Consider the following 1123675-nt stretch of genomic DNA (forward strand, 5'->3'; position numbering starts at 1 on the left):
AGCATTATGCGCTGCGTCCCGAAAACATTTCCTGTGACTCGTGGGTAAAACCCTCCTTTCAGGAATCGTATTGGCCCGAATAACTCATCACACTCGCTAAAATCAGTCTGTTTTGTAAAAGTGCTGATTGTGGTGGAATTAAATAATAAGAGGAAACCAAATAATGGGAATAATAGGACTTATCCTTGTTTTTCATTTGTTATAGTGCTGTCTAACGTGTTTTTGAAAATAACGTATTTGTCAATTTTATCTGTAAATCAAAATCGTGAGTTTAAAGTCGTTAAAGAGATTGTTGCGCCTTCATCTCAGCGGCTAGCACGTAAACGCAACCTGCCACACAGATAGCGTTTGTTTGTTGAGAGGGTAGTATCTGGGTCCTACGAGCACAGCTAAATTCCTCCAACTGTAACAGCTGTTAACCTACTTGTAGCAGTAGCCGATGTCCTTCACTCGCTAAAATGAATTTCTCCTGCGCCTTTATGGTAGGTTAGGCAAAATGCAATACTTCTAGGCTTGAATATTTCGTCCAAAAGTTAAAGGCTAGCTCTTTAATTAGATGTTTTAATGAGGTCATCAGGTTCATTTGGGACACATACTAATTCAAGCAGAAAGCATGTTACAAGTATTAGTAAAAGGATACTAATAACTTTAACATAATAGTTCAATTAAGATAAGCCAATTATTTATAGTATATAAAAACTTACTTTACAAAACTCTGCTTGTTGTTTCGGGTCAATTGTTCTGTTATAAAATACGTATTGATTTTTGTATTATTTAATGACAATAGTGTACAAGTACTAACATATATTTTTCAAGCCAAAAATTTTTATGAAATTTTAATCTAAAAATGAGTAATTCAGTGTTGGAATTTAGGACATATTATGTATTATGGGAATAGACAAAATTTTTAATAAGAAATATGCTTAGTTTCTAATATATTACGTTTTAAATACAGGTTGTCCATTTTAACTGTGTCAGTATTGGTATCTACTACATATTACAAACTTATTAGGAAAGTTTAAAAGGAGGACAATTAGTAATTATAAAAAATTTGGATTGGATTTTTAAATATTTTGCTGCCATTTACCAATATGATGAACAAACTTTAAATTTATAGAGAACACTCCATACTTTCTTACAGCTTTCGATACTGCAAAAAACATTTTTACAATTCTTTTACTAGTAGGTTTTTTTTAACTTACTCGTTTCGCCTTCTAAGGTTTTGAAAGTTACACGTTTTGACATGTTTAAGAACCGTGGTGTGAGTAACGTTAATAAACAATGACTTTATTTTTGATTGGACTGTCTGCATCATGTCCATGCTCAGTAATAAATTCTTAGTATAGTTATTACATTGCCAACCTGATTTAAAAATGTAATTCTAGGAAAATAATGACCACCCCAGCCGACAACCAAGTCAAGGTATAAACTTTACACATCAATATTATACAATTACATAAATATATACATTTTTTTGATGCAAGTGTACTAGTTTTCATCACATCAAGGGATGATCCACAAGGATTTAAAAACGTATAAAACTAGAGCACACGTCGTGTACGTAAGAAATAAAGGTCTTCATAAGTCTTGAAACATCACTGAAACTCCTATTTCAAAGAGTTCGATCAGTATAAAATAGCAGTTTACATTTATCCATATTCCAGTGTTTACTGCCGTAACTAATTGACATAATCACAACAAAACTATTTTCAACGTCGTCGTATTTAACCGCTACTATTTTGTTATCATGTATATTTGTATTAACACAAGAGAGCAAGAACATTCACGTTGTGACTATAGATATCAATACTATCTTAAAATAGTAATGTTTTTATAAAAATAAACATGTTTATCAGAGATCGTCTACTGTACTTTTTTTAGTACTACGCGAACGTTTAGTGAAATTCCTTGGGCAGGCATAGAATATAATGACACTAAATCTTCCCTATGTAGGAATGAAATTTCACGCAAACTTCCGAGTGTACATTCAATTCTCGAAATATCGTGCGGACACGAAACAGTGACAGAAGCTAAATTTTGCTAGTCCCTTGAGCTATAGGCCAATAACGATTAGCCAATAATGTATCTTATTTCCTTAACTACAAGTATGCACTAACTGACTTATATTACCCTACAGTTTTCCTAATGATTATAATTTGCTGAAAATCGTATCTCTCAAATTTAGGATATATTTAGGGAATCAATGTAAACAATTCTCAAAGATAATTTACTATGGTGGATGTGATGTTGCAATCCGTAGTAAATATTATTTGAAAAGGACAATGATCTTTGTGTGCGATGTTTAGAACAGGCAAGGATAAGAAATGATAAAAAAGAGCAGCTTATTTTAAGTGTACGAACCTATAGCTACGATTAAAATACTAAGTACTTCTCTTTAAAATTCTGCAATAGCTGTAAATGTTTGATTTCTAGGGCAAGTACAGGTTAAGAAGACTATTAGTACGAGAGAAACTTCACTGTCTGTCCCTCTGGTAGCAATATCGCCTGAACGGCAAACAAAGACAAACCCGGTTCCGCACGATTTGGCTCCAGGATTGCTCGTGTGATGTAGTTCTCTCATGCGTTCAGTCTATCTTTCTGTCAAGCAGTGTAGGTTAAGTACGAGAGAAACTTCACCGTCTGTCCCTCTGGTAGCAATATCGCCTGAACGGCAAACAAAGACAGACTCGGTTCCGCAAGATTTGGCTCCAGGATTGCTCGTGTGATGTAGTTCTCTCATGCGTTCAGTCTATCTGTCTGTCAAGCAGTGTAGGTTAAGTACGAGAGAAACTTCACCGTCTGTCCCTCTGGTAGCAATATCGCCTGAACGGCAAACAAAGACAAACCCGGTTCCGCAAGATTTGGCTCCAGGATTGCTCGTGTGATGTAGTTCTCTCATGCGTTCAGTCTATCTGTCTGTCAAGCAGTGTAGGTTAAGTACGAGAGAAACTTCACCTTCTGTCCCTCTGGTAGCAATATCGCCTGAACGGCAAACAAAGACAAACCCGGTTCCGCACGATTTGGCTCCAGGATTGCTCGTGTGATGTAGTTCTCTCATGCGTTCAGTCTATCTGTCTGTCAAGCAGTGTAGGTTAAGTACGAGAGAAACTTCACCGTCTGTCCCTCTGGTAGCAATATCGCCTGAACGGCAAACAAAGACAAACCCGGTTCCGCAAGATTTGGCTCCAGGATTGCTCGTGTGATGTAGTTCTCTCATGCGTTCAGTCTATCTGTCTGTCAAGCAGTGTAGGTTAAGTACGAGAGAAACTTCACCGTCTGTCCCTCTGGTAGCAATATCGCCTGAACGGCAAACAAAGACAGACTCGGTTCCGCAAGATTTGGCTCCAGGATTGCTCGTGTGATGTAGTTCTCTCATGCGTTCAGTCTATATTTCTGTCAAGCAGGAGTCGGGTTCTCCTTCATCCTTTCTGAAGACGTGCTGGAAGCTGTTGTTGATCCGTGAATAAGTCATTCGTTATAAGAGATACTTGGTATGACAATTCTTGAAAAGCTTGACATATCTGATAAAGATTTAGTTCGTCACTGTTGGTTTGAGAAAATGCAATCTTACATAATAGATAAGCAGTAGAGTTACTGGAGTCCTATTGTTTAAATGCGTATTTTTAATCATTCTTGTTTCAACTCATAAAAGTTAAAGTTTTTAGGCCCGTTAAACGTATGTGACGAGACGCACGCATAAGTTTGCGACATAGTCGCATTCAGCGACAGCAGATGTTTTTGCTGTAGGATTAAAATATGATTTTTTTCCATTGAAAAGGAAACGATGCTAAAAACAGGAAAAATTAAAACATATGAAAAATTGGTAACATACGAAATATTTTATAGATTAGAGTATTCAATATAATTTAAAAATGACAACATTGTTGAAAAACGAAGCTCCAGTTTTAAATATAACTGTCCGAAAATGTCTTTAAATATCTATAGTTATGATGGAAAAATTAATATCATGCCATTATAAATTTTAGGGCTTATTGATGCTGAATAATATAGATTTTGTGTATATTAAACAAGATTAAAAATATTATTAGGTTTTGATAACAGATTTAAGTAAACTCCTCTCAATCATCTGTAGGGTTGAGTGTTGTAATATTGTGTACTTTAGCTACAGTAGTCAAGTATTGCTATTATAACAAAGAAAACAGGTTTTTATATTATGTTAGACGTTAGTAATATAAGAAATAATAATAATCACCTAAATTTAATATTTTAAAAGAGCTTTACAAAATTCTAATATTGTGAAACTTTTATAAGTAATGCTTCCCAAATTAAAGAAATATTTTTACTGAATATTTTTGCATGTGGACTCGGGGATTATACCTGTAAGATTATTTTCGAGTTTTTTCCGACGCCGATTGTCCAAATTTATTTACAAAAGGAACTTTAATTTTAATCCGACGCCACCAATAATAGATCACTTGTCCAAAAACAAACTGACAATTAAACTTTTAGCGAGGACTGTTACCATGAATCAGATATTGTGAGGTGAGGCAGTCGAAGAAAGATTTACGGACTTGTATAGAGGAGGATGTTTGCTACAATAACAATAGGCAAGTATGGAAGTATATTTCATTAATACTCTTCTAATTGCGTAGCTCTGCTTTATCACATTGAAAATTAAATTCAAAATATCTCTCAAAACATTTAGCCAACACAGACTCTTAAGAATTTTTGTATTATCTGATTAAAAAAATTTTGAGGAAATGAAGGGAATTGGTGTTTGTCAGTTTATTAACAAAATATTCCAGATAGTTAATTCCAGAAAGAATGGTCTGTGGATAAAGTTCAACAAAATTGGTTCTCAAATGATCCCCTTCTTACGCATACACAAACAAAATTTCACGCAAGCAGTACAGAATATACCTATCTGCAGTTTAAAGGATACAATTGGATAGTCCGGTGTAGCCTGTCTTCCATTTGATAATTAACTAAACATTTCCATTATGAATTTTACTTAAGTACTTGTGAGTTTCATTAATATAAACACGTTCTTTGAGAAAACGTAATATATTTTGTCATTGTACAAGTGGTTATGTCCATTTTCTGCTCTAGTATGAAAACGCAATGCCCATGTAATTTTTTGCACTGAAACCATGGTAACGTAAATCATCTCGATGGATTGACTGTAACAGCAACAAAAGAATTGCGAATGAAGTGGAATTTGCCGATAATTGGAAGGGAATGCAATTATGAAACAACGCGAATCGTTACCTAATGGCAGCGTGAAAATAAAGACAATCACATTCATTTGTGTATTTCACCCAGCACATGGAAGATTTATTAGGAAACGGGTGAATTATCATACTATTGTGGGCATTATTTATTAGCTCCAAAAGTTAAAATATGTAAAAATATTATTTATATTTTAAACTTAAAATGTATAGTTTATATTAATTTCTTAAAAGATATTTCTTCGCACAGTAATAAATCAATGTGATGTTCACAATGGATCTATGTTAAAAACACTTGTTCTGTACATAAAGTTGTAATAAAATTATTTAATAGTTAATTAATGCTATGGAATGACATGTAAAACAGAAAAATAGTTTATTTTCAACTCGCATTTCATATGCTTCTTAGTAAACACCTATTACTTTTTATCTCTTATTTCTTAATTAGTTCATAGCACAACTAGTTATTTAAATGATGGCACAAAGGATTACCGACATTTGTCATGGTGATCTGTTACAATAAAATAAACACGCTGGTTCGAGAACTAGAATCTATCCTCTTGTTGGGCTGTCAAATACAAAACGTAAGCAGCATGAAAAAGGTTTTTATAGACAGATGAACCTTAGTCAAAGGTAACAACGAAAGCTTTTTACTAAAACAAACCTTATACATAGCTTATATGAATCCACGCCATGAGAACACGAACGTGAAAGAATGAAATGACGCATGTGTACAGTAAAACACGTAGTACGAGAACTACAGGAGCCAAGATGTGAATCCCAGGAGGCTCGCTTCTACAACACAAACTTTTTGTAAAATCCGAATAAAAAAGGTTGCATAAGAGTCTAAGCACTTTGTTTACTATAACATGGTGCGATGCATAGTACACAATTGATCAACAACGCTGGAGAACGCAACAACACGTGTCACGTAACAGGCTCCGTTGAGCTTGCACGATAAAGTCTATTTCATCATTTCATCAGGCTACATGTCTTAATATGTCACAATTTAACATATGTTTAAAAATATCTCAGTTTGTTTTCAAATTTTTTAATTTTTCTATTTCCCCATTGCAAAAAGTTCCCTAAAGAGCAGTGTAAACCCCTTCACTAACACTCGGTCAAATCATATAGAGCGACATGCGAGATAATCGAACTTATTGTCACCTTTACAGAAATGAAGCTTCAAACAAAACTTTAAGTGTATAAGTCAGTTCGTTCTCAAGATAACATGTGAACAGTGAGGGATGACACTTTTTAGATCCTAGAGTAACAGGCTTCTCTAAAACTCAACTAATTACAACGTATTCAGTTTAGTAAGGTCTATAATAAAACATATACTGTAATATTTACTAAATGAATACATGTTTATCCTCAGGAAAAAAAAAAAAATAAACAGAGATTCAAGCCTCTATTCCCTTTAATTTAATCTGAATGGCAACATTCCATAACAGCAGTATTTTTCAATCATATTTATCACTTGTGATACTATTATGATTTCACAGAAAATTATGATTAATATTTTACGTTATTTTGAAATTTAAATGCAAATTTACGTTATTTTAAAATGTCAGGAAAGGAATATCTGCTATGCTCACTTCATCCAGTGAATCTGATTTTATATTGTTAGCCCTCGCTACTGAAACAGCTTAGTCTAGTGCACAATCTGCACTGAGCTAGTTATATGCATTTATCCGGGAGATATGGTTTCTTATATTCATATTGCCCTAATTTCCACATATTGGATGTTTATCCACGTACCTTTTTACTGATAAACCTCAATACTAGATTTGTTTGATTGCAGTATTTCACTAAAAAACTGCTAATGTAAAATTGTACATTACAATAAAAATCCTGTATGATACAATTTCCGCTAGAAAATTATTATGTACAAACATATTGAAATAATCCCATAACTTCTCTATGTGTTGACAAAATATATTTTAAAAATATTTGTAAACGGCGTAGTTAAGTTTTATATGCTACAAAGTGTTAGAGCCTTGAGGTCTGACATAAAAATTCTAATCTAAAATGGTAAAACGTTTGAAAAATAACAACAATATTTTTACTGTTTTTAATTTTCTTAAAAGTTCCTCCTTAATATTTTCTCTATGTTCACATAAAGCAATACAACTTATAGTGCTCCTTGTAAAACGATATTAACATTGGTCTTAACAGGACTTATGTACATTATTTTTGAGCTTATACCTGTTCACGATGTTCAGACGAGACCACCATTAACAGGTTAACGAACCATTGATAATAAAAAGTTCATTATTCACTTCAATTAATTAATGCCCAATACCCTGATGTAATATTGAGTTTAATAGAGTTCATTACCTGATGCGATGTTTTTATAATATTCCAGATAAGGCTTATTCCATTAACGTTCAGCCTGATACTGTGCACCGGGTTGGGTGCATACAGTAGAGTCGAACAAGATCTACCTAATACCGTCATGTACTTATCATTTCATACAGGAAATATATGGAAGTCTCCTAAAATAAAATGCATATGAGCTCTATATTATTAGACTGTACAAGATAAAAACTCCTTAGGAGGGATTGTCTTCAAATACTTCAAATGATAATTTAATAAATCCAATTTTTTCACATTTCATTACCGTATTCGTTTTATTAATATCTCTAAATAACTTACTATAAATATATATATATATATATATATATATATATATATGTATACACAGGGTATTTCGCGAGAGGTTGGCACAACTTCAGGATATGATAAGACACAAAATTAAGCAAGAAAGGTTATATATCCTTTGTTGCTTCGTTTAGCGTCTGTTGCCCAAATGTGCTTTTTATTTTAAAAACCTGTATCTCAGAACCCGTTGGTATAAATAACATTAAACTTCGCAGTTATGTTAATTCCACTAAAAGAAAATTTTCTAAAGTGTAAATACTTTCTATTTCAGAATGGCGGTATTAAAAACTTTTGAAACTTTGGTATTCCAAAAACTGTTAATCTCACTAACTGTTTGCAATAATATCTATTTATAGAAAATTTAATGACAAAACTAACAATGTCATTAACATTTTTAAAATTGGTTAATAGATAAAATAATATCAAATTTTGTTGGTGAGTGTTAATGTTTTCTTACATGTGGAACGTATATTCTTAAGTAAAAGTCATAATTGTTTGTTATTTATCGGAAAGGCTGTATGTATCATTCGATAATTTTTTTGATTCTAGAAGTGCGACAACAAATGTTATGATTTTGAGAATACATTACGTTTTCTTCATTATATTTTTTTGTAAGAGCCGGTGGTCGCACGAGTTAAAGCATCGACTTTGGATCTGAGAGCAAGTTTCCCAGTGTCTGACCAAATCACTTTTTATCAATACTGTCGATATTTTACTGTACCAAATATATTATTTTGTTTTATTATATCTTCCCACAGACCAGTAGCCACGAGAACGGAAATAAAAGTTTAAAATTGGCTCTTACAGTCCTTTATTTGAAAATGGATATTTTTAACAGCACACGGGGATTATATTTTGAAGAATATCGTTGGTACGCTTCAAACCATGGCAATGTCACTAACTAAATCAACAAACTGTTTCCTCCATTAAAAAAAACTCTCGTTAACTATTATTGTTACGTCGAAATCCAAGTAAATGAAATTTGTTTATGATTCAGAAGAGCAGCACATTGTTGAATATGTGGAGTAACAAACTCTAGTACGTAATTGAGTTCCGTTGGTTTTGTTCTGTAAAAGTGCTTTATTTCTCTTTGTTTGTTTTCTTTGGCGAGAGATGCATTTACAACATGTTTTCGACAAGACCTGTAGAATCATAAAATTCAAAATTCAATTCAGTTAGACCAATTCATTTCGGTTACAAGCACACTTCCAAAATTTTCTTATAATCTAATTCCTATATTTCTGTTATTGAGACACACGAACTAGCATATTACAAAATAGACGTTTTATCCCTTTATAGAGCCCCAAAAAGTATTCATTGGGAATATAGGCTCCCTGACCCCAAATTACACAGTGTTACAGCTAATTAAATCTTAATACTTTAGGTTTCTCAACCTGTTACATAATATTTATGCATTATAGATCTAAAAAAGTATCTGAACTGTTAACTGTTGGTTATAAAAAACGGAATTAAGATTATTACAACTTTTAATTCTTGATGCAACCACGTTATTGCTGATTTTCTCTAATGGGTATTGGATTAACATTGGGAATTATTATGTTTAATTTAACTTAAAGGAAAGTGCTAAAGCTCCATAAATAATACTGTATCCTTATCTCAACAGAATTATTTATTCAATAAAATTAACAATGTCATTAGCAAAATCATGGTTGTAATATAGTAAAATTATTCATCAAAATGTATGCAAACAATGTACATTATACTTTTCGAGCGAGAGCAAACACTAAACTAAGGAGTCAGTAATGAAAGTTCACAAAAGTTTTATACTGAGGTGAGAGGGCAGTAACGTTATAATAACAGATATCACGTTGACCACAGCCGTTCTTTGTGGTTAGTGTTCACTGGGGAATATACTCGACGAATATACATTTTATCTCTTTTCAGTTTGCTCTTGAAAACAGAAATAATTATAGAGCCATGAATGAGTTGAATAGAGTTATTAATATTACGTAGTATATTGTTATACCTTCCAATATTATTGTAAATTCCTCCTTTTTCTGTAAACCTGACCTGTAAAATATATTCGAAAACATTTTGTTTGCTGTAATCAGGCTACATAGCGTTTGGTTGGTTCAAAGTATTTCCAAAACCTATCATCATGAAAAACGTTGGTATGCTGTAAGGAAACTACAAGTGTTTGCAGTGTTCCTCAAAATGCTGTATTGTATTTCATTCTTTAAAAGGTATACATATTACAGTAAGTGGAGTACTTACTAGTTTATTTTGGTATGCTGTAAGGAAACTACAAGTGTTTGCAGTGTTCCTCAACATGCTGTATTGTATTTCATTCTTTAAAAGGTATACATATTACAGTAAGTGGAGTACTTACTAGTTTATTTTGGTATGCTGTAAGGAAACTACAAGTGTTTGCAGTGTTCCTCAACATGCTGTATTGTATTTCATTCTTTAAAAGGTATACATATTACAGTAAGTGGAGTACTTACTAGTTTATTTTGGTATGCTGTAAGGAAACTACAAGTGTTTGCAGTGTTCCTCAAAATGCTGTATTGTATTTCATTCTTTAAAAGGTATACATATTACAGTAAGTGGAGTACTTACTAGTTTATTTTGGTATGCTGTAAGGAAACTACAAGTGTTTGCAGTGTTCCTCAAAATGCTGTATTGTATTTCATTCTTTAAAAGGTATACGTATTACAGTAAGTGGAGTACTTACTAGTTTATTTTGGTATGCTGTAAGGAAACTACAAGTGTTTGCAGTGTTCCTCAAAATGCTGTATTGTATTTCATTCTTTAAAAGGTATACGTATTACAGTAAGTGGAGTACTTACTAGTTTATTTTGGTATGCTGTAAGGAAACTACAAGTGTTTGCAGTGTTCCTCAAAATGCTGTATTGTATTTCATTCTTTAAAAGGTATACGTATTACAGTAAGTGGAGTACTTACTAGTTTATTTTGGTATGCTGTAAGGAAACTACAAGTGTTTGCAGTGTTCCTCAAAATGCTGTATTGTATTTCATTCTTTAAAAGGTATACGTATTACAGTAAGTGGAGTACTTACTAGTTTATTTTGGTATGCTGTACAAGTGTTTGCAGTGTAATAAAAGGTAACGTATTACAGTAAGTGGAGTACTTACTAGTTTATTTTGGTATGCTGTAAGTGTGTGCAGTTTTCCTCAACATGCTGTTAACCTAAATATTAAAATAAAAATAAATATTTTAAAATAATTAATATGTTGTTAAACATCGTTATTGTGGTATATAATAGATAATTTAACTCTTCATCCTCTAATATACATGTAAATTATCACTATTAAGTAACCGATACAAAAAATTAATATATTTATCTTTTTAAGCAAACAATTCCGTATTTTTATCTTCATATTTCACACAGCTACCATCTGTTCACGCGTTTTGTAAACTCATTTCAAATACTAAAGTGTTTACATTATAAAATACGAAATATCTTAAAAAATTGTGAGACCATACATTGTTTCTAATTAAATGTATAAGAAATAGGTTAAATGTTTAAAAGGTATAAGAAATTGTACATATATAGTTGTGGTGCCTCATGCTGCATGTGGGAAGAATATTACCATGCACAAATAGCATCAGTTAAATAAAACCACACGTACCTATTACTTAACAACGCGTATGGACAATTTCTTACATTTTTTAACTTTGTTTGTCTATTAATGGCAGGGGGAAGTGTAGGTTTTGTTCAGGTGTTAAAAAAAAAGACTTAGGAAATGATAACTCACTAAGTATCACTGCATAATACTTCAAGAAGTCTTGCCGTAAAGATCGGTGAAAACTTTAAATCAGTTATGAAAACAGTTGTAAGCGTTATACATTTTATCAGGTAAAAGGAATTTAACGACAGAATATTCAAAGGGAAGAGTATAAGCTTACTTATATCACAATATGGAGGTGTACTTTACCAAACAGAGGTGATATTGTTAAAGATAGGTAGAGTTTTAGAACGATTTTTCAGTCTTCTCATGAGATAATTCTCTTTTTATCTGAGAGAAAAAAGATTATCCTGAAGAAGTTCATGATTTTGGTTATGGGCTAAAATTAGTATTTATTAAAAATACCATGAGATTTGTTAACAAAACATTGACGAAAATTCATGGAAACAACGAAAATATCACATATTTTTAACTGAACATAAAGTGTTCTATTTAAATTGAAGAACTCTTACATATTTCCAGTTTTCTTAGTGATAAATCCATTTTTGACGAAAATCCAGATGAAATAAGATACGTATTCAGATGCAATCCACATTATCTTATAGGATGGCAAAGCTTCTATAAGGCGACAAAGAAGAAATGTCTATAAGATTTGTTTATTTCAGAAAATAACATAATTCATTTCGTGTGGTTGAAAATCCGTGATCAATAACAACCATTAATTTGCGTGTTTGGTTACCAAACCAGAGGCTTTAAAAACGCTTTTTAATATATTTTCAGCAAGACACAGAGCTCAAAAGTGTTTTTTGAAGAAAAGCAAAAGACGAAATAGCTGAGTTCTGGAAAACAGTAGAAAAGTGTAAGTTTTCTAGCTTAACAGCATGTGCGGAAATGATTCTTTACTCATCCACATCCAATTATGTCTGAGAATCAAAAGCTTATAAAAAATAAGCACAGATCCAGACTCACAAATGATAATGTTGAAATTCTGTTAATATAAGCCGTCACTTCCACAGTCTCCTAATATCGACACACTACTCCAGGTACGCTACATAATCGGACCTTCAACGTTAACAATATAAGAATATGACAAATCTGCAGTGAAATATTTTAATAACCTTAAAACACACACACACACACACACACACACACACACACACACACACACACACACACACACACACACACACACACACACACACACACACACACACATATATATATATATATAAAATGTTACTACATGTATTACATTTACATTTCTGCCCAGTCCTTATCTATTAGGAATTAAATTTAATGTAATATATGTTTTCTTTTATTTACAATTATCTTAAATAAGTATAGCATTTCTAAACATATTTAGTTTACTTGCTGTATACTAGGATGTTACTGATATAAGTGTATCTCAGAACAAACCCAAAATATATGTATTTGCAGTAGGCTACTCAGATTATTTAGATATAAGTAATAAGGCTGGTTCTTCATGAAGTCCAAGTGAAGAAGACCCCTGATTTAGACAAACGGAAAGTAGATCTTAGTTTTTCTAAAGGTTGCGTTCCCACGTAAATTCGTATAGATGGTCCTTGAAAAGTGTTCTTATATATTTGGGTCGTGAGAGGAGCTTTTGTGTTGAATTTCTTTTTTTTTGACATAGAGAAGTCGAAAAGCAAAAATATAGCTGTTCTAAGGGTTGCTACTATATTTTAGCCCCTATGGATGGTTTAACTGCATAAAAATACTCAAAGATAAAGTCATGAGGCATGTGTGTGTCAAATTTAATCTTATTTGGAATACTAGCAAGTTGAAGAATTAATGGTGTTAATTAGTGTGAATGTTTTGTATTTTTTATATATGGGTATAGGCAAATGCTTATAAATGTTCAATGTACTGTTAACGTTTTGACAAAATTTTGTGATAATTTCCCAACTACAATGCCTTTCACTTTAATCTGCACATTAATATTGTAAGAGAAAATTAAAAAAAAAAAACTGCTTTTTGTTTGTTATTTTGAAACGGTTGAAATATTGCAAAACATTAACTGTAAAAGTTTTCAGTTTGAATATAATTATAACTTGATAGATAATACGACAAACGCTTACATTTTAAATTTTTAAATTAAACCAATTTAGATTGATTAAATTTGAGTTAGAGGGTTTGATCCAAAATTTTTTCCAAAATCCTGTATTACGGAGTATAGTTTGAAAGGTATATTTATTTAGAATAATTCATTAAACCTAACCGAGTGGTAACAACAATGATAGTAATTTATAATAGGTAATAGAAGAAAAATCCTAATTTTTAATATGCATGGCAACCATTTTGAAACGGATAAGGATAAAAATGTAAAACATACTTTAAAATGTTCGTCTTAAAATAAGCATTATCACTCTACTTATATTTAAGTTTAACTTTTCAAGGTCGGAACCCATGACCTTCTATTTCAGGAAAACCCTGTAAATTGAAAGTTAAAACAGGTTTTACCAGGTATCCGATAGCTCATTCAGTGGGTTTAGAATTTATTTGGTGGTTCTAACTCATACCGTTCTATTGAATGAGTGGTCTGGTGGGACACCATGTATATATAGAAACACAATATATTAATCATTAACTTTATAAGCAAACTTAAAATTAAATGGGTTAAACATTATAATTTCATGTAATCATAAATAATTTATTTTACTTCTGGAATGGTTTAAGAAGTCCAAAAGATTTACAAGTCCTTTCCCTTATAAAGGGACGGATCTGAGACAGAGATAACTAAATATTTCAAAAGATCTAATTAGACCACTCAGTCATTCATTGGAGACCGATTGTTGAGGTAAACGTTTTTATTCTTGAAGGGAAACGTTACATTAATATCTCCAGAGCTTTGCAATCATTGCTTTCTTTACCTTCCCCTGTCTTTTTATTTCTTTTTTTTTACAAATCCGGAAATCTGCTCTACGTTTCTATAGTTTTAAAGGTTCTCTGAAATGTACTTAATAAATGTAAGATTAACGTGTACCTAACAAATGTTCAACAAACATGTGTTACTAAGCGCTATTCTTCGAACGATTCAGCTAATTCTATATTTTTTTATCCGATGAATCCCGAAAAGGTTTTATTAGGAGAAAATCAGAAACGAACTATGACTATTTTAGATTTTTGTTAATAGTGCGCATATTAAAGAAGCATGACGCCAAAATTATCTAACAATAATTGTTGACACTTCCTGATATACTTTGCAAAAGAGGCAGACACATTTGTTAATTTTTGAAATTTCGGAAATATTAGGTATAAAGGGCTTAATCAGTAGCTTAATGCAGCATATCTCGGAAAAGTTCGTTGGCCAGCTTGGTACATCATTTCGTTTGAATATGGCGGCCATAAAACATTTAAAAAGTTCACAACTCCGTTATTTATAAACCTAGAGAAAAAAATAAAAAGTATTCTGGAATGCTTATAACATATCCTAAACGGGTAGTTATAAGCAGAGTTGTTTTGTATCTGGAACCGTACTTGAGAATTAAGAGCATTTAAATGCCATGAGAATAGATTTATACTATTTCAGCTGGAACGAAATCTACCTACTTTTCCGACTGAGCCAGAAGACTATTTTTAATCGTTATTGAAATAAGTTCGCTTAAAAACTTATTGTTTATGTTATATTTATTCAAATAAGTACTAACCAAGCAACTAATCGAGGAAATATGCTTATAAATCACTCCTAAATCCATCAATTAAATTATAGCCTTGAATTTTAATTGTCTCGGATGATAACGACAATAATTGTCTAACATCGTTCATGTAATAACAACATTACTCCTAAACTGCAGAAGCAAGCCCGAAAGAGTACCATAGCAATACTTGTAGGTGTCATATTTTCGGTACTCTTGAACACACCAGTTTCACTGCTCTTGCTGGATCACGTTACACGTTATACAAAATAAATTAAAATTGTAGAGGATAATTTATATGTACAAATATCCATATGTTAAATTTAGACCATCTGGATGTTTAGTTTGTAGGACCCCCTAAGTTATGGGGATTCTGAGTTTTTTTAATACTTTTTAAAGTAAAACATTCATCGAATGTTTTGTTATGCTTCATTGCATGGGCCGAAATAGGATTGGATTTAATTTTAAGGTTTGTATCGCTGCGATTGTTGTTCATTCTAATGTGCAGTGGAGTTATAGATTGACCAATGTAGTATTTCGGACAGTCTTTACATGACGATCGGTAAATAACATTGCTTGATTCACAAGTCATTTTACCAGTTGACGAATAGTGTACCGATGGTAATAAATCTTTCTTGGTTGTTATAGTTCCTAGGAGTACAGTTGTTTTCTTTTCTGCATGTTATAATTTACAACTTCTTGTGGATATCCTCTGTTTCTAAACGCATTTTTGTAATTTTTGGCTGTGACAATCTTATTCTTATTTATTAGGGCAAAGTCTATTTGCTGTAATAGTTAGACTTTTAGGAATAGATTTTTTAACGTAACCAGGATGGCAGCTTGAATAATGTAAATATTGCATTGAATTTGTATCTTTGACATGGGTTTTCGTTTTTAGGTATACCTGGTATAAAAACACGTCGATATATAAAAACGTAACAAGATTTTTAGAAATATTGAAAGTATACTTTAAAACTGAAAAAGGAATTTAATTGTTGGATAATATGTTTAGGTGCGAATGATTGACTACCTAAGACTGATGAAGTTAATATGTATTATTAAGTAAACGATTTAATTTTTTTCAGTAAACAAAAAGTATTTGCTCCGCCGGGAGATTGCAGTTAATGATTTAGCAGTATTAATTGATTAACATGAGATGTTGAGTGACTAAGGACTAAAAAGTTGTGATTAATACAACCTACCTGATATTGGACCGATAATAATAAATCTAACAAGTTGTTAATCTAAGTAGAACCAAGACCACTACCTACACAAATTTCCTACTGCAATGTGAAATATGTTTAGCTATGAGGTTTACAGCTATATTCAGTGTAGTTGTATGTTACAATTCATAGAAGTGTTGATAATAGTCAACAAACTGTACTAATTAATACAGCTGTACAATGCCTAGATATGTCTGTAATCTATTGGTTGACGTATAATTTCCATATACAAATGAGTTGCTACATCCTGTACGGTTTGATTTATACAGCTGAAAGCAGTGGGTGGGGGGCATTAATGTAATTAACTGTAAAACGTTGAGTCAAGTGAACCGCGTGAGTCAGTGCACACCAATTAATGAAGTGCTAATTGGTAGGACAGTTTGTATGGTAGAGTGGACATCCATTTCATTAATATTGTCAGTTTGTAGTTCATTTTTTTGGATGTACTAATGTATTAGATCATTTAACTGGCGACTATGATATTCCAAACAAGACGACGATTTAATAATAAACCGAAAACATTCTGTCTATTTAGAAAGTTTATTATAAACTCGGACATTACTAACTTCATAATAAATTAATAAAACCCTGCTACTAAAAGTCTTTATATTAATGAGTTTGTATTTAATTTTAGGAAATTTTTAAGTTCTCTACAAATTAATATAATAAACACATTTTTACTACTGAGTTTATATTTGGACCAGCAATATAACTAGCTATGTAGTTTCTTCATTTACTAAATTAGAACCCTAAGCTATGATAATTTTTATTGTTTACCCAATTTCAAGTCAATGGCCGCAAATAACCCTACCTTAAAATGCTCAATACAAGTACCTCTATTAATGTTCTTTTTCCTAATTTCTTTGTTTTTTCGTAATATCTATTCGTATCAGGCCTACATTAGTTTTGTTTCCCTTTGTTTTTATTTTAATTATAGTCTTGATAAATTTCCAAGCTGCACCTGTAATCAGAACACCATGTCATAATGCGGATATACAAATTCGATTATAGTGCAAACACTGGGCATTTTATGTGAAGAGCTTTGGAAAACAACTTTATCTATATGTATTTGGTGGGAAGGTATGCCCTCGGAGTCCCTGTGCTATTGATATGTAGTGACCCAATACTGCTAGTATTAAGTTTAATTACACAAGAAAGAAAACATATTTTAATATTTCAAAACTGTAAAGGTGAAAGTCCAACAAAGTTAAAGTAAAATATATATATATATATATATTACTTATATATATATTGGGTCACTACATATCAAACGCACAGGGACTCCGAGGACATACCTTCCCACCAAATACATATAGATACAGTTTTTTTCCAAAGATATTCATATGAAATGCCCAGTGTTTGCACTATAATCGAAGTTGTATATCCGCATTATGACATGGTGTTCTGATATATATATATATATATATATATATATATATATATATATATATATATATTAATAATACAGAGTGAGAGAATAAGGGTGAAAAAGAAGTGATGTAGAAATTTTAAAAACGTGGATGTGGAGTGCATAGATATTATATTGAAAATTTACCGTTGAAAAATAACAAATAAATATCAAACGTCCTTATGGAAAACACATAACGGAAAGACCTTTTGAAATGAGGGTTGTATGGGTAAAGTTACAGGAATCCCATAAAGGGTTCACTTCTTGCTGGTAAAGTCTGTCAGTTAACTGGTAGGCACTGTAAGAACCGTTGTGTCAGTTAAATCTGAGCAACCCTATGGATGTCTAGGAGCGGCTGTCACTAAACGCAAATGTCGATATAATTGGGTAGAAAGGGCTGGTCGCTAAGACTTAATGTTAAGGGGTTTTTAAGCCTAAACATACAGGAGTACGGCTTCCCCTGCCCACGACCTCTTGGCATTGACATGGGGCGGCCACTACCCTCCACTGTATAAAATTTGGATCATCCTAAGCGTATAAAAAGCTTAGGAAACTTTGATTTCACTTTTTGACATGAAGTCTCATCTTATAACGAATTTGATTGACATTATCTATGCTACTGATGCTATATTAAAATAATTATTTTTATCACTCTATGTATCACGACGCGGCACGTTACTAAGAATAAAAATTACGTTTGGAAAAAAAAAGTTTAAACAAATTTCATAGACAACAAAAATAGTCAACCAAACTTAAAATATTCTTAAATAATTTATGTGTAAGAAGTAATAGAAACACTGAATTTAGATTCAGAGGACCAAAATACATTGAAATTATAAGTATGAGGATAAATAGGGGATTAATCTTATTCAAACTTTTATATATAGCATGTTATAATGCATACTTTGCAATAAGTTATACAAAAGGTACAACATATTTTAACATCCGTATCTAAGTACATACCATTTCAAACTTTGGTCTTTCATATTATCGTGAGAAAATCTCGGACAGGAAACACTTGAGAAAGTGCAAGTTGTGTTTGAGAGTTATTTAAAGTATTGGAATCAATTGAATTATTGAATTTAAATTGTAACGTGTTTAATTAGTACGTATACTTAAATAATTATTGTTCTTATTTATTGTAATCTGTAGATATTGAAACTTTGGATATTTTTTTCACTGGTTAAAAAAGTAATTAACTTATAGAATAAGTCGAGTAAAGTTATGATACAACAATTAATGAAAATTAAACATTATAGATTTTCCTGTTTTATTTGCGTGTTTGAAATATCTCTTATATATATGCATACTGTTGGTAATGAATGGTTTGATTTAAACAATGGCTTATTCGCACCCGTTATAGAGATTTGTCTTTAACTAAAATTAATATATTTTAGACTCGGTATAAACTCATGCAATTTAATATATTTCTTGCCTCCTATTTTTTAGAAAAGCCCTACGCCTCGCTCTTACATAAATTAAATGAGTAATTCTCAACGTAATTCAATTAATGGGTGACTCACTAGCCCGACGTTATTTTTTCTATTTAAGTAAGTTCAAAAGTTCACAATTAAAGTTGAGACAAATTTTAGTTTTTCCGGACTTAAAGTATGTGATTTAAAAGATAAAATCAAATCACAGCGACCTTTTTTAAATTCTGATTACCCTCTATTCCTGCTGATCGGCACAAATGATATTCTGAACGCCACGCCTGTAGACATTTTAAAGCAACAATTTGTAGCTCTATTGAAATGCATTCGACGGCTATGTCCAAATTTACACATTCTAATCTCTCAGCTTCCGGTTTTATCCTCGTATTCAACGGTGCAATCACACAGTTAATAATTTAAATGCCTTCAACCAGTTTTTAATCTTCATTGAAGTCGGTAAACAACATTATTGTTCCTACTCCTACTGTCAATTTATAATCGAAAGTTATTCCATAAATTTTACCACACATTCGGACAGACTAGACAGCGTACATTTTAACAATGGAAGGGTTTCTACTTTTAACAATGTTATTGAAAGATATATTAAAAAAAAAAAAAAAAAAACTCTTGAAACCAGTTATTAAAACCAGCTAAAATAGAATATAGACTTGTTATTTTTAAAACTGAATTAAATGCTTCATAGGTTTTAATATACAGACTGTTGTTATGTTTTCTGTAAAAAAATACTTTAATGCCAGTAAGTAATAAAAGGGTATCCATAAGATAAAATATGATGCATATATAAGCCTTAAGTAATAATATTACTAAATATAATAATTTTTTATCTATCCAATTGAATATTAACGCTTAAAAATAATTGGCCACTATAATAAAATTGAACTATCAAATGAAGCACTCAATTATTGCAGTAATTAATTAATAACAAATATATAGTAAAAGTGAAACATACAACAATATTAATTGGTAAACCCCCTTATGGTTACAATGGTACTGAATACCCCTCCATCTTTACATAATAAATAGTATTGTGATATTAGTATTGATATAATTTAGTAATTGATATAATTTATTTATATTGAGTCAAGCATAAATAAGATGTTAGAGTCCGAAGATATCCTCAAAGAAGACGTTAGTGTCACTGATCCACCGTATGAATGGGAAAAAACGCCCTAAAGGACTGGCTTGGGTAAATCTACTAAATGCATCTCAGGTCAAAGAACAGTGCTTATGTTGGGGAATAACTCCAGCACCTAAATTAGAGAACAATCGTGTTCTACTAAAAGAGCGTATCAGTGGAGCCAACTGTCAAGCAACTGTTCTTAATCCAACAGAGTCGTCTACTAGCCATACAACCACAGACATTCAGAGTCCCGTAACCGATTGGATGCAAATAGTCCACACAACGGCAACCGCTGTGGGAAACCAAATTGCGTCAGCCTTGTCGCAGATGCAGGGGACTTTACCGTCACCCTCGACATCACGCGCAATGTTTCCCTCTGTGTTAACTGATTTAATTACAGCTTTTACCATCGCTTGATGGAATAGTTATTAGAAAACTACTCGATTTTGTTATAAAATTTAGGGAAATTTTGATGCTAAATTTAGCTAATCCAGACAGCGTCATATTAGCAATTTTACCTAAAACTACAGGTCAATTAAGAAATATCTGGCTACAAGCTATTTCATCAAAACAGAATCCGGAAAGTCTAATTACCACCGTACTCGATACTTTTCTGCCTACTAGAGCTCGTCAACAGGCCACGGTCGAACTTATATATAGAACCCCAGAAACCAAATGAAAACACTGGTTAGTTTTATCAATGATATCAGACCGTTAGCAGAATTGCTTATACCGGCTATTTCACCCCAGGAGATGCTTGAAATTGTCATTACAGGAATTAACCCTCCAAACCAGAGCTCGATTAGCGGGTTTTCCGGCTCCCGCCACCATTTCTGAATTGTTGAGCTTGGCCCCCCGATTACAAGTAATTCAAAATACGGAAAAACCGGTTCACACAGGATTTAAATTCACCGGAGTATTATCAACAAACTGGACCACAGGTCCATGGGTGGACGTCAACTAAACCATCTTATAGACAAATAGGGAGAGGCAATGTAACTTATAATCGATATCCTATACAAGGATCAGCAAAATAGTTTTCATAACCGCCGCAGTCAATCGGGACAATTTACTCAACATAGACCTCCTTTTCAGAATATGAATACAAACAATAGGAATCAACTACATCATCAATTCTCCAGAAATCAATCTCAACGTGGGTTTTTAAACTACAAAAGAGGGTTCTAATGGGCGGAGACTCCCCTCTTCTAACTTTAACCGCCCGTTTTGATAAAATCAAGCCAGCAGTGAAGACACCTTTCACCAAGTCGGCTCAAGCTCCTTCTTTCCCGGGAGTTCAGTTTTGTACAGTTCCTTTGACTTTTCGCAAGTTAATCATTAATTCTTTGGTAGATTTCGGGTTCTTCATTCTCCATTATATCGAATGCCTGTTTAGAGAATGTAAAGAATATACCAAGGGTGATAAAATCTGTTTCAACCCATACATGAGTCAGCCATTTCAGCCTCGGGACAAAATATAATATTTAATTTAAAGGTTATATTACACTTCAAAATTTCAAACTTGTCTTGGGATTTTCCTTTTCTTGTCGCCTCAGAATTACCAATGCCAATTATTCTGGGCTGTGACTTTCTAACTAAAACTAGGGTGATCATTAATATGGCAATAATAAAACATTAACACGTGGGTCACAAAAGAGACACGTTTGTCTCTTCTTCCTTGACTATTCCAGTTTTGATGCTTACAGAAATATATTCAGTTTACCTTACCTCTCCCTCACCAGATTTGAATTACAAATAGGTTTCCTTCAAGGAATACTTAAATATATTCCATTACAATCATTTTTAGAAATGCCAGAATCCTGTTTTCTTGTTCGCAACTCTTAGTAAAAATATTAATTAAAATTAATTTGTTTTATATATTACCAAATTGTAATAGAGAATTTAATATGCACATAGTGTCTCAAATACGCTGGTTTTCTGAATAATACTGAAATTTAGTCTAATTATACATAAATATTATTATAAATTATTCCAGTTAATATTCGGAACATTCCTCGATCTACTATGTTGACGTTTATAATACAAACATTGCACTCTATTCTTCGATTACGGCCAGAACCCGCATGTTTATGAAAACATGCATGGTAATTCAGGAAATACCTTTTTGAGCCAGATTCGTTTTTGGACATCCTATAAATATCCATACAAATGTTCTAGATGCCTTGTGGTAAGTTTGATTAGTTAGATTAGATTAGTTTGATGTAGAACCCAAGGGAGACAGACTTGATGTCCTAATTATCCACGAATCTCCACAAAAGAAGTAAAAATAAGACTATCATGGACATTCAATGGAATAAATTCATTGCCTTTGAGCCAAGGGAGTGGACCTCTAGGCCAGATATTCTTTACACACAACCATCCTATCCACCTTGGATATGTGGTACCGGTGATCTGTGAAACCAATCTTTAATGAGGAATTATATGTGTATCACTCAAAATCCAAGAGAGACAACTCTGTTTACTTCACAATACTAAGAACTACTGTATATACATTTTTAATAAAGACCATTCCAGAATAACGATCCAAAGTTTGGTGAACCAATGGAGTGAAACTCAAGCGTCTTAAAATAGTATTCACACAATTACAGTGAGCATCTATCATTTATGTGCATGGATAATTCTTCCAAACCGTTCATGGCCATTCTATAGAATAAATAAAAGGTTCTTAACATATTTGTGCGTTGAGCCAACATGTAGAAATGGAGCTATACAGAGTTTTCACATAACTTCCATTTCTGCCTTATATACACATAGTTATAACAAAATTTAACATAAACTTGCACGAAATAGAAGTAACCAATTATATTTATAGATTACTTATAGAAGCCTGTGAACTAAAATGATTTTTTCATATAACATCTTCTAGATAGTAGGATCTACATGAAATAATACAGTATTCAGAACAAATTGTAGGTGGCCAGAAGTAGAACTAGATAATTACGGTGTACCGATTGTATTAAATAGTAATTTTGGGGTAACTGGATTACCGGTGGATGGAGTAGGCCCAGAAGAATGATAAGGACTGGACAGTACAAAAAGCCTTCTATCAGCGAGGCGCGCATCGCAGATGGGAGAGTTTGATAACGAAATTGAGTGGTGGTGGGGTGAGGTAGACGTGCCGTACCTCCCGTCTCAGTTGATCTGTAGTAGTGGTAACGATATAAAGCCTTTGAAAGTGTTTAGACATGTTTCTTGCTAATCGTCATCGAACCTGCGGGTAAGTGAACTTTTAACTGGAGTCCAGTCAATATTCACTCTTAGTTATTTTGAATAATCTTGGGGAAAGAAATATTGTGAAAATTAAATTTAATGGGAATTTAGGAACTTGTCCTTTTGATCTGTGCAATATAAAACTTGTTGGTGCAGTGAGCACATGTATATAAAATTTTATGTAAAAAAATACTAAAAGAGTTTTGTGGTTGTTACAGATGCTTTCAGCAATTTAATTCTCTAACACTGAAGAATATCTTTAATATTCTCTAACACTGAAGAATATCTAATATACTTTAACACAGAAGAATTTTTTATAATACAAATATTGTTGATATTTAAAGTAAAGTAAAGAAATTAGTAACAGAATAAAATTGAATTTTGAAGATAAATTAAAGTGAAGAATTGCCAGATTAGATTAGAGTGTGAAAGTTTTGAATTTTGAAAATTGAATAAAAGACAAGCTGTGAGAACTTTGTATCTTTTTTTGAGTGACGAGTATATTGCAAATTTGAACTTAAAAGTCATCAAGAAGTTTTTATTTAAATTTTAAATCCAGTGACTATTTTCAAGAAGAAGTTTTATTTTAGTTTGAACTTTATAAATTTCAGAAGATTTTCCTTTTCTTTTTGAACCTTCACAAAACTTAAATTTCAAAGCTAACCCCTCATGTGCCAGTAAAACGGTACAACGGGACAGAATGCAAAGTTTACAAAGTTAGGACAGTTGTAAATAAGTAGCTTTTATGTGGGACTCCTGTAAATATAATTTGCAAAACACATTTTAGGGACCATCTTTATGTACAAAAATGGTAATTTATAATTTAATATTTAAAGCTTAGAAAAACAATACAGTTATTAAATGGACGAAATCCACGACCGATCTCAAATTAAAATATTTTACAAACACGTATCCACAATCATGTTAATACCTGGCAACTGCTCTAGATATCTGCCTTTCTTTTTGTAATACGTTTTCTATACAATATGTAGTGTAACAGATTATAACATTTCTATGTAATGTCAGACACAGGTCTGTCCTCCATGACAGGATACTGAGATTACTCGAGTGATGTCAGGCCGTCAAGCGTGGTCCGTTTGTCTGTCAGGGATGTCATCCTCTCTCAAACGACCTGGAAAATATTGCAATCCGGTGAATATTTTCTTGCAGTGAGTGTGATATGTTGTGCAAAACAGCATCAAATACATTTCTCTATTCAAATTATCGAGTAATATTTATTTTAGGCTGTTAATTTATAGAATTAACTAATACTGGGGTTTGTTAAATGAACAAAACACAAATTATATTATGATTATAAATCAAAGTAACTCCTTATTAACATACAAAGTCTTAGTCTAAAACAGTGAGAAACTTGTAAATTTGAAATTCATGGAAAACTTTTTAACTCTATGTACGAAATACTTACTATAAATGTTACGAATATATACTAGCTACAATATAGGTAATTTGGTTATTATATACCAAATTTACTTACCAAATTTAATGTAGGTTACCATATTGAAGTAATACACGCATAAGCTACCTTTATATTACTTAATACAGTGTATAAGTGTACAGTGTTAAATATAAAATTACTTTTTAAGATAAAGCGTTGCGTATTTATATACCATACCATAAAAAAACCATTAACAAAAATAAATCAGTTTTTAATAATAATAAATAAAAAATAATTAGGAAAACCTGCTAAATGTATTCCTGTAACAATATGAATATACCTATTACAGAATAAATTAATGATGTTGAAATTGTAGGCATCGACAACAGTTTTATAATCGACAGCACAGTCCAGATTTCTCAATCCTCTGCATAAAATATTCAGAAGTCTTCCTTCTGTTGTAAAGCTTCAAGACTTAAAGACACAAAGAAGTCTAAATGTTTCAAAGAACTAATTAGGCCACTCAGCCATTCATTGGGGACCGAATGTTGGAGTAAACGTTCTTTTTGTTGATGCAAAACATCGTTTCTTTATTGAGAAGTATCAATTATCAATCCACTTACCAGTCCAGTGTATTACATCCCTTTCTTTATTAAGTAGTCTCAATCATCGATCCACTTAACAGTTTAGATCTATTATATCGGTTTGTTTTTTTTTTTAATTCTCAATTCAGTTTTTTGTATAAGTTGCGGCTGTCGTTTGATTTTTGAATAGCATTAACACTGCAATTCTTAGTAAGATTAGACGAAGACGGCGAAACCGGTTAAATATTGTTTACAAATATACACTTTTCCTCCGGTTAAAATCACACATCATTTATAAATTATATACGGTTTACGTAATATTCATAATAGAATAAACTCGACACAAAGATAATATTAAAACTCAGAGACGAATATAAATTCAAGTCAGTTTTTTTACATACAGTAAATTATTGTTAATGTTCAAGACAGTACTGTACTACAAACAAATCCATATTTTAAAACGAGGAAGATAAACAAAAGAGGACGTCTTTCGGTTATGTTAGAATAAAACAGTGATTCTACCCTACTAGCCATATGTGTGATAGTGACCAGATCACGTGTAGATGTCACGTAGCGGGTAACTACAAACATGAAGCTACGTGCTTTGTGGTGATGGCACTGCAAACAATGCAGACCCTTCTCCTCACGTAATGCAATTGATTCTACGAAGCAAACAGTCAAGTATTTAGCTTACGATTTCAGAATTCTTAGGCATAGTTAAAATGATTTAATAATAAAGCGTACACACACCCACACTCTTATTCCCTCCCTCCCTCCAACGAGAAATTATAAAATAGTAATTTTATAAGTATGGTTGTACATTGATATCTTAATCCATCTGGAATATATCCAGGCGTATCAGGGCTTAATTTACACCCTGTATGTACGAATAATATATGCAACTATATACAAATATGTATAGTAAAAGTTTCAAGTATATACTTACTTGAATGCAATAATAAAGGAATCGCTACTGAGGAGCAATAAATACCTTAGACCGAAAAGGATTATAATAGCCGAAAGTAAATGTTTTACTGAGGTGGACCTTCAAGCCCAATGTAAGTACATTCTTACTTTATGGCCAAAGAAGACATTTTATGCCCTGGCATGTATGTATTTTCTTAATCTGGGTATCAATTCAAATGCTTTTACGGCACCGAAAATACCTCTGAACACAAATAGGTTACAATGCTAGGAAAGAAATGCTTTTTGGCCAAAGAAAACTTTTCTGATCTATGTATGTATATATTTTCTGTATAGGCAGAAGAATGAAAATGCTTCTAAAGTACTAAAAATAGATTAGATTGCATGTAGCTTACAATAGCCCGAAAGGGAGTTTTATTGCCGAGGAACAATTTTATGTTATTACATAAACAAAGAAAGAATAAAAATGTTTTTAGGGCACCTAGAATATTTTATATCGAAATAAGGTGTCAATAAGCGAAAATAGACACTATTTCTCTACAGTAGGCTTCTCAAACCGAGTATGTGTATATATTTTTTATCATTTCAACAACACCATCTCTGCTGTGCCATATGAGATTCAATTCATTCGAACCATTAATGCTTCTGTACGAACTAAACATGAAATAAGAATCAGTGGCAGTTTTTTTAACTTTTGAACTTCTTAACAATGAATGCTTAATTAAAATGTGACAAAAATATTTCCGATGTGACATATTTCCGATTCAAAACTATCATAGAGGTTCTTAAGTGTTTTCTCTCAGGTTAGTATGGACTTAGTAGTCCTCCACTGATGCCTAAATTATTTACGGAAACTGTTGGGAATATTCATTCAAATATTATGGAATGTTGCAGATAAATTTGTATATTCAATTAATAATTATAAAAATTAACTCTCCGATTTCAGGGACCCAAAACATTGTTGTTTAAATTTGGAGTCCAATTATAGTGAAATGGATAAAGAGAGGCATATTTCCAGGTACCTTCCCTTATTTTCAGGAGTGTTTTATGCCATTTAAAATAGATATAGCCTGTAACTAAAGTGTTATTTAAGGTAAAATCACATGCAATTTATCATCATAATTTATATATATAAAATTATATATATATATATATATATATATATACATTTTAAAAAGGAATTTAATTGAGAAATTACAAGAACTCGTATATTTGTATCCATATTTTAACGGCGATTTTATAAAAAAATAGATTGTTATTGTAGATGTATAATCGTAGTTATGTTATGTATAAAATGTATTCAAACCTGTGAAATACACTTTTAAGAGTAATAGTAACTATACAGTATTAAATGTTCACAAAAGTTTTACATTGAGGTGTGAGAGACTGCCGTAACGAGAGCTGAATGTTATAATAACAGATCTCACTTTGAACACAGCCGTTCTTTGTGGTTAGTGTTCGCTGGAGAATATATTCCTGGAATAATTTTTACTTATTTTACTGCTTAATACATTTTTAAACTCTTTTAAAAATTTGCTATGCAGAGTTTTGACGTATGTTTTACACATGTATCGCACCGCTGCGTGTGCTGCTACTAGCCGCTGTTTAATGCTAGCTCTCTTAAATCTTCGTTCTGTTCTTTAAGAACGAATGTTTAAAAGATCTAATCAAATCTTCTTACCACATAACTATGGTTAAGAACGCTTAATCGAGGAGTACAGAAAATATACAGTAAGATGTCTATAGCTTATTTAAGTTAGAGTTATTACATGTCTTGATTTAATTTGCCGTTGCTTGTAAGATATCAAATTGCAGATTCCATTTTCCAACAATGGTCACGGGCTCACGTCGTTCATTTCCTCAAGTTGTTGTCACAGAGCGAATGGTTCGATGGATCATATTATTGTCAGACCCCTTCATTCTTGCTCTTTAGCTACTGTAAATATGCCGTCAAATGAAAATAATTTTCGAGTGTGCAAACTAAATGTTTTGAATTCGTCACTAGTGCCATCTATAGAAAACTGTAGATAATGATATAGTCATAACTATTTGCAGCATACTACGTCAAGGTTTATTGTGTTAATACAAATACAAATAGTATAATAATTATTTTTTAACGAGTACCGTAGTATTTCCGGATAAAAATATGTGTTACTCTTATATCTAAGAAATGTGCGTGCCAAATTTTCAAAAAATCTGTTCTCTAGATTTTTTGTGCTTTAGTATCCAAAGATCCAAACATAAATATTCAAAAATAAAAATATAATTTTTCACAAAATTTCGCATTTGAAATATTCATAATAATCCTATAATTTAAATACACTTTAAACATTGCGTTCACTGAGAACTGCTACTGAAGCAAGAGTAAAGGCACACAAAGCCTCTTTAAAATTTCACTAGTTCACTATTTGAGTGCCACCCACCGTATTTACACTCATATGCTTTGTCTTACATATTTCCCTTGTTAGCGAAGTCTTCAAACTCAACCTGAATAAAACAACAGATTTTTAAGTTGATTTTGGTTTTATTACATTAGTTTTAAATCGTATGTGTGCGTTTGAGTGTGTGTGTGTGTGTGTGTGTGTGTGTGTGTGTTTTTTGTGCTATGTATTGTATATTTTATGAGTGTTTTGTTAGGATAAACAGAGCAAAAATTAATGTAAACATTTTTTTAGTTATAAAGAATCTTCTTCAGTTTTGTTATTCGTTGTTTTCGCAGTGCAGAGTAGCGACTTATAAAGTGACATATAGATCATCTTCATAATACAAATTGTTTGATTATTGATACTGACATTTCATCTCAATTTCGAAAACATATTTTACATCAAATATGAACTTGATGAGGATTTTGACGTTAAATAATCTGTTTTACGATGGAAGAAAGAAGTTAAAAGTAAACAAGCTGATTAATGATCCGAAACTCAATTGGAGATAGCAATATAATTTAGCTTCGTTTACACCTTGAATCACTTTCCAATTGCCTTTTATATTTGCAGGAAATTACAGAGTCCATATTAGTTTGTAAGTTACGATCATAGACACAAATCATTGATAAACACAGGATAATTTTCAATTCATTTCACAGAGATGTAGTGACGCCAAAATGGAATAAAATTTAAAGATATATTAAGCAATATTTCTCCCCAAGGTTTGACTACGTTTATTGCCGACTAGCCGTTTGTAAGAACATTGAAACTTTCGCGTGTTGGAACATATCTGGTTCGAATGGCAAGGTTTTTTCTTGCTAAGACCATAAATAAATAGGTCTCAAAAACCTATATCGGTTAAAAAGCGTCTACTCCCAGCCATTGCAGTATACTTCTTTCTAATACACTTACAGTTTCATAGCTGAATTTGCTTCCTTGTGCCGATGAAGAAAATATCCATGCTTATGTAGGCCTGAGATACCTACTATGGCCAAACAAATGTCCTTTATAACGAGGAAAATCTTCTAAGTTCATGCAACACTTCAAATTCGAGGATTATAATAATCTTAGATTAGCGTTTATAATTATACGTAATTTATCTATCTAGTGTTCATTACTCTATTTTTGCTTAAGGAACTGTAAAAATACCATATTACAATGTCAAGTGAAATCTAATACAGACAATTTGTTCAGGGAATTTAGAAAATCTGTGAGATCTTCATGTTGCCATATAAAGAAAATATGATCACTGTAATGACGCCAGATCAGGGGAAGTTAACATTGGGAATTTTAGAACTTTTTCCAATAAACCCATAAAAAGTTTACATTAAGAGATTTTGTTCGAATAAGCCCATAAAAAGATTTACATTAAGAAATTTTGTTCGAATAAGCCCGTAAAAATATTTACATTTACATAGTCATCAAAGAATATTAAGTGCTCGAATATTTTCAAATCGTTCCCTTTTACACATATTTTTGTACTGCAGCATCTGTAAACAGATTCTATAAACTAAACATTTCACTTACTGCAAATAATAATTTGAGTAGGCCGACAGAAAATACTCACACATTGCTGATCTCATGGTAACTTTAATTTTAAAGAAATACTTTTTGACTTTGTAAATATCTGAATAATTAAAAATAAAAATAGTAATCTGATCGTTTGGTTGCGAAGTCATTAGAGATTGCGATTAAAAACTGTTCTAAATCATCAAAGTAATTTTCAGGGTTTGCAAAAACCACTCAAGTAACTCTTATGTACATTGCCGTGGCCCAAGGTCATAACACTTACCCTCGTGTGGGGAAGGCTCCATAAATATTCTGAATGGAGGTGTTTGGAGTCTTTCGTTGTGTGGCACGGTACTCTTAAATAGTAGTTACAGTAATTTATGTAATACAAAATTTTAATCTACTTTTCAATTCGAAAATATAATAAAACGAAGTGGAATGTTCAGTTTTTAAATGTTTAGTCTTCGTTACGTAATTATTTTGTAGAATGTTTGCAAGTGTGAGGCTGCAATCGTTTTACAGGTTGAAAATAAACCTACAATAGTCCCTGTACCTAATTAAATGTACCTGACATTTGAAACTTTCTCGTTGAGTTTTATAAATTAAATAATCTATATTATAAAATTATTGTTTGATTAAGAGTATTATAAGTGCTGTTTCATTATTTTTACAACAAAATCCTATACGGAAAGCATAGGAATTTGGATCCATCTATAGTTACGGAACAGTAGTTCGTGACTATAATTACAGGATTTACAAAATATATTTATATTATTTTAATGAGCTTTGTTTGGATATACTATCAACTTGTAATATTTTGATACTGTGCAATAAAGTTGGCATCCCCATCTCCCAACTATCATTGCAAATCCAAAATAAAATATCGTGAATATTTTTGTATCTAGAGTCAATTAAAACTAAACAAAATTGTTAATTAATATTCTTCTGCTTTAATTGAGATAAATATAATATTAACAAATATTAGTTCGTACAAAATTAAAACATTAATTGTTATGCCTAAACATTGCAATTGTATTTTCCAGTGACATTTAATTTTTGTCCTTTTCTTTTACTCATAAAATAGTTGAGATAAATTATTATTTCGTTGTGAATGACCTCGAAAAGTTAAATGTACGAATTATGGAAAACAAAGAATTAAAATCGTTTTTGGGCAATATACGATACACGAGTAACATAATACAGTGCTTGGGAGAAACAAGTATAGAAGGATGTTACATTGATATTTGTATGTTTTAAATTAATGACATAAGTAAAACTAAGTTACTACAAACACACACAGTTATTACAAAATAATAGTTTTATTCATGAACAGAGATACATGAGTGCAGTTTGAAAATTCCATATACATAAAACATTTTCACTGGTACAAGACGAAAAGCCGTGTTCAATTTCACAACCTACATTGTCTGACTTGAGTCACGATATACCGGAGACTCTATTGTTGGAGAAACAGTAAACTGAGCATTCTTTGTACAATACGAGCACCTCGGCTTCCTCTTGTCGATTACAACTCTGCTTTCCTATCGTCAATTCAAGCTTCAAGTGCGTTGCTCGTCTTTGTTCTTCATTATGACTTCAATTCACAATATATTTTCTATTGCAAGATCGTTACAAGTTAAAACGGGATTTAATTGGCTGAGCGTTAGTCTATACACTTGAAATTGTACATGAAGCTTCATCTCTATAGGAGGAACAACTGAGTTTGGTGATGGCTCGCTAAGGTTACATACAATATTTTAAGATTATTGCTCTTGTCAATAGGCTACATGTGTTCTATGTCATATATTACACTATCATATTATTAGTATCAATATTATTACAAATTGATTTATTCTGTAAATTTTCGTTGCTTTAGTGGTTACTCGATGAAAAAGCGATCGCTAACACTTAGCGAAATTCCATTAAGTGAAATTCACCTTAATCGAACTCGAAGTTGCTTATACATAAATGCAAATTTCCAAAGTTTAGTTAGTTCTCGAATTTTCGATCGTGCTGACAGGCACACATATAGACGAAGAGACATAAATTAAGATTTTAACCAACCTTCACTGACGCTCAGCCAATAAGAAAATAAAAACTAAATAGTGTTGTACAATAACGTGGATAAAACTGTAGATCCATGTGGTATCCTAAATTCTGTATGTTCCGGCATCTAATAAAAGGATTGATCCAGTTACATAATTCCTTCCGGAAGAACAAGTTCGAGGGACCTCGCAGTCTATCGAAAGATACTTTTTCACGCATTTGGATTCACACTAAACGAATGTAGAGAAACGGCACAATTTATTTATTTGCGTGAAATACAGTATTGCATTAATTAATGTATATATCTCAAAATGTCGAAACATTATACAGAATCTCAACTTCTGAAATAACTTTTCGAGCTCTACTATAGTTAATTTCTACACTAATCATTCAAAGTTGTAAAGAAATAAATTTTATTCAACATTTCCAAATAAAACTACATATATATCTTTTACATTTCTGATGTAAATTATTTGTGCTCAGAAATGTATAACTGAGAGCAAGTGTATAACTGAGAGCAAATGTTAAACTGACAGCAACTTTACAACTGACAGCAAGTGTATAACTGAGAGCAAGTATATAACAGGAACCAAATATATAACTGAGAGCAATTGTAAAACTAAGAGCAAGTTTATAATTGAGAGCAAGTGTATAACTGAGAGCAAGTGTATAACTGAGAGCAAATGTAAAACTGAGAGCAAGTTTATAATTGAGAGCAAGAGTATAACTGATAGCGTGTATAACTGAGAGCGTGTATAACTGAGAGCAAGTGTATAACGCCTATTATTCCTAAATCTGATCCTCATCACTCACTCACTACCAGAGAGAGAGTATTTACTGAACCTTTTCCATACAAGTGTTTGTTTGTGTAATGGCCCTGGGCTATGGCAATGTCGGTCGAAATACATTTCCATGAATGGCTTTGAGCCCCATCACTTCCGTTTAGTGTGTAAACCTTTTCACATTATAAGTGCTTTGAATCAAATAGAAATTAGGTCAAAATGTGTTTTCTTCTAAATAAAATCTTTGCTTTGTTAAAGCATAACTTTTACCTACATTTTACAATTTTCACTATTTTTATTCTATAAAGGAATGTCTATAACTCAGTCTGGATAGTAATTAAAAAAGGATGATGTAAATGTTCCATATTATGCTAAATGTTCCTGAAAAAGATTTGGATCCGGATAACTTAAGCGGATAGTTAATCGGATACGAAAAAAATACTTTATGACACAATGTGAGTCAAAACTAAACGTTCAGTTCAATCCGAGAGACTGGAACAGTAAATGACTAAAGTAGTTCATTGTGTTGTTATACAAAACTTAAGTTTATTCAGAGCCCTGCAACATATAGAAATAGTGTTCATTGTTTTTGTTCTGTAAGAAATATTATAATTATAATAAAAATAAATATTAAAAATGTGTATCTCTATAATAACAACATACTCATAACTTCTTACCTTTTATAAGAGTGACTAAATCTTTCTGTTTAATAAAAGTGTTCTTACAATGTTGTATTTCATTACTTATACTTCTGTTAATTCATAATTTGAAAGAAGAAATCTAGCACGCTTACTTTTAAAAAGTCAAAGAATTTCTTATATTACCAAGTGATGTTTGGCTAATTAGCCCTCTCTAACACTAAGGTTAGGACCAACGGCTTAAATGTGACTTCCGAACCACCACCAATGGCCGGGAAGGCGGGCTGCTTGCAAGGATATGATCGCTCAGCGGTCATCCATCCAATGGATACGGATGCTAACCAATTATGCGGAAACGTAAGTCGTTAGCCCGTAAACTATTGCTTTGTAAATTTCCAATAATTCTGTGTACCGAATTTTACATCTTCATTTAAATTTATAGTTCATCATAATTTTATATAACAGCAGGATTTCCACTAACATAAATATATAAACAATAGAGTTGGTGATAAGAGTCATTGATTTAAAATCGTTACATGTAATATCTTGAGATGTAATGAAAATAATATATGTTTTGGAGATTTAAAAAAATATTCTTAAGTGAATAACAATAACATTGGAAATAAATTAGCTTATTCTTTTAGTAGAAATCGATTTAATTTAGTCTCAGTTTTAATGAACAACAGAATAATGGAAGATGCACTTCTGTCACCAGACAGAATAATTTACCGAATGCAATCACGTTTAACAGTGACTGAGTAAATTGAAGTACAGTTGTTCAGATCGTGTTTTGAAGTTCTTGACATTTGCTTCCTAACTGTTCGAACACTACAATCAATTATAGTGCTACTTTAATATAATCTGAATGATTCACTAATAACTACTACTCTATCGCTTCCGGAAATAGTATACTATGCACGTTCATAGTTAAAAAAATGAACTAGTTTATATGGGCGTTTATAGCCATATACAAGCAAAAACAAAATGGCAGAAAGACTATAGATTTAAGATTATGAAGTAGGTAGTAATATAATTTTTCATTCATGTTTTTACACATTGTACGCATATTAAAAGAAAAACTCAATGAAATACATTTATTTCCGAATTCTAATTGCTTTTTAAAATGGCTGGATACTTTTTTCTTGCTGCATCGTTCTGCAGCGCAATTAGTAGGTCTCGTAATCGTAAGAATTATTTATTACCAATGATTTACAATATGTTCTAGAATCAGAAACAGGTTAGTGATCATCATAAGGCCAGAACACGATTTTTAATTATTTGTAACGTAACGGAGTCCGTTGCAATAGAGATCACTTTCTCTATCTAAGTGTTTTCGCTTCTATGAGTAGTTTGCTTTAATGGTTGTTGACTTTACAGCATTTATAACTAACATTCTAATAAATTTGGGAATTGAAGCCAACATTTTTCAAATGTAAAACCTAAAATTCGACAATGATTTGAAACGTATGATTAGTTTATTTAAGTACCTGATTTTACCAACTTTTAACATGTGCGTAAAGGTGAAGAAAGTCCACGTCTGCCGAACTATCACTACAATTGACAGAAAATGTAACCATAAGTATAAAAACTCAGTTTTCAATATATTGTATCACCTTTTTGACCACAGTTTAAGCCATTACAGTTATTCATTCACAGCAAAAATTATGCAATATTGAATATTTGTTTATGATTGTGAATTTTTCATTCAAAAATCATAAATGTCTGATTTGTCTGATTCTTCCTTTTTCTTTCAATTTTGTACAAGGCTTCTTAAAATCTAGTCGACATTTCATATATCACTATTTAGTATATTTAAATCACTATCACATCATTTTCAGGTTTAGTTTCTAATTGAAAAGTCTTAGGTAATTAAAATATGATTACAATAAGCAAAGTGAATAGGACGAGGTAGCGGTTATTAAATAACTTCTACTAGTATAGTAGTTTCAGTATTAAAAAAAGAAACATTAAACTGATTACTCAAAAATTAACATGGGTTATTATAATACGAGGTGTATTTGTATCTCTTTTTCTATTAGTTAACTGTATACATTCCGGGATATTTCTTTCCTTAATAACGACTTTTTGTTTCTAAAGTGTAATTGTTTAAGTTAATTAAAATATTTTAAATTCGTTTGTAAATGTTGTATAGCAAGGAGACGTAATAAATACTCGATATAAAGCTGCGGTCAGAGAGCCAGCAGCGTGACGAAGCTTGCATGTTTATAAAAAACAGCCCTCCTTTGACTACCGACTGTTCTTCACGGTTAGTGAATACCGACGAGGACACACAGGATATTTTTTGTATCTTGTTCAGTGGTGACTTAAAATAAGAAACGTACTCGGCATATTTAGAAAATTTAGCTGTGAAAATCCTTGTTTTCGGCCTATATTACAGTGATTAATTTTAATATATTACGCTAAATATTATCAGTATGACGCAATCATGACGCCCCATACTTGTACGAATGTTACTGTAACTGTTCAACTGTGGTTTACAAAATAATATTTTGAATGTTTTGAACAATAACTTTGATTAACATCTACAGTATCAATGACTTAATTTTAGTTTACTTTTAAACGTTTTTAAATTGTTGAATATTGTATTTCAAGTCTATTTACATCGTTCCCAATATTAATGTAATCCGAAAGAGATGCCACAATTTGTCACGTTAATTTTGAACATCGTGGCTGATCAAGCGCTGGTTGAAGTACATCTTGACATAACTTACTAACGTTATCAATCATTTCTTCGGCCAAGGCGTTTCCCTTCAGCTTAGAAGACAGCAAATAGGTTGCAATCAGTTATCATCCTGTTTGAATTATTCCAGTCCTGAGCAAAACTTTCGAAAAGGTATACATTAGAAGGCTCGAATAATTTCTTGAACGGTTCGTAATTCGTAATCTTGAAAATTTCGGATTCAGGAAAAACAAATCGCTATTGATGCTGTCAAAAAACCCATTGACTGTGTTTTTTTTTTTTTTTTATGGTTTGGAAAGGCGAGAACAAATGCTCAGCACATTTCTCCACTTTTCAAAGCCCTTTGACTGTGTGCCTCGTGGGACTGTTGCATCAGGTATGGACAATGGACATATAGTGTCCGAGGTCAGCCACATAAATGGCTTTCATCACACCTCAGTGGCAGAGAGCAGTGTGCGCAGATCGCGAACGCCTCAGGCACACTATAAATACCCTAGTGTTCCCCAGGGTTTAGTTGTAGAGCCCATACCTTTTTTTCATTTATGTTAACAGGTTGAATTCATAAATTCAAAATAGAGAGGTGATTAAATATACAGAAGATACGACATCTGCATTAGATAAAAAACGAAACAAGACCTTGAGTAATGCGTAATAAAATTTTGCATCCGTCTACAAGTAGAAGACTACCGACCAATTATGATGGCGGAAGAAGCTATCTTAGATGAAGCCGACTCCACCAAGTTTCTGGGGATGCACCTTGGACCGGGGGATAACCTGGAACGATCACATTGACAGCGTTTTCTCAAAGGTTGCCTCAATGGTTGGCATTTATGTCTTACGCAATCCAAAGAGCTAAATTCTACTTGTTGGATGTAATAAAACCAGCTTACTTTGACCTAGTACATCCACATTTTGCCTACGGTTTGAGACTATGGGGGAGTTGTTCTAAATACAAATTCGAACTCTAATGAAAAGCTGAGAATAATTTCGAACTTAAAACTCAGAGAGTCTTGTAAAATTGTCCTCGGGGAGCTTAGAGTTGATGACATTACCCAGCCTCTATATTCTCTATGTCATCCCATACTGCCGATTAGAATGTTGATTGGTTCAGAACAAGGACGTCCATCAGTACAGGGCCAGAGGCAGAAAAAAACTCCAGAACCGAACAGCATAGAGCGACTATATTCGAACACTTGCCGTCTCAAGTTGGAGTCAAGATAATCAATAAGCTCCCTGGATATCTCAAACGAATCAATGAAACAAACCATTTAAATCTCGATTAACATACCTTTTGTACTTAAAACCATTTTATTCTGTTGATAAGTTTACGATGGTGCGCTGTAAAGAATATTATTATTAATCGTTATTTCATTTTCCTTTTCTGATATCCGAAAAATGCAAAATACAAATATATTGCTAGGTTCACACATTGATATGTGGAATTGACTGTGCCTATGATAAATTAAAATGGGATTAATCAGTATTATGAAATAACGTTTGTAATACAATTTTGTCAAGCGGTTTATTTCATTAAAGAAGTATTATTATTGAAAGACTAAGGTTTTGGACCATTGCTGTTAGGGTGTTTTGGTAGTCACGAAAATGTTCTTTAAATGTATTTTATTTTTTATTAGATTCTGTAAGTGCAGGAAAGATTGGAAATAATGTTTTAAAAATTGTTTTAAACTACCAATCACTTACAGACGCGAAAACACAATTTAATACCATTTTTCTTATTTTTATATTTTATTATTACCTTAAAAAAGGGATGTGGTAATATCTTTTAAATTTTATTTACCTTCGTAACAATTATAAACAAATTAAAACCAAATATAGATTCAACAATCTTTACGACAATTCGTTGTTCCTTGAACATGATTAAATATAATTAAAATGCAGTTTAATAAACGACAGAATGAATAAGAGTACTTCTGGCGTCTGGCAAAATTGTTCCCTAGAGCAATTAAATTTAACAGTGACTAAGTTAACTAAAGTTCAGATATTCTGATTCTTGTTGGCAGTTGGCTCCTCTTGGCAATAATACCATAATCAGTTACAATGGAGACTTAAACTTAATCTAATTTAAATCCTGATTTAACTCATATTTCATGTGTTATTGGTTTTCCTGTTCCATAAGCTAAATAAACCATTCAATCTATAAAGTAATTGGCTTAGCCAATATCTAATAAAACAATTACATGAATATTTAGACGTATAGTGTGCAAATTCATGTGCTTCACACGAAAAGCCTTTAAATAATTCTAACTTAGCAAGAATGATTCAAATTAATACATATTTGTAGATGAATTACGTTTAAAGTTAATACTTAAATACTATTTTTAATTTATTAACTGTGTTGTAATTTATTTATGTCTTTATCAATATATAGCCTAAGTTTACGCGTTGCATAAGCAGCAGTATTCCCCATGATGCGAGCACAAATCTAAAACTTACAGACTATGGTGGATAAAGAAAGAACTGTGCAGACTGAGGCAACGGCCTTTAAAACATGTAACGAAATTACGAACAAATATTTTGTGAATATTTTATAGTTTGCACTGTATGAAGTAAAATACAGTGACGTACGAAATTGTATTTTGTAAAAACACATTAAGGTTTGAATTATAGTATTTCTTATATTTGTCTGATTTATTTCCCTGCTATTTATATTACACAGTGTTTTTCAATCCTCTCCTTCCTCCATTTCTATAAGAATTTCAACCCCACTAGAACGTTTAATGTTCCAGAAAAGTGTATGTCTGTCCTATATATGGAAAGTCTTCCACTAGTTTATAAAAGAATAATTACACAATACAATAAAAATTTAAAATACCACACATACACTTTTTATATTGTTTATTACACCTTACTGTGATAAGAAACGTAATGCCCATTTAGTTCATTTCCAGTAATCCACTTTGACAAACGAAAGAAATTCCAAATTAGCTTTCGAATCTTTCAAATTACTATAATTTTTTATACCATTTGCTTGCAATAAAATCAATTGGCCTTATGTGTAAGGCCAATTGATTCTTGTGAGAAAACTCAAATCTCCAAAGCGACATTCTAAATATTTTACTCAAATCTAAATAGATCAGAAAATTCTACAATTTTTAAATAACTCGTTGATGAATAAGTAAGCAAGTTTTCACGTTTTAAAATCAAACTATGCTGGGTAGTTACATCTTTGAGACTTTTATTTTATTAGAAATTGACAGGATTATTTTTTTGTGACATTTGTGTTTTATGCAACACTCTGAAATGCAGAAACAAATTGCAGACTGTTGTTTTAAACATATTTCTAGCTATCCACACGTTGCATAATGTATTCAGTTTCTTACAGTACATTTTCAGTTATATTTTATTCTATCTTATAAATTATATCTTCAATGTTCCGCGACTAAAACATTTACTTATTTACATTTTCTCGAAAAGTTATAAAAAGCAGTTTTCAATTCTTATTTAAAAAGGAAACTCGAGTAAATTTTACTTGTTATAAAAATATTTCCCGTAGTACTTAAGAAAGTCATATATAGGGATTCAAAAAACCTTTATAAACTTACTTAAGGGGATAACATCAGGACAAACACAGTTTACTTCGGAATGTAGGTCAAAGCAATTAACATCCAATTCGATTTAAGGGATTGTAACAGTTTGTGATGATTAAAGTACTTTCATTGGCTTATTTGAGACCCCGACCTACAAGTATGTTCGCTCTACACTGTAAAGTAACATAGGGAGTTTAGATATATTGCAATTTGTTTAAAATTATAATTATAGTAAAATGATGACGTTGCCTTAATGATGAAATTACGTAAATATTTAACTGCGTGTGAGAGTTGTTACTTCACACTTTCCAATTTCAGTATTACGGTAAATAAATTTTGATTTTGTGAGGAAATAGAAATTGCGATAAGGTATGTCAACGGTTTAATCCAAAACATTATTATAGCTATAGAGTTTAGTTGCATGTATCGTTAAAATACGATCTATGAGAAAATGAATACTTTTCACATATTCCGTAAACTAGTACAAGCACGTAATGTTAGTCAAGTGATTTTAAGTTTTTGTTCAGGCCACAAGCAATGGATGTTTTAATGAACTATTAAAATATGACCGTTTTGTGCTTCAACAACTTGGTTGTATTCAATGAAGCAAACCAATGTGGAGGGTTAGGCTTATGACACAAAGGTCCGTCCCGTTGGTTTTTATCAAACCATTGAAGTATATGGAGTATGTAAAACCACAACGGTACGGATACAGACACGGAACGGGTTTATTTAGGGGTAGTGGGCCGCTGAACGGGTTCACTACAAGTTTCGGGCCTCTACCGTCGATTTTGAGCAAACCATTAAAGTATATGGAGTATGCAAAACCACAACGGCACGGATACAGACACGGAACGTGTCTATGGAGGGATAGTGGACCGCTCAAAGGGTTCACTACCCGTTTCGGGCCCGTCCCGTCGATTTTTAGCAAACCATTGAAGTATATGGAGTATGCAAAACCACAACGGCACGGATACAGACACGGAACGTGTCCATGGAGGGATAGTGGACCGCTCAAAGGGTTCACTACCCGTTTCGGGCCCGTCCCGTCGATTTTTAGCAAACCATTGAAGTATATGGAGTATGCAAAACCACAACGGCACGGATACAGACACGGAACGTGTCCATGGAGGGATAGTGGACCGCTCAAAGGGTTCACTACCCGTTTCGGGCCCGTCCCGTCGATTTTTAGCAAACCATTGAAGTATATAGAGTATGTAACGAGAAACGCACTGATGGAGTATTACACTGGTAAAACAATGAACCTACTACAACCCCAAAAGTGCGGGCCGGTTAAACCCGTCAAACCGCTATTTGTCCCTAACGCACTGAACGGTCCCGTAAAACATGTTATTAGAACATTTCAAAACCAATCAGTCTATGATTAAAGTCGATCGTCCTTGTGTAATTTCTTCATTGAATACAATTCTAACGTAGGTAGGTAAATTCTGGAAACAATTTCTGTATATATATATATATATATATATATATATATATATATATTAAGGGGCAAGTACGAACAGTTAAAAACCATGAACATTTGAAATGGTTTCCAAATGTGCTCTAAGGGCTCAACTCATAAATAATCTGTTATTTTGTCAATTCCGTGTACTTTTCTCAGGAATATTACATCTAGAATTAGTGACCCTATGAAATAGTAATGACAAAAATATTGAACTGTAAACCATTCAAATTACGGTTTACTTATGTTATACAATGTTGCAGCTTGTTGAAGGGAATCTTCTTCAATGTATCACTCTTACTGTATATCATAGTATAGTATATAGAATGTTTATTTTGAACTGGCAGACAAAGTCAATAAAAATAACTGTTCAAAAATAAAACAATTACGGCCTCAAGAAAATGTTAAAAGTATTGGTAATTTCGGTAGAAGGATAATGAATTTTGAGAACAAAAATATTATCTTAACTGACAGTTCCACTCTTTGTGTTGCAATATGGCTACTTAGATATTTTTTATGCATCAGTAGTAACAATTAGAAATTAGAAACAACTCAACCGTATTATTTCATCACCATACATTGTATAACTAACACCGTAGTTTTCCTGTCACCACGCTGTTAGAAGATTCTTCGTCATCAACTTGCTGAAACCCATAAAAACCATAAAATAATAACGACAGTGGAACAAAAGGGGGAAGGGGTTACCTTGGTAATATAAAGAGGTTTTTAATTCTTTTATTTGTGATGCTAATGAACTTTCGTTCTAGTATTTAGAACTTATATGCAACATACCTACCTATTTCTGAAGAAAAACTTATTTCTGGGACATATTGTTATTTATTATTTAAAGTACTTTCTACTAATAATGTATTAGTAGGAAGTAAAATATTATACGTTTAGGGGAAAATTTTGAAAATACTCTCTCCTTCTTTTTTGAAACATCTTCTCGGTGATTTAAGAACAATATCCTATGGAGTATTGAGTATTACTGTTGATACACTTTACATGTTCTCCATATCAATTTGTTAAAAATGAAGAAATAAATAAATATTTATTTAAATATAAATAAAGTAATATATTTTATTACACTTATGGATACATCCAATATTTTTATTAAATGTAATTAATGCAAATCTCAAAAGATTACAAAGATGTTTTGTTGTGTTTAAATTTTTAAGTGTATAAAATGACCACATTTTTGTGAGCTCCTTATTTGCATAAATTATTGTACATTTTTACGAGAGGAAATTTCAATGATAGGTACAGTTCGAAAAATGCGTAAATGATTTATAAACAAAACAGTCTGCTTATTTCATTTTCTTGGAGGATTACAATTAATCACGATGATGATTTATCATCATATTACATTATTGTAACTACACTTATGTTATGGTACTGTATTACTTACAATTAGGCATATTCAAAACTGTTCCATCTCTTCTATGTAAGAAGAGATGGAAGACAATATTAAACTCCTACAAAGCTTAAGCCAGGGAGGCCGACTTGACGAGGGTGCTCTCGCTTTGACCGCTTGGGTTCTTTGTGGTTAGTGTTCATTTGCGCTCTTTCCCCCTCTTGTCAAATTTTTATTAAAATGAAAAGTGTGTTTACAGTGGTGTGAGACTACTGTTACCCACGCATTAAAATGCCCTTTTAAAAGTGAGGTTTTGTGAAACCATACCATAAACTTGTTTATTACAGTCGGCTACGTAAATTTTGATTGTATTGACAATTAAACTCCTAAGAAGATGAGTAAGTCTTCAAATGTTGCAAGAGGTTAAATATTTCAAAAAAGTAGTTTGGAATATTTTTGGTACAACCCACCTTTTCAACATAAACACTGTGTATTGTACTCATTTGGAACTACTGCTCTACAAGGCGTAAGCAACAGCGTGTGCTCACTGTATCTCTTAAACATTCATTAACACCGCCGTACATCTTGCCGTATTCGCCGTTAACTGCTTTGTCTTGGAAGTTTCTACTGTTTCTCTAAGTTATTTACTATCTATATATTTTTCTTAATTTAATACTTTAATCTCCTTCTGTTTTTAAGCTACGGGTTTAATTAAGAGCCAGCACATATTTCAAAATGACCAAATTCCAATTTCTTTTATCTGGACATAGTAACTATGCAATAGTATCAAACATTCCCAGGCTACGGAACGAAAATTATTTGGGATAGAATTTTTCACTCGTAAAAAGTAAGAATATAAGTTTTAACATTTCTTGTTTTTAAATAAAAATTGCTATAAACACAATAGAAACCCATTAGGACTCTCGTTTCAGCTCACATCTTTATATGAGTTTAAATGCATCTTAAGTAAGTTAAAGGATGACTGGAGCCGATTTTCAGTTTTATTCTCCAATTAACTATACTAGAATGCGTCTTACTTAGTTTTTTTTAATTTTATTCAGAAATCTCCTCCCAAACTTGATTTAATTTAATTCAGTATGATTAAAGATGATGGTATAACAATTATTTTCTACGTGGCCTACGTTTGGAAATTTGTATTTCACTAATTCAGGACGCCTTATGATCGCTGGTCGCAATAAAAGTAAACCGGTTCGAGAGGTAAACCGCAGTCATAAAGTGAATTTGAGGCTACTATACCACTTAACTACCTAGGGTGACTATGTTTAAGGATATATATAGGCTGCAGTTTTTTTATCAGTAATTATTTATTATTAAAATGTATTTTGCTGTTGTATATGATGCCATCAGAGTTACCAAAAATGTATACTTTAATCTCTTGACTTTATTCAACAATGTTTCAGTTTTACTCATACTAGTAGGCGTTATTATTATTTGATTTATATGCATTGCGTTACCCAAGGAATCTTACTTATTTTCTACCAACATCTCCAAATATTTCTGTTTCAGTAGACAGAGAAGGATCTGATATCAATTTGTTACACCAACACGCTCTGGCTCTGTGCAAGACTGCGTGGAACAAATAGGTTTTTGTAACACGTGACCAGTAACCAATAATTTTACGGAATGGATATAACAGAGTGGTCTCTCACAATGTTGGCACAACTCCCTCGTGTGAAAAATTACGATTACGTCTGAGTATAAAACAAATCCGTATAACATATAACAATATATAACAATATTGTAAAACATACACTATCTTCTAATGTTGTTGCAATTACAAGAAACTCAAGAAATTAACATATTTTTCTATATTGACAATTATTGTTATTGTGTTGAGAAATGATTAAAGTTTGAATGTTGTTACTCATTGGATTTACTATCTCTCATTAAACTTTTCATAAAAGTATAATTAAATTGGGAATATAATTATTGGGAATATATAATTATATGTGAATCTGTATAAAGACAATGAGAAATAAAAATAATGAGAATTCTTGTAGCTTGAAATGGCCATAAAAGCAGAGCCGTAATCGAAAAGTGCAAACTGAGAAGCTTTCATTGTTCAAGAAATGTTCAGTTTACTGTTCCTTTAACAATAGACACGATGGTATATTGTTTTGTAAGCCCGGCAATCCAGGCTGTGTAAAGAAACACTGACTTTTTGTTCGTTATCGTTGAACTTTGATCAGTTATTAAGAACACTGCAATCTAAAAATTGTAAACAAATTGTCCGGATTATTTTAGTAATATTTTGTCCGTCCAGGCATAAAAATGTTCTTAAATTAAGTACCCCAAATTTTCGTGTGGCTTTTTTTGTTTAATATACGTAAAATAAAAGAGGGAGAAGAGAAAAAAGTATTTAAATAAAGCGATAATATTTTTTAAATTCAGCTGTTAAGAATAAGTGCAAGTAACTTCGGAGTCAGGTGAAAGGTAATCACTAACAAATTTAATTAAGTGAAAGTATTTGCCACTATTAACAATCTATGACACATTAAATACCACTCTAACTAAAAGATGTTAAAAAGTAATGGCGAAATGTTTCTTGGCGTATTATGTAATTTTGTTATATTTGACAAGTATGAATTGATGCATAAATAGTTATAAGACTTATAAGTAATAAGGTTAAAGTTAAACAGTAATTAAACTATTGTACTTTCTAAGCTGTTGCGCAAAATGTGAAGTTTTACTATTGTATTAATTTTTTTTAATGTTATACATTTTTTTGTCTTTTATTATACATAATGATATGCACAACGTTTCTCCTCGTGCTACTAGTCAATGATTTAATGTTATGGTATCCAAAATAACACCACACAGTCACTTATTATGCCCGTAATGAAACCCGTTTAATGGTCATGTACTTGCATTAAATAACCGATTCGAAGAGCATAAGGCATTTCACTTACCATCACTTTTCTTACCATCACTTACCTTTTCTTACAGTACTATTAAGAACATTTATGGAGCCTTTCCACTAAGTGTTAGTGTTACGGACCGAGACCACGGCATTGTACGTAAGGCTGGCTCTAGACTTGCACTAAAGGTATGTAATAACGTAACACTCTGCAAGTTATAAGTAATTTAACGCAATGGAATGTTAAACCCGAGACAGTTTCAAAAAATATATATTTTTCTTTGGATATAAGCAATGTAATAAAATCAATTGGCGTTACATAAGAGGATTTAATCTCCAAACCAATTTCGGCAAAATGTGTATTCCATGAAATAGATGTTTCTAAATTCTAAATTGGCTCGTAATTTATAAAGCAAAGAAAGTTTTTATGCTGTTAAATTAAAATCCCAGAAAGTTTGAGATTATTTATAAGTTAATTATTTTGTAACAAGGTTCTTGTTTTAAAGGGTGTAGCAAATGGTTTCATACGTAATTTATTTCTAGTGACATTTACAGGATTACATAATTTATTAAGATTTCGTTTTTACATAATTCTATTTTATTATCTGTGCATTTATTACTGACACAAATCAGCCATTATTTACTAGTTATACCATTTTATAGCGTATATTTAGTCATGGTGGTTACTGATCGTAATCTCTTGAACATCGAAATGCAAACGATAATGATTGACATAATAACAAATCTGAATTTAAAAAATATGATATATGGTCACCAATCCATTTAGAACAACAACAAACACTCTTATAATGAACTGCAATGCATTCTTTCAACAGAACAATAATCTTTAACAGTGACTAAGTAAATTAAATTACTGTGAGTTTGTTTGGTTGGTGCTCTGGAAGTTCTTGATAGTTGTTTCTGCAGGACTGTCTGTCAATTAGAAAGGTGCTTTAATATAATTGGAATCCTGAATCACTGTTTAGTTTGTTCCGGGAAAGATACGTGTTTTGTTTCTTTTTTGGATAAAACGATATAACGTTCTGGCAAAAACTGATTTAGAAAACATCTTCCTTATCTGTGCATTTTATAAATCTACTTTATTTAAATACAATAAAATTCAATTAATTTATACTCGATTCCCCAATATATGCTCCTATATTTTAACTATATGCTTCATTCTGGAGATATAATTAGTAAATTTTCAACGAAAAACTTATCTTAACTTGTCAAAAATATTTGTTGTATATAAAGTTTATAATTTGTGTTTACTAAAAAACAATTATGAAATATTTTTAAATAGAATAATGCACTAAACTTATAACGAAATAGTTGTCGCTAGCCTTCTCTAGTGCTGACTACAGCTTTTACAAATACCATTTAAATACATTTACCGGTATTATCGACGTATTCCAAATGTAAGAGCTAACAAAAATCGACAAGCAAGATTTTATTATTATAATTATAATTTATAAATAAATTTAAATTTATAAGACCTTATAAATGTGATATAATTAAAAATCTGAAACACCAATTTTAACTGACTACTGATATTTTAACTTTTGTATACAGACTGAAAGACCACATGTCTAGAACAGACGCTGAATTACTGTTACAATGGACAGAAAATGTTGCAAAAGGTATAAAAACTCGATGCCGCTTGTGTCTATTATATCGTCTTCTTCAGCCTTTATGGCCTTTGTCTTCTTTATTTTATCTTCAGCCAAAGTTCGATAGTACTGAGTGCTACGTATAAATGATTCTCCTGATTCTGGCACACTAAATATTTATTATTTTTGTTTATGAAATTACCGTTTTCAAATTTTCTCAGCAACGTGTTCATCGACCGTTGTTTTAGCTTATATAGAGTTGTGACATGACTTTCACTTATCGTATATTCTGACTATAATATCCATGAGCTTTACAAAATAATTATGAGTAGAAACTTAAAGACGACATAAAGGATGGTAACCAACCAAAATTAAATTGAAACGTGGATAATTCGAACATCTTTAAGTCAATATTGTAGATAGTCCGAGCTATTCTTCCGCTCCATTGAAATTTGTATTATGTTTAAGGTGATAAACTAGAACTACAAAATGATTACTTCTATTGTGTAATTTCTGAGATAGAATCCCTAAGAACGCATAAAACACTGCGTTTTTTACTGTAATAGACTCATTCCCGCTGTCTGTATGGCTGCACAAGCTGTAAAGATGACGTACTGTAAAGGGTGAGTCACATATTAGCATGAAAGAGCCCCTCCCTGCCGGAGTTTGATTTCCATGAATTTTTAGTAATGTGAGTGATCTGAATGTATCCCTCTACTCTGCCTCCGCGCTATCAAGGACAGTGTCCCCTTCCCCACCCCTCTGACGTAAATCCCTCCTTATCGTGTCTTTGTTTGACCAACACAGTTTTGACGTGTACCATCTGTCAGTGGGAACATGTACAAACTTGCGTGATACGATTTTCTCGTTGCATAGGACTTTACATTGTGTTTCTTTATTACAATGTAGAACACTAGCACCTGCCCGCGGCTTCGCACGAAATGTTCTACTAAAACAGAAACATCGTGGGTATATTACTTTTGTATGGCACTCTTAACTCTCCTGAGTTAAGGGATAGGCACTGCAATATATTTTAACCACCTGATCCATTTATTATTAGTATAATTTAAAGAGCAAGTTTTGGGTCTCTGAGTAAAACGGGGTACCTGTGAAATAACTTAGATTTCTCTCCAATATTCTATGATTTTTTTTATTGAATAGCTCCAATAATGAACATTTATAGCCCAGTATGGAGGAATCCTAGTCCTTAGGTTTTCTGTTAATGTACTTATTTTCTAATAAATGGGGTGGCTCTATTTAATTTCATAACATTAGTAGTTATATTTTATGTACATATCATTACAGTGTTGATGGTTAAGAGCTTCAAATGTTAAGGGAAATTGCGTATGGTTTTTGAGCGTGATTATTACTTATAGTTAGAATTAATTATATTTCCAACACCATGGTCGAGTTTGCATTTTTGCCCAATGAGGAAAATGTATACAGTGTTCCAGACCACGAGTAGTACATAATATCAAAGCTTATATTGGGTCAAATATTTTAAAATTTCATTTTATACGTTTTTATACAAAACCTGATTCAAAATAATGGCCAAATATATTCAAAAATAGGATATTTTCCCCATTTCAAAATTACCGTTCCTGTTATTATTCGGTTATCATTCTAATTATACTGTTCTAATGAATTTCGAACAGAAAACAAGTAAATAAATACAATATTGATGGTAAAATGAAAATGTATCGTTCCATTACAATTAAAGTAATGGGCGATTTGTTTTTTCATTGCACCATAATTAGTAAGATCCGTGTAAAATACATTTTTTCGTAAATTTTATATTCATAATATTTATATTCTTCATTATAGAAACTGAGGATAACAGTTAGTTATAATGAATAGGGCTAATATTAATTAAAAAATCGTACACATTCAATTCATGTTTTTATATAATTGAATGAGCAATATTTGTGAAAACAAGAAATGCAATATAAATCCTATAATAGTAAAAAATATATCATCTTCAGCTTATAGTAACGAGGGCTTATATAAAAAGAATGTACTTATTTATTATTGTAATTTAATAACGAGCATTTTAATAATGTATTTCCAAAATGAAATTTTTAGCGTTCAATATTTTTACTTTGAAAGAACCTTAATATACCCAGCTGTTTTTCGATAACTAATCCATATAATGTTCTTTGTATTAAATTATGCGTAATTGAAGAGATGGTTTCTGAACAGTTATTATGTACAGGTGCTGTATTTTAGACGGTTATTTTACTCTATTATTCTAGTGATCCTAAATTTTTGTGCTGTCATTTTGAAAAGTATTGTCAGTTTTCATATGCGTACAAACTGTTTAAATTTAAACAATAAAACTAATTGTAAATCAGAGTCACGGAGAATTATAGAAACATTGTAGTTGTTGAGGGTTGATTAAAGCGGCACTCTAATTGAGTAAGGTAGTCTCACAGACTAGAATCAACTGCCAATGACTTCCACAACAACATCAGAACAACGGAACTGTGTTCATTGTTAAACTTGATTGTTCTTGGTAAACAATTCAGTCTGAAGTCAGAAGTGTACTTTCTCATAATTCTGTTGTTTATTAAAACTGCGACTTAATTAAATGTAGCCATCATAAAAAATATATTCTAAATCTTGACTTTGTGTTATTTTGATTACAAGATTCTAAAACCAAAGCTATAATTGTTTTAAATAACATACAGTTTATAAGAGTTGAAAAAATGTTTCAATTTTAGTTTCTTGTGAAAATTATTATACTTTGTAACGTGGAGTATTACAAATTCTTTGTAATTAAACATGATCACTCTGATTATTATTACAAGATAATAAGTGGCTTAATCTTTCCAAAAAGAATAAGAAATAGAAGATTTATCTGGTGCAATATAATTTTAATATGAACTTATGTATATAACTATCAGTTACGCTCGGCTTTCCACGCAATTTAATAGGCTTTTCACGTGTATGAGCACTTCTAGTTTGAGTGAATTATATTTCCGACGCCTATGTTGAGATTGCCTTGTTGCCACGATCAATCAAATCTGTCAAAAAGTGTATAGGCTATTTATAACCATTGTACTTTACTCCGGTCTTAGAAATTTGTTTCATAGTTCATTGCGGCATTTTTCCCGATTAAGAAAAGATATATACATATTACTCTAGTCAAAAGACAACTTAGATGGCTTTTGTAACAGTCTTTAAATTTATTTTAATGTTGGATAGTAGCTTAGTCTTTTGTATACAAAAATATTAATTTTCTCACCTGGATATTTTCTTACTCTATGCTCAGCAGTGGTTGAAATAAGAAGTATATTTACTACAATGCTTACTCTATGCTTTTATGCCATAAATGTTAACAAATTGAAAATAGTAGTTAAGTTTATTAAACATATTGTTGTGCTGTCATTAATAAAGTTACACAGAACAGTTGATACCGTTTAACAGGATCTTTCAAATAATATTTTGCAACTTAATAGAGCAAGCTGGAATATTTCGCTATTTAGAGGCCAGTGTGACGTAGCCCGTGGGGATTTTTGAAATAAAAATAGGCATATGTTCATACCAGGCCTAAGAATGTTTAGGGTCTCATACCAGAGACCCTAAGAATGTAAGCGTTAAAGTTAAAGAAATAAGCCACTTCCTCATTTATATTGTAATGAGAATAGTTTATTATTTAACCGTTAATCATGTGTCCATTTTTGTATTTTGTGTATATAAAAAAAACTCTGTCACTTAAAACGTTGATAAAATTAAATCGTCACTCTTAAGGGCATTTCAAGTGAATATCAGAGAACTCGATAGTAGTTTTTACTCAAAACGTCAATTATTGTACTTACGCATTCCATTACCAAGATAGTTTTTACTTCTCAGTCATCAATATTCAATGAAGATCTCAAGCAAGCAATTTCAGATAATAATTGATTCCTACAAGCAATTGATTATAGTATTATTCCCGTCCTTTGAAGATCATACACCGCTCGCTGCAAGGTATTCAAACTCAACCATAGCCTCACTTATATCCTGATGTGCAAGCATACAATAGCAGTCTTCCTTGTGATAGTTAGCAGATAATAGCCTATATCTTTTACGTTCGAGTACACTAAATACATAAGTGAATAAAATTCATAGCAATAATTTAAATCAGTTTCAATTAATATTTAACCACATTATAAATACAGAATTACTTTAACATAGAGCTAACAATTCAGTGTGGGAATAAGAAAGGGTACTTGCCATAAAATGTGTAGTAGACTCCAAATAGTCATCATAATAGACAGAGAATGTACCCATAACTGTAAAAACTGAAGGGCCGGCCTCTTATACTGTCTTCTCCGGTCGTTGAAGCCACAGTTTCGGCCATTGTCGAACCCTATATTTTAAACAAGGTTTCTGTTCTGTATTTTTTAACAAAATGTTCATACATTATAGTTTTTTTTTATAAAATTAGGTTTCACACATGATTTTGTAAATATTGTCTTATTATAGTAAAATTTCCAACAAAAATTTCAATACACATGATTTGTATATAAATATTTATTTTGAGAAATAACCTAACATTTTCTGATTCAGGTCAGAAATAGTTGATTATTTATAAATGATTTCATTGCATTCCGGTAGTGTATTATGTTCAATCAAGCATGTAACTAAAAACCTTGGAAAATATGAGATTTTCAAGAATTTTAACATATGATACTATTTAATTATTACTAAAAGTTTCCAATTGCTCCAAGAGTCTACAATAAGGTACTAGGTTTACATGATTGCTAAAAGCCAACAGGTTTCCAATGAGCCATTCAACTTGTGAAATGTGAAATAATACTACAGAATCTGAATGAATATTATTATAAAGTCATAAAAAATTTAAACTCCATTTCACTTATTGGAATTTACTCAAGATTACTCCTTTTCAATGAAAATCTTACGGCTTATGGACAATTTTAGTCTTTTTGAAGTTTAAACCAACGAACGTTTGACTATTCCTGTTAAATAAATTAAATATTATCCAACAGAATGTCCACGTGAATGTTGAGTTCAACTCCTTTACACGTTCCACTTGGTGCCGTGTCCGAGATCGAAGCTGTCGCAAACTTAACTGATGGAATATGGAGTCACCATCCGTCTGAAGAGATCCAAAACTAGTCAGCGACGAAGAAGCTCAAAACAAACTATTTGAATCGTTTCGACGTCAGAGACACCTAGACTACAAGATGAAATGTAATCTATTTGATGTAATCTCATTGTCTCATCAGGTGCACAGTGGAGTGCCCTGATATGTTTTATACACAATCCCAAAGGAGGGATGAGCAACCGAGTTTACTAGGTGCTTCTTCGTTATCGACTTGTTTAGGATATCTTCAGTTGGACGCTGACTCATATTCAGGATTCAGGTATATGGCCGCGTCGGATGTCAGACCTTGCAATCGAGTTTACTAGGTGGTTCTATGTTATCGACTTGTTTAGGATATCTTCAGTTGGACGCTGACTCATATCCCAGGATTCAGGTATATGACAGCGTCGGATGTCAGACCTTGCAATCGAGTTTACTAGGTGCTTCTTCGTTATCGACTTGTTTAGGATATCTTCAGTTGGACGCTGACTCATATTCCAGGATTCAGGTATATGACAGCGTCGGATGTCAGACCTTGCAATCGAGTTTACTAGGTGCTTCTTCGTTATCGACTTGTTTAGGATATCTTCAGTTGGACGCTGACTCATATTCCAGGATTCAGGTATATGACAGCGTTGGATGTCAGACCTTGCACTTAGCGGAAGGTGAAAAGTAAAAAGTATTTGAACTCAACATTCCTATAAATCAACCCTTCCCACCGTACCAACGTTATGAGTAGAATGTATAAATATAAAACTCAATATATATTACTTCATATCAGCTATGCATGTATAAATAAAAATGTGTTCATTAGAAAGCTAACTTAATCTTTGTTTCGGAAAGTGCTAACTTTCCTGGATTGACATTTTTGAATACATTATCTATGCCAATTTTTATTAAATTTAATAAATAACACTATAAAAGAAGTCGTTGAATGAAAAAGCTTTTTTGTCGGGGCTCAATTCTGTTGGTATTACTAAGATTTACACAACCAATGCCCACGGCTGTTTCGGTTCAAATCTATCTACCAGAAGTGCAAATACCAGATAGTGGAGCTGGAACCGTTTATAATTAATGTGTTCTGGCTCTTAGCCCAAATGGCACTCAATAATTAATTATCCATGTTTATCATTTTTTGTATATCCCAATTTTTGTAAAAGGATGTCCAGGATCTTTGGACGAAAAATAGTACTACTTAAGGTCTTAAGGATCAATCAACCTGACTCATAACGCTGTCACAGAATGTGCTGGGGTTGACTTGTATAGAACGCTTGTTAAAATTTGGTGAAAAATCCTTATAATTACAAGAATAGTTGTATGGGAACATGGAGCTTTAATATCCAGTCCGACTAACTGGTCTTTCGATTATTTACTTAAGAGCGTCCATATAAGCGTAAATAATTGCAATGGGTAAACATCTACCTACATTTAACATTCAGACCACAGTTATTTAACCAGACTATTCTGAAAGTAGTTTCTTCTTAATGGATATTAAGTTAAAAACAAGGGATGTAGAAGAATTAATGACTGAATGTGTTTTGTCAGTCAAAACAAATTAAATGGTTCTAAATTAAAATGCAACATTGTTCTCAAAATTCACGTGCTTCTTTCCAAACTAAGAGTATTTTCGCAGTTTTAGATTTTTGTTGAAATTCCAAATCATGATTTGCTTAAGAAATGTCTCAGCAATCTTGGGATAAAAATATGTCTACTAATACACGCAACTAAATAAAAGTACAACACTTTTAAGCATTTAAAACACAAAGCCCAAATTTATATTATATCCAGGGATGAATGCAAACATACATAAAGAAATGTATAAGGATCTGATAAATAAAATCACACAAAAATAAACATGGCTTGGTATGTCACGATCTCTTACTACAGTTAAATTAAATTAAAACGCTGTTCAGATGAACAACAGTAGAATGAAGAAAATGGGATCTGTCTTCAAGTTTAGAAATGGTAAATAAATTAAAGTGCTGTTGTTCTGCCGCTGTTGTTGAAGTTCCTGACAGTTGTTCCTTCACTGCGATACAATCTGAGTCAATTAGAGTGGTGATTTAATCTAATCGTAATCAGACAAAGTTGCTCTAAAAGGATGTGACGTATTTATCCTAAAAGTTTTACTGTACAAATTAAAACAGATTTTTATTCAAACTGACGTTGAACAATGACGTAATGACGAAATAAAATTATACGAAATGCATGCACAACACAACATTTTGATACAACGTGACTGTCTCTTTAAAAAAACATATCATTACACTATTATTAAATTCCAGTATTAAAAGCTATTAAATAAAAAAAAAATATTGTCTAAATTCCTGATTGGAAAAACCTGTCAATAGGCATCGTCAAAATTCCAGCCTTAAAACTATTAGACCAAAATTTAGTGTTCTGAATTCTTAATAACATAATCTAACTTTGATTGAAATGTTATTTGACATTGTTTGTTGTTGTTGTTGATTGTTTGTTGTTTTTTTTTTTTCATTTTCATATTCTGACGTAAGTAAACAACATGGTCCTCCAGGTATATTACCTGTCTATCGAACAGCTATGCTCAAGAAATCTTATACAGTTTCTGCCTACAGGCTGTGGAACTCCCGTCCTGATATCATGAAAGGCAATGAAAACCGCGCTGACTTTGGAACGATGCTTAACTTTGGTTTGTGCTTGGTGGACGGGCGTGAACGGTGATGCTTTGGCAGTGGCAAGTTGTTCAATTTGAATGTGGAAGATATGTCAAATTATAAATAGAATTAGCAAGATTTGTATTTTATTTTATTACTTTGTTCAGCATGGTTTCAGTTTAAAATTTGTGTCGAATAGGTTTGTTAAATGTATTATACATTATGTATATTTAATAGTATAATATTTTCTTGTGAATTTTGATGTTGTTTTGAGGTTGGGTAGTATAGACGGAATATTAGTCCTTACTCCGCTTCCGAAGACTATTTCACTCATTTATTTATTGAAATAATATTGGGGAATTTTCAAAAATACAATTTTCTCAGCACCAACTTTCACTTCTATCTCTATGCTTTACCTTTTCCTCAATTTACAGTTGTAAAATATTACAAAACACTGATAAATCTACATTTATTTATTTAAATTTGTTTGGATGTGAAGACAAATGTTTAAATGCGTTTCATATAAATATCTGTATAAACAGAAAATCATATCGTGTCCACTGAAAATGCGTATACTGGTCAGACACTTTATCCTTCCTGCAACAGCTGAATACCTAGTTTTTAGAAATAGCTAACAAAATTCCGTGTAACCTAAGAAAGGCTGAGTCCATAACAAAAGAAGCTCCAAACTGCTGTTGGTGTAATAGATAGAGAATGTAACCATAACTGTAACACTCGGGTGTTGGTCTCTTAGATAGGTTTCCCTGCCATTTATAGCAACAATTTAGGCCATTATCGTCCTCTATGTTTTAACTGAGGTACATCTCTTTCCTCTTGACTTTGCTATTTACTTTTAAACAAAATTCACTTGGTTTTATATTACGTTTTTCATTCTTTTTTATACTTATTCATTTTGAGTGTAGGTAATTCGAAAATGGAGTTTTTGCAATTCCACCAGAAAACAGGCTGACAAAAATCAAAAGACTTTCATTATTATTTAAAAACCCTTGGATGTTATGTTTTATAAAACCTGTTTTAGTGTTATGCTATCTTAAAAATGTATAAAATAATATAAGTACTAAAAATTAAATATTAACATATGAAACACGTCAAATGTTGTTTAAGTTTTAGTTACACAGTTGTAACTTAAATATTAAGGTTTATTTTAATAATACAGTTTCATCTATTCAATGTTTTAAAATTAGAACTTCTTCATTTTTAAGATTTGTATTCAGAATGTTTTGCAGATCTAGATTATGATTTTAATCAATGTGTAGGTTTTTATTGTATATAATTATTATATTTAAATTATATTTTATTGTAATATTTTTTTATGTATATAATTTATAGGGTATCTCCATCATTTTTATAACTATAGTTATTCTCTAATACACTCTCAGAAAGATATGATTTGGCTGACATTTTAACTAATTCCAGTGGTTCTTTAAATCATACCTAAGCAAACTGCGCTTTCACGATATTAAAAATTTCACGAGGACGATATTAAAAACGTTGGACTGGAAATTTATATTTTAATTATTATATTGTTTTATTACTTATTGGTCTATATATGTCATGTGGTATATATCTTTCTCACATGTTACCAAAGAAATTTTTATTCCCACAGATTTTTGAAACTTTTAAACGTTGGTTTATTTCATTTCTTAGATATCCGTCATTTATGTTTTATGGAAGACATAGATTTTTCTTTCCATAACGTGGCTTATGAGTGTTGGAAAAACTGTCAGCTTGAAAATATAATTTCTGTTTTTCTGTTTTCTTTGCACAAGACACATCAAGAACGAATTGAATTGAAATTGATTTGGCTGAGCGTTTGTAAAAATCAATTTCCATATAAGCAACATCGATTTCATAATGGCGCATGTCACTCCATTAGAGTTTTCTGAGCGTTGACGAAAAACGTGTATATTGGTCTTATGGACAACCGTGATGATAACGAGAAAATCGCAGAATAAATAATCTTTTGTGACTGTGGAATTTGAACATTGGACATAATAACAGGTATCCAATGAAATTATCAATATAATTTACATTTTCATGCAACCTCAGCGGCACATGGTATGGCCTACTCTTTCTTACCTTTTATTATTAAGGTGAAAAATGAAATACAATACTATGGAGATATATAAACAGGAGTCAGAATGCATATTTTCTTTAAAAATCAAACTGCTTTAAAGTCAATTTGGAGGGCACCTAATATTTTAAATTTAAATAAAAAATTTAAAATTGAAATGTAGAAATGATAAAATGTACAGTAACGTAAATAGGCTACTGAGAGATTGAAATTGTAGGAGTAGAGTAGTTTTTCTCTTTTTTGCTGATTTGAGGACCTCTGTATGACCCTAACAATGAACTGTAAGTTATGCTTAATGTATTTTACTTTAATTTTCTATATTAACTGTTTTAAAGAAATTTATATTTATTTTTATAATCAGTTAAACGTAAAGTATCAGTGGGAGAGTTTATTTAATAATGGGAACCATAAAACAATAAAATATCCGTGGGTATATTGTGATAGATTGATTAGTTATAATACTCTTGGTGGAATAATTTGGTGTTTATTTTATAAATTTTATTTTCCTTGTCAACTTTTTCGAAGAATGAATGTTTTATTTTATATTCAGGCAAAAGTTAAATGCCAGTGGAACTGTTTATTACTTTTGAGTATCGTAATAGCCTAACATATCTTTGGTATTATTACAAGAGTAAAATATTAGTAAATATAGTAAATATTATTATATAAAACATTATAATAGTTAATCTCAGCCTTTTAATTAATACTAGTCTGGTACGTGTGGCAGAATATGACACATTCATACGCATGTGTAGATATGCGTCTGTCTGTATGTGTTTAATAAATGTACAGCCATTGTAAATATATATTGATAAATGGATTAAAATTTTGTTATTGTTATTTTTGAGTGTGAAGGATCTGTTACTACATTTTTTTAGTATTCTGGCAGTAGTAAATGTTAGTTTTCATCAGTAATGTTTAGAAATCTATACTCATAATTGTTATTTGTTAGTTTTATATCACCCACTGAAGTACGTCAACATATTTAGATTACTGTAATATACATGTTTTGTTACAGTGTTGGATCTGTTCATTTTTGTAAGAGAAATGCTGAGAAATATAAAATCTGTATAACGACTAAATTATGTGAGTTGGCAGATATTAAAACACAACTTCTTTAATATTAATACTTTTATTAATATTAATAATAAATTAGCTGGAATATTCAGATTTAATTTTTTTAGAATGCTAAAAGAAGGTAAAACATATTGGATACAAAAACAAACTAATTATCCATTATATATGACCATCTTGGTTGTCTCATGTGTATGAATTCTTGTTTTTTTTGCTGGTATGTTTTGTGTCTGATTGTCTGGGTGCTCTGTGTAAATGTTTCAGTTTAATTTATTCACATTAGTTATTTTCTCGATTATCTCTTATTGGCCGTGTTTTATTAACTGTTTGTCATGATTATTTTGATATCTTAGAAATTAGGCGCTAAGTTCTAAATTTATAAGCAAACATGAGATTAGAAAATTTATTAACTAGCAGGTAATTAATTGAGTGTTGATAGGGGATAGTGTATTGACATTGACAAGCAATTAACCTTTTAAATAAGAATAACGTTGAATCTTACCTCAATGCCATGTCTCAAAAAACAAAAGTTTACTCTAGTGTTGAATCATTTAATGCCGACTTTAATCAACAACAAAATTTATTCGTGCTTCATCAGAACATTAGAAGTGTAAGAAAGAACTTTGATTTGTTTGCGGCGGTCGCCAATGGGTTTACTGTCCAGCCTGATATCATTATATTGACTGAAGCATGGCTATCCACTGAGAATGACGCCTCAGTGTTTTCACTTGACGGATACAATATGATAGCTGTTGGCAGTACAAACAGATGTGGCGAAATAATAGTTTATTATAAATCTAACATAAGATGTCAGCGCCGAGAAGTTAGTTTGCGAGGAGCTGATTCGTTGTTGGCAAGTTTTACCCTTAGTAATAATTATACATTTTTTATCTTAGCAATCTATAGGTGGCATGAAATGTCAATATCTGATTTTGTAGAACATTTTAAGATATGTTTAGATGCAATAGGCGGAAGTAATGTTTTTTGTCTGGGAGATATGAACATTAATACTAAACTTGATAACAATCATATTGATAACTATGTAGAGATTGTGAGTAGTTTCGGGTTTGAGCAGTTAATTGACGTCGATACTAGGGTTACTGACACTACCACTAGCTGTATAGATCACGTCCTGTTTAGAACTCAGCGGCCTACCGTGGCTATTCCAGCTGTCATAGACTCGTTAATTACGGATCATCGCACTATCTGCCTGTCTGTATGTGTAGACAATACTGAAAAAAATAATTTGCTTAGTAAGCGTAGATATTCCACTGACTTAAAACTGCTAAACAATCTGTTAGAGCTTGAATCTTGGGATAGTGTATTTATGAGCAGTGATGTAAACAGCTCGTTTAATAAGTTTATTGATATTATAAACGAGGCGATCGCCCTCTCTAAAATTGAGATAAAAAATAAATTCAACGTAAATAAATCTAAAAAATTGAAACCATGGATACAAATGGTCTTCTTAGACCTCTTCTTAGAGCTATGGCTAATCGGGATAGACTGCTTAAATTATTAAAACGCGAGCCAACCAATGAGCGATTAAAAATTAAATTTGACATTTTTAGAAGGAAAATTGAAAAGTGGATCAAAGACGCTAAAAAGCGATATTACGAGGGGTTGTTTGATAAATGTTCAAATAACCCACGTCAGCAGTGGAATATAATTAACAAATTGAGTGGTCTAGTCCCAGCGATGAAATGTGTTGACAAAACATTAACACTAGAGATAGGCAATGAATTGACGAGTAATCAGCAACAAATTGTGGATGAATTTAACAAATTTTTTATTAGTGGACCTATTGATCTAGCTGCCTCACTTGAGCAACCAAATGAGCACCAAAGACTTGATCATGAGAGGTTGTTCAGGACTTACTCACCTCCTTGTTCCATTTTTTGGCTTCCTGTAGCAGAAAATGAATTAGTAAAATTGATAAACTCGATATCTGGAAATAAGGCGCCTGGTGCTGATTCTATCTCTAGTTTCATATTAAAAAATATCTCATCACATATAGTTCCAGTTCTAACATATATTTTTAATAAGAGTTTGAGTGAGGGGGTGTTTCCTGAAAAACTAAAAATTGCCAAAATTGTGCCTGTGTTTAAGAAAGGACAAAGTACGTCCATCGAAAACTATAGGCCAATATCATTACTTTCAGTTTTCTCAAAATTATTAGAAAAAATCGTTAAATCAAGACTTATGCCATTTTTAGACCATTATAACTTTATAGCTTCAACACAATTTGGTTTTAGAGAGGGAATGAACACGGAAATGGCTCTACAAAATTTTATATCGCAAATTCAATTAAATTTGAATAATCCAAAAAGTTCCAAAGCATCGGGTTTGTTTTTGGATATCAGCAAGGCCTTTGACACAGTCAACCATGAGCTGTTACTAAAAAAGCTGGATAGGGCGAGAGTGCGTGGTGTAGCTCATGAGTGGTTCAGATCATACCTCCGTGAGCGGAAACAGTTTGTTTGTATTGGTGGCTATGAAAGCTCGACTAGCACAATTATGTGCGGTGTGCCACAAGGATCTGTTTTGGGTCCCATATTATTTTTAATTTTTATTAATGATCTTTATAGAGGCCCCTTTTATGGTAAACTAACTGGGTTCGCTGATGATACAGCTTTATCTTATAGTGCCCCAACTGAACTACTTCTATGGAATTATATACAACAAGATCTATACTATCTTCGATTATGGTTTAGTAACAATGGACTTGCATTAAATGCTCAGAAATCACTATATATAAATTTTTCATTAACTCAAACTTTCAATTATGATGAACCTTTGAAGTACCATAATTTGAGTTGTCAACAGAATCAATGTGATTGTGTCACCCTTACTCAGGGCAACACTGTGAAGTACTTGGGACTCCACATTGATGAAAACCTTCTTTGGAAAGTACATATTATAAAAACAATTAGAACATATTTACTTGTATTTCTTAGAAAATTTTATTTTATTAGACAACTTTGTCATGACAATGTATTAATAAAAATGTATTTTGCATTTGTTCATTCTAAATTAAACTATGGTCTGTCATGCTGGGGCAGTACATTTAAATCACATTTAAAGAAAATTACAAGTATTCAAAAATCATTCATTAGAATTATTTTTTCGGAAAATAGACGTGAACATGCTTTTCCATTGTTTTTTAGGCTAAGAATACTTCCACTGCGGCATCTATATGTTTTTAAAGTGCTATGGTTATTTTTCCAAATTTAGTGGTAATCCAGGAGTCACTGTTGATCTGCAAACAACTCTTGGAGGTTATATTACCAGGCAGATCGGCATGATCAGGCCACCGAGAGTTAATAGCTCTTTGCTACAGAAGTCTTTTATATATCTCGGACCCAAGTTTTACAACAGTTTACCTGTTTATATTAAAAACTCACCCACAATGAATACCTTAAAAATCCGTGTCATGGATTGGCTCTTGAATCATGATACTAATCAATTGGAACAATTGTTTGCTGTATTAAACTAGTTAATAACTACACTTTTCTTAAACAATAATATAATAACCAAACAGGTAAGATAATATGTCCCTCTAAAGAATAAGTAAAAAATCTATTTAAAGAAATAAAGTTATAAACAAATTTACTTTTGCGTAAATTATTTTTGCCTCAAATGTACAGTAGTTGCCTCAAGACAGATAATAGATACAGTAATGATATTACATGTGATAGCTTATGTTTTCATATTGGATGTGTGGATATGTATGTTGTGTGTGTGTGTGTGTGTGTGTGTGTGTGTGTGTGTGTGTGTGTGTTTGGTTAACAGGAGACAGCAGTAAAATTCCAAATTGAAAATATAAAATACTGGTAACTCCCACGCAAAATCAGAAGGGTTTATCTTCTCTTGCGTGTGTATTTATTCTCTCAGCAGTTCTGCATCAGCTTATATTTCTGTTTTGTTTAATAATTTCTATTATAACATTTTTTTCAATAATAGAAAAACACATCCTAATTAGTTAACACGTTATTTGATCAAACACTAGGTATAGAAGTATAATATTGTTGTTGTTTTGTTACAATTAATTGATTGTGAAGAGAGAAGAGAATAAACGTTTCATTTCATTTCAGAAGACCGGATAGAATGTAAGTGCAATAACATAGTCTACTGAGAGATTGAAATTGTAGCAGTAGGAGACCGGATAGAACGTAAGTGCAGTAACATAAATAGTCTACTGAGAGAATGAGGTAGAATAAATGACATTACCTAAGCAGGTTCTAAATTTAATCTAGAGTCCTTTTCGAGAATTACTGGTTTCTAGACAAACATTCAACTGATAAACTGCGGCAGTATTTTTAAGGAGCTCCTTTCTAGTTACTTAGCTTTTATTGGTTTTGGTATATTTTTGGAAACGTGACATTTACAGGTTAATATCGTATATTGATTAAAAAAGCTTAGTAAGTGATGACCGTATCGATTTGGTACAACTGTTTGATCATATAAGTTTCTTTTTAAATATTAATAAGCAACTGACGAGGCGTCACTTTTCTCGTCATATTTTTGTACAGAAGAAACTTAACTTCAATACGCTTATACTTTATTTTCATAAAGTTGACAGTTTCACCCTTAGGTGCATTTAAGATTTAATAATTACAATACTGTTTGCCAAAGTACTTGTTAAGTAAATTGAAATAGTCAAACGTAAATGCCTCTTAAATGGTCCGTAAAAATGCATTTAAATAAGTTACATATCTATTTGTAATTTTATAACTAGTAATTTTAAAATGTGGATACGAACGTAATTTTAATTTGTTTTTAAACGCGATGTGTGTTTATTTCCGATAAAAATTATTCTAAGTGTTTCATCATACTGCATCATATGTGTTTCCACTAAGATTACTACAGACTTAGTATTCTGTCTGAATGAAATTACTAGAGCTAATAATTAAAATATAATGGAATGTTTTCTGATACAAAATCATTCTAAGTGTTCCATCATACTACATCATATGTGTTTCCACTAAGATTACTACAGACTTAGTATGCTGTCTGAATGAAATTACTAGAGCTATTACTTAAAATATAATGGAATGTTTTCCGATACAAAAGCATTCTAAGTGTTCCATCATACTACATCATATGTGTTTCCACTAAGATTACTACAGACTTAGTATGCTGTCTGAATGAAATTACTAGAGCTATTAATTAAAATATAATGGAATGTTGGAGAGAAATGTGTGTATCTCATTCGTACTCATAAAATCTTTTTCACTCTCCGACTTCAACGACTTAAAACTTTGCTCTTTAAAGTTAAATTTTAGTTATTGATCTGGAGATTGGAATATATTGCAGTGAGCAGTGACAGTCAATCATTTTCAGGAGTGAGCTTTCTTCTACTGTATTACTCCAAACTTCTGTCAGGGGTTTGTATAAATGTTCATTGAAATTGAACAAAAACAGTCCATTAGCGAATGATAACTAAATAGTTTGGGCATTAATTTATATTGGTGTGTCATGTAAATAGCAAAACTAGTATTCAATTGGAAGGATCTGGTTCCACCTTATTTGGCTAATATATTATGCTCTCATAAAAAAGGAATGAACACCAACTTAACAAATTATCTATCTACCATCAGTAGTCATACTAAGTACTTTGAATGCCATTACCTTGGGCCTCAACATCACTGTGGACTTCACTTTTGTCATTGAGACTTTAGATTCACCATATCACAGTTTTGATTCAAGCATCACTCTTCAAGATTATTATTTTACTGTGTAATTTAAATTTTACGAACCCATTATAATCACTCTAATTATCCACCAATTCTCCAAACACATGTCTTACTCAGTTTCTTGTAATTATTTCATTCAGTTTGTTCGTAAATCCTAGGGCGGTACAGCATGTTAGCTTATGGACGGTAATTGTATTTGAGATGAGGTCATTATAATGGAAAGTTGGAACGTCTCAGATGCTGGAAGTTTATTAAAACAATAAACTCATAAAATTAACGGCTCTAAAGAATGGAGGGTTTTCAAAATACTTTACAGAAGATAATTTATCACGGACTGAAAGCTTGTAGGGAATTAATCCTGATATACAACCTCGAGTCCAGAATATGAGACTTTTCTAAGATTTTAAGTTCCTAGAGGTTATAAACTGTTATAGAGAGAGAAAATCTTTAGATACTAAGAACTTTAAAAGGACGGACACATTCCATAGGATTCAGGCTTCTAACGATTAGAAGCTTTTAGAGTCCAGGAGCTTTTAGATCGAGAAGATTGTTAGTTGTCAAAGATCCAATATGTTGAGACTTTCTATTTTCTGAAAGCTTTAATTAGCTGGGAATTTGTATAGGCTGAAATATTTTAGATGACTGATTTTGGGGCTTCCATACCTCGAGACCTTTTAAGGAATGGAAGGTATCTGGAGGCCAACGCTTCTATAATTCCTTAGATTTCTTGGGAGATACCTGAGAATACGCTCTTAGAGATTTTCTGGAACTTGCAGCAAGACATATCCGAGTATGTTCTCTTAGAAATAGATATAATAAGCTCTCATTGAGAGAGAAAATACAGGGTGCGTCAGACAACCCGTGCGGTACGTGCAGTGATTATCTATACTGTTATATAAAAATATAATGGTGTCTCGTGTATTTTTTAGTGTTTTTCTCAATCACGTAAAGACTACTCGATCAATGATCGTGAAACTTTACATGGATATTCTTAGAGCGCCTTGTTAACATACAAATTATTCCTATTTATAATTCCTTCAGGCTACGCCTCACCGATCTTGAAAACTCCCAATGCTCCATTATCCATTATATTTTTGGTAAAGAATAAGAACTATAATACTTTATACATATTTAAACAGGTGATAGTACACGTTTGTTCTTATTCACCTGTCAAAGTCTTTTATACTTTACAAATTTCATGTGAAGCGGAAGGTTTTGTTTACCTGGGTTTGTGTTTAGTGAGATTGTAATCAACAGCAGCAAAATGCCATAATTTATTCCATCATAAATGTGTTAACTGAAAGCTTAGGATTTCTCCAAACTGGCCCAAAATAGTTCAATTGTTACTGAAATCGTTGAAGCTATTCAATAAAATGTCATAAAATATTGGAGAATGATTATATACATTTACATTTCAAAGGTACTCATAAAAAACAGTCTCACTCTCCGAGTTTAGGGCCCTATCTTTAAACTTAAATAAACAATAAATCAAGAAAGAGATGGTAATATGTTTTAGTGCCTATCCTTATTTCAGGATTACTTGGAATGCCATTTAAAAATAATATGCTGTTTAATAAATAAAATTGGTGCGAAGCCGCAGGTTATTTAAGAAATAGGTTGAAATTTGAAAACCTCCAATGCATTTCCTATCATAGTCTAGTGGAATATGGTGGGAGACATGATATTCTCTCAATAACGGCAGGAGTTTTTAATGATTATTCAACATATTGGTAAAGATCTCCAATGATTCTTTTGTTAAAGACCTTAAATTAGTGCAGGCTACAGAGTTGGGTGAGATAATGGAGATTTCACATTGATACCACCAATGATCACAGTGTGTATTGAGTTATCATGCTGTTGTAGTTGACGATTTGAACTCGAGGATATGAGATGCGAAGGTAGAGGTACTCTGTTAATGACTCGAGGATATGAGATGCGAAGGTAGAGGTACTCTGTTAATGACTCGAGGATATGAGATGCGAAGGTAGAGGTACTCTGTCAATGACTCGAGGATATGAGATGCGAAGGTAGAGGTACTCTGTTAATGACTCGAGGATATGAGATGCGAAGGTAGAGGTACTCTGTTAATGACTCGAGGATATGAGATGCGAAGGTAGAGGTACTCTGTTAATGACTCGAGGATATGAGATGCGAAGGTAGAGGTACTCTGTTAATGATCATCATGGCCTCACGATACACAGGATATCACACTGCTCGAGTATGGCTTCTGACGATTGTAAGTTGCCAACTATCGTGCTTGCCTAGTACAATCATTGTTTATTAAATCATCCAACGATGGTTTCAGTGATGTCTAGATACACGTTAGCGTATATGAAATACAATTTATGTACGTGATCATGGAGGACTAGTCTTGATGGAATTTATTTCCCAATTACAATCACTGATCCAAGAATGCGTTAGAAAACGACTCGTCAATCAAATAAGTTGTCCTAATTACAAAAAAGTTGAGTTATACAAATTGCATTTGCATTTGTTGCAGACACATTTTTCGGAATGTCTGCGTTCTCTCAATGAACATCCTAAAAACTACTTCGGATTATTTTGAAGGCTGATAAGTAATATTGATAGTTGGGTATGTATTACGTGATTTAATAGGTATAACACCAAAATAGCACTATAGACTTATTTGCTGCTCTAGTCGTTTGTCCTGTTACAGGCTGTAAATTATTACCTTGATTTACCCAAAGAGAACAAGAGATGAAGATAAATAATTTTTCAATAACTATCACTAATTACAGAAATACTTAGAAATTAATGATGTAGACATAATCAGTGCAGCAAAACGGCATGTGATTTGGAGAGTTCTTGTTATTGAACTAAAGAGTAAACATTTAGCTGTTTACACAAGCTTTATCGACTTGGCTTCACAGCTTGGAAGTCACAGGCATCAGAGCCTATCTGAAGGAGACGGGTGATTATTGGGATGCGTAGAATCATCTAACTGTTCTCTTGGAGATTAAACTAATGCCCATTTGGGGGTTTGAGGCACACGAGCCTGTTAAAGACAAGGGCATAATGGAAAGATTTAGCATCACTAACTCAGAGAAGCTTGAGAATACGTAGCTGTCCTTGTAGGGTTGGTCAATAACACTCCTCTTGGGAGCCTAGACCTTCCAGGTTAATGCGGGTGAAACATGGGAAACTACAAATGGTTGCGTGTAAACTCATAAAATATGGTTCACATCGTTAGTAACACATTCACTCCCACAATTTACAGTCGCAGACTATCAAGCCGTTAGCAAATGTACCGGCGAGAGCTAAGAAATGCTAAACCAAGTTCATCAAATAACACTACGTTTTAAAATAACTAGTACTCAACGTAACACCTAAAACATAGCACGTTACATTTATTTTGTACATCAATTTAAAATGGTATGTAAACAAGCATCATTTTCAATAAGAGAAAGTTAAACAGATTAAGTATGTTAAATATTATTTCCGAATCTAACCGAGACAATCAGTTAGAAGGAATATATTGTCAATGATTGTTGCCGACGTCCATCCAAGCTAGTTATGATTGTCTGACCGATAGTGCAGGAGGTGGCCGCGACGCGCGCTTGGTTCCCCTGGTGAGATGGTCTCTCAGTCGGGCTTGGCGACTGGTCGCGGCTTCTGCCGAGGTCGTTGGCTCCAGTGCGCGGGAGATAACGTGTCTGTGTTGTTCTGTTGGTGCGCCCTCCCCCGTTTATCTTTGGATTAACTCCGCTCAACCCATGGTATGTCCCTACGAATCCACTTCGGCGCTTTTCATACTTGTCATGTGAAGGTCTCGTATTTAATTTATAATGAATTGTCAATGTTTGTAAAATAATCCAAAAAGCGTCCATGTAAGATAACTCGAAGTGGTAGGCTACTGAAGTTATCGGAACGTATGTGACAAACATCACATACTGCATTAGGTTGTATTACAAACCGTTGAAAATGGGAAAACACTGCGCATTGACTTATTGAAATAAGTTTTATATAAGATGGTTTATGAAATCTAATATAAAAACTTTTTCTTCTTTCAATAAACGTACAATTACGTCCTTTTTAGATACTTTCCACTGTGTTTTTATTCCTTAAAATTATATCAACGCCCAATTACGGATACTTTCCGCCAAATTCTTCGAAACGAAGAACTAAACTTACATTACACATAAATGTCAACCCCGTCAAAGTATATAAAATATTATATAGATTTGTAGCTGTAATAAAACTGACTCAAAAGTGATGTATCCGTTAGGGTTGGGGGCCATCCTCCCAAATATTTTCCTGAAACTCTATCATTGCTGGCTTATTTAAATCTAGACCAGAGATGTATTTTTGTTTATATACATGTTAATTAGGTCTGAATTAAATCAATTTATCTCTTCAACTGAAAATTTCAAAGGATAAAATAACGTGCAAACCAAATTTGTAATAAAGCAAAAATGTGTTTCTAATGAATTGACAACATTCTATCATCAAGTAATTTATCGTTATCACTGTGTAGTTTGGATCTGCGAAGCAATTTACGTTTGATTTATCATCCAAATATCGGACTAGCTGATATAAGCCAATTAAGGGGTGATATAAAGTCAATCAGATCTCTTAATACTGACGATATCAAATACACGCACCAATTATAGAGAGAAGTTTTAAATCTGAGTGGGCTCTGGGCCAAAAGTCGCTCAGTCCAATGTGATGGACAAAATCGCTTACACTGTTTAATAAAACCGAACGTAGCGGGCGTCAAAGTGTTGTCAACATCAAACGGCGGAGGGATCTGTTTTAATTATACGAGAATGTAAAGTTAGCTCAGGTCCTGATGGAAGAAGTGGGGTGTGATATTAACTGGTTGTCAAACAATCAAAGGGTTTCCTGTCGACACGTGTGGGGTTTCCTCTGAGAGGTTTCCGTGTGTGAGGCTTATCCGTGCAGTATCTGAATGTGGTCATCCTTTTTTTAATTGGATAGTCATTTGTCCAGTAACTGAAATCTGTTTTTGATGAACATTTTGACGACCTGTCATATTACTACGTTTTAAAATTCCTTTTTACGTGATGAATATGTCACTCTAGTTAAAACATTCTTATTGTTTTAGAGTGATTAGTTCAAGTATTTGATGGGGTCGATGTATGGGACGGATATATCTCCTGATGCTCTTTCTAGAACAGATGAGAGCAGTTAGAATCGTATCGACTTTGATTCTTCTTGAGTCGTTTTCATTCCCTCTGACTTCTGATTCTGTATCCCAAATGTGTTTGTAAAGCTTTTATGTATGTAAAAAATAACATGAATAGTGTTCGAGTAGTTAGAGATTTTCACTGAACTCCTACTAGGCAAGTTTCCTCCGGATCCTCATGAACGTTAGGGCACTTTTAGAGAAGTAAGATCCATTTTCTGGAGTAATTGATTCACTGTAGGCATAAAACCCGGTAAAATTCAGAGGTCTTTGACAATAATTTATTATAATGATTGTTAAAAAAAGGAATACTACTGTGAACATAAATTATTGGCTAGCTAGAGGCAAGCATTATATATTTAATATACAGATATTTTAAGTTTGTCAATCTAAGCTTATCTTTCTTAACATATTTATTATTCTATTCTATATATACATGCATTGTATGTTTTGTATCGGTATATATATTCTATTTGTCCCTTATGTATACTTTTTTATTTTTTTACGAGTGACATATACAATTAGTGTATGATAGAATAGCAACTCATGTAATATACTAGTATACATACTGATATTGTATGACAGCCAATGAATGTAACTGGGGAGACGCGTCCCAATCTTCTCAATGTTAAATTAGCAGAATTTTTTTACATTTTAGGAAAACAATATATATATATATATATATATATATATATATGCTATTTTGCCTTTAAACTTTGTATTTCCTTCAAATTCACTGTTGTGAGTACAATATAACCTATAACAATCATTCCATACAGAAAAATCACTCCACGTCTTCTTTTTTGTGTTTCTTCTCCCCTGTCTTGTCTTTTTTCAACCTCTTTCATTGCAAGGCCAGCATCACCCCAACATGAAATCACCCCAACATAATATGAAATCGCCCATAACATATATTATAACAACATCTAGCGCCCCTAATTTTAGTGTATCGCTTTGAACAAAGCGATATACGAGTTCAAATGGTAAATGGTTCCGCTTGATTTTTGGTCTCTTCGTGGAGATATTTATATCCATGTGTAATATTTTATCAGTGAAAATAGAAACAACAAGGAATAATAGAGGAATAATAAAGAGTATTGTAAAATGTATTGTAATGCTTTACTAAACGACTGTCTTACATTGGATTATGTAATATTGGTGGTTTAAAGAGAGCATACATTTTTAGGGGCGCGGGTGATGAAAAACCATTCTTGGCTTCCCTGTCCCCTTGGACTAGTGTGAAGTGCAGCTTAGTGATTGGCTGAGCTTTAGCGAATCCTATCACACGTGGGGCTGAAATGTTTTCATTTCTGTCTTACTTTCTATTTGTCTGTCTTTCCGCACCATATCTCAAAAGCGAACTGACCTACTGACTTGAAATTGTGTATGGAGCTTCATTTTTATGTGAGAAACACTGAGTTCGATGATGCTGCATGTAATTCCATGGGATTTGGCTGAGCGTTAGCAAATATTTTTACATTTTCCTTATGAGTAACCATTATTGCAAATAAACTCAACACACCTAAAAGATACAAACATGTAACATTATAACACATGTTGGTTAACTGTCCCAACATAAATAACATCAAGTCATAATAACTTGGAGTGTAGAGTTTTAAACACTTAAATGATTATGAAGAACACCGATATCATACCCAATTGAATGAAAAGAAATCTGAATGTATCATGCGACAAGATATGTCGAGAAATACTCTACATGCAGACTTTAAATTTTGGAAGTAACTTTGCATGCAACCTCAGTGAAGCTTGTTACAACACATAATGTGTCGTCCTTTTACCTTGTAGCTAAGCTCAACTAACTGTTTCATAGCAAATGACATTAATTATTAGGCCAATGACCAATCAAATCAAAGACTCCATGTTTTTCTGTATCGTCATTCTTATATTTAACATAACCACGAGAACGTTCAGTCCTCCAATACGTTAATTAAGTTTAGATTTTATTGCAAAATCCGTTCAGTATCTAAATATAACTGGACATTTGAACAAGTGACTTTGCCTTCCAAAGGATTATCACACTTGGTAGTGACATTTTAGATTTAAATTTCTTGAAAAGTCCAATTTCAAATATCTGGCGTACAATATTCTCAAACCAATCCCAAAATGAGTTTTGGTGAGTTTAATGGTAAATTACCAACAAATTATTAATGCTTAATAACTATATGAAAGTGGCCAGGAATGCTAGGTTGTTTCAAAACTGAAGATTGTATATTTTGTGTTTGGCATACAGACTGACTATGGAGACTGTCCCTCTATAGGATTTAGTTGGGAGTCATTGAAGCCTATCTCTCCTAAGACTACAAAAATGTTATCTAATCGTAGTTTTAAGCTTATTTACAGCTCTAAAACTTTCAACCACCAGTCTCCCCAGGAGGATTTGCCTCGGCAGTCTGGCGGTTTGCGCTTTTAAAGAGCAGGCGTTAATTTGACCACTATAAAAATTAATTAGGCGTACTGAGGTTAATTAATTAATTTAAATAGTGGTTTGAAAATGATACGCCCAACATAACATCTTTAAGAATTCCATGACGTACCTAATGCCAAATTTTTAAACAGACCGGTCAAGAATTATAGTTGATGGTAATTGAATAGGATGGGTAATGTTGAGAGTAGGGGCTGCTTCATATCGAGATCCAATGAGGAGAGATGGTGGGCACTATATGTCGTCACAATGGAAGAAGGATGGACAGCTTTGTTCTGGCCTGTCCAGGTAGGGGACAGCACTACATACGTATTAGCCTGTAACAGTAAGGGAGCTCCATCCACACAATAAGTAATCTTCTGCAGTAGATCAAACCTATCAATTCACCCGTGCACTTCTATATCTCTACATTGGTGGTTAGAGATTTGCCGCTCCTAAACACACATACAGTTGCCAGATTGGTTTTCCAGATTGGTTCAACTGGAAGGCATAAACTAGCCAGAAGAGAATATTTATCCTAGGACCCACACTAGCTATAGTAGAGTATTTGTATTAAATGTCTTATTACTATACAATATGATAATAAATAAATATACTCTGCCAGTTAAACGAATAAGAAACTCCATTAGCCATTTAACATGATATTAAAAAGACTACCTAGTAACACCTGGTAAAGGGACCAGTAGAGTGTATTATACTATATTAACCACCGGATGTGGAAGTGAAGGGGTTGTGATTTGTATTTTCCGCATGTCACTTTACATTTGAGTTAGTTCTATGCGATTATATTAGATAAGTTCCTGAGCGCTGAGGCGGGGAAGGCACGCCTACGTCCATGCTCCCACTGTGACCTTTTTACCCTCTTGTTTAAAACATAGTAAGTAGGACATGTGGAGTATTGATTGTTGATTGTTATAGGAACCTACCACTCGAAGGGCTTGAAAATTTTGATTTCTACTGCCTGCTTGCCTGTCTGTCTGTCTGTCTGTCCGTACGTCATCTCGAAAAAACTTACCTATAGACTTGAAGCTTCATTTTTATGTAGACAAGAATGAGTTGGCTAAGATTCATTAAATGCAATAGGTTGGTAAAAATTCTGTTTTGTCTACCGGGAGGAGATTAGACTTATTTTTCTGCATGATTGATAGTCTATCTCGTCTATTTTGTGTATGAAATGTCGAAAGTAAATTATCTTTAATTCGTATTTGAAATTTTGAATGCACCTTCAGTGAAGACTGTTACGCGGCGCGTGGTGTTGCGTAATCTTGCATTGTATTAACAAGAAATTTAGATATTTGTTTTTATTATTCTCTACATTGTTGACAGTGGGTGATACATATCATTAGAAGAATGCTTAATGCTAGGTGTGCACCTGTTCATCATAACGTTGATACGTTATAGAAAAATATAAACTACTGTTTTCAACAATGTATACAACAATAATGCTCCTATTTTCAAAGTACAGATAAGTTAATTTATAGATGAAGATAGTAAAGAAAGTGGTTACCATCAAATCTTCACTGTCAATAACTTGTGATAGAGACGACAGCAATTGCACTGAAGGACACGTACAACTTCCTTTCATTGTCTCAGAATCCTTTGTCCGCTACACATTGTTGTCTGCAGGATGTCACCGGACAGTACTTGGCACTTGCAACAAACACCGATTATCATTCATACTACTACTCCTCCTCTCATTCTTGTATCTCATCTTCCATAATCGACATTGCCTTTCATTTTGCATACTCTTCATGGTTCGTGTCATGCATTCAATTCTAAATGGATATTACTTTTTCCTGCGTAGCATTACATTTTTGCGTATCTGTATTATAAAACACTATCAAATAAATTGGTTTCTCATTTAGTAAATAACCGCTTGAAGACACTGTTTGAAAATATCTTTAAGTTCTACGTTTGACAATATAGATAAATGATACTTAAAGTTTTTATGTTTTAGTTTACTTGGTAGTACAACAGCGTGCACTATCGTCCTCACCAGAAGAGGGGTAAAATTTATACTTCAACTTTTTTACATATGCATAATGTTGTAGTTAGTTTATATTTCCTCTTAAGCCCAACGGTTTTTACTGTTCACGCACTAACAAACACGTGCACAAAATACCATGGCATCATAAAGGCTGGTAACATGTAAAATTGTTGTAAATATTCTTGGTATTATTCAAAAAACTTTAAACTCTTTTATAGGAAAATAAATTTAAATGGCGCTTGCTATATTAACGGCAACACTATCAGTTCAGTAAGCAACATTAGAATAACTGTTAAAGCTAAACTGGGTCAGCTATGAAGAACACTTTTACAGAAAATTGCACAAGAAAGGACGATTGACAAGAAAGGCCACTTGAGGAAATGGCCGCTTTTAGAGTAAACGCCCGTATAAAAGCCGCGCCGTGACGTTAGCGCGACCACAAAAGCCACGAAGCGACGTGACTGGCTCGGCCTCTGTGACGTCACGACGTGACGTTTTCGGCGGCTGATACTGGTCAAATTAACTCATTCTTTAGTAAGTTGTCAAACTGAATATGATATCTATTTACAGTATGTCCCAACATTCTATAACGTCTTCCTTATGTGACGTTATTTTTATTACTGTTATTTTAAAAGGTTTGTAATATAGAGTTAATATATCACGAGCCAAACAAGTAATGCCAAATTCGTCCAACCTACAAAACAACTTTTACCATTAAAAATACTTATGACAAGAAGAAACAAATATATATATATATATATATATATATATATATATATATATATATATATATTGTACCTAAACATTATTACTTTGCATTTACAATTTAAAAATGAAAATAGTTTTATAAAAGAATCTAAAAAGGTTTGTTACTACAATATAGAGTTATAAACATCTGAAAAATTAACGTTTAAACAGACTCTCAAGGCTCAAAAAGTAACGTCACATGTCTCCAAATTAAGAATATTTTACTCTTTAGGAGTTTATCCGTAATATATGCTCTTAATGGTTAATGCGAGTGTTGCAGACATATTCTCTGACTGTTTTAAGAATAAAGTAAATATTTATATAATACTTTACTAATAGTAATATTATTTTTCATCAAAGTAAAAAGTAATATTATGTAAAGGTTTTGGGAAAGTTAAGATAAAAATCCTTGGAAAGAATACAGTTAGTGCTCTCAACTGTTTGATTAAGCCAGACTATGTGGAAGCTGCAGAAGCAAGGAATAAAGAATAAGAAAATCTCTTGATAAAGATGACATCCAGGTGGATTATGAAACTAAAGTAAGTTAAAAAAATCTCCTATATATGTTTCCAATAAGCCTTTCCGACTTTTTGACTTTTCCAATGCAAACATCAATACCTGCACTGCCTTAAAAGGTCACATAATCCGATTTTTTATTCATGTGTTGGGAATACAAACTGCTATACGATTAGTGAATTAAGTTTAATGTTCATTTACGATAAGTTTATTTATAATTAATCAGGATTATCCTCATTATTGAATCATAATATTAAATTCACTCCCATTTTATTAGGCCTTCCAATTCAGAACGTCCAGTTGAAGTCTCATAAACCTCCCCTTCAATTATTGTCCCAGCTTTTCTATAAATTTCAGTAGGCCAAAATATGTGTTCGTATGACGAGGGAACCAACATATTAATAGCTGACCCAACCAAACAACTATGTGTGGAATGGGCTTTGCTAAGAGAGAATGATTTATGAACAACCACTTCCGTACTAGTAATGATCAATGCAACTATTCGGAATTGAAATAGGGACAGGTCGTAGATCAGTATCACGATTCTGCAGATATCGCGAAACAATAATAAACATTATGTGTGTATATATGTAGGGGGAGGGGTTATCAAAATCATCTTATTTTTTAGATACAAGAAACTGTAAATGACGGACTTTCCCCAATTCTTTCTTTAATGGATTTTTTCGTTTTAAATATGTTGGCCAACTTATTTTTTCATATGAAACACCCTGTATTTTATGATAAATTCAGATAAAAAAGTAATATCAACACTTGTTAATTCCTTTTTTCCTTAATGGATACTATCCGAATAAAAAAAGAGAAAACGCTTGGCTAAGCGTGTTTTTTCTCTTTTTTCCATCCCCAACTTCAGGTATCAAAAAGCCTTGAAGAAAAGCATGTGCCTATACGATTGTGGTGCTTTATTCTCTAAACTAAAATTGTTGCAACTTGAAAATGCCAATAATTGAGCTTTTCTTACGAATTTCCACCGTAAGTAATAAATATAAACAGTTAATAAATTATTTATTTATCAAATTGAAGGATATAATATTTTTTGAGATAAACGTTATAACAACTACAACATTATATTATATCACTATATCTTTGTACAATATTAGTCGTCATAGTTCATAAAACGTCTTACTTTGTCAGGCGATATGAGGGCTAAGTAGCCTCATCAACTTGGGCATAAACGGATTAAAAAGATTACTTTCGAACCACCGCTATTGACCGGATAGGCGGACTGTGCTTGCAAGGACAGGATCGCTCAGCGGTCACCCATCCAAGGAGCAGCCACGCTCGACCTTGCTTTGTACCCACTAGACTGCGTCATTGGTAAATGGAGCATGGAGGTCATACTGGAGTTTAGACCTAACTTCTCCACCGCTTGTGGGAATCACTAGAGCTTTCCAAGAAAGCCACGTGAAGTTCAGGTCATAAAATAAATTACCACCAGAAATGCAGTGACTGTATGGAGTCCAATCTACCTCTTCCTTTCGTGTAGGAGTCGAGTGAGTAAAAAACGTTCAATATTTTAAGTACTGACACTCATCCTATACTTCTTTGCCTTTCATTTTTTTGTAGTATTTTCATTCGTTTTTTTTTTTTTTTTTTTTTTTTTGTAGTATTTTCGTTCATTCGTTGCTGGTAATATAAAAAAATGGTCATTTTGGTCATAGTAGGTTCTACCGAAGTTTCTAACCTACGAAGACAAGATATATAGGACAGAAATATTGCATTAGCGCGAATTGTGATCGCCATACGGTTTTATACGGTTCTTGCGATATTGGAGCTAATTTGACTCCAACGCCGAGCGGTCCTGTGGTTATACTGAGTGATAATCCCGTAACGACCGAAGTAACTATAATAGACAGTTCTGTGCCAACTCCATTACTTTTAATGAGTGATTTTCATTCCAGAGTGTAGGAGGAAATTGTCCTAGTATGTAAATTAAGGTGCACTTGCCGAAACTGAAGTTTAATTCCATCTGACAGCTCAATACCAGATATTATGAAACATGTTCAGGGTTTTCACTGACGTTTTGGTTTAAAATCTTTTACAATATATAATAAATTACTCACATTATTATGTAAATGTGAAATGTTCAAATTGGTAAAAATGGATTGATTATTTTTATTTTTGTTATTTTTCTGGAATAAAACCTTTATAATTTATTGGGCCATTTATCACACAATAAATTAATATGTGAAAATTTGTTCCCGTGAAAACCGGTCAACATTTTTGAGATTCCAAAACCTTCAGAATAATTTACTAAAACTCCACAATATTAAAGAAATCTCACAGTAAAGTTTCACTTTCGTGTGAACCATATACTTTTCTAGAAAACTTGTGTAAAAAGGATAGAAAATCTGCAATATCAATCATTCAAGCAATCATTATTTTGATGAAGCATTAGATAGTATTATATATTACTCCAAGACATAATAGTTAGTTTTGGACATGTTCGTTATAAGAATATTGACGAGAAGAGAAAAAACAGTTAGAAGTATCACAATTCTTATGTTTATGTTTATTGTAATACTGAGAAGAAATATATACATATATATATATATATATATATATATATATATATATATATATATATATAGTATATTATATCGACGGAAAATCCACTTTACGTACATAGTGGTTACTACTGTGTACCTGCAGTATATATATATATATATATATATATATATATATACATAAATAAATATGATATTATATACATTTGGTATATTAATATGTGTTAAATATAAAGTTATCTATGTTTAAAGCCAGCCGGATAGTACACCTAAGGATCGAGAGCATCCACATTGCAAAACACAGCGTACTAGGCATTACCATTTTCGAGTCAACAAATTTGCCATAGAGTGTCAGCAAGTGGTGCTTGGCTCGTATTTATATCAATTTAGGGAATAAATAAACACACAAAATTTGTATATTTCTTAAACGAGTATTTTGACTTGTATATTTCCGGTACGTGTAGGAGTGTACTTTAAAAATATGACCATTAAGTATGTATTCTTTTTACATACTGTAAAAACATGCCTTGTCAAATATTGAACTAGTTGAATGTAGATACACTACTTATGTACTCACATTTGTTCTAATATAATGAATTTGGGACGATTTTAGAGATTTATTTCAGCTCCTCATATCGTGACTCATTAGTCAGAGTCAAGATACCGAGGGCCCAGACTGCCCACTGCCAAGGCGCACAAGAGGCTCAACGGCACGGTCTCTGAATCCTCTGTTAATTACTCAGCCAGCCCACGTAAACCAATTATCGGACCACAGGTCCGTGTTTGGATCCTGACCGGAGTGTGCGGCATACAGGTACACACCCTGACAGTGGCCGTGGAGTCTATTAATTGCTGTTGTTCCTGGTAAATCTTAGAAGCTTGTTGTGGCGGTAGATTTTAGCAGCGAAGTGATGGAAAAGGATTTCAAGATGTAGAAGAGAGACTCGCCTATCCAATTATTTTCACATCGGAATAATCCTTTTGTTTCCGAGCATTGAATTCAACCTGCTCCTTATGAAAGACTTTAGTACCGCAATCCTGTGTCCTTTAAAGAATGCTTTTATTGTTTATTAATTTTACTTAGTTTTATAGGATATTCGTATTAATAACACCGAAACATTGAAAGTTTTCAACTAATTCGCTATTTCCGCCGCGACTTGAATCCGGATCAATCACTTTGCCGGGCGAATTAATAATTCCAAGTTCTCATTCTTTGTCCATTCATGTTTTGTTTTATAACTGTTACGTTCATTAAGTTTGTATGAACAACAATGAGCTCATTTAAATTTTAGATTAATGGAACATAAGACATTTACCAAGAATTACAAATATAATTCGAATTATTTATCGTTCAATCTTTCCCCATAAAAATACTTGTTATCACTTCTGTAATAAGTGATTATTGTTTCTAAAATTACACTGTTCTGCAATATAGTAGATCTTACCTGTATCCAGGATATATCCAGATCATACCACACCAAAGACTAATCTGGATCTACACTAAACCAGTCTAACATATTATGGAAATCACGAATATGGTGCAATTAGAAATACTGACAAAGTATTTTTAGGGTGGAATGATTTATACACATACACCTTATTCATGATATATGATTAACTTTATTTTTAATCCTTTTTATATTATGTTGTCTCCTTATATCTTATTTTTAATGGGTTGATATGTTACAGACAATACTCACATGGATTTATTGCTAAACACTAAATTTGATTTTGATGGCTATATCACCATTTCAATAATGTCGGTCGGACAACGCCCCGCACTTTACAAGAACATTTATGGGTTCAAGAGCTTGGGCCTTGAGACGGTGTCATAAAATACGGAGCCCCAATGGCCGCACATCGGCGTCGTGGGTTGTCTTTATGTCAGACAATTGTACATCGCGTTTGCTTGTTTTATTGCTCCATTTGATGGCCATGTAATAATAATACAAGGTGTCGCGACATTTAGATATGGACTTAGTCACGTACAAGCATCGCTTGTGGGTTCACAATATATGTTTTAGTCACAAAGCTTAGATGGAAATTCATAGTAAGGTAACGTTTTAATATTTGTAATGTATGCGATTCGTAATGTTTAAATATGTTATTACTGTGTGTTGCCTAATGCTTGTGAAATATTTACGTACGATTCCCAATGTTAACATATTACACGAATGAGGAGAATAATAATTTTAATAAGTTCTAAAAGTTTCCAGTATCTCACATTTCACTAATTAAAATTGTACATGTTAAACTAATCGGTTTTCTGTTCAATCCTATAAAAAATCCTAAGTAATATTTATATTCACAAATAAACAATCCAATTGATCTTCACTTCCTTTATTTACAAACATATTTTTAACACAATATGAAGATCTTCATATAATAATAAAAATATAGAAACAACAACCCTTAATTATAGAACATGTTATGGAAAAATATTGAAATTTTTCCACGTTGCACAACAATACATCTAATAAAATTAATCTTAAAATAATAATAAATTTAGTATTTATGAAGATACGTAGGGTCCCAGGTAGATTCTGATTCCATCATCAACGATGATTAAAAAATACTATGTTTAAGAGCAGACATGGTAAGGAGATCGTGATCAGATGCTATGCTGTTATATTACCGTAGTAATGAATATAATTAAATACTTTATTTAATTATATTCATTTAATAATTTATGTTTTACGTTTATTAAATGCCTTTTTAAATTATAATTGGCTGAGGATTACCACAAAGCTATTTGGCTTGAGGAGCTGGAAAATTGCATTTTTGACTGTCTGTCTATCTTTTGTATGATATCTGGAAACGAACTTACCTAGACACTCTTTATTTAGTATAAAGCTGCATTTCTGTATAAAGAATATCGAGTTAGATGGTGCTGCGTGTCTTTCTATGGGATTTAGCTGAGCGTCATTAAAACCCACAACTTGAAATTGTAGGCTATATATTTCATTTAGCTAAGACGAAGGTTCGGGTAAAATTCCTTTAATCTTTAAAATATGTCTCTCAAGAGAAAATCGGGCGATGGACATGATATTTTGCACGTGAGGTAATTTTACTTAGGCAAGGCAACATCTTGCTTAATGATGTACATATCCTTCTGTGGAATTTGGCTGAGCCCGGTCTATCAACAGGATATCTTTAAAAGGATTTACCTGCAAACTTTAAATTTTGCCTAAACTTCAATTCTACATAGACAAGAATTAGTTCAGTGGAGGAGCATTGTGTATCCATGGAATGTGACTGAGAGTCATTAAAGTCCTATCTCTCAATAGGCTGACAGAATTTTTCTTTTGTCTGCCGGAAAGGTTTAAATATATTATTATGTCCGCATGATATCTTAAGATAAAATGAGCTATAGAATTTAAATGCTCTATGCAGCCTCAGCGGAACCTGACACGTCAATCGGTGGTGTGACACAATCCTACCTTGTATTAACAATAAATAAATTACATTTATTTTTAATCATTTTTGGCGGGGTTGACATTGAACAATACATTTTAACTAGACGAATGATTCCATTCTAGAGTTTAATTGTTTTGATCAAACATGGAGATGTTATGGCAACAATATAAATGACTACTTTTAGTGATGTATATAAGTGATTAGTACTCCTATTTTAAAATAAACAATTTATGTTAATTTATAGGATAGAGGGATAGAGGTTATGCAGGGGTTTTTAATATAAATAAATAAGTAGTTAATTTTCTTTCTAACAAGGTTTTAGTATATTTTCCAATCTTGAAATATCATATATTAAGTTGTATCGTCAAATACCAACTGTCAATAACTTGTGATGGAGACGACAGCAATTGCACTGAAGTACACGTACAATTTCCTTTCATTGTCTCAGGACCCTTTGTCCACACTACACATTGTTGTCTGCAGGATGTCACCGGACAATACTTGGCAACAAACAACGATTAACATTCATACTACTACTCCTCTCATTCTTCTATCTAATCTTCCATAATCGACATTGCTTCTCATTTTACTAACTATTAGTCATGTCTTCATTTCTGATTAATCTCTGGAGTCCCTCAGGGCTCCATCCTAGGCCCGTTACTGTTCATTTTGTACATAAATGACTTAAAAACAAGTGTTCATAAGGGTAATCTGTGTCTTTTCGCAGATGAAACCTCACTAGCCATATCACATCGGGCACGACAAGATTTGGAAATTGACTCTTATGTTGAATCAAATAACATTGTGCAATGGTTCCAAGAAAATCTTTTGTGTGTCAATTCTAATAAGACTAAACTGCTTGATTTTTATATTGGCTATAAAGACACAATTCCTTTAAAACTTTACATAGGTGAAAGTATTGTTACTGCGGAGGATAACGTAACATTTTTGGGACTTCACCTTGATGCAAATTTAAAATTTCACTCTCACATAGAACATGTCGCTAAACGTTTGTCGTCAGGAGTTTTTGTGTTAAGACGTCTGTCCACCTTCTCCAGTATTGAAATCCTTCTTTCAGCATATTATGCCCTCATCTATCCTTTCCTTTCATGTGCAGTTGTGATTTGGGGATCTGAAAGCTCATATACGAGGACTCTTTTCATTCTGCAAAAAAGAGCTGTGAGGATTATTGCAGGAATTGGCAGAACAGAATCATGTGCTGCTTACTTTGGATCTTTTAATTTGCTCACCTTTCCATCTATTTACATTTTGGAATCACTTATTTTCATGAAAAAGAACCAGCACATTTTCTCTGAATTTTTACCATCTTCGAATAGTAAAACCAGGAACAAGCACAGTTATAATATACCACCACACAAATCAAAGTTTTTCAAAAACCACACTATTTATAATTGTATTAAAATCTTCAATAGCCTTCCGATCGCTCTGAAACAAGAATGTAATGAAATTACTTTCAAAAGAAATGTAAAACATTTTCTCTTAAAAATACTTTTTTATAATATTAAGGATTATTTAGATAAGAAATATGTTTAGCTTTTAGAAAATGTTTGTAATGACGTTTGTTGATGAAATTTATTTTGTTTGATAACAATAAAGATATTTGTATTTGTATAATATATTATATTTTCCTTAATTATTATTTGAAAAAAATCGGCAATTTAAAAATCGAATGTTTTTTTGTATCGTTCTTATGTAACATTAACATTAACAGAAATGTAGGCATTGTGCCGAGTCTCTTCTCAAAATGCTTTGCCAACTTTGTTACAATGTTTCAACCACACACCAAAGAACAGGATAGATTCAGACTGTTACAAGTCTCCACCTGGTTGAAATAATTCTCTTCACAGTGAAAGAACAGGTCAACAGAGATAGATGGGAGTGTCGGGAGTACTCCAGACATTGACCAGGTTCAAGGTCACGTGGCTCCGTTACTTTATCCGTTACCGATGGTCACATTCATATGGAATCCGATCCAGTGATCTCTATGCTCGAGGTGTGCTACTTGTGTTCGTTTCTTGTGGTATATGCTACCGAATCAGTCCGTTCCAGCACCAGAATATCAATTTCACACTCCGGACAAGCGGACCCGGTGTGCCGGATATGATCTTCCTCAGTAGTTGTATTCCTATCTAGGCCGATGTTCTACCATGAAAGCTGGTAATGTATTGAGAATTATTGTAGAGTCAACAAAATACTATAGGTTTAATTTCCATGTATGCTTGATTCTAATGTTATTTGTTTTCCGATCACTCGTACATAACTGACGGCAACACCGTTAAATGTCTATATTTTTTGTTTAAAATGTTATCACACAATATTCGCATGATATCTCAAAAAACTAACTGACCTAAAGACTAGAAATTTTTATTGAAGTTTTATTTCTTTATAAACAACATCGTGTTTGATGTTGATACATGCCACTCCACTGGATTTAGCTCCATTTTATTAGTAAACATTTCACATTGGTCTTAAAGATAACCATGATGGCTTTGAGAAAATCGCTAAATATATCTACATTTGTAAATGAACTGCACATTTATAATAGTAACATATGTAAACTAGCTGTCTCAATGAAATGAGCTATAAACTTGAAATTTTGAATGCAACTTCGAAGTCCGTACGCGAATTTATCTGGCGCACTTTATTGGCTGACCGTTTGCGAAGCCTATCACTCAAGAGGGTCAATGTTTTAATTTCCGTTTGTCTCTATCTTTCTTTCTGTTCATCTGTCTGTCCAACCGCACTGTATCTTGAAAATGAACTGTCTGAGAGACTTGATATTTTGTATGAGTCTTCATTCCTATATAAGCAACATCAAATTGTATGATGTTGCATGCCACTCCATGGAATGCGGCAGAGTGATAGTGAAAAGTTTTATAGTGATCTTATGAATAACTTATGGCAACCAAACAAAATTTATTTGTTAAAAAACCCGAGACGTCTTTAAAAATATGACGTTTTTTGACATAGTAACAGATGTAGCCTAACTGTCGGAATGAAATGACCCACATACCTGAGATTTTGAATACAACCTCAGTAAAGCCTGTATGAGTGACACGTGGCCTCGTAGTAGTTTGATGCAAATTAGGTACTCGTTAACTCTTGGTACGATATAATTGAAATATCTGAAGCATATCAATTCACTCAGTCTCTCTATAGAAGGTTGTTGAGCGCAATAAAGATTAATTATAATTCTTCATAGCACATTGTCTTTCCCACAAATCATACAATGATCAGTTATACACACATCCGGATTACGTTTTATCACGTTATAGATTTTTATTTGTTCTTTAAAGAGAGGTGGATTACTTCATAGCCTTAATTTGCCAATTATCCAAACACTGTAGACCTGCGGGACAAATTTAAGTACAGGGAGTGGTGGTATAAGGACAGGAAAAAATACTGATAAATAGGTCACCGGTCCGGGCAGCATTTGAACCCGCGCTATTAATAACCATCGATGTTTAATATATGGGAGTATATGGTCATCGATGTCAGTAACTGAGCTTCATGCACGACACTTTAGCGCCTTCTTCCGGCCGGTAACAATTGGCCCTAGAATCAATCAACTTCCAAACGCTGTTTACATAACACATGGATAGACAGTAACCAAAACCCATTTCTTGTATTATTCAGTAAGCCTGTTCAATCATAAGCCAATGGGAATAAAAAATAAGTAAAACTTGATCAGTAAAAACGTTATTATTTAACTTTCATAAACGCCTCTCTGAAGTAGTTTAAAACGTAAAACATAAAAAATCAAATATCTAGTAGCAAGACCTCACAGTAGCATAATATTTCATCCAAAAACAGTAAATATAATAAGTCCGATTCACAAGACCTGGGTTATAACGCAACATCAGGTTCTAAAACAGGATTTATATTTCGATTTCCTAAGTAACTTTACGGATTCAGTACTAATTCTAGTTCAAGAACAAAGATACTACCGATGTTGAGAGACAATCTCGAATACTAAACTTTGGATTTGGATTTCTAAGCACGATATTTGTGATGTATGAGAGACTGTAGCTACCACAATGGTAAATCTTCAAGAACAGTGTAAAAACGGAGTCTTTTCAGTTCATTTCGCTGTCCATGCTTATTAGTTCTGGAAAGTGCGCATATGAACACCAAAAAAGGTGTTTGTACTTCATGTTTCTATATTGTATTATCCTACTAATCGCACATTACTGCGCTCTGCTGTTGGTTACAACAAGTATTAATTATAGTATTCGTTACATCACATTCTGCCCGCAGTAAGTGTTCTGCCCATTTATTTACGTGCCGATTCAAAAACGCCATTAATGTGCACACGTTTCATACATGGCATCATTTCTGATAAACTGATGAGAGAAACTTAAGTTCCCCTGGACGAAATAGACCGGCCTGGCTCCACGCTTGACGGAGTCCATCACACAGACAATCAAGCAAGGGCAGTCGATCGTGCGTGACTGAGAGTGTAGAGAGAGGTCGGAGATGTGCGACCGCGACGTGCGCGCGCAGTCTGCCTTTGTGTGCCTTCAGTGCTCACACATTTGTTGTATGTGATTTTATACTGATGTGAAAACTTGCCACATCGGATCCTATTTTAAGTCATCAAGTACACCAAGTAAAGTAACAGTAGGCATCTTATAGGCTAAATATTCTAATTATAATAATTCTGATTCTCTATATAGTCTATTCTCATAATATTCACTTTTCTTAATCATGTATTCTCTATTATTAAAGTTCGATGCACTAGTGCTCATTTGTTGTTTTTCTTAGTATATTTACACATATCTTGTTTTTATATCTTCTTTTAAGTTCATACCTGCAAATACTCAATGCCATATAAGTAGAAACTTCTTTAAATTAGAGTATGATACACAAAAAGTCTTGATATTTTTTCTCTTTGGGGGAAAAAGACGACTTGCAGTCTTTTTATTTCATTGACTGACAATAATACTGTTATCGTATGATTATTGTAACTTTCTGACTTCTTTGTAACTTTCTGACCTACGAATAGTATCATTTGGTATTTTTCACCCTTTTGATTCTACACTAGCATTAGGTGTAATTCTGAAGGGAAATTCCTATGTCAATTTCACGAAAAGCTAGTCTGCGTATTTATACGGGGAAAATCCCTCCTCCTCTCCCCACCCCAACACCACCGCTCACAGACTGAAAGCGACTGTAATCAATAAAGCATATTTCATCGCCAAGAACTCATCTAAAACTTAGGGATAACATTTCTAACAATTTAAAAAAAAATAGTTTCTTTAGATAAAAAGTATGATTAACTTGTATAGCCTGTGTGATATCGACATCAACTCCATTAGTTGTTATAAAAAGTACGTGATGGCTCCGGGAGCGGCGTGTGCCGACACGTACTGACTCCCAGTCACGTCCTCACGTTCCTCGTACCTGTTGATGTAACGTCCTGCGTCACATCCGTCTCGCTGTACGAGCTGATCCAATAATATTTTATTGACAGGTTCCACTGTAAGTGTTTTGTTCAGATATAAGTTTACTTTTTATTGTTATTTTCTGTTTTCTCCAGTGACATGCCATTCATTCGGCCAGTGGCAATTTAACGTAGAAAAAAATCAGAGTATTTACCTTATTATACTACGCGTTCAAAAATTTATTAATTTCCACTTAATATTGTTTCTTTCAGTGAAAAATGATTCGTATATCCTAAAAAAACTTCTGTAATAAATACTATAAAACTAAATTTAAAACTTTAGTGTTTCCTTAGGCAATGATTTCAATAATATTATAAAACTTTTATAATATATATCAAATAACTCGAATTCACGTTAAGGCTTGCCGAGGGAGAATATTAGGGGATAAAATGCTTATGAGAATGTACGTTCAAATACAATGAAAACCATTAAAAATGCCAAGAAAATGTCGATGCGTAAATTACAAAAAGTTGTAATAATAGTTAAACCCACGTGTACATGTCTTATGTGTCTCATAAGCATCTTATAACTAACGCTGCATATCTTGGTTGAACACATGCAGGCAGATAGAAGGGAGTGTGGGGTTTACAACTTATGTTTACTAGATACCTTTTAACTTATTTTTATGAGAAAAATTACACCCTAAAGTATTACTTTTTTCCAAAACACTTTCTGAACACCCTTGTATTCTGTCATTGGTTATTTTAAGAATTATGTGAGACTCAATTACAGAGAAATCTGAACCTACCGAGCAGCATTATTGATATTTCGTTGCAAAATCATATTAAAGCACATATTCCTACAACGGAAAACATATTTCTACAAAAAAGAATTTTAACTTCATTATGTCGTATTACTAAGAACAAAAAATAATGTTTTATTTATAACCGTTAATCCGAGTTAAAAAAATCAGCATACTATTCTTTTCTGTCATAAATCTTACCTAATTAAAATAAAGTAAATCATAGGTAGTGGGTTTTTTAATTAGAATATTTGCCCAATTTAACACAGGTAACAAAAAGGCAGTTTCGTTAATTATTTTTAGTTGAACTTTCCACTCTTACATATTGTATATAAACTAAAAAAATATGAATTATGCCATTCACTGATGCATTAGTTTTGGATCTTAAAGTTCGAACCAGTGTCCTCATCGCCACCTTCAAGTGTGTGCTGTGGTGCAAGTGTGTGCGGTGTTGAAGTGTGTATTGTGGTGCAAGTGTATGTTGTGGTGTAATGACCACACAGACCATCACGGTTAACTTACTGGCAACTTTAGAGACCGCAATGGTGATAGCTAAATATGTCATTCAGGAGGGAACATCCAGTGATTAGAATCACCGCCGAACCAGCGTTCTCAATGATGCACTCTCGATGGAAACTAAGATATAGTAATGCTTACAAACGTGTATCAGTAACGTGTAAATTAATACAGTTCAGTTTAACGTCACAACTAAACTAAAAATGCATTATGCATTTAATAAATAAATATATATTTATCGACATTACACAAAGGTATTATAAAACGAGAAATACCACAATTGCAATGAAATTTGGAGTGTGAAATATCTTGGCCCCTGTAGAGCACCTAGATCTGTTGTTATGTGTTGGCTTTACAGCAATAAGGGATTTGGTATAGCTTAAAGTTAATAAAATTTATAACCTTTAATATTCTTAGATTTTGTTATTCATCAGCTGACAGGTACATTCTTTACAACTGTTTGTTTTTTTCTTATTCCTATCCCCTCTCCTTTTTAGAATACTATGTACGCTCATCTCACCTAATGTCTTCACTACATGTAAAACGGGATTGTTTGAAGTGTACAGAGAATAGTAGCGGATTTGTATCATGGTACATATAAATCTTATTAACTAATTAATATAATTTTACATACATTTTTATTTATTTCACATAATGCTGCATATTTATAAATAAAAACACAACTTTCCTTAATGCAGTATAACTTATATTATTAGATAAGTACAAAAATTAAACATTTTATAGACATGGTAAGTAACGGTAATCTCTAATTCAGTCGATTCTTTATGATCTTTTTATACGATTGAAATTTTGTTATACTACCTTGTTATTTTTCTTTATAAGGTTACGTTATATTTCATGTTTATGAATAATCTCCGTTTTTTTTATGAAATATTTAAATCCCAAGTCGCACTTCAGTATCTATGTTAGTATCAGTATCGTACTTTACATAACCAGCATGTAATTATTGTTGTGATAATTACATTCAAGTTTGGGGGATAATTGTTGTTAAACATCTGAGTTAACAAGTTGGCGGAAAACAAATACAGAAGTTTAGGCAGGGTAAGATATTCCTTTATCATTATGGAAAGTAAATTAATTTAAATTGCATATCAATCCTAAGGGTAGACCCCGCGGGCAACTGCAAGGTAAACAATCGTAGATGCCAAACAAGGGCTAAAATATCTGACTGCCTCTGCTGAGATGATTTTGGGAGATAAGGGAATTCTAAATACTTCGTTCCTTGGAGCACTTGTGTAATTATGTCAACAGTGAATAGGCCCATTTCAGTACAATATTTTTAGTATTTAATGTTTACGTTATATTCGGTTTAATTTATTCTGTTGCGTAAATTTAAATGGGTGTGTAACATTTGCATTATATACTTATTATGAACATTCATTTTACCTAAATATAATTGATATCTCTCTGTGTATTTTTGAGAGAGAGAGAGAGAGAGAGTGTGTGTGTGTGTGTGTGTGTGTGTGTGTGTGTGTGTGTGTGTGTGTGTGTGTGTGTGTGTGTGTGTGTGTGTGTGTGTGTTCATTGAAAATTTAAATGGAAATCTTAGAGCCTATCTTAGTAAACATATAGGCATATCCCTACTACGAAAATTACTCCGGGCTACGCCCCCCATTGGTCTTGAAAACTCGCTTTTGGTCTAATGAGCAGATAGTAAATGTGTCTTTATCACATGTTAAAGTCAATAATAATAAGTATAATAATGTATACACTTTTAAACAGGTGAGTGTATATATTTATTGTTATTCGTCTATCATAACATCATATTAGTCAGTTACACTTTACAAATGTCATATTACGTGCAGAAGCTTTTGTTACGTGCTTTATTTAAAGCTTTTATTGGGATTTTAATTGTCTACAGTAAAATTTCACCATTTATTACATAATAATTGTGTTAGCAGAAAAGCTAAGGACTTTAGTCTCTCGTTTGACTTAAGATTTTTCCACATTGGTCTAAAATAGTTACTGAAATCGTTGTAGGTACTCAAAAAAATATCATGAAATAATAAAGAGAATTTTGAGAAATTTTGAGAAATTTTAGAGGTAATTATTATAAACAGATTCACTTTCCGACTTCAGGGTTTCATCTTTAAACTTTAATCTAAAATGGATCAATCTATTGAAATATCCTTCAGTGACTATCACTTATAATAGGATAGTTCGAAGTGCTATTAAAAAACTATACTCATGGTACAATATCCCTATTGTTCAAAATTAAATTGCATGCAAACCTAGGTTAATTAATGCAGGTTACTCAGTGATTGCCTATAACAACACAAAAGAGGTGAAACTAGAATGATATTAGACGAATCTTTTATTGTATACTTATTATGGATATAATGCTGTTCATTATGGATTACCATTGACTTTAATTTTAGTTGTTTATATAGATTTTATTTTAGCTTCACACGCCTTCTTAAATCGGCAAATTATATATTTTTATTTAGATATCATTAATAAATAATTGTGCTAAGAACTGGTTTAAACAATAGATATTTTGGCCTTATTCTTATTATGAAAAGGAATATCAACTCGTCACTGTTTTATTTAGTACTGAAATATCCTTAAATATATGTCAATTATAATGCATTGACTTAACAGTTCACTGCATGATTTTATATCTGACTATTGACTGTTTTATTATAGTTAATCATTCGAAAAAGAGTCAGCTGCTTTAGTCATCACAAACCATAATAAACTACTTATAACTATAAAAACATTGTTAAACCAAGACAAACAAGTTTCATTTTAACCTCGACACAGACCGTCTCGCGTTAGAACTTCAAGTTTGGTGCTGAGAAGAGTTGAAAGTTTCATCTAGTAAGCCGTAAAACCCAAGTGCACTCAACTCAGCTGTTGGTGGAGTTGAGCCTCATCTTCGTGCAAGAGTAGTCCCAGGATTGAAGTCCATTGTAATGGAATTATACAGAAAGTGTTCTATAAATGTTTATGTAAGTCAAAAAACTGTTAATAAATAATTCAACATATTTCAAGGTATAGAAGATATAGTGTAGCAAATATAATAACAATTTTGCGGGAGTTTCGTCAAAACTTATTTTAACATTAAAGCTTTTAATTGATACAATTCCCCAGCAAAAAGTGCTGATATTTCAACATTAAATTTACAATAGCACAATTTATTAAATGCAATTTGACTAAGTTCTTATTTGGAAATATAACGGGCTTTAACATTTCACGTTTGCTTCTGTGGACGTTGTGAGAAATATTCGCATATTATCTCAAGAAAGGTTTGACGGGCAGTGAATATATTTACATATAGTCTTTTACAATTCGATCTGGGGCTATATATAATCTTTATTTTTAGAGTCCAAAATAAAGACGTTTGGTTATATAAACTAGAAATGAAAACTTTTGGATTTATTGGAAAATAAATATATTTTAATCAAAGCTTTGTAATTCGATTAAATGTTAAATAAATGGGAGTTAATACACATTTCTTAGTCGAAAATAATCCGCTGTGCCGGCAAAATATTGTTGAAACATCATGTTATCTCCTGTATGGGCAGTTACTCCGGATATTCCCTTAAGGGAAATTTTCCAAGTTTCCCAGTTCCCACTGTTATCACAGACAACAACGAAGTATTTTTATTGGTATAGAAATAGTTATTCGAGAAAGGTTATTCGAAATTAATTCATCCGGTATCCTAAAATTGGCATCATAAATACCAATTTAAGAAATAGTTCCTGTCTAAAATTTGTTTACAATGCTGGAAGCGTTAATTTATTAACGAACTGGCATTATTTACCATTTATGTTATTCATTTATTTAATTGTTTTACTTCTCGCTTACAGAGCAAATTGTCTCAGTTTACCCTCTAGAATATCGCAGACGTCAGATAAACTCTCTGTGCTACAACGTTAGACCCATTTGTCCTACACTAAACGTGTGTCCAGTCGCTAATTACAAGGTGAAACAGGTCCCACACTCTGAATGGCTTTCCCGCGGTTTCCTCCTCATTCATCATTCTCGGTTCATTCACCCCAGAGCGTGTGATCCGATAGTCACTGTTTCTTTCATGTGTACGTGATGAATTGATAGCGATGGGAAAATAACGAGTGGTCGAAGGTAACAGGGACTTAATGGAACAAATTACACGGCTGCAGGGCCTTAATAAGGCTACGGCGGTGGCACGTAACCGGTAATAAGGGTCACTGCTAGACCACGTGACTATTAGAATAGAGGAGCTGCACTGTGGATTGGCAGACAGATGGAACAGGCGAATTGGAATGTGTTTGGATATTCCACAAGAGAACTTTATATCCTTCAAGTACATATGCATAGTTTAACTGTCCCAAGTATGATCTAACGGAAATCTTCAGTATGAAGGCAAATTATAATTATTGTTAATAATTTTAATCCAAGGTTTTGTTTACCATCAAAGAAATGTACGTTTTTTATTATTAAAGGAAAGAAGATCCTCTTTTAAGCTTTATTCTGTCCGTCCTTATGAAACTGAGGATCTTATCAAACAGAATAAGGGGGAGAGACGATACAGTACAAGTTCGACGGTACTGATAAAAGGTGCAACGGTTCATTTGAACCTGTGCTATCTCGAAGTAAGAACCAAAATCCATCGTCTTAGACCACTCGGAAATCGGCACTCCCAATAGTTGACCGAATCGGTATGTGATTGAATGTTTATGAAATGTATATTAACATTAGAGTTTGTACAGCAACAAGCACTGTACCAGCTACATTTTAATGGTTGAAAATGTTTTCAGTACAACGGTTTTATAGACCAGGACCTGATAATGCGGCAGCTGATGCTCTCTACAGCATATTTTCTGCAGTACTTAATGCCCTTCTGATTTTGAAATAGCTTCACGTGTCACTTTGTTATTGTTATATTACTCAACTTAATCATTAGATACACTGCAAAAACTCAACTTTCTCGTTGAAAGAGATATTGCTTGTATTAGCTCCGTGTAATGCTCGTTAATACACTGATGAAAAGACTCACGAAAAAGCCTTACTACGAGTATCTTCTCATTTTCCAAGACCGAACTTACATCCCAAAAAAATACTGTTTTCCGTAAGTAAAAATCGTTACGTTCTGGTTATTGTTTATGAGTATTCCCGATTTCCCTTTGCATTCCCTTGTACATATATTTCCTCGGCAACTGCTATAGTTAATTTAAAACAGCTCTTCACTGTTTTTGGACACCAACCTACATACATCTATTATGTCCCATGAAGTTAAAGAGTTCTTGAATTCACTGGGGTTAGCCTAAATTAGAACTACTGCATACAACAAGTAGTATAGTGGTATAAGTATAATGGTATTTTGTGGAAGGGAATTGAATTGGCCTAGAAAATTCCTAAGCTTGGAATTAGTCTTTTCAAATAAAAACATATTTGAAATGAGACATAATTAGCAAAAATTACATCCAGTTAAATTTTTGTTTTCTTTTTAGTTTAGTAAAGACAATTACAAATTTAGAGTTATGTTGACAATTTTTTGACAATCAGTGAACACTAATTCACATGTAAACTAAGATTATGTTGTTTAGCTAAAATACTAAATTTTATGTTAATTATGAGTTAATAACTAAAGCTTTTAATGGTCATAAAATAAAGAATAGATATAGAATATAGATAAGTTAAATAAAAATGTTAATGATCTACCTGCGATCGTCTATTTAACTCACTTAATATCATGACGTTATTTTACAGTGATAATATTTATCTAAATCCCAAAAAATAAGCTTATTTACCACAGAACAAGAAATCTAAAAAATCATATAAATTATAAGATCATTAAAAGTTTAATTGTATTAATTGTAATTAGTTGTTTCTTTACATCTTTTTCAGCTTTTCAAATAGCTAAAATACCTATTTAAAAACGTTTTTTGGGAGAGTGCCCCTGGATTCCCTTTTTTATAAGGATTTTTGTAACCTACATGCTCCCGACGGACTCGCTCAAAACGTAATTTTTTATCCACGCCACTGTAATCCTCAGCCATATTCCATGGTTAGATATGCACAATCATAGAACTTATTCTTGTGTACGTAGAAATTAACTATCATGCAAAATTTAAAGTTAAGACATGAAATTTGTTCGAGATTTTTTGCTCTATGATATATTCACATTTTTGTTTCATTAAGTTAGGTTTCGATAACATTTTGTGATAAAAGTTGAGCTTGGGAACGTAGTACAATGCAATAGTGCGGTGAAATCAAATCTTGTCACCGAATTTTAACTTTTCACTATATTTTCGTTATTTTAACTTTTTGATAAATATGTCTCATATTAAAATCTCATACGATTGTATTGGTTGTGTAAACACATTTTTTTTATTCTGATAGTTTCTCGTTGCCATACATAGGGCAAGAATATTCGTGAACGCTCAGATAAAAAGTCATTCACCATCATCGTTGCCAACTCATTGTTGCTCTTATAAAATGAAGATTTATGAAAACTTTCAAATCTATAGGTCAGTTCATTTTTGAATATATCGTGTATCAGACACACAGGCATTTAGGTAGACAGACAGACAGAAGTGAAATCTTTTACTACGCCAACGCTGGACTAATTGTATTTTTAAATGCTTAAAGTGATAGTCTTAAAAGTGTTTATAGCAATATATTCGAGAAAGTAAAAACATAATTTTATAAATAATAAACGTTGAATAGGATTAACTTGATATCAGCATGAACTTGAAGTAGGCTATATTTAAGTATGAGTGACGTCGTAAAGTTCCTCTTAGAAAGCCAGGGCGCCCACTAAATAAACTAATAAAAGGCGGCTCTCTGCTAGAAGAAGACGCTTATTCGCCCACTGGTCTCCAATGAATGGCGGAGTGTTCTAATTAGGTCTCTTAAAACATTGATCCTTCTTATACGACTTTAAGACGACAAGATAAATCTTACCCTAAATGTTACCTCTGGTACTCATTAAACGACTTAGGTTTCTGTCGTATCCAGCTTAGCAAATCTCCTTTATTTAGCACAAATTAATAAACGAGTAAACGGGAAGGTATTTAAATTTAAAAAGCCATTTGTTAGTAAGTTGCATTCATATTGCACAATAATTTATCTTTAAACTTTAAATACATTTTATTCTAGAACAATCCAGTTAATTTGAGTAGTATTAGCTTTTCAAACGGTTCAGTTTTTATTTAAATAAGTATGTTTTTTTTTTAATTATCTAAAAACAAAGCATAGGTAGCCGAGTTTGAAAGTTAACTTCATAATAACGAGTAGAGTTACAATAACGTCATTTAAAGTAAAATTTAGCTTGTTTAATTTTGCGTTTACAAATACTCCAGTTTGTAGATCTGGCATAACCAAAAGTGATACTGTTTTTTCGGTGTGGTTTAAGTACAACTTTGAAAACTTGTAACTCGGAAACTTGTGATTAAGACCAAATGTTAATACAAAATAAGTAAATGTGTATCGTTGTGGTTCTAAATGTTTTATAATTATATAAAAATCTTAACTTTTATTGTTGATTGAGTGGTCCAAAATACTTGGCATTGGTCACGTTATGGCGTTATTTTAGTGTGTCATTTTGTAAACCAATGTTGATAAAATTTCTTAATGGAATGATAAGTTTCCAATTTGTGGATTTTTAAAGTTGCAGTTTTGTTGAAAACGACCAAGCCTTGCCCTTTTCGTTGTGGTCTATGTGCTTATACAATACAAATTTGCTTTCGGCTCCTGCTCAAAATAGAAATGGTAAATACTTTACTTATTAAAGCACGTGAGCTTTTTCAATTATATTTATAGGTGTTTAATTTGTGCAGATTCAACATTATACGAGTATCATTATTCGAATTAATTTAATTATCTGTGTACGAAAAAATGGGATCCTGCTTTAAATTATTCATTGTGTTTCTGTTGCCAGGCAACGTCTTACGTGGTCATAACCAAACATATTACTTTATATAAATCAATTATCTTCGCGACGTTTTCTTCGTTAATACCACATGGTGTGAATCATTAAGTACTTTGAATAAGTTATAAAAATTGGTTTAGTTTGTGAAACGTAATCTAAGAAGTTCTTCTATATGTTTATAATAGGTGGTTTCTCCATTTATTACAGAAAAAGACTGAAATTTTAAATACCCCTTCCGTTTGATTCGAAATAAAGGTGCGTAAATTTTGTATGTGGTTGTCATCACAAAATATCAAACTGAATATGGGATATTAATTTTAAACTTATCTTTACGAAGTAAATTAAAATTTTATACTGGAGATAGTTCTAAAATTTATTTGAGCCATTTCATTATTTTAATTGATTGAATCTCTTAAAATCTCCCAATTTTGATTGGAATAGTAAGTTAAACTTACTAAAATTATATATATATATATATATATATATATATGTGTGTGTGTGTGTGTGTGTGTGTGTGTGTGTGTATTAGCCATATTTTTGTTATTGTTCTACAATGAGATTATTATGATTATCACTGACATATTTACCGATCTGTGAATAGTCACTGTAATCGTTTTTGTCATCGGGACTTAAGAGGGATGTAATGATATGCATTTAAATGCTGCAATTGAGGCTCTAGGAGCTGACCCAGTTTCTAAGCGGATCTCGTCAATCCCAACTGTAAAATACGAGTACAGTACAGACACCGGGTAACTACAGTACAGGCACCGGGTAGCTACAGTACAGACACCGGGTAGCTACAGTACAGACACCGGGTAGCTACAGTACAGACACCGGGTAGCTACAGTACAGAGACCGGGTAGCTACAGTACAGACACCGGGTAACTACAGTACAGACACCAGTTAGCTACAGTACAGACACCGGGTAGCTACAGTACAGACACCGGGTAGCTACAGTACAGAGACTGGGTAGCTACAGTACAGACACCGGGTAGCTACAGTACAGAGACTGGGTAGCTACAGTACAGGCACCGGGTAGCTACAGTACAGACACCGGGTAGCTACAGTACAGAGACCGGTTATTTATATTACAGACACCAGGTAACTACAGTACAGACAGCGTGTAGCTAGCACAGACACAGGGTATCTACAGTACGCTTTTGTGTTGCTAATTGCGTCTAGAGCGGTTTTTCATTATTTACTTTAGTGCTTTAAAAATAAATAGAATTGCAGTTCTCAATACGATATGTAAAATAAGAGGATAATATTGCTTCAGTTGAATGGGCAGAATGTTTTTAATATAATTAAATATTCCAACCCACAGCAATAATTTGATATAAATTATTTGGCTAAATTTTTAGTTTTTCTAATATATTGTGCAGATATGGTTTGTATGTTATGTTATAACCTTACCTACCAAAATATACAAATGAAATATGAAGCATTAGGTCGCCTTAGATTAAAGTTAAATTAAGCAAATGATACTTTTATCATCTTAAAAAATATTGTTGTTGCTTAGCATAAACTGGGTTAAAAATATAATCTCATATTGCCTTTTAAGTTGTAACATTAAAAAAGGAAAGCGTAGGACATATTTTTAGGAGATTGGAATTTATTTATCTAATAAAATATTTAAGTTACTGCCCCATACATTAAATATAAAGATCTAAAATTAAAATATTTCTTCCTGCTTAGTAAAAGGAAAGTAGGTTTCGTATGTGGTTCAAATCATGAAATTTGCATTATTAGTTTAGATGTTTAATTTTTACAACACTGGGGGTACGATGACTCTTAAAGTTAGCATGTTAACATACTCTTAACATATTTTCTTTACTTAATTACTTCAAGAATTCTAGGGCTTTTCCCTCTCTAATAATACGTATTTTAGACTTCATCTCCAACCATTAAATAAAGTTTTCTAAAGGTCTCTCCACTAACAACCGAGATCTGTGTTGTGTAGAATTGTTTTCACCCTTAGGATATGTCTGCACAATTCAAAATCTTTTAAGGATCAATAATTCTAGGTTAAGGCATGTGTAACATATTTCCTTGCCAAAATGTAATAGCATAAGATCCGCCCAATAAAAAAAATAAAGGCAGACCAGGCACTGGATAGATCGCTTTGGCCTCGGGCTTTGTGCCTTCTAGTCATAGTGAATATAATCGCCGTTTCTTTGGGATCAACCCCTAAAAATCCTTAGGTTAAGTTTGGAAACGGTCTCCAATATAATGGCTGAAAATGTTTTTATCGCATGTATTGAACAAACTTGGATATTTAACTTACTGGGGGAAGGATTCTGGTTAGAGATTACCTTACGTAGGTACGACCGGTGGGGCCACACCTACTAGGTGGATTATAAAATATTAATAAAGAGTATATTAATAAACAGAACATCAAGCAGTCTAATGAGATAGTATTGAGACGCTGGATGGATCATCACATCTCAGCCACATCGGCCAGCATCCTCTCATCCCTCATGACCAACCCTGTGTTACACTACTAATCTACCGAGAGCCAGAAATACGTCTCTAGAAAAAATTATAGTTATGAATTATTTTTATTACAATACATATTATTTTTACACTGTTATCTCAACATTTATATATGTGCATAAAAGAATACTAAGTTCTCGTTTTCAATATTTAAACCTTAATCTAGTTTATACCTGTAATTGTATTTAGTATTATTAATAATAAAACACGTCTCCTATTGTTGTATAATTTTCATACTTTGTTTGCATGATATATATTCCTAATTATTGGTTGGGAGGGGAGAGTGGAAGACGGTTGTCAAATTGAATGGCCCCGCAGTAAACGTTTGCACCAGACCTGGCAATAGCTAACACAGGACCTGGTCTGCTAAATTAAGTGTAAATATGGCAGAGTATACATGTGTTGCGTAATTCACAGATGAACAAACCTTTTTTCTGTTTGTTTTTTTTTACGTTTTACTTTCTTTAATGACGTATCAGATATTGTTATAATAATTAATAAGTAGAGGAGCTCGCAAATAAAATATAACATTAAAGCGATAATATTTATTGAGTATATTATCCTTCATACAATTCCAAGTTATTACAGATCTACGCGCGCTTACTCTATTGGAGCGAGATTTAGGGTCAACGATTAAGCACCACATAATTATTAATACAAATTTCTAGGATTTTACAAGGATTTGTCTTTTGAAAATTGTTTTCTTTCAATTAATTTACTCGTATCTTATTATCAATTTAACTCAAGACATTGTTGATATTGCGATTATTTAAAATATTAGGATAAACGGCCGTTGCGTGCAAACGAATAGCGTGTTTTACAAGTGACCACACGCGCTACCTGTGGGCAGCAGTCAGTGGGCTACGTAGCCTCGCCTATACTGCGGTGTGCTCTATATCCCACCAGAGGTTATCCTGCCACTCCTGGATGTGGGGGCAAGTTGTAGCGCCGACATCAAGTTAAATATGGGGATTAGGACGGGCATGCAGTCAAGGCGGGAGGTTTAGGGACTAGAGCACGTCACCTCAGAAATATTAAAAATGGATGAGTTCAGGGTCAAGAAATATACAAATATTACACTACTATTTTCTGAGGGGTAGCAGATTCAGCACTCAAGATGCAGGCAAAATTTAAGATCGTCACACAGACTAGTGACAGAATAAGGCTAAAAAGTAGATTGGCTTCTCTTTTAAAAAATTATCCTCTAACTCTCTGTATAGAGGATATATTGAAAAGGGTTGATATATAAACTTTACATTTCGCGCGAAAATGTATTTCTTTAAATGCAAGGTTGAGTTTGATGATAATGGGATTTCATCTTTCCACGTGATTTAGCTGAGCGCCAGCGAAGCCTTTCACTCATGAGGTTGGCAATATATCTCCTGTCTGTATTTTTCATCTGGGTAACTGCCAACAGATACCCAAGAATGAATTGAGCATATCTCTAGATAGGCAAGACTGAGTTCGATTTTGGTGTTTGTCCTACAGTGAAATGTCCCTCGATCTATCCTTACGAAGTCTCTTACGCTAAACGTGGCCTGGCGTACTCTTCTCTTGTAAATATAAGTAATCTTATGACAAAAATGTATTTTTTATTTAATAACTTTGTTAGTAGTAACGAGTTGTTTTTATAAACTGAACTTAACACTCCGCTTTTTTACAGACATTATATATCGTTTATATTGTTGATATTTTGCCAAAAAGATTTTGGTTGTTATAAAAATTTAAAGTCATAGATAAAATAAAGAGTAATAAGTTTTGTTCAAATTTATCTCTCTAATATATGAATCATCTCTCTACTAAGACATTTTAACTTTAGTTGTAAAAACTTTTTAAATCATAAAAGCCCAACATTAAAAAAAAAACTTTTTTTACAAAAATTTGATTTTTTTATTTTTCTTGTAATTTGGACTTTTGTGAACATTTTGATACCAAAAATATTATAGTTTTAAGCTTCTAAACAGTTTTTATAATTGTTATAAAATATGTCTGCATTGCCTTTTACGCTGGCAAATGCTGTCGCAATTGTGTTTCTTTCAATATTTGTTATAGTGATACTCTGGAAATTTACAATCTGTGATTTATTTTTGTTGGGTTGGCAACAGTATTACTGCAGATGATAAGCATTGACTCAGATGACATTTCTAACACTGTATTTTGTTTAGTCATAAAGAAATAATATGTTCAAGTTCAGATCAACTTTACTGGATTGTGATTTATTTTAGTTCTTCTATAATCTAGTTACATTTTTGTGGTAACAAATATACTAAAAGATTAAGTAGTTTGCTCAGTGATGTAGAGCCTAGGCTTAGTACTAGCTCAGGACTACCTATTGAAAAAGTGGACAAGCGTAGCCCAAAAACCTAGTGCTTCTAAGAGGAAATTGTTGGCTACATTAGAACAGTGTGAACAATGCAGTTCTTCCGCTAGTAATATTTTGCTATCTTTTGATATTTTATCCTCAGTTGTGTCTCAGTTTACAGCCTGTAAAGAGTGTTATTTCGAATTGCAACTTGATGAGGACATCGGTTGTCGGAACGGGTTAGCTTGTAAACTAGTACTAAAATGCAGTAGCAGTTCACGTAATTTTGCTACTGACTTTTGGAGTTCACCTAAATGTAAAGATAACAGCTTTTTTGAAGTAAATATTAGGTTGTTTTACGGGTTGCGTTGCATCGGTAAAGGTCCTGTGGCTGGGAAAATGTTGTGCGGGATGTTGAACCTTCCGAAGCCTAATACAAATGTTAGGAAGTACACAAATGCTCTTATGGCTTCCCTTTGTACTGTAGCAGAGGATGTGATGAAGAAGGCTACATTAGAAGAAATTGAAGAGAATAGTGAAGCTACAACGCCTACTGATATTGCTATAGCTTTTGATGGAACCTGGCAGAAGCGGGGCTTCGTCTCAAATAATGCTGCCTTTACTGTCACTAGCGTAGATACCGGTAAGGTTATAGACGTAGAAATCCTTAGTAAATACTGCAGTGGTTGTGAGTGAACAAAAGGTTCTGCAGAGAAAAAACTGCCCATCTCCCTAACTGCCAGAAGAATTCTAAAGGAACCAGTGGTGGCATGGAGACAGTTGCTGCTGTGGCTGTTTGTCTGCGATCTGAAGATAAGCGCAATGTCCGCTACGTTAAATTTCTGGATGACGGAGATAGTAAATCTTTCAGTGCAGTAGTAGAAAGCAGGCCTTATGGTGATTTGCAAGTGGAAAAACTTGAGTGTATAGGGCATGTTAGTAAACGTATTGGTACCCGTCTTCGCAAGCTGAAGCAAAAGTTAGGCGGAACATTGCTTTCCGATGGTAAATCAATAAAAGGCGCTGGAAGGCTGACAGACACTCACATTGATAAGTTACAGCTGTACTATGGCAATGCTATCAGAAGTAATGTCAATGACTTGAATAAAATGAGGGAAGCTGTGTGGGCAATTTACTGCCATAGCTTGTCCACCGATGCTGCCCCGAACCATATACTTTGCCCACCCGTTCCCATCACATGGTGCAGATATAACAAAGCCTTAGCTGAAAAAACATCTTACACACATAAACCAGTACCAAAAGCGGTAATGGAAGCCATTAGACCTGTGTTCAAGGACTTAGTTAACCCTACTCTCCTAAGGCGTTGCCTTCATGGCAAAACCCAAAATGTTAACGAAAGCTTGAACAATGTGGTGTGGAGTAGGGTGCCAAAGAATGTTTTTGTTGGGCTGAAAACTCTTAAATTAGGTGTTTTTGATGCCATAGTTACTTTCAATGAAGGGAACATATGTAGATTAAAGGTTTTAAAACAGTTAGGCCTAACACGCATGGGGAAATACGGAGATTGCGGCGCAGTTAGCAACAAAAGAGTCCAGGATCAAGAGAAGAAGGCTAAGGCTTGGGGAAGAAGAGGTTGATGATCCAGACTACTGCCCCGGTTGATTTTAAAATGTATGTGGGGTCTAATTAAAGTTTTGTCTTATGTTTATGTTCATTTTATTCAATTGCTTTCGTATTTCTTCGATTACCGAAAAGTTCATTTTTTTGCACTTAGGTACACTTAAAACAGGAACCGTTTGAAATATCTCATTGTAATTCTTTTTGCTTGTAGGGTATATCAGAATGCAGCTCTGGATAGTAATATTTTGAAAAATGCCTTCAGAAAAAAATATTTTCACAAAAAAATATATGTGAGAAAAAAATCATAAGTATCAAAGTACTGAAGATATTTTAACTCTTTTAGTTCCAGATATTTATATAATATAGATAAATAAACATGCAAAATTTCATAGCTTTATGTCTAATAGTTATGGAGTGTACCTAAAAAGCGTAAATTTAACATGGAAGGGATAGGGACGTTGGACTCCCCTTAAGTAAACAGCTGTCTACTAACAGGAACAAAATGTCTTATAGAAATGAGATCCGTCTGGAAATAATCTTACTAACATAAAAAGAATCATTAAAAAACAGTATATAAGTTGAATTTGTAAGTAATTTCTCGGGAAGAAAAGGTATTTTAGTACAACATTACGAATGTTAAATTCCGCCCCACTTCATCTTCCACTTAGTGCGACGTCTGAAATCGTCCACTTTCACAGACTTGACTCCTGGAGTATGGAGTACAAATCCATCTGAAGCGATCTAAAAAAACCGGCGACGAAGAAGCTAAAAATTTTTAGCATCATTTTGGACACAGAGATAACTAGACTTTAAAATAAGTATAATCTAGATGAAGAGGTGTTCTCGTTGTCTCATCAGGTTCACATTTACCTGCAGGTATTACATTTCACTATTTACAGTACATAAGTTATCGTGGCAAATATATTTATTTACTTAAAAAAAATATTTACTTTTACATCAAAGTTATGGGTGAGGTGCATTATTACACGTTGTGAATCAATGTGTAAAAATAATTAACCTTTGACTCTAAATTCTTCATAATAATAATGAATTGACAGAGAGCGGCATTTTAATGTGTATTTGTAAAAAATACAGAATATGAATACAGAGTGTACACGTGTTATCGGTAAAATTAACAAAAGAATGTCATTACTAAGCGAGCGAATGTTAAAAATATATAAATAATATAACAGAATGACAAAAGTTCTCATTTTGTTGACGTGAATATTGTTTTGTTTCCACTGCAACCAACGGCAATATGAAAAATGAAAGCTCAATACAAACACAATGACTCTAGAATTGGACGTTGTTTCGGAGCTACTGGCACGGATGTGTTAATGGGTATATGTTGTTATTTAAAATATACATTACCTGTAAATTATAAAGTATCATTCGTAAATGTAATAGATTGTGATTCATGCAAGAAATTTTGGTTTATTAGTCTTTTTCATACCTAATTTTATATAGGCCTAACATGATTTTGGTAAGAAACTGTTCGTGGAGAGATTTAAGTTCAATAAATTAAAAATATAGGACATTATTGCCTCGCTAGAACTTTTTAGTGATTAAGTTGCTCATGACACTAGGGCACTTTTATTCGTCATACTGAGCCATATATAGCTCACACTGGCCAAGAAATTACTAAAAAGGTCCCACAAACGTATTAAAAACAAAATTATAAAACTAAAATATCTCTAGTTAAATCCTTATAAATCTATACTTATTTAATTTATAAAATTAAAACAGCTCACCTCTAAAATTTTCCGAAATATGCCAGTTCTTTTATTACTCGTTATATTTTTAAATGATTGTAATAACACAATGTTTTAAATAAAATGTCACATTATGCAAATTATAAGTTCTATTGTGTTGTCAAACAATGAACAACTCAGTCCAAAAACATCACTCTAATATATTGTTAGAGAAGGATTTCGGTATTTGAAATCTCTTACAGTATATTTTTACATATAACAAACTAGAATTGGCAATTTGTAAAATCTCTCCAGACTTGCATAACCTATTATCATAAAGTTCTCACCGAATAATGAACTAGAAATCCACGCGAGTGTGTTTAATTACTACTAACCGGTATATCGGGAATAGTGATTGTATACAATATAAATTACAAGTATATACACGGTGTATCATGTAATATTTCTCAAATCGATTATGAGGGAACGGATTATCGTAGTGTAGTGAAACTTTCCTCACTAAATCGATCCTTGGGAATAGCTTAAAGTGGTGTAATGTGTTTTTAAGTCCTGTTTATTTCAAATACCGTAGGTCTGGGGTTTTTAATTTGAGTTTTTCAACGTAAACAAACTAACATTTATACACTATTTTAAAAGTCATTTTTAAGCTTTATTTAGTGGGAGAACCGATATTCCGTTCACTTAATCAATTTAAGACACCTTACTCACTGTACATAGGATTAATATCATTAAATAATACTTATTTTAATACACCAATATAATACATGCGTATTTATTTAACATGTTATCAAATTGATTTTATTTTTAATTTCCTATACAAAAAATCATTAATATAGATGTACTAACAGTATTACTAAATATTATGAAGAAAACGGCAAGATATATTGAAAAAGACTACATCTGAAGACTAAATTTAGCATGAATTAAACCTTATTTCTAAATAAACAAAAATTAACGTTATGATGGTGTATGTTCAACCAGACAATTTTACTGAGCATCATTGAAGTCTATGACTCAGTAGACTGACTCAATTTTACTTTGTTAATCGGGGGATGTAAAGTTTTTTCTGCATTATTGTATGCCTAACTGTAGGTCCGCAGCATATCTAGGCACTAAAACCACCGGAATCTGTTCGTTTTCAAGAACCGACGTTGGTTTGTCGCTTATAATAAGAATGATATCCATAATACAACAAGGTTTATGTTAGATTATCATGTATAATATGCCAAAAACGATTACATTGTTAAAATTTGCATTCAGAATTATAACGTTTTCTGAACAACTCTCAGATAGAGGCTAATATACACATATTCGCCTAATTTGACTTTAGTAATTTAAGCTAACTATGAGCTGCCTACGTACTTGTTTAAAATTTGAACCTTTAAAGAACGTGAGTCCCCTTTTAAAATGTTTCATTCGATTGGAAATATTAGTGGTTATATAAACAACATTTTGGTAAAATACATACAAGAATAATTAGTGACGACAAAGAGATTTACGCCATAAATGGCGCTCTTTGAATCAAAACTGAAGCAATTGGTTTCAGCATTGTCCAGCTAGGCCAGTAATGTATTCATGGAAAGTACGTCTCCACAAAACACAGGAATGTGCAAAGCCTAGATTTTCCAATTATGATCAAAAGCTCTCAGCCACATTGTTTAGCATTTGTCAACAATACTGAGTATTTTATTGACACTTGAATATCCAATGAATTCATTGAACAAGCTGGTTGAATTGGTCGCCACTAATTCATAGTTACTGTACACTTCATTCGAGTTCTCTCTTCTTGTAACATGCAAATCTAAGCGGCCCACATTATGGCAAATTATATTAAGTACATTTTATTTTTAAGCTGTAATCGCTAACTATCAAAGTTATACATTATTTGACTTGTTGATAAAAATTGTATTTTAATAAAAATGCGAAATAAACCAAGTATAAGCTACAGAATACTCAATTATTTAATACATAATTTAACTACTTGGACTATAGAAAAGGCAATATTTATTACAATGAGTTTATAATGCCAAAACCACAGATGGTTTATTGCTGAACGTAGTTCGCTTTTGATAAAGATATCTCTTATTAGATAATATATCCTCAAAATTCTCGTACAAAGATTAAGCCTTATTCAGTTCCTAATATAGTATGAAAATAATTAAGGTTCAATATTCACAGATAAATATAACTTTTTCTAAAGTTACTTAGCGCAACCCTAGCGTCGGGGCTCAGAACTAACTTATATAATTCTCAGCACACCTCGTCCTTATATGATAGTTAACTTGTGTAACTATCCTCGTCCTATCCTGTGTAAGTAAACAGTCAAAGGTATCAGTCGATGGTACTGAAAAAATAGTGCACGGTCACTGACAAGATTTGAACCTTGGCTTTTTCTGACTTTGATCGGTTCCCTCCAGTTGAGTTTTTTTAGTTAAAACTTCATTAGTAATATGTATGCTGTTAAGCACATTGTTTACTATAAGAAGTGCACGTAGCAATGTATCTTAGGATTTTTACTGTACAGAAGCAGAAATGGTAACAAATAGTAACGGTAGTAAACCTTTATTCTCTACCAACATATCGTCTAGTTTATCCAACAGCACCAAACTGCCAGCTGATGCTTCACGAGAAACAACACAGAGAAAGCCAAGCAAGCTCTGCATATTGAAATATGCTCGTATAATTTTACACAGCTACGTCTATAATCAAATTTACTATAATTTACCTCACATTAATCCAATTGTTTTCAAAAACATAAGTTTCTTTAAAAAATATAAAATACACATAATTAACCCTGAATGATGGAAATCCTTACAATAGCAACACACTTAACGACTCAAACTACATCCCAGACTTACGCAGCGTTCCGGCCTTACCGAGAATGACCGTGAATTCTCGCTGTAAGCCCTTTGTTCGGTGTTGTACAGTTTTATTGCCTCAGTAGCTCACAGAACGGCCGCATATTTGCGTAATTGTGGGGACCTTGAGGTGTCGGCAGTATTGTGGCTGCACCGCTGTACCGTTGCTGGATCTCACTTGCTGTTTGGTCCGCACAGCTGGGGGTGATTGTACAGGCACACACAGTGTTTCCCGTACGACCGTTCAGTTAAAGGCAACATTAAAACTCGGTATCGTGCCATAAATACCGCTATGTTGAGATACCAGAAATGTAGGTGTGGTTCCTTCCTTATTGTTCACTTGAATTAAAGACTGCAGTTGTCATAAAGATACGTTTTTGGTAACAGCACATTGAGTACGGTACACAAGGCCCATTCTGGCAAGAGTGGATTCAGTGCACACTCTGAGGTGCCACAAATGTAATTCGGAAAAGTTAGAAATACATAGGTATCGCACTATAAAAGACTTATGTCCGATTAAAAGATGACAGCAAATTGACATTTTGAAGACATTCTGACTTCTGAAGGGAAAGGATTTAGGAATGAAAGAAAATGGCAGAATCCTGGCTGGGGGCGTAGAGCCGAGAAAGGTGTGACATCCTCCTATCTGTACTTCATAGGAATATCAACGACTCGATAGAGCGTCTGTCACCTCTGTTGGAGAAGTTTCACTGTTTCGACAACAAAGTGGTAGCTTCTTGTGTCCCAAAGGTAACGAAGACGATACAATCGATACCTGTGTTATAACGGTGACCCAGTGTTTTTATTTTTTAATTATATGTATCCAGTCTCACTTTTCCAGATTCTGGTTTCCTTTTTTGTATTGTAATCACCACCTTTTTGAGCTGCAAATTGAAAAACCTTAGAGGATTTATGGCGAGCTAAAGGTCGCTGCTCAGGCCTGTCACGCACTTCGTGTTTTGTACGGTTGCGACAAGCGAGGTGTGGGCGGAAACACTACGACAGAACGTGCAGTATAACACTCACAGTGTCACTCATCAGTGTCAGAGAAATCACCTTTTAAAAGGCACATTACATAAATATAGAATGCATATAAGATATATTAACATAGAATACATGCACAGTGTCACTAAGAACATAGTGATGTATGTTATAAATATTTTATATACTGTAACAAATTGTATAACACTAATGGCAGAACTCGTTAAGAAGTATACCAGGTGGTAATAAACCTTGCAGATTATATAAAAATATTGCTTTTTTAAAACAAGCCTATCACAATTAATTGTGATCCAGAATTTCCATGTAAATAACGTTTATTTATACTGTTATGACTATGTAGTTAAACAATAAAATCTCAATAACTGTTTTGCATTGTGGTCAATAACTGTCACGATTTGTGGTAATCCAAGACTAAAATACGAGTATATAATTTACGTCTTATTCGTTATAGGATAATTCTGTAAAAAACCTTGGATTACTACATTATTATTAACACTATCTTCATCAGCGCATACTTTGGGAATGAATTATCTATGCTTCACAGCATTTTGGATTGATTGCGTAAGTTTAAAAATGAATCCAGGTTTGTAAAATATATCTTAATTAATTAATGTATTAAGTGATGATGTGAGCTACCGTCAATAAATCGAGCAAAAAATGTATAACTTATTAAAAGGTTCAGTTTTTCTTGTGTTTACATTGATACGGGATAGAATATTGAAAAATACTTGGGTGAGATTAAATGTCTGATTAAACATGTGTAATTCTGAAAATAGCAATTAAAATCATTAATTAGTTTCAATATTTTCAAAATTATACAAGTTTACCGGATAAGCAAACAAAAATAAATGGTAATTCTTGGGTTCTTGCATATTATAAGTTAAAATGTTTTTACATTTAAATGAAGAGTAAACTTTTAATTATAGTCACAATTCTAGAAAACACTGAAAAGTGCTAATTCCTCAGAATGGCGTCTGATGGATGAACACAACCCTTCTCCACATCGCTGCCCCTACACTTGCAATATCGGTTAATTACTGGGACAGTAGCGAGAAAATAGCGAAGGGTTGTTCAGTTGCAATTAACGCCACAGTAGCGCTGTCGTATCTGCTCACGATACAGCCAGCTTCAATTACAAACTAGGTCACACGTATAAATAAAGACAGCAGCTTCCTTAGGGTCTTATACGTTTAATAATGTTCCAGTGCTTTGTTGATGAATATCAAAACAAGTTGTTACTGCTGGCTGTTTGGAGAGGGAGTGAACAACCAAACACACCTGGGTTAGGTGTTTGGGCACATTTTCAGAACATGTTCTGGTCAGTTTACGCAGATCCAGTGTTTTCAACTAATTTAAAAATTGTAACGTTATAATAATTATATCTCACAGTAGCTTACTAGCAACATTAATATTTTGCGATTTGAAAGGATAACAGTATTTCGGACATTTGGCATCGTTATAGGTTAAAAAAGGCGTTATAGCTTAAATACTCACACAAAGTTTCGAGGATTTGAATCTATCCTCTTCGTCAGGTGGGGGAGATATTAATACAAATAAAAATAAAGAACATAAAGAAGTAAAGAAGGGAAATAAAAGGGTTCAAACATATCCAACATATATAGCTATTTGGAACTACACTAGCACAAGCTACAATGGGATACTAACAAGGATGTCGATATCGGCTCTTTCATTGGCACCGCATAGTGTCATCTGAAACAATGGGACAGGAAAGCGATGGTCAGGAGAGGGAAGGGGTAAAGGCAAGCCGCTTCCGGCTCTAAGTTTTGGTTCTAGGCCTTAGTGACATGTGTGCTTGCGAATTTTGTATCCCAGTATCCCACCGTAGCCTGTGCTAGTGTGATCCTCGTACTTGTGATTTGTGCTCGGGACTTGTATTGTGTGCAGTTGATAACTCCTGGACTTCAATAAGCTTTTGGTTATGTTTGAACCCTTTTTTACTTCTTTTTATTCTTTATATGTGTATGTATTAATAACTACCCCACCTTTATCTCACCTGTCCTTTCAAACCTTCCTTCGTCAATAACAAACTTTAAACAAAAAATATTTCTTGTGTGTTTCCAAGGACTAGGGATAAAATAATACTACAGAATATACAATGTAGGAGTACGGCACACCACGTGCCACGTAAACAATTCGCGGAGATTGCATGCAAAATTTCAAATCTAAATTTGAAGCTCCAGTTTTATTAAGTCTAAATGCATATGATCGTACTTAGATTGTTTAAAAATTAATATAATCTGCCATGTTCTTGCTGCTATCATGTTTACCTATAATACCAATTTAAAAATGTCTGCCAAAGCTCAGCCAAACCCCATGTAAATGCACCGCCATGAAACTCGATGTTACTTGTATAGAAATGAAGCGTCATGCAACATTTCCAATTGGCCTTATCGATCAGTTCGTTCTGTCTCTCACAGAAAGACAGAGAAATAAAATTTCTTTCAGTTCCTCGTGTTATAGGCTTCACTGACGCTCAGCAAATAATTCCAAATGAGAATTATTCGCTGAAAAAAAAATACTGTACTAAATTGTACTTTATATTTAAAGAATATTAAAAATGTTTTTAAAATTTTAACACTTTTCATTCTCTGTATTTAGCACGGACTGAAGACTGAGACAATCAGTTATACGAAGTATATATATATATATATATATATATATATATATATATATTAATACGAATTATTTGCTGAGCGTCAGTAAAGCCTATAACACTAGGAACTGATAAAAATTTAATTTCTCTCTGTCTTTCTGTAAGAGACAGAACGAACTGATCGATAAGGCTAATATTGGAAATGTTGCATGACGCTTTAATACGTCGTATAACTGATTGTCTCAGTCTTCAGTCCGTGCTAAATACAGAGAATGAAAAGTGTTCAAAATTTAAAAACATTTTAAATATTCTTTAAATATAAAGTACAATTTAGTACAGTATGTTTTTTCAGCGAATAATTCTCATTTGGAATTATATATATGGTATTAATACTCAGTTACTTTTCATTAACAGCTTTTAATATTGTTAGCTGGAAATGTTTAGTACAATACCTCACTGGCCTTAATTTTTCTTAAGGTCTTATATGGATAACTAACTAAAATAATTCTAAAATAAAATCTAAAATAATTTCTTAGAAACTGTTCCAATCTTTACAAAATTTAGTAGGTCCACCGGATGGCGGCTCTCTTTCATACAGATTGGTAGATAAAAATTAATGATAAAAATAGTCAGAAATTTATAACCTCCTTGTTTTTTTAAAGTTGGCTAAAATCTCTGACTCGATTCAATTGATTGGAGCTTATACATCAGCTAACAAGAAGTACATGGAAAAATCATCAATGCGATCGTACCTACGCTAGTATGAAGGATCTGTAACGTGGTCGTTCAAACACTATCACATGGCACTAACAATAATCGTTGACTGGATATTAGAAATTTTTAACATTCGAGGACTGCAAGTAAAACGTAGTCTAACGATTGCCTCGTATATATTTTACCTTTATTGGCGTAAGATTTATATATTTTAGTTAAACTTCTCGGACGTGTTTATACGTATGAGACAATAAAATCAAAATCAAAAGTTTTAAATGAACTGTAAGCAAGGTTTTTTACGGCTTTAGTACTCATATCTCGACCTGCGAACATTTTTCAACTATACTCTTATTTAAAATAATGTAAGCTTGATTTTATTTATTTGTGAGCAGTTTTAATTATTGGTGAGTTAGTGCTTTATCAATGAAACTTTACTATTCCAGTCCACCGGCGCGAAAAGGTCAATGGAACCGGCAAGAGAGAGTTCTTCAACCCACGTGCTCGGTACCAGCTGCCCAGCCCACTCTGTACAGTATCACTCTCCTTCTGTCACTGCAGCAATACATCACCATATCTTGTATCGATATATGTACACTACAGTCAATAAACTACTCTGGCACTTAGTTTCACATTACTCCAGATAAAGAACTTAACATCTTGATGATTGATACATTACATTCACCTTCTGTCACTGCAGCAATATATCATCATGTATGATAATGATATGTATACAAACGGCAGCAAAAAATCAACTGTGACATTTAGTTTCACATTACTCCAGATAAGGAACTTAACTTCTTGATGATTGATACATTACACTCATCTTCTGTCACTGCAGCAATAATATATCATCCTGTATGATAATGATATGTACTCGTATACACAGTTACACACGGCAGCAAAAAATCAACTGTGACATTTAGTGTCACATTACTCCAGATAAAAAACTTAACATCTTGATGATTGATACATTACACTCACCTTCTGTCACTGCAGCAATATATACTCATGTATGATAATGATATGTATACACACGGCAGCAAAGAATAAACTGTGACATTTAGTTTCACATTTCTCCAGATAAGGAGCTTAACATCTTGATGACTGATATATTACACTCACCTTCCGTCACTGCAGCATTATATCACCACACATTTTGCCTATGCATGTATACTGCAGTGAACAAACTACTCTTAGTTTCACATTATTGCAGATAGACAGTAACATATTGAGTATTAATACATCACACTCACCTATTGTCACAGCAACAATACATCGTCATGTCTTGTACCAATATATTATGTACACTGCAGTAAATAAATTACTCTGGCACTTAGTTTCACATTACTACACACAGAGAACTTAACATCTTGGCGGTTGATAATTATATTCATATTCTACCATGTCAGCAATATATCATCATATTATCTTTTACTGATATATACTAGAGCTAATTTCGGGTTTTATTCTACATTGCTACAACTGCTACAGATAGAGAAGTGTAACTTCTTAATGGCTGATACATCACACTCACCAGAGTGAGACAGGCGGATTATCTCGCCGTTAATGTATCACCATATGATACTCTAATATATTTGTGCACTGGAGCCAACAAACTACTCCGAGGCTTACTTTCATACGAGTATCATTATTTTTGAGGACTAAACTCAATCAAATTTATTTACTCCTATAGCACCTACACTCCATTAGTTTGTGTATCTTGTCCTATCCAGATACCCACATATGATAAATACAAGGAGAAATATCAACAATGTCTATTTTCTTTGTTTGAAGGTTACTGATTTCTTGTTTCACTGAACAATGGCAAATGTCCGGATAAATCTTGTTTCCTTCATGTCTATTTTAGTATACGCCTACAAATAATTAATTACATTCTTTACAAAATCAATTCAGACAAATGGTTGTACACCAATTAATATCTACTCAATTTCTTGTAAATGAAACGTAAATTATAATCTCTTTTAAAACTTTGTTAAAAGTTGTTTCTTGACACGTCAATAAGGATAATTAAATATGTGATTCTACTATATAAGAGAGTTTCTCTTAATAGTCATTGTTCAAATCCATTACATAAAATAAAGGTTAGACAATCGTATTTATAAATAATGGTACATTGTAGTAAAAAGCGCAATTTAAAAAAATTGGATAGTACATCTTAGATTAGGCATAGATTGTAATGTTATGTCTCCTGCGAGAAAACAGTCAATCGCTGTCGCTCGCCTACACAGTCTAGTTCTGCAGTCTGATCGACTAGAATGGAGACAAATGTATTTACAGTAAAAGTCAATAATTACGACAAGGGCAACGAGCTTCTCTAGAAAACTACGGCATATAAAATCCCTGTCTAGTTAGTTCCACTGTTCATGTACTATTCAAGAAGTCCTAAATACCAAGAGACTAAACCAAGTGTTTGATTAAGTCTGGAACAAAATCTGTCGAGACCGGTCATTCGGAAGTTTTTGTAAGAAACTTTGAATTTAAGCTGTTTGTGTTTTAGTAGAAAAGTATAACATTTTATGGTAACAAAAACTAACAACCGATGAAAAACTATGAATAAGGAGAGGAAACAAAGCGTGAATATGACGATCTAACAGCTAAGAGCTGTTACAATCTATTCAAATTGTAAGTAATGAGTGTACGTAGAGCTGGTAGATCGTATTATTCACTATTAATTTCCTTTATCCATGAAATTTCATAGGTATTAGACTAACAGATCAAAACTAAAATTTATACTTTTGATTCTATATCATATCATTATTTCATAATCATCTCAATTATAGTGTAAACGATTAATATCCAATTTACTTTTTGCACTGAAACTTACGATTTGCTACATTTTATTAAATTCTGAAGACTTTAATTAAATTACAACCATAGCTTCTTCTTGGAAAAGAGAAGCTATTTAATCATGTTCTCAGCCGTTCCTGGAAGGTGAGTAGTTAGTCCCTCAGCTACATTACATTAGTGACCCGGATTCGAATTCCAGTTCATGGCGGATTTTCCTCATGATAACAAATAATCATCTGAATCCAGTCTGGAGTATTGAATGAAATGTTTCCTTGTTAGAGATTCAGCTCATCCACATAAAGGAAAAACTGAATCTACTTTATTACATATACTATCCATAAACTAGGAAAATATTGAAACAAATAAAGCAAAAATTCATTATTTCTCATAATCTTTAGATTGATTTACAATAACGTTTTCACTGGCAATGAATGCACTACGTGCATGGTTTGTAATGTTAAAAGACCTATAACTATCAGATTATTTTAAGGTTAATTTACTTTAGGTTGTAAGTAAGGTGTGATGGGCTATCAGTATTATTTAAAAGTGTTCTTTAAATATTCACCAAATGTGGATCAAAAATTTTGGAATTGATTAAAGAATTTCTTTCAGTAAATAGTGAAATTAATATATATTTCAATTTTCTGACATCATTGAACACTAAACTAAATATTTAATATTAGTTTACTCCAATGCATTTTTATGATACAGTAATCTTTAATTAATTTAATTTTTTATAAGTTATAAATTTAAATCAATTGTTTGCGAATTCGTAACACGCATAGAATTCGAGATTCTCTTGTAAATTCTCAAGTAATACTTTAATAATTTGAAAAAATAAGTAGTTGAAAATATTTAAATATTTGAGTATTATTCAATTTACCTTCTCAATGGTACAGGTAGTTTAGCCATAAGCCATAATCATGTTAAATTAAACTGTAAACCAAATGTAAGCGACCATAAAGAACAAACTATTTATAGCAGCCAATTGGCCTGGAGTGTAGTTTATTATGCATCCAATATTGAACTGATAATAATACTCTGAATAAACGTGTATTTATTATTGTATTGTTATTGCATTGTGTTTTTTTTTTAATCCGCTTGGCAATCCAAGTATATAGTTGTATTTATTGGCATTAAAGAATTGCATAAAGAAATGTGCACAGCCTATGTGATATACCAATTACAATACACATATCTCAATGTTGGGCAATCGTCTGGGCGGCACGACCCCTGGATATGAATTGATATAAACCAATGCACACGTTGTTTACACCTTCGTCCACTTTTATTAAAGACAGTACAGTCCCAAACTTCTTATTGGGGTTAACACTTGGAGCAGTCAATATAAATCGCTAGAATGCGCTACACGGAACACGGATCTTCGGTGTAGCGAAGTATGGTGCTTCTTTTATTATTTAACAATATTACACAGCTGGACTGTCAACGTTTCAGTTATGTGCTTTGTCACGCTACTTAAAACTGTTGCAATGTAATTCTAACACTGTAACTCATTGTAAATGTGTTTTCCTTGTGGAATAATAATCATGATTACTTTCAGCCAATTGCAGGTCCTATGTTAGACCGCCGTTATCGGTGTTGAAATGAAACTCCAGTCTTTTCTTTTTGTGGAATCTAATCGGTGGCAGTTAAAGAGGACAGTCGGATCTTAAGGCGTCTGCCACAAAAAACTTGTTAACTATTAAAAATGTGTGAATGTATCATAACTAAACTCTATACGTTTATCAAGTATACGAGACATGACGTTGTTTATTATTGCGATATTTTAAACTCTCAATTACTCTAATTTTATTTCGTATGTTGTTTTATGTCCATATTATTTTTGAAAGTATTTTATTATGCTTGTAATCAGCGGAAAGTACGATAAAGTCAGAGAATAGTCGTGGCTACAATTTGAATGTGCTTTGAATGTTGCTGGGTAGCGATATTTCAGTCATTTATGTGAGTTATGCGAGTTCTGAGCTGGTTGACAAATTTGTTCCGATACAAGACCGTTGTTTCTTAGGCCGCTAACCTGCAGCTGTTAATATATTTTGATGGTTTATTTAATATATTTTACCGGCACATTGCAGTAGCATTCGAACGTAAGTTAGCATTTTACTAGCAGTTCATAAAAACATAAAATCTATCAATTTACCAAAAGATGTCCGACCTTTGACTAATGAACGCTATGTGTAAAGCACTGTTATATTCCATAAACCCGTGAAAGTCATTTTACCTGTATAAAGAAAAACATTCGTGTCGGAACCAGTTTAAGAAAAATGCTGGTTTCATTCAGCCATTCCTACTTCCGCTATACGATTATTGAGAAAATCTCAAGAAGTATGGTAGTCATGGATAATTGTTATTCGTGCTGTTGGCATCGAATAATCAGTATTGGAAGAAGGAGAATACAGCCTAGAATCCTTTCGATGTGTGTACCAATAACAGCTCCGTCTGCCATCTTCATAGTACCTGAGTAGCATCTTCGAGCCAAGTTCTACGTTCTCTACCACTGACAAAGGCTTTTGCTCCCATGCTACCGATTCCTTTGTTCCTCGACCGCCACCCAAGATTGCGCAATCTGTTCGAATAAAGTGGTTTTCTCATCGCCGAGTGGATTCTATTCGGTAGCAGCAGTCTCGAGGTCACTGTATCAGGACATCTCACAGCCCAAGGTGGACATCTTTATTGAATTCTATACAATCAGCAATCTTTGCTACATAAATTACAGGCAAGGTTGACCGTATTTCGCTGATCATCTTTGAACGAGTACATTTCGAATTTCAACCTTTTAATTTATTTATGATAAGTGTTCCCTCATACGCTTTTTTGCAGAAGATAATTAATTGTACCTTATATTCTTTTATAATTTTCCTCTCTCATTATATTTTTGGCAGTAACCACGTTTTACGTATTGCACTCTTACAATTGACTGTAATAGAAACATAAAAAATAATTAACTCAAAAGTAATCTATTTCCAAATTTAACAAAAACACTCTTAATATTCCATATTTACATTTTTATAGATACGTATTCTATTTGTGATTTTTATGACGTAAAGGACAGAGTCAAATATTGTTAAATTACGTGTTCGATATTTTCTCAGTACTTGAATCAAATACGTAATATTGATATCTCTTATTCCAATATAACAAGTCTTTTGAAAATTGTTAAATATTAAATATAATATAATAATAACTTTGCTTAATAAAGTTATCAGATGACGTTTTTAATATTTTAGATATGCATACATATATTTATCAAAATTATTATGAACTAATGTGGAGTAATCGTAATATTTATCAGTATCATCATTAACATGTCCGTTTATAGGAACGCATACCGTTCACTCGGTGGACGCAGGCTACATGTATAAGAGTAGTGTAAGTACAAACATTCCAAACTTTTTCTCGCAGATTTCAAAATAGAATAATATTACGTGAAACCACTCCAGTCATTCCCAATGTTTTTTATGCTTCACTTCCAGAAGAAATACACGCTCTTTCCACGTCACCAACACCGCTTCATACATAGCTGATAGTCACCGGTCCGTAACGGTGTAGGACCTACCTCAACCTTTGATGACGACAGGTCCAGACCTCGCTTTATCAGTGTCACGCGACCCAGAGACGTGTATCCGGGCGACCGCAAGGTTCTATGCTGGACCCACTGCTGTTTGTCTTGGCAGCTATGTTGATTAGCCTGTAAATAAGCGTGCAATGGCAATCAAGGAGATTTACTGAAGCCATTTTTTGCTGCTTTCAATTGCTTGTTTATATATGTTGTGATATAAATTATCGGCAAGCTTGCATTATAATAAATTGTAAGTTTTACAGGTGACCACACAGTAACACTGTGGGCAGCCAAGTCAGTGGGATAGCCTCGCCCTGGCCGCGGTCTGCTCTTTGTTCCACATTAGTTATTTTCTGACACTTCAAAGATCACATTGGTTTAATTCAAGCATATAGTATTTAAAAACACTATAACACGTGTATTTCCCTCGGTGATAGTGTCCCAAACCATTTTTATGTTCTTTGTTCCCCTTTCGTCTTTAACTCTAGTTTTTGTTCGAAATACTTATTCCTAATAAACATCTATCCTATGATAAATGCACTGTATCGTTCAAATTTTTAAACGATCCAACTTTGGTAAGATATAGTGATAAGGCGTTTAAATGGTAAATGTATTGTGTATTACTATTTAAATATTTCTTATAAACCCATTTTAGCAAAACTATGTAATTTTTTTAAACTAGACAAATAATGGTTTTTTTACTACTTACTTATTTGCTTAATAAAATTATATAAATAAATCTCTGTAAATATTCTCGTTCAAATATGATAGCAGGTTAAATGTTTAATTTGAACGAATTATACTTTCTCAGATAAATGCTGGGTGCCATGTGGGTTGAGTGATCATTATTACATCGATGTCTAAGTCTGATTTACAAATTACTCCAGGAAACAGTTTTATTTTTTGCTCTTATTAATTTCCAGGATTTTGTTATTCCTCCTACTGATTAATTAAACTTTAAATCAATTGTTCCCCTTAAGTCATTTAAATGGTAACCATATGTGCACAAATGCATCGTTAAAATAATAGTTCATATAGATGTAAAAATACCATTCAAACTACAGAGATCCAAATGAATCCCCAACACAACAATGCTTTCTCGTGGTAAGCAGCAAAATCGTATAATCTAAGGACGTTTGGAAAGAATGTGTGTGTCATATTTGGCACGGTTTATTTCTTTAACCGTTCTGTAACGGTAAAAAGGACTAGACATTAAAATGGATGATGATACATTATAAAGGTTTACGCCGGTGTGTTCGACCTAGCCAAGTGACCAGTACAGCGCGGGGCTGCAGGAGTCTAGCTAGACCAGGACAGCTATGTCACGGTGATTATGTGCGGTTATTAAGTGATTAAGGCCCGTTACTGCCGAGAGCCTCCTGCTGGCGTCCGTGGCCGTAGTTCATCGTACAACAACGAAGAGTCACTAGTCACTCATCAAGTTGGAGGAGCAAAGCAATGCCAAGAGCATCTGTAATCTGCAGAGCAATGTCTTCTAAGTTTGTGTTTATCTCTTCATAATAAAACAGTTATAAGCTCATATTACGCAATGCTTAAATATGTTCTGTGTGTAACAACCGTACATTTTATTACTTTCGTAATTTTTGTGAATTTTGTTATGTATTATACAAATACACTAATCGGGTTTTTGAGATCCTGGGGTGCTAAATTATCCCTGTAAGAACAGAATAGTCCTTCTGTCTCGTTTTTAGTTATCCCCTACAAATAGGTTGTTGCGCCATCTTAGGCACGCATAAGCATCAATTTTATTTTACCAGCGCCCATGTTAAATAAATTTCAAATTATCTGTTAAAACATAATTTAAGCTAGCCTGACAAATCTTCTCCAATGCTTCATCATATTTATAGACGGAATGTTTCTTTCCCTGGTTCATTATCAATCAACTTGTAACAGATCAAATGTAATCTTTTTATATTTCCTGTTCTTTACGCCTATTTTCACTGCATTTAAATATCGTTCGTTAATGGACAGAATAATTAAGCATCATCGCCAGTACAACATACTTTGAGCTAAAAGGAAAATCTTGGCGAAACCGTTTAGCTAATTTCCCTCAGAAAAAATATTATTCAAAAGTCTGCAGCCAGCCACGGATAGGTAGAACTTATCGGAATAAATAACCAATAGCAAAGCAAGGACACATTAGCGTGTAGAACGTCTGGGAGACTTTGGCATCGAAAGATGACTCCCAATGTTTTCGGAAGATGAGGGTAGGGATAATTTCACCACTTTTCAAACATTAACCTTTATGTGGTTTAGTCGTTTCTGATTGCATTCATAGATCGACCAGTATGTAATTAATTTTTATTTTCAACCAAAACACCTATATAAGAATTGCCTCTTTTCCGCCATAATAATTAAACCATCCAGAGCTTTCCTTGCTCAGCCACGAATCTCTTCATTTACACCATACGAATGGACTCTTCAATAATGAACACTCGATTGTTTATGTTTTAAAAGACAAACAAGATCAGGTAAAGCTAGGGAGAGAGATTCATGGAGGCACCTATATTCTCTATTATAGCATCATTATACCGTACGCTTTATCATCTATAATAATACAGACAGATGAAGAAGAGCACTGGGAGATGGCCTGTTACAATTTCTTTGTATTTTCGATCAGTAAACAAGATAATAACCCCTGACCAGGCTAGATTGACCTATAGAAACTGGCCCATGCTCCTCATCACGGAAACTCTGAATGCCTCAACCAAGCTCATAGAGTAATGGTCGGTTGAACCACAATTTAGACTAAAAAAACTTATGACTGTGATTAGAATATTCATTGTCAATCAACGAAGATGGAAATTGACCAAATTCCCTTCCCGAAGGCGATGAATAATCTTATAGAGACACGTCTACCAATGAAGGTACGCTGATATTGCGGACGTGGCTTTCCTAAGCAGAATTTACTTTATGGCAATAACGTTAGTACTAGTAACTAACGCATAACATTAAATAAAATAAAGCTATAGTAAAATGTATCATATATTTGATTAGAAGGGTTGTAACCGATGGTGGAATTGTATCTAGTACGTAAGTGTGACGTCATCAAGCGAGTTGGATGAGGAAATCTTAGTGGCAATAAATTAAAAGTTAGCAAAGAAAAGACAAAACACTACTCTGTGACGCTGGAAGAAATTGAGATGGTCGGCCAACAAATGGATCCCTCTTATACGTATTTATTTGAACAACAATAATTTCCATTACCTTAGTCACACAATTAAGCTTCTCCTTATCGCATCTCAGCACATATTTTTGAACATAATTTTTTGTAGCTATGACTATTATATCTATATAGCTTTTGATTTTATTTCTGGTATCAGCTGGAAGGTGATATTAGGCATCCACGTCATATTTTCACACCAGTTAAATAGACTAGTTTCTCCAGCTTGAACCTCTCTCTCACTGTATTGACTAAGTACACGGCAGAAAGGTAGAAAGCCGAGTGCTGTACATGGGCGGGGCAGGCCCACAAACTGCCCACGGAATAGCATGGGGTCTGTCTACCGTCAAACATCTCGTACAGTAGTGATTTACGATGTGTGATTTCATCGTTTCACTTTTTACTGAGAATCCTCGCATGTAGTAAAGGCCATCTTTACCTTATAGACATAAATTCTAAAATTAATTTTTCTTAAGGTGATTAAATAGCAATTTGGAGATTTTCTGCTGATTAAAAAATGAAAACACAACCAAAAATACCATGCCATGTATATCATCCACATCTAGCTCGTGGAATGTCGGAACGAAATCATGCTGTGTACAGCAATAAGCTGAGTTCCTGGGATTAGATTAGATGAGGAAGGGGTCACGTTTAATAATGACAACCTAGTTGATAATAATACCATGAATAATATAAGTTAGAGCTTTATAACCGAATTTAATTACATATCGCTGTTTATATACTATAAGGGTTTCCTTTAAAACAATTAATTTAGATGTCACATTTAGGTAAAAGCTATAAAAAACCCACTTGTTAAAATTTTTATTCATACAATTAATTTTTGTATTCTTATAGCAAATGTATTGTACCATCATAATATAACAGCTATTTTCTATTTAAAATAGTGTACAGTAGATATTGTTGTAAATTTAAAAAACTTAAAAGACAGTAAAATTGTGAGAATTTGTTTATCCCTTTCTAAAATTCTACATATATTTTTTTAGAAATAATTTCTTAAATCATATAATTTTATTATATTGGTGAACAATTTAGAATGATATAGACTTTTTTTAATGCACTGGCAGATATCACGTTGTACTACTTAAAAAGCGCCAATATGGCCTAGATACATCAGATCCATCAAAGATCCAATCCAGATACATCAAAGAAGGGATGTTTGTGCAATTTGACAGATGGATAGTTTTATTATTAAAAATAAAATAAAAAATAACACTTAGTCCAAAAACTCCAACTATTACCTAAGGCAATAAAAACATTTGTCTTACTATATAGGAATCAGCTTGTCAATTGTCAGTGTAGAACACTTCTTCGAGTCACAATCCTATCAGTTTCGTATAAAGCTAATTAAATATAGTGAATCTGTCACAATCGTAAACCCATCACAGTTAAGTCATGCACCATGAGAGAGGATAAAATGATGGCTCTATACTATTTATATCTATTGAGTATTGCAGTACAATTAATTGATTCGACGTGAAAAAGGGCACAGTTTAATAAATTTGTCGCTTAACATGAGTGAATCTTAATAAAGTAGCTAAATTATCAATCTGGGAAAAGGTTTAAAGAGGGTACACGTTATTCTGCACGCAATTTGCGTTGAACATAAAAACTAATCATCTGAAATTCCTAAATGAACCGTTTAATTGCAACAGTCTCTTTCATTCCTGTGCCTAATCATTGTTGCCAAAAGCGTGGAAAACATCCGAGCACAAAGGTTTATAAATTTTCGCTTATAAATGAGTCCCTTTGCCGTAACACCTGAATACCCCTGAAGTGATTTTTAATTATGCACACCGGTGAACAAAGGCAGCTCTATAGAGTGATGGCCCTTACTGAAGTAACAGGCTTGCCGAGCAAATACTCACTGAACCTTTTAACTAAGGACATTCTTAAAAGATAAACATTGCCCCAAAATGTAGCGTTATATATTTAACTAACTACGAGAGAGCTTGAATTCACTTTGTTATTCATTTTAAAGAGATTCACTCATTAGCAGAAATGTATTTATTCCTAAAATTGTTTCTTTCTGTGGATTTGTTGCAACCGATTTCATTTAAAAAAAACAGGGTTCAAAACTTTATATGTATTATTTTATATTTTACTTTATAATTCCGAAGCGTTCTACATGAACATCTATGCACACAATGTTATATCGAACACAAGTTATGTCAACTGAACTGAGGCATATTACACAATAAAGACACGCAGAAAATTATTATATAAGTGATGGTTTGTTTACTGTGTTTAAGCGGGATTAAATAACAAACAACAGCATTTCTTAAATCTAAAGATACGCCTGATTTCAAGTAATATTGTGAATAATTTATAAACTATAGAAATAATAAGAAATTTAGTATAATGTAGTGTTGTTAAAACTAACATTCAGCGTAATTAACTTAATTTAATACCAATTTTGAAATTGAAGCTCTTATGAATAAACTAGTTGCACAAAATTATAATGAGCGAATAAATAATATAATAAACACAAATACCTTGTTAAGAACTTTGTTAAGAAGAAGTTTTATTGGCACTTTAAACAAGCTCTTGAGTGCTCCTTAATACAATTATAATCAAATAGTAAATCCAAGAAACTAATCTTGAAGTTTCTAATAACCTATTATAACATTGCTTTTGTTGTAATGTAAAGTTAACCAGAAAATAACGTAATAGATACTTTTACACGTTTTTTATTAACTAGGAATATTCATAATTTACGCTTTTAGGTTAATACTTTTATTAATAATACTAATAACTGAGTAATTTATGATTATTGGAATTTTGAGGCAATTATAAATCCACTGCTAAAAAAATATACAGTTCAACTATCCTTATGCGACGACATTCAAAAAACGATTAAACGAATAAGTTAATTACACGAAGTGGTTAGATGGTTGCTCTAATGCATTGTGTAAACTTTTTAACGCAAAATATCTTATAATAATAAACTTAATAAACCTATGTTTTCTAACCGGAACTTAATTCTTTTCAATTAATTATTAATTGGACGATCCGTGCCTAAACTCCTAACGGTACAGATCATACACTACTTAATTAATATATTTTTTATAAACTCATTGCCGTTTTGTGTTTAATTCGACCAGGTATATAATTCTGCTGATTCTAAAGTTATAATATGTCAAAAAGTGCAATCCAGTTTGTAACTAAGCTGACAATAACGTGAGCAGCTACGACAGCGCCACTGCGGCGTTAATTGCGCTTAAACAACCCTTCGCTGTTTTCCCGCTACTGTTCCAGTAATTAACCGATATTGCAAGTGTGAGAGCGACTCGACGGGGTGGTCGGGAGAGGGGTTGTGTACACCCGCCAATGTACTCCTTGATGAAGCCTGAAATTTCCAATATTTAGAGGTCCCAATAATGACCTTATATGAAAGCCTGATGATGCCTTAGTGAGATATCCTGGCCGGTTTTGCCTGTTCATTTTATATCATCCTTAAGTTAACAAAAACACCAATGACGTTGTTATCCAGAGATAATAATATTCATCTACATTCTTGGTTTCTCTTCGAGACTTTTTGGATTATATTCTGGATAATTTGCTTTATTGTTTTGGCTGAGTAAAGATACACATTGGGCGTAATAGTTGTAACAATTGGCTCACCTCTACAGACAGGACATTTTTTAACAACCTGAACTATGTTTTGGGAAGAATCATGCAATTGGAATCCCTAAATAGACATGGCAGACTTTCCTTCAACCAAAATTCTGAACCAAACAACAATATTTCCATCAGTAGTTGGGATTTTATAGTTTTATTCTTTATTGCTGTATTAAATAAGCCAGGTCGAAAAAGGCTCTACCTCGTAAATACACAATATAACATATTATGTATTTGGATATACATTTTTTATTAACCCATTAAGATATCTTTAATATTTTTAAGGTACTTTTAAGGAAGAGTAAAACACGTTTTTGGATTATTCCACGAGGAGTTGTAGGTACTTGAAACAGAATCTTTGGGTCATCATATCTTAAAGCCCCCCTCCCTCCCCCTCAAAAAAACTGTTGAATATAAAAATATGAAATTTTACAGTACACATATAAAAATTTATGGTAATTACTTGTTTTATTTTTATTTATAAAAGAAATTCTTCTATAAAATTACTACATTAAAAAAACGTATTTTGCAACGAAAATATTATTTCCTTAATTCATAATTCATTAGGAAACATAACACTTTATTAAATATACCCACTGTAATTTTGCTTTCTTGTTGTCTTTAGGAAAGGTACCTTAAAGAGCTATGACTAAAAAACCGGTTGTACCACCTACCCAACCCGACAGTACGATAAGGATGTCTTTGCATTTCTGGTGAGGAGGTATTTGTGTAAGAACGGCTGGTAGCGACGTGGCCATTGTTCGTTGGTAATTTCTGATGTACACTAATCCCATCTTTTCTATTGTCTTCAGATGGTGACAACCAGTTGTTAATTGAATTTCCTATCCAATGACACAAATTATTACTTTGATGAAGGACTTTTCAGGATTTGATGGACATCCTACAATGTACTTGTATACAAATAGAATTCGGTGAGTCTACTCACCGCTTACTTTCTTTCACCATCTATTATCAGTCAAATTCTCCCACATTCAAAAACAAATACAGCATTATATCTAATTGACAGTATTTCAATTGTTAAATTAGTTTTTAAATTGTCTGAAAGTTCACAATCTACATATGACCACGAGGTGATAGCAGGTGAATTGTCTCTCAGCTGCCTTGTATCCCTCAAGGTCCCCATCATTACGCAAATATGCGGCGGCAGTGATCTCCTGTGAGCTACTGAAGCAATAAAAGTATACAACACCGATCTCGAGAACAATGGAAATAGTCCAAGTGTGCGCAGCCAAGTGGTCATGCTCCACAAGCTTCAACTATCCTTGCCCGCTTGCTTACGAGATACCTCACGTGCCTTCTTTACTTAGAAATAGCTATCGCTCAGCATTGATTTAAAATTTGTTGTAAAATAATATTTTTACAATAACATCATATGTTGCTAAATATATGGTATTTATTCAACGAATAGTATTATGTACACATGTGACTCACATTTAACTTGTCATAATCCTGATTAATATACTTCCATAATGGAGGTAGCCAACAGATCTTACTGAAGAACATTTATTTATAAAAGTAAATACTATAGTTGACTGTGTCTTGAAGTCTTACATGAAGCTTCCTTTGTATATAAGCAATCCTGTGTTCGATGAAAGTGCATCTAACTCCTTGTGATTTGGCTGAACGTTAGCGAATATATATTAACATTGGTTTTATGGTAACCATGATGACAAAGAAAAAATACCAGAGTAGACAAATGAGTACAATCCTATGGATTTTAACATGCGACATTTTTATTAATAGAATAAAGAAATAGAGTAGAAAATCAATGTTAAAACTTTGATTTCGTTTCGGTGCACTCTTTTGATGTAGTATACTACCTAGCTCACCATAAATTGTATTATTTAAACACTGCTATAAATCCTAATTTAACTAACAATAAAGGGAATGCATTGTTTGGCAAGATATATTGAAAAAGATTACATCTGAAGACTAAATGTAGCATGAATTAAACCTTATTTCTTAACAAAAATTAGCGTTATGATGGTGCATGTTCAACCAGACAATTTGGCTGAGCATCATTGAAGTCTATGAGTCAGTAGACTGACTCAATTTTACTTTGTTAATCGGGGCAATTTTACTTTCTGCATTATTGTATGCCTAACTGTAGGTCCGCAGCATATCTAGGCACTAAAACCACCGGAATCTGTTCGTTTTCAAGAACCGACGTTGGTTTGTTGCTTATAATAAGAATGATATCCATAATACAACAAGGTTTATGTTAGATTATCATGTATAATATGCCAAAAACGATTACATTGTTAAAATTTGCATTCAGAATTATAACGTTTTCTGAACGACTCTCAGATAGAGGCTAATATACGCATATTCGCCTAATTTGACTTTAGTAATTTAAGCTAACTATGAGCTGCCTACGTACTTGTTTAAAATTTGAACCTTTAAAGAACGTGAGTCCCCTTTTAAAATGTTTCATTCAATTGGAAATATTAGTGGTTATAAAAAAATTTTGGTAAAATACATACAAGAATAATTAGTGACGACAAAGAGATTTACGCCATAAATGGCGCTCTTTGAATCAAAACTGAAACAATTGGTTTCAGCATTGTCCAGCTAGGCCAGTAATGTATTCATGGAAAGTACGTCTCCACAAAACACAGGAATGTGCAAAGCCTAGATTTTCCAATTATGATCAAAAGCTCTCAGCCACATTGTTTAGCATTTGTCAACAAATACTGAGTATTTTATTGACACTTGAATATCCAATGAATTCATTGAACAAGCTGGTTGAATTGGTCGCCACTAATTCATAGTTACTGTACACTTCATTCCAGTTCTCTCTTCTTGTAACATGCAAATCTAAGCGGCCCACATTATGGCAAATTATATTAAGTACATTTTATTTTAAAGCTGTAATCGCTAACTATCAAAGTTATACATTATTTGACTTGTTGATAAAAATTGTATTTTAATAAAAATGCGAAATAAACCAAGTATAAGCTACAGAATACTCAATTATTTAATACATAATTTAACTACTTGGACTATAGAAAAGGCAATATTTATTACAATGAGTTTATAATGCCAAAATCACAGATGGTTTATTGCTGAACGTAGTTCACTTTTGATAAAGATATCTCTAATTAGATAATATTTCCTCAACGTTCTCGTACAACGATTAAGCCTTATTCAGTTCCTAATATAGTATGAAAATAACTAAGGTTCAATATTCACAGATAAATATAATTTCTTCTAAGGTGGGGTCTTGATTAGCCACATATTTTCTGAAAATAGAGATATCTAAATAAAGAAATCAAGTAAATATGATTAGGTTATGATGTAAGTTACATCAGAATTAAGACCTTGTGACAATCTTTAAAGCGTTATCAACGACCATCTGTAATACTAATCTACACTAGAACACTTGGTATTTATAAGCTTAGGTAAGAACAAAAGTATATGAAATAAATTATTTAAACTGCTTAGTTTTTAAGTCTCCTAAAAACTGATATACAGAAAACACCCAAATTAAAATTCCTTAATTCACAACAAAGCCTTGAAAATCAGTTGTGTTTCTTTTCCATTCAAGAGAGGATGTAAAGCTACCAACTATATAAAGTACCAACAGTGCAATCATAAGAGCATTTCCCTTCTTTAACTAACAGTATTGAGCTTATACGTCTCTTCATTGGCATATTACACCTGTTCCTAGAATTTTGAACTAAAATCTTTCAAATAATTTACAAAAAATATTATCTTATTTAAAAGCCTTGTGTAAACTCCTGGCCTAGCCAAGATCCAACGTTTACTGTATAAGCAAATATCAAGTTTTTCTTAAAATCGACTGAGGAATACTTTCTAATAGAGAAATCGATTGTCAGCAGCACTGTCTTTGGTGGAGGTCGATATGGGAGGGTATAAAAAGAGTTAAAACATATGAAACGCTCATTCTTTCTTATATAATACATTTCCTAGCTTGATACGGTTAAAATTGAGTGTTAGACCATAAATATTATTGATATAACTATCAGACAGCTCGATAAAAAATATCACCACTTTAAGTATGTGTATAATGTTAGTTGATGCCGATTTACATTTATTTACGTGTATAAAAATAACCCCTTGGTTATAAGTGTGTCAAGCTTAGAAAAAATATGAGCTGAGAAAAAATTACGATTTTATATTTTAACCCTTTTGATACTCTCAAAGTTTCATCTCCACCAAAACTATCACGTGTTACAATCGATTTATTTCTTTAGAAAAGTTCCCCTATCGACAAAGCCCAAGCTGTCTGTTTATAGTATGCGAATGGGCTCTCAGTTGTCAGACTATGCATATCCAATATATATATAACAATACTTGGGACAGCAGAGCCAGGGGTCAGGAGTCTATGGCGCGGCCGAGTTTGAGGTAGCGCAGGTTAAAATGCTGCTTGTGACTGTTGCACTTTTCATCAGTACTGTCGACCTCGTCTTCACCGACTCTCCCCTTTGTTCTGTTTGCTCGCACAGGGCAGTGGTCTTTGAGGACCTACATAAAGCTAAAAAGGGGATAGCCCCCTTAATGTTATTCCTAACAATCTATGGTGCACAATATTTTGTTATTCGGATTTTATACACAGGCGGGCGTGTTACATGTTACGTGTTGATAATGTATTGAATACCAACAATTTAGGCTACATTATACAGATTTTGGATTGCCAGATAACTAAAAATGTATTAGTTCACATAGTTATCGTGGTTTATATGGCGTTGATGAATACAGTTGCACTTACAGTTACAGTCTAACTGTAAACCGATAATAATAAAAACAATGGCTCGATATTAGTATAAATGAAACCGTTTTTGCAACGACGGAACAATGAGGAAAGTGGCGGTTATCTCTTTGGAATATTACACATGTGTGGAACTGGTGCGAGAATAATAGAGGAAAGATAAACCACAAACTCAACTTATTCAGGATGTTTGTACAACTAATGGTTCAACTTTGGTGAAGCAAACTCTCAGCGCCTATATCCCTGTTATCTCTCTCCACTGGAAACGTGTTGTAACACTGACAGAACTTACCTGGTTACAGTGTGCAGTGTTCGGTACTTACATTTATTACAAATCATTTTAGATCTTCAAAGAAATAATGCCAGAGGAAATACTTTAATGTATACATATAATTTGTGCATATAATTCTGCAAATCTCACAAGATTTGTACAGAATTCTCCTGTGACTGATAACGTATAACTTCTACTTTTTTTACTTGATGCATAATATTACGTTTTGCTTATATAACAATAAGATTACTAGTACATATAGATTTATTTACGGTATAATATATAATATAACAATTAGGTATTTTAAAGCGAATATTGTTTAGGTAACCGTAATTTGATTCGATTAAAATGATACTACAATTCCCAATGATTAATCCACAGACACTTTCCATAACAAATACTTGGCCCAATACCTTCCTATTTAGCTACCGCCAATATAAAGTGTCTAGTGATATTTCATCTGGTAAGGAGTGTAAACAGACGCACATTTAATCTTTTAGCACTAACACCAGATAAAATGTCCGATTCATCTAGTAGAACTAGGAATTAGTTCAGTTATATTGGCATTAGACTCAAGGAGATTTAAGCCTCTGAATTCTAAGATTTCAGGCTTCTAAACACCTTTGATATCTGCAATCTTCTAGTGTTGGAAAATGAAAGCATTTAAAATTTTACTGCATTTTGGAAGATACGGTTTTTGGAAGTTTCTTGGCTGTATTAGCCTCCCCTCTTTTGAACGTTCCTAAAAATAGAAGTTGACTCTAAAAGCTACCCACTTGTTTGAGTTCCCGATCTCCGACAGATCTTGGTCAAAGGGATTTCTTGGCCTCTAGAAGATTCCACCTTCTAGAACCCAATAGCACCTAGTACTCTTTGGGATATTTTGGTCACTGGAAGCTAGAAAAGGAATGAACAACTTTATATATATATATAACTTTATATATATATATATATATATATATATATATATATATATATAGAAAGGGTGATTCACGAAGATATGCAGAAACTGTGGGAGCTCATTCTGCACGTAAAGAAATGAAAGAGTTTATTTAAACGTGGGTCCTTACTCGGAAGTGCTTTTAAGTAGTACAAAGTTACGTGGTAGGAGCAATTTACTATTTTGCCCTTTCATGATTTTTAGCTTTGATTTCTCCCATTTTGGCTTTATAATAGGCTTGTAAATGGTAATCCCTAAATATTAAATCAAGAAATATGTTATTGACAGTAAAACACAGATTGGACAAAACGTCTTGAATAAATAATCCGAATACGGAATATTAATAAATAGACGACATTCGTTCATGGAATATTGCATTTAATTAACTGCTGTGGGCACACATTAAAACTCCTTTAGATGGCAAAGCGAGCAGCTGTTATGAATAGAAGCTGTCAAGGCCAGGGCCATTGATCACTCTGTTGACTAATAATTAAGTAATCAGTCAGCCGTGGAGTCAGTTGGGCAAACTTCTTGTGGTATAAACTCTCAATTTATTAACAATAACAAGTATACATTAATCCGCATCCGTGCATCTATTTTTTCAAGGTTGTATAAATTGAATTTCAGTTATGAAAAAAAAAACATTCGTTTTTAGATTTATTCATTAGAGCCTAAATGGTCATTATACTAAACTCAATGATGTGGTCAATAAAAACATTAGGTAATAATAATAATAATAATGTTTTATTGCGTGAACATATTACATGTTATGCAATCGTCAGATAACTGAATTAAGCTAAAATTTTTCATTCATACTTGCATCAAAATCCCTTTCTAACATACAGTTTTGACATTCACTCTCTCCCAGTCATTCGAATTGTTCCACCCTTTCCCCAGTCAGTAAGCCAATTGTTATGTCTCCCAGTTGTGTGCCATGAACTCGTCCGTACTGTAAAATGCGTAAGTGGTCAAGTGTTGTTTTTAGACGAGTCTTAAATGCCTTCAGCATTGGGGCACTTTTAATCGAGCTTGGCAATTTGTTGACCAATCGAACTCCTGCCTGAGAAGGCAGTCGTTCATGAGCTACCGTTCTTTGGGATTATTCCGACCACACCCAGACATGAATCGTTATTTGACATTTTGCTTCTACTGATTACTAGATTAGCGTAGAACAATAATTCGCCAATATAAAACAGGAATTGTCTAATCGCAAACCCCTCCCCATCTTCAGACAGAGGTCAAAGTCGAGCGGTCTAGTAGATAACGTGATTGCAGAGTCTCGCCGCCCGTTCAGCTGGTGCGTCGCTTTGTTTTACCGGTACTTCGGTATTTTACCCCTACATTTCTCCAAACACAAAAATTCAACAAAAACAAACATTACCAAACAAAAATTAAACTCTTTATTGAAAAAAAAACAAAACTTGTTTTTATTCTTGATCACACTCCGCCACCCAAAATGCGAGTGCCTCCGGCCTGATGCCCCGCGCTGATGTCAACGAAACATCCCTCGAGATAGTACCTATCAGTAAAATATCAAACTCTAGAGGGGCTGATCAGAAATATAAATTGAATTGTAATGGAAAGGCAATTATGTACCGTGCAAAAAACTTAAATGATCATGTGATGCCGCGCGGCCTGCCGTAATCGGGATTTTCGTGAAAGATAAGATAACAGCGACATTAACAATTAATAATCGTTGTAAGTTTGTAATTTTGTAATTAAAGAGTTGTTTTTTCGTTCTATCATGTTTATTTCTATACATTTATATTTTTGTGTTCTTCATACTGGTGTGGTCGGTATAATCCCAAAGTACCAAACATTATTTTGTGCATTTCCATAATGATAACTATTAGAATTTACGGTATTAATCGTAGTTTACAATTAGTATTTGACAAGTTTAAGTAATTTTAATTTATAATTTATTTTGCAAAGAACTAATTTGAACACTAATCTACACATACTTTATCAGAAAGTCTTGGATATGTACCATACACGGTTGGCTTTATTGATAACTTTAATACGAATTAAAAGACTGATATATTTTATATATAATAAATAAATGTAATTTTCTTGATAAAATCTCTTTATTTTGTAACCCAAAAACTTAACCATTGTAAAACAATTTTTCAATGTATAAATGTTGGAATATTATATGTATTGCTTATTTTATGTAGGAATAAATATAACGTGAGCTAATAATATATCTTCCGTCCTTGCTACAAATGCCTCTTTGCTCTCTTAAGAGTGTTTGGTCACACGAAAACTTAAAATATATTTATTATGAACAAATATACTTAACATCGTTCTAAAAACAAATATAGGTAGTGGACGAAGAAATACATTTTTGTACACACTTACGTACAAAAATTATAAAGCGTTTCGAATTTATTTACATACATTTTCTCAAAACCATACACAAGAAAATTACATATTTCATTAAATGTTTAACAATTCTTAACAAAAAGGTCATACTGAACGAAACGGTCTCTTTTAAAACGCAAGCCAGAATTATGTGAATAACAAATGTCAAGATTGTTAGTTATGAATGCCAGATCAGTACAACTGTCCACGCAAGCTCAATATGATGTCGAATACTCATTACCTAGTGTACACTAATGCACCACAACGTCCAGCTAACAACACTATATACACAATTCTGTGAATAACAAATGTCAAGATTGTTAGTTATGAATGCCAGATCAGTACAACTGTCCACGCAAGCTCAATATGATGTCGAATACTCACTCCCTAGTGTACACTAATGCACCACAACGTCCAGCTAACAACACTATATACACAATTCTGTGAATAACAAATGTCAAGATTGTTAGTTATGAATGCCAGATCAGTACAACTGTCCACGCAAGCTCAATATGATGTCGAATACTCACTCCCTAGTGTACACTAATGCACCACAACGTCCAGCTAACAACACTATATACACAATTCTGTGAATAACAAATGTCAAGATTGTTAGTTATGAATGCCAGATCAGTACAACTGTCCACGCAAGCTCAATATGATGTCGAATACTCACTCCCTAGTGTACACTAATGCACCACAACGTCCAGCTAACAACACTATATACACAATTCTGTGAATAACAAATGTCAAGATTGTTAGTTATGAATGCCAGATCAGTACAACTGTCCACGCAAGCTCAATATGATGTCGAATACTCACTCCCTAGTGTACACTAATGCACCACAACGTCCAGCTAACAACACTATATACACAATTCTGTGAATAACAAATGTCAAGATTGTTAGTTATGAATGCCAGATCAGTACAACTGTCCACGCAAGCTCAATATGATGTCGAATACTCACTCCCTAGTGTACACTAATGCACCACAACGTCCAGCTAACAACACTATATACACAATTCTGTGAATAACAAATGTCAAGATTGTTAGTTATGAATGCCAGATCAGTACAACTGTCCACGCAAGCTCAATATGATGTCGAATACTCATTACCTAGTGTACACTAATGCACCACAACGTCCAGCTAACAACACTATATACACAATTGATTGTTTTGTATAAAAAAATATATAAATAAAACAGTACGATATACATGTGTTTTTTATTGTTTATTATCTCAAAAGGTGCACTGGAGTATTCTTGCAGATTGTGGATGCGAATACTATAAGCTTGATCATCTTGTGAGGAAAGAGGCGCTGGACCGTAAAGCTGCTAAGTCTCTGTCAAAAGTCCCAGGTTATCTTAAGACAACAGATATATGGTTTATATTTGGTGAATGATGATGGTTTTACTCACTAATGTCAAAATATATCAAGATTTTAATTGTATCCAACAAAATTTCGACACGTTGTGGAAAGGAAGATTTAGAATTTAGTCATAACGTCATGTAAATACTTAATAATATGACAAAAAATCTAGACGAACATCTACTATAATTAATTTAATTATTTTTTCATTTTTACTATATACGTTATATTGTGTATACGCTTGTCGTATTAGCTTCCACATCGTTATATTTTGGCCTTCGAAACTCACGTTATATCCAACGTTATATTATCCTATGATTGTAACGATATCGAGAATCGTTATCAGACGGTGGGCGCGGCGCGGCGCGACGACTTTATGAAAGCTAACTTATACCTAGTTGTATGTACAAAAACCTATTTGTATAGAAAAATCAGTTCAAAATACTGTTGGTTTTCTTAAGCTCGCGTCTTTAGATAAGATGTGACTTACGCCTTTGGATTTGAAACGTATCCGCTATCCTGGCAAGTCGCTTTGGTTTTGAGTAACTGACATGTGTTTGTCATAAGTACCTTTAAATCTTTCATGTAGATATATTTCTTATGAAATACATTGTTACCATGGTATAAATTGATAAATCGCCTTCTTTTAGTTACCACATAATTTTTTATATAGCTAATTCAAGGGCGCTTTGATTATTTACGTACAATTCTTTACCTTACACGCTGCATCAATAAATATTATTTGTATACATGAATAGGATTAATAGATAACATTTGTTTGTATACAGTTTATATACCTAATTCAAATTTAGGCGCTTTGATCATTTATGTACAATTTTGGATAAACTTTCACAAAATCTTATAGTTAACTAGGATATTATTCACTATAAAAATATGTATAGTCCAATTATAGATTACGATCACGATAATGATTCAGAAGTATGGCGAAAACTTTGTGAATCGAACCTCTCTCTCCCTCCCCCTCTAACCAATCTCATTATTATCAACGTTTGTCACAATAGACATCAGGGTGTGAGAGATTTAGCAGTTGATAAATATACTGTGGGCCATCCTTCTTTAATTAAGTTCAGTGAAACATATCCCAGCCGAAAGTGGAGGCAGATCAATTATCAGGTGGGGAAGGAGCTGGCGTCACTAACAAACAGCGAACTCTCTCCGCTATCACGCCCCTTCTCACGCGAAAGTAATCATACATTGGATGTGCATGGGAACCCATGGGACGACATGATGGGTAGCTGTTGATAGTCCAGAGTGTAACAAGACGCGCAGTGCACACAATAGTTGAATCTCTGGAAGGCAAAATACATACACCAAAATTGTTACTATAGGAGTTTCGTAAGTAAGTAACTTAAAGTTTGCAGTTAAAACTTTATAAATTGCAATGTAAGGTTACTAAAGAAATGTCTTTTGTGGAAATTTGTCAAATACTTAAAGTTAACTGCTGTTATTGTATGAATTATTGACGTAATCTGTAATATATAAAAAGGCACACAAATCCATAAAACATGTTCCTTTAAAACATTTAATTACATACTTTTTTAATTATCTTTTAACAAACAAAACAGACTACTATTAAAGAAGTAAGTGTCTCTACACCACGTGTCGCGTACCAGACTTCGCTGTGCCTGCATGTACAATTTCAAATATATAGTTATTATGTTTTACTATGTCAAATGTTAAAATTTCGTATATTTGTATTCAATTTTGTTTATAAATATACTTTACGAGTTTTTCGTTGCCATTATGGTAATCCATAACGCTAATAGGTACACTACTGCTCAGCCAAATTCCATGGAGTAATGCACAATCATCAGTTCTCACTTTGCCTATATAGAAATGTAATTTAAAGTCTTTGTGCCTTTTTATGATGTGTTTCTGAACGTATATAAAATTTTATATTTTTTGTCATGCCACTTTGTGTGGCAGAATGCAGGTAATCCTCTTGTTTCCTTCACCACAATGACGTATTTTAGTAAGTAGGGAACATAACGATGAGGAAATTGGACTGAGAGTGAATCTACAAATCGGGAATGTTTTGGTAATGGACCTTTATTGACGTACATCATATTTATTCGTAAACAATAAACTAAATTGTTGTTTGGAATTTGGAAAGTTTGGCCTCGTAACCCTTTGTTGATTGCGACGTAAAAGTCATGCCTTAATAACTGCTTTAAATTTGAATGATTTACAGACACTTCACGAAATTAGAGAACTGACGGCGGCCATAAAATTTCTTGCAAGACTTTATTTCACCGTCTACCGCCTGGGGCGCACCAACTTTGGTTTAAACGCCAGCAAAGAGTGAACAACTGTGTATTTTTTCAATGTTAGTGTTACTTAAGTAATGTACGTCTTTATATTTGAAAGAATAATGTTTTATTTTAATTTTTACGTCCATTGCATTACAAGTTGGCGGCAAAACTTCAACATTTTTAATGCTTCAATTAGAAAAATCTAACCCCGCCAATCAATGTAATGACTAAAACCTATGCTGTGCCAACAGTGACTCTTCACCTTCTCGTAGGGGCTCACCTCCCTGGTGGGGTGGAGGGCTAGATGCCTCGTAAGGGGTCAGCAAGCACTTTAATAAGCGTATATCAGATCAAGTTCTTATTTTTTAAATGTTGTTGAGCCGAAAATGATAACATTAAACGAAGGTTCGGTTAACCCACAACAATATTACTACTATTTGATGTTTGTTAACACTTCAAACGAAACAGTGTATACCACAGAAAATCTAAAACACAGATCACAGCACTCACAGGTTAAGGCGAGACCTAACAAACTGTCATTGGACATAGAGGATCAATAGTAAATTCTTTTAACTGGTCCTAGTTATGAACCCTAGTAAGATGTTTCGATTTGGATTAATCTATGAATCGTACACTTTTATACCAGAGGTATATTAAGAAGGGGCACAAAAGGAGAATTTACGTTTGTGGGTCTTAAAAGTACTTGAGTCGGCTCTTTAAAGTAATGAGTTAACATGCTTTTCAGAATCAATTTGTGTCATATTAGCTTTTTTTGTCGTTAACTAAAGTTTTATTTTCGTGTTTTGATGAATTACTTGTATGAAATTATGCACAGTACATTCAGTTTAAAAATAATAAAACCTTAAACTGTTACCAATGTGTACTGGGTTGTCCTAATGAAATGATTGAACTATTATTGAACTTACATTAAAGATTATCCACGGCGTATCCTCTCACACCTCTGACAAGATAAACAGTTGGTGATAATTAAACAATGTCCTGCAGTCGGCGATGAAGACTGCTTGATGCTAGAAATCTTCCACTCAAACTTCATAAGCTATACAATAAGCGGTAGGTGAAATGTATGTTAAATCAACAATCATATCCTTAATAATACTGACAGTATGATTTTGATATAGTACATAATATTGAGAACGTGTGGTTTCCAATCAGCTAACGGCAGTGTGAGTGTAAGTGCCGGAGAGTAGGCACGAGTCGTGGAAGTGTAAACATGCAGCCAGTAGAAACTGAAAGTGTAGTTAGTGACCAGTCAAGAACGTGTGGTCCCCAATCAGCTAACGGCAGTGTGAGTGTAAGTGCCGGAGAGTAGGCACGAGTCGTGTAAGTGTAAACATGCAGCCAGTAGAAACTGAAAGTGTAGTTAGTGACCAGTCAAGAACGTGTGGTCCCCAATCAGCTAACGGCAGTGTGAGTGTAAGTGCCGGAGAGTAGGCACGAATCGCAAGTCGTGGAAGTGTAAACATGTAGCCAGTAGAAGCAGAAAGTGTAGTTAGTGCCCAGTCAGGAACGTGTGGTCTCCAATCAGCTAACGGCAGTGTGAGTGTAAGTGCCGGAGAGTAGGCACGAGTCGTGGAAGTGTAAACATGTAGCCAGTAGAAGCTGAAAGTGTAGTTAGTGACCAGTCAAGAACGTGTGGTCCTCAATCAGCTAACGGCAGTGTGAGTGTAAGTGCCGGAGAGTAGGCACGAGTCGCAAGTCGTGGAAGTGTAAACATGTAGCCAGTAGAAGCTGAAAGTGTAGTTAGTGCCCAGTCAGGAACGTGTGGTCTCCAATCAGCTAACGGCAGTGTGAGTGTAAGTGCCGGAGAGTAGACACGAGTCATAAGTCGTGGAAGTGTAAACATGCAGCCAGTAGAAGCTGAAAGTGTAGTGAGTGACCGGTCAACCCGAACGATCACATGGTCTAAAAGCTGCATTCCTCCGATGCGTTGCTCTGAAGTGATTCTCCACACGTCTCCAGAAACGTCCGGTCATCACGCGACATCCGGCTATGTCAGGTGGAAGAGTTTCTACAACACCTGTTCCCGGCAACTGAACAGCAGATGTCTCTCTACGGTATGCCGGCTGATCGTGGACTAACACAACTCCGGTCAATTATAAAACTCCTCGGGTAACTTTGAAACCACTGGTGCATCTAACAAATCGAAAAACGAAAACGATTCGGTAATTAACTGACCCGCGGCGAACATAACCTCACTTACAATCCACTAATAGTGCGATTGTTGCCAGACTGGTCATCCTGTCTGGTCGGTAGTTACAGAGTCTGCCGCGGCGAGCGCTCCGTTCTACAGGTGAGTTCAAGTCTCTCCTCTTCTCAGTCGGGCTTGGCGCGGCTTTAGTGAGCGTCGTTTGCTCTGTGTGTCGTTGTCCGGTGTGTGTTCAGTTGGTGTGCGTTCTTCACTGTTGCTCTTTGGATTATCGCTTTCTTTTGTGGTATGTACTTGCTTCTTTTGAATTAAGGCATGTCAGTAATTCCAAATACCTGGATTAAAATTAGTGTCATGTTGTAAAAGTAGTATTAATAATAATTCATAAAACATTAAATGAAGAAGAATATATTTAGCGCTTAGTAATAGTATCTATAACAAATTTACTAGTTTTTACTGTATGAGTTTTCATTACATCCAAATAGCAGGTACACACTTTCCAAAATCTACCCTAGCATATGTGAGAAACTGTTGTTTTACGGTGGAATTATTCACAAAAGACCTGCTAATACAAAAAAATTAATAACAATGTCTTTGTTATCTTTCTGTAAATATTAAATCTGAATTTCTAATTATACAGTCTTAGATTTAATGCAACAACACCGGATAAATTACGCGTACAAATCTAATTATACTGAAACGCAACCTGAGTAGTGTTTAAACCACTCCCTTTTCAACACAACATTCATTTGCAATTCATAGATCCATCCATAATAATACTGCTAATGTGGTACAGTTCGGTGTAGTGTAACAGTACTGGTATCGGTTCTTGATGTATGGAGATCATTATAGTCTGTTGTATGTCTTACATCCTTATAACCAGCCGATTGGTGTAGTCAGATTAGGTTTAGTTAAACAATAAAGAGCGATAAGTCAAATGTATTAAGGTGTGTGCAATCTATTTGAGTTTTTTTGAAAAGAATTACCCATCTTGTGTACAATAAATGCTAACAATATGTAATAAAAATCTGTTAAAACATATACTGAATGTTTTATCTGTAAAATAAAATTTTCAAGTTAGATATATTGTTTATATATAATATATTGTTTAGTTAATTTTAAATTTGCAGATAAATATTGTTAAAGAAAATATAAGCCTCTGCACTCGTATTCAGTGTGACGTATTGTTTTCATTTTAAATCTCAAATTAATCTCTAATGAGTTATGTATCTGTCCTCTGTACAACCTGACCAGACTCTAGAACAATGATAAAATTGTTTGCATGGAGATCGTCACTGCACAAAATAATAAATTACCACAAACTGTATAGGATTGGGATGATTGCGCCATCGAGTTTGGAGGCTGTTAACCCTTATACGTTAGAAACATTTGTTTATCTACCTCATTAGTTGTAAATTGTAAATTTTAATTATATTAGAAGTAGTTACCATTACATTTTTATTATTGTTCTTTATTGTAAGACTACTCCCATTTGAAAGTGTTGAATTCATAAAATGTTTTGAGTTTCTATTGTATACATACACACAACCTCATACATACAGTATTAATGGTGAGCAAAAAGTATTCGCTCTGTCCGAACTCAAACCCGGATCTCTTACTTTCTGCGCGAGGATGATAACTACTCCTTATAATGTTTACGTTTTATTCATTGGTATAAAATAGGCTATTGCCAATTGTAACAAAAGTCAGCGATTACATGGTTATTTGTTTATTTAAGCGTATTTATGATAGTAAAAGCAAGTAGAAAATTAAAGAAACAAAAACTCATTCTGTGTAGAAATTAACCAAATAGTAGCCTATCCTTATAATATTATTTTAAATTTTATGAAGATCTTAATTTTGAAATTGAAAATACAGCTAAGTAAGTTGTCTTAACTTTTCAAAAATAATATGTGAAGTAAATAATTTGTTTATAAAATAAACAGTTATTTATATTATTTATTATATTAGCCGGGTATGTTCGTGACACTATATATTCTGTTCAATTTGAAACAATCAACTTTCTGTATAGAATAGATTAAACTTTTTTATTTTCACAAATTAAATCATTTTCGCTCACTTAATTCCTTTTCAATAATAGAAAAGATTAACTTTAAAAACTTAAAAGGTACATAAATGCAGCTCTGCACACTTTGATGACTGAGACTGGAAACAATGGTCGGGGAGGGCCTCGGCGATCATCCATACTCGCGGCTAATGACCCGAGGCAAGGGCGCGGGCGACCGAGTGAATCAGAGTTAAACAAGAGATTTGGAATGCTGCCGCAGTACGAACTGACAGAAACTCGGTACCGGTACCGAATGTAGAACTCATGAATTAAAGATGGCCCCACAATTATCAAACAGTTTCAAGGAGCTCGTCTCCAAATTGGAGTTTTGCTGAAACTCGAGCTCTATCATTATCCTGGACCCCTCGCCGCCGCCCACCACCCCCAGCATTCACTACTATAATTATAACGTTCACTTAGCTAATGCAGTGAGTCCATTATTTTTAGCTTTTTAATTAATATAGCAGCCCAAACCTGAAACAGTCACGGGATAATGAATGTTATATTGATTTTTCAATTCGTGAAGTTGCTTGACATTTTAATGATAATTGGTTTAGTCAGTATTATTTTGAATGTTTTTCATTATATGGTTAAAAGGTTAAGTAAGCGATTTATATTTTTTTTCATGTGGTCCCTTTTCCTTCCTGTATGCTTTACTTTTTAACTTCTATCTACCTATATTAAAAGTGAGAGATCTACCTATATATCTGTAATAATAACGAAACCAATCATGTACTATATATCCTTCAAAACGATGAATAACAATGAAATAACCGAAATCATTGAATTCAGTGTTTTTAAATAGGATTTTTAATTAATAGTATTACTAATATATACATAATTTTTTAAAAGTTCCAATAGAAAACAGGTTTTTGCGTTGAATAAGATTGGGTTGAGCCAATCTCTTACTAAACTTTTGGTCCTAGACCACAGAGCAATAACAAATGGTTGAAATAATTTAAATGTTTATATTGCGTATCGGTAACTATTCAAATAACACAATTTTTCTTAAAACGATGATTAGCATCATGACAAGTTCTTTTTTTGAAGTTTTTTTTACAATAGAGGGATTGTGAAAGGAATAGGATTTTTTTCGGAAATGTTCCATCGTTCAGTGGTACAAAAAATCAATAACACTACGTTTCGAGATCACATTGCAGATCTCCAGAAAATCGTGATTCCTTCACGATCCTGACCAGGTCTTAAAAACATATTCTCTGAACGCATAGTACCTCTTAAAATAAGTTTGAAAACAGAAAACATTGAGCTTTACTTTAGCATTACAACTTTTCTCATGTACATGAGAACAAATACAAAAATTGCCGGAAAAGAAAATGCGGTCTTGAATGAAGAATGCAATAAAAGCAACAGGGATAGTTTATAATATAATTTTAGAACAGATTAATGCCAGTTGTAATTTATAAAATTGCAGTAGACTAATAAAGCGAGTTTTACATCAAACGAGATCGGGCAGTGTAATCAGAACACAGACTGCAATGTTAGCTTTTGATGCCAAGTGGGGTTACATTACCTGCTTTTCAGAGTCAGGCGAACATAATGGTTCCCTTTCATGGAATTTAACGTACTGCTTGACAACACTGAGCCATTTAATTTCTCATTGACTTCCTATTCTTCCACTTTCTTGTTTGATTTGTTTTAAACAGATTTGCCATTTTTTGTGGATACAAGTTTACGAGTGGACAACGCTAAGAGAACATTGTTTAGTAACATGTTAATTATTTCCGCATATCGTTGGGGGAAAAGGAGTCCCCGTGAGACAAAAGTATAAGTTGCAATGTTTTCGTCACAATATGTCATTTCGCAATGATTCATAGTTCACAAGTTTGTAGTCCATTAGATACGCATAGATTGCCATTTGCATTCTAAAAAGATCCTCATGACATAAAAATGGCCACGATCACAACCCAAATACATACAGTCTTAAACATGACCATTAACAGTATTAAATATGTATTCAGTTAAACAAAAGAAAACTTCAATTGCTATTCCTCATCCACTCTAGACTGGGTTCTATATTCATCTATATTTTTGTAGGGGGGGGGGAATTAGCCAGAAATATGCCAAACTTTGTAGGACGGTGGTGTCAATGTGCCACACAAAACTTCAAATTCTATGACATAGTATTTTTTGAAGTTGTCTCTAAGCTTCAAAATAGAGTTTTAACCATGCCTACTTCTATATTATTTTCGTAGGCATCGTGATTTGTTTTCTGCAGGTATAATTGACGGGCGGATTGCTATCATTATGCCTGTTCAAGGATTTAATCCCGGAATGTCAAGTGAACAGCGGAGACCATTTTTTTTACCATCTGTGCCAGTGGACTTGGCACTATTGTAGTAGTGAAAGAGAAACTGAAATAAATGAAAGTCTTAGTTCAAGAGGAAATTCAAGCTGCCAAGTCTTCTGTTACACCAGTCGGGCGTGTGGCGGACCAGGATGAAAGGAGAATCAGCACCAGTTCCCGAGTGCTGCAGACTGCCTCACATCAGCTGGGCTGGTCTGGTTTCGTTCAGGTTTCCTAACGGTTCCCTTGCTCTATCGTTCAATTACTGCTCTCCATCTCATCCTGTGCTCTTCTCTCCTCTCTTCCATCGACCGTCTTGTCCCCTCTTATTCGTCCCTTTTGACTTTTAGTTATTCACTGTAGAAATATTGACGTATTCCTTCTGCCTCCCCGATGTTTTATATCTCCACATACCTAAATAATTTCTGTAATACCATATTGTTGTTAGATCAATAAAAAATAAAGAAAATCTTCTGAGCCAAACTTTCTTTTGTTACTATAAGTTTACTGGTTTTAAATTTTATGAAGGCAAAAATCTGAATAGGAAAAAATTGATTACTAAACCTATACCTGCCACGTAAACTTTGATGAAATCATTAGAACATTTATGTCAGGAGTAGGAAAGTTAGTTTCCTTGTGTTTAAATGTTTAAACGCTGATGAAGCCGCCATTTTTCTTCAAGAAGACTACTTGGTTTCAACTTGATATTCATGTACGCTTGAAATCTTTTAAATTCCACATTTGTACATGTGTGTAAGCTATATTATGTACACCGTATAAATGCATAAATACACGCACTACGATTAGTATTAACTAACGACAAAGGATTAGTGCTCCTAGTAGGCCCGGCCTGATAATACTACTGTGCATTGTACCGATCTAAGACAAAAAACTGAAACACGATTACTCCATTGACAGCTATGTAGTCAGTCCATTGACAGTTCAAGGACTCTATGTTCTTCCTGTCATTGTGTCTTCACACCGACTCCCGCAGGATGTCCCCTGGAACTACACACTTGGCACCGCTCACCGAGTCAATAACCTCTTCAGGTAACTCATTGAAATTCCCCAAACTTCCACTATATCGTTCGCGAAATAATGTTTACTGAAATTAAATTTATCATAGAAAAATAAGGTTTAAACTGACCAGATGTGTAAATTGTATCACAAAAATAATTAGGAATATTGTTCAATTAACTGACCTCAAGTCTAAACATTTCGATTTTACTGAAATGTGCACACAAATCTTATGGAAACTTTCTTCACCACCCTTTTGGACATTTTGTTATATACAAAAGAATCCTATGTTTGATATTACAGTGACGTCCACAGCAACCAGGTGTAATGGAGACGCCACTAACCATTCTTTTGTTTGTTATAGAAACGTCTACATCAACACTTTGAATGTAATTTAAGTCCCTATTGCTTCGGATATTTGAAGATCTTCACACCTATCTTTTGGATATTATTCAAACATCTATGAACGTTATTTCATAACGTGAAATACAATTAATATAAAATAATAGTGTTGGTATAGATCAGCAATCAGAAGTATCCTGATAAATTCGACATTATGTTATGTTTAAAGACAATTGTAAGAAAATACGATATTATATGGTTAGCTTTTCTGTTTATCCAAGTATTAAATATTTACTCTTTCCACTTGCACGTTTTATGTAGAACACTATTACCATAGCGTAAGTAGTTTTGTCGTTAACGTATATACTATATAGCTAGATTAATGTTCACATAACGTGTCATACACTATACCGCAGTTAAAGTAGTGTTGACGTTTAATATCGCATACCGTATCTAGAGTAGTGTTAACATCGTATATCATAGCTATATTAGTGTTAAAGATAACATCATATATCACAGTTAAAGTAGTATTAACATACCATGTTGTTTACCACGTCTAAAGCAGTGTTTAGGTGTATCATTGTGTATCATAGCTAGAGTAGTGTTGACATAGTAATAATGTATACCGCTTCTAGAGCAGTGTTGTACGATAGCATTGTACATCATAGCTAGAGTATTGTTGAAGTATAATATCGCATACCATAACTAAAGTAGTGTTAACATACCATGTTGTTTACCACGTCTAAAGCAGTGTTTAGGTGTATCATTGTGTATCATAGCTAGAGTAGTGTTGACATAGTAATAATGTATACCGCTTCTAGAGCAGTGTTGTACGATAGCATTGTACATCATAGCTAGAGTAGTGTCGAAGTATAATATCGCATACCATAACTAAAGTAGTGTTAACATACGATGTTGTTTACCACGTCTAAAGCAGTGTTTAGGTGTATCATTGTGTATCATAGCTAGAGTAGTGTTGACATAGTAATAATGTATACCGCTTCTAGAACAGTGTTGTACGATAGCATTGTACATCATAGCTAGAGTAGTGTCGAAGTATAATATCGCATACCATAACTAAAGTAGTGTTAACATACGATGTTGTTTACCACGTCTAAAGCAGTGTTTAGGTGTATCATTGTGTATCATAGCTAGAGTAGTGTTGAAATAGTAATAATGTATACCGCTTCTAGAGCAGTGTTGTACGATAGCATTGTACATCATAGCTAGAGTATTGTTGAAGTATAATATCGCATACCATAACTAAAGTAGTGTTAACATACGATGTTGTTTACCACGTCTAAAGCAGTGTTTAGGTGTATCATTGTGTATCATAGCTAGAGTAGTGTTGACATAGTAATAATGTATACCGCTTCTAGAGCAGTGTTGTACGATAGCATTGTACATCATAGCTAGAGTAGTGTTGAAGTATAATATCGTATACCATAACTAAAGTAGTGTTAACATACCATGTTGTTTACCACGTCTAAAGCAGTGTTTAGGTGTATCATTGTGTATCATAGCTAGAGTAGTGTTGACATAGTAATAATGTATACCGCTTCTAGAGCAGTGTTGTACGATAGCATTGTACATCATAGCTAGAGTATTGTTGAAGTATAATATCGCATACTTTAACTAAAGTAGTGTTAACATACCATGTTGTTTACCACGTCTAAAGCAGTGTTTAGGTGTATCATTGTGTATCATAGCTAGAGTAGTGTTGACATAGTAATAATGTATACCGCTTCTAGAGCAGTGTTGTACGGTAGCATTGTACATCATAGCTAGAGTATTGTTGAAGTATAATATCGCATACCATAACTAAAGTAGTGTTAACATACGATGTTGTTTACCACGTCTAAAGCAGTGTTTATATCATTGTGTATCATAGCTAGAGTAGTGTTGACATAGTAATAATGTATACCGCTTCTAGAGCAGTGTTGTACGATAGCATTGTACATCATAGCTAGAGTAGTGTTGAAGTATAATATCGCATACCATAACTAAAGTAGTGTTAACATACCATGTTGTTTACCACGTCTAAAGCAGTGTTTAGGTGTATCATTGTGTATCATAGCTAGAGTAGTGTTGACATAGTAATAATGTATACCGCTTCTAGAGCAGTGTTGTACGATAGCATTGTACATCATAGCTAGAGTAGTGTTGAAGTATAATATCGCATACCATAACTAAAGTAGTGTTAACATACCATGTTGTTTACCACGTCTAAAGCAGTGTTTAGGTGTATCATTGTGTATCATAGCTAGAGTAGTGTTGACATAGTAATAATGTATACCGCTTCTAGAGCAGTGTTGTACGGTAGCATTGTACATCATAGCTAGAGTATTGTTGAAGTATAATATCGCATACCATAACTAAAGTAGTGTTAACATACGATGTTGTTTACCACGTCTAAAGCAGTGTTTATCATTGTGTATCATAGCTAGAGTAGTGTTGACATAGTAATAATGTATACCGCTTCTAGAGCAGTGTTGTACGATAGCATTGTACATCATAGCTAGAGTATTGTTGAAGTATAATATCGCATACCATAACTAAAGTAGTGTTAACATACCATGTTGTTTACCACGTCTAAAGCAGTGTTTATATCATTGTGTATCATAGCTAGAGTAGTGTTGACATAGTAATAATGTATACCGCTTCTAGAGCAGTGTTGTACGATAGCATTGTACATCATACCTAGAGTATTGTTGAAGTATAATATCGCATACCATAACTAAAGTAGTGTTAACATACCATGTTGTTTACCACGTCTAAAGCAGTGTTTAGGTGTATCATTGTGTATCATAGCTAGAGTAGTGTTGACATAGTAATAATGTATACCGCTTCTAGAGCAGTGTTGTACGATAGCATTGTACATCATAGCTAGAGTAGTGTCGAAGTATAATGTCGCATACCATAACTAAAGTAATGTTAACATATAAACATCGTATATGATGAGCTATAGTAGTGATTAAAATAACATCATATATCGTAGCTAATGCAGTGTTCATATACCATGTTGTTTACCACGTCTAGAGCAGCGTTGACCAATATATCATAGCTACAGTAGTTTTCATATATAATATGGTATGAACACGGCTAGATTAGTGTTGATATACCCTATATTATACCGCGTCTAGAGTAATGTTTAAATACAAGCATCTTATATCATAGCTAGAATAATGTTGACTTACATAAAACAAAACGTGTTCCTGTTAATTTTCAAAACGTGAAATTGCTAATGTTGGACGAACGTACAACTAATTTCGTAAGGTTCCAATGTTACTAACTTTTCCTGTAAAACATTGAGGGTTAATACATATAAAATTTTCTTGGAAACATTTAGGAAGGTCTATTACCACACACAGATTATCTATTGGTGCACGCCGGCGATAGTTCTAGGTAATGTTGGCTATTAGTTTTGGCTAGAATTACCGATTGGCTGGAACACGTTTTCGTAATTACTTCCCTTCTCAAAATTGCCCTGTTGTCCTGCCCGGGTTATTAACCGTAATAGCGAGTAAATACATCATCAGCGCTAAACTACCACGGGACGAGTGCGTTGTGAATTTTGGAAAAACTGATGACGGTGAGGTGCTATTATCCGAATTTCCAATCGTAGTTGCCGAGCATAACGGTTTTTAAAATGATTTCTTAACTATTTAGCATATTTTAGTTTTAGGCATTATCAACGTATATTAAAATCGTTACGATTATTACGGTTAAAACTTTAGTTAGGTTTTTGTTATAAAAATTTAAAACACTTTATTATGAATACGATTTAACACTAAATATTAATGCTATGGCTGAAACCATTACCACCACGTTGTTACTCTCTAAGCGAGCATAGTTATCTTGTAGTAGGGCTAAAAGTATTTATCATTACCGTTTACATACATTACGATAATAATCCTAGTATATCCTTGCAGTTGGTTTATCGATCCTTAATCCTTTTAGGCCTGGGCACTTGTTTTGGTATTTGCCAATAAATGTTATGTTACTGTATTTTTGTTTTGTAGGCTGCATATTCCATGTAAGGTAATTTACCTTTAGTTTATTTATGACCCAATATTCTTCGACTTATTGTTTTAAGTGGAAAGTTTATACAGATTTTAGTCCTGCTTTTGTTGTATATTAAGCATGTATTTTAATGTATGTTGTTTTTCTTTATGTAAATAGGTTTGGCTAGTTGCTAGTTCGTATTCCAAAGCTTTGACCTGCTTAAATTAATTAATACCGTTCATTACTGAATACAGTGTCGAACTAACATAATTTTTTGTATTTGCATGAGACACGTGATACTTTTTATTAAGTTCAAGTAGTTTCAAGAATACAATTGAGTCTATGATGTACTTATGAAGTATTAATGCTATATTTTTATGTATAGGACTGTATCCACTACTTGAAATGTCGAGTTTAGACGCATTTTCTTTAATTTCATAGAGATAACATATCTTTCAAAATTATTTCAATACATTTAAAAACATTTTTAGGTAATTTCCAAACATATGTAGCCTACACACTGGTGCCAGTCGAGATTTTGCTGCGGTCAGCTATATCAGCATGTGTAGTCTATAATCCTTCAGAGGCAACAGTGTTTTGGATAAATTAAATTTCTATAGCTCTAATAGAACTTTTGATTACCGTTTAAGTTGATATGATAATATGAATTAGAAATGTATTATTTGTTTCACAAAGACTTGAAACGTCCAACAACAAAGAATGTTGAATATTTCAACAGCATTTTATGTACTTTTCTATTGCATAGTTATAAAAATCATCTTACGTTAAGTCCACCAAACCTTCCTATATTAGATCAACGGATGAGCTGTTTCTGCTTTCTTTCAATGTAAGGAATTTATCTTGAGTGTCCATATTCGATTGGTTGCAGAAATAACAAAAAATATTTTTAAACAGTTATCCAATTTGCATTTACTATATTCATAGGAAGGGCAAAATTAACACTGGTGGGGTTATGGTGATGAATTGTGTCAATATTTTTTTCAATCTATTCTTAGAGAAAGAGCAAATTAACAATTCGTTAACAAATCTTGCAAAATGGTTCGGTATAAAGTAAGAATTGTATTTAAATCCAGTGAAAAATTGATTGTGTGGCGCATGCTATGAAAGTTATTATGGGATCTGTTCCAATATAAAACGAAACAGTGATTTTAGAAATAAAATATTTAATAGCACAATTTATAATAGCTGATCCTCTTGCAAACCAAGGGAGCCAATGCTAAGTTAATAGTCTAATTTGTTGGGGATTATTTCAGTTACGTCAACGTTTCGGAGCTATGAGACGAGTTATCCAACTGTTGTGATTGAGATTGCACAATCCCATGGAACTCGACATAAATCGTATTTAACAGAAGACTTGTGGCCGAGCGTCACGCGTGATCGCAGGCTTGGATCCAGTCAATAGCAAATCGCGTTTTAACGTCGGAACTGTGTTCAAGGAGCGATTAGGTCCTAGTGGACTGCCTATTGAACAAAGCCCTTTCAGTGGCAATTTCAACTATTGTTGCTCCCACAATCTGTCCTATGACGTACTTAGGTTTCGAAAATCGACAAGCACGTTTCAGAAAACGGAGTAGGGAGTAGTTTGGGGCAATCGTCCTTAACTCAGTTTATTCGTAGGTATTTAGAAATCTCGCATTAAATTGAATTTATAAATTTGGTTCCATATGTTTCAAACGTTTCACGCAATAGAACAAAGTGGATTGCGCTATATGTCCTAGAACAGGTGTAAATATTTGTGTTGCAGACCTGCAGGTGATTACAGATTAATGTTTTAATTGTAAATATATCCAGGAGAGGGTATTTATGTACATATAATTAAACATTGTCGCGCATGAAAACATTCAATGTTAGGATTCTCTCTAGATAGTTGGCATATTATTATACATGCTATCATTCACTTTATGAGATTGTGTGCATTATATTTTTGCTCGGTTTACATCAACTGAAATTGTAACACGCAATAGCTGAAAATTACTCGTACGGGAAAATCTAAAATCCGTCCCACTACTAGTAATAGTAATGTTATACTTTATAAATATTTGTAAATAGAACATATTTGTAAATACCATTTCTTTTGTGTTAGTAAACGAAAATGAATAAATAAAAAAATTATTAAAGTAATGTGATGGTTGCATTTCAACCATTGTATCCGTCGTTGCCTTTCGAGAAGAATATGGAGACATCACGGTTGAGACAGTTTATTTCAGAGGCAAAACATTTATTTTCCTCTGGTTGAAATAGCAACTTGTACTGAGTAAGCACATAACAGTCATAATATTCCACAATATTTCCTTTTTGTTAAATAAATCTTAAAATAATTGCATTTTCTATTCTAACTTTATTGTTTTTGACATCCATCACGTATAATAAATAAAATTCAGCAGATTGTTTCCCTGTTTACCCAATTTATTCAGTGTTAATAATATTTTACATGAACAGAAATTATGATTGTAAAAAATTTTCTCTAACGGTTCATAACTGTGTTAGAGAACCGTTCAGTACCGTAAAAACTGAACCGTTCCAAACATTAGCAGAACGAGAAATCCGAACAACGGTGTTGTGGAAACGCTGGAAAAACTGGAGCAATACAATATTTCCTGCCCGAGGGAAGAACGTTCCGCACCACTTGGTCTCCCTTCGACCGGGCAAGACAAATTGACTTGTTAGGGGCAAAGCAGCCGACATTTTCAAATCACTGCAGGGGTTATGTTTGCAACATTGTAACTCAACGAACTTGTCCATCTAGGCATTTATTAATGAAACCATTACAGTTTGTAATAGTGATGTTGCATGACGTGATTCACTGTAACTGTGACATTGAAGATACAGTTCACGGCCAACAAATGTGGTTATAAGCGCACACTACCTCTGGAGCGTGAGACGTTTTGCTAAGTGAACCTATCCATCCGCATCTCGTCTTTCCGAGACGTCAGTCATATGATGGACCATATTTCTAATGTATTAAGGTCTGGAAATAAGTTCACTTACTGTTATTTATTGTTAGTTTATAACAGACTTTATTTTATAGTTAATTAAAATAACGTAGTGCATTTTTATTGGGTATTAAGTGCGTATTCTTAACGTCCTATTTGTTTTAAAATTTATAAATTTAAAATCAGAGATCACAACAGAATTATGACTTTCAATATTAAGGACACGAATTTGTCTTTTCGTGAAGCAGCTTTATTGTGATATCTCCCAACCCCGTGTTCGACTTCAGTGGTGGTGTTTGGGTTACTTTGGAAGTGGAATTGTTATATTTTTTATTTTATCTACATACTGGTCTACGTAGAAATTGTTAATTTAAGTGGCATTTCTTGTCATTGTTCAACAAAATATACGATCATATATTATGCAAATTAAAGTAGTTTATTACTTTTCATATTATGTCTAATACCAGAACTACTCACGTACTGTATGTATTCTCAAGATGATGAAAATATTTGTCATTTAGAAAAACGTTTTTTCTTAAATTCACAAGCCTCTAAGTTAACTTCCCTGAAGACATAAAGGTGGTGAAAATGTTTCTATACCTCCACGAGTAATCGCAGACATGTAAAGAAGGATATTTAGATAATTTTCTAATCATAGCCAAATAAAAACTGTTTGAAGATAAAACATTTCATACAGTTTGTACACATATGGGGTTATAACTTCAGGCGTGTTTTGTTATTTGATGACTTCAAGGAAATTATATATTCCTTTGTACATTTTTACATTAATGTTTTAAAATCATTTCGTTCGTCGAGGTATTCAATAATTTTTTAAGTAAAAAAACATAGTTTACTCTAGTCATCTTTCATTTTCATATTATAATTTAACCATTAATTTTCGACAATTAGATGGTACTTTAAGCACATTTTACTAATCGTCAGTAAATCTATGAACGCCATAGGGATTTTGTCAATAAATTAAACTAGCGTCTATAATCAATTTCCAAAGTGAGTATTGCTCTGTTTTATGCAATTATTTATTTATAGAAAGTTTTTATACACATATGAAATTATATTTGTTAACTATCCTATTCAAATCAATATTGATTAAAAACTATCTGTACGACTGAAATTCTCACAAATGTACCACGCATGACTTCTTTCTGTACATACAAAAATGTAAATAGTAACAAACAAGTAATGGTGCATAAGGGATAATTGTTTTAAAAGTTCATACAATTCTGGTCATATACTTGAATATGCATTAGAATATGCCTACCCCATAAGTTATGTAGTGCTTAAGTTGCAACCCCCGTCGCAGTAATAAGTATGTTAGTGACAATTACCTAATGAACAGTTTTTTCAATTAGGTGATCAATGCCAGAGCTTAATCAATGCAACCTTGGAACGAGTATTTCATACAACGCACCTGACCTAACGTCTGATATGTTAAGACTTAGGTAAAAATTCAACAAACCCTAAACTGTATACTAACCTTTGTTTTGGAATAAAAGTTAAGTTTTTAATTTGTTTATTACCTGCTAAAAGAGAGGCAAAGTTTTGCGCTTCTCCATGTTGCGCGTCCTTCCTTAATGGTGCTGTAATATTTGAGAATTAAGTAACTAGCCAAATAAATATATAGCAAGTATATTATAGCACATCAAACTTTCATAGTTATTTTAAGCGTATTTAATGTTAAATTGTAGCTTGTTATCAATAATGTCATATGTTTTATTCGATTATTAAATGAAAACAGATATTCCCCACGAATCCAGTATTTTGATAATGATCAATTTCTATCTCTAAATTCTTTCAGAAAGTTTAATGCATGTGATTTCACGTATATTTTTCATCGAATTTTCAAAAGCACGGTTTCCTGTCATTTACTCCTAATATTTCCATTTGGTTTCTTTTTTTCTCTCCTTAGCCACTCTGATCATTTATGAATAAATAAATTTGTAAGTTCTGTTTATTTTATCCCGATTACAGGTTTTGTTCCAAACACCCTTAATTATTCTGCAGCATACAGTTGTCACAGTCTTCAACAAGCCAAACACTGCCCTTTCGACTCTTGGAGATCTAAATTACCTTGCTCGGGATTTCCAAATCTTGAATCGGATTCCTGGATGTAAGACATCTGCTGTGTTTTCTGAAACACGTTGGGGAATGCAAAAGAAGAGTTCCTGCTGACACTACTTCAAGCCGAACAAGGAAAAGTGAGAAGGGGATGATCGGTAGTTGGCCGACTGCCCGGATACTCAGGGCCAGGACAAGGGTCGGACAATGGACTGTATCTCCTGGTCTATCACGTGACCTTGGCCACTCCTCGCCTGGGAAACCTCCTGAAGCGTGGCCTGGCACATCCTCGTCATTACCTCGTCCTTCTCTTCCATTCAGAACCATTCTTATGCATCGGAGACCAAGTCTACTATTCTAACATCAAGAGATGACATGTATGTTGAAAATCTCTTCCATTCCGTCCCTTCTCGGCTCTATTGAATCACCTTTTTAGATACCAACTTTCTCATTTTCTTGCTGGTTTTTATGTTGGATGTTCTTTTTTTATTTTGGTGCCATTGTTGAGACAAATATGTAGTTTTTGTAATTTACGTTAAAGCTAACTTTTATGAAAATTTGTGCCGTTATAACCTTTTAAACCCTTTTCAACGTAGCATATCATATATCTGTTGTAATTTGAATCCTATAATACACATACAATAATTGCTTGAAGTTTTAATGCAATTTGCGGAACATTCGATTACTTTTCTATGGTTCTTCTTCTGTATCCTAACGACAAACTGTATCCACACGGATGATCAGTCAAATTTAAATGTTGGATGAAAGTCTTTCTTTACACGTGCTAATCACAAAAGAGTAACTTGAATTAATGTGTCGTTATAATACTGTATTGATGATTTTAATATAATCCCAATATTTCAATGTTAGCTTTACTACTACGAGTATTTCATAAGTACTGTGTATTTTTACTCATTTATTTTTTTAATGAAAATTATATGAAATAAAATTAATTGATCTAAATCATAATTAATAACAATGGTCAGTGCACCCTGTGTTTACAGTAAATAATAAAAGGGTAGACAGATTACTGGGGCTGCGGGTAAGAGTGGTTAGCGAGGTATGTTATATCTGAGGCAAACGGCTTTCGGTCACAGTACAGTGAAAATGTAATGTGCTGTTCCCTCAGAAGATCATCAATTACGGAGATGTGGAGTAAGGTCAGTGAACGGCTAGCTAGATGTCGGAAGCTCCCAGATCACGTAAGGTCGGCTGACCTCGCTCCCGACTTGGGCTTGAGGACACTTCACGGAGTTGCCATAACTTACAATACGTCTTCCTCTTTTAGGCCGTACTTGCAATTACTTGTTCCTATGCTCTATATTTAACTCATTTTGACCCCTTGATCTCCTCAGGAATAACACACTCCGTAGCGTGTGCGTACACGGGTGTTTTACGTTTGTAAAATAATCTATCACTCTAATGATATCAATTTAAAAAATGGATACCAAATAATCGATTCAATTCTGTGAGGACCACTTTAATCATACGTTCATCTTTCGTGCTTAAAACCAAACAACCGTAAGCCCATTACTGAGCCTGACTAGTGAAATTATATTACCAATGTACGTACAGTTTTGTTTTAAACACCTATTATATTTACGTTCCGCATTATTAGTAGGGGGATGTTATAATATTTTCCTGATAAAATGATAAAGAAAGAACAAGGAAATTGTAGTATGCTAAGAGAATTTAATACAGTTTTAGAGCCGTATTATATATACTATTAGTTTTATATCGTATGGACTTGTACAGTGACGATGATGCTAAGTGAATTGAATATATTTTCATGGATTTATTCATCATTAAATTAAACTTTTGCTGTTGAAGAACTGCAGAGACGATTATAAGTAACTTAAGAACGTTTTAAGTTCATGTTAGACAAAGTAAAACTATAGTAAACGAACCGTTGTTTCGTCTGGAGTTTCCTCAAACAATACATTTATATTTATTTGTGTTTGCCTGCCAGGAAGCGAGTGAAGTAGACTTATTGTGCCTAATGGCAGCGTACGGTCATCAGCGCTCCCATAGCGGGCAGCCTCTATCTATCTGTCTGAGTCTGTCGTCCATTTCAGGCCTAATGAAGAAAGAGACCTAATTGCTTGTGCTTCCTATAATAGGTTTGTACGTAATGACTGGCGTATTCTGTATTAAGTTTTTAGGGTCAGACGTTAAACACAGACGTAGATTGTGTATTCAGCAGAGCAGATGGTATAACCGGAGTTCGGTTGGGATTTACTTTTATTTTTAAAAATTTGTGTGGCCTGTTACCTTTCAGAAGGCAGGGAACTTAAGAATTATCATTCCACCAGGAGTCAAGACCATCTTAAAATCAGAATAAGTTACAGAATGAAATGAAAATAAGAGTGTAACGTAATGAAAGTAAGTGGCAATTAAAAAACATGTTCTAGTTTGAGAAAAATAACTGGAGGGAATGGCGTGTTCTTAAATCTGAAAAATTTCCTTGCATAATGTTTTATTTTTTACTATGAAGCGTGTTGTTTTCTTAAAATACATTTCCTAAACAATATTATTTCCTTATTGTAAGTTACAATCTTTCTGAAATTTGTCACTCCCGATGCTAAAAGTGACACTCCCCGATACATACTGTAACAGATTCATATTTTTTTTATTCGCAGCAGTTTTATTTGAGCCCGGTCAGAAAATTATCTAAATTTACATGTCTACTACACCTTATGGACGGATACAAAATTTTTCCCTATATGTCTGCCCTTAGCGAAGTTATCTTAAAGGCTTTGAAATTCAAAAGTAAATTACAACCAACAATCAATTGCACCACCATAAATTTGAAATGACTTCAGCAGATTTAATACACTTTTTGAAGGATCAATGTACCATGACGTTCGATTATTTACCTCTTCCTTTTTTTAAACACAGAATAAATAAACAAAATCATTTTACGAGGAGTCAGGAGCATATGAAAATCAGGCCAAAATTAAATATTTGAAGATAACAATGTTCTGTATTTTATAAGTTCTCTTATATGACAGATAGAAGGAGGAAATAACATGTTTTTATATCGTCAGATTTAACACATGCATTTTGACGGAGTGAGTTACGGGGACGTTCCATTATTTAAATAATAGAGAAAAATTGTACTATCCTTCGAAAAGCTTAGTTAATGTTTTCTTTGTTATACCAAGTGTAAAATATGGTTCCGTGTATTTTCACAAAGTAAAAATAATAAGATCCACTCTGACGATTTTGATTTCTGCTTTTAAGGCTAATAGTTTGTGGAATAGTTCACGCTGGTTGGGTAGTTGTGGAATATTGAACCTCGTGTATAGGGCAACATTATATACTTATGGTTATATACTTGGTTTAACGCTGTTTCCAATTTAATGATATATTCTGTACTATGTTTATTCTTAAATGTGTTATAATTGTGGCTGGTGTGAAGTTATAATACAGAAACATTCTTTGCGTTTTTCCAGATTAGGAGATTATTTGACAGCATGTAAAATGTTGTGCCCAATTCGAGAATCGAACTCAAACACTTTTTGTTATAAAATCAAAAATTAACCACTGAGGTAACAGGCACAGACGTTCTTGAAGAATAGAAAACCTGTTTATTTAAAATTAAATACTGTATGCCTAAAACAATAGGCAGCTAGTATCTTGTGGGATCTTAACTATACATACACAGAAAACGGAGTTATTAGAACAATACGGTATAATACTGTTATAATAAATTCTATAGCTTTTACGGACGTATGTTTAAAAAGGTTTTATGTTAGGGATCAGAAAGGTTTCACTTTTGTCAAAGTTCAGTAAAATACGGGCTTGTTTACTCCGCCACCAAGTCAAGCCACGCAGAGCAGAGCCGCTGAACTGATTCGGTGACCGAGTCTCGTTAGTGATCGGATCAATCTGGCTGCAGAATTGGGCCGACTAGGGCTTTGTTTGCTTCTTTGTTGTCTGCTAGTGACGTACAGACTGCTGGGGCTACAACTCTTTTCTCTATGTTTTCCGAACCACCATCGGAATCTAATTTTTTCAGAGCAGCAGCTAACGTCTTACAAACTGTACACTTTAAATTGTAATTCTTACTTTATCAAAAATGTTCCTTGTACAGTGATAAAGTTTACTTCTCGTTTTTAAAATGTTGTAGTACAATATTCACATACAAGACGTTTACGTAACTCATATTCTTTACTGAATTTAATCTAAGGTTTCAGTCTACTTCTCTATTTTAATATAGCCTAGTTAGCGTAGTTACTACTTTCTAGTATTTACTATTTTTGACAAAGTTTTTTTATCTAAAAAAAAATGTTCATTCTGGTATCATCAACTTAACAAACAAAAGCGAATTATAGTCGTATCAGTGGATATGGGTTGTTATGTTTAAAAACGTAATTTTCACTTAAGTACCCAAAATTATTGGGAATAACTAAATAAATCCATGAACTTCACCGTATCATAGAAGTGATACTGTGGCTCTCAAGCCGTGAGGTCACGGGTTCGTTTCCCGGGGAAGCCAATAAAACTTTGCTAATAGATTAGGGCCATTGTCTTTAAAACTTTCAGTGTATTATATTAAGATATGTAAAAAATCTCACTTTCAAATAACAAATAACATTTTCTATACCTCAGATTATTTGTCATTACTTGATATACGACATGTATATAATGTAAGATGAAGGATTTCTTAATGAAAAGAAAAACCATAGTTCTTAGACGAATATTCAGTTTTTTATAACATTGTGTATATTTAATTAGACCGTACTCGTAATCAATTGTCTTCCACTGACAATCATCTTGAAACACTATCGTTTAGCGATCTCGGTGTTGGCCAAGCAAGGACAGTCCCCCGGTATGTAACGTGCTCTCAGGCTCTACGTCAATCAATATCCACTTGCTCGAGTGATTGATATATGGAGTCAGGAGACAATGCCCACGACGGACGACGGACGGAGGTCAGGCTCCGGACCTTGGAGGCCTGTCGTAAACTATCGGTCGAAGCCAAGCCCAGAGGCCTAGTGGGCAGCCTTTATTGATCGTAAACAGAGTTTGCTGGGCATAAGAACACTCTCAACCGAGTTTATTTACCCTTTTGATTTGTTCAAATCTTAAAACTGTTCAAAGTATAGTTAGCGCACGTTAATTGTTACGTTATTTTAGTTCGAATGTTGTAATACTTTAAATATATGAATTTTATAAAACCATTGATGATCGATACAGGTAGTGGAACAGTTATTACTATTTAATTCTGAACTTTTAAAATTGAAATACAAAACAAATTTTTTGAGATTTATTGTTTTTAATAAATTTTTGAACAATGACTTTGTTTATTAGTCTTATCAGGATGTATACATTGTTGCTATTCGGAAATACATGATATAATAATACACGCAATTTAAAAATAATAAAGCCAAGCTCTTTTCTATATACGTTTTTATATTTTTCAAGCTGTTAAACTTGCGGCTTTCACCCGTATCCATGCAGGAACGCGTGCTAAAGGCGGTATACCGCGGGGGGGGGGCGTTAAAACAGGAGTCCAAGATAAGTGAATGTCCTTTGAAAACGTGCTTGAATCGTAAAATGTATAATTTTAAATGCTGGTTATAAGCATGATGTTAGAGAAAGAAACAAAAACTGACAATGGGTGTAATTTTGAAAAATAGGGAGTCTATTTCTGGTGCCTAGAACCACCTGTACAAAAATTACCTTGTTGCGCTCGGTGGCCTTTTATCATGGTTTACCAAGGATATTCGAACTGCGAACTTTTCATCCGTCATTTAGTAAGAGAGCAAGAGCTGAGATTAACTTAAGTAAAAAGAATTAAACTAAATCCGTAATTTAAACTAAATGACAGTAGGGCAGTGGACTACTCATGAGGACAGTTTCCCCTTGATTGTACGTCATTCATTCAATAATACATTAATAATGCACGGTAAAACTGCAAAGCCAATAATATTATGCAATTTAGACACCGAATGTACTGTACGTGTTCAATGAACTATATCAGTCCAATTTGTTAGATAAGCATCAAAGACTGGCTTTTTAGAAGAGTTTCACCATCTAACACGTTTAAAGGTGATAATTTCACGTGTACAATTTTGTTTTGTGCTGAGTCGGTAAGTTTTTTTTTTTTTTGAACCAAACGGCATCAAATAATAAACTTATTCATGACTCCAAGTAGTAAAAAATGTATATAACATTTGCGTGCATTCTCTGATTTGATAAAACATATACAAATATGCTCTGATACTCCACGCTTTAACAAAGAATAAGCATTGTGATTAAATTAACACAACATTGACTTGCAGAAGTTAGAAACATAGAAGAGCGGGTAACAATTTTTGTGTTGACAAGAAGAAATGAAATACAGTTCCTGAGGGAGGCAGAGGGAGCGGGAGCGAGAGACGGGTCACGCAATGAATTGCACCACTCCCCCAGGCCTTCGGAGACATTACCAGGGTTGACTCTGGGGAGTTTTGTCACCACGGATCTCGCCAACTCTGACACGACCCTTCTGTAGGTCACGGGTGTGCCTTTACAACTTTTACTTAAAATATCAAGAAAACAAAATATATGAATTAAAAAAACATTCATTACGCTTGTTGAAAATTTGTTATTAATTACGAAGTAGCTTCAATCTTGTAAGATTTTTTCCTTCACTCATGTCATTTTAAGGCCTTAAAAACGGTAATAAAATTAAATTATAAGGTTAACTCATTCAAACTTGCGTTAGTTACTTATAATAAGACAAGAATATGGTATCGTTACCAATATCTAGACTACATTGTCAATTAAGTAACATTAAATGTCAACAGTGACATTGTAATATGTAAGAAAAAATGGGAATTATCAAGGATTTGATTTGTTGTAATCAATTTAGAATTATATTCGAAAGTGTATTCACTTGATTAATTCGTCGTTGAAATTATTTGAGTTAACTATTCCTTTTCCTTACTTTAAAAGACTGCAATTCTAAATCAATAATAAATTTAAAAAGATACTTTTTAAAGGTCTTTAAAATAGTTTCTAAATAACGTTTAATTTTACGTATTTGTTAAATAAAAAATTACAAATAATGATAGCTACCATCTTGAAACGGGTGTCCAGCTATTGAATCGCTAGATGTGTGATTTTCCAACACATTTCCATTTTCAATTTTAATTGTATTTGCAACTTGCGCGGCTTCGTCCACTTTATCTACCGGTACTATTACTATGTATGACAATAAACAGTATTGTATTCGAAACATATAAAATTTGAGTACCATGTACGTAGATCAAATTCAACAGAACAATTAATTTTTTATCTAAGAATATAAGATTGTGATAACCAAATTTGAGTTTGAAGTCAACATTTCACACGGATTAGTATAATTCAGCATTGAATTCTTTATACAAAAAGATTGTATTTTATAAATCTGTACTATACAAGTTTTAGTGCTGTTTAGTCTATTTTATACTAAAAATAATCTGAATTTTCTTAAGAATATTTTTTTTTATTTATCCTGTGTAATTGACTGTGAATTGATTATTTACCACAAGTTATGGTTCCTACTGAATTCGTTACAACATAATTTCTAAGCTCGTAATATATACTAGAAATTTCATAATTTCTCATTAAGAAAATGTAAGTTATTTATATAGAATATAAATAGGCTACTAACTATTATTACCAATTTTTACAGATATGTCCAATTTGATATTAAAAAAAAAACAAAACTCATGTTACTAAAAACACTGTAATATTATTAGGAACCCGACAGGGCCTTGCAATCTTGTTGTTGTCTGTCCGTCTAGCCTTCTTTGCGATAACTCTTCATATAATGGTCCTAACATCTTGAAACTTAGGACATAGTTTCCTTTTGATCCAAGGTAGAACCCTACTAATTTTGTGGACTTAAGGTAAACCGTTAGTCCGTTCGTCTAGCCTTCTTTGCGATAACTCTTCATATAATGGTCCTAACATCTTGAAACTTAGGACATAGTTTCCTTTTGATCCAAGGTAGAACCCTACTAATTTTGTGGACTTAAGGTAAACCGTTAGTCCGTTCGTCTACCTATTCATCTTTCGTTAGTTACAGTATGTTGTACCCTTCGGTTCTCCGCTGTATCGTTTATTGGATACAGTAACTTTGATAATATAACTATTTGTTATAATTGAGCTAATATGAAATCATTTTGTACATGGTGGATACATTTGAGGAGGTATAGAAATTTTGAAAAATAAATATGGATCAATTACTTATATGATGTCATTAGTTACATGTATTCTTGGACATACTATAGAGAGACTTTTTAAACATGCTAGGAAGATTTTTGCGTCACGCAGTGTCCTTGGCACACGTGGAGAAGACGCTACGGTATGAGGGTGGTAGAGATTATTGCGGCTGTGTCAAAGCTATCACCATGCTCGATAGGATCGTTACTCTGTTAATGTCTACACGACACAATATCACTGTCTGAACACTGTCCTCAGTGTTTGCTCTATGCAGTGTCTATTATATACTGCAACAAACCAGTCACGTGTGTGGAAGGGGTGTAAAGTACAGTATGCTGCAGAGGAGTGTATTTCGGCCGCACTACGGTTACCATCAAACTTGATTTCTTGTCTTCGTTTACTTGTACAGCGTTAAATATTCCTTCCGAAACTGTGTTAAGAGGTCATTGTGTTTAAATGTACGGTGTACCTTGAGCAAAAACTTTAATGAAAATAACTTCACAATTTCAATATTCGTGCCTCTTACTGAAGTAAGTCTTCAAACCATGTGTGGAAGTGGTTTGGTTGTGATTTGAAGACACTGATGATATCTGAAATACTCTATAGTCATTTTCTTTTCTTTTAACATCCAGTAGGGAAAGTCAATTATCTATTCACTGATTTTCTACTATATACTGACCTATAACGCCCTTTTTTATGAGAATTAGTAAGCATTGTATTCAATGTTCTAGTTCCACTGCTGTACCGCAAAAGCAGCCCATGGTGAAGAAAGATTTTTTTTTCTCCACCCCTGTCTGATAAGCGAAGTTTGTCTGTCTGCTCTTTACCTACAACAATCTTACTTCCTGTATTATTCTTATTTGCTTCCTGTAGACACAACATCAATTTTAGGAATGAATTTTCAATCCAATAGCTGCACACAATTCTATTTTGGAACTTCCAAGGAAGTGGTTTACCTCATTAACTTTGCTTCTGTCTAGAACTTTAAAACAAATCAATCTAGAAAATCCAGTCTAGAAAGAGTTGCTCAAGATTGGGCTATGTAACAAAAAACTTACTTTGGTTCTGGCAAACGCTTACACAAACTGTATCATTACTATATTTACTAAAATTGGATATTCGCATGCAAATGCATTTATGATAATGAAATTATCCTTATTTTAATAAAATTATTTTATTAAAAGTTCAATTCTCGTCAGTGATAACTAGATGTTCTTTATCGGTGGTATGTATTCATACAAAATGTTTTACTGCACGTATTAAATGATTAAACAATTAAACTATCACTAACAAGAAAATCCTCTATAAGATTGTACATGATAAATTCATTAAATTATGGTTTTACATTAGAAATATATTTCAAAAGTTTGTCATAGACGTGAGCTGTGAAGGGCGCCTGTTTATATAACAGTACTTGGGAGGTCATAGACCTCGGAAATGAGACGCACGTAATCCCATATAAGTGGCAAGCAATAAAACAGTAAGTACGGTCTGTCTAGCAGGTTGCGCTCAAACCTGATATCCTTCAATACAGATCTTGTGGTTGAAGTAGATGTGCAATAAATAAGGTGTTTATTCAACATAAAAACAATTCATTTCTCGGCTATAAATGTCTATAGCCAAATGAATATCAATATAGTAACTCTTAACACAATTTCATAATATAAATTACAAATTTAAAAACACTACTGCTACTAAGCTGTAGGACTAACCGAGCTTAATAGTTTAAATTTAAAATCTTTGAAAATAATGAATTTATGTGAAATATAAACGAATAACCCTTTTTTAATCGCAAGAGCCGTAATGCCTATTACGCCATAAAGGGAAATTTCTAAGTGCTAGAAGTGGATTACCGGTTTTTAAAATTTATTTTGAATTTTCGTGTAAAATTTATTAACCTACAATTGTACAAAACTTGTAGGTCTATTTCACCTTCCGCTCCTTGCAGTATTTAAAATCTAATAATATTGCATATTTAAATCTTTTAAATCTAGTCCTCGCCAGTTTAGCTTCTCCTTACTTACATATAAACATCACTCCAACTGAATCGGTCCTTTCCATCTTAACTTCGTTATGTGTATAAGAATATTCTGAATAATCGCCTGTATTTTTTTGTAACTTATAGTATGATAAGTTCTGCCTGTAAGTAATTCTTATATCTCAATTTCTTTATTTACCTTTAATATTTGCTGTGAATAAAAAAATACCGTATAAAATTTCCACTGTGTTTTAAATGCCAACCATAGATTTCCTATGGGGTCTATTTTGTATTTTTACTTACGTAGCCTGATTGAAACATGTCCTCTGCTAACTGCCGTGTTTGCTGTTGCAGGTGTCGCCTGTGATGTAACGGGCAGCGAGGTGTCGCCATGTTTTGTCTCTGCTCCAAGGCCCGCACTCATCACTGCAAGGTAGTTCTGTTGGATGAACAAGAACTGATTCAGGAAATACAGGTAACATTTGTATTTTTTTATTACATATAGTATTTAGCCTATGGCACTGTCAGTGGTTTGGGTACATCCAAATCAGATAAGCTGTTGGGAAGTAACAACGGAATAGAGACCGAGGCGTTGAACAAGTTACATTCCTTGTCGCTAATCGTGTAAAATATATTAGATTTCAAGGTTGCTTTCTAAGTTGGTATTAATATACATTTGTTGGGCTCTCAGTAATCCCAAGTAAAGAATCGTCGAAAAGAAGGCTAAATAAAGAAACGCCTCTCACCCGCTTACAAGAAAGGATATGTACGGGAAGCGTATATATGACAATCTAATCGTACCAAGAAAAAACTGAGTTAAATGGTAATGTGATTGGATTGGGTTGAGTGCAAAATCGTCCACCGCAAGTTATCTAATGAACTCTCCCTAATCCAAAATATTACAAAAGACCTTTGTTTACCTAATTGTAAATACAGATCTTTTCTCGAATACTCTGAAAGACAAATACTTTCATAGCCTTCATAACTCAGGTGGTAATAGTAATATAACGATGTCAAATGGAAAAATATGGAAACAAAAACTTTAACTGTGGACAAACTGAAAAATATCGTTTGCGCACATGAACAACTGATTAAATTCAAGCATTTTTTCTTATGATATGTTATGTATCAAAACGTTTTTACTTGTAAATTTCACTTTATAGCATTAATTTTCATTCAACTCAATTAATTTAAAATCATGATTTTGTTAGTATTCAATCCCTCCAGTAAAAACGTTATGAACATGGTCGTGCACGCCAATGTCACTTCGGCTACAAACACATGTTCTCTATCACGCCCTTGTTGAATGCAATCTATTTAGCCTACTTCCATTCCTTATTGTAATATATGCATTAGTTTAGTATATAATTCCTGTAGTATGATTCGCCAAAACATTTTGTCCACGGACGTTCACTACACTGACACTTCTGTATGAAAGACTATGGTACACTTTATTTACTGCATTTTCTCATTCGGAACCAGGCTTCAGTGTAATATTAAATACCTACAGTAAGAATCGCTAGAACGTGTGGATCATAGACGTGCGCGACATTGTCACGTCAGCGTGAAGCACGACTTCTGTATCACGTCTACATATCCATTCCACTCGGTGATTAAATTTATTCACTTACATTTTTCATTCTGAACCAGGCTTCAGTTTAATACGGTACTGAACCTTTCCAGTAAGAATCGCTAAAACGTGATGGACATAGACGTGCTCGGTATGTCACGTCAGCGTCAAGCACGTGTTTTCTATCACGTCTGCGTTTCTGTGGTACCAGTTGATACAGTTTGTTCACTTCCATTTCACGGTAAGAATACACTCTGAGCAACACAGAGTGCTCAACAAACAATGCGTTACTTCAGAACAGAAGGTTATGATTGTCGAAACATTCTAAATATTACGTATGAATCTTCTTTTAAGATAAGATATTTTGAGAAATATTTCATCTGTAGACATTAAATATTATGTACACCTTTATTTCTATACAGATAAGAATGAGTTTTATGATTATGCGTATCCAATCATTGAATTTATCAGAAAGTTACTGAAGCCTATCTCAGTAGGCTGACACAATTTTCTTTTAACAACTTACCTTCTTCAACAGTTCAAACTTTTGTCTTACACTTGAATAGTTTCGGCTTTTAATAAGTCATCTTCTGGTGTCGGTGTCAATAAATATTAAAAGCGAGGATTATTCATCTGGAGACGTCGTATTTTAACATTTACGAACAGAGCACAAAACATACCGAGAACATTTTGAGATGTAAATCGCAGAACGTGGACAAAAACGATCAAATTTGTCCACGATCAAAATGTTTATTAACTAATTTGTTCCGATTGTTATAGTTTTTACATCGGACAGACATACATATCGTTTAGCCAAGTATTTAAAGATCATTGCCTGAAACCTAAATTAAAAAGCAGACTTCATAGTTCGCTCAACATTTGATGGATGAGAACCACAAAATAAGTGGAATTAATGAAAATCTGGGAGTTTTACATTAATGTCACACAGGCAGAAAATTAAACACGATTGAAGAATGTGAAATTTATAAACAGTCTGAAAGGAATGCAGTTAGTGAACTCATGTTAAATGAGGAGCAGAATTCAGCTCCCATTATTTGTTCAGCATCGTAACAACGTCTCGACTGATCAGCTGATAACTTTGATGCACCAGAAACTGGAATCACCAAGTGTCCGTTGTGCTGTCTTGATTAATATTCGTGTATGATAGAACTATCAAAATGTGTGCTTATCGTCATTACTGATTCATTGGTGGTGTTTTGTACTGTGTTCATAAATTTTAAGTTTAAGCTATGACAACTTCAGATGTATAATTCTCGCTTTTAGTATTAATCGACACCGTCACCAGATGACTTATTAAAATTCGAAACTATAGTAGCGATGTTACTACAGTTTCAACTGTTTGACGAAGGTACGTTGTTATTATTATTAATCAATCCGTAATTTAGGGCTATATAATATGGAAAATAATACTAATAATTTCATTTTTCCTGCAAGGGGACACAATTTCTTCCCCAATTCTGTACATTTGTATGCTTGTCTATCTGTCCGCAGATCTCTAGAACGAAACTTCAGCGAACCCTGGTACCAACACATGGTGTGGCGCACACCTTCTTGTAGTGCTATAAATAACGTTGCAGCCGAAAATCGTTCTACTGATAGAGTTTATCACTTAATACGAAGACTCGTAGCGCGATGTGCGACTTTTTCAATAGGGAATGATCAGCGCTGCTTCAATCAGCTGTAATTAGTGCACTTGACCCACTTAGCGTCACGTCGCTTCGGTTTCATGGTCTATTGAACACCGCGCGCCGTGGCGCTCATTGCCGCGTCGAGTCTACTTGTTCACAGGGTAATGAATTGGTGTGAATATATGATAAGGAATAATATTGGCTGGTATAAATACTTTCCCATCTCTCATTCAGTAATTATTTCCAAAATAATATTTGGTGCTGAACATTTTGTGAGCATTTTTAACTGAGCTTTAGGAAAATCATTTATTCAAATTTTCATAGCTGTTTTGTTTGTATAAACGTGTCACGAGAGCTACCTGAAATGGAATGTTCCGAGTTTGGTAAGAATGTATTACACATGGAATTTACATGTAGTGACTCGTCTCTTCTCTGAACACTCAAGAGGTGGCTTTCGATTATTCCACAACAAAACATAAATAAATATAAGGAAAGGTTAAGTGAAGGAGGGCTTAAAAAACACAATTCCTTTGATCTAAGAAAAACTTAATGTTTCTACCTTAAAAATTTACAGTTATTTTTATGTTTCCTAGAAATTCTAACGAGATACAGAATGCATTGTGTGTCATGTTTTGTTTTGAAGAGACAACAAGAGAATAAAATAAACAATTTTCTGATGAGTGTTTAACAAAGAAAACGTTACTTATAAATAACGCCCGCTGTTCTGTTTCTAGGAATTCTGTTATACATGACCTGAATCCCCGTTTCTATGGTTACTTGATCAAGACCAGCATTCAGTACAGCTTTTAAATGCGAGTTTTAGTACTCAATTAGTACTCTTTGAGTTTGTGATTAGTTTTGACGTAATATTACATTCCCAGTTTAATTGTACTCTGTATTTTTTTTTTCTTTCTCTATGGTTAACTCTCCTTTTACTTTGTTTTATATTCCTGAGACTTTTATTAGACCTGTCATTCAAGTTTAAGCATATGTGACTATATCCGAGCTTAATTTTCAATAAATGTGTGTCATATAATAAGGAATAAATAATAATGATGTAGAGTAATAAATAAACATTTATATACACCCCAATCTTATTAACAATGCCAGCCAGCATCTTCTCTTGCTTGGTCCCTGTCTTGAAGAAAAAAATAAGCATGTTCAATATTGAAATTTCACTTGACATTTTGGTTTAATGTATTGCTTTTAATCTAAATTCCTATTTATTAGTAGTTTACTATTCTGTTATGTAACATTGAGAATGTCTACTTCTAAATCTATAATTGTTGTCAAAAAGAGAATATTTTAGATTGAAAGCCCCATTGAACCACAAATAATTAAATTGTTAAATCTTCGTCTGTCACTTTGTGATTGATGTAGGTTTCTCAGACCCACACATTATACGAGTATGTATTTTCTTAATAAGCAATAATGCAACCGCTTGTAGATTGTTATCTTACAAGTAGATTGCAAGAGCCGAAAGTAGGCGCTTTTTGACTGAAGTAAGCTTATCAGGCTTATGTATATTCTCGGAACAACTATACAAACGCTTCACAGCACCATCGGAATCAGCTTAAATCAGGAATACGCTTTCTGGCTGAGTAAGCTTCCTCACATTTTTTTATCGCTGCACAAAGGAAAACTGTATTTTATGTCTGTAATGTTATTCATTCGAAGCAGATTCTCATAGACTAGTAATAACTCAAATAATATCTAGTAAAACTTGTGTTTAACTTTTGAATCCTGATATACAATGTAACTTCAATATGGCTTCTTCCGATTCATAATAATTATAATAGACCTCGATCATATTGCATCATAAGTGCTTTCACAAAAGTATATTCACTTACTTTAGTTTTATAATTTCTCCACACAGCCGGAAGTAGTTCAAATGTAACTGAAATAGTTGAAATATTTAATCAAATAAAATGGATCTTTTTAGACAAATTCGAGCTAATTCATTAGTGGTATTAACAAAATCTGCTTCACTGTCCAACTTCAGGCCTCAAAATACAGCTTTTTTAAATTTAAAAATTCAATCCATGCATACCTTCCAACGTCCATAGAAGTATCGCATTAATTATTTTAACTTCCGTAACTAACACGCCATTCATTATTTTAAATTTCGTAAAAAACACATCAGATTATATTGACCTCCCTAAAAAATACTTCATCCATTATTTTGAATTCCATAAATATGTGTCCAATTATTATTCTAAATTTTGTAAAGGGCTGTTTATTTAGCTACCCTAAATTCGTGATAAGGTCGGCGATAATATTCTCTTAACATCCTTCAGATAAAATATTTTTAAACTCAGCTTTGCTAATGTTTGCGTTTACAATTTAGACTAAAATTAATTTCGTATTTGCAGTGATAATGGTTAAAAGGTCTCATTTCTTAGCCTGACAAGAATAAAAGCGTTTAACTTGTTGGATAATCCTACACAGGCACTGACAGCGACCCAACTCTGAATAATTTAGACCAGTTACTCCACGAACCTTGCAGTTATGGCGGGTATATTTATTATTGCCTACAGGCAAAGTGGAGTACACAAAGGTGAACTCAAAACTTGCCAAACGCTCAAACTTGGGAACTCTCGGAGTTTTGACGCTCACTTGGAGAGAAGAGAACTTACAACAACAACGCTCTCAGACGGCACTTCGACTTGACGAACTCGCAATGCCGCCTCGAGAAAGCCTTGCACTGTTTGCTTTTATCCCCTATTAGCGAAAGTATGTAAGTTTCTGGAGTTATAAATACATAAATTCCTGCTTCAGTTGAAATAATTTTATGCTGTGTTAACATAATACGTAGATGAACGTTTCATTCCATTTAATCAAATAAACTGTTTAACACACCTCCCCATTTTAGATTTAGAGATTAGTAAGACACGAATTATAGTTGCTTTGAACAGGCAAAGTATATTACGTATTTAAGTTTGTATGAGTAGAATTAGTGTGCTTAAAGTGGTTTAGAAACTCATAAATTGATTGGTGGCAATCATTCCAATGCAAAATATTCCAATTGTTTACTAATCAACCTCATTTAATGCACTAGAGTCTAAGCTAAGAAAACTATATCAGAATATTTAATTTTAGTTTCAATAAAACATTGTACAGTCGCCTATTACGGAGTTACAGCAAATGAAACACGACGCGACGTTTAGGACACTGGGGACTTCCGTCCTTAACATAGGGAAGAAGCAAGTAAGAAATTGAAACACAGATTAACTCGTTACATTTAAAGTGGAGAACAGAAAAGTAACTATACGTGAAATCCAACACTAAATCAAGAGAAACCTAAAGAAGGATTTGATTCATTTATTTCTATCTTGTGTTTTAAAAATTGACACTTTAAGAGCAAACTCAAGTTTATGAAACATTTTTGTTGGTATAACACCTGACGATCTCACATATTCCAAACTCTTATCATTTAGTCCATTATCAGTCCATTGTCAGAAATGAACTTAAAATTAATCTCATCTTAGCGCAACAGAATATATACATGACTATTTGTGAACTTTCAATAGTACTACTTTATGTGTCTCTAATTAATAACAAATTTTGGTGCCTGGACTTGAAAGGGCTAATTCATTAATACTAATAAGTGAATGTAACATAAGGGGACAGTTTCGGAAGAGGAACCCAATAAGTATAGGGACGTCTCTTAGAGACAGCCAAAGCATTAAAGAGAGAAAGAGGTTTCTGGAATAATGTTTACAATTTAATTATTTTCAGTTTTAAAATGATCTCTTTATTACAGTTTCTAACAATCAAAACTATGTTAAACCTTACATGGGTTTATTATCTGGCAGCAAATTTCTGAACTTATCAGAACAGTAAAACCTGGCCCTCAAGGTGATATACGTAAACATACTATTTCTTCTGAGATATTGATAACATTAAACTGTAAACATTTATGTCGAAAATATGTATTGAAAGAGACTTATTGGTAACCACATTTACATCGCTATGGTATATATAAAAAAACAAAAAATATTTTCAATGATTTAAAATTATATAGAATTTCACGATTGTCTTCATAAAACTGCATACAATTGAGATACGTATTCAACATTTTATGCCTTTGAAGAAGTGTTGCTCATCTTGTTTAAACATATTTATCACAGATAACTTCCTGATTTCGTAATAGGTAAAAATGTATAACGTTTAATGATCAAACCACTACTGTATTTTTCAAGACTATAGTGCTATAGGCTAATGCACCTAAATCCACTCATAGTAGAATTTGTAAGCACTATATTAATAAAATTAAGAAACCACACTAATCTTCTGACATATTTAAGATTTTAATGTGTACATTTTCTTAGTTATTTTCCCCTGAATGACGTTTTCCGTTGCTAATGCATGTGTTATGCTTAAATGTCTGTATAGAACTGATATATCTTTTCTATTATGAAGACATTTTTAACAAAATTATTGTTTGTTATATGATTAAGCATTCCTAAAAGACACTTTTAAATATGAGTATATCAAGTTAATAGTTTAATTCCTTCAGCTAATTATCACGTGTATCAGAGAGGTGTGTTCATGTCCTAGCAAGTTTTGGTGACGTCAGTCACTCTGTATAGAGTCGCGACGTATATCACAATTTCTGTTTGTCCTTATATATAATTGAATATGGGGCCCTGTTCTTGTGCCTCTATCATTTTCATAACTTTAAAACCTTTTTGTTAACTTTCACAATCAAAAATATTAGTAGGTGGACAGTTTGGATAATTCTACTCAAATCAATATAGTAACATGTAAAAGACTATTTACGTAGTTCTGAGGGGAAATAGCGTTAGCTTTGATGGTGTTACGCAATGTGTTACTGTAGAAGTAATCTAGACAGATATAAAACACATCCAGAGGCAATTTCGTGACCCAAATGCTCCCAGACAAAGCTACATTACAGCATTGTGTGGTGGGTGTCGGCGACACAGCATTGTAAGGACGACAATGGTCTGTCCGCAGGCATGGCTTGTCTCACGTGCACTCCTGTGATTAACACTTTCTCCGGCGCAGTGTGGGGTTGTTTACCGACTTGGAACTGTTTGAGTTTGGAAATAATCGAATGAGGAATGTCCCCTAAACCATGTTTAAAAAACTGTATTGTACTTAACTTTAATTAAAACTATGAATGGAAAGGTTACAATTTCTTATTCACATTTTTTGCTTCTGATGTTATCATGACTGATATAAATGGTTATATATACTTTAAGAACGCTATCGATAAGTTTGATATATTAAAAAAATCTAAGTTTAAAACATAATATTTAAGTTGGCCAAAAGAGCATCGACATTCTTTCTAGGGCAGTTGTATCTCTTTCCTATGAAAATGATTAGCTGGAGATTTGTGACATTTGGACCTGAGAAGAATGCCCAAACAGTTCCAAACTATTTAACTGACCTTTCTTAATTGACGCCCAGTGACAATAATACAGTCTTGGGAAAATAAGACTCACAATCGTAAGAAAAATTTAGGCTATATCATATCATACCTAGTATTATCAACTTCTATTACAGGTAATCAGGATGAATACATTTTTTCCCTATAGTCTATCAAATTCTGGACGTTCCACGTCATAAAATGCTCCACAAATATTCTATGAGTATGAGTGTAACCAATTGTTACAAAGCCAAATGATAGGGGTGTAGCCCAAAAATTTAATTTGGATTACACTAACAATACATTTTCAGTACAGGTCCAACCCAATTCTTATGAGTAATTCATTATATAGGACTTATTGGTAGTTAAGGCTTTCTTGAGGAAACAAGTGTGTAGTTTATATTATTCATTAGTTACCAATAGAATACGTTAAGTTTTCTGAGGTGTGCTTAGGAGTTTTGTGTAAAAGTACATTTTTCATTTTTCTATGAGTGGAGTGGTGCGTATTCTTTATTTTTATTATTGATCCCAGTAATATTGCAAACAAAATTTATTTTGGTAAAATAAGGGTTAGGAATGTTTTGGATAATACTGGAAGTCAAAATGAACCGTAACTAGGTTTATAACATAAAATGAAAGTTTATTGTATTACATTTATTTAAAGGGAATGGCGTTGTAAGGAAATGCCTTGAATTTCCGTACATCAACCTTCAAGAGTTGTATATCAACCTACCACGGTCGGTTCCGAAACGGCCAGAAAGTTCTTGAACAATAACTTGTGCCGATGGTATCAAGACGAAGGTGGGCAGACCTCTCGGCACGGTTCTACAGACCCTGTTGCCCGAATATATTACAAACGCCGGTAACAGTTAGACTCCCTGCTGAGGCACGCACGTGTATTCTGACAGAGAAAGAGAGAGAGAGAGACTTGGTCGACAACGAATATGACGTCATCCTCGGTGAGCCACACGCGCTCAGTACTTTCACTTGTCTTCTTGCTTCTTCTGGTTCACCGCCGCTTTTCGGTTTTTTGTCTCAACTGTTTCCCAACGCGACGCAGCTGTCAATCAATTACTTGGCCGTAAATTCTTTCTTAGTTTACGACACGACGCGGATGCTGTAGTTAAGCATTTATAGTTACGACGCTCTGACATTTATATTGTTCTAGTTATACAGCGGTGTTGGAAATTAAGAGTGTTAATAAAGCAGTTCGTGTTGTTTTAAAGCCTCATAACATAATGTAAAGTCATATAACTGAAATGATAATTAACTTCATTGTGTTAATTTTATTTAATAATGTTAAATAACCATTCTGGATAGATTTTACTGTTCTTTTATGACCATGTCCATTTTTTTATTCAAAATTTACTGTTGGGATCTATGCATTAAAGAAACTAAAGAGATGATGAAATGTCTTATTTATCATTTATCGTGGAAAACTTAACAGATGTGTTCAGGATTTCTATGAACATTTCCAAGCAGTAATGAAAAATAAATAATAGCCTACCAAAGAGCGGACACACCAGATTAAAAACACAACATACAAGCGGTGTGTTAATTCTACAAACCCATCACTTCTAGTAAGGAACGTATTTGATTTTCATTTTTATTCTTTAACTAGTTCGTGAATAGAAAAAAGGTAAATATTCAATGACTGTAATCGTTCTAGTAACGCTAAAGGAAATTAACCAATTTTACTTTAGCTGTTGAAGCATTTGTATTGTTTTCCAAGGCTGTATGGGGAATTAAAAAATACAAATGATAATTCAGTTTAAAATTATATGTAATATGACTTACAGACTCGGTTCTGATGCCATTTTGAATGGAAGTTCACTGAGTTCTGATAACCATGTAAAGGATCAATATAACTTCCAGTAGTTATACAGGTACACAACTCATGTATAGTACACAACCTTTCAAAAGTCGATGTCATGCCTGGATCTTTGTGGCATTTCAGATATAACTTGCACACTTGCGGAGTATATTATTGTTCTGATACAAATAGTAACGATAGTACAACCAAAAGAACGTAGGTATAATGAACGTAGTGACTTAAGCAGTTAATACAACACGACTAACTAATTTATACATAACGTAACTATTTTAGGAAGGGTTAATTCAATGTGAATTTTGAATTTAGCTACAATTCATATTCCTCTTGGTGTAGTCTCTGAGATCTATTTATAGCTTATAAATCCTTTTTATTTGTAATTAATAAAACGTTTGTTCTGTGTCAGTCTCCTTTTTTTGTCCTTAAAAGCGTAGACGTATAGAGCGGATTACAAATAAACTGAAACTTGTAAAATGTATTAAATAACACCTGCGCCCGCGTCATTAGAGTTTCTTTGACCATAAACGTACTTTTTACGTACGGATCCGGCCCTAATTAAAGTTTTGATTGAAGTGGGTAACTTCGGATTCGGCGGTTCTTTTGAGGGCGACACGCACACGCTTCAAATTAAAATCTTCAGTTGATTATCTGAAAATAGCGATAAACTTCACGATGTAAAATTACATAAACTTAGCGGTTCCAACTGTACCCACTCAATCAAGAAATGATTTAGTGAGAGAAAACATTGAACTTCCATCAAAATCTTTTTTGTTAAATACAAAATTTGAAATATGAATGCGGTTTCTTTATTTTCATTCTGCAAACTCGCCAATAAATCATTTGCTTTCAAACTGTAAACCGAATAAATGAAACATGCGGCCGCTCCGAAGCGCGGTGAATACAAATTACAAGACAAATATTCAAATATGAATCCAATCCTGCCGCCGGAAGACCAAAACAATAGGCTCTAAATGTCAGTTGAATGCAATCGTTTGTATTGTGACCGCTACAAAGAAAGTCGATTAACAAATGTCTGTCTGTAGGGAAAGGTTGCGGTGTATCTCCTCCGTGCAAGAGTTGAGTTTGATCGCTGGAAATTTGGGCAAGTTGCAAAACGCCGACTTCTCTGATGCAATCTGCGGCGGCGAAATCTTGACAGATGCTTCCAAAATTGGCGATGCGATGCCTATTGTGCCTGCCCTTTAGCCTCGGCTGAGCGGTATTTTTGGAAGATGGAAATTCGTGATGTTGCAATATTTCGAAAGAGCATGACTTACTTGAAATCTTCGTACTTCATTCGTATCGTACAACAGGATACACACAGGTGGTACAGATTTAATATTTTCATTTAAAATTGAACATATCTTTTTTCCCACCAGGATAGTTTGAGGCTATAAGCATTTATTTGGACGTGAACCCTTTTTTCCTTTTTCTACTTAAAACTTACCTTTCTGTTTTTGTTTGTTATTTTATTTCTTTCAGCTCTTGAAAATCGTTTGCATTTTTTAAATAAATATTTAAATATAAAATCAATACAATACTCATATAATTGTTTTTTTAAAGTTTGTTATTGAACATAGAAGGTTTGAAAGGATAAAAGGATTTCGGACATCGTTATAGGTTGTAAAAGAAACTTTATTTTTTAATGTATTAATACCTCCCCCACCTGATGATGGCAAATGACCGAGACCCTTATAATATTTTATAGATTCGATCGATGCCCATGGAGATCAATAAATTAACATTTTATGGAAAAGAAATATTGATGGAACTTTCCTTTTTGGAATCCATGACATTATGCTGTTGGAAAAATTAGTAATGGGCTATCATATAGCATAGTAATTCTTAAAAGATATTATTTTATGGGTCTATTTTTGGGTATTAGATACAAAATAAAGGGTAATTTCTCGCGTACAGACCAGAAAATGGCGGCCATTTTACTGACGTAACAGTCCGTGTTTTGGCCCGCTGTCAAAATTAATTGACAAGGTCGAGAGGAGGATAATTTTATTAATTTTCCGAGAGTGCCCGATTGTGCAAGAGCTCACTGAAGGCCGACCCGACCCTACCCTGTCTGCCGCTGAGGACCACAATTTACCCGCTTATCTCGACCTGCCCAATCTCAGAGGACGCGAGATGAATTTTAATCCTACTCTAATTTCTGACAAATTTATGCGTACCCATTTCACTTGCTGAAAGCAGATCTTTGTCCGGCTATGATGTGAATTCTGCATGTCAACACAACGGGGTACAGTTTCAAAGTGGATGCGGAAGCTATAGGCTGATTGTAGTGAGATATTGCAATAGAATTACAGTTTTAACTTCGTTAAATAATTTTGTTGTATTATTGTTAAGCAAAATCATTTTATTATAAATAACATTTTGGGAATTTCTATTCAAAGGGTAAACGTACATTAAGTGAAATATTTATATTATATAGCTCTTCAATCGTATAAGACATTCTTTTCATAATTATCTAAAACACTATGCGAGTACTTAGAAATATACGATTTATTCAAGCGGAACCCAATTGTATTGAAAGTCATTTTAAAAATCCCTGGCCAAAATCTTTGCGCCATAAACTTGAAGAACGACGGCTAGATACATCTACCCTAGTTATATACTTAGATCATACAGTAGAAAAACGAATGCAACTTAAATGTAAGAACACTAAACGGTTTATAATTAAAGTAAGGCATATCCTGTCAAGTACATTTGACCGATTCAGAAAAGACTCTGAATGCAGTTGGGAGTGCAAGGACTTAAAGGAGAGTTTACCACCACTGGAAATTAAATACACCTGTTTTGCTAAATCACTAAACCAACAGGACAAGGACAGAGAAAAAGTTTGAAACAGATAAGAGTTAAATTTTACTTGCAGAAGTTGTAAGGCTTTTAGGAAACTTTGCACATGTGTGAAGTTTATAATAATCTTTTACGTATCGTGATCATTCCGGCTTTAGGCAAAATAATTTATGCATCATCAAAATATGTACCTCATTCAGAATATGCTGATAGACACACAAGGAGAAAAATGTTGGAAGCAATCCCCGGAACTTAGCAGCAGGTTGTAGAGCAAAGAGTAGGTTGTAGTAGGTGAAAGAAATCTTGAGCCTTCCTTTTCGTTTATTGCGGCCATATTTCAGGCCGCTCCGCAACGTCATGTTTACTGTAGTAGTAACAAGTAATCCGTCACAGACTGCCTCAGGGTTTCGGTCTCGGCCCCTTCTTTTTTCTCCAGTCACTCACTCAGTTTCCAAGTAGTTTCGATGATTCGTTCCGCTTTTCAGCTGTTTCACATTTACAACACGTGTTTCACATCCTTTCTTCTCTTCATGTACAATTTAACAACGCAGTGGGTAGATGTTCTCAAAAAGTCCAAAATAAAGTCTTTAAAATAAAGTTTATTTAATTTTTCATCTGTAATTTGATAAAAAATTTGAATCGTTGTATTAGTAATTCAATTATAGAAGTATAGAAAATAAATGTTGATTGAATTATTGTTGCTTTCGCTTTATAAAAAAATATAAAATTATTGATGGTCGAACTTCCTAAATGTTAGATATTAGATAAGGTTTTCTGAGATAATCTTCTTAACGAGTATGCTTTTAGACAGGAGCGGAAGGTATGATATTTAAAACAACACTGAAGCAACTCTCTAGGGTTAACAAATATATTTCTTTTAAGCTCTCTCTTCACATTCAAGATTTTCACAAATCCCTTAAAGAAAATGAAAAGTTTGAGTAAAAATATACTTTTAACTGTATTAAGTATGAAGTGCTTGGTTAATGCTGTAATACAGAAATCAAATACAAAGTTAATATCTACCGTTTGCTATAAATTAAAAGACCAATTTTAGTTGTCTTTTGACACAAATAGACCTGTGTATGTATATATGTAAATTTTCCTGCTCGGGGAAACAAGCCAAAATCAAATATGGCATAAACAAATACTAAGACTGGAGTAAATTGCATTGGCTATAAATATGCTTACACTTTTTGACATATTTTCTTGGTCGTGGCAAAAAGGCAAACTCAACATTGGCGTTCTCAACAACTCCAGCAAACTCCAGAAGTGCTTATACACGTGCAAAGTGTAGGGGTGTGCGTGTGAAGCCGCGGGTAACTATGTTCTAACATAGTGTTAGTTTATAGTTTAATGTTAGTTTTTATTTACTACTAATATAATCTGTTAGGCACAAAACTTCATAAAACCGCAAGTCACACAATTAGGTTTCTTTGTCCGTTCATTGAAATACTTCGCAACTTTTCAACGAAAGGTCAAACTGTGGTAAAAACTTCAATTTATCTTAAGGGACATCGTAGACCTGTTTATTTCTGATAAAGCTTGTGTTAGAACTGGTATCAAAACCAATTGATGACCACTGTTACGTTTTGCCCTTTACAATAACGGACGTAGCGGAGATTATGCGGCGAACCCGGTTGATGTTATGTAGACTACATTTCAATTGCAAATGCTAAACACAGCGTTGTGAACAGTCATTCGGTCGTTTAGTCAGTAAGGCCGGGGCTGTTTTTGAACAGGGCATTGTCGTTGTAAGAGACGCATCATTATCATTTTAGAAATTCACAATGTTAATATATCTTTAAAACCAATTTTAAATTCTAAAAGCCCCTTCAGAATGGATTTTTATTTCAAGAATGTTCTAAAGTTTCCATAAATTACACGACCCTCTCGAATCTTCACCAGATTATTTGGCAGGTAAATATATGCGAGACATGTTCTATAAAGTATGCACTGTTTTACGTTTGGCTGCTATGAGTGTTTTTTATTTAATATCATGACTAAGATATACTGTTGTTATTGCTATTTAGTCATTATGAATATTTCTCTTACGAATAGAAACCTTACCAGTCAAAGTAAAAATGAATGTTTTAAATCCTTACCAGTCAAGAGTTTTAAAATGCTTCTATAAATAAAAATACTTGCAAAATTGCAGGACAATAATGTAAACCAATGGCGCAGTGTAGCGGGTATAGCGGTTATCGCGAGATAACCGAATCAAGCAACGTCGAGCCTGGCTGCTGCTTGGATGGGTGACCGCTGAGCGATCCTGTCCTTGCAAGCAGCCCGCCTGCCCGGCGATTGGTGGTGGTTCGGAAGTCACCTTTAAGCCGTTGGGTCCCAGGTTAAGTGTTAAAGAGGGCTTCTTAGCCCTAACTTCGCCTGGTAAAATAAGACACTACTTTACTTTACTTTAAACCTTCATTGAGTTATGAAGCTTACAAGGGAAAATACTAAGACAGACTTCACCTAGCAAGGTAAAGACTATAAACTTCAGATGTCTGGTGAAGTTTGATCGAACAATTTCACTGGACGTTTGAATATTTTATATACATATAATTTTATTTTATGTTATACAAGACAATTAAGTTAACTCATCCACTACAAATCATCCAACTGAAGTATCCGGATTAATAAAATCATCACGTTAGGCATTATAACAACGCGTTGGCCCGAAATATCGCATACTCGGCTTATCGGTGGTATTTTGCATGATAAAGTAGTGAGTTGCTTTTGGTTCTAGTTCGATGATTTTATATTTATATTATGCGAAAAAATTTAGTTTGTATCAAAATACTAAAATAACAACACAGTTTTACTGTAGGTTGCTGGTATTTTATATAATTTAAATTGCCTTGACCAAATAAAAATAGGTATTCTTTTGCAAAACACTTATTCTTCTGTAATCCGGGACGGGTGGGGTTCAATATACAGGGTACCGAGAAGGTAAATTCCAAATGATAAATTTGTTGCAGATAATTTGTATTTTTGCTTGACGCCTTAAAACCAATCATGAGACACGGAAGTAATATATTAATAGTAATATAAGTAATATTTCAACGTCACCCAACGAGATGAACCCTCCTATTTTGTGCTCTACCCAAATGCTCTTGATCGAATTCTTAGGGCAAAGATATCTGTCCATTTTACGAAAGCTGGGTTGTTTCTCATAAAGAGCAAACTTGCTTTAACTTCTATAACTATTAGTGTAACTAAGATTGTATTATAAAAGTACCCAGCAGTTAATTGTTTATATTTATTTTTCATGTTTTTGTTGTTTTGCTATTTAGGTTTTGTCTAAAAAAATATAATGTCAGTAGATACTGAATGAATTTCCAGTTAATAATATTCATCCGAGCAGCAAGGATAACCGAAACTTTACCCATATTCCGGATAATCGCGTGACTTCCGTTACCAATATTCCGTATGCAGAACGCCTGCGCAGACCTTCCACGGCACAGCAGAGTACTGCTGGAGTCAGTGATGTAATTGATTACCGTTACAGCGTGAAGTAGATCTGTGAACCTGACACTGGGCAGTTTAACAGTCCATTGTCACGGGCTGTTCGTGACGTCACGTACCGTCACGTGTAGTGATCTGCGCACTCGTGCATGACGTCACGTGACTTCACACTAACCTTCCCAATCTGCAGTTAATTTCCGTTTCCTTATTCTACGAACAAAATTATACCGAGCCTATGGATCAACTGTTTTATATAGTTCCGCGTTGTGCATTAAAATAATATGATTCATAGCACTATTGTATATTTATGGTATCTAAATTACTGTACAAAAATCAGAGCTGTGCAAATGGTGCAGTATGCAAGTACGGAATTTAAAATATTGCTATTTCTAACAATCATGAAAAGTATTCTATAAATAATGGAGTGTATAGCTTGAAAATGGAGAAGCTACAAACCTCTTCTAAAGTAGAAAAATTTCGAATTTTTCTCTTTAGGGAGGCGATGTAGTTTTGTTGACTTATAAGTAAAATATGACAGTTTTCACTATTTTAAATATCAATCAGATAATGTTGGAACTTTGTCAACAAACATCTTTTTGAAACATTGAAGTTTTAGTAGAAATTAGTATTAATGGAATCATGGTACTAACACGATCAATCCTCTGGTTCTGGTGTGGCAGTGGCAGGATTGTCTGGTGAGAATGAAGATGAGAGTGAATTAGAGAAACATGTGACTGTGTGCGTGAGTGAATGAAGCGTAGGCCTACCTTTTTATTATTTAATATTTTTGACGTTTGTATGCAATTTTATAATTGTTACCACAATAAAGCGATATTATTACTATTATTATGGTAATATTTAAGAAATAGATCTAAAAGTATAGTATATTATTGTTGAAACTGTAAGTGAGGAAACATTGTGAATAAAACACGGAAGGAAAATTATATTTCACATATTTCAGGGTTACAAAAGACCGTGTTTCAATTGTGTCAAGGGGTAAACACCAAAATCAGTATAAATTATGAATTTGTTAATATTGAATAGTTATCTTATTATGTTCAAGTTATTAATAAACGCTATATTAGATACGCTATCACGTAGATATGACATTTCAAATTACCTATATTTTCTTAGAGTCTACGTTCCGACTTCTTGTGAAGAAAGTCAATGTCATTATACACACATTGTTTCCATATTTACCTTGGGTTCTTCCAAGTACAAAACTCAATCCATATGTAGAGCTTTACATGTGTGATTGGAGAAAGCCTCTTCGGTAGACAAAGCAAGTTGAGTCTCAAGAAACCTAATGACGGCACTTAGCTGACGGCATTGTGTACCGTATGTGTTGTGTGTGTACTGGGTGTCAGTGTATAGATTCCGCGAGCTTTACATGTGTGAATGGAGAAAGCCTTTTCGGCAGACAAAGCGAGGTGAGTCTCAAGAAACCTAATGACGGCACTTAGCTGACGGCATTGTGTACCGTATGTGTTGTGTGTGTACTGGGTGTCAGTGTACAGATTCCGCGATCTTTCCTGCATGCATGTCTTAATTTTGTTTAATTGCAACTTACAGGTCGTGTTTTTTTAACTTTGTTGTAACAAGGTTATGTTTGGTTACTAGAAAAAACCCGATATACAAGCAGTACAAACCATGCATAGAGAAACGATTAGGTTCACTTCATGCTTTACGTGATATTGTTACAATTTCAGGTTGGTTGGCCCATAATAAGATTACCCATAAAAGGTAGTCTTTAACAAAAATACCTGAGGAAACACAGAATTAATGTCATTTTTTTTACTGTATAAGGTAACTTGGCTTGCGAGATATAATAATCTCAAAGTACAATGGGAGAACCGGTTGCCTCACGGTTTAAGGAGTCGAACTTCGTTTGAGATATGAGATACAGATAGCGTCGGTTCAAATCCTGTCTATAATCGTGAATGTTTATCAGTACTGTTAACCTTGTGCTCTCTACTTATTCTCATTGATAAGATTCTTACACACTTCACTAGCCAAGGAGGACGATCAGAAAGGCTATAAAAAGATCGGGTTTTTATTTTATTTAAAAAATTGGTTAGTTTAGAATAAATAAGGTTTGACTCATGGCTGCTTGAAGAATCCATGATTTATATGACAAGAAAGACATGGGAATTAAATTAGCCGTAGAAATGACTATCAATACTACATAAAATGCTACAGATGTTCCAACACATACAGCTCCTGTGGACGAATTGGGGAATGATGAATGAGAGGGACCTCAGGAATGTCATTCAAGAGAGTGGAACCAGTTTTTATCTTGATTGTGCTATTGTCAACACACTCGTGCCAACTATTACCGTTCCGGAGGCATTCTGGTTCTTTATTCGTCTTATTATTCAACTTCCTTTCCTTTTTATTACTCTTATTAATACACTGTTTGCTTTATATCCTTGTAAAAATGGCTAAAGCATCTTTTAGAATTATGTAAAATTTGATATGGGTATTGCGTTTTAGATGTATCATTAATTTTTTAAGAGTTATAAAAGAAAGCGTAAGGAATACCTCGTAATATTTTGGAATAACTCATAAAACTCATTCAGAAACTGTTTACAGAATTTATATTTTTAAGCTAGTTTTTCTTCAGGTTCAAAATAAGAATATTACTTTACCACTACTAGACTCTCGAAGTCATATCGTTACGATACATATTTTCTCTATGGTACGTTGCATTCTAGAACGTAACAAATAACATTGATCACTTGCTGTACTCGATATATAAATATACACTGTTATGAAACGAGTTACACTAAGAACGTTATTGTAGAATTTGACAACAAACTTCTCCCAATATTTTACAGAAGTATGAATTACACATCACTTCTTTGTATATACCACCCCCACTCTGATGTAGTGCGAACAAAATTAATACTGGGGATAGGTTTTACCACTAAAGAAGAAGTCTGGAAGAACAATGTACCGCGTTCTCAATCAACACCTCACAAGATCGCTGCCTCGGCTTACCACCCCTGTTTACTCATCTGATTAATACTTCCTAACGTGCCTTAATTGTGAGGGTTGATTTCTCCCTTCCTATCACCCTTCTCAATAGTTTTCCATCTCGTCAGCAACAATCTCCCCCTGCATGCAATTTTGTTGGTGTTTATCCTGTCTCAAGTTCGCGTTGTTAAATCGGGTGATCATTTCACATTTATTCTTGCGTACAAATTTGAGTCTTTCCTCAAACTTTCTTAGAGTGAAATGTTTATCTAATGTTTATTTTTCAATTAAACATAATTGTTAGGTTTGTACGTCAGTTTCATTGAACTAGCACAAAGCTCATTTTATTTAACATTTGAGATTTAGCTTGCTTCTTGGTGTATTTGCTACTTTCTTCTAAACACCTCGTTTTGTTAACCTAAAATTATATTAGTTTAAGAAGCGAGTGCTAAATTTCTAACATTAGTGTGACCTGTATTCTGTGTGTGTGTGTGTTTGTGTGCGTATTAAGAAAATAGTAAATGTTATTGCATAAAGTTCCTTATTGTTCAGTTTCATATTATTTTTCTTTCCTTCTGAGTACTTTTTATATTCATTAATTGAAAATTAGTATGTCAGGATTGAAAAATATTATATTATTATATTACAGAGCTTCAACAATTGGTGTAAACATATTTTATTCCCAGTTTTAAAACCTCATAAACATTGGAAATGACTGACAATTATTTAAACCCAATAAATTTGTGAACTTATTTATTTTGTTTTAAAGTCTAGTGGTATTTGAATGCTCTGAGATATGTCATTAATTGCTATGTGCCTTAAGACGGGAGTTCGTGGTAATCACAAATAGTAAAAACAAGGTTGGTGGGCCTCAGTAATGACTACATATTACCATATATAAAATATGTGGATATTTTTACCTATGATAGTACAAACATGTTTGGACTGTTGAATGTATTCAGAATGTCAATCTCTTAGACACTATGAAATGTTCACATTTATTAAACCGAGGCTCCAACAATCCTGGGCGAACAGATAGGAAAAAGTCTGTTAGTGGCTACTCAACATGGCGCCCGTTGTTCGAACAGACTTTATTGGTCGTAACTGAGGCAATTCCGTAAAATGCTTTCCGGCGACAAGTCGTAATATACTAAGCCAACAAATTCCGTAAATATCCAAGATAATAATCGCCTAAACTAATAAGATTTTATTTGTAACTGTGATAAAACACAATCGTACTATTCTAACAACAGAGATTACATTCTTGACATAATCCCTGCTTATAATTCCTTTCCAGATAAAGGATATACTATGTGATAAACACTTGTGTCTAAAACAAAATTTATGGTGCATCTTTATTTTGGCCGCAATTCTGAAAATGGAATATCCGTCTGGATACCGAAGTAATATTCCGGTAGAAGATCCCACGCATCCACTCCCTCATTCCCAAATTGGAACTAAGGGCGGATTGTTCGGGATTAAAATCAGCGCTTAAAGACCGTTAATGTCAAAAGATAATTAATTAATGGCCTTTGATATTAAAAACAACCCTCTTTACACCCTAACGGTGCTTTAATTCTGTTGTGTTAAGCTTTAACTCTGTGTCTTATCAACGGAGCCTTTTAATTTAAGAATGTTTAACTTACTTGATTGTGAACTAAATTATTTGGTTCTTATACAATATCAATCGTTAACTTCCAATTTGCACACCTGAAAAAATATACACTGCCAATAAACAAATAAATAGGTGGCTATGATCATAAAACCAGCAAAATCGCTGGTCGAAACATGTATAGAAGTGGGGCTTAGCATTGGACTATCCCAGGTAGGATAGCGTTTGATCCAGAGATTGAAGCATGTCAGCATCATCAGAACAAATAAAGGGCTACGTTACTGCCATCAATAGAATTCGAGGCAGTGTAAAACTTCACAAAGATAGAGGTATGTTGACATTACAATAACAAGGACGGACTGGGTCATTTAGTCATTTATTATGTAATTTCAGCTCTGTTACAACTATGGAATCATGTCGGTAGCAGATCAAAACGAGAGCTAGGGAGAAACTGAGCTTATTTAAGGGATGTAAAACGAATAAAAGCATCTTTCTAAGACTAGTATAAAGTGAGACCCCAAGGAATTAGTTCAGCGCTACCCAAGATAAGGAAGCATGTCGGCAGCAGTAGAACAAAGCGAGGGCTAGGCCATTGAAGCAGATATTAGTTCAGTGCTACCCAAGACATGGAAGAAGTCGGTAGCAGCAGAACTCAGTGAGGGCTATGCCATTGAAGCCGATACTAGTTACGCGCTACCCAAGAGATGAAAGAAGTCGGTAGCAGCAGAACCCAGTGAGGGCTATGCCATCGAAGCCGATACTAGTTACGCGCTACCCAAGAGATGGAAGAAGTCGGTAGCAGCAGAACTCAGTGAGGGCTATGCCATTGAAACCGATATTAGTTACGCGCTACCCAAGAGGTGGAATGAAGTCGGCAGCAGTAGAACAAAGCGAGGTCTATGCCATTGAAGCTTATATCAATTCAGCGCTACCCAAGACATGGAAGAATGTCAGTAGCAGTAGAACAAAGCGAGGGCTAGGCCACAGACATCGATATACTTCAGCGCTACCCCAGAGATGGAAATAAGTCGGCAGCAGCAGATAAAGCGAGAGCTAGGCCATAGAAGCTGGGTCCGCTTAGTGCTACCCGAGAAATAATGGCTGGCCTTGCCGGTAATTTATGGGGCACAGAGCCTCTGATTGTATACAATTCAATAAAGATGTTCTCCTTGGGAGCGGCGATGTTAGGACACCGCGGCCTTCGGTCCACCAAAATAGAATAATTTCAACTGCATTTCCAAACGTTTTCGTAAAAGCATCAACAGATTTAATAAAGAATGATTCAGTTCTGTCAATCAGAAGAATCCAATTGTTTCTCACTAACGATGTTTGAAAGCAACATCACAATAGTTTCAGACTTTCAGTGTCCCAGAAGTAATTAATCAATAAAATATTCCATTGGACTGGCTGTAGAGAAACGACCTTGGGTTTTCGCCATGAGAACAATGTTAAACCTCACACACATTTACTCTTTTATTCTTTCACTATAGCGTTATAAAGTATTGTAAAGAATTTTAAATGCACAATGAGTACGCATCCAAACGTATTTAGTTTCTTTTTGTAAAGTGTATACTTTTTAACATTTAGACTAATATATAATAAAATTTTCACATAACTGTAGAGAGTTTGTATGCGTATTGACCATGTCTTTAAAATGAGACATCGCCCGTAATTCCACGATTAAAAATAAGGTGGTAAAAGTTACATTCTTCTTGTAGGGCTGTATTCAAGATGGATCCAGTACTTAACCAGTACTTAATGGAGTTCGTTAATTTACTCTTTTGTTCTAATAAGTTAATATTTAATTTACTTCTATAAGACCGGAACCAATATATTTGTAATAGTTTTGGCACATTTCCCTTATTTTTCTTCTTGTATTTGCAACAAAAACCTTGCAATAATTTTTGTTCCGTTTATCTGGTCAACGATATAAATATTACATATGATTTTATCAGTGATATAATCGAAGAGGAATAAGTAGATCTTAAATTTTCCAACAAACAAATAACGCCATACCATTTCCTGTTTTTTGAAAGGAATTCATGGAATTCTCAGTTGGAATTTTGGGTTCAAGGAGTGGAGTATGTGGATTAATAGTTTAGGTATTACTGAATTCAGTTGAAAAATATGTGAATCCATTTAGGTGAATCATATCCATGATTATGACTTTAAGAAATCCAAATCAATTCTAATTCAATTTTTTATTCTTTTCTAGTCTTATATTAGTCAAAGAGGTAGATGTCCTTATCTTCTCTTGACCATTGGCGAGCTACATAACACCTATATTGGTTTCTCGACTGTGTACGATGCCACTTGCAGGAATCGCCAATAAGGTGTTGGACTCAGGGAGGAGCCAGTTCCCACACAATCCGTCAAGGTGTATTTGCATGGATAACTCTGTATGTTAATGCGGCATTATTATTCATTGTCTGTGTCTAGGAGGCAAGTGTTTTGCATGCTTCAGTCGTATCCATACCAGCTTCTGGGAGCCTTCAGCACTTACTTGATTTGCATCTGGTCTGACTGCCAAACATCTTCATCCGTTTCATGAGTAAAGCTTTATTTCCCACTTGAAGTAAAAAAAAAAACATCGCTTTACATTCTGGGACCTTTTTGATATCATATTACTGTGTAATTTAAATGGTACGATTTTATTTATCTAAATACACAAATTGTACGTTTTATCGGATTAATGATAACGGTTTGGTAGGTTTTGATGAGCTAGTTTCTTATTTGTGTTGATGTTTCTTGCAGTGTAGCAGACGAAAGTTCACTACCCTCAGTTGATCGTGATGTTTCAGGGAGATTACACCCTAACTACTTACTCACAGTCCTTGCAAGACAATGTAATTGTGTAGATCTGAACGCCTGAGAGAGATGTAAAAGATAACACTTATGATTGAACGGAATAACGGTGAGCTTCCGGAAGGACGGGTATGTAAATACGAGATTGCAGAAATTACAAGAGATCCGGCTAATTGTAAGTAAACCGGTCGACTTCCCGCCACCGACCGCTGCCATGGGAAGTGAGTTGAGTTAGTGCCTTTTGGGGAAACGGCATGGTGGAGTAGTTGATGATTACGGTGGGGAACGGAAGTGGCCGGGAATCCGGTCCTCCGGGTCAGTGAGCCTGCGGTAGGCGAGGCGCGCCGCCCGGTGGGTTAAGGTCATATATAACATTGCGCTAATGATTCTATATGACCTACTATTGGCGAACTATTGGTGACAGAACTAGGCACAAAGTCACAATTTTCTTTGTTACCTTATTGGGTGGGACCGAGAGCTTTAGATACGAAAAGCACAAGAAATGCGATGATTGTGAACACCTCAAGAGATCATTGACTTAGCACCTAACGAGCTGTAGCCGCAGGACGTCCTGCGGTTAATGCTTGAAGTCAAAATGACAGGAAGACTACTGACAGAGGTCTTGAACTTTAATCACTACCTGGTAGTGAGGTATTCGTATAAATGTCAATACACAGATTAACATGATTTTCAGTACAATTCTTAAACGCCTTATAATTGACCTTATAAGTATTAGCGTCATGTTTGTTTTACCGCTACACCTCACAAACTGTTTGCTAGTTCTACATCAATACATCAATGAATACAAGGAATTAGTAAATACACAATATGATTTAATTAATACGGTTGTAACACAATAAAACAAAATATCCATAAAAGTGTTTTGCTTTTCAAACCTTTATTATTAAAATACAAATATGAAGTATATTAAGCAATGCGTAGGTTGTGTAATATTAAATTTCACCCCGCACGTATTAGGAAATTGTCCTTTTGGGATTATCTTCCGAGAAGAGTAACATTACCAACAGCGTTAAGGAGAAAGGTCCTTAACATACATGCCAAATGTACATGCCAAATTCGTACACTTCCGCAAACGATTTATGTAAAGTTATCAAATTCATGTTCATCAAAACACTGATTAATTATTTGGTATCTTCATTGTAATAATTGTTGTGTTAAATTATCTCCAGAATAACAGAAATGTAGAGTATGCTCATTGACTACATCTTTCATTTAGATGATTGTTGGGCTGGCTGAGGTAAAATACTATGCTTTAGTTATTACATAACCCAATGGGAGTTTATATCTCGTATTTGACGTCTGACTCCTTGATCCTCCCACGGTCCAGTGCATTTAGCTTGAGGGCAGATTCCGTTTAAGAGCCTTTTCGGTCCCACATCGGACTGATGGAGGCGGAGGCGTAGCCCCCGGGCGAGGACGCATACCTCGAGACTCCCGCCCTCCAGACAATAAAGGTGACTGCCGATATATCTGGGTCAACACGAAGGCTCATGTTAATGTTGATAACCGTCATAAACTCTGTGATTGCTGCAATTTACGGGGAGGCGAGGCGGAATGGACTGGCTCACACCTACTTTGGTGATTCAATCAAGTTTCCCTTTCAAATTACACGGTGGCCTAGCCTTATTGGGAGACGAATCGGGAGGCAGATTCAAGTTGGGGTGCCGGTAGTTAGTTGTTCGCGGTAATTGTAAAAGCGTAATGGACCAGTCGTTCCGTTTTCTTTTCAGGAATTAGGGGATTCAGCAGTTTTTATGGAGATACTGGTATATAAAAGTGCTTTCAGTGGGTTTTATGCTCTATGTCACTCGATAGAATTGATTACTTCTTTTATTTTTCTTGTACTCAAGGTCTTATTCATTGAACATGTTCTGAACTCCAACGCTTAAGCGAATGTGTGATTAACAATTTGGAACTAGACTGCATTTGTACCGATATTCAATAAATTGTAGAAACGTCATCATTGCTATCGCTGTAGGGACTTAGTGCTTCTATAGACAGTTTGAAAGAGCTATTGGATGATGAATTTATTTTTTTATGAAAATACCTTTATTACACAAGTGTAAAGGAATTTGAAAGTTTCGTATAATAAAAAGGAACTACTTCCTTTCTTAGCCCGGTTATTTACAAGCCCTCCTTTGTATTTTAAGTTTATAACTTGATAACCAGTCTTCATATAAATTCTAAAGAAGGAGATTTAAATACCCATAGCTAGCTGGTAAAATAATTCTTTCTACATTATGTCAATTTCTTTGTTTGAAGTTTATTTTGACGATGGAAGATTGTGAACGAAAGATTATGTCAAATGTCACGTCATGCCTAATACAGAAAGGTTTCAGCTCTAGTTGTTTCGCGTTTCGTGTATTATCATGAAAAGGTTTGGAAGTTCGTGTATTTAATTTCACCAAATTGGAACAAACTTTTTCCGAACAAAAATTGAACAGCCCCAAAAATATCCATACAAATTTAGTTTAGTACTTCACGATTGTTGATAAACCGGTAACTGTGATGTCATTCATAATATATCTTCGTTATTTAAATTTATTTTCGTAAAGGATATTATTATAAATTTTGATTACAAATCGTTTTATCAGAATTTTAACTTACTACCTGCTTCCATCTAATATAAAGCATAGTTTATCATCTAGCTAGTCTCGACTCTCCCAAAGATTGGTTCAGACTTACCAGCGTTACGCTCAGTTTCTTACATCGCCTGACGCAACAGCGTAATGAAACTCCCATAATGACCGTCGTGACATACATCACGTCTCAAGTTGACAAGAGTAATGCTCGGTACAGCGCAACAAGAGCGGTACAGACAAAGGGTAATGGATGAGAAAGCAGGAAGCTATTAGCCTATCTTAGACGATGCCTAGATTATATCTCCACATTCATTCACTCCCATTGAATTTTAATTACGACTATTAGATATACAGATCATCATTTATCAGCAACCATCCATATGTTTCTTTGGTATGGGAAGGTAAAAATGGCATGTTACAGTCAAGCACATATTTATTAAAACCCCAATATACTGGAAATGCCCGGATTACACTGTTTCAAACGTTTACAGGTTTTAAATTAGATCCAAAAATAGTCGAAAACTACAGGTGTTGTCGTCTAAGAGTGCATGTTTGCAATGAAAAACGCGTAAATTTTTTTCTCGTGTGAAACATTTTTCGCAGTTAAAATATTATTGCATTAAGTACTAAGAATATTGCATAAAAACAAAAACTCCAACCGAGAGTTGAAAACCATGTTTGATCTCTGATGGTTTGCATTATCCATCTTCAAAAATCTAAATGATGTTTTATAATATTCTTGGTTTCTCATGACCGAAGAACCAACAATCCAAAGAACTGTCTCAAAATAAAATAGTAGTATTTTTACTAAGCATTCTACATTCCAGAATATTCTAAAATCCAAATGTTGTCTCAAGAATAGGCCTACCGTAATGGCATTTCACTAATCAGTCAGTAAACATGACCGAACAAAGAAAGTTAAAATGATGCCTATGAGTAACATGAGGTGTTTTATTGAGCTATCGTCTCCGAATAAAAAAATTTCGTAGGCTGTCACAGAGCAATTTTTGATATTATTCATTAAGCAGCCCAAATGCCCAAACAACCAAAGATTCAAAGGCTGCCTCAGAAAAGTTTACTAATGTTTAAAGTGCTTGTTCATATCGCTGCCATATTGCATTAGTATTTGTTGGCTAATAATTTTACACCACACTGTTGTGTAAGGTGAACAAGATCTGCAGTTCAGTGAACCACTAGTTAATACCTGAAACAGCTCTAGTCGAGGTATCCCCCGGGCTCTCATATGACTAACCTCACATAAGAGTAATGCGATACTAAGGAGGTTTATGGACTGCGGTAGTGCATATATCTCACCATGAGTACTAACACCAACGGCGAGATGTAGTGAAGGTGATTTACAGTTAGTAATGACAAATAGAGATAGAGAGACTGGAGAGCGTAGGTCGTAAAGTAATGGGCTGGCGACGCCATTCAGTAAAATACGGTGTTTAGTTACCGATATTTACGGTATTTTCAAATGTGGAAGACTCTGCTCTCCCCAGTTTATAGCCGATTGTCTAGAATTTCACAGTAAAAACTAATCTCGACAAGTATAATCCTCTCAAGTTACTTGAGTTATGGAATTTCCAACGCTTAATGATACTCTTACATTAATCTCCTATTCGCCTATTAATTCGTCCTGTGTATAAAGTTACAGTAAATAAATAATACCACAGGAGTAGGCCCATATTTATTTCGCCACCGTATTTATTATTCTTCCATGAAAGAGATCATAGAACAAATTCCCAAACAGTTGGACTTAAAATTAAACCGCATTGACTAAATTTGGTTTAAAATTCAGGAAAATTAAAACTTCATAAAGAAAAACACATGTAAGTACTAAAATAATAACCAGAAAAGTCATAATAAGCTGTTAGAGAAAACACAGTACACTATTACATCACTGCCTACAAAATTCAGATGGGCATGGACCTGAGTTCATCCAATATGTTCAAATTAAAGATATTCATTATATAGTGTTACATACACGATATTTAAATTTAAAATGTATTATTGATAAAGTACTAGATACAAACAGTAACAAAAACGGCAATGATAACCTAAACATGTACCTAAAATAAAACAACCATATTGGGAACAAAATAACAAAGATTAAAAACTGAAACTCAATTAATCTGAATCAGATAAGGATTTTGACAGCCGGGAAGTTACCGAAAGGTCAAATCCGCTCACAATTAGCTATGACAGCTTCAATGGAAACTGGGAGGTTACAACCAATATCCACCTGAGGAAATCAAAACTTTAACATTGGATTTATAAGGGGTTCAGTCGGGTATTATCAGATCCTCGAGGAATTGTAGGCGTTTAATACAGGGGATGTTATAAAGTTTTGTAACCAGACCTAAATAAAAATGACCAAAATGAAGTAAATTTTTCCGTATGTAATTGAGTTACAGCTTCAGGAAGTATATGGGACTTTTAATTAAATACAATTTAAGGAAAATTAATTGATTTTCGACAGAATTTTAATGAAGATAAATAAGTTTTTATAAATACAGAACATTTTTAAAGCCATTCCCATGTATATTCTATAAAGATTCGTATTCTTACTTTCTTTGGACCTGATAATAAAATGGTTTACTTGGTCACACTACTTGAAATTCTCGTTGGAGAATTATTAAAGAAATGTCTAGAATAATATTTTCCAGTATTTAGAAAAGGTATTTAAAAGGACTGAGATCAATTTATTTTAAATACCTAACGTAAACGATTGCACCAGCTTAGTGAAAGGTGACTCGAGATGGAATAAATTTAAACAATTTTGAGCTTTCGACAGACTCTTCGCCGATTATGAGATTAATGAAGATAATTTTTGGCATTGTGTATTATTTTTATTGAAAATACACATTGCTGTGTTTATGTGATAGCGATTATAGATGAGCGTATCTTTTTTAAATTGTAAACATAATGATGTGCTGTAATAGCTTTAGCATAAATTTGCCTGATTTCATAACCCTATTTTAATCTAATATTTCTTCATCACAACGTGCCCTAAAAAAGGACAATCATTTAGTTGGACAACTTACTGTTTTTTATGAGTATAATTAATTATAGCAAAAGACAATTATATTGTTACATATCCTATTTTTCAAATTGATTGACGAACTAAGGTGGTGCAGTTTATTTGAAGTAATGCATGCATTACTTCTAAGTAATGTTTTCTACAGAAAACTGAAACATCTTTGTTATACAGTTTAATTAGAACGAGCGTGACAAGATCCATACAATTGTAATTTAACTACTAATAACACATAAATATGCTTTATGTACATTTTAGCATCTAGGCGTCTGTCTGTAGATTATACGAGAATCGAGGTGCGGGATTATGAGTTAGCCTCCTGAAGGTCCATGTTGGTGTAAAGCTAAGTGTATAGGATCGGGTATTACGTCTGCACTTACCCCTGCGAAGACACGCAGTCTTGTAAAGTTGCTCAGGTCAGCCTTGGATGGTGGTATGAGCTAGCCTCCTGAAGGTCCATGTTGGTGTGAAGGTGTATTGGATCGGGTATTACGTCTGCACTTACCCCTGCGAAGACACGCAGTCTTGTAAAGTTGCTCAGGTTCAGCCTTGGATGGTGGTATGAGCTAGCCTCCTGAAGGTCCATGTTGGTGTGAAGCTAAGTGTATAGGATCGGGTATTACGTCTGCACTTACCCCTGCGAAGACACGCAGTCTTGTAAAGTTGCTCAGGTCAGCCTTGGATGGTGGTATGAGCTAGCCTCCTGAAGGTCCCTGTTGGTGTGAAGCTAAGTGTATTGGATCGGGTATTACGTCTGCACTTACCCCTGCGAAGACACGCAGTCTTGTAAAGTTGCTCAGATCAGCCTTGGATGGTGGTATGAGCTAGCCTCCTGAAGGTCCATTTTGGTGTGAAGGTGTATTGGATCGGGTATTACGTCTGCACTTACCCCTGCGAAGACACGCAGTCTTGTAAAGTTGCTCAGGTTAGCCTTGGATGGTGGTATGAGCTAGCCTCCTGAAGGTCCATGTTGGTGTGAAGCTAAGTGTATAGGATCGGGTATTACGTCTGCACTTACCCCTGCGAAGACACGCAGTCTTGTAAAGTTGCTCAGGTCAGCCTTGGATGGTGGTATGAGCTAGCCTCCTGAAGGTCCCTGTTGGTGTGAAGCTAAGTGTATTGGATCGGGTATTACGTCTGCACTTACCCCTGCGAAGACACGCAGTCTTGTAAAGTTGCTCAGATCAGCCTTGGATGGTGGTATGAGCTAGCCTCCTGAAGGTCCATTTTGGTGTGAAGGTGTATTGGATCGGGTATTACGTCTGCACTTACCCCTGCGAAGACACGCAGTCTTGTAAAGTTGCTCAGGTCAGCCTTGGATGGTGAAGGGATCAGGATGGAATTCGGCATTGGAAACTGGTTTACTACAGCTCAACAGTATATCCAATAAAACTGCAGGCCTGACTATTTTGATTGCCATTCGTTATTAGGCTGTTAATGGATTACTCTTGCAGAATAAAAATCGACACTAGATTGGAACGAGGTTACAATTCTTTTACAAATCGTGCTCGTCTCATACTCACTCATGTTCGTCCTAAAATATTTACTTGTGTTACAACTTAGTCTTTAAGGTGTATTGTAGTTTGTATTTATTTTAAAATACTTATTTAGGTTAGTACGTCGTCTTAAAGTGTGTACTGCGATCAGCACTTCAAGTTAAAACGTGTAGCCTTCTTGAATTAATATTAATTAATCTTAAAACGTGTACTGCGTATTTTGAGTAGGGTTTCATCTCAAAATATGTACAGTACTTGCGTTAGTACTTTGTCTCAAGAGTAAGCTGCAGTGAGACGATCTTGAGTTGTACCACGTAAGACCAATGTTAAACCTAAAATATTTTTACGGCGTTATTTTCTGATGATAAATCGTAGGTGACATCTCATTTTAAAGATAAGGTTAATCCAGATCCAAAAGCTCTTCATTTTTCTCGTGAAGTGTATACTTTTTGAGTAATTAAACGATAAAGCACAAGAAATTTTACAAGTTTTTGCGAAATAGCTGTAACAATATCTAATATGTTGTATCGTATCGTAATTATTCCGCATATTCAGTTAAAGTAATATAAAAATATAACGTTAAAGTTAGTTTTCCAATAGATTTAGCGTTCCGTAAATAAAACACCTGATATGATGCTTTAAACAAATTATATATATGTATATATATATATATATATATATATATATATATATATATATATGTTAAATTTTCTTTTGGATCTAAATTATACATACGTCTACGTGCTGATTTTGTTCTTGAAATAAAATTCTCTCAATAAACAAAAATAAAAATCACCTGATTAAAAGTTCTAAAACTGTTAATAGTTTGAAAAATAATACGGAAAACCTTAATTTATGTTTAAGAAACTTAATACCTACTCGTATAGCCAAAATCTTTAAATAAAAATCCAAAGAAATATTGATCTTGAAATTAAATACATTTTCAAAATGTATGGACATAATAAATAGAAAATATAATAAGGTCTAATTGTTTAGTTTCCTACTTTTTTGTTTAGGCTAAAATTAAGTAGATATCTGATTTTAATACATTCGGGTGTGGAGAAATAAATCATAGCTGTGGTTTTAAGCAAATTTATAGATTCATATCCTAGTGTTGAATCTTCCGTCCAGTAGCTGAATATTATATTGCAATGCATTTGTATTGTTATCATCACATGCTAGAACAGTACAATCTCTATTACGCCAGTGTTCAGAGGTAACGCTGCCCGCTACACGGAAGGTGGACTCAGGTGTAGCATCGACTTTTACATTTAGCAGCTTAGATCTAATATTCTTTAATGGGCTATTCTATTTCACCCGTTCTCCTTCTCTTGCTTTTATTGCTTTTCTCACAGTGATTTTTACAAAAGCCGATAACTACTTGGATTTCTTTGTGACTTAAAATGCCTTTATTAAAATAGTAGTACCTTTAAAGCTATTGTGCTACTAAATTGTATATTTATATAGGTTTATCATAAAATAACGAGATGGAGACGAATTTTTGCAATACAAATAACAACTTTATGTGGTCCACATTTTGGTGGATTCAAAAAGTGTAATTACTCATGAAGGTGATTTACTGGAAAAGGTCCTGCAGTACTGGTGGTTAATACTGCCTCACCCAGCCGAACCGCTGCCTCGATGAGTGCTTATTCCCAATCTGCAGGTGACATGTAAGGTCAAAAGTTACGGAGAATCCTGCATATGATAACGAGATATACATAACCTAACCGAATTACTGGTTATACCAAGACACGTAGAAGTTATGTTTGACTTGCTATTAAAAATGGATATGTTCTTGCCTTCTTTAAAATTTATATCAGTGTAGGTAATTTGTCGTTGAGATACGAATATTTAAGAGGAAGGCATTTGTAAACCGTAAAAATAACGTCATCAATGTATAAATTGAGCACAGCTCTATTTCTTTCAAACAGGGTAACCATAACGTACAGTAAGCATGTGATGTCACAGAACGTCAAGACCTTTTCTTCACATATTCCAAATCATTATTCACTATTTTAATTTCTATACTACTATTCATAGTGACAAATCAGTTAAATGATAGTATTGAGTACTCAGGAGTGAACTGGTGAAAGTTATTCAGTAAACGTTATAAGCTTACTAAGTCTATAACTCGTTTACAACCAATCAGAGACACATGAACAAAATATGTTATCCTGAGACTTTGCCATCATGATGATAATGAGATTGCTCCAATTACTTATCCTGGTACTCGGTGGAGAATCAGTGTTTAATATTGGTGAATATTAACATGTACAGGAAAATTCCCATCATCTAATTTAACTGCAAATGCTCTACTTAGGCGCAAGCTAACTGCTTGCGCTCCTCGAAGACACGCAACTATTCTTGCTCCCGTTACATATCTGCATCATTATCTTCCCGCGTTCACGATATGTTCGAACTTGTTTTATAGCTCGAAAGTGGTTGTTTCGTAGTTACTCGCTCCTAAAGACAATTAAATCATGTCTTGGAGCAAAAGAGCAATTTTCAGGTAGGCCAATCGTCTGAATAATTAAGTCGTGCTGAGTTCATTTAAAGCGATCTCTTGATGAATTATTAACGCAGTTTGCCTGCAGATCCCTTCGGCAAGAGTTAGCTTTCTACGTATTGGTGCTAACTAATGTTTGTTTTATATAGGTTACAAAACGTCCTCAATTAAAACAATATTAAACAAATGAGTTGGTTATAATTTTGCAAATATATAAGTAATTGTAAAAATATATATCTTGATAAAATATTTTATATGTACTAATCAGATAGTGTGTTATTACAAAACTAAATACTCGTATAATAAATTCATTTCACATTAAGAACCACTTTAGTATTTATATAAAATAAGTTTTTTTTAAATTTTAACAAATTTTTAAATAAAGCTTTGTACGCTTATTTATATTTGCTAAAGTTACTACTATTAAAGTTACATTTGGTTTTATATTAATATTATAGTTATTATTAATATATTGTGTGTGTTTCAGGTATATTTATTTGTCCAAGAACTTACTGTAAGTTATTTAATCATACTTTATCCAACTGTAATTATTATTTAATTACGAATATGTTATATTTATGTAATGAAGTTAAAACTAAGATTTTACGCCTTTAGACGTGGGAAAATAAATTAAATGTTATACTAACTGTATAATGACTTGATAAATAATATATTAAACGTAATAATAATGTTTAAATAAAATAGTGTATAGTTACAGATAGCAGAATTCAGACGAGATCATTGCTTGATACTATTCTTAACATCGTTATAAAAAATTAAATGTTATACTAACTGTATAATGACTTGATAAACAATATATTAAACATAATAATAATGTTTTAATAAAATATGTAGTGCATAGTTATAGATAGCAGAATTTAGACGAGATCATTGCTTGATACTATTCTTAACATCGTTATAAAAAATTAAATGTTATACTAACTGTATAATGACTTGATAAACAATATATTAAACATAATAATAATGTTTTAATAAAATAGTGCATAGTTATAGATAGCAGAATTCAGACGAGATCATTGCTTGATACTATTCTTAACATCGTTATAAATAATTAAATGTTATACTAACTGTATAATGACATGATAAATAATATATTAAACATAATAATAATGTTTTAAATAAAATAGTGCATAGTTATAGATAGCAGAATTCAGACGAGATCATTGCTTGATACTATTCTTAACATCGTTATAAATAATTAAATGTTATACTAACTGTATAATGACATGATAAATAATATATTAAACATAATAATAATGTTTTAATAAAATAGTGCATAGTTATAGATAGCAGAATTCAGACGAGATCATTGCTTGATACTATTCTTAACATCGTTATAAAAAATTAAATGTTATACTAACTGTATAATGACATGATAAATAATATATTAAACATAATAATAATGTTTTAATAAAATAGTGCATAGTTATAGATAGCAGAATTTAGACGAGATCATTGCTTGATACTATTCTTAACATCGTTATAAAAAATTAAATGTTATACTAACTGTATAATGACATGATAAATAATATATTAAACATAATAATAATGTTTTAATAAAATAGTGCATAGTTATAGATAGCAGAATTCAGACGAGATCATTGCTTGATACTATTCTTAACATCGTTATAAAAAATTAAATGTTATACTAACTGTATAATGACATGATAAATAATATATTAAACATAATAATAATGTTTTAATAAAATAGTGCATAGTTATAGATAGCAGAATTCAGACGAGATCATTGCTTGATACTATTCTTAACATCGTTATAAATAATTAAATGTTATACTAACTGTATAATGACATGATAAATAATATATTAAACATAATAATAATGTTTTAATAAAATAGTGCATAGTTATAGATAGCAGAATTCAGACGAGATCATTGCTTGATACTATTCTTAACATCGTTATAAAAAATTAAATGTTATACTAACTGTATAATGACATGATAAATAATATATTAAACATAATAATAATGTTTTAATAAAATAGTGCATAGTTATAGATAGCAGAATTTAGACGAGATCATTGCTTGATACTATTCTTAACATCGTTATAAAAAATTAAATGTTATACTAACTGTATAATGACTTGATAAATAATATATTAAACGTAATAATAATGTTTTAATAAAATAGTGCATAGTTATAGATAGCAGAATTTAGACGAGATCATTGCTTGATACTATTCTTAACATCGTTATAAAAAAATCATGTTATCCGTCTTACAAGCCTTACTCACTGAAAAGTTTGTTAGTCTTAAGATAATACTCAGATATTGGGCCAGTGAGTGTATTGGTTTTCAGTCTAAGATAATGAATGAACCCTAAACCAACCCGGAAGCTAATTTTAAATATATGTTTCTATAAACCAATTGCCCATTTATCAGAAACTGTATAGCTCTATAGGGTGGAAACCCCCAATAGACATTCCTCCCTCTCCAACAGCCCCTGTCGTGGTTGGTTGACTAAATGCACGAGGAGAGTTGAGAATAAGTTTTCACTTGAGAGTATAGACCTTGTGTAGTGTGAGTTAAGAGTTTCCTAGTTCTCTGTTTGAACCAAATGTAGCTTTACTAGGCAATTCCTCCCTGCCAAAGGCAAGGAAATATTAGAGATTAGTATGTCCCAGAGAAGTCTGGAAACCCCTGGAACACAGATGGTGCCTGTGACCGAAAGCCTCGAGAGGCTTTATATCCGGTAGGAACCGTACCAAGGATAATCTTGTAAAAAGGTTGTTGTGTGCAACAGTTGGGTTGACCCAAGAATGGTAAACGCAATGTAACTAGGCACTTTAATCTTCATGTCCTTCCAAAAGTTCACGTCTTTCAAGAACCACGACAGAAATATTTTGTTGGTAGAAAGGAGAAATGTGTGCTCTTATTTGTAGAGAATTGCTGAATAAAGCAAAGAATTAACTCTTCCAATTTACATATGGCATTGTAGACTCATTAAAAATTGATAAATTTTAAAATAAAATAACTGTAAATGAGAAGGGCAAGACAAAAGTATGTGGTAATAAATACTGGAAAGTACAAATAGTCATAAACAGAACATTCGTATTCGTCCCAATGCGGTGGGAATTCCAAAGCATCCGTGTTGTTAATGCCACACGTTCCCAGTGTCTGATATATCTATCAGGTATGGGCAACAAGGAGCACATCACCAAACAAAGCGTCTAGGTGGTTCAGCTATCCGGCGTTACAATAATTACAGCCCACTTAGCCGTAAGACAATGCCCTCGTGGCCATTCGATGTACCGCTTCAGACCGGCAATTATTGTCTATTAGCGCCAGGGAAGGAATGTACGACCTAGAAGCACGCGACCTAGCCACTTGGACATTACCGGTACGGTAAATAGTCCCTTGGAGATATTTGGTGCATCTTCTACGGCAATCCGATGTTAACCATCTGTTCCAGCAACCGTCCGGTTTGTTGAACAAGAAATTACTCAACAATTTAAAATATTAAAAATAGAAAATTAATGAATAGGTAATCCCTCCACTATCTTGCTGTTTGGTGAATGAGTCATGTTCATGCTACTATGACTTTTTCTCTTGTGGTATACTAATTTAATATTACTAACAAGAAATTACTCAACAATTTAAAATATTAAAAATAGAAAATTAATGAATAGGTAATCTCTCCACTATCTTGCTGTTTCAGGAAAAATACTCGTATTTTACAGAATCCACAACAGAAGAGTCATGTTCATGCTACTATGACTTTTTCTCTTGTGGTATACTAATTTAATATTACTAACAAGAAATTACTCAACAATTTAAAATATTAAAAATAGAAAATTAATGAATAGGTAATCCCTCCACTATCTTGCTGTTTCAGGAAAAATACTCGTATTTTACAGAATCCACAACAGAAGAGTCATGTTCATGCTACTATGACTTTTTCTCTTGTGGTATACTAATTTAATATTACTAACAAGAAATTACTCAACAATTTAAAATATTAAAAATAGAAAATTAATGAATAGGTAATCTCTCCACTATCTTGCTGTTTCAGGAAAAATACTCGTATTTTACAGAATCCACAACAGAAGAGTCATGTTCATGCTACTATGACTTTTTCTCTTGTGGTATACTAATTTAATATTACTAACAAGAAATTACTCAACAATTTAAAATATTAAAAATAGAAAATTAATGAATAGGTAATCCCTCCACTATCTTGCTGTTTCAGGAAAAATACTCGTATTTTACAGAATCCACAACAGAAGAGTCATGTTCATGCTACTATGACTTTTTCTCTTGTGGTATACTAATTTAATATTTAATTGAGATATTTTCTTATAATTAAAAAAATGTTTAGCAATGGTTTCAAGAAATCCTGTGGTTCTTTAACGTGGTAATTCCTAAGACAGATCATATTAAAATGTTTACCTAATGAACGCAATGTTGATCAACTGTGTAAATGAACTTCCGACGCAAGTAAACCTAAAATTACTATTTGTTATTATAAGGATTTCAATGACAGGTCTTTTGACAAAATGCGTGGTGCTATTTCTACTCTTGGTATACGTATATTTAAAACTATTTTTTCGAGTATTTTTCATAGCTATGGAGAATAGAAACCAATAATGCTGTTACGAAGGTATGAAAACACAGACTTTACACATCAACATCTTTCCCAATTCCGAAATTTACAATGATATTGATATCTATTTCAGCGCGGTTAATATGAATTCTAATTCCAGTTCGTAACTAGTTAAGTCCTGACGAAATTTAAAAAAAAGCCTAAAAATAAATTGATTAGAAAACAAAGCCGTAGTGTAATTTAATTCTCGGAGAAAATGATAATTTCTGTTGATTTTAATTATAACCTTTACTCAATTACATTCATCTAAAAAATAAATTGCGGAAAAAATTATTTAAATACAAATTTTCTGAATAAACGTCAAAACCATTAATTTGACTTTTTAAAAGATAAATTAAATTTAATAATATTACACGATTAAAACATAGGTACAACAAGATTTTGGAAAAACAATAGATGCTGTGTTTACAAGATATGTAACAAGGTTTTATTCCAGAATTTGTGTTTCTTATTTCAGTTATTATAAAACCACAATTTCATTTCTAGAATTTAATGACAATGAAAGTGGAGTAATTATTTCGGAAATTTGATATTGATTCTGACCAAATCTTAGAAACTAGTACAAACAATAATTAACTAAATGTAAAAATATGTATTTCTTTTATTTTTAGAAGCCAGTGATCAATGTAATGTACGAAGTGTAAAAAAATATTACAAGAATTTGTATAAAGTTAATAGAAAGTAGAAAACTTTTGTATGTTAAGGAATTGAATGTCTCATATTATTTTAAAATATAAAAAATAAATTGGCAAACGTACTTTTTAAGGTATTCACAGCCTGTTAAAAGAAGTAGTCACTTCTGTCGGTCAGTTCCGTTTGTCTTTCCGGTTTTTAATATTTTGTATTATTTCAAGATATCCCCAGTTTTAAATTTAAGAAAGCAGACAATACCATATGAACCATACTGGTGAGAATACGTCAATTAACGTAAACATATTCATTACCGGTTGTACTTGACTCTGTTATGTCTTGGGTGATTTCATAAGCCAGCAAATGACAGACTGTATTACGTTTCAAAACTGTCTAACAGTTTTCATTTGGTGGTAAGAATTGTATCCGAATTGGTCCAACTTTGAATAAAAAATTGTATTTTAAAAACATTAAGTGACTTAATATTCACTTTCAGATTAAATATGAATTGATGAATATGGAAATTATCAGGATGATATCCTTCAAGTAATCCCTTTCTATATTTCATATCTCTCAGAAAAATTGTTCTGTAATTTCCTCTGAAAAACATTTCCTTTGATCCCCATCTGAATACCTAAAGTGAACTTTAATTTTGCACGACGGAGTTCAAAGCCAGATAAGCTTCTGAGACCTCCATCAGATAACTTTATCATTTCCTCCTCAGCTCTTTCATGTTTTATCAATTAATGTTTACCTGTGGAGATAAGGGGATTGGATTTCGGATGGACTTTTGATTGATTTTTTTGTTTTTGTATGAAGTAAATAATTTCAGCTGCTTCAATAAGTGGTTTTGAAGTTTTATGAATAAATTGATCATATAACATTCAGTCAGACTAATCAAACTTTTTATCATCGGTTGAGATATTTTCATTAATTATTCAGCACTGAATATTATAAAATATCTGACATCTGCAATATATATATATTTCTTATACACAACAATAACATACGAGTATATCTCCATGAGTGGTGTCAACCACAATCTCTTAAAATTAGTACACAACTAAATGTGTGACAATAATATAATATAACTAAAAATTTTGAAACAAGATAAGATCGTGCAGCTGTCTTCATATCAGAAACACCGTACGCATAGTATTAAGCTAAAAATACTTATTGCTTTAAGTGTATCAGGCAAGATCGCAATATATTCAAAATCAGTTTATTCACTACGTTTTTCGTAACTATTTAACCATTTATTTATTAATTGGAAATAACAGATATGTTTATTTAGTTAAAGAAAACCAATGAAGTAATTGGATAATGCAACGAAATCACACTGATGTATCAATCGTTTTACCACTAAGACTGTATATAGATTCATCGCTGTTAATTGTGTTAGAGTTTTGTTAAATTTGTTTTCTGTGATTAAAACATCAAAATGCAATTTACTTGCTTGTTTAAAACTTACCTTGGCATCAAAACACTAAAAGTTATAACGTATGTAGTGATATTATACTCCAGTTTTTTCTTAATTTAAAGTAAATCTATCTATTCTTTTTACGAGATAGTGCATTATAGATTTTTGGTTTATAACTAATGTAATATAATTATAAAATAATATATCTATTTTTTATGGGAAATAATTTTTTAAGCAGAGATTTTTTTTTTCATAAAAAAACACCTTCTTACATATTTAGGAATTTATATCCTAAAAATATATACACATTCATTAAGAGAATTCTTTGAATTTATTAATAATTTCCAAATTGTGTAAATTTAATCAATTTGTCAAAGATTTGTATTGCATAAGATTAACTCTTTGCATGAGATCTGATGCATACAAGTGTTTGTTACGGTACCTGAACGTAGTGCAAAATTGTAGTCAAGAGAATCACAAGTTTTTTTTAATTCTTTTAATTTCAGTTCACTAGTTATTTTAGATATATCAACCTAATACTTCGTTACCATAGCCCAGTTACGAGAATAAAACTCGCTATTTACCATAATGGTATATAATAGTCTTCCACTGAACTATCCCTACATGCTCGTGCTCTGACCCCTCCCTTAATTTAATCTATTATCGTTCTAGCCACTAACTGATAAATAATATTAATGCTTTGATGCTTCTAAAACAACAGTTTTTTAAAGTTAGCCGCTAAACCTTGTTATGCCAAAAGAAACCCGTTTGAAAAAGAGTTGCGTTTAAGTTACAATGATACCATTTGAGTACGTTTATTGATTTATGATCTCCAATGTCCCGTGTATTGAATAATCCAGTTTTATCAACCATTCGACAAGATCTACTTCAAAATTTTATTGTTTTCAACGAATCGCGTCGCACATGAAATCAACCGAACGGTTGGATCCGTCATGGCGAGGCAGCACTGCCAGAAAGCACTACCTTGAAAAGGCTAAAGGACACAACAAAGGGACGGCACCGCGTTTGTAATCTCGACTGTCCTGGCTCAGAAAGGGCTCTAATCCTTATATAATAGCGGGAATACGCCCGCTTCCACCGGGTACCTCTCATTTTATTTCTACATATATTCAGTGTAGATCTGTACGATCGTTTTATATTCAAACAATTAATAAGCTGTGCTTGTTTTTGAACAAGATTTAGTCTACGATGATATGTTATAAAAATGTTCGTAACATATCGTAAAATATCAGACGATAGTAATGCATTTATTTCTTTGACACAGCCTTTCATTAATGTGTTTTATTTTAGATTAAATGACGCCACTCTTCAGATTTTTATTTGATTAGTTACGTCCTTTAGTATTTTATTCTGATGAAAAAAAAACTGTTTTCTGTTCTTGAATTTAATAAGTAACAACGCAGCACTGTATAAGATTTATATATATATATATATATATATATATATATATATATATATATACTATTAAATAAAATTAACAAACTTCAAAAAAATTGTATTTTGTATAAATAAATTACGTTATATCATAAACAACTTACATAATAGCATTATAAATTCATAAAATTGGTGTTATAACATTTTTATATATGCGTTATGATGTTTCTATGCTATTTATCGAATAACTGAAACGCGATTACCTTAATTCTCTTGTTAACTGTATCAATGGTTATAAATGACATGTATTAACGTTTCTATGGCTTGAATAAAACACGATATTGTGATTAAACAATCTGCATAAAACAGGACTCAATCCGTTTCTAAACTAATATAATGGATCTGTAGACTCATCCCATGCTTAATAGTAGTTTTGTAGGTCTGTTTTGTATTATTCCCCAGTTGCGTCTCTTTTTATCGATTTCGAAGTCATTCACAATGCAAAAGTCAACTTGTTCATTTTTAATTCAATGCATGAAGATGTTTATTATGAAATCTGTATACAGTTAATATTACCTAGTTTACATCAACATTAAGTTGTAAAACTAGACTTTAGTATTATTAAAACTTTAATATCTCAGCTGTTTGTGAAACTAGCGTGCAGCAATAAAATAACTTGTATCAACTAGAGTTTCACCGCTGTGGGGTATTACAGCAGCCGCGCTATTAATTAGTTGTAAGTGTTCGTGTAAAACTCGTCCTGTTATTGTTTCGTACAACTTTATACATTCATCAACATAATGAGAGAACTTGCCGCCATTAATCTTCCCTGTACCGTAATAGAGATATTGTGTGTTCTGTTCGCCCACGCAATTCTATAGGCTGTGCAACCCCTGTTTTGTGTAGAAAGTTAGTCAAATTATATTATCACAATATATTTGTTAGCTGAGCGTTAGTGAATCTTTTAAAATTGGTCTTGTTCATAACCACGATGGAAACAAACTGAGTACAACCCTATCAGATTTAGCATGTCAGATTTTGACTTATGTACTCCAACACATAACATTATCTTTTGGTGAAGTATGTGACATTACATAGTTTCATCCCACTCTTGCATTACAGTACTCTCCCTAGCTCACCGCAACTTTTATTGTTTACACTCTGATATGGAACCTAACTTAATGAACAAAAATTGTGATTGTATCGTGTATTATATATCTCGAGAAAGATTTAAACTGTAGCATTTAATTTTTATATGTTCCTTTATGCTGCCTGTGCAGAAATATGACGAAAACTTATCGATGACTCATGCAAGTTTTTTTAAATCCCAAGATAGAAAGAGAGAAATACTTCTTTATTGAGGCGAAATTAGCACCATATGGTCCTTTTTACTTTTAACCTCTTTAAAAAATTGATCTTAATAATGCAAAATAAGGCATATTAACTAAAACTTACACTTACGGTATTCCATTCACTCTTCAAGAACACTTGAAGCAAACTGTGTGTTGTACAATACACCCTCTCGTGGTTTATTTTTATGGTATCATTTACTTTTTTTGATACTTCGTGCCGGTACTCCAAAAAGCAGTTATTTTTTAAACTTCAGATGCCGATTGTGTGTACTTTGGTTGCTAGATAAGCTTATCTACTAGGGTATAAGAGAATCTTATTCTCTGTTGTTGTATTTGATATGAATGTCTAAGGATTCAATAGTTCCGACTCTCGACGGTCGGTCTGACTCACGTAGTCAATAACCTGGAGTCACGTGACCACCGAGGCGGACAAGGACAATCAAGGGCGATAATCGCATCCGTCTCCGGCGATGTGAGCGGTCGCGGGCCGGTAATCTGACGCGGGCGTGCGCCGAAATGGGGCCTCGGGACGAGGGGCCTCGGGACAGTCGTCACTGGGTACGATTTAATGCAGACGTTACACTTTTGGAAAGAGATGAACCTCATTCAATAGACATCAAGTCTATCTCTATAGTATGACTCTACCAGATGCAGAGCTGCTAGCTACTTCACTTGTTACACTAGTGTGTTAATGCATGGAGCTAATTCTTAGGTAAAGCTTAACTGTTAGGGGGAAAACACAAGGAAAGATATACAATTAACAATAAACCAACATTTATCCTATAGTTGTATACATTATAGAAGGTACAATATTAAGTTTAACTCAGAAATATTCACCATCAGTAGGTGACTCGTAATATTCTGATAATGTTTTCTATACATGACCTATCTATGTTATCTGTTTAGTATAATGGTGCAGTTGGCTCTCGGTTGGAATATTTTTAAACAACTTTTTTGATAAGCTTTTTAAGATACCTTTTCTAAAGAGAGAAAAAATAAGAAAAGATATTTGACCATTTCACTAGGATAAATCAAGGCCAAAGGAAAAGAATTGTTGGTACGGATATTGATAATTTACTGAATGCTCTTGAAAGGTAACTGTAGGAAATAACGTATTTTTAATTATAAAAAAATAATTTCTGTAATAAAAATTATACTATAAACATATCAATTTCATTCATTATATTTCATTAAAAATTATAATTGTATTAAGTTATAAATTATTTAAAAACATATGACTGTACAAACTGTAAAAAATTGCGTTTTTATTTCCAACCGTTTTTATTTGGCATGAATACAAAACTGCTATGTTTTTTAGTAAAATGTTACCTTCTTCCTCTTTTTTCAGGAAATTAATTTTAATTATTATAACATAAACATAAACAAATTTTCTAACCAAAACTTATGCACCACCTAAGTATGAAAATATTCAGAATCTAAAAGTAATTTTGAACGTAATTTCAGTTAAATCTCAAACATGAGAAATGACAATGAAAACTTAAAAAAATGTATAGATAACAGATTATCTATAAAGATATAAGATTATAAAATAGTTTTATCTGTATTTTCACTAGCACTTCTACATTATTGTAGTAGATGACCTTATTGTAAAATATTATATAAGTCTATGTTACTTTTTTAAATAATGTATTTTAAAACGATTGAATACATTTAATTTTCTATCTTTTATTACACCTTAATTCCTCATGCTTAATTTCTTAGAAACAAAATTACATAATTTTAAAATACTAATACAACTGAGAGCGAATGTATACATCCGAAAGTGAAGTACTCGCCTATTGATTAGATAAACTAGTTAGTGTTGGTAATCTAATAAACAAACTTCTCCTCAGTTATTTTTGAATTTTCTGCATTAATTCAACCTCTTTTCTTTAAAATAATAATATTATTTTTGTACATCATTACAGGGAGAGAGAACAGGTTAAGGATATACTTTATTTGAAACTCCCCCATGACTCAATTTTCGGATAGGTATTTTCATAATTCGTGTACAACATTTCCTCTGCTTTATAAACCTATAAATAATGTTATCATAAATCAAACTGAACGAAACTGGTGAAGAAATCTAATATACAGTAAAAAGTGTAACTTTCTTGATTATACGCTGTATTTCATAAGTCCTTTTCCAACTGCCTAATTAATGAGGTGGATTTACTATGGATAAATCCTTCAAAATGAAAATTGTTTACAATTTTAAACACATTTATAACTTCTGAACAATTAACTTCATCCGATCCTTCGTAAAGCTCTTTATACGAGAGAAAATTTAAAAAATTGCGTGTGTTTATATATTTTGTCGCAATGTACTCTCGATAACAGCTTAACGTCCACCCTAAAGAACAGACTGAAATATCAAGGGCGTATTTGAAATTATGCCGTTTGAACTGAAGAGAAGATTCCTTCTCCGTTTGTTAAGAAAAGAAAGCGTTTGTGTGTGTTTGTTAGTGTTATTATTGCTACATTAGAATTCAATCAGCTTGTATAAGGTCCTATTAAAATTGAAGAGGGAACGAGAACAACAGCATTAAAAGCAAATTTCTTATTACTCCTTTGTAATGTTCCGAGTATCGTCAGACCAGTAGCGAATCTTGTTCAGGACTAATAAAAGCCGATGGCGCCACGAAAAGGAATAAAAGATAGGGCTTGAAAGCTATTTGTCGATAATTGGTGATTCTGGCACTCCCGTCTCTTTCCGGCCTTTTGTCGGGGTAATTGCTTCTGTAGGTACAGTGCCGCGTTGGCGGCCGTATCAGGCCGACATAAGGGAGTAACTTCTCCCATTTATAAACACAACAATACATTAACTTAACGCAATAACATTGATTTCACAAACAGTTGAGGCAAATTCTATATTTAAGAAATATGTACTCGTATTATAAATCAATATATCCATATATAGTTTTACTCAAATTACACATATCTGTATATATTATTACATTTGTTATTTGAGACTTTTTAATATAAAATATTACATAATAATACATTTAAAATAATAATAATAAAATATTTATTATATTAAAAAATAGGTACTGTAAATAATTTGAACATTTTTTAGGAAGCAAATGTGTTGATGTGGTGTGCATGAATTTTAAGTAATATTTTAAAGTGTTTTATACCAAACATTTTCCTATTTTTATTTCTTTTCTAAAAAATATTGTTTATACATTACAGCAAACTTTATATATTTGTCGTTAGTAATTAGAATTTTATGAAATTAGGGTTTTCACTTTTAGCAGACACCCTACCTCTTTTAAAGCAGTAAACTATTTGTATTATTTCAAGCGAAGAAGTTGGAATAAGATAAATTAAGAAAAAGTACTATTTCACTTATGTACAAAAGTACATAATAAGTGGATATATACTAAAAATAATATGACATATTATATTATTATCCCTAAGGAACCTCTTTTCTATGTCCTAAATATTTTATATTTCTATTTATGAGATTATGTGTCGGTAATTGGTTTAAATCTATACAGTATACAAATCAAACCAAATATTTCAAAACCCTCCTATCTTGTACCTGAATCGAAAAAGGAATTGAGTACTAGGCGGACAATAATAACATCCAGTCCAGTACAAACTGATACGTTCGTGCCTGTATATCGTGCTCTAGACTCTAGATGACGCTGCCAAGGTTCGGTCTCCGTATGATTACCGCCCGGAACTGTGTAATTATCAACAATAATAAACTATTAGTTTCCACTGTTTGTAGCGGGTCGGTGATTTGCTATCTGGGACCCGCCTCTCGGCCATTATACCGCTTCTTCGCCTCAGTATTAGTTTTGTTTTCGCTACCAGCCGACCCACAATAAATATCTATCTCCGTTTAGAGCAGGGAACTTCCATGGAGCCACTTCCCAGAATCACTGGGGGAACTACCAATCAGCGTCTGTAGCGTGTAATTTGGTATTGTTACAATAGCTATTGTTTGATGAAACCGCTGATCATTCCTCGGCATTAATGTACCTCAAGTCATGCTCACTATGAGCCTACAAGGTAATCCAGACCTCTCCGGAACGTTTTCCCTGCACTAGCAACAAAGTCGAGGGTGTGGAAGTTTTGGAGTCCCCCAAAAACTCATCCTAAGAACTACTAAAACAATTCGTTTTATTACATTGTTACGATTGATTGCGTGTTACGTAACCGAAGAAATGCCAGCTTCTTAACTATTTAATCAACTTTAACGCTATATTTGCATAATATTTATTTTAAAATAATTTTCCTCAGAAATACGCACATTAGTAAAATGTTTACAGTCGAATTGTAGAATAAGCTTTCACGTTTATAGTATTAGCAACTAGTTAAAGGTTAAAGGGCCAGGCAGTCGCCACGCACGCACCCCTACACTCATGAGCGCAGAGGTTTAGGGCCAATCCAAATCAAATCAAATCAAATCAAATCTTTTTTATTGCGCGAAGACAATATTTACATTGTATGGCAAAACGTCATGGGGTTTTTTTAAAATTTCTAACATTCATACAACAATACACACTCACACATACAATTTTGCAGTTACGCCTCTTTCATCCATCGCCAATGCTACCCACTTAGTACAGCGGAGTCAGTCTTCTAATTGGGCGGTCTCCCAGTCGAATGCCAAAAACTCACCTGCATTATAGAATGCTTGTGACACCAATAGGCGTTTAAGGCGAGTCTTTAACGCCTTAGGCGTTGGGGCATCTTTAATTGAATTGGGCAGTCTGTTGAGGAAATGAACACCCGCCTGCGAGGGCAGGCGCTCATAAACCACCGTTCTGTGTCTCCCAGTTCGGTAGTTAGCACTCCCACGTGTCTCATACATGTGTATGTCTCGGCCTCTGGTTAAGGCACATTTACTCACACAAAAAAAAGTTGTTTCCAAAATGTAGAGCACGGCAGAGTCAACAGCTGCAATTTCTTGAAAGCTTCCCTGCACGACTCTCTAAATTTGATTTTGGCGATTATTCGAATTGCTTTTTTTTTGAAGTCTGAATACTCTTTGAAACTGTGTGTTTGCGCAAGCTCCCCAAAGGACCACACCGTAAGACAGATGGGGGTAAATCAGTCCATAATACGCCGTAATCAGTACCTGACTCGGGCAGTATTTGGCTAAAGATCTCAGAACAAAAATTCCAGAGCAGACTTTGGCGCAAACAAACATAGTCAATATGCTCATTCCAAGTCAGCCCTCGATCAAGGTGCATTCCTAGGAATTTTGAAGAGCTGACTTCTTCCAGTGTGGAGTCATCTAACAAAATGGCAGGCCCACACTGGTTGCCTGCGGTGCGCAAGGCAAAATTCAAAACGTTGGTTTTTGAAGAGTTTGTTGTAAGATTGAGGCTGTGAAAGTATTGGACACAGTTGTTGATATCAACATAAGCCTGTTGTTCCAACACTTCACTTGATGTTGCATTGAAAAAGAGAGTCGTATCATCGGCAAACTGCACTAATTTTCCATGCAGAAGCGATGATTTAAGATCATTGACGTAAAGCAGGAAAAAGCACAGGACTGAGGATGGATCCCTGTGGGACTCCATAACTCAGTTCTATTTGTTTGGACGACTTGCTAGATATCTGAACAACTTGGGATCTGTGAGTTAAAAACGAACAAAGCCATTTTAAGAGGCACGCCTCGAATACCGTGGACTCAAGTTTGTCAAGCAGCGTACCGTGGTCAACGCCAGTCGAATGCTTTGGACAGGTCTAAGAACACACTCATTGAGTGGTTACGACATTCAATCCCCTCTACAATCATATCGACAAGACTCACGACTGCGTCTGTTGTCGATTTGCCCTTCCTGAATCCAAAATTGTTCACTTGAGAGCTGATTGCATTTGTCCAAAAACCGAAGCATTCTTATAAGAAAAAGCTTTTCAAAAATTTTGCTCAGCACTGGCAAAAATTGAGACAGGCCGGTAGTTAGTGATTGAAGTTGGGTCGTCCTTCTTGAAAATTGGAACAACTTTAGCAATTTTCAGGAGAGAGGGGAACACTCCTGTTTGGAATGAATAGTTTACCAATTGAGTTAAAGGTCTCACTAAATGCTTGCAGCATTTTTTTTATGAGCCACGGGGACATTAGATTGAGGTCATTTGATTTTTTGGCTGGGAGCTGCTGAATAATTCGGTGAAGCTCATCCTCAACGACAGGAGCCAACGCCATTGACGATGTGGGGCTCTGTCTTCGCGAGGGCCGTACTTGGGGTTCAGATGGCCGAGGACCCTGCCCACCAGCAACGGATGCGAAAAATCCATTGAAACTGATTGGCAATCTCTGCTTCGTCCTCCACAAGCCTATCCCCAATTTTAATTTTAATTTCTTTGTGAGCTTTTGTTTTTATTGTTTAATGATGCCCCAAATTGTTTTTGAAACGTTTTTTTGGAAGAGAGAATGGATTTTTGAGACATCATATGCTTTTGCGGCTTGAATCACTTTCCTGTATATTTTTTTTATAATTTTTGAAAAAAATTTTGAATTGTTCGCTTGAAGTATTTTTATAAACTTCGGAGAAGAATTTTAGTTTCTCTCTAGAAACTAAAATACCCGTTGTGATCCAGTTGTTTTTTTTTTATTTGTGTGCAAACATTGATCGTTTTTGTAGGGCAGCAGATGTTAATGTGGAAATTTAGAGTGTCGTTAAACAATTTAAATTGCTGCTCTACAGGTTGAAATGAATTTAGAAAATCCCATCTTTCGTTAGAAAGGGAAATGTTGAGGTGAGCAATGTTTTCTGGCCTTATGTCTCTTACTGTTTGTTTAATTTTGGGCTCCCTTTTGAATTGTACCCCACTAATGATGGCTTCTTGGCCATAGTGGTCTGAAATAGCTGTATTCACCACAGACACTGCGACACCTGGGTGGTTGGTTATGATGTTGTCGATAGCCGATTTTGTTGTAGCCGTCACTCTCGTCGGAGTTTTGACTAGCAAACTCCAGGTCAAATGACCTAAGTAAATCGACTAATCGAATTGTGGAATGGTGAGTATTATCCAAGGCGTCTATGTTGAGATCCCCCATCACGACAAATTCTTGACGTTGTTTAGTCAGGCATGTCAATAATTTTTCGAATTTAGAAAAAAAAGATGTCTTCATTACCACTGGGAGACCTATAAATTCCGACCACGAGTAATTTTGATTGTGTCGTTTGAAGTTTGATCCCGACTGCTTCAAAATCTTTTTCGGTTGATTGTTGGATCGGAGAAAGGTGTAGATAACAGATTTTGTTTAAGAAAAATAGCAACTCCTCCTCCTTTGGAGTGGTTTCGACAAAACGCGGAAGCCAATTTGTAATTTGGGATTTTGCACAGTGCGATGTTCTCCATGTTGAAACCACTTTCGGTTACTACAAGCAGATCAGTTTTCAGATCCTCGCACATAAGTTGAATTTGGTCCAGTTTGTTGGTTGCAAATTGAGAATTTTGATGAAGCAGTCTGAATTCAGTTTGTTTTTGAGTGTTTGTTTGTTTTTAATTGAGTTTTGTTAGTCAATTTTGTCCGCTGTTTCCAAGTGGGGTCCCTAAAAAAACAGCATTTGGAGATGAAGATCTTACTGCATCTGCGTAGCTGTCGTGGGGTAGTGTCCAAGGTGTAGTCGGACTGGGTGGCACACAGGGAACCGCAGTGTCAGCAGTCAACCCCGGCGACAGTGTCGGCGGAGACTGCGGCTCCGCGGTGGCCGATGCTCGGAGACCCAGCTGAGGCAGCAGATGACGGCAGAGGCAAAGACGGTGGCGGCTGTGTCCGGCCACAGAGACGGAGCTTGCCCTCCTCAACCCATCCACCACAAGTCGAGCCAGTAGCCGCTTCCCTCCCATTGTCAGATGCTGCCCATGGCGAGTGAAGTGCCGCCTCCCGATGGTGTTGAAGTCCAGCAATACGGATCCTTCACATCTGGCACACAACTCCCTGATGTAGTGGTTGACCAGGTTTAGTCTGCTTGTTTATGGGGTGGTCGGTGGAGAGGTCGTGGCGATATGGCACCGTCGACACCACGACCTTCGCTGTGGAGGTGCGCACGATGATCTGCTGCTCCAGGTGCTGAAAGATTGGAGATGATTCGCCGGCTCCGACGTCATTCGCTCCGGCAATGAGGACACAGCAGCTTCCCGGAAGAGGGGACTGCCCGCCCTCAACCACACCCAACAGGCCGGCCCCAGGCTTGCACACCCCGAAACACACTCGTCTTCGCGGTGACGAGGGACTGGACAAGTCCAGCCAAAGAGCGAACATGGCTATCCCCCTCGACAGTCACTGTTATGAGAAGACACTGGCGTAACAGATGTCTCGGTGTTGCGTGTTTTCTGCTTGGGTTGCTTTTTTTGTCGTTTTTGTTTATTTTTATTTTGTTCATGCTTTTTCATGTTAGATTTTTTTTAAAGTAGTTATTTTAGGAGTGATGGTTTCAATTACTTCCGCGGTTTTTACTCAATATGTCATATTTGTTTTGTATTTTTATTGTTTGATTCTTTTTATTCCTGCAAACAGTCCATTGAGTGGAATTTTCCTCTTTCGCCTCTTTACAAGTGCAACTGCTTTTTCCCGATTTCAGTACTTCGATCTCCGCTTCCAACACTTCGATGGTGGTTTTGAGGCTATTTACAAGGTCGCGAGCCTCAGTGCACTGTTTTGTTTTTGCATTCGGATGACCGCTGCTCGCCGGGTTCAATCGGTACAGTTTCAGCTTCGGAAGATGAAGTTGAGGGTGTCTCATTCCGCGAGGGATTCACAACGAACAGTTTCATTCAGTAAACTGTAGCAGGCGCCTATCCGACTCAATCGTATGGTCCAATACGTCATGCAACTGCTTGCGGAGTTTCGGCTACCTGAGTCCTCAGAGAGGAGTTCTCCGCTTGTATCTCAGTCAAACAAGTTGATTTAGGCGTATTAGGGTGAGGGCCGTCTGGTAATGAGGATTCCACATTACTTGTAGTCGGAGTCGCGGGCTGAGTCGGCGTGACAACAGCGTTACTAGGAGCAGCAGCAGACGAAGGTGTGGACGCCGCGGAAGTGTGAGGCGAGAAGTTCGCAGTCACAGACGACAGTGAAACACTGTGAAGAGGAACACTGCTAGGTGTGGAGCAGGTCGCTGGAGATAAAGTGGACGAGGAAGTTGACTGCGCGTGGCCCGGAGATTTCATCTGTCGCATCGTGACGGCATGCGCTCCTGTGTGTTTCTCATTAACAATTGACATTCGAGTCAAATTTGCATCCGTTTTTATAGACGCACCACAGTTCTTGCCAGTCAGACAGCGCCAGCTTATATCTCCTGATTTTAAAGTTCTTTGCTGTCTATATTTGAAATCTTTAAATAAAATGCATGGCTTGCCCGCGGTTGTTTTTACAACTGCAAAGTCCATTTTCACAATTAAAAGTTTAAAATACTAAAACAATTTCTTAATAAATTAATATTAATGTCAATGCTTATTCAATAATAAAGCTTGTAATTTAACTAAAATATAAAATAAAATTATTTACAATATTTACAAAAGATCTATTAGTAGCAAAAATATAACTGATGAAGCGAGATTTGAACCTAGGATCTTCGACTCCAGAATATTGTACGCTACCGATACCCCCAGCAGGAGCTGATAAGTAAGCTTATCACTCGTGTCTGTTTTTCGTCCCGGATTATTCAGTAACGTCTTAGACTTATGACAGCAATACTGTGTGAAAACTTCAGTGTAATATACGTTGTTTGGTAAAATGTTTCTTGTTATGGAGGAACTGCGACCAGCCGTAATCCTCGACACTTGTGTGTGTGTGTGTGTGTGTGTGTGTGTGTGTGTGTGTGTGTGTGTGTGGGCGCGCGCGCGCGCGTGCGTGCGTGCGTGTTTGTGTAAAACTACCTGTGCTACAACTATTTGCTAATACTGTAAACTCTATCCGTCACCATCTTTATCATTGTACACATGATCGCTCCTGTATAGGTACTTTAAGAGGGAAGTTTTGGAAGAAATGTCATCCAATATATTTTTTTTATTCTTATTGAAATGAAGTAAGGTAAAATATCTTTCCAGGCATAAAAGTGAACAACTAAAAAATATACGGTGTTGTGAAATTATAAACGAAGTATACAGGGGCTACAATTTGCACAAATTATTTATGGCTAAAGTACGTTAAAACCATAACAACCTCTGTTATCCTTATCTCCCCTCCCCACTGTTCCTAAACTTGTACATTGTTGCGAATTTAGTTGCAGAATTTCTCCTTTAGGTTGCATTCTTTCCAACTGATAAACTTTGTTAGCTTTGTGTTTGTACAATTTAATAGTCTGTAAACTTTGTTATAATGTTTGAAGAGAGTGTTCCATGTTTATAATTGTCTTATGAATGTCTTAATTTACAGTTATACATTTTTATGTCACCTTTTTAAGAACATGTGTTGTGTTATATCCATGTGATTTTTTACAACGTTCAATTAGTCTTATTTGTATTTTTTTACTCTGATAAAACTTATGTGTCAATCAATCATTTAGTTCTTTCCACCGTACGTTCCTGCAATACTCCTGAGGATCTTTTAACTACTACACACTTAAAGTTTAAATCATCGCTTCAAAGCAAAGAGCTCTCGATATTTTGTGGTGAAGCACAAGCGTGCATTGGTACTACTGTATACACACATATTACATCTACCAATAAAACAGAGCTTAGGTACAGTTACCTATCCCATATGTGATACTTAGATACAAGAATAATATTATAATAAATGTATCTGCTCTTCGTATTATCTTTCCTACATTCAACTAGGGTTACAAAAGGCTTAAGACTACCAATTTTTTATATTTAAAGGTCAAATTTTTTCACATTTTTACGTTTAAATTTAATATCACGATCAGTTAAAAATTCTTAAAATGATTACTTTTAGGTCATTTTCAATCTCCATCTCGTTGGTTTGACGTTGAAGGTTGGTTTTACGTCTCAAGTTACAAATATGACTCCTTCACTCTCGATTTCAATCCTCACCAAAACTAGTGCCACTAATGATCGCACATTTTCTTGGGAAAAACTCCTCCGTCGATTCTACTAAAGATTAAGCTGCGTTCTTGTACAACGTGTATTAACCTCTCGGACTAAATTTCACTTGCAATGTAAAAGATACTTCGCAATTTAATGTTCTCATTTGTCGATATTCGCACCACTATTCTGAGAATGGATTAAGACGAGAAACTGAACCAACAAAAGTCATGTCTCGATCCTACAGTGGCAACTCACTGTGTAAGCCTACCGACCTGGTTGTATTTAAGACATGCGCCAATTCGCTGTAGGCAGCGTCGATGCTTCTCGCCCTTTGTAACCCAATCTTTGACATTAGCATACAGATGAACTCCTCCCATCTCATCCAATATACACTTAGCGAACCACTGCCGCCAACTTAACCGCCGAAACTCAGCAGTCACTGAATAAGACTCCGTATTCCCTTTGAATCAGTAATGCCATAATTGATTTCTTCGGCTTGCGATTGAAATTGGTATTATCATCTTTATTCTACCGTGTGTCTTTGCTTTTTTTTATTCCCCCCCCCCAAAAAAAAAACATTTACGTAACTGTTACGCGAAATATTTAAATGGTATAATGTACGTTATTGAGTTATAAATAAACATATAAGCGACTACACTTTAAAGATAGGTACTTAAAATTCTCTATATTTTACATAATGTTATAAATCTTAGACTATTTTTCTAATTATGTAGTTCTAAAAAGCGTGCGGTTTTAGCTTGTATATGTGTTGGCTTAGATATAAAAAGATGTGTTATGTCTTGGAATGAAATTAAATTTGTTTTCAGTAAGTAACGGTCAATAATCTACAAGTCAGGAGCAGTTAACTTCGATACAGAAATGAAAGCTTTTTAAATATTCTACTATAAGTATTCAACTTAATGGCTAATAATGGGGAAATAAAAACCATATCATAACATGGTAATTTAAATTGTGTACATTTTGTATGTAGTTGCATTACATACAGTCAGTCATTTCTCATACATACAGTCAGTTGAGTCATTCTCCTTGTAGCTTTGGGGTTAATATTTCTGGTCAAAAATTGTATTTCTGTTAAGCTGCATGGTCAATTGAGAATGTTGCAAGGTGCAATATTAAAATCATTATGTATGTGTGTTTACGTATTACGTCACATGAAGGACGTAAAATATTTAAGCACAAAATATATCTAATGGTGACTAAATTCATTTGATGGTGTGATAATATAGATCTGCATAAAGATGAACGGAACAAAAATTGGTAACTGCAAAAAATTACTTTTACCCTAACATTTATAGTTCAGGAACTGTTATAACACTATATTCCATCTCATTTAATCCTCAAAGTTTATCTCTATCATATTATTAAACATATTGGTTTTGCATTTCATCGGTTATTATTTTCTCAGCTTATTATTTTAAGCCCTGAATCTATCGCCACGAAAACTCAGAGGATGCCAAATAAATGACTCCTAAATGAAAGTTTCTAAATGGTGTTCTAAGTTTCTAGAAAGTATTCTGATGTGGTATAACATCGGGTAAGGAATAGCATGTGGCATACGGTATGATTCAGGCATGTGACTCACACATCGCAGATCTTACTCAAAACCGCTTGAAATAAAGCGCTTGCCTTTTTACGGAGACTCTAACACGACGAGCTGCCATTTAATATTTGTTTGTTTGAGAAAACCCTCAGAAAAATTCTAATATCTAAAGGTTAAGTTGTGGAATTTTAGTGGTTTGTGGGCCGAAGCATTAAAGAACTATTTAATTAGGGTAATCCTAAAGCATATGGCAGCTACTGTAACGGACTGAGCGTAGGACAAAGTAAAGTTTATCAGGATAAAATTACTGATGAAACATGACTAGTGATAATAAATTTGAAAATAATTAACAAAATTGGTGGCCATTATAATTTTGTCAAAGCAATGTGAATATTACACTCCCTTTTACAGAGTGCAGGCCCTACATCAAAAACGCCGCTCGGCCTTTTAGGGGACAAATAAGCGTACTCCTAAGTGTTCCGTATTTGGTCACCTCTGCAATGTCCAAATCACCAACGCGATGTCAACACTAATAATGGCTTGGGCCCCTTTCACTGCAATCGTTTTTGTACATTGCCTCGTATTGCAGTGAAGCCTCGTACAGGACGGACAGTTAACTCCTTCTCCGTTAGAAAGAACTGGATCGGGGAAAATAGTAAAAACTAATGAGCTGGCATTTCTGGGAAAACCCATAAATTCTTGTCATCGTAAATGCTCGCATTTGACTAATTGGAAGTGCCTCAATCTTGAGGCGGCATGCTAATCGAGTGAGCTAATGGATTGATACTCCATTAATCAACTAATCATGGCCGCTACGCGTGGTAAGTGACGTGTTACACAGGCCTGTTATCAGAGCGACGTATCAGGCGGGGCTGATTCATTAATCAGTCAGCTGATTGCTGATTAGGTGATCAGTCAGCTGCGAAACACACTTCTTCCCAGTTGACTTGCTTCGTCATTAATCGAGCCTTAATATCATTACTCCCTTAAAAAGAACACTTCGTTTGCGCTTTATTACTTAATCGTATTGTTGAGTTAGCCACAGATATTTATAACATAGCAGCAACAACTTTCAATCCGATATTGATCACAATAAGAATTTTGGTTGTAAAATGTAGTTCTTATACAAAGAAAAAAATCAAATTCAATTTATATACTAATATATTACTGCTTCAAGTTCTGATACACGGTCGATTATGATGATCACTAAATATGTGTAGGCTTATCACTTGCTAGGATAGCTTAATCTGTTATACTGACTTACATTAATCATTGCCTGATTATCGAATCATATACAAAATATATAAACTTAGAGAATTTTACAGTGTTACGGAACGACCCACGGATTCTTTACTACATTTTTTAATACAAGAGTTCTTTACTGTTTTTTATTGCTACAACATAGGCGTGTGTAATGGTATAACAATTTGTTTTCAGCCCCGCTAAGCTGAAAACTTCTAGTCATTTTAGAAACTATAATCACAGACTGGGCTGCCACCAACTACAATTCGGGCACAAGAAGAAAGAGACCGCTCTACCTGATCCTACATAATCCTAAAACTGAACTTGGAATCACGGAAAGTTCATTCCATTGATATTGATGTTGAAATTTAGGAACAGGTATTTTACTTATTTAATAATAGAGTAGTAAGAAATTGTAAGGATAAATTGGAAAATAAAACTTTCGTATAATTAAATACATTTTATTTTTACATAGTACGCATACTGTCTCAAAATTATCTAACTTTTAAAGACTTTTCACAAGTCTTTATTTATATTTTTTCAGAACTTATTGTGCTACAACTTGATTTAACAAGTTTCTTATACTCGTAAAGTTATTAATTACCTTCAAAACAGAACTAGCTGTGAATAATTTCCTTCTTAATTATTCTCCTTTCTTAATCCTTGATAACTTGGTCAGGAAGCAATTTGTAATGGACAGACGGATTTTCTTTGTCTCTTTCTAAAAATCCCATCAGTTACTCTTTATAAAGTAATAAAATATTTAAGTAAAAATTAAAAATTTCATACTTATAAAAGTATTTAAAATTAAGTCTCCAAGTTGAAATTAAGTTTAATGTTAAAATAGAACAACGTTCTTATTCTAATCTACTGCCGCAAGTAAGTGTAACCATTTTAAAGAAAATTCATCTTTTAATACTTACGGGCTCAGAGAGTGGTAACGGTACTGTTTATTTAGAACTCAAAAACGGCTCTGTTGAAAGGTCTATCGAAGAGGCAATTACGGGCAAACAGTACTGAAAAGAAGTGCATGAAAAATAAATCAAGTCATCAGTTTTATGATGGATTACGAGAATTAAGAGAGAAGAAGGGAGATCGAGCCTCGGCATCCATCTTACTCCGTTATAAGGAGGGGAGACATGAAGGAGCTGCCACTTGTGTAATATATCTTCCATATAAATGTCAGATGGACCCAAATTGAAAGATCTGGTACGGTATATAATACAAGTCAGGATTTGTGTTATCTTTTCAGCAACATACTTTGTCTACGTGCGTTAGCTCTTTCATGTATAAGATATTATGTTGTGAATTTACTCGGTAACAAACTTTGAATTGGTGATATTAAAGGACCACCGTGGTAGAAAATGTATTCATAAATCATTGTTAGTGAAAAATTTGTAGTAAAATAATATAAATAAATGACGTTTAATGTTATTTATATATATATATATATATATATTTGTTTTCTTTTACTTTTGGCGATTTCCAATCAATATTCAATAGAAACCGTAATGCAATATCCTTATATTTTTCTTATTGTTATTAGTTACAGTTTTTATTACTTGTGTATTTATATTTTACCCGAAATATATGTTAACAAATCATGTTTATTTACAATTTCATTCAAATAAAGCCTGCTTTTTACAATTTAGGGGTTATAAGTAAATTCTTATCAACCATATGTTTCAGTATAAGAATAATATTTATATTTAGTTGAGTGTATCCAATGCCTCTATGAGTGGTTAAAAATAATATTAATTAATTATATTCTTATAAAACAAATTGTAAGGAATGGTGTGCACACACAAAAAGGTAGATAGAGGGTTGGAAAAATTTCCCTGCAATTAATATAATACAAATTCTAGCATGAAAGACACACAGTTATAGACTGTGGAAAGAGGGCAACGAAAGTTACTGGTACTGGAGTTTTACAGCTCTCCTGTTGACTGGTATTCATTATTTACAGTCATTCAGCAATAACTGGTCAATAATTCACGCGGCACGGCGGGGGTGTTGGCAATTAGAAAGCCATCTTCGGTCCATTACCAGCGATCGTGACGCCGTGGCCGAGGAATGCGGCCTCAGACAAGTCACGGTCAAGGCGATATTTATTCGGCCATCTGCATCAGTACACCTTCCTTATACGTCGGCCTATTCATTCTTCACCACAACTTCTGGTTCAACAGCGAACACTGCACTATCCGCATTATTACAGCAGCACTACTGCCTTCCCCATTATTACATGCAGCTGGGGTTCAATCACATTTTTCCTAATATCAGACCTTTTTTCTCTTCGGTTAGATTTGAATCAGTGTCATTGTCCTGCGAGGCACCAATCTGGACTACGCATAGTTATTAATGTTTATCGTCTACAGTCCATTCTTAACCGCATAGATAACATAGCTTTTTAAATGTTCCCAAGTGAATTGTCGGCTGAGAAAAAATGACAATAGAAGCTTTCAGGCATCTATAATGATATAAGCTAGAGAAAGAAATAAACTGCTTTTTACGCAACTAGGAGTTATTGGCCTATATTATTCAATTAGCCATCAGCCTCAAAATTAAAAAACTGGATCTTTTGGTGTTTCAAGTTAATAGGTCTTTTTTAGTTCAGAATCTGTTTGTTTCATGTTTTACCTAGTATTTTTTTCTCAATCCGGGTCCATTAAACGTTTTTATAGATATTGAAATCAATATTTGAAGTTTTTTATTAGTTCTACATTTGATTTATTACAAACAATTCTTACAGCTGTTTTACCTCTCTCCCCCTTCTAACCGATTTTATAGCTTCATCAAACTGATCGACATTTAGCAGTAGGTTAGGTGTTGACTTGCAGCAGTTCAAAGTTGGTTGTATTCTACCTATATGTTTTTTGCTTCACCTTTTGGTTATATCCGAAGCCATACATCCTTAATCTTTACTCTACTTTCCTCAACTCCTGATCGATCCCTGAGCTTATCAATCTGCACAAGTTTTAGTAGTAAGTTAATATCAGTTAATCTGCTCACCGCAGTGTAATTACTATCCACCGTACCTCTCTTTTTCTTAACTTTTTTATGTGTAAATTATTCTCGATCTCTTTAACTACACCCCCTCTGTCACCACTAGACTGTGATTTTGCCTACGTTAATAAACCATTGTCCCATATTTTCAGGACTCGAGTCCGGGCCAGGAGGTGTTAGACACCGTGTTCCGCCACCTGAACTTGCTGGAAACCGCATACTTCGGCCTTCGGTACCTTGACGCTGCCAATCAAACGGTGAGTTTATTTTACACATTATTACTCCTAAGATATTTAATTATAGATCATGTTAACCAATCACTCCAAGGATTCTTGGAGTAATACATTGTTCAGTGGTTAATTGAACATAGCTTATTGTTGACTTCGCTTCAGTCTGCACAATACTATCTTTGGCACTCATGGAAAATATAAGAACCGACTGAGTTACACATTTCAAATTAGTAAAGATTGTATAAATCTATATATTTTACCAAAGGAAGACCACTGTTGCTTTAGTCTCTCCCTCGAATGACGCTTTACAAAACAATACAAAGTCCATGTATTGGAAGGAGATTATCATCGATTCCGGAAGGTTATGCTCAAAGGACGACCCGCGTTACCTCCTACACCAAACAGAAACTCAGACTGACAACGGTAAGAATAAACGTTACGCAGGTAATTTTGTGTAACACAAGAACTTAATTAGTTCTTATCACTAAGTGCCAGTAATTATTACGACCATAGTAATTCGGTTCACACCGCGAAGAAACGGTAACACAATTGAAATCGTGAGGTATTTCGGTACCGGTATCTATCGGAGAGCTATCTTTGATCAACAGATGATATTAAACCAACAATACCACCAACTGAAAAAAGATTCGAAAAAGTTCTAACCTACCGCATTATTTACCTACCGCTAATGCTCTGCAAAAACAAAACACTATGGGTAAGTTTATTTTTAATACTCATCTTTTAATACGAATGTTCGGCTACAATAAGAGGAGTATTAATTATTTAAACAGTTTTGAAAAATCTTCTCAGGTAATGTTTAGAATATCACAAACCTACAGATCACTTAATATTGCCAAGGGTTACGTTTACAAGCAGTTTAATCGGTGGTTGAGCGGTACGGTGCGAAACTTACCGCGTGCTCAGGTTGATCTTTGTGTCGCTCACATTAACGCGTTAATGCTGGCGTGAGTTTAGTATTAATATCACAAACACCTGCGTCTACAGAGTACGATGTACTCATGCGCAATATCGCCTACAACATAATCAGTTTCTCTTCACCAGAAAAACGTGTCCATGAAAAATATATAGCTTGCTATATTTTTAAAAGTTATTGGATTTTTTCAATAATCAATATTTTATGCTGTATGTCTCAACATTTCTCAACTGTTGACTCGCTTTACTGTATTTGTAAAATAGATAATCGTTATTAAAGATATTTGTGGAATAGTCAGTCAGTCTATTGTCTAATTTTTATGTCGTCATTGGCTGCTAGTGTAATGTTTTTTCTAAACATACTATAAATAGCTTCAAACGCTGCACTGTTTGATTCGAGCTTTTGTAAGCATACCTGATTGCTAGGGTAAAATGAACTGAAGATTTCGAGATTTTAATGTTAATGTTAATGTTTTAATGTTTCATCATAAGAACTACACATTCACTACGAATCAATTTACACAAACATTATTTTTTACTTTTACATAAACATTGAAAGAACATTTTAAATCAATAATGTAATACTACTGCATTTTATTATTTAAATTTGATTTATATACTATATATAAGTATCTTTTGGCGGTTAAAAACATAACCTCAGACATTTGTAACTCAATATCAATAGAGTATCACAGTGTTTGTGGTATATTTACAGTTATTTATCGAAAATTTTATTTTTATAGATTTTAGTACCACGTTTCTAAAACAGTCAATATTAAAAACTTTTTCTTCTGCAATTTGGCGTTAGACAACTTCTTAAGTTGAACTATTTCAAATACACGTTATAAATAAGCTATTTTTTCTGAGAATATTTCCATTTTGATACTTTTAAATATCAACAATAAGTGAGAAAACTCGATACCTGATATGTTTGTCACGCCACGCAAGGGCTAATTTATTGAACCTATCTATATTCAACAATCAATAACACTGCCAGTCTGCAAACCACAACACTGTATTGTGCGGTTACCAGTAATTCGTCTGTCCCGAAAAGTCCATAGCGCTTGCAACCAGAAAAACCCAAACCATCAGTCATTCCTCCGTGTTTTTGGCACCATCCCGAGACTCGTGCTTCGAATCAACTCCATATCAATTGACATTCTGACCGCTCGTGGCCGAACATTCCACTAGAGTCAATGCCCACCACAACTTTGTTGGTCGAAATCTTCCCACCTCTACACCACTGACTGAATATATTCAGGAGAACCAAAAGTTGACTTTTTGCGTGTTCTGGGAAAGTATTTTTACATACAGTATATATATCAGAATATCGGAACACGTGGATTCTGACTTATGAAAAATTTTTATTGTATATAGTTTTTATATTGAATTGTGCATTGCATTGATGTGCATTCCGTTCCGAACTAGAAATAATTTCTAATCTTATTCAAAAATATGTAAAACTTATCTTGGTTTGCATTTTAATTTCTTTGTTTCTATTAGCATAGAAAAAGTTATATGTTTTTGGGAATATCGGAATATAACAACAACCAAAAATTCTTTGGGTTCAATTATCGACGCAACGTTAAAATTTTACATTATTAATTATTTTTTCCACTATATGAGCTAAGAAATGATCTTACATGTTGTTGGAGATGGTGCTCCAATGTAGAGTGAAGAGCTCGGAGCTAACAGAGAAGTAAGTAAACACTTTACTGTTACTTACAGAGAGAGTGTTTGTAGCACTGCAACCAAACGAGTCAAAGAAAACAGAATTACTGGACCGTCAGATGTTTACTGTAATAAGACGATTGCGGGCAGGAAATTGCAGACAGAGCTTTGGATAGTGGTTTCGTTGCGGAAGCAAAGTAAATCCTCTGACACACGAGAGGGGAATCCCGCTCTTTAGATTAAATCCACGTGGCCGTTAGACAACATCAACTAAAATACGGGTATTGTGTTTAAAAACTTATAAAATTGTATTTCAAGAGTAATAAAACGTTTTGGTATTCCAATTTTATTAATTTATGTTTGAAATAATAAAGCTGATTGTGTAAAAATTGTGCACAACCGAAATATTGTGAAAATTTTGTATCCAATAGCCGACTGTAGTGTATTTATCATACTGATTTGAAAACTCCTGGTACGATAAGACCAATTGTTTTCTATAACAATTTAATAACTTATATTCACTTTTCTACATTATGTTACCTCGATCAAACAGCTAAACTAAAGTAATTTTATAACTTTTTAAAAATACAATATTTTTCACACCTTCAAGTAATTATTTTCATGAATTCTGTTTTAAGTTTATTGTTCAGGAATAATAGGCCAAATAAAAGGTTGTAATTATCACAATACCAGATCGCAACGATCTTCACAGATAGACACAATGAATATCTCAATCTTTATTCTCAATATGGTTGTTAAATAAACTTCCGGAACGTGTACGGACTAAAACTGTAAACATTTTAACACAAATTAAGAAAGTTTTTATGTATAAATGCATTTTATTCAGTAGGAAGATTATTGGTAAAATATGTCACTTGGTGGTCATATAATTTTATCGTGGATACTGAAATAGAGTAGTGATAATTACCTTGTTTAACTAATATCTAAGTGATTGTATCTTCATGAACCAGTTTATGTTTTTTACCTTGAATTACTACATCTACAAAATTTTAGTTGTGTCAATATTTTGATCTAAAATTATAATTCTAAAATATCTTCTGTGATTATTCAATGTACGTAGTCTTTAAATAAAATTTGTAATATAAATTCAAAAGTTTCAATTAAATATTGACAATACAGTATCGTATATATTTTTGTCTTCAAGTTGTTTAGAGGTCAATTTCCATAAATAAAAAACGTGGATTCCACAAATTACTATTTCTTTAATTTACAATGTAGTTTTCTCGATTACTAACCTAACTAGAACAACTCTGAGGTTTTCCCTATTGAAATGTACTTTTCTTCTAATAATAAATCCGGGACATCATTTCCTATACCGCATTTTCCTGTTAACGAACTCAAACAAGACAGATCAGAAAAATGTTACTCCATAACAATGTTGTAAGAACGTCACTTGAAAATACGACCATATACGTGTCCTTTTTTCTATTAAAATAAACCAAATGTATTCCATAAGATGTGACAAATTTTAGCCAGGATCAAAAGTGTGACTGACAGGAGTAATGAAATAGTGGTAACTTAAACCTTTATAGTAGGTATACAGATATTCTTATGTTAAAATCTTTAGCTAGACAAATGCTATTGCAATAGATACTATTTCGTTTTATATAATATATTTACGCGTCAATTCTTATGTCCCTATTGTAGTTAAATCGATCGAATTTGAAAATAGTATTTGCGATCTTTGAAGTCTGGAACGAAGCTGCATTGACAACCTTTGATGTAATTATCGGTAGAATTACGATTGTCACTTGGACACTACGTTCCCATCAATTCAAATTACTATTGTACTGTACTGATGCGCTTCTTCTGTGGGTTACGTTCTCAACACACACAGTATTATTCATTATAGTTGGATGAATTAACTCGAACCATTTCCTGTGGATAACTAGATAAATGGTGTTAAAATTATAACAATTCAGTTATCCCTAATCTATATCCGTAACCATTCGTATGTCGGTTACGTAATTGAATTTCTGGATTATGAAAATCGTATTTGCGCGCGCCATGGCGGGAGAGGAGCAGCGTCGACAATCCATGATTTGATTACCGTCTGAATTACGGTAGTCGCGTCGCCGAGCTGAGCTCTGACCAGGGCACAGGAAAACTGTACCGTACAGAGGTCAGTTAGAACAAGAAACTAATTTGAGAAATAAAATTATTAAAGCCGCTTAGGGTCGAAATTAGAACTATGAAATAAAAATATGGATTTTTAAGATATTGTTTATACATTTAATAACTTAATACAGTTAATACATTTTATAAGAACCTAATATTCAAGAGATGATTTTATCATACACTTCTAATGGCTAATGATGATTGTTGCATTACTATTTAAGATGCCTGGTAGTGGGTTTTGTACGAATTACACGAATTACCAACCTGGTAAGCTGTGAAAACGTCCAGTCAAATTATTTTATTACTTTTATACTAGATACAAGTAAATTTTTAAAATGTTTACAAATATTTTAAAGTCCTTTTTATGTGAGTTTATTGTGTTTGATTTGGAACATGGCAATATTAATCACAGTACACTTAATTTATAGCTCACTTAACTTAACCATAAAGGTTTTTAGCTATATGCCTCTGCTTTGTAGCTCATAATTATTGTTATTTGTTTAGATACAATTAGAAATATTTAATTAGGAACTATTGCAGCCTTGTTGAATTCACCAAGCTCATTGATTCTCACTCCAAACGTTCACTCAATGGACAGTTGCATTGACAAACTTTCAGCCAAATTAACGCTAAGAGCATCATCTGGTACAGTTTTAGCAAATCTTTTTGCCAATTCATTCCGTGCGTTATCCGACCACAAGGAGAATTGAATGGATGTCAGAATATAGAAAGCGTTATCCAGTTTTTTGAAATTTGATAGGTTTGAAAGTAGAGTTATAAACCTGTATGTACAGTGCAGTTTTTGAAAATACATTTTATTGAACATTCAATTTCTACTTTTATTAACAGGAGATGTGGTTTCAAGTACGGTTCAGTGCCAACCCCTATGCATGACGCGACGCGACGGGATGAACTGGGGTGTGAATTGCGAGGTCTCTTAATTGGATTGCCTGCGTTTGTTATGGACGCGTCGGCATTGAGGTGTCCATAGCTGGTGTCCTTAATTGGCCACTCTTTCAACACTAAAGTGGATATTTACACCTGGAGATTTGCGGATAATGAGTAATATTTCTTGTGTTTCTCTGGAAAGCGTAGTGGCAATGCAATCTTCATCTCTGCGGGAACTATGCATTAGATTTATTTTATTATAAAACTTCCCAGTCCCACTTTTCTTTTAACCTTACTGGATTAAAGCATAGAATGAGTGAGGGCTTTCATCAATAATGGGATGAACCGCTCTGATGTAAAATAATTTACATTTTTGCTATGCCTAGCGTCAGACACACAGTTCACCAGTTTAACAGTAATGGTACCACAACTCCGCCGTAGTATTCTTTAATAAAGTGTAACATACTTTTGGAAATTACTCTTAAATATATAAATACAGCTTTAAGTTTCCATCCAGAAATTAAATCTCATACAAATGACATTTTAATCATAATCGTCTATTGAAACGTAATACGAATATTCGGTAATTTCTGACCGGATGAAAGTTTGGATTTGTCGTACGATAAATTCTTAACGTATTTTTAAAGGTATATTTTCCCCGAGAGAAGCCCAAGAAAAGGTTGTAACACAAGCAACAACTCTCTCTGTTCCCGATACGGCATGATGGATTACTGACAAAGGGCGACGGCTATTGTTAAACTGCGGTTTATCTTGGGAATCCAAAACACAATACTTCCGCTGATGTCCCCATTGTGAACACTTGATGGAATATAAAACGATATTCACTGTCGTGTAAAGACCGTAATCAATGTTTTTATGTTATATGAACTGTACTTTATACAATTCAACGTTGATAAGTGTATAAGAAAGCGTAACTTAATCATTAGTGTTCATAAACGTGATATGTAAATAATACGGCGGTGAAAATAATCCATGCAAAAGTACTATAGCTTACACATATTGAGCTCGGCTTGACTAATGGAATGCAAATAGTGTCTCTCATCATTGTACGCTAAGCTCCTTTACTCATAAGGCCTTGTAGGCGATATTGCACAGACCTTATGAGTACACCGTGTACTCTGTAGACGCAGGTGTTTGTGATATTAACACTAAACTCACGCCCGCATTAACGCGTTAATGTGAGCGACACAAAGAACAGCCTGAGCACGCGCTACGAGTTTCGCACCGTACCGCTCAAACCGCCCATTAAACTGTCTGCAAACTTAACACATTACATACACGGTAATTTGTTGTAAGGTGTAAGTTTGTAATAATTACACCGTGAAGAGCCTTATCAATGCAGTTTAGTGGTTGTGGTTTTGTTTCTACAAATTCAGTTCTATAGTTTGCAAATAGGTAAAATAGTAAAAAGTGTAAATAATTAACAAATCACGATAGATGAAATACGCGTCTCGAACTCTGTTGATGAATTCATGAGAAGCCGCTGGGATATTTCAGAATACTGGACCTGAGGTCAATGCGATTGTGTCTTGAATGATTTTATGAATTGTGGGTATGAAGGTGTGTGAATGTGTAGATGAAACCGTTTTAATTGATGTAAACTATTTACGATTGCGATACGATGTAAAAATGTTTAAAATAATATAATAAAGATATTATTATTATTATTATTGCGTGTTTTCAGTTAATGCAAGAAAATAAAAAGACAGTTGTATTTAACTTGGTTAGTTTAATGCCATCTGTATCCTCATATCATTTGAGTTTATTGGTTGCATGTTGCAATCTTAGATACTGATCTTTTAGTTACAGGTACTGATGAACTATGCTTAGAAGGCATTGGCTAAAGATGGCATAAATCTGGCATGGCGAATATACGCGCTCTGATAGTCCATTGCCGTGTTTTACACGGACTATGCGTTAAACCAGGATATCGAGGATAACAACACTACTAACATAGTGATTTAGATTCAATGTGCCTATTATGTGGGGAAATAAACCCTTCTGGAGTTTCGAGCGCGTGACTATGTCACCTAATCCCATCATCTAGGGTCACACCGAGGGTGCGCAAGAAGAATGTTACCGCCCCTTGCCAGTTGGGGCTCAGCTTACGGCTGGTCCAACCGGCTAGGCGCCAACCTTAAATTTGACAATCGACACAACGATACCGTTTTCGTTCCATGTCATCAAAAACTTCTTTCCCTTTGTTGTTCTTTTTTAAAGGATCCTGATCTGGTCAAGTTTGGTCACTTTTGTTTTTGGTTGAATTATTCTTTTTAAATTTATAGTAACAGCTTTTTGGGAAATAAAAGACAGGAAAACAGAAAACTCGGTTTTATCAATCCACGATAAATTGTATTTCACTAGCCCAAGGAAATGCACCAGAGTATATATTATATATTAGTATTGTAAAAAAATTATATTGTTAAAAGGAAACATCACGACCAAATGAAATTACATTTTTAAGTACATATTTCATACACATATTAAGAAAATGTGTATCCGCTATATGATCAATTTCAATGTTCTGCAAGATGCAAATTATAGCCTTGCATACCTGACTGAGATTGTACGATCGAATTTTTTTCATTCTCGAAGGATGGTATTTTAGAAGTCAATGATTATGACATTTTTAAAGTCAAACAGAAAAACAGATTGCTTGTATTACACTTGTTTAACTTTCGAGCCTTAAAATGAGCAACAGGATCGAGCGTGATCTCTGAACGTATGGTGTTTACCATATTCAATGAAAAATCTATTGAATGTATCATCTTTGCTCTATAGCTAATTCTTATTCATGCCTTCGAAACCAAACTATCCAATTCATTCAAGAAAATTAAGCTACTTGCTCTGCAATTATAAACCCGATTCTCTTTTGGCGATACATGTCAATAATTCTCCTTGTAACCAAATACATGATGTTTTGGCGTTTAGTTAATAGTAAGAATAACGCTAATGGTCTGTAACCATTAGGTCATAATGCAATCAATTCCTGAGAATATCAATAAATATTTACAAATTGGTTTCCCCTTACATTCAGTCTATTTTGAGCCGTTTCCCTAAAAACCAGCCTTTGCATTCAGTTGAAATGTGATTAGCGTAGAAAGAACCTACTTAAAAATGATCTCTAAAAACAGTCGCAGCAGTTGACTTAACATTAAATGGAGGCCGAAGACCCTTTAAAACTCCCATCTTAATCGATTTGAAGGTTTCTCCCAGTGTTGCAATAGTATGGTACTTATCCAGCATTTGATAAAAGACATCTTAAAGCATATTGGTTTCATGGATGTATGTAATTTTATAAACATAGTGGTTAACAAATTTTTGTTTGATATTATGAAAATATACATCATTGTAAAATAATAATAATTCTGTTAAAGCTTCCTTTTGTTAATTTTACTTTTAATTTGTGCTTGGCGTGCGCAAATTCATATCTGAAAGGTTAATTTAATCATTTTCTCTTTGGCGTTACTTAATTTAGATTTTACATAATTTTGGTATACAACAAAATATTTAAAAATATTATCTTATTTCATGGCATCAAATCTATATACAATACAGTTGTTTTAGATTGCAATCTGTACTCGCGTTTTCAACGCTAACATTACTCTTGAAACTGTAAAAGATTCTGTTTCACAGCTCTATAGCCTTACTTGCCGCTAATGATTCAAATTAAGAGCTCTTTCAGTCGACGTCCATCACCAAGCTCAAAACGAGTTCAACCCACCGAGAACAGAAACTTATTCAATTACAAGAATGTCCTTTAGGGAAAATAGAATTGAGTGAGGGGATTGAAATTAGGATTGGGAGTTTTCCTCGGGCGATGGGGGAACAAACAGTACTGCGTATAGGAAAGGGCAAGATCGCTTAGCCAAGGGGCGTTGTAAGGGAGCAAGAGCGCTGAGGGAATAGACTGCGTTAACAATGTCACCTATCAACCCTTATATAAGGGAGGGTGTATTAACAGCTTGAACTTAATGAAGGTTTGTTTTGGAAGTGGGAAACTAATGACCACCGTAGTTAAAAAAAACGAATAAAACATTCATGTACTCGTAAATAATTTGGATGTAGTTTTACTGGTCAATCGCAATATTATATAACGACAAAGTTATTTTACTATGGGTTGGTTAAAAATAGTTTTCTTTTTACAATCGTTAACCTTGTCAGGTGGAAAGATAAAAATATTATATATAATTACTCCTACATTAAAAATAACCTACTATACCTTAAACTAATAAAAAGGTAATTTTGTTTTAAATGTTTGCGATACCCGTACAATATTATATTTATAAGAGTCATGCAATTATAAGAGTACAAATAGAATGAATACATTTATTTCAATTCGTATTAACGTTTTAGTATTTAAAATTTCAAGATAATTAAGATCATTCTTTGCTTCTGTGGCCAATAATTCGATGCCCTACTTTTATTACACAAAGTTTACTTTTGTCTCGTGTTCAAGTAAATGTACGTTTTGTGCGTTATGTAAACTGCCTTACGGCCCTAAAAGACCCTACTAACGATACATCCAATAATGAACCCTTCACTTTCACTTGTCTGCGGCGAGGGGTGGAGGGGTAGAAGCCACGACACCGGCAGTTTACACCCCCATCGGTGCCGCGTCCAAAACAGACGCAGGTAATCCAATTAGGCCTTACTGTTCCTGAACGTGCAGTCTGTCTCTTTTTGTCTTTGCCAAGGCGGAGACGGATTTGTTCGAAATTCCTCTCTCACTTGCACCGACCAGAACTGAACCTAAAGTGTTGCATTCCATCATGATTAGTAATTTCATCGATAATACTAAATTTAAATTGTATTGACCAAAATGTAATATTTAGTGTTTTATTACCGGTTTTTCTCCGTTTTAAAATTACTTAAGTCCGTATGTTATTTGGGGTCTTAATACAGTATACACTGAATTTACAGCTCAAGACACCTGCAGTACGCAGTTTTCAGGAGCACATTGAGGTTTGAATATTACATTCCTACTGTTCTTGTGGTGTAAATTCCACTTTATTCGATGTTACAGAATAAAGAATGGGCTTTGATGGTTGGTCTGCTACAGATTATTCTTTAAAAGAAATAGTTGCGTATACAAAGTATATTTATTTTTAATTTTTGCAGTTTCTAAACTGTAACATTACAGTCATGATCTTTCAATTTCAACGGTTAAGTCAATGATTTTACCATACAATTTTGTATTTTTTTTGCCCTGAAGATTATTTATTGATGAAGTGTTTTTCTTGTACTAAAGAATGCTATAGTACTTTTAGCGGGTAGTAAATTTCTCCTAGATTAAAAACCTTTTGTTATTTTCGTAATCTACGTATGTCTTAAAAGAATCTTTAGAATGACTTAAGGGAAATCGTCACCAATACTAAAGTGGTCCAAATAATCTCCTCGTGCTCAAGAATATGGATGCGCTATTTTTCAACACAAAATCTAATAAGTTATAGGGAAAATTGAAGATGAAATGTTTCTTGGGTAAAATTCGCTTTATCGTCACCAATACTAAAGTGGTCCAAATAATCTCCTCGTGCTCAAGAATATGGATGCGCTATTTTTCAACACAAAATCTAATAAGTTATAGGGAAAATTGAAGATGAAATGTTTCTTGGGTAAAATTCGCTTTATCGTCACCAATACTAAAGTGGTCCAAATAATCTCCTCGTGCTCAAGAATATGGATGCGCTATTTTTCAACACAAAATCTAATAAGTTATAGGGAAAATTGAAGATGAAATGTTTCTTGGGTAAAATTCGCTTTATCGTCACCAATACTAAAGTGGTCCAAATAATCTCCTCGTGCTCAAGAATATGGATGCGCTATTTTTCAACACAAAATCTAATAAGTTATAGGGAAAATTGAAGATGAGATGTTTCTTGGGTAAAATTCGCTTTATCGTCTTTCGACTCGTATTCTCGACTTCATAGTGTTGATTGAAATAATCTGCCAATAATTACTGTGTATTAGACCAAGTGCAGAAAGTCGCTGTTGCAGTAGGAATTTTAATCTATTCAACAGTATAATCACCATGCCAATTGCTTTATTTTTATCTTCGATCTGATTGGTATTTGTGTTTGAATATTTTTACCATAAATGAATCAAATTGCATAAAACATTATATGTTTATAAACACATGTGTTTATAAACATTATTTTCAAACAGATAGATGGTTTTCATAACAAAATCCAATATTTAATTCAAAATAAGTTGTTAAAAGTGTGATTTACACAAGCTGCATTTATTTTTGATAGTTTAATCTTATTAAAATGATGTTGTGCCTTAAAACAAATACAAATTCATGCAAACAAATAAAAAGATTTAATAACATAAATTTGAAACGCCAGATTTTAGGACTACAATTTTTATTTTAGCTAAGCAGTGTCACTCCAGTAACATATGGTTCAGTACTCTTGTCCAGCCATGTGTATATAACTCCATTTTTCTCTCTGACCAAATGTGTTCGGAGAGCCGTAACTCGAACCCGCCAGAGCCTGGCGGCAGCGACAGCGGTAGCGGTAGCGCCAGCGCGGTTCAGCTCGGCGGCCGTAATTCTACCAATAATTAGTAACAGGTTGTCGACGCTGGCCTCAGGGAATGGCAAATACGCTTCACAACCGGGCATTTCAATTATACAACCCTAAATTTTAGTGACTGCAGCCGGGCGTGCGGAAATGAATATCATTTATCTCTTTGTATCTCTGTGATGATTGACCATGGTGAAGAATTATGTTGTTAGATGTATTTGAATTACTAACGTTCTCAAAAACATACATGTACGAATGGCCACAAAATTGGGAAGATTAATCCTTGTGCCTCTAAGTCAGTAGGACCCAAATCTAGAATTTTTAGACAAATAATTTTATCCAGTCCGGGTTGCGGCTGTACGATAAATACACACACGTAATTTTAAATATAAAACTTTGTTTCAATAATTTAATAAATTTAAAATATAGTAATTTATAAATAAGTTACAAATTACTCTATAAAAACAGTTCACTGATGTTGTGCTAACTGAAAAATATGAACTATAACTGTAGTTCTAATACATCATACATTTGTGCAATTAATAAATATAATTTCCTTTACATGTAAGTGAATTAAAAAGTAATCAAATACAGAAATACACAATCATTTTAAGATTGTATTTTTTGGTATGAATATTAGAAAAACATATGATACCAACAATATTATATGTGTTTTAAAATTCTTTGTTAACAAGAAACTAAGAAGAATCAATACAAAATATAATAATAATATACCTTTTAGCAGTCTTATTGCTGTACTTTAATCATATACGTAATATGTGTATGACATTCTTGTTATTTGTATTCGTTTTACAAATTACTTACACCGGTTTCTGAGAAATTCGCCGACTCAGCGTTTCATCATGGACGCCTCTTTGACGTTTCTGTAATTATTGGTTTAGGGATTCAACAGTACGTGTGGGAAACGCGTTTCACCAAAAATGATATGATAAAGACCTCGTTATTATAAATAGCGTGTCCGTCTCTGTTATCCTCCCAGGAACCGCTGCGGTGGTGGAATGTACGGTTGCGTGCGAGCGGAATGTCAAGTGATGGTAGTTGATTTGAAGAACGTGCCGTGGATGTGCTGCCAGGAACATGAAGGAATGATGAATAGCCTGTGACTCTAGCTAGGAATAATAGAGAAGAAGTCTGGTAATATAATTGGGTGGTGAATGGCGCGCAATTCTCAGTACTTGGGATTCTGGAATTGTCCAAAAGTCAGCCGTCATTGGGAGTCTCTTAGCAGGTACTTGGTTGTCTATTTGAGGTATTATTGTTAAGTGTAGAAATTAGAGTGTGGAAAACACCATCCATACAACGCAGCAAGGGACACGTCTTTTCAACTTACAAAAAAAATACAGAAATAAGGAAAGTAAGAAAATAAGAAAAGTAAGAAGGCCGCCTGATCATGACGCAAGGAACTCTGAGAAGCCGAGATACGCACAATTGCTTCATAAGAGGGCTGGAGCCTACACCAGTCTCACGCCTCTTCTGTTTTAATTGACTTTTCTTAGCCTCATTTTTGAAAAATATTTCTAAATTACTTTGCTCCTGAACCTAACGTTAGATAAAAGTACTCGTATGCTTCAGACTCCTGAAGATTGGTAAGGAAATGTCAACACCTCGATCGTCTGTTCTGAAACTACCCAAGGTTCCAGATTCTCTCAAATCTCAATGAAAAGTGATAAATTAATTCTGATTTACCCGATACTACTCACCAAATCAGTATGGATACTGACTGCTAGTATTTTATTGAAATCAATATTTTGCTTATGTTAGAACAGGCAAGATGATTTTAAACGTGACATTTTTATCATTTTCCTAATCGTGTTTCCATAATTTCATTTTGTTTTGTATTCCGAAAAGTAATCAAATACTTGAAGCTTTCCATGAGAGGTACTTGAAACATATATGCATAGTATTAAACAGAAATAGAGCGATTCCTGAATCATTCGAGTTCAATTCAAACGTGGGTTAATAGTTGCTGACCCAGTAAAATAACTTATTGAGATTAATTCCACCGCATGAATGTTCTTAGATTAATCATCTCCTCTCAGCTGTTTGTGGGAGTAACCACTGAAATGAACTAGGGCGGAAATAATGTTGATTGGTCAGTTAATTAGTAAAGTACATCGTGCATCCGTATTGATTATATACGTATTTTCCTGGAAAAGGGCTCTTTAAGGAACTCTGGAAGCATTGTATAGCTTTAAATCATTTAATATGGTCCATGATATGACATGCCATTTATGTTCAGACATTACTACGTCAAATTTTACCAAATTATTTTTCATGCGAGAGTATAGTCAGAAACCAGCAGTTACCCGCAATTTCATATAGAATAACTGGTGCATCAAAGGCGAACTTTTTTTGAATGAATTGTTTTGAAGTTTATAAAGAGCAATATTTTGGACGCTTGAAGTCAGAAAGCGACAATGGAATACTCACCGAATCCAATATTCTGTGATATTTAAATGCACATCTGCAACAACTACTTTAGGCGAGAGGGGAGGAATATTAAGTCCGTACAAATGTTAGTGAACGCACGTACGATGTAATATTATTTTGAATTTTAAGTATACATACGTGGAACAAATTTCAACTTCTTGTGATATTGAGTAATTGAGGAATGGATGAGTGAGGGCTTTGCCTTTTATATATAGAGATAAATGCCACAAGATATGCCTCCCATCCTCGCTTGATTTGTCGTCAGTTTGTTTTTTTTTCCTTTTTTATAAAGTTACAGTGATACAATTCGGTATGAATACTTATCTTATTGTAACCCAACATACTGACAAAACACATTTTTACTAGTTTTTAAAAATGGTGGTCGTTCCAAATATTTATACCGAAATTAACAAAAAACCGATGAATAAAAAAATGTTAAGTATAGCTCATAGGAATACAAAACGTTCAGTATGTTTTAAGCTAGAACACCTTAAAGAGGTTTTATAGGTCAGACGTTTCACGGGAAAGATTCCCGAACCTCTATTTTGGAACGTTTTAAACTTTAAAAACCACTCAGTGTGCTAGTCACTCTCCCCGGAATAGCTTTATATATACGCCACTAATCGGACGGTAAATTGAAAATAAAACTTTTTTTATTTACTTAAAATGGATGCACCAAAAACGTTAAAAGGTTTATGTTCTTACAACGATTATCAATAAATAAGGCATGCCAATTATAAGATGGCTGCCATTCAGAAATTAGTTAAATTTATTATTTTAGTCACTAATCGAGGTTATAATAAGATAACTATTTAAGCAACACTGGTGTCTAAATCCTTTTAGAAAAAGGTCATAGGTATGTTTTTTTAGAAAACACACGCAACTCAGAGAGCCAGAAACCCATATAAAATAAGACGGTACATTATATCACACTCATAGTACAATTTTACTTTACAAAATCGATTGAGTAATTTCTGGACACTCTGTATAACATTTTCCTATCTTAAGTGATAATTGGTTTAGAGATGTAGATCGTACCAAGAAGGCCTATGCGCATTTTAAGAGCGCATATCTAAGGAATTATTATCATACCTAGTGTTCTAATGAGAATTCAATATCAGAATCAATAGAGTTGAAAGTGAGTTTTAAAATAATTTTATCTACTGATTAATCTAAAATAGGTTCCTTTATGTGAGAACACTTTGCGCCAAAGATCTTTTATTACTGTCAGTCATTGTACAGGGGTTATAGCACAGTTACGGGCTGACCCCTAAAGAAGAGGTTAGTGTGGTAGTTGTTGTAATGGTTCTACCCTTAAGCTCAATGATACACTTATCCTCCTCGTTAAACGTTTGTATCGCGCAACCCATTTCGTAGTTTGTGCTTTTCAACAAAACTCATTCTCTCTCCCTTGTCTCCAAACTCCTTTTAATTAAAGTATAACATAGGACTGTAAGCATAGCCTCACGATTAGGTCAGTGAATTTAGCTGGTAGTGTTAAACAAGTCTAATAGTTTATAATGGCTCTGAACAAAAAGTTACAGTGAGAATGTTTTGAAAAGTGCCGCTCAAATTTTCAAAATTTGGTACAAAAAAACTATTTTTTGTTTGATTACAAAATAATCTAAAGTAGTATTTAATTTTTCTCTAATCGGTATAATTATATTGTAACTGTGTTTAGACAAGTTGAGAATTAATGAAAGAAATCAGTTTAGCTACTTGTATGTGATTGCAGTAAAGAAACAACACGTTTCTTCAAAATAGCTATGGCCATTTGTTACATCGGGGCTTATTTTAAAATCGCCGCTTACGTCTTCCGAGACATGTTACAATAACCTGTTTTTGTTAGTTTTAATTATTTAAATTAATACATCATTTTAATGTAAATATTTTACAACTGACACCATAATAAATTAAAATAAGAATAAATAAAAAATGTTGGTGAGTTGTGGTAGAAAATCAAGAAATAAAGTGCACCCCTCCTCCTATTCCTCATTAAAACAAAGGTCGTTATTAAAACAACTCCTGTTGCTGTTACTGTGATCTTTTGTTAGGTATTGTATAATACAGTTGTTATGGTTCATACATACATCATTAAAATGATAATTTATTTTGAAAACATCTTGTTCTTATTTGTCTGTGATGCGTTGTCTCTTGATATTTCCTTAGAGCATTTTAAACCTTGATTAATGAACGATATAAATTTCACCTAAAGTCTAATGTGGTTATAAAATATTTAATAAAATGTAAAATAGTACTTCTCAGATGAATTCATTATTTCCTCCCATTGTCTCTCTCTTTCATCTCAGGATTAAAACACAGCAGCAAGTTTGATAATTCATCTATCCTTTGTTATCATATTTTTATGCAGGAATTTGAGTTTGTTATGTAGAATAATTATACTAACCAATTAGTGATATAACAGTTTCATTAAATTTTACGCATTTTACTTAATTAACTAAACTAATATCTTAAATTAATTAAAAGTGGAAAAAATTAAAACCCGTTTTAAGTAAATGAATCGCAATGAACCATACACGAAGCGCGAAACATTCTGCATTGCAGAATCAGATTTGAGTGACTATGTTCAGATACCATCATTTTGAACCAACCAATATTAAGAATAAACAGAACAACTCCGCCGACACGTGACGATACGATTACCTGTCACATCGGCTAATCACAGGTTCTATTATTTGCTGCCATTTTTAAGGACCCGGCAGAGGCTCCTGAAATTCATGTTTGAGATAATGGTTTTAGATACTTGAAACTTGATACATAATTTCCTCTTTTCCACGGAAAAAAATCTGTATTAGGTTTAGAATCAAAAGTCAAAGTATATAGTCCGCCCATATATCCGTCCGTCAGCGTCAGTGTGAACTCGATCCGTTCTGTCGGGTCCTTCGATTCTTGGTTGTATTGGTTAAAACGTGTGCTTTTTATGACTCCCGCGTGAAGTTAAAATACGAGTAATGTGAAGCTAATGTAAAACATTTCATAATATAATACTAATATAATGTAGGACGTGCTGTAATTACGTTTGGAAAATAAAATCTATAAATATAATTTATTTTTGTTTTGAGAAACACGGTACTATGAAATCAAGTTTATAACTAATGACGTTAAATGACGAGACGAATGACCGCTTGCAACCCAACTAGAATTATATCTGAAGTGTTATCATGTGCACATCCTTGATACCATGGAGACCACGCCACGTGCGCTCGGTAGTTCGCACGAGTCCGGGCTGCGTGGAGTGTAATAGCCGTGTGGCGTGCGGCCACCGGGCGGCCAGGCGGTGATGTCCTCGCGTGAGAACACGGGGACGGGCGGCTGTTGACTCCTGGGTGACTGCCAGGGCCTGGGCCTGCCCTGGGTACTGAGCCGTACATCCGAGGACCACGGGACATATCAATAAGATTTTGTTGATTCGAGGAACGTGCCGTCGCAGCCGCTCTGTGCTCGAGTGTAGGTACAGATGGAAGAGATAAGAGCCACTCCTAGATGTAGGAAAAACAAAGCGAAAAACCAAGGTCCCCTGACTGGAATGTTAAAGAAGTATCCCTAACATATAATTAGGTAGTATTATAGTAGACGATGAAACGGGATCAGTTTATACGAAATATCATAATGTTATAGTATACTACTATTAAATTAAATTAACAAAAATACTTTGAAATTGTTTATTTCTTAATGATTAAAAAATGTTTCTATCATTATGACGCGTTTATTTTTGACTAAGAGAATGAATTATAAAACTACTTAAAATTTTGTGTATGTGCAACAAACACTGTTTTTAAAACAGCTGATTCTAAAGTCTGTGTTCATGAAAGTTCTGTCTGACAGAACTGGCAACTTTGAAATAAAGCAGGCTCTAGATGGTGAACTTTGATTTCACTTCCATTAAACTCTTTTAACAGCTCTCAAACTCCAAACTATCATCAGTTATGACGTCTGAAACCTAGGCTTTATGAGGAGAAAATGAATGTTCTAACATGGAACGATGTGGTGCAGCAATTGAGTTTAGATTTTAAAACATGTTTTATAAACAAACCGTATCTTTTTAAGGAATATAACGTACTAGAATACACAACAAGTATTTTTTAATCAGGCTAAATAAAAATGGCAGAGGATCAAATGTGAAATGTTTACATTATGTATACATGAGTAATAGGTTAATTATTTTTATTAATCTATGATTTAAAGAATGTATATGTTTAAAAAATTAAATCATTCTAAATATTTATGTTTACAATTAGATGTTTACAATTTCACTCCATGAAGCTATTGTCACTCATGTACATGCTGTAAATATATCACATTTTTATCTTCAACCGTTTTATCTTCATTTTTATTTGGGCCATATTTCTAAATGCCTAAATGCCCTACTTTAAATACCCCGTAATTTCATGTAGGGCTATCAAATTTCTTAATTTTTACGTATTTATCTAAGTTATTAAAAAATCTATAAATTTAACATGAAAAACTATTTTTGAAAACCAAAATCAATTAAAGTACCTTCAGTTTGCGAAACAATTATTTTTTTACATTTTTGCATTGAGGATCGGAAGCAGAGGGTTTTCAAACACCCATGACCGCAATTTAGACAACACAAAACAACTGGCTGGTACCACATAAAAAATGTATGATAACTGCCTATTTTTAACAAAGGTAATAATAATAAATTGAAATTCACTATCAGTAAAGTTTAACAGTGTTCCACCAATAACTGAGGAGGTAGCGCGAAAGGTGTTAAGGGCGAAGGGTGTAAGGTGTTCGGTTCAAAACCACGCCAAAGCAAAGCCCGCAGCAATATTGGGCTTGTCTTTGAGAGTTGCTTTACCTCTTGACAAGTGTTTGTTGGGGCGTCTTCGATAGTCAAACTTCGATAAGGAATTTTGGTGCGAGATTATGCCAAGATTCGATTGTATAGTTCACAAAGAGTATAAGTTATTGTAGTCCTATTATCTCTAATCTCTAATATCTAGATAAGAAACGTGTTTTATTGTGTCTTTAGTGTTATACCTTTCTTAAATATTTTTTACTTTGCCTCTGGCTATCATTTAAAACCTTTATCATGGTTCTTGAAATCAATCATCTTTATAATTTGCAAATTTGAATAACTTGCTGTAACTTCTTAAGTTTTTGAATTGGTTTTTACTACATCAAAATGTATTTTATTGTATTCATTATAGATTCTATCCATAATGTACATTACTTTTATACTACGATCCATTAACATAACATAGATGTACATTTATAAGGTTAATTATAACATGCTTAAGAGCAATAGTAATCTTGACTTTCTCTTACCAAAAATGTGTTGTATTTTACCATAACCAATTATGAGAACTCGCAAAAACCGCGATATAACTGACATTTCTGTTTTAGCAAATAATATTTACAGATACACTATTAATTATGATGACCTTTGATTGTAAAGAGGTATGTAGGATTACTGTATCATTCAACTTGTACTGTTGTAATGCAATAAGTAAGTATTATTAGTATAGGTTGTTTATGTCTAATTTCAATATCAATGCTATATAAAGGAAAATGTATGGACCTATATGTAGGATCAAGGTCGAAGAATTAATTTAGATATATTATGCTACTTACTTCATCATTTCAAATAAATATTTTTATTTACAGTCCTGAAGCGTTAAATTATATTAATTAAAATATGTTTTTCTAATTTTCGCATTTGTACTTTCATTATTACTTTGATTCCTAATATTGGCTGAGCATTAGCTAAGCTCCTATTTGAGCTGTACAAAAGCATCAAGTTTTCTCTCTTTGTCTTTCCACAGTGTATTTCGAGAATAGTTTCAGGTAGATTGTTTAAATTCAGTACCTTAAATATTTTAAACACAATACAATAACCAGTGATTTTCAATTGTTATGAAGATTACCCACAAATATATGAGAAAACATCAAAGATTATCTTTGGTCGTACTGTATAATTCTTGTATTAATTAGACATTGGCTACGAAATGGTACATTCTCATGAGAAAAATAATTGTACTTTTTCTATGGACAGATAAGTACAATGCTAATTTTCCATTATAAGTATTCTGTTGCTTCAAGTTCACGGTGATGGACAAATGATTAACATTTTCAAATCAATTAAGTGGATGATTTCAAATACTCTTAAGATTTGCTTCACAATCATTGTAGCATAAATAGGGAACAGAACTTTGTGTGACGTTGTTAGCTAAAGTGCAGTGTAGAGAGCCACCTAGCCGCCAAACTTTGCCCATTACGAGGTTGCAATTTGTTAACAGTTCGTTACAGGTAATCAGAGTAAATTGCTTCGTTAATTGAAAATGTACTTCTTTCCTCGGAATAAGATGTTAAATGTTGTGTGCTTGATATATCTTATTATTAGTTTTCTTTATTTCGTTACTTTAAAAACATTTTCAGTATTAGAAGTAAAAAGCGGCTTGTGATACTGGTTGCCGGTGATATATTATAAAATACACGAAGCTTATTCTGTTGAAACACATCAAGCTACAACAACTTCAATTCTGTGTAGCTACAAAGTTGGTCATTTGACTAATTATTACTTCGTGACTTATTCCCAGTCCATTTTAAGCATAGATGGATCAATAAAATTGTACTAGAATAGGATTTATTCCTGGACGATATACAATGTATCAGGCAAGAGATACGTGCCACTCAGGAATTGTTTGCCGAAGGCAGGTCAGGATATATTGCCCCAACCTGTCAGTCAGGGGCACAAGAAGCAGTGACACGGCGCTGCGGGGGTGGTGGGGGCGGTGGCGGGGGCGGGAGTGGCAATAATGACATTGTGTGTCAGTAATGGATTGGGGTCTGACATAAGAACACTTGCTCTGTAAGTGGCAAACAGTTCCTGCTCTCCTAGGAACGCTAACAATATAGCTCCCTGCCTCCACCCCCGCCAAGGGCAACTCGGCAACCGCATCATTTACGTTGCCAGCAGACAACTGTTGCCCCTGCAAATATGCTGGCCGCAATCCGGGTACAGTCCGCGTGTCTGTATGTACGTACGGCGGATCGTTTACTTGAGATAGATTGGCAATAATTGAACGTTTTTGAGAGGATGATTATTTTTTTCCTAGAATCTTAAACATTACAAACTGTAAACCATTGTTTGGTTCAATACTCAGTAAACATTGCACTATATTGTAAGTAACATAAAAAACAAAGAAGAAATAAATGTTTGTCAATGTATTTTTTCATGTACCTATTCGAGAGTGTTCTGGATTTTTAATGTACTGGAAATTATTCAATATATAGGATATGTATAATTCTCAAGAGCTTTTTGACGCCAATAGTATTTTTAGTTGAGAGTACCAAAATTGTTTTAAGGAAGAATGTTCTAAATTTATAAGCACATTTGTATTGATGAAACCGTGATTTCTCAGTTAGAAAGCCACAACCTTACCCCTAGGCTTCGTGAAGATGATTACTCATATCTCGATTTATATTTAGGCCTTTATTTATTTCTGGTTATTTGGTTGAACCTAAAATAACAGTTGTCACCTAAATTACAATAGACGAAATAGTAATTTTATAAAATCCATACTGCATGTAATAAAAGGAAAATGTAATACTATTGCAATTTACCACAAATCATGTCACTAAATGATGTTAATTCGTTTTATGCAGTATCTATACTAAAAATGATGATGTTAGACAACGTATCGAGTTTAGTATTGGAGTCCTTCTTATGATAAAAATGTGAAACCGTTATTCCTTATAACGAAATTATACATACTTTGCTTACGTGGATTTTCTTATTATTTACATAATTTTTATCTGATGGCTTTGAATAATAGTAGTAATTTCAATAGTTAATGATTTTTGAAATTTGTGCGTATTTTTCAGAATTTAAGTATCTTTTGGATTTCTGAGGATACTTTACAATAAATCTCACAACGGGTTCAACCATTCTCGGCTCGGTTTGGTTCCCCTCTAATTCGGTCACGTGTCCGAACCGTAAAAGGCGCCCCGTAAAACTAAGCTCCTTTTCTGTCTCCCTCTAAGAGATTGTTTTGGTCTCCTTTTTATCGTGATTTCGAATCCTGTTACACATTGAATTTTTATACGATGTACGCAAAATGGTTGTTTTTGGGGGGTTTATAGCAATTTCTTGGTACAAGGCAAATATAATAAATTATTCAACCATTCCTAATGACACCATTTAATAATATTATGGTGAGTCGGAGTATACCTTTTTCACCAATTTACATTTAAATAATAATATCATTTTACAAAAATATTTGAGAGACTAAATATATTATCAACAAAGTAGGCTACACAATTATTGAAAAATAACATTTAATTTATTAACAGTTAATAATCTGTGAACCAAATTACCTCCGCCTGTATACTGTACGTTTTTATTCTAAGATCTTTAATATACTTGTATAAAACCTAGGATTAATCCAAAAACTCTGTTTTGCTATATCCATAACATCTAGATTGAATACAATAGTATTTTCTTTCTTACGAACAAAAGATCTAACATGATCTAATTTTACATTTACTTTCAGAAATGGAAGGATTTTAAATAGATTACAGTATAAAAATTATCCATGATTATATTCAGCAGTATTAAGTAAGTATTGAAGAATTCCTATATTACTGGAAAATCCAAGAGCATTTTGTGGTATATAAATATTTTTCTACGTCCCATACATACTATTATTTTTTTTAACAAACCAATGGAACAAAAATGTACAGTTTGTTAGTAAAATTGTAAATATTATGCCGCCAAAAATGGAAATAAATGTACTTTTACAAAAGGTTAGAAACTTTATGATTTTACACGTCGCACTCGGTCTCTACTCCGAAGCCTGAAGTAAAGCGGGACTCCCGCCCATAAACCTCGCTTCATAAAACTTAAGCCCACCCTTCCCTCACCCGCCATTTAAGAAATTGTCTCCACAGGGCTTATTTTAAAAATTTCCTTCGCCCTTTGTTGTAAAATGCTCCGTTCTTTCAACGTCACGGTTCTGTCATAAATTTGAATAATTTTAGTGTTCGCAAATACAATATTGGTTTGTTTTTCAGGTACATAATCATTACGTATTAGTCGACTAGAATGTTATAATAAGGAACGTCGTATCATTCATTAATTTAATTATTTTTTACCATAAATATATTACAGGCTGCAAATCTGTTTTATAAAAGCTATTTGTAAATGTTTGCACGATGAGGGCTTTGTTACATTATAAGTATGGATATCAATTTGTTTCATTTAATATTATTTTCCTTTTAATCACTTAATGTTCTTAATCATTAATTGCAAATATAATATGTATAACATAATGAAAATAATGTAGTGCAAATGTAATGTGTATATAATGTGTATCGTACTAATACAATGAATGTTTGGTATATTTTAGGATGACATCGCGATTTTATTTGGAGTAAGAAATGTTTATATCAAAACGTAATTGCGAAATTTGAAGGTTGAGTACAAATCAATTGGACTAACTGTGTGACCTTTAAAGTTCTTATTAGTTAAACAGTGTAACAATCTACATATATTCCCAACATGTATATACTGGAGGATGGTGTACTACCCATGGAGAGTCGCATTTGCTGGTAGCGCTGGTTGAGAGATTGTACTATTAATGAGGAAGTTCTTATTAGTTAAACAGTGTAACAATCCAGATATATTCCTAACATGTATATACTGGAGGATGGTGTATTACCCATGGAGAAGTCGCATTTGCTGGTAGCGCCGGATGAGAGATTATCTCCTACCGTGACGTGCCACACCGCTCAGTCTGTTGTTGCACCGTGGCCGCCGAGCGTGAGACGCGATTTGTACTCTTTGATAACAGAGCGGCTTAGTGTAACACTCCTTCGTGTTTGTGGGCTTAATTCCTTATCCCCTCTTCTCGTACCCTCGTGGGTGACGTCACAAGGATCCGAACTCGATATTCAGAGAGTCTTGGAAGCAACATATACAGAAAAATGTGTGTACAAAATACCAAAGGGTGATTGCTATAAAATGTCATCTCAAACCTTTCAATTTTACCGTGAAATACGTGAAAAATCACTACTTCTAATTTCAGATTTTCAAGTTAATGACTATCTAGATGATCGATGCTAGATAGAGTACTAGCAGATCCCTGTTATTTTTACTGGGACTAAATTTCCTGAGCCTAAAGCTTTCCTATCCGTGTTCATAGCCCAAACGTGGGGTTTTTATTGAACTGATATGGGCATTTGGCTGATGAAGGAATCGCACTCCTGACCAGCAAGGCTTCTACCTTGAAAGTAACAGTTAGTAAAAATTAAAGTATAACAAGAGAAGTACAAAGCCTTTGAATATAATTATTTCAGAACCATTTAAACGTAGGCTTCTTAATTTTCCTAATGCTAGTGCCCCAGGTGGGCCACAGGTTTAATGCCTGTTGTAAACCTCTTCAAGTTGTGGACGGTGCAAACAGGCTGGTCCTTTTACTATCTCAGCCTTTCCCATTTCTTTGCATCCCTGATACTCGTAGTAGCACGCTCCTTAAAAGAGTGTTCAAATTCTATTATCTAATTCACATGGTGGTGTCTTTCTCCTCTTGCCAGTACTATGTATTAAAACTACACTAGTTGTAAAATGTGGGCGAAAACTTAATAAGTAGTTTCATAGTTTCATACATTTGATTACACAAATCTCCTATATCCTCCTCCCAGTCATTTACGTGAAACCTGTATGCAAGTGGGTGAGTGGGAGTCTTCTCTGGATTCCCTGAATCGTTTGCCTTTATTATATTATATTATTTATATTACCTATTATTACATTATATTATAAATTTAATGTGACCTGCAGCTTTAAAGTTTTATTTTGTTTTAACCGATTTTCTGTCATATTTATAATAAAAACAAGAAAAATCTTGCGGTTTCAGTATGCCATCTCCTGAATGCATTCACACTATGATGTGCTGACGTTTGATTGTTGAGCTGCCGTCATGGCCTAAGGTGAAAAGGTAAAGCTACCGTAATCGTAAAAACGTTGGAAGTATCAGTACGATGTAGTTAGACTGATGGAAATAGTAAATAATAAACCATGACTTTTCGTCAAGATTCTTAAAAAACTAAATAATTAAATATTTTTTGAAAGATTATCGCGGAAAGAGTTGTTTATTATCTAGAAGACGTTTTTAAATTATACGTATTTCAATCAAAAATATAAAATATTCCTAAAAAAACCAACATTAATTTCATTTTTTAATCCAACCTAGCAATCTTCAAAATACTGATTTTATGAAATCTACATAGACATTTAAATGGTGTATTTGTAGTTGTAAATAGTGGTTTAAACCCGTTTTTCTCTGGCGGCATAATTCTGGCCCTGTAATCTCGCCAATGTCGTAACGACTGGGATGCATTATATAGAGTACTTACCTAGTACAATATCAGTCCAAAAAGTAACTAATTCTCATTTCTACTCCTCATCGACTCTCGGTATCTTAATACGCATATGAGCCTACTACATTAGTAGCGATCTTGTAGTCCATAAACCTCTTCAATTTCCTTTGCGCTTAATACAAAAAAGATCCTCTTATGCATATTTATATTCGTGATTGAAAGAATATTACAGTTGCAGAGTGATATGGTAAGTTAACGTTGAACACAGCAATATACATAGCAAACCTCATTAATGTAAAACTAACTAGTGTCATTGTCACGTATAAAATACCATGTTACTTATGTATGTATTTTTGTTACAGCATTGGTTGGACACTACAAAAAAAGTTTCAAAACAGCTTAAAGGTAAGGCAGATACATTTTACTAATTTAAAAAAATTGTGTACGCTATTTTTACAGTACGAACGATCTGCTATGTGTATACAATTCAATGCCTGGATTTCAACCTTACCTCGAAGTATATCACTCCAGAAATAATATATTGTTTGTTTCAAATCAGTCCCAATACGTCCTCACACTGCCACACAATATCACGTTGTAGAGATGAGATGCAAGTAAAGGGTGTTTTTCAGGGGTTTTCCCTTGACGGTACTTCCATTACAGATTCCCATTGGCTGTTCCGCACGCGGGTCGATACACCATTGTATGTTTTTATGTTTATCTCTTATGTATTCCGATATCCTCATAAAGGCGTTATGCGACACAGTGCTTCCTGCTCCTCCCCACTAAGCCTTGGATTTTGTGAGAAATTCGTAAACAGAAGCAGCGCCTGGTAAAGCCCATGAACATATTTTAATGGTATCGCCACTGTGCTTATTATTTAATTTTGATAGGTAATATGACTTTAAACCTGCCTTGTACCTCAAAAATATGTTTAAAGTACGAAAAATACAGACATGTTATAAGTACAAGGATATGTTTTAAACCAATCAAAATTTATTTTGAAGGCTACATTTTACTCACATTTTACTTTCCTAAGTTTGTATTGTACTATGAAGCAAAATCAATACTTCATTGACCTAATTAATATTATGAACACAGCAACAAGTTTGTAATCTTTATCCAAATTCCATTGTCGTCCAGTGTAGTGAAGATTTTGTAATTATTATAGTCGTTTCTGGCACCTTGTTGGGTAAAAAAAATCATTGAGCACTCGATGCTTGTTTTTTCATATGGCCAATTTTTGTCTCGTTTATTTTTTAATTATTTAGCCCATAAATCATTTACCCTACTCGTTTCCTAATCAGCTGAAAATGACCAGCCACTTTGGAAACATGTTCTAATCAACGCCTGACTTGCATCACTGCTGGGTCTCTAACATCCGCCAGTTTATATGTTAATCGCTGTTAATTATAAAGTTATAAACTCACTTCCTGTAACAGATTGAGCAGTTTACCTTTGCTTGCCAATTACGATCCACAGGAAGCGCCTACGAGAATTTTATTCAATATTAGGTTCCAGTTATTGCAACACTTTTAGAAGTGTTTTCAAATCCACTTTATCGGATAAAGGTAATATTTTTAATCAATAGTTTCTGATACACATTATGTTAGTTGATATTTTCAATGAATAAAACTTAAACAGAAGAAAATAAAATTTATTTTCTATAGTATATTTTAAATAATGTTATTTTCAGTAACATTTAATGTTACTTGTCTGTTTTATTTTTGCTCAATAAACCTTACAATGTGTAAAAATTTAATATCGCTATAAATTTAATATTAGCTAATCTCCTGGAAATAATAAAAAATACTGGAAATACTATCTCTTACACATGCATGTTTTAAAAAATCACAGTAGTTTTCTTTACGAGTATCGTTTACTTTTCAATGATTTCTGTGCAGTGAAGGAAGAAATGAAACGACAAGTAACATTTTACTTGGTCACGATATTTATTGAATTGATTACAACCAAGTTTCATACTTTGCTCCCCTGAGGTTTAGCAATATAAGTTTTGAGTCACAATGACAGTTCAAAGTTTTCTTAATTAATTGTGTTATAATTCTTCACTAGTGGATGCCGTTATCTTGGCCAAGTTATTTATCTATTACACTAGACATGTTCCAAACAGTTCTGTATTTTTCAATATACAGTGTTGTAAACAACTACTCAGACTCAACATTACAAGTGCATTTCTAAATCCAAAACAGAGATTTTAAAAGTCAAAGCACCCGCTACGGAGCGGGCTGAGTCCAATCAACAAATCACGTGTGTTTATAACCCCTCCCCTCACCATCCGTTCTACCCTGTCCAGCAAATATTTACAGCCTAATCTGTGCTCCGACAGCTTCGAGAGCCTCTTGCCCTAAACCTTTCACTCGGCCTCTTCAATCGCCCTTCACATAACATGTGGCCCGCTACGTTTGCTGGGCCTGCTTATTGGTGTTGTTCCTAACCGATTCCATGTTGTTTCATTTTCACCCTTCGTTGTTAATAGTGATGTAAGTGGACACATTGTAGCAGAATAGTCTGTTCACATAAAAAAATTAGTGTTGTGTTTATGTTGAACTATATTATAAACATCACGAAGAAAATGTGCCATTTAATTAAATATATGTTTCCACTATATCAGATTCATGAATTTCCAATAATCAAAATGAACGTCCTTGGTTTTCATCATTCTAACAAATTATCGACTTCTTGTACTTCTCAGGTCATTTATTAAAACTCTGGACTAATGCATGTCGTTGCCCTAGTCAAGTCACCTACACTCTAGTTCCTTGAACAATGTGTTGCGCAAATAACGGTTTTAGTGATATTTAATGTCGAAGTCATATAACAATCAATACTTAAACATATATGCTTAGTTTGTTATTTTCACTATTCTATTGCTATCCAAAATTATTGTGTGTGTGTGTGTTGGGGTGGTTAGTATGCATGTGTCAATAAAAATACACCATGTCGCCTAAAAAATATATTAAGTTTTTTCACAAATTTTTTTATTTTGCTATTTTCTTGTTGCCATTATCCTAGAAGACACGTGTAAACGTATTCTCTAACGCTTAGCCAAATCCCATGTAACATTTACCACTATCGAACACGAGGTTGTATATATAGAAATTAAGCTCCATGCATAACTTCAAGCATATAGGTCAGTTAGTTTTCGAGATATCGTGTGGACAGACAGTGAGAAATGAAATTTTCCATCCCCTCGAGCAATAGGCTTCGCTAACGCCTTGCTGATAAATTAATTAATGGGGCGGTATATGGGATGAAGTGACAAGCTGTAGGTTAACAAACTTGGAAGTCAAACATCTGGAGAGCTGGTCTGGAATAGACCTGTTCCGTAAATGTCTATACCTGTTACTTGGTTATTTTCCAGTTTATTGGCAGAGCCGCACTACTCATTTATATGTAGATGATTCTCGACTGCATATCTCGTATGGGTGTTGCCAAATGGAAATTGACTTTTATTAGCTGGATTCAGACCTAGAAGTACTTGTTAAGTTCATTTATCTATGGCTTGAACCTCAGTCTAGGTAATAAATTTGGATTTGATGAATGTTAAGAGCACGATGGGGGGGAATTAAGATAATCGCAGCCTTTATATATATATATATATATATATATATATATATATATATATATATATATATATATAATTTTATTTCAATAAACATGCAATCACAAAAAGTAGCTCCGCCGAGACTCAAACCCGGATCTATTCACTTTCCGAGTCAAGTGCGCTACCACTGCATCACAGAGCATTTACTTTGTACGGTTCAATTATTTTGTATTAGACCATTTCTTTTACATATGTGTGTAAATAATCTAATAAACATATGATCTGCCGATATGTTGTAGTGGTAGTGCACTCAGGTAACAATGGAAAATAGCAATTCATTCAATTAAGCTAATTATCCTAGAAGAATATTGATAATCATCTTTGTCTCTTTATTTATGCTTAAATTTGATATGAATCCAGTCAGAAATGGTTGCAAGAACTAATGTTTATTAGTGGTAGTATTAGGGTTTGTGAAACTGGAAGTAGTAGACATATTTGAGGAAGAAACCTTTGAAACGTCTGGAGCAGGCATGTCTTTAGTTCTTTGTGACAAATACGAGATCTGAGAAATCCTCCGCCCAGCTGGAAAAATGAAACAAAAGTTTGCCAATTAAAGAGGAAGCTGAAGTAAGAAAAACATCGCCGTCCAACCCAAGAAATCTGGTAGCTGGCTCCACTAGAGCGGGAAATGTTGATAAAGGACCCTCTTCTACTCCGGCTGACCCTCCCCAACCCCATCCCCAGCTACGACAACCCTTAATTACAATATCTCGGACCATTTTTCCGCCCGGTTTTGTTCTCTACCAATCAAACCAATACTCTTGTACAAGTATTTATTTCTTTTTGCCTCTTTTATTATTTAAACTTCTCAGACATTTCTTAGTATATGATTTTTCAGTTTGTTTCCACAATATGATTTAAGTTATTATAGTAATTTTTGTATGATAAGTGATACAGTAGGTGGTGTTCCACTCTAAGTGACTAATCATCTTTCAATTTGTACGGAGTAAGATGTTTAAATGTATTTTAAAAGCTTTTATAAACCCATGTCTTAGGAGGCCAATCGTAAGCGAAGTCTCTGCTGCATGCTGGCAGATAAAAACTGTCACTTAGTTTATTTCATTATTTACCCACTCTATTTTCTTATCTGTTGATTCAAAGTAAGGAACGTTTTATGGTAAAAGGTTTTTTATAAGGGAATGGGCATTCAAAAAAGTTATTGCCTTAATTACTGCTGTGCACAGAATCAAAAGTTAAATATTTTCATTCGTGATTTTATTTACAAAAAGTTACTTCGGATTTTTAGAAAAAGTAGTAATTTATTGAAAATAACGAAGAAAGTTTGTGTGATTTCAGAAAATAATACACTTGTGTTAGTAAATAATTTGTTGCTGAAAAAAAATAGCAAGTGAAAGGGTTCAAGCGCCAATGTCAAATTGATATCTATTTGGTCAAAAATAATCAATGCAGCGAATTTACTTGAGTTTTACTCTGTTGATATGTCCTATCTCAGAAGTAACCTTTTTTTATAACGTAGTGTTTGAATATCAAAATTAATTACAAAATATATTTCACAACCTTGGAAAGTGAGAAATATGCCCAGAGCATATTATATTATTCTGAAATCGTGTAACTAGTATTTAATTTATATATAGTAAAAAGACTTCTATTATGCAAAAATCGTTTGTCACCTTTTTTTAAAATTCGTTATGAAGAAAATATTTCTCTTAAAATACAGTAAATAGGTACCATATGTATTTGGTGATATGTTATAAACCTGTTCTATATTTCTAATGATGTTCCTTTCGATACCATTGGAGAAAATTATTCAGGAATATTGTATAAACATAAATCAGCCTCTCATTTAGACGCTCTCTTCTGTGTAAATATACAGAGGAAGTGTGCCTGCATACCTGCCGAAAGTTAACGTGAATGAACTGATGCCAATAAATATCACAGGATATATACCCGTTTCATTGAAAATAGAGATAGGCTTATTTTAGAACAGGACATGTTGCAGCAGATAAGTCAAACATGAAGGAGTCGAGTACAGATGTATGTGATGTGTAAGTAAAGCGAACCTTATACGCATTTCCGTAATGCTTTTCACATCTATATACTAAAAAGATAACGGGAGCGTAACTAATATTTCCCAACGTAAAGATTAAGGGACTAATTAAAACACGACTTTTCGAGGACTAGTATCTGATCTCCTCTTTAGGTGACAAACCACTAAAATATAAGGATAAAATGCAGAAAGGTTAAAGAGCTGCATTATATTCCTAACCGCTGATTCCTGATAGGCGGCAATGGTGGCCTGCGTGTTTGCCGAGAGTGTACGGCACTCAACACACTCCACCTCACGCGCGCCGCGACGGACGAGTCAGTGGACCGTACTCGAGTACACAGTTGCAAGTGTATTAAACTCTTCAATATTTTTACTTTTGTTTTAGGGTACTTCAAAGAGGACGACATTTTCATTTTTTTTTTAATGGTAGTAGCTTTACCGAAAAACTGCAAGAATAGTTGCTAAATTTTAAATACAACACTTCATGGTCGTAATGTAGGGCTAATATTTATTTAAAATCTATTAAATCCGTCTTTAAGCTAGCTATCCAAAAGTACGTCGAAATTATAAAACGTTTAGAATTTTAATACGATTTTCAGGATCAGGAGGTTCTGATAAGTATGTTTTAACAAACTAGTAAAAAATTATGTGGGGATAAAATATTATTGATTTCTTAGATGAAGGATATATCTATGCTTTAAAACCGTACTTCAGTTATTGTGTTAGTCTTAATTATGGAAAATATCCATAGTCTCTCTATTAACTGTATCTAAACATCCATAGTCTGAAATTGATCAGTTAAATAATCATCATATTAATGTGTCATTAATTAATGAATCCATGACGAATTTTCCTGATTGCCATTCAGATTTCCAAACCTATATTTCGAAACCCACTGCAAAATGCGAGCAGAATATGTTTGAGTAGGTGATACACACAGCTGAATGTATGTCCTTGAAGGAAAGGTCCTCCTCCTCCTTAACTACTTTTCAACATTAAGAGAGGTCTGCCTCTTTTTAAACAATAGCTCAAGAACCATAATAGCCGTCTAAGAAGTCTGACTTTTCGCGTAGTTTTTCTTATTCTTCATACGCAAATATTCAGTTTCACATTATTAATATTTCAGATTATAACCAATGCCTTTCAAATTGGTAAATTTAATTACATATTGTAATTTATTGCAAATATTAAACGTAATTTTTAAAATAATTTTAATACAACTTGTTATTAATATGTATTTTTTATTGCACAGTAGTTTCTACTTGTAATTGAAGATTTTGTTTTTGGATTTATTTTGGCTCCCAAACTTTACGATTTTAATTTAAAACAACCGTCTGTATTTATTAATGTTTAACAAGTATTAAATTTAAACTCATATATATCATTATTGTCTGAGCGTCATCAAAACCTATCACTATGGAGCTGGACATATTTCATTTCTGTCTGTCTGTCTGTTCCCAGAATATCTTGATAACGAACGAACCATAGACTTTAACAGGTGCATGCAATTGCATTTATATATGTGAGACACAGAATTCGGTTACGGTGCATGTCACTCCGTGGGACTTGCCTCAGCAACGAGATAAAATAGAAGAATAAATAAGTTTTTAAATAAACTCAATACATTTATAAAAGATTTTAACATGTGAGATATTCCAACACTTACATCATTTACGGGAGTTGGTGTGTATACGTTTTTTTTAACACTGATATAAACCCTAATTTAATGGAAAAAAATATGAATGCATCATGTGGTTTAAGATATTTTGAGAAAGATTTCATCTGTAGTCCTTAAATTTTGTATAGAATGATACATAGAAATGATTGAGTTTTATGATGTTGATCATGGTATTTGGCTGAGCGCTTTTGAAGCCTATCAGTCAGTAGGTTGACACAGTTTCTCTTTTGTTTGCTGGAGAAATAATAACTTTTTTTATATGTTTGTCTGTCGTTTATATCTTTCAATAATATACACTTGAAAGTTTTGCGTTGAAGCCTGTTATTCGACACGTCGTGTGGAGTACCTTGTATTAAGTTATATTTTCAAACTATATATTTGTTGGTTCAATACTCGATTACGGCAGCTATAACTTTATTTTTTTTTAATTTGATACTAATATGCCACCTAAATAAATAAGCAATACATAGATATTTTCATTTTAATAATTTTATCCTTTTATTTTTTCTAAGTACAAGTATTCATTAAAAGTGCATATACCAAGACATTTTGTTTGTTTTTGATAAAATGTAAAAAGTAAGCGTTATTGGTTTTGGCCAACATCCTTTCTACCTTAAAATTGTCCTGATAAAATGTTTGGTCCTTTTCCTAATTTAGTTTTATAATCACATGATTCTTTGAACTGTATTAACTTATATATAGTAGTGATTAACTCGCTTATTTTTTATATGATTAGCAGAATATTCTTTTCGACATACAAACAAGAATTTATTTCTTATAACACTTGTATAAATTGCACAATAAACAGTAATTATAAATATAACTCGAAGTTAGTTGCAATTTTACATCTTATCAGTTTTTCATATCCTTTGTGTCACAGAGTTTGACCAAAGAGATGTTTATCTACTATTCAAGAAACCGTAAAACTGTTAAAGCCATCAGCAAACAATTTAACAAAATTTTCATCCTAAAAACATTATACTTTATAACTAAAACACTGATACGTTAATATTTCAATGTTTATAAAGTTATTCTCATCGTTTACTTATATTAAAGGGGTGAGATGTATAATGGAGAAACAGGAATACAGTTTATAACTTTATTACAAGTTCAAAACTATTCAAATGCCTATAAACAACTCAAGCTTAGCTTTGTTTTTGAAGCAGATAGCAAATGAAATAGCATTTAAGGTTTTGTTCTATAATCCCCGACAAAAGAACAACCCCGGCCCATTATAGCTAAGACAGTGTAAGCTAATTCCCCACTACTCGACCTCAAAGCGGGTCGGTTTCACCCTTCCCGATGCTATTTTCAGAGCAATTAATTCCCCTTTCTGTTTCAACTCGCTAATTAATGGACCGTATCGGTTTCATTTATTGGTATTTTAATTGAATTTATGGTTTGGAAAGAAGCTTTCAAAATTTGAAGTTCTTCTGTTCAAAATATGGTAAAGTAATTAGATCTTCCAGGTTCCAGTAAGTAAAGTCATTTTTATATATTTACATTATTAAATGCTATTTATTTAGATCGATCATTTATCGAGGCGATTGAACTTTTAAGATAGTCTGAGTTTAGTTCCGTCGGAATAAACGTACAAATCTTAAGTAAATAATGCTGTTGATTGGGTTGGTATTTGCGTCAAACACAGTGCCATCTGTATGCTTCTCCAGAAACTATCGACTTTAGATTACAACATGCGTTGCCAAGGTTTGTGTGGTGAATAACCTATTCAAGGTCAAACACATCTCCTTATCAACTTCATGGCACTCATTGTTTGTTGATTAATTTTACTTAGTGATTAGTGTTGTGTCATAAACACCAATTATTGTTAACGAATTTTGTGAAGGTTTAACAAAATTCAGTAGACCAACAACCAAAACTGGGTCACGTATCACTCAGAAATTTGTATGAAAATACACAATATTGTACTCCTCTTCGGTACTTAAGTGCTTATTTAATACTACATATACTAGTAATGCCACTGTAAAGCTTTTCACTCGATTGATTATGAGACGACATTAACTATTGTGTATTTAGTGATGATGTCAATATGTGACATCTGTTGAAGTTTTGCTTGAGTGTCACGTGACAGACTGGAATCGAAAGGAACAGACTGGAAGTGAGATAACTGGTCCATTGATGAGGAATAGACATGTTCCGGAAGGTAGTGTACTACCTTGCTTTGTTCCCAGGTTATTCTGATTTTCAGTGCTGAGTTGAGAATCATCTGTATATTTTTTTAAGTGTTTCCAAATAGGGATGGCCACTGATCAGCTGGTTTCAGGTTTAGAGATAGTTGAGTTATCAGTGGACTGGATCTCAATCTTGGTATGCACGATTGCTTACACTCCACCACGACTTTTGCATGTGGTTCTCATACAAGAGACCACGACTTTGATTACGTCATAGTATGTTATAGTACCATTAAATCACTATAGTGTACAACCAATAAAAAATTGGCATTACTGATGGAACCATAGTAAATAGTGATTTGCGTTGAATAAAAATAAAAATTTAATCATAAATAATTGTATAATTTGCATAAAAAGAATACATGAAAACTATACATTATAAACCTTAACTAATACAGTGTATATTATTCTTTTCAAAGTATTGGGGTTATTAACATTTTTATAAGAAATTAACAAGTCCTTATAAAAAGAATAGTTATAAACATATGAACAAATAGTCACTCTCTTGAATTATCCAAAATATATTACTGATTTTAAATTATTCAATTTTCGATAAGTATTTTTATTTTTTCAGTTGAAATTTTCATTATGTACGTACTTAATTTAGCAGTGGATGTATAATGTGTTCCTTAAATATTATCGCATCTGAGGTGTTAAAATATAATTTAAATATTCTTAAATATTTAGAGTGGACCAACAATTATGAATTGGGAAAGTATCTAATGAAAGTTTATCATAGTAATATTGAGACTGTGGCATATAAACTGTGGGCTTCTATTTACGTGTAGTTGACGTCGTCAGCCCCTAATCCCCTGGTAATTCCCTCCAACGTTCTAATTGTTCCCGCCGAGAACTGATCTCTCTTCTCAGTATCATCTTCCTGCTTAATCGCTGAAAATAGATCCTGACAAATTGCTTTGTCTGTTTATCTTAATATAACGGATGAGTTTAATTCCTTAAAATTAATTTGTAATAGGAGATAGTAAAATTTGATTTACACTATGTTTAAGTATATTGTTAATATTACTAAAGCTAAAAAGACTTTTCTGCATAGTATTAATATTTCATTACCTATCAATACATACATTCTTTCTGTACATAAAACATTTACGATTTAAGATGGAATCAATATCATAATAACATTTTGTTAAATACATTTGTTATTAACAGTATGTTCTTTTGTGGTGTTTATTCCACGAATTGTACATTAGTCATTTTCAAAATAATGCAGATAAAAATTATCTTTAGATTATTTTATAATAACATGTTAAGTAGTTCAATAACGTGTTATTAAAAACTTACTTTTAAATGTTATTAAAGGGTACGTTGTAGAAAGTCGCTACTGAAGGAAAGCTTCTATATATAGAAACATAATAACAACAGAAAGCAAAGCTTCCTTGGTTAAAACAGAGTATTAAATTAATTTAAGTGCTCTCAAGGTTTATGTATTAAATGAATATAACAAAATAAGCGTTTCTATTTTTTTTTTTTTTTTTTTTTTTTTTTTTTCAGAAGAAAAAATCTGGTCATTTGCAAAGATCATAAAAATGAGACAATTTTCGTAATTAGAAAAAGTACCAACGCTAAAGCAAACACAGAAATCTGGGAGTAGGTTCCACTTAAGTAAGAAATGTATAAGAGGACTCCTCAATACCCCAGCCCCCTCCCCTACTCTTATGAATGCCTCCTACGTCCAACCAGTCAGAATAACCCTTAATTACAAGGACCCAGACTATTTTCCCTCCTGTTTTGTTCTCCATTAACACAAATCAACACTCCTATATTAACCACCCTTTCTTTACATTTGTCACTTAATTTGGTCGTGACGAGTTAAACCCTTTTTCATTCAATGTGGTTTAGTGTTCACTTTTAATTTAATCCAAGTAATGAATGTAACTCACTTTCAATTACGGATTCCTCCCCTATCCATTGAAAATAACTTTCTTAATATTACGTCTTGTTTTTGTTTTAAAAATGCCCCTCTTCCAGAGGAATTCCTCTCTTCTGTACAGCTTAATGAGAAAGACTAATAGTCCTAACAAATTTTTTTTTAATATAGTGAGTATGTGTTGAATTTGTGTGTTATTTATTTTAGCCATATTTATTATGATGAGGTTAAGACTAGTTATTTAACGGGTGATATTACCTACAAATCTACTAATTGTCTTTCCATTAGAAGACGCGTTTAAATCACTTTAAACTACCTACTACGTACGTCCGAAACACACCTCACCACTAATAAATCAATTAATTATCCGCTTGTGAAAAGGGTGTTACAGATAATAATTAAAACAATGATTTACCAGAGAATTGGACGAAGTTAAAAAATTATTACATATATTTAAATCAACAATGTTTTACAAACTCTTTAATTTAAATGTAATTTATTATTGGTTGTTCAGTATTTGTATATTATTGATGGATAAAACACACCTAATAGAATATATAAAACCATAGGTAATTTTATAAATAATCTAATCTGTGCGGCTGAGTTGTAATTATTAAATATTGTTTCGCCAAAGTTAACGGAAAGTTTCTATAAAAAGTTCAAATATATTCAATACAGAAAACGGAATCTAGGTGAAGATGATCCCCTCCCTCCATTCCCACTCCACGAGAAATCCTTAAAGAGAGCCTGCATCCGTTTGAACAATAGCTTAATATTCATAATGGCCGTCTAAGAAACTCTTGCCCTGCCCGAGGAGTTTTCGTACCAGCTTTCTAAGAATATCTTTTAAGCTCTAAAATTGATTTTGTACGTTGAAATATTACCAGGATATTCCTTATGTGTTACTTTTGTGGACTATGGAAACGTATTTTATTTTAATAAAAGTATACATTTGTTTATCTAAAAGAGTTAATGCACTTGATTTTATACAATTAATAAGCATTTATATATTTGTAATTATATTGTCAAGCGTGGTTAACACAATGTGGCGAGAAGGGAGAAACTCATTTAAGTTACATTCTCACAAATAGCAGAAAGGACTGTAAACTGTTATTTTTGGAAAGTCGACGCCAGTAACCTCCCCCGCCCTTCACCCTCCCGCCATCACCATCAACCACCCCCGGGGGACTATCTGCCATTTAATGGGCAACAAGATAACACTGTCTCCCTTTTGTGGCTGCCGACATACAAATTGTTCGGAGATAAAGCGAAGAGTATAAATTGTATTTAGTAATACACTTACGTCTTAACTGTAATCGACGTTAAGATAACAAAAGTATAGAACATAGATTTAATTTTCGCAGACTCTCTTATTGGTTATTTTTTCAAGAAGCTATGGACTAAACTAAAATTTGAAGGTTTGATCTGTAACCGCTTAAACAATTAATTAATGTACGATTATATTCCGTTCCATTTTTAATCAAACTATCTGTTTACATGTACTTCCTATTGAAGACGAATCATTTGGATTAAAAAAAAAGTGCCAATGGTCCTCATAAGACTTGGATCTGTGATCCGAGTTGGCACTCCTCAACTCCAGATTCTCCGCTTCCATGTTAAACAATTCCATTACTCGCAGCTCGTGCCGATCATTGATTGACAATTTTTAGTTCACAACTGATAAAATATTTAATATAAAATTTCTTCTTGGTAATTAAAATTTCCTGAATGTGATTATTAGTTTTACTGTGGCAAGTTTTTCACTAAGAAGTTGAGCCATCTTTAAGGTTAGTTCATTTTTAACATAACTTTTAAATGTGAGTACTTTTGTAAATATTTCCTACAAATTTAAACCAAAATTAATCCATATACTCTGTGCTGCGCAAAAAGTCGATACTTAGTTATTGTTTGCGTTTAACAGATTGTTTAAACAAAATTTAGAATGCTCGGAGTACAAATTTAAGAGATTATCACAAACAATCTGTTTTGTAACAAAATGCCTGACGCGCCCAACATCTGTCTAGAAGTAAAATAGTACGTTCCGAAACCAATGGCCTGCACAATCAAAAAATGCAGAAAGGTTATTTAGGATTAAAGTGTGCGTTCATTGCATTGCAAAAGACCTACCAGAGGAAGCAATTGAATCGAAGTTTGAATACAATTAGTGTATAGGATAGATGACGACTACGTACATTCACAATTATTGACTTATGGAACCTTCCAAGAAAGGTCGCAGGATGCGACCTGAGAAGAATCATGGCCAGTAGGTCAAATTGAGGACACCAGGATCTGAAAGAGTCGGATGAAAAGGGAGTTCCTCATCGATGAGGCACATATAATCTTCAAAGAATTAAATGTTACGTAAAGCATTGAGATTAAATTATTTAAGGAAATGTATGACAAAATATTTTTTTTTTCAGGGATGGCATATTTTAATTTAATATTTCGGAATTGTATAGATTCATTCAATAGTTCTTGATGAGGAATAGATAACGTTGCAATATTACAAGCCATTTTTAAACCATGCCAGTACTTTTGATCTACCCAGTCTTGTGTACCTCTAATTTATTATATTCTTAAAAGTGTATTTAAAATTCACTTTCATTACACTACAGGGCCATCAGCTACCAGCTACTATCAAACAGTGCTAATTTAAATGACTGAATACAGCTGCTCTATAGTGCCCGGTTATCCTGTGCTGTGTCGCTGTTTTGTAAAGAATTGCAAAGAATACAAAAACCAAATTGTCTTTAATTGTATATTTATATTTATAAACATTTCAAATTTCAAACTATAAATTTCAAATAAAGTTTTTATATTTGAATAATGAGCCTTTGTCTATATGTAATTTAGTTAAGTTTATAATTAAACTTTTACATTTAAATTATATTTTTAAACATTTAAATTAACATACATTTCTGCATTCTTATGAAACAAGGTTATATTATAATGTGTGAAATAATTTCTTTTTCTACTTAGATTTGTATAGGGTTGTAATAATTCCATTAAATTTAAACGACTTATTTCAATTCAAATGCAGTATTACATTAAACCATTAGTATTAAAATAACTAGTAATTTTTCCTAGTGTAATTTTTCTATATCCTTTTATTCAACTTAATATTGTAATTCTGTAAACATTCCAACAATTCAAATTGTGGTTTACAATTCCTTAAATTATGAAACTTGTTTTTGTACTAAAATTATTCTAGACCCTTTTGTTGATTTAAACTCTAAATTCAAGTTATTAACAAATATTTAGCAGAATGTTGTTGACTCTTATCTCTCACAGAGTTAAGATTTAGTCAAAGAGGGGAAACTGGCGACAATTAAATATGAAAATCTGCCGTCTTATCTTTAAATTAAGATTTCATAACGCGTCAACTCATACTTTAAGGAGGTAACGGAAGTGATGCACTGTACGTGAAATGCCGACATTACGCAGCACGGGCCCGGAAGGGGCGCGCTGGTCTACACCTTGGTGCTACACATTCAGGTTGTTCACGCGTCCTACCTCAAGCAGTTCACCATTAAAATTAATGACCTCTTCACAGTAAACTTAACTCCTGTCAGATACAGCTCAAGAGGTCAAGTGGTCACCTATGCCTTTTAGTCACACTAATTCTCTTCTTCAAGGTCTGACCCGTTTTCCCAACACCACAATGTTTTGTCTCGTAATAGTTTAGCATTGCTTAAGAGTTGTAACAATTATGTTTAAGATCATACTAAACAAATATTTACCTAATTTTACATAACGCTACAACTCTGATGTATTTGAATATAGAATGGCTTCAGCTAAGAGAGTTTACAGAAAGAAACTACATAACAATATGTTTAGTTATCTGTCTTTGATAAGATTAGTAACACTTAAATGGTTTACTGTTGATTATTTTTATGGTTGAAGACAAGGGAATAATGTTAAAAACTGTAGAGTTTTCCGATCCAGTTCTTTACTAGTAGTTTGAACTTAATGAAACCTTAGAAATCTTTAATGATTAAATAGAAAGCATTTTAAAGTACATGAAAGTAATAAAATAAACTATGCCTAAAATGTTCAATTAATAACGTGTGTAAGAGTAACATACTGGCATATAGAACCTATTCAAACATCTTAGTAATATTGAGTTAGTAGTATGGTAGACCGATATCAACTGTGGACTTCCAGTTACGTGGTGGAATTGACGTCGTCAGGCCCTAATCCCCTGGTCGAGATCCGTCACTAATTCCCGCCAACGTTCTAATTGTTCCCGCCGAGAAGTGATCCCTTCTCCCGTATCATCTTCCCGCTTAATTGCTCATAATAGATCGGATCCAATTTCTTTGTTCCTTTTAAAATAACGTTGCACTATTTGTATACCATTGGAAAGCTAAAAAAGTGTTTCCAACTCTTTTAGGAAAGTTTCAATAAATCAATCATGAATAGAGAGGCTCTGAAAGAACATAGAAACAAGAACATAATACCATAGCAAAAGAAACCTTTCAGTAGTACGGCCTAAAGAGCGTTATTCGTTACAAATAATACAATATTATCTTTGTTTCATTAATTTACAAGTAAACTAAACTAATTATATGTGTAAATTTGAGCGAAACATTTAAATAAAATGCATTTTGGAAGGGGAAATTTCACTTGATTGTTACAATATTTGATAAAGGCACATCTTAATTTTATCCTGATTTAGAGGTAAAGAATAGGATTTCACTCTCGTATATTTCAGCGTTGCAGATTTTCTTTTTCAAGATAAATGTCCAAAAGATGATAAATAAAATATTTGATTGTTGACATATCAAAACTCTTTATGCGCTTGAAAGCCCCTTCTCTCTCCCTCTCTCCCACCTTCCAAATAATAAAAATTATTCTCTTTCCCTTTTTTTTATTTAAATAACGAATTTTATAAAGTCGTTTTTACACAATTACCATCTTTTGCTTTGCACAAAGGGATCCCCATAGCGGTATAATAACAGTGCTTAATACCACTTAAACTTATGTAATACATAAAATGTACAAACATTATCCCTTCTCAAATTCAACTTCAAAATTGAAAATACATATAGTATATTTATGTATAGTATATTGCAATATGATGTGGCTTAAACATTTTTATTTTTATTTCTAACGACAATTTCTTTTTAACGTAATACACACACACACACACACACACACACACACACACACACACACACACACACACACACACACACACACACACACACACACACACACACACACACATATATATATATATATATATAAAGCCACATCATATTACAAAATATACAATATTATTTACGGGTAATAACCCCATTAGGCTGAGTGTTAATAATTATTTTTACATTGCTCGTATGTGTAACCATGACAGCAATGGAATGATATTTTTTTATTTTAAATAAACTGTGTACAATCATATTAGATTTTAATATGTGACATTTGTAATCATAGACTAAAACAAAAACAAATAGACTGGAAAATCAATATTAAATGTCGGAGACAAAATTTGATTTCAGCGCCCTCCTGCGCTGTAATACTCGTCCTAGCTCGGCGAAGGTTTTATTGTTTGAATATTGCTATGAAACCTAACTTAATGAACAAAAAATTGCATGTATTACGTGACAAGATATCTCGAGAAAGGTTTAATCCGTATTAAGGATTGCAACGTGCGTGAAACGTCATTTCTACATAGACAAGAATGTTTTCTATAATGGTAATGTCCAACCATGGAATTTAGCTGAACGTTATTGTTGTGTACTTTTCTTCTCTGTATGATTGTCAATCTGCCCGTAGGATATCTCGAGAATTACATAAGTTAGGAATAAGAAATTTTGCTTTATATATATATATATATATATATATATATATATATATATATATTCATTTTGAACTTTCTTTTCCGCTAGTAAAATCCAAAACTTTTATTCGTGGTTGGATTAACCAATATTGTTGTCGGTTAGAAATAAGTAATTTAATTAACATTGCTTAGCCAACCTTGAAAAACTGTTATAGCTTGTGTTATGTATTGAAATAAAATTACGACTATTTCACTTTTTTATTAAATTCCTTCACTCGTGATACATTTAAATACTCCTTGTAACCAGTTAAATCAATATACACTGTAATAACAGCAACAGAAAATACCGCCCACACCTTAGCACGTGTCAATACGCTTATTTCACGGCGGAAGTATTTCTTATGGCCTGTAAAATGCTTACATATAGTCCAGCATTGAAATGCTGTCGGGTCTACAGACAGAATGAGCTGGGAACTAAACTCTAGAGGGCCGCAGAGATCCGCCCACAGCGAATGATTACACCCTTGGCCGTGTTATTTTTGGCAATAAATCCATCCCCTTGGCCAACCGATGGTTTGGTTTTTCAGAAGTGTGTGGGGTCGGTAGTAATACGTTGTGGCCCGAACACTAAAGCAGTTGTGTTATTAAACCGTAGCACACTGTGGAAGTTGATTGTTTAGAAGTACCACGATACAAAGATGCGCGACCTTGATTTGTTAAATAATTTAACATCAAATAATTTAACATCATGTTCTTTCTACAAGACAAATTACGAAGGTTTGTAGACTGCGTGACTAAACTTTAGAAAAATACTAAATTCCTTAGATTCTAGTCATTGACCTGTGTCAAATGAGGAAAAGCAATTTAGATATAAAAGAATTCACGAAAAAACATTAACGTAGCAAGAGTTATGGAATTGTTTTTGCTAACCCAAAGAATTCCACTTTGGCAGAAGTCCCACACTCATATTGAAAGTTTAAGCGATAAAATGTATATACTGTCTGAAACTTTTCCATTACCAATTCATGTTCTGCTGTATATTTTAAAAATTTTATTTTGAATGAGATTATAATGCAACGTAACACAGTAAACAAGCGTGGTTGCGGACTTAATTATTACAGTATGGTTATCCCCACATAAAGTGTCAAATTATAGTTTTAAAGAAACATTGTTAATTTTTGTCTCAATACGAATTTTTTTATGTTACCTGTTATGTCATGACATCTAATGAAACTATTTATGACACGATCCTCGCTGTATTCTTTACCAACGCTTGCTACGATATATAATATGCAGTTTTAAATTAATTGTACTTAAGACTGTACTATGTAAGACATTCAAAATGTTATATAGCCCCTTATTATTCGTGGGGAAAACATTTCATGTCTGTCTGTCTGACTTCACGATGTCTCGGAAACGAACAGACCTGTAGACTTATGCACAAAGCTTCATTTATGTATATGCAACTAGTGCAATGATAGTGCATACTGTATAGAATTTGTCTGAGAGGTGTTAGCGAACATTATCAAACTGATCTTATGGATAACCATTATGACAACGAGAAAATCGTAGATAAACAAAATGAGTTCACGCATTTGATATGTTAACATATGAGATAGTAACACGTATATTCAGATCATTTTATTGGACCGATAATACTTGTTTCTTTATTCCATTGTATCTGTTTATTTGTATATAGACAAGATAGAGTTTGGTGCATCTCTCTTCATGGAATTCGGCTGACTAATCGAAAGCCTATAAACTCATAAATAGACTCTCTCAAGAATAATTGAGTTATAAACTTGAAATTCCTATTATTTTGCTCAGCTATCACTAAGGGTTCTGGCAAAATGCTTCTCTTGTCTGTCTGTCTATCTACCTCTGTGTCTATTTTCTACTGGATATCTTAAGAACGAATTGAGCTATTGACTTCAATTTTCTCATGTACCTCAATTTCTTCATAGACAACGTTGTGTTTAGTGATGGTCGTAACTATCTGTAAGATATTATCTATCAAAATATTTCGTCTGCAAGTATCAAATTTTGCATGAAACATAATTTTTACATATACAAAAATACATTAGTAGGTGTCCATTCATGGGATTTTTCTAAGCTTCATTGAAGTCTATAACACAATAGGTTGATACAATTTCTCTTTTCTGTCTACCTTAAGGCTGGAGAATGTCCTTTTCTGTCCGCAAGTCATCACAAGAATGAAATGATCTTATGAGATTAAAATCTTCAGTGGAAACTGTTACACTCGACAGGTCCTTCTTAACATCACGTCATTGTCTGTCCGTGTATCTCTCTGTACAATAACTCTCGACAGAAATGTGCTTGAGACTTGAAACATGGTAAATAAATTCCTTTTGACTCAAAGAAAGAACGCAATATAAATTTAAGATTAATTAGGTAAAGCAGCAAGTTTTTTTTTATTCAGAAATATGTAAAATTCGATTTAGCAGTTTGCGGAATAGATCTAAGTTCTGCTGGTTCACTCACGGTGTGCACAAAACCTATGCCACATCCAGTAATAAAGTTTACGAAACAGAAGTAAAGTTTGGTAACGCTAGTAAACATGCTGAAGAACATTTGCCAAAACATTAGTGTTTTATCTTTAAAACATTAATTTCTAGAAATATAACAATAATTATTTATTATTCAGTATTACCGTTTCTCAATAACTCAACAATCAACTGATACGCAGAAAAATATCTTTGACGCTATAAACTGTACTCGGTTGGAAGGAAGTCAGATTTCACTCGTAGATGGCGGATATTTCCGTTCTGAACAGTTTACAGTTGGCAGTACTGTGCAGCTGACTCAATGATCTTCAGCTCGCATAACGTATATTTCCGCACCCGTAGCCAGCTAATAGTCTGCAAAGGAATGCGACTGTGTAAGTCCCCTTTTATGCCTCTTCAGGAACGTTTAGCCCTTGTGTCGAGCTATTTAAGAGGCAACAGCCCTCTTTCTTCTCACTAATTAGAGCTCGTAATTAATAGCGTTCCGCCGTTCCGCTAGCTCTCTCAAACGTCGTGTTTGGTTCGTGTAAACTTTGTACTTGTACTCAGGAGCAGATTTCACTGTTTAAATATAGGGGTTGTGTGTGGGTCCGGAGTCGGAACTCCTGTGACGGTGAGGTTCTTCCCTGTGAAATAAACTGTTAAGAGTTGCACATAAGAAACCTTTTAACATCAATTTTATTATATAAGTATTAGTCTGACCTTATGCAACACAACGTATATAACAAGGTGTATCGCCTAAGATATCACTCATGGCCGTTGTTAAAAGAATTACCTGTGATTTTCACTAACGCTCCTAAAGAAGACGGTTCTTAATCTTGAGAAAAAAATGCTATTGCCAGGTGTATGTGTACAACTTTAAAACTCATTACGTTGCAATTCATTGATTTAAGATTTAACTAAAATATGGGAAGGATTGATTCAATGTAAACTCTGAGTTTAGCTCCAGTTTACCTTCCTTTTAGATTCCAGAAGTGTTACCCGCTGGTGAGTTTGTATCCCTCGCATAAGGAAGGAAAGCTGGGCGAGCGACGCGACGATGGAACTGAACTGATTGTAGAGCAGAGAAGGACAGTGCTATGTCGTGTGTTGGGAGCTGCTGCCATTGCCATGGGTGGTGTCAGGTAGTTCCCTTGTTACCGGCTGGAGAGTGCGTGTCGTTCACATAAGGAAGGTAAGCTGGGTGAGCGACGCGACGATAGAACTGAACTGATTGTAGAGCAGAGAAGGACTGTCCTATGTCGTGCGTTGGGAGCTGCTGCCATTGCCATGGGAGGTGACAGGTAGCTCCCTTGTTACCGGCTGGAGAGTGCGTGTCGTTCACATAAGGAAGGAAAGCTGGGTGAGCGACGCGACGATAGAACTGAACTGATTGTAGAGCAGAGAAGGACTGTCCTATGTCGTGCGTTGGGAGCTGCTGCCATTGACCTGGGAGGTGACAGGTAGTTCCCTTGTTACCGGCTGGAGAGTGCGTGTCGTTCACATAAGGAAGGAAAGCTGGGTGAGCGACGCGACGATAGAACTGAACTGATTGTAGAGCAGAGAAGGACTGTGCTATGTCGTGCGTTGGGAGCTGCTGCCATTGCCGTGGGAGGTGACAGGTAGTTCCCTTATTACCGGCTGGAGAGTGCGTGTCGTTCACATAAGGAAGGTAAGCTGGGTGAGCGACGCGACGATGGAACTGAACTGATTGTAGAGCAGAGAAGGACTGTGCTATGTCGTGTGTTGGAAGCTGCTGCCATTGCCATGGGTGGTGTCAGGAGGTCCCTTGTTACCGGCTGGAGAGTGCGTGTCGTTCACATAAGGAAAGAAAGCTGGGCGAGCGACGCGACGATAGAACTGAACTGATTGTAGAGCAGAGAAGGACTGTGCTTGATCGAGTGTTGGGAGCTGCTGCCATTGCCATGGGTGGTGTCAGGAGGTCCCTTGTTACCGGCTGGAGAGTGCGTGTCGTTCACATAAGGAAAGAAAGCTGGGCGAGCGACGCGACGATAGAACTGAACTGATTGTAGAGCAGAGAAGGACTGTGCTCGATCGAGTGTTGGGAGCTGCTGCCATTGCCGTGGGAGGTGACAGGTAGTTCCCTTGTTACCGGCTGGAGAGTGCGTGTCGCTCGCATAAGGAAGGAAAGCTGGGCGAGCGACGCGACGATGGAACTGAACTGATTGTAGAGCAGAGAACGACTGTGCTATGTCGTGGGTTGGGAGAAAGCGTCGCCTTCTTATCATCTCTGATTACATCCTTGCTCTCCACAATGCTTCTTTGATAACAGTGGGATTAGCGGGCTGGCAACACAGTTTAGCAATTGGAGACCACGCCGCGCCGCGTAACCTGAGGATGTAGGGCGTTTTCTAAATCTATTACTTGGATTTTCCATACATAAGGAGATTTCGCATACCTCAGGCATTTTCCTCAACCCTGAGGTAGTAATTTTTGTACAGTTTTTCTACATGTTCACTGTGTTTATAAATACTGAGTGACTTCAACGCCACTCTTGATATGTATAGTATATAATATAATTAATATGAGCTCCATGATTCAACATTACAACATTATACAACATTGGCTCTGTTTACGAACCAAAGATATAATTGGTTATATGATTCGGAATCTAATATTACAAACATTACGATACTGTATTCTGTCGGGTTATCTGTTACTGAATTGTTAATACAAGAATTGAAATACGATTAACAATTAATTACGGTTCTTTATACAACTGCCAAATTTTTTACGGTTTTAATTCGTCTTTTTTACCTTTTGTTATATTTGTTGTTAGTTGGGTATGTTTCAGCCAATCACGAGGAAGCTCCGTCCATTCAACTTACCTGTACAAGTTGATGTGTTTTATTGGCAATTTTGGTTCAAGAACTCTTTCAAGAAAATTGCTCTTTACAATAAGGCCAAGATGTCTCGAGAATTTAAAGCACCTTTACGTATCGTTTTGAATCTGTGTGTTTTTATTTTTATGTATTGTAATTTGTGTTTATTATATTATTAATGGTAATCAATGATCACTGTTTTGTACATTTTTTACATACATTTGTATGTAATAATAATAATTACTAGCCGTTGAATTCCTTATAATGGATCTACAAACTATTATTAGGTTACATTTCCACCCTCAAATAATAATGTAATATTAAAATTATTTACTGACAGTAGGATTTTGTCTATTAGTAATTACACGGGCTGTAATAATTCTCCATTAGCAGACTTAGTAGGCCCATTCACTCCCTTTAGTGATGTATTATCATTATTATTAAAATAGACAAATATAAAAAAGTGTATAGTATACATATTAAATCATTTCTAAATAAACTGAATTGGTCAATTCATTTTTGAATGTTTATTTTTATATATATGATAAATTATTTAGTACGTTGGATCAATTTTAAATTATTGAATTACCTAATATTTTTTTTATCTCTTTATTAAGATTTAAAAGTATAGACCCTAAAAAGCTTACGATTTTCAGTAAAGTGATGAAAAGGCCACAATGCATTTTAATGTTTAATTTTGTTCTTTGTATTGTATTTAAGTTTTCATATATCTATGCTAAACTAGTGCGTTTTTTGTTTCAGGAAAAGAGACATTTACGCTTTATTTTGGCGTCAAGTTCTACGCGGCAGATCCTTGCAAGCTGTTAGAGGAAATTACAAGGTAACATACCAAAAGTAATATGAATATTGAACGAACAAAACTCAGTTTACGTTTATTTGTATAAACTGAACTGTATCTAACGATAATTTACTAACGTGGTAGGTAAGCGCATGTTTAAGAAGTACATATTATACGAAGTATCCTGTAATAATGTTAAAATATAAAAGCATCATTATTTACATTATTAATACTTAGTGATTACAGTGATAAATTGATCTTTATATTTGTTATACTCACGAAATTCGAAATATGAAACTTTCAATATAATCTAGCCTTTACAATTATTCTACTAGTGGGTTCTTTTGTACCCTGTATATACAAAATAAGCCACACGAAACTAAAATACACGTGTGAACACTGATGTTTTAAAGTGACTCAGTACATGAGGACTTGTAGTTAAAGCTGCATGCTACAGGCAGATGAAGACACATACGTTAAGGTAGATTGTGTTGCAGTAAATGATTCATGGAACTCGAGACAATATTGTGACCTCCCCGCCGTCCTCTACCTTGCAGCTCGGAGATTCTGCGGCGTGCCGGCGTTGTTCGCATTGCTTCTTTCATCGCATTCTTGCTCGCAATCCCGACAGAAAATTATGCGGAAAATTTTAATAGTCTGAATATCCGCTTTGTAGGTTTAGTTGCCGGGAAGTGTATGATTATGCTGTAAAACCAGCGACCTAGATGCTATTGTTATTGAAGTTATCTGAAACAACAATAGCATTTTAAGCAACAACTATTCATTCGACGTCTTTGAATTCCAATACGAAACACAATATCCATCCAATCACTGATACAATATGTAATACAATATCAGAATATTCATTTGACATATTCATTTTTCTACGTTAAATATCGTGATAAAAAATGCTTGTCGATACTGTTTAAATGTGATTACTAGGATTGGCTGAAATTCCCATCAGGTCAGTTGTTAAACGGATAATCCGGAAAGTATCAAATAAATCCTACTATCCAATACACACAGTTTTTTACCTTGTGAAATATTAAAACTACACATTACTTAATGGGACCGTCTGACAAGAACATGGCGCAGTTATTTATAGGTTGGATTATTGTGGCACAAATGAAAACGCATCAAAAAAAGGGTTCTTCTGGTCCTTTGGTTTGTCTTTTTAACCTGTTACTTGAGAATAGAATACCAAACATTTTAATTTTGTCTTTATAAGGAGTTACTTTTACTTTCAGAGTATAAATTATGTCAATACTTCCGATTTTATATGGACTAAATCCCACTTTTAGAGTACAAAGCGTGTACGAGTAAACACTTCCTATTATATGTAGAATTTCCTACTTTTTGAATATAAGGAATTCAAATATTTCCGGCTAATTAAATAAAATTACTGTATTTTGATAATAAGTTACATAAACACTACCTGTTCTATATCGAGTGATTCCTAGCTGTGGAAAATAAAGTTATGAAACCATTTCCCACTCTATATAGACTATTTCCTATTTTTTTGGAACATAAACTGTAGCTTAAACAATATTATACACAGAGTAATTCATACTTTCGTAGTATAAATTACGTAATCGATTCCGATTCTATATGGAGTTATTCCTATATTTGTGGTAGAAATATAATACCGCATCTAAGTGGCTACTCCTACTCTTGGAGTAAATTTACGTGAACATCTCTGAAAGTCTATTCTAGTCGAAAGTAACACTTTTCATCCTTAAATACCAGTAAATTACTGGTACATCACGGGAGGAAAGTGTTATATTTGTTCTCTGTTTGAATTTGTTTTTGACGATGGAATGGTTTTGAATAAAACAGGATTTTGTGAATGTTTGTCATCGTTGCGTGAATGTTCAAAAAACAGTAACGTATTGTTACGAGATCTGCAATCTGATACCTTCCTCAGGTGAATAACATATAACTAACATATAACTTCATACGCACTAACTCTATAAAGCGCACTTAATTAAAACAAAACTCTAATTATTAAAACTGACCTAAATAATACAGGTCGCAATAGGTCTGCACTCACTGACCAATCACAGAGAACTGGTTGGTCAGTTATTTTTGTCACCCGAGAGGAACAGCACCAAGTGGAGCCTAAAGGAATTAGCTCGTTGTGCCTAGTACAATGCTGGTATTGTCTTTAGATGACAACGCTGTCCCTGTTTTATTCCACTGTAAACATGAAAATACAGAAGCCAATATTACAAGTATTTACACATTCATTTTTGTTGATTACTTTCTCTTTACACCAGTATCAAATTCAGCAAACATCAAACAAATCATTCATCAGTAATGCCATGTGTAGTGAAATATACATGATCCTTTTCTATTAGTATTTTTAAGGAATCTTTTTCTATGCTAATTGCTGTTTTTAATTGATTTTACTAAAGGCTTTGAAACAAATTGTGGAACCTATTTGCAAACTCATAAACTTAAGCAGACAAGCACGCCCTAACCCTTGTGGTGAAGGTCAACTTACGTATATGCTTATCTACTTCATATTTTCTTAAATCTGTTAAAGTATATTTAAACTAAAACCTAAGATTTTCTTGTCTTAAAAACGTATAACTATAATTATAGAATGGGTATTTAATATAAGAACTTTTATTTCTTTTGAGACATTTAAAGGTAAGCTATAGTTGAACAACTTCATGCTTTCAACTGAACATTCAATAATGTCAATGGGGCGGAACTCGATTTTAATTTTAAAATCTCATGTTAAAATTGGTCTAATACTCGTATTTCGGTGAAATAGAAGAACAAATATGCAATCGTCATTCAATCAAACAACATTCAAGTTTATAATATTGGACAGATTGTACATAGACCGTTTTAAAGCAATATATATATATATATATATATATATATATATATATATATATATATATATATTTAAAGCAATATAAACACTTATTTTTTACAAAATAAGTGTACAAGGACAATTACAACATTGATAGTCCTTGTTAATTTTATTTTGAATGCATCGAATATATTAAAATCAACATGCACAAATCTACGAAGCATGAAGTCGTTAATGCGAAGTTAACTTGCCACCACTCCATTTTGCCTGGTTGACAACTCGTGGCTTCCCGTGGGCCCAAAAGTGCATATTTTCTGCTCTTTTTCAGCCCACAAAGCTAAGATTAGAGCATTCCCCCTGAGACTGTCATTTAGCTAAAAGGTTGGCCCGTATTACTTCTGGGAGGAATCCTCCCTTACACAATATAAATAGTCTCAGTAAGACAACGCTTGCAAAGGGTTTTCCAGTGTAAAATCCATCACTTATTTCTCGTTAAGACATAAACAATAGGACATAATATAATGGACACAGCAATAGTTAAGATTTATAAATAAATCCTGCCAACCTGACAAGAGCCCAGTTAAAATCCTATTTTAAGTACTTTTAACGTAATTAAAATACGGGACTACAGCCTTGTTTAAAATATGGAGCTTCCGGAAAAAAATTCACATACCAAAATTTCATATAAATAAGGAAAACCCAATAACTAAACCGTCACGAATTGCCTGCAATGTGCTATCTATGTACTATTAGGACATTGTAATTTAGACAATTTATTGAGCTAAAAGCCCTGTCGCAGGTATTAGATCTTTCAATCACACGTTAGTTTCCTTATTTAAAGCGTACTATAACACTGTGTATAGGCAATGAATCAAATAGCCACTTACAAAATTTTTGTATCATTAAATAGTGAGAGCTCTGTAGTGCAGTGGTAGCATATTCGCCAAATTCAACTTTATTAAAATTAATTATTGTTATCATTTACGATTTTCATCCGGAATCATTATTAGATATGGTCCTAAACCATTGAATAGATTTCAGGTACTAGTTCAACTAATCTCAACTAATATTACAGTAGATACGTACACGAAACGTCATTGATAATTGACATATCAATATCTACTGTTCATTATATTTTATTTACTAAGAAAATATATGTATTTTATTATTTGGAATAATTATAAATTTGTAAACTTTGTTAATTCTTTTAGATCAACACAGATATTTTATCGATTTGTAAACTAACATTGAATTCGAGAATACTTTAAATTAAAAAAGAATGTATATTTTTAATTTGGTACTTCAACGCATTGAAAACAGTTCCGTCTTCAATGGCAGTACAATCTTAGCCTGTTTAAACCGTGTAATAGGTTGCAGAATTTTGACTATTTTTACGGACGCAAAAAAAGTTATTTGAAGTCTTTGTTTGTGTTACGAACCTATTTCCTGAAGAAACGTGATTATGTTGGATAGTTTTCGATTAGAATTTCTCGGTCAGGTTAATATTTATTGTTAATGTTTGTGTTACGAACCCATTTCCTGAAGAAACGTGATTATGTTGGATAGTTTTCGATTAGAATTTCTCGGTCAGGTTAATATTTATTGTTAATGTTTGTGTTACGAACCCATTTCCTGAAGAAACGTGATTATGTTGGATAGTTTTCGATTAGAATTTCTCGGTCAGGTTAATATTTATTGTTAAGGCGTTGCAATAAACAAATTGTGATTTATATTATTATTTCATCTAGCAATTTAAATTGTATTCAAGTAGCATTGTTCCTAAAGCACTTTTCTACTTGGTAATAAACCGTGTAATTTCATTGTAGCGCAGATAGCTCAAAGAAATAATAAACAAGACTAAACACTAATAGTAATAAAACATCCATATTATATTTTCCATTTTTCTCGTAATTTTTAAAGAATTTCCATTTAGCAACCTGTCGTAATATTTTGATACAATTAATTATAACAGCACTTCGAAAGAAGCGTAATGCTTTTAACAAAAGTTGTTTGAAGACTTATTTCCACTCCCCAACAGTCTATCATGCCGAAAGAAGATAAAAGGCGTTAAAAATTCATTTACTTTAATCGACATTTATAAATGGTTTCTCACTCGACGCTTTTTCTTCATCGAATGGCGCCACTCAAATCATCACAAAGAGGCTTGTTTTAAACACTGAAATTACATTACTCGCTGCGTTCTCTCGTCGTAGCCGTACAGAAGTTCTCAGTCCTTGCGGGCGCTTGATTTTAATATTCCTGCCCTCTACGGCCCTGCCGGTATTATAAAACTTCAGCCCAAACTTGCATAATGAAAATATTATTATGTGCATAACAGCAAACAAAATTACTCCCCTACAGCAGGTCGAGTGGGTGTTTTACTCTATGGGACTTAGAGCCTATTTATATAAAGAATCCATTTAATAACTGTGTTCATTTTGAGCAGTAATACTCTAGGGTCATGTTTTAATGTTTAATTTTATTCTGTACCTTTATTACTTCAAGCTGTATAAAATAAAAGGATAATGTTTTTTGTCATATTTTCCGGATGAGTTTATTAGTTTGTCAGTTTATATTTTTTACTGCTAACAATATATCTTATTATTCAATGTGTTGAAACTAGAACATTTGCTATTTTGTTCAATAGGAACTTAAATACCTAAATATCTATGCTTTACTCTGAAATATGATTAATGATACGTACTATGGCAGTGACATCGCTTAAAGCAATACAATAATGAACCTGGGGCAAAATACTAATTTAAAATGTTATATAAACTAAAATATGTAGTTATTACAGTCTTCTTATCAAATGTCAGAGAATTGCTTTACTTATTTAAACAAATAATAATACAAATATTTTCTATACTTAAAAATGAAGTTTTTATAGTATGAAAATAAGTAGCTGGTGAAATTTCTAAATCTTTTTATAAGGCCATACGTCTAAGTGAAATTGTATCCCATTGTGCAGTTATACGCTGATACTTTATGGCGTTAATACGTCCAAGCGATTCCCGTTTATGGCATTATAAATTGGAAGCCTGCCGTGATGCTCGTGTGACCTTGCCTGCCGTGACGACCACTCTTCGACCTTGTTCTGTCACCGCTCCCATTATTCAAGGGCTTTTCCCTCAGCGGGCCGCCTCTGATTCACCGCTTAGCATCTCATAAATTACTGAGATTGGTCAGACCTTCCGACAGTTGTCAGAAACTGTGAGGAGTGAACTGGTTCCCGTTCGTGTCAGGGAGCGGTGCCTCGGGCGTCTCCCAGAATCCTCCCGTAATTGAGGGTTAGAGGTTAACTCTACTGGGGAATGTCGGCCTCTCTTGTAAGCTGTGATTTGGAGATCACCAGTTTTTAAGTAGTTCAGTGAATGGAATAGTTCTCACTTAGATTCAGGTTATTCCTTGTTGGAAGACTGGAAATCAAAATCAAAAACCTATGCCCAGAGCAAAGTGCGCAGGGCCAAACCAGTGAAGGATGAATATGTAGGGGTGGAAGTAATAGTCTGAGTGCCATCCCAGCAATAATCTCAACTTTTGCAATATGAAGATGTAAATTTAGATTGATTTACTGTGTTTTATTCATAATAGTGATTACTTATAGGTAAGGCATATTAGCATAGCATTTTCAAGTAATAGTTGAATTCTAATTAATAGAGTCAAATTAATCTTTATTAGCACAACTGAACATATAATACATGTTTTATGTAATGCAATACAGTACAAAGATTTATCTTTCATTATATTAATAAATTAGATTAATACACCTTATAGTATACGATATTTCAGTGAAAATAGTTAATTAAAACTATCTGCATTAATAATTATATAAAACTTGTATAACAATGTAATCTAACTACCATCCAAAACTAAAGAGCTTTTTAAGGGTACAGTAAGTCTTCCCAACCAGAAGGTGTCTCAATCGTACTTTTATGGTTAATTTATCACATTTTTATGTATTGTTTTAAAAACATTTCACTTGTCAGTTAATTAAAAGATTGTCTTTATATCTTTTATTACAACGTATACGTACGTAACACCACGTACCATAACAGCTTTCGCTGAGGATGCGTGCAAAATACACGAATCTATAGCCCATTTAATTCTCGATATGGCCTGCGGGCAAATAACCGAAAGGCAATCATACAAAAAAAGTTGAAACGAAAATGACTCATCAGAGAACTTACTCTTGTGGAAATGAAGTTTCATACTAAGTGTAAATATGAAAACTTTTTGACACATCTTGCCATAAGATACATTCAGATTTTTTCTTCAATATATTGAATTTCATACCATTGATTAAATAATAATGTTCTAAACACCATGTGTTGGAATAGTGAAGTTACATGTGTTACATTTTTGAATCTCGTATGGTTGTATTTAGTTCATTTATTCTACTATTTTCTAGTAGCCATCATGAATGCGCATAAGAACAATGTGACATACACCATCATCAAACTCATTGTTCCTGATGTATAAATGAAGCTTCATGCACAATTTCAAGTCTGTTCGTGTTCGAAGTACGTGTTCTTATCGTACGGACAGACAGAGAGAGATGGAAAGTTTCCAGCCTCACGAGTGATAAAACTCAGGCAATAAACATAAACTTGTTTTCAGTTCAATAAAAACTATTTACAAAAAATATCTTGTAAGGGTTTTTTCACGGACAACCGCGCGACGCGCCGCGGGGCGGTCTACAATCGCCTGTAACAATAAGGCTGCTGGGCGTTACGGTCCTTCGCACATGTGTTTGCTATAAAACTCTCCTTTCCAGCTTTCTCTCACAGTGCCACACCACAATCCTATTCTTTCACCACAAACTAAACTCTTCGAAACTAATACATATTCCATCTTGTACAATGTTATGTAAATGTTACATGAACTACACAATTACTGTCTATATCATTGGTAGACTTCATTTGAAACACTTTTCAAAACTATAAAATACGATTTGTTCTAAGTTAAGATAATAAATATATTAGATTTTTTTCTATTCAATTAAGTGGACTTAATATTACTTTAATATTATAATTTAAAATGAGATTCAACAATATTGACGGCGATGATTCAACCGCCTGCAGTTGGTAACATTGCAGAACAGCTCTGAAATAGGCAAAAACGCTGTAACCGGATGATGATGAAAGTTAAATGTACCTTAAAGAGATTGAGAGCTCAACGGGGCATTTTAACATCTGCTAACGCGCCATTAACTGATGGACTCAATGTTGTTTACATTTTGTTTACACCGTGGTAGATAAGACACACGAGTTTGAGTTCATCATAAACAATTATTCAATTACTAGCAGTTGCCCGCGGCTTCACGTGCGGCTTTGCACATGTATAAGCACTTCTGGTTCGAGTATATTTCCGACGCCAATGTTGAATTTGCCTTCATTCCACCAAAACATGTTAAAAAGTGTGAAATTATGCTCCGATCTTAGAATTTTTTTGTCATACACTGCTCTGAGACGCCTACTTTTTCCTAAAGACATCTTATACATGTTTCATAACAGTCTTTAAATGTATAGTAAAATTTAGACTACATTTTCTCTTATATCTGTACTGCTAGCAGTTACCCGCTGCTTGGCACGCAATTTAGTAGGTGTTGCACGTTTATGGTCACTACTGGTTCGAGTGAATTACATTTCCGACGCCAATATTGAATTTGCCTACTATCAAGAAAATACATAAAATATGTATAATTATGGCATTAAAATTTCTTTCTTTCTTATTATGTTTTGTTGCTCCATAGTTGAGATTTTGTTTTGTTTTCCGATAAAGAATATATAGTAGAGTATAATATATAACTTTTATTAGAGGTAACATAAAAAGGGGTAGAGGATTTTTTCATGTATTGAAACATTAGTTTTTGGAAATGGTTTTTTTGTGTCCAACAACCTTAGAGGCGGTCTACAATTGTATAAAAAATAAGGATCCCTCGCATATGTGTTGTGTGTGCCATAAACTACCTTTTTATATAAACCGACTTTTTTCCAGGAGTTTAAGAAGTTTAAGACTTTTTTCAGTCCTTCCCTCCAAACTGAAAAATTTTAAATGGAAAAAACTGTAGTCAGTAACATGGTAATGAAATCTACTTGCTTTAACTATACTGTTCATTACGATTCATCATATTGTATGTACGGTATAAGTAAAAACTGGAATACTATAAAGGCCCTAACATTACCAATAAAATCGCATAAATATTAGTTTTAAGTATTAAGTATTAGCTCGAAATAAATAAGTACGAATGTCATAATGATCTAATTGTTCGGAAAAGAACATAAGAACTGAATACATACGTAATACGTAAGATAAACTCTTTACGCATATTTTAGTAAATTGATCCTAAAATAATGTTTCGAAACAAAACCATGACCACGACGATCAGTGGAAGTGTAATTCATCATATACACGTTTATTTACAATTCGCAAATGTTAATTCTCCAGTCAACAGTGATGGATGGATGAGGCAATTTGCAATGTTTTGTTGCATTAACTATATATTTACGTAATATTTGAATGAGCTGCATATACTCATTTGGGAAGTTAGTAGTACATTGTTGTAAAATTAAATTACACTATTATACACACTATAATTACACTATAAAACTACTAAAATTGGTCTGGGCATCACTGAAATTAGTTACTAAAGATCAGATTCAATATAATGAAATAAATTATTACAATAATTATATTTCTAGAATAAGGTGATCTAGAATTAACTGCTTATAAAGCCTTTGTTTGAGGGCAAGGGACACTGACCTCTACACCGTGTCCGCTATAAAACATCCGCTTCCAGGTTTCCTATGAGTTATTGTGTGTAGATTTTAAATGTATAGATCTTTGAAAACGTGTATTTATATGATCACATATCGTTCACCGATCTTCATCAATTCTCAATGATAGTCAGGTAACAAAATATTATGGATAAATATATCAGAAAAACATAAAACACAATACCGTTATATCGCGTATTAATTGATGAAATTGAATTATAATTTTGAAGTATCAGGAGCATCATTAATAGCCAAAGTGTACTGTAAGTCGTTACTGGTTTTTTTTTTCTACTGTTGCCTCTTTCACTTTGAAAATTTCTAGGAAATGTCCATCATGAACGCCAATCATGAGGAATGGATACATACTATGATACCACCACCCTACCATTTTGGCCCTAACAAAATTAAAATTACCGATTTATCTATAAGAAAAATTCCTTTATTAATTTTACCAAAAACTATATTGTGTTCTTAAACAGCATTAGCTCTATCGTTTCAGAATATTTAGTGCTACTCAGAACAGTTTAAGGCACGAGAAATGGAAAGTCTTATTTTGATTAGTTTTAACCTGATTTAGGTAGTCTATATGTGATGTCCAATACTCAAATCTTTAAAATTTACCAATCTATGAAAAAATATGATTCGCACCGATCAGAACTTGCAAATAACTCTGTACGCGCTCACTTAAGCCTTTGTCAGAAAACACTAATGCATATACACTATATGGACTCAGATCTTGCTTGTTAGTCCTGATTGGCTAAACGTTAGCGAAGTTAAGTTGAAGTTTTACATGCAACATCAGCGAAGGCTTGTTACTCGACACGTTGTATAACGTGTACTCTTACCTTATAATATGTAAAATGTGAATAGATTATATGAAGAGATCCACTAGTTATTTACAGATGTAGGTTTTCATCCCACTTGGTATTTCTATATTATTTACTTAATTTGGTTACAAAAACTGCCCAAAACATTCAAAGTAAATATAGTTACTAATTTTGCTAATGTTATTGCATCCTTCTAACGCTATAACCAAAATCGAAGTGTAGAAAGCAAACAGCTAAAATATGAAAGGAATTACGGAATTATTGAGAGAAGCCTTTTCCGGATGAGTTATTCACAGACTTCGTTTGAAATCGTTTGCATTGTCCTTTTCAGAGTTTACGTGAATCGCGTTTCTGTGAGGAAAACGTAATATTTCCAACCAACTCCTTCCTAAGTAATCAAGGATGTTTATTATTGATTTCTTGAATTTTTTTGTAATTTTACGAACATTTGGATAAAGCAAGTGTTGTGTCACATACTGTATTACAGACAGGGTAGTTTCCAGAATGTTCGATAGCCAAACGCAGGAAATAAACGGATGATGATAAAAGTTAAACGTACCTTGAACAAAATGAGGGCCCAACGGGACATTTTAACATCTGCTAACGCGCCATTAACTAATGGACTCAATGTTGTTTACACCGTGATACACGGCTCTCAGTTCATCATGAAAACTTTACACCTAAAATAATTATAATAGTTTACATGATACAGTGACGTACTAAATAGTTTAATTTATAATTTATGTGATACAAAGCTTTAACTGGTTTTGTTTAAAATATTTTGTGGCCATTTCTAGTTACAGTTTTTAAATAAACCATAGTGGAAGATAAAGCCTCGACAGTTTCTTAAAAAAATATTGTAATCTTCATTGTCCAGAAGTTACACTTTTCACTTGTTATTGTCACATTACTAATAATTACAATACAATCACTTTCTCTGGAGTTTGGCTGCCTGCACCAATGTTCAGATAAAGTACCTGCTAGAAGCAAAAGGCAAAATTCCTACAGTTCCTGACGCTGGACCTATTCTATTATTTAGATCTGATTAAGTAATACAAAAGAGAAATGCGATATTTATATCAACGTGTTCGACCTTCTACTTCCTACTTGCATGCATTTTCTATAATTTTTCAAACAAAAGAACGGCACTAACCTATAATTCATATACACTCATCTGGTCAATGAAAACTGAAATCCACATTAAATCCAAACTATATCAGATTGAATTGAGTTCAATCATACAGCATTCATAATCAGTATAAATTAAATACTTGAATAAAATAAATTTTGCTTTCCTTAATAATTTATAAACTATTCACCACATTAATTGTTGACATTACAAAATGTTACCGGTTAAAACAAACGCATCGAGTTTGTATTCCGTAAACAACGTGAATCCCCAGAGAAATCAAAACTAAATCTGTACACATAAATCATAACAAACAAATCTACTTTGTGATATTTGTTTCATCTATAAATACAACAGTTGATTGCATTGAATCAACCCTTCCTACTATAACTCTGTTATGCGTACAAAACTGTATTGCTTCGCCGTGCTTTGGGATCGTGTCTAAACAATTGAAATGCATTCAATTGTGCACTTTATACTACAATGAAAACGTCTGCTCATCTTTTGGCTGCTAATTAAACCAGACATATTTCTTTTGTTGTCTTGGTGTCTCCGACGTTGAGGCGATGGAAAGAGTTTGTTTATAACGTCTTCGTCAATGACTTTTTTTATCTTTGAAGGCGGACGTAGACTCCATACTCCAGTAATCAAGTCAGTGATAGTATCAGATTTAAGACGGTGCACTAAACAAATAGTGAAATGGAACTAAACTCAACATTCGCATGATTTGTCTGCCTTAAGAAAAGTTATATGACGTTTCATGTTATATGTTCCTACTCGTCTTCGGCTCGCTGGGCCCCTAAAGTAAAAGTAAAAAAAAGTAAAGAATGTCTTATTTTACCAGGCGAAGTTAGGGCTAAGAAGCCCTCTCTAACACTTAACCTGGGGACCAACGGCTTAAAGGTGACTTCCGAACCACCACCAATGGCCTTAAAGTAAGTGCCTTAAATTCGGGGATAAGAGGGATTTGGTTATTGGTTAAATTCGGACTCGGTTTTCAAGTTTCGTCTGTCCTACTGTAGCCTTTCTCGTGGGTTGTAATGCTTCGCTAACGCTCAGCCAAATTATGTATGATATATAAATGTAATCAATGGATTTCGTCGAAAAATTAAGTGACGTGTTAACCAATTTATGAGACAAAAGAATTGGGTGATGACTAAAATCCGAGATTAAGTTTGCCAGGAAGTGGAAAGTAGAGTGTTTACTTTTAACCAAACTTTTGAGTTAGAGGGCGTTTTGTGGCTTAACCGTTGGAGTTACGGCAAAAAGTGACTGGACCTTTTTTGTCGGAAATTTAATTTTATCTTGCGACTATGACCTCTGATTTGAGCTACGACCTCTGGTTCAGCCGGTACAGAACATGGAAGAAAAGTCTGCACCGGTCAGCTATCGTGACTTTTTTAGTGTAAATATAATAAAAACTGATCGTAAGTATTTTTAAGTTGTTTAGGGGGTTTAATTTGCTCAGGAGTTTATCTAGTCATGCCAGGAAATTCCCAGGGGGGGTTAATGTTACTGTGGGTTAAGAAAACAGGGGTTTAATTTACTCAGGAGGTTAACTGGTCATAACAAAAATAGTCAAGAGGGGGGTTAATGTTACCGGGGGTTAAGACATCAGGGAGTTTAATTTACTCAGGAGGTTATCTGGCTGGTCATACAAGGAAATTCCGGGGGGTTTAATGTTACCGGGAGTTAAGACACACGTGGGTCTCTTTCGGAGGGTGTTGTGTTTGTGAGCATAAATAAAATTCACTCTGTCCCTAATTATTATTGATCTTCGCTAACGCTCAGCCGATTCCCGAGGGGGGTAGTCACTCGGTAACGTAGTAATATATGTTAAATCCGGAACCAGAATGAATTGAACAAATCATAGTAGCAAAAAATTTAAAACACCAAAACTGAACAGTTCTTTTTAGGTGTTGAATAAACACGATATATATTTTACCCTTGAAAGAGATTTTCAGGCTTAATAAAGGATACAAGACAATAAGTTACTAAATCTTGTTTATAGATCTCACATATTTCTAGTTACTAAGAGATGAAGGTTTAAGTTCCGATCCACGGTTCGGCTGATATCGACTCAAGAAACAAGTTTTCCACGTAAAAATCAAAAAATATTTTCATTTTAACGCGTTTTTACGGCCAAACCATTGACGATAGGGCAAAACGTTCCTACACCTTTCTTGTAGACCATAAGATTTTATAAATCCTGTATTCAGTATTTTGTGAGCTACGACAAATTATTTCGCCGCTATTGGGCTCAGAATCTAAATTTTTACAAGAAAATTATAACACATTTGCACATAATCGCGTTTTGCGGCTAAGTAATGGATATGGGGCCAAAAGTTACTGGACCTTATTTGTATATCACGTTATTTCCTAAATCACACTTTTGTTGTGTTTTGACCTCCGAACAATGGTTTGGCCGCTATTGATCCCGAAATCTAAATTCTCACATGAAAATGACAAAATATTTGCACTTAAATGCGTTTTTTGGCCATACCGATAGAGATACGGCAAAAAGTCACTGGACCTTTTCTGTAGATCACGTAATTTGCTAATTTATTGGGTCAATCATATTTGAGCTACGCCATCGAGCGTAAACATTATTTTAAGCGAAAAAATCTCTGGAATTTCAAACATTCCCGCGTTTTGTCGCTTAACCACACGAGATATGACAAAAATTCACTGGACCTTTTTTGTAGTTCACTTCATTCCCCACTGACGTTTTTTCGTCAGATCCGAGCTAGCTCCAACGGTTCGCCCGCTATCGGGCTTACAAAAAATGCCTGCAAGGGTGAAAAATGCGCGAATTTTCTCGAATTTTTTTGAGGGGTTAAAAAGTAAAAATGTCCGGTTTTCAGACTTTTCCTGGTGGTTACACGGCAAAAGCTACCCGCGTCTTAAATTTCAAGTTTCCAGCACTTGTAGAAGTACGTTAGAATTTGTATCTATACATCAGTCAGTCAATTACACATGCGGCTGTATATTATATGGGATTTTTAGCTATATGATTTGTAAAGAGTTATGAAATCATAGTAAACCCTTTTAACGTTGCCTAAATTATCATTTATGTTTGCCTGAAAGTGACATTCAAAAAAACTTTCACTGAACAGTTTCACAAATTACTCCCATTATTTAATTGAGTATTTTTAATCGACTGCTTAAAGCATTTGCACGCCAACAATATTTATGTACGCGCGTACACTTCTCTCGTACTCAATTCCACCTCAGTTGATGTACACATTCCACTCTGATGTAATATCTCCAGTTGCATACAGACAGACAGACGCACTTAATTAACTAGTAGCAACTCAAAAATTTCCGATCCATTGAGTTTACTCTCTATACAGCTGTTGTAATACTGCATTACAGAACATTCTAAACTGTAACTTAATATTATATTTATGAAATATTCAGTTACACTTTATGCATATGCAAAGTATCATTTGACCTCACCGAAGTGTCACAATAATAGTTTTAAATAAAGACGTCTATATTTTATAATAATTTTTAAAATAATTTAGATCCAAAAATGCGTTATTGCTTTATTTTGTTTATAGAACGAAATCATCAACAAAGGTTCTATGTGAAATCCTTAAATCTTTTATAATATCAGAGCTTTGGATCATTTAAAACCGTATACGGGCTTGCAAGTACGAGAAATGTCTACAAGAAAGAAGATATTCAATTCCTGACAGAAAGCAACATTCACCTAAGCTTCCCTGACTAATTCAAGTTCAATGGAAGGTTGTTAAGTACCTACACAAGGAAAGTAGTGATAAGTTAATGGGTGCCAGAACGTAATCTTTAATTTCATCTGGAACTGTCCCTACCTACTAATATATTATCTGTTCTATTATTTATTCGGTTTGATAAAGGTATGTTTTTGAACTAACTGTATAATAATAAGGGACCACTTTTAAACTCTTGTTTCCAATATAATTTATAATGCAAATTGAGTTTGTATTTTGTCTAACTTATTTTGCTTATTAATTTGGTATACAGTATTTTTATATTCTATTTATTACATTGCAGTGTCTATCCACATTCTGCAATACATACTAATAGAACGTGGACCTCATTATAGAAAACAAAATTCAATTAAAAGTAAATCTGAACTATAGTTTTAAAATACCTAAACATTGATAGACCTCGGTTAATATTTTTCCTCGTTCTTTTTAAATCCGAAATCCTTGTTTTATTAGCCACATACTCGAAGTAAATCCTTATCAAAGCAATGATTTTTTTATCAATTTCTGCTTCCTTTTAATTTCCAACATGAATTGTCAACATTACCAGTAATATAGTAGATTCAATAGATTACAGTGTCCAACAGCTTTACAAGAGTCAAAGCACGCTATAACCGGATGATGATAAAAGTTAAACGTACCTTGAACAGATTGAGAGCTCAACGGGGCATTTTAACATCTGCTAACGCGCCATTAACTGATGGACTCAATGTTGTTTACATTTTGTTTACACTGTGTTAGATGCATGGCTCTGCGTTCATCATTGGAACATTAATACATTATACTAACGCACATTGTCCAGTGCCGTACACTAATGGACTCAATGTTGTTTACATTTTGTTTACACTGTGTTAGATACATGGCTCTGCGTTCATCATGGGAACATTAATACATTATACTAACGCACATTGTCCAGTGCCGTACACTGATGGACTCAATGTTGTTTACATTTTGTTTACACCGTGTTAGATGCATGGCTCTGCGTTCATCATGGGAACATTAATACATTATACTAACGCACATTGTCCAGTGCCGTACACTGATGGACTCAATGTTGTTTACATTTTGTTTACACTGTGTTAGATACATGGTTCTGCGTTCATCATGGGAACATTAATACATTATACTAACGCACATTGTCCAGTGCCGTACACTGATGGACTCAATGTTGTTTACATTTTGTTTACACCTGTGTTAGATGCATGGCTCTGCGTTCATCATGGGAACATTAATACATTATACTAACGCACATTGTCCAGTGCCGTACACTGATGGACTCAATGTTGTTTACATTTTGTTTACACTGTGTTAGATACATGGTTCTGCGTTCATCATGGGAACATTAATACATTATACTAACGCACATTGTCCAGTGCCGTACACTGATGGACTCAATGTTGTTTACATTTTGTTTACACTGTGTTAGATGCATGGCTCTGCGTTCATCATGGGAACATTAATACATTATACTAACGCACATTGTCCAGTGCCGTACACTGATGGACTCAATGTTGTTTACATTTTGTTTACACTGTGTTAGATGCATGGCTCTGCGTTCATCATGGGAACATTAATACATTATACTAACGCACATTGTCCAGTGCCGTACACTGATGGACTCAATGTTGTTTACATTTTGTTTACACTGTGTTAGATGCATGGCTCTGCGTTCATCATGGGAACATTAATACATTATACTAATGCACGTTGTCCAGTGTCGTACATTAAATACATGTTTTCATTAATTTATTATGTCATGCAGCATTAGTTGTTGGTGGCGTTTATGAAATTGATATCTGAGTCTAATTAATGAAGTTATGTTACAGATTTTCTTGTATGATGAAGGAAAACGCACTCTAATTCCACTAATATTTATATCTCGTTACTAAGTCTCTAAAAGTATTACATTATTTAAGATTTATAAAACTTTAAATAGTATAGTTTTTCTACCATACGATAATTTATGTACTCATTTTATACATTATACATCTCCTGAAGAAGAGGTTAGATTTCTGTTGTCGAAACGTAGTGTTCTCTTTTTGTTGATGGCAAATGTTGGAAATGGTGTGATCTATTCAAATCATCTACCATCAATCATTAATTATCCGTTAACAAAGTCATATAAATCTTATAATAAGGCTATGCCTGGTATTACCTCCAAAATAGTTTCACTCCTAATCTACCCCACTGCTTGTATTTATGGACGCAGGATAAATATAAGAAATGGCTATAAGCAATTAGAAAATAACGGAGCTTTAACTTCTTAACCTGTTAATTATTCATGTTGAAATAATCGATTCAAGTTTAATCATGATAAATGGAAAATTTAGCAGTGAATTCACATTAATCGACTTATATTACTCCCGATGTAGAAGTTTGTGTGTAAACGCTGAGTTCAGACTTTGGGCCCACAAACGCTGGCCTGGTATAATATCCCCACTTACATACAGACAGATGGACGCACTTTGATCAATGTACAAGTAGCCACTCAAACAGGACTGAGCCTTTGACTATCCACTACATCGTTGCTGGGTATTATGTTACGGAACATTATATACAGCAACTTCCCCTCAAATTATTCACTGACCGTTTATTTAAACGTTTGCATACGTGCGAATCATCACCAGGCTCCATTAAACATATTTATCGGGTTTTGTGAGTGAATTAAACTGTTGTATTGTACCATCCGTTTTCCTAGCACGTTTCCCTCTCTACGTCATTCACTTCCCGATTTGTCCCGTTTATTTTTCTGACAATGTAGGAGATATATAGAATATTTTTTCTGGCGCAGTTTGAAGGATTTGTGGTTGGCATGTATGGTAAATGTGGTTTTATAGGTTTATTTATGCTTTTTGAATGGTTGTTATTTCATTATAACACTTTAAGAAATTTTAAATATTATTACAAATATTAAAGTTTGAAAAAGTTATAAACACACAATTGGTTTTTACAATTGTGGCGTTGGTTTTGTTGCAATCAATCAGTAATTATGTTTTTAAACTTATTAGCTTTAACTGCTCGTTATTATGGTATTCCCGAAATCTTGAAACATCTTAAGACGTTAAAGGTTAAGAGGTTTCAATACGTGTCTAACAAACGTACCTCAGTCACATAATAAATTAATTACCAAATTTAGTTTGTCTATGAGAACTTATGACAGTTGAAGTTTGCATAATCCCGTCATATTGCAAGAATTCTTGTGAAGAACTTTTCCATGTGTTTTAACAAACACTTTTCATTGTCACTAGCACATAGTTTTCCCATCCCATTACCTTTCCCCTAAAATTAAAAAAATATGTATAAAAAAAGCAAGAAAACATATTATAAACTATCACTTACGTTTAAAGTCAGCCCCCCTTGTTCATGTGAAATTTTCTTGATACATCTGTAAGTATGATAGTGACAAAAGATCTTCTTCAAACCCTCAACACGAAATAAATTGTTAAACCTTATCTAGGTAGTTATAAAAGTAATGTAGTTCCATGTACTGTAAGGTTGTGAAACCTTCCTTTAGCTCCACAAAAAGTTAGCGCGAACGTAGTTTTATTTTACCATTTTATAAGACGCTATCATTTGTTACAGGAAACATAACGTAATTGATGTGATTCTCTTATAATAACCGTATCTATATATAATAATACTATATTTGATATAATTCTCACCAAGGAAATTTGTAAATCAGTAGCTTCCAAATGTAGACTTCAAAATGTTTTATCATGTTTTGATGAGTATCCTTCATTAATGTGTATGAAATAAATTTATATTAATTGTACTAGTTAAACTTACTATGTAATTATCGAGTTATTTTGTCAGGCGAAACTCTAAAATGCGTACATTTGCAAATTTATTAATCTTCCCGTGATAGCCCTGGCAAAATCAGTCCTCGAAAGACAAAATTTACGTTACACGTTACTTCTTGGAACATTGAACTAATTATAGTCGCAATAGAAATACGGTACATACCAAGCATACAGTTCGCATTTAAATTATATTCATATAGTTCAATGTTTTGCTTGTTACACCCATTCTTCGGCATTGTTTTGTTTTTTTCTTTTTGTTTTTTTTATATTGTCGTCCTGCCACTTTTATAAATAGGTTGTCTTTTTGTCAAGTTATTGATTTATTTTTAGTTTCTTTTATTTTAATTGAATGACATATCTGGCATGCATAATTTTTCAAATTCTGTAATTGGTGTAACTGGTTGCAATAAATACCATCCCTACCTTGGTCGATTATTAAGCTTGTTGGCTGAGCATTATGGGTTCTATGGCGTCACTAATAGGTCACTGAGGTGCAATAGGTCGGTATCGGTTCGTACAAGCCCCCGAGGTCACTATCCCCTCCACACCCCTTTAGTATCATTATTCTGTCCATAATCATTACCATCATCATCACCAGCTTATTGCTCCGCCAGCTACCCTTGGCCTTTGCTTGACCTATTCAATCGGGTTTCAATATCTGTTATGGCTTTTATCGTCACTTAATATATACTTAACCCATAGTTACAATGTCTAATCATGACTGGCTCTAATAAGGATACTTGGAATGCAACCGGATGTACGCTTAGTCTGCAAGAAACATTTGTAAATAAATATATGTACTTTCATATAATACCTATATTCAACCGCCTCAACGAAAAGAAATAACTCAATTGCACTCATAATTGGGCCACAAAGTATTATCTCGTAACTACGTCAAGAAACTGCACTTGGTAACTGGCTCTACGTCTATTATATACAGATAACACAGATCACTATAATCCTAATCGGGATACCGTATCATAATACTTCACATATCGATGAAAATCTTTCAAACGAATAGCAATCAAATTCCCCTTCAGACGGTTTGTCTGTTGAATATCTCCCTATGGTGACAATCCTTCTTTGTTCATTCATTCGATAAAATCATTGTATGCCTTATTCCAGCTTCATCGTCATTATTGGAGACAACGGAATAGACACTTGTAGTAGGATGGGACTCCAATTATTCACAATAATATAATAACGTATATCCACGTTAACACAAAATGAAGAGATACATAAACAGCACTATTGGAACCTACTAATGTCCCAAATTACACACCTTGTTCGACAAATCATTGCCGGTTGTGTACGGCGCTCTGGGACTGCATGGAACGCACGTACAACCGTAAACAGTGTATCCCTGGAGAAATCAACCCTGCTTTATCTAAACACATCAATCATACACGAATACAAATGCGCATGTAAGCTTCGGCTTTCAGTACATATCGCTGAAAGAGCACAATACCTTTGCTCAATAAAATGATACTCATTCTGCACTAAAGATAACGACATTCAAAGCGAGGATCTGTTTTATTAGTATCACAGTGGCATTTTAGAAGCCATAGTTTATGAGTAAAGTACGTCCGCTCTTTGCGTAAAGGATTTACCTGAGATAGTTTTCAACTTTACGTCCGTTGTACTGCAGCTGAATGCAGCCTTTAATTTACAAGTTGTAATATAACAAATGTTCTTGTAAAAAGTTCTGAAAATTGGAAGGAAAGCACAAGTTATCAAATTTTTTCTCTAATTCATTTGTTTTATAGGTTGAACAAAAACTAAACGTTCAATTATGTATATGAGCAAAATCGCGTACCTATTGTCATCCCTAGAATTTTAAATAACTACAATTCCGTTTGACTCTTTATGCTTTAATGGTGGAGTACACAGTAAATTCCATTTCAATCCGTGTGTGTGCTGTACAAGTAATTAAGTTTTGGACATCAAAGCTATTCATTGTATTCAGTGAACGCATTGAACAGGTAACCGTAAGAAGGAGCCAGCCGGGTGTTAAATGCTTTATTTTATACCAATTATTTCAATTTAATGAAATTGATTGAATTTGTATTCCAAATAATCTTATGGAAACCTCTAATTTGGTTGTTGCCAAAGAGATGGAAGATCAAATATTCTACAAAAGATGTGTTTATATCTAACTTAAATCCTAGACCAAGACTACCGTCTTGTAATATGGGACCAATCTAATAGGAAGTTCTCAGTTTAACTTTCAGGTAGTGTAAGTGGAACTTCAACATTTTGCAAACCCCATGTAAAATGCGATAATACTATGTATGGAGAATACTTAGTATGCATTTTCCACTGTGACCGCTTTTTATTGTTATTTAGAGTACTAGTCCGGTAAATTTCCTTTCACCGTACTACAAATGCATACTTTTTCGTATAAGGTGACAAAACCCACCGTCACTCACCGTTGTTGGTGCCTATGAACGTGTTTCTACGGTACTTGTTTTGTGCAGTGTCATGCTTGGTACTTGCTACAGGCATCTGGGATCGTCAGGCATATGTTTGACATTTTTTCATGAACAAATGTTGCATTTTTTGTCCATAACTTCGTTGAGTTCATCACCACATATTTAGTAGATTTTAAGATTTCAGTATGCTTATAATGTAATACCTTGAGATTTTAGTACATTTAATGAAGAGATATTGATTCCAATCATTAAAAAAATGATTTGTTTTATAATACACGGTAGGAGCACACCACACTACCTGTTGCGTAACAAGCTTCACTGAGGTTGATTGAAACTCTGAAGTGTTTTAAGTCAGTTCGGTTTCGAAATATCGTGCGAACAGATAGACAGACATAAAGAAATGAACTTTTTTCCAGCCCCACGAGTAGTATTCTTTACTAAAGTTCATCGGACTAGAGGTAGAATTATTCTTACCCGAACCGGATACACCATTCTCCTTAATGTGTATTCATGTTGAATAAGAACAAGCATGTTTATTCTTGTTGAGTATGGGGAAACCTCATCGCCTTAGTCTTTCGTGAATATTATGTCTTGAAACTGGTGACACCTCTATACCTCGGGTGGCGTACGCTTTATGTAGAGGCATTGCGATATTATTAAATAGTTATTAGAGTAATCTGACACTCATAGTCAAGTACTTACGACAGTGGAAACTCTTGTATTCCAGATCTGTTCCAAATTAGTCACCGAAATTTCACATAGGGAGTCTTGTTATTAGGAAAATGCAGCGATCCCTGAAATTACTGTTTGTTCGGCAACATCCAGGCTCGTTCGTCATTTCACGCGCTGGCGACGGAATGATTTCTCGAGCGGCGGTAAACGGCGATCGTAGGCAATTAAAGGTAGATAAATCGGTGGGCAGCAAGCCGGTAATTTAGATCCCGCCGTAACTCAGCCATAGGAAACTGTTCGCGGTAATAGTATTCCAGTTACTCAACTCCGCCACGACTGCGATATACATTGTTATTGCTGTGAAAGGGAAATATTGACTCCATTACGGTATAATGTGGTGGCGGTGGCAGCGGTGGTGCGGTGGTGCGGGGGAGGCTGACAACCTGGTGGAATCACGACCGCCTCGGAACTATTGGGAAACGAACAAATTGGAGAGCAGTCGAGACTGAGGTCTTTGACATTCTTTCTTTCAGAGGTCTACATCACAGCCTTATGGGTTAGAGTAAACTGGCGTGTCTCAGGAGTAGGCTGTAGGTACAGGTCGGCTTGTTAGTTTTCACCTAAGAGGGTGAAATCTTGACACTAAGATTGACTCACTGATCGATTCAAAATGCTGACAAAAGTAAATGTTGACTTAATTTACAAATCGTTAAAAGAGTACAATACATTTTCAGTAAAGTAAGGACTCCTTCTTTAGTTTCAGTTATAAATTAGTAAAATCTCAAAAGGTCTTTTTCAATATATCAATGACATTTTAGAGGCTTCAATTTTTATATTAAGGATATAATTGAGATTTTTTCAATTTAATTGTCCTTTTGCATTAAACTAATAAAATATTTGCATCTCTATTTTCTATTTAAAATTCATATTTGATGCAATAGTATGAACATCCAACAATTACATTAACTACACCTTTTCAGTTTTATGCGCTAAAGCAGACAAGAATTCATCACTCTTCCTACAGATTTGCAAATATATATTCAAGGAATCCAACTTGACTTTACATAGTCTTTTTTACATAGGTAGACTACTGAACTAGGTGGGATAGAGCTTTTACATATACGAACCAGTAAATGTATTCATTTATTTTCACAGTACGTCATTTTACAGTACCATACCATATTAAACATAATATAATTAATAGATAGTATTGGTGTATTAAGAACATAATATATATAATAAAACATACTACGAGTGAAAAATAGTGACTACTACAAAACATTTTAATTAGGCAAAGAAAAGATGAAAGGCTCAGTTATTAGTAACTCTGGATAGGCCCAATAAAAATTTAGAAATATGTAAGGCTGGTACAGTACCAGAGCTAAGCTAAGTAGTAAAGGGTGCAACATTGGACATATACAGTATAACTGATTGGCATTGAAAAATTAACATTTTACAATAATAAAGCTATTTAATAAAGCTGTACGTAGAAGGAATCTTATATACCTATACAATACCCTAAAATTCATAGTGATGAATTTTGGGAATATTCATAAGATTTATAAGGATTTGCTTTTGCAACACTGTTTCCAATTCTTATAAAAACTTCTGTGTCTGTCTTATAAAAATGTCATCAATGTTTTATCAGGTTTCACAACAACATTAAAATGTATCCAATTATTTCTATGCAGGTTACGGTTAATTTAAAATCCAAATATTTCCAAAACACTACAAACAAACAACAAAGAATGATTAAAATATACGGAATAAAATGTTGTTAATTTGAATTTTTCCTGTCATTTTCATAGCGAATAGCAAACACTAGTATTATACAAAGAACTATTCTTTTCAATTAAAGGAGCTAATGAAATACTGAAAACAGAATCTTAAGAATTCTTAAGAATTTGAAAACATTTATAATTGTACTTACCTATTGTGCATTACTAATTATAAAATGCAAACACCGATAAATATTTATACTTTAAACACCATCAATGTGTATAAGGTTTTTGTCTATCTTATCACTTTTGTTGTAAATGTTAAAGCCTTTCTTTTTATTTTTGTTTTAATAAATGAACACATTAATGTTATTTTAACGCTACGTCGTACTTGTAAACCTACATGGCCAGTGTTATAATATAATACATATTAATTTGAAAGTGTTGGACTGCACACTGGCTCGCAACAGTTACTCCAATAACAAGTCATTAACTAATGGACTCTGTGATAAAAACACATTACTGCAAGAGTGAGTTGCAATAATTATGATAACACTAACGCGTACTAGATACTGTAAAGTGCAGATATGTCATACGATATGTATACGATCGTATAATCATAAAGTAGTATTTTATTGGCCTGTCGTTCGCTTCCAATTTGCAAGAGGGCTAACGAGAAAATCTTATCTTAAAATACATTTTCAGTATAATAAGATCGTTCCCTTATACGTTTCGTACAACATATTAGTTCATTAAGGCTCACCATACACTTGTGACTTGGTTGTGGCCCTCTAGCTTAAAGGTCACAAGTTTATTTCCCGGAAAGTCGACAATTTTTGTAGGTTCGGATCTTATCGCCAAGAATATTAATTAATATAAATTTGGCGTATTCTGAGTTCTGTGTCAAAAGGCCTGCTGTATTGAAACAATGTCATAGGAAAAATGTTATGTATTCAACAATTAATGAAATGTAAAATTGTAGAATTACGGTAAGTTGTTTGATTTTAAAATACGATTAATATACATCCAAAATCTTTCATATTTATATCCCAAAACAAATGTAGAAATTTAAGAAATTAATACCACAACAAGTAAGAAAAACTAAAATCTGTACAATATTTTTTTTAAACTAGAAATTGTTTAATTGCGCTATATCTTTAAAATGAAACTTTCCATTAATTCTTTGCAAAAATAATGAGTAACAATGTTTGAGTTTGAAACTTTTCATATTGAAAGCCACATTACAAACTTTCTAAAGCCAAAGTAATTGTATTCCTTTCTTTTTATTAACATCTTAAGTTGATCATTATTTGGTTTCGTCTGTTATGATTAATTTAGAAATGCTTGAATTTAGCCTAGTAATAAATACTTTTTCCAAAATATAAGCGAAATTCTAATTAGGAAATGTTGGTTATCATAGTTCAATCCAATTTTATAATTCTTTTACGTATAAATTTAGATTACTTACCTATTACTATATTAAATTATTTCAATTAAAACGCTAATACTTTATATGGGCTTTTTTATCAATCAAATTTTAAAGAGCTCTATGTTTTCCACAGAACTTGTACAGAAAGATCTGTACGTATTGTAATGTATCAACATTACTTTAAAATTAGTTGTGCAAAAAAAAAAGAAAATTGTGCTTAATAAGATTTTTAATTGAAAAACTACTGTGCCAGTTACTTAACCCTAATCCTTAAATGATAGTCAGTTTAGTAATTTGTACGTATCATCGTAATTATAAAATGTATTTTACTATCTAGTTTCTTTGATATCTATCTAGCTTATTACATCATTAAATAATTGATTTGGAAGTCATCATAACAAAAGGTCCATCTGTACAACTAACGTCATTTTATTCCAAACAAATAAAACTCCTCTAAACTCATTGCAACTAGCTCAGTATACCAGTGATCATCCAACCCCTACTAGTAGTAGCAGGCGAGAGGTTGACGGCCGAGCGGATTCTCAAGAACTCGCCTCCCTCTCCAGCGTCATTTATGTTTACACAACATAGCGCAAATTTGACATCATTAGATACTCCGAGGTCGGCGGTGCTACCATGATGTGTACGTCATTAAGATAATGAAATGCCGAAAAGTCTCCAGCTAGTATCTAGGGACGTAGTACACCAGCATTGCCTATATTAGCACATTGAAGGTGTCATAGAGTGGGAAAATCTTAGTTCAATATTCTAATTGGCATGCCAGGATCAAAATGAGTTGAATTATATGTATTTTTATTTTTATTATGACGGCTTGTGTTGTAATTTGGTACGTTGATTTTTAATGAAATATAGCCAAACAGGTTATTTATTATTATCTGTGGTAGGGTATTGTCGATTAATGAAATTTGTTTTTATGGTGCGTTTTACGTCTCAAGAGCGTATTACAACTGTTAAGGGATGTTTATACAATTCAAGCATTACAAACTGAAACAGTGAACGTCCAACACGCATGGCCCTTAAAAAGTAATCGTCACCAGTGCGTTATCTTATTGGCCAATTCAGCCCACAGTACCGCAGCACACTTGTGACTATATTAGCATACGATATTGCCTATACATTGAATTTATCCAATAATTGGAACCATTAGATAAGTACAGTGTCGTGAAAGAGATTAAAAACCAGGATTGTTGCAATTTGTGAGATATTTGTATTTTCTGATAAACCTCAAATTCATCTTCAAAAACATTTTTTTATTGTCCCGTTTGGGAAAATCGGTCCTTATAAAATGTCCCATTTTTGGTGTAGGTTAAGGTTTCACAGTGATATTTATTGGGCTACAATTTTGTTAAACATCTCAAATGACGTTGCTGCAGCACGCTGTCAAATCATATACAAATATGTTCGGAGCCATTTGGAATGCTTTGTAATAGATGATACGATATTTACGAATAGCATTGATTTCAATAATATTACCACAAAACTAATGTTACCTCACAGCATTACATTTCATTTGTACGTTGCCAGCAATATAAGTGAGGGGATATTGACTGGACGCGTACAAGTGCTCCTCTGGCGTGTGGGAGTGCTTGTGACTCCTGTACATAGCCGAGATGTTAATCCCACATTTGCCAAGAGCTACAAGGTACGAACACAGTCCTGATCACGCAGGTATACATGACGAGAAGACAATTCCATATATGGTTTGTCTCAACCTTAACCAACTTGGCTCCGCTCAGTCAATACTTGTCCACCTTCGCAGCATGCAAAACTCTGATCATAGGAACATCACGAGCGTCAGAATCACACAGGTCGTTGTGGTACACGCGCAGTTCACCTTTACGACCTCTCTGCGACCTGTACGTGTGCCGCGAGAGTTTGTGAGGACAATGGTTGCATTTCGCGAAGAGGCCTCCCATTGGTCCGTCACAGTGCACAAATGTATGATATTTTTATTTTAATTCGTGTTTGTTGTCTGTTGAAAGATCTCCTAAGTGAATTGTACATTTAGTTTCTCAATAATAAAATTGTTTATAAAGTAAATTTTAATTTTAAAATAATTTTTTACAATTACAAAATATTGAGTACGCCCTTCCGTTGCCCTCACGTTTATAGAACAATATTAAATAATTGTTGAACATGGAAATGTCTGAAATCTGAAGTATCAAATCCGAGGACATAACGGGTACCATACATCGTTCACTGATATCGTTTTTCTTGTTTATGTCAACGAGTTGTTGGCACATAATTTACTAACAAACAACAAAGTTTTCAAAATTGCGTATAATTTGGATTAAAATTGGTTAAGAACTATAGCACACGCCAATAAATTATTTGTTTTATTGTTTTGTATATTAAGAAAAATGCGTTTGGAAACGTGTGACAAAAGTGTAGTAGAAGTTAGCGTACCATTAGAAATTTTTTTAATTAAAATCTCTTTAATTTAATTTAATGGATCATGGCTACATCACAGAGGAATGTAAAAAAATAACAGTTAGTCGTTTTTAAGGTTTTGACGAGAAGAAAAATTAAACATTAATAAAATACTTGTAGATGTCATTTAGATACAATTCAACGTGTTTCAAATCCCCAAAGTAATAAAAATTTGAGTTATATTGTTTATTTTTCAATTCTTCTTAGATAATTATTCTTAATATATTAAACACTATCAAGTAAACCTCCATACCACCCGGTTTAAGCAACTCTTATAATAAAGTACATTTTTATGTTAAAGTTAACATTTATCTCTCTATTGCTTTCAGGAAAGGTTTAAACAAAATTTTAGTAAGTGGAGAACGTCTTGACTCCATACACTCCAGTTCGTTTGTTTACTTTACATAGTTGATGAAACCGAGTTCTTTTTGTGGCGTTGTATTTCCTAAACTAGATTCACATTCGTCAGAAGTTTATTCACATTTTCAAGGTAAAACCACTTATTTTTTTAAAGAATTCTATTCATGTAACGCCGAGAGTAAATTATTAAATATTTATTGCAATTATTTCAATACTTATTTTTACAATGGAGGTAAAATGGAGAGTATTTATGGACCACGGTATACGACATCAGTCTAAAAAGTTAGGTTTTACTTGTAGCGTATGTATATATCATTTAAATTTGTTGCTTCTTAAATCGAAACACAATGCCGTTCTCTTTATATTGATAACTTACACGAATAATAATGAAAAGTAAATATATTGTGGCTCACATTTCCTAGACGTTTCTTACAATGATTAAAGTTAATCAATATTCTATTTAAAAAAAAAGAACAGATTATCTTTTAAGTTAAAACCGGGCAAATCAAATGGGATTACTATTATAGCTTTCTCATAAACATAAATGATCTTAGAACGTTTTACACTCAAGGTATAGGTTCCTGATGATCCGTCTTCTTGTTGAAGGCTTTAGGTATTTATGCTTGATGAAACGAGGTAGGGTTACAAAGATTATTATAGGTTGGTTTTCCCAGCGATCATTACTGTCTTCTCTGAGGGAATGCTCTGAACATCTTGCCGTCTAGTTACGTGTCGCTGATAATACCTCTGTTGGAAGCAGAGATCTTCAGATTTCTTGGAACATACGAGCTTGGGTTGTGGAGATTTAGATTTTCCTCCAACGATTATTAACTGATTTTTGTGGGGGAATTCCAGAAACAAGTTACAGCCCAGTTTTAGTTTACTGATTATACCGTTGTTGGTGGCCCCGAATCTCTTCAGATTTGTTGGAACATACGAGGCTGGGTCGTCAAGAATTGGTTCTCCTCCAGCAACCATTACTGTCTTCTATGAGGGAATATCGTGAATATCTCACCGTCTAGGTTGCTGATAGTACCTCTGTAGGAGGCACAAATATTCAGATTTTTTGGAACATACGTGGTTGGGTTGTGGAGAATTGGTTTTCTTCCAGCGACCATTACTGTCTTCTATGAGGGAATATCGTGAATATCTCACCGTCTAGGTTGCTGATAGTACCTCTGTAGGAGGCACAAATATTCAGATTTTTTGGAACATACGTGGTTGGGTTGTGGAGAATTGGTTTTTCTTCCAGCGACCATTACTATCTTCTATGAGGGAATATCGTGAATATCTCACCGTCTAGGTTGCTGATAGTACCTCTGTAGGAGGCACAAATATTCAGATTTTTTGGAACATACGTGGTTGGGTTGTGGAGAATTGGTTTTCCTCCAGCGACCATTTCTGACTTCTCTGATGAAATGCCCGTGGACATCATTCTATCTAGGTTAGGATTTGTTATGCCTCTAAAGAGATCATTGGGTCAATTGTGTTCTGGTCAGTGTATTTTGGATAACTGTTGATCATGTTTATTTGTTTAGATTTCTTCTTTACTATAATCTTTTATTTCAATTACAAGAAAAATTATAGTTATCAACATTAATTTCACTTTATTTCAAAGTCTACTACATTCATAAGACTTCCATATTTTATTTTTGCTGACTTTTACAAACTTTATGACTGCTTGATAACATTACTGTCCATATTAAGTTTTATGTTTTAAAGTTTATTTTTTATTCAGTCTTAAGTTTAGTAAAATATTTTTAAACGTATCAATGACTGATTCATTCCCAACACCTAGATTTAAAGCCAATTGAATTGATATATGTGATTGATATATTGTGCGTAAAATCTAGTGTTTGACAGTAGCTATGGCTAGTGTGATCCCTGATTTTGACAATTTGTTAAATAAAACGAAAATACTGTAAGGGTTTTTAAAGTATCTAAACAATTCAAATAATTTTAAATTACAATATACGTAACAGGTTTGACAAAGTACGTAATCGGGATTTTACACATATGGAACTCACATTATAAAATTATGATTAAGGATAGAATGTATAAATTGGAGATATTTTTAAGTATGGCACCAAAAGATTTACGTATTTATTAGAATTATTGAATAAAACTCGAAAAAGGAATAGAATTGACAATAAATATAAGAAACTGACAATGAAAACTGAAATTGGTTCTGAATCTTTGGAAAATCCCTTATTTATTCTTTCCGCTTGAAATCAGTCTCGGTTATTGAAGCTTGAGTTTTATAACTCAGTGGGAAATTTACATATCATGTATTATTTTCCATTCCTTTTAAACCCGTCGTATATATCAGAATCCTTTGTAATTGTATGCGTTGATTCTGCACTTTGCAATTAGTGCTAATTGCATTTAACGCATTAACAGAACTGTTGATTGTATAATCCCTAATTGTCAATCCAGTGGTTAAAAACGAGACTCACTTTTTGTGGAAACAAAGGAATATACGGCTAAATATTTGTTGATGAAATATTTGAAACGTTCACTAAAATTTGCATGTCTTTGATATAACGTATGTCTAGTGTACTTAATAAGTAATATTTTTAGTTGAAAGTTGAACAGAAATATTGTACCCAGAGTACACAAACCTTAACAAGAACATTGTTTGTAACCCAGTTGTAACTTCTCTGTCAAGTATCATTAAGAGATGTATTGTTATTCCGCTCTGTGCAAGGTACGGCGCGCGGCGCGGTGTTCTCATTTTTGCATCGTAAAAAGTAATTAAATGAAACCGTTTCAGCAATATTATATAAATACTAATCTAGTTAGAAACAATTACTTATCAGCGTCAGGGAGACTTCCGTTGTAATCGTGTGGGTTTCTCACAAACAGATTAGGAATTCTATAATTAAATTCACTCTGAACTCCAATACTATAGATTGATAGCCTTAATGACAATATGAATATTCCTAAACATGTATTGATCAATTTCTTTTATTTTGAACAAAATCCAAATATAATATTGTTGGAAATTATATGAGTTAATCGTTTGTACAATAAATACAACTCAGTCATGATTGTGGGACCGATTTGGACAGTTTTTTAATGTCGTGTTTTTGACAAATTATTTTTAAAATATTATAAAGCATACGGCAACAGTTACAAAATAAATTTTAAATAGGCTAAATATCATTTTAACATTACATAATTTAGTTTAAATCGCATTTTTAGGACCATATATGTGTTGAGCGAGATCAGTCCACGAAGGTAACATTGTATGTGTAAATAAATTCAAACACATACACAGATATGATATTTTTAATTAATTTGTTCAACTGAATCTCATTCGTACAGTTATAATAAATAATAGAAGCAGTTTTAAATTTTTTTTTTAATCCCTGTAAGTTCATTGTACATTGAAAAATGTGTCTAGAAATCAAGAAAGTAAAATGTTAATTACCGTTTGATGTGGTTTGACATTAAATACTGTATACTGTTTTGTCGTTTAGTTTAGAATTGACATCGCACAAGGGCTTTGTTGTCCCCTATGAATTATCGGGGGTATTTTGGTGTCTATTTAAATACTCGTGTCAACACAACATGTGGCAATGATTACAGTTTGCACATGACAACCTATTAAACACATAATAATAACAAAGGTGATTAATTTCGTATGCTAAAGTTAGATTTAGACTTTGTTCTACTAAATCACTATACTTGCATAATAACAAAGGTTATATTGTTTACATAAAAACCAATTATTGTAATTGGATAAAACCCCGATGTTATTTAATTAATTAACACTTACTCAGTTGTAACGAAATATTGCAACGCATATAAAAACTGTTACTTTTATTAGATTTTAAGTATGCTGCTACGAAGGCTTCATAATTATTTATGATATTTAGCAAGCTACCTTTATGTTCAGACCGAAAACTAGTTAATTTCCAACTCAAAATGAATTCACAACACGTATAATAATCAAGAAAATTGTTTACCATGTAGATGAATTAATGTGTGTGTGTCCAACTTATACTCAAAGTTGCAGTGCCACGCCGAGTAAAGTTATATAAAATAGTTGCTCAGTATGTACGGGCACATTACGTTGTAGTTTCGCGCCAAGTAAGTATTGACACAATATATCGACAAACACATACTACACAAAGTTTCTCTGTGGTTTTAGTTTCTATGGTGAGCTATTGACGTTCAATATTTGTAACTAAATAATATGTACCCGGACATAATACAGCATATATATATATATATATATATATATATATATATATATATATATATATAGCTAAGGTATATCTTATACAAAGATACTTTTATAATTAGAAACCTCCCACTGTCGTTACACATATGATCAAACTGTCAGATACGTAGGTTAAATGGACATAACATAAAGTTATAGACATAAACCTTTTTCGTACTTATATTTGTGGTAGGCTTTTTTAATTTATAATTAACCTATTTTACAGTTTTTTTTTTTATTAATCACTTTTTAAATTGTGTGTTCTATTCTATTCTATTCTGGACTGAAGAACATCTTCAAAAATGTCAAATTAAACAATCCAATTATTTCTATTTAAATAAATTACATATTTTATTTTTAAAGATATGAACTGACTAATATTACTTTCAACTATAACAAAATAATTGTTATATTAGTAAGATAAACAAACGTGTTTATTAGTAAGAAAAATATCTCCATTAAGCCAAGAAAAGGTGTGATTTTAATATTAAAACTAGTAAAGTAAGTCCTATGTAGTCAAAAGCATACAACTTGTTTAATACATTACTCTATTAGATAAAAATATAGTAATTATGAATTTTGACATCATTACAAAATTGTTTTGGATTTCTTCATAAGCTCGTTTTATAACGATCAAACAACTTCATATTGAGAACTTGAAATTAAATATTATAGAAGTTTGTCTAGTTTGTAGTCGCGTTTATTAGTCGATGTGGTGATTGTGTGTGAGAACTCATCAGTCGGTGATTATTATACTGTTACGAGTGTAATGAACTGCGAAATCGCCATTGGGTTTTCAGTTTGCGTAAGCGGCATGGCTGGACGCGCAGCACGGTGGTGGAAGGAGCACAATGCTGAAGGAAACGGGCCTTAAAAGTTAAGGAGGGTCGGCAGTCGGAGATTGGGCTGCATGTTTCATGAGGGAGGCGCCGGGCTCTCAATTGAGCTACCCTCTTGAAATATTCACTATCAGTCACTGTGGGGTGTCAAAATGGGAGTTTACCGGTACGAGAAACGAGCGTCAGATGTCTCACGAAACACGAGAACACGGTCTGAAACGGCTTTGTTAGGTTTGATTCATCCAGAAATAATTATACGATAAAATCTATTCCTTTAAAGTATTCACCCACTCGTTTCAGACCGCATTAGAAAGTTCTTCGTTCTGTTAAATTTAGAAAAAGAATATAAAGCTATAGGTGATGTACCAGTCTGGAATAATTAATACAGTTAAAGAAAAATACTTTTAAAAAAATTTACTATAAAATGTGTATTTTAAATAAATATTCCTATATTTTCTATATTATTTATATTAATAATAATAAACAATTTGAATTTGTATCAATGGAAAAGTACAAAATACGAAAATGAAATAGTTTTACAATAAATGTATGCCAAAATTGGATAATCAAGCACCATTAAATAGTAATATATCTTGTTAGAAAATATATAAGTAGTTATTAACAATATTTTTAAACTGTACACAATAACGTTATCAATAAGTAAACATTTAAATTAAATAAAACAAACTCTACGTACTGAATGCCTTTCAGATGCATATGAACCTAGATTACAGGTTAAAATTAATCTAGGTCGCCATTAGTCAAGCGATATTGTAATTTTTACTTTCTAGAACTCTTCATACAGGCAACAAGCTGTAAATATACAGACTGCACATGTCTTGAATCTCCAATGTTCCTTATTTATGAAATCGGCCATGATAGAACGACAATACAAGGAAAAGCCTCTGATCATATATTCCCATTCACATAAAACTCCCTGAAACAAGACTGCGCGGTAGCAGTAGGCAACTTATAAATTCAGTAAATACAATTTATACGCCACTGCCTTAGGCAGGTTGAGTTATTGGTTTAAGTAATTGCTTTCCTTGGAAAACTCTCGGGAACTTCCTCAAATTGAATGAAATGACGATAAATGCATGTTTACTAAACTTTTTTGTTTTTATTGTTGTCGAGATAGTCACTTTCATATGGAAAATGGCTGACTGAACGTAAAATGTACATTCAAATGAGATTGTTTAAAAATTTGAACTGCATTACTATTCTTTCCTCCAGTAGTCTGTTGGTATTCTTACATTTGATTGCTCCCCACGGATTTCCTTTCGCATGAAATGTTAGGATTACCGTGCCAACGATCAACTAGCATTTTCTCTTTATAGCTATACTATTTTGTAATCAGTACTGATTTATTGGTGGCGTTTTTTTATCTACAGAAATATTTAATTTTTTATACTCATTTATTTACTTAGTTCTTGGAATTGTTTCTTTCTATTGTTCCAAATGTTCGTAACAGTTTATTGCAATGCTACACAAGTAAAATTAAATAATACATTGCAATATTATTACACATTGCTTTATGAACAAATGCAATATTAATTTGAAATACGGGCGGTAGACTCGATTTTCTGATTTGATGTTCTAGTATATAAACTTAGATGTAGTCTTAACAACAAATTAGATGTAGAAAGTGAAATAAGTGTCAAAACCATGCTGTGTGCTTTTAATTGAGAAACTTTCCGAGCCGGAACCAATTAGAAACTAGATAACGTAATTAACTAATTGACAATAAAATTTGGTTAATGTTACAAGAAATATCTTTTGTTCAAAATCCTTGTCTGTTACCAACAGTATATGATTACAAGGTTTATTTGCAATGTTCAATAAATTATTTCTTATTAATAAACACTTTTTCTCTTCGAGATCGTTCATTTAAATATATTTTACAAAATTTTGCCAAAAACATATTTTGTTGCATCATGATTAAAGGAATACTTAAGGACAATATTTGTTTTTACATTTTAAGAAACACATTTTAAGTGATTTACTTGATAGATTATTTATTTCTTATTATTTACTTTGTTTTTCATTTTTGAGGTTCAATTAAGGAAACACGAAATGAGACGAACTGCATTCAAGTATTAGCGTGTAGAGAAGCAATCCACTTTCTATTCTCTCAATTCCTAGCCAATATCCGTTGGACATCCGGTGATGTGTACGTGTTGCTTATCACATAAAAGCTTGTATTGTGGCCTACAGTTACGCTCTGTTATTGGGGTGTGGCGTAGTAATAATAAAAGAAATCTCATTAATCTTATTTCTAACACAAACCATTGTTGTCATGAATTTATTTTTAAATATTGCTCTAGTTTAATTTAAACTCCTCATTCTTTCTAAAAAGTTCTTTATTATATCATTTTGTGTGTGTGTGTGTGTGTGTGTGTGTGTGTGTGTGTGTGTGCGTGCGCGCGCGCGCGTGCGTGCGTGTCTGTGTGTGTGAATTACTTTGAGTTCCATTATCAATACATAATTTACAATAAAACTTTCAAAGCTTCGTTAACATAAGTACGCTACAGTATTAAAATTAATGTTTTAAAGAATATAATTTTACATTTGAATTCCAAGGATTCGATTTTAATCTTGAAATGCTGATTTGCAATGACATTAATGCATTGTATGATCAGATTTCTTCCAATAAAAAACTAATTATTGTATTTTTAAGAAGGAGTGATGTTCTAACATATTCGAATTAGAACTAAGCTTAGAAAATGGATCCTGTTGAAATCTCTTTGAAATTTATATCAACATGAAGTGTGTGTTACTCATGGATATTTTCAGTTGTAAATATCCCATATAAGTCCGTAAGTACCACTGACACTACTGTAACAGCACGGCGCGAGCAGAGAACGAGCATTACTGCAGATATTGTACGTTCCCCTGCAATTAACAGGCGTCTTGTACAATAACCGAGCTGGATACGGCACGTAATGCGTTCGCGATTACCGTCCTGTACGTGCCGAGACCGCTCAGTTTGCGCAAGCGGCCACAGAGAAAGCTTATAACTACCTGGAAACTATTTAAAATAAAATCACCCAATCGCCTACCGACCACGGGTAACTGGAGTATGAAATGATTGAAGCTGCCGATCCATTCGGTCACGCATACGACCACGTGTTACGTAACCGGGAGGTTTAGTACCGGAAGGAACCACGATAAAACTCAGCTAAGGTTAATCTGCGACTTATGAACAAAATTATAAATTTGTTAAGTGGGATTTATCCCGCGAAAGTATAATAGCCAATTAGTTCCAAGCAATGAAGGTAGTTGAACATGTATAAACAATTACTGGCCAATGTCTATGCTACAGAAGTTGAGAAAAATTATATGAAATATTAATTTATTCTAATAGAATAACGCACGAGCAAATTTATTTTTTTTCCCATTTCTTGTATATGTAAATTTGGCTACAGTTATTATTGCAGAAACTTAGTTTTGTTACAATATTTATTCTTATAGATTAATTAATTTGTTGCGTCGTATTCCATCTTGAATTATACGCCCTAGAAGCTCTAAATAAACCTTGATCTGAAGACTAATATCTTACAGGTATGTCAGTATTTTAATGATCCTAATGGTATTGAGTTTAAAAAGGTATGTAAACGTTTTACAAGAAAATCCATGTATCTAATTATTAGATTGTAATCTTTTAAACTTTCTATCTTTCGGAAGAGGAAAAATCTTTGGTTAGTTCAGTTGGATAGATTAACACATTTCTAATTAGAGTAATGTCTTCATAATTGACATAATTTAGGCCAAACCCCTCTTTAGCCCGCATTTCATTAATAGTTCTGTTCTAAACGCCCTGGTGGTGTTAATATCGGCAAAAATAAACACATACTTCTGTTAGGAGCCTTCTTAAACGCACTTCTAATATACTCCAGAGTGTAATACAACATCTCAGCTCTTACTCGTCGCATTGCTCACCAAAAGCACACCAAAGAAATTGCGCGAGTGTGGTGTAAAATATTGCAACGAATTCAAATGAGACTTTCTTACAAATTGGATCCAGGTGTTCTCGCCTGGTGAGTATACGCCAGCCAACCTACCCCAGACAACTCGACCTAGAAAATAAAAGCACATTTTCAGTCTAAATTAAAAAGAGTAGTAATGATAATTGAAATAAACACCTCGCAAACTAGACTGGAGTACTTAAACTTACCGCAGCTCACAACTGATATCTGTCTTAAGATAACTTCCTCTGTAGGTAGCAATAAAACTAGATTGTGTAATTTACAATGCAAATTGGTTTTCAGCTCCCAGACTAATAGGATAGTTCATGTTCATTGAATACATTCCTACTAGTATATGAATAGCAAGTGAAGTGTTCTACTCCTATGTGTTTCTATACAAGTTCACGCTAGCTATGGTACAGATGAACAGATCATACAGCAAATGACTACACACTAATTATTGTTGAGTACATATTTAACACTGTAAAGCAAGTTTATATCATAAGAGAATGTGCATACCTAGTGGTATTCGTTAATTGAAGGATTTTAATTAATATTTTAGTTTCCTGATCACCCCGATTGTCTCTGACTACGGTAGTGTTTTTTTGTTATTTTTATTATTCTTTTTATACATTTTTTTAATGTGTGTAAAAAGCTCTGTGGCAAAATTTCCACTTAATTGTTTTGAATTAATTTTACATGCTGTGTGAATAGAATATCATTTGTTGTAATCGGTCAAAAAATAGTTAAACACATCACATGTTATAAAAATAAACTATTCGCAACAAACTATTCAGTATTCACAAAAATAAAATAATTGATAGTTTAAAAACAAATGTTTCAAAAATATTCACTGTCAAAGCTGACCAAAATAAATAACAAATAAAAATAATAATATTTATATATATATATCGTGTGTAAAGACATTTCTGCAAGCCTTTAGTAGCATAAAATAGTACATATGGGACTCAATAATTTTTATTTTATAATACTTATTTACTTTATTATTCGAATAATTATGGCTATAGAACTGCTAGAGATACGCATGGCCTTTATACTAATAAATTAATCTTGCGTGTTTAAATATTCTCACTTTTGTGTGTTCCACAGGTACCAGTTCTTCCTGCAAGTGAAGCAGGACATTCTACAAGGACGGCTCCCTGTGTCCTTCGAGCTAGCTGCCGAGTTAGGTGCCTTCGTTGTCCAATGTGAGTACACTTTTCATTCCGTATTACATGTCAGAGGCTGTAAAACAGTGTTTCGAATAGTTCTATTCCATTTAACTACTATATTACATATTTACTATTTCTTATTTGACAAGAGGAGTTAAGCCCTGAAATCAGTAAATAATACTGTTAGGATTTTTTAATATTTATTTTATTAGATTTGAATGATTTCTATAAAAACTATAATACACAGTAAAGAGAGGTTGAAAAGCCGTGAATATAACAGTTTTTAAGTAATAATTATGGAGAGCCGGTGCCTATGTACAGGCCATTTACTATGTATCTGAGTTAAAAATAGCGCAGGCTCGAATCCTGACCGTAACTGGAGCACTTTATATCAATACCATCGATCTTTCACTACACCAACTTTCCTCCTTATTCTGTTTGGTCATATCTTCGCACAAGGGACTCATGAAGATGGATAGAGTAACGCCGAAAAGGAGATTGCCATCTCTGTAACAAAGAAATGCTACGATACAACATGAGTTTCATTTAGTTAGTGAATCTACGTTATATTAGTTTTGTTGTGAGCGATACATGCACAATAAATAGAAGGCGTTTTTATTTCGCCGCTCTCGGAAACTGATGGAACCATCGCAAAGAAATGTGTAATACTAATTTCTCAAGGCACGACTTTTCAAATATAAAATAGTTTATTTTTATATTTAATATGATAATTAATTATATATAAATATCAGTTGTACAGCATTATTTAAAAATTTAATAACCTTGTAAAATATCTTGGTGGTGAACACGAGTATAAGAATACATGCCTCAAAGATATAAATATAACTCATGCTTAGTTAGAATAGTTCGTCAAACTCTTCGTTCATGTCGGCACAAAACCGAAATAATTGGACAATAAAATTGTATACAAAAAATGAACGTGCCCAATGAATTTCTTTACCACCTATCGAGGAGTAGACAGATATAAGGAGAGGATTGCGACAGATCCTGGAAGTGAGGTGTGGGTTTAACTACGCTTAAACACCCTTAAATGTTTCCTCAATTCAATGTGAACTCATGAAGAGGAGATTAGAGCTCGCTTTACATATATCGAGGATTAAAACTGCTCATAAGGCCATGAGAGAGGCGCGTGGGCCGGACACTGTCTTGTAGCTCGGGAGATACCGGCAGTGAATCTTAATTTGGGACTAGCTCTCGCGACTTGCGGAGAGCGGCGCCTTTTCTGGGGAATTTGTGGTTGGTCAAGTCGGTTGTAAATCTGACCCCTGACCCTCGCGTGCCCACGCTCACTGTGACGTCACGGGGTAGCGCCTCCGTACTTCTCGAGACAACAGCTAACCGATTGTTTCTGGTACGACGTCAGTCTACAGTTTTCCATCGTTTGTTCTCACTTCGGTCAAAAATTTAATAGGTAGTAAGGGGTCATCCTAGTTCGATTCACAAGATAAACCCCGCTTCAGAAAAATATTCCTATTTTATCCCTAGTATCTTATAAAGTAGTTATACGTTATTTTATTTAAGTTGGTATTCATATAAAACAAGAAACTTTAAATTAAATTTAATAAACTCTTAAATACTCGTATACTTGCGTCTGAGACAGAATCAAAATTTGAAAATGTATTACTATAAGTAAATATCCTTAAGTTATTTATAACAGTTTTGACAAAATAAATTTACAACTGTTAATTGTGTGACATTTGTTACAAGTTTTCCCCGTTGTATTACACGTCTTTCAAAATTGGTCTAATAATATACGTAGATTTGCTGTCAATCAACTTTTTTTAGACTGGAAGTGCGTAATATAAATTGTGTCTGACCTTTACCTACTTTTAGTTAAGATATGGCTTCTAAAACTATTGTAAGCACAATGTAATTTCTTATATAAAAATTTTGCCTTTTATTGGTATAATCGTAAAGTTTATAGTAATGTAAACATCAATTTAAACTTATTTATTTATCCAATTCATAATGAATGCGTTTAAATGATCTGGGTTATTTTGTTTACTTAACATTGTTTGCAGATTGCTTTAAACTATCAATTGTTTAATATTGCTATAAAACCTATTAATAAAACTCACAATTTTAACTGCCTCGAAAGTATTTACATCTCCTTGCGAAGTAACTGTTACTCTATACAGTGAAATTCTGCTGGTTACTTTGTTCCACTTACCAAAGACCATATGACTGTTCGGAGATTCGTGATTCCTCTGAGTACACAAGCGCCACATGACCGGCTTGGGACTGGATATGTTATTTCTGCATTCCAATTGCCGTTTCTAGAGATTATTGGTGGATTGATGAAAGATTTAACATAACTTTAATTCGGAGCATTCATTAGGCGTACCTTTTCTATTATACGATCGCATTTCTAAAAACAGATTTTGTACAAACACGATGATACTAAATTACTTTCTGATATTGTACTGATAAATACTATCTTGGGGAATGTCTTTGGTTCGTCAACTTTTTTAGTTATACCGCTGCATTACTTGTATGAGAGATAATGAGATTTTATTCCGAAAAAATATAGACTTTACAAACACGATTATTAAGGAATGTACTCTTACCACATTAACAAGTTGCGTGGTTAGATAAAACTAAACAATAAACAAGGAAAGGTCTGATAATAGTCCGGTTTTCTCTGAAAAGGACTTGATGTGCAGATCACTGCGGTATATTGAAAGTTTCTAACTATATTTAACTAAAATTAACCTTAAAATAAAAATACATTAACGTTGATAAGAACACTTAATCAATTTAAACTCTAGTCAATCTTATTCTTACATACAATGTTTAAATATACATAAAATACTAATATATTGTAGACTTTAAATCATCTATTTAAAAAATACAATTTATATAATGACAATATTATCTTGACATTTTAGACTAATGGAAATAATATTAAGATTCTACAAAATGTTTTGTTATCTTGGTTACTAATTAAAAGAGAAATACAAAAAAATAAAATAATTGTCTATAAAGGGGACGACTTTTAGTTTGCAGATGAGAAAAAGAAATATTAGAATATTTATTTATTTATTATTATTTATTTAGTTAAGAATATTTTAGACTAATCTGTTGTGTATAATATCTATCTGTTCAGTTTGACTAAGTAACCAATTAGTTATAGCATTACAAAAAGAATTTAAGGTTTTAATTTTTTTAATTTTATTTGGAATTTGATTAAACAAATGTGGACCTATGTATGAAAACGAACGCCTGAAAGCTAGTTTATCAACTTTGGGTTTTTGGATAAGACCTCTTTGCAAACTTCTTGTGACGTATTGTTTTTGTTGTTCAATATTATTTCTATTTCCACTTCTTATAAAAAATAATCTTAATACTTTATAAATAAAAATATATTGTATGGGAAAAGTTTGTGATTATTGGTAAAGAGGATAAGAAGAGACTCGCCTTTTTTCCTTAAGATTAAACGTATAAAAGTGTTTTGCGTTACTCTAATATTGTCTGTTTTTCTTTTTGGAGCTGCTCCCCAACATACAATACCGTACTGTAATCTAGAGTAAATTAGTGCATAATACAGAGTACGTAACAGCTTTTCGTCACAAAAATGTCTCAAAAAATAAAACTTCTTAACATTACTTCTAATTTGATTTTGGATGAAAGATATGTGTTTTTTCTTATTTATTTTCTGGTCAAAATATACACCTAAATACTTCAAAAAATTCTCCTCTTCTAATTAAATACATTTACATGTAATAAAGGTTGTACAAGTTTCTTCGTGATACTTCACAGGCACATCAAAACCAAAGCCCTTAAAATCAAAATTGATAAACTTAGTCTTATTTACATTTATTCACATTTTATTCTTATTAGACCAGGCTCTTAACAGTCTCAGATCATTATTTATTTTTTTCCATAAGTTATTCCTACATTTATCTAAATATAAATAAGCAACGTCGTCAGCAAAGGCACTGATTGTACCATTAAAATTTTGTTTGAACAAATCATTAATAAAAATAATAAATAAGTTAGCCGAGATGACTGAGCCCTGTGGGACTCCGGCCTTTACAGTAAGAGGCGTATTCAAGTGATTGTCCACTCTCACTTGCTGCACCCGGCCGATTAAAAAGCTTTTAAACCACTGGAGAGCTACGCCTCTGATTCCAGCTGCCTCCATTTTTTCAAATAGAATATTATGGTCGACTAGGTCGAATGCCTTTGTAAAATCTACAAAAACTCCGGAAGTTTTTTCGTTCCTATTCATTTTACTATAAATTGAGTCAGCGAATTGCACCAAAGCATCTTCCGTCCCTATTCCTGCAGTAAAACCAAATTGGTTTTTGGGCATTTGTAATTTTTTTTAAATCCATCAATCTTGAATTCATACATTTTTATATTATTTTTGAAAAAAAAACTGAGAGTAGGCTAATTTGACGAATTTGTTCTATACTAAAATCGTATAATAGAAAAGACCCCGTCAGGAAGTTACTTCATTACGATTTAAAATTGACCAATTTCAATGGCATTTACTTTATTGTAGTTAACTACCATAACTTGAGTTGGTAACTAATAGATTGTGTCTTAGCCCGGCACAAACACTTGTTTTTCAATTATTGACTTTCATCTGATCGCATATTAATCACAGTGAGTGGCCGCCCGTCACTCTCGCCACACGCTGTCGTGGTGGGCGGTCATTATCACCGTGTTTGACACTATCTCTGGTTATCTACCAGATCATTATCATTATAACTGCTCCGTAGGTGTCTGTCTGTCTGTCTGTCTGTCCAGGCTCGTTTGGGAGAGATACGTGTTTATAAATCGTTCTGTGGCAAACATTGCCTCACCTCATTTCAGTTGCTTCTCCTGTGCAATGTAAATTTGGAATTATTGAAACATTCGTTAGTTAATACAGTATTTTTTTAATATATATTCTACCTAAATTTTTCTACACAAATATTAAAAGTATCAGTGACTGTCTTAGTAATACGATTGATTCAAATACACAAAGAATTATCGAGTCAGTTAATCGTATACAATCTTCAAACCGCGAATTATAGTGTTGTAGTATTTAAATATTTTAAAACTAAGGAGCTACTATAATATATGTTATTCAACATTTTCTATGCTTTTTATAAATGTTTGAAAATTACTCTATTTGTAATTTTTGTTCGATGTTGCTGTAGAACTACTTTATTTGTGTCCTTGACAACATTGTAGTCTTGTGTTTCAACCGTTAATAAATGATCATTTGCATTTTTTTAATAACTTTTCAAAATAAATACATTTTAAATTTTAAAAAACCCATTCCGCCATGCAAATCAATCCTGGATTGCTGCTCGATTATCTCTACTTTTTCACCATTGCGAATAAGTTTAGATTTAATTTTAGATAGTACTTGTATTGCTTTGTTTAACAACTAATCACCTTTATTAATTATTTAAATGAATGTAACTTAAAGTGTCAAAATCCTTAAGTAATTATTTAAACAAGGAAACAGGTAATCATCGAGGGGCTTTTTAGTCCTTTGTATTAGAATAGCACAACTGTATTCTTGGAGGATATTTCATTTAGATACCAGTTTAATTCTATGGATAGTAAAAAATTAACTATTCAAGTATTAGTTACTGTGAGTGTGACAATATATGAATAATTTGTATGTACGTTGGATGAGCTGATTGGCAGTACCAGACAACTCCACACTTCATTTTCCGGAATATCACACTGTATAAGCTTATGGTAGAATTCTGTTAAATAGTGGAAACCATGTCTCTCTTCTGTTCCTTAACCAGCTTGATTTATAGTAGATGTGTAGAAAACCTGACAATAGGCCGTTTTCCGCCTACAAACCAAGAAATAGCTGCGTAGGCAGATAGTTGAATCACTTCACAGACTACGATTAATGGAACAAAATAGAGTTCTCGATTAGTTACATCAGAGACGGCCTTGGCGGCTGTGAAACATTGACACGGAGAACATGAGAGATGTGTGAGCGGATCTTAGTCAGCCTCTAGAAGGGTACAAGGTCATTGTTACTCAGTTTGAACACGTCGAATTGAGTACAGAAGCCCGATGGCTGTGAAACATTGATACGGAGAACATAAGAGATGTGTGAGCGGATCTTAGTCAGCCTCTAGATGGGTACAAGGTCATTGTTACTCAGTTTGAACACGGTAAATTGAGTACAGAAGCCTGATGGCTGTGAAACATTGATACGGAGAACATGAGCGATGTGTGACCGGATCTTAGTCAGCCTCTAGATCGGTACAAGGTCATTGGTACTCAGTTTGAACACGGTGAATTGAGTACAGAAGCCTGATGGCTGTGAAACATTGATACGGAGAACATGAGCGATGTGTGAGCGGATCTTAGTCAGCCTCTAGATCGGTACAAGGTCATTGGTACTGATTTTGAACGCGGTGAATTGGGTACAGAAGCCTGATAGCTGTGAAACATTGATACGGAGAACATGAGAGATGTGTGAGCGGATCTTAGTCAGCCTCTAGAAGGGTACAAGGTCATTGTTACTCAGTTTGAACACGTCGAATTGAGTACAGAAGCCTGATGGCTGTGAAACATTGATACGGAGAACATAAGAGATGTGTGAGCGGATCTTAGTCAGCCTCTAGATGGGTACAAGGTCATTGTTACTCAGTTTGAACACGGTAAATTTAGTACAGAAGCCTGATGGCTGTGAAACATTGATACGGAGAACATAAGAGATGTGTGAGCGGATCTTAGTCAGCCTCTAGATCGGTACAAGGTCATTGGTACTCAGTTTGAACGCGGTTAATTGAGTACAGAAGCCTTGGTGGTTGTGAAACATTAAAACGGAGAACATGAGCGACGTATGAGGAGCTCTGAGTCAGCCTCTAGAAGGGTACAAGGTTATTGTTACTGATTTTGAACGCGGTGAATTGGGTACAGAAGCCTGATAGCTGTGAAACATTGATACGGAGAACATGAGCGACATATGAGGAGCTCTGAGTCAGCCTCTAGAAGGGTACAAGGTTATTTTTACTGATTTTGAACGCGGTGAATTGGGTACAGAAGCCTGATAGCTGTGAAACATTGATACGGAGAACATGAGCGACATATGAGGAGCTCTGAGTCAGGCTTTAGAAGGGTACAAGGTTATTGTTAGTGATTTTGAACGCGGTGAATTAGGTACAGAAGCCTAATTAAAAACTTAATTTACTGAAAAACGAGCAATAAAACAAAATGCTTTTCGTACTTGAAACCAAACGATTGAATGGAATGTTTTTTGCAGTTTGAACTTTGATCCTTTTGTGTCAGTCGAAATCAAATCCAACGAAGGCTATTGAGCTTTGAGGGTTGACGGAGCACGTGTGTAATTACTTGGGGAACGCAATTCACCACACACCTCACTCTCTCTCCCTCTCTGACTATAGAGGAAAACAGGACAGTTCGGGCAGTGATTGCCCTTGACACCACAGTACCACATCGCATCGAGTTGTAACACATACGTTGTCACCTTTTAAATCTTTTCATACTTAGATATGTTATTCTTAAAGGAAGTAATATTCATTAAAAATGTATGTATGAGCAACCCCGTCCAGCGGTGCAGGATGCGGAAAGAACTTATGCTAGCTGCTACACAAAGTAAGAGATATCTCTTTCTTTGTAGCTGTTATCTTTCCACTGTTGGCGACAAAAAAATATCCCTAGAGATTTACCTAACATACTCGTAATACAAAACTCGGACTTATTTAAGTTATTTGTGAGCGCGAACCTTGCAGACTGTACTTTTGAAGACAATTCTTTAGATAAAATATTTAATAAAAACGCCCTCTCCCGTAATTAAAATATACGTTTGTATTATTTAAAATATAGCCTAAATAGTATATCGTAACAGACATACAGGTGACAATAAAATTCTTTTGTACACCATCAGTGGTCATATTATTTAAAAGAAAATGTTAGAGAAACAGAACATGTGATTACACTAACATAAACTTACCTGATGTGTTTACCTCAGGCAAAAAAGTAATAAAAAATTAGAAGTACGGTTGTTCTGAGATTCTTCGTATTCTACAGTAACAATATAAAAGAAGTAAAGCTACAAAAATCACATGAAAATATTAAGAATATTTTAAAATTTAAACTGAGGTAGTAATGTTTTGAATACTTTCTCGTGGTTTCACTTCACATCAGTAAATAATTTTATTTTCATATTTTTAATTTAGTAAAATATTTGTATATCCAAAAACTTATTGAGATCCCGTTTAAATTCAACAAGATCAGCTATAATACAGTTCTAGCCAGCAATAGTTTCATAAGCTTAGCACTTTATTTAAATATTTTTTAATTATGGTGGTACGAAAATCAAATTGCACACCGACTATTACAAAAACTCGCATGAATTTTTAAACTGTAAAGTTTGGTTAAAAGTTTAGGTTTCTGTCTCTTTTACAATCGCATATCAAAGCCATTATACATCCCGAGAATGTACATTCCACAACATAAACTTACCGTGAGAGAAAATCAGAAAGATATTTGCTCAGGTTTATCATTGAATTTTGTGTTTACGATCATCAATTATGTAATGAAACATCTGTAAAATTCCTTAAGTCAAAGCTAAGTACCCAGGATTGAACTTAATGTGAAGGAAATGTTTTCGGCTCGAGCGATATAATCCTTGAAACTGCAATTTTAATTAAAACAATTTCTCCTAAAACCCGTTTTCTCAGATTGAATTTTTTCGGTTATTAGACCGGCCGAAACCGATAACATTAAAGAAGAAAAGGTCCAAATGTTATAGACATTGTTGAAAATGCATTCTTTAATGTGTCCACATTCAAACATATTTACAAGTTTTGGTAAACAAATAGGTACTCAAAAATTATTATAGAGACAAGTAGACCTAGCTGTATAAAACTTCTCCCTCAAATCAATAAATCCGTACTGAGTATCTCATTTACTGTAATAAACTGCCCTAATACATGTATTCGTTTGTACATATTCGTTAGATAGATAATGACAGGCGATTAGGTTTTCTTATCTTCGTCAAATCTAAAACTGACGATGTGGCCGTCAGTTACATATAACGGAGATACCAAAAAAGACGAGAAGTAAAGATGGTAAGATAATCTAAATAAAAATTATCTTTAACTGCAGAAGCTACAATTAGATAACCGAGACTGTTGATGTATGATTTCATCAAATTAACCCCTGACATAAACACACGAGGGCTAGCAGCATGAAGGGGGACGCGCGATAACGCTGTTAATATGGCCACGTGCGCTGGCCGGGGTGGAAAGTTAATGGATTGGCTAAAGTGTGGCCACCTCCGTGTATTGTACTGTAATATATTCCCTCACCTCTTAGGATCTGTAATACGTTAAGAGCTTTTATAGCCTCTCTTCCCTGGAGAGAGGGCTCTGAGTAATTTAAAGATTATTTTATCAGTATTCACTCTGATTCTAGGAGGAATAATAGCAATTTCCTTAAGCGCTTTTGAAATACTGAACTCTGAATATCGAAATTAATTTTTAACTTGTTCATCCGGAATTTTGCCCTTCTTTCCGTCTTAAAAATCTGGATAGTTCAATTGGTGGATTGGTAGGATTATTCATATCACGTTTAATATAAAATTTGTTAATGATGAATGTCATTGATTCCAACATTGTGTGAATCGGCTAAAAAAAGTTTTCACAAACTGAAACTGAGTCTATGTTTTATTAAAGATTATGTCAGTCAGTATTTTTATCTCACACGAATATCCACAAGACTGTCATAATTTGCTACCGATGTCATTGGTAACAGAGAAATATAATTGGGAAATATGCAATTGTAATGGTTAGACCTTTTCCTTCAATACCGTGTGACTTGTTCCTGTTTGCAAGTAAAGTCATGGTATGTCCAGTATTTAGAAATCTAAGATCCTGGTTTTCTATGTAGATGATTACTCATTTTAGAAATAACTCGCAAAAAAAGTATTCGTGAACTCTTAAAATAGTGGTCACAAAGACGGCACTCTTAATCTCTCTCTGCTATCTCAATGAACTCAGTTTCAGTTTGCTGCCTTCTATTCTCCCCACTACTCTCGCTTTATATGTTTTTATATGCCACTCCCTCCCCTTCACTTAAACCACCCTCCCTCAGACAAAGTGGGCACATTTTTCTCAAGTCGACGTACATGACATGTGCGCTAATGTGGCCCTTTTCAACACGCCATTCTGTCTTCAAGCGTCAAAACAGGGCATTTGGCGTTATCCCTGTTCCGCGGCGGAGTCCATTAAAACTAAATATCGTCGGCTTGCAAAACTTGACGAAGTTTTAATTGTTTACAGCACATATTTCAGGGAAACTGTATTTTTATATTTTATTGAAATGCTATGTTTAAAGAATATTCATCTATTACAGTTGGGTCCAAATGTAGGTTTATTATTTTTTTATGTTGATCGTATAGAAAGTTCCAGTTATTTCAGTAGTTTTAACGTTTGTAAACAACAGAATAGTAATTTAACGGAAAATATTATTTAGGCTCATAATCAACTTTAGAACACCAGATGTATTCTATGGCTCATAAGTTTTTACATCACACACAACGACATTATATATATATATATATATATATATATATATATATATATATATATATATATATATATATATATATCAATCCGTAATCTAGAACCATAACTCAGACTTACTGGTGAAAATCTGTAGCTCTTCTTCGTAATTCCTATACAGTAACGCTGTTTGAAAATGTGGAAAAGAAGAAGAAATAGATGTAGTCTTTTCAATTTCAAAATGATTATCCACTGATCAAGACAAAAATCTGTCTAACATTCTTAGCCACAGCTTATATATGTATTTTGCAACATAGAATTTGTGTAACAATATATGTATACTCTATATTAGCGTTGTTTATTTAACATGCTGCCTTATGATTATTCATCCAGCTAATAGAACCACATTTTTTGTACAGAGCATTTTATATGACTTTTATTCGATTTTGGAAAAAAATTCTATATGTTTAAAAAAGTAGTTAGAGTATAATTTTGTTTGGGATATAATAAAAAAACCCCAACTTGGAGATAAGTATTTTTCAAAGAACTTTTAAATAGATACCTCGCATTTTAAAGCCAACCATATCACAAGATTTTTTATGCTTAAGTTTTATTTATTTTAGTACCAATCCAGCCAGGTTGGCCAAGGTGTCACTTCAAGCTATTCCAAACCTGACTTTTTATGCGCCTAGGGCCCTTCTAGGTCGACTAAGGGAATGATAACTGAATGTTGTTTCAATTTAGGGTTGTACCAATTCCATTTATTGTTATTGTTATGATAACAAACAAATTGTCAGCTATTTGTACGTGATATTGCATCTTAAGGTAAGTGTTTGTAAAATAAAAATAGACTGGAAATTGGGTTACTACTAATTTGAGAGATAAAATATAATACCTTGGCTGCCCTGGAGGTAACTCAGAATCTCATGTTTGAGGTACACTTCTTCGTCGTACATAAATATAAGAGATTATTTTTGTTCTTGAGAATGACCTGTATAATATCAAAATAATCGTTAAAATAAATCATTCATTTAATGATGATTTAATCATTCTACATAATTCAATTTGCATGTTATACAGCGTAACAGTTTTTATTAATTACAATTTCAAAAAAAGAAAACTGGATCACGTACAAAGGGGGTTCAGTAAATAAAAAACTGCCTTTGGCTCTTTACAGTACCTAAGAATACCAAAATTAAAAACAAGTTAACATTGGATATAGCAATGACCTTGATTTTACTATTGACTTGACTAATACACTACTGACTCACTTTATACAGAATTACTTTAAATATCATATTTTATTGTCAATTAAGAAATTTAAAGTCATAACTCTTATGTTTTTACATTTTTAATTACGTTATTGGACATTAGGCGTAAACAAATTCAAATGCCGATCAATTTTAGTTTTCACAGTAACATAATAATTACAATTTTTCATTTATTTATGTGAAAATACAGTCTCATGAGCCCAGGCCTGTGTTTTGGGCGTGAAATACATTCATAACTGTAGACAGTCACTTCTATCGGCCAAAATAAAACATTTATTGCTGCATTAGAATTTTGGGTGGTACAAGATTTTCCTAATCACAAAAACTAAAAAGTACGACTCTAAAAAGTCTTTTTAATGGCAAATTTCCTCACTTAGTAATTACTACGAGAGCCATGTGACATACGCTCGCGCACTCACATTTTCACACAACCCACATGGAATGACTTGTGACTAACGTTTGTAATTGTTTCGCCACGGCCGTCAGTGTGTCAGCCAATCAGTGTAGTTCTGTCCGGTTGGCAACACTTCACCGACCTCACTTAGCAGTTGGCACCCCTGTCTTGCTGTACTTTAATCAGCTGAGTCAGTCCTTCTCCTTCGCATATCATTCATTGCTCACTATGTCAATGTTTTAATGCGGCTGTCAGTTTGTCATTTTATCAAGTTAAAATAATATCGTCTGACAAAAGTCATAACATTATAGTTTTACGATCAGTTTATTTTTTATTAATTGGCTACACTTCACCACCTGCCTAGATGTTGTAGTCATGCATTGTTGCAAATTGTTTGCATAATCTGTCCTGTTCACATTACTTCTCTATGTATATCTCCTCGCTGTACCATTGCTGTATTTATCTCTCTGATTGCCGAGACTTCGCAACAAATCTTAGTACCTCTTGGTAACTCTTAACTTAACTGCAATTAAATCAACTAATTAATGCCTCATCATCTAATTGTTAGTATATCAGTATGTTCTACGGTTTCTGAATATGATTAGTCATGATTTAGTTTTAACTTCTCTTCAAACATACGCTGTAGCAATCCTCTTCATTAAACAGCGGTGTCCAAAAACGGAGTTATAAAAAGTATATTTGTAACAGCTTTCACGTTGCAACTATGCATAATTTTAATTTTAAAACAAGAATTATTCAACTATCCATAAACATGACTATTCATTCACTCATACTGTCAGCCTACTCTCATGTTCTCTGTAATTATTACACAAAGGTTCATTGACATGTGTACAAAAACAGAGATTCATACTCTATGTTTATGTTAAATATTATTTTAATGAAAGAACACAAGTGTCCATGGAAGTATAAAGCATTAAACTATAATGAGTCTCATTAAAAATATGGCCATCCACATAACAAGACCCAAGTTTTTCCTGGCTGTAGACAGAAACTACGGAGTTACTGCTTTTACAGTCAAAGGATCAACATCCTGCAGTCCTCATCATTTTTATCTTCATCCTCCTTCGCAACATGCAGACTATAAATAGAGAAAATATCATATTGTAAATTAAAGAAAACCATTCACTAAACGAAAATAAACTGCTATCGTTATTGTAAGGGGGTGATTCTAATGGATGACTGTATATATATATACAGGGTGTACATAAAGTCCTGCACGGGTGTAACATTTTCTGAACGATAACAGATAAAGAAACAAGATTTGGTATATCAATACTACACCTAAAAATCTACTTTTTGAAGGAACTATCAGTTTTCTGTAATATCATGGGGACGTCCCGCAAGGAGTCAGAAGGAAATCTTAAATAGGAGCATAGGTCAATATGGACATCATTTTAAAGGGCTTATCTAGCAGAGTTTAATGCCGCAAACCGCACTCAAAAAGATTGATCCAGTACAAAATGGCGGCTGTTCAAAGATTTTACTTGGTTACATTTTATTAGTAGCCATAACCCCAGTAAAGCAAAACTGCAACCAAACAAATACTGCAGCTAACTACTACATTATGCTTGTCAGTTGTACAGAAGTGAATTATGACATTAGTTATCCTCAAGGGTTACAAATTTGGTCCTAATATATTGATAACGGGGAAAACCTGATAACAGTACCAATTAGAAATCTCAGCGACCTATGACGATCGGAAACACTTCATGTTTTCATAAAGTGTTGAACAGTTCTCCCTACAGTTGTTCTAGAAATTGGCTGCCTCTCGTGAAAGTAGTCATTAAATAAATGGCATGCTTCCTCGTGTCATCGTCTGTTATTTCCCCAACCATCATAAGAAGTGTTATACGTTCACGTTCGTCAAGGGACATAGTGTAGTTGAAGAACTACAAGCAATACGACAAACTCTTTTGTACTCTTTTGTACGCACTGATAAAATGGATGGACAGCACTACTAAAAAAAGAAAACTAGAATAGCCTACTATGAATAGACTGGCTAATATTAAAGTCCTAACTGCGGCCCTAAGATAAGAGATTTCTAATTGTTACTGTTATCAGGTTTTCCCCGTTATCAATATATTAGGACCAAATTTGTAACCCTTGAGGATAACTAATGTCATAATTCACTTCTGTACAACTGACAAGCATAATGTAGTAGTTAGCTGCAGTATTTGTTTGGTTGCAGTTTTGCTTTACTGGGGTTATGGCTACTAATAAAATGTAACCAAGTAAAATCTTTGAACAGCCGCCATTTTGTACTGGATCAATCTTTTTGAGTGCGGTTTGCGGCATTAAACTCTGCTAGATAAGCCCTTTAAAATGATGTCCATATTGACCTATGCTCCTATTTAAGATTTCCTTCTGACTCCTTGCGGGACGTCCCCATGATATTACAGAAAACTGATAGTTCCTTCAAAAAGTAGATTTTTAGGTGTAGTATTGATGTACCAAATCTTGTTTCTTTATCTGTTATCGTTCAGAAAATATTATACCCGTGCAGGACTTTATGTACACCCTGTATATATATATATATATACTGTATATCGATAGTACAAGTTCGTGGATCATAAAAATGTTAATAATTTTTTTAATATATGCGAAGAACATTTGTATATATATATATATATGTGTGTGTTTGTGTGTGTGTGTGTGTGTGTGTGTGTTTGTGTATGTATGTATATATATGTATGTATGTATATATGTATGCATTATAAATGTGTGCTTCAAAAGAAGGAAATAAAAAGCAGATTATAGAAAACAAAAGTAATTAGGCAATTTAAAATCGGCGGAAGACGACATTTAAGGAATAGCGGTTAAGATATAATTATATGTTTGAATATTCCTAGCTCGTTAAACGTGTAGTATACGAGCAGGCAGTACGAGCAGGCTGCCAACCATAACTCCTCGCCAATAATAACAGCCTGCCAGTGTGTTACAATAACACCTACTAGGCTGTATACTTCGCTGCTGCGTAAATATTGTAATTTTGTTTTCATCTATGCCCTGCGCGCTCATTCGACTCTATACGATATTTGCTGGAACCTATTAACAAGGGCATTGTTTATTAATAAATAATAGAGGATTTTCCTCAACGGTGAAATATCTAAGGCAATTTAAATTTTGGCTATTTGTTCGATTCTATTTTAATTTTCACATTTTAGTCCACGCATTTGTTTCAACCTCACGCGGGTTATCAACATAAAATATAATTTAATACAAAATACTATAAGGAAACACTATTTCTGACGTTTCATTTTTTTCAATAAACTCAGTTTCACTTCAGTGAATACTTACCTCCGTCAAATAAATTTAAACTGAATGATGAGTAAGAATAATCATTTCATTTTACGCCTACATTTTTATATTCAAAGCAGATATAGTCTAAATGTTCTAAGCAGGGCAGGGCTTCAGAGTTATTCATGAAGCTTTAATGAACAGCGCACCAAGGCTGGTTTCTGGAAGAATATAAGAAAGCTTAGTACTTATTCTTCAAACTTCTACCTCGTTATTGTGTGCTTTGGGTTGGGACAAAACTAAACTGTCAACAAATAAACTACATACAGAGGGATATTTCTCCCGAAACCGGTTGACACATTGACAGAACATAAGTTATTCGGATTGGATCTCGGTGTTAGGCTAAGTTGGTGTGACTTTCATTTTAGATTAGAGTGTTAGTCCACAATATCGTTGAGCTGTATGAATCTAGATATTGTTGAAATGTTATCTTGTTTGCAATATTGTTAATTTTATTTGTACAACTTGTACATGTTAACAACATTATTCAGTTTATGGTGTCTTACGTACAACATAACTGTACCCTGTAAACTCTGTCTGATATACCCGCTGTGCAGTTTCAAAATAAGAAATAATTATATGAGATTCCTCACCATAAAATACCAGCTAATGATGGAAGTGATCTTGTATGGTTCACCCGTCAAACTTGGCTAAAACAATTTATTACTATCGTGAGAAGTTTTACTCTCGGTTGGAGGCATGTATGCTAATGAATGATAAAGTAAAACATCACACACAGCTCGCTTCAGGTTATATACTTGAATGGTTGCTTTATAACATGTTAAAGAACAATATCCTTTACAACCATAACAGAACGCTTATATTTTCTAATCGTATACGAGTATATGTGTTACTACTTTCATTAAGTAAAACATTAATAGATTACACTATTAAACTATATTTAACACTAGTATTAGCAATTCGGGATTGCGGCTCAAGGCACGCACGCGCCTCCACACTCACGAGCGCAGAAGGTTGGGGCCAGCCCGGCACCTTCCGCTTTCCGTCCCGGGTTATTATTACTTATGACTAAACAACATCTTGTGACAGTTTCAACGTTGTTTGGCATACTTTTTTTTAGTGTAATGTTTGCAATCCATAAACACTAAACACTTTAGGATGAAATTACAAAGTGTACTTGGTACTAATAGGATGGAAATGCAATCCGGTCTTAATGTGCTCTTCTGTGTGGGCTCTGCGTGTGTGTTGGTATAAAACTACCTGGGATCCAGGCGCAGTCACTACTTGCTACTACCACTACACGATCATTAAATTTCGAACTCAGAATGGCGGAAAATGCACATAGGTGCAAGATTTCTCGATCTTATCTAGATTCTCCTTTACTGGCACCTAACTCTCATCATCTGACAGCAACACCCTTTTAAGTGAAGCCTATTTACATTACCTACGTACCCGGACACGTCCCAGCCGGCTCGCGTTTCAATAGCCGGTCTCGCACAATATGATGCCGTTACCTCCGCATACATCAGCGTACCTTACCTACAAGACTACATTAAGCAACAATAATAAATAATCTGTTATCCATCGCTGACCTACGGCCCGGTACCCTTTGACCCCACCTTCTCCCCGTTTGTTGGTTCAGTTTTATGTTATCTGATCGCGAGGAAGGGATTTATTCCTTGTCTCATTCCGGCCATTGTTGCCGGAGGTGAAGGTGAATTGATTTAATAACTGAAATCATGACTCCGCTTCCTTATTTGCTCCAGTGCGATGGTACAAATATAAACGTAGCCTTGAGAACCGGCAGCTATTGGCGTGGTTATTATATAACTGTTTTGTGTTATAAATTTGTTTTTTCTTCTTCTGTATTCAAAAAATGCCAGTAAGCATATTTATTTTGCTATACAGTCAATCATAAACAGCACACTTTTGAAGATTTAGTGTTTTTCTCGCTGTAACACACATTTTTATTCCATTTATTGTTTATTTATAACCCTTAGTTACAACTTTAAAGAAAGTTATGCTTATTATGATACACAAACCGAGTATATTAAAGTTTCTGAAATATATCATAGTTAACATAATCATAGTTAAACATAACACATAGCATACCTATATTACAATATTTTTGTGAATGTATAGTTGTGCATTGTTTGCTTTTGTTCTTAATTCATCAAATAATGGGTTATATAGATATGTTACTATTACATTTTTTCATGTTATTAATATTAAATTAGTTGTTTCGTTTTTAATGCAAACGAGTTCAATGCAAAAATCACAGTACTTAGTGTTTGTACAAACGCTATAAAATTGCTTATTTTTATTTATTTATAAGATTTAAATTATGTATAAATTTAGTTGTAAATCTTTGTACATACATATGGTTTCGTGTCATTGTATTAACTTTGTATACTGTTAAACTCAAACTTTGAGGTAGTTTTACCTTTAACGCCGGAAATTTCTACCACGTATTTTAACGAAAAATATATTGAAATTTGTACTTTTGATAAATTGCTGATTTTGTTTAATTGAGACGTTTAAAACTGCATACAACCTTTGATTATATTAGTCATACGGGAGATAAATCATGCATACGGACGAGTTTTGCTGAGATCAGTTCAGTTAGTTCTGAGATCTGACGCTGGGCTGCGCCACATAACTTTGTTACTGTTCAAATACCTGAGAGCCTCTCACTCCACAGAAAGTACTCCGAGCGCTTCACCTTTTTCGTGTCTTAATTTATAGCATTGGATAAATATAAAAAGATACAACAAAACCTTCCTTGTGAGATGATAGTGCAGACACTTGTAATCTTTGTAAAACAAACAGAGATAGAATTTGAAATTTGAGATTAAACTGCTCTCACAATACCATTTTTTTTTTTTTTTTTTACGCACACAGGTGGCCAGCCTGTAGTGTGGGACTCCCCTAAAAACGGGTTTACCCACTAAAAAAACCTCCCTCTACTCTTTTGGATTCTAACCTGGGATTGTTTATCACATTACTTCAGGCTAGGCCTAAATTTGGCTTAAGCCCGTGGGGCTCGCTCCTTATCCAGCCGCTCGGTCAAGGGATCTGGGCCACTTCGCGGTCCAGATCGGGTCTCTTTTCCAGGAGGATGCCCCGGACGAACTGTGACAAACAATCCCAGTTCCCCTCATCCTCCATTATCTTTTATATATTTGTATATATATAAAAGATCACAATACCATTAGTATATATATATTTATTTATTTATTTAAATGTTATAATACAGATTTCAAAATCCAATGACATTGTAACATATTAATATATTATACATTTATATCGTATTGCTAGCAAATTACACAGCAAAATCACTTTAAAAATATACTTTTAAATCCCTGTCCATGCTCTTCATGCCTTCCTATATTTAACAAAAAAATAACAAATAAATAGACCCTATTATAGTATACTCATAAATAAATTATCGATTGTACTAAATTGCACAATGCCATTGATTAAAACAATATACACACTGACAGTAACAATACCGTACATATTTTATTTTATTTTATATTTTGAATTCCTTACAATTGAACCCAATCGTTTGATAATATTTAAACAGCTAGAATTCAAAGCAGTGTCTGATTGTTGCGGTGAATGAGGTCAAGGTCGACGACAATATATCGACATGATCGGGCAGAGCGTTGTCAGTCGCATCATTGTATTGATAGTGGAATTTGTGCCTAGATTTGAGTAAGCAAAATGAGGACTGAACAACGCTCTAACCCTAGACGAGGGGCGGGGAACATTAAAGTCCAAACGGGCAAGCAGTACACTGCAGTCTACCTTACCAGTTATTAGCTTCTTTAAGAAAACTAGCAAACCCACACAGCGCCGCCTACGAAGGCTCTCGAACTCAAACAAAGTCAATAGTTCGGAATACTTTGTCAAATAAGTATAAACTCCAAATGTTTTAAAGTACAAACATCTTAAAAACTTGATTTGTAATTGTTCGATCATTTCAATTCAATAATATTGGAATGGGTTCCAAATTATAAATCCAAACTCAAGTTTTGGATTATATATGTATATACATGTATGATCGGATGGCGTAATAGTTATTATTAGTATTTGTATATTTACTAACGTCTGCCGTTATGGCTATGGACCTCTACTGCATATTTTGTGTTTGTCTCCATAGTTCTGCTCATTACTATAACATTATTTTTTTACTAGTTCTCCTTGCTAATGTTTACTAGATAAGTTTCTAATCATGCAAGTTGCTACAGTAAACTCTGCACATAAAATAGTCCAGAAGCCGAGAGCTAATTTGCATTGAATTAGCACACAACCTAGCTCTCGTGAAATCTGTCGAGAAATTTCCCTATGACTAAGAAAGGCAATGACTATCGGCATCGATATATTTGTGGGGATCAAAATAGTTACGGTATCAAATTTTTAAATATCAAATAATAATTTTGTTATACCAGACTAACAACCTACCTTTAAAACACATAAATTACAATCATATTTACGTGAGCCAATTATATAAAGTGACTGCAATTGGTTATTTTCAGCCAAATAGTTCGATTTCATATCGCTTGCTAACGCTGATTTAACTGATTCCGATTATTTTGCGTGACTCAAGTTAAAAGTAGTCATGACCAATAAAAATGAACTGTACATATTTTTAACCCTTTTGTACATTTCAGTTTTTACTCCCTACCAAAACTAACGTAGCTAGCAATCGATTCCATTCTTAGGGGAAATTTCTCTATGGATTTCACGCAAAACCAGGCAGTGCGCTTTTACAAATTGGCTCTCGGATTTTAGGTCGATATGCAGGATATGTTTATTTCATCATTTTAACCAGAGGATATCCGTACATATAGCACGGTTAATTAACTACAAATCAGTCTTTCTCCCTCTCTCCAACTTTTCGGTGTTCCGCTGGACCAAGATGTAAATTTCAATGTATAATTAAGCTCGGTTTAAATTATTGGAATTACATTTTGTAATATCAACGACCTCGCTTTGTTTACCTTATATTAAGTGTAAATATTTCACAATGAACATTACCGTTTTTTATGTCTAAATGTGACGAAATTGAGCAATTTGATCTCAGTGCCCATTTGGTACTACTATCTAAATATTTCTAAAATTGTAAGTTAAATGTCTTGTCTCAAGACATCTGATGATTTTTTACTCCATATAGTCTACATAAGTAAAGTAATAATGAATTCCATAAGTGCATCGTATCATTTTATGTTTTGTATCACTCAGAAATAGAAAAGATATTATTTAAGATTAAGGTTGTGGAGTCGGTTTATGGTTGAATTTGTTCTTTTGTGTGTATCCCTTCAATTTACTTCCTAAAGATCTGATCTCTCAACGAAAGATTATACTATGCTTACAATATGAATAAGGGTATTTTTGTAACCAGAAACTCATAAAACTTCTAGACGCACAAATAATCCCCAAATATTTTCATTAAATGCTGAAAATTTCTTTTGGAATTATACAAAATAGTGTCTTTTTTATGTCGTCACGAAAGGTGTGTAAAAGGATTATGACTAAATAGTTTTAGAAAATATCAAAAGTTTTACCGAGAAATACACTAACTAATAAAGTGAGTTAAGGTACAGAAATTAGTTTGACATCGTGAATATTCTGCTGTTATATAATTAATAAATAGTAAATACTTCTTTCCAATTATACATTAAACACTTAATATTAAATCTTTATTTTATGAATTGTATAAAAAGGTTAACATTTAAAACTAACAAAATTTTTTGGTTTAGGTAATTTTTTGACAGTCACGTTCAATTATTATTACACATTGTCCACAACTCGTTACATGTTGTAATTAATCATAAAAGTAGATCTGTTTCATAAGTAATATATACGTTTATTTATTTTCATTCAAGATTTTCCCCAACTGTAATTGATTCATCCAGGGCCCGACAAGTCATTGTCCGCCACCCGGCTCAGTTGCCAAGTCTGCAACTCAACAGCGTGTAATTATTGTCAACTCTCATCACGTGAGCGGTGAGGCCTCACTCGTCTGTTTCCGCCTGAAGGTTGGCAGCCCTCGCTCTATTGTTGGTGAACTTTGACCTCACTCCTGCCCTCTCTCTCCACCTCCACCTCTCGGTACTCACTATGCTGACCGCGTACGTCTTGTTCTTACTGCGAATACCGTGATGTAACGAGACCGTCAATTAGGCCTGTTCTTTATACTTGGCCATTTACAAACAGAACGTATAGTTATGAATAATTTTAAAGCAATTGGTTTTAATTGATAAAACTTACATTAAGACGGTAACTTACATTCACCACCGAATGTATTACTTTCAGTCTATTACATTCCACATAGTCCTTTAATTTAGAGCTAAAATAATAATTTGTATGTAAAGTAAATTATTACTCTTTGGTTTATAGTATCTTATCATATGGAACATGACACATATTTCGGCATTATGCCATCTTCACAGTGTACGATCCAATACCTATTTAATAAAATAAATAGAGTGATATTTGTCGATACCAGATGGTATGAAATAATTATATGTTTTGTTAATAAGGTTATTTTCATACTTTGGCAATGCCAAATCACGTGTCGTGTTTAATTTAATAAAATTATACACCCAAAGATAACACTTTGTCATGTTGGATTATACAATAACGTTTACCTGATGGTGGTAGGCCCTAGCCAGGTAGTTGATTTCTCTGAACTTTAGACACCATGTATAAATGATCACTATCGATGACTCATCCATAAACCGTGAAAGCCGTGAAATATGGCTCATAAAATCAAATCATTTGTCACAGTAAGTACTGTACTGTATATATGGCTACAATGCCATGCCACCATACTGATTCTCTCATTGCCATCAATAAGTGGCCTGGGCGTTTGCACATGTGCACACTCCACACACGAAGTCTGGTACTAGTTCGAAAGACAAAGTTGTAAATTCCTAGCATTTTTATTTTTATATTTAAATTCAAACTATTCCATGCCGATTAAAGCATAATGATTTTAAGTAATATGATAAAATTTAGATATTTTTGTTTTAAACATACTATGACAATGCATTTCAAAAGTTTCTACATTTAAAATATACCTCTAACGAAGCGTACCTTGCTCGACATTCCGTAATTATTTCATTTACATAATTAAAACTTCTTTTAACCTACATAAAAGTTTCCACAGTGTCGACTTTTCTGAGAGGTCTGGAATCAAGTAAATATTTTTTTGTAAATTTTAAGTCTATTCTTGGTGTCTGAAAGACAACACAATTAAGTTAGATCCTGCAAAATAATAACAGATACTCGTTTGACCGTTTGGTCAAACGAGTATACTTCTTGGAATACTTCCCCCCTGGAATACTTCTTGGCCAGGTACAATATTTTTACGTTATGAAACGACAGGACAACAGGACATTCAGTATGTAGTCCTTGTCCAGGGAAGCTGTGCGATCGTTTTCGGTTCGAAGTTTTTAACCTGCTCCCAACTCTGTAAGGCAGAAAAGTAGGAAACGTGTTCATCATTCCGTGAGAATTTTTAATTGAAAGAAGCATAATTCATGAATTATCAGGTAAAATTAAATGCTAAATATAAGTACCATTTACAATATGTATATAATGAAACACACATTTTTTTCTTCATATAAGTACACAATTTACTTTAGAAACCTTTTATTCAAAATCATATTATTTTCTCTTCATTATTTTTTATTAAAATATTTGGTATTTATTTACAATAGCGTGACCATGGAAAATGGACTTTTTTCCTGGGGTTGGGCATTTATAGCCAAGTATTATTATCACAGGTGCATATAAACTGGGGGGAAAGTATATTATTGTATTATATTGATGCCTTTCGGGCATTATTGCGTTCAGGATGAAAAATAACCGACAAAATTTTGTCGAACAACACTTGGAGGGTTAAGGAGCAGGGGCATCACGTGATCTGGGATTTGACTTTTGCAAGCTCGAGTTAATTTTTTTCTAAAAGAGCAAGCAGTGCGCAGCACTGCGCAGCGGGCAGGCATCGTTGACAGGATTAACGTACTAGTCACTATCATTTCAGCCAGAGGTACTGTCAAAAACAGAGTTTTCAGAGGATTTCAAAAAATCGTAACTCCTTTGATTTTTGTTGCCGGCGAATTTTTTCTTCACTATTGTTTTCAGGAAAAATTGTAGTTTTCAGGAAAAAAAATGAACATACCTTTCCATGGTCACGTTATTGTAAATTGATACCAAATATTTAATTACCAAAAGTTATAAGTCATAAAAAATATTTCACTCCCTTCTGAAGCCATACCTTATGTACATACTGGAAACCTCACATTTAATTTTCAGCTCTTTTTATTTAGACTTGGGTACAGAACTGCCCAAACGTCGTACTTTAAACACCTGTAACTATATGTATTGTGAACAAGTTCCTTCTTGCTTTTAGGGAAGTTATCCTAAAAGTTCTACATTTAAAAATATAAATGCCCTCAACCTAATATTGACTGCACTATATAGAAGACGACTGCATCCTGGTTGCGAGAATAGAAACTGTTCTGTCCGTAGCTTAGATAAAACCGTCAAAATACACTCCTAACACATTTCGTTCGAAATCCAATATTTTGTATAGTTTTAAACTAACGCTAAATTTATATGGGTACAGATGGTTTGATAAACTTTACATTCCCAAATATCAGCCCGATAGTATGTCTTGATTAATTGTCCAACATTCGTAATTTTGCAACAATTAAAATGGCATGCTCTTAACAACCAATAAGAAACATACATACCTAATTAAAGAACGAGGAACTCGTTATTTACTAACCAAGTGATGGGATGATTTCTCCAAACTGACACTTTCTCTCCTCTCCCCCACCCTCTCCTCAACCCACAATCTTTCTCTTCATCTTTCAACTTCCCGTATGTGAAATATACAGCCTCATTATGATCTTATTGTACTAATTCACTGCACAGTATTTTGAATAGTAATTAGGTATAAAACATTGTTCGGTGATTGCTGTTTAACTAATTAACTATTCTTTCCAAGTATGGAAAGTTTACATCATTAGAGAAAGTATTGTGATATCTACTTTACACTCCATCAATATATGAAGTAAGAGTACTACAGACCACGTCTCGTATTAGGCTTCGCTGAGTTTCGAGGCCTAAAGCGTTTTGTCTACGGCATCCCAGTGGGATAAGGAGTCCCTAATTGTTCAAATTGTTGTAACTAATTGTAATTGTAATTGTTTGTAACTATTAATAATTACTACAAATTTCATTTTAGTAATGGTAGGGCAGCTGCTGCTCCAAACACACACACACACACACACACACACACACAAGACATTATGCTGAGTGATTTCGCTTCGCAAATCTCACGGGGAAGATTTGCACCATCATTTAACTTGATATTGGCTATTTAGAAATGAAATTTTATAATATATTCCAAATTTAAATCGCAATTGATTCTCAAGATATCCTTTTGGATTGTAAGTTTTACAAATATGGCACTTCACAGCGAGGCTAAAATATTAAAAAATTGAATTGTGTAAGGAACATTTCGACGGGGTGACAACCAGAAGGCCTAGATGATAGTCATGACACCAACCGTTTATAGAGCATATGTGTGTAGGGCATGTATGCTCTATAAACCCTGGACATCGTAACCCTAAGAACTAGATTCTGAGGAAGTTATAAGCACTATTTTAAGAAGTCAATTGCCCAAAATGACCTGATCTTTCCATACTTATTTATTTATTTACTAGCAGACTTTGCACGCAATGTCTTCGTAATACGTCACAGGTTTGTTATAGTTATATCGTTTATAATGGCATAATAAAGACACCTGAAATTAATTAATTGTCATTGGAAGATTTTCTAATCTCCTAATCAACTTCACAATTACTAGATTTTAAGTTTAAAGGTCAATGTTTTGAAGCCCTGAAATCGGAGATTGAAACAATTTATGAGTAGGTAGGTATCAATGAAATACAAAGATGTCTGTGATACATTTCATAATATTTAAATGAATAGCTCTAACAATATCAGTACCACTTAAAAAAGTCAAGGCAAGAGTGGAGGAACACGTGGTAATTGTAGGTAGAAAATAAATAAACCTTAGTAAATAAATAAAGTTTTGTTTTTTTTCCTACACTTTCATCCCAATATAATCATAGTAAGTCTAATAACAGCCTCAAATTAAGCTTATTAGTTACATTAATACTAATATTAATACATAATAAAGTTCCTGAATGATTTATTCGTTTTATAAATAAACTTTCAAGTTGTATGCTTTATATACTTCTTGCAGTAAATGCATTATCATAGTGAATAGTTATGATTTGAAATTAGCAATTTAATAACTACTTAAATATCAATATCAATTTTATGACAATCCCTGAGCAAATAACATAGTATATACATAGTATCTACAAGGCTGTACCAGTGACAGTATAAGTTGACCAATGTCACAACTTGCAAGTATCTGACTATAGATATTAATTTTTTACAGCGCTGACTGAACACTAACAGTATTTTATAAACGTTCTCTGGCGGATCTTGTAGATATTATCACAACAGAAACATTATAGCGGTAGCGTTAACATATCGAAAACACTCTCAGTATTGTGTTCTGTTTATAGAGCAGTGTAACCGTTTCTCTGCCAGGTCCGCAACTGATAGATAAATACTCGTACACTGCTACATTCCAGCACAGCTTGACCAGTATGGAAATATACTAATGAGGTAGTTCAATCAATTTTATGACTTTCGTTTACCCATTCTTAATTTTTATCACGATTTATTCTCCAGTATGTGAATATTGCGGACTACGATTAATCAGCTGCTTTGCTTTACAGATTTGTTAACTTCAAAAATGAAACAGCCAGCACAATCAAATAATGCGTGTTTAGTTTACGCACTCAAACTTTGCCTGAGTTTGCATGTAGATGTTGACAAAATTAATAACTAAGCCCGTTGTTTTTTTTAGTACATTACTTTTACAATGTTGTGATACATTTTTTCTTGGCTGCCTGAGATACGAAGCGGTCCGTTCATTGTTGCTATGTTGTAATCAATTGTTGATCTTCCTCACTCAATTATACGGTTGATAGCGATTTGACGACAATTAAAAACTCGGTCAATTGTTTCACGCACATCACCCATCACTGTTGATAAGATTACGTTTCAAATCAGCGTGGTAGATCTAAACGAACAATGTGATTTTTGTCAGTTTTGCGTAGACTAAAATAATTTCCTTCGTACTTGTCGCATCATTCCGAGAAGTCTTTTTCTTGACTATTTTGACTTAAGTGTGGTTGCAGCCATGTTTATTTTCATGCACGCTAGTTCTGTAGTTAAAATCTGGTACATTAAGAAGATGACTAATACGATTGATCAAAACGTATGTTTCTGTTTTTACATAAGAAGAAGAAAAATGTCTTATAAGGTTAAAGTTTTATACGCTCACCATGTTAACTTCCATTCCGATATGTATTTCTGTATTTGTGATTATCCCCTTGTTTTATTTACTATATCATTTTATTTTCGTTTATTTAACCAACCCGTTGCTATTTTTTCAATTACTCTCTTTTGTTGTAGAGGGAGCATCACTAATTCAACTATTTTGAAACTAACCTACCGAAACTGATATGTTATTTAGGAAAAAACAGAGGATTTTATGATAAGGTAGACTTGGAAAAGAACTCTAGTGCTAAAAAGAAAGAGTGGGAATTGTGCTGTCTTGGCAGTAAACGACTTGTCTCGTTATATACCACTTGAATAATATTTCTACATTTTCTACCACCGTGAAGCTTAATACAAACATTTCACCTCAACTAGGTTAAAACGGTCTCTGTTAATAGTTACAAACTCTCTTAAAATATAAAAGATAATATTGGTTTGCTTTTATAAATTTCAATGATAAATTATGTGTACATATAAGATATATTAAATTTGAATATGAGTAAGAAGTATATAGACACAGCTAAGCGTTAAAGTCGAAGTTTTATTACTCTGCCCTGAATAACCAGATCCTTGTTAAGTTAAATCCACTTCGATTTCTTACAACAGACAACGTTAAAGTTTTTTTGTCGAATGATTTGGGAAGATAATAATATGATTTTGCATATTTACCATAATTATAATTAACGAATAGGAATAACACTACGTTTCGTGGATTGAAATCTATCCCCTTCTTCTGGAGTGTAAAAACCACTTGTACATAAGCATGCACACAAAACTAAAAAGTGTACCAATATAGTGCAAAAAAATACCTGCCAGTTCAGTTATTGCGTAATTTTAAAGTGGCAGTAATGTGGCCACTGGCTGTCAATTTAACTGTTTAATGCGTGGTTTGTATCTCCATTTGTGGTTGGGTGTCATGTGAATGTGTTTCAATGTGATACACTACCTACCGTGTATTTTACTTACAATACAGTTTTCTTTTTCTTGATGCAATTTTGTGTGTGCTAAGCTGTTCAGTTAACAGGATCTAGATATACCAGTTTACTACCTAACAACAGAATCTAGACGACTTTATACCTTCTTGGCCATTTATAACTCGAAGTCAGATTCGAAGTTGAGATTTTCACCCTCAGTAACTCCAACCTAGTTTACTCAGAGTATATGAAAACGTGGTGTTCCCGTTTTATAACATCCAATGGTTGTAAATGTCTGTGTTCCTATTTTTTATTCCAAACTTAAATTTAACTAAATCATTCTTTTGGTTTTCTATCTTCTATATTGTATCTGGATTTGTTTTTATATTCACGGTCAAGTAATCGTTACGCGCTACCAAACTCAGTCAATTACCGATGTTTATGTAGTTTTTATAATTTTTCTTTCTTCAAAAATGTGCTTCATATAACTAATTAACATATGTGTATATTGGGATGTCATTGTTACGTGTATTATTCTCTTATTTTTGTCATCACACTATTTAGTGTTGTTTCAACTAAATAAGACTCCCAACTGGTTTATGTTGTAAAGTTTAAGTGTAAAACATAATTTTTGTCCTAAAACTGTAAGTACACCAATTTAATCGTTTTGTAGTTATGTACATTATGAAAACTTTATTTTATTATCTTTATATCTGTACTTCTCAAATACACAATGTTGAAATAGTTTTATATAATTGATTGCTGGTTCTTTTTTAGCGTTATAATGAAATTCAAAAACGTTTTTAAATTGAATAAGTTGTCAGTGAGTCCTCTTGTGGTGCAGGTTGAGGCAGCGTTCCACACGACTTCTGTGCCAGATGTTATCTTGTATCTTGTACCTCTTGTATCTTGTATCAGTCCGTGTGTCTGTCCGGCTCCGTGCAGCACAACGCTCAGCACTGCCGTAATCTGATACTGTTTGTTGTCTCAGTATGAATTATTTACTCAGCGAAAGTGGATCAATACAATCGTGCCCACACAGATTTATTACTGTACTTTGATTAAAATTGGCTCACACAGTATTAATGTCAAGCATTAAATTTTAGGTTGAGTTTAATAGTATTTATTGTTCTGAACGGTTTTAATAATTTAGAAATCCAGAATGACCCATAATACATGTACTACTGTCGAACATTGGATAGGAAGTATATGAAGAACTTACACTTAATTTTATCTATTGTGATATTAAAATTATTAAAGTTACGTTAAAAAGTCACGACATTCAGTTTTCTTATTTAGGCCTGTATACACTATTTAGGTGATATAAAGCTATATTTATTGAAAGAAAAATATCATCACATTACTTAAAATGTTTATAAACATGAGGTGTTAATAAATTAAATTTTGTTTACGTTTACAAATATTTTTATACATGGTGAACCAATCCATTTGGGACATTGTTTGTAACGGTATGACAAGTGAAGATAGAAACTCCGTTTCAACTTCACCCCCTCCCTACTATTTTATAGCAAAATAATTAGATGATTTTTTTGGGTGGGGAGTTGGTTTTGAGGATTTTAAAAATAAAGATGGATTGTGTGGTACCTCAATTCAAAAGCCTCTTAACACAGATCATAAAAAAGTGTTTTCAAATTATCTAGCTGTAAATGTACAAGGTGTTAAAATATATAAAAACAGCTATAACACGTTTTGTTATTGGTACTTTATCGAACAACTTATGAAACTCCAAATTGTACCCACTATATTTGAGGACCTACTCTTCCAAAAATATTCAGTTCCCAAAAGATTTCGACATTTAATAATTAAATTTTGAAACTTTTTAAATGTATATAACTAAAAAATATTAAATACAACCATATGGTTTTAAAAGTAGTACAAACAAAAACAAGTTGTATTTAAACTTTGGCTTTATATCAAGTTTTATATAGTACTTGTGTGTTTTCATATATTCATATTCTAACCAAACATTATACATCTGTCCAATATGTTAAACCATTTAATCAGCGTCTTCAATTCTAAAAGTATCAGTAGAAAGAAGCAGTTATTTACAAATATAGCGAAGAGATCTCAACAAAAATAATCTATTTGACTGTAAAAATGTAAATTTTTACCAAATACAAAAGTGCTCGGTTTACCTCCACCTGACTAACTAAAAAAATTCTTTCATTCGTAAAACTATATTAAAAATTTAAGTGAAATTGATTCTTTCCAAGTGTCTTTCAGTGGTTCCTAACCGTTCCTGGTATCCTTGGTTTATTCCTGAAGTTCTCTTCAGAGTTTTCCTTCATATGGTTTTTAAAGTTAAGTATATGAAAAGAACAATAGCTCCTCATGTCTGTAGTAAAGCTGTTGACATCTTTATAATTTAATGTAAGTGTATTTATAAAACCATATTAATAATTTACGTGTTAAATTGATTTTTAAAGCCTCTTACAGTGTTTCGTAACCGGTTCTGGCATCCTTGGTTTATTCCCGAAGTTGTCTTCGGAGTTTCCTTTCGTTTGCTTTTTAAGTTAAGGCGATAAACAGAACAGTAGCACTCCATGTCTGTAGGGCAGCTGTTGTCGTCTTTAGAATTTAATTTGAAGTGTGGATAGTCTGTACTGTTTGTCGATCATGAAAATTCGATTTTCACTTAATTATTTTAGAAAAATATTATATAAAATGACAGAAACATAAGGCGCGTATTTAAGTGTGTTTCTTTTTTTGTGTACATTATTCATTACTAACAAACATGATAAATAATTCTTCCTCCTTGTTGAAAATAAAATGTCAGATATATATATATATATATATATATATATATATATATATATATATATATATATATATATAAGGGTAAATAATTGTGAATAAATCTATACAATGTTGTTATAATTTATGTTATTTTATTTATACATAATTATTATATTTCGGTTCTAACATAATTGAATTACTTATTGAGTATGGACACTAAAATATAACGATAACAAACAAGATCATCTTTTTTTAATTCAACTGATTTAAGAAAACAAACTAATTGTATAATACTTTCATAAGTGTTTACTGCTCTTTATTTATTACTCGCATGCTTACTGATACAGTGAGATTTGTTTGAATTATATTAAATTACATTATAAATCAAAAAAAATGTCAAACTTAAGAATCTAATATTTATGAAAAATATTATGAAAAATACCTCTCTCGATTTCACAACGTTACAGCGGAGTTTGAGGAAGAAATCTGATCCCAGCTGTATCCGAGTTCTGGTGGTCGTTGGCCATCGATGACGGCATTATCGATCTGCACATACTATTCTCTCCACCAAAATTTAAAAAAAATTCACGATATCCTGTTGTCTATTGTTGCAGCGGAATTAGGAGATTACGACCCCCGCCGACACTCCCCCGGCTATGTGTCCGAGTTCCGGTTCCTATCCAACCAGACGGTGGAACTGGAGGGCAAGATAGCGGAACATCACAAGGACCTGCAGTAAGTAATGTGTCTTTACATTAAACTTTTGTTTTGGATTGTTATATAGGCATTGTGATTGATTGATTCAATACAATGAGTATTTTCGATTGTACATAATCGAATGAATTGTAGTACTGAATGAAATCAAATTTAATTAAAATACAGGTTCTTAAAGAGGGAAAAGTTACTTCTATAAAATTGTTCACAAACTCGCAACATTTATGAAAAACAAGTATCGTATTTGATCATCTTTAGGTCGGGGTAAGAGCTTACTATGTCGACTCAAGTATTTCGTAATAAATCTCAAGACCATTTTGGTTCATCCATTTAGATTGATGATAGTAATAAAATTATATTACATATTTTTCTGAATTATATTAATATTATTTTATATCATTATTTATTATATTTTATGTATGTGAATGTATGTATATGTTATATGTATATGTATGTATATATTTTGATATCGTGTGACTCACAAGTAACAAGGTTCTCACAGTTTCCTGTTAGTATTGGAACATATTTGTAAAATCTTATTATTTGTTAATTTTACACACTGTAGACAGACTGACTAGGGGCATTGTTTCCTTCGCTGTGGTGTTTGCAACGCATTCTAGCAATGGTGACCTTATCAAATTATTTTTTTTTTATCTTGTTCGGTGTTTACTCAACATATTTGACACCAAGTTTCATATTTTGACCGATTTGTTTTAATTATAATAATTGTGGTCAGTTGTTTAGTCGCACATAGATAAGTATATCGCTCATAAGTAAAACACCGCTGTTCGGTGTAAACATTTCCAAACAAGCGTAGTTAATCAGTTGTAATGGACGAATTCGATTAACCTCGTCTCTCTTGCGGTTAACCACGGTCAACCACATCGCAGCAGATTTAGTTTGTCCGGTGAACCCTCCGATGTTCTGTAACCTGAAAGCGTTTTCTGGGAGTACGCCCCGCCGATACCGCTAACGGCAGAGCGGGATTGACAACGCAATCTCGGAACCAGCAGGAGTCTAACCCACCACCGGGGGGAACGCCTTGAGAAATGCCTTTGTGGTCGTCAGAGAAACGTTCCGGCCCAACAACAGTTAATTGGACACAAAACTTCTAATTGCCTTGACACCTGTTGAGAAACTGGTGCACTGATTTGGGTCAATGCGACCACGACGGCCACTCTCAAGCGAAGGGTTATTCTAAAACAGATGGCGAGGATTCGGGATGGATGTTTCCATCCTACGTACAATCCAGTAGTGTTGTTTGTTTCATTTTTTTGCAACGTATGTACTGTGTAGCACTCCAAAAGAATGAATAAAGTTATAAGCAGTAATTAAAATAACCTTAATTGTTCTAAAATCTTCCGACACCAAGACTGCAAATCGTGCAACTTCAATTTATAGTATGAACTTCCTGTTCAAAGAATAGTATAATCCTATTTCGGCGTGATTCTCAGCAGGGATCGATTAATACACTTTTAGCCAAATTAAACTGAAAAGGAAGTTTGTGTTTTCCTTCAAAACGTGTAATAATATGCTTAATTGCGAGTTTTGTTTGTTATTAGTTAATAGTATACAACACATCTTTAGACTTCATCATAGTATCAATAAGTCACGGATCATTAAAATCATTAATCGTAACAACCGATAAATCAGTAATCGTGTGTTGGTAGTGTACTGGTTAACATCGTCTTCTGTAGTCTACAGATATATGTTGTTATATAACACTGACACTCCTAGGTTAGCGAGTAGCTTGATAGTAAACAAACACATTGTTGGTCCAGTTCTATAATGGGCAACATTGGTTCACGGAGGACCGCTTAGGGGAGGTCCTCTTCAGCGTAGTTTTGAAATATTCCTGTATTGCCATGTATGTGCTATAAAGGAAAGGTTTTCTTAGATAAATTAATCTTTTTCAATAAAGTATTTAATAACACCCACCATTTGGAATTTAAGAAAGTGGAATTGGTGAGTATGCAATCGAAATGTTCAGTCACGACTTGTAGGGTGCTGAGTAGTGATGAGCGACGTTTTCATAGCGTAAATTGTTTACGACTGACAGTCCTTGATTCTTGACATGGGGTTAAAATAAATTTATAATTTAATGTGTATTATAATGTAACCCATAAACAAAATAAATAGCAAGTCAACAACATATCAAGCTCTGCCTCAGACTGTAGTCCAAGCCAATTTATTTTCTGGTATATTTGTTTACAGAATACATACAATTACTTAAAAACTTAAAAATTACGTGAACTAAGTAATCATTGACATGGAATTATTTGCCAATGTCATCTAAACTATGTATTTACGAAACTTAACTAAGCTTTATTAATAAGATTTCAGTGTTTTAGTTATATATTTCTTACTTTATCGCTCATTGTTAACACATTTAATATAAATTTCTAGGTTACATATTGAATGTTGTAGTTCAATAATTAGTATTGAAATTTCATTTGTTCAGTGAATTAAGTCAGTTATTAACTGTATTTTAACCCACAAAAATGTAGGTTTCTTTGTGGATTAAATGTGTAATGTCATTGCTGTTATAGACATTCTTGTATCTACAAAGAACAACACTGTGACATGGAATTCTGAACCAAACTTACTAGTAAACTATATATTTAACTAGTTTAATGTTGTGTAATTATTAATCAGAAATTATAATTTTCTAAAACTTGTTGATCTTGACAAATTTTTATTGTTTTGTTATGATCGTTCTTTCTTAATGATTATTTAGTGGATACAGGTATAACACATCAAAATATAAATTATATATATAAAAGCATAATAAGTTGTAAACACATAACACCACAAGAACGTGAGCACTTACAAATGTAAATAGTGTTTATCTCTTATATTTGCAGAAACGTCACTTTGTAACGTAAACCTTCTCCCTACAAGGTTTACGCAAATGGAGTGTCAGCAGAAATTATAAACACAGCTGTGAAATATAACTCCGACTTTCTCTGGTCTGTTTCCTGGTAAATCCCAGCTTCCAGAGGTCACGGAGTTGTTACAATACTGACGGACTGACCACCAGGCCACTCTCGACCTTGTGCCTAGCCGCCCCCACGCGTACTAAGTGCACAGCTGTCGCTAATACAAGCTGTGGTACTTCCAGGATGGCAGAGATTCCTTGTGACTATAAATGAGATAACTGTGCTCAAGGAAACATTTGTCCTTTCACTAGTGCATGATAATTGATTGACGTCCCAGGCTGGAGTCAAGACGAATGTTCAGGGATTTCAACCAAGGATTGTAAGAATTAGTATCTTGTAGTGACTTGTTGTGTAAAGCTGATGGGCAGGGTTTCAATCTGAAGACTTGTTGAGATGAAAATTTAAAATCAGTGTTTATTTACTTTCTTCATAATTTCCGCTCATCGCAAGATGATATTGTAGATATTGTAGCTAAAACGTTGAAGAAAATGCTTCTCTAAAAACCACGAATTTCGTAAGCTTTTGATACTCATCCTTTTTTGATCAGGATGATAGAGGACGAAATATTGTTTTTGTTGACGAACCCCCGCATCATGTCTTGAAAATTTTAAACTGTCCTGTAGTTGATATTCCTCCTGATTAATCTGAAGTAGGCTAAGGAAACGTAACATGAGGGTAATGTTTCAGGGGCCAACTTCCTTCAGTCGCCGAGCTCAACTATCTGGACAAGGTGAAATGGCTCGAGATGTACGGGGTAGACCTTCATCCCGTTTTGGTAAGTGTACTTTTTAACACTTTAATATAGTAATTAGGTGAATTAAAAATCAAATTATTGGAAAGCCCAAAAGTCAAAAAGTTCTATCATTAATCAATTAATATTATCCCAAAGTATTATGCCAACAGTATATTATCCCAAAACGAGTTGCAGAAAAATCTGCCACTTAAAGCTAAAAACCATAGGGACTAAATTCCACTATTACAATAAATAAGTAAAATATTACCATACTCTTGTCTTCTAATTAATTTGCCCATTTTTAACCTGAATTCTTTGTTTGTCTTGAAATACACAAAATATAATGATTTCAGTCATCTGGCCTAAACTAAATAAACCAAATAAGTTATCCTAATATACAATTATTTGAGAAAATGGTGTAAATTTAAATTCTTTTACTAAACATAATTGTTCTAACTATCCACAACTAATTCTCTAAAATTCAGACTATTTGCTTCTTTCCTTTGTTTGACCTTTCTTCTCTTTTATCACAACTAACTGTAGATTTGTGGATCTCAATGCTTAGGGTTTTAGGTAAAACATTTCCTTATATTTTATTTCAAAGTAACATGATACTACTTACTATTAAACTTTTTGGGTGAACACACTAAAAGTTAAATTAAAGTGTTCAGTTGATTTCTTTGTCATTTCTTTTACCACCCCTCGAGACTGCAACGTTATTGAAACGATTCACCAAATCACGGATGTAACCATCGACTGTTACATTGTAGCAGAGAAATATTCAAACCGACAGTTGACATCTCGTTATGATATGACAATTCCATCACACAAGATCAAAGAAATCACATCTCTGTTGTCAATGGGCTCTCAGAACTTATCATCCGTGAAAATAATGGTTCGTCGGAACTTACCTATTCCATGAAATCAATCACACTATGGAAATCGGTTTTCTTTGTCACAGTTATTATTGGTGAATTCTGTTTCCAGAAATACTACTTTTATTTCATCATTGATTGATGAGCGCCGCATCATTCTAGGATATTTTTGTTAACCTTATGTAGTATGATGTGTTATAGCACATGAGGATATTATATGTACTGTACTCTTGACCCGTACATTTTGCCTTAATATACTTAAATAAGATAGAAGCTACAATAGCAAATCTACATATTAGGTGCAAATAAATAAATCAATTTTAAAATACTTTTAAGTACCGCATATTAAGAAAAATGCATCTACTTTTATTAAATTTAGGCATAAAGAATGTATTGACTACATAATCACATTTTTTCAGTTTTGAATCCTTGATGGAAGCAGAACTTTTTGGAAGCAGAAAACAGTTTTGCTTAAAAAATGTTGTTGAAGCAATCAAATTTCTTGCAGATTAGATCTTCGCATTAAACAATTTTTAATTTAGTATACATGCGTAATAAACAAATTGTATAAATATTATTAGTCTAAATAAAGTTTAACAATCGATTCTCAGTTGGAGTATATTATAGTTGGTATTTTTCTTCTACTTTTATATCTTAAATAATGTCTTAATTATTGAGCTTAAGCAAAGCCTATCTCTCTGTCTGTCCGCCCAATATCTCAAAAATGACTAAACTCGAATGTGACTTAAAATTTGTGCTGGCATTGATTGCACTGCTATTTTTTCGGACAGCAGAATGAAAGCTGTTTTCTAAGCAGTTCTAATGCTTTCTAGTAGTATGGTCTTGTCACTGTCTAAGAATAATTCTTCCATGACTATGAAAATTGATTAGATTTACTACAAACTCTAGGATCTCGTAATACTAGTGGGCTCCAAATACTTTATACTGATAAATTTTAAATATCTCCAAATAAATAGTTCTTACAGTGGACGAATATTGATTACAGTTTGAGACAGTATAATAGCGTACAATAATAGTTGTATCACTGTTAGACAACTAGATGAAGATACTGAAAGTAGTTTTATTTCCATCCAAATAAATAGTTCTTACAGTGGACGAATATTGATTACAGTTTGAGACAGTATAATAGCGTACAATAATAGTTGTATCACTGTTAGACAACTAGATGAAGAGACTGAAAGTAGTTTTATTTCCAACCAAATAGTCGATCTGTATATGGATAGCTGACGACGATTTAACGATAAAAACTATTGGTCTACTCGTATAGTGTGTCTAGCTAAGAAAAATATTACCTAAAGTTCTAAATACTAATCTAAATTAAATATAATATTATCAAATCATTGTTCGATCATTTTAATCGTTATTATACTCTTCAAGTTCGACTTCCACAAAATCTTGCGCGGCTGACAATCGATTTCTTTCTGAACAAAATTTCCTCTATAGATTTCAAGAAAAAAACCAATATTTTGTGCCTATGCAATGCAATTGTCTCTCGGTACATACACTAATATTTTCTTTACACTGTTGACACTATACTAACTTCTAATACATACACGTCAATATACAAAGTTGTTACATCAGCTTTTCTGTTGTTATGTTGGCTGCCTTCTACGTTTAAATATTTTAATCAGATTTTATAAATAATGTTGATTATGTTGGCGACAGAACCGCCTGGAAATTGTCGGATCAGCTAAGTACCGGCTTGGTGGTGGAAGGAGCAGTAGGACAGTGGGTGGTGGGTTGGTGGAAGATGACGCTCCCTGATAAACCCCGTGCGTGCGGACGTGTTTGTACCTGTTGATGTCCTTTCTTATCACACGCACACCTTCAATAGCATTTTGCCAACGCGCCCGCCGCCCCCTCGCCCGCCTTCGTCCTCCTCACTTTAATATCCTCTTGTCTCTTTCATAATGTTATATTAAATACACGTTTTATGTTAAGCACACTGCAATATTTTTCTCCGAAAATATATTTTGGAGATTTTGTTTGTTATCTTCCATATATTTCATCTGGTATTGAAGGTATCAGGGCAATCTTGAATAATATTTTTTAGGACGAAAGTTGTTAATCACCTTAGGTCGCGTAATGCATCGTTTTCCTTCCATTTATAATACACAAATCTGTGTTCTAATCCTTACGACAATCATCTTAACAGATTCTAGACGTCAAAATAAAACGTTTTTCAAAGAAAAATTACAAAAATTTAATTTTTAGAACGAGAATCCTATTAAGTTTGAGAAAACACTTAAGTTTTTTGTACCACTAAAAGTTAGAAATTCAACTTTGAAGTTGGTATCTTTCACAAGTAAATTTCCATGATGTAATCTTTCAGCATAACTGTTCTTGTAGAATTCTTCTAGACACAGGAATAAAATCCGCAATTAGCTGCAGACAAAATACTTGTTACTTGGTGCAACAAGTTGTTAACACAACACTGGTCATGATACACTGGTAAGTGTCGGTTACATCCAGGATGTGTGTCACGTGTCTATGCTTTTGATTCGTTTCTTCCTGCTCACGGGATTCATGGTTGTAAAGGTTTGTGCCGTTCTATCACCAACTTGACAAAACGGCAAAGAGAACAATCCTGCTCATGAGTTCCACAATCTATGCGGCCGCCCACCCCCTTTTTAATTTAGAATATGGGCAATATAGTCCTTGGGAATTCACGTAGATCCAACCGACAATCACTCGAAGGTTCCTTCTTCTGGAAATGTAGGTATTATGGAACTGAAACAGTGCAGTGCACACATGTGGGAGCAAGTAGAGAAAAAGGAATTAGGTGCAACATGCTGTGATTTTACGTCATATCAGTGGGGCACGTGCCAGATGGTAAGATGATAGTCCACAGGACCAGTGGACCTTTTCGACCAGAAAAGGAAGAGTGTCAACGACAGTCAGATGGTAGGTTGAGTTTTGTATTAAATGGTTTCCACATTGCGGAAGTATTCAGTAACGACATAGCATAAAGACATACCACAACCTGTTAAAATGCAGTGCTTTTATTTGATTGATTTACGTAATATCTTAATGTACAATTGTAAATTTCTACAAAATTATACAAAAATGAATTTCTCTTTATTGTTTGTATTTTTTGTGTTTTCTTAAATCTGATCTAAATTTTTTCCTTGTCTAACTAAATGACATAAGATATTTAGCTAATCAAAATCAAAACAGGTCTGAAAAATATGAATAGTTAATTTAGATGATAACAGTTCTCTAAGAAATATCAAACCTCCTTTCTTTTATTATTCTGCGATTGCAAATAAAGTAACAAAGAGTAAGAGCGATTGTAAACAGCTTCTCTTTGTCACTGTCACTGCCAACAACAGTGACTTACTAATCACCGTGATTCACTTTGTGGAACGTTCGACGTCAAACTGCCAGTTGGCTGTCACTCTTAAGCGTCTTTAATCCAGCCTTCCTCCTCCTTGCTCAATAAACATTTAACAATTTTTAGAGAAAAGATTATTTTTGTATTACTTTAATTCTTATACATTCAAACGTGACATTTTTTATGTACGCCGTAAGCTTTCAATCACTTACTTAATTAATAAAAGTTGTTTACATATTAGATAGTTTTGCTTGTAATTAACTTTTAATGCCCATGTTGGGTAACTGTGACTTGTAAAGCAAGTAAGCCACCTTTAGTTATGTGTGACATCCGAGATAGCATCAGTGTCGTAGATATAAAGAACCCACTACATGTTCTGGTGAAACGTTCTTCTATATACGAACTTCAATTCATATTAACTAGATGAAAAGCCAATATATCAATAATATATGGTATTACGTTATTATATTTTGTTTGTCTTGCGTTATCAAATGTATTAAAGGATAAGAACTCCAATTTACTATAAAGCGTCGACATGCTACTTTATGTACACATTATAATGTATTTTTATTTTATAGTTAAATGGAATGTAGATTAAACCTTAATAATACCTGCTATTTAAAATTAATTATAATTTGATAGTTAATCAAAAGCACAATTTCATTGACGATCAGTAAATCTAACGTATAACATGAAGTCATAGATTAGGTCTGATTTTGGTGTCTCTATGTCTATTAGAGGCTTAATGTCAAGTCGACATATTCATCCTAATAGGTTCAAGCAAAGATATCACTTTATATTTGACCTTCAATAACAAGAATGCTTTATTTCGTTTAAATTACTTATTAAATAGTTATAAATTCTGATCTTATTCAATAATTTTAATTGTACTAAGCAGTGTCAAGTACAGTCATAATTTGGGCATCATTTATCGTTGCAAATGAAGATTGCAATCATTGCATTTAAAAAGGGGTTCAAGGGTAAAATTAATATTGGACTGTGTTAACCCTGCATACTCCCACGTCTCGGGATAATGGAAGGTTACCCTAAAATATTTTAATGATAGGGTCTGATCTGAATTTCCCAGTTACCTCTCCCGAATACCCTCCGATAAAACAAATTGTGTATAATTTGCAGCAGCGGACTGATAAGGCGCGTGCGTGTGATAAGGGTCGGGCGGTACAGATTCACGCACGGGCTTATCACACGCGTTGATCTCGGGTTCGTTCAGAACCTGGACATTAGTTTATTGTACTTTTCCGAGATTGGTATTGGAGTAACATGCAAGGATTTAATCACATATAATGCATAACCCCCTCCCTGTTCAGCATTACACTGATAACCATTGTTTGACTAGCTGGTGGTTGATGATCTTCCTTCATTCTTGTTTGATCGGTCGAGAATTATGGTTTCTCGGAGTTTTGATTCTTCAATATAGGTTTTTCATATTGTAGCCCACTTATATTACAATTGAACTATACATGTTCTTAGTGTTAGCAAAGAAACTAGAGAGTTAATGGTTAAAATAATTGTTTGTTTTATTTTTTAATAATTTCTTTTGTCTTGGCAGTTTACGTAGAAGATGTACCTCGAACAGTTTAAGATAGAATTTTAGAATTTCCTGTCACATATACCTTAGCGTATACTGCTATCCGTTTGTATGAAAGAGGAGGTAAGGACTGCATCAATGTGAAGATATTGGTCAGTCAGAATTGATATGAGAAAAATCAATTTATAATCATTTGTAATTCTGTACAGACCACGCCTTTTCTCAAACATACAAACCATTTAACAGAATCAGAATTTGTGTTCAGGCATACACAGCGAGCCTTCATCCAAAGAAAGGAGTTACATCCACAGATTAGCAGAAATGTGTTGCATACCTGAAACATTGGATTGAATTTTCCATTAAATTCCAAAAAAGGAATACTTCAAACTGTCGTCAAGACGTTACTCATGATGTTATTATTATTGTCAGTGTTCAAAACCAATTTTCAACCTCCTCTAAAAACCCTTACTCCTAGTCCTAGATTATGGACATTGTTAAGGGGGTCTAACTGTTGCTCTCTGAACGAAAATGAAATTTAAAAGTTATGTATTGACATTACTTTTAGGTTAGGGTGTACAAGTTAACTAATGCGTAAATTACTTTATTTGCGACTATACTATGCAGAATATTAAACAACTCAAATTTATGGAGTAGAGAAACAAACAATACGAGTATTAATTATATCGTACTGACATTACAGATTAAATATGCAGTCCTAAATGTGTTAAAAATGCATAAAAAATAATTTGTATTTTTGTGCATTTGGTTCAAAAATCAAATATTTCAGGACTTACCAATATAACTATAATTAATTTTAGTAATATTCGATGTCACATCTGACTTTGTATAAAGGTAATTAAACACCTCGTAAGTAGGTAAGGAAGAATATTACATAAGATGAATTCAGTACGCTATATACCCATTACCTTGTCCATATTCGTCTTATCGTATCGTTATTCTTTCGGGGAAAGCCGAAAATGTTGTGTTGGCTCCTCAAAACCCCTCCCCTGATCATTTTGCATTCAACTTCCTGCCACGTGGACATAAAAAAACATACCTTTTCTTTGCACTCAAAGGAATTGGGGTTTTCTGATCTTAGTTTGACTATATTGTTATTTTCCAAACATAATGTATGGCATTTTTTATTTAAATGGTGACTGAAGTGAATATATGTGTAATTGTAAATATAATGTCAATGTAATAAATATGCATTATTATTCCTTATGTATAATATTAAAAACTTATTAATGAGAATTAATTATAATTTTAAGTGAATAATTGTTTATACTTTCTCCAAAATTGCTCTCATTTGCAAATTTTTATCTCAAATTTGTGTTAAACCTCGTGGTAATAAACGTTGCAAACAAAAGAAAGCCCGTATAGAATTATAGTAAAACTGGTCTTAATAGAATTAAACTAGAGCGTTGACTTTTCTAGAAAATATTATCACGCTGTAATAGGTTGTTTAAGCGTAGTTAGTTCGTTACTCTTTAGTGAATTAAAACTATGTAATTACTTATTTATAAAAACAAAGTTACCCAAAATGGAAAAAACCTCTTTATTAATGCGTATAAATAGTATTTTTTTTTTAACATATTGACTGCGGTAGCTGCACGTCTTTTCCACTCCCTCTGTCCTAAACTTGGTAAATGATTCGTGTCGCAGTGGAAGTGTTGGATAGTTTGTCTTTTTCATAATAAGTCTTAACGGAATGAAAAGAACCGTTAGATATTTAGCATAACATCAACATCAACATAAATCACATACAATGCTCAAAATATTTCATGAAACTCTTAAAATGATATTACCTTACTTTTTTATTGTTTGCATTTGTGGCTGTAGTAATGCATGATTGCATATACTGCTTAAGTTGTATAGTTCTTATTTTGTATTATAAATTATTTAATGTTCTTGCATTAGATGGAAACTTAACTCTTAACATCAATTTCTGTTCTTTTATTTTCTGTACAATAGGTTGTTAATGTTTAAAGTTTGCCTTGGACTAAGTTTCCTTGAATGTAAAGGGAAATTCTGAACAAAGTGTGAGTTAGGTAAGGTCAAGAAGTCGGACGTATTGTAGACTGTACAGTAGTCCAAGGTTCAGCTATTTACTACTTGTACACGTAATTGAGAAGGCAGTGACTGTGGGCGGCGCACCTACAGGAAGAGCGGTAACATCAGACATGTTACATTGATTACAAATAATCGAACCCGAGTCGCCTTCAGTATCATAGGGAATGTTCCCTTCCTGTTTGTCCCTTAACGCGTTTGTTTTCCATCGGATGTTTTCCCGCCGGAATTGGATCGTGTTTTCCACTTATCTTATTGGATTGCTCCCCTGAGACCCGTTCTCCAATGTTTGAAGGCGACCTTTTTAGCCAATTATATGTCTCTTAGTTGGGAAACGTGGTGATGGTTTAAGCATAAGTAACATCTTATAAACACAAGAAATTAAAGCATCCATATCTTTTGAATGTTTTATACGTATTTCTACATTTTTCTTATTTCAAGAATTTCTTTTTATCACTATCGCTGTAATTAAAGTTTCCTTTCAATAATATTATATTTAAGAAGTCTTATATGCCACCCATAGTACTGGATTTAAACCTCAAAGCCCTCGGACCATTACGTTATACTATATCCAAAGTAATAATTTATACTCACATGTTAAAAGGTTATAGAAACAATATATTCAGAATAGTTTTAGTTACAAATAGTTTAGTGTTTCTCTTTATTAAAAATATTCTTCTTAAGAGTTCTTCTTCTTTCTTAAAAACTGCCTCCTTGATATTTATTTTCCCCATAAAAGAAACTTCGTTATAGAACAATATATGTTATTTAAACCGTACACATCCGTACGTGTTACTAAAATTAGTATTAGAAGTTACTAAAATGATGAATCTTTGTTACTTTTCATACAGTTTATAGAGGCTATGTGATGGCTTGCTTTGTATTTAAGGCTAATTAAGGCCTTATTGACTCTATAAAACAACAACTAATAAAATTACTTTATTCACTATTATATTAAGACCCTAATGCCGATTCTGAACCACAACAGTATTGAACTCGTAGTACTGGTTAATTAATAAAACAATCTCTTAATTTTTGGCAATTTTCCTTAGCTTCGTGCTATCATTCCCGGCGAATATATATATATATATATATTACATGTCTGTTCTGTCCATCAAACAAACAAAAAAACGTAATATGCAGAGTAGTTTAAAAATACTTTCTCCTATTTTAGCATGGCTTTTCAAAGCAGACAACACTTAGGTACCTACGTTACTATTTCCAATTATTATTCTTGAGGTATAGTAAATTTATTTGTACTTGAACTATTTACCCATCCATCTAAAATATTGTTTTATAATTGTGAGATAATAGGATCAATCTGCAATTACGTTTTGAGAAGTATTTAATACAAGATATTAAAAGACTAGAATAACTATAAATCTTTTACACCAGTATAATACCCACAATTTTAGATTTTACACGCTCTGCTTGTATAACGTAACAAAATAGTACACCTTTCACCGGAGACGGCTAGCCTTTGCCAGCGCCTGTCCTCGATTTGAGAGTAATTTCCAGAACTTAATTTACACACAGATATCAATTTAGGATCGCATTTAATATCTGTTTGACCTTTGCCCCGCAATCTACTGGGATCTGCCGACAGACCGACGTGGGCTTGACGATCCATTGATTCTCCTCTCGATCCCGGCCCCGTCAATTTTGGCTGTTAATGTTGGGCTGAGGCGATAACGGCCGACCTCGCTGTGAGGCGCGACCTCGGCCCGCCCCCTCGGCGCGACCTCACCTCGGGTGAAATTACTCAGGCAAAATTTTCATTACCACTTCAATTCGGTTGATTTCAGCTCTTAACCAGCCGTATTCCTACGAAAACTTTTAATTTCACGATTGTTCTGATCGCAATGAAATGTCTAATGGATAAAATAATTCTGAAAATTACAAATTGTATTAGTTGCTCAATACACGTTCAAGTTCCTAGTGACGTGCTTCACATAACGGGATATCTCTCTCGTAAGATTATTAACACTTTCCATATACAGCACGCTCACTCTGCCTTGTCTGTAAAAATATCCTCCTCAATAATGTCCGAATACACCACTGACTTAATCATAAGAAATTCTATGGTATGTTACGATTCCTTATGAAATGTAAGATGGCTACCATATCGCAAACAACTATGAAAATAGAATATAAATGTATCTATATAACTTTCATCATATTAAATATAGTATTTTATAAGTTTGAAGAATAAAGACAGTAAGCCATGTAAGGCATGTACAAAGCTCCTCCACCTAACATATAATACCTATACTTTGGGACAAATTTAAAACAAACAAATATTCAACCCACCTTGGAAATACTTATATAACAACTGAGATTTTGGCAATGTGAAAAAGATTAGTTATCATAGTAGTAAATCTTCAAACGCGTTTTATTTATACTTCCTAGTTTGACAACCGTATGAGAACTTTGAACATGTTTGATATGACATTTATTTAAGTGACTACTTTGATGGTCAAGATAATTTTCTGGAGGAAGGGGACAATAGAATTAATTTAATTTTTGTTCTTTATTTTAGTCTTTCACGCGCAAAAGTATTTATATTGATAGGAAACAGGATTTCACTGTTTTACAATGAGACATCACATAATAGAGTAATATCTTGTAGTGATATTCCACGTATAGCAGCAATCAACCTGTTATACAAGAGTCATTGTATACAAATTTGCACATAGCATTCGAATTGTCCTTTTCATAAATTGTTTCACTATTTGGATTATATAAAGAAACAAAATAAAATTTCTAATTGGACTTTTGCATAAACCTTTTTTAGACATACAGTACTATTAAATATCACGGAAATGTCACTCAATCCAACAGAAGGTGTATCAGTTTTAAAATTATCTGAATTTATTCAATTCAATCCATGATTATGAATGTCTTCGACTAACAATTTAAAGCGCCTACATAACACTAACTAAATGACCGTGCACCGAGTATCTACGGGCATGACAAAATTGCGCTTGCGATGCGAAACCAATACGTCCCCACATCGGCCAAATATGAACCAACATAACCTCAATCGCGAACCATTCCTCAACCAACCTGTCACCACCAGATTTTTCCACTCGCATTTGTTTCGCCAGTTTGAAATCAATAAACGATCCTGCCGCTGATAAACCTGATGTACGGCTGTTGCGCGGGAGACTGGGCTTGCAATCGTCGATAAATAAACACGGGTTAATTAATCGCAAGCCGACCAGCCCCGGCTGCTGCTCCACGCCGCGGTGTTTGTTACCGGCTATTACGGCTGATAAAGGTTAATGAAGGAATTTTGAAAGGAGGTTCGTGCCCGCGTGGCCGCAGGTAAATCATCAGAACGATCGTGTCTGGGACTGTTTCTCGTTTTGGAAGCCCCTCGCCGCCCACTTGGTTTTTCGGTTGGGCGTCCTTCTTGTGGTGTGATGATTGATGTTGCTGATTCTGCCGGTGGGAGCGGGGATCCTTGAGAAATATCGTATGGTGAACATTATCTCAACATTGTCTTTGTAGAATTTATATTTCTGCGAGCGCAGTTTGTTAGTTCCATACAAAATCGTTGAGATGGCAGCACCAGTGCTTACAGAGCATCTTTCGTTATCATCATCACCTAGAAGATTTGATAGCAATTTGTACTATTGCTCTTAATTTAGTATTTGTGTGAATCAAGTGATTTATTTATAAGAAACTGTTACAAAGAATCTTTTTATATGATTCAGTGAAGTGCACAGGACTTATATTATTCACATCAAATGAAGTAAGAATTTAAAAACCCTAAAGCAGTAGCATCTACTACTTTTTTATATTTGAATTAAAGAAGTTCGAACTCAGGTTGGTTGATTAGACTGTTTTTTTTTTGTTTTTTTTTATATTGAGTTTACATTTTTAAACATATAACAATTTTATGAAATAAACTGAGGAAAAAAACTGTTTGATCGAACACATTAAAATTAAATTAACGCCTATCTAAACACTTTGCGTTTACATTTACACATTTTTGTACGCGCCGTTACAGAAAGCACGTAAATCCTCCCGTGAGGATAGTCTTTGCGTAAACGAATTTTCTCCTGGAAAGTTAGGTTAATACAAAAGTTAAATAACAAACCAATTAAGGTTTATTTTTAGACAAAATTTTGAGCATAATAATTCCTCTCGGCACGTGATGTGACTTACCGTCAGTCAGCTCACCATCTCACTAACACGCTGGTCAAGTCAAATTCATTCAAAGAGTAATTCTAAGAAAAATGTAAAGAAGCTATAGTTTCATATTCTTAGGTCTTAATTTACACATCTATTAACTTAAATATTCCAAGTTTTTCTGTTTGCCTGGCGTTAAAATATCACCAGTATTGAAATTAAAATCTTTATTTCAGCGCTGCTGTAGAAAATAACGTGAAGGTCAAAAGTGATATACAGTTTAACCTGTACATGCACATGCAGCAATGCCACAATACCTCAAATTGATAGCCATGTATGTGTGATTTAATTGACACTATGTGAATTGGAATAATTAGAAAATAGTAAATTTATATATTTAAAATCCGGTTTTTTTATTATTTCACATTTACTAATGACATCCAAACATTCTACGAGAAGCCAAACATTTTCATAGTTGTCAATACCTTGTGTTTGCATATAATTTTTAATTTAGTAGTAGTTCAATAATTAATTTGATTGCGGTATCTATTAATTGACAAGAAACCATTTCTGGATCCATGTTTCTACGTAAAGTTACATTGTGGGCCATGAAATACCCTATTTTAGAGTTTCTCTAAGTCCGTAAACACCTTAGTCTTACTGCAGTCCGATATGCACAGAGAAATGCACTGTCTACTTTCTGTTGATCAATAATATAGTGCCGATTCACCGTCAGAAACATGAATTACGAGTTATGAATTATGTAGATACAAGGGATAGGGCCTTCGCTCGGAATACGGCTCTTGGATTGTAATGGAAAGCAGGGCCTTTCATAAACATACGGTCTGGACTCTGGACATAACACAATCTAGGAGGCGGTTATAAATCGATCGCAGTTACAATCTTTCTGCCGTAAATCCAGATGTTCTTGTCGGTGTTTCTTCTGATTTTCTGGGGATACATAACTCATCCGAATCTTCGAGCTTAGATTATGCATCAGCCTATGAGAAGATATTTCATCCAATGTTAAATTCTGCTGTCACCTGACATAAAGGTTGCGTGCTATCTTGCGGAAAACGAAAGAAACATCATCATAACTATATTACATAAAAGTATTATTCATGTTACATTGGGTAAACTTTGGCAAGTATAAAAAATACCCAACTTTTTAAATTTAAGTCATCAAAATCAAGTTATTGTAGAAATTTCTAATGATTACAACTCTAAATATAGGCGTTTGCATTGTATTACTATCTGCAAATTGCTACACGGAACTTGCTTACCACACAAAGATTCTGCCACACAATCCTCATATGAATGCATCTATAGTTCGACTATAAAAGCGTTTAAAAGTTATTTTAACTACCACCCAAAAAATTGTTCCACATATTAAACCACATTTTATGAGTGTGTAATTTTGACTAAATCTAGACCATACGTACTACGAATGTAAACCTTATGGAAATATTCCATTATTCTTGGTAAAGTGTTATCAAATCCTCATACTTTATCAACTCCATTCAAACTTAAAACTAGTTCATTGAACTTTATCAAGGGATTAATGAATATAAATTTGTTCAATATATAACAAAAGGTACCGTACGAAACTTCTCCATATGTGATTAGGGTTGATTAAGTTTGGTAATGTAATTAAATCATGAATAAGATCTTTTTTGAGACTCATGACCAATAATGTTCTCAAATAGAGGATCAAACAATATTTTTATCAGAAGTTGATTCAATTGTTTCATTAGGATTTCATTATGGTATGGTGTCTACACTTCGTTTGAAAGAGTATAAAACTGTTGCGGAAATGGAAAATTTGTATTTAGTTTTTTGACGTAATGAAGATCAAAAATAAATTGTGGTAGTTAAAAATATTAGATTTGTTTAAATACCGAAACCAGATGATTACTTGTAGCACAATATTAAGCACTGCAAGTACTTTTTGATGGAAATTCTGGAATACTTTTTAATTTTCGAAATGAATTTAACATATTAATGGAAAAATTGATTTAACAACGTTTTAGAATGTGCAGTTTCGAAATATAAACAGTTTAGAAGTTAAGCTTGGTTACTTATAGAAAGAAGCCTGAAAAATCTTCTGTATCAAAACAATGTGTTAAATTCTTTTCTTTTTTCATTTGAGTTTGTATAAATTTAACAATAATGCCCATCAAACCACAATCTATTGTAAACAAATATTATAATATAATCCCAATTAATTATTATTATAAGTAACACAAGTGATTGTTATATTAAAACATAGAAGTATTATTTCTGTCAATTCAATGTTCAGCTATTTCAAAAATCCCGTTGCGTTGTCTTTTTATATTGGTTTGAACCATCAACCGAAGATTTTTGTTTTGTTCGCAAATGTTAATTGTTTCTGTTTCGCTTCTATGTTATCGTTTTATACATGTACAGATTCTGTATGAAAATTAAAAATCCAACTTTGTTTTGTAATCAATCTAGATTTTGTTTACCAATACATTTGATAAACATTGTCTTCAAACCAAGCTAACCCTAAGTGCTCGCGAGAGACGAGCTGCAGATAACTCGCAGTCTCTCCACGTACTCGCTTTATCTGAGATGAGAAATTGCCAATGTTTGTTCTATCAGGAAATGCACCTCTATCAATGTGGAGCAGACGCCCTTTGTTACTCCAGCAGACGACTGCGGTTACTTATCAACGGAGTGTTTGTGTAAGCCGAGAGATCGGATCGCACCAGTTAGGTAGATTAAATTTAATGCAACGTCATGATTGAATTTGAATTTTATCAACTGTACACAGTAATCAAATATTCACCTTTTATTATTAGTTATCAGTAATTTTAATCACGTTTCGTGGTTATATAAGTTATTTGTACACATAAATGCCAGAATGAGAGTAAAAAGCCTTAAGGGAATATGAGAGCCTTTTGAAAATTCCGCGACATTATTTTATATAAGAGAACGATATTTTGCAGAATGCTATAGCTGTAATTACTTTACATTTTAATGGACTAATATTACATTTTAAATTATTATTTTTTATTATTGTCATTGCTTACATAAATGGTAAGTGCATTGTTACAATGTTATTCTCGAAGACAGTATGTAATTTAAGTTAAATGTTTTTTTATAAATTAAACTCTATATGATTTACAACTACAGCCGTAAAAATAAAAAAAATTAATCAATAGTATAACATAATAATATATAGGTAGAAAAAACACAAAAATAAACATTACATTTTACGTCTTATTGCTAATAAGACGTGTAGAATCATAAATGTCCTTCCTTATGTAACATAATAAATAGTAAACTCATCACGCAATCGCAAAATAACAAACATTAAGCCCTAATGGGCACATTGACACGTATTGTCATCTTGTAATGCTAGACCGCTAAGTAGCACTAATGTTTTAAGACAACTAACAATTCAATACCATTTAAGAACGTTGTTGATATGCTTAAGCGGCCGGTCTCTTATACAACATTTAAGTTTAATTAGTTAGGACGCCTCAACAAATTAACCTCAGAAATGTAATGTAAGACTAACTAGTAATTAGGAACCATTTTAGTGCATAAGTCGTATATTTAAAAACCACTTACCGAGGAAAGGCGGTGTAACTAAAACTTTCAATGAGAGGCGTATAGAGCAGCGGGGGACTAGCAACGAGTTTTACTGCTAGCATAAATATTCACAGTATCTTAGTGGGCTGCGAGCTCAGCACGATCTTTTATTGTCAAGACCAGAGAGATTCTTGGAAAACTTTCTTCGTCTTTTGTGATTAGAACACGTATAAATTTTATGAAATCGTGGAGAAATCGCATGTTATGAATCTACTCGCAACAATAATAAATGGAATCTGCATCTGCTTGGCAGTTATCCCGTTTTTCTTAGAGAGTACTTTATCGCTGTATGAGATAGATTTCTAAAGGGTTTTTAATAAAAAACGTCATCAATGCCTTTCCACTTACAGCCTGTGTAAAGTAATCTTAAGGGATAGTGTGCAACAATATTCACTGTTTTACTAGTACACAGTCGAAAATTACGAATAAATTAATTGATTCTTGCTTGCAGATTTAGTTTAAACCTTTGGGTCTGTACATTTTATTCTTTCTTCTTATTGCATGGCATGTAGTCTTGTAATGGTGCCTGGTAAAGGTATAGAATTCGGTATTGAAAAATGAATTTTAACAACCAAGCAATTTACCCAATCCATGAGGATTCCAGGCATGATCGTAAAATTAAAGAGTTTATAAATTAAGTAAAACTTAGACTCTCCTTGGTTAATTAGTTGTCACTGGTATTTTTATTAGTCACACATAAAAACATGTTTTTTAAAAACATGCATTTTTAGTGGATTCCAGAAATCGTTATCAATCGTTTTGTCGCAAATAATTGCACTGCAATATTTTTTACAAAACAATCAATTACAGGATTACTAGGATTACAATCAATCCGCTTTTTTAAACTTTTCTAATTTCACATTTCTATAATGTAAACCCCTTTATTTTAATTAATAGTATATGAACATATACTGCCTTACTGCGTGTGAAAGCTCACAAACATGAAATAATAGTTAATTTCCCGAGGGTTGGGGGCAGTTATGTTCTGTATCTTTGTGTACGGTCCAGGTCCGTGCAGAACATTACAGGTAATTCGGCAATGTGTTTGTGTTTATGGGTAAAACAGGCGCTATTATAGTATGTAAAACAATTACATAAAGCATAGCGTCATAAAAATAGCTATAGTTTATATATTTAAACCTATGAATTTTAAAGTCAAGTAATCGATACTCAAAATCCGACTTAGTTGGTTGATACTGCAAAGTTTCGGACCAAATTGTATGCTTTCCTATAAATTAAGCGAAGCACTAAAACGCTTGATATTGAAACCTCTTGCTTGTATAGTTTGCTAAAAACCATGTACACTGCCTTAACAGCAATCTTGAGATATAACACTCTGAAAATAATCCGATACAAAGAAGACACGTTCCACAATTCTTTATTGTTACAGTTAGGAAAAAGGTATTATAAATTAAAATAACAAAATGCAATAGGTTAGGATCTTCTTAATGGAAAAAGGTCTGTCGTTAATAATCGCTGATAGTAAAACAGGGTTTGTCCTTTTTGAAAATATATTTTCCTTTAGCCATTACTCAAAGCTACCTTTTCTGCTTCATTATTAAGAGATGCTACTTCCCTGTCCTCATGTCGGAAGTAACATATAAATAACATTTAAGTATAAAGGGAGATAAGCTTTTGACCGAAGGTTAGGTTAGTTTCCTGAGTTATCACCAATGTTGGCAATTTAAAAAATATGTAGGAGGTGATAAAGTCACGGTTTTATATCGTCTCATATACTCTTAAAAATTTTTCTCTCCCCTAAAATTTTAAGAAACTGTAGCTTTAGTTCCGTTCTGAATCTTATAAATAACACTTATTCCTACCCTAGTCTTAATAGATCAACAATAATTTACTTTTGTTAGAAGTTGTTAACAGTGATCCAATAGCTGTAATATTAAAACAGCGTTTTGATTTACTTTCTAGAGGGGCGAAGTAACGTTGTTTTCCTTGGGGATAAAGTTAACCCTTACTTCTTGTTTAGAGTGCGTAAATCGCTACTTCGCAAACTAAATGGGAAAAAAGAATTACTGCAACTTTCATACCGGCCACGGCTAGTAACTATACTTCAATTACGTCAATGTATATATGTTAACATGCATAATACAATAATGTAACATTTAATTTTTGTATCAGTAATGATTAGAATGTTATGTGGAAAAATCGAGTATGCAACAATATCAATATTTGTAGTAGTTTGGAACATTATATGGATGTAAACATTCTGTAATTCACAATGTGTGAGTTTACCTGTAATTACTTGAACAGCCGCACCCAAATAGTTTGATGACGTTAGAGGCGGTAATGCCATATCGCTAGTACCAGGTGTTCCTTGGTGTTGAAACGGATAAGTGATTTGTTTATCGTACAACGAAAACTAGCAACAACGTTGGGCTCGGAGTGTAGAGAGGGAATTAAAACGCAACATCCACAATCGAGCTGCGTAATATATAAAGTAACTGTTGTAAAATGTTAAAAGTCTAAAACTTTGAGTGTATATCAACATTTTTTCCTAAGTTAGAAAGTGGTTTGATCGCTCCCAATGTAGTGGTCGTCCTGTTGTTTTCGGACAACTTTCTTTATGTCATGACAGTTTCCGCCTTTGAGACAATAACTATTTTATTCGTTCCAACCAAAACTACCTCTGTTATTTCAACTGACGAAACTGCATGTTACATAAATTCAAATGAAGTTTGATTGCTCACTATTGAACAGCGATGAATGATGACCAAATTACAGAAGACCCTGGCACCCAATGCTTAGTGGTCGGCCACGCTGCTTGCAACTCCAGTTAGATATCAATGTAACCCTGAGCCCACTGCATAATTCATGACAGCACTGCCCTCTGGCTTGGCGCTCCCGGCTCCACCACGGTCTGATATAAGCAGATCCGCCGCGCCGTACCGTGTTGGGAGACTGTCTGAGTAAACAGGTCAATAACAGTCTGCATCCGCTCGGCATGCTAAACATCTTGGTCTTTTCCAGGACAAATCTTAATTCCAGCAGAAATTTATCAAAATACATAAATATTCTTATTTAAACTCCCGATTCACCAAATACCCTTGTTCACAATAAATAGGAAAATTAACTATAAGATGAGGATGTTTCTTATATCCTTATCAATAAAAAATATATATGAAACTGGAAAACGTAATGGAACCAGGAGTAGAATTGAAGAGCATATGAATATCAATATGAATAGCACTAGTAAGGTGTTGTGTTGTGGGTAACACGGAGTCAGTTGTTTAGTCAGTTTGTTTATTCAAGTGTTCGTAAATAAATTATTGATACATTATTATTTTCCTTATCTTGTATATTGTGTATTGTGTTTTGCTATGAGAATCACACTTCTTCCAACTGAACGATTCAATTTTTATAATCGTAATATTATGTTAATAACATTAAAGGATTGCTTTCTTCTTTGAGTTTTTACGCGTATGTCTAACACAGCGAGAATGTTATTGTACCTACTCATTATGTCCCAACCTCTTACAATATGTTATAAATCGGATGTCCACCTGTCACTCGTACTCCTTGTTTGTAATACTGTCTTGATGTTTGTAGATATTATTTCATTGTTCCCTCTATAATGCCTCCCCAGGGCGATTTTGGAAGGCTCTTGATGTAGTCTATGTGGACGATATGGGTAACACTTTGTTTATTCAGCTTACAAGTTGATGAACAGGAGTCGTGTAAGTATCTCCAAGGTAGATTGATGTTTCGTGCGACGTCATCCTGGACCATAGGACACTTCTCATGTTTGCCTTACATGTCATAGTAATACGTTCATGTATCATCAGTAAACCAATGTCATTCCTTATTAACTCTTGATGTAGTCTATGTGGACGATATGGGTAACACTTTGTTTATTCAGCTTACAAGTTGATGAACAGGAGTCGTGTAAGTATCTCCAAGGTAGATTGATGTTTCGTGCGACGTCATCCTGGACCATAGGACACTTCTCATGTTTGCCTTACATGTCATAGTAATACGTTCATGTATCATCAGTAAACCAATGTCATTCCTTATTAACTCTTGATGTAGTCTATGTGGACGATATGGGTAACACTTTGTTTATTCAGCTTACAAGTTGATGAACAGGAGTCGTGTAAGTATCTCCAAGGTAGATTGATGTTTCGTGCGACGTCGTCCTGGACCATAGGACACTTCTCATGTTTGCCTTACATGTCATAGTAATATGTTCATGTATCATCAGTAAACCAATGTCATTCCTTATTAACTCTTGATGTAGTCTATGTGGACGATATGGGTAACACTTTGTTTATTCAGCTTACAAGTTGATGAACAGGAGTCGTGTAAGTATCTCCAAGGTAGATTGATGTTTCGTGCGACGTCGTCCTGGACCATAGGACACTTCTCATGTTTGCCTTACATGTCATAGTAATACGTCCATGTATCATCAGTAAACCAATGTCATTCCTTATTAACTCTTGATGTAGTCTATGTGGACGATATTGGTAATACTTTGTTTATTCAGCTTACAAGTTGATGAACAGGAGTCGTGTAAGTATCTCCAAGGTAGATTGATGATGTTTCGTGCGACGTCGTCCTGGACCATAGCACACTTCTCATGTTTGCCTTACATGTCATAGTAATACGTCCATGTATCATCAGTAAACCAATGTCATTCCTTATTAACTCTTGATGTAGTCTATGTGGACGATATTGGTAATACTTTGTTTATTCAGCTTACAAGTTGATGAACAGGAGTCGTGTAAGTATCTCCAAGGTAGATTGATGATGTTTCGTGCGACGTCGTCCTGGACCACAGGACACTTCTCATGTTTGCCTTACATGTCATAGTAATACGTTCATGTATCATCAGTAAACCAATGTCATTCCTTATTAACTCTTGATGTAGTCTATGTGGACGATATTGGTAATACTTTGTTTATTCAGCTTACAAGTTGATGAACAGGAGTCGTGTAAGTATCTCCAAGGTAGATTGATGATGTTTCGTGCGACGTCGTCCTGGACCACAGGACACTTCTCATGTTTGCCTTACATGTCATAGTAATACGTTCATGTATCATCAGTAAACCAATGTCATTCCTTATTAACTCTTGATGTAGTCTATGTGGACGATATTGGTAATACTTTGTTTATTCAGCTTACAAGTTGATGAACAGGAGTCGTGTAAGTATCTCCAAGGTAGATTGATGTTTCGTGCGACGTCGTCCTGGACCATAGGACACTTCTCATGTTTGCCGTACATGTCATAGTAATACGTTCATGTATCATCAGTAAACCAATGTCATTCCTTATTAACTCTTGAAAATGAGAAAAATTAGAAAATTTGTTTACAGTATAGGCAGAAGAATAGAAATGAGATATTTTAAAATATTCTCACAAATAATTTGTTTCCTCTAAGGAGAAGCTGTATCCAAGATACAGCAAGCGCCTGTAATTCTTGAGATACCACAGACGAGGCGAGGCATTCATGTCTCTCTTTACTCCCGGCTCGACGACAGTGTTGTTCTGCACATACAGTACAACTGCTCAAACCCGATTCTCGATTGAGATTTTCAAATAATGGGGACCTTTACAGACATAGAAAATGGCTGATCTGTCTCTATAACTCCTTTAAAAACCCAAACCAAAACGCTTTTTTATTTTTAATATCATTTTTATGATTGTTGGTGCTATGTGGTGTGAGAAAAAAAGAGATGATTTCAGCTTACGAGCCTCTACCGAGTAGGGAGGGAGGGTTAAATATTTTAAATATTAATGCATTTTATTTCAAACATCAATTATACAATAAAATAATAGCTAAATAATTGGTGTTCATACAGTTCTAAAATGTTAGCTAGAAACAGTTTATATTATTTCCTTTTATAATTAAATACTTAATCACTTAGAAATCATACGAAATTAATTAAAACTAAAATTGATAAACACCGTACTTTTTATAATGTTAACCTGCAGAAACGATTCAGCTAAATAAATGAGCCATTTTACTAATGTTTTATTGAAGTACGAGCTTTAAAACAACCATATTGTTAACAGTGACTATTTACCAGTTAACATTTCCTTATACATATGACAAGTCTAAGAATATTGAATTTAAAAAGTTAATCAGCCACTTATTTGCCTGATACCTAACAACATAATATATTTAACATTTTAGTAGTAGTAAAATTAGCCGAGAATATAAATCTACAGTAACACATTGTACTCATTACCATTTAGCTAAATGTTCAACTTACCTAAATATACTTAACTTAATACATTTACTTTCATGTGAATGTAAACACTTATTTGTGGGGACAGAGTCAGTGGCAAAGCCAGGAGTATATAGTAGTATAGTATATAGTATGATGTATATAGTACGGAGTGTACTTGTTTGTGGGGATAGAGTCAGTGACAATGCCAGGAGTATATAGTAGTATAGTATATAGTATGATGTATATAGTACGGAGTGTACTTATTTGTGGGGATAGAGTCAGTGACAATGCCAGGAGTATATAGTACTCGTAGTATAGTATATAGTATGATGTATATAGTACGGAGTGTACTTATTTATGGGCCCCGTCTCTTTCAGTCAATATTTATTTGATAGACGATATTGTAGAACTCGTGATAAGAATATAATTTGAATCTATAATTGACACATAAAGTTCCTTTAATTGGCATTATTGTAGATTGATTCGTTTGTTCATGGATCAGACAAGAGAAAATACCTTCTCTGCAAATTATGAAATCGTTCCTCTAGAACTAGTTTTAAGTACTGCTGTACTGTTTCCATTTGTTACTTTTGCATTTTCTTTCTCCTCCATCACAGTCACAATACATTCATATTAAAAATTAAAAGTTAAAAACATTAATAAAGCCCCACAACGGAATTTAAACGACGTAAATAACTTGACGTCGTTACCGTGTCCTTTTACTATACAAATGCCAAAACCACTTATCTCGATCAGGTTCTTTATGCGGTTTAGTTTATTAACAAAATTTTCCGCCTAAATAGGAAAAGCGATGTAAATAATAGATTTTAGACAGTAATGGTAGAGCTTGGAAATCATTACTTAAGCTGCAAACTTTCGTTTTTAAATACGATTTTATCTCAACATTTATATTGTATATCACAGTTTTAAACACAGAGATTTAATATTTTTATTCCCGGAGCTATATTATTAACTTCAACATCTCTGGGGAAATCTGGTGAAATCACTACTCTATTCTAAAGATACTTGTTATAACATTTACTGTTTGTGAAAAAGTTGCGATACATTCCACATATTTTTATGAAAGTTAATCGTATTTAGTAGTAATTAATATATAAATTATTGTGCTACAAGTTACTGTGTACTTTAAAAAATACTTACCGGTCCTATTGTTTTAGGTTTTTTATTGCATCATATTTGAAAATAGCATTCCAACACCTGGCAGTTTTTAATAGTCGATTAAAATTGTAATTAGCCGGAAAATCACGTTCAGACGTAACTGAAGGAAGATGAGATTGTAACATAACAAGAGCCTCACGTCGCAGCCCTGCCGTAACCGGGGACAGATGGAGACGACACGGCACTAAACTTGTTTGTCTGTCTGTCTGTAACCTCACTTACTGTAATTGGTTCACACCAGTCGGTCGCGGTTCCGTTCTGGAAAATTGGAAACAAAATTGTTGTTTTGGTCGTTCAGTCGGCTGGAACGCAGAAGCGTACAGATGCGATAAAGAAGCGTAAAATAAACCTTACTTTGAGAAGAAAACGGATTGACGGAAATAACAGTTGTTTGTTTCTTAGTACAGTTCTGGAAAAAGCTATTGATGTCGCATGATTAATAGTTCGATTATTGCTGATAGGTACGAGTTATCGTGTCATTAGAGTACCATTTAATTAAATTAAATTATGAATTAGAACAATATCATGGCATACGAGTATTGGGCACAATTATAAGTATATCATGAAAATTTTGCTTTTTAAAACTAATATAATGTAATAAGTGTAATTTCAATTTTACATGACTGCATATGCTCCAAAAATAAGGTTAAAACTTGTTATGGTGAAATTTATGAAATCCAATTGTAATTTATGAAGTATTATTGAAATAGGTTTACTCTAATATATTTTTTAGATACAAAATCCTGGAAATCCATTTTGATATGGAATCTGCTGAATATTTAAAACTAGTTGATCTTAAACGTTGGAATGTTACAACATTTCTGAACCATTTTGTATACTGACACTTATATTGTATCAGCGATACTTTTGTCACTGTTAAGTTGGTAACAATCACCCTCTGAAACTGCACGTATAATGGAGCGAACTCACTTAATGTTATAGTAGTATTTACAACGATAAAAGCGCAGTGCATTTGATTTATATTCAATTTGGCCTCTGGCTTGTTCTTTATATCCCACATTTGAATAATTAGACACGATATCGCCATGTTCTAGTCACTTTCAGGGATCTAGCTTTGTATGGACTCGAGTCGCCTTGTGGGTAATTATGCACTAGCAGTATCGTATCGAATTAAGCGTCACTCTATGTTGTATATGGACTTTGATATAATATATATATATATATATATATATAGTAATCATTATAAACTTAAACCTAAGTCAATAAGAGGATATATGTTTGGCATGAGTTACAAAATTTAAATCTACAAAAAAATTAAAATTATTAAACAGTTTTGGATTTAGTTAATTGGCTCTGGCTGCAACTTATATTTAGTTAGTGTTATTAGTATTGAGGCTTCCCACGCCTCCTCAAAGATTTGCCAATCCAATTAACAGAAAATTGCGGTTTTACTTAATTCTGCATACTGTACATTTAAACTAAACCGAATTTCGCAAAAAATGGGCCGTCATTGTAACCAGATGTAGGAAGTGGACACTATAATTATAGACCAATTTCTATGTTAATCCAACAGGACGAGGCGCTCTGAGACATAAATAAACTGACCGTTCGCGCTTGTTTTTGTCCGGACCGTCGCGCCGCGTGCTAAGCTACAGGTGTTTCCGAGTCAATGGAGTTGTAGACGATAAACTCCGGCTGATGTTTGCATTTGTTTTTGTTTTTCCTCTCTTTCGTTTTTGCCCCTCTATCGACCGACACATTTCCATCGCAGGAAAAGAATAACGAGGGACGTCAGTTTCTTTACAACGTTCTGGAAAATATTTCTAAACTCAACAATAAAATTAATTTTTTGCGTTCCCTTTTCTTTTTGTGTTTATAATGTTTTAATGGCAACACTGTAAAGCAATTAACAGAGTAGCCCAGTGATGCAGAGGCGTATCCACCATTTGCCTTTAGGGGGACAGGAGCAATCTATTCATTTCGTAAGTAATATGAAGGGGATGTCAGTATCAGTATCCTAGCATGAACAATATGATATTGACTTTCCTTGCCCTTATAGGAAGAATTCCGTGATCGGCGGTCCCTTCAAGGAATAATTTTAAATACAGTTCCTGAAGGTTAAAAGTTTTAATTTAAATCAAGATATATAACTTTTAATTACCGACCATAATCAACTCAACATTAAAACACGCAACAATATACATGTGTTGCTAAAACGTGTTTCTTTCTTCAAAGTAGTCAGGGTGAGAAAATGTCATAATGTTGTTGATCCGTACGATTTTTCGCAAAGAATAATTCAAAACAAACATATGAAGAAGGTCTTGCTCTTCAATGAAAGAGTTAAATGAAAGTAAGCAAATTTTGTCATTTATACATCAACACCAGCTAAATCAAAACTTGTGTAATTTTAATGACGTTTTACGTTACTTGTAAGAGAAATTATGGTCTTATAAGAAGATTTTACCATTTTTATCCGATTGATTTTGGGTCTGTCCCCTCCCCCAGAATACGCAGCTGAAGAAATCTTGACATCCTTTGGACTGACTACAGTCCGAACTAAAACTCAAACTTTTTTATTCTCTGAATTCATTGCTCTCTGGCTCCTAAACAGATGGCCCACTTAAAAATAAACACACCTTTCACCTCGGATTTTGAAGTCTTGAAGTTGACGCGTTGGGCCTGCCAGCAGCTAGGCAACCTCGTGTGTTCGTACATTACTCAGCTGATCTTATCGAATAATAAACTCGGTATCCAGCCCACGAGGACTTAATTTTGGTGTATCCACCTACTTTTCTGCATTGTTCAAGTATATTCATTTAGTCGTTTAACATTTTTGTCGTTTGTTTGTTTTCTAATAAATACAACAAAGCCTTGAAAGTTTTTTCTTCGTCTTGGTAATAACGAATCGGCCCAAAACATTGGTATGATGTATTTTTGGATGACTTGTATAATTTCAGTATGACTGATATACTGATAATTTGAATGGGGTGTTAAATGATAACTTATTAGTGATCAGGTAAACCTTTCACTGAGTGTGTGGTACACTAATGTTTGGCCCCACCCTTCTAGATAGCCGAGTATGAGATAACGAGTTACTAATTAGGCAACTCCTGTCTCAAAAATACAATATTGGAGCTAAAACATGATTATATTCTCAACGTGCACGATCAACTGACTTAAGCCTAGAAAATAACCCTAAGTATCAATTTGCGCCACTTTGGCAACTGTACCGTTTACAGTTTAACTTGCACACGGTTTCCTTTGGTAAAATGAGTCAATTTTTGACCGTAGTTAAAAATAACACTTTTATGGGTTTGAGCCATTTTATCATGTTCTACACGTATATAAATTTTGTTAATTTGACATAGGTGACATTCAACGTTGATGCTTACAAACAGCAGTTTATTAATCTTCAAGTAGACTCCCTTACAGTGGAGAGCTATAATGGACACATAAGTGGCAGATAACCTATCCAGCACGCTCCAGCTGTTCTCCAGTTCCAGGTCGGTCTCCATGGGGACGGGTTACCTGGATACGAGTTGCACCATTGTGTCCAGCCTGTTGATCGCTCACCTCTACACATCACATTCCATATTATATAAATTGAATAAACGAGCTTTAGGCGCGGTATCCATTTATTGTCTCCTCTAACAATAATTCATCCAGTATGCTTAAGCCAAGACGAGTGCGCTTTTAACATAGCTGAGATACATAGTTTGTAACTTAAATAAATATTATATATATATATATATATATATATATATATATATATATATATATATACAGGGTTAATAAAAAGTCTGGAGACCCCCGACTAATATTGTAACGGCTCACACGAGAAAAACTAAAACTCGCAACACATTTATTTTATATTATGAGGTACTGTTTGGACGTAATTAGTGCTTCATTCACAAAACCCAAAATGGGGGGATTTTGGGGGGCAGCTCAAAAATTTTAAATGTAAAGCCCTATCAAGTGACCTGTCATTTTCAAGCCCCTGATAAAAGAAAACAAACAACGCAAACTAGAGGTCTCTATCTTAACCCAGTAAAAAATTACTGCCAATTGAAAATTGTATAAGCCAGAATAAACTACTTACAACAATAGGAATAACTAACTTTTGGGGCAGCTAAAAAACTGTCACTTTTTAAGCACCACTCAGTTGATCTCTCATTTGTTAGGTATTAAAAGGCAAAACAATCTCAAAACGAAGTATGGGTTTAAATAATCAAACCTAGCAAATAACAAAAGTTTAAAGAAATATTGGGAATTCCTAACTGCAGGAGGACTACATTCCACTAGTTATGAACTTTGTCCCGAATTATCTGTTGTACAATAGTCTTATCATTGTTTCATGTTTTCAATACCATCAGTGTCTTGCCGTACTCACTTCAGTCACATTATTCCTTAATTTTTATCATGGAGCTAAGCGAACAGGAAACGTATTACATTGTTAATGATGCGTGGATATGGTGATAGAATTCGATCATATGAACAAGTGAGACATTTATGTAATGAAACATTTCCTCATAGAAACCCTATATCAAAAATCTGCTGTTGAAAAAACAATTAAACGTTTTGAAGAAACAGGCTCAGTGAAGAATCGGCCTAAGTCTGGAAGACCGAGATCAGCAAGAACTGAAGACCATTGTCTGGAGGTGTGTTGATGTCTGTTGTTGAAAACCCGCATGTGTCAACAACTGCTTTGTCAAGAGAAGTGGGGATTTCTCAGGGGTCTGTTTGTAAGATTTTACATGAAAATAAATACAAAGCCATACAAAATTCATCTTGTACACGAGCTGAACGAAGATGACTTCGATCGAAGGGTACAATATTGTGATGAAATGATGAGCAAAATAGATAACCAGACATTAAACTTAAATAATATTGTATTCAGTGACGAAGCAACCTTCATGCTAAACGGGGGAAGCAAATAGACACAATTCTCGTCTTTGGAGTGATTTTAATCCTTACTGGTTGCAAGAACAACACACTCAACATCCCGAAAAAATTAACGTTTGGGGTAGGTATGATGGGAGGACAAATTATTGGGACCATTCTTCATTGAAGGGAACCTTACTGGTGATGTGTACTTAGGTATGCTCCAACAACAAATCATTCCAGCAATCCAGGCATCCAGAGATGATTTTTGAACAAGTTTGGTTTCCAACAAGACGGAACACACCTCCACATTATAGCCGGCAAGTCCGCCACTACTTGGATAATGTTTTCCCAAATCGATGGATAGGTAGACGTGGGTTTATTGAGTGGCCCACCAGATCACCAGACCTGTCACCACTTGACTACTTCATGTGGGGTTATGTCAAAGACAGAGTGTACAAAACAAAGCCACGAGATATTGATGATCTGAGAAATCGAGTTGTACAGGAAATACATGGGATTCCTCAACAAACATTGCAGCGAGTTGTATCACATGTTTACACCACACTAGCGCATTGTCAAGCCGCTGAGGGAAGCAATTTGAACACTTCTTGTGAAACGTTAAGCTGGTAAGTAATGACAGAGTATGGTGCTTAAAAAATACAAAACGATGTGTAGAACATTCTTATTAAATATCTCTTCTTTTCCTTTATAGGGAACAATAAAAAATAAGGGTTTCATTACAATTCTCCACTTTTCCTAGTCGTTTGTACCTTTTATGAATACCTAACAAATGAGAGATCAACTGAGTGGTGCTTAAAAGTGACAGTTTTTAGCTGCCCCAAAAGTTAGTTATTCCTATGTTGTAAGTAGTTTATTCTGGCTTATACAATTTTTCAATTGGCAGTAAATTTTTACTGGGTTAAGATAGAGACCTCTAGTTTGCGTTGTTTGTTTTCTTTTTATCAGGGGCTTGAAAATGACAGGTCACTTTGATGGGGCTTTACATTAAAAATTTTTTGAGTCTGCCCCCAAAATCCCCCATTTGGGTTTGTGAATGAAGCACTAATTATGCCCAAAAATTACCTCATAATATAACATAAATGTGTGGCGAGTTTAGTTCTTTCTCGTGTGAGCCGTTACAATATTAGTGGGGGGTCTCCAGACTTTTTATTACCCCCTGTATATATATATATATATATATATATATATATAATATATATATATATATATATATATATACAGATGTATGTATGTATGTATACGTGCTGAATAGTTATTTTAACTGTTATTAAACATGTTTTCAGTGGATATTATGAGTTTTAGTATAAGCGATAATAAAAGAGGGGGTGCAAAATACTGCAGCAGTATTACAAGTGATTTTTTTACAAAAACATGAGTTTCATTTATGACCAAGTAATCTATTAACTGTGATTATTGTACCACTCAAAACTTACATCAAAGTGAACTATGTCCATACAGTGTTAGGAGTTGTAGGCTACACAGTATGATATAATTAAGAATGAGATATATTATCTCTTTTTCGGCCAAACTGCTGCCAATTAATAAGTACTAGTATTTTTCATAATTTAAAAATATTATTGTAGATTTTCAAAAATATAGTATATTCTACGAAGCTTCATTAACGAAAGATATACACTATTTCAACCACAATACGCAACCTTTTTTAAAATAAGTTCAAAAACCCTTTCAAATGAAAAGCTATTACTAGGTGAGATTTTCTATTGCCTCTATTAACGTTGTGTATAGTAATCAAATAATGAACATTTAGATGTTTAATTTAACCATCTCACAATTCGCAAAGTCTTTGGAGAAAAATATTTTATTATATTCTGCAGCATATATTAACCCCAAGAGTTTTAAAGGTTTGATTAAAAGTGGAAATTAGCCGGAAAATCACGTTCAGACGTAACTGAAGGAAGACGTGATTGTAACATAACAAGAGCCTCACGTCGCAGCCCTGCCGTAACCGGGGACAGATGGAGACGACACGGCACTAAACTTGTTTGTCTGTCTGTCTGTATTTGATTTGTTCATATCGGTTTCTTTAAAATAATTTCTGAATAGATTGGAAACCCTGGAGGCAATATATGCCCATATTGAATTAAAAAGCGCTATAAATAAAATATAAAAAAGTACAATCACCTAACATAAATAATTGAATTAGTCTTTGTATAATGTAGGTATAAAGAGCTGTGAGTTACTATAAACATTATCTATGTAGATAAATACTTAAAGTTCTCCCTCCAAATATAATTTTAATATATAAACTTTACAAGTATATTCTGAATATCAATAATCTTGTAAAGTTTTTTTTACTTTTATTTTGTTGCTGTATGGTCGGGACGGTTGCCGTCACCTTCCTCTTTGTAGCTACAGCTGGTCACGTTAGAGACCAGCTAACCTCTTGTGCTGGTAACTTTTATACGTTCTTAGTTTGAGTTTCGATATATTTTTTTAGTTTTTACTAGTATGGGGTCTTATATATGGTTCTTTTGGATTCCAGCGCTTGTCCAGAGAACTTCATAGCGTACTATTGTGGCAGAGGAAATTTCTTAGACATCTACCGAACTTGACTATCTCGCTCCCCGACGTCTCGACACGGCGTTGTCAGTTTAACCGTCACTAGGCTTCGATGAAGCCCACGTACATGTGATATTCGAGGAATTTGCCCATTATCTTGATATATTTAAAACTCTTTGGAAATAAATCATGCAAATTTGTGTTGGAGATATAAGAAGCATTACACATTCTCAACGAAAACATAATATTAATTTTAAATTTTATCTTTAGATATCTTTTAACAGTATAACAAATTAATACGCACAAAATTGCACATGATCAATATTGACAGAGGATTAATTACGGGGTAAACCCACTGAACAGTATATTTACTTGAGCATTACAGCAGTATTTATAAAAACATGCAGAGATTTATGTCCAGTCGCGCCAAGAGCGAGTTCATTATTGTACTCATTTGAATAATTAGATATTACTGTACTCTACTGCTGCACTCACAGCTTTATATGGACTTGTGTTAACTCGTGTTTATGTACTGCAGGTGACTGGAATATTTCAATTTCACTTCTATAACAGTGTTTAACTTGTCAGATACCAATTAAACGGCTGTGTGTTTGTCGTATTTTTTGTGTGTTGGAACTGTACTATAATAGAGGTACATATTTAAAATTATACATTTCAACGTAGGTTACTCGGTATATATCCATAACTTGAAGATGTCTTTCATTGCATCTTTGTATTCTTTGTAACTCCAAATATTTTAATTTAATGGTACTTCAATTTTGTCATGTCCATACTGTAACATCAAAACATTATGTGAAATGAATGTATTTTCTACGTCTTTAGGACTTAATACATCCTTGTCTACAGTTTATTATTTCACTTTTGATTAATTTAGTAGCCAACTTATCCGTGTTACATTGTGTTGTACACTTGTAAGAAATGAAATTGCCGTATATCATCTACAAGTAGTAAATTAAGTACTGATTAGAAAATAACTGCCACACCGCATCGAATTGTCGCTAACAAAACTAACGTTTTCAAAGATTTCAGCTTTTTTTGTGAAGATTCATTTTTAATCAGCAGATGTCATATACCACCAGCCCATAGTGTAGTCACTATTACAGCTGTGTGTGAACTCGATGTCAGTGCAAACACTATAGAAACATTTTCTAGCAAACAAACAGGTTGTGTGTATGGCTATGTTTTTACTGCAGTAGCGAGACTTCATGTATTTCACCAAATAAATTTCGTCTTCAAACAAATGTTTGCTATTGGCAGTGTTTTATGTTTATTTTACATTACAAAAGAAAACTATATTCCTTCACCTAAAATCAGATGTTTTTCTCGTGTGGTTAATTGACACTACAAACCAGGTGAACCTGATACATATAACCACGGTACCGTGCTATGAAACACTTCACTTCACTTTGATACAAACCATAGCACTGTATTTTTAATTAAAACACTGTGATACAAAACTTATAACAGTCATACAAACCATAGCACTGTATTTTTAATTATAACACTGTGATACAAAACTTATAACAGTCATACAAACTGTAGCACCGTAATACAATGCAAAGTGTTATGTTAGAAAACAAAGTGTACGTATGGTATTTTTCGACTCTAGAGCAAGTAATATTCCACCTGTTAAACCTTCAGTTCATATTGAATCTTACGTCACCACTAAACTGTAATACGAACCACTGGAATGCCATCACTGTAATAGAAAGCCAACAGAACTGAGGAGAAACGCTTTCCAGATATCACAGCATTTAATTTATGATCCTGAAACATTATCAACTCGAATATCCTATTTTTTTCAAATTCTCTCCCTGGTGTCATTTTATCCAAGTGTACCAGAGCAGGTTCTATCTAGTTCAAAATCGAGTCGATGATATTATAACCAGGTTAAAGAAACGGTCTCCATAATTAAGGGCCGATTTCGATGCAAATTTTACCGGATGTGGCGCCTAACCTGTTAAAATACCTCGCCCGATTTTACGCCTGTGCGCGTTTTTTTTCTCTCGTAAACAACCTCGCCACAGACCGTGCCATCAGGTGATTCTCAGCTCCCGACTACACAGACGCCCACGGTAAACGTTGTTAGTTGAAGTTTAGGTTTACAGTTTGACAGTTTTAGTCCTTCACTTATGTTTTCCCGCTTGTCTTTAAACATATTTACAAGACTCTGACTCAGTGACACAATTTAACTTATTTTATTTATATTAATATAATATTACAACGAAACGAATTAATATAATTTCAGTCAAGTTTCATCCTATTTCTTAGCATTGCTAAGACTAACTTTTGTTGTTGAATTGTTATGATTATGAACTGTATGAATTCATAAAAGTTACATATTAGTCCAAATTGCATTTTAACTTCACTGAGGTTTCTAGTTTACTGCTGATATATTTATACTTTAAATTTTTTTTTGAACCAACTCTTCTATCAAACAAATTTTTTACATAGCTCAAGTGTATGGGAGTGTTTACGCTATACGATTATTTTTGTTTAGTAATAAGCTGCCAAGCAGTACATGGCTAATAGATTATTTTGGGCTGTGTTTCGATTAGGCAACATTTGAATGTTACAATGCATTTCCTTTTCGTCATAATTTTATGAAATGATTAACGCAAGATTATTTTTTATGTGACTCACTAGTGTGTATTATTCTAACGTTATATTTTATTTATAATATATCCACATTCCTCTCCAGTTATTGTGTACTAGAAATATAGAATCAAAACTTGTGAATGCTACAAACATTGGCTACAACTGTGAAATTCTCTTTATATTTTTACAATGTGCGTTCTTAATGTGTTTACAGTTAATAGCAGTTTTATTCCTCTAATATACTGTTTGTGGATTATATAGTATATTGTCCTTTCAAAACAATTTAGGCGGGATTTTCGATTTACCGCTCGCTCTATAATCATCGAAAGTAATATTTACCATATTTTAGTACATACAATTACCGTGTTTATTAGCTACACTAGATTGAAGCTCTCGTGGAAATGGAATTGCTAATGACAGATCCCTCCAATTTATTGCAATACACGATAATTATATCTGAATTAATTTCAGTTCAGAGACTCGGCCGGCAGTCGCCCCTAATCACGATTTAGATTTGCATATAATTGTCGATTTAATTTAAATCTGCTGCGAGAGGCCGTGCGGGAAAGGGGGGAGGAAAGCGGAAGTCGTGCTGTGACAGGATATTTACCATTTCCTGCCACCTTCGGGCTGACCAGCCAGGACCGCGCTGGGAAATCAACCGAGTGGCCGACTTACGACGCGACGGACGGACGGTCTGAGATATCGATTCGTACCCAACATGCCTGGCCCTGATGGCTCAGTGAAAGGAAGTTGTTTAAAACACTGTAATTACGATCTGAGCCAACGATGCTATTTGTAATAATGGTTGAAGATTTCTCCTCACCTGCTTGTTGCGTTACACCGTTCGAACTGCCGACTTCAAAGTTGATCTTCATCCGTTGCCGTACTACATTAGTATATTTTAGGTATAATGTATAAACATTATTGAAATTCGAAACTGCTTTTAATAGAAATTTTATAACATAAACTACTTCGACGTCACTTTACAAATCTTACAAATTATTTTTTATTAATGTATTATGTTTCTTACAAATTAGTTTTTTTACAGTAATTTTGAATTGGGTTATATAATTTAGATTATCTTATATTTATTGAATTAAATTCAATTATTTTTCATCTTAACGAACTACTTCAAACTTTAATTTAAATGTTATCTTCCAAACTAGTAGAAATGATTTGTGTAAGATAATTTCAATATTAAAAATAACATATATTATTCAGTATTGTGATTAAGTTAACATTTATTTACTCATTTTCTGAAAACAACTTTAGTAGATTTTTCGTATTTTACTGCAAACATGTATCTCTGTCTAAATTTACCTAAATTAATCATTTAGCTTGCTCATGTTGTATTAGAAAAATATTTGAAGAACTTACGACCTGAAAATAGTGTTCAGACTATTGTAAATAAAATTGGTTTTATGAAATAAATTGTGACGAGAGTAATTCTTTAAATGAATACTAGAAACTACTTGCTAGAAAATTTCGAAAAACAGTACTCCACTAATCGGATAGGGAATTCATAGGAGTATGTCAGATATACCGTTCAGACTACCCCAGCCAGTTCCCTGACTGCAGTGACCCTGGATCTCCATAAAGCCCGCGAGGGCGCCGCACCTGGCCTCGAAGTGCAAGGCTAGGGCCGTCCCACAACCACGTGTTCATACATCACTATCAGCTGATCCTATCGCTATCCAGCGTCGAGTAATGAACTCGATGTTATCCGGCCCGCGAGGACCTAATTGAGCTCCCACCGTCTACCCGCTGACCTCTATTTGTTCTGCTATATTTAGTGTTGACATGTTTTAATCACTCGTGTGGGTTTTCTTGGGCTTCGCAGTGGTTATTATACGTTACAAATTACTTGTTGACGGACGGTTTGTTTAGCTTATAGTTGGCTTGTACTGTAGTCTTACATGATCTGTTGTTCTGGTTTATGTTCCTCTCTGAGTATTTCTTTTCCTTATTGACTCGTTAATTCGAGCCGACGCTGATATAGCTGTACATTCGTTACCTGTGCATATATTAATACATTATTGATCGTAAATACGGCAGAGTCTAAATATGATTATGTAATCAGTGGTATCATTATTGTAGAACTATAAGGGAAAATACCACCTTGGAACCCATTCTTATTTTTATAATGAAACACCCGATTTAGGTGCTTCAATGCCACTGGATAATCAAATAAATAGCTATTAATACTAATTATATTAGTAGAGTAGAGGGTCCAATTTTCAATCACATTCTAAATTCCGTATTTGAAGGTTACAATACTTTGTTGTTGTTCTTTGTTTTTTAGAAACGTCAGTTCTATTTCTTCTCGAGTGGCAGAGCAATACTCAATAGTTAATTGGAACTTCCAAGATGTTTGAAGTTTGTGTTTTCATATTTTATTCATAGTATTTTAGTACCAGTAGTAAGGACGTTAACCTTTCATGTTAGCTATAGGTTCTTAAATAATATTTTGCTTTCATAAATTGTATCCCGTTATTGGCTTACTTAACCTTGAAAGTTGAACCACGTAGTTATATGAACTCCGCTATCACTAGCCTGTAAAGTTCGACTTCTCGAAATTTGAACCAAAAGACAAAGAATAATCCATTCAGTTAAGATACGCACCCTAAAAGCATATACAACTCACAAACTTACTCGTACATTGTGAAATCTTAGCAAAAAGATTGATGTACCCTCTACAATTTTAGTGATTACTAAAACATTAAGAAGAAAACACAAAGCTAGGATATAAACTCGTAGATGCTAATTGGATATTTACTTTCTATGGAAGAACAATTTTATGAATTAACCTAAGAAGATATACGGCATAGCATACGTATGATATTCCAACTTGTAATGAAAAACCCCAGTAAGCAAAGAGGAGTGGATCGCTCTCTTCGGTTGATCTGGTCATAGCGCTACAAAAATATGCTGTTTTGATGTAAGCCTGTTACCCTTTTTCGCGTCCGCTACAGGGGCTTGCATCACGTGTTAATGAGAGACTCAGACATCAATCCGGAAAGTATGTCGTAAAAAAAAATTAAAAAATTGAGGAGAAAATAATTTAAAAAATAGTAAATAGTATATTTGATTTCATACATGAGAAAAATACACAATTTAAAAGTGCACCAAGGAAATAACATGGTAGAGATATTTATTGTGAACACAAATCTAAATTACAAAACAATAACAAATATTGTTAATGTTAGCTTTATGTATTTGGATTTTTCAGTGGGAGAAAACATCAAATAATGATGATGTGGCTTGCATTTTCTGTCAGATAACTTTCCAACTACCACAAAGGAGAACTGTGAATAACACGTGCTGTGTTCCGTCTTTGCTTACACAAAGATGCGCTGAAGCGACGAAGATTTTATGTTTGTTGCTTTGGAAAATAATATATCAATTATTCTTATTATATTAATAATGACACAAATTTGCAAAATCCCAATGTACAAGACGTGCAACATAATTTACATAATACGTTCATGCCTTCTTAATACCATCTCTCTGATCATTACTAGTATTGATACCTTGTTTGTAGCTAATAAGTTGTTATGTACGTATCAGGTAGTTTTGCATATATTGTAGTAATTTATATGCATGTTTTTTAAGTAATTGTAGCAGTTATTGGCTGACATATCTTTCCTATATCATTACCGAATTATCTATCTCATTCATTTTAATCATTATATTTTCATTAATCATGGTTTATTTAACAATAATAATTTCTTATTGTTTGGAGGGAACAAATTTTAGTTATTTATATTTAATTAATTTCGAACATAGTATTTTTCTATTCTAAATTTATTGTATTGTTTCTCTAGAAGATCAATTATGGAATAAAATTAATAATAAAGTACTAATGATAATAAGTAGTGAGAATTGCAAAGATTATAATTATTAACAAATATCCATCTCTCAAGTGTATTATGTGTAACATAGTTTACGGGTTTGCGTCTTCTATGTCTCAAATTATCACCACGTTACTGCATTGCTCTGTACAGTTGCACATCAAAGGATATATTAATTATAACAAGAGCCCATATCAGTAGTACTGCGTCATACAACATGTGGATCGTACTGCTATTGCAGAGCTATAATGGGCACCTAAGCGCCAGATAACCTCTCCAGCACACTCCAGCGGTTCTCCAGCTCCAGCAGATCCGGTCTCCATGGGGACGCCCGCCGCACCACTGCCGGGTTACCTGGATACGCGTTATCCTATTGTCCAGCTTGTTGATCGCTCATCCACACACATTGCACTCTCATGCCAAAAACTAGGGATTGATTTTAGACAATCTTCCCTGTTCCAAGTCTGTTGAGTTCGGTATTTTTTTTTATGTACAAGAATGTTGATAATACATTAAAACGATACAACCGTATGAGTACACTATGTCATAACAAGTGGGTACTAACAGAAGTAAATATAATTAACATCTATTTTTCATATGCTGTTTTACAATATTTCAATAATTTCAGATGAGGATGATAGTTAAAAACACCAAGTGCTTTATGGTTTCTTGAAAACTATTTTTTTCTATACATAGTGTTTAAAACGGAGAAATATATAGTAAATTATAAAAATCTTCGTTATTGCCAAAGCTTTAAAAGTATGCAGTTGAACGGGTGATAAATATTACAGTAATTAGTTCTTGTTTTGGCATCGAAACAAATATGTAATAATGGAGTATATACAAACATGTTTTGCTTTCTGCCTATTTGTCCGTATATATTTAAGAATTATTTTTTATTGGTCAGCGTTATGAGAGATAGTCATTAGGTGTTATATCTGTCATAAGACGAGTTACTCATAATTATATAAAACATGAAAATTGTCCATTTTATCTGTAAATGATATGAAAATTAATACTTTAGATAAGTAATAGCACAATAGCAAGGCAAATATATCATGAGACTTAGTTGTTCGTTGAGTTGTTTCATAACATATTTTTTCACTCTCCAGTTTACTTTTTTACCTTTGGTCCGAGAACTAATTGTGAGTTACCGTTTCGTGACTCTCTCGCGTCCAGTGTCTGAACACTCCTCGTGCTGCCGCTTGTCGTTTGTCCACGCAGTAAGCAACTCGCGTCTGCGAAGCCCGTCATTACCTGCGATCATGAGGCCATCATCTGTTTTCCGGGGGGTTGGTGGCCGGGGGGTAAGGGGGAATGCCCCGAGCTCTAACCTTGAACATCCCGTCATTACTCCTCCAATTTGTGAACCAATTGGCGACGGCGATTTAATTTGTGCAAATGCCACGTTATGCTGTACAATTATCGGGCATTGAACAACACCGCCCCTTCCATTGTCTGTTTTTTCCTGATACCGCCAATTTCACTTTCGTGCCCACTTCGAAGTCGTGTCGGAAATAACGTAAGGTGTTTTCGCTTTCGTTTCTTCTTCGCTAAAATGTGCGGTTGAGATCTTCGTGGACGTTTCACACCGTGTAAAGGATCCCCGAACTGGTGTCGCTTGTGACGACTGAAGAGTCTACTGCACTAACATAACCTATAAGCATTCTGTGATCCGTCCGGATAATTCATTCTAAACTTAGCATTCTATTATTGCACCATTGTTTGGTATACCTAGTAATAACAACTTTAAATTAATAAGTCTTGTGAAAATACAAATGTTAGAATTTAAGACAAAGGATATAATTCTGTGAGCACCGTGAAGCGGTTAGATCTAATTATTGGGACAACAAGACTTGGCAATGTCACAAATTCTATCTGCAACATTACACATTACAAACATATAGTTTCGAACTAGCTAGATTCTCGTAGCGTAGGCCACCTTGTAGTAGTTACGCTACAGACACTTTGCGGACTAAGAGGATGAAAAGGTAGTATAAATAAATACCTTGAATCGCAGTCTTTGCCCGGGATGTTCCTTTCCAAGTTATGTGAGAAGCTTATAATTTTGAATATAAATCTTCCCTTTATCCTGAAGATTTTTATTAATCCCTTCACTTTTGAAGATATTCATTATTATAGGTATAAATAACTTTATCGTAAGCATTAATGCTTTAAGAGTATTACAAAGTGAAGTTAATTTTTTTTATATTTCAAGTTCCTTACATAAATATTTTTTATTATTATTATTTTAATTATTTTAATATTTTAATTTAATTTTGATTTTGTTCAGCCGTGGATTTAAAAGATAAGAATCAAATTGGTATAATGTGCTCTATCTAATGTGCTTATCTCAATACAACAATATAATTCTACTTTTATAAATTTGTACTTTTGTGATTTTTAGCTTAATTTAATATTTTTGCTGTAAAACATATTGTAAACCCATACTTATTTTGTAACAACACTTTAAAGCAAAAATGTTTCAACAAATTGTGTACTCACAGCTTGATGATGCTGTGGGTTGCACCTTGGAATCATTATTTATATCTAAATGTTCAATCTAGACACATTCCTTGAAGATAGGAGAAGTAGAAAAACTCTTTTAGTAATTTTACGAGAGTTTTAAGTGGTAATAATTCATAACTTTAGCGAAGACTATCACTCGAGGGGCAGGACACATTTATATCTGTCTTTGTTTCCGCACGATATCTCGAAAGCGAACTGATCTATAGACTTGAGGGAAGCTTCATTTTTATATACGCAACACTGAGTTCAGTGATAGTGCATATTGAGATTCGGCTGAGCGTTTGACGAATATTTTAAAATTTGTTTTATGGGTAACTATGATGGTAGCGAGAAATTAACAGAAAAATAAATTTTTGATCAAACTGAGTACAATCACTTGAGATTTTAACATTTGAGCTTTTATTCATAAAATGAAAATGAAAAATAATAGAGTGAAAAGTCAATTTTAAAAGTCAGTGACAAGATTTCATTTCTGCGCACTGTAGCGATGTAGTATCCTCCATTAAAATTTTGCATGAAACTTTTTTCCATATAGATAGGAGTGAATTCTATGATAAAGTATGTCCAGCCACATAATTTGGGTGAGCGTCATTGAAGACTATTAATCAGAAAGCTGACACAATCTCTGTTTTATCTGCCGGGGATAGTAAAAATGTATTTTCTGTATGTTTGTCCACAGAACATCACGAGAAGTGTGACGTCAGCGAAGCCGGTTACGCGAAACGTGTGGTTGCTTACTCTTACCTTGTTTATATAATCATATCCTTCTCTTTAGCGATCTTTGAACCTGATTATACTAGTGATGTTAAAAACTACTTGAAGTGCATATACTCATAATTCCTTGTAGACAAATCAGGAAACTTATCCTAAGTTTAATCTGAAATAAAAAATCATTTCAACCAAAAACATATTGCATTACGTTAACTAAATATTAATTTACAAATGTGTATGTTCAAAATAGAATTCTGAATAATATACAAACTTCCTAAATAAAGTTAGGGTCTTGCGACAACTGCAGGAACCGATCTATCTGACGTGGGTATGTACTGTTTCAGGGGGAGGACAATGTAGAATACTTCCTAGGACTCACTCCCACTGGTGTCATAGTACTTAGGAACAAGAACAAAGTGGCCAACTATTACTGGTGAGTGTCCCTCTCAAAGTATACTAATAAAAAACACATAATGTATAAATATACTTTGATTTATATGAGTGTTAAAATATTACAACTTTAATCGTTGTTATTTTACAGGCCAAGAATCAGCAAAATTTACCACAAGGGGAGGTATTTCATGCTTCGAGTTTGTGATAAAAACGTGAGTATTCTGGGGATTTTGTTTTAATTGCTACTAAAATTTACCGTTATCTATGCATATAATTTCCAGCAATAATAAGATTTGTAATTACATTTCGTTTTAACTTGCTTCTGAGTTGGCATCAAAATCGAAACAGAGTACTACAAGAAGGTCCTATTCGGAAGCATGGTATACATAGACAATAGTTGTAATAAATTGGTATTTAAAAATACTCAATTCATGGATACGAGTGTAACAAAATTGTACCTTTAAAATGAGATTAGAGTACGAGTGTATAATGTACCCAATATTTATATTAAGTATTCATATTTTTTAGTAATGAACTAGGACCTAAGTATAGTAAGTAAATTAATGAATTATTACGATATAGTTACTGGAACAACAAATACTAAATGTAATAACGTTATTTTACCTAGTATTTGTCACTAATTGGGTTCGTTTTAAATCTTCATTGTTTATTTTAATGGACGCGGATTTAAGAGAGGACATCCCTATTTTTATTTTTGTTAGATTTTAATTAATTTTTTTAATAAAAATTAGGTTTTAAATAATTTTTAATTTAACTTATAGAACTGATTTTTATATGAAATCCGAAAATTTATTTTACAATAGCAAATATTTTACAGTATCAATTAAAGGGTTGATGAAGAGTTATATCATAAGCGTTTAACTGATTTTGAAATTTGATTGGCATTTTAATGCATTGTATTTGTTTGTAAATACCAGTGGAATAATTTAAAAAAATACACTTGTTCTTCTTTTATTTTGATATTCTACACCGTGTTCTTTCTACGCCAATTGTATTTTGAATTTATCATTATAATACAAGTTTTTAAATCAAACACGTCCTAATATGTTTACAAATTTTTCTTTACGGGAATCTAATTCGTGACTCTTGATTAGAAAGTCGTAGCCTTACCCCAATATATAGTTTCATATACTGTGAACATTGTATAAAAATCCAATGTTTTAAAACTGTTATAGGAGAAATAAAGAGAAAACTAAAATTAAATTATAATGTTAGTCAATAAATACAATTTTATAATGAAATCTATCCACGAAACATCGTCCCTGTTTGTTACATATCATCCCACCTGTGTCCCATTTCTTAAATTTGTTCTTTTTGTCACTAGATATATTTTCTTAACTTATTCCAATATATTACGAGAACTACACGCCATTTGTATCCCGGTAAACAAAAAGTTGAAGGTAATTTAACATTTCAGCATCGATTTAAAGTTTATACACGGTTAGGACTGAGAGCCGATTCAATCTTTTAACTTCCTTCCTGCCTCGTTGAGTGGACTGCCAACTTGGGAACTTTCTTCATTTGCGTATCGAACCCTCGTTCCAATAAAACTCGCTCCCAGCAAAATAATCTGCCAAGATTATGAGCGAACGCGTTACTGTATGCCGATATCTAAATTACCTTCAACAGTAATGCAGCGTGTTGTGTGTACGTTATGTAAAAATCTCCATTAGGTACCCCATTACGTCTGACGCTATAAAATGTCTAAGTTGGATGCTTTTAGATAGAAAGAGACGATCCCGATAACGGCTCTTTTGCCTCATAAAATCTACCATTTTATTGAAGAAGTCCTTTATAACTTTCGTATTAATAATTCTATCTACTTCATGTCGCAGATAAAAGCCGTACAGAAGATAGCTCGCAATCGCTGGAATATTCCAACTCAATATTTCAGCACTATTTACATTAATGTGATTACCTTAACAAGACTATAGTGCTTTTTAGCGATATGTACGGGTAATACATGGAAAAGCTCTTTTAATTACATTTGATGTCGTTGTAATTTCTAATTAGTTGAGGGCTTAGACCGTTTTCCAAATGTATTTGAATATTTGTCGTGTATGTTTTGGGTTATTTGTGAACTCCCCTATGAATACAAAAACAGAAATAAATGTCATGAATTTAATTTATCAACTTATTGCCGTCATAATTTGTATAATTATGATCACATATCGTTTCATTGTTGCTTACTAATTAAATTGGAGAGCTTTGAATATAACTTATACAGATCACATACAATACCGGGGGGTTTAGGCAAGGCAGGGATGTTTTATATTCTTTCATCTGTTGCAGGGTACATCGGTTCAAGAGACATTCGCCGTTTCCAAGCTATTTAAACTAACCGTAAAACAATCAACCAACATACCTGAATTAGGGCTTTGGCCCAATATGATATGAATATGTTGTTATTATAGTTAAAACAATACTAGGACGCCTAATCTCGTCGCCCGTGATAATCGTGTTCGTATTTTTTCTGCGTTCTGAAAGTCACTTGTTATCGTTAAGTACTAATAATAAATCTCCTTAACACAAAACCCCATTCATTGAATTCAAATGTACAATAATTAACTCATATTATTCATTACATCAGTATTAGTTTCGGTTAACCACAAATAGCGGTCCTAGAATACTAAATTAGTTTGTCATAATCTTTAATTACCATACCAGATCAATTATATTTGACCATTATGCAACCCAGGCAATGACTATTTTATTAGTGTACACGACGCTCAGAGAATTAAAAAACTCCAAAACACAACGCTGAGGCATGTCTTCTCTCTGAGATGGAATGATCATGTGTCACAGTATCGTGATGCTATTAACATGCTTCACATGGGTGACTTCTTCAAGCTGTTGACAAATTGCATGACTATCAAAGTCTTTCTACTCAGGGAGCCCCAGTACTTGATTTATTTGAAAGAACTCAACACACCCATAACACACGTTATTCTAGATCAACAGGAATTCTACCACTGCAATTAACTAAATCTTATTCAAACACCAACTTATACTATCTAGCTCACGTGCTTTTTATTAATATAAGTAAACAGTTTCCTAATTTTAGTTTTTTCAATGAAATTTCTACAATTATCTTTAAAAGGAAAGTTAACCAGTGGATATTATCATTGTCTATTGAGGAGGCCGAGGCAGTGTTGTCTACGAACTACGGGCGGACAGTTTGACATGTGAACAGCCACCACTCCTATCCCATCATTATTCATTATCACTACCCCATTATAATCTGCGGTGACCCTGCTTATTTACCCTTGTTGCTAATATGTAAATGTTTTTAAAATTAATAATATTCAATTCTTTAAAACAGGTACATATTAAAATTACACGGTTTTTTCCTTTTAATATATTCATTCCAGATTCACGTGTGTATGTGGTATATAATAGTGTATTATTTTGTATTATATTTTATATTCATTTTTTTAATGTATATCCAGTCCGTTATTTCTTCAGGCGTGAGCAACTCGAGTCTGCTGCGCACAGGCATCATAGCCCATGCAGGCTCATTTCCCGAGGACAATGTTTTATACATGATGTTATTTTTATGATATTTATTTTATGATGATTATTTCTTATGATATTTATTCTTTGTTCTCATTTCAAACTCCGTTCGGTAATGTAATAAAAACTTTTTAGAAGTTAATTGTAAAGTTTGGATTGTAATATTGTACATATATTTGGGAATAAAATAAATTCATTCATTCATTCATTCATTCATTGAGAGGCTGCGGTATCAGAATGAGGTCTCGCAACGTATCAGCCTCAAACGGAAGCTTCACTTCCATACAGTGAGTTTTGAGTTTGGCCGAAAAAGTTTTCCTTTTTTATGCCGATATTGTATAATGACTTCCCTGGTTTCCTGAAGTCCCTTTCCATTAGTTTGAAAAATAGTATAATATACGCAGTTAGGAATTCAAGTTAATACTTGATTTGTCCCGAAAACCTGTTTGTAACTGAGGGACGCTTGTAAATAAAGGTATTTTTATTGATTTATAACGTGCTACTTAATGCTTTGTTGGCTGGAATGTTTTGCTCTTTATATTTTCGTTATTACACTGTAATTTTTAACTTGGCCACATGGGTTCCGTCATTAAACTCCATCAATTAAGATTCGATCAATTGTTTTTATTTGTTTAGATTCTTACATTACGTTCATAGTGCACTTAAATCCAGTAAAACAGTAATTACCAAATCTTATCCGCTCTATTCTAACGTAAAGGAATGTACGTTATGTGTGAGTGTGGGTGTGTGTTATGTGTTTTCGGTTCTCACACACAGGCTTTTACCCGTGTGGGTACCTTCTCGTGTAATCTGTTGCCACTATATTTGTATATATGTAAATGAGATAAATAAATAATAGAAAAATGAAATGAAATCATTTATCTGTTACTTTAACAAAACATGTTAGGTACATACACCTAACATGTAAAATATACGAGATAAACAAAATATCTATGTTTATGTTAGAAAACGTTGAGAATCGAACATTTGAGGTAATCTGATTCAAATTTGACGAATTTGTTTAGCTGTGAAATAAGACTTGCGGGCGGTTTGTTTTATTATAATTGGTATATTTTCTGTTCAAAATAGCAAAGTTGCGATAGAACGCTACCAAACGTTTCTGTTTGTGTTATAGAACGATGAGAACACTTACGGATTCGAGACACCGTCCAAGCCAGCCTGCAAGCACCTGTACAAGTGCTGTGTGGAACATCACGCCTTCTTCCGTCTGGTGCAGGTGTCGCCCAATCCGCCTGACGTAATCGGCACTCGCTTCAGGTAATGTACTGCAGGGCCGTGTTTAGACATTGGGAACCCTGGGGCAGATATAGATATTGCCCCCTCTCGTAATTCCAGAACATTTGGACTCCTTTACTTGGGGGAGGGGGGGAGTCTAAGGTTGTTACTTCTAATGTTGCAAAGTATTTAGTTTGTTCTATAGTTTAGTTGTTTATTTAATTATTAAGCCCAATAAGTTATACAAAACCCTCTCAAGTACCTGATTAACGGGTGATGTTAGTGAGTTTTATATGAGCATATGTTGTTAATAGACATATTTGCAGGATGAGATGATCCAGATTACAGCAAGTCTCAATTTACTTTTTTTATTTCTTTAATGCATATTTTAATGCTTTTTAAAATAAAATATCAATCAGACTAATATTAACAAGTATAAAATTATATAATACATAACACTGTTTTTTAATGACGTAGGATACATTTTTGAAATACTTTAAATATTTTTGGTAATGAAATTTGGAATGTCTTTGTAAATTGTATTTCAAATCAGATAAAAAGTACGTAATAGTGGCTTAGCGTATTTATATGTTAAATACTTTGTGAATTTTGAGTTGACCTCCAACTCACCGTCCCTTTAGTGCACCTGCCTCTTAAATACCTTTCTATGCCTTCAACAAATATATTAATAACAGTTATTGGCATTTTATATATCATGTATTTACTTGACTGCCTTACAGTTTACAATAAAGTGTAGGTAGGTACGTTTGCCGTGGTAATTGAGTTATTACTGATTACCTTTTCTAAGGTGCACTCGACCATAAATTCAGATTTCATTGAATACACTCACTAATTCTCTGGATCGTTTGTCCCGTATTCTCTCATTACTTAGTCAATCGAGTATATTCCTTTATTTAATATTTGTCATTATCGAGGTAAAACATGTTTAAATTAAAGAGTAAACACAATAAAAGACTAATTATATGAAGAATAAAATATTAATTGCACCAAATGTAGTCTAATCTCATTTTTATTTTTATTTGTTCAAATAACAAAATAAATTTATACACATCAATCTTAACCTTATTTTCATGCTAAAAGTTTATTACATATACACAAACACTTGGCGTGCAAGTTTTCTTCAATAGCAGATATATCATCCATTTAAACACAGTTTCCTATAATTGAGAGTTTTATAATTTTTTTACAATGGTTGATATTACTCAATGTTTAATATAGGTGTATTGGAATGTATGTTGATTACATATTATGAAGATTTTGGGATATACTATCAGTGCACTTTAAGGTATAGTTAAGTAAACCAATGATGTGGAAAATTACATCAAACTTGATTAATGGTTTTTAATGGAACAAAAAGCTATTAAACATTTAAACATGATAAAGCCAAAAATATTTGTTCATTTGATTGGCTGAGTGTCAGCGATCTGTGGTATTTCTCCTTCACCTATCCTTTTCCCGCCAAATATCTCTAGGAAAATGTAATTATCGACTTGAAATTGTGCATAAATATTTACTTTTATATAAGCAAAGCGGCGAAGCGTCTATGACGTCAGAGTGTCTCGAGAACGAATGGAACTTTACGCTTTAAAATTTGACATGACGCTCGTACTTCAGCTTAGACTCTTACGCATTGTCTAAAATAGCTTAATCCAACTCGGTTTTAAATCAAATTTCTTATTTAAATTTTAACTTTTTCAAACATTCAAAACCCACGGCAATGTTCTGCAAGAATACATGACATTTTATTCTAAAGTAAAGTACGTGTGGGATAGTTAATTAAGTAATTAATGTGTAATGTTCAACTATAATTATTAATTAAAACTATATTGGTGAAAATCGTATCTTCAGTAAGGGTTTCCTCCATGAAGCTAACAGTGTCGCAGACAGATATTCTGTAGGGTTCCTGCACTACTCCAGGTGTGTGGCACTCTCAGAGCTAACTCGGTTAAATTCCTCCACATACTCCCACGCTGTGTTACTTTCCGTTTCATTTAATTAATGGCTTAATCAGGGACAACTGTTGGCCAATCCGGGAGCAAAGGCCATCTGATAACGGCGCATTGGGTTGAGAAATCCAATGAAAGTTTTAATGACAGGTTACTTAAAAGGTGTGGCTTTTTAATGATGATTAGGGAATTTCGGAGAGTCCGAATCGAGGAATGATTTATTTCAAATAAAAATGAATGGGTCCATCGAGCCACTGTAGCCGACTCCTTGACAGGAGAAGTGCACCATTCATGTTCTTTATGAGGTAACCTAAGTGCTGCCTAAAGTGAGCTAAGTGACTACCATTTCAGTTGACCTTTCCGCAACAGATTGTTTGAGACCACAGTGCTCCATCACACGAAGGGGAAAGGCATGCCGGCTATCATTACCTAGACAAGAGCGTAAACAGATTTGTGGCCAGGTGAAAGAAGCAATTGCTCAAACAAGTTTGGTCAGAGGAGACAATAGCTCTTGCCGCGAACTCTGACCTCTTAGTCACAGCCCGGGTCAACGGTACGGCGGCTCTAATGCGAGGCTGAAATGGAACGGGCCGACTCATATTATATTTACATAATGTTCTTGTAGGTGGTATGGAATAGCCTTCCTTTCTGTCCCGGGGTTTTGTTGTCGGCCTTTCTTCTGCCTACTGGCGTATTCAGACTTTAGAAATGCATGATATAATTTATTATTTTTGTAGTTTTCTGACATTGTAAACTTTAAATAAATGGTACCGCACGACCGCCACAAACCTTGTCATTTTCCTGACACGAATCATTTCTAGAATGTTCTTGCCCTTTATTATGACAGTCTACTAAATCACGGGTAACCCTTCATTCTTCTTTCGAGCCTCATTGTAATAAGCCCGACTTTTCCAAGAATGTTATTCCGCCTGTTTCGTAGAAACAGTGGTCGTTACCCTCAGTATGGATTGAGGCATCTGTTGTCCATACACATTTTTAAGGTCGGTATTACACTATCATAGTCCTATGGTGTAAATTTACTATTAAATGTCTGATAAAAATATTACAGTGTAATGTACTAAATATTATAATAGTTTCTATTTAGTATGGTATGAGCTATGGTTATATGTTCTCCAGGAGAGAACTTATTATCAAATATTTTTATAATTATTTTACAGAATTTTGATGGTTTAATACCGGCCTAACATTTTCAGTACAGTAGGCTACTTCAACGCTGAGCCATTTCATTAGTCTATGTAGTGAATCCATTTAAACTACATACACAACTTTTTATATCTGTGAATTATAATTTTCTTTAAAATTCCATTAAGTGGCGCGCATCGAGGGGAGGTCTTGGGGGTGGACCCTCCCCACCCCTGCGAGAGGTTAGAAATAAATATATGTTTTATCGGATAAAAATTATTTTAATGAAGAAAATTGTTGTAACTACGGTTTTCCACCCGGCTGTGATGCCCGTAATTAAGCCCTATGTTTTCTTTACCATAAAATACTCTTTAATAAGCCGAGAATTTGGTTTACAAACCGTGAAAATGAGTACACAAATAAACATGCGTCGTAACCGATATTACGTCGTCAGACGGTCATGGTGGGAAGTAGATCATCGCTATTCCATTGTCTAAAGTATTACGCAAATAAGGGGATGATCTGAGAACGTTTACTGATGTTGCACTCTTTGCACTTTTACGGATAACGTAGTTTCAAAAATAAGGGAAAGGAAGGGCTGGTGGGAGATAATGTTTCTGAGCCAAATCACGAAAAGTCACCCTGTCCACGACCCGTCGTCAAGTCCTGGCCCGTAGCTACGAGAAACATGGCTGTAAACATCGTGATGGCTCTATTATAGCCGGATTACTTTACAGACTGCTGATTAATGCAAAATATATTCATATTGAAATGTTATTCTTAATGTCAGATGCAGTCTATTTTAATTCTCAATTAGACGTTCAAGGTATCATATTTAATTTGTTCTACAAACTATTGTGAACTTTGGATTACTTTACAGACTGCTGATTAATGCAAAATATATTCATATTGAAATGTTATTCTTAATGTCAGATGCAGTCTATTTTAATTCTCAATTAGACGTTCAAGGTATCATATTTAATTTGTTCTACAAACTATTGTGAACTTTGGATTACTTTACAGACTGCTGATTAATGCAAAATATATTCATATTGAAATGTTATTCTTAATGTCAGATGCAGTCTATTTTAATTCTCAATTAGACGTTCAAGGTATCATATTTAATTTGTTCTACAAACTATTGTGAACTTTGGATTACTTTACAGACTGCTGATTAATGCAAAATATATTCATATTGAAATGTTATTCTTAATGTCAGATGCAGTCTATTTTAATTCTCAATTAGACGTTCAAGGTATCATATTTAATTTGTTCTACAAACTATTGTGAACTTTGGATTACTTTACAGACTGCTGATTAATGCAAAATATATTCATATTGAAATGTTATTCTTAATGTCAGATGCAGTCTATTTTAATTCTCAATTAGACGTTCAAGGTATCATATTTAATTTGTTCTACAAACTATTGTGAACTTTGGATTACTTTACAGACTGCTGATTAATGCAAAATATATTCATATTGAAATGTTATTCTTAATGTCAGATGCAGTCTATTTTAATTCTCAATTAGACGTTCAAGGTATCATATTTAATTTGTTCTACAAACTATTGTGAACTTTGGATTACTTTACAGACTGCTGATTAATGCAAAATATATTCATATTGAAATGTTATTCTTAATGTCAGATGCAGTCCTATTTTAATTCTCAATTAGACGTTCAAGGTATCATATTTAATTTGTTCTACAAACTATTGTGAACTTTGGATTACTTTACAACTGCTGATTAATGCAAAATATATCATATTCTTAATGTCAGATGCAGTCTCAATTAGACGTTCAAGGTATCATATTTAATTTGTGAACTTTGGATTACTTTACAGACTGCTGATTAATGCATATTATGTTATTCTTAATCAGATGAATTAGATGTTAATGTAGAATGTTGTCAGTCAGTCTCACGAATTCTCAATTAGACGTTCAAGGTATCATATTTAATTTGTTCTACAAACTATTGTGAACTTTGGATTACTTTACAGACTGCTGATTAATGCAAAATATATTCATATTGAAATGTTATTCTTAATGTCAGATGCAGTCTATTTTAATTCTCAATTAGACGTTCAAGGTATCATATTTAATTTGTTCTACAAACTATTGTGAACTATTTGTAGCCTACCTCAAACGTAAACACTTCTGTCAATCAGCATGTACCTAGTTACGGAGCTATCATTCCCCTCCTCTTATTGGCTATAAATAACTCCTCACATAGGTCGTGTCTCTTATCACAACCTTATTGTGTGGGATAACACTTTATTATTTTTTACTCAACTAATTAATAGATAGAAAGCTAAAATATCTCGTACTCTTGCTAACTTGAACATTGCAGGTAAGGGATTTTGTTTCAACAAACTCGCAAGTAAAAAAATATTTATGAACTAGGTTCTTTCTAATTATATTAAATTTGATTGTTAGATTGAATAATCTCTTTTTTGTAGTTTTGATGATTTTTAGTAAGATGTCTTTCCCGAGACTTCCCGCCAACAGTTAAATGGCCAACACCTTCCCCCCTGGAGAAATTTAAGCCCCCGATGCTATTTGTGGTATTTTCATAAAAATCTAATTAGCCAAAGCTTAATAAGTATTATTAAAACACTCTAGTAGAAAGATTTTGTTTTTGACAAAGGCATTATCCATACTTTGTTTACTACCCATTGAACTATATAATTAGTTTCTAAATCAATATGCTGAAGCAGTATTTTAAACAATACGTATTTATTGTGTTTCGAATAGAATGTATAAATAAATCTCATTTAACAATTCAAAAGACAATTTGATAAAACATCCGTCTTTTGTTTCTTTATGAGAAGCTTGCAGCTAAACATTTAGAATAAATACGGATGACCACTGTTTATACAAAATAAACATATTAGTTTATACATTTGTTTTAAGAGGTAACGTTAACATTTATCAGCATTTATTTTCTTCCTTTGAGTGCATTTACAATGTTACGCTTTTCCATGAACCCTTTATATTTCGTAGAAGTGGTGCAAATTGATGTTTGATTAATATATTTTTCTTTTAATTTCAATACAATTTTAGTAACAGCACTTTAAATATTTTTTTAAAGATAAATGAAATAAAAACATTATGGCTTAAACGTTATGGTTGGACGTGGTTGAGTTGTTAGTATTTACATTTAAAGTAGTATTTAATGCCATTTCATAATCAGGTTCAAAGGAAATTGTTTGGATGTATCTTTACTGTGTGTATATGAATGATGCCATGAGGAAATACATATCATCATAATTTACACACTCGCACATTAATAATTCTCTTAAATAATATTTTATTAAAAACATTTTATTTATTTATCAAAAGCATTTCGCTCCTTCAAATGTTAAGACAACGTGATAAGTAAAGTAAAAATTCACATTATTATTTGCAGTCTTTTTAAGTTACTCCTGTTATCAAATTACCCGGATTTTCTACTTAAAATATGTATGTCCCGTGACTTTTTCTTTTTCATCATTGAAGAAATTTTAATCTTAAAGAGCTATGATTTTTAATTAAACAATAACCTAACCAAAAACAGATTTAATCGCCTCCAGGCCAATAAACACATAGGTTTGTCTATTTTAGAATGTAGTCTCTACGTGTTTTGAGAAGGAAGTTTAGGAGTGAACGCAATAAAAGTGTGTAAAACAGAGGCAATATAAGTTGCACAACATAACTCAGCTCGGAGGCTGTAAAGTCAGCGACATATTTGATGATGAGTTCTCTCACATCACATCGTAATATCTTACGGGCTCCCGTTTGTTGTCAGGAACCAAAGTAAATAAATGTCTTTATAACGCTTTTATCGCATGAGCTTCTGATATTGAAGCTGTAAACTTTGTTTTATTAACATAACAGAACAATTTTGTCTTGGTACTTCCCCCCGATATTAAAATCTTCAATCAAACAGAATATTCTCTCCACCGTCGCTCACTGGTGCGGTGTACACTCTTCTGGAATCGGCTCACTTTGAAATGAACTAAGTATTCACTATCTATACGGACTTAATCGTGTTTATCGCAGTACTTTATTGTTTCCTTTAATTTTTAAATACTGCTAGATAATAAATACGATAATTGTGTGGTACTGGTACATGAACCAAAACAAGGATTGAGGAAGTCAAAGAAAATAATAAAGTGGAGAAGTTCGATTTAGATTCTGAGAAGCAAAACTGTTGCAAGAAAGCGAGACAGAATAAGAGTCAGAAAATACAAGTTAGGTTAATTACAGGTTATATATGAAGATATAGAAATGGTTAAGGAGATAGGATACCAGAGGACGAATAGTATTAGTATAAGTATTAAGTTTAACCAACAGGTTAGACGACCAAGCAATAGGTAGGCTAAGCGATAGAGAAAGAGTTTGAGAGTATATTTTGGAAAGGATACAATTGTGGGGAGAGAGCTATAGAAAATAACGACAGGAGGGCGTTAGATTGGAGAACATTAGGGGTCGATGGATAGCTGGTGGAAATTTGAAAATGTAGATCCTGATCAAGAATTAGTAACTTGAATGATACTTAAACATTGAACTCCCTTTAACAATATTATAATGTTAATGTTAAATGTTAAATCTTTTAAAATAGTAATGCAAAAATCACTTTTTAAAACATTGTATAGTTTTATTATACAACTCCGAATGCGGAAGCGCTATTATAAACTATAATCTGTACGAAACTAACTCGAGACATCTCAATATGTATACGTCACATCGACACTCCTCAACTGCAAAGCTATCTTCTGTTGCATTGCTTAGTCATGAATGCATTGATTTAATGTTGTGAATTAATATACTGTTTGAATTTGCAACTAAATGTGTTTTCTTCACATTATATCTGAATTTCTGAGTCTATACGAGAAGTAATGGATAATGGGTTTCCATAATGTATACTGTGATCAGAGATCAAATGTGAGTAATGATGAAATATGGTTCTAGCTAACCTTTATGACATCAAAATATTGGCATTTACACTGAATAAGGATCCCTGTGCTTAGTTAGGCTACTTATTCAACCTTATATCACGTACTTTGATATGATCAAATTCTACAATTTAATCCTTTATTGTTAGATTAAGAGTAGCTAAATTGTTTGAATAATTTTTTTGGCCCTCAGAAATAGATCGACATGATATTTTATTCCTGGTAGATTTAATTCATAGTATCCACAAAACTATCTAGATTATTAAGCTTGAATAGAAAACTTATTAGAAAAAAGAATGTTAAGTAAACACATCAGGAAATAAACTTAGAAATAAAATTTGTAAAATTAATGCAAAGAGATGTAGAGGAAGCACATGGAATAAAAAGACTGATAAGAGTTGGCAAATGAAAATGGCTACGCAACTGCGTGTTTTTTTTTTTTACTATTTCCGTAAGATTCCAATACATGTGACGAAGTTATTTTGTGTGGTTAGTTCATTTCACAAAACTGAAATGTCCACAGCTTATAATACTACAGTACTTCGAGAAAGTGCGTTAAAGTATTTCGCTCGTAATTTATTCGTTACACGTAAAAAAGTATCCCGACTTCACTATAGAACTAACCCATTTCCAAAGCGTTGGTCGATTAGTCTGATATAATGCTTCATCATTACGTCATAGTTTTGAATCTTCAGCTATAGCGCTCCAAATAAGTAAGAAACATGCATGTTTTACTCCTAAAATAAATATATGAAGTAAGTGGTTTGAAAATTAATTGCTTTTTCTAAACCCGTAAAACGAGAATTCCGTTACAGACCCTACTGAAGACCAGTTTATGGAAAGGCAAAGCCCAATGGACTCTAAAATGTGGTAGCACCCCTCTTACAAGGTGAAAAACAACCACATTACCATAATGGCAGGTCTGTAACTCTCACCAGCTCAGACAGCTATTGTGTTTCCATTCCACTTCAATATATTCTCCATGGCGCGCTGCAATATTTCAAACAAACATATTATTCAACAAAAGTTAGTGTATATCCTACATTTAGGTACACATTATTGTGTACTTAAGTAATGCTAACTATTTAATCAATTTAAATATTCCTTTTTTAAACATTTTAGCTGTAACAGTTGATCGTATTGGTGACAATATGCGGTGTAGGCTACCCTTAAGAACAATATTAAACCACACACGAATGTTCGCCCTTAGTTTTTCAGAGAGTTTTGCAAGTTAATAGATCCTAATGCAATTTATTATTCACAGTATTATCGCTAATTATTCAACGGCAAAAACATAAAAAATTGTTTTAATTAAAACGGTTGAGAGAAACCTTTTTTACGTTTGAAACCTTTCTTAAAGCATTTGGATTTGTGTGTATAATCCGAAGATATGAGCACTTTTGACAAACTAAATACTATATCAGTACGCCCAGCCTTTAATGACAAATTCTCAGAGGAAAGCTCCAAAAACTACAACCTCATTAGGTCAGAACTGCTCTTTTTTGCCAGTCTTGTTACACTTTATTGTTATTTTAACAGACGTTTGGAGTATGCTGTTATGCATATTCGGTTCAATATTTTGTCCCTTACGATTTATTCGTTACACGTATCCCGACTTCACTGTGGAACTGGCCCATTTCCAAAGCGATTAGCCGTACAAGAGATCAAAAGATTAACTATTGCACAATTCTACAATTGCTTTCTAAATTTTATTTTTGAATCACAACGTCTTAAAATTGCAGAAGCTGTAAAATGAAATTACATTATTCTATGTATATTACTTTCTGTTGCATATTACCAATTTTAAATTAATGTTTAGATCATATTTAAGCAGACTATGCTATGAAAGTGAACTGCATCAGTCATAATAATGTTTTGTTCATTTTGTATTTTTTTACCAACGTACTTCTTGGTTCGACTATTTTTACTTTCTTTGTCTTTGGTCACGAGATTGGAAACATCAAACCTAAAGAGATGAGAACCTCTTCCTTAATTAACCATACTTACGATGAGGGTAGATTGGACAAGAGAATATCCCTAAGGATTTATTTTGACAATACATACTTACTAATTGTTCATTTTTATTTAATTACATTTTAAATTACAGAGTATCTTCTAAATATCGGTAACCTGTAAAAACCAGAACTATCAACTGTGCAGTAAAACACGTTGTTGGTGCGAGTTCGTTCCTTAGCCAGCACGAATGGATCATAAATCACCCCGAAATGCTCATCATAATTTTAATAGAACCAAGTGGATTTTGTTTTCTTTGTATATCCAACATCTAAGCACTGGCAATATTGGCAGTCATCTTTACTGTGGATAAACTGAATCTTTTATAATTTATTTCTGTTAATGACGGTGATGCAAATTAATGATCATCTAAAATGAGACAATTTGATAGCTACTGTTGGAAGTTAATGATGAAGATCAAGACAATTGTTTAGGTATTGAACTGTTAACATTGTTTCGTAGATTAAGTTCTGTATCGTTATGGTAAGATATACCACAATGATGTAACTGAAGGAACCACCAGAAGTTGAGTGAAGAATTATAGGGCTTCTCATGTCTCATTCACAAGTCTCGTTCTTCACCTCTCCCTCCCCCCCTCCCCCCACCAACACCACAACTCCTACATCATGACATCTCGGGGTTTATTCACTTCATCACGTTTATTTGCATCATTCAGACTTTATTGCATTTTGACAGTCAATCTTGTTTTGGTCCTTTCCCAGTTTGCTTTACAGCCACTAAAGTTAAGGAAGAGTCTCTCGCGATGATGATTCGTTTGAGTTGTGTCTTTAAAACGCCAAAATATCATCGCTTTGTTTGTTGTCAATTTGAAGTCAAAACACGTTTTTGCTGTTCAGCGCATTTTATACTTGTATCTATTCATTAATTAAGTTTTGATAAAATTATCAATCCATTGAGGACCTATGTGTTTCTCTTAGTTCATGGCAATATCAATTTTAATGTGAACTAAGTTAATTATTTTAAATTTCTAAATACCATCCTTTACTTTTAAACAATAATTTTCAAGAAACTATTTAATCTTATGTAGGCCAAAAAATATTTTTTAAACGGTAGTTTCTAAATCTATATTAATCTAGAAATTATTCACAAAATCAAATTTGATCATCCTTTACCAATTGATCAAGATTAATGGGTTAACATCAGAATTAATTAGACCTAATTGAAAATAATCTGTATTGTTTTGATTGTAAATTATGAACAATGATCCTATTCTTGTTATTTCATATTTACCAACCATTTATAGACATTAGACATTATTTTAGTGCAATAAAATACTAAATTATCTATTTTAATCATACTTCAGTTTTTTTGTTTTAAGATTTGGGTATTTGAAGTGATCAGACACAAAATTGTATATTTGAGTTACAATCTATTGGAATCTATTTTGGTATTTACCATATACTCTGATTTTCTTTCGACATATACTGCAGCTTAGACAACGACTAAAATTGGATAATCTTTTCTGCAATCTAACTAGACTTTATTGTCTTCCATGTTAGATACTAAGCAGGTTGCATTTTAAACACTTTAGACATATCTCCACCAATAATGTAATCAATGTATTGTACTCTTTGTCTCGTAACTGCGGAGACACCATTAAGAAAACAATCATAGTCATTAAAATAATTTATTTTCAATTTTGATATCAAGCAAAACAAATTAATTTAATTCACAATGCATTTTAAAAAGTAGTAGCAACCACTCTTACTGTATGAAGCAAACCTAACATCTTTCTTTTACAAACTGAACATTTTCGTAACTAAAACTTTGTATTAAGAAGTGTTGCATTTTACGCAAAGAGACTGTGACCTCTTAAGACATCTTCAACGTATGATTTTACTGTATTTCTAATAATAACGGCCTTTGTAAACTCCAAATACGGCGTATATAGAGCATCTCTGCACAGAGCACCCAATCACATTTTACACATGTTCACGTTCCACCATATCCATCTATAATTTGAAAGTTCAGGGTCAAGGACAAAGTGTAAGAAGACGTGAAGGCCTGATTTTTTAACCCGCAGAAGATTTCGCAGAAGAAAATGTTTGCAAAAACGTCCAGTTAATCTCCCTATATTTTTCTATATATATTTCTCTTGATTATCTTCCACGCAATTTTAGACGCTGATCAACATCCCTGTTAAACTCTGCTCACTAATCCTAGTATCACCCTGGTCTCGATATTCTCACGCTGTCTATGTCGATAGTTGTGGTGAAAGTATACACCGGCAACCCCACACTCGTATCAGATGTGTCCACAAACACATGACAGCCGCAGTCATGCCAACCCAACCCCATACAATGCTTCCAGACTAATTGACCGCATATTGTCATCGCACAACCTGATACTGTATTGTCCCCTGCGTGTTTTGTCAAAACAATGGCCGACCTGCTACCTGACATCAATTACATTACTTAATCTTCAACATAATCATTTTTGGTATCGCGCTACAGGATTAAAATATGACCTCTTTGTAATTCCTGTGTGTGTGTATTTGTATATATTTGTCTATTCATATACAGTGTGAGGCAAAATAATTGTGTTCCCTTGGATTGTAATTATTGTAGAGGTTAGAAAAACCCATGTTTGATATGTATTTGCCTTATTTTCACACAAGGTGAAACGATACTCCGGTACAGTGTACATTATGTTTTAAACATATAAAACACACGTTTATGGGAACAGGAAGCTCTATGATATTTTTCAACAATAAATGTATAGAAATTGTATATGAAAATAAAATTTAGTCAAATTAAAGGTGACAATGAAAGTATTGTTTGCATAACTTCTTATTGGTGCAATTACAGGCTTGGTAACTTAATAAGACTAATAGCTCAGTATTAATAATTTTATAAATTTAACTATTAAATCTTTTGCAGTGTTATATTAATTGAAAAATTGAATATTCACAAAATAGGTGAATTGTTAACTAAAAATCAATATTAGGAAGTTATTTTTATAGATTCCAATAAGCTGTTTAAATTAAATACAACATGAAAAACCTACATCATTTCAACGAATGTTACTTTAGGGCATCCATCCATATAATCTGTATATTTTATAGACACGGTGTAAAGATTTAGTTATAATCAACCTTTTTAGTAGATCTGATAACAAGATTCCGCAATAATTACTTAAATAAGTACAATATCTCATGCAATTGTGAAATTTATATTTTAGTTCCTATTATTAGGGCGCGTGTCTTAATTGGCTGAAATTGAAATTTTACTACATCAAGGATTAATGAAACTACTATCATACAAAGTCGTGTATTGTATTGTACAGAAAGTATCTTGTATTGTTTCAAGTTATTTTTGTTTCCAACTCATTCGTCTTAGGACCAATATGGAAGTTTCCCATCGCATTAACATTTCCCTCGCGATACCAGCAACTCACAGTAGACTATCGGTTGAGCTATCAGCTAAGCTGTTAACCTAGAGATTTATTGTCCCAGTAGCCCACATCGGCACAACTCTAATCTTTCTTGTTCTAGCAACTCTCTGTGTTTTATTGTTATTGGTTTCTACATTTACTACCTTGTTTGTTAAACAAGACATATCACATTGCGTGCTTTCCCTGCCATAAAACAAGTTCTTGCTATCATTGGACCTTTCCTCGGATTTATTGTTTCCTTGACAACTTATCTCTTAGTGACAGATGCTAATCATATTTTCTTGTTTGGTATGGTTGACATGTTAGAAATAATTGTATGTGAACTCACATGTTCGTTATAAAATTACAGCTAATTGCTAATTCAGAACGGCTTTTTTTCATTTCAAGCCACTTAATGATTTAAATTTAGTAATTTATTCATTTAATGCAATTTTATCTATACTAAATACAAAACGGTATGTACTCATATGAAAACAGGGGTTGCAAAAAAACTTTTTCCATTTACAAAACCTCCCATATTGAAGCTGCTAGTATGCTTTTTATACTCCTCTTCGAAATTTTTAGGTAAATCACGTCTGCTTAATTTGATTTTGAGTATTGTTGGCAACAATTATAAAAAGGGTTTTTATAAAAGAGATATGAGTATATAGCAATTAATTGTAGTATGTCTGTCTTTTTCCAAATTATTCTGTCTCACAAACGCAATATCTGAAATTTAAGATCAGTACGTGTAAAAACTTTTTACAAAATTTTAAAATGTGTAGTAGTACCATTTAAAATTGCTTTTTAAATTGTAGTAACATTTATTATTAAACCTTTTATACATTTGACTAATAAAGTTATAAAAATGTATGGAACAATTCACAAAGTATTTATTTGACTCATGCCAGATTTCAAATGTGTAACTGAAATTGTACCTAAAGTAATTTGTAAAAATACAAACTGACCACACGGAAAAATCATTGCCAGAAACACATGTTCCCTATTATACAAGGGCGGCTTGATAAGTTAGTAACTTTTTGAATAAAACAAACTTTTTTCAACAAATTAACATTTTATGTTTCAATATAATTTTCTTTTAGCTACATACATTATTAGTCCAGCGTTTTTCTAATATTTGTATTCTCTCCAAATAATCGGTTTTCTTTAGGCTCTCAAAATAGGCGTTTATTTCATTAATGACTTCTTCATTCGACTCAAATTTCCTACCGCCCAGTCATTTCTTTCGGTTTTGAAACAGAAAATATTCGCAGGGGGCTAGATCTAGAGAATATGCTGGATGGGGAGCAGTTCGTTTCCCAATTCATGGATTTTGCCATCGTGACGACAAGTGTGGACACGTACATTGTCTTTATGGAACAGCACTTTCTTCATCGCCAAATTCGGCCGTTTTTTCCTTCTAATTAATGTTGAATCTGTCCAAAAGTCCAAATAATATTCAACGATTATCGTTTTAACCCTTCTCAGGGTAATCGACGTGAATTACACCCCGAGCATCCAAAATAACTGTGGCCATGACTTTGTAGGCTGAAAACCTCACCTTGGCCTTCTTCGGTCCAAGTTCACCGCGAGCAACCCACTGTTTCGATTGTTCCCTGGTCTCTGGCTTGTGATGGATCCATGTTTCGTCCACAGTTACCAAATGGCGCCAAAACTCGTCCGGTTACTGCGAAACATCATTAAACACTCTTTTGAAGTGGTCACTCGGTTGCGCTTATGGACGAGTTTGAGCAATCGCGGTACCCATCTCGCGGAGAGTTTTTCATGTCCAATCGTGTAGAATGTTAAGTACCGTTCAGTTGATATACCTGCAGAATGAGCCAATTCACGCACTTTTATTCTCCGATCGTCAAATATCATTTTATGGATTTTTATCGACGATTTCCGAAGTGATCACTTCTTTTAGGCGACCTGAACGTTCGGGACCACTCGTGCTGGTACAACCACAACGGAACTCTGTAAACCACTTATTAATCATTGAAATTGAAGGTGCCGAGTCCCCATAGTATTTATCAAGTCGTTCATTAGTCTTTTGATGCCGAAGTGATGGATTTTTTTAAATGTAAAAAGTAATGATTAATCAGTACACGAAACTCATGTTTTTCAATTTTCGTGAAAATCCACGAGGTTGTCTGCTTTGAACGGCTACCAAACACCAACTGCACGACGCATCTTGCTCAAAATTAGAAAATTGTCTACTGATAGATTATAGCTGACTGTAGCATTGCTGAATTTAAAATTACTGCGAGGGAAATTCAAAAAGTCACTTACTTATCAAACCGCCCTTATAAAATATGTTTGTCTCAACCCAGGAAACAATACTACTAAGCGTGTCCAGAGGTAATAAAATTAATTAACTTTGTTTCAACAAATGATGCCAATTTTGAAAAACGTACATATTACATGATCAAACAAGTAATTAGTAATTTCTTATGAGTCTTCTTAGTATGTCTTATTTTGACCAAATACAACTTGTGTCTGATTTATGACTATCTCCAGAGAACTGTTTCTCAAAAAAACTAAGAAAGTTCTAGGGATATTTTGGAATCAATTAATTACAACAAATACCAACAAATACAAACGAATTCAAAATTTCTCAATCAGATTCAAATCCGACTGCTTTCACCAAAAATGCCCAATCTGCCACTAACAAGCTTGACGAAATTCAACTCATGTGTGCAGAAATGAAAACAGATGTACTTGTTTTAACTGAGAAACGGTTTTTTAATGGACAAGAACATGACCTATGCAAAATTCTCCAAATTTCACATTGGCTAATTCATATTGCCGACAACTTTCCAAAGGAGGAGGAGTCGCCATTTTTGTAAGAAAAAAACTATACTTTTTCTCCATTTTCACCCGTAAAAACTATCGAAAAAGATTTTGAAGCAGTTGGGATAAAAATTCAATTCAAACAGATCAAAATTAACCATCATCGGAATCTATAGGTCTCCCAATAGCAATGAGGAAATTTTTTTTACACATTTTGAAGCCCTACTGATGGGTTTGGACGAGTCATCAACAGGATTATGTCCTAATGGGTGATTTCAACATTAATGCAATGGACCACTAATCATCCTTCCACCAAAACGATTTGTCGACTTGTTAAGGTCATTTGACCTAGAATTGTTAGTCAAAACGCCAACGCGTGTGACACATTCAACACAGTCGACAATTGACAACATTCATCTCCAATCTACCAAGGTGTCGCAGTGTCCGTGGTCAATACAGCTATCTCGGACCACTATGGCCAAGAGGCTATAATTAGTGGAGTAAAAATCGAGAGGGAGCTCAAAATCACAAAAACAATAAGAGACTTAAGGCAAGGAAACATCGCTCTCCTCAACACTTCCCTTTCTAAAGAAAAATTGGAAATACCAAGAATAAATTCATTCAGTAGAAGAGCGTTTTGAAAGGTTTAGTGATACACTCAAACTTTCATCTCGACATGTACTGTCCTCTCAAAAAACTATACAAGTTTGTCCCCAAAAGGGGTAAACAAACAAATGGATAACTAAAGGAATTTTAGTTTCTAGAGAAAAACTAAAGTTTTTCTCAGAAATCCAGAAAACGTCGCACAATGAAGAATTCAAGCGGTTTTTTTTTTCGAAATTACAAACTAATTTACAGAAAAGTTATCCAAGCTGCAAAGGCATATGATGTTTCCAAAGCAATTATATCTTCCAAAAATATTTCTAAAACTGCATGGGACATCATCAACAATAAAAACAAATCATGCAACAAACAAATCAAATTAAAAAGTGGTGATAGACTTGTAGAGGACGCGGTGCAGGTTGCAAATAGGCTTAAACAGATTATTCGGATCTGTTGCTTGTGAGCAAAGGCCCTTGCCCATCGCCCCCACAAGGAATCCCAAGAAGAAGGCAGAGTCCAGTAGCCTCCCTGGCACTAGCACCTGTCGTTGAGGAAGAGCTTGAAAAAATAATTCAGCAGCTCCCAGCCAAAAAAACAAATGATTTAAATTCAATGTCAACGTGGCTCATAAAAAAATGTTCCAAGCATATTGTGAGACCATTAACCCAATTAGTAAATTTCTCTTTTGAACAAGGAGTTTTTCCCTCATTTCCTCAAAACCGCTAAAGTAACCCCTATTTTCAAGAAAGACGATCCCCAATCCCACAAAATTTACCGGCCTGTCTCAATTTTGCCAGTTATGAGCAAAATATTCGAAAAGCTTTTCTTGAACACGAATGCTTCAATTTTTGAATAAGCACAACCAGCTATCTGAAGACCAGTTTGGCTTCAGGAAGGGCAAGTCGACAATAGACGCTGTTGTAAATCTTGTCGACATGGTTGTAGAGGGACTTAGAACGTCGGGATCACACATTGTGTGTTCCTGGACTTATCGAAAGCATTCGACTATGTTGACCATGTTACAATGCTTGACAAACTTGAATCCCATGGCATACGAGGCGTGCCTCTCCAGTGGCTCAGATCATTTCTAAGCCATAGAACTCAAATTGTCCAGATCTCAAACAAATTATCTGAACCAATTCACCTGAGTTATGGTGTCCCACAGGGCTCAATTCTCAGTCCAATATCTCTTCCTGATCTATGTCAATGATGTAGGTTCATCACTTCTGCACGGAAGACTAGTGCAGTATGCTGATGACACGACTCTCTGTTTCACTAGCAAATCAAAATTTATTCTGGAACAGCAGAGTTTTGTTGAAATTAACAACTGCGTCCAAACTTTTAACAGCCTCAATCTTAAAAACAAATTCTGCAAAATCCAATTTTATAAATTTTTGCTTTACGATCAGTAGATAGTCATGATGAGCCAGCCGTTATGTTGGCTGACACTATGCTGGACGAAGTATATTGTTCGAAAATTCCTGGGAATATACCTAGATCGAGGGTTGACTTGGAACGATCACATCGACCACGTTTGCTCCAAATTGGGCCTCAGGCATTTATGGTTTGAGGTCTCTAGCCAAATACTGCCCAAGTCAGGTTCTGATGATGGCGTTTATATGGCTTGATTTACCCCCACCTCACTTACGGGTTGGTGTTGTGGGGAGCTTGTGCAAACAATCAATTCCTGAGAGTGTTCAAGCTGCAAAAACAAGCAATCCGCATTATTGCTAAGCTGAAATTTAGAGAGTCGAGCAAGGAAGCCTTCAAAAATTTGCAACTGTTGACGCTGCCGAGTCTCTACATCTTGGAAACAATGCTGTTTTGTGTGTCTAAATGTGCTATGACGAATGGTCGAGACATACATGTGTATGAGACCAGAGGCAGAGATAACTACCGAACTGGTAGACACAGAAACGGTGGTTTTTTGAACGCTTGCCTTCACAGGCAGGTGTTCATTTCGTCTATAAGTTACCAGATTCAATTAAAAACACTCCAACGCTCAAAGTGTTACAAAAACTCGTTTGAAACGCTTTTTAGTGTCACAAACATTTTATAATGTTGACGAGTTTTTTGCTTATGATTGGGAGACCACCAATTAAAAAGACTGTCAAAATTCGTCGCTGGAAGTGGGAATAATTGGTGAATGAATGGATGTAGGTACGTTTGCAGAATTGTATGTTTGAATGGAATTTATTGTGTGTGTGTGTTTGACAAAAATTCTAGCAAGTAAAAAAGCAAAAATGTGACATTTGCCATGCGTTGTATAATGTTCCGGCAATAAAAATCTGATTTGATTTGATTTGATTAATTAATATCTGACAATTGCCTCTTAATTATTTAGGTATATTTATTTTAACTCAAAAAATATGATGCAAGATTTTATATAAATATTAAACATCAAATTGGAACTAGTTTTGAACTTATCAATAGAAGGTCAGTAGTGGTTAGATAATCAGCTCAAAGAGTAAAAAATACCTAGAATAATGTAAATAAAAATTATAGTAAAATATTACAAATTGACAAAAATTGATTGTCAGGATTCCAGCTAGTTAAAAATCTTGCATCTCATCTAATTGAATTAATTCCTTATTTTGCTCATATACTCGTAACATACAATAAGAATTGTTTCCTCAATTTATTCAAGTCAATTGTTATAAAGTTTTCACACCAACGTGATGTCGCAGTTTAACTTTTTAGGCTTGTATCAAATTAGCCGGCTTATTTTATATTCAGGAAATTCCTTCAAGTTGCGTCACAAAGGGCTCCAATTAGTCTTGATTAACTTTCCTAATTGATTAGCAGCCGGCAAGTTGCTTTCTTCTAAACTGCCAGGCTGGTGCACGAAACAGGTTAATAAAGCTGTGTTTAAGTTTCTGATGCCAATAAACTCTACAGAAAATTAGTTTGTAAACTTATTCTAAATTCTTAATTAAAATTCCAATCAATCAATGGTAATTTTCATATGTTTACTTCATTTTCTGATGTTTCCAAGATAAAATAGTATGATAGAAAAGTGTTATAATTTTCAAGCATTCATTAATGATAAATTGAAAATCCATTAAAAATAATAAGAAGTAAAAGTAACATTTAAATTAAATTTTAAATTGCTTTATTCTTGGTTTAACGAAAAGAATGAGGAGAAAATTAACCTTGCTGTTATCACAATGCACTTTCTAGATCCTGGAAGAGTTTATAATCCTCATAACACATCATGTATAGTACATCAGTCTCATAATATTATCATAAACCCATGTTATTTTGAGTCAATACTTTATATAACTTACTCGTTTTAAATTTCTAAATAAAACTGGGGATAGAAATGAAACAACCTACCAAACAAGCCTAGGTAAACAATTCATCATCTGCAGTTAGTCCTACTATCAACTGCTAAAGCAATTTATATCAGCTAGTAACAAGGTTGCACTCAATTCATATACAGTAAAACCGCTAATCCGTCATCTACGGGACCAATAGTATGGTCGGATCAGTAAAAAAGTCGGATTATCAATGGAGAACATTTATTAATGTAAAAACGTGATAAAACTATAGTTAAAACTACAAAAATGCATCAAGAGATTATCGCAAGATTATCATCACTGAATTTAATTACCTTGCATCGGTCTTAAGAAGTCCGTAATGTTCTTTTGCTTAGCAGACGACAATCTGGACTTCACAGCAATATTCCTCTATTTCCAGATCCACAAAATGTCCATTGGGGTAGGCACTGGACTTTTTCAATGTACTGAAGGGCCAAATAAAATGAATTTTTCGCTTCTGTATGTGATACTCGTGTTGTGGGTTCGACATCTTCATCATCAACATCATCTTTCTCTTGGTCACCTGCTTGCATTACAGTTTCAATGATCTTTTTATCCGTTAATTCTTCTTCTGTTGTGCAATCTACATCCGCTGTTTGCGACCCACTCGCTGACATCTCGGGCTTCAATTTGCGGTTGTAAAGTTTGTAAATCACAAACACACACTCACACAAATTGTTTCGACTGACTGTCGCCGGTCAACTGACATTCACTCACACTGCCCGTGAATGATGTGTCATCGACAGGATTCAACTTAAACGATTTAAATAAAGCGATGTACTGGAAACGTAAACAAAAATTGATTATCGATGGCATGGTTGGATTAAGCGAGGAGGCGGATTACCGGAGGGCGGATTAGCGCCTAAAAACTTAAAAACATCACATTTAATAAATTTTTAATGTGATAAGTTCTACTGTATCACATTAAAAATTCTTCCTTCATTCAAACATTTCCTTGAAATACATAGAGTATTTTTTTCTTAAATCTAAATGTTTATGTTAACTGTTACAGCAGTGGAAGGGCGGAAAAGATCTCACAGAGGGAGGCTCAGATGAGGCTGCGCAGCCCACCACAGTTCACACGTACACCCAGCAGACGATACCAACGGAGAATAGTGGAGGGTGCACAAGACGGTAAGTACTACTAGTGACCATGTTACACATGATTTGAATAAACATGTCGCACTACAAGTGTGGAATAACTCTGCCATCCAGGGTGATCATGAAGTCTGTAACTAGCAAAGATTTCTTGAACAGTATTTAATAGAAAGAATGAAAATTTGAGGATCTTACCAAGTCATTAGTGATTACTGTTTTGTATATAACAATTTTTTCAAGTGTTGCTCTTTGAAGAAAAATGTCCCCCAACTCAAATTTTCAAATTGCAATCTTCTTTTTTAATATATTTTGTACTGGGAAATGGAGATGAAAACAAGGATTTTGAGCAATGTCTATTTTTGGGGGAGCTGGAGATATTTTTTGACCTAATTATAAATTAAACCTATTTACAAAAATGTATAACTCTTAATTGAACCCAACAAAATAAAATATTTCTGCATTGTGTGGTTATGAGAGTGAATATCAGACGAAAGTGTCACTAACAAAATAAATTTAATTATTTAACATCTGTGTTTTTTCCAGTTCGTACTATGTCAAAACATTGCTTACTGAGTTTCAGTTTACCATACTGACTGAAGATGTCTCTCCATAGTATGGCCAAAATATTTAAAAAACTCAATTGCAATGTTTAATAATGCTTAGCTTTTGTTAAGATTAAAGGTATCATTTACTCAACATTGGAATTTAGAGTTAATAAGGATGAGGAAACATCAGGAAAAGAAAGTGTAGGTACCGCCATTCATTTATTAAATATCTTGCATTATTACCAATTACTTTTCTAACAAAAGACATTTTGAAATAAATTGTATTTGCTGTGAAAACAAGCTGATACTGCATTCATTAATGTTTATTGTTGCCTGGTTATCGCTATCAGAATCAGTTTTTTTATTCCTGCATAATGTATCCTAACAATGATATTTTGATGTCAACAGCCCCTAAAGTGGAAGAGCAAGTGAACAATGAAAATATCCCACCCCAAGAGATGAAAACCATCTCCATTCCTCAGCCTGTTAATTCGTAAGTACTTTTGGTGTTTATACTTTTTTATAATTTTGCTCAAACTTGATCTACTTACGAAACTTGAAAATAGTGGTTAAGAACTATTTAGATTATAAATACTCTTTGGATGTCATAGGGACTTTAGAGGTAACAATTTACCTTTTATTTTCAAAATAATGGAATTTATTAACTGAATGTGGCTATGAAAAGCTCCAGGAGAAGCTATGCTATTTCCATCTCTTGTGCCATCCTAGCTTACTATCTTTAAATGATGTTTTGATTCAGTGTATTCTCATCATCTTACAGAAAATATAACCTTAACTTTTCTCCTCATAAGCTTGCAATATAAATTTCAAAACAACTAAAATAAGAACAAATCATAAGAGTAACCTGCTTGAAGAATATTTCGTAATACAATGAGAGTAGAGAGAGACAGATTTACAATTTACAGATAGTATATTGTAAAGATACTTTTTCCAACAACTAGAGCTGTTCTGTTACAGGGTGAGCAGTCTCTACCGAGGTACAGTACCGGCTACAGGCCGTTGTGATTCCCCGCGCAGCACTCGAAGTGCACCATGGAGTGTGCCTCATGCTCGTGGCCTCTACACGGGTTCCAGCCCACGCTCCCTGCGTTCCGCAGGTCACACTAGATCTCTCGCCGCCCGTCGCTCATCCTCTGTAGAAAGCCATAGTTCTAATGATTCCAGGTCATGTAAAAAGTGAGTACAGATGAATGATACTTTGCATTTTCTGCACATTTCTTAGTCTCCCAACATTAAGTGCTTCTAAAATCCTCTGAGTTCTTGCAACAAAACAAATTCTTTGTTATGGAGCTAATAGTATTTATTTATTTATTTATTTTTTGTAATTTGCAGGAATACAAACTAATTACTAACTTTCTAATTGTGATATATTTTTCATTATTCAGAAAACATTGTAATTTGTTTTAAAATTTAATAAAAAGAATTTTGTTTGTAGTATTTGTGTATTGTGGTTGTTTTTCAGATTTTTGGGTTTAATTTAGGTTGCAAGAGTAAAATAGTAAAACATTTACACCAATAACTTATGCATCCAATTGTCCTTTTTTTCTTACTTAATATTGACATAAAATTAATCACCTGTTTGTTGCCATGAACTAGTACTATACTTACATCATGCCAACTTCTTTCAACGGTCTCTTCTGTACCAGAAGAAAAAGGTTCACTACATATGTTTAAGTGAATCTTCGTTAATATAACATTGGATATAACGGTAATACAGGGTGCGCCATTCAATTAGTTGATGTCATAGCGGAGCGCTAGTGGTCTCATTCAAGAGGGGGTACTGTAAAGTTTTGACCCGACACGGTTCAGTCGCCATCATGCGTTGGAATAGTGAGGAGCGTGCCTTTGCCGTTGAGGCCTACTTTTCAAGCGGATGTTCGGTTATTGCAACACAGCGTGCATTTCGGAATCGCTTTAATTTAGCCCCATTGGCTCCCGTCCCAGACCCTAAATCAATTGTTACATGGGTCACTACATTCCGACAAACTGCAAGTGCGACAAAACGAAGAACTGGAGTCCCTCGGCCCGTTAGATCACCTGAGAACATTGAAGCAGTGAGAGCGTCAATGTTGCGATCACCACGGCGTTCTGCGCGCAAACACGCATCTGCCCTTGGACTATCCGATCGTTCTGTGAGAAGAATTCTTCGTGATGATCTTCATTTTCATCCCTATAAGATGGCGATAGTGCAGGAACTTTCAGAACGTGACTTCAATTCTCGGATGAACGCGTGTGAGCTTCTTCTTGATGTCGTTCCCGAGGGTGCTATTGTTTTTTTTAGCGATGAAGCCCATTTTAATTTGTGTGGGTCTGTTAACAAACAAAACATGCGCTACCGGGCTGACATCAACCCTCGAGAATTGCATAAAAAGGCCTTTGCATTCACCGAAAGTCACAGTGTGGTGTGCAATTTCCTCAGCTGGAATTATTGGTCCCTGGTTTTTTTGAGGAAAATGAGGTTACAGTGACAGTGACTTCGGACCGGTATGTAAACATGCTACAGAATTTTTTTTTCCCACGGCTAGAAGAACCCTACAAGATTTGAAGACCAACATCCGAGAAGAAATTGCCAACATAACACCTGCTACGCTAACAACAGTCATGACAAACTCCAGAAATCGGCTTACGCAATGTATGGAGAATGGGGGACGTCACCTAACAGATTTGATCTTCAAAACAATGTAAATAAAAACTTTAGACATGTACCTACATTATAAAAAATAAATAAATATTTTCTGATGCATACAATAGTTTTTATTGAGTTTTGAAAAAAGGAAGTTATGCTGCCGCACCCTGTATAATGGATTGATAACAGTGTTTTATTCATCCAATAATTTTGTCTCAGGCATAGACACCATCGTAGCAGACGTAGTTCTGATAATGAGAGTGAACTTTCACGGTGTAGTGGTGGTAAGTCCCGCAGACATCGGCACCGCAGCCGACGAGCTTCAGGTAGCGAACATGACAGCGGCCGCCACAGCTCCAAGAGTTCAAGACACAGGTTTGACTTTGAAGTTCTAAATTTAAAATATCTTCACTGTTTACTTTTCACTATAATTCAGCCAAGTTAAATTTAGCATTAGATTTATTTATAAGAAATGATCCATATATATATATATATATATATATATATATATATATATATATATATATACATAGATAGGCATTTATATTCTTTCTACAGTATACACAATCAACCCCTTATACAGGGTACAGACTGTTCCTTTTAGAAATTACTACAAATGTCTATGGCTTTAAAATATAAATGAAAGCTTGAATGTTGTTAGGTATGAGTTGGTGGAGTCAGAGAGTCAGTGGAAGGAGGTGCAACGAAAGCAAGCAGAAGGCAGCTCTGGCATCCAGCAAGCAACTGTTGTCAGCAGCAAAGAATCACAACCGAGGCCAAGGTCAGGCTACATGAATAGTGGCATGGAAACAGAGAGTGAACATTCATACCATCATAGGCGCAAACACCGAAAACACAGGTAATTGGTAAAATTTTTACTAAGCTAAGAAAAACAAATACATACTGACAAAGTGTAGCTAAGAGTGTTTCTTTTTTCTTATTTTCTATCTTACTATATCTGAATTAATTTGCTTTCATACAGACAAGAGTATGGACAGATTATTTGTCATAACAGTGAAAGTCGTCAGCTACTTGGAAAATTCTTGTAGGAAAGTTTTAGGCTGTTGTATGATTTCACATATGACTTCAATGTCAATGGCACCTCAAATGCAACTGCTCAGACAGTATGTGAGGACTTTCTTTAGAATTCCAGGTTAGAATTTTATTGAATTCCTTCACATTTCTTTTAAATATCCCGCATTGTAAAGACATGACTAAATGCCTTTGACTGATCTTGTCAAAGGACTTTTTCACTGGTGAGTAAGGCCAGCAGCCATTCAGTATCTTCATATTTATTCCACTACCAAATACAGTTACAGAAACAACTGTTCAAACCAGAACGAGTTAGAAGAGAATTAAAGTTGAGAATATATATCATTGAGTCTGTTAGCTATAAAGCACAACTCTGACACATATATTACATACTCAATGTTTTACAACCAGTACAAAATAAAAACAAGTCAAAATTTCCTAAGACATTATCGGTTGTTTAAACTTCAACATCAAGACTGAAGGATCCATTCTACAAATGGGATATTGGTGAGTCAATGCTTTTGCATTGCTAAATACACATTATATCTTTCTCTTTGTCTAATATTCATCACTGCCTTGGGTAGATCTACAGGGGTGCAAGGAATTGCACCTATCCCTCAACATTTTGATAAACAATTTTGTAATAACAAATAAGAGTGAGAAATGTGTGTAAACATCAAGTACTCAGGTAAAGTAGTGTATGACTGTACTAATATTCCATGTGTGTATCGCGTATACCTGTGGAATATAAAGAGTTACTGCTGGATAAAATGAATAAAAATTTGTTGGTCTGAAGTTAACATGTGCTTTTAATGTTTGCATTCAGAACTAGACCATCTATAACCTTCCATTGTGATGGCATCTCCAAAGATAATCTAAATCCACCCATGGTCCCAGCTCCATTTCTTTTTCACTGTATTTATTTTACAACTGCTACATTTATAAAATCAAATGTCCTAAGAAGTCACCATTTACTAATATTATAAAACTGATATTAATAACCAATAAAAATAAATAGTGCAAAAATATAGAACAATATTTCCCTCATTTCATATAGAGCATTATAATTCACAGTTTTTCTACTGCCAGACAGTTATAGAAAGTCTAGGCTGGAATAGTGTTTGGTTTCCCATTAATCAATTACACTTGTCTATGAATCATAGCTAAATATTTAAAAATGATTCACCAATAACACTTGTATGCCAAATATGGTCAAATATTGAGAGTCACATTATATGCTGTTTGCACATAAACACACAAATTTACCACATATATGTATAGACAGTAATTTTTATGAACAGACTTTTTGATTCTTGGGTACCAGAACAGGTATTTTTATTCCAAACCAATATATAATTCCTTAGACTACCACAACAGACTATGTTTACACACTACTATATTTATGGAGGATGAAGTAAAAATTAAATAGTTAAGTGGTTTGCTGATAGGTCACGGTCACGCTCGCCCTCAGACAGCAAGTCCCGGCTGCCCGAGGAGTTGAAGCAGCATCTACAGTTTCAGCTGGTGGAAACCGAGGGGATGTCAGAACAGCAGCTGAGGGAGATACCATACAAAGTGGTAGAGACTGCCACTGCATCCAAGGCTGTCCGAGTGAGACTTTCACCCACCAGCAAGCGACGGAATCACTCCGCCCGGCGGCCCAAAAGGTAATAATTTACTGATATTTAAATAGTGTAAAATTGTTCATGAATTAGCTACCCAACATAATCTATAATTAAAAATTAATGACATATCTCCCTGATTCAGTTGTGAGCAATCTTAAACATGATGTCTTATTTTTTTTAAGATTAAACCGATCCAATTTTATTAATAATTTGTTTAATTTGCATTTTTTCTTTCATTTGGCAGTGAAATTGGTGGATAGTTGTTGGAATTAGTTCAGACATTGAATTGATTGTCAATTAGTTTATCAATTAACAAACATTCAAGCAGGGTCGGCTCAAGGGGTTCAGGTACTCGAGGCAAAACAAATGTTGCACCCACAGTAAAGTTGCTTTTTATATTTATCTACACCTTTGCTAGGGTCTGCCTAGTATGGGGCTTTGGAAAAAAAAAATTTGATAATAAATGTTGTAACAAAAATTTGATTTTATGCCTAGATAAGATATAATGCTCTCTCTACAGAAGCAAATCCGTAAATCTTTCTTCAAGAACTAATTAAAAAGGCAGTTGTATTCTTTTTCACATTTGTTACTTTGGTCTATTTCTTAATTTGTTTCCTAGCAAAATCTTAATTAATTAAGGAACAGCGTAAGCTAAATTACCATCATAAACAACTTGACGTAGCAGGCATTTCTTTTTCAAAGCAAATTATAGAATAGACAAAAACAACTCAGCTTAGTTCAGTTCTTGGAGGACTTTGATTCTCCATTCGATTTCGGTCACTTCACTTGTGTCACTTCAGCTGGTGCGATACAATAAACTTTTATATTTTCAGCGATCAACAACACATTATATAATATAGCTGAAAGTTAACGAAGTTTCTTTCCAAAACAAAACCACCTAGTTACATAATAATGGAGTAAGAGGTAAAGAGAATATGGGTTTAGCTTTGGCAATCATTGTGTGATGTAATAATGTTACAAACATGTAATTCAATACGTTCTCAAATACAATTTAAATTCAAAATTATCATTATGCAATGCATTCTTGAATATAACTTGAAAAAGATAATTGTAGTTATTTTTCAGATATTCCCCAAAGCTATAATTTCACACACAAAATCCGGTGTTATGGCAATCCTACAGGGCAAAATGCAGGGTTTCCACTACACACAGCCGTTTTTCCAACAGCAATTTTTCACTGCAACACAGCAAGTTTTCCAAACTGAGTAGTACTAGTGTTACGGCATACTTTCCTATTTTCAAAAACTATTTAAATATAATAATATATCATAATGTCACGCAACTTTTATTACCTAGTAATTCATCTGCCTGAGCTATTAGTGTGCAGAAGTACTAAACTTTTACTTAATTCATGTTTTAAATTTAAAAAATTTAATGATCCTCAATTTTGTGCTCCTCAAAATTTTGCTTCCTAGGTTCCTATATTGACAAACTGACCCTGCATTTAAGTTTACAAGTAGGCCTATTGTTATGGATAATTGTGTGAAAATTAGTAGGAAAGATTTGCCTAGGAATATTTTTGTCTTTCAATGAGATTACTCCTCCAGATATATTAAACTTACAGGTTGTTCATTACAAAGCAATTTCTGAATTTCAATGTACCCTGAAAATGCTCACTGAACTAGCACTCTGAAATTAGTCAAGCTTTTCCTGAAAGATTTGTGGAAAGGGGTTAAGGGTTTTTAAACTCTGTAGTCAAATATAACTAACAGTACTGACTTACCCAGACTGAAGTTTGTTATATTCAGATAAAAGTCTCTCACAATGAGTAAGTGGAAAAGTTCAACACTTAGTTTCATTAAATGACTGAAGATTTATTTGATGAAGGAGTTTAAAGACTTACCTCCATGTACACAAATTGTAGGTCATTGAGCTTAAGAAAGCTTTTAGATGTGTCATACTATTAGTGCAACGTTTCAATATCTCTTGTATTTTTTGTTATGTATAGTTCCAATTTAATCAATAATTTTACCTTTACTTTCATAGTACATGTCATAGAAACTGAAAATTTTCTGTTGTAGATATATGGTAGATTACATCAACATACTGTGTTACTTATATTTGTTTCCTTATAAAAATTCTATTAAAAAACATATTAGAAATGTAAATTAAAACTTTTTGTAGAAGTTAAATACCAATACATTTCTGGCTAAACTCCCATTGTGAATTACTAAAAAAAGTCCAAAAGGAACCTTCAATGAAGACTAATTCTTATGTAAAGCACAAAATTTGGAATTTTTAAGCTCCGTTTCCAGTCAACAATGTCTAACCAACAAATTGTACTTTAGCTGCTCCCTGAAGGAGGAACCTCCCAGTACAGGAGACAGCCCACCCCCGCCATACTCAGAGAGTCCCGCCGCCCCCTCCACCCCCTCTGCTCTCCAAGACATCCTTAACAAGAACACCCAGCCTCCGCAGACCACACAACTTCCCAGGTATGAGGACGCCTCCCAGCCATCTGGGTTCTTTATTTGACCCGACGCCCATGCATGAGCAACTAGACTCATGCATTCTACATCCTTTTTTAAAATGTCCTCGTCTGTTTTCATGCATCTCCACAATGTGATTTCTACTCTTTATGAAACTAAAGAGTACCGGATCTTTTTATGTGTAACATTATGTAGGAATATGAACAGTTTAATGCACCGAATAGTTTTTATACAATTCATTTTATTACTTATAATTATATTACTATACACAATAATTTGTTCAAGACATTTTTCCAACAGATAACTATAATTCTAAACAATCAAATACTGTTGTTCAGTACACTAACCCTGATTTAAACCTTCATAAAGTGAAATAGAAAAGATTTAATTAGACCAGTATATTTATCAGCATTTAAAAGTTCAAATAAATTGTATGGTTGTTGGAAATTATTAAAATAACTCGCTTGACATTTGTTTTATTACATCTGCAATATGTATTACACAATAACTTGAGAACCACAGTAAGGTCAGTATTTGAATTTTTTATAAATAATTAATACATACCTTTCTAATACGACTATACTGATCCTTTTTTAAATTTTGCTCACATTGTTTCAATGTTTTTAGTTAAGGCAAATATGCAATAATTTAATAAAACAACAGAGAGCTTTAAATTTTCTTACATTTTTATTGCTGTGCATGATTTTGTTGTTCAGCTCTTAGCTGATTTGTGTCATTTTACTGTGCATGTCATCTGTTTGTCTATATTTTGTGTGTTTTAATATCTCTTTTATTAAGTTGATGTTTTTACAATTTGTATACTGCATGTAAAATGCTTTATTTATTTTACAATTAAATGTTTGTACTCGCATGTATATTATTTATTTATTTGTGTTCTGCAACTACCTTCTTTGTTCTTTATTCTGTTTTATCTATCATGTATTATTGTAACGAAAACCATGAGCTTGAACTCAATTTTTGCCACAGCCCTGAATATGTGTTGCCTGAACTTGGGATAGTCCGAAGTAAGTTGGGCCAGAATTGATTTCAATAGTGAATATATATTTTTATGACATTCAAGTTTTTTTATATACTGATAGGGTTATTTTGCTACCTGCAGTGATGTTCCTTTGTTCTTTCTTGAGAGAAAAGCTACCTTTTTGGCCTCTCTCAGTGTAAGAGGCAGGGATTAGTGGTGTGTACATTGTTACCTGTCCTTTTTATGCTAGAGCTCAAGGCTAATTTTGTTACATTATATTCAATATTTTATATCACATATCTACTTTGCTACAAATTTCAGTTTAAATTCATTTTTTTATTTCTCTTCCTTTTACATAACAATTATACTTTATCGTCAAACATTCCTAAAAAAATCAGCAAAAAGCTTTTTTATTTTTTTATATCAGATTTATAAAACTAGAAACTAAGGTAGATAAATAAAAACTAGCTCAATAATATGTACACTCAGCATCGGGAAAATAAAATAGAAATTAGTTTGCAAAATAATTTTATGTTTTATAATGATTCATAAACATACAGTTTGCACTTAAGTTTTACTGTAAGTGTTAATTATATGGTTTACATAAACTTTCAAAATCAATGTTGTAAGTGATTCACTTGGAAGACATTCAGTTTGCTGGAATCGTCAAAACTTCTCAATGGGACTGCAGGTAAGAACAGTTTGTAATTATAAATTAGTTAACAATATATCACCTTAAAAATTAATCATAACTGACACCTTTCAATTCAGTATCACAAATTTAATTTACAATAAAAAAATCACAATACTCTAAGTTATTTAACAACGTTTTGGACAGTTTTAATTTAAATTGCTAAATATTTATCAATGTGTTATTGAAACTTAGGACAAAATAGTGAGCACAGTGTTTAAAAATTGCAAGAATACAAACACGGTCTTTGAGAACCAGCCACTGATATTGGCTTTAATAAAATTTGTCATATTGCATTAACACTGTACACATCCATCCATACACAAACAGTACTATAGCTATTGTGTACTGTTTCTTGTGGCTTAAATAGGCTTTCATGTAAACTTACTTATGTAGCTACCATATTCATGGAGAGTGTTTGATACTGTTTATATCTAATTAATTTAGGATATATACATTATATACACACACATATATGTGTGTGGTGTGTATGTGTATGTATATAGGTTGATTAAAAAACACCAGATAATATCAAAGCAAGAAGTTTATTTTAACAAAATACACAAGAAATATACATAAAAATGTTAATGTAACCTTACCATTTCATGCCTGAACAATAATGTCAGGCTTATGACCTCTTCTAATGTGCTGGCATGCAAGATGTACATTACATAGATATCATATTTGTTGGGATTAAATATAGTTAAATACGTCTTGGAAGCATAGATGATACAGCAACTAGATATCAGTTAAGTTTTAACTTATTTTCTTATACTTATTCGTAATTTTAATTGGTAAGGGTTTAATTCTATTTTTACTTTATAGTTAAGATTATAATTGATTTAGCAATGTTTCAACATAATATGAATCAGAAAACTTAGAAGATATTCACTACTAAGTAGATCTCTTGGAGTTACTGATACAAATTTTTAGCCATATTTGATTATTACTCTATGTTACTACAAGTTATTAGTTTGAATCATGCATGTTAGGAAATGCATTAATAAATTGAATCATTCCAAAAAAAATCCAGTCATGGTTAACAAAATATTTTCGTGAAATTCCGAGAAATTTTATCATTTATGAAGCAATGTAAATTTACTAAACAGATCTGAAATGAAAAGAAAACTCTAAGCATTATTTGCCAGAGAAGTATGTGTAGCATATAGGTAAAAACCATTTCTAGATGTTCTTAATGAAGGTATAAATTTAATAGTATTTTCCAACAAATTGAATGGGAGAAAAACTATCACAGGCGTTACTATCATTACAAAAATTGAATAGAACCTGGCTGGCCTATAAATAAATCTACTTACATCACAAGACACACCAGCTCATTCTAAAGTTGTGGCTGTAAAATATCAGTTAACACATGTTCAGCGTTCAGAATTAAGCGTAACAACATGCATACATCACACAGAACAATTCCGAGTCCTGTCATCAAACTCCCAGGTGGTTCATCCTAAATTAAACCTCATATCGGTACAGATACATTCACGACTTACCAAGTTTTCACTTATGGAACACAATCACCAGCTCGTGCGATGGACCATCATGAGGATTGACACCACCTAGTAACGTCACGTTGCTGGAGTCTTTACTCAAGTGGATGTTGAACTCCCGAACTAAGCACAATTCAGTCTTAGAGGCTTTCAGGCATAATGCCACAGATGGTAGTTTCACACTATCGGTCACTCGACTGAGTGATGAACCAATTCGAGTGTAAATGTCCAAACCTGTAATTCCTCCCTTACTAATCAGTAATCAGTAATCAGTAATAGTAATAATTCATCGGTTAAGGTAAAATTTATGTATCAGAAGACAAAACTGTCCCAAGCATTACACAACTAAGCGCAATTATGTATTTTGTATTATCTGTAGACTATTGCATGTTTACTGTATTTCCAGTTTATCCAGAGTTTTATTCATCTGAATCACTTCCGGTCCCTATTCATTCAGATAGAACTGGATTTACATAGTGAAATGTCATATCTATTATTGTTTCAGCCATTTTCAAACACTTATCACTATAAATTCCTTCAGATTCAACCAATGAACTGGGTAAAAATCACAAAATCTCACTAACATGCAACCAAGTTACTCATCGGACATATCTGAATACTTCAAGGGTGTAACATAAGGAATTGGTTTTGCTGTCTTAGTGTCTGTTTAGACTCCATTCCCAGCTGATCTATTTTGGTTACCTACCATTTTCCCCCATTCTGGAAATGAAGGTTTCATCTACAGTTTTGTGTTATGGGGTTTTCACTCAATGATTCCCAACACTCATCTGCATATTGTTCTTAGCAAATATATATTCAATAACCATACAGCTACAAATCCAGAAATCATTTTTTTCTGTGCCTTTTGAGTATAGGTCAGTGTTCTGAGTCACTCACATTATTAGCAATGGTGGCTCTTACATCAAATCTGTCATATGGAGCATTTCAGTAAACAACATCTAGAAATCTGATCCAATTGTTATTTCTGAATTAAAACACCACAAGTAGCTTTCAATGCTTTTTTATTTTTATATATAGTTGTTTTCATTTTTTCATTGTAATTCATCAAAAGGTTCTTATAATTTTTAGTATACCTGCAGAGAGAGAACATTATAATGATCATTAATTATGAAGATCAATCCAGTGTGTCTCTATAATTAGTTAACTAAGGAAAATTAAAACTTAACTTAAATATCATTAAGAGAATAAATAGTTCTTAGATATTCTAACGATGAAGAAAATAATTTAAGATAAATTGTATTTCACATACAAGAGGCTAAAGAAGCATCATCTTGGTTCTTCATTCATTTATAAATTTTAAAAGTTGCTAATTAAAAAAATTTATTATTAACAGTGTAACAGTCTGCCACACAAAAAGTTGTCAAATTTACAGTGCATGTGATGAAAGATACCAATAACATTTGTGTTGAATTTAACTTTTAAATCTTTTGACATTCACTTCATGTTCAAACTTTAGTATCCCTCACAAAATTTAGCCCTGAATTGGTCCTACACTAAAACATATAGAAAATTTCCATAAAATTCCAGATAGAAGTGAGTTGTGACAATGAAGTCATTATCGTATCTGACAATAAAAATTATAATATCTTTTGAAAGTTCCAAAAATTAACAAGTCTTCACTTTTTACGTGTTGAAAATTATAGATTGATTTTGTCTTGCCAGTGAAATGATGAGGTACAACTTTGAGAGAACAAACAAATCATCTGCTCTAGATACTAGTGTATATTACTTTTTTGTTTATTTTACCATGATATGAATAAATTGTAAACATTCAAAGAATTAAGTGTTTGAACACGGATTCTCTACGAGTGCTATCAAAATGGATATTGTTCAACAATAAATGGGGATATTTCACCAACAGTTGTCTTTGATACAGCTGGTCGAGGATCCCACATTGCATGCACAAACATTAAAACATCAATTTTTAAACATGATAAAGAGAATAGGAGAACATGTTAACCACATAAACAGAACACAACAGAAACCATACACAACAGGACAGTATTAAGCAGGATGGAAATTGATTGTGCAGAAGCCGGTTCAGACACGACAAATACAAATATCACGCTAACGTATTGCAATCTTCTCAATAGTCATTCATTCGCATGACAATATTTATTAACAAAAAATGTTACTTTTCACAACCTCTATCATCCTTTAAAAATAGACGTTTTAAACAGAGTCACCCTGTACATGCTATGTGGTTGTTGCAATGTTGGCATCTGTGACAATGTTAGAGACTTGTCAAGATACAATATTGTCCATTGTTATAATGCTTATTCCTTTGTCAAACAAATAACTTTAATTAAATGCAAGAAATTTAACAATTTTTAGAGGAAATGTATTTTCTTCAAACCTACAGTTCATAGGCTATATTACATTATTAAGATTACATAAACCACAAAACTGTGACATAGTGTGAATGTGTGCTAAATGCATTTGCTTAAGACATGCCAATATTGGAATCTATATTTAATGACTTCAACAAATCACCCCTCTGGAGCAGACACCAGCATTATTGGCCATTCATTCACACTATGTCCAACAAGTCAATATTGAATGGCCTCGCCTTCACCACACTTCAGTATAAAGTTACTACATTAGGACTATTCTCAGTCCTCAACCTTATGAAGAAATGGAGTTTTCAACTAAGTGATCATCAGTGTTGTGAAAATCAATGAATACTACATTTCTTACACTAAAAATATACCTCATTTCATAAAATACAATATATTTGTTATTATAAAAATCAGAAACAAATCTAACAAATGTATTTTTAACAAAACAATGAGATCAAAAACCAAAATCTAAATAAAGGATGTCAATTAGTTACATTTAAAGTAAGTAATCTGTTGTTCTTTCACAATAGTAATTAACAAGGTTTTACACATTGTCAATTATTTCATTTGAGCTAGAAGTAGTAACTATCAAATCTATTTTCAATTAACAGTAAAGATTGTGTTGGTTCACAATTTATTGTAACAGACTATATACACATATGGATCAAATAGTGCAAAGGAAGATGCAAGACAAGAAAGTAAATGTATTTAAAGTAAGTACTTCTTATTCTGTCTGCACAGCATGTTTTGTAGAATACGGTTGTTACTTCTATTCTCTGTCTTCACGCATCTTGCTCCCTCCAGTCATGCATGATAGATATAATTACAACTAGGAGTGTAGATATCTTTGAGAGGCTCCAGGTAAAATTACTTGATCAGCCTCTTTTATACATTTGCTAAAATGTAACCTTGGTCCGCCACGTATGTCTAGGCTTCTAGAACTGTGCCCCTGACAATGACTGAGGAAATTAGCCCAACTTCAGCCTTGATTGCAATAAAGTCAAGACAGCAAATTAGAAAGGTTTCCATTAAAAGATTAGAATCATCATTATAAATATCATTAACTCAATTTCAATGTTTATAGTATAAAGCAACTTAATTCATTCATTCATTTACCTCATATTGATTTTAATCGTTTAAAGCTTATTTACGAGTAATCGACATAGCAGTCTTAACATATTCTTAATAGAAATAACAAAATCTTAATAGTGAAAACACTGATTCTATTACAAGAAGAAATTTGAGTAATTTAGTACAGATGTGTAAAGGTGTAACATAATTAACTGCTTGGTTTAAACATTTTTTCAACCAAAACATAATGAACATGTTAATACCAGCAATTGAATGTTACCTTGTGTAGTGAATTGCTTGTAGCTCCCTTAATAATGACTGCAAACAACATTGATGCTTTAAGGCAGATGTGATAGATTTACACTCTTGACATAAAATTCACATCTAATTGTATTTTGTATTGTTAATTGAGTAATTTGTATATGAAATTTTTTTTTAATCATCTAATAATGGTCTAAAATTTACTAGCAGTAACACAACAATAACCACACCACTTCAACGTTAAAATTAATTATTTGAAATGTTTCGTAGACCTCTACTTTGTGGTAATTTCTTGTACTTGTTAATATTGGAGTAATTTCACATCTAATGAGGAATTTATAATATTGATATTCATTAGTAATAAATCCAATTCTTCATTTATTAATAGATGAATAGAGAAGCAATAGAATTTAAACACATTTGTCAGTTCAAAAATGGTTTTGTTAGTACGGAAAACAAAAAACTGCAGGATTCACTGATGACAATAATTTAAAGCAATTTTTGGAGATTCCTTCTCATTAAATCACCTTTTACAAATTACATCTCATGTAGAATATCACTGATATTGGACCAGTCATGTGATCTCTGTCTGAAGGCACATACTTTCATGTAATATGCAGCTGAGTTTTCAAGACGTAATTTTTTCACTAAAAATTGAAGTATTAGAATGATTTCATCAGATTGAAAATTCATTTTCATTTTCTTTACTATCAAATACTTCACCCTATGCAATATCTTTAAGAGGAAGTAAAAATAGGGAATTGCAAATATTTTTTAGTTATGGTCCAAATTAAGCTTTTCAGTAACATTTAGGACCAAAAGTTGCTTTCATTTAAAGGTTTTATTAGAAAAGTATTAAACGTTACAGGACCAGTACAAATGTACAAATGTTTCTGATATTACACACATTATACTTTTATAAATTTCTAAACCTACAAGTGGGTAAAATATATCAGTGTAAAATTTATCAGACGTTTACTGGATTATACTCATGTGTAACAACTACTGAATCTTTCCTACTCCACAGAGTTGGACACCAACAGAGTCGCATGTCCAGCAGTGCTACCAACCGTTCACTGTGTTCTGCTCTCTATGGGAACCCCACCACCCTTCTTGGGAACCCAAATCTCCCGCCCTCAGGTGCCGGGCACAATGGCACTTCTAGTCCTCATCGAAGAGATTCAGTTGACAATTCTGCTTGGTAATTTGGTATTATTTGCCTAAAACTTATTATTTACAATTAATTTTATTATTACTCTGCAAATTCTTATTTATATTGAAATCAATTGTTTACATTCTAAATCCAATACTTTTATTTTTTATGTAACAATGATAATAATGTTTGGTTAGACTATGAATAATAACTACAAAATCTTAATGATAAGTGTTTAAAACTAGCAAATCTGTCATCAGAAATAAATATATTTGACTTTTTTGTTAAACGTTAATTTAATAGCCTGTCTTACGCATCACACAGGTACTTATAAAAAGGCTTGAACTCGTTTTGCCCTTTGTGGACAGGTTTCGCCACTCAGTAAAAGGATCCCTTTTTTTGATAGGTTAAGCATTCAAAAAAAATGTTATAGAGAACACGTGTTGTGACATAGCAAACTCCTCTGATAATGAGGAAATCTTAAAACATCTGTTCAGTTTCACTATTTACTTTACAGTGTGCACCAAATCTTCAGTGATTACTTAAGGTCGCAAACTCTGTTTCTCGTCATGACGAATATTTTAGCAATCTTTTTAAAGCTCTTACCAATTTAATTATGGTTCCATCGCTCTTGATGTTTGTCCTTACACCTCACAATTCTAATGGTAAATTTTAAAGCTAAGAGAACAAATAAAAGTGCGTATTGCACAGTTCATGGGTACCTTGATTGATGGAGGCATTTTATATACGCTAATGTGTAGATACAAGATAATGTGTTAATACACATGTAAACACGATCGATTTTTACCATAATGACATCTGTGACTCGCTTGTTGATATATAAACAGTGAAACCATGCAAAACACCGACCACAGTGCTACAGCGGTGGAATTTCAAATCAGTAGTTACTTAAATACTTTGTATTTGACCCTGACAAAGAGCATGAAAATTTAAGAGTTGAAATCATAAATGTGCTTTTTTTAAGACTTCATCATAAAAATTGTTTGCTTTGCATAATAATATTTTATATTTATACTATTGGAGGAAATAAAAGAGCACACCAAAAACACAAGTATATTTTCTCATTGCAACATAATAATTTAGAATGTCTGCCCACAGGTTAGGTAGAGAATACAATCAGAGTCCTGGAAAGAGCTCAAGTAGTTCACTGATTGGCATCTCAGAACGAAGAAAGAGTGATCTGCCACCTCGGCCATTCCCATTTAACTCTATGCGTTCCCAGAACTCCTACAGGTATCTGCAACATAGTGTTTACTGGTTGATTAAATGTTACTTTCTGACAAGAGTTATTTATTCAAAAATGTAAATTCAATGCCCACAAACATTTTATTTCTTTTTATTTCAAGCAAGTATTCATTCACAACCAACTTTATCTTCTTTTGGTCTTATCCATTAGTGTTTCTTTGAATGTTGTTGATATTACATTTGGAGTAAATGAACATTTTCAATCATTCTGTGACATATTACTGATATTAACCTTTATGAAGTCATTCTTATCAATTGGAAAGATACTAAGATCGAAACATCCGTTTAAAAATGACAATAATATTTGCATACTGAAAAATAGTAAACAAACAATGATGATTTTTGTCTGAATATTAACGTTTGACATTGTTCTCATGGGGCTAAAATAAAGATGGCCAACACTACAACCTGCTCTTAAATGGCAATCTTCATAAATAATGTTTACATCTTTGCAATGTTGGTGTTTTCTCTTTGAGGTTGGCCTGCCAGAGCATGGGTTATGATCTGTATCTTCATGGCAACTTTTGAACAATTCATAAATCTCAGTAAACAATAAACAATTGTTACCATAATAATTCTTACATTTGTACATAGGATTCTGTATTGGATTTTCTAAGAGGAATATCACAATGTATTCTTATGTCTAAAGGCATTGCATTTTTCAACACAGTGTTAAATCATTTAGCGTTTCCAATTAGTGCTAATAGTGAATTAAGTGAACTTAAGTAGAGGGTGGATAAGGATAATCTGACCAACCCACCCTATTCTTAACCATGGTTAATACAGCAATATATTGTGTTCATTGCAGCAATTACTGCTTGATTATTTTATACAGTACTATAGTTGGCATGTTTCAAATCAGGGCTTTCATAACTGTACCTATTAAGAAAAGCAAGGTCTCAATATTGAAGCAAGTTTAAACCTACATTAACAATATATCTTATTTGTTTTAAGATTCGCTGTAAACTTAGACAATCAACATCATAATATTTATCCATGCCATGCTGCTTTTTGTATTAATACATACATATCTTCAGACCAATTTAGGCTTTACCATAAAATTTTAACTGATACCACTTAAAGCATTATTATTCACATATATATCAATGATTTTTCCAGCTCTAACCATGGGAAGCAGTGGACAAGTCCAGAGGTGCGAGGCACTGTAGGCTTGCCATGGCCTGCGATAGTAGATGGCCTGTACAACCCTCCTGCTACCACCCACCAACCTTACAACCCTACTACTCCTCATTCTTCCTACACCAACCTCCCCGAGCACCTGAGTCGCTACCCTAGCCCTCAGGAGCAGCTCCACGCTAACCTCAACTCTAGCCATGAGTTTCTACAGCATGTTCATGCGGCGACAAGTTACATCACATATGGCACTCCACTGCATCGTCCTTACCGTGATCCTACCCAGGTTTGCACTGACTTAGCTTTATGTATTGCTTAACTGTAATAGTTTATGTTTGTCATTCATTATATTGGATTTTAAACACAGATAGTATAATAATACTATACAGTGGATGTCAAATGAGTGGTTTTTTTTAAATAAGGAAAAAATTAGTACTGTTTATGTCATATTGATAGAGTTTTAAGTTATATGTTGGAAATTTTAGAAAACATACGATTTTAAAATTAATGTATTCAAGACAATAAAAAATTTTGATTCTTAATATTAAACAACTCTTCAAACAGAAACTAAATCAATAGTTGGCTAAATACAAACAACAGCTTAAAGTCCAAAATACAACAGTGTTATTTTCACAAAATGAGATCATTTGAGTCTCGTACTAAAACTGAAATAAAAAAACAATTTAGAGTGTGAAATTGAGTTGCTGAATTGAATTTATCATTAACTATTGTTGCTTAAAGAATCAAAGTAACAACTATTAAGCGTCGCATGATTCCAGCTAATCATAATCTTTTAAAATTAGCAACAATAATGATAAGCATATGTTGTTTATAATTTCAGACGCAGTAGAAAAGTGCAATACATAACTAATAAACTCACAGAGTAGTTCTATCACTCAAGTTTTAAATATCTTATTCTAAATGGATACCAATTTTAAATTTTTATATTGAAGTGAGGATACAAAATAATAGAACTATCCAAACCTTCTGTTAAGTATCAAGGTCAATTAAACAAGTTCATCATTCCAAAACTTTTATGCAACAAAATTATGTATGCTGCATAAGTTTACTTTTACTAGGGCACTGGGTCAGATGTTAAAATAAGGTACAAAGCATAATACTGTTTATACATTTTTCTTGAAAAAGTAGGTAGGTGATAAACCAATTATCTTTAATAGCTCCTTCTGCTCTCATAGGTGAATGGCAATCTCAACCATGAGGGTAGCAACTCACGCCGCTATGACCACAGCAGCATTCACTCGAGTGCTAGCTCCGAGCTTAACCGTGAACACTCGAGCAGCAGTTCAAGTTCGTTGCGCAACCGGAGCAACCTCTCTATCGACCAGAGTAGCAGCAAGACCAGCCTTTACGACCATACCAAGTTGCCCAACCGGGTGGAGAAGAAGCCAGAGGAGGGTGTCTCCTCACCCAACCATAACCAAAGTGAGGAAAAACGGTCGGCGAACGAGAACTGGCCAGAAGGCGAGCGAGGGCCACTGTATTTCCACCAGTCAGACAACCAGAACACGGTACTTAGTCTGCAGTAAGTGAGAGTTTGACCTTGGGTTTTTTCTGATTCTGTATTCTTTAGTTTTAACATTCAAGATCAAACTCTCACAAAAGTAGTATTTTCTTTTAAATACATCTTATGAGGAGGATCAATGATTATGAATTTATAGCTTAGTTTCTTAAGTTTATGTAAATAAAAAAGTTCATGTATTAATTTACATATATTTTTGTGGATGTTATCCAATCCTTCTAAAACTTATTAGTAGTGTGACCATGGAAAACTATTCAGATAAGGTCTTTAATAAAGGGTATTAAGTAGCAAAGAACTGTAAACATACTAATTTTTAAGAAGAGTATGTTTAAAAAAAATTATCAATCCTAAATTACAAGTTATATCGTCAAATATACCAGCCATCATCTCACTGAAGTAGGACCCATTACCTATGGAGGATCTGGCTTTTTCACTCAATCAAGATAAGAGCACACTCTAAAAGTATAACAAATTGCAAATAATCCAAAAAGAATTGGTAGGAAAAATGCTTTGTTCAAAGTTTACTTTTGATGGTGGATAATTTGAAAGGATAACTGATTTTTTGACATTTGCCATCATTAGTGTTACAGAATATAGAACTCTACATTTTGAGGATTGGAATCTATTCTAAGTAGTGTTTAATCTTTTGCTACATTAACGATGGCAGATGTCTCAAAACCTGATATCCTTTCAGGAACCAAGGATGAGAATGGATGTTATTATTTACAAAAGCTTCCCAGGACTATTTAACATCTTGTTGTATACCCCAATGTTTGTCTAATAATCTAGGTCAGTTAATATCTAAGTAAGGTGTTGCATATATCTGACGTCTAATTGATGCTGGTACGTCTCTATAGTGATGTGTTAGAATCCAGAATGGACAAAGGTTAATGTCCAAATGCTTTAAGACTAAGAGCGTTTTCAAATACACCAGCAATACCGGAGCCAGATCCAGTTCCAGTGCCAGGGCAATGTTATTAAATTTAGTCATTCACGCTAAATCCATCCCGACATCCAGCAATCGGGAATGCAGTCTAGCTGTATCTTAACCTACCAGGAACTAGACAGGCATCTTGTAGCTGGAGCCAATGCTTCCTTATGTGCATGTTCACACAAGCTTTGATTCACCAGAAATGGCAGGGGAGGTTTTCTTTGTTCATTATTGAAAGTGTCTCTGCAGTGGAAGGCATGGTGAAATTTAAATATGACATTTTGTCCTTAAACGAATTTGTGGAATCAAGATTTGGTTTGTGGGACAAACACAGTAACAAAACATACAGAAAATAATTACAAAATATATTGTTGTTGTCTCTTAATTTATCAAAAAGTGTGTATAAACTATCCTCTAAGTAACACACATTTCAAAGGGATTAAATCCAGTAAATCCTATTTTGTCTTAGGCACCTTCTCCTCAGATAAAGGAGCAAGGCGAGATGTCACAGGTTAAATCTAGGCCATATCCTCACTTCAGACAAGTAGACTGTTTACTGGAATATTCAGAAAGTAGGATCGTCCAGCTTTAGTTATGCTAGTGTGTGTGAAAACGCCCTAAAGCTTATTGACCTACATCCGATTGGTGCCCATTTTATCTGATCATTAACCCTTTGAGTCCCATGGGTGCATAGTAATAAGAAATAGTATGTTTTAGAATTATACAATTTTTGAACTCTTATAACAAAATAACAGTTACTCTTTGTCACTGTCACTTTCACCAATTTCTGGTCAAGCTGAAAATGTATCTTTAAAATATATGCAAATATAAATTTTCAATGAGAACTCATTTTTGACATGATGCCATAAGTATTTCTTTACAAACAACTAACACTTGGGAAGCTCCAAAGCATCAAATCATTACAGAGTGACCGTGAACACTAAAATATTCCAGAGTATTACATCTACACTGGTTTGTTGATCGCTCAGGTCAATATGCACCAGAATGTCAACAAGTCACTAAGTAGTCAAGGTGATTTGAACCTAGAGATTATTTTGGAATCAGTCTTCCTGTTACGTGCCTTCTTTGTAACCTCCTTGAACAACTTGCAGTGTTTTGTTTTAAGCTATCACAAACATCGTCAAGTTTTGCTAACACAGATTTTAACATTCAAGAGGATTTCAGCAGTTTATTCATTTAGGCAAAACAGGAATCTATTTGGTTTGAACACACTTAAGATTCCTTTGACTACCATTGAATAAAACTAATAACCCATTAAGGAGTATTAATGTCCTGGAACATCACTATTTATATGTTCATGCAAGTATGTATGACAAAAAATACTCTAAATACAATAAAATAATCCTTTTCATTTATGGTATGTTTGGCTGTTACAGAATACGCTCAATGGCGTCCGGAAAGAGGTGAATAATAATCCAAGAGTTCTACACGAGATGAGCACAGAACTGTAATGCCTTTTCCCCTCCACCATCCAAGTGCCAAAGCTACTACTATACTAATTATTAATATACATATATGAGTGATCATGATCAAAGCTATAATATATTGAATACCTACCTTCTCACCGCAAATATTTGTATTATTGTATTTCAGTATTAATTTATTATTAATGTAATGTTTTTAGTTGTATATGGTAACTGAAATGACACATCATATCCATTGCATTGTATATAAATAGCAGGTTGTTTTACTGTTGCCGCTCTTGTAAAAATATTTTTATTTCATTTTTTATTGTTGAAATAAACTTTTGGAATTGATTCATTTGTTAAATTGTGTTATCAATGTTTTCTCAATTTCATTAGGTTTTTGACACTTACATACGAGTATGAAGCTGTTAATAGTTTATGTTTTCGTAAAAGTTTTAAAGTTGAATATACTTTTTTGGTACTGTATTTGTATTGTGAATGTTCCACTACACCTGAAGTAAATTTGAAAACCTATTTCAGGTAGTGCTCTTCACTCAGTAAAATCTGTTTAATAGGTTGTTATTATATTTGTATTTTTGTACTGACAAGTTTTATAAAATGTACATGAAATACATTTGAATTAGTCATGTCAGGTTAACTTTATTATAGTTTAGTTTATTCCTCACTTATCCTGTCTCGATCACTGAACACTGTATATGGATATGCAATGTGATTGCTCTAATGATATTGTTCACGTATAGACTGATTTTTTACTGTTTACAAACCGCTCTGTATATGTACAGTTTGCGATAGGTGTCATTCCATTTTGTATGTAATGTATTGAAATAAAACATTTTGTATGACTCACCACTGCAGTTTCTCTGGCCTGTTGGTCACCAGAGCCCAGATGTTGTTGGCCGTTTCATGTCGGTACACGTTGAGGTCTGTGTGCACGCTCACCTCACATTCCTGTTGCAGGTGACACATTTTTTAATTTTATAGTGACACAAAAATTAACAATCAGATTTTAAAACTGCATGGACTATTCCAAAAAATAAAGAGCATTGGAGAAATCTTTCTCATAAAATTCTGAAAATCTTCCAACAATCCAAATTTTACTTTATTATACTACAATTTTCATCACAATAAAATTTGCTCTCTGCTATACGCTGCGCTGTCATCATACTGCTACTTTTGGAACTGCTAATTTATTGTAAATATTGTCTTTTTGTTCATTAAATTTGTTATGCCTAGGGATGCAGTCTATGAGTATGAAATATTTTATTAATCTCTTCATTAACAGGAGATCAGCTTCTCCTTTTTATTAAAAAAAAGTATTTAGTCAGTATTAACTTGTGCTGCTATCTTACAGAATTATTGGAAATATTTGCAACTTTCTGCAACAACTGTTTTACCAACATGATATTATTATCTTGTATTCATAGTCATATGTTTATTATATTACATAAAACTTATCTTTATATGAAAATACAAACTACATGTCTTGTATAAAATAGTTTTTCTTTAGATTTAGTTTACTTCATAAGCTTAATAAGTATTAAATATCACCATATTTTAGAAAATTTAATATTTACAACGTATTATTGCATTAGTTTTGGTTAAATCATATTTTTAAAATAATAGAAATGCGTGTTTTCCTTGGCAGAGCAGCAGATAGCACCAAAAGTGTGTTGTAGTAATTCGTAGGAAAGTATTAACCAGTAATTGTGTGGTGGGGGGGGGAGGTAAGTAATTAACACTAATAATTTCTGGCACACCTGAGATTATTCACAACTAGGAGGGATGTATCTAAACGGATACATGGTATGAGAAGGGTCAAACAGCCTATCATTTAATATGGTCTCTGTGCACAAATTATGGTGCAAATCAAAAATTTGAAAACTTTGAAATTATAGAATACTATTATTTTACAACAAACTGAATGTGTTAATACCAGAAGAGATTTAGTTATACTTCGGAGATCCCGAAGGTTTTTGGTTTCCCTTTTAAATCCCAAAGGTTTTCAAATTACCTTATTGTCATAATTTATTGTTATTTGATTTTTATCCATTAGGTAGGTTACATATAAATCATAACTGCGTGCTTGCCTGGCACAGCTTGCAAAGAAACATCAATATGAATTTGGCCTGTAGGGTTTTGGTTAGAGATTCACTATTCAATAGTCGAAGTACTTTTACCTAGCTTTGTATTACATTATAGTTTCTTAAAGGATAGTCAACCAATAAGTATAATAAATAATGCAAAACTTTAAAATTTACTAAAGATCATGAACAATTTCGACATTTGTTTTAAAATTTTGAATTTAATTTAATGTGTGTTATTCCAAAAGTAAGGTCCAAATCGCCGTAACTATTTGAATTTGGCGCCAAGGACACAACATGCATGCATGCTGACTACCGGCATGCCTTGCCCGTCAAGCGCCGCCACTAACGTTATTACTGTTGCTGTGTGCTGTTTATAGTGTCAGTTCACAATGTTTAAGACAATTGATCAGCCCGCTGATTGTGAAGCAAGTGCAGTGATACGGTTTTTGTCTGCAAGAAACATTTCAGTGACAGAAATTCATCTGCATATTACTGAAGTTTATAATCCTAACATAATGAGTAACAGTAAGGTGCCCAAGTGGGTGCAAGCTTTTAATGAAGGATATGAAAATGTGCATGATGAACCGCACTCTCGCCAACCATCAGTAATTTCAGACGATTTGGTCAATGCTGTTGACAGAAAAATTTATGAAGATCGACAATTCACTATTTTGGATTTAGAAATGGATTTCCTAAATATGAGTAGAACAACTCTGTACAGAATTGTGTCTGAACATTTTAATTTTCGAAAATTGAGCACCCATTGGGTCTCCACGCTGCTTACTGAGTCCCAATGAATGAAAATAATGGCTTCTGCTCTTGTTTTATGGAGCGATATCATAAGGAAGGTGACAGTCTTTTAGACCATATTGTCACAGGGGATGAGACATGGGTTTATTACATAACCCCCGAGTCTAAACGTCAGTCAATGGACCTGACAGAGGTCTTGATACATGTTCAGAGACATGTCAGTTTTCCAAGAGACCCTAATAAGTTATTTAACAAACTTAAACCTATGAAACAACAATAGTATCATCATTATCAAAGGAGATTTTAATATTAACATAGGTACAGGAACAAAAAAAACGAACAATTGAATTGAACAACATCTTTAAAAGTTTTTCCTTCGTCACAAAACTATCTGATATTACAGAAACAGAAACTACTTGCGTTGACAATTTTATCACAAATTTGGAAGAATGTGTCAGTTCAGTCACATTTCCTATTATATCAGATCATCATGCAATTTATTTAAAGTTAGATGTAATCCACAAAAGTAAATTTAAGTTAAAAACCATCATTTTAGTTCCATTAAAATAGTTTAATGGAACTAAAAACCAGACTTAAGGGGGAAAGTTGAACAGCTAAACTTAATAAAGAAACAGATTCAAATAAAAAATATGACTACTCATTAAACTTTTTTCTAATTATTACAATATATTTTGCCCATTAAAAGAAATCATAGGCAGGGGAAATCAAAAATTAAAATGGTTAGGTAATGATGTGATAACATTAAAGAGGGAAATGTTTGATTACTATGGAAGGAAAACAGGTCATCAGCTGACAAAACAAGATGCATAACAGTACTCTCAAACTATAAAACTACCAAATGGTAACAACTGCCAAATGGAAATCTGAAAACAGACTTGGAATGTTGTAAATAATTTTAGTGGTAAAATTAGAAACAATTTTGTGAACATAACTTTAAATAATGACAGTGATAAAATAAATAACTCAAACTAAACCAGTGAACATTTTAATAAATATTTTAAATATGTAGCCAACCTGATAAAAAATTAATTAAATGTTAACAATAATAGTTATGTTTTAGATCAAAATGAAAACAGTTTTTTTGTGGTTGACTACTTGTAGGCAATAAGCTTGTGATGGACAGGCAGTATGGTTTCAGAAAATCAAAATCGATCAAGTCTGGTTCTGATAGATTTTGTGAATTTCTGTGAGAATATATATTTGAGAAATTAACAAAGGATTTTTAAATTAGCAAATTATTGTCCTCTGATATCTTTCTCGGCTTAACAACAATGACTTAGAAAGGTAGTTAGTATAGGTGTATACCTTTGTCTACTTGAGTTACACATATCTTATTCAGTCATTCTCTGGGGTGCGCAAAACATCAATACAATTTTTAATATGCAAAAGAAGGCATTCCGCAAAATGATGGGTCAGTGATTCCCACACATTGTACAGATATGTTATTAGACTGAAATATTTTAACTGTGCCATCTCCTTTCTTTTATATATATATATATATATATATATATATATATATATATATATATATATATATATATATATATATATATATAAAATTTGTTTAAGTGGCAATAGCCTAATTTAATTTCAATAAACATTGAATCACAAAAAGTACTTGCTCCACTAAGAGATCCGGGTTCGATTCCCAGCGGAGCAAGTACTTTTTGTGATTCAATGTTTATTGAAATTAAATTTTATATATATATATATATATATATATATATATATATATATGATATTCTAGTTCTTTTACCATTTGTGCTTAATTTTATACCTTAAATATTATAAAGTCTTTCCTAACATGTGTACATTATAAAAGAAAAACTGCTTTTAATAATAAACAATGAATATTCACTCAACATCGTACAGCCAGAATGATGTTGTTTTACCGGAGAAAACAAAATGTTCCACCAGTATAACAGTGACTCTCAAAGGTTTAATAAATTTATACAAAACAGTCAAAATTTTCTTTTGACATTTTTGCAATGGTTATTTTTTAAATGCAGTTATAGTTAGTTAAAATCCGTACAACTGACTTACACTCTTTAAAATTCAAAAAAATTATTCCTTTAGCTAAGTTAGGGACAATATTAAAATAGTGCATTTATTTATCAGTTAAGTACCAGCCAAGCATAATTTTTAGTTTTTAAACATATACATTATTAACATTCTTACAGCATAATAAAATATTTTCAATATTGAGATTAATTTACTTACCACACCAAAATATGAGCTAAACCAGAAGTCTGGAGCCAAAGCCAAATTCTTGTTGGATGCAACATGGCTGATAACCACTGGAACATTTGCCTATAAAAAGAAATATTTAAATCAACAATTTTATTGTTATTAATTAACATGATTGCATGAAATCGTTTTGTAAAAGTCATGAAAATTAATCTTATTGACACCATTTCTCCATCCAAATAAAGGAAAACTTTAAATACAAAAAAATCTTAGTTTTTAAGAGACCTATTGACAGGTGTAATGAAATTCGTACTTTGCTATTTGATCTTTTAGGTTTTACAAGTTTGAAATATCCTAAATTTGAACTATTTTTAAATATTGGAAATATACTGAATAGTGACAACTGTTATAGTATTTTTAGGTCACTTCTTTGGATAAAAATTTGGATTTGCTAAATTTTCAACAAGACAACAGTAAAAAGGAGACTGTGAAACTATACCACTTTGACATTTTGTACCACCCTACAGGGGCGTACTCAGCTTTGGTGGGTTCTGGAAGATATTCGGCAGAGCCCCTTCATGTTCCGCCTTACTAAGTCGTCCGTCAACGCATATTACGTGTGGCGAGGCCCGGTAAAATTGTCTGACAAAACCAGACTGAGTATGGTTTGAGTAAATTATGTTTCCATCACCATGTATAAAATAAATAATAAAATAAATAATAAAATAAATAATAATAAATAATAATAAAAATAAAATAAAATAAATAAAAGTTTGCCTTGTTGCAACGATAAAAAAAATATGTCAAAAAGTGTTTATTTATGGCCATTGTAATGTAGCAAACACAGGTCTTAGTATCTTCTGTTCCATCGATGACTTTGCCTTGTTTCCCCCATCAACAATATATATATATATATATATATATATATATATATATATATATATATATATATATATATATATATATATATATATACCTGTATATATATATATATATATATATATATATATATATATATATATATAAAATTCTTCAATAAGAAATCTTCAATTGTTCAAATTAAACAACTTCTATATTTCAGCTTAAGCCGTCTTCATGAAATTAAAATTATAAATAGGGCTATAAGAATTAAATAAACATAAAACAGCACGGAAAAAGCACGGAAAATGAAAATTAAGAATAAATTATGTATAATGGTAAACACATGATTTGATTTTATAAATTTACTTTGTTAACTAAATCACCTTAAATTTAATCCATTTGGAAATTTTGATTTAGTGACGAGCTGATGGGCTTGTTCCATTGTTCTAAGACTGTTAGTATTTAAACTGTCTGATATTTTTCTAATTGGTTTCACTGAATATGTTTCTTCAAAATTTAAATTATGTTTTAAGCTATGTGCCACTACAGGTTGCTCTGTCTTTTTATGTTTATATGCATATCTGTGCCGTCATCCTTGTTCTAAGTGAATTTATTGTTGAGCCAATATAATCTTTAGGGTATAACTTGCACTGAATTTGATAAACAATATTTTTTGATTCACATGATAAGTCTTCAAAATATAATGTATGATTTTTATGTATAACTACTTGTAAATGTGTTTAAAGTAGAGCACATGTTGCAAACTAAACACCTGGGTTTATTGCAAGGATGTAATCCAACTGTCACGTTTTCTTGGTCTTTGTGCTTAGGTAATTTTGGATGTACTAAAATATCTTTAAAACTGGTGGTTTTCATTTTTTGGATCTATTTGAAAATGTTTTTAGTTGAAGCTGAGCTGTCCAATAAACTGTATACTACTCGAAAAATATTTTAAATTTATAAAGTCCTGGGTGGTATTTTGTTAAAAACTTTGGATCATTATTGTCAAATTTAGATTTATTTGTTCGAATTGTTTGTGATTTAGTGTTCAGTTTGTTGTTTAAAAGTTTTCGTGGATAACCCCTTTTGGAAAATGCTGATAATAAATTATCAATATACTGTTCTAAGTGATATTCTTCACTGCATCAATTTTGGGCTCTTTTAGCTAAACTCTTTGGAATAGCTTTTTTGATATGAGACGGATGACAACTGTCATAATGTAGGTAGTATTGAAATGTGTTGGTGTTTTTTATATTGATTCTAGTTTTCAACTTCTGATTTTAAATAAAAATAATCAAATAATTTAATTATATACCAGTATATAAATGTATACATTTATACGTGCATAGACAGATTTGAGAAGCCTACTTCTGTCAAAAGGCAAGTAAAATAGGTTTTGTAACAGTCTTTAAATTTATAATAAAAGTTAGATACTATTTTGTCTTTGATATGTCATGTGCACTACAATGCACTGCATACTTAATATCTGCTAAGAAAAGGATTTTTGATCAAATTTAATTTTCTTACTCTATGCTCAACACCTGTTGTAGAAAAAGTTGAAATAAAAATTGTTGTAGTAATCAAGCTTTCAAGACTATAAATATAAACAAATTGAAAATAACGGTTACATTAATTAAGTATATGGCTGTGCTATCATAAAACAATGTTTCCACAGACCAGTTGATTACATTTAACAGGCTCTTTCAAATCAAATAATTTAATTTATTGCAGTTAACAATATACATTGCATAGCAAACGTAAATTTTCATACCTTTTTTTAATATCTTTCAATTATAACATTTTTTGCTGTGGTGCAAACTTTGGACAGCAAGATGGGATTTATCGCAAATTTACACATCCGTGGGGCGTAGTCTGGATGGGTTTTCTAAATAAATAATAGGCCTATATGTTAACCAGGGATGTTAAAATCGGTCCAGTAGTTTATGCATGGAGAACTCACTTTCGAATTTGTAATATTAGTTAGGATATTTAAAATGGCTGTATTTAGTTTTAGTCAAATGGCTACTGATTTGTTAACTTTAATCCATAGAAAAATATTAATATGTTTCACATCTAACACATTCACAACATCTGCCACCGGTCTGAAAATCGCGAAACAACCGTTCAATATAGAGGTGAGTCTGCCACTGACCAACTTCAGTTTTTCTTAAATATGCTTTTTAGTTGAAGTAAGAGGGAAAGTTTATAAATATCCATTTACTTTTTCAATAACTAAAAGATATGCTTCTACCCTACAAGTATAAGGTTCTGCTTCAAATTATTATAAATGCCAACAGAAGGATATCCTTGAGATTATGCAAGTATTAGTACATGCTTTTCTTTATGAAGACGACTCAATAATAACTATGGCAAGTACGTACGGGCCGGTTTGACTCGCTCTCGTTCTCCAAATAGCCGCGACTACTGTTACTGCATGCGACACCGCTAGGTCGCAGCACATCCGTAGCCGATCAGTAAGTACTCGCGAGGTATTAATATTCAAACATAATAAATCTATACTTTAATCAATCATAATTAATTATATAAATACTATACAGGTAAATTAACACTTTCTCTTTGCACTATTGATGAATAACGTTGCATATTTATCTAAAATATTGATTAATTTGTTGGACGTATGACGCTCCAACACGAAACAAGTTTGTAGTTTTGTGACAGCAACATATATACCCAACTGAGAAAACTTATAGATGTACTTGCTTCGGCAGTACATATACTAAAATTGGAACGATACAGAGAAGATTAGCATGGCCCCTGCGCAAGGATGACACGCAAAATCGTGAAGCGTTCCACATTTTTTTTTCACTATTTTTATTGGTTACGACTAATTTCGATTTATTTCTGTTAGCTTTTTCAGAGTTTATATTTTTATTCTGCTTTGAGGATAAAATCATGATGCAATCATTTCTACATACATTTATACTATTACATAAACCTACTATTGCGTTTATTTTGTCGTAATCTACATTTTTTTCCATAATGGTCGAGTAGAAGTGATAAAGACAAAAACTAATTAGTTAAAATAAGATTTATTGTTGAGACTGAAAAGGGGATGTTCGGATCTTGAAGTTGAAATGAACATCTTTTTTAATTCAGAGTGCTATAACCTATATTTCAAGGAATCTGATTATATTCGTGTGAAGTATAGGCTACATTTCAATTACGTTACTAATGATTGACATCTGAACCCAGGATGTCAAATATACCTTTTGTCAGTCAGAAGAAAGTTTGATTTACCTTCCTGGACGTGAAGCGTCCCAAATGTTTTGTTACATTCCATGGTTACATTATTTTTTAAGTTTGTTACATTTTATAACCTTATATTTACTTTAGAGTTTCACTATCAAATTAAATTAAATTTTATTTAGATTTTATTACATTGTCTTTAAGAATAAAATCAGGAAAATAACGTTCTTAAAACATAACATAGCCAAGCAGTCTAACAGTGACATGTAATAACTAAACTAGAAGTGTGAAGTTTATTAGTACGGTTAATTCACTCTGAAGGTCAAAAAATTTATCCTTAGTAATATACTGGTAGTAACTTAGTTATAACCTACAAGAAACAGAACAAGATAATTATTGTGATATTAATTAAATTAAAACACTGTTTATAGTATAATATAGGATAGTGTGCTGAAAACTCCTTTTTTACGTGGCTGAGTTAAACAACGACTTTCGGGTATAAACGTGGTGATATCCGCTAGACAATCTGGGCTGTCTTAGCCACGAAACCATATTCCCGAGAACTGTGTCCGTAAGTATTAATGTTTGCGTTATAATAAATAGTTATAATACGCCGAGAACTTCTTGTTAATATAAATGCTAACGTATTGAATAGTATATGATTCGAGTGATTCGGTTATTACCTTTTCGTTTTTTGTTGATTGGAACCAGTAACGCAGTTGCATGTGCTTAACTCTTGTGGTGAAGCAGTTTTTATTTTATTAATTAACTAGCAGTTACCCGCGGCTTCGCACGCAATTTGGTAGCATTTAGACAAGTGAATTATATTTCCGATGCCAACGTTGAGTTTGCCTAGTTGCCACACTCGCGAAAATCTGTCAAAAAGTGTTTATTTATGGCCATTGTAATTTACTCCAGTTTTATATTTTTCCCACCGTTGATTTTGCCTCGTTTCCCGTCAAGAAAATGTATGTATACACAGATCTAAATGGGTTAAATAACAGTCTAAATTTAGAGTAAACGTTAGGCTATATAGTAACTTTTTTATATCTAGGCCTAATACTTAATTTTTGCTAAAATCGTACAGTTACAAATATATTTGTATTAAAACTTTTAACTTTCTTGTATATTTTTTTCTTAATCTGCGTTCAACAATGATCCCAGAAAAGACTGAAATAAGAATTATTCTTACTACAAAGATTACACTATGCTTTAACATTATAAATCGACAAAAATTCAAAATAGTAGTTTATAGCAGATAATTAAAGAAAACAATATGGTTTTGATGTCATTACAAAGTTTGTACACAGAACAGTTGATTACATTCAATAGGCTATATCAATTACTATATCGCAACTTTAGAGACCAACATGGGATTTTTCGTTACTTTATGGACCAGTGGGGCGTAGCCCTGAGGGGTTTTCGAAATAAGAATAAGGCTATATTCATACCAGAGGCCCTAAGAATGTCTCTGTACAATCGACTGTACTAGTTTACTCATGAAATCAAACAACGGGACTTTAGAACTTATAATAGGCCTACTATTATTAGGATGTTTCGCTTAAAGCTAATTAACTTGGTTTTTTAGGCGGGTCGTGGTCGACACTAGTGACCATCATGCGAGACGGCATTCATTTCGTGTTCATCATTCGTAGTTGACATTCGAGGTAACCAGCTTGCGTGCAGTACAGTCAAGTTAAACGACGTTTATTTTGTATGGGAACTATTTGGGATACTTTGCGTTGATATAAAGAAAGTGTAACGCTGTTGTAAAAAGACTGCGAAATGATTCATGTTCCGAATAATTGGGAACTGTGACATTTATTTTATGATCCATTTTGCAGAAAGACAGGACAACTAAGTCATTTCGAAATGTAAAGGATAATATTTATTCAAATGTTCTTTGTTTATCCCATATAGTCAGACACTAAATGAAGCAGATAGGACATATGTTCTTATGAACTTTTTTGCTTGTTTCTGTGTCTTCTTATCTACTATCAAATCCTGTAGTTGTGGCAACCTTTTGGGGAAGCACTGTATTATATGATCAATGTTTTCAGTTTGCAGATAAATAAGAGAAAATAATGTTAACTTGAATACAAAACTATAAAAACATTATTATTTTATTGGTTGTTTTGATATTCTTTAAATGATAAAAACCAGTTGCAGTCCCAAGAACTAACTATAATTTAAAGTATCAATGCCATTCCTTGTCAGTATTTTGTGTTGAATATACGAGTAAATAAAACTCTCCAGGCAAGAATATATCCTACAAATATCTCAAAGGATTGCTCTAAAAAAGTCTGTTGAAAGGTGGCCTTGAACACTGGCCGAGGCTTCTGGATAAAAAAAAGCTCAAACGACGACGCGACTGGCAAAGACAGGTTCGGCAACCTTAAACTCGCATTTATTGATGAGCTTTCACATAAGGCAAACCCGAAATTGAAATGATAAACAAATTTAAGATTATTCTTTCTCAGGATTTAATGTCGCATTTTTAATTTGCATGACGTATAATAACGAGCTGGTTACATTTTATTACAACAACTATTTGGGTATATCGACATTGATAAAGGCTCATCACAGTAGTGTAGTCAATTTTAATCTTACTAAAAGTACTAAGTTAACTACATTCTAAACCCACAATATTTATGTTCCAAAATTAACTAATTTTCCACATTAAATAGCTTTATAATGCTTCTTAAAATTTTACTTCCGGGGGAATCAGGGTTGCTAAGGTTGAGGATAGGGCATTCTGAGCCTGCTTATGCCAACTTTTAAATCGAAACGTCCGATCATGAGAAGCATCGCTGTGCGGTAAAAACTGTCGACCGTGATTCTACCTACTGTAAAATTGCGGTTAATCGGTATAATCGAGTAAGCATGGTCAATAATCGATTATAACATAGCAACAATGGCCCGCCTGCCAATATTCCCGTCTGCAAAGAAAGAAGTGCATCACATACAATAGAGATAAAGGGTGAACTATATTTTAAAAATCGGTTCAGAGCATGAAAATAAGAGAAAATTCAAATAAAACGTAATATGACAAAATATCTTACACTTGTTTTGTATAAAACCTATACGTTTCATACTCAAACATTTTTATTTTAAAAACTTATTAGGCTACAGCAGTGAAATTTGGAACGCATATTACGAGTATCCTTAAATATTATTGTAAAATTCAAAATGCTTTACACATTTTCAAAATAAATATGGGTTTTAACTTGTAATACCTACCATATTTCATAGAAATTCCTAATTAGTGATCTTTTGACAGGATAATACTATTGTATACCAACGTTCCCAAAATTTGAAGGATATTCAAACATAATAGTATTTAATACATTAATATGATTACTCACCAAAACAAGTAATAGGTCTACCTTTAAAGGATTAAAAAAAAATGTGTTGTTCGAAAATGTTATTTTGAAAAATTTAATGTAATTATTAGTTTTGTAATTACATTGCACATTTTATGTACATAAGTAAAAACCGTCAATTTCCATGGAACCTGCAATGGGTCACTCATTATAAAACATTCTATATATGTACCTATATCAAGCAATCCAAAATAGAAAAAAACTTTACTTTCTAGTACATTAATTTTAGCCAGGAATGTCTCTGTTTCAACATTTAACATTTTTCTTTAGGAGCCAGTAATAAGAACTGTAGTTGTAGCCATTTTGATTTTTGCTCCATTAGATTGTAGGCATTTCTGAGAATGTTAATTTTGTATTGTGGCCCCTATTATTTATTTGGGTGAATGAAGGACTCATGGCCAGTCAAATAATATTTATAATATATATTATATTATTTTAAATTCCTCGGGTGAGGGGGTGGAAGTCCACAGACATTGTTTTACGGAGTTAATTCTTCTTTTATAATATTTTACAAGGTTATTGACAGCAACATTTAAATAATGTATATTTTGAAAACCACTACTTCAACATTTATTTTTCTGTTTAGCTTGTTTAAGTTTTGGAAAGGAATGGCTACCCACTAGCTTTATGTGTACAGTGTACACATCTGCTCATGACTTAAATCTTAAAGAGTTGTATATTTTGAAAAACTAAGCCACATTGTTATAGAAGTTATTTTAAAATTTCAAAATAGGATACTGTCGAAAACCATCATATTCGTGATAAGAGACTGCATCTGCTCGTGATTATCCTAAGCAACACAGTCTGAGTTAATTGAGAAGAGCGCGCTTTGATAAACGCTCCCCGGTGAACTCTGAGTGATGCCGAGACGGTATTTCCGCGATTCGCAACCTCCGGCTGCTCTACCCCGTAATTTACCTAACTGTCCACGGTCCCGCCCCACGCCGTCGTCGTCGTCCTGGTCGTGGTTGTCCCACTTAGGACCGGTCCTCTCCTCCTGCGACCTAGTCTACAGCCGAGCTGGTCAATCGCTCATAATCGGTGAATGTTATCATTACTATGCCTCAACCTCGTCTGTCTGCTTATCTTTCTTGGCGGGTGTGGTTTACCCACTAGCCACAAGTTTAATGCAGAAACACGAATATAATACGCTGTTGTAAGAAATTAATAAACACAAGGCAGGAATACACTACACCACGAGTCGCCTGACATACTTCGCTGAGGTTGCATTCCAAATTTCAGGTCACTAGCTCATTTCGTTCTCGAGATGTCTTGCAAACATATAGACAGACGGACGTCATACAGAACAGAATTTTACATCCCTCCGATAGACAAAAAAAAAAATGTGTCAGCCTTCTGAGTGGCTTCAATGACGCTCAGCCAAACTCCATGGTTCCATGGTTGGACATGCATCATCATAGAACTCATGTTCCATGTAAAATAAACAGTTTTTATCGAGATACTTTTCCACGTGATACATTTAAATTTTTGTTCATTGGCTTAGGCTTCATATCAGTGTTTAAATAATAAAAGTTCCGATTAGGTAGAGAGTACTTCAATGACAACGCAAGATTTTGTTGAAATAAAACCTTGTCACCTATTTTTAACATTGCTTGTCCACTGTATTATTTTTAATTTTATTGTATGAATAAGCTACATATATTAATATGTCACAGGTTAAAATATATAATTGTTCTCAGCTTGTTTACAAATTTATTCAACCTGTTATTTCCTTGTTGCCATCATAATTACTAATAAGACCAATGTTTCATGCAAAATTTAAAGATAGACCTATCTATAGATATCTTGCCGCATTGTCCATTCACATATTTATTCATTGAATTGAGTTTAATACCAGTGTTTAAATAATAAAAAATGTATACACATCAAATAACCATAAAATGGTGTTACATTTGTTAGAATATTTAGGCTACATAAGTTAATATGTTACCTGTTAAAACTCTTTAGTGTGCTTTGAATACAAATTTACTTGTTCTGCTATTTTCTCGTTGCCATAATAAAACCAATGGAAACATATTCCCTACAGCCATCATCGAACTAAGTGGTACTTAGCCTACATAGAAATGAAGCGTCATCCAAACTTTCAAGTCTATTCATTAGTCCGCGTTCGTGATAGCGTATGGACAAGCATAGGCCTACATAGATTAAATATTTTCAGCGCCAAGAACGACTAAACTTAATGTAATCCTACTATAGTTTGTGATCATGTGACATTTGTAATCCAAACAATAAGATAACAATCAAGCAATAACATTAATTAAGCATAGGCCTACATAGATTAAATATTTTCAGCGCCAAGAACGACTAAACTTAATGTAATCCTACTATAGTTTGTGATCATGTGACATTTGTAATCCAAACAATAAGATAACAATCAAGCAATAACATTAATTAAGCATAGGCCTACATAGATTAAATATTTTCAGCGCCAAGAACGACTAAACTTAATGTAATCCTACTATAGTTTGTGATCATGTGACATTTGTAATCCAAACAATAAGATAACAATCAAGCAATAACATTAATTAAGCATAGGCCTACATAGATTAAATATTTTCAGCGCCAAGAACGACTGAACTTAATGTAATCCTACTATAGTTTGTGATCATGTAACATTTGTAATCCAAGCAATAAGATAACAATCAAGCAATAACATTAATTAAGCATAGGCCTACATAGATTAAATATTTTCAGCGCCAAGAACGACTAAACTTAATGTAATCCTACTATAGTTTGTGATCATGTGACATTTGTAATCCAAACAATAAGATAACAATCATGCAATAACATTAATTAAGCATAGGCCTACATAGATTAAATATTTTCAGCGCCAAGAACGACTAAACTTAATGTAATCCTACTATAGTTTGTGATCATGTGACATTTGTAATCCAAACAATAAGATAACAATCAAGCAATAACATTAATTAAGCATAGGCCTACATAGATTAAATATTTTCAGCGCCAAGAACGACTAAACTTAATGTAATCCTACTATAGTTTGTGATCAAGTAACATTTGTAATCCAAGCAATAAGATAACAATCAAGCAATAACATTAATTAAGCATAGGCCTACATAGATTAAATATTTTCAGCGCCAAGAACGACTAAACTTAATGTAATCCTACTATAGTTTGTGATCATGTGACATTTGTAATCCAAACAATAAGATAACAATCAAGCAATAACATTAATTAAGCATAGGCCTACATAGATTAAATATTTTCAGCGCCAAAAACGACTAAACTTAATGTAATCATACTATAGTCTGTGATCATGTGACATTTGTAATCCAAACAATAAGATAACAATCAAGCAATAACATTAATTAAGCATAGGCCTACATAGATTAAATATTTTCAGTGCCAAGAACGACTAAACTTAATGTAATCCTACTATAGTCTGTGATCATGTGACATTTGTAATCCAAACAATAAGATAACAATCATGCAATAACATTAATTAAGCATAGGCCTATATAGATTAAATATTTTCAGCGCCAAGAACGACTAAACTTAATGTAATCCTACTATAGTTTGTGATCATGTGACATTTGTAATCCAAACAATAAGATAACAATCAAGCAATAACATTAATTAAGCATAGGCCTACATAGATTAAATATTTTCAGTGCCAAGAACGACTAAACTTAATGTAATCCTACTATAGTTTGTGATCATGTGACATTTGTAATCCAAGCAATAAGATAACAATCAAGCAATAACATTAACCATTTCCAATATTAAGAAACTCTGACTTGTAAATTAATTTATATTTTAGAGAATATAAAGAAGAAGAAAATGTAATAATTTTAAAGATATGTTTAGATTTGTATTAAGATTTATGATAGTTAAGTATTATCTCCTTATTTAGACTATTTTGTATTATACCTACACATCGTCCGGAGAACCTTGGCCTTTGGCCTACACACTAACACAGCTAACCGCCCAGCTCTACCCGCCTGCAAAGGAGTCGTACTTACTAGTACATACATTTACATGTAATACTGTAATACTTGTTACTACATTAATACCGTGGAGAAAATATGTCTAGATACAGCATCATTGTGACATGTTATAGTAATGGAATGGTGATTTTATTAAAACTCTATAGCCTACGTTTAATACGAGTAGTTAGTTAGCTTTACTGTCTCATTTGGTCTCATTATCTTTATTTGGTTTAAGGGTTGCGCATTTAATAAAATTAACTGAATTTGATAAGAAGTCATAACACTTATAAATTTGGAACACAGTAAATGACGAATGATAGGGTAGCCCTACTAAAATGATTGAGTGGGTGTGCGACTCTTGGGCCAGCGTCAGCGAGGGTCGTATGTATCACCGGCCTTCGGACAGGGTAGCATAAAGTAATAAATATCTCTTCAAACACTTTCTTCCTGTTTTAAATATAAAAGTGAAGCAACTATGTTTTACTATATAAACCATTCCAAACAAACACTAATAAATATATTCACATGGATGTTAATTAAGCACAATTTGTTTACAATTTGAAATATATGATTTTAGTATTGTACGGTGTGTTGTAAAATTATTTTAAAATATCGCGGTATTTGTTATATAACTGCCTTTATAGCTTGTATACCTAAGTGTTGTAAATTGAAAAAGGTACTTGAAACATATTTCGTACTGTAATGCAAAATTTGTAATGACTTAATTAAATCTAATCCGTTATTCGTCATAATATTCGAGTACAATATACATATTCGAATAATAGATATGCAATCTGCGACATTATGTTTCATCGTTAAATAGCAGGATATTTTTCCAAAGGAAGTCTGTTGTGCACATAAAATTAATAGCTTATTCATGAGTTTGTTTGTGATTTGTTATTAGTATCCTAGTAAAATGTATTATTACCATTGTTAATGCCTTGTACGATGTATGAGTTCCGCTAAATGATCAATTGTAACAGTATTTAACAAAACCTGACAAAAATTAACGCCACACAATTGAAAACTGATAGATCGGTTAATGGAAATCTGGTCATTACTCAGGATAAAAAAAGAGTGCAGTACCTGATAGATGTGGACTGGAGGACGGACGGCTCTCTACTGAGTAGAGTACCGAGTACCGAGTACTGACAGGTCCAGCGACTCCGGCCTGACCGGTCCCTGGAGGAGTCGCCGGTGACAGGAGCATCACCGGGACATGAGCAGGTGGTTGAGCGGCTTTCACGCCAACACTGGACTGGATACCGCCAAGCGTCAATGTGGGAGCGTTGACACCGCACTGCCGTGTGCACTGATGCGGCCGAACCGGCTCAGGCCTCCAGCCCTTACACACCGCAGGGGCGTCCGCGGTTTTGGTTTTGATAATCCTCAGAAATCGAGAGAAGAATATCGCTCGCTAGCCAAAGTAATCAGTATCACATGTCTGTCTTATCTGCATTCTCAAGTTTCCCTAATGGCCTATTCCCATTTCTTGTGAGCAGGAAAGGTCACATCATATGGTTATGGAATATTAGATGAATCACACAGTTTTTGGCAAAAATATTTGAGCCCTGATAATGTTTTCTGATTTATTTTTAATATAATATGAAGAGTATTTGCTATACGTAAGCATGCGCTTCAAACATTTTGATAATTCTCAGAAATCGAGCAAAGAATTTCGCTAGCCAACATAATCAGTATCACATTTCTGTGTTATCAGCATTCAAGTTTCCTTAATGGCCTATTCCCATTTCTTGTGAGCAGGAAAAGTCACATCATATGGTTATGGAATATTAGATGAATCACATAGTTTTTGGCAATAATATTCCAACCACGGATAATATTTTCTGATTTATTTGTAATACATGAAAAGTATTTGCTGTACGTAAGCATGCGCTTCAAACATTTAGGTATCCAAGGAAAGGTTTCCTTGTGATAGGCCATAAATTATCTAGAACATTTAAAACACTTGTATCAGAGGAAAAATTCTTCGAAAGTAAACGGAAATTTTATACTTTGTTTATAATATACTATTAATATATTATTATATGCATTAATAACACTCCCTATAACATAAATAATTTCAAAACTTTGTCGTAGTAACCCGCAGGGATCGGTTCTTAGCCCGCACTTCTCAATCTATGCAATCTATATTTGGAGCAATGTGGTTAATGTAAAGGAGTGTTTATTTACAACACTTCTACAAGTATCAGTTTTATTTTGTTTGGTGGTCTGGAAATTAAATGCACAAATTTATTATTTTGATGTTGATTTATAATATTATTTACTTTATCAACGGTTTGTATTCTTCGACAATTATGTTTTATATATTATCGATTGATATACATATTAACTGCATTACAAATATTTTTCAATACCATTCTTTTAAGTTCTCTCTGATTTGATTGTGTATTACTTTATTAGGTTTAACTTCAAGTATTCATTTATTTATTAATTCATTTTTGTAATTTAAAAAATGTTGAGTTCGATATTGTAGTAAACTCTTGTCTACACACATAGGCTGATGGCAATGCTAGGATATCCCAAAACATTTTTTTTCTGTATGGTTGTACAGGGTGTTATGAGGCTTTCCTCCGCTATCCAGGCCCTATGATTCTTGTGTACGACCTGATCCAACGAGATGAGGAGGTTAGTTTCAGGAATTTCATCTCTAGCCATTTCAAACCTCCGAGATGTGTACGATTGAGGTAAGGTAAGTGTCATAAGTAAAATCCAATAGAAACTGTTCTTGACATCACAATGATCCCATTGAATAAGTGGAAGGTTGATGTCTGGACATAACGACTTTAGCAAATTTGTTCAGTATTCTCTCCAAAAATGAAATGACAAACAACCGAATGTAGTTCCTTTACGTTAGTAATATTTGAAAGTTTGCCATAAGATAATAGATATTATAAGCATTGATAAAATAATATATTGGTGTTTTATAGTAGTACACCTTTATTCCAAATAGTGACGTAATTTAAGCCAATGTTTTTTTAACTTTCTACAACATTAAGATTTTCATAAATGTGCAGTATTATAAACTAGAAAACCTGCAATAAATCGTGTTATGAAAATAAATTTACTCTTAGCGATATTAATCTTAGCATAATCTTGAAGTACATTGAATTTTCGCAAGAAGAACCAACTATCGCAGGTTCAGAGAACAACGGCTTGTCCAGTAGCCTGGTCGCATTCTGTACAAGACAATTAGCAGCAACTCGGTGTCTGGTTTCTGTGAAGTAAAATGCGACATTTAAGACCAGTTTCAGCAGAAACCTTGCTTTCGCCTTGGCGCGACGCAGCCATGGCGTAGCAGTCCCTACAAGGAAGGCTGTAAACACTGATTCGCGATGAGCAAGTGTCCATCCAGGTCCGTGACTACTATCGGGACAATGGGGGGAAGGGCCCAGGATACTTAACGTGAGAACTTTTTATTACTTAAAATTATAAAACTTAAACTCTGTACAAAAACAAACTCCTAAAACTTAGTTTTATCAGTGGCCCTTCACATCTTCTAGAGACTGACTGTGATGAATAGATGGAAAATTTAAAGAAAAGCTTATGCCAAGCTGCATACTATTTTAAAGGTCTTGATAATATAAAACAATACTAAAAATAAAACAAAGTTTGGCCAACTTTGAACTTAACTGTGGTCATTTAAAGTGTTTTGATTAGATATTAAATAAATCATATTTTTTCCATATGAGGACCTTTTTTCACAAAATGATATCAAAAATTAATAATGTGTCCTAAGTGCGATTCTCAAATTAAAAAAGTTTTGCTCCTTTTTAGCTAATTTTTAGGAGGTAGTACTCTGAGGAAAAAACAATAAAACTGTTTAGCTCTTTCCACGTGTTGTTTTATAAGATATATAACACAAATATGACGTGTTTAGTCCTCAATACTATCACAATGTTTACATTGTTATCAGAATAAAAGGAAAAAACTGAAAATGATTAAAATAGAAAAGGAATGTTAGTAAGAGAATGGTAGTAATATTGCTAATACAGTTATACCCGCCTCTCACTGTTTCCAAATGTCATTTTCCACATAATTTCTATTGTATAACCAACCAGTTTAGAGTAATATCACAGACAAAGGACTATGGGTTTATTTCTGTGCACTATTATATAAATATAACAGTCTAATTTTGCATGAAGGATATTATATCGACTTCTCACAGGCCAACCCACAAAGGCGGTGAAGAGCCCCATGGCACATAAAGCAGTCAGTTCTTAGTCCATGAATTGTTGTGCAGAGTTTCACAATCTGCATAATTAAAATGTAGATAAAGCGTTCTGATCCTTTCCAGCGCCCCTATACTGTAAAATGTTTGTCGGAAATATTTATTTTTCTATCCTTAACCAATAAGCTCCCAAACAAGAGATGTTAGTGGGGCAGTATCAAAGCCACTACCATACTGTCTTCATGATTTCAAGTTAATTCAGTACCAAAGTTACATTGTCTTCTTTATTTTGAAATAAATTGGTTCATTAAACAATACAAATGTTTCAAGATATATTTAGGCTATCCTTCTGTAACCAAAATAATTTCAAAACCAACTTGAAGTATTATTAGAAATCCAGTAGTTTTGTCAGAAATCACTTGCCAGGCCTTAAGGTAGCATTGGAAGTGTGTTCAATTTGCCAACAATCCTTTCTAATCTGTTTATTTGTAAAATTTGGCTTCACCATTGTTCTACAACACCAACGTCATGACGGTATTGGGGCATTGGCTTTCCTGACAATCACAGTAGCCTTATGATAGAAATGAGAATTCACTAGTTTAGTGACGACATTATTGACAATCTAATGGTGATTTTTAAATAGTAATGAATTTAAAATAAGAATATAATACCATAGATGCTTGTAATACATTTTACTGTTTAGGGAAACCCCTATCAAGAAGAGTTGCAAACTAGAAATAGTTGTTGGCTGCCAAAACCTCCTCGCAACTCCCATAGGATCCCACAGGAAGGGCACCGAGGTAAACCTTGTGAGACATGGTGTGATTGCTGCCCAACCAATACATCCCAAACACCTCAAATTCACTCAGCATCTTACTCGAGGATAACCCTTGATCTGATAAATATCAGAGATCACTGACGAAAAACGCGTTACATCTTCCCGAGGAGCAACTTCCGTCACTTGTTATCACACACAATTCCTAGAGAGTTACGTAAATGTGTAGGAACTTCTCGAACGAAATTCTCAAAATTAACCTAATTTTATTATACTTTGTACTAATCCAGGACGATTAACAGTAGCGAGGTTCAACTAAAATCCTCCAAAGTCCAAATTTAGTAGTTCGAATATTTTCATTGGAAGCAAACCATTTAACAAGGGAATCCCACTGACTATCTGAGTTTAAATACTGCACAAATCTTGCTTCTTTTACAGTACGGGATTCCTCATCGGTGGTGAAACCCGTTCCAGAGATGCACAATACTCTCCCACTGTAGTTGTGCCCCCACTGGTAGCGTACCCTCCTATTCTACCATAACCATATCTTGGATGAGCAACAGCACACAAGTACCGTCTCGGCGTGTGGTCTAACTGACGACGCAAGCATACCCTCCTATTCTACCATAACCATGTCTTGGATGAGCAACTGCACACAAGTACCGTCTCGGCGTGTGATCTAACTGACGACGCAAGCATACCCTCCTATTCTACCATAACCATATCTTGGATGAGCAACTGCACACAAGTACCGTCTCGGCGTGTGGTCTAACTGACGACGCAAGCATACCCTCCTATTCTACCATAACCATGTCTTGGATGAGCAACTGCACACAAGTACCGTCTCGGCGTGTGATCTAACTGACGACGCAAGCATACCCTCCTATTCTACCATAACCATATCTTGGATGAGCAACTGCACACAAGTACCGTCTCGGCGTGTGATCTAACTGACGACGCAAGCATACCCTCCTATTCTACCATAACCATACCTTGGATGAGCAACTGCACACAAGTACCGTCTCGGCGTGTGATCTAACTGACGACGCAAGCATACCCTCCTATTCTACCATAACCATGTCTTGGATGAGCAACTGCACACAAGTACCGTCTCGGCGTGTGGTCTAACTGACGACGCAAGCATACCCTCCTATTCTACCATAACCATATCTTGGATGAGCAACTGTACACAAGTACCGTCTCGGCGTGTGGTCTAACTGACGACGCAAGCATACCCTCCTATTCTACCATAACCATGTCTTGGATGAGCAACTGCACACAAGTACCGTCTCGGCGTGTGATCTAACTGACGACGCAAGCATACCCTCCTATTCTACCATAACCATATCTTGGATGAGCAACTGCACACAAGTACCGTCTCGGCGTGTGATCTAACTGACGACGCAAGCATACCCTCCTATTCTACCATAACCATATCTTGGATGAGCAACTGCACACAAGTACCGTCTCGGCGTGTGATCTAACTGACGACGCAAGCATACCCTCCTATTCTACCATAACCATATCTTGGATGAGCAACTGCACACAAGTACCGTCTCGGCGTGTGATCTAACTGACGACGCAAGCATACCCTCCTATTCTACCATAACCATGTCTTGGATGAGCAACTGCACACAAGTACCGTCTCGGCGTGTGGTCTAACTGACGACGCAAGCATACCCTCCTATTCTACCATAACCATATCTTGGATGAGCAACTGTACACAAGTACCGTCTCGGCGTGTGGTCTAACTGACGACGCAAGCATACCCTCCTATTCTACCATAACCTTATCTTGGATGAGCAACTGCACACAAGTACCGTCTCGGCGTGTGGTCTAACTGACGACGCAAGCATACCCTCCTATTCTACCATAACCATATCTTGGATGAGCAACTGCACACAAGTACCGTCTCGGCGTGTGGTCTAACTGACGACGCAAGCATACCCTCCTATTCTACCATAACCTTATCTTGGATGAGCAACTGCACACAAGTACTGTCTCGGCGTGTGGTCTAACTGACGACGCAAAAACAAAAGTGCAACCTCACTACAATTACGGGGCCCGAATGTGGGAGGCCCGCATGCCATTTGTCGAGTCTCGGAACGCGGGTATGATATGAATGTAGTCGTCCCGTCGTCTGGTCGGACTCAGAGCAAGGCCTCATAATTTGTAGCGGACTCTGTCCTGTTCTGACTTCAAAACAATTGAGGGCGACGAGCTCGAAGACAACGATGTCAGGCTCCCACGGACTTCCGCTGCTTCTGCGAGAACGGAAGTAGTGTTATCCCACCATAAAACAATAGAAGCGTTAGAAATATTCCACCTTTGTTGGTGGCCATGGATTGCTCACTTGTATTGTGTTAGTTAAAAAATACACATTAATTATTCAAACCTTTCAACCTAGCCTTTTTTTCTCCTCTTTTAAGCCTCAGCTTAGCTATGTCGGCTTCTATGTACACTGGTTTATTTTTCAAAGTACACACACACTTTCGAGTATATACACGATTGGCCCTCCCCGGGATTTGAACCAGTGATCTCTCAGTTAGAGAGCCGAAACTATAACCATTAGTCTACGGAGGAGGACCTACCTAGCCTGTGTGCGTAATGTTTATATAAATTAATCACGTAAACAATATACGTGTTGTGTATACATGTGGTAAACAAATATGACCAACTGTTAAAGAAAGGGTTAGTGATTAATATTTACAGTTAAACTAACTTTTTAAATACGTTTTTTCCAGTCGAGGGTTATTTCATAAGGGAATAGTGAAAAGATTAACTGCAATATAATGTTTTTAACTTTTTGATAAGATGAGCAGAACACTATAAAAATGTAATTTGGATCGTTTCAAAAAATATATTATGTAGTCGTATATGATAAATACGCAGTTAGTTACATTTTGTAGCTTAGGCTCGCCGAAAATGAACTAAACAAAGTATTAAGTCATAATGAAAGTTTATAAATGACAGTGATAAATACAGTGTTGTTAGATCCACTTGTTTATAGAGTTGGATCCAGAAAAGGTAAAGGTTTGAAGGTAAAAGCCATGCCGATGGCGTGAAGAGAAGGGGGACGGCTGTGAAATTAGTTCTAGACAGTAGCGTATCCAGGATTTGAGTTTGGGGTTCCAAACCCGTCAACTATAATTGCGGATAGAGGGAAAGGAGTAGATCGACCTCGTCTTTTAAAAATATGATAAGTCCAGGATATTCGGAAAATATAAAATAGAATGTTAAGTAATGAGAAAAAGAAAATATTTTCTTGTATAACCGGTAGACGTCTCTGGTCATACCTTGGAATATGGTCCTAGATTTAACAAAATTTCTAGTCTTAACACATTGGAATAAGTAGTAAAAATGTCTATGGTAAAACGAATGTGATATATATTATATAATACAATGAATATTTGATTTAAATTAACGTCTTATTATATATCTACAGATCTCTCGAGTAATCATAAACACGTTTTGTACTAACAATAAAGAAGGTCTAAACCAAATAATAAGGCAAAGAAGTCGAAATTAGGATGAGCACGCCGTGGGACTTTCTCCTATCTAAGATAAAATCACATTTATTATGGAGTATTCGGGATAATAGGTACATTAATTAAATATTAGGAAATATCAATAAATAAATCATAAATATTGATTTCATGTTCTGAATGTGTCGTATGATAACGTTACTATAGGTTTATATGTTATTTTAAATTAGGTCAATCTATTTAGGAAGCGCAAATAGTACGCAGGTTGGAAATCTATTGTGTTAAAAACAATTTAAAAGGTTATGCTAGCTTTTATTAACATTTAATATGTCAACATTGTTGAATCCACTAGTTCAAAAAGTAGATGCTTATTTTAAGCATTTTGTTTCACGTATATCTTATTTTAATGATATAGAAAGTATTTTAGTCTTCTTTTTAAATTTCTCCTGCAGTATTATATTTTTTAAGAGATAAGAAGAACAGGGAAACGGTATTTCCTCTTTAGAAGATATTATATAAACATAAGTATATGTAGTACTTAACAGTGATCTAAGGAGCTACTGCACTAACAGGCACAGGCATGTCCCAGAGGTCCTCGCGGGTTGCGTGGTCCAGAGGAACCACCCTCCAGAGGCTGTAGATGTTCTTGTAGCTGCTGAGACGCAGTAGAGGATGCTTGGAGCGGCCGAGTATCGAGTGAAGATGCGGCACTTCGGACTCGACAAACAGGGGCTGAAACGCAATTTCGTGGAATTCAGATCATAGATTTTGGTCTTGCGGTTTACCCAATAATTACACCATCATTAGGCCAAAATCTCACTTCAACACTTAACTACTAACTCATTGTGAGTGCTTTGCCAATTAGTTTAAATTTGCACTACTGCCTAAATGCTAATGAGATAAACATCAGAGATTCCAGTACCGATGAAGTAACAAATGTACCCACTACTTAAATGTTATTACAATTATATACGTGTACTTACTAACCAAACCATAAGGCGATTCAAAAGTACCCAGAGCGAAAGGCTCGCCGTATTTCAGAATATCTCCCTCTCTGCATCTGGTATCTGGACTGAAACACAAAATACATATTCTATGAATTTAACAACATATAACCCAAAAATCAGTGCCTAAAGACTTATTTTTAGTCATAAATAATATTATTGACTTATTCATTTTCTTCAAGTAATTTATTACTCAAACTTCAGTAATAAACTATTTTCACTGTACTGTTATAAAATAGAGCTAAGTATATACATTCATAAGTCTCGCTCGAGCACAGTTCACTAAGTCATCCTAGAGACTACTATTGACTGCACATACAAAAACACGAGTGACTTCTTTTTACGTGGGTTGGGAGACGTCCAACGACGGATGATGCTTGTAAAATCATCCGTCTCTACCAAAAAAACTCAAAAGTAACCCAAAAAAGTAATCCCTCATTCTGTGGCGAACGCCATTCAACAACAGTTTTTAAGAAAATCCTGATTTCTCTGAGTAAAATATTTAAATAGTGATTTTTCTATAGGAAATTATTAGTATTGCTCGCTAAAGAACTACGACGCTATTTCGAAAACTTTAATTCATAAAAACAGCTAAACCTAGTACCAATTTCTTCTTACTATCGTTTAAAAACTGTTGGAGAGGAACTTATGCTCTGAACTTGACTTACTATTGAGCCACTAAAATTAAGCGTAAAACGTCAATCGCGTCCGTTGGGATTCCTGAAGGAAGCAGTTAAACTCAGCTCTGAATACGTCTATGGCATACTACAGACTTGCCTGCTGACTCTGAAACAATTTCGGACACACGGGGTGGAGTGTGGAGAGGCGCTGACTAAGGAACCGTCCTGGAAGTGCTGGCAGGTGTCGACCTCCTGGACACCCACGACTCCGGCGAGTACGAGACCCTGGGGGGCACGAGAGTGGCAGAGTCCGGGAGCCAACACCTGGCAGGGGTCCCCGAACTTGACGTAATCACCGGGCAATAACAAGGAGACCTGCAGTGAATGAATAACACAACAGTTAAACAGTTGTTGGCTGAGCATTAACGAGGCCCTAAACTGGTGCCGCTGAAAAATTTCATTTCTCCCACACAAAAAACCAAAGGATTTTTTCTCACACGATATCTTGAAAACGAACTGGATACTTTTGTATTATCCGGAGGCCACTATTTATGGAAGAGTTTTTCTTATCGGAGACCTAAAAAAATACACTGTTAAAAGTAACAGGCTTTAATTTACCTGCTGTGAAAATGACATGTCATTATGACGATCAGTTCTTATTTTCTACCTCCCAAAAGGAAGGCAGAATTTGGGTACTATCTCGAGGATTATTTTACTTTTTCGCCAGAATTCCGGTGTGCCATACTAATGACCAGGGGCATTTCCAATCGAAACTTTCTCAACCTCAGATCATTCAAGTCCCAGATCGTCGACCTTCCTGCCGTCAGATCACGGTCTTTGGCGCAATCCCGCACTTCTGGCGAAATGAGAAAAACATCCCTTGAGATAGTACCTAAATTCAAGATCAGATTGGTGATTGCTCATTAACTTTTACATTTACAATACGTACGTGTGTAATTTTACACTTATATGGCCTAATAACAATAGTAGGTAGGGACGGACTGGCTTCATTCTCGCCGATATCGCTTCCTTTTGGGAGGCAGAAAACGAACCGATCGTCATAAGTTAAACATATTCTGTTATTCTAACACTGTATTTTTTAGGTTGTAGGTAAGAAAATCTCTTCCATAAATGTTGGCCTCCGGACAACACTAAACTACTAATACTATAATAATAATTTTATTAGAACAGATTGAATGAATAAAATGATTACAGCTACTTGCCATTTTTATGAGTTACAACAACAGAAACTTGCAGTTTTGTGAACTGATATATGCTCTATTCTACAAGTGCCAAGTCCTAATACATAACATTAACTATGTTAAACACAGATTGATATACTTACCTCTTTCAATAAATTCGAGATTGTCGCTCTCGTCTTTTGAACACGAAGCTCTCCTCTTTCCTTTTGTCTTAGAAAGTACTTCATTTTCTCCTGTAAATAAAGAAAATATATCTCTTAATAATGTAAATGCGAACTGAAAAATTCTAAAAGCCAACATGATTATGCCATACGAATAGTGTTTCTACAAAGGAAACAACATATCATCACGCAATGCAAGTTAGAAGAACTTTACAAGGTTTGTAAAACTAATTTTACTATTCACTATTTATATATATATATATATATATATATTTGGGATCACAAATGTTTTTCAGTTTTTGACCACGAATGTAAAGTCTATTTTCAATGATTGTTACACATATATTACAGCAGACTGGAAATTTAACAAAGGCCAGCTTACTATGTTAATTTTAAAAATAAATTAAAAACGCATTTCATACGTAACAACCCGATTTAGGTCCTTTTCAAATCATTGCTAATTACGTAAAGAACGTATTTCAAAACATAAATTAGGAAAACATAAAAAACTTCATTGGAAATTACCAATTCTTATAACTAACACAATATTGATAGCTAAAGAAGTAAGAAGGTATTATAATACTAACTTATTGTTTAGTATTTATTGATTGCATTTATGTTCACTTGGAAAGGAGGGAACTTTGCGTGTACCTGGAGCAGTAACTTTAAAGTTTATTCGAAACAACGAATGTCTCCATCACCTGTATCTCAAGACCTGACCTCGTCTATCGTGTAGAACACGTTTCTTTCTATTCCCGTGTTCAACTAATAACTGATTTGATCAAACATTTACAATGAGGTGTCAAAACTGGACTGAACATTCCCTTCCCAGTTTATATGTTAAAAACCAAAGAACGAGCTTTGAGGGATAACCTCAAAGGTCATTCACGTGGCCCTCCTTCAGAATGCCGCTATTAACTTCTGTGTCCAGATGTCTAGAAGGTGTATGAAGTTTAAGTAACGTGTCACTTTTGGTTAATACTGTAATCTCTTCTCTATTTTCTGCCTTCATTAGATGTTGATCTACCTCTTTTTCAAATTGAACGATCTTAGACAACCTGTGTTGTATCAATCACATTGTCAATCTATATGGCTCTAAATTGAACAGATTATATATAAAGTATGTATATTATAAAATATAAATAAATAAACACTTACGTACAAACAGCTGTTATTATATGCGTATTTTGCAACATTTTAAAATGATTGTATTATTTTTTATAATATACTAGCAATTTCCCGCGGCTTCGCACGCAATTTCCTGTTGAAAAACAGTACACTATATTCACTTATTATTTTTCTGTCACATTCTAAACATTCCTGAGATAATGATAGTCGTTCTTTCGTGAGCCTATTGGACGCATTATGAAGGTATGTACCATATTTCCTGCCTTTATCTTTCGTGGTTTTTGCTAGGTGTTGATAAGTTATTCAGTACAATTAATTTATATGGATGAATCTCGATAAACTAATTAGGTTATAAAGAACAACATTCGGTATGTTAAAATTAATTTTCTCTTTACGATGTTTCCAGTATTATTAATGGAGTTTGCCTTGTGCTCCGATCAAGAAAATGTATCAACGAAAACCAATTTCGATCATAAAGCGTCTTCTTTCGGCTCTTTTCATTTACCTTCGATCTAACCAAATTCGATTACCTTACGTTCAAACATTCATGGCTTTGTACAATGAGGTGGTTTTATAACAGCGTTTAATAGTATTTTCATTGCATTAGATAGTTTATTGATCATTGGTGCAATCTAAATGTAAAATTAGGCAATAACTTCTTCTATGCAATCTGCATTACACTACTGATCAAGAACTTTACAATTAATTATAATTTCATAATGTTAAATGTAAACAAATGTTACAGCCTCTTTAATGAACTTTAGCTGAAAGTGTTAACAGCTGTTAAACATCAGTTCACTTTGTATTACGTGTCGTACTGTAGTGCAGTCTGTCGGATCCAATTAAAAACACTCCAAAATAAACAACTACTTACAAATGAAAAATTAATTAAAAAAACATTTTCCACTGGACCAAATTGTGAATCTAAACCATTCTCGAATTCCATTGAAAACACACAAATATATATATATATATATATATATATATTTCTTGTGCTCGACTGAACTCCTCCTAAACGACTGGACCGATTTTGATGAAATTGTTTGTGTGTTTTCAATGGAATTCGAGAATGGTTTAGATTCACAATTTGGTCCAGTGGAAAATGTTTTTTTAATTAATTTTTCATTTGTAAGTAGTTGTTTATTTTGGAGTGTTTTTTATTGGATCCGGCAGACTGCACTACAGTACGACACGTAATACAAAGTGAACTGATGTTTAACAGCTGTTAACACTTTCAGCTAAAGTTCATTAAAGAGGCTGTAACATTTGTTTACATTTAACATTATGAAATTATAATTGTAAAGTTCTTGATATATATAAAAATATAGTGTTTACGATCTCTCCAGTAATATTTTCTGGATTTGTTCTGCCGGGTCAAGGAACAAGGGAAGCAAAAATATAATATAAACATGAATCAGAAATTCTTAGTTTGACGTTTACATATTTTTAGACTATTTTTTTTATTTTAGAAACCTGTAACGATGACAAATGTAAATTTTGCATAAATATTTTTCTTGCAGTCTTAAACCAAGAGAAAAATGAATATTATATAACCACATCAAGTTTAAAGATGGCTGGTGTTTGGAGTTTTTAAAGCTTAATAACGTAAAACCTAATATTATGAGAATATGGAATTAATAATAAAGTTAATATTTTCAAGATAAAATATTCCTTCCGACTTACTAAGAAGAAAGGTAGATTTGACATGTGGATCCATAACTGGATGAGAGGATTATTATTACTACTATAGATGGCACTTAAGAATTTAATGTTACGAGAGTGTGTATATTAAACTATAACCTTACAATTGTTGTGCAGATCATTCCGAAATATTTGCACGTGAGTTCTGAATTTAAATGAAAACCATGGGTTCAAATTATTAAATTTAGAACATCTGCTGAGAAAGAAGTAGCGATCCCTTCATAAATTGTAGGGCTACCCCTACCAAAATGATTATTTTTCTACTCTCGTTTTTTCTCAATTGTTATTAAAATTTGATTCTAAATTACTCGCGATTGCACACACAATTTTCTAAAATCGAAGTCTTTATAATACTTATTAAAAACACTTTTGATCAATAATATGGAGGATAAACATAAGAAGGCGTATATCAGGTACTTTCTTATAACATATTAGCACTGTTGGAGCATTTATAATTTGAATTAATTATATTTCTAACGCCACAGCTGAAGCTGCATTGTTGCCCCCTAGAAGCTATGTACAAATACTGTTTAGGCTATGTTCCAAGTTCGGTCTGAATCTATTAAGAACTACGGTAGTTATCGTGTCCATTTATTCCCCCCATGCTGTATACTATACGAGGGTGCAGCATAGGAAGCTCCTACCGCACCCCACTTACAAACAGCCTTCCCCAACAAGAGATATGCTGCGTTTCCAAACTATTTTTCCGCCGGACAGACACAGAGCTTGACTCAGTGACGTTATCAATACTTAACATTGGCGCTCCTAAACAATATGAGAGCTGTTAATCGTATTCTATATTAAAAGCCATAAAATAATCAGAAGCATGAGACATTAAGACAAAAATAAGTTTACTAGGTCAAAATTTAAAGTAGTTATATCAATATTTTTACTTGGTAAATCTATACCACCCTCTATATTTTTATGTAAATCATATAATAACTTTCTTCCTGTAATATTTTTCACCATTTTTTTGTTTTGGATTATGGGGATTATGATCGGAGATAATCCAAAAATCTCCTGGATATTCCGTCAAAAGGACGATAGCGACGGGCTGATTTCAATAAAATTTAAATAATCAGTTTTAAAAAGGAAAAAATAAGATAAGCATTATAATTTACAATAACAATCTTTATTTCTAACCTAAAAATAATACTTTTTACCTAAAATTTCACACTGTTACATTAATGAGTATTTTAACACTGTAATAAATATGTATTGAAATCTTTAATACGATTACAGTGGTGGAATTTTCTAAACAATTTGACAATTATAATAATACTTTCATACGATTTTAGTATAAATTTTGTATGCTTTAAGAATTTGTACCTCATTTTGGGAACCTACCATTACTCATCTCCACCTTATATAATAATATATGGACAAGCTATATTAAAATACTGTAAACTAACTAATCAAAGGTTCCATTGGGTGACTTTATAAACTATCTTGTCTTTTGATAAATAATTTATGATAAATTTATTATTCCTCCCCTCCTTCTCTACCTTATTACTTACCTCTTGCAAGAAAAGTTCCTCGCTCCAGTTTCCCATACGGACTCTGGAGCAGTACCTGGCTCCGATCTCTTCTGACTCTCGCTTCTTCCACCTGTCACCCTCGTCTCCAACCATGTTCTTCACCGACATTCTGCTCCTGCCCGACGGGTCGATCCACGCTAAAGGTTACTGACAGAGCAATAAATAAAGTAAGAAAACAGCCGGGTTACCCGTCTCGTTGCCGGGTTACCATTTAACACGGCCGTTTGTGTGTTTGTTTATTGTTTTCACTGACTGGCGTGTTAATTCAACAGGTGTTATTATTACCATCTGTGGGGAGATCAGGCGGTCCCCTCAAGTGGTATCGATTTAACACTCGAAAGTCAGATACAAATAGTCTTTTATATGTTTCTGGCGTGATTTCCTGTAGAGACGGGGCACGTCACGGTTCGTTTGTTAACTAAATGATGTTTATAATGTTGTAATCTGATGTATCCAGTGGCGTAGCTAGGATTGGGAATAGGGAGGGGTTTTCAAGGGGTTGTACATATAAACAATCTGGGAATAAACCCAGCTACATTCCGTGTTTGTGAGTAATAAATTCGCTGGTTGACAAGTGTCTCGTGTTATAGTGCTAATACTTTTTACTTCTTTGTTTTATTTGGGATCCCGTATAAAACTTGCCCCCATAAACCTCTCTTCGCTGCAGACACTGGACGAACCAACACATTTTCGTGGCTTTGTGAAATTACTTAATGAAAAGTTCGACTTTAAAGCCTGTAGTTTTACTCAACATTTTTTAATAAGCAGCAATATTTTGTGTGTGTGTGTGTGTGTGTGTGTGTGTGTGTGTGTGTGTGTGTGTGTGTGTGTGTGTGTGTGTGTGTGTGTGTGTGTGTGTGTATGTGTGTGTGTGTGTGTGTGTGTAAAAGCTGGATATGTTCATCTCGAACTTAAAATGGGTAATTTTATTTCCCCTTGACATCCAAGGTGAAAGAATAACAATTAAAAAATAACTTTGTTATAAGTCTGTGACGATCAGAGAATCAGTAAACAGAAAGACTTTGACATAAATTGAGAAAGAAAAAACTTTCTTTGAAATTGTTATCATTGGAACTTACAGGACCAGTGGCTATCGGAAATGGCGTTTCAAGCAGAATAATAAACACTAATTTAAGTTATAGTTTAATTTGAACCAGCATTTTACTACATTGAATAATGATTGTTCAATAACAAATCATAAAAATTTAAATTGTGTCAGTGTTACAGTTCTTTATTGGGTTTTGAATATGTAAAAAATGTAACTAGTTAAAAACAAAATAAGGGTTTTCTTTCTGTTATGCCAAATTATTGATAGAGTCGTTGAATATTTAAAACAGATTTTTATCATTTTAAACGGCTATGCTGCATATTTATGAAATGTGTATAAGTCTACATAATTATAATTATTTCTAGTATTTGAATAATCAACAATAGGCATATAATTTAAAATAAAAAAATGTAATTGTTGTACCAATGAACATGTACAGTACAAACTTAACTATACATCTTTTAGTAACTACATACTGTATGAATTTTATTATTTACCATTACCCTGTTTCGTGTAGTACAGTTTACGAAATTATTTGATTAATATAGCCTACTTCCTATCAGCCAAATTATTAATATGACGCCTGATAGTTCAGTTGTGGAAGTCCATTCGTGAAAGTATATAGTCGATACTTTAATTTGTGTATTATAAATTAAATCTTAATCAACATTTATGAAAGCATAGAAACTATACTCTGCATTCGATAGGTGTAGAAATATTGAGTTAGATTTTATTTCCAGTATGTAACTGAGTAAACTATATTTTATCATATATGAAATACATGCAGTACAAACGCAGTATTACAAGCAATAACAAAAACAAAGGCGAATGATAAAACAAGTTTTTAAGTTTACGCTTAAAAGAAAATTATATGACTGTAGAATATTATGTGGGCGAGGCAGACCACCCGTGCGGTATGTAACTCTATAGCTGTTGCACGAATCTAATTTATCCTACTAATTTGAAGTTACAAAATCCAACGAAATTACGAGATTCTCAACTTTTAAATACCTCCAGAAAGCATAATATAAACTGTACAGTATGGGGGTTAGGGGTGTTTTTTCAGAAATGTTCAAATATACAGATTGGATATATAAATTTAAAGGTGTATTTACAATGAACATTATCTTTAACCATATCTACTAACTGTATCAATTTTTTGATATACCCTTAAAATTAAGTACCTACTGTGCTAAACTAACTAAACATGAAACAGCACTAAATGTTTTTCTAAGCTAATTATGAGTTATAGTTTAATTTAAATGATAGTGTGGTAGGAACAATTTTGATGGTAGTGGAGAGTAAAGAAGCTAATTATAAAAAATTATTACATAGCAATGTACATTTTATGTCAAATTGAAGATCCTCTTAAAAAACAATTTTGTATTTGAACCTTTTTTCTATGTCATACTGTTCAGAATAGCACCTGCAAGACATAATTACGTATATAAGATCACGAATTTTAACATATTATTTTTAATTAAACAAACATATTTTTATAATTAAACAAATGGGCTTTGTAGGGAGAACAGACAAAAATTATATCTATTTTGATTTTACATTAAGGTTTAATATTTTTCTAATAGTTTTCCATTGTACATACACATGCACAATCCCAGTGCACACTTGAACTAGAAAGGTGCGTTATACCACTCTCAACAGGCTTATCACTTCGAATGTAGGTGTATCTTTATCCGGCAAACAGATTTGGCTACCCTTAGTCAGTTAACTGGTGTTTGTTGTGAGAGACGTTTTTATTGTACTTTTTTCAAATGCCGTACACAGAATGACGCATTCTATATGCTAAAGGTGTTAATGTCTAATTCTTTCAAAATTACATGGCTTCTGCAAGGGTGTATGCCAAACAGTATCCAAATAGAGAACATCAATCGTGAATGGCCTTTTATAGACTTTCTAGTCGAGTTCGTGAAACAGGACAGATACAGCAATATATAAAAACGCTTGAAAAGCCCGTAAGAAGTAATACGGCCCCAGTATTACTGGCAGCAGTTCAACTAAATCCAAGGGTTTCTTCCAGAAACATAGCTCTTGATTCAGGTGTGAGCCAAAGGCCAGTGTTGAGGATCTTCAAAGGCAATACAATGCATCTGTAAGATTTCACTGCACCAAGAATTGCATAATGATGATTACCTCCAAATATTGAATTTTTGTTCGTGTGCGAGAGAGAACGATTACAACAAAATTTTCATAATGTCGGTTGCCGTTTTCATCTCCGGATGTTTATTATAGGATAAGCTCAAGCCCGTATTTAGACTCGTGCTATCCTGTACTCACGCAAAGGGCGCCAAGATATGGGGGCAGTAAATTTAAAATTTAGTTTTTCATATTTATAATAAAATATTTACAAGGCATTAAAATAATGATAGTACGTTTTGTTATATTGCACATGATTCTTGCCATTATAAGTTGTCTGAATATAGGCGGCGCACCGAACTAACATTTATATGCCTATCAACACATATCGTTTCAGAGGGAATTCTACGTCACCGCCACGCCGCCGCCTGCCCCTTCACTACTCTTGGATAAAAAAAAGTATAGATACCTCAGTTTGAACATTAATCACAACTATCTAATAAAACTACAATAACGGGAGTTATATTTCAGTTTTGATTGTTTATTTTTGTGTTTTAACATATAAATAAATAAAAAAGTAACGGTTTTGGCATTTTGGCAAGTAAATTTGAACATTCCTAACTCGGAAACTTGTGATCCAATTCAACCAAATAAAATATACCCATTTGATTGCCACAGGTATTTTCCGAAGGCATATTCATAAAGTGCCAGGCTGTTTTTCGCATATTTGTAAGCTTTTGGGAAAAAGTCTGTTGTAACATAACTACCAAACAGATTTCCATCATTTTGTTATTGTTTTTTTTCTTATTAAATGCAGAATATGATACATATCATTAAAAATAAAATTTGATTAATACCGTACAAATATAAAAATTTCAGTATTTATAAAGTGTTTTACTGTGTAAATTTTTTTTGTGTAGGTAATGATGTAGTTTTCACAACAAATTTAATAAAGCATCAATATAACACAAATAAATATGATTCGTAAATGTAGAAACAAATACTTGCTAAAATGTCTACATAAAAGTTTACATTTACTAAATAATAACCCTAATAATATTTCCACTGAAAATTCACGTTTTTCGCTTGGACACAACTCAAATAACGACATTAATTTTGTAAATAAATACAGTAAAATACTGTATAAGTTACTATTTTATTTTGTATTTACTCAAATGCTTGGGTTATCGGCACATAAACAACAAGAAAGGCCGTTACGCAACACGGTACTCGCTACGTCGCGTGACTGGAAGACAGAATCATCGCACAGGTACTTCGGTAGTATCATAGCCCACTATTTTTGGACAAGTTTTCCTCATCAGAGATCAAAATAAACTTCATTATATGTTCCTTCTTCCATAATGAATCGAAAAATACTCGATGAGTCATACTTCCTATTTCCAAATCGTCTCCAAATAGACACACGAATGACCTGACATTTTCGAATAATGAAACGCTGTTCTTATAGTTTTTTATTTCATTGATTGTCTTAATAACTTGTAAATTTCAAAATAGGTTAAATAAAGTCAGTTCTTTTTAATACTGTAATTTATTTTGTCCCCGATAAGGAAAACTCGTCCAAAAATAGTGGCTTCTTGATAAGTACCCAAACACAAGTTTCACAGATAAAATAGTAGAGAAACAACATAAAACTCGTATTTATTGATAGTTTGGAACCTATTGAATACAGCTGTCTGGTTATTTGACCAAAATAATCTTGTGCTATATAAAATATTATCAAAATACGAAACGTCAAAATTGGCGACGCTGGCACTTTATGCACTTTTCGTACCGTCAAAATTAGCGACGCTGTGGCACTCAAAGGGGTGGGTACTAGTGTAATATTTTTGATTACCTATGTAGTTTTAGAATTATACGAACAAAAGTTGTTATCAAATCACCATCTTAACTTTTATTCTTGACCGAGTGCTAAAAAAGTCAGCATTAGCCTACTTATGGAGCTCTAAAAGTCAGATCTTGGGCGTGTAATTGTGTAAACCACTATTAAAACTTTCATTTTTAACACCGGTTTCATTGAAGGTAGTTTTTGTTAATTCACTGCGACCGACGCAGCAGCTGCTTGTTGGTACACGCAAACTGCTAGACTGCCGAGGGCGGTATTGTAACGATTATCAATTCAGTTTTGATTAAGTAATTTACGATTTTACCCACGTGCTAGCTGGAAAACCATTACTTAAGTAAACTAAATGTCATTTTTTATTTCAAAGAGGGACTTTTTATATCCAACAATTATTTTTATTTTTCACGGTAATTATTGTAATTGTCGTACTTATATAATCTTAAGAAAATGTAGAACTAAAAATATCTTAATACGTATCTTATATCTTAAAAATATAGCATTTTATTTCCATGTTCCAAACTTTAAAACTAATACTGGTTATTAAAGAAATGTCATCGTTGTTTATATAAAACTACAAAGTAAAATATATGTTAAATCATAGCTCGGTCATGTGTGTATAAGGTGTTAATTAATGCACATGTTACAGCAAGAATTGACTAATCGAACCTGTTACGCTTCAAAGAGATTTTAATATCGGAGGCGCTGGTATCAAAACTTGTGATGCGATTATCGACTACTTTGTACAATCAACTAGTGACTAGTCAATACCTTCAAACATCGAAGAGACTAGTCGTAACAACTAGTCGACTAGTTTGGCAAAAATATGCTATTTTCTAAGTGTGCTGTCATGAAATAGAACCAAAAAAAATCTGTAGTCAGTTGGTTTGGCATAACGGGCATTTCTGTTTTTTGTCCTTTACTCGAACTGTAAAAGCAATGTAGAAGCAATTCCTATATGAATTATTTGTGAATATAATCACGTACGCACAAAGACACTTTTTGTTGTTATACATTGAATACAATATTTTTTAAAACAGGTAGGGTTAAAATAGTATTGTTGTATGTATGTATGTAGAATTTAACTGATTAAAATGCCTTCAATAGTTTGTAACTATTATGAGAGAAAAGAAAAGGGCAGCGTTATTTTTTAATTATTTCAAATTATTTTTGTGTGTCAATAGAACAAGTAACATGATGTTACATTTTGAGTAGGCACACTACGGTGTTATTTGGTGAAAGTTAACTACATATTAACTGTGTGCTATATTGCAAACATGAAACTAGTCGATTGGCATGTAGTAATTTGGTATAATATGATGTTTTTGATATTATGTGAATGCAATCATTATCAACAAATAATCATGTTTTAAACTAATAACTAATAAACTAGTTTTATATCTTGAATGTATAAATGACTTGTTGTGATACAAATAAATTCAATAATCGTCTTTGTATTAAATAGAGAAAACTAGTAAAATATAATTGTTTCAATCCAATATCACCTAGTTGGCTAGTTGATACATTACAACTAGCCAAGTCAAGCGACTAGTCGATTACTTTGGGTAGTAGATTAACCCCATTACTAACCAAAACCCTCCAATTTCTATTTTCATTACAACTGAGTTATCTATTCACTACAGTTTGAAATATATTTTACGTACCAAATCGTATAAAATATTGTCACAATGAGGCTTAGTGTCAAATTCTACCAAATTCGACCAGAGCACAAACCAAAATAACGATGTAATGTGCATAACATAACTCATTATGTTATGGCGTAAACCATGTTTGGTTTCAAACCGCGGCACATCCAAGTCAACTAATGAGAGTGCTCAGGTAAGTCATATTCTTTCTCATGATTTCCTTTTTTATTTCACTTTCAGCAAATTGATAAAAATTACACGGCGTGAAATTTTGAATTTAAGAGCCACAATTAAAAACTTTAATAATGGGAGTAGGAAATAATATTATTCTATGTTACAAGAAACAAAGTGTAAAAAAACATATTCATCGTAAAATTCAGTTTTCTTTCCATTTTCTTACGTTTAAAAATCAAATGTAAATTTATATAGACGAGTTATAAATTAAATATAAACATTTGAAAAGATGTTCGTACAAATTTAAAATGTTATTTATTACTTTTACCTTTAACGTAATTAGATAGGGTTTAAAATATCTTTCAAACATAAAGTAAAATCTAAATTTCAAACTACGGTAATATTATTTACGCAATTCACTGTATTTCCCAAGTTTATTTTCTTGTGTACCAGTTTATACAAGTGGTTTTTAAAACACATTTCAAAACGCACTCCATCCCAAGAACTTTTGGTTGCACCTCGATTCTATTCTAGAAATGTCCAAGGTTGTATTCCATAAATACTGAATGTAAAAACCAACTAAAGTAACTAAACAACAATTAAATATCGGCAGAAAATAACCGAAGTACTGTGCGTCAGGTATAGCATGACCAGTGGCCTTGAGATGCGCATAAGGCAAGGAGTTGAATAAAATGGTGAGGGAATAGAGCGGCTCAGTCAGTTGCGGTGCTGTTTCTAACGTACTTCGCTCTGCAAATTTGTATACTCGGCGCCATAAAAACATTATCTTGTGCAAATCCACGTGTAATAATGAGCTTTGGATTCATTACTTTCGTTGTTTTGTTTATTAAAAAGTTGTTATGGAAATTAATGTAAAGAGAAAAATAGGAAGTTGAAAGGTTATACACATTTAAACACGTAAAGTAATTTCAAATGTTTACCACTTTATAAAAAGTGAAGAGGAAACTAACACACTTATAAATTTGAAGAAAAGGTTCAACCGCGTGTTGTTCGAGCAACTGGAATTTCAGAAAACACGCTAAGACGTATTCTAAAGGAGGAAAAACAAACAATTATTCCAGTGGTTACTTTTTTAATACGCCAACAAAATTAGCACGTAAACAAACGAACCGGTAAACACATTAAAAGTAATCAGGACAATTTTGATTTAAGTGTAATTCGGGGAATAATTAATGATTAATTCCATCGACAACATGGAGAACGGTCTACATTGAAATCCTTTTTGAATATGTTAAGAGAGATGATATAAAGGGAAGTAAGTGGTTATTGATAACAATTTTACTGAAGTTAGGATTACGCTGGAAGAAATTTAACATGAACAAAAACATTTTAACTGATCGTTCGATATCAGCGAATTGCGTATAAAATGATTAAAAGGTTTAGCTAATTCCAGAAATGATACAAGGCAGATATTATACATGGATAAAACATATGTCCATTCTACACACACTAAACAAATGCTTGGACTTATGGTAGTACTTTGGGGCTAAAGACACTTTTAAGTAAAGGACAACGCCTTATAACTGTCCATGCAGGTAGAGAATTTTGTCTTTATTAAATTCTTGTGTTGCAAGCTTAGTAACAATGTCTTTGGCCTTAATAGCTGTTGGTGACGTAAAGGCATGTTGTTTGAAGCGAGCGTGTAAGAAATAAGTTACGAATTCCAGCTTCTTTACTGTGTTCTTATGTTTGTCAGCTTAGTAGCAATTCCATTTTGGAGACTTGTTACCATATCCAGCACATTTGAGAATACTAAACATATAGCTTATGCTTGATGTTAAGACAATTATTTGGATACTCTCGAAAGGTTTCAAAACTATGACTAATTCGGAGCATATTTACCAACGTTTTAGGGTTAAGTTCAAGTCAACTTCATCACTTAAAGCTAAATCAGTTTTTACTTCATCTTACAATACAACTAAGCGTTGCAACATTGCTAATATTGAGTTCCAGCTAATCGTAACGTATTGCACGAATTTCTTTGTTTACCTCCTCAGTTTTTCCATTACAAGATTGCTGCCTTAAAAAGCTACAATTTGGCTAGCCTTGTCCTGTGCAAAACTAATGGTCTTGAGATCATATTGTACAAAAAGTATCTTTTGTACCAAAAATGTTTCTAGTTGAGATTACCGGTACTTTCTGCCCCAATAATATTTTAAGTATTGTCGTTTACTACAACCAATACGTTTTCCGACATGTTGTAAGTATCAGTGACGCTGGGGATGGTTTTTGGCCAAAATATGACTTGTGTGGGACCCCTCAGGAGGTAAATAATCCAAAAGAACTGACTCGTTTATAATTAGTATTAAAAATGAGCTTTAAATGACAAATATCTCTCCATATTTGACAAGCTCCAACAGTCTGTTGAACAAACTCGTTCTGCTGTTGCCATCTTTCCCAGTACTTTAGTTTTGCATGCTTCATAAGCTGCAGGTATGTAGCTGTTTGCAATAACGTTTATACTAGGCAGTTCATAAGATGGTTTGAGCGTTTTACTATAAGCTTTAAAAACAACACCATCCACAATCTAAAAAGGTTGAAACTCTTGAGTAAAAAGCTTCAATAAACTGTGATCAATTTTATTTTCAATAACACCCATTTATTTAGCACGAATGGTTTGACTGATGGTTGACATTTAGTCTTAGAGTCAATTAAGCCAGATTTAGATATTGACTGCAAAGCATCACTACGATCAACATTCTATTGTTTGCAGACTGAATAGGCAGAATGTGTGGTACTAAGTGGTACCACTGTTTTGTTGGAAAAATATTTAATCAATTGTAGGACTTTTTCAAAATTTCAGCCTATTTTTCAAATTGTACCGCGATATAACATGCCCAGCCCACTATGGTCACACTTAGCTGTTTTATTAGTAAGGTCGATGATGCGAAATTAATTCCAAATAGGACTGTCTTTCTTTTGATCCATTACAGTAAATATAATAACTTACCACTTCGGAAACTAAAAAGTGAACAAAAAACGTGGAATAATAATAATACAATCATAAATTGTGCTCCTCTACTCACGTGTTACAACTCAAGTTAATATTGCACTCACAACATGAAACTCTAGTATTCATTTTATTCAAGTAGCAACAAGTCTATGTTGATTGATATCTGGCTTTGGTTCTCTTTTAAGCCTCAGCTTCAGCTATGTAGTCTTCGATGTACACTGGTTTACTTTAAAAGTACACATACTGTTTCGTGTCTATACATTATTCGCCCTCCCCGGGATTTGAACTCGTGATCTCTCAGTTAGAGAGCCGAAACTATAACAATTAGTTTACGGAGGAGGACTTCCTCTACTACCCTACATCAATCAGACGCAAGACATCAGCTTGGCGGTTCGGTTTCCGGTTGAATTTAAGACATTAGTGGCTTCTCCGCATCATATGTGCAGCGCGAGAGTGACAACTAATGCGAAACGTCAGGTGTCGTTGTTTTCGGCCATCCATATTTAGCCAGTCTCTTATTGAACAAAATTCTTCCCACAAAACCCAATCTTAGTAATTAGGAAATCAGAGCTGTATCGAGCTGACTGACAAAACAGTTTTACCTATGTTTTCTAGTCCGCTATTTTCTTCGAATTGTTTGTTCAAAAGTTTTATTTAAGTGTTTTTAATTATTGTTTTTAACTTTTTACCGTGTTTAGATTGTATTTGTTTGATTAATTCACAAGAATTCGTTCACACAAGAAATTTGATGTTCAATTCAAATATTGTAAACAAAGGCTTAACCTAAAATGTTTAAACCTACTCCTACCGCTATGACAGCCAGCCAGGCTAATGAATTGTTCCCGCTCGGACAAAGTTCGACGTTAGACATGAATGAAATGCTAACTGTTCCTCTTCCCGATAACAACAACGACTTCGTGAATCCAAAAAAGCGACATATTACTAAAACTGCAAATGCTTCTCCACCTCCTAAGAAGTACTACCTCGATGTGAGTGAGATTCATTCAAAAAACCGATTCAAGATACTTGAACCAACCCCTACCAATGTTGCAGATCATAGCTACTGTCTTCCTTCCTCACAACAAGGACATGAAATGGAACAAGGATCTCCTGATGATATAAAGAAAAATAAATCACGATCTAAGATCCCACCAATATTTTTTGCGTGACGTAAATAACCACCAAGAAATAATAAAAGATATTAAAGTGTAAATGTAAATATCAAGTTTCACAACTGAAATCAAAGCTAAATCGATCAAGATAAAAACCTAACAGAAATAAATGACTACAGGAAACTAACTAACTAACTTTTATGAAACAAATCAAGTAAAGTTTTTCACGTTTAAACCTTCCCAGGACAAAAACCTTGAAGTGATCATTCGTAATGTTCCCCTACTCTCTAACTGACGAAGAAAATCAATCAAGAGTTATGTGACATGGGTTACCCGACCATTAAAGTATCAAGATTGTTCAACAAAAAACAAAAGTCCAATGCCACTCTGTTTTGTAGAGCTGGAGAATTCGGAAAGTGGTCGTGATATTATGAACCTTGAACAATTGTTTCACGCCATAGTTAAAGTGGAAAATTAAAAGGAAGTCAAAAAACATCCCACAGTGTCTGAGATGCCAAGACTTTGGTCACACAAAAAACTTCTGCAAACTGGACCCCTCGCTGTGTGCGGTGCTCGGGAATCCCATCTCTATTCAGACTGCCCGGTCAGTAAAGAAACCAAACCAGTGTGTGTTAACTGCGGCGAGGAACATACTTCAAATTAACAGGAGGTGTAAATACTACCAGGCAATCAAGCAGAAATTGACCGGTCGCAAGAAATCCTCCATAGGAACGACCAAGAATCTCGTCCACAAGTTACAACGACACGACCCGAAAACTCAACGAACCTAGGGAAAACTCAACCAAAATCATCTCCACCTCGATCTCCGTTGAATATGAACTCCCCCAGCTATGCTGAGGTGGCTCATCCGTCGTACATTCCTTCACTGCAAACTCCGTAGAGGATCCACAATCTCTGGAAGCAGGTAACATCTCAGGTCTTGACGAAATAAAAAGCAATGTAGTAAAAATACTCATACCCCAGTTGAAAAAGGTTATTCAGCAGGTTATTGCTTCTTTCTTTAAAAATGCCCGTGACTACTAACAATCAGGCCCCAACTCTCTTTAAAAAACTTAATTGTTCTCAATTGGAATGCCAATGGCTTGAAAGACAAAAAAACATCTCTTTACAGATTTCCTAGTAAGACATAATATAGATGTTGCATGTGTCACTGAAACTCACTTCCTGCCCAATGATAAATTTAAAATAAGTGGCTATTCTATTTACAGACAGGACCGAGTGGCTCCTCATGCCTCTGGGGTGTCGCAATTTTGATCAAAAGAAACATAAAACACCACGAATTTCTTGCTCCCCAGTTACAAAGTTTAGAAGCTGTTTCCATAAAAATATTTTTACAAAATGGACTCAACTTTTCATTAGTATCAGCATACTTACCTCCTAACAAACGTTTTGTTGATGAAGATTTTAATAGGATTCTCTATAATAAATAGTCCTACTATTTTAATGGGAGATCTAAACAGTAAAAACACTTTATGGGGATGTCGCACTAATAACCCAAAGGGTAATAAATTGAATGACTACTTGATGCGTACAACTATTAATATATCTGCTCCTGTAGAACCAACATTTTTATCCGTGGCAGAGAAACCAGCAACCTGACATATTAGATATTGTTTGTTTAATAATTTCAATGAAACCGATAGTACAGCAAACCTTATGCGAGTTAACGTCTGACCACTTACCAGTAATTGTAACTTTTTCAATTAAACCCGATTTTACCAATCCTCCATTGAAACTAATAAATGGTAAAGTTGACTGGGCTGTATTTCATAACGAATAGAAACTAATATTATCTTGCCGAATTGTTTACAGTCTTTCGAAGATATTGACAACTGTGTACTACAATTCACTGAGCTGATTAAAAATTCGGTTAAAAAAGCAGTCGCAAAACAATCACAAACCATGTTTTGTCCTAATCGCCCTCCGCAAAGAATTCTTAATTTAATTAAAGAAAAACATGTTTTTTAGGAGACGGTGGCAGAGACACAGGCATCCAGAAGATCGCATGCAGCTTAACAGCCTCATCAGGAAAATAAAATCAGAATTAGATATTTTCAAAATTAATGACTATCAGAAATATTTGAGTGAAATAAACCCAGGCGATAGTTCAATGTGGCTGGCAACCAAAAGAATTCTCAGAACGCCTTCTACGATCCCTCCCCTTCAAACAAGGCCAGGAGACGTACCAGAGTGACTCTGAAAAATGTGAGGTTTTTGCGAATTATTTTGAAAATGCTTTTTCCCCTAACCCTACTGTTTAATTTGCAAACTGAAGATGAAGTCAACAGGTTTTTAAATAGCACAATCTTATCTGCTGAGCTTCCCACTCAGTATATCTCAACATCTGAAATTAGAAATGTTATCCAATACCTACCGTTGAGGAAAGCTCCTGGGTATGACTTGATAACAAACTTAATATTAAAGGAACTCCCGCCAACAGCCCATCAGCTATTAAAAACTTTATTTAATGCATGCCTACACGTTGGTTTACTTTCCTAAATCCTGGAAACATGCTGAAGTTATTGTTATCCACAAGCCCGGTAAGCCTGTTAGAAATCCCTCTAGTTACAGACCCATCAGCCTACTACCCACTCTGGCAAAAGTATTTGAAAAGCTAATACAGAAGAGACTAATGCAGATTCATTGAAGATGCTCAATGTATTCCTCCCCACCAATTCGGTTTTAGGGCAAAACATTCTACTACGCAGCAACTTGCGAGTTAACACAACAATAGTGCAAGGGTTTGAAAATAAAAGACACTCGAGCTGCTTTGTTTCTGGATGTTGCTCAGGCCTTTGACAAAGTATGGCACAAAGGCCTTCTGTATAAGCTATTTCAAACTGGACTTCCAAATTACTTGCAAAACATCATCGAATCATTTTTAGAAAACCGGACTTTTTCAGTAAAAATAAATTCTACTCATTCCACTGTTCGACAGATCCGGGCTGGTGTGCCACAAGGCTCAATTTTAGGACCTATCCTGTTTAATATGTTCATGCATGACCTACCCATTCCAGCTCATTCTACGCTTGCTCTTTTCGCTGATGACACTGCCTTGATTTCCCAACATCAAGACATTGACACAGCATTGACATGCTTCAGACTGATACAGACCTACTGTTTGGATTGTTCGTTAATTGAAAATCGCACTTAACCCTCTAAAATGTGAAGCGAAAATATTTTCGCTAAGAAAATTCAATCCCTTAAGGAATATAGAAATTCAAGATAACATCATACCATGGAATGAAAATGACAGAACTGTTAAATATTTGGGTGTCTTATTAGACTCTAAACTTACTTATAAACAGCACATAAATTCAAAATTAAAATCAAGCAAACACAAGATTGGCACAAATGTACCCAATTATCAATAGAAATCATCTCTTAAACTTAAATGCGCTCTTTTAATCTACCAAGGGAATATTCAGACCCCTCTTAACTTATGCTTGTCCAGTTTGGGGTCCTTTGCCTCCATAAATCAAAAATGAACAAACTTCAAGTATTCCAAAACAAGTTTTTGAGAATAGCAACAAATTCTCCATGTTTGTTAGAAACCGACAGATTCATAATGAATTAGAAATTCCGACCATCTGTGACTACATCCGAAAACTAAGTGCTACATTTCTAGAAACTCTGGACCAATCAAACAGGTGCTGTCCATTTTAACATTGGCCAAAGAACTGTCAACAGAAGACTGAAAGCACGTCTTGTTCAAGACATTTTATTATAATTTGAAACTTACATTGTTTTGTCAAGTACTAATTTTTATTGTTTATTTTCTGTTAACTGTATTATGTTATAGGGTGTCTCCATTGGAAGCAAACCCACTAATGTTAATATTTCTATGTTTCTTCTGTTCTCTATGATTCAAACTTCTGTGTATAATTATTTACTTGTAGTAATTGAACCAGAAATAAAGCTTTTGAAAAAAAAAAAAAAAAAAAAAAGAGCTGTATCGATCCTTGGGAAAAGAGATACAGTAAAATCTTACCATACGACAGAGGAAACGCTACTACTGTTTTAGACACAGTTCTATACAAAGAGGAAAGTACGATAACTTTGAATGCTGAAAAATATACTATGTTAAATAAATAGTCAAGTGATGCATTTGAGCGAAAAATAGCTAAACCCCTTCATAAACATAAGTAACATTTTTCCGACAAACTAGATCAAAATTAACTCCACACCATTCCGAAATCCCACGCATGTATGGCTCTGGCCATAAATCCACAAACCTGGCATTCCTCTCCGATCAATAATTGCTTTCAGTAATTTACGATGGAAAAAGTCCTCTTAACCACCTTGACACCACTTGAAGGAAAAACGGACTAATTTATTAAAAATTCCAAAGTCGTCGAGTTAAGAAGTCAAAATTGAAACTTGCCGAAACCGGTAGGATACTTAGTAGCGTTGAAGGTCTGTTTACTAATGTACCAATTCCAGTAGCACTCAAAATCATTGAATTCCTAGTAAAATGAAGTAAAACATAAATCTAAAAATTGTTGGGTGTTTCATTTTTTTAGTTGTAACCGCTAGCCACACGTTGTAGTTTTAAGTACGTGTGATTTAATTAGTATTATTCATTTTGTAACATATATAACGATGGCAGATGTCCGAACCCTATTATCCTTTCATATTTTCCCTTCTTTAATAACAATATTAAGCAAAGAACTGTTTATTACTTGTTATTTTCTCAGAAATTGTCTTTGAATCAACAATTATAGTTCGGGACATATCATTGCCTGGAATGTAGCAAGTACCGTAAACTGTTGTTTAACGTACTTAGGCCCGAGATATAATCTTTACATTTTGAGCACGGAAGATTAGTTTCTTGCGACAAGAATTAGTATTAAAATTATTAATTGAGATTTCTTTACATTATTAATAAACAATAAAGCCAAATAAATGGCAAGGCTTGAGATATGTCTCGTACTTTAGTAGTGTAAAAGAATTTCACATACAATACATACAATCTTTCCAGTTAAGTTAGTTTATAGCTTCGTTACTCTCAGGCATTAAGTAATTTTACGAGTAATAGTACAATAAGTAAAGCTATTTGGTATTATATACACCTACCCAACTATTGTACACTCAACTATTTGGTATTGTTACCAGATCCATAGAGGGCACACATTCTCTTTGGCATTTATATTTTTTATTCAAGTATTTTTTATAAACAAAGTCGACAAAGGTAGGTAAGGTGCCTCGTGCAACGTGTATTAGTATTTCGTATGTAATACATCGTGGTGAAAAATGCTTATGGTAGAAGAAAACTTGAGTGATTCTGTGATTGAAGATCTTAAATGTCTTGAGATTAATCCAAAGGCATGGAAAATATCTTTATAGTCATAAGTATAAACTTGTAAGATGATCTATAAGCTGTTTCGTCTCATTAGATCTCCTGTAATCAGATTGACTCGGAATCGCCACAAGAAAGTCTCGGTTCGTAGGTTAGGATACACATCTAGTATATTATCATATGGCACGAGCATACACGTGCATGAAATGATAATTACACTATGCTTTTAAAGTAAATAAATATGAATATCAAAGAATAGGTTATATAATGAAACGTGGGTAATTTAAGGAGAGAAATAACGTATATCACGCTTTAGTAGTGTTAAATTAGTTTGGTGTGATGCAATTATTCAGATGCCTGCATAAGCGAAATTTGCTTAGCCTACATAGTAATTATTTCAGATCAAGAAGTAAAACGTTATATTAATGTTTCTTTGATATAGTATAACACTTTGTAGTATGTAAATTCTACATACAAATCAGTTCAAATACAGCTTGTAATGTGATTGGGTTTAGGCAAGGTCTAGTTGGCTTTAGTATAAGTGGCCAGGACTGTAATCGAATAATCAATATTTATGATTGAACTGCAGAAATCATTATGTCGAAATTAATTACGGTATAGCTGTTTTATAAGCTATATAAAAAGGTAAGGGTAGAGTGATAAGCAAACTCTGTTTTTATATCGCTTATTACAATCATCGATACTTTATATTATATAGAATTACAGAACTATCAATTGATATCGACTTATTAAAAATATTGAACTAAAATCGTGTTTCGAATTAATAGAAATGTTTAAACAATACATAATGGCATAAATAATAAAAAAAACCCATAACCGATAATGAAACAAAAAATTAAGGTAAGTTATCAGGAAATTGTAATTAAAATTATAAAGATAACTTTGCTACAAAACAAACATCTTGAAACAAACAAAAGGCATAGTAAATCATCCTTTATTTTGTATGGTTTTCTAAATTTTAATATCTTGTTTAATTCAAAAGAAGTTATGTGCAGAACAAATTTTGTTTAGAATATGAAAATGTGTGTACAGTTGGTGCAGATGATTAAGTTATTGCTCTAATTAACTTACTATTGGTTGATTATATCGATGGGTTTAATTTAAATATCTTTCGATATAAAAAACCAGGTTGCTTATCATACTCTACCCAAAAGTAATAATTTAATGATGACAAAAAATCTATCTAGGCTAACCTATGTGTATTTATTTAGTGTAAAAAACAAAGCAATATATTAGTTTTACTTTTTGAAGGATAAATGTGTCTGGCAGCTCATAACACAAATAATGCATGTTCATTGCCATTGTCATTGTGTCCATAGACACCATACATATGATTTTGGGCTACATCGTCTGAATTTATTTTGAATTATATAGTTATACAACATAGCCTACATTAAAAAGAGCTGGTAGTAATCAATTGTAAATGACTACAATTAGAATTTGTTTGTATTCAATAATAGTTTAGGTATTTCTTATCAATAATTTGGTTCCCAGATTGAATTGTGATGGCTGCTTACTATACTGCAGCTGCCTAGTTCACATGACCGGTAGGGTACGATGAGCGGTTTCTTATATCGATAATGAAAAAGTTTATTGATTAATTACACCCACCGATATAATCAACCGATACTGATGAATTTATTAGAACTATTAACATCCTCAGTACCAGTGAACACATGTTCAATTTTAAATAAAACGTTATATTCACTTAGAAGTAACTCTATTTAAATAACAAAATGATAGTTTAATGATAGGTATAAAACAGAATTCTCTCAATTGGTTTAGATCTTATCTTTGTAACGTACAAAAATTTATTGAAATTTATCACATTTATAGAAATAACATATATATTTAACCCTTTTAGCCCCGGCGTCCGATATATCGGACAGAGGTGGTCTAGCTAAAATGCCCAACGTCCGATATACCGGACGTCTCGAGAATTTAATGTTGCTGGCTAATAATATGTCCAAATGCCATCAGTTTCGGTATAGTAGTCGGTGAAGAAACGGGCTACATGCAAATACAATAAACCTTCCAATTGGCATCGTATTTCGTCGTCGTTGAGCATAGTTAATTTGTCGATATCAGCTGTCAGACGACTTCAGTTGCATTGTTGTTGTATGCTGACTTATAACCTCAATTAGTTTGCGTGATTGAAAGCGGTTGTTTTTCGTGTGATTTATTGTATTATTAGTAAAAAAACATGAGTAAACGTCGTAGAGAAAAGTTACCAGTGAGTGAAAACACTTTGATAAACACTATTATTGGTACTTTGGGATTATACCGACCACACCCAGACATGAATCGTTATTTGACATTTTGTTTCTACTGATTACTAGATTAGTGTAGAACAATATTTCGTCAATATAAAACAGGAATTGTCTTATCGCAAACCCCTCCCCATCCTCAGACAGAGGTCAAAGTCGAGCGGTCTAGTAGATTGCAGAGTCTCGCTGCCCGTTCAGCTGGTGCGTCGCTTTGTTGTACTTCCGTGTTTTACCTCTACATTTCTCCAAACACAAAAATTCAATAAAAACAAACATGATCAAACTAAAACTAAACTCTTTATTGAAAAAACACTCAAAACTTGTTTTTATTCTTGATCACACTCCGCCACCCAAAATGCGAGTGTCATGCCTTCGCGCTGATGTCAACGAAAGAAAAACATCCCTCGAGATAGTACCTATCAGTAAAATATCAAATTCTAGAGGATCTGATCAGAAATATAAATTGAATTGTATTGGAAAGGCAATTATATACCGTGCAAATCATGTGATGCCGCGTGGCCTGTCGTAATCGGGATTCTCGAGAAAGATAAGATAACAGCGACAACAATACCGATCACAATGCCTGGAAATGCTTGTAAGTTTGTAATTTTGTAATTAAAGAGTTGTTTTTTCGTTCTATCATGTTTGTTTCTATAAATTTATATTTTTGTGTTCTTCATACTGGTGTGGTCGGTATAATCCCACTATCTACTAGACCGCTCGACTTTGACCTCTGTCTGAGGATGGGGAGGGGTTTGCAATAAGACAATTCCTGTTTTATATTGACAAAATATTGTTCTACGCTAATCTAGTAATCAGTAGAAGCAAAATGTGAAATAACGATTCATGTCTGGGTGTGGTCGGTATAATCCCAAAGTACCAAAAAATGTACTTCAAAGACAAAACAGTTAAATATGGAGTTCCACAAGGATATATTTTGTGTCACTTGTTCACCTATAATATTCAAAGTTTGCCTGAGGTTGTACATTGAGTTAAGGCTAAACATCCATTCCATGGCTGATAACTAAAATCTCGGAAAATAGTGTAGTAGGCTGTGGTAAATTGAAGACAAATTTATCTTCTTTAAGTGTCCCGTTTGTAACAAAGAGGTAAGGATTTCTCATATATTCAATAAAAAATTGACATATAAGGGACTGCACACTAATAAATTAAACTGATCAAAACGTAACCGTAAAACATGGAATATTTTGAACCCACAATTTAATATCATAATAATTATTTAAATTTGTCCCGTCCATAACAGTTTTTGAAGTCTAATACAAAACATTATATTGCTTAAGAATTTGATTGTAAAAACTCATGAGTTTCCAATTATTTATACCATATATCTCATTACCCAAACACTTCTATGAACATATCTAATTTATTATAAAATATATTACTGTATCTTATAAATGTAATAAATATTGGAGTAGTACAATTCTAATCCTGTTGTTGTTTTAGAAACTTAGGATCTTTTCCGTTATGTGTCAGCAATTTCTAAAAATTATTTCTATGTCTTTGTAATAAAACAAATACCACATACCTTTATTCTGGAGGCCAGTAGGCGACAATATCACTAATAAATTGTTCAAATAAGTCTTTATCACGATTTCGGCGACGCCACAAAAATATGAGTCAATCATAGAGCGCCGCGTACCGCACTGAACTTTATTCCGATGTTTTGCAAGCCAATGGGTTAGATCACGCGATGCTTGCCCGCTGCGCAGCGCTTCGCGCTGCTTGCTCTTTTAGAAAAAAAATTTACTCGAGCTTGCAAACTCCAAGCCCAGATCAAGCGGCGCGCGTTGGATCTTTCAGGAACTGACTGCACCGCTACCGTGGCTCCGTTATCGCGCCGCCACGTTATCTTGTCCAGACGGGCAAAGTCCAACCGGTTATAACTACTGTCGGCAGTTTGTATTATCTAAAAATACCTATTCTTCCATTACAAAGTGAATTCCACTCAGTTTTGCCTCATAGACAATAAATAGAAATTGCTGACACATAACGGAAAAGATCCGAAACTTATTTTTGATTACCAGTGAAAAATAAACAAGGCATCAACAGAAAAAGAAAATACAAGATTGAATTGCAAAAACACAGAGAGAAATATTTTAGGATGTTAGTGGTTTTTGATTCTGGAGGCCATGGTCAGAAAATATATACAGAAAATATCTGTTGTTTATGATTTCAATAGGCAGAGTTATATTAAATCTACATAAAATTATAAATATTAACACTTTGTACCCTGGGCCCTTAACCCTGGAACACTACCGTGTTTTGATATACCTTTGTTACTACCGATACATAAATTTTACGTAGCATGTTTATTTTTGTTTTTTAGGTTATGTAAAGGTTTATTTTCATGCCTGTGTATTGTGTTTGTGTATTTTCTTGCCTTTGTGCTTACTTAAGGTGATGATGCGTGTGTTTAAGCGTGTGTGCGGGTGTGTAATGCGAGCATATGTGATACATGGTGTTTTCCTAACCATATCTTCATATCTACAATGCCATAGAAATTCATCCTTTCCAAAAAGCCTACAAATTGTCTACTAACTCCAAGACATTTATTTACCAAAAAACAACCTAAAATAGGTTTAGTTACTTATTTTACTATACACACTTATACGTAAAATATACTTATTTTTTTATCAAGCAATACTACCGCTACGTAAAATTGACGCACGGCCTAAATAAAAATCAATATTGAGATAAGAAAAAGAACTACACACACCCTCACACTTCGGAAGACGAACGACCATTGATCAGTAGAAGCACTGTCCAAAGCTTAAACCGGAAGGTTGGGGGGAAGAGTAGGTGTGACTATAAACATGACGCATATACTTAAAATTTACGTATGGTAGTGTTCTAGGGTTAATACATGTTTCGGCGTGGCTCCCTGGGGGTTTTATGATGCTTTTAATAAAATTCTGTGTTATTACAGTAATTATGTTATAAACTCACACTATATATCTTTTTAAAGATAGAGATACATCCTTTTTTTAAATGTATACAAATATAAAGTTTATTTTCAAAATAAAATTGTTATATAATATTGTAAAAAATACAAAAAAGGTTTTTGCTACATAGCTTGTTAGTTCAGGTAGTCCGCCTTAGTGTGGTAATTTTTAAAGCACAATGGTCTGAATCAAATACAGGATCTCGCACATTTTTGTTTAGATCGTTCATAAAATCAATATTTGGTCCCAGGTGTGTATCAAAATCATCGTCACTTTCCGACTTGGAGTCAAACAAACAAAAGATCACGAATTGCATCACTTTTGATTTCATCACCCATATTATTTAAACTCGAAAATAATAAGTAAAGAATATAAAAGAAAATCAACGGAAAGTCGAGAAGAAAGAACAAAGCGAGTGTAAATACGAAACAAAACACACAGATAACCTCAGTAGAACCTAGTAAGAAACTAAAGTTCTGATTATTTACAAACAGTTAAATTCACATTTAGAATACACTATAATAATATTTGCTTCAGTATTTGTCGGCAAGATTTGTAGAAAACTTAGTAAGACATCACTAAGACTCACGACAAATACAACGTGAAACACTACAAAGCAAACTGACAGTAACGACGATCAGCCGTGGTGCCTACGATCACCTGTCTAGACTCGTTTGTAGTACGACGAAAAATATACGTATTTCATTACTAAAACATGACCCAGGAATCTCAAAATAACAATAACGGTGCCTTAAAATAACAATAACGGTACCTTTGCATAAGAAGGGTGACAAAATGAATTTAAACAAATTATCGGCCTATTGCCCTAGTACCCGTTATATCAAAGTTAATAGAGACTATTGTGAAAAACCAATTGGAATATTATTTTGAGTACAATAATTTGATTTCTTCATCTCAGTATGGGTTTAGGAAAAATCTGTCAACTGTTAAAGCTGTAGATAATATTGTCTCTTATGTATTGAATAACTTTGAAAATAAGGAAGAAACAGCTGCTGTGTTATTGGACTTAAGTAAGGCATTTGACGTTGTACCTCATGATGAACTCATTCAAAAATTGAAATATTATGGTCTGGAGAACAATGCTTTGTCTTTGATTATGTCTTATTTGAGCAATAGACTTCAGCTTGTCAAAGTAGGTGACCAGAGATCAGGACTTAAGAGGGTAGCAAGCGGGGTTCCCCAGGGCTCAGTCTTGGGCCCCTTCTTGTTTTACTGTCTTCATTAATGATCTCCCTAAATTTGTCCCTGGTAAGGTTGTTTTGTATGCTGATGATACTACTCTGTTATCATCAGACAGAGACTCAAAATTAAATGATGTCATTATGGGCTATATGAGGGAAAGGTCCTATCTCTGGTTCTCTGCTAATAAATTAACTGTTAATAATAACAAGACCGAGGAAATTGTCTTTAGTTTACGTAATGCTGAAAATAAGTCTGTAAAACTACTTGGTATCAATTTAGACTCAAAGCTTAACTGGGGAATCCATACAAACCATTTATGTATTAGATTAGCAAGAGTGATATTTCTACTAAAAAAAACTAAAATTGTATACAAGTCTTAATCTAGTCATTAGTGCATATTACGCTTTTTTTAATGTACACCTTCTGTATGGGGTTTTACTGTGGGGCAACTCTAGTGGAGCCAAGACTGTGTTTAAGTGGCAAAAGAAAGCCATACGCTGTATAGTAGGAATTAGCGACAATGAGTCCTGTAGGCCATTTTTTGAAGAACTGGGTATACTTACGCTTCCATGTATATATATATATTACACAGTTTAGTTTTTGTTAAGGAAAATCTTGACTCTTTCAATCTTAGAAGCTTTAACCATGAATACAACACTAGAATTAAAAATACAATTGATGTACAATATGCTAGGTTAAGTAAAACTCAACAGAACTATGCAATAACCGGAGCTAGGCTATTCAATAAGTTACCATTAAGTGCTAGATCAATTTCTGTTGGTAGGTTTAAGAATGTTGTTGCAGAGTGGCTCAAGAGAAAAAACGTTTTATTCTGTAGATGAGATTTTTAATGATAATTTTAGTGACTTACAATTTTAAACTTTTAACGTAGATATAGATTGTATTTATTTTAGGCTCTGTAGGCCTACTTAGTGATATTTTTAATATCACACTTGACTTTGTCAATACAATTTTGTAATTGTTGGACGACAATAAAATGATTCTGATTCTGATTCTGAAAACCAACAAATACGAACTTGGACAACCAATGAACATAATCAAAATGTTTGAATCCAAAAATAAGATGACTGAGCTAAATAATACAATTAAATAACACGACCTGAACTATACTCGGGCGCCGGTAGCAAGCGCTGCAGACACGGCCCGACCTATACTCGGGCTCAGGGTACAAAGTGTAATACAAAATGTAGTGTGAAAGTATGCTATTTTGTTATAGGCCTGATAAAAATATAATTTTTATTCAGCTAGACATACTTACCTACATTGTAAATAGTTTTAAGATTTGGCAATTTTGAATTGGAGTATGCTTCATTACTCAATACTGTGTCAATTTATGGTGCTTACAAGGTTTCTCAAACTTCCGCTATCAGTTTTCTAATTTTGTCAGTAAATGCCACCTATACCCATCCCGAACACTGTAGATCTATGGATCTGAACCAATGCTATGTACTATTAATGCTTGATTAAAAATATAAAACTTCTTTAATTAGAGCTTTGTTGTTACATTCCGAGTCACTTCTCTTTATCACCATCCTATTTAATATTTACACAAATAATGTGGGAAAACTATTTATTGTGACAAATACCTGTATATGTTTAATGGGTTGTTTCCTATATGAAGCTGATGATGACTGTAAAGTGAGTGTGACCTAATAGAGATTAACTCGGTAGCAATTGTGAATTTTTGAAGGGCAAAGAATAATATTATCTACTTATGATAGTTGTTTAATTACGTGTAATCTAATTTGCAGCTGGATTGGAAGACTTTACAGATAATTAAATCTAAATTTTACAGGCTAAACATTTTTCAGGAACAATATTGCCGAAAAGAAATTGATACTTTGCAGTAGAGACTAAGGGCAGAAATAGTAAAAAAACTGTTACTTATAGCATTATTCGTTTTTGTCAGACATCGTTGCCCATAAATGTGTTGTGATTCCCAGACTAACAGCCCAGATCTACCTGCTTGGTTTTCAAGCCGTATGCAGTATTCAACTTTCTCTAAGATTTGCTTGTTCAATGGAAAACTAATAACATTAGGAATAACACTCCTTTGTTTAGCTTCTCTTTTAAGTAAGTACGTGGTATGATTAATAGTTTTAACAATCAGTTGTTTTATTTGAAAAATCCATTAACCCATTATTTGAGCACATACATCATTACTAAAAAGCAAAAATACAAAATGTTCATTGTTTTCCATTAGATAATATTTTACTGATAACAATATGTTACTATACGCATTTACTAGTGAGGGGACCGAAGGCAAAGGATGATGACACATGTAATATCAGACACAGGTAGTCAAAATAATTTGTATACTACAGCTGTTGTAGTAATGACATATAAGTTTATCTAACAGTTTTCAGCAAGTGAAAAATCGTTTACTAATCAAATAGAATAGTTTTGTTTCGAAATTATAATGTTATGGCACAATGCATGGCGGCCAATTGCCATAGCTAAAAATAAATAATTATGACATAATAATGTAAATGCAATAATGATACAGTTTTCCTTAGACAGGTGTGCAGTTGAAGTTATTAACACTTGATTGCATTTGAGCGGGTTTTTGAGTGAGAGTTGAGGACTGCTGATGTCAGGAATCACGGCATAACTGTGGCGGACCAGCAATTACACATACTCAAGAGAAAAACACTGGAAATAACAGAAAAAAGTATTCTGATTAAACTATTGAACCAATTTTAAAAATACAAATTTCAAAATTCATAAAGAACTAGCAGTTGCCCGTAGCTTTGCACGCAATTTCTTGTTGAAAAACAATACACTACATTCACATATTCTTTTCTACACATTCTAAACATTCCTGAGATAATCAATAGTCGTTCCTTCGTGAGCCTCTTGGGCACATTATGAAGGTAGGTACCATATTTCCTGCCTCTATCTTTTGTGGTTTTTGCTAGGTGTTGATAAGTTATTCAGTACAATTAATTTATATGGATGAATTTTGATAAACTAATTAGGTTATAAAGAATCAAATTCGGTATATTGAAATTAATTTTCTGTCTAAGATATTTCCAGTATTATTACAGTGTTTGCCTTGTGCTCTAATCAAGAAAATGTATCAACGAAAACCAATTTTGATCTATATATATATTTCTTGTGTTTGTGTGTATGTGACTGAACTCCTCCTAAAGACTGGACCGATTTTGATGAAATTTTGTGTGTGTTTTCAATGGAATTCGAGAATGGTTTAGATTCACAATTTGGTCCAATTTAAATTGTTTATTTAATCAATATTTAATTGATAAACTGTTATTGATTTTGGAGTGTTTTACCTTCGATCCAGCAGACTGCGCTACCACACGTAATACAAAGTAAACTGACACTTAACAGCTGTAAATACTTTCAGCTGAAGTTCATCAAAGAAGCAGAAACATTTGTTTACATTGAAAATTTAGAAAATTATTAATAATTAATTATATATATAAGGATTTTTGCTCACCAAATGACTACCTTTAAATTATAATTTTCAAATTTAAATAGAAGTTTTGTACAGCGATTTTGTAATAATAAATAAAATAATCGGTCTGCTTCTATATATAAAATTCTATGATTACCTAGTTTTCAAAATTAAAATCGGTCGATAATTAGGAAAATAAACAGAAAAATAAATTTGCTTCATTTTGGTGCTGCTCTGTGGTGGTTTAGTTTGTAACGAATCCCGGCACGTTTAGTCTTAATTAAAAGTCAGCTCTGTTTTCATGCCAATGACTCGAACCCCATAATATCATCAAAGACTCAACATGAAATTATGCAGCTACGTAACAAATTATAGTATGGAGTTGAAAAATATTGGGAATTGGAGTTGAATACGCAATTTTTAAGTGTCTAGCAATAATTGTTGGACAGTGATTTAATATTGAACATTGGGAAAACAAACAATGTTGTTTATGTGATTTTCAACAAAACAAAATAGAAATATATTTGGACGTCATAGTTTTGGAGAAATACATTTGGACGTCATAGTTTTGTAGGTAACAATATTCATCAACTAGAGAATACCAAATTTTCAAGGTTTAAACCTTGATGTTAACCTTAATTGGAATAAACATATTGATCAAATAATATGTAACATTAATTCCGGGCAATATACACTTTTTGTGATATACCTGTTTTGAAAACTATTTTTATACTCATTTTCAGTCTCACATCTCCTATGGTGTATGCGTATACGGAGTTACTTCTCCAAATTTTTAAAGATTCTCACTTTGCAAAAAAGGCGATTAGAATAGTATTAAAATTTTAACAGAATGACTCTGTAAACCACCAAATTAAAAAATGTATGGTATATTTTATTAAGTATTATGTATGTTAAACAATAACACGGTAATTTTAAATTATAAGATAAGCCACATGATTACAATACAAGAAATAAAAATGTACGTTACTGCTTCAACATAAACTAGATTTTTTTACTAGAAAAAGAAAACGTTCTCAGGAATAAATGTTTTGTACAAATTTATTAAAGCATTACTGACAACAGATTTAGAAAGGTTTTGAAAGACTATGTTTATATTGTTTGTAAGGCTTTGTATTCCTTAGACGAACTGTGCCTGTCATTAATTTTTAGTGTTTTATTTTTTGTTATTTTTATACAGTACATATTACAATTTTAATAGTTCATTATCTATTTGAATCAGTTGACACTATTCAATGTACAAAATGTGGAAAAAAATTAAGATGTATATTGTCTGCGAAACAGTATTGAAAATTAATTACTGTTTTCTTGGTTTAGATATTTTCATTTTAATGTTATGGTTTCTTTAATATTTTCCAATAACCTATCCTAACTGTTTGAGGTTATAGTTTCTTTATTATTTGTGAGATTGTCATTGTATATATTAAGTTAATTATTTAATTTCAAACATAGACATGAACTTAGAATTTATATTTGTTTAAAGTCCTGTCATTCAATATATATGAAGTATCAATGATTATTCTAAGTGATATAAAAACTGGTTCTGCTTATCGTACTCTGTTCCACAAGACCACGCATCCCATGTCTTATTTTTATTTCTTGATTTTTCAGAAGTTCCCTTTTGTGAAGTGTGGCAAGCCCTCAGGTAGGGCGGTTGTCTCATGTTTCTGAGTAGAGATAGCACTGATTCAAATCCTGTCTTTGAAGGCCATTTTCCTAAAAATTAAATATTGTGTGATTGAAGTAGTAGAACTAGTTGAACTTTGATCCAAGGTTTAAATGCCAAATCATTTTCTTAACATGAAATCGTGTTAGTTTTAGTTTAAATGGCCTAATCCAAAAGTGTGCTGCACTGAATGTTTGGATAAGCACGATCACATCTAATGCAACTGATTGTGTTTTTAAAACACTGTTGTTTGGTTATATGTTATGCTGAACTAATGTTTTTAATGGAAAGTACAAGGCTGATCTGGAAGTAATAAGTAAAAGGATCAAAACTTTAAGATAGTGAAATAGACATTTTTGTATATTGTGTATTGAAATTTATAATTGTCCTCAAATAATATTAAATATATTCAAGATAAGAATGGCCACCTGATCTGGAATTAGCAGTGAATTTTACACAACGGGAGTAACCCAAGAATCTAACTACACAACCAGCAAATTCCCCAAAACAGTTTTTCTATTTCCAAGATCTTTGTGATGTGAGTCATGAAACTGTGAATGAAGATCGATGACTAGCTGAATGCAATCTTGTTTGATGTCGCCGGATTGTTTACAGAATCCGTAGACAGACAATTATTATATGTTATCTTGAGTTAAAATCATGTAATGAACCATGAATCCATTTTATTAATTGATTATACAATTTATTTGTATTTACAACAACAATGAAAAACAATTTTCAAAATTTACCAGAAAAGTAAATAAATATGAGTGCCCTCCGATACAATCACTGCTGCGTTTCAATGTAACTTAAATTAAAATTAGCTTCAATATTAAACACATACAAAAGTTCCTCTATCATTCTTTGTAACAGAAACAATTCACGTAACCTCAAAGTGTAAATAAACACCATTTAACTATTTTAGACTACAGTGAAGATGAATAACAGTCAGTTTACTGCAAATGGGTTTAAACCATAACCGGATTTGTTAAACTTCTCGTCAATACTGTTGACTATATCCTGTATCTCCTCTTATTCTGTTTGATAAAATCTTTGCATAGGCCAGTGGCCCATCAGAACATTGCAGTCGCTGTTAATTCAGGCAATAATTTTATGAATCATACAGCATACAAAAGGTTGTTTTTAGGTATGATAAGTGTCTTAATATTGATGGAAATTATGTCGAAAAATAGATAAAAGTGTAGGCTTTCACATAAAAATAAAATTCTTCAAAATCTTAACAGGATTGTTTTTATTACTAGCTTACTTCAAAAACGTGCCTTGTATAACGTTGCCTTTTAACAATTCTATACCGGAGTTTTGAGTCTTTTTCCAATAAAATTAATTAAGAAGTTGGACCTTAGTAGTACTTTTTCAGAAACTATTAATCGTAAGCATGCAACTAATTAAGTGAGAATAAGATTGCTACTTAATTCCTGACATTAAAACATCATCAGAAAACAGCTCAATCCTTAAACATTAGATAAGTCATATAAATTTTATACTAACTCATACTAGGTATTTCTATACATTGGTATTGTACTGTAATTTTATTAGCTTATTTCTTGTGATAAATTCTCAGTAATTTGTTTCAGATCGTCCATTAAGCGCCGAATGGTCAAAAAAGTCAATTCCACTGCCAAAAAATGAGTGATACAATAAAATTAGCAGATCTTAATTCCTATCTAGCAGAAAATAGTTATATTGCTGGTTTTCAGCCTAGTCAGAATGACAAAATTGTATTTGAACATTTAAAAGGCCAAAGTATTCAGCAGTTTAGCCACATCGCTCGGTGGTACAATCATATTTTGAGCTTCGGTTCCAACCGAGATAAGTTTCCTGAAGCTGTTGAAGGTCTTATCACTTCATTCAACATTACTTCTTTGAAAGGATCAAAAATCGAGGTGAAGCCCTTTACTATCTTGTTCTGCTTATATAGCATGCTGAGGCATACTTTTAATTTGCACAATTTCATTCTTAGCATAGCATAGTACATCATAAATATGTTTCATTAAGTTAAAGCTAAGAAATGTATCTAAAGTATGTCTTGTAAGAACCGCCACTTTCATCAAAGTTGAATTAATTTGCTGAATTATTGCTTGTAAGATAAATTATGAATAACCAAGTATTTTATTTCAAATATATTGCCTTTTTTTGTAGCCTACTAGGGTTATCTGGGAAATAAACAATACTTATTTAGACCTAACATAATATAATCTAGTAGGGTCTACTACTCCCACACTGTCCTATTTTAATGCTTTCTTGCTTCAGTCAGACACTAACATAATTCATAGGCCTAGTAAAGTTGTGGAATGAGGGATTTAAAATGTGCAACAAAGTTACTCTTATTGTAATTAATTTTTTGAATGTGAAACCATTCACTACAATGAAAACTACAAGTGAACTGTTTATATACACTTGCTGAACAAAATATCACTTCGAAACTTGGGATAAGTTACTACCATATGACAACAGGGAAAATCACAGAAACTGGCATTCATTAGTTCACTTAGTTTTCCAAAATTAAAGGAACATTGTACACTGAAAGTCAACCAGACTTGACAACTAATGATTTTTTGACTCTTGTATAGAGAGTGTTTAGGAGCAAGTTACTCAGGCTCTAATTCATAATTGCATTAAGTAAGGGTTGAAAGTAACAGAACCTAAAAGATTTATTGTGCTCCCCTACTCCTGCCTTAGTGGGAAAATGCTAGTTCTAGTAGTTCTGCCAACCCTGTCTCCCAAAGGAACCAAATCACTTTAATATATCAAGACTAAGTTTAGTTCGAGAACAACAATTACAATATGAGGGCTATCCAGAATGTAGATTACATTTTGATACAAACAAAAAAACAAAGTACAAGACAAAAGTATTATACATTTTAAATTGACACTAAATTACTATTTTTGAACATGGTCACCATAGAAATTTAGGCACTTATCATAGCAGAAAACTAGTTTCAAAATTCCAGCATTATAAAATTCTGTTGCCAGGTAGTTACACCCTCCCGCAGTTCCACGTCATCAAAGCGCATAGTTACTGGGTGCAAGGTTCAGACTGTAAGGCGGATGTGGAAACACCTCCCATTTAAAAGCATCCAGGACTTCTTGAGTATGATTTGCTGTGTGTGGTCGGTACCCATCTTGCACAAAATTTACGGTAACCTAACTTCTGCGTAACAGTTTTGTGTAACAAACTCTTTGAAATTTGAGGAAAACTAAGTAAGAGTTCTCTTATTGCGAATCGGTGGTCTTCTTTAATCTTCTAATTGACTTGAGATAAAATTTCATTGGTCACAATGATTGGCCGTCCACTTCATCATCATCATCATCATGGACATTAGTTCGGCTATTTTTAAACCTAATGCGCTACTGACGTACTCCACCTTCAATAATCACATCTTTCTCATAAACTTCACAGAGTTGGCGATAAATCTCAATTGGTTTATTGTGCTTAGCCAACAAAAACCGTGATACCAAATACACTTCAATTACATGGATACTTACGGAATGTTCAATTTCATCATACATTTTAAACTGCTGTTGTAAATCAACAAGAAGCGAGAGTAACCTCTGACTAGCATGGCTGAATGGATAACACTGAATGGAGAAACACTGACATCAAAATGACCACGATAGTCCTGCCCTTAGCAACTACAGATGTACTTGCTGTATAGCCCTCATATAACTGTAGTAGAAATGGTGAAAGAGAAAACTTTGATGTATTGTTTGAAATTGCAAAAGAGATTAAATGTTACTACTTTAACAGCTGAGATAATGTTTCCCAGGTTGGTATTATGTTAATTTCAAGTCAGTTGCATCATAACAAGAATGTACATGTTGTTTGTCATGTATTGGAGAGTACTGCTCACATGATCCAAAGTTATTACAGAAATCATTGTAGTTGTATTAAGTATCATGATGTGTTGTATGTGACATGGTAGATAAAAAGTTAATGTGTCCAATAATGGTATTCACACAACTATGGCATAAAAGGAGTTGTTAAATGCTGGTCAAAGGAACTGTAAGGCCATTGTCACTCATGATCAGCAGAGTTACTGTGTTAAGGGGGTTAAACATCCAAATTGTGATAATTACTTGGCATGGGGATCATGCTTAAAAGTCATATCTACGGTAGGTTGTACTCAAATCAAATCAAATCTTTATTCACATATACATTGAGTACAGCGATTGTGTCATTTGAATTACAATTGTTAAGTTCGAATTAGGTAAAAAGTATGTACAGTAAGAGTTACAGAATTTGTCATTATTCATCTTCATTGCTGAGTTCTCCAATCCAAAAACTCCTGGACTGTGTATATTGTTCGTTCCAGCAGCCAGTCCATGAGTCTTCTCTTCAGATTCTTCTCAGGGATTCTCTTCATTTCTTCTGGCAGACAGTTGTAGAAGGCAGCTCCTCGATAAGATGGTTTCTTCTCGAATAGACAGAGATGATGAGTGTCGAGTGCGAAGTTGTGCCTATGCCTTGTGTTGTATGTGTGGTGGTCTCCTAATCTGGCTCGGCCTATTTTTACTGCATGCATTACTGTTTCAAGAATATAGAGTGCAGTAACTAACTGTCAAGATCCTGAGCTCCTTGAAGGCTTCTCTACATGTCTCTTGCGGTCTTAGTCCTTTCAGTGTTCTTATGGCTCTTTTCTGAATTACCAGTACTCTTTGGAGGTTTGAAGCGCTTGTTCCACCCCAGGCCACTAAACCATATCTTAGGTGGGTTTCAAATAAAGAGTAGTAGGCTATGATGGCTGTTCTGTTATCACTGACCTGCTTTAGCCTTCGTATAGCATAGAGACCCATGTTCAGTTTTTTACAAAGTTGGGTCACATGAGGTGTCCATGAGAGATTGTTGTCAAGGACTATGCCTAGATATTTATTCGAGTTTAGTGTTGTTAGTTCTGGAAGGCCTTGGTAGTCATTGGGAAGTGATGTGTATATCAGTTGATAGGTTTTACTTTCATTCAGGACCAGATCATTTTGAAGGCAGTATTGTTTTGCCATGTTGTATGCCACATAGGAGTTTATTTCAAGCTCTTGTCGATTTTTGGTGGCAACAAGTAGTGCTGTGTCATCAGCAAACATCACTGTCTCACAAAACTCTGTAAGGTAACTTGGAAAATCATTGGTGAGAAGTATGTAAAGTACAGGGCCAAGGACAGATCCTTGTGGCACTCCTCTTTTCATTGGGAGGGTTTCAGATTTTACTGTGAGAAGGGTGTTGTTATCCTTGTAGCTGAGCTCAACCAATTGTTTCCTATCGCTGAGATAACTTGCGAACCAGCTGGCTTCTTTTCCAATTATCCCAAGTGCCTTGAGCTTTCCAATTAACAGGTTGTGGTCCAGGCAGTCGAATGCCTTGCTGAAATCGAGCATGACACTTGTTGCAACACATCCCTGGTCTAGTTTATCAATAATGTATTCAATTAGTTGTACTACTGCAGTTGTTGTTGATCTGTTCTTGATAAATCCATGTTGTCTAGAGGTCAGGAGGTTGTGTTGCTGCAGATGTGCTATAAGTTTGTTCAATATTACTCGCTCTAGGATCTTAGAAAAATTTGATATCAGAGATATTGGTCGATAGTTAACAGCGTCATTTATTTGGCCACTTTTGTACTTGGGATAGACTTTAGCCACTTTTAGACTGTTAGTGAAAATTCCTTCGTCCAGAGATTTGTTTATAAGAGTTGTCAGTGGGGTTAAAAGTTCACTTTTACAATGTTTAATTAGCTTTGAAGAAATGTCGTCCTCTCCAGCAGATGTTTTAGCTTTCATTGAGTCAATAATTGTTCCTATTTCTTCTTCAGTAGTGTTGTGGTGCTGCAAGTTAGTAACAAAGTGAGCCTGAATAACATTTGCTGGTGTAGGATTTTGATTCGGTGTTCTATTTTTGTCAAGTGTCTTCTCTGCTATTCTGGAAAAAAATTGATTTAAAGCATTGGCAATGCTATTGGGAGAATTGTGTAATTCACCTTCAACAATGAAGCTTGCTGGAATTATGGTTGTGGTGTTTTGTTTTCTTTCAGAGTTGATTACCCTCCAGACAGCTTTTGATTTATTGTCAGCCTGCTCTATGAATTCCGCATTTTGCTTCTTCTTAAGTTCTTTTAGCTTAAGATCATACATCTTCTTCCTAGTTGCTGTTTCCCTTTTATCATTTACATCTCCAGTAAGTATTTCTATGTTCAAGGCTTCCAAATATGATTTTCGTAGTGTCTCACTTTCAGTATCCCATACTCTTTTTGCGTGATTGGTTTTTAATTTAAAAGTTTTATGTGGGCAAGATATGTCCATCGCGTATTTCATAACGCTGTTAAAGGCTGAAAAAGCTGTTTCTGTGTCTGTTTTTTGAGTAACTTGTGACCAGTCTTGGGAGGCTAGGATTTTCCTCACTTCCTCTATTGTATTGTGATTGGTTAGTCTTTTTTTGGATTTTGCTGTATTGTCATTTTGTAAGTCTGTCTTGATGTAGCAGATTTGCGCTGTGTGGTCAGATAGTCCTGAGCTGATTACTTCATGTGATAGATGGTCCTCGTTCAGATTTGTACAGATACAATCAATAGATGTCTGGCTATGATGTGTAATTCATGTGGGAGGCAGTTCTAGTCTTTTTATGTTGTATCCTTCTAGGGCATCTGTCAAAGTTTGGTTGTCATTATTGTTCGTCAAGTTGTCCACATTAATATCACCCATAATGACTATTGGATTGTTTATACAGTGTATTTTGTCCAGTTCAGCTGATAATGCATCCAGTGAGTTTTCTAGCCTGCTGTGTGGTGATCTGTAGATTCCCATTAAGTAAAAGTTGGATTTTCTAAATGTTATCTTTAGTAAAATGGCTTCACACGATAGCTCAGATGATATGTCAGAGATGGATACTATGCTGATTGTATTTTTTAATTTAGAGCTAACAAATACAGCAACTCCTCCCTTCCTGTGGTGAGTTCTGGAGAAGCCTCCGATGAATTCGTATTCAGGTATCCTGGTGTTTTTCAAGTGATCACTATTTAGCCCATGTTCTGTTAGAATTATTATGTGTGGATTGAACTTGTGGAGGAAGTGTGTCAGTCTTTCTATTTTGTTTTTTAGGCCATCTATATTTTGGTGAGCTATTGAGATTTGATCCTGGGTTTTTTGTTTCATTCCATTATATTCTCTTGTTGTGTTCCTTCCTCTAAAAAAGTGTTCTCTGTGCAAGTTGTTGGACTGTTGTCTGTGGAAGCAGTGTGATTTGCAGGAAGCACGATACTGTCGGGCAAGCTGTCGTCAAAAATAGTTGTGTGCAGAGATATTTGGTTTATCTGTGATGGAGCATCTGTAGTCCCAGCATAACCGTAGTGTGTCCTCATATGCTTCTTGAAGAAAGCAATATTTTTTAGAAAGAAGTCCTCATAACTTTCCTCACTTCTCTTTAACTTTGCATTTAGAGGTGGAGAGTTTCTTAACCTCATTTTTGAACTTAACTTGGCTGGTTTTTCGAGCCCCTGGGCATTTGATTTTTCAGCAGCTTTTGCCACTTTAAGGGAGACACTAAAAACATTTGCCTTCTTGCTTCTAACTACCTGGGGTGTATGTTCTTTTTTTGTGGTAGTTAGGTTAATTCTTTGTACAGGGGGGTTGGCATTCCATGACTTTTTATGCCTTTGCAGTTTGCTGCTGCATCCTGTCAAAGTATTAGTCAGTTTTTCCTTGCAGGTTTGGCTGTCTCCTGAGGTCGGGGATGAGCTGTATTCTGTCAGTTTTTCTTTGCAGGTTTGGCTGTCTCCTGAAGTCAGGGATGAGCTGTATTCTATCAGTTTTTGTTGGCAGGTTTGACTGTCTCCTGAGGTTAGGGTATTAATAGCTGTCTCCAACCGGTCAAGTTTTGTTTTGATGTCAGACATTCCTAATAGCAGGAAAGTGGGACTGTCAATTACTTCAGTAGTGGGGGTGGTTTGAGTTGCAGAATTTTGAAAAGTCTTGGTTTTAGTGTCTTATTTTTTATTTTATTTTTCAGTGCAGAAATAGTTTTTTCAAGCTCTGTTATTTTCTTAACATAGCCATCAATTAAATGACTTAGTTTGAGGTCATGTTCCTCGTAGATGCTTTGTGCTTCTAGGTGAAGGTTTTTCTCTTTAGTCAGTTGAGATTGAATGTCTGCGTTCAGCTGTAACAGGGTTTCTACTTTATCTAAGTGTTTCTTATCTTCATTCTCAAGTTCCTCAAATTTGTCCTCCATAATACTTAGTTTTGTCCTTAGATTGAGTATTTCGTTTTTTAAGAGCTCATTTTCCTCTACTAACGCAGACCCTATTTTTGCAGCCATTTCCAGTTTGTCTTCTTGACTGCTTGGGTTATCTAGTAAATTATTTTCAATAAGACTATTTTTCAGATCTTCAATGGTGTCTGAGCTATTTAGGGAAAGTGAGTCAGTCAATTCTTGGGTCAATAGGTGTGAATGTTTGTCTGCCAAACAGTTTGTGCATCGCCATATTCCAATTTCTTGAGTTGACCACTTTTTGAGTTCCTTTTCTATGATATTCTGACATCCTGCATGATACCATTTTTTACAGAGACCAGTACATTTTATGCCGGAAAATCTGACTCCAATACCACAATTACCACATGGATACTTTGTGGGCATTGTATTCTGTGAAATGAAAGACTATTTAATGAGTTAATGAAATTAAGTAATGGTAAGAATAATTAATGTAAGTATGAGGAACTGTAGCAGAACATAAAAATATTCACGGTTTAAATTAGTGGCAGTGCAATGAATAGCAAGCAGATGTCTAAGGTCAGTTACCAGCAGACGCAGTGTCAGCAGCTGAGGTTAGTGCTCCCGGCTGCCTGACACACTTGCTCTGCTGTCTGTTTGTCCGCCACCTGGCTGGTGTAGTGTTGGAAGTTGATGTGTTAACAGCAATGAGTTGGCTGTGACGTCACACTTGGTGGTTATTAGTTGTCAATGTTAAAAAGTAATCAATTCTTCATGTAATAGAAATATATTAATGTTAGTCCCTTTATTCTGAAAAATTAAGATCCTTTTCTTGTATTAAGAACCATAATGTTTCAAGTGTCAAGATTAGTAGTTATGAAGTTGATATGGTGTCCAATGATCAAAATTAAACCAACTGGGTGGCAGTATGTTTAATTCAAAATCTTATCTTGCAGTTGTTGTTTCTTTTGTGTTTGTTAATAATAGTGAGACTTACAGTTGTGTGGTTGCAAGGTGAGTTGTTTAGTAGAGTTTCTGTTGTTTTACCCACTAAAAAACTTCACATAATAGGGGAGCACTTCACTGTCGTTGTTAAGCGTCCGCCATCTTGTTTTGGAGGACTCCTGGGAAGGCCTTGGTGTAAGGCCAAAGGTTGGCCGGACACCTCTCCCTTGTGGGAGTATAAACAAACAAAACTGTGATTCTTACTCATTGATATTATAATAACAGCACCTGTCCTCAATCATTCTTGCCTAATATCCGTTTAACAACTTCGCTGCTGGTCTTAATAAAACTGACTACGCTCAATATGTTTCTGTGCCATAAGACATCTCCCACTGTCAACATGTTAAACTGCTGTGCAACAACTGTCTAACTATATTACATGTAGGTAACACTTTCACTGCTGGTCTATACTGAGTGAGCTTGACTACTTACAATGTGCTCCTGCACCTAAAGGAGCCTGCCGCAGTCAATGTGTCAAATATTGGTGGCAAAGTGAAATGAGAATGTGTTTTTTCTTATTAACCGTTCAACGCAATAGATTCTTTAATCACTATTACTGTCTACTCCGAGATTTTATTCAGTTTGTAAAATTTATATATACGAGGATTTGTGTTTACTCAAATATGTCCTTTTTTATAAAAATGGTATTTTTAGCATCAAATAAAGAATTTGAATATGTTATGACAGAAAAGAAAATTGTTTTGCACAGAATAATCCATTGGGGAAGACACCCGCACTTGTTACATGATTAATTTCTTGCCGCTCTGTATTATAATGGATCGTTCTAGTTCTGGAAATATCCCACAGATATTGTTGCCATGGTCTTTACGGGTTCCTTTACTAATAAGATAATACATTCCGTTACTTGAATTGACCACCGCCTTTTTGGAACGTTTTGTCATTGTTTTCGTTTGTCAGCTGCTGAATGTAAGTTTTTATGCGTTGTTTTTTTTATTTAGTTATGAAATTGATCATAATGGGTGTAAAATACTGCGAGATTCTGTTGCTTTATTATTATAGTGTGATTTTAAGTGCAATTCTGTTATCAGTAATATTGATGGAAGTGTGGAAGACAATTATTTCCCATGCTTAAAACCGTTTGTCCGAAGATAAAAAACTTAACGTCAAGATAAAGGTTATTTGGATTATTTTCTAATTGTACAGTATGTTTAATGAGTTGTAAAGTAATTTTGTGTACAGTGAATATAATAAATTTCCTAGAAAGCAAGAAGTTTGAGTAAATGTCCAACAAATTTCAATATATGAATGAATATTTGTATTTCAATTAAATACATTATATTCAATGAAGATTTTACTGTAAAGGTAGTAGTAAAAAGTGATGCTCTACCTTTTTATGGATTTTGTGTTAAAAAGGTTTAACCAAAGTTGTGCATTTTTGCCCAATTAATTTGCTACTACCAAAACTGCAGAGGCCTCAATAAATACTTCTTCAAAGGGTTAAAAAGTTAAGTAAGTATTTGTTTAAAAGTTACAACTTTTGAATTTTGTGGTTCCTGTCAAGAAAATCATAAATCAATATAGCAAAACAGTGCCATATATTTATATAAATAATAAATTAGCCTGTAACATGAAAATAAAAAATGCTATACTAAAATTTATAAATAATTGTGCACTATGTTACTCCAACAAAAACAAAGGATAGCTTGCTCTCTGTGCTAAAATCATTTTTCACCCAACAAACATCTTTATCTGTAATAAAGCTCATCTGGTCAGCAGAATTGCTCTAAACACGATAATGAAACGGACCTTAAATATGCCTATTGTCTAAGGTTCATACCTTAACATGAAATATAGTATGAAATGTAATGAAAAATAAAATTGTGTTGCATGACCACTAAATGATATATAGTCAACATTCAAAAAAATTTTAAGATCACCAAAAACTTAAGTCTTGTAGAAGTATATTACTATTTTAGTAGTAAATAGTAATGAGAGAGAATTTTTTATGGTAACCCATTTATTTGTATTTCTTTTTTATAAAAAAATAATTGTTGGTATTTCCTAAATAAATTTATAATAAGGTATTTACCAAAATATGTGCCATAAAATTTCTATATATAAAATGAGCTCGAGAAAAAATGTGGCAAAAATTATAACTATCAAAGTGTATACATTAAAGGGCTTTATCCTTTTCGTATAAACAGTTTTAATAGAATTTTAAATTTTTGGTATTGAAAAGATTCACAAGAATTAACATTCTAGAGATATGTGCCGCTCATATTTATATAAAACTGTTTAATCAATTAAAACAATGACATAACTTGAAGTAATTTTATTTGGTAACAATGTATCATTGCTTTTGTCTAAATAGTTTAAAAAGTGTGATATTTACTTATAAATAAAATATGTTTTAATGATAATATAAAAGTTTTTCAGTTAACATACTACATTTATTGCACAGTTTTTAAAACATACTCTTTAGTATGAGAAACACTTTTAGTGTAGTTTAATAAGAATACTTGAAAGTTGTACTTGAACAAACAAGATATTAGATAAAAAAACATATTTATGAGTGAAACTTGGTAATTTTATTATTTAAGTTTTTTAACATGCTGTTAATTATTAAATGGCTTTGTGTATATGTTCCTCAGTACTGATACTTAAGTAAGCAGTTCAGTTATTGTGAAGTCAAGTACATGAAACACAATTATACTTTATTCAATACTTACATTGATGTATGTGCTTGCAATGTGTAATGAAGTGTAAATATTATATAACTACCATTGCTTTATCTGTATAAAAACAAGTCAGACCTCTCACTAAAAATGCTCCACTGTTATGAAGTTTGGAGATAAACTAATAAACTGTTATCAGTGAATTTTTATCATCAACCAGCTGCTGCTGGGGTTTGATAACTTGATCAGTAGTTTCCTTTCTGAACAGTGATATTGTCATTTAATTCTCTCATGAATAGGACATTCTTTCTAAAATATAGTGTGAATAAAATGATTGTATATTAATTTTTAGAGTATTAACATATGTTTTGTCAAGTACCAAGTCTGTTGCAAATGATTTGACCCTTGAAAGCTTATTGATCCGTTATCTTAACGATTTGTGTCTGTGAAGAGGCAAAATGAGCTTTTAGATAACACTGTAAAGAGAAAATTAGTCTTTACTACTTACTGACTGTTGTTGCTTTGCATGGTGACTGTGTTCCACACATGTTATGGAGATCGCTGGTGATAAGTTTGTCTCCATTTTGACTTCTTTGGAACAGATATTAGACAATCAGAGAAGTGCGAGTGATAGTGTTGCTTATAACAAGAGTAAAATAGATGATGTGTTTTCAATGATGCATAATAAAACGTTGCAAGTCAACGTTTGTGTGAGGGAAGTGCGAGAAATGAAGACACTCTGTGCCAAACTGAGGAAAGAAATTGGTGAACTGAAACACCAAGTTTTTGATTGTCGGAAGCTACTGTCCTTGCCGAAAGCTGAATTGTCTCCAAAACTTCCACCAAAGACTGTCCGTTGGGCAGATCAGGTCCAGCCAGCACAGGGAATAACAAAATCATCTTTGATCCAAAGACAGTTTTCTCTTCCAACTTATTTTTCTCAAGCTACTATCAGTGATAGCCTAATGGTATTGATGAACTCAAATTAATTAAATCTTATTTAATTAAGTCTGCTTAGTTAATAATCTATGGAGTAATAATTCAATTTCTTGTTTATAAAAAACTTTAATTTTATCCATAACATGTTTAATTTTCAAAACATTTAATATCAGTTATTTTTTACATGCCAGAGTATAAATGATATTCTATATCAGCATTCTATTCTGCATTGCATATGTGCAGTGTGATTGTTTTCGTTTTTTTGTCAGAATAATTAAGTTGTTTATCACTACAAATGTTTGAATAATTCCACATTCGTGTTTGTGTAATTTCAGTAAGAAATTAATCTTACAAATGATGTTACACTTTTATTTCGAGTAACTCTGTATTAGTAGTGCACGGCTTTTGATCCATTGTGTTGGGAAATATTTACACCACATTTTTTAGGGTTTATGTCTGTACTATCCTTCTGTTTTCCTTATTTTGTTTTGTGCTCCCTAACTTTTAATTGTTTTTGATACTGAACAAATTAAAACAATGTTACATTAATAATTATACAATGAAAAACGATTATTTTTTAATATATTTGACTACAGCTCAGTTTTAAAATTTCTGTGTTTTAAAAATTGTAGAAAAAAGTCATGCTTTCCTCATTGTTACTTACATCATTACTTTAAGACACTGTGTGATTAAAGTTTTTCATCTCCAATATATACAAATTATTTTTTGCTAGTATTTCCAAGATTTAAGCCTAGTCCTAAAACCGTACACGATAAACAATGTTTTAAATCTAGCATGATTTATGCAGGGGTATATTTGGGTTACACTGATGTTATTACAAATTGACCTTATCACAGATTTTAAATAAACAAAATATATAGTAAAATTACCATAATATTGATCTCAATTTTTTTTATCTTTAATAATTGACTGCCATTGTATTGTCCTGTAATTCAGTGGCGTATAGGTTTGACTTTGATATTGTTTGAGGTAGGATGTATTGGGATTTGATTTTCTCTGTCACATGACAACCACAATAATATTTTCCCTTGATAATATGAGCTTTTATAAATGTGTTCTGGCCATATTTCAATGATTAAAAGGAATGGAATTTAATTTTGGAACCCACAATTACAACCAAGGCTGGAATCTTCTGAATAGTATCAAATTGTTTCAGTAAACAAGGTTTTTTATTTTTCATAGTAGTTTAGTTATAATTTGCGATTTTTATAAGAAATAGTTTAGACTTTGAAATAAATTAGGAGAAAATAGGAAAGTACACGGAATGTAGTAGGATTTTTCTGCTAGTGTTAAGTGCTTGAACCCTGTGGAAGGAAGCAGTAGCCAGCTGTTCCTATAATGTATGTTTAAATTTTCCTGTGTAAAAACTATCAGCCGATTCTAACTTTCAATTACCAAGGAGGATGTATTCTGAATAAACAATTTAAACAGAAACTGGTATTGAGTAATTTTCACATTTTTAGTTGCATTAAGTTACTGTGCTGGTAATAATTAATTATTCCTTGTTTTCTTTATTTTTAATTTTAACCTTAAATTAAAGCAAATGCCATTTTTACTATTTTGAGCATTGTTTGAGTCCTGTAACCTTACTCTTACGAACACATTATAAAGTATTAATGTTTCTGAACACCAGTATTCCCAAATGATTGAATGTTTAATGATTTTTAATGTTTCTAGAATCTAGTGATCTTAACCAGTAACAAAGCTATATCTCATACACTCATTACATTCATCTTTTACTTATATTAGCTTTATTACTTAGTTCCATTAACATATTATGTAGTTGATATTTCTAGTTAGTAATTTGATGTTGAAAGACTTAAATAATTGGATTCATTCCAAATTATAATTCTTAGTTGTAAAAGTTAGAAACATTTAAAATAAAAGGTAATAAATTGATTTAGTTGTAAATTTTATAATTGTTAAAAATAATGCTTAATTATCTATTATCTCAAACTATTTTAGACATTATAGTAGTCTTGATCAGAGTAGGTGTTGTATCTTATCAAAGAAACAATCTTATAGAAATTAAAAACTAGCACTAGTACAGAACAATCAAGATAGTGATTGTATCTTTTGCAAGAATCTTTAGTCCATTCTACATTTAATGTTATGTAGACTGCACAGTAGTGGTTTGAGGCTTAGCTGTTTTTGTGTTGCTTTTGGTTGTTGAACATGCTTTTGATGTTTTGTCCAACACTAGTTGCTTTGGTAGTTTGTGTTATGTTTGTTTGTCTTAACGCTAAACCAATAATGCGCTCGGAAGAGGAACATAGACAGGTGCCTCTTAGTGGTATGCTTGATCTTCTTTTGACTCTGAACACAAATGTCTTAAATTTTATTTGGCTTTTTTGTGTTGTTATTATATTTGTATCTAACAAATGAGTCAGTGATATTGACTAAAAACCTACAGCTTAAATTACATTTCTGTGATCTATAAAAAAAAATTATACTAAATTTTAATGTTAAAGAAAATATTGTATATTGCTATTTTTCAATATTTTTCATGGGCTGAGATATCTTTACAAATTAACATATTTGTACAGTAGACTAGTTGATGATATTCAGTTTGTGGAATGGTTAATTTGTGATTGATAATTAATCATTAACTTTTTCATGCAGTATTTGTTTGCTCTATTTTTGTAAGAATAAAAACGCACATTAATTTTATTTTGTATGTACGATTTAAAATATTTCATGTTTTTATAAGAATTATTATAATTAATGTAGTTAAAAAGTACTGTATAAAATTGGCACATATATGGTCTATTAACCATATTATCAGTATTCAATAGGTTCTGATATAGGAGTTTTGCCTCTGTGAATTATGATCATATTTTCTTCTACCAGGTGATATAGTGATTGAATATAGTATGGCTTACACAGTAATACTTTAAATTGGATAACAACACTGTAAACAAATAATTTTGTAGTGAAAACGTGTTAGTCATCATTTGTGGTTCTCAAGTAATATTGATTTTGTATGAACATTATTTAACCCTAAAACTGGCTAAAGACTCAGGGTGAATTCTTTGTTTGTGTTTCCCTGTTGACAAGGTTTTTTTAACCCTTTGCGATCAACATCTAATTCATATGTATATCCTCTCATTCAGCCAGGGCACATCGGATGGCCATGGGATGTTCTTTCCCTCAGATTAGTCAGGCCATTGATTTATAATCAAGTCCTGCCCTTCAGTTTGGCGTGCCACGCGTAGTGACCCTCACTGCCATTCAGCTCGCTAGGCACCATGTGTACTGCCCACTATATTGCAGTGACCGGCACTATATTGCCGGTCACTGTGTGTGCCTCGGCAATCTAAGAGATCAACCACCTGAGACTAAATCCGAACTAAACGAGAAATAAGTTGAGGCCACATATACGACCTCCCGATCACAAAGGATTAATATTGTATTTATTTGTATGCGGATACAGTTTATGATGTAATATATATACCAAATCACACACAATTGTCCTGGCAGCACCATAGTAAAATGGTGTTTTGAAGTAATTTTTTACTTTAGGTTACAATTAGCAGTACAGGAACATTTTATTTTGGTATAGAAAGTGCATGTTAGGTAACATTTTGTTGGTTTTTAATGGCCTTTTAAATGGTATTATTGGAATAAATAAATAAAAAATACACCAAAAGTCGGTTCGTACTAGATTTTTTTATAAAGCAGTGAAAAATAATATAACACTAGGTTTAGTGATTTTTGTTTTTGTTTCAATAATAGTAGATTTAATCATTGATTTCCACTTCATAAATGGCTCACTCGTGTAAACGTCTTAACTTACATAGCAAGAAAGAACAAACAAAATTGCAACTTACACAAGTTTCTTGTTGCAGAACCAAAGCTTCAGGTTGCCTCTAGTACCTGGCATGTCGAGACCTTCCCCAGTCACAGAGCTGTCACCATGGCCTTCTTATATAGAGGTAAAATAATAATTTAAAAAATATACATTCAAGTTCACTCTGCTCTGTCAGAGATTAGGTCATAAAAGCCCTTTAAATTTAACAAGATAATACAGAGGTAAGTATAATCAATAGTTAAAAACTATGTCCTCTTTCACTACCCAGAGCGTGATTTGAAACATTATGAAAAGATGGTCGAAAGAGTGTTCATGATAAGAAATGGACAACCCTCAATGATCAATGATGGTATAGAAAGTTAATGATAAAGTGGAAATGAACAGACATTTCAAAATTTCTTCGTTGTGAGAGGAGTTCCTCAAGTTTCAAATGTTCTCTATGACAATTTTATTGAATGTTTAAACTATCAAGAAACATGTTTTGCTGTATGACAATGTCCGCCCACATGCAGCAAAACAAACTCAAGATCTCATCACAGCATTTTGTAAGGAACAATTTGATTTTCCCCAAAACCCCCAATTTATTGTCCAGTGACTACTATTATGTTTTTCATCATAATAAGCATCTTGAAGGTAAGCACTGCAATAATGACAATAGCGTAAAAATGATCATGTTGCAGTTGCTGTTGAATAAGATGGCAATTTTCTATGACTACAGTATACAAAAGATTATTGTTAGATATTTTAAGTGCCTTAATATTGATGACAATTATGTAAAACGAATGGATCCAAATATGGGCATTTGAAAAATATAATTTAAAGTTTACTTGAATATTTATACACTACCTGTTACCCGCAGCTTCACACGTAATTTTCAAAATCCAAGTCCTTATACTACTTGGTAATAGCACTTTTGAATATGATGGATTCCTATGAAATTTTTCAAACACAAGTGGGCATACATGAGGTAGATATTATTTTATGTGTTCATGGCTAAGAGTGTCAAGAGTTAATTCTGTTTTGTTGTATAGGAGCATTTCTAGTTCAAATTAATTATCTATAGAACTAAATTATTTGAAATGTCCCCTTATTACAAAGAGCTAAAATTTTACGATAAAATTCCAATATCTCTATCCTCTTTGTCTCCAGAAAAGTTCTCTATGAAATTTAAAAAATATCTTAATAGAGAAAGAATGTTATTCAGAAAATTATTTTCTAAATGGCCTAAATTTCCTTCCAAACTATTTCAAAACTTTTTAATTAATAATATTATTTCCACTGTATATCACTCATTATTTTAGAATGTGTTATGTTTTGTAAATTATTGTATTTTAGGATAAGAGTAGCTACATCCAGCTTTATTTAACACACACACACACACACACACACACACACACACACACACACACACACACACACATTGGTTTGTGTGATTAATATCAATTACTTATCAATGAATTATTAATTATGTTTATACATATTTTTAGTATAAGTATATTTTAAATAGATTATATTGAAAAGTCACCTGTTAATTGTAGATCTTATCTACTAGAATTATGTAATTCTGTTAAACTTGTTCATTCATATTTATCTGATAGGTTTCAATCAGTGTTTTATAATGGTTGCTTCTCTCAATACTTGGAAGTAATTACAGGTGTGCCACAAGGGTCAATATTAGGACCAACTATGTTTATTGTTTATATTAATGACTTGCCCTCTGCCCTTAATAATGTTTGTGTATCATCTTTTATGTATGCAGATGACTTAGCAATACAAATTAGTTGTTCAAATATAAATCTAGTAAATCAAATAATGTCTCATTTTAACTCTGTAGCTGAGGATTGGACTGCGGCCAATGGTTTATGTCTAAATAAAGATAAAACTCAATGTATTAAATTTAGTTTGAGTAACTCTATTGATGTCAATGATGTTAAGTTTTTGGGGTGTGTTGTTGCAGTCAAATATTAAATGGGAGGCTCATATTGTAAATGTCTGTAATAAGATTTCTAAAGGTACCTTTATGATTAGAAGACTGAAACAATATGTAACTCTAGATGTATTATTGTCAGTATATTATGCATACATACAAAGTCATTTATCTTATGGAATCATTGTTTGGGGCTGTGATAGTAATATAAAAAAACTTTTAATCTTGCAAAAGAGAGTTTTAAGAATTATGTGCAATGCTAGCTGTAGGACTCACTGTAAGCCTTTATTTAAAGATTTAGGTATTCTGACTGTTACATCATTGTATATACTACAGTTATTATTGTATGTTAGGATAAATTTAAATGTTTTACCTACAAATAGTTCAATTCATGATCATGATACTAGACAAAGAAACTTGCTTAGAATCAGGCAATGCAATTACCAAGCAACCATTAAATCAACATATGAAATGGGGATTAAAATTTATAATATGTTACCTAGGGAAATTAAATGCTTAGATGACAATAAATTTAAAATTAAGCTTAAGTCATTGTTGATTGAATTAAGTATCTATGATGTAAAAGAGTTCATTTTATATTGTACTAATTATTAAATACATTTATTAGTATCACTGTTTAAATATTGACGATGTCATACATGTACACAATGTGTTTATGGCAATAAAGAATTTGACTTTGACTTAATGTTACGTGACAATACATTTCTGATTTCTGATTCAAGAAAATACTAAATATACTGGTCTTAGAAACCTACTTCTTTGAAAAAGGAGTTATTTCTATACTATATTGTCATATAGTTCCTGACTTAAGATATTTCCGGTACCATAGTAGAATTTGGCTGACCCGACAAAGAAAAAAAACACAGGATTAAGAATCCTATTTCGATTCAAATGTGTCCTCTTCCAGCTGTTTAAATTCACTTAAGTTTCACTGTTTAGTTTGCCTTATCGCCCTGATAAAACATCTATAAATGAGTGTAACTCTCGGAAATCTGCTTTAGTCAAAATCAAATAAAAATATTCTTTATTCATACTGTATTACATGAATGCAATTGAATGGTGTCAAAAACTTACAAATTAAGACCATGTATTTATGATCTTTTACTAAATTAAAATAGAGTACAGTACATTATGCTCATAGTCAATTGAATGAATAAAGGGTTTTATTTATTAAATACATTTTTAGTTTATTTTTAAATTTTGAAAAAGAAGTTTCTGATTTTATATTTTCAGGTATTTTCTGTAAAAGTTAATTCCAGCATATTGTGGTTTTTGTTCAAAAAGTGCCAATCGATGAGAAGGAGTAGCCAATTCGTCTCTCTGTCTTGTCTTATACTGGTGATTAGTACCATTAAGCATTTGCTCTCCAATTCTTCACCTGACTGACAATATAACTTCATACACATATAGTCCATAAACAGTAAGAATCTGTAGTTCCATAAATTTTTCCTTTACTGAGATTTGTGGCTTTAGGTTCAATATTATTCTTATTGTCTTTATTTGTACTTTTAGAATTGAATCAAGATTTTTGGAAGTTGTCGCTCCATATAAAGATATGCCAGAACTAATTACAGAGCGTATGTAAGAAAAATAAATAAAAAAGGTTTTATCAAGTATAAAGTTTTATAAATCACACAGATATTTTAATTTTCTCATTGTATATAAACTGGAGAATAATTTTGAAAGAACTTTATCAACATGATTGAAAAAGCTTCTACTTCCGGCTCTTTTAATCTATTTTCAGTCAAAAATATTTTCAGTGCCATAGTTGAGTTGGCATTGTTGTCCTGATGAAGAAAATATACATATAAACATAGGACTGAGGAGCGTCTTGTGGCCTAGGAGGAACTCCTACCTACTTCTTATCTACTTCTGGTATAAAGGGGAAATCCTTATTAGTTTCATGCAACAGTCCAAAATAGTCGTTTATAAGGTTTTGCTTTATAGAAGTCCTGTTGTTTTTGGGACTTTAGTCTGGGAAAGAATTGATCGTTGAAGCATGTTGTGTTTATTTCTTTGTTTTCCGTAAGCTACAAAATAATAATATCCCATAACACAGTGTCAGGGAAGCCCACCAGTTTGAAGTACCTTATGTGAAAACATTCACAGCTTTGTTCATTAAGGTTGGTTTTATAACAGTGTTTATAAAGTGTTTATAACAGTGTAGACCTTTCAGACTAACATATGTATCTTAACAACAAGGCAAACATATATGTCGCCAGAAATACATTAGACCAGAAGTAGATTATTATGAATGGAAGTAGGAAACAGGATTTTTCCGGACATTTGCCATCATTGAGTGATACAAAAAATCACATTAACACTCTATAAAAATCAGTATGTTACTAATTTTTTTATATGACTAAACGATGGCAAATGTCTGGGAAAATTCTGTTTCCTTTACAATCCAACCATCGTCAAAAACAAACTTGAAACAAAGAATGGAAGTAGATGTTTTTTTACTGAAGTAGACTTTTTAGACCGACATATGTATATATTTCCTTGATCGGGCAATAATGAAAATGCTACTAGGGTGCCGGCAATAACTTAGACCGAAAGAAGATGCCGCAATATACACTTCAACTTACGTAAGGCTTCTCAGACTGAATATGCATATATTATCTTTGAAGCAAGGCAGACTCTACTATGGTGTGTGCAATACAATTTATTTGAACTAGAAATGCTTCCCCACGAACTAAATCTGAAGTAAGATCTAGTGGCATTTTCATAAACTTTAAATCTTTTAACAGATGAACACTGAAATAATATGTACTTTAAACTTCTACTTCTGATAGAAAATTATCATAAGGCTCCACCATATTATATCATCATAAGTGCCTTCACTAAAATTACTAAAGACTTAGTATTCCTCCACTCTGGCCTAAAATAGTTCAAATGTTAATGAAATTGTTAGAGGTGTTCTGAATGTTATGAAGTGTTACAGAGAAATTTGTGCATTTCATTGGTATTTGTCTGTTTCACTCTTCAACCTCGGGACTCCAAATTCTTTAAACTTAAAATGTAATTATTCTGTAATGAATCAGAAGATTGGAATATCATCCAGTGACCATGACTTATTTTGAGGAATGTTTATTATAGAATATGCCTATGACATAGCTGTTATTCAATAGGAAATCACATGCAAAGCGGCATGTTACTGTTTAGTACTATACTATGTTGAAATGTATTACATGATTGATTACTTTTGTTTAGTTTTATAATTATCTATAGTATATTAAATAAAAAAGTATTAAATATACCAGGCTTTATTTTTTAAGGTTCATTAGATTATCATATTTACTATTATTCTATATGATTGGTATGCAGCATTGCAGTTTTTAGTTTTTCCTCATTTAACATCTTTCGAAATTTTTGCATCCTTTACTAACTTTAATTCAGTATGTACTACTTTAATATTTGCAATGTTATTAGAATTGCATTGTGGTACTAATTAATTTTGACCAAGTTTATGATATTGTTTAGCTGATCAAGTTACTTTCTTTTCAGTTTTGTAAAAATGTAGGTAATTAAGATTTCAAACAGGCATTGGAACATTTGTTCCGCTTTGTTTCTTAATCTGGACACAGAGAATTTTTAATCGTGCAAAAGCAAATTAGCACACAAATCTGGCAATTTTGACTGACAAATATACAAGTCACAGCTTTTATTGTAAAAACCTCAAAGTTATGAATAGGGTTCTAAACCTTTTTCTGGCAACATCTTGCATCCTCTCTCTATCGTGTAATAATATATTTGAAATAGAATATTTTTGAAAACCTAGAGATGTATTGGGTTATCCAAGACTGGTCAACTGTAAAGACCTTATTGTAATCAGAAATTTTAACAATTATCAGGTTGGAGTGGAATTTTTCTGGTGCAATTAAATGATTCCTGGCAAGGAGTGACTCTTCAGAAAGTCGATTTATAAAAGTATTATTAGTAGTTAAAATCAATTTACACTGTATTTTCTGTGGTTCCCTATCAATGCCTGTTAGACCTTTGTGTAAATTTTCATAGGACAGAATCATCATGTGGGACAGACTGAAGGTTCAGTATGCTGAGGAGTTGGCCAGGAAAGTGCCAGAGGATATCACTGTCACTTTGCCAGATGGCAAGGAGTTGCCAGCTCAGTCTTGGCGGACCACTCCTTATGAAATAGCTATGGGCATTAGGTGAGTTTTGAATCTTATGTTTGAATAAGTTAAAGAGCACAGCCTTCAAGTATTTTTCACCCCCAAAGAGATTTAATAGTAAGGGATAACTTGATAATCTTGTCATCACTGCCAGTCTCACTGCAGTCAGGTTAATGATCTAACATACCCGTTCTTCGGCCTGAAGGAAACACCTCTGAAATGTGTTAATTACTCTCAGATCAAAAAAGTTAGGTACCGGAGTTTGGAAGATAACCACAACTAACCATTAGAGACATAATAGTGGAACTAATAACATAGTTATAATAAATTTTCGAAGTAAATGCCTCTTGGGTTCTGGACTTAGATTATGGACTAATATCTTGCTTGTGTGACAGTTTTGGCCTCGCTGATAACGTCGTGAGCTGCAAGGTCAACAATGTGTTGTGGGATCTTGAACGACCTCTGGAGGAGAGCTGCAAGCTAGAACTTCTTAAATTTGACAATCCTGAAGGTGCCACATCATCCATTATAATTTTCTATGTAACATATTCAAAAGGTTTCCAACCTTAAAATTCCCTAACACATTTCATTTTGAAAAATCATTAATTTAAAATTAGATTTAAATAACTAAATATTTGTTTTATGTTTAACTAATAGAAAATGACTATTGATTTGACTATGGTCTTTTAGGTGACAACACATGTAAAATGTAACGTAACTACTTGTGGTAATTGACAAGAAACCTACTTGTGGTTTTTTTTTTGCAAGAAACCTCAGTATGCAGGAATTAAATTTTTTAACAAAATTCCAGAACATATTAAGGCTGAACCATCATTCAATAAGTTTAAAAAAATACTTAAGGATTACCTAACAATCAAAGTATTATACTCTTTTAAGGAATTATAAATGCAATAAAGTAAAATTAGCCTAATTTTAAGAAATTTTGAATACTTTTAAGTTAATGACACTATTCAATGTATTGACTGTAATACCTATGAATAAAGAATTATCTGAATCTGAATGGTAGGAATCCTTATATTTTACATTAATTTTTTTACCAAGTAAGTACTATGTTTTATATAGATTAAAAATACTTTTCCAATTGAACATTGAATCACTTTTAATACAGTATATCTGAGATGTAACACACCGTGATTGGTTTATCCCTTTGAGTGTTTGTCAGTATGTTCAGTTGTTTAAACAAAGATGTAAAACTGCTGTAACAGATGTTCTTGTTGTAATTGTTATATCTTGGTCTCAGTAACTATTTTCAGTAACTTGCTAATAACTATTTTGCAGTTAAAATATCTGATATTTACGAATGGTTTTGTTTGACTTTGTTTTATTATTCTGAAATTTTAATTGTCATTCAATGTCTGTGAATAATAGCATATTTAGTGGTTAGAGCTTAGCTGATCCTGTTTGTGTGAAGAACATGAAGCGGGGTTGATGCTTTTCAATTTTAAGTATTTTGGTTCAGTTTTGGAGAAAAGAAATAACAGTTATAAATAAAGTGTGTCATACGAGGAATTCACATTTTTGCTTTATACGCAGAAGAAAAAAAAGTCCAACCCTTACCAATTTGAAGGAGGGGTAGTAGCATTCGCTGCCTCAGGAATGTCAAAATGTCAGATTAGTAATGCACAAAATGTTTCTTACATTACCTATAAGTAGCAACTCAATGCAAAAAACCATACAGTAAACAAGGGATGGAACAGGTCTTTTGGTTTATCAGATCCGGTTTCTTGCTGATCAATTAAATTTTAAAATTAAAGCTAGAATTATAAGTTTTGCCAACCTAAATTTGTGCCAAAATTACTCAAAACAGAAAATATTGATTGTTGGTTTCAAAGTTATTGTGATGACCCTTTTAATAAATTGTAATCATGTTATATTCCTGTTACAGAATTTTGTTGTTTTACTGTTTCAGCGGAGCAAGTTTTCTGGCACTCAAGTGCTCACATACTGGGAGAGGCCATGGAGCGAATGTACGGTGGTTATCTATGCTATGGACCCCCCATTGAATCTGGCTTCTACTATGACATGCACATGCCTAACACACAGGTCCGTCAATCTATGAGAGTAATGTTTAATCCCCTCCTTCTCTTGCAGGCTTAAAAACTGTTAACATGAACTGTAAACTCTGTACATTATAGTGTAATGTGTGAAATATTTAGTGAATGTGAGCTGGAAATAGTCTCAGTGGGTGGTAACTTAAGAAAATAGAATATTGCCAGGAATATTTCTTTGGCCCAGGATGATTCCCAAAAGTTTTTAGATGTAGACTGTTGATACATGTTAATCCAAAAATTATCATTCCGTGCATTAATTTCCTGTATTAAACAACATCCTAGGAATTTATAGAACTAAATGGATTTTGATTCCTATACCATTATTTTATACCAAGCATTTTTTTAACAAGTAATTTCTCTGTGAACCTCTTGTTCAAGCAGCCTAGGTCTAAAATATTCAAGAACTACCTAGGTATTTTCATAAATTCATTGTTCCTTTATGTTATTTCAGCTTTACAATTTGTAAATGCTAGACCAATGACTGTCAATATTGCCATACTATTTAGTTACATTAATGTTTTAATAAATTAACAATAGGGAATTAATGTAATATTTACTTAATTCTTTGATCCTTAACACACTGAAAACCAAAGAAATGTGTTTATTTCTTTAAAGGAAATCCAGATCCAAAAATCTAAATCAATATACGAATATTTTATTTATAATTTAAAATAGAAAGTAGGAATGCACAAATAAAAAACAAAAAAGTATTAGAAGAAAAAAAAGCTAATAAAGTTGATCATAAACCATGGTTTAGCTTTAAGGTTAATTTAATTACAATTAGGTTTCATGCGGATATTTTGTCTTAGACCACAAAGGTGGAACTTTTCTGATGTTTTATTCAATGTTTGGTGTTTTTTTTGTTGTAATATTTATTTTTTAATGTAAGAGTGTTTGTTTCATTTGATCACACAATTACCACATTTCCCTATTAATTTAAGTGATTTAGCTTTTAAAATTATAAATTCCCAAGAATTGTATGTAATTATAATTTTATTTAAAAATACATTTTAGGTTTTGCGTTTAATTGAACCATATAATTACTGCTTTTACCTATCAGTTTATAGTTTCTTGAGCTATCTTGCTATTTAATCATAAATTGCCAAGAATTTATGAATTTTGGTAATATTGCCGGCAATATTCCCTAGGAATATGTCCTTGATTTTTAAATTCCCAGTGATTTTACATCACTATAAATAGTCAAATAGAGTGCAATTACTTTTTTTCTGCAATTTGTCAACCCCTTCATAAACTATCACTAAAACATGAACTTGACTGCATCTATATTCCACAACTCGCTCCAGTAATTTCTTTCCATAATAGAAAATAAGATTGTACACTTTTTAACACACATTTTATAGTCACTAATTTTTCAGTGTGATGAATAATGTGCATTTCACACAAGAGTTAAGTAGGGTTCATATTTCGGTAAACGTACTGTTAGGTGGCATACAAAGTGCAATTTAATTACAAAGTCTAGTCACTTTTACTTGAAATTTTCAATTTTCTATTTCCTCTATTTTACAGGTGTCAAATATAGATTTTCCAGTTGTGGAAAACATAATGAAGACTATTGTGAAAGAAAGACAACCATTTGAGCGACTCGAGATGAAAAAGGAAGATCTCTTAGAGATGTTTAAGGTAAAACAACTTTTCTTCTGTTTTTTTGTATCTTCTAGTTTTTTGTATGGTAATAAAATGAATTTTTTTTAACTTGGGTGTAATGTTTTTGGTAGTCGTATTGCAAATGAGCAATTTTGTATGTTAGGATGTAACAAAAATTTTAGTAACATATTTCTTTTAAGACCAATATTGAAGTCCATTGCACATTCAGTACCATGTTAAACATGATTATTACATTATTAATATATAAAAGACAAACTTTATTGGTTATTTTATTTTTGTAAAAGAAATACACAATTCTTCAATAATTTTCAATTTATTTCACTAGGCTTTCAACATCAAAGATACCATCATCAGGTGAGAAGACTTGTAACACAAATCTTATAAATTTCTTCTGATTAAATATTAAATGGATGTTTTAATAATGAAAATTATTTTTTGGATCGTTTTGAGATAACTGTTGACACATTGAGTTTGCTTAGTAGATGTATTTGGCACTTCTTTGTCAGACTATAAACAAATATCGGATACTATTTGGCCGATTTTTTTTATCTACAATTCATGAATGTGATTAAATATAAAAAAATGTAATAGACAAAATATATTGTAATTTTGCTACTCCTGTCATTGTCCTTGGCTCAGTAAAGGCAAAAACTTATATATGTAAAAAATGCTAAATGACCTTGAAATATGATTTCCACTCACTGATAAGACTAGTGATAAGCAAACAATAATAGAATAGAATAATAGAATACAGTAATTCCAAACAGAAAAATAAAAATGTTTCCAATAATGGTAATCATATCCTTAATGTAAAAATAAAAATAAAATCCTTGTTGTAGCTATAAAAGGCAATGTGTACAGGTAGAAATCCAGGAAGTTGTAATTATTGAAGCTACTGTAATGATTGCGGTCATGTTGAATAATCACTTTCAACTACTTTTGGTTTTACAGTACAATGAGTTCAAGCAGCGTATCCTGAAAGAGAAGGTGACCACCCCTACCACAACTGTGTACCGCTGTGGCTCACTTATAGATCTGTGCCGTGGTCCTCACATCCGTCACACCGGCAAGGTCAAGGCCTTCAAGATTACTAAGGTATATAAGATATTGTTGGATGAACCAAGTTTGTAAATTTTTCTTTTAAAATTTAAAGATTTACCAAAAACCGAATTCTATTATCAAAACAAATAATGAATATTGTGATATTTTACTAAAACCTTTTATAGTTTTAATGCTCAGTATATTTCATTTTACCAACAACCAGCAAGTGAGTTTTTTCTAACCAGCCTACGGTTTTGGACAATTGGCCAGACTTAACAATGTATAAAAATCTCTGTATTCTTTAAAGCTAGGAACATTTGATATAATTTTTTCAAAATTAAGCAGTAAACACTATGATGTACATAAATAACCCTAGAACTGATAAAGGAATTCTCCGACGCACTAGTTCAGTATTTTAGGCCTTCTCTTTGTGAGGTTTTTCAAAAAATTGTTTTTTTCTTAACCAATGCTTCATAAGAATAACTTATATAATTTATGTATATAACAGACACACATTTTCTACAACTAATAAACAATTTAAAATACTTTTTATGATTAGAACAAAATTATCATAAAATATTTTTATTCTATAGCGTAGTAATTACAGTACCTACTAAAGTTTACATATATTTTCAAATGTAACTCTCAATTGGTTCTGCTGTTAGTTTAAATAAATAAGAGGGAAAAAAAATAATGGTGTAATTTACTTTAATATTAACAAAATGGCACCTGAAAAAATTATAAAAGTCAAATAAAAAAACCTGTTTTTAGTTATAAAAATTTTCAAAATGCATACTATTTTGCTATTGCAATTTTTAATGAAATCTGTTGATAAGCGAGCATAAAAACTTTTAAACATATACTGCAGAAGCGTTTTAATTTTTATTATGATTGTGTTAACTGTAATATTTACTTTTTTAAAATCACTTTTACAATACCACATTTTCATTAATTCTGTCCTATAACTGCTAACTAGAGGCATATATTTGTATACATCCCTTATATAAACTCTTCTTCACTAATGAATTGTATTGCCTGTGCCAGCAAAACATTATTCTCAAATCATAAGAAGAATTCAAGTGTTATTTTACCAATTTTTTAAGTTTTTTGATATTATGTCTGAAAGGTGTGTGTGTGTGTGTGTGTGTAATTTTACTAAATATTGAATCACAAAAAAGTACTTGTTCCGCCGGGACTCTAACCCAGATCTCTCACTTGCTGATTATATATATAATACAATTTATTAACATTTGTTTTGAAAATAACCTCTTCATAGCTGTTTTTCACTTTTTTAAGAACTCGGCTACCTACTGGGAAGGCAAGTCGGATGCTGAGTCTCTCCAAAGAATTTATGGGATTGCATTCCCAGACAACAAAAAGATGAAGGAGTGGGAAAAATTCCAGGAGGAAGCAGCTAAAAGGGACCACCGCAAGCTTGGAAGGGTAATACATTATATTCTCTCATATCCACCTTTTGTGATGGACAACGCTACTTGTATTAGCATACTCTTTATTATTTTTCTGTCTGTAAAAATGAAAAAAGGCACCTGTTCAACCAAAACTGTAATTTTGAACATTCATAACCTGAAAACTTGTAATCCTAATAAGACCAAAGTTTTATACAAGATATGTACAAAGCTACCTAACAACATGGAACTATATTTAATGTCTATAAACAATTTGATTAATTTCTAGACACAGGAATAAACCAGCTACATTTTAATTTTTACTCTCGTGTTTTGTTCTCAATTAGTATGTGGTCAATGTTCAAACTAGGTTACCTGTACTTTTTGATGCGATAGTAATATTCAACAAACACCCATGCTTGTTGTTATAACAGAGGTTATGATACTGATACTACAGTGCCGTGGCTGACATTTATGAATTAAAACGCACATTGTACACTTCTAAAAGTCTTATCTTGGCACCTATAACTAATACTGGAGATTTCATGTTATAGTCAGATTTTGTTTTGAAATGTCGAACATTCGTAAAAGGTTGAGTATAAGCAATCTAAGCAATTTGTTAATGATGTCTATTGAAGGTACTAATAGAAAGGTCCATTTCAATGAGGTTTAAACATTGGTGTTTAAAAAACAAAGAAGGCTACAGATTGAATGATGTTGGTAGGGACTAATTAGTGTTTTAAAGTTAAACTAATGTTAAAAGTAATTTTTTTTATAAAATTAACCATACTATTTTATTTTATTTTGTATTTTAAACTGAGTGAAGACTTTGTTTTTTGTATACTTAACAATAAATTAAAAATTTTATTTTCTAACTATACTGCTTTTAATAAAACCTATTTACAAAAATCGTCTAATTATTGAGGTTTTAAATATTTAAAAAAATATATATAATATTTACATCAGTATATGTATTGATTTAAGTATTGGTTCTGGAGGCTAAAGTAATATATAACTGCAGACTGTTTATAGATAAGTATTAATGTAATCTTTCGGAACGCCAGTGCTATTAATAAGTGCTACAAGACAAACATTTTTGCTAAAAACAGTGCCGCATTTCCCTATAGGCCCACTAGGCCCAGGTCCCATAGGGCGCAATATTTTTAGGGGGCGCATAAATTTTAAAGTACACAAAAGAAAAAAGTTTTTTTGCGCGGCGCGGTGTGTGTTTGGCGCTCGTTCGGGGCGGGTGGCCAAGGTCAACACTAGGACCCGGGCGTGCGACGTTGACTCATTCATTGGTTTTATTGCTTTTATTTATTCATTAACACTTCTATATATATATATATATATACTAGCTGTTTCCCGCGCTTCGCACGCTTATTCGTAAGTTTTGCCCTGCGTAATGAGCATTTCTGGTTGAAGTAAATTATATTTCCAACCCCGATGTAGATTTTTACCTTGATGTCACGATCAAGAAATAATTGTCAAAAATGTATTGTAAACATGCATAATGTATTTTATTACAAAGTGGTTTACCACTCAACCTTTAAGTTCAACCAAAAATTTAGTTTAGAGACAATTTATACATCATAAACTTAGCGCCTCCAAATAGTGTTTCACTGTTTAATATTACGTATCTATCTCGTAATTGCAGGTTATAATGTGCAGGGCAGCTCTTTGAAAACTTTTCTTCATTTTATTCGTTTATATTCACGACATAAGCGAATAATTCAGATAATAACTAACCTAACTTCTAAGTTTAGGCTAAATTACGGATACATGGTTGAAATTTGATTGAAATTGGTTCAGTCGTTTTGGAGTTTATTGGCAACATACATCGTGACTCAAGATTGTTATATATATATGATATCATATATATATATATCTAATTATATTATACAACCGCATGTGTACTGACTGACTGACTGACTCACGTATACTAATTCTAACCTACTTCCAGATGAGTTAGAGACTTGAAATTTGGTACACAGATAGCTTTCCACGTGTAACCACCAGGAAAATCCCGAAAAGTGAGAATTTATTTTTTCATTTTCAACCCCTCAAAAAATTCCCAAAAAATCGCAGCATTCTTCACTCCTGCAGCAGAGCCATTTTTTTGTAAGCCCGTAACTGACTGACTCACTCACGTATACTAATTCTAACCTACTTCCAGATGAGTTAGAGACTTGAAATTTGGTACATCACAGATAGCTTTCCACGTGTAACCACTACCAGGAAAATCCCGAAAAGTGAGAATTTTTCATTTTCAACCCCCTCAAAAAATTCCCAAAAAATCGCCGCATTCTTCACCCCTGCAGGCATTTTTGTAAGCCACGATAGCGGTTGGCGAAACCGTTGGAGCTAGCTCGGATTCTGACGGGAAAAATATCATTGGTCAGGAATGAAGTGAACTACAAAAAAGTTTCTAATGACTTTTTTGCTCTATCTTCCATGTGGTTAAAGCGACAAAACGCGACTCGAACATTTGAAATTCCAGAGATTTTTTTCGATTAAAAAATTATGTTTCAAGCCCGATAGCGGCCGGAACCGTTGGTCGTAAGCTCAATCTGATTGGACCCATCAAATTAGCAAATTGCGCGATCTACAGATAAAGGTCCAGTAATCTTTTGCCCTCGATCTCGATTGGTGTTGGCCGGAACCGACAAAACGTGATTTTTATGTACAATTTTGTTGTAACTTTTACGCGAAACTTTTGTTTTTGGGGTTCCGATAGCGTGACGAATCCATTGGTTCGGAAGGTCAAAATAAGACTAACGTTTTATTTAGGAAATAAGATGACCTACAAAAAAAGGGTCCAGTGACTTTTTACTATATATTTCCCTTAGTTTGACCGCAAAACGCGATTAAGTGAAAATGATTGGACATTTTCGCCTAAAAAATTTACATTCCGGGCTTGATAGCGGCTAAACGGTTGGTCGTAACTCAAAAACAAATTTTAAACGGGATTTAGGAAATCACGTGATCTACAGAAAAGGTTCAGTGACTTCGGGAGTTGGCTGTGCGTTAGCTAAGCGTCAATAGTAGATAGGGAACAGAGGAATATTTTATTATGTTCACAGACACAATACCCTCTAAAAAAGGCCACAGTGTGTCATTAACCCCCGTGTAATTATTAACCCCCCCCCCCGGGGAATTTCCTGTATGACCTGATAACCTCCTGTATACATTCAACCCCCTGATGTGTTAACCCCCCTGGTAACATTAAACCCCCTCCCAGGGAATTTCCTGCCACATGACCCTCATGTCCGAATTTTACCAGTCACCAAATCTCTTAACCCCCCCCCTGGGAAGATCCTGTATGACCAGATAACCCCCTGGAGGACTTATCCCCCGGTAACGTTAACCCCCCTGGGAATTTGTTCATATGACCAGACAATATCCTGACGAAATTAAACCCCCTCTTGTCTTAACCTCCTTAACATTAATCACCCACCCCAGGGAATTTCTCGCCTTGACTAGATTAGTCCTCCTGGTGATATTAAACCCCCTGTTTCGACTTAAAATACTGGCTTGAGGTCGTTTTTATTATGTTGTATACTAAACCAATTCAAGATAGCATGACCCGTGCAGACTTTTCTCCCGAGCTCATTTCTGGGCTAAACCATAGGTCGTAGATCAGATCTGAGGGCACAATCGAAAGACAAAATTAAATTTCCAACAAGAAAGGTCACAGACACTTTTTGTCTGTATCTCTAACGTTATTAACCGCAAAATGCCCTCAAAGTCAAAAGCTTTTTTACGAATCCGGAAAAAAATCTATGAAAAAGGTCAATTTTTAAATCCCTTGTCATTTACTTAATGTCGGACTTAACCAGTCACCGAATTCCGCCTTATCCCCGAATTTGCAAGCGTTTACTTGGGGGGCCTGGGGGCGATATCCCCAGCGAGCCGAATGGCGAGTCTAATATATATGGACAACCGCATGTGTAAACTGACTGACTGAGACTGACTCACTCACTCACGTATTTACTAATACTAACCTACTTCCAGATGAGTTAGAGACTTGAAAGTTGGTACACAGATAGCTTTCCAGGGCGCTGTAACCACCAGGAAAAATCCCGAAAAAGTGAGAATTTTTCATTTTCAACCCCTCAATAAGAAATTCCCAAAAAATCGCGCATTCTTCACCCCTTGCAGGCAATTTTTTGTAAGCCCCGATATGAGGGCCCTGGCGAACCGATGGAGCTAGCATCGGATTGGCGACGGAAAATATCGGGATGGTCAGGGAAATGAAGTGAACTACAATAAAAAAGGTCTAATGACTTTTTGCTCTATCTTCCATTGGGTTAAGCGACAAAACGCTAGATAATACATTTGAAATTCAGAGTGTTTTTTTTCGATAAAAAATAATGTTTCTTTAAGGCAATCCGATAGCGGCCGATTTACCGTTGGTCGTAGCCTCAAAATCTGATTGACCCATCAAATTATTTTTGCTGCAAATTGCGCTATGGGGGGTATGGGATGTAGAAGTGCAGATAAAGTGTAGAGGAGAGAGCTCCAGTAATCTTTTGCGCAATCTGGGGGAACACGAAGTGGGGGCGGATAGGGTCGGGGGTCTATGTGGCTTCCGATCCAGCTTGCTCTATCCGTGTCCTCCAGTAATTTCCCGTGTCTCTCCAGATCTTGGTACAATTCCACTTGTCTGCTCCATCCGGATTACTCTGTTCCGGCGTCTAGTGACTTCTCCAGTAATCTTTTGCCCTATCTCGATTGGTTTGGGCGAAAAAAAACGTGATTAGCAATTTGTTGTAACTTTTACGCGAAACCTTTTGGTTTTTCTGGGTGGTCGATAGCGGCGAAACCATTGGTCGGAGGTCCAAAATAAGACTAACGGTTTTTATTTAGGAAATAAGATGACCTACAAAAAAAGGTCCAGTGACTTTTTACTATATTTCCCTTAGTTTGACCGCAAAACGCGATTAAGTGAAAAATATTGGGACATTTTCGCCTAAAAATTTAACATTCGCGGGGGCTTTGATAGCGGGCTAACACGGTTGGTCGTAACTCAAACAAATTTTAAACGGGATTTAGGAAAATCACGTGATCTACAGAAAAGGTTCAGTGACTTCGGAGTTGGCTGAGCGTTAGCTAAGCGTCAATAGTAGATAGGGACAGAGGAATATTTATTATGTTCACAGACACAATACCTCTAAAAAAGGGCCCAAATGTGTGTCCATTAACTCGCTCCCCGGTAATATTAACCCCCCCCCCTCCCCCCCGGGATTTCCTGGTATGACACCTGTATAACCTCCTGTACATTCCCAAACCCCCCTGATGTGTTAACGCCCCTGGTAACATTAAACCCCCCCAGGGAATTTCCTGCCTTGACCTCATGTCCGAATTTTACCAGTCACCAAATCTCTTAACCCCCCCCCCCGGGAAGATCCTGGTCTTATGACCAGATAACCCCGCTGGTAGACTTATCCCCAGGGGTTAACGTTAACCCCCCTGGGAATTTGTTCATCTAATGACCAGACAATATCCTGACGAAATTAAACCCCCTCTTGTCTTAACCTCCTTAACATTAATCACCCACCCAGGGAATTTCTCGCCTTTGGACTAGATAGTCTCCTGGTGATATTAAACCCCCTGTTCGACTTAAAATACTGCCTTGAGGGTCGGTTTTTATTATGTTTATACTAAACAAATTCAAGATAGCTGACCCCCGTGCAGACTTTTCTCCCGAGCTCATTTCTGGCTAAACCATAGGACGTAGAATCAGATTCTAGAGTAGGCACAATCGAAAAGACAAAAATTAAAATTGTCCAACAAGAAAAGGTCCAGTCACTTTTTGTCGTATCTCTAACGGTTTAACCGCAAAATGCCCTCAAAGTCAAAAGTTTTTTTACGAATCCGGAAAAAAAATCTATGAAAAAGGTCAATTTTTAAATCCCATTGTCATTTACTTAATGTCCGGACTTAACCAGTCACCGAATTCCGCTTATCCCCGAATTTGCAAGCGTTTACTTTGGGGGCCTGGGGGCGTAGCCCCCAGCGAGGCCGGAAGGCGAGTCTAATATATGTATACAACCGCAATGTGTAACTGACTGTCCTGACTGACCTCACTCACTCACGTATACTAATTCTAACCTACTTCCAGATGAGTTAGAGACTTGAAATTTGGTACACAGATAGCTTTCCACGTGTAACCACCAGGAAAATCCCGAAAAGTGAGAAATTTTTCATTTTCAACCCCTTAAAAAAATCAAAATGGCGGACGCAGTTTTCTCCCCAGTGTAGACCTTTCGTAGGCGCTCGATTGTGACTTAACGAAGCATCCTATCGAAAAAACGGAGGCCCACTTACAGTATTCTCCTTGAAACTCTCTACAAGTTTGCAATTTTAAACTTTTGCTCTATCTCTTAAAAGTGTATATACAGGAGGCGCGAGAAGTTGGAAAAACGTGATTTTTTTTTTGAAAATTTTTCAAAATTTCTAAAAAAAAAAAACAAATTTTTAGAAAATAAATAATAACACCATAAGATGCATCGTGAAATTCTACACCAATCAAACAGTTTTAAGTGTCTCAATATGTTTACCCAATCCAGAATAAATAATTTTTGTGATATAGTAGATAGGGACATTGCGAGGATGGGTGGGGGAGGGGGGGGGGTTAACGTAAAGATAGTCCTAGGGTATTAACTTTTTTGGTGTCGATAGATAGGGAAAAATAATTCAGAGGGGTGGGGGACGTGTCCAGGGGTGGAAAAAAATTTCGTCATTTTTTCGATAATCTCTTACCGTTTTACGAGGATATTTGCAAAAAACTGTCATTTTTTTGCTATTTTTTTCCCACCCATCTTCATTCGCGTTTTCCATAAAAGTCAACAGCAAAATTCAGTTTGATGCTTTCCGAAGTGATAGTTTTGTGTCGGGACATAACATTAATCCCCCCCGGGAATTTCCTCGTATGACCAACCAAATATCCTGACTAAATTAAACCCCCCTGATATGTTAACCCCCCCTCCGGGTAACATTAACCTCCCCCCCGGGAATTTCCTGGCTTGACTAGATAATCTCCTGATGATATTAAACCCCCTGTTCGACTTAAAATACTGCCTTAAGGTCGGTTTTTATTATGATTGTACTAAAACAATTCACGATAAATGACCAGTGCAGATCCCTTTTATCCCAAGCGTTGTTACCGACTAAACCAGAGATCGTAGCTCAAATCCGAGGGTAGAATATCGAAAGACAAAATTAAATTTTCCGACAAAGAAAGGTCCAGTCACTATTTTCTTGTATCTCTTAATGGTTAACCCGTAAAATGCCATTAAAGTCAAAAACTTTGATTACCAACTGGAAAATTCAATAAAATAGGTCCAATTTTAATTCCGAATTCAGGCTTATCCCCGAATATGTGTGGCCCAACCCCCGAAAGGGGGCCTGGGGTGTGTGTCATTAACCCCCCGGTAACATTAACCCCCTCCCCGGGGATTTCCTGGTATGACCTGATAAACCTCATGAGTACATTAATTAAACCCCCTGATCAGTGTTAACACCCCCCCGGTACACATTAAACCCCCTCAGAATTTCCTGGCAATGGACATTCATGTCCGAAAATTTTACTAATCACCAAATCTCTTAACCCCCCGATGGGAAGTTCCTGTATGACACAGATACCCCCTGATGTCTTAACCCTTGGTAACATATACATAACCTGAACCCCCCAGGATAATTTCCTGGCGGAACTGTGACCTCATGTCCCGAATTTTACTAATCACCAAAAATCCATCTTATCCCAGAATTTATGGCACTTACTTTGGGGGCCTGGGGGCGTAGCCCCCAGCGAGCCGAAGGCGAGTATATATATACTATTGTAATTATCTTTCATCAAAATTACGTAATTAAGAAATTACTGGATTTCTACGTCAGTGGTAATCAGAGTCCTGCTGGGGGGGGGAGGGGGGGCGCTCTTTGGTCTGTAGGCCTAGGGGCGGCGAATTTGTAAATGCGGCCCTGGCTAAAAAGTCTGAAGAGCTTGTAGCATTTTTGCTGAGAAAATTTTCATCTCAGCTTAAACCCTGTCCTGTAAGTACTAGACATAGCTTGCTTTACCAATACTGCACTGGAACGTTAGTATGAATGATATATTAAACTTTGCTTCCTTGTTTGCAGGAGCAAGAGCTGTACTTCTTCCATGAGCTGAGTCCAGGGTCCTGCTTCTTCCAACCCAGAGGGGCGCACATCTATAACAAGCTTATAGAGTTCATCCGGTCCGAGTATCGCAAGAGAGGCTTCCAAGAGGTGGTCACCCCAAACATTTTCAATGCCAAGCTCTGGCAAACTTCTGGTCATTGGGAGCACTATGCGGTATGTCTACGCTTTATAGTAATTTAAACTGAGTTGTGTTTTCAATGTTAATCAGGCCATTCATTATTTATCACCATTGCAAAAAAGTGTAGAAAAATCCCCAGGTTTTTAAAGTCAGTATAACAGCCAACCTCTGTCTTAAAACATGAGTGCAAAAACTACTGATTAATTTTGACTCTTTCCATTGTACCTTATGCCTCATTAGAGACCTTCAGATTTGGATTGGGCACAGCCAGCAAGATTTGTATGTTGTCACCTTCTTGCTGTTCACTAATTTCAACTAATGTGGTCTGAACACTTTTGAAATTATTACATTTGCAGATAACCCAAATAGATTGTCACAATTGTGTTTTAGAAAATGATAATTCAATGGAGTCCAGCATATTATGTATAGAAGTCAGTGACATACAGATCATTTCATTCACAGCTAAGAACTGCATCAAATTTGATTACTGAGTTAAAGTTTTTGATAAACAAAATCAAATTCTAACGTATATGGCTGTATGTATCTAGCAAATAACTAAATAAACTGTAAGGGGCAGGACTAACGGCTGGAAACACCGTTATTGTTGTCCTATTTCAACAGTTATCCCAGTTTTAAAACTCCAATGATCATCTCAGTAATACAAGTGCTATGTTCTCACTATTTAAAATAATAAAATAGACTCATAGATATAGTTTTGATTGACTAAGTGGATCAAACTATAACATACTAAAGTAACATGTAGCCGTTTGTGTGTGCCAGATCTGCTATATACCAGTCAAGAGCTAACATGAGATGAGATCCATGCAACAGATTGTTCACAAGAGTTAAAATGGATATTTTAACAAATATTTCTTTTTTATTGATGGATATGTGGGTTTCACTCTTTTAGTTCAGGTTCTGTTACGATTTTGTAGATTTGAAGTTAAACATCTTTGAACTAAAAAGACTATTTTAGTAGATTGAAATTTTTATGTTGTTTTCAAAGCAAATAGTTTCATAATAAGAAAAATGATTCGTTTTGTCCATTACTTTTGTATATGTAATGTTGGAAATTAAAAAATGGAACGAAAGAAATAATTTATTACAAAGTTGTAATAATTGTAATTTAGGATGTAAAATTTAGAGTAAATCTTTTATCCTATGTTCTACCCTGTAAAAGTTAACTTATTTATTGTTTTAGGACAATATGTTTTCGTTTGATGTGGAAAAAGAGATGTTCGCCTTGAAACCAATGAACTGCCCAGGACATTGGTAAGTTCAATCATTATCTAGCCTAAGTGGGATGTTAGGCATATTGTGTGAATTAAACAACAGAAAAATATTTATGTCTGGTACAGTCTGGTGTTCGATCATCGGCCGAGGTCTTGGAGAGAGCTGCCGCTGCGGATGGCTGACTTTGGGGTGTTGCATCGTAACGAGTTGTCTGGCGCACTCACTGGTCTCACTCGTGTGCGCAGGTTCCAACAGGATGATGCACACATTTTCTGTGCTGTCCCTCAGGTAACTTAGTACAATTTTACATTCTATGAGACAGTAATATCCATTTATAATAAAAGAGATTGATAGTGCATTTTCTATATAATCATAAATTAGGATTTACATCCTAATTTATTTCATTAGGATGAAAGTGTTAACAATTTGCAACTTGAAAAGGTTTCCTAAAACTAATTTTGTGAGCCTAACAACTATAATTTTGTGTTACTGATGCAAAATTATACTTCAATGAAGGATCAGTAGCTACAGAGAATTTCTTAAAAAACATAGGCGATGATCCTAGTAAGGGCTAAAAAGCATTGACACACAGTGAATTTTAAAAGCTGACAAAGAGCTAAACAAAATGAGGATAAGTAGAAGTCCAAAAAAACCAGAGAGGAGGTTAAAATTTACTATTTTCATAGATAATTTTAAAATTTGCTGAAAAAAGTGAATTTTACAACAGTGCTTTTGAGTATTTTCTTAAATTTAGTTTTTATAGAACTTGGATTTTTCATTCTGAGGTACACATTTTTGTGCTCTGTATATTTTTAGTTTTCAAAAAATAGTAACACAGTTATTGAATCTCAGATCAAGGCAGAGATTACGGGGGCCCTGGACTTCCTGAGACACGTCTATGGAGTGTTTGGCTTCACATTCCAGCTATGCCTCTCCACCCGGCCGGACAAGTTCCTGGGGGATATAGCTGTATGGGAGGAGGCAGAGAAGGTAGCCTTGTTACTATGAATTTGTTCTGTTGTAGTTAGTTATATTAGTTAGGGCAAACAGTATACTAACTTAAAGTTAGTTTTTTACAACACCCATTTTGATACAAGTATCATTGATTTTTTAATTATCATTATTTATATGAAAACATGGTATATAAAAACATTCTCTTTGCATATACAGTACAATTATTATAACAATAGACTCAGGCGTGAAGTCACTAGCTTGCACGAAAGTCAGTCATCATTGAAAACACTACTCTGCACTCCTGATTTAAGGGGAAACTTGCTAACTAAATCAGTTACCTATTTCACAGTTTATCTCGATTTGAATGTGAAGATGATAACATCACATGTCTTTACACATGCACCAACCAAAATATTACACACTTTTCTTTTATATATCTTGCCTTTATATTTGTAATATTATTATTGAAGAAATTTCAAAAGTAGCAAGCAAGGAAACTTTTTAACGTTTAGTCATGCATAAGTTTTAGAAAAGATTTATAAAAAAGGAGGAAAAATGTGATTGTAATTTAACTTTTGAATGAGACGTATATATTAGGCTGTTGAAGTGTGTGTTATTAATATAACTGGTGAGGCACAGACACCTTTACTTACATATATTGTAATTAATTAACAGTACTTTTTATATATTTATTAAAGTTGTAGATGTATATTTATTACCGTTGTTATATTTCAAGATGTTTAATATAGCTTACTGCATATACAACTGAACTAAATAGTAAACATAATTTCAAAACTACCTTTCAAAATATTCTATAGCTTTATGGCTTTGTAACAAGACTTTCTTCCTCATATCAACTTATATCTCCTTCTATTTTAGCTATTTACAATCTTATTACACTTGTATTATCCATATTGTTGGTTAATAGTAATATTCTTGTTATGGTTTTTTATTATTTCCCCAATTAATTTCTTTGGTTTTGAGGTCTGGATGATACGACATATGAGTTTAAGCACAGGAAATCCCCATATTTCCTGCTGCATTAATTATTAATTAGTAATGGTTGAAAGTTTAGTTAGTCTAAAGGTATTAAGGTTAATAGTATATTATTGAGGTTAAACCATCATTAAACCGGTTTTTGCTATTCTTGACCCAATGCGGGTGGCATAAAACCTCAGCCCTGTTAAAACTGACTGAATGACTCTAAATGACTGAAAACTGACTGGGTTCATCTTCTCTGTTACAAAGAGTATTCAAATTGCAAAAGAGAGCTATTCGTTTAGTGTTTGGGTTGAGGGGCCTGGAGAGCTGTAGGCAAGTGTTTCACCAAGAACGTATACTAACCCTCCCCTCCATTTTTATTTATTCCGTTTCAATTTACACTTTTAAACACATTACCGATTTTCCTACCCACAATCATATATATCCCACCAGAAATAAAAATAGTTTAACAGTACCCCACCATAGTAATAATATGTTCCGCAAATCAATAGAATATTTAGGACCTACAATTTATAATAGATTGCCAGATTATTTAAAAGCCAGCACTTCACTTGCATCTTTCAAAAACAAACTAAAAGACTTTTCTTGTAAAAAACTGTTTTTACTCACTCTCTGAATTTCTGTGCCCCACCTAACCTTACAAGTAAAAATATCATTAGTACTGTTTTTCAATATATTTTTAATTTGTAGTTTTACCAGATATAACAATAACTTTAATAAGAATATTTTTAGTATTTAGTTATTTTATACATATTGACAATTCTCGATACATGTTAATGTCAATGAGAAATAAAATGATTTTGAATAAATGGACTGATTGGCTAATTTTGGTTTTGAAATATTCTCAGAAGTCGAAGGAAGATTTAACATGTGAGAAACATTGGAATAGTTTCTCAGAATATGTAATAATTCTGGAAACATTTAATAATTATAATACCCAATGTTAACTGACACTAAACAGCTGTAGACACTTCTAGCTGAAGTTTACCGAAGTGGTGAAAAAATTTGTTTACATTTAAATTTGATAAAATATTAAATAATTATAGTGCTTGATCAGTAGTGTTATGCAGATTGCAAAGACAAAGTTACTATCTAATCTTTATTTTAGATCACACCACTGACAAATAAATCATCTAATGCAATGAAAATAATATTTGAACAGTATTCTAAAACCCACCTTGATAAACGAAGCTGTGAATGTTTTGCACATAAGTTTATCAAAACTGATTGTTTCCTTTAACACTCTTCTCCTCATATCAGAAGCAGAATAAAAGCGACGAAAGTAGATGCATTTTGACTAAAGTAGTCTTTTTAATATTACGTATGCACATACTTTCTTGATCTGGGTAACTCATAGCACCAGAAATATCGCAGACTGCAAATAAACGTTTTTAAATCTAAGTTGGATTTCAAAACCATGTGCTTATTTTCTAAGTTCAACAATATAAACTGAACTGTGGAACCGTAAATAAATTAGAGGAGAATTGAATTTAATCAGTCGTATCTGACTCATTTGAACCGCAGTCACTTTTCAGTCGTACGTAAGTTATTTATTTTGTAGTCCCTTAACGGGACGAAAAAGGAAGCTATCACTGTGGCACTTAAAAAATGTTAGACAGAAAGTAAATTAACCCTTTAAGTGCCGGAGCATCGCTATTTGCGATCCTGCATTATATGCAAAAAATGCCAGAATCGCTATTTGCGACTTCTGCAGTAACGCTTATATTTTATATAGTATTTATCTAAATTGGCTAAATTTAACGTAACTTTTGATGAAGGTTTGTTGAATTTTGGGTAGATTCTGATTTTTACGGCGGTTGTAAGGAGATCGCTTCCTAGTTGAGTTTCGAATCGACAGCGACACGGACGAGCCGTCACATGTTTTGTTTGCGCTGGTGTTTATTTCACAAATTATTGTAAATATTGAAAATTTTTAAATGTAAATGGGTTTGTAGTGTTAGTATCTTCATATTATTTTGTTTGTTGTAGTGTATATTATATTATATTGTATATTATATTATTATGTTCTAGTCTGTGTGTAATTAGAACAATGACTTGACCGTGAGTTACGGTGATCGTAAGCAGCTAGTATTTTACTAAATACTTTCGTATAGTTTTTATGTTTGTTCAGTGATATTTATAAACAATGAGTCATAAAAACATTGCTGACAATGAAGACCTAGTAATGCAGGCATTAGATTCAAGCATTAGCAGTGTAGACAAGACACAGAGTGTCAGGTTAGGTTAGAAACTTTTTAGTTTTGTAGCGGTTCATATTTTCATATTTATTTTTTCAAACTTTAATTATAAGTATAAAAAAAGTTTTTATATGTCTTTTTGTAAAGAATTAAATGGAGTATAAGATAGCATAACTGAAAATTAAAAAACAAAATATTTCAATAACACTACGTTGTGTCAAAATAAGAAACAAAATGTTTTTGCTCATAAAGTTTTTGTTAGTGTTTTTTTTATTGGTATAAAAACGTTAAATTACTATTGAATGTATTATATTTATAAAGAAAATATATTTATCTACAAAACAAACAAAAAACCAGGACATTATACCAATAAATAATTTTTTGATGAATTTTTAACCAGACCCTTGCAAAATCAGGCATTTTGGCTCGGCATTTCATGCATACCATATAGCAAAACGCCGCGGCACTCAAAGGGTTAAAAGAGCCGAATTAATCGAAGTTGGTGTTTGTTGGTATATATTTTCTTGATCAGGACAAAAGTCAAACTCAACTATGACACTTGAAATAGTATCTTAGATAGAAAATTAATCTAAATAAATGGAAGGTGACCCTTTTTGACTAAATTAAGTTATTAAGACTTATATGTATATAATTATTCATACAACAAAACCTAAAATAGAACCAGTCAAAATTGTATTTATGTTTTGAATCTCTCAACTTTGGATACTGAAATAATATGTATCTGATACATCTACTTATGTTTAAAAAATTATGGTTGCCTGTAAAGTCGGTTTTACGGGCGAAGATTTTACGTGACAACGTCTTTTTTCTCGGTAGAATATTTATTGATATGAATATTATTAAATTGCACAATAGGAACAAGGAATTGAATGAAAATAAGAATTGCACAAATTTTAACTATAGAAATATATTTTGTTTACTAAAACATTGTACATAATTTGAAATTAATTAAAATTTGTTATTGTAAATGGTAAAGTTGAATAAAACATTTACTAAAATTGGAATTTGAAATTCTTGCTAAACACAGTTAAATTCTAACTCCGCGCGTGGTGATTGGTCGGTTTAGTTCGTTTGTTTGGTCGCACTGTTATGACAGGTTAGAGGTTATAATTTGTTATTTTAAATGTTTGACTAGCAATACGCGCTGTTTCTTCTCAATCGACTGAATTACGATTGATTGTAGAGTGATTTAAACTAATAATTTACTTAACACTATCAACTTTTGTCAATAGTATGACATAACCTATAAACTCAGTTTCTCAACTTTTGTGTCAATCTAACAATTAATCAATCAATCATAGTTTACGATAATGAAATATCAGTGTACAATTATTTACCTTTATTGTTGTAGTTGTTGTAAATGACGAATCTAAGCACTCCACATTTTCACGAATAAACATAGTTATCTGCTTTATCCCGTGCGGCGGACCCACAGTTATCTGCTTTATCCCGTGCGGATCCCGTGCGGCGGACCCACTGGACGGGCATCGTAACGTTACCGGCCGTTACACTTTTTCATGAGTGACTCCGAGCCGCAACCTAATTTAAGACGTTGTCACGTCAAAATATTGTAGGATTCCATCATTTTACATCATAAATGCTTTCATTAAGAAAGCTACAATCTTGAATTTTGAAAATTGTGTACGAAGGCGCAGGTAACTCTGCTAGTATGCTATAATCTTAAAATCACCACAAGATAAAGTATATAATTAAATATGATTAAATTTCCACATAGTCTAACTCAGCCATGTTAAAATTAAAAATGTCATTGATACTGCACAAACATTTAGATATCGAGAACTTCCTAATTCAAGAATTTCTTTTCTTTTCAGACTTCCCATATACTTCTGCTGATATTTCCAGACAATTTTAAGTAATACTGCTTTGTTGGGTTCATTCATCAAATTTTGTCACAAGCCTGAATCTACAATTTCTCAGGAGTCATTTTTCTTTGGCACAAATATTTCGATTTTAAGGCAGAACACTCATCACTTGCCAAATTAATTATTAAAATAAACTAAAAAAAGCAAGTTTTTGTTTAAAATATGACATAGTAATTTAGTGATACAAGTTGTAAGGTTGGGATTAAATAATATTGAGTCAGTTCACTATAAAAAAATATATATACCTTGTTTTTTCTCGGATGCCTTTAACTTTTTGTAGCCAGATTATTATTTAAATATTCTAAATTGTAAACAAAAATTGTATTATTCTGCATATTGGTGGCTGATTTTACAGTGATTATTTAGGTTTTTATTAATAATAATTTTATTTAAATAGTTGGTTGGAAACAAATATCTTAGTCAAAACATTTCTGATATACATAACAACTACTTAAAAAGCCTTGTACTATACAGAATTTGTATTCAAGCTAAGTACTGCCTATGTTTAGCAACTTGCAGACAGTTTCTGATATACATAACAACTACTTTAAAAGCCTTGTACTATACAGAATTTGTATTCAAGCTAAGTACTGCCTATGTTTAGCAACTTGCAGACAGTTTCTGATATACATAACAACTACTTTAAAAGCCTTGTACTATACAGAATTTGTATTCAAGCTAAGTACTGCCTATGTTTAGCAACTTGCAGACAGTTTCTGATATACATAACAACTACTTTAAAAGCCTTGTACTATACAGAATTTGTATTCAAGCTAAGTACTGCCTATGTTTAGCAACTTGCAGACAGTTTCTGATATACATAACAACTACTTTAAAAGCCTTGTACTATACAGAATTTGTATTCAAGCTAAGTACTGCCTATGTTTAGCAACTTGCGGACAGTTTGAATGACTTTGGTGAGCCTTGGAGGGAAAACCCCGGAGACGGTGCTTTCTACGGACCAAAGATAGACATTACAATCATGGACGCCCTCAGGCGGAATCACCAATGTGCCACCATCCAGCTTGACTTTCAACTGCCTATCCGGTTCAACCTTGCATACATCAAGTAAGTATATGTATGGTTTATCACAAACAAAGGTGTTAAATAGTTAGAAGAAGGTGATAATTTGGTCTACACTGTGCAGAAAAAGAGCTGCTTGAGGCTTCTGAATAGAATGGCAACAGGCTATGGATCTCTTTGAAAACTTTATATGAGGTTAGAACTGAACTAGAACGATATTACAATTCATATTCATATATATATATATATATATATATATATACATATAATATTATCTTGTATAGTCATATATATATATATATATATATATATATATATATATATATATATATATTCATACTCATATTTGCTATATTTTAAATACTTTGCTACTACTCACTCCTTAGTAGTTCAATTTAAATTAATTTAGAAAGATGTTTATCACACAACTTTTAGTGTGCATTAAAATATTATATTACCAAAACAGTTATTCATCTCAAATTGTACTAAAATTTACTGTGATAATATTTAATGATATCAATATCTGTGTACAGTACATTTTATTTCATTGAGATAATCTTACATGTAAATGAACATTGTAATGGTCTAAAGAGAGTTTTTTCTACTATAGTGAACCAATATTGGTACTTCTTATACTTTTAATAAACTACATTGCAGAACATTTGCAAAAATTTTATTGTTCACAGTGAGGCGGGGGAGAAGACTCGTCCAGTCATCATCCACCGGGCGATCCTGGGTTCTGTGGAACGCATGATAGCCATTCTCACAGAGTCGTATGCGGGCAAGTGGCCATTCTGGCTGTCGCCTCGTCAGATCATGATCATCCCTGTAGGGCCCCCCTTCAATGATTACGCTGAGAAGGTAAACTTATTTACACACGTGTTCTATTGTCATTCAATTGTGTTTTACGAAGCTAGATATTTGTGCCTTATTCATTGATATAATACTAAAATATATTGAAAATAAATTATTCTAGCACAAGTAGAAAAAAGTTCGAATTAAATTCCACTTACCATGATTATTTGGTGATTTTTAGATTTCTAAATATGCAGAATATAAGAATGGCTCAAGTGCAGTTTATTATTAGATACTGAATTTTAATCCATGAACACTAAAAAGTGCTTAAAATATTTGTTCAATATTATTTCTATAAATTAATAATTTATTAGTAATACAAATTACTTCTGTTTCAGTTCCAATAGTGTATATAATATTGTATTTGCATTATTGTTTTTTTTCAAATTTATTGTGCATTTTGGTAATATTATTCTTTTTATTGAATGTCCTAAATAGTATAGTTGTGTAACACAGAGTTTTATGTTACACAATATTATATATTGTGATTGGAGCTAAGAGCCTATTTGTGCATAGATATTTTAATGAGTAATATTAAAAACATTTTAATATGTTGTGCAGGTGAAGGATCAACTGTACAATGCAGGGTTTGTTTGTGAAGTGGACTCAGATGCTGGGGACACCATGAACAAGAAAATCAGGAATGCTCAGTTGGCCCAGTACAACTTTATTTTAGGTTAGTTAAAAGAATTGTTTTAAAATCATTGAGTGTACAGTATTGTAAAAAAATTTTATACGGAACAAATGTTTTTGTAATTTTTCTGTTACTTAACTGTGGAAGTGAGGAACAATTAATTAATATTTCCAATTCATCATAACATACCTTATATAATTGTATTGTGAATGTTGAGTTCAGCTTCATTCACTCCACCTTCCCCTTAGTGCAGCATCTGAAATATAATGCTATTTCAGACTTGACTTCTGGATGAAGAGATCCAAAAATAGTTTGCTGTGAATAAGCTCAAAATGAACTCTACATTGTTTCATATCAGAGAAGTCTAGACTATAAATTATTTAATACACCTGATGGTGTAATGAGATGAAGAGGTGTTCTCATTGTCTCATCAGGTGCACAATGAGTGTACTACGATGTTTGCACAATCTAAAAGCATGGCGGAGCAACCAAGTTTTCTTCACATAACATAGATAAGGTAGGAAAGGTTGATTCAATGCAGAATGTTGAGTTCAGCTCCCTTTCACCATCTGCTGGGTGTTACTTTTAAGCTAAGCAGTCACTTAATATTTTCCAATGGTTGTTAAACAGTTTTCACAGTAAAACTAACCATGTTTTCTTTCTTTAAACGTTACATTTATTCAACCTTATGTTTATTCATAGAATTATCCTCATTAAAAGATATGATTAAGATGCGTTTAAATGCTTTTTAGTTTTTTTTTAATATTAATTAGGTCTCAAATTTTCATAAATTACACTATTACAACTGCTTCCAGAATGACTGGATATTCAGGATGAGTAAGGTTGGGGTCATGGGCTACCTCCATGAAAAGGTATAGCAGGCACCACATCTCAGTCATGATCCTTGGAAGAAAGGGATGCCAGTTCTGTATCAGTCTTTCCAGTCAAAGCGGGCAGGGATAGCCCTCCCTTATAAGTCCAGGCTAGCAACTACCTTTAACACTTACAGAGCCCCACCCACTCCGACAGTCATCCTCTGCAGTAGACTAGATGTATTGATCCTTCCTTGCACCCCATTATCTCCATGTTTGCAGTTAGTGATGTCCTGGACATCCATAAGATGATTTAAGTGACACATCGGTTTGGTAACCCCTAATGTAGGTTGGAACTAGAGGTTATAAACCAGATTGAATCCTCCTGGGATTTCAGTGATGTACTATAGAAGAATGCTTTTTAAGGATCATGAACATGGAAAATACTTTCTTTGTGAACAATGAGACACCTAAACATTGTTAATGATCATAGAAGATATTCATTCGCTATGGGAAGAATAGTTTTTTTTTATGAAAGAAATGTATTAAATTTAAAAGATCATACATATTTTGTCTCTATACAGTTGGAGGAATTTAGCTGTGCTCGTAGGGTGCAAAAACTACCCTTTCAACAAATAAACACTATCTGTGTGGTGGGTTATGTTTACATCCTAGCTGCTGAGATGAAGGCGCAACAATCTTTTTAACGACTTTAAACTCACGATTTCGATTTGCAGATTAGTATTGACAAATACGTTATTTTCAAAAACTTGTTAAACAACACTATAACAACAGAAAAACAAGGATAAGTCCTATTATTCCTATTATTTGGTTTTCTCTTGTTATTTAATTCCACCACAATCAGCACTATCACAAAACAGACTGTTTTTAGTGAGTGTGAGTTATTTGGACCAATACGATTCCTGAAAGGAGGGTTTTACTCATGAGTCACAGGAAATGTTTTTGGGACGCAGCGCATAATGCTATCCCGCCACCCCTCCCACCTATCACCACACACTCAAAGTCACGCACGCAGCTAAAGTCCTCGAACTGTACCTTAGAGGGGGCTAACAATAATAGTCACTACAGTGAGTAAATACTTTTATGTTGTATTGCAGTTGTGGGTGAGAGAGAGCAAACTGCAGAGACAGTGAATGTTCGCACCCGAGATAACGTCATCCATGGCGAGCTCAACATCCCAGACCTTATCAGCAAGTTCCGTCTTCTCACTGAAAAAAGAAGCAGTGAGGATGTCTTTTAAACTCATCTAGATGTTATGTTTCAAAACTTGAAAAGTTGCCTAAGAGTTTTTTTTATTTATTTCCTTTGTCATAACACTTGTCAAGGGCTGAAGAAAACACCATTCAGTCTATTCTCAGTGCTTTTTTTTTACTTTTACCCAGGAATTAAAAACAATATTTAGCTGTAACAGATTTGACATAGCCTGTGCATAATATTAAAAGAACTATATATAGTGTTTGAGATTTGTAATAATACATGCTACATAGATATACAATTTGCCTGTGAATTTGTGTTGTTACAAAACATTTGAAATAATTTATCGTATTTTTGGTTTATACAGTAAACATCAAAGGCAGTTTATTCAAAAAGTTTGTATTGATTATAAAAAAATCAGCTTTGGAGAAACAAGCAGGAAAAATTTGGTTATTAAAAAAACTACCACTGTATTTGGTCATTGAGTGAATTTACACTTATTAATTTTTACATTCCTTAAAGTAACTAAATTTGTACTATCTAATCAAATGTACTAATTTATACAGTATTGTAGCCTGGGTCTTCTATCAAATTTTATTGTAGTAATATACAATACGGTATTGGAATTACTGTACAGGTCTTAATTTTTCTATACTGAAGACCCTAAATAGTGTTGTTTGTATTTTATGTTTGATTAAAATATTGTGCATCGTTAGATTTGTAATAATCCCTTTAAAGTATTTGTAATTACAAATTATTTTGTACTCTTGTTCATGATAATTATGAAGAGATAAATACTTAACATTAAGTGAAAAATTTAGTGACAGTCAACAATATTTTATTTAACCCATTTCAGATAGTTTTTTGGGGTATGAAATAGTCATTTTGCACTGCAGCTGAATAGAAATGGTGTATCCGGCCAGACTTTCTATTCTCACCACTACTTAAAACCTATTTGTATAATGAACTGGATTTAATTTTCTGTTTGATATTTATTGTGTGTATTTTATTTAATGATGCAATGATTTTATCGCAATAAAAACAGATGTAATGCATTTTTTAAGCTTCAAGAAGAGATTTCAATATACTCCAGCACTAGTGATGGTTACTGCAGAGTGCAACAAAAAATCACTAAAATGCTAATTGTAAACACTCAGCAGATAATCTGAACTCAAATGAGCGCTTGCTCAGCTGAAAATTACTGTGATTTATTGAAGATTAATTGAAGGTTTACAGTGTAAATTAAATGTTGTTCATTTTTTTATATTAACTTGCCTGATAAAAACAATGCAATCTATCAGGTGTTAGAACAATTGCAGGGCAATAATACACTATAAGAAGGTGATCTTCTGTGGCCCATTCACCACACATTATATCTCATCTTTCATCTGCTATGGGTTAAGTAATATGATTTTATTGAGAATTAATTTAACATAAGTTTAGATTATTTGTGTAAAAAAACAAATTCCAAACTTTCATAAACAAGTTATTTTGCAATCTCTAATTGTTCAGCTTGTCCTTCTTCTCATTCTCTTCTTTGTGGGCTTTGGGTTTAGAACGGAATAAAGTAGTTTTTTTATCATCAAATTATACATCGCCAATTCTGTTTAGATGTTTCTTTGTAGGATTAAATTTTTTACAAATGAGGCGAAAACTATCTCAAGTTATCATTTTAAATTCTTTACACATATTAGAACGGGGGGGGGATTTAGAGACTATCATTTAAATTTAAATTGTATCGTTCTATTTTGTAATAAAAGACGACATTTATTGACTGTTTTCTAATTTATCTTTTAATATTTGTATTAAATTTTAAGCTTGTTCTCTGTTATTCTTCAAGTCCTAAAATGAGTTTGTAAAGAGAATTTTTCAGAAAACATTGTGTGTGTCATTTGAAATCCTTTGAATTCTCTTATGAACAGAAATGTAATGTTTGGCTCACAGTAGCGTTTACTGTACTCACTCATACACAGGAAGGTTACTCAGGTTTACATAGGAAGGAGATTTAGTGATATCAGATGAGACTTGATAAATGGGAATCCAGCCCCATTGAGCCAGAATTACTTGTGCACTGTTGTAGACACTCTGATTCCTCTCCCTGATTTTTTATACATTTCTTATGTGGGTGTTGAACTTAATATATTGGTAAGGTTGTGTGCAATTTTCTTTATAGGAGAGTTGCTACCTTGTCTCTCTACAAAACATGCACTACATTTGCATTTTGGTCTAATAAAAATTGTTTGTACTGAGCAGTTTAGTTTCAATCTTGGTCAAAATACAATTCCAGGCAGGAGAAGAAGTTGTCAGTACAGTTTTAATAAATTTTGAAAATAAACTGGTAACTTCTGCAACATTAATAGATCTCACCAAAGCATTTGATTGTATTTCTGATGAACTATCATCAAGTATATTTCTGATGAATTATCATTAAGTAAACTGTTTTATGACAGAGTTAAGAACAATGAACTTGCAATGATCAATTCATTTCTTGACAATAGTAAGCTAATGGTTGTTTAGGGGCAGGATGTATCTAGTTTTAGAAGTGTTTGTGTAGTGGTCTGAAGTGTTTATGCTTGGCTCCCTTTTATTTGCAGTAGCAATTAATGATTTTTGCTTTTAATATTCCTTATCCATCAGTTTTATGTGCAAATGAACTACACTTTTAAACAATGATAAGACATATGGATGACCTAATTAGCTAAGAAAATCTTTGAATATAGTCCTTAACTAGTTTAAAGTAATTATTAGGTAATAATAATAATATACTCTTTAAACAATAAAATTTGTATTCAAATCAGTAAAAGTATTAGGTATACACCTTAATGGTAAACTAAACTGGCATTGCCTTATCCTCCAACTATTTAACCCTTGGGCGAAGTGGTGGAGGTCATGCAGCCAGTGCCAGTCATTTGTGACAAGGCCATTCCACTCAGTGCCAAGCACTATTTTTTTGTTACTGCAGTATTTTACTAAAAAATTAACACCTTCCTTAAATATTAACATAATGGGACACTTTTTAGTTTATTTTTTAGGGCAAGATACGGGCTACAAATTGTTATATATACATTTTGACCATAAATAAAAAAAAATATTTTTATATATGTGTAAGCAAAAATACAAAAACAAAAACACATTTTTTTGTTTAAGATACAAAAAGTATTTATTTATTTTTGTTTTATGTGCCAATTTTATGTTCCCCATGTTAGTTGGAATACATGTACCAAGTTTCATAAAAATACATTTATATATAACTGAGTTTTGAATTTTTTTTATATATTGCTGCAAAATGCTGAAAACCTGCCCCAACATGCATGCTTACTCTTGTTCATGTAAAATATATTTTACTAGTTTTAAGAAATTAAATCAAGGTAGATTATACAACTGTTATTTATTTATTATGAACAGACATAAATTAATTACATTGGGCTTATTTCATTAGGCCTATTATACGAAATCCTTCAGATGAAATAACTGAGTGAATGTTTTTATCATAAGAATAAATTAATGTGTTATGTATTTTCGCGGTCAGATTCCGTTATATGCCCCCAACGCTTAATCTTTTTTCAATGAACTTAGAACGTTATAAAACGATGTAGTTGAGTAACAGAACTAACATTCCATCAATTAACAAGCATTTCCAGGTATTGCGATCGGTATTGTTGTCGCTGTTATCTTATCTTTCTCTAGAATTCTGATTACGGCAGGCCGCGCGGCATCACATGATTATTTAAGTTTAGGTTAGTTTAGTTAAATTAGCGTTGGGGGCATAATGTTAGTTTTGTTACTGAACTACATTGTGTTATAACGTTCTAAGTTCATTGAAAAAAGTTTAAGCGTTGAGGGCATATAACGGAATCTGACCTATTTTCGCTTAAAGGCGATCCGTTCCTCTTACTCATTTCGGCAAACTATACCTTATTCAATAATGAAATTGAACTGAAGTAATAAAAGTAGGAAACTTTTAAAACATTAATCAAAATGTCAACACAGCCACAATAGACAGCTAGCAAAAAACAACTGAACTAAACAAAACGACTGCAGCGTGACAACAGGCGGTTCGCGCCACAGGCTTCTAGATATCAGCTACATAAAAATATTATATACTATATATACAAACTATCACTACGTGAATTATGTCGTACATTTCTTGGGCTTTAATTTGATACGTTTTACGATATTATACGTCAATATTTAGCAACAGGATGACCAATATTGGAAAGGCCGATCTAGTCGGCCCTTGGCAATTTTCGTCAATACCATCGGGCCGATTACATCGGCCCTTGGCACTCAAAAGGTTAAAAAAAATATCTAGAGTGATATTTATTTTGTGTAAATTAGGAAACTGTGACTTAAACATGTTAGTAATGATTTACTTTGCATTTTTTTATTAACATTTAAGGCAAGGAATCACTATGGGACACTAGTAAATCAAAATCAATTTTTATAATCTTAGATTACAAATTGTGTCAGTGAATATACATTTAAAAGTAATGTTTATATTTTTTGAGATGTAGAAGTGTATAAAAAAGAAAGTTGTTCTTTGTAGTTATTCTTCCAGTAGGTAAAAAGGGTGGCCCATAGCCAAAAAAGAAAGTTGTTCTTTGTAGGTATTCTTCCAGTAGGTAAAAAGGGTGGTCCATAGCCATTCTTGCAGTGTAATTTTAGTGGTTTTCCTGTCTAACTCTGATGGTTGGTGGTTGTACATTTTCCATCCGTTGCATGATGGATTTCTATCATACAGTTGAAGATGGTGATTTGGAAGGTTATACAGGCCAACATGTCTTTTATGATGTTAAGTCTCTATTGGGAAATTCTACGCCATTCACATGCAGTGCTACCTCCTGGACGTAAATAACTACAACTGTTAGAATCTCCTGGATCCTGAACACCTCTTTTCAGCTTTCCATCTGTCTGAGTCCAGCCAGAATCCTTATGGTCTTTTTGTTGTTACCCCAACAAAAAGGAGTACTTACATACTTACATTAGGAATACTTTCTGTGCAGATGTCTGACCCCAAACTGCTACTCCATAACTCAGATGAGCTTTAAACAAGAATAAATATGCTGTTCTTGTGTTTCAGTGCTTTAATTTGTTTTACAACATATATACTTAAGCTTTTTTTGGCTTGTGATTCCATTTCTCTATGCCGGGGTCATTGGAAAATCAGCTGCTCTACTCCCAAATGCCATTGGACCAGTATTCATATGCTGCGTTGAAAGCATGTAACATCTGTATTATGCAATTCAAATTTTAAAGAGTTTTTAGTAGGTGGATATACAGTCAAATCAACTCTAGCAATATAATCTTAACTTGACTAACGCCGCCGAATCACATGTGAAGGTTAAAATAATTAATAAAGAAAAGATAAGTCAACTTTATTTTATAATGAATTCAATTTATTTAAATAAAACAATTACTAAAGAAATTCACATTATATAAGCAGTATTAACACAAATATTACATTCAAGCCTAGTAGTTGGGTCTGAAACTAAAAGTCACGACATCCGTTCCTATCGACCCTGTTCCCTTTGCGTTCTCGCTCTTTTTCATTTCTTGGTGGAGGAATTGATGCTACTGTGAAGTGATTTAATACAATTCGTCAGTGATTTACTATGTGAATAAGTAAAAAGTTTAAAATTAATTTTTTATAAAACTGAAGTGAAATTTTGTATACTCCTGAAGTGCATGGTGCTGAGTATAGTAGATTATTGATACTGGGGTACATCTCAACGAGAGGCTTGACTTTCAACTGATACACCACCTACACTGTGCTAGACGTATATTTACTGACCCACATTCCTGAATTTCCACATTTGCTGCAAACAACGTGAGGGGAAATACTATACTCACTTGAATAGACATACGACCTTCAGCAATTTGCACCACATGGGCAGTTTCACTCTAGGTAGCTTTTGAACCATTCTCTTGCCAAATCAATTACGCCCAAGGACTTGAGCTTCTTTATTATTCCTACATAGCTGAGGTAGTCAAGTGCTTTGGTTAGGTCTAGTAGAATGGTTGTAGCCAAATTGCCTTCTGAGTTGTCAATAATAGCCTCATCAAATTATGCTGGCATCTCCTTCCGTAAGTTGGGGATAAACCTTAGCTAATTTAGTTCAAAAAGTTTTTATGTTGCAAATATAAGCTCTGAGAATCATAGAGAATGTACAAGAAGAGAATTACTTAGACCTATTTTGTGAGAACTGCATGTAACTTTACCAATTTCATATATTTATAGTGCTGTCAAATTGATGTGAAGGAAATAAAATTAGTGACAACAGTTAGAAAATACCTACATCAATATTATACTAGAAACAATGGATTATATATTAGATTTAGGTTACAAAAAACTAGCAGCATTCATATTTATATGAAGATTAAAGTTTTCAACAAACTACAAAAAAAAACCCATGGTCTATACCCTTAAATATATTTAAAGCAGTTGTAGGAAATTGGTTAAAAGAAAATGTTTTTATTTAGTAGATTTTATGGTCTGCGAAATGAGTAATCTTAACTTTTGATAGTCATATTTTTAATGTTAATATTATATATGTACATTTTGATGTGTTTTATCCTGTTAGCTAGCTGCCGATTGTTTTAAAATTTGTTAATGTAATGTGAGTAATAATGTAGATGTTGTTAGTTCTGTATATTATTTTTAGATTTAACTTTTTTAATTGCATTCTGTGTAAATGCTTAAAAACCAAATATTCTTTTAAATTTTTGGCAAGTTATTTCTGTGTTATGCCACTTATTATCATTAGAATATGATGAAAAGGATTTAGATAAGTAACACTATTTTAATCAAATATTTTATTTGCTCTTGTGGCTACTAAGGCACTTTTGATACCACATAATACAAGAGAAAATATACAATAGCACACATGTCCCCTGATTGTTTCCATAAGTTTGGGGAAAAAACTATCAGAGACATACCTTAATATGGTAAATTTAGTTATAATTGTTCTTAACGTAAACTAGGTACAAACTGAAGTTTATAACTGGTGTTACCAATTCCCACAATATGAGGTGCATTCAACATTATTTTGCCTTAGTATGAACAAATCTCAATATACAACTCTTTGAGTAATATTCAGGGCCAGATTAAGAGTGAGCAGCCCCATTGTCTTTTACTTTATTTGTGGTGTCTGAGATATGAAAGAAAACCCGTTCTTTAAGATATCTTATCAATGAACTAGATAATCTAACCAATGATACATACAGTATCGAATGCTACTGTGGAAACAAATTTCATGTTCTAATTTCATTGAGATAGTATAAATATTGATTTTAAGCTCAGACTTGATGACTCTTCCTTTGACAGCAGTCTATATTTGCTGCTTAAAAAATAAATGCTGTCAAAAATAAATAAAAAGTTATGCAAAAAAAATGAAAATTGTAACTAAACAACAGCTTTATAAATATTTTCCTTAGAACTTTCTACTGATTTTACTGTACTGATGTGACAATGACTAAATATTTTCTTAATATGGCCCAGAATATATTACATACAAGAAGTTTATTTAATAAAACTGTAAAAATACAAGTTACTCAGTCAAAAATATACACCCTTAATGTACAGAATTAGTTTTACTCAAATTTAAGTAAAAAAACAACTAAACACACTTACTATTCAGTCTTCATAAAAACCAAACGATTTCCATCTGCTTGACACAATGAAACACTTTTGAGCTGCTCTGACAGAGTTGTGTTGACGTACTGTCACACATAGAGAAACCACAGTCTTAGGAACAAGGTTATGGGTTTCTAGTCACACTTTTGAGCTGCTCTGACAGAGTTGTGTTGACGTACTGTCACACATAGAGAAACCACAGTCTTAGGAACAAGGTTATGGGTTTCTAGTCACACTTTTGAGCTGCTCTGACAGAGTTGTGTTGACGTACTGTCACACATAGAGAAACCACAGTCTTAGGAACAAGGTTATGGGTTTCTAGTCACACTTTTGAGCTGCTCTGACAGAGTTGTGTTGACGTACTGTCACCCATAGAGAAACCACAGTCTTAGGAACAAGGTTATGGGTTTCTAGTCACACTTTTGAGCTGCTCTGACAGAGTTGTGTTGACGTACTGTCACCCATAGAGAAACCACAGTCTTAGGAACAAGGTTATGGGTTTCTAGTCACACTTTTGAGCTGCTCTGACAGAGTTGTGTTGACGTACTGTCACACATAGAGAAACCACAGTCTTAGGAACAAGGTTATGGTTTCTAGTCACACTTTTGAGCTGCTCTGACAGAGTTGTGTTGACGTACTGTCACACATAGAGAAACCACAGTCTTAGGAACAAGGTTATGGTTTCTAGTCACACTTTTGAGCTGCTCTGACAGAGTTGTGTTGACGTACTGTCACACATAGAGAAACCACAGTCTTAGGAACAAGGTTATGGGTTTCTAGTCACACTTTTTGAGCTGCTCTGACAGAGTTGTGTTGACGTACTGTCACCCATAGAGAAACCACAAGTCTTAGGAACAAGGTTATGGGTTTCTAGTCACACTTTTGAGCTGCTCTGACAGAGTTGTGTTGACGTACTGTCACACATAGAGAAACCACAGTCTTAGGAACAAGGTTATGGGTTTCTAGTCACACTTTTGAGCTGCTCTGACAGAGTTGTGTTGACGTACTGTCACCCATAGAGAAACCACAGTCTTAGGAACAAGGTTATGGGTTTCTAGTCACACTTTTGAGCTGCTCTGACAGAGTTGTGTTGACGTACTGTCACACATAGAGAAACCACAGTCTTAGGAACAAGGTTATGGGTTTCTAGTCACACTTTTGAGCTGCTCTGACAGAGTTGTGTTGACGTACTGTCACACATAGAGAAACCACAGTCTTAGGAACAAGGTTATGGGTTTCTAGTCACACTTTTGAGCTGCTCTGACAGAGTTGTGTTGACGTACTGTCACACATAGAGAAACCACAGTCTTAGGAACAAGGTTATGGGTTTCTAGTCACACTTTTGAGCTGCTCTGACAGAGTTGTGTTGACGTACTGTCACACATAGAGAAACCACAGTCTTAGGAACAAGGTTATGGGTTTCTAGTCACACTTTTGAGCTGCTCTGACAGAGTTGTGTTGACGTACTGTCACCCATAGAGAAACCACAATCTTAGGAACAAGGTTATGGTTTCTAGTCACACTTTTGAGCTGCTCTGACAGAGTTGTGTTGACGTACTGTCACACATAGAGAAACCACAATCTTAGGAACAAGGTTATGGTTTCTAGTCACACTTTTGAGCTGCTCTGACAGAGTTGTGTTGACGTACTGTCACACATAGAGAAACCACAGTCTTAGGAACAAGGTTATGGTTTCTAGTCACACTTTTGTGAGCTGCTCTGACAGAGTTGTGTTGACGTACTGTCACACATAGAGAAACCACAATCTTAGGAACAAGGTTATGGTTTCTAGTCACACTTTTGAGCTGCTCTGACAGAGTTGTGTTGACGTACTGTCACCCATAGAGAAACCACAATCTTAGGAACAAGGTTATGGTTTCTAGTCACACTTTTGAGCTGCTCTGACAGAGTTGTGTTTGACGTACTGTCACCCATAGAGAAACCACAATCTTAGGAACAAGGTTATGGTTTCTAGTCACACTTTTGAGCTGCTCTGACAGAGTTGTGTTGACGTACTGTCACCCATAGAGAAAACCACATCTTAGGGAACAAGGTTATGGTTTCTAGTCACACTTTTGAGCTGCTCTGACAGAGTTGTGGTTGACGTACTGTCACCCATAGAGAAACCACAGTCTTAGGAACAAGGTTATGGTTTCTAGTCACACTTTTGAGTTTTGAGCTGCTCTGACAGAGTTGTGTTGACGTACTGTCACCCATAGAGAAAACCACAGTTCTTAGGAACAAGGTTATGGTTTCTAGTCACACTTTTGAGCTGCTCTGACAGAGTTGTGTTGACGTACTGTCACCCATAGAGAAACCACAGTCTTAGGAACAAGGTTATGGGTTTCTAGTCACACTTTTGAGCTGCTCTGACAGAGTTGTGTGACGTACTGTCACCCATAGAGAAACCACAGTCTTAGGAACAAGGTTATGGGTTTCTAGTCAAAAACTTTGTCACGTACTGTCACCGCATAGAGAAACACAGTCTTAGGAACAAGGTTATGGGTTTCTAGTCACACTTTTGAGCTGCTCTATGGTTGTGTACTGAAGTGTCACCCATAGAGTTCTTAGGAACAAGGTTGAGTCACACTTTTGAGCTGCTCTGACAGAGTGTGTTGACGTACTGTCACTGTCAAAGAGAAACCACAGTCTTAGGAACAAGGTTATGGGTTTCTAGTCACACTTTTGTGCATTTAGATAGAGTGCAAAGCAAATGGTTGAGTTGAGGTTGGTAATGAAGTTGGCAAACCAAGAAGGAGTATATAGGCAACTAACATTTAATGATTAACATTTAAACGGAAAAGTAAAGTAATATTTTCCGCTTAGTAAATTGAATATAACACTTTTATTATTTTAGTATCCTCATATCAACCGATTTCTATTTGTATTTTGCTATTTACGTAGAGAATCAATCGGACAGTTTAATTTGACAAAAGAACAAATACTTCTAAACATATTTAAATGGTGTTGGACAACAAAAATAATAGAATTTTTTTGTGTTTCTTGCAAAAGCTTTTCTCTGCAGGCTACTCATTAAATTACACAAATCCACATGAGTAAAATCACAGTAAGATTGATGAGCTTGCATAAAAATGTAATTTAAAAAATCTGGATTGGAAGAAATAATCCGGAAGAACCAGCACCATTTTAGCTATAACTTAGTGATTGACTTATTTACACAGAAATAGCTCAACAACATAACAAGGCCTGTTTGTTTACCCTGCGTAAAGTACTTCAAATCATAGAGAAAACAGAATAAAACACGGATCAAGCAAGAGCAGTTTTAGAGCAGAAATCAACAACTGTTAGCTTCTTTGGAGTAAATAAAGATCATGACTTCTGCTCTAACTCTGAAATGAGATCTTTAAAATAGGTGTTCGAGATAACTTGCATCAATATTTACAATAAGAATTTACAATTGACTGTAATATAACTATGATTATTTATCTATTAAAATGATTCATTACTGCTCTATAATCTAATAAGTAATTGTATTTTACTTTGAATCATTGTTTTGAAATAAGTTTGAGTTAATCAGGTTCATTTTATTCACCTAAATTCATATGATGGAGGAAAACCAGTGGACGTTTGAATTGAGACACATCTAAGTGGAGAAACTCAGGTGCATTTCCAGGGCAATTTTTGAGGAAGTTAGAGCAGGATAAATGAACAAACTGAATATGTCAGTGTTACATTGGGAAACAACAAATGAAAGTACAGAGAATAACTTTTACATTAAATAAAAAAACCAGTAAAAACTAAAATAGTATTGATCAGTACAGTAACCTCCTCATTACACCATTTCATGATTTAAAATTGTTAAATTTTTTGTGAAAGATAATCCAGATTAATTTTTCAATTTAATGAAACAAGACAAACTTGTATTAAGATCCTAACTATGTATGGTTCTAACTTGAACGTTGTGTAGTAAAAATTGAAGGAACAAAAATACCTTCACAAATATTCAACACTACAGTCTTAACATTGCATAGTATAAATACAATAGTTAAAGTAATACTCAATCAGACATATACTCTCATATAAAGTATTTCTCACAATAATAATTTATTTACCTAGAATAATATTATTTCCTAGTACAATATATTCAACTTTTAAATTGAATTAGGAGAAAGTTTGATTTAAAGTAAATACATGATTTCAACACCATCATTAGGACTAATATTATGTAGCATTATTATTAATTTCAAATTAATACTTTGTGGCTTGATGTATTTGTTATTGAGTAGTGTTCCAAAATTGCTCATCCAGAAATATCTGTCATGTACTATAAATATCAGTCTTAAGTAATTACATAATAGTGTCTAGTAATCATAGACCTACTATTTATTACAAGGGTATTCCTGAATAACAGTTGCAAATAATCGTAATTTCAAGCAGAAGATACCTGTTATATTTATAATTACACAGTGCACTACTTTTAAGTTTGTAGGAAATGATGTTTCAGTTGTCTTTAGGTACATCTGCTCTTTTTAATTTGTCACAAATATTGATATCATTTGATAAAACTCTAGATACTAGGGCAAAAGTTTATTTTGTTTTTAATAATAAACATTTTTTTTATTTAAATTAGTAATAATTATAAAGTTTCTATGTCTTTTAAGAAGAATAATACTAAGTCAATACTTGTAAATTTATGTTATAAAAATTAATATTATATTTTCAAGGTAGAAAGGGAGTTTTCATCCTACATACTTAAAAATTTCAATTTTAATTATGCCTGGAAACCAATTTTGGAAAAGATGTAATAAACAGAATTGAACAACAAATATTAAATCAAACTTTACTCCATTGTGATCAATTCACTAGAATTTATGTATACAATTATCATCTATTCTGATCACTCTTCTAACACATTGTTAATTGATCTCTTAATTAATTTAAGCTCTATAACAATAAGAAGTTTAATTGTTGCTAGTGTAAAACATTGCTAACTTAATAATATGCACTCTATAATACATAGGATAATAAATTATACTAATAGAGTAATACCGAATGCCCAGAGAAACTAATCTACAAATAAATAAATACGATGCTTCAGGCCTCATATTAACCGAAAAACTTATTTATTCAATAATGGCAATGCCCAAATGTAAAAAAATAGGAAAATTACTATCACAAAATTTATAGGTGGACCATTAAAATAATTGCATTTAATTATTAATCATTGCACATACTTTTAAAAAATTGCTTTAAAATAGAATATAAATTCAGATATTTGCAATATTGAATAATCATTAATTGAACCCGAGCAATCATTTGATCGTAACATTCATATTAACTAATATCTTTGGATAGTCAATACAAAGCTTTACATACACGTTAAGTGTTTAGAACAGTTTATGATATAAAATTACAAACATATATTATATATATAATAGTTTAGAAGCTCCAGTGACCCTGCTCTGACAGGAGGTACAGACAGATCCGAGAGTGGGTAAGCGGTAACTGGTCCTACCTTTGGTTTGACTGAGGCATCTTCTAGCTTAGCTTAGCTTCCTGGAACAGAACATCAATTGTAATGTTAGCAATTCTGAGTAGTAACAACGTAAAAGTCATGTTACTGGACTCCAAGCCACCCACTCACTGTCGATTTTGTATATTTGTCTTAAAGCAGTGTGAACACATATGTAAAATATACTGAGTTTTTGTTGGTGAACTACCTGTCATCTCTCAGCAAGTTTGAGAAGCAAATTATTGTAGTTCTAATCATATTTGCTTAGGTGTCCATAACGGTTTTTGTTAGTAATGAATGGAGCTAAGTTACTTGGGAGGGCTAAGGTTATCAATCTGCATCCATCAATGTCTGTTCGGCTGTTTCATGGCTACCAGCAACATGTTCTTGATTAGTGTTAGGACTTCGTAAATAAATAGCTTTATATTTTAAAAGAAGAAAATGGATTAAAGAAAGCATTCAGAAAGCTTCTTGTTGGTTACACTACCAAACTTGGTTCTCCTATCATGTTTTACTAATATTACTTGGTGGTCTCAAACAAGTTTTGGAGTACTAGCCTACTCATGTCGTATCTATATCATACTTTTTAATTTTTGAAATGAGTTATAATAAAAGTCATAATCTAAACGATCATAAGTAATCTTTAGTAAAATCATTAGATATTAGGATTTTGAATATGAATTGGCATATACGAGGGTAATTCGGAAAGTAAGGTCCGATTCACGTTAACCAGACAAACAGTAAGCGAGCAGCGAAATGCGCATGCGCCCTGACTCCCGGCATGCATTGCGCGCAGAACGACGCCATTTGCAGTGAAATCGTTGTAGTCTGCTGTTTTCTGTGCCTTTTTAAAATGTTTAAAACTATTGAACGTCCCGACTGTGAAATACGGTCTGTGATACGGTTTTTGACAGCAAGGAACGTTTCAGCAACGGATATTCATCGACAGATAAATGAAGTGTACGGTCCAAATGCAATGAGTGACAGCAAGGTGCGGAAGTGGGTGAGAGCTTTTAAAGATGAACGGGAAAATGTCCATGACGAACCACGATCTAGTCGGCCGTCAGTGATCACCGAAGATTTGGTGAAAGCCGTTGATGAAAAAATTCGTGAAGATCGGCGATTCACTGTTTCTTCATTAGCAATAGAATTTCTAAACGTGAGTAGAACCATATTGTTTAAAATTGTTTCTGAAATTTTGGATTTTCGCAAATTGTGCTCACGTTGGGTTCCCAGGCTGCTTACTGAGGAACACAAAAAAAGAAGAATGGGTATTGCTCTTGAATTTTTGATCCAATATCATCAGGAAAGTGATAACCTTTTAGACCACATTGTGACGGGTGACGAGACATGGGTTTCCCACATAACCCCAGAAACGAAATGCCAGTCGATGGAGTGGCGTCACTCGACGTCACCGGCATTTGCGTCGTCACTCAACGATGGCGGCCGACTTCTATGACACCGGCATTCAAAAACTTGTAGATCATTATGACAGTGTTTAAACAAAAGTGGAAATTATGTAGAAAAATAGTGATTGATGTCAGGAATCAAATAAAACAAGTTTTTTGAAAAATCTGTTGTGGTTTTTTTTAAATAAAAAAACGGACCTTACTTTCCGAATTACCCTCGTAGTAGTAGTGTTAGTAACAGACCAGACCAAGTGTTAACAATGATTCTCGATAGATTTTTATACTTTGTATTGCGGCCCAGACATGTGCATGAGTGTGGTGTGTGTCTTCCTATTTTCAGCCCCAATCCCAAAAATCAACGTGAGACCTCAAATAATACTCCTTGTCCACAACTAGTAAGAGATGTCATCATTAACCACAGATAATGTTTTTTAATTTAATCAGTCTACTGGATTACATGTTCCTATGCCAATACACAATACTCCTATAGATTATTTCCATCTAATTGGTGATACAGTTATTTCTCAGGTCTATTATACATGCCACTAATGCTAATACTGAAGATGTTCATGTCTCATGGTGCCGTGGCATAATTCCTGTATAGATCAATCAGAAAGATGTAGCATTACCTGAATTCAAAACCTTTTAGGACTTCTATTTCACATGGGAATGGTCAAAATACCAAGTATCTAACAGTATTAAATTATTCAAAACATGTTTTGCTCAATTTTATGTTACAACACAAGTTTTCAGTACACTTTCTTTACGTCATACGTTTACATTATACCTTTTATTTTAAATATAAAGCTCATTAAACGCTAATTGGCATCACATAACTAAACACTAAAGTGTCATCTGTTAACGTCACATGACTTACCAATATCACAGATAAGCTAAGCGTTTGTTATGTTGGTCTGAGCTTTGAGGGGGAGGAAGACATCTTCCGTCTGGAACACCAAATTGTTAATTACAGTCTAAGAAAAAAGAAAAAAACTAACATTCAATATTTTGTTTGGTATGATCAAAATGTTTTATAATTAAACAATAAGTAAAATAAGCATAAATGTGAGTAGGAATACTGTAATCAATACATTTTGATATTATAACACTTTCAGTTAACTTTTAGGGATTGTAAACCACATAAGAAATATATTTTTGAAAACATGAAAACTTTCAATTACCATTCAGAGATCTTTAATAACCTCAATTGAGTTATCTGTTTTAAATATTTCAAAATTACGTATTCCTTTCCAAAATGTGAGTAACTAAAAAAAAAAATAGAACCAGATGATACACTGAGTCACAATTCCGAATAATGGTCTAGAACAGACAAAATATTTGTAAAAAAATTAATTAGTAAGCAAAAAATGTTTTAAGATTTCAGGGAGTGTATACACATATTCAGAGTCATAAAACTATGAAACATTAGGTTTGAAGTACAATTTGGACCGCCATGGTTTCTACTGCATGATTCATACATGAAATAAAAAATTTTAATTTTGTAATTCTTCAACACAGGAGTTTTGAAGAGCCCATCTGTGAGTATTGGTCACTGTACTGTAACTGATATCGTGAGTCAGCTAGCCAATCATTATATATCAGAAGCTGATTGGATAGCTACTGATATGTAATGAATTATCTACAGTTTTAGTAAATTATCATTATAAACTGCAACAATCATATAACAGATCATATTAATAACATTACAAGCCATAAAATACTATGCCACAAAGTTATAGAAAAATGCAATGGAAATTAAGTTATTTTAATGAACTGATTGTAGTTTCACAGAATTAGAATAAAAAGTAAACAATTTGATTGCCAAATATTCCTCTAAACTTCACCTTCTTAGGTAGACCAATATGTACACAACAATGTGTAAAATAGAAAATCATTTACTTAACTATAAAAAAATAGACTAAAACTGCCATCAATCATTTAGGTATTAGACTATCACTGTAAATAAGAAGATACTCTTGTAAAATACTGTGGGATATTTTAACAAGGTAGCTGATTTTTCGTATTTTGCACGAAAGCCTTACCGCTTTTTCTTCGCAGAAAGAGATTCTTGACCGCTGTCCGAGTCACTGTCCGACATGCTTGAGTCACTGGAATCACTGGAGCTGGAACTTGAACAACTGGAACTGTCACTGGCCACACCAGTGTCTTGGTTCAGATCTACACTGTCTGCTAACAATGCCAGTTCTGGTTCCCTCACCTGTATGGCATATCTCATGATAAGAACTTTACATTGGCAACTATACCTCTAAATTTTGATGTTTCAAAACAACTAAGAATAGAACAATCTGCGGAATCAAAAATAAAAATCTCATTCGTTGATTGAAATATTTCTCTCTGTCTACCAGGAAATGTAATTTTCTCTATTATAGTGCATTGGTGTACAATATCAACTGGAATGTATCTCTCTCATACAATGTGAGATTATGATACACGGTGGTAATGTTACAATGACTCTTTCCACAAGATATCAATTCAAATATTTTTACAACAAATACATCAAATCAAGAGAAATGCTTATAATAGGCTAAAATGTTTCTATTTCTTATTTATATGTGTTAAGTTTATAACAATATTGTTTAAAACAAAAACTATCATATGGAAAGAAGTACAATTATTAATCCTAGAAGTATGATATGACATAGAAGTTATGCTCTTAGAAAAGCCAACAGGCATGCATCATAGGAGTATATGCTATTTCAAGTGTTTAAAAACAAGTAAATTTTACAGATATGATGATGGCATTGATACCAATATATTCTCCTAAAAGTTCTAAAACTACATGTTTTGAGCATTCATATTGCTTTCAAAACTGGTTATTGGAAATAAAAGGTTCCTGTTAACCTCACTTTCTCGGTATTACAATTTGAGTTTCAGAGTCAATACTGTATCATACAACAAACTTGTCAAGTCGATAACTAAATTTAAATTTCTTGTTTTTCAAAATTAACATCAATCATTTACATCACACATGCTATTAAATTTCAAGAACCTTCATGGATATGCACAGAAGTGGACACAAAGGATTGGACGACTTTGTAGGAATTGATCAAAAGTAAAATAAGGATCAGTACACTACACGTAGAAACAAAACTACACTGGAAAAAACCTGACTTGGCACTAGGTTTTACATGTTTCTATACAACATTCCAAATAACCAAATTTAAAAAATAATATAATTAATAAAAATATACGAGCTGAAAATCTTCAAAATTCTGAATTCAAAACAACACAATTTCTCAAAATGTAATGTACAACATAAATTATTGTTAATTTAATTATATAAACAATACACTGTTAAGTTCAGTTATACTTCAATAGATGATAGTTTTATACCTTGAGACGGCGGTACCACTTGCGTGACAACTTGGGTCTGCCTCTCAGGGTCTTGTGCCACACGACCAGGAAGTTAGTGCGACTGCAGAAGTTCTGTGTAACAGCTATCGTAGTATCCAGATTGAGCACAACGTGCCACCAGCCGCCAGGTACAAACACAGTTTCTCCTGGACCCTGTAGTATCTCCACCTATAAACAGTGTAATGTAGCCTACTAGCTGTGCCTATGTAATAGTTGTGATTATCCTTATTCTCTAATAATTTATAGTATTTACAATACCAAGCACTCAAACATATTGTTGTTGGTTTTAATGGTTGCCTTAGTAGCAACTCAATTTTAATCAACATGAGGACTCTGCTTATTGGGATTGATAGTTATGGGAAACCTAAAAAAGGTTTATAATGATAATGTTTCCTGCATATAAACTTATCCCACTCACGTATATAATACAATTCACTGAAAAAACATGTGTATTACAAAAAATGTCCTGCATTTAATATTTCTCAATTGTAAAGTAAGAGGTTTTGTACAATGTGATTGCTTATGTTTACAATTCACGTGCCTCTGCAAATCAGCTATTTTGATTTAACAGATTGTTCATGAGGGTTGTGGATAATTTATAAATTAGGTTATCTATCAATCTCAACAAAACATGACATTTAGCGATTGGTTATTTCCATAATGCTGATCAGCAATAATTAGTAAACAGTGGATCTCTGCAGATTAAATTACCAAATCAGATACAATAAATTCTCGATTTTGAGTATTCTCTGGCTTCTAGATTTGGCTACATTTCGACTCATCAATACACTCTAGTGTCTCTTACGCACTACCATCTTTATAATGTTTAAAAAAAATATTTGAAAGTATTGGTAGCGCACTCACCCGGCAAGTAAGAGATCCAGGTTCGAGTCCTGGCGGAACAAGTATTTTTTTGTGATTCAATGTTTATTAAAATTAAATTAGGATATTGCTATTAATACAAATATATATATTCATTAAATTTGTATGTGACTAATCACTTTGATTTCAACAATTTATTTAATGTTATTTCTCGCACAAATCTGAAAACAGGTATACCGCTATGAATGACTCGTCCCTCTCTTAATGCTGTGAGAAATGTAAATAATATTCTTAAAAGTCAAGTTGACACTGCAGAATTGCTCATTCATAGATACTTCTGTGATTGAATTATGACATTATACAAACCATGGATTACACATAAATAAATTAAGAAAATATTTTTTGACAAAATTGACTGTGGACTCTAAAAACTGAAGCATCACGAAACAGGAATTCATCAAATAATGTGAATATGACTACACAAACTTCAAACACAGATATCAGTATTGCTACTGGCGGAGATCAGATCTGTCTCAATGTCAGTTAATTAAACTGTTTATTTGTACACTAGCATAACATTGTTCACTGTCGACTTGAGTCACTTATGTGAATATGACTACACAAACTTCAAACACAGATATCAGTATTGCTACTAGGGCGAGATCAGATCTGTCTCAATGTCAGTTAATTAAACTGTTTATTTGTACACTAGCATAACATTGTTCACTGTCGACTTGAGTCACTTATGGATGAATGATGGAGGTAGAGGAAGTTTACATGAGGATGTGTGTTCATTATAATAAAAAAACTGTAACATGTGATTAAAGTCGTCCCTTTATAAGGTTTTTTTCAGATTTTCTGTTAACAAAAAATATTTGGCACAAAAATTTATTATTTACAATTATTAATCAATCCCTGAAACTCACTTAGTAAGATATGAGATATAAGAAGGTTACCGGTTTACAATCCTGGGGCCAGGAAGGCAATTGCGTGCGGGGATAGATGACCTTGAACCAGGTGATAGCTTCATCTCTCTGCTTACCTCCATCAGCTGATGTCACCTTGATCAGTTCTTTTGGCGTGTGAGTGGGGAACAAGCACCATCTGTACATATTACAAGTTAAGTCAATTTCAACAGTCAAATTAATAAAACGTAATTAGAAATAATGAAAACTAATAAATGTAATACATAATATTGTTACTTTTTATAAATTCTCAAAGTATTTATCAAAACGATAGGAATTGATGTAAAGATTTTTTAATTGTTGTCCAGCATCTTATTACAACTTTTTATTATTATTTATTTGCACTGAAAGCCTGTAATTCACATGTGTTAATTGTATAGTCTATCTCAATGGTGTATGATTTAATCAAAAACACTATTACAAAGTTAATGGTTATAAAATGAACTTATAATACTGAATAAAGCTCATAAATTGAGGAAAAAACAAAAACATATTACTTTTAACTAAGAAACAATATAGGTATAAATGGTATATACCGTTTGTGGCCTGATATTAGTGCGTTCCAAGCACTAGTTCCTAGAGGGTCTATATGTATACCGGTACCCGACCGTGCTGGTCCCATCACAAACCAGCGGTATGGTGGCCGCCTCTCCTCCCCTGCATGTTTGAACAGATCATCTCTGAAGTACAGCGGCACAGTGTAGTCTTCCAATAACTTTTTTCGTCTTGGATGCTGTAATTTAAAACAAATATTAATTCACTTAATTCATAGATAGTACAAACATTTTTATAAGCTTTGACATCTTGTGTTTTAACACAATTCTTGCTTATATTAAATAAATTCTCAAATCTCCTCCATATATGATCCTAACCTAATAAGGTAAATACAGATTTGATTGATTTGTTTAGACAGCTTCACCTTTAATGTCTAATTGTATGTAATAAAATCGATACTGTCCAAGAAAAATGATCTTTTTTGAAGCAATTTATTCTTATTGTTCCATGTCAGTATCATTTGTTAAATAAATCATACATTGGTATGATTTATTGTTGTATGCATCTTTCTATTATAAAACTATGCATCTTTCTATTATAAATCATGCAAACAAACCACGAAATAACATTTTGTTCAGTTTTTTTTTAACCTGTAACAATCGTACATAAGTTCATTAAATACTATACATTATATACTTGTCTGTTAGTATTCAAATACTATCTAACTAAAGTGATTGACTGATAATCCTATATAAGTCTAATGCCCACTATATTTTGACAATACAGAGCACTAGCTAGTTGTTCCTATAAAACCTTATAGGACAAACAATAGTTAAATGATTATCGAGGATAACCCGTTCTCCTGGAGTTAGGGAAGTACTTTATACAAACACATATATTTTGTAACCACAGCAGACACAAATTTACTGCAGTTACATATACTGCATTGACACGGATTGTAAAAACCCAATAAATGCTGTGAGTAGAAATTAAGGAAAATAAAAAAAACAAAAAAAACAACGGGAATAAAATAAATATGAGTATTTTTAAACAGTTAAAAGTGTATATGTTTGTGCTTACCTCTCCAAAACTACTGTCAAATATATACAAAGGACTATCGTCCTGCGTCACAGCCATATAATCAATAAAATATTTCATCTTCATCTTGACACTGTAGCCTTGATTGTCTTCCCCACATTTGAATTTTTGGTTGCGATATTTCTTTCCTAACCTCTGTAAAACACCAATAAAAGATTTGAATACAGCCTTATGTATTAAGTCATCATGGAGTATAACACAATATAAAAGCATACTCTCATAGAGAACATATTTTTATGGGCTTATTTTTGTTATTAGATAACTACAAAATATATCTCATTTTAAAGATATGATTAATCTAGACGCTAGTGAACAAGGCTGCTACTGACCAGTGACCGCCAGTGCCTGAGACACCGGTACTACCTAAAACCACCAAGGCTCATTTGTAGACTTTTACAACACTTTACATTTTGCTAGCCCTTAGTTTTTATGTAAACTGACTGATTTCTTTAAGGGTTTTTAGCTTTTTAGATTGGCTATCAACTAGTGTAAATTAAAAGTGCATTATGTATATAATTTATTTATTTATTTTAGAAAAAAAGAAATTTACATAAAACAATCACTTTAGACCAAAGAATCTGTACAAACAAATATTTTTATCAATCGGAAATATTTTAAATTGATAAAGTGGAAATTATAGAATATTTGACAAAACATTCTTATAATAAGTGTTAATTATATAAGGAGAATACAATAACTAAAAACAAACAGCTGTGTCAATGTAATTAATTAGTGATTCCTACTTTAAATTGATAAAGATAGCCTTATTTACCTCAAAACAAAACCAAATCAGTCAAAACAAACTTTAAAAGATTGTAATGAAGTTAAAATTAATGTTTTCCTAAAAGGCTGATCAAACGGACATTGGCATCCAAAGGGTTAATAAATATAAAAAGACATTTTTGTGTTTTTAAGTAATGATCATTAAACCCTTTTAAGGCCGGCGGCGGCGGTAATAGGCACCCATGGTCAAAGGCCAACTGTTTAATAGTGACATGTCTGTTCAAGGCCAGGGTGTTTCACAGCTGATGAGCATAGTTTTAGAAAAATATTCATAGGAACGTTATTTTGTTATCATAAACCAATATTTATTTTATATATTTATTTAAAATTAAATTATCTTTTAAGAAAAAAATACGTTTACCCCCACATTCCAAAAAAATTAAAACTTAGAAAAAAAATTATTTTGGATTTTTAATTTTGTTATGTTTCAGGAGATTTTAAAAATATTCAACTATTATAGAAATCCTTTTAAACATATATATTTTCAAACTACAGCTAATTATGAGTAAAATTACAAATTTTGAAGTGCCTACCTTGATGTGACATTAAGTTGTAGAACATAAAATAAAATTCACCTATGTTAATTTTGGTCTAAAGTAAAGAAACACCACTACTGGCTATGCTGTTTATCAGAGCATTTTCACTTATCGGTGATCTCTCCCGGCGCCTTTTACTCATCTTAACTTTAAAACTCACAATATAATTTAATACTGATTAAAATATATTTAGGTTTTAGCTATAAACTAGACGTCCAAATAGTTACGACAACACAGAGTGCCGGTGTCAAACCAGCTGTCTGTTACGTCATCTAAATGCATAGATATAAAATATAAACATTGACAAAAGCGGCAGTGTTTGCCGTTATTTATGAAGCCCTATATCCCTCTACACAAGTATATCATGTTTTGTGGCATTTGGAAAAGGAAACCAGCCAGTAAATGGGAAAAATGGACGGGTGCCTATTACGGCCGTCAGCCGCGAGCGCAATTCTGGCCGCGGGGGGCTATTATGGCCGCCGGCCTTAAAAGGGTTAAAAACACGAAAAATGATTATCGAGGATAACCCGTTCTCCTGGAGTTAGGGAAGTACTTTATACAAACACATATATTGTTGAGCTATGCCAGTGTCGAGTCAATAGTTCCTATTTTGAGGATTGTTATTTGCCATAATATCTATTGACTGATACAAGTCCAATCCTAGCTCAAAGAGGACAACCCATTCCCCTGGAGTTGGGGAAGTACCCTACACACACACACACACACACACACACACACACACACACACACACACGCACACACACACGCGCACACACATATTATACATATATATATATATATATATATATAAATATATAGCAAATTTAACTAAATTACATAGTGCATGTCTTATGAACTGCTCTACAATACCTCTAGAGTCCATTTGTACGTGGCTTTCCATGACTCTTGGCAGCCCCTTATCACAATCGGCAAGTATGGTTTTTCATATTTTTCTATGAACTCTTCTGGTGTCACACTAGACTCATCTATCCTCTCAACATTGTCATTCACAATTTTAAAAGGTTCAAAGTTGTGCGTGTATCCTATTTGCGACCAAGCTCCTTTACTGTTCAATTCTGAAAGAGAAACAAACCACTTCCTTACATGAAACGGTATTATATCACATCAAGAGTTAGCAATAACGTATAATGTATCAGTAATAACAAGTACAAGTACAAAATTATATAGCATTCTCATCATATTTATGAATCCAGAAAGCATAACATTTCTTACATGTCAAACTTTATATCTTCAAAGTTAGAAGCAATGTTCAAACTTTCTTCTCATTTGAAAAAAAAAAAACAAATTTTGTTTATGGACTACACACATTCTGCATTGTGAATATATATCTCTAATTGTTATAAAAATGTATTTACAAAAATGTAAAATTTTAAACCTACTTTCAGTTGGGGCACTGAGATCTCACACTAAGCCTAATCAGATTCATCACTGCTATCATGGTCTACTGGTTCACTTTCTAACAACTCTCTTATAGCACTAGATTGATCTAAATAGTTTCTATCCATTTCAAATGAATATGATGATGGTAAAATTCAACATATAAAACTTGCTAAAATACAAATAGACACTCCTAACCTAGCTCTACATAGATTACGAATCTTGGGTTATTTTGAAATAAAACACTAACTATTTGTTTCACTCCCGTGAAAAAGAAATACTTTTCAAAACATGTTTATACCACCATGTTTAATAATAACTTCTAATAATATTACAAACTTGCAACAAGAAACATAAACAAACAAACTAACCACTACGTAAACAACAGCAAAGAAATGACAAGAATGAAAATTTCATATGACATTCTTCTTTTTGCAGACTTGTATTAAAGATCGAAAAGTACCGAACTTCATATTAATAGATACCTTTATTTATCCACTATCAAATACTACCGTTACTTTCATCAAAAAGCATTACAGTTACTTTATAAAGTGGTTTTTTCACGGCGATGTTTGACCGTTGAGTGATAAACCGTCCCTGTAGCAATCATCACCAGTAACTGGGTTAAATGTACTAGCCAAGATTGCCAAGGGGGAAATGGCTATATTTAGCCTGTAATACATTTATAAAAAACTGTTAATTTTTATATTTCAATGAATTTGTATAATTTAAATTTTATTTACTCATACTTAAATAAAGCTTTACATACAATAATAAAAAGTAAACAACCCTTAAAGTGTCATATTTAGTTAATACTGCTTTTAGATTAACGCTTATTAATTATAAAAAAATAAAAACTATATTTTCTCAACACTTATTTTCCTTTTATTTTCTATGTGATAAAAGGAAAACAAACTGCATATCAATTTTGTTGATTATTTGCTTGCCCACAGTACACATTATTTATAGTTAGCTTTATAGTCTATGTATACATGCCAATTCCTAAACTATTATTTCAAAAGTTTTATATGTCCAAGAAAGTGGGTAATAACACACCCAAAACAACACAGCAGTTTACCGTTCAACTATTCACAACGTTCCTACAAGTTAAATGGAGCAAAACAAAACAGATGCTCGCAAAACAGTAGCTTTTTAGCATCAAGACACAAACTGCCACCTGTGTGATAAAATCCACTCTAGCATCGATCGATAAGCACAGAGATGGTCACGTGGTATGCACTACTACTGAAACATACTTTTCACACACTCTAGTGGATTAACTCAGAACTACCATCACAAAACAAGGCTTACAAACTTATTGTGCATATACACGCTTACAGCGTTTAAAGCATGGTCAGGCCTCATGCTTATATGCGCTTACCAAATTAATAACTTTAAAAATTTAAGGTTAATGAAAAACGAAAGGTTAAAAAATGTGTTTACTACATAATTCATTTCCAATATTATACTAAAATTATAAGTATGGTATCATTATAAACTAGAACAGTTGTTTATATCATACACACAATTTGAAGGTCCACCCTTCAAAAATTCCTGCACTATGATCACTCCAACTAACTAATCAAAAATTGTGAGGCGACATCTTTACAATCAATAATTATTCTGCAAATTCCTCTTGCTAGTTATATTGTAAGTCAATATAAGGTTTTGCCTGCAGTTCTTTAAAAGGCCAGCAAACCAATTTATTGTAAATATCGATAATAGTCTGCGACATTAAGTGAAAATATCGTTATCATCAAATTAAACCTGATATCGTTATTTCCATATGATTTAATATAATTTGTTTACAAAATACATAATAGTGGAAATGGCAAAAAATTTGAATGTTATGAATTACTATTATAGCTTGGAAATTAATCCACATAATAAAAGCAACGCGAAACAATTATGCCACTAGCCATGAAACACGTCAAACCCAAAACAGCCATAATTACTGATTTATGGAAATCACAATTTAAATCTCACCAATAAAGTATTTCACAGTTACCATGGAAAAAATTCATAGGCTCGTTAACTAATTTACAAAACAGGAAAAAATAATGTAATAACAAGATGCCTAAATAAGAGAAGTATTGGCAAATAAAGCCAAGAGCACAAGGCAATCAAACTTCATCATAGAAGTAGAAACTGTTGCTAAAATGGCAAAAAAGTGCAAAAATACAGGAAAACTCCAAAATTATCCTAATATGCAGTTGGTAGCCTTACTCTGACCACTAACATTCTATGAACTTTTCTCACATGAATTTTGATATCCTCTTTATCCCTTTTACCAATGCCTACCCCCTCCTTAGCTTGTTAACCCCCTTCCCCCACCATGAAACCCCAATTCCATGATTCAGTCCCCTAGATTTATGGACTATTTGGGATATAACTTAAATTTTAAACTGTTATTAATCATTGTGCAATATATGGATCACGACTACCTAAAAAAATCTTTCTAGAAATTAAAACATACTATTTTAAGAAATTTTAGGATAGCGTACAATAAGCGAATCAAGTTTTTTATATTGAAATTTGCAAACGGTGTAACTTAATTGTAACCATCAATACAAGCAACCGATATTGATTAATTTATTTGAACAATCAACTTAAATAATATGTAACAACTATTTTTAGATAATAAACATAATATTTGACTTTTAATTAAATGACTTCATCAAATTTAAAATGACTGTTAACGTTAAAAAAACAAAATGAAATTGCTTTAAAAGATGATAAAATGTGTTTCTCTTGGCTTCAAGATATTGGACTGGTACTGAAAAACTCATTAACTTAAATATTAAATTTGCGGGAAAGATACAGTCACTTAAGAGAGGAGCAAATAAGGTCATGTTTATATAGATGTATAAAAAAGGTAATGGTTTTCATAATTCAGTAAAAATTCACTGAAGAACAGTTTTTTTTCAAAGGATCTAAGTTTGAATTGCACAACATTAAAACTTTGATGTACTGTTTTCTATAAACCACACAAACTAAAAACTTTTAATTGTTGAGTGCTTCTTGGATTTACACAGCCCATCGAGAAGTATAATATCTGACTAGCTGTCATTTTGTATCTTAAGGAATTTGTTTGCATGGATTGGTATAGTGGTGAAAATATATGAATGTAAAATGACTAAACGAAAATATAATAAAGGGAAGTTAGTAGAAGGAAAATGGATATTAGGTTTAATTGAAACCAGACCAGAAGGTCAAAAACATGGTGGTAAATACAAATTGAGGTTTGTCCTAAAAACAAACAAGATGCAAAAACCCTCATTCTTCTTGCATTAAAACATCTAAACCCTGGAACAACCATAGTCACAAACTTGTTGAAGGCATATTTTGGACTGAGTGATTATGGTTTTGTCCAATTTTACCATCAACCATAGCGAACACTTTTTAGACCCGGTCACTGGTGATAACACTCAAGACAGTCAAAAGCTTGTGGAGGGCCGTGAAATGAAGTTTAAAATGTGGCATACTAGCTGACCTGCTTGCAGATAATTTCTATGAATATTTATACAGAAGAGAGGTATGATTTTCTGGAGAGGATGCATCAACCATTCCTTGAAAGCGATTTATCATTGTTACCAAGGAGAAAATTTATAGATTGCACAAATTTCCTATTTCTTAATCTAAATATTATGTTGTCATAATTCATTTTTGTATTCCAAATATTTGTTACGTTATCATTTCTTAATTATTCATGAGTTTTCCAATGTTTTTTAATTACTTGTAAAATTGTCACTGTATACAGTACATTTTTTAATTTCAAACATATGATTGTTATTGGGGACTTTAGATACTTTGATATCAATTGATGCTAGTATTCAATAAACGAATATCATGTATTAATGATCATACTAATCGATTTAAAATACCGGGTCCACTTATCATACTCTGCCCAAATTGACAAAAGTGGTTTAGATTTTTACAGCTAATGTGGCTAATGTACATACTGTCCTGCCAGACTGTTATAGTGATGGGATTATTGACTACTTTATACAATTGACAAGTAAACTACCTTCAAACATAGACTAGACAAGTCGTAACAACTAGTCGACTAGTTTCACATCAAATATTTTCTAAGTGTGCTGTCATGAATAAAACAAAACAATCTGTCGTCAGTTGGTTGGGTTTTTTGTTTTTGTCCTTTACTACTGTAAAAGCAATATATATGAATTAATTGTGTATATAATAATGTTTAATTGTATAATGTATGCACAAAGACACACTTTTTATTGTAACACATTGTAAACTTATACAATATTTTTAGAAAGTAGAGTTAAAATTTTAGTGTTGTATTTTAATTAATAGAATATAAATTATTAAAATGCCTCCAAGAAGGTCAATAGTTTGGATCTATTTTGAGAGAAAAGGAAATAATAGTATTATTTGTGGATTGTGTAAAACGATTTTTAAGTTTGTCACTAATACAAGTAACATGATGCTACATTTTAAGAGTTGGCACCATATGGTGTCATGTAGTGAAAGTTAAATACGTAATAGTTGGGTAACATATTGGAAACATGACAAATTGTTAATGAAACAAGAAACTAGTCGATTGGCATAGCAAGCACATAGTAATTTACGTAATAATATGATGGTTTTTTTATATGTGAATTTATTATTAACAAATAATCAAGTTACTAGTTTTATATCTTGAATGTATAAATGACTAATTGCCAAACAACTAAATTCAATAATCGTCTTTGTATTAAATAGAGTAAACTAGTACAATACTAATTTTAGAATCCAAAATAACCACACTGGTCGATCTATTACTTTACTACGATTAATCAAGTTAACCAACTAGTCAACTACTTTAGACACCAGTAAATAAACAACTATTCAACTAGTTGATTACCCCACTACTGGCCTCTTGGGGAACTACAAACCCCGGTTTTCCTCTTGGCATCAAGCCTTGGGGTCAGTTACAATTTAATGAGGTGATGAGAGAAAACAGCCTGCTATGTTCAACCCTAATAAAGCGATCTAAATTTCTGTGTTCTTATAGCATCTATTTTAACAGCCTTATAAACATCACACTTAGATTTTTCGTAGTAGTTTATTTTATTCAAAGCATTTAGACAATTTGGTAGTTCATTGTTTGTACCAACAGGCTTAAAGTACCAAGATAGCCTATTACCTCAACTAGTCATTAGAGTAATTTTTACCAATCTAAAGCACATAATTGGTAATATTTATAACTATAGACAGACTTAAATCTCTGATAATTTATAATGTTAAGGATTCCCTACAGTTTTCAATGTTTTATAACTTTATCAATAAGAAACGCCGATTTTAAGGTTAGTTTACTATTAATTGAGCTACAATTTTACCTGGTCTGGCTTTTCTTTTGACTTCACGAATTCTTTTCCTCGCTCTATGTTCTAGTTTTGTTCGATCCGTTTCTGCAGCCATTAGTAAACTAATATTATGTGATATTGAATTTTTATAAACAGGTTAGAATTCACTTCTCCACTATATGAACAACAAGGCCATCAAACGCCATGAAAGGAGCAACCTGCTGCACGCACAATCGCAATGTACATCCCCATCTATCCTTTTTTCATAATGCACCATAGAGTAGACAATTTAAAATGTATAGCAAATCGAACACGAGCATGATAACAAATACAAATAATAAAACCGAATAAACTAGTAATTTTAAAACACCAAAATTAATTTAAAATATAAACAAATACTATTGTGCATATAGCGATGTAGATTAACTTAGCACAAGTATATCAGATCGAGGTAGAATTTAAGCTGCAGATGTTTTATTTGAACAAGACAAAATAACTTGAATCCTTCAACACACTTTTTAACTTTACTCATTAATTAAATTTGTATAATGAACAATTTACAAATCATGGGTCAAAATTATCTCCAAATTAAAGGAACGGCAAATGATACTCTAATTTTCATTTACCCGAATTAGTCATAGGCAATCTTTTCATATGCTTGTTAGAACAAAATTTTCTTAAAATTCTAAATTTCCTTCCTCTGTTGTGGCTTAGATTTATAGACGACATACTGTATTTTGTAGTCTGGCATCATAGTTTGTTTAGAGAAACCTTACCATTTTCATGACAAACTAAAATATTTTCTAATGTCTAAACTTTAATTGGAATAATGATCATAAAATCATAACTTTTTTTGCATGTTGAAGTTTTTCTAGAAAACCACATTTTAAAGACGAAAATACATGTTAAGGAACTAACAACATGAATACATTACAGTAGCACCACAAAAATCATGTCTAAAAATCAATAGCAAAAATTTTCTTAATCAGAGCCAAATTTTTATGTAGGTACCATCGATTTAAAATTGTATAAGATCAGTTAACAACGCGCTTACTAACAGGTGCTACATAAATAAAATTTGAACAACCTCTTCAAAATTCTTGTTCAGACAACCTAAAAGTATTAAAAAATATTGAAAACCACTTCCAAAATATCCTAAATTTATAACAACGTTTTATCCTGGTTAGCAACAAATGCAATAAAGCTATAAAAATTGGTTATGATATTTTAATAAACCTACCCTTAACAGAAAAATTATTGGCCTTATCAAATATATCAATAAGATCTAATTTCATGTTAAAATCGCTTAATTTAACATTTGGCTGTGAACTATGAAATAAACCACTTTGTAGAATTTACAAATGTATGAGTAAGAGCGGTCAATTAAAAATTGGGGTAAACATAAAATTCGCTGCGCGTAAGAATAATTGGTCGCCGTTCTCGACAAATTATAAAGAAGAAAAAGCCAGTACCTATGTAGCCTTACACACTACTCACCATAGCAAAAGCTTTGAGAATTGCTATGAACTCAAAGCTATTAGCCAAATTAAACCTTGTGATAATAGCTAACGAAACGATTTAATTCTAGGAAATAATGAATTGATTTGATCAAAATTGGTTCGTACACTTAAAGGGTACGTGGACATTCATAACTTACAGTTTCAGATCTTGGTCTGAAAAGTTGACACATCTACGAAAATAGGCGCGGACTATGAATGAGGGTTGTAATATAATATACTATACCGTGTATGCAAATTTTTATTAAACTTGGCAGGTACATTTTTGAGATACAGGATCAGCCGTAGGTTTTTTTCCCAAAAGCTGGCCAGTAAATTCAGTATAGTACTGAAAGTAGTCACTACGAATGGCGATTATGAAAACACAAGTAAACTTTGTTAAGTAATGTAAAACGTGTATTGGAATTCTATTTAAGTACTATCTACAGAATTTGTTTTGTATTTGTAATATTTATCTTCACATTATAGAATAAATGCAGATTTTTAGTTTATAAACTAGGTTGGGATTCAGTTAGAAACAAGGTCGACATATACAAGGTTGTTCTTTCCCTGGATGGAATCTATGGGCAGTTTCGTCGGTGTTGAGATTGAAATATGATTTCCATAAATCACTAATGATGCTGGCCGTTCTAGGTTAGACGTGTTTCATGACTAGTGGCATAATTGTTTTGGCATCCCTTTCATTATGTGGATAAATCCATTTTAATTTTCCGCCATCATCACTATTGTTTATTTTGTAAACAAATTATAATTAAACATTAAATGACGGTATTAGGTTTAATTTAATAATATCGACATTTTCACTTCATATTGTAGACTATTATCGATATTTATAATCAATTGTTTTGCCAGCCTTTATGGATCTGCAATCAAAATCTTTTATGGACTTACAATATAACTAGCAAGAGGAATCTGCAGAATAATTATTTACAGTATTGTCAAGATTTAAAAGAGATCGTCTCCCAATTTTCTATAAGCTAGTTAGAGTGATGCAACCAAAAAGGTGTATCCTTGAAGATAAACATAGATATGTATCTGCATTGTTATACAGTAAGGCTTACATCAACTGAGCTTTAATTTAGGACCAATTCCGAAGGATGTTTCACTTATGGCCAGGGGCATTTTTGATCGGCACTTTCCCATGTTCAGATCACGTTAGATAATTTGGTATAAATTAGTGTACAGGTGAGTGCAGGCAGGGAGTTAAACTTAACAGTGAGTGCGGTTCCACAGCACCTCAGTCATAACCCGTCGCTTCACTGTCATTGCAAGTGGTAGGTTTCTTCTAACTCTTAGGCTCGATGCACACTTGCGTATTTGCAAGTAGCGTGCACGCCGCGGGCAAGCTGCGTGCGCTTGGCTTGTTTTTTCCGTCAATACACACTACAGCGGTTTTTCGGCGTCTTCAGTCTCTTTGCACCTCCCAAGCAGCATGGATGGTCACAGACAACGTGTTGCATTTGCGTTTGCTGTGTATGATTATTTATACAATGACAAAAAGCGAAGTATGTGGGTGCTTAGTTAGTGCTCGTTTGTTAAAAGGGGCGTTTGTTACGCTTTTCCAAGATCTTCGTCGAGATGAGAAGTAATTTTTCAATTACCGTATTTTAGGATGAGTGTAGTGTTTTTTTTTTTAAACTTTTGTTTAACTTTTAAATCGCATGTTTTTTATTGACACTTGCATGTGACGTAGATTTTAGTATTTTAATTGTTTTAACCGTAGTTTATAGCATTGTTAACAGAGGCCTTTTAGAGTTTATATTGTTATCGTTTAAATTGTCTATTGTTGTTTATTAAGTCATTGTTATTGTTATTATTTATAAGATTGCATCGTTAACTAGTTATAGCAACTTGCATGTTGCACCTGATCTGTACTGACATGTGAAAATTAATTAAATTGACTTAGATGATGGAAAAAAAAAAACAATAGCCGAAAAAAAAAATGAAAGGCCCAAAATATCATTTGATGAACTTGAAGCAAAAGTAAAGATACTAGATGCAGACTATCATTAAATCACTTCTCATTAAATCCCTCGAAGAACTCCTCACAAACGATGAACCAGGCTCCTTCCTCTCTTTTTAATCCTGTCATGGTAATGTTCTGATGTCGTATCCCATATGACAGGCTGGTTTTTGACAGCAGCAATAAACAGTTCAGTATCGACGTTGATATCCATCGCGCGGTCAATGTGTACTCGCTGATTGCCTAGCAAAGACTGCCAAGCCGCCAGACTTGTTGTGCAAGCCGCGTGCACGCCGCGGTGTAGCAGTAGTGGCGTCCTTCCGAGCTCACGCTGCTTGCAAGTCGCTTGTTAGTCGCGTGCACGCTGCGGCTCCGCTCGAGTGTGCACTACCTAACTAACAACTCACTACTGCTAAACCGCCGGCGGTCATACGCAGCTTGCCCGCGGCGTGCACGCTACTTGCAAATACGCAAGTGTGCATCGAGCCTTACTGTAGCCACAATGTGCGCTAGCACACTAGTGGTGGTAGCGAAAACTGGGCACATAGCTCTCAAAATCCAGACTGAATAGTTCCCACATTACGTAATCTTCTTATAGTTTTAGTACCTACCCATTAATATTGAGGTACTGTTCACAAATAACCTGAGTTCCCAAAACAAATTCTAAAGGAAACAGTGGTAACGGTTGCTGTAAGTGTTCAGTACTTTAAAACCTATTATACTAAGTTCGATATAGAAAAGTATGCTAGATTCGAAAATTTTAGATTCCAGAAATAAAACATTCACTACATCTGATACTTTCCCACAAATGAGTTATCTCTGACTGAATGGTATGCAATTTAGATTGAAAACCATTTTATCATGTCAAATTCACCCTCTTTGCTGCCAAAATCCGACATATCGGATGCCTGCTTTTTTTGCTTTTATATAACACAAAGTGTCAACAATCTGGCCTGCCCAGAACTATCATTACTTCTTAAATTATAGGTAGGTTTCTTCACAGTGGTTCAGTTCCAATTCAGAAGGCAACAGAATGTCCTTTCTCTTTTCTGTTAATTTACTATCTACTACAAAGAGAAATTTAGGAGTTATCTCTATGAGAAAAAGCATGTGGGTATTTAGTTGAGTTATCCCTAAAACAATTTGCGAGTTAATTACAGAGTTGCCAGCTTAGATTATTGTATTACCTTAAATAACCCTAAAATATTGTTACCCCAAGATTACCCCAAGTCGCCCTGATTTTACCCCAAATGTTGTAATTACCCCACGATTGGCAACACTTATGGCTCCAGTTACTTAGTGTATCACTAGTTGCCCTTGGCTTATAGGCTCCATTTCACATAAATCCATCGGCAACTAGTGTAATCCTTGATCATTCTCCTTTGTAAAGACAATAACTAAGTCCTCCTCATAGACCAATGGATATAGTCTTGGCTCTCTAACAGATAGTTCAAGAATTCACATCCTGGGGAGGTCCCGGGATTTGAATAGACACGATAGTAATGTATATTAAAGCCACGATAAAGTTATTTCTTTTTGTGAGAATAGTACAGTTCCAAAGATATAAAATGTATATTAATCTCTGTCTTGATATTGTCGATGTGTTCAATTTGTAGGAGCAATACAATCAAATGAACAATTGATTGACTTTTGCCTAGATAAGGAACAACAATCAATTTTTCAGTTTAGATTGACTCACCTAGTTACAATATTCATATTTTAATTGTCTTATCAAGTGGACATTGGTGATGGCCATAAAGATTAAAGTTCTGATATTTACTCTTAGTAGTTTACAACTTCACAGTGTCTTTTGAGTCTCTAATATTGTGGCGGTAATATCTTTTTAGTGAAGGGAGGAAAATGTATTATCTACGTGAAGAAGACAAAAGATACTCTTTGTGTTGTCTAAGAACAAACTTTACATTTTTAAGGACCATGTGCTTTAACAAGTCCTTAGTTTCTTTTTATTCAATGCTGTTTTACTGTGCCAGTGTTGTAAGTAGAATAGATTTGTCTACAAATATTTATTATGCTGAGAATATTTATTTATGTTAAAATCATTTTTGCATAAATTTAACAATAATTGATTATTGTGCATAATGAAAGCTGCAACAGAAAGTAAACTCGCTTTTAATTGGGAGAGCAAACATTTTAAAGATATTAAACTACCTATTATTTGTTGTATAACAAATTATTGTCCATTGGGTAGGTATTTTCTTATGAAATATTCAATTCAAGATTTTAATGGTGACATATTTGTAGTAATATAAAATTTATTCATGAGTATAATCGTTCATGAGAGTAGAAAAAATCACAAACAGCTATTATATTATAATGTTCAGCTGTAATTATTTAGAATATGCTGACGTTAAACACGTAAGGAAAAGAAGCGTCCAGATAGCAAGTAATCCTCACCCATATAGTACTGTACCAGATCATAGCTATCCTCTGCAGTGGCGTAGCAAAGGGGGGGTGTCACCTTTTTTGGGGTGACACCCACCTGGTTTCTCAACTTGAAGAACAATGTACAAAAGAAATCGCTAGCACAAAAATTTCTTTTTCGGGGATTCCTCCACTAGCACTAGCCTCTATGTATAATTCGAGGTTTCCTGCAAAAGAGCCTGATGCTGTCGTGAGGGATTCCCCGTCCCATTTTTGTGATCTTTGACATGTCAGTTGCAACATTTCTCATTTTTTGTGTGAAGTGTGTTGTGTTTGGTTGGTTGGTTAAATGTTTATTATTCTATAGTGATAGATAATAAAAAGGAAAAATATATTATATCCTGACCTTTATCGTATAAAATTTATTGCTTTTTACTTTTGATACGGTGATACCACCAACTTCCGCACAGGGTGCCACCCAAGGTAGCTACGCCACTGATCCTCTGTGATTAAATTAATGACTTTCTAATACCAAAACTAAATATAATAAAATATGTGATAATGTTTTCTTTACATAAAAAACATCATAAATAACTTCAATCATTATAAATTGTACATCTTGTTGAATCTGGCACAGTTGTAATTTAGAATTGAAATTTTTAATCGGTTTTTATATCTCTACTTTCAGCTTGGATCAGAGGAAACGCCAAAGGGGCCAGAGCTGTTCACACCTAATGATCCTGATGCTCTTTTTGATCCTGATGCCGTCTCTCTGGTGCATCTTGATGATGATAACAATGTTTATTTTGATGTCTACCCAATACGGGGAGAAAAAAACAGCATCATGTGTAAGAATACTAAACAAGTTCTATCTCAAAGTCCAAACTTCTTCAACCTTCTTAAAAATTATTGAATTATATTGCTTTTAATAACAGAATCAATTCTAATGAATTAATTTTGTTTATTTCATATTAACATAAATATTTACAAATATGTTGTAAAATAAACAAATATTTGAGCAGTACCGCTGCTATTTTAACCCAAATTAACCCTTATCAGCCCACGTAATGACCATACTTGGGAGTAAAAACTGTATGCACTAAGTTGCCATTGGATGACTAGGTTGTTATGGGTTTAAAAATGTTATTGATATACTGGCTAGTTTAAGTTTCTTGTTTATTTAATTATTGAAAATTTATTACTTGGAAGGGTAGCAGTAAAATGGATGTTTGTCACTAGTATATGTCTACAAATATATAATTTATTAGTAATAATGACAAATGTCTGCAGTACCGTAGTGTTATTCTTTAAAATTAAGATTTTCTCACTTAATATTCTTTAACAGTTGAGTTTCTCTATGTAATCACAGATGCCAAAAACGGGGTACTGGTTGTTTCTATTACAACCCCAGAAGAAATAAAAGATACTTTGGAAAAGGGACTATGGAACTTCATAACTTCCATTTTGGGTCTAACACAGGCTGACGTTGAAATTTTGATGGTAAGACACAATTTATTATTTATTCGGTTGAGAAAACATGTTTTGTGTTGGATGTTCATGATTGAATATGGACAATTTGAATAAATAAAAGGGCTGCAGATATTTGGAAAAAATACTTTTCAATGTTTGACTACATTATATCCAATAAAATATCGCACTTGTATAGGTGACTTTATGAAAATATTCCATTGCAAATGATTTTATTGCATAGGTTATAAAACCGAGAGCTAATTTGTATTGTATAAGCACACAACATAGCTTTTTTGTTAAATTGATATACGTGAGATATCCATAGTAAGCTGTTCTAGTTGAGGTATTGAAAGGATTACCAAATGGTCACATTTTAAGTGGTAAATGTTGTTGTCTTTGCACAATTAAAGCCAACAGTTAGACATAATGTCTATATCAGTTTCAGCCAAAAGATGAAGTGAGTAAAAGTTGTAATTTGGGCCAAATGGTGGATCTGTAACTTCTTGGATTTAACTTTTATTTGTGTGTCTGATGGATTAAGTATATGAAGCTTAAAATTATGAACTATGAAACATGTATCATTTGATATTCTTGATCTTTAGTTATCCTCTAATGTTAAATCATAACAAAACTAGTCTAGCTGAGGATTGATTTCTTCCTTAGGAGAAATTTTCTTGTGAATTTCATAAGAGTGCGTAAGTTCTCAATGCAGAATGGCTCTTTGCTCCTGGAATATAGATTGCAGGATGGATTCAAGAAGGCCAATTGATTACAAACACAGTTTGATTAAATTTATATTGGTATATTTTAGATGTATGAACCTATAAAAAGCTATCAATAAATAACAACTTTAGTTCCTTTAAAAATGAATTATTTTTGCATCTGTAATATTTGAATAGTGTTTTAATCAATTACTGAACTAGTATGTGAAATCTTCAATTTTTGAACATCAGCTATAGAATTTTAGTAATATTTATCAATAGTGTGTTTAGATTTAAATACGCTAATTATATTTACCAGTACCACCTGCATTTGTAACTTGTAAATATTTAATCATGCTTTCATAGAAAGCCATTTAATTACAAAAAATTAGATTATTAATATTTTGGTGTTATCAAGTTACACATACCTTATCAGTGACAACCAGTTGCAAAATAAAAAATATAAACCATACATATTTTTAAATAGATTTATATCATTGTTCAAAGATAGCAAAAATTACTTTGGTTACTAGATTTGGAGCTTTCAGGCAGACATATACATAGTAATATAACAAATTAATTGCAGACATTATTAGTTTACAATAAACAAATTGCATGTAATTATATTTTTTCTTAATTTTAAACTATAAACTAGATATAGATTATACAAATAAAAAAATCCAACAAGAATAATAGTACATAATAATGTCATAAAGAATATATTAACCTGTTTAGTGAATTAAACTTTTAACTAAACTGTGTTTTCAATATATATATATATATATATATATATATATATATATATATATATATATATATATATATATATATCGAAAACACAGTGTTTAATTCACTAAACAGGTTAATATATTATTAACCTATATAATAAAATATTATATATTTTATATATATATATATATATATATATATATATATATATATATATATATATGTTTCTTTATTATGATTATTTACCTGAAAAACCATATCATACTTTATTAAAATAACTGTTTATGTATTGGCAATGTCTTTAGTTCCCTGAAGATGCCGGCCGAAGAGTCTTTCTGAAGAAAGGTAAGATGACACAGGACGAGTGCCTCTCTAAGATCAAAGATGTCCTGAAGCCTTACCTCCCTTCAGCCAGCCAAGTCCCTGGAGAGACCGAGCCTCCACCACTGCTCACGCCTTATGAACCCATGGAGATTTATGCCCAGAACGATACCAACCAAAACACAGGACCTGTTAAGTACTATGAAGCTGAGCTGCCAAAGGATGAGAAGACAGGGAAAAGAGCAGACCCAATACCAAGGAAGAAGCTGGTAGAGATGAAGCCCTATTATGGGAAAGACCCTAGCTGGATGGCAAAGATTTTGAGAGATTTACGGCCCAACAAAGAAATCATATTCAGAGGAAGGCTAGTACCTGCTCTACCTCTGCGTCCTATCCTGGATGATTATCGAGGCCCTAAGAAAGTGAGATTGACCAGGAAGATCCTGCAAGGTATAGCTGACGGAAGTGCAGTTCAGAAACCTAGCTCCAGACTGAGGTTTGAGATGTCCCAACCTGTGCCAGCAGCAATGATGCTGGACTATTTGAGTCCTGACAAACAGCAGGTTGTAAGTAGGAGAATTGTCAGCCCCCTGTTTAGGAATGAAACAGTGGATTTTGTTGAGGAATTCGAGTATACTGAAGTTGTTTAAAAAGTTAGACTGAATCCATTCATTTATACAAACACTTCAATCCACTTCAATTTTATACTACATGATGATTACATTTAGATTTTACATTTTTGTATCTACTTGTGTTTTATTTTCCCCAACTTAATCCTCTTTTTTATGTTAGATTTGTCTAACCCGACCAACAAAATCCTCAACGTGTCTCAACTATTGCTTAATCTTTGAATTTGAAGTTTTGTTAAATTTTTTAGAAGTATGGGACGTTACAAGTACTTATAAAAATGGTACTTAAAATATTCAGAACAGTATAGTAACATATACTACTTTTGTATACTAATTGATAATTATTATTAATCTTCTAATCTAAACACAGAATTTTACACCTACAAATAATTTATGTTGTTCGTGTCAGTTATTTCACAAGCAACACTTATTAATTTTTTAGTTAATCTCAGTAGAAATTGAATTTGTCATTTCTTTGTAAGAGTGCTTAATGAAGATATAGGTGCTATAATGAAGATCTTGAGGATGGTTTGAAGGTGAAAATTGCAGAATCAGTGTTCATGTAAATTGCCAGTTAAGCCTTTTGGATAGTGAAAGGATAGCATGTCACATTCAATTGAAATGGTACTTTAGTGTTCTAGTACTGAGCTGTGGATACATATTGTAGGTTTCTCATGTTAAAGCTGCCCAGGAGTTTGTCATCCAGTAAACAAGCTCTCAGCTCTAAGTAAATTTTAATTCAAAATTGAAATTCAATGGCATAACATTTTTAAGAAGATACATTTAAACCCATTTATGTAGCATTTCTGGAATGTATATAAAAAAATTAATTATAATTCCAAAGTAATTTTCAAGAAAAGTTTTGGATTAAAAAAATAAAAAAAACAGTGTCTTCGTCTGGTTATATTTATAAGTTTTATGTCAAATGTCATAAAAATCTGTTCACTTCTGCCTTCTGGCAATAGTCAAACAATCTATTAAAATTTATGGACAGACATTTTTATGAAAACTATTTTTTGCAACACAGGGAATCCCAAAATGGATATGAAAAAAGTTTAAAATCATTTACTGCATCACAATCATACAAAGTAGGAACTACAAAATATAGCTTATTGATAAGAGTAATCACAGCTAAATAACTAGATTAATTCTTTGATAAGCAATTCAACTTCTGAACTGAAATGATAGAGTTCATCTGATACAAACTAAATGGTTTTATCAAGAGACAAACAAACAATAGTTTTTGATGGTGTAAAATGACTATACTTGTACTTTAAAACTTGAGAGAAAATTGGTTGACGTTTTCAGAAATCATGGTTAGTGGTTGGATATTATGTGAAGTAAAGCCAGCCTTAGCATGAATATATATTTTCACTGGTTCACTTTTTGTTTATTTTTCAAAACATATGTTATGTGCATATCAATACACAACTTTAGACCAATAAACATGTCTGAACTGACTCAACTTGTGGGTCCTCAGGCAGAAAAAATACTTAGAAAGGTCATTCCAAGGGTAAGTTTTTACGTTTTGTACAATAAAGTAAGTTCATAGTAGTAAGATAAAGAATGTACTCGTGAAATCAAATATTAATATAAAATGCTAGAATCCACTATATACAGTCCAGAGAACTAAAAGCCCCTGAAGTATTGTTTGCTGTTTATGTGTTTTAAAAAAGAGATCCTCTTTTTAGCCTTAGTATACCCCTCCTCATGAGTTAGTGGCTTGTGCAAGGGTCTTAACAAACAGGATAAGAGAAAGAGTTGTTTTAGTAAAAGATTGACAATACTAATAAAATAAAAAGAGCAACGCTTCAGTCAGGATTTGATTAGTGCTATTGCTAACACAGAACCATAGTCCAACGCTCTAGACCACTCGGCTATCGTCTCTCCCGGATGGATCTATAATGGATTCTTATTGGCCCAAGCGCTCTTACACGTACAGTCACAACACTAGTGGGTAAGGTGCCCCAATCATCAAATGTATCCCTGACATGCATTGCAAGTTTTGTTAATTATTTAATTCTGTTAATTTTATTTCATATGTAGCCTTTATACAAACCTAAAATTAGTCAATATACATGTCACGATCCTCTATTTTAGTACTGTCTTTTACTTTTTTAATAGAAATGAAATGTAATAGAATTATTTAAATGCCTTAAACAATTAAAAGAATTAGTTTCTTTATCCAATGCTTCCTGTTGAGTTACAGCAAGTAACTGGCAGTAATGTGGCAGCCAGCTATGGTTGTGTATGTAGTAGTTATAGTCTATAGGTTTTATAAGGAGACACAACTTTCAGGTACCAACCAGATGCAACATTATTTTAAACATACATCCACATTATTTCATAGGTTCCTCGGCATCATCTCTTCACCTCAGCTACCCTTAAAATGCTACTAACAGAAGATGGGATTGTTAGTGTGGCCTGTAGCTTACCATCAAACTACCACATACTTGTAGGTTACATTTTGAGTAATGTTTTTTATTCTATTATACACAAAGTAGCTATGGCGAGAGGGTTGATTTAATGCAAATTTTTACTTTAGCTCCATTTCACCTACTACCTAGAGCAGCGTCTGAAGTCATACATTGTGACAGACAACACCTGGAATCTACGTCCATCTGAAGAGATCCAAAAAAGTTGGGAAATAAGACATTCGAAACTCTGCTTTGTATCCACATCAGAGACATCTAGACCACAAAAGAGTTCTATCCGGTTTATCCAGCAGTCATCCAGTCCAGTAATTAATTTAGATAAAGAGTTGTTCTCATGGACGTACCACACCAGACGGACGTTGACTCCAGATTCCAGAGGTCGTCTGTCACAGTGTCAGATTTAAGATACTGCACTAAACGGATGGAGAAATGGAGGTAAACTCAACATTCGTAATGTTGGGAGATTCAGATCTTTATTGTCATTAGGCAACAATGGTGCAATAGAAATGGTCAAAACTTTACAATCATGGTCAATTATTACATCTTAAAAATATTTATACTCATACATCTAACAACATTAAACAAAAACGGTCAACAAACAACAAACAGGTACAGTACAATATCATAACAAGTTTAAATCCAAAACTTAATAAATACACTCGAACAACTAACAATGAATAGAATAGCCTAATAAATACACTATTAAAATTTAAAATTATGATCTGTTGAAGTCTAGTTTTCTTCATCATCTTGTCCGTACCCATCTTGTAAAAGTATTCTATTCACCAGAAGTGTATTGAAGGGATAGAATTTGACTCTATAGAAACTGCATTGCAGAGGTTTTCCAATAAGGTCATGATCAAAATTACTGAGCTATTAATTGAAGACACTTCATCAGTCCACCTTAGCTAGTAATAAGGCTACTCTCCAGTTATCCTCAATTTAGTTTGCCTTAAATACATAGATATTATTATGTATTTGTCTCCTTTGATAACCAATAAAAAGTGCTTTAAAATTAATTGTAATTTAGTTTTTAAATAGATGAAAACCAATGTAGTACTTTATTTTGATAATGCATTATTACAAACAGGCAAAGGTAAGAAGCACAGATTTTTCCATTTAGATGAAAATGGAAAGAAAGTTGGATAACAATATAAACAAAGTTGCATACATGTTTTTTATTTATATTAGGAAATATTATTTATGATGCTACAGTTCTTTGCCAGAATTTTGTCATCACCCTCAAAATTTTTAAAAATGTTTGTTGAAACAAAATTTTGTTGGCTCAAACAGAAGAAAGGTACATACCATATATGGTTTTCATATTGGAAGATACACACACTTATCAGTTGTGAAGGTTAATTTGTACATCATTGATGGATAATTTTATGACCCCTAAAGCATTGCTATGTTAATACAATTATAACACTGTGTTATTATTTTCTAAAAAAGTAGAAATTGAATTATATAGAAACTTTATAACATATAAATATATAATTAAAAGTTTTAAAACCTTGTAACCAGTTAGAAATTGTTGGAACTGACGTACTCAATAATTACTTTGCTGCCCTAATGATTGCAACATGGCCAATCATGAACAGATTTTAACATACAATCATAGATTACATACTTCTTAGAGGTATACAGTAAGACATAATAAGGTAATGAAGCTATGCTTTTATAACAGTTTTCACTGTCACACTGATTCCTGGATCTCTCACAACAATAATTAAGGTTTGACAATGACATAAAACTTCATCAGGTCAGGTAAGGGCTCCAATGAGGAAGTTGTGGAAACTATGTGATCTAAGTCTTGATACAAAGTTATGGAATGTAGTGCGAATATTGGAATTTCTCCCAATCACAATTATTGATCTCAGGGTTGTCTTGGAATCTGGATAAGGATTCCTGATGACAGCCATGTTTGAAATTACAAACTCCAAAGCTTATTTTAGTGACAAAAGGTGTGTTGTGGGAATAAGACTCTCACACTGTCAATTTGCTAACATCAGGTGACATCATAGTAAACTCTCAATGACACAATTTTGAAAGACGTAATAAATTATACATATTATGTAAGTAATTAAAATTCAATGTATAATTAATGATTTTCCATTGTGTATCATTGGTAATGGGAACAAAGTCACAAATAACTCTTAGCTATTTTATTAAGTTCTTAAGTGAGTTCTAACTATACAAGTAGAATTTTAATAAGTTGTACCAGACGTTTATAAAGGGAAAAAAATTCAAACCTATTTACAAAATTTAATTTTCCTCCACGGAAATTGAACGCTTGACCTGTCAGTCAGAGATCTTTATAGCCTTACCCCTATGCTATGGTGAAATGCTATGGTTATGGTCAGATTTGAATAGACCAATTGAAAGTTCAACAGCACTCAAGCTCATAAGCGTAATTCAAATTTGGAAAGGTATAAAATTATCAATAATAAATAAAAATCACAAATTATTACTGTATTGTTTACACCAGTTTAGTGGAAATTGTTAATACTTGACTGTGCAACTTTAAAAACAATATTTTTAATCAACAGGTAGGCAAACCAATAAAATCAGAAGAAGCATCCGAAGAACAACCCCTGCCCCTTCCATCTGTCTTTCGTGATGAGAAGAAGAATGTATTCTTTGACCTTTGGGTTATTCGAGGGCGAGAGAACCGCTTGATGGGTAATGAAGTGAAATTTAAAATATTGCAAATTTGTTATAGGTAAAAAATAGCAAGTTATGCTAATCACCAGCAATGTTCTCAATATGTGACAATTAAAATTGTAGAGACAATAACTTTTAACCATTTATAAGCTACATTTCTAAAGGATATAATAATCATTGTAAATATTATAAAACCAGTCTGAGACCTGATAAAACTATTAAGATCAGAATTACACATTTATCAATTGAATAATATTAATACCTGGGTACTTTAAGAGTTTATATTCAACATCAAAACTTTAATCTTAGTTTTTCACAACATTGAGTTAACTAGTTATTCATTTATAACAAAGTCTACCTTGTATAGCAATAGCACTGCAAAGAGCGTATTTGATTGTAAACCAAATGTTTCTTCCAAAGGATTTTGACCATTTTCATGAAAATGATTAACATTAATAGTTTTATGTAGAAAAAATAATGCTGATTTTACAATTTTTCCCAATAAATGATAAACACATATATACCTACGTTTGATAAATCTTGATTTGAGCACCTTAAACTACTTTTTGGGTAATTAATTTGTGGTTAATTACAAACAAGTTTTAAGTTCATTGTTCAACAATGCTACTTTGTTAATTGATTTTTTTTAATGTATAGAAAGTTTAAAACTGGAAATCTAATGTAATTAAAAAGCATAAAATAACAAAGAAAGTAAATAAAACTGTTTACTCAGTTTTGAAACAAAATCAACAGCTTTGATCTTTTTGGTTTTTTTAACAGTTTTTAGTAATTTAAGATTTAATAGTAATTCATCAAAGAAAGAATCATTTTTGGAAACTAAAAATAAGTCATCTTGCATATCTAGAGTGGTTGCTGTTTTCAGTCTAGAAGAGGCTGATCACGCTATTGGGTTTAAAAATATGGAAATGCATATTAAAAAGTGTTTCATGCTTTTATTGAACAAAACTCGGTTTAGGTGACAACAAAGGACAACTATGTGTTTCCATTCAGTCTTCCCCTGAGGTGAAGGATTCTCTCAATTTGGAGCTCTGGAGGTTCATATCCAACGTCCTCCAAGTACGGAGAGATGACATAGAAATTATACTGGTAAGATATTGTTTCATAAACTGTTTACATTATAGATCTGCTAAAGAGTAAAATAGGTGAAAAATGTACAATTTTGTACAATTTGTTTCAGTCAAATACAAACGATATGGCCAGGAGGGTAGTGGTGATGGGAAGAGCTATCACAGAAAGCGAGTGTCAGCAACGGCTACACGCTAACATGCGCAGTTTCTCTCTTGAGGTCCAAGAGGAAGCAGGGGCTGAAGAAAGTGCCAAACTCGACACGTTGTTCTTTCATGCTGAAATAAAATCAAAACAACCTACAGGACCAGCTCCAGATGAGAGTGAGGAGAGGGATCTAGAATGGAAGCCTAATTACATAAAGAATCCCACTATGTTGGACAGAGTCCTTAGAGACTTAATGCCTAATAAGGAAATCGTCATTAGGGGAAGACTTCTGAAGAAGGATAGTCCTAACTTCATTGCCAGACCATTATTAGAAAATTATCAAGGCCACAGGTCCTTAAAAGTGAAGAGAAAGGTGCTGGAAGGTGTCCACAATCACGATGAGGAGAAGAAGCAGAATTTTCCTGCAGGACCCAGGATGACATGCCCTGGCAGGATATTGGGACTGTCGGTTATTGATACGTTGTCACAAGATGGTGATCGAGTCATCAGCAGGAGAGTGTTTGCTCCTTTGTTTCGAAATGAGACTCATGATTTTGTTGATGAACTCGACTATACTGAAGTTAAGTTTAAATCTTCTATGTAGTAGTAGTGTGATTATTTAATTATAATTTTTATAAAACTTATACAATTTTTATCACAAGAGTGATCTATTGTTCCCCAAAACATATAGTTAAAATCCAAGCAAAAGTTTTTCATCTCTACTATTAACCTATTTCTAGAGATTGAATATCAATTGAATTCATGCATTTACAAGATATTTAAAATTTATTCATAAAATGTTAAAAATACAAAAAACTGTTTAAATTAGTTCAATCTAAATTGAATGTAATACTATGATACAATTATAAAATTTTCCCAGTATTTCATATTTATAACATAAACTAAACAGTGTAAACAGCAATCAACAAGGTTTATGTATAATGTTCTAAGAAGGCTGTGAACAAAAGTACTTCTGATACCTATCTCTTCAATAACTCTTTAAAGAAAACGTTTTCCCCTATAGGTTGTCCTCTCTTAAAGTGTAAATGAGGATTAAAGCATTTCTATCCAGTATTGTCTAACAACGTCCTATGCACAGTCCAACTGTAAAATTGTGTAAGATAGTAACCGATCGTCCTGTTTTCCACTGTATGATTACACTTAATGTAGCTCATGACTGCATAATAAGAAGAATAAACATTACAAGCTAAAAAAAAATAATGTAGTATAATATTTAAAAGCGTGCCAAAAAGTATAGGAATAGCATAGTAACTATTTAGTGGTTCGACTTACATTAAAAAATATTGCACATCTATTTTGGATCTATAATCCAACTTTTTAAAGCCATCGAAGACACTCCCTCTCCTTTTTAAGGACCTCCATCTCCCCATGGTGATGGCTGTGAGGAGCTGATGGATTGCTATAAAATCTTAAATAGAAAATGTTATACACTACATCATCTATTTTGTATTATTGTACAGTTCAGCTATATTTATAGAAAATATGCCATTTACATTTTCAAACGAGGAGTAGGCAGATATTGGTTTTTCCAATGGAAGCAGTCGTACTACTAAACGAAACTACACACACACATATATATATATATATATATGGAAACAGTCGTATATATATATATATATATATATATATATATATATATATATATATATATATATCACGTTTAGCAGTACGACTGTTTCCATTGGAAAAACCAATATCTGCCTACTCCTCGTTTGAAAATGTAAATGGCATATTTTCGATAAATATAGCTGAACTGTACAATAACTACTTGTAGTCAGGTATCTTGCTAATACAAAATTAATGATAAAAAATTAAAGTTGAAACAACCTGAAGGCAATCTTGGCTGTTTAAAATTTGTAGCATTGTACACTAAATAGCTCATATAAGTTTCTAGTATGTTTGTTGCTACTGTGATGATTATGTACAGCAGTATAATCCTGAAAACTACCTATATTACTTTTCAAAATCAACAAAACAGATCAAATATTTACAAAAACAACATATAGTCAAAGATTTGAGAAAATGGCTAGCTAGTATAAAATATTTAAATGTAATATTTTTGTACTTATTATTTAGAAAAATGCAAATATTTATTCATTTGTAAAGTTGCTTGATGATGGAATTCTTGATTCTGAGAAAACAAAATTAAATTAATATTGGAAATGTTTTGTAATTTATTAGTGGTATTAGATGAAAATACTTCCAATGCTCCAAGAATCTTCATTTAAAAACCAGTTCAAATTACCATTTGATATTAAATTGTGGAGAATTTGGAGGCACAGTATAACCTGATAACAGTGATAACTAAGGAGGGGGGGGATAGAACCTCTTCTAAACTTTTTTCACTTATCACATGGACAGGTAAAAAACAAAAAACAAAACAAGATTCCACTTCAAATTACCACTTAGGAAATTGATTCATTAAATAGTTTGAAGAAGTAATCAATATAGTAAGGTATGGGAGATAATTAATTGCTAATTCATGCTTCTGCAACAAACTATAAAGCTATTAAGATTTAAACTCACGCTAAATTGACATTAACAAGATTAATATTACTTTATGGATTTTAGTGACAGGGTGCCCCAGGAATGATTCATCTCACGTTATAGCTGTAACTATTTCATCGTTACATTACATCAGATCAATCAACTAAAGGTGATTTACTGAAACACCTGGACCAATATCTGGATAGGCAGTTAGTTTTGAAGCAATCATAATAGGTTACCACCGAGTACGATTGACAAATTGGAGATAACATCCAAAAATGTAAGTACCTCCAAAAGACACTCAAATAATAATAATACACACAAAGAAAAGAATCAATTATACAAACAAAGCTATTACGTTTTATCTGACTTTTAATGCTACAACTAACCAAAAATAACCTTGATATCAGTAATAAATTGTTATTGATTGCTATCTCATTGTTAGTTGCTAGTTCAATAACAATTTCAAACCAGCAGAACAGTGAGGTTTTGTGATGCATCTCACACTTAATGATAACAGTTCTGTGTCTACTGTTCCCTCTGTTGACATCCGGATATGGTCCGGAAGACCCAAGGTCTAGTCCCGACCATGTGGACCCATGGGACCTCAAGACAAATCATGATCTCCACATCCTGGACAAAGCTCTTCGGCTGGCACAGAATGACATAAGATACTTCCAGAATGAAAAAGAACCCTGGGAGAAACCTGACCCAGGGGAAGATCATGTCCTAGGGTTCAACTACTCAGAGTGGAAGAAGACATACATTCCTCCTCCAGAAGGCCTTGGGGACAAACAGACAATTGAACTCATGAAGAAATCCATTGTAAGATGAACAGTTTCCTTTCATAATCCCATGATAGTACATACATCATGTAAGTTAGAACATTTTCTAATACAAATAATACAAGGTGTGCATTTGTTATACTTCCAAATTTTGTGTACGTAAAAGTATTGAAATAACTTATTTTGTTTGTTGGACAGTTCTCCAGGCTCAGTGAGAACCTAAGAAAAGTTTTTCAGGATTCAAGATCCTCTCCCGAACATAAATTCCACCTTACAGTTCTTAAATAAAAATCTGTAGCTTGTTGCAATTAATTATAAATGTCATAAAAAACTATTAATTATGAGGAAGCACAAAACCAAAGTCAGATTTTTAGTTACTTTGCTGGTTCCCAGATTAGTATATTTGAGTTTTTCAAAATTACTTTTATGTCATATTTATATTATTTGTATTTTAAAACTAATTTTAATTGGATTGGGAGTGCCTCACTATGATGCTGATACTTCTTTGTTTGTTTTAAACCGCTGATACCAACTGCAAGAGCTTAATGTTTCAAGTAGATACAATAAATCATTGTAAATTTAGCATGACTGCAATGCTAAAAATATAGGGAGATCATACATGCCTATTTACATTTTAAAATCATCATAGAGCTCCATTATATTGCATTATAAGTGTTTTCACTAAGAAGACTACAGATTTCGACTTTATTATTTCTCCTGAATATCATGAAGTGTTGTAGAGGAATTCAAATTTGATCATTGGTGCTAATAGAAACCATTTCACTTTCTTACTTCAAGGCCAGGAAAAACCAAAAATAGTTCAATCATTTGAAAATGAATCAGAGTATTGGGATATTTTCCAGTGGCCATCACTTATCACAAGAGTGTTTGAAATGCCATTTAAAATGGTTATGAATATGATGTCCCAGTTATTTATAAGGAAATTGTGTGTGAAGCTGCGAGGTTTTGCCAGTTTATTTTATTATGTTTAGTTTTGTAACTCAGTCCTCTTACCTCATAGCCCCAACTTATTTTGAGTGGAAATCAACTAAATTGAAATTGAAAAGTTTGAAAAGTAGGATAAAATTGTGCGTTTTTCAAAATTAGGCAAGTAATTAAGTAGGTTTAGGTAAAATAATCATGGTATTGATTAATTTTAAATTGACCCCACATGATTGGTGCTGGAAACAGGGATTTTGTGCTTCTGTGATCTGAGGACAGTACTAACACAAACAGTGCAATAGTAAGATTTTCATATAAATTTTTATCATGGAAGTCATCTTTATATTGTATTTTTTATTCTATTTCAAATTATCTGGAAATAAATATAAACAAAGTAGTTATAGAAATATGAAAGAATATTTATTTTACAATTTAAATGTTAACAAACAAAATCATAGAGTTAAATTATAAAAGATTCATAATGTAAAGGTGTTTAGTAAATATTAATATTTAATAATAGTTCATTTAAACACAATTTCTATAATATTTAGAACAAATTTATAAAACATATGTTCTTTATTTAGAAAGAATTGGTTAAATCCTTTTATAGACTTGAAGCAGACAAAATGTTACTAAGCAAACTGTTATGGTTAAATAATCAGCTGGAAAAACAATTTGTATGTAAAATTTAATTCTTTTTGAACAGAATTTGTGTAAGATAAAATGTTTTTTCAATAGAAGGATTGGGTTTGGTGGTATTCCTAATTTTTCAAGTGGTTAAAATGGGCCATAAAACATTATTTTGATTTCAATTAGTGTGTCAGCAAACTGGATTATTTTACTGATGTACAAAGTACTTTTATGATGGTATATAAATTTTTAAAAACTGTTATTATAATTATAACAGAGAGAAAGTTCTAATAGGCCAATTTCTAGCACTTTTTACAATTAAATTGGGACTTTTCTTGAAAAACAAATGCCAGAAAGGTATATGAGTTAGTACTGGCATGTTTTGGCACCATGACATTATACAATCATTAAAATTCAATAAAACAATTTTTGTTCAAATATACCTACTTGAAAAATACTGTGTATAATAATAACAGTAATAATTTTCAAGTTAAGAAGGATATTTCTTACTAAAAAAAGTATTTGCACAATAGTTACATCAGAAAAATGAACAGAAAGTATATATGTTAAATATGTTATTGGAGAAATGTCTATAATAATTTGAATAATGTTGTGAAACTTTTAAAATATTAATTTTGAAGGAGAGAACAGGTAGTTGTCATCACTAATGTGTGGTAACAGGATTCTGAATATTCACTATAGAGAAAAGCAAGTACGTAAAGCTTGCCTCCATGTTGATTACCATAGTGTTGATGGAAAGGCAGTCATCAGTGAACATGTCTGTGGGTGTTAGAAATATTATTGGTTAAAATAGTGTTGCTGTAAGTAGGATTAACCTATTATCTTCTTTGTGGCTCAACCTTCAGTAGTAGCAATGAATGAGGCTAGCAAGAATCTGAGGGATATAAACTGTTGGGTGAATATAAAATCGTATGCTGAACTGTATTTACCATTTTGTATTTCACATTTTGTACTACACAAATTATACAAAATGTTTTCAGGTTCCAGATTTTGACATTTCCAAGATCAAACTGAAGACTGACAAGAAAAACAATGCTAGCGTTATATTTGGAGTGGCTATGAAACCTGGTCCTGAAAACAAGGTTTTTGGTAAGTTCAGTATCTTTTTAATCTCCTTTCCTTAATCATGAACATTTTGATATGATCAGATTGATTTAATTCAAGTCACTACAGATTTCTGTAACATATAGTGTGAGTGTTATCTAAATTTATTTTGCAAACTTAATTTTGCATTATCCGATCTGGTCTAGCCAAGACCGTACTCAGCTTTGGCGGCCCCGGAAATAATATTTGGTCCTGTCATGTCCTGCCACTGCTCAAATAGACATATGGCATGGCCAGGCCTGGGCTCCGGTGAAATTGTCTGAAAAATCCGGACAGAGTACGGGCCTGGGTCTAACTTAATATTATAACAGAACTCAGGACATGAAGAAAGTTATTAGAGTCATGTCTACGTCAGGTCCAAGGGACCATTGTAGACCACTTTTTGTACAGTTACAAATTAAAATTGTAATTAATTTATACTTATTTGATCTTAAGTATCAAGATCTTTAATCATCAAGAGAGACTAAAATTTAATTACGATTGCCATAAACATGGCACCAAGAAAAAATTATGCTGTTATGGGATATTACTGCCTAAATAAGACCTTAAATAGCCACATCGTTTTGTCTCTCAAAATATTTAATGTGCTAAGGACCTATGATTGCTTTGTACACTGAAATTACTAAATTTAAAAATAAGCTTTATTCTTGGCTCTTAAAATGTCAATTTTTTTAGCATGGACGAATTTTTTAATATAAATAACATTACCTTTTAAACATAAATGTTTATTCAATATTAATTTTTGTTGTATCAAATTATATACAATTTTCTTTCCTTCAGCTGTTGCTCTTAGTAATAAGTAATAATTAAGACGTTGTGTGACCTGGGCTGAGTGCTATAATTTCTGACATTGTCAGTTATTTGTAAAAAATCAAATAGAAATAAAAATAGTTATCAAAACTAACCATGGGGAAAAAGGCAACAGTACATTCTTGGCGTGTATAGAACTCCAGCAGGACGGCTGGAAGAAGCACTGAGTCTACTTTCGGCAGCAATTGAGGAGACAAAAGCAGAAAATCACCCACTTCTAGTAATGGGGGACATTAATGTTGATGGTTTGACAAACAAACAGGGACAAACCAAATGCTAAATAACACTTTAAGCAGCCACAACATCTCAAGACTGCCACTCCCCCCAACCCGGGTCACCCCCACGTCTAGCACATCAATAGACTTTATCTGCACGAACCTACACAAGGAACAAACAACCTCAACTGTAATTCATGCCGGAGTCTCAGACCACACTGCTCAACTCTGCGAAATAAACCACGCAACATCAGTACCAACCCAAAAGAAGACAATCTGCAGAATACTAAATCAAGAAAACCTAAATCTTCTGAAGGTTCAGCTGGAGCAAGAAGACTGGGAAAATGTACTTAACTCGGACTCAGCGGAAATAGCCTACAACAACTTTCTATCAACCATTATCGGAACCATGAACATGATATGCCCTAGGAAGACCGTGAGACAAAAGAAAAGGAAGGCACCAATATTTATGGATGAGGAAACCAATCGTCTTAAAGCAACATATCTGACATGGCTCCGAACGTACGAGCTCACAGGTGCACAAACAGATAAAAATGAAATGAGCAAGGCCAAAAAAGAATATGATATCAGGCTAAAATTAAATAAACGGCAAGCAGCAGCAAATCACATAGCTAACTCCGAAAACAAATCAAAAGCCTTATGGCAGGTTATAAATAGTGAGAGAGGAATCAAATGTTCTAAACTATCCCAACCACGACTTAACATTGGAGGAGACGTCATCACCAACCCTCTTTCAAATAGCTAACCACCTTAATGAATACTCTTTGCAAATATAGCAGATCACACCCTAAGTCACCAGCCAAGAATAGGAAAACAGACTGCAAGCCAACCCCAAACCACAAACCACGATTTAACCCAGCTGCCCCTCACTAATGAACATGAAGTCGAGGGCCATAATAAAGAGTCTTAAACCTAAAACCTCAGCAGGGATTGATGAAATTTCAGCAAGAATGCTAAAAACACTGCAGTAAACCACTGATACAACCTCTAGTTAAAATAATAAACCTATCCCTTGCTCATGGCCATTTTCCATCAGCCCTTAAACAAAGTAAAGTATACCCAAAGCTCAAAGGTGGAAGCCAACACAGAAGCCACTAACTACAGGCCCATTTCTCTGATCCCAACATGCTCTAAGGTGATCGAGAAAGTAGTTCTGAAAAAGACTAATGGACCACTGTGAGCTTACACCACCTCTTAACAGACAATCAACACGGCTTTATTAAAGGGAGGTCCACAACATCGGCCATTATTAAACTTGCGGAATTTATCATCGACAACCTAGAAGAGAAAAACATAGTCACAAGTATCATGCTGGACTTCAGCAAGGATTTTGACTGCCTGGGGCACGAGCTGATCCTCTACAAACTCGAACAACTTGGAATTAAAGGACATGCTAAAGAGTGGTTCAAGAGCTACCTGGAGGGGAGAAGCCAGACAGTTGAGATTCAATGCAGACACAAAAATCTCTCACAAACACTGAGATCAAACCCCCCTGCCTGTCAAGAGAGGCGTGCCTCAGGGCTCAGTGCTCGGACCAGTCCTATTCATCCTCATGACTAATGACATTCCGCAGTACTTAGGCACATACTGTGCGCCACTGATGTACGCCGACGACACAACACTTTTAATGTCTGAGTCAACACCTAACAATATGGCAGTCAACTCCTATACTGCGCTAAACTTAGCATACCAATACTGCCACGAAAACGATCTGGTTGTCAACACTGAAAAGACCAAACAACTGGCTTTTGGAAGGAGACGAGAGGACGTTCCCGCACTGCCTGATGTATCAATGGAAAGCCAAACCAAATTCCTCGGGATGACCATTGATAACAACCTATCATGGAACAATCACCTTGACACACTCTCAAAAAAACTGAAACACATGTTTATACATCTTAAAAAGAGTAAAAAGTGCCAGTGATGACGCAACTACAAGGATCGCCTACTATGCTCTGATCGAGTCACACCTGAGATACGGTCTCGTGGTCTGGGGAGGCACAACAGCAGGAAACGTAAAAAGAATCCTACTGTTACAGAAAAAGAGCAGTCAGAATTATGTCAGGTCTCGGTCCAAAGGGAAAGCTGCAGAGACGCCTTCATTCATGAAGGTGTCTTAACGATCATTAGCCTTTACATTAGAGAGGTCATAATGCATGCTGTCAAAGAGGAGTTACAACCGAGGCCACAAACCTTCACAACTATAACACGCGCCAAGCTTTAAACTTCCACCTGCCACAACACCGCACTGCTCTGTTTACGAGGAAACCATCCTACATTGGCAGGAGACTATTCAACCACCTTCCGGAGGACATAAAAATGCTACAAGGAAATACATTGAAGACCAAAACTAACCAGATGGCTGGCCGGCCGACCATTCTACTCCATGGATGAGTTCATGAACTGGAAAGGAGAAGAACAGGATGGCAGATAAAGAACCAACTTTGTAAAACTTGACGCCATTGCAATTCTTGATGTTTTGTTAATAAAGAGTTTGTCTATTGTCTATTGTCTATTGTCTATATATGTATGTGTGTGTAAATATTGTTTTATAATTAATTATTTTAAGGCTTAATTCATCTGGTACTAATTCATTGTAAATAAATCTTTAATTATGTACACATTATTGGGTAAATAATGTTTTAATCTAGAAATGAACATATTGGGGCATAAGTACCATTACATCTAATTTTAGTATGTGACAAAAAGTTTTATGTTAAGTATAATAATTAAAAGATAATTATGTAGTTTAAATGTAAATTAATGTTATATGTTAACTTTGCCTATAGCTGTATTCATTAATATTTTTATATTCATTGTTTGGATATATTAAAAAAGTTGTAGGTATAAGAATTAGAATACAATATTTTGCTTTCGGATGTTCAAACCATCTCCCTGGTGAAGTTTATTGTTCTATGCATTTTTCCTACAGGCTATAGCTCTAAGCGTCTGCATGTACAAATCCATGCTCCCAGTTACCAAGGTGCGGCAGACAATGAACTAGCAAGGTATTTGTCCAAGATCCTTGCGATTCCTCGGAAACTCATCAAAATCAAACAGGTACTAGAACAGTTAAACAAAAATTTAACCTGTATACTTTTACCTTTTTTTAGAAACTTAAAATCATTCCTGAACATTCCTGAGATATTCTGTAGTTAGATATACAGGCATACAATCAGGCAGAAAAAACATTTTTACAAACCCTAAGGAGACAATTAGAAACGTGTTGCCTGTCTACTGAATGATAGTCTTCAATGATGCTCAGTCAAATCCAGTGGAGGTATATGCAACATCATCAAACTCATTCTTGTCTCTTTAGGAATGCAGTTACATGCAAAATTTAAATTCTACAGATAAATCATTCTTGAGATACCCTGTGGATAGTTAAGCTACAGAAACACAGCAACATTCCATACAGTGGTATGCCCCATCATCAAACACATCATTGTTTATCTTAAAATGAAGTTACGTGCAAATGTTAAGCCCATAGGTCAAATTGTCTTGAGATTTTAAGTGGGAAACAGGGACACAGGGAAATAACAGACAGACAGAAGAATTTTGCCAGGACCATAGTTTATAGTTTGATTCATTCTGGAGATATCACCCTGAGTTTGATTTATATTTATACTCAGCCTTAACACTCAGACACTTGCCCCATGGTGGGGCAAGCACAATCATCAAACTATCTTGTTTATATAAAAATAAATTGCCACAACAGAATATCAAAGGATAAATAGAATATAATGAAAGCCTGACAAACAAATCCATCAAAGTAACTTCATAACATGTTTGTTTATTCTGTTATTTTCTTGTTAATATTAATTACCCATAACATCAATGTAAAAATGTTGGCATTTTATTTTCATCTTTAATTTTGTCTTTTTTACTCCAAAATGAATGGAGTTTCCTATGACCAAGATGATTGATCAAAGAACCTGTGTAACAAGTTTAAGTTCTCTGTCTATCAAGAGTAATCACAAGAATGAACAGACAGACAGACAGAAGGACAGATACTGTATATTGTTGAAATACAATTATATTCTGATATGCAAATTATTTATTCTTCAGTCTAAATAGATTTCTCAATTTATGGGTTTCATCTCCCATATCCATTTGATATCTCTATTTGTATTTGCATGTGAAATACATGTAACGTTTGCTCACAAAAGATTGATTTTGATCTCTTGATTTTAGATTTTTTAACATTTATACATTTTTTCAGGGAGCTGGCCAGAACATTCGTAAAGTTCGTATACCTAAAGCAGCAGTCCAAGAAAAGGTCTACATACGAAAACTTATCAAAGAATTTGATCTTGAAATGGTTACTGAAAAGACTTTTGATGCTTAATTCATATGCCAATAAACACTTTTTCTAATATTGTGGCCATTTATTTATCTGACAAAACCATATTTTTTTATTATTTTCTTACAGAAGTAACTCTCACCACTCTATTAACAGTACATATGTACACAATCACAATATAAGGAGATGAATTCACAGTAAATACCAAATATCATAACTAGCTAGTTGTGTTATGATTTATTTGATGATGGCTCTACGTCCAATAACACTTGAAATCTTTAACTATTGTTCTTTTTTAATTGGTTACTTTCAGAATGGGTTCTCTAGCAACATGAACATCCTCCTGTTCTCACAGTTACACTAACTTACACATTCTTCTAGATTAGTTTTTAACATAACTTATTTTATTATGACTGTTTTAACAATATTATATGACAGAAATGAGAAATATTATTATAAGGGTCAATTTGTACAATGCGGATGATTGAACTGTTACAACAAAGTGAGAATTTCAATCTATATTATAACATAGTCTCATCATATTAACACCCTGGCTATTTCAAAATTAGTGCACCCACATAATTGGCCAATCAACACTTGAGCACATAGCTTAGTCCTTAACCATAGTATATTGTTTTACAGTAGATTTAGTTGGTTTATTGGCTTTATTTGAAGATGCACTGGAGTGGCTATGACACAATTAGCTACCACTTCATCCTTAATCTAATGGTATTTTAGCAGCTAAGGAGTAGTAGTAGGTCATACAGTATTGTGAGATGTATAAGTGTATCATGTAGAAAAAGTGTACTTTTAGTAATAATTACATTGTTAGATCAAGTTATATATTGTCTCCATTTCCAGTTAAAGTGTAAATATTGATTTAGGAGTGGTGGGTTTGCAGTGGTTTCTTCTACCTAATTCTAAAACTGAAATGAAAACAATATGAGTCCTTGTGTGGAATCATGACGCTTGTAACTGATTATAATTTTAATTATAAGAGTAATTGAAATTTACATTCACACGTTTAATTACTAGGATAGAAATCCCTCTCAATAGTTTAGTACATAGTTGTTTTTATGAATATCATATGAATTTGCAGAAATTTTATTAGAGTCTGTTTATTGCTTACAATTTTTTTGTTAATATATTTGTCTGCTTTTATTGTGAGTTTAGAGATTTGTATTACAACTGTAACCTTATTTGGATGTATTGTCAAAGAAGAATGCAATATATATATATATATATATATATATATATATATGTAATGCCAGGAAATATTTCCTAATTAGTCATAGTTCCTGTTTCTCATATCAACATGTAGGACATACTTTCAAACATGTTACTAGATAAGTGATGAAGACATTTTTTTATAAATAAATAAAATTAATTTAGCCATCTTTGGTGTTTTTATTATAGCAGCTTAATAAATACTCAAACATAGTTGCTAGTTCTACATCAAATTGATATAGATGTTGCTCTGTTTACATATTCTAGCTGCAACACAATATTGAGAATGCATATGATTTAAACTTCTTCAGATATATTTTTTTATTTGAAGCTGATAATAGCTGTCAATATCATATCAGATAGGAATAGGTCTGTGGTAGCTAACATCAAAGAGACGACAAAACATTCCGTACTACAATATCAACAAGGTGAAGATGTGAAATGTGTCGACCACATAGCAACTAAAATAGAAAGTTGGATTGGAATTCTTAAATTCCAACATCTTCCTTTTGTTGAGTCTCTATGTTGAGTTCTTTATGAGCCATCAAAATTCTCGCTGAACTACATATAAAGTAGCAGTGATAAGTGACTAGATTGGAGACACTGAATTGTCAACTACTGTTCATTCCAATCTTTTAAATCACAACAAGGCCACTGTTATCAGAGATGTTATCAGAAGTGAGTGCCCCCAAGAGTCAGCTGTTGTCATGTACCCTTCAGCGAGTTGTAGCGTATTTCTATGTGGAGTTCTGACCCAAGTGTGGGGCTCCAAGTTCCCTCACATCCACCCCAATGTGTCTTCGGGAGACCTTCTGGAATACTCGGACTACTCTGACCCAATAGTAAGTTATAAAACTTTGGCTTTGCTTTTACTTTAACACTAACACAGTACAATAGTTACTATGGAGGGGGTAGGATGCAAGTAAGGAGGGGAGAACTGTGATAGATTATTATCCTACAAAAAGTACTGAGTTATTTTAATTATAATGTTCTTGCTCATGAGATACATGAATTGTGGATAATGAAGAAACTCAGTATTTGTCAACTCAATGGATAATGTTCATATAAAGTGTTGAGAGTCAGACAGTGTTTTGCATAGAACACTTATAGCACTAGAGTATAAACTATTACTACAATTATCTAAATAAGAAGATAACTGAATTAAAAGTTTTACTATAAACCACCATCATCCAAATTACTCTTTTGGAGTTCTTGTACTGATACATGCCTCATGAAACTGGAAGTACGATATTAATGCATTTTTATAGTCCATTTTAATTGATAAAATGAACAAAACTATGCTTTTGTTTGTTGTACTTAATAATGCAAACCATTTATAAAGGTTGTAAAGGATATTAAATTCTTCTCTATAGAATATGCTTTTTAGATATGAAATTGGAGTTTTTTTATTACTATTTATTATTGATACTTTTTATCTGAATTTAATTTTATGCCAACATTTTTTAGTGTTAGATTTGATCAGGGACCTGAAACTTGAAACGCAGTACCAATAACGTAAAGTAACAATACATTTTTAGATTTGTGCACATAGTAGTAATTTTCATTCAAATCATGTGTAATAGAAGAGGAATTATGTTATTAGGAAAAGACACAAGTGGCTGGAAAGACTTTTCATGTATTAGAATTAAGAGGAAATAAATAATTTAAAAAGGAATAAAATAAAATTTATTATTACAGTATATTTACTTTGTACATGTTCCAGCATTACATTAAAACTTTTTTGTGGGGTGAGGTACACACTAGTTATTCCACGTGATATACATAGATTTATCATCTTGTCCTGTAGTGCCTGTTCGTTCTTTACAATATTACCTTATTCTGTCTGATTTCCAATACCTTGTGCTCTTCTCCCTTATGCTTACCACTTCAAGGCTTCTTGCCATTCTGTTCTTCTCTACTTGTTACATAAACGCAACCATTCATTCTACTCCTCTTATTTACGTGATGCTTGCCACCTCTTATTGTATATGATCGTTTTAGATACTAACAATCCAACATACCTAGAGTGACCTTATTTACAATGAGTCATTAACAATAATGTGTAGGGCTTGTATTGTGTGTGACAGACGCCCTCTTCTGTGAAGCTGCCTGCTTATATGAGACACGACAAACAACAGAATGTGGTCGTTATGTTCACAATGGTCTATGGAGATGAAGATAAAATCGTGCGTGAGTAGTTTACAGTTGTTTTATTTAAGGGTTTTAAAATCCATTAAAAAGAATAATAAAATAAGACTTATACTGTAATGATTAATTGTATGGTGTTTTATTTTCTACCATACACATAGTATAATGTACTGATACAATATCAAATTTGAAATGTTTGTGGAAATATTAATTTGAGTACAAAGAGCTGGATAACGAGGATCTCATGAACATCAATGTGTGTCCATTTCTTCGAGACCACATATTATATAGTTTTATGAAACTTGGCATGAATTGTACCAAGAGGATATAATTTTTTATTTAAAAAAATTTGGTTCAAAATTCTTTTTAAGTTCAAAATTAACATTTCCTTAAAAATTACTGTGAAAGTTGTGATTAAATTTTAACCATATATAGCCAACCATGTAGAGCCATCCCTTGTCTTTCTCATGTATGTGTGAGATTTTTGCACTTAATTAGTCCATCTTGTCTTGAACTTTAAAACCTCTTCTATCACGAAAATAGATTTTAGTTGTTCATCAGAAGGGTCACTATATAAATGAATCTAACAAAGGTTATTTTGAGAAATTTTTTCACTTTTATATATCATGATTCAAAAATTACAAAAGCTGAAAACATTACACTTCTCATGGTCACTTGCAAAAACAACCAAGGACGAGATGATAATGATCCACAGGGTACACCCAGCTGCTGACTTGTCTGAGATCTGGCACATACAAGAGGATGACATGCAGTTACAATTTGTTTTTATCTAACTTCCTGTGCTGATTGACATTTACTTACAGAGACAACCAAGGATGAGATGATAATGACCAAGAGGGTACATCCAGCTGCTGACTTGTCTGAGATCTGGCACATACAAGAGGATGACATGCAGCTCAAATTTTTCTTTTCTAAGGTGCTGGACCTAGACCCCAGTGACGTCACTGTTGTTAATATTGCGGTAAGGTTTTAGATGAATAGGAGAAAGATATATTAAGCACATTTCTTTCCTTTAAATAAGAATTACCCTTCCATTAGATAAGAATTACAGTGGTGGGAGTTAATTAAGAAACCAGTTATTGGATAATAGGTTTTCAATGTGAAGCAGAGTTAAAATTAATATTGCATGCATACTGCATGAAACAAATGAAAACTTCACCATTGCTGATTTGTTAACTACTATAAATAGAAAAAGGAAAGATATAGATAAAAGAGGAATGTTGTATTCAACTTCTATGCTAAACTTGGTATTAGGTAATATAGCATTTAAGTATTGTAGGAATTTATTTTGTATTTAAGCTGCCTTTGATGTGTGGCTGTTAAGCCACACAGTAATGTTTCGATGGGTTGATTTTACGAATTTAGATGTTAGTCATGTGCCAGCCACATAAGTCTAAGAACCAAGGCCATAAGCAGAAGAAATTTGAAACCCCAGCTTTACATTGCCTTTATTATTTTAGATTTTTGGGTGGGAGAAGGTTTGAACCCTTAACCCCCTTCCTCAAGGATGGCTACGACCTTGCTAAGAACCAAACTTAATATGACTAAAGCAAAAATACGTAGTGGTAGAAATTCAAATAGTGTGGGAGCTTCAAAAATATTCTCTCTATATTTTTATTGCAGTAACTGTATTTAATGCAATTTTGTTCATTGTAGCATAGTTAATACATACAAATATGTGTATATTATTATATTTTAAAATAAAATGCTTGTACTTTGTTTGCAGTTTGGGAAGAAAGAATCTGTAAAGAAGATTTTGATACAAGAAAGAGTAATGAATGCCTCTGACATTTTGGCAAAGTTAATTGCAGCAGAAGGAAAGACATTTTGAAAGTAAATCGGTTTTAAATGTAAGGTCTATTGTTATTTTCACTATCGTAAGGGGAAGAATACTACTAAATCTGTATTCCACTCAACACATTTTAGACAAATTCAAGGAAGGTGATTTCATATGTGGCTGCCACCTGACAGTGTATAAAATATCTAATAGGTATATTGAATATTAGTAATGATTGAGATTGGATAGCAAATTATTCAAGATATATGTAGGTAATATTCTAAATACGCTATAAGTTATGAATGTTAACGTGTTACGTTGCTTAAGCATATATATAAATTATTAATGGCGTGACAGAGACTTATTGAAATTGTGTTGTTTGTCTGTATGTACGATAACTCTTAATAGTAAGGTCTTAGAGACTTGAAGCTTGGTACACAGGTTGTTCATAATCCAAGGAGAAACTTTATGGATTTTTATTTTTTTTAAAGGTCAAAGGGATATTAAGTGAGCGATAGCTGTCAGTAAAAACATTAATACTCTGAAATTATTTGTGGTTGCAAAATAAAGTTCATGTTAAAACTTGTATATAACATTAACCCATATTTACTATTCTTATAAACATCGTTCATAAGATATACTGTTTGGGTGTTATTGCAGTTTGTACGGCATTTTGGAATCTGCTATGATATTATTATTATTATGAAAGAGTTCTTAATTACATTAAAAATTTGCAAAGATTTAATTTGTTATTTAACTCAATTGTATGATTTCTAAAACACAAACAGAAACACACAATGTAAAATAAGTATGATAAAATCGTTCTTTATATGAATTTCTTACTACTTGTTTTGACCTGAGAAATTATATGCTGAAGTTGATAGAGTAACTTATCAACATTAATATGTTTTTCAAAGTACTCAGAATTCGTATATAAAAAGACATCTACTTTCTAATGATGTTATAAGTCAGGACAGGAGTCGGTTATTGAAGTTTACAAACCGATTACTACAGAAAAACCAGATTATAAAGCAGCCTCATTTGTTGAAAGTATATTACCCGCTGCATCACATCCCTAATCTTTAAAAAAGTATTATTAAAGTAATACAATTGGCAGCTCCTTTTATTGAATCAATCATTAAAGTATTAAAGGATTTAAAATATCAACTTTCTATTTAAAATTAATATTGTATTTTTCAAACTAAAAGATATAAAATAATATTCTTCAGAGATTAATTTTGCTATTTATAACTTGGAACAATACGTTCATTCTTTTATTCCATTTGTCAAATAAGGCTGTATATACGGTGGTTATAGTTAAATGTCAATGTCAGATTTATAAAAACTGTCCTAAAATGCTATTGAAATCAAAAACAAATTAGACAAACACACTTTATTGCACATGATAAACAATAACAGATTAAACGCTTCACATTGTTGAATTTACAATTACTTACAAACTAAACAAAATATAAAAAATGTCTTCCCTGTTACAGGACACTGTATGTATACATTTAACATGTTGTCTTTACATTTATTTCTACAATCCGCTTAAAAACATAGATAAATACATTTCATGGGATGACTTAAATCTGTTCTAGAACTATTTATGTTTATTAAAAATATCCCCAAAGAGTCTATTTACAATTTCTACCAACTTGACAGCAATGAAGTGGGCTGGAGCTTGCTTGAATCAACGAATCTTGTCAATGGTGTTGATGATGTCCTTAAGGTACTAAGAACATTATTGATTTGTACATGATATTGATGAGCTTCATCATGCTAGGAGTTAGTCTGAAAATGTTTTACTTACATTTTACGTAAAAGTAGCCTATAGTTTAGGTTTACAGTAGTAAAATATTGAAATAGCACTAAGATTGAACTGTTTCAAATCATACCTTACAAATATGCCAACAATTATGATACAAAATTAGTTCAAATAAAAGGAATCAGGACAAATATCTGTTAGTTTTGTTGACAGACCATTTAACATATAAAACAGATAAGTGAAGTATATTAAGGTTTAATATCAATTCAAGCACACTCCTAAAGGTGTTTAAGAGCTGTACAACATATAGATATAGAAACAGTTTGTCTAGATTTGGTAGACTGTTTGGCTTTCTGACATATTTTATTGCAGCAGAAACATTCAAAATGTTATTTTCAAATGTATTTAGAGTCTAGTAATATTTCAGGCTATGATCAACTAATAATTTCTTAGCATGTAAAAATATGAGAAAAAATATATAGAAATGACATTGAATTTTGAATAATGAAAGCTGAATAAATATCGAGCTTGGTAAGAGAAACTATTTAATTTGATCATCCACTAAGAAACTGAATCAATATCAAAATTACCTGTTTTTCTTTTTTACCTTCATGGCCCCAAGACGCATTACATCTATGAGATAAGAAATCGGCAATTTTTATTTGAGACGTTGGATATACTTTTTAATCAATCGAGAAGCCACTTCAAGATTAAGGTTTTTTGTTAAGTTCTTAATCAATTAATTATTCTTTTATGTTATAATTGCATTGTTTATCGTCAAAACAGACCTGTTGTTGCAATAACAATAAATATAAACCTAAGGATATGTGAAAATAGGTGCAATCTGTTAGAAAGTAATCAGAGAAAACATAGGCAAAATGTAACATTTTATTTTGAAGGATTGGTTTGATTAAGATCTGAAGACAGCAATTTTTTTAAAGCATGTTCCATTTTAGAGTTTGAGACTGACATAAAAAAGCACCTGAACCGTGATACTCTATTCCAATTTGAACCAAAAGTTATAACCAATGGAATTATATCACGACAGCTATGAATATTTTACATACACACGCATCTTTACCACAGTGCAACGTTAATAGTTGTAACGTCCCAAATGTACAAATAAAATCCTAAATTTAGATTGATTAGAATTTTTGAAAATAAAAACTTCACTTTAGACTAAGGACAAACAGCTAGTTTAACCCAATCGAGAAAAAAAGAACAGCTTAGACTTCTGTAATGAACCTGTTTTCGCTGAACAAACAGTTTTGCTAAGACAATTCTGCTCCAGTAATCCAATGTACTAGGGCCAAGCTGCACGAAAAAACTTAGGTTACCCCTTTAATGTTTAACAAAACGATAGGACACTCAATTATTTGAGGTTATGTTTTCTCTGTTCCTGCTGCAACGCTGCCACTCTCCGGAGATTCTTCCAGAGTAACATGCTGACACTTGTTCACGGCCACTTCAAGTATCAGTTGAGAGAGTCTCCACCCGCGTCGTGCCCGTAGAACACCGGGTCTGCAACAGGGGAGGAAAATCACTGTACTGAGATTTACTCTACACAAGTCTGTAGTTTTAATAGCGAAGGTAGGATCATTTGCCTTAAAAAAGTGTACAACGTAGTCGTCTAATTGAGGTTAGTAACTGGTATTAGTGAACAAAATTCACTATTGCTGCAGTAGGCTTCGTCAATAGAACTACTAAAACTGGACGACGGGTTGCGCAATGAACAGTATTCCAGCGAGACTTCTACGTTTTATTGTTTCTTCGTGTACGTCCAGGGGCATAAAAAGTTGAATACAGTAACAAACTATTGACACTTAGAAGAACATGTATTAAAGTTAATAGCGAAATTCAACAGCCAGACCTAGTGCTACCTCTGACCAAGACCTGGCACTGCACTTGAGAGTTCTTGTGATTGGTCCAGTTACTAACACCAGTGAGATGTCTTTGTTGGATTGTCTTGAGTCTTAGATATTAACTAACTGTCTATTCATTTTATGTTCGTGATACTCATTTTAAGATCATGAAAAACAAATGTTAAACACTTTGAACAAAATGTGTTTAAATTCATAAATAGCTATAAATGTAGTATACCAAAATGCACACCTAAACTTATGTAAACATTATGACTTTATGTACATAAACTCATATTTAAACTTTATATACTCATTATTTTTGATGAGTAGGATTAAAACTCCTCTTTATCTACATCTTATGCATACTGTTATTTGTATGAAAAAATTAAACTTCATTAAATAAAGCTGTATAATCGGTATGGTGTGTGTGCAATGACGATATAAGAATCTTGGTCCATAACATTTCATTGTTCAAGGGCACATTCCACTACTACATCGTTTGGCTGCTAGTCGATCTGAAGCTAAAAGGGAGAGATAAAGTAATTTAGGAATTGACCAGGCACGTGTGGTCATCTTTTTAATGATTTTTAGATTTCTTGGGCAATAATGTTTAAGATAGGCGTGTTGTAACTACAATGGTTTAAAATTACTTTGTACAACTATTGTATTTTAGCGGTAAATTAATTCTTCAATACTATTATTTCTATTCGTACTCGACTGTGTGAATTTTTAATGTATTGACAATATTATGTAGAATTTTTTATTTTCCATAAGTGCGTGATCCCCCTCTACTGTCACATTATAGCACTAAAAAGGATAAACAATTTGAAGACTGAAAAAGCTAAATGTACTAAGTGCCATTATTAGAATTTTCTTATTTCTCTGTTAATTATTCTAGGCTCAAGAGCCAATGCAGTGCTAAAAGACCATGTTACGAGTTAAAATAATGTTTCATGTTCAATGACATTATTTAAAGATTTGCAGCCCAATGTTTTTTGTTTAAAATAATACTAAGCCGTCCCGGACGTAATTATTGACACTCTGTAGAGGATGTCTATAAATTACTCTGGCAAACTGCCATGCATTTGTCATATCAAAATAAGTAAGAACAGTCGTATAATCCTATTTTGATTGTATATTATATCATTAAATTGAATAAAGTTACACTATTTTAACTTTGCAAAACGTTTAGTCTAATTAAGGCACGTATGAAGAGTTTTGGAAAAATATAGAGATGATATTGGTTTCAAAATAGCGAAACCAAATATTAAACTATAATAATTAAAACAACAGGAGATTTTATAAATCATGTATAAGAACAATAAAGTATTGTTTACTTTTAGTTACACTTTGCTATAAATTTATTTCGCTACGACAAATAAAAATTAATTAACAAAGGGTTTACTGAGCGCTATACAGGTATACCCTGTAGGCTACATGATGTAAAATAAACTAATAACGAAATGCAAATGTAATGTATACAGGTCATTTAAATTATCTTATTTTTAAATTAAATAATGAGTTTATACCTTTATTTAATTTAAAGATGTACTTTTTTGTAAAAAAACACAAACAGGTGGGTACACTACGTGAGATAGGACTATACTGTATATATGTCTTGCTTAATTTGACCTAATAGAATGCAGTTTCAAACTTTAAAGATACCCTGTGTATTAACAATCGTAACAGAATTACCTAAATTCAAAAGATTTGACAAAGGATTAAATGAAAAAATCACGTTTGGTATATTTTCCGGGATTGTTAACGAAGTGTAAGATATTTTTATACCATTACGCAATCCACGTGTAGTGTACTCGGGACCGAAATGACGTCACCTGACTGGTACCTCATTGTAAGATTTCGCGGACTAACACCCACCAGATGGGACTGAAACGCCAAATTTCACACTTGGGTGCGGTGTTGTCATTTTCTCCACGTTGTTTACACTGGATGTTTCTTGTTGCTCATCGACAAGTACAACGAACCGTTCTCTTGCTCTTCATAATTACTTCATTCTTTATTTCCTCTGCAGCTTTGAGTTAATCTCTTCCATTGTTTAAAATTAAGGCCCGAAAAGATTTATACCCAACGGCCTTTGAAGGAATAACCAAGAATCCGACGAATCCTATGAGTCAGAGGATTATTTTAAAAACGTACATAGCATCACTTACTGAATCATAAAATGAATAAAAATGCATGTTGTAATACAGTATCTTACACATAGTGTACAGTAATAATAAGTAATACCGTAGGGTGGAATAATATCTCTATGTAAGGCTACATAACATAAAATGGACATAGGCTAACGTTGTGGCATAGCAATGCCGTTTTAATTATGAAACGTATTTGAATACAAGATGAAATTAGATGTCTCAACTTTACAATTTGCATCCATATTTGTTGTTATGAAATAAATCAACAGTTTTAGTTTGTTTTATACTATTGTAGTAGTGTTATGGTTTGAACATTTCACTACTTCTAATGAGGCAATCTTTGTTATTTTAGGTAGATTTTCAAAAAACAGCCTATTGAAATTGTCCTCATAATCACAGAAATCTTTTGCATAACTTCACCGAACATGACCTCCAGACCAAAAAGGCACATTCATATGATATATAAACGAAATGATAGGAGGCTGTGTAAAAAAAAACCCAAACAAGTTGAAAGTTTCTATTATTTATCTTATAAATACTAGTATATCAGTTGCGTTCGTTGGCCAGCTTGGTATACTATTTCGTTTCAATATGGCGGCCGTTCGAACCTAAAAAATTAACAGTTCGTTATTTAAATAGCTATATAAAAAGGCAAAAAGTGTTCTAGAACACTTACTAATCATTTTGTAATAAATAATAAAAAAATCTAAAACTGTTTTCGAAATATTGAGTACATGTAAATCCCAAAAAAGGTTAATTATAAGTTGCCACCAAATCTAATTACTTCTTAAGGCTGAGCCGGATGGGCTTTTTGTTTCTAATTGCTATTACTTAGAGCAGCAGTTCCAAGTTTAAGCCTATTTGATCCTGTTTATTCAAATTAACAGAAATGTTGCAAATGGATTAGTAGTGAATTTAACCTTTTGGTGCTAATGGTATGTGGAATAAGTTGTATCTTTATACTGTATTGTGGAATAGATTTATGCATATTTGAATATTATGTATAATGGTAAACCAAAGGTTAAATGTTTTGCTTATTTAGTAAGTGTTTAGAGGTGTATCCGTATCGATGAATTCAACATTTTAAAATTCATTTACATATTAAATACATACCGTAATTAATTAAATATAAACTGTATAAATAGTTTGGATATTATGTAAGGACAAATAATAACATAATTCCTATAAACGACATTCTGAGTACGTACTTGAAGGTATATTTAGAAACATATTCAGCTTAAATTAGTTTAATTTGTTCAAAAGGAGAGATTTTAGAATAAATTGCAGCAGGGAGATTTTTTAAACCCGCTGGGGGTTATGCAGCTGTTGCAAAGAAAAGCTAAGCGGATCCATTGAGATAGAATTGAGGATGATTTGTTCTTGTCATAAACTAACGCGATTTAAAAATAAAGTCCTGGAAATTAGGAATGTAGGGAAAACTATGGAATAGGCATGCTCATATTCTTTAAACTCTTGTCCTAGTCAGGTACAAATAATTGGCAACATTCAATGAACAATGTTCGTGGAAAACGCCCCATTCCTACGAGATTACATAACTACACGACTTGTTGATACCTAAAGAAATGTTGATTTTTTTGTCACTGAATAATCATTCTGAACTTTGTCAGTGCCAATTGACCTTGGGTGCTACGTTGCCATACGACAAATGTCAGTCTTATTGAAGCCATTACACAAGATATTGATACAGTACGTGCTTTCTTAAGCCGCGTTTACACTGGAAACAAAACATGTTTATAAACATTGTTTCTGGAACTTTTGTTCCAGAAAAAATGTTCCTGGAACTTTGTTTATATTTTGCTACTATCATGAAATATTTTGCACACAATGTTCCTAAACATTTTAGGTCAACCACTCTTGAAGATGTCGTCTGACGAGGAGGATGTTCTTCTTCTAGCTGCCGCTACCTGTTTTTTGTTATGTGACAGAGAACCCAGGAGGTTCTGGGTAAGGCCTTCACTTGTGTCACGAGGTGTTTATAGTGGAAGTGACCTATTCAAATACCTTAACCCTAGAGGGCTAACGTGTTCAAAAAGTTACGTTAAAGCTAACGAATCGTAAAAATTACGACAGGATTAAAAAAATGTATAAATACATTTTATTTTACAAAAATTCCATTTAATTGCGTATAAACACTTATAATACAGCTTAATAACCTTTTTAAAACTAAGTCTATGGTTAAATCTCATCTATACAATGGACACAGCATCTTCTGCGATGCTCGGCACAGATTGGCTTGCCACATCGGCAGCAAAAGATTGATGTCATCCTCTGTTTTGCTGATGGACATATTCCACAAATTGTTCGACGGAGGTGTTGAGGGATATTAACTTTGTTTGAAGAGGTGCCTTAATTATTTCAGCAATTGATTGGCGGAGTTTTTTTTGGCAAGTTTGGGTAGTTCATACGGTGCTGAAGCCATGGTGTGATGAGGTCATATTGGATTTGCATTGCAAAGTTTCTCCTTGAAAGCGTTTTTGGGCCCATTTTTCACCATGTTAATAGTGTAAATAACATAAGAATTTACTAGCATGTTATTTATCATGCCAAAAAATACACATGATGGCCACCGCCTCCTCTTTCGGTTGCACGTCATTTGATGGCACATTTGGTCTAAAGTATCAACTGCACCTTTGGTTGCGTTGTACGTCTCAATGATTAGAGGTTTTTTTGAGTCCTTATCAATTGATGGCTTTTCATGACAAGTCGATAGAAGCAACACATTTTTGGAATTCTTGACTTTGTATGAAACCATTGTTTTCATTCCATAGAAACAAAACATACTGACAACTTGTTCTACCAACAGAACGCATAAATAATTATTGGTAGACCTGATGATTTATGTTTCTCAACAATGTTCCTATATCTAAACGTCTTGGGTTTCCGAAACATTCCACAATGTTTATAAACCCCCTTTGATCTTACCGCTTTCTACGGGAAACAAGAAACATGTGGAGAAAAACCGAATTTCTGTTCCGAAACATTGTTTATAAACATTGTTCCAAGTAGTTATTCTTCGATTTGAGGAACATTGTTCCGAAACACTGTTTATAAACATGTTTTATTTCCAGTGTAAACGCGGCTTTACATATATTAATGTTCAGAGTTAATTGTAATCATTTAAAATCGCCAGAAACAGTGTGAAGAAGAATATAAGATAGAGCGACCTCAGAAATGTGAGTATTTCTTAGACACACACACACACACACACACACACACACACACACACACACACACACACACACACACACACAAACACACACACACACACACACACACACACACACACACACACACACACACACACACACACACACACACACACACACACACACACACACACACACACACACACACACACACACACACACACACACACACACACACACACACACACACACACACACACACACACACACACACACACACACACACACACACACACACACACACACACACACACACACACACACACACACACACACACACACACACACACACACACATATATATATCTTTTCAAATTCTAATTATATTATAAAAGCTCAAATGCTTTTGTTTTTTTGTTATGCTTTCCAAATTCCTTTCGAGTTACGCCCCACTGGTCTTTAAAGAAGTAAAAAAATCCCATCTTGGTTTCCAAAATTGTTAGATACCTAAGTTATTAATTAAAAGAGCATGTCTAATTTAATCAACTGTTCTGTGTTAACATTGTTTATTATTTTAAATTTTTTTACATTTAGAGAATGTGAGTAGATTCTCTAAGGAATAAGAAAATAAATATTTTTAACGTCGTTTTAGATTTCAGCAATTAGGTTACTTACTCATCTACCTTAAAAATTCTCTAAAATATAAGATGGTAAGCAATTGACACCGAAGAATCCCTTCGAAGCAGTCGGAAATAACTTTACAAGATGACTGTGCTTTTGAACTAATGTATCACTACCAGATCTAAATGTTCTAAAATATTAACAATATTTTAAAGTTTATAAAGAAACAAACATGTAGTCTCATTGTACGACGTAATTGTACTTTTAACTGTACAATTTGATCAATTATTAACTATTATATCTAAAAGACTACTATCTAACTTTTACCATACCATTAAAGACTGACATAAAACTCATCTTAGTTTACTGTTCACAGAAGTAGGCTTCTCTGATCTGTTATATATAGGCTATTAACATAAATATACACTTTTCAACATAAACATAAATCTAAAAACAAACACCCCCAATAATATACTTTTTATTTCTGTGAGGCCTTTCGTGCTCAAGGAACACATCTAGTTCTGATGATGTGTTCCTTGAGCACGAAAGGCCTCACATAAATAAAAAGTATATTATTGGATTGTTTGTTTTTAAATTTATAAATAATTCAAATAAGAAAAGAGTTTTTAGAATGTACTTTTCAACATGTTTGTTTGACCGTAGGAAGAAGGGAAACTCAACATTATTGTCGGAAATATAATTCACTCGAACTAGGAGTTAATGTAAACTATAATTTATTATTGTAATATGTATCTGGAAAATATTGTTAAATCTAATTTTATTATTATTAAACTGGTTTAAAAATTGTCAGAGTAAACTTTTGATACAGTCTTAAATACGAGCCTTGTGTTACAGAACGCAATTAACCTGAGGATGTGGTGATTTTTAAGGGATTTATTTGTTTCTAATATGCGCATTCCTGCTCATCTTGGTGTATACCTGTGTAAGTTGACATTAATTAATTGAGAAAGCTTTACCTACAGGTATAGTTTTAAGATTGTATAAAGCTAGGAAAGAGATTATTCCTTCTTTGAATGTTGAGAATGACTCCTTATAATGTTGAGGCACTAGCAGTACGTACGGGTACCTCATGATCTTGATACACATTGGATCTCATATGTCAAAGAATAATATTCACTATATTAACTGTATATAATATGCTAACTTAACATAAAAATGTCCATAGCTCACCAAGTGTGTTGAGCCCATAGTGAGCCTGGTAAACGGTTGATCCGTTCGTGGCCATGGACGAGCTGATGGGAAGTGCTGAGCTCAGTGCTGAACTATGTTGTGAGGAGAGCTGACTGAATCCTCCCATCGACACTCCACCTTGACTCAGCTGACTTAGACCTACACATACAATAATATGATACGGTTGATAGATTATGATAGATTACTGGCCATGGACGAATTGATGGGGAGTGCTGAGCTCAGTGCTGAACTATGTTGTGAGGAGAGCTGACTGAATCCTCCCATCGACACTCCACCTTGACTCAGCTGACTTAGACCTACACATTCAATAATATGATACGGTTGATAGATTATGATAGATTACTGGCCATGGACGAATTGATGGGGAGTGCTGAGCTCAGTGCTGAACTATGTTGGGAGGAGAGCTGACTGAACCCTCCCATCGACACTCCACCTTGACTCAGCTGACTTAGACCTACACATACAATAATATGATACGGTTGATAGATTATGATAGATTACTGGCCATGGACGAATTGATGGGGAGTGCTGAGCTCAGTGCTGAACTATGTTGTGAGGAGAGCTGACTGAACCTTCCCATCGACACTCCACCTTGACTCAGCTGACTTAGACCTACACATACAATAATATGATACGGTTGATAGATTATGATAGATTACTGGCCATGGACGAATTGATGGGGAGTGCTGAGCTCAGTGCTGAACTATGTTGTGAGGAGAGCTGCCTAAACCCTCCCATCGACAGTCCATTATGATTCGTATGGCTCGTGCACTAAAGTCTCTGATTTACTAAGTGCACTAAGTCGTTATTATGTGGTGCCAACTACTTACACTGGCACGAAAGCTTAAAATAATAGTATGTGGTATAAATAAGATGAAGCGATAAAACTAGTAACTAGCGATAAATTCATTTCACAACAGCACTTGTTGGAGAATTGTTAGGATTTCTAACCTACTTGCAATTGGATTTCTCTTACTCTTAATTGGATAGTTTGATAATGTTTTTTTCTTGAACACTGCAAATACGAGAGTACACAGTACGTCATAAAGAAATGTTCGCATCTGTTGCATTGGCTATAACGTTGAGCTCGTTGAATATTTCAGCAGTCGTTAGTGCTCAGTCGTTACTTTGTATATTATTGTGTTCACCTGACTGCTGCGTAAACTATCGTATTCTTAAACTGTTATAAAGTTATATCACAGATTGGGCTCGTACAAATCCGCATATGAAGAACAAACTTACAAATCTTCAATAATAGTAATAATAATGAACCAATCATGGTAAAATGCAACACTATTATACGATTATACTAGTATTATTGACTTTCACGCCATAATTGTGTTTTAATTCGTTTTAGAAGATAAAATAAATTATTTTATAATTGCGACGAGACGTTCAATTCTATATTTTGACTTACACCAATTTTGTTATGACATATGAAGTATTTTTTTGTGGAATATGGGTTTGTTTAGAATGTATATATATATAATTTTAATTTTTATATTTTTAGTTTTTTTTATCATTAATTATATCTGAAAATCGCTGAATATATTCCAAAATCATTCATAAGAATAAAATCCCAGTATTTATTGATTACTGCAATGTCATTTTGAAAGTGCAAATTTAAGGCGGGATTTGAAAACGCCCTTTGTACATAAGAAAGTGTTTGTGTAAAGGACGATATTGCAGAAACTGACAGAAGGTAAACCCTCACCAGAAGTCATGGAGGTGACGCCCCAGCGGGTGTCCGAACCGCCGAACATGCCAGAGGGGCAGAGCCCGTCCGACATGGACCCGAAGGGCGGCAGACCATGGGAGGGCAGGAGGGCACCAGGAGTTCGAAATACGTTCGTGGTCTTCTTGCGCTTTTTCCACTTGGCCCGTCGGTTTTGAAACCAGACCTGCAACCACGAAAAACGAATCCATTAAGTATTGTGCACACAAATTTGTACGTAATCGCATTGGATTAAAATGTAGGCAGATTCCTCGACAACTTAGTAAACGTGTTAGTTGTATTATACGTAACAAATATAATCTGAGCTTAATTTATGTATGTGTATGATACAAGTATCCGGTATAAAGATGAAGTAGATCTAACAACACACAAATGTAATTGTTATGAAAATATACGCTTTTGGAATTAATAATTACATACAAATATAAATGTTGTAATTTATTATCCGCTACATTAAACTAAATTTCAACTTTTATTTTCATAGATTTTGCCTTTTTTAAGATAAACCATATTTTAAGAAATTGCTTCCGAATGACAAATGTTAAAAATTTTCAAACGATATCCGTAGTCCATGTTTATTATCAGGTTCCATGTTTATTACTACAAGAGTTGTTAAAAAATAATTTGTGTCCATTATGTGTTTGTTCCCTCAATCGAACATAAAAAAGACAAACGTGTACCGGAAATTGATTACAAATGATATCGTATTCCGATGAGGATCCAATGTCTACATCGATTCCAACAAACAGAGGGTTTGTTTACATATCAAGCACTTTATAAATTTAGACATATAAATATATTGAGTGTTGGAAAGTAGTCTTTCGATTTCAAGTACAAAGCCAAATACGTTTGGAGTTCTAGAGTTTCCAGCTTGGAATTTCACACAATTGTGTCATACTATAACCACCACCTGTACTTGCTTTCGTAAATAATTTTGTAAATGTTGCCAGTTGATTTATTGCATATAATCTATCGAAGACGTTAATGTCTTTACGCTACCGCCAGAATGGGAGCACACCCAGAAGACAGACAGACAGACAGGCAATGGTCGATATGTCAGCTCCCATTACTGGTCCATTGTGAACTAATGGCCGGGGATGATACCGGCTGACCACCCCCCTCACCCTTCTATTCCACCAGGCTTTACACCAGTTCGCGGTAAAAAAATTACCTACCAATGTAGAAGAGGATACGAATTTATTATTTTTAACAGTTCAAATCATTGTGGCTTCGTTTTAGTCTCTTATTTCACAGTGAAGTTAAGAAGCATTTAAACTAAAACCTATTGGGTAGTAAAGAAAGTTAGTTCATTCAGTGAACTCGTAATCGAACAAATTAATTACACATAACCTGGAATGGGGAACAGAGGAGTAGCCTAAATAATCAAATGTACACCCCAATGTATTAATCGTTTTACGCTTGTATCCTGAAGACGAGAATTCTAATCCTGGAAGTATCGTATTCGTTTTTGTAACATATACAACGGAAAATGTCTGCAATTATGTTACTATTAAGGTATAATGTTATATTCAAAATTAGACATGATAAGAATATATGTTACATTTTCTTTTACTAGTTTCGTGTTGTTTGAGGAAATCTTTGCTACCGTCCAAATTCATAATTTTCATTTATACTCTGCAACTACGTTCAAAGTACGAAAACATACCTATGGCCTATGAATGTTATTCCCGTAAAACCGATCTGGCAATTCCAGATGTTACGTCATAGAAACTGTTGAGTAATTCTTACTTATGTAATTTCTATTTTAATTAAGTTTGTAACAATATAAATAGATTTATAATGATTTGTTATTGTTTTATATATACAATAGTTTTGATTTATTTTGAACCTGAGCGCACTGCATTATAGCATTTAGTACTTATTAAATGAGAATGGTTTTTAATCGTTGTCGTCAAAAAATTTTTAATATCGTAAATATGATCCACGACCAACGATTTGACGATTATTAAATAGAATGAACGGTGAATGCGTGAACGCCTCCAAACCGCTGGCGAGACGTAGTTACAAAGCCGGTTACAAATCACACGGTAACTCCCAAGGATTCGTGTTGGAGCCATTTATCTTTTAAACTTTCCATAATGTCAGTTTTATTTTGAAACAATGTATATCTGTTACTAAATATACAAAATAAATAAATTAAAAATAAACTAATGATATGAAATTAATTAAATGCTAACAGGGTAGAAAATCGCTGTAAAGTGCGCTAGGTTTGCGCCAACTGCGCCGACGATAGAAGGGAGAGTAGGGTGCGGTTTGTCTGCATCTCAATAATTGATAGCGGCACAAGGCGCGCTGGAGCGGAGTGGTGGGCGCCGCGCCTCGCCGCGCCGTGTTAATATTGTATGTTGGATGAAAGAAGCGTAAGCCGGCTGTTTATACGGCTAATATGTGGCGGGCCGCTACATCCCAGATGTAATTACAACCCCCTCCCCCACCCACGCCAACGTAGCCCCCGCGTGCAATAAATATTCGCGCCCGGGCCGAGCTGGCTTGGACTCACGGCTTCCCGCTCTCTACTTGCTGCTAACTTTTAAATCGGTACACTCGGGTAATCTACATTCAGTTGATCGGGATCTTCAAGAGAAGCTCCTAACGAGGAAAGTAAATTTGGTTTCAAATTGCATAATTTAAAATTTTTTATAACATTATCCAGTGATATACCATGCTATTTTTGAAGGGGGTCTAAACCACTTCGTAAATTTTTATTTACCGGTATCTTCAAAATTTTTGAAGATAAAAATGATTACTTGTCACAGAAAAGTCGTCGTAACAACAATTTTGTATGGACTAACTTTTTATAGTACTAAGGTATCTTTAATGTGATACTTCAGAATGACAGCCCCATGTGAAATCTAACTTTCTTGTAATTGTGTCGAAAATGACACGATTCCATCCAAACTCATTCACTAATTTTTAAGCCTGTAATTTTTTTGTTTTTCTATATACAGTGTAAAATTTGAAGATTTATTTGGAGTATTTACATTTAAGTGCCTGCTCTATTGGCGGCTATCTTGGCTTATACGACAGCGTCAAACATGTTTGTCATATGTTTTACTCCCTTACTTTTATGTTATCTTATCCTATAATTATGAGAGATTTAATTTATGTGTTATTAAAGGCATAATAAACTAATAATAATAATAATTAAAAAAAAAACGGTTGCAAGCGTGTCATTAATAACGAACAATTTCCTCCGAAAATTCCACTACAGTAATATAACGGTGTGAAAATGTTCGTTTTGAGGTGTAATATTGTTCTTATGTGAATTTAGTTGTCTCAGAAGATCAACCTTATAAGGTACTTATAAACCTTATCATAATTATCTATTGCTTGTTTTTTCTAAAAAACAAGTAATAATATTTGTTATATGACCTTGTTATGTTAATTTGACGGTTTTATGAAGATCTCAGAGTTATGTTATATTAAAACAGTGTTAAATCTTTAAGCATTCAATCACTTTTAGGTTAAATATACCTGTGAATTTATTTTTGAACAGTAAAAATTATAAATAGTTAATTTTTAAGTTTCTCATAACGTTGCGAGCAGTTTGACTATAATGCTAGATAACAATCTAACAGATAGCAATTTTGAAATTTCCGTATAATTGGTATTTAAGAATAATAAAACACGTGAACAATTAGAATAGTGAAATCACAGTCAAAAGGTCAATGATGATCAAGTGAACGCAGCAGGCCACAAAGACTTCGCGCCCCACACTGCCTAATGCTGCTGCTAAATGAACAACGGGGAAGGGTCGGCTGGCCGAGGGAGCCGGGGGTGAGACGAATTAATCACTGACAATCTTTCAACTCTGGGCTCGGTAAGCCTCATGAATAAGCCTTATTTGACACAATAACGTATTGTTAACATTGTGATTCGTAAGCCTCTATTATTGACCCTGTACTGCGACTGTTGGACTATTCCTACAGTGTAGGGGACGTGGTCAGGAATGTTTGGGGTTGTTTGTGGACACAGAGTCACTTGCAACATGAATATAGATTTGCCAAATCTGATCATATAAACTTTGATAAGAGACCAATAATTGGTTTATTGGATTAGCAAGTTTTTTGTAATCTGTATTTTTAGATTTTGTTTTTTACATAAGTAGCTAGTTTTTTAATAATAATAAAACTATACAACAGAAAAACTTTAAAAAAAGTGACGAAAGAGTTAACACTCAGTTGGACTGACAATCCGGACTCATTACAGAGAAACATTTATTTTTCAAATTTTTTCTGTATTTAAGGGATGGCCTGCTCTATTACCTTCTGACCCCAAAATCAATATGGTCCAAGAAAAACCTATGTGCCAGGTGTGAAGTGTCTAGGGACTTTCTATCAACAGCCATTGCACAGGTGGTTATCGCAGATAATGACTCGGTTTTAAGTAAACCCTGTTGGGTAATTAATAAGTGTCAGAATACTAACATTATTGGCTCGGCTTCAAAAACATATTAAAATGTATTCATGTAATAAAAAATATTTGTTAATCCCCTCCAGCTACCAAATTTCTTATTTCCTTCAATTTCTTACTCTTTGGTAACTTCTCTCACAAGCAGAATTTGAGAATATGGTAAGTAATTCTTCGACGTAATATTGGAAATAAAAAGTAAGTTTACGTAATATGACTAGGATAGATTAAGTGCCAATAACAAAAAGAGTTCAATTTACCATATTTAGCTCAATAATCAATTAATGGAGTTGGTACCATAAAGTCTCTCCATAGTTAGTTTACGTTATTTACGAAAGACAAGTTTTAGGAGAGAGTGGGGTAGAAACCAAGGAGTAGGATAAAACCTAGTATCTCGATAGTTCCCCTGCAAGTGCTGCGGTCTGGATGAAAATATATGAAGTAATTAGTAGCAGCAATATTATAACACAAACATATTACATGATTCCGTGAGATTATAGTTGACCTCCTGTTGCTAAATTACGTTCATAACTGAAAAACATATTTGAAACTGTTTTTATAAAAATATACAGCTTTAAAATATTTTATTCGTGTGTTTTTACACCAAACATCACATAATCAGAAATAGATAGGCCTATTAATTTATTAAACACATCGTGCTAAGTATTTTAAAAGTTTATGTGTGTATTTTATGTTGGAGCCTACTTCATGTTTAATCCAATAAAACACTGTGAGACAAAATCAGGTATACATTTTATTCCTGTATAAGCCTATAAACTGCTTACTTACAGTTATAAGTTACAGTTACAGGGATAACATACTTAGTAGTTAAAATAGTACTAAGTACCCGAACAAAGAGTTAATATATGATTTATAAAAAGAGATCTTTGTTGTTATGAAATAATTTTTTTTATTTTAAGAGTGCGATAAAATTAAGTTTGTATAATTAAGAAGTTTGCTATGATTAAGGTGAGTTTCGACCTCCATAGGGTAAAATTAAGTTTTTCCTAAAATTAAAAAAGTCGTAAGTTACAAAATAATTGTTTTTAAAAATATAATCGCCATAAACATTACATTTTCTAATATCCTTCCTTTCACCTTTACACTTTATAAGTTTTAGTCATTATTATTTTAAATCAAGTATTTACAGTATTCCCACACTAACCGTACGTAATAAATGAAAATAATATTTGTTAAAATGTAATTGATAATTTATTGTTATATTAGTTATCAAAAATAAATTACTAACTCAAGATGCAAATATTTCTTTTACATATAACTAAGCTATATAACGGTTAATATGATCTATAATGAGTGTAATGGTTGAAAATCTCGTCCTCCCATTGGTTTGTTACAATTATTGTTAATCACACGAAAATAGTTCAATGACATCAAGGCGGTGTTGTCATATCGCTGGCGATCACCAACTGTTACCGCTATAACACGGCTATGTTCACAAATACTGTCTGCTTGAATTGTGACAAGATAAATGAATGAAATAAAATGTATGTACAGTATATTTAGTTTACGGTAACAGCTGATGATGATTATTTATTGCCACAGATGATGAGACGGATCATAATTTTTCAAAATATGTAAAAATGGCAACGGTGTTTGGCAAAGGGTATAAAGGGAGGATTCAGATGCACCAGCTAACACCGGAATAGGGGTTGCTCTAGGTAATATAATATTTTTCTTAACAAATAATAGCCCAATAATCAGGCATTGTACAGTTTTATGAAGTCCGAAGAGTGAGGATTGATCTTCACTATAATGGTAGGCTAATATAGTTAATCTATCGTGTAAAATGATACGAAAAACAAACAAGTTAATAAAGACTTTATCAACACTGTCAAGATGTACTTTAAATACAGGTAATAGATGTAAGTGAGGTAATGTAAATTATAGCTTAAACTATATTGCATAGCATAGTAAAACACAAAGAACACATTTTTAACCAAAGTGTGAAACAGACATTTGCAGAGTTGTATACTTAAAAGAAAAATGATTTGATGCTAGGCCGATGCGTCAATGGATGAAACAAATGAATGGAAGTATTTAACTTGAATATATAATAACGAAACAATTTATTTATTCCATTATTGAAGGTTGATATTTTTCACAATTTATGCAGACTCTCCTTAAACCTTAATGTGTACCTTTCAACCATATCTAACATTTTCGTTGGTTGTGGTTGAAACTGAACTATAAAACCAATTATCATACTTCAAAACTGATCCACAGTTGTCGGAATAGTTGCAAAATTGCATCTGGCTTTGTGAACAGCAGCAACTATGTCTACTAAGGGTATAAGTTAGCTTTCTCTAGAGGTTTGTCTTGCCAACAGTACCCAGAGAAACTTTGGTAAGTTTCTGTCTTTCCGTTAAAATATTTACAAATTTTCTTTTTATTTATTAACACCTCGATCGACATGGAGAAATTAAAAGAATATCTATAATTTTAGTTAATATTTAAAGAATAGATGTGTGTTTTCAAACAACGTGAAATTGTGCAAACTCTAAGTTATAATTTGATTACTTTTAGGGCTGCGTTAATAATAGTAATTTTATGAAGTAGTACAATGGAATTACTATAGTAATTTATTTATTTTGAAAATCATATAGTAATTTAAGGGATATTTTAAAATTTTTAAGGTGGTAAATTTTCTTCTATCTCGCCCATGTTAACTCATGTATTTCTAATTTATGCAATGCCTGCCTTATTTTCTTATGAAGCTCATCTTGAAATTTGTCTACTTTTGCGATTAACCTCCGGTCCAGCTTCCACAAAGCACTCACACACAGCTTTCCAGGCCTCAGATTGTATTTCTCAAACAACTTGCACTTCAAACTTCAGTGTATTTATTTTAACAGACTTATTTTGAGTGAAAAGCCGAGATAACATTGTTTAGTGAATCCATAACAAAATTTCCATAATTTTTGAATGAATAGCTTCAACAGTTTCAGTAACACTTGATCTTGTGATAAGGCAAAAGTTATTTTAATAAATCCGAGAGAAGTGTCGGGATAGAGCACCTCAATTTTTCAATAGAAATAATTTACGGAGTGTATAAATTGAAAGCGTTGGTAATGTTTTTGCTGACGGAGTAAAGCAAATTTGTGATGTGATAAATTGAGCACTATGATAAATTTTAGTGCTCGGGTGGGGTTCAAAAGTTGAACAAAATTGCAAATGGCTCTTATTTCAGGTTTACCGTGTGAGAAACATTTCTGATTCTAATCATTTGTACTTCACGCGTATAGTTTGCCTTATTGTCACGATTAAAAACAATATACACATATTCACTCTAAGAATTTAGTCAAAAAGTATTTACTTTCGGGCCTTGTAATCTTCATTCACTCTAAGTCATTCCCGGTACCCTAGACGCGTTTACATTATTCTCCTGATCAAAGACGTATACTGTATACATATTTAAGACTGGAAAGTTTTATTTAGTCAAGAAGTATCTACGTTCATTCATAGTAACCTACTTCCAGACTAAGGTGTTTCCGATGCCGTAGTAGAGTTTTCAATGTTTTCCGATCAAGAAAATATAGGACCGAAAATATTTCTTCAGTAAAAAGGCGTCTATCTCCATTCATAATAATTACCTTCCGGTCTAATGTTCTTCTGACGTCTTAGTAGCGTTTGCATTCGTGCCCTGATCAAGAAAATATATCAATGTATAGATCTGAAGTCTTATTATGTAAAAAAACGACTACTTCCAGTCTAAGGTATATCCGGTGCAGTAGAATCAATTGCTTTGTTGTTCCGATCAAGAAAGTATATGCATACGGGGGTTTGAAAAGTCTACTTAAGTCAATAAGTGACTACTTCTGGCCATTGTATGTTATTTCCGTTATCAGGAGTTTCCGGTGTCGGTAGTTTGTTGGGAGCATAATACACCTGAGTGTAAAATTTCACCTCTTAACAACAGCGGGAAGTTAAAAATAAAATATAGTTTTTATGGGGGTTGCAACGTATTTAATCCTTTAAGGGTGGTTAATCTTTATAGAATAAATTACTTTGTTGAGAACATAAGGTATTCAAATTTCATCCATAGGGAAATTAATAAAAATACTTCTTCTAGGATTGTAGCCTTGTTTCTTCCCGTATTGTTAGTCGATCTTCTCTTTTCTACTTAAGTCATGAGGCATACTTACGCCAATGTTCAACTTTCTGGAATATAGGGAACTTGGAGAATTAGTGATGAGTGTGTGAATGAATGCTTTGTAACAATGTGTAACAGACTTCCAATAACATTTGGAGTATCGAGTTTTTATGATTGTATAAACAAATATGTACAATACACTGATAATAACTTGATTATTCATACATAACTACAATTTACTATTACATGAAAAGAAATATTAAAGTGGAAAGTGTACTGTTGTTTATACGATCCCTCGTATACAGGGATATCAATCTCAAGGTACCCAATATTGGGATCTCAGAATTTGAATTTGACAGCAAACTTTAAATTAAGAACTTTATCTTATTTTTTATGCTTATTAAAACTAAATAGTTTAAATTTCAAAATTTAGCCGCCATTTTCCAATATGACGGTATTTTTGAAATTCATTATTAAAACTCTTATTTCCTGTATTAAAAACATACTTTAAATAGATTAAAAGTAATTATATATGAGGTCTTGATTATGACTTACAGCAGGTTTTCACAGTGACCTCCATCTCCATAAATACATAATTAACATTAATCTAAATACGAGTTTTGTATAAAATACAATTCTGTATTTGTAAAATTACAATAGCTTTCTAACATTCCATTGAAAAATGTTTTGCACTCCTAATTAATTTTCGTTTGTTTGAAAATTGAAAAACATGTTTTTCTCAAACTTACAGCGCCTCTAACGGCTAATAGATTAAGTGTATAAAAATAATACCAAAAAATGAAAATGTCTTACAATTTCATATTAAATCCCAATCCGTCAGAAAAGGAGGTTCTATAACAAAATTCAAAGTGGAAAAAGTGATCGCATTTTTAAATGTAAACAACGTGATTGTAATAAGTATAACGAATAAGGTAAACTTCCCGATTTAAAGTTTGCTGTAAAATTAATAATTTCTGGTATCCCAATGTTGGTCACCTTGGGTTGATCAACCTGTATTTAACGGAATATGTGCCGAATCATACACATATTTAATAAGAGATGTATTTTATTTAATAAAACACGTATATAACATTATCATCCAACACCAAATAAAACATTCAATTAGAAAGCGACATATAATTCTAAGAACAAACATGATTCATAAAAAATATATATTTAAATTTATATATGCAACTGTTCAGTTCTTTATTTTGAAAGTTTCACGTAACACTCTTTACTCCTACTTTTAAGAAGTGGTATTTATGTTACTAAATTTCTTCTTATCATTGTTATAATGTATTCTAGCACTCACAAAGTGCTGATTTTTTTGTCAAATACGCCAATTCTGGCAACTATGCACTACCGTGGTCGTGGTAAACTCAATGCTGATGTATTAAGCTACGGTAACATTAGGTCATACATTACTTCCTTCATTCGAACAAATTTTATCTGTGCATTAATCGACACCATTGTTCGTCTTTGTATTTGTATAAATAATTATAATATGGTATTTGTCTTATCACATCGTTTCGCCATACATAATTGATGATATTTTGCGATATGTACGGAAACATGCTCGTTGATAAAATTGGGTCTGGAGGTGCCAGAAAATGCGTACAAAGGCGTTCTTTAATGAACACAAAGTATGCAAATAAGAGAGCATAAAAGGTGGTAATCGTCGTTATCGATAGATATAGAGATTTAAGTGTCACAAAACAGGAAAAGGTGCTCTTTTGGCAAAACGATAAAGCTTTTGCTATACCAAATTAAAATAAAACTAACGGTAACTATATTTGAAGTTAAAAAACAATATTCAACATCTGCAAAAAAAATTCCATCTGGGTATTATTTTGACAGAACCTTCCTGATTAATACAGTGGCTCCATCAGCACTACATGTATTGTCAAAATAAATTGCGGATCCATCATTTAGTCAGGCAGAAACAATACGGTGTGCACAATAAGCAATACAACAACAATCAGGGGGCTGTGCACGTGATATAATGAAGGCTGTGGTTTGATACCCCTTCCGCCCCTCCCACCAGTCCCATTCTACGTCATCAATCAACCGTGATTTGTAGTTTCAATACACGTCACTGAGGACCACATCATAGCTGTTATCGCAAGTGCATCTGCCCCATTGACGTTATAAATGAACGAATTAAACACTGATTATAGTAGAATACAACTTTAATACACAATTTTAAGTTATAATTTGAAGTACAGTCCAAGTTTACTTAGTTCAAAATATGGGATAAGATATTTGAGAATAGATAAGAAGATATAGGCCTAAAAATTAATATAAATTAATATTTTCATAGATTTGCCACATTGTGGTTCTTAATGTGCACAATTTAACCTGGTGGCAGTGTTATGATATAAAATTCCATCATATTAGTGAAAGGAGAAGTAAAATTAAAATTTGTGATATTATGCTCTCTAACAAAGTTCTGTATATTTATATTTTAATAAGGCCAAAATTAACCCAAACACATCATATTTTGAACAGAAGGCTACGTTATAAGTAATGTTATAGAATTGAACTAATACTCGTATATTACATTTTAGTTCACAGGGGAAATGCGCATAAATGAAACAATTATTTTATTGCATTGCATGATAAAAAATATCCAAACAATGTTTGAATCCACATATTCTCAGTAATAGCTGCATTAAAAGCATTTTACACGAACTACATCCAGTATAGGCACATACTACGTTTTAGAAACTAAAGAGCTTTGGCAGGTTTCTAATTGTCTTATTACCATTTATGCTACTAGTACAATAAAAGGATCTAATAAAAAGGTCTAAAGGATCAATTTCTGGCTAATAGAGTTTCTATTAGTTTTTGGCCTCATGAATATACCAAATTCTAGAATATTTCAGTGTATAAGACCCACGGACTCTGGTAACACTCCGTAACTTGGAGCTTTTAGACTGAAGTAACTTGCCTAAGACAATTCACGGTGTATAGTAGTTCATGAATTTCTGGCCCGGAATCCAAAAGGATTGCAGCATGTGAGAACTCACGGCTTTGGAAGTTTCCCACCTCTGGATGCTTTTGGTTTCTCAAACTCTTGGTTAATATAACGTTCTACTCTATCTGAACTTCGTGAAAATTGGAGTTCCCAATCTCTGATAGTTCTGGTTTTATTTAATCTCTTGGCCTCGGAGTACCCCTAATCTAATAGAACGCTCACTCTCTGAAAGATAAATACATCTGGTTTATTCCAATTTTAATTCTTTCATAACTACCAAGCAATGGTAGCTCCTATCCTCTAGCAATTTTCTTCTAGGTCTCTTGGAGCTCTTAATCTTTGCTGTTCTGGGATCTCAATGTATCCGAGTAGCGTAACAAGAATTATAGTAGAAATGTTTCATTAAATATTTTTATTGCATTTTTCGTTTTTTTCTTCCACTTTCTGTCCAGTGCGTTTGCCTTCACCGAGATTCTAGCATAATCAGTTCAAGAATCATCATCATTGACTTTGAATTTAAAGAGTACAAAATTATCTCTTCATTTTTAACTAGGAATAGTATTTAATTATGAACCAAATAAGTGATTGTTTGTATTTCAACAGACAGTTTTGATATCTGAATATACTTTAAAATGTATAATTCAAATTATTAGGATGGCCAATTAAACGTACTACGGATAAACCTTCTCAGCTCGAACGAAAAGTTTAAAAATTAAAATGCAAAAGCGAACAGGAATAGGCTCTATAATATTCATAACTATTAAAATGACGAGGGCACTGGCGTCGCGAGCGGGGCTGGTGTTAATGTGTCTGTATAATTCAGCAGGGGTGGGTGTGAAGCCACCCGCCACCCCTACCCCCTTACCCCCTCAATGGATAACCGGTGTCGGCCTTGTCCCTGGAGGCCCCATAACTCTCTGCTATCCATTATACAGCGGGTGACTTGTGTATAAACAACGACACTACTAGTAGGCCACTCACGTGACTCATCCTCACCACACAATCTGCCAACCTATGAATATCAGCCTCAAACTCTGAACCTCCGTCCTCCCGATTAACCGTGTCCAATCCTTTGGTAGTATGTAATACAATAAACAACGACAATACAGTAGGCCACTCACGTGACTCATCCTCACCACACAATCTGCCAACCTATGAATATCAGCCTCAAACTCTGAACCTCCGTCCTCCCGATTAACCGTGTCCAATCCTTTGGTAGTATGTAATACAATAAACAACGACACTACAGTAGGCCACTCACGTGACTCATCCTCACCACACAATCTGCCAACTTATGAATATCAGCCAAGTATGTTGTATTGTATGTAACATAATAAACAACGACACTACTAGTAGGTTACTTACGTGACTCATCCTCACTCACCACACAATGTGTCAACCTATGAATATCAACCTGAAACTCTGAACCTCCGTCCTCCCGATTAACCGTGTCCAATCCTTTGGCAGTATGTAACTCTACAAACTCAGCGCCTTTTAATTCTCCTTCTTTAACGATAGTTTCTTAGGCAACGTAAGAATAAATGTATTCTATTGTATCCTTCTTAATCGATTCCTCTAATTTATCGTTTCCAGAATCGTACATAAAAATCGCGAATCTAGGAAAGAGATGCATTCTATTCGGTTCACTAGTTTGGAATCTCCGTTGCCCATAGCAATCATGTCTAGGGTTTCCAGATCCGACTATATAGATCTGACTATATAAGAAGGCGAATCAAGATCGAAAGAGCAGCAAGTGTTGTAAAGACCTGATAGTTCGTCCACAAACCTCACCCATGAGAATCACGAGACAATATCTAGCAATAATAATAGCTTATATATGATATGTAACGAAAGTGTTATTGCGAGTAAATAAATATCTTTTATGGTGTTATAATATATAAAAATACCTTAACAATCTGAAGTAATAACTAGAATGATAACAATGAACTATTATCAGCGTAAATACGCAAATAACTTAAATTATTATGTCGTGAAAACGAATGTATCCACATATTATGAGTAAATGCGAATGTTTGTGATGACGTTTGAAAGTTTGATTATATTTGAGTTAAATTTGCACTGAACCTTAGCGAAGCCTGTTACGCGATACGTGGCGTGGAGTAGATACTCCTACCTTGGTATAAAATACTTATTACATGAACGTAATAACGTTTGTCTTAGTGTACTGCTAACAGTAGCAGTAGTAATGTAAACGTTTTGCTGTAAATTGCAACATTGGTAACAAGTGCTAACCGTTTGGTATATTTTGGATATTCAACATTAATTTCCTTTGACGTTTTAGCACGTAATATTTACAATAGCGGAAAGAACAAAAACTCGAGCATCTATATGACTTAACGAATCATTAGATTTGTGAATACTATTTGAGGAAACAAACGAATACAATAAGCCCGTAATGATTGCTAATGGGATTACAAAGCAATACACCAGGCGCAGAGTGTTATTTTTCATGACAGAAAAGCATCTAGGAGCCTATCACTTGATGTCTGCCTGTCTGACTGTCTGTCTGTCCGCATGATATCCTGAAAATGAACTGACCTATAGATTTGAAATTGTGCATGGAGCTTCATTTACTCGTATGTATATATGAGGAACACTGAGATACATGATGGCGCATGTCACTTCATTGGATTTGGCTGAGCGTTAGCGAGAGAAAATGGAACAATAAATAAATTTGTTAACAAACAAAGAAGATTTATAAGAGATTTTAACATGTGACATATTAACACACGTAGCCTAAATATCCACACTTATAATTTTATCGTGACTTGGTGTGTTTATTGAAACTCTGATATAAAACCAACGTAATGAAAACATTGTGAATGTATCATGTAGCAAGATATTTCAAGAAAGATTCATATAGCCTATAGACTTGCGTGAAACTTCAAGTCTACATAGACGTGAATGAACTCTATGATGGTGCATTTATAACCATGGAATTCTGTTGAGTGTCTTACTTTTAGAGATTTAAACTAATTGTAAACATATTTATTAAATCGGGAAAGTTCGTATCTTTGTGTGCTTGTGTGTATGCCTTCACAGGATATCCACACATTATCTTGAAACAGCTGGGCCTACAGTAAATAGATTTACCACCAATTAAGTCTATTAAAGGGTAAGGACCAGCTGTAAATTAAGATTTTTCACTCTATCCTTTATACCCGAAGTGGAATACAAGTGGAGAAGTAGTACATGCACTTATAGAATGATGGGCTGTAGTAACTCCTCAATCGAACGTAAGTATATATCTGCAAAATTAATTAGCTCCAAATATTATTTTGGCGAAACAGTTACTCTTTTAAAAATAACAATAACTAATAATTGTTTTGTTTTATGTTGGATTTTGAATGTGTATGAGCACTTCTGGTTCGAATGAAATATATCTCTAAAGCTTTAGAGATATATTTCATTCAAAAGGCGTGTACTTCCGGTTTAAGGTGTTTTTTGTTCAATACTTGATTTTGCATAAATGTCCCGGTTAAGAAAAAGTATAAGTACGTGGGTATGAGATGCCCCTATTTGGTAAAAAAGTGTTTTCCTAAAAACACTGTAATTTACACCTGTTTTTGCTATTTCAGGTGCCATAATTGAATTTGACCTATTGCCCCATTCAAAACCATTATATATTCCTTGGTCTGTGAAGCCTGTTTCTGTTAAAAGTTCAATTCAATTTCTCTATTCAAAATTGTACAATCTGTACAGGATAGTGTAACATAACATAAAGACTGGGAATATACCAGCTAACTTGTGCACAAAATTCTGTTAAAAATTATTTATCAAGATCAAAATTAGGCTTAGCCTCTCATAAATCCTTCATTTTACAATAATACTTATTTAAATGGTAAAGTAATTAATTTAACTGTAGCTAAGTTAGCTGAAACAGGTGATTAAAATGTAAATCACACTTAACAAAAATTAAATTAAAAACTAAACAGAATAATTAAAACCTATAGGTTTTGCAACAGCCTAAAAATATGTCGCATGTTAAATAGTAAAGTTTTCTCTGATGTTTTCAGTACAACACTGATCTAGCACTGCATAGTTAAAATTTGCAGTTAAAAGTATATTATTACTAAACATTCTAATTTAATTATCTGGATAAATTATTAACAGATTACAAAAAATATTCAAATATGTTGTGTTGTTACTTTTAAGCTTATGTATGCTTTCAAGGCAATAAATATCAAGAAGAGATTTAATATGGTACTTAAATGAATAAAAAAATAATTTTTTGGTGATATTATAACGTTTACATGGAACACTTCATGCCATTTTAACAGTATATTCAATTAATAACAAGAGTTTGCTGCAATGTATTTCTTATAGAAATTTTCACAACTGTAGAGGCCAGTGGTTCGGAGCCCTGAGCTTAGAAAAAAATCCTTCCTTAGTGCGCCTCTATGGAAAATTTGATATTTAAACCCAACTTTGCTTTGTTTTATAGCTTTAATACCTTAATAATGAGAAGACACTGAGTGGTCCTTAAAATGAACAGTTTTTAGCTGATCCAAGAGGTTATTTGTTGTAAATAGTTAATTCTGACTTCTAAAACTTTCATTCGGCTGCCGTTTTGTATTGGGTTAAGACAGAGAGCTCTAGTTTCCGTTATTAGTTTTCTTTTATCAGAACCTTCAAAATGTGTAACCTTACTCTTAGGTTTATCGTTTAAAATTTTTGATTTGCCCCTGAATACCCCCTATTTTGGGTTTGCAAACGAAGTAGTAATGATGCCCAAAAAGTACTTTATATGACATAAAGGTGTGCAGAGTTTAGTTCTTCTTGCGTGAGCCGTTACAATATTGAAATGGGGTTCCCAGACGGATCTTATTATCCCTGTATACAGCTAGATGTATATATTCATATACATAAGTACTCGTACATTGATGGAGATTTTAATTTGCAATCTCAACGCATCATAGGCAAGTTCCTCTAATTTTCTGAGAAATTTTTTTGTTCTTTTTGGACACTTCCTAGATTGTCTCATCGGCCAATAACAGATCACTTAACCTTTAATGTTTTCGGTTCTAATGACGTCAAAGTTTTCATAAATACGTTGAATTCTACTCCCATTATTTATATTAATGGGGGATTAAATATTGACCCTTTAATTGTTGATGATTGCCTAGCAATAGTGATGATTTGATTTATTACGATATTAGATATATCACTCTGCCTGTATCTACTCTCATCATGTCTCCCATAATGTACTGCCGAGAAGAGAGTGGTGTATTTCAGTGGACCAGTAGCCCTAATTTCTTTCATATACATTATTAACAAAAGATTTACATAAAATCTGTAACACGGAAAACAAAAAAAAATCAGATTTTGAGTGAAAATTCAATTTGAACAATTTAGGAATCAAAACAAACGGAGCCTCAAATTAGATTTTCCAAAAATATCTGTAGAATCGATACGTGAATAATTACGATATTTGTTTTATTTCAATCAAGCATTAAACAAATACTGCATTTTTAATGGAAAACTGGACCGATTTATTGTAGGCCTACTGCTATCAATGTAAAAATTATACCATTAAATTATTCCACCCAAAGAGATCAACCTTTATGGACATAAACGTTTCGTTCTCCGTAGTGTATCTTTTACTTCCTTAACAATTTTATAATGGAGGTATTACGAAATGCTTATGCTATTTTGTACATACATACTGCTTACACAATTCTTATGATGGTTAAAACATAAGTAATTGATTCTTCTAGTTGGATATTTAGTAAAACTGCATTAAAACGATGCCCATTTAATCAAATGGGCTATTATTAGAAATAATTTAATTGTGCTCACAATTTAGTCAGATATATACAAGAAGTTTTCAGATAGATTTCCTTCCAATATGTCGGCGATCTCAAATTTACTTCTCAATTATTTATGAGCATTGAGAAAATTAATTTTTATGAAAAAGTGGTTGTAATGTGTGTATTTAAAATGAGCCATATTAATATTCAGCTGTCACAAAATATTTCGTTTTCTTCCGTCTGAGTCGGATGGTCTATTTTACAGTACAACTACAAAAGTTAGAAAATGTAATGGACAAATAAATATTATTTACATCTCAATAAAGCGCTATTGATGACCACAAGTAAGCTGACAATAAAGTACAACCCAACCGAGCGTATTGCTTGCGTTTAGGCGAGCACTAAAAGTAAACCCTCAATTTCTGGAAGGGAGGCTTCAGGGCGCGATCAGGGATTCAGGAGGAGCGACGACATCGCAATAACGTCGCGGGCACGGATACCCTCCGCCGGATTGAAATAATAAATAATCTGGCTTTATTTTATCGGGAATAAACGATCTATTGATCAACCTTGACTACACAAAGACCGGAATCTCCGGTTGCCATGGTGACGGTCTTGCGCCCTGGCGCCAAAACGCTGCGAGCTTACTGCTTTTTGATTGGCACTCCGCAGTGCGCGTCCGCCTACTTTTCAATTGTCCCGCTTTGTACAGGGGCCGGGCGTAATTACATTCCACAGCCGGCATAAGCCGTTGTTTCCATCATTAAGTGCTCTTCGCTCCTAGTGCTACCGGTTCATAAAGCTTGTTTTTATTTATTTGAGTATGTACTCGAGGAAATGGTTCTTTTTGATATGGTTCTCACGAATATTCGAGTGCTGTTTCTCACAGCTGCATGATGTGAGGATTGTTAATAAATAAATAAATTGCTGTTAAAATGACTACTTTTAAAACACATTTTTTCCAGGAACGATTAAAAAAAGCCTATATAGTACAAAGTTCCCTATTAATTTGACTATTTTAAAATATCTTTACTTACTAGGTTTTACTATTCTTATCGCTGTCTTACATTTTTTGCACAATGTATTCTCTAATAAATTGAAGTATTTCATACATTTAGAACATGTCAACAAGAAGTAAATTCTTTGAAATAAAAATACTTTCAAAATTATATGAATCATCACTTAAATTACGTCATTAACCCGAGAAACATTTCGCTGTTTCGTAATTTTCGTAAAGGGACTCTTACTACAGATGATATTATAGATAATAATGGACAATTCGTTCTAAATATATGCTAATCATGACAATGCACCTATAAACTATACTGTTTCATAGTTTTATTTTCAAGTAAGTCAGTAATAAGTTCAATTAATGAATTATTTTGTAAACTCTTGGTGTGACGTTTCCATAGTATCAAAACAAACAAAAAATCGAATATTGTAAATAAAGCGTACTAGGTTTTAAAATTTCAATTCACAAATTTCCGCCGGATGGTAGTAGTCTCTGGCCATCATGCTTGGTTTGTGATCAGCAGCATACGGGTGCTAAGCGTCCTGCTAAAAATTTATAATAAAGGTAATGCGGCTATGATGTTGCTTATGAGGTTTAGTTGACACCCTTTTGAAATAATGCGGTAAGAAGCATAGGCTTGTGAGGAGTTTTAGTGGACGAAAGCCCCACTCAGCGACGCTGAGCATTACCAATCGGGAACCGCTACAAACGAATCAATAACAAGATGCGCATAACCATGTAAAGTGGAAAACAAGACCGAAATAGGCAAGAATGAAACTATGTACAAACTGCACTGAAGAAGAAGAAACTGAGAAATAACAAAAAACACGTTGCCTCAAACGTAGTTGGTAAACCTATTCTCTTTTATCAAATTCCCGGCTCGTTTTGGCATATATATTAAAATATTCTTTATGCTTGATAAATATTTACTATACCCACTTCAAATTAGTTGTTAATTTTTTCAAATATAAAATTCTTAGAAAGTGAAATGGGGAACAACACAGAACATTGTGCGGAAAGCTAAAAAAAATTAAATAATCGAAAAAGCAATTAGTAGTTGAACGATCCCTTTAATTTCAAGCTGTTCCAAAAACCTTTTTTTTAAATAATTGTTTCTGCTTCTTTAGCGCAATAATGTTACCCCTGTTGAAAAATACTAAGCATATTTCGCATTGAAGTAAATTAGATTTAATTTAATTCAGCATTACCACATTGTATTTTTTAACAGCGTCTGATTAGCTCTAGAATAATTCAAAAGCTTACAATCTCAACGCATGTGGAAGATTCACTATTTATTTTTCAAATAGTACATTCGTATCAAATATAAGGAGTAAACAAAACCTCACCTGGACATGATTCCGTTAGTGACGAAATTTAAAATGTTTCAAAAATGACATATTTCATTACTTTATGCATCTCTAATTAGAGAAGTATATTTTAACAATAAGATTTTGGGATTGTATTTATCAAAACAACTGTTCAAACTCAGAGCAACGTTAGGTTGTTGTGATTGTATCGTAATTCTGGAAATAAAATGTATAATACCGTGCATTTTATTATCAGTGACTTAGATGTTCTTGACGCTTTGTAACAACCGTTATGCAAGGCTGTACCGTTATGAACGCTGTAATAAGAACCAAGCACATCGAGTCGAGGAATCAGGCAGGTGTGTTCATATATCAATTGCTTATATAAAACAATATTATTTAGAATGTGACATAAATAATTTCAAGTAGTAAGAACCCAATCCAATGTTCAAATTCGCTTGAAAATATCTTCTAAAAAAACAATGCTTTTTTACTTTAAAACTAAACTTGCTATTGGAATAATAAGCAGTACACTAAGTGTACTGAAACCGGTACAACAGTTTGAGCTTCAGTTTGTTGAGCGGTACAAAGAATCTTAGTGTTTCTGGAGGGTTTTAAGACTCTCCTGCGCAGGGATTAAAATCATATTTGTTAAGCAGCTTGTCATTTGTCAACAATAGATCAAACAAATTTTCGGTTTAATAAACATCAAGTTAATTACTGGACGACTATTGTACTATAATCCAAAAATAAAGTCTTTGTTTAGTTAATATCTCTTAAATTATCCATTGTATGACAGTTAAATGTGAAACATAATTATATAAAAATAAGGATTTTTTTCTAAGTACCACTGTGTTAAAGCGTAGTCACTGAGAGAAAAACTCGATTCTGCATAAGTATCTTGGTTGTGTGGAACAACTAGGTTTATGTGATTTCCAGAAGAGATAAATACCTGGAGCGTTGACATAAATGGAAAATTGTTTCCTATCATCACATAAGTATATATAAATCCAAAGCCTATCTTGTTGCTTCACGTAATGTTCCACAACTTTCCATTGACTATTGTAAGGAGCCCTGACACAAAGAACAAAACTTCCTCTGTCGTCCCTATGTAGTTTAAGAGGACTTTTCCAAAAGCGTGGACATTGGACAAATCCCATTCTCTGCACTGAATCATGTCCCGATGATTCAGAACGTATAACCCACATAGTCCCAAAACCAAACAATAGTGTAAATTTTTCTTTGTACGATTGAGTTACGCTGTACTCATGAGAGAAATATAGCAATCTACTCTATCCGATTTTTCACAATTTGTTATGTGCGACTTCCAAAGAAGGCAATATCTTGAAATAAAACCACCAGTTTCACAAAAGAATATTCATAGAAAATAGGTATAAAGGTCGGTGTTTAAAAAATGCTATAGAAACAATTCTATGTGAGGGGCTGATCTCGTAGCTCTGGTAGTAAATATTTGAAAGATAACAATAAAAGTTATGTGGTGCACCTCTGACGTCAGACCTCAGAACTAACTGAAATGATCCTCCGGACCTTGTACACTTCGTCCGTATGAATGATGTAACTAACACAGTCAAGGTATTACCTATATGTAGAGACATGCTATCATATTATTCCCAGCAAAAATGTAATGTAAGTAAAAATGAAAACAATGTAAATACAGAAGATATTAATACTTTTATAGCATAACAACCAGTAGTTATGCGTGTTTTCATCACAATAGAAATCCTCATCCCCGCACTATTATCTTGCCGCAAAATTTTTGAAAGTTCATAACCTTTACCAGATAAAGCATCGACGCCTCTATAGATTTTTCCCTGGGGTACCTCGGAATCCTCTCCTCTATTATTTATATTCCATGACCCCAAGCCCGGGGTCATGGTTTAGTCGATTAGTCGATTAGTCGATTCCAGCAACATTTAAGACTAATTCCCTGCCACCACTACTCTTACATCACAACATTTTAGAGATTCTTTGTTAGTTCATAAACCTTCAACAACGGAGATATAGAGTTACCATATTGGATTCAGAATCACAGAAGTGAAATGCATACCTCGGGAAAATGACGAGAAGCAATACTGCTAGAGCACTAAATAACTTTATGTAAAAATATGTCATTCAATAAAATGTTCAGCTGTAACACTTCATTATAAACAGAAATTAAATAAACTTGTTCTGCATTAATATTCACGTATTCCTTTATTAGATGAGAATATTGTAGGAACATTAAATTTATAGCTTCAAAAGGGTGGTTTTAGATAGAATTCCAGCTGAGAGGAAGCTGCCAACACTTGCTCTTCGCGGAAACTCCAGGCACGCACAAATGAAAGGTTGACTAATGAAATCCGGCAGCAGGTAGCTCGTGCGACCCTCAACGAGATGAAAAACCCGCTTTGATGCAGAAGCGGAGGCTGAGGGAGAGAGCTCTCGACACTGCATATTACACATGGAGAATGTAATAACAGTTGCAGAGCACGGTACGGTACCTGCAGGTCGCGTGGCGGCAGGTATCGAGCGGCGCGGCGCGGCGGTGCTGTCAGCAGCAGCTCGGGGGGTGGCGTGCGGGGGCGGGGGCGGCAGACAAGTGTCAGGCTCGCACTTTCAATCGCACGCCATCTCAGGACTATTTGTTGAATCGCCCATCAAATCCTCCCCAGCCAAACTTCTACCGTATGGGCAGACTGCAATCTTTCCAAAGGGAGATAAAATAAAACTTGGTTGGATTTGTCACTCGAAGAAGATTGCCACACGCGGTCGTAGTGCTTCTTAACAACTTTTGAACATTTTTACTGCTTAAATTGTAGTACAATTTGTATTCGATTGGGAGATGTTTTTGAAAACTAAACAACATTTTAGTCCCAAATGTGTTTTCGAGTAACAAGAAGAATACAAAAAAAAACCATTTAGTCATTCCACGAATATTTCATTGTGAGCGTGTACAGTAGTATTTGGAGATGTGTCGTAATAAGACCTACAGAAAAACGGCTGAAGATGAGGACGTGAAATTTTGCAGTATGTACTGAAAGAAAAATGATGGGAGCGACACGTGTTTTTATTTATAAAAAATAAAATTTCCACGAGTCATAAATTATGTAAATAATCACATTCTTTTGTTCATTAGTTTTTCCTCAGATCTGATTACAAAATTGCCTTAAACACTTCAGTGCCTATCCAAGTTTTGTAGTATGATAAAAATTTGTATCTTCTCTTATTATAGAACAAAATAACTTTCAAATAAAAATAAAAATCTAACCAAAAATCCAGTTGCACTACCAAGTTTAAAGTACACGTAAAATGACCACCTGAGGGAAAGACAGACGAAGCTATCCATTTCCAGTTAAATGTTCAGAGAATTTCCCTTCTCTTTACTTAAGCTGCAGTGTTATAAAATTTAGCGAGTAATTAAAAATATCTTTACAAAATACTGATGCAGTGGACACGTTCTTTGGCGTTAATTCCATATCGCAGAACCAAGATATTTTATAACCAAATTATTATTATTATTATTAAGCCATAACTGAGTTGAATAATTCAGTTGTAGACTTAATTAAACATAATAAAACACGATAACTAAAGATTTTGTGACACTTGTAGCAGTGCAACAACTAAACGACATTTTGGAGATCAAAATATGGTAAAATCACAATTGATATTATTATTTATTTTTACTCAAGTTTTGACCTAATTCTTAAATTTTGTCAGTACTTACGAAGTAGTAAATAATATGATGGGCTAGAGTTCAAAATATGAATTTAGAATGAACTGCAAATGTTCCATATAAGTGGCGTTAGTTACCCCAGGAAATGACAATATCAAATGTCTCCAGGCGATGTTGAAGAATGATATAGTACAAAAAGTTGGCACTTCTGTTTACATGAGCTAAAACAGCTGATGTTGCATCATTGCAATTTGTCGTGTTTATACGTTTCTTTGGATAAGGTTATATTTTGTCTTTGTTACTTGGTTGGTTAACGTCAAACCGTGTATCACACAGGCCTACCACAAAGGAAGAAAAAGTTTTTTGAAGTTTGCCAGAACTCATTTTGCTGTCAATGGTCATCGGAATTTTTGGAGAACATTCAGAAAGGATCCTCATCGGAACTCCATAGCTCGTTGGGTGAGGCAGTTTGAGACAACTCTGTGTTTTTTTGTACAGACTACGGAGGACGCTGTGGTCAGAACTGAGCTAAGTATGCCCTCGTCCTATAACATAAACCCGAAAAGCCGGTAGGGTAGTTCATATACCACAATATACAGTATGCGTGTAAACCTAAGCTTATAAGACTTACACCGTACAAACAACAACTGTTACAAGTATTCAAACTGACAAGACAAAGCGCATGGACATTTGCATTTCTATGATTCAACAATTTCAAAAAGATGAAGTTGTCTCGACATAGTAGTGTTTGGCTACCTTCTACCGGCTACCTTCCACCCCAGTGTAAATCGCTACAGCTGAAGAAAATTGGGATTAACTAAACCAAAGGAGTTTGTTGAGTACGATAGGAAATCAGCTAAACTGAATGTTTTCGTGATTTTAGTAACAGTAAGTGGGCCCTTCTACTTAATTGAACGGGGTCTTTTCTAGTATGTCCCCGCATTCTCTATTTTAATTTATATCAGTTAGATTACGTTACTAGAGCTACAAATGTAATTTCTAAAGGTAATTGAGGTTAGGTTAAGCTAGGTTTTTGACACTAATTTGCAAAAACAATAAATTGAAAAACGAGTTTATTAATTTGTACGAAAAAACACAAATTAGTAATGAAAGATGTTTAAAATAATATACTATTCTGGTGGCCAGAACGCTTAAATGTCCTCCAGGATTTGTTCGAACAAAACTGTGTTTTGGTGGCGATGTTTCCACAGAAACTCACACAAGTATGAATCTAGCAAGTTGCGACTTGTACCGCATTCGTTCCTATTACGCCGTTTTGCCGACGCCCAGAGCGATTCGATTCTCTGTGTGTGTGCTCCTGTTGTAGGATCAACAAAATTTTCAGAATGGGTTAGATCACGCGATACTTGTCCGCTGCGCAGCGCTTTGCGCTGCTTGCTCTTTTAGAAAAAAACATTAACTCGAGCTTGCAAAGTCCAAGCCCAGATCAAGCGGCGCGCGTTTATCACTGATATTTAATTACGATCCTTGTGAATGCGGGGACATATTAGGAAAGACCCATTGAACGCACAGTGTGTATGGCATTGTTTATTTAGATATCATGTCAAATCTGCTCATTCCTAAGGTTATAGAAAATAAACTAAACATAATTTTTGCGCTAGATTTACTACAAATCTAAGGTTCGTGAGTATTATTTAATTTTTACGTTTCCAGACCGCCGGGCTATGCTCCTGCGTACTACAAATCTGATGTTTGTGAATATTATTTTATTGTTACGTTTCCAGACCGCTGGATTGAGCTCCTGCGTACTACAAATCTAAGGTTCGTGAGTATTATTTAATTGTTACGTTTCCAGACCGCTGGATGTGCTCCTGCGTACTACTACAAATCTAAGGTTCGTGAGTATTATTTAATTGTTACGTTTCCAGACCGCTGGACTGTGCTCCTGCGTACTACAAATCTAAGGTTCGTGAGTATTATTTAATTGTTACGTTTCCAGACCGCTGGACTGTGCTCCTGCGTACTACAAATGTGATGTTCGTGAATATTATTTATTGTTACGTTTCCAGACCGCTGGATTGTGCTCCTGCGTACTACAAATATAAGGTTCGTGAGTATTATTTAATTGTTACGTTTCCAGACCGCCGGGCTGTGCTCCTGCGTACTACAAATCTGATGTTTGTGAATATTATTTTATTGTTACGTTTCCAGACCGCTGGATTGAGCTCCTGCGTACTACAAATCTAAGGTTCGTGAGTATTATTTAATTGTTACGTTTCCAGACCGCTGGACTGTGCTCCTGCGTACTAATATCTGATGTTTGTGAATATTATTTTATTGTTACGTTTCCAGACCGCTGGATTGTGCTCCTGCGTACTACAAATCTAAGGTTCGTGAGTATTATTTAATTGTTACGTTTCCAGACCGCCTGGACTGTGCTCCTGCGTACTACAAATGTGATGTTTCGTGAATATTATGTTATTGTTACGTTTCCAGACCGCTGGATTGTGCTCCTGCGTACTACAAATATAAGGTTCGTGAGTATTATTTAATTGTTACGTTTCCAGACCGCCGGACTGTGCTCCTGCGTACTACAAATCTGATGTTTGTGAATATTATTTTATTGTTACGTTTCCAGACCGCTGGATTGAGCTCCTGCGTACTACAAATCTAAGGTTCGTGAGTATTATTTAATTGTTACGTTTCCAGACCGCTGGACTGTGCTCCTGCGTACTACAAATCTGATGTTTGTGAATATTATTTTATTGTTACGTTTCCAGACCGCTGGATTGTGCTCCTGCGTACTACAAATCTAAGGTTCGTGAGTATTATTTAATTGTTACGTTTCCAGACCGCTGGACTGTGCTCCTGCGTACTACAAATGTGATGTTTCGTGAATATTATTTATTGTTACGTTTCCAGACCGCTGGATTGTGCTCCTGCGTACTACAAATCTAAGGTTCGTGAGTATTATTTAATTGGTACGTTTCCAGACCGCTGGACTGTGCTCCTGCGTACTACAAATGTGATGTTCGTGAATATTATTTATTGTTACGTTTCCAGACCGCTGGATTGTGCTCCTGCGTACTACAAATATAAGGTTCGTGAGTATTATTTAATTGTTACGTTTCCAGACCGCTGGATTGGTTAATCTAGTAATAAAGACATATATTTGTTGTACTTATATCATTATTGTACCATCCTTTTTAAATAATCCTGTACAATACGATCTGAACTGTTTCTTCCTATTACCCCGATCAATGTCAGTTTATAATAAATCGGTTTCATTGAAATTCATGATAAATGCTGAACTGAATGAAATCACATCTTTCCAAATATAACATTTAAACAATTATGACACACAGGACAGCAACTCATTCGTGTTTCACATTATCGCCTGTCACAACGGATAAAGCTGCTTCACGGATGGTGTTGGTAAAAATGTGATTACTCTATGAAATTGCCGTGTTACTCTATGTCACGGGACCCGTTTTTTGATGCCGCGTCACTCGATCAGCTGGCTGGTTAATGAGACCTGTCAAAATATTCATCAGAGAACAACGTAAATACATTTATAGCGAGATGGCTGTTCCATGTAACCCCCCCCTCTTCACCGCCAAAACCTCCCCACTCTCCCGCGCAAAGGGTCCTTATTATGAGTTACAATGCAACTTGCTAACTGATGTTCCCCCGCTTCTCTCGGTTTGAGACTGGGGTGGCTGCCTCTTTCCACCCCGTGACGTGAAGTAGCGTAGCAGACTCAGAACAAAGCACCACACGCGTAGTTGCGTATTGCAACTTACTGTGTGGGGCAAAGACAATTATGTAGTTGATAAGAGTTCAGCACAGGAGCAGATAGTTAGAGTTGGACAGAATTAAATGAACTAGGTCTATCGATAAGGCGAACAACTAACAATATTATAGCTAACTACTTATAACATTAACGTCAAATTTACAAAAATAGAATTAAAATTTTTAATATATGGGCTTTATTTATTAGCATAACCTAACTATTATACTTTTTATAAATTATTTATATTAATTTTTTAATGCATATGAAAATAATACAATAATTTACTAACAAGTATGTATTGATTTAAAATAAAATCTATTAATTTATACATATAGAATGTTATATGTGCCTGGGCTCTCTCATAAAATTATATATATTCGGCTTAGAAATGCTATTACAATCATAAAGCTTATGGAGTGATAAAAAGAACTTATTAATTTATAATTATATATTTTTGATTACGGATTGTATAGACAGTAAAAAAATGTAAATCAAACTAAAAATCATGTTATTTTATAGACTAGATTATATTTACGGCCTTAAATGTATGAGTATATCAATTTGGTTTAATATGATTCTGCACTATATTAAATATACATCATATTTTATCAAAACCGGTTGTATTTCATACGTGCATAGTACCTTTTTTACTATTACAAAAATTACAGACAGCTTTATATCTAATCTGTAAAATAGTTGGTTTCTTATGTAGTATATAAATAAAAAACAAAAATTATATAATATTGTGCTTACTATGTCACCTATTCTACTGCACTTCTCTAAATGTACAAGTCAGATAGAAAGAATAATTTCCTTGAGTTACTGTTATTTATTTATTGTCGATTACAATTATTGCAATGTGGTGAAAAATATTGTTCGTTACACGTATACGTTTTATTTTGGTATGAGTATTACAACAATTTTGTAACAGTACATGTTATTTTAAACTAATTAAATTATTATACTATTTAAAATCAGTTTCTAAATCAGATAATTAACCCGACAAAAGTGGGGAATCTCCAGAAACCTAGTGGTCGTCCTAACTTATCAGGGTGTGTGCCGTATGATGAGCGATATTTTAATTGCACCACAGAGCACCGAGTAAACAATTAATCTTTCCCAGTTTATGAAATGAGACAAGAGTAATCGTTATGGAAATCAGGGAAGGATGAGACCCGCGCCCGGCCGCGCCCGCTGCTCTGTGTAATCAATATAAGACAGTCCACGTCCCTGGCAGCCGCGAGTAGCCGACCGACCAGGTGAGAGAACCTGAGCGCCACCTGGCCAGCTGATATCTGGACTGATCAGCTGTTTACTCGTTCATAACTCATCTAACGACAGGTAGCAGCTGGGCCGGCCACTGCCTCCTGGATTGGCGACTAATCGGCAGAGTGGATATATGTAAAACAGTATACTTATCTTTATGGCGATATAACGATAACATCAATCAATATATCGAAGGCGTGTATAGCTGTAATAACGCTAAATTGTGCGATAAACTCGTCTAAATTAAGTCAGTGAAAACATTAATAATCGAAACGGGAATGGTTGAGTGGTTTCAATACTTTACAAACAAATTAACAGCAGAGTAAACGGTATAAATTAAATTTATAATGCAGTATTTTAGTATTAATTTGCATCTAATAATCTTTCTTTGCACGATTTACAACTTAGTTAGTTCATTGGTTTCAATCTGAAGTAACCTTATTTAACTTAATTTGTGTTTATTGAAAAATTAAATTTTCCTTTTTTCGCACTTACTTTGTGTTCGGGTTATAAGAAATAATGTGCCAATCTTGTCGTGCTTTACACACACATTTTACTCGTCAATTATCAAAATGTACATGAGTGGCAACCCCTTATCATAACACGCTTTTATTCTTTTTTAAACTTACTGATGAGTTATGGTTAAAGATTAAAATGCATGAACGATCATTATAGATACACTAAAATGAGAGTTTGGAAGAGTTTGATTTATTTTAATTCATTTACTAATAATCAAAAACAAAAATTCTTAAATACTCTGTAGCACTTTTTATTGCAGAAATATTTAGTTCTAAAACTAATTTACCAATTTAAATTTATAACACCACGCTTATTTATCAGTCTGGCGAATGAAGGAACTAAATATAATAGAAATAAAAGGTCAGAGGAGATTTTTATTCATTATTTTATTTATTTATTTATTTTTTTAAGGAGAGGCCGATCTCCTTTTAAGCCTTATTCTGTAAGTCCTCATGGGCCACTGGTCTGTGCGAGGACCTTATCAAACAAAATAAGGGGGAGAGTCGATACAGTATGAGGTCGATGGTACAGATAAAAAGTGTAACGGTCACAAACAGGATTCAATATTGCCATGCTAGCATATTATCAAAATAATTAATGAATATTCATGAAAACAAGTACACAACAAGCGAGAGTTGAAGAGACGTCTAAGCTGCACTAAGCTGTCGAATAGCTGTTGGCAAACTCTAAGTGAAACAAAAGTTGCACTTCTGGAGTCTTAATCTTTCTGGAATTGATATTCCATCTAGATCCATCTTTTTTGGATTCTCTACATGATTGATGCTTGTTTAGCCTACACGTATATATTTAGAAAAGCTATGAGTTCTAAGATCCAAAAATAAATGTATTCAAAGAGCGTAATCAGTTATAAAGGAAATATTTCTTTTAATATTTATGTCTCATTTTGGATCATGTATAAGCAATACTGCTGTTATTTTAGAACACACGTGTTTTAACTTCAAAATAGCCTTATGAGATACAAGGAAATATCTCAGGCTCTATATAGTAGGACTTACTATATAAATTAAGTTTTTTTTTTATAGTTTTAGTTTTTAGCGTTGTTTCAACACGAATGCAATAAAAACGTATTTTAACCACTCAATTACACCCTCCAAAATTCAATTTGATAGACCAGCTAAGTTAGCCTATGACTTAGTTTGTGTGGATACTATACACTGTAGGCTAAAAATATACGAGATTGACGGGTGAATATAATATTTGAGTTATTTTAGTGCTGTAATAGTCGCGTTATACATTTTTTTCTAGAACTCAATTTCAGATTTTTATTGTTACAACACTTGTCTCTTATTCCCCCCCCCCCCGTGTGTTGTCTAAAATAACTCCCCATTTTTATGTATCTAGTTCAATTTTATGTTATCTAGTTTTATGAAAATACGTTTATTTGACAGCTGAGTTATCCAATATACATTTTTAGGTAGACTGACTAAATTTTATAAACCTATTGGTATGTAAACGTTGGTTTTTGGTAAAATTATTACAGATTTATAATATATTATAAACATAATTCGCGGAATTTATTTTGCTCACTTCTATTTTTATATGTATTTAAAGATTGTGTTTCACGGGCTTAGTGTATCTCAATATTTTAATGTAAAACATTTGATCCTACATCTAAAGTCAAGAAAAATTACAGTTTATAAGTTGACGATTGAGTTTTCAATGTGGTATTAATCATTACCAGGTACAAACATTTTGCGCTCAGAATTACCTTATCTACTTTCGTAGCTCACCTAGTTAGAAAATAGAAAAGCATGTAAATCTACAGATTATAAATATTTGGATTTAAATAAAAAAATTATGTATAAATGTTTAAAAAATGTATGCAGATGTTTAGAGTAAAAATATTTATATAACTGTCCTTAGGAGGAGTTAACACCTTTAGGGGAGGGAAGGGGCTGTGCTACTTGGGTATACCTAACTATCTGTTGCTGGTTAGTTCCTTGTACTAGGACTTTTCTGTCAATAGTTATCGCACAGACCAGCAAACGGACATACAGACAGACTAGGTGCCCTTAGACAATTTAACCCAAAATCAATAGCGCTCTTCTTTGGACTAAGAGCAGCCTATATACCAAATCTAAAGTACTGTACTTCGACACGACCTGGAACCTGATCATCCCATACACGATGAGACCGTGCTCGTAAATGCTTACATTGAGGAGTTGGCTGCTCGATACAACATCCGAGTAGTAGATTTTAATAAAATTGGGCGGAGGCATTTTACGAAGCACGGTCAACTTCTCTCAATGCGGGGCAAGCGGATACTCGCGGGGATGATAGTGTCGAGCCTCGCACTCCTGAGACCCACTCCTTCGAGACTCCGGGAGTCTGCGTCACCGCCGCGTATCCTCGCTGCTACAGCGCCTCCCGCTCTTCTCACCACCGTCCCGAAGCTGGCGCCTGCTGCTGCTGACGGGGGGTCGGCTGTAATCACTCGGCAGTCACCAAGACATCAAGATGTCACTTACGCCGAAGCACTCAGGGGATCACCTACGCCAGGCAATGCTGACAAAAATGGACGCTCTCCTGAATCAAAAAACATGGACACTCTTGTCGGTGGGAAGCCGGACTAGGGGTGACTTCGGATCCAGTTGCGAAGCATACAAAAACTCTAAATCATCTTCAAAAACTCAGAAAAATTCAAAATTCTCAACAGAAAAAATTAAATTGGTTCACCAGAATGCCCAAATTACAACAAACAAAATTGATGAATTGGCAGTCATGTGCGAAGAACTTAAACCTGATGTTTTCATAGTATCTGAGCACGGTTTCATAGTCGACACGATTCATCTTTTCAAAATTCCAAATTTTATATTGGCAAACTACTTCTGTCGAAACTATTTCAAAGGGGGCGGTGTGGCAATTTTTGTAAAAAAATTGTCAAAACTCGAACCTTTCAAAATCAACAACATGTCTGAGATGAATTTTGAGGCCGAAGGCATCGAAATTGTGTCAGATTGTTTGGGGAAAATAGCCGTCATTGGGTTATACGGATCACCCAATGGATGCAGCAATTCTTTTTTTGAAAAATTTGAACAACTTCTCAATAACCTTTTTTCAAACTCAGTGAAGTTCCTAATAATGGGAGACTTCAACATTAATGTAATGGATCCCACTGACCCCCTCACCCAGCGACTTCGTGATGTTCTAGTTTCTTTCAATCTAAATTGGTCCGTGAATTCACCGACACGAGTGACCGCTACAACGAGTACTGCCATCGACAATGTTGTCACCAACATTCCTGACCCGACAGTCTCTGTTTTGAACACTGCAATCTCTGACCACTTTGCGCAGGAGGCCGTGGTTCATGGATGCAAACTGGAAAGTCAAAATTCTAAATTTAAAGTTGCCAGGACAATTCGGCCCCAAAATATTCACCATTTGAATGAGATTTTGGAAGTCGAGCCTTGGCAGTTTTTAGACAAGTTTGGTAGTGTCGATGACATGTATGCAGCATTCAGTGATGGTTTCAACTATTACCTGGATGTTGCTTGTCCGTTCAGGAGGACCAAAGTCAATCGCAAACCACAAAAAGGTACGTGGTTGACTAAGGGAATTCTTGTGTCTCGAGAAAAGCTAAAAATTTTTCACAAAATTTTCATTGGAACCCAAAACGAAAATTTCAAAACTTTTTTCAGAAATTATCGAAGGATCTATAAAAAAGTTATACGAGCAGCTAAAGCGTATGATGTATATAGAGCCCTGGGTAACTGCGAAAACTTCTCAAAAACTGCTTGGAAAATCATAAACGACTTATCTCGAGATACAAATTTGAGCAAAAACACCAAAGATATTGCAATCAGAATTGAAGACAAAATTGTTGAAAATAAAGCTCAAGTAGCAGACGAATTCAATAAGTACTTCTCTTCCGTACTACAGTGAACTCGGCGTTCACTGAACCTCGGTTCGGCGGGGGAGATGCTGTTGAACCAGTTGCATCCATGGCTTTGGCTCCTGTGTGTGAGGGGGAGGTAGCACGTGTGATACAAGGGCTGAACTCAAAACAAAACGTGTGATGCCAGCGGGATGTCAGTGTGGCTTCTCAAACGTTGCTTCAGGCACATAATGAGAATGTGTCAGTTTGAATGTGTCTGAGCGAATGTATGAATTGTAAGTGTGAATGTGTATGAAGGTATAGTTGGGACTATTTATTTTTGTTTATGACGATTGCGATACAATGTTAAATTGTTAAAAAAATGCAATAAAGAGATTATTATTATTATTACTGTATCTAGGACTTTTCTATCAATAGTTATCGCACAGATCAGCAAACGGACATGCAGACAGACTAGGTGCCCTTAGACAATTTAACCCAAAATCAATAGCGCTCTTCTTTAGACTAAGAGCAGCCTATATACAAAATTTAAAGTACTAAAGTAATCTAGGATTTTTGTATCAATAGTTATCGCACAGACCAGCAAACGGAAATACAGACAGAATAGGTGCCCTTAGACAATTTAACCCAAAATCAATAGCGCTCTTCTTTGGACTAAGAGCAGCCTATATACCAAATTTAAAGTACTAAAGTAATCTAGGATTTTTGTATCAATAGTTATCGCCCAGACCAGCAATCGGACATGCAGACAGACTAGGTGCCCTTATACAATTTAACCCAAAATCAATAGCGCTCTTCTTTGGACTAAGAGCAGCCTATATACCAAATCTAAAGTTTTGTATATAGGACTTTTCTCTCAATAGTTATCGCACAGATCAGCAAACGGACATAGAGACAGACTAGGTGCCCTTAGGCAATTTAACCCAAAATCAATAGCGCTCTTCTTTGGACTAAGAACAGCCTTTATACAAAATTTAAAGTACTAAAGTAATCTAGGATTTTTGTATCAATAGTTATCGCACAGACCAGCAAACGGACATACATACAGGCTAGGTGCCCTTAGACAATTTAACCTAAAAGCAATATCGCTCTTCTTTGAACTAAGAGCAGCCTATATACCAAATTTAAGTAATAATGTAATCTAGGATCTTTGTATTTGTATTGTATTGTAGTTATCACACAGATGGATGGACAGATATACAGACTAAAGGACAACGATGTGATTACATTAAGACCCTGACGGATCCTTAATAATATCCGAGGCATAGTTCTAAAAGATATCGGGTGGTGGTAAAACAGTTGAGTTTCAAATATAAAAAAATTACTTTCGAGGACAAGAATTCAGCAGAACACTGTTGTAATCCAAGTTTGCGCCAAGCTCGGAGAAGCTCGTTAAATATTAAGAAGTGTCGCACCCCCAAACTCGACTACCCTCGCTGTTATGGTCGTTTCTTAGCTTATCCCGTTTGCCAGTGAACCGACTCAGAGAAAGCATTGTATTCCACCTGGTTCAAGTTCTCGGGATTCAAGTGTCTGTCGTAGAGTTTTTCCTTTCTGTTAAGTTAAACTCAATTAACTTATTTAACGTTTAAAATATTATTTGAAAGCCGAATGAACCGATATTAGTTGCGTCGTAACACTAATTGGATCGAATGGTTTGCTATCTAGTAAAACGATTGTAGTACCTAACTCGTTACGGTACATTTAGTGAAAAATCGAAGAAAAACTTTAATTTGTATTTAATTTTGGTGAATCAGTCAAAGGACAAATATTATTTTTCAATGGAATAGTATTTAATATTGGTACAATTATAAAAGATTGATTTTGTTAACAAATAAACAAGTATGTAGTAAGAATATTAATAACGAATGGAGACGAAAACTAATCAATTTTTAACATCTATATTAGTAAAACAATGAAATAAAACTGTAATGGAGTACTATAATTGGAATAATACGGCTTTAATTTATACTAACGCAGCCATAATCATCATAAGTTGAACACATGGACTTAGACAATTGCAATTTTTCCAACTCTCTCAATACAAAAAGTGTGTGCCGCGACGCATTGCATGTTTATCAGAACGTAAATCAGGCAATTCTCCGAAGTTGTGGTTTTTAAATGGACCTATAAATGAAACGTGACATCATCCCACAACAAAGAACACTTCTTGACTTTATGTAACTGTTTCGAAAGTTAGGTGGCAGTCTTGTCTTTGGAAGGTCGACATAACGAATCATTAATTTAGATTGTGATTCATAATGTCTAAAGGAGGTAGAGTAATTTGAGGATATGTTTAGATTAAAAACGACGATAACAATGTTAACGGCACTGAGTTATAGTGTTACTCCATTTTCCCCTTTAATGTAACTTAATTTAATATATTTTAATAGAAAAGTGGTTATCAGACAAAATATGTTAGAAATATTTGATATTTATTATGTTTCAATTTTTTAAGTGTTGCCATAAAAAGAAATAAGTTCATCGGATTGGTGAAGCCATCACTTTTGAGTTTATTGAACATATCCGTACACTTAGTTATATTGCTATTAGTTATAGATAATTCATAATCCTTATACCATGTTTATTTTATCATATAAATAACCTACTATAAGAGCAGGATTGATACTCTTTGAAAAGCTGGTGTACTGATGCGATGCAACGACATAATGGTTTCTTTTCTTGACTTGAAGATTGTGTTAATACTTCAATTTACAAAAGAGGTTGTAAAATTCAGTAGTTACCAAAGGCCGAAAGTTATTATATGCCGGAAACGAGAGAATGAAGGTTCCAGAAATGCTGGTCAAAGTAGATACAGATATTCCTTGTGAGCTTTCCCAAGGTTTAGATAATAAAATTTGAAAGTTAACCACAAACTAAGCAGTATAGGTACAATAAAGAGAGTTATAATGTTAGTTTAACTTGTTTATTTCTGCGTTTAAAGCAAACTATTCACCAACAAGAACTTCCTGTTTTAAAAGGGTATCTGTTTTGGCGCGTTTCATCCAAATTGCAACAATGAAAATTTATAACTCAGAAACTCATGATCCGATTAAGACGAATAGTGCAGTCATTGAAGCATTGTTGGTCCGAATTTTTTTACTGTGAACCGAATTGCATAAAATTTTGGAATTAGGTTCATCTTACCCTTAACTTCAAAAGTGAAAATGATTTGAACTCCGCAACCACCCTGGGGGTGGTTGCCACCCCTTCTCGGGAGTGAATTTATTTTTTTCAAAATAACCTCGGATATCGATAGAAGGTCTAATTTTAAGCAAAAAATCATCTATAACGTTTTTCGAAAAATCCAATACTTTTCAAGTTATTGGCAATTGAAAATTAGCAATTGTTTCACGTTTTTCATCGGTTTTTTTCAAATATCTCCAAAAATATACGTTTTATCGAAAATTTTATAAGGAACACAATTGTAGCAGGTAAAACAATGAACAATTTTGTTTTTTATAAAGTATTCTAAGTGCAATATTAAGCTAGATATTAAAAATCAAAGCCGTTTTTTATTTTGTCTGAAATTTAATCGATGTGGTCAATGCCATCTAGCGGCGAGCAGATGCATTTTAGGCATTCTAATAAAAAAGAGTTTTATAGTGCTTGAAATAAGCTTTAAAATGAGCACTATTTAAAGTCTTTTGCACGTAAAATGAGTGAGCTGTATTGCAAATAAGAGGAGCATCTAATTTTTTTTCTTTTAAATCAATGGGTTTCGTAAGTGCCATTTCCACCAAAATTAAAATTAATCGTATTCCGCCTAGAATCAACTTTATTATGAAGAGGGTAATAGATTGCATCAGTTTGGCTGCTTCAGGACACATATTTTTCAAAAAAGTCACGATTAAAAAAGATTTCAAATTTTAAAAAAAAATCACCTTTTTTCATAATATCTCAAAAATGACGACACATACGAATAAAAGTGTAGGTATGAAAAATGTAGGTATATTTCTGACAAACAATTTGGATTTTTTGATTTTTCTGTAAAACAAAAATTGACGGAAATATGATTGTTTAAAGAGCGCGTGGCAGCGCAATCACAGCCTCTCTTAAGCCCTTTAACCCTTCACCGTTTGAGAAAAAGGATTTTTACTATATATTTCAATGAAGGATGTTGTAGCTCTCTTAATTAACTTTACAATGGTTTTTTATAAATTGTGATAGCATGAAAATTGAAGGAGTTGTGGTCAAAAAACTTATCATATTTTTTTCTACTTAGTAACTGAAAATTTCGGACTGTGAATATTTGGAGCAATGTGAAAGTACGCAGTATAATAGAGACCCAAAACTATTGTAATGTGTATATATATATATACATAATATGGCTCATATATTTTGGAAACGTAGGCATGAATACATACCAACTTTCTTATATGTATATATAACACATTTGAGTAAATTTTGTATAATTTGTAAATATTTTATCCAATAAATGGCAATTTTTTACTCTAAATTAAATTATTTTAAAATAATATGTAATCATATATATTTACTGTTTTAATTTAGGGGTAGTTTTAAGGGTATAAAAGCTTAAGAATATGATAATCATTTTCGAGAGTGTGGAATAATATTTAAATCCTTTTCATTTTATCAAAAAACATTTTTAACCATTTTTTTATCAAGGGGTAGTTTTCAAGGGTTGAAAGGGGGTTAAAAATTTGATAATTATTATAGAAAATATAAAATATTACTAACTCTATACTTACATCTTTTTATATCATACCAAAGTATTTTTGTGTGATTTTTTCAATTTAGGGGTTGTTTGCAAGGGTTGTAAGATGTTCAAGGGGTTGAAAATGATTTTAATATGAGGTAATTGTGTTATAAAACACTTTAAAATTTAACCACTTACTATTAAACATGTTTTCTAGCGATAAAATGGCTCAATGTCGATTTTTCCATTAAGGGGTTGTTTACACCCCTTAAAAATAATAGGCGGAGTTCAGATCATTTTCACTTTTGAAGTTAAGGGTAAGGTGAGCCTAATTCCAAAATTTCATGCAAATCGGTTCACAGTAAAAAAATTCGGAGGTAAGACCGTATTTTTCGCTTCAATGACTGCACTAGAAATGATTATACAAGCCATTGAGTGTACAATTTTTAAACTATCTGATACCTTAGATACCTTATTATTTAATTTTTACTTATGACTCATGGTAATAATGGTTTAGCAGAAATCGTCATTGGCTTCTTTATGGAGTTCTTAAAGTAATATATTTATTTATTTATTTCTACAGTGATGTGATTTTCTACGTTTAAATATGAATAAATAAATATTTACAGGGTGATTCATGAAGATATGCAGAAACTGTGGGAGATCATTTTACATGTCAAAATAATGAAAAAAGTTTACATAAACATGGGTCCGGAAATGGCTCATTAGCGAGTTACGGCTATCGAAAGATTTCGCTCGCATTTCAGCTCACCATGTAAAACGAGGTCTCCCTGAAATTCTGGTAAAGTAGATTAATGGGAAAATCCAATAGTTTCTAATGTTTTTTGACCTAGTAAATGGAATAAAACAGTTCCCACAACTGAAATTTAAGTAGTTTTCGACAAACGAGTTTTTAAATGCAATAAATTGAATGAAAAAACAATTTTTTATGTTTGGGAAACAATAACTTTGTTATTTTACCAAGAAACAGATAAAACATTTTAATGAAAGTAGAAAATTATTCTAAACACAACAGTGTAGAGTACACAGAAAGCGAACAGATGTTTAATTAAATGAATTTGCATTCATAACAGTAGACTACAACATGCCTTTTACATTTGAATAATTTTGTTAATTAACCATTATACAAATTAAATTTCTACTAAGAAATTTTAAATTTCATTGTTTGAGTAAATTTCAAATTTGGTTATAGAGTAGATTGATTTTAAGAGCCCATTCAGGTCCTACTGATATACTGTACGGCTTGACTTAATTTGATTTCAAAACATAGAATGACCGTTTGCGGGAAATTCCTTTTTCATAAGTTGGCAATACAAGTATCTGTTCAACAATAATATGGTTTGAATTGCAGAATTCAAATAATTTTGACGGCTAACAACTGAGTTTATGTGCGCATTGTTCTGTTCGTAGTAATTGAGTTTCAGTCCGTGTAAGTATTGTATTTAAGTATACTTTATTTACGGATGAGTCACAGTTCACTCGTTATGGTATCGTTTTAGCATTAACGTATGGTATGGTATTAACTTCTTCCAAAAAACTTCTTAAATTACAATTCTCGGATTTGTTTTATTCAATGTATCAGGTCAAAACCCATAAGAAACGATTAAATTCACTCCAAAATCTACCTACTCAGAAGTTCAGACCTTAGTTCACTCTCAATTATTAATTACTCATAATCATTAAAACAGTATTAATATTAATCAGTTACTATCGGTGCCATAAAAAAGAATTGTACTTGTTACCTAATATAACAGTATTTAAATAATCATAATTTAGTCATAATAATAACCATAACAATATAATAAATTATATGATAACAATAATACAGTAATAATAAATATATGATAATCGTAACAACCAAATAACAAAAGTAACAGTATTGAATACTGTGAGCGTGTAATTGATAAACCACTATTTGAAGCGTTTAAGTTGTAACGACGATTTTATTGAGCAAGTTTTGTTAATTTACAGCGCTCGGAGGCGCCTGTCTGAACTTGCAAACTGTTTCACTGACCAGGAGTTTCTACTGGCCCCAACCTCAATTGTTGGCTTGTGGTTAAATTTCAAACTCAAGTATTTAAAGTTTTTTATTCAAGAGTCTGAAGGTTCATAGAACCTACGTGGACCAATGCATACGTAGTACAATAATTAGAGACAGCATGCTGGGCGTTCAGAGAAAAAGGGACTTCAGGCCAGCCTTGGTGAGACGGCGGCGTCCGTAAGTTCCAAAATTATAGATTGTATGAACGACTACAGGGATATAAATCTACAGTTTTGAGGCCGGAGTGCCCAATAGGCTTATTTTCAGATTACTTACATAGTAACTCTTTGGTTTCAAATCTATTAGTTCAGGAGCCGGGAGCCAATTTACTTGGTGTAATCACACAACCTAGTGTTTATTGAGATGTTATAGAAATTTCTCCTAAACACGAAATCAATTTTTAGCGATAATTTTTACTCAGATCATATTTTTCTTAGCTTACTTAACACGCTTAAACCTAATCATCAGAATTGTAAATAAACGTGAAATCAGCTTCATCTAACCATACAGAACCTATCAGTCAATGGTGGTTAAAAAGTAATATAAGAAACAAATCATCGTTTCACATTTCGACCATCACCAAACAATTTATTTTTTAGGAAAGCGTCTATCGATTATTATTAAAATACCAAATGTGTGCTTATCTAGTGCAAATCGACTCTCGTCCACTAGACTGTATTCACTGTCTTCACGTACTTCCTGCATTTTCCTGAATCTTCATCAAATCTGACGATTTAGTTTTTCGAGATCTCTATAAAAACTGTGATGGACCTTCAACAGGCCATGTTTTAAGAACGTACACAAGTTTTCTTAGTCCTCCTCAAATATTCAAATGTCGATCTCAAATATTCGATCTCAATACTTGGCTAATACAAATTCTTAATCTTTCGGTGCAGCCTAATATTATTTTTAGAACATCACGTAATTCAAGTGCATAAAGCTTGTAGAAGGTTCTCTTATATTATTGTTCCCCACGGGTATCACAGATCCCTGAAGACAATATATTTGCTAAGTAATAAAATCTTAAAATTTGATGTAAAGATCAATATTGTAACCTCCTATTAGCTATGATACCTATGTTATCTATGAAACAATTAGTTTTGAACAAGTTATCAGATATTTGGAGAATCACTTTATCCTTGCAAGTAAGTTTAGTAAACAATAATAAAAGATTAGTCACTAAATGTTTGCGGATGTGATAATTGCTTTGTGTAGTAAATTAAGTGTAATGTATTATTTATGACTAAAATATTCCCTAGTTACAAAATAAAGGATAAGAATATTCATTGCTGAAATCTATTCAAACTCGATTTATAAAGAAAGTAAGTTGTTCAACAACACCAACCTGTTGTCACAAGGAGAGGCAGCTATCCAGGATGCCTACAGCAAGTATACGGCAGATATAAATCTGGTATGGGCAGATATCAAGGTTTACGGGCCACTTGTTGCTGGCGTAACCTCTAGCTTATGACGTCATCAAGTTAGATACTACAAGTCACGTGAGCCGTCAACGTTTATGACGTGATACGGCTCGAGTCTCTCAAACGATTTTCTGAGGAATGTTAAACCTTCTTTAATACGGATTTTGTCATGTAAACCACAGTGCTGTAAGCATTTTAGGAGTTCGTATAAATAAATCTCTATAAATCTATACGTTGGTTAAGACTCTTGTGTTTTCTCATTTCAACTATTGTGACATAGAGATGACTATTGAGCTATCGGACAGACTTCAGCGAGCCCAAAACTATTGTATCATCTCAATCTTGGACGTGTCGGACATGTTTCTCCTTATTTCAAGCAATTCTCTCTCCTGAAAGCTGCACAACTTAGTGAGTACCATAACCTCACTATTGTACACTCAATCGTCAAACTAAAGTCTCGTAGTTACACATCCGACAATTTTAGTTTCATACCCGATATCAGTGGACGACCTTCACGCCGCGTCGGGGAGCTTCTCTACTTGCCATTCCTGTTCATAGTTTTTAACAGGTCGGTCACTGTTCATGCTTGCTGTTCAAAATATCGAGAGCCGTGCTCGCTTCGGGCCATTGGGACTGGTTGCGGGCCGTATAGGATAGTGGTGGTGCCTGTGGGGTTGCATAAGGAGTGTGGCGTGAATGAGGTTTTACATTATTACAACTTGATTTTATTGACAAGTTAATCTGCATATGTATAGCTTAGTTTAAATTGTCCTTTTAAGTTTGTTTCTTATAGTTGTAAATATGTTCTATAATTGTTTTTTTTTCGTATTCTCTTTAGATCATTGAGGGCTAAAACATTTCTAAATTTGCCTAAAAAAGATATTTCATTTCATATTCATTAGTGTGTGTTTGACATAACGGTTATATTAGTAATTCCTAAAATTGGGACAGATGTTCTGTGGCATACCTGTTGGAGGCTTTTGGACTCAAGAGGTGTAATCTCAAGTTCAAACCGTATTTCCGCTCATAAAATTTAAATAACGGCTGTTCTTTCGGGTAAATGAATTAAGAGGCAGCAATTATTTTGTTCGCAAGAGATTTGAAAAGTCAGGAGGATTTCTAGGCCGAAGGCTAGGTCGCAGGGCTTGGAGGCTCCTATAAACCACTTTCTCAGATGAACGTTAAGTATTAAGGTTTCAGTAGTTACTGTGCTTAGTGGAGGTGTGTTGGTTCCTCGAGCTTAGGAATCTAAGAGACGAGTCGTGAGTGTGAGGGTTCCTAGAGGTTATGTAGCATTAGAGGATAGAGACTGTTAGATGTCAGGTGGGACTGGAGAGTCCAGATATTCCGGGTAGATCACTGCACGGAGATTTCGAAAATAGTAGTCCATTTAACACACGACACGAAATATACCTGGTTTTATCGATAAATGGAAATATAGTTTGGTTTAAGTAGATCTGTTTATGAGGTCAGTATAAATCAACACAGAGAGAAAACTAGTATTTTCTTTCTTAGAAATGTTGCCTGACCTTCATACCAAAACAGTATACCTAGTAAAAGATATGCTCAAAAATAATTTCGACAAAAATGAATCTGCTGATTTATTAATTTGAAAATTATATTTCACGTTTGTCCAAAATACGTATCTTAATTAATGATAGACAATCTAATTAAAACTATGTTTTCCGCGCTTTATCCAAACGGTCTCAAAACTTAGAATAATTATTGGAATAGAAGATTATTTTTATGGGGTTGAACTGAAATATATTTTTGAAAATTATTTTGCTCTACCATGGAGGGTTCATTCGTATAACTATTTTTAGACTTCAGGATAAGGAAGGCTGAAGGTTACTGCTCAGTTGTATTTGTATCTTCGTTTGATGTCATTATTATCAACATTAGAGGATAAACTCACACTTTCAGGCTTTTAACGCTGATTTAGAGAAAGTGAAATTGAGTTGAAAAAGTGAATATTTTTATAAATAAATGTTATCTGAGAATGTACACAAAATCAATAATGTTTGGTATTATTGAGAATTTATTTCTATGCATAATTGCTTGTCTAAATTAACGTTAGTGTTTTGATTATTTCAAAAATAGTTACTTGCAATAGCCATATCTCAAAACACAGTCAACTGCTTAAAAAATATTTAAATCCCAAGTTTATTATAGTCTGCTTAAAAGTTTCAAAGAATATGGTTTATAAGTTTAACATTTTCTATGTTGTATGAAAGCAATGACCACCATTAAATAATCCAACAAATAAACTAACTCTAAATCTATTTATGAAAGAATTGTTAACTTTTTTTTATTCTCACTGTTCAATAACGTATAAAATTATTCTCATTTCTGGAAAAACTCTTTGAAATTTTTAACACTGAAAATACAATTGTTACGGTATTTATTAAATACAAATGTTATTGCTCGTAACTGAACTAAACCATATAATTGGTATTTATAACATCTTTTTATAACAATACTATGATCGTGATCTATTAACGATTACACGCATAATAATTCAAACTAAAAACTTAAAGGTTTTAACCAAAGCATATACTAAAAAAGTAACTTTTTACATTGTTAAGCAAATTAGTATACATATATCGTCCGCCGTGAGCAGTTTTGAACTAGTCATATTTTATTTAGTTTGTTTAGCTATTATGTATCATTAGCATTTACATTTTCAGGATATTTAATTTTAAATTTAAACCCAAAGCTAGGTTTGTGAACACTAGCAATTGTCCTACTAACATAAAGTTAAAGGGCAAACAATGCACGTAATAATAACAAACAAGAATACTTAAAATAAGATAACACTTCTTTATTTCAATATAAATAATCTAAAAGTTTTTAAGCACAATCGGATGACTTGCGAAATATTAGTAGGGTTTCATAAAGGTTTACAGGTAACAATAAAAGTAATTTTTATGAAAATCTAACTGAAGTAACAAGTTTGCAATTATCTCTTAATTTACATTTGTATATTACTGAACGGTCATAATTGTATTACAGATTTTTTATATAGATTATTCCTTAATTCAGTAAGTTAAATCGGCTAAGCTGAAGTGTAAAGCGAATGATTTCTTTAAAAGTATACTATCAATGATTAATTATTTAAAGGTAAATTACTATTTTTTATTAAAGCAGCAGCCTGAAACATCAAAATACCATTTTTTTGGACATACAGTTAAATATTCTCACATTTTAATTCCTTCCTTCAGAGAGGAAGGCAATTTAAAAGAATCGAGAAATAAATAAATAATCAGCAATCAAAACAATCCGTTTTTATCACTGCATAAACACAATCTGGAAAGGGAGGGAAAGGGCCATTGGTTATGGGACCGAATCAAACACGGATTTAGAAACGATGTGCATCGCTTGAACATAAAGATTGTCTGGAAGACATAAGGGGGTCTCTCAGGCAGATGTAACTTAGGAGGGTGTGTCTGTGAGATTGGAGTTTACGGGCACGCATCGACGAAAACACCCTGCAGCTCGCTTGCGGGGTTCAGGGGTAGGTGGAGGGGGTCAGGGGGTGGTCGGGAGGTCGGAGGGGGTTATACAGTAATTGGCTCGCTTAGCCAAACGGCCTCGCTGCATTTTTACAACAGCCTCATACACCTCAATGGACCATTTGGAGAATTAGTTTTGATTCGCCATTAGAGCGGAATCACCGGTGGAATGTCCCGTCCTGTACCGGGCAGATGGCGGTGTTACCGCTAGTTACACTGATTGTGGTGCTTCACATGCTCGTGCTTGTACATATAACGGCAGATTATACCGGTACAGGATTAGTTTACCCATACCATTGCAAAAAATTACCATTAATATTCTCTTCTCTTTCGTTTAATTAGTGTGATCAAAATATTATATTCAATAGTTTTCATTCGGATCTCGTCACTTTGTTGTACCCTAACAATATTTTAAGTTCGTGGTGTACTGCAATAACCTGGCTAATAGAAGGTTAGGTTTCATGTTATGATAATTCTCCGGCGTTGTCAAATTCACTAATATGTAGTTTCCGGTCAACTTGCGCTCTAATTGAGACAGTGTGCTTGTATTGCCTAGTGCTGTCATTCGGATTTCACAAAGCATAAAACCTTGTAAATATGGATAAGGCGTAATGTTTTGCGTCCGATTATCCTAACAATCAGACCACTGCGTGACTGTTTCGAATCCCATATTAACACCACGCTATACAGCAATGATTATATAGGCATTCGCACTCATTTTAGGTATTTTTCAAAATTTTTAGAATTTTCATAGTTTAAGAAACAAAGCTACTAGTTGGTAAAAGGTAAAATAAATTATAAATTCAAGTAACGTCTGCTTCCTTGTGTTTCATGTATAAACATCTCAATTTTTACTTCATCTAGAGTACTCGAGGTTGTAAAGAGAATGCATGTTTTCAAAATTCGTGAGATATAGAAAAAAGAATTACTTAAATATTTGTTATAAGATAAAAACGCAGAAAGTTATTTTTATGACAGTTTATAGTACCTCTAGAAAAACATAAAAAGTTCATACACATGAGAGAAGCTGTGTAGATGAAAAATTATTTTTAAATAATGAGTTCACATGAGAAAAGCCAGTTGAAATAGGCTAGCTGTTTACGTATAAATCGAGCTGCGTATACAACACAACTACTACTATAAACGTAATCTTAATGCGTAAATTTTAATTAATTTGGCACAATCGGCTTTTCGCTAGATTAAAGACTTTCAAATGCGTTATCTATAGACGTGAAAATAGTCAGATTGTTTACTACTGCACAAAATATTAGTAGTAGGCTAATTTCTTGTAGTTTTATAACCAGGGCCAAGGAAAACCGCTGAAAGTAAAAGTATACTATAGTGTTTTATAATATGTATTTGATGTACGTCTTAATATCATGTTTAAATGAAGTAAACATTACACACATAAGGAAACTTGTTTTACAATTAATAAAGAAATCATCAGCAATCAAAATAATCCGTACAATATTTCATTATTCTTTGTTATTTCTTTTATTTAAGAGTATAAAAAATAACTGTAAAATATTCATATCCTTTCTTCAACTATTTAACCATAAACTTGATTTAAAGATTTTCCTAATTAGCGCTTAATATAAACCACAACTTCTGTTGGTATTATAATAATTTTGTTTGTCTTAGGGTGCTATGAAATTTAAAGAACAATATATTGGGATAACAAAATAACAATTGAAACACATTTAGCACGTGAAAAAAAACCAATAAGAAAAGAGTTTAGACTAGGTGTCTCTATGTTGGTACGGATTATTTTATCCCATGTACCACTGACAATTGAATCAATACAAAATGTAGGTGGGAGCGGGTGAAAGGTACAGAATCAGATAGAAGTAGGCCAGCCGACGTACTGCAGTGCAGGTCCTCTCCGGCCACACGCAGGGGATAATTGGTACAGCACACAAGGTAATGTATTCAGGGCCCGTATGTAGGTGCGACTCACGCTCGTAGTCCACGACCGGCACCGGCTCCGGTGGGAACATCGGGGCCTTGTGCATTCCTCCCGACTGTCCAGTGCCAGAAACTATCTTATTTTGTACGAACTCAATTTGTTCAGTGTTGATTCAGAAAATATGGAATAAAGTTAGATCCTATACTTATCTGGCTTTGAAACGTAATAACACAAGTGACCTTGAGGGACAATTATTTTGGGATCTTTTAAATAGAACAGCTTGATGTTGTCTACCAAGAACATATAACATATAACAGTTTTGAAAGAGAAATGCAGTTGCCTTTATCCTTGTGGACAACTTTAAATACTCAATCATAGTATTATTCACTATCAGTTTACTGTCATCCACATTTTTCTTGAGATTTTCCAAATTCCAATACTGATATTTCTCGGAGATGTGGAAGGGAAGATATAACAAAAATATTCAAACGTTTCAAGACTTCCTGAGCGATGATTTTAAACTAGAGCAAACCAAGTGGCGAAGCAGTAACCTCAGATTAGCTGGGCGATGTTAGCGATATGACAGTTTCAAACCACACATTAATACAATATTAATATATGTTGCTTGACGCTGAAGGAAAACATGCGATTATTGTAGGGCAGCACTAGATTTAGAGTGATTTTTTTAATTATTCGTGTAGCAATGCATAAACATATAATTTTAAAATATTTGTACGGCATTACAATACGGTAATACGATAAATCATAATTTAACTTAACATACAATATAATTGCTACTCCCCCATTCAAGATCAAATTATTACAAGCCTATTGTTTAATTGAGTTATTCCCGTTCTCATTGGAATAGATCATAGTAATATCCAGTAAAAGCGAAGATGTATACAAGTGTGTCCGCCGAGCGAGGCCTCAGTAGGTCGTGTGGGCTATCCCAATGTTTTCTCCAGGTAAACACAGGGCGGATTCACTTTCGTCGAAAGGAGCGCAAAAACGTGATTAGTCGGCGTGCATAGTCAAGTGACGGGAGAGAAGGGTTGTTAGAATGTAGCACTCGGACAAAAACCGAGGGTGGGCAAACAGCGAGGGGGGCCGGACCACAGGCAGTTTATGGGGGCGAGACATTCTGGCGGTGGCCGCTAAAACCGTCGAGGGCAGCAGGAGTTGATGGCCGGGCCGGGCACTGGGCAACGGGCATCAGGCTCCCTTGGTGGCACTTGGGCTCTGTGTTTGAGCACAACACTATCGCGTGGTGAGTGGGACAAAATATAGTAGTACTACTGGTTAGTATTTACTCGTTGGCGGAATTCCATACTTGTCGTCCTCTTGGCCGAGTTGAATGTTTCAATGCTTCGCAAACTATAAGTCGAAATAAGATTTGTGTCATAGCTGCATTAAACGAAATGTAGTAACACGACTTGCGGCTCATTACAAAGAAAACTAGATTCGTTGAACATCAACATACAGTAAAAGTAGAACCACATTTTGTATTTTCATTAATGTTGTATTTTCTACGAGCTGGCAACCAGTTTTACTCTTAAATTCAAATAAAAAAAGAACTTTCACAAAATACAATAATAATATGAAAAGGAATATAATAGAAAAAATATAGTCTATTTTCTAAATAATTGGAGTAAAAGTGGAATTCCTTGAGTTTTTCATATTAAGTACTACACTTTAAATTACCTTCTCTGAACATTTTACTTGGTCAGTTCTGTAGTGCGGTCCTGTGGAACAGCCACAGGAGGTAAAGTTGACGATAATTTGAGAAAAAAGACAAAAAGATATGATAAGTATTAAATTCTGTATTTCTGTAGTCCGATACTCGAATCCACCTTTGGGTAAATCTTTTAGAAGGAAATCCAATAACAATAATGAAACCAACCCGAAATGGAAATGGAAAGTACGTCATCCAGTACGCTAAGCCAAGACTCAGACATTGGGTCCATGGGTGATAGGCAGAGAGGAAATGTCCAGTCTCTACGAATGGAATAGTCCTACCCCTCGGAGGCAAGGTTGATAAGTTGGAGTTGGTTTTTAAATGTGTCGAATAAACTGTTCTATTGTAATCAAATGGCTTTGCACTTGTTTACAAAAATAAACATTTTATTAGATTATCATGTTTGGAACATAATTCTTAATTATTATTATCAGTGAATCCCCCGTGAATCTCGTCATCAACAACAAGATAAATATCTATGCAGATAACACTTTAACAACACCATATGCTAAGGAAAATGAGAAGAGTGTATCAATTTCTTTGATGACGATGACATTCGAACTCTATTAAAGAAAATAGAAAAAATTAAATTTTATGTGTGTTAATATATTAAAGGCACAGTAATTGAAACTCGCACAAGAATAAAGTTTCAAAAGAAAGACAACATAACAATTAATTTATTTATCACATATTTGACTGTTAAATATTCCATCTGTCAACATATTTTTAATATATACATATATATGGTATTATGCATTTTATTTAACTTTTGTTATTTTTATTTGAGAATAATATGTGCGAACGAACAACAAATTTCATTCTTAAAAACACGACCATCGTATATTTTTTTTATAGGTAGCGAAAATCAACACGTTAATAATCCACTGTCAAAGTCAAAAAAGTATTATTTTAAAATTATACTGGAGTAACCAACAATGATTCGTTGTTAATATATAAACTTACCAAAACAAAGCAAAGGAATAAGATCTGAATTAATCATGGCTCCCCAGCAATAACTCTTGGTTGGTTGAAGACGTGTGGGTGTAAGGCTCAAGCTAGGGCTCATATAGGCTAAGCCTACCGGTGCGCAGCCAAAGCGACCAAGACAGTTCCGTGATGAATGGGGTGTTTAGCATAGCCTCGGCCCGGGGTATGGTCTACCAGAGCGACTCATCGATTACTGGTGTGTTTTGATTTGTGGCTGAGGTTTGTGGAACCGACCGAGCAGAATGCCTGATTGTAGATATATTGCATCAACGATACGAAAGTCAAAACTATAATGGGTCTAAATTATTATTAAATCAATTTGTAAAAGTCATGAACTGTATTAAAAAATAGACGCAATTATTTTACACTGCTATATATATATATATCTGGAATTTTCATTAGCTATTGCTGGACTGTATAATTGCTGCTAATAGCAGCTGTCAGCATTGAAATATAAAACAAATAGCAATTTAAAAAATGAACGGACAAAACTTTCATTATTTTATAACAAAACCCCTCAAATATAAAGAATTTTTTTTTTCTGAGTAAATATTATTTAATGAAACATAATTTAAAATGCTCAAATGATGACACTAGCCAATACATTGTTTTCGCGTTTTCATTGACTTATCAGTCTTCTTTAGAAAGAAGGTTTAGAAATCAATCGTATTTTTAAAAATGTAACATTTCATTACAATTTTTCCAGTTATCTTAAAATAGAATTAGTATGATTAATTTACATTCTGAATATATTACGCAGGTCTATATTTACTAGTGTTTCGTAATTATCTCACACAAAAACACGTGAGAGAAAAAAGTATTAGAACAACAACGCTCCAAAAAAGATTAATTACTGCCAAGAAGAGGCCGTTAACTATGAAAACTGACTGCATAAGGATTCCAACAAGTTGATGAAACCGGAATTAAAACTAGTCCGCTGACTTTGAAACTTAAAACCCTCCCCGTGTTGACGCGATACTCAAGGCTGGCTGAGCCGGCGAGGGTGAAGACTAAAGAGGATTCCAAACTATGTAACCTAGCCCATTTAAAGAAAAAAGGAAAATAACTTAACAAGAAAAGTAAAATTCAGCATTTTTATGTGGTATTGAAATCAAATGTTTTGTAATTAGTAAACTAAAAGTTTCTACCTGAACCCTGGACTCCGTGAGGCCGATCCTCATTGCGATCTCCTCTCTCATGAAGATGTCGGGGTAGTGAGTCTTGGAGAAGCATCGCTCCAACTCGTTCAGCTGTGCCGGTGTGAACCTCGTGCGGTGCCTCTTCTGCTTGGAGGGCTTACCGTCATCCACACCCGGAGGCGGCTGAAGAGCCTGAGGGTCGAAGCCTCCAACCAGCCGAGTCGGGGGGTGCTGGTGAATGCCGTGAACCGTGTGATCCACACCCCCGGACTTGATGTCCATGCCATGGTGTCCGCTGTGGTGGTGGTGGTTGCTCCTTTTCAGGTCCTCGCAGTCCTTGTGTCCTGAAACATGAAGAATAATTACTGTTGATATCAATGCAATCAATTGTATTAGCTTGAATTTTAATCAAAGAACACTCTGCAATGGTCGGTTGACAATTTTAGTAGAGACAAACAGAAAAAAATGCTTTACGCAATAAGTTATTGTTAAGCTAAATAAGCTTCTTTTATGTGAATTTTCACACCACGATAAGCTGAATTCTTGGTTAAAGTGAACCTTACATCTCGGTTGCCTACGTGAATCACTAAAATTCAGTAAGACAACCGTATAGATTTTAGCAGTTGGAGATAATCATCAGAGTTTGGAAGCAAATTGTGGAAGTTAAAATAAGTCAATGTTATCTATAACAATAAAGTAGTTTCCTAATTATTTTTAAGTTAATGCTTTTTCTATATTGCTAGTAAAATAAACACACGTGCCTCTTTTATATATATATATATATATATATATATATATATATATAATATATATATATATATATATATATTATATATCTCCAGATGGTTAAGAAAATAAGTATACAAGTTGAGGTTATGTAGAGTACCTCCTTTCTAAACTGATGTGAACTTATTTGTGCAACATAAGGATTTGGAATTTATATACTGGTATGCAATGACTAACAAAATACTGTTAGGTGTCGCTATCGTTAATCTTATCACATAATGAACGATTTATGTTTTAAAGAACAATTCTGTTGTAAAGCAGATCCTGAACAGAAGGAAAATTGTCTCCAAAACCTCTGCCGGGAGGGTAACTACTATATTGTATGTTAGTGGCATGTGAGGGGAGCGGAACGCACATAAACGACCAGTTTTACGTCCTGCAAGGCTGAAGGTGACTGCGAATTCTGAGTATTTGGTACTTCTTTAAAACTCTAGACTTAGCTCGCTACAAGTGTAAGGTGATTTGGTGTTTGCGTTTTTTAATAAAAAATCTATCCCTCTATACTGGCAGCTTGCCTATGGCTTCGCTCGCAAATTTTCTGTTGATAATCCTGGAAAAACTCAAGGCGTATTCTTTTTCAATTACTTTACGAGCAATATTTTGAGTCCCTAAAAATGGAGAGCGAAAAAGATTTTATAAGCACTAATGAAGTAAATTGGTTTTCACTGCAACATTCCAAGATATTTGATAACATTGTTCTAATGATTTTAGTAAAACTGGAAATGGTTAATGTGCAGGTGCAATAAGGTAAAATTCCGTAGACTTTTTAGTTATAGTCTTTCTAATCTACTATGATGAAGCTGTATAATGATTTTAAAATGAAAATAAATATATATTAAGCGTTTGTGGTAAAGAGTATCATAGGTTAAGCAAAATTGCAACGTGTTCTTTTTATCCAGGTTTTGCATGTGTTGATGGTTTAAATGAATTATATTTCGGTCACTGCCTTTCTTGCCCCGATCACAGAAATATAGTTCAGTTAAAAAGCATATATTGGTCAAAAAGCGTCTACATACATATAAGGGCTAGAGTGAAACCCTTCAGGATGTGTCTTATTCTTTAATAGAGCAGCAGTGGTACAAACGTCCTCCAAAACAGCATTTGATTCTTGAAATAATTTTTGAATAAACCAAGACTGAATAAATCCAATAAATGAAATGGGTGCCTATTTTGTGATTGCCCTCTCAGCTGTCTTTGCTTCAATCCTCGGTATTTTTTTGTGCAAGGGTATGAATATATATTAAAATATTATATTAAACTGCATGCCCTTGTTTTCCAATCTCTGTATATGCTTAAAATCTCCATATATCGTTCTATTTTCTTGGTTCAGTCTAGGAATCATAATAATTGTTATATACCTAATAGTTATTACATTTATCTTCAGTGCAAAACGTACCCTCGCCTCCTCGATAGTTTTATGACATAAAATATTGCATTTTGTGTCTGCGCGCATTGCTTTATGATTTCATTTGCAATGGTCACGGACTCACTGTTCTTGATTGTTTCCTCAAATTGCAGTCACAGAGCGAATGGTTCGTTAAGTCATAGATCCTCTGTTTTTGTTCACCCGGAAACTATAATTATGTTCTCCCAAAATGTCAAGGAAACTGATTTAAAATATAAAAAAACTAAATGGTTTGAAGTTCTCGCTACTGTCACCTTTGGTAAACATCTAATAACACTACTGTCATAACTATTTACAATACACTACGTCAGATGGCATTGAGTTCACACAAAAATAAAATCTGGAGAGTGGATTTAGAGATAAAAATGTGTGTATTCAATATTCTGATATCTTAAATATATCCATGTCAACTTTCGTCTAATATGATCACTAGATTGTATGTGATTAATTATTAAAACATTTAAAACTCCCAACGTCATACTTCACAACGCATAATAATATTAATAGGATGAAATATTATTATAACGTTTTTTTAGTAAAATACGAGACAATTTAAATGAAAACAATATATATCCAGTAATAGTATTTTGTTTGTTAAACTTTTGATATGTTCGAAGTTGAATAAATGTACACGCTTAGACAACATAAGAGTTACAAACAAGGGTGTAAAAATGAAATATTCCATCAATAAGAAAGATAACGCCAAGCCTAGTCTACCTTCTGTTCCGCGGGAGAGAAGCCTGAACGGCCGGGATGTGTTAATTGCTCCGTCCAAACACCCAGGTGAACGTCATCTTCACACGTTACTCCACAAGTAGAACTACAACTACGTCACCACGATCGTGGACAAGATCCTTATGTAACAACCGACCGGGGCCCGCGTGATAGCCTCATGTCTCTTTGAAGGAAAGTGGACTAATAGAAAACAATCTAGTAGAACTACCCTACGTCACCACGATCATGGACAAGATCCTTATGTAACAACCGACCGGGGCCCGCGTGATAGCCTCATGTCTCTTGGTAGGAAAGTGGACTAATAAAAAACAATCTAGTAGAACTACCCTACGTCACCACGATCGTGGACAAGATCCTTATGTAACGACCGACCGGGGCCCGCGTGATAGCCTCATGTCTCTTTGTAGGAAAGTGGACTAATAAAAAACAATCTAGTAGAACTACCCTACGTCACCACGATCATGGACAAGATCCTTATGTAACGACCGACCGGGGCCCGCGTGATAGCCTCATGTCTCTTTGTAGGAAAGTGGACTAATAAAAAACAATCTAGTAGAACTACCCTACGTCACCACGATCATGGACAAGATCCTTATGTAACGACCGACCGGGGCCCGCGTGATAGCCTCATGTCTCTTTGTAGGAAAGTGGACTAATAAAAAACAATCTAGTAGAACTACCCTACGTCACCACGATCATGGACAAGATCCTTATGTAACGACCGACCGGGGCCCGCGTGATAGCCTCATGTCTCTTTGGTAGGAAAGTGGACTAATAAAAAACAATCTAGTAGAACTACCCTACGTCACCACGATCATGGACAAGATCCTTATGTAACGACCGACCGGGGCCCGCGTGATAGCGTCATGTCTCTTGGAAGGAAAGTGGACTAATAAAAAACAATCTAGTAGAAACTACCCTACGTCACCACGATCATGGACAAGATCCTTATGTAACGACCGACCGGGGCCCGCGTGATAGCCCGACTAATAAAAAACAATCGTAGATACGGTCACCACGATCATGGACTCCTTATGTAACGACCACCGGGGCCGCGTGATAGCCTCATGTCTCTTGGTAGGAAAGTGGACTAATAAAAAACAATCTAGTAGAACTACCCTACGTCACCACGATCGTGGACAAGATCCTTATGTAACGACCGACCGGGGCCCGCGTGATAGCCTCATGTCTCTTTGTAGGAAAGTGGACTAATAAAAAACAATCTAGTAGAACTACCCTACGTCACCACGATCGTGGACAAGATCCTTATGTAACGACCGACCGGGGCCCGCGTGATAGCCTCATGTCTCTTTGTAGGAAAGTGGACTAATAAAAAACAATCTAGTAGAACTACCCTACGTCACCACGATCATGGACAAGATCCTTATGTAACGACCGACCGGGGCCCGCGTGATAGCCTCATGTCTCTTGGTAGGAAAGTGGACTAATAAAAAACAATCTAGTAGAACTACCCTACGTCACCACGATCGTGGACAAGATCCTTATGTAACACGACCGACCGGGGCCCGCGTGATAGCCTCATGTCTCTTGGTAGGAAAGTGGACTAATAAAAAACAATCTAGTAGAACTACCGTACGTCATCACGATCATGGACAAGATCCTTATGTAACGACCGACTGGAGCTCGCGTGATGCCCTCATGTCTCTTGGTAGGAAAGTGGACTAATAGAAAACAATCTAGTAGAACTACACTACGTCACCACGATCGTGGACAAGATCCTTATGTAACGACCGACCGGGGCCCGCGTGATAGCCTCATGTCTCTTTGTAGGAAAGTGGACTAATAAAAAACAATCTAGTAGAACTACCCTACGTCACCACGATCGTGGACAAGATCCTTATGTAACGACCGACCGGGGCCCGCGTGATAGCCTCATGTCTCTTGGTAGGAAAGTGGACTAATAGAAAACAATCTAGTAGAACTACCCTACGTCACCACGATCATGGACAAGATCCTTATGTAACGACCGACCGGGGCCCGCGTGATAGCCTCATGTCTCTTGGTAGGAAAGTGGACTAATAGAAAACAATCTAGTAGAACTACCCTACGTCACCACGATCATGGACAAGATCCTTATGTAACGACCGACCGGGGCCCGCGTGATGCCCTCATGATCTTTGTAGGAAAGTAGACTATTGGAAAACAATCTAGTAGAACTTTTCCGGACATTTGCCATCGTTCAGTGAAACAATAAATCAGTAACACTACGTTTCGAGATCTGCAATCTGATCTCTTCTTCAGATAATAACTAACCTAATACCTAATTACAAACTAGGTTAAAATAAACAAATCATACCAAAGCGCCTAAGTCAGGAATGACAACCACCATGTTGTTTGTCAACTTCACTAACTCTAAAAACATGCACTTAATAAAAAACTATACACAATACTAATCATTAGAACTGAATGGCAAATGTCCGAAAAATCCTCTTTCCTTCACAATCCTTCCATCGTAAAAAATAACCTCCAAACAAAGAATCTAGTAGAACTACCCTATGTCACCACGATCATGGACAAGATCTTTCTGAGTCTTGTTTTTAATAGTTTTACTCCAGTAAATCAGAAACCATAAGTACATATAGTCACGACATTACTAATTTTTATCGAACTTATAAAACTATAAAATATACACGATTAAAAGTTCTTGGATATGAGGCCGTAGAGATGTCAAAGTTTAAATATGGTATTTGATGGAAACAATATTTCTGCACCTCTTCAAACCTCACTAAAAGACTCGCACACAACATTCTAAGAGAACAAAATCGAGCAGTGTTGTCTTTGGAACAGTGGACGCAATTTCTCAAGGCATATGAGAATGAGCATCTTTGCAACTACATCTAAATCGTTGAAATATGGCAGTAGAATTCAATTGAAACTTAATTGTATTCTATTCATACATTTCTCAAGACAGTAATGATGATTTGGATAAATCACTTCTGCACAGCACACCTCGTCTAGATGCAGATACCCAAGAACTCGATCTCAACAAAGATCATGCATGCATGATATCTGTGGGAAAATTTCCATATTTCCGATCCTTCATTTCATTAATAGTCCCGTAGAAAGGACACCGACAGTAATGTCTTACATAGACACAGTTATTGCACAGCTGGTTGGGAAGTATATACCATTAGTTTTAATCACGTGTGCTTACCTCTCCATTTATGGGACACCTAGTATCGTCCAGAAAGTTACTATTGTTACCAGTATTAGGATCATAAACAGTTTAAATGAAAGTGTTAAATTCCAGAATATTAGGAAACTATTGATGGTTCGTCAGCTAGCCATTGTTTGTAGCAGAAAATGTAAAACTGAAACATATTCCAAATGGCACTGAGAATCCAACACTAACTAAAGTCCCTGTAGAGTTCCTATTTTTCTTTGTTAAACATTAGACATCCACACCCTTCAGGATGATGAAACATAATATAATTCTCAGTTTGTCAATTGAAGTTGAAAAACGTCCACGACTGGATGCAATAACAGATGAACCAGCGATCATATCAAGCGTACTTCATCGGAATTTGAGAAGGGTTTCTTCCTAATCATGCTATTTCTTGATTATATCTAAAAAATTAGCAAGAAGGTAACCACATATTTCTAATGTATTTACCATTTCTTAACGTTTATCTTTGATAATTATTAAGTTAACCTAATTGTTTGTACTAGATTTTGGCATAAACATTTCATAAATCCTAAAACTCCAGATACAAACACATTTTTATATAATAAAATAAAAGTTTCATGTAAAAGTACCATCTCAAATTTATTCAGGGATAGCAAATTTAATAATGTGAATTTCTGCAATGTAGTAGGTTCAAATAGAATTAATAGAATAGTAATAAAATTATTATAGCTGATTTAATAAAAAATATTTCTTAACACAATTAAAGGTTTAACAATTTTTGTTTAAGTATAATGGTAATTTAAGGTTTTAAACCAATTTCTCACACACATATATATATATATATATATATAGAAATGTGCATTGGTTTAAAACCTTAGAAATGTGCCAATATGGTTTAAATATATATATATATATATATATATATATATATATATATATATATAAAACCATTAAAGGCTTACTCTGATCTATCTAACTTATAATATTTTATTTGTAAGACGAGTGAAGAATTTAAAAGAATGCAGTTCCTTGCTTACTCGTATGTCAATCTATGAATATCTATCTATAATTATTATTTTAAATAAATTTACATTTTCAGTAATAATATTTACCATAAATTGAAATATATTCAGGAATATTTAGAAACAGAAGTATTGAATAGCTATCGCAGTTTAATTAAATTAGCCGAGGCGGTTGGGGATTAAACCTCTATTTGAACTGTAATTGCCGCCAAATTGAATTAATTAGAAGCAGCAACTGGTCGAGCATTTCTGACACAGTTTTTAGATTATTGTGAGTGTACGCTAGAAACGGGTCCTTGTTATTTTGGTTCATTCAATTAAGTGAATTTATTGTAACGTTTCATACACTTTATACAGATATATTCATGAATGTTTGTGAGTAGAGAAATATTAATGATAACTTGAGATTGTCATATACTCGTAAAAATACATGTTAGATATTCGTTATAAAAGAAATTCAAATCACTTTATAAATTATTTTATGTTTTACACGAATATTTAATTGCGGGTATAATAATTAAAAGATATTTAAATTTCTTTACAACCAGTTAATGTATGCTAAAGAATTAAGATTGTTTTCATACCTATTTTCGTTTCTTGTGAATTTTATTTGCATAAAATAGTAAATTAAACCAAGTTTAGCTAAATTAAAGTTAGGAGTACCCCATACCGACACAATTCGCTGAGTTTGCATGCAAAATTTCAATTATTTAACCCATTCCATTCTTGAAATGTCCTGGGGACACACAGATGTACAGATAATCACAAACACAAATGTTAGATTCCTTGGTACGCAAAGAGAAATTATGCCAACATAAGGCGTGATGGCTTCAGTGGCGATCAGCCAGTCCAATGGACATACGCTATTAGAGAACTCATTCTTGTCTATGTAGAAATTAAGTTTCATAAACAGTTTCAAGGACAAGTTCTTGACATATCTTGTGATTGTTAAGTTACGTGAGTTACTATATTACATGTTAAAATGTAATACGTAATATAATTAATTTTGTTTGCTATTTGTTGTTTTTGACATTTTTTATTGTTATTTATTCTGAAATTTTCGCGTTACCACCATGGTTACCCAAAAGACAAATATAAAAACGTTCACTAACGCTCAGAAAAATCTAATGGAGTGACATACACCTTTATCTAACTCGATGTTGCCGTTACAGAAATGAAGCTTTTTGCAAAAAATATCAAGTCCAAAGATATTTTTCTTGAGACATCGTGTGGACAGACAGATAGAACCCCTTCGTTAACGTTCTGCTAAGTAACACTATTTGATTGAAGTAAAAAAAAGGAAACATGAAAGAATGCTTAATAACAGTGAGTACTAGTCGATTTTGTCACCGCATTGTAAGTAGTAAACGAGGTAAACTGAAAATAGCCACACAAAAAGGTCATAAAGGAGTTATCCTCTCTCTGAAAACAGTCCTATATAATTTCACTGACTATAAACTACTGTTTGGTTTATTCCAGCTCTTTTACGAGCGGTCAATCCAAACAGTAGGACTTTTATACTGAACAAAAATAAGGAATAAAACTTCTCATTACTTTTAATTTTAAAAAATGTAGAGAAAATATGATGTTTTGTTTTTGAATTTTACAAAGTTTATTGAGTCTTACTTATAAATTTTTCAGCTAAAATTGTATAAAAAGAATATGGTAACTCCAAACGAGCCAGTTTCTGATAATATGACAAATGCGAACAGAGGCGAAGAGCCTTTAGTTGTTGCCTTGAGGGTAAAACGTTCCTCGGATTTACAATTAATTTAATCTTTCACCGTTAGAAACTAAGCGACGCTAAACCTAAAATGTAAGATCTGAGGAGTTAAATAACTGCTTGATTGGTTTAATTTTAAAATTCAGGTAGGTTTGACTTTAAAAAATTTAAATTTCTTCTACGCAACAAAGACACAGATTAACATTATTTTAAAACAATACTATGGGTGGGAGCTCTTGAATTGAATTTAGTTGTTTAGCTTCACAGTTAATCTAAACTTCTAGTACTGTTTCGAGTGGGTTAGAGGGTTAGTGAGTAGGGCACTTCGATGTTATACTATGATCTCCCGACCATTAGGATTCTGTATCCACATCATCGTGATCAAACTCACAGTTACATATTTATAGAGATCCCCTCCTGGGCCTGATGGACAATTCTGAAATAATTGCGGCTCCATGTAGCTATATGGGCAGATCATGGAGTCCCACGGGAGAGGGTGTCACCCAAATGGGCTCCGGGATCAACAGATGTCCTAGCGCGGAGACAGCAGGACGGGGCACAATCTGCCGTGCTATGTGTTGTGAGGGGAGGCATTACTGCGGCTTGATGATGGCAATTGGTATTATAATTTTGTTTGGTACTCGTAGTCGATCTTTGTCATGCATATATCAATGCGAAACGTTATCATAGTAAGTCTTTCCTATCATTTGAAAGAAATTAATCTCATTTTATATTTAGCGTATTATGAGAGAAGATTTTGGTCAAATTTAATCTAATAATAATGGAGTTTCCAAGCACCCGACAGAACGTAAAGACATTTATATTTCACAGACGAACAGATGGATCGATAGACAGATTGCTCTTTGACCTTTTGATCCCATTACATTTCTTTATATCAAACGTTATCGCACAGACGGACAGACAAATGGATGAACTGATCCTTTGGTGTTTTAATCCCAAAATCAAAACAGTTCTTTCGTGATAAATAGAAACCTATGTATCGATTCTCTAGGATTTTGCTATTAAAAATATCGCACTGACGCTCAGACGGACATCCATACAGCGGAACGGACTGCCTTTTATTTTTTTATCTCAAAATTCTTGGACCAAAGAGAACCGATGTTCGAGAGTCACGTCCATAGGACGTTTCTATCAAGGGCTATCCCTATAAACTTTCCGAACCCGTTTATAAATTTGTATTGGGTACGTTTTTCCTACATGTACTACCGGCAACAGACAACCGATAGCATAGTAAGGATTCTTGAACTTGACATTCAAGTGACTTTGGAGGAGGTGACGTATGAGGGACGTGCTTGTAACAGTCCGTCGACTACGATAGTCTTTGGACACAACCACAAAAGCAGCTGTATTCCTGAGTAGATGATGCCTTGATAGATGTTAGATGTTCTCACTCGATACACTAAAACGCCTAGAAACAATCTCAATAAGATGCTAATAATAACTCGGACTCTAAATAACAATAGTCTCCTGCAACAAATTTCCTCAGGGAATCTGTTTTCCGCCGATGACCAGCCTACTTTAATAGTAAATGTACTTTACTTTAATAGTAAATGTTGTGATTCACCAACTGGAAGGTGTTGATAGGAATATTCTTATGTAAGACTTGCCCAAATCAGAAGTTGTTTACAGTCCATGAAATTCGGAATGCAAGCCTTAATTAATGTTATTTGCTAGGTATTCGCTCTTTGAATCACCCAATAGTCTGAATAAAGAAGAAAGACTGCGTGCGCCACACTTGCTCGCCTTAGTTGCAGAATTTCAAGACTGCGTTTCTGAACACAGTTGAGATATGCGCCAGGATGATAACATCCAGACTCATCATATCATCCATTCACCTGACCAGTGTGGTAGTTTTCACACCAAGGCGCAGTTTCATTAGCTCTGAATGCGTTTCAGAACCTAGTTGAGTAATGTGCCAGGAATGTCTTTACCAAATACTGAGTATGTATAATATTGTGATGGATAATTTACAAACAAAGCTCTAACAGTGTTGTTAAAATACCTTTCAAAATTCGGGTAAGATCCGTCTTAAACAAGAAAACATTAACTTGATTTATTGCTTCACTCTTAGAGAGTACTTTAATAACGATCTCGATTTTATTTTAACACACATATTTAAAATTACTCTCAGACTTTGTATATCATCAACTAACAAAGCTCACAGAACATTTTAATTAAAAACTTTTATCGCCGTGGGACTCAGTATCCTTGCTATATACGTACATTTTAATAAATTGTGGGTTAAGGTTAAAGGTTTCAAACATTCATGCTAAATAGAGTAAGAACAGTTAAAGTATACACAAATCCCATGGGCTCCTTGTCTTGCATGGTCATTCTCAATGTTTTCATCGAACCGGGATCGTTACCGAATGTCTTATGTCAGTAACTGATTGCTACATTGTTTCACATCTGATTGAAATCACGCTTTAAGTGATCCACTAATACGAGTAAAATAACTATGTCAAGTTTTGCTCAAGTCTCTTCACCTAAAATACTTCCACAACAGTAGTTCAACAAGTTCGAGAACAGTAGTAGTAGACTAGTTCCTTCGGTGGAACATTTCCCCTTTGACTGAAGACGTATAAAAAATGTATCCATATGGGCAAGCATTAAAATGTTTAGCTACAAGTCGAGTGTTAAGCTTTGTTTCCTGCGATCAATTAAAACAGAAAAACGTAATAATTATGAGATACCACGAGAAGGGGTTTATCCTTGAGAGAAATTTCATGTTCTCGGCTCCAACAGAATGTTACAACATGTAAATTAACAACATATGTCAAGAATTTATAAGTGTAACTAAAGAATCGTATCCCTATTAAGCAAGGTGGAGGTGTGCAGATTTAGCTGAGGTGGCTTCAACGATGCTCATCAAAATTCCATGGTTTGACATACAACATCACGGAACTCATTATAGAAGTTTCATGCAAAATTTCAAGTCCAAAGAGGAAATATTCCTCAAGATTCGTTGCCACACAACACATTCACATTTTTGTTCATTAAATGGAGTTTTGTATGAGTGTTTAAATAATGAAAGTCTAAACAAAGTCACCATCAAATGACATTGGAAGTGTTGGCTAATTAGGCAATACGTTTTACTATATAATATGTTAAAATACCTTATGATTATACTGAGTTCGTTTACAAATTGATTTATTCTGAAAGTTTTTCGTTGCCATCATGATGATCTATAAGACAAATGTAAAAATAGTCGCTAAAGCTCACTAAGATCCCATAGAGTGACATACACTATAATACAACTCGGTGTTCCTCTCATAGAAATGAAGCTTCATGCACAATTTCAATTTTTTAGATCAGCCCATTTTCGAGATGATAAACAAACAGATGGATAGACAGGCAGAAATTAAATTTTTTAAGCTCCACGAGTGATAAACTTAAGTATCACTCCACGAGTATTTGGTCCGCTAACGCTCATCCAAATAAAACAACATGGGATAAATTTATTTCTCCTATCATTCGTGAACGTATAAAAAATAAATATATTAAATATTAAATTTTAACAGTATATTGAGGATATTCCTACAACCCACCTTCATTCAAATCTCGACGTTTCTGACGGACAATTATCTTATAAATAAAAGTGAATTGCTAAATGTGTTGAGATCGGCTACACCAATTCGGCTTATTATTTTTGTACAGAAATAATTAAAGTCCGAGGGAGGTTTATGTAGTGAGAAAAACTATAAAAGTATCCTGGAATAATTTAGAATTCAGAAAAATCCTTGGTATTTACGTTTCATAATCCAAATATTATTAACACTAACAAACAGCTGTTGAAACTTCAACAAATACGCTGAAACACATCTTTACATTTAAATTTTATAATATTATATGAGGTGGGCAGTGCTTGATCAGTAGTATGATGTAGATAACAAATAAAAATTTAATATTTAAATTTTACTTCAGATTGAGCCAGTGACGAATTAAAAATATATAATGATTTCTAACCTCTCAATCTCTCCAAAGTACGGTGGGACGCATGGGACATATTCAGTGAGGGTGCATGCCGAGAGTCTTACCAAATGGAAGAGAGCAACAGCATTGTTTTATAATGATACATAAGAAAACATTTATTGTTTTGTAATCGGCATTAAAGATAAAAGTGAATAAAAAAGATAAAATCTATTTTTTTCAAATAAAATTTAAATGCTTTTGTTTTTGTTTATAATTCTACATAGGCCTAATTGCAATTAAAATTGTACTCAGACATTAGTACTAATTAACTTCAGTACCGGCCATAAAATTATGTGAATGGCAGTCGAGCGAAAGCAGGATGAAGTTGAGAATTTCTTTTTGTTCAGGACTATGTGGAAACACTATGCGTACCTCCCAATCTTTCAGAACTTATTGAAAATTTGCAATTGTAAAATTCATTATATTATATTTAGTTAGTATATTACAGTTACACACTCAGAATGTTAAGTACAGGAATGTTTAATATAAAGGATTAAAGAAAATGTCTCTAGATTGTTCCGCTAAATCTTAATGGTAGTCTCAACAGAAAAACAATTCGATTTGCCCAACATTTAAAAATGTCAAAACTTACAAAATGTTATAGCGACTTTTATTTATTAAATTTGTTAATTTTTAAACTTAAAACGTTAGGGTAAAGTTGCGGCTCTCTTATCTAGTGAGTACGGGTTCAATTCTCCGGTAGGTCAACAAAAATTTGTAAATGGGTTTGAACCAACTTGCATTAAATAAGTTTAATGTAATAAATTAAAATGTCATTGTTATTTAAAAAACCACATAAGAATGTTAACCATATTTAAATTAACAAAAAGATCCATTAGGAAAGTAGGTGGACCAAAATAAAACGAAGGTGACGATGTGACAGGGCGTACGTAGTTTGGCGAGTGTCTTTGTCTATAATTTACGTTTTACATTATTTTTAGATAAAGAAATAAGTTAAAGAAAAAAAATGCTTAAAGCAAATATTAGTTCAGATGATTCATCTGGTATAACCTAATGTTCTTGACAAAAGTGGCAATGATTTAACGCATAGTAAAACATATTTTGCTGGAGGTTTAGGAATAAATTTAGTTTCCTAGTTCTAAGTTTTTTTAAATGCAGTTTTAGTACACTATAAAAACTGAATATAACATGTTTAGCACCAGTCTTCCTGAATTCGGTGATGCAGTATTTACCTCTGTAATAAGTTAGAAAATAAATCACCCTTCGAGAAGTTAAAGTAAACAACCTGTGGTTCAATAGTGTATGTAAAGCAGGGACAATGGCTGCAGTAGAATCTGCGTCATTAAGACTCCCATCTGATTTGAAGTAACCGAGGACTGTAACTTAGCTAAGCCAACATGTCCTTAATACAGCTTTAAAACTGGCCATAGTGGGTTCCAAATCTATCACAAACTGTCGAGACATTGGTGGAAGCTACTGTATTTATATTCTCCCAGGAAAATATTTAGACATGAGGCAAAGCTAGTTTATGTCTAATATAAGACTTTTAAGGCCAACAAACGAATGAAATAATAATTCCTTATGATTCCATAAGAAAATTAATGTTTTGTAATGGGCATTAAGTAAGAAAGTTTATAGAAAATAAAAGAGCCAAATTGTTATCTAGTCGCTTTTGCATTTGTGTATAATTCTGTATAAGTACAATTAAAAAAGTACCGAGGGATTATTAGGTGTTGAATATTAGAAAACATTATTTACCACGTTGACTGCGGCGGACGCCCTAGAGTTCTCACTGTCTTATGATAACATAATTATTTATCATCACTCAGTATAAACCAGCAGTGAAGGTATGAAGGGGTTGTAAACAGTATTTAATCTTTATGTGTGTTGTTTGTAAAAGTACACAATTTTATCAACTCTTTGGATTTTAAATGAAAATAATAATTAGCCTAACAGTACACAAAAGGATATTTGAACATTAAGGCTCCCAACAGTTTCTTGGACGTATATGTGTTAATTTAGTAGTACTGCTAGCTCCCATTTAAAATAGTTTTTTGTTCAGAAGTTCATAATCGTGACTTCATTGGCAATCATAAATGCTTATTAATAACCACAGTACTTTATAATTAGCTAATGAGAAAAACTATGTTTAAACACACAAACGAATTAGTAGCTCAATAAAACGATATTTTAAATGTACAATATATACCCCTTAAAATTTAATTGTGTATATTACATTAAAAAATTAAATAACTTGCTTAGTAGCAATAGTACTATTAGATTAATACTATCTGGTCGGTACCACAAGATTAGTAAATTTGCATCTTTCAAGTACTCAAATCTCTCTTTATGTTAACTTCTGATGTTTATAAAATGTAAACGACTTCACTCAAAATCGTGAAAATTAAAGGATTTTGACTATCTTATAAACCTTGTATGAAACCAATACGATTACAGGTCAGTTTCAGTTTATTTTGTTTAAATTTGCAACGTAATATAATATTACCTTTAAATAATACTGGAGGTAATCACAAAAACTCAGACAGATCTTTTTACTGTTACTGTTTAAAGCTTCCTTCATCTATCTAAAGAAAGAGAGAAATGTTCCCCAAAGTTGGCAGTTGCTTAAGAGCTCCAAGGGAGGAAATTTATCAAACCCTCCCCAGGGGCCGAACTCTTGCTATCGATTTTATCTTAGCCTTTCTCCCTCTGTATTTCCAGCGCAGGTAATTGATAAGAGTTTTTCGTTTGTTGATCTGTAAATCTCCCAAAAAACTTTTGACGTGTATTGGACATCAAAATGTTCAATAGTGTTTAAAATTTCAGTCTGACTGTTACCAAAAACGTTAGTATAGAAGGGATGTGAAGTTTTATTTTAAAATGGCCTAGAGCAAATTACATATTCTATAAAAGCATACTATTTTTAATCCAATTTTACGTAACTTATCTTCTGGTTTAATTACATGAAACCTTCAAAATTAGAATTCATGCAATAAATTAATGCTTCTTAGTTAAAAGTACCTACTAAAAATATTGAAGATATCAAACGTTACTACCTCTATACTTTTTAAATAGTAACTGCAACTACGTGTTTGGAAAAGAAAAATAAAGGCAAGGAATTTTCACTAACCGAACGTCTTTACTTGTTTTGATATATTTTAGATCAATAATAAAATTCAACCAATAAAAAACGTAAAACCCCCATTTAAAATTCTAAAAATTTCTGTTAAATGGTCATCTTCGCAACCACGTTTAACGTTTATACATGTTACTCCGCATTGTAACAAATTTATATCTAGTTTTGTTATTACATAACATCTGAATCGGAATTACAACCGTAGAAAATTCCCGTAATTTACTAAAAATAGCGTAGAAAATGATACACCTATTCAAATTAATGCGCTCCAACTGAAAAATATGTCTTAACACATTTTTGAATTCAACTTACAATGGAATTCTACAAGGCCCCTATATTATTAATGTTAATTAATAGACCGATATAACCACCGATGTAATTCAGATTTATTACACACGACTTTCAAATATAACTCTAAACCTGTTAATAGTATCATATGTTTTATTTTAGAGTAACGATGCACTAGTAAACGCAAAATATAAATATAAACTCATGAAGCCATAAAATAACTTCATTTTTGAACTACAACTTTAAAATCTGATAATTGATATAAATGTACCAATAATATTTATTATATATGAAAGGTATAAACTAATTCTAAATCGAATTAAAGAAATCTCAATTTCAAATTAGGATTATAACTTATACTGTACAACAGATAAACGGCCGTGAGACCAAAAGAACTCTGTTAAAAGGTGGACTAGACAAAATTGAGAGGAGGAGATGGTGTTATACAGCGGTATAATGGACAGTGTAATTCGGCGGCGGACTGACGTCGTAAACGTGTCTCTGCCCCCGGGCACGGTGTCGTAAACGTGGGGCTACTGGTTCACCCAGACGTGGACACACCACACCCATTCCAACAACGGCTATAGACAACATCGTTTAGAGCAAGAATTATGTGTCACAATGATCTTTGGTCTTTCAGGTCTGGGTCATATTCAATTCATACAGGTTCGAATCAACTACTCTTCATTATGCGTATTAATGGGGTATAATTCCATTCCTTGCACTCAATGAAGCGTGAACCTTAGACTGTTACAGACTTGTCTCTACGTCCGTCTGAATAGATAAGAAAAGTCAGCGACGAGACGTTTAAGATGAACTCTTTTCATCGTTTCAAAATCGGAGACACCTAGAGCACAAAAATGCTATATCTAGTTGTCCAGCAGACCCCCAGTGTATTCTAGTTGAAGAAGTGTTCAAATTGTCTCATCAGGTGCATAATAAGGTGCACTACGATGGTTTCTAAACGATCCCAAAGCATTCTTCTGACAACGTGGTCGCTTTACATCATTGCAGGGATGAACATGGAAGTTATTCAGTATATCCAAAGCAGATGCTAATATCGTATACAAATGTCAAAATACTGCAATAGAGGTTTGTTTACGAGCTAAGCAAGAGTAAACACATTACGTTCCACAGAGGGTCTGCGCATTTCATGCCAGTGGATACAATTTCTAAAATACAACTTGTACTGTAATACCTCGGGGAGCTTCTTTTTCTCACTTAACGTTTTCGGGGAGACCGTTGACCCGGTAAGAACAAATTACATTTGCCTAGAGTCAGCCATGAGCTGGCTAGTCAGACGTTTTTATATTATGGATCTGTATTATACAATTTAAATTCTCGGAAAATACAACAAAGAAAGGAAATAAATCTGTTTGTATACGATATTACGCTTGCATCAATAAAGCCTTTTTTCTTTATTCTTTTCTTTCTTTATTTCGATTCTGACAAAACAATACAGACATAGTCCGCAAAAGAGACAAACCTTGAGTACTAGGCTATTGATAATATTGAGTAATATGCATACAACAAATGAGGCCAAGTATCGGTTTTACCAGCGATCGAGACTCGATTTCTCTCAGAAGGTGTCGAAAGTAATTCGTGGAAAAGTGTCACTTGGCACCTAGCACGACCAGAACGCTGCCGGATCTCTCTTCTCAACTGGGCGTGGGACTGATAACATTGGCTTATCCAAGTCTGACACATGAACTTTAGAAATGTAATGTGATTACTTAGTTGTAGGAGCCGCCGCGCCGGGCAGATAATCTGGCCACTCACAACTCATTTCATGTAATTGATTTATGTTTGTTACGTTAAAAAATCTCTTTTATTACACGGAAGAGAAAGTGTATGTATGGAAAATCTCAATTGAAGTAACTTAAATAAAACTGTTTATCAGGTTTAAATGTTTTATTATTTATTGTAGTCCAGTTTACGAGAAACTTTATTTGGACTTGTTTAAAGTTAAATGTGGAATTAGTATTTGTAATAAAAATACACACGTCTACGTTTATGAATTCTGTCATTTTATACCGTCGAAAGATGGAAAATCATATCGTTCACCAACCTATTGCACAGATATGTAACTTTCCTTTTTCTACTTCCGAACTTTAATCTAGGGGGAATATTTAAGCGCTCCATATGTAACAACATTAATTTTTGGCCCTCGCAACTGAAAATTAGTTTTGTAAAAAATGCTTTTAAATAGTCAGTTTTATGTAACACTGCGATATGACTTATTGCACATTTAAAAATAATAACCATATGACATGGTAATCTAAAAAATGCTTCCCTCTGCATGTCTTTCTCGTCACATTTGATAGATTTAATAAATGTTCCAAATGATTATTATGACTAAATACCGAATTTATTATTTTAGAATAACTTTTTTGGGATACCCTCCTACGCTTTCCCCGACCCAAGATTGCAACAGTGAATTTTGGCTGTACACGTAAAATCCTTGAGATTGCATCTCATAAAAGCAATGTAGACTACTAAATTTTTTTCTGAATTTATTTACGTGAAATGTTTTACATCTTTAACTGTAATCATAAACTATAGGTAGATGTCTCGTTATAAATATTTGTGCACACATTTAAACGCTTTTTCGATATTATTAATTATAAATATAAATTAATGTGCAAAATATAAAATATATAGCCTACTCTTTATAATAAAAGCTTTAGAGGATTTGGATTTGTATTAATGATAGCCTACATTTAAAATTACAAACATTGCGTAATTCAATGAAGAAATAAATAAGAGCGGAAATATATTTTTATTAAATTGTTTTGTTCTAATCAAGTAAAACCTAAGATTTTTTCCCTACAATAGACTATTAGGGCAGCCCCTACCTCAGTATAACGGATTGGAATATTTTGAATACAATGTGGGAACCTGAAGTAGGATACTTAAAATATAATATTTTCATCGGTAGAAAGTAGACAATATTGTATTTATAATCTATGCAATATACATATATTAAAAAATTTTTTTATAAGTATGAGAACCACTCTCTAACTTAATCTTAAACGATCTAGCTTAAGCTTAAACACTCTAGCTTAAGCTTAAAAATTCTAGCTTAAGATTAAACACTCTAGCTTAAGCTTAAACGCTCTATCTTAAGCTTAAACATAAACGCTCTAGCTTAAGCTTAAACACTCTAGCCGGCTGTAGTAAAAGTACCTTGCTCTTAAATATTATTTTTAGTCGAAGTTATATAAGGTGTCACATTTCAACGATATGATTAGTAAAATTACAACCGCTTTTTAAGTTTTCTTGCACAATGTATACGTTATGAATATTTAACGAAGAAGTATAAACAGTTTGAAATTCTTTTCTGAATAGACAATAAAAAATATCCAAAACTAAAAAACTTTAAAATGCAAGTTCACCATATCTTTAACTTGTGATGGTACTCTCTTAATTAATTATACGATCATTACATTTAATTTAATTTCATTTCATTTCGTATGTAAAACCATAGAAGTCCTATTAGAAAATAAAAATAACAAAATGTATGTTTTTAACAGTTTTAAAAAGTGTTATTTAATACGTCTAATAATAATAAAACAAAGATTGTCCATGGGCCATCAGTATCTCTAGTGTATACTTATTTCTGATTTATTTACGAGAAACACATGCTCAAAGTGTAAGAAAATTCTATAAAAATAAAAAATAGTTTTACAATGTTCGTTTTAAAAATTTGGCATAAATATTTAAGCCATTAATAATAAGCCTCAATTATTTTTGACGTGACAACGTCTTAAATTAGGTTGCGGCTCGGAGTCACTCATGAAAAAGTGTAACGCCCGGTAACGTTACGATGCCCGTCCAGTGGGTCCGCCGCACGGGATCCGCACGGGATAAAGCAGATAACTGTGGGTCCGCCGCACGGGATAAAGCAGATAACTATGTTTATTCGTGAAAATGTGGAGTGCTTAGATTCGTCATTTACAACAACTACAACAATAAAGGTAAATAATTGTACACTGATATTTCATTATCGTAAACTATGATTGATTGATTAATTGTTAGATTGACACAAAAGTTGAGAAACTGAGTTTATAGTTTATGTCATACTATTGACAAATGTTGATAGTGTTAAGTAAATTATTAGTTTAAATCACTCTGCAATCAATCGTAATTCAGTCGATTGAGAAGAAACAGCGCGTATTGCTAGTCAAACATTTAAAATAACAAATTATAACCTCTAACCTGTCATAACAGTGCGACCAAACAAACGAACTAAACCGACCAATCACCACGCGCGGAGTTAGAATTTAACTGTGTTTAGCAAGAATTTCAAATTCCAATTTTAGTAAATGTTTTATTCAAATTTACCATTTACAATAACAAATTTTAATTAATTTCAAATTATGTACAATGTTTTAGTAAACAAAATATATTTCTATAGTTAAAATTTGTGCAATTCTTATTTTCATTCAATTCCTTGTTCCTATTGTGCAATTTAATAATATTCATATCAATAAATATTCTACCGAGAAAAAGACGTTGTCACGTAAAATCTTCGCCCGTAAAACCGACTTTACAGGCAACCATAATTTTTTTACAATATTTTCTCCTGTTCAGGAATTCTCTTTTGTTGCATTGTCGTGAATTGTATTCATTATCAGATAAATCTTTAAAAATTTATTAGGTCTACTAATAAAAACACTAGCACAAAAGTTCCTAAACTATGTTTGTTATTTCTTGTGCTTGTGTTCTGTTTAGTTTGATTTCAGAAACACTTTAACTCTCCAGTGTGTTTCGAGCCTTGTAGTACATACATGATGTTTTGTCACTATCAGAAACTAGAGTTTATTTCCGTTTATGATAAGAGATAAATAGAGCATCCTAAAATGATAAAATGTGATCACCCCGACCGGCCGTTCTTGTCTGAGAAAAATAACAGTTTTAATTTATTTTATGTAATATTTTTATACTAGATTAGGTAATGCGATAAGGTGGTGTATTGAAAACAAACGCATCGATATACAATTATAAATTAATTGTACACGAAATTGAATACCACAATGGTTGTTTATTTAAATGACTACTAAGAGATATCATTAATTGTAGCACAATACTATTGTGCTTGTGTAATTTCTTCAATGTCTGCACTTTCTGTACAAATGTTACAAGCCAGTAAAGCTTAGACTTGGATTCAAAGAACAAAGCAAGCGCCTTTCAAGTTAGTGCTGTGAAGACTAGTTCCTATATACCTTGTGTTATACTGTTTATATCATGGTATATCCTATTTGGTTATTTAAGAGTCATATAATTTCTATATTTTTTTATAAAAACAAGGATAGGAAGATGTTTCAAGTCAGAAACTGAGGTAATTATGAGCTGAAAGTACCAATTGTTATTTTGGTTAACTTTACGTCAAGTACTAGTTATGTACTTTGTTTTGGAAATAAATAGTAGGCCTACTACTATTTTAAAGGCCCCAAAATCTTTGGTATTATGAAACCTAGTGAAATCTGATACAATTCTAGTCATTCTTAGAATTTGGAATATGTCAAAACCATTTTCATTGAATGTTTTAAGACCCGTAGTCAGTTTGGAAATTCGCATCAGAGTAGCGCTTAGTTGTTGTTTAGTGAATAATTTCAAAATGTTCTGCTATTTGGAGTAATAGTTTTTAAAATTTCTTTTTCAATGAATTAATCATGCAGTTTTGTAATATCTAAAGTACCGGGTATTTTGTTAAAGCTCATTTAACTTATACTTGGTGAATTATTTCATCGATACAGTTGTTTCTGTGTATCATGGCCAGATGCTTTAAATCTTTTAAAATAATAAAATGAGTCGTGCTGTGTGCAGAGTTTAAGCTGTTAAAAATCTAATTCGGTTTTGTTTTATAAATTAACGTCTCGGCTGAAAGCTTAAAATTGGGATTTGTTTTAAGTGGCTTCGTGGCCGTCACATTTCATGGAAGCAACATCTTGTAGTAATCATCCGCACTTCGTGGAGACAGGGTTTATGGTCGTCAAGTTAAAGGGAAGAATTTTTATGTAAACAAATTTTGGGAGAGTTTGCGATGTCAAAAGGAGGTGTTCAGGATTAGGTAAGCTTGTTCCTAGTCCTTATCAGAATGTAATAATTTATATTAGGATTATGTTCTTTAACAAGTAAGTTAGCCAGCGTTTCGTCCTGGGCATCCTGAAATTTCCATCCCCCAAGGTGTTACAGTTGTGAACCCTGAAGGCTAAAATTATTCAATTGTGTACATCCCCATGTAATACTATATAAGTAGATGTCGCAGTTGTTGGGTCTATACCTTTATGCTGAATGAATCAAAAGTACCACTACAGGCGCACAAAATATCCTTACTGTAATAAACTGTCACCGCAGTAGTTTGGAAAAAGCATAATTATTTAGGAAACGGAGAAACCTCCAGATGGTTATACAAGCAAGCATTAATCCAAAGAATTGTGTAGGAAGTTTCTTCTTTAATTAATAATTTAATATTCTTTGTAGTACCGGTACATTTCACAAAGTAGCTTTATTATTAATTATAACTATTAATTGTGTTTGTCAAGACTTTTTAATGGTCTCTTGCGATAAAATTTTAATCCCATCACGTAGGGAAAGATTCAGTTGTTAGATTAAATATTTCTATACAACTAAAGCTACAATTTGAAATCTGCATAACTTTAAAAATTGGAGGTTAACCAACTTTAATTATTGCAAACTGAAAAAAAGAATCAGTATTGGTGGTCTTCTAAATTCACAAGTCTCTTTTATTCCTTGACAGGAAAACAAAAATATATTTTATTTATTATATCTACGACGATTTCATACTGTATTTTCAATAATTAACAAAAATATTAAGAATTGTATGATTTCGAGAAAAGTAACAATAACAACAAAAGCAAAATTTGTAAAAGAAACATATTTGTTTTTATGGTATTTTAGGACAGTGCACCAACGTTTTGTTTTAAATCAACCTCCTAATTGATTACGGTTATTACACATTGAAAACAATTATATTAATTAAGCAATTAAATATGATTTAAATTTTAAACTGATTGAAGTTAACCGCATTTACATATTTACTATCAATAAAGTTATCAAAGCGTTTTAATAAAGCACATGGAAATATTCGAGGGAGAAAAAATTCATAATAGACACCACATGACAGACTTTTTTGATCACCAGTTAAATTTTTTAAAGTAAAAAAAAGCAAAGTAAGTTTTTTTACTTTACATTTTTTAACCATTTGTTTTTATAAATTTACACTTGTCTAATAACAAATTCAGTACGTCCTGTCAAAACTACTGAAAAAACAATGTTTTCTATTCATTTAATGGATATAATTCCTGTAAATTGTATGATTTATTTAAAACCATTTTATCCTATCTTTAATCAATTTATTGTTATTTATACATATAATAACTAGTTTACTTCATTTAAAACCTTCACCAGCCAAATAGAAGTTATATTAAAAAAATAATTCAGATAGATCCATAACTTTATAAGCTAGCAGCCTATAAATAGCTAGATTTTATATATTAGATATGACTATGTAAGACTGTATATCGTTTTGAAGTTCATGTATGACTCGGGCTATTGTATTGTGCTATGTTTAATGGCAATCAAGATTTTGTTTATTGTCTGACAATTTGAAACTGAGTTAAAGCATTTTAGCAGCAATGCAAACAATGCGAACATCTGAACGGTTCTGTTACAGACCTATAGTTCTATTTTACCGGCATACGTCATATAATGTAACATAGCAAGCCTTTAAGCATGAGCTATCCAAACAATATTCACCATAGCAGTAAGTATATACTAAACAAATATACCAATATTTCTATAACAAGACCTCTAACTTTATTTTAAATAACCTAGTGCAATCTAGCATTTCTTAAATAAAGGGATTCATTTTATTGATAACATATATTTACTCCTGAAAAAACTAAAACATGTAAGGTTTTGATGCGGGAAGGTATAAAATATTTTTATTAGTATGAATATTATGTTAGATAAGTATAACTCACATGGAAGGACTAACCATCTCTAAAAACACAACAAAAATGTCACGAATAAATATTTTGAATTCAGTAAAATAACGACCACCAAGTTCACGTAAAACCGACACATCTGTGTTAAAAGATGGTAGCTTAGTACAACGAAAGACTGGCGCGGAAGAAGCGACTGGCGAGCGGCGCGCTACAATTAGGCGGGCTGGCGGGAATAGGTCCGGACTGATTGCACTAATTGCCCGACCAATCTGGCCGTCCTATCAAAGTACAGCGCGTTATCACCCCCTGACTTCTTACACTGTGGTCCGAGCAGGGCTAGATAACCGAGGGCCGTGGTGGAGAATACTGCCCGGACACCGAGGGTAGGAATTGGTGGGGCTTCTGTTAGCCTTTACGCTCATTTTTGGAACAAATTTGAAATCGGCTGGGTAGACAAAACTAACAGAACCTTCTAGTTGAAATGGGCACTTAACTAATCACTTTTTAATTTGGCTTCTATACTTTCGTTAAATGAGGCTTAAAAATGACAACTAAAAATCTTTACTGTACTCATTTATTGACTTCCTATTTAAAAGTCTATATAAAATGTGAGAAATATAGAGTACGTTTACGAATTAGAATATGTGGACATTAAAAATGTGTGATGGTATTTTCGAACTTACCGGAGTTGGATCCAATGATGCTTAGATTGTTGAGCATCCCGGCGGCTAGGCCCGGCCTGAGAGAGAGTGAGGACAGAATATTGAGGCCGGGGTGAGCACAGGGTGAGGACACGACCGAGGTCTCAACCGAGGACAGCACACCAGACTAGCAAACCCGGTAACAGTAAATATGCAAGCAAAGGTTACAAGCCATTGCTGGGGTACCCACTAAACCGTATCGGTGGCAGTCGGAGTCTGAACAGACTGGTTCGCTTCTCATTGGTCGGCGGAGGGGGCGTGGCCAGCCAATCAGAAGTCACCCTCCCTCCCCCTCCGACGACCCCCCTCACTCGAGAGTGTCACAGCTCTCAAAGTTTCTCTCCTCACAAGAAATTCTTCTGCTCCAAAGAATAACTCCAGTTTGTCATTAAGTTGGCTGAGGACGCGGTTCCTTTTGAGTAATAATTTGTGGTTCAATTTTCACCATCCACGAAAGCGTGTCGACACTGAGCCCGTTTGCTTTGGCAAATTCTTGAGAAATTTGGCATAGCAGACTGTGTTGCAGCAAACTGTAGGCCTACAGAATTTGCTAACTTGTGCCCTCTGAGTAAACTCTACTATATAAGTTCTGTGTGCATGTTAAGTACATGCTTCGCGATTAACGTCAGTTAAAAATAGTACCTTAATTAAAAAAATATGTAATAAAATATTTGTTAACATTATTATAAAGTATTATTATCATAACTGCCACGTGTGTAGTATTAATTTTAATATAATATTGGAGTTATTAAAATATTTTCATTACAATGTCAACTTTTGTGTTTACTGATTTTTACATCAGTTAGCTTAACGGTTGACTAATTTCTGTTTAAAAATCTCTTAATGTTGTTAAAACTTCCGAACTAAAGAGAAATAAAGGGTAATCTTTTAAAATTTCGAAGAACGATTATTTATTTTGGCGTATGGTATCTTCAAAATATACCCTTAAAATTATATTTATAGTACCCTACTTAAATCTAATCTTCGTTGATAGGCCTATTTTGGCAACAACTGAGTAGGTTGTTTTTATAAAGGGGAAAAGGGTCAGTTCCCACGCGAAACATTTGTGTGACGACTATATACTCTCTACATTCTCCGTGATCCATCTCATTGTATTCTTGAAAATTATAGATTATTTACAGTTTAAACGTAATTTGATGCCAATCGTCCAGTTATAATATCATCCAGCCTCAATAAGCCTATTGAAACCCCATTAATTACGTCCAGGTTGAACGTTTCAACTGTAACACACATGCTGGTACCATTCCTTGTACTTTGGTATTATACGGAGGTCAAGATTATACATCGCGCTGCGGTGGATAAGGTTATCATAAATATGCTACTGATAGTACCAAAGTTAAAATTAACCTTTACGAGTGCTCAAGTGATATGAGCATGAATTTAGATATTATCTCGAGGGATGTTTTTCTCCTTTTTGCAGAAGTGCGGGATGGGAACACCAAAGCCCGTACGTTTGGCCAGGGACATTTCCGATCGGCCTCAGATAAAGTGCCAAATTGTCCAACTGATGTGATACCCCCTGACCATCAGTGCGGCTTTGGTGGGTCCTCTCACTTCTGGCGAAACAAGACAACATCCCCTCGAGATAGTAGGTACCTAAATTGAAGCCAGATTATGAGAGCGATCCTAAAAGGTTAACTTTAACTTTTTCTATTTATAATACTTTAGTATTTACCTACTTATAATAAATAGTATATAGGGACATAGTGGCCTCCGATAACTATGGGAACGGTAAGGAAGAATATACTTGCGCTACCGAATTGCGTGATGACACATTTGATGAGTGGGGTGAACTGCTGTGAATGGTCAGGAGGAATGTACTTGCCCTACTGTATTGCGTGATGACACACCTGGTGAGTGGGGTGAACTGTGGTGAATGGTCAGGAGGAATGTACCTGCGCTACAGTATTGCGTGATGACATACCTGGTGAGTGGGGTAAAATGTGGTGAATGGTCAGGAGGTATGTCTTTGTACTACCGTTTTGCTTGATGACTCACCTGATGAGTGGGGTAAAATGTGGTGAATGGTCAGGAGGTATGTCTTTGTACTACCGTATTGTGTGATGACATACCTGGTGAGTGGGGTAAAATGTGGTGAATGGTCAGGAGGTATGTCTTTGTACTACCGTATTGTGTATTGACACACCTGGTGAGTGGGGTAAAATGTGGTGAATGGTCAGGAGGTATGTCTTTGTACTACCGTATTGTGTGATGACACACCTGGTGAGTGGGGTAAAATGTGGTGAACGGTCAGGAGGTATGTCTTTGTACTACTGTATTGCTTGATGACTCATTTAAAAAGTGGGGTAAACTGTGGTGCATGGCACGAGGTCCAGTATGTCTTTGTACAACTGTATTGCTTGATGAATTACTTAAAGAGTGGGGTAAACTGTGGTGCATGGTCAGGAGGTACAGTATGTCTTTGTACAACTGTATTGCTTGATGACTCACCTAAAGAGTAGGGTAAACTGTGTTGCACGGTCAGGAGGTACAGTATGTCTTTGTACAACTGTATTGCTTGATGACTCACCTAAAGATTAAGGTAAACTGTGGTGCATGTTCAGGAGGTACAGTATGTCTTTGTACCAGGGCCGTCCCCAGTATTTAATGCGCCCGGGGCAAATCATGCCTTGGGGGCCCCACAAATAAAAAATTACATTTCGTCAGTACAGCCATACCAAGTGATAAGGATTTTTATATGTAAATAAATACTCCAGTTTTCTGTGTGTAACAAAATAACAAATATATTATATATGTACATTTAAACATGTTTTAGTTTTAGAATAAGATAATAGAATATTGAATAGACCTATATACATAGATATAAAGAAATTATTACTTTGGCTCTTTGGCATACAATACTTTTGTGGAACTTTAGGGCTATTAATAGTAGTAACAGATATAAACGCAATGCATAAACTATTTCAATCTTAATGTCATAACTATTATTTACCTTTGACAGAGATAGTTTTATTTTTAAAAAGAAATCTTCCTGGCCTTTGCACTAGCAAACTTCTTGATAACGTCTTCTAACTACAGCCTTTTACATTCTTCATTTTCAATAGACAGCATGGCAAGGGATGACAGTCTCTCCTGAGACATTGAAGAACGCAAGTAGGTTTTTATTAATTTAAGCTTAATAAAGCTTCTTTCACAACTGGCAACAGATATGGGAATAGTTAGAAGGATTCGAAGTGCAATCCATAAAGTTTGTGTATAGGTCCTTTCTGTCTGTCTTCTTAATCACTTTTAAAACTTGTAATGGGGTTGCCTTAGCTAGGCTTACTTCATTCCACAATAGTTTTGACATGAAGGAGTTCCTGATAAAGTTCTTTTCCGCTTATGTCAGAGGTTTGCCCAAACGATAGGTGTTTCTGTAAATTTTCACAACATTCCTTCAAATCTTCTGCGTGAGGGGAGTTGTTTTAAGGGCGTATATAAGAACCCCCATATCAAGTTGTAGTTTGAAAACTGAATCAAACCTTTCTTTTAGGGAAGCCTGCATAATGTCCAATAGTGGGTAGAAAACGTTTCTTTTAAATTCTTCTTCTGGGGTTGCTTTTTAGTCACTTTTACTTTCATAATCAAAAAGCTTATTTTTTGTTCTTTGACGTTTTTCTTTAAACAATGGTCCCACGTCAATTTCACTACAAATCTCTTTGGCTTTTGAAACTGAGTCATTTAAACGTCTTTACGAAAATCATCTATGAACTGTAAAGTTTTTTGCAGCAGATTTGATGTTTAAAGCAATATCAGTGCTTTTACCTTGTAAGGTTTTTACTTATCAAGTTTACCTCAAACAAAAACATCATGCCAAACAATAAGGCAAACCAGAAATGAAAAGTCTTCCATGTGAATTTGGAGGGACTTAGCTTCAGATGAGATTGTAGGGTCATTGACAGTTTCACTCAGTTCTACAGAGCGTCAAGGACGTGTTTGTACTGGTATCGAACGGCAGATACAGAACTTATTCGAGCCTCCCATCTTGTTTCACAAACCATTTTTCAAAGTTAAACCTTTAAACATGGTCACTGACAACGCACCAACGTTTTGGAGATGATGCGAAAATAGTGTAAAATCCTTTGAAGGATTCCAAAAGTAGAGTAGACTTGACGGATGATCTGGCTCCATCTGCAACAACCAAGTTGAGGCTGTGGCATCCGCAGGGTGTAAATACAGCTAAAGGATATTCTGAGGATATTCGTGATTGGACCCTTTTTTTAGCTCCTGCCATGTTTGCGCCATTGTCGTACCCTTGCCCGCGGCAGTTACTCATGTCCAAAAACCACATAACTCTACCTCTTCTGTTAACAATTGAGTCAATGCTTCCCGTGTTGACTCCTCAGTAATCGTTGTAGCCTATAAAACTTTCTTCAATAACAATTTCACCATCGATCTCCTCTTCTTCGTGAACATAGCGAATGGTGAGAGATGTTTGTTCCTTATGACTTACGTCTGGCGTACAATCCAAACATAACATGAGAAGTACCGTGGCAGCTTTATTTTCTCGATTATATTGTTTTTCACCTCCTTTGCCAGACAGTTTATCAACTCATTTTGAATATTGACACTTAAACATTTGAACTCGATATTCACTCTCTTCAATACATCTTAAATGTTCCATCATAACCGGATCAAAACTCTCTAGTAACTGGATAAGGCCAAGGAAGTTTCCGTTATTTTTTGTAAAAAAGTTTTGTTGAGTTTCCACGAAAATCCAAGTTGTGTTCTGCTAGTAAATAATAATAGCAATAATTCTTCTTAGTATGTTTTGCCATCTCTCGGCTTCTTTTTTGTGTTTGGCCCTTGAGCTCAGTATCAATTGCTGCATTTTGGTTGATTCTACGTTCAGCTTCAATCCATTGCTGGGTAAACTTAAAATGCTCCAGATGACGTTTCGTGAGATGAAGCTCGCTCATGAAATTTTTTCCAATTATTGAATCCTTTCTTTTTGCCAAAACTTGAGTGTGGATTATTGTCAAATAAACGACATGGAAAGCAGAACACTGCATCAGAAGAGCAAGAATAAACTAAACACCGCCTTTTCACTTTCTCGCCATTTTCTGCATGGCGATATTGAAAATCATTTGAAAAACAGCTTAAACAGCTTTTGACTGTTTAGTGGATAGAGTCATCATTACTTTTTTTAAATGACGGAAGCACCCCTTGTTATGATTTCATCTCTCTCTCTGACAGTTAAATTTTCAGGCCAAGTTGACGGGTCATTTGAAAAACTTTTACTTTGGTAGTTTAAACATTTCAACAGTTCCCTTTTTAAGCTTGTCACTGGTTTCCTCCTTCAGTATTTCAGCAAGTCTCCTCTACCTCAGTTAAAATTAGGTCTTGTTCACATTCATGGTCGAAGTCCTGGTATTTGAAGTAGCGAGTAAAGATGAAGAGTAGGTTTTTGGGTAGTGCCCTCAGCTGTTGTGAAGAATTTTTGTCAACTTGGGTACTTTACTTAAAAGAGCACTGTGAGCTAAATTTATGCCTTTTGTTAATTTTTCGTCTCTGAGCACCTGATAGTTTTTTTAGACATTTTAATAAAATAATTGATATAAAATGAAACTTCTTCAAAAAAATTATGCTTGTTTACTTTAAAATGAAATTAAAAAATAATGTTTAAATCTGTTGGTCTACATGTTGCGTAGTTTTTATGCCTTACGCTACGACATGCAAGTGCACATAGTTACCTTGGTCGAAACAACATTTACATAATTATTACCAATACTTATCACAATCAACACATAATAATTTAAACTTCCACATGTCTGTAGCTTTTGTATATGTAGGTAGGCCCTACTAATACAATACGAAGCTCACCTCTCTCCTACACATTCGCTTAATTTCCCGCTCTAAGCCTCTACAAACACTAAAACACACGCTTAATTTCACAGCTCTAAGCCTCTACAAAACACTAAACACACGAGAGTAGTTAGCAGCCTAACCTCATACGGAGTGTAGGCGCAATGACAGTGACAGTTGGTTTTTGCCGCGCGGTGTTGCCAAAACTTAACTTACTAAAAATAAAACCAGTATTTTTAAGTATATGGTTCAAACCAAGTTCTTTTTAACAAATATTAAGGCACCGGATTGGGGGTTTGTATGTATATAGTAGAATATCATTGAAATTTTGTTTTACAAATTTAATATTGACTATTAGTAAGGCACCTCCTAGCCGCGGCGCGGCGCCCCCTCTTGGCCGCAGCGCCCGGGGCGACCGCCCGTTCGCCCCCCCTTCGGACGGCCCTGCTTTGTACTACTGTATTGCTTAATGACGCACCTAAAGAGTGGGGTAAACTGTGGTGCATGGTCAGGAGGTACAGTATGTCTTTGTACAATTGTATTGCTTGATGACTCACCTGATGAGTGGGGTGAACTGTGGTACGTGGTCAGGAGGTATGTCTTTGTACAACTGTATTGCTTGATGACTCACCTAAAGAGTGGGGTAAACTGTGGTGCATGGTCAGGAGGTACAGTATGTCTTTGTACAACTGTATTGCTTGATGACTCACCTAAAGAGTGGGGTAAACTGTGGTGCATGGTCAGGAGGTACAGTATGTCTTTGTACAACTGTATTGCTTGATGACTCACCTAAAGAGTGGGGTAAACTGTGGTACATGGTCAGGAGGTATGTCTTTGTACTACTGTATTGCTTGATGACTCACCTAAAGAGTGGGGTAAAAGGTGGTGCATGGCAGGAGGTACAGTATGTCTTTGTACAACTGTATTGATTGATGACTCACCTGGTGAGTGGGGTGAACTGTGGTGCATGGTCAGGAGGTACAGTATGTCTTTGTACTACCGTATTGCTTGATGACTCACCTGATGAGTAGGGTAAACTGTGGTGAATAGTCAGGAGGTATGTCTTTGTACTACTGTATTGCTTGATGACTCACCTAAAGAGTGAGACAAACTGTGGTGCATGGCAGGAGGTACAGTATGTCTTTGTACAAGTGTATTGCTTGATGACTCACCTAAAGAGTGGGGTAAAATTGTGGTGAATGGTCAGGAGGTATGTCTTTGTAGTACCGTATTGTGTGATGATATACCTGGTGAGTGGGGTAAAATGTGGTGAATGGTCAGGAGGTATGTCTTTGTACTACCGTATTGTGTGATGACATACCTGGTGAGTGGGGTAATATGTTGTGAATGGTCAGGAGGTATGTCTTTGTACTACTGTATTGCTTGTTCACTCACCTAAAGAGTGGGGTAAACTGTGTTGCATGGTCAGGAGGCATGTATTTGTACAACTGTATTGCTTGATGACTCACCTGATGAGTGGGGTGAACTGTGGTACATGGTCAGGAGGTAAAGTATGTCTTTGTACTAGTGTATTGCTTGATGACTCACCTAAAGAGTGAGGTAAAATGTGGTGAATGGTCAGGAGGTATGTCTTTGTACTACCGTATTGTGTGATGAATATACCTGGTGAGTGGGGTAAATATGGTACATGGTCAGGAGGTATGTCTTTGTACTACTGTATTGCTTGATGACTCACCTAAAGAGTGGGGTAAACTGTGGTGCATGGTCAGGAGGTACAGTATGTCTTTGTACAACTGTATTGCTTGATGACTCACCTGATGAGTGGGGTGAACTGTGGTACATGGTCAGGAGGTATGTCTTTGTACTGCTGTATTGCTTGATGTCTCACCTAAAGAGTGGGGTAAACTGTGGTGCATGGTCAGGAGGTACAGTATGTCTTTGTACTACTGTATTGCTTGATGACTCACCTGGTGAGTGGGGTAAACTGTGGTGAATGGTCAGGAGGTGTGTCTTTGTACTACTGTATTGCTTGATGACTCACCTAAAGAGTGGGGTAAACTGTGGTGCATGGTCAAGAGGTACAGTATGTCTTTGTACAACTGTATTGCTTGATGACTCACCTGATGAGTAGGGTAAACTGTGGTGAATGGTCAGGAGGTATGTCTTTGTACTACTGTATTGCTTGATGACTCACCTAAAGAGTGAGACAAACTGTGGTGCATGGCAGGAGGTACAGTATGTCTTTGTACAAGTGTATTGCTTGATGACTCACCTAAAGAGTGGGGTAAAATTGTGGTGAATGGGCAGGAGGTATGTCTTTGTAGTACCGTATTGTGTGATGATATACCTGGTGAGTGGGGTAAAATGTGGTGAATGGTCAGGAGGTATGTCTTTGTACTACCGTATTGTGTGATGACATACCTGGTGAGTGGGGTAATATGTTGTGAATGGTCAGGAGGTATGTCTTTGTACTACTGTATTGCTTGTTCACTCACCTAAAGAGTGGGGTAAACTGTGTTGCATGGTCAGGAGGCATGTATTTGTACAACTGTATTGCTTGATGACTCACCTGATGAGTGGGGTGAACTGTGGTACATGGTCAGGAGGTAAAGTATGTCTTTGTACTAGTGTATTGCTTGATGACTCACCTAAAGAGTGAGGTAAAATGTGGTGAATGGTCAGGAGGTATGTCTTTGTACTACCGTATTGTGTGATGAATATACCTGGTGAGTGGGGTAAATATGGTACATGGTCAGGAGGTATGTCTTTGTACTACTGTATTGCTTGATGACTCACCTAAAGAGTGGGGTAAACTGTGGTGCATGGTCAGGAGGTACAGTATGTCTTGGTACAACTGTATTGCTTGATGACTCACCTGATGAGTGGGGTGAACTGTGGTACATGGTCAGGAGGTACAGTTTGTCTTTGTACTGCTGTATTGCTTGATGACTCACCTAAAGATTCGGGGTAAACTGTGGTGCATGGTCAGGAGGTACAGTATGTCTTTGTACTACTGTATTGCTTGATGACTCACCTGGTGAGTGGGGTAAACTGTGGTGAATGGTCAGGAGGTGTGTCTTTGTACTACTGTATTGCTTGATGACTCACCTAAAGAGTGGGGTAAACTGTGGTGCATGGTCAGGAGGTACAGTATGTCTTTGTACAACTGTATTGCTTGATGACTCACCTAAAGAGTGGGGTAAAAACTGTGGTGCGTGCATGGTCAGGAGGTACAGTATGTCTTTGTACAACTGTATTGCTTGATGACTCACCTGATGAGTGGGTTGAACTGTGGTGCATGGTCAGGAGGTATGTCTTTGTACTACTGTATTGCTTGATGACTCACCTCCAAGCAGCTCCAAGTATTCATTTCCTGGTAACGTAACACCTACTCTAAACTGTTAAATTGCCTCTTGTAGCCTACGTTTCCTTTGAAAATATATGTTTGCGTGCGTGCGCGCGTTGTGTATGAACTTAATTCATTATGCTTCACATAAATATCCTAAAATTGTATCCAGAAATGTGGTTGAGATAAAGTGTTAAAATAATATAACTTTCCTCCCGTCATATAATTGACATGAGAAATGTAATGATGTACCTATTCAAACAGGGGTGAACAGTAAATTAGTCCCACTGACTTGAATATAGTTTTGTCTATTAAATTGTGGGCTGTAGCCTACATAATTTTGAAATAAATAAAAAACAAAAATTTAGCAAAGGGAAATTAAATAATAGTACCATAACGGATGAGGAAGAGAAATAAGCGTGAACCGTGTGGAACACCTGATGTCATTACAGAGAATGATCTAGTCTTACTCGCTTCGCAAGTGCCACATCATTAACCTGGCCGAAAAAATTTAAGAAGCTTCCACGTTCTTCTCGGCAAGAGATAAGAGTATATCTTAATGGCTGTTAATGTTTGCTATCTTGATGTCATTAAATGACGTAGCCAAGTCGGTGTGGTTTTTGTCCTTCTGCGTGGTCGTTGGCGTTAAAGTAGGAAATTAATTTGTATGTCTTGCTCGGATAACACAAGACATTTAAAAAATGTTCAATAGTACTTAAAACTTTTGTGCATTATGTACTTCACACAACTTCTACGATATCAGCATGACGGAGATTGGCGCTGTGTTCAAGAACGTTACAAGCTTTGAATCGGGTTCAGTAAACTTCATCGTACTCCGTTTGGGTAACAAGTTCAAATCGAGTTCTAAATTATTGTCTGAGATACGTATTTTCCTTTTTGAATAAGGAAATGCATAGGATTGTGTATTCCGATATTTGTGTCCTATACTTACATATGGATTGTTGTTTTGGACAACTGCTCCGAAGTCATCGTTTGAGAGAATCAGGTTGCAGAAGATGTAATTAGAATTACCTGTCGTCTGAAAGACCGTGAAAATGAGGGGAAAGGTTCTCTGAAGGCAGGGTTCTTGCCCTTCCCCTTTCCATTTCTCTATGAAGTATAGTGTTAACCTTCAAAAATATTGCGTTAGAAGTTTTCGACATCCGTGCAACAGTAAATAACTATTAAAAGGGAAACTATCAAGAGTACCTTGTTGTTCTAATGCATAATGATATTTTTTTTAAATTATCTCTTAGTGCAAATATCTTTACCATTATTCCGGCTAACATCAAATCGTCCAAGTCGTGTATGTTTTAAAAAGACTTGGAGACTATTTTATTGCCAAAGAGTTCTCTTCCATTGAAGTATTTAATTATCTGCTATAGTCATTACGTATTTATTACAAGCTTAAGTAAATTTTATTTTTGTTAATTACATATCTACATTTCACTGTATTCCATGGAACATCGTTATCTGTGGGCAATGGTGACTGAATGTTCTTCCTCACAACGCCCAGATTTGCATTTACAGAGGCGATGTTGAGATAGTTTGACTGTGCTGATGCTGTGGTTGTATAAGAAAACACTTCTAGAAGTACGTTAGAATTTGTATACATATATCAGTCAGTCAGTTTCAAATGCGGCTGTATAGGATATAGTATGGTGTGGGCTTTCACAATTATGCATACTTTTTTTAGTAAATTGTAGAGGTAAAGGTGGTAATATGAAGCCCTGTAGGTATTATGAGCCCCCAATATCATCTGGTCATACAGCGCACGCAATTAGTGGGGATCGATGGAAACACTGTATTATGTTCATGTTGAGGCCGCTAGAGCACTCTGGTTCAGTTATTGATGATAGTTGGTGGTTGCAAACAGGTGTGTTCGTATTTTCTTCAAACTAAGAAACTTTAAAAGGTACTTTTTAGCCATTAATTATGATTACTATTCGATGGGCCCCCCCCCCCACAGTAACTCTAAATAGGCTAAGTAATCTAATAGAGTAGGTTTTTTAAGCTTTGATTTATAGTGGGTGATAAAATAATTCAGACAGTAACAAAGATAGAATTATGGATGAAGAAATTTAATATGGCGATTGTCGGTAATATGAGCCCCCTTCTGGCCTGTTATATGAGCCCCATCTTTAAGGGGCTCAAATTACATGCACTAACAACTTGTGTTCTACTTTTATTGTTTCAGATGCCACGAAAGAGTTTAGCAAGGACTAAACCTAAAAGAAAAAATTGGATTTACCGATGATATGGTCATGGCAATAAATGCGATTAGGAACAAAGAAATCATGGGATGTAAAAGGCTTCTAGAAATTTTCTGTCCAAGACGACTCTGCAAATATTGTCGAGGTGACAAGCCACCAGAAGAAGCAGCTTGCCATCGTCTCTGGGAAGGAAAACTATAATGGGGACGAGACCAGATGGAAATGGGTTGTTGAGTACCTGCTTCATCTGGAGAGCAAGTTTTACGGTCTCACCAGGACAAGGATGTTGCAGAATAGCTTACAACTTTGTGTAAGAAAGGGAATAAAAAAATCGTTCAAACAGTAGGGGTTTTTTTTTTTTGGTTTTTATTTTTTTTTTTATTTTTTTGTAGTTGATTTTTTTTTTATTTGTTTGTTTTTTTTTTTTTTTTTTTTTTTTTTTTGTTTTTGCTTATTTTAGGTAGTTTGTTTTTGGTTTTTTTTTTTTTTTTTTTGTTTTTTTTTTTTTTTTTTTTTTGTTTTTTTGTTTTTTTTTTTGTTTATTTATTTTGTTTTTTTTTTTTTTTTTTTTATTTTTTTCTTTTTTTTTTTTTTTTTTTTTTTTTTTTTTTTTTTTTTTTTGTTTTTTTTTATTATTTTTATTTTTATTTTTTTTTTTTTAGTGGTTTTGTGTTTTTTTTATTTTTTGTTTTTTTTTTTAGTGGTAGGGCTTGGCTTCGAAATTTTATTGAGGCGGCCCCACAAGGATTGTTTGTATTGTATTGAAACCTTCAGCACTTTCATTTTCAAGGCAATGGATTCAATGAAAGAGGCAGTAGTAAACAATTTCTTCGACATATAGAAGCTGAGTATAGGAAACACAAATACCCAGCCGACAGAGTTTTCAATGTCGTCGAGACAGGGATATCTGTGGTTCAGAGTAAAATTCCAGAGTGATGGTTTACGGGGAAGAGACAAAGTGAGGAGCTTTAGCTCAGCTGAAGAGGCTCTCTTGTGACTGTCATCATGTTTTTGCATGAGCGCAGGGGCACTTTCATTCGCCATGTTAATTTTTCCCAAGAAAAAACATGGACAGATTTGCTTATGAAAGGTGCTCCACAGGGGCGGATTGGTTAGGTGTGCCACACTTCAGGGTGGATACAATAAACCTGTTTACCAGATGGCTACGGCCATTTTTATGAGAAGACCTAAGCAACAAAAGAAGATCCTGTACTTCTGTCCTAAGATTGGTCACAACTCTCACACAAAAAAACATTAGTTATGTGAATCTTGCGAGGGGGATAACTTCATATCAATCATTTAGTTTGCCCCCACAAGTCACCCAAAAGGGCTACAACCGGTAGACATAGTCATTCCTGGGGCCACTAAACACCACTTACAGTGAACAAATACGCGTATATTCGACATGGCGAAAACGAGAGGGACCTTGACATTGCAGAGCCTTCTAGGACAAGCGTACTAGCTTGCCAGCCAGGGTCGATAGTGTGAATGGGTTTAAAACACCGGATTGTATCCATGCACAGGAATGTCTTCTCTGTGCAAGACCTTTGCACCATCATCTGAGAGACATTCGACATGGAAACCCTTTACTGCAAAGCACGAAAGAGAAAGCCGACCGACCTCAGCCTCAACTGGTAACAACTTTGCACATCAGAGGAGGACGTCCGTTGATCCTGAAGAGATTATCCAAGTCTAAGTGAGGATAACCGACCCGAGACGAAGCCACCTACACCCATCACATCCACCTTATTTGACCGTCACTGAAGGGGACCTAGACCTTTGCAGGTCCATTCCGGTTGAATGTGGAAAAACAACAACATACGACAACTGCTGTGTCACCAAAGGATATTATGGCCTGTACCCAAACTCTAAGAAAAAAGTTTTCAAACAAACGGACCGAAAAAACCGTCAAAAGCTGCTCTGGGTCACATCATAACCCTACAAAAATGCTTGCTAAGAAGCTGCGGAAAAAAAGAAATAGACTCTGACGCTAAAAAAGAAGAATCAGAGAAAAGAAAAAGGAAAAAATCCAGTCTGGCAACAAAGACAAAAAAAACACTCGTTCAAGTCTGTTAAAACGGAAAATTTCGGAGACAAGGACTCAGATGATCGGACTGCTCCGTCAATTCCGGAGAGTAGTTTTGGAAATGCTGTGGAGTTTTGATTATCCCCGGAGATGAGCATACGACTGTATGTTTTGTGAAGGACTTTATCAGCGATCATCGAGGAGAACTGTGGATCCAGTGCATGTGTGTGAAATGTGGGACACAATGATTGTGCTGGGGCTGAAAAAGATTTGTGTGTAATGTTTGTGACTTTGCAGACCATAAAATTTTTTTGTTTGATTACACCTTTTTTACAATGTTAAAAGTTTTGTAATTAATAAATACAATTTTCATATAGGATATTTTTGTTTATGGACTGTATTTTTAACACTCTTTTCCATGTATTTACTTTAGGGGCTATTTACAGGACAGAAAATTTTTCTTTAACACTACGTCTTGTTTTTGATTTTTGATTTTTTTATTTCACTTTATGTTTAATTAATTGACTGACATTATTTTATAAAATATATTCACCCAAATGTTCTAGTTGAAGTCAACACAATAATTTGGTAAAAATAAAAAAATAAAATTTTATTTACAAAAAGAAATAGTAGGGGCTATATTACCACCTTTACCTCTAATATTTAGTAATCATGCGTACTCTTTAACACTCACCGTTCTTTTTTCGATGCTCGGCAGATAACAAAGGTTGTATAAGCCACCACGCATACGTGTCCTCTTATTTGAGACTGTTTGAACCTTTGATACAGACGAGGTGTGCTGGGGTCAGGAGCCTTGTTTCAGTTAGTGCTGAGGCCCGACGTTAGGGCTGCTCGACGTAACTTTAACTGAGGGCAAACTTTCTTGTGCCACCATTTATGGCATTGGATGAGTTATCTCTTGTGTAATTGATACAGTCAAAGTTTCCACCCAGAATGCCTTCATCTGGGCATTGATCATGAAGAAACTGTGGTTAAAGATTTTGCAGCGATGTACTTGATGGATACTCATAACAGTAACCTGGATATTCATCAGGTGCGTTACGATGTTACTGACATGATCTCTATGCAATGTGAAGGAGACGAGTTATGTTGGCCTACTCATAACGTAGCTATGGCGGGAAGGGTTGGTTAAATATGAATGTATAATGTTCAATGTTCACACGACGAGACAATGAGACTGCCAATTCAACTGAATCAAATAATATTTTAATATTTTGTAATCTAAGTGAATTTGATGTAGAAACGAAGTAGGTATATTGTTCGTTTTGAGCTTCTTCTTCGTCAAATTTTGTTGGATCTCTTCAGACGATCATGACTCCAGATTACAGCAGTTAAGTGTGACTACACTGAGAGGAATGTGAACTGCTGGAGCTAAAATCCAAACCTTCACAAGTTGTATTATGTGAAGAAACTTGATAGCAAACAACGTATAATACACTGAAATTGACACAGATGTCACTGAAAAGTTAGGTGCTGGGCTAGCCCAACCCTCTGCGCTCGTGAGTGCGGAGGTGCGTGCGTTCCAGGCAACTACCTGGTCCTTCACCCGCAATCCCTATTTGCTAATAATGTAGGGCTTAACCCCACTCAAAAGAAACTATTGAATATACAGATATCTCACAAAATATTTGCGTAAAATTCAAGTTGTGCAGTTCAATGTTATTAATACTGTGTAACAAGAATTTTAATGTTACTTGTTTAGTATAATTGAAATAAATTCAGATGTTATTTAGTGCCAAAAATCAAAACCATTTTATATTAAAGTTTTACGTGGAATTTAACAACCACAGCTTTTTGTTCAAACGTCACAAAGGCCTTCTCTTAAATGATTGTAATTCCAAATATGTGATAGGTACGTGCAGATCCCTCGAATTCTGGTAGAGTACTCTTTGGGAATCGGGACTGTAGGGTGGCTCTGTAAATATTGTAATATGGAGAGCCTACCTGTCAGTGGCGGGGGGGGGCATGTAGCGGGGGGAGGGTGATATTAAAAGCCAGAGAGCGGTAGGGTTGGGAGGGGAGTACGGCTGGAATGTAATATCGTACACCAATATCAGCACAAAGCATACCTGTCGCGCCTCTCTTCAAAAATAACAATTAATACAGTTGTTATTGCCCCCTCCCCCCACTCCACTCTGTCACTGAGATGCTGCCGTGGGAGAGGAGGGGCAGGTATGAACCTATAACAATATTGCTGCTGCTATTAATACCACCTTCATTATCTCGGTCTCTTGCTTACTTCTGTTAGGCGGATTATTAATGCACTTAAAAAAAAAAACAATGTGATCCACTCAATTCCAAGGACTTCTAGTCGACCGAGGGTTATTGTTTTAAAACGCTACCGAATACCGTATTCACGGATTCGTCTCTGCTCACATGAACTCTTTTTAAGCAATAGATTGATGAATCAATTTAAACTCAAATAAAAATCTAGATTCCCCAAAACGATGTATATTACATCTGGAAGAGTTGGTTTAAGTCGGAATATCTACTCTTCAACCGTAGCTATACAACTTCACTTGCCCGTATATAATAATCCAATTTTATATTTGGACTACTTTAATTGTCGTAAAGCCTTCAATGTTTGGGCATAGCCTCTTTTGACACTTTTTCTATTCATAAAATACTAAAGGATTATTAGTCTAATAATGGTCTATTGCATGAAACTTATATGAAATATGTCTAGGCATAGTTACGTTACGCAGCATCACTTCCTCATGTAGTCTTCTACAACGCTCTACATTTGAATTCATGGGGTATACACTAATTGAGTCCATATTCTATTGAAAAATGGCTATTTAAAATTGTTCTTGATTAGTTTCAGAACCAATAACTTGGAATTTCATGGTTACACATTGGGATTCCCTTTCTTACACAGATCCATGACTGAGGAGTTTGGAAGATTCTAGAGGCCAACATCATTCAAATGCGGAAGCTTCCAGTTTCCGGGATCTTCGATTAACCAAGAACTCACAATGGCTGGAAGTTTTCAGATGACGAATCTCCTAATTAGTACGAGGACTTTTAGGGTTACGAATTTGTCAGATGTTAGAGGCCTCCAAAAGATGGAGTTTCTAGAGTCAGAAATCTTCTAGAGAGCAGAAGGTTTCAAGGGTCAGGAAATTACAGAGGCTGGAGCTACCTGTTTCCAAGGAGATCTAGAGGCTGGATTATCTCAGAGTCAACAACCTTCAGGAATGCTTCCAGAGATGGAGCGCCCCCCATTGAATAAGAACTTCCAGTGGTAGAAAACCCCAGGGAAATTTCACTGCCGTAGATTAGAACTTAGTTCTTAGTCTGCGAATTTCTAAATACTGGTATATTTTTGATGGACACTTCAAAAGAAACTTCAGAAATCCACTAAAGGTTATATAGTAACAAAATTTCTATATATTGGAAATTCTCGTCCAAGAGGTCGGGACCTATTTATTCTATAAACATGAATCTTTCTGGTGCCAAACGTCTCGTTGAGAGTTCACAGAGTCTGGAATCTCCAAAGGTCTGAGAGGCTTCTAAAAGAAACCTTCTAGATGCTAAAAGCTTCTAAAAGCCGAATTCCTACAATAACTGAAGACTTCAAATAGCTAAGAACTCCAAGAAACTTAAGGTCCCTAGGAAATGAGAGCGTCCAGAAACCAGGAGATTTCAGAAGTGAGCTTCCTTACTGAAACCGTACTACTTTAGAAAATCCTCTAGATGCCACAAGATTATAGAGGATCTTTTAGTGTCAGAAATGTTCTAGAAGCCGGGCATACCTAGTGACTCCGAGAGGGTTTATTAGTTCTATTCTCGGAGTAAAAATATAGATATATCTTGAGGCAGTAAGCTTCCAACGAACAGGTGTTTATAGTGATCTGGAACTCGCTCACAAAGAAGGCTAAATACTTGTAGAAATTGTAATATTCTTGATTACACGAACAACTTTCGATCTAGGATGTTCAAAATAGGATGGTACGATTTCAAATCTATTTGTAAAAATGGAAGCGCAAGAAATACCCCTACTGGATTGTTTATACTGTGGATTACATGTCATAAAACAGCAGTATTTAATAGATCCTTCATTGTTACCGCATGCAGAGCTTAAAATTCCCTTCCAGATAGCTTTAAAGAACTGGAAAGCCGGGCACGGAGTATTTCAGCTTTGAAAAGACTCTTCTTAGATCAGATGACCGCGGCTGCCGCGACCAATGGCGTGGATGTGGTTGTAAGCAGACGGAATGAATGACTGAGTGAACGGGTTTAAATTAAAAAATTTGATTTGTTTGTTAACAAATTAATATTAGTTTTAGTTTTATTTTCATTTCTTAATTATTATGAGTTGATTAATTTTATATTTGCAGTAATGTATTTCTTTAATAGTTGGTTTTTGATGGGTAATGCAAGAAAGGGCCAAGTGACCATAATTTCGGCTCTGTACTCATCTACAAGTAAAGAAATGATCATTGTTATCATCTACAGATTCCAGAGGCCAGGGGCTCTTAGACATCGGGAGCTTCAAAAGGCCAGATATTACCAATGACAAGAAGCTTTTCTTCGTTTGGCCAAAAAGAAAAGAATCATCGTTCAGGGTAGTTAATTCCAACGACTTAACTTTTTATTAATATATCAAGAAGTTTCTTTCTATATTGAACGGGCCTAAGGCTTTCTCTACTCAATTCCATTGTACTTCATTAGTGTTATTAGATTTATATAAACTAAATATAAATAATTGCTACATAACAAGATTTTGAAATTTTTGAAAAAGTTAAACTGCATAAAGTTGGCAATGATACAAAATGAACGTGAACTTTAAGATAGTCGGGGAATGATCAATTAGTGAAAGCGAAATATTTTCAAGCCCTGCCGAGATTTCAGAGAAGGATTTGTTTAAGATTGAAGATCGCAATGCAGATAGTAATCCTCATCCATATTATCTAGTCTCAATTGTACCTTAAACATATTGTTACGTTGAGATAATGATTTCTTCCTCAGAAGCAGACGACCGGGAAATAATCACAACTCTTCATAAGGCGAAAGTACCGAACTTGGTCTTCTTAATCTGACTGGTCGGGACAAGGAACAAAACACTACACTTAGCCAGACTAAAGGCAAATCCTATCGACGCCTACTCTACTTTATCAAGAGTTGTTGAAAATCCCACTTCCATGCCACGTAGAACCGGAGATCATCAGCGACAACAAAAACAAAAAATTAGGCGATACAGTTAAATATATTGCAGTATTAGAGCAATCGACAAGAGACGTTCATAACCACAAAACTCTGAGAACACGAGGCATACAATATAAACTTTCAACATATGCTGAACTGATAATGTTCTGTATATGACACATAAAGATTTGTCGATGTGTAATAGACAAGTGCAGAAAGATTTAAATTTAGTTGTTAAATACTTTTTTAATAATAGTATAAAAATTAATGGGAAAAACTAAAGCAATTACATGTAAAAATCCAAGAGTTGTAATCAGTGTTAATATTCGTAGAGAACTGTTATCGTATTGTCATAAAATCGAATGTTTAATAGGTAACAACCAATTTCAATGCCAAAAAATTGTTTTTAATAACAGTCTGAACAGTTTAAACATCTTGGTTTAAATTTGAACTATAATATGAAGTTTAGTATGCATATTGGTGAACTCACTAATAAGCTGAGACTGAGATATATTTTATTTATATGTCAGGAAATTCTTGGTGCAAGTTACTTTTATTATGGAATCAATTTGTACTATTTAGCTTCTGAATAAATAATAAGCCCTTATAAAAAATATTATAAGAATACAAAAAACCTTGTTTTTTGTTCTTTTTATCGTAAAAAATGCTTCAATATATCATTATTTCATTTCATATGGAAAAAAATGCTAGGCATAGTATCATTTACATCTTTAAGTGAATTTACTGATTTAAGGAGGCATTATTTTAAGGATGAATATAGAATTTTATTATATGTAGATTACAATTTAGATACAGATACAAATTTTGGTTCAACGTCATGAAAGTAACTATGGCAACTTATTACCCGAATTTAGAATACCGTGCCTAATAAATTCGTTACCAAGAGAACTGCAACACCTTCAGAACGAAAATCAAATAGAAAAATGGTTGAAAAACTATTTTATTTCTCTATAAATAAAGGACAGGTCTTTCGGTTTAATAACGCAATTTTTTTAATAGTAAAAAGAAAGAGTCAATCCATTTAGCAATCCATAAATTCAGAGTAACGTACTCACAAAGCAACTTTAGTTAGTGCCCACACAAAAAAGTACCTCACTTCACCACCCGCTTTGAGGAACTGAGCCATTCTATATTCCTGTTCATTTTACAATTAAAATATTTAAGAAGAAACAATACAATACATAATGACCTTACCCTAATCTTTCGGTTCAGGTTTATGATCAATCACATTAGCTTCCCATTCTTTCGGACATATCATTACAGTTGAACAGCCCAGTACTGATATCCCCATAGGCAACTTTTTCTTTCAAAGTACAGGCAGGCAAATGTCACTCGCAATGGTTTTGAGGACGAATTTCCACTCTATTCTATTATGAATTTAATAAAATATAAGACGTGCAATTACGTTTCTAATAATTTTATAGTTTTTATTTAACATTCAATCTACGATTCCAATTTTTTCTTCATTTTCAAACAAAAAGAATTTCTGCATTTTTTATTGTAAGAAGAAATATGTTTAATATCTATAAATTATTTTAACTTGTTTATTATTATAAGAATTATTTATTGCTAAATTAACGTAATTAACATTAATTTAGAAGCATTTGTGTAAAGCAATATGCATGTAAAGTTTGTTTAGTCAAAAAACGTTTTCTGAATCAAATATAGTGCAATGTAATGAATGCTTTTCTGAAAATAAATTAATTTTGAATTTGAATTGTTTCCATAAAGAGCGTTGAGCTTATGAAGATATATTATAACCACTGGTATTATGATGTGTCCAACGTTGGACAACTGGACAGAGTCGGGTTTTTAACAATGAAAATAGTTCCAAACCTCAGAGTATCGGAAGGCCAAGAACAATCTCAATACGTTGATTTAGATGTCGAATAATTTTTTAAGGCAATCGTAATATAACTTTGGAATGGGATATTTGGGTGCAATGGGATTATAAATTTTATCGAGACTCGGGTTCCTTTGGAATTTACCTGTGCACGAGTCTTCCATTCAAATGCGTTGTTGGTCGATGATCCTCGGGTCAATTTAAGTTGTGAAAGTGTTTGGACGAATCAATCCCTCGACTTTGAAACAGTACAGATATGTCAAGAGTTATGAATTCTCTTAGATAATAACCCCAAATATTTACTATCATCATTTGAGACTCGCAAGTATGAACTTCTGACACATCAACAGGACCAGGTAAGGACGACTTTGAAACAGTATGTCAAGAGTTATGAATTCTCTTTGATAATACTCCAAATATTTATTATCATCATTTGAGACTCGCAAGTATGAACTTCTGACACATCATCAGGACCAGGTAAGGAGGACTTTGAAGCAGTATGTCAATGGTTATGAATTCTCTTTGATAACACCCTAAATAGTTATTATTATCATCATTTAAGACTCACAAGTATGAACTTATGACACATCATCAGGACCAGGTAAGGATGGCTTTCAAGCAGTATGTCAATGGTTATGAATTCTCTTTGATAATACTCCAAATATTTACTATCATCATTTGAGACTCGCAAGTATGAACTTCTGACACATCAACAGGACCAGGCAAGGTTGACTTTGAAGCAGTATGTCAAGAGTTATGAATTCTCTTTGATAATACTCCAAATATTTACTATCATCATTTGAGACTCGCAAGTATGAACTTCTGACACATCAACAGGACCAGGCAAGGTTGACTTTGAAAGCAGTATGTCAAGAGTTATGAATTCTCTTTGATAATACTCCAAATATTTACTATCATCATTTGAGACTCGCAAGTATGAACTTCTGACACATCAACAGGACCAGGCAAGGATGACTTTGAAGCAGTATGTCAAGAGTTATGAATTCTCTTTTATAGTACCCCAAATATTTATTATTCATCATTTAAGACTCACAAGTATGAACTTATGACACATCATCAGGACTAGGTAAGGAGGACTTTGAAGCAGTATGTCAATGGTTATGAATTCTCTTTGATAACACCCTAAATAGTTATTATCATCATTTAAGACTCACAAGTATGAACTTATGACACATCATCAGGACCAGGTAAGGATGGCTTTCAAGCAGTATGTCAATGGTTATGAATTCTCTTTGATAATACTCCAAATATTTACTATCATCATTTGAGACTCGCAAGTATGAACTTCTGACACATCAACAGGACCAGGCAAGGTTGACTTTGAAGCAGTATGTCAAGAGTTATGAATTCTCTTTGATAATACTCCAAATATTTACTATCATCATTTGAGACTCGCAAGTATGAACTTCTGACACATCAACAGGACCAGGCAAGGATGACTTTGAAGCAGTATGTCAAGAGTTATGAATTCTCTTTGATAATACTCCAAATATTTACTATCATCATTTGAGACTCGCAAGTATGAACTTCTGACACATCAACAGGACCAGGTAAGGATGACTTTGAAACAGTATGTCAAGAGTTATGAATTCTCTTTGATAACACCTCAAATATTTATTATCATCATTCCTGAAGAACTGACTGATTAAAGATTGCATTTTGAAAAACATGCTGGCAAGTCAATCACTTATCACTTATTGTCTTCACCCCCAAGAATAAATACTTTATGATAAATACACTTATAATGTCCAGAACAAAAGAAATCTAGGTTATTAATTGACCCCTATCACTCGAGAGGCTGGAAATTTTAATTTCTATCTGATTCTCTGACCACACGATATCTCGTAAACGAACTGAATTATGGACTTGAAATTTTGCTACAATTTTCATTTCTATATAAGCAACATGATTTCAACAATGGTGATTTGGCTAAGCGTTATTGAATGTCTAATGGTTAAGTATAATGACAACGTGAAAAAACAGAATAAATAAATTCGTAAACAAACTGAGTAATAATCATATTAGGTTTAAACATGTGACATTTTTATTATTTTATTACAACAATAGAGTGAACAAAAGTCTATATTAATAGTATGTGACAGCTATTCTCTAGCTTACCGTAAATTTTCGTGTTTGAACACTGCTATGGAACATAACTTGATAGTAGCAATTCAGAGTAATCCAGGTGAAGAGGTGTTCCAATTGTCTATCAACTCTTCTCACCATAGTTACGTTATGTGTAGAGAACTCGGTTGTTCCGCAGTGCTTTGGAATTGTTTGTACAATATCGTAGTGCACTAAATTGTGCACCTGATGAGACAATGAGAATACCTCATCAGAATTACACAGGATGGCTGCTGGGAAACCACGCAGATCTAACTTGTAGTCTAGGTGTCTCTGATGTAGAAACGAGGAAAAGGGTTCGAAACTTTCTTCAGGCGTGGACTCCAGATTCTACGAATCAAGTCTGTGACAGTATCAGACTTCAGACGCCGCACTGAGCGGAAGGTGAAATGGAGCTGAACATTCGCATGATATTGTTATTCTTTCAGATTATCTATAATTTATATTGTTATCAAGAAACTACCATCAAATAATCTACATTAGAAATCTATATGGTTGGACTTTCGCTTCTATCACCCAATGCTAAAAGGAAGAACAATAACTAATATTTGACGTTAACAGAATCGCTTATTTATATAAGGCAAACCTACTTTATATCTATTTCCTGTTAGTTGAAATTTCATAACTATGCTTTATTCATGATTACTTAGTCAGTCTTAATATCTTTCTCTGAATCATTTCCACTTAGTCATCACCAACAAATCGTGTGCTAGCAGTGAATTTACAATAGTGTACCAGATTTTAATATGCATACCAGATAATCTTATATTTTAGTAGCCTATGTTCAGTTTGGTACTGTATTGGACATTTTTATTGGTCGTTTTTACAAACATGTGTAGAACAGGAGACATTTTTTAACAATTACAATCTTTAGCCTATTTTAGTTCGTCACATATTTCCTAGGAACAAAATGACTTCGACACATTTAAAATCAAAATAGTTTATATAAGATCACATTTCTACGACTCCGGTTTGAATTTACTTATGCATTCATAGCATAAACGTGTCATTTGGGCTATATTGAAACAGAAGATTACAATGTAGTCAATTTCGAGATGATTATGAAGCCGACTACAATAATTGAACGGAATATGACTAATTGAGCTCTTTTAGATATTACCTTATTAACATTCATATATCAGCCAGCTCAAGGTTTATCACGTCTTCATGGTCATACAAACTGCGATCAGTTTTAAATTCATGAGAACATATTATAGTCTACTGAAAATCCTAAAGATATAACTATTGATTCCTACATGTGATTGAATGTTGTCAATTATAATTGTGAACAAAATATCCTGACCCAAAACTGTAAAAGAAAAGAGTTACACCAAGTCACAATCATAATTTGTTTATTTCAATACTAACATTTACATGTTTTTCATTAAATACATTTAAACAATAAATAGTTACCCACAAATAAAAGTTCTGTATTAGTTCAATTTTATTACAAACATAATATATTGTAACAACTTCCCTAGATGGTTATAAGCCCGATCATTAGACTCTGTTCTAAGAATTTATTTCTGGTTCACTATAACCTTTATTTTGTTCGTTGTGTTTAATACAGGGCAACCTTTTATCACTCAAGAAATCTGGAATAATGTCTCTACTGTCTACAGGATATCTCATGAACAAATTCAGCAAGATTCAAAACTTTGCATGGAGCTTTTCTTATGTATAGGCAAGATCGACTTTGATCATGTCCATGGAATTCAGGTGAGCATTAGCGAAGCTTATCAAATTAAGGGGATACCTATAAAAAGGATAGCCTTTTCATGGAACTTAAGTTCTACGTAGGCAACATCAAAGTTGATGATAATGCATGTATTTACGCAGGATTTAGCTGAGTGGTAGCAAGATATTTCCAGGACGAATAAAACTATATAATTGTAATAAAATTATTAATGAAACTTCATTTCTACATGGGCAACAGCGAGTTCGCGGAATGGTGTTCCACTCCTTTGTTTAGTATGCCATGACAACTTACTGAGTTAACTAGTGGCAATCATTTATCCATATCTAGACTCTTATAATTTCAGCAGCAGCCATTCAGTATCTACTAGCCAGAGGTACAGTTACCAAAAAAGCTATTGTTGTACATTGCTATTTAACTGCTCTTTGAAATTAGTTACAGAATCCGATTTTAAATCAATTTGTCCATACTTGAATGGTTTGTTTGAGACAGCCAAGTAAAATAACGATTACGTTTTCTTTAATATTACTCTTAATTTTTAGTACAAACTAAAAAGTTTTTATACCTATTCCACTTATCCAGAAGTAGATTACAATGGGTGGACTACAAACTATACTACAAGAATACGCTTTTTAACTAAAGTAGACTTTCCGAGCGAGTGTGTATACAGTTTTTGGTTGTGCAAACAAGGGGAATTCTGCAACGGCATGTGAAATACAATTAATACATGCCAGAAACGCTTCCCGTGCCAAGCCCAAAATAAGAGCCAGTGGCGACTTAGTCTTACAGACATTGTTGGAGCTTTTTACTCAAATACCGTGGAATGTTGCGGAAAAATTGATGTATTTATTGGTACTCATAAAGACAGTTCCACTTTCCACCTCAGAATATTCTGAAGTGGATCACGAAATTGGAATATCTTTCAGTGATTATCACTTATTTTTAGTATTGTTTCTTATGTCATTTATCAAGGAGATGCCTATTTACGTACCTAAAAATCGAGTGTAATGCCACGCGTAACTGCTAGTTTTTAAATAACTAACTAGAAGAAAAATAAATTGGTTTAAAAGGAAATGTTTACTAATGTATAGAAATGGAAAAATGTATTTAAAATGGAACGAATATTAAAAAGAATTTGCATGTTATACTAATAGGATTCTTTTATTAAATTAACTATATCATTTAAAAAAATGTTATTCTCTTTGGAATATCCTAAATCCAAATAAGATATTGGAAAATAAAATATTCTTGCAATTTTGCTATGTGAATTTTTCCAGTAAGGGATCGCAACACCACATATAACCAGTGCTTTCGCGTATACCTTCACATTCCACACCCTACCGTCTAACGCCGATGTCGTAGAATACATATACATGTTTTACTCATAAAGTAACAAGGTTATACAATGTCAGGAAAGATACTCTTCAAGATTGTTATAATTTTCGTATCTTGTTACGTTTCTACAGGTAAAAGAAGCTGTATGAAATATTGTACTAAAAATTAATTTAGATGTTGCTGTTTAAATTGATGAAAAATTGATCTATTATAATAAGCCTAAATTATTTCTGTATTTCTGGGACATATTTACATTTCAGAAGTCTTAATCAATTTTAAAACTCTGATAGATCTTGTATTATTAAATATGGATCTTTATCAAACAAAAGAAAACCATCGATGCTGAATAAATTAAGCTCTCCTTATCGTTAATTATTTGAGAGTCAGCGAAGTCTATTACTCGAGGCGCTGGAAACGTTCATTTCTGTCCGTCTGTCCGCGCAATAACTCGAAAATAAACTATACTTAAAATTTTGCATGAAACTACCAAAATTCGAGTTTGATAATGGCGTATTTAGTTCCATGGGATTTTGACTGAACGTTAAAGAATATTTTTACATTGGTCTTATGGATAACCATGATGGCAACTAGACAATCGTAGAATAAACAAATTTGTAAACAAACTAAGCTCATTAATATGACATTTTAGATAGATATGTTGTAGATATGTTTGGTAGATATGTTGGTAATGTACTTTCGTTACATTCTATTATTCTTTCCTTCTATATTCCATTGTATTAGATCATTTGTACGTAAATAATATGCATGAATTAATTTATTTATTTTCAAAATATATGTACGGTATTGCTATCTTTAAAAAACAAGCTTTATAATTGAAAGCAATGTTTAAAATCACTAAAGTAGCTTGAAACAAAAAATACCATAAAGAAAAGCTCTGAACTTAGGAAATGAGCCTGCAATGGGCTACGATGTCTCTGCGTAGACTCGAGTTGGTCTTGCTAAAATTAATAAAGGACTGAATATTCAACATTTATATATTGAAAATATAATTAATAATGTAAATATTGTGTAGAATTAATTTGTAAGTGTTGAAAAGTGAAATATTGTTATTTATAATCCTAATTATAATAATCCTAATAATATTATAAATGCGAAAGAGCCTTTGTTTGTTTGTTTTCTATAAATCATAAACTATTCATCCGATTGTACTGAAATTTACTTGGACAATCATAGGGTACCTGGCATGAATTATTATTTTTTTTTAATCCCTGGGACTTCAACCCACTGGTCTCTAAAGCAGTTAAAAATATCATTTTGTTCTCTATAATTGCGAAATAGTATTAATTAAAATACAATATTAGGGTCTTTTTCGTTTAAGGGCCAACACCTTACAAACATACTATACCTGACTGACAGTGCATTTAATCGTTTTTTTGGTGTTATTAGTTCGTAGGGCAGTAGTCCAGGTACTACTTCTAGTATAAACTCGTCTTATCTCATCAGTGATAAACGCGCGCCGCTTATCTTTTGCCTGTAATGTAACCTGCGTTAGTTCTGTCTGAGTTTTAGCGTGGTGAGTTGATCTGGGCTTGGACTTTGGCAAGCTCGAGTTAATTTTTTTTCTAAAAGAGCAAGCAGCGCAAAGCGCTGCGCAGCGGGCAAGCATCGCGTGATCTGAGTTTTGAATAGGCAAGCTAGGGTCTTTTGTGCTGGCCCTTAAACGAAAAAGACCCCAATATTATTAAAACAATAGATGTCTATATCTATTAGCATACAATTTGAAAACCAATGTTTTGAATCCAACCTCACTAAAAAATTTTAATATAGTTCTATATAGCTATATGTTGTTTCTGGTAAAAGTAACAAATTCAATTTTGCGTTTGAAATATAATTAAAACTAGAGGTGCAAAACCTGAAATAAAAATTACTAGCAATGTTGCTTAACCTCTGCTCCTCTTCACCATGAACACTGAGTACCTAATGTATGATGTATGACTAATTCCATTTAAAAAATATCATAAGACCCTATCGTATTACATCACAAATGCATCCACTAAGAAAGCTAGGGACTGGCTTTGAAGCGTTTCTGAAAACATTGGAAACTATTTTATCAAATATACGAAATGTTGCATAGATAGAAATTGCGGTCGAAACCGCGGGTAGGTGGTAGTAGGGTATATAAGCAACAAGGATAACCGGATCGTAGCAGATTAACACGGACCTGTCGTAGTGATAACAGATGATAAAGGCAGGGGTGGTTGTACACAGAGCAGACTGTCCGCCTGTACGCCGCGACGTAGACAAATAAACAAATAAACGTATAAAAGACGTACAAATAAACACGTAGACAGTACTGCCTGCCTCTGCATCCTCAATAGATTGAGAAAATAACCACTAGTTGACATTTTAAAAATAATTTGTAGAAATTTGTATAAAAAAATCTAAAATTTGGAATCTGCTTACTGATATTTATTAAAAGTACGTGAGCAATGTAGTAAGAGTTGGTGTTTAAAACATGTAGTTAATTGCAGAGGTATAATTCCTCTAAAACAGATAATCTACCACATTAATTAAAAGACATTTTATAATTCTGTCATATTTAAACAATTGCTTTTGTTTTATTTATGCCTCGACAGAATCAAAGGCTTTTTCGAGGTCTTAAAATATTAACGTTGTTTTTTTGAGATCGTAATATTTTATTCTTTATTTACATAAAACTAACCCCATACTGACGCTGAGAAAGTACATTGTTTACTTGGACAACGTGTTCGAATTGTTTCTCCGCGCCTTAGCAAAGACACTTAAAAGGGATATCGGACGGAAATTACTTTTATCAGTTAAGCTGTTTGACTTGTGCAAAGGTTACACTTTTACGTAACTTAAAATTATCAGGGAGTATTCCCTTTGTGATACTTTAGTTAATAAAGTATAGCAGTGGTTTTATACTAGTACTTATATTGTCCTTGATTGACTGAAGTTTGCATAAAACTTCATTTTTACATATGCAAGAATTAGTTCGATGAAGGTACATTTCTATCTATAGAATTTGACTGACCGTCAACTGAACTCTATCACTCAGTAAGTTAGATAATGGTAGATATTTTCTTCAATCTGTCTGGGGGCTTTTCTGTCTGATTGCCTGTCCAACCGTCTGTCCGCAGGTTATCTCCTCAATGAAATGAGCTAGACTTGAGCAAAGCCTGTTCTGCAACGAAGTATGGTATACTCCTACTTTGCACAGTTAATGATTACCTGGCACTTGTGCTCGAAAGGGTGTAGACTGATGAAAACATTGAGATCAGTGGCTGCAAATTTACAGGAACGACGCTCATTGCTTTACAGGAAAAATAACATCCTTCTTACGTGTGTAAATCGTATATTTCAAGAAAATGTATTATAAAAAATGAATAAAATAAAATGTTTCACAATGTACTGGCGAAAAGTAATTATATTCACGATTCTAAAAATAAGCAGCAGTCGTTAAAAATTACTGAGTTTTTCGTTGACACCAATATCCACTAATTTGAAAATTCACTAAGGTGTGGCCTGTTGTTAAATTTAAATACTCTGCTATACTTTTCCTTGCAGTAAAATCGGTGGTAATTTTGAACTTGTTTGCAATTCAAGGAGAACTTCACATGATCCTTGGTTACACAACAAAAACACAGTTTTACGAAAAGAATGAGTATACCCGTAGGAAATTTACAATTTCTACTTAATGTAAAACTGCATTTAGAAAACGAAAATAAACTAAAAATTAAAACAAAACTTAACAATTTTATTCTACATTCTGATAACTTGGAGTCCCCACATGTGGAGACCCATGAAAACGGGTGGTAGGATTACCTAACAACTCTCCCTTCAGTTTTACGTGTTATATAATTGTTATAAAGGGTATGGTTATATGGTGTTTCATTACAAACATACATTCGAAAAAATTGGTTCAAATATGGAGGATTGAATATGTGATTGAAAACGTAATAATTCATAACTTTACATTACAAATGAAATTGCAGTATTTGTTATTAACTATGAACTAATACAAAATAACAAGTATAAAATAATCTTATACTATGACTTTTTCAAACACAAATAATAGGTCTTCTGCATGCAAAGTTATTTTGTGGGAACGTGTGTGACGTCTAAAGAAACAGCCACAAAACCTTTTAATCAAATGAATGTTAGTTATCTTTTTAAATGTCAATTAATGATTTTCAGAATGTAAAATTAATCATAGACTGACGCTAAGAGTAAGCTTTATCTGGTTCTAAGGAAAGTAATTAACTAATAGCTCGGTGACCAGACAAAACTAAGGACAACGTGTTCATGAAACAGTTCAACGTGGAATCAGAGCCTATTAGTTATAGATGTGACAGTAGGCCTACCTCCCTCTTCCCGTCTCATATCTTTCTCTCTCACACATCCTCTGACATCTGAATTATGTCCCTTAGCCAACAGGGGCATTTCAAACATCCCTAGCTGAGACAAGAATGGTTAGAAACGGCATGACCTGTAGTTTTCCCAAATACGAGTATCTCGCCTTCGAGCGAAAATGCATTCCATTTTTGGTTCCTCTCGAAACATTTGATAATTTTCATTAAATTACAAAAGGATCCATAAATAAATGATTAGCACGCCATGTTTATTAAGATGTTGACTTTGGTTTCATGCATAAAAATAATTGAAACACGTTGACCCGAATAACATTTTCCGTAGTCTTTTCAGACATGTTGTCTAATAACATCGAAGTGCACTGTTTACCATATAAAAATAATATTTTAAGTGATATTTAGTCTTTTAATAATAATAGCAATAGTAATAATGGAGCAGAGTTGCTAAAAATTAAATTTTAAAGTTTTGTGTTACAAGTAAATTTATAAAACAGCAGAACCAATACCGTGTTTTAACATTGTCTCCCTCCATACAAAGCTCACCACGCGATGCATGACGGGAGCGGCTGATCAGCCTAATCTGCTAAACACCGTTGATTAAAGATCAGAGTGATTGATAACCGCTTATGAAGAAATCAGCTGATCCGGGGATTATCTAGAAGTGAGGCCGTGGCGCGAGCAGAGCCGTGGGGCGCGGGCCGACTCCAATCTAAATCGGATTACGCCAGTCGACGCTTCCGACATCTAAATGAATCAAAACAACGAGTTCCCGACGAGCCGATCGATCGAATTCTAATTTCGGCAAACCACCTGCCCGGTCCGCCCTTATTGACTGACACAACCCTTCAGACCTTTTAATATCTTAGATAGGTTACAGCTGCCCTACCCGGCTTCGCGCCCCGTGCAGCACCCCACTGTTACTGTTTCCTTTAGCTGATCCATCCCCGTTGTCCCGACTGTTTACACTTTGATGTCCATAAAACTGCTCTTCTATACTGTTGTTGTGAATGTTAAAATATAAATGTTAATACTTGTTAGTTACGATGATAACAGGCACTTTCATGCTATATACTATTTTGGTTCTACCAAAAAAACCAAAATAGTAGTTTTGGATTTTTTGCGTGTTGCATCAAAAGAAATATCAGTCCATAACAACTACATATTTGTTTGATCAACTTCTTCCCATTAGCATTATTGAACTTAAGAGCTTATTTCCTACTTCCCATTCTTGTAACATAAAGAATGTAAAGTAAGTGGTGTCGATTTGAGGGTTGTGCTTGTACGAGTATGTGTTAAATTGGGAAAATTAAGGGTATCAGGATACATTTTTTCAGGAGAGATTTGATTCACTTTTGCTCATCTACCAGGACACGCATTTTAACGGATTTCTTGAAATGTATCTAAGATCAGGAAGTTCTCACTGCTGAAGTTTTGTACACTTGAGAAACGTTAAAAAAAGTTTGTTTTATCCATAGTCTTAATTTGGTAGCACAATCTGGATCTTACATGGCATTTAGAATATTAGTTTAATAAGAACTAGTAATAACCAATCCTAATCTAGGGTTTACATATGCACGACATGTATCAAAACAATGGCGATTGTATAACAATGTATAACATTTTCCTAACCAAGGTTGAAAATCGAACTTTTCTTTAAAATACCCTTTTAGAGCTTAGGCAGTTGAACATCCTTAATACAATGACACTGTTTAAAACTTCTTCTTCAAAATCTGTGAACAAAATCCAATCCATCATACATTCTGTGACCTACATAACCTTTGGCAGGAACGCAGATTCTAAAGTGATTTGAAATGTTTTACAAAGGATAATTTGAAGAACTCTGGTTTTAAATATTCTTCTACCTCTATAATGACCCTTTAAATGAGTCATAAAAAATTTCGGGTTTACGTTTAGAGCTTATAAGTTGCTCTCTAGTCGGCATTTTGAGATTAAATTAAAATCGTCCAGCCACCGAAAACATAATTTAGGCCCTTTAAACGTTGACTCAGTCAAGAGGATTGTAGGCAAATTCACTCAAAAGGTTGGCGGCAGGGGTAATTTTTTTAACTTGAGGTGCAATTGTTCTTTCCTGCCTCAGACAAAATATGCCTTTAATTAGTGCGTTACTGTTATTGTTTAGATTTAAATGATTATAATTCACTAAACATGTGTAGACCAAAATCTTGAATGCCATTTATTTTAGGAACATATCAGTGATTTATGGTCCGCATTCAATTCCTGCTTACATATTCAATAAAGTGATAATAATGCTTAGTTTGAATTTGGTCTGCTTCACTGTTTGATTCACGAAATAGAATGTTACACGGAGATGAATTAGAATACTATTGGTGTTCAGATTTTATTTTTTTTTCGAATCTTAAAAGTGCAGATGCATGAGACTATCTCAGGTAAATTGCACTTCATCAGTCTGTTTAGTCACATTGACAGGTGATACAGTAGTCAGTCTTTAACCCAACTAGACTTGTTGACTTTCCCAAGCTCCGGCACATGTGTATGTGTGTTAGTGTCGGGTGTAGGGGAGGGGGAGTGGGAATACAATTTGTAAGTGTAGGTGAAGGGTGCCGCCCCTGCCTCGAGCGTTTCATTACTCGCCCAGAACATATGTCGGGGCGATTAGTGCGTTATATGAGTCAGTCTAAATCATTGACTAGGCCTAATGGCCAAATAGTGGCCTGCAGCCAATAAACACGCAGTTGGTAAGTTGGTGTTGGCCAGACCGTGTCAATTTATGTAATCACTCGTCGTGGCATGAAATACATCCTTTTGTGGTACATATTTAACTTTAGTGTTGTTTTAATAAAAATAGTAGGCAACTCAGGTAAATCACTTCATTGGCTAATTTTGTATAATAAAAAAATTTTTAACATTATAATTAATCAAATACTTAAAGACTACATTAATCTAGTTAAAATAAGTGTAACTTATATTTGATACAATAAGGTACGTATAAATCAACTTGGATACAATAACGTCACTCCTTTTAAAAGATGTTCACTTGAAAGTAAAACACTAATTGGCTGAGCGTTAGCGAAGCCTATAACTAGAAGGACTGAAAAAATTGTTTTTGTGTGTTTGTCCTGATGATATCTTGAGAACGAACTGATTTATAGGCTTGAAATTGTGCCTGAAGCTTCTTTTTTAAATACACAACACCGAGTTCGATGATAATGTATGTCACTTCATGGGATTTGGATGATCTTTAGCAATAATTTTTAAATTAGTCTTATGGATAAACAATTATGCTACCGAGAAAATTGCATAATAAATACATTTGTAAACGAGATGAGCACAGCAACTTCAGATGTCATTTTAGCGTGTGACACAGTAACACATAGAGACTAATGAAATGAGCAATACTTGAAATGTTTGCATGCAGCCTCACCGAAGCATTTTTTGTTACGTGCTGTAGCGTGATAAAATATCTTGCAAACAGGGTTAATCGATAAGCAACACGGAAAATACGAAATGACAAATTATTTATTAATTAAAAAATTAGGACTGCTGACAATTTATATACTGGGAGGTTTTTTTCCATAATTTCAAAAATAATTTGGAATAATTTCTGGATTCCACCCTGTCTCGCAGCTACGTTTTCACTTGAGCCCTAAAATGTTGTAATCTCAATACTATCACTTACCATCTTCACATGTACGTTATATTATAACTCTGACCCTTCATTTCTTAATTTTAGTAATTTACTTACTGTATGCACTTCCATCAGCATCAAAGTGAACCACCAACATGTAACATGCGATATTTAGTTCATTTATAACCAGAATTTCAACGTTGTCCTTATGAAAGAATCCATTGGTAATTCGTCTCCGATAACATATTTCTGGGGGTTGTACTAGTATACATATGACATTTCAGGTGAAAGAAATGGGAAATCCAACGATCAATGGTAAAAACAAATCGAGGACTCTGTTTGGTAAGTTATGGTGGAAAAACATATATTATGCATTTTTACCCAGACACGTAAAACTATATCTAAACTATACTGCAGTAGATTTCGGCTACTTTGAAATTAATTTGCAATGCTTTTCTGAAAGGACTAATGGCGTCACACGTTATTTTTTCAGTCTCCTATACCGAACATCTATAAAATGTGTCATAAATACGACCACCCCATATAAATCTTTGAATTGATTTCAGGAAATATTGAAAAACTAGAGGTCGTTCGTATCCGTTCCTGTCGATTGATAACTGAATAGTTAAGGATTGCTTTAGGTTTACAGTTTTAGGAAGAGGCAGAATTAGGATCAAACGAGTTTTCCCTTAATAGGTACCTACTGAGAATCGCGGTAGAGGGTGTCTCAAAATTTTTGTTATACAATGCTTTAGATATAAAAAGCTTCTAATCATTATATTTTATATAATTAGAGCTAAAACACTTCTACTGTAATTAGTACATTCGGTTCAACATTAATATAGGTCAAGCTCATTGAATCATTTACATATTTTAACTGCTATACATTTTCATACATTGAATATTTTGTAACCAAATGTGTTCGGTTTAATATTAAAATACAGAGGCTTTGACACGAGTTGGAATTTGTACAGCTTGACACTTGATGAAAATAAACGCGTTTTTTACTAATTAAATATGTTCAAATAATCCGGCTCAATATTCGTAAATATTGACAAACAAATGTCATATACCCTAATTCTACCTCTGTATACTCATAGTTTAAGACAGCAATAAACTTTTTGTTGTTTTGCACAAATTAGGTAGTGGCCAGTCCGGAAGAAGCATAGTATCTCAGGAACAGAGTTTAGAGGTGCTAAGGAGCCATTATCGGCAGTAATATCTCAGGGGTGTCCACTAAAACTCGACAGTGACACTGAAGCTGGCTATCAATACTGATTAGAGATAACAGCGTCTGGACGGTCTGGACCGTTCTTCTCTGTATCTCACATGCCTTTAAACCGTCGTATTGCGTCGCAACTCTTTTGGTTAGATAAAACATACACGGTAAACAAACCCTTGCCCTTTTGTAAACTAGACATTGTTATACGAGCTCTCAACACTATCGGAGGTCAGAGTTCACTTCATTTTAAAACAAATTAGTAGTCTGTGTTAAAAAAAGAGAAAATTCCATAGAAATGAGGTTTATGCAAGTTAAATCGTTGTAAAGTATAATGTTTTAATTAAATTCATTAAGATTACTGATTAATCTGCTTTATAGAGTAAAATAATTTATAATTACGGGTTCATGCTTCTTTGTAAAAGAGAACAGATGGAAATGTTTTTCTGGGAAATATATCACAAATTAAACTTGTATTAAGTTTCAATGACATCAGAGGATCCGCGTGGTCTCCATTGATTCTAAAGTTTAAAAAATTGAAAACCTATAAATAATTGACAACATTTATACAGATCTATACAAAGTCTGGACCTATACAATTAGAGTGTATTTGTATAATAGTTCGTGTTTTACCAAAATGCGTAGTATACTATTTTACATTAGCACTTACCGTTATTTTCGCGCCCATGTTCCTGCGGAATAGCTGGAAAATATGTTTAGATGGGACATCCTTTTTAAATGGCACACTAAACAAATATAATATAAACCCAAATACATATCATTTTCGTAGACTTGGCATAATATGATAAAATATAATTTTCACTTCCAGCTGTTAACATAATTCTAATACTAAATTATTATGATATAACTATCAGTTACCCGCGGCTTCGTTTGTAGTTGCATTCTAAATACCAGGAACATCAGTTATGTTGGAGTGAGCATTTGTTAGTAATGGCACTCCAAACAATCCTTAGAAGTTACTGGAAGATATTCCAATCTCTTGATCTGTTTTTAGATTTAAGTTTAAAGTTAGGGCCCTGCAGTCGGAGAGTTAAACTGTTTGAATAGCCTCTGAAATATCTCGAGAACTCTCCAATGTTTGGGAGGTAATTCATTGAATAACTCCAACGATTTCAGTAACAATTAAAACTATTTTGGACCAGTGTGGATAAATCCTAAATCTAAGTCGAGACTAAAGTCGAAGTTCCTAGCATTTCAGTTAACACATTCATGCTGTAATGGGGGGCTCTATGTAATTTTAAAATGAAAGTAGTTGATTTTCCGTTGATACTTGCGATCAAAAATATATACATGTAAGAGTTCTGAAAACCCCATTTCGGCCAAAAAGTGTATACCTATAGGCATTGTAGTTTAAATCCCATTGAAGGTATTCTGGTGCCGTAGTTGAGTTTGCCCTAGTAGGATGAAAGGCCTACTTGATTCAAATAACAACTATGACGTGTTTATAATATTTTTCTGTAGCAAAAATTATATAATAAGTAAACTGTGGCTCAGATATCTTCATTGCATAATTAGTAAAGCACTGGCATACTTAATATTTACTGAAAAACATATTTTCACTAAAACTTCCCATTTTATTATCTGTATAGATATGTTTTCAATACTCTAAATGTGAAGAAATTTAAAACGATACTTAAATTGGGTAATTAAAAATATGACTACGGTCGTTACATCATAATGTTTACAAGAACAGTTGTTTGCTAATCTATGTAATTTTAAAATGAAAGTTGATTTTCCGTTGATACTGCGATCAAAAATATATACATGTAAGAGTTCTGAAAACCCCATTTCGGCCAAAAAGTGTATACCTATAGGCATTGTAGTTTAATCCCATTGAAGGTATTCTGGTGCCGTAGTTGAGTTTGCCCTAGTAGGATGAAAGGCCTACTTGATTCAAATAACAACTATGACGTGTTTTATAATATTCTGTAGCAAAAATTATATAATAAGTAAACTGTGGCTCAGATATCTTCATTGCATAATTAGTAAAGCACTGCATACTTAATATTTACTAAGAAATAGTGAAAAATATATTTTCACTAAAACTTCCCATTTTATTATCTGTATAGATATGTTTTCAATACTCTAAATGTGAAGAAATTTAAAACGATACTTAAATTGGTAATTAAAAATATGACTACGTCGTTACATCATAATGTTTACAAAGAACAGTTGTTTGCTAAAAACACATTTACTATGTGCTGGTTAAGCCAAATAAAGAGTTTTCAAGACAAGTGGGACATAGCCTGTAGGATTTTAGAAATATGTGAATATGTTAGAGCATATATGTTAACCAGATACCCTAAGAATGTCCGTTAAAATTTCAATACAATTGGTTAAGTAGTTTGAGTTATTGATTAACACACACATGAAGACACAGAGAGACACCATTTGATTTTTATATAATAGTAAAGATATAGATGTATGGCTCTTTAATTGTTCACCCTATAATACTAGGAGATTTCTGCGGCAATTTTTTACACGTAAATCTTGGGCAGAGCCTAGATTCATTTGTTTATTATTGAATGAGTTTTAGTTATGTTTTAAATTTGTTATTAAGCAGGGATTTGAGCGCGAATTCCGGTTGAGTGCCATATAATAAACTAAAATTGATTTCCGTAAATAAAAGTCTTAGTTCATTTGGAATTACTCTCTTAATTTTAAAATTTGTTTTAAAATATAGGATTTTGTTGTATTAATTTACATTGCATTTAATATAAATTAATAGAATATCGTTTCTTATTACGAGTATTATTAAAGATATAATTCTTCATCCTATTTCTCAAAATCAAAAACATCTAAACAAAAACATTTTTTTCGTAAAATTATATTATAAATTGGTTATAAAGATATTACAACTCTGAACAATTAAAACGTAGTGCCAGATAAATCCATTTAGACTACCATACACTCTAATCGTTTGTAATAAAACATTACCTCAAGATGTTGACACCCACATCGGTGTATTAAATTTAGTATCAGATACATACACTACAGTGATTTTGGAAAATAATGCTCAATTAGTATAAAACAAAAATCAAGTATATATTTTAAAACAGTTATTGCATTTTAAGGGATTCTTTTTACGCTTATTGCCTTGGTTGGATCGAATCAAATCTTTACTAAGGGAAATGGACCATACCAATTGAGAATTTTAATTGACCTCAGCCTTACTCTTACCGCTATATTTTGTAATATAAGTGTCTCTGATGTCTAAATTTCTAAAGAGTTCATTTTGAGCTTCGTCGTCGCCGACTTTTTTGAATCTCTTCAGACTAATATTACTCCAGATTCCAGGAGCCAAGTCTATGATAACGTCGGTTTCCAGACGTTGCACTAAGAGGAAGGTAAACTCAAAATTCACATTAAATCAACCCCTCTCACTATGACTATGTTATGTGATTACCTAACATTCAATTCGATTTACTTCTCATAGCGATTGGACCCTAGGTTTCTCAGATCGCTTTCGAAACCCAGAATATCTCAAATATAATCCCATCACTCATATAATGTTAGGTGCATATTCTAGATTAGTTCTTTACGAAGTTCTCTTTAAGGCAAATTCGTAAAAGAAGTCAAAGTAAAACGTTTAAGTAACACTTATATGAGAGCACATACGACCTGACAGGATAGAGCAAGACACAGTAATATGCAATGCGAGGAGTGCAATTTGCAGTACGCCCCGTATATTAGATCTATTTCAGGCTCGTGAGAGGAGGAGTCACGGATACGGTATATCTCACATCATACGAGATACAGAATAGTTTTATATCTCCTTTTCGTGAGATAACAACTGAATATTACACCTTCGGCGACGATATTCCTTACATCCGTAGAAAATATCGGTTCCAATTTTACTGTGAACGGAGTTGATTGGGCGTTAGCGTTCGGAAAAATTGATCTTTATGTATGAATTTTCTTTCATATGACGTAAATTTAATTTAGATGTGTAAATATAATTTGTAATGTATACTTGGTATTGTTGGTGGTACGACAACAATATATCGCTTGAGACTATTTTAATTAAAACTTTTCAGCATTTTTATCTATAAGTTTGTTTGGTCTTTAGAAGAAGAAATGTATCAGGGGATTTTATAGATTGAGTGGCTACGTCGTCCTATGTGTTTTTGTATAATAACATCATGAAACTAATGTGTATAACATGAATTGTGTCAATGCGAAAATCTAAATTGATTAGGTGAAGCGAGGTTACTGTAGCCAATGGTAATTTCCTGCAGACGCCTATCGATGACAGCTCAGCTGGAAAAATGCGTCACAGTCAGATATCATCACCGGTAGCCATTTAGAGATTAAATATTGACAGTTATTTTCATCGATTTCAACGCAGAATAATTCTACTCAACATTTTCGCTCCCACGGTTTTTATGAACAATAGTATTAAATTTATGTTATTTCCAAACTATCCCAACTGAACTAAAATAATATTTTTCTAGTTATCAAATATTTTCTCAAGTGGCTATGCGATACGATATAAAATATTAAACAATCAAACTCTTGATAAAAAACCTGATGATAATCTATTTTATAGTTTAAAATTTAAACTAACTTATCTTTCTTTTCCACCAAGATGATATTAGTGAAAGTTCAATGTTACACGTTTTTAGGAATGCAAGACAAATAAAATTTTTCGCTTTTTTAAGAATGCGAAACAAAGTTACAATTTTATTTTTCGAAGGTCAATTTCAACAAGCATTTTTAACAACGGAAGATAGTTATCATGTGTTTTTTTAAGACTATTTCATAGTCTTGTTTTAAGAATAATATATTTTAAATAAAAAAATATTTAAAATGTGTGTGTATTAATCCTTCTTTATAACGTGCTACATTCAGTTTATATTACAGATTACTGTGTTCAACAAGTTAATGAAGAAGACAACCACTAAATCAGGCTAACCAAACACACACACACACACACACACACACACACACACACACACACACACACACACACACACACACACACACACACATATATGTATCATATACAACTGACACATTTAAAATATTTTAAATGTGTGTGTATTAATCCTTCTTTATAACGTGCTACATTCAGTTTATATTACAGATTACTGTGTTCAACAAGTTAATGAAGAAGACAACCACTAAAGCAGGCTAACCAAACACACACACACACACACACACACACACACACACACACACACACACATATATATATATATAAGTGAAAGCATTAACTTAAGGTCACTGAAAGCGTGCCAGATTGAAGCAAAAGTTGCTTAAATAGCCCCATTTAAAATTATTTAGTTATTCAAATCTGGAACAAGCACATCAATTACTTTTAAAATCATAGAATACCCATGTTCTATGCTAATTTAAGATAATTACTTAACTTTTCCAAATTTCCATATCGTTGTTATTATTTATTTGATAATATCTAGCTGGGTTTATCTCGAATGTTTTATTGCGTATTTGTTATAATTCTATAGATTTATCTTGTTGTTATTGTTTATTTGTTATAATATCTTGTTTATCATACATGTTAATTATTTATTGTTAAACATGTGGGTATTCATCCCACATTTATTATATTGTTACTGTTCATGTATTTATGGATTCATATGTTGCTTATTTATTATTATAAGTTGAAATTAGAGTTATTGTATAGGGTAATTGTGCGGAATCGGTGCGAGGTAATATATTAATCAATTTCATGTGTACTTTCAATGTATCTTTGTTGAATATTTAGCGTTGTTAATGCATAGCACGATATTATAAAATATAACTCAACACACACACACGGTTGCCCAAATTAATGTTCAGTATGCCGATTGTGGTAGGTTTTCTGAAAAACAAAAAAAAAACAAAATTGTAAGCAAATGGTGAGTAAATTCATTGATCCTATCATTCGGTGCTCTAATAACGTTGAAAAGGCTCTAAATTTTCATTTTGAAGCATTCCAACTCTACTGTACGTCATTTGAAAAGTTTAAAACATGCCAACCACTTATAGTTCATGTACTGCGGGCGCTTCCAAAGTCACCGCCAGCGTCCAATTGCTTTCAATTAAATAGATCTTTATTTTTATTAAATTAACAATTACGTAAGAATTGTATGAAATGCGCCACTAATACTATTTTTCTGCCAATGAATTCATCATGTGTATAAGATTTAAAATTAAAAGAATGATATATAGTTAAAAATATAAAATATATTGAATAAACTTCACAGTTATACATGTTTTAATAGCTTTCAAATCAACTTAATCGCACAATCTTTAGATTCCCACATATTTCAAGTTTGACTTTACGTTGGTTGCTGCGTTCCAAGGACTGAAATACGTTTGCTATCAAATATTCTTTCAACGCTTTTATAAATTTTACTTGCTTTAGTGATGGATTTGATTTTTTCTGGAAAGATTGTATAAATCTTACGGTACATGCTCGTCTCAAGCATAATCTACAGTGCAGGCAATGTTAGTAATTTTAATTTCCTAATGGATTCTTTATATGACTTTCAGAAGGTTAAGTACTGATTATGGGAACGTTTTTGTTTGTAATAGAAATAATCTCTTTAAAATACGAATTTGGACAAGTGCCACACAGTGTAGGCCTAATTCCATAACATATATGTGGGAAAATAATTCCATAGTATGCATCTCAATAAGGGCTTATGAGACAAAGTTCTTTTGAAAATACTTACAGCGTATGTACTCCAGGACAGGTAACAATCTATTTACATACCGAGAAATTTAGTAGTATATGTTTGACTAATGATTTGTCATCAATCATTACCGATGGTGAGGATTTATTTAAAATTATCCAGCTATTAAATACCATGTAGGTTAAATTGGTTTCGTTGGTCACTAAATCTATTTCTTCGAGATTCTAAATACAACAATTCAGTTTCATGTAGGCTGTTATTTCTACTACGACTTTTGTTTTAACTTGTGTCATCGGCATACTAAATAAGATTACCGGTATGTATAAGTTCCTTAACGTCATTTACGTAAAAGTAAATTAAGATAGATCCAAGGACTATACCCTGTGGAACTACATATTTAACTTAGTTGATCGGGCAATTCATCCGAAACGTGAACTTTGCTGACTACGATCTGATTAGATATAATTGCAGCCAATTTAGAGGAATTGCATTAGCTTCTCGATCAAAAGTCTTTGAAATGACCAGAAAATACTTAGTACGTGCCTCCAAGCCATCAGCTATAAATTTAATTAGATTTATTGAATTTATTGATTGCATTAACAGTAGACAATCCTTTTCTGAAACCAAATTGTTCTTTTGATATTATGTTGTATTTATCAAGAAAGTTTTAGTAACTGGTTTTAAAATAAATCCCCAGAAACTTTACTCAAAGGTGGCAAAATAGGTAAAGGTCATAGCTGCTTGAATTAAACAAATCACCAGTTTTGAAAAGATAAACAATTTAGCTAGCTTTAATTTTAATGAAAATGTTTCCTCAGCAAAGAGCAGACTTAAAGCTTTTGTAAGATGTTCCAAGAATGTATCGTAGTAATGTTTTAACAGCCATACAAAGACATCTTCATCTGAAATTATTTTGTTTCAAAACTTTTTATGACCGCCTCAACACCCCTTGTGTTTACAGGGGACAAAACCATAGGAAATACAGGAACACTTTTACTAAGTGTGAGTGTGGTTTGAATACTGTATCAGTTATTTTAGTTGGACCGACATGTCACTGTTAAAATTTGCAAATTTATTATCAGTGTGCAAGGGCATATCAATCTGACGATATCAAACAATCCTATTTCCATTAGCTTTCATTTGTTTTTCTACCACTTTTATGCCTTAGGCTTGTTCCCAACGAGTTCAAGTTATATTTGTTAAAACTGTCCACGAGTGAACTTGTTGGTGTTGATCAAAAACGTATTGTGTGAGTACTTCATTCATAAACAAATTTCATTCGTATGTAAAAGTTTAATCCAAGATCCGTAATAACATTGATAGACGTGTTTTAGTTTCCCATTGCTGATATAACAGATAATAATTGTTTACAATTTTTACAGGCGAACAGAGCAACAATTGCAACTTCTGACATGAGCGTTTAATTCAACCATTCAGACTAATCACTTATATAGTGAATCAAAAGTGCTTAATTTTTTTTATATTACCGGTTTAAAAGTCAAGAATAATTTGTAATTTCATAAAATGATAATTTTAGCTATTAACATTATTCGTAGCATAAAAATGGAAATTCTTAACCTAACGGAAAGAATAGCGTGATATACAAGTGCCATGTATTTACAGATTGTGCCTCAAACTACTTGTAGATCGAGGAACAATAATTGATATATAGCGTATTTTGGCGTATTTGAATAGCGTAAACTACTTTTCAGAAAAAAAAGTATATATATATATGTATATATATATATATGTAAATATGTATATGTATTATTATATATTTTATGTGTGCTTTTCATCTGGAATGATCAAATTGAACATTCATGAATACTTTGAAAGGTCATTATTTATAAAAAAATACAAAGTTGGTCAAAGAGTACAAAGTTATGTTGATTCATAAATGATCGGCATTATTGTTTAAAAGTTTTAATGCTCAATAATTAAGGTTTCTACCTTAAAAAAATATTTAAATTAAAATAAGCTCAAATGTGGTATCTAAATTTAAATATTTAAATTATTCGAAATTCCAAATTTTACCATTTCATTAGAATTTGTAAAAATAACGCAAGAATACAAAAGCTCCAATTGAAATAACTTAATCCGTTAATATATTTTGTGAAACAGACGGGAAAAATATTTTCACAATTATTTACTGTAAGCAACAACATATTGGCACTTGTATTTGTATCAATTTTGTTTGGCCTTTCTCTTATATTTGGCATAACACAATAGATAGTCTGCAAATTCGTTCAGAAATATTAAATATAAACTAGGTTTCACTCGTATTTCTGTTATAGTATAATAAACCGCTAAAAGATTTGTCGACAAATATGAAAACTTTATGATGAGACATAAGGATAAAAATGTTATGAATAATAGAAGAATTGTAAAACTTCAGATGTATTCTACAATGTTTAATGAGTTAACTATGCCTACAGAGCTCTTTCGGCTGACCAAAATTGTTTATTCTTAAGAGAAAAATAAAGATATTATGAAAATTTTTTAACATTTCTTAAAATATGTAACCATATTTTGGTTTATATTGTGTAGTAACCAAGATAAATATTTTGCACGATCACGCCAACGTGTTTTCGGTTGAATAATTTTAAACGATCATTACACGAATTAAGATAACAACCTCATTAAAGGCATACTAAGAGAATGAAAAGTAACTTTTAAAAATTATGGTAGATTTTGTAAAGTTTTCAAACGGTAACCGGACAAAATGCAACAGTTTTCAATGAATTATTTCATGAAAATAATTAAAACATGCACATTAAAATATTTTTACCAGTTAGGCGAAACACAAAAAGAAGAAATATTATGTAGAATATTCCAAAAGATTTGTGAACACTCGGAAGAAAAGGATGCTAAAAGCTCGGGTGGCGACATTTAAAGCGAAGGCCCTTTCATTTGCTCTGGGATTTAGAGGGACGAAGGGCGCCCCAATATACGCTGTCTAGGACGCAATTTCAGCCCTTCGCTCCGCCGTTTTTCACCCAAGGGTCTCGAGAACAAAAGAAGAGTCCCACGCAGTTGTATTCCTGAATCAATGTTAAAGTATAATAAAATATAAAAGTGGATAACCCTAAATTATAGAATACATACAATTTATCTTAAAATAAATCACTATATATTACGATTTATTTTTATGATAGAAGTAAAGGAAAGGGTAAGGGTGCAATTAGAGTGAAATATAATCCTATTGTTAGATTATTGAGAATAGAAAAACAACAATACATACATTAAAATATATACATACTGTTCTTAGAGCAGAATACTTGATTTTGAAATACTTAAATTTGATAATATATTGGGAATTAATACGATTAATTATCTTTGGTACAATGACTTCAATGAAACATTTTCCCAACAGTCTTTGTAATAAAAAGGTATGTAAGAACTTTAACAGATACCGATTCTGCTTAATGTTTTACGTGTTATATACATCTATGTGTGATGCTAGGAATTGTCTAGAAGTTGTTAACGCACCTTAATCAATATTGGAATAGACGACCTTTAAGAAAATACGCGTATAGTCAAGAATCGCTACTGATCAAATCAGCAGGACCTCAGGAGATAGATCGCCAAGCATATATAGATTTCACACATTCATCTTGAAACGTTGTAAGGAAGAATAGCTATTAATTCGGTCATGAAAATTGTAGGTTAGAAAATTGAAGCCAAATGAAAGGAGAGTCAGGCAAAACTCCATATTCCATAGTAGTATTATTGAAGCCTAATGAATCGAAAGATTTTTTGACAATGGAAATTTATTTAGGATATTTATAGAGCTCTTTACGAGGGAGCATCCTTGTGAGGGATACATTTCATTGGAGGTTTCCAAAGATAACGCCATGTATGTGACAAATTGGTTCAAGCAGACTAATCGTAAGCCCAGCTCCTTTTTTAAGGGTGAACAAATCTCAGAGACCATAGCTTTCCATAATATAGATAATTTGAGAAAATAAAATCTAACTAATAACTTTTGGAACCAAGATTATTGCTCTCAAAGACTCCTTTTCAATGATCAGAGAATTCAAGAGACCTGGTGAAAGCTCCCCTTCTAACAGTTGTAGAAGTTATTTGTACTTAGAGAATTGAATTCTTTCTATTTGTTTCAGAGAGTCTCTCAGAGACCACATGTCTCCCAGAGGCCAAGGACTCCAGTGGCCGAGGTTTCAAGAGGTTAGTTGAGATCGTAGGCCAAAATAGACGCATATCTGGGTGGTTCTACAGGCTTAGTGGCCCCACAGGCCAAAAACCAAGGTAATAGAGAATGAAGGCTCTTATAGTCTACAGTGATCGGGATTCTAAGAAACTAGATACCATACAGTGAAAGCTCTCAGAGTCGACATTTAGAAAACCCCAGGTCTCGTATCTACTCTTACAAAAAATTATGTTAATATTCTGTAGAAATTATTCTGAATTCTTTCTATTTGTTTCAGAGAGTCTCTCAGAGACCACATGTCTCCCAGAGGCCAAGGACTCCAGTGGCCGAGGTTTCAAGAGGTTAGTTGAGATCGTAGGCCAAAATAGACGCATATCTGGGTGGTTCTACAGGTTTAGTGGCCCCACAGGCCAAAAACCAAGGTAATAGAGAATGAAGGCTCTTATAGTCTAAGTGATCGGGATTCTAAGAAACTAGATACCATACAGTGAAAGCCCTCAGAGTCGACATTTAGAAAACCCCAGGTCTCGTATCTACTCTTACAAAAAATTATGTTAATATTCTGTAGAAATTATTCTGAATTATTTTATTGAATGTAAAACAACACGATACCCACTGTTATAAAATATAAATTTGTAATACAGTCATAAACATTTCAAATAATATTTTAAACCCCATCGTAAAAACGTAATATAAGAGGAGTAAAAAAGTAAACAGGAAGAAAAACTCAGCGTGCTGACACCTCCAGTCTTCCTCCCCCCCCCCGGCCATCACCCCACTACCCGATCAGTGGGGTGTCTAATGGAGTATGCCTCGGTTAATATCCCCCTAGATTTATTGTTTCTGAGTTGTCGCCCCAGATCATACAAATGGCTAGTTTTACGCGCCTTACCACCCCCATCCCTCACGCTCATCCTCGCCCTATTGCTCTTTAAAGGTTGTGATTTTTCCTGGGGTCTTCTCTCCACCGAGAGTTAAAATACTATATCTTTAGCATGATACACATTCGAGAATTGTGTTTCGTTTTGTTGTCAACTCGGTGGAAAAGTCTTATAACGAAGATGTACAGAATTTTAAATTTCCATTCTGGAATCAGTATAGATTTACATCAGCTTTTAAGTATACAACTTTAATTTGTATAAAACTAAAATATTTGCTTTCCGGAAGTTGAACCCATTAAACCTGCTTCTTGATTAACTTGCTCGCAAGAACACAGGCGTGAGCACCACTAGAGTAATATAATAAGTTTCATTAAAAATTTAACTGTAATACTAAAACATGTAAATTGTAAACATATAAAGCATTACAACATAAGAATTAAATGTACTTTCTTATTTGAAACCTTTGTATGCAATTACCCGTGTCTTCCTACGTAACTTCCTACTGCAATACAAGGACATTGTGGGAATATTACTTTGAAATTACGTTATAAACATTATACTTTAGGTGGTAATTAAAGAAAAATATTGATCCAATCTTGTGATCCATTTTAGATTTATGTTTAAAGAGCAGTGGTTTGGGGTCCTCAAGTCGTAGAGTGAAACGGTTTTTATAAGTACCGTGAAATAACTCGAATTTCTCTCCAACATTTTATGATAAAATTATAAAACGATTTCAGTAACAATTTAACTATTATAGACCAGCATGGATAAGTATTACAGTCGAAGGTCTTAGTTTCTCTTAACATACTCATGACGTAGTGAAAAATGGTTCTCTATGTAGTTTAAAAAGAAAGTTGTTTTTGCATTGATGCTCCAATCAAGAATACTTACATGTAGGCTACTTATGTCTGAGAAGCATATTTTGGCTAAAAATACGTCAGTTGTGTTTTATAAGTCTTTCAATCTGTAGCAAAAGTTAGATAGTGATTTTGTCTTTTATACCTGCATTACACTAATGATGAAGCATTGAATACGAGTAATTATTTGTTAAAATGTAAAAGTATATTTTTATTGAAACTTCCTATTTTATTATTTGCAAAATTTGGGGCTCAATAGTTATCACAGAAAAGGTTCAAAGTGCTGTTACTTTTAAGGCTTAATCTAAGCTTTAAGCACTATGAATGAATGTAAAGAAATTAAATGTGTTGCTTAAATCAATTAAACGTTTGATTGTGTTGTCATATTATAATGTTTACAAACATTTACTATCTGCTGGTTAAGCCAAAAGGGATTTTTAAATACCAGTGGGCCGTACCCCAGGATATTCGAAATTGGAATAGGCCTATATGTTGATAATAGGACTTCTAAAAGTGTCCATATAAAATTTAAATACCATAGGTCTAGTAGTTTTTCCGTAATTGAGTAACACGTAAGGCTAAACACGAATGCAGACAGATACCATTTGATTTTTATATAATAGTATATATATAGTATAATGTTATAATCTCTGTTTTACTTATTTATCGGGGTATGTGTTTATAATTAATTAATTGCGTATGTGAGTCTTGTATTTGGTAAAAGCTGAATTCAGTGACTAAGGCGGCGTATGTGACATATAACTGAGTTTGATTGATATATGAATTCACAAAATAATCAATCATGTCTCATCACCCACCTAACTGAAACTAATTCTAGAATTGAGGAGGTCAACCGAAGAAATTACCATCCAGTAGAGTATGAGGTGTTTAAAATATGACTTTTCAGTTAGAGGTGATAGAGATAATGGAAATAAAAACCGTGATTGAGTCGGTGCGGTATTAGCGCTACGGCGGCAAGCGCCATAATTATTGGATCTGGCTCGGGGGAACAGATAGTGCTGTTCCGTGTACGCGCATTACTCTTGATTTGCGCGACACCCTCCCCCTGCCCACCCTCAAACACCCACCCGCTCACCCACCGACCCATTACATTCATGTCTTTCTTCTAACCACGGAGCAGCGCTTCCCCTTCCCTTCCGCGCCTAAACAGGAGCATATTTTGTGAATTGTGTTTTTACGCTTTATGAACTTCGAGATTCCTTGTTTCCTCGTTGTCCTTTATTAAATCAAACGGAACTCCTGCGTGGGTATCCCCACCACTCCTTTATTGATCCTTTATGAGAATAGCTACGAGCGGAGGTTTTTGCAAGAGGCTTTAGAGCATAGTTCTGTTAGCTTAGTTCATCTTCCTGTTCTAACTTTTGTGACCTAAGGTTTTAATTGTTTACGCTTATGTTTTATTGCGTAAACAATTCCGCCGATGATAATTTTAAAGTGCCGCTCCTATAGCATTTGCACATTACAATGCCCTGTGCCTTGCCTTGGCTGACATTCTAGTGTAACAGTAAATTGTGTGACGGATGTAACGGATACACTGGATGTAGGTCTACACATGGGTATTTTTGCAACCTGGGCAAATTTCTAATATGGTCTTAAGAATTGAAAACTTGTCTTGAAGAATTTGGAAGCCATAAAAGTCACCTGAAAAAACACATAGTTGGAAATCATCATAAAATATAACATGACTACTTAGATGTTTCTTATTAGAGAGAGCCAGCGCTTCGAACATTGCTGGTGAAAGATAAGGAAGGTATCATATTTTGGTCTGTAGCACTATTTATCATTATTGTTTACATCGTGACCTCCACCTTTTCTGTTGGCAATGCCCTCTGTTAGACCTTTGGCCTTTGGGGACAGATAGAGCAGTTCTATAGGAAAGTTCTAATAACTGGATAGTATGATTATATGAACTGTAAGATTCTGCAGTCTGATATCGAGCAATTTAAATTACGTCTTCAATTTCGGCATATAATATACTAAGTTCCAGACAACAGTCTTTAAATAAATATTAAATATATTACATTTAAATCATACAAATTCATCGTACTAAAGGTAAACCGTTGAATGTTGTAATGATTTTTCAGAAGGAAGAAATCTCTAAAAATTTATTATTTTTTGGGTTATAACCTTAAAATAACTAGAGCTTTTAATGCTTGAAATATTTTAACATTACAATATCAAGTATCATTTCACTTCTCTTAAAATTTTCACAATGATAAAGGGTGCAAACTATTATATATTGTTTCCAAAATAAACTATACCCATTAAAAATTGTATAATCATCCTTTATAAGTTTGTAATTAGGGTTCACTTTAAAATAACTTTTTTTCGAATGTTCATCAATAAAAATCTTTGTTGTTAATAAAACATTACATCACTTACATTTGCTATCCTTTAGAGCGATTTACTACGACTGCCAACTAGTATCCTACATTCACACACAGTATGAGGTAATTTTACAAAATTGATACCAGCATACAACTTGAGAAATTTGTCAAGAATTTTTTATATTTGCTGGGATTCAGATATCGAATGGCGTTATCTTTTTTACCCCTAAAAGATTCTGAAATTTAATTAATAACAATATAAAAACAGTTATGTTTTAACATTAATCTAATGGGTATGTTAGTTACTATGTTGGTAATGAAAAAATTAGAGTAACCAATAAGTTTGAAACAGTTTTTGGATACATTGTCATAGTTACGTTCTTTAAATTTTCTGTTAAGTTACATTTGCATGTGATGAAGTTGTTTTGTGAGATTAGTTTAGTTAGTTCAATAAAAAGGTTGAGAGCATTTTGGATTTCTGAACATGATCTCTAGAAAAGAAAATTAAATAGCTGTATGAGAATAATCTATAAAACACCATGCCAGGATCTATTCACCAATACGTATTCTAAACAGGCTATTATGTTAATAGTAGCAATTCTGAGTTGAGATATAAATTAAAAAAATATCTTCAATACGTCCTACATGTACAATGAATACATGCTAATGCCAATAGAACTTACTTTGGTTACATAAAAGACATATGCGACTCACATGTTCTGAGCAATTTCACATATGTTCAAAACCAGCACATCACTAACCACAAATGTCAAGGTATTGGATTAAAACTTAGTCTATTGATCTATTTGAAAGCTGAGAATTATTGCTAGAGTGCCTAGGGTGCATTTAGTGTTATTGCATTTAACCATCCTGAAGAAGATAAGGAACTCCTTTGTTTGATTTGACCACCAGAGGCTGGAGTTGAGCCTGATCTTCCTCTAAGTTGGCATGGCTGATACAGTATCGCTTCTAGATCACCGTGCTATGGAATCCAGACTTGTGCAGACTCTATCTTCCACTCAAACCCATTTTGTCAGCCCGGAAGCCATTCAGAAGATCTTATTGATTTATGTGAAATAAAGGATTCTTCAGCTTCTTGTCCTTTCGAATGATGTTCCGTTACCACATAAAGTTTCGCAGTGTTTGAACGTATGCGGTTGAAACAGTTCCATTAGCTTAAGTTGAACCAACAAAAGAAAAATAGCTCTTTAAAAAAGCCAGATCAGTTAAAGAAAATTCTTCTCCATTGCGCTCCAAGGGTGTCAAGTATAAATAATGGGATGCAAGAAGCATATAACACATATAACATCTATTCACTTTTAAAAGATAACGTCAGGCGTGGGACAGCATTGTATCAACAAATAAACAGCATAAAAGTTGTTATGTAACACTCTTATGACGACATTATTCTGTATATTATATGTACAATTGATTAATACAGTATGATTTGATTTGATTTTGTATGAGAATTCGATTAATCACAAGTGAAAGAATTATATTATATCAAATTGATTAAACAAAAGATCATAGTAGATTTCGATGTCAGCATCAGTAATTACGCTGACAGCCTATTTCTGTACTTTAAATGCCAGAGAAGAATTGTCTCATACACAAGGGTATAAGCCGAGATTGAATGAAAAGGCAAAACAAGCTAACTTTTTATCTTCCTCAGCCATTTCCTGGGATAAACCATTAGGGTAAAGATGATCCTGCTAAAGCGAACAGAATTGTTGACAGTAGACTCTCCAAATTATTGCCATGTACTAGCTCTCGATGAAATTTAAGAAAAGTAGAGGTACAGTAAAATGCTTTTAATACAAACTGATTTTTTAAAGTTAATCCATATATGCCCATAATCTGGAGCAAATCCCTAGTTAGTTAACATACTGTTGTACTAGTAGAGCTCGATACCGACCTCGTGGACTTAGACAACTTAAACCTTAACACGCCTTTAATTATATGTACTTTGTAAAAATGTTGTGTGAAATTTCACTAAATAATGAAAATGTCCTTTATACTATACTCCGCGACGTGTAGTGACACAGTACTCGTACCAGGCTCTGGCACTAGCCACCTCAAATGTGACTCCTCAAAATGAGGTTACTGTCATCTTGAGTGTACAGGTATTTCCAATGGGGAGATGCAACGAAGCTATTTTCTGAGGTTTATTATTGTTATTAGCATTTTCACTTAGATTACAAAAAGTTTATTAGAGTTATTTATATTAAACAGGTAATTGCATAACGCTTTAATATATTTAAAAAAATATAATTCTTGGTTAGATTCATAACCTACGACGAAACTTTTAAAGAAACCGACTAAGAAAAAGGAACTACGTCTACAAACATGCGTTGTAATTACTTAGGAGCGTTTCTAATCCGAAGAACATAAATATCACGTTCAGCCGAGCCAGAAAAATACAAAATCTCAGATAAACAGAGAAATACCAAGTGGTCGAGTTAACTTTGACTCGTTTCGTTCAGTGTAAAAGCATAATGTATTCAAATATTTGGGATTTAACATTCAAACATTAGATTTGTACACGTAGCTTCAACTTGGCGTGTAGCACTCAAACTAATAAATAAACTATTTATGATTTTAAAGCCAACGGACACATATGAAATTATATTAAATTGCCATATTATCTAGATATTTATATTTGCTTTGATATCAGTTAATCATAATTAGTTATTTTGCCCATTCCGTAAATTAACTTATAATTCCAAAGGACGTTCTCTAATGAACGCAACCCATTCACAGACAAAACGTTGAATCTTACAAATCCTCTTTTTTATAAATAAAAACTCCAAATTGTGTTAACAAATATGGAAGTATTCTGTATCGCCACAGTACGCCCAAGTCTAGAGGTTGGGAAACTTAAACAATTACTGAGCACAATTGAAAGGGCGGACTAAAAAAGATGAGTTGCTATTCCAATTGTTTGTGCGGCGACCGGACAGAGAGGGAGTGCACGTGTCGTACTGACACGGCTTAATGAAACACACGCGTGACACGCGCACGCACCGGCACCATCAGAGTGGTGGGAAGCTGCTGTACCTGTCCATCTGTCAAGGACCATCCTGTCAGTAGCTATAGTACAGAAAGATCAAAGGAAATTCTACATTTTTATTGTTATAAAAGCTATGAATAGATTCTACATGTAAATTAATCGAACCCAAAAATGTACTCTCTTATAAATATAGATTGTGTTATATACATAAAGATTTGAGAAGATTAAAATTAAACTTTCCTAGTGACTTCACAGACTCCACTATGTCCTGATATTACCACTGTTGTCCTGTTTATCCTCCGTTTTGTTCTCATCTCATTCCTCTCTATAACTCAGGAATGAAGAATTAATCTAATGGAATTAAAGGAAATTATTACATTTAACGAATCCCTAAGGAATAACCGTAAGAAAATCGCGTAAATGCCTCTGGCTTTTGGTTAACGATCAGTTGATAAAGGAAGGTATAGAGAAGAGAATAGTGTTGATTAAAGACTAAGAGAGTTTGATGTGAGGATGAGAGAAAGAAGGCACTAGGAGGGTTGAAGAGTTACCATATTGGCAGGGGTAGTAAGGTAGGAAGGGAGAAATAAGTAAGGAAAGATATATGATATTCACAACACCCGATGTACCTATCAATGGTGGAAGAATTCAGAACTACAATTGTCATGGACTAATCAACAGCCTTAATTTTGCCTATCAAGAGCCAATATCTGTAATATTTTAAAATCTGAATTCGTCTATTTTTGAAGAACTAAACTCAGCTTCGTGATTATTGAGTTTAGCTCCAGTGACAGTTGAGTTTAGCTTAGTGGAACGTCTGATACTGACACTGTCACAGACTTGACTATTAGAATATGGAGCCATGTTCGCACGAAGAAAAAAATCAGCGACAAATAAGCTGAAAATGAACTATTTACACCGTTTCAATATTAAGGACACTCAGACTAAAAAATGTAGTAAAATGTAGTAAATTTGATTAAGTTATTTATACCAACTAATTTGGTTTAGTGAAAAAATGGTGATAGAAATATTGAGTTAGCTCCAGTTCACCTGTCTCTTACGTTTGTTTGTGAAGAGTTATTGGCTCATCAGGTGCACAATTGACTGCACTGGAATTTTTGGGCACGATCTCTAAACTCGGTGGAGCAACCGAGTTTTCTACACATAATGTAGGCTATATATGGAAGAGTTAAATCAATGTGAATATTCCAGATTCCAGGAGTAAAGCTTGTCACAGCGTCAAATTCCAGACTCTGCGCAAGAGGAAGGTGAACTGGAGTTAAACTCAACATTAACGTTGATTCGTCATGTGTAACAAACTCAGCTTGTTTAGTTTAGTCCAAAGCGTTCATCCGGTAATTCTAGTGGTTCAGGAATTAAATTTCATCAGTACTAAAAACTTTGAGATACTCCTTTTGAGAAATTAAACACAGGTAATGTGCTGAATTCGAGGTTTGAGACCAGGGACTTAAATTTCTAAGGCTCTTCCTCACAAATACTGGCTCAAAAATTTGAAGTTGTCTGAATTGCTAGCAATCAATTATTTATAACATCGACATTAGTAAAAATATTTCACTAATCTACTAGATTTTAGATTATATTTGTTGAGTGAAAGATTCAGTGTAGTCATCAGATTGAAGGCTTGTCATAAAACTGTTGTTGTCAAGCACAGTGTGAACACGAAAGTGCCATGTATCAGCATAGCTTATCGATACATAAATAAGCTGGTAAGCCGCCCATAAAGCACACATTAGTGCTGATCCTATGCTGAAGCGAGGCGGTGAGGAGAGGAGGGGGACTCAGCGAGAGATCGTCGGGAACTGGGCCAACCCTGACACTTCCTGCTCGAGATTGAGATTTTAGTACCCAACTTCTGTGTGAGTTGATTTCTCAAGTACCGCGTACTTTGGTTCATAACTTCTTCACTCATAATAAGTATTATTCCAATGTCTAATACGGAATATAGTAACTACAATATTTCAAATACTCAGACTATATTACGTACTTAAGTAATATGTGTAGTTGGTCTTCGTTACCATTAATAAAATAGGTTGCTTTTATCAATTTTGGGAATCCCAAATAGCTCGTTCTTTACTCGTCTTACACATTCTTAATCAATTTCATTAAAAAAAAAAACAACTTCCTTAGAGATTTATTCTAATACATTTACTTAATTAGAATATTACAAAAAGTGCTTTTATCTCTTGAAGCACTCATTGACTTTTGGTGATGTTATCGATGAGGTACATTCTTATATCCAGCTTTATTAATTTGCGTGGTTAAGCAAGACTGGTAGGTGGTAAAATATACCATGCAATGCAATGGTATGTTAGTTTATTTTTCATCCTCATGCATTGGCAAAGAGGAAAAAACCACACAGTGTGAGCCACAACTGATGGGCATAAAAACATGTTCAAACTTCTAAAGAAATGTACAAATTAATGGTAATATATTGTAGTAGTACTAGTATGATTGCTGTATATCCGTTTTCTTTTTTTCATTTAAAAGGTCACAGCTGATACGGATGATGGGGAAGAATCATGATATCGGTAACAAAACAGTTTAGCTCATAATTATAATAATAGACTATAAGTCCGATTTCTACGTAATATTTCATGATGTTTAGTATACAAATTTAAATGTTAGTAGTTCATAAGGTTTCGGTAACTGTCATTGAATACTTTAAGATCGATGAGAAAGAATCCTGAATTGAGGAAACGAAACCGTGTATAAGAGCATCAATCATGTTATTTAAATTTGTCTATATATACCTTCATATACAGTATTAGTTATAAGTTTTGGGAAACCTAAAATGTAATATGATAAATCTCAACAAATAGGGATGTTATAATCAAACAGTATTTAATTTGTTTTTAATAAGCTGATACAAACATTGTAAACAATCTGATAGTTTTTGAGGGAATAAAAACAATAACCAATCTTTCACAACTAGTATGGTATTAAGAAAGGTATTCTAGTATGGTATTCTTTACGTAACCATTTCACTTATGCTAGAAGAAAGGAATTATTTTGTTGTTGTGAAATCAAAATATATCCTATTCTATTAAGGATTAGGATAGCTCCCTAAAAATACGCCCCATACCAAGGCCAAAATGGCGTGCTGAGAACCCACGCTTTAAGTTCGGTACAAATTAAATGTGTATGTATACACATTAAATACACGCACACATTATGCACATTATATACACATTTGTTATGTGTTTTATATATATATATATATATATATATATATATATATATATACATAACATCATACTCAGCCTTATAATTAACAACCTACCGATATTGTACAGCATAATTCCACAGGGATACCCCCTGAAGAGGGAAGAGGGTGAAAAGATCTAGTTAGATTAGGATTAGGATTCACTCTATTAGCGAAATACATTTTCAAATTTGATATAAACACAAATTTTCTTGTTAATGTGTTGTACATAGTCAGTATACTTTCATGGAAAAATTCTTTTGAAAACTACAGAATTTTTCGTTATCACATGTAGAGAACATTTTGTTAAATATTTCATACTAATCGTCAGGTCTAGTTTATGGATTTATTTAGTTTATTCATACAAATGTTCAATGTAATGAATAGCTGCAATTTAATATTGTCATTACATGATGTATGTAAGAGTTACCGCACTATAAGTTATATTACATAGAATTTGATTTATTCAGGTTATTCATAACTTAATATATAAAACCAGGTAATTAGTCAGTTTTAATTCAATTAGAAACGTCGTAAAATGTCTAGCCCCATCTCTCTTAGTCATAGATGGATATATTATGGATAGAATTTATAAACTTTGTAAATTCTATCTTTTCTCTAATCTATTCAAAACCTGTTCCTAAGAACAGTTTCAGAAAAACACCGCTTCAAGCGGTGATAAAATAGGTTTGAATTTAATAACACCACCGTTGGTGTTATTATTAACTTAATAGTAACACTATTAAAAAAGCTTATATTTTATTAAACATTTTGTAAGTGTATTACGATACCACAAATGAAGGGAAGTGTTGATTAACTGAACTGGATTGAAAAAGCCTACACCAACCAAGTTATCGTTGCTTTTTAACTGTTAATTAATTACCAGATGATCAGCATTTTAACAGCTTAAATTATCAGCCTATTGTTATTTATATTAATTACCTCTCTCACTCATTTAACACCACATGACAAACATTTAATAATTATTTAAACATTTAATTAAGTTATTTATACCAACTAATTTGGTTTAGTGAAAAAAATGGTGAAAAGAGTTAGCTTCAGTTCACCTGTCTATTACGTTTAGCATCTGAAATCTGATGCTGTTGCAGACTTGACTCCTGAAATCTGAAGTCATGTTTGTCTGAAGGGATCGGGACCAAAACGAAACCTCCCGCATCGTTCGACATCAGAGACACCCAGACTAGAAAAAGTATTGCAATCTAGGTGAAGAGGTATTCTCATTGTTTCACCAGGTGCACAACTGAGTGCACTATGATGACGATCCCAAAGCCCGGTGGAGCAACCGAGTCTTCTACACATAACGCAGTTATGGTGGGAAGGGTTGATTCCATGCGCACGTTGAGTTTAGCTCCAGTTCACCTTCCTCTTATGTGCAGCATCCGAAATCTGATGCTGATGCAGACCTTATTCCTGAAATCTGAAGTCATGTTTAACTGAAGGGATCTGAAAATAAACCGCCCGCATCGTTTCGACATCAGAGACACCCAGACTACAAAAGGTAGTAGAATCTAAGTAGTAGTTGATCCACCGTGCTTTGGGATCGTCATCGTAGTGCACTCAATTGTGCACACTTATACTCGATAGTTTTTATGCTCCAATCCCTAATTCCAAATAAAAATTATTTAAAACCTGAGAAAGAACTTACGATGGACTAAGGGTGTGATGTAACCATGATTTACTACACCTGAAACCATTGTACTCATATTTTTAGTCTTATTATAATAAAATATTAACTCAAATATTAATCTTACAAAAGACTTGAAGGGGAATGCAGTTATAATTTATTTATTTATCTGTAATATATGGAGATAATGGAGTCTGCAGAACAATATTATTTCGTTACACCTTAGTCTTATACTCGGAAATAAAAGTGAATCGCTACATGTGTGCTAAGCGCTAATCCTCAGAACGGCTAGACCAATTTAGAAATTCGTTTTTTGAGAAATATTTTTTGTGCTCCAAGGTAGGTTTACAGGAAGAGAAATAATCGGAAATTGTTTCCGGAACTCTTTAGGATTTGGAAAAATAATTATAATATTTATGTTTCACAATACAAATTTCACTTCGGAAGTTCGGCAGATAAGCTGAATGATCTCTTTACGTTTAAATTTGATAAAATATTCAGTGTGCAGTCCTTGGTCACTAGTGTAATGCAAATAGCAAAGACAAAGTTAATATATAACTTTCAATCTAGATTGTGCCGGTGACGAATTAAAACGTCTAATTAATTTAAAATACTATTTAAGCATTGTTATAAAATCAGCCTTAATAAACAAAGCTGTGAATGTTTCCACATAAGGTACTCTCAAAATGGTGGGCTTCCTTATCTTTTCGATATGGCAATCTAATTGTGGCTTAGGGGAAAACGGTGAAATGATAAAACATGCTTCAACGATTCATTCTTCCCAGACTACAGTCCGGGAAGAAAATAACAAGACTTCTTTATATAACACGAAACTTTATAAACGATTATTTTTAAATGTTGTATGAACTTGATAAGGATTTCCACCTTTTACTGGAAATAGGTTGGAGGTAGGTACAAGAACTTGGCCAGGAAAAAGATTGAGGGAGGGGGAGGGTAAAGACAACTGATATTTTTCAAAAGTGGACAGAAAGTAAGGCCTCATTTTGTTTCTTAAAAGTTCTTGATCCGTATCTCTGTTGAGAACGATATTTCAGCAGTACATGTCAGTAATACTGAATTATTTAAATAATATTAATTGCTTTCTAAAAACAATTCTTAATTATTATTAAAACAATTCTTCATCGGGTTAGCCAGCTTAACTTAACTATGGCACTGGAAATATCTTAGACCAAAAGCAGATTACAAGAGCCAGAAGTAGATGCTTTATAACCGAAGTAGATTTCCGACAGCTACATATGTATATAGCTTTTTGATCGAGACAATTTTTTCACTGACAAAAAAACTGTAGCACGGTAAGTGGATTTAAAGGAAGTAGACGCCTTTAACCGAAGTAGGCTCCTCAGTTCTAAGTATGTATGTTTTCATCGTCGAAACAACAAGACTAACTCTACTATGGCACTGGAAATACCTTAGACCGGATGTATATAAGAAGGGCTAGAAGAAACTCTTTTAGACCGAAGTAGGTTTCGAAACCTATGTATTTGTATTTTCTTGATATTGACAACAAAGCAGATGCAGCTATTGCAACGGGCCAGAAATGTTCCTACACATGGAAAACGACCCTCTTAACCGTAATTGCTAAGATAATATGTACCCGGTGTATGCCTATTTACATATAAACAATGTCACAGGATCCGCATTATATCATCATGAGCGCTTTTACTAAGTAGTGCAAGGAATTAAAAATTACGTGAGAAGCTGCGAGTACTAGTTAGTAAAAATAATTTTCGGAAATCATATTTTTTGAAAAGTTGAGCCAGAAGATTTGTGGTGTACAACATAATTTTATTTAATATATTACACTTATTTTTTAATTCACAAATTTAGGGGCTTGGTAGTAACATAGACCATCTGTACTTTAATTTATTTCCTTTGATCACCACGTGTGCAGGGTTAATTAAACTCCCTGCTCACCGTGGTTGGTCGATGTAGAAAAGAACTGCAGAAAAAATGCACCGTCATGCAACTTTTCTGTAACAATTCTTAGTCCAAAGTGGAGCCCAACCCACGACATCCAATAGACCACATATACTCTAAAAAAGGAACATTTCCAATAAGAATCAAAGAAAACCGAACAGGTACCGCTTACTAACTTTGATTAGCGATTATCTTAGACCATCTTGATTAGTGTTGAGCTTTCAAACATTACGTCAGTGTACAGGTATGACGGGGCAGTTACCGACGCTATGTAGGCGGTCTGCAGTTTTTGTGCTCACTATAGCACAATCCTCTATGCTGCCAGACACAGTTCTGCCATAGCGTTGGACTATGTAGTTGATACAAGATGGTACTATTACGCTGAGTTAATGATTCCTGTGTCAGATGACCTTATCACACAAATTGATACGCCATTATTTTTGTGCTCACTATAGCACAATCCTCTATGCTGCCAGACACAGTTCTGCCATAGCGTTGGACTATGTAGTTGATACAAGATGGTACTATTACGCTGAGTTAATGATTCCTGTGTCAGATGACCTTATCACACAAATTGATACGCCATTATTTTTGTGGTCTATCGCGTCAGTTATACGACCATAAAATAAGGGCGTTGTACAAAATAGTTCTAATATTGCTAAAACAAAAATGGTCACAGGTACAGCCGGCTATAACAATGATTTGATTCAAATAGATTTTTATTTTTACGTTATCAATTTAGTAAATGAAGCTATGGAATTAAAATACTAGAACATCAACGTACTGCTCTTAGTCAGCACCTTCGTTCAGTTCTGTAAAATTCCACGTGGAGCGCCAGCAATCAACTTATCGACAGAATCCTTACGAGAATATCCATCAACCTTTACTGGATTTATTTGTTTCACCTCCAACGGTAAACCCAATGTACAAATATAAAAGAAAAGATACAAAAAAAAACATAATTTTATATATACATAAAATATAAATTATATATACATATAATATTATATATATATATATATATATATATATATATATATTATATAAATGTATTATTTTATTATTACATATTATATAAATGTAAATTATATTTTTATAATTTATATATATTAATATATATATATATATATATATATATATATATATATATATATATATACATATATATATATGTATATACATATATACAGGGTGACTTTTTTAAAGTGATCCAATAGCTAACTTTTTAATTACACGACTTAGCACCACACTTTAAATTTGGAACTTGCTCAATTTTAAGTTTCACTCAGGGATACACTTTCAAATTTTTTGAAGATGGCCGCCATTTTCCAATATGGCGGTCAACTTTAAAATCTCTTATGGAACACCCTGTATTTTATGTTGTTTTTATATTCTACTCAACAAAATAATACATTTTTGCTTTTGAGAGTTTTTCAATATCTCTAATGGTTCAGGAGCTACGTGGACTGGAAGTTTTCATAATTTTTGCCAATATGGCGGCCAACATTAAAATATTTTATGGAACACCCTGTATTTTATGTTGTTTCTATATTCTACACTACAAAATAAGACATTTTTGCATTTTAGAGTTTTTCTATATCTCTAATGGTTCAGGAGCTACGTGGACTGCAAGTTTTTATCATCAGTCCGAAAAAATCCGAAAACTTGCAGTCCACGTAGCTCCTGAACCATTAGAGATATAGAAAAACTCTAAAATGCAAAAATGTCTTATTTTGTAATGTAGAATATAAAAACAACATAAAATACAGGGTGTTCCATAAGAGATTTTAAAGTTGACCGCCATATTGGAAAATGGCGGCCATCTTCGAAAAATTTGAAAGTGTATCCCTGAGTGAAACTTAAAATTGAGCAAGTTCCAAATTTAAAGTGTGGTGCTAAGTCGTGTAATTAAAAAGTTAGCTATTGGATCACTTTAAAAAACTCACCCTGTATATATATATATATATATATATATATATATATATATATATATATATACATATATATATTGCTTTTTCTTGTATAGTTTAAGTAGTAAAAATGAATTATTTACATGTAAATTATATATATATACCCCCTTATTTATAGTGGCTTGACTCACACAGGTAGTTGTCTATTATGCCTTTTATAAAAGATACAATCCATTCCACTTAGATAAGAAGGATTCCTTACTGCCGCATGACATCATTTGAAGGTTTCAAGGACATAAGGATTGTTAAGAAACATTCCTTTGAGGCATAATTCTTATTCTTTGTCTTGTTTCCCTGCTTCACAAGTTGCAAATTCTTAAAGAATAGTACTATTTTATGTTAAATACCGTAAATAAATTAGAATAAAGTATCACTGAACATTTGTGGCGCGGTTGGAGGGTTGGTGACAAACCAGACAGCTGTAACATAGCTAATCTTAAACAATGTACAACTTATACAATGCACTATGTATGTGCGCTCTGTCTCTACACTGCGGCTGCGGGGTGTATCAATGTAAAGTTTCATATTGCAGAAGCTAGAATATTTCTTCCAGTTTAAAAAGTAATTCTCGTGTTGTTAAATTGTTAAATATATTTAAAATTTCATTTTTTTGGGGTACAGAAAAGAAATACCTAGGCAGTTTTATGCTTTAGTAATTAAATATTATTATTATTATTTACGCTATTGAGTTTTCATGACTTGTAGGGAATTTATGGAAAATTCATTTGTTAATGTACTAGAGCATATAAATGATAATATTAAATATTAGTAAAATGGTTTGTATAGTTAAATCAATATACGAAAAGTGCTGAGCTCGATATTTAACTGACAGCGCATTCGTGTGGTAATGCTTGGAACTCTTTCCAGAGTATTCTAAACAAAGGGCTTCCATTCAAGTCACTATACCAGATACAGGTTGTATTGCAATCATAGAGATGAAGATTCTTTATCCATTGCCTTCAATATCGCAATAAAAAATGGTGGTACAATTAACAGTTGAAAATTATATATTGTCTTATTTTCTAAAACGATACATTTTTCATATTAGCTCGTAATAACATAATGAATACTTTTTTATCAATAATACGTCTTTTAATTTAATCTTTACATTAACAAATAGGTATTTGAGAATTGAGAAAATGTATTAAGTATTTTTTTTTACCTGTAAAGCTAGTACCTGGAATAATATACTCGCAATATATACCAGGTGCATGATATCATCGTATTGAAACTATGACTCTATAAAATCTATAAAAATAAAGTATGCAAACCAAAAGAGTAAAGGAAGCAGTACCAATAAATAAGCTCACGATATCGTGTTGTTTCTCTGCTGAAAAATGCAATGATTTAACTTATAATTATATACAATAATTATATAACTATATAAAGTTATGGCAGTATAATTAGACTTAGGGACGATGACAAGGGTCCTGAAACTGGGGAGTTCTCCCAGAACATAAGGTAGAAGGTCGAGTGGTTGGGTGCCATGAAAATTAAAGATTAGGAGGACGTCAAAGTTCAGATGTCAAAAGGGTTAAGATAAAGGAAGCAAGGATCTAGTACAGGTGATCCAATGATCCAATGATTGACGGATGACATTTTACTTAGAGTGAACCAAACATTGTGAAAATACAGGGTTTTACAGATAAAATACATGACAAATCTGGAGGAATTATGGAACTAACACAGTTATAAAGAGTATACTAGTTGAATGCAGTATTTGTTCTTTGACTTTGTCCAAAGCTTATCACAGACTGTAATCTTTAGCAGCGGAAAGAAAAAGTCTCATTATAAACGCACTCAAGGTCTATGACCATTGAATACTTGTACTGTACTTAGGGCTCTATCGACGCACTGTTTAGTACCACTATAGTACGAGTATAGCCTATACACGTAACAAATAGAATAACAGCAAATTAACAACTCAGAAAACCAAACATTCCTAGGTTGAAGTTGGAGGCTTGTATTATGAAAATCAAAAAGCCCGTAAACATTTCAATTCGCAGTCTGGCCGACTGAACACGGAACGTAATATTCTCAATATGTATAACTTATATCTAGCACCAAAAGGCACAGGGTTCAGGAGGCTTTGAATGTTGAAGATCTTCAAAGAATACAATATCTTTAATATCGACGTTCAAGTAGCCGCAGCGAACGTGGACCCCAGGTAAACATAGACGAATAGGGGAAATATAACAAAATAGTTAAGATATTTGTCTGTTTGGATTATCCTTTCGATGCCAGCAGCTCAAGAAGCATGGGACCTTCGAGGACACAGAGAACCAAAAGCCTGCAGTAGTGCTTGAGGTCAAATTTCATAAATCATGGTTGACCTGATCTCTTCTCTAATAACATTATATCTTTACTGCATATTTTGTAAATTGACACTGTTATCATTCCACAACTTTCATTAAATACATAATATACCCCATGTAATAAAGAATAAGTTAATTTTATATATAATGGCTACATTTTTGAAAATAAATATTATGTCTTAGTGGTAATAAAAGCGTTAAAACCGTCAACGAGTTACATGATAAGAAAATTCTCACCATTTTGAACTAAAATTCTATAAATTTTACAAACATTTTTTTAATAGACCGAATGGGAGATTCAATCAATACGTAATTATCAATAAAGAACCAATTCTTCTTCACGACAGACATTAGTAGCGGTTTACTTTTGTTTAATAACAAACGTAGCGATAAATTAAAAAATAAAATCTGCACAAAGTAACGGAAAACGCAATTCCTACCGCAAGCGGAGCAATTTCCTCACCACAACTTTGAACGGTAACTTCGGTAACTATATTGTTAGTGCTCAAAGTGTCGGCAACGATATTAAAATGTTGGTTCCATTTCCTTTCGATTGTTGAAACTGACGACAATTTCCTCGAACGATGGAGATTATCCGCACAGTCAGCTGTTTCCCGCCAAATCCGTTTACGTCAGCGCAATTTTAATGGCAGTTGTTACTGTAAAGAGATTAACTATTTGAAGGATTTTTAAAATAATTAAATAAAGGTAAATGTGTAGGGAATTTGTTACATAATAAAGTTATTTCAAATACTTTGATGAAGTAATGCAATTTTACTTTGTAAAGTTGTTACCATGAGACTTTTGTGCTGATTTTCTGTGCATACTAAAATAAACGCTAGCTTTGTGCTGCTTAGGTTTTTGCAACGAAGTATTGATATAACAGTCCTCAAGGAGCCACAAAAAATCATTATAACGAGAAATTCTTAATATCGATGTTCATTACATCACATCATGAGTTAAGACGAATATCACAGGCAGAATTAGTTTACATATTGTTGTGAGAGAATGAAACTAATATAAAATTCAAATATGGTTTGCCATTTTCAAAAGATAGTCCACCCTCAACCCTGCACTTCTTTTTACAACTAATGATTATAATTAGCGTGGGAGTGTATTGTCAAATTACTTAGCAATTCGTCTGGTTAGTATTTAACAACTTTATTAAACGTATGCTTAAAACCGAGTGAATGTTTAAATGCCAAAATATCACAACTGAGGCGTCGCAAAGCAATACTAAGACATTAATATGATGTTCATGTAGATATCGAACATGAACTAAGCAGCAATTGTCTTTCCCTTCTAAAAGTCTTAATTCTTAGAGATCACACTCGAATTTTCCCTTCCAGGGCACCGATATCTTCACGCCATTCATCTGAGAAGATGAAGTTGTAGATCCAGTTCACCTTCCTGTTAGTGCAGAGTCTGAAAATCTGATGTCGAAACGTTGTAGCTTCAATTAACCGATACTTTTTAAATCTTTTTAGTAGAACTTGACTCCAGAGTCCATGAGTCAAGTATGTGGTAGCGTCAAAATCCAGACGCTGAACTAAGAGGAAGGTAATCTGGAGCTAAACTCAACATGTATATTGAATTAACCCTTTCTCTTATGGCTACGTTATGTGTAGAAAACTCAGTTGATCCACCGTGCATAAAGATCGTATCTAAAATATATATAGTGCAGTCAATTGTGCACTTGATGAAACAGTGAGCATAACTCTTCACCTAGATTACAACATATTGTGTAGTTTAGGTGTCCCTGATGTCGAAACTATGTAAAGGGACTTCATTTTGAGCTTCTTTCGCCAACCATTACTTTTAACGAACTTAAATACTAAGAGTCAGGTCTGTGACAGCGCAGATTTCAGACGCTGCATTAAGAGGAAGTTGAACTTGAGCGAAATTCAACATTCTGAGACAGTTTTGAAACTCCAAAAAGGTCAAGAGCTACATGAAATTGGACGAAAAAGAATTAATTTTTTAGTGAATGAGGAATCCAAATCTCCTCAGAGGGACCACCAGAACGTACTTTTCTTCATTTACAACAAGGTCGACTAAAAAAGGACAGACGATCAGCAATAGACTGTCCTGGCTCTGCATCAGGACGTGCATCTGAGCAATGAGAATTAAAACTTTATCCTGCAGTCTTAACATCTGTTGGAGGGTCCATGATAGCACTAAGTTGCAGATATGAACATTTCCCCCCTAAGACCTACCAATTTTTTCTGGGATATTTTGTCCAGAGTGACCAGCGATACCGCATGGAGTTTTCTCAAGTGAACGCTAGTACTGAGTGATAATAACCCTAATATTTTTCTTTCATTATCTAACAGGTTCAACCCTTTCCGGGCCAAGCGGCAATATATTGCCGCCATAGATCGTTGTCTGAGAAGAGCCAGGCGGCAATATATTGCCGCCTTGATATTCGTCGTTTTCTTAAATAAATACGACGTCAAATGATTAAAGTTTTATGTTTTTTTTATTCCCTGCTATATTTTTACATAGTTAATATGAATATAATTTTTATTTTGGAAGTCTATGCATTTTTATATTTCGTAATTGTCACGTGACATTATCAGGTGACTCGATCTATTGTTGTTAATTCTTTAATGCTTTAGTGTAATCGTCCTATTGTGTATGCTGGATTCTTCTTCATTATTTTATTTAGTGGTTGTAAATATTAGTAGTGTTACCTGCTTAGCTATTGTGTTTTAGTAGTTACAATGACTGACAATTTGCGATCTCACGGGAGTGAAATTGTAAGTAGCATATTTGTAAATAGAAAAAGTGTAAATAAATTTCAAATAAAAATTGTGTAAATATTTCTTGGTAAATAGTGTTTTTAACTATATTGAAACTGCTTATGGATCCTACAATCATCTGTTTACCGGTACATCCATAATGTGAATATTTATTTTAAGTTTCTTGTAGTGTAAGAGTCAGGCTTTATCACTTGTTGCGAAGTACAATTATTGCGTATTTATACAAAATGTGTCATAAAAAATTTATTTATGAGAGAAATAACACAAAATTTTTGTATGGTTGTTCCTTTATAAACGTAAAATATCATAACATAGCTTCATACGATAAAATTATTTTTCCATTTTTAGTTATTTACAAAAAAAAAATAAAAAATAAATTTTTTTATGTAATCCATTAAAACATTATTTTTTAAAAATTTTAAATTACTTAAAACTACATCTATATATTTTTTTGTTGATAGTATATATCTATACGAGTAATTTGGTGCAACTTTTAGGTCATTCCTCTAATGTTTATGAAAAGTTATAAATTTTAATCTAAGAGACTGCAAAATCGTCAATTTTAGCCTGGCACTTTTGACTAGTCACAAGGGGATATGATATGTGAAAAAATTTTGCAACATCTCATATTTGGTCCTGGCCCTGAAAGGGTTTAAGGATCGGGTCTAATTGCAGATATTGCGGGTTTAACTCATATCCAGACAGGTGCAGTTGTAATCAGTCCTTTCTGCCACGTGTAAGCACCGACTGTAGTAGAATGACCGTGGGTTATATCCTATAAGATAAAACCTTACGCAGTTTTTCTCCCTTATTTCTGATCTTAGCTTTATGGGAGATATATAATGTTAAATATATAAATAATATGCAACAAAACACTTTTAAATTTGTGTAAGTGTGCACTTTTTTAATATTTAAATGTTAAAGTACAACACAGTTTGAGTATTTTTCTGAATAACCCACAAAAATATTGAAACAACTCAAAAGCTTTAAATGAGACATCTCCCATAATTCTACGGCATAAAATTGGATAAGGTTTAAATTTGTTCCTATGGACTTATTAATGTCTTAGATAAAAATAAACCGACTTCAAAACCGTAAAATAAAAGCATGGACCTAAGGAACTAAAAAATAAAAATTATTTTTATTCCATAAAAGGAAAGAGACTCAAATTCTAAACCACAAAATGTTTAAAGGCGGCACCAAATTTTAAGATAAATATGTTTTACAAAATTAATTCCAAAGTTATACATTATGCCCTTATTACAGCCCTTAAATAAACAAAAATAAAAATACACTGTTTAATACTTTACATTACAGCAATAACAGGTTCGATACCTGAATGTCGATAGGTACGCTGTATTAGCCATTATGTACAATTTACAATGTACGATTACGTTCACTATTATATTATGGTTTATGTGTAAAGAGGCTGTATCTTATATGAAAATATAAATCATAAATACAGGTATTTCATATGCTTAGCCAGAAAAGTAATTCAGTGACAGCATTTAATCGAAAAAAAAACTTCTTTTACAATAATATAATTTCAAACCTGTTTTAACCCTTTGAGTGCCACAGCGTCGCTAAGTTTGACGGTAAGAAAAGTGCATAAAGTGCCAGCGTCTCCAATTTTGACGTTTCGTATTTTGATAATATTTTATATAGTACAAGATTATTTTGGCCAAATAATCAGACGGCTGTATTCAATAGGTTCCAAACTATCAATAAATACGAGTTTTATGTTGTTTCTCTACTATTTTATCTGTAAAACTTATGTTGTTTCGGTACTTATCAAGAAGCCACTATTTTTGGACGAGTTTTCCTTATCGGGGACAAAATAAATTACAGTATTAAAAACAACTGACTTTATTTAACCTATTTTGGAATTTACAAGTTATTACGACAATCAATTAAATGAAAAACTATAAGAACAACATTTCATTATTCGAAAATGTCAGGTCATTCGTGTGTCTATTTGGAGACGATTTGGAGATAGGAAGTATGACTCATCGAGTATTTTTCGATTCATTATGGAAGAAGGAACGTATAATGAAGTTTATTTTGATCTCTGATAAGGAAAACTCGTCCAAAAATAGTGGGCTGTGATAAGTACCTGTACGATGATTCTGTCTTCCAGTCACGCGACGTAGCGGTCGAGTACCGTGTTGCGTAACGGCCTTTCTTGTTGTTTATGTGCCGATAACCAAGCATTTGAGTAAATACAAAATAAAATAGTAACTTATACAGTATTTTACTGTATTTCTTTACAAAAGTAACGTATGATTGGAGTTGTGTTCAAGCGAAAAAAAACGTGAATTTTCAATGTAAATATTATTAGGATTATTATTTAGTAAATGTAAACTTTTATGTAAATATGTTAGCAAGTATTTGTTTCTAAATTTACTAATTATATTTATTTGTGTTGTATTAATGTTTTATTAGATTTATTGGGAAAACTACGTCATTACTAAGTAATTTCTAAACTCTGACAAATGAAGTACAGTTTATAAAATGTCGGTACCGGGCAGCATTTTGTTAATACATATAATGCCTTGTTTTTAAAATTCTAGAATAAGATATAACACATGGGTTTTATTTAGAATCATATGGCCTTTATCATGGTATAAAGAAAAAAATCTTAAAAATACCGTATACACACAAATTAGGTCGAAACTTAACTTTTTATACAAAAGTAAAAAACTTTTTTTATAAATACTGAAATTTTTATATTTTTATAAGTCAAATTTTATTTGTAACGATATGTATCATATTCTGCATTTAATAAGAAAAAAAAAAACAGCAAAATGATGAAAATCTGTTTGGTAGTTATTTTACAGCAGCTTTTTTCCCACAAACTTACAAATATGCGAAAAACAGCGTGGCACTTTATGCATACGCCTTCGGAAAATACCCGTGGCACTCAAAGGGTTTTAAACAACCACGTTTAAATTTAAATTGCATCCATTTATTATCTATTAAATTTGCTATTACTGGAAAAAACCGTTTTATTTTACCCTTTGGTTTAATGTTTAAGACCTCCATAGTGCTTTCTTTCGAACAAGCCAGATACTTGTTCAACCGTTAAAACATTTATGTGGGCCACTCTGTGTAGCCCTCTTTCAGTAATAACACACACACACACACACACACACACACACACACACACACACACACACACACACACACACACACACACACACACACACACACACACACACACACACACACACACACACGCACGCACGCACACGCACACGGCTTTATTATAATTTCAATAAGCATTGTGTCACAAAAAGTATTTGCTCCGCCGGGATATATATATATATATATATATATATATATATATATATATATATATAAACATTGTATCACAAAAAGTATCACAAAACAGGTCACCTTGTATACCATCATCGTTTTTTAAGTAAGTTAAAGACTGAATGTAATTTTACTAACAGCCGACTCGTAAGTTCCACCAAGCAGATTTATATTATTTGTGGCATGAGCTGAATAAATAGGCTACGAAAGAGAAAGCCGAATGTTTACTAAGTAAAATAAACTTAGATACTCTTTAGAATTCTTATACTTGGAGATACCTTTTCCATATTAAGGATTATTATCTTGTTTATACCTTCTATCTATTACGTTCATTTATGACTCCGTTTTCATAGTTTATGATGGCCACTTTATTCGTAACTCATTAACTCGTGAAGGCGAAATTATCTTTAATAATGGATTGGAAGCTTGTCATGCTTTTGCAATCCTTATATTTATCAATATATAATAATTTGTGTCAATCGCAGTAAAACAACTCAAGATACAGGTAGCAAAATAAACGTGGAAGCAAATATTGCTGTTGAATTTCAAGACATTACTGTAAAGTCATTACCTAAACATAAATTGTAATGAACAGAGCGCGCCTGGTAAGGAAATGATATCTTTAGTGCTTGGTTGTCAAAGACCTATAAATACTAAATGATTGTCTCTCTGGCGGAGGAAATTATAATCGCAGTTTTAGACAGCTGTGACGGAAATGGAAACCAGATTTTGTTATTGTCTCTGAACCCTTTTGTCACCCGACTAATTTATTCCATGATTAAAATCTCTCATCATAATAAAAACCAATTTAAACATTGTTCCTCACCGGTGACCGAGATTTTTACTTCAACACTTCCCTATTGTAATAATGTTAATGCTTAAAACTTTACCAAGTTTCGTGATTTTAATAAAACTATTTCTACATTAACACTTCTGTTATAAATCACGTTTAACGATATAAATTTATTCAATACCTCCTGGCCGAAAACGTTAATCAATGTTATTTGATATGGAATAACGGCTATGAGTAAACCTCAACTTTACTTTCTAAATATTTTAGGTAATAGCCTACTCGTAGGCCTACGTTTGTCATATTCTACAACTTTATAGTCAACATTTTACTGCGGATAAAGAAACAAACAGTGCACTTAATATTTCATTAACTGTAGTCGATTATAAAGGTTTAGATAACTTCATATTTAATTTATTTTAACTTTCATACCTATGCACATTTTTTCCAGTGTTCGCGAGAATGTCTCTGTAACACGCACCCCAGTGAGTTGTCTGGTTGCTGCTGGCACGTAGCGGTAAAGCTGCTAACTATTACAGATGATTCACTAGTAACAGTACTATGTCCAACAGAACAACACTTCTCTCATCTAAGATTATTACGTGGAATCATTATATTAAAATACATAAATTACCACATTTACGTTTTCCATAGGGCTTTTGGTTGTTTGTTTATGTAGATGGCTTATATATATTTTTTTTAACCATATAATTTTATAAATTGTTATACCGTGGAGTAAAGAACTTCGTGATTCAATTGATAAAGAGTATTCAATTTAAAATAATTTTTTTTTATTTCACCTACATCATACTTGGAATAAATAAGGATTCGTATTCACGCTTTGATTTATAGTTGATACAATTAACGTTTCATTAGATTCATGTGAAACATACATCAAATTAAAGTTTGTCTATGTACCAATAAATACAGGCCTTTACGTAAAATATTAATATATATATATATATATATATATATATATATATATATATATATTTGATTACTTACTTAACAACAGATATCCATGTTGAACTAACCCGTAGAGGAAATGTTATTGTTACTGCACTTCACGTAGTTAATGTGCTTATGATAATCTATCCATACCTAAATCACTGAGAAAACGGTATATCGCTGGCATTCCACCACATTTATTACTCACTTCAGTAAATGGCTTACTGATAGAGGTGTACATCTGATATTTCCTCCTGATACTATTATAAAGCATACATGTAAGGGCTTACCGCAAGGAAGTGTTATTAATCCTATCTGTTCTCCATTTACATATCGGATATAAAAAACTACCTACCATAAGAAATAAATTCATTCCAGTTTTCTGATGGCATAACACTAAGTAATAGTCACAAAAATTAAGATAGTGTCCATAATCACATGCAGTATGCCCTAAATGATATTGTTAACAGTTTTGATAAATTACATGTAGAATTCAATGCCATAAAGTCATAGTACTATATTCTCAAGAAAAAGGACTTAAAACGACAATAATTTGCGTTTTTATATTTACAACCAAGAAATAAAAGTGGCAAACAGAACTAAACTCTTAGGGGTAATATCTGATTGTAAACTAACCTTTACAAAACATATTTTATACTTGTGCAACCAGAGTCAAAAGGACATAAGCTAATTTAAAAATTATTCTGTGGCCAGACAAGAAGCTCATCCTTTAATTAAAATATACACTGGCTTGATACTCGCAAAGTTAGATGATTATAGTTTTTTGTTTGGTTATGTCTCTCAGACTGTGCTAAATACATTAGATGTTACATAAAACCAAGCTATGAGATTGGCTTAGAACGAATTTAAACCAACTTCCATAGGTGTATTATCCCTTTACTTACAGAAACCTTCATTTCGCCATTAAATACAGGAAGGAAAATTATTGCAGAAAGAGTAATGTATATGTTAAAAATGACCAAGAATACCCTGCATTCCATAAAATAACATATCTTAACTTAAATATATCAATTAACTTAGATTATTGGCAGGAAAGAATCCCAATGTAGCCTACATATAAGCTTTAAGACAAATAGCTGATTTCAACCCTCATTATATTCACATTCCAAATCATTGGGATTTCAATCTTCCAATTTTAATGAACAGTCCTAACATAGGTTTCAACAGTGCACTTAATCAAGAGAAGATGAGGAAAAAATATTGTAGTAATATTATAATTCAGCAACTGAATATGTGCTTGAAAACAAACTACAAACTACAAGGACTCTCTGATGGTACACACTGATGGTTCAAAATATGAAGAAGGCACTAGAGCAGCATTCTACATTCCATCACTAAATATATAAAATAATTTATGATAAGCAAAAATATGTCAAATTACTCGGTGAAAGTACAAGCAATTTACTTTGCGATTGGGTATGTGCTTACATGTTTATGCTCCCGGCTTGTGGAAGCCTACATACTAACTGATGGAAAATAGCTGATGCCTTTCAAAATGCTTGTTGCTTTTGGCTTGTGAAAGCACACCTCTTAAGTGATCGCGCTCGCAAATTACAAGAAAGTTTTGTATATAATGGTTTATATACAAATATATTATAATGGTTTATTTGTCATTTAACTTAAAAATTCGAACATGAGTCATTTTATTAATATTCAAGCAAATCACTTGATATTTAATAATTTATTAAATAACTTGATCTAAAAATAAAAATAAGTTATTATTTTTAGTTTTACTTTTATTTTTCATAACCTATGTGCAAAGTCTGGTATCTGTAGCTTTACTAGTTCTAGAGGTGATAATTTATTTATAAAAAGTACAAAATGGCGGCTAAAGGCTAAACAACATATTTCTCGATCTAGGTTTATATAAAACATGTTTTGTTTTATATAATGACTCCTATCCGCCAAAGAAGGTTGTGACACCATTTTGTCAGTGTACTTTTAAACATTTTTACAAGCGGGTGTAAAAATCTCAAAAAGTCCAACAACGATACAGATACAGGAATAACAAGGTAGGAATATGTCACATCAAAAGTCACGTTACAGGATTCACTGATGCAAGTGTTTAATCTAAAGCTCGTTTTATGATTGAGATGTCCTGCGGGTATGTATCTATATATAGATATACAGACAATCGTATGGAAAAAAAAAGTTTGGATCCCCCTCTAGACCAAAGGTAAATTGTCAGCTTCCTGAGTGACAGGCTTCAATAACCCGTAGCCAAATTCCATGGTTAGACATGGACCGTCATCGAATTTTGTTCTTGTCTATAGAAAAATGAAGTTTCATATCAAATTCCAAGTCTACACATGAAACCTTCGTAGAGATATCTTACCACAGGGCACATTCATATTTTTGTTCATTGAGTTAAGTTTCATTGTAGTGTCCAAATAATAAAAGTTTCGATGAGTTGGAGAGTACGCTGAATTTAAATGTTGTTACCAGTTTATAACACTAACTTTCCACTCTATATGTATGTTTTATCTCTATGACACGTGCTAGCCTTATATTATTGTGCTCAGTTTTTTTACATATTTATTTATTCTATTTTTATCATTGCACCCTTGGTTATCTATAAACCAATGCAAAAATATTGCATTATAATATATATATATATACAATCAGTCAAATCGCATGGAGTGACATGCACCATCTTCGAACTCAGTGTTTCTCATAAAAAAATAGAAATTATGCTTCATGCAAAAGTCCATATGTCAGTTTTTGACACAACGTGCGGACATGCAGACAGAGTCACAGACACTAATGTGTCCAGCCTCTCGAGTGATGGTCTTTGATACAGCTCAGCCAACAATACACAGGTTAGTAACAGATAATTGTTTTATAAATTCACGTTAATTACTTACAATCAATTTACCATTGAACATCAGAATAGAACATTCTATAACTACTGTTACTCAAGGGCTGTGCCTAAATTGTACCAAAGGTACTTATTACTGTGTAGGTTTGAACCCTAAATTTCACAGGTGCCCGGCCAGCAAAATGCATCTCAGTTCAGTGTCCTTCTCCTATTAATTGTAGCATACTAGGTTTTTGAAGCCGTATGTACTTTAGGTGTAGTTATTAATTGTAGCACGCTAGGTTTTCGAAGCCGTATGTACTTTTGATGTAATTTTCCACTCATTTGGAAACTCGGAAACTCTGGAGTTTTAAATATTATTATGTTAAATATTTGAGAATCTATTTTAAACCTGAAATAAAATTGGAAGTAACCGTAGGCGGACAATTTTAAGGTGGTTTAAAAATCACTTGTGCGTCGTTAAATTTTTATCCATTTTACATAATTTAGTAATGTCTTTCATACTTTCTTGAAATGCCTTTTTTGGAGTCAGTGAAGTAAATAATAATTTTGATGGTGTTTAGTGTTTAACTTTAGAATATGAAGATTTAATACGAATAGTAAAGATATTTGTCACATTCTATCCTGAAATAGAATTAATATTGCTTTAAAAAACATGATTTGTTTCTATTCAGCTAAGAAAATTAACAATCTTAATATTTTAATATTATTTTGTGAAACTAAATCCTGTGCTTTTCAAAGTTTGTCAAAACCTTCCAAAACGTTTTGACCATTTCTTTAAAGTTCTGGGGATTTTAAATAAAAACTTTCAGGAGCTTGAAATATGATTGCTGAACTTGATTTATGTTGTAAACCTGAGTTTTGTTATCAGGGTTGGATATCTGATGAATAGTTTTACAAAAAATATGTTAATTATCTTTCCAAATTTTCGGTATTATAAATAAATAACTACCTCTGCTATTATGTATAATAATTTAGAACATAATATAGTTAAAATACATAAATATGTAATACATAAAATAAAGGAAAACATAATAAAATAGTTATTACGAAAATAGTTTTATTATGAAATTTACTAAACAATAAAGTATTTAATAAACCATGTTTATAAAAACAAGAATTATGTTAATTCTTACTAACAATAGGTAATACAAAACAGGTGCTTAAAATGGAAAGATTGTACATAAAACCATCGTATGACATAAACGTTAGGAGAGACATGTCATTTACAGACATTTGCTTTCACAAATCTATTAACTCTTTAATATTTTTATAACCGCCAAAAAGTTTCTCGTCTTTTTAAAAGGATGGTGTTTGTTTTACATATCAGTTGAAATTTCTCCTCGTTCAAATTGTTTTAAAAATTCATTGCTGACATCTTTGTACCTTACGAACATTCACACAATAATACTTAAAACCCAGTCATTATCATTAAAGACTATTTGGCCTGCAGTCAAATACATCTCAGCTAACATACTTAGAAAATAAGCAACAGTATACGTTATAACAAAATTTTATGGCTTTTCAACAAGACTATAAAGTTGTGGAATTTTAAAGGTAACTTTAAAAGTATATACGTTGAATTTAAGATGACGGCTTTTCACATAAGAACATGCGTTCATTGCATATATGTATAGGTTTTCAACAAGCTTATTAAATTGTGGAATTCGAATGGCAGTGAAACAAACAAGTGTTTCATATATTATATTAAAAGCGTAAACAGAAATTAAAGCTTTTATATATTTATTTAAAGAGTTTAAAACACAATAATTCTTAATTCATGGGTTATTATCCTATTTTTCTACAAAAAAACGTGTATTTAAATACTACTTACACATCCTTTCGACAACTACTTTCTGTAGCCTTTTACAGATCACTGCCCTTTGTATTAACGAGAATGTTTTTTTCAAATTTTAAATAAATTTTCGTATTTTTATTATAACAAAACCGGGAACGAGCGCATATGGCACTCGATAGAACAAACGTACATTTAATTATTTTATTTTTCAATAGAAATGAAGAAAAATATTTTGGATATATTATTATAATACGATAGCTAGTTTTGTATATTAAATTTTTGATTAACAAAATGCTTGAAGTTACGTTTTATTTCATAAATGTAAGAAAAAATAAAAATCCTTAAAGAAATATATACAGGGTGAATATAAAGTCAGGACCCCCCCCCCTCTATTTTCTTCTATAGGTAATATAAGGAGATATCCTTTGGGTAGTGGTGCAATGTGGAAAGGAAGTTTCATTTTTATGACATTGAAAATTTTTTTTGCAACCCAAAAATTTCAAATGTAAACCCCTATCAAGTGACCCCTCATTTTAAAGAGCATGAAAAAACTTAAATAGTAGTGAAAACCAGAGATTGCTATCACTTGATAGGGGTTTACGTTTGAAATTTTTGGGTTGCCCCCAAAATTTCGCATTTTTGGGGGACAAAAAAAATTTTCAATGTCATAAAATGAAACTTCCTTTCCACATTGCACCACTACCCAAAGGATATCTCCTTATATTACCTATAGAAGAAAATAGAGGGGGGGGGGTCCTGACTTTATATTCACCCTGTATATATATATATATATTACAATTTTATTTACATTAGTTATCTGACTGTCCAAAAATTATGCCTGGTGTTATGTAAGTTTAAAGTTGCCTAACATACTTACTTAGTACTTACGTATTTCAATTTTATTACTCGTCTTTCGTGTCTGTTTAAATTGTTCTGAGACATCACCAAACCACTTGCTAAGTCTATTGATAACATGTACATTATAGTGTACTAAATCACCCATTTTAGAAAGCTTGAAAATAAAGTCTAAACCAAAATAAACCACATACACACTACATCTACATGTTGTCTTACGCAAAAAAAACGCTGTACCTCAACAATCAACATTCACTTGATAAGAGTAAACCTATCATAGTAAATTACACAACTATGGAAAAAACTGGAAAATCGTCTAACATTGTTAACATCAACTAATTCCTTCGAACTTTGTTTATCTTTCTTATCTCACCGCCTGTCGCCTACAAGGAGGCATATTGATGATAAAATTTAGTTAGGGGTTTAATGAGATTCTTTAGACATGAGATTTGTTCTGCTGCAGATTTAATGTATATTAGCATGCCATTTGTGATCAGAGCGATATAACCTTGTAGCATTATAGGAAGTAAAGACATTCCAGTCTGATATTCAAGGATATGTCACTGCAACATATATTTTCGGACTTTGCCAGAAATTAAATTGATATTTACTTATCTATACATCTCATCGAATTCTAAATATAAGTAGAACATGGTGTAATCATTGCTTTACAAAAGTGTATTTATTGCTATCCCGCTTAACGATGAACCTTTTACGTGTATCTGTAATATATCAAAATGCGAGTTTGTTCACACATGATATATTTTACAGAGCTTAACGAGATTAATTAGCCCCTTCTCATGGGCCATGGACCTGAGCTAGGATCTTATCAATCAGAATAAAGAAGAAAAGAGAGGCGCTAAATTTCGAGGTCGACAGTTCTAATAAACATGTTTGATTGTTTCCAGTTTGAACTTATGTAGAAGGAGTAAAATTATATAATATGTATAATTTAAATTTGGTTATATTAGAAACAATCTTATTTTAAAGTGAATATTAATTCTATTTCTCTTTCGCTATCTTTAATGCGCGTAAAGATACAGTTTTTCTAGGTCTACACACACACACACACACACACACACACACACACACACACACACACACACACACACACACACACACACACACACACACACACACACACACACACACACACACACACACACACACACACACACACACACACACACACACACACACACACACACACAATAATAATAATAATAATACCTGATACTTTTGAAACAGTTTGTTTCTGCGCTGTTATTATGCTTAAAGTCGTGATCATTGCAACAATTAAAAACACGGCTGATACAATTTCAGTCAAAATGGAACAGTTCAACACCATGCTTTTGTTATTGAAGCTATCTGTAAAAATAATGAGTGCGACTGCTACGCAACGGCTATTTCGTAACAAATTCCACATTCTTCGTCACAAAGGTGTTCCGTGTAGGAATACTACTAAAAGGTGGGTGAACAATTTCAGAAATTGCTTCTACATTAAAAGCGAAACCACTCGTTAGGTCTAGATATGTACGCACTCCAGACAATGTTGAAAAATGTGCGTGTTTCTGTCCTGCAAAACCCAAATTGATCAACCCGAAAATAATCTGTCGCATTAGGAGTTTCAAAGATAACTTAACAAGGAATTGTACAGATTTATTTGAATTTTTCATCCCTACAAATTAGCAGTTACACAAAAAACTAAATCCTGCTGATCCTGTATTACGTGCTATTTTTTGTGAAGGACTTTTGCGCCTCACTAATCCTGGAAACATTTTGCAGCATTAAATAATGTCTCATAAAGCTCATTTTGAGCTTTATGGTAATGCAAATACGCAAATTGTCGTTTCAGGTCAAGAAGAAGCCTAGGGTAAACCATCAACGAGCACTGCATATTGACAAAGTGAATGTATGGTGTGGTGTTGTACGTTTTGTTGTCATTGGCCTTATTTGTTTTTGAAAATCAAAACGGGTGTGAATAAAGAACGTGAATACGTTGGCATGGTTGAGAACTTCTTAGTTCCACAATTGCAACAGTTGGGAATAGAAATGCACTCATTATGGTACCAGCAAGATGGAGCAACGGCGCACACGGCAGACGTCTCAATCACTCCTTTACGAAGACTGTTCCCGGGATATCTCCTTTCATGTTTTGGCGATATCGCTTGTCCGGTCTCCGGATTCCACTGCTTACGATTTTCGGTAGTGAAAAGTTTGCAAGAGCAAAGTTTTTATTACGAAACCCCCACTCCACTGGTGATTTAAAGAACTGCAAAGGAAATGAGGTTACTGCAATACCAATAACCACGGTACGCCGAGTAATGGCATATTTTCAAAAAAGATTACAAACGTGTAAATATTGGTGGGGAACATTTGCGTCATGGTATAGTCCATAAATGATAAAGGCTGTGTACATTCTTTTACTACTTTAATAAATTTTAAGTATTATTTCCCGTACCATTTGTTTCATTTCAAAAACTGTCAGGTCATTTTGGACCGGTGTATAAATTATATGTATAAATTAATCGAGTAAATACTATTTGGACACTAATAAAAGTCCAGTTGTTTTAAGTATAATTGTGTGCTTTTAATTTTTAATATCGTTAATTGTTAATAATTTTTGTAACTTTGAGTCTTATAGGCTTATAGGCCTTATTGTTGAACGAAAGTAGAAAAAGAGATATTCAGTAAAATAGTAATAACAAGTAACTAAGCAACCATTGTTATAACAAAATGTCTCAACTTCATAAAACCATTCTCTTCCATTCTGGAACAAAATGTTGTTGATGTCAATTGAAGAACGATAGCAGGTGAGTGGATGGAATCTGCTTCAATCTTTTGTCGGAAATAACCCCTTTATTGAGAGTCAGGCGCTGGAAAATGGGTTACATCTTTATATTGTTCATTTTATTGATAAGTACGTCAAAAATATTAGGTTACACCTCCCCGGCCCCCTCCTCACCACGCCGGCTCCTGGAGCCTTATTTCCTTTTTAAAACGAGTTACAGACACATTCAAGCGGAAAAATTCGTTTATAAATGTGCCCTACGGGGTGTGCCTATCTCATTGTTAACTCTGTTACTCCTTGAAGGGTACTCGGATTGAGTTACAAATTGAGCTCATGTTTTCAACTGGAAAGAGATTATATGAAGTCGTTCTCGTTGTGAAACCAATTTGGACAATCTGCGGATGGTTTAAGAGGGCTGAGAAAAAATAGGACTGTAGCTGATATTTCAAGGTCTCAAACGTATTTCCAGAGGCAAGAAAGTTTACTTTAATTACGGTACATAATTTTAATCCTACAATGAATTAAAATCCTGAAATAAATGAGGATTTAGATTATTAAGCGATCAGGGTTTTTATCGCCAGTAACGTATAGAACAACTGAAGTAAATGTTTTAAGAATATTGACAAGAAGTTTTCGAGGTCTAGCTATATTGTAGGCTATGTATACAATTTTAACTGTGAATTATATATGAGTTACAAAATCCTAACTAATACGTAAATTTCTATTAGACGACCAATGAGGTTTGGTAAACTAAATTTGTTACTGGATTATCACTGTCCCAAATAATAGATGATTTCACAGATATATTATTTTCTGTTCATAAATTTTTTAATCTCAAATGTCTGAAGAATCTTTATTAATTTGTCAACCCCAATTCTGTCAAAAATGTCATTATATGATATGTTGCAATGTAATTATAACATTATAACAACACAGGTGCTGTTGCAGAAAGGGTTCAGTTTTTTCTATTAAGTAAAACTGTGAACCACTGACAGTGTTAGCTACTTGAGATCCTACAGTTTGTGAACTACTCGATATGTATGATTAATGGCTGTGACTGTTCAAACCCGTTTCATCAGCAAGCATTAATAATGGGAATAGCGGACAACTTGAAGAGAGATGAGATGGATGAGGATAAGGGGATTTGTACTGATAAGTGTTAATGATGCTGTATTTGGAATTGGCTTGAGATAAACTGTTGAAGCCTCTATAGGAGACACGTGTTCTTAGATGGAAGTTACTGGCAATGACTGCACTGACTTCATAAATAATACAGAAAGGAATCAAAATAAAGTTTCACTGATAACAACATAAACTTATGAGGAGAGTTTAGGTTAGTTCTAACCATCTTGCCTGCAGTCAAGTTCGATGTTGAAACGCTCCAGAACCACAAGTTTTTATACAATACTCCTATCTGCCGCCCGCGGTCACATTTTAGGACTATGTTAATACTAACTTTAAATAGCTATTCTGAAATACATAGGGGTTTCGTCTTTTGATACATATTTCCTGAAATAAAAAGTGAGACCTTTCTTTATAAAGTCAGACAGATAGGACTATCTTTAGAAACCAAAAACGATAGGGGTTTTCCTTGGAGTAAGAGAGGCCTTTGAACAAATTTTCAAGTTTCTTGAGTCTTTCTATGAATATTATTACACAGATGGACCAATAGGCATAGGAACGGACAGATGACGGACTAACAGCCCTGTGAATTTTCTTTTGGCTTTGGTAATATTTTGAAGAAATATACAGGGTGTAAAAACGTCCCGCATGGACTTTATAATTTCTGAACGATTACAGGTAAAGCAATAAATCTTGGTACATCATTACTGCACTTATAAATGTACTTTTTGAAGTAACTATCATATTTTTGTCATATCAGGGGGATGGCCCGTAAGGAGTTTGAAGGAAATCTTAAATGAGAGCATAGGTCGAGTAGTACATCAAATTAAAGATCTTTATTAGTAGTGTAAAATACCGCAAATTCGACCTCAAAGGGTTCACTCATTAAGAAAAGTTATGCTGGTTTAAATTTGGAAACATTTGAAATGTAGGTTCTGTCGTAGATGGTTTAATATTCTTGTCTTGGCTCAAATTGTGAGAGTTCAACTTAGTAAATGAATACTGGACTTATGAAATAGTTTTTAAGTAGTTAGTGACTCTTCACATCCAATAGAGGGTGGTGTACGGCAAAAATATTTAACGTAAGCATTGCTGAAGATGTACATAGTTTTAAAGTGTAATTTAAGATCTACATCAAGTCCAAAGGCCAACCTAAAAATATGAATTTTCTGTTATGATAACTGATATCAGTTTTTTTTCCCTTTAGAATTTATCTCTGCTAAACAAACCCTTTATATTGATGTACATCTTGAGCTAACCTTACGTTAAAAACTCCTTGTAGACCATTCTCCCTTAAGTCCAGTATTCATTTACTAAGTCTAATTTTCACAACTTAAGCCGAGACAAGAATATTAAAAGATCTAGAACAGGACCTATATTGTAAATATTTCAAACTTTAAACCAGTGTAATGTTTTAAAGAGTGAACCCTTTGAGGTCGGATTTGCGGCATTATACTCTACTAATAAAGACCTTCAATTTGATGTACTACTCGACCTATGCTCTCATTTAAGACTTTCTTCTGACTCCTTACGAACCATCCCCTTGACATGACAAAAAATTGTAGTTACTTCAAAAAGTATATTTATATGTGCAGTAATGATGTACCAAGTGTTAATAATTTACCTCTAGTCATTCGGGAGTTACCAAGCCAGTGCGGGACATTTTTACACCCTGTATGTGATTTTAAGTAAACTTAACATTGTAAGAGATATAAAATAAGTAATAGTAAATTTATAAAATTTATTTTAAATTGCCAACATTAGGTTCATTACGTATTTTTTTAAATAAAACAACTTATTGTTACGGAATCCCTCCATTTAAACGATACATAAGATGTAGCTGACCCTGCATCTGTTTATTTTATCAAAAGCTTATTATCAACTCGTCATTAGAATAAAATGCGTCTTGAAACCAAATGGACTTGTGAGTGATTTTAATTTTATTTTAGCAATTTTAACTATATTTGAATTAAATAATTAAATTGATTGATTGATAAATCTAACACAGCATACGTTGGCTAGGTGTTCACTAATTTTAAGTTCAGGTCCATGCCAAGATTGGCTAAATCAGCAATCAAAACTTCTTGACAGCTTACTTAAACGTTACTGTAATTTATTTTCAGCTCAGCCATCTCTCATTACAATACAATTTCAAATTGTGAACAAGTATTCTCATAATATGGTCTTACAGATTGTCCAGATAAATTCAGCCTCTGAAATAGCTTTACAACAAAACATATCAACGCAGTAAATGTCCAGGATTACTCCTCTATTTAGGTGCATACTAAAAACAGTTGACTACTTTTCCTTCTTATGCATGATACGTTCTTAAGAGCAGTTTATGACACTTACTATATAAGTAAAAGAATGCCATCGGAGTTCTAAGAGATCAATAAGATTAAATTCGATATCCAATACTTCACACTAAACAGTCCTATTATACTGAAGCCGAGTTATACACACCTACTCCGGTATAAATGTGGTAATATCCATTAGGTAAATTGACATGTCTAAGGTACGATGCTGAATTCCGTGAGCTGTGTCTGTAAGTATTAATTTTGCGTATAATGCTATTTACTAAGCCGAGAACGTCTTCTAAATATTAATCTTAATGAATTTTACAGTAAATAATCAAATTAATTTATTTCATACCTAATTAGTTTTTGATCATTCAAACCATTGGTGAAGTTGCACGTGTTTAGCCCGTCTAGTGAAGCAGACGGTAATTGATTTTATTAATTAACGTCTCAGTCAAAGCTGAGCTGAGTTGTGGGCTTTTTAGGCGGGTGAGTTCTTAGTAAAATATTTCGTGTCAACAATATTACGAACCTAACAAAATTTGTAGCAGAAACATTTTGTGGCCATCTCTTTAAAGACCCAAGATATATATGGTCACTACGTTAAAGGAAATATTTTTATTTTGGAAAATTATTGGGCAACGTTATATGTCTCAAAGAACTTTTTCAGGTTTAGGACTTGAAAACTAAGTTTTTCTAAATAAATCAGTCCGAAATGCATGCTTAATCACTATATTACATCAGTGTTACAACAAACATTGTTATCAGCTATGAAGGCTAAAATTTATTTACTACTGTACCCCCTGTACTACGGCATAAAATAAGTACCAGATGCTGTAAATCAGATCCTAATTATAATTATTCAATTTAATCCCTCAGATGTACTGAAATTAATATAGCATCAAGTATGAATCCCTGAGGGTCTTCGTGGATAGTTTGAACTTTATTGGAAAATACATTGTAAATCTGCCCTATACCTTAAAACCTTAAAGTAAAAAGCTAAGCAGCTAGATAGGCTTTAAAGGAACCGCATTTTGTGATGCACACAGTCAACAACCTTAAGAAGAGCGAGGAATATCTTAGATACATCTTATGCCTTTCCAACTATCTACAAGGCTGTCAGTTACACACGTGAGGTAATTGGTTTCTAAATCTCAATCATGCGTGTCAAGTTTCCGTATACGTACATACCAATGAAAATCTTTAGCAGTAATGTACATTAATATATTATTTGCTTTAACTCTAAAATTATTGATAATAGGGTAAATAATAGGAAGTGTACATACATTTATGATGGAACACATATCATGACATAAAGACTGGTAGTGCCCTTGGTAATTTTCAAGATTGCGGTTTCTATTTCAACTTTTTCATTTAACACAACCCAACTGATCAATTTATTTAGAAAATCTAAGAGATAAATTAAGATATTTTAAATTATGAATTAGTACAAATTTGGCTACAATAAACACCAATGAATATAAGTTATTAGTTCATTCAAGGAAGCACCAATTCAGTTATTGTTTTTAAATATACCTTGTTATTTAAAAATTATTGATACATATTACTATTTGAAAACTCGCCTGTATGTAAGATGCCTGAGTTATGTCTAATTTGTATTTTGTAGTTTGTGCAGAGCCATTGTGAAATGGAGGAGAAGAGCACGATGGAAAAGTCATGAAAGTAGGACAACATCAGTATCTTGAAGCAGATCCAAATTATCTTTGGTAATCTGGCATACATCAAGTTGCAGTATTATGTACCTAAAGATCTCTGAAAGCAGTTCCAGTGAGTTTCTTTCTGCACTATATGAAAAATTTAAGAAAATAGATTATTTGTAGCTCAAGCATTAAAAACATATCATCTAAGTAATCAGAGGTACAATGTATTAAGAAAATAAAACATTAAAGTATTAGGTATTTTAAGAGAAAATTATATCGTACACAAATTTGTAGAAATTACATCTTCTTTCAATAAATTAATCAATACAAGTTTTATATTCAAAAAAGCTTTAATTTCATTATCTGATTCACACAGTTTGTCATGGTAAAAAGTTGCTTCGAAACTATAAGCATATAGCTACTTTATATTTGATTTTAATATATGATATGTGAAGATAAATGTCATATGCTGGTCAATTACTATATCTGGTGTATTACCAAAGGATTCTGTGCAATGTAACGTGCTATGAAATATTATTAAAGGTAAATTTATTATATTCTTATTACCCAGATTAAAATTTGCAGAGGACAAGTGAAACCAAGAATACTCCTTTTCTACACTAGTCATTCCAATTCTTCTTACTCAAACCATTCTGATGACAAAATACATTATTGAGCTATATAAGTCATTCTAAAATGTCTCTACAAACTGCAGGAAATAGTTTAGAGCTTAAAAATAATGAAAACATTTCTTATAAGTGCATATTCTAAATTTTTTATTCTCCTGTCTATCTCTATGTAAACGTTAAAGCAATTATTTCAAATTTCGAGCACATCCTGTGACTGAAAAAAATAATAACTAAACTTGCTAATATTCCTTTACATTACTGACCAGATTTTTGCATCATTACAAGCACTCGTATTATTTACTCCCCTGTCTCCAAGTGGTCTCTGCCACCAAGAGTTTCAAATGTAATACGGTAGTTATTTAGTCCGGTCTCTTTATAGAGGGTGTAGCTTTCGTCCCCTCGCTCCCAGCGCGATTCACATTTGTTTACAAACATACGTTACCACATAGCCCTCGTTTGTATACTGTATTATTTTCTCTGCGGTTGTTCTCAAGAACTACATCTCTTTATTTGGGTGTTCCAATCACCGTTTAACCCTTTCTATGCACTTTCAAATTATGATGTTCTTATACACTATTACTCCATTCTGTATATGACGTACTATAGTGCTGAGCTGTGTTGTGGGGTGGTAGGTGGTAGATAGCACTGTGCTATGTGTGGTGATATCACTGTGGGGTGGTAGATAGTGCTGTGCTGTGTAGGGTGGTAGATAGTGCTGTGCTGTGTGGGGTGGTAGGTGGTAGATAGCACTATGCTGTGTGGGGTGGTAGGTGGTAGATAGCACTGTGCTGTGTGGGGTGGTAGGTGGTAGATAGCACTGTGCTGTGTGGGGTGGTAGGTGGTAGATAGCACTGTGCTGTGTGGGGTGGTAGATAGTGTTGTGCTGTGTAGGGTGGTAGATAGTGCTGAGCTTTGTGGTGGGGTGGTAGGTGGTAGATAGTGCTGAGCTTTGTGGGGTGGTAGGTGGTAGATAGTGCTGCTGTGCAGTGTGGGGTGGTAGGTGGTAGATAGTGCTGTGCTGTGCAGTGTGGGGTGGTAGGTGGTAGATAGTGCTGAGCTTTGTGGGGTGGTAGGTGGTAGATAGTGCTGTGCGGTGTGGGGTGGTAGGTGGTAGATAGTGCTGTGCAGTGTGGGGTGGTAGGTGGTAGATAGTGCTGAGCTTTGTGGGGTGGTAGGTGGTAGATAGTGCTGTGCTGTTGGTAGATAGTGCTGTGCTGTGTGGGGTGGTAGGTGGTAGATAGCACTGTGCTGTGTGGGATAGTAGGTGGTAGATAGCACTGTGCTGTGTGGGGTGGAAGGTGGTAGATAGTGCTGAGCTTTGTGGGGTGGTAGGTGGTAGATAGTGCTGTGCAGTGCAGTGTGGGGTGGTAGGTGGTAGATAGTGCTGAGCTTTGTGGGGTGGTAGGTGGTAGATAGTGCTGTGCAGTGTGGCATTTGAAGCAAGTCCGGCGCGTTTGGCGGCTCCTACCATATGCAATGCTTTAAATTCTCTTCTGTGTATAGCTTCTTCCCTCCTAAACACAAATTGCTTTTAATTTAATATCATTTCTAGTACTAGTTTATTATCTAATGCCCTTTACTGTATCGGACTTTACGGATCGAAGTCTTCTAACTCTTGTGGTCTAATTTAATTTTATCGTATTCGCTAAACATTCATACGAAACATGCAGGTCCTTGCGAGCTGTGATAATTGTTTTTTAGTGTTGTTTGTAAAACAATCAAAGCAATACCTTTCAAATATGTTACTAACAAAATGAAAACGTGATAGAATAACATATGGACAAATATTATGCTTTTTGGAAATGGTGTTAGATTTCAAAACATTTAAACGTATGTCGGATCGGATGGATGCAAGTGAGATTGGATGGAAAAATTTCTGTCCTCAAAGAGAGGTTGATCACATTAATCAGTAGTAATATTAATGTATACTGTATACCTGATCATGCAGGTACCCTGTCATTCCTTGAGTGTCAGAGATTATAACCTCTTTTACTTTTTACCATGAAATGTTTGAATGTGTAATACACGTTTAACAATAATACTAGTATTTGTTAAGTGTAAGTGTAAAGGAATGTAAAATAGAAATGCTTCTCAAGACATAATTTAGCTATTTTTTATGTTTCTAGAAACCTAATGAACAAACGCAGTAATAGATAAAAGTAAGAAATAAAGTATTGCTGACAAAACCGCATGTAGCCACAATTTTAATTCATTTGTATTCACCCAGTTCGATACGTGCGGTCGTGTGAATTACCCAACGAACTATACTACTGGAACGTACACTGGCCATAAGCCACATGTTATGTTTTCCGGTTGCGCACACAGCTGTGCGATGCGGGTGTATCATGGACTTGCAGGCGCTTAAAGTGGGCAAGAACTCACCGAGTTGTGCGGCGATCAACGGGACGATACGGCATCATACCTTTTCATGCCGAAACACAAATCACCGTTGTTATTTGCGTTGTTGGCAACTCTTCCTGTTTATTACGTCAAGACGTCTGATCTGAGCATCTCAACTAGTTTGTTTTTTTTATTTGTCAATGTTAGTAATGTTTGTTATTTCGTGACATGATGAAGAGTTGCTCTGCGCACAACTGCACGTCCAGATGGACTAAAAGCAGCCACATTTCTTTTCAAAAGTAAGTTCTTACTATATTAACCATGTCAATATTTATTTGCAACTTTCAAAATAGTAAATTTCACCAATATTATTCTGTATTGCCAAATTATTAAATGGGTTACCCAAATAATTAAAAGTACGGTAAAACATGCTTATCACTCAATTATTTTATCCGCATACCTACTGGCCTACTCTACTTTATAATTATTGGATCTTTGTGATTTTCAGCTACCTGTATTTTATTATCTGTTAATTTGTTCGTTTTAGCTTTCCATTGAATAATGACAATTTACTAAAAATGAGGATTGCTGCGACAAAGAGAAAAACTTTTAAGCCAACAAAACATACTTTTTATGCAGTACACATTTTACCGAACATGATTACCATTTAATTTTGCCTGACACACTAAGACAATGTCTCAAAAATGAAACAGTTCCAACAATTTTTTATTTTCCATCTCATATGCAACACCCATTGGAGAAACGGAGGATTATTGTCAGAAAGAAGGCATCCCATTGCTACCTAATGCTGATAAGTGTGATTTGGATTTGTCTTTGGATGATGAAATTGAGAGTACCATGTATATCATGGAAAATTATGATAGTTCTAGTTTTTAGGATGAAATTGTATACTATATTTGTGGCGTAATTGTAAGACGTATTGAAAAATATATTAAATGTAACGATGGTAGTTCTGTACTCCATGCCAATGATTCTGATCTTAGAGCACATTAACTTTTTATAGATTTTAAATCTAAGGGTAAATTAAGTAGATAAAGTGATGTATTGAAAATTTTAAAATATTGTTATTTGCTCAAGTTATCTCAAACAAATGCGACCACTTCTAATTTGACATTGAGAGTTTGTAACCAGTTTACTGGTAGTGTTTTCAAGGGGCATTTAACTAATGACGAATTAACTGGATGCCACGAGTTATTTTTAATTAAAACTGTGACTAAACTATTTTTAAAATAATATCTCATCACATCGCAAAACAGAAAACTTATAACATTTAAAAAAATCCAACTTAGGAATAAGGCAAAAATTTTTAAAAATAATTATATTTTCTAACACGTAGATTAAGTATGTCATGTTTGTACATTTTACGTAGCTCACTTAGAAATAAAATACTGTAAATAAAAAAGTTGTTTTTTTCACCTGGGAAATATTTTAATGTTACAGACATCTTCGTTTCCGACTTTATAAGTAAAATACCAAGTCAAAATCTCAGTTATTTTGATATTGTGGAAAAATCTGGTTTTTTTTTAACTAAAAATAAAAATCCACGGTAAAAAGCAGTTTGTAATAATAAATAAATTCTGGTATCTAACAATATTATTGTCTAGAAGGCGTTTTAAAGTGACGTTAGATCATTACTATAATGCCTGCCATATGGGCGGAGTAAGTTCTTGCCCATTTCCAGCGCCTGCAGACTCGGAACGCAGCCCAGGATTTCGGCTCGGTTTCTCCGGCCCAGAGCGCGTTCCATTACTATAATTCGTTGGAATTACCTAGCCGTGTAGTCCCTATAGTTCTGGACGGTCTTAGACGGTCCTGTGCAATAAAGCTTTTTTCTATAGTCATGTGATACCTGAAACATAGTTAATTTAGTTGTCTTCATCAGTTGTAAATGTTTAACTAGATATTTAATCTTTAAATGTTTGTAATTTGCACACATCCTACATAAAAAGTAGTCTAATTCCTTATTGACATTTTAAAATACTAGGTTTAATTCAATTCACTTTCAGTACTATATGTAATGGTAAAAAATATACAATATTTGAGAAGTGTAAATTTTTATATTCAAGGAGAATATATTGCTAAAAGCAAACCTATTACTATGGTTAAAAACAAATTACCCTACAAACAAATTTAATACGGGGATTGAAAGAATATAAAAACGTAGAGTAAAATTGCCTTTGACAAAGGGGACATCCCTAAAGTGCCCGGGGGAGGGGAGGCGATGAGGGGATGTGATTTAATCATGTGTAGTTGATGAACTGCGATCGTTGCACACTCTTGCGTACAGAGCGAGAACTGCACTCGACTGTATCAACCGCTTTGTGGGAGTGCAATACAGTTCCAGTAGCCGGTCGTTTATTAAGAGAGAAAACACAAACAAATAAATAAAGGAAAGCGCACAGTTTAGATTGGAAATGTTATTACGGTGGGTGGTTCACAATCGGGTCGCCAGGCCGCGCTCTGGAGCAGGAGGCCCGGGGCAGGCTGATTCCTCAATAACGGGACAAACCTCGTTGGGAGTGCTTTTATTTGGAGTACATCAAACCAGGAGAGGCGGTTTGTGATCGCGAGCCGGAAAAGTGGGTTGGTCCCCGTCTGTGCTGCGCTCTGGTGGGATGGGATGTCTAAATTAAAATCAGGGCTTTACCGGTCTCCTCTTGTTTGTCCAAAACGTGATATCACGCTTGAGCAGGTCACGTTGAACGGTTCCATTTAATATTTGTTCAAGTCGATGGCAAAATAAACGCTGTGGGGTTTTCAACCCACCACCAGTATTTTATTATCCGTTCAGAATTTAATGCCAATACAAACATAACTGTAAATGATAAACTGCCTACACGAAATTGTCAACCACCATCTCCTTTTATATTAAAATACACTAATCACTTGAAACGTGAAGAAAATACAATATTATTGCATAGAATTTGTTCCAGAAATATAAACCAATGTGCATTGTATAAGAACTTAGTCCAATTTTAATAACTAAACATAATTTTCTCTTAATAAGTAATCGATTTCCATTCGATATAATTTTGGTACAAGAGTGGAATACGTGAGTAGCGGTTAGAGCAACAATAGGGTTGACATTCCAGTCGGCATTACTACAACCTGTATAACAGAACCCATGTAAAATCATTTTCAGAGACACGTAGCTCATATCACTGTGTTATAGATTTAATAACGGCAAAACATAGCAAACATTTAGTTACAGTCATTATGGATAAACATTCAATTTTGGTCGCATAAAATTTTCTTACAGTAAGAAAATTAATAAACGAAAAAATTGTGTCCAATATTTATTTACATAATTATGACGGTATAAAAATGCCTTATTCCTGCTGAACATTTGTTATGTACAAATACACATATGTTCACATAATACACTAAAAACACACATATTGAATATAAATTATATTTCTCAAGAAATAGATGTTTCTAATACAGCTCTTTAACGAATATAGTATATACCTCATTTACTGTTAGTGTGCGTATGATATACGTGCGTATAAGTTCTTTGGTTTTTGTCTAACACTAAAGGAAGTTCAGTTTAATCTTAGTTTTTATCTGAACTATACATACCGTACATATTTGTATTCTTTATAACATGTTTTAAAGTGTTATAAATGTTATTATACATTGTACAGTTGGTGACATAGAGATGCCCGGCCCCAGCTAACCTGGAGTTATGACCAGTGAGTCCAGCACCGCCGCGCCGCTCCGGTTCAGAACCAATTATACCATCATTGTTGTTAAGCCCGTCGCTGCTAATTCCCGGGAAATTGTTTTTTCATCGGATTATGCGCCAGATTTTCAGTCAGAGGAGATCCAGTTAAGCCCGGCTGCCTGTTATCGCTAATCACTAATCAATCCGTTAATCAACTACATTCTTTAATTGGGACTGCCGCTGCAATCAACGTTGCTGATCGAACTGTTTTTGCGGTGATTTTCGTTCTCACTGTGTTCTTTTACATGTGCTTCCAATACATCTTTTAAACTTATTTCGTAATTATTTTAAATTTTAGTTTCCCTGGACAATATAGTCCTAAAGACATTTTTATAATTTTGAGATTAATAAGAGAGTGTTTGCTCATTTTACATAAGTTAACCAATAAATAAGTACGTAGAAATTCAGCTACATAATAACTAACTCCGATTTTGCAAGTGGGCCCCAAAACAGATTAGGCTAATTTAATGCAATCCCTGATTGACAGTAACAAGCGACACTCATCCACAGCAAATCTAGCTCTCTCTGGTATTAATGTACAGGGTAGGAGTAAGCCACACCGCGAGTCGCGTAACAGGCTTCTCTGAGGTTGCTCAGTCTCGAGATATCCTGTGGACAGAAAGACAGCCCGACAGTCAGATTGAGTGTTAGAGAGGGCTTCTTAGCCTTACCCTAGGCTGGTAAAATAAGACATTCTTTAACTTTTGACTTTTAAAATCGTACAGAAGAGAAATTAGACATTCTCCGGCAGACAAAAGATAAATTGTATTACCCTAGTGAGTGATAGGCATCAAAGACGCTCAGCCAAATTCCATGGTTGGACATGAACTATCATACAGAATGCTATTTATACAAAATTTGAAGTCTATAGTTGAAATCTTAGTACTATCTTGCCACATGATATATACACACCTTTTTTACTAAGTTAGGTTTCGTAGCAGTGTTTAAAAATAAAAGTTCTGGTAGGCTAGGGCGGGTACTGCAACGCAAGAGTGTGCTAAAATCAAATCTTGCCACCGATTTTTAACTACGACTTTGCATAACTTTCACTATGAATAAAATGTCACATGATAAATGCCATATTATTGTGCTCAATCTGTTTACAAATTTATTTATTCTACTATTTTCTTGTTATCATCATTTAAGAAGACTAATAAAATATACGCATTAGCTCAGAAAAATCCTGGAAATGACATGGACCATCATCAAACCCAGTATGCGCTTGGATAAGAACTAAAAATTAGTGTAAATTTTCAAGTCTATTAGTCAGTTCGTTTTCGAGATATTGTGCGGACAGACAGACAGACAAATGCAGACAAATTTTTCCATCCCTCTGAGTGTTAGGCTTCGCTAACGCTAAGCCAATTAGGACGTAGTCAAAGCTTCTGGTGTTGACTTCAACTTATCCATTTGGAAAACTTGTCTAACATTGTTGCTTTGGTGTCTCATAATACATAAGTTCTTTTTCTTTCTTTAGACGATTCTTTCTACGCCAATGGTATTGTAATCAATTGCACCAAGCTTCTTTGGGAAAATAGTCCAAACCAATTTGTAAATTTTTACTGATCACCCCGGAATCGAACCCGTGTGATCTTGGTTAGACGGTGGAGATCGCGTGGTTTCTTCCAGTTTTTCTAACATCGCTAGTAACAATTAAATGGAAACAAGCCTGAACTGTTCCATCTGTAAGTGATCACAAAATCCCAGTTTAAATGCCAGAGGTGTGAGCTGTGTAAGCGCTAAGAACTTTTAGCGATTAGGGTCACATGACTATAAGACACTGCACTCGCCGTTCCTGATACAAAAGCGCCCACGTTATGTACCTACTATGTGTATACTATAAATAAGCTTATTTATCACGAGAAGTATTCAGACTACTAGTATATGTTTACTGATAACACCGTAAACAAATTGGTAGTAGCTGTAAACAATGTTGAATAATGTGTGAAAATCACCTGTCAGAGCATGCTATTTTGTGATTCAATATTTATTAAAATTAAATTAGGCTATTGCCGTTCATACAATGTTAATGAATGTTAAAAGTCGTTTGGCAGATATTTGGTCTTCCGATCATATGTTAGTTTGGTTATTTAAACGCATATGTGACAGAAACTGCCAAATACAAAACAATTGAATCGTAAAGGTTGAGGGCTCTGTGCTGTACTAGTAACATGCTCGCCCCCCGCCAAGTGAGATATCCAGGTTCGAGTCCCGGCGATCAAGTACTTTTTGTGAGCTTTATTGAAACTATATACTTGTATGTATATAATTGGTGGTCCAGTAAACCCTGACTCTTCTTAAACGACTGTTTCTCCGCTGCTATTATGCTTAGAGTTTAAGTTGTGCTTCTGCATTGAAAGTGAAACCACTCGTTAGGTCTAGATCTGTACGTATCCCAGACCATTTTGAAAATGAGCGTGTATCTGTTCTGCGAAGCCCAAATCGATCAATCCGGAAGAGATCTGCCGCATTAGGAGTTTAAAATACAGGTTTACAACGAATTTTACATCTTGATTTGAATTTACATCTCTACAAATTATCAGATACATAAATACTCAATCCTGCTGATCCTGAATTACGCGTCATTTTTGTGAAATACTATTGCACCTCATTAATTATGGAAACATTTTTCAGTATTTAATAATGTGTGATAAAGCTCGTTTTAATGAAAACACGCAAAGTTGTCATTACTAAGAATCTTAGAGAAATCCATCAACGACCTGCGCATATTGAAAAAGTCACTGTGTATTATGGTGTTGCACGTTTTGGTGTCATTGGGCCTTATTTTTAGAAATCAAGTGCGGTGAAAGTGTTACTGTGAATAAAGAACGGTACATTGAAATGATTCGAAGCCTCTTAATTCCACAATTGGGAATATAAATGAACGTATTATGGTACCAGCAAGATGGAGCGACTGCGCACACGGCGGATGTTTTAACTACGCTCTTACAAAAACTGTTCCCGAGACATCTCACAGACATCACACCCCATCATAGCCCATGCAGGCTCATTTCCCGAGGACAATGTTTTTATACATGATGCTATTTTTATGATGTTTATTTTATGTTGTTTATTCTATGATGATTATTTCTTATTCTTTCTTCACATTTCAAAATTGTTCGGTATTGTAACAATCTAGAAATTAATTGTACAGATTGTATTATAATATTGTACATATTTTTGGGAAATAAAAAATCAATCAATCAATCTCATTTCAATTTTTAGCGATGTCGCATGGCCGGCCAGGTCTCCAGATCTTACCGCTTACGATTTTTGGTTGTGAGGCTATCTTAAGAACAAAGTTTTTGTTACGAAACCTCACACCATTTCCAATTTAAAGGCCTTTATAAGAAATGAGGCTGGTTCAACACCAATATCTATTTATGGTACGCCGCGTTATTGATGTATTTATTAAGCCAGTAAAGATGCCATATTGCAATGTCAATGAATGATAGTTTCGAGTAACCAACCTTATGTCTAAACAAACATTCACAGCTTTTTTTCATTAACATGGGTGTTATAACAGTGTTTAGATGGAATTTTCAATGTGTAAAATGGTTTAAATTCGTTAATGACACAATCTGTTGTAAACGTTACATAGTAACGTTTTGTGCATTACACCACAGTTCAAACACTGTATATCTACTTGATATTTTCTCAAATTTAAATTAAACGTTACATGTAAATTGATGGATTTCAACTTACAATATCAAAGGCTGTTTAGTGTATTTAATGTTGCTTAATAATTGATAAATATTATCACTATTTTTTTTAAATTAAAAAATGTTCCGGGAATACTTTTCAAATTTTATTGAGTAATATTGAATTCACCGCATTGAGTCTATCTCTCTCAGACTTCAACGAACATTAAAACATTCCGAATTGGTCCGGTGGTTATTGTGATTAGTGCATAGCGAGCCATTTAGAGATTCGTTTGTATATAATATTTAACAACTATTTATATAAAACACCATGTTACTTTTTTATTTATATTTATGAGGCAGTGTTATTCTTTAAGGCCTTGCTCCAAGCGAGTGATAAAATCGTTAAATCTTTGTGTGTCTTGCATTGGATTTTCTATAAATCTATTTCCGTAATATAAAGACAGTTGGTGCCTTCAGGGAGTAGGCGTGATGGTGGAGGGGTGAAGAGTGGGGGGGGGAGAAAAAATCTGCTAAAGAGCCATCAACTCTCGCCCTGGGCATCGACTGTCCCTCTTTGTCCCCAAATCACTCGCCAATCAAATTATGCTCCGGCAATGCAGCGTTTAAAACGCTTGGTAATGATTTTTTGTTGTTATGAAAATCAAGTTATAATTCCAATTTGCGCGGTCTTGATTGTCCAACGTTATTCGATTTACACTAGCGCTCAATTAATGTCCAGCCGGTGCTTTTTGTGCCGTCAGTGACAATTTGTGTTTACTAATCCTCCCCCCCCCCCCCCCCGGGAAGCACGCGGTTTTTATACTCTGTGGTCGCCATGCAAGGAGTAACCTAAGTTAACTCAGTTACCTCGGTTTAAAAGGTTTTCCCCTTCACGTTAAGCTGTGGAATACTTAAATTTCGGTTCCTCTTTCGGTAATAGGTTTTAATATATTATAATGAATATTAAATCTGTTTACTGTAAAGTGGAAACGGTGTTTGATAATGTAGTGTAGTCAAGCCATAGAATATCAAAAAGGTACTCATAATAAATACACCTTTCATTAAATGATTTTTTTAATAGCCCACTTGACTACACATGTTACTTTGGGAAAAACGGTAATATGAAAAGCCTTTAGTAACATACTTTTTAAAGTATTTTAAAGTGTTACAGACTATGAAGTCGTAGTGGTTGCCAAGACAGTACCTATTAGCCTATTAGAACGAACACAAAAATAAATTTTATTAAGAACTATTTTTGAGCTGGAAAATTATATATGCATGTATTATCCTAGGAAATTGGGAATGTTTTCGGTATTTTTGCTCCCGAGTAGGGTATCCGATGAAGAGTAAATAAAAAAAATTCTTGGTACAATGAACAACAGCTATTTACCACCAGAAATAGGTGAGCCAGATTACCTCAACATTGACAGTCAGATGCGAATGCCTTAAGGTGGTGAAATAGATGTGCACTGGATATTTTTGAACTTGTTAAATTGTGCAGTCACAACCCGATATATTTTTTTATTATTTTTTTTAATTCTGATTATATTTTAGAACGGCTGTAATTTTTAAAATACACATAACGTAGGTATTGTAAGAAGGGTTAGTTCAGTTTGAATGTTGAATTTAGCTCCAGTTCACCTTCCTTTTATTTAGCGTCCGTTATCATTCAATTGTGTACCTGATGAGACAATGAGACTGCCTGCCACTTCACCTCTATTTATAGGTGTCTGATGTCGAAACGATTTCAGGTTCGTTTCGAACGTCGTCGTCGTCGACTTTCTTTGGATCTCTTCACACAAATATAACTTCAGATTTCAGGAGTCAAGTCTGAGACAACGTCAGGTACCAAACACTGCAATAAAAAGAAAGGTGAACTTAAGCTAAATTCAATAAATCAGTGATACTTTTTATGTTTAAAAATAAGTTTTGTGATATAAAATGCATTATTATGTCAAGTTACAGCACTATATCTCTTGGTTATGATTTTTCAGGAAAACATAAACAGATTTATTTCAGAAGCTAGACGTCTATTGGATAATTCTTACTCTTTTGTTTTAATTTTTCATTTATAACAATTATAAAAATGTATAAATAAGTAAAAATTGGAAATATTATAGAAAAATAAAGTTAATAACATGTAGCCAAAGAGCTAAATTTTATAATTCTTAATACATCCATCGTGATAGTATAGGCTAATACAAAAATAACCAATTAAATAGCTAAATGGCTTTTTTAACAACGCATTTTTCAATATGAAATGTTTCTAATTTTGAATATATTTTGTGTACTGTTGCTTGGCCCATTGGCTTGTAATAACCACTGCACTCACTCAATAGGTAAGATCAAAGAGGCAAGGTGACCCATGAGGCGAGTGCCAGATGTCACTTTATAAAATACAACATTTTTTCATAAAAGCTATAGAAAAATAAAGTCGATAAAAGAAATTAATCGTCAGGATAGCAAAACTCAAAATATTAAATCAAATTTATTTATATAATTAACTAAACACGTACTAATTATGTTCGCGTTTATAGATGAATTTGATTAAATTTGTGTTACAAGTCAATTCTGATATGGTACCCGCTAGTGTTATTATAACACTGTGTACATTTTTCAAAATTAAAATTATTGTAGCACAAAAAAGGTCAACTTGTTTTACAATAAATACTTATAAAATTTTGTTTTCAACGAAGCACTACACTTCAAACAATTTTATGGTATGACTGTATGGTATACATGTATTTAATCAGGTTTATTTCGGAATTAAAGTACATTTTACACTGACTGTATCGAATCATATAAAATATTTAACTATAAAAAGATAAATAATCAACAAAAATTTTTAAATTTACATATGTAGTAAACATCCAAAGATTTGATTTTATATCTTGAAACATGTAGTCTCATTGTAGGCAGGTATCCATTTTAGTTAGTTGTGGTGTTGGTTGCGGTAGAACGATAAGCAGTTTTTGCTAGATAATCACCAAAGTGAACGCAATTCAAGGAGGTCTACCGCAGGATCTATCTTGGGCCCAATCTTACTCACCACGTGCCCAGCTGCGGCTTATCTGGAAAATCCGGCCCGGGTCGAACCAATAGCTCCTAATGTTGCGTCTTCCAGCTGTCCTTCTTACATAATAATGCAGTCATTGTGTAGATGCGCGAAATCCTCTTTAAAGGATAAAAATATTATTGGACGTGTTTACTGGACACAAAGTTCTATGTATAACAATTATTTTAAACATTATATTCTAACACTGAGACATTTTTTACGTTTAATTTGCTCAAATTTAATGACGTTACTTTTTTACTTGTCGGATTAGAATTATAACATGAATTGATGTGTAAAAAATACGTTTTAATGCAAAGCATTCGGTTATCATTATGATAAATGTATAAGATGTAAAAATGTTAAGGACTCAACGTAAATTTGAACAAGCCCCAAACGAACTGTACAGTTGCTTCACTTATTTGCACAATGGATTAACGATTACTATAACAACCAACATAATAAACCCATACACGTTGTATTTGTATTGTCCGTATACTTTGCAACACGGAATCTCATTCCCTTACGATCTATTTTTCATTTTAATACTTTGTACTTTAATTTAAAATATCTGTTTTTTTACATTGCAAATTCAGGATTTCAAAGCAATTAAACAAGAAAACTGTTTTTGGAAAGCAATAAGGTTGTCCATTTTGTGGTTAGTTTAGGAACGGTAAGGCTTGAGTACATTGTAGATAACTATATAACTACAATTCCAGGATTCCCTATCGTAAGATGAGAATTGAATTACATTGACAGCATGTGGATCTATTTGTGTGCTGTTCTTGTATTTAGCATTGTATTTTAAAGGAGACTAAATTATTTTCAGATTAAAATTGAAGCTTATGACATGCGATGAAATTTGCACAATAGTAGCGAAATGTTTCTTTGTACGTAGGATCGTCGATCATTGTCGGAGAGGGCAAGGTGGATCAAATAGTGGCAGGGTATGTTGTAAAGTTGTCGTTCACTGTTCTGTGTAGTGAGAAGCTAATGATTTGAGAACACTGATGCCATCTACAAATATGATTCTGATTTTGAAAGAGTTCCAACAATCGAAACGTTCTAATACTTATGGATTATGGAATTTATCTAATATTGTAAATCATTAGAATGCTGTTTGCTTAGGTTTAAGTGTAAATACACAGTTTTACTTATATAGCTCAAAGTGACGAACGGATTTGGAACATAACAGAAACTCGTACTATTGAAAGTGTTATATTTTACAGAAACTTAAGTTGGCAGCCAAGAACCAGAAGTCACGTTATGTTTCTGGGAATAGATCTGTTACTAATCCTATGTTTTTTTCTGGCAAAGTGTGAATGTTCGAAATTGAGTCATAATCTACATAGCTTACATGTAGTTGAAATAATTTTGCATTCAATAGGATGTAACTTTAACGTTACCTAAGATAAAAAAACAATGAATATCAATCAATAAAATAATTAGCTCTTGATTTGTGTAACTCACTCTTTCTCATAAAACCGCGTCACTAAGTCAGATAATGTAAACCTCTTATATTTTCACTCAACAATCCTTTTTCTTTTGAATTAAAATAAAACTTGGTAATGTAATATATTGAAGCTATTTATGATTTCATAGTAACTGAAAATTCCGATTTCCTCCGCCGAAAATGTTTTAAAAATAAGAATAATTCACTAGCACTGATGTAAACTGCAAAACACTATTTCGGTAATCACCAACCAAGTAGCCGTCAAAGCACAATTTTAGTTATCTTTGAATAGTTTAATTATTGAATAAATTTAAAGCATTTAAGTCTCCAAAGGAATTGAGAATGATAATTACACCCCTCGTCATTTTCAATTAATCAATCACTAACCTGGGTGTTTCAATATAATAGGCACATCGTCTTTGACCCTTGGTCCATTTTTTTTTTACTCATGCAAAAACATCATCTGGAACCGAAAGAAACTGTGACATTTGGCGACTATTAACCCCATTAGGTTCCAGGCCTCTCGGAGACAAACTCAATTTGATCCGCGTCATTTGCAATTTTTGTTGAGTCGAAATCAAAGCGCCTAAACGCATCAAGTTTGTACATAACACATGGTGCCCTACCCCTCTCCCGCTGGGCCGTTGTGCTACAAACAATCGAGTGGCGGGAGAGTCCATGGTGTTATCATTCACCCCCTGCGGTGATAACGTGTAGCTTGTGCGCGCCCGCCACGCCCCCTCTGTTATTAAAACACGTATCCAGCCCTGCACTGTTGATACAGGCTACGATAATGCAGCCTGTTTAACATCAAAAAAGCTTAGTTGCGTTCGGTAATGTACATATCGAAGGCATCGAATTCTTCAAAAGGTTCGTTAAGTGATTTGGTTCGTATCAGATCACTAGGGTCTTGGTAATGGAGTACTGTATATGAAAAGAAATTCGGATATTTAGTTTAATAGTAGACTTCGGGTAGACCTGAGTAATTTGACTAGAAGAGAAATATAGTTTTTATAATTAAATAAAAATAAATTTACTTTGCAACGGTGTATTTTAAGGAGAAATACATATTTTGTTAATACAATAGACATTTCGTAATAAAACTACTGTCAGTACAACGCAGGAAGAAAATTTAGTTTTTTATCATCTCAGAATTTCCTGTAATATTTTTGAATGTTGTAATGCTGTAGGTTTTGATTTTAATGTAAATGGGAATTGAGTTTGAAACGAAAACATCTTAGAAATAAAAGATATATTTTGCAATTAAAATACTGTCAGTACAACGCAGGAATTAAATAGTCTACAGTTGTTATCACCTTAGTTTTTATTATAATATTTTTGTGTGTTTTAATGTTATTTTGATGTTTAAGAGAAATTACTTTTTGTACGTAATCCAGGTTGGGATACTTAAACATTTCCTGTATTAGTATATTATATATATATATATATATATATATATATATATATATATTTATATTTATATATATATATATATATATATATATATATATAAAAACATTCCAACTCAAGATACCAAGCAAGACCGCTAAGCCATAGGCACCTTCACCAGCCATGTCACCAGTTCATTAATCAAATTAGATAATTAGATATTTGTTTTACAATTTAAATTTATGAAACATATATTTATACACACACACACACACACATATATATATATATATATATATATATATATATATATATATGAAGTAGAAAACGGTTTCATGATTGACCTTATTTGTATCAAAGAATTTGCTAGTGACTGTGTTACATTAAACCACAGTGAAACCCTTTCTTTTCTTATTTTGTACAAATACCAATGCTTTCAAGAACTGATTTGCCTTATACAAACACTGTTTTGACAATAAGAAGAAGGTTTGGATCCCGCTGTGCAAATCTGCTAAGAAACTCACAAGATGTCTGAAAGACTTCATCGGGCGCACTCTGTCAGAGAAGACAACCGAGTATCTTTGCAGACACCTCCTTTGTCACACCGCCATGGCGTTGATGTTTTCGTCACCTCTGGTAACCTGACGACTTACTAGCGCCACAGGGTGCTGCCATAATCCGCCCGGAGTGTTTGGAAACATCTGCCGCGGCTAATCCGTCTAGCCGCAAATTGCATAATTTAATTCACCGCGAACTTCTCGGAAGAGCGGCCAGTAGCGGGCTGAACGTGGTCAGCGAGCGTGTAATCTGGGCACTAAGCAGAATATGGGAATGTTTGTGTATCCCTTGTGGGCTGACCGTATTGTGAATTACAATAGACTACACAAACATGTCCAGCAGAGCCGCTTTGAAATTGAATAACCTTTGGAAGGTGACCTCCCGCCTACACGGGCTACCGCCTTGTTAATGATCTGAGCTTTCGGTACCGGTAGTCGGCCCTCGGTCACTGAGAGGATAGAGGGATTACCGCTGCCTATTCCTTGGCCGGGTCCTCCTATCCAATCACATAGGGAAATACAACAAAAAATACTGGATTAGTTTGTTTCAGGAGAATGTTACATTGGTTTAGGGCCTAATGTAACATGAATCCCGTTTGTCTCCTCAGGAGGTCGGTTCATTAAGAGTCCATTGAAAGTTTGTTTTAAAATTAACTACGGGTCAAGTAACATGCCATTTTAAAAGTCCTAATACTACCAGCATTATGAACAAATGTGCATATGACACTGCTGATCACCAACTTCATCTCAATAATCTGATGGATTTTGGTGTTGCAATGGACTCAGTTCCACCTGAACCACTGTCATTGTGTACGTGTACAAGTTATTAACACTCATGGAAGGTCCAGTATGAATACCTACCCATTTTGAAGTGTTCTTCAAGATTTTATTTTGGACCGGCTTCTATTTATTGTTGTTAATGAGAAGCAATTCTGAATAAGGGAACATATAATCCGATATGCCGATTATACTGCCGGAACAGTGGCATCGTCAAGGCGAACCTTCATTCCAATCTGAAGATTCATATTTTCCTAGCATTACAAAATTAACAAAGTGGTTTTGAAACAATATTCAATGTCTAATCCTATATCACGCAGTCTGTTTAGTTAGTTTAAACCCAAATATTTTAACATAAATTTTAGAAAACACGAAAGACGTTACAAAGTTTTAGAAAATGTCTTTCTTTTAAGTAAATTTATCAATTTTCTTGACAAACCTTTAATCAACGCATCTAAACAATATAAACAAATTAAAACTTATAATTTTTTTATGGCATAAGCAATTTTTAAATGTGTAAAAATATAACACATTATCCCCTGTCAAAGAGTGTAAAAATGTTGTCTAATATTCCAACAAAATATATTTTTCTAAAAGCCTGTTTTAGTTCTTTCTTAGTACCACAATACAAAGTTACTTAAAAAGGCTCTATGGCTTTCAATTTTAATAATTACTTATATAAAGTTCATAGGACAAAGATATAATTACTAAATAATTACTAATTACTTTACATGTCATTCTTCGTTGTTACAATGTCATAGCGAACTAAAAGTAAGTAATGAAAATACAGACATCACAAATAACTATATTTAAATCCATAAATACCTATAAGAAACATTAATTATTTAAAATTTAATTATCATTTAATTTTAACCAATGACAAGAAATAAATTTAATATCAGCTATTTCACGAGTTAATGATAACTAGATTAGATTATATCCTGGTATAAAAGTTCTTCATTAGATGGTTCCGCTGCTTCACCGGGTGTTCCAAAGGTTATGTACACTAAAGGGATCTAGGAAACTATAAGAGATACTGTAAATATTAAAACGTCAAAGTTGTGCGTAATTACAAGACCAACAAATCTATGAAATCTATGTGGTTAAGATGTACACTCTCAACGTTCAAAGAACTGTTTTGAGTAAAAATCTTTTTGGGCAAAAAGTTCAAACTGTCATAGCTTTCTTGTTAGTTTTTAAATATTAAAATGATAACAACATTACAAATAACTCGTATACCTACAAACAGTCTGCGATTTGAAACAGTGTTTTTTTAATTAAAAGAAAGCACATTTTGTAAAACGCCATAAATTTTATAATTTCCTCGTGGGTATCGTTAAATAATAATTTAAACCTTGCATGAAATTCTTTCTAGTTTTTAAATATTAAAATGATAACAACATTACAAACAACTCGTATACCATTACTCGTATACCTACAAACAGTCTGCGATTTGAAACAGTGTTTTCTTAATTAAAAGAAAGTACATTTTTGTAAAACGCCATAAATGTTATAATTTTCCTCGATAAATAATAATTTAAAGCTTTGTTATTGCATGATAATTTGAAGAGAATCTTTAGTCTACTAGTCGGATTATTGGTAAATCCTACCTGTTTTATATCACCTAATATTTCACTGTACACGGTGTTACAATCAGCTATTTAGTAAGCAGAAAATATCTGACAAGGCCAGTCTAATAATTACTTTTACTGATATTTTTGTGTGATTTTATTAGCACATTAGCATGTTACTTTCAAATTTTATCATATTTTAATTTAATTAAGGTGTTCCATAGGTCCACTTGTCTGTATCAAGCACATTCTACAACAATTTCAATAGTGCATGCTGCTCTTCTCAGATAATACCGGTTGGTTTCTTTATGAAGAAATAATTCTCTGTAATGATTTTTAAAGAATTTGAGATTGTGCGAATAAAATTTGTTAGTGATTTGTCCTTAAATAAAAAATCCAAGTCTTCTGAATGAGGAGGCCAACGGACTTATTCCACGCTAATACATCTTTCGAGATAACGATATGCTGTATTATTTCAGTTACATTAAACTAAATTTTGTTAAAAATTTAATTTTAGTTTCTTTAATTATTTTATATGATTATTTATATTTGTGTGTTATAAGATTATAAAATATGATACAATTTGAAAGTAACGTGCTGCTGTGCTAATAATTTACGAAACTAACAATGAAAAATAGGAATTAATAGTTAAATTTACATATGTTATAATACGTCTCATTTAAATAATGCAAAGTTGTATGTACTACTAAAATATAATGCTCTTATTGACAATTATTATCATATTCTTGAACCTGTTTCATACATTACAATTACGACTCTATAGGTCTAACTCTACAGAACTCTAAACACATGATATGCACCTTTTTTTATAATTGATTGTAGTTACTAATTCCAAAACATACATATCCTATGAATTCCAAAAAAGGAAAAATTCTACAAGTATATGATTATCACAAATTTATAGACGTGAGAATTACTTTTATAGATGTTGTTCCTGAAATATGTAAGCACTTGTAGACATCATGTTGACTGGAAGTTTCGTAATCTTTATGATATTTGTGAAATTGCAATATTGTTTGATGAATGAAATTTAGTAACTGCATCGTCAAGTTAATGATTTAGAGGAGTACTTTAAATATAGCCAGGGTCATAAAAAATGTTTTTTTTAATAGCTGTGTGTGTAATACAGTATGAATGCACTAGAGCCTTGGTTAGGAAATTATCTTTAACTGTTCTTTAGTGGCGTCACAAGAAAATCTAATTGTATTTAGCATTATTCCAAAATTTCGATGAAAGCTACCGTTTTTAAATTTTGGAACTGAAATATTTTGCAGGTTTTCATGTTCAATCAGTAGAAAAATTTCACCTAGCTACGTTAAGAGAGAGGAAATATAATTATTTTACCGTATATTGTAAACACAAATAAGAATTATGTGCATAATCAGGACATTTACAAATTGTATAAAATAATGTCACCATGATAATTTTCAATACAGATTATGTAAAGTCACTTCCCTGGTACATATCACTTCCCTGGTATATATCACTTCCCTGGTACATATCACTTCCCTGGTACATATCACTTCCCTGGTACATATCACTTCCCTGGTACATATCACTTCCCTGGTACATATCACTTCCCTGGTATATATCACTTCCCTGGTATATATCACTTCCCTGGTACATATCACTTCCCTGGTACATATCACTTCCCTGGTACATATCACTTCCCTGGTACATATCACTTCCCTGGTACATATCACTTCCCTGGTATATATCACTTCCCTGGTATATATCACTTCCCTGGTACATATCACTATACAGATGTAGTTACACATTCAAAAAAGCACGCAAGTTTCCTCACAAATCACGATCCTCAGTTCCCAAGGCAATAAAATTTCAAATATGTAGGTATAGTACACATAAAAAACTTAATAATTATGCCATTTTCATGTCTGTAAAATATTAACTCAGCAATTCCATATAATATTCAAAATATTTAACATTTTTAAGAAACTGGAAGATTAATATTGAAACACTTTTAAACTAAACTTTTTTACGTATTAAGGGTTCAAATTTTTTAATGAATATTTATATCTCAAATATTAAGCAACATAGTCAGATAATTTAAAAGACTTTTCTTAAAAATTGTTACATATCTCGTAATGTTTGAAGATGGGAGCACTGCTAAAAGTTGCTTTGATACGATAACTTCACAACAAAACTAATGAATAGTTTACAAATATAAATTCTGGTTTCATATTACAAGAGTGTATTTAATACATTCTGAAGACAATCAATTAAATTAAAAGTGTTGGAATGGTGGACTATTAATATAGAGATATTCATCTCGTTATTTTACAATGAAATTTAAATACATTATACAAGTGTTTAACCTTATAAAACATTTTCAACTATAATATAAAGTATTAAAGGTAACCAGTGTTTAAACTTATTTTTAGAAACCATTTATTTTTTTTTTCATTGTAACATTCCAAAGATGTTGGAGTTTGTAAATTGTTAATTAATCTACATCCAAATTAACCTTTAAAATTATTAATTATTCTTCAACTATATACCACATGTACCCTTAGGTCAAAACGTATTCTAACCCTTCCCATTCAACTTTTGAACGGGTTAAGATTTTCAAATTACTCTGAGTATCTTTTTGGGATTTGTAAGAACACCATATGATTTTTTGGTGGATTTAAAAACAATCCCCATTCTCCAAATTTAGAAAGTTGAAGGCGAGTAATTAAAATTCTTTAATGGGATGACTCATCAAGTGACAGCTGTAATTGAAGGTCGTTATAAGACTAAATCAATGTTACCGAGAAAACCAATTTTTACCACTCTGTCCAAAATGGGTGCTATTCGAACATAGTCAACGTTCTTTCTTTGCATCCATCAATTCAATTCTACTGGACACAATTGCATGTATCCAACTTAGAGACACCTACTTTCATCATTATTTAAAATTTTAAAGATCTTGAAATAGTATATCATATGTTGATCCTGCAGTTAAACATTTTTACAAATCATAGTTTTTGTGGTATAGAACACCTTTTGGGACACCCAATATTTCATGATTACGGTAACTACTCATAATATTGACCTTTTTCTTACTGTTTTGAGTGGGATGTTTTTAAATTTGCCTTCAGAAATATACGCGATTATGTGGCTCAGAGAACTTCTGTGAAGGCCATAATAAATTTCCAAATTGACTTAATTTGATTTTAGTCCCAGTGCTGTCTGAAACTACTCAGCTCCATGTTGACATTATTACTGTTTGTGTTAAGTATAATTCAGGTAACAAAACACGTTTGGTTAAGTTACCACCAGTTTAGAAGAGAACGCACATAACTAAAACATTTTTATGGATTTTGAATCGGAAAAGTACATAAAAGTAAACAGTGCTCTAAATGTATTAGTTTGAGGCTGAATTCCTTTTGACATCCGCATTAAAAAAGAAATGCTTGGCAGCGGAAACAATCTAATGAAGAACCTTTGACCGAGATCTAATCTAATCTAGCCAAATGTAAGACGGAAGCCACAGCTAGACGCGACCGGGTAGATCGCACTCACCCGATACTGTTGCGGCCCGGATACATTGTTGCTGCTGCCGTGGAACTGATACTTTTCTACGGCGATACAAATGGGATCGTTTCTTTGCCGAAACGGAACAAGGGAATGAAACTGCTTTGATCGCTCTCTATCAAAGGCGGTTTTCAATTAGGGAGGAATCTGTCTGAATTTTTTACTTGATTTGATGGAATAATACGGCATTCAAGTTCGTGTTTTTGTGCTTTATTTATAACTAAGTAATATCGTAAACTCATGAAATATAATTAAGGAATCCTTTTAAAACGCAATCTTCTCCGCAGTGCTCTTTTAAATTAATATGTTCGCGACTGTTAATGTATTTTTTGACACAGTAGTCAAAAAGATTTTAATTGTAACTTCAAGTAATTGTAAATATGTACATACTTTATGGTAATTTGATTTTTTTTTGCCCACAGTGGATAATTAAGGGGTAGTGCTGTGCAAGTACGCTACTTGACTGAGCATTAGCGAAGCTCAAGGGACTGAATCATTATTTTTACATGTCGTCGGCAATTTGAAGCTTACAACAAAGGAACGCGTCGTGAAAAATGTATACGTGTGCTTGTTTGTATAAAATACTTCGAAAACTATTTTTATTTTGAATTGGCCATTCAACCATTAAGTATCAAAAGTCTGTAGTTAATATATCGTGTTGCAATTTACAAAATGAGACAAACATTCACATTGCCCTGAACGCTGTATGATAAATGTATTAATTCACTATTTCATTTCCATAACAGAAACTGATTTATTAACAAATAGGTTCATTGTTAGAATTCTGGGTTTCAATAATCTATGTTAACATTGTACACTTTGTTGTAGTGCCACATACATTTTTAAGTATTGGATAAGTACTTGACTAGGAAATCACTTTGGAGTTTTCATATAAACTATATGTAGAAGACAGAAAAGGTAAATATCAGAAATGCCGTTTCCTTACAATTACAACGGTTTACATCATTAATGCCAGAAAACAACACTCATCGTGCTTGGTTTTGGAATGACGTTCCCATTTGGAGGACAAATAACAAATCTATCCTGGAGCTACGGGATAAAATAAAGCGCAGAGATTTGAATGTTCCAAACCACTGTAAGGTACATCATAGTTTATGTAGGAAATTTTGTAGTTTACATGAGGAAACTAGCAAACGCTCCTGTATGGCACACAGACATCCTTTGAAACACGACTTTGAGCAACAATACGTAATAAGAGTCCGAAATATAGTTTTCTGCCAAAGACCATCACCTTACAGATGATAGAGTCTTACCTTATTGTGTTAATGATAATGGTACGAGTGACATTCCTATTGGAAGAAATATGCTAATTATGTGTCGGATCAACGAGCATGATTATGTGCGGACTATTAGTTACCTCAGAGTGGTTGTGGGAAACTCCACATCAAGGTTCAAAAAATAACTTTCGAGTAAGTACATTGAAACATTGCATTGAGAACAGGACGCAATAAGTTACCGAGATGTAGTTTTTTACAATGACCATCTCTAACTTCATATTTACTACAGAATATATCGTTGATCGTAGTATTGGTCCGAGTAATGTTGTTATGAAGTGAGTGCGGAATCCATCCTGAAGCAATGGGACAAATTAAATGCGAAGATTGGATTTTTAATTATTATAAGTTACCTGTGAGCCGCTGTGGAAAGATACCCAATCTACCCCAGTCCCAGACAACGCCTCTTCATGATTCCTTTGAAACATAACATGGAACAATGAGACAGAATAAGTTTCTGAGACGTTTCTTTCTTTCAACTACTATAAATTTCCTGGCAGATGGTAGGGAATATAGCGTTATTAATACTAATGGAATCTTTCTTAAAGCAGTAAGATAGGCGAGACCAGAAAGCAATGTTTGCAACAAAACACCTTTCATAGCTTATGTTTCTATTTAAATCAGGATTCCTTTATACGGTATTTGAAACATGAAAAGGGCATCGTGATGAGATAAAATTATTTTCAAGATTATTCTAGTTATAACCTATCATTTACCTCAGGGATGCCAAGAAATATTTCACTTGGTCTGGATTGGGTTTCAATTGACGTGTTGTGTTGTTTGCATGGAATAAGCGAGAAGGGATGCAGTCCATAGATTTTGATCTATTAAATTAACATTGCTGTCTTTAACGTTGCTAGGTGATGTTTCTTCGTTCTTATCTCAGTTCCAGATTATGCCTTCTTATCTAAGTTATGAACGGATAAGTATGATGAGAAGAAATTTAACTTCATAGACTTCATTAGGTGAATTCAGTCATGCTATGTAATAATTTACATAATATTTTGTGATGGCATCTCAGTTAGAGAGTATATAGAATATTTCATGGGCAATGGAATGCAGAGTTTGCGACTTTTCTAAACGACCGTAGACATGATATGGGAAATGTTTCACTTTGTCAGACTTTTAATTGCCGATCCACTACTTTACATAGCCGAGACTCATTTTACATTATAGGGAACAACAGTACGTTATAAATCATGGTTCATCGTCTCGATAAAAGGAATGCACCACTAAGCTTCGGCACGTCCACTTATCAAATAACATATAGAATCACTATGTTTTAGTTAAATTTATTGAGTATCTTAAGCTGTGTTCATAATTACAAGGAAGATTACTCTTATTCTACATTAGCCACAAAATTTAAAACATAAAAATTTGAAAATAAAAATAAACCAAAGTTAAAAAACCTGTAATAAACTTAATTAACTAAAATAAATAATCATTAAAATTTTATGAAACTAAAGTTATTGAAAGTCGATACCACACAAATCTTTTAAGGTGACGCATTACGAAAATAGAGAAATGATGTGATGAAAAAAAATTTGTTATGTAATTGAAAAAGAGAACGTGGTAATGTAAAACAAGTTTAAAATAATACAATTTTCTTAAAATATGATCTTATGAATAAAATGCTGTCATTCACTACTTTGGTAGGCAAGGAGACTAAATAACCGCATTTGAAATTCATATTTGAATAGAGGATACATTTTATACATAAACACGTAATTATGAGAAAATAATAATTAACATAATAGTGAATGTAACAATTAAATAACAGCTGATGCAGTGCATCTATTATTCAACTATTGAACTTGCTATTACCGTGTTTTAAAATACTAACCGCGTAAATGTCTCCTTTTCTTGCTAATGAAACTTTACAAATTATTCTTAGAAAGACTATAAAAAGGAGAAAATGCTTATACATTATACGACTTTGAAATTAACTATAGAATATATGAATGTGTTTCTTACATTTGTACTAACTTCAAAAATTGTGGTTTATCGGCTTTGATTAACTATAGTTTCTTTCAATTAAAGTTAATTTTTTGTTTTATTTCCTTGATTTTATAATAGGTATTTGAAATAGGTTTTTTTATTGAAGTACATATGCCATTGTTCGCTGAGTTTTGCTAGATGCAGTTATGCTAAAAACGTTTTTAAATACTGTGATATGTTTTGTAATCTCTGTACCTTATTTTAACTGTAATGTTTTGTTTTCTTTCCATAACTATAATGAGTGGTGTAATTCCCAATTAGTTTGTAAGTTAAATAAAAAATGTATACAGCATACATAAATGCCAGTATATACCGTACTATAAACATATTTTAACTTGTTATCAAACACACCAGTTGTGTGCACGAAACCTGTACCTGTATTAAAACCTATCAATGAAGAAATTAAAAGTCTTGTGATAGATGAGTATCAACCAGTTATTTCGTCGAACCCTACCAGAAGACCTTTAAGGACTAGAAGAGATAGACAAACAAACACTGGGTATTGTTTACATTATGTTGGCAGAACCGGCCCTTTGCTCCGACAAGGGCTGAAGGGTTGTTTTGTGTCACGTGATTGCCACAACATCTCCCGCCGTCTGACATCAGCTGATCGACATGCGGAACGGCGGAAACGGAATGGGTTTCTTTATGTCGTCGTCACCTTGTCGTCAATTTGTCGCCCCACAAAATCTTTCAATCTGTGTTGAGTCGTGCTTGCTAACCAAACTCGTATGGTGGAACTCAGGAAAAACGGTAAACAGATGATACCTCCGTTGTAGAAGTTGACTAAATAACTTTGTTATTACTCTTTTTTAAATTTGTAAGTTATTACAACAATGGCTTAGAAGTTTTTGTTTATAAATAAATAACATAGTACAAAAATATATATAAAATAAAACAGTCACAGTTTATTTCATAGTAAACCTCGATATAAACGTTCACGCTTTGAGAATTTAGGAATATCCAGAATAGGGCATCGTTTGGTAACCAATCTTTCTGGTAAAAATTTGAATAATTTTAAAGATTTTTTTATGTATGTTTATTTAGTGAACGTAATTGATGAAAATGGAAACAGAACCTGTTTCTGGTCTTTAAAAATAAATGTTTACTTCTGAGCCAAAATCATGATTTTTTTAAGCAATTAATTATTAGGTACAAGCAATCTTAAAATGTCAAAAAAGGCTTTGTTTGATTATTTATAACTTAAAGTGATATGCCACATTTTATTAAATCAGGCTAACCACTTTATCCATTATGGGTTCTACATCTCTATACAAAATTGCATTTAACCTCTGTAAGACATGTTCAGAGTGAATTAGGTACTCATACAATTAAAAGAATTTAATTTGAACTCACTAGAGTAATTTTAAGAATCTTGTTTAGAAAGTCATAGAAAATCTCGAAATAGATAGTCATGTTTAGAAAATCTCATAAAGGCAAACAATAAAATAAATAATTTAGTTCTAACCAATTATGCTTGCCAAAATTTGGCAAAAACCTATTTATTATTGTAGCCAGATGAACACACACAGTACACGCATGGACTTTGTCCTGAATCAATACAAACACCAGAAGGTTGAGCTGTCACTGACTAGTATCGAGGAGATAATAATTCTACTTGAGATCAAGGTGTGAGGATCATGCAAGGTTAGCGCAAGCCACGCCGCCGCGGGCCGTGAACTGGTGGTTGAAGTGAATGGACCTTGTTGATTCCGCCACAAATCCACTTGAGCTGGATTGTAATGAAGATGCATTCAGCACCCTCTCCCATCACCCGTGCCTCACCCTCGCCCTCCCCTCCCCTACGTCATAACTCAATCCCCTCGAAATTCACTTTTCCTACACAAACGTCCTTTTATACGTTTTATTGTCCGCTAAACAGCTAGGCCCAGTGTTTTGTCCACTTTTTGAAATTAGGTTGTTAGTCCCCTCTAACGCGCAAATGACTTTCCACGGCCGAGTCGCTGAATTGGCTCATCACCGAGTCCCTAGTTATCGCCTTTGTGTTTCGTTTTCGTTGCGTCCTCGTTTATTCTCGTTAAGTGCTCGTGAACGAGTTAAATTGTTAATTCTATACAACTTGTCATTTATCGTGGTTTAAAATTAATACAGAACTTGTTTCAAGCAAAACGAATGCTTTCTTATTATCAGTAACGCTACGAAGTATTTAAATTTTAAGTTTTAACTGCATATGAAGTCCTTATATTTACGTAAAGATTGTAGATAGTTAAATTGATTGTAATCTCTAAAAATAGCAATACTGGGAAATGGATTCAAATAAAGTAATAAGTAATACGGAAGTTACTGCCACCATGATAGTTTACACAAGCCTGATATGCACAAATTAACAGACAAATCGCAGTCCCTGCACCTAAGGCTATAATGTTTTTCCACTTTAATGAAGGTTTATACGCTATCCTCGGAGAACTCTTGATTTTCTGACATTATTAGATATTTATTTCCTTTAAGTGAACTTACATGACAAGAGTTTGTTTTGTGGTTTCAAATTCTTTAATTATTTTTAACTCATTCTATACATTATTCAACTTGTATGAAGTCACGTCCGCTTGCATATGTCATTCATTAGACTATTCACTTAACATATCTCCCAGAGTGTCAATTGTGTGGATTCACATTGCTGACTACAACTTGCTGGTCCTATCCGGCTTACAACTCCCTTCATATGTGCAACGTTTGTGGTCATTGTGTTTAAGTATGATCCGTATTTGAAACAATGCAGCGTTGAAATTGAGACAAAATTTATTTGACGAAAAAACCGGCAAAATGTTGCCGCCAATTAAAACGGCCGTTAAAGTTTATGATTAAACATGATGAACTGTTGCAGCTACTGAGTAAAAATAGACGGAAAATAAAATAATAATAATAAGAGGTATGACTTGAACATCATAATCACAGAAAGAATAAAACACAGAAGTCTCGCTGTAACTGTATGACATCTACGTTTGTATTGTATTAAGTAATACATTTTTGTAAATCAATGCAGAAAAAACTGTTTACTTCTCGTTTCATGATGTTAATAAACTTTAAAATGCCAGAGAATACCGGTCACGGTGATTTTTAACATGATGAATAGAGAGAGAGAGAGAGAACAATACCATTTTTTAATGTGCCATAAAAACTATTTTAAAACATAGATATAACGAACAAAATAGTATAAGTTGAGGCATAGATTTTGAACTACATTAAATACAAAGAAACCCATAAAAACTGAGAAAACACATTTTTACTGAGGTCAGAATAGGTGTTCCAAAAGGGTCGATGTCGGGACCATTGTTTTCATCATATATGCCATATGGTATGGAGGATAATCTTGTCCAATACACTTCAAATACTAGTGTTGGCTTACACTCACGCTGTCTTGAATCTCTTTCATGGATTGAGTGGAGTACCATGGACAACTTCATTCATATTTTTCAATAAATAATCTCCAATTACATGTTGGTAACTAAGGTTCTAAAATTCGAATGGTTAGTAAGGTTTACAAAGTGTTTCACTACAATGAAGATTCTCGTGTACTTTCGGATTATGTGTCTTAATGGGTATTGTAAATGTATTGGATGAGACGGTGAGAGCGCCGCCTCATCTTGATTACATTTGTTTGTAGTCCAGTGTCTCTGATGTCAAAACGATGTAGAGAGCTTCTTCGTCACTGACTGTTTTGGATCTCTTCAGATGGATGTTGATTCCAGATTCCAGGAGTCAAGTCTTTCACGGCGTTAGACTTCAGACGCTACAATAGGTGGATGATGAACTGGAGCTGAACTTAATATTCTTATTGTAATTGATACTAACGTAAGTAAAATAGCTATAAATTCAATGAGGTTGCATTAGGTTCTCCAGGGCGCTCTGTTATGTTCGGCATGCATGCAATTAAACAAAGAATCGCTAAAACTACAGATTTACCCTAATTACTCTCAGCTATAGAATCACGTTATGGAAGATGTCTTATGAATCCTCTTTGGCAAGTTTGTTTCATGAAAACGATCACTGGATTATCTGTGTCCTCAGACGAAGAGACAATAATTATAGAGGATATTTCCGGCGGGAAGGAATCTTATCTTTGAACTCCCTATCTGTCAAACCTATTTCCACATTTTCAATAATAAAGACTCATTTCCTCATTATTCTCACATGTATAATACAAAAAACAATAATTTTTGCACTATTTCTAAACATAGGCTCCTAAAATATGTACTGCATATAAATTTCGAAAGCTATTATTATGCATTAAAATTATTACTATATTTGGAGCAAAAAATTTGTAATTCCTCAATTATATCAATCAAATTTTCCATAACCTTCCTGACAATCGTCCTTTTAAACCAATGTTGGGATATTTCCTTACAAAAGGCGGACGTATCGAATTGTTTAACCGTTGTTTATGGTCTCACATAATTTTAATAGTTGCATGTACGTTAATGCTATTTTAAGAAATAGTATTTTTATACGTTATGACTATGTTTAAAATATCGTAATTTGTAAAAAAAATAAAAAATTAGTCTATTCTATTCTGTATGTAAAAAACGCGTAAACCAAATAATAAAAATGTAATGGGTTTCTTATTGAAATGTCTGATTAACGTTATTTTAAGGACGCACCATAATGGATGCTCTATTGCTTATAGTCCATGTAGAAATTAAATTAGTCATAATAAAAAGCATACTTCCACATCTTAATTTGATCTATATAGGTCTCAGATGGTCACTCTGAATCTTGTTTTCAGTCTACTGTATCTTCAAATTTAAAAAACATTTAGCATTTAAAAACATCAGAATCTAACAGTAAAATCAGAAAAAACCTAGACGTGCCTTAAGGGGCCAGGTGTATAAGTATAAACTTCTTGAAACGATTAAAAACAAATGAGTTAATAGAGCCAGACAATGGTGAAGTGAGATATGATATGTTGATAAAAAGTATAGCTTTCCAAAGAAGAACTTTAATTTAATACTTACACAATCTAAAAGATTCAAAAGCAAGCTTCTATTTATTCTGTGTGCCCAATCGATACTTTGGCCGTCTAGATACTGGGTGCTGTGTAATTCTGTTTAGTTCAGATGGTTTTTGTTTAATTAAACACTATTTTATCGTTTTTAAAAGCGGTAAATTACACGTCTCAACGAAGAAGCACGAATTAAGCCGAATTGTTCCGAAGGGGTGGTGAGGTGTCGGCGGTACCCCTCATATACATAATGAGGCGGTTACACGATTGCCGCACAAATTGGCCAGCTGCTGAGAACAACCGAGGCGGGGGACCGAGGCCGCTGTGACCGTGGCTTAACGAGGCCGGGGACAAAGCTGCACGGGTCCCGAACAATAGGAAAACACGCACTGGATAGCAATTACAGCGAGTGGTTTGGACAAGATTCGTAATGTTGTGTTTGGAGACAAGGGGAGGCTGTGCGGGGACAAAAGATCGGGGGTTCGAGCGTAGCGTGCTTGACAGGATTAGGCGTGAGGTGATGCTAATTTGCCGAGGCATAATTATTGTGGTTGGATAGAAATATGGACACACTGACTTAATCATGAATTATTTAATAGATCTGAAATTGAAGATCATTTTTAAAAGACAACTCACCAGAAATGGAATGGAGTATGAATGAGATAGATATTCTACACATTCCTAGCATCAAGAGATTTAACTGTTGCAACTGAACATAATCCGGCTTCTCCATTTATCCGATACTCAGGCTAGGGACAGACGTATATGATGAACAAACGTGCACCCGGCAAATATGGTAGCCATCCTGTTTCGCCTGCTCCCCTAAGTTTTATACCAGCCTCGAAGATTCTGGTAGTGTAATCGAGAAATATCCGAGATGTGAATACTAAATTTATTACAACCTCTATAATGTTTGATTATGAGACTCTGTTCCATGTGGTATGAGTCACCATATTGAATCATACTCGTGATGGAATTGCCGAAAATTTGCATTTTGGCTAATTATGATCCCTTGGTCCTGAAACAACCACATTTCAGAAATAAATATCTTAGCTAAAAGGGCTTTTATAAATAAATCTTTATTGATAGTAAATTAGGCAATTGCCATTATTCAAATTTAACTAATATGAAAGTCATTCTGCCTAATGCTTTCTTCTCATTGGTCCTTCAAACACAAGATAGTCTGCTTATTGAAACATATACGTGAAGGAAACAGCCAAATACAAAAAAGAAATTGTATAACAAAAAGGTGGGAGCTATATGGTGTAGTGGTTAGCATACTTGTCCGGCAACTGAGAAATCCGTTAGGGTTCCGGCTAAACAAGTACATTTTTTAATAAATCTTTTTTTTTAATAAGTGTATTGTTGTTCGTAAAAATTTAATGAATACTTAAATGCAACATAAAATTGAACAGTATAATTGACACAATTTCTACTCTAAAACTAAATTTGGTACCGCATATACCTTAGACGAGTTGCTTAGCCAAAATATAAATGTCAAGGTGTCAAACATTTAAAACTGTATAATATTATTAATTCACAACATTGACTGAATTACAAATATTGTGAAGAAACATTGAGATATTTGAAAAAATCGTAATATTCTTTTCGACAAATCTAAAGATATTGATTGATTTATAAATAATTAAAACTATCAAGGATGTAGCTGTGAATGGAAATTTCAGTACCTCGGATGTTAGGAACCGTAGAGCAAAATGGAAAGGACTGAAGAAGTTTCAGGCATACAAAAATACATTGAAGGAATGCAAATGTACAAACATAATTTTTAACTAATTATAACACATAATGACATGTTGGTATTGAACATGCTTTGGCTATTGTATATCCAATCTATTAAACTTAATCAGTTTGTAGGTCGTCTAAAGTAATCTGTGAAACATATGTGTCGATTTTTTTGAAGTGAAAAACTTCTTTAGGCGCGTTGAGCGTTTTGGTAGAGGGTAAAATCCTCGGTTCGCGTCACTGACATGCTAAAGTGGTTTCCATGGAAACGTTAATAATCTTTGGAAAATTTGTTTATTCTATTTTAGTCACTTTGTGCTATTTATGATATATTAAACGCCTAATACTAAATCTACGCAATGTAATATGCTAATGATAATAGTATATCTATAGCTATGGAGAGCCAGACTAGCGCACGCGCAGTAGCCTGTGTACACGTATACACTAATACATCGACTATTTCTGACTGTATTATGTGCGCGTTGGACGCTTTTTGGATAAGTATAATTTTGTGAGTCACGTCAACAATACGTTATAGTAGCAGTACATCTGTAATTGTAAATGTGACGCGTTGTACATTAAGTATTAGAGTGTAGAATACATAAGTAAAGTTAAATTGACCACGTGGGAAGTTCAACTTGTGTGTACTGGATTTTGTTTATTTGTAATTGTAATTATTTAATTGAAGGATTACTGTTTATTTATTGAATTTAAATTCATTGACTTCAGTATAAAAGTGAGTATGAAACATATTAATATTTTTATACAGATAAATGAATAATGAAAACAACGAATATATTTTTAAACATTGATATTAAGCGGAGACTTTAATATTATCTTCGCAGATGACAAAAATTTATCATTAATTGAATTTTTGAATGAAACATTAAGTTTGACTATGTCTAATGATCGAAAAGTCAGTACAACAAAGTATAAAACGACTATCGATGCTATTTTTATACGATATTTAGATAAATTTCAATCAAACATTTTTATTTCTTATTTCAGTTACCATAAACCTATTGTATCTTTTTTAGAATACAATGAAATGATTGAACGAACAGATAATCTAAGTATTGTCGAAATTAATGATGACAATGATGTAAATAATGAAAATAATGTTCAAACTTGAATTCATTGAAATTCGTGTAAATATAAATACTATGTATAATTAAGATAATTGTATATTAATTATTTTTTCAACCACTTTGTATTTATATTTTGTTCATGATTAGTTTAACCCATCATATGTAACTAATAAATAAAACATAAAAAATGTCATATAATTTTTGCATATAGTTTTAATTACTCTCAACTTAATAGTTCCGTTTTCACTTCTATCGGCAGTCCCACGACTGCTAATTTATTCCCAATAAAGAGTATGAATTTAAATAATCAAAAAAGGTGGACCTTTTACATTTTTAACACAAACAAATGTCCACATTTTCAAAAAACCAAGACAATAGACCTTATGTTTAAAGTATAGTATTACCACATAACATCCAATAAAGAACCATCATGCTAACAATGTTGTATCAATATTTTTTTTTAATCATACATATTGTACATGATAACCGCACGTGATATGTATCCCTAATATTGAATATTATATAAAATATCAAAAACTGCGTTCGATTAGATATTATTTAAAATCTTTCAATGTTACCAAAAACTGTAATATTGTTGGCATGTTGTGAACTAACTGAGATAGATGTCTCTTTTAACTAGTAGGCTATTACAGCAATGTTATTCCGTCTTCAGTATCATATTGCTTGTATCTTATAAAATCCTAAACTTGTTAAGGCAAAAGTGATTATATAATTACCTGACTATTCTATAATCCTATTCAATTGTTCTACCCTACAGCTGATATCGAAACATGTTTCTCATAACTTTGAATAATCGATACGTTTAAACTTTAAGAGATATCACAAAATGTAATTAATTATTAAGTTATCGTAACCTGCTTACAGTTTCTAAAAACGTTTGATTTAGTTTAATTCATGAAATACCTTACATAAACTCGAAACTATTGTATTACATAACAATATACAGGGTGTCCAGCAACCATTCGAACAAACTTTGCCACATTGTTCAGCAGGCCAAAACTAACAAATAATGCAATATAACAGGTGCCCTATTTCGCTTCGTTTAGCGTCTGTCTGTGTGTATGTGTTTTTTGCGAAAAAAATTACTACTCAAAAACCACTTAAGATACAGAATTCAAACTTAACAGTTATGTTAACCAAGTGTTGGTCCTTTTCAGTGAAAAAAATAAAACAAATATCTCAGTGCATTTCAAAATGGCGGCCGTTCAAAATTTTCAAACTGTATAAGCTTTGAAACGGCTACTTTGACAACAAATTTACCAGGATAACTTTTTTTCAGCGTATTTTATTACCAATTCAACAATTTTGGTTACAGCACCAAACGTAAAAACAGGTTAAATCCATGCATTGCAAGTACATACAACAATGTAGTGGATTTTTACGAATAAACTTTTTAAGGTTCTTTATTAAAATAGTGAACAATATTATAACCTGGAATTTAATATTTATTTTTTAAATTTGTTTTAAGGTAAATTTTAAAAAAGTTCTTAATTAATTGTGAATCCTGGTTTTTAAATCTTAAAAAAAAATGTTAATAGGGCTACGTTATGGTTGGGTATAGGGTTTTCTTACATGGCAATTGTGTGAAACAGCGTAATTAATTCAATGTGATTACTGTCTTGAATAACTGCAGCAGCCTCAAGAACTCTAGCTACTAGATCCATTTCATTCTGTATGGGAGTGGTATACACTAATTGCTTCATGTGTCCCCACAAGTAAAAATCAATGGGTGTGAGGTCAGGTGACCGTGGAGGCCAAGGGACGGGACCTCCACGACCATTCCAACGATCTCCATACACTTCATTCAAATGTTGTCTAGGAATCAGGGAAAAGTGGGCCGGTGCTCCATCGTGTTGGAACCACATTCTTTGTCTAGTTTCAATAGGAACATGTTCCAACAGCTCAGGTAAGATTTCCCTCAAAAAAACTTCATAAGTAGGTCCGTTCAGTCTGTTTGGTATAATGTGTGGCCCAATCAAATATCCGTCTCCTATTCCACCCAGATATTGACAGAAAATTTGTGCTGAAACTTACGTTGCACAGTTTCATGAGGGTTCTCTTTAGCCCATAAATGGCTGTTTCGGCTATTAAATATGCCATCTCGAGTAAATGACGCTTCGTCCGTAAAGAGAACACACCTTAAAAAATCGGGTTCATCAACTAATTTGTGAAGGAACCAACGAGAGCAGTCTACCCTGAGAGGAAAATCTGCAGGTTCTACGGCTTGTACTTTCTGATGTCTGTAAGGGCACAAACGATCTTCCTTTAACACTTTCCACACAGAACTTTTGCATACATCCAAATTACATACATCCAATAGCGCGAACGCTGGTGGATAGGTTTTCTTCTACGAATAATAAAACCTCTTCTTCAAAATCAACAGTCCGTATGGATTTTACCCGTTCTACAACATTTATTATGTCCAGTTTCCCTAAGACGATATGAACGGCACTGAAGACGCTATGAACTGGGTGCAGCCTATCTGGAAAGCGCTCTCTGTACAATCTACTAGCTAATCTGGCATTGCCTCCAGCAAGTCCGTACACAAAGTGAATATCAGCATACTTTTCAAAAGTAAAACGGTTCATATCGTACAAGAAACAAAGTAATAAAAGAAATTTAAATTAACAGGAAAAACTAAAAGGAATTACAAAGAAGAACAGAACATTCAAACAGTGACAATCACGTTCAAAACATAGACTTGCTCAACAATGTCTTGATAGTTTGTTTATTAGTTTTTATTCATTTAAAACACCTGATTTGGTTGCTGATTATTGGTCAGATGTTTTCATGTAATATTATGCTATTGTTTTTTAAGAGCATTGTGAATAGTTTGTTTCTTTTTTATTTGTGTGTGTGTGTGTAACACATTGATTACTGTAAATGGAACAAAAATGATAGTAATATTTTTTTTAGGTTATAATAATTGTTCAGTATTTTAATAAAGAACCTTTAAAAAGTTTATTCGTAAAAATCCACTACATTGTTGTATGTACTTGCAATGCATGGATTTAACCTGTTTTTACGTTTGGTGCTGTAACTCAGTTATTTGATATTCAATCTTTTTGAAACAATAATTGTTGAATTGGTAATAAAATACGCTAAAAAAAGTTATCCTGGTAAATTTGTTGTCAAAGTAGCCGTTTCAAAGCTAATACAATTTGAAAATTTTGAACGGCCGCCATTTTGAAATGCACTGAGATATTTGTTTTATTTTTTTCACTGAAAAGGACCAACACTAGATTAACATAACTGTTAAGTTTTAATTCTGTATCTTAAGTTGTTTTTGAGTAGTAATTTTTTTCCAAAAAAACACATACAGACAGACAGACGCTAAACGAAGTGAAATAGGGCACCTTTTATATTGCATTATTTGTTAGTTTTGGCCTGCTGAACAATGTGGCAAAGTTTGTTCGAATGGTTGCTGGACACCCTGTATATAAAGGGTGTCCATACCTGCCTCATATTTTCAGATATTGTATATTGGTTTTAAAATATCATACACAATGTCTTTTAATCCTTCGTTAACCTTATGTAGTTGGCATTTTTCACTTTAATATATCTTTCCTTTGGAACGCTCTGATGTACTAACTAAAATTCCGTATGGATCTGTATAACATACAAGTTCTTCCAATTATCTTGTTTTTTCAAATTGGTGCTTACACATTTTTAATCTTAAATAACAGCAAAACAGCTAATTTCACAAAATTACTAAGAGCAGTTCGTTACTGCCATGCCTCGTATGTATGTTATATAACGCCATGAACAATTATTATTCTTCAGTAATCATGTTACACTACTTCTAGTCAACGACATGTAAAAATAATATGTATATGGGCTTTATTTGCTCAATTAAACTCACATTTAAAATTCAATACATCCACGTTGTATAATACGATTTCTCTAGACGATGTCTGTAGCAAGAAGTGTCCACGAGGGAGCAGAAATAATTGTCCAACTCTAATCACCCAGTGACTAGTATATGTTCATAAATCATGTTTCCTTAAATTAAACCAGGTATAATATAATTATAAATAAATATATTACAGTTATAATTAAAAGAAATTACAAATATAATAATAAATATCAGCTGTTCATAATAAAATTATTTGTACAATGTATGACTCGCAATACAAATTTAACTGTGATATGTTTTGTATTTTGCAGTTAACATTGACCCAAATTTTGTATATGATTTATTGCAAAACTTGTTAATAATATCAAACATTCCTTAGACATTGTACAAGCAGTTTGAAATACCTTATATATTTACAGTAACTCTAAGGTTTTCAAATGGTGACTTCTCTATTTTTAAAATAAAAAAGTTTCATCATGAAATTAAGCATCATGGAGGAGAATAGATGAAAAGCGTTTTATAATTCTTATGGTGTCGAAAACCTTTTTAATGTGTATTGGTATTTCATACAGGAAGACAACGTTCTACTTAAGGACAGATCAGATGCTATGCTGCGGAAAATTAATTTCAGAAACAGCCGACTCGTCTTTAAGGCTATTTTATCGTCTCACGTGTTCATTGTGCGTCCATCTTTCTATGAAGCAACTCTAGACAGCTCACACAGTCATTTACACTCTACATGTTTTAAATCTCGATTCTAACTCGAATTGGTCGATAGTGAATATACATCAATATAGACATAACAGAGCCGCCTGATACTCAGGTACATTGAAAGAGTGACATTTTTTTGTCCATTGAAGTAAACACTGGTAAGTCCAGTAGTGTTTACTTCTAGTGAAGTAACGGTAGTCACTAGTTTACCTTACAGAGGTCTCCGCGTGGCAGGCCCTCTTAGGACAAATATATTCGGGCTGGATGATGGTATAGGACTAGTTATACTTCACTCATTACTTTTTTGGATGCAATGATTGGAATGAGTTTTGTAATAGCATTTAAATTGTTCTATTAAAATACCATTGTTGCAGGACTAGTTTAGTAGATCCGCGTCATACACAAGTCTAGTGTCGAATAAACTGAATCAACAATCACCTGTTTTATTTGGGTTTAGAAGTTTTATTTCTATTACATGGCCTAATGGGATTTTTTTACAGATTAATTCTTCTTTCATCATATTTAAATTTTTGTGTCCTTTATTGTCAAAATCATCCGCTTCAGCAACTAAGTTCGTTTCCGTTTTCTCACAGTGCCAATCCGCCATCAAAGGACCGAGACCGGAATTGTTGTTTGCCACAAAACGTATCTGCAGAGTAGCACAATTGTCCCATACTGTATCGACTGTAACAACTCACTTCCGTCCCGTCATCCCCCCAGTGTAGTGAAGGGTGGGGGAGGGTGAGGATGAGGGGAAACTCTGACCCGGGTGATTATCGCCCCATGACGTCCCTGCTCCTTTGCTCTTGTTTACCCATAACACAGAAGGCACAAACAGCGTCTCTCTGCGGCCTCCTCTCCGATCTGACCGAGTGGGATCTGTTTACGTTTCAGATTACTCTCAGCCACAACAGTAAATATTGTAAACCGACTACAGGTGTAGAAAACTGCTTCCACATATATACCAGTTGGATAGTAGAACACAGAAATGTTTGTATTTTCATTGAATGACTTTCAAGAGCATATTGTAAGATTCAACATGGATACATTTTATTACACTGGTAAACTGTGAGACGTGTTATTTTTTATACTTTTGCGACAAACGTCACTGTGGTTGTCAAAATAAAATACTTCGATGTTTGATTCATTTCTAACTTAATTTGATGCTAGGACTTATAAACTACCCTTATAGATTGTGACAATTTACAAAAATAAGATCATAAATAAAATTGAGATATCCATATTCCGTCAATGTGAAGTAATTAATAATGGAAAATATATATATATATATATATATATATATATATATATATAAAGTCAATTACTAAACCACAGGCTTATGCATTTCCAAGACAATGAATCAGCCAAATTCAAGTTAACATATATAGTATTCTAGACTTTTATTTGACGTAAACAAAAAAGATTTGAAGCTATTTAAACACTTATGTTAATTATGTAATCAAATAAATTTGAGTTCATAATACTCATGAACACCTCCAGTCCTCTGAGGAGTGTAGTCGTGGCATGAGTCTTGGAGGGAGTTCATTTAATTATGAACTCCGGCCAAAAAACTTGGTGGAAGGTAAATTAAACAGTGCAAATTCTGTTGGTGGTGCTTCACATCTGGGAAACCGAATCGAGTTGTTATTTTGACAGGTTGTGATTGGTAGGACCGCAAGCCACCGCTCTGCAGCAGCCGACTGTAATTGGGTTATCCGTGATTGTGGAGCACAACCATATTGGGCATGGTTGTGATTGGTTGACTGGTTGCCGGCATAATTGAACACTGTTCTGGCTGACTGGGTGTCCAATTGTGTTGAATGACAAACTATGACGGAGCATTATAATGGAAACGCCATCACTCGCTGATTCCAACTGCATGTTTCCCTTTTGGAAAATGGTAGAACACTTCTGAATTGAACAAGTTAGTTTTCGTCTCACACCAAATGTAAATTGGACATCGCTTGGTGATCGCTTGTGTCAGCATGCTGTAAGTATTTATACTTTTGAGAAGTGATTCTTGAATTTTAGCATAGCCAAAAAGCTATCTAGTTTCCTACTAAAAGCCTGCGAGATGTATTCGCCACACATGTCTTTAGACATTTGCTGTCGTAAATACAGGAGTGAATCGGCTTAAGATTCGGTTCTAGTGAAAATACCTTGAGTTTTTTCCCCTAACATTTAATATATAATTAACATGTATCCAGAATTTATTTCGGTAAAGTATTTGAATATTAACACAATAAAGTACAAAAAGTTTAAATTTTTTCTGGATACCAACACTGAACAGAGTTGGTTGCGTTTCCCTAATTTCCCATGATTCTACAACTAAAAATAAGCTCGTAAAAGTGCACGAAGTTATAAATCGTTATTATGGGACTACAATCAATATGGCCGCTATTACAGCCGTCTCTTAAAAGGTTGGTACACAAATTAATTCGATTTCATACTCTCATATAAGAGTTTTAAAAAGAATCAATGGTTTTCTTGCTAATTCTGATAACTTATAAAAATGCACTTAAACTTTTCAAATTTTAATGAATTTTATGGTTGAATATATTAAATCCATATTAACTAAGTATAGAAATAAGATCCTCGCATGGGTCGTAACCTGTGCGCGAGAATCGAGTCCAATCAGTCTACATTCAGTTAACTAGGTGATATCTTTAAAATAATTAACAGAAATTTTAAACATTCTTTGTTTTTGAATTGGAAATAACAGAAGCAATATATCTGGCCGCACAGACTGTGGCTCTAACTATAGCAAGGTACAAATATGTAGTAAAATGACAATCCATTAAAGGCATAAATAGTTTTGTCCTGCGTAACTCATTCCAGATAGCAAACATTCCACGCATGATTGATTTCAGAAACAGACACAATCAGATCACAAGGTTTACCTCCTCTAGTACCACCTAAATTGCAATACATCCATCCTCTCTATTCCACACATGCCTACACACACACACACACACACACACACACACACACACACACACACACACACACACACACACACACAGGAATTTTTCCTGATAGTTTTAAGGTGGCTATTGTAGTACCAATTTATAAGACAGGTGTTGTCTCTAGTATTTCATCATACCGTCCGATCTCTGTAATAAACACAATAGCTAAGGTATTTGAACTAGTAATAAAAACCAAGTTACTAGATTACTTTTTTGAGAGGTCCTTGTTCTCCAGAAATCAGTTTGGCTTTCTGAAGGAGAAAGGTACAGATATAGCCATAGATAAACATATAAGTTGCATTACTAACTCTATAAATAAAAATAAGTACACACTTGCAATTTACTTGGATATGCAGAAGGCATTTGATGCTTTGGATATTAATATATTAATAAATAAATTAAGATTGTATGGTATAGGAGGTAACGCACTAAAGTGGTTTGGATCCTTTTGCTATCATAGAAGACAGGTTGTCAGGGTGAACAAAGTTTTGAGTGATGCAATGTATTTGCGCTACGGCACACCACAAGGGGGGGGGGTTTAGGGCCTATAATGTTTTTAGTATACATAAATGATATGTTAAGTCTGAATTTTAATTCATCAATCTTTGCTTATGCCGATGACACAGCTTTGGTGTGCTCAGCTTACAACAGAGACTCATTAAAATACAAAATTCATAGAGATTTGGAACAAATCTCTGCTTGGCTAATTCAAAATAAGTTACTCATTAACTCATCAAAATCTAAGTGCATAATGTTTTTTGACTGTGATATTTCCAAGGAAACTCTAAAAAATACCTTTGATTTGGTTTGAAATAAACACCAATGTTTGTACTCTTGTACATGTGAAAATATTGAAATAGTCGCATCTGTTAAGTATCTAGGGCTTCATGTTGACCAATACTTAAAATGGGATCAGCACGCTAATTACCTGTCAAAAAAACTTAATAAGATTATAGTGCAGTCATTGAAGCGAAAAATACGGTCTTACCTCCGAATTTTTTTACTGTGAACCGATTTGCATGAAATTTTGGAATTAGGCTCATCTTACCCTTAACTTCAAAAGTGAAAATGATCTGAACTCCGCCTATTATTTTTAAGGGGTGTAAACAACCCCTTAATGGGGAAAATTGAAATTGAGCCATTTTATCGCTAGAAAACATGTATAATAGTAAGTGGTGAAATTGTAAAGTGTTATCTAACACAATTTACCTCATATTAAAATCATTTTCAACCCCTTGAAAATCTTACAACCTTTGCAAACAACCCCTAAATTGAAAAAAATCACAAAAAAATACTTTGGTATGACATAAAAAGATGTAAGTATAGAATAAGTAATATTTTATATTCTCTATAATAATTATGAAATTTTTAACACCCCTTTCAACCTTGAAAAACTACCCCTTGATAAAAAATTTAAAAACAAAAAATTTTTGTAAAATAAAAAGGATTTAAATATTATTCCACACTCTCAAAATGATTATCATATTCTTAAGCTTTTCTACCCTTAAAAACTACCCCTAAACTAAAACAGTAAATATATATGATTATATATTTAAAAATAATTTAATTTAGAGTAAAAAATTACCATTTATTGAATAAATTATTTACAAATTATATAAAATTCACTCAAATGCGTTATATATAACATATAAGAACGTTGGTATGTTATTCATGCCTACGTTTCAAAAAATATGTGAGCCATATTATGTATATATGTACACATTACAATAGTTTTGGGTCTCTATTATACTGCGTACTTTCACATTGCTCCAGATATTCACACTCCGAAATTTTTCAGTTACTAAGTAGAAAAAAAATATGATAAGTTTTTGGACCATAACTCCTTCAATTTTCATGCTATCACAATTTATAAAAAACCATTGTAAAGGTAATTAAGAGAGCTACAACATACTACATTGCAATATCTAGTAAAAAAAAACCTTTTTCTCAAACGGTGAAGGGTTAAAGGGCTTAAGAGAGGCTGTGATTGCGCTGCCACGCGCTCTTTAAACAATCATATCTCCGTCAATTTTTATTTGACAGAAAAAACAAAAAACCCAAATTTTTTTGTCAGAAAACTACCTAAAATTTTTCATTCTTACACTTTTATACGTATATGTCGTCATTTTGGAGATATTATGAAAAAAGATGGTTTTCTTTTTAATTTGAATTTTTTTAATCGTGACTTTTTAAAAAAAATATGTATCCTGAAGCACCCAAACTGATAAAATGGATCAAACTCTTCATAATAAAGTTAGTTCTAGGCGGAATACGATTAGTTTTAGTTTTGGTGGAAATGGCACTTATGAAAACCCATTGATTTAAAAGAAAAAACATTAGATGCTCCTCTTATTTGCAATACAGCTCAACTTATTTTACGTGCAAAAAGACTTTTAATAGTGCTCATTTTAAAGCTTATTTCAAGCACTACAAAACCCTTTTTTTATTAGAATGCCTAAAATGCATCTCCGCGCCGCTAGGTGGCATTGACCACATCGATTAAATTTCAGACACAATAAAAAACTGCTATAATCTTTAATATCTAGCTTAATATTGCGCTTAGAATACTTTATAAAAACCCAAATTGTTTATTTATTTACCTGCTACAATTTGTTATTTATAATATTTTCAATAAAACGTATATTTTTTGGAGATATTTGCAAAAAAAACCGATGAAAAACGTGAAAAAAATGCGAAATTTTAAATTGCCAATAACTTGAAAATTGTTGGATTTTTCGAAAAAACTGTATAGATGATTTTTTGCTTAAAATTAGGCCTTCTATCGATATCCGAGGTTATTTAGAAGAAAAAACAATTCACCCCCGAGAAGGGGTGGGCAACCACCCCCAGGGTGGTTGCGGAGTTCAAATCATTTTCACTTTTGAAGTTAAGAGTAAGATGGACCTAATTCCAAAATTGTATGCAATCAGTTCACAGTAAAAAAAATTCGGACCAATAATGCTTTAATGACTTCACTATTAACTACGGGCTGTATCATATGAAAAATTTTGTTGGTGGTGACCATTTAAGAACTCTCTACTTGGCGTGGTTTGAGAGTACCCTGAGGTATGGTTTAATTCATTATGGAGGAACCTACCCAACCATAATCAGGAATATTATAATGTGCCAGAGACTTGCACTGCGCACGGTTTATGGGTTAAGGCGGATGGAGAGCATGAGTTATTTGTTTTCTGAACATAATATTTTGAAATTTGAACAGTTATATGTTTATAGCGCTGTAATGCATGTTTATAAATTTTTACAACAATATAAGTTTAGAGAAATTAATAGAGTTACTCGCAGTACACAATACATGTTTCTTGAAACACCATTTTTTGTAAAGTACGTTTGTAGAAACAACTATGTTATCAGGGACCTACAATGTTTAATTCAATAGTGCAGTATTATGGAAACAGCATAATATTTGAAGCTAAGCCTAAGGTGAAGATGAAAGTAATATCTTTTGGAGTAAACAACATTTAATTATATGAATATGGGTTTTTGAGGGCAAATTTATTTTTTGTTTTTAAACTTATGTGACTTATTTTTTTGCATGTTCGTGGTTTCTAGTCAAAGTTGTTGCATTGTTCGAGTTGTTCACTTTGGCCTTGTTATTTGTTATACTGTTATTTATTATAGATATATTTATGGAGTATATAATATTTATTTTTGTGTAGGCTACTTGAGGAAGTTTATTGTTGTTGTTGTTATTTGTTGCACTATTGATAAATATATATTTGTTGTTAAACCTTATTGTTATTTGTTATCGATTATGAAGTTTATAATTGCTGTTACCATGCTATATATTTTATATCATATAATAATTATTTGTATATCTTGCTATAGCTGTTATAAATCACGTAATTACTGTCGTAAGGACATTGTATAAATTAATAGAACACACACACACACACACACACACACACACACACACACACACACACACACACACACACACACACACACGCACGCACGCACGCACGCACGCACGCACGCACGCACGCACGCACGCACACGCGCACACGCACGCACGCACACGCACACGCACACACGCACACACACACACAGGCTGACACAGACAAACAGACACCCACGCACAAAACCGAGATACGTAAATACCCCGGCATTTAAGTTGCCCTGTAAGTGGACTTTAAAAAGATTATCAATCCCTGTTCTACCTAATTCTACTAGCCAATTATTAACTATGTTTTTATATGAATAGTAACTGCATGGACCGGGAGTTTTCATTTGGTGGAGTAATTTTCAAAAAACAATACTAGCTATATAATAAGTGTCTGTAAAATTTATAGATTTATCGATTCTTGGTGTTATAATACCCGAGTTAATCTGTGTTCTTGTAACGTATGGGTGGTTGGTTTTTTTGAAAAATATTTTCTTGATTTTTAAAAATATATAAGATTATTGTTCTTGCATATAACTGAGTTATATTAAAAACCTAAACAGAATTGATTGAATCAAACATATTCAGTTTAGCTAGACACTTATTCTACTCAGTATTTTACGAATGTACTTTCACTGATAATATTCGCAAGGGATAAGATTCTATGATATACGTTATTATAGTAATCCATAGAAAAATATTAATTCCGGAGACAAAATATATTCTGCAATATTGTAAATTTATAGATTCCACAATTTAACCCGACATTTAGTCATACAATTTAACACTCATTCAATCAACCACGAACCGCTCATTCATTGTCAATTTCTCACTTCAACTCTAGTGTCAGTCTGGATGGAAAATAGAAAATACAATTTGAAAATTTATTTACTGATCTTATACCAAGTAACCCACTGGCGTTACACTTCGTATTAAAATAGGGACAAATTCCTCAGTGTGTCCCGTGTTGGCTCCAATCTTTTATTAGTGATTCGAGTGTTGTAACAATTTATTATAACCAAATGTGAATGAAAATCATTAGCCCATGGGTTTTAGTCCATGTTATCATTAAGTCTATGTGATCATTTTCAAACAAAGTATTTATGGTCATTCAAAAGCTTTACCCCATCCACCAAGACTTAACATGCTATCTTATTTATTTATTTTGGCTCATTACTATGTTTAAATTTTGCTTCTGTTCTCTTGGTGAATAATACTTTCCTGTTTGAATCCTTTTAAGAATCGCTGATTAATTATTCAATTGAACAACTTTGCACGTGGGTCGTAGTTTTCCTTTCTGGAAAAAAGAACGAGAGTATTTTTTTTTATTTTAGTAGAGTTAATAACAAAATTTAAAATGTGTGTTGCGTGTGACAAATAGAGGTAAATTGACAAACAGTCTTAAAGGTTCAGGTAAATTGAAACATATGAATATTCCAATAAAATATTACATTTAATTATACATTTACTATAACATTGTTGTAGACAACTAAATCAAAAACAAACATTATTAGTTAACACGCTACGCTCAGCCCATTCACTGCGGTTTTAAGTGACGTGTTTTTAAGGTTGACACGGAAACAAAGACTAATGTGAGATGTGACTCTAATAAAAGCGTTACTTAAAAACTGTATATTTTTCCACTTTTACACTTAGACTTATTGGGCATGAGTCCAAGATATATGAGTAGGCCTATCACTGTGACTTAAACATTGTTTATTTAAAGTTTTGTCAAAATTTAGAACTTAATAAAACGAGTTTTTACAATAATTTAGTAATTTAATGCAATTTAATTTCTCAAGCTGGAATTAAATTATAGATAATTTAAAGCACAACAAATTGAATTAATCTGTGGTATAAACTAACTCGCCGCGCCGCACATCTAGTCTGATGAGACTTGTGCAGTTATGTCGAGCGAGGGGGTGGGTTGTTGTGGGGGGGGGGTTTGACTGTTGGAATCTAATTAATGCAGCAAACCACGACACGGACTCTGACCGTCAACTTGACATGGAGCAGAAGTCAATTAACTTACATTGGGACATTGTTTACTTTTGTCTAATAAATGTAGAAGCATTTTTTGAGACATAACAGTGAAAATACCTTAATGATAAATTGTTCTATACTTCAGAAATCAACCATTAACTTAGAAAGAAAAAATATTTAATTCAATATATTTTACATACATTATATCTACAGTCAATTATGATAATTTATCAAAACATGTTAAAATTATAATCAAATTTCATTAACATTTATAAAATTATTTCTTTGAACTATAAGTTTGTATTTCTTATTATGTCACTTCAACAATCACAGAATAAAATGACAACCATACATTCCAGTGTCACCAAAGAATATTATGCAAGAATTATATACGTTTCTTACTTTTTACTCTAAACCTCACCACTTATAAATGATTATTTTCATGATTTTTTAGTACAAAACAAACTATTTACAATGTCACATATGTATTCAAACCCGTCGAAACCTTGACATTCAGACAAAAAAATGTAAAGTCAAAGAAAAAAGTTCATACGATTAAAAGAATACTTTATTGTAACAAAACTTGATACGGTAAAACCAAGAGGTGAATCATAACGGTAACCATAAGGAACTAAACGAATAAATAAACGTAAACTAAGATATACTTCTGTGATTATTACAGTTTTCTTGAATATTTTGTTGATAAATATTTTTTTCGGAAAAAATTTGAGCTATATAATAAATAGTCAAGGAGCCAAGAATTAATTTGTATACAGCCTAGTTTTCATGAAATCGCTGCAGGAAGTCTTTGTTCACATGCATTTTACTGCCACACTATAATAAAACAAAGCCATAAAAAAAAAAATAGTTCCATTTCAGAAGGTAACAAATAAAAATAATGACCAAGGGGCTTATGCAGCTAATCACGTGACTGGTGATTCATGAACTCTTTCACTGAGTAAAAACATTTCTGGATCACAAAGTTCCGAATATCATAAAGTGAACTTTAAAGTGTTTTTCATCATTTCCATTTTACATTCAAGAAGTTTGTTAAGAAACGTCACAAAAAAGACAATTTTCTGCTACCCTGGTCCTACTACGTGAAGCCCTGTACAATTTTTTTTAATAAAAAGGAGAGGCCGATCTCCTTTTAAGCCTTATTCTGTCCGTCCTCATGGACCACGGGCCGGTGCGAGGATCTTATCAAACAGAATAAGGGGGAGAGTCGATACAGTACAAGGTCGATGGTACTGATAAAAAGTGCAACGGTCACAAACAGGATTCGAACCTGCGCTATCTCTAACTAACGTTCAAAGTCCAACGACTTAGACCACTCGGCCATCTGCAAGGCAGTGTTGTAGCTATGTACATCACTGGCTTGTGTGGGTGAGAGTTTAAATTTACAGTTTAAGTTTGAGACGCTTTAAACCAATCGTCATACTCGTAAACATTAGTCATACAATTGCCAACCAACGAAGTAAACATAATAAATTCTCAATTTTTCAGCCAAATTGTCGATCTTTATATGGTGACTTGACGTTGGTTTAATTTTTATTTATGAGTTTCTCGAGTGGTTTTACGTGTATTAGGGTAAACAATTTACTCAGAGAAAAAATACTGTTTAAGATTTTAACTTTTATAAAATCTTCCCATTTGAAGTCGCTTCCATAGGTAACACGATCGATGATTAATTTCTTTCTTCGCAGAATCTTCTCTCCATTTCACGCAACACCAGGTTGTGTGCTTATACAATTCGAATTGGCTTTCGTTTCCAAGAATAACACTTTTAACAAAAAATATTAGATGAGTCGACATCATCTCAAACCCAGATGGCTCAATCGACGAGGTATTATTGAGATGAACAAGTTCGTTACTTCTGGCTAGCGGTTCCGTCCTGTTCCATACACTTCAATTTGTTGCTTGAAAGGCACGGCGCGGTGGGTGGGTGTCGGGGGGAGGGAGGGGCAATACAATTTATAACTCATTTCACGAAGCACTGCGAATATTGTTACGGATTATTAAATGACAATAGTGAAGGTAATGCCGTTTTTCTTCTCCCCAGATGGAAGTGAACGGCGAAAAAACTGTTTTAATATACATTAAATGACAATTGGGCGAAGTAGATTGTAATTAAATTCCGTTCCCATCAAAAGCAGCCCGACACAACGATGTTTGTAGCGACAGACGGACGGTCGGACAATCATCAGTTTTCCATCTTTTTGTTTGTCAACTTCAATCAGCCCGTTTGTCTCTCTCCTGCAGTTAATCGCCCGTCCCAGTTTTACGTCGTTGTCCGGTAAAGGTTGAGTATTGTTTATTATCCGCGAATTACTATCCGATGGTCGGTACACACAATGGGTTGTGATTGCCGGCTTAAGGCTTTGTTTATTGTTTTCCTGTCCGTGCCAGACAAAGGCTCAAACAAATAACCAATGCAGGGTCGGTGTTTGTTTTACGTTTACGGGATTTTGAAGTTTTCTCTTTACAAGTGTGTTTGATTGTTTGATTCAATAGTTACAGTTCAATTGTTGATTTACCTTCTAAATCCTTTCACAGTGAACGTACATAATGTAGAAAAATATATCAGTGATTCAATCTCTTCGCTATTAAAATGTTTGTTTGTTGCCACGTTTTTCATAATAAATGTTATTATTTTATAAGCTTGTAATTTCTCAATGGACATATTCTATTGTAATAATAATTTGTTTTTATTTGTTACAACGCAATGAATTTCAAACTAAACGGTAAAGTCACGTATTCCGTATTAACGATTTTTTTAGCTTCAATACAACGTAACGGTGTGCCTAATCAAGATGAACATTTAGAAATGTACCAGTTCTCGGTTTACATTTGATCTCTGTAAAGAGAAATAAAAAGTAGCACCTTTTAGAAGCCCCCTGATCATTGTCCAGTGGCTTTAGTGCACAGTCCATGAGCGGTTTTAGGGTTGTTCCTAATATCCGTGGAACAGATGTAGGATCGGTAGAGCCCAGATAGTCAACTTTATTGTTAGTACTCTTGGTTAGTATTATGTCAATGATTTTCTTAGTTGCCATTAATTAAGCCAAAAATAACTATCGGGAAATAGGCTGTGAAAGATTCGGAGATATAAGAGATCGATGGTAGGTCTAATGTAAGGAAGAGCGATTTTCGAAATGATGTTTTTTTTTAGTTTCTATCAAGACGACCAACATACCAAGCTAAGATATTTAGACCATAAATTATTGCTCCAAGTTTCAACTCGTTTGAGCAATTTTAAGTACAGTTATTTCCACAAGCCGCGTTATGTAGCAGAGATACAAGCTCTAGAACGAGGATGATTCTGGGCTCCGAGGGGCATATTTCTTGAAGTTATGTAAAACTTATCGGTAAATGCTACCATGAGGACTGCAACAGGATGATTTTTTATTTTGTAAAATTAACCAATAATCACTTGATTATTGAACAAATAACAATTACTGACAAATAATAAATAAATAAATACTAACACCGCGGTTGCTGCTCAGCAAAGGAAGCTGCGCGTTCATCCCACACAATACAGACTTCGTCACTGCTCATTTACACCATCATAGGGGTTGTAATCGGTCACAGTTCCACTATAATGTTGTTGTTGTGCCTCGTTTGCCGAAAATCTTCATTCATTATCGCCGGGTGTGATAGCACGCTTTGAATATAATTTGTAAATATTATTTGCTAATATAAATTAATGCAGGTAAACGGGAAAACCTTATTTTGCCAATGCACATTATAAGCACAGTTAATAAAATTTAAATTTTTAGAATTATGGCATGTCATTGGAAACGTTTTTATAAACGGTATAATCTTTCCTGATGAGAACTTTGATGTCCAGCCTTTAAAAGATTAAATAAGTAAGTGATTTTATAATCCATGTGTCACTCTTTTGCTCTTCTTATACCCTTGCTTAGTGGTTTCAACCTCTTTGGATCAACATCAGATATTGGAATTAACGTCATTTGCAATTATTGAAATTAGTAAAAATTTAAAATAAAATAAAATTACATACAAACATTGAAGATTGAATCTACAAATAAAATCAAAATCACATATGAATACATACATAGGTTAATGATACTCGTTAAAAGATCGGGGAGTGTACATTTCTTTTGGAGCTAATAAGTAATTTTAATTTTCGAAATTTCTTATCTCAGTTTCTATTGACTATTTGAATAATATTTAAATAATCACTATAACAACTCTGTTTCTAATGCGATTGTTAGCTCGAGTTCACCTTCCTCTTAGTAGAACGACTGGAATCTGACGCTCTTACAGACTTCTTTTTGTAGTCAAGATGTCTTTGATATCGAAATAATGTAAGAAGTTCATTTGAGCTTCTACGTCACCGACTTTTTATATCTTATCAGATTCCAAGCTCTGCGCTAAGAGGAAGGCGAACTAGAGCTAAATTCAACATTCACATTGAATCAACCCTTTCCACCATATTATTTAATATTATTTATTTCTAAAGGATTATAATCGTACGGTATCGAAATAGAAATATTAATAAAAAGTATGACTTAATTTATTGAATACTCTTGACATTGCACTTGACAGTCAAAGTTATGAACGCCTTAATGAAAAACATTTAATTTAAAGTCTTTTATTTTAAACACCAAATTTAGAAAACCATAATTATTACTCAGTAGTACTGTAAATTCAAGTGCATCAGTTTTAAATCACTTTTATTGCCCTTGTCACGATATATAGTATGCAATTTTCCGAGCTACACACACCAGTGTTGAGTGACTTTTACGTTGAGTTTATGGACAAATCATTAATTAACTATTGATGCTGGGTCTGCCTCAAAAATACTGTTGTTTAAGATAGCAATATAGTACACTTCTCTAATAATTGATTTATAACATTTGATACTGAAGTATGAAATTCTTGAGGTGTGGGACTTTTATTTGTATATTAAAGAAACAATAATCGTGGTTTCCCTTAGACAGCCCTAGGAACTTCACTAGGTATAATTTCTTTAATTGAATAAGTTTTCAGGTTGAACACCATAGAGCCTAAAACAATTATATTTAGTGTGTAATTTTTTTTGCACATCCTTAAAATGATTGCAGAATCGCCGCCAAAATTTCCAAGAACTTTCCCTTTTCTCTTCCGAGTTCTCACGAGCAATAAACCCCAATGCACAGACCTAGGCATGCACTCTAGGCAAAACACGGTTCGTTTATGATACTTCAGATGCAACTCTGGTTAAATTAAACTAATTTCAACTGGATGCCAAATCCATATGCCAGCAGGCGGAATTACTCCTAAAACTTTGAACATGTTTCCTATCATATTAAAAACTGTATTTTTTTGTAAATGTATTAATTACAATACATCTCAGTTAATATACGTTTGTAATTTATATACGTGGAAAAACCTTTATTTGATCAATCAAAGCAATTTTAATTACATTTTTATTAACATCTCCCACTTATGGGTGACGTGAGAAAATTTTAGTGATAGCGAGAGGATGATATTGAACATTTTAGATTCATGAAATATGTGGGCTCGTTGTAATAGTCAGATGTTCAGATCAGTAATAATGGAATACCTATTCAGCTTTACTAGAATAAAAAAATGAGGTCTGCCATGAAGAACCATTTAGATAATGAAAAGAAAAATCCTGTCAAGAGAGGAGACAATCCTGTTAGACACTAAAGAAAATCAGTAATATCTTCACATTAAATTTCAAGACCTCCACTAGGGGTCGCCAGGTATTCTTATTTAGATACGTTAAGAACTCCAAGCTTATTTTATATTACTTTGGAGAAAACACTTCATCCCATATATATGCAGCAGAATCTCTTTTTTTACTTTTAGTCACGAATTCAGGGTATTCAATAACTTATTACTTTTATAGACACTTGCCTACAGTCTGATTATTAATTATACTACTAAGTCAGTTATGTGATTTGGTAAATCCCAGCAGTTAGGTTGTACCAGTTTTAGATTTTAATTATCCCTGATAATATTAATGTGCTTAATACATCTTCGACGATGATCAACGATTTGACTTTTACTTCTTTTAAAATAAACATTCCTTTAATATAATATTTTCCGCGCAAAAGTCTTGTTGATTTGTCTTGTGGTATTACATTAAGAAAATGTTTAATTTTAATGAGGTGTGAAGTATAATAGTTAGTCTACAATGTGCATGAGGACTCTTTCTGAAACATAAGATTATCCTAGAGCTTGAGATTAAAAGGAATCCATATTCAACCAATATTGAAAAACACAAGAATTATGTATATTTTTGTGCACTAAGGTAAGTGAAAGTAGACATATGGTAATATTCAAAATTAACACGGCATCAACTATTTATTTGTAGAAGTTGTAGGAGACTTTTTCTGATTGTTTCATGTGGATTCCAATATGGTAAGGTTTTGAAAGTCAGACACTTCTTGTGCACGAACATCCAGGAATTGGTTCCCAATCTCCATTTTTACCAGCCGAAAAAAACATATTTGGACTATCTGACATAATCTTTCGATCGAGTCGAATTGTTCACAGTACTGCGCTACAGAATTCAAGGTGCGGCCTTACATTGGAACAGTAGAGTGTGTTTAAAATCCGTATCAATAAATTAGTTACCAATCTCTCAATAAATTTACAATTTCGAAGATTTTTGGTGCAGATGTGTTTATAGATGTCCTTGTAAAGCATCAATGTGAATGGAGCACCAAGATCATACTGTAGAGGATTTCGATGATTGAACATAATACATACTCATACTTTTTCAAGTTCGAATAAGTTTCATTCTCATCGACTCGACGATCAATCAGTCTATTTTTTCTAAAGAATAAGTCTGCCTGTATAGATAGATCACGTAATTCTTAAAACAACCAGAATATGTAGGCTATATTATTGTAGCGAAGATTTTCAATTACACCATTTATATAAAAACTAAATACTCTTAGTACTAGCATCAAAAGAGCTCATGGAGGCATTTCGGATCTTGTATTAAATAGCCTCGTGGGAGCTGAAAGGTATCGAACCTGAAGCTTACTACTCAGCCACTGAATCATTGGTTATCAGAATTCATAGAATCGACATTTCTTTATGATGAGTTTTTAGCATATATTATGAATCCTTCTGGAAATTTAATTATGTTTGCATCTACTTTTATATTTATTTATTTGTCAACGGTACTACCATTTTGTAACAATATATAACAAACAATAAACGTAATAAGTACAGCAAAATAATAAGAAATACAAGAATCTCAAGAGGCAGACATCACAACAATATAAACAACAAAAAAGCCCAGTCAAAATGGGGGAGTAGTTTTCACTCACGTACTATTGAAACAAAGAAGAACCCTCCTCTTAAAGGTGGTGACACTCATTTCTTCAAAGAAGTAAAATTCAAGGAAAATTTCATTGCCAAGGCGTTGGAGTCGCGGCAGAGAAGCAAAGTACTCATAGTTTTGTATCATGTTGCCTGCGATCAAAGATGTCTTTGGAGCGAGTTCCAGTAGGTATGCGGAAATCGATTCGGGTAAAAAGGTGAGGAGATCCAATAAATTAGTTTAAAATCTTGAACAGAAATGTGGCGTCCTGAAATTGTATTCTGTGGTATAAGAACATGAATCCAAGATGATTAGCAAGATCTTCAAATGGCACTTAAAGACATAGGAAACCAATTCTCATAAACACACACACACACACACACACACACACACACACACACACACACACACACACACACACACACACACACACACACACACACACACACCACACACACACACACACACACACACACACACACACACACACACACACACACACACACACACACAAATCTCCTTTGTACCTTCCACAAAAGCGATTCCTCACTATAATAAACACGTTATAGTGGTCTCCACCAGACCACATAACAGTATTCAAAACTTTGCCGAATTAAGGTAACATGCAGCATTGTGAGAGTTTGTATACTGGATGCATTTGCAGGGTTTGTAAATGAAACTGAGCTTCCTGTTGCCTCTGGTATAAACATCCTCAATTTGGCTCTGTAGCCTGAGAGAGGTATGAAAGATAATACCTAGATCACGAACTTCAGAGCTTCGGATAATGTAGTCACCTCATAACGAATAGTTATGAAGAATACTTTGTATACAACGATAAAAAGATACAAGGCAACATTTGTTTCTATCCAATGTCGTACAGTTTTCCTCGCACCATTGATTAACTCTGTCAATGTTGGCTGCAGTCCCAAGTATGAGAGTTCTCATTGAAAAGCTTAGTATCATCTGCAAACAGCAATACCCTCACATCGACTTTGCCCACAATATCATCAGCAAACAGCAATACCCTCACATCGACTTTGGCCACAATATCATCAGCAAACAGCAATACCCTCACATCGACTTTGGCCACAATATCATCAGCAAACAGCAATACCCTCACATCGACTTTGGCCACAATATCATTAGAGTCTAGAGGTTACCTGGGGTAATAGTAAAAACTGAAGAAGTTAATGTAGCAAAGTTGACCAGCAATTATCGGTTGGAAAGATAACTTTTAAACCAAAAAAGAAAAGATTATATGATTCGGGAAAGATATAATACGAGACGAATATAATTAGATTGGTTGATAAATAACCGTAAAAACTTATAATCTAAAATGAAATAGAGACAATATTTCGTTAAAATCACAACCTTAACACGCTACACAAATAACAGAATAGGAAAATTGATCATTATTTATTTTTCTGGTCCTTTTTATGCATGGTAAATTATGTTGAACCATATCAGCAAAACGTTACCTAAAGTTTATGTATACGCAAGTGCTAAAATCAACTGAGACCGAATTTGAAATCATAAATACGATATTGTGCCTCTTACTACCGCCCATATTGAAGGCTAGGAGATTCCAGATTTACAAATCGAAATGGAAGGGTAGGTATTTCTCCTAATGCCGTCACTGAGAGCGAGTCATACTGCTGTCCATTTAAAGAGAAGGTATGTGTTTCTAGCTTGAGAATGCATAGAATAAGTGGATTTCATAATTTCTCCCAAAAAACTTACTTGGGGGAAGCCCAGGAACATATATGTCAAGTGAGGTTGCTAATCTAGGAGCTCCTCGAGTTTCCGAGCTGTTATAGTGAAAAGAAAGGGGATTGCGGATGGAGATACTTTATTACTGACATTAGGCATACGTGAAGATATTTCTCCTTGCAGGTCGGGATACTGTATTGCTATGTTACAAAAGTAAGGAAAGGAGAGGCCATCTTAGTAACTTCAGCTAATTCGAAGTCGACTATAGCCATTTAAATGCCTTTGATCGGCTAATTCTTCTGTTGTAACAAATGTATTTGTACCTTTATAATAGTAAAAGATATTTTAAACTTTAATGCCCAAAAGAAGTTTATTTACTGTTTAGAAGTTTATGCACTGTAAGTCTCTTATCCTACAGAATTCGCTAAAAACTTCCGAATGAAAATAAACACATGAAACGTTTAAAATCGAACCCTAAGTAAACGAATAAACATCAACTTCTTCAATTTCCTCGCTGGGAATCGACAATTCTCTGGGCCGCGCAAGGAATAAATATCAAGTCAACAATTTCCGCAACAGCTGGTGATCGTAATTGGGTGTTTTGGCGGGAAAATATCGCGCCTTGTCAGCCGCACACCACCGCAGCGCACCGCGACGCCGACGCCGCCTGGCCCAATTTAATTCCCGCCTCGCCACAAAGTATTGCTCGCAAACCAATTTATGTTTCTTTGACGGTTGTGTGCTGTGTAATGGGTTATATTGAGTTACGCGAGGCTTGAGTGACGCGCAACTTTCCTTTCTTGACTCTGCATCGGTGGAAATACATGTTACCTATCACTGGCGCAATCCAGTGTAAAGTGGATTGCGTAAATTAGAATATCGAATTAAGCAGTTAATTGAGTGCTAAGAAGCAGTTAATAGCATTGAGGTTTAGTATAAAGCTAAATTAATGAGTTTACTTCAGACTAATTTATTTATTCCCTCAACGGTAATAAGATACTTCCAAACTATTTTAAATGAAAAATTAGGTACTGCACTTTGGAATATTACGTGAAAAAGTCATTAATTGAATGTAATACACCGTCTAGAAATAATAATCGTATTAAATTAGCAGAAGTTAAATATAAATAAACGAATAAAACTTAAAGGAAATACAATAAGGTATAACATGAAAACTATTTCTTCAATCAACCTACTCAGATGTCTTACTGAGACTGTCCATTTCGCGATCCAATGGCCAGGCCTAGTACTACCATTAGCGCATAATGTAACACAAGCGAGTTCGATGACCAGTCTAGAAACTAACCTCAATGAGACCTCTGGGTTTAGATTGTGTATGGTCTGTCCCTTTAAAACTTGGGAAAAACTTGTGGCTCAAGTGATAACGGTAATGGTTCTACAATTGATTTTAATGGTTCCATAAAAGTTCCACGTAGGCTATTAATCTATTTTACACGTTTAATTCAAGTACCCAATTATTAAAATATTTTCTCTTATAGCTTTTAATTCATCACAATTTCGCGACCTAATTAGGGTTAGGGGATAGAGGAGCGCTGTTATGAGGCAATTTTGAGTTATTTTACTAATGTGTTTGGATTAATTTTGTTATGAACTTTAAAACTGTGACATGACAGAGAAACCAACTGTCTTTCACCCAGTGTACCTACACAAATCAATTGTCTGATTTTCATGACAAGAATTCAGCATCACTCTCATTAGTGGCACTATTGTTATTAATTTTGTTAATGTTAATTGTGATCTGTCACATTTTACCAGCTAATGCAAAGCATGGTCTGGTTATCGCTTCTGAATTTTGATTTGTTGTTTTTTGTACTCTTACAATTAGGTTTTGTTTGCTTTTAGTTGAATTAGTTGTCAACGTATTCAACTGTTTTTTCAGAGATGTTTATGTTTCTTCAGTGCAGCTTAAATATTATTGGTTTAATCTTGTCTCTTATTTTTTTATTTCGTTGCTTATATACTGTTATAGGTTACTGTACTGGAGAGAGTGTGCAATGATAGAATGAACGTAAGGAGAAAAGTTTATTTGAATATACCAGACCCACTGCGACAATATCAATTCACTCCGATTTTCGCAATAGAGTTTATGAACATTATTTACTAAAGTTGTAGTTTAGTTATAATATAATATTTTATTTCAGACACTGAACACATTTCCCGCTTACGAAGAATTAAAGAGGTGTTTTATTGTTGCAATAAAATTTCTTTTAAAAAAAATCCCGATTTTGGACATAGCTTTGGATGATAGCTTCTGAATCAAACAGGACCTTTAGCTGCACTTATATGTTTTCAAACTCAAAATTATGTGTATGACTAGTATTAATGGGACATTAATATACCTAATATTAAATTCAGTTCGTATACAAAATTTAAGAAACAGGGTAACGTAATATATTCATACTAATTGTCCTTAATTAGTAGGTCTGCACTTTTTGTTGTTGGTGTAACTCTAACATTAGACCAAACACACAGCTTAAAGCGTGAAGAGAAGCAAACTAACGAAACGTATCGGCCACGGCCGCAGATAGGTGCTCTGGCTGAGTATATAATTGTGCAGGGGAGTAAATAGTTTAATTACGCGACCACCGGATTAACCGTGACCGCAGTGAATGGAAACGTCAGCTACCGAGCGCCGAGCCGGGCCGTGACGAGTAGGAGAGTATAAACGGCTTGTTGGTTTATAGGATAATAGGTCTGACGCGGTAATAGAGTGCGGTCTGCTCCCTTCCCCTCCCATCCAGTCCGCTCCCCACTTCATTTACTCGTTTCACGATAGACTCAGACATTAGCTGAATGCGGGCTTTTAAAAGGACAAGCTCCCGTTCGGGCGGTTGTTGCTTCCATTATTGCATTCCCCCACGGCCCCCACCGGCCGGTCTCCATGGTAACCACCCCTCCACCGCCGCCGCGCGCTGGTTGGCCGTACACGGCCCCGCCCCCCCTATGGCCCCCCGGTCTCGCGCCCCGCAGTCGGCATGGATACCGAGAGTAGTGAGGAGGCCCGTCGTCACGACTTGGACATGCTGATACAACAGCACCGCGCCGCCGTCACGGCTTTCGGCCTGTCCCTGCAGAAGAGTCATCCCACGCCTCCCAAGCACCACACGATAGAGTCCATCCTGGGTCTTCGCCCGGGAGCTCCGGACCCCCAGGGACCCGGAACCGAGTCGAGCGGTGAGTCTCGTGGGGTAATAGTAGTTACTCGTTATTGATGATACATGATGTATAACAAAGTCGTTCTCACAAGTGGGAGAGTTTTGTAATTTAGAACAGCTAGATAATATTGGTATTAACATGCTTATTGTGTGCGTAGACTAAGCTGCACTGTTTCAAACCTGTATAGCCTAAATAAGTTTGATCCATTTTAATGAGAATAGCCTATAACAAGAATGAAGTTATTACAAGGTCATACGAATATAATGTTAATAACATTGATTGACTAGTTATTTTCAAAATCTGTTGACATTACTGTGTACGCGGGTACGTAGGACGATAAATTTAGAATGCATTATTTAAGCTTCATCCAAAGTTTGTAATGTATATAAAACTTCAGCAATAGTCTTAATAATAAGTACAAAAGTAAAATAAAATCTGCCAATAAAATTATAAATTCACAGTATAAGTTTAACAATACACTAATGTAAGATAGAAAACTAATGTAATAGCAAAAATATAGTTGTGTCCCTTCAGATAAATAACTGGATTTAGCTCATCTTTATTTTGGTATTTCATTTTACAATTCCCTCGATGTCTTTACTTCTAATAGAAGGCAACTGTCCAAAGTAGTGTTTTATCAATAAATGCCGCACATTACGACTCTCCCAACTGTCCTAACCAACACCCTTCAGATGTAGCTATTTATACATGGGAACAGCTATGCATGTATCCTATAGCTAGCTTCCTGCTGTGTGACTAGTAGTCTAGTAAATTGTGGTTAAAACGGCTACACTTGTATACACTTCGAAATTGTCAGTATGTCTTATATTTTGTATATAAAAGTTGTGTATCAGTACAAAATCTAACTACTAATAACGTTTGGGGAGAAAGTTGAATGAAAAATGAAATCAGCTAATTGTACTAACTTGTATTATAAATACAGTAATAAGCTTGGTTATTGCTTATTTATTTATACCCAGGGCAATCGCATTTTAATATTAAACCATTTCTATATATACTTAATATGATGACAGTTAACCATTATATTGCAAAAAAATTATTCTGCAAGATGAATTGAATAGTAATATGTAATAGAAAGACCTTAGTACTCACTAAATAACTAATAATCATGAAGTAATAATAATGTAGTAATAAAAATAACGGTAACAATGGAATAAATAACAAGATAGCAATAATAATAAATAATATGATAAAAATAATACCTAGTAGATGATACAATAATAATAAAAATATTAAGTATACGAAGTCACATTTTACTTGGTAAATTAATTGAGAATATCGTTATTATTGCGTCTGAAATTTTAATTATTTATTAAATCATAAATTGCTTTAGTCTAAACTCTACATAGATGTAGAAAAAAACTACAATTCAACAAAATGATTAATCATGATCTTATTTAAGGACCGTTGCTTATAAATTTAATATTTCCAGCGTAGGATCATAAAACGGCAGACTTTATTTCCTAATTGTCTATTTTTTAGGATAGTTATATTGTTAGTAGTATTATATTTATTAAATGCTTAATAAAAAGCTTATGTTACGAATTACAAACAAATTTTATTTTAACGATCATCTCTATTAGGTAATAACCAAACTTTGGATGATATGTAAACAATAGAATGTATAAACATACCTATACAATGTTTAAAAGAAATTAACATTTTATTTAATATTGGGTTGTTTTAAAGTTTTATCAATGTGTTATTTAACAATGAATAGGCTACTTACAGAAGCGTTGGACAACAATGTGTGAACTTATGCATACTTTCTTTATAATATTATAATGGATTGTTTTGACTAACGTGGTAACACCAATTAACAAATCAAGATTTCTTTTTAAAACTTATAAATGTGAAGAGTCTCCTTTCCACTGAAGTCTACTGCATAATAACCAGTTTTCGTTCAGGCTCTTCGGCAGACAGATAGATTCACGTGGATCAAGGAGACATGAGAAGCAAAATAAATTACACCATCTAAACAAGATGGAACGAAATATCAACAAATCAGATCGTCTCACTTAACTCATATGTACCCATTTTTACAATATTGTGTCAGCAAAGAACTACAGAATGTTGCTGGTGGCTTGAAAGGTCTCTAGGGTTTAATGGGTAATGCCAACCTAAAAGCTCTACCATAGTGAAACCACGTTTATTTCTTTAAAACACATAAAGTGAAAGGACCGCATTACGTAGTGTAAAAAATCAACATTGGATACGGTCTTCTTTTATATCAAAGCATGTTGAAGGAAAGAAGAAAAGATTTTTTTACCTAAAAATAACGAAAGCTAACTAGTTTGATTTTTGGTTAAGCCAATGCCATTACGCGTGTAAGAGGAAACATACATACTTAGATGGCTAAAGTCCGGTAGGCCTACTTAGTTTTGATTATATATGTTGTTAAATATAATACATTGTGTACAATTTTCCTATCTTTAATAAATCGTTTGGTTATCAGAACTATTGTTAAAACCTCGTTTCAACGTGGAGGTACGAGCTTGAAACTTAATGCGGAAAATATGTGTAAAGGTTCGTGTCATATGTACGAATGTGACGGATTGTAACAAATGTAGGCCATTAATCTTTCGTTTACAGTAAGGTAAGTAAAAGTGTCACGCATCACGGGAACACCTATAACGTATTCACCTTTGTTGTAACTGTTGTATATATAGTGTTAATGACAGGAATACAAAGCTTTTTGGAGCTATCTCACAGTCAAATAAGCTTACAAACCCAAGTATTCGATTAAACTTCATGCGGACTAGATAGAATTAAAATATGTTTTGATAATTTTTAAACTAAAATATTATTTTAATCTTATTTTAGTTTTCTGATCACACTTTGTAACACTCAATTTTAATTTTATAACATACAAGTTTTTGGGTTATGAATGCCCATAACGGAACTCTTGACAAATTTACCCGTAAATCGTTATAGTTTAAACCGTGTCAGGAGGGGAAAATTACTATGTTTAGATTTAGGAAAATACTTAAGTGTTCTCTAACCTTAAATATATTAATATTGCCACGGATTATTATACGATGTTAACAGCAATAAACCTTTTAACAGTGAAGATATGATGAAAGTAGTTCCTATTTACAGTAGTAATTTATCTACTAAACATATAGGTGATTGTCAATTTAATCCTATATTTAAAAGTAATTTAAGCACCAGACTTCCAAACAATAATAATATTGTCCAAAACCTTGCCGAATCAAAGTTGAGCTGCAAATTGAGTACCTTGTTTTGTAATGTCTACAAGTCAGTCAGCTTATTTATCGAATTTATTGATTTTTAAATACACTGATGGAAACATATTTAAATGTATTGTTTTACACACAATATACGCAAATTGTTTAATTTTTTTAATGTTCCGCGGATGTGTATGTTCAATTAAAATATAATTTAATTTTAAGCAGCCTATATCATTTTAAACTTTATATCACCAAAAAACAATATGACACCAAAACCTTAGAAAATATACTGCACTGGATAAAATATACATACATTTCAGGTGATCTTAACTACTTTCTAAACCTAGGTCTACCAAAACATTATGTATTAAAACATATTTTGCTACAAAGTTTTGGTAATAAACAATTTGGATATAATATAAACAAAGCAAAATGTTTTTTCCAACTCAGTCGGAAGAAATGTAGATTTCACTTGAGGCCGTCATCTCGAAATGTCTAACAGAAGATGTATTACTTATTTATTTACAGTCAATAACCAATTTACAGTAACACACAAACATGATGGTATTGTCACTTCAGACTATGATACTGTGAGCCAGGTCTTAAACTGCGTGCACTTAAGTAGACATAGTAGTGACAAATAATTAGTTAGGATGTGAGATGATTAAAGGAACAAAATAAATAACAATATTAACAATATAAATCAATAATTACTTTTGTAAAATAAATGCAATATATACTACAGTAACAATTAAATAATAAATAGTAACAATTAATAGTTAAAACGTTACACTGATGTTATAATAACTGTCATCCTTATAAAAAAATATATTTTATACATTTGTTAAATGAAAAAATAGACTAGGTTTAGTTACAATTCATTTAAACGGCAACCGTCTTGAAACATTAAGCGTTATCAAAAATTAAGTAGCCTAAGAATATGTTGTTTGAAATTGCTTTATAAGTTTAAGGAAAGTTTTGATTTATGATGTGAAATACCCGAGATACAAATATTCCTAAACGCGAATGATCGCCATCTTCAATCGTTTTATTGTTTAAGAGTGCCTACTTAACAAATTCATCCAAGCCATTACCTCTGTACCAAGAATATTCCGAATTTATTAAGAACTAAGATATGTATCGTTTAACCGTAGCATACTAGCGTATAGCCTATTTTATTACGTATCGTAACATTTTATACTATTTAAAACTTTGTGCGCTTGTTATCTGAAAATTTGACAAAATATAAAATCACGTAAAAGCAAACAATAGGTCTATTGTAAAATGACCTGATAGTTCTAAAAAAATTGTTTTCCGTTATAATGCATAATAACTAATACATGACCATTCCTTTTCCAAACTTTGAATTGAAAAATTATTACAAAAAACTGTTTTTGTAACAGGATCTTAAGACTTTTTTGTAGGTGATAATTTTTTTAAGTCGGCATGAAATAATTATTTTCAGCTTTTTATATTTAACAGGAAGTTGCACTTAATTTTATTTTAGGTTTCTAGTGCGTGGCCATCTATATGTGTTCCTATGATTGATCATGAATAAGTTTACAATCACGTATATACCAAGATTTATTATATTTTTTAATTATAATACTGTATTATAACAATGATATAATTAAATATTACAAAGTAATGCACTAAGTAGTCATGAGGTATGAATTATATGTACCGTACCCAGTAAATGACAAATAATAAATTATATAAACTAAAACCGTCTATGATCCTTGTAGCAACTTCTTAATGTTGGAGCTTACAATACAACACATTTTTGCAGCGCTGACAAACAAGGTGTTAAATGATCGCTGAGCATCCTGGGTAACTAGAGATCAGTCAAAATAAAGTGTAAAGTTACATCTCTGGTTTTTTAGCAATATTTCTACAAGGATTTTGAGAAAGGTAAATAAACACAACAATAAAAACATATTTCCATAGAAAATGTTGCACTGTACTAAAGGTGAAGTGTATTTACAGCTTCAAGAATAGTGGCTCCCTGTTGCGTGGATGTGATATTACTCTTGATCGATTGCTCTGTACTCTATCCTTTTAATATACAGATCAAACAATACATGTGGTGACGAATAAATACCAAAATTGAGAAAATAAATTTCTTGATGTAAAGGACTTTTGTCTGTGTATTACTGAATTGTTGAAGTGTATAACTTTTACAGTACGCCCAAAATGGATCCTTCTAAGTAGCTTTAAAAGTGTACGAAGACATAGTCACTGGAACACTGGAGTGTGTCGCTGTTAATGGGAGCAGTGAATGTGGGCAGTGCCCGCATCTTTGGAGTTCTCGAGCAGCGGCAATAGAATATATTAAACATAACTTTTTAGATCATATAATTATATTTATCAGCACTGTCATGTACAAGACGATCAGATTGTTATTTAATTTTTTACGTAAATTTTAACTTTAAACGCTTCGATATATTCCCAGAACTTACTTTTAATGATAATCTCACGACATTTAGAAACTAGGACGTTTCTAACAGATGCCAGCTCATACAACATTCTATACATTTTCAGCCTCTAGGTTCCGGCAATTAGAAACACCCATCATCTAAAATCTAATTTTCCTTTCAAGCTTGTAATTTCTATCATATTAGTCTCTAGAAGCTCCTGGACTCGGAGTTTTAGAATTCCCGAACTCAGATCTCGGCCACTGACAGTTCTTGGAATCCGGAAGGATATCTAGAATTGTTTGGCCTCTTTAAGCTCCAGGTAAACACACAGTTTATTGAAATATTTGGCCTCTAGACACTTTTGGAATCAGGGAGTTTCCAGTATCTAGGAGCTCCCAGGCTCTATGGAATTTCGACCTGTAGAAGACCCCAGTTACTAGAAACCTCCGGATTTTTGGAGCTCTCGTTATGTGAAAACTTCCGGCTTAAAGACTTCTTCGTTCTTTCGAATTACAGTAACACTAAATATCTGTTATTGTATTTTTATATCAAACTATTTTTATTACGGCGCTACATTTTCATCACCAAATGAACATTGGAATACTGGTTGAAATTCATTCCCCACAATTTCTATGCCAATTAGTTCTAAATGCATGCATATGTAAGACTTGCTGAATAGTTAAGTGGAAAGTCCTAATATTTCTTAGGTTCCAACTTCTATAATGTAACAGTACTAGAAAACAATTTGGGTTTACTGATTATTCCAAACAAGGCTCAAACCAATTTTAGTTAAATTCTATGGACGGTCAGACTTTTATAAAAAAATGGTTCTGGTCTTGAAGATCGACTCTTGGCGACAAAGATATCGACGTATATTTTCACTAATTATTTGTTGTATAGAGCATCCATAACAGTTTTGGTAAAAGTTGTTGCATTCATAAGTACAAGTTTGCAAGGTCCGTCTGTGACTTCACCTTCCTTTGCTCAAATGCCACTGAATGGATAAACTGGACAACACTACACTTAACGTATGGTCCGGAAGGGTTTATTCAATGTGAAGGTTGAGTTAAGCTCCAGCTCACCTTCGACTTTGTGCAGCGTCTGATATCTGACGCTATCACAGACGACTCCTGAAATCTGGATTTATGTTCGTTTGAAATATGAAAAATAAACGGTCCACACTGAATCATGAAGCCACGAAGAAGATCAAAACGAATTCTGCATCGTTTCGACACCAGAGACGCGTGTTCTCATTGTCTCATCACAATTTGTCACCATTTTTAAATTTCCCCCGACGGACGTGGACTCCAGATTCCAAGAGTCATGTGGCAACGTCAAATTTCGGACACTGCAATAAGCGGAAGGTCAAATAGATAACATGCATTTAACCGGGCTTAAAATTTACTATTAATGTCCATGTCTATTTTAGTTAAACAAAATCCCTCGGTCACTAGAACATGCTGATTGTTGTATAAAACTTGGTGTCAATGTTTTGGGAGAGCCGTTTCAATATTAAGAGCCAAGTGGTTTAATTTACTGTGGAAAAGGCCTGGGTTTGAAAATCTATAGTTCTGTGACTTAAAGAAACGTAATAATTAACTTAAATATAATTTTTGTAAAACATTTATTTATCCGTAGATTATATTTTTAACGACTATTATTTTTACTAGTACACAGTTATAAATATAATAATTTGTAAAATCAATGGATGTACAATACTTTTTTCAATAATTTTGATAATTTTTTTACGTGTTTCAGTGGGTTTTATAATTTATTTATGAAGTATAAATGAGAGATCGTGAAATAAGGCCCCCAGATTCAGGTTGTTATGTGAATTAAGTCTGATTTAAAGGATACGACGCATAGTGTGGCTTGTAGTGATATGAAATAACCCATCCGCACACAACTCTTCACCACATTGGAAACTTCGGACATATTTTATTAATTTGGAAGCAAATAAAGTCCTCCTTCAAGCCTGTTAGATGTTTTATACAAAACAATATGTTCCATAACTTCTAAAATCTAGTTTTGTACTAAAAGATGAAGGATATGGTGTTTTTCAAAATATCTAATTTTTTGTACATTCCTCAATGTTTGGTGGACACACATATATACCTACCTTCTACATCAGAATACATCGCCATCCACGTAAATATAAAGTTGGTCGATGTCATGTACGTTTGATTATTTGTTACTGAGCTATTGTGTTTATTTCAAACTTTAACTGTTCCACAGCGTTTTGCTTAAACTGGCGCTCATCTATTACATCCGTATAAGTCTAAAGAAAGGATGCTTTATTATGACTTTAGTATTTTAGTGAATGTGAATCACGGTAACTTTAAAAGAATTTGGGAAAACCTACATTTAGGCATATATAAACATTTCAAGCATGCAAAAAGTTTCGGTTTTGCTGTATGTTAGGGTCACACAAAACCTGCTCACAGATTACTCGCTCGCACTGTGTAATTAGAGGTAAATTAATTTAAAACGTTGCAACGAGATTTGTAAACTCGATGAGAAAGTCAGGTTAATGGATTAAGCCATGCAATAACAAGTAGTTCCTCTAAGCTCTGTAGAGTTGATTAAATAATTGCTCCATCACTAGCGAGACGCTAATATAGTGTGTGCTCTCTCGACAAGCCACTGTATGCTAATCGAGCTAACTTGACAAGCTCCTCGACCAATTACTGCCTTGTAGACGTGCGATGCGGCTCGTATATACCTTGCCTTACCTTGCTTGTCGCAGCTGGTTATACGGGTGCAGGGCGATTTTATATGTAACAGTCAAATTAATTAATTCGTGTTTTAAAGTACGTTATTGATGGTGGAAGGCTGGGAAGGATAGAAAGATTTTGGACATTTGTCATTTTTAATATGTAACGATTGTTCTCACAGCTGGTGATCAAAATAAATTTCAATTTCAAAGATTTCCGTATTCAGATTACATTAGATGTTAAGGTACGGAAATTACTGATCATAAATGTCACTGGCTAGAAGTGTGGAGTGGCGTCGAAAGCGTCCAAAAGAGAAATATCTGTTGAGATAGTATACCTATATTCAAGCTCAAATCACGTGAGCGTACTCTTCATAATGTGCAAATAGGTTATTTTCCTATTATTACTACCTTAGCAGCTAGAAAGCCTTCCTTGCCTTTTCAGCTCTGTTCAGGTCCTACATGTAAGTGTCTACTAGTCTATTCTCACAAATAGGTTATTTTCCTATTATTACTACCTTAGCAGCTAGAAATCCTTCCTTGCCTTTTCAGCTCTGTTCAGGTCCTACATGTAAGTGTCTAGGCTACTAGTCTATTCTCACAAATAGGTTTTTTAAAATAAATCTTTACGATATCAGTTAGAATATTAGGCAAATGAATACAATAGAATAATTGGCTTGTATATCGAATGTGTTTCATTTAATTTTTCTTATTATAAACCGTTCATTGACTAGTCTTACCGACCGATTCAATAACGTAACTTAGCTTCTTCACTTTTGGTACTATTACTAGACAAAACATCACATGAGTTTACTATTTGTTTTACCTGTAAATATTTTTATTCTGTGATTTTAACGTTGTCATCACGGTTACCCATAAGAGTAGTGTGAAAATTTTACTATTTAATGTTTAACTTTAATTTTTTGCTTGGACCCTAAAATCAACATCTTTCTATCCAGTGTTGGCAGACAGGCAAACATCAAGGCTTGGACTTTGCCTGGTGAAATAAGATATTGTTTACCTTTAGATGTACAGACGAAGAGTCAACCACACGGTTTCAAAAATGCTCTGTCAAGTTCAAATGAATAAAATTGCCAGATAACGTCGGAAAGCGCACTAATCATAAAATTACATTAATAGCTGCAGTACCTTACACGATGTTAGGAACTACATTCACGAAAGGTATCGAGTACATTTTCAAATTTATTTTATCTGGAAGCTATTAAAAATAAACGATTTAACTTTCCAAATACACTGCTACTCACTATCAATCATGAGCATAGATTTTCTAAACAACTTTTTACTTTTAAGATCTTTATTTCTTAAACTAGATTTAACTAGTTCTAATACAAGTACTTACTGTATTATGGTAACTACTATCGTGTATATTTTTTCCTTGATTTTAATTTTAAACTTAATAAAGTCCTTCCTAAAGCATAAATGGGTTTAATTCAGTTACTTATTGTAGGTAAAATAATTACAAGTAAGATATTGAAGCATTGATAAATGAACATATTGAATGGTTTTGGTATTAACATATAGTTTGATAGGAGTTGCAATTTACGACCTTATAGCTTATCTTACCACTCAAGCAATTAGAGTAAATAACTTCTATCAACAGATACTGAATGTTTTGCTGCCACATGAATAAATATTAACTGGATGCAAAACCACTTCTACGGTACGTTATATCTTAGCTAGCATTAATCCTGATTTCTAATTATTGAATTTAATGAAAACTGTTTCTGTAAAAAACTAAACTATCAATTATTCAGCGCGTGTACTAAATGGCAAACAAAATACCACAACAAATACACAAAACATACGTTAGTTACTTACAGTAAGTCAGTACAAATACAGTAAACTGTTTCTGTAAAAAACTAAACTATCAATTATTCAGCGCGTGTACTAAATGGCAAACAAAATACCACAACAAATACACAAAACATACATTAGTTACTTACAGTAAGTCAGTACAAATACAGAAAACTGTTTCTGTAAAAAACTAAACTATCAATTATTCAGCGCGTGTACTAAATGGCAAACAAAATACCACAACAAATACACAAAACATACGTTAGTTACTTACAGTAAGTCAGTACAAATACAGAAAACTGTTTCTGTAAAAAACTAAACTATCAATTATTCAGCGCGTGTACTAAATGGCAAACAAAATACCACAACAAATACACAAAACATACGTTAGTTACTTACAGTAAGTCAGTACAAATACAGTAAACTGTTTCTGTAAAAAACTAAACTGTTATTCAGCGCGTGTTAAATATACCACAACAAATACACAAAACATACGTTAGTTACTTACAGTAAGTCAGTACAAATACAGTAAACTGTTTCTGTAAAAAACTAAACTATCAATTATTCAGCGCGTGTACTAAATGGCAAACAAAATACCACAACAAATACACAAAACATACGTTAGTTACTTACAGTAAGTCAGTACAAATACAGTAAACTGATGGTATTTGTCTGATGCCCGAAACCTGTTTATTTTAATCCTAATATGAAGTCCACTAGGTCAAAGATTTTGTAAAAGATTTTTTGGGGTTTCTTTAAGTATCAGAAAACATTTCATTCATATGTTTCACAATTCATAACGTAATTTTATGTTTCTTAGAAATATTTTTATACTAATTCAATGTACTTTTCTATGATTTAAATGCCACTAGTAACATACGAAGGGTGTGCTAAAGTCGGATCATGAATACACTCCTAATGGAGGTAAAGTTGTACAGAAGTTATCTTTAGGCTTAATATGCATTCCCTGCAATTGCTATGATCTGAGCTTTTGTTCAACAATACCTCTGTGACAGACAAGCAATTTATTTAACCAAAATATCGCATAAAAAACATTTAATAAAGATAAACAACGGAAAAAAGCGTGAATTTGAAATTTGAATAAAATTGTATTTTGTAAACATGTGTTTAACTACAAGAAATATAATTAATTGTTTATATTGCGTTAAATACAAAAAACCATGCATAAAAATATAAACATGCGAATTAATTAATAATCTTCCTTTTTGGAATTATATAAAAACAAAAGGGTTTTTTAAGGATGCTGGAGTTTTACAATGTTTATTTTTATACCTCTATAAATATCAATATTCCAAATTGTTTTACTATTTAGAATAATCAACAACAATTTGGTTTCATAGTATTCGATTTATAAGCATAAGTCAAATAATTATTTTAAATAAGTTACATGATTTTGGGTTCCACTTGCTCTTCAATCCATTACTTTTAGCAATTATTTAAAAATAAAAAACCTTAAGCCATACACTAAGGTTTATATATATATTAAACTTATGTGTATATAAGTTTAGTAATTATCCTATATATATATATATATATATATATATATATATATATATTATCAGTTTTGATAATTTTTATGTTATATGTATCCTTCTCAACATTCTTACTAAATATATACCCATACATTATCTGAGCATTTTTATGTAAACGCTCAGGTAATGTACGGATATACATACACACAATCTAGTTAACTGTCTTCTTTCCTTAATTAGCAATGAAAACTTAAGATGTATACAAAAGATATCGCAGTGAATGTATTGCTGTTTATCATGTACACATCATTATCAAATATGTACTCTAATATTGTGTGACATTACATAAGACACATTAAACTTTAATAATTGATTGATCAAATCCATTTATTATTTGCTGGCATTTTTAGCTTTGGTTTAGATAAAAGACCTACATTCCAAACGTCAACAAAAATTGTAATGCTAGACGTCCAAATCTATCAGTGAAAATTGTGTGGGTTACAATTCATCCCTCGATAAGGTCTCATATGTATAGTTTGGGAAAATTCTATTCACAATACAAAATTCCCTAAACAATTTGTACTAGACATAATAAATGGTGTTTTTTTCTAAGGTTGTCCCACTGTACATAATATGTATATCCCTTTGAAAGGTCTTTGCTACACTATTGAATTCTTTTAATATTCCTCCATATTGTACTACCCTATTCAATCGAGCAGTGCCGTCCGTTAAGAGCAGCCAATTTGAATACAGCCCTACCCCCGGGCGATGTTCTTAACATCTAAACGTGTCGGCGAGTGTGTCAGGCCAGAACAACTGATTCCTCTCGCTTCACATAGCACCTGTAATAGTTCCATAGAGGTAGGCGTGTTCTGTTTCTAGTACCTGGTTACTGGTTGAATCGGATTATCAAATTCCAAAATCCAATTCAATTCATTCCAGTAAGTTTTATAGAACGACTGATATCCTTATATGTATTATACTGCATATTTTATCACAGATTTAAATGAGTTGAAGAGTAAGAAGTTGACGGAAGTTGAAGAAAAGAAGGAGTAGTAGTGGATGGAAACTTCAAAGCTTCATTGCAGAGTGAAAACACTCTGAACATAAGTAAACATTGTTGTTTAGATATGCATGAAATTAAAACACTTTAATTGTAGATATGAAACCCTCTATAATTGTATCTTGAAGTTGTTACCTTAAACTCAATCGTGTATGTTTCCATATCATTGCTCGTTCCGTGCATCTTATGGTATCACATCATACCATGATAATTTTATTATGTACGGTAGCCTTTAATCAATACTGTAAAATAAAAAGGAAGTGTATTTTTGTGTCTTTGGAAAGGAATTTGGAAATAAAGAAGAGAGATCGCGTTATTTTTGGAGAACTTTGAGTAGAAACAGTAGAATCAAACTAGCATATCACTTACTTTGGTGACACTAACTTTAAGGAATAGTGGTGAGCTCCTCTATTTACTTCCGTTAAAGCTGGGTTTAAACACTGTTGCACTGCTGTCAAAATTAGGAAGTTGTGTACAGTAAAAACTAAATAGGAATATAGCTTTTTAAAGGGAATTGAGATTGTTTATGATGGACTAAATATGCTTCTTTTGGCCTCTTTAAACATATCGTGTAGTAATGAAATGAATATCCCCCAATTTAGACCTCTGTTTGGTACTAAATAAATAATTTTATAATATTTCAAAGTAACAGTGCATCACTACGCTAGTATTACTATTTTGTTATTATAGTTGTAGTTTAACATTGTAGTTCTATAACATACTTACTTTTTAATCTATTGAGTTATTATTTTTAAATCAAAGATCTTTCAAACTGTTGCAAATGTGGCGATCCCTATTGCAGCATGCAATAATTGCATACAATAAACCGATTCACGATTTAACTCAGTATATTTCAAGATATAGATGAATATATTAGCAAACATTGGCAGTATCTAACTTTTAAAGATTAATAATAGAATTTTACATTTAACTAGTTCCTATGCGTAATGTATTTGTTTTATATATGCAAGGCGTTGTGGAAATAACATTTTCTAATGTTTTTTCTTGTGTAAAATTTACTATAAGCTTATTGCTCAAAAGTTACAGATTTTGAGCATTCCATATCGAAGCTAAAACGTTTATGCCCCAAACTTTTGAGATATGTAAACATATACTGTAAATGCGTTTCAGAAATAAATTGTGTTTTATTACAAATAAAACTTTTATCAAAGCTAGATAATGCATTAAAGTTTAAGACTCGTCACCTCGTCATTAATATAACCACGTGATATTAAAGTGATTGGGATATTGATAGTTGAAAATTATTTATACGTTATAAGATTGCCGTTTTTTGTTTATTGACATGACAGTGTGACATAAATTACAGATGTTTTTCTTTGTACCAATAAAACTCCCATTTTTCTAAACTTTGAGTCCATTATTTATTCTACCTAGTCATAGTCATAATAATAATAACTTTTTATAACTCGTCTGTGCCATGGAGCGAATTAAACACATACATCGGTTGAACGTGTTTGTCTGTTATAGAGTTCAATCTAAGCTGTTGAAGCTAATGGCAGATATTGTGGTGCATCTAATACAATTTTTGGTCGGCACAAATTGATCGCTGATTTGTAACTGTTAGTCTGAGGGTTAATGGCGGCTGTGCTGAGGGCGGGAGGAGGGTGTTGAGAGGGTGCATTTGTACAGCACAGGGAGGGAAGTGTGAATGTATTATGGTGTAGGGGCAGATGAGTGTTGGGCCTAAACACCTTTCTGAGGGGTGTGAACGAAACGAATGCGGATGCCATAGTTTTGTGTCTGATGTTCACTACCAGTTAGTTGTACATTTAAAAATTGTTACATATATGCCTAATAAATATAAAGTACTTAGTAACTTAAAAATCTGCTGGTCAAGTTGTTAATTATTATACATTAAAACATGCCCCTTGAATCCCTTAGCTATTCCTTGTTATTAATAATTACATTTTTATCTCAGACGCGTCTACGTGACTGGAATGGAAACTATAATATATATCAATGTTTTGTGGTTACACATGCGTATATACTTATGTTAAACGTTTTGTAAAACCGTCCAAACGTTTTCTAGAGGTTAGGATCTCTATGCATTCCATTCTCTTAGGCTTGAGTGTTACTACGAAGGACACTGAAGTAGTTAATTTCCTTTATACTCGCTACTTACTCCTTTATAACTCCTATAGTCTAAGTACTCGCTACTTACAAATCGTACCTATTACACACTTCACGGGTCCAAGGAGACACAGTTACTTAGATATGTGTGCTCAGTTGCCTCACATCACCGTCTAAGATTCAGAAAGTCGAATGAATAATCCAAATTCTTCGTATTTATTCTTTTTTTAAAGTTTGTTAATAACATTGTAAGGATTGAGAGGTCAATAGTATTTCGAACATTTGCCACCGTTATACGTTACAAAATGTATAACACAACGTTTTGAAGATTGGAATCTATCCTCTTCGTCAGGTGAGGATATAGCTAGTTCAAAGAAAACTTACCTGAAAAATGCTTGGAGTCCATACAGGAGAAAATGAACCAACGCGTTGTCAGTGTACAGGGTGCAGGTCACGTGCATAAGTCACGAGCACGAGAAGTCAAGAACGCTATCATACGTTACACCAGCACTGGTGAAAATGTGATGTTTAAACATTTATACGGATAACGGTTTTAAGAAACAAAAAGTGCATTGATTTTACCACAGCTAGTTAGAAACAGAAGCCCTTCTAGAAATATAGGTAGCAATGGGTATGCTTTCAAGCACATCTCAGGATCATCCAGTAGTGATGCATCTAAGGGGCAAATATAGTTATTGTTTTCTGGCATTGCTGGGTGCCTAAATTATCATTCTCTACTAAGCAACAATGATCCTTTCGAACAGGATCATATAAATATACATACGAGGTATGGCTAGAAAATAACCGGTTTAGTATTGACGGAGCCACAGAACGCACGAAATAAGGCTGAATATTATACTGTTAGACAAGTGACCCCCCTCCCACCACTCCTCGTTTTTCGTCTGGCTACCGTATTTATTCCTTACACCTCGGATTGTACATGGAATCTCTCCAAACGTGGTCTAGGAGGTACGATGGTATATATTTCAGCGTCTTGGGTTTGATTGATACTAACAAGGCCATCGAAATTTTTTTCATCATGTAGCTATTTTTTCATAACAGCCATTTTTTACTGAATTCGCAAATGTCAAACGAACTTTACTACAATTAATCAGTCCATGTCGAGTTTAATAACTTGTTTCCTTATGCCTCTTACTTAAATTCAAATATTTAAATTTGGAATATACAAAATATAAATCAGGTCAGTAGATGCAGCTTCACTTAATACAAATTGACACCTACTTATAAATATTACAGTCGTCTGTAAATTTCCTCATATATGTGTGTAGTGACCCTGTACTCATTGCAGGTGCAGGTACCAGCATATACATATTTGAATACATTAAGTATTTTTTGTGGTTAAGGAAAATGATTGTTCATATAAACATAATTTGTATGTCTTATTATAATTCGGTCGAGTTTAAAGATTCAGGGGTGGATTCATCCCCATATCCGCCACTGTAGTGACGTGACGTGCGTGTGCGTGTGTCACACTGGAGGGTCGGTAGGTGAGGGGGAGGGTGGGAGGTTGCAATTATCTTCACCCGGTGATTCCATTTAATTAAGTCCTGATACATTCGAAATCAAAGTGGCTCGGTTTGAGTAAATAAGAAACATTATTACAAAACGAATTACTTCTCTCTGTCCCGTCTCGGTCGGTAATTTATTTCACATTTTCTTATTTGCTTTTCTGTCCTCCCCGCAAGGTTTTTACTGCGATTCCTGACCGTTTTGTTGTAACGATTGCTTTGCCCTCAATCTTTGAGCTCTATGTTTGCCCAACACTTGGCTTCACACTTAGTGAAATGTGAGCTACTTTTTACATTTATTCACATATTCATTTGGATCAACTAAAATGTTGCAGTGACTAATGTATTTAATGTATATATTATTTTAATATTTGAATGATATAATAGTATGATCAAGAATTTTTTATCGACCTTTAGATAAAAATGATAATGATTGACGACCTTTAGATAAAAATGATAGATATAGGTAATGATTAAGGGTTGAATAGATCAGTGTAATCTCAATTATTAATATTTGAATGTTTAAGTTGTTAATAACATAATCGTTAGTTATTAAATTATTTATTGATAATATTTCAAATTTCAGTTGGAAATATGTAATTACATTTTATTTAGTTACCATACATTTATTTGGTTGGGGTTTTTATGTTTCATATTTTAATAAAGGTACAAAATCAACCAGATGTAATAACTACGCATATGAATATAAGTAAAAAAATCCTCTACAAAGTATAAACTGAAGTAGATAAATCAATAAAAATTTAACTCAGCTTTCGGTCATTTTTAGATCCAACAACGATGTAAATAAAGTTTAACCCATAATTAAATAAGTAGTAGTTAAACCATTTTCCTAATCTTATGTGAATAAAACTGCAAGTAGAACATGCAATAAATAACGTTTTAAAATGAGTATTGCTTAAAAAAGATTCAACTATTGGTTGAAAAATAATGTTACGAAATTTCATTGGCTCTACTCATCACTTTAAACTTCATTATAACTGCTTCTCCGATTTTGTAATACTACAGGGAAATGATCTTTCCTTTGTTTTATCAATTCAGACTAATTGAGAAATTGTTCATTTTGTTTGTATCAAAAATATAACATTTTTACCAGTAATATATGTTTTTTCAATATCCCTACAAACATACAGTCATGGGAAAAGACTAAACAATAGCCTATATAGTGAGTTAGTGGGTAAGCAGTGAGGGGTGTCCACGCTTATCTGGGACAAATTAGCCGTAACGCACGCAACAGGAATCCCCCTCCTGATTTCCTGACTAGTAGACACTGCAAGCAATAAATCTTCAAATTACGTAATACACTGTTTGCAAATGTTCTCTGAAAACCTCTGTATGATTCAGATTAATAATATACGTAATAATAATAACTTACAATAAGTTAATGATTTGTAAAGCACAACCAATATAAATCAACTAGTTTTAAATGTATAAAAAATATTTTAAAATTGCTTCTAAGCGGTAAATACATTCTTATACCAGTCATTTGTTAATTAAAACTGTTACAGCTTCGTATTGAAATATTGGTTTGATTAAATCGGACGGCACTGTAAATTGAACGAATTTAATAAAAACGCCAAATGATTGGAATCAACTGTCTATATAAAATAATGTCAACATCAATTCAAGCAATTAAACAATCACAGGTATTGATTGGTGATATTAATATAAAAATTGAGCAATAACGGTTTTTCACGAGTCGTAATTTGATTGGAATCTGATTTAATTTGCTCACAACCAATAAATGCCTCGCTATAACTTATTGGAGCATGTGCCGTTTTGGGTGCGTAGAACTTAGGTGTTTACTTTTGATATTTTGTATTGTACTTAAATAACAAGATTTCCTCATTCAAAAAGGAAGACAGGCATCTCAGAACAAATACAACTACTTAAATTGGAAGATATGTGTTCAATACGGAACTACATTTGGACTTGTTTTCAAAATGTAGTTCGAGATAGTTTACTGAACTAGTTTCAAAGATTCTAACGTCTCATAGTACAATGAAAATCTACGTCAGGGCTCTTTGACCTTTGAAGCGCATGATTTTTGTTTCCTCTTCTCTTTTTAAAAGAAAAGTTGTGATCCGAAAATCAACTCTGAATTGATTTACAGGGATAAGCATTTTAACGTAGACATGCAGGAAAATACTGACATTGAATATCTTCTACTGTGTAATAAAGACTGTTTTTCTAATATTGGATGTTATCTTCAACATGGTGGTGAGCAAATTCAAAATCTGTGATTTTCGACAGTCACAAAAAGATCAATAAGAATAAATTCTTTAATATTTTTTTTAGTTGTGTTAGGATTTCATTTGTTGACTAAAACAACGCGTCTTTCTTAGAAATAATTTTGGTTGACGGTCAGAAAACATGAGCGCCGCAGATTAAAACTACCTCTGCCGTTATCAATTCGACCAAATACGATGTTCCACTGTGCAATCATCAGTAATTTCCAGATGCAAACTTCAACTCACAATCGGACGGAAAGAGAATCGTTGTTTGCCGACCGCCGCTCTTGTTTGGACACAATACGCGACAACAACCGCGGCGGAGCGTTGTTTGTGATCGTTTGTCCCGGAAATGATGTCCAGACGCTCTACGATCGCCCTGTTTACAGAAGGAGATACACTGCAGCGATCGGCCAAACTCGGGTCCAATTACTGGCACCTTGTTGGACATCATTTGTATGGAAATTGAATTTTTATTCGAGCCCCGCCGAGCCGGAACCCAAAGAGCATCACAGGTAACGGTCCGATTTGCATTCCGCCTGTCCAAATAAATAGATTGCATTTGATCCCCCAAACAAAACGCAGCTCTGGTAATCTCTTTGTTTGTCGTGTAACTCGACCTGCTGTATCTTCTCGGTGCACTGAGGACGAGGCAAAAACACCCTTTTCAGACGATCAATCAAAAATTCGTTTTATGTTTGTTTAATCAAAACAGCATGAAAACCTTTTATAATGGAATGTCACGTTATTTTATTCCATTCACCTCTTACAACATCATAAGATATGAAACTTGTTGACTATCAAGTATTGCTCAATCCGTCGAATTTTCGCTGTAAATATCAGTTATTTATTTAATCTCTTATGTTTAATGGAAAGAAAACAAATTTATTGGGAGGTGAACTTAGAATTCTAGAGCCATCCAAGTCACTTAACCACTTTTTTGAGATTGCCCATGAGATAGAGATTAAACTATAATATTCAACTATTGCTATAACAAAAATACTCAATCCTCCCATAGTTTTAAATTTATTTCACGATACCTGTTATTATCGAAGATTCCATCGTCAGGTGTGAATTCAAACTACTTCTGCAATGAAAGGAGTTATCAGTTATATTCAAATTCATACCGGCAAATATTATTAGTTTCTGTTTGATCATGTTATCACTGATGTCATCTCTGACCACTACATAAATGGATAAGTAGTTGACAAGATTTATAGTTTAATAGATAAAGTGTTACTAAAACAAGACAATTACTCTGGTCATTGGGGGGGGGGATTTGAAATTATTTAAATAAGTAAAGGTTTACTTACGGTATTACAACAAATTTATTAGAGCAATAAAATTTCTTTAATATTTTTAAATTGTTATTTGGGAATTTTTATAAGTATATTTTTACAGATCTGGTAATAATAGTTTAATTGTTTGGCAAAAACGACTTTTCAGGAATTATGACCGTTGTTATTCCCGGTATTCAAGATGTTAACTATTTATTCGTTCATCATTACATTTGACCAAAATGTTTGATATATTTTAAAGGATCTGGTACTAATAGACCAGTAAATGTATGTGATACGAAACAATCTCTGTAGCCACAGTCACCACAGAGAGCTGACCTTTATTATCTCTGCCGCGTTGCGATAACTGATGGTACGGTGATGTCCGACTGTATCCAAGGGTGCTAGACGATGTGACGTTGAAGAGATCTGCTAGGAGGTGTCGGAGTTAGTCCTGCTTGTTTGCCGAGAGGGCGAGAGGACGCATGCGTCACTCACCCCTATTCCCCTCACCCTCGCCCTCACCGCTCTCGCTTCAGCTTCACTCAGCTCTCTATTGCCTCTAAATAAATCTTGCTTGAACATTCTGTTTTCATTTGTTCCATTACATTTTCTTACGACTCGCTTCTACCGCGGATGCCTCCGATTTGGCCTTATTTGCGGTGAGTTGTGAGCTGATGACTAGGGTTGTCATCGTCAAGGAAACCGATAGAATTTCATTGCCCGGGATCATGTTTTCTGTTATTTACGATTGGGTATTTAATTACTTCTGAAATTCAATTTAAATTCAATGACAACTCAGAAGTTGTACCTTTTAGATAGTGCACCTAGATCAGTGAATCCGTTCGTAGGAGACATTCAAGTATTACATTTTGATTTGCAATCATTTTAATTCCTATTATTAGTGAAGAATTAAACCCAACATTTACCACAACATGACTTACTACCTAGAATACAAATTCTCTCCTAATTTACAATCTTTCAAAAATTGTTTAAACCGTATTGTATTCAATAGCAAAAACATCCAATATGATTGTATTTTAAAAGATTGAATTAATTCTACAAGTTCACTTAAAACTCTAAAGTGTAATACATTTAAATATGTAGCCTTTCTTAGGTTTATTTTCAAAAATAAAAAATGGCTTCCGTTTTAGGTCTTATTAGCCATCAATCTCCCCAATCTGATTACAGATGTTCTTTGCTGTAGATTCAGAATGTTATAGCCTATGCCTAGTACTTTGGATTATTTTATTCATTGTTTTGTGTACTTAGATCAATAAGAGGCATGTGTAAAGAATTAGGGATATGACAATATTTTATTGAACCGGTTAGTAAAGAACTATTTTTTTTAGTGGCCTATCTATTTATTTATTTATATACGGCATGCACCATTTTACAACCAATGTTAAATCCGATTCAACAAGAAATAATTTATCTTAGAATACAGTTAACAAGCAATATTTTATTATTTACATTTATTATTTACAGTATTTTATTTGTTAAACTCAAAACGTTTTAAACTAGTAGTCAGCAGAGCTTTAAGGAGCTTTGTACGTTGATCAGTCCTTTACTTTACATTTAAAGCTTTTAATTAATATAACATTAGAGAGTATGCAAGCCTTAGCGCACTCTGAATACGAGTAGCCACACCACGTGTAGGTTACAAGCAAAAGTTAAAATCTATAGCTGTTGTAATTCTCGAGTTGTCCAATGGATAGATAGACATACAGACAATAACACAACAAATAAATTGATACAAAAATGAAGCAGCGTGTAACTTATTCTTGTATAGTTTAAAATTGTATGCAAAATTTAAAGTTTACGTATAAAATCTTACTTGACATGTGATTATTTTTTGTCCATTAATTAGAATAGAATAAGTGTAGAATAATTAGCGTGTTAGGGTAGTAAGGCTACATATATAAATATGCCTCATGTTAGAATCTCTTATCGGTGTATTGAGTTTGTTTACAAATGTATTTATTCTACTATTTTCTCGTTGCCTTCTTGAACACCAGTGGACCAAAGTAAAGATATTCACTAGGACTCAGCCAAATCCCGTGGAGTGACATCCATCAACACCGAATTCGGAGTACCTCATATACAAATGAAATTTCATGCACAATTTCAGACAGAAATGAAATTTTTCAAGCCCCACGGGAAAATGTACATTGAATCTTTTTATGGACTATGAAAAAAGTCTAGAAAACTTTAATTTATTCTACTTTTTTAAGGTGGAATGAAATTTGACTTCTAAAGCTGGCAGCCAGTTAATTAGTTGTATATTTTCGAATATAAGTAACTTATACAGGCCACTGGTAGTTTTGGAATGCATCTAACCTTGGTGGATCACACTTAGTTAGTTGGACCTTTTCGAATATAAGTAGGCCTAACTTATACAGGCCACCGCTATACCTGTATTTGGAATGCATCTAATCTTGATGTATAAAACTTAAGTTAACTGTACCTTTTTGGATCTAAGTAACTTATACAATCCACTAGTAGGTTTGGAATGCATCTAACCTTGGTGGAACATATTTTGAACTAATATCGATTATATAATTTCTCAAACATAAGTAGTCAAGGGTAATTCGATAATTGAAACAAATCACCATAAAGAATCGTGCGGTAGGTTGGAGGGGGGAGGGGGTGCGTGTCCTGTCAAGTGAGATGTTATCAGATCCCCATAAAACAGGGTGATAAGTGCGACACAACACCAAACAAGCTATAACTCTGTGTCGGGCAGCACCCTCCCCCACACGAGGGGTGTCTGTGGAGACTGTCATAGTGTTGGTTGAGAACGACTGTGAGAACAATAACCGCTGGAGCAAATTATATTGTGTCGTTCAATCAGTAGGCTAAGTGTTCTACTAAAACTAATTTAGAAATGCCAAGACAATATTTCACCGAACTGCTTATAACCGGTATTAATTCATAAAAGAATTGTTTACGGAGGTTTGTGCAACTAGGAAACTAAGAATTTTAATAGTTCATTCATAATTTATCCGCCGTTCAAATTTTTCTTTTAGGAATAACATTTTGTGTGATAATGTTGGATCTCAGTTAGAGGACGTGCTTCACTAACATGCATTTAAAATGCCCGTAACGCAGCAAGACAAAGCCAATTTGGTGAAGTTTTGGAGGAAAGGGATTTGCATCAAAACCGTAGAGCTGTGCGTTTTAGCCCACGTCTCTCGCATCGGCGGGGAGAGATTGCAGCAGTATTACGACAAATGTGATGGCGTTGATAACTGTTCTACATCGAAATGAAAATATTTCGTTATAACTTAGTGTTTCATTTCGCATATTTAAAATTATCTCATTACTAATGTTTCAAACCTTTGAAAAACTTTAGTAGTATAAACAGTTTTTCGGCCAATGATCCGCTCTCATAAATGTTTGTAAAAATATATTGAGAATCAATACATAAATAAATCTTAGAAACTGAATGAAATTTCATGCCCTGCTTCTGAATGTCCATCAAGCTTTGCTTCTAGCAAATATTTCTTTCCGATTATATACAATAATCTACTAACGCTTCACAGTCCTTGTACTTTCTGGTACTTTTTGTAAAATTATTATAAAAACGCATTTAAATTGTTCACTCGCCGCTATGTACATAAAAAATTACTTATGTTATTAAGTATTACATTTTTTAATTATAAACGTAAAGTTTGTTTCTTGTTAGTACTTTACTAGCAAAATTATAATGCACAGTTATGCTTATGAATTAAGCACTCATTTTTCCATTTACTATAAGTAGTAAACCCAATTAATAAAAAAGAAGAACTGACGTATTAACCTCCTTGGTCTAGTTTTTGTATATCTTGACATTTTCCGTTGTGAAGAATTTACATTATTTAATAATATTTGCTTTAAAACCAAATAACAGTTTTACTAGTTTTGCTGTGAATAACTAAAATATAACTAATCCTGATAATATACAACGCCACAACTTAAACCGAGTATAATTGAGAGTTTCAAGTAAAAAAGCACTAAACGTAGTAAATACAAGCATTGTGTTTAATAGCTTAGACCAAACTAAAGAATGTTACAACAAAATGTCGTAGGGGTGTCAGTTTTGTTTGTAGGGGTGTAGTACGGGTGAGGGTGTAGAGATGCGTTGCGAAAAGCATCAACAACAGACGCGGTGCAGTGCTTCATGTCCCCTGGAGAACACTTGGCTAATTCGGCCTTTCTAATTGAGTCACTGGATTTCCGAATAAGAGGCTTTTTGTTTGGCATTAGTGGGGCTAATACACGGCTGACAGGTTGACGTCGGTGCCTCCCCTGCCTCCACCCTCCCACTTTATTTCCCTAAGCTTTAAAGGGACCGCCACCAATTTTGACACTGATTTGAAGTGGGTTCTGTGGTAGTTAACATTTTGTTATTTTGACGGCGTCCCAGGTCTTAGATAAGATTTGACTCTGATTCGTGTCGACCGCTGTCCCGGTAGTTTTTGTGGTCACATGTCCCCGAGGCTGTGGTTTCAACTTGTCTTACTTGTAAACTGTACAAATCGGCAAATCTTAGTGTAAATAACAAGGGTTAGTATGAAATTTTAGTGTATGTATGACTTAGAAAATTTAAACATTTTTACAATGAACAAAATTAATACAGCTTAGTGAAATGACTATCATAAGTAGTTCGTCATCAGAATGAGTATAGAAATCCGTAAAAATTACGTTGTCTCATAAAAGTAATGTCTTTTTAGAAAAATGTCTTTACGTATACATTAAAGTAAAACTTTAAAAACAGATTCATTATCTGAGAAAAATCACGATTTTATTGTAAACAGTATACGGTTTAATATGTAAATGGTGAATTACACATAAATTTGAACATTTTCTCTTAAATAACCTTAAAAACATAAATATAAAGCTTAAATCATTTGGATGCGTATCAATGATATAATTTAAATGAAGTATCTAACATAATTCAAGTAACTATGGTACGAGACAGGAAATAGTGCAGCGGAGATGGACTTGCGCGCCTAGGAGAAGAACATGTGTGCTCTTCTATGTTGCATTTTTTAATTTGGTTCGGTATATTTTAATTGGAAGTAGTTAAATACATTGAACCATAATATGTAAACTATTAGAATAACTCATTGTGTATATAGTAATTACTAACAGCGTTAAATAATTACTTATATAATTAAATCGTTTGTTAGTTAAATCTAAATGAAACGGTAACGAACACACAGCGTGTACTAACATGATTAATTATCATGATTAATTGTTGAGTAACCTTCGCACTAATGGTCCCCAGTCCGAATCTAACACAAAATTCATTGTTTTTAAACAAGGGATACCGAAGAACAAACTATGATGAGGTTTTGACTAATCATCTTGATTAACAACTTCTTTTACAAAAATAACATAGGCTAACACAAAATAAACCAATCAGTTTAATGATGATTGCAGGATTCATATTTTATAGCTTAGCTTGATAAAAACAACCACAAACGTAATTGTTTACAATTGTTTGTTGTATGTATAATTTGTTTAATCCTGTGAAACACTGTATAAGTTTAACTAACGTCTTAAAGTGCAATCCATCTCATAAAATAAAGAATACACGCGTTCATAAATAAATTTTAATATTCTAAACCAATTTCATAATAGTAACTAGTAAATATTTATAACAAAAGTAATCGATAGATAGATTAGACATTATGAACGAAAAGCAACAGTAACACAAACCGTACTGAGGCCGCTGAGGGTGTGAAAACAAAGAGGGAAATGCGCGACACTTCATTAAAGAACAATATTTCAGTGGAAATGTAACGGAGCGAAGAACGATCCCTGCGGGACTCCCCTCTCGGACTGGAGTTATTTGTGGGACAATGACAAGTGTTTGTAGTATGACTAATAACAATGCTCATAACATCGGTAATGTCAGGGGTCACGTGTCGAGTCCCACGCCGAACGGCGCGCGACGCCCGGGCGCACAGGGCGTAATCAATGACGGAATATTAATTTGCTCCGTATCGATCAAACTGGGGCTTATTCACTTCATTCGACTGATTCGCCATCGCGGGCCCGACTAATTGATTTCGATTTGCCGTCTGTTTGTCGGCCGCATGCTCTAAACAGCATGCTCACGTCTGTCGCTACTAGTGTGCGACCCTCGCACGCTGAGAGAGACGTCCGGCGTCAACCGTACGCGAGCATTCATTCAATATGCCCCAATATTACGTATTTTAGAATATTAAATGCCAAATAGGAATGTAATAAATATTAAACGACCAATTTACAAATATAAATATACAAGTTTATTAAAAAAAACTGCATTCATCTAAATATTATAATTTTTGTAAAGAAAGAAAGGAATAACTGATCCCTTTCTAAGCCTTGTTATGCCCGTTCTAATGGGCCATTGGCCTGTGCGAGGATCTTATCAAACAGAATAAAGGGGAGAGTTGTTACAGTACAAGGTCGTTGGTACTGATATATTAAGTGCAACAGTCACTGACAGGATTCGAACCTTCGCTATCTTAACTCAGACTCAGTCCAAGACCGCTCGGAATCGGCACTGCCAACTTGATACGTTAAAAAATATTTTAGATTTAATAAATTGTTCAGAGAAAAGTGAAGAGAGTTAATTGAAGGCAATAGGACATCATTTGACAGTACATGGAGTAAAAAGAGGTAACTTATTCAGAAGTTCATCTCATAGATAGTATTTTATAGGAAATACCTGAAACTGCATATATCTCCAATAGAGTGCACTTTTCTAAACCTATGATAACATACTCCTTTGATAACCCACCATAAGATACTCACTTGTTATTTGTTCATTGTTCATTGTTCTTAACTATATCCTTGGATTTCTACTTAGAAATGTATAAGAAGTGACTATTTACTGTCAAGTACCTCATTGGGTGTCAGCACTGGAGGTGCTGGAAAAATACAATTTCTATCTGTTGTCTGTACGTACGATCTTGTTAATAAACAACCAACTTATAGACTTTAAATTGTGCATCAAGCTTCTTTATAATTATGTAAGCTGCACGAGTTCCATGATGGTGCGTGTAAAGAAAATCTTAGATCAAACAAATCTTTAACGAATTGAGTACAATCATATGGCATGGTATCACTTTCAGCCTAATAAAATGGGACACAGATAAGAAATTTTGGTTGCAACCTCAGTGAATAATATTATAATTCAATATTGGTAGATCTGTATAAGGGTTTTGGTGTGTATATTCATAATCTGGCTAAGTAAAGCTGGCGTAGAACATTCAATCCCTGATCTTTAGTTTTGATACGTTACTTCTATTACTTTAAACTTGATTTCTGAACCATGTGAATGTTGAGTTTAACACCAGTTCACTTCCTTTTAGTGCAGCGTCTGAAATTGACACTTTACAGCCTTGACTCCTGAAATCTTGAGTCAGGTTTATCCGAAGAGATAAAGAATTCTGTGGTGAAGTTTAAAATGAACATCATCTCGACATCAGAGATGCCTAAACTACAGAATATAGTGTTATCTAGGTGAAGAGGTATTCTCATTGTCTCATCATGTGCACAATTCAGTGCACTACGATGATTTAGTCACAATCTCTATGCACGGGGGAGCATCCTACATGCTACAGTTAAGAACCATATAACGAGAGACGGTACAGTTACTTTGAGATTATATGCATTAAAATTCTGTAGATCTTCCACATAGAAAATTCGGCAGAAAGAAAGGGTGAAAGTATCTAATGAGGGCCTTTTAAAGTCTTTTGAATTACAGGAAACTTTTTTTTACAAAAATATATAAAATTGATGCCGCACACAAATTTTTATGATAAATGCGCTAACATGGTATTAAACACCCTCTTGAGATGCGATACCGATTCAAATTCCATGTTTCTGATTCTCTGATATTGGTTATTAGTAGTATTATGTTATTAGTTGCCAATGCAACAGTTTAGAACCAACAGCGCCAAAGCGGAAAACGAGGCGAGAATGTAATATTCACGTTTCTCACGCCTGCTCTTCGAACAAACAAGTAATCTTCCCTTGATACCCTAAAGCTCCGAGTTATGAAGACAAATCAGTTCAACAAGGAGGAACAACTGAGCTACACAAGCGAGCGGCGTCTAACGACATTGTACCACTGTAGTTGTGTGAGTAATTGAGCGAAGTGAGCGACTGAGCGCTAAGTAACTTCATTAACTAGACACGCGACGATATGCCAACCTCGCGTGACAATTCCCGCCAAATTGATTCCTGCCAGCGCTGTTTGAAAAGCTTTAATGTCGGCCCAAACTTGTTACGACCAGTAGCAATTTATGACCGTAACTGTACCCGATAAGTCGACCCCAATAACGGCCAGTTGTGGACTCTATTAAAAGCCACTTGAGCTTGGTGCTAGCATCAATTTTCTTAGAAGATCTCTTGAATCTTTAGAAATGAACTCTTCGTTTCTGATGATTTAAGCAAAGCTTAAATACGTGTGTTCAATAAATATACAAGCGTCTTAGTATGAGACATCAACTTTACTTGACTGTTTTTATTGTTCATATACTTTTGTATTTTTTAAATGTTTCAAGATGTTTAACTCTTCTTCATTTTATGGAGAAATAAAACAGCATGGTCCTTTGAATTCACTCAGTATTAGACTATTTTATCCTATTTCACGAGAAATTTAAAAATAATTGGAAGTTAATTTGATATTTAAATATTTTTGTACATAGATTAGAATTTCCCAATTTATACTTTGGAAGTACTACGTTGCCAAAATAATATTAGTAAAACTAAAAGATAAACATGATACTTCCGACCTTTCCTATGATATTCTTGAAAGTTGAAAATTATTAAAAATACAAAGATTGAAATCAAAACTAAAACTTTTTATTAGCTAAACCTTAATTAATATTTTGGTTTCTAAATAATATTTAATCAGATATAACCTGTTAGAAAACGACTATTGTGCTAAAAACGGGTTAAATATGTGTTGCTATACTTCTTATTATAAACTTGGTAAACACAATTTTATATCCGGATATTTTAATGATAGTGGACACCAAATTAAGTTGGATTCAATACAAGTTTTTCTTTGCATTAAAGCCGGCAGTACTTTTGTTTTATTCGTTTGCCCAACTTCCAATGACCGGTGTGACCAAAGACCTCTTCGTTTCTGAAAATCAATTACCTTTCAAAAATTGAACAGACAAAAAAACCAACAGGTCGTGTCCAACATTTCACTGGGGAAAAAGGACAACCGAAAAGTAAACCTGTATAATTCATGAGGCGCGGAGCAAAAAGCCTGGACAGATGATATGTTTGCGCGAAGGTAGTTGTATAATGAGTCAGTAGTGGTGTTAATAAAATGTTTAATCTTGGCGGCGGGGCGGGGCGGGCTCGCTAATGCACCAATTAAACAAGGCGCTGGCGCACCGTGTCAGGATACAGCGCAGGCGCGAGCCGCCGCGCCTGATGCTTTTAAGATAGCGGAGGCATGTAAAAGCCCCATTACAGTGCGCCTGCCGCGCTGACGCGCCTAATTGACCGGCCTCCATTGTTGTCCGATACACACGTATACATACGGGTTAATTATGTGGCAACTCCCGAATTTCACTCTTTAACACGTGGCCAGCTCACTGTTCAGCCGCTTAGACTGTTTAATTTCTCACTTACCCTAATACCTAAACAGAGTCATTTCCACTTAGTGGTTGTATACACTTCTTTTGGTCTGTATTTTGGTTTAGTATAACATTCTTCAAATTGTAGATATGTACATGGTCTTGATTGTAACTGCTAGTGTCCTCTAGGGTTAGTTCCTACGTCCATTGCTCTTTACAATAAAATTGTATGCTATCAGTTACAATAATTTGTTGGTACGCGTTGTTTTTAAGTCCTTTGATATTTTGAAGAGAATCGTTCCGGCCAGTTTAAATTATATACACAACTGGTTGGCAAGTAATTATGTTTTATCGAATGTTAAGATGTAGTACTATTATAGTTACATCGTAACGAGAAAAACAATTGTTTTGCTATCAATGAAAATATAAAATCTATTTCCAAACACTTTGACTATCTAAAAAATCCAGGTTGATATTGTTTGGCCTGATTGGAAGAGCTCTACTTGTAGCCTTAATTGCTTGAGAGACTAGTCAATAAACTCTGTAGTAGAACATCAAATACGAGCAAATTTTAGCCGTGTCCTCTGCTTTAGCCCTGGAAACAGTCTACCATTTTTCTAGTCGAGAAGTGACCAAAAGATTCAATTTGCATTTAAGAAGATATTGATTATATTTTTGATCATTAAACATGTGTTTTATTCTACACGTTATTATCAAAGAAGAGGAAATACATATATAATGAATACTTCCTAAAATTTTCGAATCTCCGGTTTTTATTTGACACAGTATATTTTTGCTTGGAGTTTATTTACTCACAAATGTATATTTTGAATATAGTACAAATATAAATAAAATAAATTACATATAAATGGCCCAAAAACAGGAAAAATAGGATGCGCAGCAGATAAGATGCACCTAGACATAAAGAGAAGTTAATTTATTATATGCTTTTCTTTATTAACATTCAAGTTTATGGTCATACCACGTAGTACATACAATGTTTATACAGTTAAAATGTTGAAAAATTCGGAATATATTCAGTCAATAGATATTTGAACTCCTTCTCCAATTTAACCTTTTAGAAAAAAAAAAAAAAAAAAAAAAAAAAAAAAAAAAAAAAAAAAAAAAAAAAAAACAACAACAAATTAGTACCAGATAGTAAAAGTAAACTGATGATGTATAGACCTGTACAATATTGAGATATATGAACTATCAACAGAGATTATATCGTTTTACTGTAAAATATGAACCAAGCTATTTATTCACGTTTTACTAATACGATATTACAAAAACTTATGTTATTATTTAACAGTATTTTGAGGTGACGGCCACTTCAGTTCACGATTTTACTTCGTTAAAACTGTTATGCATGTGTATAATAATAACCTACTCATACATATTATAACACTATGATGTTCTTACATTGTGTATTTCAAGTTAACACGAGTAACAATCTAAGCCACTATTATTGCAGCAAACATCTCCAAGTGCACCGCTACCACTCCCACACGCTCAGGTCAGCCATTCCTCCCTAGTAACACTAATCCTCACCAATCGAGGGCCGATCGGAAAATTAAAACAGGTCCGTATTGTCTCAGTCTCAGCGCGCTGCAAAGGTGCCGCGGACCGCAGATGCTATCGCGCGGCGGAGTGTTAGACCGTGGGTTATTAACTAAATTATGCCCGAATACATTAACAGCTCAATCAATTCTGACGCGACAGTAGGCGTTGTGGGTCCGGATCGTTTAACGTCGACAGGCGCGGGGATTTGTCTACTTAACCGACTGGTCGCGTTAGTAGTTTATCATCTGTGACGACTGTACAGCTTGTCGTCAAATACCGGAAAAGCAGTTTAGGGCTTGTCCTCTTGCTCCGGTTCTCGGATAATGTTAATGAAATGCTCACAAGTGACCTGTCCGTTCGCCGGAGAAGCAGTTTAACGTTTTTATACATTTTCGACAATCATATTAGAGTCGCTTGTTGGAATAATTGTAACATTACTCCGAATAATTGCCTACAGATATGCATCGCGTTAATGTAATCGAAGGCGGTATATTTATAACCAGGCTCAAACAACACAATAAATTATTTAGTTCTGAAGAACTACTGAATGTTGATCGCTATTGCCTGCTGAGAGGAGTGTTACACTATTACAAGTGATTTGTTTTATAGGAGAGCTGAATGTTAAACGTTAAACAATCTTTCGCCACACACCCGCACGCGCGCACACACAAACCATTGACACGTCCAGATATATTTAAACTCATTGTAAGAGTATTATTTGCAAAGAAAGCGGGTACTCTTGGCCAGGAGCGCCGGAGGCTTGAGATATTTTTGTATTTTTAAATATAGTCCTGATTGAAATGTATGCAAAACTGAAAAAAGTGTTTTATTTCATGGAAGTGAACAGTTATGGATGTATGTATTTACGTATGTAACAGTTAATAAAAGTGATTAGGTAGAAAACTGTACAAATTATTTGAAAGTCATAATAATTCACAATTGTCATTTAATGTGGTGTTAACCTTACGTCCTTGCTCAGTTTATAAACTGTCTGTGTTTTATTGACAAATTAGTAAGCCTAAAACAATTTAAAATATACTTATGTAATTTGATATCGATATTAAATCACCCCTATTTTACTAGTAAAGATGAAAAGTTGTTCAATAGGATAAAAAAATAGATAATTTTATGATATCTTTCTATTATATTTTAGATACGGATGCAAGAACAAAATATATAAAGTTATACCAGCTCATAATATATCAAAATTGGTACAATTATTAGTTATGATCAGTAGCTAGAGCAAGTATTTGACAGTTGAATTTGACATAATTTGTAACAATGTTTATGTTTCACTCGATTTTACTTCACGGGACCGGTAAAAGTACATTTACTGTTGCTTGTGATTGATTATACCAAACCAGGTACAGTATCAAAAGATTTTCTCGTTGCAATTACTTTTTATTGTTTTCTGATAAGTTTCCTATTTCCAAATTGGTGTTCAGGAATTGGAACAGCAATTTTAAAATTGCCACAATTTAGAAGGTTGGAAAATGTTTTTTTTTATTCAGTAATAATTTAAGATATATTACACAAAGTTTTAACACTGTTACTTAAATATTTTAAAAGTATTAACTTTATTTTTGAAATCTCGCAGACTTGTTAGTTTTAACTTTGTACACAAATATAATTATATTATTCAGCAAAAAACTTAACGACTTATTAAAGTTATTTGCACACACCAAAAGTACGCTGCGGACAAAGCGGTCAGAGAAGGGTGAACAATCCTGGCTAATTTGTCGGAGGTGTCGGGAGCAGGCGGCGCAATCAAGGTGAGTAAACAGAGTCCGGCCGCACAGCTGATAGTTGGCGCAGTGTAGAATAGGCAATGAGCGCTTTGTGGCGTTGGTAAACAGGTCGCCGGGCAATTACCAGCCCAATCACTGCCATTATCAACAGTCCTGTGAAAAACTGCGAACACTTGCCGACCTGTCTGTTGGCAACACTGGTCCTACTGCACAGTACGCTCTCTATCAACAAGCTCACGACACTAGTTCTGTCTACTGGCTACGCTTGGTCATTTACACCAACCTAACAGTGTTAAATACATTTTGTGTTCAAAAAGAAATAGAGTGAAAATATTATACTACCGAATGTTTTAAACAATTTAGGATCGATAGATTCGGCTACATGTAATATGTACAGGGTATTCATTTGAAAACTTCAAACTCGTATTAAAAGATTTATAGCCCAAGTATCAAAATTCTGTAAACTGGAGTGTATAATACTAATTGGAGGAACAACAAAATTTGCAAAATGGGGGTGTTTACCCCTACGCCCCTCCCCGTACCCAAAGCCAAAATTTTGAAATGGCAACTAATACCTTGTGATACCTCAAATTGAAGCTCATAAAAAATGCTGTATTTTGGTAAAAGAAATTGAAATCGGCCAAGGCGTTTGGTATCAGCAGCCAATAATGTAATTTTTACACAACAATTAGTCAACAAACTACTGTACTACTGCTTATAACACAACACCATTACTTACTGAATGCAATGATATTGCCAAAAAGGTTTTTGTCATGTCAAAGGGATGGTCTGAAAAAGTCCAAAGAAAATCTTGAACAAAAGCGTAGTTCGAATAATACATAAAATTAAAGGTCTTTATTAGTACTACAATGCAGCAAATCCCACCTCAAAAGGTTCTTTAAAAAGTTACGCTGTTTTAAAGTTTGAAACATTTACACTGTAGGTCCTGTTCTAGATGGTTTACTATTCTTGGCTTGGCTCAAGTTGTGAAAGTCGAACTTAGTAAATGAATACTGGAACTAACAAATGGTTTTTAAGATAATTAGTGACTCTTCACATCTAATTGAGGATGGTCTACAAGGAGTCCGGCATAAATATAAGCACAGCTCAAAATGTACATAATTTTAAAAGGGGTTGCTTAGCAGAGATGTATGATGAGAGGGAAAACCCTGGTATAAGTTATTACAATAAAAAGTTCTTATTTTTTGGTTGGCCTTTGGACTTACAGTCATTTGAGTTTTCCTGTTGCAGTAGTGCCGTCCAGCTTTTTTCAGTGCATTATTCAGAGTTTTTGATACCGCCTGCAACTTTACAACAATTTAGCATAACGAACGTGAATGAGTAACACTTATGATGGTGTTGAGCCCCTTACATGACAAAAAATGGTAGTTACTTCAAAAAGTAAATTTACAGGTGCAGGAAGGATGTACCAAGTTTTATTGCTGTTCCTGTAATCGTTCGGGAATTAACAAGCCCGTGCAGGACTTTATTAACACCTTGTATAATTTCATTGAAGGAGGAGCACTTCTTATTGGAATACACTACTTTGTAATAATTGATGAACGAAAAGTCACAATTCTCCAATAATTTTATTTTTATACACGAGGCCTTTCAGCATCAAAGTTGCCTTGTATAATGTTTTGACAAGTAACTGTATTATATTACCATAAATACATAACCATAATGAATACATAACCTTTGTTACATAGTTCTACATTTTTTGTAATAATTTTTTTTATATTTTTTTACCAAATAAAATCAAACATGTCAATTTATCCTTCTTTTCGACTACCATGAGCCAATACGTTTTGAGTTATGTTTGATGTAGCATAAAGCTCAAAAGTGTAAAATCCATAAAAAGAGCCTTGACACAATATTTTTACATTTTAGGCTTTTTAATTATTTATTAGCCTATATGGTTACGTTGAGTAATACTGTTGTATTTTCAAATGTGTATCTTATAGTTTCAAATTGTTTTCAAACATGAATTGTAACCCATCTGTAAAATATAAAGTAACATTGTCTGTTTTAAGGCCATGACCATTCGATTAAAACTCAAATCGGAGAGAATATGACCTGCCCAATAGCCCAAAAACAGTACACTTTCCAAAGTTTACCTTTTTTCTATGTAGTGTACTCCTTTTTACATTTAAGGAGAATATTTCTGTGCATTGTAAATTTATTCATACTATAGTATTTATGTTTAGTAAATATTTATTTCATTAGTTAAGCTTTGCCTAGTAAAAATCTAATTATTGATAAATAATGAATAAACAAACTCGTGAAGTAATATAGACTATCCCCACTAATGACATACAATTCTGAATAAATAGGTTATTCTTGTCGTGTACTCACTAAGAAATTGTTCCCTCTCCAATCGCTTCGGCATACTTAATTTTCAACTTGAGACAGTTAAAAGATTCGGGATTGTTTCGAAAAATAGTGAAGTTTTGCACAGGTTATCACTTTGGAAAGCAGTGTGAAAATCGGTTGCCTAAGATGTCTTTGTTGCACTATGGAAATATGAATGACGAAAAGATTGATGTTAGTAATATACAAGTTAGTTTCGGAATTATATCCAATTCAGTCGTTGCTCCTTGGTCTGTACACGTTCGTGTTCTACATTTTGTTTCATTTGCGGTGAACTTGCAAATTATGAATATTTCGTAGATTATATATTACACAAATTCATGTGTACGTATCAGAATCTTGTATATTGTCTATTAACTAGATCTTATTATACAGTAATTCGTTAAACCTTTGCTTGTACTCTCTTCATTGACGAATTTTCAAAAGAGTGTAAGATTTGATTTCATTTTACCTAAAGGCGTTACTATCGACACCTTCACGATCAATGCAACTCGGCACATATATCTTCTTAAAACGTTTCCACATCAATTATGGTTTTATCTAATACGGGTTCATGGGAAATAAGGGTCTGTAGGATTTACGTCCTTAGGGAGCGAGAGATTAAGTTGTTCGCAAATTTGTACTGGTCTCGGTCTTATCTTCTTCACCATTTTAATTCTTTAGAAACATTAAAATAAAGGCCACCTTGTTATGAGAAAATTTGAAATGAGCCAGCAAATTTAAGAAAGTGAGTAGAAAGATTGAGGTGCACACTGAGCAGAACTCACGTACAGTCTGGGTGTATTGCCTTGACCTAAATATGCCTATACAGCATACCGTCTAGATCCAGCAAGGTTTGGACCCTGCACCAAGAGCAAGAATGTAGTAACCAGTAAAACGGTTCTCAAGAGGTCCTGAACTGCTAATTGTCCAGCCAGAGGAGTGAGGCAGAGGGCAAGCAACAGCTGGTCATTAATCAGTCATCTGTCCACTGCTGACAACTCCATTAGTAAAACCTACCGAGGCCGTGACACTCTCAGACCAGGGACGTGTACAGAAACGGTAGAGGGGGGGGGGGTGAAATTAATCTCTTTTATTTCGAGACTTCATGAAATTTTTATACTTTAAATAAATGTACTGCATTTTGGAATGTATGAAAGTAATGTTTCTTTTGCCGTGGTACGTTTATTGCCATACACTCAGCAATAACGTCATCAACTAAATACAGACGTACAGTTTATCTCAAATATACATTTTTCCTATCATCGAACAAAACATAACCATGTTTTTTTATAATATGATAATATTAAAACGCTTTGTCAACAATAAATAATGGTTGAATATCAATAGGCAAGAACAGTCTTTCAAAGTAATCATATTATCCAGACCAGGGGGTAGCACATCGTAATAATATTTGTATGGTAACCTAGAGTTACTTCGTTTTTGTGTTGGGTTCCATGCGTGCAAAATTTATACAAGAATTAAGTCAAGATACGATGTTTTATTGAAAAGAATGTTTGAAAAACCCAAACATTTCAGAATAAGTAGCAAGATTCCTTAATGACCATTTTATTTGAAGCTCTAGTTGACGAACTTAGACTATATTGCATCAACAATCAGTAAAGTGATCTTCGTTAAGATTTAGAAATCACTTATTACATACAGTTTTGCACGTTACACAAACCCTTTGAGTATAAAAGTATTTAATTTTAACTTCAATCCATATTTAATATTTCAGCTGCGGTCAACAAAAAACTATTTCTAAGTCCATTTATTTAAATGTTATAAAACATTCTTCATGTGTCTGATAAAACTATAACAACGATTCGCTAGTTTTTATGGTTTATACAATCTGTCCGAAGTTTGGTTATTTATGCATCCAGGAGTGCTACAATACAAGGCATCTGAATTGACACTCTTAACATTGATTCAGAATCATTATCCATTTCAGGATCTTCTAGGTGCTGTTATCAATGTCTGACCATTTGCACAAAAGGATTCAGTCTATTTCCATGGGTGCCACTGTACATTTTAAAATGTTTGAGTTTCCTTAAAAGTATTCTCTGCTATAAGTAAATTACCATAAACATACTAAATAGAAACAATCTAGAACTTGTTGATGTTCCAGGAGAGAACAGCTGCAACTCCAGCGACGCGCCGTTGACAGTGACCTCCGACCTCGAGAGGAGGTACGCCCAGGACAGTGACGAGGAAGCAGGTAGCGTACTGGGGCCCGGGGACACCTCTGGGGTCTCCAGCAGCCGCGGAAGTGGGGGTCCCATGTCCCCAGACAAGAAGAAACACCGAAGGAACCGCACCACATTCACCACCTACCAGCTCCACGAACTTGAGAGAGCCTTCGAGAAGTCACATTACCCCGATGTGTACAGCCGGGAGGAGCTTGCCATGAAGGTCAATCTACCGGAGGTCCGAGTTCAGGTCAGTAGAAAAAACTAAAGTATATATATCAGGATAATGTTGAAAACGTAAAAAATATTTATTATAAAAATCTGATAAATTTAACGTACCGGTATCTAGCTTAAGAGAAGACAATCTAAAAATAAATTAAATGGTGTTGTGTTATTGTCTACTCTTACTTCTACGTACAGGAATTAAATAATTCAAACTTTACTTCGGAAGCATGTAAAAAGTCAGGCACAGCATATGGACTCTAACAATAAAAATTCTTGCGATAGCCATTTTCTGATAATAGTTACTTTTTAAAGGACAAAACACAATACCAGTGTAATTCATTTAAAGAAAAATTATTATATACGTGCTGAGTCCAACGTTTTTTAAAAACTGTTGAAATATTATTGTTATGACAGTAACAGCCACTGGCCGTAATGACAGTAGCAGGTTTTCTACGATAATTGGAATAACAACAAAGAGCTAACAGGGAGATAAAAGTTCATCTTAAAAGACGTCCGAAGAAAGTGTGACAACAGAGCCGTGTACGTCTCTAATATCCAGCAGCACAATGCCATCTGATCTCTGACAGGATTCATAGGGACAAACTTTATAGTTACGAAGCAGAAAATATTGTACAGAATAGGAACCAGGCCTTGATGTCTAAGCTTAAGAATGAGCATAACAGTGAGGTATATAGAGTATAAGTAAATACTACGGAGGAGGTAATTTTAAAATAATCTTATTATTTACAAGAATTTGGCTGTTATATTGAAGCTTGCTTTTTCAAAACATTAGCAATATGTAGGATGTAGCTTTAATCGCAATTAAGTCCACAGTTCGTTTAATGGAAGAGGAAGATGTAATAGGATTTCAGTTTCTTTTCATAGCTATCTAATTTAAATTTAAAGTGGGTCAAAGGCATTACTACTTCATTACTTTATATATATATATATATATATATATATATATATATATATATTATAAATAGAATACATATAGTATATTTATCTTATAAGTAGAACAACTATTCTGTCATGCAGGATTATACACATAAGTGAAAGCAACATTAAACGTCCTGGAGGAGTTGAGCTGGAATTAAATCCAATGTTTGACATTTTAAACGATGGAAAGCACTCTGGTGTAATGACAAGCCCAACCGGCAGGGACATCCAGCGCGGTGTACAAGACCGATAAAACTCGAGCGCGGCCCCAAAATGGCTTCGGTACACAGAAAAGATGTCTCCAATTTCCATATCTCCGTCCCGAATCGTTCTCCGGGTTTCCTATAAGTCTCTGTTAATATTTATACTGATTTGTCATGTAACATTTTTCAACCGGGGCGTATTTTTGTATGTCGCTTGATAGGGCGATATTATAAATCGCGGGCCCCCGTCGATATGTGGCTGAGAGGCCGCAGCACGCTACCCCCCTCCTCCTCACGGCGACTCCCCCATCAACCCATCTCGCATAAACCTGACTTTTTATCCCCCCCTCACCGCAATCAGGTGAAATTATTTAGCTTGTGGAAAAACAAACGTCACTACGTTTTCATTGCCTCAACTGCATGCTGTCCCATTAAAAAAACAAAACATAAAGAAGGCGAAGCGAGCGGCCCTGACAGCTTCTTAAGGGCTATCATTACATTCTCCACTTATCGTATTTCACATCCCCCTCTTTAATTTTATTCTGACTCGCTTCGAGAAGTCTTTATGTGATGATGTGCTCGTCGTCTGTTTACTTTAAGGCATCCGTTATTGTTTTTCAGCTTTGTGTTTAGCCTTCTTTAACCATTCCGTGCCGTTCCATTGTTATAGTGTTTAATCGATAATAAGCTTCCACGTGTTAACTTCTTGCAAGGCTCAGTAACTTGGCGTACATATCGTGTGTGGTTCTTGAGTACGGCACCGACTGTTTAGCTCGCTTCTTTGTTAGTTTTGATCAGCATTTACATTGGGCTTCTCTCATTTCTTTACGATGAAAACATAAAATGTGCATGTTCTTCACAGATACTAATAAGAAACTTCAATTGACACTACTGGAATCCTGTAAGGAAACACTATAGCTCTAGCAGTCGACATTTTCGTTAATTCATGTTATCTCATGGTGTTATTTAAAACCGTTGGTTCGCTCATTTTCGAACTTCGATCCACTTCTCGCTACTAGTTTCTAAGGATAGAAACTTCTAAAGTCTCATAAAATACTGTAATGAATATCGTGGAACTGTACAAAGCTGATTATCTTACCTCAACTTTGCGCACCAAGAAACGTCTATAGTTTCAGGTCCCGAAATAATTGTCGCTTATAACTTTAGAACCCAATGACTTGGATGTGATTTCACCGAAATGATATCTTCCAATGAGCATCGCTTTTCTTAGGAATATTTTGGAAAGCTTCTTTATAAATACATGTTCAACCGCACGTAAAATTCGGTCACACACCCTGTATACATGAAAATATATACATATGAAAATTCACATTAATATCAAAACAGAGCTTCTAATACGTGATATTTGATTCATTTTGTAACTAAAAAGTTGTATGTCATTATTGATTTAACATGTTTTAACTTCGTACCAATAACTACAACACATTTTTATTTCGTAAAGTTTTAAAACTATAATCATTGTTTTAGACGAATAATTACTGTTTACGTCACAGAAGTAAATCGCATGTTGTATGGAATCAAGAATGAATAAACTTAAAGGAAAAAGTAAACATTACGTCAAGCCGAAATGAACTGACTTGAGCTCGAGTAGAATTCGCCCGAGTATTTCCAACTGTACAAGAAAACACAATTGACATCCAATAAAAAGCTCGCTGACATGTAAGGAAATCTCTACGTAATCATCCAGTTCCTTCAGGCTTTAAGCGGATTTGCGAAATTGCATCAAATAATAAGTTGCGCCGATGTTTGGAAAACTCGAGCGCTTCGCGCTAGGAGAATAATATCCTCGGCGGATTATCGCGTATTGCGAGATCCCTGGGTGGTGGGGATGTGCGGGGGGGAGCAGGAGGGAAACTCCCCCGATCCTCCCCTCGACACAAAGATAAACGATAAATACGAATGTTGATATTTTTTCCCGTCTTCAAACATGTCATACATAGCCAAGTGGGGATATCTCACCGCATTTTATGGAAAGCTCTTTCCGAATAAAACCATCTTCCAATCAATTCAGTTTTATTTTCCCCTGACAGCTCCCGGGCCAGAGTCTCCACCGACTCCCATTTCCCCTTGTCTCCTTGCATTACATGTTTAATTTCCACTTTTCGTGCTCACCGCCTCATGTTTCTTGGATTTAATCCTACCTCTATCTTTCATCTGGATTTAATTTTTGTTTAAAATTTCCCATACATTGTCTGTCTTTGTCGTTTAGAATATCGAGTTTTATACGTTTACTTTACTTCAAAGCATGAGTGGAATCGGTTATAGTTATTACTTTGGTATTAATTTCTTTATGTTCATACCTCTTATAACTGGTGGGTTTGGTAATTGACTTTTACTTGATACTGAAGTACTAACAGTGATCAAATTAAGGTATTCGACATATTTCAATTTATTCTCTCATAGAATCTTTGAGTGAAATCTGTTGAATGCTTTTGGTTTACATTTAAATTTCCTGAATATTGCCAGAAAAGAATTTAATTTGTTTTCATGTATTACACACATTTTGTTTGCATCATATTGACGACTTAATTCTTGTGTGTACAATATCTCATTGGCATTCTTATCCAGGTTTCGGGGGTTTTAAATGACTGAAAATCATTATATATATAGTGTTTATAAAATCTACTTGTGTTAGTTCAAGTTACACAGATAATCTAATACGTCTACTGAAATTTAACAATGTATTACTAATTCACACATTTAAAAATACAACATTTAGCACTGAACATAAGAATTATTTTATATGAAATCCAGTAAATAAAATATGGAATCGATTAGAAGTTAGCAACAGAAATCTTCCTTTTACTTTTAGATGAGTTAAACTGAATTATGTGAATTACTTTGCTCCATGAATATGAAAAGACGAGCTATAATAATGGTATACGTCTTAAACAAATTATACTGCAAACATTTCTTTATTTTGCTGTCGTGATAATCAAAAACAGCTCAAAAAGATTTTGGGGTTTCTGAAGTAACCATAGAGAGTTGACTTTGTGAAGGTTTCAATTATTTAAGAGCCATTTGAAACCTACGAGAAAATGTTCCTAAAGAAAATAGTCGAGCGGCTTATTAAAAATGAAGCAACTCTAGAATAAAAATTTCACTCTCAGAAATGTATGTAGCAATAACACAAAACATTATCTTTAACGTTCTATTAGACACTTAATCATTGCAAGGATTAGGAAGTTCTATCATAAAAATTGTCAACATTAGAAAATAGTCTGTAGATCTGACTTCGCAGAGCTTGTTTAAAAGGGTTTATTATTATTTTGAAAGAAATTAAATCATTGGATCTACTGGCAATAAGCAAATTAAATACTTCAGAACTACAATATTTATCTTAAAAAGCTTCGCAATTGTGTTATGTTTGTTAATATTCAGAATGTGACATTAAACAAAATCACAGTTATTTTATTTTACTTTTAAGTGCGACGTTTGATTTTAGCAAGCATTGTTACTGAAAATAACATTAATTCAGAGTTACGGGATGGGAGATGATTTGGGGCTTAATCGATCGGGGAACACTTTGGTAATTTGAATAACAGAGTGTGACTGCAACGTTCTTTGTTTAGCCAAAACCCCTCCCCTCGACACCCCATGACGCGGCGCGGCGGAGTAACGTACTTGCCGCACCAAACAAAGTGACGGTGTCGGTAATTGGGTTCACCAATGGGACGTGGAGTCGGAGTATTTGAAAGTCAAATTCGTTTTTATGATTGAACAATAGAAAACGACGGTGTTAAGCGCCAGATAAGGTCGGGACCCACAAAATGGCTTGTTAAAGCCAATTCACAAGTGGAAATTCGATTTACTGTTGGTGCATTTCTCCTCTTGATGTTTTCCTATTGTGTGCTTTCCTTTCCATTATCCCCCTCTCCTACCCCTACCAACCACTTCCACGCTTGTTTTTTGATGTTCCAATATTCTCTGGTCGATCCTTACGTTTTGCTTAGCAATGAAACGCCATGTTTTTGTATTTTTACGTGTATTTATAATTCGAGGATATAAACCCGAATGAGACGAACTACTCGTAACTAATTTGATTGCATATCAAGATAAGGTTAATTCAAGAGATCAATGTATTAAAAAATTAGGTTTTTTTACTTTAGGAAACATTTACAACCATGTAATATGCCTTTATATTGAGAGGAATAATATAAGCCTATTTATTTTCATTTGCTCAGAGTAGTATGTGAAGCCGATATTAGACTTATGTAAATTTACAAACTTGTATTATTAACAATAAACAATTAATTCATTAAGTACAGTATGTAAGTTGAAGGAATTAGGATAATTTTCTAAGGCAATCGGTGTATACCTAAAGTTATCAGTTAATAAACCGTGTAAGTGATACACATTCACATTTAACTTGCACGCTGTGCATTTAATATTCTCCAACTTGAATACTCTCGAACTTAAGTAACTTTTGGTTTAGGTTCGTACGAGTAGGACAACTTGTAATTGCGTATTGTTTGAAGACGACACAAATAAAATAACACATAAATGATCGCAAGTTAACGTATAATTATAACGCAGTAATTTAAAATCAATTATAAAAATTCACTTACACTACGTAACGAAGAAATGTATGTGTATGTATTTGAGGTGCAACATTTAAATTGTGTAGAATACATGTCTATATTACTAATAGAATTTCTTGATTTTTGTAGAGCAGTGTGAGGATTCTAATACTGTTTTATATACATATTTTGTGTATCAATATAAAGATCTTGTAAGTGTTAAGTTGTAATATATTTACACACCATATTATTTGAATCTGTAAACTCTGTATTTCAAGTTGAAATATGAGTATTAAAACGCCCACGTTAGTCAGGCAGTCTCTCATGACATTGAACACCTCGTTACACTGATTGTTATCAAAATGTTGAGTTCAGTCACTTTTAAAAAGGGGCAAAAGACAAATTTAATATTAAAAAAAATGTTTATATGTAAAAAAATACTTGTGGTTCGCTCCTAAGAGAACTGTACTCTTGTTTTAAGTGGGAACATAGTGTTAGACCCAATGCACTGGCCAACGTAATACCAGCTGATTTCTTGATGATGGTTTACAATCCTATGTTTTTAACACACGAAGGCGGTGTTTGGATGTAGTTCCACATAATGTTAGTTGTATCCTAAGTCAGATGGTGATAAGTCTGATACTGAGTATGATACTAAAAGGGGTTGTTTTTAAGCCAATGGCCTTTTAATTTATTATAGTCGAAATTTATTTGCATTACTCTACTCAGGATTCGAACCAGTGACCTCTTGGTTACGAGCAAAATTACGCATAGACTACGATGTATGTCAAAATGTTACATTTCTAATTGATACATTTTTGAATTATCGTAGGCAACCAGAATGTTTAGGTGAACCCGAATAAAACAGTTATCGTAGAATGTATTTCAGGGATGATTGATTCACTGAAATAAATCTAAAAAATCAAGAGGTGAAAATGGTATTTAAAAAATAAGAATAAATTGAGAACACTTTTAAAATGTACTACAAAAAGCTCTGTAATGAATTACAATAAACTATATTGTGGTGTGGGGTACGTTGATGGACAGACAAGACGACACTGCACAGACCAACTAAATCAAGCTTGCATTAATTAGAATTTGCTATTCCGTAATTTGAAAACACTCTATGAATATATAATTTACTTTGATGTATTTACGTATTGTTATTATCATAGTAAACCTATGATCCATATGTTAAAATAGAGGTTCACTCTGTGAGTTACGTAAGAGATTGGAGAAGGAAAGCTTAAGACCATAGTTGTTTAGAATAAGCTATGGAATCATCATGGCCCAAACAAGGACTGTGTCAAGTTTTTAAATGACCTCTCAGTAACATAGATGTAAAACATTCTTCTAAATTTTAGAACACAACCATTATGTTTTATTATACCCCGTTCCTAACATCTTTAACACAAGCTATCTTAACGGCAAAAATGTATTTTTATAATATTTGTGTAACCATTGTTATGTGCAAGGTAACTAAACCGAAACAGTAACACTAAACTGAGCCAAACCCACGACAATAAATCCTAATCACGTCAAGCACTGAAACAACGTTATCTGACTCATTCCGCCATTACAACTTGATTCGAAACTGTACCCGTAATCGCCGAAATGTTCCCAGTCGCGGCGCTTCGTGACCACTCGGGGACGATAAACTCGAATAATTGGCCTTTTAGTTGGCTCGTTTTTGGTATTTACATAGAAATTATAAGTTTCTGGACAAACACAAGTGTACCGGGTCGCGTGCGGATAACCATTAACCGCACCGGCCACTTTCCGCTTTATCCGATTGGGGCGGATTCCAGATAATTAATTTAATTATTGTTCGCGTGCGCACTCCTATTTATTGCCAATAGGGAACGTTTTATTTTGCGCCCTCGCATGCGGAAACAAGGCCTAACCACGGTTATTCCTTTGTTACTCGTGAATTATTAATGCCCTTAGCGCCGACTTTACAACGCTAAATGGCCTTTATTGGCGAACGGATTAAGATACAATCGCCACCCCCCTCCCCCCCCCACACCACCCTTGTCCAGAGCTCGTGCGTGCGATCGTTTGGCGGTCAATTTTGTCGAGGAATTGTTAGCTTTTTGCACTCTTTCATTTTCTTATACATATTTGTTTACGCCAAGAATAATAATTACCTTAGCACTGTTTATGTAAGTTATTGATTTAACAATACTTTATTGCTTCTAATGCGTTCACTCAACCGTTGTGGGAAAAATAAGCGTCCTCCTAATATTAATGTTTATCAAATTAAAAAAAAATATATAGCTTTTATAGCTTATTTTTTTAATTAAACATAATAGCACTCGTGAGTGGGAAATAAGTTAGGGTTTAGCTGTGAACGCCGTACAAATTGTATGCTATAGGCTACTTTTTATATTCAGCAAAGATAATAATTTATATCCTTAATTAATTTACATCATCAAATTTGTTTATTTATTTCATATTTAAATTTATTTTTAAACATAGAATATTATCCTTTATTTACTATTAACCTTGGAAAAACAATGGTAACAGTGTACAGCAGATGAATAGTTTGATAGAAAATAAATGGTTACTGGAAGAAAAATAGTGAATTATAGAATATCCTAAATATTCCAAAAAAGCAGATAGTTACTATCTCACTCTATAGTTTCACTAATCACTTTAGCTCACCTCCAAGACGTGGGGCACCATCCATTTGATGGTCCTGCAATCTACGCACTCCGATCTGTAATTTTGTTTTGTCAAATCATTGTTTTCGTCGAGTCATTTAAAAGCATTCCTTTTTTTGCTGCTACAATTTTAATGGCTTAAGTAGCGGGGCCCAAATAATTCTTGGGTTCTTTCTAGGTTTGAAATCTCATCCGCGGCGGTAATTTTTATTAAAACTAAATACGTTTAAACATACTCTCAGTAATGCGGACCTCTTCAGAAAATGTAATATTTTAATCAGTCCTTAGTCGGCTGTTATTACTTTCAGAAAGTTTGACGAAAACGTCCGAGTTCGCGATGATTCCAAATAATTTCCACGTACGAAAAAACAATTATAAAAAATTAATTGGTAACTGTAATGTTATTTTCACGTCTACGTAATAGAAATGTTTTAATAGTGAATAAAAATGCAAAATATTAAAAAAAAAACTCTTATTATGTCATTTTCTGTGTATATAAATGTTGTAAAACTCTATATATTTAAGTAATTCAAAATGAAACTAAAAAGTTATTTCTTACCCGATCGTTAATCTTCCAATATGTGCGTGAGAGAATTGAAATTAATAAGAACCGAATGTTTCATTTGTCCTTATACTAAAATAGCTACTAGTAGGCTAATATATCGATGCTCTTATCTTACTCAGTATGTCAACAGCTGAAACAACTGTGTCAAAACTTTAAATACTGTTCTGCCCGTAGTCAGTAGCCTACGACTGTGTCAGACTGATATAGACGCAAGACTTTTTTTGTAAAAATAAAGATCAGAAACGAATATTTCTGAGGCACTATTTCCTCTTTCATCCATTTATTTATACATTTGATTATTGTATTTGTTACTGTTTTTACACATTATTGTTATTCGATGTGTATTATTGGCTATGAATTGGCTGTTTATTTTCTAGTGAGCATATAAGGTGTGCAAAATATGCAGCCAAACTTTGGGGTCTAGTTAAATACATACAAATAAAAAAGTTTCTAATAATACATTTTCTAAAACAAATAATTTTGTTCATTTGTTTTTTCATTACATCGTTTTTTTAATAATTCTTAAAGCTTTAAAGTTGAATTTTCAAAATACCTACTTTAAACGTACTTATATCTACTTAAAGTAAAAGAATAGTTTTTAATCTACAACGTCCAAAAAGGAGATGTTCTCCAAAGTACACAACGTAATTTAATATGTATACAATTAAATTGTGTTACGTATTAATATTGTTTGCATATTACCAATATGTAATATTGAATTGAATTATACCCTAATTGAACTACCTACCGACCTATAGCAGTTCAGTTCCCTAATATCCTAAAGACTATACATCTGCTATACTGTGGTACCAAATATTAAACTAAAACCGTTTAATTTTAGTGTTATTAATAATAGTCTTTTAACAGCCGAACTGGCTTTTTTATATACAGCATTGTCAAAAAAAGATGGAGCGGTAACACAACGTCTCAGGTAACTAACTATATATCCCATGCAAAAGGCAAGAATAACATTGCTGTTAGATTCTCTTCCATGTTATTATACTCGCCTTCTTGCGTTTTTTTACGTTACAAAGATTCGAATAAAACGATTCATGTTCTTAAAATAATTCTGTCTTGATTGAAGAATATATTTTCACTTATCCATTTCGACACCTAATTATGTATTCCAAATATGTACGCATTTCACAATATACATGTATATTTCCTTCCTCCCATTTTCTTGCAACTCAAGGAAAACCGCTGGTAGTTTTTATAACAATTTTAACTGAATGGCAGTTTATGCTACTCTTAACAGAGTGGACAACATCTTCATAGCTGCTAGAAATATAATGCTGTATATTGAGCCTCAATTTGAGGAAACAGTTTCGATCAAAAACTTCCCCACTGGTTTTGGTGTATTTCACTGTTGGAGATTTCGGTCAGACAGAAGGTTAGTCTTGTAATAGCAGCATCCAACCACCCGATGACTCATGCCGTGAAATAATGTCCCTCATAGTTTGGTCTAGAATTGTAAATAGTTTGGTATGATATGTGCACTTTGAATTATATTGTAGTTATGTATTAGGTTAGTTGTCCACCTGAGGAAGACATCAGAATGGAAATCTAGAAACGCAATGGTACAGTTTTTTGTGCAATGTCAAACATCCTGTTACTTTCAACTAGATCAGTTAAAAAGATCCCTTTTGGCGCATGATCGGCTTTGTGAAAGGAAATATTTAAATTTGTCTTGTACAAGACTTTATATCAAAGATAAGATTTTAAATCTTATACACACTGAATTTATTTTAGATGATTGACGTTATTCCATGAGATACTTCTATTAATTTATTGGTCATTTATATTTCATCTGTATAGTTTATTTCGCACGACTATCACATACTTCTTGGACAAGGCAATTTCCAGTCAGAGCAGAGCTGCCACTACTATCGACCTCCCCCCCCCCCTCTACAGCACTGTAGCGTGAGTACCTACACGTACACGCTGTCAAGCCACTTGCTTGCGTGAGTTGCCCGCTTAATGGCATTATTTGCCCGATCCTCCAATGCTGTCATGTTTTGCATTGGTTTTATACCCTCCTTTATTATTTCGCGTGTGCTGTTTCAAACGGGAGGGAAGTTTAACTTTAACGTGTGGAATTGATACCGATTGATTTTTTCGTGCGCTTCTAGTCATGCCAGATTTTAGAGTGCAGTTTAATATCTGATTTTTATCTTTATTTGCTTTTGAAAACCATGTGCACCGATTCATTCTTATGCTACTAATAATGTACAGAGTATAAAACAATATCTACAACCTGAAACTGATTCAGGCCGTCTGAGTAAGACATGCATTGAATTTACAAAATAGTTTTAGTTATGAGTTTTTATTTTAAGGCTGTTAACAGATTGAAGTTGTATTTCAAAAATATTGGACCCCAAGCTCATTTTACAATATTAACAGTATACCGTAGCAAAGAAATTTTACAATTTCAAACCAAAAGTGTCAACTATATTGATCGCATTTGTATTTTCTAGATTTTGAAATTTCATTTGGAAAGTTCCAAGAATTATTTTCCTTAAAGGACGGACTAATTTAAAACGACGCCTTGAACTTAACACATTTAAATACCTCAAGGTGCTGAAAAGTAATGATTGATTTCCTCACAAAGTAAAAGTCAGGACGCTTTAAATCTTAAATGAGGAGTGGACGAATTAAAGCTCAAGAAGAAACTCGATAAAAGAACAAACACGACAGGGAGCAAGTCTTAAACTCATTAAAATCCTTCATTAAAGTCTGAATAACCATTAGTCAAATCAGTCGCGATTCAATCGGAAATTGACTTCATTTCTTCTCAATTTTCCCGCGGCTGAAAGGTTTTCCTAATGGGATAACGAGCGAGTTTCGCGCCTTTTTCCGCCGCGAAACAAACGAATTTTACGGGCCGACGCTCGGCTCCATTACGCCTGGTGCGGATGTTCCCACACTTACCCCGTCCCCTCCACCCCTCCCCATCACTCGGAGCACTTTTGGTTGATCTCTTTATCATGTCAGGATCGTCTCGTTCCTTATTTTCCCTCAATTTTGGATTTCCCGAGGTAATGCGGCGTCGTCGGCAAAATTAGCCCGAAACAGTCCTGAAGGATCAACGTCCAGGCGCCTCTCCCCGCCCGTCTTTGTCCTGTGTTTTCCTTCCCTACCCGTCTCGCTTCGCTAATCCTCCCTTAAACCGTTTACGCCGTGTTTAGTTGGGTTAAATGTAACTGCAAAGAGCTCACTTAATTGAAGTTCTTATAACAATAATGTTAACCGTGTAGTAAGTGGTTTTGTTAGCCTTCCCTCTTTGTCGAGCCGGTCTTCTCATTGGCTCATCCAAACATGTTCGTTTACATCTTGTAACAGGGAGATAGTCAGTTTTAATCTGTTTGTGTAAAGTAATCAAAAAGGCTCATTTTAATTTTAGCAGTTGGTCGTAGGACTTAAATCCTAAAAGATATCGTAAGTTTGAAAAATATTGTTGAAATAAAAAAATACACGTTTTTGGTATTACACACTTTTGATATGTATCATGCAATAAAAATTTGATTTTATCATAAAATTGAAATTTTTACTTTTTAAAATTTTTCTTCTACAGCCAATACATTATTTAACTCTTAAATAAAGCATAATATAGCATAATATTAACAAAATTATATTTAGATAGAGGAAAATAGAATACTTAAAAGTAGAAACACATATTGATCTACACGAAGCATACAGGAGTCGAGTTCGTGTTGTATTCAAATTGGACGAGAAAATAGGGCACATTAAACACTAGAGACTCATCTCCCAAATTATAATTCAATGGCTATATCGGTAATTAAATATGATATTCATAACGGAGGCAGTGAATCCTATAGATATTTTATATGTACGCAATTGAAATTGTTACAACATGATACCTTACAGGAGCGTTTCTTTACCTAATTAAAAGAAAAACATTTATGACGTGATTGCAAGGTAATTTTTTCCTAATCATGACAATATTTGTATATAGTTAACTGTATTTTGTTATAGAAGTTTTGCAGTGGAAAATCATGAAAAATGTTCGAGTAGTGGTCATTTCCAAAACTTGAATAATCGATAAAAACTGTAAACAAGCGTTTTGGTGTCAAAGTATTGGTAGAAAATATGAATACATAACCCGAAAACTTTAATAGTTTCTGTGAATATTTTCTGGAGGGACAAAGATAATTAGCTTAGCCCAATTACGTAGACGTTTTTCGCCTGGTCCTTCTGAGGAGGACGTGAGGGAAGGAGAGAGTAAGAGGGGATAAAGGGTTGTATAGAGAGAGTGAGAGAGGGTGAGAGGGAGGGAGGGCGATGTTTAGCCAATATGGCCTGCTGGTGCGCCAGATCTAATTTCGCCCCTGTCAACAGATTAATAGATAGTGGAATAATCAACAGGCAGGCCAGCGCAGCTTCATTAGCGCCTCATAATCAACATTGATTAAAACTTTGATTAATAACCACCAAATTGAATGTTAAATTCATTAGTGACGCTCTCGCATAATGGAATAAATTGAGGATTCAGCCCCTAACCCCCTCCCCTCTCACTGTTCGCGACGGATAAAGGTGAAGTTGGACGAGGCGGATAATATTGTTAAAGAGAAATGGCGGGTGGCTGGGACCGCCAAACACCACTTAGATTACACCTACAAATCACCACTTAGTAAGCGTCATGTTTGTATATAATTTATCTCCTGCATTATTGAGGTTCATAAAATACAACAACTACGTGCATGTTTCACTTTTTTAATCAACATATCTTAGAATCGATGTGTGTTTAGGAAACTTAAATTTTTATCACTACATCTAAAAATTCATTATATATACTTATCTATACTGTGGTATAATAAATTATAATAATATATGTCTGCGTGTGTTTTACTCATTCACGTAATGATTATACTGGACAGATTGTGTTGAAATTTGGTATGAACATTCTTAGGGTCCCTGGTTAACATATAGATATAGGCCTATTCTTATTTCGAAAATTTTGTGTGTGTGTGTGTGTGTGTGTGTGTGTGTGTGTGTGTGTGTGTGTGTGTGTGTGTGTGTGTGTATGATTTCACATTAATTCATTCTTTTATATATAAATATAGTAAATAATATATTTATTTAAAGTATTTAAAGTTAGTCCGTTTATATTGAAGCCATAATTAAATAATTTTTAAAGATTAATTCATCTAATTGTCGTATCGCTTTCTGAAGTTTTGAATGATGAAGCTGTGATATTTATAACAGAATTCTCAGGAAGCGTATTATCGAACCAATAATTATTTGAAATTGTACAATTCATTTATATATTACTATGGTTCATTTTACATAAACCTTTTACGTTTAGGAGCAATAATATTTCTGTACAGAAAATTCATATTTTAAAATAAGTTAACTTTTTATACGATAAAACAATTATATCAAAAATTACTTATCCCCAATATACTAATGAGAACTATTGATGTAGTTACAAATATAAGAGTAATAAATACTTGGAGCAATTGTTTCATCCTCTTGAAAAACATTAAATCCTCTCGAACTTTCATCTAAATATTTCCTTAAATGCAATGAGTCTATTCATACGATACTTTTTAACCGATTTCATAAAGAAGGTGGCTATACAATTTGATCTTGTATTATGTTCCTCTTTTATGCATCAATGTTTTACGAAACTATTGAACCTTTTTTATGAATTGTTTCTTTATCGAAAGAAGGCTGCCCAGAGTGGTCCTAAATAAATGTTTTCAGGATTGGACAATTATCTGACAAGGAAATCACTTTAAAAGTTTTACACATAAAACTATATGAAAAAAACCAGAAAAATGAAAGTGCGAAGATGCCTTTTTCTATTACTACTTACCTCGGAAATGTAAGAAAACATGGCTTTTAGTATTTGGTTTGGGAATGATGTCCCTGTCGTGGAGGAACGGGACAAAGTTGAGTGCGGAGGTTGGAATTTTACAAATCACTATCAAATACCTCAAAGTTGATGTAGGAAGTTTCCTAGTGTACATCAGGGTTCCAGAAATCACTTCTGTAGGAGGCCTTTGAAACAGGACATTGAGAAACGAGGCGAAATAAGATGTACAGATGCAGTTTTGTTCCAATGACAATAACTTAAATCACAGCTGCTAGAGAATAAATATCTGGTCATAATAATCGTCAAATACTTTCCCTGTTTGAGGCAATATAAAAAATATGTCCTGGAACAATAGCACAACATTAAATGCAGATATTGACATTTTTTTAAACACCATATGTTATCTTGGAGTTGTTTTGGAAATCTTTGAAGTCTAAATTAAAATTTCAGAAAACGCTCGTGTAGGAGTCCTTTTAAACATGAGGGATGAAGGGATGAAGTTTGCTTCATACGACCATATATTACTTCAAAAATGCCAGTAGGAGGCAATATACAATATTGTCTTGGAGCAATGGCACAAAATTAAGTGTAGAGACTAGAAGTTTCCAAATCACCACAAGTTACCTGAGACTTATTGTGGGTCTACTACAGGGTTCCAGAAAACACTCGTGTACGAGTCCTTTGAAAAATTACATGGAGCAACGACACGGAATAATAAACCGAGATTTAGTTATGTTCCGGTAACCCTAACGTACGTCACAGATGCTATGGGATATATCGTAGGTTTTAATGACATTTCTTTTGGAAGCTGCGTGGATTCTATGCTGGAGATATGTGACTGGATTTTATGCAGAGACTAGAATTGTTTAAATCATTAAGATATCTCAGAGCTGATGTAGAAAGCTTCCCAGTCTACATCGGGACACAAGATAATTGGAACGGTCTCTAGGATTAAATTAAAACATGATATGGAGCAATGAAGCAACAAAAGTTGATACGTTCTTTCAATTAGTAACTTTCCTCAGACTCAACATAATATTGTTTATACTAATAGAATCATTCCTAGAGCACTAAATGTGGTCAGAGAGTAACTTTCCATACTAAACTTAGCTTACCCCACAGGCACTTAGAAATGTTTTTACTTATATTACCATTAGTCTAGTAGACATTTGAAACATGAAAAAAGGCAACGAGATGAAATATGTTACCGAGACGGATTTCTCTAGCTATTGTCATCATTTGCCTCAGGAATGCCAAGAAATAATTTATATATAAAACCATATATAATAAATTAATGTAATTAATTGTACATTGTGAACTGTACATAATGGCTAATGCAGTGTACCAATCGATATTCAGGTATCGAATTCATTATTACAGTGATATAAAGTATTGATTCTCAAGAATGTTTCCTTTTGTTGTTTGTTTAACATTATAATAATAAGTACTTCAATAAAGGCAAATGTCCATATAATATATAAATTTGAAATTAAGTTTATAGTATATATATTTCTTACATTTTGTAGCGTTTTCCCTTTTTAGTTTTAGTTCCTTGATATTAATTTAGCGTTTTTAAGTTCGTATATTTTTATTTTTAATATACGAACAAAAATATATTATTTTTGTAATATTGGTAATTCTTTAATCTTTACCGACGACCGAAGTGATGAAAATATACATTATGTGTGTACAACCTGAACACAAGCTCACTTTATTGGTGAACTAAATAGTAATGAAGTGTATTCCCTTTATTTTTAGACGGATTACAATTTACGCTAAGTACAAAATGATTACGAGTTATTCTAATTAATTTATCGACTGAGTTGTTCACAACAATATTTATGACTGAATGTTCACTCTTATTTCGTATGGGTTGAATTGCCTCAAGTTCGTCATTCACCCCATCATTCAAAAATTAGAAAAAAATTGCTTTAAAGTAAGATTTACAATGATTCAACATATTATAATCATTCATTATTCAATATAACTATTAAGGTCACACGATGGTGGCAGTTTAACATTGTAACAGTACGAACTTGAACCGGTTTAAAATGATACGTTTAAAAACATGATTTCGTAACTAAATTGTCATTAATTGTAACTAAATAAAATCCTCGTTATACATAGGAATCTATATGCTCACAAGGATTTTATCTTGTAAGGTTTCAAGATTATGGAGTTTCTAAGTGTTTGAAAATGGTACGAATATATTAAAATACCAACGTTGAGAGTTATTTCTCCATCAGTGTTGTTGTGTAAATTAAACAACCAACGTTGAGAGTTATTTCTCCATCAGTGTTGTTGTGTAAATTAAACAACCAACGTTGAGAGTTATTTCTTTATCAGTGTTGTTGTGTAAATTAAACAACCAACGTTGAGAGTTATTTCTCCATCAGTGTTGTTGTGTAAATTAAACAACCAACGTTGAGAGTTATTTCTCCATCAGTGTTGTTGTGTAAATTAAACAACCAACGTTGAGAGTTATTTCTCCATCAGTGTTGTTGTGTAAATTAAACAACCAACGAATAATTTATCTTTCGGTATTTCGTCATAATTACATGTAAAATCTACTTTCCTTTCGATTGAGCCAAGAGGAATATTTTATTTTAATATCGTTACACAATAAACATAAATATCGTTTTATTTTTTTTATTTTTCACGTTTTATTCAGATTTACATGTTATGTAATTATCACTTTAAATATTAAAGTAACTAAAATCAAATTTAAAAAATGTTGTTAAGGAAGAGAACATTCGACCCAACTTCAAGTTGAGAAATTATTTGTTTTTATATGGCAAAACTACAAGTAATTTCTTATATCGTGCTATATTTTACTTAACTTGATGTTTTAAATGTATTCTAATCAAGGGACGTTTTAGTAAAAAAATATATTAAGAATAGTTTAATTGAACAAAAGAAAAGACTGAAGAAAGATTATCACTAGAAATAAATGGGTTAAGGTCAACTACATGTTTTTAATGGGCCAAGAAACCACCAGCTTTTATCTGTCATGAAATAGAATTGAAATATGTATTTAGAGCTGCTTATAAATTGTTTGTTTTATCCCAATAAAAATTTACAGATGCAGTATATATGGGGTTATATATTGGGTTAAAAGTTGAAAAGTAGCACTGTTTATGGAAAGTGTGTTAATTATAATTAATTAATATATTTAAAAGTTTAATTTTGTTCTAACATGTCCGTTTCAAGTTTAAAATTAAATTTATAGTTAATTTAATAGAAGTAAACAGGTACATTTTTTAATGTTAGCTCATAATTTAAGTAATTTTATTATGTTTGATTTCATTAATATGTTACTGAATTTGATGGCTCATATAAGAGAGCTACCTTTCAAAACATTAATCTGCTCCTTTTCCTAAAAAAGTTGAGTTTTCTCTGAGACCTATGATCATAATCTCATTATTTATAATGTAGAAGAGAGAGCCGATACATAATAACAATAATTTATAATGTTATTTACATTTTATATTTGATGTCTAGTGGTACACCTAAGACTATACTGTGTCTGTTAAAAATACCAAATCTTTTCTTTATATTAATTCCAAGTCCATTATATTAAATAATGTATGGGATTATCAGAACTGCAGATTTACGTAAAAAATATTTATCATAGTAAAAATTCTTAAAATAAAATACGTAAACTGGTATAAATTAGTTATACTATTCAATTTTAAGATTAAATTAAATATTTTTCAATATATTTAAACGTAAACATAAGACTTATTGGTAGGTAACTGTAATGTTTACTATATAGGTATATAATAATAATTAAATAATATGTACGACATTTAAAAATAACAGTGTAAAGAATTATGTATATCTGAAGTTTAGTTAAATAATTTACGCAATACAGTTTGGAATATCTATTACTTTAACGGTATATTACTTAATATTTACTTCATTAAGTTACAAATACAAATAAAAATATTAAATTAAATTTTCAAAACAACGATAGTTCCATATCTACTTTTATTGCTATAAATGAATATTAATTAATCGTAATTTACAATAACGAATTTTAATTGCTTCCCTCGCACATTTGATAAACTGTCCTTATTATATTTTTAATTTGTTTGCTGATAATGAGGCTAAAAACTCATTAATTAATGCCTCGGCGCAGACAAAGTTATTTACGTTTAAAAATTACACTGAGAGAAAATTACTAAACGTTCGCAGTTAATAAATAGAAAACGCCTGCCAATGAAAATAATGAAACACATATAAAAACTCCAAACTTTGTTTTATTAACACTTTAATTTAAATTCGTTTCTTCGTATTATTGGATTCGTAATTAAAATGCTGCAATTGTTTGACTTTTATTACAGTTGGTTTTAGTGATGACTTTTTGTGAGTGTGGACTTTGAGATATTAGCTTACAGGATTATATATGTTTTTTAAACTTGTGAGGGGGAGCTCGACAGTCTTCTTTCAGAGCCATACTCGGATTTCTCTCCTTTATGTTATCAATGCCTTTCACCGAGGAAAGAATCATAATTAAAATTAAAAAGCTGCCAAAATATGCAAAAGTTGGGCAGTTGTTATAGTTTCAACAAGTTTAAAATATATTCCTCATTATTCGCTCGGTTTATATATTCCTGGGACTTTTGTGTTTTAACTATAAGTATTTTGTTAAAACGATATAATTTTTAAATATATATTTACTACGTCATAAAATACTGAAAGTATCGTGCTGTCACTGGGACAAAACCTTGAGCGAGTAACAACGAGTTCTACATGGTAAAGAGAAAGGGTTTGTTTTTCTCTGACCGGAACACACGATTAGCCCTTGACAGCAGTTGATGTGGGAAGAGCCGGGTGTGCGCTACAGTACATCTATCAGGCGAGACACTCGCTTCGCTCACTCCTCTCTTTCTCAACCCTTCTAACTCGATCAACAGCCCCCACACAAGCAATTACCCCCAGACACTCGGGTAATCTGCCGAACGGCTGCAACGATTCGCCAGGATTGACGTACACGTAACGAATATAATGGTGTTCCTCAAAGGCTCGTGCTGGGCACCTTTCTTTTTCTTTAACTGGGTATCCAATTCATTCACTGACATGAAACGTTATATTCCAAATTAAAGGAACAAGTCTCACTGAAATTTTCACGAAAAACGGTTACTACCATACTTGTCAACTATATAAAAATAAGTCATGCTTCAGAACATAATGTTAAGAAATTACATTATCCTTTCTTCTAAAATACATATACAAAAATTAGTCCTCGTCACAAAAAAGTAATATTAGTAAATCTATTAGTTTTGATGGTATGTGTTATAGACCATAAAAATTATAATTGTCATAAGCTGACCTCTCTTTAAACAGTGTAGTAGGCCTAAATAAATATCAATAAAATGTTTTATTAAAATTAATTCCATTTAACTTAAAAATTTGAAATGCATGTACATACTTAATAGGGCTTTTTTACTGGAACTAGAAAGCAAGTCTTTATTTTTTCGTCACAATTAAAGGATTCTATACTTGATTTTTACCCGAGTGTCTGTGTATGTGATCCATGTTAAATTGTTAAACGAAATGAGTTTGTTAAATTACTGCAACAATGTTTTGAGAAATGCAAAGAATATTATTTTTACTTGGAATATTTTTTCAATCGCATAAATTACTCAAGCTATGCCATTATTATTATAAATGCAAAACTCAATTCATTAATAATTTAAACCGCTCCAACACATGCTACGAACACTGGATACAGAAAGGACGTGTTCTGTAATGTCGGTATTCATCGAATCTAACAAAAACTAATGAACGCCTGTAAAATAATAATTATTTTGCAATGGGTCCGATAACTAGATGCGCGTCCAAAATTGCGAATTCAATGTCGTGATTAACTTTTGTCCAATGGCGATGAGAGCTCGGTTAATGAAAAAGTTTCTAGTTATGGCCGAAAGCGCATTTGTCCGTAATTGGAAAAACTCCCATTAACTAAAGCAATAACAGACCTGGTGAACAGAGTCGGTTACATGTAGCTGCTATAATTATTTAACATGTTTGTGTAGTTCCGCTCGATATACACTCCACCGCTACATTGATATTGGTTTCGTTCAACTTTTTCCCTACTGTTTATATTATCCTGCGGCCAAAAATATTATTAAGCTTATGCGCCACCAACTGTAAAGCGAGTTTCGGTTTTTCATTTCAGTTAAACATTTTAAGTAATGATGTGTATTTCTCTCCGTATTTTAAAATTGCGTTTGAAACCCAAAAACGCTGCATTACGAATTATAATGAATTTTAAGCAAATAACCCTAACCAAAATAAACCTATTTTGCGAATTCTGTAAATAATTATAAAATCATGATTAATTTGAACTCGTTTAAGGAAAATATAACATATAACGTACAGGAAAAATACAACTAAATAACAATATTTTTTTCTTTTTTGACACATTTATGTGATCCAACAAAACACGTATTTTCTAAATATTGTTTAATTTTTTTAGAAGATTATATGTGGGGGATTTTATTTGGTTTAGGTGTTTTCCTTGTAAATAGCCCTTTCGACTCAGTCGGAAGAAGTAGGTAGGTTTTGTGACAACTGGCACATTAACTATGTCGTTGTTACGGGATTTTACATGTAATTTATATCTCTAAAACCTTGTTTATCTCCAAAAGTTAATGAAATTCTATAAGATTTTAGAACCCTTTTAATTTTTTCCAGGTCGATAAATAACGTAGATGTGAATTGGAATAATATTGAAATGCAATGGCGTGCTGAGTTGGTCAAAGAACTCAATCGAGATATTTATGACACATATTTGTATCAAGTTTCAACTACTCTGAGCCTCTTGGACACAGTTATCATTTCCATAAGTCGCGGTATTTTCAAAGATATACAAACTTTGATACGGGCGGCGGTTTTGGGATTTGTATCGTTTCAACTACTCTGAGCCTCTTGGACACAGTTATCATTTCCATAAGTCGCGGTATTTTCAAAGATATACAAACTTTGATACGGGCGGGCGGTTTTGGGATTTGTATCGTTTCAACTACTCTGAGCCTCTTGGACACAGTTATCATTTCCATAAGTCGCGGTATTTTCAAAGATATACAAACTTTGATACGGGCGGCGGTTTTGGGATTTGTATCAAGTTTCAACTACTCTGAGCCTCTTGGACACAGTTATCATTTCCATAAGTCGCGGTGTTTTTCAAAGATATACAAACTTTGATACGGGCGGCGGTTTTTGGGATTTGTAATCGTTTCAACTACTCTGAGCCTCTTGGACACAGTTATCATTTCCATAAGTCGCGGTATTATCAAATTTGATACGGGATTTGCGGTTCCGATCTACAGACTACTCTGAGCCTCTTGGACACAGTTATCATTTCCATAAGTAGCGGTATTTTCAAAGATATACAAACTTTGATACGGGCGGCAGTTTTGGGATTATGGAGGTCATGTCCTACTACCATGAGGACAAATGCTACAGGCTATGATACTTCTCTATATATTTAGAATATTTTAATATCATTTGACTGAAATAGATATATTATTGTATTGTTTGTTTTTATTGTGATGTACTATCAATTATAATTATTCATGTTGCACTAGCTAATTGATGTTATCCAAACTGTTTAGGCTTTACAATTCACAACGAACCTCAATTACTTTGGGCACCGTTTATGAATTTTAAGCGTTTTTCTCTATTTTAAGTGTAGAGGGTGATAAGTATTTAGTGTTTAATAAAATATTGAGTGATACTATATTGTAACTGTAATATAAATGAAGAGTTTTAACTTTTCTTTCTTATATTGCCTTTTTTAAACCATGTTTAATTTTTTTTAATCTGTGCATTTTGAGTTTTCAGGATTTTCTTTAGTAAAACAAAAAAATTCAACGTTTAATATTTTAATATAAATTAAATTTTGAGTGAAATACACAATATTGAAATGTTTTATAAACCGATACAAAATATTAAAAATATTTTATCGATCTTAAAATTTAGAACTACATCAAAAAATTAATATATCAATTCTTTGTATGCAGTTTTTAGTGTGAAAACTTTAAAAAATATTAATAACTAGGTAAGCTGACGATATGTAATCAACTCGTATATGTAAAGATATGCTAAAATCAACGCCAAAACTTTTGAAAACGTAATTTTTTGCAATTTTTTAACAATATTTGATGTGGTAGTTTGATATTTCATAGTATACACGTGAAGAACTGTAATCTACTTAAATTGACTACTAACTAATTAGATTGCAAGTAAAATATTTACAGTTTTTTGGGTTTATGTAACTATATTTCATTTATGATTAATTAAAATATATACTATTAACATTAGCACGTAGAAGCTTTAATGTAATGTTATTATTTAAACAACCTTTAGTTTGAGTAAACATAGGCATGGTTTGTCCCACTGGGCAGCCTTGATTGAGGCAACAAGATTAAGAAACAATTTCGTTGAACATTAATCGTAGTAGTAGTATAGTTTGGGCACATAACCAAAGTATCAAGTTGAGTTTCTCAGATTATATTGTAGCCTAGATGCCCGGAAGCGACAGAGTGGAGCGTTGCTGCTGAGAAAGGGAGAATGGCACACGGCGCGGGTGTGACAGGGGCCAATAACGTGGCGCACACGCACGCACGCGTGCACAACAAACAGGGGCGCGGGAAATGACAATTACAAGGGCGAAATGACCGGTTGACAAGCCCACCCGATCTCGCAGTAATTAGCCACTATTGGGCTATGTCGCAGCAAACAAACAAACAGACACACGGCAATCAATAGTGGAGATAGATCCTTTCCGCGCCCTGTGCGGAGCTCCGGCCAGATTTGCATTTGGCCTCGCTTCGTTCCCGTCTTCATTGGCCGAGATGACGCCGTTTGATCGGACAAAGAGATGCGGCCAAACGGCGTGACTCGTGTGTTAGTAAAGGCAACTCAAACGTACTAAACTATCCTGGAACCGAATTGTTTATATTGGAATGTAGTATTTAGAGTGTTCTCGCCCTTGTCCACTACCGAAACTGTTTCTACTTATGTACATAGAACTTAGCCCGTCTAGACATTCTAGACATAATGTACAAAGTAGATTTAGCAAGTGAAACATTTTTAATCAGGACATATTCAAATAATATTTGTATCGCTTCTCCATAAACAACCAATAAGTGTTGTGAATTGATTAAAGGTCATGTTCCTTGGTTGGACACGGCAGCCAAATCCTGATCGACCTGAATCAGCAACCCTGACCTGTTAATTACAGAACACACTCAGTTCATGTTCAACTTTGTATAAGGTACTCTCCTTCAAAAATCAGAGATCATTTGCCATGAGGTAAAGGCTGGAGGGTAGCTCAAGAGCAAGAGTACCTAAGGAGCGAGCGGCACATAGGGCAGCGGGCGGTTCCTCTATGTACCGGGCCGCCAGGGCTCTAAGGTTTCATCCCTTGTTGAGCTGTCAGCGGCCCAGTATCGAGTTAATTCCCGGTACCGTACAAGGGGCTCTGGTTACCGCGCTAGCGCTCGGCCCGCTCCTAATTAATTAAAATGTTGTTAGGCAGTGGGAATGGCAGTGGGAGGGGGCAGGAGCTGCTGTTTATGCGGGAAGTCATCAAATTTACACTTTAAAAAAGGGTAAATAATTTCAAAGGCAGCATTTTTAAAATTTCTAAGTTGGCATTTAAATAAGTAGGAGAATCGCTATCCTGTCAATACAGGATTGTTTTAAGGCATAGTTACGCTATTTAAAACTTGTATAACATTGAATACGATTATTATAGTTTATGTTTGAATTGACTTCACGACTATTGTAGACGTTAAATATAAGAAACTTGTCTCTGATACTTATTACTTTATACGTGGGTATATGAATACCCATGGTTTTAAGCACTACTTTAAATACATAGCACATCAACTTTTCATAAAGACTCATCAACACAGACGTGGGTGGAAGTATTATTTTAAATGCTACTTAATTCCTTTTTATGTATTTCAAACGTATATATTATTTTCTCAATAATGTTAATTCGTATTACATAATATTAAGTCTTCGTCTCTTATTTTAAATGTCTGATGTCTGTTCTTATGGACTTTTACTATGTTAATTATGATGTAATGTCAAATTACAGATTTTATTTTATAGACTTTATATGAGTGTAAATTTGGCAACATTCTTCTGGTGACTCCTATACTTTTGTTTGCTATAGTATAATTATTTTATAAATTATAATTATTATGGTATGTTGTGGTAATAATATTGTGTTTATTTGACATGTTTTAAACTTTGACTTACAATATCATGACTATATACATTTTGATTGGCTATATTTTATATAACTAAATAAAAAATCAAATAAAATTAATTCAATAGTAATTAACAAAGTGCACAGTCAGAAACTGCTTCATATTCATGCAAGTGACTAACATTAAAAATATATTATATACTTATACTGTATAAAACATATTATTTGATTTAAGGTTTTAACAGTATAAAAAATATTAATGAAATCGAAATTTGAATTCAGAGTTAAGTTTCTCATTTTTAATAATTTTCACTTTCGTACTGTCCCTAAAAGTATTCTAAGTAACATTAATATACATCATAATTATACTACCTATCGTATACCGTATTATTTTTTATTATATTGTAGCAAAATTATACTAAAATGTTTTTTTTCTTAAGGCACTAAATCTTAAATATATCTGAGATTTAAACATATTTAAATCTATTTAAAAAATGGTAGGTCTATTAATTAACATTTGCGAAAAAAATTACAAGTATTTTAAATATGTAAGTAGAGTGATATTTTCAATTTAATATGAAATTGTGATAGTTTATAACTTTATGTCCTAGAATACACCAAGTACGATGAGTAATCTGAACTTAAATAAACCCGGAGAACAATATTGCTTAAAGTTTGGGCTTTTAACTGTTTCTGATACAAGTAAATGTTTGTTAAAGCCAATGCATGTATTCATTCTTTTACCACTCGAGTTGAGATCTCTTAATGAAACCACCCCAGTTGACATGAATCGTCTATAAAAACTCCAGACTTTGAAAAGAGATAAAAGGATCAGGGTAAAAAGGAAATCATGTATCAAACATCAGCGGGTGAAAAGAAACTGCGACAGGAAATGTGCGTCTTCGATCAGCTGTTTCCGTTTTGATTTAAGTTGCAAAACTTATCAGCCCGGTTATCTAAGTCGCTTACTGAATCCATTTCTGCCTCTCTTGGGGGCTTATTGGCTGATCTGATTGTGTTTGATCGAGTTTAACCCTCTTCAGACCGTTATTGGCCCAGCTATTGGTGTAACGATAGTGAAGAATGAGAGAGAAAGAGAGGGAGTAATCACTGCTAACCGGGGACTTGTGTACCTTCTTCGTCTGGTGGAAGAAACTTAGGATAACAATACAATAAATGATTTTTACGGTCAAAATTTCACTTTCACAGCAGGTTTGAAGAGCAATATTCATTTTGAAGCATAACTCTGTCTAATTAATTATGTTTAATTTTTTTACTACAGCCTTGAGATGTGTTGTATAGATGTCTGTTAAATAAGGTAATTAAATTGCTATTTAGTTTGACTTCAATATCAGATTCTTTTTCCATATTTTGTTTTATATATTTGGTGAAATACTGTTTAATGAACCTATTTTGGTAACGTGTATTATTCTAAAAGTGAGCTGAATTTTGTCCTCAAACGTTTCTTCTAATATTAATATTCTAATATAAAGTAAGTACCGTAGTTGTGGTGTTGTTTATTTAAATTCAATTTGTTGCGAAACATTCAAATACATATACACATACACAGCACAGTTTAGTTTATAACCACTTATTAAGTTAGTCTTTAGTTATTAAAATCTTAAACTTGACAAATTAATATTCTTTTAGGACTGTATTGATAATAAATTTAAAAGAACTATACAAAACAACCACATCAGAACTCTTGAAATATAATGTAGCTGGATATGATTTTTATATACATGATTTTAAGTTTTATCCGTGCGGTCTTTTGCTTTGCAGATATCTACATCTACATCTATACCTTCCCAGGCAATAGTAATTAATGCGACTGTATGGTATAGACAGTTTGAAAGCAAGAAATTTGAAAACAATTGTGAAATGTCAAATTTTGTTTCGCAATAAATTAAACAACTTGAGTAATCGAAGAATATAATGGCGTGAGTTTACTACTGGAAGTTTTCTTTTACAGAGAACAAATGTTAGAATTATTTTAATAGTGTATTTTACAAAATCAATTTTTATTTCAAGGTTTCCTAACATTAACCAAGATGCAAAAACGACATTTAGAAATAGTTACACTTGGTATGATATTGCAGGATCTTACAGATTTTCAAAATAATACACACACACACACACACACACACACACACACACACACACACACACACACACACACACACACACACACACTAATAACCACTAATAATTTTCTAGTAATAATTCGCTTTACTATTTTAAATGTAATGATTTTTTACACTTCTAAATAATCTCCGTAATTCTTGAACATCGGTGATTATTGATGTAGTATTTAAATTTGAATACCAAAAGTTGAGTGATGCTAAATTTTGTGAAACACGGTTTACCATGTGGGACAAAGGGCATACTTCAATACTTGGAGAATTTCAATGCCACGTTCTTTATCCATCCTTCAAAAAAACGTAAAAATCTGATGTCTCTTCAGCTTACTTCTTGAAATTCGCAACCATATTTTTTTGCTTGTAAGTTAACCTTAATATTGTAAAACGCCATTGACGCCCGACCCATATCACAGACTCCTGCCGCCCAGATGTGACAGACCCATTAGACCTATATTAGAGCACAGTGCCCTGGGCAGGATTAGGCTCTGCTATTTTAACACTCGGTGACAAAAGGTATTGTTTACTTTTTGTCCTCAAGTATCCCTCGGTGCGGATATTGTCCTCGGGTTTGTTTAGCCCCCTCCTCTCCCCCTCCATCCCCTCCGTGCTGTTCAATTGAAAACCTATGTCCTATTGAGAAGTTGGAGAACCCTTCCGCTGGTCTGGATCATCCTATCCTACAGGCACACGCAAGTGATTTCAGGTAGTGTTTATTCGCTTCCTTTTATTCGCGCACAGCCCAAAACCTTGCCACAGCACAGAGAGGACTCACAGGATCTTATTTGAGATCTGTTGATTAAACTGTGGCCATTATTTTGTTATCAATAAAAAAACATCGTGATATTGCACAAGTAAGCCTACTCATCTACATTATTCTGAACACCCTTTATAGAACCGGAATTTTTTAACGTATTTAGATTACTTAACGTAAAATATAGGCAATAATAAACAGCCAAATTTGGTTTTTATTTTAATACAAAAATCTTTAAGAAATCATTTTAAAGTTATATATTTTACAGTTGTGAAACTAAATTCAGTACTGCTGTAGATGGAGCTTATATTGGTCACTGTTAAATTACATTAAAAACATAAAACCAATATTTAATACATTTTATTGTTTTGTGAGGCCTTTCGATATCCAAGATATCTTCTTCAGACACATCACAAAAAATGGATATCAAAAGGCCTCACAAAACAATAAAATGTATTAAATATTAGTTTTATGTTTTTAATGTAATTTAAATTCAGTACTGTCAGTATTTTAATGCAGTATTTAAAGTTAGGCTAGCAATATTGCGGTTTAGTAGCTACAGCAAGTAAATTAAATGTTTACTCGTATTTTATCATGTTTCAAACTTTATTAAGTGATTTATACACATCTCCTGACATTCGTTCCGTTACTTGTTTGAGTAAGTTAAAATAGTGATTTGTCCAAATCCATCGTTTCGAGTTGTGTTTTAAGTTTTGACAACGATAAAGCCAGCGTCGTTGTTGGGTTGACGTGACCTCCTCAACACTAGACATTCTCAGTTACACCGGGCCCTGCTATAGAGCGGCCTCCCCAAACAGATCATGTTTCAGCACAATGCCAGATTAGAGACATATGTTCGCGAGATCCCTGCCTTAGATAAGCCCTTGAACCAGAAAGCCGTTGTAGCCAACCCTTCACGGCACAAACAAGCCTTTAACCACTCGCCGTCAGATAATCATCTTAATGGGATAATTATTATCAATTTAGGGGCTGGTTATTTAAGGCACCCCTTTACAAATTGTTATTCGAAAGCCGTAACGGCTTTTGAGGCGATTCAATTTAGTGGCTTAGTGGCTTTTATTTGGTTTTGTGACGATTGGATTAAGAGCACATCATCAAATCACCTAGTTCATAAATTTGAAGTCTACGGCGAAGAATGTACATTAATTTGAGATAGCTATTTTCAATTGGCAATACCCTTTTCAGATTTTCCTAGAAGAAATCACTACCATTGGGAAGTTTATATAGCCTTAATTTGATTATACCCTGTGATAAAATCACAGAGTGGGAATGTAAATACCACCACCAAAACCAAAATCTATAACTAGTAGATTTAAGTGACTCAGTTATTGCTTGAACAGGAAGTAAACTTCAAATGTGTAAGTATTGACTTAGAATGAACGTGAACTATTTAAAGTTTGAACACATTATTTTGTTTTATATTTCTTACGCTATTCTATCGGGTGAATGTCTTTCAAATCGTTCTGCGAGTATATTATCCTTGGAACTGCTTTGATAAAACGATGGACAGTTTACTATAAGACTATAAGGTGTCTAATACCTCTAATTCCTCTGTCTGAGAGAATGGTACTGGATAAAATAGAAAAAATTCTCAACACTTTAAAGATCCAATTTTATGAACTATAAACATTTCATAAAGGCGCAAAAGTTGTCAATTTAAAGAAAACCCTCAAACATCCTTTAAATTAATCATGTGATTTTGATTTTTTTTACAAATTTTGCAGTACTAAAAATGTAGAAACAATACGTTTACAACTATTTTTATTAACGTTAGTGTTGTTGAAACATTTATGTATTTGTTCACAACTTTAAATGGTCTTAGGCTTCAAAGGAGTACGTTTTTTTAACAAATTTTGAAGAATAAAAAGTTCTAGTATGTCTTCTGGGATACGACCTACCATTTTTATCATGGGTTGACCAATTATAAATGAGAATCCTGAGCACGAAGGAAAAGGATTTCGGCTGCATAACATTTTTTTGACCTTCCAGGAATAGAATCATGACGTTTCAGTTAGAGTCTTACATTACTTCTAGGCTATTGCAAAAATCCACTGCTGCGTATAATCAATAAGTTAATACATTCTTTAATTTGTCGATAGAGATTTTAAAAGATTGTGTCAGAAGGATTGGACACAACAGTGGGGGGGGGGGGGCACTAGAGGGCTGGTGTGTGTTGATACAGCCCGCCACTTCAAGTCAACTCCGACACAGGGTGACGCGATATAACTAGACGCCATTTACTCAATACTGCCAAGAAACTGCCAAATTGTCAATTATAAGATGAGCAGTTAATCAATTAGCAGCCTCGGGCTCGGATTGGCTGGCTACCAAACCCCCCTCCTCACCCCTTTCAAACTCCTCTAAGGGGTGGCATCAACCAGCACAAAACTCAATCAAGACTGTTTTTCAAGAACCTTAACTAGTTTAGCTCAGCTTTTAAGAATATCAATTAGGTTAACTTTTTAACATTTTCTCTCTATTATTTTATTAGCTTGTAATATTTACTCCACTTTTCGACTTCTATCTTTACTCTTTAAGGTTTCTTGTTTACTTAAATTTGAAATTTAAATCCGATCAACATCCAAGGATGCAAAAGTAAAAGTTAAAATTAACTTAAGTATACATATAAATAAATATAAATTTACACTTTCCCGTTCAATTTAAATATCCGAATTTTTAGTTAATTTATAACTGTGTTGTAACGTAGTATATAGTCATGAACCGGCAGAGAACTCGCTTGACAGAATTAATTACATCTTCGCACTGTGTATTTATGCCAAATTTACTAAAATACAACTGATATTTTAATCCGCGAGGATTTCATTGAAATTTTTTCCTGAGGAGATTAATTATCTACAAGGTTTGGGTACACCACACCTTGTGTTACGTAACAGGCTTCATTGAGGTTCAATCCAGAGTTTCAAGTCTTGAAGTAGCTCATTTCATTTTTGAAAAAAAAATAGAACTACAGACAATAATACTGCAAATAAATGTTCGAGACTGCATCAAGGTAATGAGATATTGTTACAGCCCACTGAGTGACAGACTTCAACGATGATGTATGTAACACCGTACAACATATTCTTCTCTATGTAGAAATAAAGTTTCATGCAAAAAGACTGCAGATGAAATATTTCTAGATATATCTTGATACATACATGTGCTTTACTGAATTATTTAAATAATAATTATTATTTAATAATTATTTACACTGTCTACTAAAACATTAATTGAAAACAGTGGAAATTTGGGGGATGGGGTCCGGCCCCTTGAATTACCTCGCTGGCTACGTTCTTGATTGTATTTGTGGGGATAATTATGCTACATGTGTTAATATGGGATATGTCTTATGAGTATACTGAGTATGTTTACAAATTTATTCTTCTGTTTTCTAGTTGCCAGCCAATGCGACCGATTTGAAAATATTCGTAAACGCTCAACCAAATCCCATTGCGTGATACGCACTATCATCAAAATCATGTTCCCACATAGCAATAAAGTCTATATACTCGTTTTTGAGATATCGTATGGACAGACAGACAGATGACAGACGGACAGACAATGAAATTTGTGATAGATTTCACTAAAGCTGACCCAATCATAAAAGTAAACCAAAAAATCTTTTGAAACAATTTTGTTTTCATTTTGAAACAAGTATATTTTGGCTAAATATTTACCTCAATTTTGTTACATGGTAGGTTATTTAACTATCGCTATCTGTTACCATAATTGTCTATTCCCCAATAAATTTCCCTTAGAAATATATACAATAAGGCTGTAAAATGAATAAAATTACTTTATTAAACCGTACCTATAATGCAGAGGAACATCTTCTTCATTCTGAATTTTTTGTCGGCACTTAAGATGTTTAAAATTAAATATTGAGATATTTATAGTTCAATAAAACTTAATTAGAATCAAAAAGTAAATTAGTTGCATAAAGAATCAAAATGCAATAAACCAAAATTATTTTGGTTTATTGCATTAACAAAATTAACAAACCATTCTGAGAGAATATACAAAGAGTATTAATAATTTTACATAATATGATATGAAGAAAAAACAAAGCGTTTGAAGACGTAAGAGAAGAGTTTTGTTGAAAGCACCAATTACATCATAAAGTCCTATTACACCAGGATATAAAATAAAGACGACAATCTACAAACCTTTGCCCTAATGAAGAAAGAAGACAAAATAAAACCGAGTCGGAAAACATAATTACCTTGTGACAAGGGCCCAGCCTCTTGCTTGATCCTTTTATTAAATCTCCTTCAATTTTTCATATGAAACTCATTTTTCAGAGCTCGCACAATGGCTTTAACAAAGTAATGTCATAAGGCGCTGAGGGGGTTGGGGGGGGGAGTCGCCCGCGGTACGGAGCGCCGAGAAATTGAAGTGAGACTTTGAAATTTCCTGTTCTTTGCTGTGCCGCCACGTCACCCACTTTGTTACTGCCCTTCCTAAGCCAATTTGTCACGCTGTAGCCCGTACTTTACTAATACAGCCAATTAATTTTCGTGTACTTTAAGTCCTAACTTTCTGTTTAAAAGTTAAACTTGTTCAATTTCCGTAGCATCAATGTTTCTGTTGTGTCCCCGGTGATGGTGTCATCCCAGGGATTCTTGAGATATTTCAAATATTTACGACATTTTCTTTCTGGATACCAAGATGGTTTATAAATAAATACAAATAAAATCGGCTATGCCTACACTTAAATTTTCGGAAATTTACTTTCGTTTCAAACTATCGAATTTACATGTTAGTTAGCAAACACACCAAATAGCGTTATACGAAACACTATATCGTGATATTTATGAAACTTGTTAAATTTTATATTTGCCAAAGTCAAGTTATCAACTTATCTAACTAAATTCTCTCATAGGAATATAAGGAGGATAAATATTAAATATATTAGTGCTGGACAGAAGTATTTTTTAGTATGTTGCAATTCTCACAAAATTAATAGATACATCATTCCAGTTTCGCACACCGACTTTATCTGTTTATACATACATTTTTATTCATCTGTGACATTGCAAAATCGTTCAGGCCCGGTTAACTCACATATGATGACCGAAGTCATGATTCATACCCTCTTCGGGTGCGGGCGCCGTACGGTTGGCTACTATACCAAAAGGTGTCATGGTAGCCGATCTCTAATTGGGTTTATACTAGCGAATTAATATCAAAATATCAGCAGCCAAAATAAATTAATGTGGTTACTCATTATTTGCATTCCTAACAGTTCTTGTTGTTGAGTTTTCACATTTTCATGATTATATCCATATTGTTAAATCTGTTCATGTATCATTTAGTTTCTTGAAAACTGTGTTATGATAGTCACTTACTCAGTTTCTTAGTAGGTACTTAGTAAGTTATTAACACCTTGCATGTTCAATAGCAATTGATGTTATATGGTCGTAATAGACTGAAATCTAAAATAATTGAGCAATTGTAACGAAATGTGTATAAACCAAAGTCGACAGAATTCTTACTAGTTTTTGGCAGTACAATATGGTATTGATAAATCTGTAATCGGTACACACTATAGTTATTAAATTCACATAAATTGAGTAGCGTGTTTCTATGCTTAGCCTACATCAACATGCTTAAATCTCAGTGTCAACAGCGAAAGCATTGGTGATTACATGAATACATCTTGTTGTACTAAGTCATATGAAAGCCTTTCTTAAAAGGCAGACAAAAGACCATATTTTTTTATTTCCTGCGCTTTTAATTGTCCCAACTATATTTTGAAATTATATATTTTTTTTAATGGCGTTGAAATCTTAGTAAGAAAAATCTGGATTTTATTATAAAAATATTAAAAAATTAATTTTACCAATATTTAAGGATCAATCAGAAATAACTAAAAAAGAATGTGCTGGAGAAACATTAAAATACAATTAGACCGGAAGTCTAATTCGGCTCTAAGCACGGGACTCAATTTAAAACAATACCGATGTCAATTGGGGAACAACTGAACTAACTCACACACAACTAGTAAATTGGTTGTTAATTGAGAAACCCGGGGCACATTAACGGGACAACTTAAATGTATTAGGGAAAGTTCACTTGGGAGGGTTCAAGTGATAGTAATTAGTAAGAAAGTGAGCTTCGTGATGGCAAGGGGTTAGGGGAGGGATGAAGGAGGGAGGGGCTTCTTTAATGAGTTGGCAGGAGCTTATAGCAACACTATGTGTGTGTCTTTAATAGCGTTTGTTAATCTAATGCGCACGCGCCCTAATTCCAATTTCAAATTGATGTGGCTGCGGATGGAATTACCCGCCTTTCTCGCTAACCCTGTTTGTCGTTCCACAACGTGCATCTTATAATTACAAAACTTCGCCTTATCAGACGGCTTGTCATTAACATCCCGCGCTCATTAATTTCTTGACAAACTTTGTTTACATTTTTAATTGACTTTGTGACTTGTCGCTGCTCCGCCGCTTCGCCCCCGGCAGCAGACTTCTTCTAGTTAAAGCTCATAGACAAACTTTAACTTTATAATAACTTAAGTAAAATAGTTACAAGTTTTAAATACATTTTCTAAAAATCCTCTCCCTGTAAAAAGTGAATCTTTTTCAGTAATGCACATTAATAATGATTTATGGGAATGATTATAAAATAAATCTCCCTTACTAAAAAGACAATTGTATTACTTCTTGTCATTATTGCGATTTTTTACTGCGAGCTTTCTGTAATATGGACGCGATATACCTATCACTACTTATATAATATATTTAGTATATTTGCTACAAACTATTAATTTTGCTTTACAAAAATTTTTCACAAATATAAAAAAGTTGTCTCCAATTTAAAATAATAAATTAACTACGTCTAAGTAAACGAAATTTTGAAATCTGATACTTCATGATATCCTTTATCATCATTTGCCATCACATCACTACGATCTATATTCTATGGCATACACATGTTATTGAATATTGTTATATTTTTAATAATACTATAGTAAGCTCTTCAAAATCTGCTTTTGTTTTGTTCGGTTCTTTTTAAAATCATAGTTCATACCTTGAGAGAGAAAACAGAAAAATCCGTGCAGAATAATATTCAATATTTAAAATAAATTAATATAGTGTCATAACATTCCATTTAATTTTTCTTTAATATGTAAATTCATATAAAAGACTAAATTAATTATATACTGCCAAAAAATGGACTATTAGAAGGTTCCCATCGACACATGAAGAACTTTAGTATGGGAAGTAGGGAAGACCAAGTATATAGTATCTAGGAGAGCAGTATAGGTTTTTGCATGGCTGAACAAAGAGTACCAGCATCCACATATATCAACAATAGAACATACATGTTTTTCGTGAAGGCACAAACTTTCTAATACTTAAGAGAGGCTAAAACAAAATTCAGTGGCATTTAAAACAGTAGCATTGATAAAAATAAGGACATCAACTCCTCATTTCATGAGAAAGAAATGAACCAGTGAACCAGTGGAGACTTTAGCAGAGCAGGGAAATGTAGAAAAGACTAGGAATAAACAGAGGGTACAGTAGGAGGCAGTACATTAAATACATCTGGAACGGAAAAAGGTTTGAGGGTTACGCGTATATATGTATATATATATATATATATATATATATATACATATACATAAAACTAAAAATCCATAGAGCAGTGGCTGAGTATTAGCGAAGCCCTTCACTCTAGAGGCTGGAAAAATTACATTTTATGTGTGTGTCTGTCTGTCCACCCGATATGTCCAGAACGAACCGACCTATATACTTGAAATTTTGCATATAATAAATATAAAGATAAATATAAGCAACATCAAGTTGCATGATGGTGCATAACACTCTAAAGGATGGGGCTGAGCATTAGCGAACAATTTTTCGTTGGTCCTATAGGTAATCGTGATGTCAACGAGAAAAATTCAGAATGAATAAATTTGTAAACAAACTGAGTGCAATCATTCTTGATTTTTAACGTGTCACTAATAACACATGTAGCTATAGATTAGTAATTTTGCATGCAACCTTAGCGATACGTGATGTGGCGTACTCCTAGACTGTCATCAACATAGAATAAAGTTTGGTAGTGAGCAAAAACGTTAAAAGTTGTAAAACTCTTAAGTATTCCTTTCTATTAATTAAATAAAATTAAACTTTTAATCTCAAAATATTGAATTTTCCGATTTTATAAAAGTAGTATTATGATTTTATCGTTACGCCAAATACGTGTTAATTTAAGGAAATCGGAACAATGAAAGGTTGTCGCTGTGTTTGTAAATAGATCGCGGCACGGAGACTTTGTATAACTTAATCTGACTGGAGTCAAAGGCTTAATTAACTTAGCAGATAAGTGGAATGTGTATTTTGGCGCACAAACATAATAACATCAGCAAACAATGAATAGTTAATGTTCGCCCTGGTTAGGTTAGGTTAAATTGTCAGCGCCGACACAAAGTGTAACGTTTATTTGTGAATTATAACGGCCTCGAACAATTAATTACGAGGTAATTAATATGGAGATTCGATTATTGTTACCTCCCTCGAATAATAGTGCTTTTGCTTTAAGTAAATGAGGTTGCGTTAAATAGAGAGCTAATAACATTTGTGGAGTAGAACATAAATTAATTCAGTTTATCTCCTAACAGAAATGCGGGATAAAAACAAACGAAGGAGTTGTATTTATTAGCCAAATTAATACAGTTTTTACGAGTGCCTTTGTTGTAATACTCAACATATCGTTTATCAAAATGTCAATAGTGACCCGTGTTTTAATTACATATTTTAGGAACAATTGTTTTCATTTTCCGTTTGTGTCTTTTTCATACCAAACGAAAAGTAAACATTTTTGGTGCAGAGTAAACTAGTATTTAAAATCGAATTTTTCCAACTGACGATGGGTATATTTTGGATCTTTGAGACACACTAAATGAGATTTAGTGTACATTTAAAGGTTTCTCGTAGACTATGTGTAGTGATAATATAATAAAGTTACATTTACACAATTGAGTAATTTCACTTATGTTCTTCTTCAGAGAATAGCATGTTTTAGAATGATGTCGGAGACAACATTTGTTGATTAAATATCATATAGAAAAGTGAATGTTTTTTTGGTAAAATATTATTTAAGGAAGTACTTTTATTTAAAAAATAAAAAAGTCATTCCTTCCGGTTATATTTTATAAAAATAGTGTAACATTTCATAGTATTGAGTAGAAAAATTTTCTGTGGCTCTTATTACAAGATATCCATCCATAAATACTACTCTAAATCTCTTATATTTCCTTAATTTACTTGAAAATAATGCGACAGAAACATGTTTCTTCAGTAAAAGGAACGAAAATTGTTTTGAACTAATTCTGCAACTACGAGTATTAAGAGTTTGTTCAGTTTACAAATTTAAGACTGAGGGCATTACTTAAATAGCCATATTATGGAAATATTCAATGTACAAATTTTTTTATATTAACAATTAAAATATTCCACTTTATGTATTTACGTACAGTTTTATTGTGTGGTGTTCAGTTAAATTGTATACAGTAAGCAATTTAGCATAAATCTGTTATTGCGCTGTATAGCGAGTAATCTACTTGTAACAGTGCATGATGCACTAAGGCGTCTAACCCAGTCGGTATGTATAAGGAAGTACAATAAGAAATGACCAAACAACTCCAACTCCTCGTGGAATTTAAACTTCGTTAATTTCGTACCTATTTATTATTTCAGAGATATGTACTGATCCTCAATCCTACAATCATGTTACAGGTCTAGTATGGACTATTCAGACTAACAGTCAACTCCAGGCACATGGTTTTTGCTTCAGTTCTTATCCAGATTAACCTTCTTTCCATCTGACATGGTAGCCAAAGTATCTAACCCTGTACTCCCTTGTTTCAGGTATGGTTCCAGAACCGACGCGCCAAATGGAGACGACAGGAGAAGATGGAGGCTGCCCGTCTGGGTATCAGCGAATACCACCAGTCCGTCGGTACTCTGGGTCGGATGGCGGGGTCCTCCCTGGCGCTCCCCGTGGACCCGTGGCTGGCACCCCCGTTGCTCAGTGCTCTCCCTGGATTCCTGGCCCACCCCCAGACCGGATACCCGAGCTACCTCACGCCACCCATCGTCCCTGCAGCGGCCGATCCTCCCAAGACCTCCACCCCTTCACCGGACCCTTCGCCACAAGACCCGCGTTCTACCTCTATTGCCGCCCTGAGGCTTAAGGCTAAGGAGCATGTCGAGTCCATCACGAAAGGACTGCAAATGGTGTGAGAGTGCTTTGTAAACCGGACGTAACTCTTTATTTATTTCCCAATGGAAGTTCTTTGCTAATGATGGAATTGAATGGGCACATTTCGTAAAATTGCTACTACAATCTATATCAGTCTATTAAACACCTAATTTTTACTTAATATATAAAAAGTTTCGTTAATAGATACATTTAATCACATGTGAAATAAAACGATTGTTCCATTAAATATTATTCATTATTTACAGGTGATATGTTACAATGGAACTTGTCCGTTTTATACCCGTTATCATTTTGATTGGATAAATATATTCAAAAGAATATAATTGTCAAAACTCAACTCTTCAATTCCATCCATGGTGAGACGTTTAAATTTATTTTTGTGCCATTATAGTATAAGTAAAGTCTTTATTGTTTTGTAAAACCAAATGAAAGCAACGCAATAATATTTTGTGAATAAACATATTTTTACCTATATTTCGAAGTATTCTGTAATTATATGTCATAGATAAATTAATACTGTAGAGCCAATACAAACAGTTTGTATTTTTGTTTAATTATGTAAAGAGCTTTTCTTTACATTAACGTGTTTTATTTTCTGAACCTAATCACTGGATTTAAAAACTGTATTGGACACCACTAGTAATATTTAAAATTAGTAATTTAAATTCAAATGTTTTAGAGTCAAGATAAATCATGTTTTAATTTTTACTATATTGTCTTTTTCCATAAGGATATTTTGTTACTATCTAATGTTTTACAAACATTACAATTCATTGATTTAGATATGCCTTAAATACGGTTTTAAAAATTAATTACTTAAACTATGTGTTACTTAGTAATTTATATTATTTTGAAAAATTCACATTTGTTTTCCACTTATATAAATGTGTATTAATATATTCGTGAAATAAAATTACCAATAGCAGTATTAAATATGTTATTACTATATTAAAACAGATTTATTTAGTCCTTATGGCCGTGTAAATATTGTAATGTAAACATACGAACCATAATTAGTTGTATAATGTATGTATTATTAATATTAGATTGTGTGAACTCACCGACCTTTTTAAACAACATTTTTAATAGTACCAATTTCGCATGATTAGTTAAAAACCTATTGCTACATCAGCCATGAAAAGATCTACTCTGGATTTAATATACATGTACAATTTACAATTTTTCTATATGAGAATACAATGTGTTAATAAATTAAGTAATTCTATTGGGAAAGACAACAAAACCATTCATATACCATGTTAGATTAATAATAATTTGTAATACTTTTGATTAAAATAGTTCATATTGTCTAGACTACGTGTTACTCGATCTGTGCAAGAACAGAAATCAGCGGACTGAGTGATATTTTCTAGATATCGTCAAAATCTAATCAGTATTTCTCCTGAAGTCTCCGCATTCTTTTATCGTGTACTCTTTCTGTACAGTATGTTTCCATCTGGTTATCCCCGTCTGTAATATAGGATCGCGATTGTCTACTTTGTATATAATATAGTGTTTATTGTGTTATTAATGTATTATATAAATAAAGTACCTACGGTTTATGTATGCTTGCTTTTTATTTTATATCCTTATTTGTGCTGTTGGACTAGAATATGAGTCACAAATGCAACAGGCAAACAAAAATTAAAAATCTCTAAATGTTTCTTGATTATGGACATATTATTACAATTTGATTTTGGCACCAATATTTTTATTATTTGTGTTTAACATAATTATTTAAGATAAAAAGTTGATTTTATTATTTACTTAGTCTATTTGTTAATTATGAATAGAAATTAATCATAAAACATCACAAAGATCACATTTTTTAATTATATTAATACTCTACAAGTTCTGTCACGAACCATTTGACACAAATATACCTCATTATCTATTTCATTCTATACCCAAAATTGTTTAACAAAATATCATAGTTACAAAAGATTGTATCACAAACGGTTGGCATAAACATAAGCATGATAATTGACAAAATTTACCTCTAAATCAAATACTTGACACTTTATTTATTGATCATTTCCTTTTTTCTATGCCAGTGACTACCTAAGTTTCCGGATGTAAAATTTATCAAATATTATTTTGTTTAATATATAATTTCTTATATATAAAAACCAGCCAGCAAACAATATATCCGGATCTATAATGAAATCTTTCTGAAGATTTCATCATCATCTCTCCTACAATGAATCAGAACTTCTAGAGACAGACAGCGTAAATCATCTACAGTAGTCTTTGTTAGCGCATATTCAAGAAGAATCCAAAGAGACAACATACTTCAGTTAGAACAACCCTTAATTGAATACATAAGATGTAAGTAGTTTCTTGACTCAAAGTACGATTATCACACTTTAACTTAATAATTTTGGATCACATTAGAAAAGCTTACTCCAAATTTAAAAATAACCAGTAAATCAATTAATAATATATACTACGTTCAATATTTATGTTGAAAGGATAACAGGATTTCGGACATTTGCCATTGTTATAGGTTACAAAAAGTATAACACCTAGTGTTATGGTGTTGGCAATGTCCGATATCTTGTTATCCTTTAAAAATTTCCATCGCCAATAACAAACTTTAAACAAAGAATTTCTGTTGAACCAGTGCATAATATATAGAAATTATTTCTGGGGGTGAAGGCTGATACATTGGTGGACTTAAAAAGTATTAAATACTACAAAAATAGGAACTCGGGAATCTTCCTTTGGGAAATTATTTAGCTTTAAGATCTCATAAATGTGTCACATTTAAAAAAATTATTAGGTGCAATTTTGATGTTTGTCGTCAAAAGTTCGAAAGGGGAGAGACGGGCGCTTAAGCGCCCTGAGCCTCTCTTTATATGCACCCATGTGATGAATTGAATATAATTGTGTAAATTAATTGAATCTTGAATTTAGCACCAACAAGCAAGCAGTAAACCTACAGAGATATTAAAGATAAAAAGTATTATTGTAAGTTATATTATTTTACAAAGAGAGTAAGATATATCGTCGAAATGTAATATTAACTAGAATACAGCAAACGTTTTACAACCAATTTAATTTATATACTCAGGATTTAATTTGTTAATTGGTTCTAAGCAGGTATAATTAGCAATTGTTAGGAGTCCAATCTAGGAGTCGAGAGAAAGTTTATATTTTATAAGCACACCACCTAACATTCTTGTATTCATTTTACGAAGGACTTTTCATATTAAATGGATAGAGGAGTTTCTCTCAAATTCAAATTTTTGACACCCGTACTGGTAATAGTGATTGCCAAATTGAAAGGTATCAAACAGGGTTTAAGATATTGAAATAATCCATTTACCACAGTTCATGATTTTTAGGCTAATGCCAAAAATATTAAACTAACGTCAAAGTTTTCGTGTTCACACAGCGTCGAAATATTATTTATAACTAAATTCTTTAAATACAGTATTTCGGTCTCGCGGTGGAGTCTTCAGTGAACAGATATTAAATCAAAACAGTGTACTAGTGTGCTAATCATAGTTTTAACTATGTGTGAGACCTTATCAATAATGGTACCCTTAGTTTGTTTGGAACGATGATACGAGTACTATTTCATATGCAAGCAAGCTCGGAAATAACCAGTGGTTTAATTGATGGTTTAATTTTTCATTGAATTTGAAATTATGTGGACAAACGAATATCCCCTCTTTAAGGTGGCCATGTTGATAGACAGAGTCAACCAATACACGTACTAGTAAATGCAACAGGTATTTAAAACAAAATTAGAGGATCTTTAAGTGATTGATAGTTTATATTATTTCCTTTTGATTAGGTAAAATATTTTTTATGTGTGTATGTATGTATTGTCAAATAGCTAAAACCATTTAGAAGATTAGAGCTATGACTGAAGACCGTTTACAAATAAAATCATGCAAATGATAGTCGAGTGAAATTCAAAAGGATAGAGAGGCCTGTAATCTTTTAGACTGACGCTAAGCGTCAAACAGTCACATAAAGTTGTATGTCAATTCAATTGTACAGCATTTAGGGATGTTGAAATGTATGAGTAGGTACATGAGTATGTGGCCAAACATGTCTATCTGTAGAGGTCCAGTTAGATCGAAACAGTAGATATCTTGACAATACTACTTAGTACTTGCCATGAAATCAGTATCGACTAGGACACTGATATCAAGGGATAACCAAAAGTTGAAACTCAACTCAGCCAGTCGTAACGAAGCCATACAGAACTTACTCTCGGCAGCACAACGAACACTTTCGGCTAATGCCTGAGTGGAGAGAGGATGACTATTCTATGGTGCAATGCATTTTCAGAATAAAGAATGGTTTTTCCTCAAATTTTGATTGTCCCACAACATAGTGATGTTAGTGTGTTAATAGAATAGAATAGAAATAGAATAGAAAAATTATTTATTTTCTTGAAAATATGTACAATAGTAAAATTATATAAACATCATTTATACCTTAAGCACAAACACAAACATTGCTCCTTAATTGTAGACACAATTGACATGAAAATAAAAATAAAACAATGTAACTTTTTGTTAAAAAAATATGAACATGTCTTTTTTTTATATTAATACAGCTAAGGTACATCAATAAACAAAATTCAAGAAAACAAAATAGGACCTCAAGAGGCAAGGAACTGCCTGTGTAGAGGCTCCAACTTTCTTAGAAAAATAAGAAAACAACACTCAAGCAAATGAAATTAACAAATAAATTCAAATACGATCAATCTTCCCATTTAAACTAAGCTTTAATAAAACAAATTTGAATAAAAAACACATTTTATAATTTTCAAAGTCTAAAGCTAATTCAGTACATAAAATGCCATAAATATAAATTATAACCATATCCAGTTATTATATCTTCCATATAGACTTAACGTTTGTACAGACTTAACCAACAATAAACCTAAAATTAATTATCAACTATTTATATTTACTAGAAAATCAACACTTTCAAAAGACAATAACCACGTTTTTAATTTTTTTGAAAATGATTTAGAATTATTACAATTTATTATTACACTTGGCAAAACGTTGTAAATTTTGGGTCCTAAAAAGATGTAACCTTTTTGAAAAAAAGTTAAATTAGGCTTGGGCACAGTAAATACAGGTTCATTTCTTAATTTAGAGATATAACTACTATTTTTTTGTGGTAAATTCCCACTTCTTACATAAAACAGCTTTAGGACCTTGAAAACAAACAAATGCTTCAGAGGAAGAATTTTACTAGTTACGAATAGAGGATACGAAGCTTCTGTCTTAACCTTTCCTGTCATTAATCTTAAAAAAAACTTTTGCAAAAGAAAAATCGGTTTGATATTTGATTCATAATTCCCACCCCAACAAATTAAACCATATTCCAATCTACTATTAACTAATAAGAAATAAACCGTTCTTAATAGTCACTGAAATAACGGTAAGCACTAAGTACTATTGCCAGGTACTCTGTTTCGATTTTACTGGCTCTCAGATATACGTGAAATCCATATTCCAGTAGTCAGTGTATAACAATCTCAGAGGTAAAAGCAGGAACTAAACCCATCAATCAATCCTTTCAACCATAAGTTTATTATGCTTAAAATACAACAGTGAAACAACAACGAATATCTTACAAACATCACTTAAAGAAAGATAAATATTTGTAAAGGATTTAAATGCATAAGAAATCATTATCCACTAAAAAGATAGAGCAAGGAAATAATGCACAACAATCACAAATGGTAGAAAGTTTTCATCTTTTTCTCAAAATTCATCTCCCCCCAAAAAACATATTATCAGTTAAAAAGTTAACTAATAATTAGGAATAATCGATTGAATATAGCTACACCTTCTTGAAGCAGAAGATGCTATAGGCTACCCAGAGAACCTAATTTTGGTTAGAAGTTCAGCTAATTTCAGGAACATGTTATATAGCTTAACGACGAAGAAAATCTAAATGGTCGCGAAGTGAGCGCAGATACTGAGGTATCTGCCAATCTTCTATAGACGGTGTTCTCATGATAAGTGGTATATTAATCCTATTTTCCCCCAAAGCGAAATAAAACAGGTCTGGTTCCTTTCAAATATGTCGTATAAGATTCTTATATTAAATAACAAGTACATCTTTTCAGTATTCAGATATTGACGTTTGAGAATAAAAGTGTAGATTTGATCGAACATTAAATAAAATTTTCTCTTCCTTTTGTGTCATTAATGCTAAAATCCTTAAAGTTTTGGGCCATATGTTGAATATTTTGAACTACAGTGAAAAGTAATTTAGTCTCAGGATATTTGTTTATTATTATTTGTCAGCAGCGATTGTTACTGTATAGAGTATCTTAACACTTTTTAAAAAAAAAACCACTAAAATTACCAATTAGATATATGCTGATATTCACCCGACTGGAATTAAATTCTGAATACTCCATTGATGATGTCCATTGAACAACAAGTACGATAGTTGTTATTTCAAAAGTTAATATTGCGTTATCACAATTTCGGATGAGTTAAGAAAACATTAAGTTACAGTTTAAGTTAAGTTACAGTTAAGGAACAGTTAAGTAATTGAGTATGGAAACATCACATAAGGTGAATAAAACATCACATAGTTCACCAAAAGGCGAAGGACATGATTTACTTACAAGTATGAATATGCAATGAAATGTTTTTATTTATAAAAATGGAATGGCCTTAAAAATGTTTTTAAATAAAGTAATTCTCTTTAATTATAAATCATTATAACAATATAATTTGCTTAGTAATAAATAATTTTAAAAAGACACATCAATCGCTTACATTAAAACGTCATGTATATACTGTAAAATGCATATTTCTCTCCCGGCCACTATTTTTTTAATTAACTTAAAAAGTTTCCTAACTTTTCGTATGTACAATGCTTACAGTTTCTCGTGGAGTGGTAAAAATTATATTGCCAATTTTATCTTCAGAGAAGTTGTGTTAATAGGTTTTCACTTGTATATATGAAAATATAAATCAAACACCGATTAGATGACCACGGAAGCTATCTGAAATCTCTTCACATAACCTTTCACATATATACTGGACACTTTGAACAGGTCAAAAAAGAGATTATCTCATGTTTTGTATTCATAACGATTCCACTGAGGAGAGAGAAACCTCTTTTACTTTGTCACTGCAGACGATTATATTCGAGTTTCAGTCGTTTAAATAAAGGTTAAGCAGAAGAGAGAGTGCCGAGATGTCAAGAATATACGCGGATTCCAGTGACGGCAATTACATTTTGGATTGATCCGCGGAAGCAAAAGCCTTATTAGAATAATCCTTTAATAATGTAGAGAAACCGTTTGGTGACAACTTGGACTAATGATATGTAAATATGGTTTGGTCATAATCGCTTAATTTGGTCATTATAATCTGTCGCCATGTTTAAGCCCGCTTGAGCGCTAAGCCCACCTCTCTGTTGGCATCGGCAGGAAATACTTTAGGACATTCACAAAGTCGAATTATAGAAATTACAAAGTGAAAAATATTGAACCGAAAGTACCTAAATTAACCAAGAAGCTGTTCTATAAAAGGATACGCTGTAAATTTCTTAATCATGTCGATTATGTTAGCAGTGTTAGATCAGAATGATATTGTAATGTAAGCAAACGATGAAATTATTATAGTATTTTTATAGTGATTAACAGTGGGTAAATAATAAAGCAAAACCTATCTATCAAACTTTTTCCGAACCTTGATATTTTATGTTTAATCCTGAAAATTTAAATGTTTATTTTATTTCTTACTTTTTTGGCTTCTTACCACTACGCATTAATAAAACTTCAATAAATTGTTTTACCACAGAACGTTCACAAAATTAATAGTTAACGTACTAAAGGTTTGAACTTTTTCAAATAGTTTGACCTTTAAGAAAACCATAAATTCAACGCCACATTAAAGTTTTTAAATTAGGTATTTTTTTACTCTGACCACAGTAAACTCTGTACGTTAGTAAATATATTGAAACTGCTTATTCCATGTAATTGTTTGTATGAATGAATACAGAAGAAAACTATTATTGAAGCCCTTTTGGTAATGATCTTCGCAACTGTTAAAATACCCGACTGTGATGGAAGAATTATTTTTGAATGAAGAGCAGTAGTTAACAATATTTCCAAGAAAAACCTATGATGATCGAGTTTTGAAAGGTATTGCCTTTTGATTCTACGAGTATACGAATATGAAGACAGGAATGAGAAAAGATTCTCGTAACTAATTAGCTTCAACTTTTTATTTCAATCTCCTGGTGTGCGGTGTAGTATATTAAATTTAATCCTTAAAGTTTAAACAATTTAAACAGATTTTTCGCAATTTAGTAGAGCTGTCGCTACTTCAGTGATTTCGTAAACATTCAAGCTAATATAAAATGCCACCCCAGTCGTATTCGGTGTATCTTTTGAGTATAACTCAATTGATCCTTTCCTTTTACAACGACTTTGTAGTTTCCTAAATAAGACACTGAACAGAATGACTACAACATGGATATCAAAATGTGTTTCATTGTCAATTACAATATTCTTAACAGCTATTTAAACTAGAATTACCATCCAAACTATTACATTCAACCTTAAGAACTTTAACTTTGAGCAAACACAAAGAATGTGCTGAAATAAAAATTCTCAAACATTTTATATAGTTCCAAGAAAAATATCTTTTTATTAGTAAACCTTTTATAATTGAAGAAGTAATCTAATATTATTCAAAAGTACGTTAGTGCCACATGTCTAGATAACCGGCAGAAATACATGGCATTTAGATTAAAACAAATTCACAGTTATAATTATTATTTAGAAAGATATATTGATGATTTGTTATTCGCGTATTCTAACAGATTTTACCGTCGCAAAATTCTAAACAACAATATGTTTGGAAGCTATAGCACAGGTATGCATTTAAACATAAAAATATAGAGCAACCTGTCTTGTGCACATACTTAATTTCAATTTTGAAGAAAAATACTCAGCCAAATCAATAACAATAAGTAAGTAAAAATAACCTAAGAACCATGAAACAAGCCCATTAAATCGTCACTAAATCAAAATTTCCAAGCGGAATTTATAATAACTTAGTTAACAGACAATTTATAAAATCAAATAATATGTAACAGCAATTGTAACCAATTTAGCTCATTAATGTCTTTTTCTGTGTTGATATTCATTATGTTCTTATATCACTATTTATTACATTTTGTTTCGATTTCCTGAAGACATTTTAAACCGACCGAAATATAGTTGTTTATTATCTTCTCATTTACTATTTTAAAGTCTACAAGGTAGAATTACAAGGATCACTTTACTTGCATGAGTTTGGATGTTGCTACGAGAGAGACTCACTTTCTATATTATGGAAATCTAATGAGAGAGAAAGCAAGTAACAGGAGAAAAACTTTCTTTATTAGAAATTTACTATTGACAATGGACTATTGAAAGGTTAACACAATTAATTCAATCCGATGAACTGTTATTCATCTTTATACGTCAGAAAAAGGAAGTAAGCTTCGAGTTTCGGAGTATGTAATCTTCTTTAGACGTTAAAATTCATAATAAATAAGGTTATGTTAACAGAAATCCAACTCGCCAAGGTCTAAGTTGACAACAGATCAATTATAAAGCGATTTTGGTAAAACAAAACTATGAGAAATGTTTGAAATCCTGTAACCTCTTCACGCATTCTCAATTCTTCATGTATTATTTAGGAATCATTTCGAAAAGAGTTTGAACCAGAATGTGGCTCTGGATAAAAATGCTCACCTCGATAAACCAGTGCCTCAAGTCAAGTTAGCCATGGATCGGTAGCGGGCTCGAGAAACGTGATACTTCATCAGGCCAATCACTAGTCGCGTGCGGCTCACCCGGGCTTATTAGTCTTTTAAAAACCAAGGCATTTTCAATTCTGACATGTTGTTAATGGAATTACGCACGCGATCACACCACCCCTGCTTGTGCGCTGACGGAGGGGTGGGGAGGGGGTGAGATCCTGCCACTCACCCACTGCGGCCGCAGTTCATAATCGGTGAGATGGAATCAAATCAGCATTCCACCAAATCCTTTATTGAGTGGACGCGGTTATAGAGTCTACTGTTGTTGTTTGACAGAACCGACTGATATGGTGAACTGTTTGTTTCACAATGTTTGTTGAACGTTATGTTCTCTTCGTTGGTTTAAAAACAAGTTATTTGTTTTTAATCCTGATTTCGACTTATCAAATTTATTGGAAAATACATACATGCTTTGCCTCATGATTGATACTTTATTAAATAAGGTTACTGTACATCCATTTCCGTTGTCAACGCAAATATTTATGTCAATGATGACTAGTTTCGGGAGCGCCGTCACATTATCAAGTCATGACGTCATATCGTTAAAATCGAACTCGTCGTAAAAATAAATAATATTACGCATAATCCAAATAAATAAACGTACAAACACACGCGCATGGAAGCACTCAATACAACGAAAAAACTGACTGAAGTAACCAAGTCGTGCAAGATAGTCCCTGGCACACGCGTCGCCTCGCAGACCATCGCACTAACCTGACGTGCATGAAGGCATATTTCCCCGTGGTAATTCCGTATCAGTATTTATTCAACTAGAAACCAAAACTCTTAACTAATCAACACTGGTTCATCAGACATATCGTCACAAGAAAAAATTTGTTTTTAAGAAATAAAATGTTCTTTTTCACATACGTTTTGTATTATTTAAATATATTTTATTATGTACATTTATACGTAATATAAATATGTAAATTTGAATAATTTGGACCAATGTGTTAAATATATGAAAAATAATATATGGACAAAACGCGAGAACTCTGTGGTTTAACATTAAGCATTCTCCACCGGCAAGTAACATATCCGGGTAGAAGTGCTCGCGAAACGAGTATTTTTTTGTTGTTCAAAAAATAATGAATGGTACATATTGGCTGAGCGTTTGCGAAGCCTATCACTCTAGGGTCTAGAAATATTTAAATTCTGTCTATCTGTCTATCTATCCGCATGATATGTCGAGAACGAACTTACCAATAAACATGAAATTGAGCTGCATGATTGTGAATATCACTCCAAAAGATGGCGCTGAGCACTAGCGAACGTTTTACCATTGGACATACAGTTAATCGTGATTTCTATAAGGACATTTACTGGAAAATGAATAAATTTGTATACAAACCATTCGAGATTTTAAGCTGTGCCCAGTAATACATGTAGTGAAGCCAGTTGCGCGACACGTGGTGTGGCATACTCGTACACTGTCGTAAAATGGAAGAAAGTAAAAACATTGAAAGTTGTAAACAGCTGAGCATTTTTTGCTACTAATGGAATAAGATTAAACTTTTATACATGAAATCGATAATATTACGCTTTGGCATTTCGAATATGATATAAGTTGTAATGGGCTATCCCGTTAAACGAAGCCTGCTATTAGGTCTATTCGTGCGACTGGGAAATCATAATTTCTCTCTATTTGTCTATCTGTCGGCCCGATATCTCGAAAAAAACTGACCTACAGACCAGTTACACTTGTAATTGAGCATGAAGCTTTGTTCCTATATGAGGTGAATGAGTTCGATAATGTTGCGTGTCTCTCCAAGGGCTGAGCGTTTGCGTACATTATTTTTCATTGGTGTTATGGATAGTCGTGATTTCAATGAGAAAATTGCAGATGAATAAGTTTTTAAACAGACAGAGAAAAATCATTGGTGAGTTTAACATGTGATAAGAAATGTGGCTTAATAGTCTCAACTCATACAAAATATTGTGGTGACTTAGCGTGTAGACTTTTGTTACTTAAACAGTGATATGAAACAATTATACGAACGATAATGCCAATTTATCATGTGGCAAGATATATCGAGAGAGAGAGATTTCATATTTAGACTTTAAATTGTCGAAGAATTTTGGGTAATATGTTTACATTGGTTTTATGGGTAACCATGATGGCAACGAGAAAATAGCAGCAGGTTAGAAAAACGTGTAAACAAATTAATTACAATCATTCGTGATTTTACCATGTAGTATATTACTAAGTGAAGCATAACTACCAAAACACACCCATTTCTGTAGTGACGTGGTGTATAGACTATTATTAGCAAAAGTGCTATGAAACACAAGTTAATGATTAAAAATGTGAATATATCATGTGATAAGGTTTCTTGAGAAAGACTTCATTTGTAAACATGACATGTTTATGAAACTTCATATTTCCACGGAGCGAGTTCTATAATGATGCATGTCCAACCATGGAATTTTGTGGAATGCCATTGAAGCCTAACTCAGTGGGCTAACATGGTTTATCTTTTGTGTCCCCTGGGCCCCCCCTATATAAATAAATTATCTTCTCAATGATCGATTGTCTATATATCTGCCCAAGAGAAATATCGAGAGTGAGATGAGCTGAAGATATGAACATTTGAACGTATCTTCACTGAGGCCTGTTACGCCAAACGTGATGTACTTTTCTACCTTGGTAATTAGAGTGGCATAATGTACTCTGAAAACCCATAGAAAGATGTAATTGCCTTCTTTGGCACATAACAGGTATTTGATGACAGAAAAGTCCAGGATAACTTTCCACTTGACGATATTAATTCATTAATTTAAATGTAGAATCATGATGAACTACAAATTACACAGTCCGTTTGGATAAACCTCAAAGCATTCTACTATTTCATTACTAGAAGCACCTTTCAACTCGAAAATTACCTCACATAGGTTCTTGGTGGATGCAGACTCGTTCGGGATCAAAGAAATCAAGGCCCAAATAAACGACCGAGGTAGGACAGGTGTGTGCATGTATTACACTGACTGGGTGGTACAACGAGGGTAGCGAGGGTTGCGGGGGTATGGGGAGAACAAACATCAACTCAAACTCATTAACTCAGTCTTGTGACATCACAGCTCTAACCCGATAAGAGTTTATAGTTATTAAATTCGGTGGCTGATTGTGTATTTAGTGGGCGAAAGCTCCAGTGAGCTTTTTCATTTAAGTTGCGACATCAAAGGTGGAGTTTTAATCGTTAGAGGGGTGGGTGGGGCGGCCGGCCCAAGGCGTACGGAACTAATAAAATGGTAATTCTTGTTTGGCCACGTTAATCAGACGTGAAGACGAGCGGGGGAGGGGAAGAGGGCTACAGAAGGTATTGGATACTTAGTTACTGTTTCTGTAACTGTCTTGCCCTTCAGTAAGTAGTTTACGGGATTTCAGATTGTGCTATGCGTGCCATTAAACTTTGTTTTGTTTGAAAACATATGTTTTAAATCGTTCTCTTCTCAGTTACCAATATTGCTTGAAACTATTTCTGATAACCACAGATAAAGTGCATAAGCAATGAACTTAATATATAAAATAACAATAAAATTCAAATCGTTTACATTAATTTCTTTGTATGAAGAAGGTCGTAATTGAGGCACATTGCCTAATAAAGTGTCACATAACAATAAAAGTTCAAGTAGTTTACTGTACAACTTTATGTGTGTTTATTATCTTATTACTATTTATTTTATTTTATTTTATATTTATTATATTTATTTTTTGTTACATAACGCAATATAGTAACGAAATAATATTTTACTTACAATATAAAGTGATAAGATTTCAATGAGAGCTTTTCTAATCCTGTACAATATAGAATATAAAATAATCGAAGAATCGAAATCTGTCAGCACGAATAGTAAAGAAACCGTTTATCAAATATGGAAAATAATATAAAAATTATATTATAATAAATAAATTATAAGTTTTTAACGTATTTAATAAATACCAATTTTGAAAACCTTTGATTTACCTCAATATTTTATCAACATACATTACCTTAACAAAACTTTACTATTTTCAAAAGACTTTTATGTATATACTAGCTTAATACATACCAATTACCAATACCAATTTGGGGGCCATTTACCCAAAACCAAAAGTTTTTTAATTATAATTTTTTTTTTAATTTGACTATTTTATTATAACCTGGTTAGTTTTGTAAAAAAAATTTCAATGAAAAAAACTTTCTTTCCCCCCACCATTGCCTTAGGGGGGGAGAGAGCAGTTTTTTTTTTGTTTTCACGGGAAACACTCTAGTTTTATTAGTATTATAGATTAATTAAGTATTTCTTTTTTTTTAATTGTAGGGTAAGCAAATACCTACACACTGTAGCATGGGTTTTAATAAATTCAGTTATTTATTACCATAAAAAATTTTTTTCCTAAAAAAAAGTCAGGTTTTTTAAAAAAAATTTTCAAAAAGATTTTTTTTTGTGGGGTTATTTGTAGTATTTTTGTAATTTCCATGCTACAGTGTGTAGATAAAGTATCTAGGAGAGTACATAAAAAAATTTCAAGTTGATATATTAACAAATAAAAAAAGTTAGAGTGTTTCCTGCGACGCAAAACACAGAAATTTAAAACTTTCGGAAAAGTCCAAAAAAAACAAAAGCTTGACACAATTCTTACATTTTATTTAGTTTAAACACTTACTTATAAGGATATAAGTTCCTAGAAGTTCCCTGCTCCATAAGTAGGCCTCCTTTCTTCTTCTTCTTGTCTTCTAGTCTCTGCTTCTTCAGCTTCAAAAATTCCTTCGATATCTCTTGTAATGCAGATTGTTCTTGCGCACAGTGCTAGTAACTCTCTTTTTGTCTCTGATATTTATTATTCTACCACTGAACCTTCCAGGAGAGACTCCAGCAGCAACTCATGCTCAATGAAAATACAGAGTTTCCAAAATTAAACTGTGAAACAGCCTCAGCTACTGCGCCCTCAAGAGTCTTTTTCGAAAACGTTTCTTGTTTTAGGACACTTTTTCCATATGGTACCATGCAAACTCTCATTTGCATTTTGGGTCCTTCCTTTTACACATCTTTCCAACAAATCCTTTGCCACTAACCTTTGGTAAACAGGAAAGATGTGTCTGAGAACCTGTGGCGTGATGGCAGTACCAAGTTGTCCTTATGCGGACCAGGTGTAACGTTTGTAGCTTGCGCCCTTTTGTAAAAACACCAGCTCTTTTCTCCATCAGGACATTTTGAGTGGGCGAGGCGCTTCATCTGTGGATGTACAATGATGTAAAGTGGCAAGTATGTCACTTTTCATTTTAGAAATGTCATCTTTATTCCTAAGGATGCTATTCTTGTAATATTTTGTCAGTTTTATAATTGTTGTTTCCTTGAGCATTCCGTAGCCTTTGCCACCAAGGGTTATACCTTTAGCACGACATGTCTTAATAATATTGCGAAGCCCAGTCCCAAGGCGTTTGGCAACGTGGTTAACACATTCTTCTTTTGTTAGGACTAACTCATTTCCATAAATATGAAGGCTCTGGAGGTGACCAAATACAGAAGAATCACCGTCCGACAAAATAGTGACATAACGAAAGTTATAGGTCAAAGATCTCTGCCAAAGGATTTCCGCAGCTTTTGTTTCCATTGCTGGGGATGACCCATCATAGTTTTTGTAGCACAAGTCTTTATGTCCACTAAACCAAATATTATATTCTGGAGAATCTTCACCTAACTCTGTCTTAGTAATTTCACACACCTGACAATACTTTGACAGTACGCAATAGTCTACGACTAGGCCAGTTTGTAGCTCTATCACACATCCAATGCCATAATTGGATGTATGGCCTCTCTTGTGCCACGATCCATCGTAGCTTACACCGAGATCAATGACAGAAATCGTCAGTTACAGTACAATCCATTTCTTTGTATACTTCACGCACTCTTTTTCGAGCCATTTCAAGATTACTTTGACTGACATCAATGGCAGTATTTGCTACAACTGAAGCATGCTTGTGAAATGTTTTGCTACTCAAAATAGGCATGTTCATAATCATACAAAACTGCTCTACAGCAGCATAACCTTTTCCTAATGCTGTAAAACTTTTCACAACTCTACGGTTTACATCAAAGTTGTTAGATTCATTCAATTGTATCAGAAGTAAAAGAAGAAGCTTTTAATTCTTCGCAAGTACTACATGAAATCGTAAGTTTTATTGCAAAACCCACGTTGGGTCTGATGTCTTCAAAACTAAATTTTGTTGAAAGCATAGAGGGCAAGCTAGGCTAGTAACAAGAGGCTTCAAACACCTAATGTCAACCACTGCGTTACTCCGGTGTGTTATGCGTACTGCCGTGAAGGCTTGTGTTATCCTCGCAGCTAACTTCCGAGTTACGCCTAGTAAAAGCTGTGTTTATATCATTTACTCTAATAGTAGGTAGGCCTAATGATTTTGTAGACCTAATTAAATCACTCTTATTCTCAGATGTTTTAGAAGTACTGGGAAACAGGGTTAGAATCATCACAGGATGTGGTAGGCCTATAAGTTTTTTTCCACTTGCCCCCATCTTTTTACTGGCTGCTAAAGCAGCTTTTAGTTTTTTGTTACTCTTTAGTTCTAGCACTTTTTCTGAATAGTAGAATGTTTTATCGGTGCCATTTTCACTAACAATACAAAAATTCATAAGCTCACCACCAAAATTCTTCAAAACAAATCTGTCTACCTTCAAAACAAATCAAAGAAGACAGCACCGTCCTTCAAACACTTCCACTAACATATAAAACTAATATCAATTCACTATTTATAGTTTGTGCTTTTCTACTGAAAAATAAAGCAAACTTCAAAAATTTAACACACTGTGTTTATGACCACAACAAAACAAGGTAGAGAAGTAAACAAAACACAAACAGCTGGCTTTCTGCTTGCCAGTACAAAAAATCAGATTGTTTCTGGCTGGTATTGCCAACCTAACAAATCAAAAACTCTGAGAAACAACCACTGTTATATTGTATAATTATATAATAATTATATAATAATTGTATAATAATAATAATTTTGTTGGATAGTTGTATTTGGGTTGTAGCATAATGAAGGTTTCTGCATGCAGGCGAAAAAAATGGGAGTCAGGCAGTGGTATGCATGTACAAAACCACACAAAAAACCATGATTTAGTCAATAAAAACTTTATTTAAATGTCAAAACATGTCTTCCAGAATGTTTAAGAAATAAAAACAGAAAAAAAAAATTTTTGAAAAAAAAAATCATTTTTATGGGTAAATGGCCCCCTTAAACAGAGGCCATTTATATTTTGGTTAAATGCATATTTCTATTAATAATGAGTAAACAATAGGAAAAATAACTAAAAAACCAAACCTTATTTTAAATTATTCTTACTACTTCTATTCATTCTTCAGTATCTAAAGATTCAAGATGTTAGCCAATGCAAAGCTGAAAAAATTAAATTATATATACGGAATCAAGCGTCTTAGAGCAACAACTAAAATTCTTTAATACATGTTGTTGTTCATGTAAATGGCAAATTATGAAGATGGAGGCTTAACAAAAAAGTAAACTTAACCAACAATAGCAATTTACCTAAGCTGTAAATACGTACAATAAATATTTCTACAAACAAAACATTTTGATGTCACAAAATCCTGTTGGTTTATGTTGCATTTAGAGACTTACGTACACTAAACCACCTTGCTGGTAAAAACCTATACACCACAACACCTCTAAAACAACCTACACTGGTTACTAGGTTTGACCAGATAGTGCCAAGTTTATACACAAGACAACTCTAGTTTGTAGGGTTATAGGGTAATAATAATAAATTCTTTATTGCATTTGTTACAATTTAACAATTGTGTTGCAAGCGTCAACAACATATGGTAATGATTATCACATTATATATATATATATATATATATATATATATATATATATAATAATTATTATATAAAATATATTATATATATTTATATATTAATATTATATCACGGTTCAGAGAATCTTGCCAAGATTATTTTGTATCTGTTTCCAATAGGTCTCCTGCAGGCTACCCTTAAATAGATATGTCTATAACTATAACTATTTATAAGAGCTTATATAATATGGAATCTTGATCTTTTACACTTCCAGAGTCTGGTACATCTAGAGCTGTGGAAGCTTCCTGAAAACTCGTCATTGTAAGCTTCAGGCATTTGAAATGATCCTGCATCTAGATATTACCTGACCATATGACTGTCTCAATGACGTAGCCTTTGACGTATTTCAGTTATTGGAAGCCATTACCCCTAATAACTCTCAGCCCCCAGACGAACCTAACTTCTGAGGTGACTTTTTGACTTTTAGAAGCTCGTATAGATATTGTCGGAATCTTAGATTATTTAGTTCACAAGCAGATCAAATTTCAAACCCCTGGGACATGCGGTTGCCTAAGAACTGTAAGTCTAGAAGCACCTGAGAGCTATCAAACTCTACAGATTTTCGGTTCTAGAAAGCTTCTGGCTCCAAGGAGCTGCTGCCCTCCGGAAGCTCCCGATCCTTAGAAGTTCCAAGCCTGTGAGAACTGTGGCTATCTGGAAGATTATAGGAGTGCCTGACCTGGACAAATATCTTGACATTAAGAGCGCTCAGTCTTATGGAGCTATTATACTGAGGAGGTTTCAGTTTCTGACAGTTCCCTGCCTGGGGAAACTTTTCAGGATTTTGAAATTTTTAAAATCTTGAAAATCTTTACCTCTGGGAGCTGTCATAAATTACGCTGTCTTTATTCAATTTCAAACTAATTTTTTCTAAAAAAGGACAATCATAATTATACGGTAAACTAAGCAAAATAGAAATCATTTTACCTGATGAATCATACGGCGAAATGAGTAATTTACGGACACTCTGTATATGGGTGTGATTTCTCGCGTGCATGTGTGATCAAGCACAAATTAGCCAAAAAGAAAATTTTAGTAAAACAGTTTTATTTATTTGTATTAATTTTATTGTTTATAGCTTATTACATACTGCATAAAATGTCAAAAACTACGTCTCTCTCAATGATAAATGTTTCGTAGATTCCGTTTAGACCTTGAGTAGGACAAAATTCATAAGGAAATATCCTTGATGAAAGATATCAACAATGATCTGACTTTGATTCAATTCAGCATGTAAGTCTAAAGTACCTTATATTATTTTTAAGGTATAATTTTATAAGGTTTCGGTTAAGTTTTGGATGAAATGGAACTGAAACCACAAGTTACCAAAGGACAACCAATTACCGACATTTTAGATTTCTCTCCCTCTCTAGTAGTTTGGAAATGGCGAAACATTTTAACGTGTGGTACTGAAATGCATGAATGGCTGTGACATTTTGGCATTATTTGTTATATATTTTGGTATCTAAATTTTCTTATGATAAAGTAGCTTATTTGCTAAATTAAAGACTGCTGTTTATTACCTAGGTTGTTTGTCATGGTAACTGTCAGTGTAGAGAATTCCTTCATAATTCTATAAAATACAACGAATGCTCTCACCGTAAATAAATAAATAAACTTGAACGAATCCGTGTAGAATGAAAAGTTTCCCCAATTGGCAATAAAAGCCGGCCTATGTTGAGAGCCCACTATAGGACTCGACATTCCCATTCCCCCCTTCCATCACTCAATCGCCACAAATTCGCCTTCTTACACCCAACTGTCCGGTATTCACTGATGTTTCCCAACTGAATTACATATTTCCACCAGTTCCTCCCCACTATTTCATACAGCAACGTCTCTAAAAACCTGTATTGTTCTACTTTACTACGGTAAGAGTGGGTGATTATTGATCTAGATATATATTTTTAATACTACAACTATAAAATGTGTGAAAGAATAAAAATATTCCATGTATAAATTCCAAGCGAAGTGATGGAAAACTTCTGAAGGAAACAAGATTTTCCGGATATTTGCCATCGTTCATAGATACAAAAAGAAAGCAATTTTTTATTACTGATTCTGGGTATCCATTGGCATCTAAGATCCGTTTCAATTTTCGTAATTTCCTATTTTAATCAATTTTTTTTAGCATAAGTTCATTGCTCTATCAAATAACGAGTAGACCACTCCTTCTCACCGAGAGTCACGATAAGTGGCTGATATGACGCATATATTGAAGTCACGTTATGACCACTTCATAAGGCTGTTGTGTCTGATAGTTAATTCATTAAACACTATTAAAGAGTTGGGTAAAGTGGAAGGAGACAGTGCTGAGGCTGGAAATGCAACACCACCTTCCATAGTTTTTTCCAGATTTATGATACAACATAAGTATGTTTTTGACCATGTAATCGAGATGTACAGATTTGTAAGGGGTTTGAAAGCATATTAATCTTTACCGTTGTAAAGAATTACTATGTACTTTGTGTATTTTTATTGCTCATTATTTTAAATTCTTTTCTTTAACAGGGTTTTTAAAACGCTGACATTCAAGCAAATATAAAACAAGGAACTGAAATAATATCGATTTTGAGAGGCTTCGATTGTTTGAACTTCTCTAAAATTCAACTGTGATTGACTTTTACTATACATTCCTGAAATAATTATTAACAAAATGATAAAGAGTCTTTCAGTACTGCACGAAACTCTTTCTTAACATTTCATCGTAAACAAAAAATAACTAACTTTTCAAATCGTAGTAAGTAATAAAGCCATAAAACGTTTTAAAAAATCAAACCCAAATAGGACATACAAATGTATCGCAACTTTAGTACTCGTGTTTGATACTAAAATTCATTGTTATGACTGAAATCGAATGATTTTGTGAACTCTAATGTTTAGAAATAATATGTTCTCGGAATTACGTTATTTCAACTTACGTACGTACCCACGTATTACATGATTGAGCAGCAGTTACAGACTAGCGCAATGGTTCGCATCAAGAGTAGAAGTCCAGATCGAACCTTTGATAGGCACAGATTAATCCTACAATGCCAGGGATTGTGCACGTTCAAACATGTATTAAAGGGACGCGTCATCAACGAAGACAACAAGTGAAATTGGGCGAGTGCCGGTCGATAGGCTACAACAGCTATCACTGACAGACGGACGGACATAGATGGGAATAGTCCAAGCGCGGGATGGAGTTGGCTCAAAGGGCTCTCGGACCTATCCGCTCTAATTGAAGTTCTAGGGCCACAACAGAAACATCAGTGTTGAATGGACTGATAGCCCTGCAACAGTAGCGCTCTATGTAGTGAAGAGGACACTCTATTAACCTACCTCGGAATGATTGTGCCCTTTGTTGTCTGACCTTTAAGCGTGTTTATTGAGGCAATGGATTTGTAATAGAGTCTCATCTTCTTCTTGATGATTATTCAGTGTAATTGAGGAACTCTTTTAAAGACTTACTTTAGAACTTGTTTAGCTGATTCGACATCAGTTTGTTTTATACATTTTAATTTTCATAAAGGGTGTGGTTTTGTTAAGTGGACTTGCGGGACATGTGGGGTTATTCAAATGACTGTAAAAAGTTGGTGTCACAAAAAGGTTAATTTGTTAAAATTATTGTGCTTAGCTGAACAAATTCTTCAAGCCGTGATTATATGAATCCTGCCTGAAAACGTTCCTTGCTACTACTGATAAAGCTCAAGATAAACTTAGGTGTAAAGAGAGTTTTTTTTTAATATTTTAAAATATATTAATTCCACTTAAGTCAACCCAGGTAGTTTTCCGAAAAAGCGTATTTTGAGAATGGGCTTATGGAATGGAACATTTTGGAATGAATATATATCGTGTTAGTACACCTACTTTGAAAATAAGCAGAGACTGTTTTGATCAATTATTATCTATGTGAATAAAGTTGGATAGAAATATGTAAATATGTGTAACAGATATACAAATATATTAAATACAGATTGATACGATACGAATACGGATTAGTAAGCAATTTTCCTACTCCTTGATCTTTTTTATATTGGGTTATAATAGTAACACATACAGCCACAAAATGAGCTATAAGCTTGAAATTTGAGCCTTCAAACTCGGTGAAAACTGTTGCGTGACGCTCTTTATGGAGTACTCCTACCGTGTTATTAGACGTAAGTTAAATTTGTTAATACCAGACTGCGAATGAGGCCTATACTATTAGTAACCTAATAAAATAAATAAAATTGACCAGAGTTTTGCCTCGTTATAACTGTAGTTAAAGTGTGTGCGAGTTTAAAATTACAAAAGGTAGAAGTTTATTTTATGCTGAAATTTAATACTTTCAAACAAAATGAATAATTAAAGGAGTCCAGATATACGCCTACAGGAATATAAATAAATATTTAAGGTTCAAATTACTATTGGCAACGATAAAATAGCATAATAAATAAATTTGTAACTCGGTATACTATTTGCAACATCGAACGTTGCTGCTGCTTGAGTGACCGACCACTGAGCGATCCTCTCCATGCAAGCAGCCCGCCCGTCTGCCTGGCCGTTGGTGGTGGTTCGGAAGTCACCTCTAACCCGTTGGTCCACAGGTTAACTGTTAGGGTTTCTTAGCTCTAACTTCTCCTGGTAAAATAAGACGTCCTTATTTTAATGTTTACTTTTTATATTCATAAGATATTTTAACTGTATATATTAACACATGTAGCCTAATTATCCCAACACATAAAACTTAGTGTTATGGGACTTGAGAAATTCTGCAATGATAAAATTGCAGAATAAATGGATATGAATAAAATTATATGACATATTAACATGGCAGACAAATGTAAAGACATACATGTGACATAGACTTTTAAACCTTATCACCCACCTATTTTTCGGAAATATTAATAGCCTAAATAGTTTTGAGCATCAAACTGTCGAAACAAAGATTTTACGTACCAGAAAGTTTAAAATATGTTTTTCAAAATTGAATACTCAAACCAGTAAGTGAAATATTCCCTTTCAAAACATGAGATAATTAACCAAGTTGGTCTTTCAGTGATTAAGATATGGATTTAACAAATCAATATTATTTATTTTACTGCAAATTATGTAATATTAAGCAAATAAATACTAATTAGTTTAATTTTATTCAAATTAAATAAATACAATAATAATGACTAACTATTGATTCAGTCTAAATTTGATCCAACAAATATTATTTTACGTACGCGAACGGATATAGTGTATAATAATAAAATACACTTTGTAAAATGGAAATAAATTCATTATCTCAAGTGTATCATAAGGCATCGTTAAATTATTTTTAGCAACAAAATTTCAACGTACAAAAAAATAGCCATACTGAAGGGAACTTTTAAAACACATTCCGCAATACAATAAGCACATATAATGCACGAACTAATCCTACTGCACAAATATGTTTAAACGATATTATTATAGTGTACAATATTTTACCTCTGCCTCTAAGTGCATTTTTTTTCATTATTCATTTTATGATATTTGATTTAGTCTACCACCATTCATGTAAATAGTGTAAATACTGGTATTAAAAAAATGGTACATCTTTAAACTAATATGAAAATAATTTAAAATATGTTTAATTAATGCAATAAAGTAATTTAATAATAATTATTATTATATCGGCAGTAAACATTAACATAAACAGACTGGAAATGGGAAACAAGTAGGAGGGGAAATTAGTAATGGGGCGGACTTGGATACCAACAATGCTAACACCTTTTAATTCATCCAACTCTCATACAATAAGTAGGTGGAAGGAATGCCAGACATCATGCAGCGCCAGCAGCTCACATGAACATTGAGAAACTCATATAGCTTTCTCGGAAACCTCGGCAAGACAACAATTCCCCTAAACTACCACAGCAGGTATCCAATATCAAAAACTCCGTGATGACTATATTGTGCACTATTTAGGAATACACGACCCCAATTTTCTATTTCTGGAATAACCCCAGTGGCATATATATCACTTTAATTGAGTACAAACCAAATAAGGCAATAAATCTATACACTGTCGTATTTTTAGAATGCCACATCGGAAAAACGTTGTCCCCCATCATTATCGAACAATGATTTTGTGCCGTAGTTCTTCCATCATTGGTGCCCTAAAATCTCCAATCAGCGCGACCAGCACAACACTTGGTATATACAGTAAACTCCAACTTCTCCTTGTGAAAGTATTCTACTACAGAAATTTTTGTTTAACATTTAGAATAAAAAGGAACGATTAGTTGTTGGCAAACGGTTTCAGTAAAACTTTATACCTAGATAGTCAATTAGTGCTATGAAAAACTACATTTATTGACCATTGGTTTGTTACTTGGTTTCGAAAGTGGAAATTGCTCATTTAATAGTTTACTTGTAATTTGTTCTTTTGGAGATACATTTTATTGTTACAAATCAGTGAAAGTGTTACCAAACTACCTATTAAAATAGCTTTACATAATATGTTAAAATGAAAAGAGTGTGATTTGAACAAGTGAGGCAAACAACAATGAATCTGTAGAAAAAATAAAATTGTTACACAAGAATTTACTGCCCTCTTACTGCAACTTACACGGTTTTGAAATGTTCGAATGCTGGAATGGCCAAATTTTAAATTTCCTTTATTAAATTATTTTTACTCACTATCATTTTGATGAGAGTTCAGATTCATGATGAATGACCTTTAAGAGGTATTCTGCTGTGGAGTAACTAAATTCCCATTACCGTTATTATTCTAGGAAAAGTTTTTTTGCGTAATTTAGACTAGGAAAATACAATTAATAAAGGGTATTTTTTACAACTTAGCTTATCCCTAAAACAAATTAAATGAATGAGACAGAATAACTCTTTCGCCACCTAACTACACCCCCTCCCATCACTGGGCCGTGATGGTGAAGCGACGTGCGATGGACAGGCGATAGTGAGTCACGTCGCATGTAGCACGCACGTAGACAATAATTTCATTAAATGATACGGCCGGGGCACTAACGCGACGGTCCAATTAAAGGTCAGATTAGTACAGAGAAGTTCATTGATTATTATATTGACTGACCGAGAATGGACACGCAGCTAATTGTTGTTTTATTACCGTGCAGCCATTTAGTTTACGTTTTCTACCTGGTAATTACACGATAAAGTTAGATATAGGTGCTGAGGACTTCACCTCGCGGCCGGCAGCGGAATGTTAGTCGCTGTGTTTAACAATCGTTGTTACTTATGAAATAGTTGGATGTGTGGACAAGAGCATTGAAATTAGTTAGTGAGTTAATAAAATCAAGAGGTAAAGTTCAATGGGGATTTGAGTGTTAACGGTATCTCTAAATGTAATATTTATTATGGTGTTTTGCTCACCGGAGTTAAGTTTAGTGTAGGGTTGATTTCTCGGAGGCATAAGTTAATCGAGTAAAAAATCCCCAACTATTTTATTTAATAGAGTTTACTGGAGTTAAAATAATAGGGGAGTTAAGTTAAGTACCCAAGAAACTGTATTGATAAAATGGATTAATTTCATAGATTTTCTTAATGTTCTCCATGGCGTTCAATTACCAGATGAAGATTTGACTGAAAGACAAACGCTATTTTAAAGTTATTTTGGGAGCGAATCGAACCCCTTATTGTTGGATGATTTTTTGCACTTTTATCCCAGGACAAGAAGCTGAGTAAACATAAACTGCACCTCAAGCTATTAGGCTCCCATGTGGTTTCTGGTGACAGCATATTCAGGATCGGTAAGGCAATGAGAGAGATTAGCGCCGACATACTGCCGAAATCAGACGTAGTCAGCATGGAAGAACATGTGACACTGAGGGAGCCCAATCCACTCCAACAATGGGTTAGGTAGAGAAACTTCCCTAATTTCTGTATTTATCAAGGGAGTTACATTTACAGGAGGGTTATGTTGACCTAGAGCCATAAGTTATTTGGGGAAGGTTCCTTAGGTTGGTTTTGTTTATTGGAGGCTTATATTGACTGGAGAGTTGACTTGACATGATTGAATGGAAAGCGGTTACTACGTAGTAAACTATACCTACCAACCACGCACACGGATATTTTGACGTTTGCGGTAGTTATGTGTTCTGAGCATCCATGAGGTTGGCCATATGTAAGAGTCAGATCGGTTTTTGCTTTACGCGTTATAGATTATACTGGCAAATAAAGCAGCCAGAAAGGAGCCACCCTGAGAATGTTTACGTAGTTTACATTGTTAAATATACATCTATGTCTCAGTTTACAAGGCAATCTGAAAATCAGTAAAAACGACAATATGTAGGCGAGTAGTTCAACAAGAAAAATTTTGTTCTGGCTATTTTATGATATGTCCACAATAAGAATGTATAATTTATTAAATACAATAATATTATTTTGTATAGAAAACAGTTTGTATATTGTTGCTGAAACATTATACAAAAATATTTAGAAGAGGATCAAATATTCAACAAATAATATGCTGTGACCATTTGGGGATTTGTGGCATTAACCAATAATAGTAATAGCCCGTGTGTAATTTAAAATGACCACGAAATTCAAAATTTAGCACAATGTTGTTCTTAACTTTGATGAAATGACATATCAGTCGTCTTAACAGTTGTCACAAGTACATCCTTACTAGTGTTCTGCAACATCTCGCGAATTGATCATTTTCTATTTTAAATATGAAATAAAGTATTAATTTTGGGCGAGAAGCTACAATCACTGTATATGAATAGTCTGGATACAGCTCCCCAGCCAAAAACTATGTTAAAATCACTCTGCATAACAAACATTTTGAAATGTAAATTTTGAAGTTTGGTTCCCTCGTCATTTGGATCGCTTTCATGAATCTCCAATGCTGATATTCATGATTATAAGTACATTTCTAGTTCTGTGAGTATTTTGGCGCTTCTTTTACTATTCGACGACCTCCTTGCGTCCACAAACGTGACGAAGAGCATTTTCTGGGGTTTCCCTGCTGCGGCCGATTCGCAGGCACCGGCCTTATTGGTGAAATCACAGTCTATATCGGTGAAAGTTTAAATCTAATGGCTATTGCATCTTAACAAACTTTAATCTAACAATAATTTGGTTCCACCCTAGGAGATTAATTATGAACACGTATAATGTAAATTAAAGGACTACACTAATGTACACAGATTATTAATTTATCATAAGAATATTTTTCACAGGAAATACATACCTGAAATGTTTTTAGTTCTAATTTAGGTATATAAAATATTTCCTGCTAAATCATTAAGTATGAGCGATTTCTGGACGGACTAAATTCTCGTAATCATTATTGATTGATTCTAATCTTGTTGTATTGTTAGAGAACCGCTCAATATGAGTGATTTCTGGATGGACTAAATATTGTCATGCATTTGTTGACTGATTCCAAACTTATCTTATTGCTTGAGTGCCGCTAAGTATGAATAATAGCGATGTTGTCCTTTGATGATTTTGTTTTTCTGCATTTTAGAATTAATAGACCTCTGAGAAAAGATCCTAAAAAATCTGTACATCCCTCCCAGACAGACCTTAGAGACATTTTGCTAGCCTACTGAGTAATCTGTTTCCGTTAAGCTCAGCCGAATTCCGTGGATAGATATGCAGTACCATAGAACTCATTCTGGTCTGTGTAGAAATGTAAAAGTTTCATGCAAACTTTAAAGAATACAGAGCTATTATAAAAGTATGAATGTATTCTATAATTATATGATACCTTGCCGGTAGGCTAAAAATGTTACTATCACTTGTGTTAAAATTTGGTATGGTTTGTACTTACGTTCTTCACCAATTTAGTTTTTGTGTGATTCTCTCTTTACCATCACATGTTTATCATGAGATTGATGTACAAAATGTTCCCTGAAGACCAGTCAAATTCCATGGAGCGACATGCGTTATCATCGACCTCAGTTGTGCCTATATAAAAATGAAGGTTTATACAAAACTCAGATCAATATTGTGCGGACAGACAGGTATCAAATTCTATGGAGCGACATGCGTTATCATCGACCTCAGTTGTGCCTATATAAAAATGAAGGTTTATACAAAACTCAGATCAATATTGTGCGGACAGACAGGTATCAAATTCCATGGAGCGACATGCGTTATCATCGACCTCAGTTGTGCCTATATAAAAATGAAGGTTTATACAAAACTCAGATCAATATTGTGCGGACAGACAGGTATCAAATTCTATGCAGCGACATGCGTTATCATCGACCTCAGTTGTGCCTATATAAAAATGAAGGTTTATACAAAACTCAGATCAATATTGTGCGGACAGACAGGTATCAAATTCCATGGAGCGACATGCGTTATCATCGACCTCAGTTGTGCCTATATAAAAATGAAGGTTTATACAAAACTCAGATCAATATTGTGCGGACAGACAGGTATCAAATTCCATGGAGCGACATGCGTTATCATCGACCTCAGTTGTGCCTATATAAAAATGAAGGTTTATACAAAACTCAGATCAATATTGTGCGGACAGACAGGTATCAAATTCTATGGAGCGACATGCGTTATCATCGACCTCAGTTGTGCCTATATAAAAATGAAGGTTTATACAAAACTCAGATCAATATTGTGCGGACAGACAGGTATCAAATTCCATGGAGCGACATGCGTTATCATCGACCTCAGTTGTGCCTATATAAAAAATGAAGGTTTATACAAAACTCAGATCAATATTGTGCGGACAGACAGGTATCAAATTCTATGGAGCGACATGCGTTATCATCGACCTCAGTTGTGCCTATATAAAAATGAAGGTTTTATACAAAACTCAGATCAATATTGTGCGGACAGACAGGTATCAAATTCTATGGAGCGACATGCGTTATCATCGACCTCAGTTGTGCCTATATAAAAATGAAGGTTTATACAAAACTCAGATCAATATTGTGCGGACAGACAGGTATCAAATTCCATGGAGCGACATGCGTTATCATCGACCTCAGTTGTGCCTATATAAAAATGAAGGTTTATACAAAACTCAGATCAATATTGTGCGGACAGACAGGTATCAAATTCCATGGAGCGACATGCGTTATCATCGACCTCAGTTGTGCCTATATAAAAAATGAAGGTTTATACAAAACTCAGATCAATATTGTGCGGACAGACAGGTATCAAATTCCATGGAGCGACATGCGTATCATAGACCTCAGTTGTGCCTATATAAAAATGAAGGTTTATACAAAACTCAGATCAATATTGTGCGGACAGACAGGTATCAAATTCCATGGAGCGACATGCGTTATCATCGACCTCAGTTGTGCCTATATAAAAATGAAGGTTTATACAAAACTCAGATCAATATTGTGCGGACAGACAGGTATCAAATTCTATGGAGCGACATGCGTTATCATCGACCTCAGTTGTGCCTATATAAAAATGAAGGTTTATACAAAACTCAGATCAATATTGTGCGGACAGACAGGTATACAAAACCTTTCCAGCCCATCAAGAGATGGGCTTTGCTATTGATCGGGTAATTATTAAATTATATATATATATATATATATATATATAATTTATTATATATATATAATAATAAATAATACATAATATATAAATAATACATAATAACCAGCTACAAAATTATTAATTAAATTATATATATATATATATATATATATATATATATATAATTTTGTAATAAAATACTCATCCTTAATAATTTTGAAAATGGCTGGTTTTAAAATGTATGTAGTTTAAAACTCCATCTGAAATGTGGGTGTGTTCAATTCTTACTAGTGTTCTGTAGTAATAATTTTAATGTTCATTATACAACATATACACGAGTGCAAACATATTCTATATAAACACTTTCCATTGAACCGAACCATGACAAATATGTTTAAAGTTATAAATATACTGAATACAAAAAAGTCTCAGCATAACAGTCCACTGTTTAAATGATGGGTTGTAGACTTTAAAAGTACGGAAGATAAATAGAAAACAAAATTTATTTTTATGTTTATGAAGTGAACAGATGGGTCAAGTATGTTTTTATTTCAAAAATTACCAAATTTTAATGTGCGTTAAAATTACTTAGCAAAATATCTATATCACCGTAAAAGGTATATAAGTGTTATAAACATTTGTATATATCATTCTAGGAGATTTCTTAAATCATCTGTTGTACTTAAACCATAATTGGTACCACATCTGTTTGAACTAAATTAAACTGTGAGAACTAAAATGTAATCAACTAAAAGTGTGTACCTAAACAATTTGTTACAAAATGAAAATTTTATAAGAAACACTATGTATACATTAGTATAATCCATCGTTCCAAATATATCAAAGGGGAGGGGGGTTATTATATCAGTTTAATAGTAACAAATTTTCATCTCAGTAAACTGTCGTGTTTCCCGATATTTCTCTTTCCCTAACGGTTTATTATCCTACGCTTTGAAAAAGCTTGTATACAAAAATAGACGCTGAGCAACGCTTTATCACCTTTTAATTTTGGTTTTAAAACTTCACTTTTTCCATACGTCTTACCTCCAAAAAATCAGTTAAAGGCACGAAGAGTTTTAGTATAAAAACGGAATCGATATGTACACGCAACTGGTCACTGCAAAAGCGACAGTATAATCGACCAATCAATAGGAAACGCTCGTTGTTCCTGACTATAATGTCAACAGTTATTGATAACTCTATCGTTAGAATGGTATTAGTGTCGGTAATTTCCAGGTGGCGCACAACAGCACGCAAACCCCCTCGACCTCCCCCCCCCCCCTCTCACCCACAACGAGTACCCCTAACAACAGATTACTGGCTATCGATTGTTGTGATTAATCCTCACAATCTGGCTTTGCAAACAATGAGATATGTCTTAGCAGCCACTGTCAGAGAGGTCATTTATGATTGCGTAACTCTAAAGGAATTGTACAAGACGGCTTGCTAATTTTTTGGTTAATAGCAAATCTAAATACCACATTGAAAAAATCGAGTCATTCATACATGCACCATTATTTTATCTCTCACTTATTTTTTTCAAAATCTATTAAATGTATACTTATGAAATTTTCATGGTTAATAGTATTTTTTCCGAATTCCAAGAATAAATTTAAAAGCACAAATTGTATTAAATGTTACAAGAATAATTGTTTTACTACTTTTACTACATATCAAAATTTAAATGTGGATTTTTGTTTTAGATTTTGGAAAATAGTTACTATTATGTTTTCAATTTTCATAATATTTGCAATAAAGCCATATGCAAAATGTAATGTGTATACGTTTTATGACATTTTTCAATGATGCATTAAGAATTACTTTAGGCTCATAAATAATGCCCTGAAATACTGATCCAGTTCTAAACCATCCAGTTACTATAGTTCGTTCAGTAAAAAGAACTAATAGTTATTTATTTCATGATTACTAAAATAAAATAAATAGATTTCACTTTAACAACCTTCTCACTACAATTTCCAAACCGTTTCTTCAAAAATTATGTTTCTGTTAATGTGTAGAAAAGGGTAACGTTTGCAATAACCCATTCTTCTTAACAAAAGAAAACATTTTCAATAGTAAGAAGCGTAAACATTTTCTCATGAAAAGTGTTAAGTTAATCTTAACATGTTGCTAGCAAAACTTTCCAATGCCATGGTTTTCTTTTCTTAGGAATACACTAACAACTTAATTTATTGCAAATTTTATGAATCAAATTAATTATCTCATCAAAAAAAATAGCAGAGTGTGTTCTAATATTTATTTTAATCCTATCTCATATCAATGTTGGATATCATGCTCCCCTCCCATTTTTAGGTTAATAAAAGATTTTATTTTACGCAATTAATTTACACGAGCAAATAATCGTCGGTCGTTTTAAGGTATCCTTGTTCTATTCCTGTAAAAGGTGCACATAGGTAGTAATCCTTGCACTTAAGATATGTTTAAAGCATTTTAATTTTAACTGTTGTTTTTTTGGGAACGAAGCCAAATGTACATAAGTTTCATTTCGTCTTTCGTACGTTGTTTGGTAGATTGATCCAAATTAACATTTTAATATTTTGGTAACTAATCTAATTACTAAGCAATTCGGTAACTTTCGAATATGATATAAATTATAATTGGCTGAGCATTAACGAAGCCTGTCATTCGTGGGGATGGACAATTTTCAATTGTGTCTGTCTATCTGTGTTTCTGTGCATCCTGTATCTCGAAAACGAACTAACATACAAACTTTAAATTTTGTATTAAGCTTTATTTCCATATGAAGCAATGTGTTCGATGATAGTGCATTACACTCCATGGAGTGTTAACATATATCTTTTTTACATTGGCCTTATTCGTAAACGTGATGGCAACGAGGAAATAGTACAATAAATAAATTTGTAAACAAACAGAGTGCAATCACATGTGATACTTGAGTAATGATAGAGTAAAAAGAAAAATACAGTGGAATTCAATGTAAAAAGTCAATGACAAGATTTCAATTCACCGTAGTGGTACCCTCCCCAGCGCACAGATATTATTAGAACACTAGGCTACTATAAAACAACTTAATAAACAAAATTGTGAATGTATCATGTCGCAAGATACCACGAGAAAAATTACTCTTCAGACCTTAAAGTTTTATGAAACTTCATTTCTATACAGACAAGAATGTGTTCTACGATGGTACATGGCCAAATAATTTGGACAGAGCGTCAATGTATGTTTATTATGACTGCAGGACAACTCATTTATAAAAGAGCGATATGCTTGATTTTATGCTATCAATTTGAATTTTGCGTTCAGCCTTAGCGAAGCGCTATGCGATATATGATGTGCCGTACTCCAACCTTATATACACCAGTGTTAACAGAGAAATTCGAAAAGTCACAAGTTTGTGTGTGATAAACATGTGTAAGGTTTGTTTTGATATCAATGTTAACTGTTAATTCACCTTTATTCCAACCGTAGAGCCACTTTAAAAATTGTTTTTTAATGTACATACCATAAACATGTTTTAAATTTAAATAACAAAATAAAACATATATAATATTAATTGAATAATTTACAATATAATTTCTTAAACTTTATTCTATATCTTTGAGTATAAACATATTTATAAAGAAAATTCACTATTTAAAATAACAATAGTTTACTTATACATTAGGTTTGTAGTATAAAACAAACACGTAAATGAATTTAAATTCTATTGAGAATGTCTCTGTTATTTCAAGAAGCAAGTCAGAGGAGAGAGTATTACAGCGAACAGAGTGGAAGGGGGATCTCTGAATTATATAACGTCATAGACAATTGCCTAACTTTAAGTTGCATTCTGCAGAGGGGACCATGCCTTAAATAGTTTTTCAATTCCAGGAAGTTGAAAAGCAGCTAGTCAAATAGGCTTTTCGTGATATAAACATGTTTTAAATATTGAATCTAAGTCGATTCATAACAACGAAGACATCAGCAAGTGATTCTCGCCCAGGTAGGAACAGTATTTCGTAGGAAAAGTAACAATAAAATTGTAATGAACGTATTCCTAAGTACCACTTCAGTTGTCCAAGTCTGTGTCCACGGAACTTCCTTACGTGAAATGTGGAGAATTATCTAGAGAATCCATTTTGTTGTTTGGTAGATTGTAAGGTTTATGAAGTGTTTAAACCTAGATTAACAACAGTACCTGTTCCTTGGAGGTCGAAAAGATGAACTTGGTAAATAATTATTCAAATCATGAGCCCTTTCAGTATGATAGAATTTCTTCACTATTGGAGTATGTTTTCTTTTAATACCACAGGTCTTAATTACATACAGTAATGTAATTTATGAACTGGTTTCTAAAAACAATGCAATGGAAGGGTTTGGCAATTAACTTTATTATATGTTTTAAATGTAGCTTTGTGTGTTTTTTCAGTTACTTGCCGTCTATGTACTTCAGCGTCTTGGTCATGATTCTATAACTTACAGACTGCACTTGTACCAGTATCCTGGGTGTCCCCCTTAATAACTCCAGTTATTTTAAGACAAGTACATACTTGGGAATGAGTAAATTGAATTACACTTTTCAAAGAATGTTTTTACTTAAAAAATACAAGAATCAGTTATTCAAACGTATAAGACTAAGATGTAAATTGTACATAATTGTAATTATTAATATTGTTACTATTCTTGAAACAAACGTAATGATCTTGAGAAACAATCCACGAGATCATTGGTTTGTCTTTTAAGGCGAAACAATACAGGCTGGTGTTATAAAACAATGTTTAAATAATACATATTATTGGGATTTTAATTAAAAAATTACATTAGATGATCGAAGGATTCAAAAAGTAATATGACTCCAACAGTTATATTAATAATTCATAAAACATGAACATTATTTTATAAGTAATATTGTTTTCTTGCGAAGATAAAAATATAGAAATCCATTTGACGCTTGCCTGGACTCCTGGACGTTTCTACATCTGGATAATCATCACGCGATAAATAATTGTCAGACACTAACGTCGTATCGGGTTGCTAATGAGTAATCAATGCAAATTAGAGCTGGAAAGATATTGTGTGGGGGGTGGAGAGGGGGGAGCCGCGTGTCAGGAGACATTATAGCGTCACGATTGTCTGTTTTTACCGACATCTATTCATTTGTCGGCAATAAATGCGACATTAGGGTTTGTTGTGTCGTTAGGGTGACAGAAACAGCGATTTGATACTTTACTTACAATACTGGCGTGTAATGGGATCGTTTGTCACAACTTAATACGGCTAAGTACGGCTGGGTTATATTGTTATTGCTTTGCTACTGATTTCATTATTTAGGTTGGCCTAATATTGTTGTTTTAATTACTGTGGCCGCCTGTTACGAACATAATGATCATTAATTACTCTTAAATACGGAATTTCAGTGAATCCAATTCTGAAGTAGTAGATTACTGTAGTTATAAAGTCAATAAAAGTTATACGGCTACGGTGGGAAGGGTTAATTTAACAGAAATGTTGAGTTCAGCTCTACTACCACCTTCTGCTTAGTGTAGCATCTGAATTCTAACACTGTTTCAGATTGACTCCTAGTATATGGATAACACGTCTGTCTGAAGAAATCTGCAAAAATTCAGTGACGAAGACGTTATAAATGAACCCTTTAGATCATTTCAACATCAGAGACTATACACCTATCCAGTGTAATCTAGCTATGCCAGTGTGAAGAGGTATTATCATAGTGTCATCAGGTACCAGTGTTACTTTTCAGACGCTTCACGCTGCACTAAGAAATGATGAAATGAAGCTAATCAATATTGACTTATACTTAATAACATTTATCTTGATGCATGTCAATGCGTAAACACCTCAACATTCGTGTGAGAGCATGAGTTAGTTCCTGTTCCCGCAAGCCGGATGTCCGCTACTTTCGCCAAACACTATCTGGCGGATACGCCCCTCTTGCACCTCTTAATTAATGGGAACTGGTAATTGTGTTTCACCTAACCATAGAGAATTTTAGCTTCATGAAACGTAGGCTAACATACGAGAAGGCTGAGCTGATATTGTAGCTTGTCCTGACATCACGTAATTCTTTTATAAATCGTTCCTGTTAAAGACAAAGAAAATAACGTCGGGGATCAACGAAATGGTCCCCTTCATCCAATTCATCCACATATGGCCTTATACATATCCTCTCTGCTCATGACGATATTAAGTGTATGAAGTCCTCCAAAAGCTTTGTAACAAATATCGGTCATGATATTCATTGTTCAACAGCGTATCCAGTTGAGATGAGAGAAAAGATTCATCCACAGGAAGGTCCAAAACGAGAATCGATTTTGAAGGAGTTTCCGTGTTTTATAAAGAGGAAAAAAGCGATGGCTGTTCAAGATAGAGTTCAGTTTCAAACCAGCAGGAAATTCTAGATAGATTTCATAGGAATTAGCTAACTACAATTTACCCCATGACGAAATCTCGGGGATATTTCTGGCATTTTCTCCGATCATGACCCCCAGAATCCTAAACCACCACAATTCGAAAATGTGTGTATAAATTTTCGGATTATGGTAGTTTATACTCGTATACGTATGTATGAGCTCATGCAATATAACGCGGGATTGTGAATACGATAATAATTGCTGTATCTTTTTTTTAATTTAGACTAGACTTGGTACAAATGAAGTACCTAAACATAGCGTTGATAAGTTTGTTGGTCAGTATTAACCAATATTTTAAGATGGCGGCCATTTGCATTTGAGAAAAATTTGTATCATACTAATTCCCAACATGGACTGAAACCAATACTTTTTAAATATATTGGGTAATTATAAACAAATTTAATTCTTTCTATTTTTTATATCTCTTAATGCATTTCAATATGGTGGCCATTCAAAGTTTTTAAAAAATAATGGTTATATATCAGTTATTATGCATTAATGTTTTAGAATTCTCAGGTCATTTACGATACTGTTTGTTCTTATGTGCGTGTTTTTATATCTTGTAAGACTTCCAGATAGCGGCCGCACAAAGTTTTAAGTGGTATATAATATTATCGGGATAATTGTGAACACGATAACTACCGTAATTATTTTAATATCCCACTAAAATTTGTACAGAGGCAGTACTAGCACATAACTTGGATGATATTGTTAGTAAGTCTTAACCAATAAAACGTTTAAAGACGGTGGCCATTCACATTTAGGCCATTTTTTTATCTCAGGATAATAAAAATAAAAATTTCCTTTTTTTAATTGTCAAGCAATTTTAAGCAGCATCGATACTTATAACTTTTAAGATTTAAAGATGGTGGCCGCTTAAAATCGTAGGAATACACAATTGAATTACCGTTATAAGTAAATATGTTTACAAACTTAATTTAAGATTAAGTGTAAACAAATTGAGTCACGTTTTTGCAAAGCGCCTATTATTTTAAAAATTGTCGTGTAATTGTCGTAAATTTCAAGGTTATGGAGGTTCTAAATGTTTGAAACTCTATTAACATGCCAACATTGTGATTTGTTGTCTAAATTAAACATCTAAACTAATAATGGCATCTTCAGTTTGAGATTTAAAGCTTGTTTGAGCTACTTTTGTTCCGACTTAGCCGGAAGGGATATTTAGGTAAGTTTTGTATAGTACTCTCAGCATGGTTGCAGCTCAGGACTTGGTAGAACTCATAAAAATATACTCCTAAATACTTATATATACTTACAGATAGTTAGGGGTCCTCGTGTAATCCCCATCACATTCCAGTCCTACAACGTTACCTTCGCGGAGTGTCGTCATGTTCACTCCGTCTACTACTGACAGTTTATCCATTAGTTCGAGTATTTTATGGCCTTCACATAGAATGGATACAGTCATAAGAGCTTCTTGCCATACGTGACGAGCTCCTTCTCTCTTCGCACAGAACCATCTAGAGTTTGGTCCTCTCAGATATCGGACTTCTTAGAAACTGCTGTATTCATCCTAACTAACACTTGGGAGTTACAGTAAAATTTGTAATAAATAATAGAACAAGTTGCTTGATGTCCAAAATTATAAAAATAACCTAAGGGTAATCTTATGAATCAGTCCATTTCATGAAACAAATTCAATCCGTGGACCCGATTGGCCTGGAGATTGGAGGACAATTTCTCTAAACGCACATATTTACGTAATGGAAATATTTATGTTGTGTATGTTGTCACCAAACTTTCATAATTGAAAAGTTGATACACTTCAAATACTGAGATAATTTGCTGTACCGTAATCTGCGTCTTATGACTGGCGGAGGTAACAACACTCATAAATACGGAAAGTTAAGCTACAAACGGCTTGAATAACTTAAATTTTCAACCACATATTCCTATTTGGGTATTTGACAAAATACTCGTATAATATCTGGTTTATAATATAATTATTACCTTTTTCCCAAAAAGACTCCTATTAAATGTGAATCTTTTTCAGAATGATTTTTTTCGACCTAAATTAATAACAAATGTTTCTGCAATTTCCAGCTTGAGCCATTGATAGTTAGGCATTATTGAATAAAAAATAACATTGAAAACTGCATAATTATTTTCAACAGCTCTTTTTACAGTGCTTAAAATTTACTTAAACCCATTTAAATAACTGATTTGAAATATCAAATGTCTCTTTTTTAACAATACTTTGAATTCCGTAATAACATTATTGTTGACAATATTGTTCGGAAATTATAGTAGTGTGTTTCGAGAAAATGCAAGCAGGATTTTTTTAACTTTTCTTGCGTGTCCGTGAAGGCCTAAAAAACTATATGTCACAATGTAACCAATGTTTAAATAAATTCAAATATCTGTTAACATAAAACTGTTTCTGCGATACGTTATTCTGGCAAACAAAACCTTTATCAATCCTGGAAGCCCGTATTGTGTGATAATCGTATGCTGTAACCATCTGTATACGAGTATTTGCTAGCAATAATTTACTTGACTCGACAAATTCCCGTGCGGTAAACAATTTAAGATGTTAAAACGCGAAAAGTCACATTTAGTCTTAGTGTGTTTAAAACAAAATGAAAAACACAAAATTAAAATATCAACATTCCTTAATATTTTACATAACTTTAGAAATCACATGGTATAGTAAATTCATAACATTTGCATTAACTGTTTTTTTTTTTTTTTTTTTTTTTTTTTTTTTTTTTTTTTTTTTTTTTTTTTTTTTTTTTAATTAATTTATTACGCTGATCACGGAACCTTTTTCCGAATTGTGGGAACGTTCGCTAACTTTAAACCTCAATATTTATGAAACGCATTGACTCCTACGTGGAACTATTAAAATGGTGTAATCGGTCTAGTAATTTTTTGTTAAATCGTTTTTAGTTACAGAGCTATAAGACTATAAAATGCAACAATAGGCCCCCAAAACCTGAAAAATAATAGAAACAGGTTTTGATAATTCCATAAAAAATTGTCAAAATTTAAGTGTTATTCTGTCCATATTGTAATAAAATCCATCAAAACGACTAAAGATTAGGGTAGAATGTTTTAACATGTTTTTTGTACGTAAAAATGTAATTTCCTTATGTAATATTTTGCTTTAAAACCACTCATATTTTGTGATACATCATTTAGATTTCCTTTTCCTGATATCATAATGAATTAATAACGTTTCTTTCATGTAAGTCATAATATATACAGTGCAAAATTCCGTAGCCTTATTTTTATAGTTTTACTTAGGACTAATAGAAACGTTCCCCTCTTTACTGTCTTCAGGGAAGTAATCCCAAAGTGATGTAATTCAAGTGATGTAAATAAAATAATTAAATCTAAAACTGATTGCATCACGAGAATTGACGTTTTGGTTTTTAAATTCAATTTATTTATTTCTTATAACACGGATACTCTTTGCCTTAAATGAGAACCAAAATTCAGTGCACCCAAGTTCAGGTGTGTTGGTTCCAAACACTATTATTATAATGGCGTATTTTTTATCTTATTAGCCAGGATAGCCTACATCTTTGCAATTATTTTCAATTTCGTCAATTTTAGCTTAACTACATTTGAGATTGTTAGGAGTCTGTGTTTTATAACGCCCAAGTTTATTTATAGACTATGTTATAAAATAACAGATTTTCTTTTTATACTGTACATACATAAAATATAAATTTTTCGCTTTAAGTACGCAATAACAATTAAATTTAAATGCACTAATTTGATAACAACTAAGTTAGGCAGAAGTTAGCGGCTACAGATAATTGTATTCCTTATTAATCAGTTTTCAATAATGGCTGTTAGAGTTATAGGGTTTATAGAGTTATGTTTGTGTGGCACAACATTACCAAGGCTAATATACTAGACTTGATTAAGGCAATTACAAACATTCACTACAGTCGTCTATGACATTATAACATGCCAGTAATATACCTGCAGGGTTATAGAGTTATGTTTGTGTGGCACAACATTACCAAGGCTAATATACTAGACTTGATTAAGGCAATTACAAACATTCACTACAGTCGTCTATGACATTATAACATGCCAGTAATATACCTGCAGGGTTATAGAGTTATGTTTGTGTGGCACAACATTACCAAGGCTAATATACTAGACTTGATTAAGGCAATTACAAACATTCACTACAGTCGTCTATGACATTATAACATGCCAGTAATATACCTGCAGGGTTATAGAGTTATGTTTGTGTGGCACAACATTACCAAGGCTAATATACTAGACTTGATTAAGGCAATTACAAACATTCACTACAGTCGTCTATGACATTATAACATGCCAGTAATATACCTGCAGGGTTATAGAGTTATGTTTGTGTGGCACAACATTACCAAGGCTAATATACTAGACTTGATTAAGGCAATTACAAACATTCACTACAGTCGTCTATGACATTATAACATGCCAGTTATAATGTATACCTGCAGGGTTATAGAGTTATGTTTGTGTGGCACAACATTACCAAGGCTAATATACTAGACTTGATTAAGGCAATTACAAACATTCACTACAGTCGTCTATGACATTATAACATGCCAGTAATATACCTGCAGGGTTATAGAGTTATGTTTGTGTGGCACAACATTACCAAGGCTAATATACTAGACTTGATTAAGGCAATTACAAACATTCACTACAGTCGTCTATGACATTATAACATGCCAGTAATATACCTGCAGGGTTATAGAGTTATGTTTGTGTGGCACAACATTACCAAGGCTAATATACTAGACTTGATTAAGGCAATTACAAACATTCACTACAGTCGTCTATGACATTATAACATGCCAGTAATATACCTGCAGGGTTATAGAGTTATGTTTGTGTGGCACAACATTACCAAGGCTAATATACTAGACTTGATTAAGGCAATTACAAACATTCACTACAGTCGTCTATGACATTATAACATGCCAGTAATATACCTGCAGGGTTATAGAGTTATGTTTGTGTGGCACAACATTACCAAGGCTAATATACTAGACTTGATTAAGGCAATTACAAACATTCACTACAGTCGTCTATGACATTATAACATGCCAGTAATATACCTGCAGGGTTACTCATGATATAACAGGTTGTATTTAATCGAGAAAGAGATTTAGTTGCACAGAGTATCACATGAACCATTCCAAAGCTTGAAGTTTTTATAAAATGTTTCCGGGAATAGATTTTCTGAAATTACAGTAACATAAATGTGCTTATTATTTGCAATTTTATTACAAATTTAAAACTTAAATATTGCATTATGTTTCTTGGATGCCAAGATAACAACGAAATAGAAACTTTCGTAAACAAATAACTACATCGAATAATTAGTTAATTTAATAACTAAATGCCTGCAATTTAAGGCTGCATAAGACTATGATAAGACTAAGTTTATAAACATTAATTAGTTACAGTTAATGATTACAATTAAAAAAATATATAGATAGGCTACTTAAACTAACCTAGTAAAGAAACACTGTCGACACCAGTGTTTAGGTTGGCCTGACCCAAATACAATATCAAATGTATGAGTATTTCAATAAGTGTTATACTTATGTTATAGACTTTGAATTTATTGTACCTTAATTTTGAAATATTTCTTACATTGATTTGTGTTATGGACATAGGACTATTATAAGTTTAATAGTAAATAATATCTTTAATAGCTTAATTAAGCTATAATGTACAATTATTTAAGTGGTGAGTATGAGAAGGAAGTTAGAACATTTTCTCTCTTAATGATCAACTAATTGTAATAACAGTAAGAATTACCTGCTCATTGTTGTACTTTTTGAACCATTGTCTTATATGCATTACATATTGTATTACCGAATTGGTCTTAAAATGTTGTTCTCTTTCTCTATGTAGGTATGTTAACCAAATACCAATCATTAAGCATACAATACTTAGTTTACTCAATTGTATTATTACATTTTTAAACTTTAAATGAGTTAATTCACTAATGAAGATCAATTAAATTAACTTTTCATTATTTAAATTTTCTGTTAACTGTTACAATTATCATTTGCCACCTTATTGGTGTAGACTGAATTTAGTAAACAAAACATATTAGCTGTAAGAACAATTAACAATAATGCAATTTTGTAAATTAAACAATTCTATCTTACAACTGGTATTTGGATAAAACACGTCACAAAGAAATTAAACAAAATTTAAAAATCAATTAATTCGGCGGAACACGTTTACGCCATCCTAACAAATTTGATAACAAGTGTACAAATTGTCAACAATGAACAGTTAATTTCAGTTGTTAGTTACAACAATCAGCTGATCATTAATCAAGAGTTAGCGAGTGTTGGTAGGCATTTGCTTCGTGCAGTGTAGACCGGCCCCGGGACGAATAAAGGCAGGTGCCAGGCTGGCCCAAATACTCTGCACGTGCGTGGGAGCTGACTACCTGGCACTGCCAATCCCTAATTGCTAATACCATAATCAGTATACGTGAAGTAAAACTCTCTTTGTATGGATAAAGGAATAAGATTTAATTTACAGACCAGTGAACCAACAAACTAATAGACGCATAGTCGTTGTAATAATAGAATATTGGAATGTAACGTAACTATGCTAGGAAAGGTTGATTAAATTTGAATGTTAAATTTGGCTCCGATTCACATTCCTTTTATCGCAGCGTCTGGCATCTGACGCTGCCTCAAACTTGACTCCTGGAATCTGGAGTCATGTTCGTCTGAAGAGATCCAAAAAAAGTCGGCGACGAAGGAACTCAAAACGAACATTACACCGTTTTGACATCAATGACAGCTATAAATAGATGAAGTAGTAGTCTCATTGTCTCATCAGGTGCACAATTGTCTGAGACAGCGTCAAATACCAGATGTTGCAATAAAAGGAAGGTGAACTAGGCCAAACTCAACATTATATCGAATCTACCCTTCCTAGCATATTTACACAAAGTGTAGACTATTCGGTTGCTCCACAGTGCTTAGAGATCGGGTCAGTAAAATCGCAGTGCACTCTATTGTGCACGTGATGAGACAATGAGACTACCATTTCTAATTTGGGTGTCTCTGATGTCGAAAATGAGACAATGAGACTACCATTTCTAATTTGGGTGTCTCTGATGTCGAAAATGAGACAATGAGACTACCATTTCTAATTTGGGTGTCTCTGATATCGAAAATGAGACAATGAGACTACCATTTCTAATTTGGGTGTCTCTGATGTCGAAAATGAGACAATGAGACTACCATTTCTAATTTGGGTGTCTCTGATTTCGAAAATGAGACAATGAGACTACCATTTCTAATTTGGGTGTCTCTGATGTCGAAAATGAGACAATGAGACTACCATTTCTAATTTGGGTGTCTCTGATGTCGAAAATGAGACAATGAGACTACCATTTCTAATTTGGGTGTGTCTGATGTCGAAACAATGTAAAGGTTCGTTTTGAGCTTCTTAGTTGCGCGACTTTCTTTGGATCACTTCGGACGAACATGACTCCAGATTCCATAAGCCAAGCCTGAGACAGCGTCAGATACCAGACGCTGCAATAAAAGGAAGGTGAACTGGAGCCAAATTCAACATTCAAATAAGTTCATATGTATAGTCTATAATGGAAATTAAACAATTCATTTAACTTCCCGAATTTAATGTCACTATAATCTTATATATATAAAAATCTTGAGTCACGATGTATGTTGCCAATAAACTCCAAAACGACTGAACCAATTTCAATCAAATTTCACATGTATCCGTAATTTAGTCTAACTTAGAAGATAGTATAGTTATTATCTGAATTATTCGCTTATGTCGTGAATATAAACGAATAAAATGAAGAAAAGTTTTCAAAGCGCCTGCACATTATAACCTGCAATTACGAGATAGATACGTATATTAAACAGTGAAACACTATTTGAAGGCGCTAAGTTATGATGTATAATTGTCTAAACTAAATTTTTGGTTGAACTTAAAGGTTGAGTGGTAGACCACTTTGTAATAAAATACATTATGCATGTACAATACATTTTTGACAAATTTTCTTGATATTGACATCAAGGTAAAATCTACATCGGGGTTGGAAATATAATTTACTTCAACCAGAAATGCTCATACGCGGGCAAAACTTACGAAAAGCGTGCGAAGCCGCGGGAAACAGCTAGTAAGTTAATAAAAGTTAACAACTATTACTATAAATTTAAAGTTTAGTCAGAAAATAAATGATTCTTATAGCCAATTTCAACCTTACGAGTACGAAAATCTGAAATTATTAGGACAAACCAAAGGGTAATAAATTATGATGTTAATTAATTTGTAGTATGACCTGATGTATTATAAGTAATGGCAATATAATGATTGTGTATGATAAGCATATTAATAAATACATTTTCTTTCATTTTTTCTACAAATTTAAAACAACCCTGGGGTAATTGGTGATGCAAACAGTTATGAACTTGTTTTGAAAATGATACAAAACGTAAGACACAAACAAAATGTCATCTTTGTTCTTATATTCTTAAAATAACAAAAAGTTAACCAAATAAAATTTACCAATATGTGTTCTTGAAAGTTATGCGCAGATAATGAGGGATGAATGGGTGAACTAATATTTAGTCGAATGATATGGCTTGTTGTATACTACTATAATTTATCAATGTTTTAGTATAATAGTCTTTTCAAAACTCTTTTTCAACTTCAAGGCACCGAGAGCGCCCTAGCGGCGGTCGATCCAAGCTCCTGCTATTAGTTTACAACGACGCCGCTAGATAGCATCACACGGCTGCATCTGGTGTTTGTTTCGTAAATTGTTTTCAATACTGTTGTACAACTGTTTACATGTTTTAAATATTTCTTTTAATGATCATTATGTTGGTTAAAACACTGGCGTTACTAATGTATAACATGTCATATATGTACTTTTATAATCACACTACAATAAACTAAATTAATTTTATAGCCAAATTACTGATTGTACTTAACCAATATTAGGATTATGGTACGAGTACTTATATCCATTTCAATAATATTATATACACACATTTTCTACGTGAACATTTAAATAGTGTATGAAATATAATTTATATTTAATTAAGCTTTTGTTTTAAATAAAGCATGTCATGTAATATCCAATTCTTCAATATGCTAATATTCAACCTTTGTATTTAGAACCACAGTTTTTGTAAAAGGCAGATCTATGTTTTATAGTCCCTCTAATGCACAAAATCCTTCTAATTTTAATAAAAATTACATAATGAATTAGCCCACTAACTATTGGAAACTTAGGTTATAACTTAATGAAAAGGAAATAAATTTCCACAAAGTATAGTATTTTTCATAAACTTGTAAGAAATAATTTTAACTAACAGAACAATTGCACTCAAAACACTACTCATTCAGTGAATTCTGATGAGCATTTATAATGGATAAGCCATAGAAAGGAAGCCCTTTCCCATTGTAATATATAAAACCCAATATTGTTACACAAAGTCTTTTAACTAGTCCATTTTAAATATTGAAACATGTGTTATTTTCGGCCAGTTTAATAAAAGGGACGCTAACATACCTTGTAATATATGGTGTAAAACTCTCAGGTAGAGTGTAGAACAACTTTTTTTTTAATTTCTATCACACCTACTTTTCAATCAGGATAAGAACAATGAGGAAAGTTATGTTACGTTGCAAAATACGTTGCCTTTGTTTTCATATGCTACACAATACCGGGTGACTAAGTAATTACCCACATGAACATTTAACGCAACTTTAATCCAGAAAGTATCGTAGGTATGTGCAGAACCACACATTTGTAGTACTAAACAGCACATGTGGGTAAATTAAAATGTTAGGAACCTAACACTTATATATATATATACTTAGTTAGGATCAGGATATTTTCATTGATTTATTGTCCAGACTTCCCATTCTTCCTACATATAATTACTATACTCTAAGCTGTAATTTCGAAAAATATGAATGATTGTTCTTAATGTATTAAATCAAAATTTCAAAAAAAAAAAATTTATTATGAGATCTAAATGTTGAATTTAAATATTTTAACCAGTTTAAAATGTGTCCATAAGAGGCGAATGGATCCCTTTTCCAAACTCGGTTACATAGATTGTGTGAAAATCCATAAGAAGCTCATTACACCGACTTCACGTATGCAATTCTGCTGTTGAATCTCTAGGGCGCTAAGGGATCCAAATAATTCGTTCACTCGTGGTTAATATTAAATTTGGTTTACGATAAGTTTACAGGTAGGCCCCTTTACAGACCGGGTGTCATGCAACTCAGGCATAATTTCCTTATAATATAATAATAGAGATTTATTAGTAGAGTAATCACGTCTAAAGTCTAATCAAAATAACTTTAAATGTTTGCCTCTTTTCGAGTGCTAACGCAAAATACTGGAATCATAATTGTAGAGTTCTGTAGTTTAACAGAATTTTAGAAACAATAGGTTTGAAATTTGAACTTAAAACATGTATTTCATGTTTATTTATCCATACGTTAAGTGCTATTTTTCAATTAATGCGTATTACACTATTTTTAAATATAATGAACGATATTGACGTTCTCGAGACAGTGTTTAGGTCTTTTATCATCGATAATAGATATTAATTTGACTGCATTTTTCCGATTAGAAGAGGCTTTTAAATTTCCAGAATGGAACAGACACTAAGGATTGTGATGGTCTTAGAAGTAAAATCGTTTTCCACTGACTCTACGATCAAAGATCACGATAAATTGCGGACAACAGAAAGAACCACTTCAAGGACCAACAGCCCTTCCGTCATTGATTCTTATTTTGCTTCCTTAGCTTTTATTTGAGTAGGAAAATGAAATTAAACAAAACCTATTGATATGAGCATTTTATTTCGTAATAAGTTTTTTATAAAGGATCAAATGTAATATTTTGTTACTAAATTAATTCAAAACATTCCAAAAATTAGTTGTCTGAAGTTCGACATTATTTTTACACAACTTTTTGTAATGAGGCCTTGAAAGTCTCCACTGTATTACTTGTGTTCCTGTAACAACCACTGTAACAATCGAAAGTTATCTAAAAGAATAATATTATTTGATGATTTAAATATACCGATGTGGGCTTTTAGAACACTCATATCGATAGTGCTTACAGTTTTAGACAATGTTCTTATTAATTACATGATTGATTTTTTCTTTACAAAACACTGCTAATTGATTAACTTTAACTGTTCTATCCACACCGGATGAAACTTTGTGAAACCTGTACGTGTCAAACAATTAAATATAATGATATCTCACTTGAAGAATTAAGTTTCCCCTTATAATATTATTAAACAGTGGTACAATCAATTAAATAAATATTATCAAATCAAATACGATCAACAGCTTTTCAAGAAATAATCATTTCTTTCATACGTGAGGATAGGCAATATCTTTAAGCGTTTACTTTAAGACATTTCATCAAAAACAAAGAGGGTATAAACTCCGCCTTTGCCTGCGTTTTTCTGATGTTCGTACGCCTCTGTTGTTACCGTAGATCGCGTAGGGCATCTGACTGTCACTGCTGCCAATCATTGTGGGAAATACAGATCGAGACTCTTCAAGAAGTCTATTAATCCCAATTTTCTGAACTGTTGCTCTGGTATGTGGCTGACGATTGAAACCAAGAGATTCTTTATATTATTAAGATTAATTTTCTGCCATTACAAAAAGTTTTCAATTTCTGTATGACCTTCAAAGTGTTTATATAAAATGAAAGTCAGTTATTTTGCTTTATTTATACTTGTTCATTTCTCCAACCTCATGAATGGACACAAAGTAAAGCCTCTCTGATAGCTGTACGAAAATATTATAAACCCGAACATTCCGCTAAAAATTACCAAACTGTATATTATTTCATACGATAATTTTAGGTTCCATTGGTAGGAAAAGAGTGTAAAAACATTAATCTAATTGTCTGTGATACGTAGATGTTTTTCTTCCGGTAACTTGTGTAAACCCTACAACTAATCGTGGCACTGGACCATCCTCCACTCGGTCATATGAAAACAGGAAATAAGAAACAGAAGGGAGTTAGGTTTATGCATCGCGCACAATATCGATGCAAAATGTTTATAAAATAAGTTTTTGTTCGTGTTTTGTCTAGAAATGATGTTTCTCTCTCCAATGAAACTATTTCTTCTGGACAAATATATGTTATAAAAACTTGCAGTTTAAGAGACATTTTTGTTTCAATAATTAAAAAAATAAAACACGTTCATTCTTAACTCCATAAAATTCGAGAAGTAAACCGCACAGACAAAGGATCGCAATCTGATCCAACGCAATCGTAGACGTAGTGTAAAGTAAATCTTGGTCATTTCATTAGATGCCTGAGGCTCCCCCCTCCCGCACCCGGGGCCGGGGTCCGATCTCAATTATCCCCCAATAAAGGCCTCCCCGAGCAAACACGGGCACAGCAGACCCCGTGCTGTTTGCTCAGAAAGAATGTTATTAAATCTGTATTTGCGGGTCTCCTGGGAGCGATTAGTAAGGGATCGATAGGGCGCTGTTGGAAGCTACCAAGTCAAACACAAGACAACGAACTCTCTACTCGACAATTGGCGGATCTCTGTCTCTAATGTGGCGGGGAGTACACACAATCAGCGACGGACAAGGAGTTGGCAGCCTCCGAGCGATGGCAGTTCCCAGTTATAAGTTGGTAGTTCGGAGCTTTGCGGGTTCGCCGCTCAGTAACCCGTTTATTGAATCATTCCGGAATTGTGGGACGGTTTTCCAGAAAGTTTGCTGGATCTGTGGTCTTTATTGTATCAGAAGAGAGATTGGATCGTCGTTCACTGTGCTGGTTCACCTATTTTTCAACAGCATGTTTCACACTTAAAATGTATTTAAAATCAATACAACCGTTATTTGACGTGCATACGTATTGTACCAGAGTTTCAGCCAAATAAAATTATTTTAAACTGAACCACAATTAATTACTTTAATGCATGAATCTAAATACAAAAAAACTGCGTAAAAACTTATAGTAAATTAAAAGCGTGGGGAGCGCAAATCCAACAATTTCTGTATTTATTTCACTGGAGAATTCCTTACAATTAGTGGATGTGATAAAGTACGTATTTCCTACGTACGAGTATATCAACACCGAAGTAAGTTCCCAACTCAACGGTAGATTTATTTTCAACTGTCTGAATAAGATTTCGGCCTCTATGACAATGCATTTTACTCTACTGTTCATTCTTTTATATTCTCTTTGTTCACAACACGATAAATATTCATTGAGAAGGCAGGATAGTGAATTTCATACAGTATTCTGCTTAGTTATAGAATAAAACTATTTAGCGTTGATTTTTTTTACGAATTAAAAAAATGTTAAGAAAATTCACTTTGATTGTTTTCCATGGAATATTTCGATTCCAACACATGAAACCTGTCTACACATACAGTTGAAGTGATCACTTTACAAACTATCGGCTAGTTTTTGAATTGTTTGTACTATTTATTTTAATGTGAATGTTCCCAAAGAATCATAATTTTCAATGACCTTTCATTGTCACTTTTAGTGACACATTACCAACTAATCGTAATTGCGTATTGAAGTATACACGTCCCAATTTGCTATTTACATAATATTCCTTCCGAAACTTGAAACTGCTTATATTGATATAACTTATATTCTGATTACAGCAATGATTATGAAATAAACAGTTTTATTACTCTGAATATTGTAAATTTCAAAAAAGGTCACAGCTAATTTCAGAGGTTTTAAATTTTAATTTCTCTTTTCATATGATACTCATGACTTGCACAAAGTGCCCTCTTGGAGATTGGTGACTGACAAAATCGGATTAATATGTTCCTTGTGTAAAGAGACGTTCGCACAAAACGACTATATTGTGGTTCCATCATTTACCCGTAAGTATTTCGTTTTTGAAACGTCGAAATTTCCAACGAACCAAAGGGAAAGAAATCAGTTCTAATTAATTCAACACATAGAGGCTTTCCTGCTTCCATTCAGCGTGGGAACTTCGAGCATTTATTGTTTATGGTTTCTACATTTCTTGTTCTCTCGCCTTCGTCCATACATCCTACTCTACGCTACTTTCATAACTGGCCGATAAAAGATTCGGACTGTTTTTTGTCACATCTTTCGTGTCGATGAACAGAGGAAGCGTGTTGTCGGATCCACCGGAAGTGTTCGTCTTCTGGGGAATATAATACAGCAGTGTGAGGTAAACACGATTTCACTCATTCTCCCTCGCTCACATATCCCTAATCCGGTGCACAGTTTCTTAATGGGTTGTTATAGCTTGTTCAAAATAACATGTCAAAGAGATTATTCTTTGTTTTGACAATCAAGTTGGCACAGCGCTGTTGGACTACCATCACTTCGATTCTACGTGTAAATGTACACAGAGGTAGCTTCTAAATCAATATTATATGAGTTACCTTTTTGTTTTAATAACATATTGCCATTCGTCGGATTTGATGTGAGCGTTCCATCTTTCACGAGTCGTAGTGTTTTATACTCAATACTCGACATTGAAATCGTTTATCTCAAAACATTATACATGGGAATTCGTCAAAAGACATTACTAGCCTCCTTACAATTTGTACAGATTAATGGTTTCAATTCAAGAGAACCTATTTAAAGCTTAAACTAAGATAATCATAGTAATCTACAACCTTCCCCCTATATTACCTGACAGTGTAGTATTCTTTTAAAACATGGAAGTTCTATCAAGGTTTTTAAGTTTATCCAGAAATTCCCCATTATCAACAACATTTATTAAGTAAGAAGGCAAGGAGTTGAAAAGACGTATGCAGTAATATAAACTCTGTTTTTAAAACACTTGTCCTGTGTCTTGTGTAGAGGTAAGACTAGGTCATTTCTATTTCTTAAAGATTAATTAAGAGTAGCATTATTAGTGACAGTGAAGACGAATATATTTATTTAGAAGGAAAGGCATTGAAGTATCTAGATAGACGGGAATGTCAAGATATTATTTTGACGAAAGACATTACTACAAGATTGAACACGACTTAATTTGATTAATCCTTATAGCTCTTTATGCTGATAAAAACGTATTTAATTGTTCTCTCAGATTCCCAAGTAGGTGATCCAAAACTAAGATTAGGATAGAAACACCCATAATAAGTAAGCAAAATTATTTTCTCGCTAGCAAAACAAGACAGTCCTTACATTAAAAAATAAGCAGCTACTAAGTTTATAATGACGTTGTTAACGTGATCATAACAATTAAGTTCTAAATAGACAGGAACATCAAGATATTATTTTGGCAAAAGAAGTTTCTACAGGACTGCGGACGACTTAATTTTATTAATTCTTATAGCTCTTTATGCTGACACAAAACGTATTGAATTTTTGTACTCTCAGATCCCCAAATAGAAAAGCTAAGGATAGAAACGCCGGTCTTACGTGAGCAAAATCATTTCTTCGCCGGCATAACCAGACAGTTCTTACATTAAAAATAAGAAGCTGCTAAGTTTATAATGACGTTGTTAATATGATCATGAAAATTTAGTTTGGAATATCATTTGAATTATATAAATCTAAACCTACTATAATGGTTTCATTTTTACAAAGCCTTTAAATATATATTTTTACCTACGTTATCTATCACAAAAACACAACTATATTTTTCTTGCTGACAAAAAAAGTACATCAATATTACGGGCTCTTTCAGACAACATGTAGTCTATTCCATAGATATTTTAATTTGATTCAAATACTTTTGGTATTAGAGTCCGGGCTTTATGTCATAAAATAGTGGAATGCCGTGATATGGTGAATGCATGGGTACTAGGACGTGAAGGTTGCCAGTAAACTGTGCACAACGTCACAAAATAAATGGGCTTTCAAAATGGTATGCGCATTCTAACCTATAACAAAAGCAGAGTATTAATCTTACAAATGATCTCCACAAGGATATAACTCGGCCTATGAATCACTCACAATAGTTCTAGAATTCGAAGGGCCATTAGAGCTTAATAGCCCTCCCTTTGACAGTCGAACCTCCAGAAAGAAACAAAGAATCGAATGTAGCATGCAGTTCCTTGTACTGTAATTATAACCGGATTATCGGCCGGGCAGCAACAAGCGATGGTAGGGGAGGCACCCCTGTGAGTGAGTGAGTAGTGCGTCACGCATCCCTCTCTATTGTTCTAAGGACTCAATAACTGCCGATCACTGAACGGTTCTTCATTACACTACCCCTCGCTCGCCACGCCGCCGCCGCCGCTGGGAACCGTAAATATACAACTCCAGTTGACTCTAAAGATTACTTCATTGTGATTGATCCCTAGTTCTTGGCAATGGTTCGATTGGTGCCATTCTGATCTACTTTCTAGGACTGCTCTAGAAATTTCCCGGGCGAAGGATTGAAAAGTCATCGTACAACGAATCAGACAAGAAATGTAGAACGAGTAGGCAAATACGCGATATAAATCGTTCCTTTCAGAATAATTAAAGCAACATTTCTGGAATGATCGGAGAATCCGGTTTTGATAAATATGTAGTCCATTTCACATAACCTTTAAAAACTTAGTCAAGATCTTATGAATTCAAGAATAAACTTGGGACAGGCTTGCAAGAAATTAAATAGCACTTGAGAATTATTGAATTGTTGATACCTCATATTTCCTTATTGGGATTGGTTGAGGTGGAACCACAGATAACATAGTCTTGGAATCTTCTCAGCCAAGTAGAAGTTGCTACAATTATACGACTGCCTCATGAACTCTTGGAATTTTCTAAACCCTTCACAAAGCCCTTTTATTCATCACTTGATAATATTGGTTTTTGGTACCAAAAGGTAAAGAGGAGACAGCAATATATAAAGTGTAAGAGAACATAAACAAATCGTCAAAAAAGGGGAATACAGTAATCAACATTTGCCCTAAACTCCCCAAGTCACATAATATAAGACAATGTCTACTAGTTTCAGTGGAGCACATTTAATTTTTGCACCTTGAAGTTGCTTTAAAATCTTCTAATGGATACCTCGATGATGAATAAAAACTAAATTTCATCTTGTTTTTTAGAACAATCTGTACATTGCACTCATAACCTCAAGATGTGTACCCTATTACCTAAATGTATTTAAAATGCAATCGATAAAACTAACTAATTCTACATTTAAAGTCATTTTGTTTTAAACTATTTACGTTATATAATCATATTTACTTAATTATTCCTACTCTAAAAAATCAATATTTTACACAGTTAAAGTAGCCGTAAAAGTTAATTGAAGAATAGATCATTTTGTAACTGATTTTTACAGTCTTCGGAAAAGAAATGTTTTCCACATCTAGAAATTGTGTGTGCCTCTAACTGTTTTGAATGAGACCTCTAAAATTGCTTTTATTGTGGGCTACAGTAAAAAATTTCCAACATTATTGTAAACAATTATAGTCATTGCATAGTAATGTATATGCATTCAAGTCATGTTAAATAATAATCCACGTTATGGAGAATATAAATGACAGATTTATTTTATTCTTTGTATTTTTCAACGAACAATCCTAATGTCCTGTTGGTCTTATCAATACTTATCTTTGAAGACTCTTGGAGCAATTGGAAAATTCTTTAAAAATTACTAAATGTGAATAAAAACACTACTTTTCCAAATTGTTTATTTTTTGGTCGAGGCCTTTCGAAACCAAAGGGTTCATCTTCAGGCAACTCCACAAATAAATATTTACATATTGTTTGTTACAATTAATATTAAAATAACATATGGTGTAAAAATACAAATACAAAAATTTTGGAAATATTTCAGCCAGTATGAAAAATTAGATTTGACTAGAGTTTAGTTTTTGAATAAATTGAGAAGAAAGAAGATTGGAATTATTCAATAGGGCCCTCTTCATTGTTTATGAGTTTTCTTCGTTTCTGTTTATGTGTAGTGTTTCCCAAGCATTTAAGTTCATTGGTTTTGTTATTTCTTTTATTAATTTTAGATTTTTAATTGATGTTCTGTGTCCTGATTCAATGCAGTGCTTGGCTACAGCAGATTTGTCAACTCTTCCATATTTTGTGTGTGATAAATGCTCTTTAAATTATTTTTAAAGGTTTCGAAAGGCCTCGTCCAAAAAATAAACAATTTGGAAAAGTAGTGTTTTTATTAACATTTAATAATATTTAAATACTTATCTTTTAATATAACCATACATATTTAATAAACAATAATTTATCTGGTATATATAAACATGGTATTATTCTTTGTAACATTTATTAAGTATATTGATGTTAAATCACTGGATTTACCTGGTCAAACAATAGATCTCTTCGGATCTATTTAGCACCTATCAGTGTTGTGACATGTCATAGTGTGATGACGAATCTATGGCGGAATAGGAAGGGCTAACATACGAGACATATTCAGTACGCTGCATACACAGTAAGTCAAGTTGCAGTACTGTACTGTACTGTACGCTGTAACGTAGTAACGTTTCAAAGGCATTGAAAATGCTTAGTAATAAACAGGAATTTCTTTTGTATTTATGATATTTCGTGATGAAGTTTAGGATCTTCGTATTATTGCAGTGCGATTTATCTTCAATATTTTATAAGAGAATGTATATATCGTATACAGTTAAATATGTGCTATAAAATAAATTTGTTGTAGAAAAATAAAAAAATATATCCAACACCTACAAGCCTTCAAATCTCAAATGTGTGTTTTAAAACGATACGCATTATTATAACTTTTTAAACAATGTCCTACTAAGTAGGAAAGTCCAGTAGGACCATAGATACTAAAGTAGGAAATTCCAAGCTATTATTTAAAGAAATATAAAAAATCGTGTACCGACCCCCTTAAAACCTCATTAAATGCAGCCTTTTCTTTTCAAAAGGGTAACAAAATATTTAATTGATTTATAAACTACATGTTTGCTATGTATTCATCCAGCATTTCAAAAGGGTTATTATAATATAAAAATATTTCTTTTTACATTATCTCAAAAATAACATCTAACATAGGTTAACAATTAAAATTTTTAAGAAACAAACGTGAGACCTCCAATTTTGAAAGATTCACATAATATGGTTTTTTGTAATATTTCTAATTGTGCCTCACTACACAACTTATATTTAGGAAACTTTATCAGACTCACCCTGTAGGTATGGATTATAATAATTAAAAACACAATTACCGCTGAAATCGGATAAGTAACTTCCTTACTCTTTCCTACGCGTTCCCGATGTGTTGCTTTCAAGACACACCCATTTAAAACAGTTATTGCTACTCGCATTGGAATAGTAATATCTCAAATATAAAGCATCAAAAAACTTTTTAAAGGATTCCAGAGTTTTTAAGGTGTTTTCTCTAAAACGTGTTTTGATATCAGGTAACGAGACAAGATTTTGTATGCGTACTTTGTTGTATATAACAATTAGCATATCTTTGTTGGCTCGTAAAGTATAACAGAACGTGCATTTGCCATTGCTATAAGTTACAACAGAAACCCGAAATTCCTAGAATTTATATTTTAAATCGTAATATTTACTAGTGAAAGTTCTGAAACACCCATGAGTAATTATAGCTTCAGATAGTGATGTTTCTTATTTGTACAAAACATTTCTTTAAAATAATTTTAACAAACATTTGATTTTTTACTTATATTTTATCTAAATATATGATTTACTTAAATTATAAATTAATAATTGACGTGCTACTTCCTGAAACTATAATTCATGTACATACTATAAAAACCTCACATGTTTATGTTCAGCCCGTTTTATTAGGGTCTGATTACAAAATGGCCTGGATTCTCCACTTAATATTCCTGTAATTTTACTCGGAGCGATCAAAACGATCCCTACTCTTTATTTAGGAAAGTTATCTTGAAGGGTTTTAAATTTAACTTGTTTTTCCAAACTCAATTTAAAAAGTTTTTTCCAAACTCAAAATCAATTACACCACTTTAGATGTTAATATTGTTCATATGCATACGCAAATTCTCTATTTGGACAAGTTGTCAGTAAACAAGCAACGGATCGAAATTGCTACTTTTATTTACTTTTATAATTGGTCCTCATACTTTTTGGACAAATATCAAGCAATAATCTTTTTCGGGGAATTATGCGTATTTTAAAGGGAAATTCAGTTGCCAATTCAACAACGGCTGATGTTGATACCATGTCAATAACTGCCAAGCCGTTCCACTGTGGTGGCCAACGTTCTACCAAGACCTTCCCCCACTCCATGACTGCTCTGAAGTAGATATATCCGTATCTGAACCCGGACCGGTGGGGTGACCACATTACCCTCAATGTTGATGTCTTTCCACTTGTTAATTTTGTATAATCGTAGCTACCGCGGGCGTGAGCGAGGGCGCGGGGGTGCGGGAGTTGTCACCGGCCCAACCTCATTATTCACAATGCCGCCTGCGAGGCGTGAATACTGTCGGGTCGGCTCAATTTCCCTTTATATGGATGTCCACTTTGGCGGCGACAAGATGTTTGCACCAAACCGACCATTGTGGACCTCTCACGTCCAGGCGTGTTCACAGCGGTGCCTTGCTGCGGCCCGAGGAGGGTCCGCTCGCTCTTTTCGTTGTCACTTTCGTAATTCGTTTATAAGATCTAGGTTATTAATAGTATTCTTTATTTTTGTGCTATTTACTATAAAAATACAGCTTGTTTCAAATATTTATATCCAGCAATAAATTCAATACGTTTTGAAAATAAAAGTAATCACACCATGCATGTATATAAAAATGCTCAGAAACTAAAATTGTTTATAAATAGTTGGTAATCTTAATAATTAAAACACATAAAAGCTTCAAATTTTAGATTTATCTTCAGTTTAATGTATTTACCGTTTGTATAACTTATATGTAATTAAGATATTTATCACTTATTTATCTAAAATTTGAGTAATTACATTTTTTTAATATTTCAAGAGTAAGTAGCATAACTTTATATGGTAGGATTTAGTTTGATGTAGAAAAATACTGTACACAAAACTTTAATCTGATGTAGTGTCATTAAAAGATTGTTCTTTCTTGTAATTTGTATTGCTACTAATAAAGTCTCTACTAAATGCAGTTACGTAACGCATAGTAATACTCGTATTATTTTCTCAAATGTAGAGTATTTCGCTGTTATTTCGAAAACAATTTTATTGTTGAAACACAAAATATAAAAGGGGTTTTGAACAGTTTCATAGCGAAGCTATAAACTCATTCCTCTTAAGGGTTGATTCTATAATAAGGTAGGTGTTAATACTATGCGTAGCTAAAATTTCCCTTTAGGAAAACAAACCAAATAAAAAATGTATATTTAAGAAAATCTATGTTGACTTTGATCAATGATTTTTTTCAAGATGTCTGCGTTACCATTATGACTCCTTTCCGGATTTAAAATATTTCAAATCTTTGGCTCAACTTAATTTCCCTAAAGCATCACTTCGCACCTCATTGTGCATGCATATACATAGTAGAGTGAACTATTATGTCAGTTAGATAGCATTAATTATGACTGGCTTTGCTAGCGGAACAGGATAGAGGTAAGTTTACATTCATTTTATTGTAGACTAAATAATCTTATAATTTTAGATTTTGATCGAGCAGAAAAATGTTTAAATCAGAGTTAATATAATTATGAGAGGGATTAAAATTTTCTTAGCCATGATGATATTTTACATACAATTATTAGTTTCTACTTATGTGTATAAGATACTATCCCATAGACGTTAAAATTATTCAAAATATAACTAATTAGTAGCTTGATGTGTGGGCTACTAGTATTTAACATGTTATTCCATTCTAGGTAGGTTCCGGTACTTGTGTTCTTGAAATTTTGCATTCGCATTCTTGGCATTCTGTATGCTATAAAGATATACAATTTCTCCAAATATTACATTGCCTTGCTTATACAAACAACGTGAATTTTATAGCGTTTACGGTCTTACAATTATTATTTAAATTTTAGCGGTAGGAAAGCCAAAAGACTCTCGTACATTTATCTCAGCTTAAATCAAAGTTCTATTAAACAGTCGCATATCTTTAAAAGTCCTCCAATAGTGCAGTTCAGGAAATAATATTTTGTGTTATCAAATTAAATGACGGAATGTATTGTTTATTATCTCATCAGTTACTCAAAGTTGCTCGCCGTGCGTTCACCAAAAAGAAGTAAAACTTTTCATTTTGTGAATAATGTTATCAAACGAGAAGAGTAAAGGTGATATCATATCAGTGTGTTTATATAGCAAATTGTTACAGAAACGTAGTCTTGCGACAACTTAATACACATGTTTCATTTAATCAGAAAAATATCATTCAATCCTTGTAGATTTAATTATTTTGTATAGATAAAATAATTGCACCGTAAAAGAAAAAAAATAAGATCAAAACAATATTTATATTGCCCTGCTCGTCCTGAAGATAGTATTTTTGTTCACTAAATAGTATTACGTTTGAACTTAAATTTACTTTGTAAGTGATCCGAAAACTCGGAATCACCTTTAGAATAATCACCATTGATTTTGAATTTTTAAGATGAAAAGTATCTTATAACAAGGATCTGAGTTAGAGATAAGGGGTTAATATAATATAAAAATATTTCTTTATATTATAATAAAGAAAGGTTCTGTGACCATATCACTTTTTATCAGTACGATCGACCTTGTACTGTATGGACTCTCCCTTTTATTCTGTTTGATTACGATCCTCGCACAGGCCAGTGGCTCGTTGAATAATTTTAAATATTTTATCTAAAATATAGAATCATTAATGAAATATCACTTACACACACTATTCATGTAATTTAAAAAGATTGCCACAAAAACCTATTGTTTAGTTATTTTATTCCTGTCACACGCAAGTGAATACTAAGATGTTATTTGTTCAATTTTTTTACTTTTTACACTTTACTGATCTATTGATTTAGTAAGGAACTAAAAGCCATGTCTTCACTTTGTTAGCTAAATCTGTTCGTTATTTTGGTTCTCACGACATGTCAGCCCGGACGCTACAATAGGACAAGCACGACTGTGAACCGTACTCGGTGTGTTGGTGTATCAGAACTGCGGGGGTCGACCAGGTGTCTCCATGCTCACCTCACATTACACCCTTATTACCCCCGGGGGGCCACCCTCCTTGGCTTACTCCAGTTGTTACTTTCATTCCATCCAGACATTTGTAACAAAATATCGGCAATTTGTCTCGTTCTGCGGGTAACCATGGTGTGAGAATGCGGTCGTTCGCCGCGAGTTGTACTAATACCTGTAATTTTAACAGGGGGAGAAGTATATCACTGCAGGAGCAGTTTTGATACTTGCTGTGGCACTTCTGTTCAACCCTGGTTCTTAGTGTTTACATCTCCCTATTGTACTCTCTGGCACACCAACCACTGTTGTTCTCTCGGCACAGTCCGGGGTTTCAGCGGAGTAATTAACAAACAAATGTACTAAACACAAGTAATGGCACCTCGTAACGTCTGAGGGCTGGGTGTTATTTTATACATAGCCATTGTGTAAATAACTTCTTCAGTGGATCCATTAATAGTTCCTGTAACTAATTATCAGCTTTAAGTGACGATGATTATCAAACGTTTAGCTCTTTGTCTTTCGTGTTCCTGAACTGTTTCAAGTTAAGATTGATGGAAATGATAAATTCTTATTAAAAATTATTAATACTGGATTAATTTACTCGATTTATAAGTTTAATGTAGTCATCAATATCTAATGAGTCAAAAGAATTTAATAGCCTCGATTTAATAGCCTCATTTGCAAACAATTTCAAGCTGTACACTAATTTAAAATGTTTCTTAACAGAGATGTAAAATTTACGATACAATCTAATGTTTAATATACAGTGTGTCAATTAAATCAGAACCGGCTTACCAACTGTTCTACTTTAACTCGGCCTGAACTCGACCTATGCTTGCATTTAAGATTTTCAAGACTTTCTCTGAGGAACGTTGCCTGACGTAATAAAAACTAGGAAGTCCTTTGAAAATGTATATTTTTAAATATATTATTGATAAAATCAAGTTGTATATGGTTATCTGCAATCGTTCAACGGTTTAGAGGCCGGTTTCATACCAATGGACACTTTGTATATAACGAATAATTTGTTTATTTTAACAATGTAAACCACAAAATTTGAAACCCGACGAACCGCTTAATATATTGTCTTGTATTATTCAGTATATTTAAAACATCCACCAGTTTAGCTATAGCATTGGTACGCTATGAGAAGTTATATTGTGGGTCATCCAATATTAAAATCTTTTCCCTGCTCTAAAATTTTCCCACTGCATGCCATCTACCGTCAAACAAAAGAAACTGTAGTTAACACAACAATATTAAAAATGTAGTTACATACAGAAAACTCTGATAGTAAAAGTCATAGATTGTATAAATAATACACTTATTTTTCTTATTTGATACATTTATTTCCTCATTAAAGGCGTTTGAAAATTTGAATTAATTCATCACGCATTAACGTTGACCTCTGGTTAATCGTTCTTCATAAGAATGGACGATGGTGATAATGAGGATCACTGTCATTAAGATACTAGATTGTTACCGAATTGCTATGATAGTTGTGTTATTACAAGGTAACCTACATATTATTGGACGATAGTGATAATGAGGATCATTGTCAATAAGGTACTAGGTTTTTACCGAATTTCTCTGATAGTTTTGTTGTTACAAGGTAACCTACATAATACTGGACGATGGTGATAATGAGGATCATTGTTAATAAGGTACTAGGTTTTTACCGAATTGCTGTGATAGTTTTGTTGTTACAAGGTAACCTACATAATATTGGACGATAGTGATAATGAGGATCATTGTCAATAAGGTACTAGGTTTTTACCGAATTTCTGCTGATAGTTTTGTTGTTACAAGGTAACCTACATAATATTGGACGATGGTGATAATGAGGATCATTGTTAATAAGGTACTAGGTTTTTACCGAATTGCTGCGATAGTTTTGTTGTTACAAGGTAACCTACATAATACTGGACGATGGTGATAATGAGGATCATTGTTAATAAGGTACTAGGTTTTTACCGAATTGCTGTGATAGTTTTGTTGTTACAAGGTAACCTACATAATACTGGACGATGGTGATAATGAGGATCATTGTTAATAAGGTACTAGGTTTTTACCGAATTGCTGTGATAGTTTTGTTGTTACAAGGTAACCTACATAATACTGGACGATGGTGATAATGAGGATCATTGTTAATAAGGTACTAGGTTTTTACCGAATTGCTGCGATAGTTTTGTTGTTACAAGGTAACCTACATAATACTGGACGATGGTGATAATGAGGATCATTGTTAATAAGGTACTAGGTTTTTACCGAATTGCTGCGATAGTTTTGTTGTTACAAGGTAACCTACATAATACTGGACGATGGTGATAATGAGGATCATTGTTAATAAGGTACTAGGTTTTTACCGAATTGCTGCGATAGTTTTGTTGTTACAAGGTAACCTACATAATACTGGACGATGGTGATAATGAGGATCATTGTTAATAAGGTACTAGGTTTTTACCGAATTGCTGCGATAGTTTTGTTGTTACAAGGTAACCTACATAATACTGGACGATGGTGATAATGAGGATCATTGTTAATAAGGTACTAGGTTTTTACCGAATTGCTGTGATAGTTTTGTTGTTACAAGGTAACCTACATAATACTGGACGATGGTGATAATGAGGATCATTGTTAATAAGGTACTAGGTTTTTACCGAATTGCTGCGATAGTTTTGTTGTTACAAGGTAACCTACATAATACTGGACGATGGTGATAATGAGGATCATTGTTAATAAGGTATTAGGTTTTTACCGAATTGCTGCGATAGTTTTGTTGTTACAAGGTAACCTACATAATACTGGACGATGGTGATAATGAGGATCATTGTTAATAAGGTACTAGGTTTTTACCGAATTGCTGTGATAGTTTTGTTGTTACAAGGTAACCTACATAATACTGGACGATGGTGATAATGAGGATCATTGTTAATAAGGTACTAGGTTTTTACCGAATTGCTGCGATAGTTTTGTTGTTACAAGGTAACCTACATAATACTGGACGATGGTGATAATGAGGATCATTGTTAATAAGGTACTAGGTTTTTACCGAATTGCTGTGATAGTTTTGTTGTTACAAGGTAACCTACATAATACTGGACGATGGTGATAATGAGGATCATTGTTAATAAGGTACTAGGTTTTTACCGAATTGCTGCGATAGTTTTGTTGTTACAAGGTAACCTACATAATACTGGACGATGGTGATAATGAGGATCATTGTTAATAAGGTACTAGGTTTTTACCGAATTGCTGCGATAGTTTTGTTGTTACAAGGTAACCTACATAATACTGGACGATGGTGATAATGAGGATCATTGTTAATAAGGTACTAGGTTTTTACCGAATTGCTGTGATAGTTTTGTTGTTACAAGGTAACCTGCATAATACTGGACGATGGTGATAATGAGGATCATTTTTAATAAGGTACTAGGTTTTTACCGAATTGCTGTGATAGTTTTGTTGTTACAAGTTAATCTACATACGGTTTTTGTATGGATTTAATGTCATGTGTACGTTCGCAATCCGTCAACACTCCAAATACAGTATACAGTAATTTTGTAAATTCTCATTTCTCAGTTACGTACAATTGGATTTAAAATCAATGAAATGGTTTTTTTAGGCTATAATATTAGTTTATTATACCTACTAAAACAATTTCTCCAATGAAATAAAAAGTACAAGGAAAGAAACTTTTTCCTCAACAGTTCCATGATTCCTTAGTTGGAATATTACCTTCACATAGGACCAACATAGAAGTATTAGTTCTTAAATTAAAATTAAACTAGAAGAAAATCTTTAAAAAATCTTAAAAAATTTAAGAGTTTAAGATTTAAGTTTTGGTTGATTTCGAGGTATGGTTTGTGAGTTACCTGTCTATTAGAATTAGCGTTCATTTCTGTGTATTATATAACTACATGTTTTCTACCCCTTCTCAGTTGTAAATATTCGCCAATCAATGAATATTTAGAGTTCGAAGGCGTTGTTAATTGAAAATTGACGTATTGATAACTAACCCCTACGTCATGCCACATTATTTGATACAAAATTTAATTTTTTTCTCCTCTTTTACCCCTTAGTTATGAATGTAGGAAACATTAAATACTTAATTACAAATATTTAATCTATCCAGTACTCACTGTTTACCTGTTGAATTTGTACAACATAGGAGCACGCTACACCACGTGTCATAACAGGCTTCGCCGAGGTTGCATGCAAAAATTCAAATCTATAGCTCATTTTATTCGTGAGGTGTCCTGCGCACAGATAGACAAACAGACAATCGTACAAAAAAGTTTACCGTACAAAAAATAATAACGCACCGTAGATATAATTCTTGTAGAAATGAAGTTTCATGCAAAAGTCTATGAAAACTTTCGTATTATTTCTACATAATACACTCACATTGTTTGTACACTAATGTGGTTTTCATATATATGTTTCATTAATAAAAGTCTTCATACCAAGCCACTATATTATAGTGTTGTATGGGTTGGAATAGTTAGGCTACATGAGTTAATATCTCACAGGTTTGAATCTCCTATAGCATATTTCGTTTGTTAACAAAAATACTATTTTCTCGTTGCCATTATGGTTACCCATAAGACGAATGTAAAAATGCTCAGCTGTATCCCATGGAGTGACATGCGCCATCATCAAACTCAGTGTTTCCCATATAGAAATGAAGCCTCACACACAACTTCAAGTCTATAGGTCAGTTTGTGATCGAGACATCGCGCGGACAGTCAGAATAGAAATTTGTAAAGTCAAGTAATAGACTTCGCTAAAGCTCAGCCAATCATAGAATTACAAAGGTTTTCTGAATGGTTATAATCATATTTGATAAACAATTAAATTACTCGACTGTGAATGACTGCAACAATACGAGTAAATTGATCTAAGTGAGTAAAAAGAAAAACTGTTCTCTCAGTGAAAGTTTCGGCTTGGAAAATTAATACTCTATCCTTTAACTTTTATTTGATTTTAAATTTATTGTATTGCAAATGAGCCTGCAAAATCCATTAAGTAAACCTTTACGATATTAAATTTCTAATCAGTTTACTTTGTAAATATACTTAAGTTAACTTCAACAGTAGATTTCTTTCAGTAAAGAATTTGAGTAAATATTCCTTTATTAGCGTAATATATTAAAGTTATTTAAATCTGCACAAGATCTAAATTAGTAATGTAGCACTTTTTGCCACCGATATAGTTATTTTCTACAATATATTTTAACAAATATTTGTTTATTATCTATATAAAACATTGTTTTTTGTTAAATTGGTGGCAAATTTATTCGTAAACCTGTGATTGTTGATGCAAACATAATTGACATCATTCGTACACTATTTTAAAAGTAGTTCCATATAACCAACCAGTTTATTGGATTCTATACAGTTGCATATTTTCAAATCCGAAACAAACAACACTTTTATTGAATTCCCGATCAATTAGGCCACGAAAAATTCAATAGCAAATACGTGGAGAGGTATTCTCGCATCATGACCGAGCGATCTGTTCATTAATTACGGGCCGAGTGCAGTTATATTGTAAAACCAAAACAATAGCTGATGGGGAAATATTATAAACTAATTAAGCGGATTTGACGATTACAGTGAAGCGGGAAGGGTCGGAGCACTGCGGGGGACGGGCGATATCGTTCGAGCGCTCTCGACCCAAAAATCGTGCCCAAAGCGGTAGAAAAATCGTGAAAATAGTTGATCACAAATTAATTAGATCCGGCCGGGTGGATGAGAACCCTTGACGGGTGTGGAGAAAACAAGGCGGACACTGAGGGATTTATTTTGTTTTGAGGGACAGAGGGGGTGCAGCGGGACGGAATGGCTCAGGCCACGGCCGTGGGAGCAATGCTGCAGTCAATGTGCGCGACCGCGCGGCGCACAAATAGCATTATCGAGACGTGCTCAGGCTCACGTGTAAGATACGCCTTGGAGCTGGGCCTGCGAGGCGTGTGAATCACAGGTGTCCGTTAATTACATTAGAAATATTATCTACATATAACTGTAGAGTCATTTAACTATTTTCTCTACCTCTCTCGAGAAGTTGTCAATTCAATACCTGTTATCACTCATAGTAAATTGTGTAAATTAAATCTAATTAATTAGTAAAGATTTGTAAAAAATGTTGTCTGCAAATTAAATTATTATCCGGAAATCTCACTAAGTACATGATAGTACACTAACATTTTTGTAAATTGAGTTAGGTAAGACAGTAATGCTTAAATAATAAAAAGTGATATAGGTAGGATATGATAGCGCAAAAGTGTGCTCTGAAACCGACAGTATTTCAAATGTTAAAATCTCGTATGATTTTACTAAGTTTATTTACAAATAGGACCAACAAATATTTGCTAACGCTCAGCCAAATCCAAAGTAGTAACATGCACCATCAACGAATCCAGCTTTGCCTATATAGAAATGCAGGTTCCAGCAAAATTTCGTCTATAAGTCAGATATTTTTTGGAAAACATGTAGTCAGACAGACAGAAATGCATTTTTTTCAGCTCTTCGAGTGGATAGCAATTCATTGATGTAAGTGAATCAAGATCCAATAATTAAATTAAGCTTATTCTATTTCAAACAGTGTAGAAGAGAGAAATGAGTAATTCTTTTGAGCAAATAAGTGGTTACAATAATACATCAAAATAAATAGTAAGCTTATTCCTATTTCATAGTATATTACTAAATCATATCTAAGAAAGGATATTTTGGGCAAGAAGAGTCATATTTTAGAATTGCAGAAAATGAAAACCTCAAATTTAATACTCAGGTGGCATATAAAGAGCAGTTTATTTCGAATTTTAATTGTTTAAATGAAGTAGTATTAGTATTTTCATTCTCAAAAATGTTGTTTTCTTAACTTGTTAAAGTAACTTTATTTAGAATTTCTAAAGCTCAACACTGAATTTACTTTTGTATACACACTTTGAATATTACATGTGTTTTTAAATTTAGTTAAATACCTATTTTATTTTGTAGCCACGTTCGGTTTAGGACGAAGAGTTAAAACATACAACAATGAGTTTTTCTTATGGCGTATCATTTTACCTGTACACAAAACAAACTACTTGAGACTTGAAAATAAAGGTTAAGTCATTGCCAGCCAAGGATAAGGGCGGTTATTTGGAGAGAGCTAATTGAGACTTTTAGTTTCTTTGGCTGACATGATATATTGTAACTATTAAATAGCTGTTTTATGATTAGTTTAACGAAACAATATGATTTATCAAAAAGAGGTACCCTCCTATTTCGACCTTGATCAAAACTAGCGTGGTTAGCGATGTATTTTTCTTAAGAGAAATCCTTCTATCAGTTTCACAAAACAAGTTGAGCTCTTATAAAGCACAAATTGGCCTACTGGACTACTACAACTCTGCTTTTGAGTTATATTTAGCTAGATGTAATTTTAAGTATTTGGATGTTACTACGAAATATTGCAATTTTACAAGTTACGTGACATTACAAGGAGTCACAAGTTAATTCTCATTCTCATTTGAACCTATATCCTCCGTATGGCGTTTCAGTCTCATCGCTATTCATCACTCCAGAACACTCCACAGTCACTAGGACGGGAACAGCGAGCAGGAGTGTCCCCTTCCCTATCAAGGGCGAGACAATCAAGCACAATACAACGTAATGGGAGTGAGACTTAAAACAAATCCCCTCAAGGGTCCATTTGGTCTCACTTACACCGTTGTACTTTTCGCAACACGACTTTGATTCAATTCTACGGCACAGACACTTTCCCGGCAATTGCTCGACAATTCGCCGTCCCTGCTTTTAGAGTAATGCAACTTAGAAACGTTCCCGCAGCCGTGTTTCGTGTTTGCGTTTTGCCGTTTTAAGTAACAAACGTCTTAAAAGGGTTAAAGTGTTTTTAAGGAAAGATTTTCCTGCATTGTGGTGGCGAACGGTGGGGAAAACACTTTATTTATCTAGGTCCCGTAAATGTATACTTAGGCGTTGAATACTTACATTTACACGGTCGGGCTCCGGCCAATAAATGCTTATCACCACGAGTCCAAGGACGTAACAGCTTCTTATCACTAAAAGAACATTCCATTGAACCGAGAAGTGTGAGTAATATCACCTCAGACTTTAGCACGGTGATTGATTTCGATATCCCCCTCCCACCACCCCCTCACCACTCCAACAACCACTACCCTTTCAAACTCCAAGTGATGATTTCCATTTCCTTTTATAATTCGGCCTCATCTCGACTGTAAAAGAAAGTGGACGGTTTGATACTTCGGTTTATGAATCGTTCACATTTAAGTCGATGTTATGAGATTGTCGTTTTCGTAATATATTTCATTCCCATCTTTATAAAGACTGTGGCTCAGAATAATAATTTGTAATAATTATCCTCCTGTCTTTATAAAAAGGACGGTTTGATACTTCGGTTTATGAATCGTTCACATTTAAGTCGATGTTATGAGATTGTCGTTTTCGTAATATATTTCATTCCCATCTTTATAAAGACTGTGGCTCAGAATAATTTGTAATAATTATCCTCCTGTCTTTATAAAAAGGACGGTTTGATACTTCGGTTTATGAATCGTTCACATTTAAGTCGATGTTATGAGATTGTCGTTTTCGTAATATATTTCATTCCCATCTTTATAAAGACTGTGGCTCAGAATAATTTGTAATAATTATCCTCCTGTCTTTATAAAAAGGACGGTTTGATACTTCGGTTTATGAATCGTTCACATTTAAGTCGATGTTATGAGATTGTCGTTTTCGTAATATATTTCATTCCCATCTTTATAAAGACTGTGGCTCAGAATAATTTGTAATAATTATCCTCCTGTCTTTATAAAAAGGACGGTTTGATACTTCGGTTTATGAATCGTTCACATTTAAGTCGATGTTATGAGATTGTCGTTTTCGTAATATATTTCATTCCCATCTTTATAAAGACTGTGGCTCAGAATAATTTGTAATAATTATCCTCCCGTCTTTATAAAAAGGACGGTTTGATACTTCGGTTTATGAATCGTTCACATTTAAGTCGATGTTATGAGATTGTCGTTTTCGTAATATATTTCATTCCCATCTTTATAAAGACTGTGGCTCAGAATAATTTGTAATAATTATCCTCCCGTCTTTATAAAAAGGACGGTTTGATACTTCGGTTTATGAATCGTTCACATTTAAGTCGATGTTATGAGATTGTCGTTTTCGTAATATATTTCATTCCCATCTTTATAAAGACAGTGGCTCAGAATAATTTGTAATAATTATCCTCCTGTCTTTATAAAAAGGACGGTTTGATACTTCGGTTTATGAATCGTTCACATTTAAGTCGATGTTATGAGATTGTCGTTTTCGTAATATATTTCATTCCCATCTTTATAAAGACTGTGGATCAGAATAATTTGTAATAATTATCCTCCTGTCTTTATAAAAAGGACGGTTTTATACGTAAATACGTCTTTTAAAATGTTTCATCTATATTTATAGGTTTTACAGAAAACCCCATAGTTTAAAATTATACAGGCACTGAATGTAACGTAGAAAATTGTTTAAAAGTGTTGGAACATTAATTGCTGTAGAAGTAGTTTAAAGTAGGTGTATAAACAAATAAATCTAAAATAATAAAGTTCCTAATAAAGTTATATTTATTTCACCCGTTGTGTGATTTTATCCAGGGGTTCCGATTTGCTTAAGCGACTTTGAGTAACAATTCAGTTGGTTTGAATGGAAAAAACTTTCTTGATTTGACGTAAAATTTTGTAAAATCTAAAGAAAGTTAATAATCTGTAAGGAGTGAGGGGTGAAATTTGAAATATTCTAATGACCATTATATCTTATACACACGACACATCATTGGAGCTGATAATGTTTTATGTAAAGAATAATGTTATAATAAAAACATTACGGGTCATTACATATTCCTTTCTTAGTGTAGATGAGATGAAAACAATGATTACAATTTTGAAATTTGGACAATCTTATTACGTCTGAATTAATTTTTCAACAAATAAGTTGGCAAGCAAACATAAGATGTGTTAAAATTCAAACTCAATAAATGAATTTAAATAAAATTTTAATATTATGTATCATAATTAGTCACAAATAAAGAGTTTCAAATTGTTATAGGCAAAATTATTTTCCTTGAGACTTCACTTGTAAAGGATAAATTTAGCTCTAATTGTCTCATATTCCCATTTATAAGTGTGCCTTTTAAAGGTCTGGTATGCAGCTTGATCTGGTTTGCAAAGAAGTTCGGGATACAAATATTTTCCTCCGATTTATAATGGTCGAACCCCTTTAGAAGACAAAAAGTTACCAATGGTGCAAAAAGTAACACTGTGTTTGTTTTTGTAACCTTTTGTAATTTTTATTCCCACAATTCAGCTACTGCACTACAAACATTATCTGACAAATTCCCTGCTCCTTGCTAAATACACATAAGTATATTGATCCATTTCAACAGAATTTCAACAGAAGAGGGGGATTGCCCATATACCTGTATCAGGATTTGGCCACCTTTTTGTAAGCAGCTGCTCAATTCATTTTATAGCTCTGAGTATTACTTGGACTGTGTACAATCACAAATATATGGTTGTGAATGTATTAGTTATGAGTGAAATAAGGGATTGATTAGTTGGATGTATGTGTTATTTAGTCAGGAGAAACAGAAAGCTTTAAAAGAGTATACATGTATCAACACAGACTAAAATATATAAGTGCAAATAAATTAGCAGTTGAATTATAAAAAACTGAAAATACATGAACACATAAAAAGGAATTTACAAACATTAATGTAACATATGAAAATAAATGTAATATTCCAACAAAAAGTATCGATTTAACAGATTTAATTATATTTCACCTTGACAATGTATTACATACAGATACAATTTTTTAAATTAATGATATTAATTTATTAGTTAAAATACTTTTCATGAATAAATAATATATGTGAATCAAATTTAATTTAATTTTAATATTTAAATATTTATTTATATTCTTAAGGACTGGTTACATAGACTTTAAAATTTATTTGTATTTGTGGAAAACCGTACAATGGACAAATTTCCATCTGATGTTAATGGTTACTGTTATCAATAAATATTCAGTTATTTTCTCGTTGCCATCATGGTTACCCATAAAACCAATGTAAACATTTTCACTAATGCTGACCAAAATCAAAGAGTGACATGCACCATCATCAGACAGACCGACAGAGAAATGAAAATGTTTCAAATCTCTCAAGTGATAGGCGAGAGAAAATACTCAACGAATTTATATTTCCGTATTTATAAAAATATTTAATTTTATGTTCTTTCTAACAGTAATTGAAACCATAGTGACTCAGACGACTTTACTAGATTTTTGTAGATAGTGTGAAAATTTCAAATTAAATTAAGTAATTATTATAAGAAAAGAGAATAATGGATTTTCCAACTTTTAAGATATTGCATAGTTTCACTAATTGAACTGATATTTTGGTTTTTCTTTTCCTTAGCAACGATTTCCTGTATTGAATGATTAAAAGTGGTAGTTGTTGAAAACAGACGATCGTATTTGGAACGTTAACTGATATAACATTATCTGTGACAGTGATGTTATTTGTATGGATAGTGCGTTGTCGGGAATTTATTATTATTCTAACTATTGTAAGCTCGGGACCTATGGAGGGGCTATCACATCACATTAAACACGTGCTGCCTTTGAGGATCTCTGGATTGGCTGAGTATACTTGGAAAAATACTTAGCTCTCCAACCATGATATCTCAGTTCCGACGTTCGTGTAGCTAAAAAAACTGATTTTCTATGTTTTTGAAGGAAGGCCAACAAATTCTTTCTTGGGACATATTAGCACCACTTTTTGCGTATCCAGTCCACATTTGCTAATTTTACAGGAGAGGTGAGCTAAAACAGAATATGAATGAACTCGAATCCCAGACTTGTCTTGCTTTCCAAACTGAAGAAAGAATAAAATGTGTCAGTTTAATAAAAGTAGTACAAGTAGTTTATTAACTGGTAGTCAAGAATGTTTTGGAAACCAACAAAAATTTAGTAAAATACATTCATACTGATTCGTCTCTACCGAGGTTTTAGTTGATTACGCTAAACAGTTTGTCTGGCAAAGCATGATGTTTTCTTTTTTATTGCATCATTGAATACTCTCCCAATTCGAAAGCTCTTAAAACTGCATATATAAATATAATATTTGCTTGAAGTTTAGATGGGATTCGAGAATATCCAAACTGAACAAGTGTTTACAATTTATTGCTGATGTGTAAAATGGTTGACAATTCTATTTTTTCACCCAAACGCATGTACTTACATATATATTATCGTCTACATAATGCATCAAACCTTTCTTACAGTTTGTCACGGAAATACACGAAGTCATGTTCTGAGCCCTAGTGTGAACAAAGTGGTCGTCCGGTGGTATAAAATTGGGGACGGAAGGGTTACAAAATCGGTGGTGATTTGACAATACAGCTGGTTAGGGTAATCTGGCGAATGCTTAGTGGCTCGCACCGGCTGGGTTCACTTGGGCGTGAACTGCGCCCATTTGTCGCGTCTCCGTCTGTGGAGCTGTACTCGTATACTGCCTCTCGCGTCACAATGTCTACATCTACTCTACTACTGCATGAGGAGTTCATTCAAGAACAATTATTTAAGAATTGGAACGTTCCTCTCTCATTAACAGTTATTCGAAAGTTTCTTGTAATAAGTTTAAAAACATCATTAAACCCTAATGTTTGTTGTAATAATCGTAAAATTATAACTGCGTAGAATTCCAAAATATTATTTATCAATTATTTTTCAACGTATCTGTGGAAAATTAATGTAGTAAATTAAACTGTGTACAAAATTTTGTTGTACATAGCTAAATAGTTCAATTCCCCAACAAACCTTGACAATGTGAATTCAGAGAATATAGAATGGATATTGGTAAATAAATTAAATTGTATAAAATAAAATACATTTTCATAACAAAAACCGTTTTAAAATAGAATATGCGTAGTACAATTTTTAATAGTTCAGACATAATAAATTTATATCTGATATATTTCAAAAGCCATCACGAAATGTGCCATTAGATTCATAAAACTTATTTTTATTGTGTAGTAACTGTTGTGCATTCCAAAACTAGAATAAGTCTTTATTTATTCTCTGAGTTTCATTAAATTGAACAGATCTACTGTTCTAACGGTAATAACATTTAGTTTTTGAAATTTAACTGTCATATGACATCGTAATCTTCACCACAATTCATGCATTCGTCACAAAGATGAACAACTATTTTATATTAACTACTCGTATAGCATTTTTCTAAGTGTTTTAAATTTTTGGCAATTCACTGGTTAGTGTTGTGTCATATTAAGTGTTTGGAACATCTTTCCTCGTAACGCTGGTGTAATTTAGAGGGTCAAAGAAATGAAAATCGGATATAACGAATGAGGACTGTAGAAAGGATGAGGCAGAATCTACCAGCCCTAAACTTTTGACCATTTCTTGTACTCTACCACTTGTTTTTCCACCATTTCTGGTTTCATGTTGCTCAAAAAATATTATTGTAAGATTTGCTTTTTATTGTACGCTGGTCTAGAGAGGCAACTCGGATTTTAAGTAACGGAACTGAGACTTCAACTGGGCAACCAGTAAGTACAATGTTAATCAGTCACTGAGCCTCGACGATGTTTCAACTATTCTCACACTTACATAATTGTGTTCATACAAATTTCACCATGCATACTTTCCTTTTTAGGTACATATATCCTTAGTTGCGTCCATCAAGTAAAACAAAACGAACCGCCAAACGTTAATAAAGACGTAACGCAACAAATTGTACAACAGGTTAAAGTCCAAACTGGTGAGAATGAACCCAAGCACTGCACAGGGCCAAGCGCACTAACAATATGCGTCGCACGTACTAGGAAATGTAGAATACTGACGCTTGGTTCTGTGACGTAACATCCCTTGGTTCATTTGATATGACTAGCTCACGTCTCTACCACACATCTCTCTTTATGTCAGTACTGTTAACTTCCAGAAAAATTACAATATGTCTGACATCCATTGAATAATCTCCCAGAGTTTCATCCTCGTACATGTATTAATTCATTCAAATTTGTTATTGTATTGTTTTACTCTTGGCAATATTTTAATAATAAATAAAAACAGTAGTATTGAATCTCAATTACTGTGGAAATTACGTAAATGAATGAATATTTACAAAACCAACAAGTGGTGTATCAATCTGAGCATTAAATAAAGCTTTTTGATTTTAAAAGTCCATTCAAAATAAACCATTTGAGAACATACACTTTTTAGTAATCTAATTACCATTTGGAACATGAGTTCCAATAAGACGAAGCAAAAGGATAAGACAATATTGGCATTGATATATGATAGCAATCTAATCAACATTGCAACGCTAATCATGTAATAAAATGTTACAAGAAGAGCAAGCAGCAATCCCTGAAAATCCTTCATCGATCCTTCGGCGACCCTTTCTCCAAGTTATAATTTTCATTTCCGTCTGTAATTGTCTCATATCCCACCCTAGAAAGAAAGGGTTGTCAGGCGAACGATTGTCGAACTCGACAATTTAGGGCTCATTTTCCTCCAGGCAATTTAATCCGAATCAACATCCTCCTTCTTTACATCATTTTCGTAATTGGAAGAACTCGGAATTTCTGGTGTTCGATCAGACAGAAACTCAAAGCATGTTCTTGAGTCATATCGTTAGAAACATTTGGTCTTTCTCATTGAGTCGTAAATGTGTCAGTTGTTTTAAACGGAAATATACCTAAATAGGAATCGGAGAACGTTCATCATATTTCAACGATAAGTTATACCTTCTATGTTTGCTTAGAGTTGCCTTAAAACGTCAGCTCTGAAAATGATCAGCAAGTTTAGGAATCAGTAATACTGAAGAGGCTTTTCTAATAGGCATTAGATAGCTGTTTATCATGTCCTGTACAAGTTATTTTGTTTTCTGACAAGTTTTCTGGCTGAAACTAAGTTTCTACTCAGTTATCAAAGAAGCAGGTGCTCTGTTTTGGGCTCAATAACAGTAGTGCGCAGTTGTTATCGTCGAGTGGTTGACTGTTGCGTGTAAATACAGCGGTAAAGTGGTGAAGGGTGTTACGGCTGATTATATTAGCCCTTATCACCTGATAGTAGCCAACATGATGCCTCTTTAATTACTGCTAATCTGTGTGGTATCTCGCGGCGCGGGGTTAGCGTACTGCGGGACACAAACAATCGATAGTTACTAGTCCTCACATTGTCCTCACGTGACGTGGGGCATCAGGACGTAATTATAGTCTGGTATAGATTGTTGACATTTCCTCCTCAATTATGATGTACGTAGTCTCTATGAACCTATTCTAGCGGCAATATGAATATAACATTGACAATTAAGCCACAACTACCGAAAATGTTTTTCAATTTTCACCAACCCTATATTTTTCCAAGTTGCTCTGATATTAAATATTTTACTTCCAATGTCTTTCTCGGTTTTACCACGACCGAGCATGTCTTTTAGTTTCGCCAGGGCCCAACATTTTCCCAAGTTTCACTAATATTAAATATTTCCCTTCCAGTGTCTCTACTACTTCTGATAATTTTCTCCCAGTGTTACCATGGCCGAGCACGTTTTTCAGTTACACCAGGACCCATAAATTTGCCCATTTTAGCTACTATTAAATATTTCCCTTCCAGCGTTGGTACTATTTAGATTTTCTTCCAGTTTCATCACAACAGAATGCTTTTTCAGTTTCAGGAAAAATATCATACTTCAATATTTATATAAATACTAATAAACGCTGCTTATAAACATGTTTCCTGTTCAGTAGTATAGTAATAATTAAATATTTGTCCTGCTTCACTAGGACTGAGCATCTTTCCTCAGTTACACGAAAACTAAAGACACTTCTTAATTTATGGTAATGTGTTTCTCATGTTTCACTACTACTAAAGAGTCTTCCTTAACTTTGCATTTAAACTAAATATCTTCTACTACATTTACTACTAGTGAACATTTTCACACAGTTTTCTAGGACTAGAAATTTCCTTCTCCGGTTACACCAGAAAAACTCCTCCTCACGACTAAAAATTTTCCTTTCGCTACTTTTCACACATATTACGAAGTTTCACCAAGGTTAATAATATGTGTCGCTCATTTTAATAAATTCTGTTTCTACTCATATCTATTTCATAAAGGAATTTATTTACCAAGTATTATTTTACACATTATAACCATCAGATTACGCCGGAAAATAAATCACACATTTCAAACTGAGAAACCTTGAAGAGAATACTTTTGGCAGTTTTACCCACACATTTTTCCCGGCGAGTCGAGCACTTCCTGGAACAATGGAAGGCAATCCACGAGGAACGACGCTGTAAAGCTCATTTTATAATTCGCGCCAGAATTAAGTCCATTACAAAGTAAGAAGATTTCAAAGACTCTCCCTTTGTTGGCCAGTTTGCCGAAAAGATGAGCGGGCGGTGAACAAAACCGCTATGTGTGGCTTTAGTGGTTAACTTCTGCCGGCCTAAGAGGCTTACGTTGTAACGCGCGGGCTGTAATAAACGCATAATGAAGTTATTCAACGTTTATGCTTTAATTTGGTGAAATGTGGCTCTCAATGATGTAATAATTATTCACTGTTTTCTGCTTTATACGAGTACATAATATTGGTGCATTAAATAAGAGCGTTTTGTTTTTGTTGAAGTAAAATAAACAATGTTTTGATATTTAACGATACCTTCTGTTGTTTGTTAATTTTAGTATAAATATTAGTTTATTTACGATTATCTATGTTTTTTAATGTTTTACCTCATAGTAATACTGAGTAACGAATAAAAGAGGTATAATGGTGGATTAGTTGTACACAGCTTTAGGTAAACGTTATATTGGCTGTTTGTAACAATATTTTTAGTATATTAACTTTTACTTGAACTGAAAAACTTAGATAGAGTTCCCCGATGATTTCCTTACTTGTTGGCGGAGTATTGTCACCGAACGCGTGAGCTTAACAAGTACTTAGTATTGTATAAGGATTACACTTAAGATGACAAGAAGGTGAACATTCGATTTAGCTGGTTATTAAAAAAGTTTTTTCTAAACAAATACTGATAACTGATTTTACTAAACAGTTATCATTTTTACGATTTAATTTCATCCCGATTCCTTGTAAAGAAGATATATAGGTCTTCTGTAAAATATACAACATAATACTCTTACTCTCTACATTTAGAAACATTATGCTTAATTTGAACTATATTATATACATTTATTGTTACTAATGTAAATGATACAGTTGCCCTTAGCCAAATCATTCAAAGATTTGGACTGGAAAAAACATTAGAGCAAAGTGGAATTTTATCTCATTGATAGACCCCTACCAGAAGATCATTTTTACAAAAATGACCAACATCCCGCCTGTGCTGTATTCCCCTTAAAGCTTGAAAATGTAAGTCTTCACGAAGCAGCTAATATCTCCGTTAGAATTGGTCGGATTAACTTATTTTGTTTTCTTCCTTATTTAATTAGCTATTATAATATTTAAATTAATAGTAACGTAAACTTGTCAGTTTTAATGTAATACTAAACACATTTGTAAGTGAAGTCAGAATTGTGAAATTTTAAAAACTATGCACTATTTAAAAAATCAAGCTTTAAATTTATACGCAGTAAATAGAAATATTTTTATTTAAGTTTACTTACTTTTCTTTACTTAAATACTAATATTTATGTATATTACTGGAATTATACAAACAGGCCATGTATTTTGTTTGTGGTTTTATAACGAAATAAATAAACAATGTATAACTGAAAAACGTTTCTGAAAAGATTGATTAGATAAAAACTGTAAGGTTTGCATTATTGTTACCTAAATAATATCTAAATAAATGAGATACAAAACAAAATTCAAATAAACTCAACCCGATTAATCTTAACGCAGATATTAACTGTTCTGTGAAGGGATAGATTTTCAAGCTTTATGGGGAAGCACAAAAGTGGATTGTAGAGGACTTTTGTAAAATTATTTGTCTGGTAGGGATCTATCGGTCCCGCGGACCACACATCATGGCCCCAGACGTTTACCAACCGGCAATAAACATACCACCGGTAATAAGTGTAATAAGAAACTTAATCCTTGTTTACGTATTTCAAGCATAACCGTAAGGGTACGAACAGAATAATTAGGTCGGCATCCAAGTAAATCAAACGCGTTGCACGTATCCTAGCTTTGTACTAAACGAGTCGAGTTACCTAGGCGCTTATAATGTTACAGCTTCTTAAGGGTTGTGATGCTCTGTTATGGGTGTGTTCCTCTGTCATGACATATGGGACTGAGGTGTGGAGCGGGTCTCAGCATTTCTCAAAAGTATTTTTGTTACAAGAAAAAGCTATCCACACCATTAAAGAGTTATCTCAATTACATTCGCGTATTACATTTTTCGTCTTGTCAATATTCTTAAGTTTTCCTCGTTTTTGGTCTTCAGGGTAATAGTGGACCATAACTTGAAGGATGGCCTATCAGTTGGTGAATGTCAAAAAATATCCAACACTCTCTGAACGTGCCATATACTTCACAGTACTAGTTTTTATAATAATCTTCTACTGGAAACAAAACAGTGTAATATTCTATAAGGTTTAAGAAATACTTGGATCTTTCTTGTTCGAAAAAGAGTATTACAATGTTCAGGAATTCATGTCTACCTGATTAAAATTAAGGATCGGACCGACAAGATTTCAATTTGTTAAACATAATAGACATATTTAAAAAATGGAAAGTACACAGATTATGTATTGACGACAGAGATAATACAGAAATAAACAATGTCTAGGACTAATGCATATTACAACTTTGAAACTTAGAAAATGGCTCATTTCGTATTTATATGTATGAATTTCCAGTATAAACCAGTGCCCTTTAATATTTTTCCTTGTAGAGCTTTTCCTTGATGAATTGAATTGATTCCAATTCAATTCATCATATATATTGTTTTTAAGATTCAATTCAAATATGTAATACTACAACATCAAATTGTAAAAATTAGTGAAACATTTTAATTCAATATTACAGATTGCGTAAATTTTACTTAATTATTGAAATAACAGAGAGTAAAAAATTAAATTTATTTACATTGTACAAGAATATATAGTGAAAATCCTGATAATCATTGAAGAGTAGTTGAAAGCCGATAAGATAATTTTTAGCCGTCAGTACTGCAAGATTACAAGATTTATTAAGAGTAATGAAGTAGATTTTCGACTAAATACATCACTCTAGTATCAGCACGGAGCGTTATCAGTTGATGGTGATGTATCTTCCAATTATTGGCAATTCGTATATTGTTATCGTTAACCCAAATTGGTTATAACACAGTAACAGCCCGTTTCAAGCATTAAAACATAAAAACCATATATATATATATATATATATATATATATATATATATATATATATATATATATATATATATATATATATATATATATGTTTTGATGCAGTGTTTTACCAATATATTTTTCTCAAATTTGATTCTGAGAGAGTCTATGAACAGTCTATTAAAAGAAGCTAATTAAATGAAGCTCGATAAATAATTATTTTAATTGGTTTTTTCACAAAAACTTATTTTTATTCAAGAATACTTGAATTTTTATTAATTCGTTACAAAAATAAAAATACTTTTATTTTATGTTGTTATATTTAATTTCTTCTCGAAACTAAAATACATATAATCTAAAATATACCTTTATACTTACATTTTTTTAAGTATAGTATTTATGTTGTCTGCTATTCGGTACTAATTTACTGTTTATTTTCATAAAAATGTGTTCGAAATTTGTAGGTCTGTTGTTTTGTAATCATGTAAAATTAAAACCATATTATTGTAATAAACGTAGCCAGATTATGTAACACTTCCTTATTATAACTGAATATACTGAACTAGTTACTTCAATATATTTAATTCATTAATATTTAATTATTTCCCTAAACAATAACAATCCAGATAAATTTAACAAACTTTACCAAATCCTTGGATTTAGTGCTTGATAGCTGTAGCGTCTTTGACGAATTGCACTAAACAATTAATGGTTTTCATTTGCGAATGACTGAACTTTAAGATAGGCTTGGAATAGCTTTAACTGATTGAACTTGAATAATATTTCAATTCAAACGCAATTTCGGATTCAAGAATCGTAGTGATTCACTGTTTAATTCTTCGAGACCTGTTCCATAATTCGATCTCATATTTAATAATTCTTAATCAGTATTGCAGTTAAGTAAATTTTTACTTTAAACGTGTAAACTGCGTTGATATATTGCGTTGATATATATGCGTTTACACGATCTTTTCTAAATCCTATACGAAGATTAACAATTTGTAAATCTGGCAAAGTTAATAAGGGCTATCGTCACTCAATTCCAAATGTAATGATAGACAATATTATCTATAGAATTGTAGTTCGTTTTAGTTTTGTTATTAGTATCATATATGCGTATAAATATGGTATTCTGTCATAAGATGATCGTTAAAACAGTCCATTTAAGTACTGCTGGGAATTTAGCTGTTTAGTAATTTATAGTAACTGTAATCTGATGCAGTAATTAAAAGAGTGGACAATCTTCAAACAAAGATAGATTTAATAACCGTTTATTGGTGTTAAATCAAAGTTTCTATGTGTAATACGAAAGATGTGTAATTATTGAAGAGAGTTTTTACATGTGAGGTTGCGGGAACGATGGAAGAAGAGCGCGGTGTCCGACTGTTTGTATATTTTTAATTTTTGCGATCAGAGGCACAGTTTAATATCGTGGGAGCGGATTACTCTTGTTGGCCACATATGAGAAAAACAAGCAACCCACATTGACAAAGCGGGGAAGCTTCAAACTAATATGACCACAGTTTTTGCAGCAACCCTGACAGTCAGTTTGTTATATTGCATTTATTACAACATTTGACGCAACGTAGCGCGGTCGTAACGAGAAATGTGCCGTTTTGTTTTTATTAAAAAAACTGCACGGCCTACTCGATATCACGTCCACTGCCCACTGTTGAAAATGTACTCTTTTTCATTTCAAAGTTTCCAGACAAACAAAAAATACTGTCATGAATGTTTTAATAACTGCAGTTAACTGAGTCATAGTTTTAAATACGAGTAAAATATCCCATATTTCAGGTATAAATTATAACTCAAAATGAATGATTTGGACCATTACAGTTTCATACAGTGATTTCAATTTAATGTAACGCTATATAAATCTTTCGAGTCTACCACACGATTGGAATGCATTCATAGAAAGGGTTTTTATTAAACAGGTTTACAAGAAAATCAATAAAGCGATGAAAATAAGGGAAAAGACAAAAATAATTATAATTGTTATTTAACAAGACGACTTCAAGGATCTGCAAATTGTAGTTTATAGGAATTTTATGTTGGATAAGAGCTGAATGGAGCGGAATCAATGGTCAGGTTGCACTTCTAAAATAAAATTTACAATATATAAATCTAGTTTGTGAAATCTACCTACATTTTCTTCACGTTAACAATATATTTGTATTGTTCACTTACTTGAGAGGTATGAACACAATGTGTCTCCTTTTGGTATATATGTAGAACCACCCTGACATGCGGTATATGAGGTTACTATATAACATTAGCTGCACTTATTTGCTAAAGTAGAAATTACAAACCACGTTTATTGTTTAAGATATGGTCTTGACTTATAGAGATCCACCTTATTCGACTCTCCAGCATTTCTTTGTTACGAGGTACCAATGTTTTAATTATGTTTAACTAAAGATGATCTTTTCATTTTCTATGAATTCGATGGCCTTGCATTGTCTTTTACTCTAATGATAACTGAGTATTTATTAATAACTGTAATTTCCATTTACCAAAATAGTATAATAATAAAGTATATCTAGGTAATCAAATATAATTAATGTACACAGGGTAAAAGATTATTCTCTATATTCAATTTATGTGCAAGGTACACTTCAATAGGGCAAAGGAAAATTATTTTTAATCATATTTCTGTAAAAATGTTGAATTATTCCTGATTCAAACACTATGAAACTTCTTCATGGAATAGTAAGTTTTTTCCAAATATCTAAGCCACCATTGAATTTATTTTCGTCCAGTCAGATTGAAGTGCTCCGTGACGTAACTAATGTCGAAAGTATTACACAAACAAGGATATTTTCTAATTGCCTTCATAGCCACACATTTCGAGAACTGATATCTGCTTTATCGATCAGGTGTCAATTATAAAACGTAAACATGCAATAAAGAAAATTTCAGAAATGCGAGTAACACATCACTGTCAATTCTAATTTTTACCAGGAAGTAAAGGACATAAATTACATATGATGTTATAGAGCTACTCGTGAGATATGATACATCTCAAGCAGTTGTATGCAGTTTAGTAGACGACCACACCACCAGGATACCTGTAATACATCTCAAGCAGTTGTATGCAGTTTAGTAGACGACCACACCACCAGGATACCTGTAATACATCTCAAGCAGTTGTATGCAGTTTAGTAGACGACCACACCACCAGGATACCTGTAATACATCTCAAGCAGTTGTATGCAGTTTAGTAGACGACCACACCACCAGGATACCTGTAATACATCTCAAGCAGTTGTATGCAGTTTAGTAGACGACCACACCACCAGGATACCTGTAATACATCTCAAGCAGTTGTATGCAGTTTAGTAGACGACCACACCACCAGGATACCTGTAATACATGCGTTGTATCGATTCCTGTTCATTCGTTACCCATTAATAATGTTTCCATATTTACTACTGAAGTCTGCAACTCAAAATCCAGAACCGACTTTCACCTTACATTTTACCATGTTATTCAGCTACATAATTCAAATTTAGTGCCCTTTTTATGGTCTCACCTTTTTTTATGTAGAAGAAAATAATAGAGACAAAAATAAAGTAGTCTTAAAATAGTTTTAATGTGTTTTTAATATGCACGATTTTTTCGATGAAACTACACAAGACAGAGTCTCTTTCAAGGTGCCTCTTACAAATAAACTATTAAAAAATAATGAAAATATAACAAGATTGCGAAATTATAAACAACATTACTGCAATGACGTGAAAGCATCTTTGTGGAAGGAATGCTTTACGTTAACAATTAACTTGTATTATTCGTTTATTTGAGAGGTCTGAACATATTGTTTCTCCTTTTGTTTGTGGAATATGCTTAGGTAGAGTCTTCAGACAACTCTGTGATCAGAGGATGCAAGCGGAGCGGAGAGAAGCGGAGGTTTGCCTTTGTTTCGACCACATTTTAATGTCTCGTCTCGGCCGGCAAATTTAAGAAACCAAGGTGATTAATTATTCCACATTCACCTTGCGGGAAATTGCGTTCATTTCCCTAGACAACTGCTTCTGAGATTTTATCTCGATGTACAGTATACGTCAAGGTCCAGTCGGAACCGAAGAATGCGGAAGAGGAAATTCTCTTGTATTAATATTCTTACCCCCTCACATGCTATGCTCATGGGGGATGATTACCAAATAACAATTTAAATGTTTTAATTTGTAATTTTAGGCAATAAATATTTTTAATTTCAAATTTTATTAAAGTTGAGGTTAGATTTACATCCTAGAAACGCAGTGTTATATTTTTTGTACAATACAACGATGGCAAATGTCCGAAATCCTCATAATTTCACTCATATGTATTCAAGGGTATTCTTCCTATACTCTCTTGTATTAATTTATAGCACTAAACGTTTTTTAAACGAAAAACAACAGTACCGTACACTGAACAAAACGAAGGCTACATAACTTGATTCAACACCTGCTGATCTATCACTTGAGTGGCTGTCTTTATCCTGATTTAGAAGAAGATTTAGAACTATGGAGCATATGTATTTTAAATCTGACTCTAAAATTCTTATTCATATATGGGAAGACAAATCGTGAGATAGCAAACTCTATTATAATGCCATTCAGAGATGTATGTGCTACTTTACGGTCTGAAGATGGTACTACTTCTGGGAAGAGAAACCTGAAGTGTTAAAACTACTCAAGATCTAATGGGGTTCGTAAATTTCTGTACTTGAGCCTCTTTTAGACTCATTGGATTATCATCTGTTGTTCCCACATCGTGATCACAAACAGAACTTGTCGTGGAAGTTTAAATCAACGAAAACAAAATTACTGCAGCACGCGCCCTATATGCAAACCTAGATTTCAAATTCGTCTAGATTTCAGCCTATTACATAGGGCTACACAATCTTTTCCCGCAATGGATAGTGAAGATATATTGTGGGATTGAGGGCACACGTTCAAATAAGGGGTTTATCCGTGTTAATCAAATTAATGTAAATGCTGAGCTGTATCTGAATATCGCTGATTTTTCAATAAAGACGTGTTCTCCAAACGATGCAGTTGGAGGGGGGGAAATAATCTTGCCTTCGTCATATAGAATCGCATCTGGGAATATGCATAGAATTATATACAATTGTTGTTACTCAAAAATAGGGAAAGCCATCATCGATAAATTTATGACCATAATGTGTCCAGCCATGTACTGTGGCCTACAAATCGTTTAAAATGGACTCTATACTTAGTGAATGTAAGTATTCTAATGAGACAGCAAGCGCATTAGAGCGTATTTCTTAATATAATTTATACAGGTAAACTTTACAAAATAAAATAGGCCTTACCTACATAAGAATTTTGTGTTAAACTATATTTTTTATTACCGAAAGTATCCTTGTAGCTGATCACGAGCGGTTAGCTTGTATTAATTTACATCAAAGTTTTACTATTTGAATAGTGCATTATTTGTCAATATGTGAATTATTTCATTGTTAGAATAAGTACGTATAGAGATTTATTTGTATTAAAATAGTTTGTTTTATTTTGCTTGAGTAATACAAATAATTTGTGTACTTATAATTTACCTAAGGTTAAGTGTAAGAAAGGACGATGTAGTGCTGACTTCGCCTTTGTAAAATAAAAGGTTCCTTCATTCATGTATGGTAGTGTGGTGAATTAAAAGGGTTCGGAATTGCGTTCACTAGTGCCACTTCTTTCTTTTCTTATTATTGTCCTTTTCCCAACTTGCATTTTCCGTTTATTACAAGCGTATCAATAAATTAATAAATAAATATAGTCGTCATGATGTTTAACATATTTTTTTTCGATTTAAACCAAACTTGGAATAAATACATGACAATTTACATGATAAGAAAAGACATCTAAACTCTTTCCTAATTCTTCATAGCGTTAGACATATGGTGCGTACATGCAGGCTACAACTCTTAACTTGTGATTGTTTTTGGGATCGATCTGTCCGATCCACCAAATGACTGATCAAATTGGATTGGTTCCTGATCGATTCCGGTATGATTCATTTATCGTATCGGAGCCTTGCGAGATTATTCACGAAAAAATCAAAGCCGCCAATCTCATCCTGCGCGTAGTTATGACACGTCTTATACAGACTTGGGCTAGTTCAGCATTTAATATTATCGTCCACTACGTGAGTATCGTTCTTTCGAAGATCAACCATTGAGCCGTGAATCGCGTTATGTTTTCTTTACTTTCATCCGAAGTTCAACACTTCAGGTAAGCAATTTTGTAGTGAACGGCAGTGTTGATAGCGTATCAGAACTGGATGATGTATACATCCCCATTTATGGTCTTTCTAATATATTAAACAATCAATTATCTACTTTACATTTTACTGAAATTTCCTGAGTGACTTGCAGTGCTGTCAAAATGTTCTGTATTCCGCAGCTTTTTAGTATGTGTGACCAGAATTTTCGCTTCATCTGTGAACCGTTGTTCTGATAGTAAATTGGGAACTCCACAGCGCAAAAGGTTGTCCCCTAATTCGGAAACAGCGTTAGAAGATTTAGCTTATTCTAATTAGCTAGGCCGCCCATCGATTCCATATTATATTTTTCCGGACGGTCTCTTGATAGCCGATGGGAACTTAAATCTTCCATTCCATCGTAGGATTTCATGGCCGGGGTCCTAAATTTCACAGTTGAGAGAGGGATTCATTAGGATTCATATGAATCAGTCGTGGTCTTTGATCGTATTTCTCGCGTATTAACTGGTCAGACGATGTTTTTGCACGAATTATGGTTTTCATGATACCAACTGGGTGACGTGACATAGCATCAGTAACTTTTTGAAGCGTACATTTACAGTATACTATTACAAAACCGTATTAACGTAACTCAAGAATCCGTCTGGTAAGGTGACCAGATGATGCATGTAAATTCATAACTTGATGATCAGCTTTGAAGAGATATCTCTCAAAGTATGGTCTATAATCTTTTACTTACCTCGTTTGGCTCAGGCATCCTTCTTCCCTAGCTGTAAATTCGTTTAAATTCTCTATCAGGATCCTGCCTCCATAAGCCGTAACACATTTCTTACCGTCAATTATTCATTTAGAATGGTACAGCTAAACCTACGTTAAAAGCATATACTTGTAACCTAGACATTTGGCTGAAATTTGGACAGGTCCAGATTGGCGTTATCGTTAGTTTATCTTGGCTACAACCCTCTCTTGGACCAAAGTATAGACACAGCACGCAATTATTTGAGTGGAAAAATCTCGAATCACTCTACCTTTTCTGAGCACTTTTATATTTTTCTTAATCTGTTTGACTAGTATCGAATTCTAGAGGTAATCTAAGAATCAACTGGTCTTTGAAATGTTCTCTCCATAGAGATTCAATCCAAGCGACATCATCAGACACTGGTAGAGAACCTTGCCTAAGACAGTGAATACGCAGGTGACATACTGTCTTCTCTTAAGGGTATTTATCAATATTGCTGGATCAGTGGACCAAGTTCGAGATTTAATTATCTGTTCTTTACTTGTTCGGAATAGTACTTATCCGATGGGGTGGTTTTCCAATTCATTCCCCGAGTTCAATAGGTGAAAGACAATGTGGTATCGATATTTTCTGCACCGAGAGCACTTGAAATTACGTCTTGGGGTAGCTTCATGGAATATATCAAGATTCTACTCTACTATGCCTTAAAGTAACACTCTATCAACTTCCAGGTTGACGATGCCTTTGCAATGCACTTTCCCTCGATTATTATAGTTGCTTAATGGGATCCGACTTTATGTTTTATTCTATATTTCATCAAATGGGTCTCTATTAAAATCGCAATTGAATCAAATTTCAAAAGTTTTACAATTAGAAAGTTCTGGAGAACCCATTCATGTCCCCTTCCTGATCTGGTTGAAGGATCGTCTTTCATCTTGATTGTCTGTCAAAATTCTGTGCAAGAGTCCTTCAGAAAGCGTTAAGCGAGTGTCACTATTTAACCTTATCAACCATAAGGGTTTTTTCATGCCCATGCTTACAATAAGTGTCAAGAGGCAAAGTACATGGACAGCTGATAAATATTTTAGAAGTTATTCCTTGCAGTTCCTAGTAGATTCTCGGACTTTAAAGATCCATGGGTCGGTTGTCCTTCCTATGACTGTTAAAAAAGTTATTTAAACTTAAATTGTTGTGTGGTATAAATATCTAAAATGCCTCGGCTGTTGGCAGTTCTTGTATAAGTAGCCAATTCGGTCTCTGTAAGAACATATGGTCTCTGGTTTTCAGATACGGGTCTCACTTAATGTCTGAGATACTAGAAAGCTTTCTCTATTGTATGGCTGGTTTCTAAACTGTACTTATTGGAGCTGATTTGGAGTATATTATATTTTGTAAGGGGTTCACCTTGTAAGACGCATTGAAATGGTACCAATCGGTTTCTGATTCTATTTTGTTAGATAATGTCTGCTACGAGCGTCTGTGAGGGTCCAACCAGAGGAGGAAACTTTTGATTTCTGCGCAAGCTAGTCCCGATATAAGTTATATTGCCACATTTTATTGTCTTACAGAAGTTTTGGTATTGCCCAAGGTTGTCATTATGGAATACCTCGTAAGCTTTTAATAGTGTCTGAAGCCTTTCTATAAAAGTCATCAGACTGTCTTCCTCTGTCAAACGGTAAACTCCAATTTGTCACCAGATTACTTAGATGAGATATTCCTGATTCATGGTACTGGTCACGCTCTCTACAAGATTAGACGTTAACGTCTGTGAGGTGACTAAACGAAGCGAGCGGTTTCGCAGTTATAAATCAAAATATTTCTCCGAATTTCTTTCTAACCGCACATAATCATCTCTATTGACTATATTTGACCAATTCATGACAGCAGTAAGAGTAGCTTATTTCCGAAAAGTAAGCATCAGACGGAAGGTCTAAAAATAGCCTGTATTCGTTTTTACTCAGATATTTTGCGTTTTTGTGTTTTACGATTCCCTAATGGGAAATGTACGTTCTCCTAATCTTTTCCACCTTTCTATGAATCAATTATTACATGTAAGGGGTAAGGAGCTTAGGGGGTCTATGGGATAACCTGACCTTAGTTCGGGTGATCCCCAATGAACTGGGAAAGTACCTCTCCAGGGGTTACACCAAGGTGCTGCTCAAGACCAATGGGGATCCGAATCCAACCAACGGTTGGGCTCGAATAAACGCTTATCAAGCGTCCTGCGCGAGGTGGCCCTGCTTTGACAAAACCCCAGGATCTAGGCTAGTACCCCGAATGTGCCCGGTGCCAGGCCGTGTATGACCAGTCTCTGCTGGTCTGTCCGGAATCGTACCACACAAATTAATTTGACTGGGGGCCCCCAATCCTACAGTATGAAGCGACATGTGTCTACGGGATGCAAGGCGCAGGGATTGTGCGTCACGAACGGAGCCCTTGGGGGTTGGGCGCCTCCCCTCCCCCCCAAAGTGTTAATAGCCTTACCTGGTCATGCGGGGCTCTGAATATTCGGACTTTTTACTTCCTCGATACTCGTGAGACCTTTAAGGAGTCTGAAATTGCAACAAACGAACAAACCCCAACATATCGTAATCTGGAATGTTTACAACAGACGGTTGTATCCGGCAACGTGGCTTTGTATGTATCTGCTTGTTCATCATGCATAATTACCATTGACGATGATTTAGCAGTTGGTGGTGGAGATGCTTTTCAAATTGCGTAAGCGGTGGGCGATGGAGCAAAAGAAAGCTGATGGCACCTGGCTTCCGTATAGTGCATGGAGGAGGAATAAGGGTAAGAAGTCAGCCAACGAAAGAAGAAACTGAGAAAGCAGAGGGTGTTAACACCGGGGGAATTGTAGGTACAGACTCTACTCCGAGTGGGAAGAGTATGGGCTCGGGCGGTTCTTCGGCGGAAAAGCCCCTGCCGACCGCACCTCCAGAACGGATAGAGCGAACTGACAATCAAAAAAATCCCTCAGCGGAGGAGGGAGTGGGAGACACATTTAGTTCTGACGGGACACCAGCTTTTTTGGTCCCTGAGAACTTTCCTGAAAAGCGCTTCTCGGAGGACGAAGCCTTGGAGCTGCGGAGATGCATCCTTGACAAGGTACTCTCAGCGGAGGGTGGTGCCTGCAGTTTAAGAGGTGCTTTCCTGAAAGGGGAGCTCTCGTCATGATGTGTGGCAATGTCGAGACCAGAGATTGGCTACGGGGTCTGGCTCCGGGGCTGGGGTCAGTGGCCCTGGTTAGATAGGTGTGGTCTGTGGGGATTATAAAGAACTCATAAGATCTATGAAGGTCTTCCTCAGGGTTGACGGTCCTACGGCCAGGAAGAACTCTGTGACCATTTTTGGGGCCATTGGTAGGCAGAATGCTGGGATCTCCGTGTCTGACTTAAAGTCTTAAAGGGAGAAAATGTTCATTAGGTATAGAGCAGGTCCAGCTGAGTACGCGGGGTGGGGCGGCTGATCATGGGGGTCAAGTACCTTCAGGTCAATCTGCAGCACAATAAAGCTGCTTCAGCTGTGTTCTGCAGACGCTGTGTCGGAAGATTTTCATGTGGCCCTGATACAGGAACCTTGGATTTGTAAGGGTAAAATATCAGGGCTTTCTATGAAAGGGGTCAAAATTGTTAGTGCCGAGATCGGAATTGTTAGCTTTAAAATCTGAGAACTAGTGCTTGAAAAAGTTCAGTATAGGAATCCGAGAAACACAAACTGGGTATCAAAGAAGGAAAACCTCAGAGCACAACTAGAACCTGACTGTACTAATGGGAAACGGATACATAACACGGTGCAGCTGGACAAATCTTCCGACAGTTTGACCTCTGCAATTGTGGGCTCTTTTGATCTCAGCTGTCCTGTTATCAACAGGAGTAGATCCAAAGTAGCCTGGTGGAGCTCTGAACTGGCCTTTTTGAAAAAGAGGATCAGGAGATCTAAAACTTGGGGTACTTGGGAGACCTGCAGCGAGGTTCTTGCACTGTACAACTGCAAGGTCCGTACGGCTAAGAGATTAGCCTGGAAGAAACTCTGCATCGACATCGATAGTGTGCAGGGCTGTGCAAGGGTTCAGAAACTATTAGCAAAATTATCATCTCACCGCTTGGTGGTCTCAAAGGCGGTCAGGGTATATACATTACTGAACAGGAGAGAGTTCTAAAAGTTATGATGGGAACACACTTTCCGGACTGTGTTGTTCATAACAATGATCAACCATTTGGCAGTGAAGGCAGACCTACGGGGCACACCACTCATTTGCAATGCAGTCTGGTGCGTCGTGTAATAATTTTCAGAAGGATCGAGTGGGAGATTAACTCTTTTAGTCCCTATAAAGCTTCTGGAGGAGACGGGGTGAAGCCGGTTTGCTTGCAGCGGAGGCTGGATATTCTCCTTCCAACTGTAAAAACTGTTCAGAGCTTCCGTGGCCCTCAGGAACATTCTACTGTCCAGAGTAGTGTTTATACCGAAGCAGGGGAGGGCTAGGCTGGATCGACCCAAGTCTTTCAGACCGATATGTCTGTCCTCATTTCGTTTTAAAACCATGGAAAAGATGGTTGCTAGGTTTGTTTGGAGGGATCTCTTTTGGAGCGACTTCCACATCCAAATCAGCACGCCTACACTCCAGGAAGGAGTGCGACTCGGCCCTGCAGCAATTGGTATGCTGGATTGAGAAGGCGCTGGCACCAAAAGAGGTAGCCATAGGTGTCTTTTTGGACATCGAAGGGGCCTTTGACAATACGGGCACTCAGGCGATTATCAATGCGGTATCCTGACGTGGTACTGATGATCAAATATGTGACTGGAAAAGGGCCTTGTTCACAGACAGGGTGGTTGTTGCCACCCTTATGGGAGCAAGTGTCAGTTCAAGTACTATGAGGGGCTCTCCACAGGGCGGCGTTCTTTCTCCTCTTCTGTGGAACCTAGTTGTGGACGACCTGCTAATATCTTTGAACAGTATCGGTGTCTTTGCACAGGACGCAGATGATATTTTAATTCTTGTGAGTGGCAAGTTCAACACAACAGCCACGTAACTGACCAATGCTGCTCTAAACATGGTGGGAAACTGGTGTGATGGGGATAGCCTTACTATCAACCCCACCAAAGCTGCTGTGGTTGCCTTTACCAGGAGGCGACAGACGTAGGGTATTGGTCCATTTCTACTCAGAGGTTCTTCCCTTGAGTTGAAGTCCGAGGTCAAGTACCTGGGCGCGATACTAGATAGAGTTCTAAACTGGGAACCTCATCTAGAAAGGGTCATCGCCAGGGGGAAATAGTCTTTAATTCAATGCAGACACGTGATAGGTGGGTCTTGGCGACTTAATCCGAGGCTTTTGTACTGGCTTTATGTTTCCGTAGTCATACCTGCACTAATGTAAAGGGCTGTTGTCTGGTGGCCAAAAACGGAGGCCAAGATGGCGATAGCATGTCTGGCTGGCATCCAAAGGATGGCTTGCCTTGCTATCACTGGTGCTTTTTGAAGTGCACCGGGTGCAGCTCTAGACGGTTTCCTCAACCTCGCCCCCCTGGCCATTGTTATTTGGGCTATGGCCAGGAGGAGTTCCTACTGTCTTCAGCAAGCGGGATTCTGGTCGGGCTGCAGTAGTGGGCACTGTAGAATTAGCATACTGATTCAGGAGGATGCTCTGCACATGATCTCTGATCGGATGCCACAAACATTTTCCTTTGACAAACCCTTTAGGATTGTGTTACCTCTTAGGGACGATTGGTCGGAGGGAAGGAAACCTCTTCCACCAGCGGAGCTTGAATGTTTTACAGACGACTCTAAAACAAAAATAGGCACAAACGCTGGAATTGTACGGGTGAGACCATGCAGGGAGTTGGTGGTCCCTATGGGTCCTTATCCTACAGTTTATCAGGCGGAGGTCGCAGCCATTATGGAATGTGCTCGTGAGAATCTTCGTTTGCGATATAGGAGTAAGAGGATCAATATTTTTACGGATAGTCAGGCAGCACTGATGGCGCTGGACTCTTGTGTATTCAAATTCAAACTTCTCTGGGATTGCTATCAAGTCGTTCCTTCCCTCGCCAGAATAAACAATGTAGTCAACAGTCGTCTGTTGTGTTCCTAGTCATATGGGGATCCCTGGGAATGAAAGAGCTGATGCCCTGGCCAACCGGGGCTCAGCGTCAATTATGATAGGCCCTCAACAGTTCTGCGGTATTCCAAGGTGTGGCTCCTTTGGGGCTGTCTCGAAATGGGTTCGCGCTGAACATGAGAGAATGTGGAGGTTGCATCCGGGCATGAAAATGAGCAGCGTGGTACTCTAGTCGCTTTCCTCCAGAGTGGCGTCTGACCTTCTCTCACTAAATAGATCAATGTATTCTCGGGTTATAGGTCTGATCACGGGACATGGTCACCTGAGGAAGCATCTTCACAGAGTCGGCATACTTCAGGAGGATCCGCTCTGTAGAATGTGTGATGAGCAGGATGAAATTGCTGAACACTTGTTCTTTGATTATACTTCAATAGCAAAGGAGCGGTATGCCATAGTTAGGACAAGGGTGGTGAATTTCCCCAGGAGGACCTGATTGTTTTCGGCGGTTTGTGGAACTGCTGAAATCATAAACTGGTGGGTCTTATGGTGTGCTTCCAGGGTGAGCGTAAGGCTCTTGAGGCTTAAGTTCTTGGCAGTAGGCCGCCCCATAGAAGAAGAAGAAGAAGAAGAAGGAGGAGGAGGAGGTGGAGCGTAGGTCCCGTAAAAGCACTTAGTTCCCTTTTCTAGTAATGGTTACAAATCTATGGTCAGGTGAAATGTATGGATGATCCAACCAAACTTATGTCTTCGGGAATGTCACCAAAAATCTTATTGGCTTTACGTCATAGGTTGCTCTATCGTTGTACTAGGTATTTGAAGTTTGTTTTTCATGTTACTTAGTATGATAGGACAGAAGTCTTTTGCACACTTTTACACTTTACAAAAACTGCAGTAAAACAAAGTAGTATAAAAGACCCTTATAAACACAAAAGACTGCTGAGGTTATAAATCGTCCAACATCGCAGTCTAGTAGCGTTTAGAACCCAATAGCGGTAATTGTAGAAGGCTGATTCCAAACTACATGATGCCTCAAAAGCATGTACTTTCCATGCTGTCAGGACAGTTCAGTAAGTTTCTCTGCTAATAAAACCTGTAACTTATTGCAAATCCACACATTTAAGGCATAAGTATATGATCTGTCTCAAGGCTATCCCTCGTACAAATTTTAACATGCTGAGGAATATCCTTGTTAGCCAGATATATTACACGATAGAATCAATAACCGCATAGCCTATATGCTGTTGTACTATAGGTAATTCATGTAGATAAATAATACGAAATTGCTTTCATATTTTGTAACATAAGGCTTGTGACTTTTTTTAGATCATGTTAGATAATGACTGCAAGTGGAGAAATTTCACGGGTACATATGAGACCAACGAATAGAACACAAAGTGTTTTTAGATGTATTACCTTTGGGTAAATTACCATAAACCCTACTGCCTTATTAGAGGTAAACTCAGCATAGATCTTCATCCAAGCAAGCTGCAAGTGTATCCACCAGAGGGCAATGATGAAATAAAATCACTATTTTGTTTAGCTCTTATTATTTATAACAGATATTTTGAAAGAGTATCAGAATTTCGAAAGTTTCCCACCGGTAAATACTACAATAATAAATCACTGTGTATCGAGAATTGGAATCTGCTCTCTTCTTCAGGTGTCATAAAACCTGTAAAGTTTCACGTCAACAAGTCAAGTATATTTAACAGACGAGTAGCTTGTTCAGTTATCAAGTTTGACCGAGTTGACTTCATCTCCAAACATTGCTTAGTTGTTGTGCATGCTATATCCAACTGAAGAATAGGATAGATTCCAATTCTCTAAACATAGTACACAAAAATACATACTTTCTGTAATGTGTATGTCCGAAATCCTGATATCTTTCAGAATCAATACTTGATGGTTGTTGTGGGTGGTGGGAAAACCTAACCAGGATAATGAAATTGGGACTACAAGGAAATTTAATATACACCGGACCAATTGGATAGACGTGAACGCCTTCATAACCTTCGTCTGCAGGATCCGAATTTAAACGTATACTAAGAAAGTTGATATATTTGAATGAAATACCACACAGCAGTTTGTAAAGAATATAACGTAGTACAATAAGTTGAAACCGATGCAGATATAAATGTTATTCGAAAGCCTGTTGCTGACATCAGGAAGTTCCTACTAAAAAGTTATTTTAAATAGTTGATGAGTAGTCAGAGAGACACAGAGTTGTGTCTACACGAGTTTCACGCCGTCAAACTCGCATTCACCACCGATCTCATCTTCAAGAGAAGATTCATCTACAAAAGAGAATTTCGTTCACATCAGATAACTCTGTACCTCCTGCACTACTCCTTAAGGGGAGTTGGAAAAATGAAACATAATTTTTTGCCGTTTTTTTTTTGTTTTTAATTCAGGTTTATAGAAAGAAACTTCTTCTTTCAGGATCTAATCTGGAAATTTATGTACGATGACTATAAGTATACTTTTTTAATATAATAACATAGTAAGTCTCAAGGTTTTTGTTTTATGGTAGCGTCAGAGTAGGCCTCACTTTGTATAGTATTACTTACACAAAACTGTTAGTATGTTAGTAGTACCAGCCATTACTGTCTACTACTAACATCTGTGATTGTTTTCTGGTTTGTTTGTTTTCTTTTACTCAACATAAACAAAATTAGTGTTTCTGAATTTGTTCCGTTGTGATTTCAATTCCTAAAATTAAAGGTAAAAATAGTCTCACTGATCTATATATTAACTAGTTAGAATCATATTATAGATTAGCCATAAGAGGAACCGTGTCAGGTAACACTGGGGTACAAGGCATGAAAAAGAATACATCGCCTGTTTATTTCCATAAGCTTTCAACTGACGAATCCCCCCAGTATGGCTTAAGCCCTAAAGGAGCTGTGGTTGTGATAAATCAAAAGAACATAAACAGCCTCACAACCATAAGCACAGCCTTCCTGAAGCTATATTATTTTTCATGAAAAAATGTTTACAGATTTATCAAATCCTGGCCAATTTTTTTTAATTGCGTTTATAGCCAAATACGAAACCAAAATGAAAGTTTCAATAACATAGTTTGGCCAAAAGTTCCAAAAAATACATTTGTTAGGTTGGAAGGTATCCAACCTAAGGTTGGACCTTTGGTTGAATCTTGGTGCCAATAATGCATTTCTAACCTTTAATGATGGTTAATCCAGTAAGTTGAAGAGGTTTGCTAAATTACGACTAAATAGACACGCTTCATACCATGGTCAAAACATGAAGAAATCAGAAAAGGCAACAGAAGAAATGTCAAAAGAAGCTTTACAAGCCATGAGAGCAGAGGAAGCTACAAGAAGCCAAGGAAATGGATGTGATGATTCGGACTATGTTGCAGGACTCTTTTAACCAAAACAATAAGCATATTTTCTTTGTTGCTCATTTATCAGTAGTTGAATTTGGGAGGGCCGATGGCCGAGTGGTCTAAGACGTTGGACTTTGAGTCTGAGTTAGAGATAGTGCAGGTTCGAATCTTGTCTGTGACCCTTGCACTTTTTATCAGTATCATCGACCTTATGTACTGTATCGACTCTCCCCCTTATTCTGTTTGATAAGACCCTCGCACAGGACAGTGGCCATGAGGATGGGCAGTATAAGGCATAAAAGGGGATCGGCTTCTCCTTTTCATACAATAATTCTTTGTCCAAAGGTACAATTTTCTCAGGAAAATAAAAGACACAGAGTTCAATTTTTTATGCATGTACACCTACATAATACCAAGTTATAATAGTACAATTATTGCTTTTAAATTTGTAATAGCTGAGGAAACCGTATTGTATGTAAAATACACAATTATTAAAAGGTAACCGATTCAAAAGCATTTTTTCAGCTTTTAAAAAATGTAATAGAATAATTTAAGAAAGAAAAGAAAAGAAATTAAATTATAAAATAAGTGAAAGAAAAATAATTAAACATACCCAAAGATATTTGGATACCAGACAGGAGAATCCCTCCCTTTCCTTTTATTTTTTTCCTTTATTTTCTTTCTTTTTTCATTAACTAATTATATATAATCACCCTACGAAAAGGATAGATTTCAATCCTCGAAGCGTCGTTTTGTACATTCTTAACATATAACGACAGCAAATATCCGAAACCTTACTAACCTTTCAAACTTCCGTGGTCATTAACAATCCTTAAACATTTAAATGTGTCTTATATTTATAGGAAAATATTCTTATGAATCAAACAGGTCTTTCTTAACATCGTGCCGTTCCGTCCATGCGATAACTCTTCATGAAAAAATCTTATACTTGAAACTTGATATTTATGTTCCACTTAATCCAAGGAATAATGGTATTATTTTGCTGTCAAAAAGTCAAAATGAAATATAAAAATAAATTTACATTGGAGTGTTTCAATAAAACTAGAGAAGTTTTGTTAAATTTGTTGCTTTTGGAAAAGATGGATCATTTGACTTTCTGTCTGTTCTTTCTGCATTCCGTTACATCAATTTATTTTAATTGTAGCTAGTTTTTGTTTTGAAATAGCCATCAAATATACACTTTTAGAGAGCGAACAAGCAATTTTCGAATCTAACTATGTTTAGTTTTGTAATTTTATGGTAAGAAACTAAAAGCTCATACGATAGTAACTAAAATTTATAAATACGTTCACTATCAGTCTGGAATATTAACTGTATTACTATTTGCATATTTTATAGAATGAACGTAACAAACCTTACCAAAGACATTACCTTATCAGAGGAATCTTTCTTCACTTATAGATGGTTGATGTCGTGTATTATTTCTTTATTTCTTACTAGATAACACAGTTTCATAATAGTCTCCAGTTCCATCGGTTGTAAGAATATTGATACTTTTCGGCTAGATAAAAGAGCTGTTGACAAATAACAAATTGGCTAGTCCTTTCTTCATTTCCTACCAAGTAAGAGTAAATCCAATACTTCCTTTGTGCATACAACCTTCGTTGACGACGTTATCTTACCACTCTTCACAGCCATATATTTACTTCTTCCGACATCTTCTAATCATATGTGCTTAAAGTGAGCAAAAGATTGAAGATTTCCACGTCGGAGTGTCATTTATATTTTCTTTGGGACATAAAAATATAATATCCTGATATATTCGGATATAATATCCGAAACGCAGTTTGAAATCCACTTTACTTTAACAAGGTAGTTAAGTTCACCAGGAGGGTATTTTACATGAGAATTAGGTTGCCCAGAAGGTGACGTTGCTCGAGAACTGTTAAAGATTGTGTGTACAAGTAAATCGTAAATCGTTAATTACCGGAGAGGATATTCTAATAAACCCATCACTAATATTAAAATAGAAAGCTTGTCAAATTTGCAATGAACTGTACTTTACTCACAGTTTATAACAGGGATACAGCTTTGTCTTCTTGGGGATGATCACTCTAAGTTGAGCCGAGAAGAAGTTGATGTGCACCAGCGAACAAATAACACCATTTATATTACGTGTTCGCTGTTGCGGACTTCGCTGCAAGGGAGGTGAAGATGCTAGGGAGGACTGGAGGAGTGGTGAGAACATGTTGTCTTTGTCTTGTAGTTATAGTATATGGTTAGTTGTAGTAGAGTTATTGTATTAGATATCTTTATTAGTTTTTGAAATGTAACACAAATTTTCTACTTGGTTAAGGATTAATTCTGTTATAACACAAGCACACGGTCCTCACACAACAACAGAGACGTCAAGACATCCACCACCATAGCACAACACATGCCATCAACTTATCCTAATATTCCACCACCTTTTTCCAACACAAACCAAGACAAATTGGAGCAAATCTGTTTAACCTACTACCAAAAGAACTGAAGAACACGCTCGCACAACAGCTGAAGAAGTGACTGACCAATTGACTGACGGGACCGTTCTACTCAGTAGATCAATTTATTGCAGAAGGAACTCTGAAATAAGAAACTATATATACTCAATTATTGATTATTAATGAAGCAATATGACGTTTTACTAATTTCCAATATTATACAATTGGTTAGGCCCACCAAACACATTTCTTTGAACAAAGAACATGTCAAAGTTTGTAAAACTGTTCAGAAAATATTTTGGTTATCTGTGTGCCATGAAAATGACTTCCTCAACAGAGCTTGTTTGTTAAAAACTTTCTAAAATTGGAAAACAATATTTGTAGCATTATAGGAACTCTAATTACCTTTTCATAAATAATTTATAAATTACAGAAAATTTTTGATAATTTAATAAATCACTTCCGTTCCACTTAATTTGTTTGCCTTTAATTAACACGAATAAGATTTTTTTTTAATCCAAGTTGTCTGAGACCTTATTTTACAAAACACCATATACAAATTTGTTTTATAATACTCATAAAAGTTTGTCGCCACTTTATTTGTTACAGGTTTAATATATTACTATCATAGATTTTGTTTCCGGTTTACGCGACGTCAAAACGTTACAAACACAATTAAAATCTTGATTTATTATTTTGAACTCACGGTGGATAGTTGTTTTTAGTCAGAAGAAGTTTAAAAAAGAGAATTTAAGTTTAACACTTCTTTTAAGCTGAAAATGGTTCTCCACAGTGACGCCAAATTATTTCAAGATTTTATTTGTGTAGCAATGTTTTAACGTGGTGGTGACGGAAACCTTGAAATTTTCCTAGACTTTTCAATCTTTCAGACCTTTTTTTTGGGATGTCCGCCAAATTTAAAGTTGGCCTGATAAACATATAATACGTTTATTTTTACAAAAGTCAAACTAGAATTAATTAAGAAGAGGTGTTTGCAATAAATTTGTGTCATTCGTCTTAGTTTGTCTAGTAATTCTCCATGGATGGTGTTTAAAGTATAATAAGAATACATATTTTTCACGGATATCAAACTAACTAAAAGTATGCCTTCTGGCACAGCCGAAGGAAAGGATTTCACGTTTGACTCTCATGTGAGGATTTACATATTAAATTGGAAGACTCTTTACTAATTTGCGAAAGTTAATTTACACAGAGTTACTGATTTGACGACGCTTTAATCACTGGAATGTTACACTATTTTCAAAAGTTTGGAAATATATCATCATGAAAACCGAGTTATTATCTCTGACAGAGAAACAGATTGGTGTTTAGGGTAAATTTATTATAAGTGTGCCTATCGAAACAACCATTCTCAGGACGGGATGTTCGGAATTTTTGTAATAACTTCGCCAATAAGACTTCCAAATAACAAAACCATCTTTGCTTTAAGTCATTGCTTCTTTAAAAAAGTGTGTAAGCCCGCTATCTAATAAAACTTAGGATAGATCATAAAATTTACAACAAAATTCGTTATTATCAATAAACTTGAACTTTTGAAACCTGGAAGTTTTGAATAGCTTAAAAATAACTTTTCTCGTAATAAAACTTTGTTATTGCTTTTTTTAAATAATCGTAATTAAGTATGATAGAGGGTAATACTCTCCTAATTGGTAAAAATGGTGTTTTATGGATTTTCTAATATTTTGTAAGATTTTAATGTAACGTCTTTACAATGTTTAAATGAAGGAACAATAACACATCCTACTATAAGTGTACAAACACACTCACTGCAACTATGAAGGTAATCAGACATTTGCCATTGTTCAGTGATACAAATAATAAGTAACACTATGTTTGTAGTTTTGCAAAGTACCCTAGATTGTAGCTATGTGTTAGGTTAGTACACTACCTGAGGAAGAGATCAGATTGCAGACCTTGAAACGTAGTGTTACTGTGTTACTGATTTTCGCATTTAACAATGGCAAACGTATGACAATCTCCCTGTTACCTTCACAGACCCTCTATCAAACTAGAAAGAAATCAAACTTTAAACACCACAACGATATATTTAGATGCACGGATGATTCACCTGAGCATCGATTGGCGAAGATATGTCAAAAATTCCATACGTTCTGTTATTAGAATGATTATTACAATATAAACTTTAAAGTAAATCTACTTAAAACACCAATCTCGAGTTCTGTCGCAGATTATAACAACTCAGCAGTTCTAAGGCTTCTATGAAAATTATGGTACATACATTCTAATCCAACAAACGCAACCAATCAGAAACGTTACAAGGTATTTCATAAAAATTGAACATGATTGAACGATACTAACAACATTTATTTGACTACTAAAACAACAGTTTCTACACCTATATTATTTACATAATTATCATACAAAAAGTTAAATGACTTGTTCAGTTTTTCAAACCGAACATGAAATAAATGTAATAAAATTACGTATCACTATTATCACGAGCTACATAATACTAAATGTTGACATTGTCGACAAAGTTTACAGATAAAGGAAGAAGGCTTTTGACGAGGCATTGAAAATGCTTTAAGATACAGTACTTGCAGAACATTACATGTTGTTTATTTTATAGGTTTAAGATCTGAATTTAAGTTAGAAATAACTTATTTCTTTACGTTTAAAGAGCGTATTAATAGGAAGTTAAGTTATTTTTCTTCTTGAGTTATAAATAGAAAACTATTTTAGACTTATTTCCTGGATAGCAATATATAATAATATTAATGAGGTAAATTGAGTGTTGTTTATCGGGTAGATTTTGTTAATGGCCATAATCCAATTGATGATAGGGAAATTAGAAATTCTACGAGTCCTGGTGGGGGATTGACGAAGGCGAGGTGGAAGGTCCAGGTACACAGAGTCGTCTGTCCAGGAGGTGCTCTTTAGCGCGTAGTCGTAGCGCATGGATGCTGTGGCTCCTGGAGTCGGCGGTGGAGGAGGGTGACGTGGGGGAGGCAGGGGGGCTCGGACTGGCGGGGGGTTCTGGTCCAGGAGGCGTGCGCGGGGGAGGGAACGGCGCCCCCAAGACCGGCAGCCCCCCGCCGGTCAACATGTAGTGGGATAGCAAGTTGTGTAGTGGCGCTGACTTATTCCACAACCCGAACATAGCTGCGGGGTTGAAGCCTAGGGCAGGCCAGAAGGGGTCAGGGGCCATAGGGGGCATCCCGAGCTGTGCGTGAACAGCCAACTCCGGAGGGAACCCTAGAAAACACACAATTCGGTAAAGAGTAATTCAAACCACTAACAATATTAATTCAAATCAAATCAAAAACATCTTTATTTCCATTATGATACAAAAAGTTATAAATCGTATGAGCACAATTTTACATTCATAATATAAAATTACTTTAATTAAAATAAAAACATAAAACTGTAAAAAAAATAAAAAATAAATAAATAAAAAATAAAAAAAAACTTATATGTAGACTACTTTAATGTTTGTGGAAATATTTCCTCACATAGATGCATAGCACCTGTGCGTGATAGAATGAGACCCATTAATTCAAAAATAAGTTCCTAAAATTATTATGACAGTTAATCCTTCTAATGCAACCTGTATGGATTTAGAGGCTGGCATCTGTTGTTATTAATGAAGGAAACTCACCTTGCGCCTCAGGGTGCATGTAGCTTGATGTCTCTCGACCGAGCGCCTTTTCCCTCTTCCGCCACTTCGCTCGCCGGTTTTGAAACCATACCTGTAACAATATACTGAGTTGTAAACAATATCGTTTTATAACTAATTGGCGTACAGACAATTTTATTTTAAAATGTCACAATATATTTTATACGCAAACGTCCGACTGATAGGATATACAGAGCTCCCCTGACCCTAAGTCGAAGTGAAGAGGATTTAAATGAATAAAGAGACTGTGGCGGTCGCGATGGTATCGTATCGACCCGCTCTCAGTGCACGACACGACACGGCGCGGTGCGGGCGATGCTAGGCGGGTAGGAAGTAGACGGGTTTGGGGGGTCGCAGTCGCAGTGGAGTCTATTTGGCCATCCGATTAGAGCCATTGTCACTATCCTCGCACAATGGGACCAATTGCACAACACAATAGATTAAATGATCGCACCAGTGCCGGGGAATTAGCGGGCGGGCATCATGATGTGCAATTTAAACCGGAGCGCGCCTAATACCTCAATTGGGCTACAATTACCGCTAATCGTGGAGCATTAGTCTATTTGCCTTTTGTGCGACTCCGAGCTCGACTGTGTACCGGGGCGATTAACGACGCCGCCCGCGCGCCTGCGATATGAAAGAGTTATAATAAAAAGTAATTAGTTCATTCTTCGTCTTAAAATTGTAACGAAGACAATTGCTACTTTTAAAGTACTTTGTCTTTGTTCGGGACTGCGGGGGCGTCCCTCGCCGGCTGCCGGCCCTTCAAGTAATCTCTAGGAAAATTGTTTCAAATTGGCGGCGCCGACGTGGAATAAAGCGGTATTTCACTTTGGGGAAACCTATTTACAAATATTCAACAGTTGGTACAGCTGTTGGGGTGTGATATATTTCCGACCAATCAAACGATAAAAATTAATTTAAGTATTTGAAAGTTAATCCTACGTATTTCTATTTTTACAATTACAATGGTTAGGTCGCTGTAATGTATATTTTTATTACTGCCAATACTACGTTCTACCAACAACCACTAATACTTATCAAAAACGAAGAACTACTACGTTTAAACAAAACGAAGAGGTTCATTTACTAACGGAAATCAGTAGGAAGAAATCTGTGATTTACTTGTAAGTTCCTTTTATATTATAGTTTTCTTCGTGATATGTTTATTAAATTATTTTTATTTAATGATGGTTTTATCTTGCAATTCAACAAAATAAAGAATGGAGAAGGTTTTTTTTTAATTTTCCGTAGTTACGGTTGGAACTGAACTGTAATAAACATTATATACATAAACATATCATAAATAATATGAACGTTACTATAAACACATTATAATAAATTGACTCTGCATATCCTGCGCCCTTTTGTAGATATACGGATAGTTATAAAATTCGTACGGCCTGGAGCTCTGTTGGCATCTCTTTCCTTCTACGAGTGGATACTGAATGCCTTAGAGATTGTAATTCTCTTTATCACCGTGATATAAGGTCTAAATTTGCTAATACGCGAGCTTCGAGGTCAAGACTGCCAATCCGATATAATATTACGCCTATAGTTACGATATAGTAGTGTACGATGAGAAACCGTAGACAAATTCTTGTTTACATATCGATCACAATATTTGATCGCTCTAGTAGCGTGTAGATCTCACAATGCGTTTGTAATGTAGGCCCTAACGGACGTCATAGGCGCCAACATTGAATGCAATGTTTTAACTGTTCGATGGTACCGAAGGATTTGAAAGTAATTCTTGTCTCCAGTATAGTACTCAAGGACATTAATTCCCAGAGTTAAATCTCTTTCAATCTACAGTTCACAGTGACCACGAAATCGTACAAGCATATAAAAACAGAAATAGTGGGCTTTTGAAGATCTCTACATGACTCTAAATTGTATAGGCTATTATAAAAGATTCAAACGGTTTTATTCTCAAATAGTTTAATACTCTTTTAGATTTTTCTTTTATGTACCTATCCCAAGATTTTATTTCATAAGAAACACATGGGTACATTATGTCTAAAACTACTAAATATCATGGAAACGATTTTGAAACATTTTGCTGGAGACGAATGGAATTGAAAATAAGTGGCAATTGCTTATCGAAGTTCAAGAATAAGTCTCAAGATGAGTTCGAATTGTATTTCCTGTAATATTTACATAACATATTTTCAGCAAATTTATCCCCGTAATAAAATTTAAGCTATTCCAACAACTGAATTATTATTTATTCAAATTTACTGTTTGACTACTCTTAGATGTCAAGTGCGTAGAGGAAAACGCCACCACAAGAGGCCAAAGCGGTTTAAAACTTTTGAATAACGCAATTAAAAATAAATCGCATTGTTATAAATTGCTCGTAATGAGGTAAATATCTCTTGTAAGTCCAGCCACAAAAGGGCTTGTTAGAGGTATTGTCAATTATTTTCACCTTCTTTTGTTAAGATGTTTTTATCATTACGGAGAGTATTTTGTACAGGAAAGTATTATAAGACTTCTTTCTTACACCTACAATTAAATGGCGCCCATTTATATTTATTGCATAACAATAAAGGCTTAGAACGATTATAGATTTATAACGTCGCTGTGTTTGATTTTGGATTACAAGAAAAACATGTATTAGGCAGGAAATAGGTCTAGTTTATTTTGTCAACACCTGGAGGAATATTTCTAAATCCATCCAGTTGTTTAATCCGGGAATTTGTTATCCCATCTCGGGATGAAGCCGTGCCGGGACCTCGGCTAGCGAACATCTGTGTGTGTCACTTACGGTTAATTATCGTTTTATAATTGACAAGGCACACAATGGCAATAGAAGGGGGGAGGGGGAGTGGAGTACCGGCGATGGAGGGGGTCGCAGCGGTGGGTCCGCTACAAAAGACAGCCAACCAATTAATTCCTGGTCCAGATCGCTCAATTATGATGCTTAAGCCGAGTACCACCACCCCCGGCCAGTAGTCCGACTAATGGTTTAAGTATAAGCCGCATTTAAAATATTACAAGCGTTATTTTGACGACAGCCAATCAACTAATTACAGGAGCTATATGAGTCACCTGGTGTCTACTTTGTTATCCGAAGCTTTTTAGTAAGATTGAATTTAGAGCAGGGTTATTTTAACGATGTAATAAGTTTTAAATTAAATGCTCGTAGGAGTAATGGTAACATACGTTTAAGACACGACATTACGGTTATCAGTACAAATTGTTAAGAATATTTTCGTATGATGAAGGAAACGATGTAATAGTGACAACGAAAAGAGTCCTTTTCTACAATATTCTTCGTTTAATTAATTGAGATTTTCTGTTTTGTGAGAACTGTGGGGCCAGCTATACGAAGATAGTTCTGCCCAATTGACTTTGAAGGAAACGAAGAGGCTTTTGAGGTGCCTAACGATATTCTGTAGCGCCTCGAAAATCCCAGTATACGACCCAGTATAAGCCATGTAAATCTGACCTAAACATACACGTAATACATTCCAAATATCTTCAAAATAAACTTGGGTAAAATTATAGAACGACGGTCATTATGCATTCGAGTTAAGATTTTAGGAAACAACTAATTAATGACGATCATTCAGTTTATAACTCCCTTCCTCATAAATCATAATAAATTATTTATCTTTTGCTGAGAGTATACTAACGTTTAGTTTGTATAATATATACAGTATCGGTGGCTAACTGCCATAATGCATTAGAATTATCCGTTCCTTTCTATCCTTTCACATATACAGACAAGAAACTAACGGAGCTGGATCACAAGATAGTTCGGTACAACTCAGGTAAGGAATCAAATTTATCCAGGGTGTACGGGATCTTGATCCTAGCTTGTAATCAGACTTTAAATCCTTTCAGATATACAGACAAGAAACTAACGGAGCTGGATCACAAGATAGTTCGGTACATTTCAGGTAAGGAATCAAATTTATCCAGGGTGTACGGGATCTTGATCCTAGCTTGTAATCAGACTTTAAATCCTTTCAGATATACAGACAAGAAACTAACGGAGCTGGATCACAAGATAGTTCGGTACAACTCAGGTAAGGAATCAAATTTATCCAGGGTGTACGGGATCTTGATCCTAGCTTGTAATCAGACTTTAAATCCTTTCAGATATACAGACAAGAAACTAACGGAGCTGGATCACAAGATAGTTCGGTACAACTCAGGTAAGGAATCAAATTTATCCAGGGTGTACGGGATCTTGATCCTAGCTTGTAATCAGACTTTAAATCCTTTCAGATATACAGACAAGAAACTAACGGAGCTGGATCACAAGATAGTTCGGTACAACTCAGGTAAGGAATCAAATTTATCCAGGGTGTACGGGATCTTGATCCTAGCTTGTAATCAGACTTTAAATCCTTTCAGATATACAGACAAGAAACTAACGGAGCTGGATCACAAGATAGTTCGGTACAACTCAGGTAAGGAATCAAATTTATCCAGGGTGTACGGGATCTTGATCCTAGCTTGTAATCAGACTTTAAATCCTTTCAGATATACAAACAAGAAACTAACGGAGCTGGATCACAAGATAGTTCGGTACAACTCAGGTAAGGAATCAAATTTATCCAGGGTGTACGGGATCTTGATCCTAGCTTGTAATCAGACTTTAAATCCTTTCAGATATACAGACAAGAAACTAACGGAGCTGGATCACAAGATAGTTCGGTACATGTCAGGTAAGGAATCAAATTTATCCAGGGTGTACGGGATCTTGATCCTAGCTTGTAATCAGATTTTAAATCCTTTCAGATATACAGACAAGAAACTAACGGAGCTGGATCACAAGATAGTTCGGTACAACTCAGGTAAGGAATCAAATTTATCCAGGGTGTACGGGATCTTGATCCTAGCTTGTAATCAGATTTTAAATCCTTTCAGATATACAGACAAGAAACTAACGGAGCTGGATCACAAGATAGTTCGGTACAACTCAGGTAAGGAATCAAATTTATCCAGGGTGTACGGGATCTTGATCCTAGCTTGTAATCAGACTTTAAATCCTTTCAGATATACAGACAAGATACTAACGGAGCTGGATCACAAGATAGTTCGGTACATGTCAGGTAAGGAATCAAATTTATCCAGGGTGTACGGGATCTTGATCCTAGCTTGTAATCAGATTTTAAATCCTTTCAGATATACAGACAAGAAACTAACGGAGCTGGATCACAAGATAGTTCGGTACATGTCAGGTAAGGAATCAAATTTATCCAGGGTGTACGGGTTCTTGATCCTAGCTTGTAATCAGATTTTAAATCCTTTCAGATATACAGACAAGAAACTAACGGAGCTGGATCACAAGATAGTTCGGTACATGTCAGGTAAGGAATCAAATTTATCCAGGGTGTACGGGTTCTTGATCCTAGCTTGTAATCAGATTTTAAATTCTTTCAGATATACAGACAAGAAACTAACGGAGCTGGATCACAAGATAGTTCGGTACATGTCAGGTAAGGAATCAAATTTATCCAGGGTGTACGGGATCTTGATCCTAGCTTGTAATCAGATTTTAAATCCTTTCAGATATACAGACAAGAAACTAACGGAGCTTGATATCAAGATAGTTCGGTACAACTCAGGTAATGAATCAAATTTATCCAGGGTGTACGGGATCTTGATCCTAGCTTGTAATCAGACTTTAAATCGTCCCAAAACATAATCGCCAGCTGGATGTGTTGAGCAATCCATTTTTAGTAGTCCGCTCCATACTAAAGGGATTTCAAGACAAAATCCCATCTACAGTGTCAAAGCATTCGTTTTTTGAATCATATCCTCATAGCAAACGTGACTGGAGTGTGAGACAAGAGAACGACGAAAAATAGATAGTAAACTCACGGAATAAAGGACTTTTAAAATCACAATATCGCTGTCTTTCTTGCTTAGTTTCCTCTTCCTAGTAGTAGTTTCTACCCGCGGTCTTTCCAACTACAGTATTTAATATAAAATAAGTGCAGAGAGTGACTGACCTGTACTCTAGCTTCGCTGAGGTCCAGCCGCATCGCTAACTCCTCCCGGGTGAACACGTCGGGATACTGAGTCTTGTCGAAGGCGCGCTCCAGTTGATGCAGTTGATAAGTTGTGAATGTGGTTCTGCTGCGGCGTATTTTCCTGGGCTTGACATCGTCATCTGTTGGCCCACAGTCTTCGGCAGCCGATCCTCCGGCCTCCAGGTCTCCAGTGGCCGTCACTTCCTTGGACTCTGCGAACATACATGTCGGTCAGTTTTTGGCAAGGACAAATTGTATATCCCAACCTATGTCGGTGAACATTTTTAGAAGAGGAATATAAAACGAAATTCAGCTAACCAAATTTATAGTATACTACTTAACTAACAAATTATTTGAAATATTATCCAGCCCTCTCCAGATTGAGTTGGAGAGGGCTTCTTGGCCCTAACATCACCTGGCAAAGTAAGAGACTCGCTACTTTACTTTTTAATATTCGTAACAAACAAATATTGTTGAACGGCAATATGAAAGATTCCTCCTTGATACCACAAAAGTGAATCAAACTCAGTTAATTTCCTTGCAACATGAAGATGATGTAAACATTCTTTTTGTTTTACAATCGTTAACAACTATAGGACGTAAATATATATATTACAACTTAATCCACATGTTAATGTTATTAAATTGTTCATGTTACCACTAAGCTTGTGGTTACTGTTCTTTAGACGAATGATTCTCTCTTCTTGCACTGTATGACATTTATTTTACCCCTTTGGTTTAGCGAGAATTTATTAAATACAGAAAAGGAGTTAAGGCACGAGTAATCTAAAATCTTCTTAGAAGAAAGTGGTTGCTGACTTCGGTGGTTAGGAAACGGTATATGAACCATTGAATACAGTTTGTGCTATATTGTTATTACTAGTATCCATTAATGCACTGTCACAAAATTGCAGAGTGCAGACAAAACTTACGTATAATATATTAATTTGTAAATCAAGGATAAAAATAAAGAATCTTGAAAAAATTATCCGAAATGGGAGTAATTTAAGAGCATCTGTTGCTGAAAAAGAGTGAACAAATCTATAATTAAAAGTGGGAAAGTAGCACTGTTATATTTAAACAAAAAATTGAAACATACTAAGAAAATTGTGTATATGCCAAGGAATTATAGTGTAAATTTCGTAATCCATAACATATATTATCGCACAAGATGATACTCGTATTTCTCCACATATAACTAATCCAAGCAAGCTTAACGAACACACAATTAAACCCCGCTTACGCTCCAAGACGCAAACCAAGTCTGACACAATAATAGCCGTTTACTCCAGCACTAATAAGGACAATTCGAAGTCTAAAGGCATTATCCCGCTCGGTCGCATAGCCTTCAGTCAAACGCTTCCTCTAACGTATGATCTGCATTAGCGACAGTAATTGATAAGGGGTCGCCTATCCGAGAGCAAGGTCGGCTGGTTCCTGATACTGACACCGCTTTGACGTGATATTGTCAGACAGTGTCCGCGGCCGGGATGTGCTTTAATTGCCTGCATGTAAATATAATGAATAGACCCCCTCACCTCCACCCCGAACCCCGATCCCTAGCAGTCTGATCCCCAATTACCCGTGTCGGAAGTCCCCGGCCTTGCTCTCTCTGTGACCCCAGATCATTTGCTTACCGCCTTTCAGCGTGCATTTTCAACAGCCTTCCTTTCTTTCCACGCCAGTACAAATCCAGTTGGGTTTTAATGTTGTTTTTAAAGTTCCTCATTATTGCCCACATTAAAGTGTAAGTAAAGTGTGTGATGACTGTTTCGTTCCTTGTGATCCTTTAACTTTTATTGGATATCGAAAAATTCGTTAAATTTATATGATTGAGTTAAATGCCTACTCCAACATCGTGCAGCAGATTGCAATTGCCATAAGAAGCTATGCTGATTTTTAGATAAATATAATGAAATTATCAAAGCCACAAATGTAACCGGAGTTTTATTACAATCAGCATGATTATATCTCGCTCTCTTGCAAGGTAATTAGGGCCTCAGAGAGATTTTGGGCGCTTGATTCTTCCATAATATAACAGTTTGGGAGGAGGAGATGAGATTGTAAGAAACGTAGTAAAACTGTTTCGTTTTAGGACGAGAAACGTCTGAAAAATCATGTTACTTTCACAAACCTTCCATCGCATAAAGCGGCTGTAATAGTGTGTAATGTTCAATAGAAGCTATCCCTGTTCCCAATGTGTATTTGAAATGAAAACACCAGGTTCGTCCCTCACAGAACCACAATTAAACAATAAACCACCGTGGAACTGGAATCCGCACTGTAAAAGTAATTACAAATGCGGTTTTTACAGCCATCTCTATAATCTTGAACAGTTTCGTGTTGGAACTAAACATTCCGATAACCGCAAAACATCATGTGCTGGAAACAGTGCGTTGTCGATACGTATCAAAAACAACAAATGAAATATTTGAGTGGATACTCAACGTTCAGTGCGACCGCAGTAATGATCACTGATCAGCTTTGCTCATATTTAACGGAGCCGCCATGTCGAGTGTTGACGGCTGCCCAATCCGACTGGGATTATCCCCAGAAACAATTGGCAACGAACACCTGCCTGATGCGGCATTGTCCTGCCGTGCCGTGGCGTGCGGCCCTGACTAGGGAGGGAGACAGGCTACTGTCCACTATTTCTGTCCTCGTAATTCTCAGAACTGGCGACACTCATCTAACCCTAGTGTCGCATGAATGAAACAGAAAAAGCGCAATGAAGGGTGACCTTGAGGTAAATGAGTAGTCTATAAATAGCACAGGTTTATACCTGCCTTCCACCGAGCCTCTTTGTTCTTCCGTCAAGCATCGAACAATGCAATATTAACTAGATAAGTTCAAAATATTTCAAACTTATGAAATACTGGAATACATTATTTACGTTGCAAAAAGAAAATTCATTATGGTGAAATAGCTAAACCCACTGTTGTAAAACGTGTTAACCCATACTACCAATGTTCGACTTCAAACATCTTTACACTTGTTCTGGTGTATCAATGATGACTCATGTTAAAGATACAACAAATAATATTCAAACGCCTTTTAGTTTTTTTGCTACGTGCATACTTTTCAAGTACGTGCATACGGAGTACAAAAGGTTTGAGATTTTCCAAAATTACTAATAAAAAGTAAGAAGAATTGTATGCGTATTAATGTTATCTTTAAAATGAGACGTTTCTCGTAATTGTACGACAAAAAATAAAGGCTTACAGATTTTAGCAAACCATTGTTAACACCATGTTAAACCATTAAAGGTTTAACATGGTTCTTATAGAATTGAAGTCACGATGCCAGGATAGCCAACAAGTTGAACCTTAAAACTAGTTCATAATATACACTTTAATGATTTACATAACAACAACTAAAACATCGATCCAGCAGAATGTTTCTTCATTTCTTTTGATTATATGATTTCTTGGAACGTGTTAAGTACTAAGTAATAATGATAATATAAATATGTGGAAAGTTTACAAATTTTAGAACAATAATACAGGAACAATCATAAAATTTGTATAACAGATTAAATAGAAAAACAATTAGCCATATGAACCATTTGAGAAACCCAACCATGCCCATAAATGTCTTAGAAATTTAAATGTTTATTGTTCAAAATATTTAATTATATTCTAAAACAATTTACTCTAAATTACAAAAAATACAACAATCAATATAAACATAAAACAATCAAAATCGACGTAGAATTATCAAATTACATTGATAATTCTACAAGGTTGTAAGCGCCAAAACAAGGTAAATTCATGTTTAAGACGATTCAAGAATAGAATAATTATATAAAATAAAAAATAAGTATATTTGATATAAGTTTAAGTTATAATTAAAATTATTGTTTGTATAACATTATAATTGGTGTTACAGTGCAATAATGTTATAGCTACAAGGTAATGAGCAAGGCATTTAAAAGCAACTAACCCATTTTCAACGTAAAATGTTTCATAATTACATTTATAATCGCTACCAAAATACGAAAAACAAAACAAGAAGAACAATAAACTATATACAACATTCTTATTTTTTTGTGCCGTAATAAATGAAACTCGATTTTCTATAGTTACCGTTGGATGGATACGCGATACCGTTATTTCTGAAAACTGTTGTTTGGTCTAAAATTTATATTACTATTAAGAATGTTTTCGTTTATCACCTTATTCTTACTAAAGAATTATAATATATAGTTAATTATTGTTTTCCAACACCTAAATAAATTTTGGTATATTATTTTAGGGATTTCAGTTGTGATATTTCGCTTCGCTTACTGAATAAGACTTCAGACACTGTCAGTATCTCAATTTTACACACAATTTACGTACCTGAATAAAATAAACATTTGTAAGGGTAATAAATACGTATAGAATAACAAATCAAGAACAGAATTACAAGACTACATGGTACGATCATTGTAAACTCGCTATATACGATTCAATGTGCTTGGGGTCTTTACTTACTGTAAACTATGCATATACTTTCATTGAAGGAGGAGCTCTTCTTATTGGAAAAACAATTTTCTGTTATTTTCTTAAAGAAAACTCACAATTCTCCAATAATTTTTATATTTTAACACGAGGCCTCTCGACATCAGATGGCATCTTTGATGTCGAAAGGCCTCATGTTAAAATATTAAAATTATTGGAGAATTGTGAGTTTTATTTTAGAAAATAACATAAAAAATATACATATACTGTATTGTTTTACAACAATAATAACAATTGAGAAAAATTTCAATATTCTTTGTTATAAAATAGCACATATTTACTGATTACTTTAGAAATAAGCTCACAAAAGCCTGATACAATACAGGATAACGTAAATCAGTATTACTACATTTGCATTCTAACACACGCTGTCCAAATAAAATTAACAGTATTGTATTCAGATTATTAAACAAAAATAAATCTGTGCAACATAATATTACATAAGAAGCGTACGGTTCATTATATATTTATTTTACTTTCACCCGAAACTGCCTGAGTTCATGTTGAAATGTTACAATCATCTGCTGCGGAAGATTTATTAACATTCCTTTTTTTAATGCTTGTATACAGAAAATGTGTACAACAACAATAAATTAACGCATGGAGAGTAGGTTTATTGTTTTGTTACAACTAAATCACACAGCCGAATATACTCGAACAACATTTAGGGACCATTGATTGACCAGGAATCTCACTTGAATCGGAGAAAAATCCACTCCGGCTCCGACTAAACAAACAGTGGGGCCGGTGTCTCCATGGCGATAGGAGACACCCCTGCGCGCCCCCGCATCCACACACATCCTACATGCAGACGGCCCTTTGAGCGACACGGGCGCGGCGAGGCACGGTACAACGTCTGTAAGGTAAACTCATTAGTCGACGACGACCCGATTTGCCTGTGTAAGTGAGTTTTCCCCTTTAACACTGTCCGTTAAATAAATTGACGCGCCTGAAAGTGCCGGTCTCTCGACTCGAATTAGCTGCAAATTCTGTCCCCTTCGCCGCCGTCATCTCTGCCCTGTCGGTCCATCGGGTTAACCATCAGGTTTGCCTTTGTGTGGGATATATGACGTTATTTTAGATCAGTTATTTGCTTATGGTCAAATAACACGGTGTATTTCTTCGATATTAAGATGACTATTTCAAATTGCAATTTAAGCTTGCACCACTTGTTGTGTAATTAACGTAATAATTCAGCTTAAGAAATAGTTACCCGTATTTAAGTGAATAACTTTTAAATTGGTATGTTTACGCATGTGTGTACAAGTATATAGAAGCGTCCAAGGTATAGGTTAGGTTTTAATATCCAACATTTGAAAAGCAATACAAATACAGTAGGTTCCCGTTTTTACATATTTTTGTTTTATATCATCGTGTGACAATTTTGAAACCCGATTTCCTAAAATAAAATAAAGAAACACAATAGCAATATATGTTAACAACTTTATTCTCAGTGTATCCTCAATATTGTATTTTCAGTATTTGTCGGCTACAATTTAATAGTACACAACTTGCGACGTCTAATGCCACAATATTGTACCAAAATAATAAAACAATTAAAGCTGGTAGAATAAGTAAGTTTTAAGTCTGCCTCGTCCTAAAAATAACCTTTTAATCAAAAAATTTGAAAATTCAAACCATAAGATTGGTGTATGTATTAAAATTACAATTTTTTTAAATAAATAACATACATTGTAAGAAGTTTTCTCTCACCTTGTTTGTTATGATGGATAAAATCAAGGTTTTGTATTATAGTGCTCCAATTGGATTATAATGATCAACACCCAGTCTTTATATATTGTACTTAATACTTCAAGCCTTAATACAAGTTTGTGCGCTAAAGCGTTGAGTTTAATTTAAAGCGTAAGTTTATGAATATGTATTTAATTTATTTATAAAGCTGTCAAAGTTTTAAAATAAACCCCTGTTAATCATAAATTTCCCTCCAGTAAACCTCGATAAACGACAAAGCACCTGCGAGAGAAAAAGATTTCATCAACTTGTGAAAAATCGCACAACAATCCTCTTACAGGCACACGTCTGCCGGTCGTAATGACGTGATGGAATCGCTCAAAGAGTCGATTGTAATATACGATGAAATTATGCTAAGGATTACGAACGAAAGAGTCAATTCGATAAGCTCCTTATTGGAATGATTGCCCTTAAAAATTATACGGAAATAAGAAACAAATGAGTGTTGTTATTTTATAAATCAGGTGATTCGATTCATATATCGACATCATTAAGCTGATATTGAAGGCTTTGTGTGCTTTTCAGAATGTTAAATCCTTAAGGTCTTGAATGCGAGTAAAACTCTGTATGATCATACATATCGAAGTATAAACCTTTTTGCGAAATCGTGTTCACTTTGAATTGCCTTAACAGTAAACGTCGCTTTGGCACAGCTCACATTAATAACCGAATGATTAGATAAAAAAAATTACCGATATATTTGCACCTTGAATGGATGTAACAGAAAATATCCCGAATATAAATAATTCAGTATGAGTCTTCTCAATATCATAATTAATATAATTACGTCGGATATGAATTCCATATTTAGTTATACATCGCAGTATCTTTATAGTGCCTATTGTACATAAATTATATGAGTATTATGGCCTTCAATGCAACAGATAGTGAAAGACTGTTGGATTGTCTTCAAATGTTTCTTGAGAGTATTTGAAACCATCTTATTGCTTCCAAAGTGGCACAAAATGTTTAAATGTATTTAAACCAAAATTTTGTCAGTGAATAAAACACAAACAAATGATCTTAAACTTGGCGTATCCTGTAGTTAATAATACAACCACCATTTGAGTAATCTACGCATTGAACCCAATCATATCAAACAGCACAAGCTGAGAAGCTTTTGATTTATAAGCAGATAAATATAACAATATAATATTCTAGATTTCCCTGACAACTTCATTGATAGAACAGATTTCCTTCATTTGTTACCTTTTATAGATAACTGAAGCGCAAAATTTGGTGTATTCGTAGTTTCTACCAAGGATTGATTGTTGATCTATTTCTGCATAATACATATGTATCCTGTAGTCAATACTACAACCGCCAGTGGAGGAATCTACGCCTTGAACCCAATCTTGTCAAACAGCACAAACTGAGAAGCTTTTGATCTCTAAGCAAATAAATATAATATTCTAGATTTCCTTGACAACTTTGACTTCGTTTATACCACAGATTTCCTTGATGTGTTACCTTTTTTATATGCAATTGAAAAGTAAAATTTGGTTTGAATATTTGTAATCTTGTTATAAGGAAACCAAATAGGTATTAAATGTATTAAATATCTCTATGTAGGAATATGACCATTTTAAGCAATGGAAACTTCTTTCATAATCGTTCAGAAGTGTATGTGACTTTCTACGTTCACCAACAGATGTTATCATTTAAACTGTGACACAATCATTTATCAGATCAAATTGAAATTGAGCAAGACTAAAGTTTGTTACTTGCCGTCATAGAAATGAAACTGAAGTCTTGGACAAAAATATGGTATATTTACAAGTAAATAACTGTAATATATATGGTTACAAACTTTTCTTTACTAAATTTCTTTACTTCATAAAATTAAGAGATATACTAATAATTAAAAATATTATTTTTATGATCTTCTTGAATCCAAATACGGACGTAAATTTTTGTATAAAATACAAATTGTAATTTTGTATTCACTTGACTTTAAATCTATTAAACCTCGTAAAACATAACCAAATTAGTTTTTTATTAATAGTTATTTTAAAACCAATAAAAACTATAATATCCAAACGTAAACTGTTACAAATATTTGTTATGTAACTGTTATACACAATATTATTACCATCTTCTGTTTAAACATGTCGCTTTAAGTGTTCAGAATATGATCTCTTACCATTTGATATTTCCAACCTATGTCGCATTTGATAGGACCTTCGCAATTATAGGACCGTGCGTAACAATACACTAGTCATGTTGTGCGCTTTACTTATATAACTAAGCTTACTTGTTTAATCATATGAAATAATGTCCGTTTTGTATTGCCAAGAGTAACGTGATAACTTATAATCGGTTTTTGATCAAATGGGTAAATTACCATTTCCTTGTTGTATAATTTCGTGTTTCACTTGTAAAAAATAAGAAATAAAGGCATAAGATTTACAAAAACTCAATAAATGTAACACAATACATAGTATTTCAACTAATGTAGATGGCGTAGCTCAAAACTACACTTAACGAGTATCCTGGAATGATACTGGTAGGAAATATTCAGTGCCCAACTATAACTGCCCTGAGACGTCCACAGTTAACCCTTGACTGCGCGGCGTGGAGGGAAGGGTGAGGTACAAGTATATCAGACGCTTACTTCCATTCCAGCGGTAATCCACGGCCAGATGCGGCCTCAGGCCCATATTTTGAACACATTAGTGGCCTCGGTATTGTCAAGGGATTGTGATATGGAAACAGTCCGCCACTCGAGATGTGATTACCACTTTCTGCGGGGAGAGCGCGGCGGGGTCTCCGCTATTGTGCGTGTTCACACCTCCAGGCCGCTTTGTTGCGCGCCGCGGGTAAATATTGAAACTTATAAGTTGCGGTTCCTTTTATAACGGTCGATTAGGAATTTTAGTGCAGAGAGCGCTTTGCGGTCGCCGCCATCTTGGCAGGGCTGCAGCACCAGATTTGGCAGGTGGTAAAAATTGCGACATTCAGTTCGGAACTATAAGTATAAAGGTTACAGCTTGTCCCCAGATTTTGGTTTGATAACTGTCTTGGTGGGCCTCGAGCTAGTGAATATATATATATATATATATATATATATATATATATATATATATATATATATATATATAATATCTAGGCAATATCAAAATTTCAATTCTAACTATCGTTGGCGGTGTGAATGTATCAGCTTTTTGTAAATTTTAATGACAATAATACAATGGAATTCATTGGTCCATGCACCCACGTACACTTTAAAACAATTTAAAATTCACAACAGCTGCATTGGACTGGTGCAGACCACCAGTAAAGTAAAATGCTTGTACTACAAAGTAGCAGAGCGCTCTGACAGCCTAGCCTAAGTCTCAGCACCACAGAATTCTGCGGAATGAGCATAATAAATAACCTCATTGAAACTTCTAGGTTTAGACAATCTTTGATGGCACGTATGCGCAAATAATTCCAATAGAATTGTATACATTGAATCAAAAGCGATTTGTAGTTCTGTCTACATTATACGCGTTGAAGTCTCCAATAGCCAGCGTCCATTGTAGCTCTGCAACAGTTATCAGACACGGCGTTTGCGCTTTCAGCACTTACTTAAGTCTTACAATCAAATTCAGGATGTAAAACAATCTTATAGTCAGAGTAACTTAGCTGCCAAGCTCTAAATCCTCGCACAGCAAGTTTGATTCTTCCCTGATCAGTTTTAAACGTCGGTAAATAAGATTCGAATTAACAATTAATTGAATCGTAGAGTTATTACACCAATAAAAACACTTACCTACCGGCGGTAACGGGCTAAAGCCTGGGAGACTATGTGGTATTAATTCAGTCTGAAAAATTAAAAGTGTAACAGGCAATAAAGATTTAAAACCAATAACCGTTGTTGCCGAGTGGGGGGGGGAGCGGGGGAGAAAATAATCCATCCTAATTACCAAGATCGCCACCGCATCGCTCTCGTCGCGTTGGTGCAATCAGGAAAATTGCAGCATTTTCAATATATTCCCATTAGCTTACTGGTTTTGGCCGATTTAATAGTATTTCGCCGGGACTGCCGACCACTCATAAGGCTGTCGGGTACATTAAGATTACTTGCATAATGTTCGTGTTGGGTTTTATCGTCAATGTGTTCCAGAAGATTATTATTAGAAACTTCAATAAGTATAATAGGCTTGTTATCGTTCAGCTAATTAATTAGCTAATTTTCTCCAGTTTGACTTTGTTGCTGCCAGACGATAATATTCATTTTGTAGGGATAGAAATTGAAACTGTTTTGTAGTTTGAGTAATTGTGTGGTTTTAATACACATCAAATCCATTCATACTTCATACATCATTAATATTGCCATAAATTACTGTGAAAATACAATGCTGTATGTTTTGAATAATTTTATAACAGACTAGATATGTGTTGTCTTAATAAAGTGATTTTTATTACTATTACTGACCTCTAAACTTCCTGAATAATTATATATCAAACAAAGAATTCAATTCCTCCAATTTTTCATGAATTGCCTTCACACAAGAAAGTTACAATAATATGTCAATGTATTTTGGTTAATTGCAAATTTAAGTTTCTTCAAGAGGATGACTTTCTTTTACTACTTACTTTTTATATGATTTTATGTACTTACGAGTCCAGTTACAAATTCAGTCATGGCTTAGGAAGAACAGTCTAAACAAAATAATCATCTAGTTCATCTAGCATAAACCAATAATAATAAAGGCCCATTCCTGTCCCCCTTCTTTTTTATTTCCGCCATCTTGTTTCTTTCTGAAGTGACGATTAACATTTATTTGCTATTGGCCTCTGGTCAGTCGTAGGTGGTTGTTAGACGAATGCAGACGTATTGTGACCTGTATTCTGTAGTTCAGTTTTAATGATTAGTGTTGTGTATAGTTTTTTAGTAAGTGCATGTTTTAGAGTTAGTGAAGTTGACACACAACATGGTGGTTGTGATTCCTGATTTAGGCATGCCACACTGCTTTGGTATGATTTGTTTATTTTAACCTAGTTTGAAATTATGTATTAGGTAGATTATTTACATGAAGAAAGAGATCAGATTGCAGATCTCGAAACGTAGTGTTACTGATTTTTTGTTCCACTGAACGATGGCAAATGTCCGGAAAAATCCTGTTTCATTCACAATCCTTCCATCGTCAAAAATAAACTTCAAACAAAGAGTCTAAATCAATACCACATTTCATTTCGCTGCTGTAAGTTCTGTTATTATTGGACTGCTGCTGATTATATGGCTGGCCAGTTGCGTCTAAGATCTGCTTGAGATCAATGATTCAGATTGGGAATAGTTCCAAACGTTGAAAAATGTTCTCCAAGGGTTCTATGGGGTTAGTTAAGGTCTAAACTGTGATTTTCAGCCGAGTATCTACGACTGATGCCAGTTACATTCATCTCCGTATGCAATCCTCTCAGGCTGACTGTCTGTGATTGTATCAGACGTATTATAAACTGAGTGACCCAGTAGCTCATGTCAACAGTGAACGTCTTATCCACGTTGTCAGCGTTGTGTAGTATTGTTATGCGAGGACTATTTTCATACCTTGTTTAAAATGAGATACTAAGTTAGCGTCCAACCACGTTACCCTTTCTTTACTGGTGTAAAGAATAAGAATATAAAAACTATTCGCAAAGCTACAACTATAATATACATAGCATTCATCCTTAATGTGAACTGATTTTTGGATCTATGACTGTATATCTACTAGATTATTAAAATTTAGTATTGTTTCCTATAAACTAATTCAGATTAATTTGAAATAATTCAGATGTGGAAAGATTTGTACCTTCAAAGACTTGTAGTTATGTTGTAACACAACATTAATGTCCTGATGATCCAATATATTGAATTATACATGGAACTGAATTCTATTTTATAAACATATACGCGCAAAAAATAAACAAAAATAAATTCCGATAAAGATATGTCTCAAAATGTCAAGTTTTACAGGCAACGTATTTGTGTACTTATAAAGTGAACCCGATTTCTTAAAATTCTATAAGCCTACCTAAACCAAATTTAAACCTTGTATACATTCTTTTAATAAATTGTAATAGTGAAATAAAAAGAAACTTCTTATTTTAGAACTAAGAACGTAACTAAATCAATAAGTTTAATTCAAATAAAAACCATTATTTTCACACTAAATTCTACGTATTAATTTCCGTTATAATTGTTGCTATAAAATTATTATAATATTGTGTTATAACCATTTTTGAAGCAATTATCACATGTTTGATACTAAGTTACTGCAGTAACAATACTGTCTAACAATCTAACTTACAAAACGCCTTAAGTGCATTATTGTCACTCAGTTTATTCTATGACTATATTTTGGTATATTGGTATACATGTAAAAATAAATTATCCATTTGTAAAATATTTTTTTCTATTTATATTGAAGTGTGCTTATATATTTTAACACCGAATCCTCCTACATTAGTATTATTAAAACAATAACAAAATGGTGTCCACAATCGTGATATAAACCGCTACCATTAAAGTTACTTATAATATCGGTTCATCATTTGTGTTCCAGTTCCCACGGAAATTCGGAAATCCCAAGGAACATTCCAACTGCACGACTCGGTCACAGTCAGTACAAGGAATTATTCACACGGTCTGGTGTGTGTGAGCTATTAAATGCGTCCCAAATTCGCTATGAGCTTATATTGTAATCCCCGAACTCTTCGATAGGGAATCCCCACAGTGGAAAGTCCGCTCGCTTTTACCTTAAATTACAGTGGCCACCTGGAGAAAGTTCTTCCATCGTGAGATAATCGTAAGATAGATTGATTAATCGTGCAATTTATACTGAAATAGACCTCCCCCCATCGCGGGTGTACGAGAAACTCACCTTACACGCGGCGGCGCGGCGTCCGTGTTTACAAGTGGTTTATAGAGAAATTGACCAACACTGGATTCATGTCTTTCACACCTTTAACCGTTTGATTTTGATGAGTAGGTTATATTGGCCGTACAATTTGGTAATGTTTCCGTCCAGATCTGCTGAACAGATAAGTGTGTTCACTGAAAAGCTAAGGATTTTGAATTTAGTCTCCCTTTAGACTTGGGATTTCTCCACAATGGCCTAAAATAGAACAATTTTTATCGAAGTCGTTGGAGGTAATCCATAAAATATGAGAAAATACTAAAGAGATATTCATAAAAAATAGTTTCACTCTCCGACTTCAGGGCCCTGTCTTCAAACTTAAACCTAAAATGGATGAAGAGATTGGAATATCTTTCTGTGACTGTCACGTATCTTAGAATTGTTTGGAATGCCATTCAAAAAAATATGCTCGTAGTGCCCTTATTTACAAAAATGAAATTCCGTGCGAAGCCGCGGGGATCTGCTAGTATGATAATAAAGTTTAGAATAATACAGGCAATCAAATGAGGCAGCCATAAATCATGTCCATCTACAAAAAAGTGTTAACGGTTTTGACATGTACTCGTATGTGTTAATTTTTAAACAAGAACATTTTAATTGTAGTTTTTAATTTAGTACTTGAAATCAATAAATAATACTTATTAATACTATATTACTTTATTTAAAATATAGTTTAATAAAAACTAGAAACACCGGCCACTAGTACGACATTTTTAAGAATCTAGAGATCTGAGTCTGTTTGATAATGTAGTAAACTCATCTAGTCTCACGATTCATTAATTCTTAAGTCCATTTGGCCATATAATTTAATCTAGTTAATATAATTCACTACAGTTACCATATTAGTTTATATATTATTATAGTGCATGTATGAACAGGGAGCATATTTTACTCTTCGCTCAAATTATATCATAAACTCCATGTACATTTAAAGTTGGAAGAATATGTTTATCATGTTCAGAAGCGCCCTAAAACGACATCTCGCTGTCCGGGCTTATTTCAGTGTTTCTGAGTTTTTTAACGAAACGTAAATTATTGATACGTTTTTCACAATATGGATGTATAATTTCTATACTGTGGGTTTTATATATATATCGTTAAAAAACTCAGAAACACTGAAATAAGCTATAATAAATATATATTAATTTTAATGTAGATTAGCGTAATTATTCCAACTTATATAGCATGTGCTTACCTAAGCTTAAGTTTACAATCATGTAAACTAAACTTACTTATATATAAGCGTATTATGTTAGGTTAATATAATCGATATTACCTTTTAATATAATATTTTATTTTATTCTCAACAATAGTTATGAAGTATAATAAAAAAAATAAAGAGTTAGACCAGCACAATCATTAAATTTATTATAGAAGTTCAATAATCTACAGACAGTATCTATTGACTATCTATATATAGACGTTCTATAAATAACATAGAATTAATTATATATTTTTCATTTAATTATAATTAAACACACCAATAAAATGTTAACCATGAGATGGTGCAAGAACAATACATTCTGTAAATTTGTTTATTGTATGTCTGTATGTATATATATACAAATAGTCAATTATTGAATTTTTTGGAATACTTTAAATAATAAATAATTTTTGTTATATATATATATATATATATATATATATATATATATATATATATATATACATACAGACATACAATAAACAAATTTACAGAATGTATTGTTCTTGCACCATCTCATGCACCATTATATATATATATATATATATATATATATATATATATATATATATAAATTATTTATTATTTAAAGTATTCCAAAAAATTCAATAATTGACTATTTGTAGCCAAACACACATTATATTAGATAAACATTAATCTCAAAATGAATAGACCAATTTCATTTCTGAAAAAGACAATAAAACTGGTAGTTTCTTCATTTGATATCAGTTTACAAAATACTTATGATCGAATCCTATGTTATAATTATTATATTTTTTACTCTTTTATGTGTTGTTTAATATAACTTTTTTATTTCCAATGGGTGCTTTTCCATTTTTACATTGAGTATATGAGGTTCCTTAAAAGATAAAATATCGATCTTGGAAATTTGTACAGAAGAATCTAGGAACTATCAAAACAATCAAAAAGCAAGTAAATTTGTTCTTACTTAGAACCAAAAAGTTTTTAAATACTTATATTCTTATTTTTTATTTCTGGGAAACAGATGGTTTTCGTATCATAAATTATAGATACTGTAGTGTTCGTTCTACTGGATTGTTGAATGATATGCTCACATGCCTTCTAACAATGCCGTAGACGTCAGTAACATTCATGAATAACAAAACTTTTTCAAAATATGTTCAGTGTTTACGTTTTCATGACGTTGGTTTTCTTTCTTCTATTAGAGCATCCATGTTGCATACTCAGAACCGTATTTTAGACCACCGAAAAACAACGGTGCAAACACACTCCGAATTTAGTTTTTTGAGTGAGGGGGGGGCAAGGTGAATTTTATTTTATTTGATGTGGCCCATTTTGTTTATTTTAAGAAATCCCTATACAGATTTAATATCTTCCATTGCGGCTGATTCACATCCACACATGAGACACAGAACGAAGTGATGAAGTGTCATTGAGTTGATTATTGTGTTTATCTGTAGTTTCACTGTCACTTGTCGATCTTATGCAGTGTATTAGATTTTACGGTCAATACTTTTACAATTACTTTAAAGCTATTTGTAATTATATTTGTGCTTCGATGCTAAATATCGATTCAAATGCTCCGATATTTCAGAACTCAAATGATAATACAAGTATAGGAATTTTACACACATCAATACACATATTTATAACTATGCCATTCTTGGCTCTGATTACAAAGGATGTATAAGCGTCTGTTTATTATCCATCTAATAACTTCATTCTAATAACTGTTGTTTCTAATAACTCTATTTTGAGAATAAGTCTAATCTATGTTCCATAATACAAATGTATAAAATATATAATGTTAACCATTTGGTTTGTCTAGAAATAGAATACCAACAGTTCTATGTTTATTATTAATTAAAATCATTCACTAAATTATTTTTATCTCGGCTACCTGACCATTAATAAATCAAGCTATTAAATATGCATAATAGTATTAATTATTTTATATATATATATATATATATATATATATATATATATATATATATATATATATATATCATTATTATTTTGCCTCAACGTTAACAAAAAATATTTAATAGACACATACATGTATGTATAATTATATGCAAACTAAAAGTATACTAATATGATTTATTTATAATTTTATTTCATATATCATTTGATGATGATACACATTAATACATTTAAATGTTCCATAAAACCCAACATTGTTGAAGCATAATTTAAATTTCATTCGCTGTATATTGTTAGTAGTAGAAATTGTATGTTAAGCTGACGTTTCTATTAAGATATCGGGCTTAAAAAGTAATATAGGCCTACCACGATTTTCGTACATTTTTTCAAATCGTTATCTAATATGATAATTAAATTTAGCTAATATTTTAGACCACCTGAAATGACAGTGTACTTACATTACTTTACTAAATTCTTGCACGACTCTATTGCCTAATTGATATTCCGGATCTTAATAGACAACAATGGAAACTAATATATTATGTAAACCAATATATTGTAGGTTATAGATTAATTCAAATTAAAAGCTACACTCATCCGACATTTTTCTATAGTTGTCAAAGTGCTAATTATTTATGACAAATCATAAATCTGCATAAATGATTATAAATTGTTAAAACTTCTTTTCCTAGTGACAAAATATGTCGAGATTTTCCTCGAAATATAAATATATTTTTTATTGTAGTGTCAACAGTGTTGGGGTAGGAATATATGAACTGAGAATAACATGTGCAACACAAAAATTGTGTTAATTTAAATTTCAAAGGAGATATAATGCTTTGAAAAATAATTATGCCATTAAAACTTTTTAGATTGTTAGTGCCTCATTTCGAACTTTCTACAATAACGTGAATCAACCACTTTTCATTATCATTATTGTTTATCCTAATTAATCAGCCCTTTCCAAAAGATAGGCAGTACATTTTTTGCCAACATTGTACGTAAAAAAACTTGTTCAAGTAAATTTCTCAATAGTTGTGAAAATAAGTGTAAAAATATTTATTTTGAGAAACAGACTATACTTAGGCATATGCAATCCTAAAGAATTAATTTGTAATATTCAGAAAATATTAACATGACAGTAAGTGAATTTAGAACTACGCTTACACTAAGAGAGGCTCTATTCTGTAATTACTTAGGCTACTACTCTAAATAAATTTAATATTTTCAGGTTATTAATTACGTATGACGTACCTTCAATTTGACGGTTGTTGCCCAGTATCTGGTCTATGCTGTAGACTGCGCGTGGCCTAGCAGTAACCGCGGCAGTAGCTAGGTTATGTCTGTCCATGAGTTCCATCAGTCGGGGGTGACAGGGCAGGCAGGGTCGCTACGTCTTCTCCAGGCGAGGGACACGGGCACACTGGCAGACCTCCCCCTACCGTACTCACTTACTATTATCCCCTCCCACCACCCCTCCGCGCCGCTTTTAAATAGTTAATAATAATCGCAGTGAAAAAATCCACCACCTCGTGATCGTTCCCTCTCCCCCCGATCCCCTCGCCGGAGGCGCCTTGCGCATGCGCTACCTCGGCCAATCAAACAGATGTACGCGGTACAATGGAAGCACGCTTTTTGCCCGTGCCAAGTTATTCCAAGGTAATTGTATCATCCAAAACTTACCTTCTCTTTTTGCCGAGTTTTGTTTCCGCTCATCCACCCATTTCCGAGTCCTCCGGTTTCATTAAAGGCGGACCAGTTCACAGCGGGACTGCCAACAGACGTCTGCCGCTTGATGGCTGTGAAAACATAATGTTTGTTTATGTATTTTGTCATTTCTTCCCACTTCGAGACACCAACCATTCGGCATTTATTTTTATATGATTCAGATCGTAGGAAATGACTTACATTTGGTATGGCCAATATGCGTATATGAATCTGGATACTTTTACAATGCTCCACATAAGTCCTCCAAAAAAAGAAAATGTTTTTGTACATTTCTGTATGACTACAATCTTTACTTTCAAGAGATAATAAAGTTGAGTGAAAATAGACCAAGTATGCTATTGTATGCTTTGTATGTGTAGTTGTCAAGCGTTTTGCTACCATCAAAGTTATTAGTATATTCAAACTAGAATATACTAGTGAATAATGATCAAAGATTGGTATGTTAATAAATTAATGAACATCATACTATTCAACAGATCAAATATCTTTAATAAGTAGGCTACTTTCAATTCCAACAGCTTTCAATATATTTTGACATCTCACAAAATTGTTTCGTACAATAAAGTGATGATTTGTTTGAAAGGTTTACAAATTATCAGTTACATAAATTAGCAGCTAAAATAGGCTAACCATTTTAATTCCCATAGTTATTTCTCGTTAGCCCATGCAGGCGTTCGGTAGAAACAAATAACTGTTTCATTGTAATTCCGTGAACTGCATTATTTGAGTTACGTCGCGTTAGGGGAAACTTCTTTACAATAAAAACGGATAACGTGGCAGTCTGTTCAAAAAGGTTAAAAATTTCATAGGTTCGTTAAATCAGCATAAACATAAATTGTTCTTGAAAACATATATAAAAAAAAAGAAAGAAAGGGTAGATATACCGATAGTAACGTTTAGGCTATATTAAACCCAGTTGAGTGGAATGTTTAATGCATTCATCATGTTTCGGTAGGTCATGAACTAATGTTCTAAATTCTTCTCAGAGTTCAAATTGAGTTCCAGACTTCACTGATGGCATCTAATCAACGTAATGCCCCGAATGACGTCATAACCCCTGCCTAAGCCATTAATGAAACACATTCGCACGACATTTCGGATATACAATTCCTCGCTAAGTACTCTTATTAAGGGCCCCAAATAGATGCAAATTTCCGAGTAGAAAGGCAGGACTTGACGCCGGCTGGGCGGCGCGACCCCGTGTCTCCCACATACAAACTGCGAACTAAGGCTGTCAGCCAGCCCTTGAGCGTGTTACCCTGGCGTCTGCCCGTAGACACATTAACTGCGACGTTGGGTTGTTACCTGCATTAGGGTAATTGAGTGCCCGTAGCCGTTGTGCTAAACGATTCCTCATTCGAGGTAAATTGAAGACTGAAATCCGATTTGTCTAACAATACAATTAAGCAAGTAGTAGTTTTGAAAATAAAACTCCATCAATCTTTCTTTATTCATCTTGCATAGTATGATTGTGATTTTTTGTTTAAAATTGTATTTATAAATAGTAGTTTTACTTGTTTAAACATAGTTAACGTTTTAACAATTTTATGTAATTTACATCAAAGGAAATTAAGTTCGTCGTTGACTATTTTTATCTCTTCAGACAAGCATGAGTCCAGATTCCAGGAGTCAAGTCTACGACAGCGTCAGATTGGAATAGAACATCGCTGGAGCGCTGCTCTAAGATGAAGGTTAACTGGACCTAAACTCAACATACATATTGAATCAAGTCTTCGCACCATTGCTACGTTATGTGTAGAAAACTCGGTTGCTCCACTGTGCTTAGAAACCATATCGGAAACATGTTAGTGGACTCAATTGCGCACCTAATAAGACATTGAGAATGCCAATTCACATGGATTACACCATAATGTTTATATTTTGTAATCTAGGTGTCTCTGATGTCGAAAGGATGTAAACTGTTTGTTTTGAACTTCTTCTTCGTCGACGACATTTTTGGATCTCTTTAGACGAACATTATTCCAGATTTCAGGAGTCAAGTCTATGACAGCGTCAAATTCCAGACGTTACTATAAGAAGAAGGTGAACCGGTGCTAGACTCAATATTCTTATTGAATCAACCCTTCCCATAATAACTAAGTTATGTATAGAAAACTCGGAGTAATTTTGCTTACAACTTATTGAACATTTTCAGCAAATTTTACACAAAAAAATACGTTTTTAGTATGAGTATATCAAAACGTTATCATGCAGTGATTTAAAGATTTTCACAAAAACCTAACATTTAATTAGATAAAATATACACGTAGGCTTACATTCTATTGTTTTAATAATTCTTATTTAAAAACTATAACATGTCGCGTTTAGAACATTTTAATTCGATCTTGTATTTAATATGAATGACTTGTAGAGGATGTGTCATAATGAAAAATATAGAATTTATAGTTCACTTGCGTTATTTATTATATCTGGTATTTTATAATTTTTTATTGTTTTAATGGATTTATTATTTATAACATGTATATTAAAAATATATTAATATAATTATATTTATATATTAAATTAATTAATAAATATTTAAATTTGTACATTAAGCAATTGTAACTTTTTGTTACTTGTTATGTTTTATATCTCTATCTCTGTAGCAGTTTGTCTTATATTGTTCGAGAGTTGGTAAACCTAAGCGTTACCTAAGATTTGCAATTAAACTAAATGTTAATGTTTATTCTAGCACTTTCCCTCACCTTCGCAAAAAATTAAGCATTTAGTATTAGTCGTTAGTTAAGTAGTTGTAATGTTTATAATTAATAATAATATTTTGTAGTTATACGTCTGAATATGAAATTCAGTGGACTGTAAGAAACATTACAAAATTAAAAAGAGAATTGTTTGAATAAATGGCTAAATAGCCTTGACTTTATTTTCTGACATGTCATAATGTTTAATTAAGCAAGACAAGTATACTGTGAATACAATATGGTTAAATAAAATTAATGAAATAGGCTGTATTAAATATCTTTATACAAGGTAGTAGTATAAATTTCATTCTTTTATTTTCCTAATAGATTTAGGTAATTTAATATAGAGACACACATATGCCTAGTTGTTCGTTTTACTTAATAATGTCAAATTTCTGAAGGAAATACCTAGCCAAAAATAAACTTTGAGCAAAGAATAATTTCAAGATATGAAAAGAATTCGTTGAACTTGAAAATCACTATAAAAGAGTTATGTTTTACGATTTCGACATTCAATCCACTTAACTACATCTCCATGAAATAAACCCTAACTCTGTTATTAGGCAGAAAATAGTAATTTCACTCGTTAGTAGGAACATTTTAAAACCCAATCGGCTTACTATAGAAGTTCCCATAAATAAGAAGCCCCGGTGCTCACTTGTGCCCGCTTTTCCGCCAGGGTGAGCGCGCATTGCCCGCCTGTCAACTGCATTAGCTCGCTCGCTCGCCCCGCACCCCTAATTTGTCGCAAGATGTCTATCTCGCCGCTTTGTCAGCTGATACAAGGGTGTTCGCTCGTTCAAAGGAGCCCGGCGGGTAAACATTCGCACTGGCATTAAGTAGTTCAAAGAACTCGCCAAAAAACACTCGCCGCAATCCGTTTTCGAAGGTTCCTTCTTAGTTTTCGAGCCCGAGAGCTGAACTATCTTGCTGAAAGGTATTCCTACGAGACACTTCAAAATTGTCCGACCGTAATGGAGTGCGATGTAGAATAATCTAAGGACACTGTTGTATATGTTAGAGAGGAGGATTAAATCTGAAAACGATAAAGGAACTGTTGCCCGAAAACATTTAATATTATGCTTTATTGTATTAGCACTTTGTCTACTAGTACATACCCATTGTAGTTAAATCTGAGCAACGCCATCGTCACACACGATGAGTACCCAGGAGCTACAGTCATCACTAACAATAAATGTAGAGGTATTGGAGTTTAACATGACCCGACAGTTATAGATCATATTAAATTAATAAACACCACCATTTATATATGATTACTTCCGTGCCGTTTTTTACTGTAAAGCAAGCTCTGCAACAGTCACACTACTTCAAATCCAATAGCTAGACTGCAGCTGCCCATCATGAACTCATAAACTAAAGAAAATAAGTTAGGCTCCAAAAAGCTTTGAACTAAATTTAATTGTTGGAACTGTTCAACAAGGAGCATGTTGATCAGTCTGACACTAACGTCTTGAGGCAAATGTGGAATAATATCTGTCTATGATCTTTTGTAAAGGAATAACTTGGTCGATATGTCCAAATTACTGCTGATGATTATTGTTGGAGTGGATGGGTCGCCCATTTGTGTTAGAAGATACGACCTAAATGTACCTCTTTGACTCGCTCTGCATGCTTTGACTGATAGAGGCTACTACTTTTTTTGCTTAGATACTTTTTTTCCAAGGTAGTATGACTGAGGCAGTTCCCACATTTCACTACGCCTGTGTCATGGGAAGAAGACGGACTTAATGCCTCATCCGTACACGTCCTGAAGATCCATCACTCCAGGAGCTACGCAGAAGACCTGTTAGGTTCAACTGCATTAGGGATCAATCAGCTTCTTGTCGAGGGAATAAAAGAAATATAAAAGCAACCGAGGCCTAATATGCTATATAGCGTTGAAATCTTAAAGCTTTGTAAATATTATGAAAAGATTGAATATATCTTTGTGATGGCTCAATCGTTTTTCGGTTCAATTTTTATTTTTAAAGAAAAATTTAAAACGCAGCTCTTAAGATACCATAAGAGAATAAAATTTCTTTGTTTGGCCTATGAGGGCTTGGTAGGAATTTGAAGTAGAATTTTAGGACGTATTACAATCAAACCGAAATAAGAAGATAGAAATTTGAAACTTGGTAGTATGTACACGAAATATGACAATTTCCGTAAGAAACCATTATTATAAAGCATTTCATTTTCTTTAATTAATATAACGTTCTTCACTGTTGGCATGCCTCACACGAATGCCTCATTTCACATCTTTATCTTCAGCCGCTTTTATTTGGGCTTGATTATAAAATTGCCAAAACGCCTATTGTAAATGCTTTTAACTTCCCATCCAGTGACCAAAATTGTCCTCACGGATTTATCTTAAGGGAATATAAATTTAAAATAAAAAATATTTCCCCAACCAAACATTGATTACATGTGAATGGAAAGATTAAGTACGTCTTTGGGGCAAATCGAACCATGGAGGGTGAAGCACTGGAGTCAAAACCTTTTATCTACCATTGTGGTTGGATGGATTTGAATAAAAATTAGAAGTTACGCTGCACATGATAAATATGTACTCTAGATGGAGATATTGCTACGCTATTAAGACAAGGGGACGGAGCTCTGGATTTATCACCAAAATTCTTGTTAGAAGCTGTCGGTGTTTATTTCAATCCCTAAACGTAATAATAGTAATATTTGAAGGTATATATCGCAATTTTGTTACATTATTACAAAACTGTCACATTAATTATCGCGGTTAGTCTCCATGAGTAGGGCCGAGTTTAACTGACAAGTGTCAACACCTCGAAGCAAATCCTTTCGGATCGCTGGGTTTACGAAGGATTCCAGGAACTAATAGAGCGAGTTTACACTGGGAGATCATTAAGGAAGGCGCAGCCCAGGAGAGAAAGTTCTAAAATGGGCTAACGTGTGTTGTTGCGGGGCGGGTTGTGGCTAACCGTGACTGGAAATAAACGGAAAATAAAGGGGCTTAAAAAGGTTCATTAGACCTTTTGTGGCAGGTGGTTAGACAGCCGGGCCCCGGGTTGTTGAACTAGGGCTGAGGGAAACCCCTTTCATTTTTAGAAAGACTGGCAGATGAGTATGTAGTGCTGTAAAATACATCGCAAATACAGGTGAAATAATCTTCGTCACAATTGGAGGAATGTGATTTCATATGCTGACACCTTGAAAGTTAATGAAGCTTTAGGTGTATCATTACTTTTAGAAAATTAGACACAAGTTGCAGCTACGAAGATGCTTCAAAAGCGATATTTAATTTTCACGTTATTCCAGAGTTTTATATGTCATCATTTTGAAACTGGACCTAAGTCATGCGAATAAGAGAAGGAAAAATGAAACCTCAAACATTTATTTATAACTAGTAATTTAGTTACTAGTTTAGTCATATTGTTTAGGACTGTTTTAGCTCTCAAGTTACGTATATGTGGGCAACAATCACCAAATCAAAAGTTTCTGCTTACAAAACTTTCCATCTGTACCTGTATTATAGATTATATTTTTAATCCTTTTTAAAGTCTCCTCTTAGGTTTTGAACAGTTTGCGGGAAAACAATATTTTATTAACGGTGGTTATTAAGGCCTTTCATCTCTTCACTATTAGACATAATTCTTGCAATACATAAAATTGTTATACAGAATATACATACAGAACATTAAAGTTTTCCCCACTTACACCCACGTCACCCTTAGTGGATGGCGTTTTGTATTCTTGTTTTAAACCTAAGTAAGTTCTCAGGAGAGTCCATACAATTCAAGACATAGATTTCTTTTTAATGTCGGACTTCAATCCTTGCCTATTATTAGCTTTTGGTGCTATTAGTAAATACTACAGGTCCCATAAAGATATCTCTTTAAATAGTGAACATTTGAGAGTTTATAAAGGCATCTGCAACAATGTGCCGATTGCCATGATTCTGAATATTTTGATTTCGCCTTCCTCCCCCCCCCTTATATACTTACACCCTCACCCCACAAATGGCGGATGTTATAAAATACTTTATTTAAAAAGCTTTAATCCAATCAAAGTTTCCTACGGTAGTTCATTAAAGCTGAGATAAGAATTTTGAAAATTACAACCATCCCTTAACTCTCTTTTCAAAAACCAAGTTTATTCATTAACAAACTTGGCGGAGGTTTTAGGCCTATAAAGAACTATATTACATTTGTATTTCATTATGTCTAGATTGTAAAATATATACGTGTTGACTAGATAGCGGTAGGTGACTAGTATCTGGGGAGGTTTCCATACTCTAGAAATGATAAAACGTAAAGATATGAAAGATTGTTTCAAAAATAGTCATAGGTCTTATGGTGAATCAAGAAGAATTTTCTTTTAAACCTACCTAAAAACATTTTATTGTCTGTTAAGGCCCGAGACAATAGACAAAGTATGGTAGTGAAGTTACTTCCAGCTCCGGGAGGTCTGCAGGTCATTGACCTGAGGACAAACAATGGGGCTTAGGTTCCAGCCTTTCACAGGTAAACATGACTAAGGCTTTTTCTTGCTCCTTAACTAACTCTAATTATGATGCTATTTTTGTACTGAAACCAAGTTTAACGTAAACTAAGAAAATATATATATATAGAACTGACTAGTATTAGTTCACTGTATTAGTTACAGAAGAGATAGACAAAATGGGTATAGAACTGACTAGTATTAGTCACTGTATTAGTTACAGAAGAGATAGACAAAATGGGTATAGAACTGATTAGTAGACTGATTATTAGTTCATTGTATTAGTTACAGAGGATATAAACAAAATAGATATAGAACTGACTAGTATTAGTTCACTATATTAGTTAGATAAGAGATAGACAAAATAGATAAAGAACCGATCAGTATTAGTTACAGAAAATATAATCAAAATGTATAAAACCAACTGATTTATTTAGCATAATAACAACATCTAAAATACGATATATTTACTATATAATTTCCATATTACTGATTATATATATATAAAGATATATATATATATATATATATATATATATATATATATATTTAATTATTTACGAATTTATATTCCATATAGTTACTTTTGTAATTGTATGAAGTAAAAAAATCTTAATACGTAAAAAATTATTTGATATATTTAACACTAAGCTACTTATAATATATTATTTGCTTTAGAAAATAGGATTATTGTACAGCAATAAAATGACAATTATTAACTACAGCTACACCGGCAATTTAGGTTAATCTTAGAATTAAATATAGTAAAGATGCTATTACTAACATCTATGCTGGTTTCGTTTAGACGACGTCGAAATACTGTACATAAAATCAAATTTATTAAATATAGCTGCCTCGCAGTAGAGAGCAATTTCCATTCAAAGTTTCGACGACCTGTGGTCTGAAGATGGGCTGTCCACATCGAGTCCAAAATATTTCAAAAATTTCATTGTGTAAGCAATATTTCACACAATTGGAAAAATCAAATGTTAGCTATAGCACAGACTCTGTAAGCCTTATAACTAAAAATAAATCTATTACGTGATCTAATTCTGAATTTTATAATGGTTGGTTCGTACCTTGTACGATTAGAATTATACGTTATAAATGGAATGAAATTTCACTGAGTAAAATGCTTTTGTAATAAATTGTAAAACTTTAGTAATTTGTGTTTTCTTTATTTTAATTCAGCATATGTATTGCGTATACATTCAGAAAGTCTTATTGCGGATTGCAAGGATAGAATTTTGGAAATAGGCCTAATTTAACAGATATTCATGATAATTTTAGAATGTTTGAAAATAGTTCTTTGGTTTCAGGTCGATCATGTGGTTATTCACAATGAATAACTTGCACAAACATTTTAATTTATTATTTTACTTCAGTTCCAGGTAAATGTTTTGTTCATTTAAAAATGTTAATACTCCTCGCTGCTACTTCACTTCGTACTCTTGTTTTAAAGAAACCTCTTTTACGCAACAAGTGATACAGTTCACGCATTTAGTAAATTTGTTAATAAATTGAATTTTTAAGTGGTTTAAAAACTTGTAATTCCGATACCTATTTCTTGAAATCTGTCTCCATGTTATTGGTGATAGTATTAGAGTATAGAGTAAAATTGTGCGATTTCCATAGCGCCGGACATCCTCTCCCTTAGATTCTATTTTTACAGCTGTTTTATATCGATTGAGATGGTTTTAAATAGTACATAATCAAATAAACCAGTGTCGTAAAAATAAAGTTTGTAATGTAATGTTTCAAAATGCATATCGGCATATAGCATGTATATTTTGGATATAAGTACCTAATTTTCTGCGAATTCCTAGGGTTTAGGAAATTTTAAAATTTAGAACATAGTAAGGAGGTTCTAAATTCGAAACATAATCTTTGATAATTGGTAAATACTGTAGACAATGAACTCCATACAGTCGTTCAAGGACATGAGTCAGACAATGGATTTGAAGTTGAAATCATTCACTAGAAATTTTCATGGTTCCGTGATCACAAATAATAGTAACTATTTGGTTAAGTAACTCAGCTAATGCCTATTGTTATTGGGCTTACACAGGATAATAGGTTATTGGCTAATTGATTGAGAGCCAATTGTAGACCGAAGCGAGCAGAGGGATGTGCTAAATGATGGGTTAAGTTCGGACCACCCTGACTCGAGCGTCGACCTCTTCAACACAACGTTCACTAGATTAGTCACTAGAAGGGGTTTGTTAGGGAGGGAATCCCCATTCATTCACTCAAGCCGGACATGTCCACAGTGAGCGTCCTTCACAGTTTTTCTATTGTTACAATAAAATTATTAATAAAATAAGGATGAAATATTTTAGTTTTCCTGGGAACACATACATTTCTTTAACAGTTTGATATTATTAATAAGATTGTCTATTCCCTCTATTGTTATGGTTAATCAACCCTTTTATTCCGAGATAGGATATCCGTGATTTATACTAATTTTAAACTACGGATTAATCTACGAGCCGATTTTTCATTCTATGAGTACATGAAGGAACTAAGAAATATCAAAAGTATAGTAGCTTTCAATGGACACTCAACTAAGTTAATTAACAGTTTATTAAACAAACGAAAGAAGAATTTATTAAAAACATCAAGAACTACTTTAAAAAGTGAGCAAAAATAAAAACGAAGCTGGCAATCCATGAGTTATGGTTTATTTTATAAAGAAATAAAAGAAGTATTTAGAAAACATGATGACATGAACATAACATTTTGCACAACAAATAAGATAAATAGCCTAATCTAGTTGGAAATCCAAAAGATAATATGTTAGATGAAAATAAAATTGGAATTTACAAAATTAACTGTGAAGATTGTGATAAGATTTAAACTGGCCAGACAAAAAGAACCATTATAAAGATTTAAGGAACACGAAAGATATTATAAATACGGACAAACTGAAAAATCAGCTATTGCCAAACGTGCATTTGAAACAAATTTCACCTTTAAAAACTTCACATTATTAAAACAAGTCCATATATACGAAGAACTCGACAGTTATGAAACATTATACATAAAAAACATAAAGATAAAATATTAAACAATGATTTTGTACCGATTCAAAATTCACCATTCCTTTAAAATATAACTAAATTCTTTTTGACCAAACCTTTCATACTTATATTAATATTTGTTTTATTTTACTTTCAACTATATAAATTTTTTATTAAATCTTACTCTGATAATTGTTTTAAATTGTTGATTTACACCTGATGATGGCACCTTTGACATTAAAAGGCCACGTCTGAAAATATAAAAATGATTGGATAATTGTGATTTTTATTTTATAAAATAATAGAAACTTGTTTTTCCAATAAGAAGAGCTCCTCCTTCAATGATACTCGTCATATATTCCTACAATCAAAGAATAATATTAACGACTTTCCTCCATGGCATAACGATTTAACCAGTCGTACTCACGATCCATAAATGTATTTTTAATACCAAAATAAGTTACTTGAATCATTGTAAAAATTATGAAAAGCTATCTATCTCAACATATCAAACCCGCGATATAATATTAAGTTGTTTCCTATGATATGGCGGACGTTAGTCGGTTTTGAATTATTTTTATGGAATAATTTAAACGTACGCCATTTTGAAACTGGTAAAAGGTTTTGTTAATATTTCATTCTCAAACAGATTTATCAAAGGTTAATGGTAGTTCAATCTTAACTGGTTAAAAAGATATTTTTTTTATAAAAACACATATAGACAGATAGACAGAAACCTAAAGATTTTAGGATATACCTTCATATGAACTTTTTTGTTCATTTTTATGTGTAGAACAAATCTCAAAGCATTGGAACACTTTTATTGAACACCCCTATATGAAAAAATTGAAACAAGTCAATTCGAGGGAAACTCCTATTTAACTCCTAAAACGTCAAAAATCTTTTCACCTTCAGAACTCCTATCATGTCCCACTTTTTGTTGTATATTTATCAAAAGGTATATTTTATTCGTTCCTGAGTTTTAATTATTATGTTATTTGTGATAAACACCCGAACTTAATGTCTAATCAGTTGAGGATTTATATTCAAAACCATTGCAGCCTGGGACATATGAGTCCATCACCATCTAAATATGAATACTGGATGACTCTTTTTGTGAACGAAAACGATTTATTTGAACTAACATCATTGTTTGAATACCCAAGGATACATAGAGTAATTTGCAACATCCAGGTAAGCGTATCTACGCTAATTCTTATTTTTTTAATCACGAGATCCTGTTAACACGGGGCAAAAGTAAAATATACAAGTGTCCTGAGTTGTTGTTTTCTTCCATTTCCTGCAGGCACCTCAAGGCATGTAGGAATAATTAACATTAAGTTAAGGGTTTCGTATTACACTTCGTTCTCAAGGCTCTAATCTTCTTCTGCCTTCTTATTTTTTCAAGTAGGAGAGGCTGATCCCCTTTTAGCCTTATTTTGCCTGCCCTCATGAGCTATTAGCCTGTGTGAGGATCTTATAAAAAAGAATAAGGAGGAGAATTGGTACAGTACTAGGTTAGAATGACAAAATTACTAATAAACAGTGCAACAGCCACAGGCACGATTTGAACCTGTGCTGTTTCTAACTCAAACTAAAAACATGGTGGGCCTTATACCACTCAGCGGCCGAAAAAATATGACTCACATCTGTGAATATTTGATACATAAAACTTATGTGTTATTGGAATACTGTTCACAACGCCATCCATTGGCCAAATATAGGAACTAAAAATAGTGGGGCCTAGCGCAACACTAGCGAATTCTGTTTACTGGTCCAAGTACTAACTTCGGTGAGACGTTTAGGATTGTCTTTGGTCTTTGACCTCCGAGATTATCAGGACTATCTCATCATACAAATAAGAAATTTTCTGAAAAGGACTTTTCCGTTAAGTAACCTAAATTACGTAAATGAATATCCCTGATGTACTGCCCAACAAAGCAAGCTCATTATTAACAGTAGTAGCGTTAGGCTAGGTTTACGTTGCTATACATTTTTGGAACTCAGTACTTTCTCACATTGTCTTTTTTCTTGAGTAAGTTGTGTTTCTATTTATACTATTCATAAAGCCTCTTGAATCAAACATTAGCTTTGTTCCATAATTTTCAGTATGTCATTCATAAGTTTGAATTAAAATACAATAATATTTTAAATAGCTATTGTAAGACCTAACAAATCAAAAACTTCTTAACTATTTTTATCGTTACAAAATTATGTACTTTCAAATAATATCACCTTCTTAAATTGACTATGCGTAAAATTCGTAATGTAAAAATTGTTCTAATTAGAGACTCATTATTATAAACACTTTTGAATACTTGAAATAAAACCACTATCAATAAACAATATTTATTTTTGTTCTTATTGCATGCTATCTTATTATAATATGCAATCTTAATACAATATGTTTGTATTACAATTTGGAACCATGCATTGTTCAATTGATAGCATGATTCGCATAAAACGCAATGGAGAGACGCTAATGTTTTACGAGTATCAATACTTTGTTTTAAAACTAAATTTTTAAAACGTTTATGATTATAATTATAATTTCACTGCGTGTTAGTTTTAAATAATTAATCGTGTTTTTCCTTTAAGTCAGACAGTAAAAGGAAAGTTTGTTCCTATTGTTGAAAACATTTTGAACTTAGCGATGTTTTTGGAAAAGTCGTCTGAAGCAGCTAATAATGGCGCAGCAAACAAATTTCCATGATTTACATACAAAGTAAGACGAAATTATTTTTAATTTTGTAGAATCCCTTTGAGGAGTCGGGATTGTGTAGAAGCAAAACTTTCTCGGAGTCTTCAAACGTTTTTTACCACTTAGAAGTTAATTAAAATCTTTTCTCTTTTAATATTCTCAAAGCAGGATTAAAAAGTAATAAACCAAGCCCGTCTTGAGCAATTGGTGCAGATTAGATTTAGCCAACCATTTAATTCGCTTCTTTAACGAGGAAAGTAGGAAAAAGTAATCAAGACGAAATGGATAAAAGAGTTTATACCCTTAAGTAATTTAGTAAAATAATTAATTAAGATATATTAACTTGCCTGGTGCTACTATCTGTCCTGAAAACATCACTTTTTAAAAATATTTCTGTCTTATGATATTTAGTGCCTCATTATATGCTACTGAACTAAACAGTATGCGCTTAACATGTATAATTATAGTAATAGCGAAATCTATCATTGACAAAAATTTATCTACTTTTTCTCATAAGCAATTTTCCATTTGTTGATATAATTATTGATTATTTAAAAACGTATGTATTACTTTTTGTATTTGTATACTATTTAGTATTTTTGCAACAATAAACATTTCTTAATGGTCAATTTTGTTTACATATGAGCTCTTGCCTTGTATTTTTCTTTGCAGGATTTCAGTTCACCGTCAGTAAGTTATCATAAAAAGACAAAATTTAAACGTTACATAACAGACCTACCAGTAAGGTATCCTTGAACGCTTACCTTAAAAGTGAGATACTTCTAGAATGTTGGAGGTCAGTTAAAAAAAGGTATATCACTACATTCGTTTTCATTTTATGGCTGCAATAAGGAATTAACTAATTGTATTGTAGCTAGACAGTTACTGAATAGTAGTTTTACACTTTTACTATTTCATTTTATGGCGCATAATCAGAGTGAGATTATTAGTTAACCTCGTGTGACGTCGGTGTGTGTACAGATTATATTGGAATTGAAAAGACTTTATTACATGTAAGAAGCAATATTGCATGAAATGGATCTAGAATATACATCTTTATCCTATACATTACAAGACAGGAGTAACCACACCAAGTGTTGCGTAACAGGCTTGACTGACGTTGCATTCAAAATTCCTAATCTATAACCCATTTAATTCTCGTAATGTCCTATGGGTAGATAGAAAGACAGACAATCATACCAAAAAATGTGTACAAAACTTACGCTCGGCTAAACTCCATGTTTGGGCATGTACCATCATAGAACCTATTCTTGTCTATGTAAAAAATGTAGTTCATACAAAATTTAAATTCTACAGACTTCACCTCTCGGTTTCTTCTCGAAATATCTTCCCACATGACATATTACAATTTTTGTTCAATAAGTCAGATTTCATACCTACAGAGGGTTTCGACATTGACATTACCTCGAAGAGGTATTTTTATACTGTTTATATCTTTATAAAATAGTATGATATTTCGATATCTTTTTGTCACAATGACTACCAGTATTTTGGATTTTTAAAGCCATAAGAACGTTTTCCGTATCTTTAATAAAATTCTTACGATATGATTTACAACTCTGCTTCTTTTTAACTCTACAGTTGATTTATATAATCCATACAAATATATTTAATTTAATACACCGTTTAAGTATTTTGCCAGAGTACGCTAGAGTACACCTAAGAGGGCTTGACATTCTTTTCGCGTTTTATGCCTCAATAATATGCAATATGATTTTCTTATAAATACGTGCATTTACATATTTACGAATGACATTTATTTTATACTGATATACCATTGAAATATTTTTACATTTACATTTTGCTTGGAATCTAGTACATTTACTTTTTTAACTCTGCGTAAATGCTCAGATTTGATATAAAAATGGCTTTAATGTAATACCATGTTCAATTTTGTTGTGAATAAAATTATAAATTCTTTCAAAAATATCGGGTATTATTTTTAGCTCTGTTGTCTACTAATTGTGGGTTAATGGAATACTATCCTTTCATGATCAGACATAAAATAACTCTATTATGATACTAAATGAAAACTCTCACTTTCTATCTAGGCCATTCTGGTAAAGGCTAATCTAGACAGCAGGTGGCTGCCCATCCAGGTAAATCCAATTTGCGTGGCGGAACCAATAGAAAACAATCCGGCCTCCACCTCTTCACCGCAGTTGCATTAATCCACTAAATGTCGAGTATCCCGATTAGCTGTGTATCGTGGATAGTGCCAGGCCAGTGTTATTAAACAATCCTTACGCTGTATGGCAACACAAGCCATTAAGTTACTAGATGTCTATTGTATTGTCATTATTTGGCTGACCGTTAGCGAAGCCTACCACTCGAGGGGCTGGAAACATTTCATTTCTGTTTGCATGCCCGCACTACGTCTTGTGAACAAACTGACTCTAGACCTATGGTAAGCATGATAACAACGAGAAAATCTCTAAATAAATCATTTTTTACACCAACTGTACTCAATCATATAGCATTTTAACTTTGTCTTACTAACTCTTGTTACTAGCTATCCGAACACAAACATCATCGCTAGTATCATAGTGTATAAAAACTGCTATGACACCCAACTTGATAAATAAAAATGTGAATATATCATATACATCTCTAGAAAGACTTCGTTTGAAGACTTTACATTTTTCATCCTACATAGAAAAGAATGAGTTCTATGATTGTGCATGTAAATTAAAGGATTTGTGTGAGCGTAATTGAAGCATATCACCCAGAAAGCCGACACTGCCTCGCCTCTCTGTTGTCTGCAGAGTTATAAAAGTTTCTATTCTATATGTACGCAGGACATCTCAAGAATGAAATAAGCTAGCCGACTTGAAACTGTATGGAACATCAGGGAAGTCTGTTACGCAACACGTGGTGTGGAATATAACAAGGTATGAGTTTTTCTATTGCCAAAAAGCAACATTTTCAAATTCTCCAAAGAACAATCGTATATTTGACCCAATCACAGGGCAAGGTTATCTGAGAGTAACTGTTCGGAGTGCAAGACCAGGTTAGTGGTCTGTAGGATTGTTGACTATAAACGGCGAGAACTTTATTTCATATTTTGGGATGCGCAGTAGCTCAGAGGTAGAAGAAAGATTATCAAATTAAAAGGCAATTGCAAAGAAATTATACTTAAATAATTTAATTGCATTAGAAACATTATGATAATTAACTGAACTTCCAGATGAATCATCATTTGACTACCTACATTAGTTAATTTCAGGAAATTTCAATATTCCTGGTAATCCTAATCCTGTTTTGAAGATATTCAAAACTCTTAAAAGTACGATGTAATTTCGTCACAAGTCAGCATTTCATGAACATTAACTCATAAACTATTCCATAATAGTTAATGGAACAACCCATTGTCTTTAGACAATGACGAACTGCCAAAAGTACGTATTGGTTTTACGTGGCAAGTAATCAACTAAGAATTTAATAACATTTCTAGTACCTCGGTTGCAAGTGAAATTTCCACCCAAGTCCTTACAAAACCAAGTAGAACTTATAACTCGACGCTTATCAAAACCACTTGGAAACGTTCAGCCAAAATTATTGCCGACGAGCAAACACGGCGCGGGGCGGTGCACGGCGGCAGTGAGATGGCGTATTTACCTTCATGTGAAATATCAGTGATATTGAGCCGTGGGTAATGGAAGATGGCGGTAAGACGGCGATGAATGGCCCGAGGTATTGCTGACAGCCTGAATAGGGTTAGGCACGCCTCCCCCTAAATACTAAGGATAATTCCTTTCGAATTAAACTTGCCGGGGGATCCGACTGCACTGTTATTACATCAAGATCTCGAGAGCTGCGACAATGGCAGCGATATCGTTGATGTCACGAAGTCGACTGTCTTCATTGTCGTGTTACTGCGGATTTGTGCTGGTAACCGCATCTCGAGATTATTGAGCTAACTCCGCTCCTCCTTCACTTCTACTTGTTTAAAGCACTTCTTTGTCTTCTCGGTTTATTGTTGTGATTTGCAATCGCTATTTGTGGGTAAATACGGTTTGTATCAATTGAGGAAAACGTAATCACGCTCGTTCTTCGATGGTGAGGTATTGGCTAAACTAGAAAAGCCGTCGTTCTTTCTATTATATTATGATACATACGCATTGCCACGAGATTTATGAATAATTAGTTAAAGTATTGTCAACTGGTTGGGCTTTAGCGACCCCTATCGCTCGTAGGGCTGTCAAACTTTTATTATTTGTCTGTCTGTGTATCTCTCCGCACGATATCTTGAAAACAAAGTGAGCTAGAGACTTGACATTATGCATGAGGTTTTATTTTTATATGAGAAACATTTAGTTCGACGATGGTGCATGTCACTACATGGGGTTTGGCTGAGCGTTAGCAAATATTTTTACATTGGTCTTTTTAACCGTGATTGCAACGAGAAAATAGTAGAATAAATAAATTTTTAAACATAGTGTATTAACACACATGTAACCTAACCATCCCAACACATACAGCATAATTCTATAGTGACTTTCAATTTTGCAGGAATCATCATTTCTACAAGAATGAGTTCTATGATGCGTCATTTTTCTGTCAACGTGTTTTGTATGATTATGTGTCGTCTATATGTCCTCAAAATATCTCGAGAGTAAAATCGAGTTATATATTTGGAATTTTGCATGCATCCTCCTTCCTAGTGGTGTGGTGTTCTCCTGGCTTGTTTTAGAATGAGAGGTTTAAAAAGATAAAAGCTGTTTGAATTAGCGAACATTAAGTGACTAATTGTGTACCTAAATATATAAGTTTTTCATATTGTAATAAAACACAATCGTTGATAGTCCCGTCATGAATAAATCATTATTATACCATGAACCCACATGTGATTATCACATCAGCCCCCCCCCCCTTATCGATGTTCGATATTTCATTGTTGGGCTACTTAAACTCTGTCCTGTACAATTTTACACATCGGGTTATTATACACATATTTGGCATTGCTTACATTAGTAATACCGTACATTCTAGGTGTAAAGAATTGTTCAGAAGAAATTTCAGTTATCTTACTAAATTTTGATAATAATAAAATAAAGTGTTTTAGGTATAAAATAAGCTATTTATGATAAAGCTAAGAGAAGTACTCTCGAAAACCTGGTAAGCGAAATGAAAGGCTTGTATGCATTAAAAATAGTTATTTTATTAATTCCTTAACTGAAATACAAATAACTGAGTTTATTGGATCATGTGAAATTTATGAAGGATCGAGTTTGTTGTAGTAAGCAATTTATAACTGAAAATGTTATCTACTTAATAGTTTAGATTCTTCTACTAGATAACCAACTTATAGATCTTGTTCAATAAACGATAGTAAAATCTACAATTTAAGGCGAATAATATCTTAAGAATTTCCAAATGTTTTCCTTCTGAATTAATATTAACAAGAACATTTAGATCGGACAAATATCATTATGTAATTTGGCAATATTAAAAGAAAATGTTTAAATTTAATTTTAGATTAAATTGAGTTACATTAACTACCTCAATAAATCTAAATCTGAGCACTCTCTGATCGCATCACACTATAACGGTTGCGTTGACGAGTCGCGTAGCGGCGGTGCACTATTTGAAGAATTCCCAGTGGAATGACATTTTCTCCATCATTAATTCGTCAGGTCCTTAGCTACATCTCTACTATCGGAACGAAAAGACGTCTGGCTAATATTAAAGTAATATAAAATGTCACTAGTTGACATCATTTGTCCTTTTAGCAATAAATAACACCAAACTAATGTACTTTTTTGAGGGAAAGGGAAGAAATAACAATATTTGTAATACGAGTATACAACTGGAGGTGTATTCCACTGCCTACAGATAACAACAGGATTCGTTATACGAGTATACAACTTGGAGGTGTATTCCACTGTCTACAGATAACAACAGGATTCGTAATACGAGTATACAACTTGAGGTGTAGAGTATTTCACTGTCTACAGATAACAACAAGATTCGTAATACGAGTATACAACTTGAGGTGTAGAGTATTCCACGGCCTACAGATAACAACAAGATTTGTAATACGAGTACCTATACAACTTGAGGTGTAGAGTATTGTACTGTCTACAGATAACAACAAGATTTGTAATACGAGTATACAACTGGAGGTGTAGAATATTCCACTGCCTACAGATAACAACAAGATTCGTAATACGAGTATACAACTGGAGGTGTAGAGTATTCCACGGACTACAGATAACAACAAGATTTGTAATACTAGTATACAACTTGAGGTGTAGAGTATTCCACTGCCTACAGATAACAACAAGATTCGTAATACGAGTTCGAACTGGAGGTGTATTTCATTGTCTACGGGTAACAACAAGATTCGTAATACGAGTTCGAACTGGAGGTGTATTTCATTGTCTACGGGTAACAACAAGATTCGTATAACGTGTTCGAACTGGAGGTGTATTCCACTGCCTACGGCTAACAACATGATTAGGGTCAGGCAGGTATGAGAGGGAATTTAGTGGCGAGTACTTCTTAAAGATGACTGTATTGTATCCCAGAAAGTAGTTGTGTAACTAGTGATAACTAGGCTTACTAACGGACTCTATTGTTGCGTGATCACTTTTAAAGAAAAAAATTCTATATTACTTACGCCACTTTCTCACAATTTTGACCGGGGACTTTTATATAAATTTTGAACTCGTATGTAGCCCGTCAGTCTTTATATCTTTTTCAAAGGATTGGCAAGGTAATAACGCATTCTTAGCTAACGGGCAGTATTATGTACAGCGAGAAACCCTCGCTGTATCCAGTCTATCACACTGTATATTGTCTAACGATTATTTGGGATAACAATTCGAACAAGAAAACGGTGTGCCTAAAAACTCGTATGATTCGATTTTGCTGCTGATGTTTGTTTTATCCTACTCCGAAAGCCACCGAACCACGAGAAAGAAAAATATATCTTTATTTGATTTCAGTCCTGATCTCAATGTATCCTATACATGGCTGGCTGTACACTTGTATTGATATCAATACTTGTATTGATAGAAAGCCCAGATTGATATTAATATGAAAGTCATTTAGAAACTAAACATCTACTGTACATGTGCAAGCACATCCTTTCCTTTTACCATCAAAGTTAACCCTTGCAGTGTCTACTCCCATTTTATCCTTCCTCGTCTTTTGACTATGAATACCAAACTCAATGTTTGTTGTAAAGAATCTTATATAGTCAGTTAGAGCACTCAAACTTGTAAAGATCTGCGGGAACATGGTCAACATCAAAATGATAACTGATGAATGTGTAGAGAAGCAATCGGTGGAAGAAACCGAATGACATGTGATTCTCTAAATTGTTGTATTTTTCATATATAACAGAGCCGTATGATGAAGGAGAGTCTTGGAGGTTGACCTGGATGCCCACCTTTGTCTCCTGCAACAGCTTACGTTGCTTCCAATCACGAAGTTCAGACACTCTATGAACAAATTAATTACTACTACCCACCAACTAGGAGGTTCAGAAAGGTGACACATGCTTAGGCAAGTCTGGCCAGGTTCGGGCACACTGCTGCTTTCCCAATTTTACCAAAACCTTGCAAAGTTGATTTTTTTTACTTGTAACAATTTTGGGAGTTTATACAAAATTGTTACGCTTACCGTTATAACGAATGACATAACATATTTTAACTTTCTTGAACATTAAAATATAACTTTTAATTTTGGTTCCGTTTTATAATACCCTACTTATCTTTTATGAGTCACTTTAATCATTATATTTTGTACATTTGGTGCACTTTTGGAAATAATTTTGAAATATATCACGTTTTACCATTTTATTTACTGTTTAATAAAGCGTTTATATATTCCTTCTCCACTTGTGTTTTGAAATATCTGAACGGATATTTAACACAAAAGACGTTAAATAGATATTATTATAACTTTTATAAAACTAAAATTAGAAAATTTCAAGGATTATTCATGCTTTTTCCAAACGTGTACACACGTCATAGACTATGTGTGCCAATTGGTTTATGCTGATGTCCTTACCAAATTTCATGGCAATGTTACATTTTCCAATAAATTTATATAAGATTTACTGGGAATATCACCTCTTTCCTTTGATGAGCAATATAAGCTGCACCGGTAAACCTAATTTAAAGTATGTAGTGCATTTTTAATTTTGGTTCCGTTTTATAATACCCTACTTATCTTTTATGAATCACTTTAATCATTATATTTTGTACATTTGGTGCACTTTTGGAAATAATTTTGAAATATATCACGTTTTACCATTTTATTTACTGTTTAATAAAGCGTTTATATATTCCTTCTCCACTTGTGTTTTGAAATATCTGAACGGATATTTAACACAAAAGACGTTAAATAGGTATTATTATAACTTTATAAAACTAAAATTAGAAAATTTCAAGGATTATTCATGCTTTTTCCAAACGTGTACACACGTCATAGACTATGTGTGCCAATTGGTTTATGCTGATGTCCTTACCAAATTTCATGGCAATGTTACATTTTCCAATAAATTTATATAAGATTTACTGGGAATATCACCTCTTTCCTTTGATGAGCAATATAAGCTGCACCGGTAAACCTAATTTAAAGTATGTAGTGCATTTTTAATTTTGGTTCCGTTTTATAATACCCTACTTATCTTTTATGAATCACTTTAATCATTATATTTTGTACATTTGGTGCACTTTTGGAAATAATTTTGAAATATATCACGTTTTACCATTTTATTTACTGTTTAATAAAGCGTTTATATATTCCTTCTCCACTTGTGTTTTGAAATATCTGAAAGGATATTTAACACAAAAGACGTTAAATAGGTATTATTATAACTTTATAAAACTAAAATTAAAAATTTCAAGGATTATTCATGCTTTTTCCAAACGTGTACACACGTCATAGACTATGTGAGCCAATTGGTTTATGCTGATGTCCTTACCAGATTTCATGGCAATGTTACATTTCCAATAAATTTATATAAGATTTACTGGGAATATCACCTCTTTCCTTTGATGAGCAATATAAGCTGCACCGGTAAACCTAATTTAAAGTATGTAGTGCATTTTGAAATACCAGTTTTAAACTTCTGTAAAAATATTACCACTTTTGAGTTCATGTCATTTAAATCGGAAACTCCCTCCTGTCTCTGTATGACCTTCAACAAATTCTTTCCACGTTCAAAAAATATCCTCCTGCCTAAATAAAGCACATTTAAGAGTAAACCACTAAGTCACTCGCCTCTACTAAAAGCACCAAGTTAAACATTCAGTGGTGGCTTTTCACACGTCTTTTTGCGCAATTTCCCCTCGGCTCGAGCACACAGCTCTCTGTGAGAGTCGTCAAGTCTCATTTCGTACCGTCGGAAGTCTCAACTCTGATTACTTCGCTGGGTAAAGGATAAACGGCGCCGATTCTGTTTTTGTACAACACCGTTTGTTATATATGGCCGGGACAGTAAAGTATATTACGTCGCTGTGGTGGTACCACTGCCGGTCCTGCGGCAATCACCTGTTCCCTGTTCTGTTATTGCCAACCTCGCGGCAACAGGAGCCGGACATCTCCCGCCTTTGTTTCCTTTCTTTACTGAATCCTTCGTTTATTTGACTTCATCTCTGGTTGATTTAGTTGTACCAACCCGACATCTTAGTCAGGTGCTTTCTACTAAACAGTGGAATATCTAGTCTCTAAAATAAGTGAGTACATTTTGTTTCACACCTGTCTCAATATCTTTAGTCCCACAGCATCAATATGATAAACCTTCAGTTGTATACTTCTCATATTATTAGACGAAATAATATTGTCTTTAATAGATTTCGTCCACCTTTGCATATGTGAATCTGTAATACATGTTAACACTGTGTGTGTTCCAAATTTTATGCACACTAATTGGATCTTGAAACTTTAAGACACAGCAAAGATTACATTGACAAAGTTCTGCGACAAACAAGACCAACTAATTAATGTGATCAACTGGATTATTAGTTGCGTCGTTCACTCGCTGCGCTAGGAAAACTGTTTTTGGTCAGTATTTTTAAACTGTCATATCTCTCTTATTAGTATCCATACTAAAACGTTTTACATGAAATCTGCATAAAATTTCTTATATATTTAAATAGTAAAATTAAATATTTTTCAAGGCCAGCAAGTAGGAGGCGTAAGGTTCGAGTCATATTTTTTTAAATGAAACAACCCATTATTTACTTAATAAAAATAAATGAGATTTGTTTACTGATTTTAAAAATACCATGTATGTTATAATTTTCTCGCGGTTTTCATAAAATAATTCATAAAACCCCGTTTTTGTATGGTTGCGTAAAGAGAATGTTTTTATACTATTCTGATAATTGGTAAACTTGATTAATATTTCACTGCACACAGTGTTGAAGCATAGAAATTTTCGGACTAGGTCAGTCAAAAATGATTGTTTTTGCCATTTTTAATTTATTAGTTCTGAATTGTATGATAATTTATCATTTTATGAAAAACAAAAGTAAAAATCATCATATAAAAATATTAAATAGTCCAATTTAAATTTAACGCAACTATGTTTGTAATAACTAAAAAAGAATATAATAAATAACTCAATTGTTTTATGGAAGAGGAATATAAATATAAAGTCTCAGTTTTTGAAGAACCTAATTAATTTAGGTGGTTTGATTATTGTTATATCATGGTTTCTATTTTTATTTTGTATAAAATTATAAGTTATGATACAATTATAAACTAACAAATGAACATTATTGGGTAATGCAACCCGTTAATATATCTCAAATCAATATGTTAAACCCCAATTGAAACTTCCTCCTCCTGAAAGTTAACGCTATGCTAAATACTCTGGAATATCTAGGGAAATATATTATATAACCCTTTAATATAATTTCTTTAATCAAATTTATTATGTTAATATGTTTTATTAGAGCTACACATTCAAAATCAATATCTGAAAGTCTAGAAATAAGAGCACAATATCATGTATCAATCAGTCTGATTTTCATAACCATATAAATAAATTCTTTGCGAAATAGGGTACACAAACACAACACACAACAAACACACACAATCTTGTAGATAAACAAATCAGATCATCTAAAATAATTCCATTGTTAATAATCCTAATGATCCTAAATTTGATTAAGTTTACTCAATATTTTTCTAGGCTTTATAAAGATCAACTAAATTCTGATCTGTGTCTTTTTCCATTTTGAAATCTTCACCTTAGTCCATAAGTTTATTTTCTAAACCCCCTAAAGTAACCTGTAACAAACCTCCCAGTTTACCAAACATACTTACAGGCCGAAATTTAACTATGAAGGCAGTACAAGAAGTAATAACATCAAATTTAACGTGTGCAATCCCTGTAACTAGTCAAGATGTGGCATTAATTAAATCTAAATCTTTTAAAACTATTACAATGAAAAATAATATCCGATTAAAGGTAACATTATTTTGCACAAAAAAACGTAATTTATCAACTAACGTGCAAATTCTGTCACAAACACTATATTGGAAAAATATCACACCTTTACGAATAAGAATGGCCTAACATCGGTTTGATGTTGTTCATTAAAATTCTGAGAGAACATTTTCTGCATATAAGACTTAATACAATCAAAATAGACCACAAAATTGCTTCAACCTAAAGGAATGTACTATTTAGAGCAAAATCCACACCTCAGTAGTAAGTAATCTCATTCATTTAAAAATGTTGCAATTAATTCACTTTAAAAACAAGGCAACTAGACCGGTTAAATGGAAGACGACGTTTTCTCTGTTATTTCTTCAAAAATAACTTTTGATTATATGTTAATATTCTACATATTTAATTTCTATACAACATCTGATTGAAAACTTGTTTATACTATTCATTTATTTCGATGTTTTTATATTCGATTTGGTTTAAGTTCTGCTTGTTTGTTTTGTTAATCAGAGATTTTCTGAAGAAGGATTCTGGGAACTGGAAAGTTAAAAACTGGTAATATATTAATCAATTCTAATTTCAGACTATTTACAAATGCATTGAAGCCGACTGATGTTACAGAAGATAAATCCTAATCCTAATAATATTATAAATGAGAGAGTCCCTTTGTTTGTTTGTTTTGCTTACACGAGTAATCTATTTAATCGATTGTAATTTTAAACGACATTCGTTTTAGTATTTTATAGGCCTATTCTTATCTAGAAAATTCTTCTACTGGACTCTAAGTAGCGTAAACTCCATCTTGGCTTCTATAGTTTTGAAATATTAATTGAAAGGGCCTTTTAAATATAATCGACTGCTATGAGATATATTCACTAAGTGTTTTAGCTTGCAACTGACATGCCTTTATTTTATTTCCAGTTTGTAATATTATGATTTTCATAAACAACTGATATCAATGACCATGGTATATTGTAATTGCTCTTGTAATAATACTATCGTGTTACTAATTGTAACACTACAATTATGCCAGTTTCTCTTATGATATATTACTACAGGTCGAGATTATTGGCTCCATTCCTCCAGTAATGAGGACAATAACAGTCCTGTAGCAGATTGTATTAACAATCAGCTCTACGTCTTGAAGCTAGTTACGTTTGAATAGGTATACAATCATTTCTTGGACTTAAATTCCCATAAAAACTAGGAGAATGGCATAATTAACTATCCAAATTTTAAAACTTCAAATATTTTAAGTAACACTAGACCAAAGATACTTCATTATGAAACTCCTCACTCACTTGATTTTTTACCACTATGATTCAAATTCGTTACCAACAACTCAAACATCTTTAAGCCATTTCAATATATAATATTATCAAATATTTTGGATAGGTAAATTAACATGCATTAGACATTGGGAAACGTGTATCATTATGTATTATAATGTTTTCAATGATCTTACTGAGGTTAATATTGTTTTTGCACTGTTACAAAACACTCGGTTAGATTTGATTACCACTGATAATTGAACATTATTGCAGTCCTGTAACAACGTATCGCAGAGATAGGGCTACATTGACGTCCTTATCAAGTAATGAGCAACAAATTGAACAATTTAAACACAAAGTTTGTTCACTATATCAGCTCTCCATGTCATTATCTGCCACTAAACTCGCGATACCGGCAGCTCACTTGACGGTCTACAAGCAGACGTAGGCTGTCACAGTGAGAGTAACAAACAGAACATAGCATAGTTGTTCAGTACAATGTTTCTGGGAATATTGTAGATTCCGTGCTTTCGTCATAATACTCTCTGAGATGACGCCAGTAACATAGTAAACATAAAGTTGAAAGAATTCAAATATTTCGTACATGTTTATTATAATTCTTCTCCCACATACTGTCGATATACAAGTGTGCCTACTACAAATGTGTAACTTCTAAGTCTAAACGTGACGAGAAGCTGCTGAAACTCCCTGGTAATAAATATCTCTAGCTCATGTAATCAAGAAATTTGTATTAAAAATTGCGCCAAAAATTACTATTGTTATTAATTACATTATATAACATCGTTTAACACTACCAAATATTTATGGAAAATCTCGCTTCGAATTTAGATGGTTTTAATCGCATTTTACATGGAATAAATATAAAGCTTCGTTACAAATAAAATAAGGATGTTCTTTTTGACTGTAAAACTATTCGAATAAAGTAATTATCGTCTTAGAACTAGAAGAAAAGAGCACTGATTTATTTAAAGACAAAATAAGCCTGCTGCTGAGCATAGGAAGGAAAGAGGGTTATGAACTTAAATTAATTAATAAAATCTTCCTTATCTCAAAGAAAATGTTAATAGATTACAATTTAAAAATCTTGAACGAGTCCATCAATTAACTCTTAAATCTAAATATGAAATAGAATTCAATTTAAGATAAGTTTACTTGTTTGCAAATTCTATCTATGCAACTAATAATACTACAGCTGAGTCTTTTGATGTTTTCTAGTTGTGTATTTACATTTCTTATTGTTATTTTTTCTGTATTGTGCGTATTGTTTATTTCACTCACGTAGTATATACTCTTGTTTTATGCTTCCTGAATATGTGTTTATACAATTCCACAAAATATAGAAGCAGTTTTAATTTGTTGTTGGTTTCAATAAGTGAAATAAAGTAATAATTTAACCCTTGCTTTTTGGAAAAAGACATGATTCTTCAAGGTAAAACAAATCATTATGTTTAGCCGAATTTAGAATTTGGTCAGCAGTACTAAAAAAAAACGTTGTAAACCCGTATAACAGTAAACCTGTCAGACAAGGATTGATTCTGATTCGATAATTTGTCTAAATTCTCTTTGATTTCTAAATTTGTGCTTAGTAAAAAAAATCTTTCACAAAGTATAATGTCAAAATGTAAAGTTTTATGTTGACTATTTCATTGACAAACTTTTGGTACTGAATTAACTTTGTAATCTCCAATAGAAGCAACAATATAAGAAATTATAAAAGTTATAAAAGAAAAATAAGTTATTGTAGCATGTTTACAAAATCTATAGTAATTAAAGAAAAAACACCCAATCTGAAAGTTTCTTAAATGAAACTCAAATTCTTGAAAAATTTCTTCCCGTTTAATAAAAATGTACTTCAACGATAAAAAATCACAAACCACACAAGTTCAGTTATTATTCAAATTTAATATTGTAAGAAATTATTAGTTAATAAATTATCATAAACCTGACTGTACGTTACTTGAAAAATGTATGTGAATATAATAAAAATAGTTACTCTCAGTTGTACGCTTGGATTAAACATCCCGCATAGTCTCGGTAGAGAGTCTGCTAATATACTCCTATAAACATGAGCAAATTTAGCTATTAAACCAGCAACTACCTCATTTCTACGTTATTTATATTTTACGATAATCACTTAAAAATATTTAGACGCTAGTAGACCCCATGCAATTAAGTGGTAAAATCTTCTCTATATTATTTCTGACAAGAGAATAGATATATATTATCACCATTTTGTATATACAACTTAAACTGATTAAACTATATTGATATTTAATTTATCGATATGAAACCCGTTAATGACTAGCCACGGACAAAATTGCTTTTCTTTGCTGAAACGAACGCTAAACATTTTCCTCTTCAATTTCACAATTTATCAGCGCGACTCGGTTACGTTTAGAAGTGGACAGGGAGAGGGGAGGGGGGATAATATTAAATCAGGACCAAGCTGAAAGTTACAGATTACTAGAATTTCAATGAAGATGGGATAAATGTCTCAAAGCGCCGGAGAGATATTGCGAGGTAATTATTATCCGAACAACGACCCGTATCCGAGGATGACATGAAATTAATAAACAGAGTTACCCGCCCCGCCTCAGGTATTGTACCTCCAAGTGATACAGGCTAATGCGCATTTAATTTGACTTGAAAATTCGACTAATTCCCATTCATTTTGTGAATTGCTCCGAGAGGTGGGGAGAGGGGAGTTGAAAAACCATCCGGCGGATTATGCTCCCACCCACCCCCCACTAGAACCGCCCCTACCCACCGTCCCGGGGACAATTGATAATTAAATCTGTTTCAGCCGGTATAGACTGTGTCTTCTTTGAGGACAACAATGGGTAAGCCGTGTTCAGGAGGTAATAGCCCAGTCAGCACCGGCTCTCCACTCATTGGATCACTTGCATGCGATTGAACGCTTTTATCATAGCATATTAACTACCATGGCGTAGTTGATGAGTGTCTAAGTACATTTATCAGCGCATTGTCCTCGAGCATGGACGCATGGCGAGGGTTATGCTCGTCTCGGAATGCTGAGTGCATTTAGGTAGGCGGAAGGTGATGGTAGTCAGTCCTGCAGATTTTCACCACGACCGTGCATCTGTCCCATGTGTTAGATTCTGGAGAATTTGGTTCCTCGTTTTAGGCGTGTTGTTTCATCTGTAGTGTTTAAAAATGTATTAAAAATATAATGTTACATTAATTTAACAGTTATCCACTTCATTTTACGACCTTGATAAAAGAAGAAAAATGTTAGAAGAAACTTTTAGGTCTCTAAGTTAACGTAGCTTCCAATTTGTTGGAATTTTAGCTTTATTCAAACTCTACTAATTTTGCACTGAAAGGTCAGAGATTGCTTTACATGGCATCCTTTAGATTGTTTCATCAAGACCTTAATTTGAGATAATACTGCATAGCTCATTTGGTTCATCACATTTAAAATCGTTAAGTTTTCCTCCAACCACCATTTTGGTGTAAAGTATGGTAGTTTTTAAATTCATATAAAGACCTCTGGTGACTGCATTGATTTCTACATTCTAAAACTGCTCAAATATTAAAATGAAAGTCGAACTTTTGGGATGCATGGTTTTCTACCGCCGCGCCGGTTGTCTTGTCTGTATACGTCTTGTGAAGATACGTCATATCGCACTATGATGACGATCCCAAAGCACGGTGGAGCAACCGAGTCTTCTACACATAACGCAGCTATGGTGGAAAGGGTTAATTTAATGCGACTGTTGAGTTTTAGCTCCAGCTCACCTTCCTCTTACTTGCACCCGATGAGCACTGAATTGTGTACCTGATAAGACAATGAGATTGCACTGTTTTTTTTGTAGTGTGGGTGTCTCTGGTGTCGGAACGATGCGGGGGGGGGTTCGTTTTGAGCTTCTTCGTTCTTTGTCACTGACTGTATTTGGAATCCTTCAGACGAACATAACTTCAGATTTCAGGATTCAAATCTGCAACATTTAAGATTTCAGATGCCGTATGTAAAAGGAAGGTTAAATAGAGCTAAACTCAATGTTCGCATTGAATCAACCCTTCCCACCGTAGCTGTGTTATGTGTAGAGTAAGAAATTACTACAAAATTCAATCAATTGTTTTTGTTAATAAAAAGACAACAATGTTTAGTGTATAATAATGTGGATTTAATTACTACAATACAGAAGTAACCAAAAATAACAGAATAATAACAGTTTTTATCAATTTATTGAAGTATGGCTATATATCATTGTATAGCTAAGAAGGGACATTTTCAATTGGTTTAATGAATTTGAATTTTATAAGTGGCCAGTTTCTTCGACGTATATAATTTCTAATTAAATTAGTACGAAATTAGTTTCTAATAATTTTATTTCAGTTACTGACTCATGAATCACTCAACACTATAGAATGTTGTTGGTAATAAAAAAGGCCTCCTTTAAATAAATTTGGATAATTTTTTAATTTTATGTTCTAGTAGATATTGAATTATTTTGACTCCAGCTTGAACTGGAAGATGTTCAAATAAACTATATTTGTGTTGTTGAGGTCTGGAAATTTTAATTAATGTACCTTGTATTTATAACTATGAATATTTTTCACTTGATATTTACTTTTTAAACGAAAATATATAGTTGTGTATAAGATAAGCATATTAGGTAGACTAACGTTTCTATACATTCCTCAAAACAAATCGATACAACTATCTTTGTTGTAATTTCTTCATTATTGTTATAATTGTCTTTTGTAAAAAAATAATTTTTAAGATCACGATTTATTTAATTTTCCCATGCAATTATTCCATAAGATAATGAAGTCATACCTATAACATGCTAATTTCAAAATTTATGACTGTAAATAATTTAATTCTTACACATAATATACTCGACGAAACTCTGGAACAATCGTAATTTATATTACTTGTAAAAATTAAGTATTGCTATATGTATATAGTGTATAGTATCCTGAGTCCAGTAATTCGTCGGTTTTCTGTTTACAAAGTAACTATGTCTTAGTCACATATAATAAAATGTGTTGTTATATTGAGTAGCTTTTTGTATTTTGTAATATAAAATTTGCTACCGTAAAATATAGAATATATTTTAAAATCTTAATAGTGACCAATTAAATGTTAGTGTGTACATAAAATTAAAGTTGTTTTCAGTTTCTATAATTGTTGAATAGGTTAAATATTTTTAATATGAATAACGTAATTTTAAATCATTTATTCTATATTTCCAATCCAACGACACAAGCCATTATTAGTTCACTCAATTTAAAAGTTATTTAAAAAATGGAATTTCAAATTTATACTTTGTGATATACAGCGTCTAGTTATTACACCACGCTACTTCTGAAACACAAAAATTGCCTAAATATTCAAATTGTGGTCAAAATGCAATAATGTTACTCTCCTACTATTTTTGTAAATAAAACTAATTTATTTACGTTAAATACACATGTTAGTATTATAGTTTGTTAGTAAAATATTTACTTACACAACACGATTTTTAACTTGTGGTATTATAGGTATTCAAATTATTCTGCAAATATGAGCCACACAATAAACCAAGTAGGTTTCTCATATTTAATTTAGGTACTTGTTAATGTATAAAATTATAAGGCAGATTTCATGGTTCATAAGCAATGTGACTGAATAACTAGAATCTTTATGGTAAAAAATACAGATTTAAAAAAGTTATATATATATATATATATTTGACGGATTGTCATTTAATGATACTTTTTAACATTGAATTAAAATTAAATTAAATTAAACTTATATGCCACATGAGGCTATTTCTAAGAAAAATATCTATACTGAAAACAACGTTTAAGATGTATACTCAAAATTAACTGTTAATATTAAAACATTATTACCTTTACACTTTCGTATATTCCGTATAGGCTACTTATACTAAATATATTTATTGATCACAGTTTCTATTGTTAACACATTGTTTTAGGGTGTTTTTAAAATTATAAGTTCCATAAATATAAATTGACCCTCATGTCAATATATTTGTATTTTTCAACATTTTAGAGATCAAGGTTCACTCGGAAATCCAACATAAAATGTTAGACTAAGGTATTTTATTTGTGAATCACCGAAAATTGTGATAGACGCCTGAATCTCATGGCATGCTGATGATCGAGGCATCAAGAACTTTATAACTATGTTTTAGATGTTAACAATTTTTTGTAAGTTAATTTCTTAATAATTATGTATGGCACTTACATGCGAATACAAAATTAACACTATCGTATGCACGTTTATCTCTTGTATTCCCATTACTTAACAGGAATTTTACTTGGAAGCCAGCCTACATACTAATGATTTATAAAACTGTACTGAGACTCGTAATGTATGCCTGTTCAGGTTGAGGACTATGCATTTCTTCCTGTAAATGTTGAACATTATTCAAATTGTTCAAAATAAACTATTAAAGATTGCAATTAACTTTCTATGGTACATTCTAAATGTCCAGATCCATGAAGAATTAGGGCTTGATTCAATAATTTAGTTTATTGTAAGAACGTCTAGAAAATGTTTATCTCATTTACACCGTGTTCCCGGATCAGTTACTTTAAGCCAACTTTAAGAGACACTCTATTTGAGAACATTCCTTAAGAAAGATAATTTTTACTTAAATATTCAATGAGAATGGGATGTTTCAATCTTATACTTAAGTTACAGGGTGTCTTCGAACGAAGCTACTCCAATAATATTCATGTTAATTTACTTCTTATCTGTTAGTTTTTTCTGTGAATAATATAATAAAATTTATCCAAAATAAAGATTTTTATAACAAAAATCTCATCTCTGGTGTGCTCTTTGTTTGAACAGTGACATTATTTTGTGCTTATGCTAAACGCTCTAGATTTACACTTTAATGCTTGAACTTGGATGTTTTGACATACAACTTGTTATATTGTCAAGTTAGATGTTTGTTGAATACTGCTAAACTTTGACTACTTTATAATCTGTTGTGCTTGCTAAACCTGATGCCTCTAAAGAAAAGGGTAGATTGTAATTCTCGAAACGTAGTATTCCAATGTTGTATCACACAGCGATGTACGGAGTCCTGTTATCCTTTCAAATCATACATCAGCAGTAATGAGCTTTAAAAGAAATTTTACCTTTTTAAATTGCTCTATGTAATAGAATAAAATTTATGCGTGAGGCTAATAAATGTGTCTGCATGTACAAAGTAACAGCTGCCCCAATGACACAACATCGCAGGCATTTTAGTTTGAAATACGACACATGATATACTGTTTACCTTAAACATATCACTGGATGTAATTAACTCGGGTTACAAAGTCCGCCGGGTGAAAGGATGGAGTAAATGTTTTTATGAACATTATAAAGCAACTTTGTAGAGCGCGCGGCGGTAGCGCCATTGGGCTGTATGTACTTAATAAAGGGTGGCCGAGCGGGCGCTGCGCCACGTTTTATTTAGAAAGAATGTTAATTTTAACTTCCCGAAATGAAATAACAGCGGGAGTACGTCATCGTTACATTTTAACTTTTTAACAAACGAAACTAACCGTTTAACTCTTTCTCGAGCACCACTCTTTGCACACACGTTTATCCACGATATTATTGCATTACAAGTTTGAAATAGACTGTTTAAACACGTTGTGAAGAGCTGACCGGGTAAAAGTAGTCATTGAGTTTTTTTTTAGCCCGGAAGAGTTTTATTATGATGGAAAATGTAAAGTTTTTACCAAGAATAATATATAACACTAGTGCAGCTGAGCGTATACGAAGCCTCACCAGAGGATAATCGGATATAAAATGCGGCTGGAGGGCCGTTCATGTCACCGCACGATTACAGCCGACAAGATTGAAAAAAATCGTTTATACACGTACATGATGCTTTCACGCAGAAAGTCACCCATTATTTCTTAGAACTTAATACTTTCAAAAGGAAATAACATTGAATAAAAAATACTTTTCATAAAAAGCGGATATGCTGGAGCGTAAAGTATAATAATAATAACATCGTTTATTGTGAAAAGACGTAAACATTGTATCACAAACTTCCTAAATATAACCTAACCATTCTTGCTGACAATGACCCACTCAAACATACATGACCTCATTCATACTTCTCTCTTATAGTTTACAGGTCCGGCAATTACGATTTTGTGTATTTGTGTGCTCTTAATTGTCCGAGCGATTCATCATTATCTCGTCAAAAGAGTAAAATGCATTTGAAACCATAATGGTTTTCACCTGAGCTTTTAATTTTTTTTCATTTAGTTGTTTAATACCTTCAGGGAGACTCTTGATTAGTCTGACACCAACTTGAGAAGGCAAATTTCTGAAAGTATTTGTTGTTGGAAAGTTGTCCCTGCCTCTAGTCTGATGGTGAACATCCCCGCCTCGAACCAAAGCGTACTTTGATCTGGAGTAAAGGATCACCTCGAGAATATAGAGACAGGGCAAATTCAGTAACCCCAGCTCCCTAAAAGCATCTCAGCACGACTCTCTGGCTCTCAAACCCAAAATCACTCTCACGGTTCTTTTATGGAGTCTGAAGACCCGTTTTCCAACTTGTGTTTTGCCACAGCTACCCCAGAGTTTAATTCCATACCCTAGAAGAGGATAAATTAGGCCAAATAGGCCGTCTTCAATATTTATTATTATTATAGATAGTTTGTTATATTTTCCGATTATTATACTAATATAAATTAATTCATTGACTGTTGATAATGCAAGAAGCTTTTATGGCAGTAAATAAATTTTGAGATTCACCAAGGTGTTGACCTTCTTTAATATACTTTAGTTGAATTTACTGGTTCCACAACTAAAACTATTTTCTTTTACTTCTGTTATATTTAAACTAGTATTTTATTAGATTCATAGTTAGTAGTTATTCAAAATAAAACATTGGGATTTTAGTCAAACAGCGTGTTCTATTCTAAGCAATCTTAGGAGCCAGCTGTTTTGGAATGACCTTCAGGTATCCCCCATAAGAAACAATGTTAAACTTGATGCATTTTTACGCTCTCATTTTTGTTCGGAGCGTTATGGAAGAGGTCTCATTTTAATGATATAATTAATTCGCAACTAAACGCATTTTGGTTTTTTTTTGTAATATGTACACATTTTTTAATATTTAAACGATACAGCACACGAAGTTTGATATTTTTAGGTCTAAATACATTATAAAATATCGAGGAAAAAATGATGTTTGGATGCTTATTAATTATACGAATGGAATGAGGCACTTCCCATAATTTTACTGCTACTGAGGCACAATCAAGATCCGCCAGTAAGATACAACCAGCTCTGAACAGGTGATGAAGATCGCCACAGTTTATATGTTAAGAATAAATTAAAAGCCGCACTAGAAGAATCGTAACCTACCGATTTACATCAGTGACCGTTATATATTGTGTTCTTTGTTACAATATTACTACAAAGATCTGAAGCCAAATACTTTTTATATTAAGAGCCGGAATTTTTACTAGAGACCATCTTGATTGTTCCATAAGAACAATATTAACCTTCAAAGACGTTTACAACCTAACTCTTAGTTGTCGAATTATTGAAGATGACTAATTTTAAAGATTGTATTAATAAGCGCTATTTCGGTATTCTTTCGGTATTCGTTATTTTTAAAATTAAGAAATCTTAAAGTTGTTATACTTCATCGTTTAAATATTCTAAAATATACACTTTACTCGAAAAACAAAACCTCATGTTAATTGCACTCACTAATAATATTATAAAACGGGGACAGTGCCTTTGTTTGTTTGTTTTATTTTTCACGCTTAAATAACTTCAACTGATTGTACTGAAATTTTACAAGGACATTGTTACCGTTCCTGGGATGAATATAGACCTATTCTTATTTCGAAAATCCCTTCGAGCTACGTCCCACTGGTCTTTAAGTATCGAAAAATCCATCTTGGTCTTTAAAGTTGTATAATATTAATAGAAATGATTAATCAACTTTCAAATTCAATCAACTGTTCTGTGCAAATATGTTTTATTATATTCAATTTGTTTATATTTACTGTGAGTACATTGCCTAAAGAGTGACCATAATTTGACACGCTGTTTTTAGATTTCAGTGATTCGGTAATTACTAATATACCTTAGAAAATATAAGCAGGTCAGAATTTGATTCCAAAGATTCCAGCTCTAAATTTTTTTTAAATATTTAAAACCCTTTACTATAAATTTAAAGACTGTTTTTATAAAACCCATCTTGGTTCTTTTTTGACAGAAGTTTATTTATTTACTTTATTAGGAAACAAAACCAATATCAACCATGGAACATGTTTGTTTGTTTACTAAGAACTAAGTAAATTACAATGGCCATAATTATAATCTTGTTGACCATATTTTCTTAATCGTGGCAACAAGGCAAACTCAACATTGTCGTCGGAAAATATAACTCACTAGAACCAAGCAGTGGTCGTAAACGTGCAACGTCGACTAAATTGCGTGCAAAGCAGCAGGTAACTGCTAAAAGCAAATATGAGAGGACAATGTATTATAACTTTTACTAGACATTTTAAATACTGTTACGAAACATATCCAAGTTGTCTTTTGACAAAAGGAGGCTTCTCAAAGCTGTGTACATAGGCTCAACATATATTTTCTTTATCGGGAGGAAGCAAAATCAGCTTTGGACAAAAATATAAAGATACAAGTAAATTAATATAACTATAAATGTAGATATTTTAAAAGTATTTTCGTGATCGTGCGAAAAAGGCAAACTCAACATTGGCATCGTAAATATATTCACTTGAAACAGAAGCGCTCATACAAGTTCAAAACATACGAATTTTCATGTGAAGCCGCGGGTAACTACTACTTAATTAATATCTTTTTTAAATTAGATATCTTCCATAGTCCTACGATCAAAAATATGGGCGTTAAAAGGGTTTGAAGTTTAACATTGTTCTTGAATGGACAATGAGTCTCAAGATCGTTTTACTACAGCTGGCTCTTTCTCAATATTATTTGCTTAAATATTACGAATATAAATATTTATAATAGTGATCATTGGAAACAAGTGCAGTTATATGTTACAAAAACAGAAAACTACTTTTTGAAGAAGACTAGTATCTATTTTCTTCTTTCGCGTGTCAAAAAACCCTTGAGACGTAAGTTTGACCCAGTTATCCTTTCAGATTATACATCATCAATAATAAAGTATAAATCCAATTATTGAGCTTTCTCTAATTGAATAGTTCAATTTATAAAAACCTACGGAAAATCGTATATGGAAAACTCAATTCCTTTACAATAGTTGTTAAACATTATGTATAATTAAGGAAAACTTATCGTGCACTTTGCACAATATTGGTTAAGCTGTACGAGCGCCCGTCCGTGACTTCTTTAGGCATCCCTGGTGTACGTGTACGTAAGTATATCGCTTAAACAAATCAAATCAAATTACTTTTATTTTAAATAGAATATTGCATTTGTATTTCTTTTCAATTTTATTATTTATTTGAAAAATAACATTACATGAATCGACACCTGTGTATTACGGCAAGTTATTGTTTAAAATAATTGTAATAATAAAACAAAATTTAACTATCAAATCAAATTACACAAAAAATATAAACAGCTGTGTTAGTTCGACAAGTTATGTTAATCATAGCTATGGATTCAAAAAATCTTCATTTTGATTAAAACAAAATTCAATTCAATATGTCATATATCATCTGATGCCCGAAAGAGAGAGAAGGCTGACATCATGAGATGGAGCAGATGGCGAGATTCTCTGGGAGAGTGACAAAGAATCTTTAAACACACTTCCTGTGATAAATAAAAAAAAGTGATCTCTCCTCTTGTACATTTTAACAAAGCACGGAATTATGTTTTTGTTTAACATAATGTTTGTTTATTATGCCATATGTTTTTAAAACCCCCGTTTGCTATCACATGTAGCTTAAAATATTGTTTGTTAGTCGTTATTAGTAAGTTTTAATAGTTCAAACAGTAAAACAGCTGTCTATTTTAATTCTTAGAAAGTAATAATAATTGTGTCCTCCTTCGATTTTAAACGCGATATTGGGTTCACTTATCAATAATATTATTTCTTTTTTATTTTACATGTTTAATTAGTACAGAAACGTGTCAAAACTTCTCATTTGTAAAAACCGTTGTAGGCCGCAGCAGCTTCTAAAGCGACTAAATTAAAAAGAACATTTCCAAGAATACAAATGTTTTACAATATTATTTTACATCGGAAAAATTGTATAAAAGTAAAGGGACTTTCGCCAAAACTGTGGCAAAACTTTGACATTCATATTTTTAAATCACTAAAAAGTAGATGATATCACCTATACAGAATATTTCTTTATTTTGGTGTTACAGTTAAGATGGTCACGCGCTGGGTGGTACCATTTATTGTGTTTACTATTGTTAAATATAGAACTAGAACTTTTATTGTTTACAAAGAGCTTTTGTGCTGGAAGAACTTACAATTAACATGCAATTAGATACAATTATCTACCATTCATAACATATTAGTCAATTCTCTACAGCATTCGGGTGATTTATACAACTCAGATTCTCCTCGTTGTGCAAATTTTCCTTTCGTGCTGTAATACAGTCCAAAACACAACTTCTTACGAAATAAATATAAATTACATTGCTATTGATTTAACTTTATCGGCAAGTTATTTCTTACTTCAATGATTGTAAGCTATTGACTAATCTATGTTGATCTGTTTTTGTGTGGAGATGTACACAACTCAGCCACAATCAGTTCGAACAAGATACAAATGTGGTCGCTTTGGTGTCACTCACACACATTCCGATTTCAATAATCGAGAAGGAAATAACGGCTAAGGAAGAAAGAGTGATACCGTGTTGAGGTTTGATTAAAGTTTACACGACAAACTGGCAGATTCAATAAGTGTCCGCCATTTTGTTAGCTTCGGTCCCCGATAACATTATTGGGTTCGATTGTTGGGAGAGAGAGTTATTCTATTACACCATCGCCACCCCCGCGCGCCTGTTACTGTCGGACCAAGCTGTTTAATATAGTTCTAGCGTGTTATATTTAAATATTATCATGAAAAAGCTGGCTCATTTGATTACAATTATTGTGACCTTCACTGAATATTACCTAATAATGCTAAGTAACGTTCAATTCATATTTGGAGAAATATTAAAAGTTGAATTAATTTGTATTACTTTTTAAATTACTTAATTAGTCCAAATGTCTTTTCTCGTGAATTTTTACTCTGCCAGTATACATGATAAATGTTTGACTTTGAATGTTGTTAATTTTAAAACAGATTTTGGAAAAAACACAACGACTTAATTTTAACAATATGTACGTTCTACATTATAGGTATAAAAGTAATAGAAGTTCTCTATTTGTTAGGTAATATCAATTTTCTAACTTAAATAGTCTAATAATATACCTAAAATCAGGTCACTGTTAACAGCATGATTGAATAGTGAATAACATGGGAAAGTTAAATTGGGTTAGGAAAAGGTACATTTCATATTATTTTAAATTATCAAATTGAAACTTATTTGTTAAGAAATTATTTTGAAAGTCGATTTATAAAATAATTCTGATATGACGAAGTTATATCATAAATAATTATTCTATAAGTAATTAAGGACTCGACTTTTTTTTTTTTTTTTTTTTTTTTTTTTTTTTTTTAACCTGCTCATTATTATTATAAAAGATAATAATTCACTCTATACCATAGTTCTTGATAGAAAGTCCGAGGGACGAACACTTGCTACAGGGGTTCCTGTTGGTCAAAAGAAGAACTATTGATTTAGGGGTTTAAGGTTAAAGAGCAGTAAACTTACCCTTGACCTTCGTTCTGTCGGGTTGGCTATCTATTCTAATAAACTTTGCTGTAAAAAGGGGTAAAGGCTTCCTCTAAAAACCAGAAACTGTACGAAGTAGTATAGAACCTATGAAACAGTTTCCATTGCTCGTATTCCTCATGAGAGAGGATTAGCCATGATAGCTACATTGCATAGATGGCATATAGATTGTGTAAATGATGACGGTTAAAAAATGTGTCTTTTTGAATATACCACTATAAACATCTTCGACTATTGCATAGTTACTACAAAATGTACTATTATCACATTGAAATATCTGTTTCAAAATCCTAAATATTTGATTCGGTTGTAAGAAATTGTAATTTAGTTCTGTAGTAAGTTTTAGTTCTAATCGTAGCTTAGGTTTTGGACAATCTCGCGGAAATGTAAAGAATGAACGAGAGTTCTTTAGGGGCAATAACGGATAATCGGTGGAACAACTCTCTCCTCTCAATAATGTTATTGGGAGCAGTGGCTAACAAAATGGCGGCCACTTATTGAATCTGCCAGTTTGCCGAGCTGTCCGTGTAAACTTTAATCAAAGCCACATTCCGCATCTCTTGCCCGCTTCTTTTATACCTCACCACTCTTCCCATTCCCACTTCCCATTTCCCGTTTCCCGTCGGCGTGTTTTCTTCCCACGAGCAGAAATGAAACGGCCGGGAATCGCCTTTCACGCAATATTAATTTTCTCTGTAAATGAAAGTCTCTGTTGAGAATCACACTCATCGTGCACCGTCTTCTGAGTTATCCGCTGACCGACTGCTGGGGTTTAGAAGCGAATTAACAACAGCCCTCCACCCCACCAAAATTTTAAGTAATTCTCATTTAATAGAAAACAGTATAATGTACTTATTTATTTTTTGTGACTTTTAAAATATCCACATAAAAATATTCTTTGGGTTTATTCATTGTGTAAGCGTTTGCTAAAATGATTGGATATTTATATTTCGGACCATAACAAGCATAAGGCTACTAAAATGTTACTAATCCTTCAAAATTAGAAAAATAAGATGGATACAATTTTATATAAGTAAAACTATGAAGATAACCCACTTTTGGAACGATTTCTATGAATGTTATGTGTCTAAATAATTCACCTGCTTCATAGTTACACGTCTCGTAGTTACCCTATATAACAACAATACCAATAACAAACATTGTATTGATGTGTTACCAATGTCAATATTACAATGCAAAATATAAATCTAAAGATGTTTTACTACTGATATCTTATCATTATAAATAAATAAAATTAAGTATCACCTGGAAAATATCCACAAATTGTAAATGCAAATTTTTATTTTAACTGTTATTCTTGAATTTAAAGTTTAGTTATTTATAAAATAGCATATTCCATGAATGTGTCTACTCTGGATAAAACATTTAATGTTTCAATTTTCTTTTAAATGTTTCCAATTTAATACATTCCCCAGAATGTAAAATTAAAATGCTCCTGGGGTTTTTTATTAAAATTAAACTTCTGTTTGTGACGAAAGATATTTAAACCAATTTAGTTTGTTTTGCTAAGATCTATGGATTTGATCATATTTGATATATACCGATACATTGTACCGTTATTTGAATGTTTTAATTACAAGGGTGCTTTGCTTTACATCCCTTGTCAATGTTGAAAATTGTGTTACATCAACATTTAATCAAGGTTCATAATAAAAAAAATCATAGTATATAGTATACTACTATAATTTTAAAAGAATAGTTTTATTCTAAATTAGTACATAAACAAAATATAGATGCAGTTTTCAGCCTTTGAAGTAGGCTACATTAATTCCTAAATAACGGCACAAGGTACTATTATTAGAATTCAGATTTTGCATAATTTTCTAGCTACAAATTTTAATGCATAGATTGATTATTAAAATAGAATAAAAATAAAAATAATAGAGTGGAAATTCAATGCTAAAATCGAAGATTGGATTTTAGCGCACTCCTGCATTGTAGCACCCTCCATGAGTCACCGGAACTTTTATTACTATTTGAACACTGCTATGAAACGTAATGAACAAAGATGTGAATGTGTCATTTTGTCAAAATATCACGAGAAATATTTCAACTGTAGACATTAACTTTTCCATGAAACTTCATTTCTACATATACAAAAATTAGTTCCATGATTGTTTATTCAACCATGGAATTTAGCGGAGTTTTGAAGCAGTTTTTCTGTGCAGGGGATATAGCAATTTCTTTTTTGTATGATTACCTGTCCATATATCTGCCTCCGCAGGACATTTCTAAATGGAAATGAGCAATAGATTTTAAATTGTTTATGCACCTCAGGTAAACCTTTCACGCAACATATGGTATACATCTCCTTCTTTTAATTTATCAACTATTACAATACATTATAAAACAATTTTTTTATCACTTTTTATTTTCAATTTTGCATTAACTGTGTCTGAACACACTGTTCATGAAAAATTATCATTTAAAACATTTATTACATTTTTAATATGGATACCAATGATGATAAATAGAATACAATGATTAAAGCAACCAACTCCCTGTTCCGAAAGTACATCTTTAAATCCTAATTGACGGAGGCGTGGTTCGTCTGTTCTCTGCAATCCGAAGACGTCTGAAGATGTTTTTGTTGCTAATATCCCTCTACCGTATACACTTTCGATTTTATAGTGATTGGCAGAGTATTGTAGTTCCAGCATCTGTTATCATTCATATTTTTTATTTCATATCGAGCTTGACCCTGTTAAATTATCTGATTTTGATTCAGTTAATAGGATTATTTGTATTGCAGAAATATCGGATAGTGTCTCTTGCCGTTGCCATCAAAGTTACGAAGACCAAATCTGTTACACTTCTCACTTTCAAATTCTTTTACCCTACCTTCATCACAGTCTTGTGATTGGTAATTGTGGCAAAGTTGAGATTGTTAGATTGCTAATTATGTCTTGGTTGCGACTGCTCAGAAATGTCCCTATTTTCTTTTATCCACTGGAAATGCTTGATGGGGGGACTAAACGTTTCCTCTCGGGCTATGATCATCCATGGTTTGATGTATAAATCAAAATCACCGGTCTTTACAGCATTTTCGCAGGCTAGGGAATTGATAAGTGAATTATTTTGGTGAAATATATTTACCGTGATTAATAGCAATTAGGGAAGGTGTTGAGTCAGAACATACGATTGGTTGACGGACTGTTTCGTAATCGTGTAGAGCCCGAATTCCATTGACGTAACTGTAAAGGAGGAAGCTGTTTCCTTTAAAATCCTTTAAAACTGGGATTATGTTCATAATAATCCTTATATTTCTTACGACATACTATAAGAGAAGACGATATACAGATGTTGAATATTGTGTGGGTTGCCACTTTGACAAGAGCTCTGTATGTACGAGTCAGCTCCGCGTGTCACATAGAGTGGCAAAACGCCCAAAAAGTCGTTACCATGCCATATAGGCGATTTACCGATATTAGTTATCATTGGTAAATGGCCACCACAGGACTGGAATCTGAGCAAAAGTATTCCTTCCACCTATCCTACGTATAGAACTTTCAAACCCTGTACATTTATGTCAAAGTCAATGTAAACAAATTTATGTTGCAGAACTAGTGGGACAAAATGAAGGTTTTCCCTGTTGGACCTTTTCTTACGAATTTTGAACATCATATTACGACACTTCATTGTACAATACTATTTAAAATACGCCATAAGTTACTATGATTATTAATATATCACATTATTTATTAAAAGGACACATTTAAAACAATAGCAAAGATATTAAAACAAAACCCAAAGATTTAAAGCAGCTCTTGCATTTAATAAGACAATGGAACTAACAGCTGATTTTTCTCCACTAGTAACAATATAAATTCCCCATTATTGGTGATATCACTAACTTTATCCTGGAATTATCGCGAAAGTGTTATTTTTAATCTTAAACTTATACTCATTGTTTAAATTATAATTTTTCATGAACAGTTGATGTATTCAGTAACAATTATGTAATTTAAAAAATAGAATTAGGAGCATTACATTAACATCTCAAATTCCTCGTAATAACCCATATGTATTTGCGAGTTTTTGAGTACCTTAATTACAAAACAGTTTATGGAATGTGAATGTGTTTCGTATAATTACTATTCTTGCTAGGTAAATTAATTTTTAGCACAGAACGACGAAAATGCTACACCAACTGGTGCAATTAAGGGCAAACTGTTATTGGATTATGAGCCCCGCCATGCAAACAACGAACACATAGTTACATCTGGTCTTGTTTTCGCACGTGGCAATGTTTGATCGAGTGGCGAATCAAGCACTCTTTGTGTGTGCTGCTGGTAAAAATTAACTCTGGAATTTGGTTCTGCGAATTGATTTATGTAAATAAGGTAACTTATAACGTGTATAAAGCTTTGCTTCATCGATGTTAGAAACAGGAATCATAAATCGTTAATTTAGAGATTTAACCTGTACTGCCATTACAACCTCTGGTAATGGGAGCATTCTTGCGACATTAACTGAATATTGTGTGACATTTCACCCGGCACGGAGTAACACGAGCAGATCAATTTTAAATGAAACATTAGTACTTTTTTATAAAATATGTTACGTAGCTACGAGTACATAATCATCAGTAATAACCTTGGGAATCGCCTTCGTATAACAAGGCGAGAATACTTGTATACCGTGTAACAATGCACCTTAAACATGTAAAAAAGACAGTTACATATAATTAATTGTATTAAATGTCTTTAAAAATATAATCAATTGTTTTTACGCATATTAAACCTATATTTAATTTATTGAATCTTAAATGAAGTCATTAGCGCCGGTTGGTCTCCGTCTATGTGTTTGTCACCGTGGCCTCACAATAACGGCAGTATGCATGTGGATTTTGCATAATACCTCTCTATGCTCATACAAGGAATACACGATTTTAATAACTGCAACTCTCGTGAAGTTAGCATTTTTTTGGTACAATTTACCTTGATGCGTAAATAGGAATGTCCAGGATGATTTCTAATATTTAAAGTAATACTAACTTACTACATGTAAACTGGTCATTTAAAAAGTGGCTCTACCTTTTTAGGAAGAGATTTTTACTTCGTGGGGTTCAAAGTATCCATTAAAGAATTTTAATATTGCTAAATCTTAAAAGTATCTCTTTTAAACACACAGTCCAGCTCTGAACTTAAATGAAAAAAGACACTCCATTTTCGGGCACACAGATCTCCGTCTAAGGTTGGTATTGTACAAGAATACCAAATGTTTCTGCACAAAATTACTGACTTTAACAGGAAAATTGACACTGGTCAACAGTGTATATAATTTAATTGTTGTGTTTTCTGTTATATTTTTGTTTTATTTCTTAAATACACGAGAATATATTTTCTAACACTCCACGCTCTACTCCTTCCACATTCACACCTTCTGAATTTCATTCAATGACGAAAGTTGTTCTTGTACTACATGAAATGTTGCATGTAGGCCTACTCTTTGACATGGCTGAAACAAATCTGATTCTGTACGTCTGTTTTGCTATGGGGATACCAAAAACTATCTCTAAAAATAAACATAACAATTTCTATGTGTCATGTTTCTGGAGATGTGTTGCCGTCGTGAATCTTCTATAATGCTATTTCGTAATATTTAACATCTTTTGTGATATAACTCATAATGAGAAGAATGATCGTTTCAAAACTAACGTCACAAATATCGCTGAAACGTAATCAAACTAGTCTACTCATGAGTTAGAAGCTCGCCTCCTTGTCGGTATACAAAGGAGATATGTTATCAGTTCACGCCGAGTGCTGGTCTATACATTTCGTGCTCACAGAACCGCGCCATAGCCAATGGGACTGTCAAACTGGAAAATCAGTGCTCCTCAAGACAAGACGCGAAACAGGAAATTGTGCTTTAAAATGTAAAATTACCGAACGAAGCATCCCCGTTACTGAGTCCTAATATCCGGAATAAAACATTGTATTAATTCTTAGTAAGCTATTCAGAATAATTTAATACTATTTATAGATAAGTAGAATAAATCTGTATTTTAGGTAGTAATACTGAGTTTTTTAATGTGCGTCATATTGGAATAAAATCCGCACTTACAGGAACAAACGACCTAGTTTCATTTTGTTTCTATGTGTGATCCTTTAATTGTCCGTGTATGGAGGGATTGCATTTTTTAATACCGGGTGGATTGTACCCGTATCTCACAGGTCCACGACCCGCGTAAGGTAAGCGTTCCGTCAACATCGGGCAGGCGGTGATGTGGCATATTGTAACAGTTGGCAGGCCTGATTGCCCAATATCAGCTGTTTGGCCTGTCTTGGCATTAGCCGCATATTGCGCTCTCGAGAGTGGCCAGCAATAATCGCCACCGCTGCATTTCTTGCCTCTCCACTCGAGAGCTGTTTGTGTTCTACATGTGGCCGAAATTACTCTTTTTTGTTGACGAGATGAAATTTCGGGCACGGGCTGGATTACTCACTCATATGAGTTGCATTTTCCAACCACGGAGTTTCCTTTGTTAGTCGGGTCGGGCGATGTGGGGTTAGTCTGAAACGTCTCCTCTATAACTAATCCACTAATCCAAATAGCTAATCCGATAAACAATCCAGTACCTAATATAAATAACTAATCCAAAAAATTAATCAAAAGCTAATACTGTATCAATAATAATAAATGTTAATGAATATTTATGATTTTTCTGTTAGACTGGATATTAGTAGCAGCTTTGCCGTCCCTTGAGTCTTAACCAGCTCTCTGTTCTACGTCAAATGTAATTACTATTGAATAAGGCTGTAGACAGTTTAAAATTTTCCTCTTGTAACAGAAACTACTTACCATTAAAACTTAATATGTTGGTGCAAGAGGTTACTCGTTTACTTATATTTATTTCTCTTGTTTTAGTAATTCTTCAAGAAAACTTCTTTTAAGACAAAGAACTATGTAACAAAATATTTCATCATCCGTAAGGAATTAATCACAAGTATTTAAAGTAGGAAGTTTTGAAAATATGTTGATAAGAAATTCCTCTCATGCATCTTTATGTATGTATATATATATATATATATATATATATATATATATATATATATATATATAATCCCCTCATATATAGGGGAAAAAATATCAATATCCTTATCAGCCGTTCATCTGTGAGCCTGACTAAGAAACGCCCCTAACTATTACTTTAATGGATTACAATTAATTACTCGTGTTATGGTACAAAACCTTTTGTATTTTTCGTAGCATTAAAAAAAGTGTCTTAAAGAGATGTAACTAAAAGTGTTTTAGGAAAATACATCAAATTACTTAAACCAAACATGCCATTGCGCTGTCATATAATGAGTAAATTGTATGATATTTATTGTATATTACACTGCTCTAATCAATACTCGTATCAGGAGTACGTCTAATTTCCCTGTCAACCTACTTGACTAAACATTACTTTATGGCCCTATCTAAAACGTTTTAAGTTCAGATGTTGTTTATTTGCCAGAACTTTGTTGTTTGCTTCATTTAGTTTTAAATAGAGCTAGTGGCATTTACTTAGAGATCTTATATTTTCTCGTGATTGATATTTATATCAAAATATGCTAATTAGTTTTATTTTTATTAATAATATCAAGATTTATTTTATTAGTTTTGGAATTATACAAAAGCATAATATATTTTATTTCATCTTTTGAACAGCCTTTTAATTGTCAGTGTACGGCCTCTTGTAGCATGTAAAAATGCTATCCTAATTATCTCTATCAAAGTTTAGTCTAAATATTCGAAGATTTTTTTAAATATTGAATTATCTTAATTATTATTATTAATATTTTATATATATATATATATATATATATATATATATATATATATATATATATAAAGTACCGTATTCCGAACACCCATTCCATTACAATACTTTTTATGAAAGTATGAATAATTATACACTTTACATATGTTTAAAAGGCTATATTTCGCAGTATTCGGTTGGGTTTCCTTCTGTTTGACTTATTGTTCTAACCCCTTGGTAGGGTGGACCGTTCTTGGTTCTTAATGTGTTTTCATATGTAAATATAAGAAAGGCAACAGACTACAAAGCCTGCCGGGAGTAACCAAGAAACGATTCTACTATTATCAGCCCCAAAAGAAATAACAACCCCTCTCCTTAGAGACAAAGGGTGATTTAACCCTGCGTTTTGCACAGAGCAGTTTACCAATACCCCCTAATGCAATCGTATCGATATGAACCAGTGATTACCTCTAACCTCTACCTCTAATAGCGCATAATGCCCGCGTCTTTACCGACATTACACCACTCCGTTTAAAACCTCCTTAGGCACGTGAAAGCTTTCTGCAAGGGCACTTAAAGATATCGACTCAGTCTATTTGCAAAGAATCAGGATAAAGGGCGTTTAACTTCGCCGGGGGCGCAAGAAGGAGGAATCGGGGCGAAGTGAATGACGTCTGCGATTACTGACTGTTTAGTACGTGTTGGGAAGTTGGCCATTACCATGTGGAGAACAATAGGGCTTTGATCTGCCCCCTAACGAGCACTATTGCTCCTACTATACAGCAATGACACCCCCCTTCGAGAGAGATCACTGCCGACTTTTGACACTCGGTCGACTCCAGTAATGACCCGCTCTGTGATCTGATGCTCATCCCACGGTCTTAACTTATCATTTATATCAGTAAGACCCTAACTTGGATGGGATTTTGAAATATGGTGCCTGATCACTACCAAACTACCGATTAGACAAACATTAAACTTTTTATTCAAATTTGCAGTAATTTGACGTTGTGTGTTCCATTGATTATTTCCATCTCGTTATGTCTTACAAGAAAGCTTGTATAATTTAGGAACAAGGATGTAACCAGCGGGGGATCCAAGGAGTCCAGACCCCCACCAAATTTTCAATTAATTTTTTAGTACACGATTATTATTATTTAAATAATTCAGTATTACGGACATGTACTGCTGAAAGATTTTCTCAACAAAGAAACGGGTCAAGAACTTTTTAAGGAACAAAATGGGGCCTTACTCTCTGTCCACCACGGGAAAAATTGTTCCCTGGCTACGTTCTTGGGATGAAAGAGCGGGGGCGGGGATAAATAAAGAAACATTGACAAAACGTCGAGTAAGTTTCAAAAAAGTTCTTCAACCTTTGTGATCAATTAATTGAAGAGTATTTCAATGACTTTAAAAATATATCAATTTTATATTTTAGATAAATAATTACAAATTAAACTGTACATTGTTGAAGCTGTGAAAAATTCAAAAGAAAATATGTTGATAAATAGTTGCAATAACAATTTTTCACGTGACATTCTTTAATAAAAATATTAAGGACACAAGGATGGCATTGGCCGTTGCTCTTTGTTACAAACATTGAACACTATATTTTAAGATTTCAATTTATCATTCCTCTTCAGGTATGCCAGTCTCTCACCATCTCTGGTGTGGGCAGTACGTGTGTGATGTGCCGTGTCATTGTTGTGCTTATACTGACCGCTCTAAATGTATATTTAGATGTTTGATTTGTAATTCGTACAGCTTATGTTTTTAATTACACTCTGGCGGTTTCATCGATATACTTTGATTGATTTTAATATTGTGCTCGCTTAATCTTATGCCTAAAAGTATTTTACAACTAAAGAAGAGGATATATTCTTTCCCAGAAACGTAGTATTCTGCTTTTTTTAGATAACAACGATTACAAATATCCGAAATCCTCGACTTTAAAATAAGAGAACTGTGCAACTGGGATTTTATTTAACGTTCAAATCATTAACATGTTTTTCACATCTAAACCAAGCATAAAGTAGAGGTCAACACTTTTATGGTCCGGGTTCATGTAAAGTGTGCTTTTTACAACTAGACAATGTAACCAAGTAAATAAATTCTATGTACATTCATAACAATAAAGGCCAGGAGATCCATCCAATTCTATTATATAGATTGACTGAAATTTTTAGTAATTTCCTAGAATTTTTCAGTGTTATGAATCGCACTGTACATAAATAGGCTATGAATAAAATGTAAAACTTTCTTCAGGAGTGGGTTTGAGGAAGTGGATTCCTTTACATATAAACACTATCTATAATCCGTAAATAAAATGCGAGAATATCATTGAGATTGTCTTGGGACTTTAAGTAATCCAGAAATATTTTACTGTTTTTTAATTGTAAGCTATAAAGATTTAAGAAAGATAAGACTGGGGAAAAACAAGACTTTGAAATATTTGGCAAGATCAAAAAAGTAGTTTTAGTTTAAAGTACTGATGCGTAAATTTACGTGAATTGTACTTATTTGTTACTATAATTTAAATACCACATATTAATAACCAGTTCAGACCATTTATGTGTCAAATAGTTGAACCATGTGTATTAAGGATCCGCTAGAGCCTTTTTAAAATAGCAGCTTCTTTGCGTCTGAGCGATAACTCTTGATAGGAAGGTTCTATGACCTTGAAACCTGGAACATGGTTCTTTTTGGTTCAAAGAAGAACTTTATTAATTTTAGGGTCACAGGTCATAGGCAAAAACTGAAATCTAACATTTTAAAATTGTTTTTATGGGTAACTATTGTGGCAAGAAGAGAAAATTGTGAGAAAATCGAAGAGTAGACAAGTTTATAAACTAACTGAGTACAATCATGATATTTTATCATGTGATACTATAACATGTGAAAACGTTAATTTGTTGGATTTATTGTTAAGACTTCATTATCCTATATCAAATATTTAAATACTGGCTGTTTGGCATAAATTTCTTGTGAAAGTTCTCCGTTAACGATAAAATATTTTCTAGTGTTTACTTACATTGCAGTAAGTACGCTCATTCAGACTAAAATGTGCGGTACTAGTATCATTTTATGAAGGGGTGTTCACTAATCATATTCGAGTCAGTAAACTCCTATTTCGCCCTTCTTTGACCACTCTGCTGTGAGTTAAAGCACCTCCCCCCTACTCTCGCAGTCAGCTGGAGAGGCGTCGGCCCCGCTTCACACATCATCTACCGGAATATCCTCAAGTCGGCCACCCCAATCTGGCCCGTTTGTAAAGCCAAAATTAACTTCTCCCTTATTTGTTTCCATTTTATTGTCTTTGGTTCTTTACGCCCCCTCCCCGTGCCCCTCCAGTACGCCCAATTTGGCACTCGAGTGGCGATATCAAGAGCGCGGGGGCTCACGGACAGTACGGGCTCACGCAGCTGTTCACTCGCTACCCTGGTATCGATCCATTGATAAATATATTGCCTATCGGACAAAGCCGAGATTAATGAGGCTGTGTCGGGCACTGGCTCAGAAAATAGGATTAGGAGTGGGATGCTCACAATTGGTTTACCTAACGGCCTAACACCAGGAGCAAGCTGTAATCTCTTTTTGATTGGGTTCCGGGGACGTTTCTTTCTCCAAGTCTTATTCGGCAATATTTTACTGCGTTTTCTTCCCCCGGGATGTTTTTGTTAGCGATAATACACTTTGTAATCCGCAACGGTCTTGTAATATCGGGAATGGAGCTGAATAGGATGTATACGCACTATATCGGGATCGGATTTGTCAATGTATACAGTTACAAGGTATATTGATGTGATATTAACTCCAAGTAATAAGTATTACAAAATATACGTTTTATATTCGCTATAAATTTCTAAATGCGATTATACTAACGTCTTTTATGGGCATAATTAGTATTTTGAAGTTGTTTTTAATTTTAGTTTCTCTTCGATAAAATCGTATTGCATTTTGTTAAAAGTTACTAAATTTAAAAAATTTAGACACGATAAAATATCTATTTGAATATGTCGTAGAATCTCATTTTACTTGTATCTCTATAAACATTAATATTGTTGTAAAATTGTATTAACATTCATCTCTCTTAAATTTTCAAATTTTTCTAACTAAAAACATTTCATTGGAATTTTTTAACTGAGAGTATTATCACTCTAAAATCTTAATGTCATGAAATTTAATAAAATGAATATATATATATATATATATATATATATATATATATATATATATGTATGTATATATACATAAATTTATTCTCAGGTTTTCGGTTTAAGGGTACTCTTGCCTAAAATATAATTATGTTATAAACTATTATATTGCTATGTGGAGAATGGTGTTATATCCGTTCACATGCTCTATGATGTGTAGGATTTAAACAATACAGGATTTTTAATTTTCTAAAATCTATATTACTAGTGCTCTGGATATCCAAAAATGTTGAATTGTATACTTCCATATATATATATATATATATATCTAGTCGGCAATCAGATCTACAACCTATTCAGCCAATCCTGCAAGCAATGAATTACCAATGTCTTAGTTAACTACCAGTATACAAAAGATGACGGCGAATAGAAACGCCATGAACAACGTTTCGAAGTCGACAGTTTAGGTACAGTCAGTACATAATGGAGTGGTAACAGCGTGTCGGGTAAGTTAATAAATCAAGTTGGCAACACAACAGCGACGCAGTAAATGTAAGGGTAATGTGGTGGCGACAGTTGGTAATGAACCGTACTTGCGGCTAATGACTGTGTCAACTTGCCAATTGTGCCAACTGACGGCTCTATACGCCTAATTGTCCCCGCCTGATGGCTTCGGTCAAATAGCGCTCCGACAAAAGGGTAAATATGATTTCATGTCAAGCTGGATATTGTTCTGGCTGATTGGTATTCAACTTTGTTTCAACCAACCTCCGCCCCCACAATACATACCTTCCTATCAAAACCTTCAGTTGTTTTATTAAATGACCTTTATTTTGATGGTGAACCGGCAATAGGTTTGTGCTCTTCTTATTTTTATGAACACATTTTATAAATTCAGCCTGTTAACTGCTACCTTATTTAAGATATGTATACAGTATTGTAGCATATTTAAATGTGTCTCCGTACTGAGTCATTGCTCGAAAGTAAAAGTTGAATACTATTCATTTCGATTCATTCTAAGAGTTTTCTAGAACTTTATTCAGAATGTGTTTTGTATGATGGTTTGTGATCAGTTGCTTCATGAAATCGTCTTGTTTGAATAATTGTATTTACACTTTTGGTTTCAAAACTAAGCAATTAAAAATATGTATTGAGCAAACAATTATTTTATGATATGTGACGATAGTATTTTCATTTTTCCTCTTTCGTGTACGGATAAATTAGATTACGATAAATTCAGTGCGGTTCTTTTATATTCAACTGCTGCAATACCAGTGTGATAAACCTTTGAATACACATCATAAACCGAATGTTTTAAGAAACTAGTGACACTTGACCCAAGTTATTAAAATTAAATACAACTATTTTAAATATAAAACCCCAATTAAGCTGTACAATTAATTGGGTGGAGAATAATGTGACAGCTGGTCCAGTGATAATGTCTGATTTGTTGTACAGTCAATGTTTCATATATTTCAGCTATTAAAATTCCTGTGCATATTCAAAGAAAATGCAGAAACAGGAAAACAAGAAGAATCTTGGTAGAGGTCTGGAGCGCAGCTGTCCCCTATACATCCACCATTGACTCAGGCTGCGCCTTCAAAAAAATAAGAACACTAGCTTGATGCTGTTTCCAATTTGCGTTTAGCGCCTCCGTATGTGGACCTGTTGCGAAATTGAAATCGGTTCCTGTAACTAAACTATTCGGCTTTACTGGCTTTACTGGCGGACAACGTTATAAACATCATGCACTTTTATGATGCACTTTTAATTATACCTTACTTAAAGTCGTATAATTACGGTAGTTGTTTCATTTTAAAGATAAAATTAATACCTATTCAAAAGTTTTATTTTAATTTTCCGATATTTTTACTGGTTATTCAGAAAATATCTCATACTTGTTTACCTCATCATTTAAATATCATAAAAGTACTTTGTTTAATCATTGAATTTATTAATTATTATAAATTTCAGTTATTTAATCATGCAATAAACTAATTTTACTGAAATTTCTCTAATTCATTTCCTTGTTAAGAGAAAAGTAAAACAATTGGATTAAAAGTTTACTTTTCACTTACAGCAATAACTTAAAGCCAAAACAAAAATAATTTTGTAACTCAGGTGAGCTAGGTTACACTAAGGCATGTAGGGATATGACCAAAGTATAATGGTTGAAAACACAAATAAAATAATAAGATGTTGAACATGCGCAGGCAATTTAAAACTGTGTATATTGAAGTAAAATTTTAATCAATATACTTGTCTTCAATATGAAAAATTTAACTTATGTGGAAATGGGCTTAATATCCATACTTTGTAATAGAGATGTAAATTTTAAGTTCGGCTCTGCCCACCATAGGCTATTAAATTAAATGGCGTTCAACCTCACCAATCGCCTCAACAGCAAACTCAACTTTTGGAAATGTTGGGTCACAAAATTACTTCCTCTTATATAACTTCAGGATAGCTAACGAACGTGAGTGAATAGTAAATAGAAATAGGCTATAATAAAATATTCTTTTGTTTAGTAACAAAGTGAATGTAACCCATCAAAATATATTGAATTTTCACATTTCTTCTTTGCCTTTTCTCGTCTAAAAATAATTGTGTGTATTCAAATACATGTGGAAAAAGTAATAAAAAACGTCTTAATTTTTTATAATTCGCTTGCATCTTTTATAGACTTGATCCACACATTCCTATTAGTATATATATGGGACAGTTGTCTAACCTAACTAATATGAATAGAGCCTCGCGAATAGTTGTATCTTAAATGTATGTGTTTGATAGGAGCTCCAGTAAAATAACGTAAAATGTTGTCGCTTATGTAAGATGTCTTATGTATTACACGTTTGCTAATATACGTTTCATATGAAGTGCCATGTAAACCATACGTGTAAGGCGAGGTATTATATCTAATAATTACAAATTGAGCACTCCCTATTAGTACGCATGTATCATGTAGCGTATTTCAAAAGTGTTCTAGGAATGCATGCATATAAATAATTAGCTAATGTTTGAACTCAATTTTGAGTAGCACTTAATAATAATTGGAATTTAGGTGATAAGTGAGGTTTTATGTTTAATTGTGATGAAAAAACTCTGTTAGATGAGCAATTTTATATTTTTGTGGTTTAGTTGTACATGTTCATAATGGTATCGTATCATATGATTATCATATTTCAAAGAAAATATATCATTTACACCTTAGCCGAAAGAAAGGTAGATTTCACATGTGGTTGTCATTTTAAAATATCAAACTGAAGAGACATTATTAGTTTATAAGGTTAATTTGTGCAAAACCGATACACTAAGAGTAAGTTTCTACATGTATGTGAATTTATAATTTTATGGGGGAAGTGGCTACAATGACAGACGTGGTGCCGCGAAGCGGGTAGTGGTGTAACCTTGAGTTGGTTACACCTAGAGAAAAAAATATTGAAACCAACCACAAAAAACTAGTTTATTTAAAATAATAATATTTTGATACAGCGCTTAAGGTAATAATAACCTATTCCTGGTGGTAATTTCTCCCACTTTTAAATATCGTGTTGTTCACTTCTCGCGACCAAAGAGTTTATATTTTTCTCGCTATTCAATTTATACTTATAAACAATAATTCATATAATTCTAAGTGGCAATACAACATAATATGTTGATCTCGTCTACTACAGACCAGTCTCTAAGTCTCAACTCAGCACTTCTGATTTAATTGAACTCGCAGAAACATTTTTGATATTAGTACTTAGTAATCATTTCATTTATTACTTGTGCAGGCCTAATTACGAAAGCATTGAATTATATTAGAAGTTACTAAACAGTACATTCAATAGTGAGTATTTAGAGTGGATCTTGAATGAAGAACGAGAGTAAAGGTGATTAATAAGTGCAAACGAACAAAGACAAAGTAGAGAACCTTGCAGTTCTAATGGAGTTCGAATCACAGAGAATTCATTCTTTCCTGCATTTTAACGTTAATTAAATTAAATTTCATCGTCAAATTCCAGTCTTTACTAACCAACAATCGGTCTGCACAAGACTCGGTGAGTTTGGTGCGAGTGTCAGATGCCACAAGAGGATCCAAAACTACAGCCCTTGGACTATCCTCATTACTCAAGTAGAGTACAAAATCAAATCCGTTATAGAAACTATTCTATATGTGAAGTAAAAAATACAGTAGTGAAGTAACATATTCAATTATTTTTCGGTGTATTGAAATATAAATTGCAATAATTTATTGAAATCAATAACAATAAAATACTATTAGATATTAATTATACAAATTTAGCTCTATTTATTTTTGGATTTTTGTATCTAATTCTGACATAGGAGCAGCAGCGAACGGGAATTACCTAAGACTCATAGCTTATGTGTGTTGATGGGTGGGGGAGGGGGTAGCACGCTTGTAAAAATATAAATAATAATAGAAAATAACGTATAGTAACTGTGATGAAGTGTTGAAGTTTCGATTATTTTTCGAGAATGTATCCGAAATTAAAATCGAGAATATACGCTCAATAATATTACATCATGTTCGACGAAATAAAACAATAAACGCCTTTTAACGTGCCAATATTCAGCTTGTAAAGGTCTTTCTTTGTTTTTTATTTTATTTCCACTTAATAAATCGGTCCGCGTAAATTACAAGTGAGTGTCACATAGCGAACAGATTGTAGCCTAGTCCTGACTGACAAATGAAGTGCTGAATGTTGCATTATCTCATGGATCTTCACACATTTATTTGGCAAGTATATCTTTGCGACAATTTCTCTCGAAAACTGTATATATCCTTCACATTGAAACAGCCGTAAAGTATTTTTATATCTATAGACACTCAAGTAATTTCAATATGCATAAGAATGTTTAGCTCGCCTAATATAAACAGTAAGGTTTTTTTACCCTTTACAAGCCCTTTACTACAATGCATCTATCTGACCGTAATTCAAGATAATATGCGTTTTCTTGAAGCCGTAATAAAGCACATCGTTAAAGTAGAATGCAGAATTTGATTTGATTACAACAACAAACAAATCAAAACAACATACAGTTATTGTATTTCAGCTGGACATTTATGCAGCTCATTTCATTGTAATATGTCCTTAAGACAAACAGGCATTCAGTGAGAAAAGAAATCTTTATATTCCCAAGGCAGACAGAAGAGCATTTTCCAGGCTACTGAGTAACATGCTTCAATGTTGCTCAGCCAAATTCCATGGATAAACATGAACCTATCTGCCCATGCATCCTGGAGAAATTCATTTTTGTCTATGTAGACCTGAAATTTCGTGTAAATTTAAAGCCTACAGATGAAAGTGAAGATTGTTGGAGCAACTGGAACAATTTATAACTAGTAGTTAGTAAAATACTTCCAATATGAATATTTTTGGACGAAACTTTTGATTTTGCGGAGTCGCCTGACGGTGATACCTTAGGTTTCGAAAGGCCTCGCCTAAAAAATAAATAATATTGGAAAAGTGCTATTTTACTAACTATTAGTTTTACAGATGAAATATTTCTCTAAAAATCTCGAAGCGGATTGTTAGGCTACGTAAAGGTTCATCGAAATTCCATAAAGGGAAATGGCCAACATTAAATACGATGTTACCAAATGATGTTACACGCAAAATTTTAAGTCCATAGTTCAATTCGTTTTTTTATATAGAGCGGAAAACAAACACGCAGACAGATAGATAGACGCGCAGACAGAAGTTTTGCCAGCCCCTTAATATACCGTAGGCCAAATATTCCATGTCATTTTAATTCTTCATCGAGTCGTCATAAATCTCTATCACATTTATATGAATGAATTACAGCAGCAGTTAAAGAGGTACACATTTAGTGTGTATACAACAAAACCACTCGTTGGCAGAAAGTGATGCTGATTGGACAGGCCGCGGCCGCTCGGGTCTGTTACAGCGGTAATGCGCCGACCGACGACAAACTTACACAACGGGGGAACAAAAGTGGATACAATCGGGGCTGCGAGTTGATTGTTTTTGTGGACCGTTGTCAGGAGCATCCTCGCTGCGGACGAGATAATTAAAAACCTCGGTGACAATTAGCCAGCCGGGCTTTGTAGGGAAGTTATTACAGTAACTGACGTGGTGGCGACGGGGCATCAGGCGCAGCGGACCCCCCACCCCGGGCAATTATCAGGGGAAGAATGGCGGGCAGGGGGGTCAGGGGTCGGGTTACCGCACCCAATCACCGGGTAATCTGTTTACTGCGGTATCAAAATGTACTCTTACCGCTCGCTTTGTTTTATTCACTCTATTTCCGCCAAGTAAGTTGTAAGTACGCTTTATTATCGAGCAGTATGGTGCCGAAGCAAAACATCAATTTGCATTAGCAATACGCGACTGGCATTTGAAATCGATTGTTTACGCTTTGTCATCTTTAGTCAAATGTTAACGTTAATAGTAATGCAGTACAATTAACAGGCCATGTTGAACATCCTATGTTCCACATTAAAAAGACTCTAAATCTGTTTCTGTCCATACCGCTTAGTTTTTATATGCCATTGGTATTTGGAAATAAATATGAGCATCTACGAAAACGTTATAGGTCAAATGCATATTTGGAGAGTAAAACAGTGTTTTGCTTAAATTATACAATAATGCAACAACTCTACGCCAAATTTCCCACGTTTGAAAAATAAACTAATCAGTTAGTTGCTATATTGTTAACCTTTCCGATTATTGATTTCCGTTTACCCTCAGATGAAATATTGAAGGCCAATATACCAATCTATCATAGGATTAAATTATCTCTGTTGATATACACATTGTATGACGTATGTTTTAGTTTTACTTAATTCCTGGAAACTATGGAATTGTAGTGTCACTTCTAGAAACACTATAACGTACCTGTTTATGAAGATATTGAGCATCGTTATCGCCAAGTATTGTACACATTAATTATTGAATGAAAAATGTATGTATAAAAACTGCTTATGGACATCGCATACTATGTCGGGGCCAACGTGAAGATAATATATTTTATTACAGGAGTCTTACACAACAATGGAGGGAGTTTCCATTACTAAGCCGTCTAGTAGCCTCAGTTACACACGTTCTTTGACAAACCGACCATCCGTGCACAACCAGCCCTGCCCATTCATGTCCGCATCCACAGATACTGCAAACTAACAATTAGTTACCACAAATAGCCTGAGTCTGGGTCTGGGCTCGACCACCTCATTATCTCAGGTAGGCCTACCTGCAGTGGCAGTGTGAACGTTCCATGGATTTGTTCGTATCTCCCCCCTCTATTCAATATTTCACTTCAATTTTTAATTGCCAATACGAAGTGGCAATTTATGAGGATATATTAAGCTAAATATAACTCAAGGATATGTTTATTGATGAATAACATGTAGCTTTGTAATAGACACGATCGCTTGATTCGTTGCTCTTGAAAAGTAATAATTAATAATACAGTTTCCGACGACGGGTACCATATATTGACTATACTGGTAAGCTGAAGAAATTCAACTTCCAATGCCAAATTTTGCCTTCGCCACCACCACCATGACTACACTTAACCAACACACCTCACAGAAAAACAAAAACCTTCAAGGACCTAAAAGCAATAAAAAACGTGTAATCATCTGACCATAAAGTCAATAATCTTTATTAAAGTGTTTTTCGAAAAAAAAAGTTAAAGTTAAGCAGATACCTAACAGAACCAATGTGATATATTAGCATACAGTTACTTATAAATTAAGTACTCAAACTGCTTTTAACATAGTTAATGTTAAAATGGTTTGAAACGAATGTTACTTATTACTTTCATTGATCAGTTTATAATTTATATTTATGAGTTGCAGCTTACAGAATGTAAAAGGCTAGGCAACACATTCTGCCCATCCTCATGGACCACTGGCCTATGCGAGAATCTTATCAAACAGAATAAGGAGGAGATTCGGTTAAATATAAGGTCGATATTACTGACAAAAGCTGCAAATGTTAAATACTTTAAAGATTAAGGATTTAAAAATTTTAACCTGCGCTATCTCTATTTCAGATCCTCACCTTATTAAAATATCAATTGCTTTGTAAAAATATTTGGTAGAGAATACATAATTATTATTCCAAACTTCGTCTTCTGAAAAGGTGCATGTTTCTTTCCATTTCCCTTTATCCTCAAACTTAAGGGATATTCTTAAGGAGCACACTAGTTAGCTGCCATCCATGCATCTATGGCTCGGCTTTTAACATGGGGTTAAAGTTTAAAACTGAGAGTAATAAATAAGAATTCGTCTTAAATCCATACAGTTCTCACTAAAGAAACTTAGATTTTAGTTTCTCAATACGAATAACTTGTAAATAATACGATTATCTGTCAATTCTATTTTTTTAATAATTTATATTCAAGACAGAGATTCTTGCACAAAAATCTATAATAATATAAATTTTAAACAAATAATATTAACAGATATAATCGTATTTTTACAATTCATGGAAAAGAAGTTACCATGCTTTTCTATATACTAATCTAGTTAGTTAGTCACGATCTAACTGCCCATTTCGGATAAAGTTTATTTTGGGTATCATGAAACCTGTTGTGAAGCGAACATGTAAGCCAGTATCACTGAATTTCATGAGTACTGATATTAAAACTGTTGTTGATTTGATAGAATTATCCACATTAACACGTTCACTGCCGCAATGCAAATATATTTCCGTAAATATAGACCGGGTGGCACATATTTGTGCCGTGTGGTATTTCACCATAGCCCGGTGGCACATATATGTGCCGGCCCGGGCCATTCAAATAGTCCAGTGGCACAAATGTGTGCCGCTGACTCCTCCTGACTCTTGATTAATTTATTTAGATACGGGTTATGGTAAAGTTCTGAAACTTCGTATACGGTCTATAGAAATGTGTGGCCCACATGTGTGCCGCTCGGTTTTTCTGGGTACTTCGATTTTAGTGAAGGTAAATACAATGTTATGTTGGCACTCCTGTTTGGTACACCTGTTGCTCTGTTTACATTTCAGCTGTTTGTAGGCGAAGTGTTTTTTTAAGAGTTAAATCCAACCTAAAAGTGTCCGCAAAGTATTGTTTTGAAGTGATTTACTTATATGTGGTGCTTGCGAAACATAAAAGCAGTTATGGAACGACGTAAACGACCACGTATGGAGCGTGTGATATTGGATGACAGCAGTGACATAGACAGAGAGTTGGGAGGGGATTCTGATCTTAGTCTTTGTTTAGTTCCGATGGACAAAGTGAGTACAACCTTTCAGATTACTCGAATGAAGATACTGATTCAGATTACAATCATAGGCCTAATGACGTAAACGATCCTGATGAAACCCAATGTTTCAGTTGCCTAACCCAGAAGGGGATAATTTATTTTACTGTAGGACTAAACCCAGACAATCTTGATGTTGAGTTTTGTTCATCCAAATGATGAAAACAATGATGTTGCTAATGATACCAACGTCCAGTTTCGTTGTGAACAGTAAATCCATAATAAATATGAAGAAACACAGGGACAGTGGAAAAATACATCTAATTTAACCCACGATTCACGATTTTGTTGGCCAAGAACAAGTACATACTGAGGCTACTGACCCACTAGAAACTTTTAGTATTTTATTTGACAACGAACTTATTGAGAAAAATTTGTTGTTGGATTAAACAAACGTGCTGATTCAGTTAGGGGAAACCCTTTATTACGTCATTCCAACTTGAATAACTGGTTTTCCTGTAGTTGCAGAAGAACTGAAAAAGTTTCTAGGGCTCTCTATGCTGAATGGGAAATTTAAATTTCCCAAGTATTCGCCACTTCTGGTCCACACTTCCCCATTGTATGACCACCCGATTTTTAAAAAAAAACAATGAGCAGGGAACCGTTTCCAGTAATTTTGCAGTGCCTTTGTTTTTATGATGCTGATAGTGATGCCACTGGAAATAAGCTTTCATAAAATTGACAACGTACTGAGTCATGTGTTAGCTAATATTGCCAAAGTGTTCAGCCCTGGCAAAAATCTGTCCCTTGATGAGGCCATGATACTGTGGAGAGGGAGACTGTCTTTTAGACAGTACATCAAAAATAAAAGGCATAAATACGGCATTAAGCTCTATGAACTGTGCACCCATGATGGGTTTATTTTGAACATTCTGATTTATACAGGCAAGGGAACAATCGTACATGACAGCAAAAGGTCATACGTATGAGGTAGTGATGCGACTAATGGAAAAATATCTGGAAAAAGGACATTCCCTATTCTTAGATAATTTTTACAACAATGTTGCACTTGCTGAAGGTCTCATGAAAAAACAGACCAACATGTGTGGCACCTTACAGCAAAACCGAGAAGGTAATCCTCAAAGCTGTAATTCAGCAAAAGTTGAAGAAGGGAGAGTATATCAGCAGACAAAAAGGCAACATAACCAACATGAAGTGGAGGGATAAACGAAATGTGTTGACAATTTCAACAACTAACGGGCTCGAGTTTGAGGTAGTGACAAATAAGAGGGGGAAATCCAGTCAACAAACCAAGTATGGTTGTTTGTATATAATAGATCAATGAGTGGTATAGATAGGAGTGATCAAATGATCAGTTTACTCCTCAACCCCCCGGAAAAGTCTAAGATGGTATGTCAAAGTTTTTTTCCATCTGTTGGATGCCTGCCTTTTAGAATGGTAAGTTTATCCAATTCAAAGTTGTGCCCAAACTCGAAGATGACCTACCTCCAGTACAGGGACATAGTAATCGAGAGCTTCATCCAGGTTCTGCCCACTCCTCGCCCTGGCCCCTCAAGACGCAGCTCGGTTCAGCAGCACTTTCCAAAGAAGCTAGAGAAGAGGGTTAGGTGCCTCAATTGTCGCCTAACAGAGAATAAACGGAAAACTACGTTTTTTCGTGTGTGGTGACTGCAAAGATGATGAGAACAAGAGCTTTGGACTTTGATGCCAGACTGCTTCAAGGCGTGGCATGAAAAATGAGCAGCAGATGAACGAACTTTCTAAGTAAAGTGTCGTAAAGTGCGCGTAAGAAAGTAATTTTGTTTAGCAGTTTTGAATACTTTGACAATTTGTAATAACGTATAGTGAAGTCAAAATATTTTGTGTAGCGGGTTTTTCTATAAATAAAACCTAACGACTGTATAATGTTTGTTTTTATTCAACCAACCATCCATTTTTAGAGAAAACATTATTATGCGGCACATATAAGTGCCAGCTGGGCTACAGCAATAAAACCAAGACTTTTTATTGCTATAGCCCAAGCGGCACATATATGTGCCATCAAAAAACAAGCTCTAAAAGTGAAATAAACTAATATATTAGAATTTCATATATGTATATTATAACTCATTGTTTGAGCCAAAAAACCTAATTTTTAGCAATTTTCAACTTTGGGGCTGTGGATAGTGTAATATTTTCAATTGTGGTACACTATGAAACTCTTTAGCATTATGCGTGGGCAGTGTGTACACTTGGCCCGGCACAAATATGTGCCACTTGGGAGCGAACGTGTTAAATTCACACTCAAAGACAAAATGATACATCAACAATTAAACATCAGGTGTTACTATTTTAATATCTTCATTTGCATTTCAAATTATTGAAAATACAAAATAATAATCATATAAAATACTAAGCAAAACAAATTAAAAAATGAAACGAATTTTATTCCTTAGAAAACTTATAAAAATATGTTAGTAACAAAAATAGCAACAAAGAAGTAAAACATAGTTTTTATTCTGGCCAAAGGAATTAATTCAAATGTGGATACAATAAAATATTTTAGTATGAGCAAACTTTTTACTAAATAATACAGTTAAATTCCAGATAATGTTAAGAACATGTTTTCAAATTCAACATCAACTGTAAAAAGTTTAATTTAACTGCTTTTATTAGATTATGCTGCTGAGTCAAAGTTATGTAAGTTGCCATTTATTTAAAATATTTTGTAATCCTTTTACTTTTAAAAAATATAATAATAATTATATATTTCATAAAAAATTATTCTAAATTCGTTTAAAACCTTTATTTAATTCTTACCTATAAATTTAGTAGTTTACCTTAGATTGAAGAACTTTAAAAAGTAATACAATATTTATTTATAAATAATTGCAATTTAACATAAAATAATAAAAAAAAAGTTTCCTAGAATTACTTCAAAATGTAAGACAGTACTTATTTATAAATAATTTCAGGTATAACACGAAAGAGCAAAATCAAAAATTTCCTAAAAATGATAAGACAATGAACTACAGTACCAATAGCCCTAAAAAATAGGCTTTAGTGATAAAGAATGTAATTTTAAACCCTTATCTCAGGGTAAATATCCACTAGCTATGTAATTTCTGATAAGCAGGTTTAAAGTGATCTCAACTTTACAACTACAACCCTGTTATATGAACATTATTACATTTATCAGCTAGCAATCATGGGTCTTTGTAAAAACCTGTTGTAAACTTATTGCATGGTTCCACATTATAAGTAATAAACAGAAGATAAAAATGTGAACTTATTAGTTTTGGTTATACACGCTCTGGCCACTATGGGTTTATTTCACTAATTAAACTATTTACTACAACAAAATGTTGCCTGACTCTGTTTTATTTAGGTTGCAGAATGAGCTCCACACCCTGGCATTCAATGACAACATTCATTTAATATTTATGCCATTGAATGTATATTTAATTTTGTTAAAATTGTTACAGCTATAAAATATCCAGGATAGTTTTATACAGCTATATAACCTCTCTTTGAGTCCGATTAGCCTTACTTAAACAATAACATAAAGATGATGTAAATCCTATTATGTCCACTCATTACTTCATTTACTTAAAATGTCAGGAACTTCCACTGTATGCATCAAGTACATCTAAGAGTTACTTGTAGTAAAACAGTATTATCGCTTAAGCTTAGCGCACTCAAAACATAAATTTCTTAGGTCCCTAACAAATTGCAACTCAAAAGATGTACTTCTTGTTCACACATAAAAACAGCTGTTATTTGTATTATCAAAAATTGTTTACGAGTCTTTGAGAAATGGTTTAGCAATGTATGCTTAACCCGAAGGGGTTGATTACAAAACAGTAATGGTATCATCTAATAAATTATACAAGATTTTTGTCACTCTAAACATGTTCATGTTAACAAGAATTGATTCCATGCTTGGTATTTATCATTAAACTCGAAGTAAAAATTAGTTTTGGGAAGACACCCAACATCCTATGAGAGTGATGATCTAGATGTGTTGAAAACTTCATTTGGATAATGTTCAATATAGTCTAAGAGCTAGTGGTCGGCTACCTGTATGTATTTGACGAGACCTGGGTTTTTGTACAGTGAGGCCCCTGTACCCCCTGTACATGAGATGGGGAGTCACTAAGCTCCAGGTGGCCGACTTGGCGGGCTCTCAGGTAAGACAGGTATCAATTTTTGGGCAATTTCATAAGTATTTGATGACGTCTGCCGTTTTGTAATTTGAAAATATATTATTATTATTATCGGAAAATAACAATGGCAGACCATTATCGCGCGGATTTCATTGCGGCAGACAATTTTGAAAGTGCTCAAAAAAATAAAATTTAGAAAGTAATTGACGAGATCTGCCATTGATATATTTTATTTATTAGGGTCTTAAAAAACTTATATTGATCATGGCAGACGTCTATATAGCGGACATACTTTAGTAAAAACGAAAAATCTTAGCTACTCCCTGATTAAAAATATTGAAAATTGTATTAAAAATTGTAATGGGTAAAGATCATCAATTGTTGAAATACACGTTGGGGCAACAATTTTTTTTGTTGGATGTCAAAATTTGAATTTTATCGCCAAATTTCTTGCGAAGTTTTTCTTCCAAATAAGATGCGTTAAATATTGATGCTGGGTCTGAGCTTTCACTTAATTCTTTAAATATTTCAAGATACTATTTCTGCAAATAACTCAGAAAATAACAAAGTCCTCGTTTTATCACATCATCTTTAACTAAATGACATATTTCTTTAAAACAGTTTCATGTACTTCTCGGGAGATGTGCCATGCAGTACGAACACGACTTTCCACGAGTGATCTATTTTGATACCTAAAATTTTGCCGACAAATTTCATGGTAATGTACTTCAGAGGAGAGAACACTTTCTATTTTTGTTAAAGTTTCTTGGTAAATTGTAGTATCTGGATAGTATCTGGAAGTTTAATAGGATACTCTTTTTAAATTGATCCTTCTCTGAAGTCCGTAATGGATCAATTTTATATCGAAATTGTTTTTTTTTTGTTACAAAAAAAAACACAAATTTGAGTTTGCAGAAGCTACAGTATCGGAAGCTACAGTATTCGAAAATTGAACATTCGATGATTTTGCTGAATCTAAAGATGACCCCTCCTCCAACGAAAGTTCAGCTTCAGCGTCGATTTCATTTTCTGCTTCTTTTGTCTCAAGAATGTTTGCATTGTTTTCAAGGGAATCATGTACACGTGTATCCTCAATTATTGAACTATCAGCTGATGTAGATGTCTGTTCAATTGCAGACAAAGACTTTTTAGACCGTGATAGAACCTTTTTTTCAACATCTGTCGTCAAATACTGCCTTTTTAATGCTGTAAATGTCTTATAACAACTACTATGATATGCTGAATCATAAGTTTCGTCCGGTAAAATAATTTCTTTATATTTTAATTTGTGGAATTTTCTTAACCTCAAAATCCTTTTACATTTTGATATAGTATCTGATAATGAAATCCGCGCGATAATGGTCTGCCATTGTTATTTTCCGATAATAATAATAATATAGTTTCAAATTACAAAACGGCAGACGTCATCAAATACTTATGAAATTGCCCAAAAATTGATACCTATCTTACCTGAGAGCCCGCCAAGTCGGCCACCTGGAGCTTAGTGACTCCCCATCTCATGTACAGGGGGTACAGGGGCCTCACTGTACAAAAAACCCAGGTCTCGTCAAATATATACAGGTAGCCGACCACTAGCTCTTAGACTAATAGGCTTCATAACATAATGACTCCTTATTATATTAGTTCCTCTTAACACATTTTGTAAGTGGTTGTATTGACACTAAGAGCCAGAGTTCAGCCGGAGTGTTACTGAATATTTATAAAGTGCTGCTCATGTCAACTCAAATGTACATACGGTTGTTACAACCACTCATTTTATATACATACAATGGTCCTAAAAGATGGAAATAAATACACATTACTTTTTATCCAAAAGTAGATTATAATTGAAAAAATTAGTAGTACTAATCTCATTTTTCCCAAAAAAAAATTAATTTGTCCTCTTTTACCAAAATATTATGGAATTAAATTAATAGTTAACATTTAATTTATATGTTTAAGTTTCAACGCCAAAGTAAAATTGAAATGCATTTTTATAAGCTCCTTAGTGCATTGTTGACAGGCTCTGGTGACGATGTCAATGCATTTTAATAATGTTATTATGACTAATAAAGGTTCTTGATTCTTGATTGTTATAAAAACAAACAATTACAAAGAGGAAATAAATTGAAATAACTTGGGAAGGAATTGAAAGAGGATAGTGGGAATATTTTAAACTGGACTTGTAAAATATCCAGAGTACTTTGTATAAACAATCTTGACCTCAAGACAGTTTTGAATTTTGGATCAAATCAGCTTTACAACGAACTTCAACATCATAATAACATTTGCACTGTGTATGTTATATGTACATGAGTATTTTCATGAATAAATAAAATCAAAATACTTAAATAACTTTGCAAAAAAATTACCAACTTCAACTTGCCCATGTACTTATGGATCATAATGTTTTCTAAAAAAATCATCAAATATACAAGATAAAAGCAATAAAAAAAGATATGAGGTTCTGCTTACTCAAGATAGTGAGCACATTTAAAAATGTGTAGTAACATTAGTACAATTTAACATTAGTACATTATATTTGCTTGGCGAGCCAAGCAGTCAGAATTAAACTATTACTTGTTTATGTGAATTGTGCAAAATATTTTTTTTTTTTTTCAATTATTTACTAAAGTTTTTTCATATAAGTATTGATAAAACCCCTATAACTGCGGAATTTCCTTTTTCCACCACGCAATACACTGTATTATTTAATCCATTCATATAAGATGATTTATTACAAAATGCATATAAATCACACCAATGCGGAATCAGAACAGACAGCACAGATTCATGTTGTCTCAACAGATTTTGAGTTAAAACTAAGTATTAATCACATACATGTATTGTTTGCAAATGTAACTTGGGATCTTTAAATATACAGAATGTATCTATAATGCACAAAGATATTTCAGAAGGTGATTCTATAGACAAAAATGAAGAAAAATTATGTCCTAAAATGCTTCTTTTTCCCAGATATCCGCAATTTTTTTTTTTTTTACTAATAATTTGTATCTCTAGAACAACTTGCCCAATTAAGTTCAAATTTTGCATATTTCCCATGCATACAAACATAATTTTTTCAAAATGTAAACGAGTAATTTTTTGCAGGCCATTTAATTTTCTATCTATTGACCTAACTTGTTTCTTAAATGTAAAAATTGTTAAAACAATGTTAATCTCTTGCATAATTTAATATTTTATTTCTCTATAATATTAATCAACACACCATATTTAAAGTGAAAACGAATCAGCTGATAGTTATGCATTTCTAGTAAATGCATGGTCAACAGAAGCATTATTGTAATAACATTCAAAGTGTGAGATAGAGGTAACTTTTTTGGTATTGAACTGTTTTGTTAGTTTTTATTTTAATTGAATAGAAACTTTTAGTTTTTGCTATTTAAAATAACTAGACCTGTACATGTCAAACTATCCATACTGACATTAAGCAGATATGATTTTTATTTATTGTCGGGCTGATGGAAATTGTTATAAAGCTGCTTGGTTGTATCACAAAAGGTTTTGTAAACAGACAACAGCCAAATCCTAAATCTTATACTAATGTATTTAGAAGACTTGAAGAAAATTTAGTTTACTACCAAGAGGAGAGCAAAGGGAGATTCAGACTCCTGAGTTAGAAGAGAATGTTTTATAATGTGTTCATAAAGAACCTAACGCAAGTACAAGGCTGTTTGCTAGGACATTACAGGTTTCTCATCCTGCAGTATGAAAAATATTGAAAGAATAGCAACTTTATCCTTATCACTTGCAGCATGTACCAGCTCTTAGTCCAGAAGGTGATTCTATGGACCAAAATAAAGAAAAATTTTCTATAAAAGTATGTTATAAAATGCTTCTTTTCCCAGATATCTACCATTTTGTTTTTTTACTAAATAATTTGTATCTCTAGAACGACTTGACCAATTCAGTTCAAATTTTGCATATTACTCATTCATAGAAATATCATGTTTGCATAACATAATCATTTATTTCCTATATTCAATTTCAAAATGGTACCCATAATTATTTTTTTTTTTTACTTAAATAACTCAAAAACCGTAAAAATTTATAAAATTTGTCATGAGCAATCAGTGTGATATGTCATTTTTGTCATTACTCTTGTGTTTTGTGCTTGGACTTGCATCCTGTGTAGTGGAATGCCTAGACTGGACTACAAGCAGATTTTGGGTATGTTTGAACCCTTTTCTTCCTCTCCTTTACTTCTTTCTGTTCATTATTTTTGTATATATTAATACCTCCCCCACCTGATGAAGAGGATAGATTCCAATCCTCAAAACGTTGTTATACCTTTTATAACCTATAACGATGGCAAATGTCCGAAATCCTATTATCCTTTCAAACCTTCCATCATCAATAACAAAAATACAATAACAAAAGAAAAACCTCATTAAATGTTATTCAAAAGATAACAAGCATTGATGTTCTAATTACATTAAACAAAACTAACATCTACCCTCATCTCTGTCCATATGTTATCAGCCAGCTCAGGAGACTTATTCCATTATGTGTAAAATTAAACTGATCTCCAACAAGAATTGTGATACTTGCAATGAATCAGGTAAGTTTTAAGTTTGACTAGCTAACATAATAATATATCAACCCCGAATGCAGATCAGTTTATATACTAATATTACAAATATACACTGGATATAATAAAACAAGTTTTTATTACTTACATATTATATAGGAATACAGATAAGTTTACAAATTAATATAAAGTACAAAATTATAAAAAGTTATGCTCCTCTCCTCTTCTGAGTGCTGATGTACAGGACATTGTTCCCTCGAATGAAAGCGTCACCGTATTTGTTCTTGAGCTGGCCATTGACATACTCTTCTGTCTGTTCCAGCGCAATGTTCATGTAGCCGTCTAGGCAGGCCAACACACCTGGTGATAAAGGTTTGTTATTAGTTGACAATGACTAAAGTGTTTCTACAAATAAATATGATACATATTTATGTCATGTTATTTTATAACAAAGTAACACATGACACGTTACTACACAAGTATTTGAAACAATTACTTCCTCTAGTCCAAAATTTTTCACTTATTTACATTCTACTTAAGCATAAGACACTGAATATCAAACTTACAACTGGTTATGCAATACATAATACCAAAATATATCAAAAGTTTTTAAAAGATTAGAAAAGTTTGCAGTTGCTGGCTTCTGCAGGGTTGTGAAAATTAAATGAAATAGTTTTGAGAAATGATCAGATCCCCTTTCAGGTTACACATATGTATGTTCAGGAGAATAAAACCATCAACATTTAAAGTACAAAGTTGATTAATTGTTTACTTTTCACACATTAAATCCATTCAAACAACTGCAGTACTTACCGTAATTCATTTGGAAATATTAAATACATGTTTTAATCTTTCATTACTCTAGAAGCTGTTAAACCATTGTCTTTATCCTATTGTTTTATTGTCTAAACAATAGGAGTTATGTAATGCTAAATCATAATATAATTCTGTTTAATATTGAAATAATATGATATATTGCTTAAAATTCAAAAAACCATAAATACAGCTTGATTTTAAAACAAACTGAGCTATAAATGTTACATTTATCTACCAAATACTTGGATCATTTTGTGTCACACAAGGCTTTTTAACTTTATATTGTTTTCAGGATGGAAATTTTAGTTTTTATTATGTCTATTTAAGGTCAAATATTGAGAATGAAGCGTTTTTAACTAGTAATAGCCTCCTACATATATAATGTGTAAACGTGGAAATATTAAAATAAAACCACTGAAAATCTCAAATCTCAACTTAAAACATAATATATGTACTCCATTTTACAAATTTCATTTTGTATATTTTTCTTGTAATATATATTACTCCAAAACACTAGAGAATTACATCTGACATTAAACTTTACACTGCTAAATGCCTTGAACTGCTACTATTTTATTGACAGTTTTTCTTCACATCTGTAATTAAAAGCTTATCGCTAAACAGAGTAAAACTTAAGGATCTGTAACTATCTTTGAAACCATGTAGATACTGGCAGATTATCACAAATTATGATTGAATTTACTCCAAGTAACCTTAAGATGTTTAATAGTACTTTTTAGGAATATGTTAACGAGCATGTCTAACTATGGAAAAATATATTCTGGACATGACATAACACAAAATGTATCAGTGATCACATGAGTAGTGCCATATTATGTACAAGCAGCTGGCCAGCTATATCTCTATATTTGAAACTATTATTAATGTATAGTCTATAAAGCTAGACATTTTATTGACTTACCTCGATAATCAACTCCACTGTTCAATTTCACTACCACTGGTCGCCCATGAATCTGCTGAATGAACTGAGACAAAGCTTCTTTGCGACTCATGATTTGTGCCTATGTGCTGCAAGTCTGTAATAAAATAATCTATTTTACCATTATGTCACTAATCATACCTTAGTCTGTAATGGTTGTATTAAAAACAATCCAGCAAAGATATGTAGTGGTATACCTAGTTTTCAATTATAAGTTTTCAAAATCAATTTATATACCAATGACAAACCAATCTAATTGCAAAAACATGTACAATATGAATTAATAATTAAATATTAATTAACAAAAGATAACATTTGTTGTCTCAATCAATATATCATTTACTTATATACATACAATACTGCTGTTTTGAATAGTTAATTTTGTTATTAAATTATATATTGTTCTTAGAAATTGTGTTTATGAAATTCAGTAAATATTAGAGTTTTTACAATAGTAATAATATAGTACAATATTTTTTTATTCATAAAGATAACAATGTTATATAATGAATTTTTCTATATGCAATAATAGATCTAGTTACTGTAATAGAAACAAAATAATAAAAGTTTAATGAGAACTTTGTTCCTTAAACTAAATTAGAACCAATATTCCTGACAATGTAACTATCATTAGTAGCATGAATTTTAGGGCCCCTCAGGTACTGCCCTACCTACACATGTAGATGACAAATTGGCATCACATTTTGTTTTTGTCTCCACTTTTGCATTCTGTCAATATTTGTTTCCTCTTTAATCTCTGGCCAAGAATACATTTTCAGATTACTAGTAAAATAATTATTATTTACATTTTCGTAATGATGTACATGTCAATTTAGCATACAATAGGAACATACAAAATAATAAAAACTAGGGCCACAGCAAACACACTCATTTTCCTGAAATTATTATGAATAAAAATCAAACCCATGTAAGTCCCTGAAAAGTGTAACCTACGATAGAATTCCAAAATATATTTTTGTGATGTTGTCAATGCTTGAGCTTGGAGTTTATGAAGGCATATTAACTTTGACAATGGAATCATCATAAAATGTACACTATTGGGAAAATTGGGGATCAACCTAGGCAGTGAATGTATAAAGGCATAAAAGCTCTTGACCTAAGACTAGCAGATACAGATAAAAAAATTGAAGAAAATCAGTAGAACTTCCGCAAAAAGCAGAAGGTGGCCAAGAGAAATCTAGGGAATGATTATGAGAAACAAGAAAACCCAAATTTTCCTTCATATGGAACAGGAAAGTATTAAAGTAAACAAATACTGTTTGTTTTTGTATTATAATGTTCAATTGTGATTCCTGAAACCCTGTGTTTTTTTACTAAAGACCCTTTTTCACAAAACTATTAAATATATAATCTTGATTAAAAACAACTCCAGTTAAATTGTGCATTTTTAGCAGATAGAACTTTTTAAAACTGAATTTTAAACCAAATGTACATAAGTTTAAAAAAGAAATAAAAGACGTTTACACTTTTTTTAATGGTGTAAAATGCTGAATAAACTACCATTTTTTAAACTGTCAGCTCAATTTGTTCAGAAATTCCACCGTGTAAGGTAAATTTTTAAAGATTAAATCTTTATTTTTAATGGTTTTGAAAAATGGTACAAAAAGTTGCTAACTTTAACATAGAGAAGATAGGACCATCCCAGTCTCTTAATTAACAGTACAAGCATGGCCTAATGAAAGGCAATTTGGAAAACACCAAGCTTCAAGGCTACACATTAACTTCAAACTACTGTAGACAAAACCATATTAAAGGAGGTGTTGCTATATACGTAAACGAGAAGCTTGAAAAGGAAGCAACGTGTTTAGAAGTCTCACACTACAGCCTTGAACTAGTATGTGAACTAGCTGCTATTAAAATAACTATCTTGCAGAAGGACTACTATATTATTGGAATATACAGACCAGAGAACAGTTTTGAAATTGCAACAGAAATAATTGGAAATGTCCTGAATACAATTCCTGAATGGAATAGCACTGTGGTTGTTATGGGTGATATCAATGTAGACTGTTTAACACTCAACACAAAGCAACAGAAACTCGATGAACTACTAGCAGAGTACAACATAACAAGGACTGCTCTTCCACCAACAAGAATAACTCCCCACAGTGCTACATCTATAGACATGGTCTGCTCAAATATACCGAATGACAACCTCAAGGCAGAAGTTCTTCATGCACATATCTCTGACCACACAGGACAACTTTGTACCTTAAATATCACAAGACAAGAAAATGTAAGAACGATTACTCTACAAAGACACCTGAATGACAGAAACCTAAGACTTTTTAAAAACCTGATTGGGAGAGAAAACTGGGAGGATGTTCTACTGTCGGACAATGCAGATGCAGCTTATGACAACTTTATTGAAACAATTACCTACAACCTGAACAGAGCGTGCCCATACATCAAGACTAGAAAAAAGAACCAGGATAAAACCTGTATACCAGTATACCTGAATTAAAAATAAAGAAAGAAAGATTCATTAAAGCACAAGAAGCATACCTAAGAACAGGTGGAGCTGAACTAAAAACTGACGCAGCCGTTAAGAAAAGAGACTATGACCTGCACATTAAACAATCTAGGAAACATCAAACTGACAACTTCATCAGGAACTCTGACAACAAGGCAAAAGCTATCTGGAAATCAATAAATCAAGAGAAGAACAACAGGACCAAAACAGCAGAACTCTCTAAATTGGAAATAAACGGTAATATAATAACAGAATCCGAAGCTATTGCAAACCAACTAAACACTTTTTTTGTAAATATAGCAAACAAAACACTGACCTCTCAGTCAAACAACCACAGAAGCACTGAGGTACTACTAGACCCCCAGACCACACCTGAGAACTTAGTACTCTGGCCAACAAATCCGTCAGAAGTAAGAAAAATCATCAAATCATTAAAGTCAAAGAACTCTGCTGGTCTGGATGACATATCCTCAAAAATATTAAAAATGTGTGAACTGGAAACGACAAAGCCACTAGTACATATAATAAACAAATCTCTCACTCAAGGCATTTTTCCCACAAAACTAAAACAAGCTAAAATATACCCTAAACACAAACAGGGAAGTAAAACAAAAGAAGAAAACTATAGACCAATATCGCTGCTCTCAACCTTTTCCAAGGTAATTGAAAAAATTGTGCTAGTCAGATTGCTGGACCACCTCATCAGAAACAGCCTACTACCAGAAGATCAACATGGTTTCATAAAAGGCCGCTCAACAACTACTGCCACAATAAACCTGGTTGAATATCTGATACAAGCAATAGAAGCTGGGGACACAGCAACAGCAGTGTTTCTTGACTTTAGTAAAGCTTTTGACAGCATAAGCCATGAAATGCTAATCAGAAAATTACAACAACTGGGAATAAAGGGAACATAACTGACGTGGTTTGCAAGCTACCTAAAACACAGAACCCAAGCTGTAGCAATCAGAACAACCTGTAATGGAACAATCCAAACAATAATTTCAAACCACCAAAGCGTACAAAGAGGAGTCCCGCAAGGATCGGTCTTAGGACCTATCCTGTATATTCTATTTGTCAGTGACTTCCCTTCCTTCTTAGACGAACTCTATAAAACACTGATGTATGCAGATGACACTGTGCTCTTGAACAGAAACAGTGAACCTGACCGTCTGGAAGCTGAGTCTTTTGATGTATTTAACAAAACAGAAAAATACTGTCAACAAAATGACCTTGTCCTCAACAGGAAGAAAAGCCAACAGATTATCTTTGGACGAAGAAAAGATGAAGTAGTCCCACTGCCAGAACTCTTGAGGGCTGAAGAGGCTAAGTACCTAGGTATAACCATTGACAACAAATTATCATGGACACCTCACGTAAACGAGCTATGTGGGAAGCTGAGCTCAGCTCTATACGTACTAAGAAGGTTGAAACAAATAAGTGGTGATGACACAGTCAGGACAGCCTACTTCGCACTCCTCAAAGCACACTTAAGATATGGGATAGCAGTATGGGGTGCCACCTCAAAATCAAACATGCAAAGAGTCTTAATTCTACAAAAGAAAGCAGTCCGTATACTGGCTGGACTCAATCCAAGAGACCACTGTCGCAGAGCTTTCAAGCAAAATAAAATACTAACTGTCATTCCTCTATACATAATAGAAATAGTAATTTATGCCATCAAGCAAGAACTTGAAAGAGGTTACAATGTGCACACTCACAACACAAGAACAGCCAGCCACTATACCCTACCACAACACAGATTGGCACTCTTTGAAAGGCAGCCAACTTATAAAGGGACCAAATTCTTGAACATCCTGCCCGAAAAAATAAAAAACACTAACTGTACCAAGGAGATGCGGAACTTGCTAGTCAAATGGCTCCTAGAAAAACCCTTCTACTCCATAGAAGAATTTGAGAACTGGAGAAGAGAACCCCTACAAGACAATGAGATCTACGCACCATGACGGGGACGGGACAACAAGCCCAACTTCAAGGAAGGAAGACACATATGAATATGACTCATGTACTTTTCTCTATGATAATGTACACAGTTTGTAATAAATAAAAACAATAAATAAACAAATAAATTGTGGTACTTTTAAAATGGTACTTTATTATTTTAACAGATAATTAACCGTTTACAAGAAAACAAACAGTGAAAACAAATTATAATCAGAGTTTCTGTGTTATTTAAGATACACGTCAGCATTATGGCGAAAAGATATTGTGAGTCTCCAGCAAGCCACAGGAGTCTCCATAAAAATGGTCTCCTATGACCAAAGATCGGCAAGAGTCGTGTTTAATGGATTCACCCATGCAGAGTTCTTAAAAGCCCTTCAATTCTCGATAACCAGGCATCTTCAAAGCTCAAAGACATACCAAAGTTCATTGGATCCGTTCCGCTGATCCCTTATCAACTCCCTTAATGAGGCCAAACAGTTATGCAGCTACTCCATCTGCGTCGCACTTTCCGAGGATGGACCACTCCAGATAGCCAAGTCACAACTTAAATGGAAGCAGCTATTGCATCGATTAAACATAAGCCAAGGCACAAGGACACAGCCACGCCACCACCGACTTTCCTGGATATGAGCTCCTTCCCGCCACTTACATCAACTCAACTCTCACAAACCATCTCAATTGTCAGTGATTGTGGAGAAATACATGTACCATCTAGTGCTGACTACAGACAGACGAAACTACACAAAACTCTTCCGTTACATATAAGAATTCTAATATCACAAGTTTAAACTAAATTGTTATGACAAGGAAACTGTTTCTGCATTGTGTAATCACAATACAATATGTAATTGTTATAATGTTATGAGGAATCATAGTGTGTCTGGGGATTTGTTGTCTACCGGGTGTGTTTTTTCTGACTATCTGGGTGTGTATGGAATGACAATGCAAACTTATTTACAGGGGAAGAATACAATCAACCTCTATACTACAGTATAAATAACAACAGAAAAACAAGAAATCTTAACTTTAAAGACTTCTTCTCAAAACAAAATAAAAAACAATAGCTCCAAAAATGTGAGTAGAATCTCTGTGATTCACCAAAATATCCAACACTTGCCTTCAAGATTGGATAGTCTCAGTTTGACTTTGGAGGAATTAGATCCAGACATTCTGGCCATGTCTGAACACAAAATCTCCAACAGTAAAATGGAAAGAGTAAATATAAACAATTACAAGGTGTGTTCATACTTTGCTAGGGAAAAGTCGGGAGGTGAGGGAGTTTTGATTGCAACTAAAACAAATTTTGAGGCTAGGGAATACAAAATACCACAATGTAAATCTTTATTAGAAGAAAAAGATTTTGAATTCTGTATGGTTAAATTTAAATGTAACAAATGCCCAGTCATACTAGTTTGTTTTTGTAGGTCACCTAAAAATGTTTTGAAAGAATATTTTTTGATAAGTTAGAAACATTGTTAAATGTGCTAACAGTAACCTTATATAAATTAATCAAAATTGGAGACTTTAATATTAATGTATTAAAGAAAATGTCTTCTTCATTTTTTAAATTCAATAATTTACTTATTTCTGTTGGTGTAAAGTACCTGGTGGACTTTCCTACTAGGACAACTGAAAGCACAGTCTCTGCAATTGACAATTGTCTCAGTAATATGCAAAATTTAAAAGTAACTAGTATAATTACGGAGCTCCCGGATCATGCCGCACAGTTAGTAGAAATAGTTCACGAACCCTCAAAATCTAATCAAAAGTGTAAGCAAGCTGTCAGGAAATTTAATAAACCAAATAAAGAAATGTTTCAGAGACATATTGCCCAGGAGTCCTGGATGGAAGTGTACCAGGCCACAGTGGACCAAAAATATAATGGTTTTTGGACTGTTTTATTTACTATTTTAACTTGTACTTTCCTAAAGTATTAACAAGTAGTATTAGTGTTAACAGAGGATTTGAATGGGTAAATCAAGAAATACGGGATGGTAGAAAACAAATTTTAGAGCTAAGTCGTTTATTTAAAGAAAAAAAAAACTTATAACCTTAAAATTACCTTAAAGGAAAAGAAAAAAGAAATAAAAACTAAAACAAGAGAAGTAAAAAAACAATATTTTAATTCTAGAATAGTAAATTCTGAAAATTGTGTAAAAACTACTTGGAGATTAATAAACAGTGAGGTGGGGAAACAGTCAAATGGCATAGTATATATTAAAATTAAACATGATGAGTCAATAACAAACTGCCCTGACACAGTCTGTCGAGTATTTAATAACTTTCTTACAAATGTAGTAAGAGAAAGTGTCATTCCTAACTTTGCCGCAAATCAAAATCCAGACGCGATTGCAGAATTTCAACCAACAAGCACAGTTTTCAAATTTACCCAGGATATCGATAAGGAAATCTTAAAAATTATTAACTCATTTAAAAACAAAAATTCTACTGGTTTTGATGACATATCTATCAGTCTAGTCAAACAAATCAAGGACACTATTTAAAACCACTCACACATGTGATAAATTCATCTTTAATTACCAGAATTTCTCCTGACAAACTAAAAATAGCAAAAGTCATACCAATATTAAAAAAAGGAAAATTAGAAGAGGTATCAAGTTACAGGCCAGTTTCACTACTTCCAGCCTTCTCAAAAATATATGAGCGTGTTGTCTATAACCAATTAGTACAATATCTTGAAGTTAATAAAATGTTAGATGAACAACAACATGGTTTCAAAGCTGGTAGGTCAACTACCACAGCAGGTATAAATTTTATACAAAATATAATAAAAATATAGAAAATGTTATTGGTGTATTTTTAGATATTTCAAAACCTTTCGACAGTGTCTCACACAAACGAATGCTTTATGTTCTTTATAAACTCGGCCATTAAAGGTAAAGAGATACAGTGGTTTGAATCTTATTTAGCCAACCGTTCTAAGTTTGTTGAAATAAAATATCAATCTGACAATGTTATACAAAACCATAGGTCATCACTTAGTAAAACCAATTTTGGAGTGCTGCAGGGATCCATAATCATATACAGGGATATAATCAATCGATACTGATTAATTATTTTGAACAATTCACTTAAATAATCTATATCAACAGCTGTAAACATTTTCAAATAATACTCGTAACGTAATATTTCAATTTTACATAAGTCATTCTGATTATTAACCCTTTTAGGACCAGACCAAAATTTGACATGTGCAAAGAAAATTTTTGCGTTTTTCTGGCCTTGCTCCAAGAACTGTGCACATTAAAAATGTGCGATTTTTCAAGCGTTTGAGAGAAAAATCATATCTTCAGAACTAAATACTGTACAGATTTGTTTTTAGGCTTAAAATGTTTATAATTAAATTGTTCATTGTGGAAAAATAAATTTAAGTCATTATATAGCAAAAAACAATTTGATTTATCTGTTTATCAAATAAAAAAAAGAAAAAAAAATTAATAAAATTGAGTTTGATCTTCAATAACTACCAAAAATAAGAATAAACTATCTGTGGGAAATGGTATTTATTAGTTCTACATATAATTCTCTATAACTGTACAAAATTTTAAAGCCCTGGAATAAAAAATAAAAAAGTTTGTAAATGAATTAAATTTTTCTGTAACACTGGTTAAAACACACTTTTCAGCATTAGCCTAACATACAAAACCTTATAGGCTACTAAGGATATTATTCGGTACTTTGGGATTATACCGACCACACTAGTATGAAGAACACAAAAATATACATTTATAGAAACAAACATGATAGAACGAAAAAACAACTCTTTAATTACAAAATTACAAACTTACAACGATTATCAATAATTGTTAATGGGGTCAGATTCCGTTATATGCCCCCAACGCTTAAAACTTTTTCAATGAACTTAGAACGTTATAAAACGATGTAGTTGAGTAACAGAACTAACATTCCATCAATCAACAAGCGTTTCCAGGTATTGTGATCGCTATTGTTGTCGCTGTTATCTTATCTTTCTCGAGAATCCCGATTACGGCGGCAGGCCGCGCGGCATCACATGATTATTTAAGTTTTTTGTACGGTACATAAAAACAAGTTTTGTGTGTTTTTTTTCAATAAAGAGTTTAGTTTTTGTGTTTGTAGAAATGTAGGGATAAAACACGGAAGTACAACAAAGCGACGCACCAGCTGAACGGGCGGCGAGACTCTGCAATCACGTTATCTACTAGACCGTTCGACTTTGACCTCTGTCTGAGGATGGGGAGGGGTTTGCGATAAGATAATTCCTGTTTTATATTGACGAAATCTGTTCTACGCTAATCTAGTAATCAGTAGAAGTAAAATGTCAAATAACGATTCATGTCTGGGTGTGGTCGGTATAATCCCAAAGTACCCTGACAACATTACAATGCAACATGGCCGTAAAATATTTTTTTTGACCAAGCTGATGATTCCAAAGACGTTTAAAATTTGATATCATAGTTATAAACATACAGGAAATAGAAAAATAGTATATTTATTCCATATAGAAGATTAAAATATCTCTTAAAAAATATGAAAAGTCCGCCGGCGATAAATCAGACGGCTGGTCCTTTTCGCATAGTACGCCGCCGGCGATAAATCAGACGGTTGGTCCTTTTCGCATAGTACACCGCCGGCGATAAATCAGACGGTTGGTCCTTAAAGGGTTAAAAATGGCAGTCAATTTTATAAAACTACACGACGTTGCTTTGAAATATGTTAAGACATGTTTTTCGTGACTTCAACATTTTGGACTCGTACCGAAAAACCTACGTGAAATTTGTGGGAAAGAAACAACTGTAACTGTGGGAGGAGTAAATATGGTCGTCTTCAGTTTTCCTAATTTTGGTTATAATAATTTGTTTGATCACTGTAAATATTAAATTCATATTTTAATTTAAAACATATGATTGTTATTGAGGACTATAGGTAATTTTATATCGATTGATAGTCTAGGATTTGAGATGCGAATATTAGGTATCGATGACTATATTCTTCGATATAAAAAACCGGGTCCGCTTATCGTACCCTACCCATCAAATTGTAAATAACTATAATTAAGTTAGACTGTTTTTTAATTCGATAGTTACTTGGTATTTGTATTTGATAATTTGGTCCGCTGATTCAATTGCTATGGTGGATACTTATTGTAATGCAGCCAAAAGTCATATATGCCTGTAACAAGTAAGCCTATAATATATTCTTTATTTTATTTTAAGTTATCTTAGAGCAATTTAAAGAACCTTTATAAATCACTCAAAATAAGCCTACCAGTACACAAAAACTGCATAGCCAGATATATTGTTGAGTAAAATGCAGGTTATTATTAATTTTCAGTACATTTTAGTACTTACTTCCCTCTCTAAAATTTGTTGTAGGGTATAATAATGGCGGTTTACATAGCTTCGTCAGGAATATTAGACGGGTTTTTAGATCGTTTTAACAGGTTTTTCTTAACTCTATATTCCCCAAACATTTAAATTAAAGAAATAAATACAGTAAAAATCATACATTTTAACAAAATACTAACCAGCAATACGTAAACAAAGCGAACAGTTTATAAACCTAACCTCCTAATAATACTACTGAGACAAGATTGACAAGATTTTAGATTGGACAGTCTTACCGGCACGGTACAACAAACTTTTTTCATAACCTCTTCTCTTGGGCTATTATTACCCATGCAGCTTCATCGTTTACTTTGGCTTTACACATTACACTGTCAGATCTGAAATAAATCTGCAACATGGTTGCCTATTCTACCAGACTTACATCTGTTATTATTATGGTTAATAAGTTGTTAAATGACAATTATGTTTCTTTGTTTACACAGTGTTGTTGTTAGAATAGAAATATGATTTTTTTCTCTTTAAAGAATCAGCGTTAGCTATGCTTCGAAGTATACTGTTTTATTAATCTTCACTATATTTTATCATGTCCACACATGATTGACCCTCCCCGTGGGTTTTAACCCTTGATCTTTCAGTAAGAGAGCCGAGACTATAACCTTTAGTCTACGGAGTAGGACCAAAAAAATGATTAGTTTACGGAGAAGGATTTCATCACTCGATAAAGAAAGTCACGGATATTAGACCTTGGAGATTGAGACATATACTATTCCTAAACTTAATTTTAATAAGAGTTTTCACGAACAATCAACCGATAAAGTAAAAGCAGCCTGGAGTATGGGTTGACTCATCACAGTCAAGAAGTCCAGTTATTTATCGCCCAACATAACTTAGACGTCTTACTTATTTTAGAAACTCATTTCACGGACAAAGTTATTTTAAGATTCCTAACTACACAAGATACTATACCAATCATCCTGAAAACAAGGCCCATAGAGGTAGAGCCATTTTAGTTAAAGATAATTAAACATCGTGAACTACCCAGCTTTAGAGAGAATCACCTGGAAGCTTCTAGCAATGTTCTTGAAGATTAGTTAGGCCCTATTGTATTTTCAGTAATTTATTGTTTTCCAGACATGTTATAGCTAAACTAAAGTTTGGACAGTTGTTCACTAGATAGGTGAATAAATTTACTACAGGAGGAGATTACGACGCGAAACATCAAAAATAGGGGTCTCGATTGGCCACTCCTAGAGGACCACAACTATAAAAGGTTCAAATGGTAATCATTGCAACAATCTTTCTATGCGTGAACCTATACATACTGTCCAACTGACATGCAAAAAATTCAAGATTTGTTCGTTTTTTTGTTACAAAAGGTATTAATCAAAACTACACAGATAAAAAATTCTGCCTTGATCTGTCTTATGATCATTCACCGATTATATTGTATTTGAGCACAGAATTAATTAAAAAATCAAGTGTAATGTTGCATAAAAGATTTACTAATTAATTGGGTTCGATTTCGTAATTTATTACAAAAAAATGTTAATTTGAACGTTTTGTTGAAAAGTGTTGAGGATTTAGAAAATTCAACTGGCTACTTACTTTTATTGTTAGCAATGTTCTGCCAAAGAGGCTACACTCTTACGCCGTTCTTCAAAAGTTGACAAGACCCTAGTATTACCCTAACTACGTAAAGAAAAAAGTGCTGAGAAAAACAAGATTAAAAAGAAAATGGCAAAACAATAGAAATCCAAATAATAAGGCAAACTTCAAAAATGCAGCTTAACACCTGAAGAGTATTGCTTAATTTAAAAACCAGTGGTTTGAAGATTATACTAAGTCTTTCTCAGTAACCGAAGCTACAGACGTTTCGTTATGGAAAGTAACTAAAAGACTTAAACAGCCTAAGATATCCATTTCCCCTATTTTAAAAAGTGATGGAAACTGGGCGAAAGGTAACATTGAAAAATCTGAGGCATATGCAGAATACTTCACCAATGAGTTGAAACCAAATGACGCCTTTGTAAACAATGAAGAGGAAATACACGAGTATTTAGATTCTCCACTTCAACTCGATTTGCTGTTACGAACATTCAAACCATATGAAAGTTCTCTCAGTTATAAGTCACAATCTCAATCCTCATAAGTCTCCGGGCTATGACTCTATTACCGGAAAAAAATACTGAAAGAACTTACAAGAAAAGTGGTTATATTCTTAACATTCTCATTTAATGCCATACTGAGACTGGAGCGCATACCCTTTTAATTTAATAGGGCCCAACTAATTGTCATCCTAAAACCAAGGAAGTCCCTCATTCAGCTGACCTTATACAGACCAATAATCCTCTTACCTATTATTTCAAAACTTCTTGTAAGAAGACTACAATCATTAATCGACGAAGATTCTATAGCACCCGCTCATCAGGTCGGTTTTAGGCGAAAATATGGCACAATAGAACACGTCCATAGAGTTGTTGAAATGATACAGAAGTGCTTTGCTTAGAAAATAAAAGTTATTGTTCGGCTACCTTTCTAGATATCAAGCGTATGATAAGGTGTGGCATACTGGTATATTATACAAAATTAAGAGGTTTTTGCCTCATTATATTTTTCTAATACTGAAATCATATCTTTCAAATTGGATGCAAGTAAAATACCGAGATGTTCTTACTCGGGTGCATGTAATAGAATTCACAGTTCTTCAAGGAAGTTTACTTGGTTCATTTGTACATTTAGTAAATACCACTGACCTTACAGAAAATGAACATATTAAAATTGCAACTTTCGCAGATGATACTGCAGTTTTGTCAGTCCACAAATATTGTGTTTGAACATCTCTTGCAACAGACCATAGATACAATTACTAATTGGTTTATTATGGAAAATCAAAATTAACGAAAATAAATCTGTTCACATAAAGTTTACATTAAATAAAATTCTTGTTCTCCAGTTACATTGAGTGACGTTCTTTAATCCCACGTATCTAAAGTAAATTATCTAGGAATGCGCTCTGACAGAAGGCTTACATGGAAATCCCACATTTGGAGAAAGAAAGAGAGCAACTAAATTTAAAAACAAATAAGATACATTGGCTACTTGGATCCAAATCAAAACTCAGTTTTAAGAACAAGTTACTATTACAGTAAATAAAACTATCCTAAAATCTGTGCGGACATATGGTGTTTAGCAAGCAAATCAAATCTGGAGATACTTCAACTGTGTCAATCAAAATTGTTTAAAAAATGCAAAAGGGCCTTGGTATGTATCCAATAGAACCTTACATTAAAATTTGAACACCCCAACAGTCAAAGAAAAGATTAACAAATTCAGTCACAATTATCTTTTAAGATTGGAAGATCACTCAAACCACCTTGCGGTAAATCTCCTTGATAATTCTAAAGATGTGTACAAACTCCTCCGATCTGCTATCCTGGAACTACCTTGTAGGTACTTGAATTAATTACTTCATTGTTAACTCTGGTTAACATCTAATTCAAGTTTAATTGTTAATGTTTTTTTCTGTATATCACATTTTCATATTGCTCTTCTCAAAGTGAAAGAATTTGAAATTGGCGTCACAGATAGAAACTAGAAAAAAAGAACAACCGTTTCCGGTGCACTATTGAGAGTACTACAACACAAGAAAGGGCTAAAATCAAATATTGCCACGTATGTTTTCTTTTATTCTCTGTGGAAGCAATACTGAAACATTGTTTTAAATAAATATGCGAGGTCTTAATACACCAATTGAATGAAATTGTTAAGCTAGCCTAAGCATGTTTCCAAGAGTATGAAAATGTAGTAAAGTCATCTCTGTTTATAAGAAAGTGTTTAGAAATCAACATGTAAATTAAATGCAACATCTATAATACCTATTCTATGCCAAAGGTCTTGGAACACATTGTTTGCAATCAGTTCACTTGTTATTTGAAGTCTAAACGTTTATTTTCTAGTTGTCACTTTGGCTATCGTGCGAAGCACTGTTGATGCTGTCGAGTCTCTCGTTTCTGTTTGTCTTGATTGTTTAGAGGAGAAATTTAATGTAAATTCTTTGACATATATAAGACCTTTGATACAGTGAAACATAGTTGTTTTGTTAGTAAACTGTCTTTCCTTGATTTTAGTGATTTAGCTGTATAACATTAAAGTAATATTTGAATAATAAGTAAAAGTCTGTGTATCTGAAAGGGTATTTTTCTGAGACAGGATGTTGCATATTATGGTATTCTGCATGGTTTCATTTTGGGCTCCATATTTCTTATTGTCTATATCAACGACCTTTCATAAAGCCTAAGAGCTCAAGTTGTAAAGCTATTTTCCTCGCTGATTATCTGTGTTTTGTGCAAAGTAAATTACCTCATGAGAAGAATGATATCTTAATTTTTCATATTAACATCATAAGAAACTGGTGCGCAACTAACAAACTTTCCCTGTATGCAGGTAAGGTTCATGATATTCCACTTAATATCTCACAAAGAGGAAGTAAGATCTGTTGTGTACATATCCAATCAGGTTTAAAGTGGTTTAGTCATATTGGCATTGTTGCTGCACGAATTTCAAGGGGATTTTTTATGCTAAAAACCTTAAAGAACAGTATTATTGAAATCCTCTTCTGCATTTACTATGGTTATATACATATCCACCTCACGTATGGCATCTTATTGTGAGGTAATTTTCATGTTGCTATAAAGTTTTTTTGTGCTGCAGGGGGGGGGCACTAAGAATAGTTGTTCAAATTAGAATGCTCACTGTACGTCATCATTCAAAATGTTCAATGTGCTGACCTTGCCCTCAATCAATATATACTGTATGCTGTGTTTTTGTTAAACCTAAGCAACTAACTAACCTAAGCAAGGGAGTCAAACTGTTGTACGCACACACACAACGAACACGAGCGCGCACCTCTCTCTCTGTGTGTGTGTGTGTGTGTAGGTTATATATACAAGTTTTAAAAAATTGTACGTTATATATATAAAAGTGTAAGAG

At 33.6% G+C, this 1123675-nt stretch overlaps 13 protein-coding genes and 1 non-coding gene across 32 annotated transcripts; 8 read left to right on the forward strand and 6 right to left on the reverse strand.

Annotated features, from left to right (window-relative positions):
• Positions 1–67678: 67678 nt before the first annotated feature.
• On the forward strand, positions 67679–435840 carry LOC124354768 (band 4.1-like protein 4). Of its 3 annotated transcripts, none has more exons than XM_046805455.1 (23): positions 67679–67795; positions 163382–163502; positions 223133–223237; positions 249567–249609; positions 272487–272565; positions 310839–310936; positions 342095–342215; positions 345821–345908; positions 386275–386363; positions 386472–386535; positions 390993–391135; positions 412274–412395; positions 413313–413397; positions 413883–414101; positions 415771–415926; positions 416213–416410; positions 418032–418250; positions 420518–420664; positions 428550–428723; positions 429795–429929; positions 431061–431361; positions 432272–432604; positions 434944–435840. In XM_046805455.1, exons 2-23 carry the CDS (start codon positions 163419–163421, stop codon positions 435016–435018), a joined length of 3078 nt encoding a protein of 1025 aa, XP_046661411.1. In that variant the 5' UTR covers positions 67679–67795; positions 163382–163418; the 3' UTR covers positions 435019–435840. The 3 variants fall into 3 exon arrangements, with proteins under 3 accessions (XP_046661411.1, XP_046661412.1, XP_046661410.1); XM_046805456.1 differs by lacking the exon at positions 67679–67795 and adding an exon at positions 138239–138369 and having other exon boundaries at positions 412277–412395; XM_046805454.1 differs by lacking the exon at positions 67679–67795 and adding an exon at positions 138240–138369.
• On the reverse strand, positions 429736–507074 carry LOC124354771 (cilia- and flagella-associated protein 161-like). Of its 5 annotated transcripts, XM_046805468.1 has the most exons (9): positions 506972–507072; positions 467244–467411; positions 462880–462969; positions 461692–461909; positions 460898–460982; positions 460481–460642; positions 440070–440159; positions 435842–435942; positions 429736–429933 (listed from the first exon to the last, which is right to left on the reverse strand). In XM_046805468.1, coding segments are annotated over exons 2-9 (876 nt in total). In that variant the 5' UTR covers positions 467373–467411; positions 506972–507072; the 3' UTR covers positions 429736–429932. The 5 variants fall into 5 exon arrangements, 3 of the variants coding, with proteins under 3 accessions (XP_046661424.1, XP_046661425.1, XP_046661423.1); XR_006921708.1 differs by lacking the exon at positions 506972–507072 and having other exon boundaries at positions 460894–460982; positions 467244–468027; XM_046805469.1 differs by lacking the exon at positions 467244–467411 and having other exon boundaries at positions 506972–507074.
• LOC124356374 lies at positions 443611–443717 on the forward strand. The gene has a single exon (XR_006921858.1). It is a non-coding gene; the product is annotated as a U6 spliceosomal RNA (small nuclear RNA).
• LOC124354769 (threonine--tRNA ligase 1, cytoplasmic-like) lies at positions 483362–545923 on the forward strand. 9 transcript variants are annotated; one of them, XM_046805458.1, is made up of 17 exons: positions 483362–483382; positions 496663–496971; positions 511726–511812; positions 517654–517808; positions 518165–518280; positions 519700–519833; positions 521369–521482; positions 522419–522562; positions 523805–523951; positions 532057–532251; positions 533418–533488; positions 533575–533737; positions 534302–534439; positions 540397–540575; positions 541217–541391; positions 541947–542061; positions 543950–545923. In XM_046805458.1, exons 2-17 carry the CDS (start codon positions 496714–496716, stop codon positions 544090–544092), a joined length of 2334 nt encoding a protein of 777 aa, XP_046661414.1. In that variant the 5' UTR covers positions 483362–483382; positions 496663–496713; the 3' UTR covers positions 544093–545923. The 9 variants fall into 9 exon arrangements, with proteins under 9 accessions (XP_046661414.1, XP_046661415.1, XP_046661421.1 ...); XM_046805459.1 differs by having other exon boundaries at positions 483382–483516; XM_046805460.1 differs by lacking the exon at positions 483362–483382 and adding an exon at positions 483495–483633.
• A 9431-nt stretch (positions 545924–555354) lies between these two features.
• Positions 555355–573571, reverse strand: LOC124354772 (bifunctional arginine demethylase and lysyl-hydroxylase PSR). The gene is made up of 9 exons (XM_046805470.1): positions 573379–573571; positions 567506–567711; positions 565299–565451; positions 564260–564456; positions 563715–563862; positions 561916–562104; positions 560604–560779; positions 559439–559508; positions 555355–557196 (listed from the first exon to the last, which is right to left on the reverse strand). The coding sequence occupies exons 1-8, from the start codon at positions 573458–573460 to the stop codon at positions 559466–559468; spliced, it is 1194 nt and encodes a 397-aa protein (XP_046661426.1). The 5' UTR covers positions 573461–573571; the 3' UTR covers positions 555355–557196; positions 559439–559465.
• Positions 573572–578522: 4951 nt separating this feature from the next.
• LOC124354774 lies at positions 578523–583172 on the forward strand. Its single transcript, XM_046805471.1, has 4 exons — positions 578523–578820; positions 579896–580055; positions 580577–580707; positions 582413–583172. The coding sequence occupies exons 1-4, from the start codon at positions 578686–578688 to the stop codon at positions 583076–583078; spliced, it is 1092 nt and encodes a 363-aa protein (XP_046661427.1). The 5' UTR covers positions 578523–578685; the 3' UTR covers positions 583079–583172.
• A 1037-nt stretch (positions 583173–584209) lies between these two features.
• On the forward strand, positions 584210–590033 carry LOC124354775. Its single transcript, XM_046805472.1, has 4 exons — positions 584210–584570; positions 588042–588174; positions 589133–589263; positions 589355–590033. The coding sequence occupies exons 1-4, from the start codon at positions 584415–584417 to the stop codon at positions 589991–589993; spliced, it is 1059 nt and encodes a 352-aa protein (XP_046661428.1). The 5' UTR covers positions 584210–584414; the 3' UTR covers positions 589994–590033.
• A 1551-nt stretch (positions 590034–591584) lies between these two features.
• On the forward strand, positions 591585–600803 carry LOC124354777. The gene is made up of 4 exons (XM_046805476.1): positions 591585–592722; positions 595256–595364; positions 599358–599485; positions 600648–600803. The coding sequence occupies exons 1-4, from the start codon at positions 592408–592410 to the stop codon at positions 600771–600773; spliced, it is 678 nt and encodes a 225-aa protein (XP_046661432.1). The 5' UTR covers positions 591585–592407; the 3' UTR covers positions 600774–600803.
• Positions 600804–602582: 1779 nt separating this feature from the next.
• LOC124354778 lies at positions 602583–606489 on the forward strand. Its single transcript, XM_046805477.1, has 4 exons — positions 602583–602797; positions 604043–604145; positions 604928–605085; positions 605851–606489. The coding sequence occupies exons 1-4, from the start codon at positions 602663–602665 to the stop codon at positions 605953–605955; spliced, it is 501 nt and encodes a 166-aa protein (XP_046661433.1). The 5' UTR covers positions 602583–602662; the 3' UTR covers positions 605956–606489.
• A 790-nt stretch (positions 606490–607279) lies between these two features.
• On the reverse strand, positions 607280–693589 carry LOC124354776 (homeobox protein orthopedia). 3 transcript variants are annotated; one of them, XR_006921710.1, is made up of 5 exons: positions 693372–693589; positions 668528–668862; positions 618399–618585; positions 616664–616980; positions 607280–609190 (listed from the first exon to the last, which is right to left on the reverse strand). XR_006921710.1 is itself a non-coding variant. In XM_046805475.1 (5 exons), exons 1-5 carry the CDS (start codon positions 693406–693408, stop codon positions 609144–609146), a joined length of 765 nt encoding a protein of 254 aa, XP_046661431.1. In that variant the 5' UTR covers positions 693409–693589; the 3' UTR covers positions 607280–609143. The 3 variants fall into 3 exon arrangements, 2 of the variants coding, with proteins under 2 accessions (XP_046661431.1, XP_046661429.1); XM_046805475.1 differs by having other exon boundaries at positions 616664–616822; XM_046805473.1 differs by lacking the exons at positions 607280–609190; positions 616664–616980 and adding an exon at positions 617157–617296.
• An 85983-nt stretch (positions 693590–779572) lies between these two features.
• LOC124355819 (extensin-1-like) lies at positions 779573–780406 on the reverse strand. The gene has a single exon (XM_046806973.1). The coding sequence runs from the start codon at positions 780404–780406 to the stop codon at positions 779573–779575; it is 834 nt and encodes a 277-aa protein (XP_046662929.1).
• Positions 780407–837595: 57189 nt separating this feature from the next.
• On the forward strand, positions 837596–913927 carry LOC124355820 (retinal homeobox protein Rx1-like). The gene is made up of 3 exons (XM_046806974.1): positions 837596–837794; positions 875002–875312; positions 913057–913927. The coding sequence occupies exons 1-3, from the start codon at positions 837596–837598 to the stop codon at positions 913429–913431; spliced, it is 885 nt and encodes a 294-aa protein (XP_046662930.1). The 3' UTR covers positions 913432–913927.
• A 98615-nt stretch (positions 913928–1012542) lies between these two features.
• LOC124356345 (aristaless-related homeobox protein-like) lies at positions 1012543–1037530 on the reverse strand. The gene is made up of 4 exons (XM_046807530.1): positions 1037373–1037530; positions 1019848–1020080; positions 1013858–1013948; positions 1012543–1013454 (listed from the first exon to the last, which is right to left on the reverse strand). Exons 1-4 carry the CDS (start codon positions 1037476–1037478, stop codon positions 1013057–1013059), a joined length of 828 nt encoding a protein of 275 aa, XP_046663486.1. The 5' UTR covers positions 1037479–1037530; the 3' UTR covers positions 1012543–1013056.
• A 69713-nt stretch (positions 1037531–1107243) lies between these two features.
• LOC124354779 (U6 snRNA-associated Sm-like protein LSm6) lies at positions 1107244–1119101 on the reverse strand. 3 transcript variants are annotated; one of them, XM_046805480.1, is made up of 3 exons: positions 1118962–1119101; positions 1108862–1108976; positions 1107244–1107483 (listed from the first exon to the last, which is right to left on the reverse strand). In XM_046805480.1, exons 2-3 carry the CDS (start codon positions 1108950–1108952, stop codon positions 1107332–1107334), a joined length of 243 nt encoding a protein of 80 aa, XP_046661436.1. In that variant the 5' UTR covers positions 1108953–1108976; positions 1118962–1119101; the 3' UTR covers positions 1107244–1107331. The 3 variants fall into 3 exon arrangements, with proteins under 3 accessions (XP_046661436.1, XP_046661434.1, XP_046661435.1); XM_046805478.1 differs by having other exon boundaries at positions 1118866–1118963; XM_046805479.1 differs by lacking the exon at positions 1118962–1119101 and adding an exon at positions 1118690–1118848.
• Between the last annotated feature and the right edge of the window lie 4574 nt (positions 1119102–1123675).

The sequence above is a fragment of the Homalodisca vitripennis genome, chromosome 2 (genome assembly GCF_021130785.1).
Source record: "Homalodisca vitripennis isolate AUS2020 chromosome 2, UT_GWSS_2.1, whole genome shotgun sequence".
NCBI classification, from domain to species: domain Eukaryota; kingdom Metazoa; phylum Arthropoda; class Insecta; order Hemiptera; family Cicadellidae; genus Homalodisca; species Homalodisca vitripennis.

Bases quoted from the DNA above. Each gene is read 5' to 3' on its own strand.
- LOC124354768 (XM_046805455.1), top strand. From the start codon at position 163,419: ATGTTTTGTCTCTGCTCCAAGGCCCGCACTCATCACTGCAAGGTAGTT. The intron at 429,930-431,060 runs GTATCTGCAACA...TGATTTTTCCAG, and splicing joins CGTTCCCAGAACTCCTACAG to CTCTAACCATGGGAAGCAGT. The intron at 432,605-434,943 runs GTACTTAGTCTG...TGGCTGTTACAG, and splicing joins AGTCAGACAACCAGAACACG to AATACGCTCAATGGCGTCCG.
- LOC124354771 (XM_046805468.1), bottom strand. From the start codon at position 467,372: ATGTCGGTGAAGAACATGGTTGGAGACGAGGGTGACAGGTGGAAGAAG. The intron at 461,910-462,879 runs GTAAGTATATCA...CATTCACTGCAG, and splicing joins TCTCGAATTTATTGAAAGAG to GTCTCCTTGTTATTGCCCGG. The intron at 460,643-460,897 runs GTTAGTAAGTAC...ATTGCGTTTCAG, and splicing joins TTGAATCGCCTTATGGTTTG to CCCCTGTTTGTCGAGTCCGA.
- LOC124354769 (XM_046805457.1), top strand. From the start codon at position 507,469: ATGGAGATCGCTGGTGATAAGTTTGTCTCCATTTTGACTTCTTTGGAA. The intron at 523,952-532,056 runs GTAATACATTAT...CCTTGTTTGCAG, and splicing joins ACCACCGCAAGCTTGGAAGG to GAGCAAGAGCTGTACTTCTT. The intron at 534,440-540,396 runs GTAGCCTTGTTA...GCCTATGTTTAG, and splicing joins TATGGGAGGAGGCAGAGAAG to CAACTTGCGGACAGTTTGAA.
- LOC124354772 (XM_046805470.1), bottom strand. From the start codon at position 573,460: ATGGCTGCAGAAACGGATCGAACAAAACTAGAACATAGAGCGAGGAAA. The intron at 567,712-573,378 runs GTAAAATTGTAG...TTTCTCTTTCAG, and splicing joins CAAAAGAAAAGCCAGACCAG to AATTGAACAGTAAAGGAGCT. The intron at 560,780-561,915 runs GTATAAAACTAT...TATGCCATACAG, and splicing joins AGTGGTACCGCCGTCTCAAG to GTGAGGGAACCAGAACTGGC.
- LOC124354774 (XM_046805471.1), top strand. From the start codon at position 578,686: ATGTATTATCTACGTGAAGAAGACAAAAGATACTCTTTGTGTTGTCTA. The intron at 578,821-579,895 runs GTAAGTAGAATA...CTCTACTTTCAG, and splicing joins TGTTTTACTGTGCCAGTGTT to CTTGGATCAGAGGAAACGCC. The intron at 580,708-582,412 runs GTAAGACACAAT...CAATGTCTTTAG, and splicing joins CTGACGTTGAAATTTTGATG to TTCCCTGAAGATGCCGGCCG.
- LOC124354775 (XM_046805472.1), top strand. From the start codon at position 584,415: ATGAATATATATTTTCACTGGTTCACTTTTTGTTTATTTTTCAAAACA. The intron at 584,571-588,041 runs GTAAGTTTTTAC...TTTAATCAACAG, and splicing joins TTAGAAAGGTCATTCCAAGG to GTAGGCAAACCAATAAAATC. The intron at 588,175-589,132 runs GTAATGAAGTGA...AACTCGGTTTAG, and splicing joins GCGAGAGAACCGCTTGATGG to GTGACAACAAAGGACAACTA.
- LOC124354777 (XM_046805476.1), top strand. From the start codon at position 592,408: ATGATAACAGTTCTGTGTCTACTGTTCCCTCTGTTGACATCCGGATAT. The intron at 592,723-595,255 runs GTAAGATGAACA...AAATGTTTTCAG, and splicing joins AACTCATGAAGAAATCCATT to GTTCCAGATTTTGACATTTC. The intron at 595,365-599,357 runs GTAAGTTCAGTA...TTTTTCCTACAG, and splicing joins TCCTGAAAACAAGGTTTTTG to GCTATAGCTCTAAGCGTCTG.
- LOC124354778 (XM_046805477.1), top strand. From the start codon at position 602,663: ATGTACCCTTCAGCGAGTTGTAGCGTATTTCTATGTGGAGTTCTGACC. The intron at 602,798-604,042 runs GTAAGTTATAAA...TGTGTGTGACAG, and splicing joins CGGACTACTCTGACCCAATA to ACGCCCTCTTCTGTGAAGCT. The intron at 605,086-605,850 runs GTAAGGTTTTAG...CTTTGTTTGCAG, and splicing joins TCACTGTTGTTAATATTGCG to TTTGGGAAGAAAGAATCTGT.
- LOC124354776 (XM_046805475.1), bottom strand. From the start codon at position 693,408: ATGCTCAACAATCTAAGCATCATTGGATCCAACTCCG. The intron at 618,586-668,527 runs GTAGAAACTTTT...TCGTGGTTGCAG, and splicing joins TCACGGAGTCCAGGGTTCAG to GTCTGGTTTCAAAACCGACG. The intron at 616,823-618,398 runs GTGAGGGTTTAC...TTGTATGTGTAG, and splicing joins CGTCACCTCCATGACTTCTG to GTCTAAGTCAGCTGAGTCAA.
- LOC124355819 (XM_046806973.1), bottom strand. From the start codon at position 780,406: ATGCCACACTGCACAGCACTATCTACCACCTACCACCCCACAAAGCTC.
- LOC124355820 (XM_046806974.1), top strand. From the start codon at position 837,596: ATGGATACCGAGAGTAGTGAGGAGGCCCGTCGTCACGACTTGGACATG. The intron at 837,795-875,001 runs GTGAGTCTCGTG...TTGATGTTCCAG, and splicing joins ACCCGGAACCGAGTCGAGCG to GAGAGAACAGCTGCAACTCC. The intron at 875,313-913,056 runs GTCAGTAGAAAA...CCCTTGTTTCAG, and splicing joins TACCGGAGGTCCGAGTTCAG to GTATGGTTCCAGAACCGACG.
- LOC124356345 (XM_046807530.1), bottom strand. From the start codon at position 1,037,478: ATGGAACTCATGGACAGACATAACCTAGCTACTGCCGCGGTTACTGCT. The intron at 1,020,081-1,037,372 runs GTACGTCATACG...GTATGTTCGCAG, and splicing joins CAACAACCGTCAAATTGAAG to AGTCCAAGGAAGTGACGGCC. The intron at 1,013,949-1,019,847 runs GTCAGTCACTCT...ATATTGTTACAG, and splicing joins TCAGCGAAGCTAGAGTACAG to GTATGGTTTCAAAACCGGCG.
- LOC124354779 (XM_046805480.1), bottom strand. From the start codon at position 1,108,952: ATGAGTCGCAAAGAAGCTTTGTCTCAGTTCATTCAGCAGATTCATGGG. The intron at 1,107,484-1,108,861 runs GTAAGTCAATAA...CTTTATCACCAG, and splicing joins CAGTGGAGTTGATTATCGAG to GTGTGTTGGCCTGCCTAGAC.